We start from the raw sequence: 867,500 nt of genomic DNA, 5'->3' as shown, positions 1-867,500 counted from the left end.
GGCAGGTTATGAAGGACTTGGAATGTCAAACAGAGCATTTTGTATTTGCTCCTGGAGGCCATAGACAGCCACTGAAGTTTATTGGAGGGAGGTGGAGAAGGTGACATGGCAAAACCTGGAATTTAGGAAAATCATTTTGGTGACTGAATAAAGGATGAATTGGAGTGGGGAGAGACTTGAGGCAGGCAGACCCACCAGGCAGGCTATTTCAAAAGTCCAGGAATAAGGTGATGGGGCCTGCACCATTGTGGAGTGAGTACCAGAGGAGAAAAGGGGGCATTTTCAAAAGCTAATGCAAAGGTGAAATCAATAGGACTTAGCACCATATTGGATATGGGAATGAGGGATACTGAGGAATTTAGGATGACTTCTAGGTTGTGAGCCTAATGGACTGAGAGAATGGGATGATGATGCCTTCTAAAGTGATAGAAAAAGTAGGGGCAAGTCAGGGTTAGGGGGAAAATAATGAGTACTATTTCAGACATACTGAGTTTAAGATGTCTACTAGAATCCAGTTTGAGATGCGAGATTAAAGGGTAGCAGAGAGGTTGGGGCAGGATAGTTAGATTTGAGAATTGTCAGTGTAGAGATGGTAATTAGATCTATGAAAGCTCAAGAGATCACCAAATGAAGTAGTGTAGCAGGAGAAGATAAGAGTCAGGACAGAATCCTGAGGAATACTTCTGGCTAAAGGGTGTGATCTGGATGAGGATTCAGCAAAAGAGACTGAAGAGTGGTGGTCAGATAGGTAGGACAAGAACCAGGAGAAAGTGTCAAAAGCCTAGAGAGATGAGAGTTTCAAAGAGGAGAGAGTATTTAAGGGTTTCAAAGACTGCAATGAGGTCAATGAGAATGATGATTGAGAAAACACCATTGTATTTGGCCTTTAAAATTTAATTTAATTAAGACATCATTCACCCCAAAGTAAAAACTCCCAGAAATATCATAGATAAAATTGAGAACTTAGAGATCAAGAAAAAAAATACTGCACGTAGCTAGAAAGAATTCAAGTATCAAAGAGATACTCTAACTCTAATTCAAAATATAACCAGTAAGGATCACACAAGACCTGGCAGTTATCACTTTAAAGATGAGATGAGCTTGGAATAGGATATTCCAAAAGATAAAAGAAATAGGCTTACAAGAATAATTAGAATAACTTAAAAGATAAAACTAAGGTTAATCTTATGGAGAGGAGGGGGATGGGTTTTTAGTGAAATAAAGGACTTCCAAGCTTTTCTGATGAAAAGACCAGAACTGAATAGATATTTTGAAATGATTTTATGGGAGTCAAGAACAGTAAATAGAACACAGAACATAGAAGAGTAAATAAATTGGAGCAACTGAAGAGACTATATTATGATGAAATGTTTACATTCTAATAAGGGGGAGAAAGAACAAATATCCCTTCAGAACCTTAATGTCTTCAAGGGGTTGGAACTTACTTTATTGTCTTACGTAATGAGAGTGGTTCAAGAAGACAATGCTAGAATGGATAAAGGGATAGGGAGAATAGACACCACATGAACCTAATATTTATTTATCTGACCTAGACAAAGGAGGGTCGAACACAAATATATGGAGTTTGTAGTTAAGTTAAATGAAGAAATACATTAACCTTAACAGGGAAACTGGGAGAAATAGGAAGAAGCAGAGGAAGTATTAAAAGAAGGGGTAGATTTGGGGATAGATTATTCAAAATCAAAAGAAAATCCAACTTCAGAGGGTACATTGTGATGAGGAGAACAAAAGGACAGAAAAAAAAAATATGAATCTGGGAGGCATCTGGGTGGCACAGTGGACAGAGGACCAGTCCTGAAGTCAGGAGAACCCGGAGTTCAAATCTGGCCTCAGACCAAACACTTGACACTTAACTAGCTGTATGACCCTGGGCAAGTCACTTAACCCCAATTGCCTAAACAAAAACCAAAACAAACAAACAAAAAAAGAATATGAATCTGTAATTGGGAACTGGGTTAGGATGGAGTGAAATTAATAATTAACAATCATAGACATGAATGTGAATGGGATGAACTCACCCACAGCATGAATAAGGGTAGTAGAATAGATCAGAAAGTAGTGTGAGCCATCATGTCATACGCAATCATTTTTTTTTAATTCTGCTTTTCATGTGAAATACTCTTGGAGGTTGGAGTGTTTGCTAAGTGCACGAAAAAAAAAATTCGGAAAGCACCTTAGTTATATTCCAGTACTTACTGTTGATCCTACTTTTCATTTTAATGCCACTGATCCATTAAGTTCATTGACCTTTCAACATTGCTTCTTGGCTAATACATTTTATCTGTTTACTCAGTCACAGTCTGAGAGATTCTCCTTGACTCTCTGTCCTAGTATTTCAGCCTAGTATCTCAACTTTCCTATATTTTCCTTACATCTATAGTCCAACTCGCCCAGGGCTCTGTTAACCTGTTGCAAGTAAAAATAAAAAATAAAAGAAAAAACAAGGAAATCTTCACAATGGAGAGCATTTGATTCCTTATTCTGATGGTCTCCCATAAGAAGCCTGGGACAGGGCACTTGATTTTTTGCAAATTACATATTAATAAGCAAGCTAGTCACTTTGCTAGGGAGGAAGATATTTATAGGAAAGCCAATGAAATTTCCTGAAGCACAGAGTTACCCTCAGAGTTCCATCTGGTGACCACTGGTGAGGTACCTAGGTGACACAGTGGATAGATTGCTAGGCTGTCAATTGTGAATACTCGAATTCAGTTAATACCTCAGATATTTATTAGCTTTGTGACCCTGGGAAAGTCACTTAGATTAAGCTTCAGTTTCCTCATTTGGAAAATGGGAATGATAATAATATCTACCTCACAGATTTGTTGTAAGGGTCAAATGATATTTTTACAAATAATATTTGTAAAGCATTGTATTTGGCACATGGAAGATGCTTCACAAATGCTCCAGGCAGATAGGACTTAAATGACTTGCCCAGGTCATACAGCTAGTGAATGTTTGAACCCAAGTTTGAATTCAGGTCTTCCTGATTACAAGTGCAACACTCTATCCACTGCACCACCTCACTGCCTATGACACATATAGGGAGTGGTCATCAGAGAAGGGTGCTTTGGGCAGGGAAGTCAGAAGGCATGGTGCTTGGAGTTAGAGGCCAATTGATTGTCATGTCCTTTTGAGAAATGGAGGTGAGGGAAGAGTACATATACATAGTGATGTCTGGTAAATGTCATGTGCCTGGGTTCAGGGAAAATAAGTTGAATGCTTACCAATCAGAACCTAGAGCTCAAGGAGTGGGAACCCAAGTTCTGGGGCTGAGTTGGAAGTTGGAGTGCAGACAAAATGGCATGGATATTTCCAAGTAGTATTGTAGTGGATTTGAATCTGGGGCAAGACAAAGTGAAGTTATTGTTTTCTTGTCTTTAAAATGCAGGTGTTGAACTAGATTATCTCTAAGGTCCCATCCATCCATGAAGTGATAGTCCCACTGCTGGCAGCCATATTGCCTGCTAACCTGCTCCATCAACATCAGCCTGTTTAGAATTCAGAATGTCTCTCTAGACATCTGCATCCCTGGCCATCTCTGGATTAGGCGCTCAGTTTCTTTAATAACATTCACTATTGACCTTTTAATCATGAGCACCTATAACAATATCTGCATTCTGACTGGTCCTAATGATGAATGATTGCACAGTTTTGCGCCTGCTCAGTCACTGCTTTCTAATGATGAAAAGGAAGCCAGTGTTGGCAGATGGCCCCTGGCACAGAGCCTCCAGGGTCATACTTCTCATCTCAATTCTATGCCTGCATATGGTTCCTGCTTTCACTTGTATCACTATCACCTTAATTCTCAGCAGAGCATGAGTCAAGCACTGCCTCCACCATTCACTCTGGACTTCACAGTCAATATCAAGATGAGAATCAGCTTCCCACACAAGATCAGAGAACCTCCTTCCTGGAAGAGAATATGGCTCCTATTCCTATGGCTGTTTACCTAATAATAATCCAGGGAGGAAGGGAGGGAGGAAGGGAGGGAGGGAAGGAAGGAAGGAGGGAAGGAGGGAAGGAAGGAAGGAGGGAAGGAAGGAAGGAAGGAAGGAAGGAAGGAAGGAAGGAGGGAAGGAAGGAAGGAAGGAAGGAAGGAAGGAAGGAAGGAAGGAAGGAAGGAAGGAAGGAAGGAAGGAAGGAAGGAAGGAGGGAAGGAAGGAAGGAGGGAAGGAAGGAAGGAAGGAAGGAGGGAAGGAAGGAAGGAGGGAAGGAAGGAAGGAGGGAAGGAAGGAAGGAAGGAAGGAGGGAAGGAAGGAGGGAAGGAGGGAGGGAAGGAAGGAAGGAAGGAGGGAGGGAAGGAAGGAAGGAGGGAGGGAAGGAAGGAAGGAAGGAGGGAAGGAAGGAAGGAGGGAGGGAAGGAAGGAGGGAGGGAAGGAAGGAAGGAGGGAAGGAGGGAAGGAAGGAAGGAAGGAGGGAAGGAAGGAGGGAAGGAGGGAAGGAAGGAGGGAAGGAGGGAAGGAAGGAAGGAGGGAGGGAGGAAGGAAGGAGGGAAGGAGGGAGGGAAGGAAGGAGGGAAGGAGGGAAGGAGGGAAGGAGGGAAGGAGGGAAGGAAGGAAGGAGGGAAGGAAGGAGGGAAGGAAGGAAGGAAGGAGGGAAGGAAGGAGGGAAGGAGGGAAGGAAGGAAGGAAGGAGGGAGGGAGGGAAGGAAGGAGGGAAGGAGGGAGGGAAGGAAGGAGGGAAGGAGGGAGGAAGGAAGGGAGGGAGGAAGGAAGGGAGGAAGGAAGGAAGGGAGGGTGGAAGGGAGGGAGGGAGGAAGGAAGGGAGAAAGAAAGAAAGGGGAAGGGAGGGAGGGAGGAAGGGAGGGAGGGAGAAAGGAAGGGAGGAAGGAGGGAGGGAGGGAGGGAGGAAGGGAGGAAGGCACTCATAGGTGTTATCACATACTCCCTGTGGAGGTATTCTGCTCAAATGCCTCTAAACCAGGTGTCCACAGTGAGGACTGTGAACTTTAGACAGACAGACAGAAAGATAGATTGATAGATAGATAGATAGATAGATAGATAGATAGATAGATAGATAGATAACTATGTTTCAATGTAATTAGTTTCCATTGTAATCCTATTTTAAGTATTTATAAACACAATTCTGAAGAGAGGTCCATAGCCATCACCCAACTAGGCAAAGGGTTAAGAATTTTTGCTCTAAACAAATACTCCTTCCCCTTCATCTCATCTAGTTGTTGGAAGGGGACCTTCAAATTGACTAAGGAGACTTACCCTGATGACATTCCCACCACCCACTCCCCATCCCCCAGCCCATTACAGTATGATTTGGCCTCCTACCTGGAGTCAAAGGCCTCAATTTAAAAATAACAGCTGTATTTGTATGATTGCGTATGTAGAACTTATATCAAATTACTTACCATCTCAGGGAGAGAAGGGGTGAGAGGGTGAGGGAGAAAATTTGGAACTCAAAAAAAATTAATGAATGTTAAAAATTATCTTTACATGTAATTGGGGAAAAATAAAAAAATTGTTTTTAAAAATAAAAATAACCGCAAAGTATATTATATGAGGTATCTAATTTGTGACCACAACAACCCTATGAGGTCGTGCTATATATCCTATCCCCATTTAACAAATGTGCCTCAGAGAGGGTAAGGGTGAGCCTATGGTCACACAGCTAGGAAGTGTCAGAAGTGGGATCTGAGCCTACGTCTGCCCAAAACCCAATTCCCCTACCACTGCTTATCTACCACCACTCAGATTTCCCTCTCCAGTGGGTTCCTCATCACTTTACAAATACTGTTCCCTTCAAAGATAATTTCCAGTAGGTCCAGTAGCATTTGAGGAGCTTGATTTTAGAGTTCATTTGCTGAGGGCCCATTACATACTAAGGCAGTTAGGTGGTATAGTAGATAGAGCATCTGGCTTGGAGTCAGGAAGACCTGAGTTCAAATCCAGCCTCAATCACTTACTAGCAGTGTAACCCTGAGCAAGTTATTTAACCTGTTGCCTCAGTTTCCTCATCTGTAAAATGAGTTGCAGAAGGCAATGGCAAACCACTCCAGTATCTCTGCCAAGAAAACCCCAAATGGGGTCATGATGAGTTGGACCCAACTGAAATGACTCACCAAGAACAACATCGTATTCCGATCGTGTTGACTGTTTCATATTATTTATTTATATATTTATTATTATTTATTATTATTATATATTACATTTATATATATTTATATATAAGCCCCAGCTCTGTCACTGGCTAGCTACAAGATCTTGGCCAGTCACTTAACCACTTCTGGACTCAGTTTCCTATTCAATAAAATAATTGGTTTTAACTGGATGAGTTCCAAGGGTTCCTGCTAGCACTAACATTCTTTGATAAGTTTACACATGCAATGCTTTCCTCTCCCATCTATTTATCTTGAGCAAAACCTGTGAATGTTTGAGGTTTCTCTTAGTGTGAGTAGCTAAGTGGGTAAAGGAACAGGTTTCCCATCTTCTCCAATAACTTTGCTGCCTGAAGGCTGTGTTACAGGATAATTGAAGATTCATGCAAGACTAATGGATTCTTTGTCAAAAAAAGGAATGCATGAAGAGAGCCTGATATCTTACAGTAATGACAAAAACACTCATTATTTATCAGAAAATAAATAGGATTTACTCATCTGGTGGCATTTCCATTATCATTATGCTAAGGAGGTTCTTGACTCCAATCTCCTTCTCACATTCCCAGCACCTCCCACTCTACTCTCCCAGGTGTTTGTCCATGATTCCAGGAGGCTAGTTTTCTACAATCCAACATAAATAGCTGTTTTTATACACACATATGTATGTGTACATATATGTATATGTTCTTCAGTCATTTTTTCAGTTGTGTCCAACTCTTGGTGACCCCATTTGGGGCTGTCTTGGTAAAGATACTGCAGTGGTTTGCCATTTCCTTCTCCAGTTCATTTTACAGATGAGGAAACTGAGGCGAACATGGTTAAGTGACTTGCCCAGGGTCACATGGCTAGTAAATGTTTGAGGGCAGATTTGAACTCAGGTTTTCCTGACTCCGGGCCCAGCCCTCAATCCATTGTGCCACCTAGCTGCCCCTATACATATATATGCTGATGGAAACAACGCCAGTGTGAGCACTGTTGGTGGTACAATAGATAGAGAATTGGGCCTGGAGTTACAAAATCCTGAGTTCAAGTCTAGCCTTAGAAACTATCTGAGTGAACCTGGGCAAGTCATTTAACCCTGTTTGCCTCAGTTTCCTCAAGTGTAAAATGGAGATAATAATAGCACTTACCTCCTGGGGTTGCCGTGAGGATCCAATGAGGTAATGTTTTAGTTTGGTTTTAAGTGCTTTAGTTTGCTTTAAGTGCCTAGCACAGTGCCTGGTATCTAGGAAGCGTTATATGAATGTTTCTTCCCTTCTCTTCTCCCTGCAGCCATCATTTGTTTGGAAATTGTGTTCCTCATCTGTAAAGTGGGATAACAATACATCCACTGCCTACCTCACAGCACATGGAGAAAACACTCTGTAAATCTTAAAGATTTATCCAAATGCACTGTTATCCTTGTAATTTAATGCTCATCAATATGGACATGGCTTCTCTCAGGGGGGATCGCAGTCCATCTCTACCATCCCTTCCTGTGTGGTTCTCATCCATTCATTCCCATAAGCTATCTCCCAAAGGATCTACCCCATGCATTAGAGTCCTTGAGGCAACTACGAGACACAATGGATAAAGAGCTGAGCCTGGAGTCAGGAAGACCTGAGTTCAAATCTGGCCTCAGACACTTACTAGCTGGATGACCCTGGGCAAGCCCCTTCACCCTGTTTGCCTCAGTTTCTTCAACTGTGAAAGGAGGTGACAACAGCACAAGGTTGTTGTGAGGATCAAATGACAGGATATCTATAAAGCGCTCCGCACAGTGGCTGGCACGTCGTAGTCGCTATGTAAATGGTTATTCCCCTGGAGCTCTTAGGAGTTCATGGATGCCACGGGCAATACACAGACTGGTCCCCTGTCATCTCTTACTCTTGCAACATGACTGGCCAGTCTCCATTTCTGGTTATATATGTTTGCAATGTGTCTCATGCTCATCACCATTGGCCATCCTTGGCCCCTTATCTCCACCACAACTTTGTACTCAATGGACTATGAAGCATAAGGTAGACTAGGATGGTGATGGGGCTGGAGATCATGCCAAAAGATGGTCAGTTAAGACAATGGGAATGTTTATACCTTGGAGAAAATTTAGAGAAGGTGAAATTGATGTATTTAGGTATTTAAAGGACCCTCCCAAGGAAAAGGGGCCAGTTCTTCTTGGCCCAAAAGGCAGAAACAGAGCATTGGGTATAAGTGGGTACAAGAGAGGTAGATCTCAAGGAAACTAATTAGGAGGCCATCACAATGATCTCAATGAGCTCCTCATAACTGAAAAATCTCCAAGTGGAGTGTGAGTGACCATTTGTTGGTGATGACATAGGAGAGATTCACAGTCAGGTATGGGTTGGACTAGAAACCCTCTGAAATCTCTACTAATCTAATATTCTGAGATTCTGGGAGCTAGATATTAATACAGGTTTAATCACTGATCAGCTGAGTGACCTTAGAAAAGTCCCTCTTTCTTCCATTCTCCTATATGTCAAATGAGGGCAATAATAGCATAACTTATGTGAAGGTATTTTGAAAAGAAAAAAAATGACATAGAAACCAAAAATGATTATGATTCAGAGGACAATGGAACTGAAATAAAGAGAATACCAAGAGATAGAGCAGCACAGAAATGCAGAGGAAGAGTCGATTTGGGGGGAACTCTGGGTGTTTAGACATAAACACACTGCTGGTAGAGGTATGAATGGGTCTCACCATTCTTCCTGGAAAATAGTTTGGAATTATATGGGAAACCATTACTAAATCATTCATACCATTGTCCTATTCCAAAGAGTTCAAAGATAGAAAGTTACCATATATACAAAAATATTTATAGCAGAACTTTTTGCAAAGAGAGAAAGAGAGAGGGGAAAGGAGGAAGAGGAGGAGGAGGAGTAAGAGAGAGAGAGAGAGAAGAGAGAGAGAGAGAGAGAGAGAGAGAGAGAGAGAGAGAGAGAGAATACCCATCAGCTAGGCAAAGTGAAGAAAGTAGAGGCAGAAATATTATATACACAATGGTTACAACATTTTTTAGAGCAACTAAAAGGACATCAATCTTTCAATGCTTATAATGACCAATCTTAAGCCTAGAGATATGATGGTGAAACAAAGCTACTTCCTTTCAGAAAGAGGTGAGGGACTATAAGCATAGAATATGGCAGATACTGTCAGACATGACAACGATGTCAGCTGGTTTTGTTTAAATGATTTCTTCACTCCAAAAGAAAATTCAAAGGAATGAAAGACAGATTAGGAAATAAATGTGATATTAAAAGATATCAATCAAACTTTAAAATGAAATTTTTAAAAATTTAAAGAATATTATGCTCTTAAATTATATATGTGTGTACATGCACGTCTATGAAAAATTCAGAGAAGGAAGGAAGGAAGCAAACATTTTCAAGTGCCTACTGTGTGCCAGGAAGTATGTTAAGCACATTTACAAATATTATCTCTTTTGATCCTCACAACAACCCTGGGAGTGAGGTGCTAGGATGATCTGATTTTAACAGATGAAGAAAATGAGGCAAACATTGTTTAAGTGACTTGCCCAGGGTCACACAGCTAGTAAGTATCTAAGGGCAGATTTGAACTCAGATCTTCCTAACTCCAGGTCCAGTGTCCTACTCATTGTACCACCTGGATGCTGAAACTAAAAGTAAAAATAGCTCTGCAAAAAATTCCTTTTGTTAAAGCTCTCTTTTTCCAATTTAAAAGAAATCTATTATAAATTACTAATACTCAGTATTCAAGTGGAAGATAGTAGTGTTCTTCATAAATACATTTTCTTGTTTAAAAGTAAACGAATGGTTTGAATTTGGTTCACTCCTTAGAATTCTTAAACTTTTCCAGGTGAATTTTTGGATAAACTGTTCGTCCTTACCAATCTATTTAGGAACCATCATTTTACCCAGGAGACAGAAGAAATGCCAGACAGTCCACTTGAACAGCATTTGACCTTCAATCTTCCTCTTTGTTGATAACAAATGATGTGAAAAGTCCAGTTTGTTCAATTTGTACCTCTCAGAACTCCATCACTTTAATGTGAATTAATTTCATGCCCATCTACAGGAAGGAAATCTTTCTTACTGAAAGTGGACTGCAGAAGACAATAAATGCGCCCCTTGTGCTGATGCTGTTTCCCAGATCTGTCATTTGAGGGGAAGCTGATTCCTTTTTTTGAAATGAACCTTACCTTCTCTCCTCTGATTCATTCCATCTCTTGTTATTTTCAGAAATCCTTTCTTATTAAAGTCTTAAAACATAAGTTTTAAGAATCATACAGTGAGGTTTGCTTAGCTGATGACCACAACAAACACTAATGTTCCAATTTTCTGAAGGGATAATAATCCAATTTATATGGAATAATGAAATCGTATTAAAAATGTGTTGCATTAGAATTTCAAAAAGGCTGAGGAAAGGCCCAGAAGTTGTTGGAATGTTTAATCCTCGGTGACACCACATATCGGAAGGAAGTAGGGAGAGGGCCACTCAAAGATCAGAACTTCTTTTTCTTTTTTCTCCTACAGCTTTTGGTTATGGTTTGTTTTTTTAACTTTACTTCTGCAGCAGCCCCTCTGGGATCCCTCTCCCAATTCCCACGCCCACTGGCAGGTTGGGGTGCCCAGAGGGCAATGACTTCTATTTGCCCTCAAGGCTCCAGTGGTATTGGTATCCCAGCCCTGCCCCCCAGGATCCAAGGAAGAACACCTAGGAAGAGCCCCGAATCCTGTTCTTCATCCCTCTAGAGAGGCTGTGTGCTGTAGGGCAGAGTGTGAGACCTGGTGCCATGGGAGTGCTGAGTTCTAATCCAAAGAGGCACCTCAGACTCAACACAGGGAAAAAATGACCTCATTATGCACTGCCCTCCAAACCCGTCCCATTCCTAAACTTCTCTACTTCTGCAGAGAATGCCCGCACACTCTTAGTCACCCAACTTCCCAACCTTGGAATCTTCTTGACTCTCCCTCCCCATGTACAATCAGTGGCTGAGTCTTGATGATCTGGCCACCACCACATCTTCCACATGTGTCCCCTTGTCTCTCTCAACACCCACGGCCAGCATCCCAGGCCAGGCTCCCACCATCCCTCGCTGGGATGACTGCCATGGTCTCCTGATTGGGCCCCTCTCCCTGGTCCCTTCCTTCTCCAGCCCATTGTAGCACTAAATTGTCAGTACTAAAATACATATTTGACTATGTCACTCTCCACTCCAAAAATCTTCAGTGATTTCCCCACTGTGGCAGAGATGAAGCACACAGTCTCTGGCTTTGAAGACCTTACCCTCTGTGGCCCCCACCCACACTTCCTGTCAGATGCCTCCCAAACTCTCTCAGTATCTCCAGCCCCCAGGCCTTTGCCCAGGTGGTCCCTCTGTCTGCCTTTCTTTTCTGATGGCTTCGGTCACAGATGTTCTCTCCCTCTTGAAATTACTGTGTTATCATTTTGTATATCTGTATACACCTTGTGTGGCCTCACCTGCAAGAAACAGCCAGCATGGCATAAGAGATTGGCTCTAGGAAAACTCCTCCTCAGCCCCTGGGCAAATCACTTAACTCTTCTGTGCCTCAGTTTCCTCACTTGCAAAAAGAGGAGGGGAGTGGACTCAATGACCTCGAAGTTTTCTTCCAGCTCTAAATCTATGATGCTATGATCCCTCAGTAGAACATAAGCTCCTTGAGGCAGCTAGGTAGTAAAATGGATAGAGTGCTAGGCCTAGAGTCACAAAATTCTGAGTTCAAACCTAGCCTTAGACACTTATTAGCTATGTGACCCTGGACAAGTCTCTTAACCATTGTTTGCCTCAGTTTCCTCACCTCTGAAATGTACATAATAGTAACATCTACCTCCTAGAGTTGTGAGAATCATATGAGATTAATGTCTATAAGAAGCCCTTAGCACAGTGCCTAGCACATACTAGGTGCTATATAAATGCTTATTCTTTCTCCTCCCTCCTCAAGGGTAGGGATTGTTTTGGTTTTTTCCTGCCTTTTATCTGTAAAATCCAGGACATTTAGCACATTTCACTAAACAGATGCAGTGTGTTCCAGTGGAAAGAGCCCTGGCTTTGAAGACAGAGGACCTGGGTTCAAATTCTGCCTGTGATAATTACCACTTGTGCAACCTTGAGAGAGTCAGTGTCCCTCTTTGGGCCTCAGTTTCCTCATCTGTAAAATGGTGGGGTGGACCTTGATGGCCTCTGAAGTCCCTTCCACGTTTGTGATGCTGTGATTCTAGGATAACATCGGCACTGCTCACCACATAGGCTCGTCCTGAGGGAAGCTGTAGCTTGAGAGGCGCTGCAGTCACACACCTGGAGAGTGGCCAGGAAGAGGGGAGCCCAGAATCCCAAGGTTATGGAGACCACCTGGTTTGATTATAGAGGAAGCCTGGTGGCCCTATCCTTCATCCCTCACCTTGAAGCTCATGAATGAGGAGGAGGCAGTCACAGAAATGATAGGCAGGGGCTGGAGAGGGTAGAACTGGACTGGCCAATGTGCTGAAAGGCAGGCATTGCCGGAGACTGACCACGCTCCTCCATCACTGTGTGAAGCTCAGGGAAGAAGGAGGAAATGGCATCGTGGAATAGGAAGAGCCCAGGTTCAACTCAGATTCACAAGACCTGGGTTCAAATTCCACCCCAGATGCTATCTCAGTGGCCTTAGTAAGTATTTAAACTCAGTGGGCCCCAGTTTCTTCATCTATAAAATGGGAATAATAATGCTTGCTTTTCTCACAGGCTTATAGTGAGGAAAGTATTTTGTAAACCCCAAAGTGTTCATAGAAATGGGAGCCATTAGGGAGTCAGGGGGCAGCTAAATGGAGTGATGGATAAAGCACTGGGCTTGGGATTAAGAAGATTCACCTTCATGAGGTTAAATCCAGCTGCAGATACTTAGTAACTGTGTGATCCTGAGCAAGTCACTTCACCTTGTTTGCCTCAGTTTCCTCATTTGTAAAATGAGCTGGAGAAGGAAATGGCAAACCACTCCAGTATCTCTGCCAAGAAAACCCCAAATGGGGTCATAAAGAGTTGGGCATGACTGAAATGACTGAACAAAAATGAGGCATCATCAGGATTCTGGATGACATGAGGCAATTCAGCTGTGATGGTCCTGGATCCTTGGGGGGTAAGGATGGGGGTGGGGGCAGTGAGTGGTTGTATGTTGGCGGGTAGGTAGGTTGCTATCCCCTAGGGTGGAGGTGGTAGGAGACAAGCTGGTATCCTGGTACCTCCCAGAATTCCTTTTCTGGCATCGAGTATAGCCTGGCACAGAGCCCACCATCCAGGAGAATCCAAAACCTTCTTGTACAGAAGTTAAAAGGACTTTTCTAACCAGCATTCAAAAAGCTGGTTGAGGCCAAGGACTAGGAGTGAAGAGGTCACAAGAACTGGCTTAACCCCAGCCTGGGGCATTCTATGCTAGATTTTGTCTTCTAGCTGGCTGGTCCATAATCCTCACCTATGGACTGAGCAGTAGCTTTCCCTTGCTAGTGAGAGGCTTACTAGCCATCACACCCTAGAAGCTGGCACCAGAGAGAAGTAGATGAACCTAAAAGTCTAAGGACCTGAAGATCCCTGGTGGGTGGGGGTGAAGGTCAGAGGTGGTGCAGGCCCTCATTTCCTCATGCTTGGACAGTAGCCCTGCTGGGGAGTCTGCCTTCCTCCAGTCTCTCCCCACTCCAGCCCACCCTCCATTCAGCCACCAAAGTGATTTCCTGAAGTGCAGGTCCAATCGATCCTGTCACCCTCCACCCCTCCCCACTCAATGAACTACAGTGGCTCCCTATTGCCTCCAGGATCAAATACGAAATCCTCTGTTTCAACCAACCGATTAAGCACCAACTATGTGCCAGGCCTTGTACTAAGCACTGGGGACACAAAAAGAGGCAGAAGACAGTCCCTGCCCTCAAGGAGCTTACAGCCCAATGAGAGTGACAACATGAAAACAAATACGTACAAAGCAAGCTCTATACAGGATAAATATGAGGTCGTTAACAGAGGGAAGAGGGGAGAGCCCTCCTATTTGGCATTCAAAGCCCTAAAGGACCCATACTGCCCCTGCCTTTCCAGTCTTCTTACATCTTCCTCTCTTCCACTCTTGGATTCAGTGATGATGGCCTCCTGACTGGTCCAAGAACAAGATATTCTCTCTTGACTCTGGACATTTTCTGGCTGTCACCCATGCTTGGAATGCTCTCTTGTCTCCATTTATTGGCAACTTTAAGTCCCAACTAAAACCCTACAATAAGAAGCCTTTTCCAACCCCTCTGAATTCTGGGACCTTCCCTCTGTTAATTATTTCCTATTTATCCCGTATATAGTTGGTTTATACATATTTGTTTGCTTAGTGTCTCCACCATTAGACTGTAAGTCAGGGACTATCTTTTGCCTCTTATTGTATCCCCAGTGTTTGACACAGTGTCTAGGGTGTAGTAGGCACTAAATAAATGTATATTGACAGATTAATTGACTGGTGACATGTCTATAGACATGGAGGTTGCTGCCCCTAGGGTAGAGATGGCAGAAAATGAGTTGTGAGAAGTCAGCAAATCATGGGATCACAGGGGATGTCCAGTGGAGATGCCAAACCCAAGTAGACAAAACAAAGTCCAGAACAGAAAACACAAAACCCAGTGATACCCTGAAGCAAAAATCAGGGAACAAAATAATGGCATCCTGGAGGAAGGAGGGGAGGAAACAAGCAATCATTAAACATTTACTGTGTGCCAGGCACTATGCTAAATGTCGGGTTACAGAGACAAGCCAAGAGAAAGACAGTACTCCTCCCAGCCTTCTAATTGAGGAAGACACCCACAAAAGGGAACTGAAAAGAGGGGAAGGGGAGGACAGAGCTGAAGGTACCTGGGGTGGAGGCATGATTTTGAAGTCCAAAGAAACAGGACCATGGTAGAAAATGAAGAGACGGCTAGACTGGGTACCTCCCTTAAATGGAGGCTCTGGGAGGAGCCACCCAATCAGAGTGAGGAACCCTAGGGCTCAGGGTACTTCTGAATTATAAGTGATCTTCTAGGAAGAAGTTTCTGGGCATTATGGAAAAGTGTGGGGGGTAGGGAGCTGGTAAGAGGATGGCTGAGTGGGAAAAAAGTTAGAAACAGAATCCACAAAATGGAAGCCCCCTAGAGACTCAAGAATGGGAGAAAGGGGCAGACCTTATGGAGGGATATTCCAGGGTAAGTAGGACCACAGGGATGGTTGGATGTTCCAGAGTGAAGAGGCCCTGTGTGCTGAGCTCAGTTTCAGGATGAGTCAGCAGTAGGTGAGGCCTGGTTGTGAGGTCTAGAAACTGAATATTGAAGTTGTGTAGCAACAGAGGTTTGACTGCCTGGAACACAGATGGCCCTTTATGAGTTCCCTCCATTCATTTGCCCAGATCAATGACATATGTATCCCTTTATACAAATTTCCTGGCCCCAATGGGCTCATTGGCCACATGTGTTCAGTAATGTGTGCACCCTTCCCCACTATATGGTAACCAGTAGAGAGGGTACCCCACATGTAAATGAGGAAATCCTTCTTGCCACTTATCTCTCTGTCCTATGAATTTAAATGTCTTTTGCTTTGATCTGTTATGTCCTTGCTGGCTGATTGGAGGCAAGATTCAAATCTACAGGCACTCCTGACTCCGGGTCCAGCATTCCTTCTCCTACCCCACGGCTCCAAAGGCTGCCTGGAAATGTGCTCATTATTTATTTAGAGGAAGGAAACGATAACATTTAACTTCCCAAGAAGGAATCTAGATGCCATTTCGTTTGTCTTAATCACTAGAACAATTTTACGTTAGAAGATGCACACTTCTCTGGCATAGGGGCTGACAAATGTGTTTACAAACACTCAAGGGTGTTGGGTCTGAATTGCAAATTACATGAATGCTCTTTTCTCTAAGCACTCCCCCATTTTTCTCTAGAAGATGGTGTGATGTGACCATAAATAGTTTATGCGCACACCTTGAAAGTGTTTTTAATTAGGATAACTTGGTAAGTGATCATGTTTCTGTAACACCTGGGAAAGCGCTCCTGGGTAATCAGAGAGGACTAAGAAAACCCAATTTCGAAAACAAATGCTTCCTCAGGAGGCACCAAAGTGCTTCACTGCAGAGTCTGCCTTGGGTCCACATTCAGTGCTGTTGGCTTGTCCTGTTCCCATTATTGTCCTGAGGATATATTTGATGAAAATAATGCAACAGATTTATTACAAAACAGGATAAAAATGAGGTGGGGGAGGTGAGGGTGTGAGAGGATGAAAGGCCTGTGATCCAGACTATTGGTGGTAATGGCCACATGGATGCATCATAGAGATACTTAATATTAACAACGATAATAATAATAATGCTAACACCAACATTTCTATAGAGCTTTGAGATGTTCAAATTTCTGTAAATATAATAGCTTTTTCAATCCTCACAGCAGCTGGGTGAGGGAGGTGCTATTATTTTCCCATTTTAGGTGAATTATTATCCCCATCTTACAAATGAAGACTGCTTCAAGTAGAGTAATGTGAAATAAGGCTGGAAAGGTCAGCTGAAATCAGGTTATAAGGGGCTTTAAATTCCAAGGTAAGGGCTCAGAGAGGCAATTGGGAGTCATTGAAAGTTCCTAATCAGAGCAGTGACAGGTCAGATTTGTACTTGAAGATTATTGTGATCGCTCAAATGTCCATGCTCTTTGACCAAGAGATTCTTCTGCTAAGTACTTGGCCAGTGAAGCCACTGGAAAAAAAGAAAGAAAGAAAGAAAGGCTCTACATAACACCAAAGTATTTATAGCAGCCCCTTTTGTGGTAAGAACTGGAAACCAAGTGATTGCCTGTGGCCTAAAGAATGGCTAAGCAAATTCTGCTCAAGCAGGCAGTGAAATGCTCCTGGTGAAGAGGTCTAGGACTTTTGGGGGGTGCTTCTGGGAACCCCAAGATTGCGATGCCAGGCCCTGTCTGAATGAATTCAACTCAAATCTTCTTCTAGCCAGAGGAAAAGTTTATTGTTACGCTTTTCAGTGGGCAAGGATTCGTAAGGATCCTGCAATCTTAAAAGAGTATAGTTGAAGTTTATACAGTATAAAATAAGATAAAACATGTGTCAAATATGCTAACTAGGTGATTCAGGGTGGGATTAGGGAGTGGTTAAGGAGTGGTCAATTCTTAAAAGAACATGCACTTCTTGTACCTACTGTGCAGGCATTTTACCCAGAGTTTACTGGGAAAAGCCCACAAGGGGGCCCACATGGAGGTGTGGTTTTAGGCCTGAACTAGAGTTCAGGGGTGACTGAGAGTTGTCCAGTCTGCCACCAATCAATGTCTTGTTTGACAAGATAGAAGTAGGGAGTATACATATGTCGTAAGTCTAGAATACAGTTAATGAGGAGCCCAGGATGTAGATAATGAGGTAGGGCGGTAGTATAGATAGTTCAGTGGGTAAGAATGTCTTTATGACCCAGTGCAAACCCAGTTCAAACTAATAATTCCTACAGGTGCTGTTTGTAACTGCACCAGGGAAGGAGATAAGGGTCTTGCTGGGGCCCACTTATGAGTAATTGCTAGGCATAGTATCCTTGGGCTGGGGAGAAACTGTCAGGGATAGTGTTTCTGAGGCTAGGGAGAAATTGGGGACCAAACACAAGCACCCAAACACCCCATCACTGGGCCATAAGAAACCACAAATGTGATGAATGAATATGGAGAATATGGAGAAGCCTGGGAAGAACAGATTCAAAGGGAAGGAAGCAAAGCCAGAAACGCAATAGACACAGTAACTACAGTGACTGGACGAGGTAAATGAGGAGGAACACCACAGAATAATAAAAACTGGAGGTTTTAAAGTTGGAAAATTAGGTTTGGCCTTAAAGCAGAGTTTCAGGAAGAGATACGGTGTCTTTATGCAGCACAAATTGTAAGTACACTGATATTATTATAGGGGAAAATATTCACCCCCTCCCCTTGCCCCTTTGCAGAGGCCAGGGTCCACAGATGTGGAACATTGCATATGATGCCAGCTTTTCTGGATGTGCTGACTGGTTTTGCTAGTTTTCTCTTCCTGTTTTAAAAAAAAATGATTCTTTGTTAGAAGGGATAACTCTCTGAGAAGGGTAGGAGAAGGATAAAAAGAGAAATGTGGGTTATGTAAAAACAAAAGATAGTCATTATGATATCGTTCTTCATGTGTGTAATCAATATCATTGCTTGCCTTCTCAAGGAGTGGTGGAGGGGTGGGAGGGAGGGAGAGAATCTGGAGCTTAAACACTTTTTAAAATGAATGGCAAAAATTGTTTTACATGTAATTGAAAAATATTTAATGAAATAAAATATTAAAATATATTTTGTACAATAAATTATAGGTGAAAGTTTTTATTTTAGTTTAACAAATATTTCTGGCACATCTGTCGCATTCCAGGGTCCGTGTTTAGGACTATGGAAGATACAAAGTTTAGATAAGCAATGGTCCCTGTTCTCCTGTATAGCAGTGGTAAGAATGGTGTACTGGAATCAGCAGAGGCCTGAGTCCAAATCCACAGACTATGGCACCCCAGACAAGGTCACTTTGCTGGTCTAAGCCTCACTTTCCTGCAAAATAAGTAGCTGCTTAAGAAGTCAAATGACATAATTGATGAAGAGACCTTTGTAAACCACAACAGAGAAAAAAAATGTCCAGGACATTTTTTGATGTAATGATGATACATACGGATAGAGCTATGTTATTTCTTTCTCTAATGTTTTCTCTTCATTTGTATCCACCAAATTTTGATAAAAAAAAAAACCCATATATTTTACATGAAAACTGGTCTCCCCACCAATGTTTCTGCTTTGAATCAGAAATCATGATTGTCACAAAAGGCTTTTGCCTGAGGTTAAAGGGAGGGGAGAGCTAATTAGTACTCACCTTGTTGGTCAGTCATTTCCAGTGAACTCATCTGTAGTTTTATTGGGAGAGATACTGGAGTAGTTTGCCGTCTCCTTCACCAAATCATTTTTACAGATGAGAAAACTGAGGCAAACAGGGTTAAGTGACTTGCCTAGGGTCTTTGTTCATTCATTTCACTCGTGTCCATCTCTTGGTGACCCCATTTGGGGTTTTCTAGAGTGGTTTGCCATTTCCTTCTCTAGTTCATTTTATGGATGAGGAAACTGAGGCAAACAGGGTTAAGTGACTTGCCCTGGGTCACATAAGTGTCTGAAATCTGGATTTGAACTCAGGTCTTCCTCTATCCACTGTGCCACCTAGCTGCCCTTCCCCAATCCAACTAAGCCTCCCTCCTCAACATTTTTGTTTTCCTTCCACTTTCCTTAGGCTATGGGAACAGAGATGCTCACCCCTCAATGTACCCCAACCCCATGGAAACATTAACAGAGACCTAGTGCAGCAGCAATAGCCTGATCCTTCTTCCCTGAGACTCAAGACCCCAGATTCAAGCTGCTAAAAGTAAATTCTACCCTTTGGTCTTTTCACCAACCACCTCCCTGTTCTTTCCTCCCTAAGTAGGAGGGCAGCCATTTTATTGTTTCCCTCCCAGCTGCATTGTAGCCATATCCCCATTCCAAGTACACTCCCCTCCCCCTTAGGCTATGTTGTCTCCCCTACCCCCCTGCAGATTAGCAGCTCCTTGAGGGCAGGGATTATCTTTTGCCTTTCTTTGTCTCCCCAGCATTTAGCACAATACCTGGCATACAGCAGGCACTTAATAAATGTTTATTTCTGGGCAGCTGGGTGCCACCACAGGAGGATAGAGCACCAGGCCTGGAGTCAGGAAGACTCATCTTCATGAGTTCAAATCCTGCCTCAGGGTGGTAACATGGATGAAAAGTCAGACCTGGAGTCAGAAAGATATGAATTCAAATTCTGTCTCTGGGTACTTACTGGTTATGTTACCATGAAGAAATCACTTACTCTCTGTGATCTTAGCTTTCTCTTCTGTAAGAAGGAGATAAAAAATATTTATAATATTTACTTCATGGGGTTTTCATGAGGTCCAAATGTGGTTCTTGCAAACCTTAAAATGCCATATGCAGATCGAGTATCATTATTGAAGGTGTTGATGGAATTTTAGATTTCTTCATGTCTCAAGCATCAAGCACAGGGCTTTGGACATAATGGGTAGTAAAAAAAATACACATATATGTGTGTGTTTATACATACATATTATATATAAATGTGTATATTATACATGTATATTCGCGTGCATTTGTGTTTGTATGATATATATATATATGCATATATATATATATATATGTATATATAATGTATGTGTGTATATGTGTGTGTACACACATGTATTCATTGGAGAGAGCACTGCACTGGCCCGGGAATTAGGAGATCTTGTCTTTATTCCAAGCTCTGCTGTCTACTTGCATGACGAGTTAAAAGTTTCCTTTCAAGTAGATCATTTTGTTACCTTGGGACCCCTTTCTCCAATATCCCATCGTGGTATGAGTGGAACCTCCTTTCTCACAAAATCAGAGACTTTGAAAGTTAAAAAGGATCACAGAATCTATCCGGTCAGAGCCAACACCCACAAAAGAAATTTCTTCTCCAGCATATTGAAGAAATGGCCACAGAGCCTCTTCGGGGGAATTTGCTACCTCCTGAGTCAGCCTTCTTCATGCTGGACAGCTCCAAAGTGCTACATTTTTCTGACATGCCTAAAACTGCCTCTTTGCAACTTCCCTCTACACTTGGTTCTTTCCTCTGGGGTCGGATCTCACTTCTTCTAATCCTTCTTCCATATGGCAGTCCTTCAAATACTTGAAGACAGCTATCATTCGCAGTCCCTAGTGTTCTTAAGGTAAAATATGCCTAATCCCTTCTACTAATCATCACATGACATAAACAGCAGGCTCTTCATCATCCTGGCTGCCTTACTGTGAAGACTCCCTAGCTAATCAATGTCCTTCTCCTGTAGTGCCAACAATTGAACATAACCCTTCAGATGTCATCTGATTAAGGAAGAGCACAAGAGAAATTCTCATCTGCCTAGTTGTGGGAAAACATGATGACTATTTATACTCTTGCAGCCCCACTAGGGAAAGTTTTCACAGGAGACCTGGTTCCTCATGAACAGTGCCCAGGGGAGTCTGGCGGGAAGTGGACATTGCACCTACAGAGCGGCATAGTTTTCCTAGACCTGTGTAATCATTCTCACCCTCTAGTTTCTCCTCCAGCATCACCTCATTGCTATGAACTTGAAAGAGACAAAAGCCCAAGGATGGAAACCATTGCCAAATGTCCATGAGAATCTCAAATGATGTGTTGTGCTCCTCTTAGTATTTAATAGGCATTTCTGAAAATCCAAGTACGGGCTTCCCATTTGTTTCCAATGTCACAGATTCAGGTCTATTTTGAACCAAAAAAAGAGGGAAGGATGAATGTTCAGATATACAAAGGTAATTAATTGAAATCAAGCAATTAGTGGAGTACTGTATGCTAATTTATTCTTTTACACCTACAGGGAGAGAGAAGCTGGATATATTTAACAGCCTTGGGGGCTAAGGAAGAAAAAGGTTAGCTCTCTAAAATCTGAGGAGTTTCCAGACATGCCAAATAATGAAGATCAGCCTTATCACTACAAAGGAAAGAATTCATGACATTTAAAACCCTCTGCCCCATTCCCTTCCTGGTTGTGCTTCTGATTCTACTGGCCTTTACTACCATTTCCCCACTGGGTACCTTTTCTCTCCTCACTCTTTTACCCCTCCCCTTATGTGTTTGTTGTCTTCTCCCATTAGAATATAAGCTCCGTGAGGGTAGAGATTGACTTTGTTTCTGTTTTGATTCGAATCCCCATTCTTAATACAGTGCCTAGTACATAGTAAATGCTTAATTCATGTTTGTTACCTTCCTGCCACCCAAAATGGCCACTCAGCAAAGGGCCTCAGTTGGACAGAAGGCCTTCAATATCACCAATAAACATTGATATTCATCCTACCAGGTAACTTCCAATAAAGCAATATTCTGGGTGTCCCTCTTCTTGACCATTAACCTATAAAACTGCTATGACCCACCTCAGTAATGTCTCCACCTCTGAGGGTCATTCAATCCATATTTACCATCCAATCAAAATCTAGCAGCTATTGTCTACCACCCTCCAAGACACCCCTTCTTTCCTCAACAAGCCCAGTGTGTGGCTCACAATTTTTCTTATTGATATTCATTCAAACTCTATAACTTCATAATTCCTCAACTTACTAATTTCTCTTGAGCTCCTCTTCCTCTCCACCTCAGCCACTCACAAAGATGGTCAGACCCTTGATCTTTCCATCACTCAAGAATGTATCACTTCCATGTACATGAGTTCTGAAGCTCCTTTATCTGATAAGAATCTATTGTCATAGGCTGTCCAGCAGCCTATTAAAATAGTACAGGTGTGAGGAAATGAGGATGTGCACCAGATGGCAATGTCAGAGGAGAGAAGGCAGCATATTTGTGAGGTTTTACAAATCTAAGATTAACTGGCTTTGGCAACATATTGAATATGGGGCTGGGGATGGTGGTAAGGAGTCAAGGGTGACACCTGGGTTTGAAGCCTGGGGGATTGGAAGGATAGTGGTGTCCTCCACAGTAATAATGAAGTTTGGAAAGGGCAGAGAATTTGGGAAGAAAGATAATGAATTCAATTTTGAACATGTTGAGTTTTAGATGTGTATGAGATGTCCAATAGGTAGTTGGAAATACAACATTGGAAGTGAGCGGAAACATCAGGACTGGGTCAGTAGATTTGAGAATCATCATCCTAGAGATGGTAATTAAATCCATGAGAGTTGATGACATCACCAAGTGAAGTCATATAGAGGGAAAAGAGATGAAGGTCCAGGACAGAGCCCTGGGGACAGCTACAGTTAGAGGGTGTGATCGAATGAGGAGTGGTCCAATAGGTAAAAAGGAAAACCAGGAAAGAGGGATGTCCTGCCAACCTACAGAGAAGTAAGTATCAAGGAGGAGAGAGTGATCAACAATGACAAAGCAAAGGCAGAGGGAGAGGTGGGTTATGCTCAGGGCAAGATCAATGATATGACAAGAGTGTCAGGGATTCAAGACATACTTCAATTATTGCGTGATGAAAATCATGCTCCAGGACTATTTTCCCATCATGCTCAGGTCTGAAAGCCTCACACACTAGGAGAAAGTTTTTGGAATACATCCCAAAGAGGACTGGGCATGAGACTAGCGTGCTATTTTCACCAGGCAAGGACCCTAGTGAAAAGGGTGCTACCAGGCAAGAAGTTTAAAAAGTCGGGCTGCAGAAGCTACAGGGATAAAAAGTCAGAAGTATGGCTGCAGTACACCTGGGAGAGGAGTAGAGACCACATGGGATGGAGCAGCCAACAGTGGTATCCAAGCTGGACCATGACGATTCCAGAGTCAGGTATAAAATTAAACTTCCATGAGCCTGCCCCGAGTTGTCAGACTTTCTTGTGCCTTCCCCAGAGGAAGTCTCACAAAACAGCCTTCACGAGGCACAAGTCACCATACTCTACACATCCTTCCTTCTCGTTATGAGGGGAGGGATTAGAAGGAAATTAGATTATAGCCTCTGCAGCTACAGGGCATTTCACCCTATTGTGTATGGACAATAAAGATTGCTTTGCTATTGATATGATTCCTTCCCATGTTATTGACATTGTTCTCTGTCTTGATAAAGTGCTTTTGTTATTGGTTTATTACCCCTAAACAACCCCATTACATTTGGGAGTAGCCAAGGGGTGCTGCACACTGAACAATTCCTATTGATCCAAGCATGATAGAGGGGAATTATGGACACTGGTTATAGCTTGAAATTATATTTGTGTATCTAGAGAAACTCCCAGCACTGGGGAATAAATTGTCTGACACCTGCGGTCTACCTGTTCCCTTTTTAAAGTTAATAAAATGCACTTCAGGGAACCTGATTGTTCCCTCAGAGTTCAAATATCCAGAATATGAAGGCTTTCACCCCTTAGAAATGTACTGTAAGTAGACCTAGGATTTTAGTTGTTAAAATACCTAATGTCAAAGAAAACCCAGCATATCTTTGGTAGAACAGAACGAGCGCAACCTAGTGAGAAGACAAGTCTGATCTGGGCATGCATTTATGTAACCTGTTTGTAAACCTACGTCCTAATCCATCCTATACCTTCTGACCGAAGGCCCTAAGGACTGAGAAGCTGAATAGCGGTGGAGAGACAGACCAAGCTTGGGGTCAGAAAGAACTGGAGTGGGAACCTGGCCTCTGACCCTTGGTATATATGTAATCAACTTATAGGTGCACCAAATGATTGCAGATGAAGGCCCAGAAACAAGTCCAGAAGTCCTTTAATCAAAGGAGCATAGATGCAATCTAGCCCTTCCTCCCTCTCATTTTACAGGTGAAGAAACTGAGGCCCAGAGAAAAGAAGTAACATGCCCAAAAGCACATAGGCAGTAATGGTCATTGTCATTATCACCATCATCATCATTCCGGCATGTCCGATTTTTCATGACCACATGGACAACAGCACACCAGGAGTTCTGTCCTCCACTCTCTCTCCAAGTGTGTCCAAACTCATGTTTGTTGCTTCCATGACCCTGTCTCTCCATCTCATCCTTTGCCATCCCCTTCTCCTTTTGCCTTCAATTCTTCCCAACATGAGGGTCTTTTCCAATGAATCTCATCTTCTCATATGTGGCCAAAGGATTTCAGCTTCCGCTTCACTCTTTAACTTTCCTGTAAATAATCTGCATTAATTTCTTTAGGTGTTGGCTGGTTTGATCTCCTTGCTATCCAAGGGACTTTCCAAAGCCTTCTCCAAGATTCTTGCCACTGAGTCCCTTCACCTCTCCCTGAGCCTCAGTTTCCTCATCTGTAACATAGAGATAGGAATATCTCCAGTATTTAGCAGAGTTTTCATGAGAGTCAAAGGAGAGAATGTGAATGAAATGCCTTGAAGCTTTGGATCAGCTTCCCACCCTATTGAATATCTTTACCTCAGCTTCTACGTCTGTGTCATGGGAGTCATCATGCAAACAACTGACGGGCTGGGTAGAGGACTTATTGACAAATATAACTCCTCTCCAAAAAAACCAAACGAGGATGTGACAAAGCCAGTGATCAAGTTCACCTAGTAACTGGGCTAGACATGAACCTGGCAAATAAGGGAGACTGTCCAGTAGGTGTTGGTAGGAAACAAGTTCATAAACACTTATTAAGTACCTACTGTGTGCCAGTGCTAGGGATACAAGGAAAGGCAAAAACAGTCCTTATCCTCAGGAAGCTACCTACTGTGGGGAGGGGGGAGGGGAGGTATGAAAATATGAAGAATAAAGACAAAACAATTTTGCAAAGGACGGCAGGGTCCTAACCACTGTCGGGATCAGGGAAGACTTCAGGTACTAATGACGACTGAGCACATCTGAAGGAAGGTGGAGATTTTCGGAGGCAGGGTGATAGAAGAGGGCATTTCAGACTTGGGGCCTGGCCTGTGCAGAGACACACAGACAAAGGCACAAGCTGGGATGTTGTACATGGGGAACAACAAGGAAGAACATTTGGCCACTAAAAACAATAATAATAAACTGACATTTATGGCGCTTCAAGATTTTGATTCTCACAATAATCTGGGAGGCATCATTTTTTGCTCTCATTTTACAGGTAAAGAACCTGAGGCAGAGAAAGGTTAAGGAAGTTGCCCAGGATTGCACACTTGGAAAGCATCTGAAACAAAATCCAATGTTTAGTTATTTTCAGTTGTGTTCAGCTCTTCATGACCCCATTTGGGACTTTATTGGCAAAGATAGTGGTCTGTATTTCCTTCTCCAGCTCATTTTACAGATGAGGAAACTGAGGCAAACAGGGTGAGTGACTTGCCCAGAGTCACCCAGCTAGTAAGTACCTGAGGCCAGATTTGAACTCAGGTTTTCTTGATTCCGGGCCCAGTGCCCTATCCACTGACCCATCTCGCTACCCAGTGAGACAAGACCCAAACTCAGGTCTATCCTAACTCTGAGTACAGTGGTCTGTCCACTGTGCCACCCAACTGCCTTGTAGAATTCAGAATGGATGAATCAGAAAAAATTCAAAACAAGCAGGAGAAAAGGATGTCAGAGAAGTAGATGTTCTGCTCCTAGAAAAATTTTCAGCTGGCATTAATAGAATATGTCACCAAGCTTATGTGCTCTGGTATGTTGGGTCAATAAAATATCTAGAGGGAGCTTTCTCACCTGGGAGCTCTTTAAATCAGTAAAATCTCAGGTCTTTTCCCTATCCCCATCAAGAACTGAGTAACATCTTTAAGCACTGACACCCCCCCCAAAAAAAAAGTAAATCTGTCACTTAAAACAGAAAATACCAAATCCCTTGGACTGCTGAGAGAATGGCAGCTGTTAACATTCCCTCTGGGAGACCTGAGGGGAGTGAGAATTCACCATCTTTTAGGAGAAGAAAGGGGCAACACCCTGGTCCAGAGCCCAGTTCTCACCAGATTTTAGTGATCTTGCCATGGACCAGTTTTCTACAAAGGGGAATGTCTCCACTGGCCCATTCTTAGGGTTGCCGTGGGAGCAGGCACTAGGGAATGATGGGCAAAATTCTCATCCTGAGTGACCATATAAAGGACTCAAACCTTTTCATGGGCATATGACAACATAGCCTACTTCCAACCTACTGGTCAAAGAATGGTAACTAGGTGGAGGCCATAAGAGATTTGCCTCAGGGCAAGGAAATGTAGAGGGTATCACATGTCACTATTATAGTAATGAATCTCCCTTGCCACTGAACTGAATTTGTCTCAATCATGAGACAATTATGTCTCATGAATTATGTATCATTTGATCTTAAAGTGGTCCATGCCATTTTAGTTCAGGGTAATAATGCTCCAGACATCCATGTTGCTATTTAGAGGGCAGCAAATTGTATAGCAGATATAATAGGTGGTAAAGTAAATGGAGCACTGGACTTAGGATCAGGAAGACCTGAGTGCAAATCCTGCCTCAAACATATAATAAATAGCTCTGTGGTCCTGGATAAGTCATCTAACCTCTCAGTCTCTGTTACTTCATCTATAAAATGGGAATAATAATAACATTTGCTTTGCACAGTTGTGGTACGTATCCAGTGAGATAATACATGAGAATCACTTTGCAAAATCTTGAACTACTGTAAATGTTAGTAATTATTACTGTGATGATGATTGTGACTGGTTTTATGGCTCTGAACTAGATTTTTATCCTGTCTGAGATGAAGGAATCTTTCTGATGGCTTCAGCTTCCATGGGGTCTCACTCCCAGACTCGAGGCCTGAATACTGGTTTACTTTCAAGTCTTCAAGACAAAAGAGGTAGCCTAAATGTGCCAGTGTGGTAGCCAAAAGAGGTAGCCTAAATGTGCCAGTTAGCCAAATGCTTTTCCCCTTCAAAAAAAGCTAAAGATCCTTAAAGCAAACCTCAGCTCCCTGTCCACGAATCATAGAACAGCTGAGACAGATCAAAAGCCGCTGCTTCAGGCTGTGGCTCTTCTGAAGGGTGGTAGGTCACTTAACAAATAGATAATGGGTATTTGATTTAAAAATATCACTTAATCATCATTTACTGAGCATATGCCAAGTGTGAGGGATACAAAGACAAAAGCAAAACAGCCCCTACCCTCAAGGAGCTTGCCTTCGACTGAGAGGAAACAGCAAAGATGTACAAAATAAAGTAACCTGAGGCAAGGAGAGCACTAATAATGGGTGACCAAGAAAGGCCTCACCAAAGGAGATAGCACATGAGCTCTATGCTTAAGCAACACAGGCATTCTCCATCATAGGTGAAGACGAGAGAGTATGAGATGGAATGTTGTGTTTGTGAAACATCAAGACCAGTTTGGATGGATCGTAGAGTCAGTGAAAGGAGAGCACGTGTGATAAGGCTGGAAAGGCAGGATGGACTGAGGTCATGACAGACTTTAAATGACAAATGGAGGAATCTGTATGTAATCATAAGGGAAATAGGGAGCCATTAAAGTTTACCAATTAGGGGAGTGACACTGAAGGCAGAGAAACCCATTAAGTGCCTCTTTCCATGGTACAAGGAAGAGGTGATGAGATTGATGAGGACCACAACCAGAGTAGTGGCTGTGTGAGTGGAGAACATGGAGGCGTATGTTGGGATGTTTGTAGAGGCAGTATTGACAAGACTTAGCAATGGAGTGGCTGCACAGAGGTAAGAAGCAAAGGTAAGGACTCAATGATGACTCTGAAGCCATGAACCCAGGTTACTGGGAGGATGGTGCCATCCTTGACAGAAATAGGGAAGTTCAAAAGAGGGGAGGGTTTGGTGGGAAAGAGAGAAATTTCTATTTTCGATAGATTGAGTCTGGTATTCCTACAAGACGTCCAGTTTGAAATGTCTTATAGGCAATTGACAATGTGAGACTGGAGCTCAGGAGAAAGACCCGTGGATAGGTTTATATATGTAGGAGTCAACTGCCTAGAGATGATCACTGGGAGCCGATGAGGTCACTGAGACAAGAAATGTAGAAAGAAAAGAGAGGAGGACCCCAAACAAGGCCTTGGAGGATTGCTTGGTGGAAGTGATACGAAAGAAGATGCAGGAAAGAAGGCTGACAAGGAAAAGTGACACAAGTAGGAGGACCAAGAGGTGAGAAGGTCTGAAGAGGCAGAGAAGAAGAAGAAATATCAAGTCCTACAAAACCTGGCTCCGCCCCACCCCCCAGCCTTGTTGAGCATCACTCCCCTTCACTCGTCCTACAATCCCGGCCAAGGGCCCTCTTTACTGTTCTGTCCACCCAACACTCAATCTCCCACTGCTTTACTTTGGCACTGGCTCCCCCTTCACCGTGCCTTTCCTCCTTACCTCCCCTTAGAGTCCGTTTAAGACTCAGTTCAAATCACCTTCTACATGAAACCTTTACTACTGTCCCTCACAGCTGCTGGAGTCCCCTCCCAAAAGGAAATTATTTTGTATTTATTTTGTGTATATAAATATAGGCCGTAACATATTCGTGTATGTGTATGTATGCATGTATGCATTGTCTCCCCCCATAGAATGCATTATAACTCTAGGGCAGAAGCCATTTTGTTTTTGTCTTTGATCTCAGAACCAAACATGTTGTCTGGCATGTGACAAGGAGCTCATCAATAAAGGCTCGTTGATTAGTTGAGATGGTCACCAGTGTCATCTGCTGCAGAGAGGTCAAGAGCGGTGAGGAGTAAGAAGAGGTCATCCGATTTAGCAGCGAGAAATGATCAATAACTTTGGAGAGAACAGTGTTGGGTGAGTGATAGGAAACTAGGCTGAAAGAGATGAGATGTGAATCAGAGAAGAAGTGCAAGCAACACACATAGGCAGCTTTTCAGGGGAGTTTTGCTTTGAAAGGGAGAGAAGACATAAAATGATAACTTGAGAAGATGGTAGAATCAAGTGAGTGTCACTTAAAAATCAGGATGATTTGGGCATGTTTATAAGCAGCAGGGAAGGAAGGAAGGAAGTGAGAAAGGGGAGGAAGGAAAGAAGGAGGAAAGAGAAGGAGGGAAGGAATCACTTATGAAGCAGCTGCTATGTGCCAGACACTGTTCTAAGCCCTTTACAAATATTGTCTCATTTCAAGGAGCCCATAGAAGAGGACAGATTGACATGGAGTGTGAGGGGGTAGGAGGAGATGATTATGAGTCGATCTGCTGAAAAATCTTAGAATCATAGCCCTAGATCTGGGTAGGTCCTTACAGGTTATTAGTCAGAGCCTCTCATTTTACAGATGAGGAGATGGCTTGGAATGGGAGCAAGGGTTTGAGCAGAGGGGTTGGTCTTGTCAAGAAAAAGATGCAAGTCTTTGTCAGAGCCTGGTGTAAAGTCAGAGAGAACAGGAAATGATATCAGGAAGTTTTGAACTGTTGAGCAGGGAAAAAGAAGAAGGAATTTATACGAGATATTATATATGAGTGCAAATTTAGGGTTAGGGCAGGTAAATATGAAATCTCTCAGCACCAGGGAAATATCAGACCTTTTCCAAATTAACAGCCTGTTTCAAAAACAGTAAAGAAAGAAAACGGGAGAGTTCCGGCGTACAGACTGGCCTTCATCTACATACCGAGAAAGAGCAACTAGCATTTTAAATGCAAGATTACTAATTTAAGGCACTTCTATCATACAATTGGGCAGCACAGAGAGCACCTCAGAGGAAATACAAATAGTGAGAATGGACCTTCAGAGATTATAAATATCAGCAGAAAATAGCACACTGGGATCCTGGCTGGATAAATGCCAGGTAATGCATGGAAGAGTCAGCACCAACCCAGATCTAAAGACAGCAGCACAAAAGTGGCCCTAAGGAACCAAAGGGAGAAGAAATCTAGCCATGAATGTAGATATTTGCTGAGTTGGTAATGCATCATGTGACAGAGGCCCCTCTTTGGAGCCCTCCAGGAAGAGATGGTAGCACAGGTAAAAGTGTGTCTGACCAGAAAAGGTTTGTGCCCATCCAAGGAACTGAGAGGGTGGCAGGAGCCCTGAGAGGGTATGGAGCACAGATGGAGAGGCACTTTCTATACTTTCATACCTCTAGCCACAGTCAATTCCACACCTCAAGTCAGCAAAGATCCAGCAAAGCGTTTACAGGTACAAGACAGTGTCTTATAAGCAAGAATTAAGATCATAAGATAACACAGGATTTAGAGTTGGAAAAGACTTTGCAAATAGACTAACCCACCCCACTTACCCTACAGCCGAGGAAACTCAGAACAGAGAGCTAGAATGATATGGCCCAGGTCACACAGCACAGCGGGGGTTGGAACTCAGGTTTTGTGACTCTAAATCCATCATCCATCCCAATACACTATGTTGGAGCAAACTTTAAGAAAGAGCTTTGGTCTTTTGGAAAATGAGTTGTGTAGCTATTGTAGACTTCTTCTGACAGACATGCAGACAGTCATAAGCAGCATCCTATGCTTAGTGGATAAAGGACTGATCTCAGAGTCAGTTAGATCCGGGTTCCCATCCTGCCTCTGACATACACTAATTTACAGTCTAGCCCTCAACATTCAGCTAAAACTGCTGGATAACAATAACTCCAAAGAAATCAATGATCTCTTAATCACCAAATGTGCTGGACAAATTTTCTCAGTCCTTGCCCTTACTGACCTCTCTGCAAGCTTTGACCCTAATGATGACTCTGCCTCCTGAACACTCCCCTTTCTGGGTTTGCAACATTCTCATTCTCCTCCTGTGTCTCTGACCTCCTCTTCTCAGCTTCCGTTGCTGGATCTCCCTCCGGGTGACATCTCCTAACTGCTGGTGTCCCTCATGACTCTCTGTCCTCTTCTCACTCAACACTCTTTCAATTGATGAGCTCATCAGCTCCCGTGCCTCATTGTGAATGTTTCATTGGCATTTCAACTACAAAGTGTCCATGACAGACGCATTATCTTTCCAGCCCAACCTCCCTCTCTAGTAAATCACCTTATTCTGCCGAGGGCACCACCATCCTTCCAGTTGGATAGATTTCCAACCTCGGAGTCGTCCTTGACTCCTCTCTTGTTGATTCTCCACTTGCAATATCCCCCAAGTGTATCTCCTCTCCACTCACACAGCCATCAGCCTAGTTCAGGTCCTCGTCACCTTTGGCTTTGTCTACCACGTGTAGGAGCCTCCCAACTGCTCTTCCAGCCTCAAGCCTTTCTCTTCTCCAATTCACCCATCACAGAGCCATCAAAGGGCTGTTCTTCAAACACCACGTCAGCTTCCTGCTCAGTAAACTCCACTGGCTCCCTATTAGATGTATCATCAAATATGAATCCTTCTGTCATTCTCTTCCCAATCAGCTCCAACCTGTCTTTCCAGTAGTATTCTATATTATTCTCCTCTATTATGTCTCGTCTGGGACAATCAAACTGGAAGTCTTGCTATTCTTTGTACACAATACTCCATTTTCCATCCCTGGGCCTTTGCAGTGGCTAGCCCCCATGCCTAGAATGTGCTCCCACCTCACATCTGCCTCTTAGGACCCCTCATCTCCTTCAAAGCTTAGCTCCACTGCCACTTACTGCCCAAAGCCTCTCCCAATCCATCCAATGCCTAGTGCCCCACCTCCCAATGATCTTTTCTGTATTTTATATGTAATGACTTCCATGACTATCTGTTAGAATGCAGCATTCTTATTCCTTTTCATCTCTGTGTCCTTTAACCCTGACACAGTGCCAGGCATAAAAATAGGTATATAACAAAGGTGTATTGATTGGCCAGATTGATGATTTACTCCCAATGTGATGTGGCTAGGCTTCTCAAATTAGCCATTGCAAAGGTCTCCCTGCCGAAGACATCAGTGAAGAGAAGCCAAACAAACACTTCTGATAGAGCCTGTTCTGTTCTATATGAAGCCCATGGTTTTTGGTTACTGTCCTGGGATTGTAACCCAGATAACTCGAAGGCTGATGAGTAGAATGGATAACCCAGGGGAGGTAGGAGTGCTCCTCTCTGGGAAAGCTCAGCACTGACCCCTACCCTTCCCTTCTGCCTGAAGACCAACCCATCAGATCCTGGTGATGGCCCTGCTGGTGTTCTCCTCTATGTCTTAACAGAGAGAGCTTGTGATGGCCAGTCTTGGCGCACCTGGGGTCACATCTATGCTGCCGTGAGGCACTGGAGAAGGAGATTGGTGGAGGTTGTACTATAAGACAAGAACTCCAAATAGTGTTAAGATAAGCCAAGTAATTGTGCTTTCACTTCAGGTAAATGGAGATCTTGAGTTTAGAAAACACCAATTAGTAACTGAAAAATCAGGTTTCCTTAGGATTTTTTTTTAAAGCTTGAGCTCATCTAGTCCAACCCCCATGCTTTACAGAGAAAGAAACTGAGGCACAGAGGAGGAAGAAATTGAAGCAGATTCTTAAGCAAAGGAAAGAGAAGCCAATTTCCAGCTGGCAAATAAGTGTACTGAGGCTGGGTTATATTTGTGTGAATTGCAAGTGAGAACCTATGAAGATAAAGGTAGAATGGGGATTGTAGGTGTTGGCAGCTACGCATTCATCCTCACATTTCTCCATTTTCTGACTCGACAGATACTAAGAATTTGAAGAATGCTTCTAGCTGTAGCTAGCTAGATACAGTGCTGTAGTCAGGAAGACCTGAGTTCAAGCTGCTAGCTAGCTATGGAATACTGGGCAAATGATTTGATCTTTCTCAGCCTCAATCTGCAAATCAGTAATAATAATAACACCTCCCTCATAGGGTTGTTGTGAAGAAAAAGTAAGATATGTAATGCACTTTCAAGCTGCAAAGTGCTCTGTAAATGCTAGTTGTTGTTATTAATTTCTGGAACCCTGTCAATTCCAGGGCCAGCCTTTTCTCAAGACAAAGCAAGGGAGCCCCCTGTGGAAAAGCCAGCTGATGCCAGTACACTCTCACCTTCAGCAGCATGCTCCTAATCTGCTTGTTTCCCCTTGCCTACTTGCCCAGACAGAAAGCTTACAACATTGAATCGACCTTGCTAAGACAAGTCCGATACTTAGATGTGGAGATTCCAAAGTGAATCCTAATAGCTGTGTCAGATGAATTAATTCTTTTTAACTTGGTTACTGTCCTTTAAATGATTCCATCACTTGATGCGACCTGTAACTTCCTAAGGCAGAAAGGCTTCAAGGAAAGAGGAATGGGTTTGGAGTCAGAGAAGCTGAGCTAGCTCTCTAGCACTCTCACTTACAACCTGGAAGATTCTGGGGAAGTCCCCGCCCCTTCCTTGGCTTCCTTTTCTCTTCTCTTGAATGGGGGCATTTGTATCAGACTAGATGACAGCTTCTTCATGTATAAAATGAGGTAGACATTCTCCAAGCTCTCTTCCAGATCAGAATATACAATCCAAGGTAATGCCCGGAACTGAGCACACACTTACCAGAATATACCTCACTCTGGCAGAAGGAAGCTCTGTCTGTTAGCTCAGTTGCCTATTTCAACTTCAAGCATGTGTTCAACTCTAATTTTCCATCACGCCAGTTGGTCTTTGCTTTGAAAGAGCCATCTAATTATCTTTGTTTAAAACCTACAGGGTGTAAATGGAAGCATCTGTAGAGGAAGACAACTTCAAAAACATCAGAAGTTTTGGGCAAAAAATCAATTTTTCTTCCTTTTTTTTCAGTTAAGGAAAAAATTAATTCAGAACTCTTTTTACTGAACCCTGGCTAAGGACCTGTCTATAGATTTTTTCTGAGCCTCCTGCTGGATCTTCAGCATTCTCAGGGTAGTTGGCACTGGTGGCTGCAGAAAAGTTCCAGACAGAATTGCAGGCTTACGGTGCTTCCACACTACAGAAGAAAATGTGTCAGTGGCATCACAACGGTCCCTGCCTTTTCATCAGCAGTGTGCAGAGAATGTGGGGGAGTATGCCCAATCATCGGGTGCTGACCATCTGAAGTTTGTCCAGAGAAAGACAAAAGGATGGTGAAGGGGCTTGAGTTTGTGTTATGTAAAGATTAGGTGAAGGATTTGAAACTGTTTATCCCAGAGAAGAGAAGGTTTGGGGAGAGAGGGAAGACAGAGGTTTTTTCTAACTCCTTTTGTTATTCATTTGCCCCAAATATCTATGTCTCAGTGAAACCACACAAGAAGCACAATTCTGCAACTCCCTTTATTCTATTCCACACTGCTACTAGGATGGTCTGAGACAAGGCTGCCAAAATTCACCATGTGCCACTGATGGCACGGTTTTGTAGCCTTGTTTCGGTTATGCCTTTGATCCATAAGTTCGCACAAAGAGAAGTCTTGGAAGGCAGCTTGGTGCCATGGAAAGCCTACTGGATTTGGGACCAGAAGACATGGGTTAAGGTCCCAGCTCTGCCTGTCTGACCTTGATCAAGGTCACTTACTATCTCTCTGACTACCTCTCTTTGACCAAGTTGACACATTAATAAAGTTAGGAGGATAGACTACATAACTGCTAAAGTTCTTTCCAGCTGTAAATCTCTGATCCTATGAAGTCTCTGGGGGTGGTGACAAGATGTTAATGGTGATTTCCATCCCTCTGTGGTGGTCCTGGTAACTCTCATCTAAGTGAGGGTGACCACTCGTTTGGAGATCCTCTGGAACTGATTCTTTGGAACCATTTAACTGTTGTCACCCAGGTACTTTTATCCTGTTCTAGGAGGGAAAGTTGGGGGCTATACTCAGGGTAGAAATGAATTCCAGGGCTAATTCTCCAATCACCCTAGTTTCCCTGAAGGTCCTCTGGACAGAATGATCAGCTGCTTGGAATTTTCTCCTCTGACCTCTTCAGACTGAAGGGGAACATCTCCATAAATTTCCCTCTTCTACTTTCTCAACCCTAAGTTAGGCCCACACCGGGCCTTCCAACAGAAGTCCTCTTTCATAACAAAGATCTGTGGTCCAGCTTAACTGGCATAAGGACTCTCTGAAAAAAACTGTTGGGAAAATTAGAAAGGAGTCTAGCAGAAATTCAATTTTGACCAATATCTTAGATGATACAACATGATAAACTTTCATCCATGTTCAAAATAATAATGATTAATGTGAGGAAATTTCTAAGACAATTCTGACGAAAATCATGAAAAATCAATTAAAAGCCTCAAAACAAAAATCCTGGAAGGCTCCATTATATCTTCAGTGGCTAAAATCTACAGAATCAGATAGAAAGATGGTGGATTGTTTTTAGAATTATAATCCCCCTCCCTTCTTTGGTATAATTACCCTGTCCCATTAGAGTGTAACCTCCTTGAAGGCCAGGGCTGATTTTTGCCTCGTTTTGTATTCCCAGTGTTAAGTGCAATGCCTAGTACATAGTAGGTGCTTAATACATGTTTAATGAATTGAACTGAATTGTAATTGAATTGAGTCCAGATAATCCAGTTCAATACTTCAGAAAAGAATCTAAATCCTACTTCTTTAACAGATAATCTTGGATTATTTTCTAGAGGGTCTGACTCTTTCAGCCCTGTCTCCTTGAGTAGGAAAGGAAGGGAAAAGAAGGAAAGAGAAGGAGAGGGGAGAAGAAGGAAGGGATCTGTTGTGTGTGTGTGTGTGTGTGTGTGTGTGTGTGTGTGTGTGTATGTGTGCATATTTCTGGCCATGTATATGTACTTAAATATGTGATCAACCTCTAAGTGAGAAAGAGGAAACTGCTTCCTGATTATTTAAAAAATGGAGACAATTTAAAAAAAAAAAAGAGATGGATTAGATGCTTTTTTTAAAAAATGGTGAAACCTCCATCCAAAACATCTAATTGAAATTGGAGGTCAACTTGAATTTATTTACTACCCAGTTATTTAACAGATGGGTTGTGTTGTACTTCATTGGAAGGAGAACCAACATTGACATGGTTTCACAATCTGATGCTATTTGTTACTGCCCAGATCTATTGTCTTCTGACTCTCCTGACGTCCATGTGTAAGACTTCATAGAGTCTGCAAACCCTTGACTTCTCTCATTTCTTTCTCCAAAGCCATATTTCCAGCCTATTTTTGCCATCTTTCCCTAGAGTCACCCTGGAATTAAAGTTACTAAGTACTGAAGTCTATTTTAATTTGATTTGGGGGGGTCTTCTCAAATTCTTTGGAAAATTCCTCTGGCATGTTGATATGTTTACCTCTTCACCTCCACCTCTTTCAGCCCTTACTTCCCAGCAAAGTTAAGCTCAAATGCCACCTCCTAGAAGAGGTCTTTATTGATTTCCCCATTTAATGGTGTGTCTTCACCAAATCACTTTGCACTGCTTTTTTATATATCTTGCATTTACTTATCTGTGACCCATTATCTCCCCTCAATCAAATGTAAGCTCCTTGAGATAATTATGAAGTGCTTATCACAAATAATAAGAGCTATATAAATGTTAGCTATTATTACTATCATTATTGTAATTGTTGAAGGCAGAGACTGTCCCACCTTCATTTTTTTTTTTTGGCTAGGCAATGGGGTTAAGTGACTTGCCCAGAGTCACACAGCTAGTAAGTATTATGTGTCTGAGGCCCAATTTGAACTCAGGTCCTCCTGAATCCAGGGCTGGTGCTTTATCCACTGTGCCACATAGCTGCCCCCCACCTTCATATTTTCATCCCTAGCACCTAACAGCAAGCATTTAGTAGGTGCTTAATACAATCTCTGCCTTCTCATCCTCTGCAACAGATGTTGGCAAGTAAAATGCCTTTCTTTTTAGTGGTCTTCTTATAAGCGCTAGCAATTCAAATTAAGATGACCAAATGTCCTCTTAGTCTAGGATGACCAGCACATGAGCTATCCCTGGGACCACAGGAGAAGGCTTTCTAGCTTGGGAGAACCTGGCAGAGCCTCTACCCTACTAGCTAAGCATTTCAGGGACTATAGTCTCCTATAGAGCAAGATGAGAAACCCAAGGTTTTTAATGAGTGGGTCTATTCAGGGCAAAAAGAATATAAGTGTATCACATCTAGAACATCAACAGCTGAGTTAACATTCATAGTCTAAAGACTGGAAATAAGGATGTGGCCTGTGATTTCATTGGTACGGAAAACTAACTTCCTAGAGAACTACCCAAGTATGACGAATCCCTCTCTGCCACTGCAAATCAGCACCTTCTCTGCATCTTCTAGAGCAATACCTGGAACAAGGAAAACCTAAGTGATCTGGCCAAGGTCTAACAGCCAGTGTGTGTCGCAGGTGGAATTTAAGCCCAGGTTAGAGACACTCACAATATTGTGTGATTCCTGGTGCAATAGTCTGCCCTTCTCTCCTTCACTCTGCCATGACCACAGCAGAAATTAAGAGAGTCACACAAGACTGAGCAGGTGCAAGCAGTCTCTATCCAACACATCCCCATAAATACAGACCAAACTACTCAGACCTCTTGGGTCAAAGGTATTCATGTCATCACTCCTATTTAGCTAACAGAGTTCTCAGGCCATAAAGACAATAGTTGGGGGTTTCTTTCTTGGCCAATTGCTCTGAACATAATAAAAAGCTAATAACCCATCCAGCCTAAACAAGGAAAAGTGGTCTTGCAGAAGCTTCTTCTCCAGTTGCATGACCTTATATTATGATCCACTCACTGGCCAGTCCCCACACACCTTCCCTTCTGAAGCTCCTCGGGCTTTGGCTTTAAAGTATTCTGAGCTTTCCAGTTCAGAGGTCCGGCCACTCTCCTCTGGCTGTGTCATCAGGCTATGGGGCATGATTAACCTTACCTGATGGGAGAGGAATAATTATTCTGCTTCTTACCATTAGTCTCCTCTTCCCTCACACATTAAATCTGTGCCTGGGGCTCTTTCAGCCAGTTTTATGATAGCATTGCACTCATCTTTTTCATGTGTTTTCGTTAAGCTTTCTAGCACTTAGCACAATGCCTGGCACATAGTAGGTGCTTGATAAATGCTTTTTTTCCCTTCTTTCCTCCCTCCTTCCCTTCCTTCCTTTCCTTCCTTCCTTCCTCCCTTCTTCCCTTTCTTCCTTCATTTCTTCCTTCATCTTTTATGGGACACACTAAACATTAGCAGCAAAGACCATACCCATTGGCATCACAGCATCCCAGATACCCAAACTGTCCCCATCTGACTTCTTTTCATGTCTGCTTTGAAAAAATGAGCTGAGAAGTATTGGGCTTAAGGATGTCTCTCTGCCCAAGAAGAGAGTTCCGGCTGGTACATGAAGGAAGAGCACTGCAGTTTTCATGATGAAAATAAACCTGATTCAACAGCATCACCTTGTATGTGAACACTTCTGGGATGAGAAGGAGTTTATTTGAAAATTCATTCAACAATCGTTTACTAAGACCTACCATGTTTCTGGCTAAGTTAATAGTTAAATTGAAAGATGGTCCTTCCCTTTCTTCCCTCTGCAGACTATGAGAAGCTTACACTCCACCAAGGGATGAAACAACAATTCATTTCATTGTGGAGATAGATTGTCAATGGCTGTCCATGGCTCCACTTCAATGGCTCTACTCTATTGTTCTTGAAGAAAAAATTCCTGGTAAAGTAATGCTTGATGGATTTTAGTCTAAATGTGATTTTAGAATATTTACATGAGAATCCACAGAACCACAGAGTCACTGGACTTGAAGGTGCCTCAGACACTTTCTAGTCCAGTTCCTGCTGATCCAGAACACCACTCTGAGTTCTTTGGTCCTAGGCTTTCTTCCAACAGGTTGTTGAAGCTCTTGGCCCACCCTGTCTTCTGACCTGGTGCTTCTCTCTCTTTCCTGCCCCTAGAATCTCATGCACAACAAATGTTTAGCTTCCTCATAACTGGTTGTCACTGTACCTGTGATACATGGTGGAAAAACTAGCAGAAGTTTGTCATGGAGACCCTGTCCTTTCCTATAAAACCCCTGACCCTCCCCCTAAGGGCGAAACAGTTCTTTCATGTGGGATGGAGCCTAGGCATACCCATACACAAGCATGACAAAAGGAAAGTATGAGATAGATTCCAGGTCAGTGAGGGTTCCCTTAGTAGATCATTAATCTTCTTTTTCTCCCCCCAACTCCTTCCCCTCCCCCTCTTGTGACCTGAACATCATCTCACCCAACATCTCTGTATGTGTTGTATCTGGAGCTATCTGTTCATACATTGTCTCTCCTGTTTGAATATAAGCTTCTTGAGGGCAGGGAGCATGAAGAAAGAGGGCAGAGCAGGACCAGGCTTGTGTGGGTATGACTACTGAGCCCTCAAACAGAATATTTCAGCAAATCTAGAAGCTCATATATTTACAGTATTTCCCTCAAATCTCAATGTAGGATATGTGGAATTCATTCTTCTTTTTTCTTGAATAGCTTTTCAAAATTCTAAGCTAAGTACACGATGTGGTGCCTTTTGCATGTTTTGGGTGCTTCTTCATCATCTGCCCTCCTGGAGGCGGTGTGTCTGGTGAGGCCCCTAGGGTGTGTCTAATGAGGTGCCTCACCAGGCATCACTTCTGAAGTGGTGTTGACTACCCAGAAGGAGAGGATTTCATGACTTTCTTTTATAAAATGAATAAGCATCTGCAAAGACAAAGAAACAAGCACACAAGAGAAGGAATGAGATTTTATCGAAAGCCCTTAGCATTTTAACAGAGTAGAACCAGCCAAACGGGCCATAATAAAGGCAAGCATATCTCTTTATTCTGTGTCCCAAGTCCAATCCATTCATTTTCCGAAGACTTCAGCTTTATTTCCTATTTTTATAAATGTAGAGATGGTCCAGCTAGATACTGTTAGCTCTGCATCACCGCCATATCATGTCTCCTCCTACTCTTATCTCATACCATCATAGTTCATCACACCAGCGGATTCCAAACCGGATGCAACAATATGACCCCCTTTCCACAGGAAAAAAAATTATCATGCCCTCCCATACTTTTCTACAAAATCAATCTGGGCAAATCATTTCCTTTATTAAAACTTAAAAAAATTGTTGTGATTTTATAATATACCCAAACTCCAACATACAATAAGTTATATAAATTCACAGATATATATGGATTAACAAAATCTTTTACACACATGTTGTCATTAATGATACTGCTACTCATAATTCTTTAGCAGCCACTAATTGAGATCAATAGCATTACAACGCTTATTGCAGAGAACCCTGCTTCACATAAATGATATGCTACAACTAGCAGGAAATTGTGCACAGCTTCCCTTGATGAACTAGAGAACTCTTTATGTGTCCATAACCAAAAAAAACCACAAGGTTTTCAACTTCAAATGCTTATTTCTACATGTTTTCACAAGATGAGTCTAGAAATTCTCTCTTATAGAGAAAGTAAGACCAAATGTAGCATAATTAGGTGTTCCTGTTTAGAAATATCTAGGTCTCTAAGATAAAGTGAGGCTTGCTTCTGTCAACCAGGCAAGTGATGATTAATCAACAGATCCTTGCTTTCTTCTCTTTCATTTGCAAGACAAATATTTTTTTTCCATTGGGCAGCTAGGTGGCATAGTGTATAGAGTAAGGGACAGGAGTTAGGAAGACTCATCTTCCTGAGTTCAAATCTGGCCTCAGACACTCACTGACTGGGTGACCTTAAAGTCACTTAACCCTGTTGGCCTCAGTTTCTTCATCTGTAAAATGAGCTGGAAAAGGAAGTGGCAAGCCACTCCAGTATCTTTGCCAAGAAAACCCCAACTGGGATCACAAAAAGTCATAAATAACTGAACAACAATTTTTTTAAAAAAATTAGGAGACATATCAAATGTAATAGTTTACAAACTTTCTACCCATTGGATTAGTTCAACAGTGCACTTAATTTATCTTTCCAGGTGAGAGGATGTGAGAACCTTGCATCGATTTGTTAAAATGTTGGTTTTTTGAAACTAAACACCAAACACTCAAATTTTGGAACAGATGTTATAGAACAAATTCATCTCACCTTTTTGTTATCATTAAGAAAGCTTGAGCCTCTTCTTCCTTCTCCAAGTACTTTGGCATGAGGAAGCTTGTGTGCCTCACAGCTGGGGCAAAGAGCCCCATCCTCAGCCGAGATGTTGTCACTCAATTGTGCAAAGAGCCTTCCTTTGGGTGGACTGTTTCTACAAGATTGATTACTCTTGTAATAGCTTAGGAAAGTGTCTGTAGCTCTTCATTCAAATTTCTTGATGCAAGTGGCTGTCATGAATGGCAGAATATTTGTAAAGTACTTTGGAAACCTTAAAGTGCTATTATATAAATGCTAGCTATTATTATTATTATTAGGAGTCCAAATTGCTTAAGGAGCCAAAGTTCAGACTAGTACTTGCTGACTTCCATTTTTTCCTGACATAAGCTATCAGGGAAGAGCCCAATACAACTCCTCACATCATATCATTTGCAACAAAAATTCCATTAATTATACTGAAATTTTACCTTCATGTGGCATTGCCATCAGTTAAGTTTGTGAAGTAATAAATCTTCTTTAACATAAGTTTCAACAAGATACGCAGTCAAATGACTGTCTTTTAACTGTGTCTGTTATTTCATCCACTTACAGTGAAAACAGGAAGATTTCAGTCAATTAATTGATTTTTGAAAGACTTTCAGAAATAGGCCATTCTCCTTCCCACCACCTTACGTAAAGTGGAGCCATTTAGAGCTGGGTGGCTTATGATTCATCAAGCATTGCTCTGCTCACGTCAGCAGCCACAGGTAGCACCAATGGTTTTTTCTATCAAATGAGGCTTTTTACACTTAGCAATTCTGTGAGAGCAACCTTATTCAATTCAAGCAATCCTTTTACTGTCATGGAACTGGTTTTTGAAAAGGGTTGTTTTTGCTTATTGAAAGTATCTAATTTTCTCTGGAAAAAAATGTGATTATCTTGCCAACATATTCTGTATACACAGCTTCAAGAGGTCATTTCAATTTACTGAGTTTCATGCTCTCCACAGCTAAAGCACATGTGGAAAACAAACAGAAGTCTTTCCTCTCCATGAATCACAGTAATCATAAAATAGAGTCAAATGAAATTTCTGGACTTTTTTTTTCAGTGTGTTTCTGCATTCCCACTACTTTAACTATCTCTATGGTCTTTGCTTGGACTGGTTTCAGCTGCTCCTATGGATTTTCTCTTCAGTTATATATTCACTTTTCACAAAGGAATATTGTTACTTTTTTAAAAAAAATATTCACTAGACCTGTGATTTCATATTCCATACAAAGTAGGTCATATTCTATATAAAGTAGGTTTATGGAAAAACAGATAAAACTTTAAGAAAAGAAAAGACGTGTTGTGGAAATGAGATTTATTCCTGAATTAGGTGTATAGTCACACTGTTAACTCATCAGAACTTGGGTCAAAATTATTTTTTCAAAAAAAGACTAAAAATGGGGGAAAGATACAATACAAAAATTAAGTGACTTGACACTCAATTATTTAAACAAAAAATTGAAAAGCAAGAAGGGGAAATGGACAACAGAAATGACATCAACACCAACTGTAATCATCTAGAAGTTGAACCAATGTAAATTGTGACAAGGAGAACCAATGAATGAGCAATTTGCCTTAGTCGGCAAACATCTGAGCCACTTGTCACACAAAGAGAGATGGCTGCCAAAAGCAGCACTAATTAGAAGAAAACGCAATTGTAAAAGCTTAAAAAGAAGGATGATGACATTATCTCATAAAGCAAAGAGAAGCAATAGAGGGGAAAAGCATTTTAATGGAAACTTGGCAAGTTATCCAACTGAACAAAGTCATCTCAAAGGCATTCAAGGACCAAAATGGAAGGAGGACCACAAACAGAAGGACACTGGGAAGGTTTCAATGAATCCATTTTTACCAGACTGTTTCCTGCATCACAAACGGCTAACCCACCATACCTGAACCTCCTCCGGGGTCCAGTGTGCTCATGGAGAAGATAGGAACCACTCTGAAGAAAACAAAGATGGGGAAAGAAGCTGGATTGGACCAAAAGTCTGCAGAGGAGACCTAAGCAGTAGATGACACAATTCTGAGGGTACTGATACACTCTCATACAAGTTATCTAAAGGAAAGGAAAATACCAAAGGCATGGGAAATAATCTAGGACCTTATTAATACAAAAACAATTTTTAAAAAGGTGACCAAGAGATTATTACTAACTACCAACCTCTATGCCTCCTCTCCCATCTATTTAAAATATTTTAGAATGATACATACACAAGTCAAAGGCATTAACAAGAGTGTGCATAGGAAACAAGTAGACTTTCACAAATGGTATTCAGCAATGGGCCTCGTCTTTACCATTTCATGGTTGACACAAAGAGGAAGAGACTGTAAATTCTTATTGTGTTTATTACTTGTTGATTACAATTGACTCAATAGAACAAAGACCCTTACAGACATGTTTTACAACAAAACATCAGTCACACACCAAGATAATTCAAGATTTTTTGGAAGACTTAATAACAGAAACAACCTTATTCAGTGACCTTATCATGGGCACCATCAGGGAGACAGGAAATCCAGCTCAGAGTCCACCTAGAAGAGGGATTTCCTCTGAGTAGTGAGGTTGTCTAGAAGCTCTAGTTTGTGAATAACACTGTGCTGATTATATCCATCCCTAATACTTAGCAGAGGCTCCTGGAAGAGATCTGTAACCATGGAAGCATGGAAGCAGCCTGACCATTCACATAGGACAGATCAAGTGGATGAAGAATGTCTATTGTCCAGATTTTGACATGCATTTAGATGGGGCACCAGCAGAGCATTCATCGGTATGTATAAGTGGAACACAGGATACAAATGGATAACAAATTGGGATGAGAGTTGATCAGGCAAATGGGCTGGATTACTTTCAGGAAATGTGTTCTTGTTTAGTTGTTTCAGTTTTGTCTGACTCTTTTGACCCCCTATGAGGTTTTCCCGGCAAAGATGCTGAAGAGGTTTGCCTTTTCCTTCTCCAGCTCATTTTACAGCTGAGGAAACTGAAGCAAACAGTATTAAGTGACATACCTAGGATCACCAAGCTAGTAAGTGTCTGAGGCCAGATTTGAATTCAGGAAAAAGAGTCTTCCTGATTCCAGCCCAAGCATTCTATCTATAGTGCCTCCTATCTGCCCAGTTTCAGGAAATTGAAAACCTCTATTACTGACCCTGAGCGTTCTTTGACAGTAAAGGTCTGTGTTGTTGTTTTTTTCAATGTTACTATTTAATTAGGGTTGCTATGTGACAATGAGATCTGGAACATCACTGCCTGCAAAAATGTGAAGATGAATATCACACAGAGGGCACTGGAAAGGTGAGTGTTGAGTTTGGGTGGGCTGCACCATCTGGCCAATGGGGAACCATGCAGAAGGACAGCAGCAAAGGATGTCATCAATGAACTGCATGAAAGAAATAGTCTACGGGCATGACTGAGGGAAGAGAACAGAGAGGCAGACAGAGCATGGCTCATCAGGAATAATGACTGCAGCTGCCAGCATGGTGGCTGGACACCATGAGGCTCATTTTAGAAGGACACAGATAAGAGTGGTACTACATGGGCAACATCACTGGGGGGAATTCCTAAAGTAATGAGCTTCCTGAGACATTTGAGGGATTTCAGGATGTAGAAAATTCCTGGTGAGGATCCCCCAGTTCCAGATCAGATCAGCACCTTTCCTGCAACATGGAGTTTTAGAGAGTTGCCTAGAAAATTGAGAGGAGATAGGACTTCCCTAAGGTCACACAGCCAGGTTGTATCAGTGACTGCACTCAAACCCATGTTTTCCTGGCTCCAAAGTCTGCTGTTTTTCCTTTAATTAAAAAAAATGGAGACAATAAACAAATTTAAGACAATTTAAATTGAATTGTTGGAAATTTCAAATGAAATTTCTCAAGTTTTTTCAATGCACAGCTAGGTGGTACAGTAAATAGAGTTCCTGGCATGGAGTCAGGAAGATTCATCTTCCTTAGTTCAAATCTGACTTCAGACCCTTATTAGCTATGTGACCCTGAGCAAATCACTTAACTCTGTTTGCCTCAGTTTCCTCATCTGTAAAATGAGCTGGATAAAGAAATGGCAAACCACTCCGGTATCTTTGCCAAGAAAACACCAAATGGGGTCATAGGGAATTAGATACAACTTAAATGACTGAACAACAGCAACGAAGTTTCAAAGAGTTTGGGAAACCAGCTTATTATATCCTATGTTTCCAAAATGAATGACATTGAGAAACATAGCAGATACAGTGGTATTTTTCCCTGCCACACAAAGACCATTTACTTTCGAGTTTGCACACTTCTCATTATAAGGCAGTGATCAGCACCGCAACCAGATCATCAGAGTCTTGATGGCACAGGTGGCACTTTGGGCTCGTATAGAGATCTGACACATGCATACTCAACTTTGACCTTGTTTCCTCACATGGTACTAAATAGCCGATCTCCACTGCCTTCATTGCCAGTTGGAATGAATTTGCTTACTCTCACTTGTGTTGACTTGGATTTAAGTTTTGTTTTACTTGAAAAAAGAGATTCTATGTCACAATTGTGACATATCAAATATCAAATAATTTTCATCATCACTTAACTTCCTGTTCCTTTTCAGGATCTCACAAACCCTAAGATGGTTCACTGCACAGTTAGGAAACATTTAGAAAATGCAAAAGGGAGGAAAGTTGTAGGTGTCCCATTTGCACATGAAAAGGTCAAGAAATGTGAAGTAGGGTTGGCAGAAACAAATGATTTGAACCTGGACATAGATTGCGTTGTGGACTTCCTCTGTCCACTTATTTAAATAGGCAAGTAGGAGAAGTTGAAAGGTTTTGGGTTTTTTTTTTTAATGGGCAAAGCAACCCTGGAAAGAAAGTTTGAAGAGAAAGAGCCTGTCAACAGGTTATTGAGAAAGAACAGTTCTCAGAGGTAAGACATTGAGGGAACAGAACTAGGAGGATTCTCACTGGTCTGAAGGTAAGAGTTCTGGTTTTTACTGAAAGAAGCCAGCAATACAGCACAGTACATACTAGCCAAGAATTTTAACTTAGCCAAAAAACAGACGCTTTAGGAACTACGGCCAACCAATGGAGGAATGTACCCTACAGAGAGAAGGCCCAGTGACCCAGTGATGAAGCAAGATGCCTAGTTAAAATACCACTTCTATGTCTGTATCCCAAAGAGATCATAAAAACAGGAAAAGGACCCACATGTACAAAAGTATTTATAGCAGCTCTTTTTGTGGTGGCAAGAATTAGAAATGAGGATGCCCATCCATTGGGGAATGGCTGAACAAGTTGTGGTATATGAATGTAATGGAATACTATTGTGCTATAAGAAATGATGAGCAGGCTGACTTCACAAAAACCTGGAAAGATTTATATGAACCAATGCTGAGGGAAGTGAGCAGAACCAGGAGAACATTGTACGCCATAACAGCAACACTGTGCAATGATTGGCTTTGACAGACGTGGCTCTTCTCAGCAATGCAGGGATCTAAGACAGCTCCAAAGGCCTCCTGATGGAAAACACCATCCACCTCCAGAGAAAGCGCTCTGGAGTCTGAAGGCAGATCGAAGCACACTGTTTGCTCTGTTGTGGTTGTTGTGGTTGTTGTTGTTGTTGTTTTGTTTTGTTTCCTTTTTCTTGTGGTTCCTCCCGTTAGTCCTAATTCTTCTTTACAAAGTGATTAATGTGAAAAATATACTTAATATGAATGTAATTGTAGAGCCTGTATCAGATAGCATGCCATCTTGGAGAGGGAGGAGGGGGGAGGGAAGGGAGGTGGAGAAAATTTAAAGCTCAAAATCTTATGGAAGTGAATGTTGGAAACTAAAAATAAATAAATATTAAAAAAAAAGATGCCTGGCTGAGATATTTCAACATCTCCTCCCAGCAAGGAGCAGCATGGGCACATTACAAGAGTTACCTATGGTATTCAGATAACAATTGCCCATCCACGTGTATTTTTTTTTGTTTTTTTGTTTGTTTGTTTTTGGCATGGCAATTGGGGTTAAGTGACTTACCCAGGGTCACACAGCTACTGAGTATCATGTCCACTTAGCTACCCCCCACATGTATTTTTTACCAATTGATGCACAATTGCTGTTACTTGCACACTCTCTCATTGATGTCTGTGAGAAAGTATGCCCTAAGGTTACTAAAGGGTGGGGGAGGATAATATATTACAAATTAGCATGTATGTCCTTATTGTGCTACCTCAAGAGATACTGTGGTTTGAGCTCATTGTGCCTCTCCACCTCCCACCCCAAATAACTACATAAAGGGAAGCACAAGAGAGAATTGGTGAACTGTAGTTTTAGGGTTGTGGACACACAGAGCAGTATAAACCTGGGGTGGCTATCCTCTGGGGAACCCAACCCGCCAATGCCAGTTGGGGGAGAGGGTGTCCCAGGCAGTTTACACATGAATATGGGTGTTTTTTTTTTCAGCTAACCCCTGATCATTAGGTTTATGAGTTGTTTCACATTTATTATTGTTACTGTGGCTATTAAGCAGATGAGAATAAGGCTAAGTCTTTTTATTTCTCTTTTCATGATGTTATCAGGAAAAGAAAATCCTAGCAATGGAATCAGTGAATCAAAAAGCATGGTTGATTTTATGCCTCATAACGTATACATCCCCACTGATATAAGATGTCTGTCTTACATCATCAACTTTTGTTGTTGTTCAGTCATTCACTTGTGTCTGACTCTAAGTAACCCCATGGACCATAGCACACCAGGTCCTTCTATCCTCCACCATCTCTTGATGTCTGTCCGAGCTCCTGTTTGCTGTTTCCATGACACTATCTCTCCATCTTATCCTCTGCTATCCTCTTTTCCTTTTGCCTTCAATCTCTCCCAATATCAGGGTCTTTTCCAATGAGTCCTGTCTTCTCATTATGTGGCCAAAATATTTAAGCTTTGACTTCAGTATTTGACCTTTCAGTGAATAGCCTGAATTAGTTGTCTGATTTGATTTGATCTTGCTACTTAAGGGACACTCAAAAGTCCAGCACCACAATTCAAAAGTATCAATTTTGCAGTGCTCATCTTTCCTTATAGTCTAACTCTCATAGCCATACATTGCTCCTGGAAAAACCATATCTTTGACTATATGGGCCTTTCAGCAAGGTGATATCTCATCTTTTTAACATTGTGTCTGCATTTGAGATAGCCTTCTTTTCAAGGAGCAAGTGACTTTTAATTTCATGGCTGCAGTCTCTGCTGCAGTGATCTTTGAGCCCAATAATATGAAATCTGACACTGCTTCCATTTCTTCTCCTTGTTTGCCAGGAAGTGATGGGACCAGTTGCCAAGATCTTTTTTTTTTTTTTTATGTTAAGCTCAAGCCAGCTTTTACACTCTCCTTTTTCACCTTCATCAAGAGGTTTCTTCAATCCTTTTCACTTTTGCCACTTTTGGTATCATCTGCACATCTGAGATTGTTGATATTTCCCCCTGGCAGCCTTAATTCCAGCTTTTGATTCATTCAGACTGGCATTTCACATGGTATATTCTGAATATGTTAAATGAATAAGGTGACAATGTAAAGCCTACTAAATACTCTTTTCCCTATCTTAAGCCAATCGATTGTTTCATATTTGGTTCTAACTTGCTTCTTGGCTCACATACAGGTTCCTCAGGAGGCAAGTACTTCTATCTCTTTGAGGATTTGCAACATTTTGCTATGATCCACACAGTCAAGAGTTTTAGTATAGTCAATGAAACAGATGTAAATGTTTGTTTTTTTCTGGAACTCCCTTGTTTTCTCCACAATCCAGCTAATGTTGGCAATTTGGTCTCTAGTTCTTCTGCCTCTCTGAAAACCAGCATGCTCTTCTCGTAATTCTTGGTTCACATATTGCTGAAGCCTAGCTTGCAGAATCTTAAGTATAACTTTGCTAGTGTGTGAAATAAGAATGATTATTTAATAATTTGAACATTCTTGTTTAGGATTGGTACATAAACTGATCTCTTCCAATCCAGTGGCCACTATTGAATTTTTCAAATTGGCTGGCATATTGATTGCAGCACTTTAATGGCATCATTAAGGATTTTAAATAGCTCAGCTGGAATTCCATCACCTCTACTAGTCTTATTGCTAGCAATGCTTCCTAATGCCCATTTGACTTCATTCTCCAGGATGTCTGGCTCTAGATCAGGAACCACATCTTTGGGGTTATTGGTGATATTAAGCTCTTTCTTGTATAATTCTGTGTATTCTTGCCACCTCTTCTTAATCTCTTCTGCTTCTTTTAAATCTCTATCCATTTTTGGTTTTTTTGCATGCCCATCTTTAAGTGAAGCTTTCCCTTGATATTCCCTTGATATTTTCTTGAAGAGATCTCCTGTTTCACCATTCTATTATTTTCTGCTATTTCTTTGTATTGCTCATTTAAGAAAACCTTTTTATCTCTCCTTGCTATTCTCTGGATTTCTGCATTCAGTGATGTATATCTTTTCTTTCTCCTTTCCCTTTCCCTTTCTTTCTTTCCTTGGACATTTGTAAAGCCTCATCCGACAGCCATTTTGCTTTCTTGCTCTTCTTTCTTTTGGAAATTTTTTTTTTTTTTTGCTGCCTCTCTGTCCATAGCTCTTCAGGCACTCTATCTAGCAGAGCTACTCCCTTAAATCTATTCATCACTTTCACTTCATATTTATATCTTTAATCTAGAGTCCCACTAACAATACAGTAGAGTACCTGGTTCCCCCACTACCATTGGATTTTGTCTCTTAGTGAGAAATGAAGGCCATTTTTGCTCATCTAGTGTATCTTGATTTTATCCTGATTTGCTTTTCTCTGATTATTAGGTAATTTGAGTCTCCTTTTACATGGTCATTAAAAACTGGTATTACATCCTTTTAAAAAAATCATCAATTCATGTCTTTTGATCATGGTTCCATTGGAAAGTTGGAAATATGTATTACTCTCATACACATTGATAAGCTCCTTGTAGATCCTGGATGTTAAACATCTGTCTGCCCTATTTACTATAAATATCTTCCCAATCTCTTTCCTTTCTTTGAATTTTAGAGCTACAGGCATACCTTGTTTTATTGCACTTCACATTATTCTCCTTCACAGATATTACATGGGGTTTTTGTTTTTGTTTTTGTTTTTGTTTTTCACAAACTGAAGGTTTGTGGCAACCCTGAATGAAGCAAGTCTGTTGGTGCCATATTGTAATTATTTTGGGGTGCCATGAATTGTGCAATATAAGACAGTGAACTTAATAGATAAATGTGGGGTGTATTCTGACTGCTGCACTGACCTTCCATTCACTGTCTCTCTCCCTCTGCTTGGGCTTCCCTATTCCCTGAGACACAACAATATTTAAATTATGCCAATTATTAACCCTACAATAGCCTTAAGTGTTCAAGTGGAAAGAAAAGTCAATCGATATGACAAACTTCATTGTTGTCTTATTTTAAGAAATTGCCACAGCCATCCCAGCCTTCAGCAATTACCACCCTGATAGGCAGCAACCAACAACATTGAGGCAAAACCCGCCACCAGCAAAAAGATTATGACTAGTTCATCTCCATTTTTTACATTATCTGTGGGGCATTCTGGACCCAACAACATGTATTGTCTAGATTGTGTAATAACAGGGAGGGTGTCCTCATCTTCTGGATGCCTCACATCTCTCTTGGGTATGGGGGCACCTACTTACTCTTTGGGCTACCTTGTTCTCTTCAACCTACTCTCACACCAACAGATCTAGCTTCCCAGGGAATGACCATCAACATTCAGTTAAACTCAACTCCTCTCAAGGTGCCAGGGGTAGCAGTCCTCTGTTTAGGGGAAATATATTCTCTCATTGCTTTACTTCCTGGACTTACACCAAGGTTTATCCATATCCATACATCACTCTAAACCTTGGATGCTAAGAACCAAGGATTCCATGAGATGTGATTAAATCTCAGCATCAGCAAAGCATCTGTGAGACCTCTTTCCTCTTTCAGCTTTTTCTTCTCCAGCAAGAAGAGAGAAGCAGGAAAAGCAACTTCTGAAATGCTGTGCCAGGTAATGCACTGTCAGCTAGTCTTTTCTGGCACAGCTGCTTTCCACCTCTTGCTAAATCTTTTGGTGGATTCTTCCATCTCTTTCTCCTCAGCTTCCTGTCTCCTATCCCTTTTAATGATTTAATTCAGAATCACTTTTAACTTAAAAGGTAACAATTCACCAAATTTCCCCTAAGAAATCAACAGTCTGTTTCTAATAATACCTGTCTCCAAATAGTTACATGATTTCTCTTTTTCTTAAGTTTTACCTTCTAAAGGTTTAAACACTTATATGTAAATGAACTAAGACTATAATTCTCAACACACTCCTCTTATATGTGTACTGGATACTGGTTCTGTATGTTTACATTTTTCTTTAAAAAAAAAGCTCTGCTTTCTTTAAACCATTAAGTTGTTAACATATAAATAAAGCATCATCCTACATCTTTTGCAATGGGATTTAAGCCTTTATATTTATACCACAGTTCAGTTTTGTCCCAAACTACTCAAATTCCATCTATGTATTTATATACATATTTTAGCAGTTTTTAATAAACCAAAGTTCTCTCCTTACTCTTTTCTGATATTGAAATATTTATTAATGACAGAGACAATATCCTAAATATTTTACCAGTTGATATAACTCTTTTCTTCTGTATACATATTTACATTTTTTGCTGTTTCATCAATAAACTGCCCCACATAAAAAGGACAGCAATTTAAATTTGAATGGAGTAAAACTTACAATTTGTACATGAACTGGGATGCTGTTATTCACCTAAGTGGAAACTGAGGCAGAAACTATACACAAGCACAATAGCCAACATTTGTAAAGTGCTTCCTCTTACTTGACCCTCACAGTAAACCTGTGAGATTGGTGCTATTATTATCCCCAGTTTACAGATTAGGAAAGCAGAGCAGAGGAAAGTTGTGACTTAGCCACAGTCGCACAGACAGAACATTCATAATAACTAGCATTTCTATCATGCCTTAAGATTTGCAAAGGACTTTACAAAGTCATCATATGTCATATACATGTCATTTGATCCTCATAATAACCCTGGAAAGTAGGTGATATTATCATCACCATTTGACAGATGAGGAAATTGAGGCAAGCAGAGGTAAGTGTCTGAGGCAGAATTTGAACTCAGAACTTCGTGGCTCCAAGTCCGATGCTTTGCCCCTTGTGCCCACCAGGTCTCCCCAACTCCAAATGCAGTGCCCCTTCACCACCTCTCCAGTAAATTCAGAGATTTTCCAGATTTGATCCCGGGGGAGAGCATGCAAATAAAAGAGAAAACGATCTTGGAGACCCCGGACCCCACCCACCCAGGGTGCATGGAGGTCACTCCGCCAGCTAGATAACAGAAGACTCACTTCCTCCAGTCGCCTTTAACTCTGTAACTGTCTGGGAAAGGAATTGGGAGTCCAGGGTTGAGAACTTACAGCTGAAGTACAAGACAACAAAGAAGACAGTCACTTGCTCACGAATTAGCCCCATCCTTGGGCAAGGTCCTCGCGGCCATAGGCAAGGACTCTAGCTGATTCGTGGGCCAGTGCCTGGAGCCCATTGTGGGACCCTCCCCCGTTCCCTGCCGCAGAGACTCCCCAAGAGCACCCCCCCTACTGTGTCCCTACCCCCATTTCACCCCCTCCCAGGGAGCAGGGGGCTCACTGAAAATAAACTGCCTTCTGACTGGGACTCCACTCTTAGCTAGAAACCCCCAAGGCTGCAGACGCTGCGCCCCCCAAACACCCTCCACACCCTCCAGCAAGCCTGTAAAATGCAGCAGATGATAGCTCAGCCCAGCCAAAGAAGGGAACCCCCAGAACCGGGGCTGGACGTGGGCCAGGGCCCAGCTTGCGGGATGCGCCGGGCCCTCCGGGTGCCCTGAGATCGTGATCCCCACGATGCCGAGCCGGGGAGGCCGAGGCTTCTGTGTCCGCGGGTCTGCTAAGCCGCTTGCTAAGTAACAGCCCGGATATTGGCTCCGCTTTGTCATCACGGTCAAGGGTATTTCCCCCGAAGGAGTTTCTGTTTGAAAACAATATCCCTGTTTGTCTCATTATCTCCTCTAACCCACTGCCTGCCCTGCAAAACTGACACGGTCTCTCATGAATCTCCAGAGGAAAGAAGGAAAGTATTCATAGGCCACATTTCATCTGTGGAAGGGAATTACTCTGGGTATTAACACTACAGAAAAAACCCCTTCCGGTCTTTCTTCCCCACCCCGGCCCTCACTGGAATGCTATGTCTGTGGGGCTCTGTATGTGGGGCCCGGTTTCTGATTCAGAAACGACCTTTCCTGCAGGAGCTGGGGCTGAAGCCGGCTCTGCTCACACTTGCCGGTGGATCGGCTCTCTCGTGTTCCTGGGGCTAGGGAGGGGGCTGCTGAGCTACTCCTCCCGCTCCCTGGCATCCTGCCTGGGGTGTTAGGAGCCATACAAAAGGGGATCAGACTTCATTCCTTGAATGGGAAAGCCTCCCAATTCTACTTGAACAGTAACCTTCAGACATAACTAATCAAGCTCAGCGTCTTTCAATACGGTATTTATGGTCCGGCACAAGCAGAGGCCTCTGTCTTTGTTAGCAGAGCCACGGAATCATCCCTTAATAAGGCTCCAAGGACACCAAGGGTACAAAGACTCCATTCATTCACCCAGGAAACAAGAATTCAGGACACAAGCGATGCCCAGGGCTCAGAGGAAACTGGTCAAAAATTTTGTCCAGCCCAAGTCTTGAGAAAAGCTGATTTCTTTCTTCTCTTTAGGGACTGGAAGATAAGAGGCAAGACACAGTTCCTGGGGTTTATTCTGGGAAATGGCAAGGAAATCCTTAGCAGCAGATATGACAACCTTTGCAGAGTGCCCGTGTGACCTGGGTGCACTGGACAGTGGCCTGGTTTGAGTTGCCTGAAATACCCGGAGACCCTTTGGGCCAAGCAGCTGAAGGGTTCCCTTGTTTGTGAAAACAATTTCCCAGATAACACTCACCCAGGGCCCTCACAAGCAGGTAATCCACAGATTAGTATTTCTTTAAAATAAAGATTAAACCAACCCCAGAATTTCTCTACAGAGAGGATAGAGAGACCAGGAACAATGCAGGAGCAGGGAAGGAAGCCACATGACCGTAATGGAAACAACCCTAGAGGCAAGGACATGCCACACTAACCAGCTGGAACAGGATAATCAAGTCGCCCCTTCTGGAGGCCTTACTCAGCTCTTCTCCAGGTCCTGGACTAACACTAGTACTCATGGTAATAATAACAATGGCCAGCATTTCTAGATGAGGTTACTTTTGTAAACCGCTTTCCCTGGGTTATCACCTTTACCGGATGAGGGCTAAGGTCCCTCTCACTCCCATTCTATGACTCCAGTCAATGGCTCTGTCTTGAAGGAGGCAGGGTGATTTCTTTGAGAATGGGGTGGTCTTTTGCCTTCTTTGTATCCCCTGTGCTTAGCATAAAGCCTGGCACATAGCAGGTGCCTGATAAATGCCCATTGACTAACTGGACCACATTTTCACTAACTGAACTGATAACTCTGATTAACTTAACCACTTGGTTACCTGTCCCTTTTGGTGAAAATAACTGGACCCCTTTCTTTCCTGTTAAAAATAACAACTTGACCACTGTCTAGCAGATGCTGCTTGGGTTTTCCCTCTCCTTGCTCCTGGTCTCCTTACTCCTGGATCTCTGTGAACACAGAATTTCTATTACTCTTTGGTCATGTTCCTCTCTTCAAAACGATGGCTATAATCAAATCTTGAATATAGGTGTGCTGTCATCATTCCAGCAGAGCCTCCCTCATGGGCTTGGTAGTTGCTATCCACAGAGAAATATAATAAATATTTTTAGGCCCCCATGGTTCTTTGCAGCAATGTTTCTAAACTAGAATCATTTTTCCCTCAATGACTTACTGCACAGCACAATCTATCACTTATATTGTGAAATGCTGAATTCTCAGCATTTTTATATTCAAGATGCTCTATGTAAGTGAAAATAATGTAATTGAAAACTCTGGTTTCCTTTGCAATCACTTGAATCTCACCTGTCCATCAGCCCAGGGCTTCAGAAAACTGAAACGCGAAGGACCAAATATTCTGCTGCTTCTAGGCAACTCCCACCCACCCAGAGAGCCCCAAAACAGTTCATGGCCTCTGACTCATTCTCTCTCTCTCTCTCTCTCTCTCTCTCTCTCTCTTCTCTCTCTCTCTCTCTCTCTCTCTCTCTCTCTCTCTCTCTCTCTCTCTCTCTCTCTCTCTTCTCCCTCTCTCCCTCTCTTTCTCCCTCTCCCTCTCCTCTCCTCTCCCTCCCCTCCCCTTCTTCTGATTCTGCCTTTCTTTGTGTCTTGTGTCCTTCTCTCTCTATCTCTGTTTCTCTCTCTCCCTCTCCCCTTCTCTCTGTCCCTTTATCTCTCTCTCTCTCTCTCTCTCTCTCTCTCTCTCGTCTCTCATACACACACACACACACACACACACACACACACACACACACACATACACATACACACGTACAGTTACCAGGTTGCATTGATTCTGTCTCCACAGTGCGTTAAGCCATCCTCTTGTCTCTGATCATATACAGCCACCACTCCAGTCCCTCATTACCTCTCCTCTTGACTATTTCTATAACCTCCTAATTGATCTCTCTGCCTATATCCTCTCGCTTCATTAATCTAGCCAGTTGCCAAATTAATATTTCTACAGCATAAATATTTGCCAATTTCCCCTAATAATTCACAGTCACTTTCTATTATCTCTCAAAAGAAATACAGAATTCTCTGCCTGACCTCCAAAGTCCTCCGCTCCCTGGCTGCCACCTACTTCTCTAGTCAAACTGCCTGCTCTTTCCTGTACATGACTGGGCATCTGCCCTATCTGAGCCTTTGCTCAGGTGTTCCCTGGAATGCCTTCCTCTTCACTTCTGACTAAAAGATTCAACATCCCAAGCTTCCTTCCAAACATAGGTCAGGAGCTGCCTTTTACATAAGACTTCTTTGATTAGCTCGATCGCTCCCGAAATGATTCTGCATCATTTTGTACATAGTCTCTACCTATTCATCTATTCATCTACCAAGCAAATACTTATGGGAAAGGAGAGGTATTAGGCTGCCTACCAAACAGAAGATCTACAGAGCCATTGTGCCGACCTCATTGTTGTATGCTTGTGAAACCTGGGCAGTCTACCAGTGCCGTGCCAGGAAGCTGAATCGCCTCCATTTGAATTGTCTTAGGAAGGTTCTGAAGATCAGCTGGCAAGCTAGGGTACCGGGCACTGAGGTCCTTTCTCAAGCCGAACTGCCAAGCATCGAAACCTTATCACAGAGAGCACAGCTCTGACACTGGCCACTTTATTCAAATGCCAAATGTTTTCTTAAAAGATTATTTTATGGAGAACTTGCACACACGGAGTGGTCACACAGAGGTCAGAAGAAGCAATACAAGAACACTCTCAAGGTCTCTGAAAAACTTTAGTGTGAGGCGGGGGGAGATGCTAGCACAGGAGCGGCCAGCCTGGTGTGCCTGCATCAAAGAGGGTGCTGTCCTCCACTAGCAGAATCAGCAGCACAAAGGGAACACGAGCTGCTTGAATCTAGAGACATCTCCATCCCAAATGTTCAAATGGACTATTTGTGCTAGCTCTGTGAAAGTTGACAGCACCTTCTGAGCCTGTATTGGAGTGATCAGCCACAGCGGAAGACGCTGTACCCCACCTCCAACATCGGGATGTCATTGGTCTTCAAATAAGGGGGGAGGTGGGTGAACAAGCACTTGGTGCTTTCAGAAATAAAGACTTTGCATTGCTCATTAAGACATCCTTCTTGCCTGGTCCTCCCCACCCCCATCCCACACTCAAGCCCACTGTGATGCATGCTCCCTGAAGGCAGGGACTGTTTTTGTAGCTTGAGCGGCTGGCTCTGGGCCTTATGCAGAACCAGGGCTTGGTCTGAATCCATTGAATTTGTAGAGTGAGCCACTCTGCTCACTGTAAGAATATGCTCACAGGACAAGACAACAATACCTACCATGATGCTCTGTTTCAGACAAACTTCCCCACTTGGGAAATCATGCACGGATGGCTTCAGGAATATCAGCTGAAGCTGTGCTCCCCTTTGCTGTGCTGACAAAGACAGCACTAATGCATCATTGATTCTAGCCCGAGCTCACTGAGTCAATGAAAAACTTTGTTTATACATCATTTTGGTGGGCAAGCCTGTCAGATGGGGCTGGAATGTTGCATTTTTAAGACGTTGAATTTGGCGCTGGAGGATCCTAAATTATCAAGATAACATGCTTTTATATTGTTAGAGTCCTCTAATTGTAATCACAATTATATTCCCTGTGAAATCCAAAGGCGTTCTGTTATCTTCTCCTCATGCTTGACATTTCTAAAGCTTCCTATATTAGGAGTCATAAGACAAAACAAATTCTCAATAGTCCCCCAACTCCACCTGTTAATTCCTTGGCAAATTTGCAAATTAAACCCTGTCAGGAGCTGGGAAACTTAATTAATCCCAACATTAAGTCATCAACATTAAAAATTCTATCTTGGGTTACCTTTCTCCCAGCTTGTGCAGAGGCCCTTTCAAAGCCAGCGGGGTGTGGGAGGCTTGGATGGAAAATCACGAGACTCAGCTTGGAATCTTGGTTCTGCTCCTCCAAACATGCTTTGTGACCCTGGGCGAGTGCTTGTCCCACTCTGACCTTCAGTTTCTTCATTTGACAAATGAACTGGCTTAGCTAATGATTCTAAGGTCCTACTAGTTCTAATATTCTGTAATATCTAGGTAAAGGCCATGTAACAATGCTTTTAGAAACTAGTCTTATTCTAAGGAATGTGACATGAGCCTGGAGGGTCTGGGGAGGCAGGGGAAGTTTTTTGTTTCCTTGGTTTTATGTCTCTGGGTTCTCAGCAGTGAGCAAAGGAAAAAAGGGTAGATTTGGCATCAGAGAACCTGAGGCTGATGCTGACTTTGCCACTTACTCCATGTGTGACCTTGGACATGTCTCTCTAGGACTCAGTTTCCTCAGCTGTAAAACATTTTGACTAGGTGACGTCTAAGGTCCTTCTTGTGATCTTATCGTGCTTCCTTAGCCAGGTAAGGCCATGAGCCTCTTCTCCTCAAGGCCATCTAAAATGTTCCCAATCTAATGATACCAACTCTAATGAGGGCCCACTCAGTGAGAGCCTCAAGCACCTTCCAGGAGACAAAGTTAGCAAGGCTGGACAGGACTGACATGATGCACTGGCCCCTACATAGGGAGGATGTCCACTTTCCTGCTTCCCTTCCCCAGGAGGAATCAAATGAATTATCTTCCATTTCTATAAGGAATGCATGGTTTACACAGAGCTTTCCCCACCCTGCCCTTCTCCTCCCTCCCCCTCCCCTCTCCCACCCCAGACGCTTAGTAGCGAAGCATTATTACTCCCATTTGACAGATGAAGAAACTGGAGGTCAGAAAGGCTAAGTGATTTGCCCAGGACCACGTGGGCAGTACAGGTCAGGAGCAGAATTTGAACCCAAGCATCCTGACTACTAATCTGCCACTCTCCAGCACTGTCTGCCTCTTCCTTTCTGGCTACTCCAAGTCCACTATCATCCAAGCGCTAGCTCAGAATCCTCCTCATCCACAAAGGCTTCCCTCTCCCAGGCCCTGGCCTAAGCCGGCTGTCCTTCCCTGGAGCCCCCACAGCTCTTGCTGTCTACAGCCTTTATTTATTTCTTGCCACAGGGCCTTATTCTCTAAGGATTTTTTGCATTTGTGTGTATAATCCCCTAACTAGACATAAGTACCCTACATCAGCCCAGTGCCTGGCATTGGTGGGTAGCACTGTTTTCAGTTTCTGGAAGCTACTCCTTCCTCTCCTCCACCACGTGCAATTCTTCTTTTCCTTCAAAGTTCAATTGCAATGTCCTTGAGAAGGTGACTTGTCCTACTGGGTCCTAGAGGGTAAACTGGGAGATGCTGCTTAATTAACATCAGAAAGAATTTCTGAACAGCCTGTCCCACCGTCCAACAGGCTGCCTTTGGAGGAACCTCCAACACTAACTGTAAAACCTGGAAGTTCCTAAGAAGAGGCTGGTTGGCCATCTGTAGGACATGTTGTAAAAGGAAATCTTGCTTGGGTATGGCTTGGTCTAGGTGACCTTGGAGGCCCCTTCTGGCTCTTAGATCCTGTGATTCCAAAATGCCTTGTCTGTGACAACTTCCCATCCCTCCCTTCAGCTTCCCATGCCCTGTCTGAGAATGAGCTTTCCTTCATCCACCTTCCTTAGAGCCGTGTCTGGCCTACTCCTTCACCCTCCATCACACCTCAGCCTGGTCTTATACCATGGGCAGAGAGAGCGTCAAAGCTCTGAGAGGTCTGTTGTTCAGCTGTTCAGTCGTGTCCAACTCTAAGTAACCCCATGGACCGGGGTACACCAGGTCCTTCTATTCTCCACTACCTGTCAACATCTGTCCAAGCTGATGTTCATTGTTTCCATGACCCTATCTATCCATCTCATCCTCTGCCATCCCCTTTTCCTTTTGCCTTCAATCTTTCCCAACATCAGGGTTTTTTCCAACAAGTTCTGTCTTCTTATTATGTGGCTAAAGTATTTAAGCTTCAGCTTTAGTATTTGAGCTTCCAGTGAATAGCCTGAATTAATATCTTTAAGCATTGACTGATTTGACCTCCATGTTGTCCAAGGGACTCTCAAAAGTCTTCTCCAGCCCCGCAATTCTAAAGCCTCAATAAAGGTGGGAATTGGGAGCAAGCGATGCAGGAAAAGGGAGATGCGTGGCCAGGTTCTCGTTCCTTGCTTCTTCCTCGTTCCCCATGTATTTTTACAAGAAAACCAAAGGGCAGCATCTCATGCTTGAGAAAAGTGAGAGTCCTGAGAGGTGGCTTTTGTTTTGGAATTTAACAAGTACCAAATAAAAAATGCAAATCTTGATTCTGTACCACTTATTTTTTAAGCATATATACATTTTCAAAGCTGCTCTGTCTGTTTCTTTCTGCCCTTCCTTCTGTTTTTCTTTGTACTTTAAAAAATATTCCATTGATTCTCTCTCTCTCTCTCTCTCTCTCTCTCTCTCTCTCTCTCTCTCTCTCTCTCTCTCTCTCCCTCCCCCTCTCTCTCCTGGTTTTTGTCAATCCTATTGCGACCCTCTCTTCCTCCCACCTCCTCCACCCAAAAAAACTGGGGGGGGGAGAGAAGAAATACAAAAACAAAACCCTTAGAACAAATTTTCATACTAAAGCAAAAAAAAAATCCTCCTTTAGTCATGTATGAAAACGTGTGTTTCATTCTGCACCTTTTGTCTCTCACCTCTCTGTTAGAAGGTGGGTTAACATGCTTCATCACTGGCACTTACTTGCACTGATTAGAGTTTTCAAGTTTCTCAAAGTTGTTTACCTTATAATGTTATTATGGTATAAATTGTTCTCCTGGTTCTGCTTATTTCCCTCCGAATCAATTTATACACAGCTTCCCAAGTTTCTCTGAAGCTATCTTTTTTTATCATCATTTATGATGCAATGATATTCAAGTAAACTTGAATGCCACAATTTGTTCAGCCTTTGCCATTAGGTTGAAAATACAATCTATGCAATGATTCTTAAGGAGTTCGGGGGCCAATCAGAAATCAAGCATGCAGAGACAGCTAGGTGGCGCGTGGCTTTGGCATTAATTAATAGAGATAGGGACTGAATCTGTGTTTTCCTTAGTAGAGGGAACTCCCAGGTGAGTAAATACCTTTCACTAATGGAAATTAACACCTTCTCTGCTCCCTTTTCCTATAGAACTGCCTAGGGCACTTGGCTAGGATCAGTTGTACAGCTGTTTTTCAAGGATTAGAATTATTCTAATGAACTGTTGGATTGATTTTTGATTCCTCTCACATGACATTTTCTTAGCTGAGGCACTTAGAATATTAATTCTAAAAATTAGCTGTTTCAGATCATACAAGTTTGAGGTGGAAGAGGCCTCATTGGTAGTCCAGCCTACCCATTTTACAGATGCAGAAAACAAAAGACAAGAGGGAAGGTGACTTCCTCGTGCTGACTTAAATCATATGAGAGTTGTGATTCCAAGCCAGATCTTCTAAGTCCATGTCATGTGATCTTTCCACGGAAACAGGCTGCCTTGTCCTGTGGCAGGTCAGGGAAGGAATGGGCATTCATTCAGCAAGCATCAATCGAGCACCTAATACGGGCAAAGTATCCTGCTAGGCATGAAAGAGCACTCAGTGACATGAAGGATTCTCCGCCTTCGCCAGAGCTATGGCTGAGGAGGGAGATAAGAGGCTGAGAAAGTATCCGGAGAAGGGTCCACAAGCATGGTAAGTCTAGGGAGGGACTCTATCTCTTCCATTCCCGTGGTTAGCATGTGCCTAGAGCAGAACAAGAAAAATGAAACCCAAGATTCTCCAATCCCCCACCAAAGGCCAGATGTGAGATCTATTTCAATCCCTTCCCTCACTAATTGTGTAATTTAATAACAAAGCAATCAAGTTTGCTGGGTGTGATTTGTTCTTCATATACCCAAGGAATAGACATTCCTGTTTTAAATTCAATACCGATTGGAAATTTACCACCTGGCCACTCCTGTCCCCTGTGTCTGTTAAATGATCTTTGCTGGGAGCCAACATGATGCCCCAGCCAAACAGAAGCACATTTTTTTAGACTGTAAATGAGCATTTTATGCCCACCAAAAATCAAAATGATATTTTTACTGTTATGATTTTATTATGCTTCTTTATGGTGTCATTTGCTTTTGTGAAGTTCAGGAAACCAGTGGTGTGGAAATGAGTAGCAAATAGTCTGTATTCAAAGGGCTCACATTCTTCATTTTCAATTCACTTAATGAGGGAGTGAAGCTGGTGTTTATTTGTATGCCTAATTATTGAGGAAGGGGAGGGGGAGAGGGAGGTTCATTTGTCTGAGTTAATATCCCTTAACTAAGTTAAAAATTAACATATATCTTTTTAATTACTCTTTGAGATTACGATATTAGCCACATCAACATGGTGTGTTACACAAATGTAGGCTTCTTGAAGATGCTGCCCTGGATATCCCTTCCACTGACTGAGTCAGACTGAAGCTATCTCTCATCTCCGCATTTCTAAGATCCTTCTTGGTACAAAAATTGAGGTTTATAAGTCAGATGACCATAAATTTACAGGGGGAAGAGACCGCAGAGGTTGCCTAGTGAAGGGTTTCTCAACCTGAAGCCCTGAATTTGATTTTTTAGCGTTTAGATGACTGGTTTTCAATACAATTGGTTTCCTTTGCAATCCTATGCATTGAAAAATCTGATTTCAGGAAGAGGGCTCCACCAGACTGTTTGCCAATGGGTCTAGGACACAAAGAAGGTGAAAAAGAACAGCTATTCTTGAGTCTAGTCCAATCCCATCATTTTGCAGGTAAAGACCCAAGGTAGGGCCTCTCACTTCCAACTCAACCCTCTTTGTGCATCAAAGAATCATTGCTTGAAGGGAAATAGATTAGGATAAAGTAGTGGAAAACATAAAAGGGACCGGACCTGGTTGTCAGCCCTGGATCTCCTGTGCAGAATCTGAGAAGAGGAAGGGACTTTGCAGGTCAGTTTAGTTTAATCTGTACTTGAATAAGAACCCCCTTCTACAATAGCAGCATGGTCACATTGGAGTTGGAGTCAGGAAGACCTGGGTTTGAATCCTGTCTCAGATACTTCCTTGATATGTGACCCAGGACTACAGACTCATGAAATTTGAATGTCGGAAACAATGATATAGTCCAACCTCATACACAAAAGAATCCCCATTTAGCACACTCAACAAGTAGACATCCAGTATGTACTTAAAAACCTCCATGGAAGAAGAATCCTTCCCTGTGTAAGCAACTCATTCCACTTTGGAATAGTTTTAATTATTAGGAAGGGCTTTTTCCCCAAAAAGAAGCTTAAATTGACCCTGTTGCACTTTCTACTCATTGTTCCTAGGCAAGCTACTTTACCCTTTCTGGGCCTTAGTTTCCTTAGCTGTAAAATGAAGGAGTCGGACCTCTAACATTCCTTCCAACACTAAATTTATGATTTTATGTCCTATGAATGTCCCTGACAAGTAGGTGTTTAGCTTCTGATTAAAGACCTCCAAGGAGGATGAACCTACCACCCCTTGTCCAAGCAGTCCATTGCATATCTAGGTGGTTCTAAGCATTAAAAAAACTTTGCCTATATCAAGGCTAAACTCATCTTTACAAGTTCCGTGCATTGCTCCTGACTCTGCCCTCCTTTGGCAGATACAAATGTCTACCATAGCCTGCTCTGGTGCAATCAATGAACCCAAAGAGAGAGAAAGAGACTTTGTCTTCAATGACCATCTAACCAGCAGGTAGCACTGATAGCTCCTCAGCTGTGGAGACACGCATTTACTGTGGTATCTTATACATACTCTGCCATGGTAGAAGTGCTTGGTCAATGACCTTAAGTTCTTTAGTGAGCTCTCTCTCTCTCTCTCTTCCCTCTCAGCTTGACAGTTGAAACAATTAGGTGGTGCATTTGAAAGGGTGCTAGAATGAAATTAATATATGAGTCCAAATCCTGCTTCAGACACTTAATGTGACTGTGTGACATTAATATCTCTGTCCCTCTTTCTTTGTCTGTAAAATGAGGATAATAACAGCACCTAGTTCCCAGAGTTGTTGTGAAGATTAAATGAGGTAACATATGTAAAAAGCTTTTAAATTTTTAATGTCCTATACAAATGTCAGCTATTTCTCCCATTAGGTTATGAGCTCCTTGAGGACAGAAAATGTCTTATGCCTTTCTTTGTATCCCCATTACTTATCATAATGTCTAGAACATAGTAGTTGGTTAATAAATGTTTGTTGATGAAATGACTCATTGCGTTGCTAGGATTATGTGGATTGACAAATCTACCTAATCAAAATTAGCTCTGAGCCCCCACCTCTTGGCTAATCCCAACTTCTTTTGAACATGTAGTATTTTGAGTGGACACTAATCATGTAACTTTGGCATGATAAATGGAGCTGGTTCTCCTGGGAAGCCAAAACACCTGATGAAATACTATATGCCCTATTTTCACTCAGCATATAATTGCCAGGGACAGCTAAGTGGCACAGTAGATAGAACACCAGCCCTGGAGTCAGGAGAACCTGAGTTCAAATCTGGCCTCAGACACTTGACACATCCTAGCTGTGTGACCTTGGGCAAGTCACTTAACCCTGATTGCCTCACCAAATAAATAAATAATTTGAAAAAGCATATAATTGCCAGATTAAAATGTGTGATAAAACACATAACCATCTAAAGATCCAGTGCAGGTCCACCAACCTCCTAAACTTCCTTTACCCCCCTGGATGTTTAGCACAGAGACAGTCTGAGTTCTTCCCTGAGCAAGCAAAAAAGTGAGACCAGTTTCTACAGGATACTCACCTCCTACTTCACTTGGGAGTGGTCATAGTGTCAGAGGTGGGATTTCTAGAGTCAAAGTCTTGTCTCCTTTGTGGTATGGGACTACTGTGTTGGGACATAATATGAGCCAGAAAAAAAGAGGATTGATAATTTGTCTGGTTGCTGGGGAAGACCTCTGACTGTATTGGACACAAATGATCCATCACAAAGCATGCAATTGGAAACTGGTCCAGAAAAAAAGCAGCTTCTCCTTTGTACTCTTCTTCCCTTTTCTCTGCTGCCCCCACATCTCTCCTTTACTTCTTCCTTGCCTTCATCACCGCCAACCTCAACCTCCACTGCTCAGTACCCAGAACAGAAGATGGGAGAGACACAGGCAGAGTTAGAGTTAGGGGCGCATTACCCCTACTACAAACCAGCATGTGGTGCTAAGTGCTATGGAAACCCAGAAAAAAAGCTAGGATGTGGCCCCTGTGCCCTTAAAGACTTCACAAGCCAACTGGAGAATTTAAATTCCAAGAAATGACAAATGGCTTCTAGTTCTTCACATAAATTCTAAACTGTGTGGTATGGACTGTATGGGCAACTGAAATTCAGAAAAAGAAAAGTCTGTGTGAGCTGGAGTAAATAAAAAGATAAAGCATTTATTATATGCCAGACATTGTCCTAAGTGAATATGAATATAAGTTAAAAGACAATCCCTACCCTCAAAGCACTTATAATTGAATGTGGAAAGACCCCACATCAAAGGAAGCTGAAAACAGGGGAGGAGATAGAGAAGGGGCTTGGGGGGGGTGAGAAGAGGTGGGGCAAGGTGGAGAAGTCCTAAGAGTCAGGAGTAGAGCAGGAAGAGGAGTGAAGGGGAACAGAAGAAGGCTTCATGGAGGAGGTGCTGCTGGAGCCAGGCCCTGAAGGATGAGTCTTGGCTCCGCTTCTCACTCAACCCTAGGCAAGTGACTTAACTTCCCTAAACCTGTTTTGTCATCTGTAAAATGAGACTTGAATTAAGTGATCTTCATTCAAGATTCTTTCCTGCTCAAACATTCTATGACAATAAGGATTTGTTGGATTGGATTGGATTAAATTTTAATCCTTACTAACTCTGCAATTTTACCCAGGGTAAACCCTGCTTTTGAGATTTCTTCCCATTATTTCTGTTGCTTTTCTTCAACTTTGCAATTTCTCAAAGGCAATCTGATTCAGCCTCTCCTTCCTTTTCAACTATGGACCCAGCTCATTTTCATCTGTAGTGTCTGTCCCAGATGCACACAATGAGGGACAGGCTCTATAAGGCACCCATTCAAATACATGCTGACAAACCCAAAAGCATATAGAAGTGATTATTGATAAATCAAAATAAATTAATAAAAAAAACTGCTGAAACCTGGATAAGAGACATTTTTCATCCACTTGGTCTTTTCTATGTGGATGGAAAGGCCAAACTCCAAAAGTAAAAGGCCACCTTTTTAATACCGGCATCCTAAGAGTATCGCTCTAGGACAGCAAGACATGAAATACAAGACGTGGAATTTCTTGCAGAAGGTGGAATTTTGGCTCACACTTGATGGAAGCCAGAGAAATAAAGAAGCAGAGTGAGGAGGGTGAGAGTTCTAGGCATAGGAGACAGCTGGGAAAAATGCAGGCAGAAGATGGAGCATCTGGTACAACAAATAGCAAGGAAGACACTGCCTGTGTGTGTGTGTGTGTGTGTGTGTGTGTGTGTGTGTGTGATACAAAAGGTAGATGATTTTACATTTGATTCTGAAGGTATTTGCTTTGTGTTTCATTTCCTATATTACACATCCTGTTTTCCCCTATAGAATGTAAGCTGTTTGGGGGCAGGGATTGTTAATTTTTTTCCTTTGTTCCCCCAGTGCCTAGCATAGTGCCTGACACATAGGAGCAGGGGTGGGCTGGAGTCAGCTGAAACAGGCTCAGCAGCTGACTGTTCAACTCTCATGTGAGCATTTACACCTTGGAAATAAGCAGCTATTACAATTCTGGATTTGATTTCTTGATTTATTGCATTAGACTGTGAGCTCCTTGAAAACAATGATGATTTTTGCCTTTCTTTGTAACCCCAGTGCTTAGCACTGTGCCTGACGCATAGTAGGTGCTTAATAAATACTTGTCTGACTTAATTTGATTGAACAACAGTTGGCGATGAGCACTTTGAGTGGTACATTGGTATTCCAAAGCTATCTCTGAACAGAGGTTCTCCAACATTCTTGCCTGTGACACACAGTAGGACTCTTTGCAAAGAGGAATGGTGGCAACTCCTGCATGACCATGTCTCCAAATGTAAATTATATACAATTTATGGGCCACCAAGCAGACTGGGGACACCCTTTAACAACCATTGTACCTGACAATCAGGATCTCCCCAGCCCTGGGTAAATCCCCTATGTAGAACTTATGGGATAATGTAGGAAAGAATCGCACAGGATGGAAGACTTCAGGCAAAGCTGGCTGACGTGGAGGGGGGGGAATCTTGTTCGGATTGGTCTTAGGCTCAGTGAGCTCTAAGGTCCCTCCAACCCTGAGATTCAGGGATTCTCTGAAGACTCTAAGCCTCAATGCCAGGGAATGCCAGGATCCATGAAGGCTCAAAGAAGCATCAATGGCAAATGTTTAACGTGCAAGATGGGGGTGGGGGAAAGAAGGGGGAAGAGACAGAGTCACAGAGACAGAGACATGGAGATGAGGGGAGAGAGCCCATAATTGACTGTCAACATCTTAGCATTTAAAGTCCTCCATAAGATGAGTCATGCTTACCTTTCTAAGTCCCATTTCAGATTACTCCCCTTTGTGAACCCTGCTTGATAGTTGTAATGGCCTTTTTTGTGTGTGTGTGAGACAACTGTGGTTTAGTGACTCGCCCAGGACCATATAGCCAGTAAGTGTCAAGTGTCTTGTCTGAGAATGGATTTGAACTCAGGTCCTCCCAACTCCAAGACCAGTGCTCTATCCACTGCACCACCCAGCTGCCCCCTGTACTAGTCTTTTAGCTATGCCTTGTACACAGCAGACTATCTCTTACCTCTGTTCCTCCTCAAATGTCCTCCTTCCTTATCTCTGCCTCATAGAATGCACAATTTCCTTCAACAGCTCACATGGCACCTCCTACATGAAGTTTTCCCTTCCTCCCCCATCCTGTTTCCTTTCTATCCTTCTTTAAAATATTTAAATTATTTATACAACTATGCCCTAATCAATGCAAATAACGAATCCTCTGAAGTGCAGATTATTCAAATTCACCTCATTATTTTCATATTTCCATTGGACTGGAACTTGCTTAAGGGCATATTGAATGTAAGCTCCTTGAGGGCAGAAACTGTCTCCATTAAGCTTTTGTATCTCTACCATATATCATAGTATCTGACACATAGTAACTACTTAATAAATGCTTGCTGAATAGAATGAAAGCCACTCATAGTCTGTTTGTGACCATGGAAATTAATTGTAGTTAAAAGCCATCCTTTTGGCAAGACACAGAACACATATGGACACTTGAGAACTCGCCCTGCTTTTGCCCCATTGGCTCAGTCACCACACAAAACACATGCATCTGTCAAAGCATCAAAGGACACTTTGGATGGAGTCTCCTTCATACTATGTCTGTCTAGTTTCTTGCTCTTCATTACACTCCATCCCATTTGCAGTGGATTGTTTCTATATTCATCAGATCTCAAAGGGCAAGGTGAAGACTGACTAAAAAGACACAAGGCACAAGCCAGGGCATAATAAAGAAAAGGCTGTATTTGGCATCTGAGCTGATCAGCCCTCTGCAGTTGTAAAGCTCCCCTTTCATGGTGATCTCCTTTTGTGAGATTCAAGAGAAAACCACATGAAAAGATTTGATAATTTTCACTGCAACAGAGATGAAGGAGAAGGGTCCCAGCATCACTTGTATGCTATCATGTTGCTTGTGCTGTGTAGATACAAAAAGGCAAAATCAAGTGTTTCTTGGGAAAATGCAATCATTTGAAGATGGAACTGAAATTGTCCTGCATACATACGAAATGGGATTGCTTACAAATGAATGTACATAATTGAAAACACAGAGTAACTTCCACAAACAAACAAAAAAAGAAAGATAAAGAACAGAAGTGTGTTAAAGTTCATTTTTTGCCCATTACATCCAGATAATAGGCACTGCTTATAGACCAATTTTTAAATTTGATATATAACTCAAGATTAGCTCTACAAGGCAGCAGAGAAAGCCTATGTGGAAGGATGGGGTGGGCGGGTAGGAGATAGAGCAGGACCCCATCAGAACACCACCTGTCAAGATTTCTTTTTTTCTTTTTCAATCAGTTAAAACCTTATAGTTTGTAGATTTATTATCATCTAGCTCAGTCCCCTCATCTTCCAGAGGAGATATCTGAGGCTCAGAAATACGCCACAGCCTGCTCAAGGTCACAGAGTGACAGACCTCAGCTCATCCCACCACAGATCTAGAGACGGGAGGAACCTCAGGCCACGTGGCCCAACTCCCTCATTTTGCAGATAGGGAAACTAAGCCAAAGAAGTTAAATGACTTATCCAAGGCCATGTAGGGAATAACTATCAGAGATAGGACATAAAGCCAGGGCCACTGTACCTGGTCCCATCTCTTTATTTTACAAGTGGGAAAATGAGGCTCACAGAGCCTGACTTGCCCAAGGTGACACAGGTAGTTGGTATGTGGCTTGGCCACCATTTGAACACAGGCCTTCTTCCTGATCTCACCAACTTCCATTCTTTCAATTTATTTCCCACCCTGACCTCTCTCTTGAGTAGCAGTTTCATATAACCAACCTCCTACTGGATATATTGAACTGGTTGTCCTAGAAACTCAACCTGTCAAAACAAACTCCTCACCTTCCTGCCCACACTCTTCCTTCTTCTGAACATTCTTACTCCTATTGAGGGAATCACCTTGCTCTCAGTCACCTAGGCCCACAACCTCAATCCCATACTCGCCTCCCCACTCTCACTCATCCCCCATGGCCAACCTATTGATAGATCTTGTCAATTCTACAACAGGTGAAACACATGAACCCTTGTCTCCATTCACACAGCCAGGACCCAAGTTCAGGCTCTCATCACCTCTGGCCTGGACTATTACAAAAGCTTCCTAATTGGCCTCCTTGCCTCAAGTCTTTCTCTACTCCAAAAAAATCTTTCATAGGGCCATCAAAGTGATTTTCCTGAAGTGAAGGACTGACCATATTACCTTCTGTTCATAAACTCCTCTGATTCCCTAGTGCCCCCACCATTAAATATGAGCTGCTCTTCTTAGCTTCCCAACCATATTGCATATGGTGCCCCTCCACACCCTCTGTGGTAGAGCTGAACTAGCCTTCTTCTTATTCTTCATTCATACGTGACATTCCATCTCCCATCTTTGTACTGGTGATCCCCAGTGCCTGGAATTCTCTCTCCTCACCTTCAGCTTTTAGAATCCCTGGCTTTCTTCAAAACTTATTTAAAGGACCTCCTTCTGCATGAAGCCTTTCCTGGCACCTCCCCCTTACCCTCTCTCCCACTGCTTGTGATTCCCCTCCCCCCAACCAAGATAACCAAGCACTTGTTTGGTATGTGTCTGGCATTTATCTACATGTGTGCATCTCCCCTGACAGAATATCAGCTCCTTGAAGGCAGGGACTGTTTCCCTTGGGTCTTTATACCACTAGTGCTTAGCACAGTGTCAGGTACATAATAAGCTCTTAACAAATGTTTATTGGGGGGCAGCTAGGTGGCACAGTGGATAGAGCTCTGGCCTTGCAGTGAAGAGGAACTGAGAAGAAGAAGAAGAAGAAGAAGAAGAAGAAGAAGAAGAAGAAGAAGAAGAAGAAGAAGAAAGAAGAAGAAGAGAAGAGGAGGAGGAGGAGGAGGAGGAGAGAGGAGGAGGAGAGGAGGAGGAGGAGGAGGAGGAGGAGGGAAAGAAGAAGAAGAAGAGCATGTCAAGCCCTATGAAAATGTTAAGGCAGAGTCTAGTTCCAGCTGGAGGGACCCAAGGAGGATTTCTGGAGGAGATGATGTCTCATTGAGCCCTCAAGGGAAGTAAGAGACTTTAATAAATAAAGTTAATAAAGCCATGGTCCATTTTAGGCATGGAGGTCAGAGTGATCAAAGGTACAAAGAAGGGAAAGGGTAGGAGAGAGAAGAGTTGAGTTAACTAGAATGTGAGATGCAGTAGTGTAGGAAAAGGCTGGAAAGGCAGGTCGAAGCCAAATTATGGACAACCTTGAATGCCAACGTGGGAGTTTATATTTTATTTGGCAGGCCACGGGAGCCACTGAATATTTTCAAGTGGAGGAGAGGTGCAATCAGAATAGGGCAAGAGGAAGATTACTCAGGCAATGGGATGAAGGCTGGTTTCAAGAGGACACGCTGCAGCAGGAGGATCAGCTGGGAGACAGTACATAGCTGAGACTAGAGACTAGGACCTCAGCTATTCCTAACAGGACATGTCTGCAGGTGTTGCCAAGGTTGAAACAAAATTCGGCTTTTTCCATTTTCTCTGTCTTAGGGAAGTAGGCATTCTTTACCCAGAAAGAGACAAAGGAAACATGAGTATAAAATCAAAAAATGTCAAAGATGGGAGACCCTTACTGCCAAGTTAAGGCCCAACCCTCTCTAACCTTCCTCATCTAGCCTTCCAGATGGCCTCTGAAGAGGGGGCCAGGCCTCCCCAAGACAGTGCGCTTTACTTGGGGTCCCTTCCAATGGTTCAGAAGCTTTTCTTGGCTGTGCATCCAGCCTCGATTTGTTTCTTGAAATATCCTGCACGGCTATTCATTCTGTTCTCTGGAGCCAAGGAGAACACTGATCCCTCCTTCCTTAGAGGCAGCTTTTACACAGTGGACAGAACATTGAGCCTGGAGTCAGGAAGACCAGAGTTTGAATCCAACCTCAGACACTGTGCAACCCTGGCCAAATCATGTCAGCTCTTTGCCTCATTGTATGATGGGAGTAATAACAGCCCCCACCTCACGGGGTTATTGTGAGTCTCATGAGATAAAATCTGTAAAGTCCTGGGAACACAACAAAAGTTTAATAAATGCTTATTTCCTTCCCAAGATGAATTCTATGTGAAGCAGAAACGTTTAGCAACTTGCTCAAGGTTGCAGAAGCATGTGATGTAGCCAGAATTTGAATCCAGGTCTTTAGACTCCTGAGCCAACACTTTCCACTGCATCAAGTTTCTTCCTTTAATATTATATACTACAGTTATTCATGTTTGAGCCTTATTTGCCTGCTAGATTATAATCTCCCTGAGGCTAGCACAGTGTTTCACACACAGAAGGCACTTAACAAATGCTTGTTGCTAGATTGATGAGGGCAGAGACTATATCTCAATTAATCTAAACTTCTCCAGTCTCTAGCACTGTGCTCTGCACACAGTAGTTGCTTAATCAATATTGTTGCATGACTCTACTGTATTATGATATTAGAACAGCTGTCACTCATGTAATGCTTTAAGGCTTACAAAACACTTTAGATAAATGACTATAGAAACTCATTTACTCTTCACCACAGTCCTTTGCTGCAAATGCTATGGGGAAACTGAGGCTGAAAGAAGTGAATCCAAGTCTTATGGATCTCAGGTCTTCCCAACTCCAGGACCAACAGACTTTATCCATTACGGCACCACCTAGTGGCCTAGGTATTCAAATGCCAGGAGGGTGCTGGGTAACAAGCCTGGGAAGGGTCTTTAAAGTCTGTTAAGAAGAAGAAAACAAAGATTCTCAGACTTAGAGAATCTCAGAGTGGGCAGAGATCTCAGCAATTTGAAGAGTACTAGCATGGTCCTGCCTCCAAAATTATCTTCCCAATACAAGTCTAAAATTTTATAATTAAATAATGATAATTATAGTTAACATTTATCATATAGTTACCATTGTAAAGTGGTTTACTATGTAAACCACTTTACATAGGTTAGCTAATTTGATCCTCACAACAACCCCAGGAGGCGGGTGTTATTATTATCCTCATTTTACAGAGGAGGAAGTTGAGGCAGATAGAGGTTATGTGCCTTGCCCAGGCTTACACAGTCAGTAAGTATCTAAGGCAAGATTGAACTCAGACCTCTGTGACTTCAGTACAGTGCTCTACCTACTATGTGATCTAGCTCCCTTTAAGGAGAGAACCATAAGAAGGCCATTGCAGACCTAAATGAGATCTATAGTCCCTCTTAAAAGTTTGGCTTACTTTGCACACAGGAAAAACCAAGTGGATGCATGTATTACCTATATCTGATTACTTACTGTCTCAGGGAGGAGGGAAGGAAGGGAGGGAGGAAGGGATAGAATTTGGAACTCAATACTTTTTTTAAGTGTTAAAAATTTATTTAAACATGTAATTGGGGGGAAATTATATATGTGTACACACACACACACACACACACAAACACCAAATGAATGTTAGGATAGGTAACTGGATGGAAGATCTAGTGAGCACAGCCATAAGTACACATAGCTGAGAAAAACATAACTAATGGACAATGATCTAGATCCAAAACTGAACCAGAAATTGGGCTTATATTACCTTTGGGAAATGGTGCAGCTCTTTTAATGACCCCAAGCTTCTCCCTGAAACCACGGTCAATCTCTTTCACACCTACCTAGTCCTGCAAGGTATGGATATGTGTCATAAAGTGCCATGATTTCCAAAGGGCTTGAGGATCACCTCAAGAGCAATGGAGAAGAATATGGTGGGTGTGAGCAAGCTATGAAGCAATGTCTGTGGGGAATTACCTGGCAGAAATCGCAGAAGAGATGCCACCAGAGAAATCTAGTAGGATTGCAGTGAAGGATGGGCTGGCTCCAGGGAGGATAAGTGGATGATCAGCAAGACTCATTGGTTTGTGCTCAATGGCAAGAGCATAGGTGGAGCGCCTGTGATGGACCATGGACAAGAGAAGAGGCACATGGAATGGGAAGGCTCGAACATGTTGCATCTTGGAGGGAATGCCTATATCCAGAATCTTGAAGATCCATGAAAGGGGCCAAGCAAAGAGAAACTTTGGGTCTAAGATGTTGAGTGGTCACTGAAAGAACATGGGGGAGCTGGCCAACTTCCCACTGGCCCTGCCTGAGTGCTGTAGGACTGCCATACAGGTCTGTGTTCCTACCTCGGTAGTCTGTCCTTCTCTGGACTGATCGAATCAGTCAAAACTCAACCCTTTCATTCTCCTTGCTTGTGAGTAGGTGTGGGTCCCTTACCTTTCCATTAGGAAATGGACAGTATCCATCTCCCCCTCTGTCAATTGGGGTGGTTGGACCACATGGCCTCCAAGGTCACCTTCCAGCTCTAAATCATAGCTTTTCCCTGATGGGATCCAGAGGAAAGGGGAACATTGGTACAGATACTATATTTCCATTTTAAACAAGGGGCAAAGGAACAGGCATTTATTAAGCCCTACTATGTGCCAGATTCTGTACCAAATGCTCTCCTAATATAGTCTCATTTGATAAGACCAGAACATCGAACCCACAGAGCTCAGAATCCACTCTCTCTACATTTTCCTCTTCATGTCAGAGAACAGAAGCTTTAAAGATTAGGGTGTGCCCAACCCAATATCCCGGAAGATCAAATGAAATGGCAGACCCATTTTAGACTGAAATGGAAACAATTCCATACAGTATTCACCCAAAACAGCTTGTAAATAACCCCCAAAATGGTTAACAGCTTGTTAGGAGAGCTTCTTTCTTCCCTTTTTCCCATCTATACCATCAGTGTAGCCCTCTGGGGACACCCCACGACTCATAGCACAAAGAGGAGCTCTTTTCCCAATGTCCACTGCTCTGGAGATATGTTCATTTGGCTCTGCAATCTGTATATGGAAATGTTTCGCCCTGCTTAATGAGTATTTAATAGTATCACAAGCCAAAAAAAAAATTGCTGCAATAGACCTCAAGCCATTTCCAGGAGAGGAAAACATGCATAATTAAAAAGTTAGAAAACAAGGCCTAAGAGAAAAGGTTGAATGAATTGGGATTGTTTAGGGCAGAGAAAGCAGGCTAAAGGGGAGCCCAGTGACAGCATCAGGTTTATAAAGAGTTATTTTATGTCGGCTACTTAGCATCTGCTCTCCATCTCAGTGGAGGAAAGAGAGGAAATGGGTCTGTGTAGCATCAGGGAGCCGAAGGAAGGATTTCCATATGCCAGGGGTTATTAAATATCAAAATGAATTGGTACGAGAAGCCACACAAGCTCACAATTGGGTCTAGTTAGCCTGGAGGAGGGAAGAGTCATTCATTCATTCAACAAACATTAAGTGCCTAGGACGTTCCAGGCACTGTGCTAGGTACCAGACAAAGCATAAACACCACAGTCCTAGTCCTCAAGGAGTTAACATTCTACCAGGAGAGGGAGGGTACTTAGGGGGTGGGGAAGCAACCCCAGCCACACAGAGAAGCAGATGGAAATCCAAATCCAAATTATACGGAAGGAGGGCACTAATGATGAAGGAGGGAGGGTCATTGTTGGGGTGCTGGGAGGGAGAGGGTCCACCTTGTTCTGCCGGGCCCCAGAAGGCAGAACCGGAAGCAAGGGAGCTCCAGAGAGCCCCATTTGGGCTGGATGTCTAGGAGAGCCTTCCTGAAATGATTCAGATCGAGGCAGCCCCTGCTGAAGGTGAGGGCCCTCCCAATTCTGAAATCTGGGATTCTGTGATCATGAAATCTGAATTGCTGTGAGCACCACACTTGCAGAAGGGCCTCAGTTTCTGGGCCCACACTCAGACTGGGGCTCCAAGAAGGGGCACCAAGGCTAGCCAGCCTTCTTTGAAGTCTGCAGAAACTACAGGCCAGGATGGAAGCCTGGGGAGAAAGGAATACATGATGATTCCAATGGTTGAAACCAAGGGTCCCTCCTTATTTCTTGTCAAAAGAAGGATTTGCTCCAATGTGTTTGATAAGCATTTCTAAGGCCCAGCTGCAACTTCCTGAGTCCTTGGTGACTAAACAGCTAACCCCTGAGCTGTTATTAGGAATGCTATCAGATTTCATGTTCTAGAATTGTACCCATTCACCTCAGGGCCTTTCCACTCCATCAGGATGATGGAGCATGTATGTGTGTGGAGAATTGTTCGCTGCCTTTCGAAGTGACCTTACACATGGATAGAGTCTAGACATCCACACCCCCACAAAACACGGAGGGAAGCTCTCCTCTATTTCATGTGAAGCCTGGCCATGGATCCAAGCCTCGGAACAAGACCGCAGGGAAATCTTACAAAGTTCCCAGGAGCTAGAGTCGGGTGGAACAAAGCCGGGAGGTTGAATAGAACGGCTCCCACAAAGCAGGCATAACTTTTGTTGTGGCATCCTGTGTTCCCCCAGCAGAACGTAAGCTCTCCGAGGGCAGAGGCTGTTTCATGTCTATGCCAGGCATGGGGTAGGTGCTTGATACCTTCTTGTCGATTGTTCAGTCAAGCACGTATCAAGCCCTTCCCCTTGGGCGAGGCTCGGGGGCTGCAGGTATACTAATGGAACACTCCCAAATCACCCGGAGCTTCTACCCTCACAGGGGAAACAGCAAAGACTTATGGAAGCAGGCACAGAATAAACAGCAAGAAAATAACTGCAAAGCAGGCGATCAGAGGCAGTTGGGAAGAAGGACTCTGGCTGCTCAGGATCCAGACAGGCTTTGGGCGTGCAGAAGGTGCCGCTCCAGCCAGCTCTTGAAGGAGCACAGAGGAATTCCACGAGGTCAGGTGTTGCGGGTTGGGGGGGGGTGCAGTTTAGGCTTGGAGGAGGCCTGTGCAGAAGCAGGGAGGCGGACAGTTTGATTGGGTCACAGAGCTCAGCATGAGGGGAAGTGCACAACTAGGCTAGAAAGAAATGATGGGGCCAGGTTGGGAAGGGCTCAGAAGCTAAATGAGTCACTTAGTTTATTGCAAAGGCAATGGAAAGTCTCTGGAGGGGGTAGAGTAGGGGAGACATATGGTCCGATCTGAACTTAAGGAAAATTCACTGTAGCAGCTGTGTGAAGGATGCACTAGAGCTCAGGAAGACTGAAGGTAGGGAGAGCCATGAGGAGGCTTTGCCACAACCCAAATGAGAGGTGAAGAGACAGCTAGGTGACATAGTGTGGGCCCAGGAGTCAGGAGGACCTGAGCTCAGATCCGACCTCAGACACATCACACTCACTTAGCTGTGTGATTCTGGGCAAGTCACTTAACCCCAATTGCCTCATCAAAAAAAAAAATGAGAGGTGAAAGAATAAGAAGGGGAGAGAAGTGGACTTGGAGTCAGACCTGAGTGTGAATTACCCCCTTTACCTGCTCTGTGACCCTAGCCAAGGTGCTCAAAAAAATTCCTCATCTGTAAAATGGCACCCACCTCACAGGATTGCTGGGAGGCTCAAATGAGACAGTGAATGTAAAGGACTTTGTAAACCATGACCTGCCATACCAGGAGCACATGCTTCACTGAGTCTGATGTAGATGATGTCCTCCAAGTTAGGTTCAGTCACGCCCCTTTTCTCCTATGCTCTGAGGATTTAGCAAAGTGGAAAGAGAACTGGCCTCGAATATCCTGCCTCCCAGGCCAGGTCTCTTTTCTAGTCTGCAAATCGAGGATGCTCAGCTTTGCCCTGCCTACCTGGAGGGACCCTTGGGATAATCTACCCAATGACCTTGCTTTCCAATCTTGAAAACTGAAGCCTAGAAAAGTGGCGCCATGGCCTAGGTCCCATGGGCAGGACCAGCTTCTAGCCTGGGCCTTCTGACTTCAGTCCAGGGCCTTCCCCTTGCAGACCCTCTGCAGTGGCTTTCCTCTGTCCGTGGTGCTGTTCCCCCAGTAGAACATACACACTGGAGGCAAAGAAAGCTTAGCTCCTTCCTGAGTCTCCCTGGCTCCTGGTGCCTGTCCCCTGATTAGGGCTTAACAGACACTTGTGGAATAAGTGAACAAAGATTCAATAGGAGCAAAGCTGAGCTCTCATCATCGGTTCAGATGCCCTGACTCATACAGATTCGTCGCCATCATTTCTAAGAGCACAGCATGGGTGATCCCCTGAGCATGACGAAGGGTCCAGCAGGACCAGTTATCCAAGAGAAACTGCCATCATACAAGACAATCGCTGTGTCTGTCACCAAATCTCGAGGGAGAAGGGAGAAAGCATTAAACCAGCCAGAGACAAAAGCTTCTTGACCCTGAGGCTGACGCCTGAGCAGCTCTACATTCCCACAGTGAAGCTATACTCTGGCACGGCCATCTGAGCACATGCACATACACGTACACACACCACATCCACACGCATGCACAGATGCACAAACCACCACATTGTGCATACATATGTACACACAGATGCGTGTATATACATACACAAGCACAGATCCATACACATGCCTATACACACAAACATACAGACAATACATATATACACACATGCAACACACACATATACATACACACACACAGAGTCCAACTGTAAGGGTTAATGTAATCAGGGAAAGCCCAGACAGCTCCATTGAAACTATCAGTCCATCAAAACCAGATATGAATAAGGCCTTAGCCAACTGGGAAAGATCATAGGGGCTTTGAATCATTGGATGAGAGAAGACAAGTGAAGTGCCTTGTGACTGATTAAAAGAGTCAGACGTAAGAAGGATATAGGAGAGGATTCTGGGAAGATGGCAGAGCGGGTCAGAAAACTCCGAGCTCTGCAGATTCTCCCACAAACAAGACAAAATAGTGCCTCGGGGTGAATGTAGAGCAGGTGGAAATAAACAAGAGTTGGGGCAAAACGGTGGAGCTCCTGGGAGAACTGGAGAAGATCTGAAGAAAAATCCCAGGACAAGGTTTGGTCCCTGTGAAGAGTAAACACCTCCAGGCTGGGTCCACTGAAATAGCAAGCAGCGAGCCCTGGGGCTGGGGGTGGCCTCCAGGCCCCCACTTCACTTCCCTAACAGCTGGGTAGTGGGGTGTCTGAGCCAGGGAAGACTGAGGGAATGTCTGCTGACAAGGAAGGCCAAGTCCCACTGTGTCGCTGATACCTGGCTCGGGATGAGAAGGAAGCAGCACACACCTGAGTGCAGAAGAAGTGGGGTGAGGCTCTGCTGGCTCTGGGCACTTACAGGAGGGTGGAGGTCTCCATTTATTTGTTCCAGGCCAGAGGGGAGAATTGAAGGAGGGTCTGAGGCCAGAGGCACATCCCTCAAATGCTAGGACTAGGGGTGACTACAAATTTTAAAAATGAGCTCGCAAAAGAGAAAGAATTCAACTATAGAAAGTTGCTATGGGAATAGAAAAGATGGGGTTTGTCTTCAGAGAAGGATACTGAAGCAAAAAAAAGCCTCTCCTACCACAAAGAATAATGTCAAATGGTCACATGCCCAAAAAGAATTCATAGAAGAACTTTAAAAAGACTTTAAAAATCAAATGAGAGAAAGTGAGGAAAATTTTTTTTTTAAATCCAAGAAAAACAAGAAGATTATGAAAAGAAAGTCAACCAAGTAGAAAAAGAGATCCAGAATCTTAAAGAAGAAAACGACTCCTTGAAAATTAGAATTGGGCAAAGGGAAGCCAGTGAAAGTTAAGCAAAATCCTGAATGAAAAAAAATAAACATTCAATGAATTTCCAGACTTTCAGGATTTTGTTACAAAAATAAATAAATAAAAACCTGAACTTAATAGAAAATTTTACATACAAGATCCAAGAGAAACATAAGATACACATCAAAAACTAATTACAGGGGACTCAATAAGGACAGACTGTTTATTTTTTATATGAGGAAATGTAAAATGTATGTCTAAAATTGTAATTGGATAACTCAAAAGAAAGATTGGGGTAGACCTGAGCATGATGTGATTCTAAAAAGTAACTGTTTAGGAAAAGGTAAAAAGCAATTATACAAATGAGGAAGAACTGACACAAAAGAATTAGATGGGGGAGGAGGGATGGTAGCTCTGGAACCCTACTCACATCAGAATGTATCATTCATTCATTTAGATACATTCATTTAGAAGGGAATAAAAGTCTTCTAAATGTATAAAGAAATAAGAAGGTGAGGGAAGAGGATAAGGCGGGGTATAGAAGGGTATCTAGATGAATGGAAATGGGATAAAGAAGGAATAATATATATTTGAAAGTCTACAAAAGTCTTCTAAATTCAGATAGAAATAAGAGGGAAAGGAGAAAGGTGAGGGGAGAGGATAAGGAAGGAATCTTTGAAGGGGGTACTTTAATAAGAGGACAAGGTAGCAAGTAGAAGTGAAGTAGAGGAGTCAGGAGTCAGGAGCAATAGGAAATAAGAGAACATACAAATATAAAATAAAGATCAGGAGTAGAATTTATTAGGGAAAAATAGCTGATTAATAATCATGACCTCAGACAAAATGCTAAAATAGATTTAATCAAAAGAGAAAAATAGAAAAACCACTGTATGTCAGCTATATTAATTAATATTATTTTAGACTATTTAAAATAATTAGACAGTGTAAGGTTGGAATATTGCTGTAGTGTAGGAAATGATGAGTTGGTAGACTTAGAAAAATATGGAAAGACTTGGACTTATGAAGGAAGAAGTCATCCATCCTCAGAGAAAGAGAGGACGAACAAGTGTAGTACAGTCTTATATAGATGCCTATGAATGTGTATGTCTATATATGAGTATGATTATAGATATCAAAGTATAGGTATGTGTAGGTAAGTAAATGTATGTATATGTATATATATATATATATATATATATATATATATGTTTGTGTGGATGTATGTATGTGTGTATCCACACATAATTGTAGCCTTCTTGGGGAAAGGGGGGAAGGAAGGGGGGAAAAGAACAAAGTAAAAAGTGCGCAGCAGAGAATAAAAGCAAACACACAAGGAAGCAAAGATGGACATCTCTGAGCACAAAGTGTAGTGTTTATGATATGGACTTTCTTGAAATGGAAATCTATTGTTATCTATTTTGAATGCTCTCCTACATTCTGCTGTGCACATGGCAATGCTTTTTTCCCCCCTTTTCTTAAATTGTATTTAAGTTTCAGTATTTAAGTTTATATGTTTCTTTTCCTTTTCTTATTGTGTATTTAAGTTTAAAATAAATTAATTGAAAAGAAAGAAAGAAAGAAAGAAAGAAAGAAAGAAAGAAAGAAAGAAGAAAGAAAGAAAGAAAGAAAGAGTCAGATATGCCTCTGGGCAGTTCAGAATCAACATTGGGGTAAGACCTCCCTGGAGGGTCTTTGAGGGCTTTGCCTATGGGGTTGGGGTGGGAGGAGCCACCCCTGACCCTCAGGCCCGGCAGAAAGCTTCTCCTAAGGGCTGATGACACTGTTTCCTGGTCACCAGAAGCACAAGGAGCTCCAGCCTCTTCCCAAGGCTTGGCTGGCAGACCACAATGGGCAACTTAGAGGCAAGGCTGCTTCATGCAGCTAAATCATCTCATAGCATTCTGTTCAACCACCTACCCCCGCTATGGCTGAGTAAAGTTCTTTGTGTTCTATTTCATTCCAGTATCAAACCTAAGCTACCAAGAAACTGAGCTGGGCCAGGCTCAGTGTAGACACATTGAGAAAATCATTTAATATCTCTGGGCCTCAGCTTCCTCATCTGTACGATGAGAGGACGGATCCTGAGGACCTCTAAAGCCTCTTCCAGCTCCCGAACTATAGTCTTATGATCTTATAAATGGGCCTGCCCTGGACTCCAGAAGCTTCCCTTGAATTTCCAATCACATCCACACCAATTGCTTTGCCTAGTCACACATGGACTCCACGACCATTTCAAATTCAGGAGCAATAGTCACATCAATAGCAGACAGCTACTGGGAAGGGTGTGTTCATCTACCTATGGCTCCAGTCCCCATCCTCATAAGAACTCTTCCCAGCCAGCGCTCCCCCATATATTATTGTTCCCCTCGATTACAACGTGAGCTCCCTAAGAGTAGAAACTCTCTTCTCTTTTGTATTCGTGTCTCCAGGACCTGGCACAGTGCGTGCCTGGCACAGAATTTTTTTTTTATAAATGCTTTCTATTCATTCATTCACCTAAAATAACTTTAACATATGGAGCAAGACTTTTATTTTGGTGGGGGATCTCCCTTTTACCAATGACTTTTCCATCCCCTCCTCAGCCCCCTCTCCAACTAGACAGGTACAACTTAACCCGTGGCCATCCACATCTCACTTTTATTTCTATGGCATGAATAGTTAAGAACCCTTTGGGGTTATGATAGCCTTTGTTGTAATTAGCACTCCCCATTAGTTGTACTGGATTGACTACTTAAGGGGAGAGGTTGGGAGCTATCTAGAGGGAATGGCTCACAGAAAAGTACTGCCCCAACGTGCCTTGGAAGACCTCTGATCAGGTCACCAGGCAGGGGACAGTGCAGACCCAGGAGCCTCACGAGAAAAGGCTGTCCTCCTCAGATATGCAGCTATGACCTTTCAACAGTGACAAATCATGGGGGGGGGCCCTCATGTTTATTTAAATATAGGCTGTTCCCTAAAGAAGTCTTAAATATTTATCAATTAGGCTCATGACTGTGACACCAACTGCATGCTAATACATCAGCACAGGATGGGACAGCCACTCTTTCCTGTCCCTCTGGGGCAGCAGACTGAACCTTGACAGTGCTCCAGCAGAGAGGTCCCTTATGAAGAAAGAGTCTGACAGGCCAAACGTTCCCCCCTGAAAAATGGTGCCAAATAAGGAAACATGAAGCAGCCCAGAGCACTTGGAGGATTTACGGAGCCATTCACTTGGGCTGAAGCTACATTAGAAGTCGGCATCGCCAGGCTTTTCATTATCAGCGTCTCATTTACCTCAATGGCCTCCTCCCCGTATCAGTCCCTGAATCCATACTGCTATCAATATTGGAATCCCACACGACTCAGATCTGCTGACTCTACCCACAATGAGGGTGCCCTGTGAGAGGAGCAGCAGGCAGGACAGACCCACAGCACCTCCCAGGTAGACAGGCCTTCAGTGGCCATTGACTCCTCCTGGAGCTGAATGAGAATCTCTTAAAGTAAAAGTGACAGCGGGTGTTCCAGCCTCTGCTTGGCAAGCAGCCCATTCACTGCCTCTTAGGGGCTGTGCCATAACAGTAATAGTAATAATAATGACAGTTATAGAGCACTGTGCCTAGCACTGGGCTAAGCCCTTTACAATTATGATCTCATCGGATCTTCACAACAACCCTGGAAGGGAGGTGCTATTATTATCCCCATTTTACAGATGTAGAAACTGAGGTTAGGTGACCCGCCCACAGCTGGTAAGTGTCTGAGGTCAGATTTGAACTCAGGTCTTCCTGACTCCAGGCCCTGTGCTCTGTCTTCCTCTGCAGCAGTCACATGCTGCTCTTCTGCCTTTGTCCACACCCCGAGCTGGGCTCTAAGGACATGTTGCCTTCTATCAATCTGTCTTGCAACTCCCATCCATCGCTCCAAGTTCCTGTGTCTGCTGAAGATGTTTCCTGCATTATACACCTGTGGGTAGAGTGGGCTCTAACCATGTGACACATATGTGTACATGTATGTGTGATCCATACATGTGTCTGTAAATATATGCACACATGTGTGTAGGGTATATGTGTGTGTATATACACATAACTTACCTTCAAACATTTAGCGTTTCCCTCAGTCTATTCTAAGTACTTGATTCTTTGGGACAAAATTGGGCATTTTTTCAAATTATGCATGGTCACCTTGATCTGGGTGTTCAGGAACAACAGAGTGCTGGCCAACTGCAGAAGGGTCCAGGGCAGAGCTGTCCCAAGGATGGAATGATGGACGTCTTGCCCACGGGTGCCACATTTGCAGAAGGCAGACAGGAGCCTTCACTCCCTTGGTAGCATAAGAAGGACAATTTAGCACCTAGCAAGCAAGAATAATGAGTCCTGATAGGAAACTCCCCAGTGGAAGGCAGAGCGAGTCCCCTTCCTCAATCGGGGCCATCTCCCTCAGTCCAGTGGCCTCCTCTGAAGCAGCCCCACAGTGCTTCAGGATGGGTGCCACCGCCCCGCTTCCCCACACCCAGGTGGCTGCTTTTGGAAATTACCCCAGCTGTCACTTGGGATATTTGCCCCAAGCCAAAACATATGCCTAGTTCCGGCTATTTTCCAGGGCAGTGTTCATCTCTCTCCCATCTCTCTCAGTGTAATGAAATCTGTTCACAATAGTATAATTAATATTTAATGATCTTTCTGTGAAACTGTATGCAATGAAAAAGATAGAGTCTATTGTAGTTAAATATTAAGAAAAATACGCTTAGCTTTATTCTCTTGGTGTTTAAATTACTCCAGAGTTATATATTATTTAGCTTTTTGTCTGTCTCCCGCAGCTCCCCTGCTGAGTCGTCCATCCCTGCAAGGTCACGTCTTATACTTCGCAAAGTTACCACTGCCTTACGTAGTGAGCTCCACAGAATGAAGGACAATAAATATTGGTTAATGACTAGGAGGGCCCTGGACTTCTCCAGGCTAGGAGGGAATTATGTCATGAGTCACAATTACAAAGGCCAAAGGATTCTATACCTGGACAAGAAGGAAGCATTGAGATGAATGGCCATGGTGTGTGTGTGTGTGTGTGTGTGTGTGTGTGTGTGTGTGTGTGTGTGTGTAAAAGAGAGATCCAGAGACAGAGAGAAAAGAAGGAAAGAGAAGGGGGAGAGAGAGAGAGAGAGAGAGAGAGAGAGAGAGAGAGAGAGAGAGAGAGAGGAGAGAAGAGAGTGAGAGAGAGTGAAAGGGAGAAAGAGTAGAGGGGGAAGGAAAGATGGGGGTGGGGGGAGAGGAAGGGAAGGAGACACAGGGATGGGAGAGTCATGAAGGAGCCATAAAACAGTCACATTATTTTTACAAGGCAACAACCAACAGTTTTATGTGGCAGGTAGCTACAGGCAGATATTGAGGAGCTTTTGAGAAAGGAGACCAGACGTGGTTTGTAGAAGCTGGGCTTCTTCCAGCATGTTGGACTTCAGGAGCATAAATGGCTTCAGAAATTAATTTGAGTAAAAAAGATGAATCAGAGAGAAGTTGCTGCTGAAGAGTGTCCTCAGGAGGATGACCAGGACAATGAGGGACTTCAAGATCATACCCAAAGAGGAGCTGATAGAGGAACTGGTCACGGTTAGCCTAGAGGAGAGAAGACTCTCGGAGAACTCAAGTGCTGCCTTCAGTATTTGAGGGTCTGTCATGTAGAAGAGGGAACAGGTGCATTCTCCGTGGTCCTAGAGACAGAACTAGAGGCAGTGGGTACAAGTGGCAAAAAGACTAAATTAAGCTTGTTGCCAGCATAAGCTCTTAAATGATTAAAGCTGCCCCTTAGTGGAATTTGTTCCCTCAGGATTTAGTGGGTTCCTCCTCACTGGAAGTCCTCAAGGGAAGGCTGAGTGACCATCTGTTTACACAAAATATAGAAGGGATTCCTGCTCACCCATGATTGGGAAGAGATCGCCTTGGATGACCTCTGAAGTCTTCTATATGTGTGATACTCTGGGAACTAACAAGAATGAGTAAAGTTGCTGTGAACAAGGACACTCAGGACCTTGTATATGACTTAGATATCCCAGTAGCCTGAAAAAAAATGCTCCTTGCAGCTTTTCTGAGTGTGAATTCTCAGAGAGATTCCACTTTACGAAGTACACAAACAACACTATTACCACGAACTTGGTGTGCAACAAAGCTCAGGAACACTCTTTTGGGGAGATTTAGCAAAATTAGGCTTAGAGGACATGATCACAGACCAGAGCTGGAAGAGAGTGAGGTTTAGTGGACTCCCTCACTAGATCAACAGAGCATTAGTTCACTAACAAAAGCTCATCTACCAAAACCAGGTAGAGATAACATAGGGAAAAAAAACCACAAGAGAGCACTAGACTAGAGACTTCTGATTGTCTTTACTTCCCATTATTCACTATCTGTCCCATTCAGCATCAGTCTTCTTTTTTTAAATTTTTTAAAATTTTTTTAAATAAATTTATTTATTTTTCACTTTCAACATTCACTCCCACAAGTTTTTGAATTCCAAATTTATACCCCATCTTCCCCCTCCTCCCACCCCAAGATGGCATCCATTCTGAATATCCCTTCCCCTAGTCTGTCCTCTCTTCTATCTCTCTCCCCTTCTCTTATCCCCTTCCCCTTCTATTTTCCTGTAGGGCAGGATAGACTTCTGTACCCCATTTCCTATATTTCTTATTTCCCAGTAGCATGTGAAGACTTTTTTAAAAACATATGTTTTTAAAACTTTAGATTCCAAGTTTTCTCTCTTCCTCACTCCCCACCCACCCTCATTGAAAAGGCAAGCGACTCAATACAGGTTGTATATGTGCAGTTATGCAAAATACATCCATAGTAGACATGTAGTGAAAAACTAACTCTATTTCCCTTAATCCTATCCTCCCCTCCCATTTATTCTATTCTTTCTTTTGACCCTGTCCCTCCTCAGAAGTATTTACTTCTGATTACTCCCTTTCCCAATCTGCCCTCCTCTCTATCATCCCCCTACTCTCTTGTCCCCTTCTCCCCCTATTTTCCTGTAGGGTAAGACAGATGTCCATACCCAATTGAATGTGTTTGTTATTCCCTCCTTAATCCAAATCCTATGAGAATAAAATTCACTCATTCTCTCTCACCTTCCCCCATTTCTCCTCCACTGTAAGAGACTTTCCTTTTCTGTTTTTTTTGTGTGTGACATAGTTTACCCCATTCTACCTCTCTCTTTCTTCTTCTCCAAGTATAATCCTCTCTCATCCCTTAATTTTATTCTCCAGATATGACCCCTTAATCTTCAACTCACCCTGTGCCTTCTATCTATCTATCTACATATACATACATATATTTTTTTATCTCCAACTACCCTAATACTGACAAAGGTCTCATGAGTTATAAATATCATCTTTCCATGCAGGAATATAAACAGTTCAATCTTAATAAGTCTCTTATGATTTCCCTTTCCTGTTTACCTCTTCATGTTCCACTTGAGTTCTGTATTTGAAAGTCAAATTTTCTATTCAGCTCTGGTCTTTTCATCAAGAATGCTTGAAAGTCCTCTATTTCACTGAATGACCATGTTTTCCCCTGAAGGATTATACTCAGTTTTGCTGGGTAGGTGATTCTTGGTTGTAATCCTATCTCCTTCGCCATCTGGAATATTATATTTCATGCCCTGTGGTCCTTTAATATAGAAGCTGCTAAATCTTCTGTTATCCTGATTGTGTTTCCACAGTACTTGAACCTTCTGGCAGCTTGTAATATTTTCTCCTTCACCTGGGAACTCTGGAATTTGGCTACAATATTCCTAGGACTTTTCCTTTGGGGATCTCTTTCAAGAGGAGATCAGTGGATTCTTTCAATTTCTATTTTGCCCTCTGGTTCTACTATATCAGGTCAGTTTTCCTTGATAATTTCTTGAAAGATGATGTCTAGGCTCTCTTTTTGAGCATGGCTTTCAGAGAGTCCAATAATTTTTAAATTGTCTCTCCTGGATCTATTTTCCAGGTCTGTTGTTTTTTCAATGAGATATTCACATTGTTTTCTATTTTTTCATTCTTTTGGATTTGTTCTACTGTGTCGTGATTTCTCATAAAGTCACTATCTTCCAATTGCTCTATTCTATTTTTTAAGGAAGTGTTTTCTTCAGTAAGCTTTTGGACTTCCTTTTCCATTTGACCAATTTTTCTTTTTAGGGCATTCTTCTCCTCATTGGCTTTTTGGACCTCTTTTGCCATTTGGGTTAGGCTATTTTTTAAGGTGTTATCTTCTTCAGTATTTTTTTGGGTCTCCTTTAGCAGGCTGTTGACTTGTTTTTCGTGATTTCCTTGCATCACTCTCAGTTTTTCCTCTGCTTCCCTTACTTGCTTCTCAAAATCCCTTTTTGAGCTCTTCCAAGGCCTGGGACTGATTCATATTTTTCTTAGAGGCTTTGGATGTAGGAGCTTTGACTTTGTTGTCTTCTTCTGGTTGTACATTTTGATCTTCTTTTTCACCAAAGTAAGATTCTATGGTCTGACTCTTTTTGCACTGCTTGCTTATGATCCCAGACAATTACTTGAGTTTTAAACTCTTTGTTAAGGTATGAATATGCTTCCAATGTGGAAAATGTATTGTCCCAAGCTTCAGGGGTTTGTATAGCTGTTTTCAGAGATACTTGTAGGGACCTGTAAATTTTCAGTTCTTCCGAGGTGGTATGATAAGGGGCAAGGTGTTTACTCCTTTCCTGGCCTGTGACCACAAGTATTCCTTTCTGTCCCATAACTGTGAGGAGGGGTTCCTTTCCACAGCCACTCCAAGCTCTACCATGCCCCCGTTCCTCCTCATCCCAGCACTGCCACCCAGAACTGTGACCCAGATCCAAACAGGGGCAAAGCAAGAGATTCCTCCCTCAGCACTGGCAAAGAGATCCCTGCAGTCCTTCTCTGATCAGCCACTGGATTCGCCCTCAGTCTGTGGGCTGGAAGCTCGGGAAGCAGCTGCCCCCCCCCAGGGCCACGCTCTCGGGGAATGGAGCTGAAACCCCACCTTCCCGTCTCAGCACTGACAGAAACAGACTTTTCCCACTGACCTTCTAAGTTATCTTTGGCATTCATGGATTGAGGAGTCTGGAAACCCCCACAGCTGCCCAAGATTCAGTCCTCTGAGGCCTGCTCCAGGTTTGCTGTGGCCTGCGCACCTATGCTGCGCTGCGCTGCATGCCCAGCCCGGCAAGAAACACCTTTCTGATCAATCATCCAGGTTGTCTTGGGCTGGAAATTTGTTTCACTCTGTCTTTTTGTGGGTTCTGCTGCTTCAGAACTTGTTTAGAGCCATTTTTTTATGCATATTTGGAGGGGTTTGGAGGAGAGCTCAAGCAAGTCACTGCTTTCACTCCGCCATCTTGGCTCTGCCCCCTCAAGCAGCAGTCTTTTAAGAGACACTTGATTAAAAAAAAACCAATATGATCTTGGTCTTTTCAACCCAATGATTCGGTGACTATTGGCTGAGCCACTGAAGCAAATGAATGAGCATCAATTCTAAACATGGAGAGAGTACACTAAATGTGGTTGCTGGGAGGAAGGAGGGCTTAGAACACCAGCTCTACCAGCTCTGCTTTTCCCTGTTAAGTCTGTCTCCCAACTCAATTTGCATGGAAACTAGGGGTATTACTGGTGTTGAAGAAAAAAATGTCCTTACCCCAGCTTCATCCAGCACTTTTGCAGATTTGCTAAGTGAAATCCAAAGGATGATGTGAAGGGGCTGGTGACCTATAGGTACGGTAGGATTTAAATTCCTGACCCTAATTCGGAGAAGGGTTTGGACTCAAAGAGTCTGAGCAGCAGCAAGGGAAAGAGAAAAAAAGAAAGGGGAGGGGAATAGAATAAACGTTTATATAGACCTGCATACAGGTACTGTACCAAGCACTTTACAAACATCATCTCATTTGATCCTCACAACAACCCGGCCAGGTAGGCACTATTACTACCCCCATTTTACAGTTGAGGAAACTGAGGCAGACAGAGGTTAAGTGACTTGCCAGGGTCACACAGCTACTAAATGTCTAAGGCTGTATTCAAACTCAAGTCCTCCTGACTCCATGCCTTGCGCTTTATCCATTGAACCACCTCGCTGCCTCTAAAGAAGTTTAACTTTAAAATATCTAAGGCCTTCTCTAGTTAACTGGCTGAGTGCTGAAGGTTGGGTTCCACTACACAAAATCGCTAAAGCTGAACCCGGACCCTATAAACTAAAAAAAACAATGAAGAGACCCCATCACAGCTGAAGACCAGAAGATGGCGGCAGAGAGCAGTGCAATTACATCCCAGAGGACGTTAAGGTCTCAGCGTTGAAGGGGCAGTTGTCCTGCCCATCTGTGTTACCAGACAAGATGTGTCTCCAGGTATGTGCCCTTCCATACACGTTCTTTACTCACATACGTTCCCTGTGTGTATTCCCTCCGCTACCGGTGGCACAGTAACCTGCAGAAGGGCACTTATCCCTGCACACATGGGAGAATTATTTCTTATCACTTATTTTGCTAGAAGGTTTGAATGCATGAAGGTTTTTTGCTTTCAACTAATAAGTACTCTGGTTGGCCCAGAAAAATTAACCGCACCAGTGGGGGCTTGTGAGCTACAGTGTCAAGGGCGCTGCAATACAAAATGCTGTATAATGGAAAGGGCCTGTGATTTGAAGTCAGAGAACATGAGTTTGTACTTTGCATAGGTTGAACCTTCTGTAACACAGGGCTAGTCACTTAATTTCACCAGGCCTTGGCTTCCTCATCTATAAAATGAGGAGATTATATTAGATGATTTCTTAATTTTAAATTGATTTTATATATATATATATATATATATATATATAGACACATACATATAGATGCATTTATATATGCAAATGTACTGAAATAATATGCTTATTTTTAAGTTGGTTGTCTTCCATGGAACAAGCCTTTGTCCCAGGACAGGAGTGATCTCTCAGTTCACTGACCATGATAAGCAGTTTGTAGGACATCGTATTTAGTTATCCTATGATCATACAACTTAGAACAAAACGAACATTAGAGATTTCCCATAGGATCCTTCCTTTCAAAAAATAGGGAAACTGAGTCACTTAGAGATCGTAAGACCTTAATTATGTCTGGTGCTAGAAGGGACCTCAAAGCCCATCCAGTCAGATGGTCAGATTTTATAGATAAGTGGGGAAAAACTGAGTCTTAGGGCAATGGGCTTGCTCCCATAGCTAGGAAGTAGAAGAGTCAGAATTTGAATCCAAGCCCTCAGATACTAAGTCCAGGCCTATTTCCACCACCTCCCACTGCCTTTATGAGTGTATGTATCTGTTTCAAGGACAGTCATCCTCACAAATTGTGTCCTGTGGAGCCAGTCCCATTCATAGAGATGCCTCATTGGAGTCTGTGCAGTTGAAAACTAGAGATTAATCCAGGTTATCTCCACACACTGAGCCAGCAGGGAGAGTTTCCAAATCAGCTGAAGATATATCCAGAGTCTGAGGAGTAGGGATTGTTTCATTCTTTGTGTTTGGAGCCACTGAGGTTGGTAGCAAAATGCCTGGCACACCTGAGATAATGAACAATGCTTGCTGATTGATTGATAACCTGTCAGGGATTTATTTACCTTTAATCTTACCATTTGCTAAGAAATATCCTGATGGTCCTCCACATGGGACAGGAAATCTTGCTTTGGGGGGTCAAATTCTCCGCCATTTGTTATTTAAGTGGTGTGCACTTCCTCCATGTAAGGAAAATCTGTCACAAGAGTAACAGAATGCCTGCCAGGGCCCTAAAAGGCAGCTCTCTTTGCACTAAACATCTTCCTCTCGCTTTCTGGGGACAGCTAGGTGGTATGATAGATAGAGTCCCCAGTCTAAAGTCAGGAAAACCTCAGTTCAAATCCAGTCTGAGACACTTACTAGCTGTGTGATCTTGGGCAAATCATTCAACCCTATTTGCCTCAGTTTTCTCATCTCTAAATTGAGCTAGAGAAGGAAATGGCAAACCACTCCAGTATCTTTGTCAAGATTTGTCCAAGATCACCTGGTTATTGTCGGAGGGAAAATTTAGGTCCAGACCTTCTCCCACTAGACTTCAGTGTCTCTAAAGACCTCATTGCTTCAGTTTCTGTTTTGTTTTTGTTGTGTTATATAATTTAAACACAGGTCAAGGTATAATGCCATTTTCACTAACATGGGAATTTATGTCCTTTGGTAAATTCTTGCATGAAGCAACGAATTTGATTTCCACCAAACTTGTTACTACCATGAATTTTTATATCATGTGTTCTATATAAACATGCCCTCTCCCCTACAAATGCTTCACCAACAAAATTCTCTTTGAAAGTAGCCTCCTCTTAAAAACACATTTTCTACCTTCCCTCATTACCCTTTAATGGAAAATGCCTTCTCTGATCAAGATGGGAGTCTCATATCAAGTGAATCGGTCATTCCTGGCATCCTCAATATGGCCACATTTAAAGACCTCTGTAGTGCTGGCCACATTTAAGAGTGCTAGGAGAAGGAAAAGGCAGGACTCAACAAATCAACAAATCAAGAAATAAATAGGTAAGAATATGCTGAGGAATCACAGACCAATTAGTTCCACTTCGATACTTGGAAAGATTCTGGAGTAACTCATTAAAAAGTCAATTTAGAAGAACCCAGAGGATAATTCATGGCCAACATGATTCTGCAAAAACAAATCATGCCAAGAAAACATGATTTCCTTCTCTGACAGAGTCATTGACTTGTAGATGAGAGGTAAGCAAGGCTTTGAAAATGTCTTCTGCATCCCTAAGCAAAGATTAGAGAGGCATAAAACTGTCCCAAAGGTTATGGACAATCCCAGGATAGCAATTAGAGGGAGGATGCCCAAGGGCTTGAGGAAGAGGGGCTTATCCCTGGCTTGTGTTATTCTCTATCTGACAAGTGGCAGAAGAAGTGATGGGCAGAGCTTCCGAATGGGCAGAAATAGTATATCAGTGGATGATGCCAAGTTGGTCAGGGCTCTGGTGGCCATGATTAGAATCCAAACAGATGGAGAGTGGTCTGGAAGAGTGGTCTATACCAAATGGAATGCAAATCAAAAAAAGTGTAAGAACTGAGACTGTCAAGTATGGTATAGACTGTGGAATTTGGAGTTTGAAAATCTGGATCCATATCCCAGGTATGATACTTAATAGCTGTGCAATCATGGGCAAATTATCTAACTTTTCTGCTTGGAAGTGCCCTCCTCTACAAAATGAAGACATTGTCTCATTTCATCTAAAATATCTAAGATCTCTTCCAGCTTGAAATATTATAGTGTAATACAGCCATAAACTGTGCATATCAGTAAAGAAAGATGGTTTTTAAAAATGGAAAACTGCACTTTGGGATTCATTAAGGCAGAGAATAGTGAGTAAAACATAAATGTAGCAGAGATTCCAAAGCTTCATCTCCCTCAGCCCAAACTGGGAGCACAGGTGGCTCTGCCTCCAGAGATTTTTCCTGAAGTAGCTTCTGTTAATGTGAATAAACCAGTCAACTTGCCCAGAGAGACATAAGGGAATGAGAAAGAGTTGGGGAGAAAATGAGAATGTTCCCTAGAACCATAAGAAAACTTGAGCAGGTAGCTGTGGACCTGGGCAGCAGACTCATGCCTGGGGCATTGAGGGAGGCAAATAACACTAACTCACCCAACCCTGTGTGTAGGTGAGGATGGAGACCTCCCAATCAGGTGAGAAAGGGCTCCAGAGTGCCTATTCCATACCAGCCAGTGACAGATATTCAGGTAATTCCTAAATTTATCTCTAAAGCCCTGACTTCTCTCATTAGCTGCAGACAGACCTATGTCCAACTGCCTACAAGACATCTCCACCCAAATTTCCCATTAGGCAAAACCCTGTTCGACTTCCTTTCAGAGGACCCACCACCAGCTACACAGCCATACCCTTCCTGCTTTTGTGACTGGTACCTGCCATCTATCTGTTTCACCAGATTGGACCGTCTGCAGAGCCACTCACTTTCTGGGTGTCTGAACTGCTGTCATTCATTGTTATTACTGTGTGTGGTATCTAACTTGGTGTATATACAGAGGCAATCCTCTCCCCCCCCTCATCCTTTTGACTGGGAGAGGAGAGGGAAGGAAAAGAAAGGAGGGGAGAAGAGAAGAGAGATTCTCTAAGCATGTGTAGTCATTCATGACAGGAAGGAGCCTCTAACCAGGGCTACATACAAAACAATATAACTCAAAACTTAGAAGGAATCTTGTGTCTTAAACTAAAACTGAGCTCATTCTGTACCCCTCCCAAATCCTCCTTTCTCCCCGACTTCCTTATTTGTCAAGGACGCCAGCAGCTTCCCAGTGGCCCAGGCTCACGACTCAGACATCATCCTCGATTCCTCTGCCTCTCTTCCCGCCCCCAATATCTAATTAGTTGCCAAGTCTTGATGACCAAACAGGGGGAAAAAAAAACTCTTCAACATGATCAATAAATGTTAGTCACTGAAAGAAAGCAAAGGCTGCAGATAGAAAAATAATGAGTTAACATCCACAGTGGCCTCAGAAATAAATCTGGAGTGATTACATCTCTCAAATATGCCTCCTTTTCCTCCTCTGACATTGCTACCACTGTGACGTACGTAGACCTTCATCAAGTAACACCAGGACTATGGCAATGGCTGCTGGTGAGTCTACCTGCCTCAAGTGTCCCCCCACGTCCAAACCGATCTCCCTAAAATGCAGGTCTGACCACATTACCCCCTATTCATTAAAGCCCCAGTGGCTCCTGTCACCTCCAGAATCAAACCAAAAATCCTCCATTAAGCCCTTCATACCCTGGCCCCCACTTACCTTTCAAGTCTTCATACAATTCACTCCTCTTCACACATGCTGCAATCAAACGATACTTGCCTCCTTGCTCCACGCCTTGCAGGCCTGGCTCCTTGACCTTTTCATTCATTCTTTTACATTCTAAATACAGAGAACAGAGTCTCTTGAACAAAAGTTTCAGCTCCCAGCTCCAGGCATTCTCCGTGACTGTTCCCCATACTTAGAATTTTCTCCTTGTTCATATCTGCCTCGTGGATTCATTTCTTCCTGTGAGTCCCAGCTAAAATCCCACTTTCTGCAAGAGGTTTTCCCTGCTCCCTTTTGAGGCTTATTCCTTCCCCCTGTTAATTATCTCCAATTTATCCTGAAAACAGTTGTTCTCAGAATGTCTTCCCTGGCAGACTATGAGCTTCTCAAGGACGTGGACTGGGCACTTGCCTTTCTTGGCATCCCCAGTGCTTAGTACAAGGTCTAACCCTTCAACGTGACTGATAAATATTTGTCACCAAAAAAAAAAAGGTGATTGACAAATGTTTGTTTACTTGACTTGTTGATTTGCAAGAAGACTTTCCCAATCCTCCTTAATTCTATGCCCTTGACTCTAAGACTGTCTCCAGTTTATGATATATACATACATACGTATACACATGTGCATATATTTTTGTTCAGTTGTTTCAGTAACGTCTGATACTTTGTGACCCTATTTGGGGTTTTCTTGACAAAAAATGCTAGAGTGGTTAGTCATTTTCTTCTCTACCTTATTTTACAGATGAGGAAACTGAGGCAAAGAGGAGTAAGTGACTTGCCCAAGGTCATGCAGCTAGTGTCTGAGGCCAGACTTGAGCTCTTCTTGACTCCAGGCCCAGTGTTCTATATGTATGTATGTATATACATATATACTGATGTGTATATACACACAAAAATATATAGTATACATACACGCACATATATCCTTTGTATAAAGCTATTTGCAAGTACTCTCTCCCATTTGAATGTGAACTCCTTGAAAGCATGGACTGTTTTGGGGGTGGGGGCCTTTCTTTGCATCTTTAGCATTAGCACAGTGCCTGGGATTTGGTAGGCACTTAATAAATGTTTACTGACTTGACCCATCTAAGTAAATGCCTTTGCATTTGCATTGTTAATGAAAGCACGTGGTGGAACTCATGATCCATGTAGTTTTAGAAACAGACACTCAGAGGTAACCCAAAGAAACTGAGGTGGAATTGACCCTCTGGAGACCCCTGTAAAGGAGAGGGGAAGCAGAGGAAGTAGCACGTGGAGGATGGGCTGCTTTAAAAGGTGGCTCTCAGAAATGGGGGTGGGACTGCAGATGTGGACTGATCAGAGCAGGCTACGTAGGACTGGAATGGGGGATTGGTCCATGTGTGGTCTCCAGCAATTTGTAAGATGGAGGCATCCAAGTGGAGATTGATGGCAAGCCACTTCCAGGGAAATGGAGAGGACCAGAACATTTGTGGACATGATGGGTTCTAGTTGGCTGACCTACCATGTGGGCAGGAGGGAGGCTTTTTCTATTCACTCTGGAGCTGAAGCTAATGTCTTCAAAACAGCCTGAGCCAGTACCAGACCAGGCTTTTGCTACACTCCCATCTGAAGGAACAAGGTGACTCCTTCACTAACAGCCTCCAGTGAGAGAACCATACCCTAAGGGGAAAGCCATAAGGCTGGGCCCCTTTCCCCTCAAGTCCTACAAAGGTCAGACAGCTCCCAAGAAACAGGCCTGGATCCTTGACCTTTTCATTCATTCTTTCCCATTCTAAATACAGGGAGTGGAGTCTTTGATCTGGTCTGGGGGTCCAGAATCCAGGTTGACCGATGCTGCTAGTCCAAGATCACTTCCTAAGGAGCAAGGGATTCCAGACCTTCTAAAAGCCCCAGCTCTTTCTATTTTTTTCTTTTTTAAACTTTTTTTTCCACATGCTTTTGAGTTAAAAATTTTTCTCCCTTTTTCTCCCCCCCACCCTCCCCAAGACTGCGCACAATCTGACATAGGCTTTACATTTACATACCCATTAAACATATTTTCACATTAGTGAAGTTGTTAAGTAAAAATTAAAACCAATAGGAGGAACCATCAGAAAGATGAAACAAAACTCAACTGAAGGTAAAAATAAGTGAGAGCGATTCGACTTCCATAGTTCTTTTTTTGGATGTGGTCAGCATTTTCCATCCCAAGGCCTCTGGAGATGTCTTAGATCCTCGTAATACTAGGAAGGGTTCAGTTTAACATTCTTAGTCATTTCATAACGTGGCTGCTATTGGTACAAAGTCCTCTTGGTTCTGCTCACTTCACTCAGCATCAGACCATATAAGTCTTTCCAGGTTTTTCTGAAGTCAGCCTGTTCATCATTTCTTATAGCACAATAGTATTCCATTACATTCATATACCACAACTTGCTCAGCCATTCCCCAATTCTTTGCCACCACAAAAAGAGCTGCTATGTATGTTTTTGTACATGTGGGTCCTTTTCCCATTTGTTTGATCTCTTTGGGATATAGCCCTAGAAGTTCTATTGCTGGATCAAAGGGTATGCACATTTTTGTAGCCCTTTGGGCATAGTTCCAAATTGTTCTCCAAAATGGTTGGATCATTTCACAACTCCACCAACAATGTATTAGCGTTCCAATTTTCCCACATCTCTCCAACATTTATCATTTTCCTGTTTTGTCATGTTGGCCAATCTGATAGGTGGGATGTGGTACCTCAGAGTTGTTTTGATTTGCATTTCTCTAATCAATAACGATTTAGAGCATTTTTTCATATGACTATAGATGGCTTTAATTTCTTCATCTGAGAACTGTCTGTTCATATCCTTTGACCATTTATCAATTGGGGAATGGCTTGTGTTCTTATAAATTTGTCTTAATTCTCTATATATTTTAGAAATGAGGCCTTTATCAGAAGACTGGTTGTAAAAATTCTTTCCCAATTTACCTTCCTTCTAATCTTAGTTGCATTGGCTTTGTTTGTGCAAAAACTTTTCAATTTAATGTAATCAAAATTATCCATTTTGCTTTTCATAATGTTCTCTATCTCCTGTTTGGTCATGAATTCTTCTGTTCTCCATAGATCTGATAGGTAAACTATTCCTTGTTCTCCCAGTTTACTTATGGTATCAGCCTTTATATCTAAGTCATGAACCCATTTTGACTTTATTTTGGTATATGGTGTGAGATTTGGGTCTATGCCTAGTTTCTGCCATACTCTTTTCCAGTTTTCCCAGCAGTTTTTTTCAAAGAGTGGGTTCTTATCCCAGAAGCTGGGGTCTTTGGGTTTATCAAATAATAGATTACTATAGTCATTGACTACTGTGTCTTGCATATTTAACCTATTCCACTGATCCACCTCCCTATTTCTTAGCCAGTACCAAGCAGTTTTGATGATTGCTGCTTTATAATACAATTTAAGATCTGGAATTGCTAGGCCACCTTCCCCTGCATTTCTTTTCATTAGTTCCTTTGATATTCTGGACCTTTTGTTTTTCCAAATGAATCTTGTTATTATTTTTTCTAACTCTATAAAATAATTTTTTGGTAGTTTGATTGGTATGGCACTGAATAAGTAAATTAGCTTAGGTAGGATTGTCATTTTTATTATATTAGCTCGCCTACCCATGAGCAACTGATGTTTTTCCAATTATTTAGATCTGATTTTATTTGTGTGAAAAGTGTTTTGTAATTGTGTTCATAGAGTTCCTGGGTTTGTTTCGGAGGTAGACTCCTAAATATTTTATAATGTCTACAGTAAGTTTAAATGGGATTTCTCTTTCTATCTCTTGCTGTTGGGCTTTGTTGGTAATATATAGAAATGCTGATGATGGGTTTATTTTATAGCCTGCAACTTTGCTAAAGTTGTTTATTATTTCAAGTAGTTTTTTACTTGATTCTCTAGGATTCTCTAAGTATATCATCATGTCATCTGCAAAGAGTGATAGCTTTGTTTCTTCTTTGCCTATTCTAATGCCTTCAATTTCTTTTTCTTCTCTTATTGCTAAAGCTAAGTTTCCAGTACAATATTGAATAACAGTGGTGATAATGGACATCCTTGTTTCACCCCGATCTTATTGGAAATGCTTCTAGCCTGTCCCCATTACATATAATGCTTGCTGAAGGTTTTAGATAGATGCTATTTATTATTTTAAGGAAGACTCCATTTATACCTATGCTTTCTAGTGTTTTTAATAGGAATGGGTGTTGTATTTTATCAAAAGCTTTTTCTGCATCTATTGAGATGATCATGTGGTTTCTGTTGGTTTTGTGTTGATATGCTCAATGATGCTGATAGTTTTCCTAATATTGAACCAACCCTGCATTCCTGGTATAAATCCTACCTGGTCATAGTGTATTATTCTTGTGATAAGTTGCTGCAATCTATTGCTAGTATTTTGTTTAAAATTTTTGCATCTATATTCATTAGAGAAATTGGTCTATAATTTTCTTTCTCTATTTTGACTCTTCCTGGTTTAGGTATCAACACCATATTTGTATCATAAAAAGAATTTGGTAAGACTCCTTCTTCACCTATTTTCCCAAATAGTCTATATAGTATTGGAATTAATTGTTCTTTAAATGTTTGATAGAATTCACATGTAAATCCATCTGGCCCTGGAGATTTTTTCCTAGGGAGTTCATCAATGGCTTGTTCAATTTCTTTTTCTGAGATGGGGTTATTTAAGTATTTTACTTCCTCTTCGGTTAATCTGGGCAATTTATATTTTTGTAAATATGTATCCATTTCACTAAGATTGTCAAATTTGTTGGCATATAGTTGGGCAAAATAATTCCTAATTATTGTTTTAATTTCCTCTTCCTTGGTGGTAGCTTCGCCTTTTCATTCTTGATACTAGTAATTTGGTTTTCTTCTTTCTTTTTTTTAATTAAATTAACCAAAGGCTTATCTATTTTACTGTTTTTTCATAAAACCAGCTCTTAGTTTTATTTATTAGTTCAATAGTTTTCTTAATTTCAATTTTATTAATTTTTCCTTTGGTTTTCAATATTTCTAATTTGGTGTTTAGTTGAGGATTTTTAATTTGTTCTTTTTCTAGTTTTTTAGTTGTATGCCCAATTCATTAATCTCCTCTTTTTCTATTTTATTTATGTAAGCATTTAGAGATATAAAACTTCCCCTAAGAACTGCTTTTGCTGCATCCCATAGGTTTTGGTATGTTGTCTCATTATTGTCATTCTCTTGAATGAAATTATTGATTGTTTCTATGATTTGTTGTTTGACCCAATCATTTTTTAGGATTAGATTATTTAGTTTCCAATTATTTTTTAGTCTATCTTTCCATGGCCCTTTATTACATATAATTTTTATTGCATCATGATCTGAAAAGGATGCATTTAATATTTCTGCCTTTCTGCATTGGATTGTGAGGTTTTTATGCCCTAGTACATGGTCAATTTTTGTGTATGTGCCATGTACTGAAGAGAAAAAAGTATATTCCTTTCTATCCCCATTCAGTTTTCTCCAGAGGTCTATCATACCTAACTTTTCTAATGTTCTATTCACCTCCCTAACTTCTTTCTTGTTTATTTTGTGGTTGGATTTATCTAGTGCAGAGAGGGGAGGTTCAGGTCCCCCACTAGTATAGTTTTGCTGTCTATTTCTTCCTGTAACTCCCTGAACTTCTCCTGTAAGAATTTGGATGCTATACCATTTGGCACATATATATTTAGTAATGATATTACTTCATTGTCTATGGTGCCTTTTAGCAGGATGTAGTTTCCTTCCTTATCTCTTTTGATTAGATCTATTTTTGCTTTTGCTTTGTCTGAGATCAGGATTGCTACCCCTGCTTTTTTTTACTTAAGCTGATGCACAATATATTCTGCTCCAGCCTTTTACCTTTACCCTGTATGTGTCACTCTTTTTCAGATGTATTTCCTGTAAACAACATATTGTAGGATTCTGGTTTTTAATCCATTCTGCAATCTTTTCGTTTTATGGGAGAGTTCATCCCATTCACATTCACAGTTATGATTACTATCTGTGTCTTTTTCTCCATCCTTTTCCCCCTATTTATGCTTTTCTTTCTCCTTTTTCCTTTCTCCCTTCACTAGTGTTTTGCTTTTGACCACGCCTCCTTCAGTCCCTTCCCCTTTTATTATCCCTTTCCCTTTTCTTCCCCTTTAGTCTTACTGCTGCTTCCCCCCTTCTTCCCCCCCTCCCTTTTCTTTGCCCCAGCTCTTTCCACAGTAAAATGTAGCACAGTCATGCCTCCTCCATTTGGTATGTAGGAAGTTGCTTTTCAAACCCAAGTGTAGAACTTTACATTTGTCCCTATCACTGAAATTACCTTGCCTAGATCTTGCATTTGACAGGTAGCAAGGTATAGTAGTTAGGCAGCTAGCTGTCCATGGAAAGAATGAGGAAGTCTCCTCTCTGACATGTCCATGTGTGACCTTGGCAAAGTTACCCAAACTTCCAGTGCCCTGGGCAATTCTCTAAGCCTATAAATTAGATAAATTGCTGGCTTTGCCTCAGTGGGGATACTTTGTTTTTACTTATAAATCAGTTAACAAGTATTTATTGAGCACCTCCTATGTGACAGACATTGTGCTGAATACAAAGATAAAAATAAACCTGTCCCTGTCACCCCAAGCTTCACATTCTATCACACCAGAAGAATATGAAGGGGATGAATATAGATCCTGGTCTGGTTTCCAGCTTTGTATCTCTTGCCTCACATGGTGGTTTGAATAGAGGAACTATGTAACATGGAGGCCTTGAATGGAATCAAGATTTGTCTTACTGGATCTGGCCCATCTTCGGAGCCTGTCAGGATATTTTTAGATTGGATTCCAAAATGACCCGCATCAGTCATCACACATTATGCTAGCTGCCCCTCCCCAGGCACAGGTTTGACAGCGGTGCCATCTACGTCTTCATCCAAGTTGCTAAGAAAAATATTGGGGACTTCTGCCAAGATGGCAGAGGTCACAAGACAGCCTAAGTCACTTAAGTCTCCTTCAAGAACAGAAACAGGAATGCTTTTAAAAGAGAGAGAAGGATGGTGAATGGTAAACAAAGTTTCCAAAGAGAATCATTGAAAGAAAAAAAAGACAATGGAAGAAATGAGCAAATGGGGAAAAAAAAGTCTCCAACATGGTCAATAAATATTAGTCACTAAAAGAAAGCAAAGAGAAGACTGCAGATAGAAAAAATAATGAGTTAACATCCACAGTGGCCTCAGAAATAAATCTAGAGCTATTACAAGACGCAGAAACTTGGAAAATCAATGTACTTAAGGAAAGAAAGACAGATCTGGTGTCAAGAAAGAAGATTCTGACGTAAGGAAAGAAGAGTAGAGAGAAGAAGATTCCTGGGCCCAACCTCCCAAAGACCATGTGGAGGAGCACGGCTGGCCTTTGCCATCCGCCACGATGAGTAATTTGAACTGTGTAGGGATGATGAGAAAGGGTTTGCTTCTCCTTCTACCCCAAGGGCACAATTCCCTTTTGAGAAAACCACGAATCCCTCTAATGGTGCCATGAGAGGGTTTTGCTCTTGGGTAAAGGAGAGGAAACCGCCTTTCTGTCAATGTTATTTAATCCACAGAACCTGCAATAAAGGATGGCAGATTCCAGGTATGCTCGTCCATGTCATGCCTCTGTCTATCTCTTTTGTTGCCTAGCTGTTCCTCTTTTCTTCAGACACCTGGGTAGAGGGGCTCTTAACACCCCACTGCTGCCTCTATCAGACCACATGGTTGCCCCTTTGGGAATGTTTGAGAGGTCCTGACACCGCCATCCAGGCGGGCACCTCTATGGCTGCCCACTCTTGGGACAATGGAGCTTCCCATGAGAAGGCAAGAACCCCCACCTACGCTCAGCCTCTCTGCTCTGCTGTCTCTCTCAGTTGGTCCCCAGGCACACAGGGCTGCTTCCTTTCACAGGGTGGAATCCCAGGCTCAAATCCACCAGGATTTGCCCCACCCATCATTTTCTGTCTTTGCCAAGATTCAATCAATCATCCTTCATGAGGTGTGAATGGGCCCATTGCTCAGGTCAAGAGAATCCCTTACCTTTATCAAGGTACCATTTGTTAAGTTTTGAGGTTTAAAGATTTATTTATTACTGTTCAGCTTCTAATCAGTTAGCCTGTCCTGAAACTGCTACCTCCCAGAACACCCATGACCCCTTGTTCCATCCTGCATCTCGTTGGCCCATCTTCACTTTTTGATACCAGATATGTCCTTCTTCCTTGCCTTCCATGGCACTGATCTCTCCTCATGTCAATCCTCTCTGTCACCATCCACGCTACATTCCATAAGCAAGACACATTGAAATCTCTGTCCTGGGCCCTCTTCCCTCTGCACCTCCTCTCCTATTCTGATGTCATCACCTCTTGTGGGTTCAGTTAGTATCTTTATGAAGATGACTCAAGTCTATACAGGATGGGAGTAGGAAATGGACCTATGATGTCATTTGTTTAAGAATCTCACAGGGGAGGAAACCATGTCTACAAAGGTAGGCAGCTACCTCCTCTGTCTCTGAGTCTCAGAGAGTTGTCTAGTACCCTGAGAGACTTGCCCAGAGCGCCACAGCTAGTGTGTGCCAGAAGCAGCACTTGAACCCAGGTCTCCTCGGCTTTGAGGACTTGCAGACCTAACCTCTCTCCTGGATGCTCCTTCATGGCCCTCTGCCTGCTCTACCTCCCCATTAATTAGCATTGCAGACTGAACAAGTCCAGAATAGAACTAATAGTCATTATCTAAACCAAACATTCCTCCTCCAAACTTCCCTTCCTCCTGAGTCTGAAGCCTCAGAGACTCCCACCTCTCCCCTCTCCCTCACTTTGAATATACAGCCAGCTTGCCAAGTGCTAGAGATTCTGAACTCCCAGGGTTGTCGAGGTATTTTTGTAACAGAGGCCAGAGGCCATCTAGCCTGACCCTGTGGGTGCCCATGGAGCATGTGGGATACTCTGTATCTATGACATGTCCTCTCCCTTTGCCATCTTCCTGGCAAGGATCTCCTTCACACCACTTCTCATGCGTGATTTTTTTGGCAACATGCAGAAGGCCATTCAGGCCCACCCACCCTGTGCCTCTCCATTGCCTTTTGGATGACGTGTACTTTTAATTCTTTGGAAAATATGGTGTTACAAGACTGGCAGCCATACAGCAGCCCCAGAAGGAGGTTGGCATTAAAAAGATGTGGCTTTCCTTCAAGGAGAAGCGTGCAGTTGTTAACAGCACCATCTACCTTCCCAAATGCAATGCAGTCTTCTCTCTGCCTCTGGTTCAGCTTGAAGCCACCCAGGCCATTGTCCACCTGCAGCAACTCCATGAAATACACATGCTGAGGGTCCCAATCACTGGTCTTTCCAAATGAAATGCATACCCTAGTCTAGCCAGTGGAAGGCTTCTTTATGCCACTGCTTGGGATTTTTTTCTGCGTAGATTGTTAAACCAAACTCTTCTGAGTGATTATAGATTTAATTTAAAAGGCTCTGCGGTATTCCCAAGCTTGATGAAATCAGCACAATATCATAAACCAACAGCAGCCTCAGGAGGCCTTCGCCACCGAGGGGGAACCTTTCCTCTAGTTGGGCTGCCTGCCGGGCATTCTTCACGATGGGAAGTGTTGGCCCCAAAGCCTTGGTTTAGAACTCTCTTTATATTACTAATCAGAGGTTTGTCGAGCAGTTATCTCTGTCCTTGAATTTTATTTCTGATATCAGTAAGGAAGGGTAGAGTGGTAAAGCCATCTTCTATGATTTTAACACGTACAGGGGAGTCACATTGCTGGAGCCCAGGCTTAATGGTAGCATTTTGCTCTTTCAAATTGATTTTTGTCATCAACAAACAATAACATAGTCGGATCTTATCTCTGCACCCTGCAATCATAAGACCTGAAAGATGTATTCTGCTGTAGAATATAATTTGTGAAGCCTGACTATTTCATTCTCATACCATGAATAAATGAATGTGTTGATGAATGAAATAATGAAAAAAATTAAGAACTTATTTTGTATCATTCACTGTGCCAAGCTCTGGATACATGAAGGCAAGTAAGCAAGGCAGTCCCTGCCCGCAAGGATCTTACATTCCAATAGGAGAAGAGAACACATATAGGGGAATTAGAGTCAGAAGGATCAGGGTGAATAGATGGCATTTGTCTGGAGGGATGGGTTGAAGATGGCTAGAAAGTAGCACAATCATCTGTTTCCAGGCAAGATAATATGAAAACCCACATAAGAAAGTCTAGAGTCTCAAGGGTGGAAGTTAGAATTCTAGTAGGAGGAGGAAGTGGGCCAGAGTGCAAGCGGCCTGGTTTGGATATGTCTAGGAAGTGACATGGAGGCCTGGTTCTGGGAAAGATGAAGTAAAAGCTCACCTGTGATAATTCAGGTTTTCAGGAACAGGAGTCTGCATTCCAATGGGAGGAGAAGAAAGGAAGGCCAGAAAGTTTGGAGATGCTTTCTAGAGGTGTATGTAGCTTGTTAGGGTTACAAAGCCTTTCTAGAGATAGGACAGTGAGCTTATGGGTTACTAGTGAATTGCACGTCCTCAATCACCTTTTTTCCTAATAATCCTGTGGTCTGCGATATTTACCACGTGTTTGGTGCCTTTCCTCTTTTTTATATCTTGAAAATCAGCTGCTTGATCCCCTAAAAATGGCGCCATCCTATAAAGTAAATGCACATAAATCATGAGCATTTCTATATATTACCAACAAAGCACAACAGCAAGAGATAGAAAGAGAAATTCTATTTAAAGTTACTGTAGACATTATGAAATATTTAGCAGTCTACCTCCCGAAACAAACCCAGGAACTCTATGAACACAATTACAAAACACTTTTCACACAAATAAAGTCAGATCTAAATAATTGGAAAAGCATCAGTTGCTCATGGGTAGGCCAAGCTAAGATAATAAAAATGACAATCCTACCTAAGCTAATTTACTTATTCAGTGCCATACCAATCAAACTACCAAGAAATTATTTTATAGAGTTAGAAAAATAATAACAAGATTCATTTGGAAACAAAAGGTCCAGAATATCAAGGAACTAATGAAAAGAAATGCAGGGACAGGTGGCTTAGCAATTCCAGATCTTAAATTGTATTATAAAGCAGCAATCATCAAAACTGCTTGGTACTGGCTAAGAAATAGAGGTGAATCAGTGGAATAGGTTAAGTATGCAAGACACAGTAGTCGATGACTATAGTAATCTATTATTTGATAAACCCAAAGACCCCAGCTTCTGGGATAAGAACCCACTCTTTGAAAAAAACTGCTGGGAAAACTGGAAAAGAGTATGGCAGAAACTAGGCATAGACCCAAATCTCACACCATATACCAAAATAAAGTCAAAATGGGTTCAGGACTTAGATATAAAGGCTGATACCATAAGTAAACTGGGAGAACAAGGAATAGTTTACCTATCAGATCTATGGAGAACAGAAGAATTCATGACCAAACAGGAGATAGAGAACATTATGAAAAGCAAAATGGATAATTTTGATTACATTAAATTGAAAAGTTTTTGCACAAACAAAGCCAATGCAACAAGATTAGAAGGAAGGTAGAAAATTGGGAAAGAATTTTTACAACCAGTCTCACTGATAAGGGCCTGATTTCTAAAATATATAGAGAATTAAGTCAAATTTATAAGAATACAAGTCATTCCCCAATTGATAAATGGTCAAAGGATATGAACAGGCAGTTCTCAGATGAAGACATTAAAGCCATCTATAGTCATATGAAAAAATGCTCTAAATCACTATTGATTAGAGAAATGCAAATCAAAACAACTCTGAGGTACCACATCACACCAATCAAATTGGCCAACATGACAAAAAAGGAAAATGATAAATGTTGGAGAAGTTGCAGGACAATTGGAACACTAATGCATTGTTGGTGGAGTTGGAAAATGATCCAACCATTTTGGAGAGCAATTTGGAACTATGCCCAAAAGGCTATAAAAATGTGCATACCCTTTGACCCAGCAATAGCACTTCTAGGGCTATATCCCAGAGAGATCATACAAATGGGAAAAGGACCTACACATACTAAAATATTTATAGCAGCTCTTTTTGTGGTGGTGAAGAATTGGAAATTGAGAGGATGTCCATCAATTGGGGAATGGCTGAGCAAGTTGTGGTATATGAATGTAATGGAATACGATTGTGCTATAAGGAATGATGAACAGGCTGACTTCAGAAAAACCTGGAAAGACTTATATGGTCTGATGCTGAGTGAAATGAACAGAACCAGGAGAACATTGTACGCAGTAACAGCCACATTGTGCAATGACTAACTTTGATAGACTTAACCCTTCTCAGCAATACAAGGATCTAAGATATCTCCAAAGGCCTCATGATGGAAAATGCTATCCACATGCAAAGAAAGAACTATGGAGTTTGAATGCAGATCGAAGCATACTATTTGCTATTTTTTTTCCTTCTGCTGTGTTTTGTTTCCTCTTTCTAGTGGTTCCTCCTATTGGTTCTAATTCTTACCTATAACATCACTAATGTGAAAATATGTTTAATAGGAATACATATGTGTAGCCTATATCAGATTGCACGCCATCTTGGGGAGGGAGGTGGGGAGGGAGGGGGAGAAAAATTTAAAACTCAAAAGCTTATGGAAGTGATTGTTGATAATTCAAAATAAATTAATTTTTTTAAATGGTGCCATCTTTAGCATAAACAGAGTTCCTCTGTGTATTCCTGGTCCAGTACAGCTGGTCTTCCTCATTCAGCACATTCAAATCCACTGTAGTCCAAATGTCATTTGTCTACCATTACTGAGTGAGAAAAGAGTTTATCATAGAAATCTTGACAGATATTTCCCCTTTTTTGTCTATTTGTTGTCTTCTTTCCAGTTTCATCTTTAAATTCCTTAATGATCTGGTTTAATTGGTTCTCTCATCAAGCATCCTCTAACCTTGTTTTCTCCCTCACTGCTTCTCCTTGTTACCTAGGGCCATATTGCTCATTATCTTCTACCATCCTCTCCAGTAAGCTTTTATAAATAAGGTTCTATTCTCAACTGTTTTTGACTTTAGCTTCCATACCTCTCCATTTGGCCATGGGATGAAATGTTTGTTGGTTCAGGTGGTTTCTTGACTGTTTTTGGACTCCTTATTGTTATATTCATTTATATGGATTGAAATTCCTTAGGAAATGGTGATAATATGGATTAATGTCTTTTCTTTCATCCACCTCCATCTCCATTGTGTTTGTGTACCTCACACCTAGCACAAAGACATTTAATAAATACTTGTTGATTGATTGATTTTTCATTTTTCCAGCATCAAGGGCTTATTTAAATAGGGCAAGCTGAAATGACCTCAGTTGAATACCATGCCTTTTTGCCATTTAAATTCTACTTGTTTGGTATTTATTTGCATCTTCACTCTAACAAACTGATATTCTGACCACACCAACACATGAGTTGGAAATCACTTCCATTTTGGTAGCTAGTAATTTTCTTTATGTTAGTATATGAATTTCTTCTCTTCTTCTCCTCCTCCTCCTCCTCCTCCTCCTCCTTTTTCTTCTTCTTCTTCTTCTTTCTTTCTTTTTTTTTTCTTTCTTTCTTTCTTTCTTTCTTTCTTTCTTTCTTTCTTTCTTTCTTTCTTTCTTTCTTCTTCTTCTTCTTCTTCTTCTCCTTCCTCTTCTTCTTCTCCTTCTTCTTCACTTTCTCCTTCTTCTTCTTTGTCTCCTCCTCCTCCTCCTTCTCCTCCTCCTCCTCCTTCTGCAATGCTATTGGGGCTTGCCAGGTCCAAGTCCTTTCAACTGTCTTAAGAAATTTTCATAATACACAAATCTTCTGTGTTGTCTGTAAGCCTGCTTACACTTGAGACATGTTTTCCAGCATGATTTTTTTGCCATCCTCCACTATGCTTACATATGCTATGATATCACTGAATATCAAATATATTTGTTGATTTAATTGACATTTCATTTAGTTCTTTGCAGAATCACTCTACTTCTTCATTCTCTGTGACCAATGTGGGTGCATAAGCTACAATTATTTCCATAGGGTTCCTTTTTCAAATGATCTTAAGTACAATAACAAGAGATAACCAAATGTCTCATGAAAGGTTAGCTCTTATTGCCTTTGGACACAAAGTAAAACTGACCTCACTGATTTCTTTCTTTGCCTCTCCTAAGGAGAATCCATGAGCCACCCTTCCATTTTACTGAAGGTGCCCTTGGTCTGCTGGTTTCTTCTGTAGGAAGCATGCTGACATTGACGTGATTCAATTCCTGTAGTTGGATGTGCATGTGTTGGTCATTAAGCAAATATATCATATTTAAGAGTACCAGCAGCTAAGATGAAGATCACCAATTAAAAGGTAGGGCCCTCTGTCTTCTTTTCCATCTCTCTGTCATCATCACTGCCGAAGCAGGAGGTGACCAACAACCTTAGACATCTTTCTTTGTTTCTGAGGCAAAGGATCCAGTATTAAGTGGCCAGTTCACCAGTGATGAGACTCTCTGGAGTTGACTAGGTTGGTCCTTGGAAAGGAAAACCTGGGTATTGCCATTCACATGATTCTTCATCACACATTGTGTTCTAGTCAAACTGTGTTACTCTCTGCTCTCTGAATTCAACATTTCATTCCTCATGGCCTTGCATACATACCAGCCACCCCCACTCCATGCCTACGATGCTCTCTCACTTCAGCCCAGACTCTCTGTATCCTTTCCTTTCTTTAGATCTTAGCTAAGGTTCTATCACTCTGTGAAGCCATCCTAATGTCTTTACTTAGAACTCTCTTTTTCTACTCAAAGGACTTTGTCTTCACCAATCTATGAATGTGTTACATTGTCCTCTTCCCTTTCTGCTCCTCCCCCCATTTAAATGGGGCTTAATAAATGTTTCCCAAATTTATTTTATCTATCACTCTTTCAAAGCTGCCATAGAACCATTAGCACTGACTTTTGTGACCCAGACTTTCCACTAGTGTCAAACCACACCATCCTCTAGCTCATATTTCACCTTCTTGTCCACAAGAATCAAAGGCTTTGCTAAAGTCTATAGCATCCTCATGGTTGCCCAATCTAGTAGCCCTAGCCAAAGAGGGAATGTATTTAATCTGAAGTTATTTATTCTTAGTGAATCCAAGCTCTGTGATCTTTATGGATATCACCTAAATATCCTTTTCATCATATATACCAGAATTTTTCCAAAATTTAAGTTAAACTCATTGGTCTACAGCTTATAGACTTCTCTCTTTCTATCTCTCCATCTCTCTGTGTGTTTCTCTATCTCTGTCTCTGTGTTTCTCTCTCTGTCTCTTTGTCTCTCTGCCTGTCAATCTCTTTCTCTCTATGGCTCTCTCCATCTCTCTCTCTGTGCCTATTTGTCTATCTGTCTCTCTCTGTCTCTATCTCTCTCTGTCTCTCTCTCTCAACCATTTTCGCAATCCCTTGGCTTTTTGTCCTTTGCCTCTTAGAGATCACTGATACAAGCTGCTCATTACGTACATGTTCTCTGACAATCTCTTCCTTTATTTTCATGGTCAGCTCTCTCGTCACCACTTTTGTTCTCACCTTTACAGATTAAATATGAAATTTCTCTTCTTGGAAGAGAAAACAGAAGCAAAATAAGAGTTGAGTATTTCATCAACATCACTGATGATTATTTCACACACTCATCCCAAGCACGGCTCTAGCCTTTTTTTGGTCTTCTTCTTACCCCAAAAATGGTTTTAGAGAACCTTTGTGGTAGTGGTGGGGATAAAATCTCCCCCTAAAAATAAACAATTACATTTATAAGAGGAAGAGTTCATTTTTGGTAGGAGCCAAGGAGATTCAAGAAGGCTTCATGGAAAAGGAGGAATTTAAGCTGACACCTGAAAGATAGATATGACTTCAGTTGGTGGAGATTAATTGGTTAAGGATATCCTAGGCTATTTTTTTGATGAAAAGAGGCCAAAATTTTGTAGGGCAGATCAGACCACTCAGTTACTAAATTAGAGCAGCTATACTTCACTATGGTTAGATAGATAGGTAGGTAGGTAGATAGATAGATAGATAGATAGATAGATAGATAGATAGATAGAGAGAGAGAGATAGATAGATAGACAGATACATAGATAGATAGTACTTGCTTGTTTAATTTCAAATTATGATACCAAGATAAGGTCAAAATGGGTACATAATTTACCATAAGCAAATTAAGAGAACATGGAATAGTTTATCTGTCATATTTATGGATAAGGGAAGAATATGAGACCAAAGAAGATATAAAGAGCATTAAAAAATTTAAAATAGATAAGTTTGATTACATAAAATTTAAAAGTTTTTGCACAAACACAACCAATGCTATCAAAATTATAAGGAAAGCAGAAAACTGGGAGAAATTTTTGCAACAAGCATCTCTGATAAAGGCCTCATTTCTCAACATATAGAGAACTGGATCAAATTTATAAAAATACAAGTCATTCCCCAATTGATAAATGGTCAAGGATATGAAAAGGTGGTTTTCAGACAAAGAAATCAAAGCTATCTATAGTCATATGAAAAAATGCTCTAAAGCACTTTTGATCAGAGAAATGCAAATTAAAACAACTGTGAGGTACCACCTCACTCCTATCAAAGTGGCTAATGTGACAAAAAAAGGAGAATATTGGATGTTGGAGGGGATGTGGGAAAGCTGGGACACTAATGCACTGTTGGTGAAGTTGTGAATTGATACAACCATCCTGGAGAGCAATTTGGAACTATACACAAAGGGGTATAAAACTATACATAATCTTTGATCCAGCATTATCACTGCTAGGTCTATATCCCAAAGACATCAAAAAAAAAAGGGGGAAAGGATCTATTTGTACAAAAATATTTATAGCAGCTCTCTTTTGTGGTGGCTAAGAATTGGAAATCAAAAGCTTGCCCATCAATTGGAGAATGACTAGACAAGCTGTGGTATATGATTGTAATGGAATATTGTTGTGCTATAAGAAATGACAAACAGGATGATTTCAGAAAAACCTGGAAAGACTTACATGAACTGATGCACAGTGAAGTGAGAAGAACCAGGAGAACATTGTACACAGCAACAGCAATGTTGTTCAATGAAGAATGGTGAATGGCTTAGCTATTCTCAGCCATACAATGATCCAAGACAATCCCAAAGGACTAATGATGAAGCATACTATCTGCTTCCAGAGACAGAACTGATACTGTTTGAATACAGGCTGAAGCAGGCTATTTCTCATGCTATTTTTTTCTTTTATTTGAATCTTCTTGTACAAAATGACCAATATGGAAATGTTTTACAGAATTGCACACATATAACTTATATGTGATTGCTTACTGTCTCAGTGAGGGGGGATGGAGGGATAGAATTTGGAACTCAAAACTTAAAATAAAAATGTTTTTTTTAAAAATTTCAAATGATGGATACATTTCTGAGAATCTGGGCAAATTGTCCCTTGCAGTACCCTATAAAATAATCATTTCCAGGAGGCTTCAAGGGAATAATACTTCTGAAAACACATTTAAAACATCCAATCTCTTCCCCCAGAGATGAAAGAGAAAATGAAAACCATTTCGGTAAGTGCAATTGAAAGCAGCTACCTTTATTTCTTCTGACTTATTCTAATCACTCCAGTTTCAGCACTTCCCAGTCCCTGAGCCCCCAGGAGAAGTGGGCATTTCCACCATCAGTTTCGACTCTTCCACTCTGGCCACTCACTACATAAAACTCTGCCATCAGGCAGTCATTCCACTACTCATCTCTTCTCAAATTTTTTTTTCCCTACATAAAAAGGCAGTAGGAAGAACACTGGCCCTGGTTTCAGAGGACCTGAGTTCATATACTGTCTCTGACACTCACTATGTGTATGACCTTGAACAAATCACATTTTCCCCAGGCCTCAGTTTACCAATGTATAAAATGAGTGGGTTGTATCAGAATGTCCCTCAGGTCCCTTTCAGATCTAAGCCTATGATTCTAGGTTCTGATTTTGATGTATTTACATGTCAGAATTATATTTCAAAATTACCTGGATCATGTTTAATGACCAAAAGGAAAGGAAATGGTTCACCTATGTGCACAGAAGCAACCAACTGTACTGAAATAAAATGAGCCTTGGGAGACTGCATAAAATAATCTAGGGACCCGAGTGGCCACAGACCAAGGGAAAAATAGTAACACAGCGCTTTCTTTAAAAAGAAAACAGTTTGCTGTCTTGAGCACGTTATTGAAAGCCAAGAAAGCATCGCACTACAACAGGTACTTTTCAAAAAGAAAATTTTGGCCTTTTGTGTCTTTCTTGAAAGGATTTTTAAAACCTCTCTCTCTACTTTTTATTTACTTATCTGCATGTGAGCTGCATCCCCCTCCATCCCACTCTTCAATGGAATGTAAGTAATCTGAAGGCCAGGACTGTCACATTTTTACTTTTATGTAATGAAAATGCTCTGGCCAGGCCTGTTGTATGTCTGCCTCAGGATTCACAGGTACCCTGAGGGGTTTGTGGAGGTCTTTCTTGCCACTGCCATCTCTCCATGTCCCATTTACTTGTTCCTTCTATTTTAGGAGGCTAATGACAAGCACTTCCCTTCTCCTTAGAGCCCTCCACATGTAGCCAGGACACCAAACAGGGCAGTCTAAGCATTCACAATTTACATTTCTATGTAGCAGTTGGTGGCACAGTAGACAGAACATATACTTCACGTCAGGAAGACAGAAATTCAAAAGTAGCTGTGTGACCCTGGGTGAGTCACTTAACTGCAGCCTGCCTCAGTTTCCTCAACTGTATAATAATAGCACCTCCCTCCCAGGATTGTTGTGAGGCTCAAATGAGATGATATTTGCACAAAGCACTTAGCACAGTGCCTGGCACATAGTAGGAGCCATCGAAGTGTTTATTCCTTCCACTTCTTCTAAAAATAAGGTGATTTTTCACAAATCTTAGAAAAGATTAAAGAGTTTTTGAATAAAGGTCTTAAAGTTGAGAGATGGTGATCATTGAACTGGAGGCATAAAGAGAAGAAACAAGAAAAATCCACCACGCAAGGCTGCGGTTGCAAGAGTCGCCTTCCTGGGATGCTCTCTGCTGCAAGAGGGCATGATTTCCTCTGGAAGTGCTACAGAACAAGGCTACTATCACTGCACAGGACTTGGGGTGCTCCTCTCTTAATGTAGGTGTACAGGAGCCTTCTCAATCTCTCAAAATCCTCATTGCATGATTCAATGATAATCAGCAAGCATTTATTAAACACCTACTGTGTGTCATGCATTGTGCTTTATTCTAGGGACCAAAATATGAATATGAAACCATCCCTGCCCTCATGAAGCTTACGTCTGACCAGGGTCAGGAGAGAAAATGAACTCACACGGGGGAGAATTGAATTTCTAAATAAACACCCCCTGCCATGGCATTTTAACAAAATATATTTGTTATTCTTCTACAAATTTATTTTCCAAGTGTAAATGATTAAGGCTTCTTTTTTAGAAGACATGGACTTTCATCACATTAAAAAGAATATTTTTAACTAAAGTTGATGCCTTTAAAGTAGAGTTGAAGATAAGCTCACCTCTCAATGGCTGACTGATGGGAAAGTAATTATTAGAAATATGAAACTTTCTGTCAAATGGAAGAATTTACACCTTATCATTACTCAATTAATATAAAATTAAATGTGTTAATATTTATGAAAATGACACTCAGCATTGCTTATGCTTCCTTCCAATCAAGCTGAAAATGTTTGGCAGATTCCAAAATTACAGCATGTGCTGATCACGGTCTTGCTGCTGCTGTAATTTCAAAGACAATCAGCTTGCCGCGACTTCTCCAGAGGACTCTTGACCACAACTATTGCCTGTCACTTGCCAAGCACTCATGGCCTGTGCTGCAGAGTAGGGGGCTGATCCTGTCAAAAGGCCATCTGAACCTATGAGATCTGCTCCATGCCTTAACACAGATCTGCCAGAGGCCAACTCTACCCCCATCACAGTAGAGCCTCAATTCTACCTTTCTGTGTCCTAATTGGCTTGGAAAGCTCAGTTCAAGGGCCACCTCCTTCATGGAAAGCATCCTCTCCCTCCTAATACATCCTAAAGCTCCTTGTCTCACTCACCTTTCCCCTACACCTATCCCCAGGGCTCATGTAGTGTAGAGAGGTTGAACTGGCCATCCCATGGAGCATTCTTAAGAGTTGTCTTTTCTGGCTCCATTTGACCATATGGGAGTTTAGGGGCCTGGTGTATGGGATGGCCATCATTATATCACACTGATTATAGATCCCACCCTCCCCACCTAGGACACACAGTACCTGCCCATAGTGCTTACTATATATTTATTGGGTGAAACTGAATTGCGTTAAGCTGACCAAATGCTGACTCATCTACGTTCAATAACCTTGCCCTAGGATTTCTAGAGTAAGAGCAGAAACAATCCCTTTGGCAGACCTGATATGTGGTGTGTTACCCTGCAGTACCAGTGGCTTTATTTGGCAAATGTCTACACAGCAGTTCTGGTAAGCCAAAATCAGCCTCCCAGCTCCTGGTTTCAATGTCAGGATTAATCAAGTTTCTGAAAGGCCACCAAACATGAGGTTGAGATTAATGTTGAGATCATTCTGGGATGAATAAGTTTACTTGAGAATATTTCGCCCAGTTTATCACCACCTAGGGATAAGACGGCATTTCATATCACTAAGTGTTTTATCATTTATTAAAATCATCCTTTTCTTTTTAAATTTTAAGTTCCAGATTTTCTCCTTCTCTCACACCCCTCCCCCAAACCACTTAAAAAGCAAACAATATGATATCTATTATACATGTGAAAGAATGTAAAACATATTTCCATATTAGCCTTATCACCAAAAAGGCAAAAAATAAAAACAATAAAGGAAATTAGAAAATTCTAATTTAGCTTGCACTAAGAATTCCTCTGGAGTTCTCTCTGGAGGTGGGTAGTGTTTTTTTGCATCATTAGTCCTCTGGAATTGTCTTGGATCATTGTATTAATCAGAGTAGCCAACCCTTTCATAGTTCATCAGTATTACAACATCGCTGTTATTGTGCACAGTGATTTCCCAGTTCTTCTCACTTCACTTTGCATCTGTTCAGATAGGTCTTGTCATGTTTTTCTAACCCCACCCCACACACATACCTTGTCATTTCTTATAGCCTAATAGTATCCCATCACATTCATGTACCATAACTTGTTTAGCCATTCCCCAATTGAAGGGCATCCTCTCAATTTCCAACTCTTTGTCACCATGAAAAGAACTGCTACACATATTTTGTATATATAGGTCCTTTTCCTTTTGCTTTGATATCTTTGGGGTATCACTGAATCAAAGGGTATGCACAGTTTTATGGCACTTTGGGCCTAGTGCCAAATCAGTGTCCAAAATTGTTGGACCATTCTCTCCAAAATTTGTCATTCCTGATAAGTGGGAGGCAGCACCTCAGAGTTGTTTTAATTTATATTTCTCTGACTAATAATGATTTAGAACATTTTTATGACTATAAATAGCTCTGATTTCCTCTTCTGAAAACTACTTGTTCATATCCCTTGACCATTTATCAATTGAGGAATGGCTCTTATTTTTATAAATGTGACTCAGTGCCTTATATTTGAGAAATGAGGCCTTTATCAGAGAAATTTGCCATAAAATTTTTTTATATTATTTCACTGTTTATGGTACCTTTTAGCAAAATGTAGTTTTCCTGATTCTTTTAATTAGGCCAATTTTTCCTTTTGCTTTGTTTGAGATGATGGTTGCTGTCTGTGCCTTTTTTTTTACTTCAGCTGAATCACAATGAAATTTGCTCCAGCCCTTTATTTGAACTCCGTGTGTGTGTGTGTGTGTGTGTGTGTGTGTGTGTGTGTGTGTGTGTGTGGTGTGTGTGTGTGTGTCTTTCTGTTTCGAGTGTGTCTCTTGTACACAACACATTTTTGGATTCTGACTTCTAATCCATTCTGCTATCTGCTTCTGTTATATGAGTTAGCTCTTCCCATTCACATTCATGGTTATAATCACAAACTACATTTCTCTCCATCTTATTTTCTTCTCTTTATCCTTCTTTCTTTTTATCCTGTCCCTCCTCCAAAGTCTGTTTTGCTTCTGACCACTGTCTCCTTTAACCCACCCTGTCCCCCCCATCTTTTATCTTCTTACCCTCTTATTTCCGTATTGGGCAAGACGGATGTCTAGACCCAAGTGAATGTGTGTGTATGTGTGTGTATATTCTTCCCTCTTTGAACCAGTTCCAATGAGAATGAAGTTCAAGCATTGCCCACTTCCCTCCCCCTCATTTCCCCTTTCACTATAAAAACTCTTCCTTGATTGCCTCTTTTATCTGAGAAAAATTTTCCCATTCCACCTCTCCTGTCCTTCTTCTCCCAGTGCACCCTTCTTTCTCACCCCTACATTTTTTAAGGAAATCATCTCAACATAATTGACTCACATAAACCCATGCCCTCTGTCTATGATGACTCTTTCTAACTGCCCTAATAATGATAAAATTCTTAGGAGTTATATGCATTGCTTTCCTATATAGGAATATAAACAGTTTAACTTTATTGAGTCCTTTATGATTTCTCTTTCACATTTACATTTTTATGCTTCTCTTGAGTCTTGTGTTTGAATGTCAAATTTACTATTTGGCTCTGGTCTTTTCATCAGGAATACTTAGAAGTCTTCTATTTCACTAAATATCCATTTTTCGCCTTGAAGGATTATATTCAGTTTTGCTGGGTAGGTGATTCTTGGTTATACTCCTAGCTTCTTTGCCTTCCAGAATATCATATTCCAAGCCCTCACTCCTTCGCAATGTAAGTTGCTAAATCTCATGTGATCTTGACTATGGCTTTACAATATTTAAATTGTTTCTTTCTGGCTGCTTGCAATATTTCCTCCTTGACACGAGAGCTCTGGAATTTGGCTATAACGTTCCTGGGAGTTTTCATTTTGGGATCTCCATTTTATTCTCTGGATCTAAGATACTGAGGCATTTTTCCTTTATATTTTCTTGAAATATGTCTAGACTCTTTTTTTAATCATGGTTTTCAGGTAGTCCAATAATTCTTAAATTATCTCTCTTCAATTTATTTTCCAGGTCAGTTGTTTTCCCAATGAGATGTTTCAAAAATTTTCTATTTCTTAATTCTTTTGACTTTGTTTTATTGTTTCTTTGTATCTCATGGAGTCATAATCCTCCATTTGACCAATTCTAATTTTTAAGGAATTATTTTCTTCAGTGAGTTTTTATAACTCCTTTTCTGGTTGTCCAATTCTTCTTTTAAAGGAGTTCTTTTCTGTGGCTCTTTTACCATTAGACCAAATATATTTTTAAGGTGTCATTTTCTTTCATACTTTTGTGCCTCTTTTTACCAAGATGTTTACTCTCTTTTCATAGTTTTCTTGCATCAGTCTATTTCTTTTCCAATTTTCCTCTACCACTCTTATCTCCTTCTTTAGTTCTTCAAGGAATTCTTGTTGGGCTTGGGTCCAATTAGCATTTAAAAAATATATTTTATTTTTCCCCAATTACATGTTAAAACAATTTTAAACATTTTTTTTTAAGTTTTGAGTTCCAAATTCTAATCCTCTTTCCCTTCCCTCCTTCCTCCCTGAGATGGTAAGCAATCTGATATAGGTTATACATGTGCAGCTACATCTAACATTTACATATTTGCCATTTTGTACATGAAGACTCAGAAAGGAAAAAGAAAGACAGAGAAAGGAAGGAAGGAAGGAAGGAAAGAAAGGAGAAAGGGAGGAAGAAAGAAAGAGGGTAGTGGGAAGGAGAGATGGAGGGAAATAGCATGTTTCAGTCTGTATTCAGACAATATCAGTTCTTTCTCTTGAAGCAGATAGCATGCTTCATCATGAATCTTTTGGGATTGTCTTGGATTATTGCATTGCTGAAAATAGCTATCATTCACAGTTGATCACTGTGCAATCTTGCTGTTACTGTGTATAACATTTTCTTGGTTCTGCTCACTTCACTTTGCATCCATTCATGTAAGTCTTTCCAGGCTTTTCTGTAATTGTTTCCTGTAATTTCTCATAGCACAATAATATTCCATCACAATCATTTACCACAGCTTTTTCAATGATTCCCTAATTTCTGGGCATCCCCTTGATTTCCAATTCTTAACCACCATAAAAAGAGCTGCTATAAATATTTTGCACATATAGGTTCCTCCCCCTGCCCCATCTTCTTTTTCATCTCTTTGGGATATAGACCTAGCAGCGGTATTGCTCCAATTAGCATTTTTCTTTGAGGCTTGCTTGTAGCTGTTTTCATATTGTTGTTTTCATCTGAGTTTATGTCTTGGTCTTCCCTGCCACCATAGTAGCTTTCCATGGTCAAGTTTTTGTTTGTTTGTTTGTTTTTTGTTTGTTTTTTTTGCTCACTTTCCCAGACTATTTGTTCACTTTGAACTTTATGTTAAAGTTGGGCTCTGCTCACCTGGGTATGGGGAGGTACTGTCCCAAGCTTCAGGCTTTTTCATACTGCTGTTTTCAGAGCTGGTTCTGGGGGTCTATGGCTTTTCAATGTTTCCAAGGTAGTGTAATCCTAGGTGAGATGTTGTCACTGCTCAGGTTCTGGTCTGTGCTTTTGTCTTTACCCATGAAGGGACTCTACTCTCCCAATGCTGCTGCAAAAAACTAGTGCTCATCTTGGTGCTGGAACTATGATCAGGGTCTCTGTTTCCTTGTGACCAATCACAAGTGCTCAGAACTATTTATGGGCATTTCAGTTGCCAATCAGTGCTAGTCTGAACTCAGTGCCACCAAAGGGTTTCCTGTAATCTCTTTTTCACCAGTTGTCTTACACCCTTTCTGTCTCTGGGCTGAGAGCTCCCAAAGGGGTGCTGCTGCTGATGCTACTCTTGTTGCAGCCATCTCCAAGGCCCACTCCTGTGTTACAGACCTCTCCTGTTTTAGGCTGGAAAAATGTCCCTCTGACTTTTTGTTGGCTCTGCTACTCCAAAATTTGATTTGTTATTTTAAAGTTTTTTGGGGAAGAATGTTGGGAGAGTTCAGCTGGGTTCTGGACTGTACTCTGCCATCTTGGCTCCGCCTTATCACTAGCTCTAAGTGTTTTCTTGCCTGAAATAATTATTCTAACATTAATGTTCCAAAGTAGACATACTTTTGGTGGCCATGTTTTCTTTTTTTCCTTTTTATATGGATCTCACTGGTCTATGTAAGAGAAATGTCCCTTAATTGCTTCTCTGACCTTCCTCTTCCATTTTCCCCTCAGAGATTTCCCACCATCACTTCAGCCTGAACTTCAGAGAGAGAGGGAGGAATTGTCATCAGGGTTAGAGTGGACCTGGGTGTCCTCAAAAGTCCTTTTCCACATTAAGAGCCTATAATTCTAATACCCTTCCGAGAATTTTCATCATGAACTTCACAATTTGCAAAGCATAAAATGCCCTCTAGTTTTACAGATGAAATGCCTTTAAGGATAATTTCTGCTTACTCTATGTGTATCTTATATGCACCTCTTTGTGTATATGTTGTTTCTCAATTAAAATATAAACTCCTTGAAGGCAGAAACTATTTTTGCTTTTTCTTTGCATGCCTATGGCTTAGCATAATGCCTATCCCATTACATTGACTGATTGGCATATAATCTCACCAATCAGGGTGTTTCCTCCACTGGTGAACATCATAATATATCCCTGTGATCTTATATCTTTCCCATTTGGGGAGCAGAGAACCAAACCTGTGGTTCCATTGGCATAGAGAACATCTCTTGAGGTGCTTCTCCTGCAGTACAGATTGGTCTGTGCTCCACAGTTTAGAGTCTAGTTAGGTCCTGGTTACTATGAATAATGAATCCCCTGATGTAGGATGTATTAAAACTCACACTATTGCAAGATGTGACTATATAAAATATGGTTATTGATTCTAGCCCAGTGGAAATTTGCTGTATGAGATGGAATAATGCAACCACTTCATGGGATTTATTATTCACACTCATCAGAATCTAGCTGTGTCTTGCCCATGTCCTTCCATAAACCTTTCATAGAGAAGCTGTCCTACACAATGCAAGCTTTCTGTGATACAAAAAAAAAATTCCATGGATTAAAAAAGCAATCAAAAGTTTTTGTGTGTGAAATAAAGCAAGTGCCTATTAGCTGGGGCACAGCTCAACAAACTGTGGTACATGAACATAATGGTATGTTATTTCAATATAAGAAATGATAACTATGAGAAATTCAGAAAAAAAACCATGAGATTTCTGTGAACTGATGCAAAGTGAATTGAGAAGAACCAAGAAAATACTACCTACAATAATAACAATTATGTAAACAAAAACAACTCAAAAGCTTCTGGGCTTATCCTCCTAGGAAATCAGGACAATTGGCAATATGTGTAGTATATTGTATGTCATCAGACACAGCTGTTTCTTGGCTGGTTTTAACTGATTCTTACAAGAGAGTGTTCAATGTTAGTGTGAAGAGAAGCAGGATATTAGAAAATGTCAATGATAAAAAGAAACAAAAGGCATCAATTTGTCATTGTTCAGTTGTTTCAGTTGTGTCTGACTCTTCGTGATGCCATTTGGTATTTTCTTGACAAAGATACAAAAGTGATTTCCCATTTCTTTCTCCACATCATTTTACAGATGAGGAAACTGAGGCAAAGAGTTAAGTGAGTTGCCCAGGGTCACACGGCTAGCAAGTGTCTGAGGCTGAATTTAAATGCAGGTCTTCCTGACTTCAGGCCTGCACTTGATCTGCTGTGCCATTTTTAGAACTTTCTAAAAATTCAAGAACTCCCAGAGCCACCAGGGCAGGGGTCCAGACTGTGAAGCTCTACCTATAAGACTGGCCTAGAGGGTTACCTTCTAACTTAGATGTGGCTCACAGGTGTCATGTATCAATATCATCTGAGGTCCATCACTAGCTAGCCCAGCCTTAGCTTGGTGGGAAAGGCTGGGCAAGGTTCAGAACAGCTGCAGCTGGGCGATCTCTCCTCCGGTCTCGGGAGGGGTATCAGCTGGAGCTCCTCTAGTTTAAGGGTATGAGTCCCATTTCCTTGATTGTTCTCAGAACATGGAGGACGGCCCCAAGTTTGCACTAGCCAACCTAGTCTTTTGCTACCTGTCAGCCAACAAGCACTTATTAAATACCTGCTGTGTGCTAGGAACTCTGCTAAGTGGTGGGGATACAAAGAGAGGCAAAATAAAGTCCCTGATCTCGAGGAACTCACATCGAATGTGAGAGATAACATGTAAATGACTATGAACAAGCAAGATTGATAGAGGATAAAATGGAAATAATACAGAGAGCCAATGCCTGACAGTAAGATTCCCTGTTAATGACAGCAATGAATCCTCACATTGTAATTTGAACCATTAGGAATATCATTATGTAAAATATGCTATTTGGTTCTAGTCCAGTGGAAATATGTCACATGTATTCAAATGATGTGACCACTTCAAGGGATTCTTTATTTGCATTAATGAATACCTAGATATGGCATGAAGCAGGATGAGGAAGGGCTTTCACTGGAAACCTGAAGGAAGCCACAGACCCCAGAAGGCACAGAAGAAACAGCAGCAATTCCAGGCTTAAGGGACAGCCAATAAAAATGCAAGGAGGGGAGATGGAGTACCTTATTCACACCTGGTAGGCCACCAGATGTGGTCTCACCTGACAAACATATCAAGGCTTACCTTCCTGATAGTTACTTTCAACGGGAGACAGGAGGTTGGTTTGATGGATTTACTCAACCAGCCTGCATCCTTACATGAAGAAAATGGATTTCAGGATCTTCCTGGAGGCAGAGCAATTTCAAGTAACAGTGAGGTCTAAGGTGGAGCAGCCTTGTTCCTGAATGCCTGAGGTGGAGAAGGCTTCAAGGAGAGGGGAATACTTGGTACAGGTCCTAAAGAATAAAGATCTAAGCAGGCACAGCAAAGTTGAGATCCCATGCTGGAGCCAGGAGTGAGGGGGTGGGGGCTAGAAGTGAGCATTTTACTGCACTGTGAAGCTTCCCAGATTCACTTGTTAGATTATTATTCTTCTGGCTGGTGATGCTGGCCAAGGTGCTGGAGTCACTGTAACCCTTTGGTGGGTGGGTGGGGGACAGACATTCATTAAGCATCCATGAGTTAAGTATTTTGAGGATGTTATCTCATTTGTCATTCTTGGGGGATGAGACCATGAGCAGATGGGTGAGATGTGTCTGAGCTGTGCCTTTGTCTAAATCCCATTGGCTTGGTATCTCCTGGTCCGAGTCAGACTTGAAAACCAAAGGAGAAAGGGGCCTTTTTATTTTCTTGGCCTCAATATCCTGTCACTCCATGGATTTTTTAAAAATCCAGATTACATAAAAAAAAACCTGAGGAATGGCTGCATGGGGCTGATCAGCAGGGGTGTCCTCCATTAAGGATCATGTTTTTATCTGGCTGCTCCTACTTTGCTTGGCAGGTTTTTATTTAAGTCCTTAACAGATAATTCCAGAGACTGATTTCCTGAATAACATGGGGACTTGGAAGCAAAATGTGTTGACTCCAATGTTTTTATCTAGATTGTGTTTTTGTTGCCTTAGGAAATGCAGAGGTAGTGAACTTGTACCAAGACTAGCCCCAACTCCAACTGTCCTCAGATTCCTGGGTTTGCAACACTTCTGATATGCTCAAAATTTACATTTCTGTAGCATTTTCCCTGAAAACAGTTCTGTGAGATGGGAACACAGAGTTATACTACCCATTCTGCAGTCTGGGAAACTGAGGCAGGAAGAGTTAAGTGGTCACAAAGCAAGTATATGTCAGAGGCCAAATTTGAACTGTCAGGTCTCTAACCCCAGATCAAGCACTCTATCTTATCTACCATCTAGCTGCTCTGACTGTAGCATTTAGGCCCCAAACTTATAACTTCAGGAAATAAGTCCTGGGGAGTTGTCTGAGACTCAACAGTTCTTTGACCTGCCTGGAGTCCCTTTATTGGTATAAATAAGACTTCAATATTTCAGAAGTTGAAGGTTTCAACCATAAGACCAACTCCCTCACTCCCACTGAAGATTAGAATTTTTCCAACCATCCTAATGGGCTAGCGGTCAGCTTCCTGGTGATGAGCCTTTTCCAGCACACCTGGGCTGGTCCTTAGAAAGGTCTCTGCCCTCCCCAGGCCATAACACCCCTGCAGCTCAGTGGGCAGGCTGGGCTTTTAATTCATCTTGTATAGTCTTAGAGAGACCCCAGTTATCGCGGGCCAGGAATGGGCTTTCAAATAGGGTGTTAGTAGAGTGTTCTGAGGGTTTTCTTTTGGGTTGGACCCATCATTTCATCAGTGTAGGGGCTGCCAGAAAATGGGAATTGGCCTAAGACAGAAGGGATGAAGGGATTTCTTGACAACTGCTGTGTGTTGGCCTAGAGTCTTTTTCTTCCCTTTGGATTTTTAAAAAAATTTATTTATTTTTAGTTTTCAACATTCACTTCCATAAGGTTTTGAGTTTTAAATTTTCTCTCCCTCCCCAGATGCCTTATAATCTGATATAGGCTCCACTTATACATTTATGTTAAGCATATTTTCCCATTAGTCATGATGTAAAGAACAATTAGAACTAATGAGAGGAACCACAAGAATGAAGCAATAAAATGAAACAAAGGAAAAGGAGAGCAAATAGTCTGCTTCCATCTGCACTCAGACTCTGTATTTCTTTCTCTGGGTGTGGACAGCAATTTCCGTCATGAATCTTTTGGAGTTGTCCTAGATTCTTGCATTGCTATGAAGAGCCAAATCTATCAAAGGCAGTCATCCCATAATGTGGCTATTACTGTGTACAATGTTCTCCTGGTTCTGCTCATTTCACTCTGCATCAGTCTTTCCAAGTTTTTTTTTTAATTCCTCCTGCTCATCGTTTCTTATAGCACAGTAGTATTTCAATACATTCATATACTACAACTTGCTCAGCCATTCCCCAATTGATGGGCATCCCCTCAATTTCCAATTCTTTGCCACCACAGAAATATAAATATTTTTGTACATGTGTTTGGCCTAGGGTCTTCAAGAATTGCATGAACCTTGAGGGGTTAAGTGACTTGTTCAGGGTGCCATGGCCAGAATATATTTCAAGGCTGGTTCTCTAGCCACTAGAACCTAGCTGCCTCCCTGTATAATGGCTATTAAACTAAAGAGACATTTTGAAGGACAAGTGAGGGTAAAGAATGTAACAACAGGGTTCTTGAGATCCTTTCTCCAAGATGCTGTGCTCTATCTCTCTTTTTTTGTGTTTCAATTTATTTATTTTTAGTTTTCAACATTTACTTCCACAAGATTTTGAGTTCCAAATTTTCTTCCCATCTTGTGCCTCCCTCTACCCCAAGGTGGTGTGTATTCTGAATACCCCTTCTGCTGATCTACCCTCCCTTCTATCACCCCCTCCCTTCTCTTATCCCTTTCTGCTTCTATTTTCCCATGGAGCAGGATAGATTTCTATACCCCATTGCCTGTATATCTTATTTCCCAATTTGCATGTGAAAACAATTTTTACCATTTGTTTTTAAAATTTTGGGTTCCAAAGTTTCTCCCTTCCTCCCTCCCCACCCTCATTGAGAAAGCAAGCAACTCGATAAGGTTATACATGTATAGTCATGCAAAATACTTCCACAGTAGTCATGTTGTGAAAAACTAAGTATATTTCCCTTTATCCCATCCCATCCCCCATTTATTCTATTGTCTCTTTTGACCCTGTCCCTTCTCAGAAGTGTTTGTTTCTGATTACCCCCTCCCCCAAGCTGCCCTCCCCTCTATCATCCCCCTGCTCTCTTATCTCCTTCCCCCCCATTTTCCTGTAGGATAAGATAGATTTCCATACCCAATTGAGTATGTATGTTATTCTCTCCTTAAACCAGATCTGATGAGAATAAGATTCACTCATTCCCTCTCGCCTTCCCCCATTTCCTCTCCACTGTAAAAGCTTTTTCTTGCCTGTTTTACGTGAGATAATTTACTCCATTTTACCTCTCCCTTTCTCCTTCTCCCAGTATAATCCTCTCTTGTCCCTTAATTTTATTCTCTAGATATCTCCCCTTCATCTTCAACTCACCCTGTGCTCTCTCTGTCTCTATCTATCTATCTATCTATCTATCTATCTATCTATCTATCTATCTATCTATCTATCTATCTATCTATTTATCTATCTATCTATGCATACATATAATTTTTGCCTCCAACTACCCTAATACTGACAAAGGTGTGATGAGTTACAAATATCATCTGAGTCCTGGTCTTTGCCTGTGCACCCATGCTGAACTGTGCTCTTCTCCCAGCCTGGCACACCAGACCTTTCCCATCAACCATCCAGGTTGTCTTGGGCTGGAAATTTGTTTCACTCTGGCTTTTTGTGGGTTCTGCTGCTCTAGAATTTGTTTGGAGCCATTTTATGGGTATTTTCTGCGGTGTTCTATCTCCATCCTCTTGGTAGAGAGGTGGCAGAGCCAGATGCAAAATAAGGCACACATTTTAAGAGATGGATCCCGGGATCCTGGCCTAAACTCCCAGGCTCCTCAGAGGCAACAAGTCCAATCTCCCTCATTTTATAAATGAGAAAACTGAGGCCCAGGAACATAGAAGAATGGTCCAATGTCACATGGGGAGTAAGGGGGAGAGCCAATGCATTTGTTTATCTGGATTACCTGTCCTTCTGTTACAAGGAAGAGCTCTATTGTAGGGAAGGGATATTATTGGGAAGTAGTAACATGTGAAAAAAAGAAAGTGTCAATAAAATTATTTTTAAAAATCCCATATTGACCAATGAGTAATCAAAAGAGAATCTCACTTTCATAGTGACCTTCTTGAAGAGAAGAGAATCCAGATCTGTGGGATGGAGCATCCAGCCTGGGCCTGGATTGGATAGAGGGGAGAAGGGATGAGGAGGAAGATGCTCCAGAGCTCACCTTTACTAAGGAGGATGCCTACCTCAGCATCTCTCGGGATCCTCATCAATTGGGGAATGGATGAATGAGTTGTGCTGTATGGTTGTGATGGAATACTATTGTGCTATAAGAAATGATGAGTTCAATGATCTTAGAAAAAAACATGGAAATACTTGTATGAAATGATGGAGTGAAATGAGCAGAACTAAGAGAACATTATATACGACAACAGCGACATTGTTTTAAGAACAATTTTGAGAGACTAAGTCATTTTGATAGTTATAAATACAGAAATGAAAAATAAAGGACACATGAAGAAAGACGCTATCTGCATCCTTATCCTATGCCAAGCAGCAGGAGCTGGGGAGCTAGGCAGATCTGACTATGACCAACGCTATTTAGGTAAGTGATGGTATTGCAGAATTCGTGTTGATTATTTTCATTTGCTGGGGGTGGTGAAGGAAAAGGAGAGGAGGAAAGGAGAAGAGAAAATCAGTGGTGCCCCAAATACATCAAAATACCTGCTTTTAAAAAATCACTTTGTTCAACATATTAAAATATTTAGAGAAAAGAACTCATCTAAAATCAGGTTCATGCAGAAGAGGAGTCATTTGAATGTTAAAAAATACACATGATTATAAAAATGAGATGAGTCATAGGGATAAGGTGGAATACTTCCAGCTGGTCATGTACAGGTCTTTTACATTCTGTAGATGTAATGGGGGTAATCAGGGAAGCTCCCACTGATCTGTTGTAATGGAACACATCCCCTGAAGCCAAGCATGCATCCTGGTGCCACAATTAAGGACATGTACAACCAGAAGCTTATGGTTGGTCTACAAGTATACCAGTCCCTGGCCTATAACTGGTGGCTACTTTAAAGAATATTGGAAGGCCCATTAATGCACTGTTGGTGGAGTTGTGAACTGGTCCAACCATTCTGGAGAGCAATTTGGAAATATGCTCAAAGAGCTACAAAATTGTGCAAACCCTCTGACACATTAATCTCCCAAAGAGATCAAAGTAAAGAGAAAAGGAACCATATGTACAAAATATTTATATCAGCTCTTTTTTTGTGGTGGCAAAGAACTGGAAATTGAAAAAGAACCCCTCAATTTCCAATTCTTTGTCACCACAAAAAGAGCTATGATCAGTAGTTTTGTACATATGGGTCCTTTTCCTTTTTCTTTGATCTTTTTGGGATACAGACCTACTAGTGGTATTAGTGGGTCAAAGAGTATGCACAATTTTACAGCCATTTGGGCACAGTCCCAAATTGTTCTCCAGAATAGTTGGACTAGTTCACAACTCCACCAACAATGCACGAGTGTTTCAATTTTCCCACATCCAGCAACCAACATCCAACATACTCCTTTTCTGTCATATTAGTCAATCTGATAGGTATGAGGTGGTATCTCAGAATGATTTTAATTTGCATTTCCCTAATCAATAATGACTGAGAACATTTTTTCATATGACTGGAGATGGCTTTGGTTTCTTCTTCTGAAAACTGCCTGTTCATATCCTTTGATCATTTATCAAATGAGGACTGATTTGTATTCCCATAAAATTGACTCCGTTCTCTATATCTTTGAGAAATCAGGCTTGTATCAGAGAAACTTGCTGTAGATGTCCCCCCTCCCCCAAAGTTTTCTGCTTTGCTTCTAATCTTGGTTGCATTGGTTTTGTTTGTGCAAAAACTTTTTACTTCAATGTAATCAAAATGATCCATGTTACCTCCATTGTACCTTTCTTGGCCATAAATTCTTCCCTTGCCCATAGAACTGACATGTAAAGTATTCCATGGTGCCCTAATTTGCTTATGGTATCACCCTTCATAAAGAAATTATACCCATTTTGACCTTGCCTTGGTTTACAATGTGACATGTTGGTCTACGCCTAGATTCTGCTAAACTGATTTCCAGTTTTCCAAGCAATTGTTGTCAAATAGTGAGTCCGTATCCCCAAAGCTTGGCTCATCAGGTTTGTCAAACACCAGATGACCATAGTCACCTACTACTATATATTGTATACCTGATCTATTCCACTGACCCACCATTCTGTTTCTCAGCCAGTAGCAGATTGTTCTGATGATGGCTTTTTTGTAATACAGTTTGACATCTGGTATAGCTAGACCAGCTTCCTTTGCATTTTTAAAAAATTTACCTCCCTGATATTCTCCCCCCCCCATTTCGTCTCCTTTATTTTTTTCTAGAGCAGAAATCGTGCTTATACTTTAAACACTTTCTAATGACTTTTTAAAAAATAAATTTTTTCCCAGTTACATGTAAAGACAATTTTTAACATTCATTTTTTTTAAATTTTCAGTTCCAAATTTTCCTTCTCCCTCTCTCACTCCCCCCCTCCCTGAGATGGTAAGCAATATGATATAGGTTATACATGTGCAATCATGTAAAACATATTTCCATATTAGTCATATTATGAAAGAAGACACAGATCCAAAGGGGGAAAAAACACGAAAAAAATAAAGTGAAAAAAATAGTGTGCTTCAGACTCTATCAGTTCTTTGTCTGAAGGTGGAGAGCATTTTTCAACATGAATCTTGTATTCCCTTAATATTCTTGACCTTCTCTTCTTCCAGATGAACTTTGCTATTACTTCTTCTAGCTCTACGAAACATTTTTAATAGTTTGATTGATATGGCACTGAATAAGTAAATTGGTTGAGGTAGAATTGTCAGCTTTGTTAGATTGTCTTGGCTTATCCATCAGCAACTGATATTTTTCCACTTGTTTACATCTGACTTTTCTTGTGTGAAAAGTGTTTTGTAATTGTGTTCATATCCTGCATTTGTCAATTTTATATTGTCTGCAATTATTTTAAATGGATTTTTCTCACTTTCTTTTTCTTTTCTTTTTTTGTTTTTCTTTGCAACATGGCTAACATGGACATATATTTTACATGATTTCACATGTATAACTGATATCATTTTGCTTGCCTTCTCAAGGGGTGGGGGAAGGAGAGAATTTGGAACTCAAAATTTTAAAAAACCGTTAAAAATAAATAAATAAATGATTAAAAAAATATTTGGTCATTGAGCAGCAAGAGTGGCCCACTTAGTAACCTTTAAGGAAGGGACAACTTCAATCTTACTTTACTCGGCCTCTTGGCTTAGGACTTCACTTGTTGTAATTGCGTGTTTGTCCTTCATTTTCAAAGAGGACCATGACATCAGGGAGATGATAACATGACTTTGCTTTGAGTGAGGGAAGGCTGTGCAAGGTCACCAGCCTCACTTTCTCCTCCAGAACGATCTGGGTCCAGTGGCCAGATATCGATCAGGATGACTGGAGATGGCCCAGGATGCAGTGGGGGACCTTGGCCATTTTAAGCTAAGGTCTTTTAAGCTTCTCACTTTGAGTGAGGCAACACCCATTCAGTGAATAGGCCTCTTTAAGGAGTGAGTCAAGGGATGGCCCCTCACTAGATCTCCCTTGGACTTACCCTGGGAGGAGGAGACCCCAAAAGCTATGGCAACTGCTTGCAAATGTCAGTATGTGTTTGTCTAGGCAAGCTCGAGACTGGACCTCCATTCTCTGGTTGCCTCTTTGCTTCTGGTACAAGTATTCAAATAGTGATCTTGAGCTGGGAGCTTCAAGCCTTGACAACCGCCTCATGAGTTTGACAAGCCAGGAGCTCCTGGATCTAGGCATTGGTTTCGGGTTGGTTCTTGGAGGAGATGACCCCTTGTGCTGGATTGCTAGAACACAGGCCCCTTAAGTGAGTGTTCAGATAGCACAGAAAGGGTGAAATGCCCATCCGGTTGTCCCACTAATTGTTTCAAATTTTAAGAATCAACCTCATGGGAGAACATAATAGAAATGATGAGTTATTTTAAGTATTAAAATTATTGTCAATTAGTATTATTGTTGATTATATTATACACCACACATGTAGAGCAACTAGGTGTCAGAGTGGATAGAGCTCAGGCCTGGAATCAAGAAGACTCATCTTCCTGAGTTCAAATGTGGCTTCAGACACATCCTAGCTATATGACTCTGGGCAAGTCACGTAACCCAGTTTGCCTCGGTTTCCCCATCTGTAAAAAGAACTGGAGAAAGAAATGACAAATCTCTCCAATATCTTTGCCAAAAAAAAACCCAAATGAAGTCATGAAGACTCAGACATGACTGAAACCACTGAGCAATACCACGTATTATGTATTAATATTAAGTAACATCAACATGTTGTATAACTGTGTATTATATAACATTTAACATAGCACAACACTATATTATTTAGTAATATTCTCCATTAATTATTTGCCAGCGTGTGCTTATTTGTCTTTGATGTTTTAAACTTTTCTTTTGCAGTGGAGGAAATAAAGAGCTGTCTTTTGCCCGCTTTACTTTACACAGTGAGCACATTTCTAGAAGGGACCTTAGTAATCCCTTTGAAGGCGATCCTCCCTCTGAGCCAAACCTTGCTATCGCTGTTGTTTTAGTTGTGTCCAGCTGTCACCCCATTCAGGGTGTTCTTGGCAGAGATACTGGGGTGGTTTACCATTTCCTTCTCCAGTTCATTTTATAGATGAGGAAATCAAGGCAGACAGAGATTAAGTGACTTGCCCAGGGTCACACAGCCAGTAAGTATCTGAGGCTGGATTTGAACTCAGATCTTCCTGACTCTAGGGACTCTATCCACTGCACCAACGAGGAGCCAAACCTAAGCCTGTCCTGGGGTGGGGGGTACAATGAGTCCCAGACAGTAAGAAAAAGTGGAATCCCTATCTTTCGAGGCCAGGCTGCCCCAGACCAGAACCCTCTCTGTTCTTTGCAAATGTAACAGATTCTCAGTGTGGGCTACTATATAGTGGGCCAGCCAGCCGTGAGTCATTTGGTCTGGGAGCACTGCTGGTTTCCACTTTCTTTTTTAATCTTATTATGAGAGAAGGCTCACTGGTGGGGGAGGAGGATGTAGTCACAAATGAGGGCAAAGCCAAAAAACCTCAATAAAATAAAATGAAAAGAAAAAAAACAAATTTAAATTGTAAGTCAGAGAAAGAATATATTCTTGTAGGCACGTGTCAAAAAGTTATGTGATTTTTAGCTGGAGTGTTTCCAGTTTCCTTATCTATAATGTCAGGGGGTTAACTAAGCTCCCCAAATCAGACAGAAACTTAGCATTTCAGAATTTTAAAGGCTCTTGAGGCCATGGAGCCCAGCTCACACCCAAAGAGAATCCTGCCCTGTGACCCACTGCACAGGGACTATCTCGGCTTTGCTTGAGGAAGTCCAGTGAGCAGGACTCTGCTTCTAGGAATTCTTGAGCAAAGAGTACATGGCCATTTGGGGGATCCCCTGGGGGGCCACTTGGGATCTGCTTTGGTAGAGAAGGAATTCTTTTCCAGGCATGGGCTGGCTAAGAATGTCATTGAGGTCCCTTCTAAATCTGAGATTCTGTGCTTCTATGAGATCCTAGGATCCTCCTCATGGAATCAAAGACTTAGAGAGGGGAGCTCAAGGACCTCAAGGACTCCAACCTCCTCATTTTACAGATAAGGAAACAGAGCCCCAGAGAAAGGAAGGGACTTGCCCAGGGTCACACAGGTGGCAGGAGGTAAAGCTGGGATGAAACCCCTCATTTCACAGAGGAAGAAACCAAAGGCCTTGCAGATAATTAGTAGCATCGGACCCCAGGGTCTCTGACACTAAGTCTAGGGCTCTTCCCATGATGGTGTAGAAGGAAGAATGGCTGGAACTTGGAGTCAGGAAGAGCCACTTTGGAATTCTGTCTCAGATCCTCTGGCTGGATGTCCCTGGGCAGACCACTTAATGTGCTTCAGCCTCAGTTTCTCCCTCTGTAAAGCAGGGATAATAATAGCACCTATGTCACTGGGTTGTTGTAGAGATGAAATGGGATCATTTATGTAAAAGGTCTTTCAAATCTTCAACTATTATACATGCGGGTTTCTACACTGAGAACAGCTACTACTACCTTACCACCACCACTGCTACTATTACTGCTGCTTATGTCTCCTAGCACTACTACTACTACTACTACTACTACTACTACTACTACTACTGCTGCTGCTGCTGCTGCTGCTGCTACTGCTGCTGCTACTGCAACCAAATGATAATTCCAGAGAATCTCAGCATGTGTTTTCTCTGGTTTCTCACTTCCAGTAATACCACTGGATGAGGACAGGGCAGAGGGTCACGAGGTAACATTTTTTGGGCAGTGGATAGAGTGCCAGCCTTGGAATCAGGAGGACCTGAGTTCAAATCTGCCCTCACATAACACTAGCTGTGTGACCCTGGGCAAGTCACTTAACCCCACTGCCTCATCAAAAAAAGCAAAAAAGAAAAAAAAAAGATAACATTTTTTCCAGGATAGAGTGGATAAAGAGACATCCTCCGAGTAAAGGAAAGATGGCTTTAAATTCTGCCTTTGATGCATACTGGCCGTGTGACCCTGGGTAGATTAAGTCACTTAACTTCTCAGTGCCCCAGGCAACCTTTTGAGATGATAAGTACTTAGGAGGTGCCAATGTGCACTGGCACAGGGACTTCCTTCTACCAGTGAAATCACATGCCCAGTCCCATCATTGTCCATCTTCCCAAACTCCAGTTTCCAAGAGCTGAAAAGCTGGGTACAAGGTCTGGATGAGTCTCCTGGCTGACATCCGGCATTTCCATTTAACTCCAGTAAATCAGGCTCTCGCCAAGCTGGGCAGCAGCTTCTTCACGGCTGGGTTTATTGTCGCTGGGATGTCAGAGGAAAACTGACTGGTCTCCATGAGCCCCCGTCTGTTCCCTGACCCCATCTGCTCAGCTTGGCTTCTTCTGGGCCGACATTAGCCAACCACAGCTCAGTGAGGCCATTGTAGATGAAGGTCAGAAGACAGATGTGCGAAGAGGAGGATACTGGGTAACTGCTGATGAAGGTCAGCTTTCAGGGATTAACTGAGATTCTTCCTGGGATGTTGTGTGGACCAACAGAAAGGATTTTGAAGTGGGGAAAGCTACTGGCTTGAAGGGCTTGAAGAGCTCTGGAATGAAGCAGCATTGAACTGGGCTTTCACTTGCTGGTGGGAGCCCGAGTTTCCAGACAGCCCCTGCCATGGTACTGCAGAATACTCCCCAGTCCTCAAGAAGCTTCTTTTCTAAGAGGGACACCACATGTCCATGGGGAACTAGAATGGAAGGAGGTCACCCCCCCCTCCCCATTCTAGTAGAGAGGATTTTGTGAGTTGCTCTAAGGACAACCTTCTGCTGTGGGCCTCCCCCACTCCTGGTAGCCCTGTCCTGGGGCCACCTGGGGCTATCCAGGGGGCAGACACAGAGACCACCACAAGCCAGGCTCTCAAAGCTGGCTCGGCAGCACCTTCCAGAGTCTGAGCTCAGCTGGTTCAACACCATGGAGACTCTTCCACCTTCTCATTCATTCTCTCAATTCTGCTCTGATCAGTTCCATCAAGCTTAATGGGACAAACTCCACCTGGAATCTGCCCAAACTATGCCTCAAGTCAGTGAGATTTTGTAAAGCGTCGACTCTGCTCCGGGCGGGTACTGGGGATAGGAAGACCAAAGGGAAACGTTCCTTCGCCTCAAGAGGCTTCCATTCTGCCTGCGCCATCACTCCTCATTTCACTGGCCACTTCAGGCTCCCTTCCACCTGGCTCCCCGACAACTCTGCAGCTTCCTTCCTGCTCCTCTTCACAAACTCCCCAGTCCAGCTGAACCGGATCCTTGCCATCCCCCAAACACAATATTCCATCTCCTGGCACCCTCCTGTCTCACATGCTGCTCTCCACCCCTTGAACACTTTTCCTCCTCACCTCCATGTCCCAGAATCCTTGGCTTCCTTCAAGGTTCAACTCTGGTGCCATCTCCTTTGATGGTGCAGTGGATAGTGTCAGAGACGGAATAAGGAAGACCTGAGTTCCAATCCTGCCCCGCTTACTCTCTGTGTGACCATGGGAAAGTCATTTAACCTCTCTCTGCCTCAGTTTCTTCACCTGTAAAACGGGAATAGCATCTACCTCCCAATGAGATTCTATTTGTGTAACATGCCTTGCAGAACTTAAGAGTACAATGTAACTCCCATTACATGCTGGCTATCACCCTCACCCCTCCTTCCTTTCATCTCCCCATTCATGCTCCCATACCTCAGTTTTCTTCAAACTCCCTCATCTGTGGACCCCAACCCCTCCCCAAGTAGAATGTCAGCTCCTTCGGGGCAGAGAAGGCTAAGTCTTGTCTTTCCATCTGAGCACCTAGCAGGTGCCTGGCACACAGTAGGCCCTTCATAAAAGCTTACTGAATTGAATGGAATCCCATTAATTTGCTGAGTTTTTTCCTTGTCAGGGGCAAAACTGGGACAAAACCATTGGGAGGCGAGCAAGGGGAGGTGGTAGGGTGTCCGTGGTACAAAGGACAGGCCAACCACAGTGAATCAGTCAAGATGCAATCAACACGCATTTATTAAGGGCCCTGTGCCGAGCGCTGAGCTGGGGCTGCGGACACCTGGGCCAAGGTGAAACAATCCCTGCACTCTAGGAGTTTATAGTCTATTAGGGGAGAAAACACAGTCATTTATAAATATATGCAAAGTATGTACAAAATAGATATGGGTTAATTTGGGGGGAGGGATGTGAGAGTATCAGCAGCTGGGGAGACCAGCAAAGGCCACACAGTTCTTTTCATTCTTTCTCCCTCACTAGAATGGGAGCTCCATAGGGCAGGGACTGGGCTTGTCCTCTCTTTGCACACCCACTGCCCAGCACAGCGTTCAGCACAGTGACAGCCACAAACAGACGCCTCTTTGTTGACTTCTTTCCAGGCACAGCTGCACAGGAGAGGGAAGAGGGGAGAGAACTGAACCACAGGGACACCACTGCTGGCCAGGAGTCAGCCAATAAGTCAACAAGCATTTATTAAGTGGCTGCTATATGCCAGGCACTGTGCTAAGTGCTTGGGATTCAAAGAGGGACAAAAACCAGTCCCTACTCTCAAGGAACTCACGGTCCAATGGGAAAGCCAATATGAGAACAACTCTGCAGGAGCAAGATATACACGGATAAATCAGGGTAGTCTCAGAGGGAAGGCATTAAGATTAAGGAGGGCTAGAGAAGACTTTTTGCACATAGTGGGACTGGAACTGAGACTTGAAGGAAGCTGAAGAAACCACAACGTGGAGATGAGGAGGATGTGATGGGCACTGGAGACAGCCAGGGGATGGGCTCAGAGTCAGCAGAGGAATGGCAAGAAGGTCAGCGTTCCTTCGTCACACAGCATATTGTGGGGAGTCAGGTGTAAGAAGACTGGGAAGATGGGAAGGGGTCAAGTCATGAAGGGCTTTAAAAGCCAAACAAAGGATTTTCTATCTGATCCTGGAAGTGAGAGGGAACCATCATCATTTATTGAAGAGGAAGGTGATGTGGTCAGCTCTACTTCAGAAGATCAATATTCTGCGTGTGAAATGATGAGTCCCTGCCCTGGGAGATGGCAGGCAGTGTCTACTAGAGGGGTTATGAAGGTGGAGGTGGGGGGGAGAAGCCGAGGATGACACTCGGGCGGTCCCCTGGGTGCCCTCCACAGTAACGGAGAAGTAAGGAAGGGGGTTTGGGGAAAGCTAGTGAGTTCAGCATTAGACAGGTTGAGTTTGAGCTTACAGAACAGCCAGTACAAGATTGACAGCTGAAGATGTGAGATCGCAGGTCAGCAGAGAGGTTGGGGCTGGATAAGGAGATCTGAGGGTCATCAGCATAGAGGTAATTGAATCGACGGGAGCTGAGGAGGCCATCCAGTGAAATAGTAGAGAGGGCCAAGGAGAGAACACTGGTGAGGCTGAAGAAAAGGCCGTTAGATCCCACAATTAAGAGATCAGTAATAGCTTTGAAGAGAGCAGATTCAGCTGAATGATAAGGTTGGAAGCTGTACTGTAAAGAGTCTTAACTCTTGAGAATGAGAGGAAAAGAAGGGCAGGCCCTCATTGTAGGCAGCCTTTTCAGGTAGCTTGGCCACAGAAGGAGGAGGGGTCTAGGAGGATGGAAAGGATTGAGAGAGAGCTTTGGAAGGCTGCCGGAGATGTGGGAATGTTTGTAGGCAGCAGGGGAGACGAGGTGAAAGAGGAGGGAGAGGCAGAAGGCATCTGAGAGATGGGAGATGAGGAAGATGGGAGAAGGGAGCTCGCAGAGAATGGCCTCAGTTCTTTTCAGTGAAGTATGGGGGAAGGTCTGTGGTGAGAGGGAGCCACAGGAGGGTTGAGGAGGGATGACAAGGTTTAAAAGAGCCGATGTGAAAAGCGGGAGACTGAGTCAATTGCAGAGGGGTAGAAGGATAGTCCAGCAGCAGTGAGGGCCCAGTATGGATCATGCAACATGAACGGTTTTGTGATTCTCTCCAGCTTCAGTCAGCAAACTTGAGCAGGAGGGAAGACAGCAGATGGTGGAAGTAACCCACATCTTTGACTCAGATGAGTGTGATCTTCAACAGGATACTGCAAGGGATTCAAGAGCAGAAGACAGTGTCGGGTTGAACTGGTTCACCAAGAGGCCATGGTGGCAAAGGGAAGAGAGTGAGACAGTGCTGTGGGGATGGCTAGGAAAAGAACTGAAGGGTGAAGGGGAGGGCGTGCTAATAAATGTTCAACAACCAGCTCTCTGAAGAGGCCCCTGGGAGCGTGGTGTGAGTGTGTGTGTGTGGATCTATTCGTGACACACATTTTTTGTGTGTTTAATCTATATTATTAAAACTTCCTCCATTATTATCTTGAGACTAGAAATCAACAAAACAATAAGGGAAGGCTTGATTTGTGGAGTTTGCCAAGCATAAATGCTCACGATAAATATTTAACAATCAGCTCTCCTGAACTGGTAAGAGCTGACTCCAGCACACCCCCAGATGGAGGCATTGGTCACAGTGAGGACAAAGTTGAGGGAGAGATGGATGACACCAGATGATGGAATCTCAGCGTTCATGAATGTGGATGTGGAGCACTTTGGGTGACAGCAAGCTTGAGGGTATGACCATGTGTAGTCATGGTGGGACGGAGGAGAAGGTCATGGGAAGTAAGTCATGGGAAATAAGATGAAGACTGTTTGAAGTCCACTAGCATGAGGGCAAAAGGGGAAGTGAGAAAGAGCGTGGACTAGGCACTGAACTCCTTGAGGAAGGAAAGAGGGTGGCCTGGAGGACAGTAGACAATAGACACCACAATCCTGGTGGGCGATAAATATGTATTGTTGTTCTGTTGTTTCAGTTGTGTCCGACTCTTCGTGACCCCATTTTGGGTTTTCTTGGCAGAGATACTGGAGAGATTTGTCATTTTCTTCTCCAGCTCATTTTTACAGATGAGGAAACTGAGGCAAACAGGGTTAAATGACTTGCCCACGGTCACAAAACTAATAAGTGTCTGACGCCAGATCTGAACTCAGGTCTCCCTGTCTCTAGGCCTGGAGCTCTATGCGCTGCCACACCTTGCTACCCAAAATATGGGCTGAATGAACCTCAAAGGAGGACAGGTTACTGAGTGGTGGGGGTGGTAGAATGGGCTGTTCTACCTTGCAGCTCCTGGTATAACAGGTAATACAGCCTTCTTCATCCTCTTCTTCTCAGCACTGTTGCTCACTTTTCTTACTTCCTCGGACACACACTTGCTAAATATATTCTTTTGTTTGTTTGTTTGTTTTTGTGAGGCAGTTGGGGTTAAGTGACTTGCCTGGAGTCACACAGCTAGTAATTGTTATGTGTCTGGGGCTGGATTTGAACTCAGGTCCTCCTGAGTCCAGGGCCAGTGCTTTATCCACTGCACCACCTCGCTGCCCCACTAAATATATTCTTTGTGAGGTCAGGCTGTTCCCCCTCAGTCCATACAGAGCAGGTGGACGACTTTTGGAGTCAAGAAACATTAACCTAACTCTTACTACGTGCCCTCCCTTAGGCCAAGCCCACCGTGCTTGATGGTCCTGCAGAAGCGTCTTCAGCTCCTCCTCTGCCCAGAATCTCCCCCTCGGACTGCTGGAGGTCAGCATGTCTGGTGGCCTCGGAGCTCAGCACTGCCTCTTCTGCTGCTCAGGGAGCAGGAGCAGTCCTACTGCGGCTCCACTGGGTCACTGGCTTCGATAACACGATAACACGCTCTCATTTGTGTCTTCAGCCTAGAGGCTCCCAAGCTGCCCAGCTTCAGGCCTGGGAGGGTCTGCTCACAGTCCAGGATTTTGTCATTGACTCTGGCTGGCTCTTGAGTGTGCTTAGATGACATACAACGTGTAAAGCACTTCATATCATGCCTGGCACATAGTGGGTACTTGTTCATTTGTCCTTTGTTTTCCAAGAGGACCGAAGATGTCACAATGTTGGGGTGAAGTAGCGGATGATGATGGGTGATGACTTGACTTGGGAATGAATTGGATTGAAGTGAGGCAGAGCTGCACAAATTCATCGGCCTCCCTCTCTCTTCCAGAGTCATCAAAAGTCTGGTGACAGGACAAAAGGCAGGAGCTTGGCTCTGGAGAATTTGGCAATGGCTGGAGATGCAGTGGATGACCTTGGCGTCTTCCATGTCTGACCGAGCTCTAAGTGCTCCATCGCACCTGCTTTAGCTGCCTTCGTGGTCCATTGGAACAAATTGTTCTCGTCCGCTCATTCCACCAGGGGAAGTCTTCATGTGCTTGGGGTAGATATTCCCCTAACTCACCAACAGGTTTGAGGCCTTCCGGTGGCCCTTATCCTGCTTTAGCCCGTGGGCTGAGATGGTTTTACTAGGGAGTGGCCACTGCCCATGCTCCAGATTTTCAGAGCCACAGGTAAGAGCTGGGGGACAGGTGGACAGCAAAGGCGGGGAAACAGCTCCGGAAAGGGCTCAGAAGCCTTCCCCCCGGAGGTGCTGGTCCTTCCTGAACATACAGCTATTAAAGAGGTACTTAATAAATGCTTGTTCACTCCTCCAACCCAGTTGGAGGGTCCAGTGGAGAACATACCAGCTCTGGCTTATGGGTCTTAGTTTCCTCATCCTAAAATGAGGGGGTTGGACCAGAAGGTGTATGAGGAGCATACATCTGAAAGAGTGTACATAGAGTAGAATGTAATCTTCTTGAAGTCAGGGGGTGTTTCTTTTTTTGTTTGCAACCCCACCTGCTAGCCTAGAGCATGGCACATGGGGGAGAGATGGAGAGAGCGAGAGAGAGCGAATTTATGAAGCCAACACCTCGTTGGATTCACCTGAGGAGCTCTGGATGCTTTGAACTTTGCTCCAAGGACTGGGGGAGGAAGAGGATGGAAAGTCAGGAATCCAGTAATTACAGCTTGCTGCAGAAAGCTGCAGGGATGGCCTGTGGGTCTTTGCCTCTCTAGACTTTAGCTTCTCATCTTTCAGAGGTGGGAGGACCTAGAAGATCTTCTGGTCCACTCCCCTTGTTCCATTCCAATCAATCAGCCAGGATTTATCAATCCAAGCATTTACTGAGCACCAGTCACAGAGCTAAGTGTTAGGAGTATAAATGCTAGCAGAAAGAAAGACAGTCCCTGCCCTCAAGGAGCTTATATTCTAATACAGGAAGATAACTCAGAAAAGGAACAGAAAAGCCTGGAGAGAGAAAGTATTAGGCCAGGGCAGCTTAGTGAAAGTCCCAAGTCAGGCTCAGAGGAAGTGGCTGGCCTGGCTGCTTTATTAAAAGGAAGCTTCTGGGAGGAGCCAGCCAATCAGAGGAAGGGGCTGCAGGGGAGCCGAGTGGTGTTCTCCTCCAGTGGGAGTAGTCCAGGGACAAAGGGAACTTTGAAGGTGAACAGGCTTCCTTGGCATGATAAAATGACCTGGGCGATGACCTCTGATTCCTGCCTAAATTGGATTTAAGTGAGGCAGAGTTGCCCGAAGTCATCGGCCTCACTCTCTCCTCCAGGTTATCACAGTCCAGTGGCAGCACAGAATCAAGAGGACTGGTGATGGCTCAAGATGCAGTGGATGACCTTGGCGTCTTCCACGTCTGACCTAGCTCTAAGGCTGCACAGCGCCTGCTTCAGCCACCCTCACCGGCCGCTGGAACAAATCGTTGTCATCCGTCCATTCCACCAGGTGAAGTCTTCACATGCTTGGGGTAGACACCCCCCTAACTCACCAATGGGCTTGACACCCCTTGGTTACCCTCGCCCTGGGTTAGCCCGTTTGTTGAAATGGTTTACCAGCTGTGCATGCCACAGCTTCTTGGAGCCACAGGTGGAACAGGTGGACATGAAAGGTGGAAAGTAGCCCTGAAAGGGCTCGGCAGCCTTACACCAGAGGTGCTAGTCTTCCCTGAACACACCCTATGCCCCACCCTTGGCATGTTAGAGTCAGGAGTGGAGTCTAGACATGAATGAAACTCCTTGTTACTTAGTAAATTTTCTATCTGCCTCCCTCTCTCTGTCTCTCTGTCTTTCTCTTTCTCCCACGTGCCATGCCCTAGGCTAGGAGCTGGGGATACAAACAAAAAAAGAAACACTCCCTTTCAGGAAGATTACATTCTATTCTGTGTACCCATGCAGACACATATCACATCCATACTCCTTGATACGTATATGTGTAATACACAGCACATAGAAATATGTGTCATCATCATTGCCTTTCTGCTGCGCAATCCCAAGAGCTTCCTCACTGATTTCCCTGCCTTGTCTAATCTGTCCTCAACACAGTGGCCAAATTCATGTCTAATCATGTTGCTCCCCTACTCAACGAACTCCAATTGCTCCCAGTTTCCTGCAAGGTCAAATGCAAACTCAATTCAATCTTAGATTTATTAAGCTCTTACTGTATGCAAAGACCTGTTCAAGACCTAATTTCATAGATGGGGAAACTTAGGGCCAGTGACTTGTCCAGGGACACACAGTAGTAAGTAGCAAAGGTGGGCTCCGTCCCTCTCCCCCAACTCCTTGGACCCCAAACTCTGCCTCTCATGCCTCTAAAACCAGACTTCCTCACTTGCAAAATCAAAGGGCTGAATGAGACATTTTCCCAAGTCCCTCTGGCTCTAAAATGCTCTGATTTTCTAGTTTCTTTGTCTTTGAACTTCAGAAGACACTCATTACTTTGTTTTTGTATTCTGTGGCCCCCTTGAAGAACATACAGCCAGGGACTGGCTCACTCTTTTGTCTTGAAACACCTTGCACCCATTAGGGGCTTGATGAATGTCCTTGGGTTGGTTGGTGGTGGAATGAGTTGAGCCCCAGCCTGCCCAGAGGAGTGTCTGAAGCCTGGCAGAGTCATTCTCCTCCTGTGACCCTGGGCCAGTTAGTTCCCTTTCCTCCAAAGGCCTCAGTTTCCTCACTCATACAAAAGCTCCCAAGAGGTGGCTGGATTAGATAATCTCTAAGGCCTCCACATCCTACAATCTTACTCCAGCAACACTAGTTTTTCAATGAAGAGCATGGAAAAATACCAAATTAGTCACATGTTAAGCAAATTTGAATTTGGGGTGGAGTCGTCTTCCCTTCCGGGCCAGGCTATGAAATTCCAGATGCAGTGGGAGCATGCTGCCTGCTTTGACAGACAGAAGGACAGAGGCGGAGGGCAAGGCAGGCTTCTGGTGGAATGCAGAGGGCAGCCTGCTGGGCTGCACAGATACAGCTCTTAGCACCTCAAAGCGACTTCAAACTCCCTAGGGTCTATGACAATGACCTTCGGGATGTCCTGGACAGAATTTAGGATTTTAGAGCCTGGAGGGACCTTATCTAATCCAAGTTCCTCATGCATTGGCAACTGAGTGAAGTTCCCAAGGTCAAACAGGCGAGGAGTGTTATCAGAGTTGGGATCTGAACTCAGGGCCTCTGATTCCAGTCAGCTCACTATCCACCCTAAGGCTCCGAGACATAACTGATTTAAGTAGACACAAAACTCATCCAGGTCCTGGAGAGCAGCTGAAGCCTTACTGGAAGCAATTCCAATCATTATCTGGCCTGCAAATAACTCTGCCCTAAAGTGCCTAGCAAACAAATTGTCCTGGGTCCTTCACAGGGCTCTTGGCCTTCCACCCCTCCAGTTAGGGTGACTACTCCTCTTCTCTGAACAGCTGCTCTTCTGACATGCTTCCGTGCAGAAAGACACCAGGGAAATTCTTAAGGAATAAGCAGCCTGCGGCACTAGTGCTCGCCCTGTGTTAATCGTCTGGACTTTGAGGGGAAAATAATCTTAACCCAAGTATTTATTAAGCACTTACTATGTGTCAGATGCTACATGTTAGCTCTGGGATTGTAGCAACAAAATGGAAACTCAGGGAAGTTACATTCTATCGGAGTAACAAGGTATACCCATATAAATACAGCATTTATGCAAAGTAATTTCTCGGGGTTGGGACACAGGGCTGGCATGAGGCGCAGCTTCTTAGCAGTAGAACAGGAGTCCTCCAAGGAAGGTTAGAGACGAATGTATATGTAGTAGGTGGGGCCACTGCACCCCAGTAAACTGTCTTGGCAGATAGAGGGTAACTGAGAGGCCTCAAACTCGTGGGTGAGTTAGGGGGTGTCTACTCCAGACACATTCTGGCAGAATGGGCAGATGAGAACAGCGTGTTCCAAAGGCCACGAAGGCGTCTGCAGCGGGCATTGTGCAGCTTGCTCAGGCACGGGAGATGCCAAGGAAGATGCCACTGCATCTCCAGCCATGGCAGCCATCCTGACTTTTGTCCTGCCACTGGACTAGGATGACTGCAGGAGAGAGTGAGGCTGATGGCTTTGTACAACTGGGCTTCACTTAAATCCAATTCACTAGAAAGTCAAGACGTCACCCTAGTGATCTCATCGGTCCCTTCAAAAATGAAGGACAAATGACTATAGCAGGAGACACACCCAAGAGCAACAGGGCTGTCGGGGAAAGTAAGAGGGAGCTGGGAGGGAAGAGTAAGTCCACCCAAAGGCTAAAGCAACAAGAGCAAAAGGGGCTGGGATACGGATGAGGAGGGGGCAGAGCGCCAGCTGAAAGTGTTCTCTCCCACACGTTTGTCTAGTGCACCCCAAGTCTTTCCTTTGACTCTACCTACCACACTCTACCCTGGGCCATTTCTGTAGCTGGCCCAGGTCCTCTAACAGAATCTAAGCTTTCGGGGGGGGGGAAGACGCGGCAGCAGGGATTGCAGCACCCAGCACAGAGCCTTGTCCAAGTGGACAGAATGCAGAGGAGGCAGAAAGTCATCTTTATGGAAACCTCTGAAATAAATCTGGACAAAACTGGGAATAACTGGATGAGGAAAGAGGCTTGGAAGTCAACTCTGGCAAGCTGTGGCACCCAAGTGGGGATGGAACAGGTAGGAGTTGGTCACTGGATGGGAGAGAAAGGAAGGCAGCCACTTGGCACTGCTCTGGTGGTAAAACCACTGGCCTTCATTCAAGTCAGACGGCCTGCATTCAAATCCTGTTTTGGCCTTTCTGAGCCTCTTTTCTTATCTGATAAATGAGTCTGGATGAATCACTTCCTTCATGTCCCCAATTCAATAATTTTTTGTCCTTTTCCATTTCTGGGCTTCAGTTTCCCCAGCTGCACTTGCGATAATCTCTAAATGGGGCTCCTTCCAGCTTGAAATCTAATCAGGCAGCCTCAGTCTGACCATCCATAAAATGGGGATGGGTGGATTAGATACATTTCATATCATGAAATGGGGAAGCCCTGTACTTGAGTCACATCTTCCTCATTTACGACCTGGGCAGCACTCATCCCCCAGGAGTGTGGGAAGCTGCAAGGAGAGAAGGTTGGCAAAACCTCAATCATCAGGCACATCATTATTAACTCCAGGTCCCTTCTGGTCCTATGTCCTGTAATAGCTAACGTTCATAGAACGCTGCAAATAGCATTCCCTTCCTGGGACTGTTTCCCCCTCTGTAAAATGGGGCTTTTAGGATAGAGGCAGACAGAGTGGTATCATGGAGCAAAGCCACCCTAAACCTCAGGAAGGTCTGGCTTCCTGCTCTCTTTCTGACCTGTGCAGGCTGGGTGATTCTGGTCCAGTCCTCAGCATCTGTGCTCCTGGTAACTCTGCTAGGGTGCTGCCAGCCTGGACTGGCTGAGGGTGTGTCTTCATTCAGGTACTCCTGCTCTCACTGAAATCACTGGGATGGGTGACTTGGCAGGGCCCCTCTATGGTCAAGCTTACCAGTCTGTCAGTCAAGCAGGCAACAGACCTTCCTCAAACACATATAGGCCGGGCATCCGGCATGGAGATAAAGATAAAATGAAAGCATTTCTGGCTTCTGGGAGCTTACATCCTCTCCAGGTGACCAGATTCCAAAACAAGACCCACAGAGCAAGGTAAGGGGGTGAGCTAAGCTTCAGTTTTCATGGTCTGGGAAGGCTCTTCCAGCTGGTTTTGATTCGATAATCCCCAAGGCCTCTGCAGACTCCAAAAGCCCATTTTCCTAGCTGGCCTCACTTTCCTCTTCTGTAACTGCCTGGATTGGCCGGGATTTCTACTGCCCCATCACTCTGAGGTGAGGGCAGGGACTGTGGTTCTACCTTTCGGGACTCGTTTTCCCCATCGGCAAAAAGAGGAGGTTGGAGAGATGAACAGCTCTCAAACTTTCTGATCTGGGACCCCTTCACACTTTAAGACCCGAAAAAGCGTTTGCTTGTAGACTCTGTGCATGGATGTTTACTATGTTAAAAATAAACCGATCTCATATTATTATGGAAAGTTTTGACCTCGAGTCCTGACCCTCCCAAAGGGCGTCCAGGGACCAGCCCTCGATAGCGGCCGGACCAAGGTCCTTTCTCCTCTAACACTCAATGCCTGACCGGTTTCGCATTGTTTAGATGAGCTGAGGTTCTGGGCTGTTTGGACGTGGATTAATCAAAGGGATATGGAAGAATATTCAATCACTGCCCGACGGACCGGATTGACTGATCCTGGAAAAGGGGGTGGCGGGGGGGGTGTTCCTTTTTCACCGTCTCTGACAAGATCTGGCTGCGTGCCGGGGTGGGGGTGCCCCCTTATCCTCTGTGGGCCTGTTTCTTCTTTTGGAAAATGGGGGGCTTGGCCTAGGTGACCCCCAGACGCCCCTTCTAGCCCCGGTCCTAGAAGCCTGAGTGCAGGGACCGTTGCTTCCCCTCCCAGGGGCTGGACAATGGCCAGACCCCTTTCGCGGGAGTTTTCCCCGGACCGCGTCAGTTTCCCTTTGCGTAAAGTGCTGGGAGCACTTGGAAGGCTCCTCCTTCCCGCGGACCCCGGCCTTGGAGTACTCCCGCGCAGCCCCGGGGGAGGCGGTCAGAGCCCAGAGCCGGGGCCGCCTCAGTTTCCCCTCCCTGCCGGCCCGGCCCCGCCGCCCCGGGCGGCCCAGACTCCGCCCGCTTGCCCGCCGCCGGCCCGGCCCCCTGACGCCGCCTCCGCCCCAAACTTTTTCCTGCCCATCCCGGCGCGGCCGGCCAGGAATGGAAAATGGCGGCCTAGGAGCGGACCCCGCCGCCGGCCGGCCAGCCCTCACCCCCGCACCCCCGCACCCCTCCTATCCGGCCGCCCCGGCTATCCAGAGCCCCGCGCACCATGAGCCGCTGGGTGCCCACCAAGCGCGAGGAGAAGTACGGCGTCGGTGAGTGAGCGGCCCGCCCCGCGCCCCCCGAGCCCCCGGCGCCCCCCGGCCCCCGATCGCCCGCCCTGGGCCCGGGGGAGCCGCCGCTGCCCGCCTGCCCCTCTCCGGGCCCCCTCCCGGGACGGGACCAAAACTTCCCGGCTGCGCTCGGCCCGTCCGGAGCCCGGCCTGGCTCAGCCCTTCCTCTCCTTCCCTCCTTTTCTCCTTCCCTCCCTCCTTTCCCCGCCCGCCTGGAGCCTGTTGCTGCTGCTCCGGAGGGGAGAGGGGGAAGGGGGAAGGGGGAGTCGCTTCGGGGCACCCGGTTTCCGCTTCGGAGCTCGGGCCCTGGGGCCTCGCCCTCCGCCTCCCCTTCCCCCGTCCCCTCCCCCCATGCACTCCCCCTCGGGCCCAAGCCACCTCCGGCGGGACCCGCCGCCGCACCCCACGTGTCTGCCGGCCCGCCCGCTGCTCCGTCCTGCCCGAGTTGTCCGAGCACACTCTGTCTCCCGACGTGCTGGTGGGGGCAGCGCCCGGAGGGGAGGGGCAGGGGCCCGCCCGTGGCTGGGCACTGAGCCTGGCAGCTAGTGTGGGTGCTCCCCACCTTCCTCGGGCACCCACCGCTTTGGGGGAGGGGGCAGGGTGGCTGTCCGGGAGGATCTCTAAGTGCCCCTCCCACTCTGTCAGCCCCCAGGGCTGCCATCCTGCCCTGTCCTTTCCTGCTCCCAGTCCCCACACCTCCAACATGTAAACACATGCACACACTCATACTCGCACCCACTCACCGAGGCACACACAGGTTGGCATTGGGTGCTTAAATCTTGGCCCCACACCTGGGTCCTTACCTGCCTCCTTCATCCAAATCCAATAGCTGCTCCCCCAGGACTTTGGAGTCCCCCAGATTTTAATGTACACCCTCTCACATTCCCATTACCCAATGGGCACCCTTCCACAAGCCCCTGCTGCCCCCCCCACCTTCTCTGAGTGGGCTGGGCCAGGTGGGCAGAGCTCACAGGCCGTGGTTCTTTCATCCCCTTGATTTTCTTGGGTGAATTTGTAACCTTAGGGAGCCCCTCCCCTCCAAGCCTCCATGAAGTTCTAGGATGTGCTAATCAAAAAGAATTCCTGCCCCTGGGTGGGAGCAGAGCTTTCTGAGAGGGTGGGGCTGGTCTGCATCCCTCAGTCCCTGCCCTGGAAGGTCCATATGGCTCATCACTGCAGTCCTGACTGGGCCAAGCCTTCACCCCATTCCACTGAGGCACGGAAGGGAGCAGCCTGGCCTGAGAAATTTTTTCTAGGCTGTGGGCTGGGGAGACAAACGTCCTGTGGAGGGGTGAAATTCTGAGCCAGCCAGGAAGCCTTTGGGAGAGGGAAATCCTTGCTTTTCTACTAAGTTAAAAGCCAAACAGAAACTGGGGAGAACAGTGAGAAGGCCGTTAGAGACAGAGGACCTGGGTTCAGATCCTGTGTCCAGCCCTTACTGCTGGTATGACCTTAGACAAGTCAGTTTTCTCAGCTGTAAAATGCCCATGTTGGAGTGGGCGGCCTCAGAACTAAATCTGTGATGGGATGATGACAGGGCTTCAGGGTCACCACGCCCCCACCCAGCGCATTTTGCCTCCAGAGTCCTTGAACTGGTTTAATTCTCTCCTCTGCCTTTCCCTTCTCAGGCTGTCATATCATTCAGTTTGATGAATACTTAATTAACAAACCCCCTGCTCTGTGCCAGGCAGTAGTTGGAAGGAAAATCCACATCTAGGAAACAGATCACAGCTCCTTAGGAGTGTCTGAATCCCCCTTGGCCACTTATCAATTACTGTGTGATTCTGGGCCAATCACGTGCCTCTCTGAACCTCAGTTTCCTTATCTGTAAAGTGGGTGATTACTATCCTACCTCTCCTGTCTATCTTATGAGATTGAAGGAAGTAAGGCACTGAGGTGCAGGAGATGCGTTATTGATTATCAGCTTTTTGCAGACCTACAAGTCTTCTCCAAGGGTGACCAAGAGGGTGCCTGCAGGCACTGTGCTGGGCTGGTCACCTCTCACCCAGGTTTTTGTAGTTGCTACCTATTAGGGCTATGGGTCTGTCCTGCACCTTCTCAGACTTTCCTAAAGCTCAGATCTGACCAAACTCACTCTTGTGTCCGCCTGTTCCTTCAGGGATCCCATGTACACTCCAGCTTGGTGTGTACGGCGCTCTTCCCAGCTGCATTTTATTCCCCCCCCATCCAGTCCAGCTCCAGTGGCCTCTTACTGCTCTGCACACTCCATCTACCACCTCTGAGCTTTCGCAGTTTCTTTTCCCTCTTCCAGGAATGCCCTCTCAGTTCCTTGCCACCTTGTTCCCTTCAAAACTCTGCTCAAGCCGTTCCTTCTTCATGAATACTTTTCTGGTCCCCCGTGTGGATAGTGCTGCTATGCCCCCACACACGTGTGTTCGTATGTGCATCATGTGTGTGTGTGTGTGTGTGGTCTAGATGCCAGTGATGGGGGTTCGTGGGAGCTGGGGGATGGGTGGACAGAAGAGGCCCCATGGAGCAGGTCGTGTGAGGAGCTTGGAGGGAAGCTAAGGTCCAGAAATGCCGAGGCCAGAGGGTTCAGGGGGCTCATGCCAGGCCTCTGGGATAGAGACAGGGGGCGGGTGTGTGTTGGCTTGTCTAAGCAGGAGAGCAGTTGGAAGGGGCGTAAGGTATGATCAGTCCTGAAAGGCAGATTAGAAGGAAGAGCTTTGGTGCCAAACGCAGATGTTCAGAGAACCACTGGACTGCCTTTGTGCAGGGCAGAGACGTGGTCAGACTTTCTGGTACTTCCCTTAGTAATACATTTTGGCGCTGGGTGGAGGATAGATTGGAGAAGGGAGGGGTTGGAGGTAGGGAGACCAAGGAAGAGGCTCTGCCATGGTCCAGGTGAGGAGTGGTGAGGCCTGAGCTCAGTGGTGAGGAGGGGCAGCCTGTGAGAGCTGGCATCCAGGGAGACAGGCAACTGGTCAGCTCTGAGGGTGGGGTAGAGGACAGTGAGGAGGAGTCAAGGAAGACTGGGGGGCAGTCAGGAGTCTGGGTGACTGGAAAGGTGGCGGGCTCCCCAACAGAAGTAGGAAAGTTCACAAGAGGGCCGGGCTTGGAGGTGACCATGATGAATTCCATTTGGGTGGGTTGAGCTTGAGTTGGTGGTGGGCCATCCAGTTTGAAAGTCCAGCAGGCATCGAGTGTGGCCAGTATAGATCTCGAATCACCCGCATAGCAATGGGAATGGAACCTGTGAGGGCCGATGGGGAAGTGTAGAGAGAAAAGAAGGCCCGGGATAGCCAGAGCCCCTAGGGACATGACATGGCACTGTGGGTCCAGTGCTGGCTTCCCTGGCCAAGTCAGTCAGTCCTCTGTTTGCTTCAGTTTCCTCATCTGTAGAATGGGTGAGCAGGAGCCTTTGCCGTTGAGATGATATTTGTACAGTACTTTGCGCACTCTACAATTCACCAAGGAAGTAGACCCAAAGGAGGAAGACCAAGGAGCAGGCATGAAACGCTGCCCCAAGGCCCTGGAACTTGGCCTTTGAGAACACGAAGGTGTCCCCGGTAACCAGAGAGGCCGATTCATGGGAGTGTTGAGGGGCAAGCAAGACTTGGAGGACCGAGGAGGGAGGGAGGAGAGGGAAGGGTGGCCAGGTACGGGCGATGGCTTGGCCGCCTGCAGAGGTCTGAGGGGAGGGCTTTTTTTAAGCCTGGAGAAGATCTGGGCATGTTTCCTGGCAGCCGAGCCTGAAGTAGGAGGAAAAAGCAGAGACTTCGTGTTCCAGAGAGGGGCAGAGAGGGGCTGGTCATGGGCCAAGCTGAGGTACCAGGGGAGGGCGGAGTCGGTGGGAAGGACCATCTCCTTTGCCAGAAGCCAGAGTAAAGGCTGGGAGGATGGGTGAGAGGGCTTTAGAGACGCAGACAGGGAGAGAAGTGGGAGGTCAGGGGGAACGGCCTGGAAATTGTTTTTAATCTTCAACTACATTAATATTAGTACAGTGTCAGGGTTACCAATTAGGCAATCAGCATACTTTTATAAAGTGCCTACTGTGTGTCAGGTTGTAGGGAAACAAATAGGAAGAATGAGACAACATAAGGAACTTATGTTCTGTCCCAGGAGACCACGTGAACACATACAATTATGTGCAGAATAAATATATAGAGAGGCAGCTGGTGGCACAAGGGATAGAGGCCTGGGCCTGGAATTGGGAAGACCCGAGTTCAAATCCAGCCTCAGACACGTATTAGCCATGTGATCCTGGGCAAGTCTCTTCATTTCTACTTGCCTCAGTTTCCTCAACTGTAAAATGGGGATTATAATAGTACCTACCTCCTGGGGCTGTTGTGAGGATCAGTGAGATATGATTTGTAATCAGCACTTAGCCCAGTGACTGGCACATGGGAGACTCTTTGTAAATGCTCATTCCCTTCCGTTTCCTCATAGAGAGTGAACTCAAGGTGATGAGGGAGGCAGGGCTCTGGCACCTGGGAAGGGGGATCTCTGAGGTGGAGGGGGGCGGGGAGGGCATTCTGGGTATGGGGGCTCCGGTTCGAGGGGCAGCAGAAGGGAGGTGGGCTAGTGAGTCTGGGAGAAGGTCAGTTCGAAGCCGAGGAGGGGGAGGCATTCCCCCGAAGCTGGAAGGATAGTTTGGGTCAGGGTTCACAGCTAATCGTAGAGCGAGGCAGGGAGCCCCTGGAATCCACTGAGTGGAGGAATGAGCTGCTCACGGCTTCTCAGCATCTGTGCAGAGGCTGGACCGCGGTGCTGGCGGTCTGGAGGCAGGGCTTCTGATTCCAAGGTCTTTGCAATTCTCCGGTCAAGAAGTGATGAAGACCCAGCCCAGAGTCAACACTACCTGGCATTTATGTGGCGCTTAAGGTTTGCAAAGCACTTTGCACAGGTGATCTCATTTGTAGGTGCTTGGTGTTTATGGAATGGAATATTTTCCTGGAAGCCGAGCAAGGGAGAACTGGAGGCCGAGGACCTGCGTTCGAATCCTTGCTCTTCTACTCAGTGCCTGTGTTCTGGAGATGAACCGTTGTTGGCCCTGGGCTGCTCTTTCCTCATCAGGAAAATGGTGACTTTGAGCTAAGCCCCTTGTGAGGGCCTTCCTAGCTGAAGGGCAGCGTTCCCTTGGAATGCTGTGATTGTGGGCAGTTCTGGAATTGTCCTCTCCAGCAAGGAGGGGAGTGCTCTGCATGGCCCCGATGGCTAGCGAGGCCCAGAAAGCCCTTTGGGCTGGCCCAGGGTGGTGCAGGCTGCCTGGTCAGACCCCTGCCTCTGTAGGTCTGGAGTTAGAGGGTCTTCTGGGAATGCCACAGAAAGAATTCTTCCCCAGTATGAGAAACTGTGCTGGGTGTTGTCTGAGGACAGTAGTCGATTGTCCAATTCGATATGAACTGATAAAAGCTTCTGGGCTTCATCCGAGGACAGGGGCCAGTGTCCTGACTGTCCCACCTCTGGGTGACCTTAAGGCCCACTGCTGGGCCTCAGTCTCCTCCTTTGGAAATGATGGGGGTTGTACTAGATCGTGTTGCGGGTCCCTTCTGGCTCTTGGAGTCTGAGGTTGTCCCCTTCCCCATTGCTCTGCACACAGGAGGCATTTAATTAAACTTTGCTAAATGACTAAGAGTGAGACCTTGGCTGTAATTCAGGGCTTCTCTTTCTTTCTGGGGATGACTGGCTCCTATTTCCCCACGCCTCTGAAAGGAGGCTGGCTGTCAGGTTTCCAGTGCTCTCAATGTTTTCTGGGCGTCCTGGCCTCAGCAGGCAGGGTGTTTTTGAGGGGCTCCTGGTCCCCTTTCCCTGGAGAGCGTGCTGGCTTGTGGTGTTGTGGTCCCCTTTCTGGGCCCACGGATGGATCCCAGGGATGATGTCAACACCAGCTCCTTTAGAAAAAAGCCTCAGCCCTCATTCCTTGTCCTGGAGGCTCGGGGGGCGTGCTAGGAGGTAGAAGCCCTCACTTGCCAACGTGGAAGTGTGTTTGGCCAAGCCGGGCTCCTTGCCTAAGGAGCCCCCTCCCCTGCCCTGTAACCGGCAGTGCCATGGAGGGAGGAAGGAAGGAAATCCTGCTGCTGCTGGGGACAGCCAGAGAGACTCAGTCCTTGGAGAGAGGGCGTGCTGACAGCTTCCTGGGGCTAGCTTTGTCTTTTAGGCCTTGGCCTACTGCTGGCTGATGTAGCTGCCTGGCAGCATACCCATCCCCACCTGCTGCCTCTCAGGCCTTCTGCTCTTCCTCACTTCTGCTGGTTTAACCCTCCTTTTCCTCACGGCTCAGCTCAGGGCCCCTCCTTCCCCTGGCAGGCCCGCCTTGGCCCGTGTTTCCCTAGCCCGGAAGATGGTATCTCTCTCTTTACCTTTTCCTAGCTCACTGATTCCCTCTGCTCCTTATCACACTCAGCTTGCTCTGCTGGGGCCTAGAGATGCAGAGATGATGGGGAAAGTCCTTGTCTCTCCTGGGTGGAGACAGCCTGGAAAGGCTGACATGAGTCCATGATTGTCTGAGCCTGAAGGGAGGCCTGGCCACTGGGAGAAAGCGGGCAGGGAGGGCTGACACCTGGGCTCAGCTGGAGGAGGCCTGGGATTCTAAGAGGTAAGCATTGCTTTAGCACCTGCTGTGTGCTGGGTATAGTGGAGAGTTGGATTCTTTCAGATGGCCTGGGTTCAAATTTTGCTTCTGCTACTTATTACCTGGCCTGGGGAAAGTCACTGGGCCTTCCTGGGCCTCAGTTTCCCCAACTATAAAATAGGGGGAGGTTTGGATTAGATCACCTGAAAGATCCATTTTAGGTAAAAATCTGTGATCCTTCGTCAGGTGAGGAGGGAGTGTGCTCCTGGCAGGCGGCACTGCGGCAGCTTGTACAAATGTTGGAGGTGGGGAGACAGGGTTGAGTTTTGGGAACAGGAATCGGCCAATTTGGAGCTAGAATGTGAGAAGGGGAGTAATGTCCGAGTAGTCTGGAATGGCAAGCTGCCTCCAGATTTATCTTTTATCCTAGCTGAGGAAAGATGGGGCGTCAGGGTTTGGATTCAGGAAGATTAAAAGATGTCAGTCAAGAGAAATGCTGGACAGGCTGGCCGACGACAAGAATGGGAGTGATCAGTTTTCTCATCTGTGAAAGGGGGTAATAACAGTACGCCCCCCTAGTTCTTGTGAGGAGCACACGAGGCACTACCTGTAAAGCCTGGTGCATAGCGGGCTCCATCTTCATTTTCATTACTCTATAGAAGCCTTGGTGGTATCCTGCAGATGTGAGGAGAAGGCTGGAAAGCCTCTTGGCACATTGGGTGGACTCCCTGTGGAAGGGAAGGAACATCCTGGTGGGGGATGGACTGGAGGGACGGGAAGCCTGGTGTCTCATGGGCGGCCCAAGGCTCTCGAGAGCAGGCACTGATTCGTTCTAACCTGTGTTTGTTTCCTGGCATACATTCGGTGATTAATAAATGCTTGTTGACTGTTTTGCAAATTGTGTTGCTCCATGATGCCTACTACGTGCTCTCTGTGCCAGGCACTGTGCTCAGTGCCAAAGGGGCTGGGTCCTGCCCTCGAGGAGACATTAAGACAAGGGACCAACAGAGTGGATGGAGGAGGGCTCCATGTAAAACGTGTCCCTTTAGCCGAGTCTGGAAGGAAGTCAGGGAGTCTGTGGAGACGGTGGTAAGGAGGGAGATTGTTGCAGGCCTGGCAGCCGGGAAGTGCACAGACAGAGAGTGTAGACGGATTGCTTCCAGGAACAATAAAGTATGGCTGGAATTGGTGGCTCAGATGCCGACATAAGAAGACTGGAAGGGCAAGAGGGGCATGTTATGAAGGCCTTTAAAAGCTAACCATGGGATTGTATTTGGTCCTGGAGGTGAGAGGGGGCTGCTGGGGCTTATTGAGAAGGGGGTGACATGGGCAGACCTGGCTTTTAAGAAGCTGAATGGAGCTGGATTGGATTGAGGACAGACCGGAAGCCCAGACCGCAGGCCTCAATGAATGGTTATTAAATTAAATCATCCTGGGGAGACAGACAATGACAGGGAGTCATTCCTGATTCCGTCTCCCCACTGAAGAAAATCTTTACTGTCCCAAATGCTCAGAGAAAATGTAGATGATCATGTATTCAAAAATTAAGTGAAGGCAGGGTGTACTCCAACTCACACTTCATGATTGCAGGGACTTCCTTTATTAGCCACTATGATTTTGGAAAATTAATATCTACAAGTGGGACTTTGCAAAAAAAAAGTGAATCGTTAATTTAAAAATCTTTAATCTTTAAAAATCTTTAAAAAAAATTATGGAAGATTCTTCCAAAGTCAGAGGGTTCCTTTACGCTATGTAGTGGTGACATTTTTTGTTGTTCAGTTATTTTCAGTTGTGTCTGACTCCTGTGACCCCATTTGGGGTTTTCTGGGCAGAGATACTGGAGTGGTTTGCTATTCTTCTCCAGATCATTTCATAGATGAGGAAACTGAGGCAAACAGGTTGAAGTGACGTGCCCAGAGTCACACAGCTGGTGTCTAGAGCTGAATCTGAACTCAGGACATTCGATGTCACTTATCTTTGGGCCTAAATTTCCTCAATGAGGTTGGACTGGATGGGTGTTGATGCTACTTCAGGTCTCATGGCGTGCTAGATGGAGTCCCGGGCCAGAATTTGAACCCTGACCTGGCCACTTGCTGTGTGTCCCTAGCCAAGTCACTTAACTGCTCTGCCCCTTGGTTTCCTCCTTTCTAAAATGGAGATGACAGCAGCGTGGGGACATTCTGAGACTTTTGAGGACATAAGGTAGTAAAGTGCTTTACAATTCATAAAGCATTGTAGAGATGTGCCAGTTTCAAGTTACAGTCCTTGGTAGAAAGTTGAGCTTCTTGTTGGCAAGTGTAACGGCAACGTTGTCGGCTCGGCTCTCTTGGGCACGTTCACGTGGCCCGTGAGTGATAACAATTGCAGGCTGTGCTCACGTCCTTCCACAGAGCCAAAGGTGGAGGAGTTGGGGGTCACGCCCGCCATGGATGACTCTAGCAGGCTGCTGCTTTGGGGAAGAGGACTGAGACAGGCTGGGGCCCGGCGTTTTCGGCCAAGCCGGCCTCTCGAGGCCTGTGGTTCTTCTGAAGGGTGATGGACGTAACTGATTTTCAGCGCTTCTCTCCAACCCCGGCTCTCCTCTTGTCCGAGGCTGCCGGGCCCCCTTCGGGATGGGGGGCTGTGCCGTGTCCTCTGGATGGATGTTTCTCAGATTGGGAATATAGAAAGTCCTTTGAAAACCTGTAGAAGTACCTTCTGATCGGCTGTTTCCAATCTGTGTTCTTCTTACGAATGCCCAAGATGCAGAGGAGCCCAAGTAGAGCATTAGAAGAGGCCTTACTTATACCCTCCAGCTCCCCCATTTTATAGAGCGGAAAACTGAGGACCCAAGAGAGGAAGTGACTTACTCAGAGTCCTACAGGAAGAGGAAAAGCTGGAATTTGAACCCAGGTCCTTGGAGTCCAAATTTCCCTGGTTCCTGGACGGATGCCATAATGTAGCCTGGTACCTGCAGGTTCTACCAGCCAGAATTTGCCTCTGTGTTGTTCTGCCGAGTGCCAAGTTCCACTCAGGGCCTGGTGATGGAGCGTGCATCTCTCTTCCCAGAGACCAGGCTGAGTTTGGAGAGGTTCATGACTGGACAGTGAGCTGGCTACCGGGGGCCGTTTTTTTTCTCCTTTGGCTGAAGCAGCTCAGGAAGCCAACTAAGGAGAGGGTGGTGGCCAGAATATATTTAGAGAAGACAAAATCATAGGTCCCCGAGGTCCTTATATAGAACCATCCATTCCACAGGCACTTTTTAAGTGCCTCCTATGAGATGGAATCTCCATGGGCCAGAATTCAGAGAACAAAGGTTGGAACCTTGGGAGGCACCCACATCTGGGGGCTGGAGGAGGAGGAGGCGCAAAGGAGACAGGGAAGGAAGAAGATCGGACGCTGTACGCTGTACGCTGAGGGGGCAGAAGCTGTGGGGGCGTGGGCAGGGAAGGAACGGGAGCAGGCATTCAATGACTGCTGCCCGTGGACCTGAGTAAAATGTCGGCCCCAAACTGTGATTTCACATCATGATCGTTTTCCTTGTTCAGGATTCCTATAAATGTTACCTCAAGTCATCTGAGGTCAGGGATATGCCCGAAGCCATTGGGAGAGGCTTTGCCAGTTGGGACCTTTCTCTCTATAAGGTGGAAACAGCTTGGATTCAGAATGATATTAAATTAATAAAAATTGTTGTAGCCTGTTTGTGCCCAAAATGCTGAGTACAGTATTCATCTATTAGATTCTGTGTATAGGAGAGTCAGAGGACTTGAATTCAGATACCACGTTTAATGTTTACCATGTGTGTGACTTTAGGCAGGCCAGTTAACCTCACTCTGTCTCAGTTTGCTCCTCTGTAAAAAGGGGGCGTCACTCAGGGAGGTCACTGTTCCTTCAGTGTAAATTGAGTGTCGGCTGTGAGGGCAGGAACCAGGAGCCTGGAGACCAGCCGCCTGCCTGACCAGCCTCAGTCTGCTTTGCAGCATTTCCCTCCGGCTCACACCCACTCACCTCTTCTCCCTCTCTGCTCTCATGTCTGATGATCTCATTAGCTCCCAGGGTTCAGGATCTCCGTGCTCCACACTGCACCTCCTTGTTCCCCACCCCATCCCCATCTTGCCTTTCCCCAGAAGCCTCGGGCTTTCAGAGCCTTCTGATTCTTGCTGTGGCCCTCTGTCATCCAGGGTTCAGCTGCAGGAGGAAGGGGCTTCCTCCCAGCACCCCCCGGGAAGGCCGTCAGAGATCCCAGTAATTTTCTTCTTCCTTGCTTTTGGCTTCGCTTTTTGATGTGGGATTGAGACGCAACAAATGTTCTTTGTATGTACACAGACCAGCTTTGTGAGTCCCAGGAAGTCAGATTCTTCCTTGACATCATAAGGCCACAGCTAGGGATTGAGAAAAAGCAAAACAACAAAAGCTAAACCTTTCATTTGCCCACAAGTCAAGCTCGAGTCCAGTATCCCTCCCTTCTCACCATTGGCTATTTTTAGCGGGATGGTTAATGTGGAGGAGGTCTGGGTCTGCATGTGTCACCCATTTCCTGTTCTCCACCCCACTGTCTGCACAGGAAAATAAAGTGGGATCTATGGATGGGGCCTCGACCTTCTGACCTCACAGGAAGATGGCAGCATCCTGGTCACAGGCTGCTCTGTCCTGCCTGCCAAAGTCTCGCCTTGTGGTGAGAGGGGACAGACTTTATCTGTGGGAACATTGGTTGACCACCAAAATTTCTGGGACAGAAGATCACAGACTTAGAGCTGGAAAAGATCTTGGAAATTATCCAGTTCAACCCTTCCAATTTAGAGGGAGGGAAACTGAGTCGTGGTGACATAAGGTGACTTGTAAAGTTCCAGATCTAGTGACCGAGGCTTAGTCACTGGCTTCCTCCTCCGCCTTCCCCTTCCTCTATCTCTTCTTCCTCTTCCTCCTCCTTCTTCCTCCTCCTCATTTTATAAGTGGAGGCCAAAGGACCACATGCCCGATTTCTTAGGGTGGCAGTTTCTGTTCAGGTGCATTTGTGCCAGATGGCTGCCAGGGTCTGGAGGTCCCACCTTCTTAGTGTTTCGGAGAGACCCCTGATTTAAGGTGGATACCACTCATACATCAGGAGGTCTGTGATTTTATCATCGGGTGCAGCCCAGATGTAAACTCTGTTCTTTAACAAGGAGACTGACTTCATGGGTTCCCATCCCTGAACAACTCTGTCACCCTTATGGGGGTATGACTCTACCAGCCATCGGGGAGAAGCCCCCACACACTGGGCCAGTGTACACACAGCCCAGTCCTGACTCAGAAGTGGTTAGCTGGTATGGTCTGCAGCTGTCATTTATTAAGTACCTACTGTGTTCCTGGCACAAAGACAGAATGCAAATCAACCTCTGCCCTCAGAGAAGGTAGGCTTTCCTGGAACACTGGCTCACCTCCATGCCCTGAGGGCAAGTTGGAGAATTGGAGGGAAGGCTTTTGTGGGTCCATTTTATACCTATGCACGTTAGGACTTCATTGGGTTGGTTTCAACAGAAAAATTATACTTGGAGGCAGCTAGGTTGCACAGTGGTTAGAGGCCCTCAGGTACTTACTAGCTAAATGACCCTCATTTTCCTCATGTATAAAATGGTTTAACATAAATTAACATAATAAATTATATAATATAATATATATAATAAATAAATTAATATAACAATAATGCTTCCCTCTAAGCAGTTGAAATGAGATTCAAATGAGTTGCTTTTTGTAGAGTCCTTTGCAAATCTTAAAGTGACCTCCAAACACTAGTGAGTATTATTATTGTTGTTGTTGTTATTAATATTATTAAGCTTACATGGCTGAGTAGCTAGTGAAGGAGAATTCCTGGCTTTTTTTGTGGTGGCTTTCTGGGACCTTTTTGTCCAGCTCTGTCCGCTCCCCTGCCAGGCTAGCATCCCGGAGGGAGGGAGCAGGAGCCAGCTGCTTCTGGTGGCGCTGGGTCTTTGGGGTCCTGCAAACACCTGCTCTGTCACTGTACCCCCAGTGCCTGGTGTATGGGGGCATACCTTGGTACCTCTATGACCTGGCACATGGAAGAATGCACGCTTAATAAATTCTCACCGGAGCCCTGCAGTGAAGGGCTTGGAATCAGGAGGGGCCTGAGATGGCAGCTAGCTCTGTGACCAGGCAAGTTTCTTCACCTTCCACACGGGGATACTAATGCCACGATTATTTCCTCGGTCTGTTGTGAGGAAAGCCCACAAAGTGTTGAAGACTTATCCCTTCCCATCTCCCAGTTGTCCATGCCTTCCACTCCAAGGTTGCCACGTATGTGCTTGTATGCATCGTCTATGTCCTTATGCAGGGGTATGTTGTCTTTGTTGGCAGGAGCTCCTTGAAGGGGGGGGGTCCTTGTAGACTGTTTCGCTTCTTTATTTGTAGTTGTTCACACACAGTATTAGGTCATAAAAGCTCGCTGACTCGCTTGGCCTTCAAGGCTGGACTTAAGGGATTTTAGGGGGAGGCCCTATTCAGCGCCCCCCTCGCCACCCCACCCTGTCACTTCACTGCTTAATCACTAGTCCTTGACATTTCTTTAATTTCATTTCATTTCACAATTAGAAACACAATTAGTTAACATTTCTGGGCTCAATGACACTTAAACAGGTTAGAGAGTTGGAGGAGAGCTGAAGAGAGGGAGGTGCTGGGTGGTGCCACTGATGGAGGGGGCAAAGTGTGGTCTGTCCAGGGGGCCTAGAGCCAGGGCTCAGGGAGGAATCAAGCTCAGGTCTTTGGGGAACTGGGCAGACTCACAAGCTCCCCAAATTCCTGTTTCCTGGAAGATCAACCCTTCTTTCAAATAAACAAAAAACACTCATTTCCTTGAAACTTACTGACTTTTGGGGGGCAGAATATGTTTTACCAGGAGGAAAATTTGATTTTTTAAAAAAAAATTCATTGGTGTAGCTTTTCACATCCTTAAGATTTGGTTTGAATTCTTTTTGACTTCGTGGATCGTTTTGACATTTTTTCATCTGTCAGAAATGAGGCTGGCCTCAAAGGCCCTCATGCCCAGGTGGAGAAGTTCTTCACGCGGCTAAAACCCCCCACAACAGTGGTAAAACAGGTAGATTGAAGGAAATGGACACAGCCCGCCTTTCAAGCGCGGCGGACCGGACAGTGCAGAGGGACAGCCTTCTGATGTTCTGCTCTTGGGCTGATGGAGGAAGCCACCGGCATTTGGAAGATGGAGACAGCTGCGCCTGGGTTTGACTGTTAGCAGTCAATAGACCCTTGTTGACTGTAAATCCATGGACGGAGCTGAAGACTGGGCCGGGTCGAAGTCTGGCGGCACGTTTGCCAAGTGTCGTGCTCAGATCCAAAGAGAAAAGGAGACGGTGTTTAAGAAGATGGTCTCAAGGAGCTTATGGGATGGGAGCCGTCAAAGACAGAGCAGCTGGGAAGGTCTGGAGGTCCTCGGGGATCCGAAGCTTCAGGACAGAAGCGGGATTTGCACACTGGTCGTACTGATCCAAGTGTCCACTCTCCTGGATAGGATCCTTTCCCACGGTACTCACTGTCTAGTAAGGAGATAGGACACACAGTCATGAAGACATAGGTTATGTCTCAATACCAAATAAAGTGCTGTGGGAGGCTTAGAGGGCAGATGATTCCTGTCCAGGGGCTGAGGGATCAGAAGGGCTTCCTGGAGGAGGCAGCTTTGAATTTTAATTGAAGGTTGGGTTGGAATTCACAAAGCAAAGGGGCGCGGGGACAGAGGATTTCACAGACATCTAATGTTCATCTTGGGAGGAGGTCACTAAGACGGAGATGTGGAAGTGGGAGTGTCTGTCCTGAGGTCAGTGCAGGGCGGGAGCTGTCTGTCACTGGAGGGCAAAGAAGAAATCAGCAGACGTGATTCTGGGCTGCTGTCTGTCTTCACACTTTGTGGCTACACTCTGTTTTTGTACGAGCCTGATTTGGGGCTCCGGGAATGGGAGGTTGTCCTCCATGCCTGGACTGTTCTTTCTTCTCACTGCTCCCTTCTTAATTTTTCTTTTTTTTTTTTTTTGATTTTGGAGGCAGTGGGGATTCAGTGACTTGCCAGGGTCACACAGCTAGCTAGTAAGTGTCTGAGGTCAGATTTGAACTCAGGTCCTCCTGAATCCAGGGCTGGTGCTCTATTCACTGCGCCACCTAGCTGCCCCAAAAGGCAACTTTTTTTTTCTAGGCAGTTGGGGTTAAGTGACTTGCCCAGGTTCACATAGCTAGTAAGTGTTAAGTGTTTGGTCTGAGGCCAGATTTGAACTCAGGTCCTCCTGATCTTAGGGCTGGTGCTTTATCCACTGCGCCACCTAGCTGCCCCACTGCTCCCTTCTTTGCCGGGGCTAGAAGCCTTTGCTAATTCACGATCAGTGACTTTGTGTCTATGTGTAGATTTACTTAACTGCATATTTTCCCAAACTCCCGGTTCTCCCATCTGAGCTCCTAGAAGGCCCAGTTGGTTTCATTTTTATCTGGCATACAGTAGGCACTTAATGAGCGTTTGCTGAATTGAATTGAATTGGGACCTGAAAAATATGTCATGTTGCACGTTGCCTTTAACAGTTTGGTTTTTTCTTAAAGCATTTTTGTGTGTTGGCTTCAAGTCCAATCATATCCCAGCCTGCCCGGATGTCCAGAGAGCTATCCCTTTTTCATTTTTTAACAAAGAAAGAAAAAAGCAGGTCAGCAGTGCTAACCCTCCCATCGACCAAGCCTCGCCCCACCCCTCTCGGCAAAGCGGGCCAGAGGGAGGCACATTCTTGCCCCGCTTGGGGGTTTCTGAGCGATGGGTTTTCCATTCTTTCCTTGTGCCATTTTGAAAGGCTATCTCTGAAGTGCCCCGCATTCATCTTAGGGGGAGGTCACTAAGACAGAGATGTGGAAGTGGGGGTGTCTCCTGAGGTCAGTGCAGGGCGGGAGCTATCTGTCACCAGAGGGCAAAGAAGAAATCAGCAGGCCCAGGTAGAGCGACTGCCCGATCCTTGCCCACATCTGGCAGCCCGCACGGATGCCAGGTTTAAAATCTCTATCCCCAGCTGTCCCTGCAGCAGCGGCCAGCCTGCCTGTGCCGTGCCACCCCATATTTCAGAGCCCTTTTCCTCCTTGGACTGTATGATTTACAGGGGAGCACTTAGAAGGGGAATGAACCTTCACAGTGAAGAATCTGAGTGTCTGGAAATGAGGGTTTGGGTGAAAGGGTGTCTTCAAGACAGATGTTTCACACTCTTGGCATAAACATTACAGTATTAGAGCTTCCAATTTTAGGTTTAAACCAATATTTATTTACCTGCCCCAGAAAAGGCCTTTGCCAGGCAGCCAGAGGCTACGAACGGCCTTGCAGTTTTAAAAATGTATCTATCAGCCAACCAATTATTATCATTTTTTTTTATGAACTTACAAATTTCCACTGGCCCTCGCCCCATTTATCAGGGATCCAGCCGTGATTCATCTCCTGGCCTGATGATCGTAGCCCTCGCCTGAAGGAATACAGTCCTGGGCTTCAGTCGTGTTTTCAGTTTGTATGAAAAGTTGTGGTTTCCTATCATCTGATTTCCTTTAGGAAATCTGCCATTAGTTCAGACCCTAAAATAGTTTCATGGGTCATGCGTACACAAACACACATGATGTAGTGTAGGAGTGTGGGGAGGTCATTGGCCAGGAAAGCAGGATCGTGGAGTCTTAGACCCAGACCCAGCAGGCAGCCCAGAGGCCCCTCATTTGAGAGCCGGGAAAACAGTCCCAAAGTTGTGACTTTTGGCTAGATGGTGAGCGCCTGTAGAGCGAGGAGTTAGCTTCTTTTTGTCCCTTATCCCGGCACCTAGCAGAGCACATGGCCCTTAGCAGGTAAATGCCTGTGGGGAGAGAGTCCTTGAGGATACTGTGTCCTCTTTTGTCCTTGGCTTGCCAGCCTTGGCCGAGTCCCTTTTGCTTCTGAGGGCCCCCTTTGTCCCTTTATGTAGTTATGGGGTAGGACTGGATTTCCATGGTCACCTGTACCTGTCATTGTGTTATGGATTTAGGATTGGGAGAAGCTTAGAAGTCCTACAGTCAAACGCCATCCTTTTACAGATGAGGAAACAGCCGCAGAGGGAAGAAGGGAGTTGCCCAGGGTCATGGGCTGATGGTGGCTGAGCCAGGATTTAAGTCCACAACCGGATTCCAGATCCCCCCTTCCCGCTGGGCCCCATGGCCTCCAGTTCTGTGATTTTTACCCCACCTTCTTATGTGAGTAACTGTGGGGGGGGGCAGTGCACGGAATGTTGAAGAGAGGAAGAGATTTCCTAAAGGAGACTAGCTCTCCTTGGGGAAAATTGATGTGAGCAAAGTGAATATGCTCTTGATCACAGAAGCCTAATGAGCATTGGAGGGACTGGTCCTCAGACAAATAAATGGAGCCCTTCTCGGCAGCTGATTACAGCCAAGGGAAATCAGGTGGGAGAGGGCAGCAAGATGTATGCTGACCTGTAATGAAGGATTGGGAGGGTTTTCAGTCCTCCGTTAATGAGACAGCCGGCGATGACCTTGCCTGAACCCCTGGGTAGCCTTTCAGTGGATCTCACCTTCAGCCTCTTATGCCGCTAGGATTCCCTCCCCATTACGCCCATTGGTGACCTGGTTCACTCCATTTCCCAGGCTGCCCCCTGGCCTGGGATGCCCTTCCTCCTTCTCTCTGCCTCTGGGAATCCCTCGATGCCTTCAATTCCTAGCGTCGCTGATTGGGGGCTGCCTCTTCCTCCATCCCCTTCCCCGTCCCAGCCCGTCACGTCCTCAGGCTGGAGAAATTTTATACTCCTGCTGCATTGGAGCGGAGGGAGGCTTCCCCAGGCCAGTGCCTGGGCTTTGCCGTGGAGTTTTCGGGTCATTCTGTCCCCAGTTTTTGGCATGGTGCCTTTAATAGAGTTCAACACTTCTGGAGTTGAGGTGACTCACTCGATGGGCCGCATGCTTTCCGTGGCTCCCCATTGCCTACCAAGTCAAGTCTGGCCTTCTTAGTATGGCCTTCGAGGCTCTGGACGGTCTGGATGCAGGCTTCTCTCAGAGCACAGCCCTTCATGGACTCCATGCTCAGGCCAGCGGGACAGCTGTGCCCTCCCTAGAGCTCCTTTTTGGTGCCCCTCGTTCTGTGCCTTGGACTGTTTCGTTCTCTGAGCCTGGAACCAAGTGTGTTCTCAGATCTGCTGTTAGTCGGTGGGCCTCGAAGCTGCTGTTCTGTGTCCTGGGCGCCATGCTCGGCCCTGGGGTCTCTGGATACAAAAGTGAGACAGTCAGAAGACCCAGGTGAAATCCTAGTTCTCCCAGGTCCGGCTAGCCCACCTCGGACACGTCGCTCCACTATTTGTGTCAGAATTCCTCGTCTCCAAAATGAGGGCGTTGGACCAGTGGAGCTCCAGATCCCCTTCCAAGGGCCCCACCTTCACTGGCTGGGATTCTGCCCAACATTCAAGGCCGGCTGGGGGCACTTGTAGCATGAGAGTTTGAGCCTAGGTCGGGATGGTGAGGGAAGCCTCACCCCCTGGATGCCCAGCTCTAGCCAGAAGCCACCTCCCTCCCTCCTCTCAAGGCTCCTGCACTTTGTCCCTTTCTTCAGCAGTTATCCTATTAAATGCGGATTGTTTTATTGCTCTCTTCTTATCTCTGTGAATAGATCATAACACTCTTTGTAGGGTAAGGATCTTATTTGTCCTCTCCTTTCCCAAGGCCTAGCAGAATGTCTTATGTAATGGAAGATGCTTAGGAAATGAATTGAATGGATTCTTTCATTTAACAAGGTATTTCCTGAACACCTGCTAGCTTTGAAAAGCAAAATTTTAAATGTTATTTGTTTTTCCCTCACCTTCCTTTCCCGATATCTCACCTCTGCCACCACACAGAGAGCCTCCCTTCAGAATAGAGAACAGGAAGCAGAGAGGGGGAAAGAAAGCCCACCTATCCACCTAGCCTGCCTTTTTAGGCAGTGCTCTTCCTTCTGGCTTACTCCCCAAGGAGGGATGAGAGGGGCATTGGCCTTCCTCCTCCCGTCCCATCTTTGAGACTAGGCCAGGCCGGCCTAATGATGTCATCTTCCTTCCTCTGTCTTCCCACTTAACCTTGCTGTGGTCCTGGTGTCTGTTGTCAGCCTGTCTGCTGGTTTCTTTCCGCATCTGTTAGCCCGGGTCTCTTGTGGGAGTCTCTCCCTCACATCTCAGCACTGATCACATCCATCGTTTGTTAGAAAGTCCCATCACATTCAGGCACCTTCGCTTGTTTACCCAGCTGGTGGGAATCTGCTTTTGTTAACGATGATGAAGATAAACGTAAGTAGTCATGACTAGCACTTTAAGGTTTACAGAGCACTGTACAAATAGTATCTCATTTTCTCCTCATAACAGCCCTAGGTGGTAGGTGCAGTTAGTAACCTCATTTTACAGATGAAGAAGCTGAGGCAGACAGAGAAGTGACTTGCCTATAGCTAGTAATGTCTTGAGGCTGGATGTGAGCGCAGGTCTTCCTGACTCCAAGTTCCGCACTGGCACCCCTAGCCGCCCCTATCGCTGGTTCTACTTCTTTGCTCCTATCACGGTGTTGCTCTATGTATTCTGGTATCTGTAAGGCCTTTCTCTTTGCCCTGGTCCTCTGCTGGGTATGTTCCTAGCAGGGGGATCTCTGAGGCATGGGTATTGGGTGACTCTCTTAACCTCATGCTGGATGTCTGCACAGAATCTCTGGTACCCCCGTGGAGTATCAGTGAGCCTGGTTTTCCACAGCCCCGCCATCATTGACTGTTCCTGTCTTTTGTCATCATTGCCAGTGTTCTGGGTGGGAGATGAAACCCCAGTTCTTGCTGCTGTGCAAAGTGCCGCTATACGTGTTTGAGCGGATGGGACCTCTTTGAGGTTTGTCTCCGCGGTGGAATTTCGGGGTCAGAGTATGAGCATTCCAGCCACTTCTTTGTGTAATTTCGGATTCTTTTCCAACGTAGTTGGGTCGGTTCCCCGTCACACCAGGGGTGCCTCAGTTTCCCCATCTGTCCACAGTCGCAGCAGCCTTGGCTGGCCGCCATCTCGGCCAGCTTTCCTGGGTGATTGCTGCGGGCTCAGTGCCGTTTGGGTTTGCCGTCTCCTTCTTCTTAGCGCGCTGGAAGCTTCTTCCTTGTGGTTGTTAGCAGTTTTCTGTTCTTCTGAGGACCATTTCTTCATGTCTACTGACTGCTCACTTATTGGGGAATGACTTCTGTCAGTCTATCAGTGACCATTTATAAAGCACCTACTATACACCAGGCACCATTCTGCTGATACCAAGAAATGCCGAAGACAGTCCCTGCCCTTGAGGCACTCACCGTCCAGGGAAGGAGATGGCATGCAAACAAGATACCAACAGGAGCGGTTGGGGGTCGCCGCAGAAGGAAGTCACTAAGTTGGCGAGGACTGGGAAGCATTTCCTACAGAAGGGGGGGCTTTCGCTGGGGCCTGCAGGAAGCCAGGGAAGCCACGAGGGGCAGATGAGGAGGGAGGGGACAGCCCCCCAGAATGCACAGAGTCCTCCCTGGCGAGTCTTGTGGGAGGAGCAGCAAGGTGGCCGTTGTCTCTGGAACACAATGACACTGGTCCTCCACATTCCCATTAGTTGCTTATAGATGTCATATATCATATCCTTATCTGAGATACTTGGTACCATTTAAAAAAAAACTGACAACTTCCTTTATCTTAGTTGTATAATCTTATTTATGCAAACATCTTTTGCCTCTATGTTTGAAATATGTTTTTAAAATTTATTTATTTTTAGTTTTCAACATTCACTTCTACAAGATTTTGAGTTCCAAATTTTCACCCGAACTCGCCCCTCCCCCCACCCCAAGATGGCATGCATTCTGAATATCCCTTCCCCTAGTGTGCCCTCCCTTTTATCTCCCCCCCTCTTCTCTTATCCGCTTCCCTTTCTATTTTCCGGTAAGGCAGGATGGAATTCTATACCCAGTTTCCTGTATTTCTTATTTCCCAGGTGCATATGAAAACTTTTTTTTTTAAACATGTGTTTTTAAAACTTTGGGTTCCAAATTTTCTCCCTTCCTCCCTCCCCACCCACTGTCATTGAAAAGCCAAGCAACTCAATATAGGTTATACATGTGCAGTTATGTACAACACTTCCATAGTATTCATGTTGTGAAAAACTATTTCCCTTCATCCTATCCTGCCCTCCCCATTTATTCTATTCTTTCTTTTCATCCTGTCCCTCCTCAGAAGTGTTTGCTTCTGATTACCCCCTTTCCCAATCTGCCCTTCTCTCTATCATCCCCCTGCTCTCTTGTCCCCTTCCCCCCCCCATTTTCCTGTAGGGTAAGACAGATTTCCATACCCAATTGAGTGTGTATGCTATTCCCTCCTTAAGCCAAATCCTATGAGAATAAGATTCACTCATTCCCTCACCTTCCCCTGTTTCCCCTCCACTGTAAGAGCCTTTTCTCGTCTGTTTTTTTGTGAGATAATTTACCCCATTCTACCTCTCCCTTTCTCCTTCTCCCAGTATAATCCTCTCTCATCCCTTAATTTTATTCTCCAGATAGGACCCCTTAATCTTCAACTCACTCTGTGCCATCTATCTATCTATCTATCTATCTATCTATCTATCTATCTATCTATCTATCATCTATCTATCTATCTATCTATCTATCTATCTGTCTATCTATCTATATTTATATCTATATACATACATATAATTTTTTCCCCTCCAACTACCCTAATACTGATAAAGGTCTCATGAGTTATAAATGTCATTTTTCCATGCAGGAATGTAAACAGTTCAGCCTTAATAAGTCTCTTATGATTTCTCTTTCCTGTTAACCTCTTCATCCACTTGAATCTTATATTTGAAAGTCAAATTTTCTATTCAGCTCTGGTCTTTTCATCAAGAATGCTTGAAAGTCCTCTATTTCACTGAATGACCATTATTCCCTTGAAGGATTACACTCAGTTTTGCTGGGTAGGTGATTCTTGGTTGTAATCCTGTCTCCTTTGCCCTCCGGAATATTATATTCCATGCCCTCCAGTCCCTCAATGTAGAAGCTGCTAAATCTTGTGTTATCCTGATTGTGTTTCCACAATGCTTGAATTGTTTTTTTCTTGCTGTTTGTAATATTTTCTCCTTCACCTGGGAACTCTGGAATTTGGCTATAATATTCCTAGGAGTTTTCCTTTGGAAATCTCTTTCAGGAGGAGATCTGTGCATTCTTTCAATTTCTCTTTTGCCCTCTGGTTCTAAAACATCAGGGCAGTTTTCCTTGATAATTTCTTGAAAGATGATGTCTAGACTCTCTTTTTGATCATGGCTTTCAGGTAGTCCAATGAGTTTTAAATTATCTCTCCTGGATCTATTTTCCAGGTCTGTTGTTTTTCCAGTGAGATATTTCATATTGTTTTCTAATTTTTCATTCTTTTGGATTTGTTTTACAGTGTCTTGATTTCTCATAAAGTCACTAGCTTCCAATTGCTCTATTCTAATTTTTAAGGAAGTTATTTTCTTCAGTAAGCTTTTGGACTTCCTTTTCCATTTGGCCAATTTTTCTTTTTAGGGCATCCTTTTCCTCATTGGCTTTTTGGACCTCTTTTGCCATTTGGGTTAGGCTATTTTTTAAGGTGTTATTTTCTTCAGTACTTTTTTGGGTCTCCTTTAGCAAGCTGTTGACTTGTTTTTCATGATTTTCTTGCATCACTCTCATTTCTCTTCCTGGTTTTTCTTCTACTTCTCTTACTTGCTTGTCAAAATCCCTTTTGAGCTCTTCCAAGGACTGGTACTGATTCATATTTTTCTTAGAGGCTTTGGATGTAGGAGCTTTGACTTTGTTATCTTCTTCTGGTTGTATGTTTTGATCTTCTTTGTTACCAAAAAAAATTCTATGGTCTGACACTTCTTGCGATGTTTGCTCATGATTCCAGCCAATTTTACTTGAGTTTTAAACTTTGTTAAGGTAAGAGTCTGCTTCCAATATACTGTCCCAAGCTTTGGGGGTTTGTACAGCTGTTTTCAGAGATACTTGTGGGGACCTGTAAATTTTCAGTTCTTCCAAGGTGGTATGATAAGGGGTGAAGTGTTTACTCCTTTCCTGGCCTGTGCTCTAGTCTATTAGTGACCACAAGCACTCTTTTCTGTCCTGGAACTGTGAGGAAGGTTTCTTTTCCACTGCCACTGCCTCAGCACTGGCAAAAAGATCCCTGCAATCCCCCTTTGATCAGCCATAGGATTTCCCCTCAGTCTGTGGGCCGGAAGCTCAGGAGGCAGCCACCACCCCAGGGCAGTGCTCCGTGCTCTGTGCTCTGGAACTGGCTCTGAGACCTAGCTCCTCTCTCACCACAGAAACAGACTTTTCCCACTGACCTACTGAGTTGTCTTTGGCGTTCCTGGGTTGAGAGGTGTGGAATCCGCCACAGCTGCCTGCGATTCAGTCCTCTGAGGCCTCCTCCAGGTTTGCTGCGCAGCCTCTCCGCCCGGCGTGATGTATCTTTCTGATCAACCATCCAGGTTGTCTTGGGCTGGAAATTGGTTTCACTCTGTCTTTTTGTGGGTTCTGCTGCTTCAGAATTTGTTTAGAGCCATTTTTTATGAGTGTTTGGAGGGGTTTGGAGGAGAGCTCAAGCAAGTCACTGCTTTCACTCCACCATCTTGGCTCTGCCCCCTATGTTATTGAAATATTAAAAAAAAAAAGTCTTTTGTAGCTATTCCTTGTGGATGAAGGATTCTCTCCCTGACCATAGCTGTAAAAAGTACTTATCTGATCTCTTCTTTTTTTTAAAGGTATGAATTTTTGTATTCAGGTCCCCTATCCATTTTGGGCTTATCATGGGATATAGTGTAAAATGCTGGTTCCACGCTAATTTTGACCAGATTGCTTTGCTGTTTTCCCAGCAATTCTGATCAAATAGGAAGCTATTTTCTAGGGATGAGTAAAGTGAGTGAATCAGTGAAAAATCATTTCTGAGGCACTTACTGTGTGCCAGGCACTGAGACATCCAGACTGTCCTTGTCCTCATGGACATGGCTTCTCATTGAGGAAGACAATGCACATATGGGTCTGTTGGCCTGGGTCGGGACTTGTCAGGGAAATAAGTCACGGGGTGGTGAATGGGGTCTTAGGGCAAATGATCCCGATTCTAGGAATCGCAGAGCTAGAGGTGGATTTTGGTGGAAGAGAGTGGAAGGGGCGTCTATACAGGGGACAGCACGAAAGGTGTCTGGAGAATGGTGTGCAGAGTCTGGCTTGGGCCAGATCTGGAGCATTCTCCCCATTAACAAGGCTGGTGTGCCCAGTGGCAGGTGGAGGCTAGAGGACAAGAGCAGGGCATGTGAAGATGGTAGGGGAGTGGCTTGGTGCAGATCGAGGTTGGAACCAGATATGGGCCACTCTCATTTCAGATTTATTGAACACTGAGTTGTTGAGTTCATCCTTTCTCATTCTTGACTTGCCTGGTGATCCTTTTACATTCCAGTTTTTTTTTTAACCTAGATTGCTGCTTTATAATACAGTTAGGGACCTTGAATGCTATCCCCACCTCATTCCAGCTTTTTTCATCAATTTCTTAGATTTTTCTAGATCTTTTGCTTATTCAGATAGATTCTGTTCTTTTCTTGTTTAACCCTGTCCAGCATTCCCGTGGTAGTCTGATTAGTAGAGTGCTTCATCTGTAAATTAATGTTGGTAGTGTTGTCATTTTCTTACATTGGCCCAGGCTGGCTGCAAGTGAGCACTGAATGTTGGCACTCCATTTGCTACCTTGTTCCTTCCATCTTTAAAGAGAATCTTATAATTATCCATACAGGTACTGAGGCAGTGTAATTGATCTTTTATAATTTACAGAAATAGGCTCTGATCAGGTGCCACCCACGTAATGATTCTTCCCTTATCTTCTCATCCCCTCAGTTACTGTTTTCTTGTCCTTCTCAAATCACCTTGTAGTGACCTCCCTGCACATTTTGGATGGCCACAGTAGAATATATGCACCCTGAGGGTTTTTTTCATCTTTGCTTCTCCAGTGTCTAAGCCCAGCTTTTTGTCTGTCCAATGAAAGTTCCAATGAATATGTTATTGTTAACTTGAATTGAAGTGAATCCCTGTGGGAGAAATAGTTCAGGGTTTTGTGTGTGTGTACGTGTGTGTGTGGGGGGGGAGGGGAAGGGTGTTTGCATTGGTGAAAACCAGCCTGGTATAGTCTTGTAGATGGGCAAGGCTTCTTGAAAAAGGGAGGTGGGGGGAGGGCAGGGATTATTCCTTTGGAGTCAGAGGGATGGTCCTTCTCTGAATTCAGAGAATGCAAGCTTGACTGTGACACGGAGCTGATGGGAGCCTTGCTCTTGTACCTCTACAGTGGCTGTATTTCAGCATCCTATCTTCTAATGGAAGCCAAGGCTCATGTGGAGCTTCTCCTGATCATGCCGCGTGCTCTTTCAGGAGCCAGGCCTAATAAATTCTGCAAATACCTGAAGATGAGATTTTAGCTTTATCTAAAAAAAAATCACTGTTACCTGACCTAGAGCAGTAAATTGGGGAATGAGCCGTGAGTTTAAATCGACAATGGATGGATTTTTTTTTTCCTCCTAGAAAATGGGTGTCAACTTTATCTCTTCTTCCACCTGCTAGAAGGCTAGCTCTTTGTATCTGGCTCAATATTCTGCTCGTCACAGCGTGTTCGGAATTGATGGCCTCGTGTTTTTTATTTTTGCCTTGTCTACCTGACAGCATTTGTGGATAGAATGTGATATCCAGAATTAAGAATCACAAACAGTTCCTTTGAATGTTTGTGGTGGAATACCAAATATAGTGTCTAAAAAAAGGGCCCTATTTAGATGTGTTCATAATAATAATGATGATGATAAAAAAAATAGCTAGCATTTCTAAGGCACCTACTATGTGCCAGGCACTATGGTAAGCCCGCTATAATTTTTACCTTCTTTGATCCTCACAACACCCCTGGGAGCTGTAATAATATTAATAATATAATATGTAATATAGTGAAAGCTGGGTGCTATTATTTATCTCCTTTTTTTGGTCTGCTTTTATTTATTTATTTATTTATCTGTTTATTCATGTATTCATTTATTCATTCATTTTTTTTTAAGGCAATTGGGGTTAAGTGACTTGCCCAGGGTCACACAGCTAGTAATGTGACAGATGTTTGGTCTAAGGCCGGATTTGAACTCAGGTCCTCCTGACCTCAGGGCTGGTGCTCTATCCACTGCGCCACCTAGTTGCCCCTATTTATCTCCATTTTACAGATGAGGAAACCGAGGCCTGCCTAGGGTCACACAGCCAGTAAGTGTCTGAGGTCATATTTGAACTGAGGTCTTCCTGATGCCAAGCTCAGCGCTCTGTGCACTATGGCGCCACCTAGCTTCCTTCTGTGTTATTTAAAATGTACATGATTATTGGTTTTTATCTCAAATAGCATGGTAAAAACCCAGAGATTTTTTTGAAGAAATGCTTTACTTCTAATTCAGTAGGAAATTTTACACACAAACATGGGCACACACATGCGGGCACTCACAGATGGGAACACTCGTTATCGCATCTATCTGCCCCAGGGCTACGTAATTGGTAATAAGTCATTTTTCTCTAATGCTTTGAGGTTTGCAAAATGCGTTAGTCAGTCTGACTTGATCCTTACCACAAGCCTGTGATGGGAATGCTTTAGGTGTTATTAACCTCATTTTATAGAGTAAGAAATTGAGGCTTAGAACGGTGTTGGCTTAAGTGATTCACATGCCTGGGCGAGATTGGATTGGAACCCAGCTTTTCATGCCTTGAAGTCTGGCTCTAGCCTTCTTCCAGTCTGCCTCTGTCAAGCCCCAGGGCTGTGCTGAGCAGTGCTGGCTGCCGGCAGTTAGCAGTCCTTAACTGTACATGAGGCTCTACCGGGCACTCAGGGGTTGTCATAGGTGGAAGGAGCTGACGTGCACTTGGACAGGTGTCATCCAGAGAGGAGACAAAGGGGAGGCCGCCTCCCTTCCCCTGCGGGGATTAGGACGGGGTTCTTGGAAGAGGTGAGCCTTGAGCTGAGTCTTCCACAGAGAGAAGAATTTTGGAAAAGGGGATTCCAGTTATGGGGATTGGCCCCTGTAAATGCAAATGCTTGGGGCCAGGAGATCGGGGTGAAGGCTGCATGGATTAGTTCTGCTGGATGCTGAGGTTACGAAGGAGAGGCCCGTGTAGAAAGACAGAGGGGTGCGGAGTTGTACCAGCTTGTTTCCTGGGTCATTTTGTGCCTTAGAATCATGGAATGTTAGCACTGGAAGGGATCTCCAGGGATCTCCCAGGCTATCCAAGCCCGAGGAGCACGTGGAGGTTCAGAGGGTGAAGTCACACAGGGAGTGGGGGTGGGAATTTGAACCTCAGTTCTCTGACTCCAGAGATAATTCTCCCATCCCTTCCCCTTCCTTCCCTCCCTCCTTCCTTCCTTCCCTCCCTCCTTCCTTCCTTCCCTCCCTCCCCCCCTCCCCCCTCCTCCCTCCCTCCTTCCTTCCTTCCTTCCTTCCTTCCTTCCTTCCTTCCTTCCTTCCTTCCTTCCTTCCTTCCTTCCTTCCTTCCTTCCTTCCTTCCTTCCTTCCTTCCTTCCTTCCTTCCTTCCTTCCTTCCTTCCTTCTTTCCCTCCCTCTTTCCTTCCTTTTTTCAGCTAATGAAAATCTTCCTTTTCTCCCTCCTGACACCTACTGAAAAAAGAGAGAAAACCAAATTCATCTAACAAACGCGTGTAGCCAGGCAAAGCAAACTCCTTCACTGGCTGTGTTCACAAAAAGGTCCTGCCTTAGGTGCTGCTCCCAACCCCTCACCTCTCACTCAGGAGGCAGTGGGCCTGTTTCTCTGTGAGGCTTCTGGAATAGCATTGGTCATTGCATGGATCTGAGTTCTTTAGGCTTTTAAAGTTGTTTGTCCACAGGCAATTTTGTTTCCTCAGTACCGTGCTGTCTTCAAGTGTGGACAGCTCTCTGTAAGTCGGATCTCAGACTGCTGCATTCACTGTGCACACTGGAGTAGGTCTCTGGGGGCTGGTGCGTGTTTTCTGGAGGGCAGGATGACGTTAGAGGCCTCCTAGATGTCCGGTGCGTCCGAGTGGACCATGTCCCATCCCTTCCTTGGCCACCGATTTGGTCTGGTTCCAGGCTTGTCAGACTCCCCATGTAGCCAATTGAAGGTGAGTTGTTTTTCCCCACAGAGGAGCTGTTTCCTAGACTTGACCAGCATTCTGGAAGAGTCAGGACACTGTGGCAGGCTTTATTGTCTACCAGATTGTAAATAGTTTTTGATAACTTGATCCAAAACTTTTCTGGAAGCAAACAGACAGATGAGTGGTTTTAGGTTCTTCTTTTTCAGGCATGTTTCCCCAAACTCTCACATGTGTGTATGTCCCCGTTCCTGCCAAAACCCGCTTTGCTGGTAGCCAGGGGAAACGAGTTAGACTGGGAACTCCTTGACAACAGAGACCGTCTTTGCCTTTCTTCATAGCCTCAGCACTCAACGCAGAGCCTCGCACGTAGCATGTGTTTCATACGTGCCGGTTGATTTGAAAAATGCATGTTGGCATAAAAACCTTGGTACAGCGTTAGAATGGGCCGGCACACCAGCCACGTGGCTTCCACCTGCCCTCCCTCAGAAAGCTTTAGTCATCCTCTGCTCAGGCCAAGACTACAGGTGTGATCTTCAGAGAGCTCAACACATCAGGAGCAAAGTTGCCCTGTTTGGTGGAAGTCTCTTGACTTGCTTCAGCTCCGTATATTTATGTGATGTTTCATTGATGCGCTGCTAGCTCTTTTTTGGCATCACTTTCTCTACCTCACCCACCATAGATGTCTTCCCTTGTCACCAATAAGTGGAGTCAGTCAAGAAAAAGCGGCCCATGGGCCGTACCTGGACCCGGAGGCCTTGTCCTGTGCCTCAGGTCCAGCCCGGCTCCAGCCAACGCTTCAGAAGCATCGTCATCATCAAGATTAACATGGGGCTTGTCATGTGCTCATTGGTCAGTGCTCTGGAATCCTTGAAAGGGTTTTCTCTGAATTGTTGTGCTCTTGCCTTCTGGTGCTTCTGCTCCCTTCCTTCTGGGTCGTTTTCTAGAAGTCTTCCCAGGGTTCTTTGGATGTATCATTTTTCCTCTTTCTCCTCCTTGTGATTTCATCACTGTTCCTGCTGAGAAGCTCCCTCTCACAGTGCAGGTTCACATTGCAGCTTCTAAGTGGACACATGATACAGTGAGGATTCTTTTGGTGTATGAGATAGACTGGATGGTCAGTCAGTCAATCGGTAAGCATTTATTAAGTGCTAGGCACTGTGCTGAGCCCTGGGGGTACAAAAAGAGGCATGAGACCATCCCTGCCCTCCTGGAGTTTATCATGTAATGGCCTCTGAGATTCCCTGGACTCTCAAGTTATGTGATTCTTAGAGAGTCGCCTCAAGCGATGGTGGTTAAGTGACTTGCCTGGGGTTGCTTTGTCTGTACGTGTAAGAGACAGCACTTGAACCCAGGTCTTGCCTTGGAGGCCAGCCCTCTATTCACAAGCTGCGCTGCCTCTGTCGTTGCTTATGACAGAATCGTACTGTGTTGCGTTCCCCAAATGGAAGGAGCTTTCCTAAAATGCTTTTGTGCAGATGGATGCTTTTCCTCTTGGGGGTGCACCGTTCCTGCTGACTTTTGGGGGCCATTTCTGCTTGCTCACCAGAGTTCCCCGCTCCTGGCCATGCCTGGCTCCTAGCAGCCCTCCCCACGATTGTCGTCTTTGCTGATTGGCTGGTGTGAGACAGAGCCTCGGACCACCCTCATTTTACTGATGGGGAAAGTGAGGCCCAGGTTGTGGAAGTGACCTGCCTACAGTCACACAAATGACCAGGGGCAGAGCTGGGTTGTGAGCCCCTGTCCTCAGATTCCAGGTCCACAACCCCCCCCCATCCCACACTACTTCCTGCGATATGTCAAGAAACGTCCTGAGTGGACGAACCAAGGAGTGATGGCGGCCGGGGGTGTTTTTGGGATGTCCGCTCCGCACACTGATGGGAGCTGATTCAGCACTTTTTCAAATACAGCTTCACCTAAGGGAGAGGATGTGTTTGTGCTTATCCTTCCAAAGCCGCTGCTGCCCTGATTGGGTCATTGAGGGGATCGGGCACGTCTCTGACAGGATGCAGCCCCCTTTCCAGCTACCTGGGGCTGTCAGTAAACTCTTAGAGCTTGCCGGGCCCCTTGACTCTGGTGGTTGGCTGCGGCGCATGTGATTACTCCATTAAGCAGAATCTGTCCCCCAGGGACAAGAACTTGGGTTGTGATGACAAACAATCACGGCTCCATTTTTATCTTCTCAGGCAAGTGAGAAAAGCTCCAGCCATTCCGTGGTGTGGTTTGGTAGCCAGACCAAGATTGTTCTGTGGAGGGTGATTAGAGGTAATCATGAATCCACAGATATGAAAAAGCCAGCAGATGGATAAACAGCCCCCCATAATTGTCAGCTGTGACACCACCTTTCTTGCTCCTCCGTGATTGCTGGGCCTGGAACTCTGCAGCCGTCTGCCTGGGCATTGTCTTGGGTGATGGAATTCTTGTTGCCTTTTCTTTCCTTTTTAAAATATCTGTCATTTCTCCTCGCCTCCTCCTGTGGCAAAGAGGAACCGGTAAGGCACGCCATCTGACAGAGCAGCAGTGTTCTGCACCCGTGGGCACCCGCTCAGTGATGGGCGGTGGATGGGAGAAGCTTCGTCATCTGTTCCCCAGAACCGAGATTCTTCATGGCAATTAGGTCAGCTGTTTTCATTGACGTTATCATAGTCATTGTGTGAAATGTCCTCTTGGTTCCATTGTCTTGGCTGGCTGGTTTCTGAATTTCTTACAGTCATTGTTTCTCATGGTACGATACTATTCCATTACATTAATACCACAGTTTATTCAGTCGTCCTCCAACAGATGGGTAGCCACTTTGTTTCCGGTTCTTTGGTACTACAAAAAATACTGCTCTGAACGTTTAGCCGTATGAGAGATTGTTGTTTCTGGTTTTGATTGATTCTCTTGGAGCATGTGCCTAGTGGTGGGATGGCTGGGCTAGAGCAGAGTAGCCATTTAATGACTTTTCTCCAATAATTACCAATTACCAGTTGCTTCCTGGAGTGGCTGGTCCACTTCACGGTTTCATACATAGGTTATGAGGGTGCCCATCTTCCTGCAACCGTCCTGTATTTCCAGTTGTGGATTGTGAGGTGAAGCCTCAGGACCATTCTAATTTTTAGTTATTTGGAGCAGCTTTCCATGTAGTCTTTGATTGCGTTCATTTGTTCTGAAAATTCTCTTTATACCATTGGGCTGCTTATGTGCTGGGGGAGAGTGATTGGTCTCAGGTACAGATTTGTGTCAATTCTCCATCTGGATGATGAAAGTTTTCATAGAATGTGCTGGGCTGATTTTTTTATTTTTTGGAGTAGGGTGCGGTGCTTCCAGGGGTGGAAAATTCTTCCTTTGATGCAGATCAGCCATTGATTTGTGACATTAGTAGAGACGCTTGGTTCCTAGGCCTTAAATCTGGCCCGAGTGGCTAAAATTAGGAACAGATTTTTAGGAACATTACCATAGGTGTTATTGTTAAGAAGACAGAGCATGAGAAGTTTATATTGTTTTTATTATTTAGGCATTAAAGTAGGTACTTTTCTCTATGGTGAAGCTCTGTAGACAACATCTAAATGGGCCCAGGGGCACTGGGTAGAGGATTGAACTCTTTCAGAGTCTCAGATCCATGTGAATCCTAAGAAGAGAAGCTGTCAGATGCGGCTGAGAGAATGATGGCCTGGGGCTTGGGAAATCATCCTCCTAGCCCTGGGGGTCTCTGATGAGCTCTGCATTGCAGGGGGGAGGGGGCAAGTTCTTGCCCTTTTTAGGTCCCATCTTTCATCCCTAAAATGAGGGAGTTGGATTGGATAGTCAGTCAATCAACACGCATTTATTAAGTGCTGGCAGTGTGCCAGATGTGGAAATGAGGCAGTTCATGCCCTCAGGGAGCTTACTTTCTCCTTAGGTGCTATCCCTTTCAGGTCTAAAATATGATTCCAGTCCTTTTTCTGGAGGAACAAGAATCAATAGCATTCCTCTGGACTACGTGCTGCCCCAGGGGTGCCATGCCTTTCCCCTTTCTCAGCTAGGTTTCCTCTAAACCATCTGAACCCTTTTCCTTCTGGCGTTCGGAGGTTGTGGTCAGAGGAAGTCTCACCTCATCTTCTCTGGGCAGGCAGGCAGCCCTGATCTGTCCTGTAGGTGCCTGGCGTTCTTGTGGCATCCAGTGGGTTCTGAGACTGACCTTGGAGAGGGGAGAAGAGCTTCCCAACGGGGGAGAATAGTGGAGGAAGAGCCCCCCACATTCACATCCACAACTCCTGCTACGTTAGTGTCCTTAGGAGAAAAAAAAAAGGGTGAGCTATGTTTTATCCTGGAAGGGTTGAAATCTCTCTCTGAGCTTTGTTTTCAGGCAGGTTGTTGGGTGTTATGGCTGAAATAAATCTTGAAAGATCAATAAGTATTAGACTAGGAGAACTGATAAAGCTGCTTCCCGTCTCTGTTCTGGAGCGAACTCCCTTTCATAAGCCTCGACAGGCATGGGAGCTCCCCCCAAAGAAGTCGAGCCTTAAAACTGAGCATAGGAAAGAAATGGCGAGACTTTTGCTGTAAATCTACCCAGCATTGCAAAAACGCATTTAAAGATAACATTGGTCTCCTGCCCTCTGGGAGATGTTTAATTAAAATTATGGTATTCACTCCAAGGAACACACCATGCTTAGGATTTGGAAGGAACTGAACTGGGGAAGCAAGGGGAGGCCAGACAGAGGCCTTGAGACTCTAGTTCTGGTGGTGAAAAGGACTTCTGGTTTAGTTTAATTAAAGTCAACAAGCTTTTTTTCTTTTTTTAATTTTAAAATAATTTTTAATTTTTCAAATTAATTTATTTTGATTTATCAACAATTGCTTCCATAAGCTTTTGAATTTAAAATTTTTCTCCCTTTGCTCCCACCTCCCTCCCCAAGATGGTGCTCAGTCTGATACAGGCTATCCATATACATTCCCATTAAACGTATTTTCACATTAGTCATGTTGTAAGGAAAAATTAGAAACAATAGAAGGAACCACAAGAAAGAGGAAACAAAACAAAACAGCCTCCATCTGCATTCAAACTCCATACTTCTTTCTTTGGATGTGGACAGCATTTTCCATCACGAGGCCTTTGGAGACGTCTTAGATCCTTGCATTGCTGAGAAGGGCTAAGTTCATCAAAGTTAGTCATCGCATAACATGGCTGTTATTGTGTACACCATTCTCTTGGGTCTGCTCACTTCATTCAGCATTAGTCTATACACGTCTTTCCAGGTTTTTCTGAAGTCTGCCTGCTCATCATTTCTTATAGCACAATAGTATTCCGTTACATGTACCACAACTTGCTCAGCCATTCCCCAATGGATGGGCACCCTCTCAATTGACAATTCTTTGCCTCCACAAAAAGAGCTGCTATAAATATTTTTGTACATCAACAAGATTTTATTAAGGTTGTGCCACTGAAGTAGGCCGTCACTCTGTGCCGGGCCCTGGTGGTGCTCAGATACTTGTGAGGCCTCAGCCCATTGATTGCCTGCCCATCCTCTGGGACTCCCATTTGTTGTTCCCACAAGTTTGTTATGGCACCCAGTGGGCTGGAGGCCTCCTCTGCTGGCCTCTGCTTCTCTCACAGAATCCTGTACTGCCATCTTTGCGCTCACACTCAGTGTACGCCTCTGGCGGCACTCTGGATGGCGCGCTCCTTTAGTTCTGGGGACGTGTGTATTCTATGGCCTGCTGTGGTAGAGCGTTGGAAGTACAAATGATGGGCCTTTGTTTCTGTGTGACGTTTGAGGTCATTTGAGGAACTTTGCAGTAGTTTCCCAAAGGCAGTTGGGCCCCCTCCCCCTCTTGGCCCAACACGCTCTTTATCCATACTGTCTGTCCTGGTAAGGTCATGCAAAGATGCAGGTCAAGTGGCCTTTTCCTTCCAGGAGCTTACATTCTGCTGGGAGAGACAGCACAGACACATGAGAGCGGATGCGAGGGACTTCGGTGTGTGGAGGAGGGAGGTGGAGAGGCTTGTGGCCATGGAGCCTTGGAAAGGTGCCATCTTTGGTTGGTTGGTGGAGGTTGGCCGCATCTCCTCTGCCGCGTGGCCTAAAGGCGGTGTTTTTTGCACTGTGGATGTGGCAGCTGTTTCTCCCGGTGTCCCAGGGCTGGTGTCTATCTTAGATTTTGTCGCTGGTCTGTGCTGTCCCCCCAAGGCCAGACTTTTCTTACACGGACATCTGGAGAGCTTAGAATTCTTTCTCCATGACTGTCTTCACTTAATTCTTTTCAACAACTATGGATGTGTGGGGCTGTGGGGCCTTCTCTCGCCTCAAGTCCAAACCCTGGCTTATGGAAGCCTCTGGTCCATCGTGGCAAGCAGGCTCCTCTCCTTGATGGAAAAAGAGGAGTGCTGGTCCCTCCAGGATTGGTTGTGGGAAGATTCTTCTTGTGGAAGCAGCCCCCGAGGCAAGATGTGGGGCAGCCCCTCTGGGTCAGGGTGCATGGGGCTTGGGTCAGGATCTTGGGGGTGGACATTTTGTCCAACCCATTTACTTTATGGAGGAAGAAGCGGAGGTTGAGAGGCAGAGGAACCTTGTCCAAGGTCACACAGAAAGCTTTGAACCCTGCTTTGCTCCCAGTAATCCCTGCTCTACTCTGACCAGTGATGTAAACTGTTTCCAAACTGGCTTCACCCAAGCCCTGGTCCTCAGCTCCTTTATCCGGTCACACCAACCTTTTCTGTCTTGTATGTGTGGGTAGAGCTCTGCACCTGAGCGAGAGTCAGGAAGACCTGAGTTTGAATGCTGCCCTCTGCATCTTCTGTACTCCAGATAGCCTGGGACTGTTTCCCACATATGGTATTCTGTATCCAATTTCTTTCCTTTGGCTTAGGCTGTGCCCTGTACCTGGAATACCCTCCTTCCTCATCCTTGCTTCTTGGAATCTCTGCTTGCCCTTAAGACCCTGCACCACCTTCCATAGGAGATCACTCCTCGGCTCTTTTTAGACAGCTGGGGAGCACTGGCATGCACACAGCACTGAACCTGGAGTCAGGGAGGCCTGAGTTCAAATCCAGCCATAGACACTTAGTAGCTCTATTACCCTGGGTAAGTCACTTAACTTTTGTCTGCCTCAGTTTTTCCAACTATAAAATGGGGGTAACAATATCACTTACCTTGCAGTGTTGTGAGGGTTAAGTGAGATGATAGTTGTAAATAACACAGTGCCCAGCACATAGTAGGTGCTTAATAAAGGCTTATTCCCTTCCTCCTCTCTTCTCTTCTCCCCATCCCATCCCAAGCTTCTGCTGCACCTCCCCAAGGTTGCCACGTGTCTCTTCTGTATGTGTTTCCAATTTCTCTCCAAATGCATATGGTGTCTCTCCCAATAGGACAAAAGCTCTCTGGCCGCAGAGACTGATTGATTTATTTGGCTTTGGAATCATTAGTTCCTTTCAGGGTATATCTCTAGTGCCCTGTGTCCCTAGCTGTTAATTCGTGTTCATCCCCACTTCAATGGGTGTTTAAATACATGTATGCATGTGTATGTATACATCTGTGTCAGTCAATAGTCAGTGAGTAAGCATTTCGAATTCATATAAATACATATTTTAACCTGTGCGACCCATATTTACTTATTTTTGGGGCTGTTGTATCCCCTTATTAGAATATAAGGGGGACCTGGGCCTTCTCACTTTTGTGTTTTCTCCCCAGTACTTGTATTTTCCACCTAGTAGGAGCTTAGCCAGTATTTGTCAAGGCTGCACCTCTTGACATTGCCCACGGTTTGGATTTTCTCCAGTGGGGAGGTTGAGATGCTGTTTTTATTCTGTTAGGGGCCATTCCTTTAAAAGCCAGACTGAAACCCCAAACTCTCCTTTTAATGAGGGCGGATCTCATATTAATTTATTCATCTGGGTTGCTTTCAGTGTGAATGTTATGAATGTGTTTTTACTGGTCCCAAGAGGCACATTCTCATCTGTTCAGATTTAGGCTGGGTGTTTGCACCTCTGTTATTTCATTTGTGCAGAGCGGTTTAAATGCAGGCCCGCCTAGCACCATGTTGGCTTGGCGGTCAGTGACAGTTGGTCATCATCCTTTGCAGCTGATGGTGGCTCAGATCCTGTCTCAACGTGTGGATACTGAACGTGGACAGTGTTACCAGGGGAGGGCTGGAGGAATTATATGGAGTTTGTAACTCTTCATGAAAGGGCTTCTGGAAAGAGTTTCCCTAGTGGAGAAGAAGGTCTTTTCACCGCCAAATTGGGAGCTGCCTTGTCTTTGCCCACCATCATTTATGACAGCGATAAGAGCCAGCCTTTATATAGTACTTTAAGGTTGGCAAAGCATTTTATACTTCTGTGATCTCATGGCATCCCCACACAACCCTGTGAGGAAGGGGCAGTTATCATTCCCATTCTACAGATGGTACTGAGAAAGGTTCAGTGTCTTCCTAGGGTAACAGAGCTGGTCGGTGTCTGATCTGAGGCAGCATTTAAACTCAGGTCTTCCTGCCTCTCCCGTGTCATGCTCTAGCCCCACATCCAAGAAAGAAGCTGGCAGATGGGGCTGGGCAGAGGGGTCGAGACCCTGCCTTGGTGCTTTCTCTAGTCTTTGCTGAGGTCAGGAATGCGGCCAATAGAAAAGCAGAGCCAGGATTTGAACCCAGGCCTTCGGACTCCAAATCCTTTGCTCTCCTCACTGCTTGTGCCTGCCTCAGCCCTGCCACCCATGAACCTCCTAACGAGTTTGACTGGATCCCTTTTAGTACTACCAAAGGAAGACAGTGTCATTTGGACAGGAATGAATGAGTGGTGAATTGAGAGTTCAAATGCCAGTTTAAATGCCAGTTTGAATGCCGTCTTCCATTTACTTGTGTGACTCTGGGCAAGTCACCTTCCCTCCCTGGGCCTCAGTTTCCTTTTCTGTAAAATGAAGGAGTTGGACTCACTGACCTTGGAGAGTCCATCCGGCTTTAAATCTCTGACACGTATGGATCTTGAGGGCCTGGGGGGAGAAAGCGGGTAACACCTCTGGGCGTTTGCCCAGATCTTCACCACCTGTTGGAATTGTAGCATGTCGGAGGCCATGCCTCTGTTAACCAGAAGCCTTTGGGCAGCATCTCTGCCCATCCTCCAGCCTCCCCTGGAACCACCTGCAGAGAGGGAAGCCCCTCCCCCGAGGCTGCCCCTTTCCCTTTTGGGGATTTCTGAAAGTTAAATAGACTTGGTTGCATCCTTTGTCCCTCTCACTTCTCCCCGTGTTCTGGTTCTGCCCTCGCGGCCGAGCCAGGCAAAGCTCATCTCTCCCCTCCACCGACAGCCTGGTTCTGGGGTCCCCCTGGAGTCTTCGCTTCTCCAGTTGGAACATGGCTGATATTTGGGGCATCAGATGTGCAGGAATGATGGCCTCTGGTCACAAGAGAGTTTATTCTCTTTAAAAAACTAGGATTCATTTTTGTAGCTGTTCAGCTAAGATTGATCCTGAATTTCCCCTGTGTTGGAGAGGAGCAAGTCCTCGGACCTGTTTGGATTCTGAGCTTGCTGTTTCCAGGGCCGGGGGGCCCTGCCTTCTCCCCCCTTGGGGACTGAGCCTTGTGGTTTCTTCTGAAATCCCTTAAGTGCAGGCCCACCTCCCCCTCGCTCCCCCGCCTGGTGAATACCAGGGTGTCTGGATGCCCCTCACTCACTGTCCAGTGGCATCACGGCTGTGAAATACTTCGCCAACTCTAAAGCAGAAATGGTTTTGTTATTCTTGTTGTCCTTACCGCTGTTTGTCATCTTCAGCACCAGGAAGACTGTGAATAGTCTGGTCTTCAGGTTTGATTAAGAAAATAGAAGTTCATTTGGAAGCTCAGTGAATCCGTAGCAGCACCCCCCCCCATTATATAATTTCTTAACCAATCCATCCTCCATCCATGGGGATTGGGACAATCACTTTGTTTACTTAGTCCTCACACTTTGGAACTTAACATGAAGAACACGGGGACACGTTCACCTTGGTTTCTAACCAGATTCATGCCAGCTGACATACATACATATATGTACATACACACACACACACACAAAGATATATTTAATATTATAGCATTATATACATATATAATGCTGTGTAATAGTATATAGGTATAAATATTATATACATACATAGTACTATATTATATATATTTTTCTTTAGAACTTGCAAAACCACTTTGTATGCATCATATAGTTTGAACCCCACAACAACCATGAGATAGGTATGATTATTATTTCCATTTTAAACATGAGGAAACTGAGAGGTGGGTTGCGTGTCTTGCTCAGGGTGACGTGGCCGGTAAGTGTGTCAGACAGGATTTGAATGCAGACCTTCCTGACTCCAGGCTCAGGACCCGTCCATCCAGGATGCTACATTGCCTTCTGCTGCTACATTGTTGTAAGGCTTAAGGTTAGTGACTTGTCCAGGGTCACACTGCTAGTAGGCATCTGAGGTCGTATTTGAACCCAGATCTTCTGTCTCCATATTCTGTTCTCTCTTGCCACATTGCCTGTCGTGGTACCAGGGGATGTGCTTCTGGAAAGAGCTTGTCTTGATTCAAACCCACCCGCCTAGGTCCCCTGCCCTTGGGGACTTGTACTTTTTCTTGGGCACAGTTCTCTGAGCCTTCAAACTTTGTGGGGCCATATTCCAACAGAATGTCACGAATCTGGAGCTGGTGATGATTTAGGAGGTCCTCAGCCCAACCCCCTCATTTTATAGACAAGGACACTCAGGCCTGGAGCACTGACCTGCCTGGGATTTCCTGGGGAAAAGCAATGGAACTGGGAGCTGTCCTCTGACTTCAGCCAGCTCTCGGCATTTTCTGCTACATGACCCAGAACTTTGAATAGGATATCAAATAATCATTATGGAGCAAAAAAGAGGCTGAGAGCCCTGGATTTGGAATCAGGATCTGGGTTTGAATTCTGACCCTTATGTTGTTATGTGACCTTGGCCAAGTCACCTCCCCTTGCTGAAAACTTAAGTAAACTAATTAAAGGCTTGCACTTTGAGGTTGCTCTGATTCTGATTCTGTGATCCCAGGATAACGATGATGATTAGAATAACATCCAAAACCTTATGCATGCTCTGTATGCATCATCTCATTTGAGACCCACAGTAGGTCTTTGAAGTAGGTGCTGTCATCTTCCCCATTTTGCAGGTGAGGAAACTGAGGCAGACAGGTTAAGTGACTTGCCTAGGGTCACACAGCCAGATTTGACCTCCAGTCTTCAGCTTGGTGCTCTCTTCATAGCGCCGCCAGATGCCCAAAATGTCGGCAAAGCTTCCTAACCCTTCGAGCTGGCCAGAAGTGGGCCAGGCGGTCTTGGAAGGCAAAGGGCTTCTTGAGCTCCTTGATGGGCTCAGAGCCAAGATCGGTTGACTGCCTATCCTGGGTGCTGTGGAGGGGACTTCGGCGTGTGTTGGCCTCTGAAGGCCCTTCCAGAGATGAGATTTTGAGAAAAAAAGGTTGCTCAGCTGGGCCCCAGATGGTTGTTTATTGTCTTTCTTGGGCCTTGCTTACGTGGGAGAGACTTCCGGGAAGGGTCCTCTGACTTCCTTCTGCCCTCTGCCCGTTGTGGGGGAGCGGAGCCAGAGCTTGGCCAAGGGCCAGGGAGAGCCTGTTGCTAAGGGGCTTGTGTTCACGAAGCTCCAGTCGGAGGAGATCTGAAATGAAGAAGCAGCAGCAGGTGAGATGGGGAAGTCATTCCGTTTTATGAATGATGCCCTGTTGGAATTATTTCTGGCTGGCCTCTTTCTCCAAGACCGGATGTGCTGCAGGCTCAGGCCTGCGTCTGTCCTGTTCCGGGACCTTGTTCTGGCCTCAGAAACAATGCCTGTCGAAGCAAACAGGGTTTTATGGTCTCTTGCTAAGTATTTCGGCAACAGGGCAAAGGCGATTTTATTACTCGGTGCTATACTTTTATAGTCAATTGAAATGAGCATAAAAATATACCATCTCCTGTTAAGCTGGCATTTGCCCCTCTGAGGAAGGTCGGGGTGGCTCTGGGCCTCTGCAAAGGAAGGCCTGCCCAGGCCGCAGAGGGGACTGCCTCAGGCTCGCCCCATTGGTCTTCCTGGCATGCTAAACTTCTGTGTCAGGGAAAGACACCCCCCCCCCCACATACCCATACTCACACACACGCACATGCACACACACGCACCCCCCCACATGCACCCACACCCCACACCCCCACCTACCCCCACATGCCCACATGCACACACACGCACACACACATGCACCCCTCACATACACATACACACGCATACCCACATCCACATCCACACCCCCCACACATACCCACACTCACACAATGCAGTGCACATACATGCACACACCCACACACATATGTATACACACACACGTGTGCGCACACATGTACATGCGCCCCCATGCCCACACATGCACATGCACACACCCCCTCATGCACATACACGCATACACACACGCACCCTCCCACTCACATGCACACGCACATGCACATGCACCCCACATGCACATACATGTGCACACACACCCCACATGCACATACATGCGCACATACACACATATATACGCACACACCCACACCCATACCCACACCCCCCACACATACCCACACTCACGCACACACACATGCACACGCACATGCACCCCCCATGCACATACACACGCGCACACACATGCACGCGCATACATGCACACACACATGCACGCGCACACACACACACACACACACACACACACATACACGCACACACACACAATTGGGCCTCATCAGGATGCGCAGATGGCTTCCGGGGTTGACTCGTTTTTGATCCCTGGCTTCTTGACTCCTCCAGGATGCTGCCGAGGGGCCGTGGCACGTTGGGTCCTCTTTCTCCTCATGACCTGCCTCTTCCCATCTTTCTTATTACAGACTACGTCATATTCTCCAGCAGGAATATGTAAAAGATGAAGCTAAGCCCTGGAGTCTTGCCACATTTGATTGTAAAATACAGTAACGTTTAAATGATAGTGACGGCCGGACTGTTGTGGAGTTTGGGGGATCTTTGAAGTTCCGGAGATGCACGGTGGAAGAGCAGACACTGAAGATGGAGATGAAAATTAAACAAAGGCTCCCCCTTCTGCTTACCTCGGGCTCTTCTTTCTTCAAAGCGCTTCCCAGAGGCCTTCCCTGGGCCCTCTGCTGTGGGGGTGGGGCAGAGCAGGGGCTTAATTAAGAGCTCATTGACTGATCTGTAAGAGTGACGAGCTAGGAGAGCCCCAGAGGTAAACTGTTTGGTAGTTCTACCCTTGATATTTTGCAGAAAAGATAATTGAGGCCCAGAGAGGGTCAGACACTTGTCCAGGGTCACACAGCTAGGAATAAGCACCTCTGGGATCCTAGGCCAAGTCCTCTGCCTACTTGCAAATTTTGCATTCTTTCAATTCCTCCATGCTGCTATTGATTATAAGTACAGCAGCCTTCTGCACAGATGTAATCCACTAGATGTAGGATTGAGCCCCAGATCAAATGATGAAGTCGAAACTCCTTGCATTTGAAGGAGAGAGCCATGAATTTGGCAGCCTCGTGGACTCCCAGTGTGGGAGTTCCCCTCTGCCAACCCAGATAGCGTCTGTCTGTGATTTCGCTAAGTCCTGGTGACTCTCCGAGCCCGAGACAAAGGCACACGCCCAGTGAGTGTCAGAGGCAGAACTGAACTCAAGTCTTCCTGACTCTGAGGCTGGCTCTCCAGCCGCTCTGCGATGCTTCCTCCTGATAAAAATAATAAAAAAAATAATAAAAAACAACAGCAATAACAATAATGATAAAGATGGTCTCGGTGGTACAAGAGTTTTAGTGGGCCAGTGCTTCAGACTTGTTTTGAGCCATCTAACAACCCTCCAAAGTAGGCGATATAAGCATCAGGGGTTAGGAACCTGGGATTTCACTGGTGTGGGGAACTCTGGTGTGAGCAGAGTCTGTCTATTCACCAGTTCAGGTTGACCCCTCCTCTTCAACACACCGTCTGAGAGAGCTGCTTGGGCACCGACAGGTTGTGACTTGCCCGGGGTTCCAAGCCAGTCTGTGGGAGAGGCAGCGGGGCCGGAAGCCAGGGCTCTCTGTGCACTCTGCCAGCCGGCCCCGTTTGACAGGCGTCAGAGGTGAGATGTGAAGGAAGGTCGGGTGGGCTGTGCCCTCTGGAGGCCTTTCCTGTCTTTCCCTTCCACCGCCAGCTTTTGTTTGCCTTATTTGTATTGTGTCGGTGTCCCCAGCGCCCCATGTTTTGGTAGGTGGTGCGTGAATCCTTCCTGACTGATGATTGATGGCCCCCTGCAGCTCCTCGAGGTCAGGTTCAGTTTCCTTTCTGACCTTCTAAAGGCTTGGAGATTCGTTTCTCCCAGCCTTCACCTTCTTGTCCTTAGGAGGCTGTCCCAGCTGGGAGATCCCTGGGTCTTTGGGGGTGATCTCTTTGGGGGTCCACCATCATCGGATGTGAGCCAGGTCGCCATCCTGGAGGCGTGATGCCCAGGCCTCCCAGCGCCGCCAGACTCCAGCTTCCTCATTCTTCCCATCTTGTTTTCCTTTGCATAATGAGGGATATTTTCCTTATTATGTGTAATATTGTAATCAATATGATGTAGAATGATTCTTTATTATGTGGAATAACTCCTGACTCTGTATAATGAAGGGTATTTTCCTTATTACAGTGAAGCCTCTGTGTAATGAGGGCTACATGATACGAGGTCTCTTTCTGTTCTAAACGGAGGAGTCTGTCAGCTAATCTGGCATGAGTTAGAAGAGGCAGTGTGGTGCGGTGGATAGAGAACATTGCTTCGCATCTGGGAACCTTGTTGGGAATCTGTATTCTACCTGGGTCTCTTTGGGTGTGGTACGTGACCTCTCTGGGCCTCAGTTTCCCTCCCTGTGAGATGGCCCCCCTAGATGACTGGGGGGCCCCTTTCTGACTCTGGGCAGCTCTGAGTTCAGAGGAGGCCTGCAGCTCCAGTGAGAGGGTGAGGACCAGTCCCAAGGGCAGACTTGGAAGAGCTGGCTTCTCTCCTGGTGGGTGAGGCCCGGGCATCGGCCCTCCGTGCCCATCTTATGGAGCTGGTCTTGCTTATTTCCAGGCCTCCCTCCCAGGGTGACCATGGCCTGCTTCCCCTGTGAAGTGGCCCCGGGCAGAGGGCCAAGCAGGCGCATGGATCCCTAGTGTTTATTCACCAGCCTCTGGAACACTGAGTTCTCTGTGTCAGGCTTTCTGTGGGGAGAGGAAAAGCTCATTAGCAAGTCATCAGAAGAGGGGCAAGGAGGCATAGGAAGGCGTCCTGGGCTTCACACGAGAGCCGAGAGGCGGAGGCGCTCAGAGGACCCAGGGCGAGGTGGCGCCTTTCTGGGCACTGGCTGCCTTTGGCTGGAACACAAAGGCTACCTGGCACATCAGTCCTCGGAGGCCAGCTGGGGAGGGCCTGATGTGAGAGGAAGAGCGTGTGCCTGTAGAACACGGTGTGGGAGGGAGCCGAGCCTCACGGAGTGGCCTCCAAAGATTGTTCCTGGCCGCCAGGGCCCTCAATTCCCCATTTCTCACCCAACACCCACCGTGCTTCAAGTCTGGTGCACAGCTGGGAGGGCCAGAGCGGGGCCGGACACTCACGTCTTGCCCTTCTTTTGCCTGTTACAGGAACGATTGGACTCTTGTTTGCCTGCCGATAACGGAGGCTTATTTATCAGCCGGGTGTCCTCGGACGCCCCTTTGTGTCCAGCATGGGCCCCATCTGGTGCAGATGCTTCATGGCCTCGGCTCAGAGCTTCTCCTGATTCTCTCCTCTGCCCCTGCCAACGTGTGTGTGTGTGTGATTTAGCTGTGTTTGTGTTGTTTCCCTAGAGAATGTAAGTTCCATGCAAATAGGGACTGGTTGGCTTTGTTTTGGCATCTGCATAGTGCCTGGCACGCATTAGGTGCTTCATAAATGCTTGTGGATCGATTTACTACATCTTCTGAATTAAATATCAAAGAGGAGCAGAGACCTGAGGCCAAGTGAAGTGGAGAAGAGGCTGATGGAGGCGACATTTGAACCCAAGTCCTCTGACATCAGCTCCCATGCTATGCCCTCACAGTGTGCTAGATAGACAGACAAAATGAGTGGATTATTATTTTTGTGTGATAAAATGGCAATAAAATGGTAGAGTGTAGAAATGTGGGCACTCGTCTTCCAAGGACAGGTGCCTCGGTGTGTCTTTTCCTCCTTTCTTTGGATCTCAGTTTCATAGAGGCCAGAGCTGGGAAGGGTCCCTTGGGCAATCTAAACCAATGTTCCTGTGTTGTAGTGGAGGAAATTGGAGCCAGGACTGGTCAGTGACTTGCCTAAGGTCACACCAGGCATGAAATATCAGAGGAAGGATTTGAACCCAGACCCTTCCACTCAAGAGCCAGTGGTGTTCCCATGAGGCCGAAGTTCGCTTCCCTAGCTCCTTCATTTGAATGACGGAGCTGCTGAGGGGCCAGTAGCTGGCCGCTGGTTGGTAGCACAGGGCGGGTCCTGGATTTACGGTCCTCCTCATACAGAGAAGGAAACAGTGAAAGCAGGGCCATGCCTGGCCTAACAGAGGGTAGAAAGCACAGTGTAGTTGAGTGCAGTCTAGATTTGGAGTCAGAAGATCTGGGTTCCAGTCTCAAGCTCCGGCGCTTCTTCCCTTTGTGACCTTGTGCAAGTCCCTTCCCTTTTCTGAGTTCTCTCCATAGCTCAGAGCGTTTAGATGACTTGGACAAAGGTCATGCGTCCAGAGGGTGGAGGCAGACTTGTCTGTTTAGAAAGTCCTGGGTGTGGGGGTGGTGAGTCAGATTCTCTCCTCCCAGCTCTATTTGCTCGGTTCTGTTTCCCAGCCCCTGGCCCGTTGCCCTCCCCTCCCCCTGCAAAACAACTTAAGGCCCCTGGTGTTCCTGCTTGTGGGTCAGCCGTGGCCTCCTTCGGCGTGGATGGTAACATGAACCATCACTTACATTTTCTCATCACCTGGGACAGCAGCCATTGTCTCTGAGGTTTTGGCCCCGCTGACATGCTCATGTCCACGGTCCATTCCATGGTGTAGCCTCTGGTCTCATCAGCGTGGGGAATTCCCAAGGTCTGATGCAGCTCAGCTGCCCAGATATCATAGGTAATCTTAGGGAGTTGTTGGGGGCATGGGAATGTTCAGTGACTGACCCAGGGTCACGCAACTGTCTGCAATAAAAAGTTTAAAAGAAAAATAGAAATCAGAACAAGGGCCACATGGGCAGGGCTGGCTGTCGTGTGCTCACATCTTGGTGCCTGTGGCTTTTCTGGTGGGGGGCTCTGGAAGGAGCTCTGCCCCTGGGTCCCTTGGGCAGCAGCCCGCCGAAGCCACTGATCCCTTCTAGGAAGCGTTCCCAAACACTGGATGACAGAAGAAATCAGCCCTTGAAATACAGTGACCAAACTATGGACGAAGGAGTCAGTGGACCCCAGGTTGAGAATGTTTGTCTTTGACTCATATCCTACCCCTGTAACTTAGGAGCTAGGTGACCCTGGAAAAGTCACTTCCCCTGTAAAATTTTCTTTCTTCTCTAGAGCTGTGGGCCCTGAAGTTTCTTTTTCGGAGGGTTCTTGTGAAGGACAGAGCCTCTTAGAGGTGGTACCCTCAAAGAGTTTCCCCTAGAAAATTGAAGTGACTTTGATGCAGCACCAAATTGTCCCACTGAGGCTGCCTGGGAAGTGGAGGCCTCTGATGAGAAGTTGTTACTTGCAGGCTTCCAAAGGAACAGGTCATCCAGACCCTGCTGGCCCTGGCGTGATGCCAGCCCACGTGGACAGTGGCCTCTCCTTCAAGGCTTCTGGACTGGTGGCTTTTCCCATCAGTCAGTCAATCAATCATCGCACATTTATTAAGTACCTTCTGCGTGCTAGGTTTTGGAGATGCTGAAGCAAAAATGAAACCGACCCTGTCCTTATGGAGGTGGCTTTCTAGGTCAGTGGGGTTACTGATGTCAGACTCCAAAAGAAACGAATCTACCTTGTTTTTGTCCCGTAACATGATCTGTATTGTGTGTGCCCTGCAGCCCAGTGGCGTGGGCCTCCTTCCTCTTCCATGGACAAGAGGCTTCGTCTCTTGGCTCTGGGTGGTCCCCATGCCCGGAATGCTCTTCCTCCTCAGATCTGCTCCCTGGCTTTCGGGGTCCAGTCTTTTACAGGAAATCTTCCCCAGCCCCTCTTCGTTCTAGTGCCTCTGTTAATTATTTCCTATTTATCATGTTGGGTAGCTAGGTGCCATAGTGGATAGAGTGCAGGGCCTAGAGTCATCAGGAAGACTCATCTTCCTGAGTTCAGATCCCGCCTCAGACGTCTTACTAGTTGTGTGACCCTGGGCAAGTCACTTCACCCTGCCTCAGTTTCCTCATCTGTGAAATGAGCTGGAGTAGTAAATGGCAAACCGCTCCTGTGTCTCTGCCCAGAAAACCCCAAACAGGGTCACAGAGAGTCGGACCCAGCTGAAAATGACTGAGCTACCACAACAGACTCTGCCTTCAGTTGTGACCCTTAAAGGACAGGGGCCTTCTCTTGCCTCACATCCACAGCGCTCAGAACAGTGGCTGGCACATAGCAGGTGCTTAATAAATGTTTTTTAATTGGTTGATTGTGTTGAATTTTTATTCATTTTGTTAAATGTTTCCCAGTTAAATTTATTCTGGTTCCTGCCTGAGTTTTGTCGGCATCACATTTAACACCACTGCTCTAGAGTACACCCAGTGGGATCATAGAATCAGGTCTTGAGTTGGTAGGGACTGTAAGGTCATCAAGCACAAGATGAGGAAACTGAGGCTGATAGAGGGTCACACAACTAGCGTATGTCCCAGGCAGGATTTGAACCCAGGTCTTCCTGACACCAAGTCAAATCAAGTCGACAAGCATTTATTAAGTGCTTACTATCTGCTGGGCACTGCTAAATGCCTGGAGATGCAAGGAAAGGCAAACCCAGTGAGTCGAGGGCTCCCTCTGAGCTCCTTGAGGGAATTTGTCTGTCTGTCTACCTATCTACTGTCTATCTCTCTGTGCTATCTATATATATCTCTGTCCTATCTATCTATCTGTCTGTCTATCTATCTCTATCTATCTGTCAATCCATCATCTGTATATCTATTATTTCTCCCTATCCTATCTCTCTCTAGCAAATTAATGTCTTGACTTTGTTTCCTTAGGACCTAGCGAGGCATTGAAGCATAATAGGAACTTTAGCATAGTATGCTAAATGCTCGTAGAATTCCATTGAGGCGATCAGCCTGGTACACACACAGACCTAGTTTCCCCCCCATTCATTGCCTCATCTAAGTTGCCTGTCCCACTCAAATGTGAAGAATTACTTGTTGTCTCTGTAACGCTCACACTTGCCACGAGACACGCATGCAGAAGAAGTGAGTGTTTGTTGGGGGGGATTTCCTAGACTTTCAGCCCCCTCTGTCCATAAGGGAGCAGAGGGTAGTGTCCAGGTGGCCCACACTTATCTCGATTCTCCTTCTCCGAGGAAGGAAGGTTACAGAGATTCCGTCTGTCTCGGCTGTATTTCTTGACAGCATCTCTTTTCTGTTGAACAAAATTAAGTTTGAAAATGGATCATATTCAAGTCTGTAAAGTATTGTCTAACTTACAAGTTCTTCATGGCAAAGGCCGTATGAGAATTAGTCTTTGGTTTTTGATCTTTTCTGGGGGAAGGGCATGTGTGAGTGACCTGGTTTTTTCTGCCTGTCAAATGAATGCACCAGGTGTCTTATGGTAAAACTTTTCTGAAAATCATTATCAATCCCAAGTAAACACTTCCTTCCCTGCTCCAGATCCTTCAGTGGCTTCTAGAGAAGATCCCAACCTTTCAGGCAGGCATCTAGGCCACCCACCGACCTTGGCAGCCTTATTCTTTATTTTTTCCCTTCCCAAAGTCCACTTTGTATGTATGTATGACTGTATGTACAAACAAGAAATATATAGGATAAATTGGAGGTCGTCTCAGAGGGAAGTCACTAATCCCTGAAACCTTCTGAGGTCTTCCTTCAGGGCCCCGAGTGGAGCCCATTTCCTCTGACGGCTCTCCTGATCTACCCTGTTATTATTTTCTCTGCCTCTTTGGTATTTTTTGTGCAATCCTTATTTGTGTATTTGTAAGGTGTTCCTGGTAGAGTTAAACTCTCTGAGGTCAGGGATTTAATTTTTTTTTTAGAAGTCTCTCCCCAGGGCCTACCATAATCCCGTGTGTGTAGTAGGTACTTAATAAATGTTTGTTGAGTTGAATTGGGTGCCTTTCATTGGTAGACATTTGGGCACTCCCTGCGATGTGAAGCCTTCTCAGCTTGATGGGAAGTACTGAAATTATTCTGTTGGCATGATCTGTACGAACCCAGGTCACCTTCGTACCATGAGGAAGCATTGGAGGGCTTTAGCGGAAGATGCATTTATATATATATATATATATATATATATATATATATATATATATACACGCACACACACACATACACGTGTAAATTTGAATAACCATAAAAGACTTTTCCCTTTGTCTTATTACAGTCCCCGCCCCATTCCTTTAATTATTCACATTGCTTCCTCAGTTCTCATATCCAAACTCTACAGGAATCATTGCTACAGGGCATCGTGCTGCTAGAAGGATGTTGGAGATATTATTAAAAGCAGAAGCTCTGAGCAGAGGCGGGCTGCCTTTTGGCCCTTTGAAAGTTCCCTGTTCTCCCTGAACCGCCTGGATCTCTCTGCCCCCGATGAGGGCACGTGGGGGTGTTTGGTGTCCTTGTGGCTGTGCTCTCCTCCTTTTCCATCCCTCCCTGCTCATTCATCACAGACGTCACCATAGTCCATGGGGGTGGGCTGGGTTTGCGTGTCACAGTTACTGAATGGTGCTCAGCCCAGAATGTGAGTGGTCTCAGTGAGGGACAAGAAAAGATGAATCACCTCGGAGCTTCTGTGAACTCAACACCCATTTAGTAGGCAGTGCGTGTGACTCAGTCATAAGGATGGGGCACACGCAATGGTGGGGCGGCCTTGAGAAACCTGTCCGCTGTCCGAATTGCTGGCCCCCAGCTCCAGACCCTGCAGGCTGTCTTTCTAGGCCGCCGTGCCACCGTGACGATAATGTTACTCACACCTTGCATTTCCATTACTCTCTAAGGTTTGCAAGGTGCCTTATAGGTGTTCTCTCCCGCGGCTGGGTTTCTGCGGTGCCAGGCAGCATGGTGCCAGGTCTGCTGCTGTAGTTGAGAGCCCTGAAGACGTGGCTTTCTGTGCAGAGCAGCTGAGCTTTATTCAGGGGGGTTTGCAGAAGGTTCTGGGAGGGGTGGCAAGTGGGAGCTGTGGGAGAAAAGCGTGCGGCCCCCAGGGCCAGCCTGAATCTCTTGTGCGTCATCATTCAGAGGCAGCGCGGCGGCCCGTGAGCACATACCTTGGAGACCGCACTTGGAATTAGACCTCGGCTCTGCGTGTGACCTTACGGGGCCGAAGCTCCACCGGCCTCAGTTTACTCATCTGGAAGATAAGCATTGTGTGAGTGGCCTCCGAAGTCTCCTCCAGCCCTGACAGAATGTCAGAAATGGGAAGGACTGTAGAGATAGCCTTGTGCACTGGATTCATTGTACAGAAGGGGAGGTGCTGATAGCAGAGTGACTTGTCCAAGGCCGCCGAGCCACTGCGTGCCAGAACAGGGGTTTGATCTGAAGCTCTCAGATGTTCGGCTCGGGGCTCTTCCCAGCAGACCGCGTTACCCCTGCTAGTTCTGCTCCTATTCTTGTATTCTTCCTTGGGTTTTAGACATTTCGCGAAAGAAATTGATTATTTATTGTCCATTTAACTTTAAAGACCAGCTAGACCAAATGAGCTCACTTCACAGCTACTTACATTTGGATAAGGGGCTTCAACAAATAAAGTGTCCACGCCAGCTGGACTGTGGATCCCTCTGGGCCCTTGTCCACTCTTTTTGTCTTTACTTCTTTAGGCGTTTTCTTCCAGCCAGCTGTAATTAGTATAGATGATCCCTGCTGGGCTGCTTCTCACTCATCCTCCCTTTTTCAATGTTTTGCTTTGCATTATTTCACAAGGCCCTTCTAGATTTCTTTACATGACTTATATAAGTTTATCGACCTTACTTACATTGTACCATTCCGTTACACTGCATCACCTTATGTCCTTGTCTCACTTCTCTGGGGCTTTCCCTTTTCCCTTTGCTTCTTCCTCCTCTCTCCTCTTCAGTCTTTCCCCCTTCTCTAGCTTAGACTTGCCCAGGTCTCCCTATCCTTGTGCCTGCCATCCTCTCAGGCCACCATCTTATATCTCATCCCAAGAGGAGCATCTCCGCTCCCTGTCCCTGCGCCCCCCTTTGCTCCTTCCTTGTCTCTCCTCTGCAGTCTCTTCTTCTTCTCTGGCTTCTTGGCTGATGCCCTTAGACTTGCCCAGGTCTCCCTATCCTTGTGCCTGCCGTCCTCTCAGGCTACCGTCTCATATCTCTCATCCTAAGAGGAGCATCTCTGCTCTCTGTCCCTGTGCCCCCCTTTGCTTTCCTTCCTTCACTTCTCAGCTTCCTGTGGTCTGCCTTCTGATCCCAGACTCAGGAAAGTCTTGCCTGCCCAGTGTGAGCAGGGTCATCTTACCAAGGCACTCCGATGGTGTTCTTTGTTCTCATTCTCCTTGGCCTCTGAGCAGTTGACACGTTACACTAGGATTAGACACAGGGCAGCATCTTTCCTCCACAGTCTTTTCTGACAATCTTCTTCCTGTTCTCAGAGTCCTTCCCTCCATCCTTACCTCTGAGCATCCTGGCTATTCCCCCATTCTTTGTTCTGCGTTCCCTTCACTGCCATCTTTCTCTTGGTGACACCATCTCTTACCACTGCATCGTTGATGCAGATGCCTTCCAGATCTTCGTTCTGGCCCTCATCTCTCCTGAGGTGATCCTTCCCGGGTCCTGGTGGACATGTCCATCAGTTGGCCCATAGTGACCTCCAACTCAACACAGCACACTTGCAGTGTTATTCCCTCTCAAGCCCGCTCCTCTCAACTTCCTCATTTCTGCTGATGTTGCAGGCATCCAGATTGGGGAGGGGGGAGAAGAACTACTTATTAAGCTCCTGCCCCTGCTGTGTGCCAGGCACCTTGCTAAGCTCTCTGCAGAGATCTCAATTGTCGCCTCAGAGTCACCCCACACTCCTAGCTCTCCCTCAGCTCTCCCATCCACTCAGTCACCAAGTCCAGCTGTTTCTCCCCCCGCAAGGTCTCTTGGGCAGTCCCCTTCTTTCTCTCCACCCCCAGCCTCCCTGGTTCAGGCCTTCGCTGCTGGCCTGAGTGCTGGCAAAAGCTTCCCGATTGGTCTCCCTGCTTTGCCCTCTGCCGTTCATCCTCTGGATGGCATCCGGATGACCCTCCTGCGGCTACCTGCATGAGTCATGAATCCTCAGAGGCTCCCACTGACTGTGTGATTAGACCCAGACTCCCTCACCTGCAGGCGGCCAGACCCTCCCTTTCTGTTCTAGTCCTCATGCCGCCTCCATTAGCTCTTCCTGGTTCCATCTCCTTCCTCTGGGTCTTTGCCCAGGCTGTCCCCTGTGCCTGGAAGGCCTTCCTTCCCTCCCTCTGCCTCTTAGGATCCTGCGTCCAGCCCTTCTTGTTGGTTTTCTGTTTATGGCCAGAGAGGACGAAGGTCCTCCGTTGGAAGGGGCTGAGCCATTTTGGAGCGGGTCAGGGGCATGACTGATTTCATGGGGCTGGTTTATTTCTAGATGCAGGAGAAATAAATACTTGCCTTGTAGCATCCTCCGAATGGACAACAGATGGCTAAGAAACACAGATCCTATTTGGACTGGTACCAGGCCCTGGCCTTGGGGGTTTTTTGGTTAGAGGCATTTCTAGCTTGGAAAATGTCTGTTGATGATCCTACAGCAGGCCCACAGACCCCAGATTTGGGTGTGTTAGTAATAGTCACTGACACTTAGATTGTACTGTAAAGTTGGCGAAGTGTACCCCGTAGTACCACTCCGCAGAGTATCTGGCACACAGCAGGTGCTCAACAAATGTGCGTTGGCTGAGTATGAGCATGACCACCCTGCAGATGATAGGATTTCCCCCCAGAAGGTGGGCTGCTGGGCTGACTTGGGCTCCAGCGCCCAATAGCCTCCCTGATGGTCATTGCTAGGCACTGTACTGTGTAATTACAGCGCAAGTGCTTGCCCTCCAGAAGCTCACAGTCTGATTAATGGGGGAGACAACATGCAAACCACTATATACGATATAAATAAGATCTACATAGGGGAAAGTGGAGATCACCTCTTCATTTAGCAGTAAGGGGGTTTGGGAAAGGCTTTTTGTACAAGGTGCAATCTCAGCAAGACTTGAAAGAAGCCCAGGAAACCATGAGATCGAGAAGGAGGAGGAGGAGGAGACTTCCAGGCATGGGGCAGCCAGGGAAAATGCCGAGTCAGGAGGCGGAGCATCGTTTCCGGGAGCCAAGCCTGGCCCGAGCTCAAATCCCTGCTTCGTCAGGAATTAACTCAGTGTGGGTTGGTGGCTGGGTCACAATGCCACGGGCTACAGTGTCATCATGTAGAGAACAGCGCCATTAGACTGGACCCGTCACACTTCCTGTGCAGGTCTGAGGTTCTCATACACCCTCCTCCCTCCCTGCCTGCTGATGTCAGTGGAGCAAGGTTCTGACATTCCTGGGGACCAAGATTCCCTGTACTCCTTCTTCTTTCCCGAAGAATTTCACAGCCACTTGAAACACCCAGGTGTCCCAACACAAGCTTCCCAGTTATCAGTTATTTTAACAGAGGCCCATTCACTCTTTTTAAAGATGCAACAAATGGGTAATTCATCAAGGAAAAAAATCATAAGAAAAAACCCTCCCACCCCCCATGCCTAGAATTCCCTCCCTCCTCACTTCCTCCTTAGTCCCCCTTAATTAAACTCAGCTTCCCTCTGGTGATCACCTCCCAGGCCTTACCTACATCTTGTTTGTACGTTATTGTTTGTATGTTGTCTGTCCCTTGGACTTTAAGCTCCTTGAAGGCAGGGGCGTTTTTTGGATTCTTTGTATCTGTAGCACTTAAAATGTAGTGCTTGGGACTGAGAAGGCACTTAATAGATTGTTGAGATGGAGCAATCTGATCTTAGCTTTGCGATGCTCCTGGTTGGCCCTGCATGCAGTCAAGCCTTTGTCAGTGTTGTTGAAACAGAAGGGAGTTTTGCGTCAACGATGACCGTCAATCTGTTCAGAATCCAATAGGTTATCTGCACGGCTTATTTTTAGAAAATGGGTCTGTCGGATTGTTCCTAGAAATCAGACCTTTAGCATTTGTTTCTAGATCTTACTTTCCTGTCCTCATTTTCTCTGAATGTCTCTGCAAACCTGAATGGGATTTGGATCAGTACTGGGGTGTTCTAGTCTTAAGAACTCCTTATCCAGTTTGTCCCCGTGATACAGTTTGGGGTTGCCAAGAATCCCAATGACACAGTTAGGGGTTTCTGGGAACCCCAAAATTTCAGGGTACGGGGCTAGTCTGCCTGGAAAGAATTCAAGCCCTCAAACCTTTTTTCAGTCAAGGTAGTGAGGTTTGTCGTAATGCCTATAGGAGCCTTGAGATTCCTAGTGATCTATGCCTTGATGAGGGTGAGATTAATACTTACATACAAAAAAAAGACAGTAGAAAGATTAGGATGGTTTTAGGGAAGTGGTAAATAGCCTGGGGTGGCCCAGGTTCAATAGTGAAAGGAGTTAAGTGATCCGGGGTGCCATTATTGGACACCACTGTGAAAGGACTATGGGAGACACCAGTGATCTGGGCTGCTGAAATGTGTGGGAAAATTCAGGGACCGAGTTACTAAAATGTATGGAAAAATTCAGGCTCTAGATCCCACCATCCCATCACCTGGGCGCTGGCAGGTACTGATATGCCAGCATGTCACGATGGAATGACCCTTCTTTGTGCAAGAGACACATGTCTGGCTGCAGATCATTTTGTTCATTTTGACAAATTCACGACGAATGTGCCAGAACGTAGTTGGTGTATCTGACAATATTGTCTACACGTCAAGTCCTTCTGATCATTTTTGTTGGAATGGATTTATTATTTATGCTTTAGTTAGCTCCATAAATTGGCTTGAATGAATTTTGACTTCTTGAGAATTAGGTCTGTCTTGGGACACAAATGATTCTTATTTGAGAACAAGCTAGTTTCTTACAGAAAAGCAAAGCAAAACAAAAGGAACCCTCAATTAAAGTCCAATTCCATTCAACAAGCATCTATTAAAAAATGAAAATAATTCTTTTTGGTGAAGGAGTGATTAATAAAAATATTTGCCATGTTTCCCTTAATTTTTACCCTTCTCCCCCATTGATGTCTGATGTATATACAGTGATATTTGACAGGAAAATGTAAGCCTTCGGTTCAGCCAATATTTATTAAACACCAGGGCCAAGCACTGGGCTGGGGCTTGGAGGTACAGTAACAAAATTGGATGATTGTCCCTGCCCTCAGGTGCTTACATTCAATTATGTATACAGGCTAAGTATCACAACAAATATTTTGGTGTCTTTCCTTCTTGTAGTTGACGTCCTTGGGGCATATACCTGACAGTGAAATCTCTGGGTTAGAAGGCATGAACATTGAGCTCAGTTCCCGTTGTTTTCTAGAAGAGTTGGACCCAATCACAGCTCTACCAACAGGCAGTCAGTGTGCCTGTCTTTCCATAGTGCCACCAACATGGACTCTGTATTTTGTCACAGAGTAAAATACAAAGTAATTTCTTGAACGGGGATGGTGCTAACAATGGGAGGAGGGTTCTGGGAAGTTCTTGTCTAGGCAGGGCACCCAGTCTGCTCTTTGAATGAAGCCTTCTAGATTTACATTAAAAAAAAGAATGAAGACAAGGCCACTTTCTGAAATTTCACCGGAACAAAAAGTCTTATTTTATTTCCGTATTTAAATAACAAAAGTGACTTTTGTTGAGGGTGATTTTATATTTTTGCTAATAGCTTTTCCCCCCTTTTCTCCAGCTTTTTATAACTACGATGCCAGGGGAGCTGATGAACTATCTTTGCAAATCGGTGACACTGTGCACATCTTGGAGACGTTCGAAGGTAGGCCTGCCTGTTGGGGCGTCTGTGGTATTATCTTGTGGGGCAGATGGTACACACATTTCTGCACCTAATGGATATAACGTTAGATGGTGGCTTTTCCCCCCTCACGTGTGAATAATGGCCCTTTTTTTCTGAAGAACAATTTTTCTGCCTAGTGAATGCTGCCTCTCTGTTTCTTTCTCTGAAGTAGTGCAGAGGTTTGCTATCATTTAAATAAAATATTCTTAAGAGAAACTCAGCTCTACAAGGCCATTATTTTAGCTTATAAATGTTCCTTTGACACAGTTAGGTGCCTTTTAAAAATTCAGCGCATTTCTTGTAAGTGAATGTAGGGCTGAATTTTTACTCTCCCACCACTTAAAAAAGGCGACCTGTTTGGTCTCCACGTCTGTTTTGGACAGCTATCTCAGACTCCCAGAGCTTGGAGGGACCATGGGGGCTTCTACATGACTCCTGTCCCCACAACACCTGATGAGGGGTCAGTCAGCCAACTTTTGCTGGAAGGCCTCCAGTGTGGGAGAGCCCCTAACCTTTAAGGGTGTGTCTGCTTCTCTTTGGGATCCCTCCAGGTAGGTGGTGGGACGTTTTTCCTTGTATCTTATGATTGCTTAGAGAGATACATGCATGGGTAGATAGGCAGATAGGTCAGTGGAGAGATATTTTTGTTTTGTTTAGTCATTTTCAGTTGTGTCTGGCTTTTCATGACCCCATTTGGAGTTTTCTTGACAAAGATACTGGAGCAGTTTGCCATTTCCTTCTCTAGCTCATTTTACAGATGAAGAAACTGAGGGAAATAGAGTGAAGTGACTTGCCCAGGGTCACACAGCTAATAAATGAAGCCAGATTTAAAGTCAGGAAGAGGAGTCTTCTTGACTCCACGCCAGCCACTCTCTCTCTTGAACCATTCAGCTACCCTGTGTAGATGGATAGGCAGACAGGCAGCTAAAAGGATAGATAGATGGATGGATAGATAATAGATAACAGATAACAGAATGAAATGAGCTTAATAAATAGGCCTCAACTGATAGTCATTGAGTGAGAGGGCAGGAAGGAAGCCAGAGCCTTGGACCTCACTGTGTCTGGAAGCGTCCAGGGATCTGCAGGGACCAGAGCCACCATGGTGAGCAGCAGCCCTTCCCTATGTCTCCTTAGCCTCATTTGTTTCTGACCTTCCCTTCGTGGGAGCTGCCTCTCAGGGGCTATAAACAAACAACATGGAGCTCTAGGGCTGCTTGTGGATCCTGGGAAGGTGGAAGCGGCTATGGCAGCAGTCTTTGGATAAGCTGTAGCTCAGGCTCCTGAGGTCAGCTGCAGAATTCACTTTGTACGAGGCATGTGAGGGCGCTTGGCCGCCACATTTCCAGCAAGCTGTGACAGGCCTGCCTGTTCTTCTCAGATACCTCCTGGAAGCATAGATCTATTAAAATACCAGTGTCCCACCACCGCTATTTCTGTGTCTGACTCATGCTGTCAGAGAGTTTCATTCCATTTGTACCTTTTACACTTAAAATAGAGTATCTGTGAAATCTGTTTTCTGAAAGTTGGCCTTGCCTAGAAGCAGATGTGAGGCAGTGGGGTAATATAGGAGTTCAGCCATTGGATGGGCACTTTCTGCTCATTTTCCACTTTTCCATTTGTTACACTTGGAGCCCCTCACCTAGGTCTCCATTAAGGGTGCCAACCATTCTAAGGTAGATAGAAATTCAGAAAGGGGTTCCTACAGCCTGGAGCCAAGCTCTTCTTTGGGCCCCAAGAAAAGTTTCTTTATATATACTATTATGGTTTTGAAATTATTTGTAAAATCATGATCCATTAAAGAAAAAAAAGCAATAACTGCGTCACAGGATATTTAGATTTTTAAAATGTTTGTGCACTCAAAAAGTTTAGAGCTGGGAAAAGGTCTTAGAAGTCATCTGGTCCAACCCCATTGTGAGCAGAGATATGAGAAGGGAGCAGAGGTTTGTAGACAACAGCATACAGCTGGACTGGTTAACTAGTGGTCTTGATCTGGGAAAGGAGGTGAAAGTAGTACATTAGCAGCATGGATGGCTTGAGAAGGTTTGGAGGGACCAGTGAGGATGAAGAATGGTATTAGGAGTATGAGAAACAGGGAGACATGGTGTGATAGGAGATGAGGATTAGATTAAGGCATTTCAGGATTTTTGATCTTGGAAGTGCTTGCCAGTGGAGGATGACGGAGATCAAGGCTGTACCCATCTGTTTGTGTGGCTTGAGTGGAGTGGAGGCATTGATCCTGGGGACCGGGGAGAACGGAGGTATGAGGCAGCCTGAAGGAACCTCACTGTGATCCCCTGACCTTGGGGCTAGCCAGCTCTCCGTTTACTTTTCCATGCCACCCTTTTATTTTGCTTAATCTTATTTTATAATCAATCTTGTTGACATCTTTGGGTTTTATATCACCTGCATTTCTCCCAGCATCCTTCTCCCTCCCAGAGTGCCTCTCACATAAGAAAATATTTTTTAAAGAAAAAAAAGAAAAAGGGGAAGAAGAAAAAAAACACATCCAAACTGATCAATCCCCAGCACCATTTTAATAATGGAACTCTTATTTTAGTTAGTGATTAACTTCTTAAAGCAGTCATTGACTTTAGCCAGTGTCATGACTGGCGAGTTCCCGGTGGATGTTTGTCAGTGGGCTTTCCATCTTCTTCCATTAGAATGTAAGCTCTTTGAGGTCAGAGGCTCGTACTCTTGTCTTCGTGGCCCTGATGGGTAGCCCAACGCTTGACACGTAGCAGGTGCAAAAAGTCAGATTGCTTTAGCTGATCTGTCATATTGTGACGGGAAATTGGGCAGCCTGTTTGCTGCTCTGGCTTCCATTCTGGCTTTTGTTGGGATGGAATTGTCCATCACTTAATGGGCAAGTTTTGGACCAGAGCTTTTACTCCAGGAAGGAACCACTTGCAGTTGCAAGGTTGTTTGCTCAAGGGATCACCTTATCCTTTATGGCTTCAGCTGATTATCGTGAGTTACAAACCAAATCATTCCTTCACACTTTGGTCTCCTCTTAGACTTTGTTTGCTTCCTCACCTTTATTTTTATAGCCTTCTTTTGGAGTCCCGCGTCAATGATAGTATTTCTCCTTCCCTATGAGAAAATCTATTTCTGTACATCATATGACACGCTTCTCGGCTTGGTGATAATTTTTAGGATGTCATTAAGCTTACTACAGGGAATATAGTTTCTAGATGAGATCTCTTTATTTAAGGATCAGAGGTCAAATAAGCCTTCAGATTTGAAGGTTCATTTTCCTAGGTCCTTGGTAGAGTTAGGAAGCAAGTAGATCAGAAGTGGCAGCTTAGATGGAAAATAATGGAGCTGGAAAGACCCTTCCTTTAAGTCCACATGTATTCATTAAGTACTTGCTACATACCAGGCTCCATGCTAGGGAGTGAGGAAACAAAGGGAAAACTGAGATGTTCTACTGGGCCATATGGAGCCCCTACCTGTAGGGAGGTAAAAGGTTAAAAAATCAGGCAGGCAGGCAGTACAGTTCAGAACATACTTATAAGATGCCAACTGTTTGCCTAACATTTTCATAGATGCTGGTTAATTCCACAGTTCTTAAAAATCTCCAGGCTATGGATAGAAATTTTAGTAAATCCCAAGAATTATGAAGGGAGCCATTGCCTCACCCCATGGCCTGTGGGAGGCAGTGGAGTGCCATGGGGTCAGAGGACCTGGATTCAAATCCCAGCTCTGAGTGTCCTTGGGTGATTCACTCAGTCTCTCCAGCCCTCAGTTTCCTTAATCTGTAAAATGAGGGATTGGACTATAAGACTTTGAATGTCCCTTCTGGCTCTAATTAGGTGAACTTGGGGCAATTTCCTTTCCTTCTCTGGGCCTGAGTGTCGGATGAGGCTGTGGGGCCGGGTGATTGCTCTCCCGGTCCCTTCTAGCCAGGAACATCTGAGATGCTCTGGAATAAGGAGGGGTTCTTCACATGCAGAATTTGGGCTACTTAAGCAAAAGGAAAGGATTTTCGAAAGGTAATTATGCATCTTCACCTAACGAGATCATCTCTAGTTTTTTAATGATATTTGGACTTGGTCCAGGTGTCACCTGAAGAGCACTCCTCAGGATCTTGACAGTTTTCAGTTTCAAAGCTGGGCCAATGGAACCACAGACTTGACTCCTTAGATGAAATCAGCCTGTCTCATCTCTACCAGGTCACCTGTATTCGGTCGAACAATTCTGCTCCTAAAGGGAATTAGGCCGGTTCCGTTTTCATGAACCTGTAGTGGTGCTCAGTGACCCCCAATTCCTTTTCCACAAATTCGCAAATCATCTTTTTGCTGATTTAGTGATCTGTTCTAGAAAAGTGTCAGGTCAATGCCAGACTTCGCCGATGGTCATTTCCATCAGCTTCCATTTTGAAAATGGGGACAGCATTTGCCACACTATGTCATTTGGCACCTTTTTCTAATCATATACTCATAAAACATGGTTATGAAGAAGATTTGACTTCCCTTATCCCTCCGGAACATTGTTGAAAAGCACCATTTCATTTTTTAAAAAAGTCAGTCCAGTCCAGCCGCTGCCAGCGTCCTAGGGCTATCCCACCTTAACTGGTGACCGTCAACGTCCTCACCTATAAAATGTGATTATTGAATGTGGCATCTTCCTTATAGGTGCCTTGTGAGGCCCGAGTGAGTGGTGGTCATCAGAAGCCTGGAAAACTCCTGCACGCTCTCTGTAAACACCCAGGTGTTACTGAACTACCTGCTTTATTGCAAACCAAAAGTACCGGCTGGCAGGGGGACACAGAAGAGATTCCTTACTTCCTCTGTTGCCTTATTTCTCATTTACTGGATATAAATTGTGTCTTTACAGTTGTTTCTTTTCCATTAGAATGGAAGCCCCTTGAGGGCAGGGCACTGTTTGGTTATTTAGATAAAATGAGGTGATAATTATAAAGCACTTAGCACGGCATATAGCACACAGCCAATGCTATATGTTAGGTGGTGTTGTTATTATTATTGTTATTGTTATTGTTATCAGTACCCCTAGAACCTGGTCAGAGTCTATGTTTCATAACTTTCATTGAGTGTTAGGTAAAGTAATAGAAGTGAATTCAAGGAAAGCAGGAGAGTGGCAACACAGATGTTATTTTTATGGAAAAATAATGTGATTTTTGGAGAAGGGAGTTGCCTTCAATTATGCCAAATGTATATCACAAGTCAGAGTGGATGTCACTCTCTTTTCACTAAAGTTCGAATACTGATCCCAAGAAGACCTCAATTAGAGCCTATTGACTCTTTATCTGCACACAGGTCTAACGTATTTGATTATCACTGTTGTCAACTCACAGCAGATTGAAAGGACCAGATTTGTTGAATGTCAGTTCCTTATCCCAGCTGCGTCTTGTGTGGACGTAGTGGTTTGCATGTTGTTTCCTCTAGCAGACCCTGGGCTCCTCGATGATATGTGTTGTCTTTGTCCCTCTTTGTATACCCATGACTTAGCACAGTGCTTTCATATCGTAAGTGCTTAATAAATGCTTGTTGGTGTGACTTCTTTACCAGCACTGTGTACTTCCTCTGCCATGTGCAGGTGCAGTACAATGGAGGAGGTTTTACTATTTGGATGCACTGATTTCTTTCCTCCTCTCTCTCTCTCTTTAGGGTGGTACAGAGGATATACTTTGAGAAAAAAGTCTAAAAAGGTAAGATGTTTCTATTTTCAAACCTGGGAAAGAACACCTACCCTCTGGCAGTTCTGGTTTAGAAAAAGCAATTGTGTGTCTTAGAATGTGGGTTGAAAGCCTGCTGGACCCTCTGTGATTGGGGAGGGGCTCTGGATGCCAGTGAGCATGCTGACCTTCATTGAGGGGACACTCATCTTTGTGGGAAAGATGGGGGGCCGGCCTTCTGATGGTGTTCACCCCCTCCACGAAGGGGCAGTCCGGTCCAGCTCACTGCTGAGATTCAAGGGGAGAACGGGACCCGGGCTTTCAAATTGGATTCTTGTGAGACATGAGCAGGCTTGAGGTTTTCTTTGGGGGATTTCCCCTTGGCTTGTCGTTGCTGACTTTTAAAAGCTCTTGTGTCCTCAGCTCAGTGCCTGTTGGCTCAGGGCTGGCCGAGGCCTCTGGTACAAGTGACTGTAGCACAGCCCCCAGGGATGGGATTCTCCCAGCCATGGCTCCTCCCTCTCCCCCTGGGCCTTCTTAGCTTCACCAAACCTAGGGACGACTTTGGAAGCTTTGTCCGCTGTGCTCCAGAATTAGGCCGCCCACCTGTAAATGGGCCTTTGGGCCCAGTCTCAGATTTTTTTCTTTTGGACCCTTAAACTTTTGTTTCCATTATCTCCTAATTGGCCTGGTTGTTTGCTAGTTGCTACATCCCTGTAGCCGTTGCTTCTGGATTTAAAATGTGCTTCAGATTTGCAAAACTCCGTGTTTGCTGCTGTTCTGGGCATCTCTTTCCTTCCCTGTACAGTGAGGAGAAATGGGGTAGAGTAGGGAAGTTCTTGGTGTTTTCAGTGTCATAGACCCCTTTCACTATCTGTGCTGAAGCCTCTGGACCCCTTCTTAGAATCATATTTGTCATTGCATAAAAGAAAACACAGTGCATAGAATGTATAAAGGAAGTCAATTATGTTGAAATACAATTCTCATAATATTTTAAAAAAAGAGGTCACGGACCCAGAATGGATTGAATGATTGATGAGACCTCTTCCAACTCGGAATCTCTCATTTTATGAATCCTGTGAGGTAGGCAGTGCTGGTATTATCTTCCCCATTTTACTGATGGGAAACTGAGGCTCAGGTCGACATGACATGCTCTAGGACCTGCACACAAGTTACTTAGGGCTGGAGCATGCACTTGAACCTTGGGCTTCTAACTCCATTTCATGCTGTCTTATTTTCCGGCATACACTGGGGATGCTCCGCCATCATGCCATCCCGATGCTGGTAGACTGTGTCCTTGGGAAGAGAAGGCTTCCGGGGAGCATCTGATGAGTGATTCCCTTACCAATGTTGGCCGTCACTTCTCTGGGCCCAACAGATGATGCTTTTTGAGAATGTCTTTGGCTCTACATTCACTTCTTCCCGAGGCAGCCCATCTGCCTTTGGGACGGTTCTGTTGGCAGTTTTTCCTGATAGGAGGCTCATTGCCTCTTCTGCCCCGTGCTCCTGACTCTTCCTTCAAGTACGACAGGGTGTAGGAGATCTTGAATGTTGGAATGAGGAGCTGGCTGGGTGGGCGGTGTGGCACCATTGGAGGATATTGAGAAGAGGGGCTGTGAGACGACAGGGAGCTGATTCAGACGGCAGGGTGGTGCGGGGAGAGGCTGAGGCTGTGAAAGCATCCAGGTGGGAGGTGGGGGGGGGGCCTGGGGCTGTGGGATTGGAGAGTCAGATGAGAAAGATGGAGCAAAAGGAGAACTAGTAAGACAAGCCAGGCCTTGGGGAGGAAAGGATCAGAGCCAGAGAAGAGTCAGCGTGGTCAGAGGCCTGCAGGACATGGAAGTCATGGTGCCTTCTCCAGCACGAGGGAGATCTGGTGAAAAGGCTGATGCTTTCCACTTTAGAAATGTTGGGATTGAGATGCTGGCAAGATGTTGAGGAGGATGTGGGCCTCCTCCTGGAGCCTCCGGAAATTTGGGACTGGAGCTCTGAGACATACATTGGACTTGGCTAGAGAGCAGGAAGGGACCTTGGAGGCCATTGATTCCAGCCTCCCGTTTTATGGATGGGTAAACTGAGGCCAAGAGAGGAGAAGGAACTCAGCTAAGTCCTCCTAGCCTGTCTGAGGCTAGGTTTGGACCCAGGCCTTCCGGTCTCTAACACTCCCCCATGCTGCCTTGGATTTGGAAGGGATCATTGGGCAGAATTTTTCTGAAGTGTAGCCATGGTTCCTGTTCTTGAGAAGTGGTCTGACCAGTCAGGCCCTCAGCCAGTGCTCATTTTGTGGGATTCACTTGGCCCGTGATGAAAGGAAGTTTGGATTTTCATTCATTCAGTTTCTCTAATGGCAGTTTTTCTAAGGGTTGAGAAGCTGATTTTTTCCCACGCACAGGGCTGGGCAGTGGGGACATCTTCCTCATCCTAGTGCTCTATGGACTTAATTTTTTACATTCTTATTGGTGATTGGCTGGAGGACACTTGTTGGGGATCCTCCCTCCAAAAAGAAAATGGTTTTAGGCACAAGTTGGCTACTACTTACTGATGAATAATTGTATACAGCGTTCCCTTGTAAAATAGATCCCCCCTGATTTCCTTTAATTTAAGGCCTCATCGACCTCATGATAGCTTGTGCACATCACTTTCTTTTTTTTTTAATTGCTAAAAACTTTTAGTTAATTTTGTTTTAAAATCGTTTATTGATCACTTTTTTAAACATCACCTTTGCAGTCCCACATATGTGTTTTCCTCTCCCTTGTAGTGAAATTCAGTATTTACATTTTTATTCCTTTTGGGGGGTGGATGGCTTCAAATTCCTTTCAGAGCTTTAAATGTTAAGTGTTTCTTTCCCTTTCATCATGTCTCCTGAATAACCAAGGGCTGTGATGTATGGTGGACGGAGCTTTGGGACTTGGGATTGGGAAGCCTAGATTTGGGTCTTTCTTTAGATGTTTAAATTGCTTTGTGATGTTGGGAAAGATGTCTAAGTGTCCATTTCCTTGTCCGTAAAATGGGATCGTAATAGCACCTGTCTCACAGGAGTCTTAGGAGAATCAGATGAGAAAATGTGTGCAAAGTACTAGGAGACTGTCAGTCGGCATGGTTGTTATGAAGACCGGGCACAGTGCGTGGTGACACGTTCTCCACTGATGCACAGTTGTCCATCTGACATATTTACATTAGCTTGTGTAGATTAACTTATTCATATTTACATTAACTTTTTTTCCCTCTTTCTATCCAAGGGCATATTTCCTGCTTCATACATTCACCTTAAAGAAGCCATAGTAGAAGGAAAAGGGTGAGTTCAGTTTGGGAATTTTTTTTTTTTTTGCAATTGGGGTTAAGTGACTTGCCCAGGGTCATACAGCTAGTAAGTGTCAAGTGTTTGGTCTGAGACCATATTTGAACTTAGGTCCTTCTGACTTCAGGGCTGGTGCTCTATTCACTGCATCACCTAGCTGCCCCTCAGTTTGGGAATTTAAATGTTATTATTAAACTTAACAGGGCTGAGGTGGAATCAGACATTTTTAGAGGAGGAAGAAGATGAAGAAAGGTCAGCTAATGGTCATGTTGGGGTCGTGACATAAGATGGACCTTTTGGAGAGACATGTTTCCCCCTCTGTGGCTCCATCTCAGAGCTGGGCTCTGTCTGCCCTGGGAAGATTTCTGCTCGGGGTGGTGCCCCCCCCCATTGTGTGGCCCCCACCATCTGTGACTCACAGCTTTCCTCTGCACATTCCTATGTCCTGAGTCCCTTTGCTGAGAATTGTCCCCACCCACATGCAGCACTAGCCTCGTTCAGGGCGAAGCCATGCTTTGGACCCGGCCTGCGTGGAGATGAATTGTCCATCGTGTACAGTTTGATGTATGTTTCCTAGAGGTCAGAGAGCCGGTGGGTTAGGCATTAAAAGGACATTTGTCAAACAGGAAGCCATTAGGCTGTTTTCCCTTTTTATCTCAGCTATACCTTCATACTCAGTTAAATATGTAAATTATAAAATTACTAATCATGTGATTACTGCATAATGACATTTCTTTGGATGATTACAAGATTGCCTTTCCAAGCCTGGCACTTGGAACGTCCAGAATGACCTAGCTGGGGTGTCCCGGTTGCCTGATGGATAATTAGAAAGAAGATAATCTAGAGCATGGAGTGGTGATGACCTGTGAGGGGGCCTTTTCTCAGGCTGAGAAAATGCTTTGTAGGCAGAGTTTCAAAGGAAGGAAGAATCCAAAAGGAAACCTGCCGTCTGAAACTTTCGCAGAATCACGATGTCAACTGAATTAAGTCTCCATTAGTGGAGCTTCGGCCTCAGATGGTTCCAAAAGATACCTGTCCGTCATCATCAGAGAGGGACTTATTGAACCTAATTGCATGTGACTCTGAATAATGACTGTGTTGGAGAATGGTCACTGCCCTGTGAGCTGAGATCCACAACGCTCAAGTGTGGATGTGTTTATGCGGGATGCAGAGAGGCAGTCTCTTGCAAGGCTTCCATCTGGCTTCTGGTCCTCATCCACTTCTCTGGTCACAGACACCTTGTCCTTGGCTCTCACCACCTGATGCCATTGATGGGTCCACCCAATGACCCTGCAGTGGTCTGCCACCTCCCCATTCTCCTTCTTGGGTCCTAGAGCAGGAACAGGTTGTAGAGTCCACTCAGTCCAACGCCGCATTTTATACGTAAGGAAACTGAGCCCTAGAGGTCAAGAGACTTTTCTAAGGTTCCCCAGGTCATAAGTGCTAGAGCCAGGATTTGAATCCAGGAGCCCTGACTTCCTCTTTTCTCCATGACACCACCTGCACCATGCCCCATGGTGTACCCTCTCTTCTGTGGTTAGTCAGACAGCCCTCTTTATGCCAAGCCTGTTCTTTACCTCCCTTAGACTTTTTCTACCACGTGAAGATACTGAATTCCTTTGTGCCATCTCTCATGGAGCCATCCTTCTCCTCCCTGGAGGTGTCCTCCTCTTCCCATCCCCATGATTCACCTCCTGCACTCCCCAGTGGAGACCATGGGAAGGCTGCTGTCTCTGGGCTGTTCCTTTGACATCTGCACCATCTTTCTGTACTCCATCTTTCCCTCACCTGCTTCATTTCCATTTCCAATTCCAACCCCCTTGTGGATGCGCTTATCACCTGCTGCTCTTGGTGGCCTCCTGGGCTCCTGCCTCCCTTTTCAAACCCATCCTGCACACGACTGTTAAGATCAGTCATCCTTCGATCACATCCCTCCCCGGCTCAAGAATCTTCAGCGGCTCCCCATTGCCCTCCGACAGGATCCGATCCAAGCTTTTAAGTGTTGGACCACTTGACAGAGGACTCTGATGATGCTGGGCTGTTTGCAGTGACACATGCTTGGGGTTGGCTGGCACAGCATGGGAGCAGCTTTGGAGATTTGAAGGACAGGCTTGTTTGTGGAGGCCAGACCGGGCCTAACTTCAGGAAGACGAAGAGGGCCCTGGCTGTCTGAGAGGGAGCAAGGTCCTCTCTGTGTTTGCTTCCCTGACGAGCGCTCAGATTTCTGGAAGTTTGTTTACTTGTGTGTCCTTTACCTCCTGTGTCTCACTGCCTTCACTGCTGGCCTTGAAGGAGTGAGTGAGCGGGGCTGTGTGAGGTAGTGTGGGGTGATGGGGAGGGCCCTGGGCCTCACGTCTCGAAGACTCGGAGTCAGACCCCACCTCCAAACCGTATGAGCCACGTAACCAGACACCTAAACTCTTGGACTTTGTGCAGTGAGGAAGGAGCTGATAACTTGTAAGGTCTCTTCCAGCCCCAAATCTGTAATCTGATCATCCTATGTATGTGGGATGTAGGTGTCAGCATGCAGTAGTTGGTAAATAACACTTATGTGATGGCTTTCCATTCACTTTATTATTGGGTGCCATGGCCCGGACCAGCAATGGACAAGACGTAAGTTTGAGCTGTTATGGTATCCAAAGATGCTTGTGTGTTCTAACTCACATTGTTACATTTTCAGCCAACACGAAACAGTCATCCCTAGTGAGCTTCCGTTGATCCAGGAAGTAACCACCACCCTGAGGGAATGGTCGATAATATGGCGGCAGCTGTATGTTGTAAGTCAATTTCTTTTGATGGAACTAGATGTGTTGTATGGAACATTTTTGCGTAAGGAATGCTTAAAACCAAACCTATAGGAAAGGACCGTTATGCTCAGAAAGGATATTGCCCATGATAGGACGGGATAACTCCAAATTTGTTGGACTGTTTTACCTACTGGGAGTGGACTTTTAATAATCAGTCATGTGGTCCTAGCATAATGTCCATCTACACCACTTGTCCCTGGTATTGTAGAGGTATGTGTGATGTATTAGCACCAAGGCATGATGGGTGTTCATAAATTAATGCATGCAAAAGGTATTTATTAAGTTTTTAAGGACAGCTTAAGTGCCTACCCTCCAGGGGCTTCCATTCCAACAAGAGGAGACACATATATAGTGTCTTGGTGGCCAGGGAAGGATGAAGGTGCAGGCCTGGTGCGGAGAGCCATAGGACAGTCAACAGAGAGCCCCTTTCCAAATGAGGAGTTGTGCTGATTTCGGTTTCTCTTCCATACGTGCACAAGAATAGGGCAAGAACGTGGATGGTTTATATACTTAACCAGTATGGTGGTGGGACATAACTCTGTGAGTGCGTGTGTTTTCTGTGTAAGCCAATGAGTGATCACTGTGTGTATACCTTTTATTTTCACGTAGTTGCTAGCAGACGCCTTAGTTTCTCTAAAGGAGATCTAAGCCCTTTCACTCAAGGGATCTATTGTCTTCATGCAGGTCTATGAGGGTCTGTTTGTCACATGGTTGTGTTTGTATTTCATGCTCAGAACTGGGGGAAAATCAGAGCCTCTCCTGAACAGTGTTGAGATGAGATACTTGAAGAGCTTCTAGAAGTCTGGAAGAAGAATGGAGGCAGTAGAGAAACTTGATGCATGCTGGGATTTCTTGGACAAGCCAGCGATTTTGAGATTTTAGTGTAGTTTCTTGTATCAAAATGAGTCAGAATGGTGATAAGACTGGGAAGAACAGTCCTGGAAATGGGAAAGGCCTCATGATGATGTGATGGAGGCCAAGGCTGTCCAGGAGGAGGTGAGGAAGGGCTGGGAGAAAGATGGAGAAGCTCAGCTGCGGGAGACCCAGGAACCATTGGCCTGGCGCCGCTCATACCCGAGCAAGAAAAAGAAAGAGCTGTCATCCAGCTCTGCTTCACTTCTCATGAAGGGGCTTCTTCTGCCCGGTCCAATTCTGGATCACTGAATTCGGAGAAACTTTTCTTGGCCTCAAATCAAGTGTAGATTTCTTGCGGGTGGAGCCCATTTGGCTTCTGGGTTTGTATCCTTGGCACTTGGCACAGTGACCTACACGCAGTGGGCACTTACTTAATACTGATTGAATGTAATTGACTCACCCTCCTTCACCTTCATAAAATTCACTCATAGAAACCTTGGTCTCCACAAGGAGTGGGGAGTATAGAGGTATAAACAGTCTACTTCATAGCCTATTCTTGGCTTATTGGTACATCTCCAGGGGGGTGCTGAATGAGTACTTGAGACAGGACCTTTATTCTGCATTTCAGTTTTTTTTTTAAAGCTTTGCCTAGGTACCAAATAAATTGAATTCTTGGCCACTCTTTGTTTATAATAGTAGAAAATTGTTTTCCAAATCACAGTTCAGGACAGTGCTAAGTAGATCTGACCACTACCTACTTGGGTCCTTTTTTTTTAAGTTTCAATTGAAAGGCTTATTCTCTATTCTTCCATCTCCTCCCAACAGCAAGACAACAGGGAAATGTTCCGAAGCGTCCGACACATGATCTACGATCTCATCGAATGGCGGTCCCAGATTCTTTCTGGAACCCTACCCCAGGATGAACTCAAGGAGCTAAAAAAGAAGGTCACTGCGAAGATTGATTATGGAAACAGGTTTGTTTTTCACTTGTCTTTTCACTTGTGGGTTATCTGGTGCCACCTCAGTCTGAGGCGCCACTTTGTGTTAGAGGCCAAAAGTCTCAGATGCGGAAATAGCTATTTTGCTCAGTTCAGGGTCAGAAACTTAGGCGAGATACACAGGGAGGTATTGAAGTCTAGTCAGAAAGTCTTATGTGGAAGCCTTAACTTATAGAGGACATCTTCTTTCTTCCTCATTCTTCTTGTTCATCCTGCTTCATCTTGGATACTTCCCAACGACTTCCCAAGTAGAGTCCTAAATTGTAACAAGGAGGTACAATTGAGTAAAGCCAGCCAACGCATCATCTCTCTCTGAAAATGAATGCTCCATTCTACCCTAGGAGGCCACCACCTCTCATGGATGTGACACAGTTAGTTTTCTGAAGTCACAGATGGTCACTGCATGGATCAGAATTCTGAAGTTCTTCATTGTTCCTTTCTTTTGCATTATTTTAGTAACTACATTATCCAGTTTAAATTATTGTAGTCTTACTGAGTAAAACAACCATTGGGAGGAACGTGATGGTAGTGGGCAAGGTGTTGAAGTTGGAGTCAGGAGACTTTGGTTCAAATTGGGGTTCTACCACTTACCACTTGGGTGGGCAAGTTGCTGAACCTCCTTGGGCCTCAGTTTCCCCATCTGTGAAATGAGGATGGACTAGATGTCTTTTGGCTTTAGAGATGAGTCAGCAGGAAGATGCAGTGGCTGTAAAAGCTAATGCCATCTTGAGCTATGCTAAAAGGGACAGAATTTCCCTTAACAGGGAGGATAATCCACTGGACTCTCCCCTTGTTAGAGCCCATCTGAGGTGTTGGGTTTAGTTCTGACTACTGTGATTTCAAAAGGTCAGAGGTAAGGTGGAGAGTGTCTGAAGGAGGACCACCAAGATGGCGGAGGGCTGCAAGACTGATTCATAGGAAGATGGGTTGAAGTTCCAGGGCATGTTTAAGGTAGAGAGGAGAGGACTTTTGGGGGTCGGGGAAGATGTGAGAACCACCTTCAAATCTTAGATGGGCTGTCATATAGAGAAGGGACTAGCCATGTCCTACTTGTCCCTCGAGGGTAAAACCTGGGGCAATGAGGGGAAGTTGCCAAAAAGGTCAATTTAGGCTTGATGTCCTGATATTGACAGATGTCCCAAAGGGAACGTGCTTCTTGAGGAGATGGCGGATCCCCCTCTTTGGGGGCTTCAAGCAGTGGCTGTACTGATAGTTTTTGGGGAGATATAAGTGGGAATTGCTTTTGTGTGTGAGTTAGATGAGAGAGCCACGAAGATCCCTTTCAGCTTTCAGTTCTGTGATTCTCTAATCTTTGATTCACATGAATTTCTTCTTTTTGAAAGTGGCTTGTTTACATCCTCAAATCTCATATTTATTGGACCTGGACTGATTGAACCTGAAAATCAGGAGTCCAGTCATTCTTTCTTCTTGTGAGAGGGTCTGTCAGCTCAAGAAGAAAGCTGGTCTCTAGTATTTGCTAGTATTTGCTTTGAACTCGAAGCAGGAAAGTATTTTGTATTGGCATGACTACAGAGTTACTTGGAATCTTGTTGGGTGGATCTGTGAAGTTATTTGTGTGAAACTTGTGTAGAAAATGTCCCCCTTGCACAAGGCCAGATTTTCTGGGCCTGGATATTATTTTCTCTTGGTATAACATGCTTTGCGCTTGCACTCTGAGAACACCTGCTTAATTTGACTGAGGGCGGCAGCCAAAGTGTCTTATGTAGTGGTATAATCCTGTTACTGATGGAAGGAGGTGAAGATTCAATAAAAAAGCCTTCTGGGAGGCATCCTGTTCCCAGAGACTGTCGAGTCAGCAGTATGATGCTGACCCAGGGGATGGCAGATGGCAGTCCCTCCAGGATCTACCCAGAACTTGGACTGTTCCATTTTCTGGAGATAACCTTAAGAGGAAAGTCAGAAAAAATGTAGCTGTAGTTCCAGGATGGTGATGGTGGTGATGATGTCTTTATCCTCATTGTCATCATTATCATCGGCCATTGATTTATTCCTATAAAGCTTGCTTAGTACTTTACATATTCTCATTTGAGCCCATGAGGCTGGGGCGACTGTTTCAATAATCTTTATTTTACTAATGAACAAACTGATATTTAGAGAGGTGAGGTGTTTTTCCTCAAGCAGTGTTGTCTTTATTTTGGATCAAATTTGTCTGGGAGGCAGTGAGGCGCAGTGGATAGAGATCTGGCCTGGAAGTCAGGGCGCCCTGGGTTCAAGTTCTGCCACTGACACACCCTGGCTGTGTGACCTGGTCAGGCCTCTTCATCTCTCCACGCTCCAGGCAGCTGTCTCAGACTATCCCTTATAGTATAGGTGCTGAGCTGCCTCGGTGGATGGGATTTCTTCACTGCAATTTCCCTGCACAAATGAGACCATACAAAAGGAAAAGGACCTACATGTGCAAAAGTATTTATAGCAGCCCTTTTGTAGTGGCAAAATATTGGAAATTGAAGGGATGCTCATCCATTGGGGAATGGCCGAACAAGCTGTGGTCTGTGAATGTAATGGAATGCTATTGTGCTCTAAGAAATGATGAGCAGGCGGACTTCAGAAAAATCTGGAAAGACTTACATGAAGTGATGCAGAGTGAAATGAGCAGAACCAGGAGAACATTGCACGCAGTATCAGCAACATTTTGTGATGATCAGTTCTTCTCAGGCACACGGTGATCTAAGACAAGTCCAAAGGACTCATGAGGGAAATTGCCAACAACACCCAGATAAAGAACTGCTGGACTCGGAGTGCAGATCGAAGCATACTTTTTTCTCTTACTTTATTCTTTTTCATGTTTTTTTTTTCCTTTTGATCTGTTTCTTTTTTAACTGTAGCTAATATGGAAATATGTTTTACATGTATGGCCTATATCAAATTGCCTACCATTTTAGGAAGAGGGAAGGCGACCGAGGAAGGGAGAAAAATTTGGAGCTCAAAATCTTGTAAAAATGAATGCTAAAAAGTGTCTTGACATGTAATTGGGAAAAACAATACTAATATATTAAAAGACCCCAACAACAAATGAGGCAATACATAAAACTAATTCCCCTTTGCAAACCTGAAAGCACTGTACAATTACTAGCTGTTCCCATCGTTCTTGTTAGGATCTGATCCAACGATCCAAAAATATCTTATGTCTTATTATGAGTATGTGTTACCTGATAGACCATAAGTTGTTTGAGGGCAGGGGCTGTTTCATTTATTTTATTTGTATTTCCGTCACTGAGCACAGTGACTGACATACAGCAGGGGCTCAATGATTGCTCACCTGACAGACAGATTGCCCAGCTAGAAATCATCAGAAGCAGAATGATCTTCCAGACTCCACTGTCAGCTCTCTGTGCACTGTGTCACACCGTCTCTCTGCATGCAGATGGAAAATGTCTGGTCCTAAGGGCATCCCGAGGCCCCATGGCCTGTGGCTCTAGCCAGTGGTGGTTAAGGGAAGAATATGGATCCTGGCTCTAGAGTTAGAGGTTCCAATCCCTTCTCCTTTTGTTCCCGGTGTGACCTTGGACAAGTCATTTTCCTCTGGGTATGGTCTGTGGGGTCCCTTGCTGCTCTAAATCTGAGACCTGCTCATGACCCCCGAGGGTCTCTCCTGCCTTGAAAGCCCCGGGATCCTGGTGTGTTTCCACCATTCTGTACAGACATGGATTAGAATAGAAAAGGAAAAAGACCAACCCCCAGTCCAGAGCTTGATTGGGGAGAGGAGGGTGTGTGGGGCTGCTCCGTGACCTGGCGTTCTGAGTGCTGCCCAAAGATGTTCTGAGTATTTAAGGCAGGATTTCTCAGCTGGAAATGTTTGTTCATGAGGCAGCTTGCCCTCCAGGTGATGCCCATACTCGTCCCTTATTCTTCACGAGCAGGGGCATGTTCCCAGTGGTTATGAAAAGATAACATTAATTCCAGTAATTGCCTTGCAAATACTGCTGTGGCTCAGTAATCGCTGTTTAAATACTAATACGTGTTAAACATGTGTCAAGACTTTTCTCTGGGTTAGGCCTATAAACTCTCGGTGAAAGGAAGTCTCCTGTCTGCTTGTACAGATGGATTTTTTGAGTGAAACTTAAAAAAACAAAAAAACAAAACCAAAAATCCAAAAAATCGTAAAACCAAAACCACCAACAAGTGAAGCAAAAAACAAACAAAAAAATAAAACCAAAACAAAAAACCCAAGCCAGTCTCATCGTTCTCCAGAAAGGTATCATGCCTTTGTTTTCAATCTCCGTTTCAGATTGCTCTGTCTTTGCCTCATTATATCTGAGACAAGGTACGTAAGATCGTCTGTGATGTAGATTTCAGTTATTAACCTAGGAAAGCCAATGACGAAAGCCAATTTCTCTTGATTTATTGATTGCAGGATCAAAAGTTACTCAGTCACGTCGGGAATTTCTGGTTAATCTGCTCCCCTAGATGTTATGTGGATGTTATTAATGAAGTTTAAATGTTTTATTTTTCACTTTAATTAAAAACAAAAACAAAACTGACCCTGTGATTTCACCGGTATAGGGACCTGCCAGTGAGGAAAGGACTATTCCTGCTGCTGGTCGCCACCAAACAGAGCTCCAGCTGTAGGATGCTGGATTTTGCTGTGGGATTCCTGGATGCTGCTGACATTTTACCTTGGGCTGTGGTGTCCAAGCTTCTGGTCAAGGAGCAGGCTGAAGTCTTTCTGGATGACTGCCAGTTTAGGGTCAGAGGAGGGACTGAAATCAGTCTTCTGGACTCGCAGGCCGGCCCTTGCCCCACTGCGCCCATTTATGCAGAACCATTTTAAAATGCTTTTCTACCTGCCTGCATATTCTGGTGGGTGTCTTCCGTTTTGTGTCGAGGTCTTGCACTGATATACTTCCAAACTCAACAGAAGCCTTTTTTATCACAAAGCCAAACACTTAAGTAAAAGAAATGGATCCAGCAAACCTGGTGCAGCCCTAGCCTCCTACCTTTCTATAGAGGAGAGACGGGTATTTCATCTTTTTTATAATGACTTTTAAAATAGAGTCTCGGGAATCTGATAGGCTTCCTTGCAGGGGGAAAATGTTTATTGAAATGATACTGAGGTTTAGACTGGATTTTTTTTTTTAAGAGTGGAATGCCTTTTGAGTCAATGAAACGAGTTCTGGGTCTATGGAGCCCGTCAGATTTCTCTGGTGATGCTGTGTGTCTCATGGTTGGTTCCAGGATAGAATGCCAACTGAGTGACGTCTTCAGGATGTGTCAGTGAATTTTTCTTGTTGTAGAGTTCTGGATTTGGACCTGGTGGTCCGAGATGAAGATGGAAACATATTAGACCCTGAGCAGACCAGTACCATAAGCCTCTTCCGAGCTCATGAAGTTGCCTCCAAGCAAGTAGAGGAAAGGCTGCGAGAAGAAAAGGTGAGCTGCACTCCCCATGAAGGGGCGACCTCCTCTCGGGATGTGTCATTTTCTTTGGAGGATTTGTGTTCTTCAGAAGACATGTTTAGCATAAATTTGAAGTATTTTTTTCTTTTTGTCACTGGGTGGGAATTCCATGGGCTGCATCCTTTATAGTCTCTTGGCTTAATTTAGGAGCCCTTGGTTTGGGTTGCTTATTCTCCTCTCTTCCCCTTCTGTCCCCCGTCATAGTCTCAAAGGCAGAACATCGATATTAACAGACAAGCCAAGTTTGCTGCCACCCCCTCATTTGCTTTATTGGTCAATTTGAAGAATGTTGTTTGTAAGATTGGAGAAGATGCGGAGGTGCTCATGTCTCTCTATGATCCTGTGGAATCCAAATTTATCAGGTGGGTGACTCTCCCTGGCCACCATCTTGCGTGTGCATGGGGTCTGTGGTATATGGAGGGCCCTCACTACGCTGGGTTCACCAGCGTCTGGGAAACTAAACTCACCAAGAAACATTAAGGAAGACGTTGAAGTAGAGACAAATCTGGATAATTCTATTATATCGTCATTAAAACTTCATTGATACCCAGTACACTCTCCCAGACTAAGGGCACCACACCATTCTTTCTTTTTTTTTTTTTGGTTTGTTTTTTAGGGCAGTTGGGGTTAAGTGACTTGCCCAGGGTCACACAGCTAGTAAGTGTCAAGTGTTTGGTCTGAGGCTGGATTTGAACTCAGGTCCTCCTGACTTCAGGGCCGGTGCTCTATCCACTGTACTACCTAGCTACCCCCACACCATTCTTATAATCTGGGAAGGCTGGAATATCACATCTGTAGAGGAGATCATTTTTGGGCTGGGCCCTGCCAACCCCATTTTGGAGAAGGTTGTGTGGTATAGTAGACAGCACATTATGCTTAGAATCAAGGAAGAACCAGATTTACATCCCACCTTTGAGCATTACTAGCTGTGTGACCATGAACAAATCACTTAATCTCTGTGCCTCCGTGTTCTTGTCTGTAATATAGGCATCCTACCTGTATTAGTAGGTAATAATAGGTATACTACCCAACAAACCAAAGGACATTATGGAAAAAGAGCTGTTATGGGAAGGCATTTTTGAATGCTAAAGCACTGTTTAAATATTCACAGGTTTATAGGCTTAGAGCTAGAAAGGACCAGTGCCTTCATTTTACAGATGAGGAAACTGAGAAGTTGATTGACTTGTGTAGGTCACACAGTTAGTATGTGTGTGAGGCAGGATTTGGGCCCAGATCTCCCTGGCTCCAGCACTCGGAGCTCCATGTTCCTACATGCACTCCAGGCTTCTCGGAAAGGTCTTTGGTTCTTTTTAAACTTTAAACCTTGAAAACTTCGGTTGTAGGTGTGCTTGAAATCCAGCCAACCTAAAGCCCCAGCTGGATGCGGATGATTTTTCTTATCTCATTCTTGCCATCTTCTCTTCAATGGAATTTAGATAGAAGCGTCTCGTGACAAGTTGCCATCCCACAGTCAATTGTCCTTTTGCATTTGGCATTTGGCCACCTTGCCCTGGTGGAGAAAATGATGGCTTTTTGCAAAGAAATGAAAAGTATTGAGGTGCAGGGTCACTGCACTGAGGCCCACTGAGGATCTCTTTGGGGCCTCTCTAAGAATGAACAAGACGATAAGGATGAAATGAATGTTGTCACCTCAGTCCCACAGGATTTTGACTTAGGACAAACGTGATTGTGATAGGAACAGCCTGGAGTTTTCTTTGCCTTTAGGCCTGCCAAGCGTAGGACATGGTCTACCATCTTGCCCATGGTAGCCATTTTTCATTTATCCCAGGATCTAAAATAATATTAAGTTACAGTTAGATTATATAGTTGTTGTTAATAAGTTTGGTTTGGAATGACTAGTGGGTAGTGGCTCAGACCCTACCTTCTGAAGACCCTAGGCAGATAGAAAACATGGCAGATGGCAGAAATCCAGTGTTTTATATTCTTCATTTAAAAAAAATATTTTTTCTCAATACCATGTAAAAACAATTTTTATTATATATATATATTTTTAAATTGTGAATTCCAAATTATCTTCTTCCTTCCCCTCTCCCCTCCTTGTTCTCAGGTTGCCTCGTGGCAAACAATTTGATATGGATTATACGTGCTTAGTCATGCAAAATATATTTCCATATTTTAGTCATGTTGTGAAAGAAAACACAGACCAAAACAAAAATAGAAAAGAAAAAGAAAGTAAAAAAAAAGTATGCTTTGATTTGCATTCAGACTCCATCAGTTCTTTCTCTGGACGTGGATAGCATTTTTCATCATAAGGTTTAAGCTGTACCCCCAACTATCCTATCTTCCTCATCCACTGTAAAAGCTCTTCCATTTGAGATCATTTACCGCATTCTGCCTCTCCCTTTCCCCTTTTCCCAGTGCATTCTTTTTTCTCACTCCTTAATTATGTTTTTTTAGGTATCATCCCATAATATTTAATTCACACCTATGTCTTTTATGTATACTCTTTCTAACTGCCTTAATAATGACAAAGTTCTTAGGAGTTGCAAGTACCATTTTCCCATGTAGGAATGTAAAGAATTTAACCTCATTGAATCCCTTATGATTTCTCTTTCCTATTTATCTTTTTATGATTTGTTTGAGTCTTGTATTTAAAGTCAGCTTTTCTGTGAAGTTCTGGCCTTTTCATCAAGAATGCTTGCAAGTCCTCCATTTCATTGAATGTTAATTTTTTCCTCTGAAGGATTATACTCAGTTTGTCAGTGTAGGTGATTCTTGGTTGTAATTCTAGCTTCTTTGCCCTCAAGAATGTCATATTCCAAGCCCTCCTATCCTTTATGTAGAAGCTGCTAAATCTTGTGTTGTCCTGATTGTGGCTCCATGATATTTGAATTGTTCTTTTCTGGCAGCTTGCAACATTTTCTCCTTAACCTGGAAGCTCTGGAATTTGGCTATAACATTCCTGGGAGTTTTCACTTTGAGATCTCTTTCAGGAGGCAATTGGTAGATTCTTTCAATTTCTGTTTTACCCTCTGGTTCTAGAATACCAGGGCAGTTTTCCTTGATAATTTCTTGGAAAAGGATGTCTAGGCTCTTTTTTGGTCATGGCTTCTAGGTAGTCTAATAATTCTTAAATTATCTCTCCTTCATGTATTTTCCAGATCTGTTGTTTGTTTATTTGTTTGTTTTTTTCAGTGGGATATTTCACATTTTCTTCAGTTTTTTTCATTTTTAAAAATTTTGTTTTGTTTCTTGATTTTTCATAAAGTCCTTGGCTTCCATTTGCTCATTTCTAAGTTTTAAGGAATTATTTTCTTCAGGGAGTTTTTCAGACCTCTTTTTCCATTTGGCCAATTCTGCTTTTTAAGAGTTTTTCTGTTTTGTGAATTTCTGTGTCTCTTTTTATCATTTGTCCTCTTTTGTTTTTTGAGGTGTCATTTTCTTCAGCATTTTTTGTACTTTTACCAAGCTGTTGATTCATTTTTCATGGTTTTCTTGCATCACTCATATTTCTTTTCACAGTTTTTTCTCTGCCTCTTTTGTTTGATTTTTAAAATCCTTTTTGAGCTCTTCCAGCTGTGGTGAACTGAACTCCACTCTCACCCTGGTGTGACAGACCTTCCTGCCAACCTTTTAAGTTGCCTTGGGCTGGAAAATTGTTTCACTCTGTCCTTTTGTGGGTTCTGCCACTCCAACATTTGTTTTGAGGTGTTATTTAAGAGTGTTTCGAGGGGGTTCTGGGGGAGCTCAGGTGAGGCCCTGCATTTCCCCCCTATCATTATGGCCTTTCCCTTCTTTGTTTTATATTCTTTTCTGAAAAGGATTGTTAACTTGGGATTTTGACACTGTTTTAATGGTATTTGGAAACTCGTGCCGTTCAGCACCTACTGTCAACTTGCTCTGTGATGGGCAAGTTAATATGAAATATTGGGTTGATCCCATATTCAGTGATAGAAATTAATTTACTTTTCTTTCTTTTTTTTTTTTCTAGTGAAAACTATCTGGTCCGTTGGTCAAGTTCAGGGTTACCCAAAGACATAGACAGATTACATAATTTGCGAGCAGTATTCACTGTAAGTATATCTGTGTCTTTCAGAAAAATTAATCCTCTATTCTAACCTCATTAGTCCTTCGCGTTCACTCTCCCCTCCCCCAAAATATGTCCAGAATTTGGGGTTAGCATTAGGGGTGGGAGGATCTTGTGCTAATCATATTACCATTAATATGGTAATGGTCACGACACCATTAACATTAATATTCGTTGCATTATCAGTCCTGATGCAATTTCTCAGAAATCCCAATTCTCACCTGGGGGCCAGAGAAAGCCTTCCCTGGGGAGACTGGAACCCGTCTCTTGAAGTTGTGTATTCGCTGTCCAATAGGAATGGATTATTCTTCCCCTGATACTTTTGAGTGATCCTTGTGTGAATAACTTACTCAGATGCTAGGAATAGGTAGGGGAAAAGAACAGGGATTCATCGTCTTAGCTGACCATTGCAATTGAAGCTCCGTTGAATGATGGCTCTCCAGAATAATTTATGGAAATTCATCTTTCCAGGACCTTGGCAGCAAAGATCTGAAAAGGGAGAAGATTAGCTTCGTGTGCCAAATTGTCAGGGTTGGGCGGATGGAGTTGCGAGACAACCATACGCGCAAGCTCACCTCTGGCTTACGGCGACCTTTTGGTGTTGCAGGTATGATTTTGATCCCCCCTTCTCTTTGATGGTCTCCCGTTGTCAGAATCCCCTGGAAATAAGAACTTTGATATTGCACGTTGGACAATGGACAGTTTTGGGTTCTCTGGCCTTTCTGAGAAAGGAGGAAATCGTTTGAGGCTTTTCAGTTGAAAGTTTACCCCTGGCCCTTGAAACCTCAGTCAGCCTTTTGATTTATAAAGTTGATGGTGTCCATCCTGGGGAAGACACTGACCTACATTTTAAGCCTGTGGGAAATCAGGTTAGTAGCAGGGTTCGAGTAGCCGGGTGTCAGTGATTGATTGAGTAGTGAATACATGGAGGCCACAGGAAGAAGGGCAAATTATTCAATGTAGACAAGGCACTTCACCAGAAGCAGTCAAGGAGAAATAGATTGGTTTTATTTGTGGGCAGTTTCTGTGATAGTAGAGAGGGGTGCGGGGGGAGGAAGGGAGGGAGGGAGGGGGAGGGAGTAGAGAATTTAGCTGGTAAAACAAGGTTTGGAGTGAATGCAGATAGCTCATTCTCCCTGAATTCTGGAATTCAGCAAAGTGTGTGTGTGTGTGTGTGTGTGTGTACATATGTGTGTTTGTTGTTTGCTGACATGATGATATCCAGTGATGGTCTAGTTAGCAGAATTTTCACCATAGATTGGAAAGCACCCAGGGCAGAGAAGTCCCTGCAGGCAACACTGTTGGTACTTGGGACTAAATAATTCCTTGGTACAGAAGGGTTGATCTTCCTATGGCCCATTTTTAGAAACACCGAGAGGCAGTGTGGTTCAGTGAATAGAGTGTTTGTCTTAGAGGCAGGAACCTGGGTTTGCATCCTGTCTGTGACATAGACCAGCTATGTGACCCTGAGCAAGTCACTTAATGAACCTGCGCCTTGGACGATGCCTAATGGGCTAGTATTCTAAGTTTACTGCCAAATCAATGGCCGTTACTCATTTTTCTTCCTTCTTCTCTTCTCTCTGGTGTTGGACCCCAGTGATTAACCTCTCCCGGGATACTGCTGTCCTCTCTGAGTTTCCATAGTGTTTCTCTTCCTGCCTGTCTGACTGCTTCTTCCAAGTTTTCTTGGCTGGGTCATCATTTACATCAGACTTTTTCACTGTGGCGATTCCCCAGGGCTCTTACTGGGTCTTCTTCTCTTTCTTGGTGATCTCATCCACTCCAAAGAGTTTAATTGGCGTCTCTACCCTGGTGACTGCCCTGATCCATGTATATAGATCCCTGCTCTCTCTCCGGAGTTCCAGCTGTTAGATTTGTTTACTTGGATGTCCGGTAAACATCTCAACCTCAATATGGCCCCAAGCAAACTTCTTATCTTTCTCTCCAAACCTGCCCCTCCTCTAGACTTTCTGGTGTCTGGTGATAGACCATCCTTCTGGTCACCCAGGTTTGCAGTCATGGCCTTATTCACAATTCCTTTCTCTCCCTCACTTCCAATAACTCATCAGTTGCCAAATCTTGTAGGTTCTGCCTTCTGAGCATCTCTCTTCTCTGCCCCCTTCTCTCTACTCACCCCCCAGTTACCCCCCTTCAGGTCCTTATCACCTTTCATGCCGTTGTCTCCTACTTGGTTTTCCCATCTCCACTCTCCTCCCACCACTCCACTCCTCCTTCACAGCTGCTGCATTTCGCATCATGGCATGATGGGGACTTGGAGGCCTTTTAATCTAGCCCCTCCCCCTCCATTTTACAGAGAAGGAAACTGAGGTCTCCAAACATAGAGTGACTTGACCAAGGTGTCACAGGGTGGCAGATTCAGAAGGTGGATTTGCACCCAGGTCCTCTGACTCTAAACCTTTTCTACTGCATCCTACCCCAAATGTCCATTTTGATAAATTTAGATCCCTGTGAGGTGAACAGATTCTCCAGGAAGGGAGTTTGGTTAGAAAGGCAAGAAGGTAGTACCGGTTCTGGAGGATGGTGAGGATAAGGGGAGCCCTTGGCTTGTCCGTGGGGAATGTTGAGAACAGAAACATCTCTTTGTTTTAGAGCCCAGCCAGCAGTAAGATCCCGTTATTCTGCCTCCCAGCCAGAGCCGCATCCTCTTTTTGTTCTGAGATCTGGGAGTATGGAGGCACCCAAAACCTTTGGGGGATGGCACAGGTGGATGCACCCCTCGGAATGGCCTCGCCTGCCTCCCTTCCGTCTGCCTGAGATGAGTTCTGTGGATGGCCTTTTGGAGCTCTTATTTACTGGGAAGCTTTGGGCCCGTGGGCTGGGTCTAAGAATCCTCACAATCTCCAGAATCAGCATCTTTCTGTCTTTCAACACAACCATCTGAGCTCCCTGGTGCAAGATAGCTGGTTATTGTCATGTGTTAGAGACGTGTCTTTGATGGGCACAGGACCTCTCCTCTGCAGCCTGCTTGTCTTTTCACATTTTCTTCTTAGACCTTTAGGAGCTGATAATGTGCCCTTTTTTTGAGTAATGTCAGTCGATGTCTCTGAGCCTCAATTTTCTCATGTATGAGATGGGAATGTTAAAACACCCCCCACACAGGATAGTTGTGAAAATCAACTCGATCAGGAATCGGTTCATTAACATTTATTAAGTGCTTACTGTGTGCCGAGGCACTGTGGTAAGCATTGGGGATACAAAAAAGGCAAAGGATAGTCCCTGCCCTCACGGACCTTACAGTCAAACGAGGGAGGCAACGTGCAAACAAACATATACACGAGCACAAAATAAAGAGAAATAATTAACAGAGGGAAGATGCTAGAATTAGGAGGTACTGGAGGAAGAGACAGTGAAATGATTAACTACTCAAGGTACTGAGTAGCACTTTGGTGGAAGGCATCAAGGTTCAGCATCAGTATAAGAAGCGCCTCATCTCCTTTATACTGATGATATTACAAGTATGCGTCACCCTCCCCTTGTGTATGTACATATGTGTGTGTTTGTATATGTATATGTATGCTTATGTATGTATACTATATGTGTATTTTTGATATTTTTGAGATAAAGGTGTTTGACAATAGATACCCACATATCTATATAAATATATAGGTATCTATGTCTGTATGTAGATAGACATTTATGTGTACATCTGTATAAAGGTCAGCCGTTATTCTAATAATTAAATTTTCCAGCTTGAAAGCAACCTTTGGGGTGCTATGGTTGAGTTAGCACAGCTCCTTGAAGTGTACATGATTAGAACTCCCTTCGCTCCTGCTCTGCCAGGTACTTTGAGGGTGATTGCGTAAATGCATTTGAAAAGATTTTGAATCTGGTGATATGCGTACCAGTATCTTGTTGGATGACTTTGGACTGTGGGAGGGCCGCCTAGTTTTCTATGTGGCAGGATGAACAGGTCTTCCAAGTATGTATGTGCCCACACCTGAAGGGAGTAAAATCTCTTTGGGAAATCCCCAATGGAAACAGCAGTTGAGTATTTTGTTGTATCAACATTTGAGGTATGGCCATTGGAGAAAAAATCAAGTTTGGAGCAAGATTTTGGGTTAAAAAGCTTTGGAGAGAAAAAATGTTCCTAAATGACAGATTATGTAAATAACCCCATTTCTGCTTATCTGTTTTAGATTTATCTCAGGGTTTGGTTGCTGACCAAATTTCAGTTCAGGGCTTCTGGGAAGGGCAAGAATAAAGAGAGATGTTCTACGTAAGGACCAGAGAATGACCTTCAGTTGACCTTGAATCGGGCATTGGCCTGGGTGGTGCAGTGAGGGGGTTAGCTTTACATGATGCCCTGATGAGAGATACTGGTATGAGGTGCATAGATGTGAGCATGAGCGGGTCTTGTGCTAGGTCTTAGCAGGGGTCAGCTGTGCCAAAGGGATGGACTGTGGGGACAGGCACTACCATTCTTGGGGAGCAGAGAGCTATGTAGAGTCTGGGAGTAATTGCCCAGCTGATTAAGTGACTTCCTGTATTGGGTGTAGCTTTGGCCTGCCCAGCAAGGTCCTTTTACAGATTGCTGGGTGTATTACTTTCAGAAACCTTCAGAAGCCATTTTTAGCTATCTCACAGTTTTTTTGTGAAGATCCTATGAGAGTGCACAAGGTTCCCAAATGACTCAGTGGCATTTTAACAATTTAGAGCTAAAAGTTTGAAGTGTGCCTCTTAAAGCTGACAACTTCACTAAGACTTTTAGAACACCCCCAGGAGGCCTACTCCTTGGCAAACCTCTATATATACTATAGTAATGTTGGCAGCATCTTTAAACTATCTTAGCTTGGCATGGAACACGTCTGACCTCGAGTGTGGTAAGTCAGCCATGAAGTTTCTCTTTGATCTGGTGAAGGGTATGTGGGTGACTCAGAATCATAGATAAATAACTATTTAAGTGGCTTTTCCTCTTTTTTTGTTGTAGTGATGGATGTCACTGATATAATCAATGGGAAAGTAGATGATGAAGATAAGCAGCATTTCATTCCATTTCAGCCGTAAGTATGGCCCTAGAGTAGTGCCTAGCAGCATGACTTGGGGGAGGGGGAGGGCGAGGCCTCTTTGTTTATGTCCACCTTCAAGTTAGCTCCAGGAACTGGTCTTACAAAGCCAGTTATCTAATTGTGAAAAAGGCCATTTTATTCTTATGTGCATGCCACATGTGTTTTTCCACCAAAAATTTACTTTTATATAGAGGATATAAATAGCAGAGCTTTTTTATCTGCAGGGCTTAGCTCAGGGCTTGGTTCAGAGTACATGCTTAACAAATGCTTTTTCATGCATTCATTCATTCATTCATTCATTCATTTGTAGGTGCTGCAGAGAGTTGTCCCCTCATATCTGTGCTCTTTCTCTAATTGGGTGGAGACAATGTCAGCTAGGTGATATGGGAAGACTTGAGTGATGGTTCTTTTCATCCTAGATACAGAGTTGTATCTCAATGTATATGACTGATGTTTTCAAAAAATGTTGTGTAAATGTAATTCTTTAACTTAAAATATACCATGGGAGTTTAGTTCCCTTTTTATAAAATAATCCACTAACCGCTCTGTGGCACATTATTTTGTTTAGTGGCAAAGCCTTCTGGGGGGTGTGTAAATGCCCCCTCAGTGCTCCCTTCTGTAATTTCTGAAGGTGATCTTTCCCTGCATTTATGCTGTTCTCTTGGGACCTAGCTGTGGCCAGAAACCCCCTTGGGGGAAACAAGGAGCAGCGTGGAATCCTTAGAAAGCTTTGTGTCAATAGTGATGGGAGCTAAAGAATGATTTGTTAATAAATTCTGAGGGAAGAATTAAAAAGAAGAATTGGGCCTATTTCCTTGGAGAATTGGAATGGAAGGGTACCCCAGCAGTGGCTTTTGCTGGGAGCATTCAGAGGTTAGCGCTTGGCACACCTTGTATTCCACCGAGGACAGGAAGAGAAAAATGAAGATGGCAGCTGTTGGCTTAGCAAGACATGTTGACTGATTGTGCCCTGGAACTCGGCCTCTTCTCGTGAAGGTCAGGACTCATTGGGCCAGGATTTGTCGAAAACATCTGTCCCTGACTACTGACCCTGGACTTTATAAGTTCTACAAGGCAAAGACTTGAGTAATTTAAGTCTTGTTCCTTCTGGTAATTTTATCTCCTGGGAACTTAAATGGACCAATGGAAAAAACATTCCAGTGGGAGGCATGCCTGGAGTCCGTTCCAATGCTTAAAGAGCTGGGAGTCCTTGGGCAAATTATTGATTCTCTCTTGGCCTCATTTATTTCATCTGTAAAATAGGCACATGAATACCATGGCTGTTTGGCAAGTAGGAAGGTAGGACCAAATGATGTTTGGTTAGGGCCACCTTCAGACTCTGTAGGATCTGTGATTCTCTGCTTTTAGAAAGGAGAGGCTTATGTTTGGAATCAAGAATCAAGGGGAAAAAAATCCATTTGTTATAGAATTCATAACTCACCTTCATCATTAGTCCACCTGTTTAGGGAAGAAAGCCACTTGGTTGGACGTGTGTCACAGGTATGTGTTTTAAGGAGCAGCACCTAGTGAAAAGTGATGAGGGGGAACACAATTGAGAAGGCACTTTGGGATTTCTTGTATATGGGAGGGGATTTTCCCATACAATGAGCAGGCAACGGGATGAGAAATAATGTTTTTCTAAAATTAAAACATGCAAATATTTTCATTTTCTTTAATGTTATTTGTTACAGTATTCTACTGAGTCCCTTGATGACTTGACAGTGACTTAATATAATATTAAACTGAAATAATTTATCAGTAAAATCAGTTGGAGAAACTCAGGCTAAGAAAGGGAAGTGATATTGTTGGAGGCTAGTGATTAATTTCAGAATAACTCAGTTTCAAGGAAGATGATAGACTCTATTAAGCACCTACCTAATGGCCCAGTTTACCACAGTCTCTTTAGCAAAGTGTCCCATTTTTACAACGTTGGATGTTAAATCTTTAGTGTAATTTGTGACCCCTTCCCCCAGTGCCTGGTAAATAATACAACGCTGTGAATAAAAGCTTAACATGATTTTAATAGTAAAACAAGTTCTACAACCAGGTCTTTGTGGAAGGCTTAGATACCATGCTAATGAAACCATTTTTTAATCCATTAAAACTGATTTATTGCCCCATGGAAGAGATTTCAGGAAGGATGCACCATGTATTTCTTTCTCTTTGCTTATAGTAAATTGAAGCATTCTTCACGTAGGTGATAGTGGTGGCTCAAGCAGCATAGCCCCACCTTCTCCCCTCCGCAATGGGGGTCACAGTCATTCTCTTCGTCACATGTGGCAGATTTTCTCCCTCTTTGCCTTCATTCACCGGCTCCCAACATCTGTCCAGTTAACTGCTCTTGGCAGGGTTGACACGGGAGACTTCAGTGACATTTGTAAACTTTCTTACTGTTTATAAATGGGCCCACTTCCCTGTTTTTCACACAGAGCAAGCACGTCTCTTAGGTTAGCCTAATGCCTTATATGTGGTTATCTTTGCCTACACATAGGGTCAGATTCTTGTAGATACGATGGAGAAGAAGCATTTCTATGTTGAAGGTTTCTTTTTGTGTCCAGTGTGTTCTTTTCTTCAAACCATGTGTTCTCTGCTACTTAAAGTGTGTCTAGACATGATTCAAGTTGCAAAAGTCACCTTGAGTTTCTGTGAAATCACGTTCTGTCCTGCCAGGCCGCTTGTGGGTGATAACACAGCGCGCTTGTGGGCCGCTGCTGTCCTCTGCTGGTGGCTGTGGTCTGTCATAGTGTGTGTGCAGTGTGAGTGTGGGTGCATGTGTGTGTGTGTGTGTGTGTGTGTGTGTGTGTGTGTGTGTGTGTGCATGCATGTGTTTGTGCATATGCTCGTGCATGTATGTGTGTACGTTCATGCATGAGTGTGTGCTAGGGGTCGAGTGCTTCCTAGGGTGGCTTTGCCCCTCTCGGCGGTGCAGGACAGTCCTGATCATGATCTTCCTGTGTCTTTCTTGTCGCTTCTCTGCCCGCCCCTTTGTCCTGTGTTGACTAATAACCGGCCCTCTGTCACCCCTCGATGATGACGCTCTCTCGTGTCCCCTGGTCACGGGGACTCGTGACTCTCTGTGCCCCTTTGTCTCCCGTGCCCTTGGTCGTCCCGCGCACGCTCCAGGCTAGCTTTGGACGACGTCATTCGACACAAGCCGCTGAACCTATCATCCCGTTTTTCACCCAGGGTGGCGGGGGAGAATGATTTCCTGCAGACTGTTATAAACAAAGTGATCGCAGCAAAAGAAGTTAACCACAAGGGACAAGGTGGGTGAATGGCGGCGTGTCCATTAAAAATGAGCAGACGTATTAAGAAATTTAATGAAAAACTTTTGTTAAAAGTTGGCTTTTTTTTTCTTTTTTGCTTTTTTTGATGAGGCAGTGGGGTTAAGTGACTTGCCCAGGGTCACACAGCTACTAAGTGTTATATGTCTGAGGCTGGATTTGAACTCAGGTCCTCCTGACTCCAAGGCCAGAGCTCTATCCATTGCGCCACCCAGCTGCCCCAAAAGTTGGCTTTTCTTGTCCATGTTCATGCTCCGCCTCGCGGGTGCCCAGAAGGATTCAGAATTCCATGTTGGCGATGACCGTGTAAGCCTAAGATTCTGAGGGTTTGGGAAAACTAGATGGGACTGTGTGGAATGGTGGATGGACAGAAGCTAGACCTTGGGTTTGTCTTGTTAAGTCTACAGGATTTAGAGCTGCATACGACCTGATTATAGACAAGTGTAGACTGGGTCCCGAGGAGGGAAGCAGCCTTTGGTGGCAGCTAACATACATGTGGCTTTGAGATTTGCCTTTATCATCTCATTTGACCCTCATAGCCCTGTGAAGGAGGTGCACTTATTCTCATTTTGAAGAAAACTGAGGCAGCAGATGCTAATGGACTTACCCAAGGTAACCCAGCTAGTAAAAAGGGGAGCCTGCATCTGAACCCCAAGTCCTGCCGGCCTTCTACGACACGTGCTGACTCTGCCTGGCTATCGCTTTCTCTCTAAGTCTTGTATTTTCAGGATCCCCAGAATGATTTCAGATGTGACTATAGGGCTCTGACTCCCAGTTATCAAACAATACCAACCCAGCCACTGGGAGGAGAACCCCAGACAATCTGGGCAGTTGGGCATCGTGCTCAAGAGGCCCTATTCTTCTTGACGGTCCTCATCCCCCACTGACCAGGGATGTGTACACGTGTGTTCTTGTGGGGATCTCTCTGGTTTATTATGACCCGCTTCTTTTCCATCCCCCTCAGAAGGTGGCTCCTGTCATTCAGACCATTGTTCATTTGACTTATGTCACTGGAGCCATGTTGCTGTTTCCACCTCCTTCCCTGTGCTATCATCATTTTTAATCCTCCTGTGACAAGTTTCCCAGCCACTGACCTTCTGCTAAGAGAGGTAATGAATCCATCACCTCTGAGTGGATGACAGTAGCCACTGTGCGTTGATGAGCAGGGATGCCAGAATGTGGCTATTTACTAGTGCCGCCCCTCTCCACAACCTTCCCCCTAGCAAGAGTCACCTTCAGGATTTAGACTGAGTCTATGGTGTGCTTGAAGCAGGGGGGCTGAGGCTGGTCCCCCTGGTATTGGAATGAATTACCCGATATCCAAGCTTCATTTCATATGGATAATGATGATGTGCCCAGCGATATAAAAAGTGCCCACGTTCTGATGAGTATTTCTGTTTTGTGCAAAAAGAAATTGAGGTTCTTAGAGGTGACTTGACTTGTCCAAAGTCATACAATAGCATCAGCATTCAAACTTGGTTGTTGTGATTTATGGGAACCGAGGGGCCGATCTTCTCTCAGGGAGAAGCTCCCACCAAAGGCCATCTCTGGTGCCTTGTGGGGTGGTAGGAGCCTGATCAGATAAGCCCTCCTTAATGGACTGGCAGGATGAGCCTGGCACAGTTGGGAGATCCTTCTTGCTACATGGTGGGCCAGCAGAGATGGTGTTTAAGTTACAGCTGACCTTCGAAGCCACCTGCTGAGGTCTGGGGCCATCTGTGTTGGGGATCACCGATCATGGGTCTGGGATCTAAGGGACTGGACTGAGAACCACCCAGGAAATGGTGGGCCTGCTGGCTGCCAGAAATTAACTCCTAAGGAAGGCCCAAATGGTCTGCTGTCAGCCTGCTGTCGTGTAACTTGTTAATCAGTAGGAGGATGGGTAATTAAGTGCCAGATTCCTTACACTTCCAGGTGTACTTCACAGTGAGGCTGATTGGCAGGTCATTTTAAGTGGCTCTCTTTGGAAGTGCTTGGGGCACCACTAGCTGAAATCCACTGGGCGCCATAGTGGCTTGTTATGCTGATCTTGAAGTGGAAATGGAAGCAGGGTGAGGGCTGTCCTTGGGAGCAAGTTTATGCAGTAGGGAATGGGATGTGCTGTCACATCCCAGAAGGAGGTGCACAGATTCTGGCCGAGGGGATGAGAGGGATACTGGCTTCTGTTAGCAATTCACCCTTCACCCAGTGATAGGCCAGCTCCATCATCCCGTATGTAGGTACAGTTCGCAGTGTGTGCACACATGTGTCCATGCAGGTACACAGACACATGTATGTGTGGCCATTATTAGTGTTGGAAGAAGGTTTTGAAAGAACATTATTGCCTAAATTGGCCTTGGCCCAATGCACAAGTGCTGCTATCTCACTTTTTTCTAGTGATATACATTATTCTAGAGCTTGTATTTTTCATTTTTCAAAATATTTTAAGTTGGTCCACAACCTCACAACTCTTATTTCTATTCTAAATTATTCTGGAACCTATAATGTCTATGGATGGTGGGCCTACAAATGCCCCCCAAGAATCTATCCATAGCATTTGCTAAAAGATTTATCGATACTTTTTTAGTTGTGGATTTTAAAAAAATTGGTCTGGATTTGTAACTTCATAGATTTTTTTGGAGCACTCTTGGTGTGGAAGTGGCCTCTGCTGCTGTATGTAGATGGGTACCTCATGACTTATAATCCTCGAGATGCAGAGGGATTAAATGTCCCCCACATTCCTGCCCCCTCACTCCTATTCTCTGGCTCTGCTGGGGTCACCCAGCCAGTGTACGTCTGAGTTGGCTCTTGAGTATGGGTCTTTCCAAGGGCAGCCTTCAGCAGACAGCCTTGGCCCATTGCTGCCTCCTGTGATGGAAGATTAAAAATAAGCCCCCCAAAACCACATGGTGGAAAGTATTCATCTCTGTCTCCTTTCAGGCATTCCTTTTAAATGAAGTCTAATTGAGCAGCAAACAGAAAGTCTCCCCAGGCCTTCACTATTCCAGTCAAAGGGGACTGAATCTCCCAGATGTTCAATTTCAAATTAAGATGCTGTATTTCCTTATGCTGTTTCCCCCTGTTTTCCTTAAAGAAACACATCTTTTTGACATATGGGAGAGGAGACAGCATCCTGTCTGTCATCCTCGTCCCCCAGAAACCAGCAACAGCAGCCCCTGCCAATTCTGTCTTTACACCTGCCCCCCCCCCCGAAAAGAGTGAACCTTCACAATAACAAGGGAAGCTGACCATTGGTGTCAGAACGCCAAGAAACCACCTTCTTCTGCTCTGTTTGTTCAAAACGATGAGCGAGCAGTTTGATCCTTCTTCTCCCATGAAGTTGATTACTTAGTTTAGAGGCTTTGCTTATAAAATAAAATTCTGGGCCTGGAGATAGGATGATCTGGGTTCAAAACCTGACTTGGGCACCTACCAGCTGAATGGTTTTGACCAAATCATCTCGCCTCAGACAGTCTTGGTCGGTGCCCTGGTCTATGAAATGATGAAATTGGTGAGATGGCCTCCCAGGTCACAGAGCCCTATGTCACTTCTGTGGCAAACGGGAAAATCAGTTTAGCTCTTTGTTTTCCTCTTCCTGGATGTGGAGTAATGCTCTTTGCAAAGTTTTAAAGTGTCACTTAAATGTCATCACCATCATCATTAGAGTTAGGAGTGGCAGCAGGAGCAGCAGCAGCAGCAGCAGCAGTAGTAGTAATAGTAATAGTACTAATAGTAGTAGTAGTAGTAGTAGTAGTAGTAGTAGTAGTAGTAGTAGTAGTAGTAGTAGTAGTAATAGTAGTAGTGGTAGTAGTGGTAGTAGTAGTAGTAGTAGTAGTAGTAGCAGTAGTAGTAGTAGTAGTAATAGTAGTAATAGTAGTAGTGGTAGTAGTAGTAGTAGTAGTAGTAGTAGTAATAGTAGTAGTGGTAGTAGTAGTAGTAGTAGTAGTAGTAATAGTAGTAGTAGTAGTAGTAGTAGTAGTAGTAGTAGTAATAATAGTAGCAGCAGCAGTAGTAGTAGTAGTAGCAGTAGTAGCAGTAGTGACAATAGGAAGAAGAATGAGGAGACAGGAGTGTGTTCACCTTCCATCCAGCGTGCTTTGCTCAGTTCCATGGATGGTGTTTCTTGCAAGGTGCCTTCACCAACGAGTGAAAGCATCTTTCTTTCTGCCTCTTTGCCGTTGTCTCCTACCTCGTTCTTCTTCCAGTGGAGCTCTGGGGTTGGCTTGGTCAACTTGCCATTGTCTACAAGAGGAGGCGCTCTGACCAGGCTCTTTGGCCTCTCTTCCATATCTACGGACGGTGTTCCGACCCCTGAAGACTGAGCTCCCTGGGTTATTCGGGATCCTCTCTGGGGGCCACAGACTCCACTGAGACATAACATTTTAAAATCTTCCCTGGGGAGAGCACGAAGGACCCCAGCCTCAATACACCGAGACGTCTTGGTGTGCTTGGGAAGCTAGTCTTTCTTTTCGCTGAGGAGGAACGCGGGAAGTCAGCTAGGTAGGGGCGGGTGTTGGTTTGAACACGGGAGGGAGACGCACTTTCCTCTGCAGACTCCTTATAAATGGTGCTCGGGACGGAGACCTGGGTTTTACAGTTGGAGCCTCTTCCGGGTGTGGGTGACCTCAAGCGAGTCATGGGGGCCTCGGTTTCCTTGTTTGTAAAATGAGGTCCTTCCAGTTCTTAGTGCTGCCAGGCAGCGCTAAGTTGAGTAGAGCTCTGGGTGTGGAGTCGGCCTCGGACACTTACCAGCCGTGTGACTCTGAGCAAGTCACTTCACTGCTGTTTGCCTCAGTTTCCTCATCTGTAAAATGGGGATAATAATAGCACCTACCTTCTGGGTTTGTTGTAAGGCTGAAATGAGATGATATTGGTAAAGTCCCTTGCAAACTTTAATGTGCTCTGTAAATGTTAGTTGTTATGATGATGATGATGATGATGATGACGACTGTCTTGCGATGAAGCAGGCCTTGCTTCTCTGTTCTCCCAGGGCTGTGTACCCGAGGAGGCTGTGAGCACCATGCGGTCAGGGGAGGTGCCTTGGCTAAGCTTTGTCCCTCGGTCAGCACTGAGTGCCGTTGTCCGTGCCCACGACACACACAAGACATTGTTGTCGACTCTTTTGAAAGCAGGGTTTTGTGAAAGCAGAATTTGTCCCCTGGGTTGGTCGGACTCCTGACACGCCCCCCTCTTCAGGCCTTTCATGGCTCTTTGTCAAAATGTCAGGCTTGGATTCGAGATCCTCCCCTGCACTCCTCCTTCTTGGCTGAGATGCGAATGCCAGGCCTTGCAGCCCACTCCCTGAGCAGCCCTGCCACGTGCTTCAGAACCATTTGTCCCAAATGCTGTGGTGGCGCTCCCCCCCCCCCCACCTCCACCCCACCACCAGGGACTTTGGCTTGGATAGTGCTGGCAGGACACTTATAGAAGCACTGATTCTGGATGCAGAAAACCTGAGTTCAAATTCTGACTTGACAAACAAACACACAAAAAATCCAAAACAAATCTGTCAGTGTCTATTTTGCTAAAACCCTGATTTTTTTGCCTTAGGATTGTGGGTAACGTTGAAGCTTCTCCCAGGAGATATTCGCCAGATTCGCAAAGAATTTCCCCACTTAGTGGACAGAACCACTGCGGTTGCTCGGAAGATGGGCTTTCCTGAGATCATTATGCCCGGTAAGTGTGAAGGAGGTCGAGAGGGCTGGCGAATTGTCGGAATGCAGGCCCGAGGCTGGACAGGAAGGTGCTCTCTGTGATTGCTGTGGTGCAGAGTCCTGAGGAGGTGCTCACGCAGTAAAGCCTGGCTGGTGTCCCGTGGTGGGCAGTTAGGGATCTGGTACCCACGGCCCCCTCCCTCGGGTTCTTCCCTCTTCACCGTCGGCTCTGAGCTGGCTTTGTTCAATCCGCTTCAGCTGCTGTGTTTGATCTGGTGTTTGCTTATCTGTATGGCAATTCAGTCTTTCAGTCATGGTTGACTCTCCATGACCCCTTGGACCAAAGCACTCCGGGCCCTTGTGTCCTCCACCATCTCTCCAAGTCTGTCCAAGCTCATGTTTGTTGCTTCCATGGCCCTATCTCTCCATGTCATCCTCTGCCATCTCCTTTGCCTTTCAGTCTTTCCCAACATCAGGGTCTTTTCCAGTGGCCAAAGTACTTAAGCTTCAGCTTCCGTATTTGTCCTTCCAGTGAGTAGTCTGAATCAGTATATTTGAGTATTGACTGATTTGATCCTTGCTGTGGAAGGGATTCCCAAAAGTCTTCTCCATATCCGTGAATATGGTACCCTTCTCTGCTCCCCCAACATCCAAATTCCATCCTTTCTTCCGTTCGGGCACTCGTTTTGAGCGGCAGAAGACAAGACCCCACAAGCCAAAGGAGAATCGTTAAGAATCAAAATATAAAAACTGGTCCTGAGATGTGATCTTACTATGGCCTCACCCCTCTCTCCCTGAAGGAAGTATTGCCAAACCCAGGTGGATTATGCCTCGATCTGAAGATGAAAGACAGCTGGGGCCGAGGTCATCGGCGACCAGCTTGGGAGGCCCAGTGTCTGTTTGCCATCTTGCGCTCCTCTAGAAATCACTTTGCTCCCTCGCTGTGTTTTCCTGGTTGTAGATTTAAAACGTTTGTTCAGTTTGTTTGAACCAATATTTGTTCAGCGTCTTCTATGTTCTGGGAGCTATGTCAGATACAAGTGATGATACAAAATGAAGTTGAGACTCAGTGCCTGCCCTCTTGAAGTTTATGGTCTAATAGGGCATCACAGATAAGATAATACCCCTACTAGAAAACAGCATCGGAGCGTAGAGGCGAGGCACAAGCAGAGGGTGAGGGGCGTAGCTATGATCCACCGCAGAGTATCTCTGAAGGAGAGAGCTGTTGAGTTGGACATTGAAAGACGGGGATGGGACACGGGAAGTAGAGAGATTGAAGGCAGGAAGTAGGAAAAGCATGGGGTGCCGAAGGCAAATGAAGAAGGGCAGTTGGCTGGAGGGCCTTTAAGGGAGAAGGATGGAAAGTTTGGCTAGCATCTGTTTGTTGAAAGCCTTGAATGCCAGATGAAGGCATTTCAACTTTCCTTGGTCAACAATAGGTTGTCATTGCAGGTTTTAACAAGAGGAAGGTCTTGAGTAGGCCGCGTGGGGCCTAGGAAAGTCTTTGCGATTAGGACCTGGATTTGAGCCTGGCTCCGCCTCTAGTGAACTGGGCCATCTTGGGCAAGGCGTTTCGTCTTTTTCAGACTGGATTTTTCCTTCTGTAGAATAAAGGGTAAAGATGAAGTCAGCCTCCCAGCTTCTAGTTGTGATGCTGTGATGCTTAAGAATGATTCTTCTGAGTCAGGAGGGACAGATTGGAGGGGGTGCAGAGATGGGAGAAATAGAACAGGGAATGGCTGCTAGAATGTGGAAGGCAGGGGGTGAGGAGCTGGTGAGGAGAGAATCGTGAGACGTGGCAGCTTATTGGTTCTAAAAGGTGGGAGATGGCGCAGAGTCAAATACTCAGAGTCACACGTGGATGATGGGGTGGATGGTGGTGCCACTGGTGGAACCACTGGCAGAGCTGGTGGGTTTGGAAGGAGGAGCACACGCGGGAGGAGCTGGTGAGCTCCCGGCCCACGCAGGGACTGAGCCCGTCCAATGAACCTCAACTGCATGAAGACCTCAGCAAAGGCAGGGCCCAGAGACCGGGGGAGCGAGAGGATGCCAAGTGGACTGAGCTAGAGCCGACTCCTGGGATGGCGGGGCAGGAAGGGAGGAGAAGAAGGAAAATCCTCTTTTCTTCTGCCTCTGATGCTCGGCGTTCAGCCTGGAACCTAGCACCAGGAGAGTCAGCAGGAGCAGAAGAGAGGACAGGGATGTGTAGACTTTTAAAACAGGAGCTGTCTTGGGCCCTATGATGGCGTGGCAAATGCACAAACAGGCCAATGGGAGACAACCATGAAGAAACCAGTGAAACTGGAGACATTCAGCCTGGAGGAGAAACGGAGAGAGGACCACAGGATGGTGTGTCAGCCTCGAAGGGTGCGTAGCAGTCAATTCCAAAACCTTCATTTTGCCACTGAGGGAACTGAGGCGAGAGGTTAAGGGACCTGCTAAGGTCCCATATCTAAGTGCCCGAGGTTCGAGCCGGGTCTTCCCAGCGCCCCATCCGCCACGGCCCACTGACTCTCATAGCCATATATCCCTCTTAGATCCACCGATGGTCACAATCAGGGCAGGGGAAGGGAACTAGGGATTTTGTTTTCTGTTTCTCACATTGAGCACAGAAACAGGCACATAGCAGGTACATAATCATTGCTTGTTGATTGACATCCAAGCATGAGTGGATAGGTTAGTGCAATTGTCTCATCACTGGACTGTTTGTCGAGTGAAGAAATGAACAAATATTCGATGACCAACGAGTGGGAAATAAGGGAAAACTGATGCTTTTTTGGTGGATGGAACAGTGGGGTAGCAGCCCGGGGTTTGGAGTCACAGAGCTCTGTCCCCATCTTAGCTCTCACCCTGCTCCCTGCCTATGCAAACTTGGGCAGTAATCACTTCCATTTTCTGTGCCTCAGTTTCCTCATCTGTAAAGTGACACTGTTGAGCTAGAAGTCTCTAGTATTCCTTCCAGTTTTGAACCTGGGCGTCTCTGATGGTGGGTTGATTGTGTCAGGGTCTTACACAGAGGACAGAAGAGATAATTAGGATTTCACCAGGCTTTATCTTTATCTTTGACAAGGCAAGGTGAAAATGAAGCATTTGGTGAATAAAGATGACCATTAGCCTGTCTTTTAAAAGCATCATCATTTGGGAAAACGCTTAATAATCACCTAATATAGTATTTATAATATTCTGATAGGGTGGACGGCAGTTGGGCAAATTTTGCATAATTCACTGTCATGCCATGCATTATGGATTGATTTCACAGGTGTCATCTCTCCCCTCAGGTGATGTTCGGAATGATATTTATGTAACTTTCGTTCAAGGAGATTTTGATAAAGGCAGTAAGACAACGGCTAAGAACGTCGAGGTCACGGTGTCCGTCTACGATGAAGATGGGAAGCGCTTGGAGGTACCTGTTCTGGGGCTTGGGGGAGGCACTTTTCCACACGGCCAGTTGTTCCCGGCCCAGCCCTTGCTCTGAGAGAATTCAGCCACATCTGAGTGAGCACATCCGTAGCTCCTTTCTCTCCTGGAGATCTTTGCTTCTGTCTATAGTCTTTATTTGTTCTCAGATGAGATAATGCATTTAAATTTAAAAGGAACTATGGAAATGCCCAGCCTTGTTATGACCTTTCTTGTTCAGGGACTTCTAATCTGGAGTGTGAAATACGTGTTCCTTGGAAACCAGTTTGAATTTACTTTGGAGACTGTGGGCCTACTTCCCTGTGAAAGTTGAGTCATCCTCCAGAATTCCCCTTTTCTTTACTGACTTGGCTATTCTGAGGTCGAGATGATGCTTATCTCTTCCTTCAGGTTTCTCAGTAATCCATCGTAGGACCCAGTTGGGTCTGGGCACTCTGGCCAGCTCCTGGCGCTGTGCTAGGCTGCTTGGAAGGTTCTGGGAGCCTTTAGAATGGCCCCAGGACTGCCTTGTCTGACTTCCCAGACCCACCCCTTGAACGGGACTGAACCATTTCTTGGGCCCATCTAGGGCAGAGCAGGGAAGACACCCAGTGGAGGAGCACAGGCCCCTCGATCCCAGCCTGGAGCTCAGTGGACCTTAGAGCCCATCTGTTCTGACCTCCTCCTTTTACGGATAAGGATGATGAAGCAAAGACATAAGTCTACTTGCCTAAGGTCATACGGGAAGTAAGTGTCTGAGGCGGGAGGTGGACCCAGATCTTAACTTCATGCCCTGCGCCCTATCTGCACTTCAAAGAGGCAGGCACTTTGGGTTCTGGGGCTGCACGGCTGGCTTTGGGTTTCGGTCTCTTTTTTAATGGATCCAATTCAATTTGGCCATTTAAATTTTGTTCAAAACTTTTGTTATTTACTCATCTTCACTTCCCCCCAGTTTCACTTCTGTCCCCTAGTTTGCTCAGGTTTAATAAGCATTTATCAAGTGCCTGTTACACACAAGATTCTGCTTGGCCCCTTGATGGGGGTTAAAATCAAAACTGTTCGCTGCCCTCACGGAGTTTAACGTTCTGCTGATGGTGCCTGCCTTTTTTCCTGTTGATTGAAGGCTTATAAACACTTGACCTGCGTTCTTTCATGTGATCGTTTTGGCAGCCCTGTCAGGGAGGTGCTTGCTCTAAGTGTCTAGGGGATGGAAGCCCCTAAAATCTAACGGCCCTGCCCAGGGCTGTGTGTCACAGGCCGACTCCCGCCCTGCACGCTGTTTCATGATGTCCCTTGCAGGCTCTTTCCATCCCAAGTTCTCTGGGGATCAGCAAGGGTTCTTTTCATATTGCTTGTTGGACATTCACTCTCTAGGAGAAAACATATTGGAACATCTGTTTTTAGTCTGCTTTGTGTTTTCCTGTTTCAGCTTAAATGGAGGACCTCTTCAGCTAAGAGCTCCCCCTTACCGAGCCTTGAACTCATGGGAAGCTCTGGCATGGGGGGCATTGGTGACTCTGGTCTCACTGTCCATAGCATGACTCATAAACCCAGAGATCACTAACACCCGGAGGGAAGACTTTAGTTATGGCCTTTGCTCTAAGTCCATCTCTGTCTCTTTATCCCTGTGTCCCTCTTTGTCTCCATCTCCATCTCTGTGTCTCTGTCGACTTCTTTCCTGCTCCCCCTTCTCTCCTTTTCCTTGAATGTTGGGGAGAGATTTAGTTTGGATGTGACTTTCTGACGACATCCCTAAAGAGCTTCACTCCTCCTTCTGGCCGGTGCTGTAGGGAAAAGGTTCATGATTGTGTGTGTGTGTGTGTGTGTGTGTGTGTGTGTGTGTGTGTGTGTGTGTGTGTGTGTGTGTGTGTGTGGAGAGGGAGAGGAGGGCTGTGTTCTGGGTCAGGCTGGGCTGGCAGGGGTGTGGCTCACCTTTTGGATACTTCTTTGCAGAATGTCATCTTCCCTGGGGCTGGCGACGATGCCCTCTCTGAGTACAAGTCTGTGATTTACTACCAAGTGAAGCAACCTCGATGGTTCGAAACTGTCAAGGTATCCGGGGCCGGGATGGTCTCCCCATTTGTCCCTCCTTTCTTTTCTTCCTCCCTCTCTGCTTTCTTCCTTCCCTTCCTCTCTTCTTCCTACTCTCCCTCTCTTTCCACTCTCCCTCCATTTCTTTCTCCCTCCTCCCTTCTCTTTCCCCTGTATCCCTGTATTTCTTCTTCTCCCTTCCCGTTCTCTCTAACATTCTGCTATTCTTCTCTGGGTTTCTGCTTCTCTTTCCCATCCCCCACCCCTCCCTTTCCCCCTCCCACTCCCCCCACTCCCCACCCCCAGTAATAATGTTTGCTGACTGGCCCTGAAAGGAAGCAGGATGGCTGAGCCGACAGAGTCATCCAAGGTTGCTAAGGAACAACACTGGCTTTTCTTGGAATATGGTAGGCTCTTGTCCTTTGGGACATAAACACAAGACTTCCATGGAGAAAAATGACCAGAGTCTTTCTAAAGAGAGCACTTTGTCTTCCTCTCTGTGAGGTAGTGGTGATGGTGGGGGTGTGTGTGTGTGTACACGCACTCGGGTGTGTTAGTGACTCCAAGTGAAGTGAGTAGCTGCCCTGAGATGTCCAAACCGAGCTCCCTGGCACACATAGATCCAAGATTTCTTAAGAAAACCATCTATTGATGTAAGCCAATTAGACTGATGCTAGCCAGGTCTGAGCCTAGGTGTGTAAAGGTTTGAAGATATAAAAACAAGGCCAGGGCCGGCTTTCTGGGACACAGACACTGAGCGTTAGAATGAGAAACAGTGTCGTAAAATAGGAATTGGGATTTAAAATGACATTCCAAATGAGTCATGGTTTCTCAGGGAAATTAGATGCCTTTCCCATCTGGCCTGCCAGGCTGGCTTGGCCTTTGCTTCCTAGGCATTATTTAAGCTTTTATTACAACTGCTGCCATGAGAAATTGGAAGCAGGGGGTTAAACCTGATTTCTTGGTGGTGAAGGAAGTGTTTTTGTAATTATGTATTATCACCAGAACTGAATTTAAAGATATGCTTAAGAATTTTAAAACCAGGAGTTCTTAACCTGGGGTCTATGAATGAAGAAAATATTTTGATAACTATTTAAACATAATTGATTTTCTTCATAATCACATATGAATTTTGGGTATTTGAAAAACAAAAGAAAACAAAACATGATTCTGAGAAGGCCTCCCTTGACCCCCTGGACTTGATCCTCTGGTATTTTTCCCATGGCTAGTGAGGGGGCTGTGACCCCAAAGAGGTTTAAACTCTCCTTTTTAAAATGAGATGCCATATGAAGTTGTAATGAATGCCTGGATTTTTTTTTCTCATTGCTATAGGTTGCAATTCCCATTGAGGATGTCAACCGCAGCCACTTACGGTTCACGTTCCGTCACCGATCTTCCCAGGATTGTGAGTAGTGCTACATTTCATTCTTCTGTGTTTTTCCTGGGGGTGGTAGAAGTGATGCAGAAACAGCCTTGGGAGAGCCCTTAGGACAGTTGAGGCTGGAAAGATTCCTTAGAGAATTTTGCGTTGCTTCCAAGGAGGAAGGCCACGTTCTTCCTTCTCCCCCCCCCGCCCGCCCCCCGCTCTGCTGCCTTCTTTCCATTGTAAGTTTCTGAATTGTCTTGAGGCTCTGACTCCTCCAGCCTTAGCCTTGTTTTGATGGAAGTAGCTCTCAATTCCGTCTCACAGCAGCCTCCAGGTTAGAGTAAGGTACTTTCTGCAGGGTTGTCTCTTCTAGGGCAGCTTAGTGAAAGCTTTCTTTCCATACTTGTCTTATTTCCCTCCTCCCTGCTCAATACGTTGCATGCAATATTAATTGAAATAAGTAACTGAAATCTGACGTTGCATGCTTGGGCCATTAGGAGAATATAAGTCTTTCTGCTTTTTTTCTAAAACACCTAGATGATTCCATTTTACTGCCTGTATGTCCAGTAAACATTTGTAGTCATACCTTTGTGAAGGATAAAATGATGTTATTCATGTCTTTTACCATCAAATTTTAAATCTATTATAAATGTAACATTCAAAAAAATCTCTGATAAATAATCCAGCCACGTATGGGTGAAATCTTCAGCTGACATCTCAGAAGTTATGGTGTATACATTTTGCTTAAAAAGAAAATAATAATGTGCTATTGATTTTATGAGAACTTAAACAGTGATAAAATGCCCTTGCTATCTTTTAAATTGGTTCGTGTGTTTCTCAAGATCACAGAATTCTGGGCTGTAAAGGGCCCCGGAGGCTGCCTAATGTAATCTAACCCCAAACAAGCCTTCTTCCATGGTCTACACACCGGGGGGGTCGGGTGGGAGGGAGGTGGCCAACCTGGAAACAACCTTCTAAGTGATTGACTGTGTGTGGGCACAGCTGCCTGGGCTGCTCCTGCCCTGGATCTCCTCATTCCTGGCTAGGTTCTCCTGGAAGCACAGTCTTGGCTTTCCCCTCCGTAGGTCTGGGGCTTGGTGGGCAGTCATCTTGGTTTAAGTGATGGTGGGGACAATAGTAGCAACAAAACACTTCACCAATATTATCTCATGTAATCCTCACAACAACCCCAGGAGGTGGGTGCTGTTATATTATTATTCCCATTTTACAGATGAGAAAGCTGAGGCAAACAGAGGTTAAGTGATTTGTCTAACATCACACAGCTAGTATGTGTCTGAGGCTGAATTCGAGTTCAGGTTCAGTTTTGTATCCTCTGTGCTATGTGGCAGCTGGGACTGTCCTGCTTCTGTTGTGGCTGGAGGAGGGGCTGGTCTGGAATTCTGTGACAGGAAGGAATCTTAGCTGCCATGTGGCCTAGAGCCCCTGCAAGAGTGATCTCAGTATCTCTGACAGTGTTCATCCCGGATGTGCTCGAAGAGCTTAAGTCACAGGGAGCTCACTACCTCCCAAGATAGCCCATTCCACGTAGGAATGGCAGTAATTTTTCAGAATTTTTTTCTGACCTCAAACCTAAATTTGTCTCTTTGCCACATCTCCCTATTGTTTCTAGTTCTGGCCTCTGGGGTCAGGAGGATTTCCATTCAACAGTGAAATCCATCCTTGCCTCACGGCCTTTCCCAACTTGAAGACATCGGCCATGCTGGCCAAACGCCCCCAGCTCCTTCGGCTGCTCTGGAGGCTCCGTCTTGAGGCTTTTTGCCATTCTGTTTGCCTTCTGGATGATTCAATTTCTTCATAACAATGTGGCATCTGGCAGTGGGGACCATACTCAGAATGTATGGAGGCCAGTGGGACTCTCCGCTCCCTGGCCCTGGACTCGCTTCCTCCCTGAATGAGCAGTGACCCGTCCAGTGGCTGTCGGGCCACCCAATGGGCTTGGGATGATCTTGACTCCTTATCAAGAAATGCTGCTCTCTCTTCCTCACCTGTGTATTATCCATCATCTGTATCATTTCTTCTTCTCTCTCTGCGCACACATACACACTCACACACACACACACACACACAACACACGCACACACACACACACACACACACACACACACACACACACACACACACACATACACACTCTTGTGGATGCCAAGAAAAGCAACCCTTGTACTTTGTGCTAATCTCTGTGGTCTTTTTTGGATACTTGAAGAAGAATGTGGAGGGCATACCCTTTCCCTTTCAAACTAAAAAGCTCTGGGGATTTTCTTCACCTTGAGCTCCAGTGCCGCCATGACACCAAATGGCCCTTTGACCTCTTCCCTTTACTGTCCCACCTTAGGTTCCTACTTGGGAGATTTTGAGACTTGAATCACAGAGCTGGACTAGGAAATGGCTGTTGTGATTAGTGGTGTCTCCCCATTCTTTAATTGTGGATTCCTAGGAGTTCTGCAGCGGCTCAAGACTTGCCCTCCCTTCTCTATGTGTGTTGCGTGGGCCATTGAAGTTGCGTGTTGACTCCCCATCATAATGTAAGCTCTCTGAGGGCAGGTACTGTATCCCTAGTGCTTACACAAGAAGCCTTTACTGAGTGCTTGCTTATTGATTCCCAGGCAACATGCTGAATGCAAACACATATGTGGTCACTATTATTCTTGTGTTTTCTCTCTGTACCACTTCTTAGCACTCCTTCCATATTCTTCCTATTTTTTGGTACCATTAGAACAGTGGTAGGGACAGCTAGATGGCTCGATGGGTAGAACGCTTGGCCTTGAGTCAGGAGTACGCATCTTCCTGAGTTCCAATCTGTGTGACCCTGGGCAAGTCACTTCCCCTGTTTGCCTCAGTTTCCTAATCTGTAAAATGAGCTGGAGGAGGAAATGGCAAACCACTCTAGTATCTTTGCCACGAAAACCCCAAATAGGGTCACAAAGATTTAGACATGATTGAAACAGCTGAACAACAATAACAACAAGGATGGTGGAGAGAGCCCAGACTCGGGGGTCCAAAGGCCTGGGTTCAAATCCCACCTCTGACAGTGGCTCCTGGTGTGAACCTCCCGTCACTTCACTCTGCACCTCAGTTTCCTCTTTTGTCAAATAAAAGGGTTGGGTTCTGTGGTGTCTTTGGTTCCATCTGGTCCGTCCATCACCCCAAGATCTTGGACTGTTCAGCCATTCCCAGGTCCCTGGACTCCTTCAGGACTCTTTCTGTGTTTTTGCTCCCTCTAAAGAAAGCTGGAATGAGTGTTTCTGTATAGAAAGGACCTGTTTTCCCCACGCACCATGGCATCCTAGCTCTCCTTTGACATTTGGGGCTGATTCATTATTCATACTTTCAGCCAGAAGGGCCCACAGTGTTTGAGATGTTGAGTGGGATACCCAGAGGATGTGTGAGATGGTCCTGCCCTCCAGAATCTGTGAAACTCCTTGGAGATAAGACAAGTACATGAAGCATCCCTGTAATCTTGTTAGCCAGGATAGATTTAGCAGTAGAATGAGTAATCAAGACAGCTAGTGCCTGTGGAACCGGAGAAGGGGGAGCTGGGCAGGGAGGTTGGGCAGTGTGCGGCTCGCTGAGTCATCAGAGCCCGTGGCCCTTCAGACCCAGAGCGTTAAAGAACCTTCCCTGATCCCGGCTGTGAGACGCAAGGAGAGGAGCGCTCATCAGGCCCTTGGGCAGAGGAGCAGATGGAGGCTTAGGTGCCTCGGATATGTTGACGTCGGCTCTATGACTCGAGGTCCAGAATTCTTTTCATTACCCCCCAGTGACTTGAGTTGGGCCTCAGAGGATTTGAATGGATGGAGGGGAAGGGGTGTAGGTCATTTCTCAGGCAGCGAGTGAACAAAGTCCGGTGTTGGGAATGGATGTGACTTCACTCTACACTCTGCTGGGACAGGTAGTTTTGTTATTGGGTTACAAGAAGGCTGGTTTGAGGCTGGAAGTGAGGACTGGATTATGAAAGTGCTGAAGGGCATGCCAAAGATTTTGGCCAAAAGGCAGCAGGGAGCCATGTCAAGTTGTGGAGCGGAGGAGTCACATGATGAAGCAAATGAATAGACCATCCACTGAGAATCTAAGAGACACCTAGGATGGCCTTTTGGCAGCTTCAGGAACGTTCAAAAAATTGGGAGTGAAAACATCCTCAACGGTCTTCTTCTCTGTGGTTGCTGCCAATGATTTTGAGATGATTCAGTTGTTATTATGAATATCTTCATTAAGTAAGTTATTTAGAGTTACTTTGACTTGGTTGGATACCTCAGCGGATCTCAACAAAGTGCATACTCACTCCAGCAGGACAGATCTTGGCCCGGCTCTGCCTTAAATTTCCCTTTTAGCTCTCGTCCAGGTCAGCCCTGGATCCCTGCAGGTTATATTATATGCAGCTGGCATTTGTACACCACTTTAGGGTTTATAATAAGTGCTACTCATAGTGTCTCATTTGGCCTTTACAACGGTCTGGGAGATAAGTGCTATTATTACCCCCATTTTATAGATGAGGAAATTGAGGCTGAAGTCAAGTGATTAGCCCTAGACACATGACTAGTAAGTGTCCGAGGTGGGATTTTCACTTGTCTTCCTGACTCTTCCCCGCTGGGCTGCCCAGGTGCCCCTCAGAAAGCTATCCTACTTAACTGAGGTCTTCCTCCAGATCTTTTCATACTGTTGCTGCTGGTGTCACACCTGGCCAATTCTGGGTCATTATCCATTTGGGAAATTAGGCCGTGTTTTCCATGATCCTGAGATGTTTCCTAAAGGAAGGAAAAGGTCTTCCCTTAAACCCCAGTGTTCATGGAATAGTGCAGTGTTGGAAAAGTCGACATGGCAGCCAATGGAGACACACATTGTAGGGCCCAGGAAATTGTAGCAATTACCAGGAAAAAGCTGGTTTGTGAGGAGGGCCATGAAAGTGGGTGTCCTGTCCAATGGGGATGATGGCAGCTCTTGCCTCCAGGGTTGTTGTGAGGACCAGAGGTGATGGTCATATTTGTAAAGCTCTTAGCGGAGTGCCTGGCACACAGTCAACCCTGTATGAATGTTTGCTGCTGTAATAATTCATGATAATCATGATGAGGATAATGATAATAATGAATATTACCTGGCATCCCAGGAGAAACTTGGAAGGGCCATGCTCTCTCATCTTTAAACAACTGAAGAGTTATCCCATGGAAGGGGGGCATTTTGGACCTTCTTGCCCCCAGAGGGCAGAGCTAGGGGTATATGAGGAAGGTTGATAACCCCACGTTTAGGCTTGATAGAAAGAAAAGCTTGAGCACTGTCAGAGCTGTCCAAAGGTAGATGGGCCAGGCCCAGGGCCATGTTGGTCACCCTCTACTGGAGGTCTTCCTGCAGAGGATGCAGGGCCCCTTGGATGGAGTCTTCCTGACTCCAGGCCTGGCACTTCATCCATTGCCCACCCTGCTGCCTCTGTGAAGACCATGCTAGTTTTCTCGGATGCCATGGCCCACTGTTGACTGCTGTTGAGTTTGCATTCCCTACAAAACCCTGTCTTGAACTAACCTTTCTCTGTGTTCCCAGTGCTTAGCACAGTGCCTGGATCTCAATAAATGCTTATCGACTGACCAAATGACTGATGTCTCCCATGATCAGGTATGGTGCAGGTGAATATTTGAAAGTAAGTGCACAGTTGTGCACTGACCTGGAAATGCCAAGAGCATGAGGAAAATAGGAGGAAGTCCCACTGTGCCTTGGATAGCCTTGCGGGGCGTGTGCCATTGCAGGGATGAGAATAAATGATGGGCATGTGGTCTGTCGATGGTGCTGGCCCCTGTGTCTGAGACGTCCCAGGCAGTCTGGTTCTCAGCATGTTTTCTCCTAGTTGATCAGGGTCATCCTTTCAACTTGTTCAAATCTTTTCTTTTGGCTCCTGGTGTTCTCCTTGTGTTAGCCAAGCTTCTCAACCTTGTGGCACTTGCAGATTAGATAAGCAGGCCATTTATGTATTGTAAGTTATTGATTTTTTTTTAATCCAGTGAGAATTGGGCCAATGACACAGTTCTGTAATATCCATTCAGACTTTTCTCCAGGTTGACATGAATCCAGTAATCAATAACCTTGGGAAACTCTTATCCAATTGTTCTTAGAAAGTTTTCTATCTCTGGATATACTCATTCATCTTGACACAGTTAGTTAGGTTGTTATCCTGGTCTGTCGCTCAAGCTTGTTCGTAGGGATGTCCTGGGAACGTCCTGTCAGCAGCCTTGCTGAATGTGAGTTCCCAGGCTGGCTTGGACAAAGAAAAGAGAATGACGTCCTTTGGGCCTGACTTGCCCTTGGCACACTGCTTCCCAGTGATCGCCGCTTCCCTTTCTAATCTTCATGCACCATCCTTTTAATAACGTCTGTGAGAATGCACTCGGTGATTCACATCAAGCTTTTTGGTTTTGTGTCTCTAAAAGCTTCCTTTCCCCTGGCGGAAGATCAGGCAGCTGCTTCTGCTGACTTTTCTGATGCTGCTGTCGCGTCCTAGAGGTCCACCATGGTCCTCGACCATTGTGCATTGTGGGTCCTTTTAGTATCCTGGGGTGTGAGTTTCTAGAAAAGGAGTCTTGTCTGTATTGACGGCTGACCTCTTACAGTCCTGTCTTGGACGTGAGTTCCCTCATAACTATGTTTTCCCCAATCTTTTTGATTCTCATCCTCTATGGCAGAGAAAATGAAAGAAGGCTGATTTTTTCTTCCTCTGAATTCTCGCCTTCTTGAGTAGGGAGTTTTCCCCATCCATATTATTCTTATTTTTCCCTTCATCATTGAGAAGGATGTTGCAGAGAATGACTTGCTTAGAGTCAAGAAAACCAACCGGGGCTGAAATCCTACCTTTTGACGCTTATCAGATGTATGACTCTGGGCACAGACCTGGATGGAGTGGGGAGGCACCATGGTGGTCATCTCGTCTGACTCTCTCATTTGATAGATTAAGAAACTAAGGAGCCAGACACATTAAGTCACTTGGTCAAGGTCTCACAAATTATTGGTAACGGAACTAGAATTAGAAATCTCATGCCTTGATTCTACTTCCAGGTAGAATCCCTGTTCAGCCCCTGTTCAGCCATACCCCATTTTCCTACATTGGCTGGGAGTTGCATCTAGACTCCTCTGTGTAGTAGGTGAGACTTCTCCCACTGAACCGCCAGTACACAAGTCCCTTAACTTCTGAGCCTCCATTTCCTTATCTATTAAATGGCACTCCTAAGACCCGGAGGTACTTTTTCAAACTGTTATCTTGAGGCTCAGATGAAATAATGTGTTCACACATTGTCTGTTGCACGTGTTGTCATGCTGCTCGTCCTTGGTATTTTCCCCATTAATTCTTTTTGTTCCCAGTCTGAGATCTTTATTTCCTCGAGCCTCCCTGTCTCTCATGAATTATGATTCCTTTGGGCGTCTTTGGAGACAACTCTTTTCTTTGAACACTTTGACATCTCCTTTCCCAAAGTCTGTGGGATGCCTTTTTCATGTCAGTCACTCCCATGGGTCCCATCGCTTCTTCTTTGCCCATCAGTCCATCTCGGCTAAGCAGAGTTAGGCCCAGACTAGGAGGGCAGATGGAGTTGAAGGACAGTATCCCATTGGGCTCCCTCATGGATTTTTTTTTTTTTACTGTCTGAAAGATGAAATCTTGAAGAGTCACAGCTCATGATTTTTTGAAACAGATTAAGGTACTACCAAGGTGCACTCATTCAGTCCAGACTTGTTGAATATTTGAACAGTGGCTCCTAATTCCATCAGTGGCTGAAACCTGCCACATTGAATTCAGGTCAGAAATTAGTGGAGAGACTGAGACTATATTGGCTTCCTTCTCTTCCTACTCACCTGTTTGTAGGGATGGAGTCAAATTTATTGGGAAGCAGTCCTTGTTTGACAAAGACATGACCTACTATCTGAAATGAATGTTATGAAGTTGCCTTGAAAATGCTGTAAGAGACACTGCTGAAGGCTGAACCTCTGGAAAAGGACATGGTGATCTCTAAGAGACATCCTGGCTTCCTAGAAACGTCCTAGGACGTTTGTGTTAGAGGAGTGGCATTTCTTCTTTGTGACAGGACACTGAACTGATGGGACAGGTGATGGAGTCTACTCGATTTGAGCAAAGTCAAGCCTCTCATGCTGTGCTTATGGAAAAGGAGGAGAGATGTTGACCACATGACAGAAGTGGTCAGCACCTCTTCTCCTTTTCCATGAGCACAGCATGAGGGAAGCTACCCTTGGTGTTAGGTTACTCATCCCATGGGTTCCAAGTGCACTTCTCGAAGTACAGGGTGAGTAGCCTGATAGACACCAAGAGTAGTTCGTCTTAGAAGGTAACGTCCGATGGAATGCCCCAGGGATGCAGGCCTATTTTCCATTCACTGTTTTCATCCCAGACTTTCATCCTACGCCATTTTCATCCCAGACTTGGATCAAGGTGCAGGTGACCTATGTATTCAATTTATGGTTGATAGAAAGCTGGAAGTGAAGGTGACCAACACATTGGATGATTGACTCAGAGCTCCAGAATCATGTGATGAGCTGGAACATTTGGTTAAATTGAATGAGAAGTGGAGTTTAGTAAGGCTTAATGGGCTACGTTTGACTACCGAAAACTAAAAGTCCCCAGTACGAGATGGGGGAAGCATGGCTACGTAGGCATTTGTATGAAAACCATCCCGGAGTTTGAGTGGAGTGTGAGCTTCGTGTGGGTCAGTGGGTTGGCTTGGCTGCCAGAAGGCTGCTGCAGTCTTAGGCCTTGGTCAGAGAGTGACAGTGACCAGGACTGGGGACATATTAGTCCTGATTTCCTCAGGCCCAGGGCTGGACTCTTGTGTTCTGTTTATATGACTCATTTCAGGAAGGCCATCAGTATATTGGAGATTGTCCAGAGGAGGACAGTCATGGTAGAAAAGGACTAGAACCCATTTTTTGGGGGGTTGGGAAGAATGATAAATGTCTACAAATATTTTGAGGGCTCTTTTGTGGAAGAGGGCTTGATTTATTCTTCTTGGCCCTAGAGGGCAGAATTTGGCATAATCACAGCAAGTGGTGAAGAGTCAAATCTAGGCTTGCAAACCTTCCTAATAATTAGGATTATCCCAAAGGAGAATGGGCTGCCTCAGACGATGGATGGCCTCCTCCTCGCTGGAGATCTTTAAGCGAAGGCTGGCTGACTGCTTGTTGGGGCTGTTGTAGAGGGGACTTGATGACCACAGGCCCCTCCCGGCTCTAGATCTGGTGACAGTTCTGTGACAGTTACTCCCTGGAGAATGGGATTTCCAACACTGATGACACTTCCTTTGCGGTGTTCTTCTGAGGGGCTGGCTGGCTTTAGGTGTGCCCCAAAAGTCTGCTTCCCTCTCCGTGCCACTGGTAGCAAGCTTGGTTGAGTGTCTTTCCTTGAGTTTTACCTTTACGAGGAGCTCAACTCTGTGCGCCATATTTGGAGTGTGTCCCATCCCCCCCATGGCTCACGATTCCCAAGTCAGCCGTGGGTTGGTTGTGCGATGACCCGCCTCCTCAGTAACGGTGCTTAATGATCCTGGAATGAAGTAGAGTCACTTATTTTGATCTAGAAATTAGGAAGGTTAATAAAAGCGGTACTTACTATATTAGACTTCACTGGAGGACTAGGGGAATCGTGTGTAGACAGTCACTGGCATTTATTCTTCTGCATTGCCATTGCTTCAGTAAGAGAGAAGTACACGCACGCACACAGGTCTGTCTGTCTTTCACGTTCATCCTTGGTCGGACTTACCAGGCTTTGGACACCGAGGTGAGTGAAGAGGGGGATCTTAACTCTAGGGAATGGGGAGAACCTTGGGTTTGGTGTCAGAGGGCCAGGTAGCTTAATTCTCTCACTTGACCCTCACAGCAAGCCTGTGATGGGTGCTGTTATTGTCTCCATGTTAAAGATGAGGAAACTGAGGAATTCAGAAGTCGAGGGACTGGGCCAGAGGAGCCAGTAAGTGGCAAAGGCTGTCCAGTTACCCTGTATGCCGTTTGGCTCATCCTTTAACCTCCTTGGGTCAGTTCTCTCACTCTGTAAAATGAAGATCTTGGACAGGATGGCTCTGAGAGCTTCCCGAGTTCCAAATCTATGATCCTTTAAGCATAGAGAGCTGCCTTTCCATGGACCTAATCTTCCTCTTCTGCAAAGTGAGGAGATGGGCCCCCATTGGGTCTGAAGTCCTTCCCACCTTGAGATCTCGGCCCCTGGGACTTTTAAGGTCCCTCCCAACCCTCAGTTCCTGAGCCTTGGATGGCTGAAGATACTTCTGATTTTCAGAGGCCCCACAAAATGGGCATATTCTTTGTTCATAGCCATATTTATCTTGTGGCAGGGGAGTGCTACTTTCAAATGCTTAGAATAATTGGATTGTTGTATCTGGACAACTAAACTTACTTAGATTATTGTTGCTGTGTTGGGAGAATTGTCAGGGAATTTAATTGAGAACCACAGGATCTGGAGCCTTTTCTACCCATTTGACTTCTTCTCTGATGGTTGCTTAATTAAGGAGGGGAGCAGCTGCATACAATCAGTCAATAAACATTTATTAAGCACCTGCTGTGTGCCGGGCTGGGCTTTATGCTGGGTGTGCAAAGAAGGCAGAGAGCCTTCCTGCCTTCAAAGTGCTCACCATTTAATGGGGAAGGCGACATTCAAACCACTATGTAAGTCATAGATAGGATAAACTGTAGATAATTGACAGAAGGAAGGTATTACCGTTATGGGGCATGAGGAAAGGTTTCCTGTGGAGGGTGGGATTTTAAGGAAGCTGGGGAATCCTGGAGATGGAGATGAGGCTGGGGGCAGTCCAGGCATGGGGACGGCCAAAGAGAAGGCCTGGAGTTGGAATCACAAAGGAGGTGCCTGAACATATTTCAGTGAAGTCAGGAGGAATGTTTGTAGAATGGCTTGCCCTCTGGGTCTTTGGAGAGGTTTTCCTTTTCAAAGAAGATGTCTTCCCTTAGACTCCCTTGGGTAGATTTATGGAAGTACGTGGGTGAGATGTGTGTGGGGTGGGCTGCACTCTGTGTTGTGAGAAGGAGTGCCGACTTTGAGGAGGTCACAGATCCCCCTGACCTTTGGATGAATGCCTGTGTCACAGTCAGGGTACTGGAGACGTGGCTAGAAATCTTCCTTCAGTGCTTCGTTGTCTGATGTGATGTCACTGGATTCTTGATGTCTTTGTCTCTGGAGTACTAGCATTGTCTGATCCTAGCAATATGAAAAGTCTTTGAGCTGGGGTCTGGTGGTGGACTGTAGGGCTTTAGTCTAAGGCTCAGGCCACTGCATTTCAGTGAAGCATGTCACCGTGTGGAGGGTTGGGGATCTTTTAGCTGTGGTGATTTGGGAAGGTCGTTTAATGAGGTTTAGAGGTTGTGCTCAGAGATGGTGGAGGGGGTCCTGCCATCAGTGACATTACTGATACTTGAGGTATCGAAAAGAGAGGGGAGAAAATGAGAAGGGAAGGAGAGGGGGGAAGGAGAGAAACAGAAGAAGGAATGGGGAAGGAAAGGAGGAGGGAAAAAGGGAAAGGGGAAGCGAGGGAGAAAGAAGGGAAAGGAAGAGAGAAAATAAGGGGAAGAAGGGAAGAGGACAAGAAAAGGGAGAAGTGGGGAGAGGAAAAGGGCGGGGAAGTAGGTGAGACAGAGACAGAGATTGTGTCTGGTAGGGGAAGTTTACACTTTGTATTCTATTTGTCTAGTTTTCTAGTCCATTTTCTCATTGGTAACGTCTTTTTTCCTTTGATTCCTAAATAATACAATGAAATAGTTGTTGTGAAAACAGGCCTACTTTGTAACCAGTTGGTGTGTTTGTGTGTTTAATTCCAGCTAAGGACAAATCTGAGAAGATCTTCTCCTTAGCCTTTGTGAAGTTGATGCGCTATGATGGGACAACTTTAAGAGATGGGGAACACGATCTCATTGTGTACAAGGTACGGCCTTGGCTCAGCCCGGCTTCATCAGTTTCTTCAAATTCTTTACAAGTGGGTTGACCTCAACAGCATTTCCAATTTTTATGAGAAAACTCGTAACTCATCTCAGGTCAGTTCTCTGGGAATCGAAAGGACCATGGTGAGGTAGGAATGAGTGGAGTGGAGTGAGGCAAAGAGTTACATGTGATACTAGATGCCAACAGAGACTGGAGATGGAAAGAAAAATTAAGTGGATATGAGGTCTAGGACCAATGAAATGCCAAAGTATGTACCTGTGCATGCATGTCTGTGTGTTTGTGTGTATAAGTGTGTGGTATGTATGTTTGAATATGTACTAGTGTGTTTGTTGTGTGTATGAGTGCGTGTGTGTGTTACAAGTATGTGTGTATGAGGGTCTGAGTATATGTGTGTGTGCATATGTGTGAGTTGGTATGTATTTGTGTACATGCATGCACCTTCTTTTTGTTGACTTGTACTGGACATTATAATTTGGTAATCTGCCTTCCAGGCAGAGGCAAAGAAACTTGAAGATGCCTCGACATACCTGTGCCTGCCGTCGACCAAGATTGAGCTGGAGGAGAAAGGCCACTCGGCCACGGGGAAGAGCATGCAGAACCTGGGCAGCTGCACCATCAGCAAGGACTCCTTCCAGATCTCCACGCTTGTGTGTTCGACGAAACTCACCCAGAACGGTGAGTCTGGGGAGCCTTGCTCCCGAGGGCTGCCCCATTCCTCTCCCCCTTCCTCTCTCTGTGCCAGGGCTCTTGGCTACAGAGCAGGATGGACAAAGATCATAGACTTCGAGGACGAAGGGGAAGGAGAAGGGACTAGGCATTTATATGGCACCTACTGTGTACCAGGCACACTGTGCTAAGTGCTGTCGCACTGTTATGTCTTTCGAGCCTCAAAGCAATCCTGAGAGGTAGGTGCTGTTATTCTCCTCATTTTACAGTTGAGGAAACTGAGGCAAACAGTGACTGCTCTGAGTCACACAGGTGGTAAGTGTCTGAAGCTGGATTTTCGGGGCTTCCTGCCTCCAGCCCTGGCACTGCGTGCACTGGGCCCATGTGGTGCCTGGAGATCTCGTGGTCACTGAAGAGATCTTTTCTGGGTCTCTCCATGGTTCCATTGCAGCAGTGATCGGTGTGGACATCAGCTGTGTACGTAAGAGGAAGGATCCGGTTCATTTTAGACATTCATTTCTTTGGTTTTCACTGGTACTAGAAATGATGATGTATTCCAGTGATTAACCTTTAGGGAGAGAGGGAGCGGAGGCATTATTTTCAAAGATGCCCTTCGGCCAAAGCTTGATCTGTAATTGGGTTGGGGTTACTAAGGCTTCGCTGAAGTAGCCAGCCAGCAGCGGTGTCTTTGGAACAGCAGGGATTGTCGGGGTGAATCTTCAGCATCCAAGAATCTGCTTGTGAGCCTCCCATGGCCCCAGAGGCCCACTCTGTGTGGTCTCCATCTCTCTGTCAAATGTCTTTGGGTGACTTCATAGTCTGAGCACATCAGAGACAGTCACTGAAGAGATTTAGGGGAAGAAGGGGCCACTTTCTAAAATTCCGTAACGTAGGACCCTTTGGAACGTTTGAGACTATTTTGGCTCCTCCTTTCTACCCATTTCCCACAAGATAAACTCAAAGTCTTCTCTTTTGTGTCGCCTTGAAATCCTAGACCCTAATTTAGTACCACTGATGGTGGGACAGACGCTTTTGTTTATTATTGTGTCTGCTCTATTGTGACTTACATCCTTATGGAGAGTAGGGGAGTTGTGGCCCCTATCTTGATTTTGTATCATTGTTTGTATTCCAGCAGTGTCAATGATAGAGAGAAGGTAGAATCAGAAAAGGTCTAGGAGAAAGAGAAGGGAGCTGGAAATGGAAATCCCAAACTCTGGCAAGGCCCAACCTTTCTTATCTTCTACCATGTGACCCCAAGTTTATTTAACCTCTCCATGCCTCAGTTCTTTTCCTTGGCACAGTGGGACTGTTGGGAACACAATCTCTATAACAAGCAGTCTTGGCCTTGGCTTCTTGGTTTTAGAGCTGATGGAGATTCAGAGACCAACACACCCATTTTCTAGCTTGCTGACGGTTGCACCAAAATTAAGTGTCAGAGGTGGGATCTTAGCTTAGGCCTCTGACTTCAGGTCACTCTCCACTTTGGAAGTGATGGACAGAGGTGAATGGAGGCAGAGAAAGAGGTGGTTCATTCTTTTTTTTTCTTCTAATAATTAATTAATTAATTTTTAGTTTTCAGCATTCACTTCCATGAGATTTTGAACTTTAAATTTTCTCCCTCTTTCTCTCTTCCCCCCTCCCCAAGATGGCGTGCTATCTGATGTAGGCTCTACTTATACATTCATATTCAACCCCTTTTCACATTCGTCATGATGTAAAGAAGAATTAGAACTAAGGGGAGGAAGAGATGGTTCGTTGTTGGAGAGAGAATGGCGTATACTTGAAAGATGACCTTGTTTCTCTTGCCTTCCCTGTTCCTTATGACCCACACCCTTCCGGACTTTACTCTGCTCTTCCTTAAACGGAAGTCAGGGGGACTAAATGAGCTCCGCCTTCCCTTCCAATTCTCAATCTATTAGCCAGTCAGCAAGCATTTAGTAATTACTTACTGTCTGCCAAGCCAATGTGGTACTAAGCATTGGAGATACAGAAAAAGGTAGGCGCGTGGTCCCTGTGCTCAAGGATTTTATGTTTTAATGGGTGGCTATGCAAGATGCATACAGTGTAGATGGAAGGTCTTCAACAGAGGAAGGCCCTGCCATCTGGGGGACCAAGAAAGGCTGTCTATAGAAAGGAGGATTTGTGTTGAGTCTCGAAGGAAGCCAGTCCAATAGCATCTTGGCTTCCTTCTGGTCAGTGAAGCAGAATACTCACAGTCCCAGAGCGCTGCCTGACTCTAAGGCCAGTGCTCTGTGCACTATGGTGCCTCCTGGCTGCCTGATGTGGACACGAACATTTGCCCCACGCTTTGGCTGGTTGCGTTCATTTTCATCGCCCAGATCTCTCCAGTGACGCCAGCTCCCTCCCCTTCTCCCAGTGGCCACGTTGCTAAGTCCCACCTTGCCTCTTCGTTGGCTGGCCTCTCTCTTCTAGGAATGCTAATTACTCCATGTTCAGCAGTCCTGAAATCCCCACTCGCTTTGGCCTGACAAGCTGCGCAGGTGCTTTATTTTTTTCTTTGTGACTTGTTTGTTACACGCTCTCCCTTCCCAAACATCTTGCGGTGCTTAAAAATTGTATCACTGCACATTTTCTCCCACCTTTAGCCCTTAAAAAATCAATTCAGTCTTTGAAATTTTTCTTTTAAAAAAAAGAAAAGAAGAAGGAAAAATCCCATGACAAAAGAACTCACATAGGCCAGAGAGCTGTGGAACAGGAGTAATATGATGATTCGATGGTCCTTAGAGCTCTAAGAGGTCACTTTCCCGGATCATGCTGGCTGCACATTGAAGTGGTTACTCATACAATATTTGAATTCATAGATTTTTTTTTTTTGGTAAAGGTTTGATCTGCAATGTGAAAATGCTCAGATAGCATTTGATTCTGTCTTCTTTGGATAAACTCCAATCACCCAGGCACTCTGCCTCTCTTTGAAAGCTGCCTTCCATCCAGAATGGAAAGCTTCACCCTGTTTTGGTCTGGGCAGTCTGAATGGGTTTATAAAGCCATTACACAGAAATCATTTCCGAGTAAATGTCGTTGGGAGCAGTGAATCTCAGCTCCGTTGGCCTGCAAGAGCAGGCACAGCAGTGAACTCCTTAGTCAGATGTCCTTGGGAAAGAGGGAGGGCCGTCCTGAGCTGGCAGGAATCCTGTGGGCGGGAGAGACGGGGCTGGATTCCTCCTGACAGGGGAGGCGGGCAGAGCTGCTGGGCACAGCTGATTGTCGCTTTCTGTTTCCAGTGGATCTCCTGGGCCTTCTGAAATGGCGTTCCAACACCAACTTGTTACAGCAGAATTTGAGACAGTTGATGAAAGTGGATGGAGGAGAGGTGGTCAAGGTAATCCACGTCCCCAGACCTCGTGTTCTTTTCCTCTTCGAGCTGCAAGAACCCTAGGAGGCTGTCTGGTCCAAGCCCCCCATTTTACAGAGGAGAAACTGAGGCACCAAAAGGTCCTGGGATCTGTAGTTAGGGCTGGATGGGAGTCCAGAAACTGCATTTCAGCCCCTTCATTTTACAGGGGAAGACACTGAGGCCCAGAGAGGCCCCCTGAAAGTATCGTGGGCATTCCACTCTCTTTGCTCATGCCTTCCTTGGGCTGTCAGTCATTCATACTTCTCTTTTCAGGTCCAAAGCAAATACTGCTGATTCCACAAAGTCTTCCTAATTCTTTTCTGTCATGCCGTTCCTCCTTATCCCTCAGTTTGGTTCAGAGCTCCCTAATGTACTTACCAAGTAGTTGTGAGCATTAGAGCCATTTATGTTGGGGATTTGTCCCCCTGTGAAACTCTTCTGTCCCAAGAGGGCAGGTCCCGTGCCTTCCCCAAACCCTGCTTCTCCTCTGCTGCCCAGTGTAGCTGCTACCGAATTTGGCAAGCATTTATTAAGTTCCTACTGTATATGTGTATACAATAAGCCAGATATAAGTAAGAAAAGTGAAATAGTGCCTGGCTTCAAAAATTCAACTTTTGGGGGGGGTGACCCATCCACAAACATCAACCAAGTAATTTCAAGAGGAAGAGAGCGCTTGACAGTCTTCAGGTAAGAGCTAATGAACAAGATGGCCCCTGAGCTGGGCAGGAAAGGAGCCTGGCACCATGTTTCTGTGAATGAATATAGGATTATCTCATGGGAAGAAGAACATTTATTTTTTCCATTAACACAATGAATTAGGACAGCTTGCTGCTATTTTGCATTTTGCTTTTGGCCAATGGATACAGGCATACATGTGCCTTCTGTGTACAGGTCCTTCTAGGTCACCAACTTGCTCCTTCAGCTTTCATCAGCCGGGCTCATAGAAGGAAGGAAGCCTTATCTGAGCGAGAATGAATGACCCCACATATTTGGCCCAAAGCTGGTGTGGTGGCTGGCTTCTAGCCTCAAAAGGAATGTCACTCTGCCTCTTCCCAGAATTCATTCTCTATCTGTTCACATAGCTTTTTTGGCAAAAGAACTAAGTTACCTCTTAAGCCTGGATTATCATTTCAATTTCAAGTTTTTTCCTGATCGCAAAGAACCTTTTGGACAATCAGAAGTGGAAACTGTTGGCTTCTGCAAATCTCCTCATTCGGATGGCTGATTGATTCTCTCTCCTTGTGTCCTGGATCCCTTTCCTTCCCCTTCTCTGGATGTTTGCCCGCTTCCATCATTGTCTCTCCACTCATTTTCACTCTTTCCCTATCTCTTCCCTTGCCCACCACTCAGCCCAGGCCTGCCTCAGTCTTTCAGAGCTTCCATTTGGTGCGGTCATCCCCTCCGTCAGCCACAGCTGGACTTCTGGAAAGGACTGTCCATATTTGCTCTCTGGCTCCTGGCCTTGCCACTTGACCTAACGTCCCCTCAGTGCCTTGCTTGACATTAACCAGTGTTCTTTCTGTTGCTTGGCTTGGTGGCCTTTTCTCTGTCACCTTTCTTCTTGACATAGTAGCTTTGACCCTGGTGGTACCTTGGTCTCTAGGTCCCTCTCTCCCCTCTTGGCTTCCTGGACTCTGCTGGTCCTCTTGCTCTTCACCCGATGCCTGGCACACAGTAAGTGCTTAATAAATGCCCGTTGACTTGACTTCTCCTACCCCTCTTAGTGACTTTTATCAGTTTCCTTTGTTGAGTCATCATCCAGCTTTTCTTCCTTCCCCTGTAAGGGTCTGTCCATCCCCTCTTTTTCTTTGTACTCTCTCACTTACTTACCTCTAGTGGGTTAAAGCATCATCTCTGCTGATAACGGACAGATCTGTGTGTTCAGCCCTGCTCTCTGTCTTGAGCTCCATCCTCTTCACCTCCCACCTGCTGGATCATCTTCGCTTGGACATCCCATGGATTGAGCATCTCACGCTCAATGTGCCCTAAATGCAGCACCTCATCTTCTTCCCTAAGTATACCCAGTCTCTAAACTTCTCTTTTTTTGCCTTCTGTTCACTGAGAGTCACAACCTAGGCATGATTCTTGATGCTTTCATGAGAAGTGGAAGAGTACGGTAGAAAAACCACTGGTTTGGGGGTCAGAGGACCTGGCTCAAATCCTCTCTCTGTTACTTAGGATCTCTGGGATGTTGACAAATCATTGCTCTCTGTGGGTCAGCTTCCATTTCTCTTAAAGATGGCTTCTTGAGTCCCTTCCAGTGCTGTGTCTGTGATCCTGACCATGCCTACTCCTTCATCCCTCATGTTCAGTTTCTAATTCAAGGGAGTTGTACCCTGGCAACATTTCTGACATCCATCTCCTTCTCCCCACTCACATGGGGCCTATCATCCCCCTTGCCACCCTCCTGGGCTGGTGGAATAGGCTCTGAATTGGGCTCCCAGTGATAATGTTCTATGCCTCTGTCTTTCCAAAGAAGACACTCTTTAGCGTGCTCACTCAACATTCCTATGGCAGGTTTGACAAGTTCACCTTTTTGGTCAAAAGTCTTCATTGTTCTCTTTTTCCATGAAGTTCAGACAGAAATGGTCCCCGTGTAAGTGAGTTACTCTCCTGCAATTACTCTTTTGTATTTAATGTAATTCCCTTTGTTGTTCAAGTGAATACGATAACTTCTTTTTGTAAATCCTTAATAATAACCGTAGAGAGGGATTGATTGGTTATTCTTCCTCTTCCTCTTCTACTCTCTTGCGTTTACTGATGTCTGTACCTTTGTATCCTGAAGTGAAATGGAACCTCATTGAGGGCAGGGGCTGTTATCTTTTGACCTCTGTGTCCTCAGCAATCCATAGCAGGGCTCGTTGAATTGTTGACTATGCCTTGTGAAGAGTAGCCAGTTAAGAGATTTTCCCCCCTTTCCCATCTTTCTCAAGGCCTTTCTTGTCCTGGGGATGAACAGCTGGTATTTCCATTGCCGTGCTGACACGAAAGATGAGAGCAGTCTCAGAATCATCTCAAGCCTTGTTTGTATTCATTCCTCACTCCAGCCCATCCCTTCCCTTGTTGATTCTTTCCCTTCCTCCTCTCTCTTCCTCACCTTGTACAGGGGTCATCCCAGTGGCCTCCTCATTGTGCTTCCTGCACCTATGGGAGTCCTGAACACTGACAACATGTTAACCCCTTGTGGGCACCATTTTCATCACGATGCTCCCCATATTTCCAGGAACATCCAGTGATGCCTCCTTTTCTAGAGGATAAAATCCAGTTTTTTAGCCTGCTCTTCAAGGCTCTCCACAGTCTTGTCTGGCTTCCTTTTATGGCCTTTTCCTCCCCTCTGTAGAACTGCTCCGGTCAGGCCTCTGTAGGTTTCTCTCTGTCAGTCCTGGGGCCATTAGAATGCTTCCTCTGCTCTCCCTTCCTCATCATTTGGGCTGAATCCAAGAGCCCCTCCTGGAGGGTCCTTCCTCATTTCTTCAGGCATTGTATGTCTCCCTTTCCTGAATGCCTCTTCCACTGCTGGTCTCCATCGGGCTCTCTTTGGCACCAAGTCTCACACCCTTGATCTTGATTCTCAAGTCTTCCTCATTGGTGTGCTTTGCTTCCCCAGTGGTGTTCTGAGATCTTGAAGGTGAGGCTTTGCATTACGTCCCTCATCTGGACCATCCTCATGGCCTGTCCCTGTCCTCTGCCCGCGGGAGGCATTTAGTAAATCCTTCCTTTCATTTTCACATTCAACGATGAGTCTGTGGAGTCGTAGACTGTGGAAAGAGAGAAGCACAGAATGATGTTCCCGAGCCCCTTAATTTTACATACGAGAAAGCAGAGGCCTGAAAGTCAGAGGGACTTGCCCCTAGCATGTATCTTATTAGGTCCATAGCTGGGCCTGAAGCCCAGCTTGCCTTGACCCCTGTACTGATGCCATTCCCATTACACTGTGAAAGTTGGGCCTCTTACCTCAAGACTTCAGCAATTGATGGGTATTGGATTTCTGATTTTAAAGTTTGGAAACTTTTCTTTTTCACAAATAGAAACTGAAATTTGGTCTGTAGGTTGATGATTGGGAAAGCTAATGAAATATTGAACAAAAGTGAATTTTTTCCAGTGAAAATATGAAAAAATCTCTTTTGTAATGTTCAAATTCAGTAACCATTTATTAATCTGCTGGGTGCAGAGCCCTGTGCTTGAATGCTGCAGAGAGACAATATTTGGTGCTCTCTGGTCTTTGCTCTTAGAGACCTCATCCTTTGGGTTGGCCACAAGGAAAAGGAGGAGCATCTGCTTGAGGATGCCGAGAAGTTGTAAGAGCACGGAGGACCGACAGCAGGCGTTTCTGTCCTTGGACTCCAGTCTTCTCAGGGAAGGAGATGGCTGGGTTCATACCTGGGGTCACCTAGGAGGTTGGCCTGGGATCAGGTCTTGTGCAGAACAGAACTGGGGATGGCTGGAGACCAAGGAAACCCTATGCTGGGGGGCGATGCCTCCTTCCAGAAACTGGGCGTCCTTTGGTAGCTGTGGTGGTATATGTTGGTAAAAGGGATTATGGGGAAGTACCTGGTATTGTTTATTTGTCAGCTTAATATAATGTTCATCTTTCTGGGTTGGTTTTTGTTTTGTTTTGTTTTTTGCAAAAAGCTTTCCTGACAACTCTGAGGAAAGCTATGGAAGTGCTCTGATCTACATTTTATAGGTGAGGAGCCCAAAGTTCTGATGACTTCAGTATCTCAATAAGCATTTATTAGGGCTTGTTATGTTCCAGGCACTGGGCTAAGTGCTATGGATTCAAAGAAAGGCCTAGGAGCTCATTTTCTTTTTTGTTTTCCCAATAATACTTTGTTTTTTCCCCAATTACATGTTAAAACAATATTTTTACATTTTAAAAGAAATTTGAATTCCAAATTCTATCCTTTTCTCTCTCTCTCGCCTTCCTCTCCCGGAGACAGTGAGCAATCTGATATAGGTTATACATGTGCAGTCACGTAAAACATTTACAGGTTAGTTATTTTGTACGAGAAGACTCAAAAAAAGAAAGAATGAAGGAAAGAAAGTGAAAACAGCTTGCTTCAGTCCATATTCAGACGACATCAGTTCTTTCTCTGGAGGCAGAGAGCATGTTTCATCATGGGTCCTTTGGGGTTGCCTTGGATTGTTGGAATGCTGGTAGTAGCCAAGTCATTCGCAGTTCTTCATCGTATAATGTTGGTGTCACTGAGTACAATGTTCTCCTGGTTCTGCTCACTTCACTTTGCATCAGTTCAAGTAGGTCTTTCCAGGTTTTTCTGAAATCACCCTTCTTGTCATTTCTTATAGCACAGCAATATTCCATCCCAGTCATGTACCATAACTTTTTCAGCCATTTCCCAATTGATGGGCATCTCTTTGATTTCCAATTTTTAGCCATTGCAAAAAGAGGTGCTATAAATATTTTTGTACAAATAGGTCCTTCTTTCCCTTCCCCCCTCCCCCCAACACACACACACAGAGACACACAGACACACACACACACACACACACACACACACACACACACACACACACACACACACACACTTTCTAAAAATCTCTTTGGGACACAGACCTAGTAGTGGTATTGCTGGTTCAAAGGGTATGCACAATTTCATAGCCCTTTGGACATAGTTCCAAACTGCTCTCCAGAATGGTTGGATCAGTTCATAACTCCATCAACAATGCATCAGTGTCTCAGTTTTAACCAAGTCCCTCCCAACATTTATCGTTTTCCTTTTCTGTCATATTAGCCAATCTGATAGGTATGAGCCAGTACTTCAGAGTTGTTTTAATTTGCATTTCTCTAATCAATAGTGATTTAGAGCATTTTTTCATATGACTATAGATAGTTTTAATTTCTTTCTCTGAAAACTGCCTATTAATGTCCTTTGACCATTTGTCAATTGGGGAATGGCTTGTATTCTTATCAATTTGACTCAGTTCTCTATATATTTAAGAATTGAGGCCTTTATCAGAGACACTTGTTGCAACCCCCCCTCCCACCCGTTTTCTGATTTCCTTCTAATTTGTAAAATTATCTATTTTACATTTTCTATTGCTCTTTTTTTTTTTTTTTGGTGAGGCAGTTGGGGTTAAGTGACTTGCCCAGGGTCACACAGCTAGTAAGTGTTATGTGTCTGAGGCCGGATTTGAACTCAGGTCCTCCTGACTCCAGAGCCAGTGCTCTATCCACTGTTGCTCTCTATCTAAATTCTTCCTTTACCCATAGGTCTGATAGGTAAAGTATTCCATGAGGAGCTCACATTCTAATGAGCAGCCCTTTAGACAATGAGGGTTGGGCTCTGATAGACTGTACACTAGAAGAACTGTCGGGCCTGGGCTTGGGGGAGTCCCAGGTTCCAGTTCTCCATCTGACACTTGCTAGTTGTGGACTATGCAAGAGATTCTTAGCATTCGGAGCCTCTTGGCTTCCTCATCTGTGAAGTGGGAATAATAACTCTTCTCTGGCCAAGTTACAGACCTGTTGTGTGGAAAGCACTCTGTATATCTTAAAGTCCCATAGTAAGCTTGGGCAAACAGCCGGTGTAAAGACACCTGAGAACCTCTCTGAGCCTCACCTTCCTCATCTTTAAAATGGGCGTAAGCACGTTTGCACGCTCTGCCTGGCAGAGTTGTCTTAAGGGTCAAATGAGATGATGTTGGAGGAGCCTCTTGTAAAGCATAAGGAGGCATGTGTCTCAGCTATTTGTTATAGCAAAAACAATCGTAATGATTATCGTTTTTATTATCTTCATGGATTCTCGTGTGTCTAGGAGTGGCAGACCCCCAAAGCGAGGAGGGATCTCTGAAGACTCTTTCAGATTTCTCCCTCAGGGAGGGGTCAGATCCTTTGTGCCTGGTGTAGAGGAAAAGGGACTTGTCCTCGTGAGCCCCAAATAACGGCTTCTCTTCTCCCTGCAGTTCCTGCAGGACACCCTGGATGCCCTTTTTAACATCATGATGGAGAATTCCGAGTGCGACACGTTCGACACGCTGGTCTTTGACGCTTTGGTAAGAAGCCACAACTCAGAACCGTCCTTCACTCTCTGAGTTCTGTTTCATACTGGGGCCGTTGCTTGATGCCTCGATGAGCAGCCATCCAAGGCCAGGTCCATATTGGCACAAGCAGATTCCCTCTTGAGCTCACCTCACCAATCTGCTTCTTTTTTTTTTTTTTTAGGCAATTTGGGGTTAAGTGACTTGCCCAGGGGTCACATAGCTAGTAAGTGTTAAGTGTTGGGTCTGAGGCTGGATTTGAACTCAGGTCCTCCTGACTTCAGGGCTGGTGCTCTATCCACTGCGCCACCTAGCTTCCCCACCAATCTTCTTCTGAAACACCCACAGTGTGTTTGATTTTCCGGTATGGACATGCATCCTTTAAGGAGGCTCTAGGGTTTCATCCGCGCAAATATTCCTCAAAACGATGCAGTCTTCGTGCTTGGCCAATACTCTCCGAACCAAACCTGGTGATCCTTTGCTGCGTGCTGAGGCTAGTCTTCAGACAACAAAAATGCAGCCTGTTAGAGTGTTACCCCCTCCTCCCACCCCCATCCTTGTCCCCTTGTCTCTTCTTTCTCTGTCTCTTTCATTCTCTTCTCCCTCTATGCTATATCTGTAATAGAGCACAGAATCAGTTGTGGACTCACTGGCAGATGGCCCCAGAGCCCTCGGGCTGAAGGAGCCTCATGGGCATGCCGGGCCCTGCCTGATCCAGGCTCCCTGGGGTCTTGAGGGCAGCATCAGTTTTTTCTCAGTTGGTCATGGGGTGATTGTCGCTTTGGCAGGTGTTCATCATTGGGCTGATTGCAGACCGGAAGTTCCAGCATTTCAATCCTGTTTTGGAGACCTACATTAAGAAGCATTTCAGTGCCACACTGGCCTATACGTGAGTCACTTTCTTCAGTCATTTTTGAATAAGATATATTTTTTGGGGGGGGGGAAGGGGAAAGGTTGTTTGCTAGTTTTATTTTCTCTCTCCAGTGTTCTGTGTATAACCACAGATCAGGGATCTGTGGACTCGAAAAGGAGGGAATGGGTATTTAACACTGGGCTCAGGATTTTCTCACAGATGTTATCTCATTTGCTTCTCACTCCAGCCCTGCAAGGTAGGTGCTGCTCTCATCTCCATGGTACAGGTGAGGAAACTCAGAAAACAGAGCTTAAGTGACTTTCCCAGGGTCACCCGTGTCTGTGGCAAGGTTTGAACTCACATCTTCCTGACTCTAGGAGAAAAAAATGTCACCTTAATTTCACTATTATTGATTTCCTTTGTAATCCTGTGCATTTTATTTTATGCATTTAAAGGGTCCACAGTTAGGCTTCCAGATGGCCAAAAGAGTCCATGACACACAAAGAGTTAAGCAGACAAATGCCTTTTTAAGAAATCCCCACTTAGCTGGTTATTCAATCATTCTCTCTTCATTTCCCCGTTTGTTGATTAAATACATCATTGAGGACAGGGCGCAAAGCCGTGTAACTCCATTTGTATAGGAATGTTCTCTCTAGCTTTGCCATTTCAAAGGTTATTAGGCCTTTAGACTAAATGACTTATCCAAGGTCGTTCATCCAGGGAATGTCAGTGATACCTGCCAAGTCTTCCTGACTTCCCAACTGTAGTCCCTGAGCCATACTCCATCTTCATTTTAGTGTGCTGTTTCTTTGACAGAAGCCTGTGACATTTAAAATCAGAGACACGGAGTCTTCCTTGCTCTTCATTCCATATATAAGAACGGGGTGACGTCCTCATAACGTGGCTGGGGCCATTCCTTGATCACCAGCCCTCGGATTCTTCTCCCCACTTTCAGGGGTGTGTGGGCTCAGTCATTGCTGGAAGAGGCTCAGCTGGAGTTCTTGTCCCGCGTCTTGAATAAGACTTGTTCACGTTTTTAGATAATACCCCATGGCTCAACCAGGTTTTTCTGGGCACAGGAAGGATGAGTGACACCTTTTCCCTGTGAGTGTCTGTCAGCGTTGCCTTTGATGTGAGCCTCACTTGTTCTTATGTGGGCTTTAAAGAGGAAAAATAATTAAATATTCCATTAAAAAAAACAAAAAACAAAAAAGGAAAGCGTTTCCTTCAGGATAGCTGGAAAGGCAAGTAACTTCCAACTTGGGTGTTTCAAAAAGTCCCTTGTAAGTTAATGGTAGCCTGGTTCCCCCTTTGCCACAAAAGCCACAGTGGTCATGGGGCTTAGGTTCCCAGGCTGGCCCACAGGGAGGAGCTGGGGATGGTTTGGGCCTCCTGCCTGAATGAAGTCAGCTCACCAAACATCGAGTATATGCCTCCTCTGGGCTACCCACAGTTCTAGGCCTTGAGGATGCAAGACAAAGAACAACATAGTCCTTACCCTAGAAGGAGGAGGAGAAAAAGGTAGAGGAGGAGGAAGATTGAGTGGATTGCTTTTTTTGTCTGTTCTGAGAGCCAAAAATGAGCCCAATACCAATTTGTCTTGTTTTGTGTTTTCCTGAAACATTGTTTCAGGGCACTCCCTGTATGGACACACTCTTCTCTGAGGAAGATAGCCTGAGAGAGTGGCCTGAGGTCAGGTGACTTGGCCTAGGCCCCCACAGCCCATGCTTGCCTTCTCTCTGCTTCAGGCCAGTCTGCCTCTCAAGCTTTCTGTTAAACTCAACTAAAGGAGCCGTGTCTCACGTCTTTCCATTTTGGTCCAGAGGGTCAAGGCCGCCAAGGCCCCATGGGCCTCACGTGTAATAACAGTAATAATAGATAATGATGCCTCAGTGATCCAACCTGGCTGCCTGAGGGCCAATGGAGTAATGTCGTGCCACTCTTTGCAAACCTTAAGGTGCGTTAGTAACAAGACCTGTTACTGTCATTTCCCGTCCGTCACAGGGCTCACTCCTCTGTAACTGGGTAAGCATTTGGTCCTCATGGGCCGCTCCCTCTTCCTTGTGGGGATTTTATCTTCCTTTTAGCTCTGAAAAAGAGGACGCGTGAATCAGAAATTGGCAAACCACTGAAAACGGAGAAGATGATTTCTCAGTGTTTTTCTCCGCCTCCTGGACAGAGGCTCTGTCCTTGGGACTGGGGAGACTCATGGTCATTTATGTCTTGTGTCTGCCCAGGAAACTGACCAAGGTGTTGAGGAGCTATGTGGACAGTGCCGAGAAGCCCGGCGTCAATGAGCCGCTCTACAAGGCCATGAAGGCCCTCGAGTACATCTTCAAGTTCATTGTGCGCTCCAGGATTTTGTTCAACCAGTAAGTCCTGCTCGCGGCCTCTGAAGGGCCCTGCCCGTGGCTTCTGAGGGGCCTGCCGGGGTTGGGGGAGGCTTCTTGGGGTGATCACTTCTGTTGATGTTGCAGAGGAGATGATGTTGGGGGGAGGCTTCTTGGGGTGATTACATTCTCTTGGTGTGGCAGAGGAGGTGATGTTAATGGTGATCACTAAGCACTTTGAGGGGGCTCCATGGTTAAATTGCTTCTCTTGGGTGGGGTGGGGAGAGGGTGTTAGGAGTATTAGCCATACATACAGAGGAGTAAAAGCTTGTCTCCTAGAAATATGGTTGTGTATTTAAAATTAGAATTATTACAGTGAATAAAGACCTAGTCCTTTAATGGACATTACATTGAGAATGACAGAATGTTCTGGGCCAGGGAAGGGGCAGTCTTCCTGCATTCAGCCCTCATCAGCCCTTCCCTGGACTCTCATGTTCAGCCCTGGCACCATAGTTTAAGGAGGACATTGACCAGTGCACTGGTGAGTGTCCAGAGGATGGCAGCCAGCATGGCAAAGGCTCGAACCCATGACACAGGACGTGCAAGGAGCGAGGGATGTTTAGTAGAGATTCAAGGGAGATGTGAGAATTCTCTTCTGATCTTTGAAGGGGGTCCTGTGGACTAGCTAGGGATTAGTTTCATTCCACCTGGCCACAGAAGGCAGAACTGGGGCCAGGGCATGAATTGAAAAGAACCAGTGGTAGGCTTGGTTTCCAGACAGATTTACTAACCAGTTAAGTTACTGCAAAGTGAGCCAGGCTGCCTCGCAAGGAAGTGGCCTCCCCATTGCTGGGGGCCTTTAAGCAGAGTTACCAGAGGTGCTGTTGGGGTGGGGGCTGGAGGAAGGGAAGGGAGTAGTGTTTATGTTGCAGCCACTGTGTGCCAGATGTTGTGCTAAGTGTTTTACCATTATTATCCTCACAACAGCCCTGGGGAGGTAGATGCTGTTATTATCTCCATTTTACAGTTGAGGAAACTGAGGTCGATGAAGGTTAAGGGACTTGCCCAGAGTCATACAACTAGTAAGTGTCCAAGGCTGCATTTGAACTCAGGTCTTCCTGACTCCAGATCCAGTTCTGTCCACTGTGCCGCAAAGGGTGTATTAGCTAGATGCTCGGTTTTTGGAATCCTGGGAATGTTCTTTCCCTTGGCCATGGCTCTTTGTCCCCCTTTCAATCACCCCCACTGCTGTGACCATTTTCCCTCTTTCAGCAGCCAGTAAAATAAAACTGGCTTATCAGGGGACAGAAAAAGGAATTCTGGATTTGTCTTTCATTCCCCTGGGTTTGATTGAGGATTTCACTAGAAAAGTTTCTCCATTGTTTTCTTTTGGAGCTCGAGAGTTCTGGTGCCCATTGCACTACTCGCCTCTCTTGGTATGTAAATTAATCATCTTATATGAGAGTGCTTCGAGTTTTTTAAGATAGTTCCCGAAAATTGTCGGTGAAACGAATAGATTCACTTGAGCTAATAGAGACCAAAGAGCCTGCTTTCTTCATTGCTCTGATGTCACTCGATGAGAAGAGGTCACAACTAGCCATTTAAGCCTTCGCTATGGTCAGGGACCAGTACAGATAATTAGCTGGTCTGACTTGGGAAGTCAGAGTAGTATAGTGGGGAAAAAACTTTTGGATTTGGGAGTAACGTGACATGGGTTCAAATCCCCTCGTGGCCATCTGTCCTTCTCTATGTTCTTGGCAAAGTCATTTTCTCCTGCCCTCCATCCGTAAAATATGGGGATTGGAATTCGTGACTTCCCTGGTCCCTTGAAGTGTGACTGGTGGCAGGTATTGATATTGGTTTGGGGTCCTAAGTGTGTCCCTTGGTGAGGAGGGCTCCGTTGAAGTGGCAGCTTCTTGGCAGCGGAAATGCTCCCGTTGCTTTCCAGAAGTAAAGAACTAGTGTAATATATTCCTATTTCACAAGCCAAGTTAGGTTATTGAAAAAAATCAATATCTTCATATTTCCTCTGAGTCACATTCATGTTTATGTAGCTCTGCCTAAGGCAGCCTTCATAAGAGCTAAGCAGAAATTGAGGGAATTTAAAATCCAATTTTGTGTGCCATGATCCGACTAAAACCAAAGAAAAAGTTATTTTCTGTGTGTGAATCTTGGTAAAATTTATAAAGGAGCTAATGTCCATTAATAATCCATAGTTAGTATACTGTTGAACCTTGCAAGGTAATAAACTGCTTTTGTTTACTCTTCTGTTCCCAAGGCTAATTGTGGAGGAAATACAATACAGAGCTTATTAAAAAGAAGGTCTGATTCTCTTTAAGGGCTAGGACCATCTTTCTCTAGAGGTCTTTGGGGGCAAGCTAGGGTAGAATACAATTTGTAGACTGAACCCCAGTGATTAAACTCAGAATCTGTGTCTGTGTGTGTGTGTGGAGAGAGCTCGGGGTGGGGGAGGAGAGGTAGAGAGAGACAGAGACAAGAGAAACAGAGAGAGGTGCGTGCATGTATAGATACATACATACATATATACATACATGTGTTTTTGTATGTATATATACACGTCTCTATTTTTATGAGAGAGTGAGCACATTAGTTCTTGGCAAATATATGGATTATCAAGAAAGTTGCTCTCTGAGTTATAAACATTCAAATCCATCCGAATGGCTTCTTGTAAATTCATGTTAAATAGTAACCTGGAAGATAGGATTAAAGAGAATTAAGTATAAAGATAACATTTAAAGCTGAAAGGGACTCCAGAAGTCATTGAGTTCTACCTTCTCATATTGCGTATGAGAAAACTGAGTCACAGATTAGTTAAGGGACATTCCCAGGGTCACACAATTAATCCCTGTCTGAGGCAGGATTTAAAGCCAGGTTCCTCTGACTTCTAGACCACTGCTCTAGCCCCTCCGCTTAAGAACAGGATGTCGATGTATTGCCAATCATTACCTTTCATAGGCCTCCATATTTTGGAATATGGTGTATGTTCTTAGTCTAAACCTTATTTCTTTTTAAATTTTTAAATTTTAATTTTTTAAAATTAATTTATTTTGATTCATCAACAATCACTTCTATAAGCTTTTGAGTGTTAAATTTTCTCCCCCGCCCTCCCCAAGACGCTGCACAACCTGATATAGTCTCTACATGTACATTCCTATTAAACGTATTTTCACATTAGTGATTAAACCTTATTTCTGCCAGACTAACTCCCAGTTTTACCAGAAGTTCTTGTCCAGTGGAGAGCTCTTTCTCAAACCCTGGGGTTGCTGAATTCAAATATTTCTGCTTCTTTCTTGTTAGTCTGTTCCATTGGTCTATACATTTCTGTTGCTTACTCAGTTTCAAATGGTTTTGATAACTGATGCTTAATGATATATAACTATATTACAATATGGTTGATGAGTTGAAATATTATTTCTCCTTCGTTCAAATAGCTAATGGGAAGAAAAATGATCATGGGAAAGGCCTGGGCTAGGGACAGTGGTTAATTTTTACCGTGGAACATGGCTTCTAGCCACATTACTTCTCTCATGAATTAATATTTCTAAGAGTGAGACAGCAGAAAGAAGGATGTTGGAAAAAATCCACAAAAGTGTTTTTAACTGCATGAGGAAAACAAAGGATTAAAGAAGAAGTAAACCCAGGATATAGACCATGAGTCAGAATAGAATTTTAGAATAGTCAGGAAAGGAAGAGAATCAAGAAAAGTTCGTCTTAGAAATAATTGCAGGGGGAAAAGAACCCTAACAAAGAAAATCTTAATAGAATTTTGCATCTGGAAGGGATGTCAAAGATCAGTTCATTCATTTTCTTCCTTTTATAGAAACTCTAGCCCAGGAACTTAAACGTTCTGTCCCAAGTCGAGTATGTAGTTAGTGGGAGAGCTAATTATGTCTCTTGGAGTTGGAAGTCTGTGATTCTGACTGTCCATGGTCCTATGCCCTGAGTCCAAATCCCAACTCTGTCCTCTAAGAGTGTGACCTTGGGCAGCCTTCTAGCTGTAAAATGAGGGCGTTACATCAGAACAAGTGTTCTTCCTCTTTTATCTATCATGGAGCCCTTCACAGTCTGGTGAAGCTGATGGACCCTTTCTTCGAGGCTTCTTTTTAAATGCATAAGATAAGGCACATCAGATTTGTTAGGAAATCAATTAAATTGACATACAGTGATCTAAAATATTAAGGAAAAAAGAGAAGGTCCGATTATGAACGCCTGGACTAAAGTGGTCCCCAAGGTCACTTCCAAGTCTCAGGGTTCGAACACAAGCTTCCATCCACCTTTTTCCTGTTAGCTGTTTTGTTTTTGTACTGTCTCCCAGGTACTGGCTAGAATATAGGTGGTTTTATATTTGAGGCCAAAGGTGATGGGCAGAGTTTCCTCTGAACTGCTTCTGAAACTGTCTCAGAATGGACTTCCCATCATAACCTCATCTGTTCCAGAAAACTGACCCTCATCCCAGCAGGAAGCTACTACCTGAGCTTGGCCCAGCAGAGAAGGAAACCAAGCATGGAGGTGAAGCCCAGGCACAGGAAGCAGTATCCCTGACTAGCTTCTCCCAGGTCAGCACACAGGGAGAGATAGAGGGACAGCAGCATTGGGACCTCCAGAGAAGCTTGGAAGATGAAAGGAGAAAGGGAGAGGTGGATTGAGCTACGGTAGGGCAGGGAGAGAATGAGGAGGGCCATTGGGCCCTCCTGGGCCTGTTGGGGTGGAAGAGCCGGACTAAAGCTGCTAGATCTTGAAGGACTTCAAGTCTGCTCTTGCCCTCACTTCCTCCTCTCCAGTCCTAGGTGCTGGAATCGACTGCTCACTTCTGTTACCCAGATGTTTTGTGTGTCCTGAGTTTTGCCTTGAACACTGAGGATCCCAAGGGATAGGTAGAGATAATCAAAATTAGGGCAGAGAGCCCGACAGTGTCTGAATGTTAGCAGTTTTCCTAACTGGGGTCTCTGAACTCTAGTGATTGTATTAGTAACTTTCACTGAGAAAGGCTTTGTGTTTCCTCTAGGCTAAAAAAAGCAAGGTAACTGTCTGTACTTGTGATGTAGCTGATTCATAGTCTAGAGAGAAAAGGGGAGGAAGGGAGAAGGCCCAGAAAAGATCACACCCACCCTAAACCCCCTGGAGGCAGGGACCACTAGGAAAAGCCTGGGAAGGATTCAGCTCTGCCCCTTCCTGATGGAAGGAGGGGAGCAGATAGACTCAAGATTTGCTGGCCAAGTCTACCCTCGACAGTGACACCCACCGGTGTTACGTTGTTGTTTTTCAGTTGTTTCTGTCCCGTCAGACTCTTTGTGACCCCTTTTGGGATTTTCTTGGCAAAGATACTAGAGGAGTTTGCCATTTCCTTCTCCAGCTCATTTTACAGATGGAGAGAAGCTGAGGCGAGCAGGGTAAAGTGACTTGTCCAGGGTCACAGAGCTAGTAAGTGTCTGAGGCCAGATTTGAACTCAAAAAGAGGAGTCTTCCTGGTTCCAGGCCAGGCATTCTGTCCGCTGTGTCACCTAGCTGCCCGTTGGTGCTATAAGTAGACTCAAAATTCTCAGGTCATAGGATTATAGGCAGGTTGGAAGAGACCCCAAAGGCTATCTAGTGTCTGTGTCTACCTTCCTCCCCAATTTACTTTATAATTGAGAATTTGAGAGCCAGAGAAATGGTAAATTTCAGAGGCAGGATATGAACCTGGGACTTCAGTCTTCAAATCCAGGTCTCTTTCTGTTCCACCACGCTGAAAACAACTCACTTTTCCGTAGAGCTTCCTGACCCCCAGATGTCAGGTGGTTAGTCTAGTACTGACATTTAACATGCAGAAGATCTTTGCCATAGCCACGGGCTAGTCCCTTCTCTCTTAGGATGGTTGGTTTTGTCGTCTGTAAGAGGAGGCTGACCCAGGGTTTCATGCAAGCACCAAATGAAATAATACGTGAGAAGTCCTTTGTAGGCTGTACGGCTGTCTCGACACTGTATTCCCTGCCTGACTCTAGGCTGCACCCTCAAGATAATAAGAAGGAAAGAAATATATCGACATACTCTGAAAATTCAAGCTAAGATTTACACGTGGGGGCATGAGGCATGTGGCTTATAATATTCCAGGGAGCGTCACCTACTGGAGGGTCATTGAGGAGGATGGGCACGTGGCAGCATCACTCTGGTGCTGGGGGGGATGCAGTGAAGGCTGGTGGCACTTGCCTTGAAGAGTCTGATAACTGAAATCGGGAGTTAGGGTGTAGAAATACGGAAAAACTAAATAATCCTGAAGACCACAAAGAGGGCATCTTCTGGCCAAATCGAGTGCCCAGACAGTACGTGGTAGCGCCTACTTTTGGGAACACTAATTCTTATTTTTCCTTCTTCATGCATTTGGTAGATTTTTATAGAAATTCTCTTGTGTGCAAGGCAATGAGGGACCTACAGTAATCAGGGGGAGAGGGCTCTGCCTCCAAGGGGCTTTTATCTGTGGTGGAGAGATAAAAAAGGAATGCAGTGGCTCTCCTTCAAGGTGATGAGCTCATCCGAGAGGGTCTGCAAGCCCTGGAAACCTTCAGAGGAAAGAGGGAGGGAGGGGGAGGCTGGGAGGTTTCTCCTGGAGCTGCTCCTAGGCCTGCCCAGTTTCCCAGGTGAAGTCAGGCACACCCCTGTGTCTTCTGTCCTCATCGTTGCACCTAGACCCAGTGTATCCATTCCACCACTGGGTCATGGCAACTTCCCTCCCCAGACCTTAATGGCCACCTGAGGACCGGCTTTCTCTCCTTCGGAATCTCATTGGCCTTCCGGCCCAGTCATAGTCTGTTTCCTCCTCCAGAAGGACGTCTTGTTTCTTGGTTTGATGCATCTTCCCTCCAGTGTGAGAGATCTTTACCTTGTTTTGTGTGTATCATAAACCCTTCTGGGGATGGTGACAGTCATGGACCCGTTCCTGGAATAATGCTTTTAAATGCATACAATGAAATCCCAGGGTTACAAAGGAAACCAAGTGTATTGAATTATAATTATCAAAAATATATTTTAAAAATATCCATCCATCCATCCATCCATCCACAACCTTTCAATTCAGACTCTCTCCACTACTCATTTTCCTTTTTTTCTTTTAATTTGGCAAGCATTTATTAAGCATCTTTTATATGCCAGATGCTGTGAAAAGCAGTGGGAATACAAAGGCCAAATGGACCATCCCTGCCTGAGTTTCTGTTCTTAACCAAGCCAAACATTTTATTGATGGTTTTTTTTGGGGGGGAACCTTTCTTTCTTAGTATATACCTCTCTCCTCCCCCATCCTTCATATTAAAGAATAAAAAAGAAAAGAAAGTTTAACAAAAAACTCAATAACACTAAACAAACATTCCATGAACTCACCACTTCCATAGCCATAGTCCCCTACCTTGAAGAAGAAACTGTGCTGAAGAGGACCTGGTCATCCAGCGGCCTTGTTCTCACTTAATTCCTCCTTCATCTGACCTGCTCTGAAATGGATCTGGAGAATGTGGGCAGCCTCCCTGGCTGTATTAGAAGGCAAATGATTGTGACCCTGAAATCTTAAGCTTTAGGATGTTAGAATAAAGAATTTTAGTAATTCTTCCTACTGTTTGGCTTTACTAGTCTCTCCCAGATCCCTGTCTTCAAAAGAGATCCCAAGTTGCTATTGTAAAAAGGCCTTAATTTCCGTAGAAAGCTGTGAGAGGACTTGAATTTTTCTGTAGGTCACAGAAAAAAATTTTGTTTTTTAAAAACTGGAAAGAAGTGCGCCTCCTGCCCTCCAATTGCTGACACCACCAGGTGTCTTGGCACATTGCACGTGGTGTTTTCAGATGGGAGAAAAAACCAGCGTGTTTTTGTGGCCTAAGCTGGCGTGCTTCTTGGTGGGGGAACGAGCACGCCGGTAGGATCGATGCGGGCGCTTCTCCTTCTCCGGTTGAAATAAACTTTTGAAGTGTTTTTGCTTCTTTTGTTCCTCGTTCTGCATAGCTGCCTTTTGTTCACATGAGACTCTTCCCTGGGACTTAGTCATGTTTCTGGATAATTGACAGTAATTTTTCTTCCAAGGACCCAACAAAGAGTGAATCCTTTGAGCTAAGGACATTGATCCCTTCCTCTTTTCATGCATGTAGATCCATATGTTTTTTCTTATTTAGAATCTTTAATTTTTTTCATCAATTTTTGTTTTCATATTGCCTACCTTTCCCAGTATTCTTCTCAGTCCCATCCGTCAGTCCCTCCCTGAAAGCCCTTTCTTACCATGAAGAGTGGGGAGGGGGGGAAGGTTTAGTAAAACGAATTTATTCCCTGAACGGGGATGGCATCGTTGTAGGTCTCCACTGCTTCAGGGGGGCTGGGGAAGGTCCTTTCTCATTTATTTTATTTGGGGCCAGAGCTTGCCGTTATACTTTTTTAGCATCAGTTTTATTTGTTTTCTTCTTTTTGCCCCTAACATTTGCTTCAGTATTGTTGTTTAGATCGTGTGGCTTGCTCTGCCTACTTCTCTGTCCATTTTTCTCTCGGCATTCCTCATATCTATTATTCTTCCTAGCACTTATCCTTCTTCCTCCGCAACGCTCCATCATGTTCGTGTAGGACCGCTGGACCAGTCTTCTGTCGTTGGGCCTCTGCTTCATTTCCGGTTCTTTGCCACTATAGAAAGTGGCCCGTGAATATTTCGGTCTCCACACGGCTCTTGTTTTTGTCACTGACCACCTAGAAGTAGACACCTCCCCATGGGATTTCTGGGCCACGGGGTACGGATGTTGGGGTTTCTCCCTCTGAATCGTGCTGCACCGTGTCTGGGAGCCTGCCTGTGCTGCCACGCCTCCTCCAGCATCGACCCCCCTCGTTTTTTGCCGTCTTTGCCGGTTTGCTGGGTGTGAAGTGAAAGCTCAGAGTTGTTTTGATTTGCACTTCTCTTTATTCTTAATGATTGTTTTTAAGTGAGAAAAACAACGAGCTGTTTGACTCCAGACCGCTTGTTCCGTGGCAGTCCGCTTTGTTTCAGAGCGCCCTCATGAATCCTTGTAGTGATCGCTCCCATCCCAGTAGGGGGTCGGGTGTCTGTGAGTGTGTAAAGCCGCGTGAACGGAAACAGACCAAATGAAGTCCGGAAAGCTCCAGTGTTCCACCCCTAGGGAAACACGGAGGGCCAACTCCCCTTCTCTCTGCCCTTGTTCGTGGCCACACGAAGCCTCTCCTCTGCCCCAGACTTGCTGTCCCCCTAGGGAGTAATTGTCAGCTTGGAGGACAAAGATGCCAAGGCATCATTCCTCCCTCGAACCTCGATAAAGTTAATGGCTCTGTGAGTGTCGCTTTTGTTCTAGCCGATGACACTACGAACGTTCAGAAGCAGACGATGAGTAATGAGTGGCATTTACTCACGTCCCTTGGCTTTTACTTGCTTTGCTCCTCCTGCTGCTTATGTGAGGAATGGGGCAACTTCTTGGTTCAAGGTCATCCGACCAGGCCCTGGGATACTTTCCTAGTTGCTGGGGGATTGCCGGGGCTCCTTGCTATTTCCTATGCTAACTGGGGCCTTGAATGGCAACTGTGCGATTGACTCCATGCTGAATATACGTTCACCAGCTCTCCTTGAAAGGTTCCCTGAAGTGGCTGAATTTTAAATGCGGCCAGACTGCAGTCACGCAGACCGTCTGTGCCTTCCCTTTGTGTCTTCTGGGAAAACTCAGGTTTATGGAAAAGCTACAGATCATTCTCCCTTCGACTTAATGACTTTTTGGTTTTAGGACAGAATTCATTGCGTCCTGGATTTAGAGCTGGGAGGAGCATTGACTCGGTGAGGTCACATGACCTGCCTTGGCTCCTAAAGCTAGTGTATGTCTGAGGGCACCCTCGAACCCAGTTTTTTCTGATTCCAAGCCCCACACTCTATCCACTGCACCATCTGAGGTTCTTTTAAATTAGAATTTCTTTCAGTTTGTGTATAGAGTATTGTCTTTACAAAAAATTAGCTCATTGGAAACATGTCAGGGATGTCCCTTATCTGTGAGATATGTTCTTATTTTAATAAAAAGTTCTGAATTCATGAAAACTTCAGGTGTTAGATGAAATTGTAGCTAATAAAATCCAGCATTTATATAGGTTTTCAAAGCACTTTACATGAAGTTATTTCACTTCATCCTCACAATAACCTTGGAGGGCAGGTGCTGTTGTTATCTCCATTTTACAGATAAGTAAACTGGGGCAAATAGAAGACAAGTGACTTGCCTAGGATCACACAGTTAGTAAATTTCATTTGAACTGGAGTCATCTTGAAGCCGAGTGAAGTTCTCTGTGTACCTTCCTTGCTTGGGAATGCAAATAAGATCTATTTCTCCATCTGTCCATCCATCCATCCATCCATTCATCCATCCATCCATCCATCCATCCATCCATCCATCCATCCATCCATCCATCCATCCATCTGTGTGATGTATCTCTGTGGGATAGTGGATCACAGGGTCCTGGATTTAGGACTGAAAGGGACCTCAGAGACCCCTAGTCCAACCCCTTTATTTTTCATGGGAGGGACTGAGACGCAGAAAGGTTCAATGACTTTCTTAATGTCACCCAGGAAGTCAGTTTCCTAGGTAGGATGTGGACCTGAATCTTCTCGACTTAAGTCTAGTGCTTTCTGGGCTAGGCTGCCATGTTCGCCGCTTTGCCAGACTCACTGTCAGGTCTGGGTCCTTCACTTATTACTTGTGTGAAGATGGGCTTACTCTCTCCCAAGTCCTCTCAGCATCAGTTTTTTCATCTATAAAATGAAGATGACAAATACCTGTAGTACTGACTCATGAGGTTGTTATGAGGCTCCAAGGAAATCATGGGTAAAGCTCAACAAACTCTAAAATGAATATCCGGTTTTATCAGCATAACCACTTTTTGGGTAAACATGGGTGTGTGTGTGTGTGTGTGTGTGTGTGTGTGTGTGTGTGTGTGCGCGCGCACATACTTTTCTGCCCTTGGTTTTGGGCCCAGATCAATGACTCCTGTTAATTCTTTTGGCTGCTTTCTTTGCAGATTGTATGAAAACAAGGGCGAAGCTGACTTCATGGAATCCTTGCTTCAGTTATTCAAGTCCATCAATGACATGATGGGCAGCGTGTCTGATCAAACAGTCCGAGTCAAGGTACGTTCTCGAAGGCTCTGAAGGAGCCGTCCCATCTGTCTGCAGAGCCAGCAAGGAGGGGAGGGGAGGCTGGGAGGGAGGGAGAGAGGGAGACAGGCGGGGAGGAGGAGAGAAGGGCTTCTGATTGTGGGCTGGAGAGAAGCCCTAATTATGCACTCAGTGAAGCCAGAGGCCCCAGAGTATATTTTGCAAGGAGCATAATCGTGCTCAGTGTGTATAATGAAAGTTTTTTTCCCCTCTTAGATGCTTTTAAATACTTTTATTACATATGTCTGTGCCCTCTCTGCAAGGCAGTAATCTGAATTTACTTTTCTTTAAATAAGCAGACTTGACGAGCGAGCGGCTTGTTCTGCACTTTCTGCCTCTCCTCTCGGTGTCCCGAGAGGACTTGGTTTGAGCTACTGCCGATCACCCCCTAGGCTATTGCTTTCCTTGCTCTAGGCGGTGTGTTGGAGCTGGCTGATACCTTAGTCCTTTGGCTTCCCTTTTTTGTGTTGATGTGAGAGTGGTGCACAGGCCTCTGTCTTCCTTTTTTTCCATCCTTGATCTGCTCCGTGTGCTCTCTGGTAGATAATGGCAAATTCCTTTAATGGGATAGTCATTGCCGAGTAGGATTCTTGTCTTGTCAGATGACGCCATCCCTGTTCTAGTGGGTCTGCTTTATATAGGATCGTAGATGTGGAGCTGGAAAGGACCCCAGAAGTCATCTAATCCAACACCCACCCCCCATTTTACAGAAGTGGAAACTGAGGTCACCTCTGAGACATTACTGTTAAGTGACAGAAACTTTCTTTGAACCTACACTCTCTGAATTCAGGTCCAGAGCTCTCTCCCTGGGCACTGTGCTTTGTCACTCCATAGTTTGAAGTCTTGTGAGATGTGGTTTCTGGCCTACCAGAGTCATGGGATTAAGAATCTAATGCTGGAAGGGTCCTTAGAGGCCATGGTGTCCTTCCCCTTCCTTTAACAGTTGAGGAAATGGAAGCAGCCTCTGAAATGAGGGTGGTGAAAGCTGAACTGTTCCAGGCAGGGGAGTGCATCACATCTGGTTTTCAGGTCTATGATCTTTGACTTAGAGAGATTTGTATGTCATGTGATCAGAAATGACTGGTTTCCGTGTTTCCCCATTCAACCCATGTGGAATGTGGAACATGTCAAATATCCCTTTGGAGATGGAGCAGGGGCCCCGACCCTCCTTAGTTATATCTCTAGGGCATCACTTTTATTTTGATTCTCCATGGATGTCTCTTCTCCATTACAAAATTAGCCATGAAATTGGCAACGTGTTGTCAATGCGGATGCCTAAGAGGACTTTCCACCTGATTATCCCAACACAATGGCATGCCGGCTCAGCTTCACTTTCTTGTTTCCATTCCACAAACATTTATTTAATGTTCTTTTTAATGTTTAATTTCAGAAAACAACCCTCCAACTATTGTTTTAAAAGTGTTTTTGAGAAGTAATTTCCAAGCTATAAAGCTTTGCCAAGCACTCCTGAACGAAGATTTATTTGTGTTCCAACATGTCGAGCGGTTGTTGTGACCAATGGAACAAATATATATCAATGTGAACAAAATAACTTTCCTCTAAAAAAAAAATCTCCTAGGCATTACAGTTTTCTAACAGTAGCATTTTATTTTTCTAAGAGAATTGTTCATTCCGTATATTTGGTTCAACATTTCAGCAAACATTTGTCTTTTTTTTTTTAGAAGATAAATCTGCAGTTTGTCAAAACAGTAAAGTATGTGTGTATAGTTAACCTGTTTAGGTTGGTAATTTTGGCAAGTGGATGCTCCTAAAAATAGTTTTGATGGTCTAATAACAAAATTAGCACTGTATCCACTACCTTATGAGTGAAATTGATGCCCGATAGAAGTCAATCCACTCACCAGTGATACCGCAGTGCACATTGCCAGTGCCCTCCCAAGATTCATTAAGGGAGGCGTAGGTTCCAGAGAGAGGGAGGTGACAGTCCTCACATCCTCTGTCCTGGTCACTTCCATGTTTCCTTCTGGGAATAGATGGCCTCACTACACAGGGGCTCCTCTTTGCTGGAGGTCAGTGAGAACAATCTGGATGAACTCTTGTATGGAAAGCATTAGGGATGGATTCTCAGTCAAGTGTGGGTTGGCCTAGGTGACCAATGAGGTCCCTTCCAAAGCAGATAGGTGGCACAAAGCTCGTGGGGCCAGTGATCACAAGAGGCCACATCCCAAAGGTCATGGCAGGCTAGTGTATGGGGTAGAATAGAATGAGGGGGAATTCCTAAATGTAGAGGCTCCTCTTGGGGGGTGCCACACATGAAGGTATAAGGTGGACATAGCTATCTACAGAGAGGTACTGGTTATTCAGAAAAAGGTCTGGGCATTTTAGTGACCGGCCAGCTCAGTATGAATCAGTTAGGCCATTATGTAGTAGCCCCCAAAGCTAATGAGATCATGGGCTGCATTAAGAGGAGTGAACCTGGCTTCTATGAACAAAGAGGTGTCAGAAAAAAGAGGCTGGTTTAGACTTAATATTAGGAAGTTTTTCTTAACTGTTGCTAAAGAGGAATGGCTTCCTTTGAGAGGTCACGGATGCCCCCTTCTTGGACATTTCCAAGCTCAACCTGGACAACCACTCTTTGGAAATATTCTCTTGTAGGACTCCTTTTTGGGTGGGGAGGATTGGGCCTAGAGGCCATGGAGATCCCTTCCCAAACTCTGATTCTCTGAGAAGGCCTGAGTCTGTGATTCTGTGTCACTAACTCCAATAGGCATTTTAGAAAAAGAGGAGCAGTTAGTATAAGAATAGATGAAATTACAGGAAGCATTGGACTTACAAGAAGTTTGGGATTTCTAAATATATTTTTCCATCATTAAATTTAGCTAGGCTTTGACTTGCGTCTGCCTCCCTCCCTGTGTGTTAAATCATTTTGTGACGGAAACCGTGGGAGACCTTTCTTGGGAAGGTGTTTTATTATAAGACACAAACTACTTCTGTGACGTTCAGACATCGGTGCCAAGCTTCCGTTTGGTGAGATGGATCCAGCTATTTGACCTTGAAGTGATGTTTCTCTAGCTGCCGGCTTCTGTTCAGGCGCCATATGCCTGTAGGAGCCTGGAAATGGTCTCAAATTGGAGCATTCTTGTATCTGAGGATTTGTGTTGTCCAACTTTCAGGGGTGTCTGGGATCACAGGATAGTGGTCTTAGAGGTGGAAGGGAAGTCAGAGGTCACTGAGTTCCACCTTTTCATTTTATAGCTGAGGAAACAGGTCTGGAGAGGGAACAGGTCTTGCCTGAGGTCATACAGCTAGGAAGTGGTAGAGCAGGCATCGGAAGCTGGGTGTTCTGATTCTAAATCCGTTCTGTGTCGATGATCCAGTATTGAGAATGGCACGAAGTCACGAATGCTCAGGCTTGAGATGCTGGCGTGCTTGGCAAGGTGCTCAGCACATAGCAGGTGCTGAATAAATGTTCATCGATCGATGGATAATGAGGAAGGGAGAAGAGGGAGTTCTCAGCCGGGTGCTCCTGCAGCTACGTGACTTCCCCTTGGAAATGCTCTTCAGAACCAAGGTTTCTTCAGAAAGAGCGTTTTTGTTCTTCTGGACTTGTGTGGACTGTTTACTGGATCTGAAGTAGTTATTGGAAGTGAGCCCTTCGTTACAGCTTTGCAGCCGCCATCTTTGTTTGCTTCAATCCCACAAACTGTTTCCAACGGCCTTCTCTCTTTTCACCAAGCACCATCCTAGGCATCGTGAGATAAAGACAACGTTAAAATATTTCTGTCCAACCTTCATTAGTTTTTTTTTCTCCCCAATTTTGGGGGAGTTGATGGTTTTTATAATAAGAGAATCTAAGGCCTGGGCCTGCGACTTCTTGGATGTGGAGAACTCCCAGTCAGGAAACTGCCTTCAACAGTACAGGCTTCTGACTTCTCTGAGACTTATAGTCTCCAGGGGCACCTGAGTGGCCTCACAGTGAGACTGGGAGTCAGGGAGACCCGAGTTCAAATCTCTCCTCAGACACTTACTAGCTCTGTGACTCTGGGTAAGTCACTTAACCTCTGTCTGCCTCAGTCTCCTCATCTGTAAAATGGGGATAATAACAGCATCTCCCTCCTAGGTTGCTGTGGGATCAAATGAGAGGATATTTGTGAAGCTCTTAAAGTAATACATAGATACTGTGATTACTGTTGTCGGTCATTATTATTACTCCTCGTGAGTGACTAAGTGACTTGCCAAGGGTCATACAGCCAGTAGGTCCTCTTAGTTTTCCTATTTTTAACCTAACAGCAATAACAGTGACAGATTGTAGTAACCAGAAGAGTGACATTCATATAATATGTTTAAAGTTTCTGTAGCACTTTGTAGATGGGGTGTCCCGAAAGTCTTGGTGCAGTGAAAAACTGCACCAAGACTTTTGGGACACGTGGTCTACAGTCATCTCATCGCTAGTTTGCAGAAGTTTGAATGAGCAGTGCTCTGGCTAACCCAGACTGATTGAGGGAATCGCTGCTGGATTTCCTGCGTACCCTCCCTTTGTGGTGAAACGGGGAGCAGGGGTTTGGGGGCTTTCTTTGGCAAAGTCTTCTAAAAAAACCGGGCTTGAGTTCCCCTTTTGTTGTTCTCTGTTAGGCCCTCGGGAGGCTGCTGGGGCAGAGGCCCTGCCCTAATTCCTTACCACTAAACAGAACTCTTGGGTATCTTGTAGCTCCTAAATACTTTGATCGTCTAAATTCCAAATTTGTCATGAAGATGTAGAATGTGTCCGTCCTATCACGTGGTCACTTAAGCCATGTGTGTGCAGTAGGGACAGGGCCATTTCGTTGTTGTCGGCGTAACTTCAGCCTGAGCATGGAGCCTAGAAACTACTCAGTGCTGGGATTGGCTTAGAATCGAAAGAAAAGACTGAGAAGAAAAGTCTGTTTATGTTTCTAGACATCAGGCCGGGGCTAGATGTTTGGGAGCATCTGGGAGCCTCGCGCAGCGTTCTCCTGGTCATTCTCCTATGTGGCTCCATCGAGGCCAGTAGCCTGCATCCTCTCGAGAAGACTGGAGGGATGCTGGGTCAGAAATGGCTTCTCCTAACCTGGGTCTACAGCATCGCCAGCTTTTTCTCTGCAAGCAGATTCCTTTGTGTTCTCCTCGGAGACCTTGACTGATCTTCTTTTCTTGAGCTGTGGGATTGTTCATAATAATTCTTCTTGCCCATCTTTCCTCATTACCTCGTCATGCGGTTATTGAGCTCTGCTTTGCCACGAGGGCCCTGGGGGTGGGACAGAGAGAACACGCATAAACTCCTGGAACAACTGGAAAAGTTGCTCACGGAAACGGATGAACCGTTGGAGGAAGACGCCTGTGCCGTGCTGCTCCTGCCTCGTGCTTCTGCCTCTTTTTACCTGCATGATCCCGGGCGGTTGCCGACCCTCTCTGGGCCTCCAGGGTCCTCTTCTGTGGGGCGAGGGGCTCCTTTTTAGCCCCGACTCTGGCCTTCCGTAATGTGTCCAGGCCACATTTCTCCTTGCTGTCTCTTCTGTGAACAAATCCTTAGTTTTTAATTGTCTGTGTCCTCATCACACTTGTATTATACTCAACTCCGTACAAGTTGTATCCCCTCCCATTAGACTGTGAGCTCCTGAAGTGGTGGACGTCAGTACCTAGAGTGGCGCATAGTAGGGACGTCCTACTTTTGTCAGTTTGAGTGGAATTGGAGCAGCCAGTTTTTGAGGTGGAATCCAAGGGGTATAGGGGACCTGAATCCATAGCAGGCAGCGCCCTTTCTGGGGATCCTGCCCGTGCAATAGTGGACTTGAGCTTTTTGGCCTAAGTGCTGTATAATCTGGGTTGTTAGAGCAAATGACATTTTGGTGACACTCCACAAGGTAAATGCCTGTTGACCACCCTTTCAGCTGTTTTTGACCTGAAGAAATGCTGCCCTTGACTGGGGCTGGGCCAGTCCTTTCCATTTGCAGTGAGTATGTCTCAGACCTCTCAGCTGCGAGTCCCTGGTGTTCAGTCTGGTAACTGTCCTCTGCTCCCTCCCCTGGCTGTTGCTTCCCTGCCCTCCTTCCTCTTCCTGCGTCCTTGCCCTGCTCTCTTCCCACCTTTTCTGTTTAGTATTTGGTTAAGGTTGAATGGTTCCTGTTTGCCCTCTGCAGACGTTGAGCTTGCTTCTGGCCACGGGCTCCCCCGGAGCCTCACATCCTCCTTCCTGCTCACGCATTCAGCAAGTGCTGAAATCAGTTGAATTGCGTGACTTTCTGGAGGAGATGGGAACAACAGCCACGTTTCCCCTTCCACATCTGCTCCTGTGGTCGCCGCCCCGGGTGACCCTTTTCCTTTAGCGTTTCCCTTCAGGCGGTTTACTCAGACTTGGCAGGATTAAATGCTGCAGAAGAACTGGCCCTGTCATCCCCTTTGCTTGGGCCCGTGGAAGAATTCTCTTTTCTTCGAGCTGGCGTTTGCTCTTTCCTTAGAAGGAAGGGCACCTGGGGGTTCTAACTCTCCTTAGACTTGTTTCCACCATTGTCTCCTTTGGGTCTTTCTTGTTTTTATGTTTATAGGGATGGTCCTCCTATTGTTTGGGTTTATATCCGTGGTCCTCCCATAGATTAGATCTTCTTGTCATTTTGAATGTAGAAACTCAGTATTTCAGGCTCTCTTCACGGTTGGCTTTTCTCTCAAACCTTCTTCTTCCTGCCTTCTTCATCTGCCTAAATACTGCCACCTCAGCAAGATGGCGCCTCCATGTGCGATAATACCTTATGTCTTCCATGTTGAGGGACCGAGCCCTGTGGTGGACTGGTGAGCATTTAAACACCAACTCAGGAAAAAAAAATGTGTTTACTATTCACTTTAACGTTTAATCTGCCCTGCCTGTGTTTTCTCCATTGCTTTCTGAAGGCTAGACAGTCTGCAAACACTAAGCAAGCTTTCACTTGTAGTGTTTGCTGTCTTCTGGGGTGGAAAGGCTCCCACGGCTCCTGAGCAGGGTAGAGCTGGCGGGACTAGGGGCGACACAAACATCTTGACGCTCCCATAGTCGCATGTCATTCCCTCGTAAGTATCTATGGTCCGGCCCAGCCGGCCTCTTCTTGTTCTTCGCTCCCACTTGTCCATCTCAGATTCCACCACCAGGCTTTTGCAGCAAGTGTTTCCCCGTCTGGATTGCTTTTCCTCATCATCTCCTCTTCATAACGTCCTTCTCTTTCTCAAAGACGTGGCCTAAGCTGTGTCTTCTACATGGAGTCTTTCCTGATCCTTTCAGCGGCTGGCTCCCTCTCTGCCCTTCCTCCTTATCCTTCACACCCTCCCTGTGGCCCTGTGGCAGTCTCAGAATCTCTGTTGGAGAGGACTTCATAGACAACCCTTGTGGTCCAAGAGGACATCATCTCACCTTGTCCTGGTCTTCCCCAACCCCTTACTTAGTGTCCAGCTCTTGATTCCTAAAACATTAGCAGCACTTTATAGGCAGGGGCTACTCCCTTTGTCCTTTTCCCAGAGCATGTGATGAATACTCTCTGGATTATGTTAATCAGGTTGGATTTCTTCTGTGTCATGTGCTTTTTTTTTTTAAAGGCAGTTGGGGTTAAGTGACTTGCCCAGGGTCACACAGCTAGTTAAGTGTCAAATGTTTGACCCGAGGTTGGATTTGAACTCAGGTCCTCCTGACCTCGGGGCCGGTACTCTATCCACTGTGCCACCTAGCTGCCCCAGTGTCATACACTTTTGTCTAAAATATCACATCATCTTTGAACGTGGTAAATTTGATGGGGAATTGTACAAGTTTATGGTCCTTGAACTGTTCCATGACATTTCCTCCAGCAGGTGTGGTTTCTCTGCCTTTAAGGGCAGCTCGTGCATTCAGCTTTGCCCAATCCAGTAGGGCTAGAAGACCAAAGCCCACAGCACTGAGGTCTGGGCGTACTGAAACGGAGCTGTCTTGGCTTCCTCGCTTGTGTAACCTTTCGATGGAATAATTTATAGCGAGAGATGCTCATCTAGTGGCATAAATTTCTGTGTATGTCTCATTAGATGATTAAGCAAGATTAAGAGTCCTCGTTGTCTGATTAGATAAACATCTCGAATATGTGATTAATTCTTGGAAAATGTCATTTTTATAGAATTTCAGGAAAGCTGAAGTTTGAGATATGAAGTATGGCATATGGGTTTATCATTGCAAAAGACATGGAGGCACGTGAGGTTCACAGAAGAGAGAAAAGCAGTTGTCGAGGCGGGATAAACATTTGTGATTTTCACACAGGAATTGATTTCATTTTGACTCAAGATAAACATCGTGTCATATTTATCTTAAAAACAGCTTTGTTAGGCCTCCGTCCCCAGGTTGTAACCTTGGGGCCATCTCCCCTTTCCTGCTCTCTCTTCCCCTCCCCTCCCACATCCAATCTGTAGCCACATCTTGTCCGTGCTACTTCTTCAGTTTATCTCCCGTCTGTCCTTTTCTCCTTAGCTCGCAGCTATTGTAATAGTCTCATGTCTCCCCCCACTCCATTCCGTCCTCCACAAGGCGGCAGGAGTGATGTTCTTCCAGACCAGGTCTGACTGTGTTGCTGACCACACTAATTGGCCATAGAATAAAACACAAGTGTCTCTGCTTGCCATCAAAGCCCTTCATGCTCTGGCTGCAGTCTCTTTCCAGAATGATTTCTCTGTGACCCATTCCCACCCCGCTCCTTGCCTCCCGCCACGCAAGGTTTACTTCATTTCAGCCGAACTAGCCTCCTGGCTGTTTCCTGGTTATCAACTCCATCTCCCACCCCCACGCAATTATACAGCCTGCCAGGCAATCCGTCAACAAGTATTAATTAAACACCTGTTGTGTTCCAGGTTCTGTGCCGGGCACTAGGCACACACATCGGGGAATGAGATCACCCCTACTCACAAAGAGCTTACGTTCTAAAGTGGGGAGGGGGAAGGATATATAAAAATGTCACTACTATGAACTTAGTAAATACACATTTTACAGAGCAGTGAAATAAAGGATACTTGGGGAGAGGGTACTAGGAATTTGGGGATCGTGATAGGCTTCATGCAGAACATGGTGTTTTTGAAAGAAGAGAGGGCGGCTGAGACAAGGGATGCCATTGGCCCTCCTGAGACAGCCATAAAGGCTGCGTGTTGTGTGTAAAGAAACCAGAGGCCAGTTTGCGTGGTCCCAGAGGGTGGGAGGGGAGTGATGTCCAATGAGCTGGAATGAGGTCGGGCTCAGGTCGTTGAGGGCTTTGACAGCTAGATGGAAGAGTTTGCATTTGCTCCGAGGGCATTAGGAGCCCACAGGACTTGTTGGGGCAGCGGATCACACCTGTGCACACAATCTGTGCTTTAGGGAAATTGCTGTGGCCCCAGTGTGTGTGTGTGTGCGTGTGTGGGGGGGGGACGATCGAGAGTGGAGAGGGTCTCGAGGCAGATGACAGATCTGGGGAGTCGTAGATGTGCTGACTTGGACACATGCCCTCTGCCTAGAACACTCACCTTCCTCAGCAGCCTCCTGGGGCCCTTCTCTACTTCCAGCCTTTCTTGGCCTGGCAGTGGTTAGGGCTTCCCCCACCCATCACTCCTTGTCTCCTCCTCCTTTGGGACAAGGTAACCTGAAATATGGGGGAGCCATGCCTTCAGCTTCTCTGGGCTCAGCCTCCCCAGATCCGTCTGTCCTTAGTGCAGGTGACTGAAGAAGCAAAGCCCCCCCCCACTTGTTAAAGTACGGGCAGGCTGGCCCAGCCTGGTGTGCCTTCATCGAGGGGCCTTCATTATTTTGTAGCCCTCAGCCCTCTCGGATGCCTCCCACACATTGACCTTGGCCTTTGAGGGGCTGCCCGTGGAGGCCTGGGCCCAGCCTCCTCCCATCGCTCATGCGGACCTTTGTGTCGGCCTCCTCATTATAGACTCTTATAATAAGGGCGAGGACATTAATTACGTTAATCAGTCTCCTCTTGGTTAATGTGCAAGTGTTGGGAGAGGGTCGCTTTTGACCAAGATGGCAGGGCCTTTATGTCAGGCCTGCCAGGTTGTGGTTCACTTCACCTCAGGTAATGGAGCCTCTTCCTGGGACTGCTTCGTGGGGCTGAAGCTTGTAGAACCAGAGCCTTGCCTGTTTGGTTTGTCAAGGGTCGGCTTGAAAGCAGGAAAGGACCTTAAAGGCCATTGTGTCCAGTCCCTTCACTTTATACACAAGGTGCTGAGGTTCAGAGAGGTCAGCTAGTCGTTATCTGTGGCAGGATCTGAACCCAGGTCTTTGTGACTCCACATCCAAGACCTACCCCCCTGTGCCCTGCTTGTGAGACTGTCCAGAGGGGCGATGCTGATGGCCAGGTCTGCTGGGTTGGTGTAGACGAGCGCTCTGAAAGGAGCGTGCTAGACCCCACTTTCCCTTGGGTGCTAAATTGCACTAGTGACAGACTGAGTCACAGACTTTGGGGGATGCTTTGCACCAACTATGATAATTATACCACTTTAGTAGCTACTGTTTTCCAAAAGCTAATCAAATCTGGCTGGCTAATGGGAGGGAAGGATGCCAGTTGGGGGGAGCATGAGCTAACTCTTAGGGATTCCCCTGAGGGGGTATAGTCTATACTCTCTGGGCACTCAACCTGCTATTGCAGATGAGGGCTGGTAGAGTAAATTCAAGGCGTGTTCTACGCTTCCATATTTACGTGTATGTGCATATGATGAAGAGTAAATGAATTCTTTCAGATTTCATCTCCTGGAGTTTCTCATTAGTTCTTGTATTAGTATCATGGGACTCCTTTTTTCATTTATGTTACTTAATAAAGGAAAAAAAAGTTTCCAGCTTAAGACAAGTTTATGTTTAAAATGTGGGAAAGATTTTGTGCCCTTCTGTGGATCTCGGTCTGCTTGTGGAGATGGGCCTTTTCACAGGTTCAGAGGCTGTGGGATTTGTTGAAGGTATCCTCTCTGATTTCTCGGCCCCGTAAATGCTGGTGGCGCTCCGGGGGAGGCAGCCTCGAGATTTTGTTGCTTTGCCCTGTGCTTGACGTGATCAGAAACATTTCTGGAAACTCATAAGTGACCTCTTCCAGACTGATAAATCAAACCAAGCCTACGTGATTCCAACAGCTGAAAATTCCCATAGTGCCTCTCCAGAGCTTCATGGGGGCATTGGAGATCACTCTGATGGGTGCTGCCATGTGTGGTGATGTCCTGAAACATTTCTTAATGTCTTTGAGTGATGAAACTTGAGAATCATTGGGCTGTGCATTGCTCGTGTGACTCTTGGGCTTTCTAAATCAGGGTCTCAATGAGAAACTGAGGTTCTGTGCTTGAGGCCAGACGTGGTATGAGGTGACGGCCCTCCTTCCTGGCTTTGTTTTGGCTGTTTTCGACGTGCTTTCCACACTTCTCACGTTACATCCATGGTTCTTGTCCCTCATCTTCACCTCTCACATCTCTTGTTGACGAGTCTTGGGAGTTTCACCTCCGTGATGTCTCTTGTTCCTTGCTCGGGAGAGAACGGATGAAGCCCTGATTGTGGGCAAAGCTCTGCGCTCAGCACTGAGAATAGACAGAAGGCCAGCTGGTCCTTGCCTTCAGGGAGCTTGCCTTCTGGTTCTGGTGGCTGCAGAATCCCTATCGTTCCTTGGGAACAGCACTACAATCACAGAGTTTGAAGGGCCCGAACGGTCTCCTGGTCCATTCCAGACCTGAGCCTAAATCCCCTCTACGCCATTATACTCACAGGGTCCTTCTCTTTGGCTTGGCCACTTCCTGTGATGGGAAACCCAGTGATCTTTGGGGTATCTCTGGGATGGCTGGGATGTTTTTTTTTTATGTGAGTTCAAACTTGGACTGTAAATCCCACCATTGGTGCTCTTGATTTCCTCTCCTCCCCTCCCCCACTGGCCGTCCATCTTGTGTGTGGCAGCCCCATGAGCCCACAAGCATTTAGTAAAGCCCTCAGTGTGTGCTGGTGCTGTGGGTACAAAGAAAGGCAAACACGGTCCCTGCCCTTAAGGAGTTTACATTCTAATGCGAGACAACAGGTAAACAGGTGTGTATGCACACAGACACATACAGACGCACACACACAGACACACACACACACACACACATATATACACATATATACAATATACACACACATGCATACACACACATACACATACACATACACACAGACACACACATACATACACACATGCACATACACACACACAGAATAGACAGGTGATCTTGGACCAAAGGCACCAGTGTTGGGGTGCACATGTGTGACTGGGAAAGCTTCTCATAGAAGGTGGGATTGGAGCTGAGTCTAGAGGGATGTCAAGCAGGCTAAGAGTCAGAGCTGAGGTAGGCTGCCTGGCTTGGAGAGAGCTCTCCTGTCCCTCCAGGTCTTCTCTTCTCCTGGCTGGGCATCCCCAGATCCTTCATTGGATCCTCACGTGGTGATCGAAGCTTTGGGTCTCTGCCGTGTTGCTCCCAGGGCTCCATATGCAGCCAGTGCTTAATGTCTGGTACATTGAATGGGGTGGAACTAGAGATTCTTACGTAGATCGTTTGCAATATAGTGTATAAGGCATCTTTGCAGACAGTTAAGGTCACACATGCGATCCCTGGCAGTGAGGCAGAACACAAGTATGGTGCTCACCATGTTATAGACGGGAAATGAGGTTCTGCCCCATAGAATCCTCACCTTTCTCCTTAGGAGCCATCCCCTCCTCCTGAATTCATTGCGTGTTTATCAAACATCTCTTGTGAGCCCCTGGGTGCCTTTGCTGATTTTTCTATCTCTCTCCTTAAATTTTCTTGTATTTACTTATCTGTGTACTGTCCCATCCCTTGGCAGGAAGTGGTGAGCTCCTTGAGGGCAGGGGCGTCTGGGCTGGAGCCTCGGCAAGACGACCCAGAGCTGTCCACATGGCAGAAGTAATAGCGGTAACTAAAATGTGTGGAGAGCTGCCTTTGCAAAGGGCTTTCACCTATATTCTCTTATTTGATACTCCTAACAAACTTGTGAGGGAGGGACTAATTATGGCCCCCATGTTACAGATGAGGAAACTGAGGCTCAGAGCTTTAAGTATCAGATGGGGAGTTTGACTCAAAGCCTAATGCCATCTCTTGTCTCATGCTGTCACCTAAGATGATAATAACATCTGACTCTGTGTGTGTGTGTGTGTATAAATATAACATGAATATATACACATTAACCTATAAGTTTTAGAGATGAAACAGGCCACAAACAAATATATGCTAGAATAGGACACATATAAAACATGTCCACACGTGCATCAAATGCTTGGTTTGACGTCTGGGAGGCTGTGGCTAGCCAGGCTTCCTTGGTTAATAAAGGGGAAGGACCAATTGGAACCATAATTCCGTGGCGGCTCCAAGGTCGCTGTTCCTTCCATGGCCTGGGCTGCCTTCATGGTGCCTCCTGTTCTTACGTATTGAGGATTTTACAGATGTGATGTGTGGAATTGAGGGGCAATCATTTGTGTCTGTTAGTTAATAGGTGAATAGTGCTCTCCTGCAGTGATGTTATCTTCCCTCTGGAGCAGAACTTCATCTGAATATATATTAAAAAGCACATGCATATTTATATATACATCTTTATGCATACTATATTGTATATGAGTGTATATAGATACTGGATGTGCGATTAAATTGGCCATAAGCAAATTCCTAGCAGCCTGCCTCGAAATGGGAGGATTCCATAAATCTGTCTCTTTTCTGCTGGCTGTGAATGCCTTTTTTCTCTCACACTGGTTTCCTATTTCCTAAATGACGCTGTTTAGCATTTCATTTGAATGAAGATATAGTTAGACTGTGTTTCATTTGTCTCTCACCTCTCCATCACTCCATTGTCCATTCAACGCCTCCTAATTGTTTTCCTGACCTTTTCTAAGGCCCCCTGACCCTGTGCTTCACCTTTGGGGAGCCATCAGGGGATCTCAGGGGGCTCTTGAGGAAGTGGCTTCTCTGGAGCTATCAGAAGCATCGCCGACCCCTGTTGGCATAGTTTGATGAAATAAACCCACCTGCTTCAGAATGAAAGGAACACAATTCCGTAGACCATTGGCATCTCTCATGGCTTTCTATCGCAGCTGCATTCAGCTTTCAGAGCTGTTTACATTTCAGGATACTGACCATGTGGGCACCAACACCCGGGTCTTGTTCGTTTCATTGTCACGCTGTTCTTGGGGCGAGGTGCACACTTGTCGGGGGTTATGCACTGCTGTAGTGCTCGAACCTCAGGTTGGACCCTTAAGAGATGAACTCAGGAATTGGCGGAATCTCAGAGCTAGAGGGACCTCTGCTGCCATCTAGCCCAGCCCATGTTGGGAGGAGGACTCCTTCTCCAGCTTTGCCCATGGGTGCTCCTCTAGCCTTTGCTTGGAGCTCTCCAGTGAGCAGGAGCCTTCCATGTCTTACGCAGCCTATCCTAGTTGTGGACAGCTTGAGTTGTTTGGAGGTTTGGCTTGATATCAAGCCTTAATTAGATGGATGCATGTGATGAATATGTTTGGAAGGTGTTTCCTCTCTCCCTCCCTCCCTCCCTTCCTTCCTTCCCTCTCTCTTCTTCCTCCCTCCCTCTCCCAGTTCCCTTTCTTCACTCCCTCCCTCCCTATTCCCCCTTGGCCATAGTCCTTTATTTCCTCTCCTTCTTCCTTCTCAATGGTTCTTACTACCACTTATGCAACTGAGCTGTTCCCCATTTTATCACAAAAAAAAGTAGTTTATTTTTCCCTCTCAGCCAGTGAAGTTTCCATTTAATTCAGAGGCATTCTTAAAGCAGAAAAAAAGCCACTGCTCCATCCCACTGGGGGCCCAGGGACAGGGAGACAGATACCACAGGAGGCTGCCTTCCGTGGGGCAGAGCAAACTCGGTCATGGCCCCGTGGACTCTCATCTGAAGAGCATCCTGACTCCTTTCTCAGTTATGATTGTGCTTGTTAAAGTGACGAGTTTCCAGAATGTAGGAGTGGGTTATTTAGTGCCACCCCCACCCCTGGCATCCTCCTATAAGCTGGCACTTCGAAGGATTACGTTGCTGCCACTTGGAATTTTCCCCTGACACGGACTAAATCATTCCTTGCAAAATCCAAATGAGCCCCAGCATCTCCTTGTGTGAATGAGTCTGAACGTCTTTCACACCTTGGTTCCATTTGCCTCCCCCAGACACTCAAGGCCAGACCTTGGAATTTCTCTGTCTTGTATTTCTGTCCTTTGTTTTGATGGAGCCGCAGATCTGCCTTTACAAACAGAATTTTGTGCTGCCTTGCTCTTCTCCTCCTTGGTTTTTATTGTCATTTAAATGTGACTTTTCTTCTGCCTCATTAGTAAACATGGAAGCCAGCAAATTCTGCTGAGAGAGGAAAATGCCATTTAAAAAAATACATTTTATTGATGCCTTTTGTTTAAACGTCACCCTGGTTTCTGGGTAATGGACTCGCTCTCTCCTCTCCTGTCTTCCATCTCAGATCAGAGCCCTCCGTGGCAGTGCCTGTGCCTGACAGTGTCTCCAGCCTTCCGCTGGGGCAGCCCTAAGTACCTCTGAGGAGAGGGGCCAAGTATGTGTCTTTACTGATGCTCTGAGGCTGTTACTGATTTTCAGTCACTCAGGATTTGGCTTTTCTGGGGTGGGCTTTTACATATGACATTCAGTGTGTGTAATTGCTCTCTTGGTTCAACCTGTTCCCTCTGTATCAGCCCATGAAAGTCTTCTCATGCTTCTCCAAATCCCACACTCTCCGTGTCTCCCACTGTACACATCACATGCATGTCCCACTGTAAATTCAGCCTTCACTGGATGCTCAATTCCGTTTCTAGTTCTACTACAAGAAGGGTTGCTATGAACCTTTTGTACGGAAGGTGTCTTTGACCTCCTTGGAGTATAGACCTCACCTTGGGCTAACTGGGCCAAAGGCCATGGGCACTCTCTTCCTTTGCCTTTGATAATTATAAATACCTCTTCCCAAAGGTTCCAGCAATTCAGTTAACTTACCAGTGCATCATCCTGTCTCTCATCTTCCCAAAGTGTGGACAACTTGGAGTGTTTCTGTTTTTCCATTACCTTTCCTGTTTATGGATGTCAGAGTTGTTTAAATTGCTTTCTTTCTTTCTTTCTTTCTTTCTTTCTTTCTTTCTTTCTTTCTTTCTTTCTTTCTTTCTTTCTTTCTTTCTTTCTTTCTTTCTTCTTCTTTCCTTCTTTCCTTCTTTCCTTCTTTCCTTCTTTCCTTCTTTCCTTCTTTCCTTCTTTCCTTCCTTCTTTCCTTCCTTCTTTCCTTCCTTCTTTCCTTCTTTCCTTCTTTCCTTCCTTCTTTCTTTCCTTCCTTCTTTCCTTCTTTCCTTCTTTCTTTCTTTCTTTCTTTCTTTCTTTCTTTCTTTCTTTCTTTCTTTCTTTCTAACTAGGCCTTTGTAGCATGTTTCCTTGTGGCCATTAAGAGTGTACAGTTCTTTTGAAAACAGTCTGTATCTTTTGATTAGTGAAAAGCTTTTGGTCTTATATATTTCGTCAATTCCCTAAATAATTAAATATCAGCCAATCTTTTGTTGAGATGGAAGTCAGGAATCTCACTCCTACCTTTAAATCCAGAGATATTCCTTTTAAAAGAGTTATTTGATGAAAAGTTAATTCAAAAATTAAAATTACCTGACTCCTGAGTCTTGTACAGAAATATGTGCATTTTGCCTCATTGCTTTTCATTATTTCAAGGCTGTGTTTTGTATTTGCCCCCCCTTTTCTCGGCCTTTTGTTTACAGTCAGTCCCTAAGCATTTGTGTTACAAAATTGGAGAAGATTGGGATCTTCTAATTGTGTATATTCTCCTTTAATCATCCTCAAGAAATGTGATGATCACATCCTCTTTGGACCAGAAGCTAGGGACTGCTTTTTATGGCCTGTATCCCCACGTTTGTGCATCTTGGTCCTCCTATTTGTGCATTTTGGCTTGCTCACGATTGTAATACTTCAGTGTATCACAGTGACATTGAGTTGAAGGAGACCTTGAAAGGTTTTCTGTTGACCAGTCAATAAACATTTATTAAAGCTTGCTTTGTCCTGGCCACTGTGCTGGAAAAACAAAGAAAGAAATGAAATAATCCTTACCTACAACATGCTTCTGTTCTATTGGGAGATAAGCCTGCATCTCCAGCACTTAGAATAGTGCTTGGCATACAGTAAGTACCTAATAGATGTTTGTTGGTGAATTAAAATACAGAAGGTAATACAAACTAATTTTTTTTGAGGGGGAGGAAGAGGCAGATAGGCACTGGAAGCTCCAGATATGAAGAAAGGTCTCCCATTGTATTTGGGATAATATTTGAGCTGAATTCTGGGAAGAAGCTAAGATTAATTCTAAGATGCAAAGGTGAAGAAGGATTACGTATCAGGTGGGAAGCCCAGGTTGGTCGGAGAAGCCCAGAGTCCTGGTGCTGTGCTAGAGAGGGCAGAGTATCTTGAGAAAGTCCAGCAAGAGGTCCCAACTGCTTCCTGAGGGCACCTGACACATAGTGGGTGCTTAACAAATGTTTCTTAACTCAGGGACTTCATGCTATGTTCCAGGGCTTTCCTCTGTGATTGGGGGGAGGGGATTCCAAAATATTTGTGAAATGAGAGAAGCAAGAAAGTCCTCTTCGTGTTGACCTTGTTCCCCTGTTCTGATGTTGAAACTTCTCTTCATTCTGGATCCTCAAGCAGAGAATGAAAACTCTCGGTTGCCCTTCTCGGAGTGATGACCCTCTAGGTATCGTGAACATAACTCATCAAAGCCCTTTCCAGGTTTTTCTGTCTTATTGCCCTGGACTGATTGTGTGCCTGTAAATGAAGGGACACGTGGGGGCACCTCCGTCTGTACTCTCCTCCTTCCCTTTTGAATGGCTGCTCTTTGGTTCATGATGGTGCCTCAGTGGGGATCCTGGCAATGGATGCCTAGGTGGTCCTTTTAGATGCTGAGTGGGAGACGAGGGTAAGCCACGCCTTGCTGCCCAGTGGACACTGTGAGAAGCAGTGAGGGACCATGTCAGACTGTAGAGGCTTACGTAATAGAATGACTGCCGCCTGCGTTGTGCCATGGGTGCTGGGTCAGGTCCAGCCTGGACTAACTGGTGCTGAAATCATCCCAATGCTGAGGACGGAGGGCAATGAACACTAATTTCTAGAATAAGAATTTTAAACTCGATTGTAGTAAAACAAAGCCCATCCGCTTTTAGAGTCCTCATCCTTGGGCTGACCAGTGAGATTCTTAGGGATGGAGTGATGCTCAAAGCTTTTTGATATTTAGCTTATATTCTCTTTCTGCATGCCCTGGACTTCTTTTTCTTCCCTGTCAGTTGCTGGAGGAAGCATCATGGAAAATAGATAACAAACCTTTCCTGTGTTTGGTTCTGGGTGACTAACGTTAAAGAGAGGAGAACATAGGTAAAGAATATATGACAACGGGCACTGGAGGAGTCTCCCATGGTGGGTGGGAGTCTTTCAAGAGGGGACCTCAGAGAGGGGAAGCTTAGTGGGAAGGAGGCTTTGGAAAGGATGTGCATGTGGGCAGAACGGGTGAAGCGCGTACTCCTTGTCGGGAGCCTGGCCTCCCTGGCCATCTGCACTATGGTCATCATTCTCCTCTCCCTCTCAGTGAACACTGCGCTCTGCCCTGGGATTCTGGCTCCCGAGAGGCGAGCTTTGCCTTGGCTCTGCCAGCACCAGGCCACCATGTTACTTCTTGGGCACCATTTCTAAACTTTCCTGCCACACCGTACTTCCTAACCCCCTTATGTAGGCATTATCTTCCCCCACTATGTGAAAGCTCCTTAGTAACTGTCTTCTTGGCTTGCATCTGTGCACCCAGTGCTTACACAGTGACTAGCTCATAATAAGCATGTAATACTTTCATATTCTCTGTCTCTCTCTTTTTTGTTTTTCTCTCTTCTCCACTCCCCCTTGTCCCCTCCCCTCTCTTTTCTTCCTCATATCAAATCATTGTGTTTTCCAGAGGGCATGTGGTTTAGTGCTAAGAGTGTGGTTTTGGCTTGAGAAGAGCCAGGTTTAAATCTTGGCCCACTATTTATCACCTCTGTCCAAAGAGAAATTGCTTCATGTCTCAGGGCTGCAATTTTCTTAACTGTAGGAAGAAAAATTTGAACTCTAATCCAAACTAGCTCTTCACCATCCTCCCTTAAGTCTTTTGCATTTAATTTTTTTTCCCCAAGTACATTGTAGACAAAATTTTTTAACATTCTTTTTTTTTTAATTTTGAGCTCCACACTCCACCTCCTTCCCCCATCCTTGAGAAGACAAGCAGTTTGATAAAGATTATGCAAGTGCAGTCATGTAAAACATTTCCATAGTAGCCATGTTGTAAAAAAAAATGCAGACAAAAATTCCCCAAGAATAATAAATAAAGTAAAAAAAGTATGCTTCCATCTGCATTCACATGCCGTCAGTTCTTTCTTGGAAGTAAATAGTATTTTTCCTCATAAATCCTTCAGAACTGTCTTGGGTCGTTGCCTTGCCAGGAACAGCCAAGCCTTTCCTGGTTGATCATTTTCCAGTGTTGCTGTCACTATGCATGGCGTTCTCTTGGTTCTTCTCATTTCACATTGCATCTAAAGTCTTCCCAGGTATTTCTGAAAGCATCCTACTCATCATTTCTCATAGCACAGTAGTATTCCATCACAATTATATACCACAACTTGTTCAGCCATTCCCTAATTGAGGGGCAGCCCCTTCATTTCCATTCTTTGCCACCAAAAAAAAAAACAGAAAAAGAGTTGCTATAAATATTTTCGTGCATATAGATCTTTTTCCTTTTTCTTTGCTCTCTTAGGGATACAGACCTGGTAGTGGATTTGCTGGAAAGGGTATGCATAGTTGGGCACAGTTCCAAATTGCTCTCCAGAATGGTTGGATCAGTTCCCAATTCCACCAGTAGTGTATTAGAGTCCCGATTTTCTCACATCCCCTCCAACATTTGTCATTTTCCTTTTCTATCATATTAGCCAATCCGATTAGTGTGAGGTGGTACCTCAGAGTTGTTTTGATTTTCATTTCTCTAATCAATAGTGATTTAGAGCATTTTTTCATATAACTATAGATAGCTTTGATTTCTTCTTCTGAAGAAATGTTCATGTCCTTTGACAGTTTATCAATTGGGGAATGACCCTTGTTCTTATAAATTTGACTCAGTTCTCTATATGTTTGAGAAATGAGGCCTTTACCAGAGACACTGGCTGTACAAATTCATCCTCCTAGTTTCCTGCTTTCCTTCTGATCATGGCTACGTTGGTTTTCTTTGTGCAAAACCTTTTAAATTTGATGTCATCAAAATTATCCATTTTATATCTTGTAATGTTTTCTATCTCTTATTTGATTATATATTTTTTCTGTAAATCTGATAAAATATTCCTCTAATTTGCTTGTGATATCACCTTTCATGTCTAAATCATGTAGCCATTTTGACTTTATCTTGGCATACAGTGTGAGATGTTGGTCTTTGCCTAGTTTCTGCCTTCCATTCCCTTTTAGTTCAAAATCTTTGACTGTTGATTCTAAAGAGGACAAGGCATTATGAGGAGAAGGTAGGGCCAGAACTGGGCTTAGTGCTCTGGTTTCCTGTCTGTTGGTCCAGTGTTCTCTCTTCCCTATGTTGCCCAGCTTCCAAGGATGCTTTCTTTTTAGGATGGTCATGACCATCTGCTATTGTTCTGATAATGCTGGTAACAAACTCCAGATGAGGGGTGCAGCAAAGACCAGTCTTCTTTGTCATTCTTTGCTCTGTTATGGGCCATATTTTAGCTGGTCAGTGCAGAAGCCTCTGTCTGGCCATCCTTTCTCTTTTCCTCCATCCCTCTCTCCCTCCCTCCCTCCCTCCCTTTCTCTCTCCCTTCTTCCCTCCCTCCCTTTCTCCCTCCCTTCCTTCCTTCCTTCCTTCCTTCCTTCCTTCCTTCCTTCCTTCCTTCCTTCCTTCCTTCCTTCCTTCCTTCCTTCCTTCTTTCCTTCCTTCCTTCCTTCCTTCCTTCCTTGTTTTTGCATTTCATTTTCTGTGTTTGTGTTGCTGCCCCTTCTGATAGAATGGAAGCTCTTGGAGAGGAAGGAGCATTTGGTTTTGTCTTTGTAGCCTCAGACATTTGTAGCTAAGAAGCAGGATTAAGAATACCAAGAACATGGCTTCTAGCCTTTCCAAGCTCTGCTGCTGAAGAAGAGAGGGTCAGATGACCTCTCTGGCTTTAAGCTCAGATGTGTTCACTGCCGTCCCCGTAGAAGCCGTGAGAATGCTGCCTGAGGGAGGCACTCTCGTGGTCGTTAGGCCACAAACTGGCCACTTGCATTCCTCTGCCACTAAAAGATTCCAACCTCCTCTTTCTGTTTGGAGTTGAAGACCCTCCTCACCTACGTCCTTGCTGCCTTTCCCACCTTCCTTCACGCTGCTCAGCTCCCCAGCCCACGGGTCAGCCTCAGCCTCCGTGGCTATTTCTCACCCTTGACGCGCCGCCTCTTTGCTTGCTTGTGCGTTGGCGCCCCTCATGCCTAGAATTCTCTCCCTCTTCCCTTCTGCCTCTCAGAATCTTTGCTCACCTTCAGGACCCATCTCCAGGCCACCTTCTTCAGAATGCCTTTACTGGTTTTCCCACGAGCTGCCCCCAGCCCCCCATGTCTAGAATCAATGTCATGTACCACATACTGTATGTGCCTACATATGCCCAGGTTTCCTCACCTTTTTTTTTTTTTGGCAGTTGGGGTTGAGTTGCCCCGGGTCACACAGCTAGCGAGTGTCAAGTGTTTGGTCTGAGGCTGGATTTGAACTCAGGTCTTCCTGACTCCAGTGCCGGCACTCTATCCACTGCACCACCTAGCTGCCCCTCCTCTCCCTTTTCAATAAGCTCTTTGAGGTTGCTTTAATTTTTAATTTGTTCATCTATCATAGTGCTTAGCACATAGTAGCCCCTTAATAAACGCTGATGGGATCGAATTGGATGGAGTTTCAGCCGAAGAGCCCCTGGCCTTTGAACACTGCCCTGTTCCTTAGCTCCCATGCTTTCGTCATGGAAACAAAGGGATGGGAGGAGAAGGAAGGGCAGGGAAGCAGGGCTCGGATGTGTCCTCTCAGCTGCTGTCCTTCAGTTCCCAGGGTGAGAACAGGCCCTTTAAAGATTCTCTTGAGCCAGTCAGTTTCCTGTTGAGACACCTCAGAATTTCAGATGCCTTTGAGCAGTCCTCTGACCTAGGAGTTGTCTCCTTCCTACTGGAAGTGAGGTCCAGACATGTAACCAGTTCCCACCGTTTTCTAGCCTTTGAACACCCCTTCAGAGTCTTTAGTGCAGTCTTCTAACCTTTGCCGGTCAAACAGAGGTAGGCAGCTCTCTCCCTGATGGCCAGAGGGGCATTCACCTCTGTGTCTTCTTGCCCTTGACCTGTCTCTAGCTCGCTAACGTTTTATCCTCTTTGCTTCCCATCATCTGCGTCTTCAGAGGTTGAGGCTGAGATTATCCCTCCACAGAAGGGGTTTATCACTCCCTGGGCCATGAGGTTTTCAAGCTTACCAGATTTTTGGTTCTGCCGGAGACTAAATCTCATTCACCATCTTAGTTCTTCCAAGCTTCGCAGAGTCAAAGATGTTGTCAATGACCCAAAGTAATTGCACATCCTAGACTACAATCATACCTCAAAATGCATTTATTAAGCACTTCTGTACGCTGTACTGAGATGAAGATAATTCACCCACTTGTCTGTTTTAGAGAAGCTGAGGCATTTTATGCCTCACTTACTGTAGAGCCATTATTTGGCAGACAGGACTTGACCTCAGGTGGTCTTTATTCCACCATGTACCCAGACCACTGCACTTCCTTTTATAGTCTCAGGTGCCATTCATAGAAGGGCAGAGTTTAGGAACAGAAAATGGAAACTCCTTGAGGGCAGGGATGTTTTTTCCTCTACCTGTCATCTGGCACAGTGTTTGATACTAGTAATCATTTAATAAATACACCCTCCCCCCTCCAAATTAGTAAAATAAATGCTCATCAAGTAGAGTTGAATCAGTTTATTATCAAGCAATAATGAGGTGTTGATGTTCAAAGGTGCATGTCATGTCATGTCATGTCATGTCATGTTATGTTGTATGTGGTTCTGCCTTCACTGACTGTTCCTTGACTTTTGGCGAATCCAGTTCTGGATGTGAATGATACTTAGTGCAAGGATATTGGCAGAGCTGACAGCGTTTAAACAATTAAATTTTCTTTGAGATGTGTACTCTCTGTTGTTGACGAATAGATTGAGGGGACATTGCACGTCTTCACCATGTAGTTCAGCTTGACGTGTGTTTCATGGATTCTCCCACAGGGTGAGGAAGAGGCATTGAACTTACTAGAAATCTGCTTCCATAGCTCATGTGTTTGTGTGTGCCTGTGCCTGTGCTGAGTGAAGCCAGGATATTTTTGATGGTGGATTAGAGATGGTGAGATGCCAGTATCCCTTCCGCAGGTGGGCATGTGGCCCACCAAGGTCACCTCTCTACAGCATTTGTCTTGGCAAGCTGTGCTGTCTTAGGACTTACCAACCCCCTACAGCTGTTTTTATTGGATACCTTTAAGACCATTTGGAGACAGCCAGAAGCTGGGTCTGCAAGTGAGATTTGTGGATTACATCTATTTTCATTCGAAACCTCTAAGTGAAATCAATTTAATATGCATTTTCTTGAGAAATATGTAAATTAATAATTGCTTCATACATTATTCAAGAAAAAACTTATTTTTTATCATTGATAGCTCTTCTAATCTTATATAAAAATATGCTAATGGATTTAATTAAAATAATTATCCTGAATAATGTAGCCTGAACTTTACCCTAAAATAGTACATATTAATCATTATCACTAGTAACATTTTTAGCCAGAGAGGCACTTACAATATTAAACAGATCCCAGCAGCAAAGTACAATTTTGGGGGGCGGGGGTGGGGGGCTCTGCTTTGCTTTATAGTGCAATCAAGTTTCCATAAAGAAGAGCATGAAGATGCCCCACTCTCCCAAGCTGAACTGTTTCATCCATCAGGGCAGTCCCAGCCCTGTCTGTCCCTTGGCCATCTTCCCCAGACTTATTGCTCTTGTTCACTGGTCCTGGAAGTCTTTTTTTTTTCTTTTTTGGTTAGGCGGTGGGGATAAGTGACTTGCCCAAGGTCATACAGCTAGTAAGTGTTAAGTGTCTGAGGTCGGATTTGAACTCAGATCCTCCTGACTCCAGGGCCAATGCTGTATCTGCTGCTCCACCTAGCTGCCCCCATGGTCCTGGAAGTCTGAAGGAGTAGAAGCATTTCTTAGGCCTTTGTGTCTATTAGGAATTTGTAATGATCATGTCTCCTTCTCTGATAGGGAGGTGAGGGACCTTTGCTGTGATCATTGAGCCCACTGTAGTCTTGTTTAGAAGAGAAGCTTCATTTAAATATAACCTCCTCCCCTCAACCCCCCAGATATCTCTGTGTTATTTCTTAGAAATAGGAATATGGTTAACCTGCCTCAACAGGCTCTTTTGATGCTCTGTTACCTCCCATGCCTAATACCAAATTCTCCATTCGATATTTAAAGCTCCTCATAGCCCGGTCCCTTCTTCCCCTTCCAGTGTTTTTATACTTTGTTCCCTTCTATGGATGCTGTGATCCTGGGACCTTGGCATCCTTTGAACGTGAACCTCCATCTGTGTTCTCCAGATCTTTGTACTGGCTGCTCCTCATGCTGGAATGCCCTCTGTCCTTACATTGGCCTCTGAACTTCCTTAAAGCCTCAACTCTAATCTCAATTCCCCCCTTCCATGGGAGGCCCCCCTGAGACCCCAGCTGCTAATGCCTCGCTCTGGGGTTATTTTCCGTCTGGGCTGTGGATCTCCTGTATGTGCCAAGTTCCACCTGTTCTGTCTCTCCCATTTGTCTGTGAGCTGCCCCTTACAGGTCTGGATTGCTTCATTCTTTGTACCTACATCCTTAACACTTAGCAGAGTGCCCAGAACGCAATACAGCTTTAATAAGTGACTGAATGAGTGACTAACCCCCGGGCATAAATTTGACCAATTGTGTCATTAGTAACTTCTAAGAAATTGTTGTCCTTCACTCACTGAATTGTCATGTGAGACTGTGTGTGTGTGTGTTGTGTGTGTGTGTGTGTGTGTGTGTGTGGTGTGTGGTGTGTGTGTATCTACAGCTGAGTTGAAGATATTCTGTGCCTAATCCACTGACTAATAAACGTGACCTCCTGCAAATGGAAGGAACTTATCTAAGCACAGTAGAAAAGCTTACTTCTGAGATTCCAAACAATCAACAGCTATTTAGTGTTATTATATTAATTAATCATTATGTTAATTAGTCAACAGGCTCCTTCTGTGTGCTGGGTCCTGTGCTCAGTCCTGAGGTTAACAGACAAAAATAAATCAGGCCTTGCCCTCAGAGCTCTTCCATTCTGCGAAAAGCAATAAAATTAGTTAAAATGCTGTCACTAAACTTTGAAAAGATAGTGAATTAGTAATTCTTAAGTTAACACAATGACTTAAAAAGAGTGAAATGATCATTGCAATTTGGAACTTAAGAAAAGTGGTATGCACAGGCTGGTCCTGTCCAACCAGCCTTTGGCACCTCGCTCTCCTGGGCCAGCTGCCCTCCCAGCTAGGCATTTGGGTTATGCTGGCAAAAAGGAAATCTCTCTGCCCTTACAGATTCCAGGTGCGTTCTCTTTTCCATGATCTCAATGCTGTATTTCTCTTACCGTATTCCTTATCCTTCACATATTACAGAGCAGAGGTTAGAAGCACAATACAGACTTTCCTCATTTTTTAAAATACCTCTATCACACTCTTCTTTGTAGGTGGACAGGTCCCATCTGCCCATTCTCAGATTGGCCAGGAAATGTTCAAATCCCTCTTTGACACAGTACCAAGAATTCTGAACTTGGAGTCAACAAAGGCTCATTTACCTTGTGTGGAACATGAGAGGCCCAAACAAGAGAATTCCTAATGTTCCTTCCATCTCGAACATTATCTTATTATACAGATAAATATAAACTCATAAAGCACAGCACTGGTCTTTTTCACTGAATTAAGCATAAGGTCTTATATGTGAATAATGCAGCTAGATAAATGCTCAGTGATAAAATATTTATGTTGCAAGTAACTATAGGCTGCTAATTATAATAATAATAATAATAATAATAATAATAATAATAATATAATAAAAGATAGAAATTGTCATGAGGCCATAGAACTTGAGAGCCTGTTGCCATAGTATGTTAAAGTTTAATTTTCTATCATTGAATTGAGCTGGGATGAGATTGAAAATCGGACAGGATGGAATGCTTGGGAAAATATTTGAATATGGATGTGTGAATGTGCTTTTGCCAGGTTAAAAGGGCTGGAGGAAGAACGGTTGTTCAGACTGTCAGCCTCAGGGCATAGGGTGCTTTTCGTGGAGGCTAGATGGATGTGACGATTTATAGCTCGGCCTTTGGGTGTTGGAATCTAGCGAGGCAGAATTGGGGTGATTGAGGGAAAGTGGTAAAGAAATGACTTGGAAAGCCCCAGACACAGAAAGTCACAGAGAGGAGAGAAGATTAACATGGGGGGTGGGGGGGAAAAAGTGCCTGTGGACATTGAGGTTGGGGGAGAAAAGGGTGGAAGCGGGAGTTGGACGGTCCTCACATCACCCTCCACTGCTTCCTGTTGGGGTGACGTTGGGTGCTTGACACACCCTCTACTTTTCTCATCTCTCAAGGGAGATTTTGACTAGAAGACTTTGGGATCTCTTCCATCTCTAGATTCCTGATGGCAAGGCCTTGGGCAAGCCGGACTCCCCCAAAATCTTCACTGTGGGTCCAAGCAAAGAAGCTTGACCGCTAACTCCTGCCTGTGAGCTTACATTTGAAGATGTAAGGAACTGAGAGAACTCCTAACACTGTGAGATTCCCTTAGGCCTAAATCTTCTGGCCCCTGGCTTATGGACCGTGCTTGCATTAGTGAATGCCATAATGAGAGGAGGAAGAGTGAAGAGCCAAAAGCTTGTCGTGACTCTTAAGAGGAATTCCCTCTCTCTGCTGTTGCTCTCTGTCTCTCTCTCCTTGTCTATATATGTATCACTTTACACATTGCAAAGTGCTATGCAAATATTTTCTCATTTCATTTTTAACCTCATAACAACCCTGGGTGGTAGGTGCCATTATTATCTCCATCTTATAGAGGCAGAGGTTAAGTGACTTGCCCAGGGTCACATAGATAGTAAGTGTCTGAGGCCAGATTTGAACTCATGCAGGTGAGTCTTCCTGACTTCAAGCTTGGCACGTGGGGCTCTAAGACAACCTCAACCTCATTAAGCCCAACTGAAAAACCAAACAAACAAACTAAAGCCAGACAAAACCAAAAAGCAAAAACGACCAGCTAGCCAGCCAAACAAAACAGCCCTAAGGGTTGGTCAGAAGGAATGTTCTGCTTCGTACCTGCGTGGAGAGCCTTTTCCTCTTCTGGCTTGGCTATGGAACCTTCCCATCAGAGCTAAGTAGGGGCACGGATGTTGAGCGTACTTCAGGGCCCAGTGTGCCCCAGTGAAGAGAAGCCTCCTGGCCTGAGGGTAGAAGAATTGAAGGTGGATTGTAAAAGTCCCAAAGTTTTATCTGTCAATGTCTTTTTTTTTTTTATATTGTTGTCCTCTTCAAATAGCATTTATTAAAGCATCTACAGGCTGAATGCTTTATTGGACACAGGATACAGGAAATGCAACTGACATGTTCCTTGCCCCCTGGAAACTTACCAACTAAACCCAGTGTGTGAAGAGCCCCCAGACCTCAGCCCCCCTGTTTGGCTGTGTACGCAAATGCTATAAGTTGTCAGGAAAAATATATTTTTGCTTGTTTCAAAACAACTCAGCTGGCATGAGAGCTGATTCTTTGCAGCCATCATGCAATTACTGAACCTAAATCTTTATAACATAAGCAATTGATCAATATTCCATTTTTAAACAAATTTTTTTGCTTGTGATGTTACAATAGAACCCCTTTTCCATTGCTGGCATTGGGTCATAAAATCACTGTGGTACCTATTTTTTTTTCTTTTTTTGTGATGGATTTCTATGGCCATTTGGACTTCTGAACTACTTCCAGTTGTCTGTTTGAAAGACGTGCACGTGCACATACAAATGCATATATTTATACTTGAAGTTGGAGTTGTTAGAAGAGAAAATGAATAATCAGAGAATATAAAGTCTGATGTCTTTCGAATGGGAGGGTGTTGCAGGAAGGATGATGAAAGGATTATTGCTGAAGGAGACCACAGTGATGGAAAAGCAGTGACTCAGTGGAAGAGAGTGAGTTCTTAATGGAGAAAGGGCCCCCCCCCCTTCACTGGTTGGCAGTACCTGAAGGAAGCAGCTTCTGTGAAGACTCTGGGCTAGCTCTCCTCACCCACTACCACACACAGGACATGGAAGCCAGCCTTGGTATAGCATCCAGGCATACTGAAGGAGAGATTGGGGGCAGCAGGAGCCTGGCAAATCAGACCAGCCCTCTGACCAGCATCTCCATCTCAGCCTGATGGAGACAGCCCGGGACCCTGAACCCAAGAACCTCAGGAATAGCTATGATTTCAGCCCAGAGCCTTCAGCCATCATGTAGTAAAGCCACCTCTATGAAGAGGCAACCTGGCTGCTGCTCCGGGCTGGAAGACCTAAAGAGGAAGTTCTGGCCACACATATCCCTCCGCTGTCTATACCAGAAGTGTATCTTTTCTCAGGAGCACTGCTCTTTTCCAGGTACACCAAGGACTGTGGGATTTGTTCCATCCGACTTCCTTTTCCTGGCTTAGCACAGTGGTTTGCACATAGTAAATGCTTTATTCATTCATTCCATTTTTAGGAGAGAATCCTGCTATCTTTGTAAGACATTATACTTTAAAAATTTTTGAAACGTAGGAATTCAAAGTGGTAGCTTGGTGGCACAATTAAAAGATTGCTGGAGTTGGAATCAGGAAGACCTGAGTTCAAATCTGGCCTTAGGTACTAACTGGCTGTGTGACCCTGGAAAAGTCATTTCACTTCTGTTTGCCTCAGTTACCTTCTCTGTCAGCTGAAGGTATTGGATCTCATTCCTCTAGGGTTCCTTGCAATGGTAGCTCTGTGGTCTTTGGACTTTTCCCCTACTGCTAATCCTTCTAGGCAGCTAGGTGGGGCAATGGATAGTGCAGTGGGCTTACAATAAGAAACTCACTTTCATGAGTTCAAATCCAACCTCACACACTTAATAGCAGTGTGACCCTGGTCAGAGTCACTTAACCCTGTTTGCATCAGTTTTCTCATCTATAAAATGAGCTGGAGAAGGAAATAGCAAACCACTCTAGTATCTTTGCCAAGAAAACCCCAAATGGAGTCATGAAGTGTCTGACAAAACTAAACAACAACAAAATACTTCTGAAATTCATTCTGCTGCAGTTTTTTCTTATATTTTAGTGGTTTTAGTAATTTTTTATGGGAATGTTAAGTTGCTACTACCACCATACTAGCTTTGGTAAGATAACCCTTTTGCTTTGCTATTGATTTGCAGGGGGCAGCCCTGAAATACTTACCCACGATTGTCAATGACGTGAAATTGGTATTTGACCCCAAAGAGCTCAGGTAAGGGCAAATCAGGGGAATATTCTGTTTTGTATCTGCTGTCATTCTTGATAACAAGCATGCTATCATTATTGTGTACATGGATTTAGGACTTTTAATTGAACTAAAAAGTAATCTTGGAGATTTAACTCATGCTTTCTTTTTTTAAACATGCCTTCCCGATGAACACTCCAACGATTCCCCATACAAAGCATTTTAACATTTCACTCTTACCCTACTCCACGGCTCATCGTAGCTCAGTGCTGAGCCCATATCTGCCACAGCTCTGCCGGTAGAATGTAAACAAAGCCTGGTATCTCCTTCCAAGCTGAAAAGTGGCAGACGAGATTCTGTGGCTGTTGGCCAGTTATTGCTCCAGTTTGGAGAGGCCACCAAGGGGTGATGTTTTTGGTCACAGGAACTCTTGAAGACCATTTACTGAACTATCCAGGGACTGCATTCGGCATTGGGAATAGAGCTACACATGCCAACAATGTGACAGATTATTCAAGCAACTGAGTATTTTTATCATTTTCAATATATATTTTCCTTCCCGTTTACATGTTAAAATAATTTGTAACATTTAAAAAAAATTTTTGAGTTCCCAAATTCTATCCTTCCCATCTCCTCCCCCTTGGCTGAGATGGTAAGCAATCTGATATAGGTTGTACATGTGCAATTATGTAAAACATTTCAGTATTAGTCATTTTGTACAGGAAGATTCTGATAAAAGCAAAAGAATGAAGGAAACAAAGTAACAAAATAACCTGCTTCAGTCTGTATTCAAATAATGTCAGTATTTTCTGTGGAGGTAGATAGCATGCTTCATCATTAGTCCTTTTGGGATTGTCTTGCTGAGAAGAGCTAAGTCATTGGCAGTTGATCATTGTTACAATGTTGCTGTTACTATGTATAACATTCTCCTGGTTCTGTTCACTTCACTATGCAGCTGTTCATGTCAGTCTTTCCAGGTTTTTCTGAAATCATCTTGCTTGACAGTTCTTATAGCACAATAATATTCCATCATAATTCCAATATTCCAATGTTTAGCCATCCCCCAATTGATGGGCATCCCTTCAATGTCCAGTTCTTAGCCACCACAAAGGAGGGCTGCTACAAATATTTTTGTACAAATAGGTCGCTTTCCCTTTTTTGGATGTCTTTGGGTTATAGATCTAGCAGTGGTATTGCTGGGTCAAAGGGGATGCACAGTATGATAGCCCTTTGGGTATAGTTCCAAATTGCTCTCCAGAATGGATGGATCAGTTCACAACTCCACCAACAGTGCTTTGGTGTCCCAGCTTTCCTACATCCCATCCAATACCCAACATTTTCCTTTTTTGTCAAATTAGCCACTCTGATTGGTCTGAGGTGCTACCTCAGAGTGCAGCTGAGTATTATTAATACCTATATTCAATGTCTGCCTGTTACAATGATTTCCTTTGTATTGGTCCAGGATACAAATGATGGCTCACCTTACCCCTTAGATGCTGGTCTGTAGTGCTATCAGAAGATCATAACTTTAGAGGTAGAAAGGGCCTGTTTATTTAGTCCAGAACATTCATCTTGCATCTGAAGAAATTGAAGCCCAGAGAGATGATAGAACTTAGTTATACTCGTATAGGTCATATGTTGTAAAGCCTAGAAATGTTATAGCCAGATGGCTTTTTAAGCATGCTCCCTAAGGAGCTACTGGTAACCTAAAGGATACCAAATGCCACCTTGGTCTTTTATGTGTATTTTAGCAATGGGTTTTCTCATCATTTGTACAATTTTTGGTGGGTATTCTAAAAAAATACAGAAGTTCTGTCCTTAGGTATACCCTTCTTCAGTGGAAGGCAGCAAAATTCTAATATTCTCCTTTAAACCAAGGAATTGCTTACCAGTAGCAGGAGGAGAGAAGCATTTAGAGGTCTCTTGCAACGCTACAGAAAGGAGAGCTACCACGAACGGTCTCTTTGTAAGGGGGACATCATCATCTCATTTGAGTCTTAGGTACAACAGCTTTGTGGGATATCTGCTACTGGAATGATTAGCTTCATTTGAAAAGTGAGGAAAGCAGGGGTGAAGAGGCTGGGATCCTTGCCCAGGGCTACAAGCCAGTATTAAGTGAAGTCAGGATTTTTACCCAGGTCTCCCTTACTCCAGTCCAACATCTCTTTTCCACTCATGTGCTACAAGAGAGCCAGCCATTTCATTTTTAGGGGATCAAGGAATTCTAAAAAAAATAAAATAAAATAACCAAAACCTGAAATTAGAATTGTTCAGATTCAATGATCACTTGATTTAGCATTGGAAGGAACCGTCTAGCCAGTGAGTGCAGCTTCCTCATTTTCCAGCTGTGGAAGTGGAGGCAAAGTGAGCTTCCCAGGATCATACAGCTATGTTGGTGAAGTTGGTAAAGTTGGTTGAGTCCAGGGCTTCCTGACGCCATGGTGAATGCTCTTGTGACTCAGTGACTTCAAATAGCCTTGCACATGAAAACGACCTATTGTCTAGCTGGCCTAAATACCTCTTAATGTCTTTGCTCTTATCTGCAGCAGGTATTCTATTCAGCAAGTGTTTATTGGGTCAGCTGAAAGCTTTGAACAGTCTTTCACACCTTCTCATCTATACTGGCAGGAGTGGACATTAATGGAGAAGGAATGGAGATTCCAGCCCTGCCACTTCCTACCCGTGTGACCTCCCAGTTTTTTTTTTTAAAGGGGCCATCCCTTGACTCACTCCTTAAAGAAGCCTATTCACTGAATGGTGTTGCCTCATTCAAAGTGAGAACTTGAAAAGATCTTAGCTTAAAAGAGCCAGGGTCTCCCACTGCATCCTGGGCCATCTCCAGTCATCCTGATGGATATCTGGCCTCACTGGACCCAGATGGCTGTGGAGGGGAAAGTAAGGCTTGCACAGCCCTCCCTCACTCAAATCAAAGTCAACTGCAAGTCATGTCATCATTTCCCTGATGTCATGGTCCTTTTCGAGAATGAAGGACAAACACAACAATAGCAGCCTGGGACCTTCACTTCGAAGAAATCCCTGCTTCCTCATTTGAGAGTGAGGCCGCTGGACTAGACAACTTTCTTTTTCAAATATATTTTTACTTAGTTAAGTAGTTTCCAGTCATATGTAAATATTTTTTTGACATTAATTTTTAAAAATTTTGAGTTCCAAATTTTCTCTTCCACTCCTGCACTTGTGTGGATGACTGTTAAGGTCCAAATCTGTGCTCTTATGAACAGTGAGTAAATGCACGAGGCGTTGTAGCCTAATGGTTAGGAGGCTGTACTAAGAAACAGGAAGACCTGCTGCTGTGTGACTCTGGACAAGTGACTCCAGTTCTCTGGTCATTGGCTTTCTCACTTGTAAAACCAAGCAGGGAGTCATTGGATAGTAGATAGAAGTCAGGCCTGGGTCTATCCAAGCCTCACTTGGGACACACCTGGGCTGTGTGACCTTGGGCAAGTCACTCCCTCGCCATGCCTTGGGCATCTCTAACACAGTGAAGAAGAGGCAGAGCCATACTAGGAGACTGAGTTTCTTCTATCCATGAAATCCCAGATGAATGGAAATAATAAAACTGGGCTAATGTGCTCCTTGGGCCGTTGTGGGACTCAAAAGGTTTGCCACTGTTGTTTGTCCTTGGTTCTTGAAGAGGACTGGTGACAACACAGCAGTGAATTGTATTTAAAGGAGTCACAGCTGCAAAAGTTGGCAGCCTCACTCCTCCAGAGTCCTCGAAGGCCAGTGGCAGGACAAAGTCAAGAAGACTGCCATCTGTAAAGGCCACAAGAAATATCAGCAGTGATCATGATGATAGTGGTGGTGGTGATGATGGTGGTGATGTGTGATGCTGATGGTGGTGGTGTCGATGATGATGATGGTGATGATGTGATGATAGTGATGGTGGTGATGATGATGGTGATGGTGATGATGGTGATGGTGATAATGATGGTGGTGATGTGATGATGATGGTGATGATGGTGATGATGGTGATGATGGTGATGATGATGGTGGTGATGGTGATGATGATGGTGGTGATGTGATGATGATGGTGATGATGGTGATGATGATGTGATGATGATGGTGGTGATGGTGATGATGATGGTGGTGATGTGATGATGATGGTGATGATGGTGATGATGATGTGATGATGATGGTGGTGATGGTGGTGATGGTGGTGATGATGTGATGATGATGGTGGTGATGGTGATGGTGATGATGATGGTGGTGATGATGGTGATGGTGATGATGGTGATGGTGATGATGGTGATGGTGATGGTGGTGATGGTGATGGTGGTGATGTGATGATGATGATGTGATGATGGTGATGGTGATGATGGTGATGGTGATGATGGTGATGGTGATGGTGGTGATGGTGATGGTGGTGATGTGATGATGATGATGTGATGATGGTGATGGTGATGATGGTGATGGTGATGATGATGATGGTGATGATGATGATGGTGATGATGGTGATGGTGATGATGATGGTGATGATGTGATGATGATGATGGTGATGATGGTGATGGTGATGATGATGATGATGATGTGATGATGATGAGGAGGAGGAGGAGGAGGAGGACTCCATCTCTTTGGTCAAAGCTCTTTTGATTTTCCAGGGCCAAATTACCTCTTCATTAGCATTTCCTTCCCTGTTTTGTGCTTTTCATTAGAACCTGGAGATTCCCAAATGCCTCCTGAAAGTGTTTAGGTAGGTTTTGAAAGTAATATTTGACCCAGAACATGAGGACACCCTTATTATACAGCTTTGTCTGAAGATCGGTTTTCCTCCAGTATCTCTTGATATGACTTTTCATCTTGTTGGCCATTGGTACAAAATCCGTAACAGGTCTCCTGCTTTTTTTTTTCTTTCCACGCAGCAAAATGTTTACAGAGTTCATCCTCAACGTGCCGACGGGCTTGCTGACAATTCAGAAACTCTACTGCTTGATTGAAATTGTTCACAGCGACCTCTTCACCCAGCACGGTGAGCCAAAGGCTAGCAATCATTAAACTGTCACATTAGTCATTGTCTGCAGGCCTCAGTTGGGCTGCTGTGGTGCTCACTCCACTTTGCACAAGGAAACAGAGGTTTCAGGTGATTAAAGTTACTCTCTTACAAGAACAGGAAGATTTAGTCCCTGAAAGAAGATGCTAATTGACACAGAGTGTGGGTAATAGCTCACAAATGGAGGCAGTGATGTGTAGGTGGTATTTCCTGGTTGTGCTGGACAGCATCACTAATCAGCCGCCATTGTCCATGGGAGACAGCTCTTCAAGGGGTGATCCTGGGAGGCTTTTCTGGGTGAATGAGTGCACCCATGTTTGTACTCCTCTGAGATGATTGTTGAGAAAACTGCCATTTCCTGGAGTTTTAAAACAATGGCAGTCATCTGATCTTTGTCGAGTTTCCTTCCATATTAATGACTTCTCAATACTTTGTATTGAGAGGAAATCCCTTTTCTACTTTAATCTGGGAAGGATGGGCAGCTCATCATTCCCTTTGTTTTGGACAAATGGGAATCACATATTGTGTTTGTAGAGAGCACTTTGAGTAAAAGCTTCAGACCTTCATAATCACTGCTATTGCTTGTTTATTTGAGGCCCATGGGAAGATTGGGACCTTCTCTGAGAGGGTTTATCTTCTCCACCATGGTTGTGTTTGCATTTTGGTACAATATTTTGTTTGTTTGTTTGTTTAAAAAAAAAAAACCTGAAATTTCTGTACTCTTTCTTCTTCATGATTCCTGTTGAATACATGGAGAAACTGAGGCAAAGCCAAAGGGACTGGCCTAAAATGAAAACCTCCCTGACTTTGACTTTTAGTGAATTTTTAAGGTTTTTGGTCCCATTTGACAGCATTAATTAGGCTCCAGTGTTTTCTTGAGCACATTAATGTTTTGTGAGAGAGAGAGAGAGAGTAAATATATGTGTGTGTGTGTGTGTGTGTGTGGTAGACTGTGATTTACTCATTGTAGGGAAATCTGAGTGTTGAAGTTTATTCCACTGGTTTAAATTAATTAAATTTGTAGCCTTAGAGAGTTTTCTGGGGCCACTGAGAGTTATATGGCTTGCCCACCCATACCCCGGTAATGTGTGTCAAAGGCGCAACTTGTACCCAGGACCTGTGCTCATTCTACCACATCTTACTTCGACTTACCCAGATAAGCTTGTAAAGGTATGGTGCCAGATTTTTAACTACAACTTCAGATTGTATTTTTGGTAAGATATATTTTCAGTCTTAAAGTGTGCCTTGGTGCTCCTGGAGGAGAAAAGAACTTAACAAAAGAAGTGGTTAGTGATCAGAAGAGATGAGGGATCACAGTGAGTGGCAGATGGAGACCTGGGGAAAATTGCCTTCTGTTTCTCAATGTAAATGGACAATTTCATTCTTGATAGTGAATTTTTTCAGACAGAGAGGAGGCCAGCTATGGAATGCAAACAGCCAGAATGATTATGGGCTAAATCTGCGAGAGGTGGCCTGGAGCTCCGTGTCCTAGAAGCAGTCTTAAAATTGCACGAGCTGCATGCAGCCTCCTGAGGGCCAGCTTGTCTGGGGCAGCCAGATCTGCCTGCCCAGAATCCTGTCCAGTGGCTACGGGAAGCTCTTTAGGAAAAAAAAAAAAGAATTTTGGCCATTACTGTCCCAAGGCTTTGCATTTCAAGAAGCTTTCCAAAACTCTGGGGTCCTCATAACAACTCACATTTTTTCATGTGTGTGACTCATATGCCCCCATAGAAGGGCATGTCCTGAGGACATGGACTCGTGTGTGTGTGTGTGTGTGTGTGTGTGTGTGTGTGTGTGTGTGTGTGTGTGTGTATGTGCTTGGAACCTCAGCACCTAGCATCTTGCTGGGTACACTGGGGTCCCTTAAAAGATGTGTTCACCTTCTGTTGAATTTTACCTTTTTCCAAGCTCCTTCTTCCCCCTTGCTCTTTGAGGAGGCAGGCCCAGCTTCTGGCAGCAGTGGCCTGGTCACACAGTTAGTAAGTACCCAGTTCAGTTAATTCAATCAACAAACATTTATTAAGCCCCCCGACTGCTGGGACCCTCCCTCCCAAAACCTTCCTTGAATCATATTGTATCCATTCAAAACATGCTTATATGACCATATTGTCTTTCCTGACAGAATATCAGCTCCTCCAGAACAGGGCCTGCTGCATCCTCTTTTCTTTGCATCCTTTTACACCTTGGACTATACCTAGCATACAGTTGGTGCTTAATCAAGGCTTGCTGATTGACTGATCGAATGATTCAGGGACAGCCTGTGTATAAGCACAGAGAAGGAAATATCTATGCCTGGATTTGAACTCAGGCCTCCTCAGGTCCTACACCTTTTCTAATGTGCTATGACTGCATGTCCATCTGTATTGATCTACGTGCTCCTTGATTCTCAGAAACAGCTACCAGCCATCTCATCTGCTTGTTAGGGGAGATTTAATAGCGGAGACCTCCGGGGAGGTCTCATTACAGAGATTTCATTGCTTTTACAAAATAGACCACCCTACATTAGCTATAAATAATTAAAGTTAAACCGCACTTGTGCACAGAAACAGCGAAGAGCCGAAGCAGGAGGGATGGCGTTGTCTTCTCTCTCCCGGCTGCCTGGATTTGCATCGGCGGCGGCACTGCTTCCTAACGCAGACATCTCTCCTGAGTCCCCCGCCGGGCCAGAATTAGCCGGATCCCACAATTTCCTGCTTCTCAGTCCCAGCTGTGTGAGATTTAGCTGAAGATGGCATTCTACAGTGAGCTTCTTTCTAAAAAGGCTCTGGGGAGAGTTTTTGCAATCTATCATTGGCAAAACTTCTGCAGGTTTTGTTGTGGGGGTCTTGTACTGACGAGTGTACTGTTGGCCTGGGGTTCTCCAGCCGTCCCCATGGCTTGCTGTTGTGGGGCGGGGGTGCCATACGTGCACCTGTTGGCTACATTGTATGCTTTGATATAATGGCCAAAACCCTGGTGGTTCACCAGTGGGGGTGCTGAAAGCTGCAATGAAAATAGCCCCCTTTTAAAATGGCCTGCTTCCATGTTCTTAATACTGGGACGGTGGCATATAGTGGAAAGAACTCTTGGATTGGACTCTGGAGATTTAATGCTTTCAGACTGTGTGGGGCTATGCAAATCCATTGCCCCTTCTATGCCTCAGTTGCCTTATCTGCCATATAGGACATAATGCTTGCATGACCTAGCTCAGAGAGCAGCTCTGAGGAAAGCCCTTGGCGAACCTTAAAGCGCTGAGGAATGAGGACAGTTAATATTACAGTTCTAACTTTTGTTGTTACTTCATTCTTATTGGATGAGTTGGGCTACATGTGATCCTTGGACAAATCACTACCCTATTACACTTCTAAATTTAAGGTTTAGTGGACGGTCGCTCAGGCAGACAAAATGATGGTTTCTCTACTTTACTATCTTCTTCGTCTTTCTCTTTCCTTTTCTCCTCCTCTTGCTCCTCTTCTCTCTCCTCTGTCTTTCCCCCTTCTCCTCCAGCCATGCCATAAATCACCTGGCTTTTGCCTTTTTGGTTCGGAAAACCAAGTGACTGCCTGGTCCCTTTCAGCCCCTGGCTGTTGGGATGGTTTTCTTTCTCTTTTCCCATCCTCCTCTTCTGGAGGCTTCAGTCACTAGGAATCCAGCTGAGGCTGTGTTAGACCTCTACCTGACAGCCCTGCTTTCACTTCAAATTCCTGCAGACCGGGCTTGGGGTATTTGCTGCTTTTGTAGGAGAGGGTCCATCCTGTTGAATGAAATAGATATAGAGATTGATGCACAATGAATGCTTGTCAAATTGGATTGAATTCTCCGACTGTTTGTAGTCCAGCAGAAATCCCCGGAAAATACCACTCTCCCTGGGAAGACAAGAACTGATCCTTCTCACTGGAGGACAACACAGGAGGCTCTCCCAGAGTGGAAAGAGCTGGTCAGAGAAGGGCTGGCAGCCACCAGAGTGGGCGCCCAATTGGGTGAGCCTCTTTGGCTTGTGTACAGAGGGACAAAGCTATCAGTTTAAAGGAGATTTATTTTAAACCCTAAGAGCAGAAGAAAGATTGGTGTTGATTGAACTGCAGGGGAGGCCCTTCCCCTTCCCTCCTTAAGACTGTTGACATCTGGATTCCTTACCTTTGGGTGTGTCTTGGAGACCTTGGGCAGTCAGAGGAGCCTGTGGACCCCTGCTGAGAATGTCCAAGTCTTCCAGGCAGGAGATGCTGAAGGCCTGTGGTAGGGCACGTGGTGATGATGTCACTAGAGAGAAATATTAGTAAAGGCAAAATCAATAGGACTTGGCAACCAATTGCATACTGGGGTGAGAGAGTGAGGAGTTGAGGATGACACTGAAATTGGGAGCCTGCTGACTGAGAAGACGGTGATGCCCGCAACATTAATAGGATAAAAGACTGTTTTTCTAAGGCAGTTTGGGGTTAAGTGACTTGCCCAGGGTCACCCAGCTAGTCAGTGTCAAGTGTTTGGTCTGAGGCTGCATTTGAACTCAGGTCCTCCTGACTTCAGGACCAGTGCTCTATCCACTGTGCCACCTAGCTGCCCCTGATAAAAGACATTCTTTGGTCATTTCTAGTCATATCTGACTCTTAGTGACCCCATTTGGGATTTTCTTGGCAGAGATACTAGAGTGGTTTGCCATTTCCTTCCCTAGCTCATTTTACAGATGAGGAAACTGAGGCAAACAGGGTCCCACATCTTGTGTCTGAGGCCAGATTTGATGGAGATGGATTTTCCTGACTCCAGGCCTGGCGCTCTATCCTGCAGCGCCTCGCTGCCCCATAAAAAATGTACAGTAAAATAAAAGACGCAGAATTATACAGGAATCCAATTGTAGTTAAATACAATTACAAAAATGTTAAAAAGTTATTTCCCGGACCTCTTATTCAGAGTTAAGGTCTTTGAGATTAAGCATTATTTTTGTCTTCCTTTTTTTCATCTTCAAACTCTAGGACAGCAACCACCCTGCCGAAATGAAAACAGAATTAAATCTCGCCTTGAGAGGCTACATCAGCCCCCTTTGGCTCTCTGTACAGGATGTCCCAAAAATCTTGGTGCAGTTTTAAACTTTTAGTAGCTCCCCTTCCCCTCCCATCAGAAGGTACATTCTTTGAGGGCAGAAAGTTTCATTTTTGTTCTTGCATCCCCAAAACCTTGCACAGTTTGGGACACACAGAAGGCATTCCAGGGAGGCTTTAGGAAGGCCAGCCGTGGAAATGGATCGACCTTAGGGAGGGGCTGGCATTGTGCCTCACAGACACCTTTCCCTCTCCCTGTCCCCAGCTGTGTGTGCTCTCACCTGGTGCCAGTCCACGTGGATGGAAGGGGACTGAGAGCCAGTGGGCCTGTTCTGTGGAGCTTCCTCTGCTCTTGTTTGCTGGTGCCTGGTACAGCTGACCTTCAGACCTCTCTGATTTTCCTTGGCCCACAATGTCTTGACCTTTGCTGCGTGTCACTGCCGAGGCAGCCGATGTCCCCACCTTGACAGTGCTTAGCCCTGCTCTTTGGCGAGTCACTGCTGCCCTCAGTGCTATGCAGGAGAAAGACCCGGGGTGTGGTGCCAGGAGATGTCTTGGAGCTGTGCCTTTGTCCCCACATGACCCTGGGCAAATCACTGAAGTTTACTGAGCCTCTGTTTCTGTTACAGCTAAGTGGCCAGCAGATAGAGCTCCGGACCTAAAGTCAGGAAGACCTGAGTTCAAATCTAGCCTCAGACACTTACAAGCTGTGTGACTTTGGACAAGTCACTTAATCTGTTTGCCTCAGTTACTTCAACCATAAAATAAGATTAACCCTCCTTCCCAGGCTTGTTGTTAGAACAAATGAAGTAATTGTAAAGCACTTAGCACAGTGCCTGGCACATAGTAAATGGTATATAAATATTCTTGTTGTTATTATTATCTTCCAAATAGTGGTAAGGAATAATACTCTCCCTACCAATCTCCTATGTTGATGTTAGGACCAGAAGAAGCCAGACGTACAGAGTGTTTTGGAAAGCTCTCTTCTTGTTTCTTTCTATAGAGGTTCATAAACACCATACGCACAGGCACGCACATAGGCAAGTTACTACGATTTGGAATTTTTGCCAGTTTCAGCAGAATGGAATCAGAGTGTTGACCTGCCTTATGATCTTCTGCTAATTGATTTTGGACTTTGTGTGAGTTTATGAACAACAGCAGTGTTAGTTCACTTTAATCATTGCTGTCATCCTGCGGCCCTCGTGACTGCTAACCTGTTCCTAGCTCCTGGGCACCTCCAGTGACCTCCAGCTCATTCATCAGGCAGAGACCTAGTGGAGTGATTGAGTAGCCCGGCTCTTCGGCACTCAAAGTCTGCAGGTTAAAGGCCTCTTTTGGGTAAAGTCATTGGTTATGTAACAGAAAAATCAGGGCTACGTGTTATTATCTTTTTAGGCCTGAAGGGTACTAACCACTGCTCATTGAGACCTCCAGTAGGAAGGAGTGGGTCCCAGTGGGTAAGGGCCTTTCCCCTTTCATCTCACCCCAGTCTGTTGGCATGGTTCTTATGCACTACTGTCATGTTGGCTGTTGTGGTTTACCTGTACTGGGGCCTTATTCCCTACTAGATCAGAAGCTGTTGGAGGGCATGCTCTGGGTCTGACTGAGTGTGTCCTCCTAGAGCTCACAGTGTTCTGCACCCAAGAAATGGCTCTTCACCATTATGTACAAAAGTTTGGGAGTCCTTTGGTCTGAGGAGTGCCATTGGCTTCTGTGGGGGGTTTCTATGTTAGAAATCAACAAAAGAACAACTGTTAGTATTAGTAGTAGTAGTAGTAGTAATAATATATACTATTATAGTAAGAAAAATAGTAGTATAGACATAAGCAGTAGGGAAAGAGCAGGAGGAAGAGAAATGTTATACAGTACATGAAGAGCTGACCTCTAAGTCAGAGACGTCTGGGTTTAATTCCTGCCTCAGTGAGTCCCTTTACATTCTTAGTTTTCCAGGTCACTTTCTCTTTTTTTTAAATTAATTTATTATTTTTAGTTTCCAACATTCACTTCCATAAGCTTTTGAGCTTTACATTTTTTTCCCCTTCCCCTCCCCTCCCTTCTCCCCAACATGGCATGCAGTTTGATATAGGCTCTACACATACATTCCTATTAAACATTTTCACATTAGTCATGTTGTAAAGAATTAGAAGCAATAGGAGTAACCACCAGAAAGAGGAAATAAAACACAACAGAAGAAAAACAAATAGCAAATAGTATACTTCAATCAGCAAACTCCATAGTGCTTTCTCTGGATGTGGATAGCATTTTCCATCACGAGGCCTTTGGAGATGTCATAGATCCTTGTATTGCTGAGAAGGGCTAAGTCTGTCAAAGTTAGTCATCGCACAATGTGGCTGTTATTGTGTACAGCATTCTCCTGGTTCTGCTCACTTCACTCAGCATCAGACCATACAAGTCTTTCCAGGTTCTTCTGAAGTCCACCTGCTCATCATTTCTTACAGCACAAGAGTATTCCATTACATTCATAGACCACAACTTGTTCAGCCATTCCCCAAATGATGGACAATTTCCTCATTTTCCAATTCTTGGCCTCCACAAAAAGAGCTGCTATGAATATTTTTGTACATGTAAGTCCTTTTCCCATTTTTATGATCTCTTTGGGTTATAGCCCTGGAAGTGCTATTGCTGGGTCAAAGGGTATGCATATTTTTATAGCCCTTTGAGCATAGTTCCATATTGCTCTCCAGAATGATTGGATCAGTTCACAACTCCACCAACAATGCATTGGTGTCCAAGTTTTCCCACATCGTCTCCAGCATGTAGAATTTTCCTGTTTTGTCATGTTAGGCACTCTGATATGTGTGATGTGGTACCTAAGAGTTATTTTGACTTGCATTTATCTAATCAATAGTGATTTAGAGCATTTTTAATATGATTATAGATAGCTTTAATTTCTTCCTCTGAACACTACCTATTCATATCCTTTGAGCATTTATCAATTAGGGAATGACTTGTATTCTTATAAATTTGATTCAGTTCCCTATATATTTTAGACATGAAGCCTTTATCAGAGACACTGATTGTAAAAATTCTTTCCCAATTTTCTGCTTCCCTCCTAATCTTGTTTGCATTGGCTTTGTTTGTACAAAAACTTCAATTTAATGTAATCAAAATTATCCATTTTGCATTTCTTAATGTTCTCTATCTCTTGTTTGGTCATAAATTCTTCTCTTCTCCATAAATCTGACGGGAAAACTATTCCTTGCTCTCCCAGTTTGCTTGTAGTATCAGCCTTTATGTCTAAATCTTGTGCGTGGTAGCTTTCTGGTATTGTAAGTTGCTGAGTAAGGACCAATCTGCATTAGGGGAAGGGGCTTACCCATTGGAGCTGCTGTAAACCAGTAAAATCACTAATCTGGTCCTATAGTAACAAACAGTAATAACCACCATTTATGTAACACTTTCAGATTGAACAAGCACTTTGCCCAGGTTATCTCATGACATGGATAGCATGATGAATGTTTAGAGAAGATTCACGCCACAATAGTGCTAGACCCAGAGAGCTGTTATCTTCTCTGAAATGACCAGAGCTTGGCAAAGAGTAGTGCCAGTGATGGTGACATATGATGGATAGAAAAAGAGCCAGAAGCCCTCCACTAGGAATGGGAAGGAATGAGTGAATGAAAAGTGTTTATGACCAGAGTGGGACAGTGTCTCTTTATGTTATAACAGCAGACATGACCTATAGGAGGTGGTGGAAACTGGGGAGGGGGGTTTTGGTTTAAAAAACCTCTGGTCTAGTGAGTGAAGCTATGGGGCATTTGACTGACCTGCCCCTTTCTGATATTAGACTGAGATTAGATATTGATTTGATTATTATTCCAGAACTAGAAATTGGGGGCCAGATGGAAGGTGTGTGTACAGATGCTAAGGTCCAGTGATCTGTAGGGTGCCGGGCAGACAAGGCTGGTAGCTTGAGTGGAATGTCAGGTGTGACTGAGGCAGAGTGATACCTTTGGTCACCTCAGTGATGAGTTCTTCAGGCAGTCCGGACGTTGCTGGCCCCGAGGCTGAGTTCCAGAGCTGGGAACATCCAAAGTAGGTGGACATGTGAGAAGAGAGCAAGGATGTGGCGTGAAAGATAATGCCACATTAGTTGTCTTTGATTAAAACAGCATTGCTCCATGAGAATCCCAGCTCCTCGCACCCTCTGAGGAGTGTTGGCTAATCTGGCCCATGAGGGAGCGGTCACTGTCTCGGTCACAGTGTTACACTAGCCTACCCATAGAGAGGTGCCCACACCTAACAAGGGGGTGTAGATCAGATGGTGACTGATGGTCAGGAGGAAATGGGCATGGTGAGCCTGGATCAGAAAAGGCAAAGGCAGGCCATGGCAGCTCTCTTTAAATATTTGGGGGCTGTGATATGGGAGAAGTATTGGATGGAATCTGCTTGGCTTCAGTGGTCAAACCTGGGTGCAGTGCAGGAGATGGCAGAATGATTTCTCTAAGGAAAACTTCTACCACACGGCCCCTTCCAAAGTGCCATGGACTCTGTCTGGAGGCAGGGAGCTCTCCTTCTCAGTTGGGCTGAAAGCTGAGGATCCGTGATCCACACAGACTCACAGATTCACACAGAAAACCACTGGAATTTCAGAATCTGAAGGCACCTCAGAGATCATTTACTTTAGTGAATGCTGATCCAGGATCAGGATGTTGGACAAAGACTCTTGATCAGCATTGGTTGGAGTAGATGATCCCTGAGGTGCCTTCAGATTCTGAAATTGCAGTGATTTTCTGTGAAATCTGGCCTTAGTGATCTCTGCTTTGGAGATCTGAAGGTGAAATTACGCATAGGTCTTGTCCTCAAGAAGCTCCCGCAGCCTTGAGTAAGGAGGGTCGGTGACAAAGGAACAGGAGGAAGGAAGGTTGTCGTCCCTAGCATTCTGTGCGGTCCTTGGAGGGGGAGCTTGTCTCCAGTGGAGTCAGACAGCCAAAGGGGGCTGGGCAATGGAGGAGGTCCGCCTGTTGTCTCGTGGAGCTTGAAAGAGGCAAGCCATCCAAGCAGACATGCCAGCAAGGCTGGGGACATCATGCCTGGCCCGTGGGGAAGAAGTCCTGATCAGAAGGAGGCTTTCTCTGACCTTTGGTCTCCATTTAAACTCTAAAAAGGACAGTGTGTGTGTGGGGGGGGTTGTTTCTGTTGTCAGGAGACTTGATAGGGCGGAAGAGAATGAAAAACTGTGTAAGTGTAGGTGACGTCCTTGAGGAATCGTCTGACCCTGGGTTATTCAATTAGAATCATCTGTTCTGCCCTTGATTGACTAGCTCATCATGGGACATGGGGGCACAGTTGTCTTTCAGAGTCCAAAGGGACTGAAAAGGCACAGTCTGATCCTTAGGACATCAGAGCAGAGAAGGATACTGGAAGATAGAACATGGAAGGACCTTAGAACTTAGAACTTCAGGGTTGGATGGGAACTTAGTGATGTGACCTGGCAAAGCTGGGAGGACCTAGAACATCAGAGCTGGGAGGTCCCTCAGAATATGGATTGTCAAGGATGGCAGGGACCTCGTTGGCAGTTCCATAATGCTTTCAGGTTTGGAAAGCACTTGACATGTTAACTCATTTGATCACGGAATACTGAATGTTGGAGCTGGGAGGCACTTTGGAATATGGAGACCTCAGGACATAGAATATCGTAGAATTGGAAGGGGCCCTAGGACATGGAATGTTAGAGTTGGAAGGAAATTTAGAAATGAGATCAGGGCTGGGAAGGAACTTAGAACATAGAATGTCTGGTCAGGGAAGGATTTCTGAACATAGAGTGTAGAATGTTTGAGCTGTGACAGACCCATCTGTCCTCCATCATTTTACAAATGAGGAAAGTGAAGCCCAGAAAAGGGAGCAGCTTGTGATGACTTTTCTAGCGGAACGTCTGGGTGGTCATAGAGTTAATGAACGTGGCTTCCTAAAAGCCAGGCTTTCACTGTCCTTGTGGCCCCAGAAGCCTTCCTTCACATGCCTCCCCTCCTCTCCCTCTTCTGGGTCATGGCTTTAAAATTCCTGTTGATGCCCATGGTTGGTGTCGGAGGACCCGCAGCCTTTTAGTGTGCTGTGTCTGTGCCGTTGGGTGGTCTGTAAGGGCTCCGGACAAGACTCCCCAATAGCCGTTCAGATAGATTACAGGCTTCACAAAGAGATGGCTCTGGCAGAGAATCTCTGGTGCGGAGAGAGGCAACTTCCAACACGAGTTACAAGGAGGAGCGTTATAATTTTTGCGTTTGTATCATTGCCTTTGCGTGGTTATACTGTTGGACACACACAGCTGACAAAGGTTGAGAAAGTGAAAGTCGAAATTGTTGGCAAGAAAATAAAATTCCTAAGTAATTGAATTATAATTACAAAGAAGCCCCCTCCTCCTACCCAAAGCACCAACGTTTCAGGTTGATGCTTCTTTTGGAAATGCCCTGCATTAATTTTAGAGGAAAATGGAATAAAATGAATGTATCTAAGATCCACGCCTGAACGCCAGCCTTGATTAGACACCGTCACATTAGAGGTGATTGATGAGGGGAGTAATGGAATGTGCACCTTCTGAACGTTCCAGAATGGAGCGGAAAGGTTAGTGGGGCTATAGGCTCAGCACTCCCTCTAACTGCCCTCTACCTCAATGGCCATGAATCAGCAGTCTCATGGAATAAAACTTCCTTTAAGCTGTTTTTTTCTCTTCCCTTTTGAATCAGAGCTAAATTTTCTGCTGGTGCCAAACAACTCAACATAAATTTTTGGTTTTTAAAAATTTAATTTCCATTCACAACTTAAATGCCAAGCAAAATGTGCATTTTATTGGACAAAACCATAGCATTGTACATGAGACTGTGAAGTGCCTTTGTATAAACGTGTTCTTCTTTTTCAGCGTATGATAAATTCAGCAGGTAAATCTCCAAGGTGCCCTGCTGGTTTGTGACTGTTTCTGGACTTTCTTCTCTTCTCTTCCTTTTTTGTGGGAGATGGGGGATCCTATTGCCACCTTCCCTTATTCCTACTTCCTCTCGTGTATGTTAATGTAAGAGCTGTTCTTGAGGAGTCATCTCACACGGGGTTATTATTAGGGGGTGGGGATCCCGGTATTGACACTGTATAGGCAAACAAACAAAGTCCTCATTTGGCTATATCTGAAAATGTGTGTCAAATTCTGAATCTGGAATCTATCATCTCTGTCCTGAGAGTGGTAGCAAGCTTTTTTGTTGGTCCTCTGAAATCAGTGTTTGTCTGGCAATTAATGCGTCCTTCCAAGATGCACGTTCTTATGACACTGTTGTTCCTGTGTCAGTTCTCTGCCTTGTTCTCTTCACTTCCTTCTGCATCCATCAGTAGGAGTCCTCCCGGCTTCCTGCTGAAAGCCTGTCTGTGGTCATTTCTTATGGCATCCCAGTGTTCCATTGTATTCCGCTGTCATTGTTCGTCTTTCCCCAACTGATGGGCACCCATTGTGTTTCCATCCTTTTGCTGCTACAAAAGGATGTGCTATCAGTAGTTTTCTAAAGACGGACCCTGTCCCCAACCAGTCTTTCTGGGTAGCCATGACTCCTGTTTCTGTGGTATTTCTCTCACAGGGGTTTAGTGAAAGGTGATGCAGGTCGGGTTTTCCCTGTTTCACGGAGGGGGAAACTGAGTCTCCTAGACTTGGCCAGGGTCCCTGAGCTAGGAGAAATGAGAGATGGGGTTTGGATCAATGTCTCTGGGTTTCAATTCCATTGTTCTTTCATCCGTCGCCTTTTGCCTCACGAGGTGACTCTTCTCAGGCTGGCTGCAAAGCCCAGCTTTGGTTCTCGGAGTAGATAGGCGGCTCCAGGACATAGGATTTCTGCCATCCGTGAGTCTGCCGTCTGTAGTCTGGTGGGTTTGCAACCAGCCTGAGAAGAGTCACCTCATGTTCAAGGCAGGATTTGAGTAACTTTGTTCGTCCTGATTCCATGTCCGGTGCTGCATCCACTTTGTCACCTTGGTATCTTCCCGCAGGAAGAGGGAATGGATTTGTGCTTTCATTGGCAGAAGTTACTTCCAGGTGAGAAATCTCCCTTCATTAATGCATATTGGTATCTTCTCTACAACCTACAGTCTTGGAGGTTGCTCACCTACAGCATTAAGAGGTTAAGTGATTTGCCCAGGGCTACCCAGTCAGCATATGGCTGGACTTGAACCTGGGTCTTTGTGGATACTTCTGAAGATCAGCACAGTATATGGAGAGCTGGACCGAGGAAGACCTGACCTCTTGCCTCAATCCCTTATTAGTTGTGTGATCCTGGGCATGTCACCTACCCTCTCTCAGCCTCAAGGGTCTTCATCTGTAAAATGAAGGTGGGAGGGAAGTATGTTGGGCCTTTTGCATCAAGAGCCCCTCTGGGGACCACTTTCCCTTAATCATGCCTTGTCATGCAATTACAGGAAGAGAATAAAAGGCTGTGTTAGCTGGCTGCCTCTGCTCATATTCCTGCTACGAGGTGGCTGCAATGGTTTTGGTAAGCCATTGGTAGGCAGTGTTGGGGTGCTTGGTGCCTCTGGAGGCAGCCTTGTCCTTTTCTGGGCTGCTCTACCTGGGTTTGGAGCCTGGGGAGAAGCAGGGATTGTGTGGGTTGCTGGTCGTTACTTAGGTTCCCACTGACCTTGGGTCAGTGACTATGACCATATCCTCTTCTGTTTCCATGGCTCAGTGGGGCACTTTCATTTCCTTTGGTGGTCTCATCATGGTCCTTTACACAAACCACATGGGCCAATGTGGATGCTTCTTTCCTCAACAATGATGCACCTTTTTCTCCTTGATTCAAGAGCTCCAAACATGTTTTATATGTTTTCAGTATAAAAGCTTATTAAAATTATTGAATGGTGTGGGAATCTGTTTTTGTTGTAAAGGGATCTGTCTTTATGACCCCATCCTTCTAAGCTTGAGGATGCAAAACTGGGTCCATCCACATTGGTTGGCCCATCCATTGATCTTGGATTAGTGACTGAATGTCAGGTTCATAACTCTTAATGTTAGTGTACTAATTATGTGGTAATTAAGTCCTGTCCTTACCACAATGGTGCAGAATGGAAACTCATGAATATTACAGGGGAAATCTTGTAGTGTTCTGAGGACTCTTACCTTCTCCTTCTCCTTCAGCTTTGTGTTTCTTCCCTTAAATGGCTGCCCTCATAGCTCCTTCAGCACATTCTTCTTTGTGCTAACTGTATAGGTGGCTTCTCTTTCCTTTTCCCTTTTTTTGGTTTTGTTTTATTGATGCCTGTGGTTTTTTAAATCAGTTCACTTCGGAATGTGACTGTCTCCTCCCACTCAGTGAACCTTGCCTTGTAAAAAAAAAAGTGGAAAAATAAAAAATAAAAATGACAGTTCTCCCCCAAACCACCTGATACATCAACTGTATGTAATGTGACTTTGTGCAAGTCCATTGACCCCTGTTTATTTCAGTTTCCTCATCTGTCAAAAGAAGATAATGATAGCACCCACCTCCTGGGGTTGTAGTGAAGATACAGTGAAATAATATTTGTGGCATGCTCAGCTCAGTGTCTGCCACGCAGACACTCTCTAAATGCACGCATCACCTAACATTTGTCACTCTCTGTCCTCTCCATATCTAGTGAAAAGAAGGAGGTGTGTTTATCCAGCTCTTCTCCAAGGCCAGCCTTGGTCTTTATAATTAGCTCATTCTTTAACCTCCCTTTCTTTCCCCTCCTTCCCTCTCTTCAGTTTCTTTGAAAAGCCTTTATCTCTGTCAAACAAGGATGATTGCCTTTTCAGGCCTCCTCATCTACATCAGTGTTTGTCGCTTATATGTCTATAAAAATGATGTTTGACAAAATTAAACTGATCTTTTGGGAGGGTTTTTTTTTTCTCTTTTACTTAACTTAGGTCCTCACTGTTATTTATGGACAACCTATCATATGGTTATTAGTGTTGAGAGAGCTTGGTGCTCATGAGACAACCTGGCAGATTCATGGGTTTGTGAAAGTTTGGCGTCATTGTGGCAGTGGTAGGAAACAGATGGAAAGCCGCGGCCTGCCCTAGAACCATATGTTACAAGGCCTAGAGCTGGTGCTCTACAGCTCTGTCCATGAACTCTTGTTTTTAGTATGTTGATCACTGTGTTTCGGTAGAATTGGCTTCCTTCGTAATTGTATTTTGTTGTATGCATTGAAAAACATTATCCTGAGAAGGTGTCTATAGGCCTCTCTAGGCTTCCAAAAGGATCTATCCAGAACACACACACACACACATGCAAACACACACACACACACACACACACACACACACACAGACACGTTAGGTTACATAAGAATCTCTGGCCTGGAGGGAGGTCTCCATGGGATTCACTGGATTTTTTCTGGTAAGATAACGGACCAGAACACTCCAGAATGAGAAGAAATGACTGATTCTCATGGGGTGGGGGTGAGTTTTCACACTGATCTAAATCTGCAAGCATTTATTAAGCTCTTACTGTGTGCCAGACTCTGTTGCTAGGCACTGGGTCAGTAAAGACAAAACAAACAAACAGTAGCCCCCCCCCCCGCTGTCATACTTATATTCACATGGGGGGGGATGGAGCTTAATAATAACAATGGCAATGAATGACATTTCTGTGAGCATCTAAGCACTTTCCATGTGCTGTTAGCTCATTTTTTCTTCACCAAAGCCCCCTGACACCAACGCTATCACTACCCCTGTTTTAAAGATTGAGAGCGCTAGGGCACTTAGTACGTGCGTACTATGTCCCCGGCAGAGATGTGGAAACTGAGGCATGGCGAAAAGTGAAATGACTTGTCGTGGGTCCCACTGTTAGTAAGTGTCTAAGATGCCTGCTCAGGTCTTCCTGACACTATGTCTGGAGCACCATCTGCTAGGCCACTGTGGGATGGTTGGAGGAGACAGAGGCTAGTAACAACTGGGGGACCAAGGATGACTCCGGGTGGGAGCAGAGCCTTCAGGGAAGCCTTTGAACCCATAATAAAGAGATGAGGAAGAGGCACAGATGGAATGCTGGGATGAGAGAACAAGTCGGCCGGCAGGGCGGACGCTTAGGAGAGTCCAGAGACGGGTAATTCCACTTAAGCTCTGAAAGGTGTCCTGCAGATTGGGCAGGGCGTCCTTGCTCGTCAGAGAAGAGGACTGTGGGAAGAGAGAAGCCGGAGGGGAGTTTCTGGAGGCAGAGCCTGGAGGTCAGCTTGTGCTCACGGGAGCTTGATCCTGGATGCAGCAGTATGGGATCTGTCTCCCTGCGACAGTGGGGGCTAGTGAGAGGGTGAGGGATGGCAGGAACAGGAGGGAGTGGGGGGCAGGGAGGAAGGAAGACACCAGCTCTGACCATCTCACCTGGCCCTTGGCTTTTTGTCTTGCTACCACACTTAGTGTCCAGCATTTAGAGCTGGCAGGGAATCCTTTTACTGGCGACCACGCGGGACACAGTTTGATGGTGGGCGTTACTTTTTCCTAGGTATTTTAAAAGCATCTCCCAGTGATTATAGAATTCTCTCCACCTCCAATAAGGCATTTTATATTTAAGTTGTTAGACTCATAGCCTGTTGTCTATAGATTGTATTTCATGGATAAGTAATATGGAATCTTTTTCTAAGCCAGACAGTTTTTTTCTTTTCTTTCTCCCTTAGCCCGTTAACTGAAAATGAGAGAAATCTGGGGGAAATCTTGGTGTGAAAGTTCCTCCCACCAATATTGATCAGAATCTGTTTTATGATGTAGGCGATAAAGTGTAGAATCTGGGAAAGTCTCTCAGGCTCTGAGAGGCTTGGTGACTTGGCCAGAGTCACACAGCCGGGAAGTTTTAGAGACAGGATTTGGATTCAGAGCTTCCCGACTGCAAGCTCAGCATTTTAAGCACTATTGCATATTGTCTCCTCCCATATGGGTAAAGGCAATAATGAGGAATTGATTATTCTCTGCTATTAGTAAGTGAATTATTTTCATTGCTAATTATCTTGGCCAGAGATACTTTCAAGCCCTATTTTATGGACCCAATGTTTACCTGCCCACAGATTATTTTCTAATCTATGCTGTTTATTTTTCCCTTTCCTTTATAACTTGCCTGTCAACGGCAGACTTTAAATATTCCATCATTGATGCCTATATTACTCACAGCTAATTGCTGCTACAAAAAAAGGCTGTTAAAATGTTTTTGTGTTTGTGAGATCTTTCTTTTCCTCTGTCTTTGACCTCCTTGAGGTCTCTGCCTGGACGTTGTGTCTCTGATTTCAGGGATATGCACAGCACAGTGATTATTATAACTTAACATCCTCATCACTTCTTGGGCAAAATGCACAGTCCTTTCTTTGACATTGAAAGCCCATCGTAGTTTGGCCTGAATCCATCTCTCTGGACGTTTTTTCACTTTACACACTGCACTTCCCATTTAATTAAATACATCAAGCCCATAGAAAGCACCTCCTGTTTTTGAAGCCCTGAGACTACAAAGACAAGAACAACACCATACCAGCCCTCAAGGAGCTCACCTTTTGCTGGGAATGGGTTGAGTAGACCCACATCAGGTATGCAATTGGGCAAATGCAAAATATAAAGCAAATATAGTCATTTCCAGGAATGGAAGTGGAAGGAGTACTTAGTCTTGGAGGGATTTGGAAAGGCCTCTTGTATGTGAGCTGAATCTTTAACATGCATTTATTAAGCACCTACTGTGTGCCAGGCATTCCAAGAGCTTTAGGTAAAGAGATAGAGACCATTCCAGGTGAGGGGACAGTCTGCCCCAGTGACATGGGGGTGAAGGGTGGAAGGCCAAACATGGGAGCATCAGCAAGCCAGTTTGCCTGAAACACAGAGTGCATCGAAGGGGGCCGGGGGGAGTGAAAGATCGAAACCGGAACACGATGGGCTCGACCACTCAGTCGAATCCTCGCTCACAGCAACGTCGCCTCCACAGGTGCGTCATGGCAGGGATCCTTTCTCAGGTGCAGGTTGGATCAGATGGCCCCACAAGCCCCTTCCTTCGCTGAAATTCTGTGATCCCACGATTTCCTCTCTCTCCTCCGTGCCTTTGCCTAGGCTGTGCCTCACACTCTCTGCTCCCCTCCACCTTGTTGATCCCTTTGCTTCCTTGAAGGCTCAGCTCAAGTCCCATCACTCACCCCAGACCGTTCCTCACCCTGTAGTTGTGAGGGATCCCTCTCTCCTCCTCCCCACGTGTTCATATTTACTTTGTATGGACTTACTTGTGGATGTACTGTTCCCACCCAGCAAACTTACTGTTCCCAGGAAGCGTTTCGAGGACTTGTGTCACCGTCGTCTATGGATCCTCGCAGCCTGGCTTGGAACCTTGCCCATCGAAGGCCCATGTGATAAATGCTGGGGGACTGTCGAGTGAAGGGATGTTGTTCTGTTCCTCAAACATCTCTGTTGGCTCATTATTACCTGTAGCAGAAAATACAGCTGGATCTACCCTGAACCTTCCCTTCCAGCCTGATTTCCCATGACTCCCTTTCACATACTCTAATTTCCAGCCAACCTAGATTGCTTACTGTCCCTGGGTGTAGCATTTCCTCTCCTACTTCCATAGCTTGGCTTAAGCTTTTCCCCATGCTTAGAATAGGACTAGCCACTCATTTTGCCTAGACGCAGTGCCCAACTCCGGTTCCATTTCTGTGAAGCCTGTTCTGATCCTCCAATCTCTCTTTCCTCCTCACATCCTCCCCTATTTAGTGATCTGTTTATATCTTGTAGCTGCCCTCAGAAGGTAAGCTCCTGGAGGGCAGGGTATGTGTTTTGGGGTTTTATCCTTTTTTCTGTCCCTCGGGCCTGGCCCGGTTGTACGGTCAATACTTAATAAATGCCTGCTGTGCTGTTGAGTTGCGTGCACCACTGAGGAACAGTGTGTGCTTCCATAGATCATCTCTGAAGTTATTTATTACTTTTCCTTCAGGATTTACCTGGCTAGGTAATTGGGGGTGGGAAGCCGATGAACTCAAGCTAAATTAAGTTCGTAGGTGGCTGAAAAACAAGATGATTTCTCCATTAAAAAATGATTGGTCCATGAAAAGATTAATGGAGAGCATCCCCCATTTATATGAGCTCTTCCTGTCTGATTCTCATTAAAAGCGTTAATTGTTATCTTGGTGCTATATAATGGGAGCAAGGTTATTAAGGATCCCTTTATGGGTCATTTGTTTCCTGGGCCCAAACTCCAAATGAAGAAACACATTGCTCGGTGTTCATAAAAGCAAATGTTTTAAATGGATAAAGCTATGCTCATGCCCACATTGGGCTGGAACATGGCTCTTGTAAGATGACCAGATGTTTTGCTTGGGCATTGAGAAGTCAATAATGATGCCTGCTGAATATCTCTTTATTAAGATAAATATGTTATCTTGTGCATACGTTATCCCAATATGCATTATTGGTCTTTGGGCCTGGGCAGCAGCCTGTGAGCAGATGTTGAAATCCTGTTGTCTGTATTTGTGTGTCCTGGTCACAGAGAGGCCTGGGTGGTTCTGGGCGATTCAGCCAACTTTTATTCCACATTTTCTAAATGCCAGGTGCTCTCCTGGGTGCAGGGAGGCCAAGGCAGAAAGGAGGCATCCCCTGCCCTCAAGGAGCATATAGTCTGCTTGTGGAGACAGCATGGACAGAGATAAGTTCCTACCCAATAGATACAGAGTCAAGATAAAACAATGGCAGGGCATCAGACTTCACTGACAAGGGGAGGATCAGGAGAAGTGTACGAAGAGGCTACTTAGTTAGGCTTTGAAGGGAGCCAGGCACTCTTCAAGGTGACTTTGAGGACTATGAGTATTCTGAGCATGGAGGAAAGCCCATGCAAAAACACGGAGATGGTATGAGCAGCGTCAGGGAAGATGGTTGGGCTGACACACAGAGTGTCTGAAGGAGGGTGATTCACAATGAGCCTGGAGGGTCACTTGAGGCTTCCTCCATCCTTAAGGAGACACATGTCTGGGGCAAACAGAGATTTCCAGGGTCTTTACTTTCCTGGGGTTGGTCTCCACTTGGGATTTTGCTGTTTCTCTGAGGAGACTAGTTGTGGCTGGAAGATGGAGAAACGATTATGGGGTCCTCCTCAAGTTATAGCTGCCAAACCCTAATCATTGTGCCTATAGACTGAAGTCAGGTTTTGATCCTGTTTCCTTGAAGTGACGTGCTGGAAGCTCCCCCGTGAAGAGAGAGGAAGCCCACTGAGAGTGTCACCTGCAGATTCCCCAGTGAAGAGAGAGGAAGCCCACTGAGAGTGTCACCTGCAGATTCCCCAGTGAAGAGAGAGGAAGCCTGCTGAAAGTGTTATCTCTAGACCACAGTGCCAAGCTTTGTGGACTGCTAGCTTGATTTTCAGCATCAAGATGTCTGTGTAGTACAGCTCAGTCCGTTGAAAGTCTGATGTTCTGCTACCACTGAGTTCTCAGAGAATCCTAAGATTTAGCAGCAGCCACATAGCCCAAACTCTTCCTTTCTCAGATGAGAAAACCGAGTCCCCCAGAGGCTGGGTCACTTACTCAAGGTCACCAACTATCGAAGGTGGGATTTGAACCCAGGTCTCTGACCCCTGCCTCTAGCACTGTGCCACATATTCTCCTCCAGCCACCCCCAGAACCAAGGAATTTATGTGTTCTGAAATCAGGTGAGGATTCTGGAATATCTGCCTCTGTCATAAGGGAGTTTTTGAAGACTCTGATGTTTGAAACTGAGGTGGGGGCGTCTCTGAGACACTTGATGAAATGTGCAGCAGCTTGGTGAAGGGCTGAAATTAGACTTTGGTTGTTGTGAACTTTCTCTGAGATGTCATTCCTAATAAATGCAAAGAAAATAGCAGCTTGTGTGGGTCAGGGCACTTTCCTTTATGAGATATGGACTTTGCTGTTTACCATAGGTTTGGATTTCAAATGAAAAGAGGAATTCCCTGCAGTTATATTTGCCTTCTTTTAGGCAACTGCTCCTAGCAGAGCCTTTGAGACCGTGTTGAGGTGTGGCTAAACTGATCACTGTAGGATCTGTTTTAGCACAGTTCTACCAGCTGTTTTTGTACCTGGGACAAGTAGTTGTGGTCAGATGGGGAGCTTGGAGAAAGACTTTGGATCTTGGGATGATATGCCCTGTGAGGGGAGAGATTCTTGATTGTGACAGGGCGTCAGCCTCCAGGTGGATAGCCCAAGGTATCTTCTGAAGCCCAGAGGGCTGGCTAGGAAAGAATTCTCCCAAGGTGTTGCTTACCTGGGGTAATGTCCAAACATCTGTTAACTTCTTGTCATTATCCTTGCTAATGAATTTCAGCTCAGTTGTTTCTAACTGATTGCATATCTTAACTGGACTAGTTGCCTTATGGATGTGGGACACAGGGTTTTGGACGTTTCTCTCGGTAAAGAGTGTCGCAAATGGTCATATGGTCTGTAGAGATCTAGATAGCAAGACTGGATGTGAGTGAGTGAGAGTGAGGAGCTGGGGATGACATTGAGACTGGGGACGAGAATGGCAGGTTCTTGCACTGTTCTTCCATCTACCCTCTGCCCTCTGGACTCCCTAGAGAGGTGATGCCCTTGACAGAAATAGAAAGGTTTGGAGGAGGAAAGAAAGTGAGTTCTTTTGGGGGCATGTTGAGTTTGAACTAAAAAAAAATGTTCATTGGAATGGCGTGTTCCTTCAGTGTCAGAAAGCCTTTGTGCCAAAGAGACTCGCTTTAAGGCCAAATGAGATGCAGCCGAATTTAGTTCATAGTGTGCCCTGTCTGCTTCTGAAAGAGCTTGAGGGGGCTTCCGGATGGGAACACTGCTGGGGAAGGGCAGGGCTCACCCGCCGGCATTTAGGTTTGCTTCCTGTGACAGTTCAGCTGCTTGAAGGAGAGGGAGGGCTCTGTCAGCGCTCCTCTGCGGGCAGGTCCTGCCCTGCCCAGGCTTGAGCTCTGGGCCGTGGGGGACCCTTTGGGGGAGGGGAGAGGGAGCAAAACCAAGGGATGAGTTATTGCCAGCCCATCTGCAGGGAACAGGACCAACCGTTCGTTCCTTCTATGCAGGCCTCTCCTGCTTCCAGTAACTCTCACAGTTTAAATAGTGTTCTGGGCAAGTAGAGTGGAAGCTCCCCGAGGGTGGGGGATACTGCACATTTTGTCCATGTATCTCCATTTCCTGGTAAACAGTGGACATTCAGAAGCACTTGTGAAATATGTGCGTTGAAAATGAGACCCTTAAAAAAAATTTAAAAAATTATAAATTTTTTAAAAGGTTAAAAAAAAGGAAAGAAAAGAAAATGAGACCCTGTGGTACTGCTGCCCTTGGGTTATGCAGGAATGCTTTGAGGGTTTGGTCCTGGTAGGATGGATGAAGTCATTGAATGATGGTAGCAAAAATATTGCATTGATGAGCAGTATAGTCAAGCCTTGCAGATTATAAACTCATTGAAGGCAGGGCTCTTAAAAAAAATCATTTGGGGCAGCTAGGTGGCGCAGCAGATAGAGCACCAGCCTTGATGTTGGGAGGACCTGAGTTCAAATCTGTCCTCAGACCAAACACTTGACACTTACTAGCTGTGTTACCCTGGGCAAGTCACTTAACCCCAATTGCCTAAAAAAAATCATTGAATTAACAAGCATTTATTGAGTGCCTACTGTCTACCAAGGACTGTGCTAGCTTATGAATATAAGGTGACAAAGTCAAAGCAGTCCCTACTCTTAAGGAATTTATATTAATGGCAGAGATACCATGTATGTATACACAACCACGTATGTATATCTCTACACAGTACAGTGTACATATGTGTACATATATGTACATGTATGCACACAGAAACATTGCATGTGGTATCTGTGTGTGAATACACACACACACACACACACACACACACACACACACACACACACACACACACACACACACATACTCCCCAAACAGATACAAAGCTACCTTGGAAAGGAAGGTACCAGCAACTGGGGGACCAGGAAAGTCCCCTTTTAGAAAGTGGGATTTGACCCAAGTCTTGAAGGAAGTCAGGGAATCCAGGGGGCAGAGGTTGGAAGGAAGGGCATTCTAAGCATGGGGGCCAGCCAGTGAAATGGCATAGAGTCTGGGCCTTCAGTGTCTTGCATGGTTAAGGTCCAGAAGGCCAGTTCCTTGGATTCTAGAGTGTGTGGAGCAGAAGACTGGAAAGGTAGAAAGGATACAGATTGTAAAGCTATTTAAAATCCAAAGAGGATTTTGCATTTGATGGAGGTGATAGGGAGCCACTGGAATTTACTGAATATGGGGCAGGAGATAGAGCCAGACTGTGCTTGAGAAAGATCACTTTGGCATTGAGATTTGAAGCAGGCGTATCTACCAGTGGGCTATTGCAGTAGTGCAGGTATGAGATGATACGGGCCCATACCAGGATGGCTAACCAGTGAAGGGAAGGGGATATATATACAAGAGATGCTATGATGGTTGAAATGATGAGACTTGGCAACAGACTGGATATGTGGGGTGAGTGCAAGTGAAGAGTCACAGACGACCCCAAGGCTGTGAGCCAAGGGGACCAGGAGAATGATGGGACCCTCAGAAGTAATAGGGAAGTTGGGAAGAAGGTAGGGCTTGGGACAAAAGATACTGGCTTCTCTTTGGGACGGGTCTACAGGATGTCTATCTCCACTGAAATGTCCAAGAAGCCATTGGTAATGACTGAGGTCAAGATGGAGCATTGGTTGGATAAACAGATCTGAAAATACTTTGCACGGACATGAAAGCTGAAGCCTTTAGAGCTGATGGCATCCTTAGTAGCTTAGGAGAGATGTCTCCATCTAGGAGTCATCAGCGCAAGGATGACAGTTGGGTATCTGGGAGCCAATGAGATCACCAAGGAGACCTTGTAGAGAAAAAAGAGAAGATGCCCCAGGACAGAGCCCTGGGGCGCCCATAGCTAGTGAGCATGGCATGGGTGAGAACTGGCAAAAGAGACTAAGGGGTGGTCAGACAAATAGGAGGGGAGCCAGGAGAGACAAAAGTCATGCAGACCCAGAGAGCAGGGAATATTCAGAAGGACTGGATGGTCAGCAGTTACAAAGGATGAAGAGAAAAGCACGTTGAGGAATAAGAAAAGGTCATTAGCTTTGGTCATGAAGAAATCACTGGAAAATTTGGAAAGACCAAGTTCAGTTGAATGATGATCAATTGATATGCATTTATTAAGCTCTTACTGTGTACCAGACTCTGCGCTGCACATTGGAGAGAGAAAGAAAAAGCAAAAAATAGTCAGAAACCAGATTGCAGAAGATTCAGAAGAGTAAGAGGGCCATTGAATGTTGATGGTTTTTTGAAGGAATTTGGCTGAAAAAAGCAGTGTGATTGCTTGAGAAAAGGTAGAATCTGGCGACTTAAAAGATTTGGGGAGATTGTGTGATTGTAGACAACAGGGAGGGAATGTCAGCAGGGAAAGAGTGAAGATTTAGAGAAGCAAGGGTTGGCAGTGGTGGTGTTCTGTGGGATGAGATGGTATAAAGAAGGGCCTTGGGAAGGCTGGTCGCAAGAGGTGCTGGCTAAGTTGGCACTGATGGATTGGAGCAAAGTTATGCTCACCCCTCGAAGACCTAACTGATGGAGCGTGTCTTGCTTACACTGGGTCAGTGGCTTCACTGCACAGGAGTGGGGGAGGGCAGTTGAGTATGTTTCTGGTCCCTCTTGCTCCATTTCTTCCAGTGGTCCATAAATCTCCTATTTTATTTATTGTCCTCTGCACCAGGCTACTAAAAAATGCCGCATACAGAAACAACACTGGGCTGGTCATGTGGGGAGAGCGAGAGAGGCCAGGCACCCAGGCAGAGTGCGTCCCAGGTGCTCTGAGGCAGGCTGCTAATGTATCGGTTGGACAGCCTATGGCAAACTTGTGGGAGGACAGGAGTGAAAGTCACGTGAGATGGGTAGGCATGGAGGGGGTTACAGTCTGCATTCTGATAGATGAGATCACTAAACTTATTTGAATAATGGAAGGTGAATGGTTAACTCTCCCCAAACATAACTAAGTATTACTGAAATTGTGCATTCAAAGACTGGAAGGGAGGTAGGAATTGGAGTTGGACTCCCTGGATTTGAGTCTCAGCTCATGTACTTCCTCCTATCTCTGGGACCGTGAATGAGTCATTGAAGTCAGTGGGCTCCAGGTTACTCCTTGGGAAAATGAGGGAGCTCCCTGAGGCTTCTTTTGTCTTTGAACCTTCGCCTCTTCCATTCTTTTGGGAGGTGGGCATTGAAAAGAATTCTAGAAAAGGGCCACAGAAGAACTAGGGATGTATGCGCTAGTGCGAGTTCATCATGTCGTTCCACTCACGTTTTAGAACTGAGAAAGCTCAGCGGCAAGTCAGTGCAGTGGACGGGATGGCGAAGGTGCCCCGGCTCAGTGTTAGGTAAGAGCTGGATCTCTTAGAGAAGCCCAGGGGCCTTCAAAGCACAGCTCAAGGGCCTCTTTGTGGGGCTTGTCCTGATTTTTTTTTTACAATTGCTTTGTGCACATTTACATTGTATATAATTTATATTTATCTATGTAAGTGTTGTTGTGGCCCCACCTTGGCATTGTTAGCACAGGTTAGCCTTGCTTCTGACCCAAAGCTCTGTGAGGGCACTGCTCTCGCTCTCTCTCTCTCTCTTCTCTCTCTCTCTCTCTCTCTCTCTCTCTCATTCACTCTCTGTGTTTTCTCCTTTCTCTCCCTCCCTCTCTCTCTTTCTCTTTGTCTCTGTCTCTCTCTGCCTCTCTGTCTCTGTCTCTGTCCCTGTCTCTGAATCTCTTCTCTTCTCTTCTCTCTCTCTCTCTCTCTCTCTCTCTCTCTCTCTCTCTCTCTCTCTCTCTCTCTCTTCTCTCTCTCTCTCTCTCTCTCTCTCTCTCTCTCTTTCTCTCTTCTCTCTCTCTCTCTCTCTCTCTCTCTCTCTCTCTCTCTCTCTCTCTCTCTCTCTCTCTCTCTCTCTCTCTCTCTCTCTTCTCTCTCTCTCTCTCTCTCTCTCTCTCTCTCTCTCTCTCTCTCTCTCTCTCTCTGTCTCTCTCTCTGTCTCTCCCTCTCCATTTATCCATTTATTATTTTTTGATCTTTATTTGTGTGCACATTCATTCCTTACTGGATTTTTGGGTCCTCAGAGCCTTGCACACCATGCCTGGTATATAGGAAACATTTACCACTTGGTGAGTTAATTTGATCCTCAGCTCGTGCATCCATAGTTGCCTCAGGTCCACCCATCACTTTCCCCCTCCAGAGCTCTCTTAGGTTGCTAGTGCCACAATAATGTTATCCCCATTTTATAGATGAGGCTACTGAGATCAGACAAGTAAAATGAGCTTCACTAGGGCCCCTGGGCTTGTTACCCAGTTGTCTCTGTCCTCTAAATGTTATATTTTGTTGTTGTTGTTGTTGTTGTTTTTCATTATGTCTGACCTTTTGTGAACCCCCCCTTTTTTTTAGGCAATTAGGGTTAAGTGACTTGTGCAGGGTCACACAGCTAGTGTCAAGTGTTTGGTCTGAGGCTGGATTTGAACTCACATAGTCATGACTTCAGGGCTCGTGCTCTATCCACTGCGCCACCTAGCTGCCCCCCCCCTTTTTTTTTGGAAAGATACTGGAGTGGTTTGCCATTTTCTTCTTTGGATAATTTTACAGGTGAGGAAACTGAGGCAGACAGGGTTAAGTAACTTAGTAAGTGTCTGAGGCTAGATTTGAAATCATGAAGATGAGTCTTCCTGATTCCAAGCCTGGAACTCTATCTGCTGTGCCACCTAGCTGCCCCAATTGCCTTCTAAATGTAGATGGGCATAAAAGTAGAAACACTTGGCTTCATCCGAGATGTGATCCTGTCTCCCAATGAGTTTTCCTGTTAAGAGAATCATTATTTATGGTCCTTAAGATGCTGGAAGGGGAAATGTCCCTTAAGCTCCCCAGCCAAGGTCGAGCCTTCACCCTGCGCCTCTGCTAAAGCGTGTCCTCCCATTTCTGCCCAGACTGCCGAGAGATCCTGCTCCCCATGATGACGGATCAGCTGAAGCATCACTTGGAGAGGCAGGAGGACCTGGAGGCCTGTTGTCAGCTGCTCAGTAACATTCTGGAGGTGCTCTACCGGAATGATGTGGTCAGTAGTGACCTGTGTGTTCTGGGGCCTGGGAATAACAGTGGAGGAGGGAGGATGGAGTGGTGGAAAGTTGGGATGAAGATGGAATTAGCATCCATTTGGGGGGCTGGGGCTTGGGCTTGTAATTTCAACAATTGTGCTGTGGAAGCCCCTTCACCGAGGCCAGTGGGCACCTCTTCTGTCACCTGGCTTTCCAGAGTTACCTAGAGGGACTGAGATGAGGAGGAAGTCCAGGGTCCCACAGCCAGGATGGGTCAGAGGCAGATCACTGTGCCCCAAGGCTGATTGCTCTCCATTATACCCATGCTCCCACCACTAAATTATAGAGCACTTACAGTCATTGATTTAAAAAGTGACCAAGTCTTTAGATGGTTGATTAGTTGACTAATGAAAGATCATAAAAATTACATTCTTTGAATGGATCTGCTCTTTATTTTTAAGATTTGCTTAAATCAAATTCCTGCAATTGTACAACAAATTATCATTAATGGGCTATAATTAATAAAAAGGCTTGGACTTTCTTTGTGTGGGCTTTTGCCTTTGACAGGGGCCATTTTTCATCTTGTTAAGGGTTCTAATTGATTTACTCTTAACTGAGTAAAAGAGATTTCCTAAGAAATGCCAGGGCCAGAATTTTAACGGTAGACTTTTGGTGTTGATTGTGGCTGCTGTCTGATTCTTCTCCAGGGACCCACACAGCGACACGTTCAGCTCATCATGGAGAAGCTGCTTCGCACTGTGAACCGGACCGTCATCTCCATGGGACGGGATTCAGAGCTCATTGTGAGTGCCGGCTCTGTGTGTGTGTGTGTATGTGTGTGTGCGTGCGCGTGCGCGTGCGCGTGTTTGTGGTTATGATGATGATGATGAGTGAGGTGATTTCTCCATAATGAACAAATTTAAATCTTAATCATGGGGAGCGAATTCAATGCTTTTATGATCACTACTGTACAAAAAGCTTTGGAGTGTCGGTTTGTTGTTTATTTGTGACCCAAACTTGGAACTCAACTGGCCAAAGAAAAACCATGACCCAGATAAAATTGCCTGGTCAAGTCAGCCACTGGATGCCGACCTTTCTCAAGCGCCATGTAGGAAATCTCCCGTACTGTACATCTGGCTCAGCTTGCCTTTCTGGTGCTTGGGCCAGCTACCTGTGCTTGGCGAATGTCATGGCAGCCGATGCTGGGTGAAACTGATCGTTCCCCCAGACAAGGCAGGACAGGACAAGGTGTCCTTTAGCTCTTCTCCAAGGCTGCTTTGTGATGATGACACAGCTGATCACAGATCATCCAGCTCCTTAAATTGTATGGAAGTAGAATCAAAATGAGCAGTTTGGGCTCTTTGTCATCTTAGTTAAGTAACTTGTTTTAGCAAATGCCACATCCCCTATGTTTCCTCCTTCCTTCCTTCCTTCCTTCCTTCCTTCCTTCCTTCCTTCCTTCCTTCCTTCCTTCCTTCCTTCCTTCCTTCCTTCCTTCCTTCCTTCCTTCCTTCCTTCCTTCCTTCCTTCTTTCCCCCCCCCTTTCTCTCTCTCTCTTTCATACCAAGCACAATTTGGGGAAAAGCTTGAATGAATTACTATGTGAGGAGACAGAGAATTTGATTTCAAAGGAATTTTGGTTGAGGACAAGTGTTTTTTCTTGCAGCATGAATGTGGCATGTGTTGTATGTCAGTATGCTAGATTATTTCTGGTTTTGGTAAGATGGTTCTATGATGTTTCCAATTTTTTTTTCACTTTTCCTGTGAAAGTAAATTTTCCTTGCTCACTATTTTCTACTGTTGTTATTCTGTTCTCTGGTGCAAAAATGAGTTTTTTGTCCTAAAATAAAGAGGAAGCTGAGCCAGCCCGAGGACGGCTGTGTTTCTAGGATGAAGCTGGGGCCGCTTGTATTTCCTGATGGCCACTCCTTTGGAAAGGTCTTCCAAATGTATTAGCTCCCATTTCTGCTTCTGGTACCACTGATACCCCAATATAGCCCTGGTTTGAGAGCTCATCCACGTGGGAATCCTTCCTTGGGCACATTCAAAGGTTCTCAGCCTGTGCATTTCTTTTCCACGTTCTCATCCACAGTGTGGGGGGTGTCTTGTGTTGAAATAACTTTTCAGATTCTACAACATTGGGCCAAGTGGGGACGTAGACTAAATGATGGGTAGCATTTTCACCTTAGTTTGTAGGAAATATGGAGAAGGGGAAACAGAATCACTGGGCCAATTCCAGAGATCACTCACTTCAGCTTAGGTTGGGAGCTAGGAGCCAGACTGACTAGGGCATGTGCCCTGGGAAGTCAGGGATACTTTGTCAGCTGAAAATATTCAGGAATCCTGTTCCTCAGTCATCCCTCCAACCGGTGCCAGTGTTGGAAACAGCTCAGGTTGAATTGCTTGTGCTTGGCCTCATGAAAGGAACACGAGCAGAGTTGTACAAGCAGACCGCACCCCCTTTATTAAACGAGAGGTCACAGCACCAGCCTGTTTTTCAAAGGGCTGCATCGCATCTGCTTTGCGCCAAATAGACCTCTCTGGAATCAGCCAGTGATGCTGCAAAATGAGGTGGAAGTGCTACCTTCGCTCAGTATGCATCCCCATGCTGTCTGCGAGCGTCCCTGGATCAGGATTCATGCATTAATTGCCTTTCATGTCAGTGTTGTTGCCTTGAGAATTAGATCAGGGCCAGGACAGAGAAGGCGCTGACGAGGTGGAAGACCTCAGCGAGGAGGTGGGGAAGAAAGGCTCAGGGCAGACAGGCAGGGTCGCGGGCAGTCATGCAGTCCTGCTGGCTCAGGCCGGACAGCTCCCACCTGCCGGAGGAGGACACTTGACAGCAGAGAGCCCTGATCTGTGTGTGTTTGCGGAACACCTGGGCGCAGAATTCTAAGGCATCGGCACATGTCGGGCTTGTGATTTAGCCAGCAAAGTGCTGCTCTTTGGAGGCTGCTCACATCAGTCTTTTAATTGTGGCAGAGTAATCAGAAGAGAAGTTACCTGGGCAGGTTCTTTTTCCTCCTGATTCTCCCCCATTCCGGTGCTGCCACCCTCTGTGATTATCTGCAGGCTGTTGTTTCTGTCTTGGTTGGGATATAGTTGTTTGCCATCCTCCTATTCCCACCCTGCCTATCATATTGTGAGCTCTTTGAGAACAGGGAAAGGACTGTTGTTGACTTTCTTTGTCCCTAGTGCTTAACCTTGTGCCTGGCACCCAGTAGGCATTTCCTAAATGCTCATGGCCTTGTTGACTTTCTTGATGACGGATTGTGGAGCAGTGAGGCCACTCCCATGCTGAGCTGGGCCTGGGTGTGGTGGTGAACGTTACACTGCTGTGTCTGTGTCTGTCTGTCTCTCTCCTTCTCTCCCTCCCCCACCTTCTCTCCCTCTCTCTGCCCCCTTCCTCTCACCCCTTTTCCTTTCCTCTCCTTCTTTCTCTTCCCCCTTCCCCCCTCCCTTTCTTTTCTTCCTTCTCTCTCTCCCTTTGTGGGCCCCCCTCCCCACCCCCACTCTTCTTCTGCCCTGGCCCCATGCATACATAAAGACATCTGCTGCTCCCAAGTGCTGTCCTGCCCTCTGCAGAGTGGTATTTTACAGTCTGGAACTGGGGGTTTCATCTGGGGAGGAGCTGGTAGCACTCAGCTACAGCAGAAGGCTCACAGTAACCTTCCTATGTGGGTGAAGGGTCGTATGATTTTTATAGTTAGCCCGCTGGAGTTTCGTCCCATAGGAGAAGTAAAGGATTTGCCATGCCTCAAAGGAGACGAGGTGACAGCTTGGCATCACAGACACTCCTTTATAGCAGGTTTGACTGGAAAAAGGGAGCTCGTTTCTCATGCAGAAGCCTTTGTGAGCCCCCTGAGCTGAGGGTGTTTATAACCACAGGGTCTGGTTAGGGATGGTGGCAATGTCTCTGGTCATGTTACCTAGGCCTGCACCCGATACATCTGGGTAAATGTGGGGAAGCCGGCTCCTGTGGCTCTCGTGTAGCTCTTTAAGGAGCCATGACTGTCTACCCGCCTCCGTCCTCCACGGATGCCCATCAGAGTGCGTCAGGAGCCGCCATGCTGGGGGTCACCCGCCAATCAGCTGGTGATGAGCCAGACTCCTGAGACTTTGGGAGGCAGCATCTTGGATGCCTGGCTACGTGCCTGTTCTTAGACCTTTCCAGTGTGATGTGGCCCTTCTGCAGCCCCGACTGTACTGGCAGAGCTTTGGAGGGCCCAGGGTCACCTCCATAGTGAGAGGGGCCAAAAGAGGGAGGGCTTGAGGGTAAGGATTAGCAAGCAGATGGAATAGACAACATGGTGGAAAATCCAATAGAGAACATCTCAAAAATGAGCTTCATTCTTTTTGAAATTGCTGTCATTGAAGGAAGCATAGGAATTATTAAAGAGGGAATGTGTGTGTGTGTGTGTGTGTGTGTGTGTGTGTGAACATGTAGACAGATCTCTCTCTCTCTATACACACACATATGTTTATGTAGCCAAACAGGGTTAAGTGACTTGCCCAGGCTCACACAGCTGGTGTCTGAGGCCAGATTTGAACTCAGGAAAATGAATCTTCTTGACTTTGGGCCTGTGCCCTGTGCACTATGGCGCCACCTAGCGGCTCCACCTGTGTGTGTATATATATGTGTGTGTGTGTGTGTGTGTGTATGTATTATGTGTGTATATATACACACACGTATATATGCAAGAATGCATATATGTATACACAACACACATATGTATACATATATACATACATATTTGTGTATGTCTATATCTATATTTCTATCTATATATCTATCAATGTAAAACAGAAGGTATATTTGTTATGTAGAGTCTCTCAGGCAAGCAAAATAGGCTTACAATATACAACTAAAACATTAAAAAAAATTGACCTCATGAAATAATAAATATAGATGATTAAATTACCTCTAAGATGCCTTAAGGGTTGTGGGGGAATCTTTTAAATTCTCACAGATCCTCTGGAATGAGCTGTGTTTTGAGAACATTCATCCTGTGAGGTATTTACATTGAAATAGATTCCTATTTTCAAAGCTGGGTCACTATGTTTATTTTAATTTGAGCCAGTCTTTTAAGATAGTCAGAGTTCAAAGCCATTTTGACACTTTTGGTGGTAGAGAGATCATTTTTCTTACTTTGCTCCAACAAACATTAAAGAAAAGTGACTTTTCTCTAATTTTCTTTTTTGAAAGAGAACATTGCCTGCCTTGTGCTGTCCTCCTCCTCCTCCTCCTTGTTGAGCTGATGAGTATTTCTAACTTTTTTGCTTTACTTTATGAGAATTTTTTCAGTTGGTTGGTGTGTTCTTTTATTGACTTACGGTGATGGAAAAACTATTTATCTGGACTAGAAAACATGAAGACTTTGTTATTCTGGACAGCAGGGACTGGCTTTTGCTTTTCTTTGTATCACCGAAGAAGTATTTACTTACTGACTGACATGTCTTTTATATTAAGGATTTTAAAGAGTTTAGCATTCACTCTAAAGAATTCTTTATGGATTCTTCCATGACCATTTCCAACATCAGGTTTTATGTTGTACTTTACAGAAAGAGAGAGAGAGAGAGAGAGAGAGAGAGAGAGAGAGAGAGAGAGAGAGAGAGAGAGAGAGAGAGAGAGAGAGAGAGAAAGAGAGATTGGTGGGCATGATGAGGATGCACCGTCATTACCAGAGAATTGCACCAGAGATTGCAGCATCAGGATATGGTAGGGTGTCTAAGCACAAAAGACCACTGATGAGAAATCAGCTCCTTCTTTTGGTGTTCCCGTAACGGTGGGTGCTTGAAGAAGGAACACCAGGGAAGGGTGTTTATGGGGGGATATGGCTATGAGTGCCACAGAATGAATCTGCTTGGACGGGTCACCAGAACGTGGAATCCCCACACTGCCCATTATTAGAGCCTCCCTCAGTAGCCCAAATTTGACAAAAGGGATCTGGGTTTTTGCCTGTATCCTAGCCATGTGCAGGGAAGCGAGTTGGTTTCTTGGGAACCAAGTTGCCTCATGTGTGGACTGGGCCCAGTCAGGAGGTCCTTTGTTTACTGACACAGAAAGAGTCACGTTTACGTCTGAATCCTCCTCGAGATGGAGAGACTTTGCCCAGTGATTCTGTGGTAATTGAGGTTTTTAATTGGGGAACAGAAGGCTCAGCCCCTCCTCCAGAATGCCTGGTATCTCTCTGCTCTTCTTCCCGGAAGGAGAAGAGTGAGGCAGTATGTTTGCTGAACTGAGTCTTTGCAGTCATAATCATGGGCATTTGTCCTAATTATGTCATTTGCTCCAATGAAAACACTTCTACATGCGTCCTTCATGCAAGAATTATCCCTGTGCTCCTAAATGGGAATTATAGGGCCTGACACCTGCAGGCCTTGGGCTGTAAAGGAAGTCCCAACCCTGTCACTAGTGCCCATTTTAATCAGTGGGGATGTTGGGCAGGTGGGTGTGGCATGAAACGTTGACCTTCACAGTAAATGACTAAACCTCATGGAAGGCAGTCCTTTCGGGTCGTGAAATTGGCTTGAGCTCTCCTTCAGCCACCACCTTGTTCCTCTCTATTTGCCCACTCAGCCGATAACCTGGGAACTGGTTTAAAAGATGGCGCATCAGAGGAGGGGGAAGAAGGGAAGATGAGTGAATGGAAGAAAAAAGCTTTTGTCATTAAGCTGTTGGGCTGTGTTGCTGAGGATTGGGGGTACACAAGTGGTGACACCTGCTCCCAGTGAACTTCCATTCACCTTGGGCAAAGGACCACATGGGGAGGAGTAGGGGTCCGGCTGGGGGGTTGGGCTGGGAGTCACAGCTGGGGGAGTTGGAAGCCGTGTGCTATTAGTTTTAGTACCTACCGTAAGCTAAGGAAGAGGTGGAAAGTGGAAGTGGGGTTGGGATGGGGAGAGGGCCCTGAATGGTGGGAGATGATGAGGCAGCTTGGAGGCACCTGCTTGGGATGATGTGCACGGACTTTCATCTGAGGCCAGCTCGAGCTAATGCCCCAAGCTCATTCTGGCCCACCTGATCACTAATCGCATTCACTTCATTTGGACCAGAGTTCCAGAGGTGAAGGAATGGATTTAGCATTCCCAGTTATGGGGCTCACCAAGGTCCAGGGCTGTAGAAATGTCCACTATGGTTTTGTCACTTTAATTCAGCAACCACTTTACATGTACCCAACCATGTGCAAGCTGGAGATCTAAAGGCATGAAGGAAATACTGTCTGCCCTTTTAGAAACTGACCAGTGGGACACAGCTGGTTCCCTCCAACTTCTGCATTTCCCCAAGCTGCAGAGCCTGCACAGAGCCTTCGGCTAGGCATCTGCCCTCTGTCCTCGGGGGGAGGAGTGCCAGTCTTATGGAGGGAGGGCAGGTAGCCCAGCTCTCTGCTTTACCTCCACTTCTGGAAGAGGCCCCAGCTTGAAGGTTAACCTTGTACTGGTGGAAACAGTTCAAGGGAAGGCCTGCGCCCTCTTCTAGCCTCTGTTCTAGATGTTGAGAAAGCGTGAGTGACTCTGACTCACTCCTGGCCTCCCGTTCTTCATTTTGGTGGGCTTTGGCGCATCTCTGAGGGGAGGCTATTTATTTCATGGCACTGGGATAGAAAGCTAGACTCCTTCTGTGGTGCTTATTTAAATCCAGACTTTAGGTGGAGTCTGGGCTAAAAGCCTTCACTGACTCCATGTCCTAGTCAACTCAAGTCATTTCCAACTGTTTAATTTTCTTTAAATATGTGTCATTTTGTTCCCAAATTTTATGCAATGTGCTGAAGTAAACATTATCTTTATATGTGTTTTTAATAAAAAAATTAGATTCACTTAAAAAAAAATCCTTGGACAGTTTGAGTAATCTAGTTCTATAAGGAATGCTGTTATCACCAGCTCCCTGGGCAAGGAAAGGCCATCTTTTGTTTGAAGTCTCAGTAATGGGTTATTGTTAATTAACTAATCTGTTTCAAGAGAAGAAAAGAACTGAATAGCAACTCATATAAAAATAATAATTTTAGGATCATTTTTAAATGAAATTTGGCCTACTTTAACAAAGTTTTATTTTCCATGAAGGTCGTGGGCAGTGACTCTCCACCATGATTTCTTGTTGAGAAAAGCTAGTGTCTTAGTGTGTGTCTGCCTCTCTGCCTCTTTAAGCCAGGGAGGGGGCTGCTTGGGAGGCCTCTGACCACTGTGGCGGCTCGGGCCTAGGGCTCCCTCTGGCACCTGTGACCTTCCTCTAGGCTGCTTTAGCACCTCGTGTTTACATGCCAGTTTTCATTTGGCTCTCTAGAAAGCTGCTAACGTTCCAGGCCTTGTACTGAGATGGTTGTAAGTCTTCAGCCAGCTTGTTCGAAACATTTTTATAACTTTAATTAAAAACTGTAGAAAATACAGGAAACACATTTTTTCCCCACGCGAAACAATCGTACTTCCTTCCTGGCCCGGTGTCACCTTACTTGCTCCTTTTCTTTCACAAAAATACTTTTGAATATAGTTCACTTATATACAAAGATTGTTAGCCCTCGCGTAGTTTTACCATAGAGGTGAGCTGGTCTTTAAAGCCTCAGACTCCAAGTGGGCTGCCCTGGTGTCTCACTGAGCATTTGCAATTCATTTTCCTTATGAATGGTTTACCAGGCTAGAGCCGACCCGTTCACTTCAACATCTTTGTAGACTAAAAATACTTAGAACTAAAATGGATTTAATGTGAAATAAGGAGAAAACAGGACCCAAATTTGAAACGTGGGCCCAAGCTCCTTGTAAAGATGCTCACTCCTTTCCTCTTCTCTTCTCTCCTCCTCTCCCTCTCTTCTCTTCTCTCCCCTTCTCCTTCCTACTTTCCTTCTTTCCTCCCTTCCTTTTTCTCCTTCCTTCCTTCTTTCTTCCCTTCCTTCTTTTTTCTCCCTCCTTCCTTCCTTCCTTCCTTCCTTCCTCCTCCTTCCTTCCTTCCTTCCTTCCTTCCTTCCTTCCTTCCTTCTTCCTTCCTTCCTTCCTTCCTTCCTTCCTTCCTTCCTTCCTTCCTTCCTTCCTTCCTTCCTTCCTTCCTCCTTCCTTCCCTCCTTCCCTCCCTCCCTTCCTCCCTCTCTCCCTTCCTTCCAACTTTTTTTTTCTAGCTGTGCTCCAATAGTACTAAGTATCTGTGGCATCACTTGTATTGTCACTCCCTCCATTGATGTGGATTGCAACCCCATAAAGACTTAGTTGAAGAACTCTATGAATTGCGGAGCCCATATAAGTTCTTCACCCTCCAGCCAACCTGGTAATGAACTGCAGCTAGGTTTTTCCTCAGCTAAAAAACATACTGCCCATCACTGGGACCACATTGGCACATGTAAAAGCAGAAGCATTCACGTTGGAGCACCGGCTTAGCTCCATCTGGAAAGGATGCACATCGGTTGTGTGAGCAGCACACTGTTCACAATTATGTCAGTGCACAAAAAGGAGAAATGAGATCCCTAGCTCCTATTATGACAAGCAAGGCTTTGACAGACAAGAGTTAGTGATGACCGGGGGATTTGGCGGATATAAAAAGAGCTGTAAAGGTGCAAAGAATGAGTGAAAAAATAAAGATTTCCATTGTCATGTGTAACCAAGAAAGGATTCCAAGTGTCTTTGTTTATTTAAAAAATACCTAAAAACTTTTGATTCACAGCTTTTCCTAAGGATGTCAGTGAGTACAGCTTCCTACTAGATTAAGTGGCAATGATGTTTGTCCGTTGAGGCTGCTAAGCTAGAATGCACTGTGTTTCTCTTGGAGATGGTCAGGTCATCAACAGTTGTTACAAAGCTTAACAAATAATATAAAACCTCTGGCTGCTTTTACTTCAGCATACAGTATATCTGAAGAGAGCCTACAAAAACATTTTCAGCCGAGGCAACAGAACACCCATGATGCCTCAGTAACCGTGGTCTTCGTTGTCTATCTCTAAATAGGTGGGTTTTAGCTTCTTGCCAGAATTGATTATTTGGCCTTTGGGTACCAAAAAGATTAAAAATGAGTTCTGAGAAAGCTCAGTGTCCCATAGCTTTGACCCTGTCAACTTGCAGTGATTAAAGGCGTGTCCTGACTTTGGGCGGTTTCGTGGCTGCTCGCCAATTGGGAAATGAGCAGTAAACATGTCTTCGGTCTGGAGATGAAGAAGATTCTCGATGGGAGCTGTTGACGAGACACACAGATGGGATCACTTGGCTTAACTCTACAGCACATGAAGGCAGATATACACAGAGTCACATTTTAGAGAGTATTCATGGTCTCCGACCACTTGAAAAAAATTGTGCTTTCTCCAGAATTTTGTGTGCTGAAAATTGCACTCACCCCCTGCTTGTTTGCAAAATTAAATGTAAAAATGAAGTCCCGTGCAAACGTAAGGCTTGCTTTTTTCTTCGTATTAGTATTTCAGAAAAATAAAGGCTGGAAACTAAGTGTGAGTTTCTCTGCTGTGTACAGAATGACAGCCTGCCCACCATTTCTGGAGCAGGTCTAGGGGACGGGGGAAGGGTTTGACTTAGCTGTCATCTTTGACCACGTACGTTGCGTTTCCCATTTCCCATCACGCCGCAGTGAACTGTAGACAGAAGTGGGCAAGGTCTGAAGTTAATCCCTTGCCTCCATTTTATTATCTGTTAAGTAAAAAGGCCTTTTTGGTAAGCGTGGTGAGGGGTGGATGTTGCCTCAACGACAGCACTGTCCAGTTGATTGGGAACCTTTGAAGAAAGGGAGAACTCCATTCCAGTGTGTTTTCAAGATGGCGGCCTTCAGACTCCAGCTTCAGTGGCTTTGTTAAAGGAACCAGAGTCTCCATCTTCCGTGCTTTTTGGATTCAGTTTTGGATTTTTGCTTGGGAGCGGAGGGATAAGTCTCCGGAGAATAAGGCAAGGGTGCGACCTGAGTTTCTTCAATAGGATGAAGCTTTCTCAGAACTGGCTGGAGCTTATCTTCCTGCTGCTTAAAATCCAGTTCCACACTAGAAAGCGAAAGAGAGGAAGAGATTGAGTGCCGAGTCATCATGTCTACACTAGATACTAGTCAGTACAGCTCAAACTCATGAAGTCTTGTTAGGTTAAGAGGGATTACTGGTTGGCTCGGTTCTAAAAATGTATATTTTTAAGCATTTTTATGGTTAGCTTTCAATATTGTGGAAATGCATGGGAAATCATATGCTTTGATTTCTTACCCTTGTAAACTCACTGTGGCATTTTTTAAGGCATTAAATGGGTTTGTAAAGGGGAAAAAGTTAAACTGTAAATGAAAGAATGAGATTCCCCCACCCATCCACAAACAAACTCATCCATACCCACATAAACACACACACACACACACACACACACACACACACACACATACACACACATACACACACACACTTTTGGAATATAAAACTCTTGATAATTGGAGTAAAATCAGAGCCACAAGCAAGCACTTTAAAGATCTGCAGGCTGTTCTAGGGAAAGCAGCTTAAGAATAATACATCTCGTACCACACTTCCCACTTGTCGCCTCCCATGACCTTCCTGACCATACTCCGACCAGTTTCTCCAGGATTCTTTTCTCCATAGAAAAATGAAGGAGCTGAGGCTTGCTTACTCAGGTCCTGGCCACCCAGCAGCCAGGGCTCATAAAGGAGAGGCAAATCTCATTATCTCCTTACCCAGTGTTCTTTCTCCCACACCCACTGCCCTTCAAAGGGATCTTTTGACCCTAGTATGGGAACCAAATTAGAAAATGTCAGCTGCATAATAAGAAAGCACTTATATCATCATGACACCATCTCCCCAGCCCTGTGATGGAAATGAATCACAATATACTCTTAATATCTGCTTCCTAAATATAGATGGGCGAGAGCCAGATGTCCTGGTCTAGTAATTAGGTGAAATGACCCTCTGTGGTTTCCCTTTGAAGTATCCTCTTGTTATGATAGAGAAACAATGTCATGATGACCATGACAGATTACTGACCATTGCCTTTCAACGTTCAATATTCCCCCGCCCCGCGAAGGCTCTCCACCAGCCAGCCCCCAGCCACACGTTATGATCATGGCTCTATTTCTAGTGGTTATTCCACATCGCTTACTCTGGGCTGCAGCAGGAGCAGCTGACCCCAGGGCTTGGGAACCTCCCTCCCTCCACAGACCCTTTCTTGTGCTTAGAATGTGATCTCTGTGTGTCGAGGAGGGATTGTTTCCTTCTTTGTATCTGTATCTGCATTGCCTAGCATGGTGTCTAACACCAAGCAGATGTGCGTACAGTTACCTTATATTTTGCAAAGATTCATCTGAGGAGGTGCCGTTTCCTACGTTAGATCGTAAGCTCTTTGAGGGCAGGGGCGTTTTTCTTTTTGTCTCCATACCCCTATCGCTGTGCACTGTCTAGCATAACAAATACCTGTTAGTTCTTTCCCTTTCTGCAAACAGATCGGTGTGACTGGGCAGGCACTTTGTGTTCATGTATCTGGGCAGAAGTTTGTCATCCCTCTCACCCCATGCAGCAGAGTATCAGCTCCTACCTCTGGCTACAGCACAGTGCCCGGCATGTGGCAAGGCTTTGAAATGATGCTCACTGAATTCACACGGAGTGCCTGGCCCTCCCACGAGCCTTCTGAGACAGGTCTGGAGGGACTCGCTGAGTGGGATCATCATGACTGACTTACTCACCCAACAGGACTACACGTAAAGTGTGTTTGCGCTCTCTGTAGACATCGGCTGTAGTCGTGATTACCTGAAACATGTGCAGGCCAGTGAAAGTCTGTCTGGTCACACCAGATGAACTGGTGATGGGGTCCTCTGCTTTGGACATGTAAGGGGCATGGTGACCTAGACCCAGGAGAGCTCCATGCTCACGTGTCCTTTGTAGTCAAAGGTGATGCCCAGCCTCTCCAGATCACCTTTGTTCCCTGTGATGTTTCTAAGCAATGATGATGGATGACGTTGGCCTTACAGTGAGGATGCCACTGGTTCTGCTTGCCTTCTTTAGAGGACCAAAAGAACTTAGTTTAAAAAAAACAGAACTGCTCCTGGAATGTGATCCAGGCTGGACTGCTCAATCAAGTCTGAACCAATGGGTTGGGAAAATTCTTCGCCTTTACCTCCTGGTGGAATGATGTGTCTGCCGACTCCCAGTGCAGCTGGATCATACCAGGATTTTTATAAGCAACTACGTTATCACATGTCACAATTCACCAGGAAACTGAGTCTAAAACTGTGGTCCTGTTTACTTTTTCCTCTCACCTCCCTCCCTGGTCCTCACCTCCCTTCCTGTTTTCACGGCAGTGTGACATAGTAAAAAGAAGCTGCGACTCAGCATCAGGAGACCTGGATGGAGAGCGAAGCTGCTTCAGACCCCGGCTTTGTTACTGCAGGGGGCTGACTTGGCTCCAACTCTTCTCCTGATGTTTTGAGTTTGACACTGGACGAACATGAGACACTCCAAGTTGTTGAGCAGCTAAAAGGACAATGACTTGGCCAAGAGGTGGGAAGTATATCCAGGACGAGTAAGCAAGGACCCTGCAAATGAATTCATCTGAGCACGGCTCCCCTCCTCCCGAGTTGTCCACAGTGGTCCAGCAGCAAGCATCGTTGAGGGCCTGGAGTGCCTCCTGTCCTTGTAAAACGAAACAAAACCAAACCCCTCCCACAGCCAGAAATTCACATCAAGGCCTGGAGATTTAGTCCCCTGAGACAAGTTTTCCTTGATAATGTTCTGAGTCCTTTTTTAAGGAAAACAGCTGATAGAAACCCACATAACAGGGGATTCTAGTAAATTCCCCTATCCAAGTGACAATGAGGAAATCTACTTAGACTCAGTTTATTCACCTTTAAAATGGAGATAAGTATATTTACTTTATTTACTTCTCTCTCACAACCAACTTGAAGAATGTGCCCTGGCAGCCTTAAAGAGCAATGGACTTAGCAGCTTTTGGGGGGGGGGTCATTGTTCTGTGTGGGCAGGATTTCAGCACGAGTTGTCTTCATTTTTATGTGGCATCATTAACTTTAAAGAATTCATTTTCTTTCTCTCTCTCTCTGTCTCTCTCTCTCTCTCTCTCTCTCTCTCTCTCTGTCTCTCTCTCTCTGTCTCCCTCTCTGTCTCTCTGTCTCCCTCTCTGTCTCTGTCTGTCTGTCTCTCTGTCTCCCTCTCTGTCTCTCTGTCTCTCTCTGTCTCTCTGTCTCTCTCTGTCTCTCTGTCTCTCTCTCTGTCTCCCTCTCTGTCTCTCTCTCCCTCCCTCCCTCCCTCCCTCCCTCTCTCTCTCTCTCTCTCTCTCTCTCTCTCTCTCTCTCTCTCTCTCTCTCTCTTTCTCTCTCGTTTCTGTTTGTGTATTTCTGTGTCTCTCTCTACCCACTTGCTGTCACTTCCTACTGACTCTCACCCCTAAATAGAGTGTTCCCTATGCAGAAGTAGATTAGCAAAGTCAATCAACGTATTGGCTCAGTCTGCCCAAATTGTGTTGACTTGTCCACCTAGTACCCTCACATTTTCAGACTTCTAACGTTTTGTGAGCTGGAAGGAATAGTCTGCACAATTTGGAGTTTCATGAAGAGGAAGAAAACAAACAAAAAAAAACCAATATTTACCCCGTGCTTCTTTCCCTGAGAATGAGGAACCTTTCTAGGTTCCTAAATCAAGAAATGTTAATGAAAACATCTCCAAACTTCCCAAAGACCTCCATTAGCCAAAGTAAAATTCATGTGAAACAAAAGCTCGTTAGTTCATATTCTCCTAATTAAGAATTTATGATAGCTTAGATATGATGGGCACTTTCATCTTCCAATCACACACTCAGAAGAAGGGGCAGCGATGGGGCTTTCCTGACAGCATGGAGGGCTGATGGAGGGCTCTCTCATAGACTCCATTTTACTGATTAGGGCTCGTTATTTCTTCCCTTCTTTTATGTGCTGTGAGATCCGTACTACACAAGGATCAATGGAAGGAACAGGGCTTGTTTAGCTTGAGGAAGAGAAGACTTGGGTGGAAGCATCCTTGTGTTCAAGTATAGGAAAGCATGTCACGTGAAAGATGAATTAGGCTTGTTCAGCTTGGCCCTTAAGGGTGAAACGGGGAACAGGTGGGATGCTTGTTCTGATCTAGGTTGCACTAGATGTCACCTGAGAGGTCCCTTCCAGAGCTGTAATTGTCATTCTGAAGTTGCCAGGATGTAGATTCAAAGAATTGTAGAATGATAGTGGCTCCTCTTCAGAGAACACCAAGGTTAACCAATGACTAAACCAGAATTCCTTGTACTACTCTCCAACCATTGTTGAAATCCTTAGGCTAGGGGAAGCCCACTCCATCCCAGGGCAGCCCATTTCCTTTTGCTTGGGACGTCTCTTATTGTTGGGAAACCTCCTGACATGGAGTCTAAGGTGGGGGAGGAGCACTATTGGTCTTCCTTTTGCCCCACCCTGGTCCAGACAGGATGAATCTAGTCTCGCCTTTCCCTGATCCCTCCGCAAGTGCTTGAAAGCCAGTGAGCATGCCCCTGGAATCTCCCTTTCTCCAGGTTAAACATCTCCAGTTCTTTGAACTACTTCTCCTGAGGCATGGTGATTTCCAGACCCTTGGCCATCCTGGCTGCTATCTTACATTTTTAGTGTCAGGTTAAAGAAATTTCAGCTCTGGCTTCACATCCCACCACAGGCCCATTCCCCCTCCTCTGAAATGATCTGATATTTACTTTATATATTTTTTCCTCTGGTTATGGGTAGACATGCTGTTCATTCCAGTAGAGAATGCCGGCTGAGGGGACAGCAGATTTCCATCTCCTCTGCACTGTCTCTTAGCTTCAGCCTCTTCCTATTATCTTGGAATTCCTTCCTTGCTGCTTTCACACATGCCCAAGTCTTCTCCATCCTAAAACAGATAGGCCTTCATTCCCCTAAGCTGTTGTACTGTAGCTCCTTTCTTCTCAACTAAATCCCTGTCAAAAAGCTGTTTCCAAGTGATACAACTGATGCCTCTACTCCTCCCCTTCTGTCACTTCTAAACCCCTTCCTATCTGGCTTCTGCATTCATCACTCAGTTGGACTGCCCTCTCCAAAGGTACAGGATCCAGTGATCTCCTAATGACCTTTTCTTTGTCCTCAGTCTTCTTGACCCTGTCTTGCTTTTGATATTGCTGACCAGCTCCTCTTGGAGGTTTACTCCTCTTGATTTTCAAGACACTTCTCCTTTGTGATTCTCCTCTGACCTATCTGGCCACTTCTCAGCTTCCTTTGCTGGATGGTTACTTGTATCCTTCCCATTCCCACTGAGTATCCCCTAATGCTTTTTCCTGCTCTCTCTGGGGGGCTCTCTGCCTTCTCTGACCCTTCTCCAGGTTGGGATCTGCTCAACTAGGCCACCATTTCTGGAGAGGCCCTAACAGTTCTCCACTTTACTCCTGACTCCACTCTAGTCTTTGGATTTAGCATAATGACTGGCACATAGTAGGTGCATAATAATGTTTGTTGAGTGACTATTGACTGACTGACAGCTGCCCCTCCTCCTCCCCCTTTTCTTCCACCTCCTTGAGCTCTTCTTTATGTGTTACCCTTCCCTGTTACAATATAAGATCCTTGAGGACAGAGCATCTGGCACTCTCATCTCTCTCTGTTTCTCTTTCTCTCTCTCTCTCTCTCTCTCTCTCTCTCTCTCTCTCTCTCTCTCTCTCTCTCTCTCTGCTTCTCCTTCTTCCTCTCTTCTCTTTCCCTCCCTTTCTCTCTCTGTCTCTTCCTCCCTCCTTCCTTCCCTTCCTCCCTCTCATCTCTACATTTTATTTTCTTTGCTTGCTTTGTTCAGTGATCATCTCTGTATCTCTGTATAGATGACTGGTAGATTTACAGAGCCAGCTTATGTCTTTCTCCTGAGCCCCACTCTTGCTTCACAAACTGCCTGTTGGAAATTTCAGACTGAACACTCTGTTGTCATCTCAGACACAGCAGGTTTTCATCAGAACTCACTTATTTTCGTTCTTCCCAAACCCAGTCCTCTTCCAAACTTCTCTGTCACCCTCAAGGGCACCACCATCCTCCTCATCAGCCTGTCTCACAGCCTGGGCATCATCATCCATCACCTCTCTCTCTCCCCTGTTCTGCTTCCTATTTCCATCTTTACAACATCTTTCACATATGTTCCCTTCTTATCATTCACCTAGTCCCACCTGCTCTCACCCAGACCCTTACAGCCGGCTCTTCATCACATTCTCTGCCTCTGGTCTATCTGTGTTGTCCTACCCTGGTAACTCCAGCGGCTCCCTACCACCTTCGGGATCAAATGGAAACTCTTTTTGGTTTTATACCTCTTCATAACTGCCTCCTTCCTTCCCCTCTCATCTTTTTACACGTTACTCTGCTCCACACACTCAGTGGTTCTTCCTTTTGCTAGCTTTGAGTGTTTTTCCCTTCCAATGTTACCTTGTATCTGCTTTGTATGTATCTTTACACACCTCTATAAGCATACCTGATGTCTCTCTCTAGACGGTAAGCTGCTTGAGAGCAAAGACTATTTAGCTTGTCTTTGCATCCCCATCACTTACTGCATTTTCTAGAATGTATTAGGTGCTTAATAAATGCTTTTTGTTTAATGATTAGAGCTATCCCAAAGTGACAGTGGCTGCCTCTGGAAGGGCTGTGGACGTGGCTTTCCCTGGTTGGGTATGTTCCAGCAAAGACTGGCTGCCCCTTGTTTGGAATGCTGTGGAAGGGGTTCTGGTCCAGGAACAGATTGTACTTAATGGCGCCTGAAGTCTCTCCTACCTCTGATGGGTTCAGCTGTGAGAAATGATAGACTGCATAAAGACAAGAAATCTGCAGCTGGGATGTTCCATTTGGTTCAGTTCTTCTCTTGAACTTATGATGATATATATTACTTAAGATGATACTGTTGAAAAAAATGTTTACAGAATTTTCCTTGGACCAATGGATAACATGGACATACCTTTCAAATGTGTGCTCATTTCAGTGTTGTTCAGTTAATCTAGAATTAGCACAACTAAGAGCTTGGATTTCTTATCTTAATGCAATTTGGGGACCTGTAATTATTGACTTTCCATTAAGCAACCACTTGGAATATCCTGTTATAAGTAATTAATCACACTCTAGAACCATGTAATCATGGAAGAATCTAAGTGGAGTCTTTGTGAACTGAATCCCTAGACTTGATTTGGAAAGGCAGATTTCCCATGCCCTCACCCTGTTTCATGTTGCATGGAGTAAGAAATTTCAGTTTTAGAATAGAATATAATGAATAACATAATATAATATAATTGAATATAATTGGATATAATACCAGCAAACAACTCTGTGTTCCAGCACATATGGCTATGACCTATGCCCTCCCTTCCCCTGAAATTGGAAGGGCCTTCTAGTGTAGATTCAAAAAGCCTTAATTCCAAATAACATGGATTTCAATGATACCTTGCTTCCTGCCAGTGAATCCCTAGGGGTCCATGTAGCCCTGCACTGAACTCACTCATTAGGGTTGGAGACAGCTGGCAAGCAGTGGAAGGACCAGAGAGTTAGTAGTTTGCCCCGGTTCTGTTGCTCATGGGCACTAGAGGTCCTGTAGTCTTAATGGGCAAATGGCAAAAGAAGGGAACTTTTGCCTCCTGGATGAGATTAGCCGCTTTGCGAAAGCCGTAGTGGTAGAGTCAGAATTCACAGGTCACATTTCATGACTCCTATTAGCAGTTTATCTTTAAAATCTTTAAGGCAGAGAATGCTCCTTATGGGGTTGGTAAAACTAGGGGACAAAGGACACATCTGTGCACTTCCCTTGCCTCTGTCAGCCAAGCCTGGGCAGAGACAAGATGGTGATGTGGGGAGCAGAGCCGAAATCATGGAAAAGCAACCAGAGAAATGGGAGCCACTTCTGATAAGCAGTGAAGCCAATTGGACTTACCCAGGATGTAGTCCCCAGAAGAGCAGGGAGGGAGGCCTTCTCCAAATGCTCCCTCAGCTAGGGATGCAAGAGACTATTTAAGCACAGATGGGTTGCCTGCTCAAAGGGACCTCGTCAGGCGTGTGGTAAAGTGGTGCCCGGTGAGACAGTTGGGGACAGGAATCTGGTGTTAACCTCCCCCTCTAAGCTTGAGGCTTTGCCCCTTCAGGTCATGCAGACCTCCTTTCCTGCTGCTTCCTTAGTTTCAGGGGTAGGCACATTAGTAACACCTTCATGATCTTGGCTTAGAGCTAGGGATCTTCACCGTGATTTATTCCAGCGCCCTTTCCCCAGCGTCACTCCTGGAGTGAGCCAACAAAGCCAGGCTTCGACTTTGGACTTTCTCTCTCTACTTCTTCTTTCCACCTAACCTCCGTGGGCCTCAAGGGACTCATCAAGAGTGAGTGGGCCCTGGCCCTGGAGGCAGAGGACTGGGTTCCCACTCCCTTCTGTGATCCTTACAGTCTTTGTTCCCTTTTTAGTCCTCAGTTTATCTCTCTGTAAAATGAGCAGGTGATAATGGGTTCTGAAGTCCTGTTAGATCTTAAACCCTTTACAACATTTCGATTTGTGGTTATGGATAGGAAGCCCCATTTCCCATGAGTTTCCTCCCAGCCCAGTACCACACCAGTGACCCCAGGGGGCTTAGAAGGAGGCTCATTTTCTTTTTTCATTCTGGAACAGTTCATCCCTACTCTTAAGAGCCCACTCGGCTGCTCCATGTTGTTGGAATGACATTCTTAGTACAGTTCCAGCCAAAGGGCTTATCCCATGGAATCAGAGACAGATGGGCCATGTTTGCATTCTGAATTTAAAGCTCTAGGAAAATGCTCATCTCATAAGGCTGGGCTGCAGAGCTTCTATGGCCATGCTCCAGTCTTCCATGTTCATCTGATTCGCAACAGATGTGGGCAGGGGTCGGGAGGAAACTTGGAGGCTGCTCCTTTATTGGTCTGGTGCATTTTCCTTCCAAGTCTTCCACAGCATGTTGGTGCATGGGATGGGGAGAGGGGGAGGATGCAGTGGGAATAATTCATATTTGTATTCTTTATTGGTTTATTTATTTATTTTTTTTAGGCAATGGGGTTAAGTGACTTGCCCACGATCACACAGCTACTGAGTGTTATGTGTCTGAGACCAGATTTGAATTCAGGTCCTCCTGACTCGAGGGCTGGTGCTGTATCCACTGTGCCACCTAGCTGCCCCTCATGTTTATATTCTTTTAAAAAAACAAAAAAAAACAGAAGCAGATGAATCTGCATTGGTTTGATCGAGGCAGACGTGCCCTGTGCTTTTGCCTCAGTGGCCTCAACTGCAGAAAGACATACCATATTTGTAGAGTGACAGTTCATATTTCCTCTTGTATTTTTACCATTTTTAAATGGAAGACACGGTTCCTGTTTCACTGGATTGGCATGCAAAAGACCTAGATTGCAGCCCTGATTTAGTCACTCCCTTTCCGTGTGATCTTGGGTAAGTGACCTCACTTGGCTTCTGAAGGAGCCCTTGAGCATTTCTTCTTCCTGCTCCCTCCCACTCCCCAGCTTCTGGTGCCTGCCTCCCTCAAAGATGTCCTTGTATCTGCCTTCTGGGTACCATGAATGTTTCTGTTGAGGTAATCCTTGTCTTAAGCCTGGGACTATTGATGCTTTTTCCCTAGTCTTTAATTGATTTACTTAAGTGCTTGATTGATTTTCTCAGCCTCAGTTTCCCCTTTTGTAAAACAGAGATGGTGATGGGACTCAGACTGTCGATCTGGCAGGCTGGACGGGAGAAGCAACTAGAATTTTGCTTCTAAAGTTCTGGCGAAGGGTAGATAATTTACAGTGAACCAGGACTCTCAACAGTTGAGGAGGGCAGAGAATCTGATAGGATCTTAACCTGCAAAGGAAATCTTCAAACTTATTTTCTGTCATCTTGGAGAAGTGACAGAGGGTAGAGAAACCAATGGGTAGAAGCCAGAGTCAGAAGAACGCTGGGTTTCAGGCTCCCCTTTCTTCCATTTACTTGGCAGATGATGGTGACCTCGGTGCTCTAAGCCGTGATTAGCTGGTGTATGCATTGCCCCTAATAATGCTTTCAGGGTCTGGGCCATAGTGAGCAAAACGCTGGGTAAACTGTAGAGAGCTTTGTAAACTGTGAAGATCTGTACAGAAATGTGATCTTTTGCCACTGTGGCTTAGAAAATTAATGAGCTGTCAGGATAGAAATTTGTCAGAATATTTACCTCTGAGGTTTAACTAAACACAGTTTGTCTAACCTTGTCCGAGGCCATGATTTCCCATTCTGGCTCTTCCATCAAACCAAAATTCCATTTCTTTTCTAGACCAGACAGTTACAAGGCCTTAGTGTTCTCTTCCCTACCTGGAGAGTCCTTGTTCCTTCAATTTATTTTTCTGTTTGAGTTTTTATTCACAACTCCTTCCTGAACACTTTCAACATTACCTCATTTCATGGTGAAACACAGTAACAGATGCAGTGCTTTCATCGGTCTGCCGGATCCCCTCAGCTGGACTCCTTCCTTTCTCTTCCACTTGACCCCAGCAGCTGCCAAGGTCATTGATTTGGCCCCTACAGTCTGTCTCCTGTCCGGGCCCCTCCTCCTTTCTATTCCTCATGCACTCCCTTCTTTCAGCTCTACCTCCTTCCCCCCCTCCCCCCGACAATTATAACAGACTTGACTCTACTGTTATCACTGTGGTCAGTCTTTCCCAATCCACCCACCCAACATCTGCCAAAATAATCACAAGAAGTAAGCATGTAACACCTCAGACTCCTCCAGTCTCTTCCCATAGACTTTTGGATACAATTCCCAATTGTTAGCCTTTCTTTCTCCTTGTAGCTCCGCCCTCCCTCTTCTGAGTTATTTCACACGGCTCCCCTTTACGGTCTCCATTTTATACTCAAATTGGCCAGCGAGCCATATGGGCTATGCTTTTTGCCTTGAAGCTACTGTCTTCTCATATTCACCTGCTGACATTTTTCTTTTCCATCAAGGCTGGCTTCCATTGACGCCTCCTCCAGGAAGCCTTCCCAGATTTCCTTCACATATAACTGACTATACACTTGGCCAGTGAATTACCCTGACCCAAGGATCTTCCCTCCTAATCCCCTTGTACGTCCTTATCAGCATGTAGTGGTGCCATACTTTATTCTTTGCCCCAGGTAGAGGTCAGTGCCATCCTGTTCTTTGGGTTGGGCTGCACCCTATTTGGTAATTAAATACCTAGGAGGAATTCATATGCATGCATAAGCACACACACACACACACACACACACACACACACACACACACACACCCCTACATATATGTGTATCTATATTTAAATACTGCTTAGCCTGGAGAGATGAGGTTTCTGCCTCTGCAACCGGGTGGATGAAGTGGCTTTTGTAGCTGGCTGTGAAATGTACGCCTAAGGTCACATTAAATAAATTAAACTCTGGTAAATATTCTTTCACTCACTCTCTGGAAAATGTCCCCGGCTCTGCTCTCTCCAGCCTCTGAGGGAAAAGTCCTTCATGTTTCTCATTGCATTGGAGCATCTACCTACTTGGATTCTTTGCATTTACATTTTTCAGAAATTCTGTCCCAAGAAGAATGATTGCGTTCAGATAATTTGATTGAAACAAATGCCTTTTCTTCCTTTCCCCCGTTATTTGATTCCACGGGATCTCTTAACCCCGAGTGGGTGCAGGCCTGGTGTCTAATGTAGGCTGTGCTCCTAACTGCTGGTGTTACTTAGGCGAGCCAGTTCCTTCACCTCGCAGAGCCTCAGTTTTCCTATTTGTTCGTTCCACCACTAAGGTTCACCCCTTAGCTTCCTGCAGCCAGGGCCCACGGGCTCTCAGTCAGCATTCACTTACTCTAGCTGTACAAGGAGTACTTCCCACACTGTGTTATCCAGCGTCCCGCTCACAGCCAGGTAGATGATCACAGATGATGGCGGATGGGGTGACTGCTAGCTTGAGCGAGGGCCCTACCCACCGCAGGGAGAGACACAGCTCCCTCCAAAGGGGGAGGCTGGAGGAAGGCCGTGCTGCCCTTGACAGTGGACGGGCGCTGAATCATCCGCCAGAGTGAAGCTATGGTTCCTACTTTGTTTCAGGGTACATTTTTCTACCATGCCCCTTGCTTCACTGTTCATAAAAGTACAAAAGCCTTCAGGGCAATGAATGTTTACTAAGTTAGCACCTTGTGCCAGGTACTGGGTTCTGCTTGAGGGCAGTCCCAGCTTGAAGAGCTGTGTTCTCTCAGTGGGTCAATATGCATGTAGACAAGTATATGCAGAAATTACGGCCCCCTCCCCTAAAATACAAAAGACTTAAGGGGGAAGTTGGAGTGTTCTGTGAGGTCATGTTTCAGCAGAGTCATGAAAGAAATCAGAATTCTTGGAAGTGGAGCGGAGGAAGGGGGGCATTCCAAGGCTACCTGGGCAGGGGGTGGGGTGGGGGGGGGTGTGGACTGTTTGTGTAAGGAAATACAAGTAGGCCAGTCAGGCTGAAAAGGAGGCTTAGAAGTCCAAGCTGAGCAGTGTATCTTTCTAATGGTAATGGAAATGATGATAATGATAACCCTTGGGGCAGGTAGGTGGCAGTGGATAGAGCACCGGCCCTGAAGTCAGGAGGACCTGAGTTCAAATCCGGCTTCAGACCAAACACTTGACACTTACTAGCTGTGTGACCCTGGGCAAGTCACGTAGCCCCAATCACCTCCCAACACAAATAAATAAATAAATAAAAATAATAAATAATGATAACCCTTCACCAAAAGGTTGCCTCCTCTTAACATACCAATGGCCACTGGGTCTGCCAATGGAACGAATGTCCTGGTAGCTCCTGCCTTAGCTGGCAAGATTCCCAGTGAGCAGCCTACCCAGAGGAGCAGAGGTTTATCACCAGAAGGCTGGAGGTCGGGAGGGGGTGGTTGGCTTTCCTGTCTGTTCTGGTGCCAAGGCACTGCAGTCTCCCTCACTGGATCTGATGCTCACTCAGAGCACTGAAGCAGTGACATCGTAGTGGATCTCAGTGAATTACTCTCAAGCTCATTTGTTCCTTCAGGGTTCTTGTGGATTCTTGTCATTATCTTTATTATGGTCTTTGGACCCTCAGTTTTCTGTTGCAGTTTAAGAACTTGGAGCATGTAATCACTGACTTGCACCATTTCAGAGCTGGCAGAGATGTCAGCAGGGATCATCCGCCCAAATATCAAAACTCTTTATGGTATTTGCCAAGTGATGGCCCATCTGTCATCTGATCACCTCACACGAGGAAGTTGGCCCATGCCCCCACGGCTCTCAGTGCGGCCTTCTGAGGCCAGAGAGACCGAGTGTAATCTCTCTTCTGTCCTCCCTGGGTCTTCTGTTCTCCTGGCAAACTATCCCTGGTCCCATCTGTGGCTCCTCGTCTATCAGGGGTCCAGAGCCCATGACCATGAGCACCCTCCTTTGGCTATTCCACAGTTTGTCTCTGCCCTTCCTACAACAGGATGCTTGGAACTGAATGCATTCCTTCAGATGTGTGCTGACTGGGGCAGAGTACAGGATGCCTTCCACCTCCTTATCAGAAGCGATGCCTTTTTGTGTGGTATTTAGAACCAAGGTCACATTGAGCTTTTATGAAGAGATAGAGAGTGGAGGATATCTATGAGAAGGCTCACTGTGTTTTCAGATGGGAATCTGTGACCTTGTCAATCAATCGTCGAACATTATTAAGGCACTTACTATGTGTCAGAAATTGGGTCGGGCACTGGGAGCAATGCGACAAACTGAAAATTTTGAGTTTGTGCCTTCACTGTGCTGACGTTTCATAGCCAAAGTCCTCATTTTAGAGATAAGGATGTTAATCCTATCTGAGAAGAAAGGACAGCCAAAGACACCCAAAGGATGTGAAGTAGCAGAGCTGGGACCGGAACCCTGACCTCCTGGTCCCCAGTCTAATGGTGATTCCGTGTGCCCCACAGTCACTGCTGCTACTGGGTGCTAACATTCTTGCTTTCTCTGTTCTCTCTGCTTATCTTGAAAGTGTAGATGATGGGTAGATGACAGCTTATTAGGTGTGGATATAGGTTTCCATTGGCATTTGATTTGTATCCCAAGGATTTCTGGCTGCAAGTGGTCAAAGTGGGCAGATGGCCACTGCTTCTCTCCTTGGTGGGTCTGTGTTCTGGCCTTTTCCAGGCTTTGGTCCTAGGGCATGCCCAAGTTAATAATAATTATCTCCAGTGGTTATAATTTCTATACTGGCGATTCCCTTGACTAAAGGGATTTCATTTCTTCCAATTCCAAGTTTTGTGGTGGCAATATGAATGCCATATGTAACTCTTAAGAACAATTTGACATTTATTTTTTAAATGAATTCCATTTATTATCTCATGAAATTAAATATTTAATGACCACCAACTATTAGAAATCAGCACATATTGTTTTAGTTTTGCCAGAAGCCTAAAAATGGTGCCAAGTCAGCCAGACTAGGCGGGTACAGAGTTTGTCCCTTGACTTGGCTTTTACCTGCTATTCTGAACAATGGAGATATCCTGATACTTCAATCTCAGTTTGTTGTCGAGGTGATATTGGAATGAATAGGCTGCCGAAGATCGTACAAGCTCTGAAGGCTGAAGATCAGAAATCAGATGCTTCTGACCACGGGGAGCCGAGAGAGCTGGGGAGGGATTGGTGCAGGTCATTTTCAAGGGGACTTCTGTGTTTGGCTTTGTTCTGCTTCCTTTCAGAGGAGGGACTGACTGTCCTCCAAAGTCATTCTTTTCTCTGACCTGAACAATGGAGACTGGGCCGTAGAGTATTTTCTGCCCTTCCTGACCCACCAGGAGACCTATTTTATATTCATTTTCTGGGATAATTCATAGTAAATGCCTAAGAGCAATAGACAAACTATTAGACAAAAGGCTGATTTCTCCTACATCAGTTCCTGTTGTTAATGAACTTAATATGCACAAGTGATGGCAATTTAAGCAGGACTGGAAAGGGCATTTCCTCTAAGAGCTAATCAGGGAATGACAAAGACCACGGAGCTTTTATTCCAAGTGGGCTTTGGATATGATGGAATTGGCAGGATTTCTGCATACAAATGCAATTGCCTCTCCTCACAATAAGACTTCATTAGGCTCAAGTATTGGAGTTCTTGTCCCTGTCTTGATCAGGCTCTATCAGAACCTGCTTCTGCATCTGCATTATCATCCCCTTGGAGCTGATGTGACTGCAGGGCACTGAGGAGTCTGGAGTTTTCTCTCTTCAGGCTTGGGAAATAGATTGTGATGCTTGGATGAGGAAACACGTCCACCCATTTTCTTCTTTTACTTTTGCTGCAGAAAATTAGGAGCCTCTTTCCTTGGCTCTGCTTTTGTGTGTTTGATGCTATCCAATACGTAACTATTGCAGTTGGAGGAGGTGGACTTTCGGCTTCCACTGACCTGGTTGAAGTTCGCACAAAGCGGGCTTTGTCCTTCTCTGGATGTCTAATCACAGACAGGGAGAAACGGAGAATGCCCCTTGTCAAAAGAATTTCAGGTCGTGGGCCAGACTCCAAGAACATTTGCGAAATGGCTTCAAAGAGAGCATGTTCACTGCTGAAGGGAGCGCTGCCCTTTGCACCTGTGGCCTGCCATTGGCCCCTCTGCTCCTGCTGTCTAGGCTCGCAGCACTGCCCTTTGCCCAGTCTGCTGTCAGGCTTGCCTCTTCCCTGGTCACGTGAGCACAAGTGTTTAGGAACCTGGTTGGGTACTTGCCGAGGCTATAGAGTCACACAAATTCCTTGCCTTTGAAAAGTCTGCCAGCTCCTACTGAAGGAGAAGAGGCCCATTAACACCCTCCGGGCCTCCCCAACTCTGGAGAAGCTTGGCTGCCTATCCCAGTTTCAAGTGGCCCGGGGTTCAGGCATTCTGTCCAGTCAAAGAATCATGAGAATTGAAAGGACTCTACATGTAGCTTCTCCTCCTCCAGCGGAATGTAAGCCCCTTGAGGACATCTGCTTATTTCATTTTAGACTATATTCCCAGCATGGAGCACAGGGCCCTGTAGGGAGGTTGGCTCTTAAAACTTGTTCACCTTGTGACAAGTGGCCAGTGTTGGGAAAAGCCAACAGAGCAGCCTCCCCTCAAGAAGCATACATTCCAATGAGGGAGAAAAGACGGACGTGGCGGGTGCTTCGTAAGTGCACTTCAAAGTGGATCATGTTTCCGTGAAAAGAAAACAAACAAATTTAAAAAACTCACAGGCAACCCTAAAGATTTTGTTGTAGTTCACTCATTTTACTCATGTCCAACTCCTTGTGACCTCATTTGGGATTTTCCTGGCAAAGATACAGGAGTGCTTTGCTCTTTCCTTCTCCAGCTCATTTTACAGATGACGAAACCGAGGCAAACAGGGTTGCCCAGGGTCACACAGCTAGTAAGTGTCTGAGGCCATATTTGAACTCAGGTCTGCCTGACTCCAGGCCTGGTGCCACCCAACTGCCAATGAAAAGAAAAGAAAAGAAAAGAAAAGAAAACAAACAAACAAAAAAACCCCAGACAATCCTTCATGTCTTCATGGCTGATTAAAATCCTGGCCACAATATTTCATATTAAGCCAGATGTCTGTCCTATCAAATAATAAAATAGCAATATCAAAGTTTGTCAGCCCAATTTAAAGTATTGGTAAAGGCACTTTTTCAATTATTTTGAGTCCCTAATAAATTATTTTGGAAACTGTTTCTTTTATCCAAAATTGTTGTTGAATCAAGGGTCACCTGCAGTGTTTTCATGGAAATGGGTCCAGTTGAATACACTCATTATGTTTCATTAGTATCTTTGGAAATGCCTTCCACAGGAAACAAAGAAATAAGTGACCAATTTTCTATGTGTGTTTTTCCTTGTTCTCTTATGACACAAAACCAGGACAAAGGTGCCTCATCAATAGTGTGACTCATCAGATTAGTCTTGCAAAGAAAAGAATAAGAAAGGTGATGGGCATGTGTTCAGCCTCCCCTGTGCAAGGATCCTATTAGTAATGGAGCCTTAAAATATTTTCTGAAATAATTAGTGCCTGTTTTGACAGTTGTGTGGATGGTAAGCTGGGGGGAAGGGTGGGGGTGGAATTTCATCAAGAAGAAACTTAAGCTTCAGTCTCTCCATCTTTGTTCATGCTGGGATGTCCTTTAATTAGAATTTAACAACTGAGCCCAATAACACTGAGGTATGCCATCTTGAGAAAAAAGGGAAAAATTCTATCTGCTATTCCAAAATTCCTGGTTTTTTCCAGGGCCACCTTGTGGTTTACTGGCTTTCAACCCCCAAATGCTGAGGGCTGTTTTGTCCAGCTGTCTTTCAATTGCTTACATATAAAGAAAATAAAATTACTTTGTGGGAAAATGCCTAAAGTCCCTTTGAGGTTTAAATAACCTTTTTTTTTTCCAAGCTTTTGAGTTTTAAATTTTTTTCTCCCTCCTTCCCTACCTCCCTCACAAAGATGGCAAACAATCTGATATAGGCTATACATATATATTCCTATTAAACATATTTTCACATTAGTGATGTTGTATGTAAGAATTAGAACCAATAGGAAGAACCACCAGAAAGAGAAAACAAAACACAACAGAAGAAAAAAAATAGCAAATAGTATGCTTCGATCTGCATTCAAACTCCATAGTTCTTTCTTCTTTGTGGATAGCATTTTCCATTATGAGGCTTTTGGAGATGTCTTAGATCCTTGTATTGCTGAGAAGGGTTAAGTCTATCAATATTAGTCATCGCACCACATGGCTGTTGCTGTGTACAACATTCATCTGGTTCTGCTCACTTCACTCAGCATCAGACCATACAAGTCTTTCCAGGTTTTTCTGAAGTCAGCCTATTCATTGTTTCTTATAGCACAGTAGTGGGAGAGCAAGGAATAGTTTACCTATCAGATTTATGGAGAACAGAAGAATTCATGACCAAACAGGAGATAGAGAACATTACGCAAAGCAAAATGGATAGCTTTGATTACATTGAATTGAAAAGTTTTTGCACAAACAAAGCCAATGCAACCAAGATTAGAAGGAAGGTAGAAAATTGGGAATGAATTTTTACAACCAGTCTCTCTGATAAAGGCATTTCTAAAATATATAGAGCATTAAGTCAAATTTATAAGAATACAAATCATTCCCCAATTGATAAATCGTCAAAGGATATGAACACGCAGTTCTCCGGTGAAGAAATTAAAGCCATCTATAGTCATATGAAAAAATGCTGTAAATCACTATTGATTAGAGAAATGCAAATCAAAACAACTCTGAGGTACCACATCACACCTATCAGATTGGCCAACATGAGGAAACAGGAAACTGATAAATGTTGGAGAAGATGTAGGAAAATTGGAACACTAATGCATTGTTGGTGGAGTTGTGAAATGATCCAACCATTTTGGAGAACAATTTGGAACTATGCCCAAAGGGCTATAAAAATGTGCATACCCTTTGACCCAGCAACAACACTTTCAGGGCTATATCCCAGAGAGATCATAAAAATGGGAAAAGGACCCACATGTACAGAAATATTTATAGCAGCTCTTCTTGTAGTGGCAAAGAATTGGAAATTGAGGGGATGTCCATCCATTGGGGAATGGCTGAGCAAGTTGTGGTATATGAATATAATGGAATACTATTATGCTATAAGAAATGATGAACAGGCTGACTTCAGAAAAACCTGGAAAGACTTCTATGGTCTGATGCTGAGTGAAGTGAGCAGACCCAGGAGAACGTTGTACAAAATAACAGCCATCTTGTGCGATGACTAATATTGATAAACTTGACCCTTCCCCAGCAATACAAGGATCTAAGACATCTCCAAAGGCCCTTGTGATAGAAAATGCTATCCATAAAGAAGAAAGATCTATGGAGTTTGAATGCAGATTGAAGCATACTATTTGCTATTTTTTTTCTTCTGTTGTGTTTTGTTTCCTCTTTTTGGTGGTTCCTCCTGTTGGTTTTAATTCTTACTTACAACATCACTAATGTGAAAATATGTTCAATAGGAATGTGTATATACATACATACATACATATATATATATATATAGCCTGTATTAGATTGTGCACCATCTTGGGGAGGGTGGTGGGGAGGGAGGAGGAGAAAAATTTTAAACTCAAAAGCACATGGAAGTGATTGTTGATAAATCAAAATAAATTAATAGAAAAAAAATTTCTTCATCTGAGAATTGCCTGTTCATATCCTTTGATCATTTATCAATTGGAGAATGATTTGTATTCTTATAAATTTGACTTAATGCTCTATATAGTTTAAAAATGCCTTTATCAGAGAGACTGGTTGTAAAAATTCTTTCCCAGTTTTCTACCTTCCTTCTAATCTTGGTTGCATTGGCTTTGTTTGTGCAAAAACTTTTTTAATTTAATGTAATCAAAGTAAGTAACCTCTTTAAACCTCAATTTCCTCATACGTAAAAGAAGGGGCTTGACCTAGTGACCTTTAGGGTCCCTTGTAGCTCTGAATATATGGGAGTGTTTTGCTGTGCATGAATACTTTGAATTTTCCATTTCATCTTCCTTTCTTTTATAGCTGTAAGTCCAAGAATTCCAGAAATGGTAGAGGTCTCAGTAATCATGGATTCTCGCCCTTAGATAAACAATGTACTGGATTCAAAACCAAATAGAGATGTGAAAGGATGGATGTGCCCCTTCAGTTTTGGAGGGTCAAATGTCAATGTAATTCAACTCAGTTCCACTTAACAGTCAGGACCAAAATGGCTCAGAATGAGGGTTCGAGGAATCTCAGACTTCATCTCCTTTTGTAGAGGAGAAAACCAAACCCAGAGAGAGGACTTGCCCAAAGATATGTGGTTAGTAAGTTGGTAGGGCTGAGATTTCTACCCATGCCTATCTTTTGTTTGCCCCAATCCATTCAATATCTTTTGTGCAATTATGCTTTCACTGAGATATATTTCACACTCTCTGTGAGAATGGGTGCCAAGCATTATAAGGCTGCACTCAGCTAAATTTGGAGCGTAACGCATTTTTTTCAGCTCATGCACATCCTGATTTCCTGAAAACAGTGCTCTGAATTCTCCTTTGGGAAGGTCATTCTGTTTCAAATGAAAAAATGGTATCACCCAAATCAAAATGGATCTGGTCCAGTTCCCTGAGCACGCCCAAATCAAAATGGATCTGGTCCAGTTCCCTGAGCACGCTGTTGCCAGGCTTTCTGGCCAGCCAACACGTCTGAGAAGTTGCAGCGTGTGGACTGGCTCTGTGAGAGCGCTCTCTCTCCTTCCGTTTTGAGGAAGCATGTGGTCATTGGGAGCTTGAGAGTTTCAGCTTGTATTTGATCTGTCAGGTTCCTTGGTACAGCCTGTACTCTACCAGGTGCGTTTGGGAAAAGTGATGGTGATGGGTTAGGAGCCTCTCCATCATTAGGAAAGGATGTGCACTGAAATGGCTCCCGTGGATTGGAGAGAAATTAGGCATTTGGTCACTATTGGATTCATGGGCTTCTACACTGTGGTGCCTGTTTCTACCCCTGTTGGTGCTCTGTCCCCCTTCCACATCCCTTCCCCCCCCGAAAAGCAAATCTAGTGTTTCTTAAGTTGTTGGTACTTTTCACATTCTGTACTCGAATAGGAATTTTATCTCTTCCGGTCTGGTCTCTTGAGGTGAGTGCCCATTTTCTTAGTAATTCTATATCTGATAAATAGTTGGGGGGGGGAATCTATCTTGGCCAAGTAACCCTTAATGAAGGTGGTTTCTTTTGATTAAGCATTTTCAATCACAGAGTGTTTTATTCCTTAACTTTGCTTCATGTTGTGTATTAGGACAGAATGATCAAATTATCGTGTACTCATCGGGACCTTTAAAAGACTGCTGTCTGAAATCGGCATCTTTTGCAAAGTATGACCCTTGAAGATCAATTCTTCACTACCTCGAGGTTAATTCTTCACTACTTCGAGGTATGGTCTGGGGGAAGTAAGGCAGCAAACTCTTCTGGGCTATACATAGTCACACCATTGATTAGGATGGAGCCTTCCAATATTGGAGAGTTTCTCCTAAGAGTAGTCTTTTAGAAAATTGATATTACAATAACAAAGGCCATGCTTACCCAAACCAGATGACTCGTTAGAATTATATCTCATTAAAGACAGCCATGGGCTTCATTATTGATGGCACGGGGCTGTCTGTGTTCATGGCATTCCCTTCCTATTCCCCTTTGCCCCCAGCTTCCTTCTGGTGATCCAGTTGTTCTAGTCTGGAAGAAGTTAGACTCTCTTCAATAGACATCTTGCTTATGTGACCATAATAAAGAAGCCACCCTGGGAGTCTTTACCAAGACCAAATGGGGAAATGTGTTTCAAAAGACTAACAGAAACAGAATTTTGCAAGCAGGCCCAGTGCTGTATTCCTAGCCCTTTGACTGGAACTCTCTTAGGGTGACTCTGTTTGCTTAGGTTAACACACGTTTGCTTAGGTAACATGAGATGAAATCATAGTCTCCAAGTTGGAAGGTGCCTTGATGACCATATAGTCCAGCTCTTGCTTAAACAAGAATCCTGTCTACCTGACAGCTCATTCAGCCTCTTCTTGAAGATCCTCAGTGAGAGTGAGACCCCTACCTCCTGAGGAAATCCAGTCCACCTTTGGGGAGGGTAGAAAAGTGACCCTACCCACTTGACCTGTCTCATTTTTATCAAGTTCAGATGAGCTTTGATGGGTGATTGATAGCCTCTGCTTTGATAGAAGGCCAAAATCTGTGGATTAGGGATCACAAATTTAGTGCTAGAAGCATCCTCAGAAATTGTCCAATCCAGTCCAACTCCTTTATTTACAGAAGATAAAAACAGGGCCTAGCAAAGTTAAGTACCTTGCCCTTGAACATGGCAGGTCTGGGATTCAAGCCTGGATCCCCTGACCCCACATCCAGTGATATTTCCCATTCCTTGTTACCACACTGGCCCAATTAACCTGAGTTTCTTGAGCTGTCTCCCATGCTTGGCTGGGTCAAGTATAGCACTGGCTATATAGCCAGTGTGGAGCTCAGTTAATCTCATTACTGTTATCATTTCTATTGCCTTCTCCATCTGCAGCTGGCCCAACTCAAGGTCAAATATGACTGTGAAACATCAACACTGAATTCCTGAAACCTCTAATTTTGCACTGGCTGCCTGAAAGAGTTTCAGAGGAGGATCAGTCTTATGACTCGTTGGGTGACAAAGTTTCAGTATCTTCTTACTAAATGGTGGCACTGTTGCCTGCTCAAGCAAACCAGCATGGCAGCCTCCTGCCTTGACCATTCCTGTCATGGAATTATCCCTGGGGGTAAAAGTAATTTTCAGACACAGAGATGCCCGCTAGGTCTATAGCAAGCCCTCTGCTCCTGACTGTGTGTGTCATGATTCTGGAAGTCTTCCAGTGGCTTACAGCCAAGAGGAATCCAACCTGACCCAGCTTGCCCTGCTTTAAACTTTCTGATCTGGCTGGCTGGGCAATAGCATTATCAATAAAGAGCAATGTCCTGCTCACCACCAGGTCACTGTTTGTGGTGGTCGGCAGAGAGAGGGCATTTGGATATCTCTACATGGTTGGTTTTTGAGATCATTGAGCCACCAAGGAACTTGCATGATGTGTGCTCCTCCTTAAGAAGCAGTCCTGCTCCATTGGGACCTTGAAGAAGGTCTCCTCCACTCTTCCACTTGGAGGAACCAAAGCCCCGAAGGTAAGATGACTTGCCGAAGGGCTGCTCTGGTACTAGGCAGCAAAGCCTGGAATCCAACGCTGATTCCCAACCCAGCATCCACTTCACTACCCCATGGTTCTGTTTGGGTGTCATCTTGGCCAGTGCCATTTCCCAGTGACCTCGTTAGTGTGTTATAAACCATTTATTTATCTAAAGGTCCCCTTCTAATTAGAGGTAGACTGTAGTGAGTATTTACTGGATGGACTTTAATGGGAACGTTCCTGCAATCTTACTAAATTATAGGTTTGACCATCTCTCTCCCCCCATCCCCCATCCTCCTCAACTAGTAAACTACCGTGGCTCCCTTTTATCTCTGGAATAAAATATGGAATCCTCTATTTAGCCCTTAAGGCTCTTCACACCCTGGCTCCTTCTGCCTTTCCAGGCCCATTCTTTCCTCCTCTCTGTGCATGATATGAGTTAGTAATTCTTGTTGCTGTTCCCTATACGTGGCACCCCCATCTTTTGCACCAGCTGTCCCTCATTCCTGGAATGCCATCCCTCCTTGCCTTGACCTCCTAGATTCCTTCTGGGCTCAGATCAGTTCCATCTTCTACAGGAGGCTCTTCCCTCTCCAGCCCACCTCATGCTAGTGCTTCCGCCTTTGTGATTAACTTCTGTGGATGGAGAATATGTTTTGTGTATGTGTGTGTATGTATCTATCTATGTATATGTAGATATATGTGTAGATAGATACACATATGAGTGTATCTATCTCTCTATGTATATATAGATCTATGTATAGATAGATATACATATACGTATAAACTGTCTATGTGTATGTATGTGTCTATGTATATGTAGATATAGATGTAGATAGATACACATATAAGTACATCAATCATTATGTGTATATATAGATCTATTTATAGATAGATATACATATATGTGTAAACTGTCTATATGTATGTATGTGTCTGTATATGTAGATAGATATGTAGATAGATACACATATAAGTATATCTATCACTATGTGTATATATAGATCTATTTATAGATAGATATACATATATGTATAAACTCTATATGTATGCATGTATGTATGTATCTATGTATATGTAGATATAGATGTAGATAGATACACATGTAAGTATATCTATCTCTATATGTATATATAGATCTATTTATAGATAGATACACATATACATATAAACTGTCTGTCTGTATATGTATATATAGATGTAGATAGATACACATATAAGTATTTCTCTCTATATATGTATATATAGGTCTATTTATAGATAGATATAGATATAAGTATTAAATGCCTATATGTATGTATGTATCTATCCATCTATGTATATACAGATATATGTATAGATAGACACACATATAAGTATATCTATCTATATATGTATATGTAGACCTATTTATAGATAGATATACATATACATATAAACTGTCTATATGTATCTATGTATATATAGATATATGTATAGATAGATACACATAAGTGTATCTATATATAGATCTATTTGTAGATATACATATACGTATAAACTGTCTATATGTATATATGTATCTATGTATATGTAGATATGTATGTAGATAGATACACATATAAGTATATCTATCACCATATGTGTATATGGATCTATTTATAGATAGACATACATATACGTATAAAATGTCTGTATATATCTATGTATATGTAGATATACATGTAGATAGATACACATATAAGTATATCTATCACTATATGTATATATAGATCTATTTATAGATAGATATAGATATAAATATAAACTGTCTATATGTATATATGTATGTATGTATGTATGTATATATGTATGTATGTATGCGTGTATCTATCTCTATCACTATTTTTATTTTCATGTTGCTTCCTGTGTCTCACAAAAGTCTGACAGTTTCAGCAAAGGTTGCTGTGAAAGGCTGAGCTCTCATTTCTGCCACCGTGTCCTCTGGACTTGGCTTTGTTAAGAGTCTCTGCTTGCCTTCCTCAGAGTGGAAGGCGTTGACTACTATGTTGGGCTATAGACTCCTTCCTTCTAAAACTGCTTAATTGTGATGCTGCCTGATAGAGCTTGCTTGCTGTTTTCACCAGGTCCTTCCCAAATCTCAGTGTGTTGTGACTCAGTTGCTGCATAAGTCCAGTCTCCTAAGCCAGGCATTCACTCTGTGTCCTTGATCAGCTAGACACAGACCCTTTCTCTGTTCCCTGGGTTGACATGGCCTGATTAAAGCCAGTCTCACCCCAGGCCTTCCACCAGACATTTCTGCCTCCTTGCATTCCTATAACCGTGCAGATTCTATGTCCTGGAAGGAGCAGTTTGGGTTTCGCTTCCCTCAAAGTCTTCGCTGACCACTAAAGATTGCTTTCTTATCCACGGTCTCCTGACTTTGTATACAGACTCATATAATTGGCTCTGGATGTCCTGGGTAGCTGAGATGCTGGAAACATCTGCAGCTGCTTTCTCTTGTTTTCCCCTAAGTCAACATCCCTCCCCAGCCACCGTGCCACGCATTTGGAGGACTGGGAGCCCGCCCAGCCCAGCAGGATATGTGCACACAGGGCGCGTCCTAATGACTGTCGACCTGACTCACAGGAAATACATGCTTTAACATTTCCCCCTGACATACACAGACCCCTCCAAGGGCAGCCGTGAATGTTCTCACTAAGAAGCTCTGAAATGCAGGCAAGAAAGGGACTGGACCACAGTCCATCGAATGTCAGACTTGGGAGAGCGGCTCATTCAGTAGTTTGCAGTTAGGGAAGCAGGCCAGAGATATGGAGGGACTTGTCCTCCAGCCCCTGCACCCCCCTGCCCCACCTGCCAATCCAGCCTCCAGTCACTGCAGCTGCCAAAGGAGATTCCCAGGGTCCAGGCCTGACTATGTGCATCCTTCCTCAGTAAGCTGCCTCTTGCCTTCAGGGCACAATTCAGACTCCACGCTTTTCACAACGTGGGCTGATGTTTTTATGAGGCCGATTTCAAAAGGTTCAGTCCTGCCTCCTGACTTCTTTGGTCCAGCGAAGCAAGCTGTGAAGGGCCCAGCGCCCCAGCTCTGAGCTTCGGTCCAGATGCTCCCTGGCCTTTGTGCTGGTCTCTTTCCTCGTCCGTCCCCTAGAGCCTCTGCCTTCTTCACAGCTTTGCTCCCCGGCCCCCGCCACACAAAACCTTCCTGGTCCCTTGAGCTGGTGATTCTTTTCCCAACAATTAATTTTGTGAAGGTTACTCCCTTGGCACAAATTGCTCCAAACGATTTCCTCTTATACACACACATGTGTGCATGTATGTGTGCACACATGTATGTATGTACATACATATACACGTGTGTGTATACATATTACAATATGATACAACTTGATGTAATGTGTATGAATATGCGTGTGTGTGTATCTGAGGTCCTCCAGGGCACTGGGGTTTCACTTTCGTCTCTGGATTCCCAGCCCTGAATGTGCTGCTTCAGACTTAGCCACCTCATGAACTCTTGTACTAGATGCCAAAGAGAATCAAGGTCAGGGACGTCAACAGGTAGCTGAACCAGTTTCTGGTCTCCCCCTTTGCTCAGCAGACTGGAGGGAGCCTGATCAATCAGCGAACCCCAGAGCATTGAGGAGATCTTTGATGGATGCTAGGCAGTGGGGAGACCTTGGGGGGATGTGGTGCTGACACCAGGCCTTTAGGTCTAAAGATGCCCCCGGGCACGTCCTCTCAGAGCCTGCCCGACGTGTTGTAAAGTGCCTCTGCGGATGTCCTAGAGGATGCTCAGGTGGACCAAATGAGACCGGCACATGCAGGCCCTCCTCCCATCCCAGCCTAGTGAGCCCCCCCAAGGCTGTGAGTCCCCTGCCCCCAACTAGCGATGGTGGCTGGGGGCTGGTAGGGCTTTGGAGGGTGGACATCACTTCTTCCTCACGCGATCGCGGACTTACCTATAGATAATGCAGGCGCTGTTCCTGCACGTAGCACAGTTTGCTGTGTCCTGGCCAGTCCTGTAGGAAAGCCTGGAAAGACAAGAAGAGCCTCATGTTAGTTGTATGTAGCCCGCGGTCTACTGTCCCCTCCCCCCTCCAAACCAGGCATCATTGCTGTTCATGGTAATGAAAACTGAGTAACACTGGATTTTCCCTTCGACTACTGATTATGTGTTTATTGTCCTTAGATGTAATGTGTGCGGCAGGGAAATATTTAAATTAAATTTCGAGTGGGAGCAGAAGCCACTGGTTGAACTAAATCATCTCCCTTATCATCAGCGAGGGGGCTCTGATATGAGTCCCTGCAGTTTATATTTGTCATGTTCTAAGTTTGATGTTAAAAAAATAATAACTCTTGGAAGTAGTGATGCCACCTTTTGGACTTGCCTCTTGACTTCTTGACTAATGTAGAGCTGAGCATTTGGGGACCATAGAGTAGGCATTGACAGCCCTAGAACCAGCCCCTTCATTGTAGCAAGGAGGAAGCGAGGACCAGGAAAGAAAAGGGACTTAACGCTGCCCAGGCAGGGGGCAAGGGCTCGGAGCCGAGTCCTCAGAATCCAGAAGTGCTGCGGGGGGACCTAGATCTTGCTGCTGAGAGCTGGGAGCTCAGGCCTCCTCTCTTTCTGCAGTGTCTTTTTCAGATGATTTTATTCAGCAGTACTATGCCCATGAGGGCTTTGCAAAGACAGTTATTTTTTATATGTATTGGGCAATCAATTTATATGAATATAAAAGAAGGGCTTTTTGGCTCACAGTTTCTGGAAGACATCTGGGTTGCCCTGAAAATTTGTTAGGTTCCTCTTGAGAAAGGGATGTCAAGATGACTGAGAGTGTTACCCTGTCCACCTAGGTCTGCCTTTAATCTGCGTTTTTTGTAAAATGCCGATGCATTTTTTTCTGCATTTTTTTTCCTTTGTGCCCAGAGACAAGTACAAGTGCTCAGCTTGGTTCCCCTAAGGGAAGAGGATTGATTCAGAAACAAAGTTAGAAGTAGTTAGTGTTGAGGGGTTCATGTGCCTGGGTGGCGGTAAGGGTTTGGTCAGCATCTACCTTCGACTGCCTTTCACTGGGTAAGTGTCTGTTCTACGGATCATCTGATTCAAATAGAAAAGCACTTTTGTTTCTCTGCTGCTGTCTTCCATTGCCCAAATATTTGATGAAAGGCCTTTCTTCTTAATGTCAGAGCATCTCCTCGGGGATCTGTCACCTGGGCCTTGACCTTTGGGTTCCACGCCCTGGGATGCCACGAATGCATTCTGTCTCAACATGGCCTCACCAGGCACTGCTTTTCTGAGTAGTGAATCCAGGCAGGAATTGTGTCTTGTCTTAGTATGACTGCAGTGATTGTGACCGGGTGGCCTATGGTAATAGCCCAGCTCCCTTTGTCCAGCCCTGGAAGATCCTCTAACTCCACAGCCCAGGGAGGCGGGTGGTCTAATGATGCCCACAGTACAGAGGAGCAGCCTGAGGCTTGGAGAGGTAAAGTTTGTGCCCCAGATGCCAGAGCCATGCAGTGCCCTTCAAACCCAGGCCTCCCTGACTCTGGATGCAGAGAGCCTTTTGCTTGGCTGTCAGTTGTCAGGGCGAAGGTGAATTTGCTGAGGCACAGTGGCACATTTGTTTTCCTAAGGGAGCGTGTTCTCATAGCCTTAGACAAAGAGGAGGCGGCCAGCTTGGCCAGTGGACCTGGGCTCATCTCCCAGCTCCATTGGTGTGACCTTGAGCAAGCCTGCAAGTCTCAGCTTCCTCATCTGTGAAATGAGAGGCTTGGACAAGGGGGCGCCGACTGTCTTTCTGGCCCTCTGACCTCTCTGAGCCCGCTTCCTCCTCTCTAAGGTGAAGAGAGTTAGCTTTCATGGCCCTGTGATCCCATGAAAGCTTTGAAATTTTTCTAAAAAGAATAACTTCCCGAGTCTCCTGATGACGCTCTGCAGCCCTGGGACCACACAGAAGGAAGAAGGGGGCTTCTTAGGCACGTCCTGTCTCACTCTTAATTGAAGTCAGGCTTGGCTTGAGTGTCATTTACTATCCATTAGTCTGCCACGGAGGGCCTGGAGCAGGGAAGGCTCTTTGTTTAGTGTGTATTGTCAGTGATACAGGACAGAACAATTACGGCGTAGCCCATTCTGGTGGGTGACACCTCTCCATCCATCCCCCAGTTAACAACTGATTCGGTCAATAAATAGCCTGGTGATAATGTTGCTGCTTCCTCCCAAGTCTTTGAGGAGAGTTTTCTGAGTGTCTTCTTGACAACACGCCGGCTCAGAGGGGGTGATAACTTAGAGGCCTCAAGCAAAGCATTTCAGAAAAACGGTCCTGTAATAAGATCCATCCTAAGTGAGTGTACAGTTGGGGTTGGCTTGGAGAGACAAACACCACTTCCTGCATGGGAAAGATGTCGGTGAAGTCTCCAGCCTCCATTGCCTCTGCCGTTTTCCATGTTGTTTCATACCAGTCATTCCTAATCACTTGTTAAGTGCCTGCCAAGCATGAGGCACTGTGCTAGCAGATTGGCAAAGCAGAGACAAACCCCTGAAGTCCTTGTCCTTGAAGAGTTGACATCCTCTTGTAAGGTCTGTCCCAGTGTGCTTCCCCGGGGCTGAGCCCAACACCTGCCTCGAAGTAGACACCGGCACTGTGGGATGACTTTCTCCCTCTGTCCTCAAGGCTTTCCAGATTCAGAGTCTGCTTTGCTTCCTGTCTGAGGGCTCTGCTTCCTGCTCCATCTGCCCCACCTATAAAAGCTCTCCAGCTCAGTGGCTGTGTGATTGAAACGTATTAATGACAGCATTTATAGAGTATTTTAAAGCTTGCAAACCACCATGTAGGTATTTTCTCCTAGGATACTGACAGCAACCCTGTCCTGGAGATGCTCAAGGGTGGTGGGTTTTGTTTTGTTTTGTTTTTTTATCCCATTTTAGTGATGTGGTTGTTAATGTCAGACAAGTGATATGACTTGTCCAGGGTCACACAACTCTTCAGTGTTAGGGGCAAGATTTAATCTAGGGTCTTTTAAAAAATTTTTTTTTAAATTTTGAACTTGAGTCATTAATGAACACAAATGTTTTGGAGTATAACAAGAAATAGCACAGAAAGGTATATGAGAAAGTGTCCAATAGAGGATAAAACAAAATGATAGATGATGTTTTGACTTCAGGCCTTCCTGAGGGAATGCCCAGGGCTCTAACCACTGTACTGCTCTGCTTTTCTGTTTAAGTTGAGGTGAAATTGATGATCAGGAAAGTTAAATCCTTGTGTAAAGAATTTTCCTTGTTTCTATTCTTTACTACTTCCAAGTAAGTCAAAAATGATAGCATTTAGAGCAAGCTCTTCCAAGCTGCTGAAGGCAGAAAAGACAGGCAAGTGGTCCAACCATTTGGAGACTATGGACATTCAACCCTATCCTTGACCCTGACCCTCCTCTAAACTCCGCCTTAGTATAGGTGGAGCCAAGGTGGCAGAGTAAAAGCAGTGACTTGCTTGAGCTTTCCCCCAAATTCCTCCCAATACCTGTAAACTCTGCCTTAGCGTCCGTGCCTGAGTGGGACGGGACGCCCAGATTCTGAAGGCTCTGCCAGAAGACCCCAGTTCTGCTATGAAGCCTTGGTGGATCAGCCAGGCAGCAGCTGGAGGTGGACCTTCTGGTGATAACCTTTGCTAAGCATAGTAGGAGCAGCCGCTTAGGACATGCTGACAACCGTAAGGAAAACAAGACACTTCTCTCCAGCACCTTCCCCATATGTCCCAGCAAAGGAGGGTGTCAGTGGGGAGAATGTAGTACTCGCAGTCATGAAGAGCTGCTTGAATCCCCGCTGGCCGCTTGTGGCCCCAGCAAAGTCACTTCACCAACCTCATCTGGAGAATGGGTATAAAAATGCTTGTAGTGTTGATTGTTGTCTGACTCCACAGCTTCTTGTCGGTCCTAGCAGGCCATAGTCAGAGGCCCCCATGACGATAGTTTGGGGAGCGAGGACCATCCGTAAGATGAGGAAGGGTGTGAGCTTCAGGTCTTTTCTAAAGGCATTTCCTGCATCAGAGACTTTGTTTCTAAGGCTGGGAGTCTGCCAGAGGATGGTATTTTAGCAGTTTGGCCCTGCTACTTTTCTAAAAGCCTTGCTAGCATATGGCTTAGAGCATTACTGCAGATGCCCTGGGGAAAGAGAATATCTTTCAGAAATGGTAGATTTTTCTATCCAAAATGGGACACCTGTTTCTAGAATTTTAACACTCATCTTCCCAGGGGATCTGACATCTCCAGCCTCTCTCTTGCCTTGCGCTTACCCCAGGGCAAAAAAAAGCAGTGGGCAACTTGGAAGTATCATTAATCGCATCAAATAAAACTGGTCCTTCTTGGTGTCTTCACTTATCCCCTCCCAAGATCACAGTCTAACTTCATCTCTTTGTTCCAACAGAGGATAAAAAGAAAATGAAAATCCTAAATTATGAAAGTCTTCCAGCTCCATGTTTTCCCCACAAGATGCCTCCTTTGGGCCCTGACTTTCTTATCTTGTGGTTGCCACGGGGGGGTACGGGAGGTTGTTTAGCTCATGCCCTGGTGGGATTTCGCTGACATTTCAGTTGTTGAGATCGTGCGTGGTGTCCAACATTTTGTGATCTTAGTGTTGGCTAATCTTCTGGAAACCACTTAAGACTGCAGAGGAACTAGGGTTTGACAGAGTGATTCACCGGACAGAGCACTGAGTTGGAGTTAGGAAAGGCCTGGCTTTGAACCCTGGATATGACACTAAGAGCTGTGTGAACACAGGCAAGTCATTAAACTGTTTTGTGCCTTGGTCTCCCCGTTCATACACAGGCCTTACCAACCCCGCCAACCTGATAATCATAGCCGACATTTCTATGGCACATTAAAGTTTGCAAAACACTTTACATACATTGGCTTATTTTATGGTCAGAACAACAACCATGCAGATGATGTCTAACATGCTTTCTGGTCTTAAAGCTTATACCAGTGTTAGCTGTCACCCTTGTTTCTATGTTCAAATGTAAGCCTCTTGTAGGTCAGGGCTTGCCAGCACAGTGCCAGGCACAGAATAGGTGCTTAATAAATGCTCATTCATTGATATAGGCATAGAGTAGGTGCTTAATAAATGCTCGTTCATTGATGCAGCATCACCATTAGCACTAAGTGCATGAACTTTATTTCCCCAGAATTGCTTTCCCTCCCTGCCTCCTTCCCCCGTTGTGGTCCACCATATTCTCCTCCATCATATTTAGGAGTCCAGTTTTCACTCTGATTCCACCCCCCGCCCTGTTTTTTTTTTTCTTAAGTCAAGTATGGAAAATCCCAATGGAATGAATTAATAGATTAGGAAGGATATTTGAGATTGGGTCGTAACCACTCCTAGGCTCTGAGAAGGGAATCCCGCCTGGCAGGATCCACACAAGTAAATGGGAGGATGAGGTTTGCTTTGGGGAGTGTTAGAGGCTTTTCATTGTTGGTGTTCAGTCGTTTCAGTCACATCTGACTCTTTGTGACCCCATTTGAGGTTTTCTTGGCAAAGATACTGGCTTACTAGTTTTCTGGTTCCTTCTCCAGCTTATTTTACAGATGAGGAAACTGAGGCAAATGGGGTGAAGTGACTTGCCCAGGGTCACACAGTTAGTAAGTATCTGAGGGTGGATTTGAACGTAGGTCTTTCTGATTCTAGGCCTGGCGCTCTCTCCACCCTGCCACCTAGCGGCCCTTATGTTAGAGAATTCCTGAATGTCAGAGCCAGAAAGGACCTTCCGACATCTAGTGAATCTTATCCCTGAACCTTCTGCAATGTCCTCGACAAGTAACCACCCAGCTGCTGCTGAAGGTGGCCATGACGTTTCAGTCTCACAGGCTTGTTGTGAGAATCTAATAAGATAATATGTTTCAATCACCGAGTAAGCCTCAATGTGCCAGAGGAGTGCCAGCTGTTACTGAAATCCCTTTAAAGCCTGGATTTGTAATCAGGCACTGCCCTGGAAGCTCAGGCAGATCCCAAAGCTTGGGTCAGATGAGTCACTGCGCTCCTAACAAGGAGAATCTAGTTACGGCCACGTCTGCCTCGTTGTTGTTGAGAAGACCTGCTGAAGCTGGGGCCTGTCTTCTAATTGCTCTTCTCTGTTTCAAAGGGTCGGCTGCACTTTGATGCACTGCTCAGCAAAGGAGGCCTCCCATCACGAAATCATAGAAATCAAAGGGGCTTCGAGCTAGATCATTTCCTACTCTCCTGATTTTATAGATGAGTAAACTGGAACCCAGAGAGGTCTCGCACCTTCCCACGCTTTCCCTGCAGGGTGATCTCAAGGTCCGGTCTAGACCCCAAGGCTTTTTACCCGACTCACCATTCTTTCTGTTTTAAGATATCTCCTATTTACACTCCAGCTGTGTAATCCCAGGATGAAAACCAATTTTACAATGAAAATCAAAGCCTCTCAGAGGCGCTGCCTCGTTCTTAGCAAACTGGCCCAGAGAACAAAATGCAGGGGAAAAGTCAATGTTGGAGTGCTTGATGGCAGGTCGGCGCGTGAAGTCGATGTCGATGAGGATGGTAACTACTCCGCAGGTCTGGAAAACAGCTTCAGATTGTGCAGATAAAGTACCTGGAAAGCTCATGTTAGTCTTCTGTACCCCAAGGAGGTCGTTTTCAGGTCAAAGCCTAACTCCGGCTCTAGCTCTGACTCTGTCTCTATTTCTGTTTCTGTTTCTACCTATATCTACATCTATATCCGTATGCATACATTTAAATACATACATACATACATACACACATCTATTTGTCTATGTATATATGTATATATACAATCAAAGAAATGAGAATATGGATTCCATGAATGAGGGAAGAGAATTGAAAAGATCTGGTTAACTATCTCAAGACAAAGAACACTGAGTGTTCCACAAAGCAGGCAGCTTTTAGGAAGATGGCGGCAGGGGTTTTAGCTGCAATGCCTCCAGATGCCAGGGTGCCATGTGCTGCCAGCCTCAGAGCAGCCTGCCCGATCTGATTCATGCTTCTCTTCCTTCTTCTCACTCCTGGCTCAGATCCTCAAGGCCATCCTTGTTTTAGTTATGGTTCTGGTTTTTTCTCTTGAATCACGAGCGATGGGTCTCATAATTCAGTTTAAAAGGCCTTTAGTCAGTGACCTTTCCAAAATCAGGCCCTTCTGTAGATGGTAGAGCAGTGCAGACTCTGTGACCGCACCGATACATGTTTTTGTATTGGGCCAATGAGAAGGTCGATACGTGTCAACCAGCAATGATACCTGCCTCAGTTTCCCCATGTGCAGAACTTCAGATGACAGGTGACTCATAGGATCCTGGATTTGGAGCTGGAAAAGTCTGTCGAAGTCATCCAGTCTGATCCCGTAAGGGAAAGACTAAAGAGAAAGGGAGGCCCACGTTGTAATCCGGTAAGCATTTAATCAGGCACTTAGGCACCAGCACCGAGGTCTTCCTAGTTCCAAGCCCAGCGTGCCAGTCACAATCCTTCTGAACCAGGGAGGAAGGTTTATAAGGGGAGAGTTTCTGAAGATGGGGAAGAAAAACCCTTATTGTTAGCACACTGCTGTTGCCCAGGGCACTTTGCAAAAGGAAACCTTGTTTTTTCTTATTTAAAAACAAATTCTTATTCCTATTGATAATTTGTGTTTTTATATCACCCTCAAGTATGAATAAATCCTTCCCTTATTCCCCCCCATGATTTTCCCCTTTAAGAACTTTCCTATATGTGTGTGTGTATATATGTATATTACATTTTATTTTGTTAAAAATTCCCCAAATTCATGTAAAAAATTTTGACATTCATTTTTTAAAACTTTACGTTTTAAATTCTCTCCCTCCCACTTCTCTGACACCCCTTGAAAAAGTAAGCAATGGGATAGTGATTATACATGTAAAGTCATACAAAGCATGTTTTCGTATTGGCCATGTTGCAAAAGAAAATATAGACTGAGAAAAAAAAAAAGAACGTTTCAAAAGCCTGCTTCACTCTGCCCTCAGAATTCACCAGTTCCGTCATCAGAGGCATATAGCATTTTCTTGTTGGGTCCTTTAAACTTGTCGAGGATCAGTTGTCTTGGTCAGAATAGCCAACTTTTCCACACTTGAACGTTATACATGTTGCTGTTACCGAGTGCAGTGTTCCTCTGGTTCTGCTCACTTCACTTTGCATCAAATCATATAATTCTTCCCAGGTCTTTCTGAGACATCCCACTCGTCATTTCTTACTGCAGGACAGTATTGCATCACAGTCACATACCATACCTTATTCAGCCATTCCCCAATTGATGGGCATCCCCTCGGCTTCCACTGTTAGCCACCATTTGTGGCTTTGTTAAGACTCCCATCCTCCCAGTCATACAGACTCACAGCCCTGGTGTCGTGGTGTCATGCTCACCTCTCTCTCACCACCCCTCCTCATTCCAGCCTGCGGCTGAGTTCCGTTGATTATGTCATCTCTTGGAGAGGCCCCTTGTTTCCTCTGGCCCTGCCATCATCTCACTCCTGGGCTATCAAAGCAATAACGGGTCTTCCCCTCCTGGTGAGTCTTCCTGCCTCTGGTCTCTGGCCACTCCAGTCTCTTCTCTGCTCAGCTGTCAAATTCATCTTCCTAAAGCACAGTCTGAACATAGTCTTGCCTCCCCCCAGTTTGGTAAACTCCAGTGACTCCCTATCAACTTAAGGATCAGAGAGAGAAATGTTCTTTTGTTGTTTTTGTTTTTTCCCCAAAGCCCTCCACAACCTGCCCCTCTTCCACCTCTCCAGGCTTCCTTCACCTTCCCTCTCCCTACTTCTCCCCATACTGCTGCTGAGATCCTGCCTCCTTCCTCTTCCTCACACAAGACCTTCCATCTCCAGACTCCGAGCATTTTCCCTGACTGTCACCCAGGCCTGGCATGCTCTCCCCCCTCATCGCCTCCTTGTCACCTCTAAAACCTCACCTTCTGTGGGAAACTTCCCTAGATTCTCTTAAGTCCAGTGCCTTCTCTCTGTTGTTTTTCTCCACCTAATCCTTCTGAGAGCTGATGTGTTCACAGATGTTTTCATGTTACCTCCCCCCACCGAAACCAAGTTCCTTGAGAGAAGGGGCTTTTCATTATCAGCATTTAGCATAGGGCCTGGTGCCTAATAAAAGCTCTCATTCATTCATTCATTCATTCATTCATTCATTCTAGTATAGCCAGCCGCCTCTTAAACACCTGTCTATTAGGTAGTAAATATTGAGTTGAATAAAATAATTAAGTACCTATTTGTGGGTGCAGCTGGAGATCTCATGGTTCTTCAGGAACCTCAGTGGCTCCCTACTGCTTCTTGAATAATTAAAGAAGAAGAAAAAAACCTCTGCTGGGCATGTCTCCCTCTTCATAATCTGGTTTCACTCAGACTCTTTGGATTGATTTTATGTCATGGCCCCATACACACACACACACACACACACACACACACACACACACACACACACACTCTCTCACTCTGCTGTCCATCTTAGGCAACATTTAATCTCCTGCTTCCATGCACCCTGTGCACCCTTTCCCCTTTCCTGTTCTCTTCCTCCTCCTCCTCCTCACCTCTAGGTCTTGTCATCCTTCCCTCCTTCATTCAAGCTCAGGTTGCTACATCTCTGATCTTCCTGCTCAGGAGCGCCCTCCTCAATAAGACTTTGTATTACTATGTACGTATTTTCTCTTTAAAAAACAAGTATGTGGACATATTGTTTCTTCCCATTAGAATGTAAGCCTCTTGCATGCAGAGACTTTCTGTGTTGGCATTTGTATCCCTGGCCTGTGTAACACAGTGTCTGGCACATAGAAGGGACTTAAATTCTTGTTGAATGAATAATTCAGTGTGTCTCCTCTTTCTGGGCAGGGGCCATTCTTGACCTTTCTGTGCAGGCTGATTATGGGATGAGGGGAGTATTGATATCCAAGGTGTGAGAGTAGGCTGTGTATTTGGAGGTGAGACTTTGACTATGGAGGGAATATATGGATGCTGACAGATGGAGGGAAGGATGGAGCTCATGCTAGGCTTTGGGATACAGCCTATGCAGATGCGTGGAGGTGAGACATGGAATGTGATGAAGGCAGACAGCCACTCCATCCATTTGGCCAGAACATAGGGGGTGTGAGGAAGTCATGTGAAATCAGGGGAGACCGGCTATTTGGAGCCTTACAAATACCAAGCTGAGGAGCTTGGAGCTCAAACAGGTCCCTGTCCCCAGCCTCTCCTTCTTGTCTCCATCTACTGGCCATCTGCAGCCTGGTCACATGTTTGGGAATGTTGGACTTCTGGACACTGCGTCTCATTTCCTTGAGATCATTGGACTTCCTGTTCTCCCATCTCACACATCCTCACTGAGTCAGAGAATCTGAACAAATTTCTGAAGTTGGATCAAGGCTGCCCTTGAGTTGCCATTGACTTAGACATGTGTTTGTCTGCATGAGAAAATGGGGAATGTTTAATGACTCCTGGTTCAGACATTAGGGGCTTAAAAATTGCACATTTCTGCAGGGAGGGTTCATAAACCTCCTATATGTAGAGGGATCTCAGTGTCCATTTAGTCCAACTCCATATCATTTTACTGCTGAGTAAACTGAGACCCAGAGAGGTAAATTGACTTTTACTCAAGGTCATGAAGGTATGAAGTTGTAGAACAAGCATTCAAATCTGAGTCCCTTGACTCCAAAGTTAATATACCCTTTCCAGTGTCCCAGGGACACTCACTCATTTGTATTTCTTGGATTTGGGTCCAAACTGGACTTGAGGTAGCTGCATTAAAAGCCTAGCTGGAGATTCTGGGGTGGCACTCCATGAATGAAGGTCAAGCCAGGGAATCCAGGCACCTTAAGCCACTGCTTTTCTGGCCAGGGCCATTGGGAGGTGGTAGGTGAGGGCTGTACAAAGGGCATTGGTGCTATTGATGACCTCAGCCACTTTCTAACTTCTTCTGGGGAATGCCCCTGAACCCTTCTACCCTGCACCTCACCCATAGGTCCCAGGGTGGTCCTAGAGATGTGATTGCCAATCTGTGTTATGTATTAAATAGCCTTTTCAGCCTTCCCCTCAGACCATAAGGATTGCTTATAACAGTGTTTCTATAGGAAAGTCCATTCCCCATCCCACAGAATGAACTCATAAATGAATAATGACTTGTATTTCCACAGCACCTGGAGTCTTTCAAATGACCATTCTCCCAACAAGTCTGTGAGATTGGTATTGTAATTGTCACCATCAACATTTTATAGGAAATTAGGTTTATAAGAATCTAAGTGACTTCCCCACGGCCACACAGCCAGTAAGCTTCTCATCTGGGAACCACAGCCAAGACTCTAGAGCCTGCGCCTGACTTATTTCCATTACACTGTGCTGGCATAGATCATGGCTGACCACTCTTATGCCACATTTCCGAAAGACCCACAAAGTGCTTCATGTCCATTATTGCATTTTCTACCATTTTATCAAGGACCGTTGGGTCACACTGCTGGGGCTTCTAACCTCGCTTGTATTTGGTTTTGGCTAGAGTGGGTTGATTGGGAACAGACATGAAAATTAAGTTTCCTGTCCATGCCGTATGATAGATGGAGCTTCAGCATTTGAGACTGTTTTGTCATTCTAATAGTGGACCTTAATAAAGAGCTTTACCTATACTATGAGTCAGGGAGTGCAGCAATCATCACCTTTACTTTACAAATGAGGAAACTGAGTTCCAGAGAGATGCTGTAGTCACATACAGGAAGTCCAATTCACCCTCACTTCCCTCTTGACTTCAGGACTGGAGCCCTGCCCTAAGATAGGCTGAAGGCTCTCTCCTCTGTCTTTGATTTCACCTGGACCATGTTCTGTAACACAATAGTTATATTACAGTTAGCCTCTCCATGAATGGAGCCTGCCCTTACCCCTCACTCACTCATCATGAAGATGCTCCAGCAACATGATCCTTTTTCACTACTCTCTAAGACAGTGTGGACAAATGAACTTTGATGCTTCTAAAAGCCCCTCTGAGGGGGTTAGAAATGTAATTTTGGGCAGCCCCTGGCTAGTAGGGAGGTTTTTATTGTTTGTGTTTTCATTACTAAGAGTAAAAAGCAGATGTGAAAAGAACAGTTTATGAAAGGAACGAACTACCCATGCTGCAAGTTTAACAGATTAAGTGGTGATCGGCCTTCACACCAATTGCAAAGCAGGTGCACAAACTGCGGCTTGCTTCCACCTTTTTACGTCCCCCTTCCCCCCATGTTTCCCTCTCTGTTTCCTCTCATCACCTCTTCCCACCTGCCTCAGTTTCTTTTGTGTCTTCCTCCTTTCCCAAAGGAAAATAAGATGGTAGAAGAAAAAGATGGATATGTTCAATTTTTGGCCTATGTTTGTCTGCTACCATATTGGTGAAGTTCTGGAGATCCTGGCCTCTGGGTTTCATCCTACCTTAACAATTTCCTAACTTTCAAAAGGGATTCAGTTTGTAAAATGATGTCCATCATGAACACGGTATCTCTCTCTTTCCTTGAAAGTAATTGTCCTGTCTTTCGCACGGCACAGAATGGAATCGTTTGTTTGCTTGGAAGAGAAGCAAATCTTCATCTGGGCTTTATTAAAAATTAACACCGATGGAAATCTGGTAGGCTGGCGTTACCAGGGCAAACACAATTGTATATGTAAATCGACTCAATTAGATTATAGCCTGCCACTGACGCACCTCTGATGTACAGGGCTTTTTCTGTTTGGTACCTATAATCTTTTGTCTTCTTACCATCGTGGATGATAAATAGCTATTGAAACTTTTAATCTTTTATTTATAATTTTCTTTGATGTATTTTTTAGAGAGACTCAAGTAACTGGATTCCCAATATGGGTTGTTTTTTCATGGAAGTCAGGGTTCTTTCTTGCATTATCCTTTCCAATCTTGACTCACATTTGTTTATCAATAAATGCCAGAGGATTCTTCCTCCTCATATTTTTGTCTTCTAGGTGGCCTTCTTCTGGACTTTGGAAAACAGAGATAATTTTGGGGACTCAATTTAGAAGCCTCTGAGATTATCTGATAGTCAATAACCTCCATTCCATCTGCCTCTGATACTTGGACACATTAGGTCTGTTTCATTAAGATCATTTATATGGGAAAGGCAAAGCTTCTTAGGGGAACTTCATTTCAAGGGCTACCCTTTTAAAACTTTGGCTTCTGAAGTTCATCAGATTTTTTTATTTCCTTAGAGACTATCATTGAAAATTGCTCACTAAAATCTCAGCTTCTGTTAATTCATTCATTCATTCATTCATTCATTCATTCATTCATTCATTCATTCATTTATTAAGTCATGACAAATATTTTCTACATGCCTGAGTTCAATATACTTTGATAGGCCTTGGGGGGAAAAAAATGAAAAATATAAGCAATAAAAAATAAACATGTTAGAGCTTGTTCCAGTAAGGGACCTGGGTTTGAATCCTTTTCTTTTCTGCTTTTTTTTTTAAGGCAATTGTGGTTAAGTGACTTGCCCAGGGTCACACAGCTAGTAAATATCTAGTGTTTGGTCTGAGGCTGGATTTGAACTCAGGTCCTCTTGACTTCAAGGCTAGTGCTCTATCCACTGTGCCACCTAGCTGCCCCGTTTTTTTCTGCTTTTTGCTCCCTGTGTGACTCAGGGAAAATCTCATTCCTTCTCTCGACCTCAGTTTCTTTATTTGTAAAGTGGCGTGCTTAGATCCACTCTCTCTAATGTCGTTCTGAGACCCCCTCTGTGTCCCAGATAGATGCTCAGGCCACACAGAAGCCTAAATGAATTCTTAATGGTTAGATGTTTGGCACTACCAACTAAATTCCAATTATAAAGTCCACACGAGTCCAGGAAAGGGTCATGAATGAATGTAGGTCAATGCCTGTTTTCCTCAGGAAGACAAACTAAAACTTTATGCTTTGCCTGAGGCTTGGTGCAGCTTATTAAGACAGAGCTGGCAGGTTTGAACACCCTCTGGGCCCAGTTCACTGCTGCTTCTCCTGAACGTGGCAGCCTGACGGACCGGTTCTCTCTGAGTCCCCTTCTGCTGCCATGTGGCGATCTCCATTGGCCTCCATTTCCATGCCAGTTGGTCTTCCCCATTGGAAATGAACCTGATGCTTCTAGGGGCGCTTCAGGGATGTTTTCCCCAAAGGCTGAAGATCCAGAATTATCTTGTCCTTTCCAGTAAGGTTTGCCAAGCCCCAGGCTCATAAGATCAAAAGCTCCTCATGATTTTGTGAGCTCCTCGAGGGTGGAGCCTGGCTTTTGCCTCTTTCTGTATTCCTAGAGCTTGGCACAGTGCCTGGCCCATAGTGGGTACTTAATAAATGTTTATTGATGGATTGATTGATTCGCTGCTGTAGCCCCCTCACCCTCAAAATAGAAGAAACTGCATGGCTAGAGAGCAGCAGGGAAGTGCTTGTCCTTGAAAAATGTTGAATACCTTCTTCATCTTCAGCACTGGCAATAGAAACTTTTCTCCAGTACAGCTGCAATTTCCAACATGGCATAAACGTGTTCCTGCAGGTTTGAAAGCATGCATAGACTGGCTGGGATTTTTGTTTTTAAACTTGAGCTGAAAACCCAACTTCTTACAACTTAAAAGAATAGGAATTCTCAAACATGAATTCCAGGTATTGTCTCTCATATTCTGAATTGCTCCTTTTCTCTGCCAAGAGAAAAAAAAAGACATCTGGATGGTCTGGTAGTTTGGAGGAGTGAATGCTTTCCTCCTCTTGAATCCAAAGGCTCTGTTGGAATTGGAAGCCTTTCTTAGTGTTCTGCACAAGAAGATGTCTTAAAAGACATTTCCAAGGGTATGGGTTAAGGGTAGTGGGGAGGATGGTGCTGCCTTGTTAGAGGGAGTCTCCTTTGCTAGGAATTCCATATATAAGTCACAGACCTGGTCCTCTACCTCCCCTTCCACCCCTCAGATGTACAGGGGCCACGAAGACCAAAATAAATTATCCTTACTCTCGTGGGATTAACATTCCATAAGCAAATGCAAGGTATGTATAAAATAAAGTAATTTCGTGAAGGACAAGTTACTAACTTCTGGGTGGATTGGGAAAGGTCTTGGGTAAGAAGTCAAGGAGTCTTAGGAAGCTGAGGTGAGGAGGGAGGGAGCAGGAGTTCTATAAATTCAGTCATAGTAGAGACCCTGCAGAGGAGGTATAAAAAGGAGGGGGGAAAGTAACTTCCAGAAAAGAAATGTTTCAGGAAATATTTCTGTTGCAAAATTCTGGTGATGAATTATTGGAATTTGGGTTTCAGACCATTGTCTTAGATAATCTCATGTATAAAAAGGGGGGGGATAGCTGCTACTTTACAACTGAAACTGAAAAGGATGAGCTTGAAGTGTGAAAATAGTCCATTAAGGAAAAAAGACGTGACAGCTGTACTGCTGGCACCTGGTGGGGAAATAAGGGACTCTTGAAATGGCAAGAAGAACAAAACGTGAACACCATGAGCAGGGAGAGATATGACGCTCCTCTGCCATAGCAGAAGGGAGGGATGCTGGCTCTCCAAACTCTCAGGAGAATTTAAAAAGTGATGAGTGAATCTGCTTGACCTTGTGTCTTCTAAGGAATGGTATGGAGACCTGAAGCTCTGCTCCTCCAACTTCTTCCTCTTTTCTACCTTCGGAGCTTATTTACTTTCCTCTTTAGCTTGTCTGTTATACCCCAAACCTTCTTTGTTCCCTTTAATCACCCAAAATATGAGAGAGAGAATGAGAGAACCCATAGTTCAGGTATGTCTTTCATAATTCTGGCTAGAGGAAGAATTCTTAATCAAGCAAAAGATGCAGGTGATCACAAAAGATAAAACAGATGAATCTCACTCCATCAAACAGAAAGCACAAGTAAAATCAATGAAATTAGGAAAAAGGAAGCTATCTTCTTTTTTTTTGCATAAAATATCTCTGATATTCAATGCTTATTGGGAATAAATGCAAAGATATCAGAACAAGTCCCATGTCCCTATGGATTAGTGGAAAGGGATGTGAACACAGGAAAAGAACTGCAAATCCACGATTCTCTCACAAGGAGAAACAGTGAATGGTAGTTTGAGAGAAGCCAACAGAGGCCTGATGTGAGGGAGAATTTCCTAATGATTGATATGTCCCAAAGTGAGATGTGATGCCCTGGGATGTAGTGGATTCCCGCTCTTTGGAGTGATTCAAGGAAGAGTAGATGACCACTTGCCATATTTGTTTCATTAGCAATTAACTTTAACATTTGTGTTGGCTTTAGTTTCTGAGGTCCCTGACAGCTCTTAAATTCCTAGATTCCAATCTATTGAAATGCCAGCTCCCCTAATACACTGCTTGAGGGCAAGAACCGTCATACTTTTGCATTTGTATTTCCTGTGCCTCCCTAGCTCAGTGCCTGACACATGGTCAATACCTGATGGATGTTTGCTGATAAAGACCCAGAGGTAGAAGACAAGAGGTGTGGCTGGTCTATTGTCACTCCACTCAATTTTAGAGTGTTCAGGAACAGAAGACCAATTGGCAGAGATCTCAGATCAGTAAGATTCTGCTCTTGTGGTCTATCCTTATTTCCCTTCAGCATACAGATGGACTGAATTTTTATGGAAAGATCTTTCCAGTTTCCTGGGAAAGATGCAGAATGACATTCTGGAAGATCAGTCAAAATGTCTTTGGGAGACTCTCAAAATGGCACTAATCTTTGCTTCTTACAGTTGGGCTGTTCTCAGCAAACCAGGTGCAAGACTTTGATCTCAATTTAGGTTGTAGATTTTGGCAACAGACATTCCCATAATCAGTCTAAAGTGTGCATGGCCAAGCCAAGATCAATCTGCCGAATAAATCCAATTTTCTCTGCTTTTTCAGGGGAAAATCCACATTGAGAGAGAGCTTAACAGTATGCTTTGGTCCTTTGAAATGTACTTGGTGCTGCTGGGAATATTTTCTCTTCTAGGTTTTTAGCCTTTATCCATTGAGGTAGTCCTCTTATTATGCTCAAAAGGGTAATAATAAAAATCATGGTAATACTAAGATGATGATAAGGTAATGATGGTGATGATGATAGCTGATATTCATATATCATGTTAAAATTTGCAGAGTGGTTTCCGTAGGTTAATTCAGTGTATCCTCACAGCTCCTCAATAGGCAGGTGCTATTATCATCTCTAATAAGACTAGGAGGGCAGTGACTACTTTTGGGGGGTTTTTTTGGCCTTTGTGTCTCTAGTGTCTCTCACGGTCCATGGCACATCATAGTAAACAGTTAAGACCTGCCTGTCCAGTGAATAGATTTTGCAAATAAGGAAACTACTACTCAGAATCATTAAAGACAGGTCAGCAAGGATTTATTCAGCACTCAGTAGGTGCCTGGCTCTGTGCTAATCACTGGGAATATACGGGAAGGCAGAATGAGAGTCCCTGCTCTCCAGAAACTTATATTCTGTGGTCTAATAGATTTAACTCTAGAGGTGATCCAGAAATCATTTTCATTTTATCAGTGAGGAAACAGTTCTCTAGAGATAGGGTGATTGGGCCAGGGTTTTACAGCAAGTACCTGTCAGAATTGGGCCTTGAATTTGGGTCTTTCTGACTTGAGGTCAGCTCTGCATTGATTACAGCACTCTCCCTCACCTATATTAAAAACAACAAGAACACTGATAGTGTAAATCCCATTATGTTTTGAGGCAATTGGTGGTACGGTGGATAGAAGGCTGGGCCCAGAATCAGGAAGGTGTGAGTTCGAATCCTCCTTCAGGCACTTGAACTTAACCTCTGTCTGCCTCAGTTTTCCTTATTATTTTGTTGAGATGATATATATCATTATTATCATCCCCTGATGAGCTACTGGGTTTCTCATGAGTTTCTCCAGTGACTAATGGCACTAAAATATTTATATATGTTAAGTAGTATGAAAGAATGAAAATGTAGTCATTCATTTCCATGTTTCCAGTTCTTAGGATAACTTCAGTCCCCCGCAGCAGCCAATCTGGGACATGGCTGGTGAGCTAGTGAGACACTCCCCTGCTCTCCCTCAGTGCCACAGCTTAGAGGAAATTTTGTGTGGTTTTCATAAGGACTAGAGTCTGCACAACTTAATGTGCTCTTGAGGTTTCCTTTTGAAGCCAAGAGGGTGATGGGCTTATGAGCAGACAGCCACCCCTCCTCTAATAAGCCGGGCCATGCCCCCACAGTGAGCTTCAGCACTCACCTGGTGCCATCCAGACAAAGCATGTTTTGTGACTATTCTTCTGAGCAAGAGCCCCTTCATCGGCCTTGTTGTGATTTCCTTCAAAAGACTTCCTACTTTCAGCTCAACTAAGCACTGTGTTAGCCTTAAGATGGCCTATTTTCAAGGACAGTTGTCTTCATCGCGTTTGGTTAAAATACATCATTTCCTTTGATTGTGTGACCTGGACCCTTGAACAGATATTCGTTGATAGGGCTTCATGTAGGTGAGGGGGGAAAATGGGGATTTTACAGGAATTACACAAATAACTAGTTAAGAGCCCATTGGGAAAGAAATTAATGAGGTAATGAACAAGGAAATTAAAAGTGATTAACAAAGGGGACCGAAGGGTGTGGTGGAAAGAATACTGAGCTGGGAGGAAGGACAGACCTGGTACTCTTACAACTCCTACCCATACAGCTTATCTCACCCTCAGTTTTCTCATGTGGAGAATGAGGGTAATAATCTAAGTCGTGCCTACTTCGCAGGTTTGTTTTGAGGTTGGGATGTTCCAAAAGTCTTAGTGCAGTACTAGTAAAACTTAGGAATTCGCTGCATAAAATGTTCTAAAATTTGAACCAGAATGGTGTGTAAACACCAGATATCATCATCGCCCTCATCACTGTCATCACCACCAGTACCACCATCATTATCCCCATCCTCATCCCCATCATCGTCCCTGTCATCATCACCATCATCCCCATCATCACCACCATCATCAAGATCATTTATTTATCCTTAAAATCTGTCTCCTACTTCCAATTTCCTTCTCAAGTGATAGTTTTAAACGATGCATTTTCTCATTCTAAATCAGACTGTTGTGACTGCAGTTTTCAGGTTCAATTTGTTTAAAATGCCCAAATCATTTCCTATCACCTTCATGTCATTGATAATATAAGAATAAGTCATCACTGAATCAGAAAATGTTGTAGGTGAAGTATTGAAAAGACCTCATTGGTCATCTTGTCCAGCCCGTCCTCTTACAGGGGGCCGAAGAAATGAGAGAGTTGAATCAGGTGTTCCGGGATCCCTTTCAGCTCCAAATTTAGAACCTTCTAAGTATCCAGAATTTGAGAGTTGGAAGAGTCATCTATGATGAGCTTGTCCAACCAATCCCCTGACAAGTGGTCATCCAGCTTGTGCTTGAAGACAAGACCTCCCCAGCAGAGAAGCAGTCTGCCTTTGGGTCAGCCCCTCTGCACCAGCTCTGATTGGTCGGAAGCTTTTGCTGACATCATCTATATTACCTTCATTACAAGTTCTGCTTGTCTTCTCAGATCTGCCCTCTTGGGTCAAACCCAACCAGGCTGATCTTCTGCTACCCCACAGTTCTTCAGATGCCCAAACCCAGCTATCAGGGCCTGTTCCTTGGGTGACATTATCTCTGCCATTTTTCAATTTTTTTTTTTTGCAGATGGCATATTTTTCTTTATTTTTCTCTTCCTCAGGCTAAAGATGCCTAATTCTTTCCAACATTCTTTGTAGGATGTGGACTCGAGGCCTTTTCCCTTCCTAATCACCCTCCAAAACACTCTCCATCTCTCCAATGTCCTTCTGAAACTATGGATCCTAGAAATGAATACAGGCCTTGAGATGAGGCCTGCCCCAGCCAGAATTAAACAGGATTCTCATTTCCTCATTTCTCAAACCTCTGTCCCTGTTAGCACAGATCATGCCCATATTAGCTCGCTTGGCTGCCATATTACACTGATGACTTAGTGTTGAACATGGGTTCTACTAGATTTTTTTTTCCAGAAAAATATCCAAAAAAAGGACAGTGATCTCCCAAGATTAAGCTAATAAGTAGACATTTGGAGGCCAGAACTCTGGCTTTCTGATTCCTACCTATTGTGCTTTCTACCACAACATGTAAGAAGATCAAAGAATTTTGAATGGGGAGGCTCTTTAGAGATTATTTAGTCCAACTCTTCCCTTTTACAGAAGGGAAAACTGAGGCCCAGAATCGAATTCTGAGGTTATATCACTAGAAAGTAGCAGGAGCTCAAGCTTCTAATTGTGTTTTTTCCATGACCGTGGTTCTACTTTCCATGCATAGAGTGTACCCCCATTCTACTCTGCAAGCCCCAAACAAAAGCTGAGGAAGGGCTGAAAAAAAGGTCACCGAAGGAACGCCCTCTGCATGACTGTCAGAAGTGGCACAGAGGACTGACTCGACTTACTAGCAAGGGTTGAGACCGCGTTACCGGGTTGGTGTCAGGAGAGCTCTGGGTTCAAATTCTTGCTCAGATATTTCTAGATTTGTGGCCATGGACAAGCAGCCAACTCCAGGAGCTCTCCTTTTCCATCTGTAAAATAGTGACCTTGACCCTTGTCCTATCCATCATGATAATCAAATGAAATGTAGCATGTGGAGCGTTCTCCAGCCCTTATGACACTCCCAAAATATCAGTGTCCACCTGTATTGTGGTTCATTCAGAAGGAACTTGGAGAGTTTCGTTGTAGAGGTGTGTTGGCAGGATCCTCTAACCACATCAGAATGCTGACTGTGCAAAACAAGAGCCATTACTCCTAAGACTGAAATCCTTCCTCCCCTCCCTGTGCCCCGACTGTTCCCCTGCCTGCCCCCCAGACACCTGTTTCAGAGATTACAGAGGCTAATGAGAAGGAAGGAAAGGAGACTAGAATTTATTAATCCCTCCTGTGTGCCAGGCACTGTGCTAACTTACAAATGTCAGCTCATTTGATCACTGAAACAACTCCGGAGGCCATGGCTATTACCATCCTCATTTTACAGTCGAGGAAGCAGAGACAGAAGGTGCTAAAGTAACTTGCTGGCTCACTAGATTCGAACTTCAGGCTCAGTGCTCTGTCCACTGTACCACCTAGCCCCCTTTATCATTGGCTTTAGTTAACTTGGTTGTTGGAAAGTGGGTCTCTGTGATAGTCCAAGACTGGCGTAGGATAGATTGGTCCAAAGTAATCTACTCATCATGAATCCTTTGGAAGCTCTTGTGAATCCTGGCTATTGATGTCACTATTGCATTATAAACAAAGTATAGGGTTTGTCTTACTTATGGTCTCTAGTGATCATGGTTGGTGCTGACCAGGGGGACTGAATGCCCAAACACTTGTAGGGAAAGTTCAGGGATCATGCTGATAAAAGCTTAAGAGAGGTGGAGAGAAATAGCAGAGAAGCAAGTGGAACCCAGATTGATTCAAGGACACATTTCCTGATCGGAAAAGGAGAAAGGACTGCCGTGGGACAGACTAGGCTTCCCCTCGCTGAAAGTAGTTAAGCAAAGGCTGGTAGACCACTTGGCATTTCCCCCCATCAGCTCCTCTTTCAAACAGTTGTCCACACAGCTGCCTTAGTGGTGTTCCTCAGGCTCAGCTCTCACTCAGGTAGAGTCCTACTTGGGAAGTTTCATTGGCTTCTTATAACCTTTAAGGTAAAGACCCAACTTTCCTGCTTTCAGCATTTAAGACACCCAGAGTCTGACTCTAGACTGTCTCCAGGCTTATTACATAGTGGTCTTCTTCATGCACTGAACACTTCAAGCAAATGGCCTAGCTCAGAGTGCCCCTCCAACGACATTCTCTCACTCTGGGTCCAGCCCTTGCCTGGCCTGGTGCCCTCACCCAGAGGACTCTGCTCCTCGTGTCTTCTGCTTTGCCCTTCTGCCACCCTTCAAGAATCTTCTCAAGTAGTCTTTGGATCAAGGATTAGTGTGAACGAAGCTTAAAAAAAAATACCTGATCTATGTGTCGAAACAAATTCAATGTAACTCGTTATTATGCAAGATTAATTGGCCATATTGATGTTTAATGTTAAGGTTTCAAAAACAAGAAATACATGATGGACTGTGATAGGTAGGTAGATAGATAAAGAGAAGATAAAAAAAGTATTCAAGTAAAAGAAGTTTGAGTTAAAAAAAAAGACTCATCTTAAGTGTCACCTCCTTCTATGAGGTTTTTGTTTTTCTTCTTTCCTCCAGATGTTAATTCCCTCCCCTCCAAATTATTATGTACAACAACAGTCATAACAATGTGTTTGTGTGTGAGATTGTATGTGTGTGTGTGTATGTGTGTGCACATTTTTCCCCTCAGCCCAGTAGAAGGTATGTTTCTGCAGGGCAGGCACTGTGCCTGATGCAGGGCCTGGCACCTAGTACAGGTACGAGGTTTACTGAATTGTTTTAGAGAGGATTCCTAATCAGATATTCATTGGACTAGATGGCATCCAAAGTCCTTCCTAGCCCCTGTGGTATGCTCTGCTGAGAATAAGGAGAACACTTTTTGGCTCTGCTGCAGGCCAAGGCCACGGTCAAGGCACCAAAGACAGACTGGAAGGGCCTGGTAGAAAGAGGGATCATCTACGTCCATTGTCATCCTGTTTTGCAGGAGTGTCAGAGGCATGGCTTGGAGTACTTGGGCCCAGCTGCGCCCTGAGGGAGTCCAAGCTGCTGCCTCCCAGCACCAGAGGACTCTTGAACCTCTGTGCAGTGAAATGAGACTAATGAGTAAGGCCCCGGAAAGATGCTGGTGTCCACCTAGGATGGCCAGAGGATTTCATCCACAGAGGCACTGGCACCTCAGAGCTGGTAGGGAGAAACAGTGGGATGGAATGATGGCCAGTGTATCTGAAGAGAAATATTCCTGGGGGCTGTGAATCCTGCATCAGGATATGGGGAGCTTTCCAGCCTCCTCCTCTTCCTTTCCAACTTCTCTGCTCTTTCCCATTGTCCTAAACCTTTACACTCTGCTAAAGCTTCCTGTGCAATGGAGCTCTATCCAAAGTGTCCTTGGGTTTCTCTCTGTGTGTGTGTGTGTGTGTGTGTGTGTGTGTGTGTGTGTGTGTCAGTCTGGGGGATGAGGGGCTGATCTACTTTGGGCTCAGAGGCCTGTGCCATGCTACTGGCACCTGTGTCACTTGCTGTTGTACGTCACCATGCCCTAATTGTGTCAGTTTTTCTAAACATGCGAAAGAGCAAGCCCAGCTGCAGCCTCCTTTCCCCCGAAGCTAAAACCTGCGTGTGATGGTTCTTCTCCAGGGTTCTTATATTGTGAGGGGGACGGCCGCTGCCGAGACGAGCCTTATTCTGTTTCTGGGACCTCGCAAAGGATCTGGTGGGCAGGGAGGTGGGAAGGGACTGGCGTGAGAGGAGTGCTGAGTTCCAGGCCCATCTCATCTCACACACTTCCTAACCGGGTCACTCTGAGCAGGGCATTTTCTCTCTCACTTCTTTAGTTTCCTTATAGACAGACAGACAGACAGACAGACAGACAGACAGACAGACAGACAGATAGATAGATAGATAGATAGATAGATATAGACAGACAGACAGACAGACAGGTAGATAGATAGACAGACAGGTAGGTAGACAGACAGACAGATATAGATGTGTATACACACACACACACACACACATACACACACATGTGATTATTGATCTGTGTTTGTGTAATGCTGTATTCGATAGGCAGACTCCTTTCCTGAGTGTTCATTCATTCCCCTTTTCTGGCAAAGAGAAGGATAGGGACTGGATTCTGGACTCTAAATTCATTGTTGTCCCAAATGAGAAAACTGATAGAAGCCAATGACTGTTCCCCAATTCATGGTCCTCGCCTGTTGTCTCTGGCACGGAGGGGCTCAGCAGCTTGCGTGGATGTAACAAATATGTCAGGAACGGGCCTTGAAGCCAGCTCTGCCCATACGCAATGCTGCCTCCCTAGAACAGCAGCATCTAACAATCTCTTCTCAAATCATGCTTCTAAAATAACCATTAAGGGAGATGACAAGCCTGTCTGGCCACGCACTGTGGGAAGAACTTGGGATTTGGAGGTGGAGGGCTTGAAATTCTTTTCCCTGCTCTGCTGCATCCAAGCTGCATGTGATCTTGGTGAAGTCCATCCCTTCACCCCCTTTCCCCCCAGGTCTTTTATTTCCTCAAGAGTAAAGCAGGAAGGTTAAAGTAGATCATACCCACAGTTCCTTCTATCTCAAGCTTTACGGTCTTGCATTAAAGGCATGAGAAGAATACTAAACTTTGGAACACTGCCCTCTCTTACTGTCCTTCTCCTTCCTCTTTGTTTTCCCACTTTCTTGGCCGACCTGCTGTGCCCATATTGCAAATTAACAAGTTCATGACATGATATTCCCAACCCAGCCTTGTGAACTAGAACATCCCGTGTCCAGGATATTCAAATAGAGACAGAAGTCCTATGATCATGCTAGGCTTGCACAGGAAATGCCTGTCTAGGGTATGAAGGGATCAATCTCTTTATTTTGCTGAGGAAGAAACTGAGTTCCCAAGAACAGAAGAAGTGACTCTGATGTCATAATTTGAGTTTTAGGGGTTTTGGAGGACTCTAGCCCAATCTCTCTCTCTTCCTTTTTTTTTAAAATTAATTATTAATTTTGATTTATCAACAATCACTTCCATAAGCTTTTGAATTTTAAATTTTTCTCCCCCTCCCTCCTCACTTCCCTCCCCTAAGACGGCGCACAATCTGACATAGGCTATATGTATACATTCCTATTAAACAGACTTTCACATTAGTGATGTAAGTAAGAATTAGAACCAATAGGAGGAATTACCAGAAAGAGGAAACAAAACTCAACAGAAGAAAAAAAATAGCAAATATTATGCTTCGATCTGCATTCAAACTCCATAGTTCTTTCTCTGGATGTGGATAGCATTCCAATCTCTCTTTCAAAGAAGCAACATGAGGCCCATGGAGTTTGTGACTTGTCCAAAGTCATATAGGTACTAAGAACCAAAACAAGATTTGAACCCAAGTCCTCCCAATCTAGTCATACCATACCACTGCCTAAGTAATACTGTCCTTAGCTGTATTTATTGTCCTGCCTACCTTAGAGCTGGTAAAAACTGTCTTTGTATCTCTCCCTGCCTTGTCCATAGCAAGGGTTCAGATTTATTGAATGAACATAATTCCTTGTTTAGTGAGCAACAGTCCCAGGGCTTTTGGGACTTATGGGGCAAAGTCAGTTTTTAAAAATAGCTATGGCATGGGCATTCAGAGAATGCCCACATAGCAGAAGTAGAAGGGAGGAAAGAGCCTTAGAAAGACTTGGTGCCCCTGTGTCATTACATGGGAGGCCCTAAAATGTCTTGATGTGAGCTAACATCCCAGAGCTAACAGAGGGTCACTCCTCCTATTCCAGAGTTAGAAGAGAGACCACAGGCCCTCTAACAAGTTATAGCCTTTGCTTGAAGACCTCCTAAGAGGGGCACCTTCCTACTTACTGAGACAGCCCATTTCTGTTGGGGATAATTCTGGTTATTAGGAAGGCTTTCCAGACACCAAGCCAGATTTTACCTCTGCAGCTTCTCCCCAGGGCAATTAGTTCTGCCCTCTGTGATCAGGTATAAGAAGTCTGATTCCTCTTACACATGACAGATAAGTAAATGCCATTATCTGTTAAGGTGAAATGTTCTTTGTTTCACATGCTAAGTTAGACCGGACAAAGGAGGAGGAATGAAAACCGAAGTAGAACAAGGAGGAGAGCAAATGCAACTCGCAATGGAAGAAAGAGGCTTTAAGCTTTGTTTTTCATCCTTCCCCAAGATATATGAACAATGTGTTCACAAAATCAAGAGCAACTTAAATTCTGCCAAAAGCTCACAACACAAAGCTATCTCTGTGATGGCCAAGCTCCTCCAGCTAGCTCCTTGTCCCTGTTCATGGTGCTGAAATGGCTGACCTGGGAGTCAAACCCTGACCTTCTGGTGCCGTGTGCTAATCTGCCTGGACGTCTTGTAGATCAAGCATTCTCACACGCTGGCAGCTTAGCGTCACTGCGTGGACCCTGGATTTGGAGTCTGAAGGCTCTGGATTTGCATCTTAGCCCCGCTATTTACAGGTTCTATGACCTTGGCCAAATCTTAGTCTCAATATCCTCCCAGCGGAGGCTGTTTTTCTTAGGAGCAACATTTAGAAATGAATTAGCGTGGCTTCTGCTTTTCCAGGTTTTTTGTGAATTCCAGAAAGGTTGTAAGGCAGTGATTTGGACCTCTGAATGCATTTTCTAGTGCCTGGCCCAGAGTAGGCCCTTACTGAGCGCTTGTGGAATGACTACCCAGATTTTCTGCTAACATCATCCTTGCATCTAGTGCATACTTGTTTGCTTCAGCCTACTGAAGGCTCTGATCCCGTAATGTACCTGAAATACAGACTCCTGTGATAAACAAGGAGATAGAATAGGATATCAGACTGCTGTCAACTATAGTAATGTAATGCTCGAGGTGAAACCTCCCTATTTATATAACAGTCTTTATATGTGAAAAATGTGTTTAGGGTTACTATTTGGAATTCCTAGGGCATGCTATATTGCCATCTTCCTCCCCCATCCCTCCCTCCAGATTGTTGGGTAGATAAAATTTCATTTGTCTTGGTATTCCCAGGGGCTGGCACATAGTAGACCCTTAAAAATGTTTGTTGATTCAAATTTAACCTCTCTTTAGTCAATTAATCCACCCCCAAGCATTTGTTAAGTGCCTACTGTGTATGCACAGTCCCTCTTCTTTCCCACTCAATAATCTGTTAGTGCTGAATGGCGGCTCTTTAACCCTAAGGCATTGCTTGTTGACTCTGTGGTCTGAAGCAAGTAATTTAGGAGACACAGAGAAAACATCCTCCTCATAGTCATCCTGAAAGTACTTTGTATAAACCATCTAACCTGCTCCTCCATCACATCACTCCTGTGAGAGGATACTATACAGACATGATTCTGCTCATTTTACAGATGTAGATAGTGAAGATATGGGAGAATAATCTAGTCATTTGGACTTGCTCACGGTCCCATACAATATAAGCAACAGAGCTGGACCACAAAGCCCAGCCTTTTGCCTCACAGCCGTTGTTACCTCTTCTACATCACACATATCCACACCAATAGCCTACCATAGTTGGAAAAGCCCAGGATTTAGAGACTGTAGACTTGGGTTTCAATCCTAGCTCTGCCAATTACTAGCTTTGTGACTGTGGGCAACTTCCTGGACCTCTTGAAGCCTCAATGTCTTTGCCAATTACCTGAATATGGGATAACTCTTCAAGTTTCTTCTAGCTCTGAATCTCATGGGATTTCCGCCATGACTCTGTCCTTCATATACTATGCCACACTGCTTTTGGCATTAGGACAATGGGGTTGGGGACAGGCATTGGGCAGGAAGAGGGACTCCAGAGGACTGGGACCACTCTTTCTGTCCAATGATGCCAATCCTAACTTTCCTTCAAAGAAGAGTGTAAATGTCACCTTCACCAAGACATCTCATTCTCCCGATGTCTCCACTCATCTTCAGCTCCTACCACCAAGGTTACTTTTCTCTGAATTTCTATTGCCTTCCTAGTTCAGCAGCCAGTGCACTTTTGAGGTCTTTGGTGGGTATCTCTTGGTCCCAGCTGTCTTTCCAGTCTCTCTTATTTTCCCCTTCTCCTCCTCCTTTTTTTTTTAAACCTGCCCCAAGAATTGACCTCTCTCCCAGTACAACTTGTTGAACATGATTCAATCCACTAAGCATTTATTAAGCACTTGCTATGGCCTAGGCTCTGGACATAACCAGAGGAAAACAAAATAGTTCCTGACTGCAAGCAGCTTACATTCTACTGCTTTCAGCCAGCATTTACCCATGGTAGAAAAGAATGAAGTTTCACATCTTTCCCTCTGTTTTCCTTCCATCACAAGTAGCTCAAGATGTCATCAGAAGGTTGCTAAGGGTTTATACTCTGAGCATCAAGGAAGCCCTGGTTTCTTTAGAAGCCATTCCTAATTCTTTTTTATTTTTATTTGTCTCTCAGAAAGGAATTAGATGTTTGTTTAAATGATTAAAAAAGTCTCTCCTGGAGAGTTCTACTACACTATAAAAATATAGAAGATACCAAATGGAGTTGAGTTTACCCAGACCATGTCGACAGGGAAGAATCAATAATGCCCAATCAACTTCCTTGGGTTAAACCATTGTTTGGCCTGCCTACTTATTTGTCAACTTCACTTTCATTGCCTTTATGTCAGATAGGCATATTCTCGCCATCATTACTGTTGGAGAAATGGCATCAGACCTAAAAAAAAAATCTTAATATATCTGTGCAGTATTGAAGACAGAAACTCAAAATTCTAAATCCCTACTATGTGCCAAGCAGTGTGGCAGGTGCTGGGGCTGCAGAGATGAAAGTGAAACATGAAATGTTCATTCATGCTACACCGTAAGATTGTTTATTTTCGTTTCCTTAATGTGATTCCTTAAAGAGAAATTATTGTTGATTTAGAATTGGCGGTTTGGGGCATACATATTAATATATAGTAAATAACTTCATTGTCATAATTCCAAGGTGCTAATTGTTCAAGGAGAAGGAGAAATAATTCATTCAGCATATATGAGGACAATCAAATTTTTTTAAAAAGCAAGACAAATAAGCAAGTTTGAAAGAGATTACGCCATTGTTTCTAGCCATTTCAGATCCTTGAATAAAAAACACAGGCGTATTAACCACATTGAAGAAAGTGGCCACTCAGCTTCCTTAGTGATTGGGGCTTTTTAAATGCAACATGGGTCTGAAAAGAGAGTTATTGCCGCATGGCATCAAGACCACAGAAGACATGTTTGTGTGTACATACCCTTCCCGGTGAGCCTCTCCCTTTTCCAACTCCTGGATCACGCCCAGTAGCACTTTGATCGTTTCCTGGCTGGAGCTGATCAAGTTTTCCATCATCTGAAGCTGTGCTTTCAAGTCTATTACTTCTGTGTGAGGCACAATTTCATGGCATTCTTCACCCACAGCTGTCTGGCAAGGCGGAGTCTCGTCCGTCGGTGAGACGTTTCTCTGAAGGGCCTGCTCGTTCCATTCAACTGATGGGCACTGTGCCTGTGTGGGGCAGCTCACAGCATTTTCTGCCTGGGGATGGAGCCCGTTAAGATAACCAGTTCTCTTTTTCTCCTCCTCTATGGCTGGGCACAGTGACCATTCGCTCTCCGCTGCCAGGCTGGGCAAGGTGGGCTCGGTGGCTTGGGGACCAGGTGCAGGTGAATAAACAGTTGCTACTTCCGTCTTAAACACTCTGCCTTGCGCTGATGGATGGGCATCCTCAGCCACTGGCAGCGCTTTGTCGTGGATTGCCTTGTCACATGGCTGGTGGTCAGACTCTTCAGAAGCCGGGTCGCTGGAGTTTTGAAGACGAGAGCCTTTGACGCAGCTGTACAGATCCGGGTTTTTACAGGAATCTAAGCAGGAGTCACTAGGAGCCCGGTCCACGGCATTCATGTGTTCATCAGAATGGGCCATCAGGTCCCCTGCCTTTTGTTCACCAGCTGTCTTGCTGCACTGAGCAGCCTCCCCTGAGTTTTGACCGTCGCTCTGATCCTGGACATCTATTAGAAATCCATTGTTTTGACTCTTGAACGTGTTGGCCGCCTGGGAGCTTTTAATGATGCTTCCTTTTTTGCGATCCAGAGGGAATGTCTGGTAACACTTTTTCAGATCTGGGGAAGTCTGTACTCCTGTGCTCTTGGTCACGTTGGGAATAGACCTCCGGGCAGGCACTGTCATATACTTGCGATAAGCAGCCGCTTTGTAGGAGATGGGCTTGGCTTCCTTTCTGTCCGTTGGTAGCCCAGCAGCGAGCTGTCTGTCCCTTTGTTCGCTCTGAGCCTCGCAGATGTCTTTAAAGCGCACCTGTAGGGCTTTGTTCCTCTTCTTGATCTGCCGATTGGCATCCAGTGCATAGCGCATCTCCAAGGCCAGTGAAGCTGCTGGCTCCACATCACTTTCTGAAGGTGTGAGTAAGCATTTGCCAGCTTCCTTACTCACCATGATTCCTGCATTCAAAAACAGCACACAGAAACTCAGTTACAGAGGGAACAGGAAGGGGAAAAGAAAAGACACAATCAGCAAAATCTCATTTGTCTTTAGAGGAAGGTATTAAGAACCACACGGTATTCACAGCTGAGGTCGAACTGAGAAGTGGAGGAGAACCAGCCTGCTGAGAAAGCTGAGCTGCCCTGGCTCGAAATGTCTCTGCAACCATCATGCTTGCGTGGGCTTCTGTGTGGATTACACTACCTTTCTTTTCATAGCAATGCACGTTTCCCCATTACACAATCCTACTTCATTCATCAGGCAGGGTAATGACATTCCTAGTTCTACTTTAGAAATGATCATTTCATATATTACTTCCTCTTTTTTTTTTGACAGATGGTTAAACCAAATGCTATTTATTCCACTTGGACTTTCCTCTTTCTTGAACATGCCATGATTAATCTGTCCTTGGAGTCTAAGAGCATTACCGTTTCTGTGTACCAGAGTTTCTGAGCACTCAGTTCGGAGTCCGCATGTCTCTCCACCTCTGTGTCTAAAACAAGAGTTTCAGAGCTATTTTAAGTTGCTAATTATGGTAAGATGTGGTGGGATGCTAGTCATACCAGGTTCTCTCGAACAATATGATGGCATGGATAAAGGTGAGTTATTTAGGGAGTTTATGCACATTATGGAATGGACTGGGGGTTCCCCGCTTTGGTAGAGGTGAAGGTAAAAGCAACAGCCTTGGCTGGTGGGCTGAGTAGCCTTGGGAAACAACACTCATGGGTTTCAGGATTTTTTCCTTGAAAAAAATAATTTTTGGTCTTTTCACCCATCACTCCATAAAATGAAAACAATTGTGGTAGTTTCTGTACTTCAACACCTCCCCGCCCCCTCAAGTCTGAAGGCTTTGTGTTAATCATGCAAATTCATCCTGGTAGATGATGGAATGTGCCTGAAAGGCTGCAGGTGGCCGCTGACTCCTCTCAGGGAATGCCCACTGGGTAAGAATGCTGGGTTTTTATTAGGCAGCTTCACAGATGTGGTGAGCACATGGAGGACCTTCCTTGAGTATTTAACTCAAAGCAAGAAGATGTGGTTAAGGGTTGCAGTTGTCAGCAAAGAGCCTACTTCCTCCTGCCGGGGTGGACAACAAAATCCCTGGCAGAGTTAGAAGTCAAAACTCTTAGTTCTTGTTATTGGAATTATGCAGCGTGGTTGCTTGGCTGGTTGGATGGCTGAGGCCAAGGTGGCAAGCTGAAAGATGAAATGTGGCACAGTCAATCCAATACCAAGGAACTGTGTAGTCTCAAAGTGGCAAGGTGGTACAGTGGACAGAAGTCTGAACCTTGAGTCAGGAAGACCCAAGTTCAAATCCTGCCATGGGCACTTAGTAGCTAGGTGACTGACCTTGGGCAAGTCACTTAACCTTGTCTGCCTCAGTTTCCTTAATTGTGAGATGAGGATAAACATTACACCTGCCTCCCAGGGACGAATATTGTGAAGATTAAATGATATATTTGCAAAGCACTTAGCCTAGTACCTCTGACATAGTAGATGCTTCATCAGTGTTGATTCCCTTATCATTACCATTCCCCAAAGCCCACTAGTGAGTGTGCAGTGATTACCGTCAGTGACAAAGCTTAGTCAGAGGCAACGATTCTCTTGCTGACTCTAATGATTGTTGAGGTTTAAGGCTCAGAGCTCCTTCGTACAAGGGCCCCATGGTGAAGGTTTGTCTCTAATGCCTCTCAGAAGTGCCTGGCAAAGTGTAGGCACTGAGTAAATATTCCACAATTGAATTGAATCCCCATTTTCAGTGAGGAAACTGAGGCAGAGTAAAGTGAAATGACTTGGACAGGCTGTATCTAGGATTTGAACTCCGCTCTCAACTCATCATCTAGCTCTTTCCACCGAGGTATTTAACTATGTGGAATGATCATAAGGCCATAGAATTTGGACTGGGAAAGGTCTAGATCATTACTCCAACTTGTTCTTTTTGTAAGTGAGGAAATGAGTCTAGAATGGGAAAAACACCTTTCCCAAGCTGCATGGGGTGTAACTGGGAGAGAATCCACCTGCTGTCCCATGGAACACAACATAACCCAAACCCAAAACCCACGAAGACCACAGTAAATGGCCAGTCAATCAATTAACATGAGTTCAGTAAGCTCTTACTACATCCCAGGCAGTGTGTTTCGAAGAGAGGCCAAGACTGCCCCTGCCCGCAGGGAGCTCCTAATCTACAGGGAAGGGGGACAGGCCTGCAGCTGGGCTCTGTCTGCTGTGTCTGCACAGGTGAAGGCCAGGCTATTCATATTCGGCTTTTTTTTTTTCCTTTTGGTAAGCGTATGAGCAGAAGGTCAAGTAAAATTTCCAGCAGTTTGGACATTTGCCTGATATTTAAAAGTCAACAAGCAGCACAGACAAACAAACATTTTATTTTATGACTAAGATAAATTGTGCATTTTATAAGTTGTGGCATAAACAACTTAATCAATGAACAGTTTGGAAGATAATGAAAATTAACCAAGTCTGAGGACTCTTAGACTTTTAAAAAATAAGGATACGAGGCACCCTTTGAGGCTGGCCTCAGTTATGGTCTTTCCTCTTGGACTCTGAGGATATGAGTGAGTGTAAGGGAGCTAAAAATGATGGAAATATAAAATGTGGCACTGGTGCGCTGTAAAGCTCCAGTTGTTTTTCAGCACATTGGTTGTACCACGTACAAAAACTCCAGTCAAAGCTTGAACGATGGAACCTGCCACCCACAGCGGTCAGCCAATGGAAGATGAGGAAAGGGGCATTTGCAAAGTCCATCCAGAATGACTGAGTGCATGTACAGAGAGAGGGAGGGCGGGAGGGAGATGAGCTAATTAGTAATAGTGTGAAATTAAGAACTACTTAGGCTTATGGGCCTTCAAGGTTTATACTTAAAGTTTTGCCATCTGCACAACTACCCTATGAGGGAGGTAGTGCTGGTTTGACTGTGCTGGTACCATTTTTCAGAGGAAAAAACTGAGGCCCAGAGAGGTTAAAGGACTTATCCAGAGCCACACAATTAATTCCAGCTATGATTTCAACCAAAGTCTCTTCCAGCCTCCCATTCTTTTTTCTTTTTTTTAATTAATTTGGTACGTTAGAAAAGCACACCCTATTTTTGGAGTGAGAGGACCTGGGTTCAAATCCTGGCTTTATCACTTACTGCCTGTGTGACTTTGGGCATATCACTTAACCTTTCTTCTTTTTCCCTCATCCATAAAATGAGTCAGTTGGGCTAGGTGGCAGGTAAAGGCCTTTCCAATGTTCAATCTGCTATCCTATGATCTAGAGTATGTCATTCTGTATAATTTTGAAAAACTCTTCCTGTTTTACCCATCTGTGTGTGACAGTGGGCAGGGGAAAAGGGCTTCGTGTGTGAGACAGGGGGTGGGAAAGCAAGAGGCTTCTTGTGGGGGTGTTGGTTCTGCTGGGGGCATAGGCTGGGACACCTCTTGCTAGGGCTCTCAGCAGGCCCTTGACAAAGGCCTGATGGCAGTCTCTGACCCCTCGTAGAGGGACCAGACCTCCATGGCCACCCTTCTTACCTCTTTCCTCATTTTGTGCCGACCTCCTCTTGAAGAAGGCCACCATATTGGGGGAATTCTGAGAGAACATTTTTACAAAAAGCAATTTACTTGTGATTTTTCAGCATTTTCCCTGCCATGACTGAAAAATGTGTGTCTGAATAAATTTGTCCTCTCATGCTATTCATCATGAGCATTGCTAGCAAGTGCCCACAGCCGGCCATTAGTTTTGGAAGGTATTCTGAATCAGCAATCTTCTCTCACTAATAAAGCGACGCTAGACATGGCAATTACTTGTAGCGGGAGAAATTATAACTCAGTGCTGTAACTTGGGGATATTGAGGAATCGATAAGCTGACCAGCATCCAGGGGAGGCCAGCCAGCGTGGTGAAGGGCCTCACTATCACTAGAGTGCAGGTTGGCCAAGGAAGATAGAACAGAAAATGCCAGCAAAACAGTCATGACCCCAGGTCTTCTCCTTAAAGGAAGTCACTGCCACAGAGGAAGAGATCCCTTTGGGTGACCCTATGCTATGCCCTTCAGGTCTGACCCTTAGAGATACCTGCTGCTGACCTCCCCCAGCAAAGGGCTGGCACCAGTTATGCCAGTGAGGGGCATCGCAAAGAACACCACTGACCGCATTATCTCAATTGGAGCCTGCCTCCAAAATGTATCATCTCAGCTGTTAGATCTGAGTTCTAATCTTACCTTCAAACCCTTGCCAGCTAAGTGTGAGACACAGGACAAGTCTCTTAAGCCCTCTCTGTTTTAGTTTCCTCATCTATTCGCTGAGGATAATAGCAGCCCCACCCCCAGGATTGTTATGAGAATCCAGTGAGGGGCACAGTACAAACCTTAAAGTCCTCTAGAAATGCAAGTGGTTGATGTTGCTATTGTTGATGAGGAATCTCACTTTGCTGCGGTTGTAGAGATTGTTGACCTTAAAGCTCCTAGAGACCACCATGTTTGGTACACAAAACCCTTCACAACCTGGCTCCTGGCTAGACTTCCTGGTTTATTCCATTTTATTCCCCTTTGTGCCTCCACAGTGCAGCCAAACGCCTTCCTACTGCCCCTCACACCTACTCCCATTGTCCCTGTACGGACTCCCCTTCATGCCTCTTCCTCCTCCCCTCCGCTTCCTGGAATCCTTGACCCTAGCTGCATCACGTTCTTCATGAGTCCTTTGCTGATGCACTCCGCTGTGAGCATCCGCTTCCCTCTTCTGTGGAATATCAGCTAATATGTACTTTGAGTGTTTATGTACCCACACATCTATGTAAACATGCCTGTGTATAATCCGTATTTACACACGCATGCACACGCACTTACTCATAGCTACTCTTTCTCCCAATATATTTTGTAAGCTCCGTCAAGTAAGCGAGTGTTTGACTTTGTTCACCGTGTCCCCACCCTGTTGTAGTGCCTCGCCTGGCACCTAGGCAGGTGCTCAGTAAATGCTGGTTCTTGATTGCTTCATGAATGCATGCTGCCGTGAAGATCTGCTGAGGGCTGGAGGCTGTTGGAGCTGGAGGAGGACAGCGGTCTCTTGGGTTTAAATTCAGCAGGATGTCGCTCCTTCATGAGTCATGGAACAAGAGCCAGAACTCTCTTCCGTTTGGCCCTTACGCCCAAATCGGGAGCAACGTCTAGAGTAGCAGAGCGGCCAGTTTAGCCTCGAGAGAAGGCAAGGGTTCTCCTGGGGCTGTCTCTGCATGACATGTCCTGCCTCCCAGGATGGGTTTTCCTTTGAGGACTGGTCTTCAGGCCTAGGCTAATTGATGCCTCGCTGGCTCTGGGGTCAAAGGATTCTTTTTCTAGTTCCAGTTGAACTCTGTGGCCTCAGAGTTTCCCTCCTTGTCTGAGAGTCTGTAAATACCTACTTTTTTCCTTATTAGCAAGATTCCAATAATGCCTTTGATTTCAAATCTCTTTGAAGATACTGAGAAAGAGGTCTGCTTTTTTTCCAACTTTAGTATTGTCCTGATTTTACAAATAACGATGGGACTTGGGTAATTTGTTCTTTATAGAATTTCACAAGAATAAATTGCTGTTCTTGCAGGTCCATTACTCAGCCTTGGAAATGGTCCACCTAAACATGTTTTAGGCCCAAACTCCATCCCCTTCCCAGGACTCATTCCATACGTCTGATGGCCGCAGGCACCCTTCCCTGTTGTTTACAATCATTAGGTTGTTGGTGTAAGAAACCCTCTAGCCCTTCTCTCTTTGCTATATTTTTAAAATAACTAGAACATTGATTTTTGCCTAGTTTGGTTTATCATCTGATAGGAGATCCATTGAAGCAACATAGGGAGGGTCCTTTGGGCTATCTTTAAAGAGCCAGAGAAATAGGAGCTCCACTGGATTTTGTGATCCCAGCATTTTGGACTTCACCTGTTGTCTGTCACTCTACAGTGTTGATTCTTGAAGAGTTGGCACAGCCATGGGCTCACCTGGTGATGACCTCTTCCCAACTCAGCTCAGCTGGTCCTTGGATAACCGACACATAGTTCATCCCAAGGCCTGATCCTGAAGCTTTCCTGGCTGGGGAGGACTCGCCCTAATCTGGAATTTACCAGCATTGCCCTGAAGAACCAAACTCCCTCCAGTCCCATTCCAAGATGACTCTGTGTTTTCAGAGGCCATGCCAGCTGAACACAAGCTGTGGCCATTCCTCTGGCATCTGCTTCAGTCCCTGAGAGGCTCTCTGAAAATGGAGAAATGGCGTCATGGAAGCCAAGGACCCTGGGAAGCTGCTGGGCCGTACAGAGAAATCCAGTGGGCTGCAACAGAACAGTGACACTGAACAGTTGACTGTCAAACTATTTGAAGGAGGGGACGAGACCAAAATATAGCAAAAGACCAGATTATGTTAACTGCAGCCCCAAAGAAGTGATCAAGAGAGACCAGAAGCTGTGAACCTGTATACTCTCTCATCCCTGTGAAATCTTAATGAGAATGACCTGTTCTAGACACATATCTGATCCAGGTTCCTTGATGAATATAAGGGAGTGGAACAGGCAAGTGATTTTACACATTATTTTGTACTTTTAAAGTCACTGTTGATTGAACTATATCGAAATGTAAGATCCCATTGTGTTATGTCATTAAAAAATTGACGGGAGAGTGAAATTCGGCTGGAAGAGTCTCTTCCCATTTGGCATCTTCCTTGTGTAGATTAAGATAATACAGGAACTGTTAATAGATGTAATCTAACAGATCTTTGTTCAGTGATCTAAACCATGAACCAAGCAGATAAATGTGGGTATCATTCAGAATGTTAGCATGTAAGTCCACATGTGAGAGGGCTTCCCTAGACATGTTCCTGCCCTTCAGCTGATTGTATCCAGCCTCAGAGGACTGTCAAGCTCCTTAGTGAATGAGTACTGTGGAGATGTAACCTGTCAGCTGGGTAGACTATTCCATGAATCCATCAGCGCAGAAATTTTGAGCAGGAAGTGTAGATGGACAATGAGCTGGACCCAGAATTAAAGAGGGAGAAGTGAACAGTAGGCTTGATTGCAATTTTTACAAGTTGTTAAAAATATTCTGCCGGTCATGTTTTATGGCTGCCAATTATGAGTACTGTAATTGCTGAGGAATCCAACTCTGAGAGACACATGATGAATAAAAGGTGGCTTACACATATTATGGACCGTGAAGAAGAAGGAGAAGAGAAGTAAAAGCTATTCCCCAGTAAATTTGTGGCCAGAAAAAGAAATGGATCCATCAGAGAGCAAGAGAGAAAGAAAGAAAGAAAGAAATACCAGATGGGATCGCAGCCCACCAGGTGCATGGGTGCACAGCATGTGGATTGACCTATAGGAATGACTCCTGAATGTTGAATAGAAGATTTGCAGAGCTGGAGAAGTTATGGGTTGTCGTGATTTGCCTTGCTAAATAAGATCAGAGATCTACTGCTGGTATGTTTGTTGGTGGTGCTGGGGTGGACTTGGTGGTGTAATACTTTCTAGATGACAGGATTAGAAATGTTAGTGTTGGATGAATCTTAGTGGGAAGAGAAAACTGTCTCAGAGAGTTAGGGCAAATTTTCTTAGATCCCGGTTGGGTGAGTGGCAGAGTCAGGATCTGAACCCAGATCCTTCAACTCCACATTTGGCCCCACCACACAGCATCATTCTGTTGAGCTGAAGATGAATTTTCTAAAATGAATTTATAAATGAGACTTCATAGTTCATTGTGGGGTGTGTGGTCAGGTACCTAGTAATTTCAAATTAGAGATGAATTATTAGAGTGTTGATGTGCCAGTTCAAACTGAAGAACAGTGAACTCACTGGTCTGTGTAAAAACCCAAGTATTTACTTGTGGAAAACACTGAAGTTATTAGATTGTCAGCAAGAGCAGGACCCAAAGGGCTAGATTTTATTGTTTTGGTGAAACTTTGAATAAACAGAAATGGAGTAAGACGGAGGGAGAACAGATCCAAAGTCTCAGTGCTGTCATGTGATGTCAGAAGAAGACCAGTGAAGGGCAGCTGGGTGGTGCAGAGGCTAGAGCACTGGCCCTGCAGTCAGGAGGACCTGAATTCAGATCTGGCCTCAGACTAAACACTTGACACTTGCTAGCTGTGTGACCATGGGCAAGTCACCTAACGCCAATGCTGAAGAAGAAGAAGAAGAAGAAGAAGACGACGACGACGACCTGTGGAAGGCCTCCAGTGCTTTGAATGAAGCTTCTAAGGAAGATTCCTGGAAGGGCATGGCCAAGGTTGGCCCAAGGGAAGAGCCCTGGATGGTTTGGGATTGATAGTGGAGGGATCTCTGATGGTAATTGCAGGCATCCGTGAAGTATGGATGAACAATGAGTTTCAGAATCTTTTGGACCTGATGATGCAGTGGGAATAGTTCTTTGACCAAGACTTGAGGCTAGCTCAGCACAGGAAGGAGCCACATTTTGCTGCTTCTGGTCTCTTCATAAGCTTGGAGTCTAGCCATATAATATGATGCCACATGAGATGATGGAACAAAATCCAATTTGGAATGTTTGAACAGAGGGCGTTGCCAAGAAATGCCTCAATATGCACTGAGCCCAGAAGAGCTCACCAGTGCCTGGTCAGCAGTCTGGATAACCCAGAAAAGGCTATGGGGTTTCACCAGCTTTCCTGAGGGCTGATGCACAGTTAGGACACCTGGCAGTCAGGGGTGCTGACTCCCGTTGGAGATGAATTGGGCCAGCATTTTATTTCACAGCTGTGGTGAGAGTCAGACATTTTGGCAGGTTGGCCTGAGAAAATGGTAAAAACTGTTGTGGTTGTAATTATCCCAGTGATGGGCTAAAATAAAGAGGCCTCTCTCAGAGACCTCCTCTGAGTTCAGAAAGAGTTAATTCTGAAATCAGCTTCATTTGTACCCATTGGTTGTTCAAAAATGGAGCTGTCCTTTTTCTCTGGGCATAAACCACAGCTAGTCCAGTATTTGCTAGGCTCATTATCCAGCTTAATCTACTCATACAATGAATCGATATTTTTTGAGATATTTGTTCTCTTTAAGGGAGGTCGCTGATTAACATTTTTATGGCCCCAAAGGGGTAAGGTAGCAGTAAATCCAGTGGGTGGTACTTTCCTGAATAAAAAATTGGTGCATTGGGGGTGGGGAGAGGCTGAGTCAGTAAACGAAGGGTTTCCCATTGGGTCAGGTTGGAGGCATTTGTGCATTTTGGTTGCTCTGACAAGGAATCAGAGCAAAAGACACTGGTTTATAGTAATTAAAAGGTCAGGCTGAATTAGGTAAAAATTTGAATTTCAAATATGAATTTTAAAAGTAAATGCTGTTTTCTAATTGTTCTTACCATGGTCCTACTGGACCTACTCTAAGGAATGCATAAAAATCAAAATAATTAACTGCAATTATATCCAAGTGGCTAAAATGGATCTGAGAATGTCTGTTGCTAAAATGTCGGCATCTCCTTTCCTTTCGTACTCATCCTATCCTGTCCCCCATCCTCCCCCGAGTGAAGGTAAACTGTGTTCCAATTATCATGAATTCTACAGTTGTGGGTACCAAATTAATGAGGTCTGACTCCCTGTTAAAAGCAACACAGAAGGTGTTTGTAAAAGTGAATCGGGTTGTTTGTTTCCCTGGGGCATGTCCAATCCAGATTTCCACATCGCCCCATCCACATCGCCTGGAAGACTCCTTGGATTTCCTTTCTCCTCTAGCTACTGTACAATTCTCTTGTAATTGAAATTGGTGCCTGAAGTTCCCTGCAATTGTGCTACTAATAACAGTACAAATAATAGGGCCTTGCATATGGTGCTGTAAACTTGTAAAGTCTGCCCTGGACTTCCCAATTAGTACCACATTCAGTCCTATCTCTCTCCCAAATCTGCCTCACGTGTAGATGTCATCTGTCTACATCTCTGTCTTTATCCATGTCTGGACCTATATTTGTATCAGTGTCTGTGTTTTTCTCCAGTTGGGATGTAAACTTCTTAACAGCAAAGAGTTTTTCTCTGGCACTGTGCCTGGCACTTAGTAGGAGCTTGGCTGATTCATTGACAAAGCAAATGCTTCTTTGTTTTCATGTCAACTTAGAAAACAGGCAGTTTTTATCGTCTATAATGGTAGATTACCAGACGTTCCCCATTGCTTAAGCTAATGGTAATTCCAGATATGGAGTGGCAGCCTGGTCTCGTGGAAGCCACAGTGGCCTTGAATCAGGAAAACAGAGATTGTGGGAAAAGTATGCAAGCCTTTGCTTCAGGCCCTTATGAGGTGCCTGGCCATGTTGAAGCCAGAACAGCCCTCCCCACCACAGGGCTCGTATTCCAATGGGGGAGGCAGATAACTAGGTGCCAACAATATGCATGGAAGGTGACCTCAGAAGGGAGGGTGCTGGTGTTCAGGAAGATGGAAGAAGGCAGCATCTGAGCTGAGTCTCTACGGGTAGTCAAGAAACCTGAGAGATGAGGGTGAGAAGTGGGGAGAACTCCAGGCATGGGGGCCCAGGGGGGCATCTTGTGCAGGGAAGAGCCAAAGTCCTGTGATGCTGAATCAGAAAGTTGTGGAGAGACCAAAACAGAGAAAGGGCCCACGTCAAGAGAACCATGTCAGGAAGACCCTGTCTGACCCTGGAGGAGACAGGCGGGCAGGGGGAGTTTTCTTTTTACTGTACCTTTGAGGGTACATCTTTGAGTTTGTGTTTGTAATGGGTCAACCTCTTATTGTTAAATGCAAGGATTGTGCTGCGTTAAGTAGGAATCTGACTAGAAAATAACCACCTTCATCTGCATATGTTTACTCTATTATTCCACCAGCTGAGAGAGATATTCGGTCTGGTCTTTCATCAGCTGGTGATGTCTGTTACCCAAGACTCTAGATCTCATTTTCAGAAGAGATTTCAGAAGCCTGGTCCACTCCCTTCATCTTACAGACGAGAAAGCTTACACCTTGTCACAATATATTCTTCTTAAAAAAAAAAAAGGATTGGGTGTGGGGTTTGACATCTCTACTCTCCTGCTTTCTTCTCTCAGCAGTCCAGCTGTGTGTTAAAGAATGAAAGAGAGTGATGGAGACAGAGACAGGGAGAGAAATTGAGCAAAACTAGTAACCAATCAAAGTAGACGTTGTGTGCGGGAAGGGACTCAGGTAGGCTGTGCCATTGCCAAATGTGAAATGTCATGAGGGCTGCTTGCTTTAGTGGAGAGAGTATTGGATGGGAGTCAAAGGATCTTGGTTCAAGTCCCGGCCCTGACGCTCTTGCTAATGTTGTTAATACTAATACTTTGGCCGTGGGCTGAAGATCTCTGGTCCTCACATTCCTCATCTTTAAATGGGCTAGATAGACTCAGGGGACCTTAAGGTGCCTTTCAGGATCATCTAAATGATCCCACAGAGCTGGAAGGGCCCACAGAGGCCACTGACTCATGCCCCTGTTCAACAAAAGAGAAAACTGAGGCAGCACAGTGAACCTAAGGGACTCACCCTGGCCCCTTGTTTCTGAAGCAGAGTTTGGCTCCCACCTTCCTGACTCCAGGCCCAGCGCGCCATTCGCGAGGCCGAGCTGCCTCTTCTTCTAGGTCTCACTCCGCGATGATGAAACCCAGCCCTTTCCTTGACACACAAGACGCGTGAGGCCCGCCTATCCCAAGGTGATGTAGTGATGGTGGAGAAGAGCGAGGCCCAGTTGGAAGTCTGGCTCAGCCTTGCTGAACACTTTTCCATCCTAAGCCATGTCGAAGGATGAGCGGTTCCACGTGTGCCCAGGAATTCCAAGTCCACAAGCCGCCCGTGCAGCTTGCTTGCTTATTCCTTGATTCTGATGCCAGGCGAAGCTGCAGCCCCGCCATCACAAGTATCCACCGCAGGCTTTCTGCTTTGGGGTAACCGTTTAGTGCGTGTGGAATCATCGTGACTCCTGGGTCTCATCTGTCTTCCTGGCGAGGCCATGCGGGCACCTATACATTACCACTGGCACTTGAGCTTACTCGGTATTTTTCATTGAGATGGCATTGAGATATGGGCTAGGACGTGTCCCAAGTGTCTTCTGTACTCGGCCCAGCCCAGGGGCTGACTCTGGAAAGTCCTTGATTCACTGCAGAGTAGGTAAGCCAAAAAGAAAGGCTGAGAGACACACATTCTGTAAATGATTTCTATTTATAATCGGATGGTAAGACGTGTGGAAAATGTTTCCCAGGGAGAATACAGAACCTTCGTAAAGCTGATGCACCTTGCAGAGGAGCCAGATGCCTTGTGGCCTTAGCACCTCCCCTTCTTTCCCTTCATCCTGCCAGAGGGGCAAATCCTGGCTCGGTTTCCTTTCTAGATTCTTTGCCTTAATTCCTAGGCCAGTCATGCTGGGATTAGGGTAACTGGAAGAAATGGAGGTAAGTGGTTATTCCCTGAATGGAGCAATGGAGATGTTGGAAATGTGGTCCGCGTTTGCTTGCTGGAGTCTCCCTGAAGATGGGAGGTGCAGGTCTGGTAACAGAAGCAGTGGAGTAGGGGGTGTTTGCACAAGAGTGTCCCTGGGAAGGGGAGGGAGGAGGGGATGATGAAGATGACAGGTTAGCGGGATGTCTTGTTTGTGCGGTGCCCCTCTGCCCACTCCTCGTGGTGCAGCCGTGACTCTTGAAGTGGGGGTCCATCGAGTGGAATCCTGCCAGCTTGCAAATGCTTCGTGCTCAGGCCTGACTACAGATGGTGTCAGCCACCTGCATGAAGACCAGCCTCGATAAGTCCCGAGCAATCCATCACCAGAGGGGTCAGGACTCCCAGGTTATGCCATGTTTTATTTTGCCTTTGGGATCCACATTGGTGAGGGCATGTTGGAACCAGTGAGAGCCTAGACCCTTGATGCCCTCAAAGATAGGCATTCCCAAAAGCTAAGGACTTTCAGTTTTCCTCGTGTGGGATCTTGGAACTCGTTTTATCGGTGATGTCCAAAGGTCTGTCATGTTTTATTCCTTAAAAGCCTGTTTTCTCAATCTCCCACCAGCTTTAGTGATGCCTCCCATCCTGCCATATCAGCTTATGCCAGCTTGTAGTATGTGTGGATGGATGTTTGTGTAGATGTGTACGCGTCTTAAGCATAGAACCCAGGTTTTTCAGCTGGTGATATCAGGTCTCCCTTTCTTTAATCCTAGCTCTGGAAAATTCAGGGGGAATAAGCAGCATTTTTTTTCTTTTTAGTTGAAAATGCTTTGATTTGGAGCATTACTGATGCTTTACATTTGTTCGCTTTGACCTCAGTCTCTTGATGTCTGTCTGTGGCAGGGCTTGGGGTAGAGTTCCCTCTGAATCATCCCCATGAGCCCAACCAAGGCTGGAAAGTGGCTGTTTCTCACTAAAAGGGAGAGGGTCCAATCACCTTGGAAGAGAATCCAACTATTCTCTGCCATTTGTGTGTGAAGCCTCGGCTAGGCCCTGGAGCACCAAGACAGGGTCTTACTTTTGTTGGGCCTTTGACCTCCAATGTATTGTCCTGGAATTCAGAGCTAGGAGGGACTTAAAGGCCACGTGGACCAGTTTCTTCGTTTTACACCTGAAAATCTGCGCCGTGGAGACGCTAAGGTCACCTAGGGATTGAGGAGTGGAGAATGATATGGGCTAAGCAGGCCTTTTCATACGGGGATCTCACTCTCCCAAAGCTAAGAGGTTTGCCAGGCTGCTATCTAACAAGGATTATTTTTTTTTTAGTTCCTAGAGTATGTGGCTCTGCTGGTAAGGAGGTTTGTTTCCTATGCCCAAAGGAGATACAGATGCATTTTGCAGACCAAACATATAGTAAAGTAAACTTATACTCCAGATCTTTGTGTGTGGCAGTATCTTTGCCAGTCCTTTGACATTTAATGATATTCAAATTCAGAGTTAAGAAAGCTCACTAGGGTGGGCGGCTGGAAGAACTTCACAGCCAACAAAAGGCTTCAGCTGGGCCTAAAGTCATACCTGCCAATGAGAAAAGGGGGCAAGGAGGGCAGGGCTGGGTAGGATACCCCTGTGCCTAAGTGCCATGTTTATTCTCAGACTCTGAGCAAAGGAAATCCTCCCTAGAGATTTGAAGGTTGTGTGATGAGCAGAGGAGCACAAATCAGAGGCTAGCCCTTAGAATGGAAGAGCGAAAAATAGCATAGGTCACGCAAGCGGTGCGGGCAGCCTGAGCCATTAAAAGAGATTAGCTGTCAGTGGAGTATTGAGGCAGATGGTGGGAGGTTTGCCGTACTATGGGTGATCTGCTTAATTCAAAATTAAAATAGTTTGTCCTCCTTACAATGTTATGTTACAGTGGGGGTGAAGAGAGGAAGCCCCACGGTGGCCCAGCTGACAGGGGAGATATTAAAAACGTACTGTGAAAAATGGGCATCGGACACAAAGTCCTGACGCAGAGCTAACTTGGAGATTATTTCTCACAGCTGGCATATAGTAGGCATTTAATAAATGCTTGTTCAATGGAATTGGTGTGGTTGATGGGTAAGAGAAATTGTCCAGAGAGCATTTTGAAGATTAAAAATAGGATGCTCTGTTGAAGTGAGAATTATGGTTAAAAGTTTGATATTGGTTTTTGCTGCATAGCAGGGGTGAGAAACCATTTTTCTCTGCGAAGAAGTCAATTGAGGGTCACAGGCTGGTGTGACAGTTACGTTGTTGAGAGGTTTGGAGTTTCTCCAGGATTGTGAGTGGGTGCGTGTGGGTGAGTGTGTGCGGGTTTGAGTGTTTTCCAGCTAAAAAAGAATGGCAGCCTCACCTCAAGTTAATTTTTATTTTGTATTCTGGGAGTCCAGTACAATGCCTGACACGTTTTCAGTCCTTAATAATGATGAACTAAATTGGATTAAATAAAGAAAGAGAAAGTTTTCAATTCCAAGCGATTTCAAAATCAGAAAAAGGATTTTCAAACTTCTCCACTAAAATATCACAAATATTTAGTAACATTGGCTCAGTGAGATCCAGAATGAGAGAGGACTGAAAGGATGGAGGGATGGAGCAGAAAGGGAGGGGCCGAAGAGGCAGCGGGAGGCTCCAAAGCAGGTGTTGACCTGCTTCGCTTGCTCATGTGATCTGCTTCCTGTCCAGCAGTGGGCTGTATTTGGAATTCCCCTTGAAAGCCTCATCAGTTTCTCTCTGAGGCTCCTCACTGGGGGGTGTTTGATTTGAAGCCTTAAATGGGAGAGCCAAGGCAGACTCATCCTTCCACTTGACTGGGGGGCAGGTAAACAGGATTTTACTCTTTCCTGAGGGAAGAGACAAGGACTGTGGAACTCGGACCCCCGAAGGAAATCTAGACAAGTCCTGGGAAGTGTTCTCCTCTTGCTGTGCTGGGAAATAAACCTGGAAAACCCTGCTTAAGGAAAGCAGAAGAAAGCGACCCACAGTCCAAAGAACACAAGTGGGACTTTGAGACAGAAACTTTGGGCATTATTCTACCCATCCTGTAGATAAAGAAACTGAGACAGGAAGAAGGAAAAGTGACAGAGTCTAGATTTAAACCCATAGTAGGTGCCAATTACTTCCTTTCTCCCAGCCTCAGTTTTTTTTTTTAATCTGCAAGATGGGTATGATAATACTTGTGCCAGCCACTTTGCTATGTAGTTGTGGGGATCTGGTCTAGATGCTAGTTACAGGTACATGACTTAGAAGCTGCTCTCTGTTCCAAAAGCATATCAGGCATTCCAGGGAACGATTACCTGCTATCATCCAAATCCCAAAATCACAAGGTTGTAAGTAGAACAAAAGGAATCTTTAATCCCAAACCCAGATGCCCTTTCCAGTGATTGTTTTTGGAACCTCTCCATTTTTGCTAATGGTGTGGGTGTTTAAGAAATGGTAAGTCATTGTTTAAAATTAATGAACAGCATTTATAAAACACTCACATCTGTTTGGACAGAAAGGTTGCCGGGCTATCCTGCTTTCATGGCTACCCTAAAAAAGGAGGTGTCACTGGAGGATGACCAAGGAGCGGTCAGTTTGGCCTACTCTCAAAAGCCCAAGTGGCCAATACATCACAGGCTCGATGGCCTGAGAACCTCCCCGTGACCCGCTGGGTCAGTCAGTATGCCACCCCTTCCTGTGCAGTTCCAGAAGACCTCCCCAGGGTTTCCTGTTTAATTCTATTCAGCACACTTGTGTTAGGCTCCTATTCTGTGTGGGTCCTATGTAAGGTAGTAGGTGTCACAGAGGCAGTTCTTATTTCTCCCAGTGGAGGCTCCCTGGTCAGTTCCAACAGAATGTGTCCAAAGGAGCACTCGCCTTTCTCCATAAACAGCTCCGCTCTCCCATTTCTTTCGAGGACCTCCCTCCTCAGCCTCCCAGACAGCCATGCTTGCCACCTTGGGCCCCAGACTTCCTGTCTAGATCTAATCTTTGGCCAAGTTGGATCAGTTCCTCCTCTGTACCGTCTCCTGCAGCCGCCTTCTTCTCTCCCTCTCCCTTGGAATACTGCACAGCCTCATAATTGGGTCTTGCCTTATGTTTCCCTTTTCTCCAAGATGTCCTCCATAAAACCTCCAAATTGATCATTATAATGCCTAAGTTTGACCACATCACTCTCCTGCTAAAGCTTTGGTAACTCTCTGTTGTCTCTAGGATAAAACAGCAACATGACTTTTGGCATTTTCAGTCCTTCACAATCTGGCTCCACCTTGTCTTTTCACCCTTACTGTGCCTGACTCCCCCCATGCACGCTTTACTCGCCATCCTCTGTAGAGGGCATTCCATCTCCACTTCTGAGGCTTTTCTCTGGCTCTCTCCATGCCTGGGATCCTCTCTCTGCTCACCTTCCCCTCTTCTTATCCCTAGCTTCTCATCCAAGCTGCTGCCTGGAACATTCATTAAGTATTTACCCCAATAACTAGTCCCTCTACCCCATCGCTATTTATTTTCTTATCTTTCCATATATTGTATCCCACTACAAAATAAAGATTTTTTGAAGGTCTAGACTGTCTCTGTGGATCCTCAGTGCTTAAGAGAACTTTGTACATAGTAGGCACTTCATAATGTTTGTTGGGTTGATCTTTTTTCAAAGCTCTGTCTGACAGCAACAGCTTTACTTGTGGCATCTCACTGAAGGGAATGCAGTAACACTGATGTTGTGGGGAGGACGCAGAGCCTGGCTGGGGAGTTTTTCACTGAAGGGAATGCAGTAACACTGATGTTGTGGGGAGGAGGCAGAGCCCGGCTGGTGAGTCTAAAAACAACACCAACAAACAACAAAGAAACCAAACAAATACAGAAACCCCGTAATGATTGTGTGGTCGCGGGTGATGGTCTGTCCCACTCCTTGGCTTTGAATTCAGGGTTTTCTCTCCTGGGCCACATGTAGGTTACGTGTACCCCTGCCTATAAGCCTCTGCAGGACATTTTGCATCACCTTTCAATTTGGAGTTCCTACCCCAAACTGAATTAGTTTGAAAATCGGGCAAACCTATTTCCCTGGGTCTTTTGTGGAGTCATGATTTCATCCATTTCAGTGGTTTCTCAGGGCCCCCTGATCCTGTGGGTTTCTGTTCCATGTTTTAGTATAAATTTTCCATAGAGGACTGACCCAGCATGGCCTTGTATGTCCTTAATCATTGGTAACAACTTATAAACTACTAAAGTCTATTATTCATCTTTCCATCGCTTCACTTCAATTCTCCTGAGATCATAGTGTTGCCAAATGAGGGAATAGGGGAGGTATTGAGAATCAAGGGGGCATGATCGCTATCTTCAAGTAATGGATGGGCTTTTACATCAAGGAGGGTTATTAGACTTGTCTTTTTTACTTCAGAGCATAGAAATGGAAGCTTCTAAGAGGCAAATGTACACTTGATGGCATAGAAATCTTTATTAACCATTGGAAGGTCCAGAAATGGAAGGGAGAGGCTGTTTGGGGAACCGAAAGGCTCTTCCTCATTGCAGGGTTTCCAAGCCAACATGGGCTGACCCTTTGATAGGTGTGCAGTGTAGTGTGTGCTGGAATAGTAGCTAGTAAGGTCCCTTTCGCTTCTAAGAATATGTGATTCCATGATTCCTTGGGTTGGTAAATCATGGAATTTATAAATCATGGGATATCATCACATATGGGCTAGATGTGAAAAGAAAGCCATATTGCAGATGAGAAAATTGTTGATATTTCATAAAATACTTTTTTTAAAAAATCTAATCCAATTCTCCATGTGGATCTTCTTGTCAATGGTATAAATGTACCTTGAAGTTTAACTTGATTGAGTGGATGCTGAAACTGACTAGGGCTGTGTCTTCTCACAGATCAATAAAGTTTTTCCATGAACAGCTGAGTTTTACATGGCACTGAACAATTTCCTAAGCACTCTCCTGACGAGGGAGCTGAAACCCTGCAGAGGTTAATGGAGTGGTGTAAGATCTCCCAGTTCTTGTGAGACAGTGACAGGTTCGGAACATGGAGGTCCGGAGGCCTCTACGGGCTGTGCCACCTTGCTTGGCCTCAGCTAGACTGAAGTTCCATAGATATTATTTCAATGTTACACAGATAGTCATGGCTGATTCACACAGACTTGGAGATTTTATTAAGTCAGAAACAATAAAAACAATATCAACAGCACCAACAATAATAAAAAGACCTGAAATTGATATAGCATGTTAAGATTTGTAAAGCACTTGACAAATATTTTTTCATTGTATCCTCACAACAACCCTGGGAATTGGGTGCTGTTATTATCACCATTTTACAGGTGAAGCAGCAGAAGTTAGGGCTTCTCAATTTACTTGATGTTGGGGGAGGAATGGCTTTTCCATATGTTGACCAATTCCATTGGTATGCAATGAGGATTTATTGCTTGATTGTAAATTCCTTCAATGAAGGCTTCCTCATCAGTAAAATGGTGATAATAATAGCACCTAATTCCCAGAGCTATTGTGAGAAAAAGCTTCAAATGGGGGCCCAGTCTTAGCTTGGACATCTGTTGTCTTAAGGACCCACCAAGCTACATTTGGAGAAGGTTGACTACCATGGTATCAGTAGAATGACAGTGATATCGTTGAATCTAGGAGGTAAGACCCTTGGGATGAAGGTCTGAGAGCTACTAGCTTGCCCAAGCTACTGACCCCCTCCTGTAGACCTCACTTTCCTCACCCATAAAAGAAGGGGTTGGGATTAGCTGATCCCTAGGGACTCTTGTTGGCCATCTACACAACTGCAAGCATTGGTCTAGGTCACATAATTTTAGTCAATAAAATGAGCAGTATTTCAGCCTTCATTGATTAGATCATCTTTTCCTAGAGGACTGTCTCTCATTTGGATAGTGTCTATTCCTTCTCCCTTATCACCATGTCCCTCTCCCTAACTATACAACCTAAACATTTGCTCCTGGAACCATGATTTGAAAATAAAACAGATTACAATCTTTTAAATTAATCAGCAGTAATCTGCCGTGAAATCATCCTCTCAGAGGCATAGAGATTTCTGCTGCCTCCCTAGACAAAGATCATTGAGAAATAAGACCTATTGGCACTTGGGGGAAAAATGTTTCCTCTATGACACTACCCTAGGCCTGGGTCTTTTTCCCCCTTTTTTTATTTGTGATGTAACTGGGTAGCACAGAGAATAAAGTTTAGGGCTAGGAAGACCTGAGTTTGAATTCTGCCTCAAACATGTACCTTGAACAAGTCACTTAATTCCTGTCTACCTCAGTTTCCTCATCTGTAAAATGGAAATAATAATAGCCCCTACCTCATAGAGTTATTATCCAATCAAATGACTGTACATGGGTATGTGTGTGTTTATATTTGTGTGTATTTATATATTTATGTATACACATATCCCCTTGTAAACCTTAAAGTGCCTATATATAGTGTTGGTATATACAGAGTGCATATATGTATATGTAAATATGTACATATGTGTGTATGTGTGTGTATAGGTACATATGCATACGTGTGTGTGTGTGTGTGTGTGTGTGTGTGATGTATATGTTATTATTACTTAGCTCTAATTCCTACTACGTTTTTAGTGTTCCTTCAGGGTAGTGTCGTGATGTCACTAGAGTCCTGGACTTTGAGTCCTGGAAGACTTGGGTTCAGGTCTAACCTCTGGCATTTATTTCTGAGCAACCTCACTTATACTTCTTCAGACTCAATTTCCTCTTCTGTTGAATGGGGATAGCGTCTTCTATAGTTTCGACCCACTAGGGTTGTGAGGTTCAGCTGAGATAGTGACTGTGAAGGGCTTCCTTTCCAAATGGTAGAGCTCCCAAGGATGCTGGTTGTTGTACATGGTTGTTGATTGATCCATTGGTTAGATTATCCCCCTTCGGTAAATGACGAGACAGAAGCAGAGTTTCTGGACCACTTGTTGTAGTGGGTTGATCAGACGGCGTCACCAGCAGTGGATTTCTGTTAGGACATCTGGAAAGCTTGATTCCCAACCCCAGTTATCTAGAGACATTTGGAGAGGCCTTCAAGGCACAGCTGCCTTTCCTCATCACGAAAAACTGAACATCCTATCCGACACTGAAATTATTTCCTGGATGTGGTAAAGGCGGGTCACGGTTTCTTCTCTGTTTCATAGCGCCTTGTTTTGCTTCATCTATTAGCGTCTGCTTAAAATAGAAATACTTGTCCTTTAAAAACCTGATAAATCATTTCCCCTTAAGCAAGCTTACATCCAGGCAATGTGGCCATCACCATCTAGTTCTACAGTCCAGAAAACCAAATGCCAAATGTCCACCTCCCTGTTCTATCTCTGGAGGGCCCGAAGGGACCTGGTATGGCTTATTTTCATTACCTTGTCCTGACTTTTTTGGTTTTAATTCTACCCCCAGTTTTCCCATTTATTGTCCCAGTCCTGAAAATTCTACCTTGGTCACATTTAAAATGGGAAACCTAACTCATCCGTGTCATTACTACTGTTTCTCTGAGAATCTGCATGGCCTGTGTAGCCTGGTGGTCACAGCAAGAGATGCGTGTGAATCTCTGCTCTGATATTTACAAATGCTGTGACCAGAGTCAAATGCCTTAATTTCTCTGGGTCTCAGTTTTGTTACCTGTGGAATGGGGATGATAATATCTACAGCATTGGTCTCCAGCGTCACTAAGAAATTCAAATGCGAGAATGTATGGAAAATGCTTTGCAGACTTGGAAGCGCCAAAGTCAGTTATCATTATTGTTGTCATTTGTTAAAATGGCAGTTATTAGCACCATCTTGAATTCGTCCTCAGATTGTTTGTGGGCAGTATTTGATCAGTGTCTTGTGGGGAAATGGGCGAGGCGGAAGACCTGGCTTCCCAGGCTGTGCTTTAGCTACTTGTCGCTCGGCCGACCCCGGGCCGCATCTTCCTTAACTGTATAACAAGAAGGTTGTACCTTTTTGATCTGATCACCCATCGGGTCCATTCAGCCTCCAAATCTCTGATCCTCTCATCCTGTCTAACCTAGAGACACAATTCTCAGTGCGTATGGCTCCCTTCTTGTTTCTGCCAATGAGGTTCTTCATTTGGGGATCCTTCTCAATTTTTTTTCATGTTTTATAGTCAATATTACAGCCCTGAAGAACAACTGGGTAGGAAGGGAAAAGAGCCAAAGAGGTGCTGGGCTGAAATCTTCCGGTGTGGATTCTCAGCATCCGGAGCTAAGTCAACTCAGCTCTCTCTGACTCAGTTTCCACTCCTATGATGTGAGGCAGGGAGTTCCCTGTTCCCTGATTCATGAAATTTTGAAACCAGCATGTGGGGAGCCTGTATCTACTGAAGAGGGGACACATGTCTTCAGTGGCTCCGTGAGTTCTCAGAGCCAGCATGTCCTGTGCCCCTCCAAACCGAAGAGATCCAAAGTGATGTCCCTCACAGAAGTACCGGATGGCATCCAGGCTAAGCTGGGCCACAGAGGCCCAGGGAAGCATGGCAGGGCATGAGTCTGGGCTTCCTAGGGAGCAGAGGCTGCCCTCTGCAGGCAGACTCGGACAGCTTCAGGACTGGCACCCTGCTCCCTCCCAGACCTCTGCACACAGCCTTGCAGTATGACTGGCTGCAGATAGAAGCCCATCTCAGCAACGAAAGAGATAAACACAGTGACCACACGTCCAGAAATTAGTTAGTGCCAAGGAGATAAGGGGGAAAGAAAGATCTAAGAAACAGAAGAAAACAAACAAAAAGAAACTAGGCAGCTTCCTGAAATGGGAGCACAGCTGCTGGTCAAGTCAAAAAGCATTGATGAAGCGTTTAGTATGCGCCAGTCAGTATGCTAGCCACTGAGCTCACGGCAGAAAGCTGTAACAGAGCCTGCCCTCTAAAAACTCCCTTTCTGATGGGGCGGAGAGGCTGTTAGCGGGACAAGCAGACGAGTCCAAATCACGATTGAGATGCCCAAGATATCAGCCTCAGTTTCCTCATCTGTTAAATGAGCATCATAATAGCACCTTCCTCCCTAGGCTGTTGTGAGGGCCCAAAGAGAGCCAAAGAGCCTTACAGATATTAACATGCTGTCGAAATATTTGCTCTTACTGTCATTGTTATTATTGTCTTCATAATTCTGATCGAATGAATTTCCCCAACACAAATCTCATGGCATGTGCAGCTGAGGGCACCCTATGGAAGCCCAGGGTTTCCCGGATAGATGTAAGCGACTCCCCCTTGGCAAATGGAGGCGGTTTCTAGGCAGAGACTCTGCTAAGAGAAGTTCCAGGAGTCAGATAAGTCCCCCTCAGCTTTGATGTTTGTGGAATCAGACAGGAATGGCTGCTCCTTCTTCCCCATGAATGCTGAGTATGGTAAAGAGGGTGACACTCTCTCTCTTTGTGGGGCTGCTCTTCATCTGTTCCTTATCCTGCAGCCTTCTTATCACTTCTGTCATGACCGATAGTTTACTGCTTTTAATGCTACACCCAGGACCACATTATTAAGGATTAAATTGGATTTTTCCATAGTAACTGCAGTATAAACTTCAACTAGCATTTAGCCATGCTGTTTATTCCTCATACAGTTTTCATCCTTAGGGTAGTCTCTTGTCTACACTGGTACGTGAACACTTCATCAGTGACACCTGACACCTTAGGTCGTTTCTTGGGCCAATATTCTCACCAAGAGAATGGCAGCTGAGTGATAAAGATGGCAACTCTGGACTTGGCCACTGCTTTGTGCCCATTCAGTGAGATATAATGACAACCAGCTAACTTATTAATCCCCTCCAATCCCTGCACTGTGTGAGGTGCTGGGGAAGATACAACATTGAAATTGTCATCCCCTCAAGGGATGACAGCAGTGAGTCCATGCCTCCCAAAGGTATAAAAGCGTGGTTATGTCATCGAAATCAGCAAGCACTTATTAAACACTCCTTCTCAGACTCTAGAGAAAGACTAAAGCTCTTAAATAGTGAGAACCTCATTTTGCTCATTTTCCAAATGAGAGGAGTATATACTGTGTACTATACTATTTTCTCGCTTGGATTATTACAGGTAAAGTACTTGGCAAATCTTTCTACCCTAAAAGAGTGTGAGCTGTCATCATTCATTCATTCATGCACCAAAATTTATTAAGTGCAATGTTCTATGCTAGATGTTAGAGACCATGACAAAACAAATAAGAGTTCCTTCAGTAAGCTTCTACATTATTATCTCATCTTGTCTTCTTTCTTTCTTCTTTCTTCTTTCTTTCTTTCTTTCTTTCTTTCTTTCTTTCTTTCTCTCTCTTTCTTTCTTTCTTTCTCTTTCTTTTTCCTTCCTTCCTTTGTTCCCTTCCTCCCTCCCTCTCTCCCTTCTTCCTTCCTTCCTTCTTTCCTTCCTTCTTTCCTTCTTTCCTTCCTTCCTTCGTTCCTTCCTTTCTCTCTCTCTCTCTCTCTCTCTCTCTCTCTCTCTCTCTCTCTCTCTCTCTATTTCTCTCTTTTACTTCTTTCTTTCTCAGAATTTAGATAGAAAGGGCCTTGGAAGAAGCCCATATTTATTTAATGTTCTATGGATTATCATTGTCATCACCATTAATTTTGTTAGGTTTGTTAGGCTAGGTTTCATTAAGTTGTCTAGGTTAGTCCTCTCCACAATTGTTGTCTGAACCAGAAATGGAGCTTTGATCCAGTAGTTCAGGAGTATTAAGAAGATGTACTGATCTGTCTTTGTTCCTTGCATCAACCGTCATATTTGGGAGCTAATTTTCTGTTGGATCCCATTAGAGTTGGGAGATCTGCAGGCAGCAGGGAGAGACAGCAACTACAGGCTTAGCATATTTTGTTTTTCTTTATTTTTGTGGTTTGTCTGCGGATAATACCCTGAGCACACCTCAGCTGTCCTCAGCTCATTCCATCCATTATCCTTTGGCTAATGGCCTTTTGCCAGATGCCTGCAGTTCACCCTATGCTATCTTGGTAGCTTCTGTGGTTAGGACCTGCTAGCCCTATCCAAATTTTGGACCTAGGGAAGCCTGGTTTCCCATACCCCCCTCATCTTGGTTAGGGAGCATCTCAGAGCCCTATGTCTTAGCCTACATTAGCTGTTTCAGGTCCTGTAGTTTCAGTTAAGAAGGGAAATGCTATGGTTTCCAGTGACAACCCCAAAGGATATTACTTTTTACAGCAAATGGGGGATGAGTCACCTGCCCAGTTGAAAGCCATTAACTGGGGGCAATCCCCAGATTCAACCCTCATTTCAAGTGGGGAAAAAATGGTGTTTATGCAAGAAATAGATTTAAAAGTTGTGAAATATCACCCAGTTAAGGAAATTCATCTGATCACAGGCTGTACAATTAATAATGAATTTAAAGCCTCATCCAACTGGCTGGATATGATTTTCTGGGTATTGTTTACTGTGTTGTCATGTGATATATTAATCTCATTAAGTTTAGTTTAAAATATTTAAATTACTACCATGATATTGTGAAATATTAAAATCAAATTTGTAAAGAGATTTTTAAAAATCAGCCTTGTTAGATGAGGGGAATTTGTCCTATGATACAAATGAATAACCTAACAGTTATGTCACCTAAATTTGGGGGAGAGGTTTTCTGAATACTCTGTATGGACATTGAGGGTCTCCCAATTGGGGCTTTACTAAAATCAGTGAGACCTTCTTAAGTAATCCAGGTTTACCTGGAGAGTTCTGCCTTCTGATCTCTGATTCTCCAGCAGTTAGAGTCTGTGATTAGCTGAGCTAAGAGCTCCCCTCTAAGCTGTCAGGGGTAGGGTGTGCAGTAACTGCCTCAAGATTTCACAGCCCAGTTATTCATAGTGGGCTTGTCCTTGGTCTCTGAGGAAGAATCCTGGCAGCCAAATGTATTCCAGGCCTAATTGAAGGGAACTCCTGTTCTCTGCTGGAATTGTCATCCTCACTTTAGTAGTAGTCTATACTCTTTCCCCACCCCAATTTCTTTCCCTGCTTCTCTGGGGGTGTTTCTGGGGGAAAACAAAAACGAAAACAAAAACATGTGGAGCAGTGACCAGGAAGATCTTATTAGCTATAGAAATGTCAGAACAAGCTCATCACTGGAGAACTGACATCCTCCATTTCATAGGCCTCTTCTTCCCAGATTGCTTTGGCTTTTTATGCTAATTTTAACAAGCCCTACCTTCCTTGGGTCCTGATGACGTTCTTCACCATGCCATTGTCACCTTTGCCACTGCCAGATAGAAGGCCAAGATCCTTCATCCAGGCAACATCTGGAGATGGCCTCTACTGGACTCACAGGCTGGTTAGCCGAAGGAGCTGACCTTGGTTACTGTCTAGACGCTGTTTTCACTAATGCCTTACTTAGTTATCTTGTCTCCCCCATTTCTTTTCTAAATAGTCCTAATTCTGTGTGATTAAGGCTCTCTCTGTCTCTCTGTCTCTTTTTCTCTTTGTCTCTTTCATATAAATAAAAGTCTAGAGAGTTAAGTAGTGGAGGTTTAAAGGTATGCTCTCCTTTTCAAGGACATGATTTTTTTTTTCTTTTAGAGAACTGAAGTCCACTTCAGTTCTTTATTTTTTTTCCTTTGCAAGGAAGAAATGCATTTAGTGAAATGACAGGAGACTTGACTTGGACGTGACAGATAATCTATGCAAAATCTTGCAATTAGTAACAGCTAGATTAGACATTTTCAAAATATGCCTTTAATAAAACCATCACGAGGAGCAGTGCCATCTAATGTACGTAGTAAACATAGAGAGTGAATTATTAATAACTAGTGGGGCATGCGGCTGACAGGACTCTCATTTTTCTCTGAGCTATTTGTGTTCAGGGCTTTTAGAAAAAAGGAACAGAAAGATAAATATGAACTTTTCTTCAGAAACTAATTATAGTCTCCCAGGATTAGAATGTCCCTGGCCCAGCAAACAGACCCCCAAATGTCCCAATGATGGGCACTGTTCTGCAAAGGGAAATACACCTCCGTTTCTGCCTTGCTTCTTAAGATCAGTTCCATGCCATTAAAATTAAATTAATCTGGACGTTATGTAGTCCTCATTAGTAGTGTCACTGGTCATGTGATTTAGATGGTCATTTGTCAGCCCTCTCTTAATTTGTAACCTTGAGAGTCACATCCTTGCTGAAATTGGCTAACTATGAACGCATAACCAAGCAAGCTTTTCTTTTTCTCTTCTTCTTTTTCTTTTTTCTTTTTTTTTTTAACTAGTGTAAGCCTTCAAATTGCTTCTGACATGGTCTTTTATCTGCTCTAATTTTTTTTTCCTGAGATTTGCTTGTGGAATTGTCTTTACTGTGGAAAGCCCAAGAAAAGCCCTCTCAAAGTTCCTGCTGCCAGTTGCCAATGAGTTAATTTTCTCCCATTGATGCTTCTGCAGAATTGGGACTGTTTAAGTAGACAAGGTCAAATTAAAGTGTTGGACTGTTCATGGGGTGTGGGGTGGGGGAGACAGAGGGCTGCAGCTCTTTCTGCTTTAGCCCCTCTGGCTAGGCAAGAAGCAGGAAAGTGTAGACAGCTAGCTCCCTTGAGCCAGCCCAAGGCACAGAGATATGTCCTAATAATGCCCCAGCAGCAAGGCTCCAACTGATCGTCCATCCATCTGTCCTGTGCTCCTCCCTCCCTTCTTTGGTCCCCAACTCCAGTTGGGTGCCAGCTGAGGTCACAGGAGAGGGTTTGCTCCCTCCGGGAGCCCTCCTCCCTAGGAAGCTGCGAAATGCAGCTCCCCAGCCTCTTCCTAGATTGACTTTGGTGCTACATGCCCCCACCGGGCTGCTGCTGCTGCTGCTGCTGCATTTATGCGCCCCCCACGCCGGCTCAGGCTCCCGGCTCCTGTTCCGAACGCGATGCCCGCCAAGGCACTCCACTCCAAGGCGCGCAGTGGCCCTTACCGAATACTACGCTTTTCGGAGACAAATGCCCGCCCCAGGCTGGCGCCATGCACTAGCGGGCGGCCTTGGGTCCCAAGGAACGTGAAAGGCAGTGGGGGCCTGGAGGTGCCAGGAAGGCGAAGGTTGGGGGGGGCGGGAACGGGAGGATGACAGTAAGCCTTGGGATCTGCTAGGTGCCCCCCGCTCGGCTAGGGGTGCTGGCCATTTATGCCACCCGGGACAGGCGGGCCCCAGAAGTTGGGCGGTACCTTTGGGGTGCTCGCCCCAACTCCCAGGAAGTAAGCCCCGGGGCCAGGGCCCCTGCGTGACCCCCCTCTCCCCGGCCTGCCCCCGTGGCACTGCGCCTCCCCTCTCCAAGCCTGGGCAGATTTCTAGAACAAACAGCAAAGGACCTGAGCGGTGTTCACTCCCTCGGCCTGGACCACCCTCTCCACCCCCGCCACCCCAGCCTTGGCGGCCATCGAAGTTCGCGGCAGCCTCGAGCTAGCCAGAGAACCAGCTATCGAGGGGAGCTCCGGGGGAGGGGGTTGCGTAACCGCGCCCCCCCCCAGCTCATGCCGTCTCTATTCCTGCCCTCCTTGCTACCATCCTCCCCCCTGCCCCCCACCAGCCACACACACACTGGGCTTAGGGCGGCCACATTTGGCGTCTGCCTGCCTGTCTCCGGACTTTGCCAGCTAAAGTTGCACCCCTGGCGCCCAGGCGGAGGCCAGCCTTCAGCCGCCAGGAAGGAGCCCTGCACGGACACCCTCTCTGGTCTGACTGGGGGTGGGGGTTGGGGGGCTGGGCTGGGGAGCAGCAGCCCTGCGATCTACGCTAACACGTCGAACTGCAGCGGGAGGTGGCTGGGGGGGGCGCAGGGGACGGGATTGGGGGGGGGCCCTGGTCGGGGCCGCTGGCTTACCTTGGGCTCCCTTAGCAGTGAGTGTGGGGCTGCGCGGTGACCGGCTGCTGCATCTCCCGGCGCGGCGCGGGCTGGGGCCGGCCAGGGGGAGCGGGAGCGGCTCCGGGTCCGGGGGCGCGGGTGCCCCGCATCCGCGGCCGCTGGCGGCCGGGGCAACCCGCCGCCTCGCAGCGTCGGGGGGCGTCTGCCCGCTCCTAGGGCGCGCCCGAGCCTCCTGGCTGCGCTGCGCTGCCCACCCGGCCCGGGCGCCGCTGCCAACGCCTCCGCCGCCTCTTCCACTACTACCGGCCGCCGCCGCCACCGCCGCCGCCTCCTCCTCCCCCTCCTCCCCCCGCGGGGCGGGTGCTCCCCCGGTGCTCCTCCCCCCTAGGTGTCGGAGCTCGCCATGGAGCCGGCGGCGGCTGTGGCGGTGGCGGCGGCAGCAGCAGCACCACGGACAGAGGCAGCAGGGGCAGCCCTGGCGGCGGGGGCGGCGGCAGCACCACGGACAGGGGCAGCAGGGGCTGCGGGCGCGCAGGGGGTCCCGGGCAGGCGGGCGCCGGGCGGGGGCGGGGGCACAGGCGGCAGCGGCAGGAGAGGCGGCCGGCGGTCCCCAGCGCCCCCCGCCTCCAGTGTCCTCATTGACTGCGCTCCGTTTGGGCTCTGGCGAGAGATCTGGGCTGGCTGGCCGTGGGGGAGGAGGGGGCGGAGAGGGGGAGGAGGGCGAGTGCCGGGGAGGGAGGAGGAGGAGAGATGGAGAGGGGAGGGGGGGAGAAGGCAGAGAAGGAGGGGGAGAGCCCGGGAGGGAGATGGAAGAGAAGTAGGAAAGGAAGAGGGGGAACCAGAGAGGGAGAAGGAAAGCTGGGGAGGGAGGAAGGGGAGCCCAGCGAGGGAGGGAGGAGAGCCCAGCGAGGCAGGGGGGGAGCCCAGGGAGGGAGGGAGGAGAGCCCAGCGAGGGAGGGAGGGGAGCCCAGGGAAGTCCTAGCAGCAGCAGCAGCAGCAGCAGCAGCAGCAGCAGCAGCGGAGGCAGCGGCGGAGGCAGCAGAGGTGGCCGCCTGCTCTCTTCTGCTCTCCATACATGGCCAGCCTGAGCAAACAGCGAGCTGCTCCCAAACCCCTGGCCCTACCACCTTGTTCTTTGAGGGTCCCCTTCCTCCCGCCTCGAAGGAAGGGTCAACACCCCTGTGGGGCTCGTGCCAGAGGGTGGAAGCCTAGAGGCGGAGCCGAGACCCTGGGCTAGGCTGCCGGGGCTGCCCTTCCCAAGCCTCCCTGCTGTTCCGCTCTGGCTCCCTTGGTCTCCAGCAGCAGGGCAGTGGTGCTCCTGGCCCCGGACAGCTGCTGAGCCGATGCCTCCATCACTGGTCGCTCTTCCTCCGCTAGGGAGAGTTGTGGAGTTATGGTTTGGCCCTGAACTTGTTGCGTGCTCCCTGCAGGTGGCAGTCCCCTGCCTCCGGATCCCCCTCCCTGGCAGGCCCCAGAAGAGCTCAGGCCCAGAAGAAGCAAGGGCTTCTCTTTGGGAGGGGAGGCGTCGGCTGCAGGGATATCACAAGACCCTTGTTTTTCAGAGAGGAGGAAGGGACTCCAAACTGGCCACCAGGAGCTTCCAATCCTTTGTGTTTTGGAACGAAATACATGCCTTCAGGGGAGGGTTAGAGTCTTAACCTGTGGCCTCACATCCTACTGGGCTGGCTCACAGCCCCAGGGCTCAGCCTCTTGTCGCTGGCTTGGTTCAAGAGCAGTCTGCTCTTCCCCCAGCTCTCTAGGCCTCCATTTTCTGCCCAGTCGGGCTCTTGATTTCTTTCCCGGGGTTATTTCACCGTACTCTCCTACCTCTAGGGTAGGGGACCTCTTAGCCATTCCCCGACCCTGACCTGTCAATTTCCAGCCTTCTGAGCTGTATTTTGATAATTCTTATTTCAATGAAATTGGTCTCCTTTGTAAGCCTTTATATTATGTTTACTGCATTTCAGGCCTTCTGAGAAGAGATGCATAGGCTTCCCCAGGCGAGTCCGTGCCATCAGTACAAATCAGATCCCTGGTTTTCCAGTTGAGGGGCCTGAGCCCCTGAGAGCTGGAGTGAATTGTTCCCCATAGTCGAAGGAGCTCAGATGTGCCTCAGGTAGCTGGGCAGTCAGGACCCCTCCCTTGGAGGCCCAGCTCAGACCAAGCCTCTCCCAGGTGACCCCCTCCACCCCTCCCCCGTTTGTGACTTCCCTCCTCGAAGGGATTTATTGTTCTGTACACACACTTTATCCTGTGTCTCCTCTCTTCCCCACCCCAGCCTATCTACAGCAAGAGAATATGTGTTCCAGGAAAGGAGTTAACTAATGATTGAAGGGGCCTCAGGGATCATCTTGTCCATCCCTACTTCATATTACAGAGGAAGCGACTGAGGTCTATAGAGAGTAAGAATGGTACGTGGCAGAGGACAGATTTTCACCCCTCACCTTGGGCACCTGGGCCTGTGCTCCCTCCACGTCCTCAGCTGCCTCTTCTTTTTCCTTTGCATCCTCCTGGCCTAACAGGCCTTGGCAGAGTAAACACTCAATAAAGGATGTATTGAACTGAGTCACTAAAAGGAAGGCATGGGGCAGGACTAGAAGGCCTCTAGTGGTCCCTCCTTATAATCAGATCATCCAGAGAAAATCAAGTTTGGCCTCCTGAAATCCCTAGTGCTTCCCAAAGACTAGGTAGTGATGGCAGAAAGCATCCCTGCTTTGCCTCTCCTCTGCCCCTTCCCTCGTGCCTTTTTAGTGCTCAGGGTGATCTGCCCCAGAAGCCCGCTGCCCACTTGGCTGCTTCTGGCTGAAAGCTGAGGAAGCATTGGGGTATTCACAGATGATTTCCCATAACCCTCCCCTGTGAAGGTCCCAGACTCATTCTCTATTTTCCAGTGGAGGGAGTTTAGCCTGCAAGAATTGGAGTGAGCTGCCCCCATAGTCACAAGAAGTAGGATGGACCACATATGGGCCCAGCAGAAAGAATGCTGAGCCCAGGTTTCTTCCACCAGGCCCCACTATCTTCCTGACAAGTGCTCTCAGCTGGCTGCTTCTCCTACCTGTGTGTGGATTTTGTTCTGGATTGGGGGGGGGCGCATTTCTTAGTTTGAGGGTTAGGGGAAAGGAACCTGCAGTCACACCTGTATACATATATACATACACACACACATACATATGTACACATACATATAAATATGCACATATACGTACACACACATGCATACTTTCTATCTATCTATCTACATATATTTACAGTTGTTATTCAGTTATGTCTGACTCTGTGACCCCATTTGAGATATTCTTGGCAAAAATCCCATAATGCTTTGCCATTTGCTTCTCCAGCTTATTTTACAGATAAAGAAACCAAGGCAGAGTTAAGTGACTTGGCCAAAGTCACAGCGCTAGGAAGTATCTGTGGCCAGATTGTATCTCAGGAAGTTTTTTTCCTGACTCCAGGCCCAGCGCTCTATCCACTGCTCCACGTAGCAGCCCACACATACATACATAGCCTATGTAAAAGTTGGCTAGAGTCTTGAGGTTTCTCAGACTTGTGACATTATGCGTCCTTAGGCAGTGCTTTGAAAGTCACCAGAGATCTCTCAGGATAGAGCTCAACCCACTGAACCATCCTTAAAAATAAAGCCAAACCACATAGCAAACCTTGAACTTCTGGCTTAATTTTGGACGTTAGCATCTGGGCATTTGTGGCTACACTTCTCTCCCTTCTTTTTACCATGGATAATGATGTTTGTTCCTGACCTTGAGGGACTGCTTCCCTTCTGTGTGGTGTGGTGGAGTGAGGCCTGTATTCATAGTCAGAGGGGCTGGGGTTGACTCTTAGGTCTACCTCCAATTACCACCTTTGTGACTTTGGACAAGTTACTTTTCTTGAGCCCCTGTTGTGTCATGTTTAAAAAACAAAAGAAGAAGAAAGGCAGGGGAATTGGACTAGATCTCATCGTGGACCCTGGTGAGCCTATAACCCAGGGCAGGGGATGGTTCGTGTATTCATGAACACATACATGCACGTTCTTTTAATCCACGCTATGCAGATACCTCATATCTGGGGTCTCCTTTGATTCTCACAACAATCCTGGGAAGAAGATGCCACAGTGATTACTATCCTCCCTGCACAGAGGAAGAAACTGACAGGCAGAGAGCTGAGGAACGCAGAGAAGGCTGCAGGGGGCAGTCGTGGTTCTGCCTTCCCAGCCCCCGGCGTCTATTGCTGCCTCTGAGGCTTACTCCCTGTTGAACCTTGGGCCCTAGCTTAGTATCCTTCCTACTGTGCAACCAAGCTGGTAGTCACCGACGTCATTTCTTCAGTTCTCCACGCAGGCCCTCCTGGATCTCCTTCCTGGTCTAACCCAACTCCTTGGCTTTCCAGGAGATAACCAAGTGTGGTCAGGGAGCCTGGGCTGAGCTTGTGGGGACATGTCTGCACAGAAAGGTCACTACTAGTTTTTGATCCAGGACCTTTCTCTCTCCAGGACTGTTTTCCTATGTATAAAATGAGGAAGCGTGTTGAAGCTCCCTTCTAGAATTAACATTCTCTGGCCCGTTCTTCATAACCAAGTCTTCTGCCCCCCATTATTAGTTCTGCATTGTACCAGGCTAAGTGACAGCTGTTGTCAGACCACTTCAGACTGATAGAGGGGAGGGTTTGGCCTATCTCAGTCTCCTCTACCTGGTTCCCATGGATCAGGATGGGATATTGGGCCTGTTTGTTCCCATAATTCTCCTGGTGGTTTGGGGGCCTTTCTGTAAATCTTACTTTATTGCTAATCCATAAAATCTAAATCTGCCTTCCATCTCTCTTAAACATGTCACTATAAATAACGCTGCCAAGGAAAGATTGAAATTACACTTGTAACAATGGAGAACTCCATTTTTCGGGGTTGTGTGTGCAAACATAAAAATCTCCATGCATGTACACAGCCTAGCCAAGAGGCAAGCCACACGGGGCCTGAGAGGAGGGCAGACACACAAGGAAAGTGCCACTTCAGACCAGCAAATTTAATGCCTTAAGGAAAAATAAAAAAAAAACAAATAGCAAGGTAGCAAATTCCATAGGTTAAATTTTAAGCGAACATTTTGAAATCTATAATTTGGGAGGCGTGAATAATAGAAAACCACTCTTCGCAGTTTAGGCATTTAGCAGACTGGTCCATCAGCAGAACGGTTTGTGGCACGGAGAGAGAGCCGAGGACCCGAGTTTGACCTTGGGCACTCGACGCTTTGTGATCTGGGGACAAGCAGAATTTTTACAAATCTTCTCCCATTTGATCCTCAAACCAGCCCTGGCATGTTGATGCTATTATTACCCTTGCCATTTTATATCTAAGGACATAGAGAAGGATTAAATGACTTGCCCAGGGTCACTGAGTAAGTGAGTGTCTGGGACTGTACTGGGGCCAGCATTCAGGCAGCTCTGTGATCTAGCTGCCTCTAACCTGTTATCCCATCTGAGCCTCTGTTTCCTTATCTGTAAAATGGAAGGAAGGGTATGTACCTCACAGGGTTTAAGACTCAAATGTGCTAACACATGCCAAATGCTACATGGCTCTGCTTCTTAGATGCCATGCTCTCTAATGGGCTCTAATGGTTCCACATTGACAATCCTGTTTGTAAACGTGCCCCATTCTCACAGGAACTTTCACCTCCTTTCACTCAATCCACCCAATATTTCAAGCACCTCTCACGTCCGAGACACTGTGTTAGAGGCCAGAATCAAAGACAAAATCCTGTTCTTCCTCTCCCTGTGAAGTGTGCTTTCTCCTTGGGTTGGAGCAGGCCGGGTAGAACAAAGCATCCTACGCAGACAGGTCAACACTAGGTAGTTTCAGGTGGGAGAGAGCACATACGCGTGTGTTGGCTGGAACTAGGTCAGGCTGCTGCTGGTTTTCCTCCTAGCTGTCTCTGGTCAGCATCTCCCAGACCCACTCGGGCTGCGTCTTGCTGGCGCTGGTGGGTGGATTCTTTGCAAGTTCGTTGCCAAGGATGAGCAGTCATACGTGGCCGTTTTGGTTTCCTCAGGAGAAGATTTAAGAAGATAAAACCTAAAGTGGTTTCAGGAGACTGTAAGGACCTTGGCCTCTCATCCATCTTTTTTTGTTTGCTTGCTTTGTTTTATTTTCCCCAAGCTGAGGGACTAGCTAAGGCGATCTGAGAGATTTCAAGGGGAAGGGAGAGAAATAAGCATTTATTGAGCACCTGTTTTGTGATGGGGACTATGCTAATATGATATAATTATACTGTATGTGTATAACTATACTAATATGATAGTAATATACAAATAGGTTCTCGTTTGATTCTGCCAACAGCCCTGTGAGGCAGGGGCTACTATCATCCTGTTTTATAGGTGAGAAAACTGAGGCAGATAATAGTTAAGTGACTCACCCAGGGTTCCACAGGTAGTGCGTATCTGAGGCCAGACTTGAATTCATCTTTTAAGAATCTCAATTCTCCTTTAGTATCTTTCTTGTTTCCTCCCACTACTTTTGGATGAATGTGATTCCATTTCTATGAAAACATAATCACTTACCTTTCCGTATGAGCATTTTTTCTCATTTTCTCAAGTAGTAAGTGGCCCTTAATTTGAGGCTTGTTGGGTGCTGGAGTTGCACAGAAAGAGTCCTGTGAGGTAGGAACCGCAGGCATTGTTAGGAACCCCATATTACAGAAGAGGAAACTGAGGTTCAGGGAAGCATTAAGTGTGTGAGGCCAGAACTGAACCAAGTCTCCCTAGCTGCAGTACGCTATCTGTTTGGCAACGCTTCCTTTCGTGTTTCTGATACGTTTGTTCCTCGTTGTGCTATGTGCCGCAGACCCACAATTCAATGTAGTTAGAGCCAGAAGGGGCCTCAGAGGTCATCTAGTCCAATATCCTCATTTTACAGCTGGAGAAACTGAGGTTAACCAGCCTTACATTTTTGAGGAGGAGTGGGTGTTCCCCAAGGAAATCGAAGTGCTGGAAGAACAGTTAACTGGAGCCAGATGACCTGGATCCAAGTCCTGGTCCAGCCGCGTGGTTATGTTTTCAATGATTTCTGTCCCTCCTTAAAGCCGACGGATCACAAGAACTCCTCAGCTCCCCCCCCCCCGGGCTTTTCTTTGGAAAGTACTTAGCTAAACCTCTGGAAGCTACCTGGGTTAATTTTCGCCTTCCAGTCCCCTGTCCAGGGTCCTGGCCTGCCGCCACCGTCTTCTCTGCTTTCTCCCCTTTTCCCAGAGCACTTTGTCTGGGGCTGTTTTTGGCTGGCCTCTTAGCTCTTCTGTCTTGTGTACAGGCTATACTCCCTTTAATCCCCACTTTTTAATGTAAGCCCCTTGAAGGTTGGGACTGATCCTGCAATGCCTAGCAGTGCCTGGCACATAGTAGTTGATTAATAAATGTGTGTTAAGTTGAATTGACAGGAGCTGAATCCTTTATGCTTGGCACACTGTAGGGGACCCTGAGACCTTTCCTCACTGTGTGATAAGGAGCAGGTCACTTGACCCACGGAGCCTCAGTTTCCTTATCTCTAAAAGGACAGGTGGGGTTCACTAACCTCTCAGTTCTCCTCCAGTGCTAACTCTGTGATCCTGTCTGTATTTGGTATAGGAATGTCCTCCAGTCTTTGGCATCAGTTAAATTCAATGAGCCTTCATTAAACCAGGCATGCAAAGCAGTCCTGTCCTACAGTAACTTACATTTTGTTATCTCCAAGCCAAGATTTTCTCCTTTACCGTAAGGACCCTGGAAATGAATGCTCCCATTATCCTCTCCCTCTTTTCCAAAATACCCTTGTGGGCATAAGGTTGGGGTGGGAGTGGAGGATGATATGGCCATGAAAGGGGCCTACCTTTGTTTCCTTTTTAGTTGGATTTCTCCATTTCTTAAGGGATGCTCATTCCCAAGGAAGTAAGTTATGGCCTTTGTTGCCTCTGACCTGACTTGTTAGAGGGGGTAGACTCTTTATTCACCTCTAAGCTTCTAGAGTCAACATTTTAAGAAGGAATCTTTTCCACATGTGAATGCCCTTTCACTCCCAATGAGATCAGCTGCAGCCCTCTGGCTTGGCCAGTGCTAAGTACTCATTTTAAAAAGGGATAGACTGAGGCAGCTAGGTGGCGAAGTGGATAGAGCACCGGCCCTAGATTCAGGAGGACCTGAGTTCAAATTCGGCCTCAGACACATAACGCTTCCTAGCTGTGTGATCCTGAGCAAGTCACTTAATCCCATCGCCTAGCAAAAAATAAATAAATAAATAAAAAGGATAGACCTAGAGAGGCAGTGTGTGATGGAAAAAGCCAGAAGCCCTGGGTTTGAATCCTGGTTTAGCTAACCTGCCTTTGTGAACTGAAGGGAGTCTCCTCCCTTATGGGGGCTTTTTTTTTACCCTGCTAAAATAATGCCCTTGCTACCTGTCTCACACACTGGTTATTAGGGGGATGCAAAGAGATGATGGAGATAAAGCCCTTTGTAAACTGTTAAGGGCTGTGTAAATGTCAGTTATAATGAAGTAGATGATCAACACACCTTCTTAAATCAGACGTCTCAACATAATTAAGCCTAGAGATGTCTTTTAGAAAGCTCTTGCTGTTTTACAGATGAACGTGAACATGCCCTCCCCTATTCTCAAGAACATGGACTATTTTGTCATGGCAGATTGTCCCCAAGTGGTCAGACATCCTGAGCCAGAGCCACTGGGCTGGGGCATGTGGTCTAGCTTGTGCAGGATGAAGGAGGCAGTGGGAATGTGAGAAGGGAGAAGGGGTAACTTCAGAAGGTGGGATGATAATTCTCACTGTCTTGCACTTTCTACCAATGGCCAGTGTTTTTATAGCACTTAAAGGTTTGCTGAGCTCTCTGTATATGCTATATGCTATCTATCTCATGACAGTGCTGTCACATAGCCACTTCTATTGTCCCCATTTTACAGATGAGGAAACCGAGGCTCAGAGAGGTCATGTAAGCTCCTTGTGAATAGGGATTGTTTCATTCACTGTGTTAATTTTCCCACTGGTAGCCCAGTGCCTCACGTAGAGTAGTTAATATATACTAGTTGATTGAATGCCAAGCATCAAAACTCTAGGAGATTTCTCAGAAAGCATTTCAATTCAGCCATTCCTGACCCCATATCCATCTTTTAAATGCACTATACCCCCTGGCTGCCTCTTCATTCTCTTCTGCCCCACCCCCATTTTCTTTCCTTTTCCTCAAGTCTATGTTGCCTAGTTATGATGGACAAGAAGTAGAAGGGGAAGAGAGACCATCCCTTCTTTTTTTTTTTCCTAGTCTGTCCCCAACACTTGCTTAAAGTGAAGGCATTTGATTGTAAAGTGACTTTGAAAATGCTGTTATGTGGTTATTCAGTTTTATTCAATTTGAAGAAGCCTAGGGATTCCTTAAGCTCTTGACCACTATCATAAGTAACCTTCCAGCATTATTAAGCAATTAGACCCCTCTGCAATACCCCAATTGGGGTGAGGGTGGGGTAGCTTATGGCCACTAGATGGTGGCATAGTGCACAGAACCTTGGACCTGGAGTCAGGAAGACCTGAGTTCAAATTCAGTCTTTGACACTTACTAGCTGTGTGACCCTGGCCAATCGACTTAATAGCTATTTTCCTCAGTTTCCTTATCTGTAAAATGCAGATAATAATAGTATCTTCTCAATTTTTATGAGAATCAGATGAGATGATATTTGTGAGTGCTTTGTAAACCTTAAAACATTATAGAAAATGCTTTTCTTCTTCTTCTTCTTCTTCTTCTTCTTCTTCTTCTACTACTACTACTACTACTACTACTGCTACTACTACTACTACTACTACTGCTACTACTATGACTACAACTACAACTACTATTACTATTACTATTACTATTACTATTACTATTACTATTACTATTACTATTACTACTGGTACTGGTATAACCATTCTATATTGAGTTGAATTTGTACACAGAAGGTATATTGAAAGAGATAGCAGATCAGTGGACCAAAAGGACTTTAGGGGTGTTCTGCGTTGACCCTCTTATTTTACCAAGGAGGGAGTTGAGGTCCAGTGCGGTCAGTATCTATCCAGTCTCTTAGTAATTGCAAGATTTTAGCTCCCTGAATTTGTGGATCTGGAAGATATCAGGGAGTAGTCATGTGCCTTGTGTTAGCTTTTCAAGCAACTATAATCCTAGTAAGACCTTTTCATTTGAATGGCCAACTCTTCAGTTTTTATTCACAACATTTTCATGCCTACATGGGCGGCCGATGGTAAATAATCCATGAGCAAGTGGCCTCCTGGTGACAGTCACCTCTATCCTCAGCTTTGCTGGTCCTTGGCAAGTGGACATCATCTGGGGCTGGGACCATTTTCAAAGCCTCTCCATCCTGTTAGAACCTGCCAGTACTTGGACTCCCCTGGTAAAGCCTTCAGGAACCCAGGGTCATCTCCAGGCAACGATGAGCCTTTGCAGGAGGAATTTGTGCATGTAAGGGTTACTGTCTGTACCAGTGGATGAAAGACCTGCATCATGGAGATCAAATACTCACTAAAGTTGTGCAGTCTTCATTATGCTTAGCATAGTGCCTGCCATGTAGTAGGCTCTTAGAAAATGTTTATTGACTGACTGTCTGAATATATATGTATATGCATGTATACATATTTCTTATTAAATCCAAGTGTATATAAATTAGTCCTTGTGTGGATGGCACAGATACTCTCAGTACCACCCTGTAACCTATTGGATACCAGTTCTGTCTTTCCCTTTCTTCTCCTCTTCACTATAATGACATGCCATTATAATTTCCCTTACTTGACTGAAGCAGGCCCTAAGCTTGGTTACTCTAATTGATATGTTTGGTTGCATTTTTTATTCCAGCCTTGGAAACAGAGCAGCAGTGTTGGGTGGACCCATGCCTCATGTTGTCTAATTATCCTGACCTCAAGGTCATCTCTGTTTTCTCTGCTCTTGGAGTTCTTCTGCTTTTTCCCATGAACCTCAGTTTGTGAAGTTCATGTCTTTGTCGACCCTGAGGATTTTATCTCTGGGACTGTCTCGCATGCATCCCAGTCTGGATCGAGGGTGATGGGTACTTCGGGGTGGAAGAAGACATATGTTGTCCCCATGTTGAATCTCTGATGTGGTCCGTGTTGGGTTACTCTTACCTGCCGCATGGAAGCCCATCCTGGGGGGCTGGTCTGCAAAATGTCTTCCCTCTCTCTACCTCCCTCCCCTTTCCAGCCAAATACTGCCAAAACCTCAGTGACATAAACATGTTATTCTAATTCAGGTGCAACCTAGGGCTACTTGCCTCCATTTTAAATCTAACTGATTTCCATCCATTCCAACAGAACAATCATTAAATAGGGTCATATGTGATCATCAAAAATACTAGTTTTGAAGGACCTGTGTTCAAATCTGGCTCTGTCACATACTGTGTTGGGTGGGTTCTCTCAGCCTTCTTTAGATCCTCATCTGTCAAATAAGGGGCTTCAACTTGATGACCTTCAGAGAGCATCCAGGTCAAAGGTCAAAGCCTCCTGGGGCGTGGGGGTGGGGATTGTGTGCATGACCTTGTACTGGGTGCTAGATTGAAGCTCTTCCTAAGAATGTTGCTTAAAGTGTATAAAGTTTTAATAATTTGTTTCTGGCTCACATATGGGACAGAAAAATGAGGGCCATTGTCATGAACCTGCTCAAATTGTTTCTTAGATGCTTCTTATATTCCTTTTAAATCCATTCAGGTATTCACATCCCAATAGAATATAAGCTTCTTGAGGGCAGGAACTACTTTTTTTATCTTTATTGTTTAATGAACGTGTCAGATTTTAACGAACAGTTTTATATAATTGTGTTGCCTCAAGGTGTCGACACAGTTTCTCTTAAAGGTTGTCGGTGATCTCTTGTTTGTATTGCTTTTCTATGGGACACACAATCCTGTCCTGTATCTCCAGATCAGGGACATTGTAGATGAGAACAAAGTCCCAGGTCTGATTGTGATCCTTGTACCAGACATTAATCAAATTGGAGAGGGAAAATCAATGAATACGTCAGCTTTTGTAGAAAAACCCCTTCAAATGCTGGGCCCACTTGACCCTGGGTCAATGGCATCCTTTTCCTGTCAAGAGACAGCATTTTACCATGATTTTGCTAAGTCACAATAAATATGGAACATAACCAATATAATCCATCCTCTCATCTTTTCATTTTCTTAATTATGTTAAGTATTTATTAATCACCCACTTTGCATACAAAAATGAAACTGAAGAAGTCCTTTCTCTTGAGCAGCTTAACATCCTACTTGAGAGGATACAACACGTGCTTCACTGAGTCTGATTACATACACTGAAGTGACCAGATCACTGAAGTAAAGAATCCTCAAAGTAATTTTAGAAGGAGAGAATGCTAATATTGGGGAAATCTTGGGGATGCCTTCTGAGTCGTGCTTGGGAGGAAGGGAGGGAGTCTGAGGCAGATACCTGTACTGACTCACATGCACCCTTCTCTCCTACATGAATTAAATTATACACTTTTCTGGTGGTGACAGGAGGAAATTTTCTATTAATTTTCTCCTTTATTGTGAAACTTGAGGTTTGAATATGGAAATGGAACGGGTGGAAATTTGTAGGCTGTAAGGCCACTCCTGAAAGCGTCTTGGGGTCCACATAGGGGTTGAAGAAACGCTGGAGTTGTGAGTAGTTCCCCCAATGAGCAAATCATAACATGTTGGTTCCGTGATGCTGGTGCTAGGTACAGTGAGGAAATGGGTGTGAGGAGGATGGGTGGAAGGTGAATGATGCCCAGCATGACTACCTGGGGTCCTGTTTGAAAGGTAGTTACGGCTGTCATCATTAGAGATGATTTGTGTCTTCCCAGACCTTCCTTCTCTTTTCATTTTGGAAATCTGTGCTCATCCAAGTATAGATCACTTGTTCTCTGTCCATTGGTTCTGCAGCAGAAAATGCCACATTCCAATTTGATGAGGATATGTTGCCTGTGTGTGCTCCGCCTTTGAAGTTGTAACATAAAGGGGATTTCATCGATAATTTGTTTTTCTTACTGAATCAATGTATGAAAATGCATCTCCAAATTTTCTCCAAGTGGGGAAAATGTTATCTCCTGAGAATTCTGGTGACGCTTCAGATTACATCTAAAAATTGGCTCATGATTCATTCATGCTGTGAAAATAGTCATCAGCCAGCATTTTCACCTTCAAAATCATAAGTTATTGGCGCCTTCTTTTTTAGGCAGAGGGTGTTAATGAACATTTTCACCTCTGCAGCCCTTTCTTCTTTGGAAAGCTGTGAACAGAGAATCGTTAAACCAACATTTGGGATCCAAGATTCTATTTCAAGGAATGTTCTGGCACTGTGTCTTGAAGTTCTCCTAATGCATCAACAATTGAGTTCAACATTTATTAAGCACCTACTGTGTTTAAGACACTGTGCTAGGTTCTGCGCTTATGGGTTCCCTGCTCATATGGAATTAGCATTCTACAGGGCAGATATGGTCTTATGCAGAGAGGTAAATACAAAGAATATACAAGCAACCCACGGAAAATTTCAAGAAGAGAGGCCTAGGAAATGTCTCATGTTGGAGGTAACAAATGAGGGAGGGATGTTAACAGCCAGGGCATCAACTGACATCCAGAATTCCATCTCTGACTAGAAATGTGGCCTGGCCTGTGTTTGCATCGTTGGGTAGCTTTGTTTACAGGCCTGGTGTTTGCAGGCCTCCCCTTGTGGGAGTTAAGAGAACTGCAAAATGGAACCAACTGGTCGAAAGTATGCTCATATTTAAGGATATTTTGGGGTAGAGGGGAGCGCACATTGGCACCTGATGCTTTCGCTTGCTTCTTTCTTGAGGCTGCTGAATTTTCAAAGAAGGATGATTTTTACAATGGAATTTTTCAGACACTGCTAGATTTAAATATATATTTTTGTGCATGAGTGTATGTGTGTGTGTGTTTCTATGCAAATAATGATTGTGATAGTTGTTTTCTAGTAGCCAGTGCTGAGTACAGTGCCTGACACATCGTAGGTGCTGAGTAAATGCTTGTTCCATTGAATTAAATCTAGTTTGCCATTCATCTAGCTTATCTCAAAGAAGTTCCTTTCTGCAAAAAGAGGAGTATCATCTCTCTTGACTAAAATTGCCCTGACACTGATTTTGTAGATTTCGCTATTATTAGGAAGATTTTAATTCCTAAAAGGTGGCTAGATTCGATGCATTCAAATACTAAATCATTGATGCCAACCTGTAAAATTGCAAGCAGAGAATCCATGTGAAGGATACCTTGTATTCAATTTTTGAATCTTTACCTGCAATTCCGTACTTTCCTAATGGATCTCTCTCCTCATCCACCACCAAGAATGCTTCTAATTGTCTCCCCTGGCCAGATATACAGTCTGTCTTGTTATTTACAATCCAGGCACAACTCGTTTTATTGAGCCTCATTCTATCGCACTTCCCAGATATTGCATTTTTTATAAATTAAAGGTCTGGGGCAACCGTGCATCAAACAGGTCTATCAATGCCATTTCCCCAACAGCTTGTGCTCACATTGTGTCTCTGGGGAACGTTTTGAGAATTCTCACATTTCAAACTTTTTTCATTAATATTATGTCTGCTATGGTAATTTGTGATTAGTGATCTTTGAAGTTACTGGTGTAGTTGTTTTGCAGTGCTATGAACCACATCTATAATGCTGATTAAGTTATCAATATACTTATTAATCAATAACTTGTTATGTGTGTTCTGAGTGCTCCTCTAAGTTCCCTATGTCTTTCCCTCTCTTTGGGCCTCCCTATTCCCTGAGACACAACAATATTGAAATTGGACCAATTAATAACCCTACAATGGCCTCTAAGTGTTCAGGTGAAAGAAAGGCTCAATTGTTGTGGCAAACTTCACTGCTGTCTTATTTTTAAAAATTACCCCAACTACCCAATCTTCAGCAACCCCTGCCCTGATCAGTCAGCAGCCACAAACATGAAGGCAAGACCCTCTACCAGGAAAAAGATCATTCCTCGCTGAAGGCTTGGATCATGGTTAACATTTTTTAACAACAAAGTATTTTCTAATTAAGGAACATGCATTTATTTTAGACATGATACTATTGCATACTTAATAGACTACAATATAGAGTAAATAAAACTTTTATATACATTGGGAAACCAAAAAGTGATGTGACTTGCTTTATTGTGATAGTTACTTTATTGTGGTCGTCTGGAACCAAATCTGCAATATCCCTGAGGTATGCATGTACTAAGCATAGTTAATATTGTTTATAATATATACTATGTATTATAATATATACCATACACTATAAATTGATATATACTGTATACTATAATATAGAATATATAGTTAATATAGTATAGCTTACCTTACTAGGTAAAACATGCTGTTATACTTTATATAGTACAAATATTTTACTTCAGTATTTTCTGTAGCATTCTATAGTGTATCGTACTCTACTATCATATTGGATAGCCAATTATAGTGTAATGTTGTACACTATACAAAGTCTAGTCTAAGATAGTAGTATCTTATGATCTGATCTGGTCTGGTCTAGTTCATTCCTCCCCTTAACATAACTACAGAGTAGATTATTGTTGTCTTCCATTAGATTCTCAGTCCCTCTTATGCACCACAGAACACCCTGTTTAGTTGGAAGAGCCAACCCTTTGGTTCTACCAAAGATCCATGATTTCATTGTCATGGATACTTTGTCTGCATACACAGATCATCATCTTCCAGTCGTTTATTATAATTGTTATTGGTTTCAGTAGTATCTGTGACTCAGAATCAGTCTTCATTATTGTAAGGGCTTCCTTTTGGGTGCTGGGCCTTGCCATATGTACATCAGTCTGTACTTCCCCACATGCCAGTTGGGCACTGGCCCTGTACTTGGCACCTATCTAGTGTGATTGGGCTGGCCAGTGCTTGAACTCCATGGACACAGCCCTTGTAAGCCCAGGATCACCTTCGTGAGACAATGAGCGTGATTGGGTCGTTCGTTTTCTCAGGTTGTGAAATATGATTTGACACAGAAAAATATGTACTTAGTGAATAGTCCTTAAAAAGAGAGAAGTAGAAGAGTTGGTGCCCATTATTGGCGATGAGGCCCCGGGGATGCTTACTGAGAAGAAACTGGGCTCAATACATAATATACTGTATACTGTACTCTAACCGTTTTTGTCTTCTGCCTCTGAGTTTGAAAATGGGACTCCTCATTGGCCCTAAATCAATGTGCTGTGTGGGACTTGAGAAATCAATTCCAAACCAGCCCAGCAAAGAGGAATTCTAATGAGTGCCATACTGTGTTTAAAGCCTAAATGAATGGAATACTGAATTTACCATAAAGGGAGTGATCTTTCCAATCATATTCACCCATGTGCTCTTTCTCTTAAATGGCATCATGTCTCCTACCTGGCTTCTGTGGAAGCTGCCTTCTGCACCTAGCACATCCTCCTCATCCTCCTTCTTTACCTCCTCCTCTTCACTGCTTGGAGAAACACCAGGGTTCCTCGATGCCTTAGTTCATGTACCGTCTCCTGCATGAGTTTTTGCCCAACATTCCAATCATATGTGGATTCCCATTGATTGTGAAATGGTTGGAGGAAGAAAAGCCTGTGCAAACTGTTCCCTTTCCTCGTGCATGAGGAAACAGGTTAGATTGGGGTAGAGACAGTGAGTCCAGTGCGTCCCAGTCCAGCTCACTATAAACCAACCCTCTGTAGACCTGAGGAAGGTAGATCAGATAGTATTGTCCAATGACTCCCCCAGTAGAAAGTAAACTTTTTATTCAGGTATTTCTCTTCTTATTATTCAAGTGAGGAAAACAGAGAAATTGGGCCAGCTGGGTGGTGCAGTGCATAGAGCTCCAGACCTGGAGTTGGGAAGACCCAGGTTCAAATCTGGCCTCAGACACTTTCTAGCTATGTGACCCTGTGTGCCTCAGTTTCCTCATCTGTAAAATGATCTGGAGAAGGAAATGGCAAACCACTCCAGTGTCTTTGCCAAAAAAATCCCAAATGGGGTCGCAAAGAGTTGGACACAAGTGAAATGACTGAACGACAGGAGCACCTGAGGGGCTTAGTGACTTCCCCGGGACCACAGAGCTGGTGAGTGTCACACAATCGAACTTCAGTCTTCTGGTTCTAAACCCAGCATTTCATCCTTTATACCTCCTTTAGGGTTGGCCTTCTCATTAGATGATATGGCTGTCATATGTTACTGGCCGTGCATATTAGAAACATTATGGCTGCTATGAAGTAAGAAACTTTCTGAAAACAATTGAGAGTCTGAAGCCCCAATTATGATTCTCAGGTGCTGGGAGCACCACAGGAGCACTTTGAGATTCATTCTGACTCTCCCGGCTCCGTCGCCCCTCCTCTCCCCCATGCTGGTGGGTGCCCAAGCTCCAAAGACTCTCGCCTCCTCCGTCCGTCTGTCCATCCTTTCCTTCCTAGCGCCTGCTGCCCAAAGACAATGATGTTTGATAATGAAAGAAAGATGAGGCCGGCCTACATCTGGTGCCTCCCTGATCTGCTCTGCTGTGCAGCCCCCAAGAGCCCGGTGGATGAGTCAACGCCGGACGGTTAATATTGGATTTTTATTTTTCTCTAATTTACTTCAGGGCTTAATGCAAGAAAAGGGAGTGTTTGGGCTGGAGACAGACGGCACAGAAGCCCCTGTAGGGCCTTTGTTGGTGGAGGCTTCTCCTTGGAGAGAGCGCTTCGGTCCGGCCGCGGGAGGTTGCCATTACTGGTTCCTAACTGTTCTTTGCCCCCGGAGGAGCAGTGAAATTGTAGCTTGAAATCAGATCATGCATTAAAACAAAGGCCATTTGTGTGTCAGGATTGTCATTCTCAAGGCAGGTGCTGGATTTGGCTTAGAATAGGCCATGGTGTTGTGAGAGGTGCCCTGTGTCTGGAGTCAAGGGAGCCAAATGCAAATCCTGATGCCACTACTTAGTGCCTCTAGGACCTTGGGGGGATTGCTGACTGTCTCCTCAGGTTGGTCTCTATATCTTTACGTAAAGAATTTGGGTTCTGCAGTCTCAGGGGATGCTCCCATTTCTAAATCTGTCATCCCGAATGTGTTAATACGGGATAAGAGATATGTGAGACAGCTTTATGATGATGGATCATTGCTTTAAATATGCATAAAATCATAAAATATTAATCTTGTGAAAACTTATATTAGGGGATATGAATGGGAAGAGTCCTGGATTTGGAGTCAGATTTAAATCTGACCTCTGCTGCCTCTTAGCTAGTGACATTGGGCCAGTCACTGTGCCTCAGTTTCCTCATCTGTAAAATGTGAAGGTTGGCTAGAGGGCCTCCTGAGTCCCTATAGCTCCACAACTCTGCTCCTTGGATACTGCTCTTAATCCTGCTGCTATTCTGAAAAATTAGTACTTAATCAGCAAGCTGTTTTTCCAGAGAATTACTCTTAGTAATAACCCACATTTTATGGTGCTTTCTGAGAAACGAGCAACCTGTGAGTCAGCTGATATAATTATGTAATCCCTATTTTTTAGGTGTGGAAACTGAGTCCCCCAGAGATGATTCCACTCATGCAGATAGATATATAGTTAGACAAAACATTTGTTAAGCTCCTACTGTGTGCTGGTTCTGATACTAGAACACTGTGCTAGTTCCTGTGAGGGGCAGGATTTGCACACAAGCTCTTGACTCCAATCTTTGTAATTCTCCCCCTTCCCCGCATAGTCCCTCTATGAAGATGTGCTGGCACCGTAATTGTTCGTCTGTTTGTTTGTTTGCTGTTCATGGCTGGAGCCGGCATCATCCATTGTGGACAAGGGTCACTTCCAAAGGGATGATGAAAAAAAACCACTTCATTTTTCTTCTTTCTCTGTTAGTGGGTGAGGACGCGTGCCAGCCAGACCCCACTTTTCTGAAGCATTTTTAGCAGAGGAACATCTCCTTAAATTTACCTGCTCCGTGGATGACTGTTCACACACAGGGCTCTCAGGATATCCAGAGGCAGTATCTTAGTACAAGGCTTTAATTCAGCTGGCAAGAAGCAGTGCTCTGAGAACTTGGTCTCATTCCCCTTCCCTCTGAGGTTTAATTTGACGAATAGCATTGTTTAACTTGTGAGCGGAGTGTGATTGCCTACTGGATTAAACAAATCACCAGGGTTTTAGGTCTTCACTTTAATTTTCTTAAAAAACAAACATACACACATGCCATTCCAAGCAGGAAGCAATCCTATTCGGCCACCTTTGAGACTGAGACGCGGTGAGGCAAAGAGATGAGCCCAGAATGGTAATGACAATGCCCCCACCACTTATAATAATAATGATAGTAACAATAATAATAATACACATCAATAGTATTTTGAACCTCGTAAACGGTCTTCTGTGTACATTATCCCCTCCTTGATCCCATTAGAGCCTCATCACAATCCTATGTGAATTTTATTATTCTCATCCACATTTTACAGATGAGGAGACTGAGGCTCGTGGAGGATTTGATTTACCACATGGCCGTGCTGGTTCAAAATGAACTGGACTCCAAGTCTGTTAATGTTCCTTGTGTATCCACACCCGCCAGGCCTGTGGCTCAAATGGGATTTCTCCTCCCTCAGAATGGAGAAGATAGGAAATTTTATACCTTGCTGGATGGGTGAAGACACTGCTTATCCTTATCTTATTGGGTATTTAGATAAAATGGGTTGTTCCATTTAAATAGTTTTGTGTTTGTAGATGACCGTGGGCTGATTTCATCAGATCCTGGAGGGCCAGCACATGCCCTGAGAAAATCTGTAATCATTTAAGAGAAGTTGGCCTCCCAGTCTATAGCTGAGATACTAAGAAGACTAATGGGGCAGCTAGGTGGTTCAGTGGGTAGAGCGCCCAGCCTGGAATCAAGAAGACCAGTTCAAATCCAGCCTCAGACGCTTACTAGCTACATGACCCTGGGCAAGTCACTTCATCCTGCTCATTCTACTCTGTGTCCGTTCTTACAAGTCTTCCCCAGTTCCTCTGGATTCCTCCTATTTTTCCTTTCCTAGTGTACATAAATGTTCCATTATCTTCATATATTATAGCTAAACTATTCCCCAGTTAATGGGTACCCACTCCGTTTCTGGTACTGGGCTGCAATGAAAGTGCTACTATAAATATTGGTGTGTATATGCAGCCACATATGTTTAACAGTTGTGCTGTCTCGAGTGATAGTTTATATTTGAGAATTCTAGTATATCCCAGCTTGGGGTGTGTGTGTGTGTGTGTGTGTGTGTGTGTGTGTGTGTGTGTGTGTGTTTTAAACAGGCTTGCTGCTCACATGTGATGCAATGGGATGTCATATGGTGGATGAAAGTATGTGCTTGCCTATTTCTAGTGATGGTTTTAGCACAAGAAGTTGCATAAGGAGTGTCATCCAGGAAGGAAATGTGTAGGCAAAAAGGGTCTTGGAGTGAGAGACAAATTTGTGCTTCCTTAGTCCACAGAGTATTAGCAACCTAGAGGAAGGACTTCATCCCTTTGAGGAGGTCCTCTGGAGCCTGTGGGAAATCATGGAGGAGCACAGTGCAACATGAGAAGGCTTGATTAAGGGGAGGGTCTCCATTAAAGGCATCCCAGACCTGATTTTCAGTAAGTTGGATGAGACCCCAAAGGCCATCTGGTCCGTGTCGTCCTTGACACAGGACTTGCTCATTGATGAAAGAGCCACTGAAACGACATGATCTGATGGCTTTTTTCTTTGTATTCTGAAGGGAATCTTACATTTTGAAATGAAAGATGGAAAAGACATCAGTAAGGAAAAACAGAAAGTCCTGTGGCAAATACCATATCAGAACAAACCTGTCTTCTGGGCATCACAAAATCTCAGTGGGAGAAAACAGTGAGAAGATCCCAGTATTCTCTTTTTTAGCCTTAAGCCAGGCAAGTGTATTAGGCAATTGAGAGTATTATCAAGCACCTGAGTGATAGATGATCTGTTTGTCTAAAAGAAAGGATCAGAACAATAAAGCTGAACTGAAAGCTTTCTAATTAGAATGACCAGTCTTGGCCCTGGAGAGGACAATGAGAAACACACAGCTTCCCTTTGTTGCAGTGACACCAGACTACGTATGTGGAATGTTATATGCTCTGTCAGACAGTGTCACTGTGTCCAATGGATTTGATTAACTGTTTTCCTCTATCAAAAGGGAAAATAAGCTGGAGGGAGGGGAGGGATCCGTGTCTGAAAATCACTGTGTTCTAGGAAAAAGAAAATAGTCAACTGGCATTTGCTAAACAGCTAGGTGCCAGGTATTGTGCTAAGCCAAAGAAGGACAAAAACCAGTTGATACTGTCATCGCGTTCACAGTCAAGAAGACATGTAACCAACTATGTACAAATGAGATTTATACAGGGGGCTAGTTGTAGAAGGAAGGCTCTAAGATTAGGGCAGTCTGGAAAAGGCATTCTGTAGAAGAGATGTATTTCTCCAGCCACATCTATTCCAGAGTCAGAGTTTCTCCGTGGCTTCTTGAATACATTAGGTGCTCTAGAAATGCTCACTGAATGCATGTGTGGTTCACTCTTTCTGGCTGCTTCAACTAGCCCATCGCTTGATGATTATTTTTATTATAGATGGATTCCTCCCTTTTCAAGAGCAGCCCTTTAATCAGCTGCTGGTTGTATTTAATCTCAGTCTCTGCTTGACCCTGAGCTTGGGAGCACAGAAGCTCTCATGGTGGTTGGAGATCTGATACTCCCGAGCTCCTCAGAATTCACTCGCGTCCATTTAATGAGATTTCTGGGTCTAATTTGCCTTCTGTTCCATTTCTGCTCACAAAGAGCAGTCACTGGCTTGATGTGAAAGGCTGAGAGTTGGGTTCAGCAAAATCAAAGCCAGTGATAGAGATCACAGGCTTGGAAGCTTTCATTTTATGGTCATTTGGATGCATTTTGACTTTACGTGATTCCTGTTTCTGTTGTCCGCCAAGAAAGAGATTCCTCTCTCCGCCTCTGAAAAGATGTTCTATCTCTTGATTCTTCTGCTTTGTGAAGGAAATCTTCTATGGAAGGAACTCCCTGGCTCTTTACATAGAAAAAAAAATATTACTGAGCTTCTCTCTCTAGATCATATCAGATAGTACATCCAGAGGCTAAACGTCTTATGAATGGTACATTGTGTCATGTGGGTGCTTAGCTGGGGACCTGAGGTGCCTGCCAAATGATAGCAAGAGTAGTCTCCAGGGTCTTTTGAGAGCCTGTGCAGTGATGAGGGGCTGCAGGGCAGGAAAGGAAGCTCTCCACCAGATAACAGCGTGGAGAAGCCAGGGCACTCTCTTTTACTGTCTGGAACCACAACAGGGCTTGGGGCCCCACGTTGGCCTCAGAGGGACACTTATACTCCATCTTTCCTGAAAAAAATCCTGCTCAGTGTAAAAAAAAAAAAGTGCACTATGTGGTTTCTTTTTATTTCTCTTCTGCCTCATTTCACATGAAATTTGGGCTCTGCCTGCTTGGTCTGTTTTCCACTCCCCTCTCAGCACTGGGAAGGCCCAGGATGCTGACATGAGGATGGGGATGGGGTTGGCTGTTTTTACAGCTCACCTTTCCAGCCCTAGCACTCTGATCGGAGCGGAAGCTGGAGGGTGATGACCTCTGCTGGGCTCTGTCTCTCTTCCCCTTTCTCTCTCTCTCTCTTTCTCTCTCTCTCTCTCTCTCTCTCTCTCTCTCTCTCTCTCTCTCTCTCCTCTCCCTCTCCCTCCCTCCCACTCTCTCTAGCTCTCTCCTTTTCTCTCTTGCTCTTTCTTTCTTTCCCTGTTGGATTTTTTCCCCAGGGCCTGTTCAGTAATCCCGGGTTTATAGTGTGTTGCCAGCTTTTCCCTGCACTGTCACGTAGCTCTCATTTCTGAAATCCTAGCGTTGTAAGGAGATTGCTGGACTGGATTCCTGTGTGTGTCAGAGAGTGGGTGACCTTTCACTTGTTCCAGAGCTGTTTATCCCAAATCTCATGTAGGCCCCCGATGGCAGGAGCACCAGAACAAAAGGCCAGTGGGAGAGGTAGCACAGAGCAGCTCTCCTGCTGCCCTTGTGGCTTATTTTGTTTTGTTTTGCTTTGTTTTTTCCCCTCTAGGCTCTCCTCTAGTCTGAGCACTGCCTGGTATTCTAGAGCAAGGCCAATCTCTCCTGGAATCACCTTAGATTGCAGAAACTAAAAGCTAGCCTGGTGCTCTGAGGCCTCTCTTTCTAGACTTCTCATAATGTCTGTAGGTGAGCCGGGTCTCCTGTTTGCCATCCCACAAAATTAGAGGAACATCCTTCACCAATGATCATGGCCGGGCCTGCTGTGTGCTGAGCGCTGAGCTCAGGGAGGAGAGAGGGAGTTGGGGGCAGGGTGATGGGGTATCCCCGTGGAACTTACCATCGAGTGGAGAGATGAGATGCCAAGGTGGCTCATGATGACATGTCGCGGTTTCTCCAAGGTGTCCATGGATTAGTCATCTCAAAGGAGTAGAGCTGAAGACCTCTGAAGGACCATAATATATTGAATGCCTGCACTAGCATTTTCATCTCCTTAGGGAAGGTCTAGATATTTACCTCCCTCTTCTCTTCCCCTTTCTGTGACAGTCTTTGTTCCAGATTCCCAGCCATTTTCATTAGGGAAATATTGAATAGAGAAAAATCTGTCAGATATGAAATCACCAAGACTTAGATCCCAGCTTGGATGCATTCTAGCTGGGTGATATTAGGTGACTTAATTTACCTTTCTGAACCTGTGTCCTTTATGTGTAAAATCAAATTATTACAGTCACAGGGGTATTGTAAAGAGAGTACTTTGTGAAACCTCCAAGTACTATTGAGATGTGAGTTATTACTCTTTGTACATGGAATTAGTCTTTGTCTAAGGCATTTGTTTATTTTTAATCTGAGATGAAAAGCCATCCGTTTCCACAAGAGTTGAATGGAGGCAGCATGGTGCTTCCATGAGATAAGGCCTGGATTTAGAGTCAGAGGAACTGGGTTGAAATCCCAGCCTGGAGGCTTACTCTTTGTGTGATCTTGGACTCCTGAGTCCAAGGATTCCCAAATGTAAAAGGAGAGGGTTGTAGCACAGGACCACTGAGTTAACTAGCAATTCCAACTCTTTGATTCTAAAGCCCCGAATATCGTATTTTAAAATTATATTTATTGCAGTTTCAGACATTTCAATTTGATCCTTTAAATAATGGAGTCAAGTCAAAAAGCATTTATGAATTGCCTGCTGTGTTCCAGGCATTGTGCTCAGTGCTGGGGATACAAAGAAAGGCAAAAGTCAGTCTCGGCCCTCAAGGAGCTCACAGTTTAATGGGAAAGACAACATGCAGACAACTGTGTGCAAACAATATACATATGTGCAGGCACATGTACACACACACACACACACACACACACACACACACACACAGAGGTTAGATTGGAGATAGCCTCCAAGGGAAGGCACTTGTGAGGACTAGGAAAGACTGAGACTTGAAGGAAGCCAGGGAAGAGATGAGAAGAGAGAGACATGCATGAAGTTGGGAGATGGAGCATTGTGTGTGTAAGAGCAAGGAGACCAGTCCCTGCCTCCCAGACTGGAAGCATAGGAAAACAGTCATCTGATGAAGGGCTTTGAACTCTAAACAGAGAGTTTCATGTTTATTTCTAGAGTTAATAGGGTGCCACTGGAGTTTCTGAAGTAGGAGCTGTCCTGTGGTCTGGTTGGAATTTTTGGAAGATTAATTTGGCAGCTGATGGAAGATGGACTGGGCTGGGGAGAGCTTTGAGGCAGGCAGACCCCTCCCCCAGCGGGTTCTTGCAGGAGTCCAAGTTTGGGGTGATGAGAGCTGGCAGCAGGGTGGGGGCAGTGTCAGAAGAGAGAAGGGGGAATGTAGGAGAGGTGTTAAAAATATATTTTGGCTCATCAGTTTGTAGCCATCTGATCTAATCCCCTCCTTTTATAAGTGATAAAACTAATGGCCAAAAGTGTTAGGTAACTTTACCATCGCAATAGTGGTAAATGGCCAAAAAAAAAAAAAAAGGTTTCCTGATCGCAGACACGTCTGTGATTAAGTGATCTTTCCTTTGTATGGTGTTGTCTTGTCCCATTTAAAGGAATGTGCTTTGGGGAATTAACTAATTATCATAATAATTTAATTAATAGTGGCAGTTTAGTGCATACGTATAACACACATAGAGAGGCATTATAATGCTTTGGTAACACAAATTTCAACTATCATCATTAAAAATATAATTATCAATATTTTTCATCAGTAATATCTCCTGTAATTTGATTTTTCAACTGATCACGTCAGTTTAGTTTCCTGCATCTTTTGGTTAATTTTATTAACAAATCATAAAATCCCTGGTAAAATTATACTGCTTAATCTGTGCCAGTTGGTGCCAAGCACGTTGAACACCAAGTTACGTCTGCCTTCTTAAGTTGGTAAGAGTCCATGCCTTGTCCTCTTGGCCCTGGAAGCCTATTGCACGTAGTCATTTTCCCGTCAGTCACTGACAGTGTCCCTGAGGAAGAAATAAGGATGGTAACTTGTTAACCTGAATTCTCACTTATCTTGAATTCCTGTCAACTATGGATTCCCTAGTTGGAGTGTTGTGTGCGTTTGTACAATACCCAGTGCATTCTTCAACTGGACCTTTCTTTTCATTGAAAAAATACTGTGCTTCTTGTCTTTGGCATACCTTCATTTGTTTGGTTTTCCTCTTCCAGGGCCTCTGATAGCCCTTTCGGTATCTGGTGAAGCCTGTGGGTCCTTCGTCAGAATCTTATTATTAATGGACAAAATAAAACATGTAGGATCATAAAGAAGATTAATTCTATTGAAATGCAGTCATCAAAGTAGTTAATAAAATACTTTCATGGACCCCAGGACTCTGCTGTAATGGATGGTCACATAAGAAAAGAAATAATAGGGGCGGCTAGGTGGCGCAGTGGATAGAGAACCGGCCCTGAAGTCAGGAGGACCCGAGTTCAAATTTGGCCTCAGACCAAACACTTGACACTTACTTACTGTGTGACCCTGGGCAAGTCACTTAACCCCAATGGCGAAAGAAAGGAAAACAAAGAAACCAAGAAAGAAAGAGTAGTCTTTATTTCTCTCATTATATGTTAACAATGGGATGACTTTGGGGATAATAGAATGGATAGATTACTCACTGAGAAATGTTTTTCCTGGTTTGGCATCTCCATCCCTTAATACAAGACTAGGCACATGATAAACTTTTAACGAGTGCTTGTTGCCTAATTGACTTAATGTGAAAATACTGGGGTCATCTGTGGCCTCTGACACTAACTAGCTTTGTGACTCTGAGAAAGTCCCAGCCTCTCTGTACTTCAGGATTTTTCTCTTGCTTAAGTAATGAGAGTATTGAACGTCACTTGCATGTATCCCCAATGAGTTTTGGCTTCATTTTAGTTAGGGAGGGGCAGTGTGGGCCTCAGGACTGAATTCTACTCTCAGAAAGGTTTCAGCACCTCTGATTTTAAGAGCGCCCATCTTATTACATGTTCCTTCCATGTCAATAATTCATAAAACTCATTAGTCAATAATTTTGCTGCCATTTTCTTTCAACAACCCAAAGACTCACTTCCTTAATTTAGGGGTCTTGATGTGGCTATGGAAGAAGCATATTCCCATGCATTAAAGCTCTTTAAATTTCCCTTTGTAAGCTGAGTGCTGTTATTCCTGACTCCCCCTTGCTTCCCAAGTGTTCTCTAGAATTTCTCATTACCCTCCATGCAGATGCATAGATGTGTGTCTTCCCTTGCTGAAACTAGAACTGCCATGGCTTTCCCACGGGTGTCAGGGATTTCAGCAGCCATTCTGAACATGCGATGATATGGCTCATTGTCTTCTAGACTTCTCTGCACACCAGAGAATTAGGCTTGTTGTTGTCCTGAACAGATCAAATATCTTTTGGAATACCGTGCAGTTGCCCTAAAATAAGAGGTTTTGCTTCACAGGGATGACGACAGTGTACTTCACAGGTTCACAAAAAATTATCACCCTTTGGAATTTATATCCTGGTATGGGATTCAAAAATAAGAAGAAACTATCCCAGAGTTACACATGGAAAGATATAATTAGAGAAATGTTTAAGGTTTGAAATCTATTAATGGGTCCCCAAAAACCTGGTCTGGGGAGTCAGGGTTTTTGTCATGCTTAGATACTAAAGGAGTATGGCAATTTTAGAGCAAAATAGAGGAAATAAAAACCTGTTTTCCCATGCTGCAGAAGTCTTAGGCATCCTGAAGAAGTGGTCTGCACATTTTTAGGGTTTTTTTTGTTTCTTTTTACAAAGTGAGTTTGGAGGTGGCGTATTTCACCTCACAAGGAGTTTCTAGTGGAACTGATACTGGGCAAATCACTTAACCTGTCTGCTTCAGTCTCCCCAACTGTAAAATGGTCGTAACAGCCCCTCTCTCCCAGGGGTCTTGTGAGGATCAAATAAGATAATAAGTGTAAAGTGCTTACCCTTTGTTGCTTATAGAACATACTATATACACGGTAGAAGGTGAGGATGATGATGGTGATGATTCCACTGCTTTATTTAGTTAGCTAGGTCAAGTCAGGCACTTTGCTAAGTATTGAGTATACAAGGAAAGGCAAAACCAGGCCCTGCCCTTATCTTATGGGGGAGGGATCATGCAGTCAGCTATGCGTGAATAGTCATTTGTAGAAATGTATATGCACACATGTATACGTTCCGTGTTCATATGTGGATGTGTGTATTATGCCTACGTGCACGTACATACGTATTTATTCACACACGTATTGATGAATAAACTGTGATAGCTTGGAAATGACCACAAAGACAAGGAAGCAGCGTTACGGAGGGTTGGGGAAGGCTTTTCGAGGAGGCAGGATTTTAGCTGAAACTTGAAGGAAGCCAGCAGAACCAGGAGACAGAGATGACGCAGGAGAGCTGAGCACCCAGTAGAATGGGCAGGATCAGCCCTATCCCCAAACTATGCCCCCTCTCTTCCTGGAGGCCAAACGTTTTACGTGCCGTTCGCCCATTTCACGTTTGGTCTCACATAGCATGTGTTAGAGTCCACCCTGTCTGCGAAGTCTCTTCATCTGATCAATTTGTAGCCTATCCCAACACGTTCAATAAAATATAGCCAGTAAGAACTCTTTCCCACTTAACCAAAGGCTCAGATAAGGAGTATAGAGGTTCCTCCAGTTTGCCTATTCCCTTTGTTTCTCATCTCTTCTGGTTTACCGTTGGATTCGTGGCTGTCTGGTCCTCCAAGAAGGAGATTCTGCTCATGCTCCCTTCCGCTCAGAGGTGGCAAACTGTGTGTCCTATCAAATTAGGTGCTAAATAGTAAGCATGTGAGCAGGGCATTAGTGGTCACACCTTGCCTGATAATGGTAATGGTCATTCTAATGAAATTGAGCCCCTGTCAGTATGGACATTCGCACTCATGACAAAGAGCACAGCCCAGCCGTCCAAAGTTCTGAGGACCTGTTTACATCGCTCGGATTCCTGTGCTTCACGTGGATTGTCCAAAGGTTTTCTTTCGCCGTTGCCGCGCAACGAGGCCATTATCTTTTCCTCCTTCTGGCTGTACGTTTCTTTAACGACGTCTTTGACAGCCCTCTTCCTATATAGTCCCTCCTTTGTAGCCTTCTGCATCCTCCTCCTGCCCGTTCTGAGACTTGTGGTGGGGGTGGTGGACGTGGTACTAGTAATTAAGAGTGGCGGTGGCAGTTAGCAGTTAGTGCTTGTACTAGTAGTAATAGTGATTTCGTGGACAGAGGTCTGCTTTCTCCACCTAACAGCAGGGAGTTAGGAAGGCCTGAGCTCAAATGCTATTTCTAATACATAACAATAATAGAATTTATTTACTCCTTCAAAGTTTGCAAAGCAATGTATAAATATCTTATGTTTTTTAGAACTCTGATTGATAGGGGCTGTTATTATCCACATTTTACGGATGAAGAACCTGAGTCAGAAGTTAAGTGACTTGGCAAAGGTCACCTTGCTGTTAAATATTGGAGGAAGGATTTGTGCTCTTGTCTTCCTGACTCCCAAGCTCTGTGTTCCCAAGGATTTCACTGAACTGAGTGCACTTGGCACTCTTTAAGAGTGTGAGCTTCCAAACAGGTGCTGAGCTGCATTGGTAAGAGGCATTTCTTAACTCTGAGTCCCTTACGCTTATTAAAACCAGCACTGAGAACACGAGTAGGTATTGTTTTATTGCCATGTTTCTTTAAGGTTTGCAAAGCGCTTGAGTCTCGTTTGAGAGATCAGATTATCCTTTCCTTTGCTCCCTTTGGTCTCATTGAGAGTTATTTCTCGGTGACGATGGAGCGCCTTCCACTACACTGTCTCCTTGCCGTATCCGTCTCAGACCGTCCATGGTCCATTCTCAACTACGTAAACTACGTCTCGGTGCGGCGAGGCTGTCCTGACTCCCCACCCTGGCTTCTCTGCCTGGTGCACCTGGGGCCTCTGCTGAGGGCAGATCGCGGGAATGGATGGCAAATCAACAGCCCTGCCAGCTTCGCTGGGTATTGAAACTAATACGACTGCTTTGCTAGTACGCTTTAACTGACGTTCACTCAGTTTCACTGAAGGTGGTGCCGATACTTACAATATGCGTTTGTAGTGTTCGTTTAGGGAGAAATGGTATCAAAATATGCTGGACAGAGGGGGGAGTGGCGGAGAATTATACATGGAAATCCTCAGAATGACCCAAGCGCAAAACCCATTAGCAAACTGTGGACCCTGGAATCAAGGGGTGAGAGGGACTCTCGTTTCCCAGCATCCCCCTCCACCACACAGAAACATCCTCCTTCTCCTGCTGAGACAGTCTATTCTGAATATTCATTGGACTTTCCAATAACCAAGTAGTTCAGTGGTTCTTTTGTATGTGAATATAGACGCAAGAAAATGTCTCTCTGGAGTCAATGCATCTCAGCCTTGACGGGAGGATTTATGTAGCGGGATTGAAGGTAATAGAATCCCTGATCCCTGGGAGCCTAGGAAGGGATTGGTTGGGGAATTGGTGAATGAGATTGTCTTCCGGGGGGGAGTGTTCAGCAGCATTCGAAGACTCTATGTATCTTTTTTAATGCCTTCCTTTGAAATCACAGGTGAGCTTGGAAAAATGTGCTTTTTCAATGCATCGTTCATTAATAGATTTACATTGCCCCCATTAGGACATAGAGATGTGTGAACCTTTACCTGATTTAATGAGACATTAAAATAAAATGTGTGAGCATGCAGGCATATATATGTGCGCGCGCGCACACACACACACACACACGTACAGAGGCAGAGAATTGAAATTGATTGTGGAAAGGGGCAAACTCCCCCTCAACCATCCACCGTTATTGTAACGTAGTTTGTTGAAGATAGTGATTAGGAGGAGCTGATGGACAGATGTGTATTTTCTGAACTATAACTAGAGAAGATATGTTATTTGAGAGGCAATAGTGATGCACTAGATAGAATCCTGGTTCTGGTTCGGAAAGACCCAAGACACTTCCTAGCTGTGTGACCCTGGGCAAGTCACTTAACCTCTGTTTGTTTCAGTTTCCTGAACTGTGAAAAGGGGGTAATAATGATGCCTACCGCGCAGGGCTGTGAGGACCAAATGAGAGATTATTTGTAAAATGCCTGGCAGGTGGTAGGCACTATATAAATACTTATTCCCCTTTCTCTTTCCCCTCCCTCCTCCAATATCTAAAGGTGATCATTGTCTTTGTATGGATGCTGGTTGAAGTACAGGTGTCACATCTCCTCAGAGACAACCTGTATGTCCTAGGAGTTGGCGGGTATGCTTAGTAGGGGAAAACATGCACATACTAAGGCATTTCTCCAATGAAGAGGCCATATCTTCTTGACTCCCGTGAAGCCAATTTGTGGGCAATTGTCCCATCACCCATTTATATCTAATGGAAGTGCTCAGGCTGGCTCATTCATAGAGATGACATGAGGCAGAAAAGGAACAGTGTCAGTGACATAGAAACAGGGGTGGGATGCAGCCTGGCTCAGTGAAGGGCGAGCCAGACTCAGGAGCAGGAAGACCCAGGTCCATTCTGACAACTACTGAATATGTGATCTTAGGCACATCACTTGATTTCATAGGACCCCAGGCAGCTCTGTTAGACTTTAAGCACAAAGAAAGCACTGAGCCTCAGTTTCCACATCCATAAAATGGGGATAATAATAATACCTTCCTCATCGATATTTGGAGGTCAAATGAAATAATGATTTGAAAGTGACTTTTAATCAGAAAGTGCTATAAAATGCTAAGGTGTTCCATACTTATCCCAATTATTGATAATGCCTTCCGTAATTCAGGTGGTCTGTGCTTTAGTCAGAAGAGTCACCAAGAGCCTGGCAGCAGGCTTCCTGGGAGCCTCTCTGAGTCGGAAGCATTTGCCAGGACCTAGGCTCCATTGGCAGAGCCTTCGGAGCTCAGGGTGACCTCCCTGCCGCCGGGAGGTGCCTGGGGAGGACTTAGTGTCGCCGTAACAAGAAGGCAGAATCCATCAGCTTAATGCTCTTCTAAATCTGTGTCTGTCTGGCATCATGTCCTCCCCTTTAGTCTTTCCAAATCCAGATCTGCTGAGTGCACAATCCCGTTCTTTCGTCCCCCATGGTGCCTCCTTCAGGCCTGCTCTTCCCATCTGTAGCTGGCTTGAAGAGCAGCCTTGACTCAAAGATGGGCAGCAAGCCTCTCTCCTTCCCATGCCATGTTTGAGAGAAGGAGGACAAGGACGGAAAGAAACAACCCCTTAGGACTGCGATGGGCTCCTCACTTCCTGTGTTCAACATATGTTTGTATTAAAACCTTTTTTTTTTTAACTCTGGGACAACTGAATATTTCACCTGTTAAAATCTAAAAATAAATGTAGCTTTTCAATCCTATACATGATTCATCCTAGAGATGTATTTGAGAGAGGTCCAACTTAAAAATGTAATAATAATGATAAGAAAAATGTTGGCAATAATTGTTTGTAAAGGATGTTAGTGTTTCTGCATCGCTTCACAGCTTGTATCTCATTTGAATTTTTGTCATTCAGTCATTTCAGTCGTGTCCCACTCGTCGCAACCCTGTTTGGGATTTTCTTGTCAGAGGCACTGGAGGGCTTTGCGATTTCCTTCCCCAGCTCATTTTGTAGATGAGGAAACTGAGGCAAACAGGGTTACGTCACACAGCTAGGAAGTGTCTGAGGCTGGATTTGAACTCATGAAGATGAGTCTTCCTGACACCAGGCCTGGCCCTCTGTGCACTATGGCGCCCTACTATGGGCCCCCCCCCAAGGTTTGAACCTTACAACAACCCTGTAAGGGATATTCTTATCCCTATTTTATGGATGAAGAAACTAAGTTTAAATTATTTTTGGCATGGTTTGACAGTTTAAGGCCAACTCCTTCTGATTCCACATTGAGGTCTTTGTCTTTTACTAGATGCAAACTCTCAACCACTTGAGATTCTGGTAATTCAGATCAGGCCAGACCCAGAAATAACAGGTCAGCTGAGTGTAAGGCATTGGCATTTTACCTCCCACTTTGCTTCTAAAAAACAAACAAAAAACCTAATGTCATTTCAGTTCCTGTGATCACTGCCCAGCATCCTCCCCAGTAGATTAATGCATATAGATGTATATGTATATATACACATATGTGTGTGTTTGTGTATATATACTTTTTTTCTTAGTGTATATTTCTGGTTTTCCTAATGTAATTCTCTTTGGCATATTCCCTTATCTGCTTGTAGAAGTCACTCTGAAATAATGGAACAATCACTCTTCAACATCATAAAGGTATTTTGAGATGGAAGTTGACTGAACATTTTCACATATTGGAGGATAAAGTTTTCATGTGCTTTGGTATCATTGAAATCTCCACAAAAAAAAGAAAATGCCATTTTGGAAATACCTTTGTGAGAAGTGAAAATGCCCGTGTGTCACTGCTTCCCCTCGGCCGTGGGACATCTCATTTCTCCTGTGAGGTGCAACAGTTCATTTTGCACAGATGCAGGTTGTCCATGCCTTCTCAGGGGTGGGAGCACCGTTAGTGGGTGCACTAGTGCAGCCCTAGAGAGACCGCCGGTCTGCCCTCGCCACTCCAGGTATTCCTGCTGGGTCTCAGGGATGGATTTGACTGGGGTAGAGGATCTTGGTGCATAGAATCACGGGACGTCTGTGCTGCACCACCCTCCAGAGGTCACAGACCTCTCCCAATCCACAGGCCTAGACCTGGATAGGGCCTAAGGGTCGTTAGGCCTCACCCTCATATTGCGGAGGGGGAACCTGAGGCACAGGCAGAGGAAGGGACCTGCCTTGGATCCCGCAGGCCAGAGTCATCTGACCCCAAGTTGTCTTCCCACCATCATGTGCTGCCATCCTAAGTTGATCTGCCTGAGGATTTAGAATGAGAATACTCCTTCCAGGTGGGTCCTTTTGTTTCACCTTCTCATTCCCTAAGCCAGAACCAGAGGCCCAGAGAGGGGGCTGACCTGATCAGTCTTCCTCGTTTGTTACTGGCAGAACCCCAATCTTTGGAGTTTTCTTTCCATTCTCCCATGAGGCATCTCTTCAAACTTTAGATTTCAATGGTGGGATGCCTTTTGGAGAACCTACCTCCTACCTCCCGTCCATTCAGTCCACTCCAGAAGCAAATGTAAAGTAATTAAAGCTCTTCCCAGGCCCCACTCCTCATCCCTTTCCAGTCTTCTTACACCTCTTCCCAACCCCACCCCGTGTTTTGTGATCCAGCTAAACTGGCCTCCTTCCCGCACCTCACCCTTGATCTGTTGCCCTATCTCTGTGTCTTTGAGAAGGCAGCCCTCTCCCCTCTCCTCTCTCCCCTCTCCCTGCCCATATGCTTGGGTCCTTTCCCTATTCATCTCCACCTCTTGTTTTCCCTGCCTGTCTTCAAGGTTCAGCTCCAATCCCATCTGCAGGAGGCTATCCCCATGCTCTGCTCCCTGCGCCCCCATGTTAGTGCCTTCCCTCTCTCTACATTGTATATATCTTGTGTGCACCCATTTATCTACATGGTGTTTCCCCCATCAGAAGGTGAGCTCCTTGGGGACAAGGGCTGTTTTTGCCTTTCTTTGTACCCTCAGCACTCAGCACATGGCCTCAAGCATAGTAAACACTTCCTGGCAGTGGTTGAGCCATCCACTCTAATTACCAAGCCCACCCTAAGTCTGCTAGCTGCTTGGGTTGGGATGGTTTGGTCCAACTCTTTGTTAGTGGTTAGAATAATGAGTGTGAAGAAAAGATGGTTTCTCACCTTGGTGGCCAGAGCCTCCTGGAAATGTCGAGCAAGCCCCAGCAGGTCCCAGGCTCTTAGACAGGCCCTTCTGAGAACAGTGTGAATGATGAGCTAGTAGTCAGCAAGCCCGATAGAGATTCCAGGGCTGGCTGTTCCATTGTAAGCGTGGTGAGCAAACACACACACACACACACACACACACACACACACACAGATGACAGCACCCACCCAGGCATACCCATTCATCCTCCTCATAAGCTAATTGCACATGTAGCAATTTTGGCTTTTTCATCCAGTGGGCGAACCATCATCTCTCCCCCGACTCCTTTATTTGCATTTCCGGTGATGCAGAGGGGCCAGCTGTCTTACCGACACCCACCTTTCCTGTCAGTTACTCCACAGGGATGGACTGATGACTAAGCTCAGAAGTGCGTTTTTGTTGGGTGGCTCAGAGAATGCGCATTCCCCCTTACCTTCCATTTGTGAACACCCGCAGTGGGCGCCTGGATGGGCCTGGCCCCCTCTGTTGAAGAAAGCCAGGAAGAATTTCTTCCCTTCTCATCATTGTCCTGGACTCTGGACTCTGGACCATCTTATGAAGGGTATCCCATCCATCTCATTTCTTTGCCTCCATCTTCTGCTTTTTCTGCATCTCTCTTAAGGAAACACTTTTTTAAAAATCTCTGGTAATATTAAGTGTTAAATACCCAGGCCCAGTGGCATATTGAATGAAGGCCAAAGTCCAATGCTGATGCTTCTTCATATTTGCCCTGCCATGTGATTGCAGAACAAGCAAAACTCTGGGCCATCTCTCTTTACTTTCCTAGACAGGACCTTCATTAAAGTCCTCCACCAATACCCCCCGTATGGAAGGGATCTTGAGCTCCTGAAGGCCGTAACCTAGAGAACACACTGCCTTGTGCATCCTTTTATCCTGTCTGAGAGTCTGCATGTTTCAACCCAAGGATGGACTGAATTTAACTTGTCCAAGGACCAGCCTTGTTCATTTCTGAGCTGGTCACTAGGCTGGCTGCGGCTTAGGACCTGAGTTCTTAGAAGATCGCTTCAGTTCAGGGTTTTCTCTTTTCTAAAATCAGGAGATTGGACTGAATAACCTAGAAAGGACACTTCCAGCTCTAGATAAGTGGTCAGTGCCAGTCTTTTTTTGGTTCCCTACCTCAACAAGTTAGAAAAAAAATGTCTTTCAAGGTATATTGGGAAAATTGATTATAAGTAAAACTACATCTAGGTTCACTTATGTATGTACATGTAAAATGTAACAGAGAGAGGACATAGTGTATTATAGAGCATAGCGAGACCAGGGCTCAGAGTCAGGAAAACCTGACACATCCTGGCCGTGTGACCCTTGGTGTGTCCCAAGGAATTTTCCTACATGTATAGGAGGTGCTGACAAGCATTGAGAGAGAGTTTCTTCACCCTGGGATTCCCTAGATCAGTGACATCACATTTATCTTCTTCTGTCCTTCCTAGGTCACAGTCAGTTCCCTCAACCTACTAGAGTGTGTTTTGTTCACTGGGCCCTCCCCCAAGTGTTCATGTTTTGGCTGTTCATGGCCTAGGATGGAGGCAAGCTCTGGCAGGTTTTACCCCACTTTGGAAATGGGTCTAGTTTAGGCTGCTAGGATTTTGGCCATGAATAGCCTCTGTAAGTTCACAGTTAAGATCCCTTAATCTTAGTGTTTGGAGGGACCTCTGCGGCCATCTAGGCCAACCTACACCCATTGATATCCCCTTGAAAGCCTGCCTCATAAGGGATAGTATTGCCTGTGCCTGGGAACCGCCAAGGACGGGGCTTGGCCCTTCCCCAAGCTGCCCTTCCTGACTTTCAGTGGCTCCTAGTGAGAGGAAGATTCTTCCTGACATGGAGTTGAAACCTGCCTCTTAATTCTGGTTCTTTTCTATGGGGCCCAGCAGGACAATGAATGAATGAAGAGACAGATGAATGGCTGAATGAAAAAAAAAATGCATGTGTGTATATCTATCTATCTATCTATCTACCTACCTATCTATCTATCTATCTATCTATCTATATAGATATGAATATGATCATTTTATGTGTTTCTATATCCATTCATTTGTTGGTTTTTGTTTACTTATTAAGTCCCTACCCTGTCCTCATTGTGGGGAATACTAATAGAAAGGGCTTTGTGGTCCTTCATCTCAAGTTGGAGATTCCATTCCAAGTGGAGGAGACGGTGCCTCTGGGAAATCTCAGCTGCAGGATAGAGCAGACAAGGCCTAACTGAGCAGAAGGAGGGCAGGTGGTGAGGTCTACAGGTCCTTAAGTTACATGTGTAGGTCTTCTGATGATGCAAAGGGTCTGCCAGGCACAGAGGCAGAGAATGGTTAAGGGCTGTAAGGCCTTTGGAGACAGGGGCAAGGCAGAAGGTGAAGCCTAATGGTCTCTAGCCTCAGACAGTAACTAGCTGTGTGACCCTGGGGCAGTCACTTCACCCTGTTTGCCTCAATTTCCTCATCTGTAAAATGAGCTAGAAAAGGAAACAGAAAACCACTGAAAAACCACTCCAGCATCTTTGCCTTTGAATGTCACTTATCAAGCCAGGCTGGGCAATCACAAAATAGAAAGTTAGAGCCTGAAGGAAACCAAAACAATCATTTAGTCCAGTCTTCCCATTTTATAGGCTAGGAAGCTGAAGCCCAGAGAGATGAGATGCCTTTCTTAATGTCACACAGACCCAATGCAACAGTGTTTGTAAAGTGCTTCAGGTGGGGCCTGGCACTTGGTAGGTGGTATAGAATTAGTTTCTCCTCTCCCCAGATGATAAGAGCAGCCATAGAATTCAAACTGATTGCCTGACTGAATTCAGTGACCATTCTGTGACATTATAAGGAAGAAAATGAGTCTTTGGGGCTGCTTCCAGAAAGTCTTGCTCCTAAATTTCTAGGTGATTTTTTTTAAAGAAGAATGCTGTTTTTCTTCACAAGAGAGGTATTTTTGTATAATTTGAGATTTAGACCTCCTAATTTTATGATCCTGAATGAAAAAAATGAAATCAATGCAGAAAATATTTATGAAGTGATTACTATTGCTGTTATTCAGTTGTTTCAATTGTGCCTGACTCTCCGTGACCCCATTTGGGATTTTCTTGGCAAAGACACTGGAGGGGTTTGCCATTTCCTTCTCTGGCTCGTTTTACAGATGAGAAAACTGAGGTAAGCAGGGTTTAGGGATTTGTGCAGGTCACACAGCTGTTAAGTGTCTGAGACCAGATTTGAACTCAGGTCTTTCCGACTCCAGGCCCAGCACTCTATCCACTGTGCCACCTCACTGCTTCTGTTGCACCGTGGGGCAGTAGAATGATACATTCATTCTATAGCACTGGCAACATCGGTTTGATTAGGATTCTCTGATGGGAAAGCAGAGTAGCAAGAGTGTGCATGTTTAGGGGAAGAAGGTGGCCTTGGAATAAAAAGAGGTATGTTGGAAGCCTGCCTACTCCTAATGGTCTCACCAGTCAAGATGGCAGCCCTCCCAGAACAGAAGATCTTCAGTCCTCCAGGGTGTATTCTCTGGTCCAGGAGCCCGGGCAGCTGGCAAGGAAGCATCAGGGAGATTTTAAGCTATAGTTTTAAATTCCATTCCTCCATTCCTCACTCATCCCATTATTATTGCTGTAAATGCCTCTCTTACGATCTCCTCTCCTTTATGCCCATTCCTCTTATTACATCAAATTACCGAACAAGTTAAAATAGGCAATGGCAGGGACTTAGTAGGCTACTCATGTCTGCAGTAAGGGGGATCAGTTATTCAAAATGAGTTTCCTTCTGGGGATCGGTGTCTGATTCATGTCCTGCTCTGTTTGGTAATACAACATCTCACCACTGGGTTGAACTTGAGAAATTACCTAGAGGAGCCATTTTCCAGAGTGGGATTATGGAGGTTGCTGTGATTGCTTCTCTCTGAGACTCCTTTTCCTCATCTCTTGGAGAAGGAAGTTGGGCAGAACATTTCTCATCTGGTCCAGAGTTTAGCCTCTCTGTGTCATCTCCTGTCTTGAAATGGCCCCTTGCCCATAACCGGCAGATTGTTTCTTATCTCTCCTCTATTCTTCAATTATTCCTTTAATTTAATAGTGTTTAGTTCTATTTCAATTAACACAGCTTTACCACTAACTATTTGGGAAAAAAAAAGCCTCTGCGTCCTTGGTACTTGGTGGTTCTCATCTGAAAAAAAAATGATAAAGAAATCCATCCACCATAAATGGGAAATAGGGTTATTTTCCACATTGCACTGATTGTCTGGCTGCCTCACAAAGCCTATTAGAGGGACTGTGTTTGACAGGGACCTCTTTAATTTAATGAAATTCTATCACTGAAATGCAGTTTTAATAGCATGGTTCATTTCATTATGTCTCTGAGATATCATGGCGGGTGAGTTCCTGCCTCATGCATTAGGTGTGGGTGGTGGCCCGTGGGGAACACCCCAGTGATGGGGCCAGGGCCTCTGCACTGAGCAGCCAGGATACAGATAGGGCGGTTTAGGTGCCTTGAATTTTTTGGTACTTATTTTTAATCATCATCAAAGCTTACTAATGACCTGTTAAAGACAATTGCTTAATTAGTGTACTTAATCACCTTTATTGTCATCAGTTATCTCTTCCAGAAACTCTGAAAAATAAATTTCCTTGCCAGAAACCCTAACAAAGTGACTGCTCTGTTTATCAGCTTCTGAGACGCACTTCTGGAAAATATAAAAACACATTTCACGTGCCTTCTAAGAGATTTGTCTTTCTCTTTGCTGAGTTTATTCCTTCTTTACTTGTGTTCTCTCTTGGAATTACTTGGTATAAATTTACGTAGTCTTCAATTATTTGTTTACCTGATGATCCAATGGAATGTAATCTTCTGAAGGCAGGACCTATTTTCTTTTTGTCTTTGGATCTTGGGCACCGTGTGCTGTGGCTGGAATAGATTGAGCCCTTAGTGAATGGGGAATGAACTCATTGAATGGGTGTCTTCTAAGGGTGAAATGATTGGATTAGGGTTTATATGGTATCCTTTCAACAGGTTTCATTCTAGTACGACCTTGAACCCATGCCTCTCTGTCTCTCTCTCTCTCTCTGTCTCTCCTGTAAAGGCCATTCTCTTCTAAAAGTTCAAATTGACAAGACATCTTCAGCCTCGTTAACTGTGTCCTGTCAAAAATCATGATTTTATAATTTAGGGTCCTCTTTTTAATAATATGTGAGTAATTGCTTATTTTAAATATGTTTCTTTACTTTAAAAAAACGTCCGTAGTATAGTTTTGCCTTAAAGGTAGTTAGCTATTATAAACAACTTTGTAGATGTTTTTCTTTTAAATGGTGCATTGATCTGTTCCCAGATGTTTTAAAGGATCATATCTTGGAAATGTAAATTATGAAAGTGAATCATGGAGACATTTGGTTCTTATGCCTTTTCGAAGGGATATAATACTAATTTTATATTATACCGTGTTATCTCATCTCATCATAGCATGTGTATTATATATTTTGTGTTTGTGTATGTATATGTGTATACATATACACATACGTGTGTGTGTATGTGTGTGTGTGTGTGTGTGTGTGTGTTTGCGGTACATGTTAAACCCAAGGTAAGAAAGGCATACTCTGATTGGAGATGCCAGCTCCCAGTTGCCTGGCCGCTCCTTAGGTTTATTGCAGCTGGGGCATTCTGTGATCGATCCATCCGCACTGGCCTCTTACCGTCCCTGGCCCAAGCCTGCCATCTTCAGACTCCAGGCGTTTTCACTGGCTGTGTCCTATGCTTGGAAGACTCTCCATCTCTCTCTCTGCCTCCCAGTGTCTCTGGCTTCCTTCTAGGCCCAGCTAAAAGCCCATCTTCTGCAGGAAGCCTTTCCCAAGCCTTCTTAATGGGAGTGCCTTCCTTCTCATGATTATTTCAATTTAGCTAGTCTAGCTCTTGTCTGAACATCATTATTTGTGTGTGGTCTCTCCCATTAGATTGAGAGCTCCTGGAGGGCAAGGACTCTGGTTTTTGTTGGGTTTTGTTATCTCTAGCACCCAATCGCAAAGGACATGCTCAGTAAATCGCCTTTGACTGACTGATGTATGATCAAAGTTGACTCTGAAGCCCCTTGCGTCTTTGAGATTCTGGAATCTGATGTTTGAAAAAGCAAGGGCTGGTAAACTACAGGATGAGAATGTATGGTTGGGAGCGATCTGGATTGATAGAGGTCATGCTCCCCCTCCCCCAGCCCCTTGAAACCATGGCTCTGTTGCTAAATTACCATCTCAAAGGGGAACCTCTTAGGTTTTGCTTTGTTTTGTTTTTCTTTCTCAACCCATTAGTGCTTTCCTGGCTGTCATCTGATTGCTAAAAACCCAAAAGCCCCAGGAGGAGTGCTGAGCACATCGGTGACATGCCCAGGCCTCTGAAGGTAATGGAATCCCTCCAGGGAGGGACTCAGTCTGCCATTCAGATGCTGTCCTGTGTTCCCATCTATGAGCTTTGTCCCTATACTTCATGTAGAATGAGTCCTCAGTAAATGCCAGACAGGAAACAATCTTTCTGTAGATTAACTTGACAACTCTTGTATATAAAACCAGAAGAAATCATTGTTAATAGTCACATACTTTGCTTCGGTTTTATTCCCTTACAAGCTGTTGCATTTCTGCTATCTAACTTAGTAAACAAACTTGTCCATGTGAAGGTAATAACAATAAATGGATGTTTTCTTAAGTTTTTACTTCAAAACTACCTTCCTGCCGCACTTAGGCTCTTGTTCTCCATTTGGAACACTCATTTGCTGCATTCTTTTTCCTGTGAAATCACTTCTTTCTGTGATCCACCAATTAAGTAATTAAGAAAGAATTCAGTTTCTCATTTAATTTCATCTAAATGAGCTTTTTTTTTTTACCACAGTAGTCCAGCTTATCTTGGTGGGCTAGAATGAGGATACCAAGAAAGACCAGTTCTAAAGAAAATTATTTCAAAGAGATGATAGAGAGGTAGCAACTACATGCCAGAGACTGTGTAGACAAATATCAGCAAAAAAGAAAGATAATCCCTCCCCTCAGGAAGCTTACATTCTAATCATGAAGACAGCACATAAAAGAACGGGCAGAAGGTTGGCAAGAGGTAAATTCCAGCAAGTGTCTGGGGCACCTAGCAATCATTCCCTGACTTAATTGTTTGAGACTAGAGTCTCCTAAAATGGGAATTCCTTCCACTCTTGAGGGAATATGGAAGAATGGAGAGTATTTATCTGGAATCATAATATAAAAGCAAATTTTTGACATTTTAATCAATAAAACATCAATGTATTATGATGTTGAATAATATAACAATTGTAGCTAGCATTTCTATTAGATTATTGAAGATTTGAAGAATGTTTGAAAATATCTAATTGTATCTTCACAACAGAGGATAGAGGCCCTGGCCAGGAATCAGGAAGACTCATCTTGGAATCAGAAAGACTCATCTTCCTCTTCTTCTTCTCCTTCTTCTTCTTCTTTTTCTTCCTCCTCTTCTTCTTTTTCTTCTTCTTCTTCTTCTTCTTCTTCTCCTTTTTCTTCCTCTTCTTCTTCTTCTTCTTCTTCTTCTTCTTCTTCTTCTTCTTCTTCTTCTTCTTCTTCTTCTTCTTCTCTTCTCTTCTTCTTTTTTTAGGCAGTTTGGGTTAAATGACTTGCTCAGGGTCACATAGCTAGTAAGTGTCAAGTGTTTGGTCTGAGGTTGGATTTAAACTCAGTTCCTCCTGACTTCAGGGTTGTGCTCTATCCACTATGCCATCTACCTGCTCCAAGACTCATCTTCCAGAGAGTAGATGTGTGACCCTGGGCAAGTCATTTAACCCTTTTTACCTTGGTCCTTCAAATGTAAATGAGTTAGAGAAGGAAATGGCAAACCATTCCAGTATCTTTGCCAAGAAACCCTCAAATGGGGTCAGAAAGCATGGGAAACAACTGAAAAACGACTGTATTGGTCCTTACCACTATCGTGGGAGATAGGCCCCATTGTTATACCCATTTTACAGATAAACAAACCAAGACACATAACAGTTAAATAACATGCTCAGGGTCACACGTGTAGTAAGTGTCTAAGGCCAAAGGCCAGATTTAAACTCTGGTCTTCTTGATATCAAGTCTAATGCTTTAGATTCACTGCCCCGCCTAGTACATAGATGTAGATTTTGAAAGGCTATGACAACATTATTGGTACTATCTGTTGTTGTTATGGGATTTATCGTGGACAGTTCTCTAAGACTTGAAGACTACCTTAGTAGAAGGCACCACCTCGCCTGGGAGTTCCTGTGCCAATTAGATCCCAGACCCAGACCTTCCCCTCCCCACCTCACAGCTTATCTAGGCTGACTCTCGATATGAAGCATTTCCCATCAGAGATTCACCTAGCGTCTTCTAGACAACCCCTGTCTTAGACAACACGTGACCTCGAGGGATGAAAGAACTTGCTGCCAAGATGGCAGAATCCCTGCCAAGGGTCAATGGCGAGCATGTCAGGCCCCTCCACACTGGAGGGAGCTGGGCAGGTCCTTCCAAGAGGGAGCCAAGAGCCTGCCTCTGTGGGCCTTCGGCCACATGTTTATATTCATCCATTAATTCACTTATCCATCCATTCATCCATTCATTCATCCATTCATCCATTCATTCATTCATCTATTCATCCATTCATTCATGTGCCACTTCCCTCCCAGAATCTTTTCTTCTCAGGTTCAACAACCCCATTCCCTTCAACTCATGTGTCAAGTTTATGACATTCTTGTATCATCTTAGTTACTCTGCTTTGCACTTACTCAAACTAGCAAATGTCTAGCTTAAAACTTGACTGCAACCAACAAACATCCTCCTGTATACCAGGCCCCCTGCTAGATCCAGATCCTGGCACACATATTCCAGTGAGGGTCTGACTAAGCATAGAGGATGGTGTGATTATAACTATCTCCCCCTCAGTAATTAGCTCTGTGAGGCACTAGATGCCTCTGCTATTGAGGATGGTCTTTATGAAAGGAGTCCTTAGCTTTTTGCCCCAAGCTACTGTGTGCCTATGCTTCCTACCACTGGGCAGTCCATAGTTGTTTTAGCTCAAATGCAGAACTTTACATTTCTCCTCATTACATTTCATGGTAGGATATTTGGCCCATTTTTCTTGTTTGTTGGAACCTTTGGGATTTCTGACTCACTCTCCTGGCAAGCGTGTGAGCTCTTCCTCCCATGTCAGGGGAAAATTGGATCAATGGTGCCACCAAGGCCTTCCTCCAATTTATTAATCTTCATCCATTTTTAAAATCCTCTTTAGTTGTTAAAGGACTGATTTTTGACTACCATACACTTCCCAATATGTGTCTATATATGAATGCAAATATACTGAGACCTCATTAATTCAGGACTTGTAACAGCTGGAGCAGGGACTGGGATGAAGGTTATCTTTGCATTACTGAAGACAGAAAGTGTTTACTAGACAAGTTAAATGTAAGGACAATGAGAGGGATTGTTTACAATGCTCTGTGGGCATCCACGCAGATACCTGCTTTTGGAGGTCATTCTCACCTGTTCATTAGAGATCTTCTAGGATGCATAATGATTGTTTTAATTGATGGTTGTATGTACAAGTATCATTTTCTTGACCCATGGCTCAAATTCAAACTTTTGATTCTTCGATGAGGCACATATGCACATATAGCATACATGGTGCTGCTCTTCTAGGGGCTGAGGATATGAAGAGATGAGTTGCAGGAGCCCCTGAGAGCCTATTGGTTCCCAAAGAGCCAAAATATTCTCCTTCCCATCCTTCTCTTCCTCATCAATGAACAGTATCTCAAATGGAGGCCATCACATGCAATACTCATAATCATCCAGTCAATCGCTGTGCATTTATTAAGCACCTACAACATACAATGACTGTGCTAGAGGCTGAGGTTACAAAAACAGTCCTCTGTGGTCAAGAGCTAAGAGAGCCTCGTTTTCATCAGCTGTGAACAGCCTTTCTAGTAAATGCTGCCATATGGAATAGACATCATCAATTAATCATAAACATTTATTTAAAACATTTACTGTGTTCCAGGAGGCTCTGTGTCAGGCCACGATAGTACACAAGCAAACAAGGAAATCAGCTCCACTCTCAAGGTACTCTCAAAACAGAGAGACATGTCTGTACATATCATTCCTGTTGTACTGAGCTAGGACAAGATGAGGAAGCAACCCAGTGCCTTTTTACCACCTTTTTATCATTATAGAAAGCAGTCCTTGGATTCACCTGTGGGTTGAGAGAGAGAGGGAGAGGGGGAGAGAGAGAGGGAGAGGGGGAGAGAGAGAGAGGGAGAGGGAGAGAGAGAGAGAGAGAGAGAGAGAGAGAGAGAGAGAGAGAGAAGAGAGAAGAGAGAGAGAGAGGGAGGGAGGAGAGGGAGAGAGAGGGAGGGAGGGAGGGAGGGAGAGAGAGAGGGAGAGAGGGAGAGAGAGGGAGGGAGGGAGAGACAGAGAGAGAGAGAGAGAGAGAGAGAGAGAGAGAGAGGGAGGGAGGGAGGGAGGGAGAGACAGAGAGAGGGGGGGAGAGAGAGAGAGAGAGGTAGTGAGGGAGGGAGAGGGAGGGGGGAGAGGGAGAGAGACAGTTAGTCAGTTCCAGGGCCATTTCTATCCGAACTCTGTTGAATAAGATGAAGAGAAGGCAGATAATTGCAATATGATGATGAGCATCTGTGGAGTGCTTTTGCATCCATGATCTCATCTGAGCCCCCAATCACCTTATGAAGGGGCAGATACCGTGTGAGTTATCACCCCCATTTTACAGAGGAACAGATGGACGATCAGAGATGAAGCATTTTGCCTAAGGTTGCACAGCTAATCCTCACGTTTTGGGGGGCCAGCACTCTCCCTGCTCCCTCCGCCTGCTTTTCCTTTGTTCCCAGAGAGTTGTGTGTTTCTTTTGGGAAAGGGTGTCAGCCTAAGCAGCATTCCTCGGGCAGCTCTAGCTCTCAGACATACAAATGAGAAAACTGTGTTGCTGCTGGAAAGGCTCATTTCCTATCCTTGTACTGAGGTCATGTCTCTGCCCATTATAGGAAAAGGAAAACATTCATGATTTCCCATTTGAAAATGGGAAAAATGGAGGCCAGATTAAACATGCAGATGTTGAGGAAGACTGATTCCAGCGCCGCCGGCTCCTTCTCACTGCATTCGGGAGGTGGGGTTGCTCCTTCTCTAGGACATTGCTGCAGTGCCTTCATCCTGGATTGGAAGGAGGGACTGGGCAGGACGTGGACTCTGCAGGTCGTGCTCTTCTTGACCCCAGATGGTTCCCTCTTTGGTAAGGCCCAGAGTGACAGCGCCGTTCCGTGTCCATGCTCTGTGGACTTGGCTGGTGAGGCTCGGCTCCTCTCGCCTCTCCTTTAGGACCTTGTGGCGTCGTAGGGGCTGAGGGGAGGCCCTGGAGATGGAGTCAGAAGACGTGAATTCAAATCCTTTCTTTGCTGTTGATTTCCCGTGTGACCTTAACCAAGTTAACTTCCCTCTCAGGGCTTCAGTTTCCTTCTCTGTAAAATGTCTGTTTCATTCAGCAAAGTGTGTTTTGAAAGAAGTGGCCTATACCGTGAGCAGAATGTGGAGTTCAGGTGCTGAAATCTCCTTTGGGTTCAGAATTAGAAAACACTCCTCACCCCAACCCTCCAGCTGCACTCTGTTTTCCTTTGAAAATGATAAATCACAGAGAACTGTCTTGAGAAAAGATTTGATTCCCTGTGTCTTGGAAATATTTTCAATAGATTGAATACTGTTTCATTGAATTACACTGTAATGCAAACCTCCGTGCAGCTAAGGGATGACCAAGGCCTCGATGGTGATCACACCACTTCCAAGCAGTCATCAGCATTATCATTTTCACTGTGGCGATGGCAGGCCCCTGTAACTTATTATGAAGGGATCTGGCTGGCATCTATCACACAGTCTTTACTGTTCCACAGCATCTTGTCCACATTATCTAACTTATTCCTTATAGCAACCTCGGGAGATAAATAATCCTTATACCTATATTGCCACAGAGCTCACTGAGGCCCAGAGTGGTAAGTGACTTGTCCAGGCTCATGCAGCTAGAAAATGAGAGGCAGCCAGAGAGATTCTTTATCTTGGCACCACAGATTTGGAGCTGGGAGGGCCTTCAGAAGTCAGCTCCTGCATCTCCTGAGGAGAACCAGGGGTCCCAGAGAGATGGCCTCACCTAATGTCCTTTGTAGGCAGGGGATGGAACTGAGTTTTTCTGACTTGAAATCTGACAGGTTTGGCACTCAGCCTCTGCTCTTAACTGAGTTCTAATCTGTACTTACTGGCATCTTTACCTTTCTTGGCATCTCCACGGTCCCCTTAGCTCAGAGGTTTGTTTTCCACGTTTGGTATCAGCTTGTCTTTAGGAAGGGGCAAGGAGTTTCTCTAAAGCCTTTAACGACGTTAAAAAACCTTTATCTCCCTCATCATTCAAATGAGCATTTCTTTAATGAATGTTGAGTTCTCCAGTATTCACTGTTTTTTCCCTGTTTCTATCATAAACCGATTCACATTCTCAAATTGCAGTCCTATTGATTGCAGCCAAACATTGAGATTCTGGGGTGGGGGGAATCATCCCCTTTTGTTTCTCCCTTCTTCTCCCAGTTGAGTTCTTCATGTTGTCTTTCCAGCTGTCCCCTGTGAACTAATACCACCACCCCCCTCCTCCCATACTGAGCCTTCCTTTCAATTAATTCCTGGGAGGTAGAGATTCTGAGCCTGCTGACACCATGCAAGTGTGAGCCGTCTGGCCAAGGCTCCAACTATCACCTTGACTCTTGGTCCCCAGTCATCCATACCAATGCTGCCCTTGATTGAAATTCAGAGCCAGCGGACTTCATTAGGCCTTATCCTTTCCATTGGTGCATAAATGAGGAACATTCCATTTCACAACATTCTCATTATCTAACCAGGTAATTAGCCTGTGAAAGATATGCTGAAATTTGAAAACAAGCAATGATCCTGGAAAGTAATTAAAATTCTTCATTATTGTATGAATTTTTAGATTTTCTTTCTTATAAATGTTATAAGCCTCTCTTCTAAGGAATCAAATGCTGGCTAAACATCTGTTGTGAAGTCGCTTACCGTTTTCCTGGCTTCCTCGTGTTGAGAGCTGTACGGAGGTTAGATTTGAGAGATGTCAAGCTGAGACCTGGAGGGCCCCCCACACACTGTTAAGCTACTAGTGCCATTTGGCCAACACAGGTTAAACTTCTGCTATGGTCCAGGTATTGGGAAGTTGCTATGCATCTGAAGACAAGACTGAACCAGGCCTTGCCATGAGAGAGATTCCATTCTCCCAAGAGGAGACGACATTCTACTTTATGAGGAGAAGTAAAAAGAAGAAAATTTGGAGAGAAGGCATTCACACCTCAGGGCATCAGGAAAGCCTACCTAGAAGGTGAGGCCTCTGCTGAGATTCTCCTGCCATCCCAGACTGAGCCTAGGCTTCCACTGTGGTCCTAGATAAGGAATTACAGCAAGCCCTGTATTGGGGGAAATTCCCCAGACTGTGTGAGTCAGACTTATCTCAGCAGCTCAGTATCTTTTTCCTCAGTGAGAACATAGTGGGCTCTGTTAAAGGGCCTGTGTCCATTTGGTCGCTTTAAAACGTGAGTACTCTGATGGACAGCTAGTGGTGCGGTGGACAGAGCGCTGGACTTGGAGTTAGAAAGAATCATCTTCATGAGTTCAAATCTGTCCTTAGGCACTTACTGGCTCTGTGGCCCTAGGCAAATCACTTCACCCTGTTTACCTCAGTTTCCTCATCTGTAAAAATGAGCTGGAGAAGGAAATGGGAAACCACTGCTGTATCTTTGCCAAGAAAACCCCAGCTGGGGTCACCAAGAGTCAGATATGACTGAACAGCCCCAGCAGCGCATTTGAAGCTGTCTCTTCTGTGTCATTGTTGCTCAGCAATCATGTGCTGAAGCACACAGTACTTAAGAAGAAGTACTGAACAGATGCTTGGTTACAGGACTGCGTTGATAATTGCTCTGTTGAAGGGTTGAGTGGCCAGTACTGTACATGGACGAGGTGATTCTACTTCTAGCCAAGACTTACCCGTGCATACCCACCTCATAGGGGCAGCAGCCAACGTGTTTGTCCAAGATGGCAGTCTACAACCCTTTGAAACATACTGTTCTAGTCCTAGACTTTTCCCTTGCTGTAGATATTGGACTTCTTTTTTTTTTTCCCCCTAGCCTCCCTCTGATTGTCAGGTTTTTCAACATTATCATATACAGACTCTGCAATTAATCTGTCCATGAGCACTGGTGTGGACACATGTACTCCATAGGAGTTTCTTCTACCTTTTCTTCATCGTTGGCATCACTATCATCATCAATTATTAAATGAAATTATCAAAATATTTAAACGATGATGAGGGTGAGGATGATGTTGGATTCCCCCAGTCACAGGTCTGAGGAGCTGGGGGTGCAGCCTCATGTCACACACATGCATCTTTTGGACGCTGAGTCCTCCTTTTCCAAAGCCTTCAGTTACGTACGCCTCTTGTTTCCATTCTGCCCTTTTTTGCTCTTTTCCCTGAGATTCTTGGTGGCGAGGCAGGACGTGTGTGCTCTGGCTCCTGAACATTTTCCTTTTTCAGGTACGTAGTATGGAATGTACACAGCTGTTGGATTTGTCAGATTCCTCTCTCCATGTGGATGGAGGACTCCGGGCTTTCCTGCCTAAAAGCAGTTTGGGGGGATTTATTCATTTCCGTGTCTTCTAGGTGTAGCATACAGAAAACAAGCCAGCCTCTCTGGAGAATTACCAAGGCACAGATGAATTGCTTTGTAAAATTCTTTCTTTGCAGTGAAATGTAGATTTCCCATTAGCAGGCAAGGCCTGCCTGCCTCCCTCCCAGGTTGAATAAGAGCAGTACTTGAAAAACAACGACAAACACCCAGCTGGTTGTGTTTAGTTTCCTATAAAATGGCAAACGCTGTCTTACTTAAAAAAAGATTAGCACTCTCTTAGAACAGGGTGATTTTTGTTTTTTATTTTACACTTATTGGACTTCACCTATCCACTGGACCTTTGTTTTTGAGTAGGTTCTAGATGCAGGCTTACTAACTCCCTAAACAAAGAGAACCCCCCCAATCTCATCACACACAGTCCCGGTTCTTTAGGGTCTTAGTGTAAATCCATATGATTCATAGACTCATTGAGCTCCCACACTGGGAGGGTCCCTAGTCATTTTATCTAGTTCCCCAAGTTTACGGGGGAGGAAGCTGATGGGGGAGTAGCTCATGCCAGGTCCCTCAGCTGTGTCAGAGCAGGATCTGAATGGCTCCCACTACCGCACCACAGGATGCAGGGTGTGGACCGCTGGGGAAAGGTGGTATGGATATGCTATGCCTCTTGCATGCCTTCTCTCTACCCTAATCCAGGCACCCATCACTTCTCATCTGGATTATTCTAGTAGCTTCCTAATTCTTCTCCCTGCTTCAAATATTTCACCTTTCCAGAAATCTGCTACCAGGAAAATCTGCTTCATACACACATCTAACTGTGCCATTACCCTGCCCAACAAAATACATGGGCTCCATTCCCCATATCAAAGATATGACTTGTCAGTTCTCAAAAGAAAAAAATATAAATGATCAAGAATCATAAGAAAAAATAGTGTAAATCGTGAATAATAAGAGAAATGAAAATTAAAACCACACATCAGATTGGCAACTGTGATATAGAAGGATAAGGAAAATTGTTGAGGTTGCAGGTGGACAGGCACACTGATGCACTGTTGGTCGAACAGGGAATTGTCTGATCATTTTGGGATGCTGCACCCAAAGTCATTAAAGCATGCCCACCTGTTGGCCCCATGATACGGCTCTTTGGCAAAGAGTTCAGAGACAAAGGGAAGGTTTCCTTTGTCAATAAAATAAAATAAAATTATAGCAATGCTTTTCAGTGCAGCAAAGATCTACCAACAAGGGAGGTGCCCATCATTTCTGGAGCAGACGATCACCTTATTGGATGTGGATACAATGGAATAGTCTTGATCAACTTAGGAAAGACTTGTATCAACTGCAGCAGGTAAATTGAACAGAACAGGAGAATCATTTAGCCAATGAGCATCACATTGTCAAGCTAAACACCGGGGAAAGCCTTCAGAACTCTGATCAATGAAATTACATTGTATTGACTTTTTTGTATATTTTCAATTTTTGCTTATGTTGTTTTTCAAAATAGAATGTAAATTCCTTGAGGCCAAGGCCTTTTTCGTTCTTCTGTTCATATCCAGCACTTTGCGTAGCACACAGTAGGGACTTAATAAATGCTTCGTGAGTGAATGATTTTCCTTCCTGGTTCATTATTTTGCTATATCATACATTAGAAAAGCTTCAGGGTTCACATTAATTTTATTTTTGTAAAAGCGATTCTTTGCTTTCCCTCTCTAAAGGAGTGAAAATAATTGAGAGAATGGAAGGTTTTTCTGAGCTTTGTACTAAAATTCCATTTTCTCCAAGAGAATTTCATATACAGTCTATTACCTGGACAGTAACAGTCCTTTATGGACAGAAATCAACCTCGACGTATTGATCTGTCCTTCGATACTGAGAGTTTATTAAAACTGAATTACTCTTGTTTCTGTTAAGATACAGTTCCAAACAATGCATCACAGAGTAAGACTTGGAAAATCATAAGCTTTCTCAGGCTCTCCCATTGCCTCTTTTATTGATTTTTAAAAGAAGATTAATTTTTCAGCATTCCTGGTTGTTTGTCTTGTGATCTGAATGAATAAATCACATTAAGAAATTGCAGGCAGGGCACAGTTTGCATATGGAATGCCGGAGTAAATTGCCCCTGTCCCCAGTGAGCCATTGCTGGAGCCTCCTTGGCCCAGCCCTTCCGACCCGCGTGGGAATCCCTAGAGATTATTGCCTGGAATATTGCTTTACTTGGAATAGGTAGACAAGAGTAACCCCAGGAGATGGCAGCTAGGTGCAGATTTGCCCTCTTGCTTGTTTCTTGTATAAATAACTGCCTGCCTCAACAGGAAAATAGAAGCTTCTTTTCCCAAAATTTGCTGTTTTGCTTTTCGGTTCTTTGGTGATAAGGGACACTGTTGTTATTACTGCTGATTCCTTTTTCAGTCGTGTCTGACTCTTCATGACCCCATTTGGAGTTTTCTTGGTGAGATACTGGAGGGGTTTGCTATTTCCTTCTCCAGTTCATTTTACATATCAGAAAACTGAGGCAAATAAGGTGAAGTGACTTGCCCAGGGTCACACAGCTAGTTAGTGTGTGAAATCTGATTTGAACTCAGGAAGATGAGTCTTCCTGGCTCCGGGCCCAGTGTTCTGTCCACTGTGCTACCTAGGTGTCCAGGAGACACTGGACCTGTCTGAATTCAGCTTAGCCTACGATGCCCCCACTATATACACGTGTGACATTGCTGCTCATCAGGGCTCATTACCTCACAGATACACATATCCGTTTTGAGTGTCTTAAAAATATATGCTTCATTTTGTTTCACAGACATACAAAAGGATGGTTGTAAACAATAAAAGGGGAACTGCTCCAGGCAGATAAACGTTCAGTTTACCCTGAATATGCCTTGCATGAAGAGAAGAGTTAAATATCGGTCCCCCTTTCGATGAGGGTGAGCTGTTTCATAGGGAACTTCCTGCGTCTGACAGCAGTCCCAGCAGATTCTGCCCTTCCCTCAGCCTCAGGTCATCCTAGAGAATGACTCACAGGCCCAGGTGTGACCCCGACAATGTCTCAAGATCCAGCTTTTCCCAGTGAAAGTGTGAAAAGCCCAGCTTGAGAGATGATGGCTTCCTATCAGGAGACAGTTATCAGAAACCGACTAGCTCTGTGTTCCATGGCCCAGGACCGTCATGTAAGGCCTTAGACACCTGGTTTGCTCTTCTGCAAAATGGGGTCCTACAACTTGGTGGGGCCTACATCCAAAGACTTTCACGGGGTAAATACTTTGCAGCCCCTTGGACTGGTATCAAAGGGCAAGTTCTTATTGTCATTGTTGCTTTATGGTATTTTCAAGAAATCATTTCACCAAACCAATAAACTGAGTGAAGTGACTTGCTCAAGGTCACATAGGTAGTAAATTTGTGCTGCTGGATTTGAACTCAAGTCTTCCTAACTCCAGGTTCAACACTCTATCCACTGGGCCACCTAGTGGATCAGTTATTTATTTATTTATCTGTCTGTCTGTCTGTCTATTTATTTATTTATTTGAATGAGGAGCCTGTGGTTCTACCCTGCCATCTATGATTTCATGTCATGAGATCTTTCAGAACTACATCCTCAGGTACTCAAAGAGAGGGCAGATGAGAACTTGAAAAACTCTGGGAGAACTGGGAGGCGCTACAGACCACACCCCATCGGTCTTCTGGGGTATTCCTCCAAAGCTACCTCTGTCCCTGGTACCTCCGCAGCATTGAACTTGTGTTTCTCTCTCTCTCTCTCTCTCTCTCTCTCTCTCTCTCTCTCTCTCTCCCTCCCTCCCTCTCCCCCTTTTTTCTCTCCTCTCCTCTTCTCTATTTCTCTCTCTCTCCTTTCTCCTCTCTCTCTGTCTCTCTCTCTCCCTCCCTCTCTGTCTCCCTCTTCTCTCTCTCTCTCTCTCTCTCTCTCTCTCTCTCTCTCTCTCTCTCTCTCTCTCTCAGATTCAGAGTAATCTTTCTTGTGGCTTTCCATGTTGAACACTTCTTTTGAAAGCTCCCTTTTCCCTGTCCTTTTGCACCTTCTGTGGACATTCCAGTGGCTTGGGGGTTAGTGGGAACGCTGAGATGTTTCCTCCCAGTCTTCTTTCCTGGTCTTCCCATCACTTTCCCCCGGGGGAGGCTCCCGTGTGATGCCTGCTCTGTCCTGGGGGGCTCCTGTCCCGGTTTTCCCATCACTTTCCCCCGGGGGAGGCCCCCGGGTACTTGCGCCTGCCCGCACTCGCCCCTAGCTCATGCGCTCGCCCCTAGCATCATGCGGACCCCTCCACATCCCTGGCGCTGTCCTCCCGTTTTCCCTCTTCCTTGGGCATTCCTTCCATCCTCCGGATCAGCCCTTTCCCTTTCCAGCTGCCTGCTCTCTCCATAGATGACATCGCACGCTCCCGTTCTTTGTCATTCATTCCGTGCCCTCTTTCGCTGCCTGCTCCCCCCTGCCCAGTGCCTGCCCATTGCCCCTCTGCGTCTGCGTGGGGCTCGTCTTCTGTTCTTTAGAGACTCTCCATTCTGGTCTTGGGGCTCTCGAACCGCGCGGAGAAATGTTGGCACTGGAAAGCCTGCGCTTTGTGTCTGGCACCAGCCTGGGGCCATTAAGCGAGTCTTGCAATTTCCTGAAGGCCATCCAGGCTTTCTCCTGCTCCTGCTTAATTCTGGCTGCGGCTCAGAGTCAGTCTGTACTGTCTGCTCGAGATGGAGACGAGAGAGGCAGCCTGGCATAGGGGATAGAGAGCTGGCCTCAGCCTCAGGGAGACCTGGGTTCAAGTCCGCCTCTGGCCCCTTCTGACTGCGTCACCCTGGGCATATCACTTAATCTCTCAGTGCCCCAGGCAACTCTCTTTGACCTCCAATGCAGGGAAAGCCCTGATCTGCGTCAGTCTTTTCTCACTCTTTTCTCCTTTCTGCTTCCTTCCCCACTGCTCCCTGCCCTCTCTCTCTCCTGGGCACCTTCTGCTCTCTGGGCTTTTGCAGAGCTGCTCTCCTCTCTCTTATAGGACTGGCTGCTGTTTCTTGTTCCCTTTTGCTGGATCCTCTTCCCTATGCTGCTTCCTTAACTGTGACCGTCCCCCAGGTTCTGTCCTGGACCCTCTTCCTCCTTTATTCACTCTTTTGAGGACCCAGTCAGCCCCATGGGTTCAGTTGGCATCCCTTGGAAAGACGCGCCTCCTCTATGGCAACCCTTATCTCTCTCCCTGGGCTGCATTCTCCCATTGCCAGCTGTTTCTAAAATGTTTCAAACTGGATGCCTCCTAATCAATTCAGACTCAACCTATATGACACAAAACTCATGATCTTTACTTCAAACCCACCCTTCTGCCAAATGTCCCTGTTTCTGTCCAAGGCACCACACCGCTGGACATGCCAGACTCCTTGGCTACTAACTGCTGTTAGCACTGTGCCTGGGACAGGCTAAGAGCCTGACAGATGCTTGCATCTGTCCTTCCTGTGGCTTCCTCAATTCCTTCCTCTCCCTTATTTCACAAATCTGTTGACAGTTTGTGCTGTTCCTGGCTCCACAGCATCTGTTCTATGCAAGCCCGTGTCTCAACTCAGGGCGCTGCCTGCCACCTTAGTTCAGAACTTCATTGCCCCTTACCTGGGCTGCTGCTCTGGCCTGCTAATTAATCTCCCTGCCTGTCCTTTCCTCCCTCTTGTCTATCTTTGAGTCAGCTGCCAAGGTGACTTTCCTTGGGTACACATCACACCCAGACACTCCCCTAATCAAAAAGTTCTAGTGACTCCCTGTTGCCTTGAGCCTAAAATGTCACTTCCTCTGCTTGACTTCTTCAGTCTTAGTGGACATTATGCTCCCCACTGCCTCCTTTGTTCTCATCAATCTGACCTTCTATCTTTTACTAACATGTAGACCCCATCTCTCATCTCCGAGCCTTGGCATTAACCATTTCCCATGCCTGGAAAGCATGCTTCCTTGTCCCTTCTTCATGGCATCCTTCATTTTAATGCCTTGGATAAGCACATCCTTCTTCACAAGGCCCTCTTCTTCTCTTGTATTTATTCAGCAAATATTTATATTCTGTATATATATGTTTATATGTATGCTGCTTTCACCCCCTTCTTATCAAAAGATGAGCTCCTTGACAGTAGATTATTTCATTTTTGTCTGTGTCTCCCGTGCCAAGCATGGTGCTTTGTGACCAATAGGTGCTTAATAAATTCTTGAGAGGTGATTGGGAGAGGACATTTTTTTGCCATCTCTCCACACCATTGAAATCACAGGTCTGATCCCGTGTATGTGTGTGTGTGTGTGTGTGTGTGTGTGTGTGTGTGTGTGTGTGCGCGCGTGCGCGTGCGCGTGTGGACACGCACGCTGCATAAAGGGGAGAAGAGAGCAGGTAACTAGTGAATTGCAGATGACATGCCCCAATTCCTTTGCTAGCCATTTAAAAGAACTGGATGTGGATTCATTGCATTGGAAGCTGGCCTTCTGTTAGTTAATGAATTGCTTGAAAGATTGGCTGATTCCCCCAGGCCGTGGAGAAGACTGAGGTGGATTCGCCCACGCCCACACACCAGCCCCAGTTCCCTGGTGTGCAGGAAGGCTGGCTGGTCTGGCGCTGTTCTGTCACGTGTGGTCTGCCCTTTCCTCCAGGTCTCCTTCTGTGCCACGGAGGCAGAGGGATTTTTCCCTGGGCTCATTCTTTTGTTCTCCCCTCCTCCTGTCTCTCTGGCCCCTCACTCCCCCACCTGCTTTTACTCCACTTGGCCCTTTGCCCTGTGTCATTGAGGCTTACATTTCTCCAAGCTGGTCGATGTGGTAGTAGAGCCTCAGCCCCTCTGAGGGGAGATCTGTGGACCATTTCAAGTTCTGCAGTCAAGGACCATGTTTTTCTTTTTCTGACTTCTCTGTATTTCCCCCCAACCTCTGCTGCCTTCCTTCTTGAGTCTGGCCTTTCTGCCTCTGGAACCTCCTTCTCGCATTGGTGGGCTCTTCCTGGAACCTCCATGATGAGGAAGGAACCTGACCATCCACCCTTCCTTCTTCTCCCAGCCCTGATTCTGATTCCCAGCCTGTCCCCCCACCTCCCCTCCCCATGTAGGTGTTTTTCTTACGTTTGTAAGCTTTTTAAAGCTTTTGTGTTTGCATTTGGATTTCCATTGCCTAGCATGGTGCCTGGCGCCTACTAATAAGCCTTTAACAAATGCCTGTGGCCTCTTATTGCCTTGGATGTCCCTTCTGGTTCCAAATCCATGACTGTGAGCATGAGGGCCCACCCTTCTGGGGGGCTCTAGGGTGGACTCAACTTAGAGATGGAGGTGGGAATGAGCTGGGAAGTGTTGGAGCAGCTGGGAGTGAGGAGAGAATGTGTTCCATCCAGCTGAGAACAGCTTGTGCACAGAGGCAGCTCATACATGGCTACACATGACCCGGTGCTCCTCGGAGCTCCAGAGAGGGCCCTCTCACATCCGTCTGCAGAGCACATTAGAACCTGGACTGATGTCGGTTCATTTTGTCCTGCCCACCAGCTGGAGCGAAGGAAGTCCTTGGCCCAGCTCTGTGAATGTGAATCACCAGAGGCCAGGGACTGCCTGGATTATCATTCAGCTCAAGAGTTCATTGTTTCTCGGGCTTTTGGGATCAGGAGAGAAAAATAAGGGAGTAATTTATTTTGTGCCTTCTTCTATATTCTGTCTTAATACCACTGATGGACTTTTTATCAACCTGGAGGGGAATATTGGGGACATTCATAACTGTGGTCATTACTGTTCTGCTGAGAAGGGAAATGGATCACAGAGCCTCAGTGACTCTCCTGAAATCACATAACAAACAAGCAACGAGAATGCTTGAGTTTCTGTGCCTGTCTGATGCTGTAGTCTATGCTAACCTCGCTCCAAGACAAAATCCCATTCTGGGGAGCTTTGCAGAATCTGTGTGCTGGAAGGGCCCCTAGAGGCCCCAGCAGGTCTGGACTCTAACTCCCCAGCAGCCCTCTCTGCCACAGGCCAGGCCAGAGCTCCTTCAGGCTTCCCTGGTCCTCTCTAGCCTCTGGCTCTTCTAGGCTTGCACTCCTTTCCAAGGCCGCTGGTCTCCTTCTGCTTGGGCACAGCTTCACTTACAGTCAGGAAGAAATTTGGGACATCAAGCCCTAACCTGACTCTTTTCAGCTTCTACCCATTGCTTATGGCTGTGAGTTCTGGGGCCCTTCAGATACTAGACAAGAGCTTTCACTCTTCCCTCCCCCAGGTCCTTTCAAGGCCTATCAAAGTCCTTTTAGAGGGTCCTCATGGGGTGACCCAGAGAACCGTCTCTATCCTAATGAATCTCCTCACGTTCTCTTCTGCTTAGCAATGTCCTTGCAAAAAGTCAGCCTGGAACTGAACACAGACCCGCCAACATGGCCTAACGAGGGCCAGGTACAACATCACAGTCTCCTTATGCAGCCTAATACAGCCTTCTCTTTCTCAGCTGCCCTTTAATGTGTCCCATAATTCGTGTTGAATCATTGAGCTGTGGCCCACTGAAACCCCCAGATCAGAGAGTTAAGGGGGCCTTGTGCAGAGAGCACCAGCCTTGGAGCCAGGAGGACTTTCTAGCAATAGCTGTAGCCTCCAACCTCCCCCCTCTACAGTCACGAGAGTCCCTCATGTTCAGTCCCATATTATCATTGTCCCTGACCCATCCTCCCCTCAGCTCTCCACATCTTCTTCTTTAGGGCCTGCCTGAAACCTTCTAGAACTCCCTATTATTTAGAAGCCAGATAGCCCTGAAGAAACTGGCTGGCTCCCTCCTGAAGACGAATGCCTTGAGGATTAAGCAGCCAGAGGAGCCCCGTGGATAGAGTGCTGGGCTTGTGTTCAGGAAAACCTCAGTTTAGTCCCAGCTTCAGACACTTTCTAGCTGTGTGATCTTGGGTAATCCCTTAACTCGTTTGCCTCAGTTTCCCCAAATATAAAATGAAAATGATTATAGCACCTTCTCTCCTCCCCTCCCCCGCCAGGGTTCTTAGGAAGATCAAATGGCATCATATTTGTAAAGTGCTTATAAGGCTCTAACGGTGCCCGGCACATAGCAAGCACTATAGAAAAGCTTATTTATTATTGTTATTTCCCATCCCAAGTATTCTTCCTTCCAGCTTCTTATCCCCATTACCTGCTGTAATGTCATGTAGACAGATAGCCAGCTGGGGTTTTATTCTGTCCAGTCCCATCACCATGCCCACCTCGCAGAGCTGTTGTGAGCTAGCTCAGCGAGGGAAGGTTTTCTAAACCGTAACATGTTATAGCAATGCAAACTCTTTGCTGTTGCTATTTTTGTTATTAGTAATAGCATTATCTGACTTTTCCTATGACTTTGGCTGTATTTCTCCTTTTCCCACATTATATTCTGCCTTTTTGTAGTTCTTTGTGGATATTAGAGATTAATAAAGAGAACAGAGCGGAAGTGAAAGGAGTAGCCTTAGGAGGTCATCGATGCCTCCTCATGTCTTCAGGCAGAGTCTAGACCGTCACTTGTCCAGATTTGGGGGCGGGGGGGAGAGATTTATTAAGTGTTAAGTGTTTGTTATTTGCTGTGTTAGAAGCAAAAGGAAAGACAGCCTGTGCCCTCTAGGAGCTTCCATTCCAGTTGGGTAAGACCACACATAAAGCAGTGCTCAGTAAGGGGGTGAGTGGGTAGTCTGTGGGGAGGGGGCTTGCCAAGTTGAAGGGAGGTCTTGTACTTGATAAGATAAGTGCATAGCAGAGGAGCCAGGGGCGGCGTCCCAAGCTTCCCATGGGATGGACATGGTTGGCGAGTAGGGCCTTGGCAAGGTTACTTCACGAAGTGCTTTGTAACCCTTGCAGGTATGGTTGTGACTAATGCTTTTGAGGCCCCTTCCGGATCTGAGATTTTAGTAAAAATTCTGGGCTATGTGATTTTTCCTCCCTGTGAGATTGTAATGATTCTAAAAGTGGAAGCCCTGTGTTGTTTGCTTTTGCATCTCCAGTGGAGGCCACGGCATCTTCCTCTCATTATTGGTGTATTGGGTTTGGGGGTCTTTTCCTGCCGTCCCTGATTTCTCCCCACCTGCTTCTCTTCCCTGTCAACCGAGCGGCTTAGCACAGGGCTGCCTGTACTGTTCACCTGGGCTGCGTAATAAACGTTTGCTAAATTCATTTGAAATCCAGCTGCAGCCAGTGGAGGAATAAATAATAATAAAGCATGGCTGCTTTATCCACTCACCCAGCACTTTTGCAAACCCACAGACATTCCCTTTCCCATGATTTTTCCCCTTTGGCTACCCTTGGTTGGGTGATGGTTGCAAAGGTAGGACACAGTGAACATTCGTGTCATGGAGAAGTATCAACAGCAGTGCCTTAAGGAAAAGCCCCAGGAGCCAACTCCACACATGGGCAGCAGATTCGAGTTCTAATGAGGTTTGGATACCTAGCTTTTTTTGTTTTTTGTTGGTTTTTTTGTGTGTGTGGTCCCTTTAGTCACTGCCAAATGAGATTCTCCTAGTAATAGCTTAAGTGTTTGCTAAAAAGGAAGAAAAACTTCAGGAGCAGAGGCAGGGCACCCATTTGAAATGGAAATGTTTCTTTTGAATTCACCATCAACCGGAATCCACTTTGTTACCTGAAAAACATGTGGAACTTTCTTGGACACAGGTCTCAAAATTTATTCTCACTTAAGAGAGGCAGCATGCCAACTGCTGGGACTAGTCCAGGTCCATGAATAGGGCTCTGATTTTGAATTACATTCAGTCAATCGACAGGAGCAGTTAATGTCCTTCTGGACTCACCCTGTACCATTTTAGGAAGGTTACCATCGATTCCACCTTGGCCATAGTTACATACATTATCGCCTGTATCATTTTTCAGAAGAATAATGTATGGAAAGGGGGAAAAAATGTCCATTTCCTAATGGGTTGCCTGGAATCAACTTCTAAAAGAGCTGAGCTAAGCAAACCTGACGAGAGAGAGAGAGAGAGAGAGAGAGAGGAGAGAGAGAGAGGAGAGAGAGAGAGAGAGAGAGAGAGAGAGGAACAGACAGGGAGGCAGAGAAAGAGAGAGGGAGGGAGAGAGAGAGGAGGAATCAGTGCAAATAAGCACTAGGATGGAGAGGCATCTGTGGGAAATTGTAGCAAGTGAAGAATAAATAAATGAATGAACAAGTAGGTAAATAAAACATCTATTTATTTTCCCTTATGTGTTTTATTAGATTTTGTTGATACCTTTAGTTTCTATTTTACCCAAATTTCCCTCTAAATCCCTTCATCTCCGTTCCCCCAGAGCCACCCCTTAAAATTGTTTTTTTTTTTGTTTAAATAAAAAGAAGAGAAGAATAATTCAGCAAAGATAATCAATACATTTGGGGAAAAAAAATATGCAAAATTCAGCATCCGTACAGGCTCTCCCTCTTTCTACAAAGGAGTAGAAGGACCTAAAACATTTTATTAGTTAATTAATTTATTTATTTATTTTTAGGCAATTGGGGTTAAGTGACTTGCCCAGGGCCACACAGCTAGTAAGTGTCAAGTGTTTGGTCTGAGGCTGGATTTGAACGTAAGTCCTCCTCACTTCAGGGCCAGTGCTCTATCCACTGCACCACCTAGCTGCCATTTCCAAGCTCGTTTCTGCACAGACCAGCTGTTGGCGCAGTAGACAGAGTGCTTGCTTTGGAGTGAGAAAGACTTGAGTTCAAATCCAAACTCCAGCACCAAACACTTACTTGATGTGTGATCCTGGGGAAGTCACTTAACCTCTGTCTGTCTCAGTTTCTGCATCTGTAAAATAAGGATACTAAGAACACCCACCTGCCAGCATAGACATTCCAACATAATATTTGTGAATTTGCTTTGCAGTCCTTAGAGTGGCATGTAAATACTACCATTATTATCCAGTACTTTATGCAGTACCTGACACACAGTAGGTGCTTAATGAATGCTTTTTAATTAACTGATGAACTGGTCACTGACAATTTATATTTATTCCTACACAAATTTTCTGCATATATTCTTTTTCTGTTACTCTATTTGACACAGCAATCTGCTATCAGTTCTAGAAGAAACATAGCTAAACACACATCATGTTGAGACAGTGAATTGGAAGTCAAGATACCTGGGTCTCTGGCCTCAACTTTGCCCCTCTTGGAGATGGTCACTTCCTCAATTTGCCTCATCTGTAAAATGAAGGTCTAGGGCTGGGTGGTCTCTAAGGCTCCTTCTCTGTTAATTTTCTAGGTAAAATAGTCTATAATTTCATGGCGATTATTGGAGTAAAAAGAGATTATTTGCATTTACCTGCAAAGGATATCATTTGTCTAAATGTTAAGGAAGAAAGAGCGTGGATCCCTTTAGCTTACCTTGAGCTCTGTGTTTTTTATGGATCTCCAAGGTTTGTGTTCAGCTGCAGACGTTGCATTTGGCGCATTCTAGAGCCCTGGCCCTGAACATTCACTACAACTCAGCAGATATCATCCTTCTTCAGTCGTTTCCATTTCAGCGCTAGTCATGTGAAGGCCCCGTATTAGGATTATTGCTATTTACCATTTTCATAACGGCTCCTTTGAGAAATGATAGGGCAACATAGATGCGTGTTGTATAGAGACAAAGTATCTAGACCAGTGTCTGATTTTAAATACTTTGCTGGCATAAGAATGTTCCTTATTATTAAGACAACTGATTGAAATTTGCTGTTTATTAAAGGAGAGTTAGAGAAAAACTGGCAATTCAAAAGTTAATCTGAGAGGGAACAGTTAGGTTCAGAATATGGCTCCATTGACAAATACTGAAACTACTGAACCTATCTATGCTCCTTCTTGGCAAAACCCTACCCATGATGTAGGGAATCATTTACTGTTCAGGCAGGTGAGGACCACAGAGCCAAAGCTGGACTTCAGGTTTCCAGAACTGTAACATTCAAGGGTTTTCCTCGCTGAGAACTATCATTGATCCTTGTGGAAACACCAAGTCTGATTCACATCCTCACTGCTCTTCACTGCTGACCAGAGCTTTCCTTCTTTTGTTGTTTTTTTTAGGTCCTCATTTTCTATTCTTGTTTCATTTCCCTTTCTTCCTCCTCTGCTCAGCCTGACAGACATCCATTTTCTCCCACTTTACATTCTGATGAGCGTGGATCCTGGTTATCAGTCTTTTTCTTATGGAGAATTGGAACATTCCTCATTTTTGGGGTAACAGTGAAGGTTATTAGATTGGCCTAAAGAGGATAAATGTAGATTTTTTGAAATAAAAGGCATCTGTTTTTTTAGCTCACTGCTGAGAGCAGAGATGTGACACATACCCAGTCTTCTAGGTCATCTGGATGGCAAGTCTTTAAAAAAGTGAAAAATTAGTTCCATTCTGTTCTGGACTTATTTGGACAGCAACAGCAATGACCATAATAATAAGAATAACTCAGATGTCCGTAGCACATTGTGCTCTGTATAGGCTATTTCTTCCTAAGAACTCTATGAGGGGGTAGATGCATATTTTCACCCTCACTTGACAGAAAAGGAATCCAATGCCCAGGGTGGAGACATCAGTAATCACTCATGAAGTGTCTGAATGGGAGCCTAAACCCTGAGGTTTCTGGCTTTTAAGTCCTTGGCCCCACTCACTCTTGCCTTCAAATATTTCAAAAGTGAGTCCCCTGGCTTGAGAGAAGACTTATGTTCTGTGGCACCTTGTCTATAGGTCTAATCTAATGAAAAAAGAGCCAGAGGAATGGGGACTGGGAAAGCCAAGAATAGAATCAGGTATGTCAACCTGTGGCCCTGTCCCATTCGAGACTAGAGCTGAGTTTCCCTGGTCATCCATTCTTCAAGAGCAGAGTGGGATTGGAGGCATACAAATAGAGAAGATGCAGTCTTAAACTTTCATAGTATAATGAAAGAATGCTGAGTTGGAGACCAAAAGATCCAGTTTTGAATCTTGGTTCTGTGAACTTAGCAGGGCACCTGGCCCACTGTGGGTACCTCTTCAATGCTAGCTGACTGACTGATTCTCTTCTTATCCCATCTTAAGGGAGCACCATATCTGCCCTTCACTGTGTTCTGCAAGTATTAGGTGCATGATCCATATTTGTGGAGTGAAGGAGAGGAAGACTGAATGTACAATAAGTGCTTAATACATTTTTCTTAAATGGTACATCATTTGTATCATTCAGAGCATCCCATGTATTGCAAAGCCAAAACCGCTGAGTTAATGAATGCTTGGGAGCCACACTTACATTATCAACAAGCCATTCCTTGAATTCTTTAAGAACTGGGGGAGGGGGGGATTTCTGATTGGGTTAACCTATAATCCTGCCCCAAAGCCCCTTCCCCTTAGGACCAGATGAGTCTCTGAAATGGAAGCTGATAAAGTCACCACATTTGAATTGGAGGGTTCTTCTGAACCCACCAAGGAGCTGATAGCTTGAGGCTGTTTTTCTTTTTGTTTGTTTGTTTTGGTTGTTGACTTGTTTGTAAGCTCCGACTTCATCTCACCTTGTTTCCTCTGGTGTTTCCTTTGCAGGGCAACTTTGTGGCCAGCATGACAGCAATCCTAAGACAGATGGAAGATTATCACTACGCTCACCTCATCAAGACCTTTGGAAAGATGAGGACTGATGTGGTGGTGAGTTCACTGCTGACCCTCAGTTCTTCCCAGATGGGCAGGTGGAATGACGGTATAGGTGCTGTTTGAGATGAGGAAGATGAGGGAATGTGGATTCGCAAAATTGGAGGGGGTGAGGGCAGCAGACCTAAAACCTGAAATAGTTCCCAAGTTCATTGACATACAGACTCAAATATGTAGCAAATATGTAGGGTCAAAGAGAATCCCACTGTGGTCACAGCTCTGGATGATGACCTTGGCTATTGGAACAACTCACTTGGGAGCCATCCACCTTTGCCTCTGCTCATCCCTGACCTGCTGTTTTGTGGTCTACACCACCACAGAGTCCAGAAAAGTCAGCTGGCAGGAGGACTCAAGTGGTAACAAAAAGAATCCACTTTGATTTAGTGGGCATTTATTGGGCTCCCAATGTGTACCAGAGCCCAAGCGTCCAAAGACAGCACAAAAGTAGGCAAACAGCTCTCAGCCCTCAAAGTGCCGCCGTTTTTAGTGCACACAGTAAAAATGCCCATTTGAATGTGGCTAAGTGTGAGAATTCACCTCATCCGAACCAAAGAAACCACTGAGCAGAACTGAAGAGGGCTTACTTTTCCCATCTTGCTCCCTGTCTCAGATGTTCTGAAGCCCAGTTCTTGCTGAGATAGCATGGTCCACCAAGTGGATGCAAAGCACCTGCCTACTCAGAACCCTCTCTGGAGTCTTCTGTGAGTGAGAGGGCTGAGTTTCCAAGCGATTCCCTTTTAGCTGCAGGCAAAGTAAAACAGCAGAAGGGCTGGTGCAGACAAATCAAACAATTCATTAGAGTAGGTGCTCGCTATCAGTAGACCTGCTATTGATTTGTGCATTCTCTGTGTTGAAATTTGGGAGAAGCTAGGAGGGGTAATCAAAAGTAGCTAGTAATTAGTTTGTGAGTAGCATTTCCTATTGTACGAGGGAGCCCAAGTGTGTTTTCAGTTTTAAATGGCCCTGGATTATTAATTAGCTACAAAGACTGAAGCTCAGCACCATTTCTTACTGTTGTTCCCTAGCATGCTCACTACAACTATGATACAACTTAATTAGGGGCTGCTACAGTAGAAGGGGATTTATAGCTGCTTCCCTAATGACCTGGAAATTGCATCGCCCTAAGTCAAGCGATTTTTGCAAATTACCCACCCAACAGGTTGGCCTCGTTCCCTTCAATTGGGGCTGACGTCAGCCTGGACAAGTTAGACTTCAGATCTTGCTATGTGGGGCCCCTGCTCAGAGTGGGAGAGAATGTTGGGGGGATATTTCTGTCAGTTAAATCGCTCTGCCGTGGAAGCCGCTTTGTTGGGGAGCGGGAAAGTACTAGATCTGTTTCATCAAATGGCGCAGTCTCAGACGTAGAAGGGAGTGCGGAAATCCTCCAGTTGAACCTTGGCCGGAGTCAGAGTCCTATCTGGCGAGCATCCTACTTTTCCTTCAAGATCTCTCGTCTTCAAGACGGAGCCCAGCGCCTCCGGTGGAGGCGACACACTCCGCTTTCTGATAACTCTCACTGTCGGCAGCTTCTCAGTCACCAGGAGCCTCGAGTTTCCCCCTGTGATGTTCTACCCGGTGCTCCTGATTCTTGACTTCGGAGCCAGAAAGAACAGAGATGAGTGATGCAAGGCATCCTCATCCTCATCATCATCTTCAGCATTAGGGTCACACGGGAAGTGCCTGGCAAAGTTAACATGGCAGGTCTTACTGAGTTTAAGCCCAGCCCTTTATCCAGAAGGCCATTTAGCTGCCTCTCTTTTGTTTTTTACATGGTTTTCCTTTAGTTTTTTAAACAGAATGATCGTTTTTATTCTTTCACTTACTATTTTCTAAAGAGCAACAATAGACTGGGTTACCCACAAAGCCACTTTTAGTCAGAACACGTAGCAGTCAGCAGCCTGCTGCTGACTTGTGTGTTTGTGCCGCACGTGGCTGCATGCTTGTGTGGCGTGCATATACAGTATTCCCTAGGAGACTAGTCTGCCCCCAATCTGTTTTACGCCGAATCAGAAAGAACAAATCCCTTTGATGACTCACTGCTCATTTCCATTTAGTTCTTTTGCTGTCTTTTTTTCCCCCTGAAAGCTTCACATTAATGAAGGATTATTTTATTTCTGTATCATTTGGGCTTAATCTTCAAACGGATCTCTGAACCATATTTAGGTCAGTGGACGTAATGAACAAGAGAGTTTTGTCGTATGGAAAAACAGAGTCATCGAGCTTGAGCTTGCCAGCAAAATAAGGGTTCACTCCTGCCATCTAAGACTTTTCCTCCTAAACCCCGCTTGGTAGAATACCTCAGGGCAGGGCAGAAGTGGCATGACTGCAATATTTGACACCGCAGTATAACAATAATAATAGTAACTATTAAATAGTTACTATTATATACTATATATATTATATATATATATATATATATATATATATATATATATATACTTACTACATATACTGCTATAGTAGTAATAAATAGTAATAAAAGTAAATAATAATAACACCAGAGTTCTGTGTATAGAAAGCTAGCCTTGGAGTCATGATGATCTGGGTTCTAATCCTGCCTCTGACATATCCGATTGTCCATGAACTTTTTAGTGTCCTGCTAGGTACAGAAGGTCCCTGTCTGCAGGGAGGGAGGGAGGGAATTGTTCCTTGTTTACCCTTAGTGTTCCCCACCCTGGAGCATTCACAGTGTGGTTTGTGCCACACCCTCCCCCAACTGAAATAGAGTGTGTGTGTGTGCGCGTGTGTGTGTGTGTGTGTGTGTGTGTGCGCGCGCGCGTGTGTGTGTGTGCATGTGTGTGCGTGTGTCTGTGCGTGTGTGTCTGTGCATGTGTGTGCATGTGTGTGTCTGTGCGTGTGTGTGTGTGCGTGTGCGTGTGTGTGTGTATATGTGTGTGTGTGCGTGTGTGTGTGTGCATGTGTGTGTGTGCGTATGTGTGTGTGTGTGTGTAAGGTAGCCTGGACCCAGGCTTCAGACTGATAGAAATACAAGATCCTAACAACAAAAGATCCAACCCCATGAGCCTACTGTGTGCAAAGCGTGGTGCTGGGGAGAGGGAGTTGACCTATGAGTTTATTGGCACATGGAGCATCCATATGAGGAAACCTTGTCAATGCAGGTGGTCACTTTCTTTGTAACTTACACTCTTAGAGAGTTATCTATAGCACTCAAAGATTATGGAGCTTCACCAGGGTCAAAGAGCCAGTATGTGTCAGCACTGGGACCTGAACCCAAAGAGTCCTGGGAGTAACAGTGCTTCCCCTCCTCCGGCCCACCCCTCCTGCTTCTAGGCCACCCTTAATGGCCAGCTATCCCCACCCACTGCCATTTACAGGGCAGACATGCCAGGCACCATCCCGTCTTGTCGACCATCTCCTTTTGGACCTCAGTGGAAGCAGGCTGAGACCTTGAACCCAAGAGCCTCGGGAACAGCCATTCTTCCAACCCAGTCTCCTCAGCCATGGTCTTGAGAATCAGCCCTCGTGTTGATGCAGCCTGGCTGTGCTCCTTGTAAATGATCCTGGAAGCCTAGGAAAGAAAGTTCTGTCCCCCAAGTCACTGGCACTGCCAGATGGCCCATTTTGAGGGTGGGGAAGAGGCCTCCCCGTCAGCTCTGCTGCTGCTCCCTCAGGACGGTTCTCTCTGACTCATAGCTGAAACCTTCCCTAAGCTTTGTCTCTCCATCGGAATGAGACTTCCCTGAGAGCAGGAGCTGTCTGACTTTCCTGTTTGTATCTTCAGCACTTAGTACAGCTCTTTGCACATAGTAAGCACTTAGTAAATGCATAAATCACTCATTCCTGGCTGGATGGCCAGCTCTAACCATTAGGCAGTGCTGCCTTTCAGGGGCTAGGCTCCCAAGACAAACATGAAACACAGCCCTTGTCCTAAATAGCCTCCATTTGGGGAGGGGGGTGCAAAGTGTCTGCAGGTAAGCTTGTTCTGAAGTATTTGAGGGATGGGACAGAGAATGCTAACTAGCTAGGTTACACAAGGCTTCCCATTGGAGTTTACCTTGCAGGAAGACAAGGAGCAAGGACATGAGTGGGGAGGTCAGTTCAGCCACAGAGCACGCCAGGGTGTGGAGGTGGGTGCTGGGAAATCCTTGTCTGAAGTCAGGTGAGGCCGGGCTGGATTGCCTATGGATAATTCCCTTCTGGGACTGGAACACCTCCCCTTGTCCCGTTCTGGGTCTCAGGACAGTCTTCTTTTGCCTTATGACTTGGTTCCCCTTTCTTAGGTTCTAACTACGTAACTGTAACCTTGGACCAGAATTACTTTGAATGGCCATGCACTTTAATAGCAGATTCAGAGAGCTGGAAACACTGGCAGCCAGTAAAATCAAACATTTTATGTAGGTGATTCTCCCTTAAAACTTTTCTCTGCATATTTAAATGTTCATATTTGTTGATGTTTTATTAGATTGATATAATAAAAACAAGGACATTTCTTTTAAAATAAAATAATAAAACCAATCACCAAAATCTGTGATATGTATAGCAGCCTAGGAGTTAAATCTTATCCCGTCCCTCCTCAACCTCCGGCTCCAATCCTTGTCTTCATGGTCAGAGGGGAGCCTGGAAGAAAAGGCTGGGCAGAGAAATGAAGGCTGACTCCCCCAGGCAATGCTTTGGGAACTAGGGGCCAGAAATGTATCATAAATTGGACTCCAGTTGTTTCATGATTCATTGTCTGCTCAGGGTGATCTCTCTTCCAGTCTGTCTAGCTGGTCGATCCAGTTGTACCTCATCTCACTGGGGCATCACGTCCCTTCTGCTTCAGGTCTAATCATGAGTACCCTGCCCTGATTTCTGTGCAATGTTTTCAAACCCATTTCCCTGCCGGGGGAACAGTGACTTGGGATTAGGTCTTTCTTCCTCTCCCTCTCCCCGCCTCGTGACTTCCCCATAGAATGAAGTTTCTTCAAGGTCAAAAGACCTAGATACTTGGGGAAGTCTGAGGAATGCCTTTGCACCAACCTCCATCCTCCCTTTCCTTTAGCCCATCGAGCATCCGGGGGGGGTGTGTCTGGAGGGAGGGGTTGCCTCCCATAGGAGGAGCAGCCAGAAGGCCAGGTGGGCTCCCAGTAGGCCAGAGTGTCATGGAGAATGATATACCTGGAAAGGTAGGGCCAAGCCAGACAGTAAAGGGCTTTAAATACCAAACAGAGAGGCTTATGTTACAATCCTCAAGGCCCAAGATACCTTGTCCTTTGTCTCACAAAAGGAGAGTTACTTAATCTGAACCAACATGCTTCAACCTCCTGCAAAATTCCCCTGGACCTTTTGGAGAGTTATTGTTGGCCTGGACAGCCCTAGTCTATTATGATAAGGATTAGGCAAAATGAGGGTAATAAAATTAATCTGATTTACTGGAGTCTAATGGCAATCTTTCCTTGAGCACATGGATGGCAAAGGCGAAGGAGCTGGCATTTAGGACTTCTGTGGTCTTGATTTCCCAGGGGAATTGTTTCTCTCCTCTGAGCAGTCCTGAATAACAATTAAAGGGAGACAATTTTGTTTCCATTTTCAACTGACATTTGTGTCTTGAATGTCATCAAATTATGCAGATGAAATTGTTAACCTCTTTGTATAGCAGTTGATACTATGTAAAATTTCTTAGAATATGTCCGTATCCATTAACCACAGAAATTTGCTTTAAAAAAAAATCTTTGGAACTCAGCATGTTAGGAGCTAAATCCCAAACACATTAGGTGATAAATCAGGAGTTTTTCAATGTTCTGTGTTTTGAATGTGTCAATGTTCTAAAGTGTCCATTGTTTTTTAATTTATTCATCTAATATTTTTAATTATTGATACATCTTTTTTTTTAACACCAACCCTTTCTCAGCGCATATCCAAACAAACCCACTACAAAGTACATTCCCTGAATTTTTTTTTTCAAATCCAGCCAATATCTGGATTGTAAATGAGAGAACCCCCTACTTTCCATTTTCGAGGTTAGTGATCCACCCATTGGGTACAAAAAGCAAAGATCAAATTGTGCCAACTTGGCCTCTTATATTTAGCCCCATTTTGTGACTTCTTATTGTATGGTTGTCTTCATTTTCCCTGGTTTTATCCATTTTTTTCTCTTCTTTCTGCACACTATATCATTTCACATGGGTCTGCTGGTGTTCCTCCTAGAAGTGAACGGACAAACAAACTCAGAAAAGAGAGGGGCGGCCACATGGTATGGTCAGTTGTCAGCTATTGCCAAGTGGTCCGTCGTATTGGAAGCGTCGCTGTGTTGTGTGTATGTACGGTGTGTGTTTGTGTGTGCTCATTGTGTGTGGATTACGTGTGTGTTTATGTTTGTTCACGAGAACTTGTTACATGTGTGTGTGGTGTGGGTCTGCACTGCAATGTGTCTGTGCCCTCTCAAGCAGTGCAGAGCATTAAAGTTCGGCAGAAGGACATTTTGAGCTGGCATAATCCAAAAGTCCATCACCCTGGGGCTGACCCAGGGATGAGCCTCTCACAGCTTACTGACCTTGCTATTGTGGGAACAGAGACACAGCTGGTTGCTGGGTCTGTTCGCAAAGACTCTGCTGCTCAGTTTTAACAAAGCCAACGTCCCCTCCCCACCAGAAGAGGACGATGCGTCTCTGGAGGAGACACATCCGACACCCACTGAGGGCTCATATGATGAATGCTTATACATTACTGGTGAAGCTGCAGCAGGAAGTTAGTACACAGCACTGTACTGGAATCAACTTAGTTGATATTTATTTAGTGGGACCGCTGGAATTTCTACATTATATTATATTAAACATTGACTGAAGATAAGCAGAATTGTGTAAACCTTCTTAAAACTCAATGGAACGTGAACTGAATTTGCTGAGAAGACCCTGAGCTGGGGTCTGTGCTTCATACTAGAAAATGCAGAAGGCTAATAGCAGTTTGTTGATTATTCATCTTTGAAGAATGACCCGTGAAGTCACTGGCAATTTCATGTAAATAAAATAAAACTGAATCTTGGAACTCAGTAAAAAGTGCAACATGATTATTAAAACATGAACTCTGTTCCCAATAAATTTTTAATAAAAAACAAAAAGAATTTCCCTGATGAATCTCAAAAAAGGATACAGCGAAATACCTATGCTGAAGAACGTGTCTTTGCTGACTTTGGACAAAATCTGTCTTTGAGGGCAGGAATCAGGGCCCTGGGCAGCCTAGGCCAAGCTGATTATTGCCTGCTGGCTTTTCCAGAGTTCCGTTGTGTGAACTGTAAAAGGAGGATAAATACAATAAGAGGAGCTGTTAGTTGTAAAGTGAAGCCCTCCCAGGGTCTTATCAAAGGCAAGACGTGACATTTGCGATGAACACACTAATGAGGAGAAGGCTCTGAGCTCCAGCATTGGGTTCCCGTCCCTCCGGTTTTACCAAATGTCACTATGACACTGGCTTTTGGAGAGACAAGGCCCTCCTGGCTCCTTCCCACCCGGGCGCCCGCTCTCCCAGGCGCCACTGTGGGCTTTCCCGCCCCGCTGCCTAATTATGATTTAGGAGATTAAGAAAATGAGAAAATTCAACTTAGCTGCTCCAGCTCATCTTTCATCAATGCCAAATTGCTTCTCTGTCTTCCATTTTAATTTGCTGGGGAGCAAGCTGAACTTCCTGAAAAGGGAGCTTGGTATTCTGATCCTCCCATGGAGTTTGGTTCGTGTTAGCCAGAGAGACGTGTGGCTACCTCAGAATCATTGTGCCAGAGAGAAGGAGCACCCAGAACCGCGGTCACCTTCTCTGGGTGCCAGCAGGAGAGGTGGCCCGACACAAACCAACAGTAACGCCAGCCTTCATCTTCATGACAGTTTACAGCAGTGCACGCAACTCATTAGACCTTCCAGTAGATGACAATCATAGCCAGCATTTATATGTTGCTTTAAGATTTTCAGAGCATATTCAATTCAATTAGCATTATTAAGCACCTATTAGGCACTGGGGATACAAAAAGAGGCAAAAGACAGTCCCTGCCCTCAAGGAACTTACAGTCTAATGGGAAAGACCACATAAAACAAATATATACAATGCAAGCTCTATACAGAATAAATAAGAAATAATTAACAGAAGAAAGGCACTAGAATTAAGAGGGTTTAGGGAAGGCTTCCTATAGAAAGTGGGGTTTTAGTTGTGACTTAAAGGAAGCCAGGGAGGTCAGTGGTCAGCACAGAGGAGAGAGATGGCCAGAAGAAATACCCAAAGCGTGATGTTCTTCTGCCCTCAGAACAATCCTAAGAGCTCTTAGTACGCCCGTTTACAGGTGCAGAAATTGAGGTAGGGAAAAGGTCAATGACTTATCCAGGTTAGCTAGTTAGAGTCAGAAGCAAAATCTGAACTCACATCTTCTTCACTGACATCCAGGGATTTATTCACTGACCCACCTGGCTGCCTCTTATTGACTGTAATTAGGTAGCCACGGTATAATGGTGTGTGAATGTCTGGCATTTGTAATCCTCCTGAACAGTGCCCCATAGCACAGAAACCCCGTGGGAGACTGCAGTATCTCTTCTTGATTTAGCATATTTTTTTTTAAAGACTGTGATAAACAAAGAAACAAAAAGGCCATTTTCAACCGATATTTCCTATTATCTCCACTCTGAATAGAATAGCTAGAGACTGGGCAAGGTTGTTGATGCAAAAGGCAGATCTAAGCCCAGCTTCCCTTCAGCGTCTTGGAATGGCAAAAAATGCACCAAGCAGAGTAAAAGAACAATAATAGAAAACAGGAGAAAGGAAATAAATCCTCAAAAAGAAAGTGGCCCTGACAAGCCAGCAGAGGGACTGAAGAAATGAGTCAACACAAAAGAGCTCTCAATACGGTGGAGAAATAGGAGAGGGTAATAGAATGCCGAGAGATGTCTCCAGAAGTTAACTGTGACACTCCAGCCCTGCAGTGAGATCTGAAGAGAAGAGAGTTGAATGAAGTCAAGGAGCCCCAGCATAATTTAAGAACTTAACTGGTGATGTGTGGTACAGACTGTTCCCCCAAAGGGTACGCAGACCCTCAGGCTTGCAGTCCCAAGTTGTGAATTGATCCAAACACATGGGTCTCACCACATGTGTCACTTGATGGTTTCAGTGTGTGGCCACTCTTCACCTTGACCACTTTATCCTACGGTGGGAGAGAGCGACCCAGATTGAAGGGTAGGCTGGTACATTGTTATTATTCCAGATTTTTCCATTTATTGAATAAATGTGAGAATTGTTCTTGAGGAAGAAGGGACAGAAATAAGGTACAGAATTAGAATGATTTAATGAGATTTTGAAAAGAGAATCGAAGGTTTTAAGCAGAAGCTGAGAATTTTTAGTGAAGGGCTATACAGCTCGGCAAATCAAATAGAAGTGATGGAAATCAGACTCCCGGAACTCCCGCAAGAATGCCAAACAAAAGAGCAGGGGCAGGAAAATTAGAGGAAATCATGAGATTTCTGCAGATAAAATTGAAAGGCCCACCAGTCTGACATCCAGCACAGTATTAAATAAACAAGCTGTCACAGCAGCAACGTGATTCAACATAATGCCTCTATCATGTTTCCATGACACATATTGTTCTTTTTCCTGAACGTATCTGAACTGGAGTAGATTTTCAGAATCAACAGGAGACAAACAAAATAGAATCTCCGAGTGAAAGGAACCTCAGAGACCATCTCATCCCACCCATGTACTCCGAGCATCCCGAGGAGAACAACCCAACAAAGAGGTCGGCTGTGCCTGCTTCATGAGGCAGCCCCGCCCACGTTGGGACAGTTCTCTTGGGCAGGAAGATTTTCCTGACATTTAACTGATACTGGCTTCTCTTCTACTTCTTGATTATGTTTCCTCTTACAAGATTCATCCCACCACTCCAGTCTGTCAAGACCCTTTTGGATCCTGACTCTGTCCTCCAATATGGTCGCCAGCCCTCCCAGCTTTGTGATTTCTGCAGATTTTATGAGTACATCATCTTTGCTTTTGCCCAAGTCATTGATACAAAAGTGACAGCACTGGGCGACGCACAGATCTCTGGTGTGCTTCAGCTGGACACCTCCCCTCCACTGATGGGGAATCGTTAACAGCCACTCCTTTGTCTGGGTCCTCCAGCCCATCAGTTTATCTGTATGTGGCTGGTGTCTCTTCATCTTCTCCACAAGAAAAAATCGGAAAAAATCAAAACAGTGCAACGAGACTCAGAAGAAAAGATATAGACTAGGGGGATAAATTGCTCTATGTATCATTAATAAAATTCTAGCATGAAAATCTATAAAATTCAGAGCTGTTCTCCAGTAAACTAATGCTGAAAGTGTATCAACAATTTTCAAAAGACAAGTGAGCTCTCAATAACCTGCTTGGCAAAATATCCAAAATCACCAATAATAGAGAAATACAGTTGAAAGCCACCACTAAACTAGCCGATATGTTAAAAGATTTGAAAGATGAGCGCAATAATGCCCTGTTCATGCGACCGTAAAGAGGCTCAGGCAATGTTGGAACAACCTTGAATTATCCTGGAAAATTAACTAATTGGTTTGTGCCCTTTGATCCAGGGATCTCCCTAACAGAACCTGATTCCTAGAAGTCACCAACAAGAGTAGATGCATATAATCAACAAATGTTAAAAATGGCTTTTACAAGTAACTGGAGAAAAATAAAATACTAAATAAGAGTTGATGCATAAAAGCAAAATGCTTGTAATGATGTTATTTTGATAAGAAGGTGGAAACCAAAATGTGTACTCAGTCTTTGGAGATTGGGTAACTAACTGGCCCATGTGTGCATCTCATGGTCATGTAGTACAATATTGCTGTATCATCAAGGGATGGATAATAGACATGGAGAATTCAGGGAAACATGGGAAGACTTCATATAAAGTGATGGTAGGTGATGAATGGGGAGCCAAGAGAAGAGAGCACATAGGGACCACAGCAGTGTAAATAAGGAGGGGCTCCAACAGGCCATACAACTTGGGGTGGAAGACAGAAGGGAACACGGGCAATGTGCTCTCAGTGTCAAGGCAGCTGTACGTCATTTATGTTGACAATCAGTAAAGGAGAACATGAAAGATGACATGTATCGGTCTCCATGGGTCTTTGAGGCCGTTTGGCTTGGAGGATGGGCTTCTCATGATCCTTTGTGTCACGTCCCCATTAGGCAATCTGGTGAAGCCCATGGATCTCTTTTCAGAATAATTTTTAAATCCACAAAGTGAAAAGGAAACCAATTATTAGAATACAAGTAGCAAAAAAAAAAATTAAAGCCAAGTTCACGGGCCCAGGTTAAGGAGGAAGATGGTTAGTGTAAATTGCCTATTGTGTCAAAAAGCTCTTTCCTTTCCAAGAGTGACTATAAGATTCCTCTGATTTTCTGTTATCATTATCTTTTCCCTGTTTTATCCTTCAACCACATGCTAACCTCCATGAGGTTGGCATCTTTGACTTATCTCCACTTTATATCTTCTCCAGTATTTGTCACAGTTACAAGTCAAAGTTGTAAATTCATGTATATTCACTAAACATTACTCGGTCATGTTATTAATATTTGGTGCTATCTTTGCACCATAGTTTTAGGTATAAAGACTGTAAAGTTGTCCTGGCTTCTTTGTAGACATAAATCCTTTATAAATGTATGAAATCCAATGGGATGGCCTGTGTCCTGGGGTGCTGAGTTCACTCTCCCCTTCCAGTAGTCTCCTAGCAGTGCTGGCTGGCTCTCTGTTAATCATATTGTAAAGCTGACACAGGTTTTGGGTGCTGTCTGATGCTTCTGGTCCTTTCTAACTTCAAGATTCAGTGACTCAAAGAATTTCCTCAGTCATTTATTTCAGACGTGTCTGAAAAGGTCTTTCCATGTGAGAGAAATCGTTTGAAAAAGAAGGCATAATTAATATGGAATTCCTATAAAATATATCTACCTTAGCGTTCTGTGTGTTTTTCATTTAGCTAGAAGAGAGAGGTTCTTTGAAAATCTAGCCCATTAATCAAGTGAATTTTTGTCAGCAATTTGGTATCACTTGGGATCTGTGATGATGGTGGCTCTTTTCAAACGTTTTTCCCTTTTGTTTTAGGACTTTCTAATGGAAACATTCATCATGTTTAAAAATCTCATTGGCAAGAACGTCTATCCTTCCGACTGGATTATAATGAACATGATGCAGAATAAGTGAGTACAAAGAAAAGGCCCACCGCATGTCCTGGGATGGCAGTTTCCTGAGAATCTGGAACAGTGGCATTGCTTGCTCTGAGACGTTGTTGTAGCTTTCCCCCGGTGCATGGGTTGGGCTTTGGACCCAGGGAGCATTTTGGAAGATTCCAAAGTAGGGATTGGCTGTGTTCTGCTAAGGTGAGAGGGAGGATGGAAAGAGGGGAAGAAGGAAGCAAAGAAGGGAAGGAGGGAGGGAGAGAGGAAGGTGCTTGTAGAAAAGCAAGACTGATTGACCTCAGTTGCTCATGTAACTTACAGTTTATTGCTTTCCTTTGCTTCATTCCCATTTCCAGAATTCCTGTAACCTCATGAAATGTGTTTGCATTTCACATAACTCATATCAGGGGAAAAAAAGAATCAGTGTTTCATATTGAGTGGACTTTGATGCTTGTTTATCTCAACAGTTGGACATTTTCTCTTTTCTGATTTAATGGACTTGGGTTTAAAACTTGACTTCTGTTAGTTTTTTTGTTTTTGTTTTTGTTTTTGTGAAAAGACAATGGACCAGCCCGTTGGCTTATCTAACTAGCTGACTCTTTTGGCCTCTTCTTCTCCTTTGCTCACATTTAGACACTGTTGAAACTTACTGTTTAAAATGGATGTTTTGGGAAGTATTTGTTACTGGGGGAGAAAAGCATTATTCCCAACCTGACTTCCAATTCTGCAAAAACAAAGGGAGGAACTCCTCGTTCTATCTCCCCTCATGGACCTGGACCGGATAGAGGCCATGCCATGCGCTGCCATCTTTGCCTTTTCTTGGGGGCGCTCTGGTTTTCGTAGTAGGGCTTACATTCATTGTTTGTGGCCCTTTCCCGAGGGAGGACATCAGAGTGGGGAAGACTTTCTCTTTAATAAAGGTAAATAGTCCCCATGCATCTTCTGTCCTGTGTTTTTAAGTTCCTGCGGTTTCCTCTTCATGCTCAAGTTTTTTAGCCTGCTGTCAACTTCAGACCCAGAAACCGCTGAAATACCAAGACTTTGAATGTAGTTACTTTGGGCAGAACTCCATAATGGGTTCCTTCTCAAAAAAAATTTCATCCAAAAAGCCTGTTTTAAGTGTTTGGTCTGTATAAGTGCTGACAGTGCTGAGTGGTAAGGTTACAGACAAAAACCAAAACCACCCCTGCCCTCCAGAAGTTTACATTCTGTTAGCTCTTCTGTATGTGCTTTATTTTCTTCTCACAAAAAAGCGTCAAATTGAAGTGTGGTCAAGTAAAGTCTAGGAAACATCCAGGCCGTATGCTATGTTCTATTTTTTTTTTTTTACAAAAATGAGTGAAATTTTTGCCAACTATGTTCACAAGTAATTGGAAGCATTAATAACAGACTGACCAAAGCCTGGTTGTCAGATGGTGAAGTACTGTAGTTGAAGCAGGATGGATAGTTGTTGTGTGGATTTGGCCATCTTAATATTAGACCTGTTTCTTCGGAGGCAGGGTGGTGGATAGGAAGATTATCTTGAGTTGGGATGTGGAAGGAACTAGGTTCAGGTGTACCCCTGACCATTACGTGCTGGGGCTGGGAGGGAACGGTCTCTTATAATGCTTAGTTTTATCACTTCTAAAATGGGAGATTGACCCCTAAAGGTTTCTGCATGGAGACACAAGGCCTGTAAAACACTGTATAAAACTTAGATTACCTCTAGATCCCTCCCTCAAGGTCTGGTCCATCATGACTATTGTTGCTCTTGTTTTGGGTGACCCAGTGACTTTACTGATCTGGGAAACTCTTGGGAGAGAAACTCGCTCTGCCAGTGAAGAGAAGCAATTATTCTGTAGCTAACAGTCTTTGAGACTCTCCAAGGGCGTAGGGAGATCAAGTGATGGCGTGGGGTCCTCTCAGCAGGGAGACACAGGTCTTGAGCCTGGGCTCTTCATCCCCCAAACCACCCTGATGTTCATCGTTGTCAGCGTTGCTGGGGAGGTATTTGCTTCTGTTGTGGTAAAGACTTATACAACGGCCTTCCTCACAATCACCCTCAGAAGGCCAGGGAGGAAAGAAATTTCATCCATATTTTGCATATTAGGGAGTTCAGTCTCAGAGAGGTGAAAGAACCCAGGGACAACTCAGGAAAGCCGTCAGAATTCTTCTGGTGACCCTTACCTAAAATCTCAGATTGTTCCGATCCAAGACCTCTTTTTCTAGGGTGTAGCTGAACCCTGGGGCCCTAGGGAGGAAGCCATTTAAATAGAAAATTCATCTGTAGCTTTTGGGCTGAAAGAGAAGTCAAGTGTAAGTCAGAGAACTTGGAGCCCTCAGTAACTCATTTTCCATTGGGCTCAGAAAGTGTGGGCTGGGGGATGGAAAGTGGGGCGATCGGCTTATCGCTCTACCCTCCCTGCGGTTGGCCGGAAAGGCCTGGCTGTACTTGTTCCAAGTAGCATCAGCAGAAGGTATGTCATGATGAAAGAAGCTTGCCCTTGCCTGGAAGAGACTATTTCATTAATCTTATTTGTACCTCCAGTGTTTAATAGAGTGTCTAGAGCATACTAGGTGCTTAATAAATGCTTGTAATTAGCTGATTAAAAGCTATAAAATTGTTAGATAGTGATAGTTGGAGAACCTAGATTGTAGAAACTTTAGTTAATCATAATTAGATTAATGATAATGTGACTAAATCTAGATCCTTCCTCCCTCCTCCCATTAAGGGAGTAGTATGATAAAGGGGATTTCATAGGCAAACGCTTCGGGTATGTTAAATGCCACTGGTACTTGGTTGTGGCCCCTGGAGTTCTTCCCAGCTCCCAGCCCCACATGTACAACACTGTCCTCTTGGTAGTGGATCTAACTCGAGTTGGCATCCCACCTCAGACTTCCTAGCTGTGTGACCCTGAACAAGTCCTACCCTTTCACAGCCTGTTTTGTCATCTGTAAAATCAGAATAATGACACCGCCCACCTCTGGGGTGGTTGTTATGGTAAAGATCAGTTGAGATAACATGAATGGTGGTTCTCAAACCTATAAATGCCGGCTGTTTTTGTTGTTATTATTGTCATGCCAAATATATGTTGTTGCAATAAAAAGGGTCTCTAAGGATTATTTCTGTTCTATGTTTCACATCCTCAAGATACTCAGAAACTCATGATAGGGAAGCTTTTTTGGGGACTGCAATCACCCATGGGCACTGTATGAACGGCTCCCTTTATCAGGGGCCAGATGCTTGAGTTAATAATCAGCTGGTCACCGCTAGATTTGGGGCTGCTGAGGTGGCCCCATAGACACAGACCAGGCAGGAAACAGAAGTCTTCTAATCCCCTCCTCAGATTTAATATCAATCAATTAACTAATAAGCGTTATTAAATGCCTATTACACGCCAGGCATTTGGTGTATAGACCAAGGGGCTTCCATTACTCATCAATTTCAGATGAGGAAAGTGAGGACCAGAGAAGTTAACCATCACCAAAGTAGCAGGAGTGTCAGAGCTGGACCCCGTGGCCTCTGCTTCCAAACCCTCTTCCCTCCACTCCACCAGGTGCCTCTTATTACCTCCCCTCCTTAGCTTCACCCAGGCTTTCAAATCAAAGGGCTTATTCCTATTCTAGTGGAAGAGCACCGTCTTGATGATGATAGAAGTTTCAGCACTGGAGAAGGAAATGGCAAACCACTCTAGGATCTCTGCCAAGAAGACCCTAATTGAGGTCACCGAGAGTCAGACAGACTGAACAGGTACTTCACCTCCACCAAGGTGCACACTCAGAGTCTCTCATAAATGTAACTCTTCTTCCTGTTCTAAGATTAAGCTTTCATAGAGTTTGGTTATTAGTGTAGAAGGAAAGTTGTTTTTTAGTATTTTTTCCTTCAACACTTATGAATTAGTTTGCTCTTGCATAGGCCTGCTGTGAACTCGTATTGGGGGGAAACACAAAACCTGCTTAGATTTATAATAAAATTATTTTGGTGTAGAATGGATTGAACCAGAAGCATCTGTGTTCATGATTTACACTGCTGTACACCATTATCTGTTCACCATCGTTTTGTCTAGGGCGTGCTTAGCTCAGGGTCTGGTAGGTGGCCTGGGCTCTCTCCTGTGTCTGCCATGCTCCGAGGACTTTCTTCCGTCTCAGCGGCCCAGGAGATTCTTTCCTAGAACCCCATGGAGGCTCTGGTGAAGCTTTGATAGCACAGCTGGGCATCCTATGATGCCATCCAGTGTGTGCGAGTAGACAATATGCAGCTTTGGGTTCCATAAAATATTGGTGGATTTTTACATTCGCTTGGACTCGTGTCGTTGAATCTGTGATTCTTTGGTCTAGGCAGCTTGTGAAACTTAATTAAAAGGGGGCATAGGTGGTTTAGAAAGCTGCTTATTTCTCTCGGGTCTCAGAGGGGCAGGACCCAGAGAGGCTGCCTAAGGCCTCCCCTCTCCGACATACCCACCATCGGTCCCTCCTCACCTGCTCGTTCTAGTATCCTGGCATTTCTGAGCTCACAGGGACGTGAGAGCCCCGCCGGCCCCACCTCCGACCCCGCACGAATCCTACTCCTGCTCTTCCTGGCGTTCATCTTTACCCAAAAGAGAAGCCAATCTCGCTTCCCCTCCGTTGTTCACCAAGCCACACACAGCAGGGGGCCCTGAAGAAGTCTACGCCGTCCGGTTACCTCCGGGGGAGCTCGGGCCCATTGGGGCCGTCCAGTCACAGCGCTTACTGAATACCGATTCAGGAAGGCCAGCCTTTTCACGTTTTGTTTGTGCATCTGTCTGTGCCTCAGCATCAGTCGGTGATGTGGCTGGCACACAGCGGACACTTAATAAATGCTTGTCTCCTGACTCTCTGACCAGTGTATATGCAGATAGGAATCCTAGGCAGAAAAGACACTGAGTCTTCCTGGTTTTCTGCCCTTTTCCTCAAGCCGCACCTTTCTCTCACTCCTCGTCCGTGACGCAGGCAACTTGCTGCGCTAATTTTTGTTGTCATTGTTTGGTTGTTTTTCAGTCGTTTCTAATTTTTGACGGCCCCATTGGGGGTTGTCTTGCCATTTCCTTCTCCAGCTCGTTTTACAGATGAGGAAACCAAGGCAAACAGCGGTAAGTGACTTGCCCAGAGTCACACAGCTAGAAAGTGTCTGAGGCTGGATTTGAACTCAGGTCTTCCTGACTGCAGGCCTGGAACTCTACCAGTGGGTCACCAACTGCCCCTGTGCTGATACCAAATGTCAAATGCCAGTACGATGAGGATGAGGATGGTGGAGATCGCAGTAATTACGACAACTCACAGTCGTATCTGGCTTGAAGGTGTGATCTGGTTTGATCTTGACGACAACGCTGTGAGTTGCGTGCTCCCATTAGCCCCGTTTGACAGATGAGGAAGGTAAGGCTGAGGACATCAGGCTGCATTCTCCGGGTCACACATTCCAAGAAGTGGCTGGGGGGCAGTCAGACCTGTCTTCCTGACTCCAAACCTGCTTCTTTTCAATCGTTTGTGACTTATGTGTTGGGAAGTTCGCCGTGGTTCCCTCTCCCTTGTTCCTTTGTACCGCCAGAGCTGAGCCCAGTGCCTGGACACGGATGCTTCCTATGACCCTGGTGCCTGAGCCTCCTCGTCCCCAGCTGCCACTGGCGCCGTTTTGTACTCGTAAGCAGCGAGAGGCCACGGTGCCCTCTGTGCTCCATCCAGGAAAGCGCCTGCAGATAGCAGGACTGGGGGATCCGTTTCTCTGTGGCCCTCTCGAGGTTTCCTGTGCTGTTTGCCCTTCCGAGTGCTTGGGGAGCAGATCGCCCCAGGCCAAAGGCAGAAGCCAGCATGAATCCCAGAAGGATGCTGATGAAGCATACTTCCTGCCTCTGGCTAGAGAGGTGGGGGGCCACTGGGCGGAATGTTGCATACACAATCTGATGCAGTTGCTCTGTTGATTGATTTAGCTCAGCTGTTTTTCTTTGTTGCATGTTGGTCATTGGGGGTGATGTGCTGGAAAATGATTGTGGTGCAAAAAACGAAATGTTTGTCATTGTCTTTTGTTTGTATTATGCTGGTTTTCCATAAGATGAGAAATTTAGAGCTGGGAGGGATTGCAGAGGGCTTTGAATCCTGTCCCCTCATTTTTTCAAAGAATGGTTTTATTTTTTTTCTCAATTACATGTAAGCACCATTTTTAGCATTTTCCCGCTTTTTGTCATTTTTGAGCCCCAGATTCCCTCTGCTCTCCCCGCCCTCCCTGCTCCCTGAGAAGGCCAGCCCTGTGATATGGATTCTACATGTCATGCAGTCATGCATACATCACCACCATCACACCCCCTTATTTTACAGGTGAGCAGATGGAGGCCCTGAGGGGGGAAGTGATTTCCCCAAGGTCACAAAGCAAGCTTTTGGAGGTAGGATTCAAACCCAGGTCGTCTGCGTTCAGTTCTCTCCCCGTTACACCACCCTCCTGTCTCTCAGTCAGCTAGGGATAACATAAGGAAGTTCAGGAATAATTAATAGTAATAATTATAACAATGACAGTAACAACAGTGTCATCCACAAGAACAGCATGTATATGGCACCTACTGTGTTCAGTGCTTTACAAATATCTTCTCATTTGATCCTCATAATAATCCTGGGAGCTTGGTGTTATTAGCCGCATTTTACAGTTGAGGAAACTGAGGCAGACACTGGGTAGCTGACTTGCCCAGGGTTATACCACTGTCAGTGTCTGAGGATGGATTTGAATTCTCTTCCTCCTAAGGTCTTTTTGACTCTCATCCCAGCTCTATCCATTGAACTGCCTGACTACCCATGAAAATCTCATTGAATCCTCATGCTAAGGAAATGAAGACCTTCCTTTGCAGTCCGCCCCTGGGTCTTAGAATGGATTTTGGTTTTTTCCCCATTCATTTATATCTGGATTCCCCACCCAGGCCGAAATCAGGTTGAGCTTTGTGTCTGCAGTTCTTTGAACTCACTTTCCCTCCCCAAGAATGGCTTTGTTTGTATGGGATACTTGACCCTGTCTCCAGAATAGAGACAATGCTGCTGCTTCCTCTTCCCCTAGTGTCCGGCCACCTTAAGCGTGAGCCAAGGCACGTATTCTTCCTGTGGGCATGAGCCCGGGGAAGGGACCCTGAGGCTCCCCCAGCTTCACCCTGGGGCCCAGAGAGGGCACTGCAAATGTCCCATCCCCATCTGTTGGTGAAGAATTACAGTCTCCTGGTGCTGTTGTTTTCCTAAGTCCTGACACCCAGACCCCTCCCCAGCCCACCATGAGGGGTCTAGGTGTCCGTTCCTTGTCTGCAGTGATGTTGCGCCATGACAGGGCGCATTTCAAAGCTACTTTTTGAAGAAGAGTCTGATCAGAAAGCAAGAAGTCCTGATGGTGTAGGGAGTGGGGTACTGAGAGCCATACATGAGCTAGATGCTTTGCCCAGGGCCGAGCATACAAATAGCAGCCCCTGCCCACAGGGAGCTTGCATTCAAATGGGAGACGACAGCCCATTCAGTCTTTTTTTTGTGAACTAAATTGAATTGCGTTGGATTGGAGTTCTGCCTTCTGTGTGTTGCCCTGTCCTTTCCTGCTTCTTAAAATATATGTGCCTGGCACTTCCTCCCACCCCTGTCAGATTCCCCAGGGCCCAGAGGAAATGGTAAACACAGGTTAGCCTGCAGAGTGATTCGGGTGGCTTGGTGCTTATTTTACGGTGTGTTTGATTTCAGAAGAAAAGTACCTGTGACAGGGACAGACCCTGTCCAGCTTGGTCAGTGGAAACCATCCAGAATCAAGTTGAATAAGACTTCCTCAGGTGCCTTCTCCGACTTTTTGTACGGAAGTCTTCCTGCTCCCTTCCATCCTGGCCCTCTTGGCATTTGAGTGGCCCTACGTAACCCACTCTGGGACCCTCATGTGCTCCCTGGGGGCTCCCTCCTGGGACTGCCCTTTCATAAAGGCCCTCGGCCACCTCCGCACTCCTCACACGTGCAGCCTTCTGCTTTCCTGCTGCGTTGCCCTCTTGTTAGAATGGAAGCTCCATGAGGGTAGGGACTGTCCTGCTTGTGTGGACTTGAACCCCCTGTCCTGGGCCCTGGGCTGCCCAGCTCATAGTAGGTGCTTACCAAGTCTTCCATCTGCTCTGTCTCTCAATCTTTCTGAAGGTGGATATCTTTTCATATCTCTGTGTTGTTCCTTCTCATGTCACATCCAAGGAACTTCTCAAGAGCTCGAAGCTCTCTCTCCTGGTGTCAAGGCATAAATGTTTGAAGTAAGCACTTGGAGGCCATTCAGAAGGAAGAGGGCTCAGACTTTAAGGGATCTTGGATTTTACCTATGACCTCGCCATGGCCAATGCATCTCTCCTCTGAGAGCCAAGCCCTCCATGATGCATCTATCTGTACTTGACTGGTCTCATCCCCAGACAAGAGGTCACCACTGGACCCTGTCATTGAAGACCGGCCACGAGGGTAGGACCCAGGGTTATCGCCATGCCAGGATGTGCCAACCAAGGACTGTTGTGCACAGGATCTCCTGCCCATTCATGTCAGTGTTGCCTGTAGGGATGCAAGCCATGAGCGATTCATGGCTGCCTGTCCTGTCTTGTCGTCCTCTAAATTCACCACAGCTGGTTCATGCGTCATTCTGGAGGCCCAGCTCCTATTTGCCTGATATCACTCAGATGCCAGTGTATTACTCGGTTCTCCTGCCATCATCCCTTACCCTCGCCATACATACATTCAGCCCATCTTGTCTTAATATCCATTTGACCTCTAGAATCAATATAAAACCCTGTGTTTGGCATTCAATCCCTTCCTAACCTGGCCCCTTCCCACCTTTCCAGTCCTCTTATGCCCTACTCCATAATCTAATGACATTGGCCTCCCTGCTCTTCTGCACACATGATAGACATTCCATCTCTCCGCCCCAGGCATTTCCTGGCTGTCTCGCCCTTCCAGGGAACTCTCTTTCTCCTCATCTCAGCCTCCTCACTTCCTTCAATCTCACCTTCCATAAGAAGCCCTTCCCCCATCCTCTTCAATTTTAGTGCCTTCCTTCTGAGACTACTGCCAGTTTTTCTTGTCTGTATTTTCTGTGTATTCATGGTTGTTGACTTGTCTCTCTTTATTAGACTGTGAGTTCTTTGTGAGCAGGGACTTTTGTTGTTGTTGTTGATTTTTTGGGTATACCCAGTGTTTAGCTCCATGACTGGCACACAGTAGGTACTTAATAAATACTTGTTGTCTTGACTCGTCCTGCCTTTCTCTGAGGACGTCTTTTTTGAAGATGATTCTTGGTTCCAAGCTGTTGTCTGCTCATATGCCCGCCATGTTCCTCTCCATTGCCCTCTCTCTGATTCTGTCCGTTGATGACACCATCCTGGTAGCATCAAACCTCAGAACATTATGGGGTCTCTTTGAAGAGATCTATATTCACTCAACAGAGACTGGCCTGACCATCCACCAGTGAATGACCAAGCAGATGAGGAATATCTCTCACCCAGAGGGTTGGAACAGTCTATGGAGGTTGCCTACCATTGTGTCCCTCTGGCTGAGCATGGCAGTTGGGATCAGAATGAAACAAAAGGAGTTACAACAGGCTGAATTGTCTTTGGGAAATGTCAAAACTCCTTTAATATCCAAAGTTTCTTCTTAGCAAAACAACAGCCCGTCCTTTTTTGCACCTGTTTTCTAAAATGCTATTGTGTGCCTGCACATCTTGAAATGCAATGGATCCAAAAACTTGAAATCAATAACATACAGGGAAAGACTGGAATGGAGGAGGAGGAGGAGGAGATAAAAATCCATCTGATCTCATGAGGTCCCACTTCTGGAAAGTGCCCTCGAGGCCATCCACACCCATTCAAGGCAGACCTGATTAGGTTTTCCTGCTTATTATGTCCTTTCAGCTTCTGCTTGAATACTTCCAGGGAACAAGAACTCATTACTTCCTAAAGGAACTCATTTGTGTGCTTTTGGATAGCTCTCAGTATTACAGAGTTTTTGCTGACATCCCACCTCCCATCAGTCTATTGGACTTTTTCTAATATACGAACTACCCTCCAAAACTTAGCTTTTATATATAGTAGACAGTTGATAAATGATTACTAATTGGAATTGAACTGCATTTGCATTAATGTTACTTGTATTTCTCTTCTTTTAAATCAGAAACTTTTTGAAGAAAGGGTCTGTGTTTTTGTTTTACCTTCTTTTTAATGGTTGTAAAGTCCTGGGATGGGCATCAACTATGGAGGTAGAGGATGTGGGTTCAAATCCCACCTTGAAATCCTAAAACCTTTTTTACTTTGGCTGGATCCCTCAGCATTCCTGGTCTTCCGTTCTCTCAGCCTTAAAATGAGGGTGTTGGACCAGGTGACCTCCAAGGTCCTTCTCAGCTCTAAATCAATCATTGTCGAAACCTCCCCCAACACCCAACGCAGAGACCCTCAGGTTCTCCTCAGCACTTATTGCCTCTTGCTAAATGGCTGGAATTAGTACCTGCTGCTTTCCTGCAATCCTGGCTGGCTTCCTTCCCACCTCGGGCACCAAAGCTCCCCCTTTTTCATCTGCTTTATCCATCCTTGGGATCTCTGATTTGCCCTGTTAGCCCTTCAGCAGTTTTCCACATCAATGAAATTGATCTTGCTCGTGGTGTAGGTGTTCAGGTGAGATGGTTGGAAGGAAGAGAAAATCTTTTTCTTAGATTACTCTGGACAGCGTCTCTCGGCTTCTTGGTGATCCTGCCAGACCCACAGGTGCCCTCCCTGAAGGAATGTTTGATTCGTTGATGGACTATCTGGTCTGCCACGTTTTCTCCATTCCACTCATCGTGGTGGTCTATGATGATCTTCCCCCTTGGGAAAGTTTCCTTCAAATCCTTCGAAATAGATTGTCTGTGGGGAGTTGGAGCTCTGCCTCTAGGGCAGCCATCTGTGGAGGACTAGGGACTGTGTAAGATTCAGGGATTCCCTCCATTGCCCAGAAATTAAGGGGACTGGAATTGGATTTGAATTTCCAACCAGGTTAATGAGAGAATGGCTGCTTCTTTTTTTCTTGTCATGTTTTGACACAGTATGCATTTTTACTGAGATATTAACCTGGAGATAAGCTTGAAATGCATCTTGAAGTAAACATCAGATAGATTTCTTTTGTTTTTAGTACTAAAACTAAATGGACCAAATTATTCAAAGCAGTTGGAATGGAGTGTTATTTTTAAGATGACCACTTAGAGGTGAGCAGGATTTGCATATTATTCATGTATCATTAAGATCTTAAACTAGTGTTTATTAAGACTTTTGATTTTCGTGGATATCACAGAGCTAAAAGGGTTCAGACTGAATGCCTTGTCCCTTCCAAGTGGCTCCCTGGAGAGTGGCAGCTCCTTGAAGGCAGGGTCTATTTCTGAGCATAGAGCTTTGCATATAGTAGGGCCTTAATAAACAATTATTGGGTTAAATTGAAGGGAATATCTTTTCCTTTTTAATTGCCATAATTTACCTATTTCTTTTTTTGGTTTCTCCACTTTTGTATTCACAGTGTTTGTTTCCTGCAATTCATGTGAAAGAGAGAGTGGTTGTGGGAGAGTCAGGGTTGGAAGGTGGATTATCAGTGTATCAGAAGGCAGGGAGAAGAAGAATGAAGGTGGAAAGGGGAGTGGTGGATGTGGGTTTGGGGGGGAGAAGCAAGGAGAGGGCAGTCATTGTAGGACATGGCACCATGCAAGATCAGAACATGAAGGGACTTTGGCAACCCAAGAGGGAAGTGGCTCGCTCAAGGTCAGGCCAAAGTTGAGTTCTTTTGTGAATGGTCTTTGAGCAATCCTTTCCACTGACTGTTCAGTGGTGTTGCCTTGAAGGAAGCTAGAGGGAAGGAGGGAGGGCCTGTCTCAGCCCAGTGGTGGCACTTACAGCCCTGGTCTGGAAGTGGGCGCTCAGACAATGTCCTTCGGGCATTGGGGAAATGATGGCGCACGCACATGCTTGAGGGCCACACCTCTGCCAAGTCTGCTTTACTCTTCATTGCAGTGGCCATGACAGACTTTGTACAGGAGAAGGGAGATTCTGGGAGGTAAGATCCATGCCCTAACTCATGTTCCTGAGACTTCTGCCACTTCCCACCACAAGCCTTTTTCTGAGGCAGCTCTGGGGGACATTGTCTGTCATTTAATCTTTGGCAGAGAAATGCCAATTTTGGACTCAAGGTGACTTCTCCCCACTCCCCCTCTTTGTCATCATTGGGGCCATAACTTCAGAGCCATTGCACTCACACCACAGGGACTGTTGCCCCCAGCTGTTGCCAGGAGTTGAAGAGGAGAAAAGTATCATCTCTTCTGCCATTGTGATTTTCATGATGAGACTTCAAGAGGAACTGGGATGGGCCATGGTGGTAACTGAAGTCAGCCTTGATGGCTCCTATTCAATATATAATAATATTCAATATTCAAAATTCAATAATATTCAATATTCAAAAATAATATTCAAGTTTTAGGAGAAGAATGTTCTGTTGTATTGGGTCCTTTGCCAGGTGGGGATGTCTTTCTTACTGAAATAGAAGTCACCTGATCTGGTGATTAAGAACAACTGACTAGATCAGTCAATCTATAAACTTTTTTTAATCACCTACTGTGTGCCAAGCTAGATGCTAGAGTTATAGGAATCTCACGATCTAATAGGGGAGTCAGAATGCACACCACTATGTCTGAACAAACTAGAGACAAGATAAATTGGAGAGAATCAACAGAGGGGAGGCCCAGAATTAAGAGGGATCAGAGCCAAGGAAAAGGCACAGTGGTGCAGTGGCTGCGGCATTATAGGGATTCAGATCCCACCTTGGATATTTACCAGTCATGTGACTGTGGACAAGTCATTTAACACCTCTGTGCCTCAGTTTCCTCATTTGAAAAGAGGCAGGTTGCCAGGTCTACATCTATGACCCTATGAAAAGTTATTCTGGTGAGAGGGGGAGCTCTTTAAGTAGAATGGGCCAGCCAGGGTTCCCTGGATAATGAATTAAAGCACCTTAGATTAAGAACCATGAAGAGCCTAGAGGTTGTCTGATAATTTTTTAAAATGATACTTTATTGTCTTTTTCTAATTAATGAAAGCTACTTTCTTTCCCTCCTGCCTCTTTCACCCCCCAGTGGAGAAGAAAGAAAGAAAAACAAACACTTGTGACATCCGTTGTCCCCCAAAACAAATTCAGGCATTGGCCGTGCTTTTTTAAAAAGAAGTCCCCATCTGTGCTTTGAAGCCATCAGAAGGTGGGGAGCACGCGCCATTGTGAGTGCTCAGCAATCATGCTGAACCCCTCCTTTTACAAATAAGGCAACTGAGTCTTTGCAATGGGAAATGACATGCCCAGAGTCACATAAATAGCTCATGGCAGGCCTGAGAAGAATTTCTCTGGGAAATACACCAAATTCTTACCTTCATTTGCCCCCAATTTTTATTTAGGTTCTCTGGCACTGAAGTTCAGATCAATCTTGTGCTTAATCCTGTGGCCTGGCATTGTGGCCAGAGTACTGGACTTTGAGTAAGACAGAACTGGGTTCAAACCACACCCCAGTTTCTCTGATCTTCAATTTCTTCATTTGCAAAATGGAACTAAATAATTGCACCCACCTCACAGGGTTTTTGCATTTATCAAATGAGAAGCATGTAGAAAATGCTTTGCAAACTTGAAAGCACTATGGAAAATGATTAGATCATTAATTATAATGAAGTAATATATTAGCAATAATAATTTCAGGGCTCCATATTTTAATAATCTGAATTTGGAAAAAGGTATAACATTGTTTAAGGAGGCTTTGGGTCTTGGTCCTGAAATTCAAGAATTTGAGAAGAGAAAATAAAAAATAGAAGAGGCTTTGCCAGATTTCATGAATTTACCTGTAGAAGGATTCCATTGAGGCCTCTAGTTGTTACAGTGGTTAGAAGGCTGGACTCAGAGTCGGGAAGACCTGAGTTCCAATCCTGCCTTGACCACTTGACCAGCTATATGATGCTGAGCAAGTTACCTAATCACCCTCTGCCTCATTTTCCTCAGCTGCAAAGAGTGAGGGTTGGATTCCTTGGTCTCCGACCTTCCTTCTAGCTCTAAATCTTTGTTCTTACAAATTTGGGAACAGAGCTCCTTTCAGTGGCTCAAAGCCGAGGGAGTCAGCCCAAAAGAGTTCCTTGGGAGCCAAGGAAGGGAATGCAGTGATGGTGGGCCCAGTGTAGCTCTTTCCCTGGAGTGGCTGCCATTCTAGCCAATACCTTTCACACAGCTCACTGGGGACCTGCACAGGGGAGCTGGACACCTTGGAGGTGGCCGGATGAAGGAGTCCCCCAGACAGCTTGTGTCCTCAGGCAGCACTTCCAGGGTCAGCTTCTCCACAGCCCCATCTATTCTTGGGGCAGTTGTCATATAAATTTCATTTCTGAGGGGAACACAATATGACAAGAACCAAGTTCAAGAAATATTTATTAATGTTTCTTCTGTATAGAGCTCTGTGTCAGCCACTGAGGAAGATGAATTGTTCAGAAGAGAAGTGGCCCCTGATCTAAAAGGGTTCATAGCCTTGTGCAGAACATTGTAGTATAGAGCAGGAAAAACCCTGGCTTCAGACTCAGTAGGGTTCGGGGTTAGAACACCATCTTGTTGTAGCTGAAAATCGCCTGAACTTGGAGGCATGTGACCTGAATTCAAATCCTGCCTATGACTTACTTGGTTAAGAGGCATCATGGTGTCATGTAAAGAGAAGAGGCTACAGATTCCAAAGACCTTAGTTCAAATCCTCTAAGAGCTGACTGGGTAATTTTGGGTGGTTTAGGGAGGTCAGGAAGACCTCAGTGTAAATTCTACCTCAGAGACTAGATAAGTAGATAGATGGATGGATGGATGGATGGATGGATGGATGGATGGATGGATGGATGGATGGATGGAAGGAAGGATGGATAGGATAGATAGATAGATAGATAGATAGATAGATAGATAGATAGATAGAGATGTATAGCTAGATGGATGGCAGATAGAGATAGATGATAGAGATATGTAAATATAGATATCAATGATAGCTATAGATTGATAGATATAAATGGAAGATGGCTACAGGAGGATAGATCATAGAGAAAGATAGATGATAAACAAAGATAGAGATGATAGAGATAATTGCAGGAACAGAGCTAGGCCCTGTGGATAGAAACAAATGCAAACATGGTGGTCTCTTTCCTCCAGGAGCTTACACTGTAGTGTAGGAGGACAGAATTAAAAATATATCTTTCTGTACCTCTATGTTTCTTTCTGTAAAATGAAGCAATCAGACTCGGCCCTTCCAGCTCTAGATATGCGATCCGAGGACTTATGTTCCCTAGGTTCTTCATTTGTAAGATAACAAGGTTGAACTAGTATCTGAAGCCCCTGATAGCTCTAAAATGAGGGTCCTTATGTAACTTAATCTCATTGGACTTTGATTTCATCATCTCTGATATGAGGCAGTTGGATAAGAGGACCCTTCCCTAGGTCTACAAACCTTTCACAGTCCTTGCCTTAAATTCTGAATTTTATTTATTTTAAAAATTTTATTTATTTAAGTAAAAGGACAATGTGGCCCCTAATAGGTGGAGGTAGAGGTGGGGGGAGCCTTTTTTCTTGACCGCCTCTCTCTCTATCTTCAGCCTAGCACAAACGTCTGCATTAAATGTAAATAAATTAGGTGTGTGTCTGTATGTGTCTGGACATACATACCTGTTGAGGTATGTAGATAGATAGATCTATGATTAATCGGTTAATGGATCAGCTAATTGATAGCCCAGAAATTACCCCAGCGTACATCCATGGAGACTAGATGAAACAGGCCCCAGCAGGTGACTCTCCCTCAAGCCTTATGTAACAGCCATGCAGGAGGGGTCTCCTGAACTGCAAAAGACAGATAAAGACATTGCTTTAAATACAGTATATTAAATCATCCTTCTGTGAACATCTCCAAATGGATTTTGTCTTTTAAGCGGCAGCTCACCCTAGTAGCCATCAAACCCTTCTCTGTCTCAAAATAGCCCCTTTCAGATTTGTAGTCCTCTACGTTCCCTTGTGGAAACAGTGCGGAGGGTTGAGCTGAGGAGAGTTCCCTCTGTATGGGCCTTGCTTGTTAAAGGCCTCCTACCTTAAGGGCTGGAGGACACTAAAGTCATTACTTGGCAGTAATTAGATCTTGCCATCCACATGCGTTCTCCGAGGCCCGTTATTCTTCAGCGAGGCTGCCTGGATTCCCTTCCCTTTGTCAGTATCCTCTCTTCTCAATTTAACTAGCATCTCTCCGCTGCCCCCATTGATGTCACAGTCTTCCTGCCCCACGATCCAAGAGGGCATTTTTTAAGACCATAAAAGGAACTTAGGTAAAGTCAGATTACCGAGAACCTCAAATCTACTACGTCTTTTTACACTCCCCTCTCCCTCCCCCCACAAAAAAAATGGCAGTGCAGTTGTGATGTATGGCCAATGATCAATCAGCCATCCAAGAGTCCCGGGCTGTGACTTCTGCCAGGTGGCACAGAGAGGTTGGGGGCCCGAGGGTCATTGTCTTTGCCAGGGGCTCTTCACCTCGGGTCAAAGAACAGTATTTTTAAAAGTCCTGGCACCTGTGCCTCGGTATCATTCTTCCTCTTTGTAATCTCTTCTGTTTTACTTTACGTACTTAAGATTCTTCGTGATATGTCCTATTCTTTATGTACTTATAGGAAGGTATCTGTAGGCTTCATCGGTATTCCATAGTGGTACCTGACCAAAAAAAAAAAAGCTAAGAAGCCCCATTCTGAGCTTTTCACTGTTCTGCTCGTGCCTGGGGAGTGCATTCCTCGCGGGTGTGCCCCCATCAGAGAGGCAGCGTGGGTCGGTGGATGGAGAGCTGGCCTCTGAGCTAGAAAGCCACCATCCAAGTCCCCTCTGGCTGAGTCACTTGGCCTTTCACTTCAGAGCAGCCCAGCTGCTGGGCTGCACTGGGAGGGAGTGTGTTCACTGGGAGGAGCCCGTACCAGAGTGATCATAGATCTGGCCGTCCCCCACCCTCTTATCCCATGCCACATACATGGGCACATGTGGATTCACACGTATTCCTTCCTCTGGTAGAATGAATATTAGCGCCTTGAGGGCAGGGACTGCTTTCTCCCCCTCCCCCCCCTACTCACTCCCTTCCCCCTCCCCAGTGCTCAGCCCAGTGGCTGGTTCTATTTACGTCTTTGTATTGAATTGAATTGAAACTGTCATTCTAGCCCCAGTCAAAGCATGGTCTTTCTTAGGTGATTCCTCTTACTTAAATACATAAATCCTTTCTAGGGCTGTCCCAGGCTTTTCTCCTTTTCAGCCCATTACGCCTCGGGCCTCATTCATCACATGCCCACGCCCTTATACCTTACAACGTCCCTCGGAAGCTAAACGATCCGTTAGTGGCGGATGCATTGAATGGGCCCTGCATCCCCAGTCATGCAGCTCCCCCATTATGTGCTTTCCAACTCACAGCCGAAAGGGCGGCAGACTTCTCGATGACGCCTATCTTGGAGAAACATTCTGCTCACCCTCTCTCTGAAGGAAAACCGGCGGTCCCCACCCGTAACCTTCTGCTGGTGAAATCAGTTTTGGACACACGAATATCGCTGTAATTTCCATAAGAAATGTGTGAGTATTCAGTGTGGGGCTGTCCTTGCCTTTCCAAGACACGCAGAACCAAGAAACCCAGCCTTGGCTGTGGAGGAGGCACGTGCTGGTGGTGGTACTTTTCCCCCACTGTGCCACAGACGTGTTAGTCAATCAACCTGCCTAATCTGTCTGGACTCACCGCAGGATTTGGTGAATGCCCTGGTGACTGAAGGATTGCCCGGTGAAGCCCAAGAAACTGTTTTACCAGGGAGCCTCTCCCTTGCAGTCCGTTTGAGAAATACTTTAATTCAATCAATGAACCAACAAGCATTTATTGGGTCGGCACTTACTGGGGGCTGACCTACCCCAGAGTCACGTCTTTCACATGACTGCCCATGTCATCTGCTTAAAAACCCAGGTTTAGAGGGCAGCTAGGTGGTGCAGTGGATAGAGCATCCGCCCTGGATTCAGGAGGACCTGAGTTCAAATGCAGCCTCAGACACATAACACTTACTAGCTGTGTGACCCTGGGCAAGTCACTTAACCCCATTGCCTAGCCAAAAAAAAAACATAAGTCTGACCAGCCAGGTATCAGGAGTAGATGAACACTGCATGGGATGCAGGAAGGACCTGAATTCAAATTCTACCTCAGACTATCTGTGTCACCCTGTGCAAGTTACTCAACTGTATGTGTAAAGGGGCATCTGCCTCACAAAGCGTTTGTGAGGATCAAGACAGATAACATGTCTAAAGGACCTTGCAAGCAGATGTAAAGAGCTTTGAAAATCTTAAAAATGCTATGCAAATGGTGGCAATTATGATTCTAGCTTATATTCATATGGGGCAGGAGGTGATGCCACATGGATAGAGCATGGGGCCTAGAGTCAAGAAAGCTCATCTTCCTGAGTTCAAATTCCGCCTCAGACACTTAACTGGCTGTGTGACCCTGGGCAAGTCACTTAACCCTTTGTCTTAGTTTCCTCATCTGTAAAATGAGCTGGAAGAAGAAATGGCAAATCATTCCAGTATCTCTGCCAAGAAAACTCTAAATGGGATCACGAAGGGTTGGACATGAATGAAGTGGCTGAACCAATGATAATTATTCATATTATCGTTGTTTCACTTCCCAAAAACAAACAAAACCTACTGCCTTCTGATTCCCTGGTTCCTCTTGAATAAAATTGTGTCTCCCCAGCCCAGCATTGAAAACTACTCAGAACCTGTCTACCTATTTACTACATGCTAAGCACTGTGATAAGAATCCACAGATCAAAGTAAGCACGAACAGCCCTGTTCCCAAGGAGCTTACATGTGAATGGAGGAACGTGGAAGGGGCCGTAATAAGGGATGGTGGGGGCCCAAGTGCATGATATAGAACTGGTAGCTGGGAAGTGATGTGGAGGTTTGCATCTGGACAAGACAGCCTGGTGGCTGGACTTCTCAGAGCTTATATATCAGAAAAGTTTATGTTTTCAGATACTTGTATATACATGTACATATATGTATAAGTAGCCTGTAAATAGAAATTTATCTAAATTTATATACTTGCATATAAATATACTTAAAAATATGTGCTTTCTATACTTTTATATACACATAAATATGTAAATGAACAAAATATAGAAATTTATCTAAATTTATATATTTGCATATAAATGTTTCCTATACTTTTATGTACATATGAATAATATGTAAATAAACAAAATATAGAAATGTATCTATTTACATGTAAATATACTAATAAATATGTTTTATATACTTTAATAAAAATATAGATGTATATAGAAATAACATGTAAACAAAAATGAATTTATCTGAGTTTGCATATTTATATGTAAATATGCTCATAAATACATTTCAAAATATATGTCCGTTATTTTACGTGAAATATTGTGTATTTGATGAACTTTGTGCTGCAGGTATAAAATGACACAGAGTCTGTCAGCCCAAGCTGTGTTAGAAGGCCGCCATCTTTGCTCTCTGTCATCTTCTCTGCTGTCTTGCCAAGGCATTTGGGTTGTCTTGCTGTCTTACTTGGTTTGGAGACAAAGGGCAGAATATTTTAAGCGGTCCTGAAGCCGACTTTCTTTCTTCCCTTTTTACCAACTTGTATCAGAGGAGAACCTGTTCAGCAGTAGAGCTTTGCCTCCCACCCGAGGCCTCCCAGTCAGCTCCACATAGCTCCCAGTTATCATGCTCCACCTCCATGGCTCACCAAGGAGCACTTCTCTGGAGGAGGATGGAGAATGTTATACAACACAAATAAAAATAATAGCAAGGCGAGAACTTGAGAGATTCCACATGGATTTGGGAGATTCTGTAGGAGGGCAAGAGCAGCCTGACCAGAGGCCGTGGGGTTACTTCTGAATGGAAGAAGCTGGAGGGGAAGTGGCTTTCAAAATGTCACTCTGAGAGAGGAGCCCCTCTGGGCTCCATGCATGGAGAATGGCTTTTGCATTGATAAAGGCAGGCAGGAGAGTCTCTTTGATTAGTGTGTAGAGCACCCTTTTATTTTACATGGTATCTCCCCCCACCAAGTTTTTGATGACTGCCCCATGGGTCAGAATTAATTTGTCTCTTCCTCGGGCTTTTTTTTTCCCCTCTATTAAAAAGTGAGTTGCAGATATGGGCCCTCAAAATGGACTCCAAGGATGCTCTTTGCTTTTAGAATTGAAAATTGGATTTGTTTCATGTTGTCCAGGAGGTGAATTCTTAATGCTTAGGCTTATGCAGAATGTCCTGCCAGAGTAATAATGACGAGAACACAAGTTTGGCATCTCCTGTGATTAACCCTTTGGACCCTGGCCTAGCTGATTATAACTATATGCTAAGCACTGTGATAAGAATCGAGGATACTTGGTGAGCTCTGTGTGTGTGTGTATGTGTGTGTGTGTGTGTGTGTGTGTGTGTGTTTTGCTGCTCTAAGCAACGAAGGTCCCAAACATACTGGGGTTCATATGGATGGTGCATGCAGAGGATTTACTTATTCGAAGAAGCTCATTGATTAGAGAGGAACTAAGTCATGTACATGAGGGCAATGGAATGTCATTGCACTATAAGTTGTGATGACTAATATGGCTATAAGGAAGAATAGGACAAATTATACGAGCTGATGGAGAATAAAATCAGCAGCACCAGGGATGCAGTATCATCTACAATGTCTACAGTGATGTGCATGGAAAGAACAAGGACGCAGTTGAAACTTAGCACTGCAGAATGCTCATCACCAAACTCAGCTCTGAAGCGGGATGAGATGCCGGGAGGTCGAGTCAGTAACGAGTGATGTTAGAATGTCCGCCTCCCTCCGTCCTGGGCCACAGTGGGGAATTCTGGGAGGGCAGCCGCATGGATAATGCCATGCTTTTTACCATTGTTGTTGTTACTCGTGATGTTGTATTGGTTAGTTTGCTAAGCCTTTTTTTTTCTTCTCTCTTTTTCATTCTACATTTTAACAAATGGCTCTCTGGGAGGGAGCATGGGGAAGGATTCTATAGGAGCTATAGAAGACAGCTTTTTAAAATTATTTTTTTTAAAATGAAAGCTTTCCTTTCAGTGGCCACACTTCAGTCCAGTCCATGCGGTATTCTGTTTCATCATGGGCCCACAGGCACAAATGTATGTGGAACGACCCTCAAAACTCACTGACTTTGTCTTATTCCCACATCACAGCTTTCCCCCAGAGCTGCTGTGGAGTGATAGAATCCACTTGTTGGCCAAGCGTAAAGGGGAGAGACAAGCCTGGAAAAACCACCTTTGACTAATGACAAGGTGACTCCAATTCAGAGAATTGGATCAACATTTCAACTGAACCTTTGTTCCAACAAAAATGATGAGATTGTATCTCTTGAATTGGAAAGGCCCTGAAGACCATCTTATTCAATCCCTTCATGTAACAGATGAGGAAACTGACTTGTCCAAGGCCACACAGAGCCTAAGTAGCACCTAGGATTGAACTGAGGCCCTATGACTCCAGATATGGTACCATTTACTCCATCATCCTTCCTCCTCACCCTCTGCCATCTTCTGAATCTTCTCACCCATTGGTCCCTTCTTTACATGCCGAGGTCATTGTCATCCTTACATCATTTTTACTTGATCCCCCCTTCCCCTAAATCTATTGACTTTTATGGACCAGCTGGCACAGTGGAGGGAAGAGGCAGGGCCCAACACATCTTGACAGGTTAGTTGGGTCTGAATGGAAGGTGAAAGGTAATAGAGATAAGTTTAAAGTGTGATACTGGAGTTTGAAGAATCAGCTTCATAAGTAGAAGATGGGGGAGTGGTGTGTCTGTAAGAAGACTGGGAGTTTCGGTGAATGTCAAGTTCATTCTGAGTCAGCTGTGTAGTTATGGCAGACCAAAAAGAAAAAAAATAGCTAATGTCATCTTGGGCTGCACTGGGAAGCAGTGTCCAAGAAGAGAGAGCCCCCAGTCCTTCCTGTGATGCTCCATCCTAGACAGAGCAGACATGGAATGCTGCCTTCAGCTCTAGGCTCTTTATCTTAGAGGGGATAGCAATCAATTGTAGAACATCCACCAGAGGGCAATGAGAATGGCGAAGGGCATTAATTCCATGCTACATATGGAGCAGTTCAAGGAGCTTGAGAGATGTAGGCTGGAGCAGCCAAGACTTGGGGGACATGATAGCTGGGTTCAAGTATCTAAAGGGCTGACCTGTGGAAGATTGATTAGACTTATTCCATCAAAGAGGTTCATTTAGGCTGAATCTCAAGAGAGGTTTTCTCCTAAGAACTATCCCATAGGAGAGCAGCTGCCTTGGGAGATGACGGGTTTACCTCCCAAGAACTCTTTAAGCCATGGATGGATGTCTGCTTGCTGTGAGATACGGAAAGTCCTAGCATTCATTGTGGTCCCTTCCAGCCCTGAAATTCAGTGAACCTGAATTCTTGCTAGCTTTGGGTCTAAACATCAAGGGTACTTTAATAAATGTTTGTTGATCTGAATTTGCTAAATTCCAGGGATTTGGGGAATCAGGGATTAGTATATAGGGTAGGGTATGGAATACTTGGGAAGATGTGTGAGAAATTGGACCTGGCATCAGAGTTAAATGAGCATGTTTTATTGAAGGGGGATCTTTATCAGTTCCCATACTGGATCTGTCCCTGTCCTTCGGAGGGGATTGTGAAGACAGCTCCTCATTAGGGCCCAGCTTCCTGAAAAGAAACTTTCTTCTCTCCTATTTTCCTCTTTGTCCAGTCCCTGAAGGCATCTATCTTTAAAGGGCACCCACAATGGCTGGAAACACTGGCTAACATTTCTTCTTTGAATTAAATCATTGTTTCTCAATATTGACTGTAGCACATCAGGGAGACAAGGGCTCTGAATATTCTATAATCTTGAGAGTTCCTAGCCATGAAAGCCTGAATAGCATTTGAATGTCAGCACAGCTGGCTCTTCTGAAGGCTTCCCTGGTGGAGGCCAGGTAGGAAGGCAGGGAAACAAACCCAATTGATTTCTATTCAGACATGCATTCTGTCACCCATTTATGGGTGGTGAGGGGCAGTATTCATGCCTGGTCACTCAAAAGTTTCCTCCTAGGATGCCTTACAACATTATTGTGTACTAAAGTGATACCGAGTTAGCTTATTCTGGAAAACTTCCAGAGTGCAGCCCACCAGATGGTCTTCTTCACAGTGATTACCGATAGCCTGGCTACTCTCACAGAGATGAATTTTTAAAAGATGAGTGTAGCGAACATGAAGGCTGGCCATGTGATGAACCGTGGGATATTCCACTCATCCTATTCTCTGAAATTGTCCATATCCCAGCCTTTCTTTGTCAGCCATCTGCATGTACTATAGTGGAAAGAGTTTTGCTTTTGGAGTGAAGACTTACCTGAGCTCAAACCTCACCTTCACTTCATACCAATCATCTCGTAAAATTACTTACTATCTCTCAGCCTAAGATTTCTTGTTTGGAAGACAATGATAATGATGTCTGTAGTACCCCACTCACAAGATGGCTGGAGGGATGACACAAGGCTCTGCCAACCTTCAAAGATCTTTGCAAATAATTTTGTCTTTCCTCCCACCATTTTACTTTCATCCAGAGAGAGGTGACCACAGATACCACTCTGAGGATTGTCCCCACTTCTAACCTCTCAGTTCTCTCTTGAAACTTCATTGTACGTAGTGGATATCTATTCACTCATGTCCATGTTGCATGCAGTAATAATGGTTACTGATTCCCTCGTATCCATGTTACACCCTCCCATAGAAGGTAAGTTCCTTGAGGGCAAGGCAGGTTATGTTATTGTCTTTGTATCAGCACTGCCTAGCACAGGGCCAGGCACATAGTAGGCACTTAATACATGTTTACTGAATTGAATTGAACTGAATCTGATTGAATCGTTGAGACTGCTTACAGTGTCCTAAGTTATGAGAAACCCCTTTTTTCCCCTTTTTTTTGGTGGGGTTGTCCCATAGAAGAGAATGCCAATAAAAAAATAATAATGTGTAAGGGATATTTGGTTCTTGTTAAACAAAGGAACTTTAATGGTCACCCACTGTTTTTATCCTTCATCTATCCCTAAATGCCCTCTTCATATCATCTGTGCATGGTCCAGTATGGAGTTAAACAAGAAGGGCACTCCAAGTGACAGCACCGTGGGATCCCAGTGGGTTTGCGGAGCAGCTGGGCTCTGCTCTCTTTTCCTCTCAATTTCTGCTCAGAGACAAGGGGATGTTGCTCAGCTCCCTGTCAGGTCACCATGCCCTTTCATTTGTAAGGCAGGAATGGAAGGTCAACTGGGTATTCTGCTCATGTAGCTCTAACAAAGGGGCTTTCCTCTGTCACCTTTACAAGTGAACCATTGCCCTTCTTCCTGTGGCATTTCTTTCCCTGCCCCTGCTCCCAGACTGGTGGTTTTATTCCTTGTCAGCCAGTCAGGAGCAGTTTGGTGAAGGTGGTGGGATAGGAAAGAAATAGAAGGCTCCTGCCTTAACCTCCCTCCATCAAGCTAGCCAAGGCCCAGGATTCATGCTTTGTATACACAGGGCCCAATTTTGGAACAATGATCTGATGAAAATTTCAGATTCTCCCTTTGCTGATCTGTCCATTTGACTATAATCTCTCCTAATTCTCATAGAATAAAGAAATCACCATCATAGAGTGGAAAGATGCCTAGATTTGCAGCCCGACAATCTGAGTTTAAATAGCACAAGGTAATGAAGAGAGTGCTCCATTTGAGTGTTGTGGGACATGTATTCCCATCTGCATTGTTCACTGGCTGCTAGGTTGACAGTGAGCTGGGCCTAGAGTGAAAAAGAAACAGAGAATAGGGACTTCCGCTTCTGGGAGCCAAGATGGCGGAGTAAAAAGGTAGTCGCTCTCACCCTCCCCTATCAACCTCTGAAAACCCAGAAAGTATCACCCCAGAAAAAACTGTGGAACAGCTGAACCAGAACAAAGATAGGGAGCAGCAGAGCAGTAGCCCAGCCTCACTTTAGCACAGCAGAAGGAGATCCTGGTGACTCAGCATTCTACGGCAAACGGGTCTCCCAGTGCCTCAGCAGATCTAAGGGAGGCAGCACTGCAGGGGGCCCCAGGCAGGTAAACACCCTGCAGCACCCACCTAAAAGGAGCTGAAGAAAGCTAAAGGAAAGGAAAAGCAGGCAACCTAGAATTGCCTGAAAGTTCCAGCCTTGCTGATTCTAGCCCAACACCAGGTAAGCTGCCAGAACCCTACAGCCTACAATTGCCAACATAACAGGCCCCAGTATACAAAGCCAGTGACCAAGACCTAGGTTCCCAACACAAGAAATGCACCATAGATTCATATTATGAGAAGAGTGAAGATCAAGACAGAAATTCTGAAGAGGACAACATTGTCAACAAACCCACATCTACAATATCAAAAGGGACCATGAAGTGGTCTGAAGCCCAAAAAACCTCAAGAAGGATTTTAAAAGTCTAATGAGAGAGGTAGAAGAGTCCTTAAAAAATACAACTGGCCAGTTGAAAAAAATATACTGAAGAAAACAAATCCCTCAAAAATACAATTGGCCAATTGGAGAAGAAAGTAAAAAACTAACAGACGAAACAGAGAATGGGCTGGTGTAAAGAGCCTCATGTCTGACTCCAAGCTTTTGCTAATGGCCCAAACCAGCTTTTTAGTTCATTTTACATCAGTAAGGCCTAGAGCTTTACTGTCTCTGATGAACATCCCACTAGGCAGTGGATGTGCTTGGCCTAACAGGTATGAATTTATTACCCCATGTAACCAACAGGAGCTCTGAAGAGGAGGGTGAGGTAGGATGTGGTCAAGGATGTGTATGTCTACTGATAAAGAAAAGATGGGCTGGTCACGTGGTAGGAGTGCAGGCTGATGGTGAGAGGGCTTCTGGCCTCTCCTGCTACCCTTGTGATGTCGGGAGAAAGCAAGGACGTATACCATTCCACTCAAGTTTACATCCATTAAGTACCTGCTGTATTTTATGGTAAGAAGTAGCATGGCTAAGTCTGAGGACCCAGACATGGAGTGAGAGGACTTGTGTTTGAGTCTTGCCTCTTATAAATCTTAATGTCTGACATCGGGCATGTTATATACCCTTATTCCTCCAGGAAATTTATGTACAGACATACCTACAGATATATGTGTGTAAACACACCCACATATTCATTCATTTATTTATGTCACAACTATATATGAAGGCTACATAGCAGAGAATTTGCTATTTTCTTTTAATAGAGGGGTTTCTTCAGAGTTTTGTATGTTGAAAAAATCACAAATGTGGGCCCTAAAGTGATAAGCATTGTGCTGAACCCTGAAGATACAAAGAAGAAGACCCGTTTCCTGCCCTGCCCTGCCCTGTGGAAGCTCTGCATTACCTCAGATTCAGGACTTCAAGGTCTGTGGTGGCTTCTGTAAGGGCAGATCCCAGATCCTCTCCTGCTCTGCAGGAGTTCCCACAGATGCATAATGCCTCACTTACCCTCCACTAACCTTCCAGGGATTCAGGTTTCCCAGAGTGAGCCTAGAAGAAGACTAGAGGAAAGACAGACACAAGTAGAAGACAAAGACAAACACGACCAGGGTGAGGCTCGGCCAGGCCAGGCAGAGCGTGCTGGGAAACTTTGGGATTTGAGATGTGGATGTGGAAATCAGTAATTCAAGGGAAAAAATCATCGAGTGGAGTCCGGTGCAGACCAGCGAGAAGGTCACCTGTTCCTGGGCTCCTTGGGGAGTCTTGGGGGAGCACTGGGGCATGTGCTTGTGAAACGTAACAGCTTAGGAAGGCAACCTTGCATTTAGAATCAGAGGGCCCAAGCTTAGGCCTTGCCTCTTCTATGTGGGTCACACCCGGAACCTCAGGAAGCATTTATTAAGCACCAGCTGTGTGCAAGGCACTGTGAGAAGTCCTGGGGGTACACAGACAGGAGACCCTGCCCTCCAGACATTTACTTTGGGTACCTAGGGGAATGGAGGGGAGACGGTAGAGGCAAGAAATGAACACAGACAAGGAAATACAAAATATGCAGAACCTAAATCCAAATAAAACTCCCAGATATTGAGGGACTTGGCTGAGCCTTTGAACCTCAGTTTCTTCTTCTGTAGCACAGGAATATTGGATGATCTGAGCTCCCTTCAGCTCCACATAAGAGATGATGTGAACCCGGGACAAGCTGCAGTCATTGTGTTCTGGATTTCTAGGACCATCTTTTTACCCTCATTTTTCAGTCGGAGTCACAAATGGACCTTCCATGATTATTTTCCTTTGGATCACTAAGGGTTTTGAGGTGGTTTTTTTGTGTGTGTGTTTTTGTTTCCTTCTCCCTGGTTATCCGTGACAAATATGTTTTTAGCTTCCTTCCCAAGCCTGGCATGAGGAGGGCTTTGCCAAGGCCTGATTTCCATGGATCTCAATTCCCCGCCTCTTGGGGAAGGCCTATTATGTGCTAGGCGTCGGGAGTTTGGGAGGGGAGGAGGACAGACTTTGCTCCTCCATTGCCCTCTCCAAGTAGAGCAGTCTGCCCCATGGCACATCAGTGAATGGCCTTCTCATCCAGCATTACTCACTGCTGCTGTGAGCTGCAGACCATCAGGGCACTGGTGGGGGCTCCAGCCAGCTTGGTTATGGCCTGGCTAAGCTGGCCTCATGCCCCATTGTGTCTTTCCTGGAGCCAGTACTGGAAAGAAGCCACATTTACAAATGGTTCTGATTTGTTACAGGATGAATGAGAGGTTGATAGCAAACAAGAGGGGCCTCTGAGTACCAAGCCAAAAATCCCCCGTAAAGTCCTGGGGTGACATCCCAGCCTGCTGCCCTACACCCCCATCCTTGCTACGTTCGTCTTTGAGGGGTTAGGAGAGCCTCTCCATTGGTTCAATGCAAGCCCAGCCTGCCAGTCAGAAACATTATCAATAGTGTGTATTTAAAAAAGAATAAGGGGCTGGCAGCAGGCCTTTGGTCCCTGGCATCTCAGATTGGATTCCAAGCTTTATTTGCCACAGAAGGCAAGCACTCCCAGGCCCCGACTGAATGACATGAAACACTGTCCACAGGGAATGCGTCTTGGCAGACGGCTTTCATGCCTGACATCCCAGCCGAAGCCATGAGGAATATTAAAAACAGGGAGCGAAGGTCTCAGTGTGACAGGTTCAATTTGTCATGGGGATGTCTGCAAAATTTGAAGAAGCGTGTGGCCAAGACGGTTCAACAAGGAGAGGAGTGAGGAAAGTGGGAGGAGGCCCTCCCTGTGCAGAGAGAGAGCCCCATATGGCTCGGCCACACCCAGGAATCCTCAGTGAGTAACACAGAAGAGGCTGCTGATGACAGAACCTTCAAGGAGAGAGTGGGGAGGATCCTTAGAGCTTTCAGATGGTCTTCTGGTGACCTCAAGGGCCTTCCCCAACCTGGCCCCCTTCGACTCAGTGCTCTCCAGCTAATTTGTGTTTTTGCTTAGAAAGCTGTTTGGAAGAGGAATGGGCCGCCATATTGGAAGTCTTTGAGAAGAGGATGAATGACCACCCATCAGATGTTTTGTAGAGGGGATTCCTTTCTGGAGAGGTGGCAGGCTAGTGGGCTGCTGAGGTTCCACCCTCCTCAGAAATTTAGTGAAGGAATTGTGTTTCCTCTCAAGATCACAGTATTGGCTTAGAAGGATTTGGGGGGCAAATATTCTAACTCACTCCCTTGGGCCCAGGGAGGTTCAGTGACTTGCCCTGAATCACAAAAGTCATAAGCATCAGAGGTAGAATTTGAACCCAGATCCTTTGGCAGTGTGGTGTAGCTCACAGTGTGCTGGGTTTAGAATCCGATAAACAAGAGATTGCGGCTTACCTGTACGCATGTTTCCCTGAGTGTCCCACAGGCTCCTCTGCATGGAGCCCTAGCCTAATAAATTTGGTTGTATCACATTTTATTATGTCCAAAAATAATCATCAGTAAATTGTCCAAAATAAGTTTTCCCTTTCTGAAAGGGGAATGTGCTTTACAGACAGGGCAGGTAGGTGGCGCAGTGGATAGAATGGCAGGACTAGAGTCAGGAAGATTCCTGAGTTCAAATCCAACTTTAGGCACTCACTACCTGTGTGACCCTAGATAAGTCACTTAACCCTGTTTGCCTCAGTTTCCTCATCTGTAAAGTGAGCTGGAGAAGGAAATGGCAAACCGTTCCAGTATCTTTGCCGTGAAAACCCCAAATGGGGCATGGAGAGTTGGACATGACTGAAATGAGTGGACAACAAGCTTTACAGATATAGGGTCCTGTCTGCAAGTTCATGGAGATGGGAAATTGTGAGTTTGGGAGACAGCTGAGTGTCCAGTTTAGCTGACTTGGTTTCAGACTCAGCTCATTTGAGAAAGGAATTCAGGTCTGGCTCTATCATGTGCTGTTTTCTCTCTTCTTCCATGATGAAATCCCAGAAAGACCTTGTTTCACATTGGTGTCTTCTAACGAGCTTTTTTTTTTTAACCAGATTTTTTTCTTTTTTATGTGTGATGTCCTTAGTGTATGGAACTATCCACCAATAAACAAGCAATTATTAAGCACCTACTATGTGCAAGGGTAGCCTTGTAATGGGGTAATGACAAATGAGCTTAAAATATCTGTGTTTCCTATTGATAAGACAATGCCCTTTGACGATGCAGATCAGCACCTATTGTGCAAATTACCATCTGGGAGAGTTGTCTGGGGTGCTTAGGTTTGCCCAGGCTCACACCAGCATGATATGTTGGAAGTGAAACTCAGGCCTTGCATCCAGTCTTCCTGACTGACAACACTCTCTCTCCTCTTCAGGGCTCTTTTGTTTATCAGATTGTCATAATTTAAATGAATGCACCAAATACCTTTGGAATGCAAGCTCAGGCAACCTGCAGGCCACATAGTAAATCCTGGGGTTCTGTATTTTGTAAATTTATCCTGTTGAGAATTGCTGGAATTCCAGTGCTTTGGCCAGTCTTGCTTGGAGTTAGCTTGGGAAACCACTCTGATTAAGGCTCTGTCAGTTAGAGAAGAGGCAGGAGAAACATTTAGAACTGTCAGTGATAGCCCGGAGTGGTCGTGGTTTCCTAAGCTTCCCTATAAAGAGTTACTTAGTTGCTGTGTAAAGCTTAGTCAACATTTGTTTATTGTTATTTTCTTTTTTTCTGCTTCTGGGTCGGAATAGTGTCCATTTGAGAAAGACTGTGTTTATGTTATCATGAGAAAAGGAAAGCAAAACAAAACACATTTCTTGTTAAATCCCAACCTACATATATTGAGAAAGTGGATTTTCCCACAAATAGCATTGCTTAAGCTATTGAGGGAAAATAATCTAGCAAGTGGGGTTCTATTCCATTTTCATTGCTGTTCTTGAGACCCCATCTCCCCCCACTTGTGAAGGTTGGAATCATCGGCATCTTCCTTTGCCTCTTTGTATCCATCCGGTGGTCTCAGAGGACCTTTGGACATCAGCAGCAGTGAGCCAGCCTCATGTGGAGATGAGAACCAGAGACAGAAAACCTGCCCGTCTGAGTGCCTCACCAATGCACTGTTAGTTCAGCCTGCTTTTAAATATGGGATCTTTCCGGCTTAATTACATAAGAAGTCTCACTAACGATTATTGTAGATAAGCTCCGGTTGCCATACGTGTTTTCGATAAATCCACTGCTAACAAAAGTAAAACTTCTGAGTTAAATTACCTCTCTCTCTCTCTCTCTCTCGTTCAGTTCTCTGGCAGATTTACTGCTGTATCCTTCAGTTCTCCTTGACTACACTAAGCGATCGCTTTGGCCCTTGTCAGCCATCAAGACTTTCCCTCAAGCATCTCTCTCTTTCCCTGGCTGGACCATAAATTGTCGCTCTCCCTGCATGGCTGTCCTCCACTGGGAAAATGTGGCAGCTAGTCGTAGACCTCAGAGATGGGCATTGTTAAGTCTCACGAAGGCTCATAAAACAGTTATGGGTGGTTTGAAAGGGAAACATCGGCTCTTTTTGTTTACGTCGCAAAGCTGAGGATCAGGTGTCAGCGGGAAGGCCAGGGCAGGTGGAGGCCTGCCTGTCCTGGCTCCATCATCTCCATCACCAGTTTGCAAGGGGAAGCAGCTCCTCCCATGCCTGCTCTCTGAGAGCCCTTATTTAGAAGTGAAATAGAAGAGAACCTGGCACGTTGGCTCACCATCCTTTCCCTCCTTGTCATATTTATGGTCATTCTGTTTCCAAGGTAGCACCGAGGATAGAGGGTGACTGATAGTCAGAAAAACCTGAGCTCTAATATATGATCCTGGTCAAGTAACTATCTCAGCCTCAGTTTCTTTGTCTGTAAAATGGAGTAGTAATAGCACTTAGCTTCCAGCAGAACGGGCAGCTTTCTGACACAGTGGATGGACTGCCAGGCCTGGAGTCAGGAAGACTCATCTGCCCGAGTTCAAATCTGGCCTCAGACACTCACTGTCTTTGTGGCCCTGGGTAAGTCACTTCACCCTGTTTGCCTTGGTTTCCTCATCTGCAAAATGAGCTGGAGAAGGAATGGCAAACCACTCCAGTGTCTTTGCCAAGAAAATCACAGATGGGGTCACAGAGTCAGACACAACTGAAAAATGACTGAATATGTAAGCTGTCTGACAGTAAGGTCTGTTCCCCTTTTGTATTTCTAACCCTACTGTCCAACACAGAGTTAGTGCTTATCAAAATGTTTATTGAATTAAATGAGCTAAATATTAAGTGAAATGAATTAAATTAAATGTCATAGCCTTCCTTTTACCAATGGGGCAAGTTGCACCCATCCTGCTTTTTTTTTTTTTTAGTTTACATGTATTACAGGAATTACACCGATGCCATTTGGTTTTTATCACAACCATTTCTAGACCCTCCCCAATCATTGGGCACATCGTGGTAACAAAACTCAGCAGGGAAATCAGCACGTTGGCCTGCCCATCAGACAGCATGCTTTCCCAGTGGTCCTCCACCAGGCCTACAGGAGGGAGGTACCGTATCTCGGAGAGCCACAGTGGTCATTCCCGTTATGCAGAATTCCTCCTGCCTAATTCCTCAGCAGGTCTTCCTTTTTCAGCCTCCCTTCGAGCCATGCAAAGGTTATTTGACTTATACTTCACTGAAGAAAAACAGACACTCTTTTTGTAACAGAAACGTGTTTATCTTTGGGATTGGCCTTTTCAAGGAAAGGAAGATGTATAGACAGGTGTGCAATTCCTCCATGTTCCTGAAGGACATTGCCAAGCATGGCTACTATCTTTCTGTCTCTGTCTCATCTGCCTGGGTTCTGGGATTCGCTTCATTTAAATTGGAGATTAATGATTCTGTCCCTAGAAGCCTGGCTAAAAAAATCAGTGTGGCACCACTCTTGATAAACCTAGGCTCTTCTTTTGTTTGAGCACTGAGGACCATGAAATGGTTAGAATTTATTACCATAGAATGACTTCACATTCTCTTAGTTTGATTTAATGAGTTTCTAGAATGAACTTTAATGAACATGTTATTAGCAAATGTTAGCCCTAATTCTGAGCCCTGGAAAGGGATGCTTTGGTGAAGGACAATTATTTTTATCCAATCAAAACCCTATTTTTCCAAAGCTTTATAATCACCTCAGAGATGTGTGTATCGGTGTGGGTGTTGGTCTAAAAGCTGATTGTCATCCTCAGAAATCTTCTTATAAGAGCTAATTAAATAAGGCACCCCTTAGAAAATATCATTTGTGCTTTTTGCCAAACCTTGGAAAGTGGAGGCACCAGAATGCTTCTGGTGATGCTGTCTCTCATTTTGGCAGTAAGCCTCATCCAGAAAACCTGTTGGGGCATTAAAACCTGCCCCAGCTTTCCCATGCAGGCCTGGATTTCTTTATCTTCTTGTCAGTAGCTTCGAGTCACAAGAGCAGGATGGACCCCTCCATGTATAAGGAAGGTGTCTGTAACAGCCTGGTCTGTCCCCCCCATACACATTCTGAATTAGGAGATCAGAAGGTTGGCAGCTTCTGGTACCTGAATTGGCATGACAGGAATCTAGTGTGTCTGAAGCACATTGAGGTGTTTCCCATGTCTGTTTCCATGGTAACCTTCATGGTTGGGGGGCTGAGGGCAGGGAATTGTCATGGTCCTATAACCTCTGACTGCCCGGGTCCTGTAACATCTGCCACAGGCAGAGCCGGGAGAACAGGGTTGGGCTTGTGAGGTATGAGGGTGGAGTCAGCTACCCCTGAAGTGGGGCCATGCAGATGTGCCTGCCGGTACATAGGATTCTCTGTGTGCCCAAGAGCCCAGTCTGCTTGTAACACGGTCCTTCTCCAGGTGCACAAATACAGATGTGTAACCTGACTCTGTGGTGCTCTGTGTCCAATTCAATTATGTCCAACAGTGATTTACAGAGAGTTCACTAAGCACACTGGTGATGCTAACGGCTTTGGATACAGAGGCCAGAATGAAATTTCCTCTTCTGTCAAGATGCTTACATCCTAGATGGGTACAAGGGTAGAAATGAGAAAATACAAAACAGATTCAAAGTCTTTTCAAGACAGAAACAGTGGGAAGAACTGGGAGGATCCGTTAAGGCTTAGTGAAGGCGAGGCCCCTATGCTGTGCTGTAGAGGAATCAAAGGTAGGGACGGATTACAGTTTAGACGTAGGGGACAGCTGTGCAAAGTCGTGGAGGCAGGACTTATCAGAAGCATGTTCCAGATGATAATTTCACATCTAAGGCCCTGTAACTTGAAATGCTTCTCAAGTTTTTCTGTAGTTGAGTGCAGAATGGTTCCTAAGGAATTTTTCCCAGGCTCTCTTCCTCCTCTTCCCTCCAGGATGCTGTATAATGCCCCCCCCCCAGCATCAGCCCAGAGAGCGTCCCTCCCTACTCTGCTAAGCCACCTGGGGCAGATTCAGGAGGAGAGTTGGATGGGGCCCTCCTTAGGGCCATTGTTTGTATAACTTAACTCTATATACCAGCAGTGGTGGGCGTCAAGGCAGAGGCAGCAGCTGACAGGCTTGAAAATGGCTGGGGAAGGAGGGAATATATGAATTAGATGGAAACAGATGTTAGAGATGAAAGGAGTGTGGTGAGATTGTTGTCATCATCTGATGGGGCTGCAAGGAAGAGATGAAAACGTGTGGGCACCAGTAACTTTCTACTGGGAACTTTGGAGGCTTCTTTTACTTACCAAGAAACACACTGTCAGTTTTTGTTTGTGACCTCACTGGGACAAAGCCTCTCCCACTCGGTATCTTTTATGACCAGTGATGAGAAGGGAGATTGACAGAAAATGTGAGAAGTTTGTAGAGAGGTGCAGGGATGCCCATAAATAGTACTTCTGAATTTGACACCTTTGTCTCCCAAGTTTTGTTTTGTTTTGTTTTGTTTTGTTCTAAATTGGCTTAAACAATTGTTGAATGTTAAAGGCAGGAGGATCTTTAGAAAGTGTCTAGCCCAGAAAGTAGAAAATTAGGGAAAAAATTTTGCAGCAAATATCTCTGATAAAGGCCTTATTTCTTAAATATATAGAGAACTGAGTCAAATTTGTAAAAATACAAATCATTCCCCAAATGAGAATTGGTCAAAGGACATAACAGGCACTTTTCAGACAAATACATCAAAGCTATCTATAGTCATGTGAAAAAATGCTCGAAACTACTATTGATTAGAGAAGTGCAAATTAAAACAGCTGAGGTACCACCTCGCACCTATCAGATTGGCTAATATGATTAAAAAAAAAAAGAAAGAAAATCATAAATGTTGAAGAAGATGTGGGAAAATTGGGACAGTAATGCATTGTTGGTGGAGTAGTGAACTGATCCAAGCATTCTGGAGAGCAATTTGGAACGATGCCCAAAGGCTGTAAAACTGTGCATGCCCTTTGATCCAGCAATAATACCACTACTAGATCTATATCCCAAAGAGATCAAAGAAAAGGGAAAAGGAACTACTTGTATAAAAAATATTTATAGCAGTTCTTTTTGTAGTAACTAAGGATTGGAAATGAAGGGGATGCCCATCAATTGGGGAATGACTGAACAAGCTGTGGTACATAATTGTGATAGAATATTGTTGTGCTAAAAGAAATGACGAGAAGGGTGATTTCAGAAAAAACTGGAAAGACTTACATGCACTGATGCAAAATGAAGTGAACAGGACCAGGGGAACATTGTACACAGTAATAGCGATATTGTACTAGGAAGAATTGTGAATGACTTAGCTCTTCTCAGCAATACAGTGATCCGGGACAATTACAAAGGACTCATCATGAAAATACTGTCTGCCTGCAGAGAAAGAACTGATGTTGTCTGAGTACAGACTGAAGCAGATTATTTTTCTCTCTTTCCTCTCCTTCCTTCCTTCTTTCCTTCCTTCATTCTTTACTTCTTTCTTTCTTGTACAGAATGACTAATATGCAAATGTTTTACATGATTGCACTTGTATAACCTATATCAGATTGCTTACCATGTCAGAGAGGGGGGAGGAGAGGGAGGGAAGGATGGAATTTGGAACTCAAAACTTTTTTTTTTTAAATGTTGCGGCAAGGGGAAGCTAGGTGGCACAGTGGATAGAGCACCAGCCCTGGAGTCAGGAGGACCTGAGTTCAAGTCTGGCCTCAGACACTTGACACTTACAAGCTATGTGACCTTGGGCAAGTCACTTAACCCCCATTGCCTCACCAAAGAAGAAAAAAAGAAAAGAAAAAGAAAATGTTAAAAATTGTTTTGACATGTAACTGGGGAAAAATAAAGTATTAAAATTTTTTGAAATGATTGTTCAATCTAACAGCCTCATTTTACAAATAAGGAAATCAGACCAGAATAGTAAAATGACTTGCCCAATGTCACATATTTCAAAAGTTTTCTCATCTGTATAATGGGACTAAATATTTGGAGAGTTATTATGAGGAAAGGCTTTGCAGATCTTCCTAAGCTAAAGAAATGGGAGCTGGGGTTATCTACACTTCCAAAGCTAATGCCCCAGAATTTCTAAGTAAAAGTTCACTTTAAGTGCCTGAAGGAATAGGCAAGTTTTGCAGAAGAGAAGGCAACAAACATTCTTTTTTTTTTCTTTTCAAATTAATTAATTAATTAATTTTTAGTTTTCAACATTCACTTTTTTAAGATTTTGAGTTCTAAAGTTTTTCCCCTCCCTGCACTCGCCTCTTGCCAAGATGGCATGCAATCTGACAGGCTATGCATGTATGATCATATTAAACATATTTCTACATTAGTCATGTTGTGAGAGAAGAATCAGAACAAAAGGGAAAACCACGAGAAAGAAAAACTAACAAACCGAAAAAGAGAAAATAGTTTGCTTCCATCTGCATTCAGATTCTGTAGTTCTTTCTGTGGGTGTGGATGGCATTTTCCATCGTGCGTTTTTTGGAGTTGTCTTAGATCCTTGCATTAATCAGAAGAGCTAAGTCTAAGGAAGTCAGTCGTTGCACTGGAACAGGCATTTATTATGCACATACTGTGGGCCAGGCATTGCGCTAAGTGGTTTACAAATAACTCATTTGTCCGCACAACAACTTTGGGAGAAAAGTACTACTGTTATCCTAATTTTACAGTTGAGGAAACTGAGGCAGGCAGAGGTGAAGTGACTTTCCCAGGGTCACCCATTGCAGCCCCAGTGCTCTCTCCACCTAGGCATGGGTGGAATTCTGCAGTAGGTAACAGAAAATCAAGGTATGAAGCCAGGAATCAGAAACATTCCTTGAGTCTAATATGTGCTCTCCTTCTCTCTCCTGTGATAGACTTGCTGAAGTGCTAAAATAGAGCATTCAGCAGCCAATGACCCAGATGCCTGCTCTGTTCCAGGTGCTGAGGAGCATGCAGCATGTTGATGAACTTAATTAACACTTTGCTCCCTGAAGGAAGGAGCCAGCTCACATTCTAGGAGAATTAACACACGCACAAAAATAAGTGTAGATATACTCAGCGGAGGATAGTAATCATGGGTGTTACAGAGTGCTGTGACAATTTAGTGCATCGTGCGGTCTTTTCCAGTTGGAGGTGGGGAACAAATCAGGTGTGGTTTCATGGAGGAAAGAGCATTGTTTCCAGTCTTAGTCAGTGAGCATTGACTCTGCCTATGCATGTAACTCGAATTCGGTTAGGCTGCTCCTCTCCCTGCTGTGGGTTTCTGAGTGCCTGCACATGCATACGCCTTCCAAGAGCACTGATCTTAATTCATGGAACATTGTAGACCATTAATACATACACATATTCATTAGAATTTTATAGAAGTTTGTTCCATTAAGTTTACTTTGTACAATGCAAACCTGACCTTGATCTTCAGGCACTAAATCCCCTCAGATGGAGTATAAGACAGACTCCTTACTCTGAATAACTGGATGAAAATCTTCTCTGTGTTTTTGTGTATGATGGAGATTCTCCAAAATGACCGATATTTGTAGGGCACTTTGACCTTAGCCAAGTCCTTTGTAAACATTATTACAGATGTCTATGGTCCCCATTTTACTGATGAGGAAACCCATGCTTCAGTAAGCAGTTGGCCCTAAGTCAGCCAGTCAGCACCATTTCTTAGGAGCACAAAGCTGGTACTGACCCAACTTTTCATCTTCCTCGCCTAGGCTACTCTGCCCACACTGCGCCATCTTTCCATATGCATCCTCAGCTCATCACTTAAGGATGGTCTTCTTGACATTTCCCAAAGTAGTGAGTCTATGCTATTGTGTGTGTGTTATTAAATGAGATGTAAAGTGCTCTTCACCAGGTGACCCATTATCAAGTGGGAGCCCAGATCTCCATTTGGATAGAACCTTAGTGCCTTAAATTAAGTCATTAGTTTCATGGATAAGACTCTTTTGCTTCCAGAGGGAGAAGTTTTTTCTTCTCATAGTCAGGCCCAAGCCTCCCATTGAAGTGACATTTTGGAAGCTTAGAAATTTATCTGGGAAATACATTGTGCACATCCTGAGAACATCATTAGACACTGGAATGACTGTTGAGAGCATCCTCAGTTTACCAATGGGACGCTTTTTGAGCTGTTATGAAGCTAAATGGAAAGAACGGTGACAGAGCAGTTTGTTTCTTAAAAAAACCCACAAACTTTAACATAATTTCTCTCTAGATAAGAATTAAGAAAAACATCCTAGTTTGTTATGTGTAAAGTAGAACAGTTAAAATACCTCTAACTGTGGATAAATAAAATGCTGATGATAATTTTCTTGTTGTTTTAAGCATCTAAGTAAAATTTGCTTTTTTAAAAAATTATTGTGGTTTTTGTTGCTTAATTGTTTTTTGTTTGTTTGTTTTAAAGGTCTGCTTCTGGGGTAAATTGTACTCTCAAGGAGCATCTTGTCCTGAAAAGCATAACTGTCTGATCTTGAGAGGGGTCAAAAATCTTACTGTCCGCTTAGGGCTGGCTCATTTGTTCCCATGTTTGAGCATTTGAAGTGGTATTCCCAACCCAGCTTTCCAGACTCTTGTTTGGTCAGCTAAAATAACATCCCTCGGGGCAGCTAGGTGGCACAATGGGTAGAGCACTAGCCCTGAAGTCAGGAGGACCTGAGTTCAAATCCAGCCTCAGACCAAACAGTTGACACTTAGCTGTGTGACCCTGGACAAGTTACTTAACCCCAGTTGCCTAAATAAATAAATAAAATAACATGCCTCGATGTGACATCATACATATAATTCTTCATCTACCTACCAACCCAGCTTTTTAAATCCAGACTTACTATTGCCATTTTCAGAATGGGTATTGAATACAAACGATTCCTGTTGTTGGTGTTGTTTTGTAAACTAACGCAATAGGCCATGTGAATAAAAATCGGAGAGCGGCATATTCAGTTTTACATTGTTGGATTTACCAAATCCCAGCATCCAAGAGACTGAAAGTGTCATAGTTGACATCTCTTCTACTAATGATAATATGCCTGACAGCTGGTCACATATCCTCTGCTTGAAGACCTGTGAGGAAAAGGAGCTCCCCACTTTGGGAGGTGAACCACCCCCCTCTTTCTAGCCTTCATTTTCAGGATTGTTTTTTCCTGACAGAATGCTGAATGTGCCTGCTTTAAACTTCTCCCTGTTACTCCTGAGCTCTGGCAAGGTGACATGATAACATTTAATGGTAATAATAATGACTAGCATTTATATGACCCTTTAAGAGTGTGAAGTGCTTTATACGTGTTATCTATGTTGATTTCACTAAAACTGTGGGCGGTAGGTACTGTTATTATCCCTGTTTTACACATGACAAAACATGAGAAGGAAGTGGAAGGAAGTGATGTGCTCAAAATCACACATGTATGTAAGTCAGTGAAGCAGGATTTGTACTCGGGTCTCCTAGACTCCAAGTCTAGCGCATTATCCAGGGTGCCATGTTTCCCAAGAAGTCTCACTTTACCTGCAGGTACTAGAATTTCCTCTTAAGTGGGAACATGTTTTCTACCTTCCTAATGTAATGAAAATGATTAGATGCTATGGGATTCATTAGCAAATAGCCTTGGAAAATGAGGAAATCACATTGAAAGCTTTGGCTCTCTTGACTTTGTGCCAAATTAACGGAGATGAATGGATACTGGGTAAATAATCCCAGTTTGCCGCTAGCTTATTATGGATTTGTTGATAGGAACTAAAGTGCCTGCCCGTTTACAGCACACTGATTTGATAACCTGTTTGTATTACTTAAGTGACATCCTATGAAAGTGTTGTCCAAGTAAAGTCATTTATAACAGACGGGGATGTAGAAACTTCTCCCCCAAAAAGAGTTTTCTAAATTGCTTTGCTCAGAGCTATGAAGGCTGCCAGAAAGGACGATCTCTCATATTGAATTTTCTCAGCCACAGGAGTGTCCACAGAGCAGGACAGGGAACAGCCTTGTGATTTAAGGCTATTTAATGCCCTAGTTGTCATGAAATAGAATGATATCAACTCCAGTGGGCTAAGGGAACATCTGACTACAGTTTCCTGATACCCCAAACTAGGAAGCTGATTTATCTTCTGTTAGATCTGAAAAGACCTTAGTCAAAAGGAGAGGGGGAATGAACTGGAGCTATATGGCAGAAAATTAATCTGCAATACTCATCATGCCTACTGATCCAAACCCATCTGTAGTGTGCTTGCAGTTTCTTCTGTTTTTGACTTAGTTCCTTAGGGACGTGTATAGATAGATAAGTCTTGGGATTGCACCTAGCTCCTTCCCATGCCCTAGAGCAGTCCATTCTCAACCCAGGTCAATCTGTCCTAATTGGGAAGGAGGCTTGGGTTTATCCAATCACGGGGTCTCAGGGTTGGGAGAGACCTTAGCAACCATCTAGCCTAGCCCACAGTTGACCAATAGTCCTTTCCCTAACCCACCCAACACAAGGTCATTGAGCCGTTGTTTGAAGACCTGCGGTGAAAGACAATGGCGGCCCATTCTGCTCCTGATGAACTTCTAATTGTTAGGAATTACCAGCAATACTTGACCCTGCTGCTTTGGCCCGTGTGCCTTTGGGCCAAAGCCAAACCAGGGCAAGTCACTGTCCACCCAAACAGAGCCCCTCAGACTCTTGAGGAGAGCTGCCATATCCTCCCTACAGCTCCTCTTCTCTGGGCTGAACCGATCCCCCTGTGCCGTGAAGTCCAGGCCCTTCACCTCTGTAGGTGCTTTGGTGTGGACATTCTAGTTTATCAGTATCCTTCCTAAAATGTGATGCCCAGAGGTTTTCATGCATAACTCACTGTGTCCACTTAAATACACATACAACTATCTCTTCATCTCTCTGGGCTCAGTTTCCCCATCTGTAATTTTGAGATTTAAATACTTATTTTGCCTACTTTACAATGTTGCCATTTTGCGTGGTAACAATGGCCAAGTTGGATACCACAAGAAAGTATATAACTTTGGTTACCAGGCTGAGAAGCATGAATTTTACTAATTAGGCAATAAGAGATAACTGAAGAGTTTTCTGGGGAAGAGTCACAAGACTAGAATTATGCATCTGGAAAATTAGGTTGGCAACCCTGGAAAGGATAGATTTGAGAGGATAAAGACAGGATTTCAAGTAAGGAGGCAGTTGTAAAAAGTCCTCACATTTTGGAATGCAGTCAATGGGAAGGAAGAGTGAAGGGTGAGCTGGGAGGGAGACTGTAGGCTTAGAATTGTTAGTGACTACATGTGAGGGTTCAGGACAATCAAGTTTCAAAGTGAAGGTATCACAAACCCCTGGAGGCCGAGAACACAGCATTCCTTCTTTCCTTTTCTCAGTGAGAAACCTGAAGCTCAAAGAAGTCAATCCATTTCTAACCCTACTAGTGAACAGCAAGAGATGAGGCTCAAACCCCACCTGCTTTTCCCACTTTCCAGCCATTAATTTGAATTAATAAGGTTTTGGTGTTCTGTCAATATGAGTGTAGATAAATATAGACATGAAACCATACGCCATAGCGAGGAAATTCAGTTTTGCGGTTTCTTCATTTCCATCCAGACTGAAAACATCAGAAGTTCATTCTGTCTCCTCCCCTGTAGTGTCATCACAAACAGCATCTTGTTAAGAAGCAGCAGCAAAGACAAAGGTGGAGGAGCTCAAGCCATTGATTTCATTGAGTTTAGCTGCCAGAATTCCCTTTCAGAAGCATCTTTCACTTCACTGGATTCCATTCAGGTTTACCCCTGGTTTTAAACCTTCTATTCTCCAATAGAGAGAGGGAAGGGATACAGAGGAGAGAAAAGAGAGAGAAAAGGAGAGAGAGAGAGAGAGATAAAGAGGAGGGAGAGGGAGGGAGGGACAGACAGAGAGAAAAGACAAAGTGAGGGAGATTTGAGTCAGCTGGCAAGGTTTCAATTCCATTTAACAAACTTTTTTTAAATCATTGACTCTGAGTCTCTGTGGAGATACAAAGACAAACACCCCAAAAGGTCCCTCCATACACTCTAGAAGACAGCTTTCATGGCCTCCAATCTCTTCTTCAAAGATGACTCTCCCCCATCTATCTCTGAGCTTGTTATTTTCTGTCCCTCATGCCTGGGACCTCCTTGTCCTTCTGCCTTTGAGTTCTTCTGCCTTCCTTCCAGTCTCAGGTCAAACCCCACATTCTTCAGGACGCCTTTCCCATTCCTGTCTTAGGGCCTATCCTTCTGCCATTACCTTCCATTCAATCTGTATGCATATTACATGGCTTAGTAATTAGAATCCAAGCTCATTGAGGGCAGGCCCTGGGTTTTTTACTTTCTTTTTATATCCAGCATTTAGCACAGTGCCTGGCATATTGTAAGTACTTTATAAATGCTTGTTACCTGACTTGGTGACAGAGCTGGTATTCTACTGGTGGATCAAACATGTAGACAGATAAGTTACCTAGAGAAGTGAAAAAGGACGAATAACTGGTATGGAGGGGAGAAATCAGGGAAGATCCCAGAGCTTTGACAGAGCTGGTATTCTACTGGTGGATCAAACATGTAGACAGATAAGTTACCTAGAGAAGTGAAAAAGGACGAATAACTGGTATGGAGGGGAGAAATCAGGGAAGATCCCAGAGCTTAGCCTCGAAGGAGAGCTTAAAATCCTCAGAAGAAGTGTTGGGCAGGGAGTACATTTCCAGGCATTAGGGGAGAATTTATACAGAGGCATGGTAGAAACTTAGTTAAATGGACCTAATTGGAAGAGGAAGAGACAACACAGCTAGGAAAATCAGTGCTGTGATGGTTGTACAAGCTCTTTCAGAAGCAGAAAACCCTGTTCAAATGGATTGTTTTACTAATACTAACTGTACCAGCTCTGAATCTGTTGGACTGGTTTCCATCTTGGGGACTTCTACAAATCTCCCTCTTAGGCTTCTCTAGATGACCTGTGCTCATTCCTCACCTCTGACACTTATTATCTGTGTGACATCTGGGAACTTGTATGCCTTCTCTGTGACTCAACTTTGCCATCTATAAAATTAGGATATCATAATCATACTTGAGATGTTGTGATGAACTTGAGACCAATAAACTGGAATAATGTACTTCAAAGGATTGATATGGAGCTTAGATGAGGTAATGTGTTTGTAATACTGCTACTGAGAGTCAGGGTTTGGACTTTGACTAGCTGGTGGGTAGCAGCTAAAGCTGCAGGAATGTGGGAAGTAGCCAGCATTCCAACTTTACCCCGAGCTTCCTACTCCTCACTCCCATCTCCTTGAAGGAAGGAGGATGGTCAAGTGATCACCCAGCCTTCTAATCATCCTTCTGATCATCAAAAGGTGATACTCCAACCTCCCTTAAATTGGGCATACCACTCAGACCCTTCTATTAACCTTGATATTTGGTACTCCCCAAACATTGTCCATGAATATAATTTTGCACTGCTACCTTTTCATTTTCTTAGAAGATCCCCCCTTTTTTTTTAGTTAAAAAATAGGATTGAATTTTGGTGACTAGGGTTAGACTAGGCTTTGTCTTTTTTTCATCTGAAAGCTAGTCTTTCCAACTTTGTGGGCTCTGGGCAAAATCTACATTCTCATGTTACTCCAGGGCGCGCGCGCGCGTGTGTGTGTGTGTGTGTGTGTGTGTGTGTGTGTGTGTGTGTGTGGCTGTGTTTGTGTCTGTGTGATGAGTGGAGCTTGTTCTTACCAAACCTACAAAATTAGTTTGATCTTGTCCTAACCTTTAACCATCAGGTGCATATGATGTAAATGAAAATCATAGATAATGAGTAATCTTATTTATCAAAGCAAGCAGTAAACAGTCATGAGCAAAGTCATCCAGATTAGTTTAGAAGCTATAAAGCACAGCACCCTGTGACCAAGAAGTAAGATGAAATTTGATGAACAACTGGAGAGAAGATGCTCTCACTTTAGTAGTCTATTCTTAGTAGTCTTTGGGTACAGGTATTGGGGATTAAGTGACATGTTGGAGAGCCACCTATTCCTTAAGTGTCTATAGTTTTGGTGGCCTGTAACCCACCATTCAAAGCCTGCATCTTAGCTATTTTGCCTACCTCTGTCCTTCTCTGTTTCTCTGCCTGAAATCTCTCTGCCAGCCAAGAGCCATGTCTCCTTCCAGTAGGCAACAGATAGTGTCAGGGCCAACCTTTAGGATGGGGGTGTTGCATTTGTAAAGTACTTCACAAACTTTAAAACACTATATCCAATGAGTTATTTTATTACAGTTTTCTTTGGGCCCCCACCCATGATTTCCCATAGGAACATCAAAAGTGGCATGTCTACTTTTCGTAGGGCATCCATTTTTGCTCCTCCACATCATAGCTCCCCAGCTGGCTCTTGCGTCTTCTAAAAGTTAACACTGTTGAGAAGATTTGATGCAGTGACTCCTGTGCTAGGTGGTTCCCTTTCCACGAAGTCAGGGGAAACTAGAAGAGGAGGCAACACATAAGCTAAGCCTTGAACAAAGAGGAGCATTTTTATAGAGGGAGTGAGAAGGGAAAGCATTGGAGGCAAGGGAAATGGTATAGGTCTATGCATTTAGATGAGAGCTAGAAGAGCTAGTGTGACTTTAGCATGAAAGTCAGGGACTCAGAGGCCATCTAGTTAAATTCTCTCATTTTACAGAACAGGTAATTAAGACCCAAGGAGTGACTTGTCCCAGGTCACAAGAGGCAGAAAAGTAGGTTCTAGCCAGATATTAAACTGCCTTTTAAGCCAGATGGATCAATGTTTCAGTGATGGTAAAGGGTGAATAGGAAGGAGAGTGGCTTCATAGTGGGTTTTTTTGTTTGTTTTTGTTTTTGTTTTTGTTTTTTTTAGTGGAATGCATGCTATTTATTCACTCTCTCCAGTCCCTTCTCCGGTTAATTTGAGGTGGGGGGATGGTGATTCTTCACTGTTAGATTTGGAATCCAACCTACTATATAAATCCAGAAATTTATTAGAATGTCATAGAAAGTTGACCAATGAAGCCAAAGGGGATATTAATGAATATCTAGTTCAACCCTAATTTTGCATATGAAGCAAACAGTGATTACATAATTTGCATAAGGTGACACAGCTAAGCAATGGCAGAGCTGAGATTGGAACCCAGGGCTTTTGAGTCCCAGTCCAATGCTCTCTCCACAACACCAATCTAATTGCTCTCTCTCCCATTTTCCTGTAGAACATTCAGCATACCACTCAGGCCCTTCTAGTAACCTTAATATTTATTGGTACTCCCCAAATGTTGGCCCCTGTTTTCTCAGTAGATTGCTGTCTTAGCAAAGGCCTCCTGATTTAAAGTGGTGATGTTTGACGATGAGAGGAATTCAGTCTGGTAAAGTCTACATATTCCTCTAGTTTTACATGCTGATAAAGCCCTGCTCCTGGGAAGCAACATCCAGAGTAACACAGATGGTAATTACCAAGCTCAACAAGCATGGATTCATAGTCAACAGAGAAAAGAACAATTTATTCCCTTGCCTGACAGACGACCCAGTAGGCAGTTGTCATTGGCACTCAGGAATTCCTGTTACAGGAAATTTCCTCAATATTCAGCCTCCCCCCCAACCCCCAGACGTGACAGAATGCTCACTGCTATACCCTTCTCTCCTCCCTTTCTACACCTGTGCTAGGGAAAGGAATCATTGAATTAGATCTAGAAGAGATCGTAGAGGTCAGGGAGTGAAGCTCCCTCCTTGTACAGGTGACAGCTCTGAGGACTAGAGAAATCATTTGTCCTCTCTGTTCCTTGCACAAGCCCCTCAGACTCTGAACATTTCCCCTGCCTCTTCCGCATGCCTGGAACACTCTCCCTCCTCATCTCCATCTCCTCACTTTCCTGGATTCTTTCAATTCCCAGCTAAAATTCCACTTTCTATAAGGACCCTGACCTGATTCCCTGGATAGTAGTGTCTGCTGCCATTGATTCTCTCCCATTTATCCTGTACCTATCTTGTTTCTATCTAGTTGTTTTTCATGTTGTCTTCCCCATCAGACTGAGCTCCTGGAGAGCAAAGACTGTCTTTTGCCTTTCTTTGTATCCCCAGCACTTGATACAGTGCCTGGCACATGGTGCTTAATCAGTGCTTATTGACTGTGTGTCAGAAAATCTAGTGAGTGGCAGAGGTGTGATCTGAACTCTACTGTAACATTCTCCTCATCAAAATGTAGACTTTCTACTACTTAGGAGTAGTTAGCAGCAATAGTTAGCATTCAATCCTGATCAGCACCTTGGAGAGCTGCCTTTTCTTTCTGTGGTCGGCTGTCTGTGTCCTTATCCACCTACCCCTTGGATGTGTGCAGCAGTGGGTGTTGCTATTTCCTTCTTTTCTGTAGTAGACAGATTTCACCTAAGGGCAAATTGACTTTATCAAGTAATAAAGAAAAACCTTGTGACTCATGTAGAGTGAATTGTGGGTCTCTCCGGCTGCCTTGCCTTCTGCTTTTCCACGCTTTCTTGAGATCTCCCCAATTGTTTTGCTCTGTTAAGAGGTTTTATATGGAACAGGATCTGAGTTGTATTTCTGGCACTTTCAACTCTTCAGAAAAAATTGTTTTTTCATGCTCTCTAATGTTGAAATACGAAGAATCTCTCTTAACTAAGGGGCATCTTTCTTGCACCTGCTTTTTACGCTTGGGTGGATGAATTGCCTTCTGACATGAAACTCTTCTGGAGGCCTAGGTTATCATAATGCTGGATATTTATAGTACATCCTGGTGATGTGGCAGGGTCAACTGTGGAAGTGGCACCCTTTGGGGTTGAGAATATTTTAGGGGGGTCATTTCAGGAGCCATTATTTCAAAAGATTTTCCCCCTTAACTACAAACAGAGGAGAAAAAATAATAATAAAACAGCCAGGGAAAACAGACATGTTTCAAAGTGAGTGATGGCCCCCTCGAGTGGGTTTTTCAACAAGCTGAGGATAAACTGTTCTCACGTATTTCAGAGATTGTCATCCCTTTTGTATGTGGAGGTTGGGTGAAAGAAACAACAACTTAGGACCTCAGGTTACCTGTCAGAATTGTTCAGTTTTGTATTACTCTGCTTTTCTAGACTTGCAGCAGCTCTGTCCATAGGGAAGACTACACTTCCTGATTCCGCTAACAGCATCTGGTTCTCCGTGTTTTCTTCAGTTTTTGATTTTGAGAAAGATGAGGAGTGATGGGCTGGTTAAAATTGCTGTATCTTCAAATACATAAATGTCACTTGGGTCCTAGAAGTACATAAAGATGTATTTTCAGAGACTATCTGACTTATCTAAAATAAAATGTAAATTCCAGAACTAGGGCAGGATCACTAGGGCTTTGGCCCAATGTACTGTAATATAGAATATGGAAAACACAGCCTGAGGGCTGGCTTCTTGCCCCAACAGCTACACTTTAAATGTGCTTTCCTCACCTCCCCACCAGTAATCAATCCTTCACTAGCCTAAAAACCCTGAAGTCTTTCTTAACAAAATTCTTCTCCTGTATGTTGTACCCCAAAGCAAGCATCCCTCACTTCATATTCCTTCTTGTATCTTCTCTTTTGCCAAACCCAAGAATTTCTACAAACAACTCATGAGCTTTCTCATTTGTAAGTACCAATTGACAAGTCTTCACAGTTTTTTATAGCATAGAAAATGGTCCTCTGTTACTTTGGGGTCTGGAGTCGGACAACAGGCTCTCATTGATGGATAGCTGAACACAGGAGGCTTCCCAGAAACCATCTCTCAGGAAGTATTGTGGGATTTGGAAAAGCAAAGAACCTTCGAAATCTTCAGATCATTGCCTGAGAGCCAGAAGGGTCCAACCTCTTTATTTTACTGATGAAGAAACTGATGGCCAGTGAGAAAGAGTGACTACCCAAGGTCCCATAGGTAGTATATGACAGAGTAGGGCTTCAGTCCCTGGTACTCTGATTCTTTATCCAGGAATATCTCCACAATTCCACCATGTAAATTGACTTCCTAAATGGCACACAACTTGTATGGAGCTAAGGCAAGTTTGAGCTCCAAGCTTTCTATACTGAGTATAGAATTGAATCAAATTTATAAAAAATAGGAACCATTCTTCAAAGGATATAAACAGTCAGTTTTCAGAAGAAGAAATCAAAGCTACCTGTAGTCATATGAAAAATGCTGTAAATCACCAATGATAAGAAAAGGGCAAATTAAAACAGCTCTGAGGTACCACCTTACACTTATCAGAGATGAAAAATGCTGGAGAGAATGAAGGAAAATAGGTACACTAATGAATTGTTGGTAGAATAGTGAACTGGCCCAAAGATTCTGGAGAGCAATATGGAACTAGACCTAAAGGGCTCTTATTTTTATAAGTGTGACTTGGTTCTGTACTCAGTATATATTTGAGAAATGAAGCCTTTATCAGAGATAGGTGCTGTCAAAAATGTGGGTGTTACTTTATTTTTAATGATACCTTTTAGCAAAATGTAGTTTCCCTGCTTATCCCTTTTAATTAGATCAGTTTTGGCTTTTGCTTTGTCTGAGATCATGACTGCTACCCCTGCCTTTTTCAGTTTAGCTGAAGTGTATTAGATTCTGCTCTAGTCCTATTTTAACTATGTGTGCGTGTCTTTCTGTTTTAAGTACATCTCCTGTAAGCAACATATTGTTGGATTCTGATTTCTAATCTATTCTGCTGCATGATTGCATGTTATGGGTGAGGTCATCCCATTCACACTCATAGTTATAACTACCTACTGTGTGTTTCCCTCCATGATATTTTCTTGGGTTTCTTCTTCTCTCTCTTTTAATCCTGTCCCTCATCAAAAGGCTGGGAAACTGATCTTTTGTTGGTTCTGCTGCTGCATAATTTGATTTGAGGCATTATTTTAAAGTTGTTTGGTGGGGAATGTTGACAGAGTTTAGCTGGATTGCCTCTAATCCCCCCTCTTTAAAAGTGTCCTTTTTCTGTGACTTTTTTCTTTTAAATATGAATTAAGGCTACTTCTCTGTGCCTCATATGTAAGCTAATGTAACCTCTCTGTTTTCTCAATGTAAAATGCAGGAGTTGGCCTCTGAGAGTCCTTTATAAAGCTATGATCCTTTTTAAAGTTCATTTTGACTTTCCTGTATTTTAAGACTTTCTGATACAGTATTTATGGCTATGTTTCCTTTGTGATTTAACATTAACATTTGAGTTTATTTTCTCTGACTATCAGTCCTTTGGGCCAAGATGTCAGTCAGTCAGTCAATAAACATTCATTAAGAACCTACTCTGTGCCCTGAGCATATAAAGAAAGGCAAAAGCCAGACATTTGCAATCTAACAAGAGGAAACAGCACATAAAGAGAAGCAGAAAGTGGGGAGGGGTACCGGGATTGCAGGGCCATGATGAAGACCTTCAGCCAGGTGGGAAATGATGAGGTGACTGCCCTGGACACCCTCCTTAAATGGAGGCTCTGGGAGGAGCTCTCTGATATCTAGTCAGAGAGAAGGAGGGGGTCCCAAGACTAGGGGTTCTAAGGAGGTGAGTTTCAGAGTTGATGCAAGATGTCTACCTGCTTCCAACACAAGATAATATACAAGGCTCAACTGAGCATCTTGGCCAAAGAAAAAGGTTGCAAGAGACGAGAGAAGATCAGGCAATAAGAATCTGAGCCTAGACTCATCAGATTCCCCTTGGCCCTCAGTCCTGGGGAACCAGCAGCCTTTGGGGTCTTAACTTAGGAGAAAGGACAGAGAGTGCCCCTCTAATTAAAGAGCCCAAACCAAACAAACAAACAGAAGCAGGTCTGAACATGGCTAGGTTTTGTTCCCCCACAGCCTCCATTTTTCTCATGACATTGGCTCAGTGGGGCTGAAGTCTCGCCCTGCTCAGTTACAATATTTTCATGGCTTATTTCACAAATTTTGACAGAGCTGGGGGGGAGCTATTTTCAGAATCCGCCGACAGTCTTCCTGGGCCTACATGATAAATTCCAATAATTTCAATATTAACTTTCAGTGACCTCATTATATACTTATTTTTGCCTGAGCCTCTGGGTATAGGTGCGTGTGTACATACACTGTATTTTGATTAGAGCACTGCAGGCTGACATAGTGACATTTCTTTTCTACCCCCTGTCAGAGTCTGCATTTAGATTAGGAAAAAAACAAGGTTGTTGAAAAGAAAAAGTTTTAGAATATTTTTTTTCTAAAATGAAACCTTGTATGGGACTTTTTGAATCCAATAAAGTCATGTAGATTTTCTAGGTTCATTTTTTTAAGACACTTTAACCTTCAAGTACAGAGACTGAACCTTAGGTGTATAAAAAGAATGGAGAATTTTTCAAGAAAAATGCATAATCTAGGAACAAAATCAGCTGTCTTTCTGTTTGGTGGAAGGAATTCCAGTGCCCCTCGCCCACACTGATGAAGTCCTAGGTCATGTGTGTTTCAGAGTAATAAGAAGCCAATGTCTTCCATTGTATTTCTGTGCATATGATGCCTCTTGATATTGTCCACATCTACATGTTGGTCACTTTATCTGTTCCTCTTTTGTTTCTTTCTTTGCTGTGGATCAGACATGTGGATTTTCCCATGTTTCTTTGAAGTACTCCTATCTCTCCTTCTTCCTGGGCATTCTGGGCATATTCCATTGCATGCCTTTACTATAGTTGGCCTTGTTCTTCCCTTGGAAGTCAAAAGTCCTTCCAACACTGACTTTTTCCTTTTTTTTTGTGCCAATTTTCTGGATGTGAGGTAATATCAAAAATAATTGACATGTTATGTCCCCAGTCAGCTGGGACATACTTTCTTCCTGAATGCATGCTATTGCAAACAAGGCTGCTTTAAGGCTCTTGATGCATATGGGACCTTTTTTTTTATGCTATTTATGTTCTTGGCATATGAAAACATTAGTAGAATTATTGAACTAGAGTATGGTTAACTCAGTAATTTTTTTCATGTAATTCCAAATTCTTTTGAATGAGTGAATGAATAACATTAATTGAATACCTTCATTCTACCAACTTGTGGGGATACAAATATAAAAATAAGGACAGTGCCTGCCCACATGGAACCAACATTCTGCTGAGAGTACAATATGTATCTTTATCGGCATGGGGGATGATGGGAAGGACAGATTTTCTCAGGTAGAAGAAGGGACTGAAGGATAACTTGAGCCTATGGGGAGTATGTGGGCCCAAGGATTTGAGGTCGTGTGCCAGCATGAGGAGCTAGCCTGTCACAAGGAAAGGGTCTTTTACCCTGAAATGCATCTGAACAGTCTCTAATTGTAATTTCTAATTTATAAATAAGATTTCTGTTTTCAAAATATATTTGAACTTCATTATTGTATATACTGTCACATTAAATATCTTTTTCAATTTTTTTCCCCTCTTACCTTTTTTAGTCTTATGTTCAGTCTTTTTCAGGCATGTCTGAGGGGTTTTCTTGGCAAAGATACTGGAGTGATTTGCCCTTTCCTCCTCCAGCTCATTTTACAGGTGAGGATACTGAGGCAAACAGGGTAAAGCGACTTGCCCAGAGTCACACAGTTAGTAAATGTCTGAGGCCTGATTTGAACTTAAGTCTTCCGGACTCCAGACTAGTGTTCTATCCACTAGGCCACCTAACTACCTGTCAATCTTACACAGAAATACTAATGATTTTTTTTAAGTTTACCATCATGTTCCTTTGCTTAAAGCTAATCATTGTCTCAGTTTGATTTTTTTTCTTTTTTATTTCTCTGGTGTTTTCAAAGTCAATCACAATAATATCAGCAGATAGGTTTATCTTTTCACTATTTTTGCTGGTGCTTATCTGTTCTTTGGACAGTGCCCACAGAAGGGCAACCAAGTATCTGTGGGGGCTTTTAGCCCATCATAAATGTGTTAAAAACCCAACTGTGGCCTTGGAAATAAGAGTAAGCAGGCGCAGCTAGGTGGTGCAGTGGATAGAGCACTGGCCCTGAAGTCAGGAGGACCTGAGTTCAAATCCAGCCTCAGACCAAACACTTGACACTAACTATGTGACCCTGGGCAAGTCACTTAACCCCAATTGCCTTAAGAAAAAAAAAGAAATAAGAGTAAGCAGATGCATGATTTATCTCTGTCTCAGATCCAACTGGCCTCATTTTGGTGTGCTGGAGACTAGTAGACAAAGCCTTCTCTACTTTTCATGAGGGAGCCAGGCTGTGAGTGGCCGCTAAGGTATGGGCTGCCATGCTGTGCTGTGGTGGATGGATATTAGCGGCTCCACAGCCATGCTACAGTGTGCAGTCCTCTGTACCTGCCGCACACTATTCTTCCTCCTTGGCCAATAATTTATAATTGTCCCATTACAAAAGACGCTGACACCAATCACAGCCTGTGCGACAGGCGGGATGAGAGAGACGATGGGTGGTCCGGGGGGGCTCAGGCCCCCAGCAGCCAGAAGCTAATGGATTGCACAGACATCAAGACTTATGACTCCTGCTTCATAGCTCTGAGTCATTCTCTCATTTTCATGGGCAAGATGTGGTCGCTGGGCTGGGCCCCTTCCATTCAAATCAGTGATATTGCTCTGAGACGGTACAGGGGAAAAATAAAAGACGCCTTTGAAAAATGGAAAATGGATGACCATCCAAGAGAGTCCTCTGTAAACATCAACCGGTGCTCATTGGCTCCTTGAAAAGAAAGCTTCTCTCTGTGGTTTGTTGTTATCATCATCTTGAAAAGGTCCTGATGTTTTGGCCTTTGTTTTTGTGCCAGAGGCATTTCAAGGCAGCCCATTCAGTACTGAATCTCCTCTTGGAACAAAGAGAAGCAGTTCAGCAGCACCGATGGCCCCAGCTATGCCATCTTTCCTATTAGTAGCGGTTAACGTTTCTGCGGAATGGATCGAGTGTTTCTCTGCCATGACTGGCTTTTAACGGCCGTTATTTATTCTGCTTTATATTGGATGTGCTATTATTGCCCTAATATAGTGCTGACTAGGCATGCTGACATGGTTCACACAGGAAGAGGACTCGGGTTTGCTCATTACATCGAGAACACTCGTACAGAGAATGGAGAACACAGTCCATATAGAGCCTGCATTTCTTAATCGCAGTACTACAGATTATTGTTTCCATTAAGAACTTTACCTGGCAAGTTTGTCACTGGAAGTGCATCATGGAATCTTCTTAGGATGTGATTGTGGGCAAGGAGGCACTTGTCATCAAGATAGTAGGTGATCGCCATCCCATATGAACCCAACAAAATAATAATAATAATAGCAAACGTTGCACAGGATCTGTTTGGGTCAGTTTTGTTTTTAGTGGTATAAACAAACAAAAAGCAGAACTGTCATATGGATGGAATAGAACCTTGGATTCTAGACAGTTGTGCCCCAAAGCTGTAAGCTCCCACAGATCCTACCAGGCCGGGAAGACGCTGAGTACACTCACCAACAGTGTGTCTAGCTCCCTCGGTTCTGAGAGTCTTATCACCAGAAATTTGACCACAAGGTAGGGCTTTTGTTTTCTTCATTCAGGACGGTTCACTGATATTGTTTGGTGATGCTAATAATTACAGATTTGAAGTGCTCCTGAACCAAGCTAGATGAGTGTGAGTTACCACATAGACCAAGGCACTGTCACATTCTCTCCTGAAACGTGAGCACTGGCCTGTTCTGCTTCTTCGGGATGAGATGAAATGCCTCCTGAGTCAGCTACCCCACTCTCCTGAAGCAGGGCAAACAGTAAAGCTGTATCATGGAAGGCAGGCAGTGTCTATCGGCTAGCTGTCTCCCACACTCTAAGGAGCAAAGGGATGTCTCAATAAGCCCTCTTCCATGGATGAATTCTGGACTCAGACACGGCTCTAGGTGGCCCCTCCTTTGGAGTCTATTTCATGGATTTATAGATGTTTAGAACATCTGTAACAGTGTTAGAGGCTGCCTTGTTATTGTTGTTCAATCATTCTGTCATATCTGGCACTTGATGACCTCATGGACTAAAGCACGCCGGTACTGTCCATGGAGTCTTCTTAGCAAGGATGCTGGAGTAGTTTGCCATTTCCTTCCCTAGTGGATTAAGACAAACAGAGGTTCAGTCACTTGTTGAGGGTCACACAGCCGGTAACTGAGGCTGGATTTGAACTCAGGTCTTCCTGAATCCAAGCCTACCTGTCAACCATTGAGCCATCCAGCTGCCCCTTGAAGCCACCTAGACCCTTCCATTTCTGGATAAGAAACCCTCCTACAAAAACAAGTGGTCTTCCAGCCATCACTTGAAGACCTCTTGTGAGAGTGAGTCCCTCAGCACCCCAGGTGCCATTTTACTTTGGAATAGCAGTTGTGAGAAAGAATTTTTTTTTTCTAATATAAAGTCTTTTTTTTTTTGCAAATTCTATAAGAGATCTTAATTCTACCATATGTGATCAAGCAGAATAAATCCAACCCTTCTTCCCCATGAATTATTCCTTCAGATAATTGAAACCAGATCTGTTCTCCCCCATTCATTCCCCACAATCTCAGGTCTTCTTTTGTCCAAGCTAAATTGCTCCAGTTCCTGGGTCCTCCTGCAGTCACTCCACCTCCCTGGTTGGCCTCTTCTGGACCCTCCCAAGCTTATCAATGTCCTTCCTAGAATACAGCCTCCAGACATGATGTGAATCTGGCCAGAATGGAGGAGGTGGGAATAGGCCCCCCCTGCAGCCCAGGCACCATGCAGGCCCCATTAGTAGTAATTTCCTTGCTATGTCACAGTGGTGACACATGTTGAACTTCTACTAAAACCTCTGGATCTCTTATATTTGAGTTGCTGCCTGCCCACCCCTCCACCACATTGTGTTTCTGAAGCTGATGTTTTGAACTTAACGTTTATCTCTATTCAGTTTTGCAGAGAGATCCTAGGTCTAGATCAGAAAGGGCCTCCTAAGTCCTCAAGGCTGGCCCCCTGAGGCCCAGAGAAAGTAGATGAATCTCAAGTGCACATAAATACTAGGTAGCACAGTGGGATTTGAACTCAAGTCCTATAATCCAAGTTCAATCCTCCAGCTCCAGCTTTCTTCTCACTGAGCCATATGTGAGCTGCCTTTGAAGGTAGTGGGTTCCCTGACATTAGAAGTCTTCAGGCAAAAAAAAAAATTTTTTTTAATTTAAAAAAAAGAAGTCTTCAGGCAACAACTGGGTGGCCTCTTAATCAAGTGTGTTGTAGGTGGGATTCATTCTTTTTTGGGCATTGAGTGCATTAATACTCAATGGTCAATGAGGTCCCTTCCAACTCTGAAATTTTTCTCAGTGCATGGAATCAGATTGCTTTATTAGACTTTGACCAATGGAAGCTCTAGTTCTTGCCAACCGGGGTGAGCATTCTGTTATGACCAGAGCCAGAGGGGTGCGAAAGATGATAAAAGGGAATGAGACCGGTAAGAAAAAAAAAGTTTTGACTTCTGGAAAATGGATTTTTCAATCCTTTCTGAAATGCAGGTTTCAGTGTTGGTCGATTCACTATCTCCAGTTAGAAGGGAAGGACAGTTGTGGTAAGCAGGGCACTGAGCCTGAGGCTGGACCACGTGGCCAAGAAAGAGCTGGGTTTGATAGAATCAGTAGCCACACTGCTGTGCAGGACCCAGAAGCCAGAACGAGGTCAGGGAAGAGAGTCTTGCATTAAAAGGGTCCCCTGGTTGTGGAAAAGAGCCCAAGTCAGATTAGGGAAAACCAAGAGGAATTTGTTGGGAGAAGGGCTGGGCTTGCTCCATGTGAGAAGCTAGAATTCTGAAGTGACTATAGGGTCAAACCGAGTGGCTAGCAGATACACAGATACATACCTCACTCTCAAAATGGTGGTACAACATTGGAGATGCTACAGCAATGCAAATGGGGAAAGTAACAATGAAAATGAAATGGATCATTGTTTAATGACATTGAAGAGAAGAGAAAATGCATCTATTCCTTTTCAGAGGTCAGGGGCTAGAGGTAGAGAGCCCTGCACATAGTAATGCTAGTTCATGCGTTAGCTTTTCCTAACAACTCGCATTCCCTCTCTGTCTCTGTCTCTCTCTTCCATCCCTCTGTGTGTGTCTTTGTGTGTCTCTGTCTCTTATAAGGCATGACCATCTATGAAGGGGAGGCTAGGATATTTTTGAAAATGAAGGCATTGTAAAAATAAAACACAAAGAGGTTCTAATACTTAGAATGCTAGACATGTAATAAGGAAGACCTCAGTACAGAGCTTCTCTCATTCACTTAGTAGCTGTATAACTCCAGGCAAGTCACGACCTCTGCCCCAGTTTCCTCATCTGTAAAATTGTGAGTTGGACTGAATGGCTTTTAAGGTCTTTTCCAGTTCTAACTATATGATCCTATAAAAAACTATTGAAATTTGGTGATACTCAGGTAAAATATAAATTTGCTTCCCAAACATAATTAATCAATCAAAAATATTTCTCAAATTCCCAATGTAGAAATGACTGTGTCCATAGGCATGGTAGTAAAGGAAAAGAATCAGACACGTCCCTTGCCATCCAGAATCAGAGCATCCAGTTGAGAAAAGAAGCTAAACACAATTTTTGCACTAGGGAACAAAATAAGAGATCCATTGACTAAATTGTGAAGCATTTGCAGAGAAGTGGGAGAAGGGACTCATCCACATCCAGGTACTTCCATACAGAAACAAACAGATCTTCCCTCCACCAGTGCAGATTGCAGTCCCAATCCAGCATGGCAGAGCATCACTGAGTTACTGAAACCTTGTCAGCCTGGGGCCAATCTAGAGGCAAGCTCCCCTAAATGGTCCGGGCTGGTCCTGAGACAGCTGACCTCCAGTCAGTCCCAGGGCCTGTCCACAATCCCTCGCCATCTTGAGAGGACCTGCCCATCTCTGCGTTTCCCTCCAGGAACCCCAGGATGCCAGTAGCCCTTTGATGTGTGCTAGGGCATCAGAGGAAGACTCGATGGGTAGAATCCTATTACTAATTTTTTAAAAACAACTCTTCTCCAATCCAGTGCTGGCACTTATCGAAGTGCCGAGCCATTCTGACAGTCCCATGAAGATGCTTAAAAATAATTGGGTGTCTTTTCAGTTATGTACTTACAAGAAAAAGCCCAAAGACTTTTCGGCTCCACGCTGTTTAATGTTAGTGTTTCTCTTCTTCCGAGATGGGCTTCTATATCTGCAGCCCAGCCGCCTCCACGTGGCTTCCACAGTCTGCCAATGATTGATATGTGCATATAACCGTGAAAATCAATTGGCGCCTGGTAGGACTACTCCCGCCATCCTCCTCCTCCGCCTCCTCCAATTTGCCCGTTGCAGATCAACTTTTAAAAAGCAGTTTCATGAGGAACTTCTTAGCTTTTGACTCAAAAATGTCATTAGGTTCTCTAGAGCTGGGGAATGTTGATGGAGCCTCTTAACCCTTAGGGTAGCGAGGATGTTCCCAAGTGTTCCCTGTGAATCTCACTGAACAATAACGAATGGGCATTAGCTCTACATTGTTCTGTTGCCTCTTATTCCTCCATTCGTAGCCACCTTCTGAGAAGCCAGGACTGGCTGCTTAGCTCTGGAGAATTGACTTCTGTGTCTTCTCCAACAGAACCTTTCCTTGTTTTTTCACCACCTGTTCAAATTCCAGTGTATTTATTTGCCAACAGGCAGTGGCGTAGAGTGGAAAGAAAGCTGGATATGGAGTCAAAAGGCGTAGGTTAGAAGCTAGGCTTTAGGACTCAGAGGAAAAGTGGTTTGACCTTAGGCTTCTCTGATTCCAAGGCTACTTACTGTTCTGTGCACTGTGACATGCTGCCTAAGGTTCAAGGAGGCATGGACCCCCCAGGCAAGAGTGTGGAGGACAGACCCTTGGGAACACAAGGGCAGGAGGGTAAAGAGAAGCCAGCAAGGTATACAGAGATGTCAGGGGAGAACCAGGAAGGTGCGGCATCGTCATAGCCAAGGGAGGACAGAGGTGCACGAGGCAGGTGAGGGCCTCCAACACCGAGTGAAGCAGAGAGCCAGAGGGACATGGAGAGTGGGAGCCAGCCTTTAGATTTGGTGCTGAAGACCTCCTCGGTGACCCTTGCAGAGCTGTCTCAGCAGAGCGGTGGAAGCGGAAGCAAGATGTCAAACAGCTGAAAAGTGCCTTCATGATGAAGCAAAATCAATGAGTGTAGCCTCCCCTTTGAACGCATTGGAGGATGAAGAGCAGCTGGGAGAGAGTAAATCAAAACTGAAGTTGTGAGCTGGGTCCAGAGATGGGAGTTTGTTGATTTTAAAGGAAGAGAAAATCTGAGCATGTTTATATAACCCAGAAGGAGAACCCTGTGGGAAGCAAATATGGTGAATTCAAAATTATTGTAGATTATGTTCAGAGATGTTAGACATAGGCTTTGCTGAAATGTGCAGAGATGTTTGGAAATCTCAATCCAAAGGGGCCCTAGCAATGAATCCAAGTGTTGGAGAATGGACAGCAGCAGATAATGAGAAAAGAGAAACCTGCAAACTCTCCTCAAGGGATTTGCTACATGAACCTGAGCAGAGGGAAAACAGAGAGCTAGTCAGCACTGCAGCCAGCTGGAAGCCTCTCTTGTGACGATTACAGTGTGGCAATTCAATACACTTTAGTAGCTGACTTGTTAGATTGTCATTATGGGGATATCATCAGTAGAGGAAAGGCTAAGACAGTTTTGTGTGTGTGTGTGTGTGTGTGTGTGTGTGTGTGTGTGTATGTAGATGGAGATGTATACATACATACATACACACACACACACATACATATGCAAAACTTTGGGGGCCATGTTAGTTGGTGGTGGTGGTGGTAGTAGAAGATGAGCATGATGGAATCGGAAAAGCATAGAAAGACTTACCTGAACTGATGCAGAGTAAAGTATTGGGATCAGGAAAACCATATGTATGTATGTGTTTGTGTGTGTAGTTAAATAGTTACAGACACATAAAGATGCATATATTTATCATATATGGAGATCTTTAAAGTATTATTCTACATTATATATATGTATATATAATTACTACAGAAATATAAATGAAAAAGACAACTATAATGCAGTTAAACCAGATGCAGCAAAATGCTAAGATCCAAGCTTGTCTCCAAGGAAAGGATGTGAGAAGACACCTTGTATTCCTTTGCAGATGTGGGGAACACTCCACGTAATACTGGACTCTGTTGCTGAGATTTACTGAATTGATTCTTCTCCTCTTTTATTTTTTTAAAATTCTTTCTTAAAAAAGAAGAGCTCTCTGGGAAGGGAGTAGGATGATATACATATAGAATTCTATTATCCAGTCATTTGTCAGTCATGTTCGAATCTTCATGATTCCTCTGGGGGTTTTCTCAGCAAAGATAATGGAGTGGTTTGCCATTTCCTTCTCCTAGAATTGTAGGTGATATAAAAACAAAAGATATTAATTATATAGCTTTTAAAGTCAATAAGTAACTTAACTTTACTTTTAAAAATCATTGTATAGTCTTAATTTCCACAAAAGTTATTAAGATAAAAATATGTATCTTTAAGAAGTGTATGGGGTAGAGTGTGGATGTTATGTAAAATGGTTTTATGAGCCTTCTAAACCTGAAATAATTTATCAGTCTACTGAAGACTTCAGGTAGTTCAACACTCACTTCATAAAAGAGGAAACTGACACTTAGCAAAGGGAGGGTCACATGATTCTAAGAGGCTGAATGGTGATTCGAAACCTTGCCTTCTGACCCCTGGTCTAGTGTTCTTGTCATGACATCAGGCCACACTCAAGAGAAAAGAAATTAATCCTCAAGGCTTTGAAATATAGCCACTGACACTTAATAGAATACAGTCGACATTCGTTAAGCCCCTGTGCCCCCGACTGTGTGCAGAACAGAAACTGGGCGATACAGTGTTAAATGTAAGATACAGTTCCTGCTTTCAGGGAGCTTACACTCTAGTAGGGAAAAAATCCTCAAAACAGGTAGATACAAAATGAATGCATTAACAATTAGGCAAATCCCTGAGGAGATTGTTTTGGGGTTTTTTTGTTTATTTTTTTCCTCACATCTCACTTGGCTGAGGACTCTGTTGGGAAAGTGCTTTGTACAAACAGCACATAAAAGTAATGGGAAGTAGATTTGTAAATGGAACTCGGTGAAATTTAAGTTGCTTCACCTAGAGAAGAGGTAATCTCAAGTTTAGTTAATTAATGACTGTGATTGAATGTACACTAGTGGGTATATGACCCCCTCTGGTAGAGACCACTCTCGTGCCCTGCAGATCACAACCCACCCACCCTTGCCTGCCCATACTGTGCTCCCTCTGCCTGGATCTTCACACAGGGCTGCCATCACATTCCACCCAGTTTGCTGGAAGCCTTCCGCAATGTCTCCTGACATTGTGAGGTTACTAGTGCAGCACTCCAGGTGCCCACCTGTTCCCCCTTGCTCTTGCCACTTGACCAGCCTGTGTTCCCCTCCCATCACACCATTCCTTCATGGTCCTTCCTGATTGTCTTTGGAGTTCCTCATTCCTCATATGTTGCAGCCTGCTCACACCCAGCCTGTTGCCTTCCTCAGGGACAGTTGTGTCCCATGTCTCATTACCAAAAACCATCACCTGTGGAATGTTAGTATTGAAAAGATGGGCGTTGGCCTTCATCAGAAGTTTGGTATTAATAAAGCACCCTTGTACTTACTTTCCTAAAATCCCACCTATTCTTTTGCTTTTCAACTTTGGGCTCAACTCATCCATTTGTATGTACTTTCTGTCCTAATTATACATACTGTTGGCCAAGTTCTACAGGCTGTCCATCCAAACACATATTAAAATCTGGATAATGGACTTTCTTCATCCACTTGATCTATCCCATGTGGGTAGCATGCCAAACTCCTTTGAGTCATTAGAGATTTCTTCCAAGGGGCTCTGAAATGTTCTGGGATTGACACAGTAGCTCAATGTTATCTGAAAAACAAAAACAAAAAACTGGAGAACCTTCCTATCCATAGGAAATCCCTCTTATTCCTGTACTCTGCACTGAAAAATCATAATAATAATTGTAGCTGTTATTCTTATTGTACCCTCCCTTTTTGTGCCTCACTGTGTGTTCTCAGGATAGTGGAAAGGATTATTTCTATGTTATGTCTTCCGAAGAATTTTGAGTGGTCTTGATGTCTAGATTGGAGATACTTTGTTGTAAATGAGCATATAAAAGGCTCACTGATGCACTGTTGGCAGCTGTGAACTGGTCCACCCATTCTGGAAGCCATTTTGAACTATGACCACGAGGCCACTAAATTGTGCTTACCCTTTGACTTGGTAATATCACTACTAGGTATATACCCCAAAGAGATCAAAGAAAGGGAATTATCTCACCATTCTTTGGGGATCAGCAGAAAGTGGGAAGGGTTTTGGAAGTGAGGTGGTCCCCAGTTGAGGAATAGCTGAGCAAATCATGGTTTAGGAATATAATAGGATATTACTATGCCTAAGACATGATGCTTACAAGGACCATTTAAATGAAACCTGGGGAGACCTGTGTAAACTGATGACAAATGAAGTGAGGACAACCAGGAGAATGATGTGATTACAATAGGAAGGCAGAATCACACAAGTCAGAAAGGCTCAAGAGTTCTGACTGTTACAGTGACAGTGAGAAGATGTATATCTTATAATTGCCAGGCATCCTTCTCTTAAGATTTTATGAACAAATTTATAATCTAACCTAGTATTATTTTTTGGAGTCGTTAAGTCGATGAAAGGTCTCATGGGAATGATACAATAATAATAACAATCATAATGATAACAATAATCGTAAGCATTTATGTAGCACGTACTATATGCCAGTGGTATACTAAGCACTTTTGGTCCTTACAAAGAACCCTGTGAGGTAGATAGTATGCTCTTCCCAATTGTACAGTTGAGAAAACTGAGGGAAACAGAAATCAAGTAACTCGCCCAGGGTCACATAGTTAGTAAGTGTCTGAGGCCAAATTTGAACGCAGGATTTCCTGACTCCAGGCCCAGTACTCTGTACACTGTTGCACAACCTAGCTACTTCTAGCTGCTGTTAAATGTCTATCTATCCATCACTTTCTGTAGCAAATGTGATAAAATTGGAAAGAGAATAAATTTTGTTCAGAATTTTTTTCGTGTGTGTGTGCTGATAAAGTCAAGCTTTTATGAGTCAGTGGTGGGCTTCTTTATCCTGGAGCTGAAGGCATGTAATGGAAAAAAGAGTTTATATGTATTCTTTGCTACAGGGGGCTATACCAGGAGTGGTGGTGATAACTGCAAGGAAGCTGATGTCAGCTCAAGGTCAGAATAAGCTTCCCAAAGGGGAGAGGCATCCCAAAGGAGTTGGGGGCTTCCCCTGGGTGGAGGGCTTCCAAGGAGGCCTGAAGGCCACTAGCCACATTGCTCCCTGACTCTTGTTCAACTACAGATTTTACTGGTTCCCCACCCAGGCCACTGCCTCCTCCTGAGATGCTGCAAAATTGGTTTTTAAAAGAAGGATTAGGAAGATGCAGTAGATGGTTCATCCCTCGGTTCCTTCATGGTGAGCTCACCAGAGCGGGGGCTCAATGAGTGTAAAGACCAAGTCATTTCACACCTTTGTCTTCCTAGAATCAGACCTGGGACCTTGCATGTAGTAGGCCCTCAGTCACATTGGTTGAATTGAAAAGAGTCATAGAAGACCTGAACCACTGCTAGGCTGATGTTTAATGTGCAGCCTTTTCTTCCCTTGTAAGATGAAGGAACTGGGCATCACGCTCTCCAGGGCCCTTCCAGCTCCTCCAGTCTATGCTCCTACAGTCCTCACGCATTGCTCTGAGTGACGAGTAAAACTGGTCTTTTCAGTTCGGATCTGAGGAATTAAATAAATGTCAGTGGGTACTTAGGAGCTGGTGAACATTTCAGGGCGTCGTCGTTCACTTCTCAAGCTCTGTGGCCACTCCACAGAAAGAACCAAAAGAGTAAATGAGCTTACAATCAGAATACAGACGATATCAAAGCCATGCTGCTCCCACAGCCCCCGAGCTCTGCAGGTAACCGTGCAGCATCAAGAGATCTAGATCAAGGCCCCCAGGAGTGTGTCTGGGGCCCCCAGGCGAGAACATGGGCAAGAGTCGCCTAGGACAGGCAAATGTGGGCGAGTAGAGATCTGCATCATTGGAGGGAGTGAGAGCATGATTACACTGAACTTTCCTCTCGTCGAATTCTGGTGTGACATAGCTGCCTACACAGAAAGCAAAGAGACTCAGTGAAATGGTGCCTTCTTTGATTATCTCCTCACGCATATGTTTCCCCCGTGTCCTTTTGGAGGATTCCATAAAGAAATCCCAGCAAAATTGGGAGGGACGATGGAGCCATCTCAAAGTTCCCTTCCAGCTCAGCAGGGTTGCTGACCTGTGGGATTCAGGTTTGATAGGAGCAGGGCAGCCTTCTGGAAACCCCACTCCATTTCTCAAGCATATATTAAGCAGTCTCTCTACACCAGGCACTGGGCTAAGAGCTGGAGATGCAGAGACAAAGATGACGGAGCCCCCACCTCCTCCTGGAGCCTCCGACAACAACTTCTTGCTTATTATCGTCATCTTCCCGGTCCCTGAAATCTCTATAAGATTTACAGTTTGCAAATATTACCTTATTTGATTCTCACCACTCTGTAAGATTGGCCCTATTTTTGCCCCCAGTTTACAGGTGAGAAGACTGAGATGCATAGTGCCCAGCTCACAAGACTCACTTTATCAATACTTATGAAATAAATGAATAGAGTGTGACCTCTCTTCCTCCAATCCTCTTTCAGCTCTTTGTGCTATTGGCTAGGCCAAACTCCACCTGACCTTTCGGCTTCTGGGGACTGTCGGATTATCTTTGAAACCAGGCACTTCTGTAGGGTATGATGGTGTTAATGGCAAGGACTCTGGGTTCAGACCTCTGATGAGGAAAGCTTCCTAAGGCCATGACAATTGGCCTCTTTAGCCAGTGTCACCATAGGCATGGCGGCCACTGGGTGAGAGAAGCTGCCTGCCAAAGAGAAAGGGCCCTTTCTTGCTGCACAGTCTAATTATAAAGGGGACATCTGAATCACTCAGAAGGCTGTCTAGTCCTACTAATTAACAGTTTCCATATCTCATGAGATTTAAGGTCAGAGCATCCTACTTTAGAGATAGGAGGGACCTTACGGGTCCCGACCTTCCCCCAATCCCTGCATGTAAAGAAGACCAGGGAGCTGTCTCTGTCCACAAATCTCCTGGGAGAACCAGAATTTGAACCCAGACCTTCCTGACTGTCCCACTAGACCACACTGCCTTCAGGGTACCTAAAGCCCTTTGATCACCACAACCCTGGGAGGTGGAGGGTGCAAATCGTATTATGATTCCCATTTTATTGATGAGAAAACTGAGAATCAGATAGGTCAAGTCACTGGCCTAGCATCACACCTCATAACCATTAGGCAAATCACATGTATCCAAAGTTGAAGATCTTCCCATGACACTAGAATTGACTTCCGTTTAGGGTGGATCATAAATAGACAATATTGTAAGCTTCTTCAGCGTGAAACTCTTTATTATAGTATTATGTATAGTTGGGGAGGGGGCCGCAACGCAAGCGTCTCTTTTCCAAAGTCTCCTTTTGGGGAGAGGAGCAGGTTCCAGAATCATCGGGCTGCCGTCTACCTGTGTGTCCTTCCCTCTGGGCCATCAATCACAGTTCCTAGGCTGAAGTTTGGTTCCTGCTGCGGAGAGGGGCTTACGCACTTGGCACCGGCACCACACTGGGTAGTCAGATCACAACCTCTCCACTCCCTCACAGCCTGGCTCCCCCCTCCTCATATTGTCTCTAAAGAAGCCCAGAAAGACTTGCAGTCAGGAAGGAGTCATTGGTGGCTCTCCCAAGGGGCTGATCATGGCCAGCGTGAACCCTGCCAGCATGGCGTTGACTGCACTGCCCCCAAGCCCGTATCATCTCAGGGAGTTCTGCATACATTCTGTGTACATTCCCATCACTCTGGAGCAGACAGACCGTGGCTGATGCTGGGAATGGGCTTAGAAGGGGAAAGTAATTCAGATGGAGGGCAAAGAGTTTGATGGATGCTTAGACACTTCTGATTTGAAAAAGAAACAAGGAGATCTCGAGAAAGAAACATTCTGTCAATATATAAAGTAATAGGGGGCAGTCAGTTAAATGTTTTGAAGTTAGTGAATAGGACCTTTCTGTGGGGCTGAAGAAAGGATGGACAGACTGACCACACATAGTGTGGTGCTGCCTGTTCACCTGGGGTTATTTTCATTTCTGCTGAAATGATCACCCAATTTTTGATATGAGATATTATCCAAGTTAAGCCTCTGCATTATGACCTCTGAGACCATCTTCATATAGCCTTTCCTGACCATTTCCATGGGCATTCTCAATGAGGTAGGGAGGAAGGGAAAGAGACAGAGAGAGAAAGAGACACAGAGACAGACAGCGGCTGTAACTGTTCTTGTGTGTATATGGGACCTCTTCCTATAGCTTTCCTCTCTTTGGGAGACTAGCCTAGCAGTGAGATAGCTCAGTGAAAGGGCATGCTCTGTTTAGTAATTTTTTGGGTATATAATTCCAAATTTTCATCTTCCTTTTTTTTTAACCTGATTTGCCATGCTTGTGGAATGTTGGGTGTTCTTTAAATTTGAATCAGTCCCTTTTGCTTCCTAGATATGAAACTTTCATCAGAGAAACTTGCTACAAAGACCCCTTCCCCCCACACACACCCCTCAGTAAAACTAAGTGTTCTATAGTACAATTGGACCATCCCTCTTGTAGCCATGTCTCTGGCTCTGGCAGGATCTAACACTCCTTTAGCTTCTGCCTTGGAAAAAAGGTTTCCATCATTTTGATTGAACATTGGGATTTACTGGCAAAATAAATCAGCTGAAATAAAGCATCCATGATCTCTCTTCCCAGTTTCACTGGACTGCTAATTGCAGCCTTTTCAAGGATCACCTCAGATTCCCTCTTCCAACCAGTTTCTTCTAATCTTCTGGCCTTATTTCCATGGACCATTTCTACCACTGTGACTTGAGTCATTGTTCAAAATGGATGCAATTGGTCATTTTCAATCTCCATCCATTTCAGATAAATATTTAGTCAAAACAATCATCCCTCTCCCCCCCCCCCGCCCATGTCTTCCATTTTTACACAGGGAGTAGTAAAACATCCTGATGCAGGATCATGCTATTGAATTCTGTAACCATCAAGCTAGAGTTTTAGAAATAAGCCTGTATATTACTGCTGGGAGTCCAATGCCTTTTACTCTGCCGTTCCTTGGGTGGTAATGAGGCCGCTCATTTTGGCCCTTTATTGGCTGCAAACACTAGCAGAGATGATGGAAGCGCCACTTATCCAGTCCTTATCTGTGACAGCGATATTCTGGGCACTTGTAACACACCAAATCTCCATCCTGCTCCACTCACTGTTACAGCGCGTCATCATAGCATTTCATTTGTTGCTTTGTACCGAGAGCTACTGGCTCTGCAGCTTCTGGAAATTTCTGCTACAGTTGCCACAGAATGCCAGCCCTGGGCTGGGCTGGGCTGGGCTAGCACCAAGGACAGGGAAGCAGCCAGGCAGGGAGGCTGAGGCTCATTCCTGCGCAGCCTTCCTTTGTTGAAGCTGTTGGTTACTGTGGAGGGCTTTCTTTTTTTTTCTTTTTTCTTTTCCTTGCCTGTTGCACCTCAGTCCTGAGTGGCACCAGATTTCACCGGTTCTTTTAGACTCGAGCTACAGGTATTTTGTTTTCTAAGTAGTTCTTTAAGTTCTCTCTAGGGTTGGTAACAGGATCAGGGTTATAATCTGATAGGTGTCTAAGACCCTGTGCTAAGCCTAGAGATGCAAAGCCAAAATAAAAGGCTATTCCTGCCCTCAAGGGCTTACAATCTCCTGGGATTGGGGAAAGTTAGCATGTACACAAATAAGTTTGTGCAAGGAAAATGGAGGAGAGGGAAAGCACTGACAATTGAGAATAGCATCGAAGCAGTTTTTTCAGGAGCGGAGTGATGCTAGGACTGGGCGTTGGAGAAAGGCAAGGGCTCCAATTAGTAAATGTGAGTAGTGAGAGTCTCCCAGGCCCAGGGGATAGAGAGCTGCAAGGACATAGAATGATGAATTCAGGTATTAGCACTTGAGCACTCTCAAAGAAGTCAAGAAGGGGAGTGGGGATCCATATTATAGAAAGCCTTAAACGTCTGTCCTGCCTCGAAGGTCATCCGTTTTCTTCTTATTGCAGGGAGGAATTATTTCATTCTTTGTGTGGTCAGGGCCTGGGTACGTGATAGGTGCTGAAAAACTGCTGGATGATTGATTGCTTTGGTTTATTGATATTTTTGTTTTTAATTTTGTTTTATGTATCATTTTAAACTGAAAAACTACTAAAAATATTCTTGATTTAGGGTGGAAATAAAACTGTCAATCACTAGAAATCATTAGGTTAACAAAAATTACTCGAAGGGTGGGTGGGGAGGTGTGTGGGAGCCTGTAGGTAGAAGCCTGGTGTTTGAGGCTTTATCTCTTGGTCCCATTGGCTGCTTCAGCCCCTGACTAAGTTGTACTTGACACATTAGTAACTCAGTTCCATGTGAGTTGCTTCTTGTCTGCCTGATAGATTAGCCTTGGAGTCAAGATGGTGGAAGGAGAGCTTGGTAGCCATCTTTAAATCTCTGCTCTATAACACAATAATGTGTCTCCATGGAGAATCAAACCACTGAAAATGAGCATCCCTTTCAAAAGGAGGGTGAGACTGGCTACCTTCCTGACTTGGCCAGCACAGAAAGAGGTTACCAAGAGGGGCTTATGGAATCTCCTTGCCAGGAGATTATTAAATCTAAGGCTGACAGTCTGTCCATCTTGATAATGTAGGTGCCCTGAGGCTGGGCAACTGGGCCAGCTGAGGTCTGGAAGTCCTTTAAGCAATCTGTGGCTCTGTGGATGTCTGCCTGTATCACAGATAGGGCTCTTTATTTCTGTCCTAAAAACTTGTGTTTCAACAATCGCTTAGGGTAATTAGCATGATGGAAACTACAAAATGACCTCCATAAAATCTCAATTTTGTTGATAGTTTTACCAGTTTGAGGCAACAACCATAAAAAGCATTCCCGTTTCATATTGCTTTGAACTGCTGTCTTTGGAAATTACTTTACTCCCCCTGACAGACTTGATGAAGTCCATACAAGGCACAGATGCTGAACTGGGGGTGTCAGCCCCAGTCACCTGCAAGATCATCTCTGAGTACTGATCATCACTTTGCTGACCTAGTAGGGGCTTTGTCCTCATCAGAGACTAGAGTGGAGTGCAGACAACCCCATAGGAGCTAGACTGGACCTCTGAGATCACCCCAGCTCACTGTAAGCTTCGGACTCCCAAGCCAGGAAGGGAGCTCTGAGAAATCTAAAGTATTAGTATATTTGTTATACATATCATATTGATTAATAAAAAATCATAATTCCCTTCACACAAGGTAAACCCTCTCATTTACAGGAAACTGAGGCCCAAAGAGGGAAAGGAATTTGTCTAGGGTCACATGGGCATCAAAAATTGCAGTAACATTTTAAATCAGAGCAATTTGTCTCAAAAAATCAGGGAGAGGGAGAAAGAGGGATGCATAGGGAAAAAGAGGTAGAGAGAAAAGGGGAGAAAGAAAGAAGTCTAAGATCAGACCGTATCTGGAGGATTTGGAGGTTCCGTTCTGGGAGCACAGCTTAAGAAGGACAATGATAAGCTACCAAGATTCAGAAGAGGCTAACCAGGGTGGTGAAGGGACTAGAGTCCATACTACAAGAATGAGTTGAGAAGGAAGGTCTTTTTAGCCTGAAGAAGGAGAAGCCATAGATGGGGCGTGAGAGCTCTCTTTAAGATGTGAAAGACTGTCATGAGGAAAAGGGATGAGTTTGGCTTTTTCCCCCCTGCTTGGGCCAAGAGGATAGAACTTGACTTACAAGTTACAGGAAGGACAATTTAGGCGGGCTGCAATGACAAACGTCCTGTCCGTTGAGCCACGCCAGAGTTTGCTGGGTCAGCTGCCTTGAGAAGCAGGAGATCACCCCTCCCTGGGGCTCTGCAAATGAATGCTGAATGATCACCTTTCTTCTTGGGGGGAGGGGTGCTCTAAAGGGGATTTTTTTTGTCCAAGCCCCAGTGAGGCTAGATGACCTCTGGGGCCCTTTCCTATTCTGAGGTTCTGTGACTGGGAGATCCAGGTCCTCTGCCTTCAAGTCCAGCACTCTTTCTTCTATAGGACAAGATTTGCTGTGAATCTGGGGCCCATCAACTGTGGAATCAGGCACAGAGCTTGTTATCTTGTGTGTCTGAGGCACAGCGCCTTGGAATGACCCTAAAGGAAAGAGAAATTGGGGAGGGTGGATGCATAGGGGCAGGTAGATTGTTTGGGAAATGCTTCCTCACATCCCTTCTTCCCTTGTGACGTCCCCCAGAGCCAGTCAGGAGCAGGGCATCCATTTTGGATTATGGAAGACTTAGGAGCAGTGCTTATGGGCTGTCTGCCGTGACCCAGGGACACTGGCAGGTGCAGCTTGTAGAAATGGACCCAGAGTGGTTTCATATTTAATCTTCCTCCTAATCTCCCCTAGCACATTGCAACATTAGAGCGCCTTCAGAAGGGATATCCCTCTCTGACTCGGCCAGTAGAGTGGAGACTTCTGAAGGGCAGGGACTGCGTCATTTTGGTCTTTGTGTTGTTCACTCATTTCAGTTGTGTCCAACTCCCTGGGACCCCGAGTGAAACCCCTTCTGGTAGCAGCGGTGGGGTATCGATTTGTTAACAGTTCTCCAGAAGGAAAGCAATGGTGGGAGGGAGAGAGAAAGATCCCTGTGTTCTAGAAGGTGGCCCAATAGCCAGCCCTCTGGGGAAGAGCCTCTCCACACTGCACCAGGCTTGTCCTCAGGTGGGGACTTACTTCCAAGCCTTAACAGCCTGACAGAGTTTGCTCCCAATTGGCATAAGCCTAGAGTCACTTCTTCCAAAACACCCTTCAGAGGAGACTCAAGGAGGCTCCAAACCACCCAGCTCGTCCCACACCCACACCGAAAGCAAATAGTCAATAAATGACATATATAAGCATTTTGAAGTTTTCAAAATGATGTGTACATATATGTGTGCATATAAATCTATCTATACGTCTATCTGTCTGTCTGTCTGTCTATCTATCTACTCTCTATCTCCTATTTGATCCTCACAATGACCCTGTGAGGTAAGAGCTACAGAGGCTATGTACTTCCTTTTATAGACGCTCAGTCAGAGGAGGTGACTTGTCCAAAGTCACCCACACAGAGCAAAAAAACAAGATCTATCTCACTCTTTTCCACACTTTCTCTTTATTATGGAAATGCATCTCATCCAATAGATTTTCCTTCTTTCCTGAAATGACTTTAAGAAGGAAGGCTATTTAGTACAGTCCACACTAGAAAGCGTTTCCTCCCACGTGGTCTCAGTCTCTACTCCTTCCAGCCCAGTTGAACCAGTGGCTGATTTCAGGTGGCCTGTGGGTAGTAGCTCAGCTTGTAGCCCGTGGAGCTCTGCTCCAAGAGAATTCGTTTTGTGGGAGAGATGCTGAGCTGAGCTCATTTGATCTTTGTTTATTTCATTGATTATGCCTTTTATTTGATCGGCCTTTTTGTTTACCCAATGGAGCTCCAATTGGACATGATTTATCTTGGTCTTGGCTTGACAGATCAAAAAGTAGAGGACATCTAAATTATAGAAAATACTCCCCCTTTGTTTTATCTCTGCATATATATAGAGAGAGAGACAGAGACAGAGACAGAGAGAGACAGACAGACACAGACAGACAGGAGGAGACAGAGAGAGGTTGCCAAAACTGGTTTCAGTTTGTCTCATTGGTGTTGGGGAACACTGCAATGTAGCAGTGAGTTAATGGTGGGCTGGGCCAAGCTGAGCACCTCCTGGAGGCACTGAGCTGGGCACAGGAGATAACAGGACCAAGCTAAATAAACCTCTTCTCCAGGAGTTCAGAGTCTTCTTCTGGGAGGGAAGTGAGGATTCACCATTTACACATATGTCAGTGCTAGGCATCGCGAGCACCAAAATGAAGCAGAACTTAATATTCTTTGGAGCAGGGGAGGGGCGTACCAACCTATATGCACGGAAGTGTCTACACAATTGTTATAGGCTCTCAGATTTCCAGCTGGAAGGGACCTTCAGAGTCAAGTCCAAGCCCTCAGTTACAAATGAAGTTGCTGAAGCCCAGAGGGGTGGACAGACTAGCCTGAGGTCACACAGCCAGTAATTGTGTGAAGCTGGGGTGGCGACCTGCCCTCCAGTATCCGGGCCCAGGCTGTTGTTGTGTTTGTCTTTCCTCAAAGAGGAAGGCAACATCAGGGAGATGATGATTCGTCTTGCAGTTGGTATGGTGGATAAAGCATCGAGCCTGGAGTCAGGAAAACCTGAGTTCAGATTCAATCGTGTGACCCTGGGTAAGTCACTTCACCCTCTCTGCCTCAGTTTCCTCATCTGTAACATGAGCTGGAGAAGGAAATGGCAAACCATTCCAGTATCTTTGATAAGTAAACCCCAAATAGAGTCACCAAGAGTCAGACACGGCTGAAATGACTGAACGACAATGCATGTGTTCTGATTCTCACTATTTGAAGACATAATTATGTAAAATGTGGTAATTGGTTCCAACTCAATGTAAATATACAGCAGTGGGAATTTGAATAATGCCACCATTTCACAGAACTCATTATTTGCACTAATTGGGACCTCTCCATACTTTCAGTGTCACACAGTTCCATACTCTTGCAGCCTGGAGAAGCCTCGGAGACCTCTAGAATGTGCTTTCCTGGGACCAGGATCTCCCCCTCCAGCCCCTCCTCAGAGCCTCTGGGAGCTCACAGGCAGCTCATTCCTCTTCCAGATAGCTCTGGTCCACAGGATACTTTCCTCATGTTTCCTTAACTCCCCTTTGCCACTTTCGTGCCTGAACCTCATGAAGCTCTGATTGACGGCCATTTGCTGGGTGTTTGCAAAATCAGATTCTCCCACTTGGTTGTCAGAACTCTCTTTACCGAGAGGTGGCCAGGCCATTTCCACTTGGTTGCACCTCCAGGGCAAGCATCTTTTACAAGTTCAGAGTTAAGGCTGGAGGGCAGGCCAAGGCAGGATCACAGAATCACAAGAAATGGTGAATTCTTTACTAAAAATTCTTAAAGGGGAGCCCCCATCTCTCTCCCCCCCCCAGAGCTGTGTAACCAGGTCACTAAATAATGACTACATTACCTCAGAGGTGCTTTGTTCCTTTAATTCTTTCATTCCTCCGTTCCCAGCATTCTGGGGGGCCTCCTAGCGCATGGCCAACATTCCATTCACCTTCTGCATTTATACCTTGTCTGGGGTCTTAGCTCACATTTTTTAGATGGCGCTGACAGCTGTTTTAATGAAATTGTCTTCAGGGAGCCCCAGTCTTAGGGCTGTGCCACTGTGAATCCAGAGAAAGAACAAGATGAAGGCGCCCAGGGCCACATACCTCTTTACTATCAGAGGCTGGCATTCCCTCCCCACCCCCAGGCTAACTGGTTTTTAATGGCCCTTCAGTTCACTGGCCTGGCTCACCTACTCCAAGAGCCCAGACTTAAGGATAGAATCGAGCTAAAGGATACCCCTTCCTGGGAAGTCACCTCAATTTTTCACCAACTTTTCAACTGCTGCCTGCTGTCTGAATGAGGGAGAGTAATTAAGTTCATTATCCGTGTCCTGATGTGAATTCCCCTTAGAGAAAGCCATTGTGCAGTGAAGAATGCCATCACCGGAGCAGAGTCACCGCTGGGCTTGTTTCATTGTTTTGGACACTTTCATGGGCAATAAAACAAAGTTACCTTGTGAACAAGGCAGAAAAGGCTTGTCCATTTACCGAAATCATACAGGTGACTCATGCCTTCAGTTAAATGTCTGCCTGTAGAAAAGTCGACGACCAGCAATCAGAGAAGGAGGTAGTTTCCTTTTGAAGGCCAATGGTCTTGTTTCTAAGGGTCTCTGAATTCCTAGTTTACAAGAGAAATGACTATATAAATACTGTTGCATTAGTATAAAAGTGATTACAAAATTATTTTTAAAACAACTTTGAGTTTTCTTAAATTCTGTCCCTACCAGATCCTCTCCTTAGAATCTCCACCTCTCTTCAACCAATCCATCAGTCCACAGGCATCAGCAAAGTGCTTACAACAAGTAGGCCTTGTGCTCCAGAGCCAGCATGCAAGGGTCAAGAATAACGTAATCCAGGGGTGGGGAGCCTGCAGCCTCAAGGCCACATATGACCCTCTAGGTCCTCAAGTGCAGCCCTTTGGCTGAATCCAAACTTCACAGAACGAATCAGTCTGGATTCCTCCCCCTGACTCTCCTCAGAACCCAGTATAGGTCAGCTCAAGGGCTACCTACAACCATAGGCCTTTCCTGTTCTCCCCAACTTGTGTTAGCATCCTCCTCCAACCCTATTATCACTACGTATATACTAATACATCTTCCTAATAAACATATATGTGTATATGTGTGAATATGTGTGTGTGTGTGTGTATATGTATATATATATATATATATATATATATATATATATATATATATATATATATATATATATATATATATATATATATAATAATATTATTATATATATATATATATATATATAATATATAATATATATATATATATATATACACTTTAGATAATAACAAATAGCTCATAGTTATATAGTGCCTACTATATGCTAGGCACTGTGTAGAGCGTTTCACAAGTACTTTCTCATTTGATCCCCAGACCAACCTGAAGGTGCAGGTGTTGTTATTATTTCCATTTTGCTGATCAGGAAACTGAGGCAAACAGATTAAGTGACTTGCCTAGGGTCACACAACTAGTAAGTGTCTGAGGATGGATTTGAACTCAGGTCTTCCTTTGGCCAGGCTCAGCATACTGTCCACTGTCTCACATTTCCTGTTCCACATATGTACTCACGTGTGTGTCTTTATGTATATATTTGCATTGACTTATCAGCATCCACCTTGTTCCCATGGAATAGATTGTAAGTGTCTTGAAGGCAAGGACTGTTGTTGGTTATAATAAATGGCCTTTTTCTTTTTCTTTTTCTTTCTTTTTTTATTTTTTTTTACTTGGCCTGTTACGTCAATAACATAGTGAGTTCATGACCAGCAAACTCCCTCCACCAATGCAAATCGTTGCCTTTTCTGAATTTTTCAGTTGTGGAGAGTTTCTTAGGGCACGAAGAGGTTAAGGGACTTTCCTGGGTTAACATAGCCAGTAAGTATCAAAGGCAGGACTTGAATAAATCCACCTTCTCCCTCTCCTCCCCTCAGCTCCCCTTCCCAATTGAGAACAAAAGAAAAACAAAACCCATTACAAACAGGTCTGGTCAAGCAGAGCCAATTCCTGCATCAGCCGTGTTCCGCATGGGGAGCTCATTCCACGCTCACCTCTCTTACCGGGAAATGCATAGCATGGCTCATTGTTAGGCCTCTGGAATCCTGGTCGCTCATTACGTCAATCAGAGTTCTGGATTCCTTTAGAGTTGTTGGCCTTGACTCTGTTATTCTCCTGGTTCTGCCCCCTTCCCTCTGCATCAGTTTGTGCAAGTCCTCCCAGGCTTCTCTGAAACCCTCCCCTTCATCGTTTCTTACAGCACAGTAGTGTTCTATCACAGTTATGCACCATGACTTGTTTGTCCATTCCCCTATGGCTGGTACCCCTCATTTTCCTATCTTGGCCACATCAAAAAGAGCTGTAAATATTTCTGCACATCCTGTTAGAGTGTGTTTTGATTAGGACTCATCTCTCTTTAATCTTCCCTCCCTCCAATTGCCCCATATTCCCTTTTCCTTCTATTTCCCTGTTGAGTGAAATGTATTTCTCTACCCAAATGTGAGTGTGTGTGTGTGTGCCCTTCTTCCCCACTTTGACCAGTTCAGATGAGAGTGAGGTAGAACTCTGCCTCTGCCTCCCAGGTGAGCCTTCTAAACACCCCTCCGTCACCTCTCATCTGGAACCTAGCAGATAGTTATTTAATAACTCTTTGATCTTTGATGGATTAAATGGTGTCCTGTATGAAACATTTAGAAAGCAGAATGGATAAGATGGGTCTGCTGAGCTTTCAGTTGTAGTTAATATTGGAAGAGACCAGAAAAGCGGTTGTAAGAACAGTCTGACATTAGCCTATGCCATTAAGACTGTACCTGTGAAAAGGCTTTAATTTGCACCTTTCCTGGAAACATTAGATTTCTGTGACCAGGATCCTTCAGTATTTCGGGCACTGCTCATCTGCATGTGCTGATCTCCTGGGTTAATTTAGAGAACATCTGCATAGCGGTCTGCGCGCACTCCACCAGCAGAGTCATACCTGCGTTCCCAGTAACGGCTCCGGGTTCCCTTCGCAGGCAGCCTTAGATTGGATCGAAATGAAATGCCGAGCCTCCCAAGGTGCCAGCGTCTAAGTGTATAATTATGTAATTTTCTCTTGATCTTTCAGAGTCTTCCTGCGAGCCATTAATCAGTATGCAGATATGCTCAACAAAAAATTTCTGGATCAAGCCAACTTTGAGCTACAGGTAAGGGGAAAGCTGCATGGCCTTAGTTGAGAGGCCTTTCACACTGGAGACTTTGGCCAAACCAGTGTTTTGGCATTCCTTGTGCGCTCTGTAGTTTAATTGGTCACTTATCTGAGGAATAGAAATTGAATTGATAATCAGTGCCACTAGAACCCAAGAAGTAGACATGACGGTGGAACAGGGAGGGATGGGGTGAATGCTTAATTCACTGGCCCAGCTCTTAAGTGCTTTCTGAGACCAGTGACTGGATCAGACTGAGAAGCAAGGGAAGGAAGGCAGCATCCATTAGAATTCAGCAAAAACCTATTAAATACCTGCTGTGTCCCAGACACTGTATTAGGCCCTGGGCATGTGCACACAAAAAAGAGACAGGTCCTGCCCTCCTGGAGCTTACATTTAATGGAGCTAGGGGAACAGGAACGTGTACTTTGGTAAGCAAGCAAAAAACTTATATTATAAATCTGTATTACAAAATATAAAAAGTAATTTGGAACTCAAAATTTTAAAAAAATGTTAAAAAAATTTACATGTAATTAGGAAATATTTCATTAAATAAATTAGAATGTGCCTTTTAAAATAAATACATATAATAAATAATAAATGTAAATATAAAATAAATTAAAATGTGGGTTTGTATGGTTTTTTTTTAAAGTGATTTCAGAGGGAAAGAGGACCAGCAACTGGAGGGGAGTAAGGATGGGGAAGGGAGCAGCAAAGGCATTCTGTGAGCTCATTCCTATTTTTGAAGAATGAATGGAAGCTGCCCACCCCCACCCCACCAGAGTTGCTGGGCTCAATATACAAAATGAGCCTGTGGCTTTGGACACAGTCAGGGTGGGAGCATGTTACGGGTTTGGTTTGTCTTTTGTTCTGGGGCAGAGGCGGTGGGAGAGCAAAATTAAATGCATTGTAATTGAAAAAAGATGGATGATGAAAAGCGTTTATTAAATGTTCTATGCAAAGTACTGCCAATCACGGGGTGGGGAGTAACCAGTTGAAGATACAGAGTATTTTTAACAAACAGTTTCAATTTTTTTTAAAAAATAATAACCAACTTAAGTCACTTCAGGAGTGGGAGGAGTGAAGGCAGCCTCTAGGATAACACATTGGATGAGGAAGCAAAGATTCATTGGTTCTAGGCCCAGTCCTTCATCCCCTGATACCCGGTAACTTTTGCAAGGCAATGGCCAACAGAGCCCTAGGTGGGGCGGTCTCCCTCCTCTCACCGCCCCTGTCCTGATATCAAGTTTCTGTTTTCCATGACCTGAAACACCACCTTTCATGTTTCCTCACATCCAACAAATATTACCTGATGGCCATCAGTTTCCTGGGCAGTTAAAAATGAAGAAACCCAAATCTCTTTTTAAATTTCTTCCATCTTCATTCCTTAAAGCAGAAGATTCTCATCATCTCTAGAGTCAAGAGGAAAGTAACAAAAAATAGGATGTCAAAGATATCTGTTCCCAGAAAGGGGGGAGGGGAAGAAGGAAGGGCAAGGTCCTGGTGAGTTCCATTAAATCCACCCTTCCTGTACATGCTGCCTTTTTGACTGTGTCTTGTCTGGTACCAAGGAAGAAATCTTTAACTAAGGACTTCAAGGCTGACTTTGTGTCTTCAGGATGGCCTTCAGGTTTCTGTTAAATATCCCAGCATGCGATGTACCTGCCCATGTCTTTTCAGAAAGTAGACCATCCCAGGCTATTCTTTCTTGGGCTATCTCAGGCTATCTCCTCTAAGAAGTGGGCTATCCATTCTAGCAAGTAGGTTATCCCAAGCCACCTTTTCTAGGGAGTAGGCTATCTTAAGCTATTCTTTCTAGGAAATGGGCTACTCTAGAATTTCTGTACAGATGTGTCCAGGAGCTGTCCATGACTTGTGAGTGCCCCTGGCCTGCTCTAGGAGCTAACATATGGACAAAGAGAAAGAATTTCTTCCCTCTCACAATTCTTTCTTAGAAATATGAAAGACTGACCAAAGGGAAATGGACAAAAATTGGGGAGGGAGTGAGGAAGAGGGTTTTTATAATACTTGTTTTTTCCTCCTCAACATCTTGTTCTTTAAAGGGCTTGAAGGGAGTCACTTTCCCAAGCCTGTCATATCTTCAGGCTCCGTTTCTGAGCTATGTGAGGCTGCAGGGGAAGGCTTTCTGAGGAGACAGCAACTACTAGCACACTGGAACCCTCTTCTTTCATGTCCTCAGGCGTGGGACAGAAGCCAGCAATTGGTAGGAAAGGCGAGTGTGGGTCCCAGCGCCTTCCTACTGCAGCCCTGGAGCAGAGCCAAGCCCTAAGAGGAGATGTCACTTTTGTGCAGCAGTGGGGAGGGCAAGACCATGACTTCTTGGCTACAGAGCCATGATCACGACATCCTTTCTTATGAGTCCTCTTTGAGTCTTGAAAAGACGGTGGCATTGGTATTTCCTCCATTTCCCTCCAAATATTGGATGTAACTGTATCTAATATTTACATATACGGCTTTAATATTTACAAAGTGTGTTCTGTTCAGCCATCCTGAAAGAGACCTCAGAGGCCATCTGCCCTAATTCTTCATTTTATAAATGAGGAAACTGTGTCCCATTTAGAGAGGGGGGCTTCCCAAGGTCACATGGGTAAATGGTAAAGGGTCCAGCTCAGTTCTGACCACAGATGCTATTATTCCCATCATCCCGCATTTCTTCCTTACCGTTCCTGCAGCCAGTGCTCATAGCATACCTGTATGGACAGCGATAGAGATAATTCAGTCTGTTCCACCTACCATGAACATCATCTTAGTCATCCACCACGGATAAAGCACTGTACTGTGCCCATGTTATAGGTGAGGAAACTGAGATTCAGAAAGGTTAAGCAGTTTGTCCATGGTCACGCAGTTAGTGTCAGAGGGGGAATTTGAACCCAGATTTCCCGACTCTTTCATTGAATCAAATTCACTTACTCTACCTCAGGAGGGAATTATGTGTAGCTATATGTTTATATAATTGTGTAAGTTGTTAGCATTTATCTGTACTTTGGAGGAAGGTGCTGGGAAGAACATAATTTTCTTTTTATTTGTCTTTCTTCTTGTTCTCTATTCATGCCCAACAATGTGACTGTTGTCCCCTTTTTTGGATTTCAGCTCTGGAACAATTACTTCCACCTGGCTGTGGCTTTTCTTACTCAAGAATCTTTACAACTGGAGAACTTTTCAAGTGCTAAGAGAGCCAAAATACTCAACAAGTAAGTGCAAGTCCTCCTAAGAACCCTGGACTTGAGCATTCATCAGCAAGTGCCTACTAAGGGCTGTCAGCCAATAGGGTACACATGGAGATGCCATTGTGCTTGGGGTGGGGGGCATAAATTCCTTCTCTTGAATCAAGATTCAGAATTACAAGATTCATTGTACTTGACTCCCAGGAAATGCATTTAGGGAATATAGATGAGCAAAATTGGACTTTAGAGGGATAATTAATTTTACTGTGAATTATTGTGATATCATCCCACATTGATGCCTCCATTGCTTACTCTTCAAATTTTGCTTGCGCAGGATGCCTCTGTTTAGAGAGTAATTCCAGTAGTGACTAAAGGAATGGAAATGAAAACCATGCAGGAAGGAAGCTCAACTCAGATTAAATGTAAAGCTCTACTTCAGTTCTAGACACTCAGACATGAAATATTCTTCTCTCCCTTGGTAGAGAGGCGACAGACGATAGGTGTAGCATGCTGCATGTAATCACAGACGTGCTCACCCTATCAACTGGTTTTGCTTACCTTTATTTTAATGCTTGTAACATCTTTTGTGTATACATTGCCTTCATTTCTCAACGTATTTCTCCTCCTTCCCTCCCCTAGAGTAGCATTCCCTAGGAGAAAGAATTTTCTTTTTTTAAAATGAATTCATTTTAAACTTAAATACTAAAATACTTAAATACGCGATAAGAAAAGCACACAAAAAAAAGCACTGCCATGTGCACAGCCGAATATAAGAGAGGATTCAGAATAGACAGCAATGGATTTCCATTTCAAGAAAGCTGATATCATCAATACTATGCTTTGTGTTCAGAGCTGTCCATCTTTCCTTTGCTTCCTTGTAAATTTTCTTGTGCTCTCTGCTGTGCACTGTTTACTTTGTTTTTTTTCCCCTGCCTTCCTCTCTCCACCCCCCCCAGAAGGCTACAATTAAGCACAGATATATTTTATATATGTGTAACACACACACACATACATACCTATGTAACACATATGCACTTGCACACAAGTACATCTTTGCATACATACACTTACATATGCATGCATATACTTAGATATCTATAATCATATATATAGACACATACATTCATATGTGTCTGTGTAAGACCATACCATACTCATTTGTCCTGTGTTTCTCTGAGGGTGGATAACATCTTCCTTGACAGTCCAAGTCTTTCCATATTTTTCTAAGTCCACCCTCTCATTTCCCACACCACAGGAATAGTCCAACCTTATACTGTCTAGCTATTTTAAATAGTCTAAAACAATATTGATTAATGTGACTGACATGTGGTGTAGTTTCCCTACTCTTCGCTTTTGATTAAATCTATTTTAGCTTTAACTTTGTCTGAGATCATTACTACCCCTGCTTTTTTTTCCTTAATAAATTCTACTTCTGATCTGTATTTTATGTTTGTATATATCTCTTATTTCCTGTCACTCCTGACTCCTCTACTTTACTTCTACCAGCTACATTGCCCTCCTATTACTTAACCTACCCCCCTCCTCCCTTATCCTCCCATCTCCATTTATCTAAACCCTCTTCTATACCCCCCTTATTCTATTCTCTCACCCTCTTACTTCTTTATAAACTTAGAAGACTTCAATTCCCTTCTAAATGAATATATTACTCTCTCTAACCCAGATCAGATATGAGTAGGGTCCCTCTAAAATCCTTCCCTTATCCTCTCTCCCTCCCTATCCCCTTCACCTTTTATTTCTTTCTGAATTTAGAGGATTTTTGTACTCTTCTAGATAGATATGTATTCTTCCTTCTTTAACCCATTCCTGATGAGAATAGGGTTCCAAAACTACCAGCACTCCTCCCCCATCTAATTCCTCTGTGTCAGTTCTTCCTCTTGCACTTTATTTGTATAAAATAATTACTCTTTTTACCTTTTCCTAAGTGGTTACTTTTTTAAGATCACATCATATTCAGGTCTGCTCCAGTCTTTCTTTTGACCTACCCAATTAGTAAGAACAATCTTAGAAATACATCTTACATTTTCTCATGTAAAAACTAAACAGTCTGTCCTCATTGAGTCCCTTGTCATTAGTCTTTGATGTTTGCCTTATATTTCTCTTGAATCTTGTACATCAAATTTTCTATTAAGTTCAGGGTTTTTTGCAACAAAATCCTGAAAGTATGGCAATTCACTAAGTGTCCATTTTTTTTTCCATTCAGGATTGTGCTTCACTTTGTTGGGTATGATATTTTCGGCCACAATCCCATTTCTTTTGCCCTTTCATATATAGTGTTCCAAGGCCACAGTCTTTCAGTGTCCCTGCTGCTAGGTTGTGCGTGACTCTCATTGTGGCATCACCATATTTGAATTTTTATTTTCTTGTTGCTTGTAATATTTTCTCCTTGAGCTGGTGATTTTGGAATTTGACTATGACATTCCAATAGGTTTTCCTTATAGGATCTCTTTTAGGTAGTGTTTGGTGGATTTTTTGTATTTTTACTTTCCCCTCTTCTAACATTTTAGGACAATTTTCTTTAATTATTTCTTGCATTATTGTATCAAGATTCTTTTTTGTTTGTTTGATCATAGCTTTCAGGCAGTCTGATTATTCTCAGGTTTTCTTTTCTTCTTTTTTTGGGGGGGGAGGTGGTTTCAATACTTTTAAAAATTTATTTTTAGTTTTCAACATTCACTTCCACAAGATTTTGAGTTCTAAATTTTCTCCACTTCCGCCTCCTTGCCCCTCCCCAAGACAGCATGCAGTCTGATATAGGCTATACATGTACATTCATATTAAACATATTTTCACATTAGTCATGTTGTTAAGAAGAATTAGAACCAATGGAAGAAACCACGAGAAAGAAAAAGCAACAGCAAAAAAAAAAAGAGCAAATAGTGTGCTTCGATCTGCATTCAAACTCCACAGTTCTTTCTCTGGATATGGATGGCGTTTTCCATCATGAGTCTTTTGGAGTTGTCTTAGATCTTTGCATTGCTGAGAACAACTGAGTCTATCAAAGTTAGTCATCATACGATGTTGCTGTTACTGTGTACAGTGTTCTCCTGGTTCTTGTCACTTCATTCAGCATCAGTTCATGTAAGTTTTTCCAGGCTTTTCTGAAGTCCACCTGCTCATTATTTCTTATGGAACATTCATATACCACAACTTCTTCAGCCACTCCCCAGTAGATGGGCATCCCCTCAACTTCCAATTCTTGGCCCCCCCAAAAAGAGCTGCTATAAATATTTTTGTACATGTGTGTCCATTTCCCATTTTTATGATCTCTTTGGGATACAGACCTAGTAGTAGTATTGCTGGGTTTTATAGCCCTTTGGGCAGAACTCCAAATGACTCTCCAGAATGGTTGGATCAGTTCACAACTCCAGTAGCAATGCATTAGTGTTCCAGTTTTCCCACATCTTCTCCATCTATCATTTTCCTGTTTTGTCATATTAGCCAATCTAATAGGCATGATGTGGTACCTCAGGGTTGTTTTGATTTGCATTTCTCTAATCAAGAGTGATTTAGAGCATTTTTTCATATGACTATAGATAGCTTTAGTTTCTTCATCTGAAAAGTCCCTGTTCACATCCTTTGACCATTTATCAATTGGGGAGTGACTTATACTCTTATAAATTTGACTCAGTTCTCTCTATATTTTAGAAACGAGGCCTTTATCAGAGACTCTGGTTGTAAAAATTGTTTCCCAGCTTTCTGCTTCCCTTCCAATCTTGGTTGTACTGGCTTTGTTCGTGCAAAAACTTTTCAGTTTAATGTTATCGAAGTTATCCATTTTGCGCTTCATAATATTCTCTGTCTCTTGTTTGGTCGTAAATTCGTCCATTCTCCAGAAATCTGCCAGGTAAACTATCTCTTGTTCTCCTGATTTGCTGATAGTATCAGCCTTTGTATCTAAATCGTGTGCCCTTTTCGACTTTATCTTGGTATATGGTGTAAGATGTTGGTCTATGCCTAGTTTCTTCCATCCTCTTTTCCAGTGTTCCCAGCAGTTTTTGTTAAATAGTGAGTTCTTTTCCCAGAAGCTGGGGTCTGTTGCACTGATCCACCACTCTATTTCTTAGCCAGTACCAAATTGTTTTGAGTGTTTTCTCTGCTTGATCTGTTCTCCAGATCAGTTGGTTTTTTATGAGATGTTTTACCTTCTCTTCTTTTTTTTCATTCTTTAGATTTTGTTTTATTATTTCTTTGTGTCTTATAATTTCGCTAGCTTCCCCTTGCCCAATTCTCAATTTCAAGGAGTTTTCTTCGTTTCAATTCTGGATCTTTTCCAGTTGCTTGACTTTCTTTTCATAATCTCCTTGTTCATCTTGGACTCTTCTTTCTTTTTTTTTTTTTCCTCAATCTCTCTCATCTGATTTTTAAAGCCTTTTTTAAAAAGTTCTTCTATGAATTCTTTTTGGTCAGGTGTCCATTTGACATTATTCTTTGTGGTAGGAGAGGGGTTTTTTTTGCTTCAGCGTCCTCCTCTGAAGACAAACCCCAGTTTTTTCTGTTCCTACGGTAACTTTCTATAGTGTTGGGTTCTTTCTCCTTTCCTTGCTAATTTCTTTTTTTTTTTTTTTGGAGCAGCTTATTATTTTAATCGCCTCTAGTCCTAGAGTGTGAGGGATGGTGCCTCTGGCCTTAGATTCTCCTTCAGTTCTCCCCTCTGGCCTGGAACCTAAAATCAAGACCTCCAGCCTCCTGTAATTTCCCACAGCCAGCTATGTCCCCACCCCACAGCTTCTGCACTCACAGTGTGTGTGCTGGTGCCTTCTAGCCCAGGGCTGGGTCTCTGCAGCATGGGTGGGGCTGGTGTCCCTTATCAGCAGATGGTCCCTCAATCTTCCCTGGCTCAGAAGCTAAACTGTCCACCCTGTCTGGGAGGTGAAAATTCCTGTGGCTGGAGTCAAGGCTACCTCCCAAACCAGCTAGCCCTGGGGCTTGCCCCTTATTTCAGCAGTACTAGCCAGAAGGTGTTTACACTTCACAGGGACCAAACCTCAATCCTGGGATTTTTCTTCATATCTGCTCAGGCTGTCCCAGGAGGACACTATTTTGCCCCAACTCTTATTTATTTTTACTGCTCTACATTTACTCTATGGCACTGTTTTATCTTGTTTGTGGGGGTCAATCTGCAAAGCTGGAAACTTTCTGACCCACTCTGCCATCTTCTCAGAATCTTCTCTGAAAAACTATTTTCGAAGAAAAAGTAAACTTTTCAACAGAACTGACCAACACGTTGGAAAAAGCTGAATGCCACATACAGTGCCCGACACCCCTCGTTCACTTGTGCCAATAAGCGGGCCATTCGCATTTTGCGGCATTCAGTTTTGCTTCTCTGTGTTTGTCATATGCATGACTTCTTAGGTCCCAGTAAGATTCGCTGCATTCATGCACCACAGCGTGTTTTAGCCATTCCCAGATCAATGGGCAGAGGTCTACTTTGTTTCCAGTTCTGTACTGCTCCTAAAAGTGGTTTTCCTTAACTTTTAATTGTTGCCCAAGAGGGTCGTGGGAGGGGGCTCTGACCCAGGAATGACCATCTCCTGCGCTCAGCGGGGGGTCTGTAATGATTGTTCTAGCACCATCTCTGGAGTGTCCCTCAGGGCTGTCAGTCATCTATGTCCAGAGTCTTTGGAGTCAGAGAGTCTGCTTCCAGTTCCCGCCTTTTGCCTCTGTGTATTTGTGTGGCCTTGGCCAAGTCACTTAACCTCTCTGTGCTTTGATTTGATCATCTATAAAATGAAGGGGTTGGTCTAGATGGTCCCAATGTCTCTTCCATCTCCATATTGGTTTTAGATGCTGAATTTTTTAGGTCTTATCACACATTACAATCGCTACTATGTAAATAAGATCAGCGTATCCCAGAACGCTGCTATAGACACACCAGCATTCTGTCTGCTGGATTGGGACTGGCTTATTTTGGGGGGATCTCTCTGGCTGAGGGCTTCTTCTGACTGGTCCAGGATTTTCTGCGGTCTTGATTGTGTGCCTGAGATCTGAACATGTTACAGGAAGCTGAAGGCAGGCATGAGATCTGGGCTGATGAGAAATGACAAAGCACATGATGCCCTCAGCAGGGCAGAGGCTGCATTCACAACTCCAGTGTCCAAGGCAATCCAGGGCCATCCTGGCTGGTCCTGCCAGCTGTCAGGGTCCCTCTTCTCTGCTGGCACCGGCAGGAGCAACGTCCACATGTTCAGGAAACATTTTCCTGGAGAATCTTCTTTCTCACAGAATTCCTGAGGAAAAGGGCCATTGATCATTGCAAAAGTATTTTATCCCTCATTCTCAATCATCCCGCACCGAAATCTAGGGGCGTTCTAGCCCACCAGGCTACCGCACCCCAACAAGGTCTGAGGCCGGGGGAGGTGATGCCGACATTCCAGGAAGAAAAGAGTTAAACGACAGCGTGTCTCCTGTAGATGTATGAGGTTGGTCTTCCCACCACTGGGCATTTTACTGTGTCCAGCGGCAAAAGTGAAAGATTCCTAGAGCACAGCCTTATAGGTATATTAGCATCACAAAATGTCAGAAGAGAGAGCCCCATGCTTTGGGAGGATCCTCTTAGGGGGAATATGTGGACAAGGGTGCCATGGGCTGGGCCAGCCTGGACTTGGGGAGCTCTGATCTGTACCAGTGGAGGGCCCCCATATCCATGGCATCACATCATCGAAACAGAAGTGAGAATAATCCAGCATAACAGGGAGATCTTCATTTGAAGAAGCTGCCTTTTAAGCCTGCATTTTGAGACTAGTTGCAACTCAAAAATCACAGAATTCACTCATCCTCGTTATCACATGTATATTCTTAACTGCCCAAATGAGTCACATGGTATAGTGACTAGAGCCTTGGAGGAAACCTGGGTTCAGGTTCTGCTTGTAATACTTACTAGTTGTGTGGTCCTGGACAAGCCACCCAACTTTGTGGTCTTCAAGTAACTAAAAATATGCTGGACATGCATCAGACAAGAGTGTTCCCACCTTGTGAGTTCCCACCTGTTTGAACCCCACAGGTTCTTGGAGTATTAAATGTCTGTGAGAAATAACGATTTGAGCTCCAACTGGCTTACTGTGATGTGTATAGTTCAAAGGGATGAGCATTCTCTGAGCCCTCAGGCCGATCTTTGAGAAGGAAGGCAGACCTGAGTCACCCCCAGGTGTTCTTACCAAGAAGCAGGGTCTCCAAGAGCTGAGTGGCATCCACAGCTGCGGGGAAAGTGTGGTTCCCAACCCTTCCAAAACTTAACTAGCCAAGCCACACATAACTGGGAGCACATGAACCACAGACATGAGCATAAAGTGACATACTGAAGGAGAAAACAAAGGTAGGGCTGAGCTGCAGCAGAAAAGGGAAAGACTGAGGAGGGATCTCAGCCCCTGTGGACATCCCTGAACAGAAGAGTCAGGCCGAAGCTCCTTCTTGTGCCCAGCATATCAGGACCCATGCGAAGTCCCCAGGCCCCCCCTCCCCATCTAGGAACAGACACCGTAATCTACACTGCTTCCGTCTTTTACCTAGGCAGTGGTAGGCATTCCCTGCCTGGACTCCAGGATTCATTCTGCAAGATGAAATCAAGCCTGAACCCCATGCCTCCTCAGCCGGCCTTCCCCTGGGGCTGCTGCCTTCCTCTGAGCAGAGACGTGGAAGGTGGAGGGGCCAAAAATTCACCTCATCCTTTCCTACCTAGATGCTTTCCTGGACGTCATGATGCACAGAAACTCATTATTCCTCAAGATGAAATAATCTAATGAAATTCTCACTTCCTCAGGTCACTTCCCCACTTAGCTATTGGGTAACCGACCACCTCTCCCCACTACTCCCCCTGCTTGTCAGCTCTTTGTGTGTGTGTTCTCCTTTATTAGACTACAGGCGCCTGTGAGGGCAGGGATTGTCTTGTATCACCAGCCCTAAGCAGAGTGCCTGGCTTATTAGTAGGAGCTTAACAATGTTTGTCCCTGACTCTGATATTGTCTGTGTCCCTCTATTTGCCTCAAATAGAGAAAGGCCAAGGGGTAACTAAAGATAAACAAAAAATTTAAATTATGAAGAGTCACACTTCTGTTTGAATAGTAAGTAATTTCCTAACTGGGGGCTCTGAGCTATTACGATTGTATTATAGCTTTTCTTCTGATACTAAGTCTGAGTTAAACAGAAACATAAACAACATGAACATGTATCATAGAGGCAGTAGACTACCCCAGGCTAAAAGGTGACCTGATTAGTAGTAATAGTTGATTAAATCTCCAGAAAGAAAGTGGTTAGAATGGAGAAGGCGTGAGCTGCTTTTCTGTTTATGTCCCCTGAGTTTAGCACCATGCTTTGCACTCAGTGATAAATATTTCATTCATTCAGAAAAGGTCGCACCCCAATCCCCCCCACCCACCCCAAGAGAAAAGAGAGCGGAAGAAATTAAGTTCTTGATAGATAACTCCACACTCCAGAATGGCAGATCTCAGTGGAATGAATCAGGAATGTGTGTGTGTGTGTGTGTGTGTGTGTGTGTGTGATATACAAGTTGTGCAGCTTGTCCTTTCCTCTGATGCAGTTCCAGATTAAAATATATGTGTGTGTGTGTGTGTGTATATATGCATACATAGATACATACATACAGATATGTATATGTACATGTATGTTATTGCCACAAGGGATCGTCCATTGTAACCTTCCACACTGAGAACAGACGGCACCATCTCTCCAACCAACAGGAGACAGACACCTGTCGTTCTTACAGTGAAGGTCTGCACTTTCACATTTCCTGAGGGAAAAAGAGGAAATAGTGTTTTGTATTCTAAGCCCTATTTTCTGGACCAAGATCTGCATTTGAATGAGAAGGAATTATCGGTCCTAATGTCTGCGTTGGACTTATTAATTCAGATATGGATCATGTTAGCCCTGGTCTGAAAATATTTACAGATTAACCGTCACATTAGTGATTCATAAGTAACTATAAATTTAGAGAACAGAAAATCCTTACTAAGAATATTCATTACGATAGCCTTTGAAGAGGTGGCTGCTGCTTAGGCGGCTTGCAGATGCTGGTGGTAATGATTGCTCTGCAGAGTATAAGAGGGTGTCAATGTGTTCCCTCCTGGTGGTAATCAGTAGGCTCGGTAGGTTGGGAGATTGATTCCTGAGTGTGATGAAGCATCGTGTAGCACTTGAGTACATGGAAGAAAAAGCTCTGCCTGTATTGCTTCCTACCTTAGGTAATAATAATCATAATTTTAGAAAATCACTTCTATAGCTTCCCAAGATTTGCAAAGGGGGCAGCTAGGTAGCGCAATGGATAGAGTGCTGGGCCTGGGTTCAGGAAGAAGGCTAGGGGGGCGGAGCCAAGATGGCGGAGTGAAAGCGGTGACTTGCTTGAGCTCTCCTCCAAACCCCTCCAAATACTCATAAAAAATGGCTCTAAACAAATTCTGAAGCAGCAGAATCCACAAAAAGACAGAGTGAAATAAATTTCCAGCTCAAGGCATCCTGGATGATTGATCAGAAAGGTGTATCGCGCCAGGCTGGGAGCGCAGTGCAGCGCAACGTGGGTGCACAGGCCGCAGCGAACCTGGAGCAGGCCTCAGAGGACTGAATCTCAGGCAGCTGTGGCAGTTTCCAGACCCCTCAATCCACAAATGCCAAAGACAACTTAGAAGGACCTGCTTCGCAAGCTGTGGAAACTTCTTCTAAGAAAAAGAGATACTGGGACTTCCGCTTCCGGGAGCCAAGATGGCAGAGTGAAAAGGGAGTCGCTCTCACTCTCCCCTATCAACCTCCACAAACCCAGAAAATATCAGCCCAGGAAAAAAAAAAACCCTGGAACACCTGAACTAGAAGAAAGACAAGGAGCAGCAGTGCAGTAGCCCAGCAAACGGGTCTACCAGGGCCTCAGCAAAAACAAGGGGCCCGAGGCGGATAGGTACCCTGCGGCATTCATCTGAAAGGAGGTGAAAAAACAACCTAAAGGCTTCCTAAAGCCCGCCTTGCTGATTCCAACCCAACACCAGGTGAGCTGTAGGAGCCCTGAAGCCCCCAATTGTGAAGAAATCCTGAAGCCCAGGTGGTAGAGCAGGCAGACACCAACACCTGGACCTCCGAGTGCCTCAGTGAGGGCAGGGGAACCGCTGGAAACCAGCTCAGAAAACCACCAGGAGCCTCGGCACTCCACCACAAAGGAATCTCCCCGTGCATTAGCAGAACCGAGGGAGACAACACTGCAGGGGGCACCAGGCAGACAAACACCCTGCAGCACCCATCTAAAAGGAGCATAAAAAAGCTAAAGGAAAGGAAAAGCAGGCAACCTAGAATTGCCTGAAAGTTCCAGCCTTGCTGATTCCAGCCCAACACAAGGTAAGCTGCCAGAAACCTACAGCCTCCAATTCCCATAAGAGGCCCCCAGAAGCAAAGCCAGTGACCAAGACCTAGGCTCCCAACACAAGAAGCTTGGGTCAGTACCCTCTGTGCCCCAGCAAGAGAGCTCAATCTCTTTAAAGGCCAGGGAATAAAGAAACACCATGAGTAAAAAGAAACGTACCACAGATTCATGTTATGAGTGAAAATCAAGACAGAAATTCTGAAGAGGACAACATTGTCAACAAACCCACATCTGCAACAACAAAAGGGAATATGAACTGGTCTGAAGCCCAAAAAGCCTTCTTAGAAGAGCTCAAGAAGGATTTTAATAGTCAAATGAGAGAGGTAAAAGAGTCCTTCAAAAATGCAATTGGCCAGTCTGGAAAAAAAATACACTGAAGAAAACAAGTCCCTAAAAAACACAATTGGCCAGTTGAAGAAGGAAGTACAAAAACTAACAGAAGAAAACAATCTGTTAAAAACTAGAATTGGACAAATGGAAACTAATGTCTCTATGAGAGAGCAAGAATCAGTCAAACAGAAACAAAAAAATGAAAAAATCGATGAAAATGTAAAATACCTCATCAGTAAAACAACCGACCTGGAAAATCGACTCAGGAGAGACAATTTAAAAATTATTGGACTACCTGAAAATCATGATGAAAAAAAGAGCCTGGACAGTATCTTTCAGGAAATCATAAAGGAAAACTGCCCAGAAGTCCTAGAACCAGAAGGGAAAATAACCATAGAAAGAATCCACCGATCACCACCTGAAAGAGATCCCAAATTGACAACGCCAAGAAATATAATAGCAAAATTCAAAATTACCAGATGAAAGAGAAGGTGCTGCAAGCAGCCAGAAAGAAAGAATTTAAATATCATGGAACCACAGTCAGGATTACACAGGACCTTGCAGCTTCTACATTAAAAGACCAGGGCATGGAACATGATATTCCGTAAGGCAAAGGAGCTTGGAATGCAGCCAAGGATCAATTACCCAGCAAAAATGAGCATCATTTTTCAAGGGAGGAGGTGGATATTCAACGAAATAGGAGACTTCCAAACTTTCCTGATAAAAAGACCAGAGCTCAACAAAAAATTTGATCTTCAAGTACAGGACTCAAGAAGGACTTAAAAAGGTAAATGGGACAGAAGGATACAATATGTTGTTAATAAGGGGGGGGCTGTTTAAACCCCTACAAGGGAATATGAGACTTGCAACCCTTGAGAACTGTATTGTTATTACACCTTGTTAAAGGAGTATACATAAAGAGGATGGATATTAGTTGACTTTGATGTAATGATAAAAAAAAATCTAATCAAGTTAAATGGATCCAAATAAGTGGATCAATCTGATCTTAGAAAAGGTACTGAGAAAGGAGGAGGCAGACAAGGGTAAATTACATTATAGGAAAAGACACAAAATCCTATTACAGCAGAGGGAAAGGGGGGGGGAGCATTGTTTGAACCTTACTCTCATCAGATTAGGCTCTAGAAGGGCATAATATAATCAGTATAGAAATCTAACTTGCCCTATAGGCAGTGGGAGGGAAAAGGGGAAAGAAAAGGGGGGGGAAAGAAAAGGGAGGGAGGGAAAGAAGGGAGGGAATCAGCAGTAAGAATAAAGGGGAAGAAAAGGGAAAGGGATAATAAAAGGGGGAAGGGACTGAAGGAGGCAGTGGTCAAAAGGAAGAAGGCTAAATTTGAAAATGAGTGTGATACAACAGTGAAAGCTGCCAATTAATTAAAAAAGCCAAATTAACATTTAAGAAAGTAATTGAGTAGCTTAGATGCATTAATGATATTAATAAAATCCATCTCTCTCCTATACTTGGCGAGAGGGAACTCGTTTGCAGGCACACAAAAACACCCCTAAAGACGCTTATGGTTATTCTGTGGATAACACTGGCTTCACACCTCCCCCAGCCCTGCCCTCCACCAGTCCTTCCACAGACAACCCGCTTATGCTGTTTGGACTAGAAAAGCCAACTGAAAGATATTATTCCCACTGTAATAACTGGGGCATCTCTTATGTCGGCAGGATGCGGTCTTCCCTCTCCACTGAACCAGCCTCCTGGCGGATGAGTTAGATGATGGAGATGAGAAAGCCAACAAAAGAGGCTGTCATGAACCCGGGGGAGCTGGCACTCTGGAGAAGAGGTTTTCCCAGCTGGTGCTGCAGTCTGGGCTGAGAGATGTCTGCCTGTGGAGTGGACACCTCTCCCTGATCTCAGCTTGCTGGGAGCTCTTCTTCCTGCAGCTTTACCCATCCCAGTTGGAGTAGCATTTGGAGCCTTCTGTAGGCAGTGGTCAGTAAGGCTCCAGCTCTCAATGGGGTGGACAGTGTGGGACATGGGGGAGGAAGAGAGCCCCCACTTACTCAACTTGTACCAAATGTGAGGTCTTGGACAGCTATCTGCTGTTTGCATGCCGTTCTTGGTAGAGTGCGAAACTTGGAGTCAGGGAACACTTGGATTCGAATCCTGCCACTGGCAATTACATGATCCTGGGCAAGACATGTGATCTCTTTGAGCCTCAATTTTCCCAACTGTAAAATAGGGACAGGACCTATAGTCTTAGGATTGATGGGAGGGACACAGTTTCACATAATCTCAGAATTGTAAGAAACTCCCGTTGTAACAACCATGTCTGGCCAAGAATCCCCCTTCCAGTAGCTGTGTAGAGATCAGCCACCCTCTGCTTGATGCCCTCTGCCCATCCCGCCTCTGGACAGCTCTTGTTGAGGAAGGTTTCTGAGTAAAGCAAGCTGGGGAGAAGGTGGAGGAGGGAGCCCAAGATGGTGAAGGGCCTTGAGGTCTGCCCTGTGAGGACGAAAGGATGGGCGGAGAAGGATAGGAGAATAATGTCCTGCCTGATTCTCCCTGCTGTATAAGATGATAACGTGTCACAAAGAGTCCAACTCCCTAAGGAGATGGGGACATGCGGCAGAGTCTCAGCTTATGGCTGGGAATTTCTGACCCTCCTCAAGTCTCCCCCCACTCCATTCCATTTGGTATTGAGGCACCAAAGTGACTTTTCTAAAGCACAGATTGGGCCATGTCCTTTCCATTACTTAGTAATCCCCAGTGTCTTCCTACTGCTTCCATGATCCAATACAGACTCCTTTGTGGGGCATTTAAAGGTCTTCACAACCCAGCCCCCTTTTGCCTTTCTAGCATTCTCATGCATTGCTACACCCGCACCCACCATGTACCCTGTCATCCAGCCACCGTGTCCTCCTGGCTGTTCTTGGCACGTGACGTTCCATCTCCAGCCTTTGTCTCTTTTTCAGTGACTTTCCCAAGCCTGGAATGTCCTCCCTCCTCACCTCTGCCTCTCAGATTCCCTGGCTTCCTTTGAAACCCAGGACTCCCCTTCCCTCGAGTACTAGAGCATTCCTGAACTCTAGGCAGACCGTTTTCCATCTACTCTGTATGGGTCACATACACACATCTACACACGTAAACTGTGACTCTTTCTTTTCTTGCATCCCCGGCACCTAACACAGTGCTTGAATAAATAATAGCATTTGACCCCAGATAAATCATTTAAGCTCTTGGTGCCTTAGTTTCCTAATCTATGAAATGGGAGAAGGGGTAACAATAGTCTCTACCTCACAGTGTTATCACGAGGATCTAATGAAATAATTTATGTATGTAAAGCTCTGTGTGAACCTTAAAAAATGCATGCTGTTATTGTTATCAGTTATACAATCAGGCACATAAAGTCAGCTTCCTAAGAGTCCTTTGAGTCAAAAGCATGTAGACTGCAAAGCCTTTGAACTTCCTTAGAAGAAGGAATCTTTCCCACTGCAATAGCAGGTATGTCACCTTCAGGCATTGGGGCTTGAGGCAGGGCCATTCCCTTGGGAGCAAGGAACCTGTACCATCTCAAATGCCGGAAGTAAACACCCTCATTTACGTCATGCAACTGACAATCCTTGGTGGGAATTTATTTGGCTCAGAATATGTCTCCCTTGAAGCACAGCTCCATATATCTCAAGAAAGCTCAGGTGGAGGGCTCATCTTCTCATCAGTCAGCAGTGCTTGATTTAATACCTGCACACAGGCAGCCACTGGTCTAGGCACCAAGGCTGCAAAATCACAGGCAAAACCGTCCCTGCCTTCGAGCAGTCCCAGATAGCAGAGTCGATGACCCGTGATCTGTGTGCACATGTAGGTATATACATGACATGTATAAAGTATATTCAAGGGAACCTAGAGGTCAACGGCACCATAAGGTATGTGTGGGAAGGGGCAAGGGGATGGACCAGGACAGGGAAAGGCCTCTTGCGGAAGGTGGCATTTGAGCAGTCTGGAAGGAGACATACAGCAAGCACTTAATAGATGCTTGTTGACTTGACTTATCTCTGCGCCAGAGAACGGTCTCCTGGAAGGCATGGCTCAGGGCCAACACCTCCATCAGGCTTTTTCTGATCCCCCAATCCCACTCCACAATGGTTGGTATCATCTTCTTTTAGAAATTACCTCATATAACTTTGGTATCTATTTATTGTGTCTTCCCCATGGAATGTAAGCTCCCTGAAGGCAGAGATTTCCATTTGTGCATATCAGATGGATAACCTAAGTTTACGGATCTGAGTGGCCTGGTTGACTTTGTCTTTATGCTATTCCAAGTCAGTGCCTCTACATCCTGCGTATGGAGTGGTAATTCAGTAGGGCATCATCATAAGGTACCCTTGAACCCTCTTTGCTGGGTAGCTGAGGTGCTCTATAAGAAGTGAGGCCTGACATGGCAATTGTTAATGTTTATTTCTCTTTTCTAAAGTTATTCCTATCAATCCAACCTCTCCATTGGCAGGGTCACCTTGTGGCATAATTGGAACAATGATGCTATGTTTTCCTCCATCTTTCACCCAAGGATTTTTCTAATCGATTCTAAAAATCATGGGATCCTCCCCTCTCCTCTACCCTCCTCCCTTCCCTTCTCCTCTTGTCCCCTCCCTTCCCAGCTTTACCAGCCTCGAATTCTAAGTCTAGAGCATTAGCCCAGAGAGGTTATATTCTGAAAAGCCCTCATTTTCTTCAGGAAAAGCTTATAAAGTATTCAGAGAAACATCCCTGTAGTTCAGGCACCAGACCCGGCTTCTTTGGGGATGGCTCACAAACACATGTGGATTCTTCAAAGCCATTTCCTTATTAAAACTTGAGAAAAGATCAGGGCCTTCTGTCGGGGAGATAAAACCACCTCCTCATTCTAACACCATCTTCTTCACTCACCTCGGAGCCACGGCCTTCAGCGTCTTTGTCTCACTCAGCTATTAAAATATCATTTTTAATACTGACAGACTTTACCTTGCTGGCTTCAGAATTGCTCTTTGAAAGAGGAATATTTGCAATCCCTGAGAGCCCACGTTGAATTGGAGGCAAGGGCAGCATTTCCTGCCTTTCACTGGCCAAAATGCTACACTTAGTGGGGTCCATGGCCCGTAATCAATCTGAGAGGCAGTGTGTGGGTTGATAGGTTGTAGCTCCTTAATGGGATGTAAATTCCTTGAGGGCAAGGACCAAGTCTCTTTGTCTTCCTGTCCCAGCCTAGCACGGTGGTTGACACATTGCCAGCTCTGGATAAATGTTGGCTAATTGATGGATAATCAGTTTTCAGTCACCAGGATCCCACTCAGGGTCAGGCCTACTCAAAGAAGCAGAAGAGGGTTCAGTTTAGCTTGAATAGAATAATAATATTAATGACTCACATTAATGGAGTTTGCCTCACAACTGCTCTGTGAGGTGGGCAGCACCCATATCATTGTCCCCTCTTAAATGGATGAGGCTCAGGACCGTGATTAACCAGCAGAACTAGGGCTTCAGACTATGCCAAGACATTAAGAAGAGACTTTTGATTCATTTAGTTCGAATTTAGGATGTTGTAACACCAAGGAGAACATTCTTCATTCTTCGCTGCTAAGACAGGACTCTTGTGTTATTAGGCTGGGCACAAGTGTCTCTGACTTCTTGCACCAAAAAGGACATTAATCCTCTGTCAGCCTCTACCTGAGGATGAGATAAATTGCACCTGAAGCCCTTGGAAGATGAAACCAGCAGGCTTGGCCCTACATCACGACTGAGTTTTCTGGGGTGGTAATCCTAGGGAGGCAGTGGCTATTCCAAGCCTGGTGTGAGTGCGGCTGTTCTTATCTGCCCACGTGCTGACTCAGAACAGAGACAACCCTAGGGAGAGAAGTGGGCAGTGCTTTGTTTTCCCTTTCTTCTTCCCTTAGTAAATTCATAACGGATACCTGATCCCTGAAGCTCCAGCTGCTCCAGCCATCTCAGGACAGAGCTTCTGGTTCTGAGATTCTAATGAGTCAGTCATTGACAGCCGGGCAAATGATGGTCTTGGCCCTGTGAGGAGCACAAAGAGGGAGGGGGGCTCTCTTGCTGCATCCATATGGGCCATGCTCATCCAGGCCTGTGGCTCTGATGAAACACATCCCAGTGTGGCAGATTCTCTCTGACAGCAGGACTGGCTGCCTTCTGTCTGGTCAATCCTGGGATGCCAGGAGCATTTCCCTGGGGGAGATGCTGAGCTCATTCCTGGGATAAAGGTTGGGGTCACAGTATGCATATTTCTGAGTAAGTTCTCATCTGAACCCCTGAGTTTTGGTATTTCAGGGAACTTCCTTAACCTCTCTGTTTTGGTTCTCTTTCTGTACAATAAGCAGACTGATTTCACTAGCCTCTTATACTCTGGTGCCTTCAGAGTTGGTCAGCTGAATTCAGAATATTCATTCATTTATCAAGCATTTACCAAGTATGGACTGTGTGCCATGGCTTATGCTGGGAGGTAGGGAAGCAAAGTCTAAAAATGAAACAATTCCTGTCCTCGGACCTGACATTTTATTAGGAGAAGTAACATGCATATAGCAAATAACATAGCATGCTATATTTATATTGCATATATTCAAAATAGAAGCAATGTAATCTCGGACACAGGGTGCTAGCAATTGGGTGGGGGTAAGGGACTGTTTCCCTGAAGGGGAGAGATCCTTGAATTGAGATTTGAAGGAGGCCAGGGATCCTATGAGGCAGAGGTGAGGAGGGAGTTCAATCAAGGCATGGGGATCAAGGTGTGCAGAGGTTAGCGATGGATGATGCAACGTTGTTGATGTAAGTGGTCCAGTGTGCCAACAACATGGCGTAAAGAAACAAAATAAACCTGGAAAGACAGGAGGCAGCCAGGTTGTCAAGGCTGACCTTTGATCTTTTGGATGGTAGGAAGCCATGGGAGAGTCTTGAGCAATAAAGTGACAGGGTCCGACCTATGCTTTAGGAATACTAATATGACATTCTACGGTTTAGAAAGGGAAGCGGTGGATGTGGGGACACCAGTCAGGAGGCCTCTGTAGTAGCCTAAGTGAGAATTGATGATGACCCCTTGGGAACACCTTGCTTTGTAAGCAAGGTGAACTATCCCGTTTTGAAGTTGAACTTAAACTCTTCAGTCTTGATTAGAGAGAATTCAATTGTATCTTCACAGCAAGTTTCTCTGATAAAAATCCCATTTCCAAGACATGTAGGCAACTGATTCAAATTGACTAGAGTAAGAGCCATCTCCTAATTGATACATGGTCAAAGGATATAAATAGGCGAGTATCAGAGGAAGAACACAAAGCTAGCGACAGCCATTTTACAAAATGCTATAAAACACTAATAATTACAGAAATGTACATTAAAACAACTCTGAGGTTCTACTTCATATCCATCAATTGGCTAATATGACTAAAAAGTGGAAAATGACAAATGCTGCAGGGGATGTGGGAAAACAGGCACACTAATGTCCAGTTGGTGGAGCTGTTCCAGCCAATCTGGAAAGCAAATTGGAACTTCACCCAAAAAGCTATTAAATTGTGCCTACTCTGTCTCTGCGTAATTGGAAGAACTGTTCTTGGTCCTGGGGAATAGAGAGTAGAACATACTTCCCTCCCTTCCCTAGAGAAGTGAAGGAATCCAAGAAAGCTGCATAAGATGGTAGTTGAGGTCGCTCGATGAATTGTTTTTGTTTAACGGTTGTTTTCTTTGAAGTGAAGGGGAGTCTGGAGGGAGGGAAGAAAGGGGAGTCATGGTCAGAAATGATTATGATGCTAAAATCCAACGTGCCAGTAAAACTCATTTAAAAAAAAAAAGATGCATGCATTGGCTTCACCCACTGGAGGGACACCCAGGACAGTGGCTCTTTGGTGCCTCCTTGACAGGCAGAAGGGCCTTTCTACTGAAAGACTCAGCCCTGGCTCTTTGGATCCCAGGGTAGAGAAGTAAACAGGCCAGGTTCTTTGGCACAGCTGCTGAGCTCCAGTGGTATAGGAAAATTTTTGCAAATTATTATTTTTAATATAATCAGGGTTTTGTTTCCTGAGGCAACAAGGTGGAGGTGGGGAGAGTAGAAATGCTCACATACTAATAAAGGTTTAGCTCCTGAAGCATCAAATTCTGTTTACTTGTGAAACAAATACCTCTCCCTTTCCACTGGGAGGAGAATTAGTATTCATTTACCTTGATCCACAGACCCCCTGGCATTGCTGGGTGTTGGCAGTGGGTACTCAACCCTTCTCCCCATGACTCTGGGGTCTCATCTTTGCCCACTGGCATGCTATTGTGTACGGATGAATGGGGGGGCTTCCTGGGGAGAGGGCGAAGCAGGGAGAGCTTTCGGCACAGTCTCCCTGCTCACAGCATGGGCAGAAAATATCTACGCCCTCTCCACCCCTAGGCTAGAAGGATGTAATGGGCTCCTTCCCCAGCCACAGGAGACCAGAGAATTTCATTCCTCTCAGCATCCACCCCCACATCCCCAGTGGAAAGTGAGCCCATGGTGTAGTTGATTGAGACGGGAAGGAGATAGTCCCTGGGCTGGCTGAGTTTCTCTCCAGTGCTTCCCACCCCCACCCCCTGCCCTTCCCTTCAGCCAGGAAGAATTCAGTGCAGGCAAACCCTTGATGTTTTTCGTTTCCAAAAAGCTCCTTTCTTGTCTGCTTTTCCCCATAAAGCCATGCGTGTGATTCATTTCTTTTTCATCCCCCTTTTCCAGGTACGGTGATATGAGGAGACAGATTGGCTTTGAAATCAGGGACATGTGGTACAACCTAGGTGAGTAGCTCTGACTCCCCCGGGACTGGGCCTTCTGGCGGCTATCTAGTCCTCGAGGTTGCCAAGGGGTTGTTGATTGAATGATGGATGGATGCATTGAGTAAACGATCTATCGTGGACCACCTGCATGGTGTTTTTCATGGAGGTCTTGAGAAAGGCAGCGTTGCCAGTTGGTTAGAGCGCTGGAATCAGAAAGTTTGCATCATGAGCTGTAGGACCCTGGGCCAGTCACTGACTTTCTCTGGTACTCAGATGACCTGAGTCCTGCATGAAGGTACTCACTCCTCCACTGAGGAAGTCACCGGTCCTTGTATCTCGAACTCTGTCCCTCTTCCTGAGTCTTTGCTCAAGAGCTGACAGAGACTGCAAAGGAGTCTAGTTCTGCATCCTCATTTTCTCACAGGGACCCGAGACCCAGGAATGTGCAGGGATTTCTCCAAGGTCACCAGACAGTTGGCCTGGTACTGAGATCCAGGCCTCTCTCTTCAGACCCAGGGCTCTGTCCACTTTATGTGCATGGTAGCCGAGCTGTTTTCAGGGCCTGAGTTACTGAAGCCAAACTACGGGAAAAAAGGAATGTGATTTGAGTGACAGATTGACAAATGTACAGGACATGTCCTTGTGGTCCGTCTGTGCTGAGCTATGTTCACTTCTGAAGCAAGCCGGCCATGCAGCGGTCAGAGCTCTGGGCCTCGAGTCAGGAAGCCCTGAGTTCAAATGTGGCTTCAGACGCTTCCCAGCTATGTGACCCTGGGCAAGTCACTTGGATTTGCTTCAGTTTCCGCATCTGTAAAATGGGGCTGATAACAGCACCTCCCTCGAAGGGTTGTTGTAAGGATCAAGGGACATAACGCTTGTGAAGTACTTAGACTTGTTGTTGTTAGTATTATTATCATCACCGACTGGGAGGATAATTTTAAGGCATGTCGCTCAGAGCCTGGCACATAGTAGGTTCTTAATAAATGTTTCTTCCTTCCTCTCTTTCCTGGAGACCAGTGGATAGGTCTCTTCCTCTTGTCCTGAGTTTCTATGATCGATCTTCTTCCCTTCAAAATATTTACTGTCCCTTCATCTTGTGGTTTTTGCAGACCCAACCTTCAACGGCTATCGGGGGCAGCTGTAGAGCCCTGTGCTGGGAGTCAGGAAGGCCCGGCCTCACGTCCTCCCTCACTTACTAGCCGTGTGGCCCTAGGCAATTCGCTGGCACTCTCCTTGCATCACTTTCCTCATCTTTAAAACAGAAAGGCTGGACATGATGGCCTCGAAGGTCCTTCCAGCTCTAAACCGGGGCTCCCATGACCTCTCCAAAATCCTGCCCTTGAACTTGTCCCTTTGCCACCAGCCAGGAGTGTTCTGTGACCCCACGATCCAAGGATTGGGGCAGAAATCCAGTTGTGTTTACAATAAAGGATGAGCTTATTTTCCCCTCATCTATAAAAGGAGGATAGTCATCACTGAGCTCCCGCCTCACAGGCTCATGAAACGTGGTGTCCTTGTTTCTGGGTCTTGAGAAGTCAGTCATCTCTTTGAGGTGGGCATTGCCCCCATCCGTGCCCTTGCAGCCTGGGAAAAGGGGGCCCTCCGGACCTCCAGGGGGTCTTCCTACAGGTCCCTTCACTTCTCTAGCTCCACTTTACAGCTTCCTCAGTAAAGCACACAATGGCTTTGAATCCAGCCTTTACAAGAAGTGAATGCCCAGGTCCAAAGGCCCTTGTTTCTTACAGTTTCTCCTCTGTCAGCTCACCCTGAATTCTAGCTTGACTCCAACGAGCTCCACCATCTCCCTTTCATCTCCAGCCGGGCTTCGCATCTCAAACCCTGGACCAGTTAATCTTCAGTAGCCAAGTTCTCAGTCCCAGCTACAGGGGATCTTGGCTCTTTGCCCAAGACCTTTAACCTAATCACACAGAAGGCGTCATTGCCCTTTTCATCTTCCATGTTCCCAAAAGACTGCTTTCCTTCCCTTACATGTCCAGAAATGAATAGGAAAGTAAAGCTGCTGCACAAGGCATCTTCTGTTGCTGCTAGGAGCCTAGGTAGCCTCCCTGCTCCCTCCTGCAGACAGCCAGGGGTGCCACAGTGCACAGAGTCGGGAAGACCCGAGTTCAAATGCAGCCTCAGACCCTTACCTGCTGAGTGACCCTAGGCAAGCCCCTTAACCTCTGTGTGCTTCAGGTACCTCATCTGTAAAATGGGGCCACCCGCCTCCCAGGGTTGTTGTGAGATCAAATGTGATTATAACTGTGGAGTGCTTACCTGGCACAAAGTAGGTGTTTAATAAATGCTTGTTTCTTCCCTCCCTCTCCCCCCACAATTTGGAGGGCTGGGGCAGGGAAGATAGCCTTCTACTGGTATTTGTAGGCTGTCGCATTGAAGCAGATTTAAACATTCTGTTTGGCCTCAGAGGACAAAGCCTGGACCGATGGGAGGAAATTGTAGTGAGGGAGATGGAGGCTCGGTGTCAGGGAGGACTTTCTAACAATCACCAGTACAGGAGGAATGGATGGCCCCATGGGTTCCCTCACATTGGAGTCTCCTGGGCAACCCCTGGTCAGTAATGTGGGGGGAAGAGGCAGCCTCTTCTTCAGGTTTGTGTTACAAGTAAGCCCCCTCTTCGGGCTGTCTTCCAGCCCCACAATTTTGAGATTCTAGTGACATAAAGATGATCTGGTGCAAGCCCCTCGTTTTCATCAAAGGCTGGTGTTAGACTTTGAGCTTGCTTCCCTGCGTGTGGACACACCTTCCCCCTAAGTGGTGGGCAACCTAAACCAGATTCCTTCCTAGGTGGGCGATGGGAACACTTTTTCTGCAGCTCTTGTCTCGTCTTGTAGTTAGTCAATGGGGTATTATCATAATGAGAGCTGACATTTCTAGAGCCCATTAAGGTTTGCCAAACAATTTACCTCTGTTATCTCTTTGATCCTCACAGCAATCCTGAAAGGTAGGGATGGCAAGTATTACCATTGCTGTTTTACAGACAAGGAAACTGAGGTTCACAATTGTTAAGTGACTTGGGATGAGAGTGAAACACCAGTAGTCATGGGGGTCAGTGCCATCAATAGTTATCATTTCACTCTTTTCCCTCCCCACTTCCAATCAATCACATTCTGTTACAACATTTTGCCTTTCCTTTCTTCCTTTTTTCTTTCTTTCTTTTTTCTTTCTGTCTTTCTGTCTTCTTTTTTCCTTCCTTTCCTTCTTCCTTCCTTTTTCTCTCCCTCTCTCCCTACTTTCCTCCCTTCTTCCCTTCCTCCCTCCCTTCCCTCCTTCTTTCCCTCTTCCCTTCCTCCCTCCTTCTCTCTCTTTTTCTTTCTTTCTCTTTAATCCAGTAACCTTGGCATCTTGGCTGTTCTAGAGACAACACCCTCCATCTCTCAGCACTGGATATTTTCTTGTCCCCAGTTCTGGGAATGTTCTCTTTACTCATCTCAGCCTCCTGGCTTCCTCTGAGTCCCGACTGAAGTTCCACCTTCAATGGGAACCCTTTCCCACTGCCTCTTAATCCCAGTGCTTTCTCTTTCTTAGCCATGTCCTCTCTATCCTGTGTGTGACTTGTTTGTACACACGGGTTTGCTGCTTGTCTCGCCCATTAGACTGCGAGCCCCTTAAAGGCAGGAACTGTCTTTTGCCTTCTTTTATGACCTCAGTGAATAGCACAGGGTCCAGCACATTAGGTGCTTAATAGATGTTTATTGACTGACTGACAGACTGTCAGAGGTGGGATCAGAGCCAGCTCACTTGCTACTCCGCCTTTCTAGAAGCCCCAGGACTGAATTTGGGCAAAGTGGGAGGTAGGCTTTTCAGTGGTGAGCACATGTGTAGAAGTGAAGTCTCCCTAACAATAACACTTACTAGCTGTGTGACCCTGGGCAAGTCACTTAACCCCACTGCCTAGCCAAAAAGAAAAAAAAAGAAATCCTCCCAGAGAGAGAGAGGTGAAATCTCCCGAGGGCAGGGATTGTTTAATGTTTGTCCCTATCTCTCCAGTGCCTCGCATGGTGTATGGCCCAAAGGACATGACTAACAAATGGTTGTTGATGGTCTGATTTTCCGGACCCTCTACCTCAGCAGTGGATCAGCCTCTGGGCCATGGTACAGATAAAGGGCATCAGCTGGTGGGTGTGGCCTTCTGCCTTTGGCTCACCGAGGAGCTCAGGTGTGGCGGAGGTGTGAACACTAGTGTGCCCATGAGTTACCTGGGTGACCCTGGCCAAGTCCCTTACCTTCTCTGGGACTCCTTTCATCAGCTACAAATAAGAGGACGGAAAGAAATCTCTCTTTGCTCTTTCCAGCTCTGTGTCTTCATGATTTTAGGACTGAATCACCATCTTTTCTACAAACTCCTCAAATGAGCGAGAGGTCCACTGAGGTTTCGTTCTGTTTAGTCTGTCTCTTCCTGAGTGGGGTTAGGTTGGCACGTTTGTCGTGTGCCTCGAAGGGCTGTTGGTGAAGCCAGCGGAGCAGGCGTTCTGCCAGCAAGGGGCCACAGGTCTCTGCCAGAGCACCTAGAGGCCAGGCCAAGCCTTCCGGTGCTGTCTAGCAGGATTGCCACCCCTCCAAGGGTGACCAAGGGTTTGCGGCTGCTCAGATTCCGTCTTCTTTGGGCCGGCAGGTGGGGAGCCAAGCCTCGGCAGAGCTACCCTCTCCCATACCTCAGGGAGCTCCCGGTTTGACCCGCACCTGCCGTACCTGCTCAAAGCAGTGAGCAGCGCAGCGATTCCCAGCCTCCTCCACTGGTATTGTCTGGCTGCTGTCAAGAGACACCCCACCTTTTCTTCAGAGTGTGCGTTGGCCTTGTTGTTCTTGTCTGTCCATCATTCTGAAAGAGGACAAGGTTTTAAAAGGAAAGCGAATTAGCATTCTTAACAAACTGCCATTTCCCCATCAGTGGGGGGCTTTTTTTTTTCTGATAGCTAAGGATACCATAGAGTGGTCAAAGTGAGAAAAAGAGGGAGGGTGTGAGATTGGATCACAAAACCAGCGTCCACAACCAGTGGAGTCAGTGGACTAAGCAGTGTTAGTGTAAGGTCAGTCTCCTCAAGGCAGGAAACAAGAGGACGGGTCTAGAAACATCCGTGCTTTAGTGGATCCTTGAGGTATGGAAGTTCATTGGTGGCCCTGGGACCTGGGGGGGAATCCTTCCCTTGGTGCCAATCACAACCATTTTTCCTGGGTCACCATGGCCAAAAAACTCATCACCTAGATTCCAGCCTACTGGAGATGCTCCTTTCCGAGGTTTGCTAGACAGCCTTGGACAACAGAGTCCAGTCTGTCGTGGAAGCTTCCAGGCTGGTCAGCCCTTCCAGAACTTTCACGTCACTAGTCCAGGCTTAAAGGACCCAGCCTCACCTCTGTATTAGGTAAGGGATTGATGTCAGACGTTAGTTGAAGAGACTCAGAAAAGAAGTGTTTTATTTCATTCATCATGTAGCTTCATGGAACCACTGATATGGTTTCCTGTTCTGACACACTCAGGCTTTTATTGTCTCGTCACCAAAATCAGAAACTGGAATATTTTTCAGAGTATTCAGCTCTCTTCACATTATCTGTGGCTCTTCCAAATTAGGATGGAGTCAAGAGAAGGAGACTTCTGATTTGCCACCTGAAGGGTGTCCCTAAAATGGCAAATATTTCCTTTCTTCTTCTTAGTTTCTAATCTGAATATGATAACCAAGTAACAAGGCCCCAGAACCCTGACTCAGGCTCTGGAGGAAGGATCACAGTTGCCAGCTTGATATTTCTAAAACCCACATCTTGACCATGTCTCTTTTCTACTCAGAAGTCATCAGTGATTCCCTATCACCTCCAAGATAAAATACAAAATTGTGGAAGAATCCCTCTCTTCCTTTGATGGGTGGCCCAGGTGCCACCCTCTACATGGGCCTTTCCAGGGCTTCCCAAGTGTTAATGCCCTTTTCTTTATAAATTCCTCTGTGTCCGCTTTGTGTTTACTTACTTCTGTCCACGTTTTCACTGGGGGGGCAGGGAAGGAAGGGAAGGGGGAAGAGGGAGAGGATGCCTAGTTCCTTTTTGTCCTTATCTTCTCAACACCTAGTACCAATGGGCTTTGCTTAAAAGGAGGTAACTTAATAAATTTGTTGAATTGAATTATAAAGCTAGAGGTACCCGAGATCAAATGGAAATAATTTAGAAATACTAGTTAAAGAGGTCCTAACAGAGGAAGAAAAACACCTCTCTGGTTTCGTTTCATGGAATCATAAAAACTCTCCATTCTCAATGTTAAAAATAAATAAATTAATGTGAGCCCCTGGTTAGCCAGCCCCCCTGCCCATCCACCCTAGAGAAGAAGGGAGGGCAGATCTCATTAGTTGAGAGCAAACCTAAGGAAGGCAGCCCAAATGATTAATAATTAATCCTCAGCCTCTGCTCCTGAGCTCCAGAGCTTCTGCCCGACTCCTGGAATCACTTGGAGACTGTCTCTAGAAATTTAGGACAGCATAGCTCCATTTCCCCAGATGAACACAGTCTGGTTTTCCCCTCAAGTGTAGATTTTTTTTTAATGGACTTTGGTTGGGGAAAATATTGGTAAACTGATCCAGTGGGCGGTGCCAGGAAAATGAAAATATAATTGATCTTGCAAACTGGTCACCACCTATGTCTAGCTCAGAACCCACAAACAAATGTAGATTTTTTTTTTGGTCCAATATTTTCAGCCATGAACATCTAATGATAAAAGCATCCCAGGAGAAACCAGCTCACCACCCTCCCCTGGACCAAGGATTGGATAGCTGTTGCCTGGAGGTTCTGCTGACTTTCAATGGAGGCGCAAATGTCCTGGCGCTGGGGATACAATGATGTTTTTCCCCTTTCTTGGCCTGTCACATTTTGAGTCTGAAAGGGAAAATCACAGGCAACCACTCTCCTGAAATTAAAAAAAAAAAATAAATGTAGTTATTTACCCCACTCTGAGGTTATTTATCAGAGCAGCGTCTGTTCTGCAGCCAGCAGGAGAGCGGCTCATGCAGAAGCCGCCTCAATTTATATTTTGTTCATTACAGCACAGGGGAGCCAATAAAACATGCTGGATCGGGCCATGACTAATCCGAAAGCAGAAAGATCTTTATCTGCAGAGTTATTGCTAAATGGGCGGCCGGGAAGACTGGAGGGGGGCCTTCCAAAGGATGAATTCAATTCTGTCTAATTCCACACACATCAATTAAGCACCTACTATATGCCACCCTGAGGAGGAGAGAAGTAGAAAATAAAATTCCCCATCTTCCAGGCACTTACTTTGGGTAGTTTGAACGGAGACCATTGACTTCGGTGGGTTTGAATCTGGCCTCACGCTCTTAGGAGATGCTTAACCCTGGGCAAGGTCCCTAACTTCGAGGCCTTGGCTTCCTCGTGTGTAAAATGAGGGTGGTGGAGGCACTGACCGCTAAGGGCCCCTCCAGCCGCAGGGCCAGGACTCTGGGGTCTTGTCGGGGGGGGCAAAGGGCCCTGCGTTCTGAGTCAGGACTGTGAGCCCCCATTTCCTACCTGTGTGATCTTGGGCAGAGTTACAGAATTTCAGAGTTGGAGGGGAGCGGCGGGGCCATCTGGTTCAGCCTGTGCATGATTGAAAATCCCCTGTCCATCAGCCCCAACACGGGCTTGTCCAAAGAGGGGCTGCCCCCTCTACCCAGGGATACTCAGGAGGTTTTCCTTGTGTCAGTCCTGGTCTCTTTGTGCTTCGCTCTCTTTCTGGCTTCTGGGGCCAGGTGGGACAAAGCCAATCGTCTTTCGCCAGATATTGGAAGACACGCACATCGGTGCTTCCTTCCCTAGCATCAAGTCTTCTCCTCCTCAAGGCCCTCAGTGTCTTTGGGCACAGTTTGCTCATCTGTAAAATTAGGGGAATGGAATTGATAAACTCTTAGGTGCCTCCCAGCTCTCTAAATCCCTGGTCCTAAATGACAGAGTGATTTGAAGATGAAGATCGTCCTCCCAGCTGGGGTGGGGGCAGTTCACCAAGCACCCCCTACAGAAGGGCCTTGGCCCTGAGCTGAGCCTCAGGGGAAGCTGGGCAGAAGGGAGATGGGGGAGCCAGGGGAGACGACTTGATAGAAATGACTAGAAGACTGATGCAGTTGGGATTACCTTATGGAGTGTGTCCCTGTGCCTGGATCTGGGTTCACTGGGTGTGCTCCTCAACCCTGACCAGGGCTGCTTGAGCCAGGAGGGTGAGCAGACCCTTGGTGATGCTGCTCATGTAGACACTGGCCGCTGTCACCACCCAGCAGGTCAGTTTATGGCTAGGGGACAGGGCTGTCGCTTGAAGATCACCATGAGTTTCTGCCAGTCTGGGCAGGAAGTAGATGGCATCCAAAGCCTAGGGGGTGGTCTGGTTTCTTAGCACCCTTGCTACCCAACAGACCCCCTTGGCCCTTGGGGAGGGAGCCCTCCCCTTGTCTGTAGAAGTCATTTTGGTCCTTGGTGATTTCAGCCTGAGTTCATGAATTGGACCAGAAGAGAAGTGGGCTCCCTCAGTTCAGATGTCCGAGACACCGATTTTCCAGGGGGATTTCCTCTCCCTTCTCTGTTGCTCCCAAAGTGTCCACCTCATCTCATCCTGGGGAACCTCAGTGTCTCCTCTAAATCTCAATTGGGATTGCCAGTAGGGCCCCTGTTTTATCTACCTATATAATAGGAGAGATTAAGGATGCAGCCTCCCACCCCAAACTCCAGACTTCCTTGTTCCTGCCTGGTCTGTAACTCTGAGCTCAGAGCAATAAAATCTTTTTGCAGCAGATGTATAATGTGGGGTCCCAGACACGGCTGCTGATGAATAACTCTCTGTCACTCTCACCCCTTCCCTGAAACATTGTCTCTGACACCTCTGAAGCAGCCTACCAGAAAAATGTCCCCGAGAGCCTGAGCAGAGAAGCGTTTTTAAAAGAATGCTTTACAGTACTTACATGCCTTTCAGAAATATTAAGAATCAGAGAGGGGGGTAATATTGTGCAGATGAGTCTGGTCACGTCTTTATTGGCTTTAGATTAAATATGAGTGATTTCTAAAAAGTTGCAAATGGGATTTCAGGTCTAGTCAGGTTTCTTTTGCTGAAGGTTTCACTATTAAATTTTCACCTGTGGAAAAATGGCGTCATGTAAGTGTGATCCATGAAAACTGGCTTATAGATAATGAGATTTATCTGGCACTTTGGGGTTTGTGAATGGTCAAGTTTGCATTCTTGATTACCTCTGTAATTTTTTTTTTACCTGAATGATAAATAATAATAAATAAAAATAAATCCTTCCCTTTTGTCATTCTCTATTAAGTTCCAGTATCCAAGGAATATTGATAGACCCAGGAAAATATCTGTAACTACCTTTGCTAATGAAAGAATATCCAAAATCATTCATTTTAACAATTGCATTTATTATGTTTCATTTCTTTATAGATTTAAAAGGAAATAAAATAGATATTTAACTATATATGTATACAGACACACACACAATATATATATATAGCCCTAAACATATATAATATATTTAGCTAAGAAATTCCTTCCCCAACTGCTGCCCTAAGGCTCAAAGAGAAAAAGGTAAGAGCCAGACTTTCTCAAAAGCTGGGTTCCTTCTTCTTAGGAGGCTCTCTTCTCTGCTGCCATGGGTCACATTCAGGAATGCCTCAACAGATTCCAGCCACGCTTTGTCTGGCCAATGACAAGTGTCCCTCACCCTGAATTTTACACATGAGCAAACTGAGGCCCAGGAGGTTAAGTGACCTGCCCAAGGTCACACAGTCAGTCAGAAGGGATCAGAGGTGGTGGTTGAACCTGGTTAATGCTTTTTTCCCATGCCCCAGAAACGCAAGAAGCAGGAGGGTAAGCTCATGCAGAGGAACAATTAGGCCCCCGTGCTGGGCCAGCCGTAGAGGAAGCCAAAGACACTTTTCCTGCTTGGGGACCTAGGCCTGAAGAAGCCATAACTGTACAGGATGGCATCTCGCAGAATATCCCAGAACAGCATCTAGAGAGGAAGCCAGCAGGGTGAAGTGACATGCCCAGGGTCACATAGCTAGTGTCTGAGGCTGGATTTGAACTCAAGTCTTTCAGGCTCCAAGAATAGGTCAGGACTCAAGCTCATGTCTTCCTGACTCCTGGGGGATCTCTTTTGTCCCAGTCTACTTCTTCATCAGGTTCCCTTGGGTTCAAATCCCAGGGCTGCTATTTACCATGTGGGTCCCCAGGCCAGGCACTGCCTGAGTGTCACACAGTTCCACGGGCCTCACCTGCTGAGCTCTAGAAAGGCTAGAGTCTACCTGTTGGAGGAGGGCGTCCTGTACCGGAATTCCCCATTCTGATGACACTGCAGACCCACGGCCTGAGGTTTGCGTGTTCATAGAGAATTTTGCATTTCCCACATCATCAGGTTTGCGAAGGGTTTCCCTCCCAGTCAGCCCTAGCCTGAAGCCAGAAGGAACATTTTTGGTTAACTCATTCATCCTCTTCCTTTTGGAGACAATAGGGCCCTGAGGGCCCTATTCAGCAAATTGTCCACAGTAACCAACTAATCATTGACAGAACCAATTCCATTCAGTGAGCATTTCAGATTCACCAATTTAGAGCTGGAAGAGACCTTGGAGGTCACCTAGTTCAATTTTACAGAAGAAGAAACTGAGGCATGAAGGTGGGGGAGGGGAAGGGCCCTGCCCAAGGTCATACAGGCAAAAAAGAGGCAGGCCCAGGAATTTAGCCTCCATTCTGCAATTGGGCCTGGGCTAGGAACTGAAAAGTTAGGAATTTTGCAAAGGCAAAAACAGAGACTGACTCTGCCTGCTGGGAGGGTCTAGACTGATCCATGGGTCTCCTGCCTATCTCCTTCATTAGCTTTTCTTGTCTTTGTGGCTCGTTCTCTTTACCAGCCTAGAGTCGCTTTTCTGTGTTTGTGTAAAGGTGTTTGTCCTGTGCCATGCTGAATGGTTTTAATCACGGAACCAGTAACGTTTGAAGCAGAGTTCACTTCTGTGTCTCCTCTAGCTCAGAAATGCTGCTGAGAACCTTTCAAAAAGGAGCTCAACGGCTATGGAGCCCTGAGCCTGCGGCCTTCTTGGTCACGAGGATGTTCTTCTCGACTTAAATTCTTCCCTTCCCAATGAGGAATTCCTCATTAATTCTCAATCACGCTCTTCTATATTCCAAGGTCAACACAAGATCAAGTTTATCCCAGAGATGGTGGGTCCAATCCTGGAGATGACGTTAATTCCGGAAACAGAGCTCCGCAAGGCGACCATCCCCATCTTCTTCGATATGATGCAGTGTGAATTTCACTCTACCAGAAGCTTCCAAATGGTGAGAACCAAATACTGTTGGGCAGTGGAGGCCAGGCTATGGAAAGGGGGGGCCAGCATGGGCCATCTTTGCCCTTTATGAGGGAATGACAATCCAGGAATTGGGGGCAACCAGTACAAAGGCCAAGAGGTAGGAAATGGAGCATCGAAGGTAAGGAATAAGTAGGACAAAGTGGCTAGATTGTAGAGTCCATGAAAAGAAGTAAAGTAATAATAGCTACCATTTTGATATTATTCTAAGACTTGCAAAGCATTTAACAAATGTTAGCTTATTTGATCCTCCCAACAATCCTGGGAGGTTGGCACCATTATTATCTGCATTTTACAGTTGAAGAGATGAGGCAGACAGAGTTTAAGTGACTTGCACAATGTCACATAGCTGGTTAAGTGTCTGGGCCACATTTGAAGTAGGGTCTCAATAGTCAATAAGCATTTATTAAACACCTACTATGTGCCAGGCACTGTACTGACTTATAAGGAAAGGCAAAAGACAGTCCCTTTCCTTGAGGAGCCCACAGTCTAATAGAGGAGATGCACGCAAACATCCGTGTACAAACCAGACACGTGCAAAAAAAAATGGAGAACATCGGCATAGGGAAAGCACTGGTATTAAGGGGGATCAGGAAAGGCATTGCTTTGAATGAAATTGAACTTAGCATGGGTCTGGCAGATGCCTGGGGAAATGACACTCTAAATGAAAACGCCTGCATTTTACCCAACTAACATTTTGAATTTAATCAAACAACTTCATTTTGTGTAGGGCTAATTACTGTGCTCTTGCTTGTTAATATTCCTGCTAGAATCTGTCATATAGGCCGGTTCCTGAGATGAGAGCTCTCATGGAATTTGATGAGTGTGATTATCTCTAAACTTAAGCACACTCATGGTCAAGGCAAATCAACAAGCAGTTATTAAGTGCCTGCTGTTTGCTAAGCACGGTACTTAGTGCTGAGAATGCAAAGAGAGGCAAAAACAGCCCTGCCTTCAAAGGGCTCATGTTCTAAATAGATGTGAACATTAATAGAAGCTATAAATGGAATAGGTGAAGGTAAACTGAAAGGGAAAAATGCTGGCATTCAGGGAAGGTGAGGATTGAACTAAGTCCTGAAAGAAGCCAGGGGAGTGAATAGGCAGGGGTAGGAGGAAGAATATTATGGGTACAGGGTCAGCCAGAGCAAAGGCCCAGCGTGGAGTCAGGAGATGGAGAATTGGGTTCGTGGAACAGCGAATGGGGCGGTGGAGCTGGTCCTTAGAATCTGTAGAGGGCATACTTGCGTAAGAAGATGGGAACGGGAAGAAGGGACCAGTTTTGAAGGGCTTTGAATGTCAAACAAGATTTTATCTTTGATCCCTGAGGTCATAGGGAGGCACTGAAGTTTATTGAGGTTTGGAGAATGAGGAATGAGGGTTTATACCAAACATTCAGATTTGGGTGGTGATCTGAGGTTTCACATCTGAGTGACCAGGAGGAAGGTGGTGCCCTTATCAATACGTTAACTTGAGGGTGGGTCAAGTTGGAAAAGTGAAGGGTCACAACTGCCAAACTTCCTCCAAACCTCCCCTACCAAGTGACCACAGAAAGCGCTAACTTGAATTCTGAGCTGAAAATGCAACAAAAAGTCATAGTGAGTCATTTTTCAGACCAAGGCAGCTTTAGGAGACAGAAAGAGAGGTTCTGCAGACCCTGGGGTAGGGCCTGGTTGGGAGTATAGTGTGCAACAGAGATGGCACTAGCTGTGGGCCTTCGAGGTGACACCTACAGCAGCAGCAAGCATGCCCAATGCACAGGGACAGTAAGGGGACTGAGCCTCTGAATAGAAAGAGAGTCCCTGTGCTAACACTGGGCACAGGATTGGTTCCATTTGGCAGTTCCAGAACCTACCCACTTCTAGGGTGGAGAGGAGCTGTGGCAGTCTTGAGGGAGCAGGAGCCCTACCTAGGTAAGGACAAAGGACAGACCAGGAGGCCAGTGACCAGACCTCTCCCTAGTTCACACCACCTTTAAAGCCCAGAAGCCTACAGGTCCCCAGATCAAGCTAGAGAAGCCCAAGTTCATGGTCCACCCCCAACTCCCTCCAGTGGTGAGCAGATCCCAACTCAAAGTCCAGAGTCGAGAAATAGGCTGGAAAAATGAACAATCAGCAAAAACTGAACCAGACCATAATAGCATCTATGGTGACAGGAAAGCTTGAGACACAAACTCAGAAAAAGATAATGACTTGAAGACATGGACAAGCAAAGCCTCAAAGGGAAAAAAATAAAAAATAAAAAACAGATTGGACTCAAGCCCAACAAGAATTCCTTGAAGAGCTTAAGAAAGAGATAAAAATAAAGTGATTTTAAAAATGAGAGTGGTAGAGGGAAAATTGGGAAAATAAATTAGAACAATGCAGGAAAATTATGAAAAGAGAATTAACAGCTTGGCAAAAGAGAAACAAAAATGCTGAAGAAAAGAAATCCTTAAAAATTAAATTTGGGCAACTGGAAGGTTATATCTCCATAAGACATCAAGAAACAGTAAAACAGAGTTAAAAATAGAAGACAGTGTATGATACCTTAAAAGAAAAACAACTGATCTGGAAAATGGATTGAGGAGAGATGATTTAAGAATTATTCTACTATGAGAGAGAGAGAAAGAGCACCTGGACTTCATATTTCAAGAAAGTGACTAAGGAAACTTGCTCAGATATCTTACAATCAAAGAGCAAAGTAGCCATTGAAAGAATCTACTGGTCGTTTCTTAAAGCAATCCCAAAATGAAAACTCTGAGGGATTTTATAGCCAAAATCCATAGTTCCCAGGTCAAGGAGAAAATGTTGTGCACAATAAGAATGAAAGAATTCAGGTACTCCAGAGACACATTCAAGGCCAGATTGAGTGACTATCACTTTTAAAGAGCAAAGCACTTGGAGTCTGATTTTCTGGAAGCCAGCAAGCTAGGATTAGAATCAAAAATAACTTACCCAGCAAAACAGTATAATCCTGAAGGGGAGTAATGGATATTTAATGAAAGAGAGGACTTTGCAGCATTCCTGCTGAAAAGACCGGAGCTGAATAGAACATTTGACATGTAAACATAAGACTTAAATGAAGTATAAAAAGGTAAACACAAATGAGAAATCCTAAGGGATTTAATAAAGTTACACTGTTGACATTCCTATATGGGAAGATGATACTTATAAACCTTAAGAACCACATCATCTTGGAGCAGTTAGAAGGAGTCTACTTAAATAGTGACATCTATGTGAGTCTGTTATGTTGGGGTGATCTCAAAAGAAGAATGGAAAGGTGAGAAAGAGGGATGTACCGGGAGAAGGGGGAAAGAAGAGGAAGAATGGGAAAAATTATCTCACATAAGATGCATGCAAGAAAGTTTTCACGATGGAAAGGATTATGGTGGGGGGAAGAGTAGGCAGTGTGTGAACCTCACTCAAATTTGAACTGGTTCAAAGAGGGAAGAATATGTGTGTGTGTGTGTGTGTGTGTGTGTGTATACGTACATACATACATACACACACACACACATATATATATATATACACACACATGCAATTGTGTATACAAATTCATCTTTGTCAATAGGAAAGTCAGAGAAGAAAGCACTAAGTGAAGGAGGTATTGATAAGAGGGAGGGTAGAGTAAGGGAAATAGTGGTCAGATGCAAAACAGACTTTTGAGTAAAAAAGTAGGGTAAAAAGGAGAAGGGATAGATGAAGAGACTTGGATAGAGGAAAATACACAGTTGGCTATAATAACTGTGAAAGTGAGTAGGATGCGCTTACCCATAAAATGGAAGTGGATAGCAGAATGAAGACACACTTTAAATAGAAAGACACACACAGTGTTAAAATAAGGAATGAGAGCAGAATCTATTGTGCTTCAGCCGAGTGAAAAAAGACAGGGTAGCAATATGATTTCAGACAAAGCAAAAGCAAAAATAGACCTAATTAAAAGAGATATTTAGGGAAACTACATTGTCATAAAATATCATAAACAATGAATTAATGTCAAGACTGAGTATCTATGTACCAAATGACATGGCATCCAAATTCTTCAAGGAAAAGTTATAGGAGAAAATAGACAGTAAAACTATACTAGGTTTCCATTTACTCCTCTCAGGACTAGACAAATTTAACCATAATGTAAACAAGAAAGACATTAAGAAGATGAATAGAATTTTAGAAAAATCAGATAGGATAGACCTATGGAGAATATTTAATGAGAGTAGAAAGGAATGTACCTATTTCTCACCTGTGCCTGGCACCTTCACAAAAATTGACCATGCATTAAGGCAAAAAAATTTCAGAAGTGTTAAACACATCCTATTAAGACCATAATTCAGTAAAAATTATATTCAATAAAAAGCCTCTGAATAATAAATTAAACATCAACTGGAAACTAAATAACCTAATTCTGAAGAATGTATGGATCAAAGAACAAATCATAGAAACAATAATTTCATTTCAGATAATGACAACAATGGGACAACATATCAAAATTTGTAGGAGGCAGCCAAAGCAGTACTTATGGCAAAATTTATATCTCTAAACGTTTACATCAATAAAAAAGAAAGAAAGAAAAAACAGATTGACAAATTGGGTATGCAACTAAAAAACCTAAAAGAACAACTAAAAAATCCCAGTTAAACACCGAAATAGATATCCTAAAAATCAAAGGCATGACTAGTAAAATTTAAAGTAATAAATACATTAAACTTCATTGAATTTGCAGTTCCTTCCCATTTGAGATCTGTGATCCTACCTGAAAATTGTTCCAATTCAGGTCAATAAATATTTATTAAATTCCTTCTGTGTACAAGACCCATGTTGGATGCTAAGAAAAGAGAGGCATCACCCATATCCTGCTACCAAGAAGCTGAAGCTCTAATTGAAATGCACAAGGGGAGGATAAGTCTTTGACTCTCCTAAGCAAATGTTGGATCTTTCTTTCCATTTTAGAAGAAAAATAAATAAATAAAGCAACTCCCTCCATGCCATTTGTGCTGGTAGGAGGCAGCCACAAAATTTTCCTTTACATGCCATCACAGCACCAGTAATTTCATCTTATGTGCTATGACCAAAACATGGCCATACTCTCCAGCACTTCATTTCCTTTTTGTCTTGACACACAGGTCAACCTATAGAGGTTTGTGCCTGTTATGTGGTAGCATGGTTTAGCCCTATACAATGCACAAGCAATAAATATTATTTTTACGTGACTGGGGAAGATAATTTTAAATAGAATTTTTCCCCAGATTTTGATTAGTTAGGGAGAGGGCACTTGAACTGTTTAAAATCCCACAGAACAGTACAGAGCTAATGACTAGTTGTTGGACCATAGTTGTCCAACCCAAGAGACTGAGATTTAACACACTAGCCCTTAGCTAAAAGTACCATGGCATTTTCATTCATCTGAAGTGTGCAGCATGCCAAGATGTGGTAATGGCACATTATGGTGGTGAGGACCAAAGCCTTCTGAGTGGTTCCTTCATTTCCTAAGGGCCTTTGGATTTTTAATGGTTTTTCACCTTGGAAACAGACTCAGGACCAGTTCTATTCCAATCCGTTTAGCTTACAACTGTCCTGAGAGAATCTCAGGTAGAAATGGCAGGCCTTTTTTTTCCCTGCCTCTATAATCCCTTCTTCCAAGAGTCTCCTGGTCTATGCTGGTAAAGCACATTCTCTGGTGGGCCTGGGCTTGATGTATTCGTGCTATCTTCTTTCTGAGAATCAGTCTTACTCTTCTGGGAGTGTGGGAGTCATCCCTGGGAGATTGACCACCAGATGAGGCATAGTTTTTTAGGGGGCAGAGGGAGCAGAATTTATGTTTTTGCTTTCATGCCTTTGTTTTTAATTTTTATTTCATTTAACATTATTAATTAATGTATTGTTACTTATCAGTCACTTATTATTACCATTTGTTATTTTTCAATTAGCAAGCATTTATTTTCTCTCTCTCCGTATCGTGGGGAGGGGGTACTCCCCCCTACCCACCAAGAACCTGGAACCAAGGTGCCAGTCAAAATGCAAGTGTAAACGGAGTTAGCTGTACCTGCCAGAATGTTGAGTGTAGCATTTCCTTAGGCACTAGGAGTCTAAGGGCCTCCTTTCTGGCGGATGAAGGGGGAGGGGCAATGTGATCCTTCCTGCCGCATTGCCTGGCATGATGAAGTCACAAGTCTGGATGCACTGAAGAATCTGTCCTTCAGAGTCAGCCTGCTAGTCACTGGCCTTTCATTAACAGTCTTAAAGTGTGTTGGCCTCTATCAGGCTTTGCCTGGTAACTACCTATTGCCATTGCCTTCACTTTCCAGCATAGAAGCCTTCACCCAGAATGGTGATCTGTGTTTAACTGAGCTGCCAGAAATCCAATTATCTAACTTTATTTCTTCCATCAGCAAGATTTTGGATTGTCTTGACCTTCACAGTCAACATTCAAACCTATTGGAACAGGGTTTAGAGTTCAGGTTTCCTTTGCCTGTTCTGTACTTTTTTTTTTCCTCTTAAACACACGATTAGCTTTCTCCTTTGGATGCTACATTATCTCCCTGTTTCTATTTGGGCATCAATATAATACTATTGATGTTTCATAAAATAGCAAAATTGGAATGAATGTCAGTGACTGTCTAGTTCAACCCATAGTTGAAAAAGGGGTCCCTCTCCAAAGAACCCAAGTTGTTATTTGGTGTTTCCTCCAGTGAGGGAAACCCCACTCCCTCTGGATGCCCCCCCTTCCACTTTGGGATATCTCTGATGATTAGGGAAGTCCTCCACATGTGCTTCTTTGTAACAGTCACCCACTCTTTTGTCCTTGGGTTTCTTCTGTCTTCTGTTTGATAATCTTTTAGATATGTAAAAGTAATAATAACAATACATTCATAAGGCACTTTAAGGCTTGCAAAGCATTTTACACATTGACTCATTCGATCCTTACAGGAGCAATTATTATCATCACTGTTTTACAGGTGAGGAAACTGAGGCAGACAGAGGTTAAGTGACTCACCTTGGGTCCTACAGCTAAGTTAGTGTCCAAATCTGGATTTGAATTCAAGTCTTCCTGAATCGAACTACAGCACTCTATCCACTAGGCTGCCACTTAACCACTTGGTGGTTGCTAAGCATAAATTCATCGCTCATTCAGTACTCTGGGATATCTCGATGGGTCAGTCAACACTGTCCCTCAATGGCCAGCAGTGCCAGGCCTTGCCCAGGTTACTTTCAGTGGCCGGCATGGGCTAGGTAGGGGACAGGATCCTGGCTTCCACACCAGAACTCTAGTTTTCAAACCCTGATTTCTGACAACAACTTGCTCCGTTCTCCAAGGCTGTCGCTCCGAAAGCACACATTTAAAAGATCTCAAGGAAGGGCTTCATGAGAGGGGAATGTCTTTTGTCTAACATTCTCCCCCACTAAGCTCTGGAAGGTCATCACCAGGTTGGCATCAACAGCTGGCAAAGACCACCTACGAAAAGAGGTTGCATTCTGCAGCTGTGAGGCCAGAAGCTACACTGACAGGACGACAGAGGCCTGTGGTGCCACGCTCATGTGGACGGGTGTGGAGCATTGGTGCGATGAGCCCATCCAGTCAGAGGACTTGCGGAGAGACAGAGAGGACCACAGGGAAACAGTCTACCTCAGACGCCCAAGTGCTGAGTGAAGGTGTGGTGGCCGGTCAAGTCATTTACATCAGCCCGTTTTGAGGGCATTGGAGAATGTAACTGAGATCACAGAATGGTTTTAGGGACTATGAGTGTAAGCTCCTTGAGGGCATTAACCATAGGTAAGCCTATCTCCAGGGCTTAGGACAGTGCCTGGAGGATAGTGAATGCTGAATAGATGCTTGTTTGACTATTGAGTAACTGAGATGCCTGTGAATTGGGGTTGGGCTTAGGGATGGATCAGTATTTGTAGGGAGGACCTGCCTTAAGTCTTGAGAAGAGAGGGAATCAGGAGAAGATGAAAAGTTGCCCTTGCAGATTAATCTGTCTGGTGATAGCGTGGTGGAGAGGAGAGGAACTGGAGGTGGAGAGACCCCTGCTTCAGCAGTGCGAGGAATGCTGGCGTAGTCCACAGAAGTAAGGAGTTCCTGACCGAGGGCAGGGGTGGTAGGAATAGAGGGAGGAGGTAGATGGGAGATCTATTGAGGCTTTGACAGGTCTCATACTATATTTCCCAAATGTCTGTGATTCCTTGCTTTGCCATCTTGTGGAGGGATAAGCCTTTCATAAAGGAGCATGGCCTCAGAGTCTCACTTGGCACCTTTAAAAAAAAAATTGGTTCATTTTTCTTGAAGAAAAATAAAGGGAAAAAAAGGAGAGAATATTACTGCACATAGCCAGATGGGCTACACACCATTAATAAAAACTGGACTGGAAAAAGCTACCTAGCAAAAATCATATTTTCAATCACAGAGCCATTTTTGGTGTTCCTTGGGAGGGTCAATAAAAGACCTCGAGAAATTCCCATCACACTGTATTAGAACACATGTGATCTTGGTGCCGGCTGCTTCCCAAGTTCCAGAACAAATAATCCATTCCTACAGTCCAACCCTGGTAACTCACAGCACAATTTAATTAAAAAACAATTAAAGATGCCCCGTTGATGTTGGCAGACTGTGTGCTCGCTACCATTTGTTGGAAAAGCCTGGAGATTTTATGCTGCTTACTGAATGGGAGTCGGCTTCCGTGGCTCCATCATCCCTCATCTTGTTTGTTTTTAATTCATTGCTCTTTTTGTTGGTTGGTTTCATTTTAAAAGAGTGCTTAATGTCATCCTTGGCCTTGGCCTTGCTGCTGCCTGGAGGTGAACCCTTAGAGAAGAAAGACAACACTTGTGTCCTCTAGAAGAGACCCTGAGAGATCCCTCCTACTTCTGTACTCTGCCTGTGAGCAGGACTCTGTCCCCATATAACCCTGGGCTGATGAAGAACTACTGTTGTATAGGTCCTCCAAAGGAGGAGAAGCCACAAGCCCCCCACCCCCACCCCACTTTCTTTCTTCAGCTTTTAAAAATACATCCTCTCTAGATACTTCTTGCCTTATGTCAACTTGTCAACTTCAGATATTTGCAGCCACATTTAAAACCTCTTCTTTCTCCCAGTTAAGATGAAGACCCTTATTCACAGCCAAGTTCCCCAGATTTAGCTCCTGATTATTTTAGAATCACCTGCCTACATTGTAGGGCTATTGTAATACAAGCCCCCCCCCCGCCAACACACACACACACACACACACACACACACACACACACACACACACATACACCCCAACATAAAGTACCAGCAAAGTGTGAGCTGTTATGTTATTATTTTTATTGATTCAGTCATTTTTCAGTCTTGTCCAACTCTTCACGACCCTACTTGGGATTTTCTTGGCAGAGACACTGGAGTGGTTTGCCATTTCCTTCTCCAGCTCATTTTATAGATGAGGACCAGGGTCACCCAACTAGGAAGTGAGGCCAGATTTGAACTCAGGAAGACGAGTCTGTTTATTGATATTTTAATCCATTTTACTGATATCTTTTGTTTTTCCCATCAGCTTCCTTTATGAATATATCCCTTTCTCCCTCACCTACCTGGTGAGCTATCCCTTGTAACAAAGATTAAAAAGGAAAGAGAAAAAAAGCTGATAGAACCACCACGTATGCCGTATTCCCTAGCCATAGTCCCTCATCTCAGCAATGGAAGGAGGATGAGGCTACATTTTTTATCATAATTATAGTGTTTCACTTCCTTTTTCTCTTTCTTTTTTCTTTTTTTTTCTTTTTTTGTCTTTGCATTTTTGTGGTCATTGTGTTTCCTGGTTTTCATGGTTCTACTCCTCTCTATGTTTGGTTAAGCTTTCCTATGTTTCTCTGCATTCTTTGTACTTACGGCTTTGTATGGCCTAGAAATATCCCGTTCTGTTTTTATTTAACCATAGATTTAGCCACTCCTCAGTAAGATGGGGTTCTGGAAATATTTTGGTGTGTATGGGACCTTTCTGTCTTTGTCCTCCAAGACCGACATGCCTAGGGGAGGCATCTCTGGGTTATCTTTTTTAGGATCATTCAAAACGTAAATGTGTTGTGTTTACAATAAATTGTCATGGTTTTGCTGTACTTCAGTATTCTGAATCACCATTTGCTTTTCTCTGAGCCAAACCAACCCTCCACTCTAGCAGATGCCTGGCGTGGCTTGGAGATGATGTTGGCAGGGCCCAGAATCTGGTTTCTCCACCAAGTTAATTCTGAAAATCATTTTCATTATTTATTGGCTATGTTCTCCTTCTCTATGTGATATCAAAGCTGTGGACTGTCTCTTGGACTTTACCTTAGTACTGTCATTGTTCTGGGTTTTAAGGACATTATCCAGAATCCTCTATGTATGTCATGAGCTGCCTACCTGATGGAGGGCAGCTAGCCCAGAGGTATCAGTTCTTCAGTCAGAGTGCCAGTGGTTAATTGAGTGTGTAATTACATTTACAGAGAGGGCAGGCAGGAGAAATGGTATTTGTATAAAAGTTAGTTTATACGAAGCGTAAAGATTAAAGAGCTAGCATATATGTGTGGTGTGTGTGTGTGTGTGTGTATATGTGTGTGTCTAAGGTAGATAGTGCTTTAAATATTGCAAAGCATTTTACAAATATCATCTCATTTGATAATGTTATTAGATAAATAAAAGCCAGATGGGAGATAAAGAGGGAACCAGTAATGATCAGCATTGATACAGCACAGAGGAGCACAAAGCATGTTCACCATATACACTTGTCTATACTGAGCCAACGAGTTAATCTGGGAGTTGTTTGGGGGTCTTGTCACAACAGGCAGGTGAATAAAAAAGACAGAAATAACAAAAATTGGACTGGGTTAGACCAAGAGCATTTGCTGTCTTTCAAGGAAGGATCTGGAGAAGAGGATTTACATCCCAAACAGGGACACAGCCAAAAGGAAGACACTTCAGGATAAGTTTCCCTAGCAAGGAAAAGGAAGAGTAGGGACATCTTTAGGAAGCAGATTGGTGGTATATATCCTTTCATTCATTTGAGTCCATTCAGTCCCCAAACCTGTCTGAAGGCAGTCCTGTGTGCAGAGCCCTGTGGCAGGTACCGAGAAGGCATAAACTTTGCATAAGGTGAGGCCCTTGATCTCACAGAGCTTACAGTCTAGCAAGGGGATGAAACAGCTGCTCAGGTACATACCATTCAGTGATAAATTCATTGGACAGATATAAACAAAGTACTAGTGAGGTCCGGGGGGAGGAGCCAATCAAGGGAAGTTTCCTCTTCTCCTCCTGTATCAATGATGATGTGATGATGGTGATGGTGATGATGATGATGGTGAAGATGATGATGTGATGATGGTGGTAATGATGATGGTGATGATGGTGATGGTGATGACGGTGAAGATGATGATGATGGTGATGGTGATGATGGTAATGGTGATGATGGTGATGGTGATGATGATGGTGATGGTGATGATGGTGATGGTGATGATGATGGTGATGGTGATGATGGTAATGGTGATGATGGTGATGGTGATGATGATGGTGATGGTGATGACGGTGAAGATGATGATGATGGTGATGATGGTAATGGTGATGATGGTGATGGTGATGATGATGGTGATGGTGATGATGGTGATGGTGATGATGATGGTGATGGTGATGATGGTGATGGTGATGATGATGATGATGGTGATGATGGTGATGGTGATGATGGTGATGGTGATGATGATGGTGATGGTGATGATGATGATTACAATCATTTCTTGCATCCTGAACATCAGTAGAGTTAACTCTGTGACTTGCCATTGCTTGGGCCTGCTCACTCCACACTGGACAGAGTCCCCCTTATTCATTCAAGAGCCTTGACTTGTCTTTCTAAGGATATAATGTTACAAGTGAGCAGTGGCAGCAGCAGCATTTATAGCAGCAGCAATAGCAATAGTGGGAGCAGCAACAGCAGCAATAGCAATAGTAGTAGTAGTAGCAGCAATAGTAGTAGTAGTAATAGTAGCACCAGCAGTAGTAGCAGCAGCAGTAGTAGTAGAGCTGTGATATAAGATGGAGCCCTACTATTTTAAGCTTGTTTTTTTTTAATCCAGGCCTGTAATTTTATTGGTATAGGAATTCCCCATGTAGAAATTTCCTCCATGGAAGCATAGGAATCAGATTCTTCAAATGGAAGGCTCGCTAGTCCATCCTTGTCATTTCACAGATGAGGAAGCAGCCCCTGAGAGATAAGCAGACTTGCCCAAGGTCACCTGGGCAGAAAGTAGCAAGGCTGGGATTCACACATGAACCTTCAGTGCTGCACACTGCCCCTTAGGACCCTCTGGACGCTTTGCTCTAGGACTCACAGAAAAACGTGCAGTTTTGATGGCATGCCTCAGATGGATTCCCAGCACCTTGAATGGTCCCAACCTCTGTGGCCTTTATTAAATACTTTCATGAGTTGCTTTGACCCCACCCCCACTCCTCCCAAAAAAAGTCACTTGGTGGCCACACGTTTTCTGATGAGCGCCACTGCCCTCAGTGTGACCGGTCCTCAGGTGGTAGATGTGCTACTTTCCACTTGAGGCTATACCCAAAGCTAGTCCAGCCTAGTGGAACCCACCAGGTTCTGGGACCTGCCAACATCATCTCAAGCCATGCTGGGCATCTACTAGAGTGGGGGGTTGGGTTGGCTCACAGAAAACCAAATGATGATTTAGAATATTGAACACAGGAACCTCTGCTGCCTTTTAAAAAAATGCAGCAAAACCATGTCAATTTATAGGAAAGATTTAGAGGCCCACATCAAATGCTCCAATAGTACACATTTATGAGTAAGGTAATAAGCATAATTTTAAAAAACCCAAACTGCGTGCCCTGATCTATCGTCTTAATTTATTTTAACAGGGTGGCTTCATTCTAATTATGGAAGTAGTTTGCAGCACACTGGTAAATTGGTTCTGGTATTTTTTTAAGCAGTAACAGCAATAATAATGAAGACTCTATAATCAGAGGCCTCACCACAGATCTCTGATATCACACTTTCATTGAAAAACAAAAGAGAATTACCCAGGTGTTGATCAAGATTGCTCAGCTTAGAGGTTGGTAAAATTAGAATCAGCCAGGTTCTTTTCTATTTAAGTCAACATTCACCTACAGTTTTGGAAAACGTCGAGTCGTCAGTCAAACGCTGATAAGGTGGATCAGGTGGTTATTGCTAGGATTTGTGATGACCAGGTTTAAATGGTAGCAGATTAAAGATCTCATTTCCCAAAATTGTGTTCTCAGAATGAGAATGTCCTCTGGTTAACTCATGACGAGGGATTCAATTTCTGCACATCTGTTGTCAGTCCAGGTTATCTTGCTAAACAGAGCCTTGAATGACGATTGTTAATCCATCACCTCACATAGACTTTCCCCAAGTACAGATCTGCCACATCACTCTCCCCTACTCCATAAGCTGCTTTGGTTCCCAGCTGCCTCCAAAGGCAAATATAAGGTCCTTCACTTGGCATGCTAAACCAGGACGCGTGCTTCTGGTGGGCAGAGATTGGAGTTTACCTTTCTAGCGCAGTGCCTGGCAAACAGTAAGCACGTAGTAAATGCTTAATAAATGTTGACTGGCTAACAGAGGAAGTGCTTTCTTAGAAATCGCACTTTGAGCATCAGTACAGACAGCTAGAGTTGCCTCACAGCCATTAACATCTAGATCAGTCCATTTCACTGTACAGTAGCGTGCTACTTTTGACTCCTCTCCACGATTCTTTGTACCTTCAATTCTGACTCCCTCTTCCCCACACCTGTGGTTGGTGCAGCTCATTCTGGTTCTGCTGTTTTCATTTCTCATTTTTCATAAAGTCCTCTCCTGCTTGCCTCATCTGTGGCCATCACACTTGGGGGTCTCAGTCACACACTAATATTTCATTACATTAACGTGCTCCAATTTATCTGGCCATTCTCCTACTGTTGGATTTGTGTGCTGCTTCCATTTTTTTTCCCACAATTACATATAATGCTGTCAGAATCTTTAAATAGCTAGCGCTCTCTCTCTCTCTCTCTCTCTCTCTCTCTCTCTCTCTCTCTCTCTCTCTCTCTCTCTCTCTCTGTCTTTATGTCTCTTTCTCTGTCTCTGACTGTCTCTCTCTTTTTTTTCCTCTCTCTCTTTCTCTCTCTCTCTCTCTCTGTCTCTCTCTGTCTCTGGCTGGCTGTCTCTCTCTGTCTCTCTTTCTTTCTCTCTTTTTAAATAACACCTTCAAGGTCTGTTTCCAGCAACAAAATTATTGGATCAAAAGGCAATATTATTTATGTAACTTTTGCCATGGGCTGCCAGATTACTCTCCAAAATATTTCTACAAGTTTGAAAATCTGCCAGCAATAAATGCAGATACATGATTTGCCACAATCCTACAGCATTAAGTTCATCTATTTATTGCAAAACATTATGTTGGCATTTACCATTATGCTTCTTGAATAAAAGAAGGAAGGAAGGAAGGAAGGAAGGAAGGAAGGAAGGAAGGAAGGAAGGAAGGAAGGAAGGAAGGAAGGAAGGAAGGAAGGAAGGAAGGAAGGAAGGAAAAACGTGTGCCAAGTATTTATGCTTTGCTGGGCACTGACTTTGTGAATACAAAAGCAAGAGCCTCCTCTCAGCGATCTTACATTCGACCATCAGGAGACAACATAGAGGAAAATGGTGGCCAGGGAAGAGTATTTTAGTTTAGAAAGTGACAGATTGGTGAGTGGAGACACAGGGCAGTGCTTTGACTCCTCCTCTGCAGCAGTGGCAAGGCTTGTTTTAGATCCATTGTACTGAGAGCTAAAGGTCAAAGGGAGAGGGGAGAGCAGTGATGGAGATAAGATGGCCAGGGCAGGCACCAGCACAGCATGAAGTATATGTAATCTAAGACTAACCAGGCTGGGTGATGTGCATTTGGGCACGGCTCACTCAGCAGTCAGGACAGCTCAGCCCCAAGGTGAGTTCCATGGACCGGAATCATCCTGTAGGTGAAATGACCTTAAAATCCAGTCCTTCTGGCAATTGTCACCTCCTTTGGATAGGCTCCAAGGAAGGCCGGCCTCGTGGTGAGTTCTTTATCGTGAACACATTAGAGTGAGTGGTATCACATCCTGATTATGCTAGATGTTCTCAGAGCTGTAACTAGGACAGGGCAATGAGGGCTTTGTCCCAAGGGGCTGAAGTAGAGAAGATGTTGGCAGTACTTGTACTATTGCAGGAAGCAGAAAGAAATGGTGGATTGGGTGAGGAGCTACCATCTGAAGGCCTGGACTGTGCTCCGTAGTGGTGTGCTGACCCTAGACCAAAGCCCTCTGCATCTGCGAGGTGACTGGTCCCACTCCACGACCTGGGCTTAGGTCACCATAGTTCACACGTTTCCATTGCATCTTAGGGTTGATGCTTCTGTCTGCCTCCTCCCCATCCTACCAGATCCCAAGAGTGAGGTGTCTGGGATTCATCAGCTCAGCTATGGGCTCACAGCAACACTGGAGACAGATCGCCTCATCCCTGGCATGACTGTACCCAAGCAGAGCCAGGAGCCCACTGGCTACCCACCTGACTTGTCATGAAGCCAAGGAGTCTCACACTCTGGAGGCTTCTGGTGGCACAGTGGGCAGCGTGTTGGCTCTGGAGTCAGGAAGCCTCAGAGGCACATCCAGCCTACGTGTCCCAAGGCAAGTCATTTAACTGTCGCCTGCCTCAGTTTCCTCCACATGGGGACACTAAAAGCACCTACCTTCCAGGGTCGTTGTGAGGATAAAATGAAATATTTACAAAAGTGCTTTGTAAACCTCAAAATGCTATTATTATTATTATTATTATTGTTGTTGTTGTTGTTGTTGTTATTATTATTATCATTATCATCATCATCATCATTATTATGAAGTCCAGGATTTACATGAGAGTCATCTGCAGCTAAGTGAGATGCCAAGGCTTTCCCACCCTCTGCAAGCTGCTTCCAGGCTGGACCCCCATGGAAGCCTCTGCTAGCCTGGTGTCTCTGCAAGGGTCTCTCCTGCCTCCCCCAAGCTTCTTTTCCTGGTTCTCCCAAGCTCCTTCTCCTGCCTCCCCCAAGCTCCTTCTCCTGCCTCCCCAAGTTCCCTCTCCTGCCTCCCCCCAAGCTTCCTCTCCTACCTCCCCCAAGCTCCCTCTCTACTCTGGAGGCTTACACCCCGAGGTCCAAGACCTTTCCCTTGGTTCTCCTCCCCCTCCTCACCCCAGGAGCCAGGGCGGCTTGTTACAGCTCTGGGCATCCTGCGCTGTCACTCAGAGCTTTCCTTCTAACTCTGTGGCTAATTAGGAGGAGACTTAAGGATGAATCATTCTTGTGTTCTCCAAGAAGCCTACGTCAATGGTCATCCTCAGGTCTGTGGGCCTTGTGTGGACAGACTGGACCTGGTGCTAGAAAATCCTGCTCCTGACAGAAGCTGTGTGACCCGGGACCAATCACTTTCCCTCTCTGAGTGCCAGTCTTCTCTGTAATGGGGATGATAATTATACACAGCCAAGCATGGAGCTGCAAGACATTGGCCCAGGGTCATGCAGCTGGTAAGAAATCCAATTTCAAGAAGCTGTTCCAAGACCCGAGCCCGATAATGTAATTTGTGAGCTTGAGATCCGCGTGCAGTTATTATGATTACTTGTTATTGTGGTGGTTGTTGTTGTTATTAAGGTGACGTCCCAAGATGGCGGCCAAGAAGCCGTGGCCATCGAGAAGCACGGCACTTGCCCTGCCAACTATTTATGCTCCCTCTGCTTAATTATAGTTTGAGAATGAGATCATCACCAAGCTGGATCATGAAGTGGAAGGCGGCCGAGGAGACGAGCAGTACAAAGTGTTATTTGATAAAATGTGAGTGTTGATTAACAATGGGATTTATATCAGAGGAGAGACAGGGAGGCGGTAATTAGGCGACAATGAACTTTGTCACCCAGAAATCATTAAAATGTGTTAATAATGTAAAATATTTAAAATTTCACCTCGCCTGAGCCTCCTTTCCTGAGTGTGATTACCAAAGTGCATGTAATTATTTTTCCAGCCTTCTGGAACACTGCAGGAAGCACAAATACCTCTCCAAGTCGGGAGAGACGTTTGTCAAGCTGGTGGTGAGGCTGATGGAGAGGCTGTTGGACTATCGGACCATCATGCATGATGAGAACAAGGAGAACCGCATGAGCTGCACCGTCAATGTGCTGGTGAGTCCAGCATCCCCCAGAAGGGCCGTTCCACGCCCGCCAAGGCGGGCTCAGTGCCAGGGGCTCCGCCTGGCCCCCGCACCTTGTGCGGCCTTGAGGCGTCATCCACCTGGCTGGCTCATCCACCAGCTCCTGTCAGAGCTGCAAGGGACATCGCATAAAGTCCAACCCTCTCATTTTACAGAGAAGGAAACTGAGGCACAGGGAGTTAAAGGGACCTGTGCAAAGCCAAACAAGTAGTCAAAGTAGATTTGAACCCAGAACCCCAATTCAATTCAATTCTGCAGATGTTTATTAAACACCTACTATATACCTACTTACTTGGCAGAGTGCCTGGCCCATAGTAGGCACTCCATAAATGCCTGTTGATCAAGAATAATAATAATAATAGCCAACATTCACATAGCACCTGTGATGTGCCAGAGGCTGTGCTAAGTCCTTCATTATATTATTTGATCCTGCCCTCTGGTTTCAGCCGTGTTCTGGTGGGTTTTTCCCTTTACAGCTACTGCTCAGCCTCTTCTGCAGGCTTCTCCTCCCTTTCCTGACTCCTCAGTGTCAGTGTCCCTCACGCTTCTAGCCGTGGTCCCCTTTTCTTCACTCTCCTCTTGACTTTGCTCCCATAGCTTCAAGTACGACTCATAGGCAGATGATTCCAGAGCGCCATCTTTATTTAACCTGGTCATCGCTGATCTCCAGGCCTGCGTTGCCAGCTGCCTATGGGACACCTCCATTTGGAAGTCCTACCAGCTCAGCATCTCCAAAAAACCTGAGATTCCCCCAGACCTGCTCCTCCTTCTGATTTCACCATTTCTGTCCGTGGCACTGCCCCTCACCCATCACTGGCTTGCCTATCACCCACCACCAAGTTCGGGAGTGTGGTGCTGTCTCTAGTTCTCTCTTTTCCCACACCTCTCATGACCAACGGATTATCAAATCCTGGTGATTCCACATGGGTAACGTCTCTCTGTCTGAGGGGCTGTCATAAGAAAAAGAAAGACTAATATCATTGTTCTGTTGGCCCCGGAGGTCAGAACATAAAGCAGTTGGGGGAAGAGAGACAGTGATGGAGAGACGTAAGGTTGATGTCAGGAAAAAATATCAGAACATTGACATCTATCCCAAAGAGGAATGAGTGGCTTAGGAGGCAGTGACTTTACCATCACAAACAAAAGCGACGTTGTCACTTTTTGGGGGATATAACAGAATAGATTCTCTTTCAGATATGATGTGGATTGAATGGTCGCTAAGGACCCTTCCAACACTGAGACTGCATTAAGTAACTGGGAGTTGAATTGAAATTTGGTGTTGCCTGCCTGGATGATTGAAATAACATCCCAGCAGGCCTGGTCCATCTCATTCTCCCCTCACTCCAACCAAGTTTTTATCTCACTAAAATACTACTACACTCTACACTCCAGTCAAACTGACCTAGTCAGGCAGACGATAATCATTTGTAAAACTCTTACAAAGAGCCAGGCACTGCATTGATCTCAGGATACATATATAAGCCAAAAGGAAGACAGTGCCTGCCCTCAGGAACTTACATTCTAACAAGGGAAGATAACACAAAGCTGAAAAGTAGAGTGTTGAAGGGAGATTCTCACTGGGATATGGTAGCAACATCTGGACCATCAGAAGCTCAGGCAGTGGGGAATGAAGCCTAGCTGGCCTGGTCCCTTCTCCAAAATGGAGGCCTCAGAAGGAACCCAACCAACTGAATGATGGAGGGATGGTCCAGTGAGAGAAGGCCCCAAGCTCTGAAAGAAGGTCTAGGGTAAGAAAGCTTCTGAGTCACCATGACAACAGCCCAGAGTTATTTTGTTCTCTAGACTAGAGGTGTCAAACTCTGCCCCACATGGGCCAGCAAAAGCCCTAAGAAGTGAATCCAATTAAAATGTCATTGGGAAATACCTAACAAAAAAAAAATAACAAAAATATAGTAAAAATATGATACAACATATATAATGTTAATTTGTGGTTTTCTAGGTCAGTATGATGCTGGCAAGGATCCCTTTCTCTGGGAATTTGATGCCCTGGCTCTAGACACTCCCTCTGTGTCTTTGCCCAGGCTCCTACGTCCTTGAAATGTTCCTTCCCTTCCTCTTTGCCTGTCAGATTCCTCCATCTCATCTAGATCCTAACTCTGCTGCCACTAACCCTTCTGACTGGAAGCCTTCCCTGATCTCACTCACCCTCTCCCAGCGCAATCTCTAGTTGTTAATGGCCTCGGCATCACACAGCCCTTTGTCTGCTTTCTGTTAAGTCAGACAGTTAGATGTGGAGTCAGAGTGACCTTGGTTGGAATCTTAATTCTGTTCCTCACTACCCTGGTGGCCTTGGGCCTTGGTCCCTGCCCTCTGGCTGAATAGTGAAAGAGAGCACATGGTGGTGGTGAGGGATGGGGGCTCATGAGCAGTCTTTGTAGGAGGCAGGGGGCCCACGGAGGATCCCAGGCCTTTGGTGGTCTTCGAGGTATTTCCCAGTTCTAAGTGAGCACCTTAGCATCCTGGGCCTTTGTTTCCTCATCTCTAAAATGAGAAGGTTGGAATAACTTCCCTTTAGTTTAGTTCCAAATCCTACAGTATGATAAAACATCAAGCCATCAACCAGGTTTGTAAGTTATTGAATATGCCTATTTAAAAGGGACACGTTGTCCTCAGGCTCTCGGAGCCCAGTACGAAGGCAAACAGCGTTAGCTCCGTACGCATCCGGAGCAGAAGATTCTATCAGGATATTGATCACTGTCAGCCTGTGTGTCATACCCAGATATGCCTCAATTGATCAGTTAATTAATAATTAAGCACTTCATATGGGCAGGCACAGCGCTAAGCCCTTCGGATACAAAGAAAGGTAAAATCACTCACTGCCCTCAGGGCGCTCACAATCTAAGTGGGAGAAGCAACATGCAAAGAGCTATGTCATGTCACATACAATGTATTTGTGTGCCTGTACCTCTATCTACATATACATATGCATGCTACGTGTGTGTGTGTGTGTGTGTGTGTGTGTGTGTGTATATATATACCCACATGTGAGAGAGACAGATAGACAGACAGACAGAGGAGATAATGGGAAAGGAAGGTCTTGGTTGTGGAGAGGTCCAGGGAAGATTTTATCCGGAAAGTGAGGTTCAAGCTGAGCCCTGAGGCAAGCCAGGGAAGCTCAGAGGCAGAGAAGCTTTTCCTTCACAGACAGTTAGCTCTGCCCCAAAGAGGAACAGGTTGCTTCAAGGTCTAGTGGACTCAATCTCACTGGTGGCCTTTAGGCAAAGACTGGATGAAAGAAGATTCCCTTCAGGTAAGCTCTAAGTGGGATGGGCTCAGAGATGCCTTCCTGTTTTTATTTTCAGTGGAATTCCTTTCATATTCCTTGGCCGTGTATATGCTATATCTTTCTAGTAGAGTGGGGGTTCCTTACAGACAAGAGTTGTTTCATGTTTGTCTTGTTATCTCCAGCATTGAGCCCAGGCCTTACAGACACTAAGGTCTTAATACGTGTTGTTGGACTTCAGCTGAGTTGAGCTGCATGAGGTTGGGCCTACGGCTTTCTTGGATTTTGCCAAGTTTTGGCTTTTAAGTCACTAATTCCCATCCCACACCCCCCTTCCACTTTGGTGTATAAAGTAGAAGCAATGCAAAGACTCTAACCCTAGGCAAAGATCTGCCTCAGAACTGGTTTAAATTTCAGTCAACTTGGGGTGCTACCCCAGGAGACAAGTGCCATGTTGTCATATATTCTCTTTTGTGGTTAGGGCTTGTTAATACCAAATATGCATGCGACCTCCAGGGAAGGCACCTTTTCTAAAACAATGCTTTGTTTTCCACTCTACTTTTCAGAATTTCTACAAAGAGATCGAAAGAGAAGAAATGTACATAAGGTTTGTAAGCACCAGCTGTGCCTGTACCTTGCTCACAACTGCTGGAGAGCTGATGTATGGATGGTACACCAAGCAAATTGCTTTAGAAATGTCATTTTGTATCAGGTCATTAAGCCTGAGGCTTGATTCCTGGAAGTTTTCCGAAATTCCTGCCCACCTGTCAGTGTTAGGCCTGGCACATGTGTGTCTGGCCCATCCACTTCTGGGCTGTGCAGAAGAGGAGTAAATATGAACATGAGACTCCTGGCCCTTGGTCTCTCTCCGCCATCTTGGGGGAAAGGAGTAGATGAGTGAGGTCCGATTAGCACTGGCCCCAGTGACAGGAAGTAAAGGCCAACAAAAACAGCAGCGCTATTAGTAAGAGTAACTGGCATAACGCCGTCTGGTTGGCGAAGCACATTACCTATGTTAGCGCTACGTAGAGTCAACGGGACGCCACGGAAGGGCTGCTGAACTTGGTGTCAGGAAGACCTGGGTTCCAATTCCCCCCTTAGACGCTTACCCATTTGCATGATCCCAAGCAAGTCCTTTCACTGTTCTTTGCCTTGTTTTTCTCATCTGTAAAAGCAGGAGGTTGGAGCCTATGGCCAGTAAGAACTCTTCCAGTTCTAAATGTGTCGTTGTATAATCTTCTGAACCCCACAACAACCCTGTGTGGATGGTTATTATTTCTACATGACAGTTAAGAAAAGCCAGACAGGGAAAGGTCATGTAACTTACCCAGCTTCAGCTAGTGCACGTCAAAGGTGAGATGTAAACCCAGGTCTTGCTGATGCTACCTCCGGTCCTCATTAACCTGTGTCTGGTGGATCCCGTAGTTCTTCAGAGTGTTGATCATTTTCAAGTGTGCTTTTAAAAAAATCGTAAAGAATGTTCCAAACTTCTTTTTTCCTGGAAACATTCTCATTGTACTTTTTTCTTTTTTCTTATTCCATATTTCTTCACCTCCAGTCAAATTCACTTCAGGACATGTGTTTTCCATCTGAATTAAATCAATCATGAGTGTCTGAAGGAGAGCTAAATGGGTCTCTTTTCTGCAGAAACTTAAGTTGCTTCGTCTAAAAGCCTCCCCCTCTCCCACTTCAGTCTTTCAGCCAGGCCCCATAGACTTGGGAGAACCTGGCAGTGCTGACACTGAAGATTTTTCATTTTCATTGATTTTCAACTCTGGAGTCCACAGAAAATTAAGAAATCACTTGAAAATGGAACTTGCATTGTGTCAGCCTGATTCAATTACATGAGGAAATTGTCTGGAAAAGGTGGGAATGAATGAGAAACCGATCATTTTTCGACAAAGTCTCTGGAGAGCATTCTGCCTTCATGTCTTGGTTTCATTCATTTGTTGGCTTGACCTCGTCATTCCCCCATCCCCAAAAAAATGGCGCCACCAGCCTCACATCAGCCAGAGTCATCACAAGTGAGTGGTGGAATGAATTGGTGAGAGGCCCGAGCGATCTCCTCTATCACTGAGGCTGGGTTTTCTCTGCCTCTTCTGTGACTGAGCGTTTTCTTGGCATTAGGACAGTGCGTGGTGTGGAAGGCTTCACGTACACTGGGGCCACTGCACTGCTTACTTGGTGACATTTCAAGACTCTGATGCTTTCTTGTCTTCCAAGGTACTTGTACAAGCTGTGTGACCTGCACAAAGAATGTGACAACTACACCGAGGCGGCCTACACCCTGCTGCTTCATGCCAAGCTGCTCAAGGTAGGGCCTGGGGACGGGGGCGGAGGCTACGTCGTCATTGGCTGCTCTCCTTTGTCCCGTCAGCCACTCCTAAAGGTCTGGTGGGCACAGACTCATGCGATTGCCAAATTAGAGCTGGAAGGACCCTGGTAGCCCTCCTTTTACAGAGAAGGAAGCTGAGGCTAAGGGCTGGGGAAGAATTGCTCAGTATTGGACAGGGAGGGAGGAAGTAGCAGAAAGAACTTAGGTTCAGACTCACGTCCTTGGACACCGAATCTAGGACTCTTTCTACCCAGTAGTGGCCAGCTCCATTAAAAGGGGATTTGCTATTTTTATTTTTATGTCATGGCCCCCAAAGGCTCCATTTTGTAAAAATGTGCTGGGTTAAAGGAAACGTTTTCCTTCCATCTTAGGCCAGTCATGGAAGTGCAGATGGAGCTGGCTGTACATTCTAACATTCACAGCTGTCCCCATTGGGCTCTTCCACCATGATAGGCTGGGAGCTCGTGGACAGTACACCGCTAGCCATGACCCTGCCTGTATAATGCGTCACAGGGAAAGTCGGGAACTTCCTGAACTAGAATCGTCCGCTTCCAGATGGCGCCTTCTTGGCGCGTGGGAATGAGGACTCACTCTGGAGTCAGAGTGCTTGGCTCCAGCCTTTCCCATGATGCCCAACTGTGTGACCTTGGGCAAGTCACTTGACTTCCTTGGTCTTCACGTTTGTCATTTATGAGATAAGGGGGTGACAAATCTTGTCATTTCTCCCTGCACAGCATCTCCTGCGGGTCTCAGCTTTCACCCTGGTCCAGACCCTCATCCCCTCTCACCTGGACTATGGCAGGTTGGGGCCCCTGCCTCAGATCTCTCCCACTCAGCAGCCACAGTGCTGTATGGCCATGCCAGACCCCACTGCCTGCACTGACCCCTCCCCCACCTCTCCCCCTCTAGTGTGCTCCCACAGCTTCCTCTTACCTCTAGGGTCAAATATAGGGTCATGACCTGGCCTCCCTCTACCCTTCTGGCCTTTCTTCTGCCGGTTCTACACTCCTCATTTCCCACCAGCTGCACACCTTCCAACCTCTCCTTCATGCCTTCCTTCCCCAGGAAACTCGTCATCAGAAAATCTCATTATGCTTCCAGATTGAGTCAGCCTGGTCCCCACGTCTCCTCAGGCCCCTCTGTCCTTTAATTGGACCTTCTTCCTGTCCTCCAGACAGGGCCTCTACTAAAGTGAAGGCCCAGGCAGTCTTCCCATTTCCCACCAGCTACATTGCTCTGGGACTTCTGTGGGTGTCTCCATCATGCCCCATACTGGGTATCTTCTCTCCCTCCTTCCACTCCCTTTCTCCAGCTTCCTTTTGTGAGTTGTCTCCCCACCCCCACCGCCCAACCCTGTTAGATGAGAAGCTCCTTCAGGGCAGGCATTGTCTTCCTTTTTCTTTGCATTTGTCTCTCCAGCATTCAGTACGGTGCACAGCATATAGCAGGCACACAGTCAGTATTTGTCAACTATTGACTGCCGTCGTCCATCCAGTCTGGCATGCCTTGTGTTCCTCAGACACGACTCTCCATGCACCACTCCTCCAGCATTGGAGTATTCTTCTTCTTCGCGTCCTTCTCTTTCCCTGGCTTCCTTCCGTACAGTTCAGCTCCATCCTTGTGCTGGGGGACTTTCTCTGTCCCCTCCTCCCCGCAGCTGCCAATGCTTTCCCTTCTTGAGATGACCTTCCATTTACTCCCCCATCAGACCATAAGCTCTTTGAGGACTGGTTTTCTTTGCTTTGTATCCTCAGCACGTAAGCCAGTCCCTGGCACGTCAAAAATGTTTAAAAGTGTTTGTTGACCGATTGACCAATTAAATGTTTTACTAGAAACCTAACATCTGACATTAATCCAAACAACTGAGGTTGTTTACTAACCATCCATCTACCTGCAGATTTATTCGTTTTTACCTGTTTCTGCCCGCTACAGTCTGGCACATAATGAATTCCTAATCAGTGCTTTTTTGATTGATTGACTGAATGTCTAGACTCTCTGTGGTCTTTTCCATGATCCTCATTGGTGTTTGCAAAGTTCTTCTGTCTATAGAGTCTAGTTAATAATAAACATAGTCACAGTACTGAAAGCAACAACGAATGTGTCAAAGCTAACAAAATTAGAAACAGATCTCACCTGTCACATACAAGGCTTTCATCCCATCGCCGTCGGCTCCGAGTCGCACCGTAATGACCGATTCCAGCAGCACAAATACCAGCCAGTCATAAAACGGGACATTGTCCCTAAGCCTGAATCATGAGAAATGACAGAAGGTATCAAGGAAGAATTAAATTGTGAAGACGGGAAATAACGACCCTGCGGTCACAGAACGCCTTCACTGTATGCAAACTCCAGAAATCGTGCCTAATAGCAAGGCAAAGCAAAAAAGCAGCAACCCAGCTCCGGTGACTGGGCATGGATGTGGGTGTATTTCAGCATGATTTTCAAACAGCCCTTTCTGAGTCAGAAGGTTTGAATCCAACAGCAGTCCACTTACACCCGAGAAGCGCAGGACTAATGTTGGTGTCATGCTGATTAGATCATGGGAGTGGCCTCGTTTGTGGTGGAAATTTGGGACTAAGTCATTAGCACTCAAAATTACAAAAGGTTTATCCGTAATGATCCATGTCGATTATGAAAAGAAATGGCAGAGGTGCCATAACACATCGCTTCAGGCTATAAAAGCTTAGCACCTGGTGACTAGCCAGCGTGATGTGACCTGTTGACCACAATCCTCTATCAGAAGCTCTCTGTCTTCCCTGGACTGACAGATGACAAATTTGGCCTCAAATTATCCCAGAGAGGATCGTAAACCACGCTAGTCCCCATCCATTGTCACAGAGCAAACTGTTGCCCATGGTTGCCACGACATAACATGAATTTTTTAAAAATGAGTTTACATTGTATTTATTTGTTTGTTTGTTCTTATGAATTTCTTTATTTTTAGTTTTTAACATTCACCTTTATAAAATTTTGAGTTCTAATTTAATTTTCCCCCCTCCCTCCCCTCCCCAAGATAGTGTGCAATGTGATATAGGCTATACATGTACAATCATATTAAACATATTTCCCCATTAGTCACATAACGTGAATTTGTAAAAACTTAAGAACAACATTTTAAATAGATGCCCTCATCCCAAAACTCATCATCTCCAAGCTATAGAAAACAAATAAACAGATAAATTATTTTGAAATATAAAGACATGAACAGGATGAATATAAATCATCCCCATCTTCTTGTCTGCTATTAGAGTTGTACCAAGGATGCTTTCGGTGGGGATGCTCACCTGCTGACATCCCTAATGCTTTGTTCAGTTACAAAAAGCTTTTACTTTATCCACCTGTGCAATAGTGTATAAAACATTGACCATCATGGAATAATCACAGGACAGCATCTTGCCCTGAGATCATTTCTATAGGAATTCCATCACCAAAAGAGAAAAACAAGATAACAATAACAGCAGTGATTCTGTAGAGGAGATGGGTGCACTTAGGCTAGAATCCTGAGAGGCCCCTCTGAATAGGAGGGCGTGAATCCAGCTAGCAGACTAGTGTCTACTCTCGCCACCGCGAGTAAACACATTCACGCGCTACATTGGACGGCAAGATTGAAGACGTTTCAGGTCCTGCGCACAGCCCTGGAAAGTATGTAATAAGAATGACAGGAGAAAAAGAAGAGCTCACCCTGAAGGATGAGTATCACACGCCTTCATGGTAGAAGTCACTTGAGAGGGTTCTTGGAGATCTGGGGAAAGGTGTTAGAAGTTTACTGGTTCCACAGTGCAAAACTTGAAAGCAATTTTGCCCAATTAAAGATATCAAAAAGAAGCAGGTGAAAAAGAAATTCAGAACACAAAAGCGTATTAGAAATTCTAAACACCCTTAATCAGCGATGGAAAGTAAAGGTCAAAAGGTTAATGTGGTGCAAGAAATCAGAGCGAGCACTAGAAAGAACGAGGCAAATATTTCAATATCAGTCAAGCAGTTTGCTCTAGAGGCTTGAGCAGGGAGAAGGAAATGGAAAATTCTGGTGCTCCGGATGGCCACAAGAAGTCTAACACACGGAAAATGCAAATTGTATCGCGTGGGAAACAGGGAGCTTATGTCCCATTAGTAGAACGAACAGCAGAAATGTCTCCAGACCACGTGCGGAAGCACAGGATCTGATCTGAAGGGACCACAGAGGCCCTCTTGTCCAGTCCACACATGAGTAAGGTCATCTGTATGGTCAGGAACCCCCTGCCTTCCAAACGCCTCATTCCCCATCTGACCAGCTCTCGTGGTAGGATGTGTTTCCTCAGATGGAGCGAAAGGCCGCCTCTCTGTAATCACCACCCCTTACTCCTAGTTCTGTTGTCTGGAGCCAATCAGAACAAATCTTTTCCCTTTTCCACACTGCAGCCCTTCAGCTCTTTGCGGGTAACTATCATCTGACTGGGCCCAAGCCTTCTTTTCTCCAGCCTAAGGGATCCCCAGCTCCCTCTCATCTGGCGTACAAAGAAAGCTGACCTTCCACCGAATTGGTTGTCGTCCCCTAGACACCTCCTCCTTGCAGACATTCTTGCTAAAATGGAATTGCTAGGAATTGCACCATTTTCCATGTGTGGCCCAACTTGGTCAGGGTCCAGAGGAAAAGTTGTCTCTCGAGCCAGGGAGTGTGAGTTTCTCTCCTTACAATCACACCTCTTTGACTTGTGTCATTATTGCTGCATATTGAACTTGTGGTCTACTAAAAACCTCCAGATCATTTTTCAGATAAATTGCTATCTAGCCACTCTTCCCCACCCCAACCCCTACATCTTACACTTGTGAAATTAATTGGGTTTTTTTTTTGAAGACCAGTCGAAGACTGGTGTTTGTTATTTTTCAGTCTCATCTTATTGGATTCAGTCCAGTGTTCTGTCCTGTTGATCTGTCATGGGCTCTTGTCATCTGTATGTAGGCTAAGCACTCTGACCTTTGTATCACCCACAGACTTAACAGGCATGTTATCTTTCTCTTTAAGCATTGATTCTTAAAAGTTAAACAGAATAGGGCTAAGCCCAGATCCTTGGGGCCCTTCTTTGGAGGCTTTCCTATACATGTATGTTGAGTCATTGACTCTTCCTTGGGCTTGGGCTAAAAGTGACATGGACCCTGTCTTGACTTCTACTTAACTCTCCAGTACATGGCACAGTGCCTAGCACGTGGTAGGTGCTTAATAAATACTGACTGACTGACTATCTGTATCAAGTATTTTGAGACTAAATACAGACCCCTTGTTAGCATGACATTGCTTCCAACATGAACATCTGTCTCCTTAATGACCGAGAAGAGATTCCCTGTGCTTCTTTCTGTTTTCCCCTTTGGGGATACAAGGAACTGTAACAGGCATTTCCCACCTCATCCACAGATAACTTGAGGCAAATTTAATGGCACCCCTTTCAAAATGCACCAAATGCCCCGACGGATCCTCTGTTTGCCTAGCTCATCAGCATCCTGGTCCCTGATGCCAAATGGGACTATTGGTGCTGCCAAAGGCTGCCATGTGTTTGGTATGCCACTGTCTGGTATGTCTCATGAGCAACAGAGCGTGAATGAGCGAGTGCGCCCCGGTGCGGAATGCTGCCTGTGACAGCGGCCGGCAGCCACTCTTCTCATTAGAGCCCGTTACCCCTCAGAGCACATGGATTCATGATGAAGATGGAAAGTATATTGTTTAGAAGGAAAATAAATAAAATCATATTAGGAGAAGTTGTACTCCCCATCAGCCATCTCAAGGGAAAACATCTTGATGGCTTTGGATATGTTACATATAAGCTGAAACCAGAACAAAATCAACTTTGGGTATAGGCTAAACACCTCTGTCTGTGTGTGTGAGCAGTGGGACCGCCAGATCGTGGCTGACCATTGTTGTCATCATCCTCCTCATCATCATCATTGTCGTCATCGTCACTGTTGTATCCAAGACTTTGGACTGAAGGGGAAACTTTTCTACATAACAGCTCATGGGTGACCGTTGTCGTCATCATCCTCATCATCATCATCATCTTCATTGTTGTATCCAAGACTTTGGACCAAAGGGATCTCAGAGGCATCTGATCCTTCATTTTACTCATGAGCACAATGAGGCCCAGCAAGGCTAAGAGAGGTTCACCTGGGTAATTGATGAGAAAACCATTTTCCCAACCCAGCACTCTGACATTAAATCTGGTGGCCCTCCCTTCGAATCGGTGCCCAGCAAGAATGGTGGAGCCAGCCACACAATAATGAGCATGATAAAGAGAGTTCCACTGGAATCTAGTTCCACCTACCCCTTCCTTCCCATGATAATGACATGGAAATGCAGAGTCCCTCAAAGAAGCGTAATTTATGAAGATAAAGATTTCAGGAGTCACATCTGACATCAGCAGTCACCCTGGGAATGTAGGTGGCCTTACTCCTCTTACACGTCTGAATTTCGATAACAAGCTATTTTGGTGAACGTGAAGATCTCTCTGATACACCAGGGAAATTAAAATGGAATTGACAGCCTCATTGGAGAGACTGTGTGTGTGTGCATGTGTGCTCATGCATGCATACGTGTGTTTGTGCGCATGGGGAGGGGCAATTTGTCTTTGGCCCCACTGTAGGTACAGTGAGAAGCTCTATAGTTCATCATTGCTGGCCTGGTCATTTGTTTCCCCCCCCCCCCCGATTCAGCCAAGGTGTCCTATGCTGCAGGGCCCTATATTTTCCAACTAGATGACCCCCTATCACTCTGTGTCTCTTACACCATTAGGCTTTGTAATTTGTCATGACCATGTGGAGCATATGGCTTCCAATGTGGATTTATAATGCTTAATCAACTGTCTTCAGAGCATGATTTTTATTCTGTTAAGAAAAAAAAATTCCTGTGATGTGATTAGGCCATTCTTGTCAGTGACAGACACAATCTGAAAATAGTCACCTTTCCTCATGAGGTAATTCTGTGTGGAGCAAGAGAAACAGAAGCCTGCCTTCTCACCTTCCGAGTCAGCCTGACATGGATGGCTTCTCAGCAGTGCGTGTGGATCAGGCAGCCTTGCCCCCAAATGATTGTTTAAGCTAAGACATCACTTGATTTAGGCACTTCTCTTTCCTTATTTATCTCTCTCATTTTTCCCCTCGGGTGGTCAGACATACAGTCTGTGGGACATCAGAAGACACCAGTCTCAACCCTAGTTCTCTCCCTTGCAAAGTGAAGGGGTTGGGGGCTTTCAGCCCTGAGGTTTTGTCCAGCTCTTCATCTGGGCTCGCTGAGTCAGTTTCTTCATCTGTAAAGTGGAGATGATAAAGCCAGTAGTAACTACCACCTGGCTGGAAGACTCAGTGGTGCCTAGAGCTTTATAAAATATTCAAGCCAAATGGGCTGCCTTGGGAGGTGGCTGAGCAAATCATTAAGGGGACTTTTATTCAGGTGTCCATTGGACTCTCCGGCCCCTCCCTCCCAGCTCTGAGGTACTCTGATCTTATGACAAAAATGGCAACTTTCTCCTTAGAAGTAGACCAATCCAGCCTGGTGAGCTTCGAGGGGGTTGTGAGGAAGGCCCTTTAGAAGTGGGGCATGTGCTTGTAATGTCCATCATCATCATCGTTACCATCCGCACAATGGTCAGTCCTGCCTGAGTCGTCCACCTAGGAGAGGGCTATTTCAGCAGAGGAGACCGTGGCCTTGAATTAAGGGTAGGGCCACCTTCCCTTTGGAGGGAATCCCAGTGGGAATTTGGTTTGCGGGGGAAAGTCCTGCTGGGGAGGTTGAGGCTCTGAACCTCTCCTGGCCTGAAGGGTTAGCACAGTCCCAGTCCAGCTCCACAGCCAGTGAGCATGACATATGACTGCTTTTTTCTTTTTTGACTGTGAAATTCAATAATTCAGAGCAAGAAGAGACACATTTAAGTGCAGTTTTGTTTTGTGTAGTTTTTAACCTGCTTCCTTCTCAACCAGAATACTCTCCTTCTCCTTCTTAGTGCTCATTCTCCTGATTACTTTACCAAGTGACCATTAATCAGGGGTCTGGGGCCTTGTGTGTCTCTTCCATTGGCTCTTTCTTGCAGGCTTCAGAAAGAGATGATTGATTGAGTTCATAAAATTCACCCATTCATTAACATTTATCAGGCCTCTACTATCTTCCAGGCACTGTGCTAGGCACTGGGGATACCAAGTCAGAAACAAAAGCCTCTGCGCTCAGGGAGCTTACATTCTGTCGGAGGACCTTATCTCTATGCACAGGTTTTAAAGCCAGAATGCCCTGGGCCATCTCATCCAAATGCTACTCCATTTGGTAGAAGAGAAAATCAGCTTGCTTGGGCATTCCCCTCTGTCTTCCCATACTGCACAACCCTGGTTCTGACCCTTGTCTTTCCAGGCAGAGCGGACTGGTCTCCCTGCCTCCATTCTCTCTCATCCAATGAATCCTCCATTCACTTGCCAAGGCAGTTTTTCTAAAGCCTAGGTCTAACCATGTCACACTTTCTTCTCCCTCAGAAAATTCCCCTGGCTCCCTGTTAGCTCTGGGGTCACATTCAGGTCCTTTGTTTGTCATTTAAAGCCCTTCCTACCTTTGCCACCTTCTTGCACCTTGCTCCCCGCGCTCACCCTCTACGGTCAAGCTCACTTGCGTTTCCTTGAAAGCATTCCCTGCATTGGCTCTGGCTGTCCTCCATCTTGGAAGGCTCTCTATCTTCCCCTCTGCCTTCCAGGCAGCCCAGATCCCACCCTCTTCACAAGACCCTTCTCACTCTCTATTCCCACACTTCACTCTGATAAATTCCCTCTGGTAGTTTTCCATCTACTCTCTCCATGTCTTGTACACACCTGGTTGTTTGCATGCTGCCTCTGCCATTAGAATGTGAAGTCCTTGAGAGAATTTACTGTTTTGTGCCATCCTTTGATTCCCCCAGGGCCTAGCACAGTGCCTGGTACATATTAAGTGCTTAATTAATGCTTATCACCTGGGGAACAGAAATATCTTTGGGGAATTGGGCTGCAAGATGCTGTGGTTGAATGGCCAGACTCAAACAATAATGCATAAGTTGTCTCTTTGGAAGATCTTTCATGGGTGGCCATGGGATCAATTTCTAATTTTGTACTCTTTAGCATTCTTATCATTGACTTGTGTAAAGGTATAGATAACAACATTTGCAGATTTCCATATGACCCAAAGCTGGTTTGGCTAGCAAACACATTGGATGAGAGAATCATGTTCTAAAAGATCTTAACTGATTTTAGCCACACAGAATCTAATAGGAATCAGTGTATACTTTTACACTGGGAATCAAAAAATCACTTTCACAAGGACAGAATGGTAGAGGCAGAATTAGACAAAGGTTTGTGTGAAAATGATTGGAAGTAGCCAATGGGCTGCCCAGTACACAGTGGGACCGAGAGGCAGGTTGGTTTAGTGGGTAGATTCAGAGTTAGAACTAGTTCAAAATACTAACCCTTCTACTTATACCTAGCTCTTCTGTCTGCCCCCTTCCCATTCTTACTAACAGTTTAAACTCTCTCTGAAGGCCTTTGTGATGAGTTCTATATCCCATGTTTTCACTGGTGGAAATCCTCAGGGCCCACTTTGGTCCTTTCCTCCCTCCTTCTTCCCTTGCTCCCTGTTTTGTCATTACTGTCATCCCACTTCTAGCCCTCCCACCCCCATAACAAAAGCCTGTCTGACAAATTACATCTATGCCAAGTGCCATGCCTGAAAACGTCCATCTCCTTTTGTCGCCTGAGTCTATATGATCAAGTTTTTAAAGGACATGTTGAATGGTAACAGTGGTAGAAGGCTATTGCTCTTGTAGCTTATTTCTTAATCCCTGAAACTTTTACGTTTTTCTCTTGTTCCAGTGGTCCGAGGAGGCCTGTGCTGCCCATCTCACTCAGCGGGATGGGTACCAAGCAACTACCCAAGGTCAACTCAAAGACCAGCTGTACCAAGAAATCATTCACTACTTTGACAAGGGCAAGGTAAACCCCATGACTGGCTTTTTTCTCCCTCTTCTTCCTTCAGGCATGCTCATAGATAGAGCTCGAAGGAAGCCAACCTGTTCCTTAGGGAAGCTTCTCAGAGGAGGTTGAAGTTAGCTGTCAGGTGCAAGTGGATTTGTCCTGGGTACAGTCTCCCTGTTCTGTGTATAAAGGTTAAGTGTCGAAATCCTCAGAATCAGAAAGAATAACTAGCAGTGCATTTTTTAACTGCTTGGCTGAAAACAAGAATAAACCATGAATTTTTTTAAGGCATTAACGAGGAAGAACTTCAGCTGGAGGTCTCTCATCTGGAGGTCATCCCCAGTGCTTGTTACTGGAATCCTCTGGTTATTTACACATTCTCTGTGGCTGAGGCCAAATAAATCCCTTGGTAGGTGAGCGGATGCTTCACCTGGTTCACCTGGCAGCTGGCAGGGTTTTTGGGCCCTATACCACTGTTGATTCCCGTAGTGTGGAACCTGCCATGGTGTTCATCAGTTGCTAATGAATGCTATTTGTGGTGATTGGGGTCTCCAAAGACCCAGTGATGTAGAGAGAGGGGAATGACCATACTGGTCCTGGTCACTCCCCAAAGTGAGAGGGGGATATTGAGCCTAGTGAGACTCTCAGCCAGCCCTATGGGCCTTGGGGTGAGCCATTTTGTTTTTCATCACTTGAGCCAGTAGGTCGTGATCCACTTGGACCCTGCTACCCCAGAGATTTCACTCAATTCTGGGCGTCAGAATAAACCAGAGCCAAAGAAAACCCTGCCTTGTAAGTGTGTAGAGAATCCAGAGACAACAGGGTTGAGATTCAGTGCTGTCCAGCATCCTAAAGTCACCCTGACCAGTGGAAGAAGACGGCACCCCTTATTATTGTTGTCACCATTTCGGTTCTTGTTAGTACTGTCATTGATATTGACATCTAACGTTTCAGTAGGACTTTAAGGCTTGCAAAACACAGGACGGAGATAAGTGCCGTGGATAGCCCAGTTTCACAGATGAGAAAAGAGATGTTCAGAGAGGTGATGGGGAGAGAATTTTGAGACCATCGAGTCTAATCCCCTTCGTTTTAGAGATGGGGAAACAGAAGACCAGAGAATGTAAGTGACTAGCCCATGTTTATGACAAGATTGGAACCCAGGTCTTCCTGATACCAAGTCCAGAATTCTACCTAAGACACAATGATACCTCTACTTAGAAATTAAGACCGGATTTGTTCTGCATGGCCCCAGAGGGCAAAAGTATGAAGATCAGGTGGAGAAAAATCTGCCAAGGGGCAAGTGTAGGCTTGATGAAAAGAGACGCTCCCTGAGGAGGAAGGAGCTGCTGCTTGCCACAGGAAGCAGTGTGTTCCCTTCGAAGATCTCCAAGCAGACCATTTATCCACCTGACGGAGTAGGAATTCCTGTTCAAGTGAGGGTTGGCCTGCAGAGATCCTTCCCAACCCTGGATTTCTGTGATCCTGTCGTCCTACAGCTGAGTGTGTGCATGTCTATGTTGAGGGAAGGTTTTCTCCCCTTGTTTTCCATGACACGTGAAACAACAGCCTGAAGTTCTCAACTAGATGCGTGGCTCGTCAGCACCGTGGTTTGTGGAAGCGTCTATTTCCAGTTGAAGCCAATCCCATTTTTACCCCTCCTTGGCAAGAGGGGTTTCCTTCCTGCGCCCATCCCTGGGGGCAGTACAGCCCCACTTTCCAACACCTGCTCACCCCCATCTGCTTTAGGGTTTAGGCTCAGATCAGAGAGAAGGGATAATCCCAACGTGAAGTCATGTGTCAGGCAGACGGAGAGCCTAGGGGAGTGCCCAGTGCTGTGGGTAATTAGGTGCTTAATATATTCCTGTTAATGGTGGTGACTGGGAAGGCTGAGAGGCCTAGGGCTAAGCCTAAGGAAGTGCTCGGAAGCGGGGGCTGAGCTAGGCTTACAGGCAAACAGACACTTCATTCGGTAAGCCCACCTGGTCAAGATCTGGCCACCAGATTTTGTAGGCTCTAGCCATGTAGAGGACAACTTATCCAAAGTCACAAGGGCTGAAGATGGGCTGAAGACAGAGCCCTTAACAAAAGTGGAGCAGCAAAAGGAAAGAAAACAATAACTTAGATTAAAGAAGGGGATTTTAGCCCTGCCCCAGCCAAGCAATCATGAAGATAAACCTCTCACCCATAAATTCTTCCAGACATTCAAAAATTTAATCACTAACAATGCTTGGGGATCTAAGGAGAGATCAAGAGATGTGACCAAATTCCCAGAACCACCTTGACATGATATAACATCCCCATATGAGCTACCCAAGGGCAGAGCTCCATACTCACTCTTAATGTCTATGGCTAGGATTGTGCACTGAATACAGAGACAGAAGGGCCAACCTCACCTTTGGAAATCATTAAGTCCTTGTCCTGGTCCCCACCTTCTGCCCATTAGCAGAGTAGGGTCCCTGCTAAGCACTCAGTAAATACCTATTGTTGCACTGAATGCTGGATAACCATTTCTTCCTTAGACTAGATATTCAGGAACAGCCCTTGCTTCTAATGTTATTTTCTCTTGATAGTAAATCTTGACCCTGCTGGCCAAAAGGCAAATCCAGGAAACACAGGGTTCTCCACCTAGAGCTGGGGTGTACTTCACAGGTCATCTAGGCCAATCTCTTCATTTTCTAGATGAGGAAACCAAAGCCCAGAGGGGTTATGTCACATCATGGACAACTAGCCCTAAATGGAATAGAGTGGGTGTTTATCTGGATGCGCGCTTTACTGCCTGGGAAAATGGGAAGGGCTCCTGGAGTTTCTCTGAAACAAACATAGGAGCAATTCATTCACCCAGGTTCCCTTGACTTTATTTAAGACTGCTCGAATTTCAGAACAAATGCTCCTGTTGATAAAAGGGCAGGGGAGGAAGGCCAGAGGCCATTGCTGCTACTGAACCCAGCACACATTTGTCACCGACGACCTGGGGCAGTGTTGGAGTCTGAGGAGCTTGGAGTTGGAACCCTAGCTCTGCATGACCTTGGGCAAGTCCATTCACCTCTCTGGGTCAGCCTTTTCCATCTGTCAGCACTGGGGAGAGAGGTGACCACTTCCTAGGCCGTATCATTGTTGCATCCTGTTCACATAACCTCCTTCTGTTCCTTCCAGGGTAACTCAATTCGATTAAATTGAATTCAGGAAGCACTTAGGATGTACCTACTCTGTGCAAAGCCCTAGGATGCAGAGAGCAAAGTGAAATGAGCCCTGCCCTCCAGGGGCTTCCATTCTGCTGGGGAGAAATAAAATGTGCTGTATACAGAGAAGCCAATGTCAGCATGAACACAATCAGTCCTTCTTTTCTGTTCTACTAGGTGTGTGGAAAGGCTCATCTAATTTGGTGTTTGCTAGGTTTGTAACTGTGTGGGATACCACTCAAATTAAAGAACACACAGAAGTATCCAAGGAGAAACAGAAAGTTGATTTATTATTATTATTTCAAACCTCGAGATTTGGGTGTCCCTCCGCCAGAATACTCTGATGAAAGGAGACACGGACAGAAGCAAAGGACCCGATGAAATACCCTAATGGCAAATTCCCCCGCTCCCAGCAACTGTCCACTATTTGGCTCACATTTTCAATGTCCCATAGAAACTGAAAACAAAACAATGAACACAATATACATATCTATATTTCTTAGTTTGCTGAAGTAATACCAAAGAAGCAATTAGAGATGTGCAGTCAAGCTAAACACTGTACTGTATAGCTAGGTCACCATGACTGAAATATAGCCACAGGGGAGTCTTCTTCAGGAGTTTCAGGCTTGGCAAACTTTAACTACTTAACAATGGCATGGGGAGGGTGGGGTACTTGGGGTTGAATTCCCGTAAATCAGGTGATTTCTAGTAAACCGAAACTTAGGCCTGTCAGGCTGCCATGCTTGCCTTAACTCTAATACAATTTCTATTTATTCTTCTAAGAAGTTTTCACAGGACCCCTCGTCCCACTCAGACTTATCCCAAACCTTAATTACACTGAGGAGTCTTCACTGGGACATCCCATTCATAATTAAATAAATGAAATAGGTATGAAGTACTGTCAGGACTCTGTGAGCACTTATAGCTTGAAGGCGGCGGGGGATATGTAGTGAAGGCACAATGCACCTTGTGGTACCTCAGAGGGGCCTCGAAGGGAGCTGGGGTCTCCACGAAGCAGATGTGGTGAAGGAGCATACTTATGGGGTGGTGGACCCTCAGCGCAGAGGCAAGGCATGTTGTATGAAAGGAAAAGTAAATAAGCTATTTTAGCTGCAACTTGGAGTGAATGTAGATTAGGATTATAAAATGTGTAGAAGGTTAGGTTGGAGCCAGATTATGAACGGGTAGAAATGCCTCATAAATCTGTGTGTGTGTGTGTGTGTGTGTGTGTGTGTGTGTGTGTGTGTGTATGTGTGTGTGTGTGTAACTTCTTCAGTATGAGGAGTGATGTAGTCAGAAGTGCTTTAGGGACATTCGTTCAGAAGGTGGGCAAAGGATGCATGGGAAAGGGAGAGACTCGAGTTAGGAAACCCAGTTAGGAGGTGGTCCCAGTAAGGGCCTGATTCAGGCTGGTGGTCTTAGGAGGGGAGAAGAGGAACAGCAGTTGTAACCCAGCCCCCGGATCTCCTTCTTCCTTCTGTTAGGCTCTCTCATGTATAAATGATGCTCTGTTATCTTTCTCCTTTTTCCCCACACCAAAGCATTCTTCTATTTTTGCTTTTCCACCCTCTAAAAAAGGATGGATTTGCTCTTAATCTGGCTCTTAGTTTTTAATCATGTTCTTTGTAAATATAAAAGGTCATTTCCATCTGCTTTCCTTTCCATCCTTTTTCCATTTCTCCTCCTGCTTTACCGATAATTACTCTTCACTCCTTTTACATTCCATTTTTACTGTGATTTTCCACTTTCTCACCAAAGCTTTCTGTTTCTTTTCTCATGACAATCTAGTGTCCTTTGCTAGAGCAGCTCAGAATTGTTTGCACTTTTTGTGTTTGGCTGAGGCCTAGTAATTTTCAACAAAGCCCTTAATCTGAGGACTCCACTGAAAACCACTGGTCTTCTATACAGCAGGATGGGAGCAGAAAATAGAATGCTGGCTATTAAAAGAGAAGAAGAAGGTAATTTTATCAGAGTGGGAAAGGAAGCATCAGTCAGTGTTAACCTACCTTTAAAATCTAGAAGCAAGCACACAGAGAGGATGAATAATTTATAGCCTAAGGAGTAGCTTAAGCCCAGAGACTGTTTTCTGCTCAAGCAAAGCAGAGTTTCCCCTCCCCTCCAATAGCCCTTCCATTTACAAAGTTCACACATCATTGGCTTTCTCCAAAGAACAAGAAGGACAGAGACATTTTCCCATTATTTCAGGAACTAAAAATATAAGGTCATGGAACTGCTCTACATAGTTGGTGACGTGGCAGAACTTTTTAGAAGTGGAATTTTCAGGAATTCTGAGCTAATGGCTTTATGTTAGTGAGCAGCGCTTGGAAAACGTATTCACAGTTACACGGGTTTCATCATCCCCATCCAATCCATTAAACCTTTAGTAATTGCCTACTATGTAACGGAAACTATACTAAAGTCTGAGAATACACAGTCAAAAGGAATTATAGTCCCTGCCCCCAAAGAGCTTATAGATATTTACCAAGGACCAGCTTTTGGCTTTATCGTTGGACACCCCGTCCCCCAAATTCCTTGATCTTATGGATGGGCTTGGTGGCAATGATATTAACCAGGTTACTTCTAAAAGCATCACTGGGTAAAGAGGTTTTGCCATCAATGTATCCGTGAGCATTTATTAAGCATCTACTATGGGCTAGGCATTCTACTCAATAATGGGAATACTCAGTAATGTAGGATGTAAGATCCCGCCAAGGATCTTACTTTCTAATGAAAGAGACAACACGCACAGATGTATGTCTGGTGTGCATTCAGAGCAGATTCAAGACAGCCTGGATGGGGAAGGCATCCAGAGCTGGGGGGCCCAGCAAAAAGCAAAAGGGGGAATAAAAACCTTCCCGTCCAATGTGGGGCTTGATGTGAGTCCTGAAGGCAACTGAGAATTCCAAGAGACAGAAGAGAGGAGGGACAGTGTTCTAGGGAGGGGTACAGTCGGTACAAGGGCCTGAAGTCGGGAGATGAAGCACTGGGTGTGAGAGATGACAAGCAAGGCTAGTCAGTCAGCAAACTCTTAGTGCCAGGCACTGTGCTAAGCTCTGGGGATACCAGGGAAGGTAGAAGACAGTCCCTGACCTCATGGAGCTCACAGTCTAATAGGGCAGAATCACTGTCTACAAATGTCAAAATCTATACAGGGAGAAGGAAGGTAATCTCATGAGGGAAGGCACTGTTACCAACTGGGAAGACCAGGAAAGGCCTCCCGTGGAAGGGGATTCCAGGATTCCCAATGAGAATTTGGTGAGTCTGTTTGGTGAGACCTTCCCTTTAAAACAGCTCCAGCATCAAAGGCTACCTCCTCAGAAAGCCTACTTTTAGACCTTGGAGAGATAACAGCACTGAATAATCCACCAGAGAAATTCAGCCCAGGTGGGTGGCTAGAGTATTCTGCTAAGGCATTGCTGTCATCTAGGAGAAGCAGCCTTGGCATCTTCCTCTGCCGCCATATTGTGGAGGGGATCCAATCCTGGGCTCTTCAAGGCTGCAGCAGCAGAGTCTGAGCTGGGCCAAGTTCTCAGAGTGGGAAGACAGAGGCTGGGCCTGGTGACCAGGATCCCGAGCTAATAGAGGAGAAAACCGTCCCTGGCTTGGCTAAAGCCCAGTGAACTTCGGTGTCATTCGTGGAGACTAATGAGACTGGAGGGTGGGGTTGGGGGGTTGGGGAATGAACTAAATACAGTCTCAACCCGGGTCAGGTGATGGACCCATTTTCCCTTACATGAAAGGTGACATTCAGTGACTGTTGTTTACATTTCCCAAGTCCCTCAACAATAGTCTCTCGTTTTCCCCCTCAAATACTCTGTGAGGCTAGGGCTATAGGAGTCATTATCCCACTTTATGGATGGGAAAACTGAGGCTTAGAAACACTCAAGTGAGTTGGCCTTGGTTGCACAGCTAGTGTGTTGGAGATGGGACTCAAACCCTAGTCTTCCCTGACTTCAGGCCTGTCAGCCGTCCCCGGCTTCCTGACCTTCAGCTGATGATCGGCCAGCACCCCTCGAATGACCTTTTTGTAGAGGCATTTCACAGCGTGTTAAGTGGTTGTATACCGTTTCCTAAACCTAGTGGGACCAGGTCCTTTTTGTCCTGTGACTGCTGTTCTATGCTGGCCTTACTAATCCTCCACAAGAGATATCGGCCTGCGGGCACAACCCCAGGTTTCTCTCGGAGGCTATGACTTCATTTCACATGAACTTTTCAGATTAAATTATAGGCTTCTCCAAAAGGCACCTCGTTTAATAATCAGAGGGAGTTTATCAGAAATTGATGTAATCAAAGCTTTCATTTCCCACACAGCTGGGGGTTGTGTGTGTGTGTGTGTGTGTGTGTGTGTGTGTGTGTGTGTGTGTGTGTGTTGGATTTTTTTTTTTAATCCTTCCCATGAAGCCTGCATTTTAGTGCTTAAAGTTCTGTCAGACAGCGTTGGGGCACATACAGGTTCAGGGTAATGAGCCCTGGCTCTTCCTGCCTCCATGACCTTAGGCAAATGACTTCCCCTCTTTGGCCCTCTGTTTGTTCCTCAGCAGAGTAAGGGGAATGGACCAGAGGAGCTCTCAGTCATCTAACGGTCCCCCAGCCCTGCACCAAAGCCCGCCAGCCCAGAACGGGGAGGAGATAGAGTGAGCTGGCCATGTTGAGGTCTAGTAAGTGTTGGAGACAGCATCTGGCGACTAGGGCTGGACCTGAAGGCCGATGATCTCCAATTCATCATTTGTCTCCCAATGGGACTGTCTTTTGCCTTTCTGTGTATCCCTAGAACGTAGCACAGTGACTGGCACATAGCCCGTGCTTAATAAATGCTTCTTGACTGACTGATTGACCTAGGATCTAGACCATGAGAGAAGCTGGAGAAGTGTATTCCAGGCAGAGAACATAGGTATGAGCCAAGATGAAGCCAGGGAGCCGGCATAGACAGATTCAAGGAAAGTGGGTCTGGTGAACCATATCTGCTGTTTTGTGCTGTTTTGTTTTTAAGCCAGGTCACTGTTCAGTAGACCTCTAGACTGCTCTTGACAAAATTTAGCTACATTTAAGAGAAGCATTTAACAAGATTTCTTGTGCTATTCTTGTGGAAAAACATGGAGAGATGTTGGTTAGATATAGAGAGTCTAGTGAGGTCAATTCAGAAGTGATTGAAATGCTTGGGCCAAATGAGTGCTCACTAATGGTTTGATACCAACTTGGAAGAAAGTCTCCAGGGGAGTTTCCTAGGGATTTGGGCTTGGCCCCACTTGCATTAATCTCATTATCAAATGACTTGCATTGAGGCATATATGTCATACTACTACAAGTTTGTAGAGGGCACAAATCTGGTCTAGAGAGCTGAAACATTGTATGACAAGCTAATGGCTTATAATATTAGATGTAAAAACACTTTGGCAGGGAGTCAGTCAGCTAGCGTTTATTAAGTGCCTACTCTGTGCCAGGCTTTGTGTGAAATGCTCCAGGAAGGGTGAAACACTGGGCTGAATCTAAGGAAATTTGACTGGGATCAATGCAAAATCCACCCTTATCGTTCAAAGAATCGACTTCACGAGTACAGGATTGGGGAGACATGATTAAGACATCTTTCTGAAAAAGATCTTGGGATTTCAGTGAACAATCAGCTCAGTATGAGCCTGTATGAGACTTGTGTTCCTTTACAGAGGACGAGTCTAGGACTGATGGGGAAAGAGTCCTGACAGACCTATCCAGAAGTGGAATGGGTGTTTCTTAGAGCTCTTTCCCCTTCATTAAAGTTCTTCAAGCAAAGAGATTTATCGTTATAGAGGGAAGTCTGACTGAGATACAGTATAACATAGCCCCAGAGTTCCCTTACATCTCCAAGTTCTAGGACTGTCAGTAACCATGATATAACAATGATATCAACCTGGCTAGACTGATATCTGTGGATAGGATGGAATGTCATGGAAGGTCATGCTGGGGAGTTACAGAAAATACAGTTGAATAGGCAGGCTTGGTGAAGAAGATGGAGACCCCGGAAAAACAGAAAGTAAATGCTTGGAAGCCATTGTAGATCCTTGAGCAGGAGAAACCCAGCGTTGTCTGTGAGATAGATTAGAAGGAGGGGGGGCAAGGACCACCATCTCCCTAGTCCTGTGTGCTGTGTATCTCCCAATACCGTCTAATACTAGCTAGAAAACATAGCCATAAAGTATTAGGAGCCTGGACATCAGTGATGGAAGTGAGAATTGCAAGGAAAGCAGTAGATCTGGGAGATATTATAGTCAGTCAATCAATCAGCCAGCATTTATTAAATGGCTGCCTCAAGAGGATTTGATGAGCAATGGATATGAAAAGCCAAAGAGGGAGAAACGTCCAAGATGACTTCATGCTTCTGAGACAAGGCCAGCAGTTAACACAAAGAGGGAGTTGGGAAAGAAGCCAGGCTGGGACAGAAAGATGGTGAGTTCCATTTAAACATGTTGAGTTTAAAATGGACTGGGCTTCCAAGTGGAAATGTTCTCTAGGACATTTGAAATCCCAATATCCAAGATTTAGAACTGAAAGGAAGCCTAGAAACCACCTAGTTCAACCCCCTGATTTTACAGATGAGGAAATGGAGGTCCAGAGATGAATTGCCTTGTCCAAGGTCATCCAAATGATAAATGGCAAAGCTGGGATTTGAACCCAACTTGGCTGACTACCGTCTGGTACCCTGTCTCCTGTGCTTCACCGTGGTATAGGACGGGGGTTGTTGTTTGAGATAGTGAAAATCGATATTTGGATGTTATAGAATCTTAGCATTGGAAGCAACCTCCTAGGTCAGAAGGTCCCACCAAACATGTGAGAGATTCTTTGTCACCAGATGCCTGACAAGAGTAACCGCTGCCTCCTTGAGCCTCCCATTCCACTCTAGGACAACTGATTGTTAGGAAGCTTTTCCTGATATTAAGCCTAAAAGACTCATCTCTTTGCCACTTCTGCCCAGTGTGCCTAGTTCTGTGCTGTTGTGACTGCCTAAGTCTTCTCTGTGCCAGGTTAGACATCCACAGTTCCTTCAGCTAATAGTTAAACATTCCGACCCTCCTGGTCACCCTCCTCTATGCTCCAGCTTGTCTTTGTGCTCCCAAAAATGTGGCGACCAGAGAAGAGCACAGTATTCCAGGTGTGGTACAACTAGGGCAGAACCCCCAAGGACCACTACCTCCCTAGTCCTGTGTGCTGTGTGTCCGCCAAGACCACCGGTATCACAGTGTAAATTCATATCGAACTCACAGTGCACAGAAATCCCCAAATCACTTTTAGATAAGCTGTTGTGTACCCAAGCCTGTCCCCTGCTTTTCTGGGAAACTTGATTGTGGACTCCAAGTCCAAAAGTCACATTGAATTCTCCCTGTGCAGGCCCGGTGCTAATCTGTCAAGAGATACCTTGGATCCTGACTCTGTCATCTTGTTGCTCTCTCTCCCTCCCAGCTTGTTGTCATCTGCAAATCTGAGAAATATTCCATCTCTGCCTTTATCCTTAATTAATAAGGATTGATAAAAATAATTAAAAAGCCAATAGCACAGACACAATAACTGAAATCGTGAAGGACAAGGCTTGTCTGAGGGAGTAAACTCAGTGATTTCTGTGTGTGAGTGTCTGTATAACTTACTTCCCCTCCTCCCTCGTTAGTAGACTGAAATCCACACTTGTTTTCCATCTTTATACCTCTAGCACCTAGCATGGTGTCTTGCATGTTCTATGTAATCAGTATCTAGTAAATAACTGTTGAATTTCATTGATTTGAATTGACCCAAGGAAGACAGCATAGATTGGAGAGCAGAGGGATGGTTTTGGAGTCAGAAAGACCTGGGTTTAAATCCTATCCCTAACAGATACCAGCCGTGTGACCATGGACAAGTCAATGAACCTCCCAGGTTCCAGGTTCCAATCTCTGCTTGGAGCACTGGCTGTGTGCCTTTGGTAAAATCCCTTTAACACTTGGGACCTCGGTTTCTTCATCTGTTAAATGAGAGGATTGGGCTTTATGAACTCTGATGTTCCTTCAAACTTTAACATTCTGTGATCTCATGATCCTAAGTCAGAAGTGTGCCTAAGGGGTGACAAAGTTTCCCCATCCCCACCCCGCCCCTTAGGGAGTTCTCTATAAAAATGGAATCACAGATGTAGCCAAAACCCCAAAAAGTTACACCTGTACTCTCTTCCTCTTCTCGTCATTTTTAGCCTCGAGTACAGAAAAGTGAGAGTCCCCATTCTTGGTTTCCTCACTCTGATTTCCAAGACTGATTTTCCATCAGAACTGAAGAAGAGTTACTAACATTTGAGAAAACTCTAAAATGCCCATTGAACCTAGAAAACCTTTCCTGGCTCCGAATGCAGCTGGCCTTGCCTCCTTCCGACTCAGTGAGCCCATTGCCTTGGTCTTTGTCCTGGGCCACTGACCAGCAGCTGCTTAGGAGGCTTTCTCTTTCCCTCGGGCTGTTCCCCTTCAGCTGATGGATGACGCCATTTTTTTCTTCCTGTGCCGTGGAAGCAGAAGAGCTTGGGCTCCTGAACCAGCCCTTCACTGGACCGTCTCCGCTACAAATGACTCGACCATTAAAAGTGGAACCTTCCCCCAGTCTGTCATTTTGGAGCGATGGAAAAAAGGTCGTCCTCTCCAAAGATCCTAGCTAATATTAGTAGAGAGCATGGGCTTTGTGCTTTTCCTGAGCTCACGATCTCAAGAATGCCATCTAAAGGGTCAAGGAGGCCAAATCTGAACACGCATGCCATTGGGCTTGGGAATCTGATGCACCACTTAGGCCTCAGGTGCTGAGTGGCAGGGAGCTAGGGCCAATCAGGGCTGAGAGTAAAGCAACCCCAAGGCTCCCTGAATCTGGAGCTGGTGAACTCTGCACTTTCTGCACCTTATAACACGAATAAAAGTACAAGAGCTGATTTTCTCTAGGTATATTTTCATACACATGTATTTTTAGCTCACATTTGTATAGTGCTGGAAGGTAGGCCTGTTAGGTATGGGCTGTTATTTTCCCCATTGTACAGATATAGAAAGTGAGGCTAAGAGAGGTTAAGGGACTTGCCCATGATCATAACTGGTAGTAGGTCAGAAGTGGCATAATAATAACCACTCTCTTTCAAATTTGCAAAGCACTTTCCATACATAATTCCATGTGATCCTCACAACAAACCTGGGAGGAAGGAGCTATATAGTAGCTTCATTTCACAGAGGAGTTAGCAAGCGTCTCAAGCAGGACTTGAATCTAGGTCTTCATGACTGCAAGTCTAGCAGTCTAGACATTACACCAAGCTGTCCCTGAGGGTCCCAGTGTAACCTCAAATATTTAATGACGGGACAAGCAGGGATGCTGAGGACAGTTCAAAATAGCACCTTCTTGTTTATTATTGAACTTTTCAACACACACAAAATGGCAGTCAGTTGTTCTCTTCTCGACTTCTACCTTGGCAAACAGATTCCCAAGTGGTAAAGCAGAGTCCCTCCCTCCTCCGAGGGGCATGACCGTGCAGGGATAGCTGTCCTTTGCCACCCAGCTCTCCTTTTTTGAGCTATGATCAACCTCATTGCCAGTTTTCATACAGATCAAAATTGTGCTTCTCTTTGTCCAGGCCATTAGCTGTGTCTTCACCTTGGAAAACCCTCTCTCTGCCTCCATCTGATTAAAAACCTTAAAGCTGATCACAGAATCCACAGATGAGTGGAAGATACCTCTCTGAGTGGCCATCCACTGCAACTTGAACTTGAATAAATATCCCCTTTCTAGCATCCCCAAGTGGTCATCCACCCTCTGCTGGAAGACTGCCACTGATGAGGGCCTCACTAGCTCCAGGATCAGTCCGTCTCGCTTTGGGATGGATGTAATTGTCGAGAAGATTCTCATTACTTCAAACTGAGATCTGCATCTTGGCAACTTAATAGAATTTGGGATTTAGAGTTAAATGGGAACTCAGACATCATTTGGCCTAATCCCCTTCAGTTTATAGCTGATGAAACTGAGGCCTGTCGAGGTTAACTACTTGGTCAAGGTTAAACAGGAACTAGCAGAGGCAAGACTTGATAAAGTGTTTCTTGAAATGAATGTATGCTAAAGGAGACTTTGTTTACTAGAGTTTTAAAAGTATTAAGGAAAAAAGGAAATTCCACCTTACAGTGCTGGTGAGTCTAGGTGATCGGCGAAAACATTCCAAAATATAGAATTGTGAAAATTCGCCAGTGTTGTAGAAAGAGGGAAGGAAGATCCCTCCTGTTGGTTCTAATTCTTACTTACAACATCACTAATATGAAAATATGTCTAATAGGAATGTATATGTAGCCTATATTAGATTGTGTACCGTCTTGGGGAGGGAGGGGGAGAAAAATTTAAAACTCAAAAGCTTATGGAAGTGATTGGTGATAATTCAAAATAAATTTATTAATTTTTTTTTTAAAAAGAGGGAAGGAAGATGTAGGGAGAGGTGAACTATCTGGCCATCTCCCCTCCATCCTCAGCCTCCTTCCTTTCCCTCCTGACTTTCAGCTTCATTTCTGACACCACTACCCCTTTTCCATTCTGGTAGAGGTCTTAGTTGCAATATTACATTTTCAGGATCTTTCTCTAGGTCCTAGGCAGAAGTTTTCTTCTGAAAAATAGCAGATAAGCTCAATAAATTATTAATACAAGGGTTGAACATTTCCTTCTCATTTCTTTAATGAAACAGTTATCACTCATGTAGATTTTAGTACAGGTGGAACATAGGTTTGATATCCCAGTAGGAGAGAGTGGAGAGATAAGAAGAAACATTGCTCTCCCCCAATGTCATTGCCCTCCTCCCTCTCTGCTCTTCTGCCACCAAAACACTGGTCTCCTCGTTTGGGACACCAAGTGGAGTTAGTGTTGCCATCTCTGAGGAATTGTGGTGACCCACCAGGGAATCTTCCAAGCTCATAAATAGGAGGGTTGATGAGACCAAACTCATCCTTGATAATTAATTTTCCATATTTCTCCCAACAAAAATTTTTCATAGTATTTATCTATAGTTGATTAAGATTTGGTGAAGGGTGGTAGCATGTGGAAAGGAGCATTTTTCCTACTCAATCATTCAGAATACTTTCGGCCTCTGTGATTAGACATGGCAGCATCCTACCTGTTGTCTCATCTTCAGAATTCTCAACTGACCATTGAGATGCATGAAATAGTGCAGCTTGGGATCCAGAATAGTAGCTTGGCTTAGGAACTGTTTCAAACACAATGATTCTCTGACCCTAGGCAGAGGCCAAGACATTCTTCACATGCGTGGATGACCAGTTTAGTGACCTGGTTTTTATTAAAAAGACAAATAAAAAGATTTGAGATAATAATAATTTTTGTTGCCTAATCTTGTGCACCTTGTTTTTCCAACAAAGTGATATTTTGCCATGTTTGCTAAGAATGGTTTTAATATCAGTTTCACAGTTTGACTAATGTGCGTGACTCAGCATTTTTTTTCCTGTTGTAATTTTATGTTTTGTTTTCTTTGTGTGTGTGTGTGTGTGTGTGTGTGTGTTTTTTAACAGATGTGGGAAGAGGCCATTGCCTTGGGCAAAGAACTTGCTGAACAGTATGAAAACGAGATGTTTGATTATGAACAGCTCAGCGAGCTGCTGGTGGGTATTTGTGTCCTTCCATTTAAATGAATACAGGCTTTTCTGGCCTCTTACTATGTATTTTAGCATTATAATTCTTATCAGGGGTGGGGCTGCCCTGGCTACCATAGCCTGGTTGCTCCAGGCAGGTGGCTTCCTTTACCTCTGAGCTAATCCTTTCTGGGCAGTGCAGTGCTAGGGAGGATGTCTTGTGGCTAGGCCCCCTCCCCCCTCTCCCCAATTACCTGTGAACAACTCTGATTTTCCAAATCTGCTGTTGTACCATTTATAGTGGATTCTTGATATGCCCGGGAGTAACCAGTTGTTAGTGCCAGCCTTTAGTGCCCTCTCTCTGCTCAAATTAGAGTGTTCGGGTTTGTCTGTTCAAATGTTGTCGCCCCCACTAGAATGAAAGCTCTTTGAAGGCAGGGATTGTTTTTCTGTTTTTTTCACTCCTGTTATCTATTTCCAGCACCAAGGACAGTGCTGGACATTTAATAAACCCTTAAGGAGCGAATTAATGAATAAATAAATAAACTTCCAGGCGTGGCTTGCTTTAACTCAACAAACAGTCTTCCTGCACCAGATATCTGTGCTAGGTGCTGGGGATACAAAGATAAAAGTGAAACTGACCCTGACCCCAGGGTGCTTCCATTCTCCTGGAGAGAGGCCACATGTCTGCAGGTGGGAAAATGCCCCTGCTTTTTGAGCAATTATCTCTTCAGCAGTGGATGGGTTGAGTTTCCCCAAGCAGGCTTTTTCCCTTCATTGTACAAAGCTGCCAGGATCCCGGAGTGCTCAGCTCTACACTGGACAGCTGAGCTCTCCATCTGTGCACTGTTGACTGGCAGAAGGACAAGGAGCTGTTTTCAAGTTAGAGCAGGAAAGACTCTCTTCTGTGAACTTTCTTGCATATCAATCCTGTACAGAGTTCTCGGCAGGCCGGTTTCCCCCAAAACCAAAGATTTTTCAGCCAAAGGAAGAACTATTTCCTTTGACTTTCCTGGCTAGCTCTACTTCTTTCATGATGGGGGTAGAGATGAAGGGACTCACCTCAAATGTAAGAGCCTGTGCTCCTATGAATCAGTTCTATGTCCTGACCCAAGGGTCCTCCAGCAGGACATGGGGGAGAGGGGGGCAGTGAGTGCATGCTGCCGGGAAGAACAGAACACTTCCTAATGGTTTGGTCCTAATCTGAAAAGGTTCTCTGTTTCTCTTGCAGAAAAAACAGGCCCAGTTTTATGAAAGCATTGTCAAAGTGATCAGGCCGAAGCCTGATTATTTTGCCGTTGGATACTATGGACAAGGATTTCCCACGTTCTTGAGGGTAAAGTGGAATGCAGCTTAATTACGGGGAACAGAAATGCCCCTTACTCCTGAAAAGAGATTCCAGCACTAACTCGTTCAGTGTGAGATGACCACCTTGTTGGTGCTGAAATAGCCACATGTTTCTGTAGTTGTTTCACTGGCCATCACAGACCCCTTTCTGCCCTTGGCACACTTTGCCCTTAATTTTGCAGAAAATACTTTTGTTTCATAGACACAGGGGAGTGTTCATCTGTCCCGGAATCAAAAATGGTTTCCACAGCTATGTTGCGGTACATCTCAAGGACTTCCTTGGTTTCTTTCTCTCTTTGGGATTTTCTTCCCACCTCCTTTCTTCCCTTCTCTTTCCTTTTTTTTCTCTTCTCTTTCTATATTTCTTTCTATTTTTCTCTTTATTCTTCTCTTTCTTGTTCCCTCTTTGTCCTTTTCTTCTCTCTCTCACTCTCTCTTCCTTCTCTTCTTTTGTTTTCTTCCTCTTTCACTCTTCCTCCTTTTCTTTCTTTTCTTTTTTCTTTTTTTACTCTCTCTTTTTCTCTTCTCTATCTTCTTTCTCTCCTTCCTCCCCTTTGCCTACTTTCTCTTTCTTCTTTCCTTCCTTTTTTCTTCCTTTCCTCCCTCCATCCTTTTCTCCTTTCTCTCCTTCCTTCCTTCTTTCCTTTTTTCTTCTTCCTTCTTTCCTTCCTCCTTCCCTCTCTCCTCTCCCTCTGTACCTTCTTCCCTTCCCTCCTTCTTTCCTTCTTTGTCTTTCTCCTATAATCTGTTTATGTTTTCTTTACATTTCTTAGATACTTACCCTTATAAACATTGCTTTTCAGACCCAAGATTGTCTACATTCATCATGGAAAGCAATTGAATAATACTCATGGTTATGAAAAGAGCTGTATTGCAGCTGTACCAACATTGTATCAGATTGTTCAAGCCCTTAGGTTCAGTACTTTTGTGATTCAGTAGAGGTTGTGGGCTTGGTCTCTAAGAATTTCTGTTAGAATTCATCAACACTAGTGGGGCAGATCATCTTCTATCCAAGAACAAATAATTTACCTCTCAGGATTCTCACAAATCATAAGGCCAATTTATAAAGGAGGCACTTTTGGCCTGGGCCAGCCAGCAGGAGAAGGCTTTATGCAGTCCTCATTTCCTGAGCTGGGTGACTACTTATTCTGTCCTCTGCTTTAATGAAATCCTTCTCTATGATGCATCTTCTGCACTCCCTCCTACTTGACTCTCCCTACAAGTCTCTTCTGCTGCTGCAGAAACACCGTCTAAAGGGAGCAGTTGATCAGAAAGCCTGAATCTGAATAGGTTTGCCCCAAAGCAATTCAGTAAAAAATGGCAGGAAATTTCGAAGGGACAGCCTCTAAATTGGGTATGCGTTTGAGATGAATACTAATCCTCTAAAATTGGAAAAGAAGATATATGCCTGGCTGAGGGTGGAAGTCATCAATAACTCCTCTGAGAAGTCTCAGGCTGTGATTGGCTGTAAATCTTGCCCCTTGCACACTCTGTTCTAATGGAGTGCCCCATGCCCCTACGGACAGTTATCTGGCCATGATTTAAAGCCGGTAAGTTCAGCCCTGTGGAAAATGATTATCCTGGCATCACAAGAGAGACTGCAACCAGTCCTGAATATTTGAAGGAACTGGTCGTGGGCAGGAAAGCCACCATCAGAGAGTGAGCCAGCGACATATTTACCACGGTCTCAGGGCTGAGCATGCACAGTGAGGGGTCCCTGCAGGAGCCCGAGATTCTAGAAAAGGAACTGAGCTTCACCGGAGTACTTAATATGGAGCGGCCTTTTCCTCCTCAGCTACATTATTCGATGTTACTCCACAGATGTGTGTATAATGCTTCACAAATCACAGCTCACATGCACAGGTCAGGGGTCAGTTTGTCAACAGCATGAACTGTTTAGGCAAAGCAAACTGGGTAATATTTAGTCATTCATTCACTGCTGGGAGAAAATGGGCCCCGGGGAAAAACAAACAAAGCAAAAACAAAAAAGGCCTTTCTTGCATCTGGGGTGTCCTCTCCCCAAAAGCATTGTGCTTTTCCCCCCTCTTTCCTTATCCTTGTGTTCTCCACAAAAGAGAAATGTGTAATTTTTTTTTCTTTGTCTTTGCCTTTGAAGGGAGGGAGCCTTCCTAAACAAAGTGTAATCAACACTTGGAGAAAGTGCTTGTGGTGCTTTTCTTGTTAATAATGACGTTGTACCTTTCTTTCTTCTGGCAAGAAGCCTGCTGAGTGTAGAGCAGCGTCATGTTTTCACATTATGATATCTTTGTATCAGTAAACCTTCCACAGAGAGTTCCTGAAACAGCCAGATCAGCCCCGATGTAGAATATGCTGCAGTTGCCTTCTGTGCCTTCTAGAAAGAATATGAATTTGTCTGTCAGTCAGTAAACATGGATCAGGCATTGACCATGTTCCCGGCACTGCGCAGGGTTACAAGAAAAGGCAAAGGCAGTCCTGCACACAAACAAGCATGGCCAACCAGCTACAGACAGAAAAGGCGTGGGGAATGATCCTGCAGTGGAAGGAGGTTCTAGAATTCCAAGAGATGGGGAAAGGCTTCCTGCAGAAGAGGGGCTCAGCGGGGACTTGAGGGAAGCCAGGAGGGGCCCAGGATGGAGAAGGACTCCTTGTTATTTGCAATAGAAGGAGATAAGCACCTTCAAGGAGGATACAAGAAAAAACGGACCCAGCATCTTGACGTGGCACCAGGGCGTGGTTGGGGGGAGAACTTAGATGGGATTTTAACAATAGTCGATATTAATGATACATTGCATCTGCATACAAGCCCTTGGTAGTGCATTATGTCGTTGAGACAACCATTATCCCCAGAAAATAAGTCCCCTAGGAATTTTTATCTCTATTTTACAGAAAAGTAAACTGAGGGTTAGAGAGACAAAATGATAAAATGAACATTTCCTGCCCATGCTCTTACATACCTCCCTCCTCCCTGCCAGCCACACAGACACATACAAATACACACTGGAAAGTCAAGTCAGTGACTTTGTGTGTATGTGTACACACACACACAACACACACACACACACACACACGTGTCAAACTGTGAAACTGATACCAATACAGTCAGTCCTTATCAAAAAGCCTTGATGTATACAGTGGTAGACAGGGAAGGAGAGTAGCCAATTGGAGCTTGGAGTCAGGAAGACTTATATTCAAATCCTGCCCCTGAACCCTGGAAAGTTATTTAGCCTCTGAGTGCTGAGATCACTCTCCAGCATTGTCCATTCCCGGGGAACTGCTGATACTCACTGGGAAACTGCTGCATGTAGAGACTCCCTGCACACTGACAGAATCTCTGACCTCAAAGTTCATAGAGAGTTGCCTCAAGCACTGAGACAGTGATCTGCCCTGGGTCATGGAGCCTATGTATTTCTTTTTTATTTTTTTGGCAGTTGGGGTTAAGTGACTTGCCCAGAGTCACACAGCTAGTAAGTGTCAGGTGTTTGGTCTGAGGTCAGATTTGAACTCAGGTCTTCCTGACTTCATGGCTGGTGCTCTATCCACTGTGCCACCTAGCTGCCCCCAGCCTATGTATTTCAAAGGCAGAATTTGAACTCAAGTTTTTTGTTTTTTGTCTCCCCCCCCCCCAGTAATCAGTCAGTAAACATTGATTAAGTGCCTGCTATTTGCCAGGCATTGTGCTGAAGTACCGTGGATACAAAAGGTGACCAAAGACAGTCCCTACCCTCAAGGAGCCTGCAGTCTAGTGGATCTGTCCTCCCTTTCCCTCTTCCTTTATCTTTTCTCTTCCTTTCCCTCTCCTTTTTTCATTTTTTTCTCTCTCTTCCTTTCTTCTTTCCTATACTTTCCTCTCTCCCCCAAAATCTGTCTTTTCCCTCCATTAACTTTATTTGAAAAGGTAATTTAAAAATAAGGCAAGCAAGCAGCCTGAGTCATTGCACGGTACAGTGTGGAAAGTTCTGGATTTGGGGCCGGAGGCCCTGGGTTTGAATCTAAGCTCTGCCACTGGGCATGTCCTTGGGCAAGTCACTGCCTCTGTGGGCCTCAGTTTACTTCTCTGGGTTGGCCCAGGGATCTCCAAGGCCCTTTCTTTCTGTGGTCATTATTGAACCTTTCTGACTGACTCCTCTCCCCGCATAGCCCTTGGTCCCTGTGGACAATCCCTCCCTCCTCCCACAATGGGGAAGAGCACCGTGAGAATAGCCAGCAGTCACTGCCATCTTAAGGGAGGTGCTACAATTCACCGGCCTTTGAAAGCAGGCAGCAGGCGGGGCTCTGGGCAGGCTGGCACTTTGGGTGAATGTCTTCCAAGCTTTTACTGCACGCTCGTATCTGACAAAGGTCGCTCTTCTAGGGCAAAGTTTTCATTTACCGTGGAAAAGAATACGAACGTCGGGAAGACTTTGAAGCGCGGTTGTTGACTCAGTTTCCCAACGCTGAGAAGATGAAGACAACTTCTCCCCCTGGAGAGGACATTAAGAACTCTCCCGGCCAGTGTATCCTCCTGCGGTTTGGGGTTCGGGGCTGCTCAGTCGCACCGTGGCCCGGCTCTGTCCCCTGCGGACCGAGATGCCGCAGACCGCGGTGCCCCTTGCCTCCTTGGGTTCATTCCCCTTAACTGTCCCCTTCAGACATCCAGTGCTTCACCGTGAAGCCCAAACTTGACCTGCCACCGAAGTTCCACAGACCTGTTTCTGAGCAAATTGTGAGGTAAGAAATCCCCCTCCTCTCTGTCCTATTGTTGATGAACTCCAGAGGTTTTCTCCTCGCCTTATTTTTCTGAATGGAACTGTCCATTTCCCCTCCCCCACCCCACCCCCCACCACCATGCAAACATCCCCATCTCCTTTGGAGAAAAAAGCGGGCCTCCATTTGCATGTGGTGCGTGCGTGGGCCATGAGTTTCTGGCCATGGTAGCTAGTGCAGAAGCGAAAGGAACAGCTCTGTACCTTACAATGTTTATCTCTCATCCCAGCAGGACAAAGAAAATTTGGGGTTCCATCAAATACGGTAAATGTGACACCTCAGACACTTGACACTTACTAGCTGTGGGACCCTGGGAAAGTTGGTTAATCCCGTTGCCTACCCAAAAAGGAAAAAAATTATCGGGGGCAGCAAGGTGGCACAGTGGATAGAGCATCAGCCCTGGAGTCAGGAAGACCTGAGTTCAAATCCAGCCTCAGATACATAACACTCACTAGATGTATGATTCTGGGCAAGTCACTTAACCCCAATTGCCTCACCCCCCAAAAAAAAAATGTAATTTCTTTATGGCACTCTGGTCTATGTTCCAAGTCAGAGGTGGCTTTTAATCTTCCCAACTGGCTCATGTTTCTGTTATAATGCTGTTGAAAGACAAGCAATTCTAACGAGCCTTTATTTAGCACTTGCTGTATGCCATTGTACTAGGCTCTGAGTTTCCATTCATTTTCCAAAATGAAAAGTCACAGTGAAATATTTGCTGGATTTCTGGATTCAGACCCTGATTCTCCCACCTATGACCTTGGGCAAGTTACCCGACCTGTGTGGCCCTCACTTTTCTCATCTGTAAAATAAGATGAGTTCCCTTTGAGCTCCATCAGTGGTCCCTGCTTTCCGGGACCTTATGTCCTGCTGGTGCCATATAACATGTAAAGACATGAATACTTGCGTGATTAATTGAGGATGATGGAGGGAGCACTGTTATCTCAGAGTATCATAAAGGACCTGCTCTAGGACGTCCCTGACACCTGAGTTGAGCTTGGAAAGGGTTCAGAAAAGGTGCCCTTTGCAGGAATGGTGTGTTGATCATGGAAACATTCCCTCTTATGTGGTACCCATCCTCACCCATGTTAACCTGTGGCTGGACTTTGCCTGAGAGCTGCTTCCTCATCATCCTGACGCTTGGAGTCACTTTTTTGCCCATAAAATTCAATATTGTTCCTTTCACCTGTTGTTAAAAGCATTAATGGAAGTAAAACTGGGCATCATGTTTATTTATACACGGTTGTTTTTATAAATCATAAAATTTAAGCTTTCCCACAATTTACTCAGAGTAAAGCATTAAGCAAACAGAGAACCATGGAGTCTACTAAAACATTTATTGTTGACTTGGGGAGTGCCACTGCTGTTGGGGACGCTTGTTCATAAATTCCATCCCCATCCTTGGGCACACATGTAGAGCTGTGTTTAAAGCATGCGCTTTGTGTAGGGGAAGAACGACAGTAATTTTTCCCGCTTAAGGACCATTTTGCTGTTTGTTAAATCATATTATGTTCTTTCTCATTTATTTTAAGTCATTTAAAAAATAAAAATACAATTATTTTGGATTCAAGGTCCTCCCCCTCCTCCCTCATCTGTCCCTCTTGGTTTCACTGCTCATCAACACCACTGCCTACCGCCTGCCCAGGACTGAGCCTGAGTAGGAGGGCAGTTGGAAACTCCTGGTTAAGCCAGGCTTTTACCTTGTTTGCCAGAAGGATCATAGATTCTATCTGGAAACTGAGGCCTCAGAGAAATGACATGTAGGTGGACCATGCTGTTCTAGCCACGGGGCTGTTCGATTATCCAGTGACTGGTCATTCCATGGGCTCTGTCTTCTCAGTTAACATACTTGTTCTGTGTTTCAACAGTTTCTATCGGGTCAATGAGGTGCAGAGGTTTGAGTATTCCAGACCTATCAGGAAAGGAGAGAAAAACCCTGATAACGAATTTGCGGTAAGGAAAAAAGCCGCTTTCTGGTTCTAAAGCCTGGTGTGTTTCAGTTCATCATTATGGCTACTTTCTGCCTCTGGGGGTACAAGAGGAAAAGCCCAGATGGCCTCCAGAAAGCCAGCTCTGTTTACTTCTCCTAAGCATGGCACACTAGAAAGAGTCCCAGGTCAGAAGTCAAGGAGCTGGATTCAAATCCTGCCTTTTACTCATCACCCAAGTTCCTCAGCCTGTCTGGGCCTCCGTTTCCTCACCTGTAAAATAAGGGGGTTGGATTGGCTGGCCTGGGAGGCCTCTTCTCAGCTCGAAATCTAAGATCCCATGCATGACTCTGTGTAATGTGATGTTAACACTGTACAACTGAATGGTGCTTTTTTTAAACTTTGTGAGGAATTTTACAGGATTCAGAGCTGGAAGGAGCCTCAGGCGCTCTCATCCAGCCCCTTCATTTACATATAGAGAAGCTGAGGCCAGAGAAATGCTGGGAAGGGCCATGCCCTTAGCAAAGCTGGGCTTTGACCCGGTCCTCTTCCCACTTCCCCACCACCTTGCAGGATTGTCCTGAGGCCATGAATCCCACCCAGAGCTCTCCCCAAAGGATCCAAGGTGAAGAAATCAAGGGCATTTCCATCCACCATGCCACCTTGACCATCACCAATAGGACTGCAGTCTTGCTGCCCAGTGGTCATTTCCAGAAGAGCCAGGAAATCTCTGGCATCCTAAGCAAGCTCTTTCCTGGAGGCATCAAAACCACCGGGATGGTATAGGGACCAGAGGATGCACCATGCCCACCCCTATCATCAGGAGGCTAACCCTGGGCTCCACATGCATATCTGCATTGCCCTTTGGTGTAGACCCCACACCTGGCTCTTCAGGAGGAAGGTTAGGGAAGACCTTGAGGCTGTTTAACCTGGAGAAGGCTCAGTGGGATGTGACATTTGTATAGCAGCTATCCTATGGAAGAGGAGTTAGATCCTCTAAGCAGCTGTCATTGTCTTAAAAAAAATGAGCAGGAGGGACAGTGTGGTATAATGGTTAGGGAGTTAGGCTCCCATTTAGCAGAGCCAAGCTAGAGTCCTGCCTCTGACATTTACTGGCTAGATGAACCTAGAACCTTTCTCAGCCTCAGTTTCTTCATCTGTAAAATGGGGATGATAATGTCCCCTGTCTCTATGTCTCAGACTTGTGAGGATCAAATGAGTTCGTGTACATAAAGTGCTTTGCAGACGTTTAAGTGCCGTCTCTGTAAATAACAGCCATCGCCATCATCATCATCATTGCTGTCGCTACTGTGGCTCTTGGTGTCTCTCTAAGTCACCGGGCTCATCCACTGGGGCAGAGGCCTGCCGGAAACCAGGGGTCCCGGGCTCAAGGCCATTTTTCCTCAGCTACACTGCCCCTCCTTTATTTCAGCTCTCGAAAGAGCAGTTTGGTTTCCTGGCTTTCTTTGCACACACAAAAGGTTTGATTTACAAATAAAACAATATTGGCTCAATCTCAAACTTCTTTTATTTATTTATTCTTAAAAATCCACCAGTTGCTTGTGTGCCTTTCGGCAGCATCCCCAGCAGGCACCTATGCCCACGTGCCCAAAAGCCCTAGAGGCCTTTCCTGGAATCAGCCTTTCTGTTGGATACAATTGGGATGCGTCTGGTCATTCAGAGATTCACTTGCTGCTGGGGATGGTGGTGCTGGAGGTGCCTGGAGGGCTGTGCCCTCCCCTTGGGGCTCACCCGGGTTAAAGGACAGCCAGCATGGCTCAGGCTTTCTGGGAGCAGAGCTCAGATACACTCCCTCCTGGCCCTCAGAGCAGGTCCAGTCATGCTTCTAAAGACAGTTTAGAGGGAATCAGGGTCAGAGATCAGGCTGAATTGCCATGGGGAATTTGCAGAGAACCTTAAGTGATCTCAGGCCACTTATGCCACAGAAGACCAGCTTTCTAACTCATTCTCCCATCAATTCACCCCTGTTGCAAGTCACAGGGCGCCATGGTTTCTGAAGAGTCAGTAGTGGGGCCTCGCCAATAGGTAGTGGAGAGACCTGTATTGGGCACAAGGATGTAAGCTCCTTGAGGGAAGGGATGGTTTTGTTTTGGTCTTCATGTATCATTGCCACCTGAGGGCTGGCCTAACATAGTGAACAGATCTAGTCATAGAGCTCAGGAGACCTGGGTTCGAATCTTGCCTCTGACACATACTAGCCCTGTGACTCTGGGCCAGTCACTTCACCCCTCACTGCTTTAGTAACTCTGAGACTGTGATTTCCAAAAGCCAGGGAACACGCTTCACCATCAGTCCTCGGAATTCACAGTGGGTCAGTGCATTGCTCGGGATACCATCATATAGAGTTGTTGGACGGCTGTAAATTTTTCTCTTGGTTCTCCTTTTTCCTTATTGGGCATCAGTTCATACAAGATCTCTCCAATTTTTCTGAATTCTTTGTATGTGTCTTTTTTATGGTGCAATTCTACTCCGCTACAGACATAAGGAAGTTAGGAGGAGCCCTGAGTTGGGATGGAGAAGGTTGAGTTCTGTTTTGGAAGACGCCTGCAGGGTATCCAGTTGGGATGTCCAACAGGGCTGTATGGAAACCCTAAAGTAAAACCCTTTAATTCGGCGATACTGCTACTAGGCATATGCACCAAGGAAGTCAAAGGCCAAGGGAGGGCTTCCATATGGAAGATGAGGTGACTGGACCCAAGCTCTTATTTTGTTCCCTTCCCCTCCACCTCTGGGTCCACAGTCTTAAGAAAACCCAACCCATCCTTCATAATACCCATCTTAATTCACCTTCATGACTTGGCAGCTTGGTACCTGCCAACAGTAATGAAGGGTGCCATCTTGCTTGGCCTGGGTCACCTTCTCGTTTCTGTTTTGGGAGGAGTCCATGCGCTTGTGCCATGCCCAGGCAGCCCCTCTCACGCCGCCCTTGCCTACCATCCCCAGGCCCCCTTGTTGCTCCCTTTCCTGGCTGGGGGCTGGAGGAAGGGAGGGCATCTCCCGATACCTGCATCTCCAATCCAGGAGGACCTGCATACATTCCCCTGAAAGACTTGGCATTTTTAGGTCCTGGCAATATAATTCTGAAGAGCTAAATGCCTTCCTCTTAAAAGCCTCAGCCAAGTTTAAAGATTTAATGGGTCCAGTTGAAGAATTTGCAGTGCAGTTGAGAGAAAGCATCATATCTAATGCTGAGGAAGAGCGACTGGAGTTGAGAGCCGTATGTTATTCTGAGCTCTGCCACTGATTGCCCATGTCGCCTGCAGCGATTTGCTTAACCTCGGCACATCTGTGTACATCGTACAACAGGAATAAAAGTATTTGCAGCTGCCTGGTGGGAAGGAGGAAGTAGGAACAGAGGCCTATCAATCATGCACTTGAGAGATGAAACCCAAACACTAGCAGCACGGCCAAAATGACTGTAGCAAATATCCCGTGGATGCAGAGAACAAGCCACGGTTTGTAGCGTCCACAGCGAGTGCCTGCCGCGAGGAGCAGAATGTCCGTCCGTCCGAGAGGTGGCGGACAGGGGCTCGAAATGAACACTGACCTGGGAGTTAGAAGGTCTGGGTTCTAATCTAGGCTCTGGAAAGTGTGGCAGGGGGCAGAATACCTCAGTTCACATCCCCTCCCTGCTCCATCCTACCTTGGGCAGTCACAACAACGATGATAATGCCTTAAATATTTACAAAAGGCTTTACAGGAGTCACCTCATTTGAGCCTTACACAACTTGGCGAGGTCAGTGCTATTATTATCCCCATTTTATAGATGAGATAACTGAGGCCCCTCTCGGTTAATGGTGTGCCATTTCTGTTTTGTCTTTGTATCCCTGGGGCTGGCACACATCACCATCCATCGACTTGATGTGCTTTTCCTAACGATGTCTTCTTTTCTTCTTTTCAATGTGCCTGCGCAGAACATGTGGATAGAGAGGACCATTTACACAACAGCCTACAAGCTGCCTGGGATCTTACGATGGTTTGAGGTCAAGTCCGTTCTCATGGTAAGGCCCTTCACCTCCACCCCTAGAGTGAACTGTCTCTGCTGACTCACCTGCTGGGCCCTGGTTTACAGAACAGGCCTGCTGCTTCCTACGTATACCAGGGCTTGGTCCCTTATTGTCCTGCTCAGTCTGCGCATACTGAATGTGCTTAATAAGTGCTTACAGGACTGAATGGATCGAATCAATGCAGTCACAGGCTCTCTGGCAAGCCATAAACTAGCAAGGCAAAGGTGTTCTCCCACAAGATGCTTTTGCTCATGAAGAGCTTGGAGAACAGTGAGTTGCCCACACCCATCTCTGTCTCAGAACAGAAAGCCTTGCCTTGTACACGTTGTTCAGACTGCTTCCCATTGCTGGTGTTTCCCGCTGAGCCCTCCGCTTGTGGTTCCAGATCTCTCTCTGTCTAAGCGTTCAGACAAGCTCAGACTTTTCTTTAAAGCCATCTCAGTTCTTTCCTTCTGGCCGTCAGCCTGCTGATCCGCAGGAATGACATCAGGCATTGGATTTCACAAAAGTAAGCCAGGCAATGTGCTACTCCCACCATTCTTCTCCAGAAAGAAAGGATGCTGGCCTTGGGATTCGTAATCACCTTTTTTTTTAATTGCTTGTTGAGGACCTGGGGCATGGTTTTGTTTTGTTTTTTCAGACAGACAAGCCAAAGTCATGGAGTAGATGATGAAGTAACTGGACATGGATGGGTTGGCCAGTACTTGGTAGCAGAATGGGATGATTCACGTGGTTTCATGAATTTCACATTGATGTTAATCCAGACAAGTTTAGGAGAGATAGGATGATGAGGCAGAAGTAACGTTACAAGAGAAACAATTGGGTACCCCAGCTCTGAGATTTATGAGCTGGGCGATCTTGGGCAAAACTCTTGGCCTCACTGAGGCTCCGTTATGAGCATCATAACACCGTCACGCCCTGCTTCCCAGGGCACTCGGTAAGCCTGAAAGGTATTCATTCCCAGCAGGCCTGGCGCGGCTCAGGAAAGCTTTTTTTGTCCTGGATGGCCTGAATTGGGGATTTGTATGGTGACCCCAGAAGAAGAGACCCTTTGTATAAACACGCACAAATCCTCCTAATGGCCTTCCACCTGTAAAACCCTGTGTAATCAGGGATTATATTAGTCAGACTGCTGAGAGAAGAAGCTTAATAATGCCAGAAGAGAGAGAAAGGAGGATGAGGCCTGACCTTTTGTGAGAGCGAGCGGACGGGCGGGCAGGCAGGATGGCATTCCTCTGCAGGCTTGTTATGCCAAGGGTGGCAGTCTTCCTATGGAAGGTGTAATATCAATCAGAAAGACAGGCTGGAGCCCTCCATTTGGCTTCCAAGAAATAGGGCCCTTTTGGATATGTGCCTTGGTCAGTTTTCTGGTGTGGGGGGTGGAGGACTGGCGTTGGGACTAGGAATGGCTGCAGCCCCAGTAATCCCTTCATCTCTCTGTGCCCACCGGGAACACTCTACATCTCTAAATTGGGGAAAATTGCATTGGCAAATTGAGCTTCTCCATCTGTGAATTCCCTGTACCAGGGAAATCACAGGAGTGCTGCCTATACCAAAGTTGGGGGTTAGCTTGTTTATTTTTGTCAGGCCTCTGAAAAGGAAGGGTCCAGAACCTCGCTTTGCCTCTTACTTCCCGCACAGCCCTGGGCAAACCACTCAGCCCCTCTAGGCCCTCGTTTCCTCATCTGCAAAATGAGGGCTGAATGGCCTCTTTAGACCCTGTGGACTTTCGACCTCCGATCTTATAGGCTTCTTATCCAAAAAGCAATCCAGAGTCTGCACACACACAAACACGCATGTGCACACATACTCACACTGATACACACACTCACAACTGGACAGCCAGGAGAGCCCGAGGCTGTCTGCCCTCTCCAGCTGTTCCCATTTGGGAGGCTTCTCTTAACTGGCCCAGACACCCACAGGCCTCTCAGAGACATTCTAATAGTCAGCTTTCAGAGTCTCCAAGATAGAGGAAAGCGGAAGGAGGAAAAGGAAGCCCCCAAATGCGGGCCCGCCACATCCGTCATTCCATCAGGAAGCCCCAAGGTTTTGGGTCTCAAACAAGCTGAAACCACCCAGAGCCTGACACACTCCCGAGTCTGACCACCTAATCACGGCCCAGAATCATTTGAATTGAAAATAAGCCCACAGAAGATGCAGCTAAATGATAATTAAAACAAAGAGAATAATGTAATCAGTTTGCAGGTTTGAGGCTGACATTCGAAAAGGTTTGATTATAAGTGGTGTGTGTGTAAGTGGCTTGTGTGGCACAGAGAGAGGCAGCCACTCTCTAGGCTAATGAGGGATTGATGGAGATGGAGGGCAGATAATGAGCTCCCAGATCCTGGGGCTCACTCAGGCAGTAGCCGGGCTCCCTCCCCTCCCCTCCCCTCCCCTCCTGAGGCCACCTCTGGTATTATTTCAGCTAAAGATGCTTCTGTCTCGCTCCCCATCCATTTATCTCACAATCAGCTTCCTAGCTGTCCATTTAGGGGAGGGTTTTGTTAATATCCTTGGGGTCCTTTTTGGTCCAGAGATGGAGCAGGGCATGATTCTTAAAAGGTTTACTTCCCAGCCTTCTAAAAACAATATATTAATAATGATAACCACCACTCCGAGTGCCACAGCATGAGCTTCTGCAGGTTTGGGGGGGTTGGGGCCTGGAGCCATGATTTCATTGGCATGGCTCACTCCCAAGGTGAAAACTCCCTCTAGCCACACCAGGAAGCAATCCATCAGCTAGGACTGAAGTGCCTCCTCCATGCCAACCTTTACCCGCTCTTCATTTCCTACTGTCTGAGAGCTGTCTACCCAACCTAGTGGCTAGGAAGCCAGGCGTACAGTCAGGAAGGCCTGACTTCCAGGCCTGGAAAGGAGACCCTACACCAATCCCTTAACTTCTCTGGTCTTCAGGAAAGTCTAGTCCCATCCTACGGATGAAGACGCGGAGGCTCTGGGAATTATTGGGGTCTCACAGGTGATGAGTGGGAGAGCCCAGATTCAAACAAGGGAAGGTTTCTCCTACCCCCAAGCCCAGCTCCCTGTCCATTCTGCTGAAGAGCAGGGGCCAGCCAAAGGGGCCAGTGCGTTCTGGGTCGGACCCTGAGAGATGGAATTCCTACCACTTCCATGTTTGTTTCAGCTCTCTTTCCTGGGATGACACCGGCCCAATAAGGTTCCTCTTGGAGCAGAGAAGCCTTCCCATCCTCCCTTTGAATTTTAAACAGTCCCTATGGAAAAGTGATTAAAAAAAGAAGACGAGAGCAACCCAAACCTCCATAGCATGACTGCTTCTGAGCTAACTCAGAATGGGGGGGACAGGAGGAAAGCCAGGCTCAGGTGTGGGAGAGAGCGCGGGTTTGTGTGTGATTCAGTGAGCCCTGACCCAGAATTGAGGCCCAGAGCTAGGTAATGCAAAGCCGTCCCCCAAACACCCGCTGCTAGTGATCCAGGAAGATGATTTCTCCCAACTTTCAATCAGGTATCATCAGTGCCAGTTATTATTAGTAATGCTGTTTCTGAAACCCTGAGCATGACATCATCAGGATACAGGATTGAGAGTGACATTGAAGGCATGCTGAATGACTCTCCTGGGCAGCGGGTGTGGTAGACAGAATGTTAGACTTGGACTCAGAAAGATCTCAATTCGAGTCTCACCACTGGCACTTCTGGCTCTGTGGCTCTGTGTGAGAGTCTGAACCACTCTCTGCCTCAGATTCTTTCTCTGAAAAAAATGGGGTCAGGATGATTTCTAGCTCAGAGAATGCTGATGACCACCCAGTTAGTACTTGGCACACTGTAGGTGCTTACTAAATGCTTACTGAATTAGTGGATGCATGAATCGATCCATGAAGAGAAGGATGGTGTGGTTGCAAGACCCAAATTAGCTAATGTATGTAAAGTGCTTTGTGAACCTCCCTGAATGCCAGCATTTCACCTCATCAGGAGGAGCCCTGTGGCAGGGATCAGAAGCATGGCCCTCCTCTTCTTGTGATACCCAGGGCCCCGAGAGTCGCCAGCAGTCAGCTCCCCAAGATGAATTCTACGTCACCGGTGAAAGCTCCTTTCTTCTTCCTTCCTGCCAGGTGGAGATCAGTCCTCTGGAAAACGCCATCGAGACCATGCATTTAACTAATGGCAAGATCAACACCTTGGTTCAGCAGCACTCCAGCGACCCCGGCCTCCCCATCAACCCCCTCTCCATGCTCCTGAATGGGATTGTGGATCCCGCTGTCATGGGCGGCTTTACAAATTATGAGAAGGTAGGTGAAGACGGAGCTGTCTCCTGCCCTCCCTCGAGGGGAGGGTTCCAGAAACGAGCTCCTGCCTTCTTAGAATTCTGTCGGGGGCAGCCAGATCATTTTCCACGGCTAATTGTGTGCTATTCACAGTAGTGAGACAAAATTTACAGCCGATGCCAGGAAAGAAAGTCGTTTGAAATGGAATTCTTGGTAGAAAAATGTAATGAGATGGCATTATGAACTTGTCCCCTTCCTGACCCTCTTTTCTTCATGCTGCCACCCCCCACCATCATTGAGACAATAAGGCAGTCTCTTTCAGGGTTCCCAGGGCTGTTCCCCAGCCCCCCCAGCAAGATCTCTTCCTGCTATTCCTGCCTTGATATTCCTATGTTTCACAGATCTGACCTCCCCCCCAATACTGCCCAACACCAGAGACATATACCTACTCGAAACATCTCCACTGACTCCCTATTACCCTTGGGGTAAAATATTACATCTTCTATCTGCTGTTTAAAGCTCTGGACAATCTGGTTTCCACCTGTATTTCCAACCTTCGTGTAATTCCCCATCGTCTCCTACCTCTTTGCCTTTGCACGGTTTTCCCCATTGCCTGGAGTGTACTCCCCTCTCACCTTAGCCCCATCCAACCCCCTCTACCTTCCGCAAAGCACAGCGTGGGTACAACCCCCCACATGGGACGTCTTCCCTGATTTCCTTACTTATTAGCAGTCTCTCTCTTAAAATTAATTTGAGTGACTTTGTATCTACTTGGGATCTTGGGATAGATCTTGGGCTGTATCTACTTGCGGGAAGGGTCCTCAGAGGCCACCGAGTCTAGTCGCCTTGTTTTATGTGCAAGAGGCAGGGGCCAGAGATCCAGGAACCGCCCCAGGGTCACCCAGAGACAGGACGTGGGTCTTGCCCTCTGACTCCCATTCTGGCATTCTTCCCCTTGTCCCGTGCTGAGAATTTCAGTCGCTGGTAGATGGGGACTTTGCCTTGTCGTCCTTGTGGGAGGACATAGTCTGATGGAAAGATCCGTGACTCCCAGTCAGAGTGCCCTCTGACCTTCACTCCCACTTTTGTGACCGGGTACTGGTCTCTCAACCTGCCTGGGCCTCAGGCCCCTCCTCTCTACAAGGCAGGGGTCAGACCGGGTCACCTCCCAGGGCCCTTCCATCCTAACTCTGTGATGCCAGCCACGGGCCAGCCTGCAGGTTGTTGTGAAGGAACCCAGCACGCCTCTCTCCCTCCCTGGGGCTGACATCGATGGGCGCTTCCCCATCGTCATGGTGCGTTCATCGCCAGCCGTCAGGGCCAGGTCTGGGAAGAGGAGGATCTTTAGTTCACGGACAGTCGGCGTTATCCGTGATTTCTGAAGTAACCAGTATTTCCCTGTCTCTGTTAGGCCTTCTTCACGGAGAGATACATGCAGGAGCACCCGGAGGACCATGAAAAGATTGAGAAGCTCAAGGACCTCATTGCCTGGCAGGTAAAGTCAGCTGGGACCAGTCGGGTCAGGGTCAAGGTCTGTGTCAAGGGACAGCCTTCCCTGGTACACCTGCCGACAAGGATGCAGGCGTCCAGCTGCGCCCCCCCACCCCCAGGGCCATGTGGGCCACACTCAGAACAGCAGCCCAAGGTCTGACATTTTGTTTCTTCTGAATCATCCCACCAGTGACTCAGGTTATCAGCCCTACTCTTCGGCTCACCACAAGCAGCCATGGACCGAGATGCACGTGCCCAGTTATGTGCTGCTAATAAGCACGTGGCTGCCCTTGGAGGGAGGGATATACACACCCCAGGAGGCCCCCCAGAGCCGGTGGAGGCGGAACACGCTATCTTTAGCAGTGGAGCCAGTGACTAACTTGGGAATCTGGGGGCTGTGTGAAGCGTTTGCCCGACTCACCTCCAGAGGGGAGCAGCTTTGGGATGGTTCATAGAGTCCCAGACCGAAAGCCCGAGGGGGCCTGGTTCAGCTTCCTTGGTTTGCAGATGGAGAAACTGAGGCCCAAGAGGGGCATGTGTCTGTGTGCATGTATGTGTATGTCTGCATGTTCACGTGTGTGCAGCTGAATACCTGTGTGCATGTATGTGTGTGTGTATGTTTGTGTATGTGTCTGTATATTTGTGCAGCTGAATAATTGTCGGTGTGCATGTATGTATCTGTATATGTTCATTGTACACATCTGTATATGTGTGTGCACATGTATGTCTGTGCATCTGTATAGGTCTGTCTTACACATGCATGTGTGGCCGTGTACATGTATGTGTATGTGTGTGCGTTTATGTGTATGTTCACACGTGTGTATCCGTGTGTCTGGCTGGCTGGCTGGGAATGGGGCGGTCAGGACTCATTTCTCAGGACAGTGACTCTCTCCTGAATTAGGATGAGGAAGGATAGACCATTGGCGTTTCTGGACCAGTCTCTGTTTGTCTGGACCAGTCTGCAGTCACAGCATAGCCCCCGCAGCTGCGCAAGCCCCCGTGGGCCTCCGCCAGGCCAATCAGGGCCACAGTGGTCGTGTTGAGTCACCGTTTCCCTGTGAGCTTTTACAGTAAATTGGATTTTATGAGCTGCAAGTCTTAATTTGTTCCCAGTAGAGCATCTTGGTGTAAGCACCATGTCATTGCTCCCAATCACTAGATTAAAAAATATATTTTAAAGCACTCGTAGAAAGGGGTGTTTAAAAGAAATAACTCCACCAGCTTTCTGAGCTACTCTTTGAATAAAAAACTAGGGAAAATGTTTATGCAAAACATTTAATTTACTTTTGCTTTATAATTTACACATGCTTTTAAAGTTAGCTTAGGAGACAGCATGACAGATAGAGAACCTTCCTTGGAACCAAGAAGACCTGGGTTCCAATATCTGATACATTTGGGCCATGTGACCTTGGACAAGTCACTCGTCCTTTTGTTGCTTCAGTTAAATCTGCAAGACCAGAAGTTAGCATTGGTGTTGCGAGCTTCCTCCCCGGGACCTCTCTGCACCAGTGAAATCACAGGCCTGGTGTTACGGGAAGCCAGTTTATGGACTTAGTTAGAGGTGTCTACGGGAAGCCCCAGCTCAGGGGGATCTGCAGGACTCCCCATAAGCAAGGCAGGCGCCATCTGCCCCAGCCGTGTGTTTAGGGAAGTGCTGAGACCCACCCATGCCATCCATCCTCTGTGTGTGTGTGTGTGTGTGTGTGTGTCTGTGCGTGTGTGTGTGTGTGTGTGTGTGAATGAGTGTTTTAGTGGGTGTATGTTTTTATGAGTGTGTGTTTATATTGGTGAGTATGAGTATGTGTCAATGTGAAGGTGTGTGAGGGTGTGCATGTGTGTGAAGTATGGGTGGGGGTGTAGGTGCATATGTGTATATGAGTGTGAGTGTGAGTATGAATAAATATGAGGGTGAGAGTATGTGTGTATGAGTGTGTATTATGTGAATATGAGTGTGGAATGTGTATGTGAGTGTGTGTATCAGGATGTGGAATGTGTGTGAATGTGTATATATGTGAATATGAGTGAGTGTGGGTGTGGGTGTGTATGAGTGTGACTGAGTGTGGAATGTGAGGGTGAGGGAGTATGAGTGTGGGGGTGTATGTGGGTATGAGTGTGCACATCCTCTGTTTCCCACCATCTGGCTGGAGCTCAGTTACTGATGACAGTGCCCCACTGTCCACGCCCCCAGCTTCCTGGGCACCCCAATGTCCCAGCTGGGGGACTATGAATGGCACCAAAACGCGTTCTCTTCATGGTCTCCCTCAGAACTGTCTCTCCCAGAATTCGCTCACACGACATTCCACTGCAGATTCGTGATCCCCCAAGCTGATAAATCTGCCCGTTTGGGTCACTGCTCTGTCATGTTAGAAAACTCTGTTTTTAATCAGCACTGCAAATTAATTATGAAATATGAAGAGGAGGCCTCTTAGCTCAATGCTCTGACTCCGAACCACGGGCGAGCCACAGCTACATAGAGGCCCCAAGTCCAGCGGCCTTGTCGGACAGATGACGAAGCAAAGGACTGGGGAGAGTGGACGCCGTGCTCAGGGTCACATCAGTAGCAGGCAGCAGCTTCAGAGTAAAGGAGACCTCCAAGGTCACCTCACAGGCCCTTCATGGGGAAACTGAGGCCCAGAGGGGTTATGACTTGCCCACAGTCCAGAGGTAGTAAGTGCCTGAGGGAAGATTTGAGCCAGAGTTCTTGGACTTGAGAACCAGTGCTCATTCTCACTGCGCCTCTGAGAGAGTTAAGTCATGGCTTGTCTAGGACACTATGGCAAGGACAGTCTCTGCCTGGACACCCTTTTAAAGGTCAGGCCCCTGTCCACACTCCAAACCACCAGTGATGGCAGCCTTGGCTGGAGAAGGCCAATTTCCCTTCAAAATAAGAACCTCGATGGCTCAGGCCAACACATCACAGAGAATGAGGACGTTTAGTTTTGAAGGACTGTCGGCTGCAGAAACAGCTGCCTCGGCTAAGAACGCCGTGCCGGGGACTTGCCCTTTCAACAGCAGAGCAGGCTGCAGGGAGCCAAGAGCCCAGAGAGCTGCTCGTCTCAGATGAGTCTGTCCTGGGACCCTTAAGCTGACGGTTGTCAGCCCGGGTCAGGCTGCAGCAAGCCGGGACGCCAGCAGCAGTGCTTCCAGATCCGAGGTGGGCAGGGTGCCGACAGTTGGGATGTCAGCTCTGATACTTGAGACTTGTGAGACCCCAGTTAGGTTCACGGGCAAAATTTGACTCAATTCCCCAAGCATTAATGAAGCACCTGCTACATGCAGAGCACCTTGTTGTATTCTAAGGGATACAAAGCCAAAAATGAAATAGCGCCTACCTTCAAGGAGTTTCCATTTTATTGGGGAAGAACAGCTGGGCATTACTGCCGAAGTCCTAGACAGAGACAAAGTAAATACCCAGGAGTGGAGGGCAGGGACTGACTGGAATCAGGAATATTCTGGATTCTGAGCCTGATGGAGGAGGAACGGAGTTTGGACTAGATCAATGAAAAGTCTGTCACGACAATAATAATAATAATATGTTATGGAATCGTCATTAAAATAAATTATTAATGTTTATGAGGCACTGTGCTAATTAGGATACAAAAAGAGGCCAAGGACCTGGCCTCAAGGAGCTTACATGCTCCTCAGAGATAACAATAAAATAATAGCTAGCACTTAGCAATACTTACAGGTCAGCAAACCACTGTTTTACAAATAGTTTATGTGTTGTCAAATTTGATCCTCACAGCAACCTTGGTGTGTGGGGGAGATGGGGGAAATGCACCCACAGGCCCCTGTTGGTGAGGGGGCCGCAGGGATGTACCTCCAGGCCTCGGTGAGGGAGGGGGCCCAGGGATGCGCACCAAGGACCTTTCCGCTCCCACCCCATGGCCCTCGAATTCTGGCTCATCTAGTCTGACTCTTGATGGGCTTAATTAAGCACCTGCTACATCCAGCCAAGTAGCCTAGTTTATTTGCCAATTGATTTTTCTTTGTGTGACCCTCTATTTTCATTTTGCTTTTCTTTTTCAACCATGGCTGTCATTCCAAGTTTCTGGTGCCCTCGGTCAATCACAGGCAAACCTGCCATCAAGCTCTTGGTTTTTTTCAGATTCCATTTTTGGCAGAGGGGATCAGGATTCATGGAGAGAAAGTCACGGAAGCACTGAGGCCATTTCATGAGCGGATGGAAGCCTGCTTCAGGCAGCTGAAGGAGAAGGTCGAGAAGCAGTATGGCGTCCGGACCATGGTGAGCAGTGCGGGGTTGGGCGATGTCTTTAGAGTTGGGGGGGTGAGGTTCTCTGTGGTGGAGTTCAGTGGAAGGAAATGGCCAGTGGGGGTGGAGAGCGAGGGAGAGAGGGGAGCTCTGGTTGATGCACATCTTCACTCATGGGAAGGTGAAGGAGCCCCTCCTGTTCCTGTGACTAAGAGGGTGGGAGGGAATGCACAGGTAGGTAGCAGCTCACAGGAGCCCTCTCAGGCCATCCTCAGGGACTTCTGAGGCTGCCGGATCCAACCTGGACCTGAACAAGGAGCCCCTCTGCAATGTACCTGACAGATGTCACCAGCCCTTGCTTGTGGCCCTCCATCGACGGGGAACTCGGTACCTCCGGAGGGAGCCGTTCCATTTTGCAAGAGCTCTTGTTGTAAGGAAGACGTTGCTTTAAAAAAAAATAGTATTTTATTTTTTTCCAGTTACATGTAAAGACGATTTTCAACATTCATTTTTTATAAGAATTTCAGCTCCAAATTTTTCTCCCTTCCTCCCTCCTCTAACTCCTCCTCCCCAAAATGGCGAGCAATCTGTTATAGCTCATACATGTGCAAGCATCTACAACGTTGGAGAAGACATTCTCTACATCCAGTCTGAATCTGCCTCTCTGTTACTTGGACCCATTGGTCTCAGTTCTGGGGCCATGCAGAGACAAGCCTGATCATTCCCATGGGATGTTTCTAAGACTCAAAGATGGCCATCGTGTTCCACCTGAACCTTCCTTCTCCAGGCTGAACAGCTCCCCGACAGCTGACTAGTTATCCTGATTAATCATTCAATCGATTAATTAGTCCATCAATCAATAAGCATTTATTAAGCTTCTACTATGTACCAGGAGCTCTGTAATACACTGGGAATACCAAGTCAGAAGCTTATATTCCCATGGGGAGACAATATGCTGGCTGTCCCCTCTGCCGGGAAAGCACTTCCTTCCCACCTCCCTCTGCAGGAATCCATGGCTTCATTCAAGATGGTACACCACCTGAGGGAGGCAGCTAGTATACCCCTCCAACCCCCCAGGCTGCTTTGTCTCTCTGTATATGTGAATCATAAATACGTGTGTGTGTGTGTGTGTGCGTATATATGTATGTATGTCTGAGTGCATGTGTATGTGTGTGAGTGTACATGTGTGAGTGTGTGTGTATGTCTGAGTGTATGTGTGTGTGAGTGTGTATGTGCATGTGTGTATGTGTGAGAGTGTGTGAGTGTGTGTATGTGTGAGTATGTGTGTATGTCTGAGTGTATGTGTGTGTATGTGTGTGAGTATGTATGTGCGTGTGTGTATGTGTGAGTGTGTGTGTGTACGTGTGTGAGTGTGTGTATGTGTGTGTGTATGTGTGTGAGTGTGTGTATGTCTGAATGTGTGTGTGTACGTGTGTGAGTGTGTGTATGTCTGAATGTGTGTGTATGTATGTGTGTGAGTATGTATGTGCGTGTGTGTGTGAGTGTGTGTGTGTACGTGTGTGAGTGTGTGTATGTCTGAATGTGTGTGTGTATGTGTGTGTGTGTCCTACCTGCCTCTAGGGGTGAGGGGCCCAGAATACAGGAGGAACCAAGGAAATCTTTGTGTTCCCTGCTGCCATTTGAAGGTGTCTCCATCTCTGGGGCCCGGGGAAGGACCTGGGATCACCAGCGTCTTCCCCTTCTTGATCCCAGCCTCTCTCCTCCCTTTCTCCTGGAGGGCTGGGGCCTGGGGCGGGGAGGCCGCCTCGGGCTCGCCCCTCCCCCTTCGGCCCCTCGCTGGAGCGTCCTTTGGTCTCGAGCCAGAACCAGCGGCCCTGTGAGCGCGTTTATCTGAGGCTCACCTTTACATACTTTGACACATTTTTTTTCTGTTGAGATAGATTTACCCGACAGAGCAATGTCTTGGATTTCCGGGTAGATCAGCTGAGTGGTGGTGGAGGAGCGGCGGTGTTCCCTGCCCTCAGGCTGCTTGCAGTCTAGCAGAGGATGGAGAGGAATCGCTGAGACAGCTCATTGTCACGCAGTATCACTTGCTCATGCATAAAATGGGGTCTGAACAAGGGCCTCGTGAGGTCCGAGAGGGAAAGTGATACAGGGAACCCAGGCGGGACTTTTCTGGAGAAGGTGCCAGGTCTTGCACCGAGGACCAAAGGACCCTGGGGGAGCCAGTGCGCTCTTAGCTTTGGGCCAGGCTAGGCCAGCCCCTACCAAACCTTGGAGAGAGCCGCCTCCCAGCATCTGTCTGGCAGCCTGACAAGCCGCGCCTCATGGCCCCGGGAGCCCAGCCCGAAGCCCTGCTGCTGAAGAGACTCTCAGAAATCAGGGTTTTTTCTTGCCGTGGGTCTGGTTGGAGGGCCCTTCACCAAAGTCAGAATCTCTGAACAGTGCTGTTTGCCACTTGTTAAAATCAGCATCGAGTGCCAAGGAGAGTCTGAGTGCCAACGTCACGTGTGCCCAAGGTTTGACCCCACTTGGGTCTGAATTCATGTGAAGAAATCAGGTGTTCAAGCGACCGGTTTTCTTTGTACGTGGAAAGTGCTGTTGGCATCTACTCAAGTCCAGCCCATAGGCCCAGAGCTGAGCCCCCTGTAGGGTTGCTGAGGGGGGACTAAAGGGGGCAGGGAGCAGGGTAAAAGGAAGCCAAGGCCATTAAGGGTCAAGGAGCTCACACTCTAAGGAGCACAAGATTTTGGACTGATGATCCTTCCTCTGGAGCCCACAGGGCCTAGTTCTAACCGGGGGGGGGGGGGCTGTTCCCAGCAAGTCCCAGCCCTGTGAGAGGCCAAACATGAGCTTCCTTGCAAGGCTGGCCAGGATCTTAAGGATTAAAAATGCAGAAATGGGTATAATTATGATAGAGATGTTGACACCTTCTGATACGATGCCCACTTCTCTTAAGAAGTGGTCATTTTCCGTGACTCTGTGTCATCTGAAGGAAAAGTGACCAGGTTTTTAAGTGACTTGTCAATAGCAATTGATCAGGAGGAAACATGTCCCAGGAAAGAGGAATGGTTTTAGAGACGGGACTGAATTGTACTCTCCCACGGAGCTCCCCAATCAAAGTCCTTACTGTATCTTCTCGGGCCCTTCTTAGGGCTTCTGTGCACAGTGGGTGCTTTTTGGTGAATGGAGTGGAATTGAAACCAAGAGGTCATTAATATTAACTACATCCAGTGACATAAAGGTCTCAGTAACACAAAATCATGTCAAAGAAACAATGGAGAGTTTCCCATCAGGGACTGGACCCCCAGGCACTTGGGTTTCTGATTTGCCAAGGAATCTTGCCAGGCCCTTTAGAGCTTTATCATCTGGTGGAAAGAGTTTGTTCGTTCAAGAAACATTTATTAAGCCCCTAGTGTGTACAGAGCACTGTCTGAGAGGCGTGATGGGGGACCGACTCTAAATAAGATCTGGCCTCTGCCCTGAAGAACCTTGTATTGCAGTACAAAATATCTGCCTCTTTCTTGGAGTCTTGGGTTCAGGTCCCCACTCTGCCCCTTCCCAGACACTGATTTCAGACCAGCCTCGGAGCCCCGATGTCCTCCTCCGTAAAGTAGGGATGCTCGCGCCTGCACTAGCTAACCCCACAGGGCTACGAGCTGCAGAGTATCGCAAAGAAAACTACTTTGAATGAAGAAAGCTGAAGCAGTTCAGCTGGGGGAGTCCCTGGACGCACACCAGTGGCTGCAGTTTGGAAAAAGGCTGAACACCTTATTGCTAACAAATGACGAATTCCGATGGAGGATTATTCAGTGGGGAGAAAAGGAAAGTTAATCAGAAGAGTTTCTGGTTTCTCCCAGCTGAATGCCAAAGCTGCTTTGGATGTCATTTCCTGATGGAAGACCTTTGGCTCTGAGGGCTGTAATCCATGTTGTTTATGGTAGTGTGGATGGGTCACACTCAGAGGAAAATGGAATTCTGTCCTGTAAAGAATTTTGACCGGTGATCATAGGGCCAGACCTGGGATTTCATTTGATTTCAGTTCCTCCAGGCCAGCCTCTGTTGCAGTGGGGGTTCCCCAGAGCACAGGGTCACACAGCCGGTAAGTGTTGAAGGTGAGTTTTGTACCAGACCTGCCAGTTTGATATCCCAGGACTCTAATTACTGCACCGCCTCTGACTCCAAGCATAATTCTGAAATCCATCCAGTTACCAGTGCTCACAGCTGCATAAACATCGGTCCTCTCATTTGCAGCCCTCGGGGATGGACGACAGACGAGGCAGTCGCCCGCGGTCCATGGTGCGCTCCTTCACCATGCCCTCCTCCTCCAGGCCCCTGTCGGTCGCGTCAGTCTCTTCGATGTCCTCAGATAGCACCCCTTCCAGACCTGGCTCTGATGGGTAAGAAGGCTCTAACGCAGAATGGGGGGGAGGGACCTGAAAAAAAGTTGAAAGAATTGGGGATGTTTCCCCTCTAGAAGAGAAGACTAAGAATTGTGTTGTGTCTTTGAAGAACTGTCTTGTAGCAGAGGGTTTCCATCGGCTCTGCTGACCAGTCTCAGGAGAGGCTAGATGTAAGCACACTTGTTCATCTTTGGACCTACCCTAAAGTGCGCTGGGGTGCTCCTGGCACTGTGCAGTTTTCTCTCTCTGGAGGTCTCCGGGCAAAGGCTGGGTGACCCCTTCCTGGAAATGCCAGAATCGGAATTCTTGTTCAGCTAGAGCTCAGACTGGAGGGTGGCTGAGGGCCCTTCTGGTGCTGGGAGGGCTTGCGCTGCCCTGGTTTCATTGTTGAAGCCTTTGAGGGGCACGTAGTCTCATCAGTATTGCTTCTCCTCCCCCTGGCAGGTGCATTATTGCCTCCCGTCTGCACCTGGGCAGTACCTGTACTTTTACTCCCACAGATCTCCCATGGAGGGTCCTCCCAGTGCCCTGGTTCTAAACGGTCTTTGAAACCTTGGGCTGGTTTGTCAGGGCTGATTCTGCCATCTGAGCCCCAGAATGTGCCCCAGCCCTTAGGGAAAGGTGGGAAGGTAATTGTGCGGGGCTGGCTTTGCCCAGCCGCTGCGCTCTCCAGAGGAAAGGGTGGCCCAGCCTGGTGGTCTTCCGTGTTGGCTGGCACCCCCATGCTCCATCCTCCCGCCATGCTCCCTTCAACTTTCCATCCACTCTTGGTGCGTTCAGGGCCAGCGATAGCTGGAAGGTAGCACAGTCAGCCTCCCTGTGATAAACCGGAGCTGGGTTCTCAGCCTTCTCCCCATGTAGGGGAGTCCCATCTACAGCTGGGATCGGAGGTTCACTGGCCACAAGACCAAGCGGAATGATTCCGGTTCCACCACTGAACACAAGGGGGCCCCGAGGAGCAGAGCCGTGGCTGCCCTGCTCTGCCTTTAGCAGCTCTGGGGCAATTCTACATAGTCATGGCATCCTCCATTTAGACGCTGAGACCAAAGATTCAGAGCGGGAAGGCACCCAGAGGCCTCCAGGCCAAGCCCTTCGTTTTACAGATGCAGAAAACTGAGGCTTGGAGAGGAGAATACAGGGAAGCAACTGGCCTTGCACCAGCCAGGTAGTAGGTGACAGAGCTGAGATTCGAACACGGGTCCTGTTGGTGACAATTCCAGTGTGCTTTCCACTCTCACTTGAGTGACTGAAATCCACCAGGAGTTCTGATGGTGGAAGCAACTGATGTCAACCAATAAAATCCTGAAAGAGTGTATTACATTAATGTACAAGCAATCATTTTATGAAATACGAGCATTGTAGAGGCAGACCAAATGTGATCAGGCAAAAATGATAAGGATCATTATTATGATAACATATAGAATATACCATATTACATATAATTGTTATTATTAATTATTAGCTTTTTACATAGTGCTTTACTCATATTATTTCATTTTATGCTACAACAACCCTTAAGGGAGATGCTATTATTATCCCCATTCTACTGAGGCTGAGCAAGGTGAAGTGACTTGCCCAGGGTCACACAGCCAGTGTCTGAGGTCGGATTTTAGCTTCAGGCCTTCCTCACTGCAGACCCAGCACTCTGTCCACTGCGCCACCCCGCTGCCGTTATTAGTAAGTAATAACGACCAGTGGAATAGCTGTATCCTGGCACTGGAACATGATTAAGCCCGGCTCATTATAAGAAGAAATGCGTTATGAGTATGAAAATTTCATCTGGATTAGCACAACCTCCTCTCTGCTCTGAGAGCCTCACTGGCCTTTGCACATTGCACTCTGCGCTCTGCATCCAGACTCTCCCAGAGGGGGGATTGCCGCCTCACTGACGGAATGCCGGGTGGGGAGGCTGATTCTAGCTCCTGTGTGACTTTGAGCAAGCCGCTTAATCTTGCTGGCCTCAGTTAAAGCCCCTGTAATAGGAGCTAAGTGTGAACTAAGTGATCCCAAAGGCCCCTCCCAGCTCCAGATCTCCAGCCTTAGGACCTTGTTCTCCAGGGGTGGAGAAGGACAGCCATGACAGAAGAGGTCTTCCAGCAGAGAACTGTGCAGATGCAGTCACCCAAAATACAGTAGCCTGGCACCATCTGGTAGCTGGTAGACTCTCCCCCCCACACACACACACACACTACCAATGGTACTGAGGGCCCCACTAGGTCATAGGCCAGGGAGAAACTGATGTTCATACTGACCCCGAGTCCTCCACAAAGGTCAGATTATGTCCCATGGGCTCTGGTGAAGAGAGTGAGGCAGCTCCTGCTTGCATCTTAAGAAGATTTTTATCCAAGGTGCTGCCTTCACCTATCAGCTGAGCCTCCAGAAGTCCCACCCTTGAGTTCAGGGGAGCTGGGCCGACTGAAATCAGCTCAGGGCCAGCCCGCAGCCATCCCACTGGTCGCCATTGCTCAGCACCCTCCCAGCTTTGGGCAGTGGTTTAGCTAAGTATTCACAGCCTGTATTTTCATAAAACCTTCCTTTCCACGTATATCTTTCCCTGCATCCCTACCCCTGACTCTGTCACTTCATAGCCAGGAACAGAAAAGAGAGAACAAACCATAGTTCTGCCAATGCCAGCAGCCCATCAGCTGGGGCTGACAGAGGATGCTGTGTTCCCCTCCCCCACGAGGAAGGGAAAAGGTCCATCTTCTCTCCTCTCCAAGGTCATGGTCCTTTCTTCTAATTCAACAGCATTTCCTTTATTTTTTTCTTCCCCTTTCCATTTCCATCATGACCATCATCCTACATACTTTTCCTGATTCTCTCTGACACTTCTTCCATTCCCACTATTCTCTGCCTACTTTATAGGCATCATTTCTTACATCTGTTACAGTCTTGGGGAGGACTCTTCTAGACTGATGTAAGATGATGAGGTTGCCATGACATTCTCATCCTTCAGCCAAGACGAGCCTCACTCGCTCCTTTTGGCCTGTCATCCAGAAATGCCCCACTAGCTCCCTTTTTCTTTCTCTAGCTCAGTGATAAAGAAGAGGCAGGTGTACATGACTGTGATATTTCGGGGTAATCCAGAATGTGTGTTAAGGAGAGGTCTTTGCAATTTAAAGCCTGGAGGGACACAAGACTCAGTAGAAATGAAAGACTTGGGAGGCCTGGGGTTAGAAGACCCAAGTGTGAATTCGTTTGCTACCCTGTCACCGTATACCAGTCACATCCCCTCTCTAGGACTTGGATCCTGGGCTCAGTGACTTCTAAAGTCTAGATTTTACCTGCAGTCTTCTGGAAACACTGATACTCAGGTTTGACCCATGTTAAATGTCATTTATTTAAAACATCCCAAAGCCTGATGGGTAAGATCTTCATGCTTTGAGAATCATCTTACTGTCATCCAGGGAAAGTCAGGTGATTTTTTCATTAGCCCAGACACAGAGACTATTTCCACTCATTCCTCTCAAAACAGAGCATCAGAGGTGAGATATTGTCACCCACCTCCAGGGCAGCCCTGGGGGTGGAGGGGGTGGTATAACCCCAGAGGGTTTAAAATCCAGATTCCTTTCGAAGCAGGGTTCCCAACCACGGGGCCCAACTTTGCAGAGGTCCCCGGTTTTCTCCAACCCCCAAGAATAGCTGCAGTACTGATACATCTCACTTTTTATTCCTCATGTGCTAACCACCTCAAAAATGGTTATAACTTTCTTTTCATCATCAGTTTAATGTATGCTTTTCCTCCAAAGATGACCCACACATGGAAGCTTTCAATTTAGCCATGTTTAAACCCTGTGTACTTATCATTCCAGGCCAGTTTGCTAAAGGAATTTCATTCCAGCCTCCCCCTAGACAACCCCAAGGCGAGTTTGGCTAAGTTTTTATTGGCTGCAATTGAGAGCAGCCCCTGGATGTTCTGCAAAAGAAAATGTCTTTGCGATGTGGAGACATTTTCAGAAGAATAGGCCAAGCCCAGCTCCCAGCCCTCGCAGCCTGCGTGGTCCCTTCTCCCAGGGAGGCTTTCATGTAACCTTTTGCAGAAGCCCAGCTCGATTCACGGGCTGCCTTTTGTTACACTTTGGAGCCATCACCCCGGGCGGTTCTTCCTGCCTCTTCCTGCCACCTCCAAGTGGGGTCCACAATGCCAGAGGTCAGCAGAAAAGGAAAGGTCATCCTGTTGGCAGGTGCTTCTCATAATGTGAGAAGTTCAGACCATGACCCACTCTCCCACGTCACTTCCCGAGCCAGTCGACATTTCATGGGTTTGTTGTCTCCACAGGCTCTGGCTTGTCACCAGAATCAATTCTTAGCCTGACTCATTGATTTTGAGTTTTTTAAATCTAGAAAATAAAAAAAAATACAGAGGTCTCTAAAGTAGCCCAAGATATAAAAAGTAATTCTTATTTAGACATGCAGGAAGATTCCAGTTAGGCAAATAGCTATCTCCACTGATCATCATTGATATCACAGGGCTATAAATTCATTCAACAAGATGTTCCCTGCCTATGTGACCTTCAACAAATCCCTCTGATTCCCGGAGCCTCAGTTTCCTCTTATGTAAAATGATAGGGCTGTGCTCAGAGGCCTCTGAGCTCCTTGCCAGCTGTAGACTCTCGAGCCTCTTCTATGTGCCAGCCGTGTATTGGATTCCGGAGACCCAAAGGCAAAATGAAAGCCTGTCCCGGCCCTCAAGGAGCTTCCATTCTGCTGGAGAATTTAGGTTGTCATTATGTATCCATTTGGATGAATGTCCAGATCTTCCTGGAGGGAGCAGTAGTGGGCTGCCTTTGGGCAGTCTACCATCTCATCCATACTGAGACATGGGCAGAGGGAGAGGCCACATCATCTATGACCAGCTCAGTCAAGGCAAGGTCTTTGAAGGGAAAAGTCCATTTTACCATACCTCCATCTTGGAGGCTCAACAAGATAAAGAATAATAAATCTGGGGGTTCAAAGAGGCCACAGATGAAGAGTTGGAAGGGTCTCAGGGGCCATCTAGACAACCCCCCACCCACCCATTTTACAGAGGAGAAAAACTGAGTTTCGGAGAGGTGAGGTGACCTCCCCAAAGACATGGGGGTAATCAGCAGCAGAGCTGGGGTTTAAACCCAGGTCATGTGGTAGGATCGTAGATGTAGGACAGGAAGAGATGTTGGAGGCCAGCTGGTCCAAACCCCCTCATTCTGCAGATGAAGAAACTGAAGTCCAAAAGAAGTCACGTCACTCATCCGAGGCAGGAGACAGAGGGATGATTCAACCTGAAGGCCACTGGATCCAGAACCAAACCGTGTTCTGGACCCTCTCTTACTGCTCAGTGCCTCCCCAAAATCCAGCCTCTTCACAGCCCCATCCCTTTCAGCTGCATGAGCGTGATGGAATGGCCACTAGACTTGGATTCCAGATTCTGCCTGTGTGACCACGCCCTCTGCACCTCAGTGTCCCCATCTGTATACTGGAGGACTCAGACACAGTGACCTGGAGGTGGCCTTTCAGTTCCACTGTCATCCTGTGCTTTTCTCCTTTCCCTCTAACCCAGCTATGACGGGGAAGTTGGAGCCAAGGATGGGATGGGAAAAATAAGTCAAAATGTCCACGCTTGAAGGAAGAGAAAAAATGGCGAAGAGCTATGTGTCTAGCCAGGGTGGCAGAGAGGGGACAGTGCTGGAAGTTCCCAGCCAGCTGAGTGACACCAGGTGAGACACGTCACTCTCAAAGCCTCAGTGTCCTTCCCTGTAAAGTGAGAATCTAAATGCGTGTCCATTCTATCTCATGGAAGAAAAACAAGCTTTCTAAGAGGACATTGATAGAAACTATGTCTAATGAAATATGAAGTCCTGAAAGGCTGAGCCCATGCAACCACAGACTCACAGATGGGAGGTTCACAAATTAAAGAAAAACTCTTATTTTGCATTTGGCTAATTTTTTCTTTCATCTAATAAACAACCTATGAAGTTACATTTATATGTTTAAAGAGAAAATGCCTTTACTTTAGATGAAAGGAGCTCAAAAGTTCAAAAGAAATTAAGTTCTTTTTCAATCATCATTGCCTTTTAGCCATGCTGTGCCTTAGCAACCATTAAGGGAGCGTTTGGTGCCCCCTAACTCAGTGCCCAACCTGAGACAGAAAGGGATTCTAGAGAAGCCTGGTGTGAATGGCTTCTCACCACCGTCTTCATCTCCAGCAGATTTTCCCATGTCAGTTTTAGGTGCATGCCTTGGTCTCTCCCAATGTTAGTCCATCTGAAATGCTCCCCAGATTTGGTGTACCCTGATGGCTGGCTGGCTGACTGCATCCCAAGAGGTTGCAGATGTTTGAAATAAATATGCACAAAATAGTTTCTATTTTTTTGAAGTCACTCACATGCTAAGATGCCTCTTTCTAAAAATTTGATCTCCAAGAGGGAAGTTGATTTTCTCAGTGATGCTGGTATGAATCTCTTGCATGTCAGCAGCAAGAGAGACCCTCCAACCAATGACCAGAGAGAGGGGTGGGTAGCTGGAGTCCATAGAGGGCCAGCACCTACAGGATGCAGCTCTTCCTGCTGAGGGGGACGCCAGGCTTGTGGAACACACACGGAGACTGGGACCAGTATACATTCCTTCACACCCATCCTCCTCCACCTCTGCAAAGAAATGGGGAGGTGGCTTCCCCTCTGCTTTTGGCCCATAAGGTGTTTTTGTTTCAATGCACTTAAATGCTGCTGCATGTGTAAAAACAATTGGAGAGAGCAGGTTACATTTGTAGATTGACCTTAAATGCCAAATTTATCATAACAGTGAGAGATGAGGAGTCGCAGTTGATTGTAGTTTTTTTTTTAATTCATTCATTCATTTTTTCCCGGCATACATGCATTTAAGCCAATATTTAAGCAAGTAACAATCATGTATTAAGCCTTTACCATGTACCAGGCAGTGTGCTACGCTTTGGGGATACAAAGACAAGAAAAAAGAAAATCGTCCCTGTCCTCGAGGTGCTTACAGTCTAATGGGAAGACAACACACGTAAAGGAGCTGAAAAAGCATTTGGAGGCGAGGGGTAGGGAGGTGATGATGTGGAAATTCTGTTCTCTATATATTTGAGAAATGAGGCCTTTATCGGAGAAATGATGTTAAAAAAAATTCCCAGTTTCCTGCTTTCCTTTTAATCTTGGCTGCATTGATTTTGTTTGAGCAAAAACTTTTTAATTTTATGTAATTAAAATTATCCATTTCCATCCCATAATGCTCTCTATCTTTCATTCGGTCATAAATTTTTCCCTTATCCATAAATCTGACAGGTAAACTATGCCATGCTTCCCTCGTTTGCTTTTGATATCACCCTTTCTGTCTAAATCACATACCCATTTTGACCTTATATCTGTATACAGTGTGAAATGTTTGTCTATACCTAGTTTCTTCCAAACTGCTTTCCAGTTTTCCCAGCAATTTTTGTCAAAGTGATTTCTTGTCCCAAAATCTTGGGTCTTTGGATTTGTCAAACACTAGATTACTATGATCATTTATTACTGTGTATTGTGTACCTATCGGATTCCACTGATGGTGGCTTTTAATCTTAACTATAAGAGCTGACCTCCTTTGAGCCTCCTGACAAACCTGTGAAATGGGCACTACAGGTATTGGATTTATGGATTTAAAGTAAGAGGGAACCTTGGAGGTCATCAGGATAACTCCTCATTTTACAGATGAAGGAATTGAGACCCAGAGGGGGAGAATCCTTTGTCTGCAGTCACAATCAATCAATGAGTATTAAGGGTCTCTTACATGCCAAGCACCTGCTTCGTGCTAGAAATACAGGCACAGAGAATGAAATCATTCCTGCTCTGAAGGAGTTCGTGTTCCATTGGGGAAGACCACAAATACATGTCAAAATATATGCAACACAAATATAATTTATGCAAAGCAGTTAAAGAGGCTAGTTTAGGCACGTGGGGGGATCAGGAAAGACCCAGGGAGAGGGGGGGTGTTTGAGGTGGGATTTGAAACCAGATCTGTTGACCCTATCCCTGTCCTATGTTGCTGTAATGGTACCATGAGATTTGCTATTTTCAACCTGTCATCCCTAGAATGCCAAATAGTATTTCTTTTCATCAAAATCATCACATTCTATAAATCATTTCTGACCTGGCCAACTTCTGCTGTTCCCATTAAGTCCTTCAACTGAATTTTGAGTGATTTTTGCATTTAGGAGAAAAAAAATCTGTCGTCGTGTGCTTTGTAGTCAATCTTTTAATTGATCAGAGCTGACCACATTCCCTTTAGGTTTGTTCTGGAGCCCCTCCTGCCAAAAAAGATGCATTCGAGATCCCAGGACAAGTTGGATAAGGATGACCTTGATAAAGAGAAGAAGGACAAGAAGAAGGAAAAGAGGAACAGCAAACACCAAGAGATATTTGATAAAGAATTTAAGCCCTCCGACCTTTCTCTGCAGCCGTCTGAGGCGGTGATCCTCTCTGAAACGGTAATTGAGGAGGAAGAAGCCAGTGTCTTTGGGTTCTGCTGGCCAGAAGCCGGGTGGAAGCCTTCAAAGGTGGTGTCTGCTTCCATCCCATTTGGGATTGAAAGAGACACTGGGGAAAATGAAGGTGAAATGGTCCCAGCTCACTATTTGTGTCTGGGTTGCTAGCTGGCACTGGCAGGAAGGGCTGGGTCAGAGTCTAGATTCTAGCCAACTGTTCGATCAGAGTGGCGTGCTGTTCTTTGGGAGAGATGGAGGGCTGTGAGCCAGACAGGTAAGAGATGCTGGGTAAGCTAACAGTCGGCCCCAAGGTGTGTTCAGTATGTGTTCACTGTCAGTTCCAGTGGGTGCCGAGGGTTGGAGTGTCATAGGTCTTGGCTTTGTTCTATGGTCCGTCGTTATCTTGAGTTGGACAAAGGGCTATTTATCAAAATTGTGGGTAACACCAGGCCAAGAAGGCAAGCTAACACGTTGGATGGCAGAGGCAGGATGCAAAAAGATCTTGACAAGTTAGAACAACACTCTGACAAGACAAAATGGAATAGAATTGAGCGTCAGATATAAAGTTTTATATTTGAGTTATAGCAAGGTTAAAAAATCAACTTCACAAGTACAAGATGGTGAGCACAGCTAGACAGCAGATGATGAAAGTGATCTGGGACTGTTAATGGACCCCAGTTCACTATGCGCCAACAATGTGCTGTGGAAGCCAAGGAAGCCTCCATGACCTGAGGCTACACTAAGAGCTGTTGTTTCTGGGGTGTGGGAGGTGACAGTCCCTCTGTACTCTGCACTGCACAGACCCCATCAGGAGCAGGGTAACAGCTCATTTTAGGAAGACCTCCATGAGCCAGAAAAGACCCAGAGGAGACAGCATGGGGGGATAGAAAGTCAGCCTCCGAGTCAGTGTCTTCTCCATGACACATCAGTGGCCAGGCCACACCACACACAAGTCCCTTCGTAATCAGGGACCGTCAGCCACATACCAGGTGCTGCTCTGCATGGGGTTTGAGAGTTTCCTGGCTGGGAGCTCCTAATACCAGGGAAATCACAGGAATGGGCCAAAAATGAATCGCTAGAGATGACGGTCCAAGGCAATCACTGGCCTCAGGGTAATTCCAGCAAAGGAACAGAGATGTTTGTGGCCTCCCCACACCCTATATGTACTGGGAGGACTGCCTTGGAAAGAGGCTTCTTTGTTTGATGAAAGGGAAAACTTCCTAAAAATCAACCCTGCCCAGAGTGGATTGGACATCCTTGGGTGATGGGCGTCTCATCCTTGGAGGTATTCAAGCAATGCCTAGACAACCACCCAGTGCCTGGAACACAAAGGTGCTTCATAAATATTGATTCATTGGCTGATTATTGAGAACGCCCCTCCCGCCAGCCTCTGGAGTTTGCCTCTAGGTGTCACCCTTTCTTGGACGTTGAAGGGCTCTGTGTCCTTGGTGAGCTTCCTGCTCGAGTAAGCCAGAATGCTACAAAAACCTCCCAGGGTAAATCCCTTATTGCATTTAAGGCCAGGAGACATGGGCTTTCTGCAGCAGAGTGCTTGGGCTTTCTGCATGCCACCTTGGGGGTTTGTGCATTTGCCTGAGCTCCCAGAAAACCCAGTGCCAGTCTGGCAGAAGCCCTCGGTCTGTCCTGCGCCTTCTCTCAGAAGCCCTCCTCCTCCAGGGCCTTCTTCATTAGCGCTCGTCCCTGGAGAGCTGCTGCTTGGGGTCAGCCATCAGCCTCTACCTGGTGCCTCGCCTTCTGGCCGTCAGCATGGCGTGGTGGAAGGGACGCGGGCTTTGGAATCAAACGGCCCCCTTCTCGCCCCCTCTTCAGAGAAGTTACTCCATTCTTCCGGCCTTTAGCTTCCGTATCTGTCAAATGGATAAGATGGCAATGGGAAGCAATGGAAAGAGCCACAGAGTCTCAGACCCCCAGTCCAGATCCGCTGTTCCACTCCTTCCCTGTGTGCCCTTGGGCAAGTCACGTCACTTGCCTGGGCCTCAGTTTCCCCACTTGTAAAATGAAGGGGTTGGACCAGGTGACCCCAGAGGCCCCTTGCAGCTCCAGATGGGTGACCCTGTGTGGGCACTGGCTTCCTAAGGCAGGGCTTGGGAGTTGTTTCTTTCATTCTGACTTTAACAAACACCAAGTACGATGAGCATTTCCACATATGTGGCAGAGCAGACATGAAGGCTTGTACATAAACCCAATGAATTCAGCCTGTAGCTTTCAAAGCTGTCCTGCCTGTCTGGGCTTCCTTCCAGCCATCCTTCTGCTCTGTTTGCTGAATTGTAAAAACAGATACCTCCGTCATCCTCTTTTTCCACCTAGTCTTTGCCCCCTTTATTCCACCCACCCCTGCCTTGGGCAGAAAGAAAATAAAAACCAACCAGATCCCCACGCTGGCTGTTCTGTAAGTTTGTTGAGATTAAAAATGGATGCTGAAGAAGAGGAGATTCAGCAAAAGTGAAGCCTCACAGCTGGCCCAGTGCTTTCCCCCTTCTGTGGCTATGCAGAAAAGCTGCTTTTCGATCTCCTCTCTCCCCGAGAGCCCAGCACAGTGTTCTGTACTTAGCAGGCGCTCCGTCAGTGTGAAATTAACTGGAGACTACAGCTCCCTGGAAACACACAGCAATATTTATGGCTTCACAGGGAACTGTAGACCAATGTTTCTGTGATGGACTTGTTTCCAAGGAAGGTCTGTTTCTAGCCAGAAAGCGAGAATCCCAGAGCTGGGTCAGGCTTCTGAGATATTGGGGCATCCCCTTCCCCTCTGGAAATATAAAGGAGAGAAAACAGGATCATACAATGCAGGCAGAGAGAGAAAAGATCTGAGAAATGGTCACTGTGAGGAACTCCCAGTGCGAGACCTGGGGAAACAGATCACCACCCCTCTGTGACTCAGGACACTGATCTCAGATTGCTGCCTGAGTCTCAGAGAATTCAGTGACTTACCCAGGTCACAGAACTAGCGAATGTCAGAGGTGAGATTGGCCCCCAGGTCTGTCTCCCTGACAGCCCCATGGCAGCTTAGAAGGTCATCTAGTATTGGAGATGGCAGGTGTGGGGCTGCAGCTCATCTTCATGGATGGTGACAGCCGAGCTATGGGAGCCGATGGGACTGGGATGGGGGAGCCAAAGAGAAATCCTTCTTCTTTGCTGTGTCTTCTGGGTGGTCTTGGCCAGGCACAATCCTTCCCATCTAGTCTGTCAAAGCATGTGAAAAAGTGCCAACATTTCTCCTTCCTATAAGGCACCCACCCACCCAAGAACTGTGTGTCTGGGGCCAGACCCTGCACAGGACTAGAACTGGGGGGGGGCGGGGAGAGGGGGTCCCAGAGAAGAGAAGAGCTGGGGGCCAGACGCAGCGAGCCCCACTGTCCAAGACCGCAGCAGCCTCTGGAGGCAGGGAGGAGGGGGAAAGGAGAGCCCAAGGGGCAGGTTGAAGGAGCAAAACGAGACAGATTGAGAAGCGTGTGTGCAGACTGTCTCCACACTCATGCCCTCCAGAAAATGGACCGTGTCCAGTACGTAATCAAGCAGGACCGTGCTGGTCCTGCGATGGAGGTTATGTCCTCTCATTCATGGGTGGCTGTGTTTAAGAATCTTTGTAATTGCTTCAATTCCTTTGTATTTTTTAATTGCTAGAGCTCCCCCAGGCCTCTCAGTGTGAGCCCAAGATGTGAGAAATGCAGAAATAAAGCTGGCTGGTTTGATAAACTCAGGGAAATGACTGAGGTGGGGATGAGGTCAAGGAGATCCAGAAACGAGGAGGGGGGAAAGCAAAGAAGAGGAAGAAAGCTGTCCCTTTCCCAGAATGGACACGGGACAGAAGAGGAAGGAATGAACGGGCTGGGTCGGGTGGTTAAGGAGTTTCTAGACAGCACGTACAAGGTGAGAACGCCAAGAAATCCAGTGTCGCAGGGCTGAGCAGTGACACTAGAATGGGCCCTAAGCAGCATGTTTGTCCTCTTCCTGGCCCTTAGAAAACCATCCCATCTGGGTTGTCTGGCTTGTCCATTCAGAGAGGCACCGCGTGAAGGGTGAGCGCGTTGGAGTCAAGCACCAGCTCTGACACGCCCTGCCAGAGTGACCTTGGGCAAGTCCCTTTACTCCTGGCCTTGGCCCCTTCTTTAAAATGGCCAGGCTGAACCAGATGGCCTTGAAGGGCCCTTCCAGCTGGAAATCTATGCTGTTATGGCCCTGCATTCTGTGCCAAGAAACAGAGCAAGTCAGCCTGCACTCAGCACCAAAAAGGCATCGTTTATGTGGTCAGGACACTGAGTGTCTTCTCTCTTTTTTTCCCACTCAGATCAGTCCGCTGAGGCCTCAGAGACCAAAGAGCCAAGTTATCCTTGTTGGAAATGAACGGCGCTTCTCAGTGTCCCCGTCACCCCCGTCTTGTCAGCAAACACCTCCTCCCATCACCCCCAGGTCCAAGCTGACTTTCAGTCTGCAGTCGAGTGAGTGGGGGGTCTCCTGGAGGTGGGGGGAGGAGCAGGGAAGATGCTGTGAGCCCGGACCTAGTGCTGAATTGTTCTCAGTGCATGTAAGGGCTGCTTTCTTCTTCTGCAGGAGGCTCATGAGGTCTCAAATGAATGCTTGATTCCATTGGAAGACACGAGGCATCCAAGCTCTAGCTCATCAGGCTGAATCTTAGGCCCTTCCCTTATTTCAAGGACAAGCACCAGATGTCCCTTTCCCCTCTCACTACTGCAGAATCATGTGTAAAAGTTTAATTCGAAACCTCACGTGTTTCAGACTCCCAAATGGATCTCTACTTAATGCTTCAGAAAGCACATATTTATTGCAAAGAATTTAATGTGGACTATTGAATAACTCATAGAATGAAGAAGTCAGGAGTTCAGCATTCGGGGACCCGGCGTGTTCAGTGGGGAGGGGGCTGAATTTGGAGTCCCAACACCCGAGTTCTAATGCTAGTTTTGCCATGTAACACCTGTGTGACCTTAAGCAAGTCACTTCCCTTCTTCATCTATAAAGTGGGAGGTTGGACCAGATGGTCTCCAGGTCACCTTCTGACTCTAAGTCCTTTTGTCCCAGGACTGGCGTCTCTTCCTCCAATTCCCTCCCATGGTCCTTTCACTTCTTATCCTCCCCTGGAAAGGACAGTAACCCTTCCCAAACATCTGTTGTGGTGTGAACAAATAATGAAATTGTATTAACCTTTTTAGTGCTTATGAGAGCTAAGGATGAAGGAGAAAGCAGCATGTGTTCTTCAAACACTTTGTGACCCTTTCTTGGTGGAGACAGTAGAATGGTTTGCAATCTCCTTCTCTAGCTCATTTTACAGATAAGGAAAGTGAGGTGAGCAAAGTTAAAGGACTTGCCCGGGGTCACACAGCTAGTAAGTGTCTGAGGTCAGATTTGAATTCAGGTAGATGAGTCTTCCTGATTCCAAGCCCAGCGCTCTGTGCACTGCAGTGTCACCTAGATGCCCCAGAAGAAGGAAGCAAACAGAAGCCATATTCTCTGCACTACCCCTCCCCCCATCCTCATTTTTCATTTTTTTGACGTTCTGTTGCTGTGTAAGTGTGACTCGTGAGCATGTCCACTAAGGCTTCTCCTTCGAGTCCTCATTATGATGAGGGGGCTTTGGGATCTGTAGTTGTGATTGTCTCCCCTGGAGGATTCCATCAAAGGGACCTTTGGAAAAAATAGAAAAAGGCATCTCTAGGCCAAAATGCTCATCCTTCTGTACTTAGGAATAGAGATATTCTCATTTCAGCCTCCAGTAGAAAGAAGAGTGAGAAAACATCCTGTCTGGAGGATCTGTGTCTCCTAGGTATAAAATTGCCATTTTCCCCATGAATTCTGAAGCCTCTTTTTCACTTCTGGTGTATTTAGAACTTCATCAACCCAAAGTAATAGCCTCTTTCGATAGACTAATGGGGCTTTCAGTTTTGAAGGAGATTGTAAAGGAAAGTAACTGGTGACCTTTTACATGAGCATTTCCAATTCAGGGCTTTTTCTCAGCGCTATCAATGGGACAGTAACCATAGACGTGCTCTCCCATGTCTCATGTCAGGGACAGCATGTGGAAAGCTCCCCTTGCTTTGATGGTTTCAGGATCTCGTTGGTGTGGGCACCAGCACTGGTCACAGCCCTGCTGGGCCTTCTCATCTCACATGGTTCTCCTCTACGTCTCCTCCATGGCCATCTATGAGAGAACTTTGGTTGCCAGTGAACCATTGGGCTCTATGCCTGTTATCCCCTCCCTCTGGTTAAACTGCCTGGCCCATCCCTCTTTGAGAAAACACCCCGCCTCTGACACTTTCTTTATGAAATTGGGCAAATCCCTCAGTCTCCCCGAGGCTTGGCTTGCTCATCTCTAAAATGAGGGGATCAGACTTGATGTCCTCCAGTCTGGCCTCTGAGGCTATTGTATTTGACACCATTATTTTTTCGTGTCAGTGCAGTATGCAGCATCCTCCCTGCACCCATCGATGGTGTTGTCTTTGTCCTCTGGCTCGCCTACAGTATGGCATGTTTCTAGGGGGAGCATTCAATGAGTCACACCCATACAGCGTCCCTGACAGAATGTTGGTGTTACAAAGAGAGGGCTTTACGTTGGGAGCAGCCTGGGCTTACTAAGACCTCTGCACAGTTTCCCTAACAGTAATCATAACAGTATTACCATCGATTCTCAAGAAGGAATGACCATCAGTTGCTCTGTGGCTCTCACACCATTTCCATAGCTCCCCAGGCCCAAGCTCCCCTCCCTGGCCACCAAGACCTCACATCAGTGGGCTTCCCTTCTTAGAACTTAAGCTGCTCGAGGGCAAGAAAGACCTTCCTTTTGTATGTAGATGTCCAATAACAGGAACACTGCAGGACAGAGATAGGGATAGGGCCTGGACTAGTGGTTTCACTGCTATGGGGAACTCCCAGGAGGAAACTCCCTTGGCCAGTTCAGGATGGCTGGAGCCCTCTGTCATTGTAGAGATTTGCCTCAAGCCTTGAGAGATGAAGTGACTTGCCTGAGGTTACACAGTGGCAGGACTTGAACCCAGGTCTTCCTGAGGCCAACTCTCTGTCTCCTATGTCATGCTGTCCATCTGTCCTTGGCACATTGTAGGTGCTTACTAAATGCTTTTTTCCAGTTCTTCATTCTTCCATTCAAATATAACCCAACCCTGTCTGAGAACAAACACCAGAATCTCAGTGGTAGCAGGTTGCTGAAATCATGCTCATGCACAGATTCCAGCAGCACACAGCCCCCTGGGGATGAGGCTCTGTCTCTAGGGTTCCCTCCGCTGGGCCTGGCGTGGCAGACCCAACGTCCATTGTCAAGCCCATTGGAAGTACTTTTCCACCAGGGTAGGCTCTCCAGGGCTGAAGAAGCCCTCCGTCCTCCATGAAGCGCCAGCGGCTGTCTGCATCCTAAAGCCCTAGGTTGCTTCCATCATTTGTCTTCCATCCTCTTCTCCTTTCTCTCCTCCTCATAAAGGAAGCTCTCTACTGGAAGGTGCTGTGTGCATTGGTATTTTTTTCCTAAATCACACCCAGGAGCTCACGTGTAACCCTGCACCAGCCTCAATCAGAACGCTGATTGGATTTAATGAATCCTCATTTTCCAGGTTTGGAGCTGAATGGGATGCCGAGCTTGGAAATGACTGGTGTTCCCCCGCCTTTACCTTTGAAAGGCAGCATGGCAGATTACGGAAACCTAATGGAGAATCAAGACATGATGAGCCCGACAACCCCACCACCCCCGCCCCCACATCATCGGGTAAGTTTGCCATCGGCACTGTGTGTTTACAGAAACTTTTTCCATTCTGAAAAACAGAACCTCCTCCCTCTGATTATGAAAGCTTTGGTCTACACCAGGGCTGATGACTTAGCATGGGAGGAAATGCTGGGGATTTGGCTTGCTAGGAAACATTGGAGATCAATTAAGAAATTGATTTTTGAAAGCTTCTGGAGTTCAGTGCCTTAATGCTATCTAGTCAAAAGCACCTCCGGTTCTAATCAAGTATAGCTCAAAAGAAAAGAAAAATGTCAGACTCAAAGTGCATGGTGGACCGCATCCATGATGGCTGATTGGCCATGCTACCTGGGACGAGCATCTCCCTGTGAATTCTAAGGTCAGTGCTGTCATCCTCGTTTTCCAGAAGAGGAAGCCGATGCCTAGGGAGGTTAAGGGACACGGCTTGTTGAAGAGTCAGAAGCAGCTGCAGAAATGTCGGCCTCCCCTCCCTTACGTCCTGGACGTCTGAGTAACAAGCTCTTCCCTAGAGTCCATTGACTCCTCCAACAAAAAGCTAGGCAGTGCCTCCTATGTACTCTGCATGCCGAGAGATGCCAAGATGGCGAAGGCATGGCCCCTGCCCTCAGGAAGCTTAGAGTCTCACAGAGGTGGGAATAGGATGGGTCCGCAGAAGGGGTATAGGTAGTGCGATGGGAAAGACCTTCAGGTTTAGAATCAAGGGTCTTGGGTTTGATTCGCAGCCCTGATATTTACAAGCTGGGTGACTTTGGGCAGGTTCTTTCTCTGTGCTTGTACTTCAGTTTCCTTCTCTGTAAGATGGGCATGATAATTCTTGAGTTACCAGCCTCAGGGAGCTGTTAGGAGGATAGCACTTTGTCAACATTACCTATCTGCTACTACATACAGTCTAGACTTACAAAGCGTGTTGCAGCAATGACTCTTTGGTAGCACCTTAGGGTCCACAGCGCCCACGTGCTACAGCATGGTCACCTCACGACCTAGGGTTGGTCCTCCCATGTGGCCAGTCAGCAGTCAGAGACCCAGGGGGCATTAGCACCCACATCTTTCCTGACTCCGGGACCAGCCCTCTGAGGCCTGCCTCAGCTGAAGAATGACTGAGCCAGGGCTCTGCAAGGCAGTGAGGGATGTCCACGCTTGATCATCCTGACTTTATTTGCCTAAGGGACAACGAGACTTCCCAAGGCTTCCTCATGCCCGTCCCTTTGTGGCCATGGCGTCTTAGCCCCCACGGTGGCATTCCCCAGAGAATGCTCTGTGTCCCCGTTCAACACTCCCTGGAGCCCCCAGGTCAGGGGAGCAGAGGGAGCTCACCCCCCTGGGTCTTGGGCTCTGCAGCACTTGTGTTTTTATGTGCGTTGCTAAGAGGAAGATGAAAAGGGACAGCTTTGTTCCCTGTGGCCGGTATGCTCTAAAGGGGCCGGGCACAGGCGTGATGGCCGCCAGATGGGTCCCTGAAGGATCACTGGGTGGCATCCTCCCTTGGGTCCCAGTAAGAAGAACAGGACCGGGCCTCCGGGCCTCAGTTTCCTCTTCTGTATGATGAAGAGGAGTGAATGATCTCAGCTGTGTTCTAGCTCTGGGTCTATGAGTCTCTGAATCACTTAATTCAAAAAGGGAGGGAGGATGAAATATGGGGACGTGGCAGGCTTAGCCTTACATGTAGGCAAAGTAGGCAGCTGCCCACGTGACGTGACTTAAGGAACATAGGTTTATACTGTGATCCAGTCCAGCTGTATCAATTGACAGATGGGGAAACTGAGGCCCAAAGAGGGGAAATGAATTGATCAGGGTCACAGAGACACTACAGGAGAGAGGTCCAAGGCTGACACTCTTTGCACTGCCCGTTGCTTTCACTCGCCCAGGAAGTAGCATGGAATAATGACAGGAGGGTTCAAGTCCTGCTTCTGACTCGTTCTGGTTCTGTGACCTTGGGCAAGTCCCTCTAAGATATCGTGTATGTTACAGAAAAGGCGCCAATCTGCGTTGGGGGAGGCAGCTTTCTCACCTGGGAGTTCCCAATACCAGCGAAATCACACATAGTTCAGTCTCTGTGATATCACTCCCGCCTCTGTTCGCTGAGGCTGGGATTGAAAACATGCTTCTCCATCACGACGAAGCTTCAAGAGCAGACCCTCCCCAGAGAAAGCAGCTCAGACTCAGATCTGCGAGGAGAGACAGTGTCTGCTAATCGGCCACTGGGGTCTGGGATTGCGAGGGGCCACAGGGCAACCTTGACGACCCGCCCAGGCTGGTTATGCAGGGAACCCCGTGTGTGTGTGTGTGTGTGTGTGTGTGTGTGTGTGTGTGTGTGTGTGTGTGTGAGAAAGAGCATGTAAGTATATATGCACGAGTGTATGCATGTGTGGACTGTACATATGGGTGAGTGTGTATATATGTGTGACCGTATGTGAGTGTGTAAGCATGAGTGTATGTGTGTGTACTGTGAGTGTGTGTATGTGAGAACGTATATGTGTGTATACGGGCATATGTGTATATAAACATGAATGAGTGTGTGTATGTGAGAATGTATAAGTGCAGGTGTACATGTGAGTATGAATATATATGTGTATGAGTGTGTATATGTTTGTGCATGTGCACCATGTGGATTAAGGGTGGTTTTTACCTGGCATAAGCCATGTCCCCAGGTCCGTCCCAGGCCCGTCCTTATGTCCACTTGCTGGCAGTAAGTCCTCGCCTCCCCGCTGTAACCATCATCACCCAGGTGTCCGTCCGGGGGTGAGGCCAAACGGCTTTGAGGGGAAAGGCCCCTTTCAGAGTGAGCCCGGTGGCTTATGGGGCAGTGAAGCACCTCTTGGGGGCTTGCCCTCCTCCTTGCCTATCCCTGGTGACAGATCGGGCCTGGGGTCCGATCAGCAGGACTGGGAAGGAGAGAATGGAACTAAGGCACTGGGGCCTGGACGGCCTGGCTGCTTCCTCTTCCTCCTTCTTTGTGATCTTACTAAATTAAATCAGTCCATTCCAGACTGGAAAGTATTCCTGTCCACCCCCACCCCCCCGCCCCACCATATTTCTTGCTATTCAGTCTCAATAAAATAATTACATAGTAAAGATTCTTGGCAAGGCTCAGAATGGAGGAGGCTTCACTAGGGGGCGGAGGGTTTTCACCAGGCTGGTGGGAGGGGGGGAAGTTTCTCTTTTCTTAAAAAACAATATAAATCTGATGTGCAATTTCATTCTTTTAAGAGGATTTTTTTCCCATCCATGCTCTAAGGGGTTTCCATATTGGGCATCCCACTTCTTACAGAGTGAAGAAGAGATTTTTTTTTCTCTGCTAGCTTTTTTGCATGGAAAGACTAAGCCAAGTGTACAATTTATTCCAATTGAACACATGTTTACGTGGCGCCTGTGATGAGAAATGCCTTGTGCTTGTCTCTGGAAATACCAAGACAAAATGAAACAGTTCCTGCCCTCAAGGAGCTGACAGTCTGTGGCACAGGCCGTACGTCTCCTGGGGGATGTTTGAGGGACGGTGGATGCTGCCCCTCATGGCTGGGCTCTCCAAAACAAAGCCATGGCCCCACTGAGCCTGATGCTTCCCTGGCTTCCTGCACAAATCTGCTCCAATCCCACCTTCTGCCAGAGGCCTTCCCCAGACTCCTCCCCTGCGGCACCTTCCCCCCGAGATGAGCCCCATTCCCCCGGGATCCCTCTTGCTTGAGACGATAAGTGTTGTCTCCCTCATTGGAATGGGAGCTTCTGGATGGGAGGGGCTGTATTTTCACCTGTCTTGTGTCCCAGGTGATTTGCACAGTGCCCGGCACATAGGGGGCTCTTGAAGTGCTCACTGATTGATCATTTGAGAGGTTTGGGAAGCGCTAGAGAGATCTAGAGATCTCTGAACTGGCAGCCGGTCCGACTGACCCTGAAAGGGAATCCCCTCTTGCCCACGCCCAGGAGGAGCCCTTCTGTCCTCTGCTGAGGCAGCCATTTCCTCGCCAGGACGACTCTCGGCATTTGGAAACTTGCTTTCAAGACCACGTTTTCCTCTTTGTACCTTCCTCTCATTTCCCCATCCCACCCTCTGAGAGGCCAAGCAGAAGTCCAGTACCCATGTCCTTGGAAGCCCTTCGCACGCCCTGAGGTGCTCACTCATGGTGCCTTGGAGCACAAACTTCGATCAGGATGTTTTAATTATTTGTTCGAGCTGACAGCCTTATGGTGAACTCGTGAAGTCTCATCGTGAATCAGATTGGTTTGGATTTCGGAATAAAGGCCATCCCAGGGGGTTCCGTCAGTGGTGATTGTAACTGAATGCAGAAGGCAGCAGTGACCTCAGGCCAGGTGATAGCTGTGGCTGAGGGCACAGGGCGGAGAATGATGTCCGGGACGTCTTTGTTTCTGGCCGAGCCGACCCTTGGTGTGCGACCAGGATGGCATCCTGCTGCTCCTGCAGCCCTCCTTGGCTCTGGGAGTGAAGAACTGCTAAATTTAGCCTGCCTGATAATGGAATTGTAAATCCAATTATGTTAATTACCCAGCTCTCTCTGCTGTTTCATTCCTGCCTGATTTACTTGCAGAATGTGAGCACTTCCAGGTAATGGACTCGTTGTTTAGGCCTAATTTATGAAGCCAGAACCAGGGGCAGCTCCGGCCTCCTCCTTCCACCAGCAGCCACACAGATTGATCGGTGGATCGCGATGGGGGGTCACGTCTCCTTGTCAGGTCTGGTGAATCCCCAGGTGCCGCCACCTCCCCATCATCCCCTGGGAAGCCTCTTTCACTGTCGTGGTCCAAGCAGCGCTTTGGCGTAATGGTCCTGACATCAAGACATTGGGCTTGAGACAACCGGCAAGAAAATCCAGGGACTTTTGTTCATATTGAAGCACGGATTTTTGTGAGAACTCATTATTTCCCTATATGTTGATCGAGGCTTTAGCAGATGAAACATAATGATGTACAGTTAGCATAAACAATGAGCTTTGAGCCTGCTTGTCTATAACTTAAGAAGGTTCAAATATACACCTGAACATGTCTTTGTTAAAATGCCAGACGTTTTCGACGTATTCCTTTCTGGGTTTTTTGTAATTGTGGGCGTTTGTCAGTAAGTGTCTGGGGTGGAGTTTCTCTGACCTTCGGGTCGGTGTTCAGATCCTGACTGACATTCAGAAGGGCAAAACTTCCAGGAAGAAGGAAGGGAGGATAGTCCCCCTCCAATCTGAGCTGATCCGATGGCACGTGAAATGCTGTGTTCCCCTCTGAGGCAGGACGTTGATAAGCTGGAGCGTGTCTGGAGAAGGCCTTGCCTCCAATCTCACCATCGGATTCATCGCATAGATCTGACCCCATCAACCCCCTCTACTCAGTACAAGCCAGTGGCTCCCTGTTTCCTCCGGATCACAAAGAAAGTCCTCTGCTGGCTCTTAAAGCCCGTCCCCACTGGCCCCTCTCCTACCTGTCCAGACTCGCACTTCATTCTCCTGCATACTCTCTACATAGCTTGTGTCTGTGTCTTGCCTGTATGTTTTCAGGACTAAGCAGATTACCTAGCACATAGCAGGAACTTTGAGAAAATGTTGATCCACTGATTATTTGTAACTGACTTGACTGAACACTTACTGACAAATGCCCCCAATTCTCAGGCTCTCAGCTTACTCACCTGTAAAATGAGGGGGTGGGCTCTAAGATCAAAGGTCTTGGATCAGCTGAGCCACATGTTGGAAAGAGGGGGAAGAACAGAGAGGCAGAAGCACAAAAGGGGAGTCCGGGGGCCTTATTTGGGAAGGGCTAAAAAACCAGGCTTAGTTTTGTTGCTCCTGGAAAAATCAAGAAATTACAGATAGTAACAACCAAAACCCCACCACAACAAAAATCTGGACGATATAAATATCCCCCATCCAAGCCAGACCGGCCTGTCGCCGTTCCTACGTCTCTCATCTCCACGCTCTTTCCCAGGCTGTCCATTGTGCCTAGAATGCCCTCCCTCCTCCCTCCCCCTCCCCACCTTATAGAATCCCCTCCCTCCATCAGGCTCAGCTCAAAGTGTCACCTCCCACAGGAGGCTTTTAGGGCATCCCCAGTTGCTAGTGCTGCCTCAGTTACTTTGAATACAATTTAAATATACCAAGTATATTATAGGTTCTTGGTGTATATTTCATATTTATTTATATATGTCCTTCAGGACAAGGATCACGGTGCCAGCACCTGGCACAAAGTAGATGCTTGATAAATGGGGAGTGAAAGAATGATTGAATGAGGAAAATCAAGGTCCCACCTTTAGGAAGGGGGAGGAGGGCACTCCCACAGCCTTTCAGTAAGCCCAGGAACCAGCCAGCAGCGCCTGTGGGTTCTCCCAACAGCCAGGCTTTTATTACCTTCCCACATTGCCCTGGCTTCATGGAAATGCACTATTTCACTTAAAACAAAGCCCGGAGCAGTGCTGGGAATCTGCTCTTACTCATCCTGCACCATGAAGAAGCATGATGGCTGCATTAGCTTGTTTCAGGCTTCTCCAGGGTCTGGGGGCTTGATTTGTGACAAGAAAACTGTTCTCGTTTGAGTAATCCTGCAGAGTTGTGACTGTTCAGGGGAAAGAGAGTCCAGCTTTATCTGGGTGCCAAAAGGAGGTGACTGCCATAGACCCTCCCTCATGCAAACTATTGGAGGAAGTGCAATTTTAGCAGGAGAGAAAATCACCCATTGCCCTAACGTAGGACTACAGCAGCATTACCCGAGAAAAGTTCTAGGGACCCGGCTTAAGGGATGAGAAGCAATGAGAAATACAGTGAGTTGAATAGAGCAGAGTAGACTGATTGGATTCCCATCGATGGTTGCCTTTGAATGTTTGGAAGCCTTTTTCTTGTGAATTATTTAACCATGCTTTCAATGGTCTTTTTTACATCATTAATTTAAACTGCAGTTGAAATTGGATTTAAATCTAGTTTATCATCAGATAAGCAGATAGAAGCGAGTGCTGATTGACGAAAACTCAAGTTCAGACCATGTGGGGTAGTGAAATTCTACAAATGCACACCTGCAGAAAACCTACAGTGTGTAAGTCACTAGGAAGGCAAAGAAAAACCCTCGCCCTGAAGAAGCATACAGTCTGCCCACGGCCATGGATCAGCCGTTCTACCCCTCACAGCTCTCTCGTGGGGACCGCTGGGCCCAAGAGTTCCGGGCTTGAGACGCCAGGAGAATCAGCTAACAAACAGCCAGCGCCACGACCACCTCACCCTAGTGGGTCCCTTCCTACCATTTGGGCACATTTACCGACATAGAACAATCAGGGGGAGGGTTTTCTAAGCCAAAGGCGGCTTCAGTCCGGACCCTCAGTCTCCACACAATCCAGAGCGTCACAACTGATGGACTTGGTGTGTGTGGTTAACTGAGACTGCCGGCTCGTGAGTTTGCCTGTTTCAGTGGTTCAGACTCCCTTCTAGAGGCTCACCACATCAGCTGTCATTCAGTCACAGCCGGCTGTTTGTGATGCCGTCTGGGGCTTTGCCGTTTCCTTTCCAGCTCGCTCGATTTGATCTCGGGCCTCTTGGACTCCAGTCCCATTGCTCTACCCAGCGAGCAGCCTAGCCGCCTCCTGGCACATAGCAGGTGCTCATTAATGCTAGTTGATTGACTTGGTATCGGTATACAGGTAGTGTTCTCCAAGCAGTATGTCAACTCCCTGGGGGCAGAGGTGGCTTTGTTTTTAGTTTTCTGGCCCCAGCATTTGGCATTGTGTTGAACTGAATTGAATTGAATTGATGCTTTGGCTTCTTTTCTTCCTTCCTTCTAGAATCTTCCTCCCCCATTGCCAAGCAAAGCTCCACCCCCGCCGCCTCCAAAGACCACCCGCAAGCAAGCTTCCGTTGACTCTGGGATCGTGCAGTGAGAGTGAGCGGGCCTTCCTCCAAAGATCCGACTGGGCTGTGTCCTCTCCCTGCATCGGTTTGGAGTCTGCTGTTTACCTCATGTGGGCCTGCCGTGTCTAACGTTTAGTACAGATGTTCTAACGGAAGAGGATTCCTGGCTAACAATGGAGCAGGCTTCTTAGTTAAAGCCAAACAAAAATGGCACTCGAGTAAAGCTGGCCCATGCCCAAGCAGCGCCAGCGGGTTCCTGAAAGGTGGTGGCCGGGGAGAGCCTGGGCCCGATCCGTGTGGCTGGGGAGCTCTTCCACCGAGGTCCCCTTTCTTCATACCAAATGATCCACTTAGCAGACAGGCCAGATGACCCCCATGAGGCAGGAAGGACACGTGCCCATCCATAGCTCTGCAGACAGTGGCATGTGCAGGAACCCTTAGCAACTTGATACGATCATCCTAGGACTTAGAGCCGGAAGCCCCTTAGAGATCATCTCATTGGCTGAGGCTCATAGAGGGGAGGGGACTTCTCTGAGGTGCACCCTGGGCTGAGGGCCCACATTCCAGTGGAATGAGTGCCAATTTACTTTTTTTTCTTTTTTTTTTTGCTCCAATGGTTTCTTATCAACTGACTATATTTTAATTCATCAACATATCAAGCTCCTCCCCTTTCACAGCAGGTCCCCCATTCAGTCTGATGTAATTTAACGTAGGATATTTTTCCAGCTACTGAACAGATACTAATTTATGGTGGGGGGGGGAGTATCAGAACTTACTGGATCATTTTGGGAAAATCAATATGGACAATAGGAAGATGAAGTTTTTCTTTTTTTAAAAGAAAAAGCATAATAACATGCACAGGTGGTTTTGATTAGCAGAGATCTTTTTGTCTTGCGTCTTCATTCTGTACAGAAATGTGTATATATGACGGGTCTTAGAATGTTTTTAATGTGTACGGTGCCTACTTCTATTATAAGAGGTATCTGCAAGTGATTCCCAGTGTGTGTTCGTAATTTTTTAACACCTAAAAATGTATAAATAACATTTTTTAGAATTTGGACATTCTGAAAATATTGGATGATGGTTAAAAAATATGGAGACTAACTTTTTATTCCCTAATTTTTTATTCTGCCAACTATATTTTTTTTACTCGCTACAATCATTATGCTATTGATGTAGATGTCGTAAACGTGTCACTGACTCCCAAGAATAAAACATTATTTAAAAAAAAAAGTCTTGGTATCTGACCTTGTTAATGTTGCCCCCTGCTACCATCCTTTCCAGTTAAATACAGACTTCGTTATTTCTCCAGTGCTTTTCCATATGATTTAGTTATATACACGTGCGTGGTTCCTCAGCAAGAACGCTCGATCATCTGTCTGTGACGGAGTCCTGTTTTCTAACATTAGACAGGAAGCAAAAATACAAAGCGGTGATTTGTGTCCTGGACCCATTCAGGCATGCTGGCTCATCTCCATCATTCTCCAAGCTCCAGTTCTTGCTGTGTCCTTCCTCAAACCTGGACTTTCTCCTTTCCCTGTGCAAAGATGACTAAGGTTTTGGAGCTGTGCTGTGCAAATATGGGAAGGAACTCCAATGATTTCTCCTCGTGACAGAGCACCATGGCTGAGACACAGCACATACTCCATCCCCGCAGCGAGGGCTGGGAACCAGCTTCTTCCTTCCTCTTTTTTCACTCCCACAAATCAAGGTTCCTCCTCAAGGCAAATCCAGTCCTTTTGGGATCCACATGTAGACTCACCCGCAAACCTTCCCATGAGCTCACATTGTCTCCTCATCAATCCGGTCTTGTCACACTCTCTTTCTAGTCCCAGGCTTCTCCTACTGTTTTTCATTCTCCTAGAAGCCTGCTCCTATTCTCTGTGGAGGCTCAGCAGCAACTCACACCCCTGTCACCGATACCCGAGTGCTTTGGGGCAGACTGGGACTTCACTCTACAGCTGCCCTGGTCAATTGTAATGGAAGAGTCAGACTCTGCGGGAAGGGAAAGCTTCTGGGATCTGGCAGCTTGGGCTTCTGGAAGTCAATTCAGCCACAGATTCATAATAGGAGCATTGTCTGTCCTGAGGTCCGAGGCCTCAGGCAAAACCCCCAGGTTTCTCCTCCAACCTGGGGGTTCTGTCTCTCGCCAAGTTCCTTCAGAAACACCAATTCTTAAGGACCTCCCACACTTTGAAGTCCAAAGACCCACCAACAGTCCAAATAGACACCCCTTTGTGTACCCCACTCATTTGTCAGAAAAGGAAACTGAGGCCCAGAAAAGGGTGACCTGGGGTCACGCAGCAAGTCAGTGATGACCCAGGATTCAAACCCAGAACTCCTGGCCTCTAAACTCAGGGTTCCTTCCTTCCACTCCCAGTTCCCCAGCTCCCATCACCCAGAATCTGGGCCTCTTTAGTTAGTTAAGAGGTTGGTTTCCTTTTCTCCTATGCCTGACCTATGGAGTAGTTTCAGATCTCATCCCTTGACCCCTTTTCAGATGGTTCCTCGGTGGGAAGATTTTATCTTTTTAATTTGTCTTAAGAGTTGGGTCACGTTGTGACCTTAGTTCTTTGATATCAAGATTTTACCATTTCACATTCCAGCCTGATTTTCTGTTGCTTGGGGTTTTCTTTGCTTTGTGTGAATTTCTATTTAAATGCCTTTTTAATGGATTACACTATATCAGTTTACTTTTAACAGAACTTTAGAATTTTAGTACTTAAAAAAAAGGTCAAATTCAGAGCATTAGTAGCTAGCCAGGAATGGGATGGCCAAGAAAGACCCTGCCAGACTAATCCTTGACCCTGACCCCAACCTTTAGCTCTGACTCTCCCTAAAAAGAAAAGGCCACAGCAGTGGTAAATCATGTGCCCTAGGATGCTGGGGCAGGGATATGCTATAGATAACTTCACCAGGCTCTAGGCTGGTTGTGATATGTTCAATGCGAGCATTTATACCAAACCCTACAAATCAGGGCTTGATTTATTGTTTGTTGATTATCTGGACTTAAGAAAGTGATGCAGAAAATGGTAATAATGCAGATTAAGTTTAAATGTGTACATGGTTATTTTTTCCTGGAGAGCTGATTGTTAAACATCTGTCAGCACACTCCCGGAGGAGGGGAAGAAACCCTTTTAAAGGCGCAATCTGCCTCCCGCCTATCCTTTGAAACTAATTAATTACACATCATTTCCCCTCATTCACTCCCTGCCACAGAACAAGTGGCCCCCTTGGAGCCCCAAACCTGACATCCATCTTCTTCTTCCGTGACCTGTGACTATTCTGGTGGCCAAGGCAGCTGGTGACTCAGTGGACAGAGTGCTGAGCCTGGAGTTAGGAGCACATGAGTTCAAACCTGACCTCAGATGCACTCGCTACCTGCATGTCCCTGGGCAAGTCACTTAGCTGCAGTTTGCCTCAGTTTCCTCGACTGTAAAATGGAGGTAATGATAGTATCTTCCTTGCAGGGTTGTTGGGAAGATCAACTGAGCCAGCATTTTCAAAGTGCTTAGCCCAGGGACTGGCCCGTAGTAGACTCTATAGAGATGCTTATTCACTTCCCCTTCCTAACCTGGCTAGCCTGGGCCTTGGATGACAAAGCACAAGCCACCATGGAGCCCATACTGACTGGCTTTCCAGCTTATGGGGATCTGCACTCCACAGCCTGAGCTCTCCAGGGTTCAAAGTCACCTTGACAACGTCAGGAGTCACTGGAGGAAGACTTAGGCTAATGTAAGACAAACACTCAAGTTCTTCCCATGGGCTTCCCTGCTCCTTTCTCTCCAATAATCTCTACTTCCCCTCAGACTCTTCATGTTGTTTACAAATTATCTCCACCTCAAGTTCATAGTTAAACAGTCTAATTAGATTAATAAAAGCATAGTAAAAACACAATCCAAATACACACCAGCTCTCATCACTTGTGGGAACCCTTAAAAAACAGCTTCTCTCCTCCCTCCTACTCCATCTGCTCCTCTCACCTCAAAGATAAAAGGTTGTGATTCCTTTCTCCCCAGGTACAAGGCCAGTTCTGTGCCCTAGAGAGGATGGAGGAGAAGGGGGCAGGCAAACACTCCTGTTTCACCCTGCAGAGAAAGAGACGGATTCCTTGGGTCCCTCGTGGCAGTTAGCGCATGACATCTGCTGGGGAAGCAGGGGACCAGCTAAGCGGAAAAACATCCCCATTGCTCCAGGAGTTGGCTAGCACTAGGTGGGGGGCTAGGCCTTTCCAGGAGTTCAGACAACTGCGGGAATGGGGGCCACTGCACACAACGATTCTGATTGCTCTGGTCAATAGAATAGAAGCTTCCTCTCTTCCAGCTGTATCCTCTAACTTGGGAGATCAAGGGGACGAATGCCCACCATGGTCCTAGGACCAGGAATGGGGAGCCCACACACGGCCATAGATATATTACATCACCTCTCCCTGCTGCTACTGCATCTTTCTGCCCTCTTCTCCTTGAAATGCCCCCTCAAACCAATCTAGGTCACACTAACACGGAAGGCGAGGTCCTGGTACAGGGGAAACACTTGATCCCAAAAGGCACATTCCTTGCATCTCTGTGAATTTGTTATTCTGTGACAATCTTTCATGTGGGCACTTGATCCAGTGGGGCAGATTATGATACATCTATACCTGGTTGTCCCATGGGAATCCTGTTGGTGTCTTTCCATTAATTCTGTATAGGAGATCTACCCAAGGCCCTGGAGACTTTCCTATAATATTCTTCGGGAACCAGAGCTGTGCAGCCATTATGTCCTGCCCTGGATATGTGAGCAGCTTATCCATTTCTCCAATCCTAGGTGATAACTTTCATAGCACTTCTTGTCCAAAGGCATCATCAATAATGCGCTGTAGTCTCCTTATGACTGCCAGGCGTCTCTCCATTTCCCTTTGGGTCACCTACAATTTTGATTCACTGGAGAATATGGCGTTTCTATGATTTACAGACATAGGGCATCATTGGAAGTATGTCAGTCAGAGATGGGTCTACAGGACTTGTTAGATGTACCTAGACTCACATCTTAAAAACCAAGAAAACCACCCCAGCATTTTGTGGTAGATACAGTAAAATGAGGTCTGGTCTGCTGCTTCTTGAACAGTGGTCTCCTGCTTCTGCCTATTGTGACAGGCTGTTCCCTAAGACTGTAAAGGACTCCCCCCACATCTTCCTGTTGAATTTATCTTTCTTCGAGGCTTTCTGCTTGTGTGCTACCTCTTCCATGAACCCTTCTTTGATGTCCTACCACACGTGAAAGTGATCATTCCTTTCTCAAACTTTTCTAGAACACATTGGCTCTTTCTTTCACATCATTTGAGCACCAGAACACATCCTTCCATGGGTGGCCTTCTCCCATAACCTCTTTGGGGACTGTCAGTCCCGATCTGGTTGTCTTTTTTTCTGTCTTTGGCTTCCTGGTGCTCAGCATAGGAACTTGAACCTGAGGCACTTAAATGTTTGTTGCATTGACTTGACTACGACTCTTTCCTTCTGTGCTTTTCCTCCTAGCCCTTTAATTTATGTCCATGCTTTTAATTAACATCTATTTTCAGAGATGCGGTGCTCTAAATTCGTTTCTGTTTTCTTTGAACATTTTCACCTTTTCTACTTTTTTTTTTTTAGTCTGGGGGATATCTATCGTTGGACTTCAGAGACTTTCTTCTATTCAAGATAAAATGCAAATTCTCCTTCCTTGCTGTGTGAATCACTGCCCACTTTGGGAAACTTTCTAATTTGAGGTTAATTCTTCCCACCCTGGGCTCCTTCCTTTCCTGTCAAGCTGAATATCCTCTCTTTGATCCTGCTAGTTCATTTTCATGTCCAATCAGTCACTCAGATGTCCTTGTTGAGTAGTTCTAGACTTCCGGGTTTTACACTAATTCTTCCTACTCATCAGGATGTCAAGGGATTTTCCCATACTTCAGTTCCCTCAGAGGTGTTGCTACTAGGCCCCCAATTCCTCAGGATCGTATGCCACAGATCCAAGAACATTTGGTTTTACCCTGAGGGCACAGAAAAGCAAAAATGAAAAACTCAGAATTCCAGAGTCTCAGATTGGACACCTAGGGCTGGCCTTCCCTGAACATGAGCCATCTCCCCAACATCCCCAGTGAGTGGTCATCCTGCCTTTCCCTAGAAGACTCCGATTCGGGGAAGCCCAGCACCTTCCAGTGTTGGAGAGGGCTAATTGTTAGGAAGCTTTTCTTGGACTCAAGCCTGAATATGCCTCTTTGTCTTTCCTGGGAAGTCTTCCTAGCTCAGCCTTTTGGCACAAAGTGGGGCAAAGCCAGCCCCTGTTCCAAAAGATGACCCAGTGCCTGAGCACAGGTGTCCTGCTAGTCCCCTTAACCTCAGGTTCCTTGTCTATAAAATAGAGGGATCGGGTTGGATGCTCTGAGCTCCTTGTGGCTGTACAAGTATGATCTGATGCTCTGGCTCTGTGGCCTCGAACTTGGAGTCTGACCTTTGCTCTTGGTAGGGTTTCACCATGCCACTGCGGATATAAGGACTCAAGTGATGCAGCAGATAGAATGATGAACCTGGAGTCAGGTTCAAATCCTGCCCCAGACACTTACTGAGCTGTGTGACCCTGGGCAAGTCATTCAAACTCTCAGTTTTACTCTCCTCGTCTATTAAATAGGGACAATCATAGTACCTCCTTCCCAGGGCTGTTTGAGGATCAAATCAGATAACATCATCAAACAACCTTAAAGTGATGTGTAAATGCTGGATATTTTTATTAACCCTGTTTTGAAGACAAAGAAACTGAGGTTCAGCCAAGGCAAATGACATGTCCATGGTCATCTAGTTCAGCTGACTTAGAATGTCATGTAAAGAGTTCTCAGCTAAATATAATGATGTGGATTGGAATTTCTACTCTTCCTCCAAACTAGATGTGTGATCTTGAGGCAGTCACTAGCCTCCCTTGGGCCTCAGTCAACAAGCACTTATTAAGGGCCTTCTATGTACCCAGAACTGTGCTGAATGCTGGTGTTTAGCCTCAGTCTCCTGCTTTGTTAAATAAGGAGGTTGGACTAGAGGACCTTGAAAGTCCTTTAAAACTTTGCCTCTCACCAAATCCTAGAATCCTGGATCTGGAAGGAAGCTCAGAGGCCATCGGATACAGTAGAACCTGGACAAGGAGCTCCAGCTGACAAGTCAACCAGCTCTGTCTCAAAGACCCCCAGCAAAGAGACTCTCCCAGCTCTTGAGAAAGACCAAGCCAACTGGAGGCAATTCTAATCGATCAGGAGAGCTGAGAATTTTTATCTCAACCTTCCAGCTCGGAGCCCAGCAGGGTTTTCTCTGCTTCTTTTACCTCAATCTTAACAAAATGGCCACACTGGAGAGGACCTCAGTGGCCATCCCTCTAGTCTGTCTCATAGCTGAGAACCCCTTGCTCTCTATCTCTTCTTGTCAAGTGGGCATCCCTCCTCTGGTTAAAGTCCTCCAAAGAGAAGAGCCCACCACCTCGAAGGGTAGCTCGTTTCACTTTCTGGGAGCTCTTGTGATTAGGAAATTGTTCCCCCACACACATTCAGCCTGAATCTGCCTCTGCAGCTCTGATCCATTCTCCCTGTTTTGCCGAAAAGAACAAGCCCAAACTCTTCTTTGCTTCCCTGCACAAAAGCTTGTTAACCCATTTGTTACTCATTGGGACAAAGGGTTTTACATCATCCCTTTAGAAAGACCAATAGCCATGAGGGGTTTGAGATCCCTGACCCAGTATGTGCCTACCTTCCAGCAAGCTCACAGCTCAGTCTCCCCAAAGAGCCGAGCATTTATCAGATTTTGGAAGACCTTCCGGCAAAGGGCTTCAGAACTGTCCCTGGTACCTGGAGGACTCCCGCACGTCTCTTCCTTGGCATTTTTTCATGCAGATAAAATTTTAAGACACATGGAAGAGTAAGCTTTCCAGACTATAAATAGTCCAGTCAGTGGAAATAATGCTGCCTCGGGTCAGCCGGGCTCTGGGGAGGCTCTGGGGAGGGGAGAATTTTAGCTGTTGTGAAAGTCGCCGAGGGGCTCATTGTCATCCTGCATGTGTCTCAACAGGCTTCCGGCTGAGGGGTCATGCTGGCATTGCAGACAGAGACTCAGAGGACCTAGATTCAACTCCCAGCTCTTTCTTATAAAAGCCACGTGACCTTGGCCCCCTTTCTGGGCCTCAGTTTCCTCCTCTGTGAAATAGAAGTATTGTCCTAGATTTATGTCTAAGAGCCCTTCTGTTTGCCCAGCACTGCACTAGGGCATAGTGGGAGGATGCAAGTGAATCAGAAGACAGTCCTGGCCTCCCAAAGGGAGTAGAGTGAAGACAAGTATAATCATTTATTATATAATAATTCCTGTTTCTGCAGTGCCTGAGGTTCAGGCTTTCTTTACAGCAAAGCTGTGACGTTTGTGGGGCAAGAGTTCTAGCCGCCTTTTGCCGAGGAAATGAAGTACGTGCCATGAGCCAGGCTGATAGCCTGTCTGAGGCAGGATTTGAACACAGGTCCCTTCTCCCAGCTCCCACACATCAGAGTGACTTTCCCATCAACAACATTCAGAGGCTGAGTCCATCTAATACCCAAAGAGTACACAGCACTTACGTCCAATGATCAATCACTTTTCAGGGAGAAGAAGACTTTGAAGCCTTCAGGGGCTGCAAACCAGGGAAGAGAACTTTGTTTCTATTTCTCTGACATAAAGCCTTGTGCTAGAAGTACTGGATGTTCCACTGAAGATAGGAGAAGAGGGAAGAAGAGAGGGAAGGGGGGGGAGGATGAGGAGGAGGATGGAGAACAAAAGGAGGGGGAGGATAAGGAGGAGGAGGAGGAGTGGAAGGAGAGGGAAGGGGGAGGAGGAGGACCAGGAGGAGGATGGAGAACAAAAGGAGGGGGAGGATAAAGAGGATGGGGAAGAAGATGAGGAGGAAGATGAGGAGGAGGAGGAGGGGAAGGAGAGGGAAGGAGAAGGAGTGTAAAAGGGAGACAGGGAAGGGAGAGGAGGAGGAAGAGGAGGACAAAGAACAGGCTGTGCTAGTATCTATCCCACCAGCAGGAGGTTCAATAAGAAAATGTGAGAGCATAAAGAGGCTTCTTTTCTCAAACTCTTCCCCCTCCACTCCAAAGCCCATCAATTGTCAAGTCTGATTGGTTCACTCCCCACACCTGTTTCATATCCTGCCCTTCTCTACACTCACAAGGTCACCACCCTAATTCAGACCCTCTTCACTTCTCAATAAACTCCTAATTGGACTCCTCGACTCAAATCTCTCCCTCCTCCTAGCCATCCTATACACAGCTGCCAAATTACTCTTCCTAAAACCTGAGAGGAAAGAACACTATTTACAGGCAGAAGACCTTCTTCTTGACACCTGTGTGACCTTGTACAGGTCACTTCTTGGCTCTATACCTCAGTCTCCTCATCTGTATAATGAAAAGGTCAGACTAGATCATTCAGTCAATCAACAAGAAAGTGTTAGTCTCTGACTATTTGCATGGCACTGTGCTAAGCACTGCATATACCAATAAAAGGTAGAAACAGCCCCTGCCCTCAAGGAGCTTATATTCTAAAGGGGGAGACAACATGTACCAATGGAGGTATAATGAAGAAACAGACAGAGTAGATACACATTGACTTTAAAGGAAAAGGTACTGGCACCTAGGGCTAAGGGAGGGTTGACCAGGAAAGGCCTCCTGCAGACAATGGCCCTTGAGCTGAGTCTTGAAGGAAGCCAGGGATTCTAAGAGGCAGCAGTTTGGAGGGAGAGAATTACATGTTTCCCATGGGGGAAAGCCAGCACAAAAACATGGAACCATGGAGTATTGGGTGTGGGTGTGGCTGAGCCATAGAGTGGTGCCAATAGAAGGGGTAGGGTGGGTTGTGAAGAAATTTAAAGGCCAAACAGAGGATCCTGGAGGCCATAGGGAGCCATTGGCTTAACTGAGTAGTGGGGTGATGTAGTCAGAGCTGGACTTTAGTTACCCGATGGAGGATGGACTGGAGTGGGCAGAGACCTGTGGCAGGGCCAGCAATTAGAAGATTCTTGTAATGATCTGGGCAAGAGGTGATAGTAGCTGTGTGAGTGGAGAGAAGAGCACTCAGAATGAGATGCTGTAAAGATGAGGCTGTAACAGATGGAACATGTGGAATGAGTGTCAATGAGGAGTGGAGAATGACTTTGACATTGCAAACTTGGACAACTGGGAAGGACAGTAGAGGGGGGTTAGAATGCAGGTGGGGGAGAAAAAATGAGCTCTGTATTGTCCCTGTTGAGTCTGAGATGCCCATGGGATATCCAATATGAAAGCCTAGTGAGGTGTTGTTATGAAATCAGATGAGGAAACTGAAGCAAATGGGGTGCAGTGAGTCAAGTGAAATAAGCTATGAAGCCAGGTGGGAAGGAGAAGGGGGGGGGCTAGGGCAGGATGTAGAGATCTGGGTGTTACCTGTACACAGCTCATTGAATTCCTGGGAGCTAATGATGAGATCACCAAGTGGGAGAGTGTGCAGAGAAAAGAAAAGAGGGTCTGGGGAAAGGCTTGGAGTGACCCTCTCAGTTGGCAGAAGTGACCTGGGAGGAGACCCTAAAAGGAGACAAGGAAAAGTGAAACAGACTGAAGGAGAACCAGGAGAGAGCAGAACCATGAAGAGCCAGAGAGGAGAGAGCTTTGAGGACTAGGAAACCATGTGCCAGATGCTGCAGAGAGAGCTCCACAAGGCTTGGGCCAGAGAAGGGACTGGCCTATTTGGCCACCAAGCAGTCCATGGTGTTTTTGAAGAAAGCCAAATGAGGAGCTGCCCGTTACTACTGCAGACAAGCTAGGGAACCTACTAAGGCATCCTCTAGCTTAAATCTAGAATCACATCATCTTAGGTTGATGTTATTTATCTGTTCAAAACCTTCACTGCTTCCAGAATAAAATAAATTTCCTACTTCTGCATAAAGCCTTTCACAATCCATCCCACCTAGCTTCATAGCTTATTTCACTTGACTCCCTTCATCCTGTTCCTAAACTCTGAATTACATCTTCTACCTTTGTGTGACCCTGGTCAAGTCACTTCACCCTGTTTGCCTCAGTTTCCTCATCTGCAAAATGACCTGGAAAAGGAAATGGCAAATCACCCCAGTATCTTTCCCAATAAAACCCCAAGTGGGGTCACAAAGAGTAGGACATGACTGAAAACAACTGAACAATCACTTTTTTATGCCTTTTTATTGACTGTCTCCCATGTTTGAAATGCACTTCCTCTGCCCCTCCACCCATTAGGGTTCTGAACTTCCTTCAAGGTAAAGCTCATTGATGGGGTGCTTCAACAAGCCTCTCCCATCTCCCCAGGTGCTAGCATAGCATTCTTTCATTTCCGAAATTCTGCATCCTCTCAATAGGATATAATTGCCTTACAGGACAGGACTGTTCTTCGCTTTGTCTTTATATTTCCAGCACCCTACATGCTCAGTGCTTAGCACACTGGAAGTACCTAATAAAAATGCTTGCTAATTGATTGATTCATTGATTGATTGGTGCTGAATCACGGTTGGCTGAGCTCTGAGCCACTCATAGAAAAGGGCAGCAATTTGTGAGGTAAAAATAATCAAGTTTCTAGCTGAAATTTTTATGAATTAGCATAAATTATTCTATTTCAAATGCTTGTTAACAGTTAATTTAACTTCATGAACACTTGTGTTTGAGAGAAGTGCACTTAATATCCAGTAAGATGCTGCCTACAAAATACCAAGTTATTTTTAAAGCCCTACCAATTCTCAGTTTCTCTGCAGGAAAAATGGTGCACACTCATTTATTTTGACTGCCTTCTGAAGACTTTTCAAAGAAATTAAACTTCTAAAAACATCAGCAATAATCCTGAAAAGGAAAACTCCCCAACCACCCCAGGTTTCCAAATAATGAGTGAAAGGTGATTGCATTTCAGCATTTCAAAGGAGGTTATTTGAAGCTGGAAATGAGGTGGCTGAGGTTTCCAAAGAGCTTTGGAATTCATTTCCTGTCTCTGATGCCAAGTATGTAAGTAAAGGAGCTGTATTTTGTTGCTGCCCTTCATCTTCTGAGTATGATTTTGATAAACCCATCTGGAGGGAGAGAGCAGGAATTAAGTGGAAGAGGCAAAGGTCAGCCCTGTGCTGTTCTGAGATAAGCCATCATCCTTATGAAGAGGAGAGGGGATTTGCACAGGATGGCAAAGGGCTTTCCAACTAGGTCTACCCAAAGCCAAAATTCGGATTCACTCAAGGACTACCTATCCAAAGCCTCAGGTCGAGATGTCAGCTGAAATGAAACAGATAAGCCAGATCCCTCTTCAAATCTCTATCAAAGCCTGTAAGAACTACAGCTAGGAGTCATTCCTTTCTCTAGGCATTATGGGAACTCTGGAAACTTGTGCTGCTGATGTCCGATCTTTAAAAAGCACCCTATATTTCAGTCCTTCTGTGGCTAATTTTGGTGCCAGGAATAAGAAATGCCTTTCAATGCTGGGAATTTATAACTGTCCCTTTTTTCAAGTATGAAATGAATCATAGGACCATAGAATGTCAGAGCTGGGAGGGACCGCGGAGAGTAACTGGGCCAATTTCCCCATTTTACAGGTGATAAAACTGAGGCTGCTAGAAGTGAGGTGATTTGCCCAAGGTTGATTGAATGCAATCCCATTAACTGAGCCATTAGGAAGTGCTTGATACAAGCAAAGCACTGTGCTAGGTGTGGAAAAAGAACTAGCTCCATGGTTTTGTGGTTTCGTTGATATGTAAGGACCTCCCACATAAGGAAGCTAAATGAAAGTCTTTATAAACCACTTACGCATGGCCATTAGGTGTCCAAGGCAGGGCTGGAATGCAGGTCCTCCTGGCTTCAAGAGCAGCTCCCTGCCACATTGTGTTCTCCTTGTCAGTTAGGAGGGAAGAGAGATGAATCCAGGTTTCATCTCAAAAAGCTTATGTTCTATTGTTCTACTTGTACACAGCAAAGCAGGGATTCAAACTTTGGGCGTACACATTTTGTACTTGAGGAGGGACTTCAGGGGTCATCTCCAGCCCAACACACGCCCAAGCCTCTCATCTTACAGATGAGGTCCCCAGGTCTGTCTGGCTCATAGCTACCACGTAGCTCTGAGAATGGACATTTGGGGACGAGCAGTCACCAGCCCTGAGGCTCAGAAATCTTCGCAGTCGGCCATGAATCAGAAGGAGTTATCAGCAGCTGGAAGGCTTCCTTTCAGGCTGCGACTTCCTCTCTGTTTTGCAGGTAAAAGCCTTCTGCCAAAGTGTGTGTGTGGTGGGGGGGAGGGGTTGCTTCTCCAACAGTGGTCTTATTAAGAGCTTGAGCACTGTCACAGCTGATGACTGTGCTGGTTCATGCTACAGCATGTTACAAAATTGTATCTACTTTAATTACTCAAGCTTATTCTGCTGCCGGTGCTGTTAGTAATCACACTTTTGCACAGGGTTTGAGGGGTAGCACTGTTTCCAGACAGAAAATGAAGGAAAAAAATGTTACAGATGTATTGATCAGACATTCTTTCTGTCTTCAAATGCCACCCTGGGACATTTTATAAAATATTAGTAACTTTCCAAAGGGAATGAGGAATTAAATTACTGCTCTGTGCCAATCAGGAACAAATCTTATTCTGGGGTCGGAAGGAGAGGAATCCCCTATCCACAGAAGCTGGAAGTGATAGTTTAGGTTAATCTCAGTCTTAACACTTACTTAAGATGAGTTGCGATTTCTTTTTTTTTTTTTCCTGACTCTGGCCTTCTGGGTCTCTCCCACCTGGATGCTCTGCTCCATTTAAACCTACTTCCACCATGGCCTGGAAACCCTTCAGTCATAGATTGAGAGTCGGAAAAGACCTCAGAGACCATCAAGGCCAATTCCTTCCTTTTACACAATAGGGAAACTGAGGCCCTTATGAGTGGAACATGGTGATTTTACTTAAGGTTACACAGATAGTAAGCATTGAAGGAGCTCTGATAGAGGTAATAATCTCTCACCTGTGCCATGCTTTTTCCCTTTGGATCTAAAAAAAATAAAAATCTGGACTGGTCAGAATGACGGATCAAATTTAATACAATGAAGCGTGATGGAGGCAGCTAGGTGGTACAGTGGATAGAGAGCTGGGCCTGGAGTCAGGAAGACCTGAGTTCAAATCCAACCTCAAATACTTCCTAGCTGTGTAACCCTGAGCAAGTCACCTAATCTCTGTTTACCTTAATCCACTAGAGAAGGAAATGGGAAACCACTCCAGGATCTTTGCCAAGAAGCCCCCATGGACAGTGCTATGGTCCACAGGGGCACAAAGAGTTAGACATGACTGAACAACAATAAAAAATGGGCATGGTAGACAATCCTAAAGTCTTACCCTTGGGTTGGAGGAAGCTGCTGCAAGATGGGGCAGGGACGGGATGTCTAGACAAAAACTGCCATGAAGAAACCTAAGGGTTTCGTTGGGCTTCAAACATCAGCACTGTGAAATACTCAATACGTCCCTGGATCCCTGCTCTCCCAGACGCAGGCCTTGCTCTGTCCGTCACCTTCCAGGTGATGTTCTCATCCCATACACATCCCGTCATGCCAGAGGGCAGTCACCTGCATGCTGGACGTCTTCCTCTGGGAGCTCCACTATGGCCCTTGGTCTGATTGCCTATCAGCATTTATTCTCCCGTAGTTCCTGTGCGCAGCCGACGCGTCATACGTGGCTTTGGATGAACCTGCTTTCTCCCCTTCTCATCTCCCGTTTCTTGGATTACACCTCTCAGGCATCCGCCTGCTTGCCGTGTGTTCATGGCTACTGCCTATTAGACCCACCACATGTCTGTCACCCTTTGGCTCACCTTGGGCTTCTTCATAGAACTGCGTTCCAAAACTCATAGCCATACCAGGAATGCCGGTATTAAGGAAAGAAGGGCTTTCATTCAGCAGTTTGGAATTGTTGAAAATGTCTCATAATTTCCCAATGAGAGCGGTTTTCCCTGTTGAGGGTGAGGTCCTCCAGATACTCTGGTTTATAGGTGACATTGTTCTGGTTTAGTCTCAGAACAGTTTAGGCCTTCCTCATCAAGATCCACAATGCCTCGAAAGAGCTACACGATGCACACAGGATAAAAAAAAGTGGATGAAAAATCCCCTTTGCTCAGACTAGGTTGTGCAACCTATTGAGTAAGTCCATTAGCACATAGACGGAGGACAGGTGCTGCAGAGTGACAATAAGCTGGGACCCAGGCTTTATGAGAAGGAGGCAGAAGAAAGGATGAAATCAGGCTGAATTGCTTCTAGGAAACTGGGGACCGATTTCAGTAGTATGACATGGCAGTCAGAAAACTAGCCTGAACTTAAGTTGCATTGTGTCATGCAGTGTTGAGGATTATTAAAGCAGTGGTCCTGCTGGCCTCCGTCCTAATCCGATGACCTCTGGCGGGAGGAATAAGTTTGGTTCTGGTACCACATTTTAGGAAGGACATTGACCAACATGGCCTTAGCCAATGGAGGTCAATCTAATATGGTAAATGGACTAAAAACCACTTTATGTTTGAATTGGCTGAAGGAATTGGGAATGTTTAGCCTGGAGAAGAGAAGACTTCCCAGGAACATGAGAGCTGTTTTCAAGTATTTGAAGGTCTGTAATGTAGAAGAGGGAAGGCTCAGATTTGTTCCACTTTGCTTTGGAGGGCAGAAAAGGAGCTATGAGAGGAGTTGCAAGGGGTGAGGGTGGGGGAGTCAGAAAGATTTAGGTTTGGTATCAGGGATATTATAGATGAGATTCTAGCTCAGATATTGGTTGGACTAGATATCCTTTGAGTTGCCTTCCAACCCTGAGATTCTCTGATTTTGTGATTCCTTGTCCAGAAACTAGGCAGGCTCATCTCAACATCAAACCCTCCTCATTTCTTCGTGGGATAGCCAATGAAAATTAAATTGAGTATTATTTTGTCCCCCTCATAAAAGCCCCTTTCCCCTCCAAGTCATCTGAAATATCCTGCAAACCCCAGCTCTTCTAGTAGGTCACCAGGTGACCTTCTAGACCACAAGACCTTCTCTTTCTGGACCTGTTTCATCATCTATAAAATGAGAGAATTGTCCTGGCCTGGGCCATCAGCACATCCCCATCACATGGCTGGGGTGGGGGTGGTGGGAGGAAGGAGAGAGAAGTACCAAAATGGTTAATAATCAAATGGACAATAGGCTGAAGCATCATGGGCCTGGAAAGACGGAGGCAGCTACTTCCAAGTAGATTGAAGCAAGCTGTTTGAGCTGGTAAGATGACAAATGGGGCAAGTGACTAGACCAAGCTGGACTGAGTCCTTCTCTTTGGTTCCCCATGTGTCTATGGACACGGCAGAACTAACTGGAGATTTCATTCAACAAAGGCGCTGCAGAAGTCAGACCAGCCCAGAGGTGCACTCTTGGCCAATTTGCCAAAGATAGGCTTATTCGTGTATGCACAAGGCTCTTCTGATCTTATACTAGTATATGTGGAACATGCACCAGAGAAACCAAATGGATGCATGCATATTGTCTAGGGAATGGCTGAACAAATCATGCTGTCTGCATGTAATGGACTACTACTGGGTCATAAAGAATAATGAATAAGAAGAATTCAGAAAACTTTGGGAAGACTTGTGTAAGAGTGGAGGGCCAAGAAAGAAGACTCAACAGAATAATATACACAATGACCTCAGTAATGGAAAGGAAGGCAGCACTGAAATCTGATCAATGACCGGTGATGAGACAGACCCTCCTCTCAGCCTCCAAAGGGCAGATGTGGGTGACAAGGGAGGCTGGAGGCAGATGCAGTCACACTAAGTGCATGTACCTGCTGGCGTTGCTTGTCGGCACTCCTTCATTACAAGGAGAGCATTCTAAGGAGGGATTATCAGGAAGTGATAGCAATGTTTTAAGGCTTCAAAAAAGTCTTTAAAGGGAAAAAAAAGGGCACCCAGACTCTTTGTTTATACCAGAATAAGAATAACAATGTGTGCGTGGCTTTAGGGCTTGTGAAGCACTTTTCAATTAGCTCATTCAATAACCACAGCAATCCTGTGAAAATGATACTATCTCAAAGCCAGGAGGAATCTCAGGGACCCTTTAGGGCAGCCTCTACTTGAGAAGAAACCCCTCTATGAGATACCTGGTGAGTAGTTATCTACTTGTAATAAGAAACCTGTAATGAAAAAGCTCACCACCCAAGCTGTCTAGAATGGCCTGCCATGAGGGGTGCTGCAGTGTGGGAAAGTGTGGAAGGACCACCCTGAATTCAAAATCAGAGGATCTGGGTAGAAATTCCAGCTACACTCTTGTTTGTGTGGCATGGGTCAGGTCACTTCCCTGCTCTGGTGCCTCAGTTTCCTCTACCCTAAAATGAGGGGCTTCCAGTACTAGATCTGTGTCCCTTTGGTCCAATGGCAATGTTTGCTGGTACATGGGGCCCCCATCTCTTTAGCATGCTAAGATTTCTAAAACATTTTCCTTACTGTAGGGTCATCCTAGCATTCTCATTCCCATTTTACAGATAAGAAGGATGAGGCTCAGAGAGGTGTAGTAACTTACCCAAGGTCAAACAGCTAGTATGTTCCAGAGCCAAGAAATGAACTTGGCTCTCCTGACTCCAAGTCCAGCGCTCTATCCAGTGAGCCACCCAGCTGTTTTCTGCCTCCAGTACCAGGACTTATATTACATGAGGTTTCTCCTGATTCTGAGAGTGGATGACTTTTCCAAGGGATAAGGACATTCCAAACATGCATTTTCCAAGTCACCACTCATTAATATGTGCTTTCAAGACTGGACAAGATGTAAAAGCTTCTTAAACTCCATCAGACCTGGAAAAATCAGTCTGCCCCTGGTCCCTCACCTCTTCTCCTGGACAGTTTATCCCGGCTCAGCCGCTCAGACAGCAGCACCTCCCTCACATCTCTCCAGGGTTGCCAGGAGAGCTGTGTTTAATATTCTCCTCACCGTTCTCGGCTCTCTCCCCAGCAGTGAGCGTGTCCCCAGCAGAAGGCGTTTGGCCTGTGCATTAAGAGTGACTGAAGAGAAAGGGTTTAACTTCCTCAGTGAAAAATGAGTTTCCCTTGTTTCTGGTGGCATCTGGTCTTCTTTCATGAGACCCACTAGTGCTATGGGGATGTTTGCTCATTCATTGTATGCTTGTCACCTTGAGCTCACTGGCAGGGTTTCTGTGCGACCTTGGCAAATTCCTCCTCCTCCTCCCCACCTTATTTCCTCATTTACAACGAGAGGTTTATATTCCCAGAAAGATGGTCTCTGAGGTTCCATCCACCTCTAAAATCCTATGATCCCATGAGCCTCTTACCCTTGTGTAATAGTCTGGTGAGTGAGGGAAAAAATACTGAACTCAGTAAAAGAAAATCATGGAATTAGAATTCTAGAACAAGAAGAGAATTTTGTTTTTCAATTGCCCAGTTCCACCTTGTCCTTTTGCATCTGAGGGAACTGAGGCCAAGGTTAAGTGACTTGCCCAAGGTCAACTAGCTAGAGGGGAAAGCCTGTGTTTCCTGACTCCCAGCCCATCACTCAAAGGAATCTTTTTAGTCCATTCTTTATGAATATTAAACTCTTGATTAGATTCCCACTCAGATAATTTATCTTCCTTTTTATAAATCAATACATTTTGTTTTCTATAACAATCGTTGCCAAATAAAACCTTCCCACCATACCTTCCCTTAATAAGCAGCCAAATAAATCCCTTTGATACAAAGATCACATCTGGCAGCAGGTCAGGCTTTCCTCTCTTACATTAACTCTTTCTTAACAGAAACAAAGTGGGAGTTAACCTCTGAGATCCAGCTCAGCTATTGACTGGCCTGATTCTCACTGATGCAGGTGAAGGCCTTGCATCCTTTTCCCCTCTTCACTCTGATTTCTCTCTAGGCACGTTTTCTGAGTTCTTTCTAGTCATAGGATTCGTATATGGAAAGAACCTCCAAAGTCATCTAGTCCAACTTCTTCATTTTGCAGACGAGGAAACAGGACAGAGAGCAAGTGACTTGCTGGGTTGTATCAACTGTGAAACCAAGCTGGGATTTGAATTCAGGCCCTCTGACTCCCAATCTCAGCCTCTTCCTCCTACATCAAGCGGCTTCTCATATGCATTCTTTCTTCATGACAGACCCATTCATTCATATTCCATAATTTGTTTAGTCATTCCCCAATTGATGGCACATCATTTGTTTCCAGATTTTTGTTACTACAGATTGTGCTGCAATGGATATTTTGGCCAGGGAACCTTCTTTCTGTCTTTGGCTTCCATAGGGTATGAACCCATTTTTCTTAACTCTATGAAGTCTAGTTTCCACCTCCATTATTCAGCTGAAATTGCTGTCTCCCAAGTTACGAATGATCTCTGAATTGCTAAATCTAATAGCATTTTCTTGGTCCTCATCCGTCTTGACTTCTCTATAGCTTTTGCCACTATTGATGACCTCTTCTTCCTGATACTCTCTTCTGTATAGGTTTCCCTCACATAGCTCTCCCTCACCTCTTGTAAAGTCCAGTAGAGAGACTCAGCTGAGTCTCTACCTTCTGTGCAGATCAGAAGAGAGTGCCGGGGGGTGGAGTCACTGCTTTTAATGTCTACTGAGTCAGCTGTTATTGCTGACTGAGTGGCCAAGCCTCTCTGACACATGTGATCCTCGCCTCCATCACAGAGGCCAAGGGACCGATAAGAGGTGTGCTTTTTCAACCCAAGGTTCACGTCCTTCTAGGTTGAACCTCGCGAGTCGCTGATGTGGCCAAGGAAAACTCAGCTCAATTCCACGCCTTCCAAGAGGGTAAGCTGGGCTCTAGCCAGAGTAGACTGGGGGGTTGGAAGGGCATCTCACTGATAAAGAGCTAAATCTGTAGGTTAATTTAGATGATATCTTATTCTTACTGTTATGTTGATACAACCCAGCATGAACGTTGGATAGCTCTCTAATTATTAAGTCTTGCTTTCTTTCTGTAAAGATTTTTTAGTTATATTTAAGTAAGTCCTAGGTGTATCTTGGTAGGTTAACTTCCAGAGGTTTTATGTATTGTGTAGTTATTTTAAATGGAATTTATCCCTTTTTTCCTTCCTGACTTTTGCTAGTAACATACAGAAATTCTAATAATTATTATGCATGTATCTTTTATTCTTTCGCTTTACAAAAGTCATTAATTTCTCAATTAGTTTATTCACTGATGTGTTTTTCTAAGTCACAGGGCAGCTAAGTGGCAGAGTGGATAGAAAGCTCGACCTGAGTCAGGAAGACTTGGGTTCAAATCCAACCTCAGACACTCACTAGCTGTGTGACTTGGCAAGTCACTTAAGTCTGCCCCAGACTCCTCATCTGTAAAATGGGGATATTGATAGCACCTCCCTCCCAGGGTTATTGTGAGGCTCAAATGAGATAGTCTGTAAGGCTTAGTAAGTGCTTCACACACAGTAGGTCCTCAATAAGTGTTCCCTTCCTTAATCCATCATGTCGACTCAGAAAGTGCATAATTCTGCCTTTTCCTTGTTGTTTCTTTCACTTTGCACTAACCCTAAATGTGTGCTATTTCTATATTGTATCAAATTTCGTTGTTGTATGTTCAGTTGTTTTTCAATCATATCTGACTCTTCATGACCCCACTTGGGGTTTTCTTGGCAGAGATATTGGAGTGGTTTGCCATTTCCTTCTCCAGCTCATTTTACAAATGAGAAAACTAAGGCAAACAGAGTTAAATGACTTGCCCAGGGTCACACAGCTAGTAAGTGTCTGAGGCTGGGTTTGAACTCACAAAGATGAGTCTTCCTGACCCCAGGCCAGGCACTCTATCCATTGCACCACCTAGCTGCCTAATCAATTAATTAAAACCAATTTAATAAAAATGAAATACTATCTTATATTAATTCATCCTTTAATACCTAGCACAAATCAGATGTGATCGTAATAACAACTTTTGGATATATTGCTCTAGTCTCTTTGCTATAACCGTATTTAAATAAATATTCATTAGTGAAATTGATATATAGCTCAACTCTGCTTTATCCCTCCCTGCTTTTTGCATCAGGATCACATTTGTCTCATGAAAGGAGTCTGATGGAGGACCTGCTTTCCTAGTTATTGAAAGCAATGTACTGTGTGAAGCACCAGGATTACCTGCTCTTTAAATGCCTATGGTTCGCTTTTGAATCTCTCTCTCTTTTTTTTTTTTTGGCTGGGCAATGGGGTTAAGTGACTTGCCCAGGGTCACACAGCTAGTAAGTGTTATGTTTCTGAGGCCGGATTTGAACTCAGGTCCTCCTGAATCCAGGGCCGGGGCTGTATCCACTATGCCATCTAGCTGCCCCTTGAGTCTCTCTTAACCAACTGGTTTTCCCCACTTTGGTAATTGACTGTTGGTTTGTTTAATTTCTCTATGATTGAATTATTTGCTACCTCTAGTTCCTAATTTGTTAATATGGATAATTTATATTCTTTATAGATTTTCTTTTAAATATTCAGTATTAGAAGATGGTGATATGCTAGGACAAGAGGGATCCCAGATGCCTCCGAAATAAATATGGTCTTGGGGCTTACAGATCCTTTACTCTAATAAGAGATGAAATCACCTCTAGACGTCTCCACCCAACCCAGGAATCCACAGTCAGGACCCCTGGAGTTCTGGGAGACAGAGACAGACTGAGCCTGGGATAGACAAGCCAGGGCAGGCTGAGGGTGAAGCATTAGTGCCTGGAAATAAATTTCCAGTTAGAGCTAGTATTCCCTAGCTGATCCTGACAGAGGACAGGCCCCACACCCAGTCCAACCCAGCCCCCCCCTAAGGCTCCCAAGGACTGAGGAAAGGCAAAAGAACCAAGCTGGAGAGGGCAGCATTAGGGCGTTCTTGGCAGGTGCAGCCAGATACTAGTGTCTCAAGCCCTACTGGGGGAGAAAGACCCTAGTAAAACTCCAGTTCAAACAGTCACTGGAGCCTTTGGAGGGAACCTAGCATGGGAATAACCCTGGAGCCCAACAGCAGAGAGGAAGGACCCCAGGCAGAAGTTATATCGGTGGATGGATCTAGAGCCCTCTAGCAAGAGAGGGGACACAGGCAGGGCCCCACAGTCCCTTGAAAGAGGGACCTAGTCTGGCTCACTAAAGTCAGGACCAGGCAGGTCTTGCCCATAACATTCCGTTGTAGAGTCAAGGCTCCTTTTCCTCCTGACCAGCCCAGATACTGAGGTGGAAGAGAGGAGGAAAATGAAGAAATCTCTGCATAGTATCAGGACATACCTTGGTTTGGGGTGTCCAGGGGGTAAACTTCAAAGAGAATAATGACTCCATGACAAGTCTAGGGAAAGTCTCAAAGACAAAAATGTCATGGCTGCAAAGACTGTCTGGAGGAAATGGAACAAGAGAAAGGAAAGGAAAGGGAAAAGAGGTAGAGAGAAAAGAATGGTAAAGAAAATTCACACCTTAGAACAGGTGGTAGAAAACCACAGCCTAAAACATTCATGAATGCTCCCAAATTGGAATGCGCTAGACAGAAAATGATTTAAAAAGATGAGCTAGACAATGCAATGAAATGGGCCAATTTCAAAAAATTCATAATGGAAAATGCTATCCACATCTAGAGAAAGAACTCTGGAGTCTGAATGCAGGTCAAAGCATACTATTTTCTCTTTTTTTTCTTTCTTGTGTTTTCCCCCTTTTGTTCTGATTCTTCTTTCACAACATGACTAATGTGAAAATGTTTAATATGATCGTACACGTATAGCTTCTATCAGATTGCTTGCTGTCTTGGGAAGGGGAGAGGGGAGGGAGGGAGGGAAAAAGTTTGGAACTTGAAATATTATAACAGTGAATGCTGAAAACCATCTTTACATGTAATTGGAAAAAATAAAATACTGTTAAGTGGGGGGAAATAAGATATATTAAAAGAAAACCTAAAGGTTGCAAAAAGAAAAGAAAAGAAAACGTAAGAAGTATATTATCAGAAACAAATTATCTGGAAAATGGATCCAGGAAAGATAACCTAAGAATTATCAGATGATCTGAAGACTATAATCAGAAAAATAAAATCTGGATGCCATATTTCAAGAAATTATAAATGGAAATTGATTTAGAATCAGAAAGCAAAGTGAAAATAGAAAGAATTAATTGATCATCCCTAACTGAAAACCCCTCGAATATCATAGCCAAAATTCTGAGTTTCCAGGTCAAATAAAAAATACCATAAATAAAACGCCAAAAAAGGAGTTTCCAGGTAAAATTTAAAAAAATACGATAAGTAAAATTCTGAAAAGGTGTTTCAGTACCAAGAAGCCACAGTAAAGGATCGCATAAGACTGGGCAGCTGCCACTCTGAGGGAGAGGAAATCTTGGAATATAACATTCCAGAAAGTAATAAATAGAGGTTAATAACAAAGAATAACCTTTGTGACAAAATTAAGCATAATCCTACAAGAGCATGGGAAATAACCTTCCTGATAAAAAGACCAGAAGTGAGTACACATTTTGACATATAAATGCAAGCCCCAAGAGAAACACAAAAAGGTTCACGTATTTGAGTAATTGAAAGGAAATATATAGGGATGAATTGTTTAAATGTTACTAAGAAAATAAGAAACAAATGTCTTCTCAGAACCTTCATAACTTTAAGTATCATAGAGAAAGGTTGAAAAAATGGCACAGGGTCTGTGGGTAATTTTGATCTGTTTTAAGTGTCTTAGTAGAAGACAAAAATGGGAGGAACAAGGAACTATGCTGGGAAAGAAAAGAGGAAGAAGGAGAGAGAGATCACTTGCATCATAGAAGCGCGTTAGATGAGCAGTAGTATGTGGTCATGGAGGGAAAAGGTGAATCTCACTTTCATCTGAATGGGATAAAGAGATTGAACACATGGGATTGCTAGGTGGTGCAGCAGATAGAGCACCAGTCCTGAAGTCAGGAGGACCTGAGTTCAAATCCGACCTCAGACCAAACACTTGACACTTACTAGCTGTGTGACCCAGGGCAAGTCACTTAACCCCAATTGCCTAATCAAAAAAAAGAAAAGAGATTGAACACAACACACACATGTCTTGGTATATAGGTACGGAAAGGGGAATTGGAGGGGACAGAAATGAGGAAGGACTAGAGATGGATCTAAGAGAAATGATGTAATGAATAAAGGAATAGACATAACAGACTAAAATGCTGGAGGGAGGTACGTAAACAGGATTAAAAGAGAGGAAACAAAGCACAAAATCTTGAGATCAGGGTCAGGGTAAGAGCAAGAGAAGAGCTGTGACAGAGAGAAAACTAGGCACTTCACTTCTAAGATCGCAAGTGTCAAGTAAATCCCCTGTCTTCTACCACCTTCTCATTTGTGAAAAAGGGAGTTGGTAGAGGAAGAATGTAAGAGGACAGGACAGAAGAAAATGCACAATTAATAATCATGCCTGCAAATATAAAAGGGGTGAACTTAACCATCAAATCTAAGAGAATAGCAGGATGGATTAGAAAGCAGAACCAGCAATGTGTTGTGTACAAGAAACACACATGAAACACGAAGATTGAGAACATTAAAATAAGAAGCTAGAGCAAAATCTATTATGCTTCAGCTGAACTCAAGAAAGCAAGAGGAACAATCATGATTTCAGCTAAGTCTACAATAAAAAAAACAAGTAGAGAAATTACATTTTGTATAAGGGCACAAATCAGTTATCAATACTTAATATATATGTACCTAAAAGCATATCATCTAAATACTTAATGGAAAAATTAATTGAATTGAATAGGAAAATAGCAAACGATAATAGTGGAAGACCTTAATGTATCCCCTTTTTGCATTCAGACAAATTTAATTAAATAATTAAAAAGTTAACAACAAAGAAGTTAAGGACCTGACTGCAATTTTAGAAAAAATAATGAGATATCTCTGTTGAGAACTGAATGGTAATAGGAACAAATTACATTTTTCTCAGCTTTACACAGCACCATTACAAATATCAACCACATTTCAGGAAATGAAGACCTTACCAAAAATGTATAAAATCGGAAATTTGAAACATCATTTATTGATCACAATGAAATAAAAATCATTTTCAAGAAAGAATTACAAAGTAATTGTAGACTAAATAACATGGCTCTAAAGAACTGGTGGGCCAAAGAACAAATTACAGAAGAATGGAAATTTTTCATCAAAGAAAATTATTATAATGAGACAAGAAAGCAAAGCTTATGTGATATAGCTAACACAGTTTAGAGGGGAAAAACATATCTCTAAAAGATTTCATCAACAAAAGAGAGAAATAGCAACTCATTGAATTGAGAATTGAATTTATAAAACTTGAATGACAGCAAACAAAAATCCCCTACTAAATAGCAAAGTAGAAATTCTGTCTATTAAATTAAAAAAATAATAAAAGTGAAAGCAAAGAGATCACTGAATTGGTAAATAAAAGTAGGAGCTGGTTTAAAAATAAATAAAACAGATGAATAATTAATTTGATTTTTAAAAGAAAAAACAAATTGTTCATTTCAAAAAATGAAAAAGAATTACTTCCAATAACTGACAAGGAAATAAAGACAATTTTCAAAAACCATTTTGTAAAGCAGTAATTATCAAAACGATTTGGTACTGCCTAAGAAATAGAGTGGTGGATCAGCGGAATAAATTAGGTACAAATTACATGATAATAAATGACCATAGTAATCTAGTATATGATAAACCCAAAGATTCAAGTTTTTGGAACAAAAATTCATTATTTGACAAAAACTGCTGGGAAAACTAAAAAACAGTATGGCAGAAACTAGGTATTGACCAACATCTCACACTGTATTCCAAGATAAAGTCAAAATGGGTATGTGATTTACACATAAAGTGTGATACCATAAGTAAATTAAGAGAGCATGGAATAATTTATCTGTCAGATTTATGGATAAGGAAATATTTTAGCACCAAAGAAGATATAGAGAGCACTACAAAATGTGAAATAGATAATTTTAATTATATAAAATTAAAAAGTTTTTTGCACAAACAAAACCAATGCAACCAAAATTATAAGAAAAACAGAAAACTGGGGGAATTTTTATCTCTGATAAAGGCCTCATTTCTCAAACATAGAGAGAACTGAATCAAATTTATAAAAATACAAGTCATTCCCCAATTGATAAGTAGTCAAAGAATATGAACAGGTGGTTTTCAGACAGAGATCAAAGCTACCTATAGTCTTATGAAAAAATGCTCTAAATCACTATTGATCAGAGAAATGCAAATTAAAACAACTCTGTGGGACCACCTCACACTTATCAGAGTATCTAACATGACAAAAAAGGGAAATATTGGATGTTGGAGGGGATGTAGGAAAATGGGGACACTAATGCACTGTTAGTGGAGTTGTGAACTGATCCAACCATTCTGGAGAACAATTTGGAACTATGCCCTAAGGGTTATAAAACTGTGCATAACTTTGATCCAACAATTCCACTGCTAGGTCTATATCCCAAAGACATACAAAAAAAGGGGAAAGGGCCCATTTGTATACAAATATTTATAGGAGCTCTTTCTGTGGTGGCTAAGAATTGGAAATCAAAGAGATGCCCATCAATTGGGGAATGGCTGAACAAGCTGTGGTACATGATTGGGATGGAATATTGTGCTGTAAGAAATGACAAGAAGGATAATTTCAGAAAAACCTGGAAAGACTTGTGTGAACTGATGTATAGTGGAGTGAACAGAACCAGGAGAACCTTGTACACAGTAACAGCAATGTTGTTCGATGAAGAACTGTGAATGACTGAGCTATTCTCAGCAAAACAATGACCCAAGACAAGCTCAAAAGACTAGTGATGAAGCATACTATTTGCCTCCAGAGAAAGAACTGGTATTGATTAAATATAGACTGAAACATGCTACTTTTCACTTTATTTTATTTGAGTCTTCTTGTACAAAATGACTAATATGGAAATGTTTTACATAATTGCACATGTATAACCTATATCTGATTGCTTACTGTCTCAGGGAGGGGCAAAGGGAAGGAGCTAGGGAGGGATAGAATTTGGAAACCAAAACTTTAAATAAAAAATATTGGAAGAAATGAAAAAAAAACCTATTTTACCTAATTATATAATAATAAAGCTGATAACTTAGAGGAAATAGATGAATACTTAGAAAAACTTAAAATGCCAGGTTAGCAGAAGAAGGAACAGACTATTTAAAAGCTCATAGTAATAATACTTATAATTAATAGCTAACATTTATATAGTACTCACTATGTTCCAGGGTCAGTTCTGAGTGCTTTACAACTATTATCTTATCTGATCCTTGGAACGACCTTAGAAGGTAGGTTTTATTATTATCCCCATTTTATAGATGAGAAGACCGAGGCAAACACAGGTTATATGATTTGCCCAGGGTCATATAGCTAGTAAGCCCAGTCTGGATTTGAACTGAGGTCTTCCTAACTCCAGCCTGGTCACTCTATCTGCTGTGGCACCTAGCTGCAATAAGAAAAAAGAAATTGAGAGAATAAGCATAAGTCAAATCAAATCGAATCAAGAAACACTTACGAAGCACTTATGAATGCCAGGCACTGTACAAAGCTCTGGGGAGGCTTCCCTGCCCTCAAGGAGCTTATCGGCACCTATTAGCATATCATCATCTATATACGAAAAAGGAAAACTAACTGAACTGCAGTGTTGATGGAGGAAGATGACACATACATAATAGCTGAAGGGGCAGGAGATAACACCTATACGGTGATGAAGCCTGAGAATAAAGGATGACTGGTCTGGACCTCACCTCAAAATGGAAGCACCAGCAAGAACTCACCCAATGGGAGAAAGAGGGTGCATGGAGAAAGGAAAAGGTGGCAAAGTTCAGAGAGTGAAGCCTGTGGTGGGAAAAGGCATGGGCAAAGAGGAAACACAAGTGTGCAGGTGCTAGAACAGTATATGTTGAGAACATGAGAGAGTCGACGAAATTGTGAATATCTTCAGCAAAGCTGCAAGATGGAAAATAAGTTACCTTAACGGCTCCTCTCCTAAAGGAGTTTCCCAAGCTGATATCAAAATCTGCTAAGAAAATCTAAGGAAAAAGCATTTCTCGATGCTTTTAGAGTCATTAGCATTAAGGCAAAAACAGGAAGATGAGTGTCCACTAAAGGTCTTTGCCACTGTCATGTATGCTAGCCAGTTCAAAGTCCAAATCAAGGGGAATAGCTGAATAAGTTGTGGTACGTGAATGTGATCAAACAGTATTATTCCTGCAAGAAATGAAGGAGGCATGTAAGAAGTGAAGAGAGGCCATGGAATCAGAAGACTTATCTCCTTGAGTTCAAATCCATCCTCAGACACTTCGTAGCTGTGTGACCCTGGGCAAGTCACTTAACCTTGTTTTCCTCAGTGTCCTCATCTCTAAAATGAGCTGGAAAAGGAAATGTAAAGCACTCCAGTATCTTTGCCAAGAAAATGCCAAATGGGGTCAAGAAGAGTCAGACATGACTGAAACAACTGAAAAACAATAATAACAACAAAGAAATAATGAAAGGGATCATTTCAGAAAAACCTGGCAAGACATGAAATGATGCAAAGTGAAGTGCACGGAATGATAAAAAAAAAATCTATACGGTAATTGTGATATTGTAAAGATAATAAACTTTAAAATAATTAGTAAAGGGCAGCTAGGTGGTACATTGAATAGAGCACCAGTCCTAGAGTCAGGGGAACCTTGGTTCAAATGTGACCTCAGACACTTACTAGCTGTATGATCCTGGACGAGTCACTTAACCGTGATTACTGACAGAGAGAGAGAGAGAGAGAGAGAGAGAGAGAGAGAGAGAGAGAGAGAGAGAGAGAAAGAGAGAGAGAGAGAGAGAGAAAGAGAGAGCTACACTTAGTAACTCTGATCAACACAACGACCCATCACAATTCCAAAGGACTCATGATGAAACCTGCTCTCCATCTCCAGATAGAGAACTGATGCACTCAGAGTGCAGAATGAAGTATTTTTTTGGTCTTTCTTTTTCTTGCTTTTTTGGGGGAACATGACAAATGCAGAAATTTAGCTTATATGACTATACATATTTGTAATAGATTTTCTTTTTCTTCTCTTCTAATTGGGATGGGAAGGAAAGAATTTAGAATTAAAAAAAAAAAGAATAAAAGTCTTTGTGCTTAAAAAAAAGTCCAAATCAAAGGTGATTTCCCTATAGATGTGGATGCTCTGGTTTGTGAATGGCATTGGGATGACTCCCTCAAGTCCTAGAATGTTGCAGAAACCTCTAAATGAGGTACACAGTTCCTCCAGAGTTCAGCCTCACTGTACACATGGGTTAAAAAAATGGTTGGAGAATAACTCTTGAATCTGTCATTGAGAGACATTGCAAAGAAACCGAGACTGAGACTGAACAGGGAAGTACCTTGAGCTGGATCCTCTGGGAAATTCTACAACACTTTTGATGACCTTCTGGTCTCTCTCTGAAACAAAGACGGCTTTCTTTTTTTAACACCAATATTCTGCCTTTGATGTGGGATGGCCAAGAGTCATCAGCTAGAATATCAACATCAGCCTGAGGTCAAAGATCCCCCAAAGCCTTGAACGTGGAGAAGTGCAGAGTGAGTGGGCAAGCAGATTCTTCTGCACATTATGAACAAGGAACTGCTTAGGAGAAAGGATGTAAAAGGGACCAACAGAGAAGCGGAGGACCAGAAAAAATCTTGGCTGATCATGCAGTGGGGGTAATTGTTAACGAGGAGACGGCCATAGTCATGCTAGCGGGGGAAGGGAAGGAAAGGAAAGAAGTATTTACATAGCTCTTACAATGTGCCAGGCGCTAGTCTAGGTGCTTTGACAAATAATCACATTTGATGCATTTGATGTTAAGGGAACTAGAGGTAGTTCCCCCCCAAATAGAGGGGCTCCTCTGCAATTAATTTACGAGAGGAAATGGATGCTTGCCACATGCAGATATAATTGCATGGTGATCTTCATCATTGGAAAAATTACCTGCTTGTGGGACATCACAGATCTGTTGATTCAAGAAAACACTGAATAACAAGATAGTTTCATTATTTCTGGTGCCTTTAAGCATAATGTAGTTTCCCTGTTTTTTCCTTCTCGTTAGTATCTATTTTCATTGCTGTCTTATCTGAGATCTTGACAACCCCCATTTTTGGAAACTGCCTGAAACACAGTAGATATTATTCTAATCACTCATTTAACTCCATCAGTGTCCTAGTGCCTGTACACAGCAGAGACTAAATAAATGTTTGTTGAATGTGTGTGGAACTAAATATGATTCCTTTGTGGAGCTAATTGTTGTTTTCTGTTTGCTAATACATTTGGCCATTCTTTTGATGGATTGATGCCCATTCATATTCAAAGTTATAATTCTTAAGCTGGTATTTCCATCCATCAAATTCTATTAAATTAATATTTTTCTTTTAAGTAAGCACTAGGTCCCTATTTGCTTTGCTTACATCCATCTAATCTCCTTGGTGTCCCAAGACACCTCCAGCCTTCTGCCATGTGGCCCAAATCCAGGTTCCTTGATTCTTCTTTTTTTGTTCTTTTCTCTGTCTCTCCCCCTCCCTCTCTTTGTATGTCTCTGTCTGTCTGTCTCTCTCTGTCTCTCTGTCTCTCTCTGTCTCTGTCACTCTGTTTTTCTCTCTCTCTCTGTCTCTTTCTCCCTGTCTCTCTGTCTCTCTCTGTCTCACTGTCTCTCTCTGTCTCTGTCACTCTCTGTTTTTCTCTCTCTCTGTCTCTTTCTCCCTGTCTCTCTCTGTCTCTCTCTGTCTCACTGTCTCTCTCTCTCCTCCCCCAACCCAAATAAGATTTCAGTTTGGAATCTTCCATTTTATCCATCCCTTGCTCCCATCAGTCCTTCTCTTACTTTGAATGACAGCCATCTATGGCAGAAACTATTTCTAAGAAATCCATTCCCAAGAAATACTCATCGTTTTTTTGCTTCTAAGGTATTCAAGAATCCAAGCTCCCATTGTGGGCTTTGTATATAAATAGTCTTTATTCATCCTCTTAATGACCTTTATACAAAGTAAGGTGGGTAGAAGACAACATCACCGGGAACTTCATTTCCTTTGCCCAGATAACAGTGTGATTGTGATCTCCCCCTCCCAGCAGCCTCCCTCTCTTTGTTGGAAAGATCTTTGTATGTGCAGCTCCATTCCCTGAACTTTGTGAAAGGGATAAACTGAAAGTGCATATGGTGTCGTGGACCCTGAGTCAAACATGAGCCAAATCCAGCATCTGCCTTTCGCCATGGGCACTCTCGCTCTGCACGTCATCCTCAGAATGCAGGGAGGCAATTACTCCATTCCGGTCCTCCCCCTCCCTCTCCACAAATCCGTTCTCCAAGTTATTACCTTCCTCCCTTCCTATTCCTTCCCCTCTAAAAGGCTGTCTTATATCTGCTGCAAGTCCAAAGCTTCCCTTGAGCTCAAGTCCTCAGGCATTCTGGCTTCTCCAGGCTTCTACTGGGCTAGCTGGCTGCAATACGACATCTAGAATCTTGACTCCAAGCTCTCCGGGCTCCAACTACTGGGTCTGGAGAGGATCCCACCTGAAACTGAGAACAAAAGAGACAGAAACAGGAATACTCCAGACCCATTTCTTGGAGCCAGAAGGTGAATCAAGAGAGTGGGGGAAAGGTATCTTCCCCTTTCCCAGTTCAGTTCATGGTGTAAGTGAACTGTATGTGTTCTTTACCCTCCTGACACAGCAGCAAACGCGAGAGATTGTCCCAATCTGGCAGTGTTTAAAGACGCAACCTATTCTGGCTACATTGCCAATCAAAGGATATTGCTCCTAGCCACGTGGTAGGAGAATGCAGGACAGAGCGCCTCCATGTTAGGCAATCTGGGTGACCCTCAAGCCCCATTACTCATCTATTTGGAGCTTTTCTTGGTATATGGAGTGAGATGTAACGGGAAATCTAATCTGTACCAGCCATCCATATAGCTCAGATCTTTGCATTTATCAAACACTAGGCCACTGTGTTTCTTTGTTTCTGAATGCTGTACACCCAATCTGTTCCACTGATTTGACTTTCCTGTTTGTTAATCATTTTGAGATCTGGCACTGCTAGGTCTACTTTGATTTCCTCCTCCCTCCCTTTTCACTATTATCCTTAATATTCTTGACCTGTTGTTCTTCCAGATGAAATTTGTTATTCTCTCTTTTTTAAAATATATGAAGTAATTTTTTGGGAGATTGATCAGTATCGAATGGAACAAGTAAATTAATTCGATAGCATTGTCATTTTTATTCTGTTGGCTCAGCCAACTCATGAGCACTTCACCAATTACTTAGGTCTATCTTCATTTCCATAAAAGGAATTTTGTAGTTGCATTCATATAATGCTTATGAATATATTAGCAGTCAAGTATTTTATACATTATATATTACCTGTCAAGTATTTTATACATTCTGTAGTCATTTTAAATGGAATTCCCTATCATCTGCTAAGTGTTGTAGGTAATATGCAAACATGCTGATGACTTATGGGGATTTATTTTATACACAGCAACTTTGCTGAAGTTATTGTTTCAATTCATTTTTAGTTGACTTTTTAGGGTTCTCTTAAGTAAACTGTAATATATTTTCTTTGGTTATTTTGATAACTAATATGGTCAATTATATGGATAATTTTCCTAATATTGAGTGACCATTGCATGGCTGATGTAACCTGGTCATTGTATATAATCTTTGTGACATCTTCTTGTAGTCTCTTTGCTAATATTTTAGTTATAAAATTGTTTAGATATTCATTAAAATTTTTGGTTTAGTTTTCTTTCTATATTTCAACTGTGATTTAGGCATCAAGATCATATTTGTATTATAAAAGGAATTTGGGAGGATCCCCTCTTTTTATTTTTTTTTTCAAACAGCTTATGTAATATTAGAATCTATTGGGGGGGCAGCTAGGTGACACAGTGGATAGAGCACTGACCTGGATTCAGGAGGACCTGAGTTCAAATCTGACCTCAGACACATAACACTTACTAGCTGTGTGACCCTGGGCAAGTCACTTAACCCCATTGCCTAGCCAAAAAAAAAATCAATTGGTCTTTGATTGCCCAATTGATAAATGGTCTAAGGATAGGAACAGACAGTTCTCAGATGAAGAAATTAAATCCATCTATAGTCATATGAAAAAATGCTTTAAATCACTATTGATTAGAGAAATGCAAATCAAAACAACTGTGAGGTACCACATCACACCTATCAGATTGGCCAACATGACAAAACAGGAAAAGGATAAATGCTGGAGAAGATGTGGGAAAATTGGAACACTAATGCATTGTTAATGGAGTGGTGAACTGATCCAACCTTTCTGCAAAGCAGTTTGGAACTATGCCCAAAGGGCTATAAAATTGTGCATACTCTTTGACCCAGCAATAGCACTTCTAGGGCTGTATCCCAAAGAGATCATAAACAAGGGGAAAGGACTCACATGTGCAAAAATATTTATAGCAGCTCTTTTTGTGGTGGCAAAGAATTGGAAACTGAGGGGATGCCCATCCATTGGGGAATGGCTGAACAAGTTGTGGTATATGAATGTAATGGAACACTATTATGCTACAAGAAATGATGAGCAGGCAGATTTCAGAAAAACCTGGAAAGACTTATACAAACTGATGCTAAGTGAAATGAGCAAAACCCGCATTGTACACAGTAACAGCCACACTGTGCGATGACTGGCTTTGATCGACTTGGCTCTTCCCAGCAATGCTAAAATCTAAGACAACACCAAAAGAATCATGATGGAACTTGCTCTCCACACCCAGAGCAAGAACGAACTTGAATGAGTCCGAATGCAGATGGAAGCAGACTATTTGCTCTCCTTTTCCTTTGTTGTTTTGTTTTATTGCTTCTTTCTTGTGGTTCCTCCCATTAGTTCTAATTGTTCTTTACATCATGACTAATGGGAAAATATGCTTAATATGAATGTATAAGTAGAGCCTATATCAGATTGCCCCCAGTTTTTTGGGGGGGAGGAGTGGGAAGGGGAGAAAATTTAAAACTCAAAATCTTAAGTGAATGTTGAAAACTAAAAATTAATTATTTAAAGGAATTTTTTAAATGGTCTTTGAATATTAGAATTCATTTGTAAGTCCATCTGGTGCTTCTTTTCCCATTGGAGGTCATTGATGGATTTTTCAACTTCTTTTTCTGATACCGGGTTACTTTAATCAAGTAATTTTTGTTCTCTTAATCTTGGTGTTTTATATTTTTTGTAACTATTAATTTTGTTCTATTAGGTTGTCAGTTTTATTGGCATCTAATTAGGCAAAATAGTTTTTACTAACTTTATTTCTTCTTTATTCATTGTGAATTCTCCTTTCTCATTTTTAATACTGATGATTTATTTTTCTTTTTTTAAAATAAAATTATTTAATAGTTATTGTTTTTTAAATAGCTCCCAGTTTTATTTATTAATTCCTTTTTTAAAATTCAATTTTGTTAATTCTTTGACTTTTTTAAGATTTTTACTTGGTACTTTAATTGGGTTTTTTAATTTTTTTAGTTTTCTTTTTTTTTTTTTAAATTGCTTGCCCAATTCACTGGCCTGTTCTTTGTCTGTTTTATTGATGAAAGTGTTTAGATATATAAACTTTCTCCTAAAGACTATGCTAGGTACATCCCTAAAATTTCAGTAGGTCGCCTTATTTTTATCTTTAAATGGTTCGTTCTTTCAGCCAAGAATTTTTTAGAAATTTGTTATTAAGTGTCTAATTTTAATACTTTCTTTATCAGCCTTTATCAAATATAATTTCATCACAATGTAGTCAGTAAAAGATGCACTTACTACTTCTGCTTCTCTACATTTGCTTGTAAGATTTTTATGCTCTAACAAATGGTTAATTTTTGTAAAGCTTCCATGCATAGCTGAAAAATACATATACTCCTTTCTGTTCCCATTCAGCCATCACCAGTAGTATGACGCTTTTCATATGTTGTCCTCCCCATCAGAATGTGAGCTCCTTGAGAACAGAGACTGTCTTACTTTTCTATTTGTGTCTCCAGTGCTTAGCACAGTATTTGTGCATATCCACATTTCCTAAAATTTTATTCAGGTCCTTCCCCTCTTTCTTGTTTATTTTTTGGTTCAGTTCTGGAAGGGCTACTTTGAGATCCTCTACTAGTATAGTTTTACTAGCCTGTTTCTCCCTGTAACATGTTTGCCTTTTCCATAAATTCTTTCAAATATTTCCATCAATGCTCTCATTTTCTAATTCCTTCTTGTAGCACTTTTATTTCATTCTTAAAAGTCTTTTTAAACTCTTTTTACAGCATTATTTCATTTCTTTCAAGAATTCTAGTTGACTGTGGGCAAGCTGTGTTTTTCTTTAAGGATTTGCTTATAAGTATTTTGGAGTTATTTTCTTCTTTTGTGTCTTAGAAGTCTCTGGTACAATAAGAACTTCATATTGTGGGAATCTGTTTTGTTTAATCACCCTTCTGGACTAAGGGCTCTAACTTTGGGTTTTGTGTTAGAATCAGCCTCTGCATATTTCTGGAGGCAATGTCAGGGCTTTATTTGGTCCTATTGCATTTTATCTGGAGTCTTGCTATTGGTTTCTTTGGAAATTTAATTCTTTGCTCTTCAAAAATCTCGGAGGTAGCTCAGACTATAGCCTTTGCTGCAGCTTCTTGTAAATATTCTTTTGTAATAACTACCTGATTTCAGTTAGTTAACTGATGTTGAAAGCCCGTCAGATGGGGGCTTATGAGCTGTAGATTACCTTACCTCTTCAAGGGGAGAATTGATAAACAATCTCGTGGGGACCCAACCTGCCAATGTGAGGATGTTTAGGAGAGTGAACCCAGAGGGCTACTATACAAAGTAATTTCAAGGAGAGATCATTACCATATGAGGGTATCAGGGAAAACCTAGTATAGGTTGTAGTATATGAACTTACTTTGAAGGAAAGAAGCTAATTATTTTACCGTGTTGAGGAACAGAGAGTATGCATTCCATGCATCAGGGGCCACCTGTCCAAAAGCTCTCCAAATCTCTCTCCACTCCAGCCCATCTTCCAATCAGCTGCCCAAATGCTCTTCTAAAGCTCAAGCGTGATTGTGTCAGCCCTAATTCATCAGCTTCACTGGCTCCCTATTATATCCAGGAGCCAAAAATAAAATGGTCTATTTGACTTCTAAAGCCCTCTGTAACCTGAGCCATTTCTACGTCTTCAGTTTTCTTACATTTCACCTATACACACGAATTCTGGCACCCAGTGACTCTGGCCTTTTGCTGTTCCTCGTGCATGGAACTCACCAATTCACTGGCTGTCTCCTGTGCCTGGAGTGCCCTTCCTCTTCGTCTCTACCTTCCTGGCTTCCTCCAAGCGTCACCTAGAGTCCCGTCTTCCACAAGAAGCCTTTCCCAGTCCTCTTCAGTCTTAGTGCCCTCTCTCTGATACTGCCCCCAGTGTACCCTGTGGGTCTTGTTTGTTCATCGCTCTTTGTCCTACGTTCCCCATTGGACGGTGACCTCCTCGCGTTCAGGGATTGTCTTTTTGGTCTGAGTTTTGTCTTGCCTTTCTCCGTGTCACCAACCCTTAGCACAAAGCTTTATTCATTGTTGATGTTGCTGTGCTTTGTTTTCCAAGAGGAGCAATGACCGCCATAGGGTGATACCTTGACTTGTGCGTGAATTACATATGTTAACTTGTAGTGGGTATTTACTAAATTCTGGTTGTTTGACTCATTGAGATGGAAAGTGGGGAGCAGGCATCACCCTTATTTCACTGGATTGAAGAATCCGTAAAAAACATCATTATGAAACATGCCTGGAAAGGCAGGTGAAAACCATTTGTAGAAAGCATGGAATGCCAGACTCAGGATTTTGTATTTTATTCTAATGGTAAGAGTGAACCACTGAAGATGTTAGGGCAGGGGAATGACTTGATCATAGCAGTGTTTTAATATTGCTGATAATAATAATAATAATTAACAGCTCATCATCATAATGCATTTTATGGCTTAAACCACTATGGGAGGTAGACGAGGAGCCCTCTAACCAATGATCAGTCCGCCCACAATGGCTCCCCACCACCCTACTTCCCAAGACCTGAATTTAGTTGGACAACCTGTGGGAAGCCTGCCGTCCCTGGATATCCTTGGGTTAATTCAGTAGCTCTCTTTGTCTCATACCAAGTTCATACAATGGGGGGAGCTCTGAGAAACCAGGGAAGATTTATTTGACCTGAGACAGAGTGAATGAGCAGGACTAAGAGTACAAATGAGGATGAGGAGCATGTAAATGAGCAGATCGCTTAGAAGGAATCACTGTCCAGGCACCTGAGGAGCTAGTAATGGTCCCCAGGGAGCAGATGATGCAGCCTAGCTCTTCCCCGTAACAGAGGTGAGGGGCCACTTCTGTGAGAGCACAGAAAATGCTATTGTCATTCGCAGTCATTTGATTAGCTTTGCTAAATTATTTTTCCATGTTACAAGGGCGAGTTCAGTATGGAAAGGGTCAATGAAATGACTGTGAAGGGAAGATAAAACACATCTATCAAACATTCTAGTACAAGCAGTGGTCAGTGGCCCTTCAATGTGGTGGAGATGATGGGGGAAGAAAAATGTTCCAGCAGAAGGAATAGAAGAGTGATGACAAAGCTAGGCATTTCTATCCTGCTTTGTATTTTTGTTGGGCACTTTACAAACAAGATTTAAGTGCAGCAGCCTGTGGGAGAATTTGTTCCGAGCATGATGTTGAGTGGAAACTCAGAAAACTTTTTTGGTTTTGGTGTTTTTTAAGACAAAAATGAGAAGCTGTGGCCTCTCTCTGTTGCTTGGTGACTGGTACAGGCAGCAGGATAAAGGCCCTCTCGGTGGTCGGCAGAGTGGGCTGGAGCTGCCTGGGAATTTTAGAAATTATTTCTTTAAACAGCGATTCAGGCCCATGGGTATTTGTACATTAATGACTTGTGGGGGATTGTCTGGTGCTTTTCTAACCTTGTCGAACAATCTTGTTTTCCATTTGAGACTTAGGATGGATTTCCCAGAGAGGCAGGTTTTACATTTATAAACCAACTCATTGGGAGACAGGCTGCATGGGGTTTACACTTTCACTTTGATTCTCTGGGAAAGATGACAAGAGTTAATGTTTCTTCAATGGAAAAGCTTATTATGTCTAGTCTACACCTCATAAAAATGTCTGCTGCTGTGCAATGTCTAGATCAGCCAGGACAGGTGCCCCATGAGGCAGAGCAGGGGAGGGACCCTCAGAAGCCATCTCTTCCCACCCCCTCACATTTACACATGACAAGGCTAAGGCCCAGAGAATTAAAGTGGCTCCCCCAAGACGGCACAGGCCACAAGTGACAGACATGGTATTTTAACCCAGGTCTTCTCATCCTAAATCTATACTCTCCTCATTGTACCACACTACCCCTTCTGCCTCTCTGGATCCCTCAACTCTACCCACAATGGCCCTTCTGGCCCAGCCAGCCTGTTTTCCTGGCAGCATGTAATACGTCCTAGGATCACAGATTTGAAACGTGAAAGGACTTGGGATCACTTTAGTCTAAAGTCCTCATCATATAGACCAAGAAACTGAGAACCAGACAGTCAATCCAACCCAACAGACATTTAATAAGCCCTTACTATGTGCCAGGCACTGTGCTAAGCACGGGGGTACAATGAATGAAGGTAGTCCCTGCTCTCAAGAAGCTTGCGACCTAATGCAGGGACACAACACACAAAAGAAAGCAGGACCAGGCGGTGCTCCCACCGGGGAGTTGGAACCAGGCAGAGAAGCAGATGGAGTGGTCGGAGCCCAAGTCCAGTTTCTGCCCTCTATAAAGGAAGACATTATGAGGAGTTGGTCCTCTACCCTCCAGGCCTCCAATTAAAATGGAAAGGAGGCTGAGGGAGGTTGTGTTGGTCAAGGCTGGAGTTAGCAACATGGCAGTGAGGTGAGAAGTGATGAACTTCTCCTGGGTGGGGCATCTTGCTCCGTGGAGTTGAGACCAGGCAGACCAGCAGATGCAGAATGGAAGTGACTCAAAAGCCAGGTAGATTGAGGTAGATATGAGGGGGTGTAAAAAATAAAATTCAGGCTAAGCCAAAACACCAAGCAAAAGCTTGAGTGGACCCCAAACAAGTCCTGGGTGTGGTAACCCAAGACAAGAAAGCTTTGGGTACATCCAGGACCTGGGGGAACCCAAAATACTGTGTAGTGTTTCTAAGAGTTCCTGGGATCAGGCAACATTCTGGGTGTAAATCACAAAAAACTTGGATTTAAATAGTAAAATAATTTTATTCAAACAATCTAATAGATCCTTTCCCCCACATGTACCTCAGATCTTCTTGGAACATGACAGGGACCTTCTAGAGGTTGTTTCTGCCCTTAGGGCAAGAATAAATCCCAGTCCTGGTCCTGAAACTCTCTGCCCAAAATTCTAGAGAAATGCCTCTGAAGGCAGGCCATTCATCCTCTTGGAGAACCATTAATGTGGGGGCCCAGGGCACTTGCTGCCATTGGGTGTTTTCTTGGTTCCTTTCCTCCTGCATCACCTACCGTACATGATGTAGCGATGTCCATTTCACAGCTCACTCAAGGGCGTATTCATAGGGCAAGGTTTACTGACCACAGCGCTGAGTCAAGAGAAGAGGTTGGGTCTCTGAACACGAAGGTGCCATAGGGCAGGGCCAGCAGAAGCAGCACCTTGAACACAGGTCTGCTGAAAGTGGACAGAAGAAAGTCAATTGTATCTAAATCCTCCCAAGACAATATATGGCTCTAACATGAACAAAGAAGAATATGGGGTGATGAGAAGAAGACATCGTCATCCTGGACTTCATCATGCCCTCTGGAATCTCATCCTCCCAGCTCCTCAGGACCTCCTGCCCTGGAGTTCTTCCCTCCCTCCCTGTGGAGATTTCCTCTAGGTCCTCCTCCCAGAGGTCATTTAAGGACAGCACCCAGGGCAGCCATCTTATCATTTTCCACTTAGCTGTGCTCCTGGATTTCATTATGCCCCCACTTCCCAGTCACTCCTTTCTCCTCTTCCCTCCCCTGTTAGCTTCTTCTTATGTGCTGGCCTCTCCCTTAGATTGTAAACTCCTTGAGAGCGGGGATTATCTTTGGCCTTTCTTTGTATTCCTAGCACTTAGCACAGTGCCTGGCGCGTAGTAGGCGTGTCTAGTGACTTATTAGTGACTTAAATGTCTAGTAACTTACTGATTTGAGCTAATGGACTTTTAAAGAAAAAAGTAGGGAGAGGGAGTGTCTATATTTACATGTGTTCTTGTCTCTGCCCCTTAGAGTGGAAGGTCTTTGTGAATCAAACAATCCCTTGTCCTTATCCCCCAAGCCCTAGCAAGCTCTTGTCCAATACTGGAGATATTGGAGTGGCTTGCCATTTCCTTCTCCAGTGTGTCCCCATTTTACAGATGAGGAACTGAGAAAATAGGATTAAGTGACTGCCCAGGGTCACACAGCTACTAAGTGTCTGAGGTAGCATTTGAACTCGGCTCTTCCTGACTCCAGGACGGTTGCTGTATTCACGGAACCACCTAGCCACAAGCCCTGATCTAGTGCTTAGTATACTGCAGGAGCTTAATAAATGTGTGTCAATTGATATAGGAAGGCTAGTGGTGTGTTGCGGTCAAGGGAGCAGAACAAAAAGTCACTACAACCACCCTACCTGACTGATCTGGCCAAGTAAAGAGCTATACAAGGCAGTAGTTAAAAAAAATTTGGAAGGGTATTTTCTGGTCACCAGCTATGGAGCAGATGGAGTTTAAGGAGCCAAGGGCCTGAAGCAGAAACAAAAGAGTTCAAAAGGCAGAAGTCTGAGCCTGAGGGCATCTTCTGGCTACGGTTGCTTTCTTAGCTGGGGCTCTGGGTCTGACTCCCACAAAGAGAAGAACGTGGTCCCTGAGGCTATGGCTAAAGAGCTGAGGAGCCCTCCCCGTCTGGCAGAGGCCACACAAAAGATGCCACTCAGCTGGAGAAGCGAGGTTGTGGAGTGCGGCTGAGGACGGGAAAGGACAGACAGACAGACTCCTGCAAACAGACGCCTGCCAGGAGGGCCAGCAGGTGAATGACACCACTAAGCCATCAAGGGCTACGATCTGGAGAACAGCAAGGGGGGCGGGGCTTGGGGTGGAGAGAAGGGCCAGAGCTGTCCTGGCTGGGGGCGGCTTGTCCCTCCATGGGGGCCCTCTCCCCTCAGGGATGTGGGAATCATCCTTGTGCTTTCAGAAGAAATAGTCCTCATCCTTTGTTTTGCTGTTTGACTGGTTGGTAAAAGGAAGCTCGATGGGGGCTGCCCCCAAGCATGACCGAACTCGAGGAAACTTTCTGGGACCTAGGTATGCATAAATCAACCAGCATTTATTAAGCACCTGCTATATGCCAGGCACTCTGCTGAGCCCTGGGGATACGATGCAAGGTGGAAAAACAGCTTCCTCTTTCAAGGAGCTCAGTCTATGTTCCTATCAGATGATATGAAACAACTGTGCCCAGGCAAGATGTAGACTGGACAAATTAGAGGGAAGAAGGAAGGAAATAAACATATATTAAGCTCCTACTATATGCCAGGCACTATGCCAAGTTATCTCATTTGATCCTCACAATGACCCTGGGAAGAAAATGCTGTTATGATTCTCATTTCACATTTGAGGAAACTGAGGCAGAAAGAGGTGAGGTGTCCTGCCCAGGATCACACAGCTAGTAAGGGTCCGAGGCTGCATTTGAACTCAGGTCTTTCTGACTCCAGGCCCAGCACCACTCACTGTGCCACCCATTTGCCTCTCGGGGGAGAAGTAGGGTTAAACAGGACTAAGAAAGGCTTTCTGAAGAGGGCGCCGTTTTGGCTGGGCCCTGAGGGAAGCCAGGGAAGCCACGAGGTGGACGTGAGTGGGAAGAGAATTCCAGGTACCAACGACAGCCAGGGAAAGTGGCTGGAGTGAGTAGATGGAGGAACAGTAAAGAGGCGAGTGTCCCTGGATCTGAGAGTACCTGGCAGGGTTCGATATTTGACCTCGGCGGTGATAGGTGGTCATTGGAGTTTGTTGAATAGGGAGGGAGTGACGTGGTCAGATCAGTTTGGCAGCTGAGGGGACAACGGCTTGGAGTGGTGAAAGGTTTGAGTGCAGGAGCTACTGCAATCATCTAAACACGAGACTGACAAGACCCGAGGACCAGCGCCCACTGGTGTGGGACTCTCCTCACTGGTAGAGAATAACGTGCTGCCTCTGTGGAAGGGGGGGACCTCTGGGAAGACATGGGAGGAGGCAGCTTTCTCCATCCTGGCTTCTTCTTCCCAGAATCTTTCCGTCGGCAAACTGAAGTGGTGTTGGCATCTTCTGTCTTCTCCCTCAGAGCTGGAATCCAGAAGCACCCCCAGTGGCTGCAGAGCCCAGTCACGCAAAGAATGAAGCGCTCCCCTCTCTTGCTCTTGCCAGCTCTGCCCCACCTTTTACACAGGTGCGGGGCACTGCTCATCCGTGAAGGAAGAGTCCCATACCAGTGGGCTTTGGACTGTGGATAGGTATAGCTCCTTTTCCCTTTGACTTCTTTGGGGTATAGGCCTAATAGTTGTATTCCTGAGTCTAAAGGTGTGTCTAATTTAGTAATTTTGGCAGCAGAGTTGCAAAGTCCTTTCTAAAATGGCTGGACCAATTTACAACCCCACCAACAGTGCATCAGTAAGTCTTTTTTTTTCTCCTGTAGAATTTCCAAAATTGGTAACTTTCCTCTTTATCAACTTTGCCAAGTTTGATGGGTGTGAGGTGGAATCTTGAGTTGTAGTCTGAATTTCACTAATTATTAGTGATTTGGAGCATCATTTTTCCCACATAGGTGTGGATAGCTTGACTTTCTTCTTTAGAAGACTGCTCATTCACATCCTTTAGTGATTTATCATTTGAAGATTGTTTTATCCTCTGCATGGAGTCAGATTCTTTTAATGGGAATGTGGGATATGCTCTGAGCATTCAATAGTGTCCTAGTAGACCAGAAAAGTTGAAGACATTAAAAAATGCCAAAGTTGCCTTCTTTTCCCCCATTTCCTGCACCTAGGACTTGGACTGAATATTGGAAACCCCTCTAGGACCTTCATTCCGATCTATTTCCAAGGTCCAGGGCTCCATTATGATCATGGCTTGTGCGTTACGGATGCATGCAGATGTGAGCTCAGTGTTGCCTTAGTGTGAACATTCTAAACCCGGAGTGGATCAATTTTTATAAATCCTCTTTCAACTCCAGTCTTGTCGAGCTCCATTATTCTCAACAGAGTCTGACAGATTGAGGTAAAAAGACATCAATTACCTTTTGAAATTACCTTCTCTGCTCTAGGATTATCAGAATTTCTGCTGACTTTGAAAGTTCATTTCATGAAGTGGATTGAAAAGATGCTGAATGTTCCATTTATAACTATTTAGCCAATTCTCATAGAGTGGCATTGACTCCGGCTGGAGTCCCCAGTGCTACTGTCTGCCCTGTACGGAGTTTGCTGGGGGGGGGGTGTCTCTTTTTTCGTGTTTTACTCTATTTGGTATGGCCTTGAAAACATTTCAAATGTAGATCTATTTTTAACGTGCAAAGATTCCATAAATAAAAATTAATCCATTTAGCGCCTGGACCATGCAGACATTTATTGTTGTTGTTGAGTTGTTCAGCCATGTCTGACTCGTCATGACCCCATGGCCCACAGCGCGCCTTCTATCCTCCACTATATCTCCAAATCTGTCCAAGCTCATGTTCGTTGTTTCCATGACACTGTCTATCACCTCATCGTCTTCCATCCCCTTTTCCTTCTGCCTTCAGTCGTTCCCAACATCAGGGTCTTTTCCAACAACACTCAGACATGGTAAGTGCTTAGTAAATAACCTCTCATTCGTTACATACACATTTAATAAGAACTTACTATATGAGGAGCACTTGGTTTCACATGAATACACACACTGGCTTTCATTAGCATTTTGTTTTTATGAGCACTGTGTGAGTGGAACACAGTAAGCGCTTAATAAGTGCTCATTGACTTGATAGGTTGAAAGCAGCACATGGGTGGATTATTTGTGCCCAACCTGTGCTTGAGCCTTCAGAGCTCCTGCTGGTCTGATCAGTCGAAGGAGGGCACACTGTACCTTGAGCCCAACATGGAGCCACCATTTTGGTCTTCTTCGAGCATGAAGGACAACAACCCATTCAGGGCTGCGTGCAACTCAACAAATACTGGACTTGATCAGACAACTTCCCTTAAAGGTTATTCTCAACACCAACCATAAGAAGGGTGGGGGGAAGGAGGTGGGGAGGGAGGGGAGAGAGAGAGACAGAGACAGAGAGAGAAAGAGAGAAACAGAGAGAGAGAGACAGAGACAGAGGGAGACAGAGACAGGGAGACAGAGAAACATAGAGACAGAGACAGAGACAGAGACAGAGAGACAGAGAAACATAGAGACAGAGACAGAGAGAGACAGAGACAGAGAGAGAAACTCAGCTAATTGTGCACCTATATTAGGTCTCTGATACAAGGATTACTGGCTGAAGAGGACAATCAAAACAGCTTTTTGGACACCACTATGTTTTTTTTCTTTTAGCAATTTGTAATGAATGTAGCTTTGCCCTCTGTTGAATGTCAGAGGTGAATTTTGGTTAAGAAAAGTAAGTGGATCAACCAATAAGAGTCTTTCAATGTTTTGACTTGGTGATATAAAGTGGAAGTGTTTTTAAAAATGTTTCCATAAAGAGACTCTATTTCCTCTCGTTTTTTATGTAGCCTCATCGTTATTTCACTTTCATAGGTCAATAGGCATGAATGATCTCCTGGCGGTTCCATCTATTTATTGTATTATGAAGCTGACTTCTAAAAGTCCTAAATATTATGTTCCTGTCGACAAGAGGGAGGGAGTGTTTTTCATGAAGTTTTAGTGCGGGGCAGTCAACTCTTAGATACTCCTTGGGAGTGGGCCATGGAGTGGGGGTGGGATGGTATGTTGCTTGAACAGAATCAGGCATTTGAACAGCTTACTTTAACCTATTTCACCAGAAAATGTTCTCCTCAAAACAAGAGACTTGAGAACGGATCATAAATTTGTAACAAAGCTGTTGGCAATAAATTATTCCTGTCCAAGGAAAATAGTTAAGAGAGGCTAAAAATTTAAATGCCCTCTTCTTGCCCTTTTAAATCTTCTGCTTGAGGCACAACAGAATTGGCAAAATGGGTTTAATTTTTACCCCTTCTAACTGATGTATCTAAGTTTGAATTAATTAAAATAAACATAGATATGAATTAAATTAACTAGATAAAAAGGTTCATTCCCTTTGTATGAAGAGTACCAGGTGCCCTGCTCCCATCTGGTGAAACTTTTTTTCTTTCCCTGTATTTCAAGGTTATTGTTTTCAGAATTTCCACTGATCCCCACTTGAGCCAAGAAAGCATTGTGGGGTGTGTGTGTGTGTGTGTGTGTGTGTGTGTGTGTGTGTGTGTGTGTGTGTGTCTATCTGTGTGTCTGTGTGTCTGTGTGCCTGTGTCTGTGTGTCTGTTGGAGGTGGGCGTGTTCCATTTTATGAGTTTTCCAATCAATTTAGATGACCCTAGTGTAAGGACATAGTTGCCCCATCCAACTTGAGGTAAGAGGGCAGTTAGCTGGCAAAGTAGATGTAGCACTGGCCTTGAATCAGAAAGATTTGTCTTCATGAGTTCAATCCAGGCTCAGGCACTTACTAGCTGTGTGACCCTGGGCAAGTCATTTCACCCTGTTTGCCTCAATTTCCTCAAATGTAAAATGAGCTGGTGAAGGAAGTACCAAGAAAGCCCCAAATGGGGTCACAAAGCATCGATACACCTGAATACAATTTGAAATAAGAGATCTTGGGCTTTACACTAAGGGTGGGAAAAGGCCTTCAGACTGGCAGGGGCGAGAGGACAGAGCAAGCACTTATATAGTACCTACTCTGTGCCAGGCACTGGGGCCTCACAATAACTCTGTGAGAGAGGTGCTGCTTTATCCTGATTTTATAGTTGAAGAAACTGAGATGAAGTCAAGTGACTTGCCCAGGATCACACAGCTAGTAAGTGTCTGAGTCTGGATTTGAATTCAGGTCTTCCTGGCTACAGGCCTAGCCCTCTATCCACTGCTCCACCAACTGCCTCACCACAGTGGAGTGGCATGCATATGGGAGTCATGACCCGGTAAGCTCTTGTTTCTGGATTGTCTGCCCCAACTTCAGCCTCTGGAGACCCCCTCAGTGTGTGACTCTCCAGCCCCTCAGGTGGGAGGAATTCCCTAGGCAAAAAGAAGCCTTGACTTGAGCCTTGTTAGGTTTCTTTCCATGCCCCCAGTCCCTTTGGGCCACAGGAGAACCTTGGGAGCATTGAGGGGTCTAGCAGAGGTATTCCCACCAGTATTCTAGTCACAGCCCCAGATCAACTGTTGGTGACGTCTGCATCACCAGCCAATGGACACAGATAACTCTTCCCTATAGGGAACTTCTTGAGCCCCCCGTGCATGGGCGACAAGACTTCAGCCGGTAGGAGGTCAGAGTTGTCACTTTGCCCCAGGGGACCTCTGACCTTGACCCCATCTTTCCTGGACTCCATATGTATTAGAAGAATAGGCCGCCATCTTTGAGGAATATTAATGCCAACTCTTCTTACGGTACCTCTGGCTGAATGGACAAATGGTGTACACTGATAACTCTAGGGGAAATGCATTAGTGGGAGCTCAAGCCAATAGCGGTAGAGAGTTACCCTTTTCGTACTCCTTAGGGGTTCCCTCGAGAAGCCCTGAGGACGAGGCATGATGTAGTCTTTCTCCAGAATTGAGACATGTTTGTGAGAGTGGGATGGGGAGAAGTATTCTTCACGGTCATGTGGGCTACAAGGGGTTCATAGATTTTGATCTGGAAGGGACTTTTTAGGTCATCTGATCCGACCCCTTAATTTTACAAATAAGGAAACTGAGTCTTAGAGGATTGACTTGCCCAAGATCACAGGCCTAGTAGGTGTGCTGTGACTTTGATGAGATTACAGGGCATGGACCCCCTTTTTGGAGGCATCTGAGGGTCACATCCCCAGTGAGGGTGATCACTGAGGACATTGGGATGGCCTGATATTTGACTGAGACTTAGGAGAACAGGCTCTTGCAAGTCACTTAACCTGACTACCTTGGTATCCTCATTTGTAAAAATGATTGTAGTAAAAGCACCCACTTCCCAGAATTGTTGTGAGGATCAAATGAGATAATATTTGTAAAGCATTTAACGGTGTCTGGTACACAGCAGGCTCTCTGTAAAAGTTGTTGTTGTTGTTATTATTATTAATTATTATTGTAGTGGTGGCTTGGAGCTGGCCACACTTACACATTAAGGCAGGAATGCTGATAAGCTCTAGGGAAACATTGATCTTGGCCTCTGGGCCAATTTTGTTCATATTCATTTGCATGGCAGACCTAAAGTATTCTGGGGCCACTAAGAAAACCATATGGCGTCAGAGCCACATAGCTCTCTGTTGATTTCTTTGGCAAAATGTCTATGAAATGGGTTTGGAGTATAGGATGCCCATTAAGAAATGAAGCAGAGACTTATAAGGAATTTCTAGTCCCAAGTCAGAGTAAGACTTCTGACAGAAACCCTGATCTTAATGATGGGAAATTGAAGGGTGAAATAAATTTATTTGGTGGCCTTAGTTGGCTGGGACTTGGCAAAGATTCTCCTTGTAAGAGTCTAAGTATAGGTAGAATCCTCTCATGGGAGGAAAAACACTAAGGAGTTTTCCCCCTAGTCCAAAGACTGGGGAATGAGAGACTGCCTTTCTGGAAGAGATGGAGAAAAAACCTGAGAATTTTTAGTGAAAAGAGAAATGGCAGAGCCCTGTGCAGGGGGAGGTGGTGCCTCCACTGAGGACTGTAACTGAAACTGAAACAGAATCTGGAAGCAGAGATAAGCCTCCCTGTTTCATGCCTGAGGATTGATATAACTGGACACCTGGATAAACTCTAAGGTTTATTCTGTCTCTGATTCTCTGATCTTGGCTTGTTAATGTTTTCCCTAAAATGTTCCACCAGAACTGGACAATCTACTCCAGATATAACCCCCATGACCACTTGTGAGGTAGGGCAACCATGTATTCCCACTTTCCAAGGGAGAAAACCAAAGATCAGAGAAAGGCCAGTTAGTGGTGGAACCAGGCATCAAATCCAAGTGTTCTGACTCCGAAGTCCGTCCCTGTGCACCTTAAAAGTTGCACTCCTCCCACCCACTCCTTGTCAAAGTCCTATTTTTCTTGAGCTCACTCACCTCAACTGCTCTGATTCATTATTGCTCAGAGCCTGGCCCATCATAATGAATCAGCAGCATGCCTGGCATCATTTGACCTTGTTACCACTGAATCGTTGCTGAGTATATCATTCTAGAAGACAATTGCCTGCCTCTCTTTTAGGTGTCTGAATCTTTGCTGTTCCCTGTGTATCACAGGGCACAGATCTCTAATGCACCCTGCATCAGCCTCTTAAGCGAAGCATTATGCAAGTGCCTTCTTTGAGTGGCATATGATACAACACCTACAAAGCCTCCTAAGGACCCCTTTTCTTGTCCATCACAACATCTTTTGGATCCTTTCAAAGCCTTTCTCTGTTTTCCCCAAACTGTCTCCTTTTCTGCTCTTTTGAAATGTCAGACTGAAGCAAGCTCCTCACACAGTCATACTTCCTGAGGACTGCCCTTTCACGTTAAGGGGCTTGGAATTAAAGACAAACTTGGAATACTCTTCCCCATCAAAATGCCTCACACGATTGCCTGCTTGTCTACACTCCCTCCCCCCCCCCAAAAAAAAACCTTAAGAACAATGTCTGGTCCAGAAATGTCTTTTTTCTTTTTGTAATAGAAATTCTTTTTTTGACTCCAACGATTTCCTTGGAACAAAATCCTATCCTTTAGCATCAGTATTCTTCTGCTGATGCTGAATAACTGTAAGCCATGGAACATTATAGTTTCCAAAGAGTTAAAGTTGGCCAGTCCCCCAAAGGGGAAAAGAGAGGTGCATCAAGTAAACTACAGCATGTCACCAATGAAGTAACGAGTTGTCCAGGAAAAACACTGTAAAGGCTGTCATCAGAGCTGCATTCCTGGAAAGAGAGGGGGCCAGTGGTATAGCAAAAGTAAAGGAGGACAGATGGACAGCCCACATGTTCGATGGATATCCATGCAACTGCAAGACAGCCCATGGGTAGATTAGGTGATGCCGTAGTGCATAGAACATTAGACTTGGAATCAGGGAGACACATCTTCATGAGTTCAAATCTGGCCTCAGACACTAACTAGCCATGTGACCCTGGGCAAGTCACTTAGCCCTAGTTGCCTCAGTTTTCTCATCTGTGAAATGAGCTAGTGAAGGAAAAGGCAAAGCACCCAAGTATCTTTGCCAAGAAAACACCAGATGGGGCCACAAAGAGTGGGATCTGACCAAAACGACTGGAGAATTAGAACAGCATGTCTTTAGCATTCATGGAGCTTCGCGGCTCAGCACATCCCTCCCTCTCCAGTCTTCTTACTCCTTTCCACACACCGTAGGATCCAGCTGTAATGGGGTCCCTGGCGTTCCTCACACAAGACGTTCTATCCGTGCCTTTGCCGTAACTATGGTCATGCTTGGATGCTTGCTCTTCTCATCTCTGACTCAGTTACCCTTGCTTCAAGGCCCAGCTCAAATTCCATCTTCTGCAGAAGGCCTTTCCTGCCCTCCCCCTCACTGGTCAGTACTGCCCCCTCTCGGGCCACCTCCCATTCGGTCTATCTGTAGCTGGTTATCACTTAGTCATTTGTGGGTGGCCTCCCCCAGTGGGGTGTGAGCTCTCTGAGCGCAGGGACTGTTTTATGACTTTCTGTGTCTTCCTGGTGTTTACCTCAGTGCCTGGCACACAGTAGGTGCGTAAGAATAAGAATGATAATAGGGAACATCTACATAGGGCTTACTATGGACCAGCCACTGTGCTAAGCACATTAACATCCACTGATGAGTGATTGCTTCATGGCCATTAGGGTGAGGTCACCATAAAGAACAGCGTGTGGCCAGGGAATACACATGAGTTTCATGTATGTGTAGAACACAGATGCCCAGGGAATGTTGTGAAGGGATAGAGACACCTGTGACAAGCACACAGCCTAGACATGTGCGTAACTCTGGTGGAGTTAGTGGGTGGTGTCATCGTCTGCTGATGTTACTCGCGGCTCCCTGTACCTGCTGGGGGTCCTGTCTCACACGCTGCACCTTGGCTCTCCTCTGTCTGTTGCATCGTCTCGGCTGGGTGACTCTGTGGGTCCCTACCATATCGTGGCTCACGCCCCCTTGGATATCGGGCAAGCCTCTCGAGGGCAAGGGAGACTTAAGCCCCAGGGCATGTCACAGGGCCAACCAGGCAGCCAGAAAAAGCATGGAAGCCTAGAACTGTCTATTCATTGGATCGGCTTTTCCCACTGCCCCTTGATGTCCCAGGTTCATCTGGCTTGGGCCTAGAAGGTTATTTTTCCGTTCCTAGCAAATCTGTGATTGTCAGTCTGGATTCCTTCAGACAGTTTGTGGATTCCACCCAAACCTCAAAGAAGCTAAGTGGGGCTGTGGCAGGGAGATTCTTCTCAGACCCCTCGTGCTCCTGGTTACCCTTCCAAGTACCCCAAGAGGGGTAAGAACAGAAGGGCTAGGGGCAGCCTGTGAAGTTACTGTCATTGGCTTTGGAAGCTTTGTTCTAATTCCTGCTTTTAGTATGCATCCTTGCCAGAACTAAACCCTTTTTTCCCCACAGCTATATTTTGTCTATATTTTGCTAGGCAGCTGGATGCCCCAGTGGATAGAGCACCGGGCCTGAAGTCAGGAAGACCTGAGTCCAAATCAAATCCGGCTTCAGATGCTAACTACCTGTGTGACCCTGGGCAAGTCACATGACCCTGTTTGCCTCAGTTTCCTCATCTGTAAAATGAACAGCAGAAGGAAATGGCAAACCACTCTAGTATCTTTGCCAAGAAAACCCCAAATGGGGTCACGCAGAATCAGAAATGACTGAAATAACTGACCAACAAAACATTTTGTCTAAGAAAATGAAATATCTCCAGTTAATCTGGGCCTTTCTATTCATTTGTTTATTCACCCATATCTACTTTAAAATTTGTCAAGTTCCTACTGTGCGCAGAACACTGTTATGTCTTCAGGGTTGGATCTGGCACAGTCTCTGCCCTCATGGAATTTCAGATTTGGTGGGAGGCTAAGACAAGCACAGATGAAAACAATTCACCTGATGATGGGATAAGTACTCTGATGAGGACAGTCAGCCCTACAGGTCTGGGGGCGGCTGTTGTCTTCCTATCTCTGTATTAGTGGTACATTATCAATCTCCCCCACATTGGTATTCAAGAGTCTGGGGTTTTTCTTTAAGTCTGTGCTTTGTTTCCTTGCTTCCCTCACCTCACCATCTTTATCGCCACACTCTGGTGGTGTCTGCCCGTAGATTTCTGTTGCCTTTTAACAGGCTACTTTTACCCTCATCCCATGCTGTCGATATCCTAAGGCCCCTGCTTCCCCAGCTCTCTGCTGACTCGTATCCCCTATCAAGAGCTTGCTGTGGGCCAGACTAGTCTTCTGGTCCAGGGAGTGGCCTTGCTGCCTTCCCATTCTGCTCTCCCTTTCCTTATTTTTGCCCTCTGGGCAGACTATGCTTTGTATTTGCAAGACTCGCGGGGGTCCCTTGCCAGGGCTGGATCTGGTTGCATCCTGTTTTGTGAGCTGCTGGCCCTTAATTCAGGAACCAAGTCAAAGGTTCAGTGAGGATTCTGCCCAGATGAGGAGCACCTGGTTTGTGTAAAGAAGCGGCACATTAGCAATTCTCACTTATCCCCGAAGTTCCCTCGAGGCCCAACCTGCCATCACAAGCTGTCTACCAGTGTCTCTTCTGAAGAATCACAATGGCTGATTGCCTATGCACCAGCTCCGACTGAGGCTTAAAGGAACTTAGGAAATGCAGGTGCTTTGGGGAGACTCTTCGGGCTGCTTCTCTTGTCCTTTTGGGCCCCGGAGAAGCACACCCACTCTGCCCCTTCTTTCCTGATTGTTTGCAATGACACCAGTGAGTAAATGTGCCATCCTGAAGAGGTCTTACCGATCACCTGTTTGGATTTTATTTATGAAAGGTGGGCTGGACCGGAGGATTTCAACCAACAATCATCATAACGGGCCCTCACACAGTCAGTCTTGACATCCATCCAATCCCATAACCATTTATTAAGCACCTACTATGTGCCAGGAACTGTACTAGCTCTTCATATACTTATCTATTTGACATTTTATAATGCTCTCTATATCTTCTTTGGTCCTAAATTCTTCCCTTATTCATAAATCAGGTAGATAAACTATTTCACGCTCTCTTAATTTGCTTATGGTATCACAGTTTATATGTAAATCATGTTACCCATGTTGACCTTATCTTGGAATACAGCATGAGATGGTGGTCTACACCTACTTTCGGTCATGCTGTTTTCCAGTTTTCCCAGCAGTTTTTGTCCAATAATGAGTTTTGTTCCAAAAACTTGGATCTTCGGGTTTATCATATGCTAGATTACTATGGTCATTTATCATTAAGTAATTTGTACCTAATCTAGTCCACTGATCCACAGCACTCTGTTTCTTAGTCAGTACCAGATTGCTTTCATTTCATAATTACCACTTTATAATATAATTTGAAATCTGCTACAACTAGACCACCTTCTTTCACATTTTTTTTCATTGATTCTCTTGATATTCTTGAGCTTTGGTCCTGCCAAATGAATTGTGTTATTATTTTTTTCTAGCTCTATAAATAGCTTTGATAGTTTGACTGGTATGGCATTGAATAAATAGATTTAGGTAGAATTGTCATTTTCGTTATATTGGCTTGGCCTACCCATGAACAATTAATATTTTTCCAAATTGTTTAGATCTGACTTTATTTGTATGAAAAGGGTTTTACAGTTATGTTCATATAGTTCCTGGGTTTGTCTTGGCAGTTAGACTCCCAAGTATTTTATGTTGTCTGTGGTTATTTTTCATGGAATTTCTATATCTATCTCTTGCTGCTGGGCTTTGTTGATAATACATAGAAGCGCTGATGATTTGCATGGGTTTATTTTATATCCTGTAACTTTGCTAGAGCTGGTAATAGTTTCACGTAGTTTTTCAGCTGCTTCTCTAGGATGCTCTAAGTATACCGTCGTGTCATCTGCAAAGAGTGACAGTTTTGCTTCCTCGTTGCCTGTTCTAATTCGTTTCATTTCTTTTTCTTCTCTTACTGCTATAGCTAATATTTCTAGTACAATATTAAACAATAGAGGCGATAACAGCACCCTTGCTTCACTCCTGATTGAATTGGGAAAGCTTCTAGCTTATCCCTATTACAGATAATGCTTGCTGATGGTTTTAGATAAATATTACTTATCATTGAATTCCACTTATTCCTATGCTCTCTAGTGTTTTTAATGGGAATGGGTATTTTGTGAAAGGCTTTTTCCGCATCTGTTGAGATAATCATATGATTTCTGTTGGTTTTGTTATTGATATGGTTAATCATGCTGATAGTTTTCCTAATATTGAATCAACACTACATTCCTGGTATCATCCCCACCTGGTCATAGTGTATGATTGTTGTGATGTATTGCTGTAATCTCTTTGCTAGTATTTTATTTAAGAATTTTGCATCAATATTTATTAGGGAAATTGGTCTATAATTTTCTTTCTCTGTTTTTGCTTTTCCTGACTTGGGTATCACCACCATATTTATGTCATTATAGGAAGTCAATAGAACTCCTTCTTTGTCTATTTTCCCAAATACTTTATATAGTATTGGAATTGATTGTTCTTTAAATGTTTGGTAGAATTTGTTAGAATTGCTTGTGAATTCATCTACTCCTGGGGATTTTTTCTTAGGAAGTTCATTGATGGCTTGTTCAATTTCTTTTTCTAAGATTGGGTTATTTAAGTATTTTATTTCTTCTTCTGTTAGTCTGGGTAATTTATATTTTTGTAGATATTCATCCATTTCATTTAGATTGCTAGATTTATTGGCATATAATTGGCAAAATAGCTCCTAACAATTATCTTAATTTCCTCTTCATTGGTGGTAAATTCCCCACTTTAATTTTGGTAGTAATTTGGTTAGTAATTTGGTTTTCTTCTTTCTTTTTTTTTTCTTAAATCAAAGTAACCAATGGTTTATCTATTTTATTGTTTTTTTTTCCCATAAAATCAGCTTTTTGTTTTATTCATTAGTTCAGTGCTTTTCTTTTAATTTCACTAATTTCTCCTTTGATTTTTGGGGTTTCCAATTTGGCATTTAATTGGGGATTTTTAATTTGTTCTTCTAGTATTTTTTTAGTTGCATACCCAATTCATTCACTTACTTTTAACTATTTTATTGATATAAGCAATTAGGGATATAAATTTTCCCATAAGTACCACTTTGGCTGCATCCCATAAATTTAGGCATGTTGTCTCATTGTTGTCATTTTCTTTAGTGAAATTATCTGTTGTTTCTATAATTTGTTCTTTGACCCACTTATTTTTTAAAAGTTGATTATTTAGTTCCCAATTAATTTTTAATCTTTCTATTATCCATTTTTGAATGTAATTTTTATTGCATTATGATCTGAAAAGGATGTGTTTACTATTTCTGCTTTTCTGCATTTGATTGTGAGGTTTTTACGTCCTAATACATGGTCAATTTTTGTGTAGGTGGTATGTACTGCTGAGAAAAAGGTATATTCCTTTCTATTCCCATTCAATTTTCTCCAGAGAGCTATCATATCTAAATTTTACAGAATGTTATTCACCTCCTTTACTTATTTCTTGTTTATTTTTTTTTGGTTGGATTTATCTAGTTCTGAGAGGGGAAAGTTGAGTTTTATTATCTATTTCCTCCTGTAACTCATTCAACTTCTTCAAAAATTTAGATGCTGTGTCATTTGGTGCATGTATGTTTAGTATTGATATGACTTCATTGTCTATGGGATCTTTCAGCAAGATATAGTTCCCTCCTTTTATCTCTTTTAATTAGATCTATTTTTGCTTTTGCTTTGTCCAAGATCATGATTGCTATCCCTGCTTTCTTTCCTTTAGCTGAAGGATACTCGATTCTCCTCCGGCTCCTTTCCTTTACCCTGTGTGCATATCTGTTTCAAGTGTGTTTTTTGTAAACAACATATTGTAGGATTCTGGTTTTTAATCCATTCTGCCATCTGCTTCTGTTTTATGAGTGAGTTCATACCATTCACATTTATAGTTATGATAATTGTATATTTCCTTCCATGCTACTTTTTGGTTGTTTATCCCCACCTCTCTCTTATACCCCACTCTTTCCCTCCTCACAAGTGTGTTAATTCTGAGCATCACCTTCCCCAGTATACCCTCCCTTTTTTCAGTCCCACCCCCATTATCCCCTTTCCTTTATACTTCCTTATAGGGCAAGATAGATTTCTATATCCAACTGAGGGTGTATGTTATTCCCTCTTTAAGACAATTTTGATGAGAGTATGGTTTAAACTTTGCCTGCCACCCCACCTCCCATCTACCCTCCATTATAATAGTTTTTTTCATGCCCTTTTATGTGGGATAATTTGCCCAATTCAATCTCCCCCTCCTTCATCTTCCAATGCAATTTTCTTTCTTACCCCTTTATTTATCAGTCACCTTATATTGACACCCTCTGTTGACATACACTCCTAATTGTTCTTAGAGTAATAAAGCTGTTAAGAGTTACAAATACTATCTTGCCATATAGAAATATAAACAGCTTAATGTTATTGAATTTATTATGTTTTCTCTTTCTTATTTCTTTTTTACCTTTTTATATTTCCCTCGAAACTGGTATTTGGAGGTCAAATTTTTTATTCAGCTCTGATCTTTTAATTAGAAATGCTTGAAAGTCCTCTATTTTGTTAAATTACTATTTTTCCCCTGAAAGATTATATTCAGTTTTGCTGGGTAGGTGATTCTTGGTTGTAATCCTACCTTTTATGCCATATTCCAAGCCCTGTGGTTCTTGAATGTGAAGACTGCCAAATCTTGTGTAATCCTGATTGTAGCTCCACAATATTTGAATCGTTTCTTTTGGGTTACTTGCAATACTTTCTCCTTGAGCGACGAGCGGAATTCGGTGATGATGCTCCTGGAAGTTTTTGGTTTTGGATCTCTTTCAGGTGACGATCAGTGAGTTCTTCCAGTATCTCTTTTGCCGTGTGGTTCTACTATATCAGGGCAGTGTTCTTTGATAATTTCTTGAGAGATGGTGCCCAGACTTTCTTTTTTTGATCATGGCTTTCAGGTCGTCCAATAATTCTTACATGATCTCTCCTGGATCTGTTTTCTAGGTCAGTTATTTTTCCAATGAGACATTTCACATTTTCTTCTATTCTATTTTTTACTTTTCTGATTCTGTTCTATTGCATCTTCGTGTCTCATAAGATCGTTAGTTTCCATTTGTTTAAGTCTAATTACTGAGGACTTATTTTCTTCAGTGAGCTTTTGTACTTCCTTTTCCGTTTGATCAATTCTAAGTTTAAAGTCAGTTTGCTCAGGAATTTTTGTTTATGTTTTCTTATGCTATCGACTCTTTTTTCACACTTCTCTTGCATTACTCTCATTTCTTGTCCTAATTTTTCTTCTACTTCTCTAATTTGCTTTTTAAGATCCTTTCTAAGCTCTTCCAGGAATTCTAATTTGGGCCTGAGACCAAATTGCCTTTTTCTTTGAGGCTTCACATGTGGCCATTTTGACACCATTGTCCTTGTCTAAGTTTATGCCACATCCTCCCTATCACCATAGTAACTTTCTACATAGTCACGCTCTTTTTGTTGTTGTTGTTGTTATTGTTTCCTCATATTTTCTGCCTTTTTCGTGAGTCGGTGTTTTTATATGAGAGTTGTGCTCTGGCCCTGCATTGTCCCAGGCTTTTTGTGCTGGGGCTCTGGGTCTTACTGCTGCCTTTCAGGGAGCTCAGGGCTGACCTGCTTGCTCATTCTGGAGGGGAGGCTTCCCTTCTGGCTAGCACTGGGCGCTGCTGCCTCTCCGTTGGCCTCCCCTGGGTGTGGGGTTTAGCTGCCGCCCTGCTCCATGGGTGGGGCCTCCTGCTGAGTTGATAGGGCAACAGCGCCTTTCTGGTGGTTGGCCCTGGAGGAGATCTGCCTGAGGGGAGGCCCTGCGGCTGGGTTACTATGGAAACAAGGCATCTCTGCTGGTAGGCCCGAGGGGGGCAGGGTCTCACTGTTGGCCAGCCCAGGGAGGGGCTCCACTGCAGGTCAGCAAAGGGTCAAGGCTGCACTGGTGGCTTGTGCTGGGCTGGGGCCTTGATGCATTGCACAGACCGCTCACTTGTCCAGGGGCTGCTGGTCTGCAGGAGGGTGGGGCCTAGCTGCTGGATTGCCGGAGGCTTGGAGCCCTGCTGCAGGCCCCCTGCTGGGAGGCTGCCTGCTGCTGCTGCTGCTGCTGCTCTTAGACCGTGGTCCCTTCCCACTCCAGTGACACAGACCTTTCCTTCTGGGCTGATTAACTGCTTCCCTGCTGCTAGATCAATTCTGGGGAAGTTTTCCAGTTGTTTGGAGGGGAATTAGGGAGGGCTGCAGAGGATTCGTTCCTCACTCCACCATCTTGGCCACTCACTTTATTTCCATGTCAGTGATAAATGCCAAGGATAATAAAAGAGAGAGAGAGAGAGAGAGAGAGAGAGAGAGAGAGAGAGAGAGAGAGAGAGAGAGAGAGAGAGAGAGAGAGACAGAGAGACAGAGACAGAGAGAGAGAGAGACAGAGACAGAGACAGAGACAGAGAGAGACAGAGACAAAGACAGAGACAGACAGACAGAGACAGAGACAGACAGACAGAGAGGGAGAGGGAGAGAGAGAGAGAGAGACAGAGAGAGACAGAGACAGAGACAGACAGAGAGGGAGAGGGAGAGAGACAGAGAGACAGAGAGAGACAGAGACAGAGGTAGACAGAGTAAGACAGAAAAAAGTCTAGTTATGCTGGGAGTGAAAGGAGAATCCAAGAAGGCATAAACCAATGTTTATGGTAAGTTATTTTAATAATCCCCAAGCTTCTCCCTGAAACACAGACCCAAGTTTTGGATGCACAGATTCTTCTGGTCTTATGTGGGTGGGAGTCACGGTTTCCAAAGTATTGAATCTGAGGGTGACTGAAGGGCAATACATATAGATGCATGGTGAGTGCAGGCATGCTACAACATGTTACAAATGAGGAATTATGTAGAAGTGGCATACAGAATGTCACTGAAGAAATGTAAAAGCAAAAGGATGATGGGTTCATCAGGTGTCAGGAGCAAGGGGTGTCATATCAAAAGGAATCCTCCAAATCACGAGTAATAAGACAAATGCATAGTTAAGCAGCCACTGGCTTTCAGCGCACACCCATCAGGGCATCAAAGATGGCTAAAGTGTTGAATGATCAATGTGGGGGGGTCTGTGAAGGAGCAAGTACGTTGATGTACTCTTGGCAGAGCTGTGAACTATCTAGCCATTCTAGAAAGCAGTTTGAAGTAGGTGAAGATGTCACTAAACTGGATATACTCTTTGACTCAGTGATACCACTACTAGGTTTATGCCCCAAGAAAGAAGAAAGAGGAAAGACAAGAAAACCCTCATATGTGCAAAGAAGAAAGAGGCAAAGTTCCCACGTGTGCAAAGATGTTTGCGTGCTCTTTTTGTAGTAACAAAGAACTGCAAACTGAGGGAGTACCCATCCATGAGACAATGTCTGGACAAATCATGACACAAGAATGGAAGGGAATGCTATTGCACTATAAAGAAGATAAAAGGTTTCAGTAAAACCTAGGAAGACTTATTATTGGGGCAGGTAGGTGGCTCAGTGGATAGAGCACCGGCTCTTGAGTCAGGAGGACCTGAGTTCAAATGTGGCCTCAGACACTTGACACTTACTATCATTGTGACCCTGGGCAAGTCACTTAACCCCATTGCCTAGTCAAAAAAAAAAAAGACTTATTATTGACTTATGAAGACTGAAGGGAACAGAACCAGGAGGACATTTTGTATTATAACAATAAGATTATAAAAATGCACAGTCTTGAAGGATTTAAGAGCTCTGATCAATGCAATGATCATCCATAATTCCAGAGGACCAATGGTGAAGAAACTCACTTTCTGACAAGAGAGGTAATGGACTAAATATGCAGAATGAGACACATTTTTGGACACGTCCACTTTGGGAATTTGTCTTGCTTGTCTGTGAATATTTGTTATGAGGGTTTTTCCCCTCGTGTAAATGGGAGGAGAGGTAGGAGGGAGAAAAAAAAATAATGCTTGATAATTGAAAAAAATCAAGAAGAACTAGTGATAATTAATAAGCTTTATTGGCATTCTCTTGATATGAAGAGAAAATGAGGATGGCTCCCAGCACGTTGGGTAGGACTCCTCCTCCCCCACCATGATGAATGTTGGGGGTTGGCAGTAATGGGTCCATAGCAATCTATACCATTGGAGGGAATGTCCGCTTTGATGAAATCATTGATCCATTTTGCCATTTGAGTACTTGAATATTTTTTTTCTGTGACAAGAGAATATTCCTGAGATTAAGAAGGAAACAAAAACAGTTAGCAGGGAGTTGACATGGTGATGACATGGTGATGAGAGCATCTAGCTAGCTTCTATACCTTCAAGGCACTAGGCCTGAGAAAACTATATCATAGGGTACTTAGATCTGATAAATGTGACTGCTGAGCCAAGGTCAGTGATCTCTGAAAAATTCTGAAGGTGGGAGAAGTCCCATGGGAGCAGAAAATAACAACTACTGAGCAGCTAGGTGGTGCAGTGGATAGCCCAGTGGCCCTGGAATCAGGAGGACCTGAGTTCAAATCCAGCCTCAGACACAGATACTTACTAGCTGTGTGACCCTCAGCAAGTCACTTAATCCTGATTGACTCACTACATACATACATATATACATACATACATACATATACCCATATATATGTGTGTATATGTATATGTATATGTATATATATATATATATATATGTATATATAAACTACTGTCCCAATTTTCTAAAGAGGAAAAAGAACAGAATATACAAAATGTAGATCAGTGACATTACTAGGCAAAATTATAGAATGCCCCCCCCAAGGGGAAGATTTGTGAAAATTTAGAAAGGGAAGCGGTGGCCGTGGCTTCATCAAGTACAGATTTGTGACCCTGTAAACTTGTTTCCCTTGTTAGCAGCCGTACCAGACTGTTGGGATTGGGAGAAAGCTGCATAGAGTATACCTACATTTCAGCAAGTCATTGACAAGGTCTCTCATGTTGTCTTTGTGGACAGTGAGATGTGGTCTGGATGATCATACATGGATTCATAGCCATTTAAATGAATGGGCTCAAAGAGTCATCGTTAGTGTATTGATATCTGAAAGGATTCTGAGAAAATGGCGAAGCAGGTCAGAAAATCCTAAGCTCTCAAGATTTTCCTCCACAAAAGACATAAAACAACCCATCAGGGCAAACATAGAGTGGTAAAAATAAATAAGAGAACAACGGGTAAAACCAGGGTTCTCCTGGGACAATCTGAGAAGCTCTGAAGAAAAATCCCTAGGAGGAGGTTTGGTCCCTGCGAAAGTCCCTCCGGGCTACAGACTGCTTAAAAAACAAAGGGCAAGCCCCGGGGTCGGCTGGGTTGGGAGGCTGCCTTGGCCCACAGGACCTTTTACCCCTGGGACAATCTGACCTGGGGAAGACCGAGGGAACCTCTGTGGACAAGGAATGCCAGACCCAGCCGTGCTGTGGAGATGTAGTAGGGATGAGAAGGAACCATCCCAAGCCTGGTGAGTGCAGAAGCGTGGGGTGGGGACACCTCTGCTGCGGGTACTTAGGAGAGGCTGGAGGTCTTGGTTTGGGTTCAAGGTCAGAGAAGAGAACTGAAGGAGGCTCAGAGGCCAGAGGCACATCTCCACACCCTAGGATTAGAGGTGAGTATAAAAATTAAGCTACTACAAAAACGCTGCACAGGCAAAGGAGAAAGAATCCAACCATGGAAAGTTACTATGGGAATAGAGGAGACCAGGGTTCATCTTCAGAGGAGGATAGTGAAGCAAAGAAACCCTCTTCTGCCTCAAAGAGTATTGTCAAATGATCACCTGCCAAAAAAGAATTCACAGAAGAACTTAAAAAGATTTTAAAAATCAAATGAGATTGAGGAAAAACAAAATAAAAAATTAAGAACAATCCAAAAAACAAAACAGAACAAACCAAAAACAAAACCAAGAAGATTATGAAAAGGAAGTCAGCCAATTAGAAAAGGAGATCCAGAATCTTAAAGAAGGAAATGACTCCTTGAAAATCAGAACTGGGCAAGGGGAAGCCAGTGAAGTTATAAGAGACCAAGAAATAATAAAACAAAATAGAAAGAATGAAAAAATAGAAAGAAATGTGAAACATCTCATGAGAAAAACAACTGATCAAACAGGTCAAGAAGAGGAAAATAAGAATAATCAGACTACCTGAAAGCTATGATAAAAAAAAAATAGCTATGAACAAGAAGTAATGAAAGACAATTGTCCTGAAGCATTACAACAAAAGGTGAAAGTAGAATTAGAAAAAAATCCATTGATTACTACCTGAAAGAGATCCTATGAGGAAAACCCACAGGGATATTAGTCAAATTCTGAAATCCCCAGCTCAAGGTTAAAATATTAAGAGCAACAAGAAAAAACAATCTACATATGGTGGTGCCACAGTTAGAATCGCACAAGACCTAGCAGCAGCAACTCTAAAAGACCACAGGTCTTGGAACACTATATATCAAATTGCAAAAAAAATTGGGGTTCCAGCCAAAATATCATACCCAGCAAAGCTAAGCATAATCCTGAATGGAGAAAAAGGACATTTAATGAATTGCCAGATTTTCAGGATTTTGTTAAAAAAAAAACTAAACTAAACTTAAAAGAAGATTTAACATGCAAAAGCTAAGAGAAACATAAGGTACGCACGAAAGACCAATTACAAGAGAATCAACAAGGATGTACTTTTACCTTTTATTGCAAAATGTATGTCTAAGATTGTTATTAGTAATTGAGTAGTTCATAAGAAAGATTGGGGTAGATCTGTGCATGACATGATCTCAAAAAGTAAAACCATTCAGGAACAGCTAAAAAGAGTAATTACCTTATACACATGAGGTGTGAGAGGAAGAACCAACATAAAGGAATTCGATGGGGGAGGAGGGCTGGTAGTTCTGGAACCCTACTTTCATTGGGAGTGGGTTCAAGAGAGAACAATGCATATACATCTAGAAGAGTATAAGTCTTCTAAATTTAGAAAGAAATAAAATGATAAGAGGATGGGGAGGAGAATAAGGGAGGCATCTTTAGAGGGGAGGATGAGGGAATAAGTTAAATAGGCATATAAAAGGGTGTTTAGGTTTATGGGAATGGGAGGATAAAGGAGGGATCACTGGAGAGAGCGTAGGTTAAGTAATAGAAGGGCAAGGTAGAGAGTAAAAGTAAAGTAGAAGAGTCAGGAGGGATAGGAAATAAGAGATGCACAAACAAAAACAAAGATTAGGAGTAGAATCTCTTAGGGAAAGTATATGTTCCTAGTATGTATATATGCATGTATATATCAATATCTATATATAGATATATCTATGCTTAATTGCAGCCTGGAGTGGAAGAAGGAGGAAGGGGAAAAAATAACACAGTAAAAACTATGAAGCAGAGAACAAAAGAAAACGTACAAGGAAGCAAAGAAAAGATGGACAGCTTCCAACATAAAGCATAGTATTTAATATATAGGCCTTCTTGAAATGGAAATTTACTGCTACAGATTTTAGATCCTCTCATGTTCTGCTGTGCACATGACAAATTTTTTCTTCTTATTTTATATTTCAGTTTATAATACGTTTCTTTTTATTTTGTATTTGAGGTTTAGTATTAAAGTTGAAAAGAAAAATGTGTTTTCCAGGAAAGTGACCTTAGGGATCAGTGCTGGGTCTATGCTATTAGAGCATTTTTATTAGGGATTAGACAAGAACATAGGAAGCGTGTTTGCTGAATTTTCAGAGAACTACAAACTGGGAGGGATTGCTAACATGTTGGATCTCCAAAGCTCTTGACAGGCTAGGATGATGGGTAGAAACCAGTAAGGTGAAAATGAATAAGAATATTAAATTAAAATCTTTCCATTTGGCTTTAAAAATTCAGCTTCACAAGTACAAGTTGGTTGTAGTATATCTGGACAGCAGTTTACATGAGAGTGTTAGTGGACAGCAAATTCAATGTGCATCGGCTGTTTGACACGGCACCCCAAAAAGCATGTGTTTAATGGGGCCTTATTACAAGAGTCATAAGGTCAAGAACAAGTGAGATGGGAGCACCGCTGAGCACTCCCAAGCCAATGGATGGCTGTATTGACATACGGGCACATTGTAGGAAAACAGACAAGCTGGGGTTACCAGGATGGTGACAACACTGGAGATCAGGGCATAAAAGGGGCAGTTGAAGGAAATGGGCGTTTTCATCTAGGAGAGGCTGATACTTGGGGTAGACGTGATTGTTCTCTTCAAGGGTCTGAATGGCCATCATGTGGGAGAGGGACTAGACCTGGTTCTGCTTGATCACAGAGAGCAGAACTAGGAGTCATGGATAGAAGGTTCAAAGAAGCAAATTTAGGCTTGAAGTCAAGGAGGAAAAAAAAAACCCTTCCTAACAATGAGTGGTTTTTGTTTTTGTTTTTTACAAGAAGTGACCTTGGCTGCTTCGGGAGGTTAAGGGTTAGGGCTAGGGTTCAGTTCTGTATATGGTGAGGTCCAACTAGATGACCACTTGGTTGGTTTGCTGAAAGAGAATTTAGAGGTTGGTTAGACTAGAGAAATCTAAGGTCCCTTCAAACTCACAGGGCCTGTGATTCTTGCCACCTATGATTCCTCCCTTAACCACCATCATTTGTTTCTGAACTAGTTAAATTGGTCATAAGAATTAAAGCTAATATACAAGGAACTTTGCCCATCACCTTGGACAAATCGCTTCCTTGGTGGAAAATCAGGGGATTGCACTAGATTCTCTTTCAGGTCCCTTCCACCTTTGAGATTCTAAATCAAGCAGCATTGAATCAAAGTCACGTGATGGAAGGATCGCTCTGAAAGCCGTGAAGCATTTATTCGTGGATCTGACCACTGTTAGTGATACTGAGCATTGACTGTTCTTTTTGTAGGAAAACTGATGGTGCTTACGCTGAGCTGTAGTTGAACTTACTGGGAAGCCGTTGCTCTCCTCTTCTTGTACTCTCTCTGTTGTGAGGTTGGTGCCAAGAATCTGAGCTCAGCCACTTGGTTGATGCTGCCTTTGCCTTCTTACGGTCTAGTGGAGTCACACTCTGTAAATTTCTGCTGTGGTTGTTCCTGATTTCCAGACTCCATCAGCCTCATCACGGTACCATTCTCTGACCCTGATGTCTTGGCTCTTTCTAGTTTCCAAAGACTGTCTTGATCGTTAGCTAGAAGCAGATCTGGATGTACAGTATTCCTGATAATGCCTCTGATGTGTAATCATTTCTTGCATACATCATTTCCACCCTCCTGATGCCACATGTCAGAAAAGTTACCCAATTAGTACTGGAAAGGTTGAGATCTGACAGGTGGTAATCATGGCTGTGTTATCCCATCATGGTTTTCTGTCTCAGATGCGAATGTGCAGGAGGAAAATGTGAATAGAAGAGGATTGTAATAAGACATTTAAGACCAATTTCCATGACTGGTAAAAAGAGAAGTTGACAGACCTTTTCAGTCAGTGGAAAGATGAGCTCCTTGTGCCCTCAATGAACTCATCACCACCTACAAACATCCAGGAATGTCAGGTGCTATTTTCCATTACCATTGTTAGAAAATCACATGTCTAATTCTAGGCTTAAGGGAAAAATTGCATAAAGGTTTTCTGTAATTCTTTCTTCTTTGGAAAATAAGTCAGTTTCTTGGGGGTGGGAGAGGGCTTCTTACAACAGCCCTTCATACTCCTCTCTACAACACCCATGTTAAAATGCCTGCACTTTTTCCCAAAGGCAATCAAACCACTTCTCTTCCTCCTAGTCAATGCTGGATCCAGTTTATTGCCCGTATGTTGGAAAAATCTAAAACATAAGTATTGCTGGGACGGCGCTGTAGGATATCTATCCAGCTGGACTTCCTGGTCTAGAAAATAGGCATATTTCATCTATTTGGTTTTTCCTGCGTGAATGATTAGGTCAAACCTTTTGCATTACTGGTCTTGGGTTTAATGCAATGAATAAAATATCACCCCAGAAACAAAAAGTTGACAAGCCCTTGCCTTTCTTTTTTTTTGCTTTTTGGCTGGGTAATGGGGTTAAGTGACTTGCCCAGGGTCACACAGCCAGTAAGTGTCAAGTATCTGAGGGCAGATTTGAACTCAGGTCCTCCTGACTCCAAGGCTGGAGCTCTCTCCTTTGCTCCACCTAGCTGCCTCAAACAGATCCTTTTAATTAATATTACTACTCTTGTGCTGCCTTCCAAGAGTTCACATGTAAATATACAGGTACACAACAAGTAGATCCAAGGTAATGTGAGGATGTAGGGAAGGGTGAAGACATGAGCAGCTAGGGAATGAGGGAAGGCTCTCCATAGACAGTGGCATCTGAACCGAGTCCTGAAGGAAATGAGCTATTTTAAGCAGAGGAAACAAGAGGAGAGCACTTTCTAAGCATGAGAAACAGCCAGCAGAAGAGAGAAAATGGAATGTCCTTCATACCGGCTGGGATGGAGGCTATTGAGCTGGACCACAGGGGGAATATGGACCAATAAGGCTGAAGAATGCTAGCTGCAGTTAACCCAAAGGGCAGTGGCAAGGTACAGGCGAGAAAGGGGCAGGTCGGAGCATGCCATACGGAAAGTAGCAAAACCAGGATTCTAAGCCAGGTGATCAGACTCCAGATTCAGTGCATTTCCACTGCACTAATAGGATGAAAAACCACTCATTAAGCACCTGGTACATGGGGAAGTCCTTTTTTCCTCTCTGAGCCTCAATTTCCTTATTAAAATGAGAGGGTTGAACTAAAGGTTTTCCAAATCTCATATGGTTGAGTAAAAAGGATGAAGATTCTGGCCTTTACCCAGGACACCCACTGGGCTGAGAGCTTCATCTCTGCGGCAGAAATGGAGGTGTGATGTGGCAACCAAAATGACCCCTTTCCCGCTCAGGCGTCAGGAGCCAGGTAGACCCAGGCCATCTCTCATGTGTCACTGCCTCTCACGCTGGGCTACTGGGCTGCTGCTCTGCCCTGGATTTCAATCTAGTGGGTGTCGCTTTAGAACAGCATTATCTCATGCATTGATTATTCAAATCCAACTACTTAAAAAAAGTTCTGATTTTTTAAATGTTGTTTTCTCATCTCCTTCGTGGATCCACCTGGCTATCTCGAGGAGTGAATACCACACTATTTCCTGATCACTAAAGAGCCCACTAGTGCAAATTCTCTGGGTTATGAAAAGCTTCAGAGGACAGCTAACCCACTGTTTATAAGGAAAATGCAATTCAAAACTAGGAGTTAGCATGGATGTGAGAGTCTGCTCTCAATGTAGTCAAGCCTGAGTTCAAATCCAACCTTAGACACTTACTAGATATGTGATTCTGGGCAGGTCATTAAAAAAACAAAAACAGCAACAACAACAAAAAAGACCTCTTGCCTGCCTCAGTTTCCTCATCTGTAAAATGGGGATAATAATAGCACCCATTTCCTAGCATTGCTCTGGGGATAATATTTATAAAGAACTTTGTAAACCTTAAAGTGCCCCATATAAATACTATTATTACTAGCCGGAGTACTAACTGTATACTGGTTTTTACTTCTTGAGCTCATCCAGACTTGTGTACTATAGAAATAACGATAATAGCTAATGCTTAGAGGTTTGTGTAGCATTTTACTTATGTTATTTCATTTGATTTTCACCGCCTTGGGAGGCAGCTGCTATTATTGTCTCCGTTTTCCAGATGAGGAAATTATGGCTCAGAAATGTGGAAATGACTTGCTTGGAGTCACCCAAGCAGGAAGTGCCTGAGGCCACATTTGAACTCAGTCTAGCTGACTCCCAGTCCACGCTCCAGCCACCATGCCCCCTAGAGATGGGTCTGTTGCTGCTTGGACATAGACACCACAAGAGCAAACGTTTGTGCAGCACGTACTGTGTGCCAAGCACTGTGTCGAGCACGTTGCGATTGTTACGTCATTTGAGCCTCTCGTCCCTTCTGGGAGGCCAGCGTTGTTACTGTGCCTGTTTCACGTATGAGAAAACCGATGAACGGAGTTTAAATCACTTGCCCAGGGTCACACCGCGAGGAAGGGTCTGAGGCCGGATTTGAACGTGAGTCTTCCTGACTGCAGGCTTGGCTCTAACCACTGAGCTACCTCAGCGTCATGTAAACAAGCAGGGCAGTTCCCAGATCTTTTGGTCGTAGGACCCCTTTGAAGACCTATCCCAAAGAGCTTTTGTTTTTCTGGGTTGTATCTGTCGATATTTTCCACATTAATAATTAAAACCAATAAATTTAAAAATATTCATTTGAAAATAATAATTAATCCATTACATGTTAACAGAAAGAACAGATTTTTATGGGGAAAATACATTTTCCAAAACAAAAATAAATGAACAAGAAGGGTGGCGTCATTCTATTTATTTTCGCAAACCTCTTCCATGTCTTGTTTACTAGGAGACAGTTGGACTCTCATCTCTCCCACATGCGGTCCGTTGTGATGTGTCGTTCTGGTTGAAGTAAATTAAGAAAATCCAGCCTCATGCAGCTATGCAGCTGGAAAACGGAGGAGCATTTTAATGGATGAACAATGTCTTAGTATTGTTATGAAAATAGTTTTGAGTTGACTGGCCCTCTGGAAGGGGGTTGGGGATCCCCAGGGGTCCTCAGACCATCCTTTGAAAACCGATGCACGAATGGAAATGGAAGGGGCAGCTAGGTGGTGCAGTGGGTAGAGCACCAGCCAAGGAGTCAGAAAGACCTGAGTTCAAATCCGGCCTCAGACACATAACACTTACTAGCTGTGTGACCCTGGGCAAGTCACTTAACCCCATTGCCTAGCCAAAAAAACAAAAACAAACCAAAAAAATGGAAATGGAAGGTTCAGAGAAACATTGGAAGCTGTTTAGAACCAGAAGCAGGTTCACACATGTCAGTAGTGATACCAAGACCATTATCAGATTCTCTCTGGCTTGAGTTAAGCAATGGGAGTCAGCTTTGCTGCCTTTGCTGATGCCTTTTTGTTCATCGGATGGAAGGTACTTTAGGGGTTCCAATCTTTGAATTGTACAGACAAGGAAACTGAAGCCCTGAGAGGGGGGAAAATGGCTCAAGACCTTTTACCTGCTCCCCAAAAGATCTAAGATCTAACACACTTTGAGAATTACTGGAAGAAGGAATTTGCATGCCACTAGTGCTAAAACATTGCATGTCCAACAGTGACTCATGATGTACAAGGTGTCAAGAGTACAACTGATGGTGGACAGGACACAGGACCTGCTTTCATGAAGCCCTCAATCCAAAGGAGGAATAATTAGGTACCAGAGTAGAGGGGAGAGTGAGGTCAGGGTGAAAGACCTTAGAGAAGTCCCCCAGCTCAGCAGGGCCCACTTTGAATTGCCAGCGGATGGTCTGGTCAGTCTATTCTGGTTAGCTCAGCACAGAGACAGTTTTATGCTTGAATTTTAATGGCCTTAAATGATTCTCCAAACTTGTCTTGGCACATCTTGGCACATAAACACAAAGACACGCGAAGCAGACAGATACCTGATAATGAACCTGTTGTCCTTGCTGCTGAAAATTTACGCATCTTGTTAAAATTTAATAAAAAATAAATCGGATGTTAAGTGAATCAAAAGTTCAGGAGGAAAAGGATAAACGGGTTAGAGGAAATACTCAGTACAATTAAAATGCCACATATATTTAAGGGCAGACTTTCCAATTTGCCACAATCTATATCACTCTGAGTCTGATTTCATTTGGTATAATTATTTTTTCTCAATAATTTTGTAGAGTTGCTGCATAATAATTCAGGATCACAAATAAAAACAAACTCAGCCGTGCTCCCTACACAAAGATAATTAGTTTCCATAGTCGATGCATTCACTTCCAGTCTGGAGCAAGGTAATTATGTTCTCTCTTGGTGCAAAGCATTTTTATTAACCCAAGGAAATTGTGTAGTGCCTGGCATATAGTAGGCATTTAATAAGTGTGTGTGTGTGTGTGTGTGTGTGTGTGTGAATATTGAATGAATGCAAAGGTTGAAGTGCAAAAGAATCATAGGCATCTTTATGGGAAAATGTTAGGTTTGAAATAGAACCCTTGGAAACCCAGCCCATGCTTGCTCTTCTGGAATCGGCCCATTTAAGAAATCTGGGGGGCTTATGGGGCAGCTTTGTATCCTAGAAGGGTGGAAAGAAGCCTTCTGTATGCTGGCTCTGCCTCTGTGTGTGAAGGTGCAGACGAAGTTTGCAGATGGTGAGGAGATGCTCATCTATGGGTACACTGAGGTTGTAATACTTCATAGCCACATTACAGTGTTTTTTGCACGCTTTACATATGCCATCTTGTTTGGTGTCCACAGTGGCTCTGAGGGGTAGGTACCACTATCATCCTTATGTTGCAAATAAGGAAACTGAGGCTGGCAGAGTTAAGTGACTCATCCATGGTCATATAGCTAGCACATGTGATGGAATTTGAACCCAGTTCTTCTTGGATCCTACCAAGTCTGGGTATGTCACTTTGCCATGTTTGGCTGGCTTTAGTAGAGACAGGGAGCCCTAGCTCTCCTAATGCTGTAGCCAAGAAGGATACACCAATATACCCAACAGTGAGTCAATTGTCAATGCACATTTCAATAAAAAATCACTGGAATAGATTTAAACCTGCCTTCACAAATGACTCAACTAAATGAGCCCATGAATTCCTGTCGTTTTTTTTTTTTATTTTTAACTTAGGGAATATAACAAACATTTCCATAACAATATAATAAAAGAAAAAAGATCATTACAGGTGAAACTGCAAATCTGTTATGTGGAACTTGCTCTTCCTTTGAAACCCATTTCCTTGATGAGACCATAGAGAAGCAGCCTCCCCCATTCCTGTGTCCCTGAGCTGCAAGAGCCATGCAGGACGCTTTTCTGGCTGGCACTAACTGAAGCTTTTCTGCACAGCAGCTGAGTTTCCTCATCAGGACTGAAATGAGCCCGATCCCCGCTGCCTGGCTTTCCCATCCCTTTGGGTGTCAGGCCTACGCAGCTCCCGCTAAGAGGGGCTAATCAGACTGAGTGCTTTGCTAGCCCAGTTTCATCAAATGTCAGGCTTTTCTCAATGTGCTGCCCGTCGGGGAGATGAGAGTACCATGGAAAGCTCAATTTAGAGGATGGGCCTGGATGGATCCCAGGGATACAAAGGGAGTCGTTGCCCAGGCAACAGAAATGTCTTCATCCCCGTCAGGGTTCAGGGGGCTTTCTTAGCCATATTTCTCCCTGGGCATGTACATGTCCTTGGGAGCCAGGCGCTTCCTTCCGTTCCTTGTCATGGAGGCCAGGTTAGCCCGGGGAAACGGGCTGACCAGAACGGCCGTCCCCAGCTGTCCTCCAGTGATCTCTCACAGATGGGCTGGGGAAAATAGAGGCAAGTCAGAGAGGATGAGGCAAGCCGGCAGCAAGCCGGGGACTGGCAGCAGGCAAGGCAGGGTGGGGGCTTTTTGTTTCCCTCTCTGCACAGACAAGGGGATTCTGGAACCAGATGGCACCATCTGTGACCCAAATTACAGGAGGGACATCTGACAAAGCAGGTGAACAGTGCCCACCGTCTCCACCAACAGATGAACAGGATCCCCACTCACTACCTGCCTCTAAGCTGCACTTCCCATAAATTCCCTCTTTTATAAATGCCCCTGAAAATGCTGCTTTGGTATAAGCCAATGGAAGTGGAGCCCTTGGGTGCAGGAGAAGGAAAAGCAGGGTTCTGGAGTCTGCTGCTCTTGGGGCACCACTTTAAAACAGAACAGGAGTCAGTGGGGAAATTATTTCCCTGCCATGGTGGAAATGGCCAGCTCTGTAGAATGCCAGCTTCAGAGATGAATTGAGAGGTGCCAGGGAACCAACCAGCCCCACCAAGCCTCAGTTCTTCCATCTGTAAAAAGAAGCATTTAGTCTAGATAATCTCTCTGACTCTCCCTTTACCTCTGCAGCTTAGTGGGAGGAGTGTTGGACTTGGCCAGAAGACCCAGTTCCAATCCCACTGGTAACATTTAATAGCTGGATGACTCTGGGCAGGTCACTAAAGTCCTTTGAGCCTCAGTTTACTCATCTATAAAGTGGGAATAATAATGCCTGTATTGATTACCTACTTCAAAGGGTTCTTATGAGGTTCATGTGAAATCAGATAGGAAAGGTATTTTGCACAGCAGTCTTTATTTCATACTTAAAAGTGGATGTTGTTACCATGGTTATAAAATCCTAATCAATGCTCACCATGATAGGCCTGGACTTTATAGATCAGAGATTTGTCGAGGTGTGTAACTGCCTGCCCATTTTACAGAAGAGGAAACTGAGACCCAGAGAGACTAAGTCACTTGCTGAAGGCCACATAGCTAGTAACTCAGAGGAGAAATTTGAGTCAGGGATCCTCAGTTCTGAATGATATTCTCCTCCTCACAGAGGTAGAGAGTAGCAGGGATGATGCAGTCCAGGCCAGCTGGCTTAGGGTGGTGTGGACTGTAAAAAGTCCTTTTGGGGCTCTCTCTTAGAGCTAGGCTGCTTGGGTTCTACATGAAGATGGGGTAAGGATACATTGAGGACATCCTGAGTTTAGATGTCCTGGGCCTGGTCTAAACTTCCTGGCTCTGGCTGACTCTCATTCTACCTGAGAGTGTGTCTGTGGAGGGGAGAAGAGGAGCTCGCTGACCTGGGAGAGCACCACACGCAGAAATGACTCAGGCATCCTCTTCCTCCCTTGGCCCAGGGATTTCTCTGCAGCAGCAGGCTGTCCTCGGGGATGACTGCTGAGGAGGCCAGAGCTGGTCCTGTTCAGGCCTCTCTCAGGTTCTCCTCCCCCCCCCCCCGTTTGCAAAAACAGTTTTCTCTCCAGGCAGTCCCAGTTTTCTCTGGATGGCAGAGAAAGGATCCTGAAGAGCCAGGGACATTCACAGTTTTCTGCTTTCAGGATTTCTGCATCAGTGAGGAAAGGATACTGGTGACAGACAAGGCAGGAGGCACCCACAGTCATCCAGGACCAGCCCAGGCACCCACCCTCTCTGGGCCTTGGTATCGTCATCTGTAAAGTGAAAGCAGTTGTGCTAAACAAGCTTCGCCTGTGGGGTGATGCTATAAGGAAGAAGCACCAGCAATCACCAATGGGCCAGTGGAGAAGAGGCAAGCTGCAAAACGTTAAGGAAGAACTCTGCAAAACAAGATCGGAAAAGAATAATATCTATAATGGACATATCCAGAGTGCTATAAGGCTTATAAAGTGTTTTATATGCATTCTTTCATATAATAAGAATGATTATATCTGTAATATGTGATATATAAACAAGGTATAATTATATATTTAGTAATAATTATTATTTAATTACTATGAAATAATAATAATTATTATAGCTAGCTGAAATGAATGAAAAACCTAAGAGACTATTTCTGGGTAATTAATAATCAATTTATTAATTAGATTAATAATTGATAAATTGATGGTCAGTGGTTTCTCTCGGTAACCAAAGACAAAGACATGAAGAGACTGGACGCTATAATATACTTTTAGAAAAGGGGGTGCCCCTGACAGATGAAAATCAACCCTGATTGGTGAACAGTTAATGAGGGGGTAGGTTAGAAGTCTTCAGTTCCTCCTGCTCAGAATGCAGCTTGAGCATGAGACTCACCTGCCTCCTGTGCTGTGGACAGGGGAATCCATCTCTCCCTAGACCACTCTGGTGGTTTTTCTCTTTCATGAGTTGGGTCACCCAAAACTCCAACGAAAGGGTACGAGGACATGGGCTTATTGTTTGGGGGCAGGAATTTATCTAGATTAGATGCTGTTTACACTCTAAACAGAAGTAAAGTCTCCTAGTTGGGTGGGGTCCTACCTCCCCAGTGGAGGAGCACATACCCCAAGGATTAGAGCAATCTCCTGTTTCAGCCATGCCCTTCAGAGACTGGCCGACCGACCTGCCAGGGCTCATCCCTGAATGAAGAAATAGACAAAGAAAAGCCTGGGTCCCAACTTAGCAATTGGTTATTAATGGAATAGAAAAATAATTCCCCTCATGACATTTATAAAGCACTTACTATGTACTGTGCGCTCTACAATTATTATGTCATCTGATAACCACACTGGACTGCGGGGCCATTATTGTCCCCATTTCACAGATGAGGAAACAGAGTTGCGGAAGGCCTCACTGAACTGCCCAGGGTGATGGAGCTGGTGTTTGAGGCGGTATTGGAGCCCAGGCTATCCTGATGCCAAGGATAAGTACTTCATCCATTAGGCCGCCATGGCTTCTTTCATTTGCCAAAGATGGAAATACAGACAGTCTCCAGAAGAATATCTGCTTGCACTGATCCTTTAAGAGAGAATGTTCACTTCCCTCTGTGTGTGAGAGCCAAGCACGGTGGCACAGTCAAAAGAGTATTTTGTACTCAGAGGCTATGGGTTCAAATCCTGACTGGTATTGGCTACTTGTGTTCTTAGGCAGGTCATTTCAATCAGTACACTATGTGCCAGGCATTGTGCTAAGAGCTAGGAGTGTCAAAAGAGGCAAAAGATAGGTCCTACCTTCAGGAGCTGATCATATAATGGGAGAAACAACATGTAAATGAATATATACAAACAAGTTACATATGGGATAGATAGGAAATAGTTAAGAGAGGGAATGAGCAGAATTCAGAAGGGCTGGGAAAGGCTTCCTCCTGGCCCTGGGATCTATGGGGAAATGTTTCTGGGAATCAGATAGGACTGGAGCAAGTTAAGGCCCACTGTGTTTTAAGAAGTCTGTTTTTGCACAGCTGGCTTTTGGCCACACCTGTGGTGCCCCATGTCTCCATCTCTGCCAAAGGGGACAGAGGCAAGTTTTCTCAGCTCTTCCCAAAGGCCAGGCCTGGTTGTCATAATTGCGGCATTCAATTTTCTTTTGTAATTGTTTTTCCTTTCATTTACATTGTCGTAGCCATTGTCTATATTACTAAATAAAAAATATATGCACATGCATATACTTAAGACATTTTATAATCTTAAAGCACTACATAAATGTTTTGATTGTTACAATTATTGTTCTACTTTACTGGCGTGGTGTACTTTATATCAGTTCACACGTCCCCCCAGCCTTCTCTGAATTTTTCATATTTATCATTTCTTATGTACAATAGTATCCACCATGTCCATGTCCCCAATTTGTGTGATCACTCCCCAGCTAAATCCCTAATTTATTTTTTGTTCTTTGTGACAATAAAAGGTCTGTTGTGAAAATCTTGCTGTCTATGTGACCTTTCTTGCCATCTTTGCCCTCCCTTAGGTACGTGCCTAGCCATGGGATGTCCGGGTTAAAGGTTCTGGACATTTTCTTCCCTTTGTTATTAGCATCATTCCACATTCTTTCCAGAATGGTTGGACCAGTTAGCAGAAACACCAGCAGGGGTGTGGGCTGCATACAGGGAATTTAGCTTTTATTTTTTTTTAAAGGTGAATATTTATTGAATACTCAATTACAATGGACACTTTTAATAATCAGATTAAAGAAACTAAAGCAACTGAACTGAATTTAAAAAAAAAACCATAACAATTAAATTTTATTTTAAAAAGTGACCCAAAGTTCCAACTTGTTTGAGATGTGTGCCTGGGCACAAATACTGCTCCAACTCATGCCAACCAGTGGTGTCCCAGGGTGCCAATCTTTGGGTCACCATGGTTATATCAGAAGCTGTCTGCAACTCTACAACTTTCACCATTTTGTTTATAATTTTGATAGTAATTTATTTTTTCACCAATTGCATGTCAAGACACTTTTTAGCATTCATTCTTCCAAGATTTTGAGTTCCAAATTTTTCTCCCTCTTTCTCTCCCCTCCCCTCTTCCAAAAATGATAGGCAATTTGATATAGGTTATATATGTGCTATCATGTAAAACCTATTTGCATATTAGTTACAGTTGTGAAAGAAGGAACCGTTAAAAAATAAAGTAAGTGAAAAAGTCTGCTTTGCTCTGCGTTCAGAGTCCATCAGTTCTTTATGTGGATGTGGCTACCATTTTCCTTCATGAGTCCTTTGTACTGGTCTTGGACCGCTGTGTTGCTGAGAAGAGCTGAGTCATTCATAGCTGATCGTCACAAGATGTTGCTGTTGCTATGCACAGCGTTCTTCTGATTCTGTTCATTTCACTTTGCATCACCTCATACAAATCTTCCCAGGTTTTTCTGAAGTCAGCCTGCTCATCATTTCTTATTGCACAGTAGTAGTCCATTACATTCATGTACCACAACTCGCTCAGCCATTCCCCAATGGATGGGCATCCTCTCCATTTCCAATTCTTTGGCACCACACAAAGAGCTGCTGTAAATATTTTCGCACGTGTAGGTCCTTTCCCCTTTTTAATGATCTCATTGGGGTACAGACCTAGAAGTGGTGTTGCTGTGTCAAAGATATGCACAGGTCAGTTGCCCTTTGAGTTCTTCGTAATTTTTACCCCAAGTGTTTTCTTGCTTCAAGACCAGAAGTTTTGACCACAAGGTGAGGAATTTCCTTCAGCCCACAGCAGCTTAGGAAGAGCACCTACTCAAGCTTACAAAAGATGCTATCTGCATCAGCGAAGGGAATGATCATCCAAATGAGCCTTAAACCATTGAAGTATATTTTCCTATGATGCTTTGCAGCCAAAACGCCACCAATAGCTAAAGAAAACAAATAAAAAACCCTCCAAACTCTCTTTAGTCTCCAAAGGAGAACGATGCCTGTATTTCGGAGAGTAGGCAGAAGGAGCAGCTTCTTTTGCAATAGAACGGAAAGAAAGGCAATCATGAGAAAGGACGGTGGCTGTCCACTGCATCATGTGAAAAAAAAAAGCGGGGAGAGAATTAGGAAGCTAAGCCCTGAGGCTTCCAGTTTTAGGAAATTCATTTTAGGAAATTAAGCTCTGGGTGTGTGTGCGTGTGTGTGTGTGTGTGTGTGTGTGTGTGTGCGTGTGTGTGTGTGTGTGTGTGTGTTTCTGATATTGGTAGCAGGGCCAGTGGTGGGTAGGAGAAGGAGGGATTGTGCCTATTTTTCCACAGAGACAGTTAATCCTCAACATTCTCAGTTAACTTTTCATGACTTCAAGCATTCATGTGATTTTACTAGTTCCCTCATTTTCATTTTTGGGTTGACAACTTGCACATTTGCCTCTGTGAACAGTAGAGAAAAAACCAAGAGGCATGGTGGGCACAAGCTTGCGGAGGGGCTGATGTCCTTCACTGGGACTTGTTCACCATGCCACTATAAAGAGCTCCCTGTGCGTTCATTGCATATTTTCATTGTTTGCCTTTGAAACTCACGTTCTGTGTTGCAATTATGCCTCCAAAGCACAGTGCAGAAAAGTCCTTTGGGCTCTGAGCCTAGGCGTGCAAAATCAGGGATGCAGCTTAGTGGAAAATAAAGGTGTTAGATCAACTTCACACCATGGCAAGAGTTTGGTGTTAATGAATCCATGGTTCTATGTCAGCAAAAAGGAGGAAAGTATTTCAAACTGGAGCATCCTTCACAAGTCCCAACACCATCCACCAGCCATGAAGGACAGAGGGTCAGAGGTGATGTTGAGACCTCACCATTCGTCTCCCTTGGTTTTCAGAGGGTGGCCAAGGTAGAGAGGTTTACAGCAGTATAGTATACGATATAATGTCCTCATGTTGCCATCTGACACAGTGGAAGATAAAATTCAGGTTAAACATGTCTTGGTTTTAAGAATTCTACTTGCTGTACTGTATTTATGGTATTGTAGAGTTCATGTGTTATGAAAAGTGAATATTGTCTGAAGTCATTTTTTTAAAACTGAGATGGCAGCACAAAAGGTCACAGAATTCTAAGGCATTACTAGTGAGAAAAAATGTTTTGCGCCTTGCCAATTTTATTTTTGTGCTTCATTTTGTGGGTTATTTCATGGTTACTGTGTTAGGAAAAGTACATATGATCACACGATGTTTTGTTATGTAGAATCATATGCTGAAAAGTGAATTTTCAGCAATATCTAGTGAAAGATTACCATTTTGGGTGGTTGTGGGGAACCTAACCCGGGGTTCAATGTATCAATATTTGCATTTTTTACTTTTGTGCCATTTTCTAGGAATGTTACCCGCATAAAAGTTGAGGATTAACTGTAAATGTTGAGGGAGGGATTCTTTAGAACATTGAGGAAATATACAATCTTACCATTGCTACTGCCAGATGGAGGACAGGGGATGTGAACAGAAATCTTAGTGTCTGCAAAATCATTGCTGAGGCACCTTGTACATCCTACAAAACTTTCAGATAGTTCTGAGTCTTCAGGTTAGCCTGACTTTTGGAGGGGTGGGGACAGGGGCTGAGAAAACTCAAAGAGCCGAGAATTGCATCATCCTTAAGAGAAGTAATGAAGATAATAACAGGTCATTGACTGGTGGATGGGAATGTTTGAACTGAGCCTCAAAAGAGGCAGAGATAAGAAGGGTTTGTGTCAATGCCCTAAGACTCATCTTTGGACTCGAGGGCTGGTGCCTTTTACTGGTTAGCTGATCGTCGCTGAATTTGTTTTCACACTGGGGAGAATGTGCAGAGGAAAGCGGTGAGGATGGAAACTAGAGGTCATACCACAGAAAGATCAATTAAAAAAACCAGGATGTTGATCTTGGAAAAGAGAAGTCTTGGGGTTGGGTGCAATAAGAACCCTCCTCAAAGATTTGAAGGGTTGGTCACATGGTAGGTGATTTAGGCTTTTTCTGCTCGGCTCCACAGAGCAGAAGTAGAAGCAATGCCGAGAGTTAGGTTTAGGATTCATCATCAAGAACCTGGATGTCTTCAAGATGAGGCGAGATGGTTACTTATCAGAGACCTGAAGAACTCCCACAGGTTTGGTAACTGGTCTGAGAGAGCACGAGTAGTAGAGAATAACAGTCACTCACTTTCATATGGTGCTTTACAATGACTCATTTGAACTTCACAACCAGCTGGTGAGGCAGGAACTCTTGGGCATTTTCATCATCCCCATTTTGCAGAAGAGGAAACTGTGAGAGGTAAAGGGGTAATGGGAAGTCAAATGCCTGGACTGGGAGTGCCAGAGATAAGGCTTGAGCCCAGATCTCCCTGACTCCAAGTCCAGCTGCCTCACCATGCTGTGAGGCTGAGTCAAGCACAGGTCCTCTGGCTTACTGGGTGTCATTCAGCCAACAGCCATGAGTGGCAAAGCGACTAGGTGAACTGCCCTCTTTATTGGCCATTGCAGCACATCAGAACAGCTTTGCTTTTGGAACGTATTTCAGTTTCTTTCTCCTCACTTGAAAAAATGATAGCTTTGAAAAAGACATAACAAATTGAGAGGGGAGGGAAAAAATAACTGTGTCTCCTCTGTTTCAATCAGGTCCTGATAAATCGCCCTGGGGTGAAAATGCAGGTAGGAAACTGGACAGGCAAAGGGAGACAGTGACGGTCCAAGGACATTCAGGGCCGTTGGGGAACATAGCTGAATCAATTTTGGGACAAAGGAGGACGTGCTCAGCTCAGACAGTGTTGGGGGCAGGAGGGGTCACTGAAGAGCCTTTCCATTCCAAGCTCTGCGATTTTCCCTGGATGAGTCTCTTTTCTCCAGCATGAATCAGGTACGGAAGCTTTGATCCAGACAAAAGACTTGTCAAACTGGGCGCCGGGTGGCGAGACGGCACCGCTTGCTGTATTCTTGAGGAGGACCTTTGCGTTGGCAATGATAGGCATCTCACCCTGGGCTCCTGCTGACATTTCCAACCACGGCGGGGCTGGCTCCCTGTCAGTCATCATCTCTGAAAGGGAGCTGGCTGATAACACTGAAGCAACTGCGTCCAGGTGCGAGGTTACCTGGGGCCTTTCTTCCACTTTGAAATGGCAGCTTTCAGACAGCCCTTCTCTTCTAGCAGTGACTGTTTACTTCCCAAAAACCACAGGCATAGCAGGATTGCAAAATGGCCCTGGTGGTCTTCTGCTTTAGCTATGTTATTATGTATCGTTATTATGTACCAGCTGTATGTAGAGACCTGTGATTGTCACAAATAATTATTATGTACCAGGTGTATGTAGAGCCCTGTGCTTCTCACAGATCATTATTATGAGCCAGCTGTATGTAGAGCCCTGTGCTTGTCACAGATCATTATTATGTGCCAGCTGTATGTAGAGCCCTGTGCTTGTCATTGATGGGGATGTCCAGGTGTGGATATCGTGCTTGGGACATTGACAATAATAGAGTAATATAAAATGTATGATGGTACATGCTTTGGCTTGGTAGTTAGGGGACCTAGGTTTGATTCTTAGCCTTGGGCAAGATGCTTCATCCTAATTTCCTCATCTATAGAATGAGGGAGAGAGAGGAAGTGTGGCAAGATGTGCAGAAAGCTGCCCTTGGAGTCAGAAGATTGGGGTTCAAGTTTTGCCTTTAACACATGCTGACTGTGTGACCCTCGAACACTCACTTATCTTCTCAGTGGTCTCAGGTTTGACCAAAAAAAATGCTCGCATATACGTGTAAGATCAGAGGAGGGGACAATCACTTTACCATCAACTTCGTGGGAGGGAGTGTCGTTGGAGCTGAGGCTTGAAGGGTGAGAAGAATATTTACAGGCATATAATAGAGGCCATTCTGAGTGTGGGGGGGTTATTCTTCTACCACCTAGCTGGTAGTTTTCGATCATCAATCAGTCAGTCAATTGTTAAGCATTTATTAAGCACCTACTCTGTGATGGGCACTGTGCCAAGTTTGGGAAAGAGCAAGTGGGCACAACTGGCCCCAGTGTAGCGTGTGTGATGGGGAGGGCTCCGTGAAAAGCCGGGAAAGATGGACTGAAGCCCGATTGTAGAAGGCTTTCAGTGTCAGGCTGTCATATGCTGTCCTAGAAGCTGTAGGGAGCCATGGAAGACATTTAGGGAGTAAAGTGGCATGGTCAGACCTGCACTTGACTCAGCTTATTTTTGCGTCTGTTGGATAGCAGGTTGGGGAGGGGAGAGACGGGAAGCAGGGAGCTACAGTCAGAGGCTGAGAGGTGATTAGGTCTGCCCTAGCACGGGGACGGTCTAAGTGAAGAAGAGGACACAAGAGGTCCTGGAGTTAGAATCCATACGTTTTAGCAACTAATTGGGCACTGTGGGGAGGGAAGCGTCCGGGATAACTCTGAAGCCGTGAGGCGGAGTGACCGGCAGGACAGTGATGCTCTCAATAGAAACAGAGAAGCCTGGGGAGGGCCTGGATGGGAAGCAGGTAGCAAGCACATCCTCCCCCACCGCGCCCCATCCAGGAGTCTTCTTTGCTGGGTGAATGGAGCATCCTGTAGAGCGGAGAGTCCATTTGCTTGGGTTTCTGTAGTTTGTTAATTGTATCTTAACGTGATCAGTTTCCTTTGTAATCCTATGTATTTTATTCTATGTATCTAAAACATTTTTTTCTGCAAGGGGGGCCTTGAACTTCTCTAGACTCTCAAAGGAGCCCAAGACACTCCTAAAAACACTGGTTTGAAGAGTAATGGGCCAGCTGTGCTCCTGGTGGTCCAGGAGAAGAAGGCCATCTAGTTGTGCCCTCCACTCCTTGAGCGCGCCAATCACCCACACTGGGGAGAGCCAGAGGCACTGCAGATGGGGCTTCTCAAGCCCACATTGCAGGGAATGCATTGTAAGCCTCTGGCCTCACCGGCCTTACATTTTTCTTGGATCCTTTTGCTTCTTTCACATGACAGCTTCTGTCCCTCTCCCCTGAACACGCGTGATTCACAATCTAAAGTACCAACACATCGACAGGGCACATCACTGATTTTCTCTGCATTCAAAGAAGGTAAGCTGGGGAGAGGAAACTGGGGCCTCACAGGGAGAAGAGAGAAGCCAAAGACTGCATCTGACACCACATGCGTACTCAAAGCAGCCACCTGCACTTGGCAGCAACTAGGAGATCAGTGCGGCCTCCTCAAGCCTGCCACTATCAATTATGCTCTCAGCAACTGCGTCAATGGACCCTGCAGCAATCCTGCTCTCCAGGAAAGTGTCAGTCAGTCCAATGAAAGAGACACCTGTCAGCGAGGAAACCTGGTTTCACTGGAGGCCAGCTTGGCTGGACTGCGGAATTCATAAAAGAGAGCAATAGGTAACGGGGCCAGAAAAGTTGGAACCTGGTTGGGAAGAAAAGCTTCTATTTGACTCCAGGGACATACAATGCGGAACCACTGCAGTGTTTTGAGCAAGGGAGAATCCAGGGTCAGGTGTGTGATTGACAGGTAGCCCTGTGTGGAGGATGGATTAGAGAGGGAAGACATTACAGTGATCCAAGAGCAAGGTGAGGAGGGCTTGAAGTTGGGAAGTAGACATGAGAGTGGAAAGAAGGGAACATGGATGAGAGATTCACAAAGGTTTGCAAAGCACTTGACATATGTTAGCTCATTCAAGCCCCACAACAACATGGTAAGATAGGTGTCATTATACCCATTTTACAGATAAGTAAGCTGAGGCTGACAAAGGTTAAGTGATTTGCTCCATGCTTAGCATAGCACCTGACACATAGTAGGTGCTTAATAAATCTTTCCTTCCTTCTTTCCTTCCTTCTTTCCTTCCTTCCTTCCTTCCTTCCTTCCTTCCTTCCTTCCTTCCTTCCTTCCTTCTCTCCTTCTTTCTCAGAGCCACACAGCTAGTAATTATGTGAGGTGTGATCAGATCTTCCTGATTCCAAGTCCAATACTCTGTCCAGTGTATCACCTAGCTCCCTAATGGATGCAAGAGATGCTGTAGAATCAGAGAATTCTTCCCTTTCTTCAAGGCTTAGCTCAACTGAAACTTCTCTGTGCACTGTAGTTTCTCCCTCTTCAAATTTCCTTGTACCAACTTAGATGTCTATTTCCCCAGAAGTGTATGAGCTCCTGGGGCAGGAGGTGGAGTGTCATAGATGGAGAAGAGCAAGTAGGTCAGGTCATTCGGAATGAGATTGAAGATTAGGGATAGAAGGGGAATGATTAAAGGGGGAAGCCTACAGAAAATATGTGATCAAGGATACATGTAGAGAGGTAGCCTGGCAAGGAGGGGGGTAACCTTTTCCATAAAATACCTGAATAATGAAGACTAGTATTTAGGGAAGTGGGGATTTTGAGAAGTGTGAATTGGGAAAGAAGGAACTCACAATGGCGAGCATCTATTTTCCTAATAAAAGAAGGCACAAGGTCCTTTGCTAAGAGGGGTAAGCTTGAGGAAAGAAGAAAAGATTTGGAATAGTAGCTGTGGGGAATGTGATAGGAAGTCAGTGAGGGAAGAGGGAAATGTGGCCTTGTGGTGGTGAGGGATCAGAGGAAACTAGGTCACTTAAATTTGTCATGGACTCAGTGTGTGCAGCTGTCTGACTTCCTTCAGCATCTGTCAGCAGCACATGAACAGAAGCAGAGAAGGTGGTGGGGTGGGTGGAAGTAGTCCAAACTTAGGATTTTGGAAGGCAGAACTAACTCTGATCTACGACCTCTTCTCCTTACTCTGTATTTTTTCTCTTGGGGATCATCAGCTCCCATGAGTTCAAACTATTATTTCTATGCAAACAACTCCCAGACTTAAGTATCCAGCCCTAGTCACTCTCCTGAATTTCAGTCTCACATCACCAGCTGCAAAATGGAAATTTCTAAATAGATGTCTTGTAGACATCTCAAATATAACATGCCTAAATGAGAATTCAATTTCCCTTCGGGCAAAACAAATACATGAATAAACAAATAAACATATGCTCCAAACCCTACGCTCTTTTCGACTTTCCCATTTTTGTCAAGGGTACCGTCTTAAGTCCCCCAAGTTCATAGTCTTGGAGTCATTGTCAGCTCTTCCTTTTCTCAGAAAAGAATGGAAGGAATTAGAATAGGCAACGAGGAAACAAAATGACCCCTCTTTGCGAAACTATGATGGTATACTCAAAGAACCCTAAATAATCAACTGCAAAACTACTTGAAATAAGAACTTTAGCAAAGTTGCAGGATATAAAATGAACCCACATGAATCATCAGCATTTTCATATATTACCAACAAAGTCTAGCAGCAAGAGATGGCAAGAGAAATTTCTTTTAAAATAACTGTAGATAATATTAAATACTTGGGAGTCTACCTTCCAAGGCAAACCCAGGAACTGTATGAATACAATTACAAAACACTTTTCACACAAAATTGGAACTAAACAATTGGAAAAAAATATTAATTGCCCTTGGGTAGGCTGACCCAATATAATAAAAATGACAACTGTACCCAAATTAATTTACTTGTTCAGTGACATACCAATTGAACTACCAAAAATATTGTGTAGAGCTAGAAAAAAAAACATAACAAAAGTCATCTGGAAGAAGAAAAGGGAATTAATGAAATATCAAGGGAATTAATGAAAAAAATGCAAAGGAAGGTGGCCTAGCCATACCAGATCTCAAACTGTATTATAAAGTGACAATCATCAAAACTCTCTGGTACTAGCTAAGAAATAGAGTGGTGAATCAGTGGAATAGAACGGATACATAAGACACAGTAGTAAATGACCATAATAATTTAATTTTGATAAACCCAAAGACCCCAGCTTTGGGGACAAGAACCTACTATTGCTGGGAAAACTGGAAAACAGGATAGCAGAAACTAGATATAGAGTCCAGGGGTGGCAAAGCTGCAGCCTTGAGGCCACATGTTCATGGCTCATGGGTGTGGCCTTTGGACTTTTTACAGAACAAATCCTTTCCTTAAGGGGATTTGTTCTATGAAGTTTGGATTCAGTCAAAAGGCTGCACTTGAGAACCTAGAGGGCCACATGTAACCTTGAGGCTGCAGGTTCTCCTTCCCTCCACCTCCAAGACCAGTATCTTACACTCTACCAAGACAAGGTCAAAATGGGTACACATTTTAAAACATAAAGGGTGATATCATAAGCAAATTAGGAGAGCAAGTATAAGTTTGCCTGTCAGATCTATGGAGAAAGGAAGAATTTATGGTCAAAAAATTTGATTATATTAAATTAAAAAGGGTCTGCACAAACAAAATGAATGCAACCAAGATTAGAAGGAAAGCAGAAAGCTGGAAAAAAATTACAGCTAGTATCTCTGATAAATGACTTATTTCTCAAATATATAGAGAATGAAATCTAATTTATAAGAAAGCAAGTCATTCCCCAATTGATAAATGGTCACAACATATGAACAGTTTTTAGATGAAGAAATCAAAGCTATCTATCGCTATATGAAAAAATCATTATTGATTAGAGAAATGCAAATTAAAACAACTGTCAGATGCTACCTCACACCTGTCAGATAGTCTAACATGACAGAAGAGGAAAATGATAAATGTCGGAGGACATGTGTGAAAATTGGGATACTAATGCACTGTTGGTGGAGCTGTGAATGAGTCCAACCTTTCTGCAGAGCAATTTGGAACTGTGCTCAAAGGGCTATAAAACTGTGCACACCCTTTGATCTAGAAATACCACTACTATGTCTGTATCCTAAAGACATTTTTTTAAAAGGGAAAAGGACCTATTTGAATAAAAATATTTATAGCAGCTCTTTTTTGTAGTGGCAAAGAATCAGAAATCAAGGGGATACCTATCAATTGGGAAAAGGCTGAACACATTATGGTGTATGACTGTAATGGAATACTATTGTGCTATAAGAAATGATGAGCTCTCAGAAAAACCTGGAAAGACTTATATGAACTGATACAGAGTGAAGTGAGAAGAACCAGGAGAATGTTGTCCACAGTAACAGCAGCATTGTACGATGATCAACTGTGAAAGATTTAGCTATTCTCAACAATACAAAGGACTCATGATGAAAAATTCTGTCCCCATCTTGAGAGAGAATTGATGAAGTCTGAATTCAGATCAAAGCATACCTTTTATTAACTGTATTTTTTTTCATTTTTTTCCTTTGTGTCTGTGCCTTTTTTCACAACATGACTAATATGGAAATTTGTTTTACATGATTACACATATATAACCTGCACCAAATTACTTACTATCTCAGGGAGGAGGAAGATGAGGAGGGAGGGAGAAAATTTGGAACTCAAAATTTAAATAAAATATTAATATTAAATCTCTGCATGTAATTGAGGAAAATAAAATACCGTTTAAAAATCCTCTTCTTTTCTCTCACTCAATCAGTGGCCAAGTCTCGATTCTGCTCTGTCTTGTGCAACTGTTCCCTGTTTTTTACTCCCACAGCCACCACCCTGAGGCTCCATTACCTCTCATCTGGACATTTACAACAGCCTCTTAATTGGTCTCCCTGATTCTAGTCTGTGAGCTCTCCGATTTATTCTTCATACAGCCACCAACATAATATTCTTTTCTTTTCTTTTCTTTTTAAGCCTTTTTATTTTTAAGTGAAAATTTTTATATTTTATTTTTTCTAATTACCTATAAAATAATTTTAACATACATTTCAAAAAAAATTCGAGTTCCAAATTCTCTCCCTCTCTCCCTTGAGAAGGCAAGCAATTTGATATAGATTATATGCAACATCCTAGTCTTAAAACATGGTCTGATCATATTACTCCCTATCTCAAAAAAACTCCTGTGGCTCCCTATTGCCCCTAGGAGGAAATACACATTCCTTTGCCTGGCCTTTTAAAAATCATCCACTGCTTGATGCCAGCTTCACTTTCCTGGTCTATTTTACACTCACACTCTGCATTCCAGCAGAACTGGCCTTTTGGCTGCTCCATGTACATAGCCTTCTTTAATCTCCAGCCTCTATTCCTTTGCCTAGGCTGTGCCCCATGCTCAGAGTGCTCTCCCTGCTTATCTGCACTTGTTAAAAGCATTCACTTCCTTCAAGGTCTAGCCCAAAGGCCAGCTCTCAAGCAAGGCAGGTCCCTCAGTTTCTTGGACTCTTCTTCCTCCCTGACAATTATTTTATATGCATGTTGCTTTTATGTATGTGTGCACAGTCTCCCTCAATAGAATGGAGCCTCCCTGAGGGCAAGGATTTTTTTTTGTCTTTGTACCCTCTGGGTCTCAAGCAGTGTCTGACAGGAGTGCTTGATAAATCCTTGCGGAATAAATGAATTCTCTGCCAATTACAACTCACATTTCTATCGTTGTTAAAGATTTACAAAATGTTTTAATCACCAGAGCCTCGTGAGTAGGCAGTTCAAGTATGGTGGAAGATAATGATGAGGAAACTGAGACTTTGGGAAGTTACATGTGTAAGGTCACAAAGCTAGTCCATGACAGAGCCATAATCCATTTCCAGGGCTCCTGACTGAAGACCAGAACACCTTCTCCTATACCACATCACCCCTGGAAAGGACATCAAGAGCCATTCTTCCTTGCAACTTGACGAGCAAAACATAAAATGGTAACCTCTGAGCCAATGACCTTATGTTTTCTCCTCCATCTTGCCAAGTGCAATCATTTTCCCTCTTGCTTCCAGCATGATCAGGCTGCTTGGCTGCCCTCCAGAGTGAGACTAATACTTCTGAAGAGATAGAACACAGGTTGATAACTCCTTTGCCCTCTTCCTCCCTCCCTCCCACGAGCTCTTCTCAGGCTTTCACTTTCCACGCTCACTGGCACCCAATCTGTCTTAGAAATATGCTTTCAACTAAATGTTTCACAAGAGAAGAGTAAATGGCATAGACTTTTATAGCAGGAGAAGGAGTCTTACTGGATCCAACAACCTTAAATTTGTTGCTTAAATAAAATAGAGTAAAAATTGTTTCTCAGAATTAGAATTTTATATCTTTAAGTTGTCAGAGGCAATTCCATTCCATTCAGTGTAACAGTTAGGGAACTAATCAATGTCTGTCTTGAGCAAGTCCTACCAATAAAGCAATCATTACCACCCGTCATTCATACCACTTGAGAACAGAGAAGCCCCTGGAGTAACTGCTTTGCTTTCTGGCCCTTAGAGGACAGACTGTCACTGTCCCTTTACCCTTGTAAGGGATACCTAGGTAATGTAATGAATACAATATTGTACTTGGAGTCAGGAAGGCCTGAGTTCAAATCTGACCTCTGGATCCAAACGCTGTCACACAGATACTTACAAGCTGTGTGACCCTGGGCAAGTCACTTAACCTTATCTGCCTCAGTTTCTTCATCTGTAAAACAAGTTGTAGAAGGAAATGGCAAACTGCTTTAGTATCTCTACTGAGAAAACCCCAAATGGAGTCATGGGTCAGACGCGATAGAAAGACTGAACAAAATATGGAGATAATAATAATAGAAGCCCTAGCCCAGGACTTTGTGGTGAGGATGAAATAAGATTTGTAAAGCTGTTAATGCACAGTGCTTGGCGCATACATAGTAGGCACTTGATACCATTGGTAAGGAATAACAAGCAGAGAAATTAGGAACAGCCTCAAGGAGGAAGTGGCACCTAGGAGCTCTGAAGGAAAACAAGGATTCCGCAATGTGGCATTGAGAAGGGAGGGCATTCTAGGAGTGGGGCACAGCCTGTGCAAAGCCACGTAGGCTGGAGATGGAGCATTATTGACAGGGAGCCCCGTTTTAAGATAGGACCGAAGCGTGACAACCAGCCATGCCAAAATAGGGTCCTGAGCTCAGGATCCATTTCAAACAAGGCTACTTGGGATGATGCTTTACAAAGTTAGCTCCTCCCCTCTTTGGAAGCATTCTGTCCAGAATTCAGAAAACTGGTGTCTTTCTAAGGTCATGTGGTCATTTTAGCAAAGGGAGCCCTATGGTTTCCAGCCAATGACAGAAGCTTCCACTAGATAAAATTTCAAGATCCTTGTATTTATGTCTGTAAATAAAATCCTAATAAAAGACTATAAAGTTTAAAAGGGTGAAGAACAGAACAAGACCCATCAAACCCAAGGAATGGAAAACCTGGGAGAGGGAGACCAGGGGAAAGAGGAGATAACCACAAAGGGAAGGGTGACCACCCTCCAGGGAAGGCAGAGGGCCTTGGGGGAGAATCTGTGCTCAAGGCTATTTTCACAAGCCTTGAGGAGAGCAGGGCTATTCTGGGGGAGCCCTTACTTAGGGAGGGACGAGGTATACCCTGGCTGTACCCCAGCAATGAGACTGGGAGTGCTGGTGTGCCCAGGGGAGGACCAAGTGTAGGGATGTCCACACTATTAGGGTGTGCCAATTACAGATCTTCCTCCCAAGGTCAGGAGAAATTGTCATTCCCATCTGAATATCTCCTGCCTGAATCAAATCCCAACCTCCCTCTCTGGGAAGGTGTGAGGATGGGATGAAGCAGCGGTAAAAAAAAAAAAAAGTCAGTTTCTTTAACAATAATAATAGCTAGCACTTGTAGGGCACTTTACAAATATTATATAATTTGATGTAACAACAACCCTGGGAGGTAGGTACTGTTATTATCCCCATTTTACAGATGAGAAAAATGAGGTAGACAGAGATTAGGTGAGTTGCCCAGGGTATTACAGCTAGTGAGACTGGATTTGATTTCAGAGCTTTTTCATTCTAGATCTAGCCCTCTATCTCTGTATCGCCAGCCTACCAATAGTAGCTCCTAATTACATCCGATAGTTCTCTGGGGAAGGGAGCAGAGGGAAGTCATGCATAATATTGCCTTATGGCAGATGAGAAAATGGAGGCCCCTGAGGTGAAGTCCATGAGTTGAAAGCGGAATTGGAATCCAGCCTTTAGTGTCCTTCGTTCCCCTGACCTCTCTACGAGTGCATTTTCCTCCTTCTGCTGCCTCCTATATGATTCCCCAGGAAAAAAAGTGCTGCTGGTTTGTATGTATTTTGTGTTTTGTTACCTGTGTTTGTTTATGCTATACCCTCCTTACCTCCTCCCTTCCTACAGTGTAAACACCTTTAAGGCACGGTGACTGGTTCATTTACTGTCTTTATTCTGTGACATCCTTTATCCCCAGAATTTTACACTGTGCTCCTGACGCATAGATACTGAACGTGAGCTTATTGGTTAACAGACTTATTGACCCAGAAGAGGAAGGGAGCTCCCTGGTGACCAAATCTTATTGTTCACAGTAATCTGGGTGGGGAAGGGACAAAAGTATAAGAAAGTGAAAGAGAGAGAGAGAGAGAGAGAGAGAGAGAGAGAGAGAGAGAGAGAGAGAGAGAGAGAGAGAGAGAGAGGAAGGGAGGGAGGGAGGGAAGGAAGGAAGGAAGGAAGGAAGGAAGGAAGGAAGGAAGGAAGGAAGGAAGGAAGGAAGGAAGGAAGGAAGGAAGGAAGGAAGGGGGGAAGGCAGGCAGGAAGGCAGCCACTTGAATCTCTGCCGGGTGCTATGTAAATGATGAATGGGATTTCCAAAGCAAAGCACCGTCAATAATGCAAGGCAACCATGTCAAATGCAGCATCTGCCTTTTTAAAAAAAAATTCATGATATCATTAAAAAACAATCAAAATGTAAGAAAAATAGTCACAGGTGCAGAATTTTGTAATACAAGAACATATGCGAGTCAGAAGAAAATGAATAGCATATTTTATTATGAATTATTGAAATCAGCACATAGCATCTCAAATGTTTACTCAAAATATCCCCATTTCTACTCTCGCATCCAAAAATATTAGTTATGTGCTATTGGCCCAATTCATTCATTACCAGATTCACTCATCAATAAGCAAGCGGTATTTTACAAATTGAGAAGCACATCTTGATATGTTTCAATAGGGGGAAATGCAAAAAAAAAAAAAGTTTAGTATATTCACAATTCCTAGTTTTGGCAGTGAGCCAATCACTGCTGACTGTGTGTGTTCCTTTAGGAAGACCATCGCTCTTTCCATCTAAAGAAGCAATGGTAATGAATTGAATGAGTCATATCTATACAGTGTGCTTTCCATAAAATAATTCTAGAAGGGAGGAGTTCTAAATGTTCTGAACACTTTCTAAATGTTCTTTTACTAATAAAGAATCTGAAAGGTTGGGAGTGTTAGCTCATTAAGGCTGATGACTTCTAGTTGGTTTTGTATTTTTAGTATCTGGTGCCTCGTGGACAGTAGGTGCCTAAATATTTGTAGAATTAAATTGCTTTGGATTAAGTGACTTGCCTACAATCACAGGTCAAAGTAGGAAAGAGACTAAACACTCAGACTCAGGTCTTTTGACTGCTAAGATCTCTCCACAGACTGGCCACAGTGAATCTGATATTGAAGGCTACCAACTTATGAGTTATAAGTAGCTCTGAAAACCGGCATAATTTCTGCAAAAATCCCGCTTTAGGCTTCCAAAGGTTGTGTGGAGAAAGGGCTGGAAAAGAAGGATCTGAGCTAGGAGAAGCTCAAGAAATTATAGTTTGGAATCCTTAGGAATTGGGAAGAAGGCCAGATCCTGGAATTGGGGAAGGGACATTTGGGAAGACCATAATAAAAGCTGAAAGGACATGACTCCAGTTAAACCAAGAGAATGAGGAGAGAGGCCTCTGGGAAGGTGGAGGATTGAAAAGAAAGATCTGAGGAGGAAGAGAAGAAGGTGGAAGGGTTGGGAAGGAGTGAAGGAAAAAAAGCAGAAGGAGAAGACAAACCATTTAAGTTGACAGATGAAAAGATGTAAATGGAAAAAGGAACTTGGAAAGCAAAGAAAGTAAGGAAAGGTAAATAAAAGAAATTGGCAAGATGAATCTTGTTGTTTACTTGATAAATTGGCCATTCGAGATTAGAGGTAGAGAGAAGGGAAAGGAAGTCAGATTGAATTGCCAAATTACTAAGAGGTGCTAAAGAAGTGCCCAGGTGTTGTGAATAAGGTGTTAAGGAGGTGAGTCATAATCACCCACCCACTTAGAAAGACAGGGGCTGAAGATCACTTTTCCAGAGTGTAGGGAGAGCAGGTAGTTTATTGAATTATTTGTAGCATACCTGGGGGATGGTTACCTGGGCTGGTTGGTCCCCTCTTAGAAGGTGAAGAACATCTCTCAATGTGCCAGGTTATCAGGACCTGAGAAGAGCTGCTTAAAGAAAAGAGAAAACCTGGAAGAAGGGATTCGAGGTAAAAAGAAAAGAAGTCTGGGGGAGTAAAGGGTATCCTGACCTGTGGCAAGAGCTTGACTAGTGAAGGCCAACCATAGACAGGGAATGAGGACCACGAAGACTTGGGGCTCAGACAAACCTGAGCCTCCCTCCTGGAGAGGAAACAGAGGTCTCAGAGGAAAAAGCAGCTGTTTGTCCTCTAAGGAACAAGGAATTAGGGAGAATGCTGGTGGACTTGTGGGAGAACATGGTTTGGAGCTGCACAAGACAGGCAGGCACAGATAGGTTGCTTTCTATATCATTGAAACAACAACTACATAATATGTTAATTAATTAACGAGCATTTATTAGCCTCCTACTATCTGCCAAGCAGTCTTCTAGATGAGGGTACAAAGGCCAAAATGAGAAATTCTGGGCCCTTAAGTTTATATTCTATTAAGAAGAAAACATGGGCCTAGAGAAATACATGCAGGAGATATGTCTATATAGATATTAATATATCTCTCTATATGCATATATGTACATATGCACACACAGATGGTAGTAGATAGAGTGCTAGGCATGGTATCAGAAAGACCTGAATTCAAATTCAGCCTTAGACACTTACTAGCTATATGATCCTGGGCAAATCACTTACCCCTGTTTGCCTCAGTTTCCTCATCTGTAAAATGAGCTGGAGAAGGAAATGGCAAATCTCTTCCAAGAAAACCCCAAATTAGGTCATGAAGAGTCAGACAAAACTGAAATGACTCAACAACAAATATAAAAAAATAAGTACCAGAAGATACCAGGGGGAAGGCACCAGCATCTGGTGGGGGGTTGGAGTCAAGAAAATCTTCATGTAGAAGAGGGTGCTTAAGCCTTATGAGCTTATAAGAAAACTCAGAATTCTAAAAGGTAGAAGGGCATTCTCAGCAGGAGAGCCAGCCTGTGCAGAGGAGTTCCTATTTCTCCTGTCCATAAATTGCTCTGTACATAATGGCTTGTGTGCTGTCTCCCTTGTCAGATTGTAAGCTCCTTGAGAGCAGGAACTGTCTTGTGCCTCGTTTTGTGTCCCCAGAGTTTAGCATAGTCCTGGTACAGAGTAGGCACTTAATAAATGTTGATTGATTGAATTGAGCAGTAAAAAGGCTATTTTGGCTGGATTATACCATGTCATATCAAATGAAACGTGATCATGTTATATGTCATTAGATTATCATCATATTTAACAACAGAAGATAAAACTGGAAAGATACGGTTGGGACCAGATTGGGCAAGAGTTTAAATGTCCCAAAGAGGAATTATGCATTTTTTTCTGGAGAGAACCCCTGGAGTTGACTCAGGATGGGGGAGGCACGGTCAGATGTCAGACCTGTCATCACTTTAGCAGCTGTGTATAGAATGGAATGGAGCAGAGAAAAGCAGGAAGCAATTAGGAAGCTCTCCCAGCAGGCCAGGTGAGAGGGGATTGAGGGCTTGATATAAGTGGAGGAGTGTGAGTAGAATAAAGTAATAGCATTTGAGATAAAATTGACTAGAGTGAAGCTACATGTAGCTGATTAAACATGTGGAATGAGGAGCCAAGAGGGACTTCTGGGGTGTGGACTGGGGTGATTGACTACAAAGGTGACAGTAGCCTTGATAGAAACTGGGAATTGTATAAAAAGAGTGAGTTTGAAGAGAAAGATGACAGCTTCTGTTTTGGATGGGTTGAAGCAGAGATGCCTTCAGGTCCCTTGATTTGAAATATCCAGGAGACAGTTGCTGATGTGGCACTTCAGGGCAGAAGTGAAGGCTGGTCTAGGAGCAGAGATGATAATTAGACCCATAAGTGAGATCGGGAGCATTACAGTACTTCCGGAAAGATTTCCTGGGCCTCCTCTTTCTCTTTGACTTTATGATAATGATCGCTCATCCTCTCATCATAATGATAGGTCATCCTCAGGATGATTATTATCGCTTGCCCTGGGTTAGCAGTCCACACCTCCCAAGTATGCCTAACATGTGTCGTCATTAAGCTGAGTATACACACTATCTAGTACAGCTCTCCAATTCTGGTGTCCCTGAAAGGGTTGAATGGCGGGTATTCAGGCTGAGCCACTGGAAAAGATAGTCGTGAGCTCAGAAAGAGTGTCTCAGCAACTGTATACATTCCCTAACCTGCCAGGCCGGATTAAAAGGCTGAGAAGTGACTTGAGAAGTAAGACCTTTTATTTCCATGACATGGGAACAATGGCCTCAAATGGCCCTCTGCCAAAGGGTCACTACAACTAAGGAGCACCCCTCGGATGTTGGAGCTGAGGGCGCACAAAGCTTCCTTGGAGCCGCAGAGGAGAAAGAAACAGCAGTGATGTTCCAGTGCCTTCGGCATCTTCTTAGAAGCTCTCCGGACATGTCTGACTATATCCTTCGACAAATCCCACAGGAATATGCCTGGGGTTGGGCTCCACTTTCCTAGTGGTGTGGTGTTAACATTGGCCAGAGTCATTTAGAGAGCACTTCCTGGTAAATGTTGGGGAAAGAGCAGAGGAGAATGATGACCTCAGTAGCCTCTGACATGAGCCCTTCAGTTCCAGAATTATTGGGTCCAAAGTAGGGAGTCACCTGTTAAGTGGGGTGGGGTGTTGTGATAAGAATGGTCTGTATGGAAGAATTCTCTAGCAATGGGGTGAATTTAATCCATGTTCTGAAGCTTCCTAGCTCTGTAACCTTTGGTAAGTCATTTAATCTCTCTTTTATATAGCACGCACTCTAGGCTCACCACCTAACTTGAGCTTGAGTGGCTGGCGGGTTCCTCCAGGCTGGCCAACCACCACTCCTCTGAGGGTTTCAGGGCTAACTCAGAGGGGGATGGGGTTTTCTAGTACTATCCCTCACAAGCTTTGGCCCGTATACTTCCTGTTGATTTTCAGCCAAATTTAATTAGCTTTTATAATGGGTACTTCCTAGGTAGGTGTGGCAGTGATTGTGGTTATAGAAATAACCCCTCCAAACCCTTGTACACACAAGGTCTCTACATTGACAGCAAAATGTGGCAAAGCGCATGAGTGTGCAAGCAAAGTGGCAGAGGGGTAGCTCATGACTCTGGCGTACTAGCAGTCCCTTTTCCCCTTCATGGAGCCCTTCTGAAGCTCCTCTTAAGGACAGCTCTGTTCAAACAGTCATACGCTACTTCCTTTGGGATTTCATCCTTTCATCCAAACCTTTCTGATCCTTTCAAATTCACTAAGTACTTTTTCAAATTGATTTCACTCTTGATTGACTGACTCAGTCTAGATGTCTGGGCCTTCTGTGATTAATTGGGGTAGATATAATCCCTCACTCCTACGTCTGAAAATGGGAATAATAATGTATTCGACTTCTGGAATTTCAGGAACGAAAAGAAATTCATTAATAAAGTAATAATTTCTTTTAAAAAAAGGCAAAAAAAAAATTCAAAGATGATGTAGCTTAACCTGGATCTGAATAGAGATCATTTTTCTAATGTTGCTTTTTTAATGAATAATTTACTTTTAGTTTTTAACATTCACTTCCATAAGCTTTTGAGTTTTAAATGTTCTCACCCTCTCTCCCTACCTCCCTCCCCAAGACATTGTGCAATCTGATATAGGCTCTACATATACAGTTAATTTACTGTCAAAGGGTCATCTAATAATAACTATTAATAATAGCTAACATTTATATAGCACCTACTATGTGTCAAGCTCTGAGCTAAGCCCTTACAATTATTGTCTCATTTGTTCCTCACAACAATCCTGAGTGGTAGATGCTATTATTATTCCCATTTTGCAGATGAGAAAACTGAAACTCTGAGAGGAAAAGTGATTTTCCAAGGGTCACATAAAAAGTGTGAGAGTCATGGTTTGAACTCAGGTCTTCTTGACTCCATTAATAATATAATGAGATGCCAAATATGATTTGGGATATCTGGGACTGATCTTTGAATGACATTTGGGGAGGAACAAGAGAGTAGTGACCCCTTTGAGGATAATGAGCAAGAAAGAAAAGGAGGTAATGAGACTTGCTGCTGACAGTATCCCAAAATCCTCCAGAAAGGTAGACTTGGAACCAAGTTTGTCACAGGAAATATTCCCTTTAGCTATTAGCCAGATCTATGTTGGCCCAATAATGTACTTACCTAGATCTAAGTTTTCTTTACATTCCTTTGAACCAAGAAAGGTATGATGGAAGGAAGATCAGGAGACGGCAGTGAACTGTTGGAGAAAGAGAAGCAAGAGAGTGACATCATACACTTATGTTGCCCACCATTTTCCTGAGTGCTTTCTGGTCATGGTCTCATTCAGTCATCAAGCCTGCTTGGTGTGGTGTCTAGACCAGAATGCTGGACTTGGAGGCAGGAAGGAGCTGGTTAACACTTCACTTCTGCTAGTCACTTGCTGTGTGAGGCCAAGAACTCCCTACAGCCATCTACCGAATTATAGACTGGTCCTGAGCTATGCTTCTTCAGGAAGCTACCACACTGAGGAAATCAAAGAGTCTGGATCTTGGCCTCAGCAAGGGAATCAGGGCCATGCAGGCAATGCCTTTCCCACCTGAAATCATTAAAATGCTACATGAATGTGAATTATTGTTGCATTTGTTCCTGTTAGAAGAGGCTGTCAAAAGCCCTCCTCCCAAATCAACCTCCCAAGACCTTCAATGACAAGCCTGCCCCTTTGAGTTCCTAGGCCAGTTACCCCTGGACTGACAGAACTCCCCAGATCATGTGCCTTGAGTAAGTGTGAAGTATATTTTATCACTTTTTATATTTTCAGCTTTATCAGAAGCAAATCTTTTTTTAAGTTTCTTTTTTGTTCAACCATATTGAATCCCATCATTTCTGGATTTACTTTTCCTTCCATGTTTCGAAAACACACCTTTGTTCAATTCAACCTGTGTTCACAAAGATGGTCCCAAGGAATTTCAGGTGACCCACCAGAATTGGGCCCGTGATTTATTCCAAGGAATTAAATCAAACTATGTACCGGCCTTAATTTCCACAATACTGCTATGAAGATGGAAAACACACTTACACACATTCTGCATTTTAATTATACTTTCTGAACAGATAAGGTTTTTATGTATTAAGAAACTGTAAAAATAAATAGATTTTTCCATACCGCCTGAAAGATGCAGGACTTAATGGGCATTATAATTAGAGATGGGGAAATCAATTTGTGTATATTTTTTAAAGGCAGCGAAAGCTCAGTTGAACTGAAGCACTAGCCTTTTTCTGGCTTAAGTCATTAAAAAAATCATTTACATGCCTTTACCATTCTGAATTTTGGCTCTGAGCCAAGAGGCTAGTCCAGAAAGCTAGTTTGCCTTTTTCCAAGCTCCTCCTCCTCCTCCCCCCCACTGACCCCCCAGAACATCCACATTAAAGCTAAATATCAAGAGCTCCCGGTGATCTTTTAGAAACATAGTTTTTTTAGCCGCCTTTCGGCCTGTTCTATCTGGCTAGATGAGGTTCTGATGAGCACTTGATCTTCTAAGGAATGAATCAACCTTTTAAAGCTGGCAAGCTACTCATGGGAGTTTAAGAACATTGGTGTCATCTCACTGATGGAGACTACCAAGGAGACATTTGAAAAGGTATTGGATGATTTGACGTTGGAAGCCTCATGAAATCATAGGACTGAGCTTTAACTCTCCAAGTCTGTGGGTGGGAGTGTGGCATTGCATTCCAAATGCCAATGGAGGATGTGGAAGTTTGGCTGGGTTCTTTGAGTACCCAACATGGATGTCCAAGTGAGACGTGAAAGGGAGACGCGCTTTTCCCACTTCACCAGGACCAGCCCCAGGTGACGGCCGTTCTTCGGCTTGAGGATGCTCCATCTCCCATCTCTGTCTTTGCACAGCTTGCTCACCCGTGCCTAGAACACACTCCCTCTTTACCTCCATTTCCTGGCTCCTTTTAAGGATCAGCTCAAGAGCTACTTCCTACGAAGACCCTTCGTCATCTCCCTAGCTGCTAATGCTCTCCCCAAACCCAGAAATTCTTGCGTCTTTCTGTGTCTACGATATTGTATGTACTTTTCTGCGTGTATATTTCCCCCTTCAAATAGAATGTAAACACCTCGAGAGTAGGCTCAGTTTCATTCTTGTCTGTCCCTCCAGCACCTGTCGTATGTAATGAACGCTTGCTGATTGATTGATTATCTGCATATACCCGTAGACATCTTGTCTCCCCTGGGGGGAAGAAAAGTAAGCTCCATGAAGGCAGGGAGCTCTTTAACTTTGTAATAATAATGAGAATTCCATCAGTTGAACAATTTACATCTCTCATCTCATTATATTCTCACAGCAGCCCTGTGAGGCAGGTGCTATGATCATCCCCATTAAAGCTATGAGGAAGCTGAGGCTGAAAAGATGCTATGATTTGACTGGCGCCGCATGGCTCCGAGCTGCTCGAGAAGACTCAAACACAGGTAATTCCTCACACCCACCACTGTGCAACAGTGCCATGGTGTTTATACTCCCCACCCCCCAGGCTTTAACACTGTCTGGTGCACAGTAGGTGTTTAATAAATGTCTGATGGTGGGAGGAATGAATCCTATGAGATAGAAGGCATCTTTGATGCCCCCCCGCCTCTCTTGTGCCTTTTGTATCTCGTTCTCCTATCCTTACCCCTACTCCCAACTTTCAAGTAGGAAGTGTCCACAAGCCAACTTCTCCCTCTGTCTCCTCATGGTGGGGATAGAGGTAAAAGCATGTCCTTTAGCTCAAGAAGCTCAGATTCTGCTGGGCTGATATAACAGCTATGGAAATGCCAACTATATTCCCCAGTGGATCTGTGATCTCGTACATTTGGCTACTCCTTTCAGGGATGTCTGTGGCCAGCCCACCTTCCTGAACCGCAGGACTCTTGTCCACTGACTTCCATCAGTTTTCCATAGGACATCCATCTACTCTTTGAGAGTCCTCACTGGTAGAGAACAGGGATTGTCCTCTTCTCTGTCTGAAAGAACAGATGTGATATTATTCATCTCCACTGTAGTGAGAATAAGTGTGGAGTAGAGCTGAGGGGAAGTCCCAGTGTGCTTCCGTTCCCACAAAGCATTTGTCTTGTAAAGTATAGCTGTGACAGTGGGAATGACAGGCCTCCCCACTTCCCTTCTTAATGGAATTTCAAAGAAAACAGGTGGGAATGGTTTTATTCTGGGGCGAGGGGATCCTCCTGGCGTCCCTGAAGTCACTCTTTTGTAGACATCGAATTACTTTGCCTATGTATAAGTTCAGGGACTGGCACACAGTTAGGACTTAATAAATGCTTGTGGAGTGATTGAGTATATCGGGCCAACCTGGTAGGCAGCCCTGTATTTTAGGATCATAACTTGTTAGAGCTTGAAGGGGAGGTGACACCCAATTCAGGCCAACAATCGAATCCAATCCATCAAGCATTTATTAACAAGCCTACTATGTGGTAGACAGTGAGAGACACAAATGAAACAGTCCTTCAAGGAAGGATGGCAGCCGTGCATACAAAAAGCCTGTATCCTGATGGGGCACAGCTTAAATGAGGGAAAGAGACGACGTGTGCACTGATGAGCAAACGTCACTTGTGTGTGTGTGTGTGTGTGTGTGTGTGTGTGTGTGTGTGTGTGTGTGTGTGTACGTCTACAAAGTAAACACAACATAATTTTGGGGAGAGGGCACTAACTGAGGCAATCAAGATAGGCCTAGTGTGGGAGAGAACGTGACCAAAACCTTGAAAGGGGGAGGGGATTACAAGAGGTAAATAAAGAAGGAGGGGCCACTCAGGCATGGCGGGGGTGGGGAGGGCAGTTTACTCAAAGATGCAGACTGGGATAAAGGCACAAGTACCATACTTAGTAAATTCGTGGATGATACAAAGCTGAGGTGGATTGCTAACACGCCAGAAGACAAAACCAGGGTTCACCAAGACCTCCACGAGCTGGAATGCTGGGCTGAAATGAATGAGATGAAATGTGATGGGGGGGAAACATGGTTTAACACTTGGGTTCAAAAAAGTGAGTTTCATAAGGCGAGGGAAGAAGAGAAGAAGTATTTATTAAGCTCCTACTGTGTTCCAGGCACTGTGTTAGGTGCTTTACAAAGAATGTCTTCATTGGTTCTCCATGAGATGAGAAAGTAAGACCAGGCAGAAAGTCATTTGGACTGCAAACCAAATGTGAATCCACGGTGGGATTTGGTGGCCAAAAAGTCTCGGGAAGTCTGGGGCTGCCCTAAGTGGTAAAGTGTCCCAGATAAGAGGCCCTTCTGAACTCCGCCCTAGTCATAGCACCTCTCTACTACTGCATAGAGCCCTGGTTGCCACATTTTAGGAAGCAAGCTGATAAGCTGTGAAGTATGTAGACGAGGGAAATCAGAATGGTGAAAAGTCTCAGATTTGTGGTGTAGGAGAAATAGCTATAAGGATTGCAGGTACAACAAAACATTGTCAGCAGTAAACATGTGCTCCAAATGCCTAAGCGTCCAAATTCATAAAGGAAGTTTATCTGAGCTTCAGGAAGACATAGACAGTAATACAGTAGCGACAGCAGACTTCCATATCTGTCAATCAGTTTTGGATAAGTTTAACAGAAAGATAAGCAAAAGGGAAAATATGGAATTAAACAAATTTATGAAGAAGCTAGTATTTTCTAAATGAGACACCAAATGAACATACACATTTCTTTGCACCACCTGGAACTTTTTATTTATTTATTTTTTAAGAATTTATTTTTTGTTGGTTTGATATTTTCCCCCAATTATATGTAAAATAATTTTAACATTCATTTCTTAAAATTTTGAGTTCCAAATTCTCTCTCTTACTCCCTCCCCACCCCAACCCCTATTGAGAAGGTAAACAATGTAACATAAGTTATACATGTGCAATCATGCAAAACTTATTTCCATATTAATTATGTTGTGAAAGAAAACACAAAATGAAAATAAAGTTTAAAAAAAATATATGTTTGGATTTGTACTCAGACTCCCTCTAGAGATAGATAGCATTTTTCGTCAGAAGTCCTTAGGAATTGTCTTGGATCATTGCATTGCTGAGACTAGCTAAGTTATCCACAGCTATCAGCAAACAAATTGTTGTTACTGTGTACATTATTCTGGTTCTGCCTACTTCACTTTTACATCAATTCATGTAATTCCAGGTTTTTCTGAGAGCATCCTCCTTATCATTTCTTATTGTACAATAGTATTCCATCACAATCATATACCACAACTTGTTCAGCCATTCCCTAACTGATGGGTATCCTCTCAATTTCCAATTCTTTGCCACCAATAAAGAGTTGCTATAAGTATTTTTGTACTTACAGGTCTTTTTCCTTTTTAAAAAAATCTCTTTGGGATACAGACTTAGTAGTGGTATTGCCAGGTCAAAGTGCATGCATGGTTGTAGAGCCCTTTGAGTATAGTTCCAAATTGCTCTACAGAATGGTTTAATCAGTTCACATCTCTACCAACAGGGTATTAGTGCCTCAATTTTCCCACATCCCCTCCAACATTTGTCATTTTCTTCTTCTGTAATATTAGCCAATCTGATAGCTGTGGGGTGGCACCTCAGATTTGTTTTAATTTGCAATACTCTAATAGTGATTTAGAGCATTTTCTCATATGACCACAAATAGCTTTGATTACTTTGTGCTTGTTCATATTCTTTGATCATTTATCACTTGAGGAATGACTCATATTTTTTATAAATTTGACTCAGTTTTCTATATATTTGTGAAATGAGGCCTTTGTCAGAGATACTTGCTGTGAAATTTTTTCAGTTAAGATTACTGTGTATTTCCCTCCATTCTATTTTCCCCATTTCTCTCTCTGTCTCTGTCTCTGTCTCTCTCTCTGTCTCTGTCTCTGTCTCTGTCTCTGTCTCTCTCTCTCTCTCTCTCTCTCTCTCTCTCTCTCTCTCCCTCCTTCACCGCCCCCGTCCATCCTCAACATGGTTTCATTTCTGATTATCACCCCCCTCAATCACCTTCCCTCCTTTTATCCTCTTCCCCTCCTTCTTTCCTGTGGGGCAAGATACATTTTTATACCCAACTGAGTGTGTGTGTTATTCCCTCTTGGAGCCAATTCTGATGAAAGTAAGGTCCAGGTGGTCCCTCCTACCTTCCACATTTTCCCTTTCACTGTTTTGTGCCTCTTTTATGTGAGATAACTTACCCCATTTTATCTCTCCCTTCCCCCTTCTCCCAGTGCATTCCTCTTTCACCCCTTAATTTTATTTTTAGATATCATTCCTTCATGTTCAACTTACACCTGTGTCCTCTATGCCTATATTCCTTCTCACTACCAAATAATTAGAAAGTTCTTAGGAGTTATAAGTATCATCTTCCATGTAGGAATGTGAACAGTTTAACCTTATTAAATTCTTTATGATTTCTCTTTCCTGTTTACCTCTTTATGCTTCGCTTGAGTCTTGTATTTGAAAGTTGAATTTTCTTTTCAGCTCTGGTCCTTTCGCCAGGAATGCTTGAAAGTCTTCTGTTTTATTGAATATCCATGTGCTTCTTAGTTGTAATCCTAACTCCTTTGCCTTCTGGAATATCATGTTTCTGGCCCTCTGATGCTTTTGTGTTAAAGCTGCTAAATCTTATGTTATCCTGAGTGTGGCTCTATAATATTTGAATTGTTTCTTTCTGGCTGCTTGCAATATTTTCTCCTTAGCCTGGAAGGTCTGGAATTTGGTCTGGAAGTTTTCATTTTGGGATCTCTTTTGGGATGTAATCAGTGGATTTATTTCAACTTCTATTTTACTTTGTGGTTTGAGGATATTGGGGCAATTTTCCATCATCATCATCATCATCATCATCAGATGTCCAGGCTATTTTTTGAACATAGCTTTCAGATAGTCCAATAATTCTTAGATTCTCTCTCCTTGATCTATGTCCCAGGTCATTTGTTTTTCCAATGAGATATTCAACATTTCCTTCTATTTTTCAGTCTTCGATTTTGTTTGATTGTTTCTTGATGTTTCATGGAGTCATTAGCTTTCCCTTGTCCAATTCTAATTTTTAAGGAGTTGTTTTCTTCATTGAGTTTTTGTACCTCCTTTTCCATTTATCCAATTATGGTTTTTAAGGAGTTCTTCTCTTCAGTGGATTTTTTTTTTGCCTCTTTTACCAATTGGCCTATTCTGTTTTTTGAAGTGTTCGTTATTTTTGTGCATCCCTTACCAAGCTATTGACTCTCCTTCCGTGATTTTCTTGCATCACTGTCATTTCTTTTCCCAATTTTTCCTCTACTTCTCTTACTTTATTTTTAAGATCCTTTTTTGAGCTCTTCCAGGACCTGAGACCAATTCACATTTTTTTTCTTTGAGGCTTTGGATGCACCAATTTTGATTTTGTTGTCTCCTTCTGAATTTAGGTTTTGATCTTCCCTGTCAGCATAGCAATTTTCCCTGGTCAGGATCTTTTCATTTGTGTGTTTACTCCAGCCTATTTCTTGACTTTTCACTCTATATTAAAGTTAGGCTCTGCTCCTAGGGTAAAGGAGGCACTGTCCCAAGCTTCAGGTTTTTTGTGCAGCTGTTTTTAGAGGTAGTTCTGGGGGGTCTGCAAGCTTTCAGTTCTACTAAGTTGGTGTGATCTGAGGCAAGCCTGCACAACATATGGCCTGTGAGCTTGTAGCCCTCCAAAGGATTTCAGGCACTCTCCTGTTTGTCATATGACCTATGGCAACCAACCGTTGTTAGTTTGCCTCTAGTCTAACCTATCTGCATCCCAAATAAGTTTGCAAGTTGTGTAGGTCTGACCTAAGAAGAGGCATGTTTACTGTTCTTCAGGCCTGTACTAGGGTCTGTGATCAATCACAAGCACTCTCTTCTGCCCTGGACCTGGGAGGAGGGTCCTTGCTCTCCTGCGGCCCCAAGCTCTGTTGTGCTAGTACTTCTCCTTGCCCTGAAACCAAGACCCAGGACTGGGACCCAGATCCAAATATGGGCAATGCAACAGAGAACTCCCCAGTGCCAGCAAAGGGATCCTGCCATCTCCTTCTGACCAGTTGTGTGACCCCTTCCCATCTGGGGGCTGAGAGCTCCAGAAGCAGCCACTGCCCACTGTTGATTCAGCTGCGCCTGAGACCTGTTGCTGGTTTGCTGGGATGAGGTCTGCGCTGTTGTAGTCCGTGTTATTCCACTCTCACCCTGGTGTGACCGGCCTTTCCTGCTGACCTTCCTAGTTGTCATGGGCTGAAAAATTGTTTCACCCCATCCTTTTGTGGCTTCTGCCACTCCAGAATTTGTTTAGATGCATTATTTAATGTTGTTTGGAATGGAATTTGGGAAGCCTCTGAGGCTCTGCCTTTTCTCTGTCATTTTGGCTCCAACTCCACTGCATGAAACTTTTACAAAAGTGGACCATGTACTAGGACATGGAGATAGTATAAACACATGTAAATAGGCAGAAATAGTTCGTACAACCTTTACAGACCATAATGCAATAAGAATAGAAACTGGTTCAGGAATCACAAAGAAAAAAATACATACTGAAATGGAGACTTAATAATGAAATCTTAAATAATGAGTGGGTTAAAGAATAAATCACAGAGACAATTAATAGCTATGTAAAAGAAAAAGATAATGATGAAACAATATAGTAAAATTTCTGTGATGCAGCTAATGCAGTGCTCAGGGGGAAAATCATATCTTTAAAATTATACATTAACAAAATAGAAAAAAAAGATTAATAAAACAAATATGCATTAAAAATGAGAAAATCAACAGAAAACTGAAATAAGCACAAAAGAAGAGATAATAAAATTAGAGGGGAAATAGACAAACTAGAAATGAATAAACTGGAAACACCATAAAAATGATAAATAAAACTAAAAGCTAGTTCTTTGAAATGAATAGCAAAATTGATAAATTCTTAGCTAATCTCATTAAAAAGAAGCAGAAAAATCAATAAAATAGCAACTGACTAGGCTCAAATCACAGGAAAAAGAGAATAAAAAGAAATATCCAAACACATTATTCATAGTAATAGGCTAACAAAATTGAGAACACCGAAGAAATAGAGAGATATCTTCAAAAGCATAAAATATCCAAACTATCAGAAGACTAGATACCGATTTTAAATAATCTGATCCCAGAAAGGGAAATAGATCTAGTTACAAAAGAAGTACCAAGAAAAAGATTCCTGGATTTGACAGATTCACTGGAGAATTCTGTCAAACTTTTAAAGAAATCAGTACCTATACTTCTCAAATTATTCCCAAAAATTAAGAAAGAAAAATCCTACCAAAATCCTTTTATTGGAAAAATATAACACTAATATCTAAACCAGGGAAAGATAAAACACAGAAAGAAAACTATAGGCTAGAACAATGACACAAAAAATTAAACAAAATCCTATTTAAAAGATTACAGTGATTTACCCAAGAAATCATCATTATGATCAAATAAGATTTATACCAGAGATGAAAGAATGGCTCAACATTAGAAAAACAGTCAATATGACCAAATTAAAAACCCAAATATCCCAAACTTCACGATCATTTCAATAGATGTGGAAAAAGCTTTTTGACAGAGTATAACCCTCTTTTATGCTAAAAACCCTACAAAGTAAAGGCTTGACACCTTTTTTTTTAATATCATAAGAAAAAATCTATCTAAAACTGAAAGCAAGCATCATATGCAATAGGGATACACTAGAATCTTTTTCAGAAAATACAAGAATGAAGCAAGGATTCCCACTCTCTCCACTATCATTTAGTTGGTTTCAGAAATACTAGTAATAAGACAAGATAAAGGAATTAAAGGAATAAAGATAAACAAGGAATAGACAAAAATGTCCCTGTTTGTTGATGATATGATGGTTTACTTGGGAAATCCCAGGGAATCAGCAGAGATGCTAATTTAGACAATTAATAGCTTCAGTAAAGTTGCAAGTTACAAAATAAATGCTCAAAAATCAACAGAATTTCTATATAATCATAACAAAACACAAGAAGCAATGATAGAAAGGGAACTTGAATTCCAAATAACCAAATGCATAAAATGCATAAAATATTTGGGGATAACCTCCCAAAGCACCCAAAAGACACTATTGATTCAATTATTGTTTTTCCTGTTGATTTCTCTATTTACGCTCAAGGTCTTTGAGATTTCTTTTTCCTGGAATTTTAGATATTTTCAGTTCTTCTCCTTCTCTTTTGAGATGGAGTTGAAGACAGGTAAGGTATGAGATGGAAGAGGAAAGGCTAAGCAGAAAGTCATTTGAACATCAAGTTTAATGTGAATCTACAGCAAAATTTGGTGACCATAAAGCCTTATTTTCCTTATCACTCACTTCTGACTCCTTCCTGATCATGATTTCTTTGTGGGTCAGATGTCAAAGCATCGCAACCTCCTCCCACACTGGGCAATTCATGGTTTACCAGCTTAGTGTTGGTGCTTCTGGGTTGGTGCAACACCCAGCAAGCTCTTGCTCCTAAAAGCTGTGGCCATGGTGGCTATTAAGGCCTGAAGAAAGTCCTATAGCCTGGAGCTGATATTCTATAGCACTGAAAAGAGGAAGAGGAAGTACAGGAGCAGGCTTTGATGTAAACCTGTTTTGTGTCCTTGGGTCCGCTAGTGCAGCCTCTTTGTAGGCTACATGGGAGATCGGAAAGAAGTTCTGAGAAAACTCAGGGTCAGTGAGCATTAGATCCTAAGATTTAGGGGTTTTTTTGCCTTCTTTTGAATTCTGGGTGTCCTATACCATACTACTTATCTTTGGCACATAATTTCTATTTTGGAGAGGTATGAGAGGTCATTGGTATTAGAGAAATTGTCTATTCTGACATCTTGTTGCTCACACCCAGAGTAGCATAGTCTGTTTTATGGTTAGATGTATCTAATTTTAAGGCTCCCTACTGTTTTTATCATAATTGATGTCCCCTACTGTTTTACTGTCTATTTCCTCCTATAAATCATTTATATTTCCTTCAAGAATTTGAATGCTATGTCATTTGATATATATGTGTGTGTGTGTGTGTTATATATATATATATATATATACATATATATATATACATGTACATACACACACACACACACATATATATATATATATATATATACATATATATATGTTCAGCATTGATATTAATTCATTGTCTATTGTACCTGTTAGCAAGATGTAGTTTCTTCTATTATTTCTTTTCATTAGGTCTTTTGTTTTTCCTTTTGCTTTGTTTGTGATCGAGATTGCAATCCCTGCTTTTTTAAAAATTCTCCTGAAGCAGGCTTCTTGTCTAGCTCCTTATTTAAGCCTGTGTGTATATTGCTTTTTCAAGTGTGTTTCTTGTAAACAATATTGTTAGATTCTGGTTTGTAATCCATTCTGCCATCTTCCATTTTATGGGTGAGTTCATCCCATTCACAATAACAATTATAGACTGCTAAGGATGTATTTCCCTCAATCTTTTTTTTCCTCTTCTATCCACCATCTTTTTTTTTTACCCTGTCACTTCCTTAAGAGTCTTCCTTTTGACTACTGCCTCCCTTCATCTGCCCTTTTTCTTATCTTCCTCCCTCTTTCTCTTAGTCCCTTTCCCTCTTACTTCCCTGTTAATTTTGTTTTATTGTTTCTTGTTGTTTTATAAAGTCATTAGTTTCCATGTGACCGATTCTAATTTTTAAGGAGTTGCTTTCTTCAGTATTTTTGTACCTCTTTTTTACCAAGATGTTAATTCTCTTTTCATAATTTTCTCACATAGCTTACATTTCTTTTCTTATTTTTCCTCTACTTACTCTTACTTGATTTTAAAAATCATTTTTACACTTCTAAAAAATCTCTTTCATTTGTTCTTCTAGAAATTCTTGTTGGCCATATGTAAAATTTGCATTTTTCTTTGAGGCTTTCCTTACAGATGTTTTCAAGTTATTGTCTTTTGAGTTTGTATCTTGAGCTTCCTTGTCACCATGTAACTTTTTATGTTCTGATTCTTTTGTTATTTGCTCATTTTTCCAGCCTAGTTCTTGATGTTGGACTTTATATTAGAGTTGGGCTCTGTTCAATTCTGGGGAAAGGGAGGAATATATTGTCTGAACTTTTGCTGCTCTTCACAGCTTAGTCTTGGAGTCTGCAATTTTCCAGTGCTGTCAGTGTGGTGTGATCCATGAAGAAGTCTGTTCAATGCCCTGCTTCTCTGTGCTCTGCTCCTTACACAGCTAGGTCACCTGCTCTCTCATGACCCCAGTTGCTCTTCTGCTTTTATAAACTCCAACCTAGAACTAGGTGACAGGGCTGCTAGATACCCCCTGTTCCTACTCCTAGTGCTAAAACAAGGGCCTTTAGGGGTGTCTATATGCCCAAATGTTTAATTCCCTCACTGCTCTGGGGCACTGGGATGCTCCACACCATTTCTGCCCCCATACAACTGGTGTTGCTTCTGCTAGTGTGCCATGTTCTTGGACAGCCCCCACCGCAATGTCTGTAAATCTCTCTGTTTATCTTTCTAAGTTACCCTAGGCTGAAAACAAGTGACTCACTATGACTTTCTTGGCTTTGCAAGTAAGAATGAGGTTTGTCAAACCCTTTAGCTTACTGTAGAAGAGGTTTGGGGAGAGCTACAGCAAAATTGCTAAGTTGTTACTCTACCATCTTGACTCTTCCCCCTTGAGCACAGTCCAGTTTGGTAAAAAGGTGGAATGCTTGAAGAGGAACATGAGTTACAAGGCTAGAAAAGGTCAGTTGCCAGATTGTGAACTAGCTTAAATAGTAACATAAGGAGTTTACAGTTTGCCCTATAGACTGGGAGCCAGTAAAGATTTCAGAGCAGAGGAACTCTTGAGGAAGATTCCTCAGGTGGTTAGAAAAAAAAAGACTAAATGAAGAGTGATAAGATGTGTAGGTGCAGTGGAGAAGAAATGGTTTGAGAAGTTATCAGAATAATATAGGCAGGAGGTTGTATACTGAGCCACAATTGTGGCCATGCAAATGGCAGGAGGGAGCAGATTGGAAAAAGATTTGGAGGTGGAGGGAAGAGGCCACCAAACTTGGTGACCAGTTGGATGTGAAGGCATGAATAGGAGAAAAGAGTAAAAAAAAGATTTTGAGGTTTCAATCCTTACTACTTGGAAGACATCAAAATAGAAAGGAGTGGAGGAAGAGGGCAGGGTTGAGGGGAGTGATGATTTCAATTTGGATGTCAATTTTATTGACATAAATTATAAGATCCTAACCACTAGCTCCAGCCAACAACCTGACCTCCTCATATCTCCCTAGATTTTGGAAGAAAAGCAGAGCTGTTCAGGAGGATTTCACAGGAGGGTAGACCATGTGAACAGAGGAATTTTGAGCAAGGTTTCCTCATTCTTTCAGGGATACTGGTGGGAAAGAAGAATCATTCTTTTAAACATGCTTAACTATCAAACTCTGAAAAGAAGACAATTGGGTGAAGGACAGTTGATTAACTTGAAAGTGTTGCCAAGGAAAAGATCTGCCTTGTCTTTCTTCTCCTAAGGCTCATTTTGTGTGGGCAGCAGAATGGGCGTGCCCCGTTCTAGGGATTAATGTCATTCTACATGAAGGTGTAAATTCCAAGCATGGCACACTTTTGACAGTTCCCAAGACCTCTGTTAGACCTGATATGGGTTAGAAGTCAAGGACTTGGAGACATAGTTTTGTTTTGTGACAAAACTTGAAGGGATGTCAGCAGCAGGGAGCAGATTGGCCCTGCCACTGAGCTCTTATCATCACCAGTTAACAAGGAGAAAAGGTTACCACAGGACCAATTAGTCACTTTAAGATGTGAGCTGGTGACATTTTTATTCCTATAAAAGGGTCACCCAAGGAAGGGCTGGCAGTAAGCGTGAGGTATTTGGCCATAGAGAGCTGTGGGCTGGCACAGGTTTCTGCAGGTAGAACATGGCCAGGTAAGAGGATTATGCTCTCCCAAAGGCAAAGGCTGGGTGGCCGCCACCTGGATGGTGCTGGCTGGTGGCGACTCATTGGATGTTTTTTTTTTCCTTTGCAGCTCACTGAAGTTGAATCTTTTTCTGGTCCTCTGGATTTCTTCCATGCAGATGCTATGCTGCAACCCCACTCCCTCACCCACGGTAAGACTCGGCTTCTTTCTCTGCTGCTTACACTGATGCTGCAAAAGTCATGCTTGGTAAACTGTCACTTAGGAAAGAGGGCCTTGATGAATAGAGCTGGGTCCAGTTAAAATGCCATGAGGACCCAGCTATCAGGTCACTGCAAAGCCATGTTTCACTCAGTAGACTCAGGGAATATTTTAAAAATCTGCTTGGCATCCTACCTGTATTGACAATGCCACAAAAGTGCACATTTTGGCATACAGAGCTACTTTTTAAATTCTTCATTCTTTATCCTGAATACATCTGTTCACAAAGTCAAAGCAAATATTTACTTTTATTGAAGCTTTCATTTTTATCTTTCTGTCTCTGTGTGTCTTGGATTTTCTCTTTGTCTCCTTGTGCCTATATCTCTGTCTGTCTCTCATTCTCTCTGTTTCTCTTTTTCTCTCTCTGTCAACACTCCCCTCCTCCTACCTCTCTCCTTCCTACTTCCTACTGTCTTTCTCTTTGTCTCTAGCTTTCTACCTCTGTCTCTCGCAATCTGAACATGTGATATCATATGTGCAAGAAATCTTCCCAGTAATTCAGATCAGTAACTCAGAAGAAGTTGCCTGGGGCATTGAGAGGTTAAAACACTTTCCCATGACCATTCAACCAGTTTGTGCATAAGCAGGACTTAAACCCAGCTTCTCCTTACTCCATGCTTAGTCTTCTAGACTGTCCCTCTTTATGATTCTATAATTTCCTCATGTTTAGTCACGAAGTCTCTTTTATCTGAAAATGAATGTTTCTGGCATTACTTCCTTGCACATCATCCTATTTTTTTCAGGTCAGAGAATTTTCCTAATTATATCTCCTATAGTCAGCAGTGATGTGATAGAACAGCTAGAAGAATCTAGCTTCTTTGGCAAATGAGTCCTCAGACTATGACTCTGGGGATTCATGATCTACAGAGAGATGATCTGGAATGACATCACCTAAAAATACAAGCAGAGGAGTCCCTTGGCCCATCTCCCCTCCAGAGATTCCTTTCAGTAATCCACAGAGGGATTCAGTTCCTAGGGCTGGGAAGTTAAGTTTCCAAACTAATGCTCAGACATTTCTTTTATAATTTTAAGGGGTCGGTACCAAATGTGTTTCTGGGAAGATGAGTACTGATTGAGTGATTCAGAGCCATCTGGTCCCCAATTTCAAAATAGATGAAGTTATAAGCTATGTCAGTTTCTGTGGTTGGGGCCATCTAAGTCTGTGTGTAGCAAAGCCGTGGATGCATAGTAGCTATGTGGTCAAGACTTCTGGATCAATTGACCATGTGTATTGTCCCTGAGCCCACTTGCTCCAAATTTCTGGAATATTCTGCTTCTTGAAGGACCAGCCCCTTCACCTGGACTCCTTTAATGCATTCACCTAAGGAAGGTTAGAAACGATATCCTGGGTAACCTTGATCTGAATTAGCCCCCAAGCATTATGCATGGTGGGCAGCCCAGGAGCCTAGGGGAGCCAGGTAGCTCTTTAACTCACCATTTCAATCCTTTCCTGATGTAACTTGAAAGGAAATGTGTTTCTTTGTGTCAGAATATTGGGGAGGAGGAGTGTATCTTGTATAAAATGAGGCTTGAAGCCTTTAAGGGGGTTGATTTGTATTTTTTCCAGCTTCAATGTTTTTATGCTGCCTGGACCCTACTTGGGAAAGGTGCTTTCTCGAGCATCTTTGCTTAGAGTGCTCTACTCAATGATCATTTTTTTCACCCTAGTTATCCTCTTCTGAATCCTCTTTGGTGCATTGCACACACTCGGAAACTAGAGAGGAGAGAAAACCTAATAAATACGGTAGCTCAGGATATATGCTGTTCCTTTCCTAATGGAAAAAGCTAACATTTTTATACAGCAGAGAGAGATTTCCCAAAAGAGGTGACACTATCCTGACCTTCAATCCCCCTACTGGACAATTAGACTAGAACATTAGGAGAGGAAAATAGTAAAACAAAGAAAAACTATCACATCAAAAGTTGGTAAATAGACCCTGATAATATTTTAAAATAGCACTGAATAGGTCACAGAGTGAAGTTAAAAAAAAATTCTGTCACTTGTTTTTTAATCTTTGCAGAGGTGGGGACAGTGAGTGTGGAATATTGCATATACCATCAGACTCAGTTGATATGTTGGTTAACTTTGCCAAACTGCTTTTTTTCTCTTCCATTTATTCATTCATTTACTTATTTGCTTGTATATTTATTTATTTTTGTTAGCAGTGATGCCTCCTTGGGTAGAGGAATGTATTCAAAAATGAAGTAATGTAAAAATGAAGGATATCAGTAAAAATTAATCTTTAAAAAAACCCCACCACTTAAGTCTTTAGATGCCTCCTTATGGTGTGAAAATAGCCTTGAGCTCTCAGAGTTTATACCAATGGCAAATAAGTCCTGACCAGTTGTGTAAATGTGGAAGGCTTTGCATCTGGGCCAGCCATAGACTATGGATCTGTTGAAAGAAGATAAGCCACCTTGTGGTGTAACAGGAAATACTGTTTTTGGAGTCGCAGGACCTAGGTCTGGTGCTGGTTCTGCCACTTAGTATTTGGGTGACCCTGGGCAGCTCCCTTAATTTCTCTGATGTTCGGTCTCTTCTTCTCCAAATGGGGGAGGGGTGGAATAGAAGATCACTAAAGTCCTTTGCAACTCTAAGTTGATGCGTCTTAGATGAATCAGTCATGAGAACAGTGGCTCCTTCCTAGGTGTTGACTTTGGGAGTCCAGAGCTGCCCATGATGACTATCTAGCAGATACACTTTTGAATGGCATAAGGGAAGAGAATCATCACACCAAGAAAATCCAAGATCTTTTGAAGGATTGAAAGTCCTCAGTGCTATGTTATTTTTAGTGCCATTGAAAAGATGTATTTATATTTCAATCATATTGGCCACTGTAAATGTGAATAGCGGTTGGAAAAACAGCACAGGAATACAACAGTATTAATCTGTATATGGATACAGAGCTTACATTTCAATGAAATTGCTGATTTAAAAAGGAGTCAGTTTTGTTTATATCAAATGGAGTCATTTCAAATGTTGGAAATGTTTGCTTTTATGATGAAACAAACTTTCAACTCTAACTCTTGCTTTTTGGGAAAAAAAAAGAATGCCCTAAAGCAATAATTCTTTTTTTTTTTTTAATTTGAATTGCCAGCTGTCTGAAAAATCTGATTACTTTCTCATCCTGCTGAATAGCTGCTTAGCTGCGGTGGACAGGAGTGAAGAGCTGGCTTTTCTAAAGCCATTTTTCGTGAAGAATGTCATGAAAAGGTCCTTTCGCAATGGAGTTGGCACAGGAATTAAAAAAACTTCCTTTCGAAGAGCAAAATCATGAGTCAATGCAAAAAAGACTCAACTTAAACAACAAATTTCAAAACAAATTTTAGCATGATGAATGTGCTAAAAAAAATCACTTTTATTTCAATAATTAAGAATTGCTGAAGCACTTTCCCCCCAGTGCTACTCCCTACCCCACAACAGTACTAACTGCATAACCATTTGCCATAGTAGTGTTCCCACATTTCATGGATTTGTGAAGACAACAGAGAGTAGAGTCACTGTTGCATTAATTCCGTGAGTATGGATTGGTGAATTAATTAGATTGCATCCCATTGATCTAAAATTGGATGTGCACTTTGAGCACATACGGTAACAAGTGACGTAATTTCCTGCCTGTATACCCAAGAGTCCTTGGCTGCTACAGACCATATGTAAAGGCCTAATTGCTTTTTAATACAGTTTTCTGAATGATTTAGCTAGGACTGAGTCCCTTGATATGCGTCATCTCATTTTTAAGAGTGTCTTGGGAAATCAAAGAAAGTTGAGCTCGAAGCAGTTACCTTTTCTTCAGTTAATCTATTAATGCCAGGAACAGACATCACCAGGGATGCCCCAATTTGATTCCTGCTCTCGCCTTGCAATTCTGATTATACCAGAGCAACAGATGATCATTTGGCTGTGTAGAAATCCATTTACTTTCTCACAAAATGCAAAGGGTGGGGTGGGGGGAGTTTTGCCAATAGCAGCAGCCAGAGGTAGGCAAGTGTTTATTTGTCATCACTGGTATGGTTGTTTTGTGGACTCTGTCTCAAGAATCATGGGAAATTAGGCCTCAGCTAAGAAACATCTGGCCTCCTTGGCAACCCTGCATCTAGACCTCCTCTATTTTACAGTATTTTAAAAAAGCTCTTGGTTAAATGTATAATGAATTAAAGACTAGGATATAGGCAAATAAGTCTGTGGCTATTTCTGAGGAAAAGCAAAATGCTTCTTTCAAAACCTGGTATAGAAAGACAACATACCGAATAAGATGGAGAATTAACTGTGGTCTCATGTTACAAAACATTAAGTCCTTGGCCCCCAAATCAACATTTTTTTTTTCATATAACCCAATGAACTGCTCAGTCAACCCTCCCTTTTCAGAATAGAAGGCTTAGACATATAGCACTTATATAAATGTGGCCTGTGGCCCAATGCTTGTTTAAATTTAGGGCTCACATAAGCTAGATCTAAACCACCAATCTTAAATAGGTCGACATCTCTTTTGGCTCATGGGCCCCCACCCAGAATTTCCTCAGAGAAATTTGTAAGCATATGGGTTCAGGGTTCGTAGCTCCTGTACAAACACTTTGGGTAACAAGTGCATCTTAGGTAGAGGACAGCCTTTTCTTGGACCCCACAAAAATTGCTAAAAGGAGCCCAAAAAGAAAATGCATGAAGCATATACCATAGTCTATAAGGTTCCCTGAGAAGATAGCTGAACTTGGGGTTGCCATTAGAGTAACACCCTGGCATCCTGGTTAAAACCCTAACTCCCACAGAGATCCCTCCCCAGCTTGTAATGATACCCTCTGAATGAGACTCCCTCCAACCCTCAAGAAGGTAGATTTACTTTGTGTCTGCTCTGCACTGTTCTAATTACTCATGGTAATAATAAAGGGCTCCTCATCTCAAGGAAAGTCCTTTATTGCTCTCCACCTCTAAAGGCCATATGGAGTATTATCTTTCTCCACTAGGCACACTATTAAAGAATCTCTTCTTTCTCTCGGAGACCAGTTTTTGAACTCTTAAATTTGAGTTGTCCTCAAAGTTGAACAAGGTGGACAGTGTGCAGAAAAATGCTTCTTCTGTTAAATTCTAGAATTGTGCTTCCTCCTGGAACCTTCTAGGAAGCTGAAGTTTAGGAACATTGTTCATAAACTCTTTCTTGGGACATAGGAGCAAGTACGTGTCTGCTTCAGTTATGTGCTTTGGCAGCAACTCTTGATACTCTGTTACTAACCTGGCTACTGCCATCTCTCAGACTTAGAAAGTCCACTTTCAGTTTGTTGTTCTCTGACATGTTTACAGAAAGGAAAACAAAGGCAGAAGGTGGTTAGGAATTTGAGGTCTAAGCATTCCCCTCCCAGTCTCTCAGGGCACTTGGGCAAGCAAATACTGTTTACTAAGTACTTCAGCTAAAAGACAGCAACTGTCAGTTACAGTAGGGAAGGAAGTGGGACACCATTCCACATTGCACAACTCTAGAGGAAAGATGTAAGGGAAAAGTAAAATATGGGTAAAAATGACACCAAGAGTGGTCTCAGGTCTTTTATAGTCCAGCATAAAGGAGTAGCTCCTCATACAAGAGTACATTTTTCTAAAAGTTCCAGGTAACCAAATCATTTCATGAATATCAGTAACCACTCAGGAGTTGTTCTTTGTACTCTTACCAAGGTTCCAATGGACAAATCAGTTTACTGTGGCATATTATCTTCTGGGTATCAAACAATCAAATCCCCACAAACATGTTAAATTAATTGGGAAATTATCTTGGTCAACCCCTTGCATCAAAAGTCACCCAATTCTGCACCAGGAACTCTAAGAATATTTGAAGCTCCAAGGATATCACAGAATTATAGTATCTTGGATCTAGAAAGGACCTCAGAAGACATCAAGTCAAGCCATACCTGAACAAGGTTCATCTATACGATGTACCTAACAAATGATCATCCTGCCTTTGCTTGAAGATCTCCAATGAAGAGAGAACTCATCACCTCTGGAGGAAGCCGATTCAGCTTTGGGCCAGCTCTAATTGTTAGAAATTGTTCCTGACATCCAAGTCAAATTTCTATCTTTACCCTCTCCCCATTGCTCCTGGTTTTGACCTCCATGGTCAAGCAGAACAAAACTAATTGATTTTGCATGTGTCAGTCTTTCAAGTCCTTGAAGACAGCTCCACTGTCTCTCCTAACTCTTCATCAGGATAACCGTTTCCTGTTCCTATGCTAACCTTAATGTCCCACATAATTTTCCTCATCTCAGCTCAAGGGGCACCTTCTCCTTGAAAATGAAGTGGATGGCAGTGAGAAAGATGGATTGGAGAAGGATGATTCTACAGGCAGAGAGGCAAGGATTCCCCCTCATACTGAAGGAATGGCAGAGGGAAGGGAAGCCACCAGAAACAGAGACAGAGTAGGAGAAGTCAGAGAAGACCAACTTTCCAGAAAACTAAGGGTCTGAAGGTGCTGGTAGGTTGAGGAGGACTGAAATAATGCCATGATCAGGCATTCACTGGCAACTTTGGACTGAGCAGGTTCATTGTGGAGCAACACTCCAAACAGGTGAGGACTGAGTAGGGCTGAGCAGAGGAGGCAGTGAGTGTAGGTTACTCTTTGAAAAGATAAATGATGAAAGAAAAAAAAAAGGCAGAGAGAACAGTGGTTCCAGGAGAAGGTTTCTTTCCTTTGAATTATCTAGATAATTCCCTCGATTTTCCAGTTCCCTCTGAGTATAGACCCATATGAAGTCAAAAAGACCTCCAAACTTCTTTTTGTTATGACTCCATTACCTTGTTCAATTTAGTTCCTTTGGCCACTGATTTTATAGTGACAAAAATATCATGGAAAATATTTTATTTATACATTTGACTTTTTACACAATTGTCACTTTGCAATAATCACTCCTAGTCAACTAACTTGACTATAATTAACCTTATTTGATATTTACAGAGCACTGTGTGCTGTAGGTCCCCACATCTCTCAAAAGGAGAGACCCAGCTTGAGTGCTGCATTCATCTAATTGTTGCTGCCTTTTAGTGTGGGGTTTTTCCCCTTTATGTTATTACGGTCATTGGTCGTATTGTTCTTGAGTTTACCTGTTTAATTCTTCATTAATTCATAAAATATTCTTCTGAATCCCTGGTATTCATAGTTCCTTTTGGTGCAAGAATATTTCACCCTATTCATATGCCACAACTTATTCAACCATTCTCCAAATGTCCCACAATCAAATATTTGTTAAGTGCCTGCTATGTGCCAGGTACTATGGCAAGCACTGGGGATCCAAAACAAGGCAAAAGAGAGTTCCTGCCCTCAAGGAGCTCACAATCTAATGTGGGAGACAACACGAAAACAAATATATACAAAGCAAGCTATATGCAAGTTAAATAGGAAATAATTAGCAGATGGAAGACATTAGAATTAAGAGGGATTTTAGAAAGCTTCTGTAGGAGGTAAATTTTTAGTTAAGATTCAAAAGAAACCAGGGAAGGCAATAGGAGGAGGTGAGGAAGGAGAGCCAGAGAGAATGAAAATGATGGGTATTCTTCTGGTGGTGGTGGTGGTTTGGTTTGGTTCTTTTGGGCCTGGGCCTGGGATACTAGGGTGGGGAGCTCCCATGGAGGACCTTCTGATAACAATGTAGGTCAGCACCTTCTCTGTAACTTGTAATTCATGAGATCTGTATAGAGGGTGGAGGCAGGAAGTGGCTCGACCATGGTCACACAGCCAGTGTATGTCAGATTTATGACGCTTGAACGCAAATCTTCCTGACTTCAAAGCTCTATTATACACACAGACACTCTCTCTCTCTCTCTCTCTCTCTCTCTCTCTCTCTCTCTCTCCCTCTCCCCCCCCCAATTCCTTGTATACATTTGCTTGTCTGTGTTTCTCCTGTCCTGCTACAATGTTAGCTCATATTAAGCCTGGGTGGGTATAATAGCCCATCAGATCCGCATAATTCTTTCCTCTGCTGCTTTAGGGAGCTTATGCTCAGTAAAAAGTTAGGGCTATCATCATGATCTCTTTGAGTGTCTGGTCAGGTAAAATTCATAACATGTAGGCCAAGGTTGGACTCTCTGCCTTAATTTACATTTTTGAGCACTGGCCTCCTTATGGTTGAGGCACAATGTAGGTTATTGGAAATTTTGGGGTAAAGAGCCAATGGGATTTATGGCAGTCTGCTCCTAGACAGGTTTGGGGGGCAGAAGAAGAGAAAGAGCAGACCTTCTTGGACCTGCCTTCAGTCCTTGAGCAGGCAGGTACAGCTGGTGAGATGTGCCTAAGTCTTCTGCCCCAAGACGCCTCAGCTTCAGCCTAGTTTTCCTCTCCTCTTTTGTCAGTCGCCCCGAGGCCACCGGTTCTTTCTGGCCCAGCTCCTGTTGCCCCTACGCCTCCCACTGTGCAGCCAGCATCTCAGAACCTCTCTGATCTGGAAGCGTGTCAATATTCTGTAGGTAACTCACAAGGCGTGGCAGGGTTTCCTTAGTCAATCTGAATCGCCTTCTGTCAGTAGTTCACTACGCTTCACCCACGTACTTTTCGTGCTTTTCTCTAAAGCGTAGGATTAAATGGTTGATTGATTGAGACTTGCTTTGCCTGGTCAAGTTGCCAGAGAATGATATTTTATTTTATTTTTAAAAATTATTCTCAGGTCCAAATTTTCCCCCTTTCTCTGTCCCTCTCCAATCCATTGAGAAGGCAAGAAATATGGTACTCATTCTACATATGAAATCCTGGGGCATAATGCTTTATGACTCACTTTATTTTAGTAGAGTGACTTGATTACGCCTGATGCTTACACAACCCAGGCGCCAGTTTTGCTTTTGCTTTTGTTTTTATGCCTGACAGATGCAGCTAGCGATATCTTTGTGTACATGGAAACTTTCATTCTGTTTTTGACCTTGTTGTGGTACATATACACCCATTGGTGCAATTTCTGGGTCAAAGATGATGAACCATTTAATCACTTTTCCCAGTCATTTCCAAACTGTTTTCCAGATGCTTCAACTAATGAAAGCCCTGCCTATCATGCTGTGGTGTGCTTATCTTCCCCGACTCTTTCCAAAACGGATTATTTTTGGTTTTTATGATCCTTGCCACCTTAGACTTAGTTTATTTTGTATTTCCCTTATTAGTAATTCAGAGCAATTTTTCACACGGTTGTTGATAGTTTGCATTTCTTCTTTTGAAAACTGTTCATATCCTTTTGACAGCATATCCATGGGGTAATAACTTGCCAAGAGTATCTTCCAAATTGCATCCACCAGTGCCATGCCCGATCTTCCAATTTCCTACCCTAATGACATTTGCCTTCTCAGTATCTGAAAGCGCAGGTGTAGAAATCCTCTGTTCATTTCTCTGCTAGCTCACAGTTCCAGGCAGTGCATGGCCCCATGAAGCTTAATAGCTAAAAATAAAAGCCTAACCAAATTAAAGAAAAAAAAAGACCTCACTGAAGATAGTCCAGAAAATTAATATTTTCTTAACCTGCAAATGTTATTGGCAGGGAAACTAATAAGATGGCTTGATAGGCATTATTTATACCCATAAAACTTAGAATTATTGAGGGCATTAATAATCCAGGGGTAAGTATGGTGATTCCAGGGCATCTTGCATATTGAATCCCTAGAGTGTCTGATCTAAAGGAAGGGGCCTGATTAATGAAAAGGGATTTGGGTTTCTGAGGCTCTTCTTGATCCTCCATTATTTGCATTTATATGGATGAGCTGGAATCATAAAACACCACAAGCCTAATTGGAAAAAAATCTCTTCTCACTTCAAGATTGAAAATATTTTAACCTCAGGGAAAACAGCATATGAGAAAGAGAATTTGCACCATAAAAATCTTAGCAGAGAAACAATTCATGCCCAGATACTTTGCTTCATAAATAAAATCATAACATAGATGGTTTTGAGTTCTGGCTTATCATTAAGGGCTTTTCATGAAAAACATGCCAGTGCTACATCATCAAAGTATTGACTAATTGTAGTTACTTATACTTTAAGTCAGTGAGAGAAAACCCTTTCAGGAGAGAGAATCTAAGGAATCACACATTCGGACATCCCAACAGCCAAGTAGTAACCAGATCTGTCAGCACATGAAGGTGAGCTAAGGGACTTTCCCTATGGAAGGGGAGCAAGGGGTAAGGCCCCAGGGCCCCCTGCCACACACACTCCTATCTTCTATCCAAGTGCTGGCAAATGCCCCAGCTGTTACTTTAGCATTTAGGTTAAGGCTTCCTTCCTCTTCCTGTAATATGCCAATGTATCTGTGAGCTTAATGACATAGGTTCTTCCTACAACAATGAAGTTACCAACCCATCTAGACCTGCACATTCTAGGTGGCTCTTGTCTACATCCTCATAAAAGAGAGGCCTCTTTGGCATTTCATAACATTGTTTGTATGCCAATGAAGCATGGGGGCTTTGCATCAGTTATCCTGTGAATAACAAGCCCACCACTAAATCTTGGAAAAAATATTGCCCCTTGAATAGTGGGTTGTACCATAAGAAGAATCAAAATGTTGATATCTGTTACAATGCAATGAATTAGAAGGGATGATAATTAATATAATTTCCATTCTGTAGTAGATCTTACCTGGGAGCTGGGATATCTGGGTTCTACTTTGACATCAACCAGTTGTTTGTTTGACTTGGGACAAGCCCCTTTCCCTCACTGGGCACCCACTTCTTCCTCTATAAAATGAGAGGGTTTTACTTGATGGCCTCTGAGATCTCTACTCTACCCCTAAATTCTGATGGCAAACAACCCCAAGCAGAGAGTGAAAATGTTAAGGGGTTAAAAGAAAGATGGCCTAAACTAGAAGCCCAGGGAGGCACCTCATCTCTCTCAGGCCACCATCTATAGTAGATGAGTCAGCCTTGTTCCATGTAATGTAACTGTAGAGAGACAAGTAAAATTTGGCACTGCCCAGAACACAGCACAGAGGTCCAGTTGGTTGTTGTCAATGGTGACAGAGAATAAAGGCAAACATGTAGCCCAGGAGAATGAAGGAAAACACACTTGCCTTGGCTTCTGTTCTTCTTCATCTCATTTGTAAGACAATCAAACGGGGGCGGCTAGGCGGCAGCAGTGGATAGAGCACCAGCCTTGGAGTTTGGAGGACTGGAGTTCAAATCCCACCTCAGGCACATAACACTTACCAGCTGTGTGACTCTGGGCAAGTCACTTACCCCCATTACCTCACCAAAAAGAAAAAAAAGAGACAAACTGGTTTCATAAGGGCTGGGCCAATCCACCGCTCTGCCAGCACTGCACCACTGTACCTGTCTACCTACAACCTCTACCAACTGACATTTTTTTGTTTTTGTCGTCTTTTATCAATCTGATTGGTGTAAGCAGTAAGTTTTTAGGGTTCTCTGTTCTCAGTCCTACCCTGCACCCTACAACACTTTTATTAATGACTTAGATAAAAACCTTACTTCATATTCTTTTAAGAACTTACATATCTGTGTGTATGTGTGTATATATATATATATATATATATATATATATATATATACACATATGTACATACATACACATATATATTTTTGTCTAATGGTGGCCATCTCTGAGGGGTGGGGAGAAAGTCACATGATAATTTTGTTGTATATTGAAAGGAATGAGTTGTACAGAATGGATCTGCAGTTTCCAGTGCAATCCTCAGTTTTTCTATTCCACTTTATTGTGGAAATGCTTGTTTTATTCTTAAGTTCAGAATAAAAACATTTTAAAAAGTCATAGGTGACACAAATCTGAGAGGGAGAGCTAAGATATTGGGCTGAACCTAATAAGCTGAAATTCAATAGAGATAAATGTAAAGTCTTGCACTTGGGTGCAAAAAACTAATGCCACAAATATAAGCTAGGAGGAAAGGACAAATAGCAGTTGTTAGGAAAAGGATCTCAGGTTTGAGTAGGCCTTGAGCTCAATCTGAGTCAGCTGTGTGATGTGGCAGCCAAAAAAAGTTGATACAATTTTGGGCTGCACTGATGAGCATAGCTTCCAGGAATGGTGAGGAAGTGATACTTCCATTGTTCTCTACCCCTGTCAGACCTCATCTAGAATATTGTGTTCATTTCTGGGCACCTTTGTTGAAGAAAGATATTAATAATTTTATGCACTGAAGATTTAAAAATAAAAAGGGAAAGGACCCATACATACAAAAATGTTTATAGCAGACCTTTTTGCATTGGTAAAGAACTGGAAACAAAGAGGGTACCCATCAGCTGAGGAATGGCTGAATAAATTATAGTACATGAATGTAACAGAATACTATTGTGTCATAGGAAATGAAAGGGATGGTTTTAGAGAAACCAGGGAAGACTTTTATAAATTAATTCAGAGTGAAGTGAGCAGAATCCAAACAATTTATACAATAACAACATAAAATTTTTTAAAAAATTAAATACTTGAGATTTCTGATTAATGCAATGACCATCTGTGATTCCAGAGGATTTTTTGATGAAACATGGGGCAGCTAGGTGATGAGGTGGATAGGATGCCAGACCTGAAGTCAAGAAGACTCCTCTTTGTGAGTTCACATCTGGCCCCAGACACTGGCTGTGTGACCCTGGGCAAGTCACTCAACCCTGTTCTCCTCAGTTTCTTTTATCTGTAAAATGAGCTGGAGAAGGATATGGCAAACTGCTCCAATATCTTTGCCAAGAAAACCCTAAATGGGGTCATGAAGAGTCAAATATGACTAAAAAATGACTCATGAAGCATGTTACCCACCTTTTGACATAAATGGTTTCAAGGTATCAGATAAGACATTTTTTCAGAAATACCTAATGTGGGCACTTGTTTTGCTTGGCCAAACATATTGGTTAAAAAGAGTTTGTTTTTCTTTTTTTCGATGGGGGGGGTTGCTGTTGTTCATCCTTCATTTCAAAGAGGACCAATGACATTAAGGAGGGCGGTGAAAGGGAGAAAGAAGGGGTAGAGATATGATTTAAAAAGGAAAAAAGAAAAGAAAGACAAGTCTTTGAGACCTTTTTATTTTAATGCAGAGAACAGAAGAAGTCCAGAAATCATCAGACCCAAGCAGAATAGCTTTGAACACTACAGGTTGAATTTACTGTATATTTAAAGAGAAGACCATATTGTATACTGCATATTTTTAAAGATTCACAGTTTCATGCACAACTCTCTTTTGTTCTCTCCTACTAAGATTGTGGAAATGGCTATTTCATTGGGTGTTTGTTAAGTTCAGAATGAAAATAAATGGATTTAAGACAAACAAAAAACACTGAGTTGTACAGTTTCTAGAGGACAGCTCCCAGGATAGTAAAGAGCCTTGATTTCATGACAGATGACGATTGGTTGAAGGAAGTGAAGGTGTTTAGCCTGGAGAAAAGAAAACTCAGAGAGAACACAGGAGCTGCATTCCAGTGTTTGAAGAGCAGTCATATAGATGGAGAGAGATCCCATTTATTCTGCTTAGTTCCAGGCAGCAGAACCAGGAATAGTGGGCTGAAGTTGAGAGTCAACAAATTGAGGCTTAATATCAGAGAAAGTAGGTGGTGTAGTGGATGGAGTCCTGGACCTTGATTCACACCTAAGTTCAAATCCAGCCTCAGATACTTATAAGCTGTGTGACCTTGGGCAAGTCACTGAACCCTGTTTGCCTCAGTTTCCTCATCTATAAAATGAGTTGGAGAAGGAAATGGCAAACCACTTCAGTATCTTTGCCAAGAAAACCTCAAATGGGGTCACCAAGAGCTGGACACAACTGAAAGGACTGAACAACAACAATCAGGAAAAACTTCCTTGTAGGGTCAGCTAGGTGGTGCAGTGGATAGAGCACCGGCCCTGAAGTCAGGAGTACCTGAGTTCAAATCCAGTCTCAGACCAAACACTTGACACTTATTAGCTGTGTGACCCTGGCCAAGTCACTTAACCCCAACTGCCTTAAAAACAAACAAACAAACAAACGACTTCCTTGTAGTTGGAGCTGTCCAAAAATGGGAGAGGTAGTAGGTTCCCTCTCCTTGGAGGTTATCAAGCGAAGACTGGGGAAGTTGGGAATTCTTTGGTTTATGAGTTAGATTAGATGGTTTCTAAGGTCTCTTTCAACTTTCAAATTCCATGATTAAGTTAATAGTCTGAACCTTAACTTGTGGCACTCTGTTGGCTGCCTTTCGTTGGGTATGGGAATCATTGCCTTGGCTATGTACTAAAGAAATATCAGCCTGATCTTGCCATCGACAGACTTTTATGCCCCTGAGCCTTAAGAGATAGGAGCCAAGAGCCCAAAAGGTGGTCCCAAAGAGTCGAAGTTCAGAAGAACACAATAGAGGGAAACACAGACACCAAGAAACCAGTGGAGACATCCAACAGAAACAACCCTATCTTCCTCAGGGGTGTAATGATGATGCCCAACATAGAGCATCAGAGAGCAGTACTACAGTATTGACAGAGGTCTCCAGAAGCTCTACACTACTGAGGGTTTCAGTTGCCCCTTCCATACGTGGGCCCAGGATATTCAAGTGCCCCAGCCCCACGTGTTCACTATGTGTGCACCCTCCAGTTGTGTGTCCTGGCTAGATGCTGTCTTTACATGAGTGCCCTTCACATGTTTCTTAGTCATATGTATTCTCTGTATCTGTTCCTTTTCCCTGGTTGTACAGTAGCCTATGGAACAATATTTACCTATGTGCATGTGTGTGTGTGTGCATGCGTGTGTACGCGCACACGTGTGACTTCTTGTCACTGACATGTTACTTAATTAGACACCTATTGTTTTGTCCTTTGGCTAACTCATAAAGGATCATACAGGGATTCAAAAACTATAGTTTTGAGCAGGTATTGACTCAGTAAGTGCCTTGAACCCAAGGCAACTCTTTTGAATTCCTAATTGCAGGAGAAAGTATCCTGGGTGATATATAACATTTAGTTTAAAATGTGAATCATATTTCTGGAAGTTTTCCACAGTGAAAAGAATTTAAATTCCAATCTATACAGCCAGTACTAAGAATAGGCTTTGAATTTGAAAATAGAGAAATAGAGGCAGAAACCCAACAGCCTAAAATTCAGTGGTAAGTTAGCAAGCAGACAAAGTCTTCGTGATTCCAGGCATGTACCAGGAGGGTTCATCTCTTTTTGCAGCTTGCCTGTGTGAGATTTATTTCTGAAGTGGCAGCCACCTATCTTGCTGAAGCCTCCGGTAGTGGTACTTTCTCAGATAGAGTCATAAAACTTCCACTTCTATTACTCAATCCCATTAATATTTGAGCGGGTGAAGAAGGGAACCAGATGGGAGGGCCGGGAAGATGAATCTCTGTCTGAGAAGGGGCGGTCTGAGAATGATTGGACTTCGTCTCCTATTGACTGTGGGGGCTAAAAGACAACTCTTCAATATAGACCTTATGTTCTCACACTATCATTCCACCGTCCACTCCATCAACACTCACTCTTTTGATCTGAGAAATGAAAAAGCTTTAGAGTTGACCCTTCCCAGACTCATGCTTACTGTTCTAGATTATCTCTATTTTACTTCCCAGATGCTCAAAGTAAGAGACAAAGACATAAGAAGCAAGGTATCCAGAAGGAGGAGATAATTATCCTCCTATTCTTTCCCCTGGTCAGACCATGTGGAGGAAAGAACATTGGCAGAATGGAGTATAAGCAGAGGAGAGTAAATGGGATGGTTCAGGAGAGATAGGGCTGGGGGAAATGGAGATCATTCAGCCTGCGGAGTGGTTGAAAGAAGAATAGATGAGGACAGTGTCAGTAAATCAAAGAGGATGTGATGGGATCAAGGTATTAGAAGACTGGAAAGGTGGCAGGCATAGGTTATGAAAGGCTTTGAATGTCAAACACAGGATTTTGTATCTGCTTCAGAAGACAATAGGGAGCCATCAAAGTTTATTGAGTAGGGGAGTGACTTTAGGAGGATCACTTTGACAGCTAAATGGAGGATGAATTGTAGTGGGGAGAGACTTAAGGCAAACCCCTAGCAGCTCTGTGATAATCCAGGCCCGAGGCAATGAGGGTCTGCACCAGGGTGGGAGCAGTGTCAGATGAGAGAAGGGGGAATGTTAGAGAGATGCTGCAGAGGTGAAATCAGCATGCCTTGACAACACCTTGGATATGGAGAGCATGAGACAGAGTGAGGATGCCCTCAGGTCAGAGAGGATGGTGGTGCCCTCTGCATAATGAGGAAGGTTGGAGTTGGGTGGGGGGAGAGACAGATCACACGTGCTGTTTGACCATGTTAGCTTAGGAAGTCTACTGGACACACAGTCCAAGGGTCTGAAAGGCAGTTGGAGACACAAAACTGGAGGTCAGCAGAGTTTGGGACAGGAAGGGGAACATTTACTTGATAAATGTTTATTGATTGCTTGATTGAACTCTCCTTCCTCCCTTCTGCCCTTTTGGATCCTGGCTTTCTTCGAAGCTCAGCCCTCAGGCCACCTCCTACAGGAATCCTTTCCTGATTTTCCTCTGCTAGCATTCATCCTGCCTTCCTCCAATGATCTTGAATGGGCTAGTCTGCATCCCTCAGAAGAATGTCAGCTCACTGAGGTCAGGGACAGATTCTCATTTGTCTTTGCATCCTCAGAGCCTCTCCAAGTTGCTGGCATAGAGTAGACATCTGATTGAATTAGATGGAATTGAGAGTAACTGTGACCTGGGGGCCCAGCAGAGCTGCCTCTGTCTCTGAAGGGCTGTCATGGGGAGGGGGTCACCACAGATGGCCCCAGAAACTTACAAAGGATGCAAACGAAGACAAGTAGAAGAGCAGAGAGAGTAAGATGGAGACAAGTAACAGAGGAAAATGATAAATGATACTGACAACTAACAATTACGGAGGACTTAACTATTACCTATCATTATTAGCAGCCAGGTGGCATAATAGGCCATGTAGTTGCAGGGACAGGTGCTGGGAGGCAGGCAGGCTTGGACTCAAGAAGATGAGTTTAAATTCAGCCTTCCTAGCTGTGTGACCCTGGGCAAGTCATTTCACCTCTGTGATGGGGATAATAACAGCACCTTCCTTGAAGGGTCGTTGTGAGGATAAAATGAGATAGTGTTTGCAAAATGCTTAGTGCAGTCCTTGGCACACAGCTAAGCAAGTGTGTGAGCCTGGATTAAGACTTGGGTTTTCCTGACCTCTCCTTGCTTTATCTGTGATGTCACTTAGCTGTTGGATAAATGACTCTGACTTGGGGCTTCTGAGACAGAGAGATCCCTTGGAGGTGGGTGATGGGATCAGGGTAGACTCCATGGATGGAAGGGCACCTGAGCTGGGCCTTGAAGGAAGAGAAAGATTGCATCAGGCCTTGGGCTTCTTTCTTGATGTGCTTTGGGGCCTGATTTTCACAGTTTAATGCCTCATGGAGTTGGCTTGAAGCATGGAATGCTCATCCATTTGAAAGCCCAGAAGCAATCCTCACCATTCTCCCTACACTCGAAAAGCTTAGACAGAAGAAAGTCAGCTGCCAGGTATTGGTCTTATTTGGAGACTCTAACACTTCCTCAGTGGAGGAGCCTCATTTAAGCCAACAAACTGCGCTAGGAAGGTGAGTTCTAGCAGGAAGCACATGCGAAAGAAAGGTGGTAAGCAGGTCCTGTTCCCTTCAAGGGCACCGGGAGGACTCGGGGAGTGGGGGGAGGGGTCTCTGCAAGGGGAGCAACCGCCGCACACTAACCAGAAGATGAGGCATTGCCACGGAGATGGGGATGCTGGTGATGGGCACCTGCTGGTCAGCAAGGAAATCTATGTGTCCAGATCTCCTCGGCAGCCCTTAGGCATGTGATCGTGACCTTGAAACAGAAAGTCGTGCTGTTCTGAGCAGAGCAGGGGGAAAAGGAGGGACTCTGAGTTAGTGACATTGGGTTGGAAGGCTAGGCCAGGGTCTGAGCCTGTGAACACAGGCACCTGCTGGTCGAGGAAATTCCTGCTGCATGCTTCTCCAGGTTTCCTATCTTATGGAGCTGCCTCCAAAACTAAAAAGTTCAGTGACTCAGGGGGTCGTCAGTATGTGCCAGAAGCATCACTTGAACATTCACCAGGCTTCCTGGCCTGTACACTACACCAGGCTGTCTCACACTGGAAACCATTGGGAATAGGCAACATTCTGTTCTTCACAAGAAAGATTAGAGCAGGAGATGAGTCCAAGGCTGACTGACTGTGCATCAAGCCCTTGACCCTGCAGGAGAGGGGCTGTTGTATCGGGTGCTAAATACATCAGTCACCTTTAGGACAGGCACCTCTCCATGCTTCAGGACCCCGTTTTCACCCCCACCCCACCTGGGATTGCCCCCACATCCCTGCCTCCCCATGATGACCCTGGTGTGACTGTCCAAGAGATGCCCCTGGCAGCGCTTTTCCATCCAGTTCTTCTCTGGGGCTTTCCATGCATTGCCTAATTGGGGTGTTCACGGGTCTTCCCATGTTCCCAGTTATCAGGATTTTGGGCCTGCTTGGGCTGTCAACTGATGCCCTGCTGCAGCTTCCTGCATTAGTACCAGAAGCTCCTGAGTACTACTGGCTTCTTTATATCTTTCTGATAAACCTCTTTCATTCCATAATGAAAGTCTTTTCTGTACTGACTTCCTGCTTTTCTCAATTCTAGCCCAAGCACCATCAGGCTTGAGCATCCAGGCTCATAGACCAATGGGACAGGCTTTATCCTCATCACTGTTGACAGCATCATTTTTGTGATCACAGACATTTAATTTTTTTAAGTCCCCAAAATACTTTACAGATATCACTTGGAAATTCTTCTGTGTCCATTGATGTCCTTTAGAGCACCCAGCCTGCCAGTTCATCAACCTCTTATACTCAAAAGATCTCTGTTTTTACCCCATTCTAGCTATATATGGGGACACTCATGCCTTTGATCTCACCATCACTCATACTGCCCATCATCCAGAACGAGGAAATTCCACTCTGACCATAGCCTCCTATCCTTTCAAATTTCCCTCTCTCTCACTTCCCTAAACTTATCACACTGTTCTCCTCGTTCTCCCCCGCCCACTCTGAATTCCCTTCCCTCCCTTCACATTCTTAACTCTGTTGTTTTTCAGTCATGTCCAACTCTTTGTGACCGCATTTGGGGTTTTCTTAGCAAAGATACAAGCGTGGTTTGCCATTTCCTTCTCCAACTCATTTTACAGATAAGGAAATTGAGGCAAACAGGATGAAGTGGCTTGCCCAGGGTCACACAGCTAGTAAGTGTCTAAGGTCAGCTCTGGACTCAGGAAGATGAGTCTTGCTGACTTCAGGCCTGGTACTCTATGCACTACACCGCCTAGCTTTTCTTTGCTGCAGGGTTACCCAATCAGCAGCTTTTGAATTCCTTAATCCCTTTCCAGTCACACTTGACAGTCCCAGCCTTAGGGACAGCTAAGACACTTTTAAAGGAAAAACATGTTAACTTGCATTGGGGGGGATAGGATATGGATCCCACCACCACCATATCCAAAATGAAACTCCTTATATTTCCTTCCAAACATGTCCCTCTCCCAAATTTCCTTCTTTTTTTATGGAAGCTCCCACCATCCTTCCAACCACTCAAGTGCCCACCTTGGAGTTATCTTTTCTCCTCATCTCTTTTGTATCTACCACTAAACTGATTCCCTTCCCCCAACTCCCATCCAATATCTCTTGGCACCATCTTGTCATTTCCACTCATGCAGCCCCTGTACCGCAGTTGAGGCCTTTGTCATCTCTCACCTGAGTTCTCGTAATTGTCCCCTAATTAATCTATTTGTTTTGAACCTCTCCTTATGCAATTTGACTACCACACAGCTGTTGAATTGATATTCTTCAGACACAGCTCTCACCCAGTCACACCCGTCACTGCTCAAAAATTCTTAGTGGCTCGCCATTGCCTCTAGGGTAAAACACCAACTCAGCCTGTCATTAAAACCCTCCACAATCTGGCTGTCACCTCTCTTTTTAGTTGTATTTAATTTTATTTCTTGTCATTTGTTTTCAGTTCTAGTCAAACTGGAATGTTAGATATTCTCCCATCTACCACCTCAATGCCTTTGTACAGAACGTCTCTCCCCACCCCACCCAACAGCATGCCTGTCCTCCTCACCCTTGTCGTAGAGAATCCTTCATTTCCCTTAAAGCACAGGGCAGACTCCACCTCCTCCATGGGGCTTTCCTGATCCCCTCTTGCCATCACAGGTTGTTAGTGCTTCTTACCTCCTGAAATTACTTTGAATATAGATTTTGTTTATTTTATTTATTTCTCTATGAACATGTATTCCCTCAGTAGAAGGTCAGCTCCCTGAGGGCAGGGACTGTTTGATTTATGTCTTTGCATCCACCCTAGATGATGCTTAATAAATATGTGTTAAACTAAGCTGAATCACCCAGCCCCACCACAGACAATGCTATCATGACCATCATTAGGTCTGAGTCATTGTCGTCATCACCCTCATCACCACTACCAGTGATAAACAGAACATGAAAACTGCCTAGAAAACCCTCCAGGGCAGTGGGCAGAGCTGGGCTCTTATCATAAACAGTAACTGAGCATCTTCCCCAGCAGAGTCATGGTCTCCAAGGGCTGACTTCTTGGCCACCTGTCACCTGAGGGTTGCATTTGTGGCCATCCTGAAATTTGTGAGCCATCTCAAGTACTCCTCCTTCTAGAGGGGCACCATACATGGCATGGCCCATTATTAAATGAGTGGGGGTGATAATATTCATTAAGAAAACAAAAGAGTAAGATGTAAGGACCAGCATTTTACCCACTTCACCCCAAGCCTCCTAAAGACTAATCATGGTCTGGCTAAGAGCAGATTCACAGAATCTCAAAGTAGAGAAGAGACTTCTAGGTCAACCTCCCACACCACCCTGGGAACTCTAGTCTAAAAGATAAACCTCAAGCCTTGGTTTGATTTCTTTTAAAATAGATCTCACTCCCTCAGGAGAGCACTTAGAGATTGCTCTAACAGCTGGTACAGTTGGTAAAGCCCTGGATTGGGAGTCTGGAAGACCTGAGTTTAAATCTTGCCTCAGACACTCACTAGCAGTGTGATTGTGGGGAAGTCACTTAGCCTCTGTTTGCCTCAGTTTTCTCTTCTGTAAGTTAAGGATAGGGTAGCACATACCTCACGAGTTGTTGTGAAGATCAAACGAGGTGATATTTGTAAAGTATTTTGCAAACCTTAATGGGTTATATAAATGCTAGCTATTATTATTGTTCTAATTATTATTACCTATTCAGAGCTCCACAGAATATCTGCTCCTCCATTAACAGAAATATCTTTGAGATATTTGAAGACAGCTGTACGGCACCCCCTCTCTCAATCCAGGTCAACAGTTGTACTGTAGTGGAAAGAGCCTGAGATTTGGAATCAAAGTCCTGGGTTAAAATTCTAGCTCTGCTTCTATGACTGTGTGACCCTAGACAAGTCTCTTTCCTTTCCTGGCCCTTACTTTCCTCACCTATATGACGAGGGGAATAGCTACCTAATCTTTACTTTCTCATTGAAATTCTATGTTCCTGGCCAAAGGAGAAGGATAGGTACTTTCAGAAGAAGAAATCAAAGCTGTCTGTAGTCATGTGGAAAAAAATGCACTAAATCACTATTGATTAGAGAAATGCAAATTAAAACAACTTTGAGGTACCTAATCAAATTGGCTAATGTGATAGAAAGGGAAAATGACAAATGTTGGGGGGAAATGATGTGGGAAAATTGGGATACTAATGCACTTTTGGTAAAGTTGTGAACTTATCCAACCATTCTGGAGAGCAATTTGGAACGATGCCCAAAGGGCTATAAAAATGGGTATACCCTTTGATCCAGCATAGCACTACTAGGTCTGTACCCTAAAGAGATCAAAGAAAAAAGGAAAATGACCAATATGTGTAAAAATGTTTATAGCAGCTCTTTTGTGGTAGCAAAGAATTGGAAATTGAAGGGATGCTCATCAATTGGGGAATGGCTAAGCAAGTTGTGATGGAATACTACTGTGCTATAAGAAATGACAAACAGGATGGTTTCAGAAAAACCTGGAAAGACTTCCATGAACTGATGCAAAGTGAAATGAGCAGAACCAGGAGCACACTGTACACAGTAACAGTAATATTGTGCAATGATCAACTGTGAATGACTTAGCAATAGAAATATCCGAGACAGTTCTGAAGAACTTATGATGAAAAAATGCTATCCTCTTCCAGAGAATGAAGGGGTCTGAATACACATGAATACAGACTTCTTTCGCTTTCTTTGTTTTTGGTTTTTGGTTTTTTTTAATGTGCATTTTCTTTCACAACATGGCTCATATGGAAATGTTTTGCATGACTGTACACATATAATCTATATGAAATTGCTTGCCTTCTCAAAGAAGGGAGAGGAGAGAGAGGGACAGAGAGAATTTGGGACTCAAAATTAAAAAAAAAACAAATGTTAAAAATTTTGGTTTACATGTAATTGAGAAAAATAAAAGAAAGATTAAGTGTTAAAAAAAAATGAGAAATAAATTCTCTGCTCCTCCATTGTCATTAACAACTGAGAGATGATCTGTAATTTGTCACTGTACTCTCTTTCATTTGAATTGTATTAATTAGATTGTAAGTCTCATGAAGTCATCATCATTATCAAAACTGTCTCATCTCCAAACCACACATTGTCTAACCAAGATCATGCATTCTTAGGCATTTAATAAGTACTAATCTCATGCCTATTGCATACATATCATATATACATATTCTTGACATACATGTTACAATGTCACTTGAGTTCATTACAACCTGGTTCTATCAATCCAGGGTAGTCTTGACTCTGGGGGCCATTTTGGGGATTCCAAAATGTTGCAGGTTGAGTCTGGCCTGTTTTTGTCTACAGTTGAGCCACATCTTTAGGGAGAGCCAGGAGCAAACCAGCTCCCAGGAGTGACCTGGCTCCAGGCTAGAGCTCTGGAGCCACTCTAATTCATCCTGGATGCTGCCAGGGGCCTCTCTCAGTTCAGTTCTGTAGCCCCCGGGGCTGACTAGAATTAGAATAGTCTCTTGAACTGGAATGGGAAGCTCACTTCCTCCAGGCATTTCTGAGAGTGTCAGTTCTTAGCAATCAGGCATGTCCCCATGTCATCTCTGTAAAGCAGGGGCTGCAGAGTATGCAAGTAGGCTTTGCAGAACTATCAGTGCCCAAAAGAATCGCTATTCCTTGACATCTCTGGGATTTCATTGATGTGGGGGCTCCTTCCACCAGGACGGATTGTAACTCAGTAACACTCTCTCCTCCTGAGTGATTCTCGTCTGCATCCATCAGAGCATTCACCCGAGTCCCTGAAGGCTTCCCTAGCTGATCTTGGAGTCAGGAAGAGAAGATATATACACCTTCCAAAAAACAGAAAAGACAAATTCCACTTCCGAGACTTGTTGTTCAGTCATTCCAGTCACGTCCAACTGTTCACGACCACATTTGGGGTTTTCTTGGCAAGGATAATGGAGTAGTTTGCCACCTCCTTCTCTAGCTCATTTTACAGATGAGGAAATTGAGGCAAGTGACTGAGGTTAAGTGACTTGCCCAAAGTCTCATGGCTAGTCTGAGGCCAGATTTGAGCTTCAGGAGATGGGTCTTCCTCACTCCAGGCCTGGCTGTTTACCCACTGCGCCATCTAGAGGCCCCTGCCAAAAGTACAGGTGTGTAACCGTGGAAAATCACTGTGCTGCTCAGAACATTAGTTTCTTCCTCTGTAAAATGAGAAGAATAATGCTTGTAATTACTGCCTCACAGAGTTGCTGGTGGACTCAAATACAATGATATAAGTGAAGTGCTTTGCAAACTTTAACACCCTGTGTCACTACTAGTTGTGATCATTATTATTCAAACATTTAGGGGGCAGTAGCATGGCACCAAGACCTATTTCCACGTGTGTATATAATATCTGTCATGCCTCTTCTCATGTAGAAAAAATTTCTGGTCACATGCTGCCATCTGTTTTCCCTTTCTGTAGATCTTTACCCTTTGGGTCTGTCATAAACATTTTCCAAGTTGTGCCGCGACACATGCTTAGAGAATTCCTAGAAATTTCAAGACTACATTTTCCCAGCAACGCTGTTCTCAATGCTTCCTGAATGTCTCTATTAGTTCTGGTCAAGGTTTATGTCGTCTCTCCTTCGATTCAATTTAGCAACCATGTACTGAGTGCTCGCTGTGTTCAAGGAGCTCCATGATGCCTACTCCACCATCCCGAGTTTTGAAAGCTGAGCCAGCTGAGGCCAAGCCTTGGCAGGGCTTAGAAGGTGGCATAAGGCTTCAGGTCTTATCCTGAAGATGAGCAGACACTACTGTCTGAGGACCAGCCTCATTGTGCCCAGAAATGCCCTTCATTGGTCAAGCAACCCTTTGGTGATGAATTCTTGGCCATGGCACAAGGGAAGGTAGATGGTGGGAGTGTTCCTGGGCTATGGCTTGGCAGTGCACAAACAGGACAAGGGGCCAAGGGATTCATGGGTGGATGACAGTGTGTAACTGCCGTTGTCAAGGAAATGGTCAAGACTCCAAGAGAAGAAAGTGAAGCCAGAACAGGGGTGATAGATTGAAGGTGCCTAAATGAATGATGATGAGGAAGAATAGGTTTAGCAGAAGGATGAAGCAGAAGAGAGAGGCAGGGGATTAGGACTAGAGAGAGGGATTTCAGAGTTCACCGTGCTAGTCGTGTCACTGTTATGGCTATTGGTGGGAGCTAAGTGTAATGGAGTGGGTGGAGCTGAGCTGCACCTCACCCCTTCTGGTGGGCCCATCCTCAGGCCATACCTTGTGCCATGTGGGCATGGCTTTTAGCATGGAGCTAGAGCTCATGTGCCCAGAAGCAGCCAGAGCAAGGGCTTGCCAAAAAGAAGCAAGGGTGCAGGCTCAGCTCCTTCACCCTATTACACAAAATATGGCTAACTCTGTGGGTAGTTCAGCTAGAGGAAGCTGTGGGTCATACAGTTTTAGAAATCTGAGGAACTGGGATGCTTGGATATTTGAAAGGACATCAATATGTACGTTAAAGTTCTTGACTACTCAATTAACTTCAATTTCAGTCATTTATTAATGTTTGGGATTGGGTTGGAAAGTAAGACTGAGCCAGGTCCTGCAGCATGAAGCAAGAAGAACGGCCAGGAAATTGTGCTAGATGACATGGTGGAATGGAGTGGCCCTCAAGGGAGAGGCTGCTGAGTGGTAGTGGCCAAGGGAGGGTCTAGAAATGGCAGCCAGGAAGCAAGGAATGTGCTTCCTCTGCCCCTTGGCCCAGTGTGTCAGATGCCATGAGAAGAAGAGCAACCAGCCCTGGGGAGAGAGGCCAAGGATGGACAGTCTTTATGACAGCCAGGTTTCTGCAAGGGGAAAGAGCAAAAAAAAAAAAAGAGTGAGAGAAAGAGAGAGGGAGGAAGGGAGAGAGAGGAGAGAGAGGGAGAGAAGAAATATAGGGAGAGAGAAGGAGAAGAGAGAGGAAGGGAGAGGAAGAGAGAGAGAAGGAGATGGACAGGGGGAGAGCAAGAGAAGGAGAAAAACAACAAGAAGAGAAGAGGAGAGAAAAGGAGAGGGCAAGAGAATGAGGGAGTGAGGAAGACAGAAACTGTGCCTAACTCATTGTTGGCCCACCAGCTGGTGCTCTGACCTCCAGGAAGAAGGATGAGGAAAAAGGAATCCCAGGGGCAGCTAGGTGGCACAATGGATAGAGCACCGGCCCTGAAGTCAGGAGGACCTGAGTTCAAATGCGGCCTCAGACCAAACACTTGACCCCAATTGCCTAAAAAAAAAAAAAAAAGGAAAAAATAATCCCTCTAAAGATTTGGGTCTTTAAACCCTGGCCACTGCTCTTGTTCCAGATGGGTCATGTGCAATTTTCTTCTTTTTGGCTGGAACTTCTAGTGTTTGCTCTGCAGGAGCCCCTGAGTACAGCTCATCATCTTCTGCATAAAGAGTCCTGTGCCATTTCAGAATGCAATGTGTATAGTGGGAAAAGCATGGGCTCTGACTTCTGAGGCCCTAGGTTCAAAACCTGTCTCTGATGTTTACTGCTTTGTGACCTTTGACAAGTTATTTAACCTCTTTGGGCCTCAGTTTTCCCATCTGTAAAAGGAGGGGGCTTGGACTAGATGACCTCTGAGGTCCATTCTAACTCTTGATATATAATTGAAGGATATTTCCTTTTTTAAGGGACAAGGCATTTCTGAAACAGTGGAGTCCTGGCAAGATGAGTAAAACTCACATCGTTCGTTGAGGCCCATGTTACTGAGACCGGTTAATTTCTCTGAAGTTGAGTTGAGGGAGGGTCAAATGATCATGCCCTCATCCCACTCCCATCATGCTAGGTCCAAGCAATTAGAAAGTATTTGTTGTAATTATGATTTGCCAGGTGGTCTGGATCCCTTCCCCTGTGACTAGATGGTGCATTCCATGGTCATTGTCATATGGTACCATGTAGAGAATACTGGTGCTAACAAGATGGGCCTGTGCACAGGGAGCAGCTTGGGATGACTGAAAGCTCAAAGGCAGCATCTCTAGCAGTCTTTCTCCTATTCAGCTCTAGGCTGGACTTGCTGACCATCTCCAGTGCCAGTCTGGGCTAAAGACACCAGACAATGGCACATCCCATTGGTACTGATGCCCCTTTGGGGTAAAATTGAGGCATATTAAGAAAATGCCTCACACAGATTTCTTGGCCTCATTCCATTAGACCAAGAACCCAATTTCCTCCCTTTTTAGCCTCCCATAGATGTTTGGGGTTACAGGGAATCAGAGAGATGAAGCCTTCCAAATATGAGTCTAAGAAGCTTTGCAGTCCCATATGACCCACCATAGTCATGGAAGAAGGCTGGCTATTCATGACCCAACTCAACTTCCCTGAAAAACATGAGGCCTCTGTGCTCATCTTGCCAGTGATGCCTGCAGATGTAGACCGAGGTAGCCCTCCTCTGTTTAATCCCTCTGCCCTTTCCCCAAAGCCTCCAGCCCACTGAACCCTCCCACAACATGAGGGCAACCTCCCACGCCCCCTAAGCACATTTGGCCTCTAGGCTCCTGTAGTACCTGCTGGGGTCATCCTCTCTCCCTGTGGTCTCTAACTATACATTATCCCTTAGTGGCAGCTATAATCCTTATCCTCATTTCAGCCTTCCCCTCCCTTGTTTTTATAGTTGACTCCAGTTCTCAAAGATCCCAGGTAACAAGCATGAGGCTGGCAGGTGCTAAGAATGGAAGATTTTGGAGAGGAGTGCCTGGCACAGTGCCAAGTACTTGGAAGTTTCTTAATAACTGCTTGCCCATAGTTTGGTTGTTGACCCTTCCCTAGTGATTGGAGAGGGGTTTCCAGAACAGTCCTTTTGGCTTTCCTTAAATACAAGGTGGATCTCTGGGCGGTGGTTCCTTGAATATGAGCCAGCTCTTCCTGAGGCCTCTGTCACCTTCTTGCAGAAGATGGGATTTTAGCTGGGACGTGAAGGAAACCAAGATCCCCTCCACCTCTGAACTACCAGTTTAGCTCATTAATTACCATAATATACATCATTCAGTGTCGGAAGCATTCTTGGATTCCTTCAAGTCAGCCCAAATCCCACCGCTGCCTGAAGCAGTTCTGAGGCCTCCAGCAAGTTAGCACCTTCCTTCGGAGATTATCCACAGTTTAGCTGGTCCATAACTTGTTTGTACTTGGCTGTTAGCCTGCCGTCTCCCCAATTAGACCAGGAGCTCCTTGGGGCAGGGGCTGTCTGCTGTCCTCCTTTGTCTCCACCGTACTTGGTACTATGCCTGGTACGTAGTTGGTGCTTCATGGAGAACCAGTCAGGCCCCCTCATCTTATACAAGAGGAAGCTGCGGCCTATACATTAAATCTGCATGCATGCATGCATGTATGTACATATGTATGTATGTATGTGTACATATACACATATACACATATATGCATGCATGCATGTATGTATGTATGTATATAAAGCACTCGCCAAATGTCACTCAACTTATGATCATCAGAGCTGGGATTGGAGCTCCAGGGTTCTGGTTCGATGTCCTCTACGATGCTGATTCCCCAATGTCTCTGGCCTCATCTAATGATAGCTTTCAGTCAAACCCAGGGGCATGATGGATATTCTGGGCTTTCAAGCAGAAATTCTGGGGAGGGTTGTGTTAGCTTTTGTTATTTATAAAATAAATCTCCCTCTCTCTGTCTCTCTCTCCCCTATCTTTCATATCTCTGTTCCCTCCTTTCTCTTCCTGCATCCCTTCCTCCCTCACCCCCCTCCCCAGACTGTTCGAGCATTTATCAGAAAATTTTAGCCTTGTTCTAACTCCTGGTGGCTCTCCATTGCCTTTTGCACTAGGGCCTCATCTCTATTGTTTCTACTTTACTGTCATCCCCCTCTGCATTTGGCACCCTAGGACAAGGCTCCAGTCACCTTGCCCTAGTTATGGCTCTGTGAAGAGGTACTATTTAGATTCAATTAGACAAAACTGATCCTGGCATTATATCAGCTGGATGTTCTACATCACTGGGCAGGTAAGTTGCTAGTTATCATGGAGAATTATGGCTGCTGCCCCAAGGATGATGTGAGACAGGTCCCTGCTTGCTGACAGCATGCTGTCCATCCTCAGGGTAGGCGTGGGAATTATGGGTGAAATGTCCTTTATGGCCCACAATCAATCATGGTGAGTGCAAGACACAGTCCAGGACCTGAGCATTGTGTCCTTTGTCCCCGTGCCCGTAAGCGGTTTTCACCTGTGGCTGAGTCATGGAAATCAATCCCCACTTTCCATTGGGTGGCATATCGACAATCTTGCTTTTTACTTGACAAAGGAATTGGCTGTTTGAGCTAATGCAGGGAGCTGGGGGAGGAGGGGACTGCTTCTGTTTGTTGGTGATGGAAAAATGGACTGCATTGCACCCCAGGCAGAACAGGAGGAGATCATGGAGAGCCATAATCATCCTAAAATGCCTAGTGGAGGCAAGAGAAATACAACCCATCCATGAAACATGTGGAGTGTCACTCAGTGCTTATGATGACCGGGTCCAGTCTAGACAATTACAAAGTAGAGGTCATCATGACCATTTAGGAATTGTATCCCAACAAAAGACAAGCATTTATTAAGCACTTGTTGTATATAAGGCACGAAGGATACAAAAAGAAGACCAAAAATGACATGTTACTAGAACTGCTGGGGGACAAGTAGCCTGCTCTCCAGTTTGCACTGACTGCTTGAGTCTTCTCTTCCCCCAAATGTGTTGGAAGTGCCAGGATCTTTGGCCTTGGTCTAATTGACCCAGCAAAGCTGAACCCCCAAAATAACTACAGTTTTGCTCTAGGGGGAAGAGTATTCAATCAGGATCTTCAGAATACGGATTATAGAGGCATTCTTAGGTCCATGATGAACATACCAATTTAGTATAAATGAAACTATCAAGTATGCAGACCACCTAAGGACTCATTACCTCAGTAATATACACATCTCTCAATACTGACTTTTATAAAATAGCATCCTCAACTATAATCCTAGAAATAGAAGGCGCACAATTATTCCTGGAAATAGGATGATTCTGAATGATTTCTCCTAGGTCTATATAAATATTTCTGGATATGCATCCAAATGCTCCTTTAGAGCAGAAAGAAAGGAGAGAGAAAGGAAGAGGAGAGTGAGAAAGGGAGGGGAGAAGACACATAGAAAGAAGGTAGGGAGGGAAAGAGGGAGAGAGATGATATGGGGGAGGTAGAGAAGAACAAGGAGGAGGAAGAAGAGAACAAGAAGAACAAGAAAAACCAAAAAAGGAGAAGGAGAAGAAGGAGAGAAGGAAGAAGAGAAAGAAAAAGAGGAAGAAGAGAAAGAGGAAGAGGAAGAAGAGGAAGAGGAGGAAGAGGAGGAAGAGGAAGAAGAGGAAGAGGGAGAGGAGGAAGAGGGAGAGGAAGAATAGGAAGAAAAAGAAGAGGAAAAGGAAGAAGAGGAAGAAGAGGAAGAGGAGGAAGAGGAGGAAGAGGAAGAAGAGGAAGAGGAGGAAGAGGAAGAAGAGGAAGAAGAAGAGGAAAGGAGGAAGAGAAAGAAGAGGAAAGAGGAGGAGGAGGAGACAGGAAAAAGAAATTGAGGGAGGGAGGGTGGAAGAAGGGAGAGAGAAGAGGTGTGGGAAGGACAAAAGAGACCTAATCCCCTATGACCAACTGGAAGGGTAAAGGCCTGAGCACAGACTGTTGTTTAGTCACTTTTCAGTCATGTCCAACTCTTTGTGAGCTCCTTGAGATTTTCTTGGCAAAGATCCTGGAGTGGTCTTCCATTTCCTTCTCTAGCTTATTTTATAGATGAGTAAATTGAGGCAAACAGGATGAAGTGACTTGCCCATGGTTACACAGCTAGTGAGTGTTTGAGCCCTGATTTGAACTCAAGTCCTCCTGACTCAGGCCCCAGCACTGTATCTTCTGTGCCACCTGGCTGCCTGCCTACTACAGGTTAGAGAGTGCTAGTAACACCCACAGGAAGAAGAAAGGAGAGATCTGCTCCTCTCTCTTAGAGGCAGGCAGGCAAAATAGATACAGCTGGCAAAGTCAAGAGCCAAACTCCCAACCCCCTGGCTGTTACCTCTGGGCCAGCTGGCTCACTACTTCCATCCACCACCCGCTGGGGGTGAAAGGCTGTGTCTCCACACTGCCAAAGAGAACTGAGTTTGGCATGAATGGATTCTGCCTCCCCTAATGGCACAAAGAGCCCTCCCCCTCCTCAGAGTTCACAATATTGAATCCAGAAGGCACAGCCTTCTGTCCATGATAAAAGCTGCCTCCTCCACCCCATAACTAATGGAGAAACATGTCTAGACTGGCAGGAGCTGGGCAGGGTCAGGCCTTCTCCTATCCCCCTCCCCATTCAAATAGCCAGAAGGGATCTGTGGTTTTAAATGCTGACACCAAGGAGGGCAGAGCAGTGCCCTCAGCTAGAAGGAACGCATTGTTAATGATGAGGTTACTTGGAAAAGGGGAGAGCCAGGGAGATTTCCTAACAATAGTCCCTGCCCTCACTTTGAGGGGGATGTAGAATGATTTCAGGAGGGAGAAAGCATTGCTGATGGATGTATAAGGGCTTCCTCAAAGAGGACAAAGCATGTAGAGGTCTTTGAAGCCTTTCTTAAAGGTTAGCACAGGCGAGGGACAGATCTCCTTGGAAGAGTGACCCCAAATAAAGATATTTGGAAGACAACATCTCCCTCAGACATTAGGAAGAAAGATGAATACGTGTGCCAGAATCAAGTTCCCTTAGAAAGTTATGTGTTGGTGGCCGTTCTGAAAGACCCTATTAGCCAAGTTGGAAGAATGATGATGTCACCCTCCTTATGGTTCTGAGTGGCTACCTTCATCAGCCAATTGGGCAAAGAGCCTCGGGCAGGGAACCAGGAGATCACAAGCTCAGCATCTGTCGCTGGACAAGTCACCTGGACCCCATTTCCTCATATGTAAAAGACACTGGGTGATACCCAAGATTGCTTCAAGCTCTAAATGTATGATTCTCTGACCGTAAGAATCTCAGCCCTCCTGCTTTCTATGGTGTGACCTTGAGTCTGTCACCTAACCCTAATCTGTGGGCCTCAGTTCTTCACCCAAGGGGAACAGACTAGATGATTTCCAAGGCCTTGGTCATGATGAGTGCCCAGATAATGGACAGAGCACTAGACTGCACATCAGGAAGATCTGGGTTCAAATCCTGCATCTAGCGTTTATGACCTCTGTAGTCGGGCATATCTCTGCTCTTCAATGAACCCAGATTCCTTTTGTAAAATGGTCAGGATGTGCCTCAGTTTCCTCATCCATAAAGTGAAGGGTTTTGGCTTCCTGGCCTCTAACTCCCCTTTCAGCTCTAAAGCTATGATCCTGGCCCCTCTGGTCTCTTCTGCCTCTCCTTACTCCGGTCAGATGGATCTCACTGGAGCTGCCAGTCTGGAATTTCTGCTGTCGACTCAGATGTTCTCTAAACCCTTGGCAAAGTGCTCCACTCCCAAGGGGAATCTGTCTTCAAGATGTTTGTTCCTTTACATGTTTGCATAAGTTTCCCACAAGCCCAGTGAGCCCAGGACTACTGACTTCTGAAGAGTGAGCATCATGTTCCTGCTTCAGAGTGGCTGCGTTCTCCTGTGTGCTCCATCTTGGTGCACTCTGGGGAGAAGCGCACCGCACGCCCCTTCATCTCCAATGCAGAATGAATACATTTGTAAAGATGGGTCCTGGTGAGTAATGCTGCAGAGCTTGGGACACTCAGCTCTGCAGTCTTAGAAAAGGGAGGACGCCCTGAAGGAGGGAAGAATGGAGAGGGCTTTCCGTAAGCTCCTGCCTTGGTCGACATATATAGGGCATGATATTAACTCACAGCGGGGTAAGTTTGCTCATGCTTCTTATTTCGTGTGTGCTTTCTGATATCTGTGAGGTATGTATGACATGCATCAGTCTGCCCATTTTATAGATGAGGACACTGATGGCCAAGGAAGCCGAGGTTTAAGTCAGAAGACTTCCCTTACAATCCTGAATACATTCTTTACCGCCAGCATAATCTGGCCAACTCACTTTCCCTCACTGGTCCTCAGTTTCCTCACCTGGACAGAGTAATTTCTAAGGTCCCTTCTAGCTCAATTCCTGTGAACGTTTAATTTCTATCTTTATTCACATACGGGCAGTCTTCCCAAGGCCTAGATCTGACTGACCATTCTACTCCCTTGCTCATAATTTCGAGTGCTCCCTGCTACAATGCAATGCAAAAGCCTGAGCTGGGCATTTAAAGCCCTCCCCATTTACCCTTTGGTGGGATCCCTCGGCAGGCTTATTTCACACTCCTGCACTTCCCGGACTCCACAGTCCAGTCCCACTGGCCGAGGAGCCGTTCCTTGAGTCAGGCACTGAGCCTTTGGAAGGCGTGTATCCTTCATCCCACCTCTAAGCATCATGTCTTCCCTCTGGACTCAGATTGGCTGCTTCCTCCTCCCTGAAGCCTCCCTAGCAGCTTCTCTATCCCCAGGTTACTTTGTATTTACTTCCTGGACCCAAAAAGCAAATTCCCTGAAGGCAAGCTTCTCTGTTTTCGTCTGAATGCCCAGCACACAGCCCTGGGCCAGGCCTGATAAAGTATTGCTATATTGAATCCAAAAGGAGAAGCTCCTCCCCACACAGTCGGGAGCTTCCTCCTTGTCTTCTTGCTCCTCTGCCTTCTAATATCTCAAGGGTCTCTCTGGTCCTGGGCTATGGTGATGCTCCTTCTCCTTCCGGCTCCTCGACTGCCCCCCTCCTTTTCTGCTCTCCCCTGTCCTTCCTAAGGTCTCTGTTTCTCTGTTCACTTATGTTCTCCTGGTAGAACATCAGTTCCACATGGGCAGGAGCTTGGGGTTTCTGTTTTGTATCTTCAGTGCCCAACACAGGGCCTCCCATACAGGAAGGGAAATAAGCATTTATTAAGGACCTACCATGTGTCAGACACTGTGCTAAATGCAGCATAGATAGGATTTCAGTTGGTCCTGAGACAGCAGAGGAGTACCATGAGGGCCTGGCCCTATAGTTTCATCCAGGAGACTCCTGGTTAGGAAATGCCCTCTACTGATACAAGTGGACACCTTCTGTGCAGCTTATAGCCTTAGAACGTCACTTAGAGTACTGAGAAGCCACATTATTTGGCCAGTCTGTGTCAGAAGTAAGACTTGAACCCACATCTTCCTGTCTTGGAGACCTGCTCTCTATTCACTAGCCCACTCTGTGGGACTGGGGAATTGAATTATTGCTGACTTTGCCCAACAGCGGACAGTATTTTAATATCTACTGTAGGCCAGGAATGTACATCTCTTTTGGTGTTTCCTTGGCACTGCCTTGATGTCTCTGTTTTCATTTGGAAACAAAGTTGATGACAGTTTCTCCACAGGTGTAGACACAGGTGTCCATGCTTCCGAGTCTCACTGACATCAAATGAATTGATGTCCAGATCCCCAGGAAACCCTTTGCCACATGGCTGGACTCAAAATTGCTCTTTGGGCTTGCCATTTCCCAGGCTCCATCAGGCCATCTTGCATGGAGAGGACCAGGAGACAAGCTTGTTTGCGACTGGCAGACCAATAGGTCAATCAGCCAACAAGCATTTATTAAACACTTACTGTGTGCAAGGCACTAGGTTTGTCCCCCTTCAGGCAGCAGGTGCCATCAGATTGAATGTAGGGCCTTCTACTAAGCCTCAGAGTGGGTGTTTTCTAGACTCCAGTTATGAAATATCTTCACCAAGTCGTCAGAAAACAGCCACGTGTGTGCTTTGTCAGCCTGAAGTGTTACCTCTGAGCACACTCTCCCCCCGCTGGACCGCTCTCCAGCACAGCCCACACATCAGTGAACAGGACCTGAGGGGACCTCGGTCCCTACATGAGAAGGCAGGTCTCCCTCCCTGAGGAGCTATGCCCCCAACTGTTTTGCCATGACGGAGCCCAGGTAAGCTCCCTCATGTAAGTGATGCGTCAGTGTGGATGCCCCCTCCATCCACACAGATGTACTTTGAAGTTCCTGACACCACTGCTCACATCCAGATACAAATTACCACTGCCTGGGAGCATGTCTCCTACCAACATGGTCTCCTGCCGAAAAGGGCCTTCTGGAAGCAGACAATCACCAAGGAACTCCAAGGCAATCTAAGGGATTTTGAGCCCAGAGAGAGGGCGGGTGCTCCCCCTCCTAAGAAAGGCAGAGCAGTAACGGCATTCCCATTTCTGACTGTCTTCCTGAGCAGGAATTGTTGTGAGGATTTAACAAAGGAAGAAACTGAGGCTCAGGGAATTGCATGGGTCCCCACAACCGTGATCGTCAAAGCCAAATCATCTGGCTATTACCACCTGCTTTTCTCAGGTCTGGATACTTTTCCTTCTCATTTCACTTCTGGTGAAAGTCCACAGGACATGGAGTCTACAGCCCTCTTCATCAGGAATGGAGTCCAGTGAAGTGATACATTGAACCCAAAGTCCTGTAACAGCCCAACTGGATGGCTAGGGTCACTGAGCAGTGCCTCTCTGGCATGGCTCGTAGCGCCAGAACCAAGTGGAGGAAAGATTAGCTCTTCCACTCTTGGCAAAGGGAGAGACGTCCAGCAAGTGTCCAGATAAGTGAAGTCACCCACCACAAATGCTACATGCCCTGCCTTAATATGGTTCTTGAACTCTTCATCCATCCTCTCCTTCTGTCCAGGCGGTCTGCAGTAAATTCTGGCAACAAAAATTAACTTTGTTTCTTTCCCCCCATCATCCCCAGCCCCTAACATACTGCCAGGTACATGGTGAGCATTGAATTGTTGTTTGGGTGATTGATTCTATTGCTTTTCTTATTGACCTGCATCCAGATGCTCTCCACTGTATTTCCTTCCTATGGCTCCCAGATTTTCTCACAAGATTATATCTGTAAAAACAGCGCTTCTCACCTGTGCCCACTTTTACTAATCTTGAGGCTTTGTTTGAAGATCTATCCTCCCAACCAAGTTTTAACAGTACCTATGGTCAACCAGGTGGCCAAGAAGCATGTATTAAGTACGTACTGTGTGCCAAGTGCTGGAGATCCAGGTACACCCTCCCAAAGAGCTTCTATTCTATGGGGCTGGAGGGGAGAGGGAGGCAGCATATACATATATATGCACTTACAGATTAAACAGAAAATAGCATTTGGCCCCTTGTCCCCTCACTATGCTTGCTGTCCATGCTTTCTACATTTAATGTCTCATTTAAGTGTTAGGTCTTATTATTAGAGAGGTCACATGTGTCTCCTACAGAGCTTGAAATCACACGGTAAGTTGATTGACTGCAACATCTATTTATATTCAGTCAAGTTGCCTTCATGTAATTTAGGACCACACATTTTCTTGCTCTCTCCCCCCTCCCCCACATTCAGTTCAGGTCGTGTTCTGGTTTATACACTTCCACAGAAAGTATTCACCCCCCCCCAAAATAGTAAACGCCGCAATCCGATGATTAGCGGAATGAGCCAACAAGGGAGCTTCCCTGGTGAAAAGGCAAGATCTGGGCAAGCGGGGATCTGCTGACTGCCCCAGAACCTCAGCCTCTGACAATCGTCAGTCACATTTCAGTTGCCCTTGAGCGTGTTGGCGTGTTGGATTCCGTGTAGTTAAAAGAGATAAGAATGAAAAACGGTATTGCCCAATTGAAATGATTCTTTCTGGGGTTAGAGTCTCATTCCCGTAATTCACTTTCTATGGCATAGCCAAGGAGAATTATCAGGTAATAATGATGATGATGATAGCAATAATAATAACAACAATAGAAACATAGCTGACATTTTCTTTTGACCAGTCCTATGTTGTTCTGCTGCAATGAACGCCTGGTGAAGAAATGCTCTGTACCAGCTCCTGACATCACTACAATGCTTTCAAATCTGCAAAACATTTTATACGCATGATCCCATTTGATCCCTGTGAGATAAATGTGGTTATCATTCCCATTTTTCAGATGAGGAACTTGAGGCTTAGAAAGTTGAAAGGGCCTCTGCTGGGTCAGGTTGCCAATCAGTGTCTGAGGTGGGATTCAGCCCCCGTTGCACCTCACTGCAGGTCTAGTGCTTCCTCAACTAAAGATACTGACTCTCCTTTATGCCCAGGAAATGTTATTTGACCATCAGTGAAAGATGGCTTGGGATTAGGTAATCAATCAATAGCGTTTATGGACTACCTTCTATGTGTCTGACATGGTACTCGGTGCTATGGAATATGCCTAAGAAGAAGGCACAGTCCCAGCCCATTAGGAGACAGCACGAAGGCACAACTAGGTTTGGACTGAAAGAACCTGGGTTAGGCTCCCAGTGCTACTGCTTGCTATGTGTATGAACTTGGACCTCAGTTTCCTTATCTATAAAACTAGGAGATGAGGCAGTGTGATTAACGGATAAGGAGCCGGCATTCCAAATCTAGGATCGTCTGGTCTCCCCTCCATGCCCTGAGTTTGCTGCGCACTTACCCCGCCCTTGGAATGCCCTCCCAACCTCCCCTTCCTTACCTAATAAAGACCTACTCGGCTCAGATGCCACCAGCTCTACGCCTCCCATGCTCATCCCTAAGAACCATTCCCCCCTGCCCCCACATCTTATATGAGACCTTCTGCTCTGTAATGCAATATTTTATATTTTACTTCTCTGTCTT

At 44.7% G+C, this 867,500-nt stretch overlaps 3 protein-coding genes across 5 annotated transcripts; 2 read left to right on the top strand and 1 right to left on the bottom strand.

Moving 5' to 3' along the window:
- Positions 1-145,235: 145,235 nt before the first annotated feature.
- On the top strand, positions 145,236-722,513 carry DOCK1 (dedicator of cytokinesis 1). 3 transcript variants are annotated; one of them, XM_020973593.2, is made up of 52 exons: positions 145,241-145,426; positions 200,061-200,144; positions 205,790-205,830; positions 209,037-209,092; positions 211,776-211,872; positions 213,583-213,731; positions 219,011-219,146; positions 219,378-219,535; positions 223,126-223,207; positions 223,693-223,828; positions 228,170-228,242; positions 231,435-231,514; positions 237,062-237,187; positions 240,444-240,568; positions 242,515-242,613; positions 243,925-243,997; positions 255,800-255,903; positions 256,412-256,595; positions 259,829-259,926; positions 266,866-266,955; positions 267,729-267,829; positions 270,031-270,165; positions 281,143-281,251; positions 310,761-310,831; positions 315,685-315,791; positions 342,750-342,877; positions 343,565-343,660; positions 501,937-502,038; positions 514,085-514,179; positions 589,431-589,509; positions 592,621-592,721; positions 612,096-612,154; positions 623,302-623,450; positions 640,199-640,284; positions 640,472-640,628; positions 644,468-644,508; positions 646,125-646,215; positions 656,077-656,196; positions 670,871-670,960; positions 672,162-672,266; positions 676,611-676,752; positions 676,888-676,966; positions 678,868-678,952; positions 682,863-682,949; positions 687,041-687,217; positions 688,605-688,688; positions 692,793-692,930; positions 697,113-697,258; positions 705,521-705,719; positions 710,026-710,176; positions 713,312-713,463; positions 721,214-722,513. In XM_020973593.2, the coding sequence occupies exons 1-52, from the start codon at positions 145,381-145,383 to the stop codon at positions 721,307-721,309; spliced, it is 5,595 nt and encodes a 1,864-aa protein (XP_020829252.1). In that variant the 5' UTR covers positions 145,241-145,380; the 3' UTR covers positions 721,310-722,513. The 3 variants fall into 3 exon arrangements, with proteins under 3 accessions (XP_020829253.1, XP_020829252.1, XP_020829251.1); XM_020973592.2 differs by having other exon boundaries at positions 231,372-231,514; XM_020973594.2 differs by lacking the exons at positions 682,863-682,949; positions 687,041-687,217; positions 688,605-688,688; ... (4 more) ...; positions 713,312-713,463; positions 721,214-722,513 and adding an exon at positions 679,501-680,420 and having other exon boundaries at positions 145,236-145,426; positions 231,372-231,514.
- INSYN2A (inhibitory synaptic factor 2A) lies at positions 353,446-410,398 on the bottom strand. The gene is made up of 3 exons (XM_020973595.2): positions 409,205-410,398; positions 380,367-380,438; positions 353,446-353,812 (listed from the first exon to the last, which is right to left on the bottom strand). Exons 1-3 carry the CDS (start codon positions 410,395-410,397, stop codon positions 353,629-353,631), a joined length of 1,449 nt encoding a protein of 482 aa, XP_020829254.1. The 5' UTR covers position 410,398; the 3' UTR covers positions 353,446-353,628.
- Positions 722,514-830,226: 107,713 nt separating the features above from the next.
- NPS (neuropeptide S) lies at positions 830,227-833,704 on the top strand. Its single transcript, XM_020973613.1, has 2 exons — positions 830,227-830,358; positions 833,525-833,704. The coding sequence occupies exons 1-2, from the start codon at positions 830,227-830,229 to the stop codon at positions 833,702-833,704; spliced, it is 312 nt and encodes a 103-aa protein (XP_020829272.1).
- Positions 833,705-867,500: the final 33,796 nt, after the last annotated feature.

The sequence above is a fragment of the Phascolarctos cinereus genome, unplaced genomic scaffold (assembly GCF_003287225.1).
Source record: "Phascolarctos cinereus isolate Bilbo 61053 unplaced genomic scaffold, phaCin_HiC Scaffold_3;HRSCAF=262, whole genome shotgun sequence".
NCBI lineage: Eukaryota > Metazoa > Chordata > Mammalia > Diprotodontia > Phascolarctidae > Phascolarctos > Phascolarctos cinereus.
This window is presented reverse-complemented; position numbering and strand designations above follow the sequence as displayed.

Coding starts and splice junctions, on each gene's coding strand:
- NPS (XM_020973613.1), top strand. CDS start 830,227: ATGGTGCTGGCTGGTGGCGACTCATTGGATGTTTTTTTTTTCCTTTGC. Junction 830,359..833,524: donor ACCCCACTCCCTCACCCACG/GTAAGACTCGGC, acceptor TTGAATTGCCAG/CTGTCTGAAAAATCTGATTA.
- DOCK1 (XM_020973592.2), top strand. CDS start 145,381: ATGAGCCGCTGGGTGCCCACCAAGCGCGAGGAGAAGTACGGCGTCG. Junction 219,147..219,377: donor AAAGGCTGCGAGAAGAAAAG/GTGAGCTGCACT, acceptor CCCCCGTCATAG/TCTCAAAGGCAGAACATCGA. Junction 223,208..223,692: donor ATTTGCGAGCAGTATTCACT/GTAAGTATATCT, acceptor TCATCTTTCCAG/GACCTTGGCAGCAAAGATCT.
- INSYN2A (XM_020973595.2), bottom strand. CDS start 410,397: ATGGTGAGTAAGGAAGCTGGCAAATGCTTACTCACACCTTCAGAAAGT. Junction 380,439..409,204: donor GGAGAGGCTCACCGGGAAGG/GTATGTACACAC, acceptor TTGTCTTTCCAG/GCTTTCCTACAGGACTGGCC. Junction 353,813..380,366: donor AGCGCCTGCATTATCTATAG/GTAAGTCCGCGA, acceptor TTCGCTTTCTAG/TGTGGAACTGGATTTTAAGC.